The sequence below is a fragment of the Siniperca chuatsi genome, linkage group LG23 (genome assembly GCF_020085105.1).
Source record: "Siniperca chuatsi isolate FFG_IHB_CAS linkage group LG23, ASM2008510v1, whole genome shotgun sequence".
In the NCBI taxonomy this organism is placed as follows: domain Eukaryota; kingdom Metazoa; phylum Chordata; class Actinopteri; order Centrarchiformes; family Sinipercidae; genus Siniperca; species Siniperca chuatsi.
In genome coordinates this window covers 13,375,001-14,372,500 of record NC_058064.1, presented here as the reverse complement: position 1 = coordinate 14,372,500, position 997,500 = coordinate 13,375,001, and the positions used below count along the sequence as shown (strand labels likewise).

Below are 997,500 nucleotides of genomic sequence, written 5' to 3'. Positions count from 1 at the left end.
TGTTATTTGTCAATGCTGTGTGCACCAAAAATGAAATTCAATTCACCTCCATTGTATTAGGTAGAAATCTCAAGAGACAGATATTTTATAATATCTGTAATGTAATATATTATATATAATATATATTATAGATATGACTTTCTGTTTGGCTAGATACTATCAGAGCTAAACGAGAAACGTGTTTTCTGTAGTTTGCATGAATCGACCCTTTAAGAGAGAGCTTGTCCTGTGTAAACCTGATACCTTGCTGTACACACATTAGCAGTGTAAGTGAAGAGCGCTCTGTCGTATACCTTACAGGCTTGGACATTAAGTAGCTCGTGTAGAGATTTGTGTGGCATTTATGGGATAACCGACCTGCAATAAAACAGCCGCAAACTGGTGTGTGCGTGCGCGTGTGTGAAGAGTTAAAGCAGTGACTCACTTTTATAAGTTGGACCCCACCTCGCTTCCTCGCGTCTCCTCCGTCACTCTCCAGCTTGAGGGGAAACCGCAGCAGAGCCACAGCCTCTCCTGTCTCACTCAGGAAACTCCCTGAAACAACCACAACCTGTCTGCTTGACCTTTCAGCCAAACACACACAGACATACAAATTTATGCTCATTTGCACCAATACTTCCTGTGACACACACAAATGGGCTACAGATGAAGCACGACAAGTTATCTTTAGAGGATTTAACTGACTAGTTTTAAGTTAATAGTGTAGTTTATTGACTGTGTGTGTGTGTGTGTGTGTGTGTGTGTGTGTGTGTGTGTTAGTTCACTTTAGTAAGCCACCAGGTAACAACAAGATTTCCCTGCAGATTTGCCAAACAAGATCCTCAAAAATAATGAAGACAGAAGACACTCTCACTCTGTGTTCATGTGCATGCATGCAAGCACCTGCATGTTTGTGCAGGCGTTTACACACGAACACTCAAACAGGTATAGATCTATGTTTGCCGTGTATTACCGTGCAGGTTCACATGCACCGTGGAGCTCCGTCGTTATGCGCCACTCGTGTGTGAGACAGGAGGTGAAAGTCTGACTTTTCGACACCCAGCAGCAGCTCACTCTCTCCTCTCACTTGTCTCCATCAGGCAGAGGAAACCTGAGAGGAGGCGAGCCGACAGACCGCACAGACCTGAAAGCGTCACTGCAGAGAGGAGGTGACCTGTCAGGCATAAGTGACATCCAGGAAGTATTTTGACAGCATTCTTTGATTTGCAGCAATAAAGGCAATTATCTCAGTTTATGACACAGAGTTAAATTCACTCTTCTCTATTCTCAGATCAAATTGGATTTCCTGTAAATACAGAAAACAAAAAAACTAAATTAAAAAAGGGATCTTATCAAAAATATATTGAACCCTACTTAGCAAAATCAAGAAGTTTTTAATTTAGCTGAAGTCATTTAGAAAATTGTTTTGAATATAAATTATTCAATTAATTAAGTTTTTGTTTTTAAATGTTTTTTAAAACAATTAAAAATTTGTCAAAAATGAAAGTTAAGTTTAAATTAAAATGTACTGCAGCAATTGAATGAATCTGTATGTCCATGCCAGCAGGGACACACACAGAAGATTTGTGCTGATGTGGCCATAGTGTTAAAAAGAGAATGAGGTGAATATGATTTTAATAAAAAATAAAATCACTTTTATTTTCTTTAGTTATGTATTATTGTTACTTATTATTAACTTATTAAAAGTCCCTGAGGCCCATGTGTGTTTAAAATGAATGAAATATCTACTCACAAAATATACTGTATAACCCAGTAATAATACATGAGCATGCAGGTTTATTCTTGACCCTGAGAACCGTTTGTGTGACAAAGTAATCTCAACTCAAAGGCCCACTTACTAGCTTTTTTTCTGAGCTTTCAACTGCAAATTACAGTCTTCATCAGCGGATATATATTTCATGTTTCAGTCCTCAAAAAAGTGTAGGTGTAAGTATTTTTTATCACATTAACTTGTGTTAGAATTTGACACTTATATTAAAAAAAAACTTTATGAGCACGCACTTTCCCGAGGGCCCTTTTGTGTTTTTTTTGAGTGTTTTTTTGAGTTTGTGTTCCCACAGTTCGACCATCAACCGCGTGACATGAGAGACCTCTGCAGGAGATGAACTGTCCTTTGGGGTGAGGTAGTAGGTTGTATAGTTTTAGGGTCATTCCCAAGCTGTCAGATGACTATACAACTTACTGTCTTTCCTGAAGCGACTGTGATGGCGGCATCATCGTCATCGTCACAACGGAAAATACAACTTCACCACTGCAAATCGTTTTTTAAATTTCTTTATTTTTACTTTAAAGTTTATCAACAACCAATATACCGCTTGTTGATCTCCTTCATTAAAGTTAGACCAGTTAGTCAGAAAGGAGGTGATATAAAGGAAAGGATGTTAGAGATGATCTTAAAGTTTTCAGACAATTAAGATGTAGCTGTACAAATAGGAGCTGCAACAAGTTATGGGGAAGATGTTCCTTATATCTTGTACATTCAGCGTGTAGGCTATCCATTTGGATGACCTGACCTTCATTGGTGCATTTTTCTGAAGTATAAACAGTTTTTGGAATTTTAAACCAAACGTTTGTACTTTTTTATTTATTTATTTTTTTGGCTATTAAAGTGTAGGTTTAGGAGTCTGTTAGTTAAAATGTGCTTATTATAATTGCAAATGCTGTAACAACATGCCTCCATTAGCTAATATTCGAATAATGGTTTTTACTATGAAATGTAACAATTTAACTCATCACAAACCTCGCTGTATTCGCTTTCATCTTCGTTCTGTCTTCATTTACACAGCGACCAGATCTGCACACACCTTCAGATCCAGCTCCTCTTCATACCCACCTGGGTGACTCATGGTGTTCGTACAGGGTGAGGTAGTAGGTTGTGTGGTTTCAGGGTTGTGATTTTACCCCATCAGGAGCTAACTATACAACCTACTGCCTTCCCTGGAGGGCAGCAATACATCACAGGAGCACACATGCCTCTGTCACCTTTCTACTTAGGACAGACTCATTAACTCAGCAACAAAGAGCTGGCACTTGATTTCAAAGGTTTCACTGAATGGGTGAGTGGTGCCGAATCACAATATGCATTTCATAGCAACATTAATGATGTTACAGATACTGTATAGATAGCATGGAAAGTGCAGTTGGCTTTAGAAATGGAATATTTAGCATCATTAGTGTTTTAACTTTGTACTGTTTCATTAATAAATAAATAAAGACAGATAAGAAATAATATAAGAACAAACAATGACTGGAGTCTGATCCTTTCAGTGTCTGCGGAGTAATGAGGTGCAGCAGTAAAGACTTCTGTAATCCTTGTAAGGAGCTCATTATATTTCAAAATATGAATCCTGAAAGCCTCTGTAGCTTAGGCTTTAACATGCAGACGTACTGTATCTATCTGTTTAGAAAAATGTTCTAAAGTTGTTTGTACTTTAAAACAAAGGGATTTTTCCATGCAAGATGTTGATGGTGTACCAGATCAAAGGAAAAGAAAATTCTAGACAACAATTTGAAGCTACAAAAAAAGTCATACCATTTGATTTGAGCAAAATTGTGTCTGACAGATGTTCAACATTTCGGAACACACTTCAGATTGTAGTCATAGGCTTTGAGCTAAGTTTTCAAGTAGCATCCCAAACTTCATCAAAGCTGTGGTTCACACAGTCTGTACTTAATTGAGCTTCAGACTGTCTGTAATTCAGAAAACATGAGCATGTGTGTTTCCCTCACAGATGGAACAAGAGAGCAGGTGCTGAGGTACCAGAAAATCATAAATTATCACCCTCCCACTTGTCTGTGTGAAAACACACTGAGCATCCTCAGGAGGGTTTTGTTGTCTAGCTTCTCTGTGGAAGTCAACAGGAAAAGATAGTGGCCAAATACCCCCAGACAGTCTCTCACCTCAGGACGGAGACACATTGACACATTGCTGTGCAGCCATACACAGTAGATGGCGCCAGATATTACATGTACTTAACTTGGGAGGATGGCAGTCTACACTTCAGTGCACATTGGCAAGATTTATTTTACAGAAGGCTATGGATTTATAAAAACTATGAAGCAAAGAAAACGCAACAGGAGTCTGAACCAACTACTGTTTTCAAAGGGGAGGAGTGCGTTCTGCTTATACCACAGGAAACATATGGATAAACATGTATGGTACAGTTAAAAAGATCATTTTGCTCTAGCAGAAAGCTGTGTTCCCTGAGGTTCCTTGTTTAATAACTGTAAGATGTACTGGGTCCAGTCAATAAAAGCACATATTCAACCAGTGGCTAATTTACTACACTACAAAAAGTGTTGTAAATTAGTACAGAATCATTTGGTCACATTTAAAACTTGCCATTTAATATAAACAAATGTTCATTAAGTTTATAAACTAATATTGCAGAGATAACTACAGGCAAATAACCATAATCCCATATTTCCTTTGGTAAACTATACAAATAAAGAAATAGATGTAAAGAAGAGAAGATTTGGACTGCAAAATCTAGCTGCAAAGGACTGTCAGGAATATGCACTTCATAATTCGTACCTCAGTCTACAAATTAGTCCTCTAATAGGATAACATATGGCTAGTAGGCTATTGCATTGTGCAGAACATGTCCCTATTAATGTACAGGTGATATTGTCTTATTTACTGCTGATCCCTAAGAGATCAATTATATTGACTCATTATAGCTGAACAACACAGTAACCTACCTTTCAATTACACTAATATGTAACACATGTATTAAAGTGTGCGTCTTCATTTGACTTTTCCATATGAAAACACCTCCAGTAGAGTAATATGTAGTAAAATATGAGCACAAGAAGCTATTACATCAGTATACCAGTTTCATTGTTATTAATACATAACATACTGTATATGACATACAGTATAAGCAGTGGTGGAGGAAGTATTCAGATCCTTTACTTAAGTAAAAGGAGCAACACTGCAGTATAAAAATACTCCCTTACAAGTAAAAGCCCTGCACTGAAAATGTCACTTAAGTATTATTAGAAATATTTACTTAAAATAATATAAGTAAAAGTACTCATAATTAAGAAAAATGGCTCCTGTGAGTGTTACACTATTATATATAAAATTATTAGATTATTATTACTGATGCATTAATGTAAGTAGCATTTTACTGTTGTAGGCGGTTGAGATGGAGCTACTGTTATATATACTGTAAGGTAATTTAATCTATAAGTGCTAAATAAATGTATTGTAGCGTAGTAGTAGAGTAAAAAGTACATTTCCCTCTGAAATGTTGTGAAGTACAAGTATAGCATAACATTGATTATCCCAAATTTAAGTACAGTACTTGAGTGAATGTCGTTACATTCCACCACTGCATGTGTTCAAAACATCAAAAAAATACACACTGTTAATAACTAGGTTACTATTATATATAATGTAATATTCAAACCTCTGCGTGTTGTTTGGCATTTAATTGTGACAAACGGTCGTTTTATTGAGCATTTATGTAATTATCCTATAATATATCGTGTTGTTGAGGTTTATTACACAGTGATTTATAATGGCTCCATTGTAAATGATTTAGGCGATCAGCTGACATTGATTTTACAGAGCCAATTAAGCCAGAGTGTTGTGTTTACTGATATCCCTGCCTTTTTATTATTGGGTCGTTAAAGAGACGACGGGGATGAGAGCACGTCACACACACACACACACACACGCACACAATCCCTGTTACACATCCAGACCGAGCCGTGACGTCTCGAGCCACCGGGAAGTGATCGTGTCCTGCCAACAACAACAACAACAACCAAAAAAACAACAACAACCGGGGCGGTCCCTCTTTCAGATCCCCGCATGTCAATTGGTTGAAAGCATAGGTGTGTCAGGGGTGTGTGCGCCACGTCGCCGTGCGACGCTACGTTACTTCCTGCAGGGGATAAACGGAGCTTTGACAGCACGCAGGGAGGCGACGCATCAAGTTTTTCAGGAGAACAGAGCCGGAACAGTGTGTCGGAGCGTGCCGGGACCAAAACACCTCCTTCCTCTGCTTACAGACAGCCGTCCCATCCCGGCATCTGGAAATGCTTCGCATTACAGTATCTACGGTAATTAAAACGCTTTAATTCAAAATTGTGCTGTTATGTAATTGTGATTATAAACCTTGCTAACAAGCTTTATGGCAAAAAAGTAATGTTGATCTCTTCTTCAAGAAAGCATGAGTGACCTGGGCTCTCTTAAAAGACCATACTGTCAGAGAGCTGCTGACTTCTTGCTCCTCTCCCTGCATACATCTGAACGCAGGCGATTGTTCTCAGTATCTTGTTTTATGTTGCAAGTGAGCCCCACTTCCTGACTAGTCGAGCCTTAACCTGTTTTTGTAATAAACCGCAGACACCCACATGGTTTCAAGGAAAACTTCATTCTGATGCGAGAAAAATATTTATGTGTTGGTCATGAATTCCCCTTTCAAATTCCCCTATAGGTTTCCATTTCCTTGTCTGTGCAGCAGCAGTACCAAGAGACAGTGACGGATAAACATGACATTCTGTTGTTTTAATCAAGCTGGTTTTGGGATTTGCTCTGTACCTGATTTTTGGTCTGTGTGGCTCATGGATGCCCTTTTTACAGAGAGATCGAGATCCTCATCCAGCAGAGGGGACTGGGTCTGGGGACTGGACTAGGCTTTTCTTTACCTTGGAAGAACCTTTTTTTCTCTTGATTGTGGGTCTGTTGTGTCCTTGCTGTCATCTGTTAACATGCTCTGTTGAGTGCAGCTGACGCCTCTCTGTGCAGCTCCTGTTTCCTCTTCTCCTGTGACCTAAAGATAGAGCCCCTCTGTCTGGGATTATAGTTCCTCTGGGATTTAAAACACAATGTCCTCTGAGGTGAGACATGGGCTGGGCCACGGTCATCTATGAAAGGGGAAATAAAGTCATATCAACCCAGTTAAGAGGTAGTTGTCGACCTACATATACATATCAACACAGAGACCCAGCAAGGCTATATTATATGAATGAAATAGGTTCAAGTTACAGACCAGGTGGGTTCAGAAAGCTGTCAACTAAATCAGCTGTTAAATCTTTTACATTAAAGAAGGGGAGTCAGTGGCAACAGAACTTTCAGTTAGGGCTGCAACTAATGATTATTTTCATTTGCGTTCAATCTGCCAGTTATTTTATAGATTAATCCATTGATTGTTTGGTCTGTGAAACATCAGAAAACATCACAAAATCCTGTCATCAAATGTCTTATTTTGTACGACCAACAGTCCAAAACCCCAAAATATTCAGTTTTACTGTAATGTAAGACCAAGAAAGCCACTAAATTCTCACATTTGAGAACTGGGAAGCATGACATTTTTGGCATTTTGCTTGAAAAATTACAAAAACTAGTATAAAAATAGCTGCAGATTAATTCTCTTTTAAAAAAAAAGAAAAACCCAAGTAATTGATAAACGGACTAATCATTGCAACTCTACTTTCAGTCATGCCAGAGTGCACAAAACTCAGAACTCAGCTGTAAAACCAGGTCTGGAAATGGTTCGGCTTGTGTTGGATACAACCAATGTTGAAATGTCGAAAAGACATCCATGGCCAGAGATGGAAGGGAAAAGATGGGTTACTTTTTGGGTGAACTCAATGCACTGAGGTCCAAAGGCTATTCATTGTGTTGCAGAAAAAAACACATTTGCCCAATCTACCCTTTGATTGAGAAATCTTTTGTCGACTGCCAGGGGCATGAGTTTGTCGGAGGGCAGATGTGCGTCAAAGCCGCTCCACAGACCAGTTAGACAACTGTTAGTCAACAACTATCACAGTCTGTATGGTCTCTACAGTGCACTCTATATGTTACAGTGCATAATATACTGTAGGAACAAGCCTACGTCTTTTTACACACTCTCACAGATCCCCCCCCCCCCACACCCCAGATTTTGGCATACTGTCAGGACCTGTCCCCTGAAATGCTGCAACCCAACTAGATAAACCAGAACAAGCATGCTTTGATCAAACACGTCCTCACCGTCTGGCCTCTGGAGCTGACAGAGTGCACGTACCCAGAGAGATAAAGACAGCGTTTAACCTAATTGTCACATTCAGCTATTAGTTCAACTAGCACACTTAAAGTCAGGATCCTCAACAGAGAAACTGAAAGTTGCACAATCTCATATTAGCTAATGTTTCCTCCATGCTCGCTTTACAGATGTATGCAGCTGTATAAACTGAGAATTTACATTGAGCTCCCATGAACTCTGACATGGCCCGACAGCCAAAATCTCTCTGCGCATTAGATCAGACATGTGTTAGTGATTCCTGCCTAGAGGGTGTAATAACTTTGTTAGCATTATAACAGAGAGTAAATGTTATTGTAATAATGTAAGAGCAAAGGTTTAGGAGGTTTGGACATAGAGGATTCACATCTTTTACAAAGGAGGACTCCTGTTTTTCTGCCTTTATCCTACATTTATCATGTGTTCATGATCACATCATTGCTAACACATCAAGGTTTTACAGACTGCATGCTCTGTAAAGTTGTCAACTGACAAGCCAATCAGTCTACAGCCTATAGAACAACAACAGTAACATCTGCTGCCATGAATTACTGGAAGTTGGAGGGAGCATTAGAATATGGCCATGGTGCTGTGATGTTGTGTGATGGCTCAAACAGATGTCCTTTACCCCGCTGTGAGCAGCTGGGAACTGCACTAAACTCCCTCCCACACATATACTTTAAGATCCACTCTGAGAGGACAGACAGCCAGAGATGTAGACAAAAAAGTGACTTAAAGCTGTGTGTCCATACAGCTAGCATGTTTTCTTGGGGATGTTGCTTCTGTAGAAATGTAGTTAATATAGTAATAGTATATTAATAGAGTAGTAAGTTGCAGCCATTTTGCCTGCCAACCTGGCTCTTCCTCTGTTGATTGATGGCCCCATTAAACACCAGTGGTCACCAGCAGTGACTTTTGTGCCACATGGCATCATTTTCCAAAAGCATGCTTTTCCTTGTCCACACTAAAATGTGAGGCTGGCATTTTCAGATTCATTCACGCCGGAGACCATTTTCAAAAAGTTCGGTTTTCAGGTGAGAAAAACTTTCATTTTTAGCCGGCTTAGTGTAGGCATTGCTTTTGCCAACATGATAACGACTAATAAGCCTTTAGCCAGAGTTCTGTCTGATCTAACTCGTGGAGGTTTGGAGAAATGTAAGCACATATGTTGGTTTGAAAAGGGCGGATTTCCAGTCTCATTATCACCCATTGTCCTCGTCCTAAGTCTCTCTCCCCTCTCATCGCAGTCTGGTGAGTGAGGGGTTGTTCCTTCCAGATTTGGTTTGATCTCCACCATGGCAGGAGATCTCTTTAGCCCCCCATCCCCACTGGGGGATTCCCTGCTGGACAGTCCGCTGTGTGGAGACCTGATGGAGGATCTGCGTGACATCTCCCAGTCTATAGGAGACAACACACTGGGATTTGATTTCCCAGTTTACCAGAGCACTGGCTCGGGGTCGGAGAGCTCCATTGCGCTGGGTGAGTAGTCGAATTGTCACAGGGTACATGATGTACAAAAAATAACATATACATAAATTAATACATTAACAACCAGAAGGTCCCTAGCTGCTTTTAAAATTGTACTGAACATGTCAGGGTTTATTTTGATCTCATTCATGAACTGCTGCTGTCAGGTAATGTGGATCATTGACCTTCTGACCTTTTGGCTCCATTGTGCCACATGTAAATACACTAAAGAGGCCGATGTAAAACACTGTGTGTCTGATAACAGAAGATTTGAGACAACTCAGTTCCTTTCTCTCTGTGTCTCCTCCATGATGTTGTTTCCAAATTCCTGAGCAGCACTTGAACAAATGACCCACGGCGTCTGTAATTTTCTGGAGACCCATCAACTAAAAGTCTTTAAGTCCGCAGGAGACACTTACTCCATATACTCAAGCAGACAAAGGCAGTGGCCTGTTTGACAGGAATCCTCAGTGTACGATGTGAAATAAGGAAAGGAAATGATGAATGTATCCTGATCTATAACAGATATCTTGTTTTTGCCATCAGTGTGGTGGTTCATTTGTTTGTTAGGAGTCCAATATCAAGGTTGTTCTGATTGGTTTTAAATCCACATTATAATGCTGCATGCAACAATAGAAACAGGAGCTTGTTCCCTTTGTTGTAACTGGTTGTTCAATATGTTTTCTTTGTTTTATGGATGTTTATAACGTAAAGCAAGTAGCTAGCAAGTTTTTTATTTGTACTTCTGAATGGCTAGTTCAACATTCGTCATTTGTCATTCAACACTGAAGTCAAAAATAATCAAGGTGGCCAAATCTTTATGCCAACCTGTACAAAATCCTTTACTCCTCTCCCTACTCTACATATTCAATTTTACATATATGTTTTTATATATACCATATATACAGTAAGCTTGGATAAAACTGAATTTTTAGTAAAATTGTACAAAACTTAACTTTTAAGAAAGCCTGTACAATTGGAGACTTGTGAAAAACAGTGAAGGTTTATCATTCTGATAGCTAAAATACAGAAGAGCCAGTATCCTGAAGGGAAAAGTTCGACATGTTGGGAAATTCGTTTATTCGCTTTCTTGAGTGAGTTAGATGAGACGATCGAGGCCACTCCTGTATCTGTGCGCTACTGTAAATATGAAGCTAACCCTACAACCGGTTAGCTTAGCTTAAACACTGTAAAAATCTAGCCTGGCTCTGTCCACCTCTAAAGCTCACTAATTAACACGTTATATCTCGTTTGTTAAATCTGTACAAAACAAACGTTAGCTAACAATGGTTAGCTAATGCTAAGCTAAGCTATCTGGCTGCTGGCTGTAACTTCACGAGTCATGAGACTTACTGAATGAGTGGTATCGATCTCCTCATCTAACTCTTGGCAAGAAAGCGAATAAGCGCATTGCCCAAAATGTCAAGTTATTGTCAAACAATTCCTTAAAGTGTTGTCAGTTTGCCAACTAAGGGCTTATGCTGCCTGCTCTCCTTTGAAAATAATTGTACTGTAAATATTTAATTTAAGGGTAGGTGTAGCATTTTTCCAAAAACTGGACGTCTCAATTTGGATTGAATTCATTCAAAGTGTAGTCAAGTGAAATCACTCGCTGTTGTGTCCTTTCTGCTCTGTTGTCTGCTATAGACACCTTGACCCCAGCCTCCAGTCCGTCGTCGGTGGTGTGTGGAGCAGCTCCAGGCCCAGAGGAGAGCGTCACCCCCCTCAACCTGGACTGCCGGGTGTGCTCAGACAAGGCTTCGGGCTTCCACTACGGGGTGCATGCGTGCGAGGGCTGCAAGGTGAGAGATGTGCGACTAAAACGGGCATAGTGCAGCCAATACATATTGCATGCATGTACTGACATACCGTGCAGTTGAACAAAGTGAGAAAGGACATAAAGGCCATACAATGATATAAATATAAACATAAAAACAGATACAATGTTAACGTGTGCTGCAAAGGTAAATGTTGTCTCTGATGCAAGTGTATCAGAGGTGAAAAACACCACACAAACACAAACACACACACTCATGTGTACATACGCACATACATGCCTGCACAAACACATGCACGCACACCCAAACACATACAAAGCTTGGCATGCCGAGGCGCCTGACTAAAGGCCAGTGGAAAGTTCCTGAGACATGCAGCCATGTCATGTGAGGTGGGGGACGTGGTGACCTTGGTTGACTTGTCACCTCTCCCCTGCTTGGCACAGAGCCCAACTGAGTGACGTTAACACACACACACACACGCACACACTTGTACACACATGGAGCTGCTGCTGACACAGAGACCTGCTGTGTTTGATACTAAAGATTACCTTCTTAAGGAGTCATCTTTGGCATTTAATGATAAGAGAAATTTGGATTGCATATATAGATTTATATATATATATAAAGGTCTCATCATCATAAAGGTAAATCATTCAGGCTTGAATTAGTCAAGCTCTACAGCTCTACATTTCTGTGCTGAAATTCCTGAGATTCTTAAGATTTTAGAGAGCACAAAAATGTCATTAGAAAACAGCGACACTGAGAACATTTTGTAGCTGGGACCACTGAGCTCAGTGATCAGTTATGTGTGTGTTAAAACCATTAAGGATCATGACTGCATTGTTTGTCAAGTCACGTGAGCTTGTCGTAGTCTCATACCTCTCTAAACCGACGGCAGGTTGTTGCTGCTAATCTGAGCTTTTGTTGCTATTTCTGCATGACTTTTTAAACTTCTGACCTCACCCACTTTAAAGTTTTCTCCCATCAGCCACAGCTCCATCGTGAAATTGTGTTTGTTTTATGCAACAACAGCTACATAATGATCAGGAAATCCAGACAGAGTTGTTTCACTTGCTACTGGTGTTCTCCTCTTTCTGTTTCCTCCATATTCACTCCTTTTTCCCCTGCTGGAGAGAATCTGGTGTGGCACTGTGCCTTCAATTTCACTCTAATCTATTGGAGACAAAGGAGATGGAGACAGGCATTTCACGATTTTCATTGCTCTGTCCAAGTTTTGCAGAATCTCCTGTCAGTTGCACAATGCACATCTGTGTGTGTATGAGTGCAGCAAAACTGGCCATCTCCCTGCAGGGCTCTGGTTTCTGACCCACATCTCATTCATCATAATTAACACAAATAATGCTCATCTTTGTCTGCCCTTGTGTCAGACGGCTGCTGTTCTAAATCAGGGACGTGATGACACTGAACTGTTGGAACCTGCACACGTGCGAGGTGTATTTTGACTGCACTCCTTGTTCCTAAATTCTCTGACTGATGATACTGCGCCATCATGGAAAAATCTGGCTTGTGATATGTTAGCAGTCACAGTTGACGGTTTCCATGCTGGTCAGGCTCTGTCATATCATTTTCAACACCTCGCTTTAAGAGAGGAGCGCTCAATAGTGGGAATGTGAATGGAATGTGCTGTGATGCTGTGGTGCGAGGGCTTAAGTCTGCGGTGATGGCGGTATGACATGCGTATGGGACGTTTAGAGCCACCGGACAGTCAGTACAGTTAGAGAAAGCCTTCAGTAATGGAAAGGTTAATCAGAGCAATACACATCTTTGCTCACATCTTTAGTTTTGTTACTCACCTCTCACAGCTATATATCACAGCAAAGTACTGGCCTCTGGTTGTGTCTGACATACACAGACATGCAAAGACACACATCTGTTTTTTTCCTCCTTGTGCAGTTCTATTGTTTTGTAAAGTATTTTTGATGACTATCACATGTCACTAAACTATATGCCTGGACCTTCACATTTTTCACTGAAGCGTTTTCATGAAGATTACACCTAGTTCTCCCCACAAAACTAGATTTTTTTGGGTTAGAAATAACACAAAAAGTGATGTGTGACACATAATAACCTTTAATAACAATGCGTTTTCAACATAAAGGCAGACAAGAGCTTCTGTATTGCGTGACCATGTGGCTCCAGATATATTGCCGGAAAAAACATATTTCGTTCTTCACAGTGAGGGATGAGGAATGTCCTCACTGAAATTTCAGTGATGTAGGCTTGACCAGGCTCAGATAAAAACTAGCGGTGTAGAATGAATAAATAAGATTTCTTTGCACTGTGAAGTAGGAAAGCAGTTATTCTCCAACTTGTTGAATGGCAGGTGTTTCTTCATGCAAAATAGTTTTCTGGTTTAAAATTCATCAGCGATGTGTGGCAAGGGTAGGTCATTTTTGACCGGGAAGGCAAGGGGAGTGTGCAGAACATAAAGGCATCAGGAGGGCTAACTGATTTCAATATGGGCTGAAGTACTAGGAGAGTATTTTTGTGTACTCAAATCAGAATGTTCACATATGATCTTCAAATGAAGTTGATGGCCACAGTATGTGTCATTCTGTTCCCAACCAGGGTTTCTTCAGGAGGACTATCAGGCTAAAGCTGGAGTATGATAAGTGTGAACGCAACTGCAAAATCCAAAAGAAGAACCGCAACAAGTGCCAGTACTGCCGATTCCACAAGTGCCTCTCTGTGGGCATGTCCCATAATGGTAAGGCCTGAAACCTCCAAAATTGTTTAAGCTAAACTATGTAACTTTGCTAAATAACAGACACAAGTCCTGAATTACAGGATAATTGTCCAGCAGATGATAATGGTAAATGTAAACATAGTGTATAGTACAAGCAGAGAAGAGTCATAAAATCAGTAGTCGGGTTCGCTAACGTCAGTTACACAGCATTATCTAGCTAAAGTTGGCTAACGTTAGCTAACATTAGCAACCATAAGCTACTGGTCGTACCCATAGACTGTATATAAAGATGGACGACATACCAGCGCCCCAAAAGTGAAGCCAAAACATATCGCCCCCTGGTGGCTGACTGCAGTGTAGGTCAGAAACCCCGCCACCTCCATTTTGGCGGATGGGACATGAGCCAAACTAAAAACTCAAAGTACACGTCAAATACATTTTTCCCACAGATGGTTTCTGTCATTTTTCTGATAAGCCCCATACGTACGTGTATGGGCGAGACCTCGATGCCGCGGCTCCAACCACGATCACTACTGCGCAGACTCTGGCTCCACATGACGTCGAAAGTGCAAGATGGCAGCTCCCGTATCCAGGATGTTTTGGCTTCATTTTTGTACAGTGGGAGGAAGTGGAGACACGTCGTCCATCTTTATATACAGTCTATGGTTGTACCAGACCAAGTTAGGCTGTAGCAGCAAAACCGCTGAGTGTATTAATTTAAGCAAGAGTGCGTTTTATTGGTTTATGAATTCAACTTTTAATTAATTTTTAATAGAGTAAAACATGTGTTACATTATCTTTCAAAACATTCTTGCTTTAAAGTGTACCAATCAATTACTGAAATCATAATGTCCATTGAAACACTTATATAGCAATGAAAGAACTTGCAAGTAAGCAAAGTAAGTAATGCAGTTACATAAAACTCATACCATAGTATAGTGTTCTTTACAACAGCAGGACGTGTCTTTCTGTGATTTGGCTCCAGTTCAATATGTTTTACATTGACTGGGTTTTTTATAGAACACTGTCCTGCCACAGCCTGCTTGACATTGAGAAAACACAGGCCCATATAGCTCCACATCTGGCCTGTCAACTGCACTGACTGCTGAAGGGTCATTGGGTTTGTTACAATGGCCTCCCACTGCAGGCAGAACAGTGTCAGAAACCTGAGAGGAAGACGACATGTTGTCCTCAGAAGAGAGGAAAGAGAACACAACGTACCAGATCTGTGGTGAATGTTTGTGTGTATGCACACATGCATGTTTGCTGTAGGAGGATATGTCTGTATGTAGTTTCATTGTAAAGTAAGACACCTATCATTTTAAAAGTCTTCAAGCTGTTGCTAATGATTAATGTTTTTATGCACCAGCCATCCGGTTTGGTCGGATGCCTCAGGCGGAGAAGCTAAAGCTAAAGGCAGAAAGCAAGATGGTGGAGAAAGAGGTGGCAAGCCCCATGCTGGCCGACCACAAGTTTCTGGTCAGGCAGATCCACGAAGCCTACATGAAGAACTTTAACATGAACAAGGCGAAAGCTCGGCTCATACTCACCGGAAAGACCAGCAAGCCGGTAAAGGATAAAAAGAAGGGCAGAAGTTTGAGCATATTGTTTATTCTGTATCCTCACTAACCAACATCCTGTCCTCTGTCTTTTCCCTGCAGCCTTTCATCATTCACGACATGGAGACGTTCCAGCTGGCAGAGAGGACGTTAGCGGCCCATATGGTAAACGGTGACCATCCGGAACCCGAGAGCGGCCTTCAAGCTGGGGAGGGGGTTCCGGCTGTGGGGTGTGGGGACCTCCAGCAGAGGGAGGCTGAAGCCAGGCTCTTCCACTGCTGCCAGAGTACCTCGGTGGAGACGGTCACAGAGCTGACGGAGTTCGCCAAGGCGGTGCCGGGTTTCCAGAGCCTGGATCTGAATGATCAGGTGGGTGTAGGGACGCTGTATCTGTCATTTCCCTTCCTGCCAGTCAATGTGAGAAGTGGAGAAGAAAGATTTTACTTAGATTGAATTAAAGAGGACGTGTTTCTGTTTGAATTTTATGTGAAGGAGTTAGAGACAGAAAAAACACACATCTGAGTCATTTTGTGGCCTTCTTACCTGCCCGTTTAGGTGACTCTCTTGAAGTACGGCGTTTACGAAGCCCTCTTCACCCTCCTGGCCTCCTGCATGAACAAAGACGGCCTCCTGGTGGCCCGTGGTGGAGGCTTCATCACCCGAGAGTTCCTCAAGAGCCTCCGCCGGCCATTTAGTGATATGATGGAGCCCAAATTCCAGTTTGCCACACGCTTCAACTCCCTGGAGCTGGACGACAGTGACCTGGCCCTTTTTGTGGCTACCATTATCTGCTGCGGAGGTAACTGACATTGTGTGGAAAATGATATTTAATTATATTGGGTGTACATAAATATTTACTGAGTGAAAATTTGAATTAAAAACTGAATCCTCCTTCTTTCTCCCTCTATCTGATCCATTCCCCTCCAGATCGCCCAGGCCTGGTGGAAGTGCCTCCAGTGGAGCAGCTACAGGAAAGCATCGTTCAGGCACTACGGCTCCACCTGCTGGCCAACCACCCTGACGACAACTTCCTCTTCCCCAGACTGCTGCAGAAACTGGCCGACCTCCGGGAGCTGGTCACCGAGCATGCTCTGTTGGTCCACGAAATCAAGACAACAGAGGACACTTCGCTGCACCCGCTCCTGCAAGAGATATACAGGGACATGTACTGAGAAGATAGTACATGGTCATGAACAGGGACATGTATTAAAATATTAATGTATGCCATTGAAAACCAGGTGTACATAAATATTTACTGATACTATCATGCATATCAATGTACTGTAAATAGCTTATTGTGCAGCTTCTATGGATGCACACTGCTGTGATCTGCAGAGGTTGCACTGAGACCATGTGACCTTCTACTGGAACAAAACATAAATTAATTTTTTTTTCGGGGGGGGGGGGGTTAACAAACGTTTTGATCTTACACAAAAGATGTGTCAAGACATTTGTTTAAATCGATTTGAATTTAGAGCACCCAATTACTATGGATTGGGTCCTGGATGACAGCTTTTACTCTACAGACACAAGTACTGTGTTAAAAAAGTTAAATATTGAGTAGGCTAAGCAAATTTGCATAGTATTTAAAATGGGCATACGCATAATAAAGATACCCAGAAATTACTGCTGCAGTCATGCATGCACTGATGCTAAATATTAATTTTGCCTGTGAACAAGAGAAGTTCTAACATTTTTAATCTTTGAGACAACTGAAATGTTGGTTGTGCAAAAGGTCGCTCAATACCAGACATATTCCTAATATTTTGGATGTTTAGTATATATGATATGTTAATTTAAAAGACATTTAGATTTGGTTAATGTCATTGTCATGTCCTTTTATTGTGTACCAGTGCCTTATTGAAATCAGCCAAATCCCCCTTGACCATTTTGGGATTTGCAGTTGAAGAAACACCTGCATCAGTATTCACCAAGTGCCATAATGTTTAAGTGCCTGAGCTCATATTTCCTCTTATTTTGACCACACCTTATACCTTCAGCACATAACAAATACATAATACGGTAGCTTTTTTAACCATGGGGTGGATGAATCACCAGCGTTGGACTAGGGAATGTTCTCACATAGTAATAAATCATAAATCATGCACAATGGCGCATTTTAAGCAGGCAATGAACTAAAAGGAGCCTTACTTCTACTGTAAGCAACCATCATTTGAAAATATTGTAATTTCATGTGTTATGTATTTATTGTAATCATTTATCCTACTGCTAAAAACCAACACAACATGATAGCTCACCTAGCTGATTTAGTTTTTTTCAGATCAGTGTTACAGAGCACAAAAGGTTTCATACAAATCCTGCCATTAAGACACATTTCTTTCAAGAAAAAACTGTCTTGGCCAGTATTAAATATTTTGACCACAAACACAATAATCTGTTCAGCTGATTTATGATTTATTTTGTAAATATAACAAGAATGCAGTGAAAGGGATGTGTGTATCTGCAGACAGTAAAACAGGCCTCAAAAAGAGGTCTGATTGCCTTATTTGCTGTACTGAGACTTTGCCTCCCATTGTAGCATTGAAACATTGTTTTCTGTCATAATGAAACGGTTTATAGTTTTTGTCATGTACAGTGCAGTGTACAATAAAAAATGCTGCTGTTTGAATAAAATGAACTATGTCATGTGGTAGCCTGAAATAAAATAATATATTTAACAGTTTTATTTGCAATGCCTTCCTATTTACCTGCCTATGGTGCAAGTGTTATCTCTGATTTGGACCCCTGAGTCAAATAAATGAGCTAATAGGCCTTTTCACTGCATTTATTTTGAGTTGTCATAGCAGGAAAAGCACAGGTGGAACTAATAATGTTAATAATAGCTTTGTTCCATTTAAGAGTCCTAGTAAGCCATTAATGTTATTAATTACACCTGTGCTTTTCCTTTAATGACAGGTTGAAGTATCTGCGGTAAAAACGTATTACCTGAGTTGGGGTTTTTTTACTATTAAAATGACATTCATTTTGGCATTCATATAATCTTATATACAAATATCTATCAACATACAGTGTCTGAAGCATCACAATATTGTGAAACTCAGATGTGGAATATTAGGTCAAATGTTCAGAGTCGACTATTCATTTGTCAATGGATATTTTTTTTAAAAGCAGATGACAAAGCTAGAATCTCGATATTTTTCTTTTGTACCATTTGTAATTAATTCATTAATTAATTAATTTATATATATATATTGTATTCATATACTACGTATACATATATACATAAATATATATTTCGTTCTGCTCCCCCAGTCCACTAGGTGGCAGTAAAACTTCATGAAACAATATGGCTGCACTCAATATGAAAACCAGGAACTAACTAACTTTTTCTGCTCCTCTTCCATGAACGATGGAGCACACTACAAGTGAACCCCCTCAAAAAACCTTTACTTGCCAGTTGTGTGGTTTAAGTAGCCCTTTTACTTACTACGGCCAGAAACCACCAAACACCAGAGCCATTGTGTAAGTGGACACTGAGCAAGATGCTCTTTTTAGCGCTCTGGAGCTAGCTATGCCAAAGCTAATGTTGCTAGCTGCTACGTCAACGTCTAACGTTAGATACACAGCGAAGTTAACTCTACAGCGATTTGTTCGTTGCGTGTGCAACACATTTCTGTTATGTCTCTGTGAACCACATGGGTCTACATTAAGTTATAATTCAGCTTAATGTTATTTCTACATTTCTGTCGTCCATCAGGTTGCTTGAGGAGTGTTTTGTGACCAGGGACCCCTTCAGTCCGGACAAGGAAAAGTTTCTTGTTTTGGGCTCTAACTGCAGCCTCTGCAGCATGTGTGTCTGTGTTGGATCGGTAAGATGTTTTAAAATAAAATTCCTACGGTCTGTTTTTACCACAGACTATGATGATAGAATATGTGATCATGTAATTCAGTTTATCAAATGATTAATGCCTGGATGCACAAATGTTGGCATGCTCCTCCAGGGACAAATTACATCAGTCTTGATAAGAGTGTGTGAGTGTGTTACACGTAGCAGAGGCAGATATTGAGTGTGTGTGCTCTTGCACTCTAAAGGCAACTGTAAAATCTTTAACTGCAATGTTTTGGGATAGATAAAAAGTAACTTAGGAGCATGATCATCAGTTAAAACTGCATTTGGAAACTAAGCTGTGCTCCTGTGACAGTTTTCCACTTGGTGGTGGCTGGTGCATCTGTGGTTTTGATGTTTTCCTCAGATGACTTTGTAATCATGTGGCACATATATGTGCTGAGTGAGCTTCATGACTGTGATGCCCTTTAAAAATTAATTAATCCGGTTTCACAAATAGAAACATTTTTTTAAAAATCAATGTGACTATGCATGTCCAGTGCTTATGTGAAACTTGAGCCTAGATGCTGGAGTCTTGTTTTCTCTTCTGTCAGGACTGCAGTATTTTCTACACCAAGAGGTTCTGCATACAGTGTGTGAACAAGCACTTGGACCAGTTCCCCCATCAGATTCAGGCCGAGCTGGCCAAGAAGAAGCAGAGCTTCAAGGCTGCCGTCTCATGACACCAGACAAGAGGTCCATAACCTGCTCACCAATAGAAGACAAATGTCTGAATGGTTATATAACCAGTCCCAAATGTGTCAGGGTGCTTTACCAGCACTCTTTTATCAAACCCATACTGGACCAAACTGCAAAAACACCACACATCCTGTAATTTATTAGCATAGCTCTGGGTTATTATTATATTGGTGGGAAATGAACACCACACATCAGAAAAATACTAGTTTATTCTTGTGCCCGTAAAGTTGACCTGCTGTATTAGCCTAGAGGGTGTTATTTGTTTCTAGAGAGTTTTATAGAAGCAAGCAACGGGTGTGACTAGTGTTGCTGGATCCCCTGTCGGATTGTGGTTGCAGGCTTAGAATCAGACCTGCTGGTTTGCAGCAATAAAAAATGGCTCCCACTACTGATTCTGAATCTGATGCCATGAACTGTATGTTCATAGTTGCCCTGCAGTTGCTCTAAATTTTCTGTTTACAAATATATATATATATATATTAGAGGCACATTAACATTTCCAAAAAATGTGGGGATAAAGGATAAAAGTGTCAGACTTGGAGCACATTTTCTGTCATTATGGCCCTTTGCTATATTAATTAATAAAGAGACCATGGCTCATTGCTTGTCCAGCCCAATTCTACAACTATTCTATGCAACACGATTATTATAACTATGTATGACTCAAAAGAAGATGTGGAAATAATAGCATTTCACATTTTTATTACTTTTGAGCAACACATGGTAACAGTAACATTTATATGACTAATTCTCTAACTACAGACACATGTTTGTGTTGACAGTGGCACCACCTTTTTAAGAGTGCCTCACTGTTATCTCTTTCATTTCTGCGTCCATGGTCAGAGGGTTTGCTGCTGACTTCTGTCGAGTCCATTTTTTCCCCCTGTGTTATCTTAAACTATAAAAAGATACATACTGTGACCTTTCTCTGTTGTTCTGTGACTGTTTAATCGTGGCTCATAACTAATGTGTAACTAACGTTCATTTTAGTGATAGAATCTGCTACAGTTGCATCATCCCACTCAGTTACATTTAGCTGTGTTTTTCTCTGCAGCTGGGAGAATGAGCCCTAATATTTCAAACTGTGAAGACAAAAAAACCCCACACAAGTATTACCCTTAAAGCATTGGTTATGCATGTGTGACCCAAACAAAATGTTCTTTTGCCTCGTTTCTCAATTACCCGTCCAAACAGTTTGATCAAAATCTGTTTTCATCTCAGGGATCACTCTGTTCAACACGGTGCACAGTTTGCAGCAGCATAAACACATTATGGATTAAGTGTGATCCCGGCGATAACATCGATATAACAGATGGCCTCGCTGTATTCATCACGAGATGTTTGACTCTTTTCAAATGGTTAATTGAAACAGCATGGCCTTAAAGGGAGGCCCAGTGATTTTACTGGCAAATGCTGCAGAGGCATGCAAAGCAACACTCGCTGTAGAGTTTAAGTTGGGACAAGGAGTGCTCACTATAGCCGATGCATTCAGTCAGTTACTACAGGATTGCTATGCAGCTTTGGGATGTACAGAAAAGATATTCTATTATTAAAGTCTTGCCATGAACACCAGTTCAATTTTTAAGTCAGGAAATTTTAATATGCAAACTGAGAACCCTGCCAGAGGGAAATGGTGGTGAATTTCAAAGTCTTTTTTTTTTTCTTCTTTTTAAAGCTGCACCACTTTCTGTTTCCTTGGTGTTTAAATTCCAAGCACACGCAAGCAATTACAACCAGTGAAGCGCACAAACCACCTCTGTGGCACCAATGGCAAAGTCTGACAGCGATAGGCACCGTGCCAACGATGACGGAAGGCGTTCTGCTCCAGAACTGATGTCATCATATGCCAGGAGGCACATTTGTGACTTTTTTTTTTTTTCCTGCACAGAACCTCATTTTAGGGTCTTGTTGTCCTTCAATAACCTTGAGGCTGTAACTGAATAGATTTACACTGATTGAATCAAGTGTGCCTAAGCAGTTTATGTGACACCAGATCAGATCAAGCAGTGATATCTGTCAGCACTCCTACTATCATTTGATGATTGATTCCTATCAACAGCCTGGAGCTAGACCACAGACTAGTGCTCCTGCTGTGAGATTAATGTTTCCAATGTTGTTTTTCTTAGCAGGTTTTACACTTTCTGATCCAGGACATCTTGCAGTGCATGGACACAGCGATACAAAATCCCACTTAATGAGATCAAATGATATCTTTGACCTTTAGGTGTTCAGTTAAATGTCTAACCTGATGCCTGCTATGATAAATCAGGTGCTAATCGAAAGATAACACTCGCACTCCTCTGTAACTATAGCCTCCCTTTACTCTTAATCGTGTATTTAACTAATCAAACAGATTCATTAGGCCATATTCATGTGTAGAGTTAATCCAATCCTGCTCTGTGTTGTTGTTTCCCCCTGTTCGACTTTAAGAGAGCTCTATGGGCGGTCCTAGTGCGCAGACCAATGAATCGCCTTCTCTGTTTAAATAGTCCTTGGTGTCAACTTTTCTTCTTCACTCACAGCTCCCTCTAACGCCATGTTGGCTGTTATGACTTGACTTGTTGTTTTCATCCGCTTTACTACGGACTTGACAGGAGTGGCTTTCTTAAACCCCCCTGCGCCTTTGGAGACGCTTTATTCCATTTTTGCGCGTACGCGTTTTGGATGATACGCGCGGAGTATGCATGCGTCATTCCTGTGACTTTGCATTTGAAAGGAATACTACTTGGAAATAGAAGTTTAAAAGGGTTTGGTTGTTGTTTGTGGGGTGTTTTCCCTTGTCATATGTGCAACAAAATGTCAGATGTTCGCCTTTCTAATGCGAGCCCGACATTGGAGAGGGTGGATGCGAGGCAGCCAGACAACGTCAGACCTCCGGTCAACAGAAACCTCTTCGGCAGACCCGACCCAGAGGAGATACGGAGGAATTTGGCGGAATCGATACAGGAAAATGTGCAGGGTTTTATGGAGGAGTACAATTTCGATCCCGTTAACGACATACCGCTCAGTCCGCGCCGCTTCAATTGGCAGGAGGACAGCGACGCACCGGAGTTTTATCACAGACCGCCTCACGGGAGACAGCGGCCCCAGCGAGATGAGGACTTGCCCGGCGACAACAACCGGCAGGATGCCGAGGGGAGCAGCGGAAGGCAGTCGGATCGCCAACCAGACAGAAAGGGTTCGAGGAAAAGACGTTCGGGGGCTATAGGTGATTTACATTAACTTATTAAGGCTGTCACGCATTTTTATTTCTCTGTGCCGTGCGTCTCTGTGGTGCCACTGTGCCGCAATGCAGAGGCGCGAAGCAACAGTTGTGTCCGGGGTTCAACCGTAGGCAACGATCGGTTGATCACCCAGCAAACAAGCGAAGTGTGCTGGAGCGAGACACCGGGGGGGCAAACTGAGCATTTCTTTACAGATGTTAAAGTCATTTGAGCTCCTGTTATTAGTGGGAGTGACAATGTAACGCGCACTTGGGAATCAAACCCGCAAATGAGCAAACTACAATGTTCCCTAATGCTTATTAGGGAACATTGTAGTTTGCTCATTTTCATAACTATTCTCGGTAGTAACATTTCTCAGCAGCCTGTCGAGGATGCCAGGTGCCTTTTTTTTCAAGTGGACGTGCAGCTCTGCACAACAATACCCTGACCATTTTTTTCGCGTGCTTTTTTGTTTGTTTGTTTTTTCTGCCCAGGTCCCTGCTCCAGCGAGTGTCAGAGTAAAAGGCCGCATACCGACGGAGACGATGATGATGAAGACGAGTCGGACGGTGCAGCAAGTCAGGCGGTAAAAGCCGCGGAGGAGAGACCGAGCAGGCCGGAGAACAGCGCGGAGGTCCAGTGAAAAACAGTGCCAGGTTAGGATTATTATTTCACTATTCTACTGCCATTAAGTGATGTGACTGGACAATATCACAGGCTATAGGTTTTCAATGTGTAATGATCGGCTTTTATATTAGATGCCAGTTGTGTACTTGTTCATCATCACCATCAGTAACGCATTAATAACAGCTGTCCTTACACGTCATCAGCCTTTTCAAACTTGCATATAGTTTTGTTTTTTTTATCTTCCACAACCCTTCATGTTATGACTGTTCACCCTCTGGGTGTGTTAGTATCTGCATGAGGGATATCAAGCATGAGAAACTGCTTTTTCAATTGCACCATTCAACAGCCTGTTTCCTCTTTATGTCCCACAGAGCGGGGAGACCTGTTGCTGGTGGAATACTGTAGCCTTTCTCATCACCTGACAGATGGGAGAGAAAATATAAAAGCAGCCTTTTCCTAAAGAAGGGAGGAGGAGAGGCTGCACAAGCACTGAATATGTACACTATCAAGTTTTGGCACTCATTTCAATTAAATTGCCTCAGAAGCAGCAGACAATGTAGCAGTGTGCAAATGGATTTTTGCTCATTTTTTTTATCTACTACCTATGTTTCAGATGTAGCACATAAAAAAAGCATATTATGCTTTTCATACCTTTGTTAAATGTATTTGAATAAGTGTGTGAATTTGACTCGGGAGTTGCAGTGCAATTTCCAACAGAGAAATATTATTTTGTTAAAGTGGTCATATTGTATAATTATTCAGGTAATTGATGTAAGTTAAAAATGCAGATTTCCAAAAGTCAGGGTTATGTGGAAACAAAATGTCTTCTTTTTCTATGGCTTTATTTGCCCCAGTATTATATATCTTGTGTCTTGGGTCCATCTAACTGGGAACAGCCATGACAGATAAAGTTTACATGCAAATAATGTCTCCTTATCCCCCCCCCCTTTTTTTAAGGGGTTTGTGCCTTTTGTTCTGGGGGTGAGTGGTGGGGTGGGAGGGCGGCTAAACTGCTGAGCAATATCCAACCAAATTATAACAGTATTTGCTAACAATCCTAAGAATTAGCTGGTATTTTTTAAATTAGGTGAGTTAATATTTTAGTGGCTTTTAGGTCACATATCCTGCCCCTTGTAATAAGTGGTGTAGTCCAGGTTAACAGTGATAAAATATGTTAAAATCACTGGGCTGCTTATGCATATATGTGAATCAAAGATTTGTCTTTGTGGTGTGGAATTCATGTAGAACATGTAATTGCACTATTGTTAATTTCTCATTTTTTAAGGCAGAAAAACAAAGTGACACTGCCTCATTTGGTGTAAAACTTTGAAGTGTACCTGTGTGCCTTTTTTTTGGAAAAACACTGAAAAAATTATACTAACTTATTTATGTTGAGCTTTTTGTTGTGGGTGTATGTAAAGCTTCCCAAAGCGACATTTTTTTGTAAATATATATTTTCATTATTGTTTTAAGATAAATAAACTGTTGCAAAACTGAGCCTATAATCGATTTTATATCCTGTGCGTTTTTTATTTTCTTCAGTCTGCCATTTGATTGATTAAAAAGCAACGGTTGAGTAATGCATGTACTCACTATTTTGATTGCAAGGCGCACACAACCACCGCACCCTTTAACAAACACACTTGGAGTTAAAAGTGATCCGCCCATGTAAACTGGCAGACCGATCATAGTGATTACAAAGACCTGATGGATATACAACCACGTTATTAAAGAGGTTTAATGTGTTCTTCAGTCTGAGGGATGTCAGCAGTGATAGGATCAGTAACTAAACCATAATTTATAGTCTAACCATTAATAAATACCTTAATGAGGAAACTTATTGTCTGTCATGCTCTACAATGAGGTTTTAGTGACATTACAGTATGTACATTTTTAAAAAGAATTTGTGAGCTTATTTCTGTAGGAACCTGACTACCAAAGCATTTCTATAACAGTCCCATGGGAACTTTATTTCCTATGGAGTTACTGCTGCACCAGTAATATTTGATGCAATAAAATTATATAATGTGTGTGGTTGGACTAAAACCCAGTACACCCTGTCCATCTTGAGTGCAGATACGGCACCAGAGTGCAGGCTGTGACTGTGCTGGATCGTTTCAGCCCAGCTCTGCCTCTAAAGTTGAAAACAACAAGGGTAGGTCCTGAGGAAAAGAGGGGGGGAAAAGTTTTTTAGTTATTGGCTTTGCCTGGCTCCAATCATAGCAGAGAGAGGAAAAGCAGACCACTTAGTAGCCAGCCAGTCAGAGAGCTGTGGGAGGGAGCTCAGGACAGCACAGGCTGTTCTTTTCATAAAACACACACCACCCAATTAGTTTCATTGGCTGCCTCTTTCCTGTTGATACCAGCGTGTAGGAGTCAAATACAGAGTGAGTGAGTGAGAGAGAAAGCTATTCCTAAAATATCTCATACTGGCTGCGACTGCGTCTGCTGTAATTACTAGTGAGCTCATGGCCTTTTCGCAAACTTTCAGAGAGGATTGTAACACTTTTGAACACACTGGTGTTCTCTTTTTTGATAAAATACATTTATTATTTTGTAAGTAAGACGTGAAATGACAGCATAATGTTAAAATGGATCAGCATTAACATAACGCTGTCTTGAAAAGTAGTGCAAATATGTGTTGTCACAAAGAAAATCTATAATTTTTGTATCTTATCACTTCCACTTTGAGGAACTTTTTTTTGTTTGTGTCTAAACTTGGTTCAGTGTCTTTGTTTCATAAAATACTTAATAGACTGCAATCAAATTTAGTGAAAACAAATCATTAGTTTTTTGTGCTGATCTGGATACAATAGCGCCACCGTGTGGCATTTTATAAAGCAATTGACATTTGTGCATAACTGATCTGGGAAAAGTAGAAGTACAATTCTTGTTTTCAATGAAACCTTGGTTGAAGAAGAATCAATCAGTGTAGGCCACGTCCATTTCCACCTAAACATGGTTTTCACATTTAAATTGTTTTTCTAAACTATTTTGAACATTAATCCAACATTCTTCAAATGTGTTACATAGCATATGTGGATGAGCAGAAAAAAATGTTGATTTGTAATGAAAGGCATAGCCTATTTGGCATAAACATAATTCCTGAATCCAAAATGCCACTACAACCAAACTTAGATAATTTGTGCCCACATCAACTGTCAGATTTTTCGTAACCCTGCTGAAAGCTTTACCCGATTCATGGGGCAACAGCAACATGTTAGATATAGAGGGAAACCTAGTACTTAACCTGGGTGTTACTCTCATTTTTTTTTTTCTTCATTATGACTATTGGTCATAGAGATTTGGGAAACAGACTCCTGCAAGAATCAAGTTGATCAGGGCAAGGAGCACAAGCCGGTTACAACTTTCCAAAAACGTAAATTTAACATAAATAATGTCAAACACTTGTCTTTGAGTAAACACAGAAAGTAATCCCCTGGAAATTCCTGTTGATATTGTAACGAGCTGCATTTGGGTTGCACTAATAGTAAAATATGAATCTGCTCAAAGTAGATGTACAGCAGAAGTGCATTACTGATCTATAAAGTATACTTAAAACAGTCAATTTTGGTAACCAAAGGTGCTCAAATTTAAAGTATAATATAAGGATATCGTATGTACAGCTTTTACAGTAATACACCAAGTGCAACTTTACTTAAGCATAAAATAATAATTTGCAATCAGAGTGTGCTAAGGTATGTCCAAATGTATGCTGATGACATTGTAATATATGCACATAGTTGAAGTGAAACTGAAAAAGTTGCTGATTAACTCACAGATAACACATTTTATCTTCACTATTTTCTGAATCAATATGTTCACTAACAGTTCTGCTGTGGAATCCAAAGGTTTTGAAGCAGGAGAATGGTTACAGGTTGCAACAGAACTTAAAAGAATAGTTTGACGTTTTGAAGAAAATGCTTATTTGCTTTTTTCTTGGCCAGGCACAGTAACTTCCTGGGGCCTTATTACAGAAACTTCCTAACTTGCAGATCCAATCTTAACTGTTTGGTAACCATGGTAATTAGGGTTAGGACCTGATTTAGAAAAAAGCCATTACAGATGAACAGTTTCTAAGTCAATGTTCCTATCCTAATTTAAAATGTATTACACAAGCATCCTAACTTCCCAAAATCTTAAATAAATTCTCCTAACTTGATGTCCTAACTTTCACTTTTCCACCGGGTAGTGTTAGCTAACTTGTTTAATCCGTATGGCAGCTCTTTTATTGCTTTTACACAACCAACGTAATGTCAACATACGGAACTTATTCACTGAGAGGCTTATGGCAGACCCTAACGGTGTGTTGCGGTTTGGTGACAAAATGCTCGTTAGTAGATACAGCTACCCCCAGGCCATGATCCTGCAGTTTTAAAGGCTGTATGTAGCTGTATCATAACATAATGTACGCTATATGTAACAAACGTATCCTAATACAAGTGGATGTTCGCGACAAAGACAAGAAAACTATGAAAAACATGATAACGTTGGCCCTCAGTCTTTATTACCTTCATAATTCACTTTCCCGAAGAGACCCGCAATGCAGGTTTCTGCTGGGGTCAGTGAAGGAGCACAGGAGGAGCCACCACCAGTTTCCTTCGGCTCTTTGGACATAAGAGCTGCCTTCCTCTTCATATCACTTGTCAGTATACTTATTTTCTTTTTGATAGCATCAGCACTCCGTTGGATGCCAGATACGGCTATTTTAGCCCACTCTCTTTCTTTTATCTCACGAGTTAGCGTTGTTGCAATCTCGGAACGCATTGGCTAAAGCAGAACACTTCCAATGTCAAATCCCTTGCCTACGGATTCTGCATTCATATGCAGATATCTGTTAATAGAGATTAGTGTTGTTGTAAATTTCCCCAAAATAACACCTTTGGATTTCTCTAATGATGTTACCAACACCTCTAACTCATCGGCCTTGAAGTTAAGTGCCTGTCGTTGTTTTTGCTCCATTTTTTTGTATGTTTCAATGTATGTTTCAGTTTCAATGAGAAAAATTAACAGGTACAAAGTTGTTTAGCTGGGCGAGATGAAAAAAGTAGCTTTGGTTGCTAGGTAACAGACATAAAAGTTGATAAACAATGTTGGCTTGAGTATTTAGGATTTCCTAACCTGAGATAAGATAGGATTCCTAAAGTTAGTTAGGATTTGTTTCCGTAATACCAAATTGGGAAAAATCCTGTCTTAGACTTTTCCTATCTTAACTTAAGACTTAAGATAGGAAGTTTCTGTAATACGGCCCCTGGAGTCTGGTTGCCTGCCAACTTCACAGTGGCAACAAGGAAGTCACTGCTCCCAGCCAAGAGACAGTCCAGCACATAACTCCCTGTAAAACATTTTGCAACATGTTGTTTTCACACTTCAGTTTTTGGACAGATTAAACAGATATGACATATTATTTAGTGAACTTTAGAAGTGTTAGGCAGATTTTGTTACATTTGGATATAGCCAGGCTAGCTGTTTCCCCCTTTGTCTTTATGCTAAGCTAAGCTAACAGCCTGCAGGAGGTAACTTCATATTTACATACAGACATGAGGAATATGGTCATAGTTCAAAACGTCTAAATTGAGTCAAGTTCAGTAGAGACAATTTCAGATGAACTGTTAACTGAGGGGGCCAACATGCACAGTAATCATCCCTCACATGATTTATTGTTTAACAAGCTAGGGCAGGGTAAGCACACTACATTGCAGCCACCAGTCTGAGCTGGGAAAACTTGATTAAACATGCAAATGTATGTCTTATGTACAAAATTACAGAAAATTGTTATGTATTTAAAATTATACATATGATAAAATTATACATATATAACATTACAGGCATGTGTCCAATTTCAATAACTTTTTGTCTTTGTTTTTATTAACAGATTAAAACTAGCCTTTTAGCTAACTCTACATTCACAGTATGCACACTGACCCTGTAAACCAAATCACAAAAGTAAATGTCATTCTTTCACACCAGGGATCATGCATAGAAAAGGGCATGTAGAGTTTCATTAACAAAATATAACCCACTCTTGTCTCGTTAAATTAATTATTCACTTTCACTTTTCAATTTAAGGAAAAGTATTTTATGTTTATGTATTTAAGTGACCCGTGACATTTAGCTGATGTTTGTTGTAAGTGACTGAGTTCTGGTTATTGAAATGCCAATTTCCTCTTCCTTTTCCTCAGATTTCCGGCTACAGTATAATAAAAATAATACATGAAGCAGAAGCAGTTTCACATAGTCAAAACAGCTAAGAATGATCTCCACTATAGGCAACTAACATAAAGTTAAGAAGTTATTTTGCACCATTGTATGTTTTTGATACATTTTCTTTCTGAATCCTGTACCACAGCAAAACATCACGTGACCATGAGGTCCAGGTTCTCAGATTAGGATCTGGCTGTTTGGGCCTGATGGGGCCCAGAACTTTCAGGTGGTTACAATCACAGTCTTGCTTGGTGTCCACGTAAAGACAAAAGTCCTGGTCAGCAGTCCCAATTGAACTGAATGGCAGAATCAGAGCTCTGCAGATACTTTTGAGATTGATAGGGTGTTGAAAAGATGGAAGAACAAATGAAGAAATGCAGCGTATTCATTACAAATAAAGAAAAAAAATCATAACCTGAATGTTATCACTCACATTCTGTAAAAATGTCTATATTCATCTGTAATTCAGGATTTAAGATATCTGTACTATTTAACCAGCATACACACCCTTTTTTCTACCACACAGGTGTTTTCACCTGATAAGACCTTCTTCTCGGGACTGTGCAGACATCTCCCTGATTAGTTTGTTTTGCACCTGTTAGGGTGGGGGGATAAGTTACACCCTTATCATTGAAGTTTGACGTCATGTGACTCAACTTCAACCTGAGCAGAGGTCTAATTAGCTAGAACTCAAATCACCTGTGGGGATGTGCAAAGGTAAAAAGTGGCATCATTTGCTTTGTTTGCTGCTGTTGGCCCATTGTAAGCCTGTTGTCACACCCCTCTTTGCCACGCCACATAAACATCAAGCTAAAACACTGACATTCTGGGGGGATATAAAGGTCTCACCAACACTATGAGAATGCAGCTTTTGATTTAGAGAGAGAAACCATTCGGAGAGAACCAAAAACAGCTGAAAAGTTTTTCAAATCCGACAGGAGAGAAAGAGCTCAAGGTGGTGCAGGAAGAGAGGCAGTAGCTCTTACAATATGCCATGATGCAGATATGACATCGCCACGTTAAAGGATTTCAGAGAGCTGTGCCAGGTATGACCTCAAAACCACAGCCTATAGAGGGTGTCGGTGTCTCTGTGTGTGTTTGTGTGTGTTACCCTAGAGTGACCCTGTTCATCATTATATTCTAGCTTGATGATAAAAAGACACCCACACAAACATGCACACAAAGCCGCAGCCTCACGTTGACTTTTATCAGTCTCTCTTATGTTTCAAGAAGTATGAAGGCTTTAATCAGTCCCTGTACACACACAGGTTTACTGCGAGCTATCCTGAGTTTCCAAGTCAGGAAAACACTTCCATATTTCCAGCGTTAAATTCGCAGGCCACTAATTGTTGCTGCAGATAATGAGAAGAGAAATGGGTCATAAAAGTCTGACATCTTGGAGCTGACACTATGAATAGATATTCAGCAGAGGGCCTACAAAGTATGAGCTCATAACTTGGCAAACTCCGCTGGGGGGGAAAGGAGTGTTTCTTAGTTTTTTTACAAATGACTTGTTTTATTCTGGAAATACAACTTCCCCATCTGTTTCTTGTTGTTATTAATTTGTCTGATTTTTTTTTTTTTACTTCATTAAAATTTTTTACAAGGGTAGGGCTGCTTTATTTTTCCGCTTCACTCTGCCTCATGGTCATGTGCTCTTGGCAGCGGTGAGACTGGGAGAGATGAAGTGGAGATAGTTAGGAGGGAAGAAAGAAAAGAAGGAAGGAAGAAAGGGAAAGAGGGAAAGAGGCAGAGAAGGATCGAGTTAAAGGGAGGAAAGAGAAGACAGGCTTTTTGGCTGTGCCTTGCTGCAGCCTGGCCAAATCACGTCCAGTGCAGGATGTAAACAAACTAATCTGCCAATGTGAAGTTTTTACACATTTTGGTTTTCCTCTGGACTGTGTGACTCAGCCTGGCTGTGTGGCCTCACATACTGGCTGGCCTGCTGCTACAGTACTGGAGTGTTTAGCTTTGCAGAAAGGGTCACCAAGACGGTGCAGGCTGCTATGTTCTCCACTAATGCATACAAATGCCCTTTGATAAAATGGATAGGCAAACAACTGCTGCCTTTTCAAAAATAAAAGTACTGAGTTTTCTGTGCAGACTGACAGTGTTTAGCAAAAGTTAAACTTACAATTGTCATCCTGACGTTTTCAGTTCTGGTTGATCAGTTCAGTTCTGACTTTAAAGTAATTAAGACACAATACAGCAATTATATAATTTGACATTAAATTATACCCCCCACCAATATTAACATAACATTAACATAAACATGGCAAAGTTTGTACAAAATGAGAACATCAATCATCCTTGAAATGAGATAAAACAAGAACACAAAAAACATAGTGAAACATACTTACATATGGCCACAAGACAGCAAGTTGGACTTCTAGCTTTTGACACGCTAATGTTACAACATGTAACATCGCTAAATCACAGTGCTAGAAAGACGTGTGGAGATAGGTTTGGCTATGCGAGACTATGGATGTATAAAGAGCTCTGTGTGTGTGTGGCTCCTTCCCATAGGGTTGTGTGGAGGTGTGGCTGTGTTCATTTGTGCTTTAGAACGTAAACGCTGTGAAACAATCAGAAAATAGCGTTTTATTTCCCTGATTCACTTATTCCTTACCATTTTCTCTTCTCACTTTCGCTTATCTGTGGCATGTTTATCACAACAAAGGGCGTGCCATCAAATGGGACCATCTTTAGCTGCCAGTGGACAGCCTTCCCCGTTACACTGAATTCTGTGAATGACCTCAGATTTGTATCTAGATAAAATGAGCAATGCCCAAGTACTGACATTGGTAGCAAGTACCAACTAACTTTGCCAGCTAGTTAGCCAACCTTAACTTTAGCTGACAGCTACAATAATGTTACGGTACTGCAACAGAGTAAAGTAATTTGTAACTACTCGTCATGACTGGTTCAAAGGCTACAACAGCTTGCTAAACTAACTAGCTAACTAGCTAATAACATTGATTATTTGTCAAACTTACCAGTTTTTCTAAACAATTTGTCACTCTTTAAAACAAAAAATGTATTCTTGGTTTTCTTCTCGTACAAATGCAGATGTGCTTCAAACTCAGCGAGACAAGAATATTTTGAAGCGGTTACCGGTATATCTGCCATTGCTAGCGTGCGCAGAGCATTATGTATTTTTAGAACTGGATACCGGACCCCAAAATGGCGCCTATTCATTCCAATGAGAATTGCTTGCCTGGCGCATACGCCAAAAAAGTTTTCTAGCATCCAGTTTTACTTCTGGGGTATGTGGCCCACTGTATATGCACATTAGTGTTTCTCTAAATCGTTTTTCTCGAGTCTAGGAAAGTATATAAAACCTCCATGGATTAAAAATTCATAATAGAAAGACTCATAATTGACCTTGTTTGCAGTTTGAGGTGTACTGTCAACATTTTTACAGACGTCTCTTTTATAATGGTGGTCTATGGGAAAAATGCTTTTTGGGCATGGGAATTTTTCGTTGCAATACCGCAAGCGGCCACTGGAAAAAATTGGCTGCAAGACTGAGCAGTGGCGCTGTATTCAGTTCTTATTATACATCCATGGTGCAGAGTCAAGCACTACTGCGATGAATCAAGTGCGCATGTGCGAGAGTTTCGCAAATATAGTTTATAGAGTTACCATCTATACACAACCATTTCATTCATCTGGCCCTAAGGGTTTGATGACATCTATGAGAAGGGAGAAGAACAACTTGTTTGAAATAAGACAATAATCAACTGCTGAGGTCGTGCTCTAGCTAATAACCCAGGGCCATGTCTGTTCCTCTTATACATCACGGTTCAGGCAGCTGGGAGATGGCACGCGAGCCTCAGCCAGCCAGACAGACAGCCACAACGTTACTCCAAGTGTGTGTGTTGAATGTGTGTGTGTGCTGAGGCAGTAATAGGAGTTTTAAAAAAATTGCCCTCACCTATACCTTTGCAAAATCCACCCCAGAATGCACTAATTGTGAATCTTCCTCTAATCACTACCTAGATTATGTAATTGAAACACATAAACACAAGTGTGTGTTTGCAAATGTTTCATGCAACCATGTAGATTAGTGTGTATGAGCATGCATACTTACTGCTTATTCTTTGGTAAGAAATAGCTGGTTACTGATATGGATCAGTTACTGTGATGTTGTATTAATGATGTATTTGACAGGCTATTAAATGCTGCCAAGATAAATTTGTGGGTGGATACATGTGAAATGTATCTGTCAGTGCCTCACCTCAACAACATATTAACCAAAGTGTTTGCAACTTGCGAAAAGTAAACTTTGAAATGAAAATTGGCTGTGGATGATCTCTGAACACTTGACCCCTAAGCTGGGGTTTTTGGCGGTGAGTACTGTTTGACCTAAGGACAGACGTGTGGCTACAGGAAGTATCAGCACTCACAGGTCAGGGTGAGGGCAAACCAAACTCCTTTAATGTGTGTGATTGTGCTGTGATTGGGTGAGTTTGGGTCACGACCCACTGAGGGGGCAAATGTTAAAATGTTAAATCCCTACATGAAAGCTGCAGGGAGATTGTTTTCTTCTAAAAGAGGGTGAGGTTTACAAATCAGGTGACAAATGTGGTATATTTTTTCATATAACAGGACATATGAACAGTATGCTTCTCTCTTTTCACCAAAATTGTTATATTTTAGTCGTTTCAATGAGAGTCATCCTCAGAGCAACTTAAAAAAAAAAGCAAACACTTCATAGACCATAAATCACGTATGTTTCATATTACGACCAACCACTTTACAAAGCATGCAACATGAATTTTTAAAAATTTTCTAGCCAAGGTTATCTAATTGTTGCTTAGCAATGCGGTTAGGAGAAGGGACTAGTTTGAAACCTTTCCATGTTGGCATGTTCAATGACTTTCCAACCTCCAGACTTGACGGTCAACTCCTGAAAAACATCTTAGTAATAAATTATGTTGCCATAAAATCAAACCCAGAGGAGAAACAATGAGCAAACAGTCCACAGCGATGGTAGCTTCTCTGTGAGGCACAGTGGAGCTTTGTGCTAAATGCTAATGTTAGCATGCTAACATGGCAGGTATAATGTTTATCATCTTAGTTTAACCATCTTAGTTTAGCGTGTTATCATTATAACATTTGCTAACTAGCACTAAACGCAACACAAGTACAGCTGAGGCTGATGGGAACATCATTAGTTTTGGTCATAAACCAAAGTATGGGACTAATTAATTACCTATCTGAAAGAAGACTGAAGTCTGCAAGTTCAATGTCATTTTTTGCTGAAATTAATAGAAACCATTAGCTGCCACGAAGGTAGGAAGGTAGGTGTGCTATAGTATGCTTTGGAAAGTGTTTTTCAGTGAGATAAGCCTCCCATGAAGAACTTCCTCTGACGGCATACAAATTCAGACGGCTATGCTAGGCTTAGCTGACCATAACCACAACCATGGCCTTGCGTGTAACCTTTAACCCCTCCATTTTCCTGGAACATGCTGCTGTTAATGGGATGAAACCTGCAGATAGAACAGGTTTTATCATTACTAGGCTGTCCTGCTGGGCCAAATGTATAGCACAGTATATGAAGGGTGACGTTTTGCATGTGAATGTCATCACAGCTTCTGCTGAGGGTGATAGCAGAGGCTGCATATTAGAGCATCTGTGCGGAATGACAAGAGTCGTGTGAATGAGAAAGTGTGAATGAGCAAAAAGAGGCTGAGACAGATGCTGTCGCTCACCAGGGGAATGATTTAGGAGATTACACCACTTTGTACACTGGGTTTCTTTTGTTTTTTCCCTTTGTTTCTTCATCTCTTTCCTACACACAAGCACAAGTAGATTAGAAAGCTTTAAAGATTTTCAGGTTATCTCTAGAGAATTACGGCTCTTTGAAGGGAGCCAGATCTTATGGCTCTGTTCCTTTCTGAGAGCCGGCTCTTTCGGCTCCCAAACAGCTCTTCATTTAGTACCACTTCTGCTGTTCACTGCCTAAGTTACATTCTTATTTGTTGCAAGAAACAAATATGCAAGATTATTCGTCATGTTAATGGTTAAAAAGTGGAATATGTCAAGAATAACTACTAATGAAATAGCATGGTTAATAAAGAATTGCACAACTCTATACAGACACATAGGCTACAGTGTATTTCAGTTTGATTTGTATATTGTAATAGGAAATATAAATATTTCTGCTCTGTTCAAGAGTGTAATCTGTTGTCGGTGGGGCTGACTCGTTCGTGACAGACACATCACTAGTTATCTCCCTCTTTCTGTTTTTCTTTCTATACACACAAACACACTGAGGTTTTCACACAAGAGCAGGATAGGTGAAAGGTTGTAGTTTCTGGGTGGGGGATGTTCTGAATCTGAACTACTGGCAAGTCCTTTGCTTACTGCAGACAATTGACCTCTTCCAGGGAAGACCAACTTGCCCTGCAGTTGACAGCAGTGTGTTGTGTGTTGTGACTGTGGGTAAAACTGCATGAACCTAGATGACTGAAACCCTAGAGAGAGCAACAGCTGGAACTGGAAAAATCAGTTGAATTTGCCTCCTCTCTGTATTTCTATGTGGGGAACTTCATAACCCTCTTTGTGTCTTTATTGTAACACTCCTATCCTTCATTATATAATTTGAACATTTTAAGGCACAACAAATACTGCCAAAATGTGTCTGATCTTTTAACAAGACTTAGAGTCTACAGCAATGCTAGAGGTTGTACTTAGGCAGAGTGATGCTTTGAGCTAAATGCTCACATCAGCATGCTAATATGCTCACAATAACTATATCAACATGCTGATGTTTAGCAGGTATAATGTTTACCATGTTCACCATCTTAATTCAGCGTGTTAGCATGCTAACTTTTGCAAATTAGCACAAAAATGCAAAGTGCAGCTGTCAGTCCTGAGGATTCATCATCTGGGGACCATAAATGTCTGTGCAAAATTTTGTGCCAATCCATGCAGTTCTTTGGTCCAGTCTGGATCAAAATGGTGGACCAACGAACTGATCATCAGACTGACATTGCCAACCCTAGAGCCACACCGCTAGCATGGCTATAAGAAATATGTTTTCTTGTAACAAAATATAACTGTTCTCCATGAACTGGGCAGTTTGAGTCTAGTCACCTATAGCAACACTGACCTCTGACCTCTCAAAATAAATTTCCCCGATGGATACTTTTACATTCTTTGGTATCAAAGAAACTGATGTTTGATATATTCAGAAAGTTAAATTTTATGAAAAAAATTGAGGTATTTTGACCACTGCAAGACAACGGGTATGAGCTTGTTGCATCTAGTTTGTAGGTGGAAGGAGAGATAGTAATAGTGAGCCATTGCTCTTTTGTTCTCAATAAATCTTCATTGTAGCTACACTGCAAACATCTGTGATGTTACAACATCATCTATGTTTGACCACTTACCAACAGCAGTAGATAAAATACACAAACATGACGGTAGGGTGGATTTATCTTTAATAACCAGACCATATCTCAAACAATACGTTGATGATAAGCTACTTAACCACTTTTTTTGGTCTTTTTTTTTCTTTGGAAATTTTTGTTATTCCCTTGAAGTCCCATGAAATCGACCATGAATACTCTCCAACTTTCAGTTTGGAGTAGCAGTTACATATGCACAAACACGACCCACACTCCGGCCTGTGAGCTGCCCAGTGCAACCACAACCACAGCTGGGAGTCCAGTTCAGCGAGAGGCAAGTGCATCCTGTTCACCTCCACTGCCCACATTTATCCTGACTGTCTCAGTTTACCCGTAGAGATGATTTACAGATGTTAAACCCCACATCTGTAGCTTCAGCTCCATGCTGCTGATTTGTATCAGTAACGTATGATGAGTGTGCAAGTCTGGCTCAAGTAGGAATTAAGGAAGGAATTAAGGAATTAAACTTGCAACATTTTTGCTATAGCACAACCTCGGCAACTAGCAGTAGATGCATTGCTGCATGGTGAGAGATGGACAGATACATGTGAAGATGCTGTTTTGTGAAGGTTGGAGTTTGTTTTTTGGGGGCGTGAGAGAAAAACAGAGAGGAAGAAAGAAGACAGACGTCTGCAGGCTCTGTTTTTTTTTTCTGAATTTCTGTGGTACCAAGGTTACTGATGGCCCACACATTTACTGGGCTCATACACTTTCACACATGGCCTAACGCTACCACTTCCCACACACTTTCACTCTTGAAGCAGCTCTTTTATCTAGTTTGTAGTTAGAGACTAACATTTTGAACCATGCAGCACATGCAAAGGGGACATCCGACGACTTCTGGCATCGATCAGATTAAACAAGGGCAAAACCTGCACCCACGCTTTGCAATGGTGAACCTCTTGTATGTGTGTGTGTGTGTGTGTGTGTGTGTGTGTGTGTGTGTGTGAGTGAGAGAGAGAGAGAGGAGGAGGAAACGGCGAGAAACAGAAAACAACATGTCTGTCTCCTGCTAAACCACAAGCCAAATGTCACATCCAGTACATCACTGCTGAAAGGAAAACCACTGAACTGAGTTATTTTTCTCACAAATAAACAAATATATTTCACTCATTTAAAATGTTTTAAAACAGTTACCTATGTAACGTCATAAACTTTACCCAGGTGAACAGAAGACACATTGGATTTGGCCGCTTCCTTGAAGAAAAAAGATGAAAGAACAGATGTTTTTAGTGAGAATTGTATGATATTATATCACTAGTCAGGGGAATAAAATCAGCATGGTCAGCACCAGCCGCCTATCTCCCCTCTAGACATTAACCATCTGTCCACACAATCCACAGTGAAATCAACAAGACACACCTGCATGCATTTGGGCCTGATCCAAGAGCATGGCCTCTTTTTTTATGACTGATGATGATGCATTTAGCCTCTGATAAGCTGTAATGCGGCTGTATTGGTCGATTATTAACTGTAATTAAGCTCCAGGATCACACGTAAGCAAATGTACACTGGGTTTATTTCAAGTGTACTAGTACAAAGGGAAGTCTACTGCACACAATCAACAAACAGATGGCCAAAAAATCGAGTTCAAAGTTCGGGTATAAATGGCAGCAAACTGTTTCTCGGATAAAGTTTGCCTTTTCATTTCTCCTAAATCAAATAATCTCTTTAGATAGGCTTTATTTTATAAGAAATATCAGTATTGCTTTTTGGATTGTATATGATTAATTTCTCAGGATTTGATTTTATATTTTCAAAACAATTTTAGGCTCAGTTTTGAGTGAGATGCTCCATGTGGTCTTCATTTCCTTAATGTCCTTGTACTATTCACACAGTATCCCATCTGTGCAATGTTGACTTATCCTGCAATTTATTGCATCTCTGCTATTCTTTCTACTTTCAGCTGCCAAGGTTTAAACAGAGTCCTTCTGCAGAAGCAAGCTTGTGTGCTTACCAGTAGCAATGACAATTCTTAATCTAACTAAATTAAATTTGCTATAAACGATCTACATCCACTACATTCACTTACATTTACAGTATGAGAAAATAGTGCTACTTTAAGCGATTTTTTTGGAGTTCAATTTGAAGTCTTGGATCCGAATTTCTGCTTTTTAAAAATTGTGTCTACTGTTATTATAAACTGCTACCCTCAATCAGAAAGAACTACATCTTGAATAAACATTTAGCTTTAAAGTGCTTCAGCCAGGTAGGTTGGCTTGCATCATTTGTTGAACAGCTGTGATAGTCAGTTGTCAAGTAGTTGCAAACAGTTGAAGCTATCTTTTCCATTAAAAATGGTTTTGGAAGTGTGCAAACTTGCATCTTTGTAATCGTAACCTGAGCTGTGTTTATCCTGGTCAAACTAGTTCAAAATACCATAGCTATGTCAAGATAAATGCAACACTTTCCAGTTCACACTGATGTTGTTTTAAAGTCCTTTAAATTACATTTGCTCTTCTCAGTGTTCAGAAGAAATTACTTCTCTTATCTGCATTCAGTGTGTCCAAGGTTGGCACAGAAAGCCTGTTTTCTGTCTAGAGGAAGGCTTACTTGGCTATACAAGCAGCTAGGTCATATAGGTTACAGCTGTCACTCACCTAATGTGTTGTGGGCACAGTGATTACAGACATGTTTCCTTTGCATAAAGTATAAGGCTGGCAATGTGCCTTATTTTCTTATTGTCAACAAATCCCACCAAAAGACCAAAACCAACAATGTGCTAGTCTGTCTTTCTACTTTCTGACTACCCCAGTCTGTCTGTGGTTCTCAGCCCCAACCCCCAAGCCCATTCACTCCTACTGAAGACGTAAAACCGATCACAAATATATACTTTCATTTAAAAAAAGGGTAAATAATTTCCTAAAGCAACTATAGTTTATAGGAAATGTTACTCAAAAACAAGAAAATAGTGCATTTGTTGGGGACTATTTTCAGCTTGTGAGACAGATTTAAGTCTATGGCAGAAAGCATTGAACAGTGCATCATCCACAAGGAGCCAGGGCCACAAACATCCAAAGTAAGAAACTTGTTACGGTCTAAATCCTGCATTCTAGGAATTTTGTTGACCAGTCAATGATAGATGTATGGCGCGTTCATTTCCACTGCAGGGAAGTCCTGGGAAATAAATCTCTTGACATCAGGTGAGTTATCATGCTAGCTAGTTAACTGTTTGCTAGAAAAACCCATAGTTAAAGGTGGTAGGCTATTACCTTAAGGCCCTGAAAACATAGTTTCTCAATCAGCTTATTAGTATAGGCGATGGGTCCCTATACGAACACAACATTTTCTGCCAAAGTTTTAGTTATTTCACATGCTAGATTTCTGTATTTCAGTGTTTTTGCTGTTCTCACTGCTCAGAAATGGGCAGGACTCCGTTGGAAAAAGATGATGTCATATACTTCTGTGCACCAATCAGAATTTAACAATATTTGAATAAAAATATGAAGTCAATTGTGGGCTTTTCGCTTATGTTGCCAGGCCACTGTCAGTCAAATCTGATCACACCACACCCTCACATTCCTGATGAAGCAGATTAGCTGAGTTTTTGACTGTTGAACCAAATAATAAGGATGTTTTTTTTTCTTCAGAACTTTAACTTTGAGTATTGCTTATTTAGTCATGAATATTAAATGTTATAGAGACTTGAGCAACTTGAGCTTTATCTATGAACTTGCATCATTTGTGTCCAGTAGTCTTTTTGGTACTAAATCTATAGGAACGTCCTGGATATGTGTATGATTATCAGGGGAAATTCAAAATTAAAATGATTAACTTGTTGGTAGGCTATTGTATGGGTTCAGAGCTGTGCTGATGGAGATTTTGACAAGGCAGTGGCTGTTAATGGACACACAATGATTTTTGTAGGCATCAGACCTCTAACATTTAGGTTATAGGACTATCTTTTGTAAATCTCTTGTCACTGAACTCCATTTGTCATTAGCATTTACAACTGTTTTGTCTACAGGCCACAGTGGTTGGTGAATCTTCAAGCTTTACTCCCACTTCCACTATTTTACCAGCTAACCACACAGAATAGAACAGGACCACTGACTGATCTATTTATCTATCTGCCAAAGAGATTGGTAGACAAACTTACAGGCCACAGCAAAATTTTAACCAGAGTATGACTGGTGCCTGTTGTTAATTTCCCAACCTGTCTGTCACCCAGGCCATTTTTGCAACTGAGTGAATTCTGAGCTTCCTCTATGGCTCCAAAGAGGCCTATAAAATAGCCATAATTGTTATGTAGATGAGCGATGAGGTTATGTCCTCGGGTGTATAAATATATCTTTATATGAGAGCATGGTAGGTAATGAGCAGTCATTATGATAGGGGCTGTCTTATATTGCAAACTGAGTCACATCCTAAGGGCTCCACACTGCAGCATAAACACACACACACACACACACACACACACAGGCAGGCTGGCAGTTTTTTCTCTGGTCCACAAATGGATAGAAGGAAGAAAAAAGAAAGAAAGAAAGAGAGCTAACAGAGAGCAGATAGCTGAAACCACAGCTTTCACTGGTCTGACAGAGAAAGGGAGATAAATGGAGAGAAGGAGTTAGACACAGAGACAGAAAGAAAAGGCAGTGAAAGAAATAGAGAAATCCTACCACCCAACTGCAGGAATGTCTTGGCTTTCGCAGACAACTTCTGCCATTACTAGAGAAAGAGAGGGAGGAGGACTGGTGTGTTTGGCAGCAACAGCCTCTAAATCAAACACATGAGCTACAGCAAGGGGAAACCACTGCAAGGAAACCATGAATTTGATTTTGACGTTATCTGTGTCAGTTCTCCTATCTTGTGTTCCACTACTAGAGTTTCTGTGCCTCGTGCCGTAATCGTACATTTACACACTTCTCTGGAGTCTGATAAAACCATACGGCCAACTTGATCATATTCACCACCACAGCACACACACAGATTTGCACAGCAGCCACGCCCCTCTTCACAAAAACTTACACCAAGTTGACACCACATGAGCACACACTGAACTCTCAGCCACATTCATACTTGTACCAAAAATACTTATAAGAACAAATAATCATACTCTCTGTGTCTTGTAGTGTTTATGTATGATTAACTGAACCCCCTGTTTCTGTATGTTTTCCTGCATTTTGAGGCTCTGCATTGCAAAGTTTACTGCCTAATTATTGGATAATCACAACAATCCATAACACTGTAAATGCTAACACTGCAACAAAAAGGCCATCTTAAAGCTGCACTGATCTGTAATATATAAGTGAAAGCGGTTGCTTATTGTGATGAACCCACAGAGAATTATCACCTGACTCTGCAGTGTTTTAGCATCTTTCAGCTCATTGTTTTGGTTTTATGGTTACTGTTTTGGTTCACTCTCACCGTTCTCATCAACCTCATTTCCACCCGCAGCAAGTCGTTGTTTCAGAAGCTCTGACAAACTGACTGTACGTTACTTGCCCAGCACAAAACAACAGACAGATAAAGTTAGTGACTAGCTAGTGAACATAGTGGAGCATTTAGCAGCTAAAGAGCTTGATATTTCTCTCAGGAGTTGGTGGAGACCAAAACAGAGATAAAGCAGAGTGAATATTGGACTTGCATTCATCAGGTAATAATATAATAATAATAAAACTATATTTATAGAGCGCTTATCAAAACAAAGTACAAAGTGCTTCACAACAAGAGAAATAATATACCACAGTGAATGACGAAATATAAAGAAATAAAATACATAAAATACACAAAGGCAATAAAATAAACAATAAAATAAACAGCCAGTTCAGGTAAAATCAGGATATGCTTTCAGATAAAAATGTGTTTTGAGAAGAGATTTAAATGAAGGCACTGACTCAGACAACCTAATTTCTTCGGGCAAGTTGTTCCAGAGCCTCGGGGCCCTGATCATGGTAGCCAGAAACATGACTCCAAATGAAAGCGAATGTTGCTCTGTGTCTGCTAGATGTGTAAATAGGTAACTGTTAGCTAACATGTTAGAAATAACAACTTTATAAGGTGATAATATGTCAATGTTGTGTTTATATCTTGATGCACCGGCAGTGCAACACTTAAGCATATGTTTTGCTGAGCAGGTCCCTTTTTGTTTGTATCTTGCCCTTTAGCATGTTCACAAAAACGGATAACACAATACGCATTCCTGCTAACTGTAGAGGGCGGTAATTCAAATGAGTAATGCATGCAAGCCATAAAACACAGGTGACATTTTCTGACTGGAAACATCTAATCAGTTGCAAGCAGGGCTGTGTGTCAACTGCTCAATGTAATGGTAAATAATTAGCAAGCATTTCCCCAGAGACTGGCCTATTAAATGGCAAGGGGCTTCATTACATTCCTCGGTTTCACATTATTCCCCTGATTGACAGTTGTTGGCAGTGGTGCACCAAGAAATGTAGAAATGTGCCAGCAAAAGGAGGGGAAAAAGAAGACTGCTAGCTAACATACATGGATATTAATAATGCAGGTTTCATAATATTCAAATAATATGCTTTGCAAATGTTTAATAAAGAAGGAAATGTATGCTGTACAAGGCCTCCAGGATACATATAATGACTGTGTTTGTCCACAAGAAAACCCTGCAGGGTTCTTTTAGTATCAAGTATTTAGGGTAGTTAAGTTCAGTCATTTTCCAAAGCAGCTTTCAATTTTTACAGGAATATTTTGAAAGGTATATTTGAAATATAGTTCAACATTTTACTGAAATAAGCCACAAAAATGGGAACATTCCAAGATGTAGGATGCAGGACCACAAGTGCCTTTAGGTAACTGATGGTCAGTCATTTGGGACGTTTCTCATTAAACCACCTTTTCATCATGTTATTAGCCCTGAGGGAGGCCATTTTCTCATTTAGGTCAACCTATAAAAGGAGGGAGTGGTTTTATCACTGCTCTCTCTAATGTCCAGTGTTGTTAAAAAACCTATCCACCTCTAGGCGGATTGCCAGTCCACTTCAAAGGTATTGGAGTAGCACAAGGTCAGCAGTCAAACTGTTTGTCTTCCTCCCATCAGGAGTGCAGTCAGTGGGCCATAGAGAAGGTAGATGGAGGGAGAGATAGGTGGAGATCTTATCAGGGCTGTGCATGTTTTGTTAAAGGGGCAACTCAATCTAAACTTTCACGCTCTTGTTAGAAGGGGAAAAGATGTCAAAATTTCAACAATATGGTAATTCTTTTCATGATGACGAAATTATTGATTACAATAAGTCTCTATTTAAGTAAGTTTCAAGTCTCAATGAGAAATTAAAGCAGCAATAACTGATTTTTTTCAGCCACTTTTGGAAAGTGGAGGACATTAACATATTATCACCTTATGAAGTTGTTGTGGCAAACAGCTGGCTAACACATCCAGCAGACACGGAGCAACATTAGCTTTCACTTGGAGTTGTGTTTCTGGCCACCTGATGAGTGTAACTCCAATATTCATTTTCCTTTAAGCGATATAAAACTGAAAAAAGACCTGAGGGAAACTGCAGGAATGGTTTTCCCTCTCTCTGGGTTCATCATGACAAACAACCCCTTTTACATTATAAATAGTCATTTGATCTATTGTTATTATGAAAATATTGATTATAGCTGCTTTAGGTCAAATAAATCAGATTACTTGCAGTATCCAAGTTTTACCAGCCGTGTAGATGTAAATTTAACCTTGACCGTAGCTACTAAATCCACATGTGTCCTCTAATGTTTGTTACAGTATGTACCATATATAGTTTTTATTCAGCACTTTTGTAGTATACAAGATCACTTTGGGGGCTCAGTTGAGCTACGCTAAATGCAGAAAACAGGGATGAAAACACAAACAAGGCAATATCCTAAGCTGACAATAATATTCATCCAGGGTCAAACAAGGAAAAATGAAAAACAACAGATGGAACCTGGCGTGCACTGCATGAACAAACAGTGAATAAACATGAATTTACTTTATTTTCACCTATCTGTGGACCTTACAACTCAAACAAAATTTGAATTGGACTGTTTAGCAGCCTGTGATGAGATTCCCTCCAAAATCATCATGTTAATCATCATTTGAAAAGAAATGGCTAATGCAGTCATTGAAACTAATATACCACATGTTGATGATTGATTGACAAAATGACCATTGGATTTTCTGTATTTCAGAAAATCTAGAGATGACTGATGAGCTTCAGGTAATGTTTCAACACCAAAACTGACACCCTAACATTTTTGGAAGTGAACCCCTCATATGCTCCAACCACCGTGCCACAAGTCTTCTGCTGGTAGGAAATCATGGAGAGTATTGGGGCCCAAATTCATTCCTTGTCAAAACAGGACATACTACACCGGCCATTAAATTGGAAGGAATGTCGAGAGCGCGTCTCGTAATTTCTCTCTCTGTCTTTCTTGGCCTCCACCTCTCTCGTTTGCTTTTGGAAAGGCAAAATGAAAGACAGCCGTTCGCGTGCTCAGGGTCTCACTGCACTGAACCCTGAGGGCAAAAGTGTGTGTGTGAGTGAGTGAATGTTGGGTGATTAAGGGCATTCGGAGGGGACAAGGAGCATATTTCACAGGAAAGACAGATCAAAGAGTGATGACATGGTTGATTATTTAAGGTTTTCTTCCTTTAGCTCTTTCTCTTTCTCTCTCTTTACATTTGTCTATTTACCTTTCCTCTCTGTTTTTTGGGCAACTAATAAAATCCACTAATCTAATTTAGGCCTGCTTAAAGAGATCAAGTGGAGCCTCATGTGGAGAGAGAGCTAGAAAATAAGGTTGTTTTTTTCCTTTGGACTTTGGTTTGGAAAATATCCAGCTTTGAAGGTGAAGCGGGGATCTTTCTTTCTGTCATTGCTCCTCTTTTCATCTCTCATCTTTGCTGTTTGACAGCTGCTCAGGCACTTGATGTAGCTCTAAGGCTCGCTTCTCTCAGGACAAGATGTTATCTCTGACAGCTGTCTGAAGTGGGAGATCTCTCCAGGTCTCTCAAAAGTGCGTCATAAAAGTCATTTAAGGTGATCGCACGAGCACATGACAACGACATTCAGAGATAAGAGGTGAGATAACAAGTGAAAGATAAGATGCAATTGTACACTACAACCAGAAATTAAAATGTAATGGATTAAGAATGCAGGCCTGTCTTTAGATAGGCAGTATACAGTGGATTTTACACATGGGAGACATGTGAGATATTTGATTTCCTGCCACAAAATATCCAAACATAAGAATATTTTCCATACTGAGCAGCCACATATGGCTGATTAATAATTGAGACAGTGCTGGCACTCACATACACTCCACACACACTTTTCACTCAATTTCCAATTTAAAAAGCCCTTCACTATATCTAAAGCATGCCAAGTCATCATGATGTCAGCTGTTAAATTACCACGTGCCAGAAAGTATACAAATGACCCAAACTGACTTTAAAAGGTAACAGTGGTCAACTTTGTTCTTAGTTAAAAGTGCACCACGATGTTAAAGCTGATAATGTAGCACACATTGTCATCTTGCTACCGCAGTTTCGCAGCAGCAGTTGGGTTTTGTTTGGGTTGCGGTATAATGATGTGTGTGATTTTACTACGACAAGGGTGTGTCTGTGCTTAACTTCACCACACGTACACATGCACACACATGCACGCACACACACTAACATGCAGTGCTATTCAGCTTGAAAGAACCAGTCTAGTCATGAAAATGTGGAACTCAATATTGCAGAAGCTGTTTTGTCCTCTCCTTCCCTCTGTGTAGTAGCTGGTGACTCAGGAAATGATGACTAAAAAAATTATTTCACAAGTATTGCATAATTATCTCTGTGGAATCAACACTAAGACAGAGGTCAATGGTTCTAGCATTTCTTGTAAAACTCTAGCTTGCACCAATTCTAATGTGACCGTTGTAATATACTTGATAGAGTATAAATTACAACTTTGTACAAAATATATGCCTTTGTCTTCTGTTTTCTGCATTTCTGGTTACAAAAACAGCTGTTTAAGTGTATCAGTGTGTCATTTTTATGTATTATTAAACCTGCTAATGTTTCTGTTTGTCTCTTTTGCTGACCAAATAATGCTTAGCAGCTAAACCTCCTCCTGCATCTACAAAATCGGTTGTTTTAAGTAGCCAATTTAGCAGATTAAGTATTACTAACTTTATTTTTAGCTTTAATTTTGCATATGTGGAATCAAGAATCTAGAATTTCATGACTTGAGAGAAAGCACGCACACAAACACAAGAGGAACTGATTTTACTACTAGTGCTAACAACCAAACTGGTCTGACCAGCAAGTCAACTGGAGCCAAACTATTTTCCTCTAAAACTGCTGGGCGGAGACACAGGTGCAGAGGGTGTTGGCATGTTGCCCTTTCTGCTCCACAAGCAGGGGACATTTCCAAACACATAGAGGCACTTTTCCAACCCAACTGTAAAGCCTGTCCAGGAGGGTAAACCACTACTGGAATCTGTGCCAATGTTTTTCCTTTATTCCTCTAGAAGATGTATGTTATAGAGAATGTCAGGTTGCAAAACAATGCTTCAGAGGTTTTATTATAACATGATGTGATGCAAATTTGATGAAATTAATGAATAAAAATAATAGAGAGATCTGCATCCACTCAACAGCCAGGAGACAGGAGTGTGTATGGACAAGTGTGTGGAAGCACACTTGTCCACACACTGGAAGCACATTTATTGGCAGGTGGGTGTGCCTGTGTAGCTTAGCAGACAGCATTTGCATTTGTAAGTGTATAAAATAATTTATGTATACAGTATAGGTGTGTGCTTAAAGCTTGTGACAAAGCTGTGAACCTAAGTAGGTATTAGCTAAATATTAATATATTATACATGTGAGTGCAGACTAAAGGTGTAAAGTTTATACTACTATTTATTTAAAGCTGCATCAATCAATGTTTTTATATTAACAGTGGATAAAAAAACTACAAGTAATGCGAAAGGAGTCACTCGTAGTAAAGAGCCCACAGAAAATGATCACCCAACTCTGCAGTTTCCCTCAGTTCTAGGGAGCTTTTAGCATATTTCAGCTGATTGTTTTGGTTGTACTTGATTGTCAGTGTTGTGGCAGCTGTTTTCAATGAAAAAAGCTTTAATAAACCCACTGTAGCTACCTGCCCAGCACCAAATGACAGACAGATAAAATTAGCACCTAGCTGGTGAACATAGTGGAGCATTAGCAGCAACAGAGCCAGAGGAGTTAGTGGAGACAAAACCAGAGCTAACAGGATAGTGAATATTGGACCTACATTTGCAAGGTGACCAGAAGCATGACGACAAATGAATACTAATGTTGCTTTGCGTCTGCTGGATGTGTAAATATGAAGCTGTTTGCTAACATTTTCACCCCAACAACTTTATAAGGTTAATGTCGTGTTTACGGCTTGTTTTGCCCAAGTGGCCCAAAAAAGCTGATGGAAGTATCCATCTAAACTCATGTAATACAAACATCAGTGTCAACAAAAAGTATTTATTCACAGGTTTCTGTGTTTACTGTGAACAGTATGTACTCTATTCACAGTAAACGCCAACAGTAAGGTAAACTAAAAAATGAAGCCTTTAACAACATACAGTAAAGACCAATTTATCAGTATATAACAAATATATATATATATATATATATATATATATATATATATATATATATATATATATATATATATATATATATAAAGACCAATTTATCAGTATATAACACACATATATATATATATATATATATATATATAAACTATTGTAGAAATATCTCACCTATATAAACACAGTATAGGAGTCAGCTTGTCTATAAAGAACTCCACCTCCCCCATGTGCATGAGAGCAGGCCACTGTGATACACAGGCCAAGATAAGATTACTCCCTCACACTCTGTCTGTCCTCCCTCTCTCCTCTGCACTTTACTCTTGCTTCCTCCCCCGTTCTCTCTCTATACCTCACCCAACTGCCTCCATCCACTGTAACCCCCCCCCAATCAGGAACACCATACCTCATCATACTTCTCGTTATCTCTTTCTTTCTCACACACCTCCTTTATCTCTTTCAGTCTAGTTCATACAGGGTTAATGCGTCATCGTGAACCTTGTGGTCCCATTTAAGGAACACAAGGAACATGGAAATCTTGGTGTGTGTTAGTGTATTTTAACATAATAATCAATCAATAAATTTTTTCCCAAGTAGTGAAGATTATAATAGAATAAAATTGGAAGCTTACTTGCTGAAAGACATCTTGGCATCAATAAGAATTCAAGGAGCTTCACATCTTTTTCATTGTGGCTAATACTATAAATACAAGTAAAAAAGTAATTTATGCAACTGTTACCCGATAACAAACTACTGACTTGTAAATTGTATATTTGCATTACATCTAAAAGAGTATGTGATGGAATCTGCAATAAGTGGATAAAATGTCAGGAATTAACAAGGTCACCTTGATTTTAGTTGATGATTTGTCCTTTAACACGTCCCTGATCTTATGTGAAGCATTTGGGTAGCATGCAAGATCACTGGAATGGAAAACTTCTAAATTAAGAAAGGCAAAAAAGGAAGGGAAGTATTTTTTTCTTTGTGTTTGTTGGCCATCTGTCACAGTGCCATGGAAACCATGAATGTTGGTTTTGGTAGTCACAGATGTCCAGAGGGGTATGTTTGGTGAACACAGATGACACAGCTTCACTATCTCCTTTTATCCAACCTCATTTTGTCCCAAATCACAGCAACAATGCAATAACAACAGTGACAAACAATAGATCTGGTGTGCCATAAACACCCGTCCAAAAGTGGAAGTGTTGACAGTGACAGCATGAATTTGCTTTTAAGGTTTGATGTTCTGACAAAAAAAAGTATTTATACACTATAAGTTGGCTACACGTACTTACTCCTTTATGGCAATGCTCAAGTCTCCATGGTTGCGCTGAAGTCTGCAGAATCTAATGGTTTTCAAAAATAGCTTCCAAATACACGTCTAAAAACGCCTGCACCAAATTTTGTGCCACAAAAAAATTATTTTGGGTATTTTTCTTCACTTTGTAAAACATATATGTATTGTAAATCATATATAGCCTGGAGTTCAAAAGGTTAAAGTAGTTACAGGTAGGTAAGGGGTGAATTTTGAAAATGGTCTTGAAATTACAGACGGATATACCTTTTTTGGTTTTTAGGTGGCTTTGCAGATTATTCCATGAGACAGCACACTAACAATAAAAGCAACCATTCCTTAATCAGTTCTGGTAATCTGGTTCTGGGGCTGGTGAAGAGCAGGAAGAGAGAAGATGGAACATTTTTGACAAGGCTTTGTAGATAAACAAATGCCAATGGTTATTATGTCTCCTAGTTAAGGACGATCACCTGATCTTATCAACCAGTGAACCAAAGAGTGGAATGGTAAACAGAATCAAAGGGCCTGAGACTAGAGGGAGCAGCTTATCTATACAGCAAATGGCATACCCATAATCCAAAACCAAAAGGAAAACTGGTTCAACAATTCTCGTCCTACAAAAAGGCCATGCTTTTATTACAGTTTGCCCACAAGGTGTTATATGATATTTAAATGTAGAATAATCATGGACCCAGATGCAAAGATATTTATGATATATAATCCTCTTGATATTCAAAGCAGTCACAGTGCAGATATGCAAATTACCATATCTCTGGATCTCGAGAACAGCATGTACTTAATTTGCATTACCTACTCATTACGTAGTAGTATCTCAGCTCACACTGGGTTAAAGGTAATTTGTCATTTCTAAATGGCTAAATAAACAGAAGCAGCACAGTATAAAACAGTATCATCTGCATAAAGACAAATTTGACAATCACACACAGAAGAAACATATCATTTATATAATTGATGAACATCCCACTGCCCAGATTAGAGTCCTGTGGTATGCCATCACTTACTGGCAGGAATTCAGATTGTTTGTCTGATCAAAATTAATTCAGATAAGCTGTCCATACTCTCACACACATCTGTCTGATAAACACCTCTTGAACCAGTTGCAGCTATCCTGTACGTAGCTGAGAGCACATAGTCTTTTTAAAAGTAAAGAATGATCAACAAAGACTTTTGATAAATGAGGCATAATATTTCTAATAGTCTAAACCAGTAGTTAAATAATTTAAAACAGCTGATGTGGTGAAATAATTCAGTTGATTATATGGAGAGATTTTTGAGATAGGACACCTTGGAAATTGTTAACGTCACTTCTACATCCACCCTTATTCAGAGGAACCAAATGAGCTAATTTCCACATATTGTAATTTGCTATTTGCAGGAGAAGAGCATGTGGCAAAAGCAGAATGTCTGTTGAAAGCCAATATCCTTCTGACTTAATGCAAAACTGCAATTAGATTACTTGGAGATAAAGAGTGGATTTATTTTTATTGAATTTGACTGCCTTCCAGAATTTGGCCAGGTCTGAGAAGGAACATGTGAGTAAATACAAGTTGTATCCTAACTTGGCAGCTTTGACTGCAGTTGTGCATTTGTTCCTCAAATGCCTAAATGCTATCCAGTTGGTTGGATCCCCACTGCGGTCACCACCCAGGCTGTATTCCTTTCCTTAAAGAGTACTGCCAAGTCAGGAGAAAACCAGGGTCAGTCTGTCTTTTATTCTCAACTTTTTAGCCACATTAGCTGCATGGCTCTATGGATGGCAATGTCGGTTGGTCAGCCGGTCAATCACTTTGGTCCAGACTGAATTATCTCCGCAAATGTTGGATGGATTGCTATGAAATAGATTGTACAGACATTTGTGGTCCCCAGAGGATGAATCCAACAGACTTTTCCTCTAGTGCCACCAGCAGGTTAAAGTTTTCACTTATCCAGGAAAATATCTCAACATCTACAAGATGGATTGGCACAAAATTTGGTATAGGCGTTCTCAGACGTATCCTAATGACTTTTCCTCTGGTGCCACCAGGTTCACATTTGTGGTTTTGAGTGAAATGTCTCAACAACTATCGGATGGATTGTCATTAAATATGGTGTACACATTCATGTCCCCATCAGGATGAATTGTAATAACTTTGAACTTTTAATTTAGCGTTAACATTGTCATTAGCATGTTTGCATTTTGCACAAAGCACCACTGTATGTAAGAACAACTACACAGAGCTGCTAGCATGGCATGGCTAGAATTTTTGTCTTTTCAAAAGGCACATGCTTATGACGGAAGGAAAGTACGAACTGCAATACTTTTCTGCAATGAGATACCACATATATGATGTCACATTTCCCTTGAACAAACCAACAAAGAAGTCTTCAAGAGGTTTTTCCTGTGATAAATGAACTACCACTAAGTAGTGTCCTTCATAATGTACTGGTATAAACTGAAAACAATGGCAGCAGCCTGGAAGCCTGGAAACCAATCTAAAACATATTATTTGCATTGGAAAAAGGTCAGCAGAAATGTAGTGTAGAGTACAGGTGATTTGAAGTTAATAGGCTAAAACATGCAAAACAGTCCACATGGTCATTAAAGCAACACACTGAGACTCTCATTCTGTGTCAGCTAAATCTAAAAGGAGCTATAGTTGATCTTTACTCAGCAAGATCTTTTCTGCTCTACAGGGGAAGCTGACTTTATGAGTATAAATCAGCAGGAGACCATCCATTCCTCAGACAGATTTGATAGCTCAGCTTTGCCAAAATGGCCAAAAAAAGGGCAAACTCTAGAATAATTTTAAGTGCTCATGACTCCGGGATAAGTCAGCCGACAAATTTATCCCTCATTAATGATAATAATACCCTTCTAGGGCTATTTTCAGCCAACGGTGGTTGCCATCAGATACATTTTTAGCCTGCTTAAATGCTCCATGCTTTTTTCCAACTCTTAGTTTCGGAGGGAAAATAGATGCTGGTGGAGAGACCTCAGACCGCAGCATGGAACTACGTCAGGCCCATTAAAACGCCAGAAGTTCACTAAGTATAGGGGGCACTCCTCACGTCGCACGCCGTTTCCCTCTCTCTCTCTCTCTCTCTTTTTCTCTCTCTTCCTGTGTGAGTATGTGTGTGTGATGGTTATGAAGTCCAGGTTTATTTGTCAAGTCAACAGGAGGCCGAGAGTTTAGTGTGATGATGTAAATTGAGTGTCATTCAGTTGGTAGACCAACCCTCGACTGCTCCCGAACTATCTATTTTGTGGTCAACATTTAGCCTTGCTAGCTGTCCTGCTTCTGCATCACTGCTGTGCTATGAGTGCATTTCAGACACAGGATGCCTGGAATCGCTAATACTCCACACAGTGTGTCTATAAGATTGATGCAGAATGGGGAAACAACTTTTTCCCAAAAATAAATATCAGATCATTTATCTCAAAGTCCAGCCTTACAGAAGCATCAGAAATATCAAACAGGATCCTCTCCAACACCAGAGTGTGTGTCTCTTTAAAGAACAATATATAGGTTGAATCTTACAAAATTTACATTTTGGTCTTGGTAAAATATGTGTATTTCTATCTTTAGGTTGTGAGGACAGAAAAACAGACAAAAAGTAAGCATTTTGAGCCACAGTTTCCTCTCACACCATGACTCAATTTCTCAGTGTCCCATTATTTCTGCAATAGATAGATAGATAGATAGATAGATAGATAGATAGATAGATAGATAGATAGATAGATAGATAGATAGATAGATAGATAGATAGATAGATAGATAGATAGATATTTTACACAAGCCACAAGAGACAAAAATACAGAGGAAAAAGTTGCTATTTCGACCCATACCCTTTTTACATGGTGGCCAGTGAAAGTACAAAAGGGAGTAGGATTCCCTGCCATAGTGCACAGTAGTAGGCAGTAGTGATTCAGTTTTACGTTTTAGTTAAATTTCACAGTTTTTAATCATGGTGAAGTGTTTGTGCAGGCACTCAAACTCTGTCAGGACATGAAGTCTACATTTTTCCTAAATATAAAACGAACAGCGATACTCAAGCTATCAGGGCTGAATGTGTTTTGTGCACTGAGGAGACAGTGCCTCTATTGTCTCCAGCTGGAATATTTGTCATAAAGGCCACACAGATTTAGATTTTCACATTTTCAGTAGGTGTTGCAAACTTATTCACTGAGTCCAATTTTCTTTGGAAAGAAAATCAGTTTTCTCCATCATTTTCAGCACAATGATTCACTAGAGTTCCCAACCTAAAGTACAAACTGCTCTTTAAAGCTGAAATACATTCCATACAATTGCCCTGTATGAAATTTAAAATGATGTATGAACTACAGCAAGGGTTGCAGAGCATCAAGAGTGGCATTTTGAAATACTCTCCTTCCCTCATGTGTCTGGTAATTTTGCTTCCTGTCATTGATTGCTTCGATTGTTGTTGTTGTTGTTCACCTTTGTCAATTAGTTTCACCTGTGTCTCGTTATCTACCCTCACTGAGTGTATTTAAGTCTGTGGCCTTCCCTTGTTCAGTATCAGATTGTTGTTGCTTGATACCATGTGTCCTGTGCTTGTTCCCCCCCAGATCTGTGTGTCATCTTCAGTCCTGTATTTTTCCTGTCCCTCTATGGGGATTTACCTTTGTTGGGCTCCTGTTTTTTTGTGTTGGTCCTTTTTTGGAATACTTACCTGTATTTCTCAGTCGCTCTTAAGTTGTACTGTGTTGCCATTTAAGTAATAAACTCATCTTTGTTAGTTCAACCTGCCTGCCTAGAGTCCTGCATTTGGGTCCTCTTCTGAACCGATCGTGACAATTTATTAAGGTGACGTGGCAATTCACCTTGACTAACACCAACATTATCACAGCATGATACCTTATCATAGAAACATTTACTAGAACACATAACATGCAAGTTTATCTAAAAAGGATTGATACCAAAGGAAATAAAAAGAAAACTAACTTTGCTAAAGGACAGGTGTAGTGGGGCAGACAAGAAACTAGTGCTCGGAATGCGCAAGGCCATCAGCTGATGTAACACACCCTCTGACAAGCCTCTGGGAGGCTCACACCTTTTGGATGGCAGCAGTTCTGATCAGGTTTAATTTCTACAGGTATGACATGGCCATCTTACCAGTTCTGTTTTCACTAATGGCATTTGTGTTGAGATTATTGCAGCTGGTCATACCGGCTACTGGCCATCTTTGAACATAACTTCACTTTGTACTGCATATAATTTATTGTGTTTTTGTTCCCCAGCATATATCCCGTTTCTGTCATAACATTTGAAGATCCACACTGTGTGTATGTACACAAGGTGCTTGAGGTTCATTTTATTTATATAGCACCAATTCATAACAGAAGTTATCTCATTGCACTTTTCCTATAGAGCTAGACCGTACTCGTATATTATTTACAGAGACCCAACAAATCCCACCATGAGCAAGCACTTGGCGACAGTGACAAGGAAAAACTTCCTTTAAGAGGCAGAAACCTCGAGCAGAACCAGACTCAGGGTGGGCGGCCATCTACTGCTGCCGGTTGGGTTGAGAGGGATGACTGAATGTACACTGACAGCATAAGAAGTTGAACGGGTTACATTCTATAGTGTGTATACTGTACTTGTAAACACATGCATTGCAAGATAATGGTCAAAGATGACCTCAGAGCTTGAGGTGTTTACATACCGCAATGACAAGCTAGAAACAAGAGCAGGGTGAACTTTGCTCACATTACCCTTTGGCTACAGTTCTTGGCCTGGTGCAGCATGAACACGAGTTACTAGATGAGTTCTTACAATGAATCTCTGATTGTCATAATGCTGATGCTGTTGCCAAGGGACCTTTTCAGAGTTAACAAACATCATTGATACTTCTTGAACTTGTGGTGTGGATGCGTATCAACTGTGTTGTGGGGAAACTATCTCTTATGCATACGCATGATTGTCTGCTCAAAAAACATTTTTGTGACATTGATTCAGAAGGAATAAGGGTAAATTCCTGTGCAGGCAAACAGTCACACAAATTAGGATGACGCAGCATTTTTGTATGATGATTAAGAGAAGAGTGATTTTTTTTTTTGGGCTGGGCCCAGGGACTTTTCTAGATGAAAACCTTTGATATCTTGAGAGGGAGGGAAAGGGATGGGTATCAAGGAAATGAAAGAAAAACAATTGCCAAGTGAAAGGGCCAACGTGACAGACAAGACCCACTGCATGGCGAGTGTAATTCATGAAGCATTTTTTTTGTCGGAAAAGGTGTGACAGCTTGTTTTCATATTTCAGCAATGCCCTCTCAAGGCCATCAGCTGATGTAACACACCCTCTGCTGTACACACCTCTTGGGTGCCCTTTATGTAATAAAGCAAAAAGTAATGGTGTGAAGTTTGGGTGTTTAGCATGTCTGACTTTCATGCGGGAGACCAGACTGTGTCCTGTCAACTAATTAATGTTTGCTTTTTTTACTTTTAACTTTAAACTTGCATGACAAAATTTTTTGGCCACTTGGACACTGTAAACACAACACTGAAATATTATCACCTTTTAAGTTGATATGGCGAACTTGTTAGCAAACAGTTGCTTCTTCACATATCCAGCATGAACAGAGCAACATTAGCTGTCATTAGAAGTTGTGTTTCTAGGCACCTGATGAATGTAAGTCCAAAATTCACTCTCTCACACTTTTTTTGGTCTCCATCATCTCCTGAGGTAAATATCTTGCTCTAGATGCTAAATGCTCCACTATGTTCACCTGCTTGTAGCTAACTTTGTCTTTGTAGTGCTACCTGTAAACATGAGGTACTTTATGGCCTACAGTAATGAAAGTTGGAACACAATCATTGTGGCAAGACTTAGGAAAACAAGTAGAAATATATAACGTATATGTGTACTGTATCAGGTTATTATCTTTTACTCATAACATATAGCAAGTGGTTACACAAGAGGTATATCTCTCATTCTGTCCTGGTCTTATATATCTAGACACTATTTGCATCTAAACACGGCCATGATGACCAGCTTTTGTTGCTATGTTTGTTCAGTAACATTACTCCACACCGTACAATTGCAGGTTTATCTAGTTGTGCCAGACAGGGCATTGAGATTCTTTTGCAAAACAATTTGGCAGCTTGTTAAGTTCCATTATGAAACACGGAAAGATCCACCAATTAATTTGTGACAATGGAAACAAAAGAGGGCGCAGCCCTGCCTTTATACCTTTTATGACTCTAATGAGACTCTGCTTAAAACTCTGGAGAGCTTGCATGACCAGGTTGTCGTTATACAGTAGTAATGAGGAGGGTGCAGTTGGTTAATCACAAGTTACTCTGATGTCTTGTGATGAGAAGACTGCCCACATGCAGTATGTATTCAGGCTATTACCAGCACATTGTTGTAACTGAAACCTACAGTTAGGACACACTCTCATCATGCTAAGCTTGCCTTATGTCTAGCTAAGATTTGTGATCCTGTATTGTCATTACTTTGATATTAAAACCATCTCTATCAATTTCTGAGTTCTCTTACCCTTTCCACCTTTTTTTTCTCTCAATTTTTTATTTTTATATTTCGTGATTTTGGGATACTGTGAGACTGATGCGTTCATTCATCTCATCCCATTTGTCTCACTCGGCTCTGCTTCCATGGTAATATTCACAATATTGTGGTGTATTCTGTTTATTCAAGCCAAACAGGAACTCAAAAACCCGACAGTGAGAGTACATTAACCTTTATTCAGTTACTTCAGCCCAATGAAATCGCGTAAATGATCAGAGGTCAGGTTCACCACAATATAAAGATCATCAAAGATTTCCCCTGCCTTTTACAGACACTTTCCACAGGAAAATTTAGTTACTCCAATCTACACTCTGTTTGCGCACAGCTAAAAATAAAAATGGTCTGGGGAGAAAAACATCACATATACGTCCCGGGCTATTGGGGCCTTTATGGTTGCATATAAAAATAAACAAGCGTGCTGTCATCACAGAGGCTGTTATATTCTAAAGCCAGGCAATTAAAAATGTGCTGATAGTAGCAGGGCAGCAACGGAGAGCTGAGACGATGCCAGGGCTCCATATGTGTGAGGGGAAGAGTGAACTCACAACTGAGGTCACAGGAAAGAACAGCAACACGTGGGTATATTTGGTGGATGGCATTGTGTCATTTGCGTACATTGGTGCGTGTGTGTGTGAGTATGTGTATTTTTACTTCATGTGTCAATATGTAAATAGTTTATACTGTTTGCTTACTGTGTGTGCTACGTACGTGTGTGTTTCTGTGAGTGTTAGCAGCACACCAATTACTGTAAAAAAAAAAAAAAAAAAAAAAACTCCACTCCAATTATGGTGAAGATTATAGGGTAAGTTCAATGGTTGCACCTTGACAGCTTAATAGGGTGTGAGCAGGGCTGCATTGTTTGGTTTCTACCAGAGTTACTCAGTCAGAATGAATGGCGTCTCACACATGTACACACTAATACATGCAGGGTTGTTTGAGATGTGGCATGTGATCAGGCTTACTCAGTTACTCATCAGCGCTGATGACAGGTTGTACACACACACAAACAGGCTCAGAGCCTCACACAAACGGCACGAATATGCAGCAGCCTTTCCCAGGAGAGTGAGTTCACACTTCACACTGTATTCTGCAGCCAGGGTGGCCTGCCACACTCTGCATTTAGGTAAACAAGAAGAGGAAATTCTATAAATTCGTATATATGGTTCACCTTTCCACTGTTGTGGTTCCAGCTGTTTTGAAACTAAAATTAGTTTGGGAAATCCTGCACATGAATTTTTGTCCAACTGATTGCAGCACAGGTCTTTTGAAGAGGCGGTTCATGTTGCAAAATACACAAACGTGAAGTAATTCATGTTTACACTGTAATCAAAGCAGAGCTGAGAAAAGCGCCCCGTTCAGGTTTTTTCTACCGTGTTATCCCCAGGGAGGTCTGTAGATAAACACTTTTGTTTTATCTGCACATAAGTTTTTTAACTAATCATTTAGGGTTTATTTTCCTGCAGGCGTATAGCGTGAAGTGCAACTTTTTCTGTGCTGTGGGTTTTTTCCTTTGGTAATGCAGTGACTCAGCATGTACGACAGTGGGAGGAACAACATGATGTAGTAGAGCAGAGTCATGGCTGTTCAGAGAACTGTTTAGGTGATTGTCGTATTATTTTAAGAGTTTGTTATATAATATCTGCAACTTTCACAATTATAATTATGGGAATTGTCAGTTAATGCAGCCATGTAAAGGCTTAAGAGATAGCGAGCATCTAGGGATGCCAATGTCTCTTTGGTTCAGACTGAAATATCCTGATAACTATCCGATGGATTGCTATAAAATTTGCTACGGATATTCAAGTTCCTAGAGAATAAATTCTAATGACTTCGGTTATCCTGACTGACATTTTTGGTTCAGAGTGAAATGTCTGGACAAGTATTGGATTAATTGCCATAAAAGTTGATACAGACATTCATGGTCCCCAGAGGATGATTTGTAAAAACTTGAATCCCCTGACAACAACACGGTCAACATTTCTGTTTGTCCCGTACTTTGGTTTTATGACCAAATACCTGCAAAACTAAGGATATTCCCATCAGCCCCAGCTATACTTTGTGTGTGTTTACTGCTAATTAGCAATTGGTAGCATGCTAACACACTCACCTACCTGCTAGACATCAGCATTGTGAGCATGTTAGCATGCTGATGTTAGCGTATACCTCAAAGCACCACTATGCCTAAGAGCCACTAGCATGGCTGTAGACTCTCAATCTTGTTTCATTTCAAATGTGGCAGTAGTGAAATTATTGTTGCCACGAGTCACATATATAAGTATGTATATGTAATTCAATGCAGTCTTCGTAATTACTGAAGTTAGAAAAAAAGTAAAAAAATAACCTGGAAAACACTACCCTGTTATTACTTTTATATTATTAATGTACCACATTGTTATTTACAACTGCAAATATTTTATAATTGTACAGTACAAATGTGCTGATGTACTGTATATTTGCATATGTAACTCACACAATAACTCCACCATTACCACACCTTCAGGGTGGGGAGAGCACTACTGTTAAAAGTGATCAGAGGCGCCAATATGATTGGCCATGACTGTCACCAGCCTTTAACACACCCACAGATAATTTAGTATGATAATAGATTCTTGGTAATTGCACCTTTTTTACACCCCACAGTGTACTGTGTACGTATATTGAAAATATAGCTTTGTAGATTGTTTTATTTATTGGACAAATCTTACCCATGGATCATGTGACTGATTGTATTTAAAAAGGTAAAAAAAACAACAACAATGCACACAAATGTACAAGACATTGTTTATTGCTAGAGTCCAAGGAAGCCCTAAGCTTTGTTTGCTAGAACACAGCTGAAATAAATACACACACACACACACACACACTCGAGCAAGTCATAAGTTTACCGTCTGTAGCCTTCAGTATTCAGCTGAGTCCTGCAGTCTGAGGAAGCAGTGAGTCCTGTTTGATAAATTATGTCACCGAAACTGTACGAGTCATACGCGCAGAAACACACACAGACACAGATCTTTGCCCTCTTTGCCTCTGTGGTGAGGTCATCGGGTAAAGAAAACACTCCTCTTTGAATTCTTCCTTATCTGTGCTCATTTATCTTCCTTCTTTATTATAATTTGAAGCTTCAGTAATTATGCGTTTACCCATATCATAAGGCTTTGAAATTCAGCTGCTAGGTTGGTCTTTCCTGGAACTTGGTACTTTCCTGGAACTTGGTACTAACAAAATCAGTTTAGCTGTTTGTGCTGACTGCACAAACAGCTAAAGCTACGAAGCCTAAACAGACAGAGAAAAGAGCCACACCCACAGAAACTTTGTAAAATCAATAAAGAGATATTCAAGATTACAACTTTTGCATAAAAACATAAATCTGATTTTGAAATGAATTATGAAATTAACTTATTTCAGTCCAGATAATGACAAAGAAGAGGTGAGCTGAGGAAGCCACTTTGGACAAGGCCTGTCATTTGTTGTTGTATCCATCCGTGGCTCCTTGATCAAATAATCTACAAGGTGGAATGCCAGAGGGTTTCACCCAGAGCCTTTGTCCTTTTGTCCTGGCTACACTGTTTCTGATGTAGAAGAGAACAGAACAGCCTTGAAAGTAGGGGAAGTGTTCTATGAATTGTATGTGTGCATCCACTAGAGTTAAAGGATTAGTCTGGTGATATTCTGTATTTTTCTTGTTGTCAACAAATCCTATAAAAAAAAAGCAAAACCAGTAATGAATTCATCCTACTAACTGCTAGAATTTGGTAATCTACTGAACCCAAAAGCAGAACTCGGACAGCGGCTGTAAAAAGTTCACAGTAGTTTTTATTTAGAAATTATGAATGTAGAAACTAAGTGCGTAGATCCAGAGATTCACCGTGGAGCAGGGCAGGCAGAATGAGCTAGGCAGGCGACAGGCGAGAACCAGGAAGGAATGAACCTGAAGCACAGGAGAAAACAATGTCAGGTACGAGCAAAAGGCAACATGAGGAATCTTCAAAAACTAGAAACTGAGTCTTGTCAGTAGTGTTTGTACCACATAAGTAAACAAAATGATCTGGTGAAGACAGGAGTGAAGAGCTGGGGTTGATATACTGCAGAGTCTTGATTAGTGGATGGGATACAGGTGTGCAGGTGATTGCAGCAGAAGGAGGATCATTGGAGCGCCACCCTCAGACACACACACACACACACACACACAGAGAGAGAGAGAGAGAGAGAGAGAGAGAGACCACAGACAGGGGAATGACAAGAAACACAAGGGAGGGAAGAACAGCTGAAAACAGTAGGAAAGAGGGAGAGGCACCATGACACTAACAAGTATTGCTTGTGTGGCCAAAGCCTGATATTTCTTATTCCTCTGTGTCATTAGTTTCATTGTTGTCCAAAAACTATTAAAAACACATTAGTGAGACACACCGGGTGACATGATTCCTTCATTACAATGAAGGCACTGTAGTTTATTTTGAGTTCCACAACCATCTTTTTCTAGTCGTATATACTCTCTGAGGCACTAAATGTGTAATAATCCTCAGCAAATGCACTATTTACTCGTGTTTGAGTAACATTTGCTAAAAACTACAGTGCCCAGCTGTTTTAGGAAATTACTGAGCCTTTTTTTTATTTAAAATGATCTATTTATGACCTGTTTTTAAAGATTTACATCTTCAGTATGAACCAATGGACTTGGTCCACAGTGTAGGAAAGTCAGAACCTATTGAGATACAGACTAATGCATTGTTCATTTTGGTAGTGTCATGGCATTTGTTGATAATAAGCACAATATAGAATAACACCAGCCTTATCATTTAAGTTAGGCAACTATTCTGTCTTTCTGCCACCATGTCTTGCAGTGATCTTTGCCTAACAACTCAAGCTACAGAGCGTGCTACACTTTTTTAGATCCGGTACCTAAAGCTAAACATGGACATGCTTACAACTAGCCTACATATTTCATCCTGACGCTGGACATTTGCAAAACCAATTACTTCTCACTCAGAACACACAAAGGGACAGAGAGACGTGGGGACCTGACCACACTTAATATGGTTCTTTGCAGAATACATTTACCTGAAGTCATCTGTAACTGATCCTGCCAGCCAGCTGGTGCTGACGGTCTGTGGGTTTAGACATGATGAGAGGAGGAAAGGAGGGAAGGGAACAGAGGATGAGAAAACGAGGATGAAGAGTATAAGAAACATATTGAGGTGGTTACACTTAATGCTGCAGTAATTCTGAGCATCTACATCTGAGTAACTACTTCTCATCTGTCTCTTTCTAGCTCGTATTACTTTTTTTTGCTGTATTTACATTTTAGTTACATTTTTAGGCGCTGTGCAAATGCAGTTTTGACTCGCAGTGAGGAGGAAGGGATGGAAGGGAATATTACTTTAATTGTTTTATTAGGTATTGATATTAAAGTCATCTACCAGACTGACAGACTTCTTAGGCTTATATGGTAAAATAAAAACTTTAATTGCCAGGCAACTGATGAAAAACCTTCCCCCCTCACTCCACCTTTCATCATCTATACTTTTCTCCTATACGCCTGCTTTTACATCACCTCTCTCACCAGCACACACACATCTTCCCCTCCTCCCCTCTCCCCCTCTCTGTCGTGCCTAGACCCGTCTCTGTTTTATGTGAGGGGTGTACGTCTCTCTGTCCATGTCTGAACCGCAGGCAACACACGCGACTTCCACTCGTCCATTAATGCTGGCTGCACACTCTGTACGCAGGCCTAAAGTGTAAAAAAAAAATCTATTCTGTCACTTATAAAGATTGCCTGCAGCAAACATTTTTAGTACCCAGAAAGAGGCCATTATAGGATTAAACATGTTAGAGGGTGTGTTGCTCTTCTGATTTTCACTATTTAGAAAAATACACATATATACATAAAGAGATGGGTATGTTGTGCACACACAGAGTGAATATCACGCCTGCATAACATGAATCTATCCTTGCCAAACAAGTACAGCATGTTGACAAGACAACAGTATGCAGTTTCTTTAATCTGTTGTTTTGCAAGACATAACCCAGACAAGGAGATCTGGATCAGTTTAATTTGTATTGTGGTGCTGTTATGTCCATGTTAAATTGTAAACTTGAGTTGGTAAGCAGAGTTCTCTCTTCATATCTTCCACACCCAACAATGAAAAATGTATCATATGTAGTTGCTATAAACAAACAGCAGCAGGTGAATGTCAAAACTGATTAATCACTGCAGAAGAATGCTGGAGTCGCATGAGGGTGCCTGTAGATGGAGTTTATTTGTTTATTATATTGTTACATAAGAAGATAATATAATAAAACCAACTTTACAGGACCCACACTTATATAACACATGAATTGTGTGTTACATAATCTATTACCAGTGGTGGAAGAATTATCCAGAGCCTTTACTCCATTACATGTAATGTATTATCTGCTAAATGTACTAATATCAAACATATTCATTATACAGTGTTTGCTGTCAGTGTTATATTATTACATATGATGTCATCAGATTACTATTACTGATGCATAAATGTGTAAGAAGCATTTCAATGTTGTAGCTGCTCTAGTTTGAGCTCATTTTAACTACTTTATATACTCTCGGGTCGTTTAATTTGTAAAAATGAAACACATTCTATCAGTGAATCATATATTTTGTGTCAATTTTAATCTGCAACGCAAGTTGTAACTACAGTAGTCGTCAAATAAATGTAGTGGAGTAAAAAGTACAATATTTCGTAGAATTAGAATTATAAGGCAGCAGAATGGAAATGTAAATAATAATAAGTAAAGTACAAGTACCTCAAAATTTAAGTACTGTACCTGAGTAAATGTATTTAGTTACTTTACATTTATCAAACTCTACAACACTACATATATACACTATACATATATATTTATGTATATATGTATACATATATAATATATATATGTATGTATGTGTGTATATATATATATATATGGAGAGAGAGAGAGAGAGAGAGAGAGAGAGTGAATCAATGGAACTAAATGGAAATGACTGTGCCATGCCTTGATGTCTGGGTTTCTACAGAAACAATAATGAGCTATATGTGATCTATACATTAAAGGCTAAACACGGAAAATACATCAGACCTGGGTCACCTATGGGTGAAGAAAATTAGGCTTTTTTTCTTTCCTGTGTGAGTCCTTGTTGGCTTATGGAAACCTTCAAAAAGAGTGAAGTAATGCCAATTACAGTACAATAAAGCTGATGTAATAACCAATAGAATTTGACTGCTTTATTATAAAAGGGGAACAACATCATTTCTTTGTTTTATAATTTAAGCAAAAACATAAAGCTCAGCTGGCCTTTTGTTATCAAAAGAGGCCCCATTTCCCCTTTGTTTTCACAATATTTCGATGATTTGCCTTCATTTCATCCCACATTTTTTTCTATTATTACTGTATGACCACGTTTTGACCTCTTGGATGGGACAGAGAGAAATGAGGCCCACAGCAGATCTGAATGGTGAAGTGATAGTGATGGAAATGTGAAGGGAGCCAGTAAAAAGGGGCCTGTGCTTTAGTTGGAGGCCGACCAACACTCTGTGCAGAGAAAACAGGGGCAGGGGAGCCGCTGCAGAGACAGTTGGGATATTATCCACACAGGACATGTATGCTGAAGCTGATTTATAACAGCAATGTGGAGCTTGGCAAGCTTTGTTGCCAGTTGTTTGCTGGATTGCACTGGCTGTTTGGACATTTTCTGGCGTGAGTTTTGTAAGAAAGTCACAAGAAGGAAATTAAAAGCAAAAACATTTTTTCAGCATTACTAATGTGACTGTCAAATCATGACTTCTTCAGAAAGCTCAGTGTGTGCTCCTCCTTGGTTTTGGAGAGGTGCATACTGACAGAGACAGCCACACATGGAAACAAAACAGGTGCTGCTGGCAGAGCATGAAGCTGCACAACCAAAAAACAGGCAACATAAATCACCCAAACATACAATGAATAGAAATATCAAAGACCACAATGTGGTTACAAAGAAAGCGGCCACTATCATCCATGCAACAGAAAACACAATCATGTGTCATTTATGCATTCCAGAGGAAGACACTGAAACTCTGTCAGTCCACTCAAGGATATTTAATCATCACATGCATACCACAAGATATACAGTGGATTGTGAAGTGATGAACAAACACAAGAAAAAACAACAACAAACAAAATCACTACAAAAATTATATTTTTTCCTCAAAGAGAAGTATAAAAAGGTTTAAACAATATGCGAAGAAGAATGGGATATATTTTACTGTGCTGCGGCCCTTACCTTAACCCTCACCCGACTCTGCAGTTCCCCTCAGCTCTACGGCGCTTTTAGCATCTTTCGGCTCATTGTTTTGGTTTTACAGCCCACAGCTCTCAACAGCATCATTTCCAGACGCAGACTTCAGTGAAAAAGCGCTGATAAACACACTGTATGCTACCCGGTCAGTATCAAATAACAGGCAGATAGAATTAGCTGTTAGCTCGTAAACATAGTGGAGCATTTAGCAGCTAAAGAGTCAGATATTCTGCCTAAGGAGTCGGTGAAGAGAGGAGAGAGCGAAAAAGAGAGTGAATATTGGACTTACTTTCGTTGGGTGGCCAGAAACATAAAACAGACAACAGACTCGACGATGAGTTAAAATATTGTGTGTGTATTTGAGGGATTAGGGGAATTAGGGTAGAGTGTGGTTTCCCCAGTTTAGGGCGTAAAACATACAGCAAGTTTGAACTTAGTATTTTATTATTTGAAATTTACACAAGTCAATCAGGCCAAACAGTCGTAAAAGACATTTTTCTTGTATCAAAATTTAGAAAAAACTAAGCTTCTTGATTATATAGACACGTTTTTTCAGGCCTTGCTTGGAGTGGCCTCTCAAGTTGATTGCCCTAATTTTTAACACCTGTCGTAGATAGTTTCAATGCCAGTCAGGTAACTGTTCATTGAGTGTATCTTATCCTGAAGAAGGCGGTTTGCCAATATGTCGATCTTTATTGGCAGACTGAAACCAAACTCCATTCAAATTCCTGCAACTTTTACTCAGCTTGATCGTCTTGTCTGTTTGTTCTCTGCTGTTCATACCAGTTAAGAACAGGTTAAGAAATAGGTCAATATGAGCATCAGTCCTGCCCTTATCTTTTCTTACATGCCATTCCTTATACCCATAATCCTTTGTATCTTATTGAACAGCATTTAGGTTTATAGGAAAAATCTGAGTTATGAGCGTGTGGCTTTCCCATTTTCTTTTATTGTTTCAAATTCAGACATAAACAAGTGAAATAAAAAACTTTGATGTCATTTGCCAAAATAAATTACATAAACTTGGATCAGGGACAGGTGCCTTAAGAGTCATGGTTGGAACTGTCCTCAGAAAGCCCAGGATAGACACCATAACAGTACTTTCTGTTAGATGTTGCTTTGCTTGATCTCTATTTCTCCCTCTCCTCCTCCAAAAGGTACAACAACAGATTTACCTTGGAAAAATGAATAATGTAATTGAATCACCAGATTTTCCTTAAAAGAGAGAAAGGCTAACCAGTATAATCAAATAAAGTCCCTGGTTGGGTAAAGTAATTGGTCATGTAGAGTAATGTGTGCAGCTTATGAGCCAAAGCAATGACTAACAGCTGATGAGTGGAAATAGCTATAGCATAAATGCAGTCCAGTTCTGTGTGTTGCTTCCCTCCTCCTCCCTTTACACCCCTCTGCTCCCCTCCCCTCCCTGTATCCCTCCTCCTCTCCCTTCCTGCTTTTCCCGCCAACTGAAATTTTCTCAACTTTATTTCACAGGCATGCTCTCTCTCTCTCTCTCTCTCTCTCTCTCTCTCTCTCTCTCTCTCTCTCTCTCTCTCTCATCTCATTTTTCTTTATCTTTCACTCTCTCTCTCTTGTCTCATTTTCCTTTATCTTTCACTCTCTCTATCTCTCCTCTGACAAATAAACAGGCCTCACGTGAGCTCCTGTTCCACTCCGTCTGCAGAGAGGACACCGCCCTGTCTGGCCTCTGTGGCGAACTGAGTCACACCGTGATTGGCTGAGGCAGTGAAAACTGCAGCGAGAGGAACTGCGAGTGGCAGACAGGCATAGCGTGTCTGAGACAAAAACACAGGGCGACCTGCCAGCTGCTGTCCCTGAGGGGTGAGGACAGGAGATGGAGAACACGGACAGAGTGCCTGACTGGCTGCTGGACAAGTCAGTGAAGGGTTTCACTGCAATACACTGTACATCTGTTTTGCATGTACATTGTCACCACATGTTGAATACTTACAAAGTGCAAATGATTATATCCTATATATATATTTTATTCTTGACAGTCAACCTAAATATTAGTAACATTAATCCCAGCAGTCATTTTGTAGGAGAAGATGTTGCCGTTTTTAAACAGATATCAAATTTAGGAATGAAACCCTTCCCTTGTGGACTGGCTGAGTGATGAAATGACTAGACGCTTCAACAGATGACAGATACTTGAAGCACCTCATGGAAAAAGGAACTAAATCACAGTTTTTGTCAGTTATAAAAGAGGTCTGGCAATCAGTGCTGTGAATGTAAGTTTTCAAAAGCAACATAAGACAGCAGAGCTCTATTTTTGCCTCTTGTTGACATCTTAAGTAATCTGTTCCCAAAGTGCAGCTGCATCCAATCAAAAAAAGCTGCAAAATTATTTAATATGGCAAGAGCACAAAAGTCTGAAAAGTCAAGACAAAGAGAAACAGTGGTCACAAATGGTTGGTGAAACCTAACCAACAGGGATATTATGAACATTAATTGTTGCCTGACAGACTGAACAGCTCCTTCACTGCTGACTGATTAAGTCTCTAATTAACTGTTTAATTGCCCTGCTGAATGACTCATTGTAGGTATGACTGGAGGGTAATAACTACCTGGTGTACTGAGCAGTGGCATGGAGAAATGAGCAGCAAAAGCAAAAATGACAGTATGTCGTGTTGCTGTTATGAAGTTGTTTGGCCTTGTGATTGGTATACAGAGGTACAACATGCACGACCAAATATTACATCAAGTGCAACAATTGTCATGGGTATGCAGCAAAAATGTCATCAAATGACCAGGTATAGTGAACATGAATTCATTACTGAAGAGGCAACATGGTATTGACAGTGACCCAACAAGCGTAAGAAACATTCATCATCTTCAGCAACAGTAAATGTACAGACGGTTATTATAACAAAACAAAACATTACAGTTTTAATTTGAGTTTGTGTGACAAGTGCTGCCGAATTACCTGGGAAGGGCAGTAGCTTCTAATTCCATTCGAGAAAATCGAGGAATCATGTTGAACTCCCAATAAAAAATGAACAATACAACAACAACACAAAAAGTGCAGGTCATCAGTTCTAAAACCTTTTCCCAATTGTGAGTACACAGAACTTGAATATCTTAAAGTTAGTTTCTTAAGTTAATATTTGAGTCATGTTTTGGCCATAATCTTAATTTTATAACTGCCAAAAGAGCTTCCTCTAAAAGTTGTAAATTTTGCATAGACGCAGCAAAAAGCTCTGTAATCTAAGCTGTCTACTGGCTCTTGTGTTATGTCCTTTTCTATTTTACATCTTGCTACAGAAAATATAGGACCAATGAAAAACATATACACACATATAACAAAAACAAAACTTATACTCGAAGACGAGCTGGGTTGGGTCACAGATGGAGAAACCTAGAGATAGAAAGAGAAAGGAAGGGGGGATAGATGAGCGGGACAGTCAAGACAGGATAAAACAGGGAGACAGCGAGGAGAAAGATATTTGCTCCAAGGATTTTGCAGACATCCCCGTGTCTCAGCCAGTCTCTCACTGCCACACCCTAAATCTCCCTCTTCTCCCCCCTTTGACTGGCAATTAGCTTTATGTGCCTGAACCTGTCATGATGAAGCTGCTTTGCCTCTGTTAAAAATGTCTGTGTGTGTCATGCAAATACTCTCCAGTGACTGTATCATAATCTAGACCAATAATAGTGTTTTATTTGGTTGCACGTTGTCCAAGTGGTTAGACAGACCTGGGCTGAAATCCTGAGTTGACGAACATCCGCCCTGGTTAAGTGACTTGGAGCTGATTGAAAAAGAGTCCTTTGGATGACAGAAAGTGGTGACATTGAAGACAAAACATAAAAAGTAACTAAATGATACAACAACAGAAACACTTGTCTCTAACTTTAAATTATCCTTGCAGTGTTTTCCTCTCTTTGCACTCAGCTGTCACAGAAAACTTCCTCTTTCTCAACCTGCCCCCGCCAAGGTGCTGATTAAGGTTTTCACTGCCTCATCACTTGATCAGCTAAGAGCAAGAAAAACATACACCTTCATCTCCTGAAGCATTACAGTTACAAAACCATGTCTGGGTTTGACATGTGTAAGACATTGAATTAAGTAGGATTTAGGGATGAGATTATATTTCTATGTGTAAGTGAATAAGTGTGTGTGAAGTGTCTGGTTATGTCATAGCATTGCTTTGTCTTTCATTACAAGGAGAAAAGGTCTGCACTTGAAGAAACACTGACAATTTTGGTTCATGATTTAATGTGACATGATGTAGATTTCGTGTTTATTTATCGCTGTTGACAATTTTTGCCATGTGTCACTTTGTTCAAATGTCACGTCTCAATTCGCTTTGCTTTGCCCCCCTCAGTTACTGTTGCTACGCCTGTCAAGCTTTTCATTCTTGCACTTATGCAGTTGACACTGAAATGGTAACAGACTTACCACTCAAAATTCTTTGTAATTTTTGAAACACTGGGTCGTTGACTTTGGACAGAGGTAGACAAAAGCAGCTTCTCATTTCTATCTGACGACCATCGATTTTGTCGGATAAAATAACAACTGTCACTGGCAGGTTTTGTATATAAGATCAGACCGTTCTAACATAACCCTGTTTTGCTGCTTACCTTACATACTTGTTCATATTTTCAAATTGTATGTTTTCACTTTTAATGTTGCAAGAGAAAAGGCTTTTAGGATGAGAAGTAACCAGTGTGTATTTGGCAAACATAATGCTATCTCGAATATGTTAGCTAGGGTTGCTGGAGTGTAAACGACCCCAAATCTTACAAAGAGCAGGACAGAGCCTCTGGGGTTTTTTTTGCGTAACCTGTAACCGTAGTTAATGATGTGCTCCTTGGCCTTGAAAGTAATGCTGGATTAGGTTACTACTGTAGGTAGTAAGCTAGTTAGCTTTTGTTTTTGGCTTTAGAAAGATTAAAAAAGACACCACCCTCCAAACTTTAAATAGTGAGTATCACTCTTACTACAGCCCAGTCAGTGACTATGGACGACATGACAGCTTCCCAAAAGATGCCGATCACCCCCTGGGGGCTGGCTGCAGTATAGGTCATAAACCCCACCCCCTACATGTTAACAGATGGGACATGGGCCAAACTAAAAAATCAAAGTAAACATCTAATAAATTTTTCCTAAAGATGGTTTCTGTCATTTTAGGTAGTTAACTAAAATGTTAACTAATTAGTTATTTGATGCTATGAAAAGGGGGTTTCACGTCATGATTGACACGTGATGATGCGCAGACTCTGGCTCCAAATGACATCACCAGATGGCAGCTCCCGTATCCGGGATATTTTGGCTTCATTTTTGTACAGTCGGAAGAATGTGGAGAAATCCAAAGCTTGACAGGCCTGCTGAGCCTAGTAACGGTTGCTAAGCTATGATTGGACAATTGCTGTTTGGGGGAGGGGTTTAGCGAATGGTTAAGTTACAACCATTTTTTTAAAAACAGAAGTTTATACTTCAAAGTCAAGGTAAACTGGTTTCAGATAAGGGGCCACAGAAACCATTACAGCCTACATACATCAAGTTCATTCAAAGTGTGTTAAGGCACAATGCATCATCACAATGACCTTTGCTCAGAAACTCTCTGCATTTTTGGACTTCAAAAGAGCCCTACGGAAGGGTCCTTGCGTCTCCAGAGCTGTTTGTCTGCCACCAGGATATGATGCATGATGATGTCACCAGATCCCCAAAAAACAAAGTCCAAAAACTGAACATTCCTACTGCAGGAATGTGAAGAACGCTCATGGTCAGCTGTTTTCAGCCCTGTGGGGTTATCAGGCAGCTGTAGGAACTGACCAAAGTGCAACAAAACAGAAAAACATCGATCTATCTGACAGCGGCGTGTCTCGTTCAAAGACTGGCAGGTCAAAGGGTGTCGGGGTTAAGTGTGATGCACATGACAAACAGCAGTTACAGACAATAGAAGGATCTGTAGGAATGAAAGCTCCTAAGTGTGGACGGTGTTGACCCAGGCCAAATATCAAGCAGCACAGTAATCTGGTCTCATATTGCATGTGTGTTTTGTGTTACTTTGTTTGATGGTGTAAAATGTCAAAGCAGAAAAGATAGGTGCCTAAAAACATCCCTAAACTGTAAGTAGTTTTTTTTTTTTTTTAGATTTTTGAGTAATGTAGGAGGAAAACAGTGGCCAAAAATCATGAAACTGGGACAAACTGGGAATTAAACCTGCAGGTTTTCAACTGGATGTTCACAAAATACTTCTGATGCCACCAATGTTACTGAGTAAACTGAAAACAGATTAAAACACTATTTATTTATGTGGTACGCTCACTCATACTTCATGGAAATGTTGTGTCACAGACAATGCTTCTGCTATCAACAACAAAAAAAGGCAGAGGGACTAACATGCTGTTTCCACAACTCCTCGCATGACTCACAAGCAAATATCAGCCTTGCTGATGTCCTCTTCCTCCTTCTTCTTCTCTTTGTTCTAATTTTAAAAGCCTGACATTGACAAATAAATAACCTCTTCTTGGGGTTTCAAATGAGTCAGCAAAGCCTTTCATCACACGCCGATGTGTCAGTGGGTTCAGACGTCTGTAATTCGATCGGAGCTCAGAGAGAGCGCAATTCTGGCCTTTGACCCCTGGCCAGGCTCTGCATCCTCTCATCTCTCGTGAGACGTGATGCAAAGCTACAGAGTTTAAACGCTGCCAGGCCTCCTGGACATCTGAGCGCAGTTGCCGCTGTCCTCAGTGTGCACCCAAGGACACGACACAGTTAAGTATGTCCCTCTGACTAATGTTAGCGATTGTTTTGCTATTTCTGTGATTTTTTTCTTTCTGTCTGTCTGTCTGTCTGTCTGACTTTCTTTCTTTCATGGTAGAAAGAACATGTTTATGATTAAGCTGGCGGCAACGGAGCCTTCTTAACGCTTTCATTCCCTTTTAGCATAACCCTCTGAAGCACCCTGTCTTTCTCTCTCTTTTAGTTACACGTGTTTTCATGTTACAAGACAACAGTGGGGCTGCGCTAAACCTCACAAACAGATATCCACCACTACTGCACAAGACACTGTTAAAGACATGCTAACTAAGCCAGGCATGAGAACTGTGACACATACAGTGTCCCAAGTCCATACTACATGCTAGTTTAAGGGGTACTCCAGCAATTTAGTATTGGCTTAGATATCCTGATTTTTAGTCTCCAACATGGGTCAAGCTCCAAAAATGCTGGATCCTACAGTTCCCATGATGCAATTCAATTGCATATTTCCTTACACCCCAACTGTTTTTGAGTAGTACTCCTTGTGGTGAGTAAACTGATCTTAATGTATAAAAATGAGTATTAAGTATACTTAAAGGTACCCTGTGACGTTTTTGGCCACTAGTGGTGCTATGGAGCAATGTTTTTACGAGCTGGTCCTGTTTTGTCTATATCTCGTGCACACGGGTGACATGACATACATCCCTGCCATGGTTTCAGGCTATTCCACTGATCAACAGTTAGTGGAGGAAACTCGCGAAGAAGTGTTGCAATGTGCCAACAAAGGCAGTGAAGAAGAAAACTGCTAGCATGCAAACACGGGTGTAAACAATGCAAGATTTAAAATATTCCAAAAACTGGCTTTACAAGTTGTTTTATGAGGAAGGAAATGCTTTTGATCTCAAGGACACATAAAATGTGTTTTGGTAAGAAACACTGAATATAAACATAACTTTTCTTTGTGTACAAGAAAACTCCACAGGGCACCTTTTAAAGACGTCAGTATGCAAAATAAGTTTGCTTGATTTTTTTAATGGGCTGCTGATGGACACTATTGTTCCAAAATGCAATACACAACAGAAATGGAGCACAACTCACAGCTGGAAATAATTAAAACAAGTTGTGGACAGTGGTGAGACAGCTCCGGGAAGATCTTGGAAAACAAAAAATATGGTATTGCATCTCTGGAAAAACTCTTCTTTCGTTTTGGTACACTGATAAGTTTCCAAATTTTAAATTGGCAGTAGCTCTCCAAAGTCGCAGCTTGATGGATGTCTGTCAGCACGTGTCTTGTCTCATTTCCTGACAGTGCAAAACAGCAAAGTGCATTTATGTCATGTATGCTAACTGCAAAAACATCATACCTTGAAGATTAGCACATAGTGTATATTTCAAATGTATAGCAATATATATGGCATGAAATTGGGACGCACCGTTTGCACACACAAGCATGTACAGTACACACACACACAGAGTCATGATCAAAGACAGGCACTAATGAGTTACATGCAGGACAGGGACAGAGAGGAGTGAATAAGCACAGCTGTGACAGATTTATGCAGCACATAACCTATGTTGCCCAACGTACTGATAGCCAACCGTTTTTACTTAAACTGAAACCATGGCATTTGAATTTTGTTGTTCACAAGTGGCTATCTATGGCCTGCTAACCCTGACAAACCACTTTAATGTAAACTAAACCACTCATCACCAGATATTTCACATAAAACATGGAAATGTCTGAGATAACTTCATGCAGAACATGTTAACATTTGCTGACATATTAACACTTGTTGGCTTCCTGAGTGGGTTGTGTGTGAACGACAGAGGGGGTTGGTGTGTGATATGGAGAGAGATAGACTGTTGATAACTGCTGTCTGGTGGAGCAAACCGCACAGGGCTGTGAAACCACTGCGGAGATCTGAATAATGAGGAACTATAACTGTCAAGTTTAGACCCCCAACACACACAACATCTAAAACCCTAAAACCCTAACCAGCATAAAACATGTAAAATACTTCATCAGTTGATTTTAGGTAGAATCCCTGGCAGTAAAATGTAGATTTATTAAATGAGGATGATGTGAACTACTTTACAGCTGCTTTGCAAAGTTATTGTCTGTCAAAAAAAAGTGTCTTAAAAGTTGGACAAGAATAGCCAAAAAGAGACAGAAGTGTGTGTGTGGAGCGACTGCATCATTCAGTGTGTCCTGAGCAACCCTTTCTACATCAACAGACACCTGATCAATACTACACACACACACACACACACAAGCTCCATACACACACAAATCCTGCATGCACGCCAGTACACTCTAACACATGACTCACATGCTGTGGCCTATTATTAAAAGTGGGTACATGATAGACATGTGGTGAAAGAAATGGCAGGAGCGTGAATAGAAGAAGGAGAAGGAGGATGCCGAGGTCATTGGGTTCTTCCACGCTCCACTTACTGGTCATACCACAGAATCACTTCTAGCTTCTCCTCCTCTTTCTGTCTCTTCCCAACAGACACGCAGCCTTACCACACACTAACGGTCTGAGTCAGAGAGTGGGCCGCTTATGAAATCCAGGTTTGCCACATCACCCCTCTCTCAGTTAGATAAAAAGAGACATAAGTCAGCTCTATCTTTCAGCACTCATCCCAAATGCAGCACCAGGCCCATTCGCTGCCATTATATCAGTCCCTGCATAACACAAACCAGACACAGGTGATGTGTGCTTGTGGCTTACTTGTTGATACACGGACCATTTAATTTTCATGGGTCAGCTTGGTCACAACAAGCCGGTTGAACAACTTGAAGCATTTGGCAGATGTTCAGAAGCAACATGGACTGACCTATATTATAAACATAAATGTGGCAGCACATATTACCACTCAGATCAAATGTTAAACCAGGAATTTATGGCGGGAGAGGGCATTGTTGGTTTTGCTTAAAAGGGAAAAAAATACTACTTTGTGATCCAAATGTTTTGCGCCGAGACATGCAAGTAGTCCGTGCACAAAGTGGCGCACTGGGAGATATCAGAGAACATGATCCAAAGCTTGAAGGAACATAGCGCTGCTTTATACAAATAAAATAAACCAACCACACAATTAGAGTGAAGCTTTTTGGGTTTGCTTTCAGTTAAATAAACACAGAAGAGTAACAGAGCAATGTAGCAGGCATAATGACACACAATTAGTTTCTTCAAAGTTTACATGTTGGTGTAGTAAAAGTTTCCCATCATTTTCAACATTCACATTTTCCACTAGAGAACAAAATCAAAGCCTGATTTGCAGCTGTGGTGTGAAGACTTTGTTTGCAAATGAGCTAAACATGACAGCAATAATGACAACAAAAGTACTTAGGTCACCATTGAGTCCCTTACACAGTTAGATGATAATGCATATGATTAACATGTGTAAGCTCTATGTGCATATGTACACGGCTGACAGTTTACAGATGTGGTTAGATTTTGCACTGAAAACATATTTTTCACTTATTTAATGTACTGTTACAGGACAAAAGCAGGAGAGAAAGAGAGAACAGTGTATGACATAAGCTCAGGCTCACATTATTGTGTACACATCTTGGATCAAGTTCATTTCAAAAGGTGAACCAGCACATCAAGTACAGTTAATCGCTTTTATTTAGAAATTAGATAATAACCCCAATATATACAATGTGAATGTCTTTCAATAAAGCCCATATCATCCAATAATTTTGTATAGTGTATTGACATATCGCTGTCACTGGTAATGACAAAACATTTTCATGAGTCACACTGCACAAACATTAATGATATGGACAATCTACACCCACCACATCCAACTGCTCCTTTGACCTTTGACCTTACAGAGGACAAAACTATGTAAGTGGTGATCAATTACAGCTAAGTGTGCATGCGTGTTTGTACTGTATATGTGTTTACATGTATATTTGTGCTTTCATACAGTGTACAGAATACATGCAAATGTGCATGCATCTCGAGTAAGACCGAGACTTGCGCCTTTTACTTCTGGTTTCTTGTATTTTTTTGTGGTGAAGAAAATAAAGCTTTTACCCATTGTTGCACAGACTGTTAGTTACAGTATGGTTTCCCTCTGTGTAAAAACTAATTACAACAAACTGTGAAATGAAATGACCTTTTACTTGTATGAACTCACTGTCTCAAGAGGAAGCAACTCTATATTCACCAGCTTACTGACTGAAATGATTCAACAGAACAGGACAAGGAGAGTTATTGATGTGAGGTTGCCTTGGGCTGATTGACAGACAGAAGGCACAGAGTGCAACAATTAAACAAGAACTAAAAGTCACTCTCACATTTTCTTTTTCTCTCTCTGTCCTTCCTCAAAATTGTAAAACATTTTATAAATCAAAAAGGTACTGAAGACTTGTCATATTGAATGTATGTACACTGCACCTGTAATGTGATCTAAGTGGCCTAGGACTTTTACTCTGGAGGAACCTAATTACTGCTACAAAGGTGGCTCATATTAGGACTGAGTGCCAATTATCACCATGCAGTTTAAAAAAAGGCCTGGCAATCAGAATAGTTTGTGACCTTTTAATGTAGCATGAGACAGCTAACAGGGCTAAATAAATAAAGAAATCAATCCCATAATGCAGGGTCATCAGTCAAAAACAAAAAATAAAATAAACATGATTTAATCTGCAAAGAGAAGCAGGGAAACAGTGTCTGAAAAAATGACAATATAGGCTGGCTTCAACAAAAAGACCACAGACGCAGATTGAAAATAAATAAACAGGGCTATGACAAACATATTATACATGTCATGTATGTAGGTTTTGACAAGTGCTGCTAATTGGCATGCGGCCACTGTAGCAGTGTTTACAAAAGGGATTTAGATACTTAAAGTCCTATTTCCTCCACCCCATGTCTATTGTAACCCAAAGAACACACTGATGGGCGTTTATTTCCAAAGACGTTTTATACTATAAATAATGTGCTTAAGAACTGGATCAAATCAAAAAACATGATTCTGAGGTCTCAGTTTCAGGAAAAACCAACAAAACTCGAGTTCAGATCCTGAGAAAATATTGAATAATAAAAGCGTCAAATGGTGTTTGTCTCTTCTAAACCCTCTCTTTTCTCAAGAAACCACTTCCCAGTTTGAAAAAAAGGGGGTTTTAACATTCTTTCCTTATAGAGATGTAGTCACGATTGGCAGGAACAGCCTGGTGTGCTTCCCCCATTCTGACAGGTTTACCGACTGAAGGATACTGTGGATAACAAGGCCTGACTAGCACCACCCAGCCACATCAAAACTACATCCAGTCCCACCGAGTACATGCGCATTCTTTTATTTTTACCAGAGAGGAAAGCAAGAAAACAAGCATCTTCTAGCGCTGTCTTGCGGCCAGTGATTTTCCTTCAGGGCACCCGTGGGAGCCATACATTTTCACATATGGCAAACTGAGTCTGGATTTTATTGGGTGAATTGTTTTGGGATTCTGTGAGAAGAGAAGGAGTACAATTTTAACTGTCTGTGGCAAGACAGAGCTGGAGAGAAAGAGGGAGAGAGATGTTTTGATCCTGCAATTTTTCTGTTGTGGCGTGAAAAACAGGTCCAAGCTCAAAGTTATGAGCTGTCTTTTTAATACACATTGAGATGTAAAACTGTTATAAAAGAGAGCACTCTATTCTTTCATGTGAGATTCCTGGAGATTCTTAGCAACACATTACCAAGGAGTGTCCCACCCAAACACAACTCCAGTTCTGCACACACACACACACACACACACACACACACGAGTTATAAGAGGGGTGGGCCCATTTAAATTCCGTATTGCACTATGACTAAGGTTAGGTTCAGTTCAGGGCTTCTGTTTGCAGAGACAACACGTGTTGACCCACATGTCACTTAATCTTCACAATCTGATGCAATCTTTACACACTGATTCCACAGAGATAAGTAGGCCTATCTGACTGCAGAAAAAACTTCTTTGAAATGCAATCAACAACCCAAAAAATACATAAATTCAATCCTCATCGTGGGTACAAATACATTAAAAATAAGCCAAAATATAATAAACTTCTGAGTCTTTTCTAGAGAGTTTTGGAGTAGATGTTGTGTGACTTTTCTTTAAATAGTAAGTGGGGGGCCATTTCACTTGACCTCAGTTACTGTGCAACAGGCAGACAGATTTGAATACACTGCCCCCTAGTGGACCACCAACTAGAGGTTTAAATATACATATATATACATCCATATATGTCCGTACATCTTTGGTAATCAATAACTGCAAAATAAACACCAGATCTGACAGCAGCATTTGCTTGTACAACATTCTCACACACATACAGAAATAAAATACAGTCTAGATTTGTTTGTCTTTACCTAATATGACCTTGCGATAATGAAATCATGTCAGGGATAAGTACACACTTAGTTTGGGTAATATGTGTACAGTGTCAGCTCAATGACATAATCTCGGCTGGTGAACAACATGAAGATATGAAAAAAAGAGAGACAAAGGAGAAAATTTTCACCCCTGATTACTACATAAGATATAAGTCAAATATACTAAGAGTTAAAGGCCCTGCACATGTGTGGTACACCCATACAGGTGACTCTAGTGTTGCACCTTTTAGTGTGAGTGGGACAAATGACGCCTTTATCATTCTTATAAATTTGAGGAATCCAGTGACTCGCATGTCCCAGCCCACCTTTTGGGGTGTGCAGGGCCTTTAAAAAACTCCCATAATTTCCAAAAAGTTACCTACATGTGGCAGGAAGAGTCAGTGTGCACTTTTATCTGAATAATGCATGCCTAGTGAAGTGGCAGGTGGGAATCTTTGGAGGAGTCCCGACACAGCCTGTAGTAATGGGCTTCAGAGATGGCACGCTCTGTCAAGGCCCTCCATTATGAATCCATTTATCACTCACTACCAATGAGCTGGCATGAAAACCTGCCCTGGTGGACGGGGTCTTGCGTGTGAAAGGGTTAAGACAGCAGCTCCATGCCTTGATTCCTCCTCTTCTGGAGAGGTTTAAATGTCTATCTGTCATTTTGGTGCCTCCCCAATTGCACAAGGACATGGGACCACCTGTTTGAGGCCAGCCGAATGCCAGTTATGGGAGAGCCTTCCTTGGTCTCTCATAATTTTAAGTTCAGGGGTATCTGGAAGTGGAAAGGAGGTGATGGGGGTCAGAGTCATAAGAAGCCAAGGGAAACGACCTTAACACAACCTGGAACATGACTTTTCAATGCCAGGACTGTCAACACTTGCCAACGCAGTAGTTGAGTCACTGGTATTGATCATCAACCGTTTCAACACCTTGCAGGTTATATTCTGGTCATTTTTTCCTATGGGGCTGTAAAAATTGGACTTTTCCTTCAACAACTCCTAAGGAAGTTCCTTCAGGATAAGCTTCTATTAAGTGTTCCCAATAAAACCGCACCCTCGTCTGGGAGGATAATGTCCCTGACTTCCCGCTCACGCTCCTACTTCCAGACTCTGCTTCATCAAGATCAGTTGTCCTTCCTTTAACTGTATTTTTGCTTATGAATATTTTTACGTTTGAAAGATTTATTATTGTCTTTTAACTGTATTATTTACTCATGTGCACTGTAGTTTATTTTTGTAGTTAAAGGAGACTGCTAATCTCAATGGGATCCAGCAAAATGAAGGTTAAATGAAATAAAGTTCTACTCCCACGTTCCTTCCACTGCTCCCTCCTTCCCCTCCACCCTAAACAACCTGTAAACCTCTGATTTATTGTTATTACAGCTGAGCTGAATCAAAGAGTGGCAGGGGCATAGACAGGAAAGGCAGTGAGGAGGGAGGGACTGACGTGGCCCAAGGCTACAATCCGCAGACAGTACATGGACTTTTAAATGGAGTAGGCCGATATGGCATTTTAACATGTCTGTCGCAGCAACCTCCATTTCCTTATGTGGGCCAGTTGTCGTCTGGTAGGAAATCAAACTCATTTCAAAAGGTTCAAGCACAAAGTTGGTATTTACTGTGAAAATCCTGTATGTGTTTGATTATGATAACATGAGTGATAATATAGAAAATAATCAGTTAAAAGAAGGGATAACTGAGGTGTTTTGATGAGGATTCACCAAACTTCTGGTACATTCTTGACCCATTCCTTGTTTGTTCCAAAACTCCTCTTATTTTTTTCATTTTCTGTCCACTTCTGCTATTCTACTTAGCTTTCCAAACTGTCTTTTGCAATCATATTCCTACCTAAAAATACCAGAAAGCTTGGAATATTTCTGATGGCTTTTGTCAGAAACTCACAAGCACTGAAGCCAAGATCAGGGCTTCCTGCACTGATTACATATTCCTAAGCACTATGTGCAGCATATTCATGTTTTTTCTGTATTTTTTTTGTCCAGATGGAACCCTCAGACAAGTATGACAAGTAAGATGGCACAGACCTCTCCGTGCCAAAGTCACATGATTGTTGTTCAAAAGCCTGGAGAGCAGTAATTGTCCAGATGTTTCATAGTTTTGACCCTCTTTCAACATGATACAGCTAAATACAGCTGTGCTGATTGACTGACTAATTCACTCAACAAAAACCTGCTGGGAATATGTTTGCAATCAAAATGTATAATCTTTTCAATATGGTGAAGAACAGTTCTCAGATCAGTGATGTTTTCTGGCGATAAACCATAAGTTTTTTGTTCACTGATGTAAAAGTTCATGAGTCAAGAGCAGTTAAGAATTTACTTTGTTCAAAAGGCTTAAAGTTTATGTTTTATTGTGTGTCTGTGTGTGTCTGTGTGTGTGTGTGTGTGTATTTCAGTGTGATACTGGGATGAATTCTAGCACAACTTTATCAGATTTCTGTGTGAATGGGGTTTTAGTCTGTCTGATTGCTGCAACACCAATGGAGCGAGTGTGGCATTAAGTACAACTATACCCAAGCACAAATGACATCATTAAAAATTTTGGTGTATAAATGTAAATTGATCAATTTGAGGTTTCATTTTTCCTAAACTAGATAGGGCGGGTTAGAAAATTGGTTAGGGTAACCCTAACACTAGATAGATAGATAGATAGCATTTGCATTCAGTTTTGCTTTTGTCTGTAACGTCCTCTGTGGCTTGCTTGTGATATAGAGCTAAATGAGCTTGAATAATTAAATAATTAAACAACTACAGTGAAAAAATTATGCTGCGCCCCATTATTCACCACTGTGACACTATGTCAGACAAAAGGCTGAAACATGCTTCTCCAGGCTGCACATGGTGCATGCACATGTGGCTGTTTCTTTTATACTTGTACATTGTAAGTATGGAGTCCCCCAGGGGTCATATGGTAGAAAACAACATGGATGTGGAAATCTGCGCGAAAGGATTAATAAACTGAGGAAATGGATTACTAAACCCATGCACGCAGATTGGTAAACTGAGTGCCCGAAACTTCATGACCTCAGCCTGTTGGATGTAAACTGTGAGGACGACGAGATCTGACAACAGCATAAGCTGCAAAGTAAGTAGCTAACGTTACTGTACATTTTGATAATTTATCATTTAAAATTTCAAAGGTTTTGAGGATAATTTTGCATGTCCCACAGATTACAATCTATAAACTGAGGTCATGAACTTGAGTCCGCAGCCACGGTTAGCCTATTCATGTGATTTAGCAATCCGTGTTCTCGATTCCGCAATAATGGACAACTTGTATAATGTTTTTTTTCCTTCATTCTTTGAGGACGGCTCTTGTCAGGGGTTAGATCAGCCAATCACTTTGCTTGACGTTTTGTTGAGATTTGGATGGTGTATGCATAGGCTCCTGTGCGAGCCTCTGCGACCGGGGGCATAACACTGTTCTCTGCATAGGTCTGCAGAGAGGTTTACATGTAAGCCAGCAGCACTAGAATTAGTTCTCAATTTAATTTGTGAAATTTTGAACCTCTTGACTCACATTTTAAAATATTTTTAACTACTTCCATGGCTCTAAGGAGTTGGTCGATCCACCACTTTGGTCCAGACTGAAATATCTCAACAGCTATTAGATGGATTGCGATGAAAGTTTGTTCAGACATTCATAGTCCCCAGATTGTATACAATAACTTTGGTAATCCCTTAACTTCTCATCTAGCGCCACCATGAGGTCAAAAATTTGATTTGTCCAATACTTTGGTTTATGACCAAATACCTGCAAAACTAATGACATTCCCATCAGCCTCAGCTGTACTTTGTGTTTAGTGCTAATTAGCAAATGTTAGCATGATAACACCCTAAATTAAGACGGTGAACATTGTAAACATTTTACCTGCGAAACATCAGCATGTTAGCATTGTCACTGTGAGCATGTTAGCATGCTGACATTAGCCTTTGTCTTCAAGCAGTGTTGTGCCTATGTACAGTCTCACTGAGCTGCTAGCATGGCTGTAGAGTAGTGTTATAGATTTAAACTACAGTGGAACAGGAACTGGCCGGGATTTGGCTGCAATGATGTGAAGATTGCACGTATCAGTAGTGTGTCACTACTGATAAATAACCCATATCTCAAAGTATGGTTTGATGTACTAATAAAGTTGCCATTGTTCTTTTGATACCTGCATTCTGTAAATTATAGCCTGTGTGTTTAATGGGTTTTAATGAAGCACAAGTTATTAATCTTATTCACCATACAGAGAGCCATGTTATTTTTCATGTCAGTGAGAAAATGAACATTACATGTGAGGTTTTTTTCACCCGAACACTGAGTGTAACACTTGCACTGTGTCCCCCTCGACCTGCTGTTTCCTGCTTCCTAATGCCCACCGTTTCACACGCTAAGTTCCCACCATCCACCCCTCCATCTCTCCCCCTACTACCACTTTTCCTTCCCGCCATGCAACTGCCTCTGCTGCCCTATATCCACTTACTGCCTCCTTACACACCTAAATCCCTCTTCTCTTCTCTCACCACTTTAACCCCTCCTCCATCACTTCTTAGCTAATGCCCCCTTTCATTTTCTCAGCTCTCTGCTCTTTCTCATCACACTTCTGTCCTCCACTCCTCTCTCTTCCCTTGTATCTCCTGTTCTTTCTCCTCTGCTTCTGGCATTTCCCACACTGTACACTTCTCATCTCTCTGAGACCATATCTACCTTCTGCCCTCCTCATCAACCGTGAAATCCACGTCCAGCTGAGTTCTGCTGGGAGCCACAGCTACCAGATGGCACCAGGCAGAACCCAAACATCTGCGTTACCCAACTCGGCCCAAACCGGGCTCTGAAGGATATGCAGCTGTATAAACAGCTTGTGTGTAAAAATGCAAGCTATGCAGCCAAGCACAGGGGTCCTCACCAGGTCGCTATGAAAAGAAATATTATTAATAATGATAATAATGACAGAGGAAATACCTTAGCTTGAGACGTGACTGTATGCTTGTGTGACAGTGTGCTTGTGTGACAGTGGGGCATGGGAAAGATGACAGAGACCTCGGGCTATACTACACACACACACACACACACAGACACAGAAACACAGAAACCATGTTACTATGATGGGTTTGGGTCTGCAGTTATGTACATATATGTTACATATCAACACTGCCACAAATAATACTTAAAGGATTAATAGTTTGACATTTAGGGAGATTTCTTGCAGAGAGTTAGACTATCTGTACATTAAATATGAAGCTACAGCCAGCAGCTGATTAGCTTAGCTTAGCATAAAGACTGGAAACAGGGGGAAACAGTTAGCCTGGCTCAAATCTTATCATGCAGATTTTCTACATTTTATAAAGTTGTAGAATCTAAATGGTCTTCTGAGATGTCCCTGAAGTACAATTATCTGTAATCCGAATACAATATTTTTAGACAGCATGACAAAATTGAAATTAAATTCTGGCCCTTTTTTGCATTTAAAGTATGCAACAAAAAAAAGTATGCATGTACTGATAAACGTCTGGTACTTCCAGAACTTTCTAAATGCAACTATGCACGGTATGAAAGCCACCAGACACGTTGGCACACACTCAAAGTACCCAAAAAGTCCCTTCTGGTGAAAGTTGAAGCGCACACAAAGGCCAGGATATAGCGCAACAATGGGGCAGCACGCAGTACATGAATGACTAAGCCAAGCTAGATGAGTTTGAGCTAAACTAGGATTACCTGCATGTGGACCGTAACACAAGTAACTACTCCTATACGGCCAATCAATATTCAACAAAAGTCTTATGTCTGTTCAGTGTACATTTTGAAGACAGATTTGGGCTGTTCTGTGTTTGCATGTTGAGTGGATTATAATAGCTTATCTCACAGGGAGCCATTGGCCTATTCTCTTTTGCCTCAAACTCCAAAACAACACTCAGGCCCACTTGAGAGTACTCTGGGCTTGGATGAGTTTTGCCTCTGGCACAGAGTCATCGGCACAAGAATCTGGCTGCCCTCCAAAGACAATATTTGTCAGAGTAGCCTCGTTTCAAACCTTTACTGTTTATTACATTCTGCAGCCTCCACTTTTTTTTTTTGTCAGAGATTGGGTTTCAGATTCAACCTTAAGATTCCATGAAAAGCCCTTTCATGTTTTTAATCACTCTAAAAATGTTCAAAGGGTACAGTAAGTGTTTTTAATAAGCATGAACAGCTGCACAGAGAGTGAAAAAAACATGTATTAATTTTTCATTCGCATCATATGGTTCACATAATTTTCTTTTAGTATTCTTTGAGACATTGACTTGAAGAGCTTCCACTTTGCGTGTCAGCCCAGTGGAGAGGGAAGATGTAAGCAATCTGGATTTGAGAACAATGGACCACACTGAAAAAATTTGTATCTCACTCAGTTTTAAATTCTTACTTTTCTGAAAAACATGCAAGTTGGATGGAAAACGTTCACTTGATTTCATTGCAACTTCAGATTTAAATCAGTCCACCTCTCAAGGGTTACAGTAAATCTAGAAACAATATAACAGTCATTTGCCTTTATCAAAATCAATTAGACATTTTTGCAATTCCTTTTATAGAATAAAGGTGCAAAGATGTAAAATGAATCTGCTGGGAAGTATATTTTCCAGTGCATTCATAGACTGAGTAATCAAAAAGGACACAATCTAAAACCAGTGACCCTTGCTGCTCTTTGGTTACACAGACATTTGGCTCCTGTACAATTAGAATACTTTACTGAATGCTTAAAAAACTTCACAGACAATGTAACAAACCTTTAAAGTCAACGCATTGGGTCAAGTATCAAAAAGCGGTGTGTGATAGACCCAAATGTACCCAGTGTTTAGAGCTGTCAGCTTCCTGCACCTGCAGACTCGGCATATGGCAGAAGTCTGGACCTCCCGTGATAAGTCAGTCACAATATTGCTAAAAGAACAAGCTTACCCCAGGTGTGTGTGTGTGTGTGTGTGTGTGTGTGTGTGTGTGTGTGTGTGTGTGTGAGAGAGAGAGAGAGAGAGAGAGAGAGAGCAAAGGAGAAAGACTTTTTCATTTTCTGTTCTTTGAGCTGCACTGAAACCACTTGGCTGGGTTGAACACGTCAATTCAAGAGTCTCACCACAAATTTCAATATAAATTTTTGCTGGTAGGTTTACTTACAGTGTTACTGAGATTGCCTTTAAATGAGTGGATAAAACTGCAGTGAACATCCATGTTTTTGTGGGGTTTTTTTTTGCTTTTGTAGCCATCTTCACTGTTAAAGTCAGCTCCCTGGCCTTGCCTCTAATGGATAAAACACACCACCAGGATCTTTTCAGCACGAACATCATACTGCTTTGAAGATCAAAGTGACGTGTGCGCCTTTGCATCTGAGCGTGTGCCCTCACATTTCTGCGTTTGATGCCAGCTCCTTCCTCTTCACTGCAGCCCGTGCGCTGTCGATGGCAGGCAGCCACAGCTCAGGTTCTCCATCATAAAGCAACGGAAACCCCTTCTGTCCATTGTTTGAAAGCTCTCCTGATGGCACACCAGCCACAGCTCTCAACGGCACAGATTTGAAAATGTTCTGTATAACGTTAATAGAAAATGAGTGCAGAGGTCTCCCTTGAATGACTTTCCAGCACATTAGTGCCAGGAAGCCGTTCATTTTAATGTCAGGGGTGTATTAGCGCTGCTATATAGTGTTTTGACTGTAACTATCCCAGCATTTACTCTAAATATACACACAACATTCTTCTTCTGTCGAGCATATCTTTAAGGCATAGTTAAGTAATTACTGGAGATTTTAAAATAAACACATCCGGTGCACAGACTCGGTTTTGTTAACAGGACGACGGTTACCACCCTTTCATGGTGTAGATCCAGCACTGTATAACACTTCAGTCGAAGCCCAGAGAACATGACACATGAGCTCTCTCTGGAATGAGGTGGAGTGCTGCTCGGGGGCTTCTGTCCAGCATCTCAGCACTACAGTATCGTTCATATTTCACACTGTCTCAGTTAAATAACTTTTCATTTTTAAGGCCCTGGTGTCCTAGTTACTCAAGCTGGCTGGCATGAATGGTATGTGACCGCAGTACTGTGCATTTAAATCTGGCCCATGTCGTGCCCCTCCATTTTCTCCTCTTCCTGTCTCGCTTTAGTGCTGAAATCCATAATTCATAAAAAATAAATACTTTTTGGAAAAAGACCAGCAGACCTGACTATCAATTCAAGAGAAAAATTACAGAAAAATAGAAGGGAGGAAATGCTGCATTGGGTCATATTGCAGATGTACTATCTGGGAGGAAACACCTGAATCATAATAAACCAGTGGGAAGTCTTTGTAAATATGTATTAAAATCCACATGTAATTAAAACCAGTCAGGCTTCATCTGGCAAAACTGTACAAAAGAAGAAAAATACACTTGTATGTTTTTATCAATTTGTCAAATATCATATGAAATGCATACATTTTTGTATTGATCTACAGTTTTAGATTTGTCAGATAACAAAAGTGACCTGGCACTTATAAATGGTTTCCTCAGTTTGTAAAAGACTGTCTACAGCCATGCTAGCTGCTCTGTGTGGCTGTACTTAGGCACAGCGGTGCTTTGAGCTAAATGCTAATGACAGTTGTCTAACATAGTCTTAATGGCAATGCTAACATGCTGAGTTTAGCAAATATAATGTTGACCATGTTAGTGTAGCCCGTTAGCATTCTTACTTTTGCTAATTTGCATAATTTAAAGCTAAGGCTGATGGTATGGTCATTAATTTTGCAGGTATTTATTCATAAACAGAAGTATCGGACAAATTCAAATTTTGACCTGATGATGTCGCTAGATGAAAAATTAGGGACCACCAAAGTGATTACAAGTCATCCTGAGGGGAACATAATTGTGTGTACCAAACTCCATGGCATTTGTTGAGACACTTGATTTAAAACCACAAATGTCAACCTCATGGTGGTGCTAAAGGGAAAGTCAGGGGATCGCCTAAGTCATTAAGATTTGTCATCTGGGCACCATGAATGGCTGTACCAAATTTCATGGCAATCCATCAAGCAGTTATTGAGCCTGGACCAAAGTGGTGGACCAACCAACTGACCGACCCATATTGCCATCCATAGACCAACGCAGCTAGTGGGCTAAAAATACAGACAAGGAGAACAAAACACTCCTGGCTGATTCCACACAGTCTGCCATTTTTCGTACATAAATATGCCAAACAAGACAAGACAAAAATGACTGGCCCCCAGCTCCAGAAGGTTTAATTACATGTATAATTTAGTGCAGTATCTCCCTTGAAAAGAAGGCTTTTCAAGGTTTTATTGGTATCTGTTAAAGCCATTGTTTCCTCGGTCTGCATCGTCTGTAAATTCACTGTCTTGGTATTCAGCCTGGCATCCACTGCACTCAGCTATCATTGAGGCCAATCCCCACAGTCTGGCACCAGTCAAACATATTACAGTAACATCCTGTCCTCTCTTCACAAAGAATGCTTGTTTTGGCATACATTTGGATGTGCTCTCCATTAGAGGCTTTAACACTCTCAGTCCCTGCATTATCTGCACTCATTAATGACTGTCAAAACACGGGGAGGAAGGTTACAGTGCCAGACGTAGAGCAGGATACTTGACACCACTTCTAATCTTTGCCTGCTTGAAATACCAAGCAGAAGTAGGTGAACAGAGGTACAGACAGACAGAGAGAGGTATTGTTGAAATGATGATGATTAATGGCAGTGAAGTGGTTTCAGTGCAACTCTTAGAGTGGTGAAATGGAGCCCGAGTAACCATGTGTTTGAGTGACTTCTGTATACTCTAACTCTCACATATTTATTTAAATTTTTAACAGATCAATTGTGTTTATTGTAATTTTTGTTCACTGTCAGTTTTTGGTTTAGTTGCTTTAGTCGACAATTTGGAAAATAAGCTTGCTTTCTTGGCGAGAGTTAAATGAGAAGATTGATACCACAAATGAACATAGTGGTATCGATTTTCTCATCTACGCAAGAAAGTGTATTTCCCAAAATGATTAAGTACTCTTTTAAAGAGCGACAAAATGCCAAAAAAATAACACTGAACATAAATAACAATGACAATCAAACTTGGTTTGTTTGGCCAAAGATGACAGTCAAAAACTAACACTAACTAACTAACACAAAGTATTTTTACAAGGTCATTTGGAAGAAGATTGAACTCCTCTTAAGGTAGTCATTTTCTTTAAAAACACTACACTAGCTGTTACAACAACCCCAATTCATATGTGGTGTGTTTATATAAAATTAACATGGGTTAGATGTCTCAACTTAAGCAGAACATTGACCAGTATAAATGAATACCTGTTCAGCTTTTAATGAAATTATCGTAATAAACTTGAGCACCTGGAGTGTAATTTTCACCAAGAAGTGGTGGGACATCCTGATTAAAAGACTCATGTGAGAACTGGACCTCCCTGGTATTTCCTCTCAAACACCTGCGTTTGAAATCTGTTCTTGATCAGGTCAGGGTAATATGACCAGACTCCTGCCTCACATGTGCTGCAGGTCCTACCAGATCCCCTATAACTGCATGCGATAGGTGAGAGGTGGAGCACGCCATTAGCTCGGAAGCAGAGTGGTTGGGAGGGCGTGGGGTCAGCCAACTGCTAATTATGATGGTAATACCCTGTAGCACCCTATGGCACATTCTAGTACAGGTTCCTTTTCTTAGGTAAAGCTTTGGTTTCCTGTTAAATGTTTCTTTACACATTACATAAGGTTACGCATTTCTTAAAATTCAATCTGAAGTTCTTTGTTTTTAGAACAAACTAGCATAGCAGATGATAGTGATAGGAGGCACACTGCATTATAACGATTCATTCTGCATGCTCTGTTTTCTGTTGCCTTTATAATGAGCTGGTTCTGGGCCCAAACCCTTGGGAGCAGTATAATCACAGTTTAATGAGCTGTATCAGGACCAGGGCCGAGAGCTGAGGGATTTAGAGAGTTCCTGACAAGGCTACAGGCCCTACAGTACCTGTTACCCCGAATGCTCCCATAACCGAACATCTGGATTTAATGGCAATAAAACACAATTTGTGTGACTGTTATTTACGCCTGTATTAGGTTTGGCCCATCCAGCTCATTTTTATCAGCAAATTGGTTCCAAAAAATTAATGGCTAAAGTGTTCAATTGCTTCATTTATCTTCTGCAGCGGTTCTCCAACTGTAATACATATACCACAGGTGGTACATGAAGTGTCCCCAGGTTGTACAGCAGTGTATGCAATTTCTATTATTGTGGCATTTAAATTACAAATAAAGAATGTGTGTTTCATTATTAAATTGTTTTTGTGGTGGTGAAGAACTGTGTGGCGTTGGTCAAAGAACAAACACATATATTACATGAGGAGAAAAAGAGCTGACTCGGTGCCACTTTGACTGTTGTGACTTGTAGGTTTATTGACATGAAAGATTACACTGATAAAGTGATGCAAGAATGCACTGAAATGATTGAGTGCTTTCCACTACAGTAAAATGAGACTACAGATGTTGCCAATTTGGCTAATCAGCTTGTCTGTATCATGCATGATTAAGAACAAGTTGGGGCATGAGAACGAAAAAATGCTTCAGAATTCGTACAGATGGTGCCAAAACAATGACAAGCTGACAAAGTATTACAGGATGCGGATTAAAGAGGTTGTCTCACATGTGATGTGGACACATTGCAGCATCTTTAGCAATGAAGAAAATGCCAAAGCTGTGTTGAACTCTGCTTTTCAAGTTTGTAGTTTTGTTGAGACTTGACCAGTAAATTCCCATCTCTTAAGTTTGCTTTGAAATTATTTGTCCAACTATTGCTACATACTGGAGTCAGATGGTTATCAGGGGCTTAAGTTTGATGATCCAGTATGTCAGGCAAACTTAGCCTACCTGCTGAATATGTTTGTTTTTTACATGTCTGACGAGGTCATGAAATCTTAGAAGAGTAACAGCAAATCTGTTTAACAAACTTTAAGAATCATCTGCGCACGCAACACTGTGGCTTAGTGGTAGAGCGGGTCATCCACCAAACGGAAGGTCGGCCCAGCCACCCCAGCACGCATGTCGAAGTGTCCATGGGCAAGACACTGTATCCCAAATTGCTCCCGAGGGCTGTGCCTTCGGTGTGTGAGTGTATGAATGATTAATTAGTTTCTTTGTACTGATGAGCAGTTCTGCCATCAGTGTATGAATGTGTGTGAATGGAGTGAATGTGATATGTAGTGTGCGCTTTGAGTGGTCGGAAGACTAGAAAGGCGCTATACAAGTACGGTCCATTTACCGTTTACCATAAGCTGCAGCTGAAGATTTGATTATTGTGGACCTCTTGTTCCTGGAAGAACAGTAACAGGAAGAGCTTGAGAACTGGAAGAACTTCAACTGTGTTTACACGGATAAGTATCTGTCATTTCTCGTCACATCAAAGTGGACCAGGAATGTAATGCCACACACTTTCCAGTCAGGAAAGAGGATCTCAATGATACAAAGTAGAAGTTGTTGGACTTGTCATCAGATAAGATTTTGGTTTGAAAGCTGAAACAACATTCATTATTCTCTCATACATCTCTCACTAAGGGCCAAGGCAGGTATTGATGACATTTTACAATAAAGGCTTTTCGGCTCTGATTGCAATCAAGCCAAAGTACCACAGCAGAATGGGTGGAAGCTAAGGTCAATTTATATCAAATAATTTTTGCCCTCTTAACAGTTACACATTAATTCATACAAATGTGTTCCATCTGTGGACCTGTCTCTCTTGCATACACAGCGTCTGAAATGTCATGGTCTCCATAGCCAGGTCAGGATGTATTTTGGTTCCCTCTGAGTGGAAACTGACTGGAAGGAGACCCTTCCCCGGAGGCAGCTCTCTGAGCCACCGACAGCCAAGATGTATAAAAGGACAGAGTGTGTGTTTGTACAAGTGTTTCACATAGGACCAGACCCAGACATATTTCTGAATGAGACTAAGTGACAGACGATTTTCGGAATCACAACTTTTTTCCTCTCTGAAGGGTCCAGTCAGAGTCCAGGGTCTTCAGACGCCTGCCTCACTTCTCAGGAATTCATCTGCCGGCACTACCATGCTACACCTGTGTATTATTTCCTACAGTTCTCCCTAATCAAATTTTTCTTGGATGGATGTTATGTATGTAAACATTCATGCATAGTCAATTCATCAGTTATGGACATCTATGATGGCGCCAGTCATGGTTGCTATGACATTTTTGATGCAACTAATGAAGCTTCAACAAGTAGACCACCCGTTCCCAGGTCTATTTAAAATTTCGACACTTAATTGATTATAAAAGCTGCTGAAATGTAAACTGCATTTTTGCAGGTCTGGCCAGGTTCTGTTGTTTACTACTGTTGCTCTCTCCTCATATCTTTGGGTTTGGGAAGAGAGAAGACAGAAAACTATGAGCAATCGGCTCCACCACTCTGAGGATCTATACTAATTGATAACATGTGTATAAGGAGGTAACTTGATACTCAGCTAGTGTACGACCCAAACACAGGCCACCTGCTGCGGTTTTGGAGAGAGCTGAGTTTATCTCCCACCGCAGCGGAGGCCTTTCTGATTCAGACGGTTCAAATGAGGACACACTGGCCAGAGTCCATAAGTCAATCAATCAGCTTGCTCAGTCCAAAGTTGAAAAGGTTTGGCCAGAGTGGGAATGTTGCCTTTGCAGCAGCAGAAAATGGAGAGTCTACTTCCAAGAGGCAATACATTTATTTTAGAGGGGGAAAAGACTTTTGGGGAAGGTCATTAATCGCTGTTTCTAAAATAAAGAGAATCCAACATGTAAAAGTGTTTTTCTCAATGGAAGTTTTTTCCCTATTTCATTGTGTGCTGTTTGGCAAGATGAAGATTCACCTTTTTCCAATAATGGATATCTCATTTTGGAACAAAATGTTCAAGGGTTATTTCAGCCAAATTGACCCATATGTCATGTAGAGGATTTCATTAAATGTCTCTGGCCTGTAGTCATTAAAGGTCTTTGGTTTGCTCTTTAGCCAAATACGAGCTTATGAGCTAAGTGCAGTTACGCTGTACTTTCCTTTACAACATTTTTTTCTCTCTCCAGATATATGAGCTTCACAGTGCAGTCGAACATCCTGGGGAGAATTAGCTAAAAACTTCTGCACTGTCTCTCAAACTCATTCTGTTGTATAGAGAGACAGACCCGAGGCGGCTGCCAGCTACCACACACACAACTGTGCTTGTCACTCCCAGGACACGGCGCAGTCCGTGGCTTGGACGGTACACAGATAAGATAACACACAGCCCAGCCACTTCCCCTTTTCCCACATTTATCAAAACAAGGTCCAGCTACCTCATGTGAACTGTACATTCAGTACAGTATGTCAGCCATGACGTGTGTCATCAGCCAAAAATGGTGGCATCATTATTTGAAGAGTTCCATGCCAAAAATGAGCAACTGAAACATGTGACAACTACCCTAGTCAGACTAAAAAAATAAATTCTAAAGTTTTTTTCCATGCTGTTTTAGGTGATTTGAGTCAGTGGTTTACAAAAACAATTTGACAAACTGCTACATATGTTTACGAGAAAATTGTCTTTAATTGAATACTTACTGATAAACTTTCAAACTGGATTGGAAGTGAACCCTTCATTGTGAAGTGCTTCACACTTTGTCTGTTTCCAATCTGCTCTTGAGGTCTGGCAAAGTATAAGTAGCTGGATTGCATAGAAACACACTTTCAGATGCACATTCTATGTAAGAAATGGATAGTCAGCATTTTCAGAGTATAATATTGTGTTCCCCATGATGTTTTACAGCAGGAATGAAATCAAATTAATTGTCCACAGTGTTTTTTTGTCCAGGCACCCTGTGTCTGTCAGTCTTTTGCTACATGATGAGTTTTGTGAGAACTTCCAAACATCTTTCCACTTACAGAAAGGACTGGTATGGATCCTATCCCTTAATGGTATTTCTCTTTTCTGAGAAGAATAGTAGACCAAGGCCATGCTTGTCTGGGGTGCTGAGGTACTGCCTGTTAAACACATATGATTTGAACTTTGGGGTTCCAGTGATGCCAAAAGGAAAGGGTAAAGAATTTTATTTTGAAATACAGAAAAATGTTGTTAATGGCTCTATGTGTGGATTTATCTGCGTGGCCACAAGGTCCACTGCATGACAAGGTTCCACATTGTTTTTAGTTGTTTTATAGAGACATAACAAAATCGTATATGCAAAATGACTGTACTTACAATCCTCTCATATAAAATATATAATTCACTTTGATGCAGAATTACACACATGCACGTACAGTATGTGTCCAGTGAGTGTGTTTGTGTGATTAGTATTACATTTCTGTGTGTGAATGTCCAAATCACTGTGGCAAGAGTAATTTGTTTTAGCAGCTCAGCAGTAGATGAGACCTGGAATTTTATCAAAACTGCACTCAAAAGAGGCTTGAACACACACACACACACACACACACACACACTCTCTCTCTCTCTCCCTCTCTCTCTCACACACACACCTCCTCCTTATTACTGTACACTCCAATGTATTTGCCATGTGCTTGGGAGCTCCTTGCCAAACTTTTACTGTTCCTCCCTCACACTTTTCTGAACTTGTCAAATCATCTAAAGTGAATACATGTCGCATATATTTCAGTCCTTAATTTTTACAGTAATGGATTTTCAGTATTTAAAGCATCGGTCTGAATCACATCACAGTGAGGTAGTAAAAACCTTGTCTTTGACCTACAATAACTGATTCAACACCATCCACAATCTGCACCAGTGGAAAAAGTTCCCTATAACCTTTTCCAGAACTTTCCAGACTTATGCCGGTTTAAAACCTACAGGCGCACAAATCACTGTGAAGACTGGCTGAAGTGGAAAATGAAGAGGAGTAAAATAAAGCAAAACCATGGGTTTTTTTTCATCACAGCATGTTTTCTATTACTGTCATCTTAAGTGGAGAGCAGGAGCCAAAGTATTACAGTAAAGATACAACATTTGGAGCAAAGCAATATACTGCATATCTTCAGAGACTTGATAGTATCTTGGCAGGATGTATGAGAAACCTGTGGAAAGTTTCAAGGTTGCTTGAACAAAATGTACAGGAGCTATTACTTGCCCAAAATACAAGTCAAATACTGTTGAATTGTGGCCTTTTTTCCAGGACATTATCATCCAAAATCAGAGAAAGAAAAAGATTTAAAGCATACAGAGAAGAACCTTAGGCAAATAATGAAAATCCTACACCTGAGTGGAGGTGTAGATCATCTTGGACGCACACAGAGACAGCGGCTAAAAGCACTCTTGTGACAGCTCTAGAGCAAAATAAACACGGCCACCAAGAGATAAGCATTTCTAATCCCCGGGAATAAATACACAGGGTGATGAATGGCTGAGTGACAGCTTAAAGACAGAGCCTATTTGTATGGGCGTACTTCCTCATGGCAACATTACTCACAAGCAGCGCGTACAGTTGTCAGGCAATTTTCTCTCTCTGCAAATAGCACCACTCTCTCAACACACTCGTTATGCTCTGCATGCCTGCACATTAGTTCTGTTCTTTAAAACGCCCTCAATTACTGCAGTTGACATCAGCCCAAAAGATGAAATTATAGTCAACATATTACCACAAGTGGCATAATAATCCCTTATTTCTTATGCATATACACAAAAAGCACATAAAAAACACACACACTCGAACATAAGCCTGATGTTAATGTGAAAACCACATGGTACTGTATATTCCCCCTCTTTATAGCACGCAGTAAGTGTCAGTCAAGCTGTTTTATGTCATGCTGGCCACTGTAAAACTACAAGTGTACCAGAGTGAGCGCCACCGCAGGTATGAGTGGATCACATTTCATCTACAGTATCATTTTAGCAGATGGCAGACTTTACAGGAAAAGATATTATGATTGTTGTGGACTCTGACTGGCAGTCACATTGTTAATGTTGGCAAGCTAGTGGGACGCTGATAGAGAAGGTGAAAGGTGAAGGAGAGTGTACAAAAAGAAACTTGTGCACACACACAGGCTTATTGAATGTGCCTGTGTGTGTGCACATGCATGTATTCAGACATACAAAACATCATGCATGTGCAAACAAAACCAAACATGCATGTCTTTTTAGCCATGCTAGCAGTGTGGCTCTGAGGATGGCAATGTCTGTCTGTTGGTCCATCACTTTGGACCAGACTAAAATATCTCAACAATTACTGGATAACTGTTATGACATTTTGTGGAGATTTTCATGGTCCCCAGAGGATGAGGCCTACTGACTTTGATGAATCATTAACTTGTCTTCTAGCCCCACCATGAGGTTGACCTATGTGGAATTTCACAACAACTATTGGGGGGATTGCCTTAAAATTTGGTACAGATATTCATGTCACCCTTTGGTGATCCATTAACCTTTCATCTACTGCCATCAAAAGATCAAAATATTAATTTGTCCATTACTTTGGTTTATGGCCAAATACCTGTAAAACAAATGACATTCCCACATTAGCAAATGTATGCATACTAAATAAAGATGGTTAACATGGTAAACATTATACCTGCTAAACATCATCATGTTAGCATTGTCCTTGTGAGCATGTTAGCATGCTGACATTAGCTGAAAGTAGTGCTGTTCTTAAGTACAGCCTCACAGAGCCGCTAGCTAGCTGTTAACGCTGTGTTTGAAATCACCAACTGATTTCACTCATTCACTACTCCCTATGTAATGACAAATTAATCATCATCATTCATCATCACTGACAGGCGTAGAGTCGCACAACACCAATTTTCGCATCTATAAAACGCAACTATTGTGGAATTGTTAGCAGAAAGTAGTCTACACACCACAGACATTACTTTTTTGCGTTCAGTTGTGGGGATTTTAAAGGGCTCTATACTGTATAGTGCATATATTTCACACTAAGAATTCAGACACTCGAATAAATGGCAGAGTGTAAATATAGCGCAACACAGTAAATAGGGAGTGATTTCGGAAACAGTCTTGTTTCACGATGCGACAACTTTCTAGAGCTGCAGATTTTCTGGTTGAATCTTTAAGGTAAACCTTTGAATCAGCTTGCTTCCTGCATTGTGCACAAAAGGATGACATATTAGAGTTCCAGGACACACACAAAGTTACTGTAGTCCACATATACAAACCGCATGAAGAGGGACGAGTCTACGTACTGACACTTACAGACCAGACCACCCTGGAACTATTCTGACAAAGAATCCCGTCTACGTGTGCGAGTGTGTGTGTGTCCACTCCTCAGGCTCCAGACAGACTCCTCTCCATGCTAAACACAGACACAAAGTCAGACGATGTAAGGTGAGATAGGAAAATGTAAAAAATTGGGGGTGTGACCCATTAAAAGGTCCTTTGAGCTGAATGAGTGAGTGAGAGACAAAGACAGAGAGAAGGATTTTAACCCTTGTCATCAGATGCCATGACTAATGGTGGTGTAATAGTAGTGTGGATAAACTTGGACACATACAGCAGACCACATGCAGTCAGGCTTGACTGACACACCCTCCAGCCTAGAAATCTTTGTGTGTGGCCTGAGCCCCCCCTCGCTCTCTCTCGCTTTTTATACTCTTTCCTGAGCCTCTCTCACCCCTTTTTCTTTCTTTCAAAATTTGAGATTAAAGGGCGAGAAACAGAGGCCATGAAAAAAGGGTCAAACTCACAACCCACAATGGTTTTGCTCTCCTCAAACTACCTTTGCATGTCCAGCACCCTCCACTGCTCTCCCTCCCTCCTTCTTTTTCCCTCCACTTCCTCCACCCTCTTTGCTAGTTTCTGGTCTGTGTCCACAATTTTAAGGCTTTGCAGTAACATGGCTTAGCAGTAGGGAAATGGAAATCCTCCGCTACTAATCCTTTTTTTCTTTCCTCTATACTCTGTACCACTTCACCTCTTCCCTTGTCAAATTCACCTCTCCTTTCCTGTCCTGCCCTTCTCCACCGCTCTCCTCTCCCACCTCCTCCTGCTGTTATGTTCTCCTTATGCTTTGATGGCTCCTCCTCTGAAAGGGGGAAATGATTCAGGCCCCTGGCATGCATGGCAGGGCTGCAGCTGGACACTGCACCTGCAGCTCAGAAAAACAAGCCGACGGGTGCATGTTTGGGAACCTTTCAATGTATGTGTGTACGGTGTGTACTGTACATGCGCTTGCGTTTAAGCGTGTGCACAGTCAAGTATTATTCTCATACATCAAACTCCAGAGAAACTTTTTTGGCACTCTTCCCCTCTTTTTCCCGCCTTTTTTAATTTCCTACTTTTTTCTCCTTTGTTATTCCCACACTTCTCTCACACAGGCAGTGTCAGGCAAATTAAAATCATTGTGAGATGGTGTTTAGAGGAGCAGCAGGCTCAATCATGGCCCCTAGAGTTCAACCAGTTCCAACCAGGCACGAAAGGACTCTGTAGGTACCATATTTGTGTTGTCATGACAAAAATACCCAAGGCACGCTCGTTTAATTTGTACAAAATTGCATATGGCACCTGGGAGTTACAGCCGCCATGACCCCAAGCTTTTTAGCAAATTCAACCTTGCCAGCCTTTTTGATTGAAGGTTGTGGGTGAGGAGGTATAAAAAAAATTAAACAGAATGATGGAAAATGACATTACACATTTTCATTTTGATTGATTGCAAGTGCTGCTTAGTAGCCGCACCTCCCTACCTTCATAAATTACACCATAAATCATGTAATTAGCAGAGGCAACCTCCAGAGACTTTAAAATGCAAGTTTGCAGGCCTTGAAAATAGGTCAATAAATCTCTGGAGACTTTATAATTGAATTGCTGGTTGGTTTTAATGGACCGTGATGTTTGTATGATTTTATTTCTGCTGAGCATAATAGGCATAATTGCATGCGTACATTGCACCGTGAGTCTTGCAGCAGGTTCTCACTTGCAGGTAGATGTTTTCCATTACCAGCATAAAGTGGTATCACTGTGTAGCATCTCTTAAAGGTGGAATCCATGTCAGGTAATAGGGACCTCTGAAAGGCACTTTGCAAGCAAGATTAGAGTTTCAACAAGCTATTGTTGTTTCTAAGTGGCAGATAAGAGTGCTCCTTCTCCCTGACTGAAAACACATGACATTTGTGTTTGCAGTGGTGAGAGGTATTCCACAGGGAGGTTTGCCGTGGAAATACACCAGTGCAGGATGTAAGGTTTTGGGGGTCAACCCCTGCTGACTGGAATTAATCTAAACCATAATTACCTCTGCACTAACGAGCCAATTGTCTTGAGCCGCGGCCAGGTGTTTAACAGGAAACATTATGTGACAATGTGGGTTTGGTGTCCACCCATCTGCACACATACACAAAGTGTGAACTAACATTTCGGCAGCCGTCAATGCTCTTCTCTCACCACATCCATTTATCTTCCTGAGACGCCTCCTGTCCCACAGCACCACAGCTTTCCCACCTTGGGAGCCAGATGGGAAGCTGTGGTATGATTTTCACATTTGTTACTCTGTGGCAGCTTCACTGAACATGTGTGTTTTAGAGCAGTGGTTCCCAACCATTTTTGTCTGATGTACCCCCACAGCACTGTCAGATGAGCTCAACTACCCCTTCAGCGACACCAACAGTCACGTTCCATATGTGTTCATTTGAATTGATTTTAAACTGGATGTTATTTAACACTATTGATTATGTTATATAACAGTGGATATTGATAACATATTCATTACTTTTAGCTGTTTAAAATTCCCTGCTAACTAGTTTTCACGCACTCTCAGTTGCAACATGTAGCCTAGTGTTCAGGTGTTACAGCTATTTTTTGAATCAAATGATTTAGTTAAGCTACTCCACAATCTTTTCATGCAGACAAGTGCAGAAGCTCCTGGTTGGGAATCACTGTTTTAGAGTATGTACAATGTGTGACTGTACAAACCTGCATCTGTTTTATGTATGTTTTGTACTCTGTGTATCCATGTATATGCATCAACATCTGTGTCAGCAGATGTGTGTGTGTGTGTGTGTGTGAACTTGCCACTAACAAGGTGACAGGTTAGGTGCTGTGCGATGGCCCGGGGACCTTGGGCATGATCAGCAGGCACGAACTGAGCACACTAGTCCTCAGACAATACAGCACTATGCTCTGCTCTGCACCTGTGTTATGTTTTCATGCTGACAAAGATGTGCTTTCCTCTTCGTGGGCTAAAGATCTGCTTTGTTTCCATGACTCAGAGACTAAAATAGTAAAGCTGCCACCAACTCTGAACCGAGGCTCTTTGTAGTAAAAGGGCCAAATAACTTCGAACACACAAACACAGCAGTGAATGGTTAGCAAATGGGTGGTATGTGGATTACTCACTTTGTAAAACTGGCACACAAATGCTGAGTGAACACAATTTACTTGGCTTTGATATTCTTCTCAGGATTTTCTTTGTCAGGATTTTCCAGTGTGTAGCAAAACTCATATTGTAAAATGTGCACAGTATAATGGGTACATTATGTTTTTACCATAAAGTAATCTCATCAATCATAATGTGCAAACTGGAGGATGGTGGGGAAAGAGATTACAGTTTACAAAAATTACATCTAAACTCTAAACGTGTAATGCAATGATTTATGAGACCTGGACATTCGTTTCAATAGAAAAAAACATGACAACATCAAGACAATAACCCACTGCTTCAAAACAGCAAACAGAGAATATTTATTTACTTGTCAAGAGTCAAGTGATATTGTCACTGTTATGACTAAAAGAAAATTGAAGCATTAAAGAGCGGGAAAGCGGATCTGTCACTTTCCGGTCAGTCATTGTCAGTGTCAAGATCATCTAATCAGAGAAAATATACTACTGCCCCCTAGTGGATTCAGAAAATACTATAACTGTGAACTTTCAAGTCAACTTACAGTGCATACAAAAGGCAACCACCGAAGTGTGTAGCATATAATTCACCTACTTTTCATACTCATCAAACCATTCAGTGACCGCTTGTGCCCTGAATAGAAGCATTCACATTCTATACTAATTTATTCAGGTTGTCCCTTCAATATGTCAGCCATATGTAGCTTACACCAACCAGGAACCTACCTCTTAAATATTTCTGAGTCTACAGTCCCAAGTTTTTTCACCACAGCCACCCTATGTCTATCATGAGTCCTTGAGCAAAACCCTCATTGACACAGATGAGGATGGCATGAACGAGCGTCTTTGAAAAAGCAGTCAAATGATCATTTATTTTGTCAGATTTCTGCAGCCCGTCAAATTCCTTCCTTGTTTCAGTGCTTCTTCTTTTTAGTTTTTGTCTCTTTTTGTGCAATTATAGTAGCATTATTTCTTGGAAAGAAATTTCATTTTGTTTCCTAGAGCAAAGGGAAAAAAACAAGATTGGTTTCAGGTGAGAATGAGCCTACAGTAGATTGTTTGTAAAGAGCTTGTTTCACTATTACAAAGAAATTCTGGCTGACTAGCTCAGAAACAACCTTACCCAAGCCTTTGAGAAACCTGTTAACCCTCCGGTGTTCATTCTCATGGATGGAGTCTAGATACTCCTGCACCCTCACTTCAAATAGTCCTGAAGAAAGAGAAAGAATCATGAATCACTGAATCGCTTCCCGACAGCAGAAATCTCTTCTTTTTACTGCACCTCTTTACCTCTCAGAGCCTGCCTGTGGAGCTCTCTCTCCTGGATGAACCAGCCAAACATCTGGGTCTCCATGAAGACCTCCAGGAAGCGACGCACAGTCTTAGACGGGATCGCTTTACGAAAACCCTCGCGCTGGAAGGAGCAGGGGACAGGGGATGAAGAAGAGGAGGAGTAACCGTCTTCCCTTTCACCGATGATGAAGAGTGGATAGTGGCCTACCAGCTCCACGAAGAAACGAACAAAGGCCTCGGACACAACAGTGCTAAGATGGGCAAAGTCTGAAGAGAAGAGGATAAACAATGTAACATACATATTAAAATGCAAGATCAAGGTGCTGCTGAACTTGCTCACTTGCAAAATTAAACAGCTTTTATAGCTAGTTTTCAGTCTCAGTCCTTGTTATCTCTCACCACTGGGTGTGTCTCCCCCTCTCTCATTAGCGAGCTCTCTTCTCCTCTCCAGAACATTCTCCAGGGCTGACTGGAGCTTAGAAGGCAGGATGGAGTCCTCATCGTCCAACTAGATGTGACAAAACAGGATAGAAAATTAATTTGTATATATGTTAAGGATGAAATAATTAGTTCCACATCCATACGGATCATGCAGAGCCATAAAAAACACACAAACAGGATTCACTACATGGCCTACCTGTCTGAGAAATCGACTGTTTCCAAGATCCACAACCAGAACCTGTGCACAGAAAGCCTAAATTATTGTAATGTATAAAATTTTTAGCATAATTGCTAAGAATTAGTGCCTCTCTGACCTCTTCCAGGGGCAGCTCGGTGAGCTGGGGCAAGGAACTGGACAGCAGGCCAACGATGAACGGGGTTGGAGTGCAGACGATGTCGAGCATAGCCGAGGGCAGCACAGGGATGTAAGTGTGCTGCCATACAAAGGGGTAAAGCAGCGCCACAACAGCATGGCAGCACTGGGAGAGAGTACTGCAGGGAGAGACACAGGGAAAAGTGAGTGGGGTAGATGAAGAGTTTCTGACAGACACAGCAATCAGATGTTATTAAATGATGGGAATGCTTTTAATTGCTTGTTTAAGGCTTATATAATTGATTTTTGCTTTTTTTTTCTGGATGAGAGTTAGAGAGATAAGGAGAGGCAGAGAAAGATACAGAGTGAATAACTGACTCATTCTCACCACATGAGGGTGCTATATTCTAAAATACTGTCTAATCACTGTGAATATTCCCTAAAGTAACAACGTTTCCCAGAAAGGACAGCAAAGCTACATACTTCTTTCATTTACGTCACTCAACTTTGCATTCCAGTCCTCTACTACTGTGACTGCTCTCTCTGACTCCCACTGGCTTTCTCCTGCAGAGCAAACAAACTGGCCCCAGCACAACAACAACTCAATAGGCTGGCCTCAAAATATCTCTCTGGCATGTTCCCTGAATAAAACTGGGGCTGCCTTAAATTTATTTAAAAATGTGGGTCTGGACCACCCACATTTCTTATAACTTCATAATGAAAACATCCCTGATGCTGATGATACACAACCTCATATTTTAGGAGCCATCAAGTGAGCTGTCACATTGAGGGGGAGATACATATTTCAGTGTGTTGTGTAAGCCTACAGGATAAAAGGCTCCACTGAAGGGACCGACCTGAGTTTGTCAGCCGTGAAGATGACCCTTCGCTCTAGCAGCAGCGACCCCAACACCCGGAGGAGCAGCCGCAGACTCAGACAGGAGAACAGACACTCAAAGTCCACGTGCTCGAGGCGTGAGTCAGAGGGTCGACAGAGCTCCATCACCTGGGAGTAAGATGGATAAAAGATGAATCTACAAAGTTATAGAACACAGCAATAAATACTGTAGTTTATGGTTTTTAAATGGACATTAATTAAATTGTGACCTTTATTGACCTTTAACTAGTTTCAAAATGTCTTTTTAGGTGCTTATCACTGGAAGTCAACTTGAAAAAAAGAAATTTGTCGCACACTTTAGTTTCTAGAACTCCTTTTTAGAACTCCTTTTTATTGAAAGTTTTTTATTTTTTAAGATTTTTCAAGATCAGAGCTTGAAGAAAGCTGAGTGGCTGAAACATTACATGGAGCATATGTATGTGAGATACATTTAAAAATGTTGGAAAAACATGGCAAAAATTTGTCACACACTCCAGCTAATTGAGTGTTTTGGTCGTAATTTCAGTATTTCTGGAGCCTACAGTTTCAGTTGTTGCTCCAGATGGCCCACAGTGTCACTCACCTCAGTGCCTGAGCCAGGGAGGAAAGTTTTAACGGTGATGGTTCTCCCTGGAGCTGGAAACTGAGCCTCCATGATGGCTCTCATAAAAGGCTGCACAAGGGCTGGAGACAAAGCCCTCCGCCTCTCCACCTCATCCAGCACCTACAGTACACACACATACACACACACATACACTTTATACATTTGCTTTATTACAGTTATGTCAGTAATATTATCATAGGAGACCAGTGGGAGTGGTTTACCTTGGAGAACAGGTTGAAACAACCAAGGTGGCTAACAATACAGTAGACCTCTGGGAGACGTTTGCCTTTTCCACTGGGCTGAAAAGAAAAGGCAAAAGTTTACTTGCTGCTGCTGTTGAGTGAAAATCTCCAAAACATTAACCTTTTTGAAACCTGAGAAATTCAGTATAACTGCCGTGTATTTTTTGGACTAACAACTGGGTTTTGAAAGTATTTTATAAGTCGACAGATGTTGCTGAATTCTCCAAAGAAAAAACGTTTACTAAAGGACAATGTAATCTCTCCATAAATTGGAGGTTTTCACGTGACAAAAGACATTTAATTGTTTACTTACAAGTATACTTCTGGACATTTAAAATGTTTGAAAAATGAAAACACTTTAATACACATCAACAGTACCAAAACACACACATACTGTAGAAATACATAGACAGAATGCAAAGGCACACACATACACACTTTCCCAGTCTCACACACTTCCTCCCAGACTCTGAGATGGATCGTTTTCCCACAGGCACGCCGACTATTTTGGCCCACTTATTTACTCAGCCGTCATCGTGGTATTTAGCCACTTCCTGTCCAGCAGCAGCACACTTATTTATTCTACTCATTTCTATTTACCAGTAAACGCCGGCAGTATCCAAACCTCCTGCTCCCATCCTCTCCAGTCAAAACAAAGGAGAACATCTCGCTATTCAAATATACAAATAAAAACATGTTATTACCATATTTTGATTTGACATATGAAAAATACACAGATAATTATATACATACAAACTGTAATGGCATTTATCATTTTTGTTCACAGCCTAAGCAGACTTCCAAGATGTATCCATACATCATCAGTCCACATCTGTAGTCATGTGTATCAGGGGTTAAACAGTAAGTTTTCTAGTGGTAATGAGAGTTTAATTTTCAGTGTCAATTATATTGAGTTGCCAAGAGAGAGAAATGCCTCTGGGGAGAGTATTTAAAACTATTGTGACCATTAAATACATACAATTAATTTTAATTTACGTGGAATTTCATAAAAAGTGGCATTAAGTTAGTTTTTACACACTCACCTTGGGTAGTTCTCCACCGGCTCCCAGTCTTTTGCATCAGGGAAACAGAACTGAGGAATGATCCTCAGCTGATCCTCTGTCTCCCTCATGAACTTGAAGCTCCGCTCCAGCTGCAACATAACCAAAGCAGTGACGCAACTGGACTCCACTTTCGTGCATTTTCATTAACTTAATTTCCAGTACTATTTGATGCATATTTATCCATAATGAACCGATAAAGGTTTGCATGTACTTATTAACAAAAATAAACTTACAGGTTTAAATTAGAAAAGATTAAATGCTGCTGTACAAACAAAGAAATTCTTGTTTGAAGCTTCTCCCTTGCTATTTTGGCTTTTTGCATTCACAGAATCTTGTACGGTAGACTTTGGATCAGTCATATATTTTGAATTGTTAATTTATTTTTTTTATTATTTTTGATACTCCAGCCGAAGATAGATAGGAAAGGGGGAGAGAGAGGGGGGATGACATGCAGCAAAAGGCCTCGGGCTGGATTTGAACACGAGCCACTGCGGTAAGGACTCGTAAGCCTTGGTACAAAAGTCAACATTAAAAACAATTCGCGGGGTGCCCCGGTAGAGCGCACACCCCTTGAATTGTTTTTTAATGTTGACTTTTGTCTGCCTGAGGTAAAAGATGTAGATTTCTATTTTGAGGCATTTGGTCCCAAAAGGTTAAAGGGGTAATTCAGGGATTTAGTATTGCACTTCTATAAAGTTTGTGGACTCACAAGAGACAGATAAAAAAAAGAATGGTCAAAATTGATGCAGCAGAGACCAAGATATCCTGACTTTTTAGAGTTCAAAAACAAAAGACTGGATCCTACGTTTCCCACAATGCAATTGGATAGCTTCTTTCATTAGACCTTTACTGCCCTTCAAATCCCATGTCCGATTTGTAATACAGGCTTTCTGTTAAAAATGTAAAGCCTCAAGCCCGAGTTATAACTGTTGATGACATCATCAGGGTTTCTTCCCTCTGGAGCTACAGAAGATGTTCTCACAGGCTTAGTAGTACTCCAAATGACAAGTTAACTGAATTGAATGTATAAATCGGTGGATAGCCCCTTTAAAACAAAATTACCCACAAAAAGCAAGCAAAGATTCAAGCACTCCTCTGCTCCTGACCTTTGGGGGGAACTGCTGCGTGACCTCCGGCAGATAGTGGGCCCCTGCCTTCGACTTCTGCAGGGACACAACTAGAAAATATTCAAAGAGCTGACGCTGGTGGAGTTCCTGTTCCAGAGAGCTGTTGGTACCGTTGTAATGGACTTGAGTCTGACTTGGCTGGCTCAGTATGGACTGGACTGACACGAGACGCTGACGATGAGCTGGAAAGGAGGAAAGTAAGAGACAGTATGGTTATAAATTTGAAGATGTCAAAAAAATGTAAAAACTGAAAGACAAAAAGAGGTGGTCTGTTGTAGTCTACCTTTTGCTCTTTCTTCGACTTCACTCTCAGAGTCACTATTTTCATCTGTTACTGCAAACAAAAAAAAACATTGTAAGTATTAGAAAATACATAGAATAAAGTTTAATTTCTTCAGGATGAACATCATTTCACCATCATCACCTCTCCCTGAGCTTGTCTCAGCGTAATGATAGATCCTTCGTAGATGTTTCTTCCCAATCCGAGCCTCAAAGATGCTGTTGATTCTTAGTACAACCTGTTGGAAAAAAGTTCTAGCTCAGTGTCAAAAAATGCTACAGCATGATATCTTTCCTTAAGGATGAGAACAAAACACCATTAAATAATATTTTGGCAGTGGAACCAGCAGCCACACTTTCAATTAAAGCTGATCTTAATCTATAAATGTGATATAAGATCCATCTAATGATGTCTTGGCAGTCAAAAGAAAATTCATAAATAAATTCAGTCATATGGTAAGCATTAGGCTTGTAGGGTAAAACTACTCTAGCTCAGGGATTCTGGATTAGAAAATACATACACATCTCTAAAATATGCACTCAAACACACACCGTTGGGATCCTGCGGCAGGTGCGGCTGTAGGGATCCCCGGGCAGCCAGGAGGTGTGTTCAGGCCCAGTGGGAGTTGAGGGAGGGCTGAGCTGGGGTGGAGATGAAACACCCCCACTGCTGGTGCTGTGGGTCGACTGGTTGGTTCTCCGCAGGTCCAGCAGCTTAAAGCTCCTGCCTGAATTCTGCCTGAAGAAGCCGGGCCTCGAGGTCTGTACACAGAAAAATCATTTAATACATTTTCATAATCATTTAAATAAGAAGGGTTGTCACTGTAAAGTATTATGCTTGGCTTGTACTGCAGGAACCTTGGTAGTATCGGCGCCAGGAGAAGAGGGCAAAGACTGCTGGGAGCATTGACTCTCCAGCTCTATATCCTCATATGGGTTCTCTTTGGATGAGTCTGAAGGGAGACCAAAGATGGCAACGTTCAACACATGTTTATCTGCATTTTTCAGATTGTTGTTGTTTTTAAACATAAAATTACAATGTCTCAGGGTCTCAAACAATATTTTTAAATAATATTTATTTCTGTAAATTTGACCTAATCTGTGTAGTACAACATATTGATCTTTTTCTGCAGTTGTTCATGAAGGAATAGAAAAACATCAGAAACAACATTCAATTCATGTAACACACTGATTCTAGAAAATATCAGGGTCATATTCAAGAAAATGAGCTGCAGCCCCATTGTACAGTCCACATCTTACTGGAATTTAAGGGAATAGTTCGACAATTTGGGAAATACTCTTATTCCATTTTTGCCGAGAGTTGAGCTGATGAGAAGCTCAGTACCATCATAAGATAGGTATCTCTTAACTCTGGGCAAGAAAGCAAATAAGTGTATTTGCCAAAAGGTCAAACTATTTCTTTAAAAAAGGAAATCAGTGAAGGATAATAGAGGTTTCTGACCCAGGACGTCTTCATAGTGATGTTCCTGAGACAGTGAGCGAGAGAAGAGCAGGCTAGTTGACCCTGTGAGGTCTTCAAACTCAAAGGACTTCCTGTCACGGTGAACAGAAAATTGCAAATTAGTATTAGTATTAGTGCTTCTAAAGTATGAATGAATTCGTTAAATAGGGTCTAACGTTTAACTATTATCTGCATAGATTTTTCTCATTCATCCAGGTAGTGCAACATCAGGTCTAACTGTTACTATACACAAAACTACTGTATATATTGTATTTTATGTTGGTTTAGCTCTGGCTAGTACATGAGCTACAGATTCAATTTTTGCTCCCTCTACCTGTTGATGTTGTCTCTGGCTCTCTCACCCCTGGGTCTCCCGTAGACACCAGAAGGAGGTTTTAGGGACGTTTTTGTAGAGATGGAGGGCAGTGGGGGGAGGTTTCTCTGCTCTCTCCCCTTCCTGGTGGCGGTAGCTGGATGCTGGAAGGTACGTTGGGGTTTGGGGACTGGGTTGATGGGGGGCGCCCCTGGCTCTGTGTACACATTCTCATGGGGCTGCCTTCCCTCTTTGGCCCCAGAGGATTTCACTGCACTAGTTTGACCCATAGCTTCAGATTCTTTCTTCTTCATCTCTACCTGTTTGTCCTTGCTCGGTGGGCTGAAGTAGTTACCCAGCTCTGGAGGAGTTTTCCCGTGGCTCTCCCCCATAGCCTCCAGCTTTTTAAAAAGAGTGAATACAGCTCTCTTCTCCTGGCTGGTTTGCTCGCCTGTTCTCTTGTCATTGCTTTTTTTCAAGGTCCCCACCTGCTGCTGCACTGCCAGCATAGGCGAACAAGGCCTTGAATCTCCAAGTTTTTCTACATTCTCTTTCTCATGATCTAGCTTTTCCTTATGGACAACTCTGCCGCAGTCCTCCCCTTTTTGTTTCTCACTGGGCTTGTTGTTTTTGAGCGTCCCTCTTTGCTGTTTCCCAGTTTCAACAGGTGAACAAGGCCTTGAATCCCCGAGTTTTCCTACATTCTCTTTCCCAAGATTTTCCTTTTCCTTGTGGGCTACTCTCCTGCAACTCTCTGCACTCAACTCATCAGTAGTTTTACTGTTGCTTTTCGTCAGGGATTCTGTCCTTTTTATACTGGCGCAGTGGCCCAAAGAACCTGAGGTAATGGGTGAATGAGTGGGTTCCTTCCCCTCCCACAGAGAAATCTTGTCCTTGATGTTGCCTCCATTGGATCTGGGGAGCTTGTTGCCTATGTAGAGAGTCTTGTCATTGCTGTGAGGGTCAATGGTCGGCCTCCTGTGAGCCATCATGGGTGATTCTTCCCTCTGGTTGCTCAGGTTGTCTAATGGGGTGAAGGGGAGTTTTGGTGACCCCTCTCTTCCTTGCCCAGCTCCTTTGTTTTCCACTGAAGCAATATGGAAACCACTATTCTCACCAAGACAACCCTTCTTCAGCCTAAACACACAAATAAAAAACACTTTTAGTTAGCTTTGCAAAGTTACAAATTAACATAAAATGATAAATGTCAGACAACTAATAAACTTGACCAAAATGAAACAGAAAATTTTAAATGTGAACTTGGGAGAGTGGTGACCACGTTCTATAGCAGTGATTCCCAGCCAGGGGTACTAAGCATTAGTTGCGGAGAAACTCAACTACTTTGAAAAAATATTTTAGAAAATTAGATAAAATAGATAACGTTAGCTAAAAGTACTGAATAAACCATATACAGTTTATGGGATAAACAGTTAAAATAGTTAGCCAAAACTAATGGTACAGTACCACTGCAAGTGATAGTAATACAAATACAAACGTGACCAAATCGACCTAATCAATTGTATGAAAAAAATATTGTGATAATACCTACTTTTATATAAATAAAGGCATTATATAACATCTACTTTAAAATCAATGGAAATGTACACATTTGGTGACAGGTTCTTGGGCTCATCTGATAGGACTGTGGGAGTACGTCACACAATAAAGGTTGGGAACTAAAGTTTTACAGAATTCTTCAGTAAAACAGTAAAATACAATCTTTGTAAATGATAATTATATCACTGATTACCTGAATTCAATTTAATTCAAGTAACTGGCTGCCAGAGTTTCCTGAACTTCCCAGTACGGTCATCACTGTAATTGCCAGTTAGGGCACACTTAGTCTTTTTCTGGCGACAGTGGGAAAATCCAGCCTGAGAGTAAATGCCAGAGGACAAGCCTATGACCGAGCATCTTCTTCTCATCGGCCTCGCTAAATAAACACATACTTGGACCAGGGCCCATTTCATCAAACTGTTATGTTTTAATAAATAAACGGGAGGAAATGGGAAGCCCTAAGTTGAAAGACCTTTTCTGACCTGTCCTTAATGGATGCGATGAGTAAAGGGCAACCTAAACCGTGTTACTTATTTCTCATGCTCTGGAGGAATTTGTGAGGAAAATGTTCATTTCCTACAGGGAAAATGTTCACTGATAAACCTATTCTGATACAAACCTGTTGACAGTGGAGTAGATGGAGTTCGGCCCAGTTGTCATTCTCTTAGTGGCCGCCATGATTACTGTACACCTGAGACAGAGATAGAGAGGAAAGCATCTTTAGCAAATCGGTTGATTTCTCCAAGCATTTCTTTGCTTTGCTGAATGTGGCATTCAGAGTTTGGCTGTTAACATTTGTATTGCCATCCTGTCTTGGCTTGGCTTGGCTTGGCTCCAATTGACAATTAGTGTCAGATGAGTGTCTCGATGAGACTAAATATCTCTGCACACTCTTTTTCACACCATGTATCAAAATGAGATTAAGATCCTTGGTAAGACATTTTATGCAGTGTGACCTTTCATTCACATTAAGTAATTTACTGTATTCGGGGGCCAGCTGGGCAGACTCAAGGCAAAACATGACAGCCAGGGACTTAGTGCAACTCCCTCCAGTAGTTCATCACACAAACCGACATTTTGGCAGTCATTAGGGAGCTCTTGCATGATTGAATCACTCTTCTCTGCCTTTTGTTTTCTTTAGTGTATTGTTGTATGCTCCTTATTCTGCTGCTTTCTCCTCACAGGAGACCAACCTTTGACCCTGGCAGTGACTAAAAATGCTCTGCTATCCTTTTCTTGACTCTCGTACTTTCACATCTCTAAGGCCAATGTTTCAAAGTTCAGTGGCCTCTAAGATAGTGATTGGTTATTTCCCAGCTCTGAGGCTGTTGTCATCATTTGTTTAGTTGATATGTAGTCCAAATGGCAGCGTGCATGAGCAGAGAGACTGCATGCTGCCCTTAAAGACTACGTTGCTTTTAGGAAATACTTTTTGCTTTCAGGAAATACAAGAGGTTGCTTTTAGGAAATACATATGCCCAGATGAGTTTTTTACCTAAATAAATATAGCACATCTTATTTTCTCCCCTCCCAAGTTTATTTTTTTACAGTTATTAAGGTGACTAAACGGAAAATATGTGACTCAGTTTAATTCACAATAAAATCACATTGTTCTTCAATACTGTTTTGTGCACTTGCGGCACAGACAAGCCAATGAAAATATGAACATAGCCTGTTGAAATCTCACTGTACGCATCACATATTGTATATTAAATATACAAAATGAAATGTGTTTCTTACCTCCTTCTGTCGTACAGTTTCCATGTGTTCATTAGTGAAATGGGAGCATAATGCAACCGATGCTGCTATAAGAGTATCCATTGGTATGACCTCCAAACCACCGTGGTGTATGTCCAGGCTAAACAGTCTGCAACAGGTTTTCTAACTTGATCTAAGTCTTGAAGTGAGTCATCAGATGTTTAATTGAGTGAGAATAGAGACATAAGGGTCTCACCTCAAACCACTGTACACTCCTCTCTCTGTCTCTTCTCCAATCTTCAACTTTCATTCACTCTTTCTCTCCTCACACACCCTGCATATGACTTCCTCCCTCCCCCTCTCTCTATCTCTCTCTCTCTCTCTCTCTCTATATATATATATATATATATGTCTCTATCTGTTGCAGCTGTCTCTCTCCCAGCTGACATTATGAGCAAGCTATGTAGAATGAATGACTCTTAATACTGACTTAAAGTACTTAAACGTCATAATTGTGCCTACTACCTGCAGGGAAATTACTGAGTCATGGGGCTGACATCATTGTATTACGTTATTTCCCTCCAAATCTGGAGATCATTGGAATTCACATAACAACTGCTTCTTAGCTACAGTTGCTCATGCAGCTGTAGCACGTCAGCCCATCCTCCTTGCCCTGTGGTATGTATTCATATATTCACATACAGAAATGAATGACAGTCCCAATGAGATTTGCAAACTGCAAGTGAATAAAGAAATGACAAGGGGCTTCTAAAACTGTTACATCCAAAGAGAAGCTAACTGTTTTTTAACTGTCATGATACAAAGAAACTCACATGGCCAAGTGATATTCTAAAATTTCATAAATCAGTAATGTATTCTTTAATTGTTTACTGTTGTTCTCTATTTAATCAATAATAATAATTTCCAAGGTTGCAATCTATTTTTCAATGTCTTTTTTTGCACTTGTGACATTGTAATTTTTTACATGTATTTATATTTTTTTGTCTTGCATTTGAATCCTTATATTTCTTTTTTCTAATTCTTATTTTTCCCACTAGCCTTTTAGCACAGCCTTAGTTGTGCGCCACATTGCACTTCACCACAAACATTACTTCAACAAATGAACCTTTGAATCCTTGAATTATTTAACATATAGGAATTATTTAACATATTGGAAACTTTAACTACAATGGAAATGTCCAGTGTTATAGAAACATGTACACCACCCCTTAAAATGTGTACATACAGGTTAACACTTATATGCTAAACACACTAATGTATGTCATTGTTAAGGCTTACCAGAATTCAAGTGCTGACCAAGTTCAGTGCTGGATCCCTGTTGCAGTGAACTGGAGTGTTTAGTAAAAGTATTTTTGGCGGTGCAGATTTTGAACTATGTAGAAATCTGCCTGCAGCCAATGATAGGTTGGCTCTACCCCACAAGTGGCACAGTGACAGGTGAGAGCTGAACAGCTGTCTGCTGTATACGGTCACTCTGCTGTGCCTTTACGCCTGTCATTCCACTCCTGACCTGCTAGTGGCAGCAGTGCGTCATCGACTCTGCGAGCAGCGACGTCCGTGACACTGCAATCCACAGTAAACACAGACTGTCGCCCCACCGAGATCAAGCTAGCTATCGGTTACCTGAGCAGAAAGGTAAGAAAACGCTTTTTTGTTTCTTAATGGTTTTAAACTGTAACTGTCTGTTGTTTGTCCGTAGACGTTTGTTCTGACTTTTAGGTGTAACCGACCCGGAACTGGCTATGTAGATAAAGGCTCTGTCACCAAGTAACGTTATGTGCCTTGCCACTCAGTGAGGCAGAGATGCACAGAAACTGTTCTGTAGGCGTTGAAGTGGCAAATTCTCCCTCTAAGAACAACAAAATGCTAGCAAAAATTAATTCAATTGACTAAATATTCATGGTGGAATTGCTTATTGTAAATAAAAGATGAGTTGGTCATCTACGAACAAGTTAAATCGTTACTTTAAACACAAAAGTCATTAAAACAGTGATTACTGTTTACGAGAGGCACAAATTAGAGCCTGTCTGCTCTATAAGCTACAGAAAATTTATATCAAAATTGATCATTTGAATAAGACGTAATGCTTACATTTTCCCTTTCAGTGTGGTGTGCTGTATACAGTTTCCAGTATAATAGTCCCACCTGTCAGTTACTGTATCTGCAGGGGTTTGAAAATTGCCACCACACACCAAACAAATGCTGGTAAATCTTATTTGCCTTGTCTAACAAGCACTTCTGAAGGTAACAGCCTGCCTTGAACAGCCTGTTTTAACAGACAAGAGGTTGTGTTTTGCTAAAAGAACGGGGAAATATTGAGAGTGACAGGTCAATGTGACTACATGTTTGTAGTAAAATGTTTTTATAAAATACAAAAAAAGAGTATTTTTGCAATTACAAAAGTGGTTATTTTGTTAATTACATGTTTGATTCTAATAACATAATTATGTATGAATATGTTTCAAACTTGGCCCTTTTGTCCTTATAGAAAGGAGGCAGTCTTATTTGCCTGAGGTAGAATGTTTTTGTATTGCATTTGATTGAGACTTAGAGTGAGCAGACAGTGTACACAACGAGCTACAGTAAATGTTGCTTGCAGGTACCCAGGACATCCTGGGTGGAGTTACAGTTATATGAAAGAACATCAGCTTGTTATGAAATGATTTATCAGGGAAATGAAAGTGATTCTCAAAACAACCTGTATTTTTTCAATGTATGAGGCTGAGATGTAGCAGAAAATCTGCCATGCAGGTATACAGGTTCCCAGGCTCACCTGACTTAATGAGTGAGCAGTCATCAAACAATCTATGTCTAATCTTTCTAATAATCGATCTTTTTTTCCTTTTAACGTGGAAATAACAGCACAACATTTAGAAATGCAATACATGATGATTAAGGGACATTATTTCAACCTTAAATGTTAAGTTGTTTTTCTTAATATCTATCTATATATTTATTTATAATATAATGGTTGGGGAAACACTGGGGCTTCTGAGTGTAAATATCAGCTCTGTTAAACGTGATTTAAAGGGTAAATTTTTTATGTAAACATTAATATTTTTAATAATGCACCAGGTTAGAGGGTTCCTTGTACAATTTACAGCATTAGTTCTCGGAGAATCTCTTTCATATCCAAGCAAAACTGGTATTGTTACTAAAATATCCCTAACTGAATCGATATCAAATCAAATCGTAACATGTCGTTACATGTCGTAACATAAACAGGTAAATGCCACAGAAACTAGCAGGGAATTAGAGTACAGAGTATAGGTGCCAAAATGGCACGTTTGAGTATTGCAATACTGTAGAGTTGCAGGAACAGTGAACAATAGTTTCACAACATAAGAAGGAAGAAGAAGAAATGAAAAATTTCCCCCAATTTTTTTCTATGTTCTCAGTAAGTATTAATGCAGATACTGACCTTATTAAGCAGACTTTAATAACTGATCCACATTAAATACCGTTTCTTTATCAATGTCGTAAAAACTTCTGCTTTTACGCTATCAGTTACATTCATTCAGTCTCTGTGCCAGTTTTTCTTGCCACAGCAATTTCTGAACTTTCATGTTTTTGAAAGGAAAACATGAGAGGTCTACAGATTTAAAATTTGGGGGAAAAGACAGCACTGGTGTCAGATAGGTACTCAGTATCGGCAGATACCCCAAGTTGAGGTGTCAGAATTGAATTGGGACTGAAGAAGTTGCATCCCTAGTTTTTAGGTGGTTGAGCCCTGTGTAAACAACTTGAGGCAATGCATGCGTACAGCTGAACAGGCTGGTGGGGGAGGTGTAATGGTTTTGCAGGCAGTCAGTATACACTGGGCCCATTGATACCTGTAAGTGCCAGGGCACACCCGAGCAGTCAGACCAGATGCATCTATTCATACTCGTCTTTTACCCCAAGGAGATGGATACTTTCAGCAAGATAGTACTGCCTGTTGCAGTACAGGAATCATCCAGGACTGGTAAAATTAGGTAAAATGATATTCATCACCTGGTCAACACTCGTCAAACACTTCATCCTTTGAAAGGAACATCCACTCTTAAACTTTGGGAAATTGCATGAACACTTCTTGGTCAGCTTTAAACCTGGGATGTGTGGTGGTAGTAGTCAGGGCCAAAGTTGGTCAAACATGGGTTTCTATTTTTGTGGTCACTGCATGTATGCCCACTTTGTGGAAAACCCTTCAGTTTTCTCTCATAAATAAACAATATAGTTTTGTGTTGTCACTTAGTCAGCCAAGGACTAATAATATATTTCTGCTATTATTTTGTATAAGCTGTTGTCTGATAATCAATAATAACCATTAGAACAGTTAAGCATTTTAACACTGGTTTCCACTTCCTTATTCCCAGGCTTCTTTGTTGTTCCCCTAGTGATGTGCTTGCCCCGTTTGGCATAGTGAGAGACTATAGCTGAACCCCCTCCCTGTCCTGTTGCTGTTTCCCCCTGAAGACCTCCACCACTACCTCCTTCCTCATCCTCCATCTTCTCTTCCTCCCTCCGGCCGCCCCTGTGATGCCTCCCTCGTGCTGTGGCTGCCTGTCACAGTACACCCATCATCATCTGGTTGCCTTCCTCCTCACCTTCTTTAGGTAAAAATAGACCCACCCCACCTTAAAGGTCTTCCTCAAACCTGTTCCTTCATCAAAACTTTTTTTAATGCATTTGTGTTTTGTTTTTAAGATTATTTTAATTAGCTTACTTTATTGCATATTCACTGGAAAGAGTCATAGGAAAGATGGGAAAATTCGATTTCCAACCACTTTTCGCAGCTAGCTATTCACAGCTCACTGAGCCACAAGAACGAATCACAAGAAAATAGTGGAGTTGCATAAAAGTGTAATGTAGCTAGTGCAGAAACGCACTGTGAATGGATTTGAGCTGTTAATTTAGGTGAAAGGTCAGACGTGGTTAAGATAAAATGGACTGTAAGTACTGATTTCCAATAGACAGGTTGCTACACAAATTGAAAAAGTCTTAAAAAGGAGTGAAAATGAATTGTAATTCTGAAATGGAGAATGTACAGCAGTGTTAAACACCTGGTAAATGTCATGCCATATGTTTATTTCAGTCAGTGCGGTTAATCTTTAATTACAGTAGATGTGTTATCATACGTCTGCGGCCGTGTCACGACACTCTTATCAGGAGCAAAGCAAAGTGCCAGCTGCAGCAGGTAGAAGCACACAGTGAATACTGCTGTTCAGCACAAAATGTGTTCTTGCATTCGATTTCGGCCATTTCCAGTTTCTTAGATAAAGATGCATTCCAGTGTTTCCTGTAAATTCCTTCAGCAGAATTGAACTGCTTTGGAATTTAACCTTCTGCATGCCTTGTGTGAACTTATGTAGCCTAATTATGCATCCCCTTCAGCTGAAGAATGAACCGGTTAATTCTACATGAATGGTTCCCGTTGCCATTACTTGCCAAGTACAACAGTTTTCTGTCTCTCCAGCTATGTGTTGCTACATGCGTCCAGGAAGACGTTCAGCAATGTGAAAGTGAGCATCTCAGCCCAGTGGACGCCATCTCTCCAGAATGACAGCGCGTCCGCTTTCTCCCCTGGCGAGGTACTGAGCACCAGTAGAACAGAGCAGCATGCAATCCATTACATTACAATGTTTCTCCCACACATAGATGCTGACTTGGTTCAATAAAAACAAAATTAAAAGGTAAAAAGTTGGCTTTGCAACTGGAGAAGGGTTATCCAGTGAAATGTCCAATAATGTTTAGCCTTGCCACTGTGCAATGATTGTCAAATTGACAACAACCAAACCTTATATCCCTAGTCCCTGGAAAAATTTGATAATTTGCGTGTTGGAAATTTAATGCGTCTATGACATTTAAATCCCTGTTGTAGATAAACTGCATATGATTAAATGTGTTTTCTCCGACCGTCCCAGACATGGGAGGAAAATCGTCTGTTTGCAGATGAAAAGCAGGCCACTCTGTTCCTGGGAGCTCTGGACTCCATCTTTCTCTTCTCATATGCAGTGGTGAGTAGCGAACATGATTTTCTGTGTAACAAGTTTCTGAGAGTAGCGACGTCTGCCACAGAAAGAGGCAGAACTGGCAGTAGCTGATGATGGCATGCATTCACCAGTGTGCCAAGCAGGACTGCGGAGAAAACCTGATTCCTGTTGCTTACGTTCATTCAGGATTGGTGGCCTCTAACAGCAGCAACATTTAGAATATAGAACAATTAATTAAGATGCAGCATCCTTTCAGTCTTCAACAAAATCAGACCAGTAGTTGTCTTCTTCTTGTCTACACAGGGTCTGTATTTAAGCGGGATGATTGGGGACAGAGTGAACCTGCGCTACGTGCTCTGCTTCGGCCTGTGTGGCTCTGCTGCAGTGGTGAGTACATAGACCTTGTGTTCGGCTGTGTGTGCGATCCTTGATAGGGTGCTTTTGTTAGCATTCAGCTATTGCTATATAGTTATTTAACTGTTAAGGTGAATTTAAATTGCTCGTGTAAATCACTATTTTTGGAAGTTTTTGTGCCCGTTTGGCTTCGCTATGTTTCTTTTCACTGTAGAGACTAAAATATAAACTATCAATCTGACTTTATTGATTTTTTGAAATCTTCAAATAAATGGTGTGAAATCTGGCAGCGATCCATCATCAGTACTACTTATATCTGTCAGCTGTACAAGATGAAATGAATATAGGATTTGACTCACTCAGTACAACTTTACACATGGCTAGCCTAGCTCTAGTAGACAGATATTTTGACTACCATGCAGAGAGACCCAGTTGTGCTTCTTGTTTCACATATACAGTACATGATTCAATGAAAACAATTTTGTCTCCCTGGACGTAGTCATTGATGTCATTATTACATTTTACAATGTTTAATCCTCTATGGGGGGTTTTGAACACTAATCAATAATAACGATCAGGTAACATTTGTTCCCAATACACTGTACTCATATCATATTTACATCTGTAGCTGTCTGTGTGTTTGTAGGAGTTTGTGTTTGGCACCCTCACTGAATGGCTCCACATCTACAACATCTATCTGTACTGTGGCCTGTGGGTGCTGAACGGCCTGCTGCAGTCAGCGGTGTGGCCCTGCGTGGTGGCCGTCATGGGCAACTGGTTCGGAAAGTCGGGGTGCGTAACATTTCTCTGTTCACAAAACCTGCATTTGTCCAACATTGCTTCAAGTGTTACCAGTGGATATATTTGGATCACAACTGCAACATCTAATCCACCTTAGAAATATTTAGTCAAGTTCGCGTCTGTAAAGCTTTATGATACACACCCACACAGAAAACACTCGGGCTCACTTTCACACAGTGACATCCATTCACTGGTGCTGCTGCAAAGACATAGACGGCATTTAGATTCAGCTTTCCTCAGTGGCAGGACTTGTATATAAAAATAGCAAGTCACTGAGCTGTCTGTGAGGTTGTGTTTAATAAAATAAGTTTTGTTACATTAAGTAAAGTATTTGAAGTGGGGGTTTTTAAGAGACACACTGTCTGAAAATGGAACAGAAGGCATTTTAAAAAATACTTGTATATTTATAACTTTTTATAATTGAACTTGATGATGTTGTTTTCCAGCCGTGGCTTTGTGTTTGGCCTGTGGAGTGCTTGTGCCTCTGTAGGCAACATCCTGGGGGCCTTCCTGGCTTCTAGCGTGCTCAAGTATGGATATGAGGTAAGACACACACACACACACTTTATTGATACCTTTAAACATAATATTCTCAGCAACTAAATGCTAACATGATACCATATGTTGCTGTGTGCAGTATGCCTTCCTGGTGACCTCAGTGGTGCAGTTTGCTGGTGGGGTGGTGGTGTTCTTCGGCCTACTTACCTCCCCAAAAGAAGTCGGTAAGGAAGGCAAGGAACATGTTAGAAAAACGTTCTTTGTGTACTTAAAATGTATTTAGGTGCATCCCAACATTACCTGAAATGCTGCTCGTGTGTGTGTGTGTGTGTGTGTGTGTGTGTGTGTGTGTGTGTGTGTGTGTGTGTGTGTGTGTGTGTGTGTGTCAGGTTTGAGCTTGGAGTCAGAGACTGGACTTGGCCCGGTGGAGACAGACACAGACAGCCACAGGCCTTTGATGAGCGACGAGGAGGATGAGGTAGAGGAGTATGGCAGACCATACCAGTCAGTTCAGCAGCTGGACGAACCTCCGGCCGAGTCTCCTCAAGCCATCGGCTTCTGCCAGGCTTTCTGTCTTCCCGGAGTGCTACCTGTGAGTCTACAACTCCGTCAGAGATTAGATGATACAAATACATTGCACAGTTTTCACACCATGTTGACTCTGTCCCTGTTTGTACTGCAGTATTCCCTGGCTTATGCGTGTCTGAAGCTGGTCAACTACTCCTTCTTCTTCTGGCTTCCTTTCTACCTGAGCAACAACTACGGCTGGAAGGAGGCTGAGGCCGACCGCCTGTCCGTGTGGTATGATGTCGGAGGAATCATCGGTGAGTGGCAGGCAAATTTATGCATTTTCTTCCATCCTTTGTTTAATCTTAGACTCATTGAAATTGTAGTTGTTAAAAAAATCATCACTTTTTTCAAGGAACACTGGTATTGATACAGTAAAAAAATAAGACAGAATAAACACATAGCATTTCTTCAGTTATGAGACCAGAGCATGTGTGTATCGATGCTCGTATATTAGATTGAAAAATAAACGGGTTTTTTTTTCAAATAGACATATGTGCATTTAATCTCACCAAAATTATAAGTAATATTATAATATAAATTAATATAAACTAGTTAATAAGTAATTCCTTAAAGTAAGTTGGAGGTTTATTATATAAGTCATGTTCTCTGATCCAGGAAGCTGACCTATTGATCCAGCAAATGCAGTGTTTGCTAGCCTTATAGGTCAACAAAATTTTTTGCGTAAACTAAGACGTCTCTCCTCCTCTGTCTCCTTTAAATATAAACATCCTTAGAGCTTGGATGTTAACTGTCTTTTTCTCATTGTGTCTGTGTCATGTTGTTTCTTTGCATCAGGAGGGACAGTTCAGGGTCTGATATCTGACTTCATGGGAAAGAGAGCCCCAGTGTTGGCCTTAAGTCTGGCGCTGGCAATGGGAGCCCTGGTGGGATACAGCCGTGAGTATAGCGTCAAAACGATTAGTTGATTAGTTGATTAATCAATCAACAGAATTAGTTAATTAATCAATCAAGCAACAAATTTGATAATTAAGTAATAGTTTCGTCATTATTCAAGCTAGTTCTGCTGTTCAAATGTGAAGATTTGCTGCTTTTATTTTTCCTCTGTGATATGAAACTTTGGGTTTTGGACTGTTTTCAGGATAAAAAAACCAATATGAAACGTCAGCTTGGTCTCTTGGATATTGGGATGGCCTTTTTTTAGTACTTTCTGACATTTTATAGACCAAATGATTAATCGTTTAATCAAGAAGATAATGGAAATAATCATTAGTTGCAGCAGTGAGTACATACCAACATAATTTTTAGGGTTAACACAGGAGTTGAAGAAGTATGAGTATTAACAAAGGCAGACTTCGATAACAAAGGCAAAATTAATAATGTCATCATTATGTTCATGTCTGTACTTTGACACGTAAAGCTTGGAGTAATGAAACTGACTAAAACCTCATTATATAAGTTGATGGTGGCATTACAACAGTATTAGCCACAGTTTTACAATTCTACTCTCTCTTTCTCTTTCTCCATCCTTCTCAGGCTCACCTAATGACCAGGTGATAAACGCTGCACTGTTAGCTACCACTGGCTTCTTCATTGGCGGTCCATCTAATATGATCAGCTCGGCCATATCTGCTGACCTGGGCAGACAGGACGCTCTGAGGGGTAGTCAGGAGGCTTTGGCTACTGTCACTGGCATAGTGGACGGAACTGGAAGTATAGGAGCTGCTGGGGGACAGGTGAACAGAAATACAGGGCATTTCATACTGCACCATGTTAATTGTAAACCTAAGAGCTAAGACTTTCAAATTTTACTACTCATTAGATTATATAAGTAGTCATCGACGACTCATCATTGACCTAATTATGTAAATTGAATCACATTTTCTGAATTAACATTAGCTGTGAGAGCACTGTAGCACTACAAAGTTGAGGAAAAGTAAGCGGAAATATTCAGTATCTTAGTGCCAATGTAAATCTGGTGTTGCTAGGTAAAATAATTTTGGCCATGACTAGCCAATCACTTTCCACAGTGTTGAGCAGCGGTTTTAGCTTCGCATTGGCACTTTCATAATACACGGCTGTTGTTATGTCTGCAGTCACACTCACCAATTGACATTTGACTTGTTCATTTATATCTCCAACATCCTCTAGTACCTGGTGTCCCTGATTGAGAGCAAGCTGGGCTGGATGTATGTGTTCTACTTCTTCATCGTCATGGTAAGATGATTTCCTCAAATCACAACAGGCCTTTTTAACTGCAGACATTTTGACATGTCACAGTAGGAATAGCACAGGTGTAAATAATAGCGTTGATGCTTGCTCACAGTCACACTGTCATATGACAAGTCAAAATGTCTGCTGTGATATCTTAGAGATGTTTTTACAACACATTTGCAAAAACAGCACTTGTGTGTAGTATGTTTTGCATGGGTTTAAAGTACATTTTGATTTCCAGTTGATAACCCCATATCTTCTTCCTTTTGTATCATCACTTATTTGTTCATTGTTGGAAACAATATTAAATAACGCATTAATTACTTCCTGTCAAATAAAGGCAAAAACCCCAAAGTAATCTGTAAAAAAAAAACTTGTGTCTTTATGTGACAGACAGGGGGCAGCATTCTGTTCATCACTCCCTTGCTCCTCAAAGAGGTGCGTGTCATGTGGAGAGACAGACGAGTGCTGCGCCGCCAGCTGTGAAAGCGACAACATCTGCCAGCCATAATGTTTCTATTCTTATCAGTGACAGCGCAGCAGGGCTGCTCAGAAATGGCTCCTTTTAGGTGCGTTGCGGGTGGTGGGAAGATTAGAGGTTGAGCTGAAGTACCTAAAAGGAAAAAGGTTTTTAAAGGGCCCTGGCTGTCAGGCACAACCAGTCTGTGAATTCAGGCCTTGTAGGGCCATCACAGAATGTACTAGTGTATATATTTTAGGATTTAAAGGGATGTAAAAACTTAACTTTTGAAAATGTAGATGCTCTTGAGTCAAGTTGAATGAAATTTGGCCTCTTAAATCAGGAGTTCTTAACTTAAAGTTTAGGCCCTCTGAGACAATTTGAGGATTGCCTAAAGAATGTGAATAATAATTTGTAATGTAGAAATTTATTGTCAGCTTTTGTAGATATGTATGATATTTTTGTTGTTTTTGGTTGAGATAATGAATATTGCACTACTGTAGTATTCTTACAGTAATTAGGCAAAGACTTGAAGATTTTAGTGAACCACTTAGATCTTAGCTGGGTTTTGGGAAACTTTCCCCTCGCAGCCACTTAATTTCTCATGTGTACAGTTTTGTGTAATCAGGGTTAGAAACTATACTGTAAAGCCTTTTCATTACAGGGAATTGTCCTCTCGATTCTATATATGTTAGTGACTGACTTGATGTTCGCTTATCATTCCTTTTTCACTTCCTGTTCACTGGAATGTTTACGCCTCAAGTTTCAGTGTCTTCATTCACAGGAGATCGCTGTGAAAACCCTCACACACACTGACAAAATCACAATTAGAAAAATCTCCCATGGTCTTCTCACACATTCACTTTACAGTGTAGCATGCCTAATACACATTGAAGTGTAAACTGCATACTGACATTGCAGAAGAGAAAAGTTTTGCCTCTTTGTAGCAGAAGCTGCACAACTTGACTGTGAATCTTTGTCTGAACATTGTCTGTTATTATGTTTTAAAGGCCAATGAAGGTAAAATACTAGTCTTTTTATACTATACTTACTCTTGATCAGGGTGGGAAAGTTATCATACAACACCAGCCACGTGCTACGTAATGTTTGGGCAGGTTGTCTACTTTACTAGACACTTTGCTCAGTAGCTGGCCATCATTTTGGGGGAGATCATTTTGGTTAAAATCAGGCCACTGTGGCCAGTAGACACAACAGATTTGCTCCGTTGCATGTAAATATGTGAATTGCCATGTAAAGTGCTTTTGAGACAGGTTCCTTATGCTTAACCTAGAGCAGTGGAGCTTAAAATGAGACCTCCGGTGTCTCTGAACTTGCCAAGTAAATAATGTCATAGAATGTAAATTGAAATGTATGTGGAATGTGTAACAATATCTGTGGTGTATTTCTTTCTTCTTTTATTTGTATTTATATGTACTTTAAGTTTTAACTAATGTATGTGCAAATTTTAATTTTAAATAAATTGACATTTTGCAAAATGTGAGTTATCTTGTAAAACACGCACAGAATATTTCAGATAAGATACTAATGTATGTATGTTTTTTTTTACTATTTTGCTCTTGTAGCTAGTGTATCCTTTCTGAACTTTATGTTATTACACCTTCCAAGTTGCATTAAGCCACATTATTGCCAAATGCAGTATTTTGATGATTGACCATAAACTATAAAGATATAGACAGTCTGATTTACTGTGTGCAATGTTAATTTGAAACCACCAGGGGGTGCTATGAAGGCAAGAAGAAAACTTTGTCTCCTAATACAACTATGCTCATAACACTTAAAACAGAGTGGAAACAAAAACTTCAGACAAGCATGTTGTGGTTTACATCTGTCTCATTCATTAACATTTTATTATTTTGATCAGACTATATGAAATCAACAATATGAAAGGCAACAGTGCACCAACAACCCAGCAATATATTTTCTATACAAATAGTATCAAAAAGGATGATTCTGATCCCATACAAATACACTTCTTACATGTTGCAAGGATACATAAACCAGTATTAAATTACAATAAAATTATTACAAATGGTGAACAAAGATTATCATACATTCATGCATATACAAAGTAAATCAAACACGACGTTTTGATGCGACAGCTGAATTAGGAACGCTTGGGCACAGTGAGACACTAACTGATCAACCTGGACATTTATCGTTTTAGTTTTGCTTTATTTTATTTTATTTCCTCCTAACGGACTTGAGGAAGACTAACAAAGCTACAAAGAAATCCTAAGAATTGAATGAACGATGAAGAAATGTTAGAAACTGTCTAACAGTGTGACAAGTCTGATTGGAGGGAAAAAATATTTAATTAATTGGCAAGAAATTCCTAATCTGTGCCTCAGTTTCTCAGTGAATATATATATATATAAGGGGTTTAAGATTACCATAAAAAAATAATTCTCTTGTCAATAATGCTTAAAGTAGTGCAAAGATATAGTTTCAGAAATAACAGTTAGTTGAAAATGTTACAAACTCAAAATAACTTAATATAGATTTTGAAAATTTCCTCTTAACACACTAAGATAGGTGCACACAAACACTGTCTCACACACACACACAGAAGTTGACAAACACACTAATCCTGACAAATTGAAAACAATTTTAAATAGCCATGTTTGCTATTTTTAGATCTGTGAAAGATCGCCTTTTTGAGCCATGACAGAAACCAACGTTGTTTTAACATATTTATGAACAACTGCTTTCGTGCCGATTTTTCGCAAAGACCGAGGCGGTTGGTTCATGAAAGAGAGACTGAGAGACTTTTAAGGGGGCAGACAAAATCCTTTGATCCAGAAGGGGTCTGAGACATTTTGTCCTTAAGGTTCCCTATTACAAGTTTGTCCCTTTTCCTCATGCTTCTCCCCACCCACCACTATTCCTCTGCTGTATTTCTGGGAAAGTGAGGTAAAGAGAGGGAGAGACAACAAAAGCCCCCCCCCCCGGATGGACCGGGGTTTCCTCTGCGTGGAACTGGGCCTCACTCTGACACACTGACTCTTTTACCTGATATGAAACTCTACTCGGAGCGCTGAACCTCGAGAGCTTTTTATTTACCAGAATAATAACACCCTCACCTCCCCTGTTTTTGTCTCTGCCTCTCTTTCACCTGTAGACGCAAACAACTTGAGCTACATTGGTTTTGGTTTGGTTTGGTTTTTTTTGTATTTTACTTGTTTATTTTACTGATGAGGTAGTAAGAGTGGATTAATCCAGATTATGGCTTTATATCCACATACAAATTAGAATGACTGTAGGAAGGGAAAAAAATCAGTAGGCACGTCCTATTTGAGTCACCAAAACTGTTAGTTGTGGTGTGTCTACACTATATATTTGAAGGTCTTGACATGTTTGAGATCTTCTATGACTCACGATTGATCACTCAAACAGTGAGCAACTTATATAAATGATGTGTTTCTAATTCAATGGGACAGTAATTCCTCTTTGGTTCAACTGCCACAACTTTTACAACTCGCGAAAAACCTCAAGGTAAACACCAAACCAACACATTCATACACAAACACGTATATGCACATATACACAATGCAAACACTTATAGGACTGCAAGGCAACAGAAAATGTGAAGAAGCTCGACTCTTCGTATAAAAAATTACTAAAAGACTCCTCTGAGCTACAAAACAGTGATAAAACTCTACATTCCCTTCGTGGAGAAAAGAGGGTTTTTTTAAACCTACAAGGTGGACATGGCATGAAGACAAAGAGTGGAAAATGCTACATTGTTACAAGCATAAAGCTGACAAAAACATATAACTACATAAGGTATGTCCTGGTCTGTTGCCAAAAAAAAATTGTATCTTTACAACCCCATTATGCAAATAATACAAAGCAAAAAAGGAATATAGTTTGAAGTTGGTATAATTTTTGCTGTATTTTGATGGTGTAAATTATATATGGCCAATATTTTTAAGCGGCAACGGTGGAGTGTATATGAGCCATAATGACTTATAGTGTAACACATAATTTGGGGGCAATGGCACAGGTTTCCACAAACACCTTATCTAATTGTTTTTATACATTGCTTGTCTATTTTTTTTTTTTTATTTTGACGATGATCTAGCATCGTGAATAATAAATAAATAGTCACATAGGAAACATTATTATCACTCAGAATTGAAGTCACTATCGTACAGGCATGGCTGAATTACCTCATCGCTGAACCTCCACCTTTAACCTGGAGCTAATTACAGTCGCACTGCCAAATTTTGAGCCCTGGGTGAGGTTGTGACCCCTGGCTCAACTCGTGCTTTCTCAGCCATGGGGTGAGACTAAAGGCTAAGTGTGGTGCGAGGCCAGGAACAGCAACTCATCGAATCAAAACCTCTTATGACTTTTAGCAAGAGGGAGAAAAAAGGTTGAGGACTGAGGTCAAATACTATCCAAGGCCCGTTCAGAAGAAAATTAAACTCTTAAAAGTAGAGCCTGTTTTCTGTTAAGAGTGCATTCAAAATCATTTCACAGTATAGTCAAAAGCTGAGAAAAACAGTATATAGAATATTTGTAATTATCATCAAAAAATGTTTCTAAAGTCTGAGCTTGATTAACTTGGACAATGGTAGCTTCCTTGTGCTGAAAATTAAAGGTATATGGTGTCAGAGGAGTTTTTAAGCCCATGCTGTATGAGCTTGACAGTCAGTTACAAATTGCTACATATATACATATGATATGACACATATCTATGTGAGGTGACGTGTAGAGGGATGACGACCACTAAGTGATCCTCCACTGGGGGTAGTTGTGCTTTTCTACTGCCGAGAAGATGCTTTGTAATGCAGAAGCCTCCTCTTCTTCACCTTGAAGAAATCTGGAGAGTGACAATGAGTGAGTAAAAATACCTCCAGACAGTCTAAAAGCTCAAATCTGTCCTAGTTGTCTTGTATCATTTTACTACATTGTGATATATAGTATAGAACTGCAGTGTTAAAGGAAAAGTTTGACATTTTGGGAAATAAGCGTATTTGCTTTCTTGCTGAGAGTTATTTGAGAAGATCACTCTCCACTCTCATATCTGTATGATAAATATGAAGCTTCCACCAGCAGCCGGTTAGCTTCACTTCGCACAAAGACTGGAAACATTTAGCCTGGTTCTGTCCAAAGGTAACAACATTCGCCTTCTTGCACCTCTAAAGCTGGTTGCCTCACAGTGACAACAAGATTCCAAATAAAATGGAAAATTATCATTTTTACACTTCGGTTTGTGTACTGCTAAGATAAACTAAGCGGCAGCTAGCGGTAGCGTCATAGTTACCGTACAGACATTAGCTTTTCATCTAATTCTCGGCAAGAAAGCAAATAAGCGTATTTCCCAAATGTCGAACATTTGCTTTATTTAAGATATTTGGTGGACTGACCTGTGATGGCAGACTGTCTGCGTTTTCCTTGCCGTTTGAGCCGGTAGCACCCCCTGGCGGTCACCTCCAGGTACTCATCCCCGGAGCTGCTGGACCCTGGGAAACTTTCGGCTGATGAAGACGACGTCCGCCTTTTGCCCAGTGGCAGCGTCACTGGCCTAACCGTGCAGCTGTGGTAAAACGCCGGCACGTCCTGGCACCTGAGCTCCTCCCACTCGATGTTGGTGCCCTCTCCTGGCATTTCACTCTGGAAATCGAAGTTCCAGCGGTTGTTGGCCACCTCCACACTCATGCAGAGCAGCCGCTGGAAGTCCTGCTGCAGCTGCTGATGGTCCACAGGCCCAAAAAGGTTCCTCCGCACCGGCCCCACCTTCAATTTCAAGGCCTCGATGCCCCCCAGGCGTGAGAGCTCTGAGTCAGATGCCATAGCTGGTCCTGCGGTTGATGGAGAGACCATCACCATTTCCCTGTCAGAGAACAAACACACAGTTTTAGAGGAAAGGCAGAGGTTGAGTGTTGGCTCTGTTGGTCCTGCAGAGTTTCAATGAGGTGTGATCTGGGTTTTTACTGGCATAGATTACATACAAACATACAAGCTATTAAGTGCTCAAACCCCCACACACACCAGCAGTATCTGCCCTCTTGGGCGCCTTTTGTGTTTTATGTGATCAAATACACGTGTGCTCTAACCCACTGAGTAATTACTGCAGCCACAGGTAACTGAACCAACACCAAATAAATCAACAAAATTCACTGCCCTGCATGTCAAAGTGAACCTGATTCTCCACCTGCTCTGGTGCCTGCCAGTCAAAGGTCGACAGTAAAGGTCAGCAGGTCACACAGAGAAAAAGACCATTTAGGCTACTTGTGAGGAATGTTTTCCACACACCCCAGCTGCTATCTGCCACATTTAATTAGAGCAGTACTGGTGAATTGTGATGTCTGCACTGGTAATTGATATTCTACCACACGTTTCCAGCTTTATCATATCACAACCTGCACTACCTCTATATAGAGTGAGATATCATTTTACGTGTAGGTGGATTACAACCATCCCTTGCTGACTCTTTAATCTCTGAGCCTCTGTTTGACTCCGATTAAGCTGACTGCTCAGTGCTTTATCAGCTGTGTGTAGGCAGTAAAAGATGAGGTTTTCTGGGACGGGCAGTAATAGAGCTGAGAGGTATACGTTTCTGCTACTGATATCATACATAAGGTCTGAAATGGTGTATTTTCCTGATCTTAAATGCTGCAAAGTGTGAGCTAAAACTGGTCTGTGATAACAGGATTAATTACAAATGTGTGTGGTAATATGCATCTAACAGACAAATTGAACTCAATTGGTAAGGGCCTTAAGGTGGCTCCTGCATTTTTATCTTGCACAGGGGCCCTGTGTCAATAAACTGTAATTATACCTTGAATATTTGAGTTAATATTATGCTTCCATGGCGCATATACCTAAATACATGTGCATGTAATCAAATTATCACAAAGTAACTTGGGGGTGAGGGGTGTGGGGAGCTGAAAAGGGGCCCAATGGTGGGTTAATCTGGCCCTGCCCCAAACTCTAGTTTAGAAAGCAAGTGTACAATAGATAAATATATATAAATAATCCAGAAATAAGATATTTTTGCACTCAGTTTTATTAGCGGTGTTTGAAGCTATTCATTATATTTACAAATTAAACTGTAAAACACAGGAAGAGTGACTTTTAGAAATACCAACATGCCATCCTGTCAGCCCAAAATCGGCCTGAAGGCAGAAACAAGAGGTTGAAAAAAGTAATTTTACGATGTCTGACTCCTCGTATACACTGTTAAAAACCATGTGTTGGAAACCACATCAGCCGACAAATGTAAACATTTTTTCAAGTGCGCACTTCGGTCTAATCACGATTAATTATATATTTAACCCGCACAACTTCAGTTTCCTCGTTTTTATGTTTCTTCCAGAGCTGGATGAATATCAAAAGACGTGACGGAACAACACAAAACCATAGTTGCTTTCTTTCACCAACCAGGACTGCTCTCTCCGACACCGAGTGAAAGTTGTTTGTGTTGAAAACGAAGTGGGCGCGGTATTCAGATCGGGTTTCCAATTTGCTCGATGTGCCCAACCCTCCATATCTTACCCCAAACCCACCAAAACATTACTACAGTTAAAAATGCAACAACTATCTCTGCAACCACAACAAATCGCCGTACATTGCTGAATAAAACAACACCAGAAAGTTCACGTATAGGCTTTGTAAAATGACTGAAGTGTGGAGTAAAACTTCGTGACGCAGTCAGATTCAGTGCGGATGTGGGTCAATGAGATGCGACACACAAACACCCCGCATCTTCTCAAGGTACTTAACTCTCATATTACACACAAAACAACCACTTAATACTCATGTGTGTATTACGAACAACAACAAAATAGTCTTAAATACCATTTACACTGGTATTTACTCTTGTAAATGCGTATTAACGGCTGGCAAAGCGGTGAAAATCTTCCAAAACTGCATCAACTTTTAGCTTACATGTATCCAGACCAAATATAAAATAAACCCCAAAAAAGCGACTTGATAAGAATATGTGAAAAAAATGAACTATAACATCAAGAAAACATTTATCTCTTACCATCAGCGTCAATATCTCAACGTTTTTAAAAGCTGAGTTTCACGACTCGTCAACAAACTACGCACAATTCACCGAGTCAGAGGACTGAGAAGTGTTCCTGACAGCCCCGTGGATACAGGCTGAAACGTTTTTAGCAGACACTACCCACCGGAGGGTCGTTCTTGTCCCCTTATCTGCGACTTGTTGTTTGTAAAGGACTCAGAAGACAGGAGGGGACGTCCTACTAGAGTAGTCAGTCACGTGGTTCCCATCAAAACAGTCATTGTTGGAGCGCTGCCAGGAGGTCAACATCGCTCTCATAAATTCTTACGACAATTAAATGCAACACAAGTTGCTGCAAAACTGTGCAGAAAAAATTTCCAAAATGCATGAAAGGAAAAAAAGTAATATAATTGCAATTAATGCTATTTTATAGTGTGTTTATAAAAGTGTAAATCATGATTATAAATAGTTTCTTACCCAGTTATCATGATGCCAAAAAAATCCCCTTATTCTGTCTGTGGGCTCCCGCTCCAAACCTATTTCTTCTGCAATCTGTTGCGCCTTTGTGCTTTGCTTTTCCTTCGGAGCGACCAGAAGTAGGTCAAATATCTTGTCAATGGCGGACATTTACCCTTCTCCCTTAAATGTGACACACATTCTCGTGTAGTGCCTGCATCACGTTTTGTTTTGTCCCAGAGCCCACACCCTCGGAGTCACGTTGAACTGCAACGTGACTCCAAACTGGGTCAGACAACTCCAGTTGACTTCTGCAGATTTACCACATCCCCATTCGGATATATACTTAGTCTATGAAATGGGGAAAAAGCACTGAAACACACTGATGATCATGTGCATTTGTTTACTAATAGAAGAAGTGACGAGGAAACACTGATATTTCTCTCTTTATAACTGAAAAAAAGTTCATGACTTTTTGACCTCTTAATTGACTTGTGTCATGTAATGATAAACCAGAATAAAATTAAGGAAAACTAAATTCGTTTTTACTGGTCCAAGAAAAAGACTAATCTGATTTTATCCTAACCCAAAGGCACACAAGAATGTCTCTTATTTTACAGGAACAGTACAATTCTGACAATATAGCCATGTAATGAAAAACCTATATACATCAGTGCAAGTTTTTTGATTTACTTTTTCATGTTTAATGTAACTTGGGATTCTAAATCTACCTGGATTAAAGTCCACCAATAAAAGCAGTAGTCTGCTGTTTAACTGAAATTAAGTAATTTTTAAGAAAAAATGCCAAACATTTCCCAATTCTAGCTTCTCAAATGTGAATATCTTCTCTGGGGGTTTCTGTCTTTTTTAATAATAAACTGAATATCTTGGAGTTTTAGACTCTTGGTCGGACAAAATAAGGCATTTGAATATGCCAATTTGGACACAGGGACTTGTCATAGGCATTTTTCCACTGATTTGTCCGTTATTAATCAATTAAATGATAATGTAATCAGCAGTATTACAGTTTTTTCCTTTTTTTTCCTTCAAACTCTTTTATAATATCTTCATTTCCAATTCCTGAAAAATTCCTCAATAGCCTGTTACATCATGTTTGCCTCCAATAACACTTTCTACACCTGTTATGACAAATTTCTTTCTTTCCTTAACTATTACGAAATACTGTAGGTTCTTCTTTCCTATTGTAATTGAGAAATAGATTCTCCTCTTTCTTATTATTACATAGGCTCTGTTACAAGTGTGTTACATGGACAGCAACCTTATTGTTGCATAGCTTTTCAGTGACACAGTATAGAAGTCATCTGAGAGGCCTGCTAGCCGACGCCTCTCACTCAGAAAGGTTATTCCAGGTTTTATGCACACACACTAACTATTTATTTATTAGTCAACGCCTGGACTGCCTTATTCGAGTAATGTTTTCCCCGCTCAAACTCACCACACACAAATGTAGGCAACGTTTGTGCAAGCGGTTTATGAGATGTACGGCTTTAATAATGTCAAAGCAGGTAGCAGCGATGGCGGGACGGTCATTGTTTGTGTGCACTGTGTGTGACAGCAGTGGCCTAGAAGTAATTACGTCACTACTGAGGAATGTTTCTTGGTTAGAAAAAGCTATTTTCACGGGGGGGGGGTTAGCAAAAGTTCAAGGCATCTCGGCACAAGGCTCAAAGCAAACAAAACAGTTTCCCCAAATGCATCCAAGTGTGTTTATGAGTTTCACAAAAATCCATAAACCTCAACCTTGGACTTAATTTACTTTCCATTTCTGAATGTTAAGGGACTGTATGAATATTATTGGGATAGGGAGGGGGTTTGAACCTTATATTTGACTTTTTAAAAAGCAAGACCATCCTCGGGGTTGTCAGTATTTCAACAAGTCCAATTCAAAAAAGGCAAACATCTTTACGGCCGATATCTCCAAAACTCTGCAACTCACACCAAAACAATCTAGATAGCACTACAGGTAAGAGGAAAAATATGTATTTTTGATTTTGGGGTGAACTGTTCCTTTAAGGTTTGGTTAGGTTTAGGCAGAAAAACGACTTGGTTAGGTTCAGGTGGTTTGGGTTAAAATTACTTCTTCACTAAGGTTAGGGGAGCTTGTCATCATGGTGACATAAACACTTGGTTAGGGTCAGGGAACGATTGCGGTCACACTGACTGTCGGTAGGAAACAGAAAACAAACAGTAATCTCTTGTGTTAAAGTCTGATGTTTTGTTGATACATCAATTACATACATCAATTTCCTCACTACGTTGACTTTGTCGTTCTATAACAACATCACCATACTTTTTTTGCTCCTGTCATAATTACTGCGGCTGCTAGTGGGCTTTGTCACTTCAATGTAAACGTGTCATTTTGGGGCACTTGCTGAAACGACTGATGTGGTCAATCTTCTTGGGAAGACAGTCTCGTTAATGGAATAATAATTTTTACATAGCACAAATTGCACGTTAGGGGTGGAATTAGCATATGGCAAAATGCACCTTTATGGTCCATAGCGGACACAAAAGGCATTTTGTCCCAACCATTGCCCTTTCTCCCCAACTAATAATTTCCATACAGTCCCTAAATAAATAAATAAAAAATGGGATGATAGTTGCTGGATGATCTGCTCCTCCACTGACATGTTTTCAGCACAAACTCTTATTGTTTTTTTACATGCTGAGTTATTTTAGGTCTCTCCCATTGTAATACATTTTAGTCAATTAGGGTTGTGACCCAGTTCCCTAATGCTTTACTAATCTGTGTGTCAAGTGGCCTTTATACACTGTCATATTTGAGGGTTCACCAGCAGACAATGAGGTCTCAGCAGCATGATCCCTCACTGTTTTGTCAGCACCCTGATCTGTATTTACAGTCAGCTTATTGTTTGACATTAAATTCCTAATCCTCTTGTTGTCTGTGTGAGTTTTGGTGTGTCTCCCCCCTCCCACCATTAATCCTGTGCTGTATATATGTACTATGTTACAGTTGTCTATGCAGTCATTAAGCCCATTGTCTTCCCTCCACGGTCAGTTCCCTTTGCATACATTTGCATGCTTGTGAAACAACAGTCACATAGTACAATGTGACTCAGGTCAGGAGACCATGTGCTGGGGAACTGTCACGGTGGGTCTTGTGCTAGCAAAAAAAAAAAAATCAATTCACCTCTTTTCATTCAAGTGTTACTGATTCACTGGGGCGTAAAACAAACAAAGCACACAACAGAGAAGCCATTAGGAAGCTGACCATACATATATCCTACAACTGCAGGCAGTGTTTTACAAATGCATGTAGTTTGAGTGTTAAGCAGTTGGAAATGATCTGTAACGTAATGGTTTTTGGAGGACATTTATCAGATAAGAGAGAGAATAACAGAGCTTGACAAAGTCTTATCCAAGGATGCCACTCAGAAAAGAAGTTGTCGAGTGAATAATTACTATAATGTATTCCTGTGAGGAAAGCTTATGAGGAATTCAGTTCACAACAAAGTAACCACAATGCAGAAAATGAACTTAAGACTAACTAAAGGCAGATGAACTCAATATTAAGTCATTACTTTAATAACTGATTTATAACCAGATACCCTCATTTAAACACCTTTACCAGGTTGTCTTTGTTAATGGAATAGTTTGACATTTTGGGAAATAACGCTTAGCTTTGTTGAGTTACAGAAGATTGATACTACTCTAATGTCTGTACGCTAATTATGAAGCTGGAGCCAGCAGCTGGTTAGCTTAGCTTCAGAATAAGAATCAGAAATACTTTATTGATGCCTGGGGGGAAACTCTTTTGTTACAGCAGCTCGCCTTTACATCAGTGCACACAGGAATAGAAGTACTAGCAAAAAATATAATACACTATAATACAGGTCAGAAAATAAAGTGGGTATAAATATAAAATAAGTGTGAAGTACCAAGTGGGTTTACCGGTTGATGATAATAATATGGTATAAGGTAATAGTGCATGAACTTCCAAGTTAAGTAAGCTAAGTAAGTCTTTAAGCTTAGCTTAAAGACTGGAATCAGGGGGAAACAGCTAGCCTGACTCTCTCCAAAGGTAGTAAAATCTGCCTACCAGCACCTCTAAAAATGTGTATAATCCGTAGGAAAAAAAGTGTAACAACGAATAACTGGTTTTAAGGGGGGTTAAGTGCGGTTTATGTTAAGATAAGATAACCAACTACTGGCTGTAGTTTCAGATTTAGTGCACAGATATGATACGATCAATCTTCTCATCTTACTCTCGGCAAGAAAGTGAATAAGTGTATTTCCCCCTCATTATTTATTTAACAGTGTATTATTTATCAGTCTCGCAAATTACTCTTGTCATGTACACATCTTAATCTCAAAGACATTTTTACTTCTTTTGGTTCGATCAATAAAGAGACAAAGGCATGGAACAAAAAAAAGCATCACTTTGTTGTTTTGAGATTAAAATGCTGTTTGGTTTCACTCCGGATGAGACAGAGGTTTCAGAAAGCTGCAGGTCAGAGGTCATTGGCTACACCAGAACCTTGAAACTGAGAGTTTGGTGCTGACAATGCTCTTCAGTGAAACACCAAGTACAGTGTGTACCATATGGCGGTTTCATTTCAGCAGGAAATCTGTCTAGTGAAGGGGAAGTTGTGATGGAGAAAAAACAGAGGTAGTTGTTGGTTCACAGGTGCAGTATGGGGGTTTCCACATGCTTCTGCCCTTCAGTTGCGGAAGCAGACACCCTGAAGAGGCTCACCACAGACAGTAGATTGTTTACGTTAATGATAATTTATTGACGTACCACAACAAATTACGAAGAAGGAGAAGAAGAGAAACTTCATGTAGAAACATGGTGTGGGAAATGGTAGAGTGTTACAAGATAACAAAATTAAACAAAATTAAAGCAAGTAAAAGAGAAAGAAACCAAACAGTGTACATCTTTCAGGCCAGCTTGGTGATTTAGTGATTAAATGGTGATTTAAGAGGTGAGTGACCTCATGAATTAACACCTCCAAGCAGCTCTTCTATACACGCTGACATACACATATGCACATGTATAAATGCAAACATTCATACAGTAGATAGAGATCTAACCCAAAACAAGCTGTGCACAACAGTAGTAAAGGATGTCTGTAGGCTAAAACAGTATTGGAGTGTTGGAGTATGGAAAATTAACTGATCAGCAAGCATGGATTTGGTGATTTACAGGTAGGCTTTGAAACTGGGCTGAATTTGGTTGAAAAACAATTTTAGCCACTGTGGTTTGAGGGCTGGCAATGTTGGTCTGTCAGTCAACCCACCACTTTGGTCCATACTGAAATATCTCAACAACTATTGGATGGATTGCCATGAAACTTTGTACACACATTCATGGTCCCCAGAGAGTGAATCCTAATGATCTTAATGATCACCTGAGTTTTCCTTTCGCGCCACCATGGGGTTGACATTTGTGGTTTTGAGTGAAATTTCTCGACAACTGTTGGATGGATTGCCAAGAAATTTGGTGCACACATTCATGTCCCCCTGAGGATGAATTGGAATAACTTAGAATTTTCATCTAGCGCCATCATCAGGTCAAAGTTTTATTTGTCCAATACTTTGGTTTATGATCAAATACCTGCAAAACTAACGACATTCCCGTCAGCCTCTGCTGTACGTACTTATAATTAGAACATGTTAGCATGCTAATGCTTACACACTAAACTAAGATGGTAAACATGGTAAACATTATACCTGCTAAACATCAGCATGTTAGCATTGTCATTGTGAGCAACTTAGCAATGACACACTGAAATACAGTCGTAATACTTTTTACTGTAAACAGCAAGCACTTGTCTAATCTAGTTATTACTTCACCTGCAAATCTCCAAATCCATTTCTGGGATGTAAATACTGAACAGGGAGTAACTTATCGTCCAGGCTGTGATACACACTGCAACCTTTTCTACTTTTATCTCCAAATACAAGTGATCTGGGGGGGTGTAAGCTAAATTTGGAACTTTGTACTTTGTGAGAGGCGTGTCGGGGAGTATTGCGGTACACAGAGGAATAAAAAAGGCAGTGAACCCAAAAATGAAGTCACACACACACACACACACACACACACACACACACACACAGTACATGCACTTCATACATAATTGGGAGGAGTTGCCATGGGAGTATTCACCCAGCTGTGGAGGCCACAGGTGGGGTTGTGGGGGAGGAAGGAGGAGTGAGCTGTACTCTGATTTCATATGTGTGTGTGTGTGAGTGTGAAAGAGGGTGTGTGTGCTTTCTTTTTCATAAATTTGGGGTGCAGGGAGAGCGAGGCAGCTCGCTGGCAGCTGGATATTGTCAGGGGTTCACCAGGCGAGCTTGCATGTCAGGGTGAACGGGTTTAAGATGAAATGTGCCCAAGGAGACCCTGACTCACTGTGTTTGTTTTGGGGGGTCCTCAGGGGCTGGCCTGGGGGTTGCCGGTGTAACATATAGATTGGGGTTTCGGATTTATTTTCTTTGAGCAGTGGTGGCCAAGTGTAAGAGCTCTGAGTGTGCGTATGTCGTCCTTGTGCATTTATCTGTAAATGTAAAGCACTATTCTTTTAAGAGCAGCTTGTGCGTTGAGGTGATAAACATCATGCTTTTTGAAATATGGTTTTAGCAGTGTGTTTGTGGGCGTGAGGACGGGGGAGGGGTAAAGGGGCGGGACCAGGCGGGTGTAAATCGATCCTTTGTTTTCGTCCCTGCATATGTGTCTGAGAGGAACTTGTTTTGGTCTCGCTGAGGTGAATTTGAGACTAGTACAATGTCAAAACTAGGGAGAAAGTCACAGCAAGACAAAGAAATGTCTGAAATATAAAACATTATGTAAAAATCTAGCAACAGCTTTTCCCCAAAAATCATAAAATACTGCCTTCAAATGAACCTACTCTCTCCCCTAATATTATATTTATATATTATTTGCAACGTAATGTAAGCAACGCTCTGAAATATATCCTGTATCTGCCATTCATAACTCAAGGAGGGTTGTGTCCAGCATCTGTTTCTGCTCCATGCAGCTGAGGTGAAAAGGTGGTGTGCTTCAGCTGATGTGTTTTCGCCCCTTATCTACATCTGGGGAACATCTGGTTTGCATCTGGCCCTGGCCTTGTAGTATTTGGCTGTGCATGAGCGTGACAACATGTGCGTGTTTGCGAGAGAAAGAGAAGGAGAGGGCACGGAACATATTCGTGAGTTTGTGTGTGCGTGACTGGCTGGATGAGGAGATAAATGAATGAGGGGAGTGAGTGAGCGAGCAAATGACTGGGCTGAAAAGAGAGAGATGTGTGCGTGTGTGTGTGTGTGAGATTGTGTTACCTGATATGTAACCGATAATCTTAAGGTTGCCGTCTTAAATTGTAAGAATGTTGAGCAGAAATCGTCACATATAGAAGAAAACAGATATTTAGGATAGGAAATCTGCTTGCACGACTTCACAGTCAGCTTTATCTGTTTGACATTTGTGGGTGGAAACTTCTTTAGTACAGTTTTGCTGGTTTTATGATTCAATTTATAGTGGAAAGATTACACTGTGGGTGATACCCTGTTCAAAAGTGATTGAATAAAGTGTAGAATGCATCATTAAAAGCTAAAGTACAAGTGAGATACCAGCTTTTCACCCAACCACAGCAATAAATGTTTTGCCAAATTTTTGATAGTGAGTAGTGAAGCCTGATTGGGTTGAGCAGAGAGCTCCAGATGAGGGATAAAGGGTGAGGAGATGGAACAGGAGAGGAGGAAAGGGGAGGCTTCCTTGTTTTTGGAGTCCCTGTGTTGGGGGCCCGTGGTATTAATGGTAACAGGGCCAGCTGGGCTTAGGTGCAATTTCCAAAGACAGATAACGGTAGAAAAAGAGAGTGGAGGGAGATGAAGGAAATGATAAAACATGGGTCATTATGTTTCTTATTGATAAAAATATGAGAAAAATGTGTTAATTATTTCAAAGAAAATACTGAAACTGGACATGGCATACTGGTGGCTCTCACTAAGCAGTAAACTGGAAAATATGAACTGCAGTGCCCAGAAGCCATGTGACACCAGTAAGCTGCACACGGCACGTGCATGTTTTCCAGCCTGGCCAGTATGTAAAGTGAAGGATGCCACAGGGATGACTGAGTTTCCAGATTGAACACTGGTGAGTTCAGCTTTCAATAGATGGAGTCCTCACTTGCTCCTGCCTGAGAAGCTGTGTGCGTTTGTCTCTTAGAGCCTTGACATCACATTTTCCCACACTCCACCAATTCTACATATAAAGTTCAGTTTCCACAAGGAGTGCTGTACACAGTCTGTAAAAACTGTTGTTTTATGTCTTCTGTGGCTCTGAAGGAAGATTTCCAAAGTTTGACAAACCCTGCTGATGTCATGATGATGTCATCAGGTGTGGGGTTTGAAAGAAATCAGCATTTAGGAGGCAGACAGGGTCTAATGAAAGACACTATTGGGTCCCCCAGCTTTATCGAAGTGTAACCCTTTAAGGTTGGAAAAACCATGTTATTTCACACTGTATGACAGCATCATCTATATTCTGTACCGGCTTGTTTCAACTCTTCCCTGAAGTTGCCATATATGATGTTTACACTGTGAGGGAAATATTCAAACCCCAGACTCCATGTTTGTAAAATGTCAATATAATAATGGCTTTTAACAATGTTTGGTTTTAACAATGTTTATAATGATTGACCCACCGGCCAGTGGGCTTGAAGTTTGAGGCCACGAAAAGATGCAGTTCTTTCATTCCTGAGTGAAGTGAGTGTGCATTGGGGGGGGGGTGTTACATATGTGGATTAGATTCCTTGGAGCTATGATCTGGAACAGTGAGCCTTGAGTGGCCAGTGCTGGCGTGGGCTGGAGAGGCAAAGGGAGTGCCCGGCTTCTATGGCCCAGTAATGTCTCACTTCTGCCTGGTGGAGCCTCTCCTTACTTACTTTGTATTTTGAAGAGATGACCACGTATGTGTGTACCACTCCAGCTGTTTGTGTATGTGCGTCCACGTGTCATTTTGATTCTAAGTGGTTTTAAAACTCTGTATGAAAGTAGTGGTGACAGCGAGAGAGCCAATATGTGTGTGTGAAAGTGTGTGTGCGTATGAGGGAGTGAGACAGGAAGCAACAAGGGGCCCACTCTCAGCTGCAAAGCAATAGTAGTGACTAAAAAGATTCAGTATAGGGAGACATAAGTGGGTTACTGCAATGTGTGTATGTGTGTGTATATAAACTTGTGTGTATTTAAAACTTGCACCGTAACAGCTGACCAATGTGAATACATGTGTGAAATGTAGCTTATATTAATATATTTGCACTATTTGTGTGACAATGTGAACTTCCTCCTAGGGGGGGCCCACAGTGGAAACTCATCATGATCTCGCATCTCTGTGATAACAACGAAAAGGCTGCTGACATGAGTTACACTTTTTACTTTTAAGTGGTCACTGTAAAGTGAGATTTCTTTTTATTCTTATCTCACCTTCTCTCTTTACCTCTGTGTTTACTCCCAGAAAAGAGCCCTAAGTGGCTACCATCAGCTAAAAATAAGGAATCACAGTAGAAAACACATCATTTGTTAGTGTTTATGATATCATAAGCTCGTGTAGAGCTTTTCGGCTTCATTCTGGTGAGACTCGTGTGTCTCATGATGTAACACAGGGTCATGGGTTCCCTGCAGGCTCCACGTCAGGGATGCTGGAGCACAGAGAGCCATTCCTCCACAGCAACTTAATCCCATGTTTTGATCCAACAGCTTGTGAACTGGCATGAAAATACATCTTTTTTTATACAGGGAATATCTGATGTATAGATGTGTTATGTAAACGTGACTTCTCAGGGATCTTAATCTGGTCATCTTCTGTGATTGCGATGAAGTTTGTATTATTTTTCCACATTTTATTACCTGTTGCAAGCAAGCATTGCAAAAGCACATCACAGCATGTGGGGTGCAGATAGGTTGAAAATAGTTGAGGCACTTTTAAGAAACAGTGCTCTGCATCTTTATTGTGCTGCGCCATCTGGTGTTTTGTAAAAGACACAACTTTTCGCTTTAATGGGAAAATCATGAAGACTCACAAAATGTCAGCTCTGAATATGATTCACAACTCCAGCAGGCGCTGTGCACTTGTAGTGCTGTCTGTTGGTGATCAAGCAGGACTGCAGCCTAAAAGTGCCACCCCCAAAAAGTAAGAAAGACAGTCAGTGACACAGCGAGTGAGTATTCAATTGGTTTCAAGAGCTTGTTTATGATTACATAAGAAGATAGCCAAGTTTCAAGTCAAATAATAAAAAGGCAATTCCCTTGAATTGTTTAGTGTTTCTTGGGTTTGACAGTACAGCAGTGTGATGATTCAGTGGGTGGGATCTATGGGAGGGCCCCACGTTGACAGTGTCAATCAAGGAGGTCCTTTAAGATGTCAGTTGTCAGGAGAAACAGACTCAGCCACACCCTCTGAGTAGTCAAAACACAATATGTACCGTATGTATGGCCTCCCTGTCAGCAGCGTGGTGGGAGCTTAAAAGAGTACTCTTGCAGTTTAAAGACATGGAGGAATGGTCAAAATTGATGCACCAGAGGCTAAGATATTCTGACTTTTTTTTCTTGATTTTTTATCCCTAGTATGGGTAAAAAAAAAAAAAAAACTCTGGATCCTGCATTTCCCATAATACAACATGAGGGGTTATTTCTCACACTTCAAGAGAAAGTGTGAAAGCTCCTCCAGAGCTACAGTAATCACTAACTGTTTGTACATGATGGGTAGTAACTCCCCATGACTAGTGAATTTTAAATCTGTGGAGTGCCTTTAATTCAAAATTTCAACTCTACCAAGGGAAACTTGAGTATTAAATTAAATCTGATCATTCACCCATAAAAGTGACAATACACATTAATAACAAACAAATCCACTCTCTGGAGGTTAAATTCAAGCATTTAAAAAAATAAAATATCCCCAGATGAGAGAACAACTGAAAGCTGAAAATGAAACTTACTTTAAAGAGAATGACAATGGAGAGGTATCACCATCTGTGTCGTAGGACGTATGGATGTATTGGCTGTATTTGGCATAAAATTATTGCCCACACTGCATACAATGCAGCAATTATTAAAAGCACACAAAAATCAAGGCACAGATGGTTTTACATCCGAATGGTACAAAAGCTGAAAGAACAGATAACTCCAAGATTACAAGCAGCATGTAACTGGGCACTAAAGGAAGCAGGGATTCCCCCCTTGTGGAAGGAAGCCACAACTACAGTCATACCAAAAAACTTTACTACAAAATATATACATCAATACTAGCTAAAACACTGGAAAAGATCATACCAAAACCTTCATTTGGACCAGACAGGATTTATATATCAAAGACAGACTCGGGACAGTATTAGATAGTATTAACATTACATGTTATGTGGTGCATATGACCACAGAGAAGATGAATATTCATTAAAAAAACAGGTCATTTAATTATGACCCTCCTGGAGACTTAAAACATAGATATAACCTCAAATGGGGAGAGGAATCAATGAAATACATTGGTGTCCATTTATCTAGAGACATCAGAAAACTGTTTTCAAACTCACCCTATTGATATACTGTAGCTAAACAGCACTACACAGAAGGTGATAAATTAATCTCTCTCTATATATGGCAGGAGGAAAAAAAATCCAAGAATGAAATATAAAATATTGCAACTTGCAAATTTAAGGGAGGCATGGCACTACCATGACTAGGATATTATTTTTATGCGCCCATTAGTGTGTCTATATAACCCCCAGTTTGCAGCTAGGTGGAAAGAAATAGGAAGGAAATTCAAAAGGGAAGGCTACCATATTAAAAATATTCATACTGGCATATCTTTTAGATATCAGCTGCAAAATAATCAGTAGACTATATCAAGGTCTCCAAAAATCCACTTCCACTAATGTACCAGTGTGTAACTGATCATAGTCACCTGTTAACTTCAGTTACTTTGCCAAAGACACTGCCAATATTTTACAAAATGATGATAATGTAATTTTTGGGCTGAATCTGTTACTATGGATTTCCACAGTAACAGTCAGTTTGGCCTGAGGCAGTAATAAAAAATAGAAAAATGCGACTGATTTTCTGCGCTGGCATTGACCAGCTGAACAGACGTTAATGTTAATGCAGCGTGGCTGAAATCCATGCGTACTCCACCCTTTATCCCTGCCCATGCTCTCCATACCCAAACTATACTTGACTGCTACACTCAGCTGCTATAATGTCCACTGGCACGCACTCCACACCTCTGCTCGCACAGATCGTCCCCAGGTTATGTCACATTCCAGGGAACATGTTGGGACATGAGCGCTCACTTGAAACCAAGAAGAAAATAATCACATGCACTCTCTTTTCATTCAGCAGCGCCAACAGAGGTATGCCATGTTTCCACTTCAGTTGCAGGATGACATGGTTCTTAGAAAATTCTCCTTTTGAGCAAAGAAACCCTTTCAGAGGTTGTGAAACCGAGGCTGTTGTCCATCCTTCTTGTAAAGCTCAGATTTAGGGTGAACAAGGTTTTTATCCAACAGTGTTGAACACACAGGAGGTGGCAACTGTCTGATCACACCTGCATCCTCTTCTCAAATCTCCCATCCACAGCTCCACTTTCATATTTCCTGCCATATGCCTTTATCTTTTCTCTTTTATTTGATCCTGTGCTACCAGTTTCACCTCCTATCCACCCCATCTCTCTCTCAGTCTGTGTCACTGTATGTCGATTAACCAGTCATGGCAGTGACATGTGGAATTTTTCATTACCTCGCCCCAGGAGCAACATGCTGTCTGAGCCTGTGTATCGTGCTTGCTTTTTTTTCCCCTCACTCCTGCCTTCTCTCTCTCTCTCTCACACACACACTCTCTCTCTCTCTCTCTCTCTCTCTCTCTCTCTCTCTCTCTCTGGTATTACTCTGAGTCAGTCGGTGGCGAGCTGTTGTTTGTTGTCCAGCCAGCTGTATGGGTCAGTAGTAGCCATCAGTGACTGATCTCCTCTCCATGGCCTGCCGTCCCTCCGGCTCTGGCTCCTACACCGTGGTTATCATCCCCCTCAGGACCAGCCTCTACAGCCTGGACGCATTGCGCTTCTACCTATGGGTGAGGAGGGAGGTGGTGTGTGTGTGTGTAAGGGGGTTGCAGGGTCATATGAGCCTGCATGTGTGTTTTGAAAAATGATCCTAACCAGTAACATCTCATTGTGTCTTTGTTGTGTGTGAATATAAGTGTGTTTCTCCTAAGTGATTCTTATCAGCTACTGTGCGTACTTACATGTGTTTTTTTTCCTAGTTTTCAGCACAACATGGCTGTAGTACACTGTATAGGCCTGTTGTCATGTAAGTTTAAAAGCTAACTGTACATTTTCTGTAAAAAAGATGAAGCAGTCACATCCAAAGTGTGACTTATTACTCAAAGTTAAGCATTTAGTGCTTCGCAAGTCTGTGTAAGTGTCACCAGTTTGGTATATTAGGCCAAGGTACATTTACATGACCTTTGATTTAATGTTCATTTTGAGTCATATTGTAGGAGAAGAGGCACAGTTTTTCAAAAAAGTTTATACTTCAACTTGAAGTGATACCAAAAGAGAAATAAAAAGGGGGTTAGGCTCAATTTACACATATATAACATATATTTAATGTGTAAATTCAATTATATGTTCATTTCTGGGGTCACAGTTAAAGGTGTTGTTGTGCTGGACTACATTATATTGAATTAACATCTCTTTGAGTGTAAAAAAAACACCCAAAAAACTGAACATTATAGGCAGCATAAAACTTTATGGCAGAACAGTTGTATTGGATTGCATTAGATTGTACAGGTACACCTAATAAAGTAGACACTGAGTGTATTTAGACATACGTTTCTATAATGGAGTTATGCAAAATGAGTATTTAAAGCATTGTTTGAATTCTTGACTGACTTTACAGTGTCCATACATTATGTTTACATGTATGCATGTGTTAGGCATCATACTGAAAGTACAAGCAAGTACAAGCGTCTGAGTATTTGAAAAGCGCTCCATAAATAAAATGTATTATTATTTTATTTTATTATATGCCAAAGTTCACTGACAACAGAATAGTCGTAGCCATGGATGTTGGAAATACTGACATAATTATTCCAAGTGCCTGCAATGCACCACTCCCCTCAAAAGATTTTTACCAGACACCGAAACAATTCTCACATTAACAACTCACAACTTAAATGCTTGTGGAGTCACTCTGTTTTCAGTCCGTTTTTCCGCCTTTGCTCCATGTCTGAGGGGTTGTCTTGGAGGTAGCATGGCTGCAGTCATCCCAGTGATACATTCCCACATGTCAAGTCTGCCCCTCACAGCTTCCTGTTAAAGGCTCAATATAACCAGTTTTCCACTAACTGTAAATCTATGGTTATAAACGGAGTTGTCAAACAATAACTGACCAAAAACAAACTAATATATTTTAGATTATCATGGTAGACATGCAGCTGTAATGTTACACAAAACGCAGTAAATAAAACAGAACTTTTTTGCATATCTTGATAATCTGATTAATCAAACGCAGCTAAAATTAATCATTCACTAGTGATACAATAGTGTCATGAGTTTCTAACGTCCTCCTAATCCATGTCATTGTTGATTGCCTTAAAAATGACATTTCCTGACTCCATGATACCGAAGGTGGATCACTACCATATATTGCTGTAGCACTGTTAGCTCTGTTTGAGCCCATTTAAAGTGCATGAGTGTAGACAATAGAACGAATGGCCCCCCTGCTGCTCTGTAGATTGGCTCTGCTGATACAAACAAAGCCTTGGGGCCCCTGGAAGACAACAGGCAGCGCTGTGCCGATCACGCTGCTTTACATCAGGCTGCAGGCCGCGTTTTTGGTGGTCAAGCTTGTTAGTCAGCCCCTCTGGGAAACACACACATACCCAACGAAACCGGCTATATCATCAAACTCAACATTTCTGAGTATTTTTTAGTATTTGTGGGCACATTTCTGCTTTATTAGATGGTAGAAAGTGGAAATGTGACAAGAAATGACATGAAGCAAAAAGTCACTGGCTGATCTCGACCCGGGTTGGGATTACATGGTTAGCATTTAAGACCCCTCGGCCACTGGGACACTCCAACATTTATTCATTTTGTTGGTACGAGACACAACTTAAAATTCAATGTTTCTGTCCTTTATGTGAACCTGACTGAGCTGTGTCCTTCCCATCTCAGATTAGGCGTCTGAAGGATCTAGAGAAGGAGAAGGACGCTCTGTGCTCTGGTCTGGAGATCCTGGAGAAGACTCGTCTCTGGTACCTCCAGCGGCTGGAGGAAAACAGAGCCAGGCACAAAAGTGGGGTCAGCTCCTGCCAGGAAGGTGCAGCAGAGGTACAAGACAGGGCTGGGTTTAGGGCCTCATCGACTTTACTGACCATAATTCAACGTATGTTGCATTGAACACAAACTATTGTCTAGCGAGCTGTGCCATTTATAAATCCACACACACACACACACACAAACACCTTTTCTAAGGGTCCCTTAGAGTCATTTAGGAAATCACTAGCTTCTAAATGGATGTAGGTGAGACAGCTTTTCTTAACAGTATTTGTCAACAATCATCTGCTCATGGACACCACATGATGAAAGACTATGCCCTGTCCCTGACGGTGTATCTAAACAGCTGGTGGTCTCTGTCTCTACAGGCTCAGTGTTGCCTCCTCAGGTCTCGTATCCAGCGGGTGAATGGCTCTCTGGGCTCTGTGATGAGTGAGCCCAATGCCACCAGCAGCAGCAACCCTGCGCTTCTGGACGCAGTGGCAGACAGCGACCTCCGGTGGCACAACACAGTACTGACTCAGGTAAGGAGAACAGAATATGTAACCTGAGAAAATGCTTTTCTCAGGATACAAATTCTGTTTAAAAGGCTTCAAAAGCATTTTTTAAGAGTCCAATTTTGTATTTCTTTCTTTCAACACACTTATACTGAGTGTTTTTCTCCTTTAACTGATCTTTTACATTTTCCATAATTTCTTATTATTATTCTGTATGATCCGGCCATGGTAATTCTGTTTTATTTTTCTACTTTTGACAGGAGGTGAGTGACAAGAATCGTCAGATCTCCATATTATTGCTGGAAAAAGACGCTCTCCTCGAACAGCTTGATGAACTGCAGGCCCATTGATTGCATTAATACGCATGTGCATATACACACACATACAGGCAGACACATGAGCTGTACTGAAAACTTAGATTTCACTTAATGCCACACAGTTGCTAAGCTTTTAACCACATGTAAATATGTATTTAAATTAATAAATGACAGTTAAACGATGCATCATTTGCTTCTGTGCGTTCTTTTCAATACAAACCAGTTTTGCTGAAGCATTGAATAACTTAACCGACATGTTACTGTTGCTTTAATGAGTCTGAAATTAAGCTTATCATAGCCAAACCCTGCTGTCACCATGAAATAACTTCCCATTAACATAAGTTGTACACATAATAGGAATTTGCAGTTAATCTCATAATAGTCCCGTTAATGTAAATTTCCCATTAAGGTGATGATAATAATAATCCTTTTTTCCTGTTGATCTAACAATAATAACATTATTGGGATTTATTATATTAGCAAAAGGCTAAGATTGTCAGCTTTAAGTACAGTTTATACTACTGTAGATGACTGTGTGACAGAGGTGCAGGGGGTGGACAAAATAACAGAAACACCTTGCAATACAATGAAATATGTGTCGTGGAAAAGGTGGAAAGTACATTTACTCAAGTACTGTACTTAAGAACAATTTTGAGGTATTTGTGCTTTACTTTACCGGTGTCACAGACACGCCAGGCTCCACCACATCACAGCCACACCTCACCTCCTCACCTGAGTATTAATTTCCAGCACCTGTCACCCATCGCACACCTGCACATAATCAGCCACTCTACTCCCTATATTACCCAGCTCCTCACCTCAGTCAGTGTCCGGTCTCGTTCATACGAAGGACAGAGCATCGCAGGCTTCCTACGAATGTTATACGGGCTTACCTACAACGCAACGTTGAGGAAAAACTACCACTTGAAACCCCGAACCCCGGCTCCCGTCTGTCTCCAGTCTCCAGTCTCCTGAGTGTGTCGCTCTAACCTCCGGCTCCTGTGTGTCTCCAGTCTCCTGAGTGTGTCGCCCCAGTGCCCACACTCTTCCAACAGCAGTGAAACAAGGACAGTATCAATACCATTCTATATTACTTCTGTGTTGCAATAAACTCTCTCAGTCTCCTTACCATTGTCTCCGGTTGTTCAACCGGAGGGAAATACTGTACTTTTCACTCCACTACATTTTTTCCACAGCTATAGTTCCCAGTAACTTTTCAAATTAAAAGTTCACATACAAAACATATGATCATTTTAGACAATATGAAGTATTTCTACAGATAAACTACCAAAATGTCTATAAAGCAGTTAAAATTGTTCCACCTTGACCAACTACAATGTTAAAACACTGCTCGCATGTTAATACTTCAACAATAACGATCTAATAACACAATAGATAACACTAATGGGGACGATTCTGCACAATGAGTACTTTTACTTGTGATACTTTAAGTACATTTTGTTTCCATTCCTTCTGTACTTTGACTTAAGTAAAATGAATGCAGGACTATTACTTGTATTGGAGTATTTTGAGTAAGATAGTAATTAAATTATCTAAATACTTCTTCCACCTCTGTACAATACAATAGATCCCTTATTTGGTCTAGCTCATAATTTGGATTTGGATTTGGAACAGCAAAATGCAACTCTTTAATCAACATGCCACAGGTTAAATCACTATTGTATGGTATCTACTGGCGATGCTGAGTTCCTGCATCACTGTGTGTCCTGTTACTCGCAGTTTCCGTCTCCAAATGTGGGCTCTCTGTCTCAGCATGTCGCAGCAACCTCTCCCGGTGGTCCCTTCGCAGATCTTACTTCAACTGATAAACTTTATCTGGCCAAGTCATCATGCATGTTTGCAGCCTTACACGCAGAAGATAACATTAGCAGGCTGAATATAGAACTCACATCTCTAACATCCCTTCAACAAAGGATTGAAAATGTTGTAGTTCCATGTTGACTTAAAAAACAATCTATTGTATCTGTTGGTTTCAGACAGCGAGGTTTTGTGCAGTTTTTTTGTGACAGATTCACAAAATTGATCACGCAGGAGGTCACCCCATGTGATGTAACTCTGTCTTCTGTTTTAAATCACATTCACACACGTGCATCAGCAACAACCTTTCCAGTAAAATAGAGCAATGCCTTGGAGGAATCTGTGCTGGAATCTGATTAGAATCAGTGTGTGTGCATCAGGAAAAGAAAACATCCACCGCGGGCAGAGGCTTTCATTTAAGTAGCTTCATGTTCTCTATCTTAAGAGCGCCACTGAACCATCAAGCCCAGGGTACCAGCACTTGGCTAATTATTGGGTGTAATTCACACACTGCACAGACAAACACCTTTTGTTATGGGTATGTCATGCCTTTGTGGCTGTCAATGCCATTCTTCCATACCAGCACGGTTCACTTGAACTGCACTCTGCTGGTCTCTCCAAATCCCCTTTACTTGTATACAATATCATGTTTGCTTTTTTGTTTCCTATTTGTGGTTTTGGTATTACTGAAAATCAGAAATTGCGAGCTATTTCCATGCAGGTCAGCGGAGGTGGGAAGTATAAACACACAAATAGGGTGGAGAGGAGGTTCCTCTTGCGGGGCTGAGGGCTGATAAATGCATTCCTTAAGCTATTAGGAGAGAAAAACTTCCTGAGAAGCCTGAGATACAGTAAGTAGGTGGGCTTTGAAGAGCACTCAGGTGACTAAAAACAATGAGACTTTCTTCAGAATACACACTTTCTGGTTTGAGATGTCATTCCTGTGCTTTAGGGACCAGTTAAGCCTATATACTGTACTATAATGTTAACTTCCATTAGCCATAACTAAAACAAGTCACAAGGATATTGGTTTCACACAGAAAAAGCCTTGTTCAGAGAAGACATTTTGATGTCACAGCAGGAAAATCACTGCTGTGATTAATAACATGATTAAATGGCTGCATTATGTGTACCAGTTCTGGAACTGAGCTACTAAATAATGTTATTACTGTTAACACTTGTGCTTTTCCGGCTGTGACAAGTCAAAGAGGAAAAAACAGCCATAGGGCGACATCATCGTGTGCGCGCGTGCATTAGAAAGGTTCAGACAAACAACGAAGCACATGCACATGATTCTACATGTCACATTAGGACCAGTGCATTTGCAGGATCTAAGAATAAGCAGTCCACTTAAAGGGGGTGAATTTAGTTACAATCACTGTTCACTATTTTATTTCCATGGTTTTGAGAATACGCTACAGTATAGCTATCAACACCAGTCTGCACAAAAGGTGTGTCTAAGAAAAAATCTGAGATATTTCGCTTGCATTATATAAAATGTCTGATTGTTGCATGGCTTTACTACTGTTGAACCCATCCTTTATTCATTAAATTAGAAATGTTTATGATTAGGTTGTTCTTGTCAAGTTCACAAGAATTTAATATAAATGTGATGGACCCACGCAATTCACATTTGAACACTATGTAAAGAGATGAAGTGCTCAACTTGTCAATTGTCCCACAAAATAGTCTTAATTCTTTTACTGTATTCAGCCCTACACCATGACCAAGACTTCTTTGTTAACCTATATTTATGAATATTAGCATCACTTAGTCAGAAGTTAATAGTATATGGTCAAGACTTTGTTCCCTGAATTTTTCATTTTCAGTAATTCTGTGTTTTCAGTGTCACACCCTTTAATACAAACTGCGAATGACCTGGTTGATAATGTCATAAGGCGAACAATCAACAAAAAATATTACGTGCAACACGATCATCTAAGCTTCAAACTTCATTCAGTTTTCATTCAAATTATTTTACTATGTTGTTACATATTGTTCCCAAATGTCAAGAATGAACTGCTTTCTCTGATTGTCACAGCTCCCAACATGAAAACAAACGATGTTTTTGGTCAACTGTTGAATAAAATCAGACAGTGGAAATTGTGTCAGTTATACATGTCTTTACTTTCTTTACAACTTAGTTAATGTACAGCAGATCACACACACACACACACACAGAGAGAGAGAGAGAGAGAGAGAGAGAGAGAGAGAGAGAGAGAGAGAGAGAGAGAGAAAGCTAGTAAACTATCTCCCCACTGTCCCTGTGGCCAGTTTTGGATTCTCCATCACTGTTGCACTCTGTCCTCTGCGGCAGCGGCGCACGGTTACGCACGTCTCCAAGTGACACCTCCATCCCGGACACGTTTAAGTCCAGCAGGCCCTGCAGGTGTTTGATATAGTCAATAGCCGCCCGCAGTGTCTCCACCTTGCTGAGCCGTTTGTCCTCAAACTCTTGCGGCAGATGCTCTCTGAGCCGCGCGTAACCTTCGTTTACGCAGCGCACTCGATGCCGCTCCCTTTCGTTCCTTTTCCGGATGAACGCGGGCTCAAAGGAGTAATCACATACACCGAGGGGTCCGTGAAAGGGGAAATAGGAGAATCGTCTGTAGGGTAACATCTGGCCGTGCACAGGGTCAAGGTATGCAGCGTCTAGGTGGAAGGGCAGTCCAATTCGAAGCGCATCCCTGTAGTGCGCTCCACTGTTATCCATGGAGAAGCCGTGGAGAGCCAGTGGAGGGACATATGGAATATGCTCCATTAACTCCTTACTATGAATCAGTAAGGAGACAATCTTAGATTAAACAGCAGTAAAATATATACACTTGTGTTTGCATCATATATAACCTGTAATCGATGCAACTTACCCTGTCAGAGTTTCCTCACAATCATCTCGTGTTTTGAGCAACAATTTCCTTTTAAATCTCGCCAGTTTGTGATTAAATATATGGATTGTGATCTATTATAGTAGACAGTTCTTGCTCGGGACTTTTTCAGCCTGTGTGACAACTTGTTTGTTCGGGTTTTGAGGCTATATGCATGGTGGGTGTGATCCGGGGCGGAGATGCAGCTTTCTCATCAAGATAAAACTGTTTACATAACGTTTTCTTCCTTCCGTTGGCACTGTGAAGCAATTTCATCATGAATAATATTATGAGCCAAACTTTAAGGGCTTATAATAACAGACTTTGTTTATTCTAATAAATCACTTATTACATTTATATATCAATAATGAGGCACAAGGACAGGTTTTAGACAAATTTGGGGATGAAAGTACCAAATCCCAGCTCAGTAGATCAGTTTATAACCCGAGTTTACTCTTGGACAAGTCATTTAATAAAGGTAAAGGCCGTTGGATTGAAAATGGTGTGGTGGCACATCATTTAAATATTTTAGAGGCAGTTGCAGCACATTGTTTTACAATTCACATTATGGGATTTTGGTATTGAAATGATTTGATAATATCTGTGATAGATGATGAAAATGTATATGTATGTATTTAACGAAACATTACTGTTTTAAGCAGATCGTCATCACATTTTTTTTCAATTTACTTGAAAATGTATCACTCAGTTCTTCAATACAGAAGATTTTTAATCACGTTCATGTTCATGGATGTTTTTTTTCTGTCATCCATTTAATTATTAACTGTTGAAGTCACAGCTAGTCTTGCTCTTACAGCCTGGGACCTGTGGGAGACTCTCAATAAAATCAGCACATGCAGAAGTTGGTCTCATGTAGCTGAAGTTGGCCCCTACTATAAAATCAGTGAAAGACAATAAATTCACCTGGTTAAAGAAGCTTTCAGCTCAAATCCTTTTTCTTCTCGGGGAAAGTGTAGGTACTGTTTTTAACAGTACAAAACAACACAAGATAATATTACTAAAAACACAAACAGTAACATGTATATTTTTTATGTGGGCCCTCTTTGCCTTCCTGCCCCCCTGCCTGAAGAGCCACGGCCTTTCGGGAATCTGGAGAGTGGAGGACAGAAAAACTGACCTGAGATCAGCCGAATACTCCTCCACTTACAGCGCAAGAACGCATGCGCAGGAGGGGCAGTATTCTGTCATGGCCCCGCTCAGGGAGGCATTGTGTTGGTATGTTGTTATTTTGAAGGCATCTTTCTTTTCAAATAATCTGTATTTTTGCTATGAAGCAACGCGGACGTGACGCGGTATATCTGTACTTTTAGCTAGCTGAAACACCTGATAATTCTCTGTTTTGGCCATTTATGTAGGCGTAAGTTAGCAAGGCTAACGTTAGCAGTGTGACAAAACTGGTTCATGTTTCGCTAACTAACTAGTTAGTTACACGTTAACTGTTGTTTTGCCTGTTTAAATTAGAGTTGTTTAAGAATTGGGATTGGCATGGCGATGCCGTAAGTTGTTTTCATACCAGGTATTTTATTTCACAGGGAGAGAAGTATAAAAGCCCCCTTCAGCAGTACACGGTTAACGTTACTGATGGACATCAGTTGTTGAATTCAGGTAAGCTAACAGTGCATACGTGTATCGCCTGTGTGTCATTATATGCTATTACACACAAGGGCCTTAATCCATGTCTTGATATTGCTAATTGTGTCTAAACAGCAGCCACCCTCCAAACAATCAGCTTATTATTTGTCTTGCTGGCTCATTGCTCAGTCTCAGTTTAACTCTCATGTTGTTTCTCCAGGATGAATGACATGAACCTGAGTCCTGTGGGCATGGACCAGCTCAGTGTGCCCTCAGTGAGTGCCAGCCACCTGGGTCTGCCCACCTCCCCCACACACAACCCTATTCCCCCCCCAGGTAGGAAAGACACTACCAGCCCTGCCTGTTTGCTCAAGCTGGGAAACACACTAGACCAACTGTTAAAAGACTCACATATTCAGTGAAAGTCATAGAGTAGCACGGTGTGTTCTGATGTCTTATGTAAACCTTCTCAAACTATCAGATCATCTTTATATTTGCCCACATTCCAGTTGTTATAAGGATCCGTGCCTCCTATAATTCTGTGCAGTAGTCTCAAGCTCCATCCCATCTATCTTTGCTAAATTGGATCTTGGTTTATTACGTGCTCTTGACTCTTTATTATGGTCCAGGCATGCCAGTGGCCATCCCCAGCCTGGGTCCTTCCCTGGGCTCCCTTCCTTCTGCCCTCTCGCTGATGCTCCCCATGGGTCCGCTGAGTGACAGAGGAGTGATGTGCGGCCTGCCAGAGAGGAACTACTCCTTGCCGCCGCCTCCATACCCCCACCTGGAGAGCAGCTACTTCCGAAACATATTGCCAGGTGGGGTTCTGTTTGTGTGTGAGATATATAACTCATCTGTGTAGAAATTCTCAAAGCAGTCGGCCAGATTGTTGAAGTGCGGATGCTTATTTTATTGGGCTTTATCCCAGATGCTCTTATTTGAAATGAAGTTCCCTCTTTCTTCCCTGCTTTAGGTATCCTGTCCTATCTGGCCGACCGTCCACCACCTCAATACATTCATCCCAGCAGCCTTAACATGGACGGGCCCCTCTCTGTGGCCAGCAACAATCCTTCAGGTCTGGACCCCTACAGTGGCCCTGGAGGCCCACTGGAGCAGGGCCTGGTGTCCATGGACTCCAGACAGGTCAGCAGCCAGGGAGACCTCCACCAGACTGGTGCTCATGAGCTGGACTCTACAGGTTTGGCCATGGAGTCACGTGTCAGCAGCCCCATGTCCCCTGACCGGATGGGAGAGGAGCTGGCCACCATGGACGGAGTCGGGGTGGTGGCGGTGTCTGATAACCAGCAGCAGCTCGGAGGGGGAAGGCAGCCTCAGCCGCATGAGGGCCTGACTGGGGTGGACTCATCTGGTGGGGTGATGCCCCTACACGGGCCCCCTGTGCTCGAACTACCAGTGGTGATGGAGCAGGATCATATGGGGGGCCAAGTGGGGAACGCTGGGGGAGGAGGTGCAGGAGGACTTGGGGAGCAGCTCCACACAAATGGGGAGCTGAACTCAGGCGTTGTCAGTGTGGTGCTCACTGGCTCCATGGCCAGCCAGGGCCAACTGGAGCCGGTGTCGCTCCATGGACACTCTGGGATGGGGCTGGAGGCAGTAAATGTGTCCCCCATAACTGCAGAGGTGTCGTTGGGGCCAGAAAACAACCTGGTGCTGGTCAATTCCACCCTGCAGCTAGAGGATTCTACCTCCAACAAGGAGAACATGGTCACTGCCTACACCATCTGTGAGTGTGTTTCTTTAGACGTTAAAAAACTGAATATATCAATGGAATTGAAAATGGATTGGAAATCATATACAGCTATAAAACTTTGGAAATACTATATATACAGTTGTTGTAAAAAGCAGTCATAGAATTGAAGTGAATTGAGCATGATGTTCAACAAGCAAGCTCTTGACATTGTTAACAGGCAGTAAGTATAAGTGACTCTCATCTGTACCAACGTTTGTGCTGTTATTGTCTTCCAGGGTGCACACTTTGTGAGCGCTCATATACCTCAGACTGCCCGGAGCACGGCCCAGTCACCTTCATCCACGACGCAGCCATCCAAAGCCGGGCTCGCCTCTCTCTGCCGCGTCCACTGTGCCTGCGCATCTCAGTGGCTGACGAACCGCTTGGTAAGAGAATGACCCACCTTAAACAGGGTTTTCCCTGCCCGTATTTACGAGAGCACTTGAATGACATATCTGTCTATTGGTCTATTTTTTGTCCTCCCTTTGCTTATCTTGGTGAGCTTACTATGGATTTAATTCGATGGAATTTTAAAACTCTTAAATTCTTGCATTTTATGTAGAACCAAAAGACACGTTAACATTGTGCCTCTGGTAGTTTCATTCATGTGTTATTTGTGGAACTGAGGAAGAGACTTTTTAAGGATCACACAAGAGTTGATGCAGACAAACTTTCTGTGAGCCATAACAGAGTAAAAGCAGTTAGAATTTATTAAGATGTCTTATGTAAAGAAAAGATTAAAACATCAATTAGATTACTGACAAAATGTGCTTATGCCCCTCTTAGGAGTTTTTGCACGTGATGTCATTCCTCCAAGGACCTGCTTTGGACCAATGGTGGGCCAGCATTGTAGCAACGTGGATCTCTCTGATTGGCCAGAAAAGGACACGCCACAAATATGGAAGGTGAGTGCAGTAACTTCAGTTAGACCGTCACAGTCTGTGCAAAACCATGATAAGCAGATGAACCCATTTCTTTGTTTCAGATGTACCACAACAATGTGCTGGAATTCTACATCGTGACAACAGATGAGAATGAGTGCAACTGGATGATGTTTGTCCGCAAAGCAAGGTATGATGCTGGTAAAATGTTGAGTTCTGAGGTGTTCCCCATGTTGTTTCAGTCTAGTGAATATGTTAATAAACAATTTCTATTTGCTGTGTCTGTGTGTTTAGGACCCGTGAGGAGCAGAACCTTGTGGCGTACCCTGCCAACGGTAAACTGTTCTTCTGTACAACCACAGAAATCCACCCGGACCAGGAGCTGCTCTTCTACTACAGCAGAGACTACTGCAGGCTGATGGGTGAGATGACAGATGATTTAACATGTATAGTTTTCACTTTAAAGAAGCCTCACTGATCCATTGCTGACATGGTTATCCTTCACATGATCTCCACAGGTGTTCCTCAGGTGCCTGAGGGCCAGATCTGCCAATGTGGCAAAGAGTGCTCCTCCTTCTCTGAGCTCAAGTCTCATCTTAGCAGCCATAACAGTAACCACAGCCATAACCAACCTCCACACAGCCACAGCCCATCGCAGCAGGACCACTCTCAGCAGCAGCAACAACCACAGCAACAACCACAGCAACAGCAACAAGAGCAACAACCACAGCAACACACTCACCAGGAAGAGAAGCTGACCAATGGGACCTCGAGCTCCTCCTCTTCCCCGTGGCCCTGCCACGCCCACGCTGCAGGACAAACAAACAGTGATAACCACAGCAGCAGGGGCAGCAGCAATAGAAACTCTAATAATGTTACCTCCAGAGCAAAAGGTCAGGGTCATGTACGGGAGAAGAAATTCAAGTGCAGCATGTGTTCCCGGGCTTTTATCACATCCACTAAGCTCAACGTGCACTTCATGGGGCACGTGGGGATGAAACCTCACAAGTGTGAATACTGCAGTAAGGCGTTCAGCGATCCCAGCAACCTCAGGATGCACCTCAAGATTCACACAGGTGTGTACAGGGATACTTGAAGTGTAAACATCTGTCTTTTCAGCTGTTATACTAACCCCCCAGTTCTTCCTGTTCTTTCCCAACAAGCCACATATAACAACTCATTATAATTATAAAAACTCACCTACGTATATATAAAGTTGTTTCCTAGAAAGACGTGTCTGACAAATGTGAGTGTATGCACCTCAAATTACAATTTTTAAAAGCAATTTCACAGCACCTGCATCTTAACACTTTACCCCACAATTCTTAAAGGAATAAGTTAGAAAATTTTGGAAATACGTTTATTCGCTTTCTACAGCAAGCAGGTGGGTTTTGTTACCATTGGACAGAGCCAGGCTAGCTGTTTCCCCCTGTTTCAAGTCTTTGAGCTAAGCTAAGCTAACTGGCTGCTGGCTGTAGCTTCACATTAAATGGACAGATATGAGAGGGGTATCAGTCCTCTCATCTAACTCTCAGCAAGCGAGCGAATAAGTGTATTTCCCAAAATGTCAAACGTTTGCTTTTAAAACATTTTCGACTTTTTTCCCCCCACTAACAGGTCAGAAGAACTATAGATGCACGGTTTGCGAGAAGTCGTTTACCCAGAAATCCCATGTGACGTCGCATATGCTCATCCACACCGGTGCAGAGAAGCTCAAGTGTGACCTCTGTGACCGGGCATTCATCAGGAAACATGACCTGAAACAACACATGTTCTCTCACACACAGTATGTAACTTATTTATTGTATTCTAGATAAAGCTGTAGAAGTAAACAGTTATTTTATAGGCTAATGGACTGTGGTTTGTTTTGCACTCATTGTAGTAATTTGTTTGTTTTTCTTTCAATCTGCTGTACTCACGTCTCTTGCAAAATCTCGATCTCAATGAGATTACCTGATGAAATAAAGGTTATATAATGTGTGTTGTCTTCATACTCTTTCCCTTCTCCACCACAGTGAACGCCGGATACAGTGCCCAAAGTGCAACAAACATTTCCTCAAGACCAACCACCTGAAGAAGCACATGAACTCTCACGAGGGCCGAAGAGACTTTGTCTGCGAGAAATGCCACAAAGCTTTCCTCACCAAATACCACCTCACCCGTCACCTCAAGATATGCAAAGGGCCCAAGATGGAAAGAGTGTCCCGTAAGGAGCAGGATGTGGATGAGGAAGAAGAAGAAGAAGAGGAGGAGGAGGAAGAAGAAGAGGAGGAGGATGGTAGGGGAAGAGGAGGAGGAGGCGATAGAGTTGTTGACTCAGCCAGCAATGAAGACTGTGGTTTAGATGTTGGAGGATATAACTCTGAAAAGTCCCTGTCACCCCCTCATTGACAACACTGTGCCTCTTGAGATGTCTTGTTTATTTATTTACTTTACTACAATACTGACGTTTACCTCTAGTTTTTGCCAAATATCAGTTACTTTGTCAAATTTCAACTGCAACATCTTATAAAATCTGAATTCTACAACATATGTTTAGTCTCACACAAGCATATTAGTGCTGCTAAAATAATCTTTGTCATATGATAAGCCAACTGATAAAGATCTGACTGTATTTCTACAAAGCCACTCTATCTTTTAATTTACCTCAGGCCTGTGTAATGTTGGTTGATGGGATTCATATAAGCTATCTTTCTTTTATTGTTTTTCCTTATTCTGTTTTTTCCTTTGACTTACTAACATGGGGCGAATAGCTGATATTCATTTCTAGTTGCACAATAATGTCATTTAAAATTTCTGATGCCATATTCTTGCATTTTAGTCCTGATATTATGTAATTGCTAAATGGCCTGTGCTTTTATTCTTTATTTATTAAAAGCTGATTTTTTTCCCTTTAATTTAAAATGTCTGTGTGAAGTGAGCCTCTTGAAAACAGGAATCTGGGCGTTGATGTGATATTCCTCATTGTGTGAGTGTTGACTTTCTGTTAAAATGTTATAGCTCCATCCTGTCTGTTGCATAATGTTTTAATAAATGAATATTTACAGCTGTTTTATGTTGTTGACTGATGTACATGATAGTTGAAAGCATACATTAGTACTTAACTGACTATATAGTTTTCTTGTGTCTAAATTGGTTTTTAACCGTAATGCTAATGGACTGCAGATCCACCTGATGTACATGCAACACGATTACCCAGTGCAAAACCCTATGGAGCCACCTGGCCATGTGAGTATCTCATATCCTCAATATAATCTGTGACTAAAAGCACACTATGATCGTCAAAGAGATTAATAAATATTATTAAGTAATGTGTTCTCACAAGTACTATACTATTTGAGAAAAATTCAGGGATGATTTTAGATTTTATACTTTTTATGCACACATGACCAATAACTTGGTATCGGTATAAGAATCTTCGCAAGAAAATAATGTCTGTAACGTTTCTACTCTGCTGTGGGCAGACTCAATTGTCCTTGTTCCTTTTTATTTATTCATTTATTTTTTAATTAAAATTAGAATTAGCAGGTTTGCTCAATATGCACTAACGTTACCAGCGTTTACTACGAGCGGAAGTACGCATTGTAGCTTCCGGTTAAAATACAAAATATGCAGCGCCGCGGTTGCCATTCACTTTAGCGTGGTATGAATTATCTATATTTCCTACGCGATGTATTTGAATTTTGGTTGTATCGCTTTTGGTATAAAATGCTGTTTTATTGGTTGTACACCATGAAAAGAAATTTACACTGAAACTAGACTTTCCTTGCTAATTCTGCAGTGTGTAAGCTAGCTAACTTTAGCTAACCGTTTAGCTAGCAGGTCGGCTAACAGTTCTGTAACGTTTCTAATAGTACATCATGTACACTTGTCATGCCTCACAGTCTTATTTGACGTCTCGCTAAAGGATAGTGATGTTCTGTAACGCACGCTACGTGTTAGTAGTAACTTATTAAAATATTTTAATCTCTTCTTGAATGTAGCACACTGCATGCATTTTTGTCTCACTGTTTGCCTCTGCTCCTTGTCTCAGCCTGAACGGTCTGATAAAATCATGTTGACCCCTCCAAAGGAGGGGATGCCCAGTATGATAGACAGGGCGCTGAGGATGAGGAGGGAGGAACAGGCTCGTCAGGTGGTCCTGGCTTGGGCCGTGCTCAACGTGTCTGTAGCTGGCATGATTTACACTGAAATGTAAGTTGTTCCAAGTTCAGTTTTGTGCTCTCTTGGAAACATAAGCAATCATTTGTAATGTATCACTGATTTACTGTGCCTCCATCTCCAGTCTCTCCTCTTCCAGTGCACATTGTAATGATATGTGTGTCTGTTTTTACTTTTCTGTTAGGTCAGGGAAATTGCTGAGTCGATACTACAACATCACCTACTGGCCTATCTGGTACATCGGTGAGGTCCCATTTCTCTCTCATTTACTTAAGGATGTCTGCTGTTGTTAAAAAGTCTTAAAATGACAGTACAAATGCACTATTCAGCATTAAATTCAGTGTCTTGGTTATATTTTCAATCAGAAAATAAGGGAAAATTAAGAGTGCATTCTTATTTTCAGATTCATCTTAATTTAAACGGCAGAATTCATCTAAAACCACATGCTAAGGATATTAAAAAAAAAGTCTGAAATTTAAGTTGACACTAACAGACACCCAAGTGTTTATACTTTGTTACAGAAGACCCTGTATGCTAAGTGTGTCCTTCTCTTCTGTCCTCAGAACTGGTGCTAGCCTCTCTTTTTAGCCTCAATGCTCTTTTTGACTTCTGGAAATATTTCAAATACACAATGGCGCCCTCCACCATTGCTGTATCCCCTGGGCAGCATCACCTTCTGGGTCTGAGAAACACAAGTGAGGCTCTGTTTTTTTGCCTGCAGAATTTGTATTTTTCACTCCATTTGTTTAATCATTATTTATGTAAATACACTTAGGTCCTTAGTTTTGAGTATGGGACTCATTAAGTGTGCTGTCTGTCCCCTTGCAGGTATTCAGGCCTCTCCGCCCCAAAAGCCAGAAAAAAAGGAGACCCCAGCTCCAGCCCAGTCATCTCCGCTGCAGGGCCAAAGCGTGCTGAGTTTCAGCCCCTCACGGCCAGCCATCACCAGCCCCAAGTTCTCCCCCACCTGCGTACCCGGGTACAGCCCTCCTCTCAGCAATCCATCCACCCCAAGCAGTGCGGGGGGGCCCTTTTCCCCCTCAGTGGCCTTTGGAAAGGTACATCCATCACATTACTGTTATCTGGGTACTAGAAAAATGTACAGTTAGTGAATCAATGTAAAGGAAGAATTTCCTCAAAAGTGATTCTCTGTTTACTGGAAAATATAAGAAAAATAACCTATGTAACATACATGTTCATGTCCTTGACTTCACATTGTGTTCTACCTTTCTCAGGTGTTGAATTACAGTCCCTCCCCTGGCACCTCTCCTTACCCCAGCAGCATTGGACCAGCAGAAGGCTCCAGCTTGAGAGCTCGATATCGCACGTCCCCCTCAGTATTTAACTCCCCTGGAAGCAAGGAGGACTACATGGAGGATCTGAAAAGCCTGGAGAGGTTTCTCCGCACAGAGGAGGAGAGGAGTCACCGCAGCCAGCTAGGTACAGTATGCCAGTGTTGTAGGAACTCCATTGCTAGTATAAACAGAGCAGCCAACATTAAGTTTATTCACCCAGAGTCTGATTCTGAGACAGGCAGATGTAGACTAAGAGTTTGTTTTTAGAAGCCTTTGCCAATTCTTTAGATGATTTAGTAATTATTATCTCAATCTGAGTTAATGTGGAAAAACATGTAGATGTATATGATCATAGAATGAAACCCTTTAGACATCTGATGCTCCTTATAGGGAGTCCAGAGGCTGTGTCTCCGAGCCACAGCCCAACATTTTGGAACTACAACCGTTCAGTGGGAGATTACGCCCAGAGCCTGAGGAAGTTCCTGTACCAGCCGGCCTGCCGCTCTCAGGCCCCGTCTGCCCACAAGGATGAGACAGATCTGGGCTCCAAACAGGCTGCAGAGGAGGTCTGTAAATTGGCATTGGATGGTTTGTTGTTGTGCCCTAGTAAAAACTAATATTGTTTTTCAAATGTGCCATTTGAGTCTGTCGGTGTCAGAATAGAATGTATGATTCCCATGAAATTATATCATTTTCCCTTCCTGTTACGCAGGTGTGGGCCAGAATCACAACCAGTCGCCCTGTAGTGGACCGCATTGATAGCTGGACAGCTAAGCTTAGAAATGTGAGTGTTCAAACATATTTACAGAACTACATACTTAAGAAACTTTCTTTATGAAAAAGTTTGAATTGAATTTCATGTGTGATTTTTATCACAAATCCACATCAAATTTGAGTAAGAAAATGCATCACAAAACAAATCTATTTGTGTCTTTTGCAGTGGATCAGTGACACCATCTTGGTCCCGCTGGTCAAGGAAATAGACTGTGTCAACAGCCAGCTCAGGAGGATGGGCTGCCCTGAGCTCCAGATAGGAGGTAAACCATCTGCAGAGAACATGAATCATGGGATATGTGCTTTGTCCTCACACTGTTGTTGGGTGCAATGAAAATTCCTTAAAAACAAAATAAATTCATACTATTGCATGAAAATATTACATGTTAAATTTAGAAAAGTAGTTTATTACTCAAGCATAGTGAGAACCATACTTTTTTAGAAATTGTTATGGGTTTTAAATGTTCTGTTGGACAAAACATAATGAGCTATAGTACTTGGATTTTTAAATCAACATGCAAAGCTGATTTTTTTTTTTAGATTTTGTAACTTTCTAAATTTCTCAGAAATTTAATTTAATATGCCAGACAAGTACAGTGCACAGCAAGAAAGCAGTTTGTTTGGGAACATGTATAACACACATTTCCAATTCAATGAAAACACCTATTCTGAAATATGGAAATTACATTAGTTGTCACTGATTTCAATGTATTCTTCTAGTAACTTTGGAGTCTCACTAGTTTTCACTCATCCTCCACCAGAGGCCAGCATAAGCAGCTTGAAACAGGCAGCAGTGATGAAAGCCTCGTCCATCCCCACTATGAACTCTATTGTTCAGTATCTGGACATCACTCCCAACCAGGAATATCTAGTGGACCGCATGAAGGGTGGGTTCAACAATACAGTACATGTGTGATGTATGCCTAATGCAATGGTGTGTGTGCAAATACAGTATATGTATGTGAGTGAGGACAAAAATCTAATTTCATGGTGGTATAGTGGAACTCGTTTTTAATTTCTTATACGTGTGTTTTTCACATGCTTTGTGTATTCTGTCCTGTCAGAGCTGGCCCACAGCGGCTGCATGAGCTCCTTTCGCTGGAATGGAGGTGGTGATCTGAAGAACAGGAAGTGGGACACAGACCTCCCCACTGACTGTGCTGTGAGTCTACACACGCACACTAAGCTAGTGGTACAACCAGTTACCATGTCAAAAACTGAATCCAGGATTGATCCATAATCTTGATAGGGCTGCAACAAATAATTGTTTTTTTAACAATTATCGCTTAATCTTCAGATATTTTCTTGATTCATCTATTTATCATTTGGTCTATAAAATGTCAGTAAATAATGTACGTCACGAGTTTACAGAGTCCAATGTGATGTCCTCAAATGCCTTGTTTTGTCAGAACTTCATTTCAAAACCCAAAGATATTCAGTTTACTATCAAAGGAGACTAAGAAAACCAAAAAATGTTCACATTTGAGAAACTGGATCCAGTGAATTTTTGACATTTTTGCTTAAAATGACAAACAATGCATTGATTATCAAATTTGTTGCTGATTAATTTTCTTGAGCGAGTAAACCATTCCATTCATTTGGCTCTTTGATATGTATTTTCATAGAGGTCTCAGTACCTCTGTATTGAATGCACAGAAATAAGCTAATTTCTCAAAATGTTGTTTCAATTTAGGGTTGATTTAATGTTGTTTCTCTTTTCAGCGGTCAGGAATATGAAATGTAATTCTTTGACTGCTTGTGATGTGGAGGCTAGTATTGCAATGATAAGACTTTTCAGTTGAAGATCAAATTTAAACATTACATTACAGTGTTACAACCTTGTCATCAAAAGGATTCTAATATTTCTTGTCCACAAATGTCTAGAGGCAAGACAGCTCATTATACAAATATCAGTAAGAAAGCAGGCTGCTCAGGTTGGGGCTAGTTAGTATGACAACTTGTTTCACTTTTCAAAAACATGCAAATGTGTATGTGAAATAGTCTTTTGACTGCAGGATCTGTGCTTCAAACATGATACAGTAACAGTCTGGGTGTGGGATCACCAGCCAGACGCCTCTGTTTAATACTTTGTCTGTCCCTCTAGATCCTCATGCATGTGTTTTGTACATACTTGGACTCCAGACTGCCCCCGCACCCAAAGTACCCAGACGGGAAGACTTTCACGTCACAGCACTTCAGCCACACCCCAGACAAACCTGGTAAGGTGCACGCACACACACAGACACACACACACACACACACACACACAGGCCAAATAAGAAGGAAGAATAATAAAAGGCTTGTGATTTCCACTGTATGCTTCTCATTCCTACTTCACTTCTTCATGGTGTTTCAGTTCTTGTGTCCCTTTTTCTATTAACTCTCACAGATGTTACCAAGGAGAATGTCTTCTGCGTCCACCAAAGCAGCACAACTCCCCCCCACTACCAGCTCATCTACCAGGGACATATCTACAGTCTTCCCAAGGTGACAGCAAAAGCAACCAGTGTTCTCACTCTTTTTTTTTTTCTTCCAAAAATTATTTCTCTATTTTTCTGGCTCTTACAAAACAGCTTGTGCTCTTATTTTGCCCTTACTGGCTCAAAATCAAATCCCAAGAGAAGTCTGTCTCATGGTTTTCTTATTTTTAATCCTCTAAGGTCTCCCTAGGGTGGCACTGTAAATCAAACATAAGCTCAAATCATCTTTTATTGACTCCCTTAAGGATTGAACTTGCCAAATGCTTATAAAATGCAGAATAATAAATACAAAGGACAGAAAAATAACGGGAGGGGGGGCATTGTAGCACAAATTTCCAACAATAAGACATTATATTTTTATCTGTATGTCTCTACATTATTGCGCAGTACAGCTTTTTCAACAGAACACTCAAAACATTTGAGAAATAAATCTGGTTTTCAGCGTTCTATAAGCTTGTTGATAATTAGTGTTCTTATAGGGTCTTGTGGTTGAGATCAACAGCTAGAATTGAATGACTTTTGGCCACAGATAAAACTGAATGATAGCTGTTTTTCTGACCTTTACTGAAAGAATTCAAACTTGTTTTTGTCCATTTTATTGTTTGCTTGTAAGCCTGGGTCCCACCTCATTTTTCGATTGGTCCCCTCGAGTAACAGGTGCACTGGATTTGGTCTTGTTATTCACTGAAAGCATAGAGAGCTTTGTATCTAGGGGCCTTCTTTCATACTGGTAATCCCCATATATGTAATGAATATCCCAAAGAAGAGCCAGCAAACTCAGGGCATCAGAACAGACAACTCATTCAGTTCAACAGTTCAGGGTGTCTTCATCTACTTAAACACTTAGATTGCAATAACGTGAACCCATCTCGATTTCTATTATAGGGCAGGAACAACCTGTTCCACACAATCCTCATGTTCCTCTATGTCATTAAGACGAAGGAGTCAGGGATGCTGGGGTGAGTACTTCTACCTCTGCTACTAAAATCCTATAAAAGGCTGGCTAGCTTAAATAGTCTTTGACATGCCATATGCCATTTCAGGGTATAATGAAATACAGAATTATCAACAAAAGGTCATACACCAAAGATGAAAGATTGAAAATGATTGGTTTGACCTTGCTTGTCTTCTGTAGGATAATTAGATTTCTCTTCATATTTTCTTCAGGAGGGTAAATCTTGGCCTCTCTGGTGTGAACATCTTATGGATATTTGAAGACTGATGCGTGCAAGTGGATTTTTTTTCCCCACAATGCTGTGTGGCCACACTTTTTGGAATACCACCTCAACTTAAGGACTGCCCTTGCAGGGGCACATCGAAAAAGTTTTTTTGACATTTTCTGAATTTTGGTGTACAAATTGGCATTACATTCTGTATTGTCATTTTAAGAACACATTTATGTTACACCACAGTGTGCTTATGATACACTGCAGAGCTGTATTTTTTTAACATTGTTTGGTTTTCTGATTTTGTATTTTGAGAATGTACCAGCATGGCAGCCTTGTAAATAATATACCTCACATTTATCTGGTGGATGGTAAAGGGCTCAGACCCATTTAGCATGAATGCAAAAACAGAATGTGTGCTGTTTTATGTTCTGCAGTTGAATGACTGTCTGCGCCAGTAGGCATGTTCCTGACATGCTTGAAGTCACCTACAGAAATTGGACTTGTGAAAACGGAAGCAATACACAAAAAATTGTATTGAAGTGTTCTGTATTTGCAAAGCTAGTTTTAGGCTGCAATGCAACATATAACTATGTAGCCTATAGTGTTAATTCTTTTGATATGTGACGGAAAACAAATTAAAAGCATTTGAATCACCAAAGTCTTTTTCTGAATATAGTGTCTTTTACAAATGAGATCTGAAGACAATTTGTCCTGACTTCTTGTGTCAGTCATTCGTTATATTTCAAACTTTATACGTTTGCTTGTTTTCAATAATGCCATTTTACAAATGTCACGTGAGAGTTGAGAATAAAATTGAGATATTAAAAAGAGACAGCTGAAGCGCGTTCATTTCCCTGCACCTAATGGCACTTGGTATTATTGACTACATCCACTTGGTGGCAATGTAGTTCTTTATGATTTGACTTTGCTCTGGTCCCATTATCTCATATGGCATACTGCATATACACCGCATGAGCACTGTAATGTGATGCAGTATCTTGTGCAGCAGCGTCCGGTGAATGACTTGAGGCTGACTGACAATTTGAAGTATTATTAAAATAATTTTGTGTCGACATTGGTTAAGGACAAACTGTTCTGCTGGTAAATTCGTTATGTAGCAGCATGCTCTTCATAATGTAATATTACAAGTGGTCCTGGTGATATTACTTTTGAAAATTAAGCACATAATTAAGAAAATGACTGCCTAATTTGAGAAAACCATGCATACATTTTAGACGTGATTGCCATTTGGACAAACAGCATTATCTAGCATAAATCGCGTTTGTTTTGTAGTTTAGTGTTGTCCTCTTTTATTACAAACGTCATCTCCCATAATGCATTGTGCAGTGTCGCTTTTCCTACTGGGAAATGTCGTCGTTTTGGCGATTAGGACAGCTTTCCAGCTAAATGAAATGCATATGTCAATGGTTTTATTGTCTTTCCCCATGTTGACTAACGTTTTGTAAAATGTTAGTCGTGTGCCCATCATTGGTATTGAAGGTGGCCTGTGAACGAATTTTTTTTTTTAGATACTTAGAGGAACTACAAGAACCACAATGCATTTGGTCATCGTAGCTCCTCCGCTCACATCCGCTCGACTCGCTATTTGTGTTGGAAAAAGGACTTTGTGAAACTGCAGCGATGTCAGTCCAGGTTGTGGCAGCGAAAATGGCAGAGGTCGAACTCAAAGACGTCCCCATCGGCAAAGACTTGCCGGCTGGTTCCCCGATGACACCGACCTCGGAGGGCAAGATCCTCGCCAGAAACGACCCGCACGAGGCCGGTTCCTCTGCCGCTGCTTCCCCTACAGCGGAGCCCTCCGCGAAAGCCGGGGAAGGCAGCCTGGGTTTGCTCACCCCGAACCCCACGAAGATGCCGCAAGCGTCGGCTATGAAGCGGTCGGACCCGCAGCAGAACGGCGGAGAGGCTTTTGTCAACCGTGACGGTACAGTTGCCGAAGCACCGCGGATGAAAAAGGCGAGTGAGACAACATTTTTCTCCATAGCTGCTATATCCTCGATGTTATTGGACCACCACTAAGCACCTCGCCGCAATGAAAGCTCTCTGGGAAAGCTTGCATTGTGTGACGATGCTAACAGGCTAGCGGGTCCCAAAGCTGATTCAGCTGTGTCAGTTAACGCGTTTAATAATGGTCTACGGTGCTAATAACACTGTGGAGGGTGTAATAAGGGCTAAACACTTTTTAAAAATAGGTGTACCCATTTCATTTAGGCTGACATAGCTGAATCTTTAGGGCATGAAGTGTCCTAAAGACTCAGTAGTTGGATAAAAGTATCCAACTGTCCTCACAAGTTTAGTTGAGATTGGGTGTTTGAGAAGGAAAATGCTTTGCTAGTCCCCTTTTAAAAAAACATAGCTCACGCTTATTTTTGTTAGTTTGTGGATGTTTGGCTTACCATTATCATGCGCAACAAAATACAGAATATGATGCTGTTAAGACAAGCACGGTCTGTCCCTTAAATGAAAGCTAAAGTTGCAGTCTTTGCACATTTCCTTTAATAGTTGCCATTTTTGCATGGTCAACAAAAAGAAAAATAGACAATTTAACTAGTAACTTCCAGTTTTAGGACACGTGGTACCCTATTGCAGCAGGGTACTAGCAAGTTATAAACGTGTGGTTGTTTGTATGGTTGTTTTCAGTAAGAGCATTGCTAATCTTATTTGGCAAACTTTTTTTTTAAGCAGCTAGATGATTTAGATACTGTAAAGTAGAAAACACATTATTTGTGCTGGTGTATGTCCCAAGGTGACAGACTGCTTTAACTTTTTGCATCTGCTAGGAATTTTAAATGATCTTTGCTCCTTGCTTGACCTTAGGTTAGTATATTAAAGATATTCACAGTTCACTGCGTAAAATACATGCCATGGTAAGTTTAGTTTGACTGATGCAGTACCACCCAAAGTGTGTGATCTAATGCAAACATAACAGTCAGTAATCTGTGACCCCAGGGCACTCCTGTCATCTAGTTTTCTCAAGCCTGATTTAGCCTTTAGAACACCTATATTTATACTATACCTAGCCCTTGTGGCCTAATTCAGAGGTCAGACTGACTTAGCTTGTCTTTGTCTTGTACAAGGATCCAAAAACTGCTTGGCTGCAGTTGTGCCCTAAATGCATGTTATCTCACAAAGTCTTGATTAGGACAGAAGTGGATATGAAGGGCAATGTTCAAGGAAAGTTGATAAGGAATCCTTTGAGGAGGCTTCCAGCTCAATTCCTCAGTTATTATTAACAGTTAACAGTGATTTATAGTGGTCACTCTAGTGCACTTTATCAGTGGTGGTCAGATTCAGGAATTGATTTAAGATATGTGTATGGCAAGACTCTGATTTATTGACTTCCTGCAGGCATGTGGTCTTAACAAGCCCAGTGCTAAAAAAAATTGGTTTTGAAATGGGCGTAACTGAGTGTGCTGGTCAGTTTGTTCTCCCCCGTGACATTAGACTGTCACAGCAAGTGGACATAAAGACGTAAACGATCAGTCAGGAGCACTGGGCCCACACGCTGAACCACATTTGGGGGGCAACCCAATACCAGACGTCCCGGGCAGCAACAGCTACATCTGGATTATTGAGGAGACCAAGTTCGCATACAGGACCATGGTACAGAGAGTTAATTTCCAAAATGCTATATGTTAATTTTATTTAGTGAAAATATCATGATTGGGTGTTTTATCATTTAGTATCTCTTGAAATAAAGAAAGTAGTTTCTGGGTAGTCTGGCATTGACAACTAGAGCTCGACCGATACTGAATTTTTGGGGCTGATACCGATATTAGGGAGTAAAAACAAAATCCGTTATCCATATATCGGCCGATATTCTTTATATATGTATTGGCAAGAATCTGGCAATACGATATGTATCACGATACAGGGGTTACGATTCAATATATTGTGATACTGTAAGCAAGGCGATTATAATATTGCAATTTTAAATCCAATTTTTGGAGCAATCAGAACAGTGGGATCTGCATTTGTATTTATCTCAGTCCTGTAACATCCAACATCATAGAACTACTTTTTGTGCAAAGGAAAAGATATGTGCTTATTTCTTCCTGTCTTAGTTTACGTTGTTACTTTAGAGTAGAAGAGTCAGATGGCTGAAAATATATTACAACACTGCCACAAATCTTTGCATGGAAACTATTAATTGAAAACCGACAGTGTTTTTGAGAATCGACTGAGTATCACAATACTCAAGTGTATGGATATTTTCTTACACCCCTAATATAGTCACTCTATTTCTAATCAGAACAGTGATCTTCTTATGATGCTTGCATTCTTTTATCACTGCATTTAAATGAATAATAAGTGATGTGTGGGATATTCTCCATGTCAACAAAAGCTTGCAGTCCATTTTAATTGAAAGAGATGTTAATGTAAAGAGAAACTGTACTACAGGTATCATCATCATCTCTGAATTTTTAGTCCAAGTTATTTTTTTAAATTCATATAATGCAGAGACCAGTAATCCTGAGTAATGGATAATAGACACAGTGTCCATTATTCATTACTAAAGCTTACTGCTTACTACATTGGGGCAGAAATCCGTCCATTATATTCATTTAAATACTCTGTTGTCACTGCATTTGTTTGATCAACCAGTTTAGTGTATATTCACTGGGACAGAAGGTTGCCTCCAAACCTATTTAAAGATCACTCAGTCTTCAACCCCTTTTTGAATGGATGTTGAGCTCAAAGGAAAAATGGACTGCCCGGTTTATGTGTGGCTGTTGGACTGTTATAGATACGACCACAGCCTGCCCTTGCGCATCTGCTGAATTCTGCTTGCCCAGTGCAGTAAAGGGTAAGTGAAGCAGTGGGGCTGATAATGCAAGTATGCAGGCAGGCAGCAGTGTTGACTGACTGGATGACTGGCTAGCTTGAGGGGATTAAAAGGCCAGCTCTCTGTTGTAGGTGGGCCCAGATGTAAGCTTTTTGAGCCAGTGATGAGTTTCATTTTAACCCACATGGCATGGCACGAATATCTCTGGCTTCTGGGAAGTCCAGGGTGATACCTCCAGCTGGGAAGAGAAGGAAACTGGCAAAGAGCTTTGCTGGCAGCAGGATTAGTTGCTAGCATGGCCACTGTTGGTGGCTATTGGATAAGCCTTGTTTTAGTGTAATATTGGGTCAGTAGGGTCAGATTTTCTGATTGCCATGACAGTCACCTGCCTGATTGGTTGTACTGAGGCCTTATTTGAAGAAGATGGTTTACCTGGTGGGTACACTGACCAAACACACAACTTTTCACCTTGTAAGCCATCATGGTGCTGACTTAAACAATTCTCCCCTGATGTTTGACATTTGGCAATGACTGAACTACCTAACAGGTTTTAGGAAAGCATGCACACCATGATATTTTTGAATGACTCCAGAGAACAGTGTGTTAGTGAGGTCATCGTTCTCTGATGTAATGTTATGTCACCCACTAAGCTGGTGTTCCTGGTAGTGCTCACTGGTAAACAGGCTTACAGTGACCTGTGGCTGCTCTACTTGGGAAGAGAACTACGTGGAAGATGTTTTCCATTCAAAAGGACATTTGGGGTTTAATGCAATGCTCCGCTTACTCCAGTCTAATTCTGTACTTTAATCAGTTGCACTTCTCTGCTTTATTGGACCATTGAAAGCCTTTTTGGGAACCTATTATGTATTGCATTTTGTATTGCCCAAATGAAATATGTATTGATGACATTTTGTTTATAACTTTCTTTGTCTGAGCTAGCCAAGTCAAGTCAAGGCAAGCAGATATGACTTGTTGAACCTATTGAAGCTGAAGGTAAATGGCTAATAAGAAATTGATTAACCTAACAGGAGGCCTCGTTGTGTAGTTAGTTCTGTAGCCAGTTTGCTCATTAGTTTAATTCACATTCTCACGACTATACAGAGTTATTTAGAAAAGGATAAGGAGTCACTGCTCTGTGGATTGTCAGCATTGTCATGTTCATGCGAGGTCACTGAGCATCTTCATCTGCCCTTGTCCTGGGCTACAAAGGAGAACATGCAACTTTCTTTCCCCCTATGGCCTCTCATTTGTGAGTCACCTCTGAGACTGAGCTGGTCTGTATGTGTCTGTGAGTGCGTGTGCAGTGGTAATCACATGCACTTCCCCAGGGGATCCTGTCCTCTTGGAGTCAATGTTGTCATAACCTAATTCTACTTATTAATTATCTTTAACAAATGAATTTTGGTATGCCCGTAAATCACCTGAATGAAATCAGTCCCCTCTTGTACAAGAACACGTGTAGCTTTGGCCTTATAGTAATCAACAGTATGATTGGCTATATTTGTTTACATCAGAGCAGAGAGCAACAGAAAGGTACAAGCTTTTTAACATTGCAGCTAGGAAGATGTAATTAGACCATCTTTGTGAGAGGTTGACATATGTCACAATTTTAGAAAAGTTTCCCCTGTTCACACTACAACACAAGTGTCTTTTTTTTTATTTTTATGTATACATCTTAGAGACAAGTGTTTAGTGGTGCAAACGCCATCTTATTGTGGATGGAAGGCCAATAGATATACACAAAAAAAACCACACATGTGGAGTTACAATGATTATACTAGCATTTGCCAGCTGCGCTGTCTGTGGCAACAACATAAAAACGCCCCAAATGGGATATTCATTTGGAGTATACTGCCAGCTGCCACTTTACCACATTAGACAGAATCTTTTAAGGCATACAAACACACATGCACACATCCCTTTACTGTGTGTTGACAGGGGGAATGTGGAACCATGATGTGAAGCTGGAGAAATGCCCTGAGAAAGAGAGGGAGAGAAAGGGAGCATTGGATCCAAATCCAGTCGTCCCTCAGTCTTCCACCCCTTTTTGAATGGATGTTGAGCTCAAAGGAAAAACGGACTGCCTGGTTTATGTGTGGCTGTTGGACTGTCCTAATTCAATCCCAAACTCTAACCCCTAACTTGTGGATGTCAGTGTTTTGGTGAAAGCATTGCAGTTGGACAAACTGACAGTAGGTTTCTCACTATCATGTCATCTTTCCAAACAATACATTTGTGATGGACGAATCAAAAGGGTGGGGGTTAAAACATGGTATTTAATGACCTACTGTACACACTGGGAAGGGAATTGATGTAAAAATTGTTCACCATATTTGATGCTGAAGAAAACACTTAGTCTCAAAAGTAGGGTGAACATAACATTGACCTGACCCACTTAAATCCTCCTCCTCAAATATAATACTGTTTAGAATTTTAATATACCCTTACCTTTAATTTATGAATATACCCTTACCTTTAATTTATGTAAAACACTATTTTTAATTTTTTGTAGACTAGCATAGTCGTTCACAGCAGACCCAACATAAATTACAGAATTTCTATCATATTGATGTCATTGCCAGCTTGGAGAAGGCCTTGTTCAACATTAATATTGTTTTGAAAACCGAGTGACAGGAGTTTGCCTTAAAGCCCCTTGCAATCTCTGTGCAGCCCTGTATTAGATTTAACACTGCTGTGCTGCTTGTTGTGCTGACAAGAGCTTTCATCAGTTATTGAGTCATCATGGAGGACAGCAAGTAAGTTTGATCATTGTCAGAGGTCACTGGCAGGGTCACCTGGGAAGACGATGGATGGACCATGTACCAGGGGGTGTGAAGCATACAGCAGAGATGGGGAAGAGAGAGGATGCAGGTTTGCCTTAATAAGCAGGTGGTGAAGTCCCTGGCCTGATCGGGGGGGCTATCTGAGAAAGAGAAAACCCAATCATAAGGCTTGGAGGAGAGCCCCAGCCAGGCCTGCATATGATACACTTGCTAATGATATTTTGCATGCTTGATTAGGGGTGTGTTGAGAAATTGGGGTGGGGTGTGGATGGAGTTTTTACATGTTTGTTTGAGTACATATCTTGGATGTTAATGATTAATGGAGAAATTGCTCAAAATATGCATTCCTATTACATAGGCCTACATTAAATGCTGTAGATACCGGATTATAGGCCATACTTATAGGTTTAAGTATTTATGCATGGGTAAACTTACCAGGCAGCAGAACAAGAAATGTGTCTCAAAATAAATTATCAGAAGTCAGTGGTGCTGTTGTGTAATTTGGCATGTCTTAGCTGCCTCTGCCACTCATAGAGGGTGTATATTTGGCCAGCTTTGCCCTCGGTGCACTTAGCCGAGGTTTATTGCTGTTTTGAATGACCTATGAGTGAAACCCTGATTTATCTGAGCTTTCTTTGGTGCTCTCACTCTCCTCTTCCTCAAATTACAATGTCACAAGACTTTTATTTTTGCTTCGTCTCATCTCTGTTTCTGCGTGTCCTGTTTGCCTCATGTCTTAATACTTGGTAACCGTCAGAAAGTGGATTGACAGACTACTTAAAATAAACCAGAACTCAGTATGTACTCCTCTGTCTGAGTTGCAAACTACACCCACCCCAGGACACCACTTCCTCTGCTGTTTTTTTTTTTTTTATTGTTTTGTTTTTGAGCCCCGATAGTCTAGCTTTCTCACAGTCCCATTGTGTTCATTAAATCTCAGCACCACTCAGCAAAAGCATGTGTGAGATCACACCTCCCTAACCACGTTCACCCTTGCCACAAAGGCCAACTCAGGAAACAGACTGTCGGTACTTTACACCAGTTTGAGTTTCTCTCACCCTCAGGTTGCCAGATAGTGATCACTTCATCACTGTCCACACGAGATGTTCTAGCAACTACTCCGCTGAAGCGCTGCATGATTGGATGGGGGAAAATCACAATTTTCTCGCACAAGATTTGAGATCATAATTTTCTCTTGATCTCACAATTCTTAGGAAAAATATTTTTTAAAATAACAAATATTTATTGCAATCACATTTGTCAGTATAACTGTATAGTAATAAAAACATGTAAATACATATGGTTAATAAGCTAGCTAAATGCTATAGATTTTAAATGGGGATTTGTAAAACAAAACTGTAGAAAAAAACCTACAGCCAGATGTAGCCTGTGCCTTGTGTGATAAAAGTGGCTGCTTTTATTGTGTAATTTGGTGAAGTATGCTGGAAGTACTACCAGCTATATCTGTGTGTTGTCAGTGCTGATGTACATGCATGAACACACACACTTGTATGTGTGTGTTGGAGTACCACTGAGTGTTGAGCTGTACCCTTGCTGAGATGTCAAGTCAATATTAAGCAAAAATATTATATTAGCTTTAATTAATTCTGTTGAAATAAACCCATGTTCAAATGTTAATGCAATTTCCTAAATGTCAGAGAAATGTCTTTTTGGGCCAGTAGCTCTTGTAATGATCATAGCAGACCTTTTGTGACATTTCAAAACAATAATTAATTAGGGTTACCTTGACATTAGGGTAGTGTAGCTGTCATCTGTGGTATTGAAAAAATAAAAAACCCCACCTGTACTTGACCTGCTAGCTCTTGTGTATGAATTTCTGTGTTTGTGCTTCCCTGTTCCTGAGTGTAACCACCCACACATATCTGCATCTGTAACTCCCCGGTTGAAATTCATTTCCTGCCCTGTCATCACAGCTTGCTATCACTGAGCGTGCAGAGCTCATTGAGTTACACATCTTTCCATCAAAAGGCTTTTTACAAGGCTCAGGTTCTTGGAACAGTGATGTGAACAGAATGAAGGGAAAAGCAGCCTCACTCACTTTTCCTGGAACCTGTGTGACCACAAGAAGCATGGTGTGAAATTTTAAACCCCTTGGTTTAGTTACTGTTGAACAAGTAAGTGAGCACCAAGCCAGTGGATGTGTGTGTGTGTGTGCGCGCCCACTAGCCCACAGTATTGAGTTTACATGAGGATCAGTAGACAGTAGTGGACATTAACACTGAACTGGCTATGCAGCATGATGAGGAATGCAGCTCCATACTCAAGCACTGCATGCGAACAAAGGGCCAACATTGTGCTCAAAAAGTGCTGCCTCACTAAATGTCCCTCACAAAGCCTGAAATGAACCCCCACACACCCATCTGTCTGCCCTGCTTCCTATTAGTCAGGACAAACCACCAACCCCAGGCAGACAGAGGTGATAGCTGTTGAGGCCTGAAACACCTTGGGGCTGGGAAATAGATATATACACCCTGCCTTATATGTATATTCTAAATGAGATAAATAAAAGTCCATGATATGAAATTGACAAACTTTGGTATACCATCAGTAGAGTACATTGCTTTACAATGCACATCGTGAAACAATGATATTGCAAACCAGTAATATACCAGTCCTGTAGGAACAGACAGATCTCACAAAAAACATACTCAGTAGGGTTCATGGTGGAGTTTGCTAAATGCACCATATGTTATTGTTTTGCTATCAAGGTCAGATAAATGGACTTGATGAATGAAAGTCCAATATTTGCTCTCTTTTTAGCTCTGTTTTGGTTTCCACCAACTTATGAGGGCAATATCTTGCTCTTTTTAGCAGCTAGATGCTCTACTATTTTCACTTGCTAGTTGCTAACTTTGTCTGCTGTTTGGTGTTGAGCAGATAGTGTACAGTGGCTTTACCAGTGCTTTTTTGCTGCCTGCCCCAGCTGGAAACGATGCTGATGATAGCGTTTACAGTGAAACAAAACAGTAAAGTTGTAGGCAGTCAAACCAAAACAATAACCTGAAAGAGGCTTAAACGTTCCGTAGATATGAGCGAAACCGCAGAGTTGAGTGATATTTATCTGTGGGCTCATCACTACGAGCGACACCTTTCTCATTACACATCAGTCATTTGCTCTGTTGTTAATATAAAAATATTGATAAGAGCAGCTTTAAGCAATGCATTTCCTCACTTTGTACATTATTTTTTTGCCAGCATCCTGTGATCTAGAACTTTTATCAAGAAGGGAAAAAAATTAATCCAAATCCAGCCTAATAACTAATGAAGAATTGCTTCACACTCTTAATTAAACATAGATCATTGACCCCATAATGGGTTTATTCAGAAATAGACCAGCACCACCCCTGTCTGTGTGTCTTTTGATGTAATTATACCTTCCCCACGGGAGAGAGGGCTATTTTTGGCAATTCATGAGGAAAGAATAAACAAACATGCAATTCCAGAAATGGACCACTTAATTTTTTGAGACTTCTGTTGCTGTTAAATCTTAAGGTCTTTGGTTTTGCTATCGAGCTTATGGAAGGATTCATGATTTAATTTAGCTTAATGACTGACATTAACAATCCATTTGTTTTTTTTCAATCCAGTGAAAGGAGTGAACTCCTCAGAGCTGGAGTGGTAAAAACAAAAGTGATGAAAAGCATTTACTGATGGAGATGGATGATTGCATGAGTAAATAGAGGAGCAGATGGATATGGATGCATACAATAGATACAGCTTGCTGTTTAATTTGCGTAAAAGCCATGGAATTGTTGATCCATAATTGGATCAACGATACTGTATGCCATAATTTGTTTTCTCTCAGATTTGAGAGCCATATAGAGTCGGAAACAATAGATTTTTAAATGATCTGATCAATGGTAACGCTGATCTGGAGGTCATTTGACCACAGTTAATGGATGTGATCATCAGGCCTTTTGGTTCCAAACTGTGCCCTAGTTTGGTCTACATGGGCAACAAAACTGTGTGTGTGTGACATACACTACAGTTAGATTAGTTGAGAATAATATAATAATAGGAATTTTAATTAGCATTTTCGGGGAAACCATATACCTGTAGCTGACCTAGTTTCAAAAAATCTCTATATATTCAAATAACCTACAATTTATCAATGATATTTCATGGGGACTCAATGAATTGAACGTTTGAGTTATTTAAAATTGTTTTGCTTATGAGAAAACCAGAAGCCTCATGAAAGCTTTGTCCTTGAATGACTTGTGAAGCCTGCAGTCTTGGCACTCCATTCAGTGGCAGATAAGAAGGGAAAGGCATGTGAACGAGAAGAAAAAACGCTAAAGAGAGCCCTGAGTGTGTTGGCTGTTCTCCTCTCTGTGAAGAAGCAGGTAGGGTTTAATCTGTCACTAAGCCCCATCATTCATTGCCTGTTTTCCTCTAGTATCAGTGTCCCTGGCTTTTACAGTGACCATCAGACCATATCAGAAGGATGAGGATTGTTCTAGTGGGCCGTGCTCAGTGTAGATGGCCCTGCATACTTTCCATAGTTTTAAAGCAGCACTGGGAAATATCTCGACAACTACTTGATGAATTGCCATTAAAATTTGGTACAGATGTTCCTCTCAGGATGAATTGCAACAACTCTGGTGATCCCTTAGCTTGGCATATGGTGCTGTTGTCAGGTCAAAATTTGTATATATCTGATACTTTGGTTTATGACCAAATACCTACAAAACTAAAGACATTCCCATCCGCCTCAGTCGTACTTCGTGTTTAATTAGCTAAAGTTAGCATGCTAACACTGAAATAAGATGGCGAACATTTTAAACATTATACCTGCTAAACATCAGCATGTTAGCATAATCACTGTGAGCATGTTAGCATGGTGTGCTGCTGTGCAGTCTCAGAAGACTCTTAGTCTTGTTTGTTGCTTGTATTTATGTAGCACAATGTCATTTATTGGGACACAGTTTAAATATGGCTTGTCTGAATGCAACTGGTGCTGAATGTATTTGATTTATGGTTCAAATTAATTTGAGAAATAAATAATGTAATTGTAAAACAACAAATTGTGCAGCTCTACTCTTCCCCATAACAGGAAATTGTTAGACCACCAGTTTGTCAGGCAGCAGATAATATATCTGTGTGTTCTTTCACATTGTATATGCTGACGCTGTATATAGGGTTCAGAGTGAAAGAGCAGTGGATGACTTCCTCTGGTACTGCTGGTGACGTGGCTGCACTGTAGTGTAGTGAAGCCGTGTGTGTGTGTGGTGGGGGTGGGGTGGGGTGGGGTGGGGTGCGCACGCACGTGTGGCCACCGGTAACTGCCAAGTGTATGCACGGTAACGGGGGGTGTGTGAGCACATTTGACTCGTGACTGCGAGTATGTGTATGTGTGCCATTATTTACAGTTTGAGCACTTGTCTATGTATATAAATCAGCAGGACCCAGTCTTACAACACAACCACCCTCAGGGCAACATGCTGCGCTCTGATACTCACACACCACCTCACGCTAGCTGCTTCCTCCTTCCTTTTCTTCTATTGGTTGGATTTTCAGGATTTTCTATGTACATAGTAGGATTTCTTGTTCTCACGCTCTGGTGATCTACCTTTTTATTTCCTGCCCCTCTGTCACTCTCACTGTGAACACAGACTTCCTAGCAGCCTGTTGTATCTCACATGTTGCATCAAAACACTTTGTCCTATGGATAATTGCATGTGCAAGTAGTCCAGTAGTGGGACACACCGCCATATTGACCCTGGGATGGAAATGGAATGTCAAGGACATAACAGCTGGCTTACATCTTCCATCTGTACTCGTGAACATTACACAGAGGCATATATTAGTAATCTGTGCATGGACTTGTGGAGATGTACATGCATGGACTTCTATTCCTGTGTGCACTGATGTGACAGTGAGCAGCTGTAACAAAAGTGTTTCCCCTCGGGGATCAAGTATTTCTCATTCTGATGCGTGTATATTTTAGTCTGTGTTTCTTGTTTCTTTTCTGTGCTGCTCTCTGCTAGTCCGAGCACATCTCGTCTTTTTACTTGCTTGTCCATCACTCCGTCTGTGTGGCTGCCAGAGCTTAACAACTTCACAGCCTTTCCACTAAAAGCCAGGCCTCTCTGCCAGAGTTGCACGCCTGTTTTTGTGTCTGTCCAGCAACGTGTCTGGTCTTTCCTGTGGTTTGACTTAGGACATGGTCTCTGCTACTGGCTTTTTCCAGGAGCAGTTGTTGCCACCCATATATACCTATACAGCAGCTTTGTTTTTCAGATGGATAGTGGTGCATGTTACATTTTATTTTATTTTATTTCATAATGCAGGATATTCTTTTTATTTCTGATCCCCGTATTTGTTCTGAGCCATTTAAAAATCAGACATCATAACACAGTGTTGCTCTCTTTCTCAGTGCTGTGTCAGTGCAGGAGAAAGAAGTTTTTCTTGCTGCTGTTGCTTCTAATGTCAATCTGACAGAGCAGCTTCTCATAATGAAAACAAGGGGGACTCTACTGTCTAAACACATATTACGACACATGCAAGTAGTAACTTGTCTTGTGACAAAAGGTAAAATGACACACTTAAACATGGACATTGCTCCTCTGCTGACTGGGCAGTTCGATTTAATGGACTTTTGCTGAAAACTGTTGAGTGTTAAATGATAACCTACTGTACAACAGTAGAGGTATACTGAAATTGTAATCCTGAGCTGCGTTTCCACCCAAAGTACCCAGAATTTTTATTCCCAGGAGCTACTTTTTAAGGTACTAAAAGGTTCCTTCAGCCTGTTATTGTCTGCTAGATTAGGCAAATTACACCAATTAGATTACACCCATCACACAGCTGCATAACTCTATTGTTTTAATTTATTAAACACCTCACCTGCATTGCAGCATAAGGACCTTTGCTTATTAACCTACGCACTCTCACCCGTTTTAAAATACCGAACTTACCGGTATATAATGTTGAAATTGAGAACCAGTTTTTCCTCAGAGCGTTGTAAATATTAGAATATGGTAACATAAGCATTACATGTATTTTTCATATATAGAGCCACTATACACACATTTGTTTCCACAACTATTTATTTATCTGCAGAAATATAAATGTGCAATTCTGGGTTTGAATCCAACCCATGGCCTTTTGCTGCATGTCATCTCGTCTCTCTCTCCCACATCTCTCTCTGTCTCTCTTCAGCTGTTCCTATCAAATAAAGGCAAAAAAGGCTGTGCCTGTCTGTTTCATCTGAAAAACACATTGGGGGGAAAAAAAATAAACGTGTCTCACTCCGACAATAACAAGATATAATTTTCTCTGATCGATTTAGCCAACCCTTGTCTTAACGAACACCACGGTTCTACACCATGAGCGGTTGGCTTTAGCATGTAGCTAATGTTAGCTTTTGGCTAGGGTAGCCATAGCATGATAACAGTTAGCATTATAGCATTTAACAAGCATCATACCTTCAACCGACTGGTCATCAGTTTCCGTGTCTTCCACCATGGCTTCCAACAGCGCAGTAGCTAAGCCGCTGCGCCAGAGAAGGCCGGCCTGTGACCCAGCAACGCATCGATCCAGACGGTCAAACCACCGCTGCTCCACTGGCCAGAGCTCGACCAATCAGAAATGTTCACCGCAGCAAGCACCACCCCAAAAATTCCTGTACTTTTGGAACTTTTTGGGGGGTAAAATAATTTCTCCAGAACTTAATTTAGACCCTGAGTTCCTCCAAAGGTTCCTAGTCCCTGGGGAAAGTTCCTGCGGTGGAAATGCAGCTATAGTCATGGTTCCCCGTCTGTCCAGTATTTGGATAAATACATTAAAATAACAAAGTAGACAGTGAATTTATGCATTTTCATGTAGCTCTGTACATTTATAGTCATTGTGATATCTGTTATTAAAGTGTTATTCAACTGCAAAGCAGAGCTCAGTTCTCAACACTAACACAGAAATTAACAGGAAAATAAAGCAGTATATCTCAAGTGAACACAATGAAATACTAAAAAGCATGAATTTTTAATGGAATTCAGGTGCCATAATGCATGCAGACACTCTCACAGGGCTTGTTTCATGAATATCACTTGTATAAATGAAATAAACACTGCTTTCCCCCTACTGTTTCCTTTTGGTAACACATTCTAGAGGTTGAAACCACTCATGCAACTTGGTAAGCATTGCCAAGTTCTAAAACGGTCATACAAACAAGAAATCTTGTGTCTAACTGAAGCCAGCAGTTGTTGAGGGTTCAGCGTGGCCTGGGGTGTGACAGACTGTCGTATACTTGACAGTAATTGTCAGCCAATGTGCCAGTCAACAGCAGTGTGCTCCGTCAAGACCAGGAAGCCTGTCGGCTCTGTCATGGCGAGCTGCACCAGATGATAATGCAATATAGATGTATAATGCTTGGAAGCTGACCTGTATTTTGACCCTGCTGTGAAAGGGTGCCAATCAAAAAGAAAGATAAATATAAAGAAAACAAAACTATTTATTTTCTTGTTGCCAGTCTGAGACAGTATACGGCACAGGCTGTGCTGTTTTTGTTCTTGAACGTTTATGCCATGTGAGTTGAATCAGAGGGCACTGTATCCCAGGCTAGCTGCAATTGTGTTTGATCTAGCTTCAATTAGGGAGGGAGGCAGGGAAGTTGTGAAAAGACTGTGTGTGGAGTGATGGTAGAAAGACCCGGAGAGAGAGACAGGAGGATAAAAACATAGGCACCTCCCTGTCTGCTACAGTCTATTTTTGTTTTCTTGTACACAAGCACAATAGTAATCCAGGAATAGCAGTAAAAGCGTAGAGAAACATGTCCACACCCCACAAGTCTTTGATGTGCCATCTAAGGGCTTCCTTAAAACATGCACATAATAAACTGTGGTCTACTCTCCAGTCTGTCGAGTTGTATAAGCAAGAGTGTTGTGGCAGTAGGGAAGAAGGAAAAGGAGGAGCGAAAAGAGTGAAGTGATAAAATGAGGGGAGAAGAAATCATGAACAAGTGCACGTCCTCCACAGAGCGCTGTGCGTGGGAGATCTGAAAAACAAGACATCCGTTGCTTTGTCCAGTAGCCTCTCATGCAGGCCTAAAAGACGAACGACGACGCTGTGCGTGGGAGATCTGAACAAAAGGACTTCCGTTGCTTTAAGAGGCAAGGCCAAATCTACAGGTAACAAGAGATGTCACAACAATATGCTTTTCCATCAAGGTGTCTTAACAGCTCTTTGCTGCCAATGGACTCTTTGATAACGGAAGGGCACATTGCTGATATTTATTTGTGCCCCAGGAATAATTTGATGGACTGACTTGGACAGACACTTTGTTGTGACTACCAATAAGCCTGTGTGTGTGTGTGTGTGTGTACATGTGAATAGGATTTTCATTCCACAATATATACACATGCCATGCTTTGGTAAAAGGGTTGCCAACTCACTGGTGTTTTTTTTTTTTTTTTGGAAAGACACTAATGAGTTGCATTGTGGGAAATGTAGGATCCAATATTTTTGGAGCTAAAGATATTTCATGTCTGTTGCTTCTTTTTGAATTTCTTAATCTTCTTATGAATCTTTGTGGAAGTGCAATACTAAATTGCAGGAGTACCCCTTTCAACACACAGTAATAGCTAAAGTAGCTATACAGGGCTGTTGACCATATCACTGATCAATTGCACCAGTTTGTTTTGGATTTAATGACCAAGAATTTGAAAGGGCCTTTACCCCTTCTTAGAGACTTTTAATTGAGACAAGTCACATTTTGGTTAATTTTAATATTGGACGTATAGTATTTTATGTGCACGACCATTTTGGTTTTACAGTTCTTGGCATACAGGCCTCTTATTTGTTTTTACCACTCTTTCAGAGGATTTTGTAGAGTTTTTTGTAAAGTTACTCCCAGATTTGGCAGAAGCACTGTTAGGATTTAGCTTTGATGATATTTCCAGACATTTGTTTATAGCGTTAAGCCGTTAACAGGACATGTTCCTCCTTTCCTCTTCCTGCAGTCTTTTTTTTTTATGCCATCACTCACTTTTCCAGGCCTTTTGGCAGACAACACCCAAACATAAAGCTATTAAAAGCCCATTGGCACTTTGATTTGAGAGTACCCATCCTTGCACTTAGTCTTATCTTCTCTGCCTGTGTGTTCTCTTTTTACTTTTAGTCATCATTTTTTATACTGCTTTCATCACATGGTCACTTTGCCTGATACCTGCTGGCCATAAGCTGGTGAAAGTTGGCTGTGGCTGCTGAAGTTTGTCTACCAGGAACTTGGACAGCTGTTTTTTAGTGGTCATGTTGTCTTCTAAAAAACCTTTATTAACCTGAAGACTTCTCCATAAATTACGCTCTCTTACTATTAGGCTTAGCTTCCACCTCTATATATCTGGATGGAAAGCATATCACGAGCTACTTGGTGCCAACACAATCATCCTTCCAACACCGATACAGACTTTGTGTCTGTTTAGTAATATAAGATTTCCTGGTCACTGCTAGCTTCCCAGAACAGAGCAGGTGTTGACACAACACTTGAAATGCTGTAGTAGCAATCCATGTTTTTAGTTAACATTCAAATGGGTCACTGGCGCATTGTGTTTGGTTTTGGTCCAGTGCACCTGACTGTTTATGGTCTGATTCAGTCTCAGGGCTCGTGTATCTTTTTCAGCACATTTTCTTTCCAATATCTGATTTTAACAAAAATCCATTTCCCAGTAATGATCACTCCCCATAAAAAGAGCAAAAAAAAGATGAATCTGTCTTTGTTGATTAATCAGTTGTTGGATGATGGTGGGCTAAGAGAATTTAGCCCTAGATGAAGCCTAGCCATGTAGAAATTCTATCTTTTTTTTAAAAACTTTATTTTATTATGAATATTATTTATAATAGGCTCCCAAACACATTGGCCATTCTCTGCTACCATCTGCTTTGTGCTCATAAGGTTTAACTTGGGGAAACATCAGGCTGAGATTTCTGCCAAGATTAATAACAATACAGAAAATACACAAGCCAGGCTGATAAATGGGTTTTGTTTTTTAATGCCCAGTTCTGGCACATATACCCATTCACTGTGTGTTCTTTGGCTGGAGCTCAGGGTGCGTTGCCAGCGACATAGGCTGGGTTCCCCCAGAGGGGAGCAGCAATGGGGAGGTATAAACAGCTAGCTTCCCACCGGCCCTTATGGGGATTACTTCCTTCCCTCTCTTCCCCCTTTGGGTTTTCTCACAGAGGACCTTGCGACAGGTCTCTGCTGGCCTGGCCTAGTTTGCCTCTCTTTGCTGATTCAGATAGACATACAGGCTGACTGAAAGATGTGGACAAAAGTGTTAAGTCACCAAATAATGGACTGTAACCACTTAACTAGTCTACCATCAACAAAAAACCTAACCTTACAGACCAAGGCTCCAGCATGTAATTTAGCTTCACATAACAAAACCACTCTGACAAGATATCGCCAGTTAGAGAGATCTATGACTAGATTCTTTAATTGAAAACCAGTAAATTAAATCTAAAATGTCAACGGGGAGGCGCTGTCCTGCAAGTAATTCAAAATTAATTTTGGGAACCACAAAGCCAAGAAACATAAATCGTTAGTAGTGAGGTCATAACCCCCCTAACTCATCTAATTCCTATTCAATTTTAAATGTTAACAGCTTTTAAAATGTGTCATGGTGCTTAACTAACTCGTGATGATTAATTGTGCTATGAATATCAGCGTCCCAACAACTTTACACAGCATCACCTCATGACCTTGCAGAATGCTTGTACAGTTGGACAGAAGTGGAAAAACCCCAGTGTGCTATATTTTTTTCTGTTGGATGTCCTTGTTCGTTCATATTGAGGTCAGTAGAAAAAGGCTTCACTGCCATAATGGAATACATCCGAAACCACAGCTGTTTGCAGAGTTTTCTCTATCAGGGAAACGCACGCACAATCAGATGTCAGTCAGACAAGGCTCCATTTCACTCCACATGGGGTCTCGGTATCTCTGACACAAAGACAAACAGAGTTTCTCACATTCAGTCTTGTCTCTGTGAACAATGGCTCTTTGGTTTGGGATGGGGGGGGGGGGGGGGGGGTTGAATGACCTGGCCTTCGATGGTCTGTGGCAGCTGTTTGAGGTGGAGGTCTGCGTTATTCTTTGGTCAGCATTTTGTCTCTTTAGGGCAGCAATTATGGATGTTGTGCAGCTTGAAAGGCTGCCTTGAGGTAATAAAAATTGATAGGTTTGTGGGAGTGTTTTTAAATATGATTTTAATGAGAGACAGGGCTTGAGTTGACAGCCCGCTTCCTCACTCAGTCTTCTCTGTTGTCCTCAGTTCACCGGAGACATTCCTTCCTAACTCCTGTTATGCTAGGGATTAAACTCTCAAATTCAAATGCTGTAGAACATGACACTGCATACAAATATCTGTATATCAGTGCAGTTTGAGGTCTGTTTATGTAATGACATTTGGCACCAGATGGAAGAGCTGACAAATGAGTCTCCTGTGACACAGGAGGAATCGCTGTCTTTTCAGCCCCTGCTTGTATAGTCATGCAAGCACACAACTTCAGCCTTTCAAACTTGTGAAATGAAGAGAAATGAGCACAGAGCATGACGTAAATAAAGAAGTGAATCAGAAGCATGTAACCCACAGCAAACAGGCAGGAAAGCGTAACCAAGCACATGACCTTGTTGACCGGTTCAAGGTGATGGTGAATTATGGGGAGCTGAATAAGGCAAGGCAGTGTGAAAATGATTTTAGTCTGCATGCATTGCAGCAAATGAAGCCAAAGCAAGCCTTAATGAACATCATCAAATTTCCGTTTTCTTTCTAGTACATTACCGCTTCACAAGAGCTTGTCATCAGCAACCTCCTCTGAGTGATTCTCTAACCCCAAGTGCGTTGCTTTCTCTCTCTCCCTTAAGGTTTCTCAACTCTGTAAACATTTGAACAAGCCACACAGTTCCTGTCCACCCCGAGGCTGTAGGCCTGTAGAACATTCACGTAGGTTAATGAAGTTAGGCTGATAAGTTCATCTAATGTGTGTGCATTTTTATGAGGCACTGTTCTAATAACAAGTGTCATAATTGGCTGTTAAAATAGTGGAGTCCCCCCTTGAATTTGTAATCAGTGACGTCCAATGGCCACTAAACAAAGAAACATGTGGAAGAAATCAACAGAGTTTGTTGCAAAGTTTGATGTATCCATTGCAGTTTGCATTTAGGCTTAAGTCACACAGATCCAAGAAAATTTTGCAACCAAATGTGGTGTTTATCTTGTTGATGTGTTGACAAATGTCAGTAGTGATGTGTTTCTATGCGCAGGGCTTGAGACAGGACCTCAGACCCTGCTGGCAGCTCAAAAGGCCCAGTGTTGGGTTGCTGCAGGGGTCTCTGCTTCATCCCACGGCCCCATTGTGTTTGATTAGGATCGGGTTCCTTCCGACACAGGTGTGGAAACATTCAGAAGATGAATCTCTTCTGGTTTGGAATGACTTGAGAAAAGCAAGCTGCGTAAGCACAGGAAAAGCTCATATACAGTGATATGAATACGTTTTTTTATATTTGTAGAGTCGGGTACTTTTATTTTGAGAAACCAAAATGTTCAGGTCCTCTGCAGAAATTTGGAGAGAATTTTCCCATGGGACGTGTGGAAACACGGCAGGCAACACAGCTGTGAAGACATTGCTGTATGTCTTTAGCATCGCATACCAGCTTGTATCCCTATATTTACAGCTGAGTACATATATATGTCACAGTTTCGCAAGCAATTCCAGCATCATGATGAAGCCGTCTTTATTTTTAAAGTATTTGGCTGATAGCATTCTTGGTGGAAAACAACAAGCTCCTTCCCCTGCAATGCATGCTAACAGGAAAACACAAAGAAGGGATAGAATGATGATTAGTGCACATTCATTTGTAACTCATTCCCTCAAATTATTGTTATTAATTATCCTATACAGGGCTGCAACGAACGTCCCATTGCCCCTGAGTCTAAGGCAACGTTTTCATATTGCTTGTTTTGCCCGACCAACCGTCCAAAACCAAAAGATAATCAGAAAACCAGCAAATAATTACATTTGAGAAGCTGGGACAAGATAATTTTTGGCATTTTGGCTTAAAAAATGACTTAAACAACTAATCGACTATCAAAATTGTTTCGGTTCTAATCCTAAAATAAATAAAGATAACACAACCTTGTGTGCAAAAGCCAAAACCCCAAGTACATCAGAGTATTTCACTCCCAAATCTAATTTAATGCTATTAATAAATACCAAATTATGCTCAGAAATTACCAACAACTTTACCATTATCTACCGGGTTCTATTGTCCAGTAGGAAAAATGGGCCCCAATGTTCAGCCTTCACCTTACTCGTCACTTCACAGGTGTGTGTGCGGTGTGTGGCAGATTTTGCTAGGGAAAGAGCGGGCATGCTCATTCAACCCCCTCCTGGTTAAACACAAGCCAAAGAAATGTGTGAGACATCAGGCCTCAGGCGCATTTAATTACAAATGTGTTTTGTTAGGGTGAGCTTTCCTTTTGGCTCATCAATCAGTGACGGAGGATCACCGAGGACGTCAAACTGCTGCAGTCGAGGTCCCGTTCAAGACGTGCACGGTGAAACATCAAACTAACCTTCCAAAGGTTTTAGAAAGCCTCTGGATGTCATCTTGCAAAAATGTTAGCGAAAGAAGAAGAAATCTTTTTCCTCTTAAAGTCATGCCAAAGGCTTATTGAGTGCAGATGAAATGCAGAGGGAGCTTGGCATTTTGATATGTGCATCGTTCTTGTGTAACTATTGAGTGTTTGCTATTTTTGAAAAAAAAAATAAAGAATGACAACCTTAGCAACCAGAGCCACGCTTTTAACCTGAAGGTGACTTGCAGATGCTTGCTGTTGATTTTTCACCTTGGCATATTTGTGTTTTTTATCTAACACACCACCCTGCTCTTTCAGGTAGATCTTAAGTAATCGTATTACAAAAAGCTACGTGCCACCTCTTTGCCACACGAGATTCAAGTTTCATACACAAACACAATCCTACCTCTAACCGAATCCACCCTCCTTGCATTGTTTTTGCTACTTCGTCTGTAGTTAATATTTTGTTTGGCCTGCTTCTTGGTGAGGGTACAGTCTGAACAAGCAGAGAGACATTTTCTTTGTGTTTCAGATTTAACATACGAGTGCTTGCATCCCTGTGAATTTTGAATCGGGTGTTGTGATTTGAATTTGGCTGAAAATTTAGCAGTGTGTGTAACGTGGTGGGTCTCAAGACGATGGAGAGGAGCAGGGAATCTAAGCACACCAAGGTAATGCTGAGTATTTATGGTGATGGTGTATAAGACATATACTATACATGTCTAATGGTTTTGTTTTGTTCTTTACCAAAAGATACTCAAATTTGTTCAAAGGAATAGATCTGTCATAACTCCGTTTCTTGCTCTGCTGTTAGTTGTTCTTCACGCCTTTACCAAACCTGTAAACCTCTGACGTTATGATGTGCTTTGGTAACATTTTACTTGAACCGCCGCATTAAGCATTTATAGGCAGTAATAACATTTTATTAAATTATAACGCACTGTAATGTAGTTTTAAGCAGATATGAGTGTTTATTAATGTATTTGTCAACAACTAGAACTCCTCCTGTGGAGGTTGGTGTATAATGAATACCAAAGTAAAGTAATAACTGAACAACTAACTGACTTTTTAAACTCAGGACATGCTTTACTCCACCCCATGCAATTTGGTTTTAGGAAAAACCATTCAACTGAAATGATTAACTGTTACTTCACTGAAAAAATCAAAACTAGGCAGTGGGAGTGCTGTAGGGGCTGTATTCTTGGACCTGAGAAGAGCATTTGATACAGTAAATCACGATGTTCTTCTCTGCGGATGCTATAAAATGGATGGAGTCTTATTCAACCATGAGAAGACAATGCACCAGAGCTGGAAATAGGACCTCATTGTTTGCTGATTGCTTTGTTGGTGTCCCACAACGCTCGATTTTAGGAACACTATTATTTAGTCTGTATGTTAATGACCTGCCTCTGGTATGCTCTGAAGTCGATGCAAATAACACTGTCATTTTTGCACATGTGATACAGCACATATCTGCTGAGTTTGGCAGATCAGCTTTCTCTGTTAGAGCAACAAATTCCTGGAGCTCAGTACCTAGTTATATCAGAGTGCTGCAGGTTTAGTCATTTTTAAATCCAAGATGAAATTGTGGCTTAAATCAACCCAATCTTGTACCATCAAACATGAATACAAATGTCTCTCAATGTAGTGAAACCTTGCTGTGTTTCTGTGGTGTCTTAATGTTGTATTATCATGCTCTCGTTGCTAATGTTTCATACCACTGTTTTATAGAGTGATTTTATCTTGTTGTTGTTGTTGCAGATGTGTCGTACCACCATCTTGTGTGTTTTTTTTTTTTTTTGTTTTTTTATTTTGTTGTTTTTGGTTGCAGTTGCAGATGTTGCTGTGTCATACCACCGTATTGTAAGTGTGCTTGTTGTCTTGTTGTTGTGGCTGCTGTAGTTGGAACATGTTAATGTCTTCTAAGTGTGTTTGTAGACTACAGTTCTTTGATTTCCTTGGCAGAGATGTTGTTCTCTCTCCAGCCCAGGGACTACAGTTGAAAATTAGCTTATAGCTTACTCTGGTACAGCTAAGAAGCTGTAAATAAATAAATAAAATGACAATTATAGTAAAACACAGTAATAACATAAAATGTCTTCATAGGAGGAGTTGCAATTGTTGACAAACTACATTAATAAACACTTTAAAATGTCCTTATCTGCATACAACTACATTTATGTGTTTTATAAACCATTTATTGTACCAACATAGCACTTAAATGCTAAATATGCTAATGCTAAATCCCCCAAAGGTCTCTACGGTTTAATTTAATAAAACTTTATTAACTTCTCAGGATTTTAGTAGAGGGAGTTGCCAGTTCAGTAGGATGAGCTGCCTGTGCACTAAATGGCAGTAGGGAAAACCGCACAGTGTCATATCTCATCACATTTGCTGCTATAATACATCTGTGCCTGTTTGTTTTCCTTTTCTCTCGCCCAGAGGGGTTGCTGTTGTTTCACCAGGCCGACCCGATCCCATGGCGTTCAGCTAGCTTGTTGACTGTGTTCAGCCCTTACCCGGTGGGGTTAAATTGCCATATTTTTAAGGGTCGGATATGAAAGTGTTATCATTCTTGTCATCTAACATGCAAATACGCATGTTTTTAATGAGCCGCTTAGTTTCTTTCCTGACCAGCTGCTTAACATGTGGAAACTTTTTCTTGAGGAATTTCATGGTGTGGAATTTTTTTCAACCAATATTAATTTGTTTGAGGTGTCCTAATCAGGGCAGGGGGTCTTCCAAGTCCTTGTATTTGTGGTTTTATTTTCAGTTGAAACACAGGAAAAGGAAATGCGACACTGTATTTTCTTGTTTTTGATTTTAGCAGTTAGTGCTAGTGTGTGGCAAAAGGGCACCATGCTTGAATCAGATTTGCAAGAGTTGCTTAGCAACAATAGGAGCTAGTCTCGGCGTTGTCCACATGTGTCTGAATAGGATAACTTGCGTCAAAAACAAGTGTGAACATGCTGTTTCATTCTTAGTAAACAACACAGTCCACCTCAGTGGAATTGCCTTCACCTGGCTTCACTCCCAGTATCCCACATCCCCTCTGCTCTGTGGCAAGTGGATCCCAGCCACTACAATTGTGTTTGTCACCAGTAGAAAACCAAGTTTTAGCAACTCTACCTCTTGGTTCCCTGCACTCTAATTTTATTGTGGAACACACACACATATAACACACACACACAGCTGAGTGGAAGGTGGCAGTTTTGGGTGAGCTCCCATGTGTCCCAGTATTGACTTAACATTCATTATTCACATGTCATTAGCCTCCCAATCAGTCACCATCCATAATGTAAAGAAGTGCAGCACAAGGTTAGAGGGACTGAGAGAAGGTGGAAGATCATAAATGTCACAGTGAAGAGGGAGAGGCAGACTTCAGAGAGAGACTGAGACATAAAAAAGTCTAGTTTTACAGTTATGTTGTAAATATTAGGAGATTTTCGGTTGACATAATGACATTTCTGCTCTCAAAATTTTAGATTGAATGAACTACACATAATGATTTTTCGAAAATGGCAGCCGGTGTTTTGGAAAAGAATGTGAAAGTGATGTTGATATGTTTTCAATATAGTGAGTCCCCGGGACCCACGGCTGGTCATTTAGAGTGGGTCCCCCAAAAAATGTGTGTTTGAAAATTTGTAATTTTAAACTTGTGCTTGATGTTATATGGTTAAAATTATGGTTATTCATGTATATTGAAAATGTGCCTTCAAATTAAACAAATAAAATCCCAAATCTGTAAATACACTGCAGACACACAGCAGCTGACAGAAAGAGGTCATATTATTATTATTATAGAGAGAAATATTAGCTTTTTCTGGGTGAATAAATGTTTAAAAAGGAAGCTAGAGGGCAACGAGAATGCTGAGCTTTCAAGTTTCATCAGGAGTCATAACACCATCAAGCACATCATGTTTAATTAGAAAAGTAGTTTTAAAAACACACACACTAAGGGCAACATTTACTGCGTACTGCCGTTAGAAACACAGTACAATTAGCTGATAATTAGCCTGATCAGCCACTGTCAGTAATCAATACAAATACACATTATTAGACAGTAAACCATTAATCAAACCAATAACTAACCACAGTCAACATCAGACAACCATATACTTTAGCAGTTACCTAGTGTTTCTGTAGTGGTGACAAAACATTAAAATATATAGGCTACATACAGTATTAGCAGTTTGAATTAAACCGGTGCTTCCTAATGTACTAGTACAGGAGCAGAGTGTTGCTGTTCTTACATAAGAAATAATAAGTCTCTCTGTGAGACTGTCATGTCAGGCTACTATAAAGTCATGTTTGTAATGTTAGCTCAGGTCATCCAGATTTGATTAATGCATGTCTAGAAATTATTTTTTGTTGTCATACCAGCATGTGACTGCTAATAATACCACACACTTCATTCATGAATACAGAAAGACTCAGTGCAGGGTAGTAAGCTGCAGGAACAGCTGACCAGCATTTGGCTGGCGGGTTATTGTAAGCGGCTGTGGATAAGAGCATCAGCTCATTTGCTGCCTTGAAATAAATCGTAAAGTCTCATTGCAGCAAGATAAAATTGAGGTTTTATTGAGATTTTTTTTGGCTCTTTCAGTTGCCAAAATTTCTTATAAAGTCAGGATTGTATGGCCTGTTGTAAGTGAAAAGATGGTTAATTTTGGAAATCTGCACCTCCTGATCTGTTCTTCTTGTACTTCCGTTTCTCAAATATGCTATAATATGTAATAATAATTATGGAGATTCTGTTTTTGCTTGCCAAGGACCAGCTACAGAATATAAATAAAATTCTATGTTATCACGAGTATGTATAGATATAGCCAAAAAGGGTGAGAACAGAATAGGTTACCTTTCTGTCCTTTGCTCACTTGCTCTCATTTTACACAGCAATAAACAAACCACTGTGTCATTTTCTCTGGCAGTACCTCCTGTTCTAAACCCTGAGCGAACCTGTGGTAATCTTGTCCCAAAAACATGTCATAAGCCCCTGTATCCCCGCCTCCTGAACTCCCAAAATGACCCTCAATCCTTCACTGCAACTCTGAGCTCCTAAAGCTCCTCATCTAACCTCCATCCGATAAACCTGAAGAGACCAATAGCCCTATTATAGCCTGTTTTATAGGGTTCAGGGTAATGGGCACCATCAGCTGCCCTCCTAAATGACGTACAGCAGTAGTTTTGTCTTGCAGTAGTGTGGAAACTGCCTTTCCAAGGAGCATCAATTTATTCAGTCTTCTAACTTGTATGTAGTAAAATCTGTGTAGTGATATGATGCTGCCATTTTAGATTTGTTTTGTTGTTTTTTAGCCACCCTAGCAGCATTTACGGATTGAAATGTCAGCCCGCCACTTTGGTTCAGTTTGTCCAAAACTTTGGTTTGTGACCACATACCTGCACAACAAAGATTCCCATCAGCCTCAGCTGTAGTTTGTGTTTAGTGCTAATTAGCAAATGTTAGTATGCTAACACACTTAACTAAGATGGTGTACATGTTAAACATTCGCTACATCAGCATGTTAGCGTTGTCATTGCGAGCATGTTAGCATGCTAATGAATTTAGCTCAAAGCGCCTATAGCCTCACAGAGCTGCTAGCATTGTTATAGACTTTTAGGTTTACCGCTCCCTTTTGTATATTATGGCTTGATTAATGAGTGTTTTTGTGTGTAATGTAATGTTTTTATCACTGGCCAGGACTCCAGAGGCTTTCTGGTAGAAAGTTAATAAGACAACAAGTTGTTCTTTTGTGCTCCAATTTGGGATACATTTTAATAATTCCATGGAGTCCCACCCTAGATTTTGAGCAATATATTTAGTATTCAGTAGTTTTCCATCACGTTTTTAATACCCAGTCCTAATACTACACATCATAACCATCTTGGGTCAGCAGGGGCAAAGTTTAGCTTCGGTTTTGATACCAGCAATTCATGGACCCCAATCTCTTGAACAATCAACAATTAAACAAGAATACAGAGGTGGGAGAGAGGGAGGGAGGGAGGAAGTGAATGGAAGGGGAAACAATTCATTGCATTGTGTTTGCTGGCACATGGTTGGATCAGTTTGGGCTGGATTGCAGGAAAACAGAGGCTAAAAGGAAGCAGAGGAGGTAGAATGAAATGATCAGATCTTGAAAGACGAGGTCCCCTCAATGCACAAGGCCTTGAATCAGACACTCACCATACTTGCAACTTCATCACACACCCCCACACACATGCGGCAATGCTGAAGAAGAAAAAGAATGGGGAAAGCAGTGAGCCCAGTGTGAAAAAGGTAAGAATAAAGGACAGCATGGAAAGATAGGATGGGTTAATTGGCTTTACGGTGGGTTGTAGGAAGGTGTTGCCCTGATATCAGTTTCTCGAGATTGAGAATATCAGGTTCTGGATGAAGCTGAAAAACTCAGTTGCTGGCTGATGTTGGAAATGAAAGTAAGCAAATAGTACATTTGTTTGCATTGGATTTTAACAATTTCAGCATCAGGCAATTGTTTCCTTGCTTGATGATTTCATGTGTCGATGTAAGACCTCTGGTAATGATGACTCAAATGTTTTTTTGTGATTAGACAGCAGCTCTGCACTGTGTCATTCACTGAATGTTTGGCATATTGTGAGAATGAATAAGTGAATGAAGATACCCCCACACACAGCTTCCTGGTATCTGACGTGCATACACACACGCAGGATGTTTCAGAATGTCAGAATTTTTGTTTTGTAATTTTCTCTGATTTAAAAAAAAAAAAAACCTGACTATTTGCTTGTGTTGTACTCAAGGGCAGTCTTTTTTCAACAAGGAGTGTGAGAAAGAGTGGCAAAATCTCTCACTTCCCAATGCATGTCGTGACAGAATGACTTGTCCCCCCCCCAGCATGTTTTGTTCTTGCCGCGTGGTTTTATGGTAGTAATCAGTCAGCTATTCATACTCTGTGTAATATTATCAGTACATGGATTATGATGCACCAAGCTATTTATGTAATAGTGTAATAGCGGAAAGAAAGTGATAGAATCATGGTCAGTCTGTGGCCTGACTGCAGCAAATAGACAAACACCTCCCACCCATTTCACATAACCAGGATGAACTGTTGCACCTTGTGTCAGCTGTGTGGCCTTGTCGCTGGTTGACAATAGCCTCATTGTCTCAATTATCTTTTAAAGTCAGAATGAACTCAAAGCTGGTCTCCTTTCTTGGAGACGGCAGTGTACTTGTTCTGTCTCTTCTTTTTTTCAGCCTTGTTTATGTGTATTTTGTGTTCTTTCTTATCTTTTTGTAGTTATTCTGTTTAATAAAAAAGCTGCCCTTAACATAAACCCAACATGGCCTGACTTAAAAAGAAATGGGAGTCATTAAAGATGCAGTCCAAGTTTCCTCTTTAAAGCTGAACAGAGTCTGTGATGGCTAGTTATGTGCTAACTAAGCCTGATTGGTTGTTTGATTCAGACGGGTCCAGTTTTTAAAAAAAACTAAATACAAAGCGGCGGCCGCCCACAGACACACACTTTTTTAAAGGAACCATTCAATTAAATATTGTTAGTGACATGGAATGGTAAAAATTGGGTATTTCAACTGAAATTATAATGAAATAATATTGCCTATTTCAGCTTTAATGGTTGACTATTGAATTTTAAGTGTCCTCATAACCCTAGTTAATGTATTACAACAGTGTGTGCGTTCTACAAGAACTGTATGTGTACGAAACCTCGTGGTCAAGAGATACCTTATATGTGCCCACTTAAATTCATTAAGACAAAAAAGTTCATGCGATCTATATTAATGCAGTTGTAAAATCTGAGTTCTGATCTCTGTCCGCTTCTGCTCCCTCTCCACCAGCAGATCCAGTTTGCGGACCAGAAACAGGAGTTCAACAAGCGTCCCTCCAAGATTGGCCGGCGCTCTCTGTCCCGCTCCATCTCCCAGTCCTCCACAGACAGCTACAGCTCAGGTAAACGCACACAAACACACACTCTTCTGATTGCTTAACCTCAATAGCCCTCTACTTATCAGACATGACGGTGGTTATGATGTGTTTCCATTAATTTGTTTTTACGACATCAAAGATATAAAAAAGTATTTCAACTGGAAGAATAGTTGGCCGACTTTGCTTGATTGTACTTTCTCTCTAGCTCACCTCTTCCCTCGTCTCTCCGGCTCTCATTCTCACACTCTGACACTGCGGTCCATGTGAAACTGTGCTCTCTGTTAGAGGATTAGCTGCTGGTGCTCTAATCGAGAGCGGAAGAGAGAGGTGGGAAATATTGGGTGTGGTTGAAACTGAATTGAATCCCCAGTCCCAATCGTGACGGTAGTAGTTAGAGACAAAGTTCTAGAGAAATGTGGAAATTACACCATTTCCACCACCTCCATAAATCAATATCCAGCAAAACGCTTCACTTGCTGTGAGCAAATAGGAATTGAGTAGAGAGTCCCAACTTAGCGCCTGTGGGAGAACAGAAAACACTCTTCTTCCTTCATATTATTATACTTTTCAGCTCACCGCAGTTTTCCGGCAGCTATACCACTACGTCTCACACCAGGTGTCAAATATCGCACAAGCATTTTGACTCTTTTTGTAATTGTTATGTCTGAATAAAGCCCTAAGGAACATTTACGTACAAGTCACCTATGTCTGAATGACAAAAACCCATTACTTTAACAGCGTGATCAAGCCAGCAATGTTATGTATTCCATGTCTGAAAAGGAACTTAGAGGAAGTTTTTACTTGTTCCAGTGCTGCACTTTGATTGATCGTTTGGTCTATAAATTGTAAGAAAATAGTGAAAAATGCCTGTTTTAATTTCCTCCAGCCCAAGGTGATTATTGAAATTACTTTATTTCAGTTCAAAACCCAAACACTTACTTAGTTGACTTTCAAATATGACAAAGCAAAACATCAAATCCTCAAATTTGAGAGGCTGGGACCATCAAATGTTTGGCATTTTTGCTTCAGAAAACGTTAATCAGTTATCGAAATAGTTACCGATTTAATTAATTGACTAGTGGTTTCAGCTCTAATTGTGATGAATTGATGTGATGAAGAGGAAAGAGGAAGCATTTTCACAAGACAGCAGTACCAGTCAGACGTTCTCACAGAGACAGTGCACCTTCATTTGATGTGTCTTTTTTTAAGAGAACCTGCTTAAATGTGTTTCCATAGCAACCATCCAGCCTTTACACACTTTTTAATTTCTTGGCAGGGTGCAGTGACTTCCTGGAGTCTTGTTGTCACAGTTAGGTTGCCAGGCAACCAGCAGAATCTCCGCTGACTACAGGACAGCGAATAAGCGTACTGTATTTCCCAAAATGTCAAACTATTCCATTAACATAAGGCAAAGACCAGAGAGAAGTTCCGCCTTTAGTGTTGAGAAATGGCATCACAGCATCAAGATGAAAGAGCGTAGTCTGATATGAAGAATCCTGTTCTCCTTTTCTGCCCTTCCCTGCTCTCGTTTAACCTTTTGCCTGCTCCTCGTGTCATCACCACTCTAAAAGAGTGAGTTTTTGGAAATGTTTATATAAGCTGCTTCGACCATGAAGGCTCTTTGAGTTCCTGCTGTGAGTCAGGGTCATTGACAGGGCACAGATCTTCCAATGACACCATTAACCTGATGAATTAATCTCTCTGTGTGTGAAGCTGCTTGGACAGCGTCACTTCTAGTGGCAGAATATGATGGACAAACAGATTGATGGCAGATGGACAAATGGACTTACAGTCAGTATTAGTGGATGACTATAATGGGCCACTGAGGTCAGCGGTTATAAACAAGTCGAGTGAGTATTCGGTAATCTTACTGAGAAAAGATAAAACATTTTGGTCCTGTGACTTCCCACCACATTTGCAGGCCGCCACATGTTTTTGTAGGCAAGCATCACCAGTCAGGGCCAGCTGAGAAAAGGACCATGTGTTTCTTTCTCCCAGTTATATTTAGTTTTTAAATCAAAGCACTTGACCCTTAACTGCTCACATATAGGGTTTTCCATAGTAGGGGAGCTAGTCGCAACGAGCCATGCCACGAACGGCCACGAGCAGTCGAGGGGCGCTGGCATGGTGCAAGTGTTTTTCCACAGTACAGCGAGCTAAAGTTGGAGGCATTGTGTGCTAGTCACAAACCACAGTAAGAGCCTGCAGCCCTTTTCAGCTCACTGTGGCTGTTTCTGTTTGTACTATTCCTCCCTGTAATATTTAAAACTGATCTGCTGACCAAATAGCGCAGAATATGTTCATATCTGCTTGATTATATGTATGTGTTTTTTGAAGAACTTGGTGACAAACGCATTGCATTTCCAATAACTTCTTCACAATAAAAGCTTCCCGCTGGTTTGCCAGTGGAACGCTTTTAATGTGAAGCAGCAGTGACTTAACACAGCTCCAATACAGCTGAAAATGATCAGTAAACAGTAAAATAAAACTCTAAAGCTCTAAACAACTGTTGTCCCCCTTTGGATTTGATGGACAGAGCAGGTAGTCCACAAATGGCTATTTCTTAACCACAAGGCAACAGTCTTACCTGCTTGAATCGTGTATATTTAATATTTTGATTCTTAAATTCAGCTCTGTATTCGGTTTTCAGCTCTAAGATCAAAATTGGCACACTCGATGTGGAGTCCCTTTCTAAGGTGAGAGTTGGATTTGTTCCAGTTCCCCTATAACACACATCTTGTGTTCTCTTTTCTTCCTTCCTTCACTTCACTTTTCTTTGCTTCTCTCCTCTCACATCAGCTCTTATTCACCTCCCTCCTGCAATCAGATCAGGGCTCATTAAATCGCACTACCTCCCGAGAACCTTCCCCTCCACCCTGAGGCTGTCAGATCATGACTAAAATAATTATCTAGATTTTTTTCCTAGAAATTGAGATGGATGAGATTGATGAGAGCACTTAGTCTGCATTTATTTCACTTAAGACGTTAACAGGCCAGACAAAAATTAGCTTGTCAAATCATTAACTATTACCAGCAGCAATTGTAAATTGAGTGAAATGTGCCAGTGCTTCCAATAATAAGGTTATTTTCAGAAACCTGTGCAGCCCTATTATCTGCAACCCTTTTGCACCCTCTGTTTTACGCTCTCTTTTTTCCCCCTCCCCCCTGCTTGGTTGATTCCCTGTCTTCTCCCATAACTCTGTCACCAGAGTGCTTCTTATTTCTCTGATGGTTCTCACAGTGCAGAGGACACACTGAACACACCAGTAGTACTTTTCCCAAGACCACTTTGGTATAGATTTTGTTTAATAAGGGTTCCTCTTAAAGGTGGTGGTCCAAGTCTATAAAAGCATAGCATATAGCTTCATGAATCACCTTGTAATAAGTTAAACAACATCTCAGTATTTTGGGAGGAAATATGAGTGTAAAATAAGGAATACGTGTTGACGATGATTTTGGTTTTTTCAAGTCATCACATCACACTTAAAGGGGATTTTCCACGTCAAAGTCTGTTTGCAGGTGTTGGGGAGTACTACTGTAAATGTGAAGAAGGTTTTATAACTGTGTTAAATCTGCTAAATGTCCTCAAGTGATGTCACTTGAGTCAGGGTCTGTTGGGTCTGAAGACTAGTGGAAGTGGAAATAATCTGGGGGTGTGCAGACAGAAAGAAGTGAGCTTTCCAGTCCTCTGTAGTCCGCTCCTCATCTCTGCTTGAGGCTAGCAGCTCGAGGCTACATTAGCTGCTACTAGCATAACACACCTGAATCTCTGACTGAACTGTCACTGGTCCAATTGCATTGTGGGTAATGTAGGCTTGAGTTTTAACAAGGAAGAAGAATGACTGAAATAAAAAAGACGATATCTCTGGTTCTGCTGCGTCAATTTTGATCCTTTTTTTTTTTTTTTACTTTACTATTGTGAGTCAGACAGCTAAATCGGTGGAGTACTCTTTTTAATGCACAATACATTTTAGCCTTAAATTAAAAATACTGAATCTGTAATAACATTTTAAAATTATCAGCCAGTATTAAGACTGAGACCAAGTTTGAGTTGTGTGAGTTTATTCTCCTTTTTAGCTATTAAAGGTATCTAAAATCCTTCAGTGTTTGGAAAAGACAGATACTGAAACCTCCTTGTCACACTGTCTTTAGCTTTGTCCCAGTATCCTTTGCAAGTATCAGTCCATCCACCCTCGTGACCCCTAAGATCTCCTCAGCTCACACTCTCCCCCACCCTTTCTTCCTGTCAGTACGGATGGGAGATTTCAAAAGAAAATGGTACACTCATGGATTATTACCTTTTCTTTTTTTAAGCCTTTCCCCTCCTTGCACAGTATCACATGTTCTTTAACTTCCGTATTGTTACAGTGCTGGCAAGGTACCCAGTCTTATCTGGTACTGGTACTGGTCCATGGTCATTTTGAAAGTGATATTGGCATTGTGTACCTGCTCTACACAAGAAGGACCGCACCTATGTAGTGAGTCAGCCTTAAGCAACCACACAGTGCTGGTGCCAGACATGGAGGCATCTCCTTACTGAGTATGCTGCTGTGTGCTGTGAGTACTACTGTTTATATCTCAGAGGTGCTCTGATACCTCTCTGACACGTTTTCTTTTTTCTGTACAAGTGTTAAAACACATTTGTACTGTGTTTACTTTCTACTGCAGTCTTATATTGGAGAGAGGCTGGAGTTGCTCTGTTGGTGGAAAGGATTTTGCAGACAGCTTTATAATCAATTAAACTTGGTACTGTGCAGAATCCGTGGCCTACCAAAGTCAAATTGCAGGGTTGGGAAAAGTACAGGCTTTATTCACAGTGAAGAAACCAAAGGCACATTGTGTTTGTTCTGCACTTTGAAACCTTAAAGCTCTGGCTAAGGCAAGGCAAAGCAAATGTATTTGTATAGTACCTTTCAACAACAAGGCAGTTCAAAGTGCTTTACATAATACATGAAAGGCATTGAGACAAGATATAAAAGAAACGCAAGGCAATCAAAATACACAAACAGTATTTAAAATGATTAAAACAATAGAATAAGACAGATTAAACAGCAGAATCAGTGCAGCTACAGTTAAGTGCAAGATATGAATAAATAGTCCCAAATGTAATTTGCCATGGCACACAGAAAATTCTTAAGCCCTGATTTTTAAAAGAACCGAGTTGGAGCAGATCTCAAGTTCTCTGGGAGTTTGTTCCAGATAAAATAAAAACTGAATGCTGCTTCTCAATGTTTCACTTTGACTCTGGGGACAGTAAGCAGACCTGTCCCAGACGATCTGAGAGGTCTGGACAGTTCATAACGGAGCAGCAGATCAGATATATCTATTTTGGCCCTAAACCATTCAGTGCTTTGTAAAACAACAGTCAAATTTCAAGTCAGTTCTTTGACACACAGGAAGCCCAGTGTATTTTGTTAGTCTTAATGAGGATGTTAAAATTTAGGTCTGAGTTCATGACTACACCAAGATTTCTGGCCTGGTCTGTGGTCTTTAACGTTAGCGACTGAAGCTGAGCACTGACTTTTAATTGTTCTTCTTTGGGTCCAAAGATAATTAATTCTGTTTTATTTTTGTTTAAGTGCCAGAGAGACCGACCCAGTTTTCCAGTCTGTCTAGTCATATGTTTTGGTCGATGGTGTCAAATGCAGCACTGAGATCTAATAATATCAAGACTGAAACTTTTTCCACTGTCTGTGTTTAAGTGGATGTCATTCAAGACCTTAACAAGAGCAGTCTCAGTGCTGTGGTGAGGTCGAAATCCTGACTGGAAAAAATAACAACAATTGTTTAGGGCCGACAGGGTGTTAAGTTGTTTAAGAACAGTCTTTTCAATGATTTTACTTAAAAATGGGAGGTTTGATGTGGGCCTGTAATTCTTCATTAGCGAGTTGTCTGGATTATTCTTTTTTAAGAGTGGCTCAATAACTGCAGTTGTCAGTGCCTGTGGGAAATAGCCTGAGAGTAGAGAAGTGTCGACTATTTGCAGAAGATCTGATGCCATGCAGTTAAAAAAAGCCTGTAGGGAGAATATCAAGGCGGCAGGAGGAGGATTTTAGATGTTGCACAATTTCTTCCAAGGTTTTATAGCTGATAGGATCAAATTGTGTCATACTAATTGAATTGGTTTTAAGTGGATGTAAAGGCAATACAGACCCTATACCTGATAATGGAGGAACTGACAGCTTGTCTAATTTTCAGAATTTTTGGCAGCAAAGGAGGAGGTAAATTCGTCACATGACTTAGTGGATAAAAGTTCATGTGCTACTGACACAGGAGGGTTTGTCAGCCTGTCAACAGCAGCAAATAAGTCGCATGCATTATTATTGTTTTTATTAAAAAAATTTACTAGCGTGGCATTTCTCCATGGTACTTAGAACTGAGATTATCCACAAGATCATCGACTGAGACCCAAGCAAGGACGGAAGAGAAGGCCTGAATGAATCATTCACTGGTGTTTTCTGATTTAAAATTTGTGGTCACAGAGAGAGTCATCGTAAAGAAAACACAGGATTGATCAGAAAGAGCAGTCAGTCACCAAAACCTTAGAAATGTTAAGACACTTGGAGATGATTAGACAGTGTGTGCCCCTTTTTGTGTGTTGGCTCTGTCACATGCTGTTCAGAATACAACACAGTTCTTCCTGGAGGTTTTCAACGTGAATGTTAAAATCACCAACACTAACTACAGTCAAAGTCATCAAAAAACATTTGCACCGTATCTAGGTGGCCTGTAGATGTTTAAGGATACAGCTCGACATGAGGATTTCACCTGAAGAGCAACATATTCGAAAGAAGCACATTTTGCATAAGACATCAGCTTGCACTGGAAAGAATTATTATTAAGCAAAACAGCAACTCCACCTTCTTTCTTATGTACTCTAGCTTCGCTCATAAAGCTGATTTTGGGAGGAGTTGACTCAATAAGAACTGCTGCACTGTTATCTTGGTCTAACTGAGTCTCAGTTAAAGACATAAATCTGGGGGCAGATGAAATTTACCCCCGCAGTGACCGGGGGGTAAATTTAATGTCAACATTTCCATTTTTATCAGTAAATCCCAAAAGGGCTGAGGCAGGGTAGAGTGAAGGGAGGAGGAATTAGGAGACTGATCCATGAGCTGGTTGTCAACACGCTGACATTGAGGCTGTGGTGTTTTGTCTTTGTGGCGCCGAGGCTGCTCTGTGTCAGGGTGCATCATCTGAGGCCTGGCTGATGGGTGTCGCAGGCTGAACCAAAAATGGTTCATCAGAACAGTAACTCTCAGCAGATCTGTTTGGGTGGAGGCCATCTGCCCTGAAAAGATGCCGGCATCCCCAGAACAGATTAAAGTCATCAGTGTGGCTGTTACAGTTACAGGTTGAATCGTCTCTTTAGATGAGTTTTTGCCCTTTTGCTCCACATGACACGTTTTTTCTGTCAGCTGGCACTTTTGTCCAAACAGCCATCTCCACTTCTGTCTAATGTGGATTTATTAATGGTTCAAACCTGTATTCCAGTTGTAATGTCGGGATTGACTGTGGTCAGTTTATGCCCACCTTTGGCTGTCTGCCATTTTGCTCTCTGTGGGAGTGCAGTCCTGCATTTATCTTTAGCACCCAGATTGTCGCAGCAGGTAGAATTCCCATATTAGATAAGACTTATAAGGCAATATTGTACCTTTTTGTGTGTGTGTGTGTGTGTGTGTGTGTTTGAGCGACATACTGACAGTACCGATGTCTGTGTGTGTTTCTTTTTTAGCGGCGTCATACACGGACAGCTCTGACGATGAGACATCTCCTCGGGACAAACAGCAGAAGAACTCCAAAGGCAACGGAGACTTCTGCATCAAAAATATCAAACAGGCCGACTTTGGACGCAGAGAGATCGAGATTGCCGAGCAAGGTAAACCAAAGAAGAGTCACTGCTCACTTTAAAACAGGGGAACTTAAGGGTAGTGATTTAGGGGGTGGATGCAAGTCAGTAGGCAAGTTTCCATCCAAATGTAGTGCAAATTTTAACTGAATTTCCAGAAAATCTGCAGAGAGAGCCTCAGCTGAACCCTGCAGGCGACACACACAGAAACACACCACTTAGCATCAGTACCTCCTTCAGCTGGATGAGTCGATGGATTAGTGATGAAGTATTAGAAAGATTAAATTATGGGAATTCCTTAATCATCCAGCTGATTCCTCTATCCACTGATGTGTTTGTTGGTGTGTTTGCTCCTCTTTCAGAGATGCCAGCCCTGATGGCTCTGAGGAAGCGAGCCCAGGGGGAGAAACCCCTCGCCGGTGCCAAGGTGGTGGGCTGCACCCACATCACCGCCCAGACTGCTGTGAGTAGGAATGCAAAACGCACACACACACTCACAGCCCAAACATAATACAGTTTGACTCCAGCAGCTACAACAAAAAGTCAAACGCGACCCTCTCTTCTCTTCTCCTCAGGTGCTGATGGAGACTCTGTCAGCTTTGGGGGCTCAGTGCAGATGGGCAGCCTGCAACATCTACTCCACCCAGAATGAAGTGGCAGCTGCCCTGGCAGAGGGAGGTGAGACTCTGCGTGTCCTGGGTTTCCCGTGTGTGCCCTTCTCTCCCGTCTTAAATGTTCAGATGCTCTCTCTTTCACATCATGCCCTCCTCCTGCGGATTCATTATTTTTCTGTTTCCGTCTGTTATACATAAACCACTTCCTGTCTCTTTCTCTAGGTTTCAGTGTATTTGCATGGAAGGGTGAGTCAGAGGACGACTTCTGGTGGTGCATCGATCGCTGTGTCAACGTGGAAGGCTGGCAACCCAACATGGTAGCACACCTACATTCTAAATAAAGCTTATTAAAGCATGGGAAAAATATATTTTCTTTCTTTTTCCATCCTACAGCCCCTGTTGGTGGTACATACGGTACATCTGCTATTTTCACCAGCCTACTAGATCTTTTTTAAATACAAAGAATCTATTTTTACACTGCACTGTAGGTGAAAGTACAGGGAGGATAATAAAGTAGGATGCATTTATAGAAATGGTGCAAAAAATAACCTGCATTTATTTTTTTCAATCATCCAGGACTGAACTACAGGAATAAGTTATTAAAATACTTTCTCTGTCTGTCTTTCGCTGTCTTTTTCACCCTTACTTTTTTATTTTTCTTTCCCCAATATCCTCACTCAATCTTCCTCCCTCTCTCTCTTCCACTCTGCTTTGTCTCTGATTGTTCGCCAGATCTTGGATGATGGTGGAGACCTGACTCACTGGATCTATAAAAAATACCCCAACATGTTCAAGAAGATCAAGGGCATTGTAGAGGAGAGTGTCACCGGTGTGCACAGGTGGGATTTGCAACATGCGCATGCACATGTCTTTGTTGTTGTCTTAAGCAATTTTTTTTGGTAAAGGTTGAAAATATTACATTGTACTGTATTATTACATATTACATACAATATTACATTGTTTCAGATAAAACTAGTTCTCTGTATGTACAGGTTGTACAGGTTCTATAGTTTCTGGTGTAATATCGCCATCTAGTGGTGAAAAATGTTACCACCATTAACATTGTACTGTGATCGCAGGATTGCAGCAACGCTGTGTATATAAGAGTAGACTGTTGAGTAGAACAGTATTAATTAATACATGATAAAACCAAGTCTGTCTTAAGCATGAAAAATTATTTATTTTGTTGTATTTTATTCGGTCGCTGAGCATAGCTTGCATTTTTACATCTGTTTTAATATGTGTGTGTGTGTGTGTGTGTGTGTAGGTTGTACCAGCTGTCCAAGGCAGGAAAGCTGTGTGTTCCAGCCATGAACGTCAACGACTCTGTGACGAAGCAGAAGTTTGACAACCTCTACTGCTGCAGGGAGTCCATCTTAGACGGGTATGAAACAGTCTCCTGTTTAACCTCATTAGGGATTATTATAAAACAGAACGTTTGTTGTTTGAGCATTCATTGTTGCAGGGCAATTACACCCACCTCCTCTCCGCTCCAAACAGTCTGAATAAATATTAGGCTGCCGGTGAAATAATTGTGTTTCTGTCCTTAGCCTGAAGAGGACCACTGATGTGATGTTTGGAGGCAAACAGGTGGTGGTGTGTGGATACGGAGAGGTAGGCGGACATTTTTCTCATTTTCATACAGGCTCATACACAGTAAATGTTAGGTCTCCTTAGAGCTCCTCTCTCCTGAAATACAAGTAAGGTGAAATTACATTATACTATAATATAATAAAATAAAAAAGATTTAGATGTAGGTTACAAGACAGGTAAGTAAGGTAATCCCCCCCCCCCCCTTTAAGGCATCAAAGCAAGTAGGGGCGAGGATTTTGCAAATGTCGTCACACGATTTAGTATTCAAAAGGTTGTTTTAAACGTCTGTACACTCACAACTTTATTAATATAGAACAGGTCTCCCCATTCACAGACATTCATACGCTGATGGCAGGTGCCAACTGCTCATCAGAACAAAGAAACCAATCATTCACACACTGAAGGCGGCAATTTGGGGTTCAGTATCTTGCCCAAGGACACTTTGACATGCGGGCTGGGGGGAAACCGGGATCGGACAAGGGATCTTCCGATTAGAGGACGAACCACTCTACCTCTAAACCACAGCCACCCCTAAAATAAACAAATAAAACGAGTAAGATACCAGCTACAATAAGCCAGGACAGGACACACTTCCCACCAACCCGAGTCAGCTATAATACCTGCTGCTGTGATTGAGTGCGTTAAAGCTAGTTAGCAAGCGAGCAGGGAAGTCACACTAGCTACAAAAGACAGTTGAAACCTCCAGCTTCTGCCATTCTAACAGGTTGTAGTACGAATGCAAACTTGACCGAAACTTTAAACGTCATTAAAATAAAATCAAAACATCCACTTTTTTTATATAATTAATAGTTTGAAATAGCATCCGGTTTAAAATCAAGTCACACTTGGAACATGATGGGCGGTGTCGATGAAGGGGTACTTGAGGTCATCTGACAATAGATACTGTTGTGAAGCAGATCACAGTACAATAAATACACTGTAAATATATTGTACTTTATTAGGTTGGGCTGCTCTAGTTTAAATTAAACCCCCAAACAGTGGCAGCGTCTCTACCCACTGACCTACACAACACTTAGTTTGTTGTCTCTTTTGATGACATGTTTTGTCTGTTGTACTGATAATGTCCCGTGTCTGTCATCCTCAGGTGGGAAAAGGCTGCTGTGCTGCCCTCAAAGCAATGGGCTCCATCGTCTACGTCACAGAGATCGACCCCATCTGTGCCTTGCAGGCGTGGTAAGACTCTGCTCGTTGAGGTTCTCACGGCTCGCTGCTGCGGTTGACATCGCTTTAGTCTCACGCTCTTTATTGTCTTTCTCCCAATCACAGCATGGATGGCTTTAGGCTGGTGAAACTGAACGAAGTCATCAGACAAGTGGACATCGTCATCACCTGCACAGGTTGGTTCAGCCTCTGTCTCTGTATTTTTCTCTGTCTCCATTAAGACAAAAAGTTGATTATAATCCTAATCATTGGATTGCTGGGACATAATCCACAACTAAGGTGCAAGACATAAAACAGACTATTCTGTCACTGTTCGTTCAGGATTACTGGACGGTTATTCAGTCGTCGTCGTCAGTGTGTGACAGTTACTAATAAAGTTCTCAGCTCAGCAGCCAGGGAGTTGTCCTGAGGATTTAATTGGAGCAGAGAATTACTTGTCTCTCTGCTTCATTACCTGATGTTGCTGGCAGGCCGAAAGCAGAGGGCTCTCTTAATGGTGACTGCAATTGAACAGAAAAGATAATAAGAGGATAATAAGGTAGAAGAAGACACGTGAAGCTTTTCCTAAAGAAGTTACAAAGTGCAGTAAAATAAATAAAACAGGACAAGTATTAGCGCTGATAAGGTCATGCGCTGGTAGCTCCATTAAGGTCGATTCATTAGAGGCCTCGCAGCAAAATTCAGAAAGCTTGTTGGATTCCTAGTGAATTAATAATGCTGCTGCAGTGAAATAAGGGCGAAATAAGTTATCAATTAAAAGAACAAAAATTTCTCTGCCGAGAAATTGTGCATGAAATGAAATTCAATTTATATATACTTCGTGTGTGTGTATATATATATATATATATATATATATATAAAAAACATAAACAGAGCTTACTAAAAGGTTACTCAAACTTACTAAGTCCTATTACAGATCGTTAAAGATGCACTACGCAGACAGGTAAGACACTCAGACTAAATCATATTTTCAGACTTAATTAACTACGCTAAATGGCGCGATAAGAAGCAATTAAATGGAGTACAGTCAAAACCTAGTTTCACAGAAATGGATACATACTCAGTCCCCAGATTTATTATATTGGGTCCCTTTTCAACATGTCATTTGATAAAACTTCAAGTACACTCTAGTCTCTTTCTTTGTGATTGTCATTTTCTTTCTTAATTTGTCCTTATCTTTCTCTCTCTTTCCTCTCTCTCTCCGTCAGGCAATAAGAACGTGGTGGTGAGAGAGTACCTCGACCGCATGAAGAATGGATGCATTGTCTGCAACATGGGACACTCCAATACTGAGATCGATGTGGTCAGTTACCAACTTGCACAAACTTGTGAAGTAACAGAAATAATGTTAAAACAACACAGGCCAAGAGACAAGAGACATGATGGAAGATTAAAGCATAATCAAGAATCGGCAATACAGAAACAATAGCATGGCAATTCTCGATAACGTGTGACAGCATGTTGAATGTCCTCCTGCCTGAAAAGCCTGACACTGGGCAGCGATTATTCAATGTTGTCATGGTAACTAACTTATCTAGAGATTGTGGGTTCGTAGTACAAGGCCCAATCCATAAAATGCTGGTCAGAGTTAGGCTAGTCGACTTTAACAAGCCATCAAACCATAAAAATGAGTCTAAAACCAAGTAACGCTTTTTTTTTTATCCTGATAAATCACTTTTAACTGTTTACATATTTTACTTATTCTCCTGACCATAAAACAGTGAGACGGAAGTGCTACGAATAGAAAAAATCTGAGAGGAATGGAGCGATTGAGTGGTAGAGGAAGGAAGTAGTTCAGACACTGAGAAGTCAGTCACAACTTCCTCTAAAGTACTTCAGTCCTGGAAAAGACCAAGCGTACTGAGTCAGCCTTTGGCCCATGATGATAGATGTGTGACAGCTCAGCCACAGAAATAAGAGGAATAATAATGGAAGTGGAAGAAGACAAGAAAAAAATACCACCAACAACAAATGATTGCTGATGATGTTATGCTCATCCTGTAGGCAAGCCTGCGGACTCCTGAACTGACCTGGGAGAGAGTGCGCTCTCAGGTGGACCACGTCATCTGGCCTGATGGCAAGAGGATAGTGCTGCTGGCTGAGGTACACACACATACACACACTGGCACACACTCTTACCCAGAGGACTCTGAAAAAACATATCTTTAAATTCCCAGTTGGATATGGAGATTATTTAGTTACAAAGATATGATGAGACACTATTTGTTGTAGATTCACAGTCACTATAGTAATGTTTTGTGAAGCATATTGTTCGGCCATTACTTGTAGTGATATAGCTGAGTCACGTCCAGTCATCGTTAATAAATACAAAGGAACACCGTTAATTTGTTGACGAAATTTGAGTCTTTTTTAAGTTGTAGAAAATGTATGAGGGATCATGCAGATACAAGCCGTGACAGAATGAGAGCAGTCTAACAGGGCCAGACAGACAACCTGCCAGCCCATCAATGCCTGTGTCTCTGCTGCTGTTTGATCTTCAGCAGGTTTCAGCCAACACCCTCACCTCTCCCGCCTCCTCTATCGGTCTCTGTTCCAACAGTTTTGATCCAAAATAGAGTTGTGTTCCAAAAATTGTATTTATTTAAAGAATGAATACATCATTCAGTATCTCTGAAATGAAGAGAATTTAGATAGCTGGTTTTCTTTTTAAAGTGTAAAAAAAGAGGAGCTATTTTTTTCCCGTGTTTCGTAACTTTGTTTTATAATGTAATACTATACACTCGTGCATTTATTTATACAAACTCATGATCTGTACTTGGCTCCATTGCTAAAGCAGAGAGAGATGGCCACAAAGACAAGTTGGCAGACAGGACAATCTGAGCTGTGAAGGTTCTTTGTGTATGGTACTGAGGGGTCTAAACAGCACAATAAGACAAAGAAACTAAAGCTTCTTCCACAATTGAAAACACATATCATCTTAAAAGAGTATGGGAGTGAAAGCACTAATTAAAGGTTTGTTTCGATGAGTCATGTGATTTTTTTTATTTAATTTTTTTTTGGTGCGCTGGACATTAAAACCTTAACAGTTTTAATTCCGCTTTTTTTCCCCCCTTGCAACGACAATACAACCTTTCTCGGTTCCCCCTCCTCCTAGCCGCAGAGTGTTTCAGTTTTACATGCTAACTACCTACTACTAATTTTCTACAACACTTGGGATCTCACAATTGCACTCTCTCCATTGCAGCATTTCTGACGGCAGCAACAGTTTACTGTCAGAATGAAGATGAGAGAAAACAGACAGTTGCAGATCAGATTTCAGAAGCGAGGTTTAAATATTTGAATTTCATTGTATAGGACCTGAGATTTCTCTTTTCTAACACATACATCATCACACGCATACTGCACATCCTGACACTTTGTCTTACAAAGGTAAGACCCTTTTACCTGTGTACTCTAACCTTGTATTGCTTTTTCTTCCTCTACAGGGTCGCCTGCTGAATCTCAGCTGTTCCACTGTGCCCACTTTTGTGCTCTCCATCACCGCCACCACCCAGGTAAAACGGTGGATCAATTTCTGTCTCATTTACACTGTTATACATGATTAGTTTTGTTTTGTATTTTAAATTTTGTGCTCTCACTTTGTTTCGGTTTATCACAAATAAAGATGTCGAAACATGAAGTTGCATTTGTGTGTATGTGAGTAACGTGTGTGTGTGTGTGTGTGTGTGTGTGTGTGTGTGTGTGTGTGTGTGTGTGTGTGTGTGTGTGTGTCTCTGCCCAGGCTCTGGCTCTGATAGAGCTGTACAATGCCCCAGAGGGCCGCTACAAACAGGATGTTTACCTGCTGCCCAAGAAGATGGGTAAGATTTTTGTCAGTTCAGAATTTGTTAATGGAATAAAACTTGAAAAAAATGCAGGAATAAAAAGTTACACAAAATAGAAGTAAAAATGACTATTGGACAACGCAAACACAGTAAGACATCAAGCCAGGAAGGGGAAAAATAACTGCCTGGTACTTAAGTAGCCACCAAGCAAAGAGATGGACAGGAAGTGATTACAGAGAGTTTTTTTTGCACCAGCAGAGAGCCTGCAGGTGTATTGCATTTATCTCCATAGACAACACAGTCTGTCTCATCTGTTCAGTCTAGAGTCGTCTCCCTATAGACTCATATCATTCACACTAGAATGAGTCCTGTGTCTGTGTACGTCGCTGCCCGTCACATTCCCTCCATGCGTGAGAGCAGAGCACGTACGTAGTAAAGAAAAACAGGAAGCCAAATGTAGGTCACCCTGTCAGTGACGGCTGCTGCCGCCACAGCACGGAAAGATGATGAAGAGGAATGAAAGGAAGGGCTGCGATGAAGAAAGAAGGATTTAGAGACACAAAGAAGGATGAGGAGAGGATAGCAGATAGGGAGAAAGAGGAAGACAGTGCAGTGGAAAAAAGAGATGGAGAGACGGTAATTCCTAGAGCCTCCCTGCTACATCTCTTCCTTCTCTCATTTGAATGATTAATCAGCCACAGACGCCTGGTGAATGTTAACATGTTCTTCCTCTCTCTTGCCCTCCAGATGAGTATGTGGCCAGCCTACATCTCCCTACGTTTGACGCACATCTTACAGAGCTGACTGATGAGCAGGCCAAGTATCTGGGCTTGAACAAGAACGGGCCCTTTAAACCAAACTACTATAGGTATGAAAACACTTGATCTTATTGAACTGCAAAAACACCCAGTCTAATCGAGACTGTAGAGTGGTGTTACAGAGAGGTGTTTCTTTCTGTAACAGTCATGATCCCCAGTCTCCACAACTATTGGATGGACTGCCATGAAATCTGGCACACATAATGTCCCCCTCAGGATGAATAGTAATCACTTTGAAGTTTCTATCTAGCGCCATCATCAGGTCAAAATTTCAATTTGTCCACTACTTTTAGGACTAAATACCTGCAAAACTGATTACATTCCCCTCAGCCTCAGCTGTACTTTGTGTTCGGTGCTAATTAGCAAATGTTAGTATGCTAACACGCTAAACTAAGATGGTGAACAAGGAGAACATTATCTGCTAAACATCAGCATGTTAGCATTGTCTTTGTGATTATGATAGCAATCTGATGTTAGCATTTAGCTTAAAGGGACAATTCACCCCCAAATCAAAAAAACATAATTTTCCTCTTACCTGTAGTGCTATTTAGCCATCTCCTTTATGTTTACAGCAACTATCATCCTAACTTTCTCTTTTTGTCTTTTAAGGTATTAAACCAGTGTTGGGGTTGGATGAAGAAATACAAATACAATACATGAATCGCACAGATTCATAGAGGGAGAGGAGGAGGACAGAGGAAAGGATGGACAGAATAGTCAACACGCCTGCTTTATATTCGGAGGGGGGCTCTGACCAAGCCTGGGGGGTGGGGGTGGGGGCTTACCCTGCGCTTATGGCAGTCGTTTTATTTATTCATGCTCGACAATAATAATGATAACATTAACTCTAACTCTGCCATTCGCCACTAGCTAGCTCCCCGGCATCTTTTTCTGGAAGATGTTTTACTTCCCTTCTACTTGTCATTTCACCATCATAATCTCTTTCTCTTTAGGCGCTTATTTGTGTGTCAAGTTGTATGTACATTCTCCATCCTCCCTTCACTTTGCCAGATCTTTTATTGTTTAACTATTAAAGATGAAATTATTGATGCTAAAAAGATATATACTATATAAAACAAAAAACTTGATTTAAAAAAAAAAAATCTGTGTGAATGGAGATGACCTTTTGAAGATTTAGTGACAGACATTTTGTTCCTGTCCTTTTTTTTGTTGTCTTTTCTTTTCTACTTGTGATCATGTTTTTTGTTTTTCTCTTGTGTAATATTGCGAGGGTGGGGTTAGACCTAGTGGGATGGGGTTAGGCGGGATCTCAGGGTCCAATCATCATGTCTTTTATTTGATTGTGTCATTGCGATTCACCGTTGTCTGTTTTTAAACATTTTTTTATGCATTCTGTCCCTTCGGATCAGCCTGTAGTTTGTAATTTTTTTAAGTATGACTGGATGGTGACCGGTTCTTCCCACCTGTCACTCAAAGCCACAGTGAAACCATCTCATTGGCTGCTTTTTTCTCGGCTTCCAGCTGCTCACAAGACGCCAGTGTTGAAATAATGAAAAGTATTTCAAGCTAGTGAGAGCTAACCTTTTCATTTGGTCTTTTCCTTTACCAAGAATGACTATACAAGCATGGCAGGTTGTCGAATCATTACAAGGGGTATACTGTATATTTAGATATTTATATTGAAATTAAGATTTTTCTATCTTTTCCTCTCCTGCGCCCTCTGATATCATTACTTTTGGAAAAAAAATCAACATATGTCATAAAGATAAGCAATTAAATGTTCTAATGATAAGTGTAATAAATGTACTAAACCCTCATTTTGAATACTGTGACAGAAAATATCTACAGAGATACCAAATGTGCAGCAATTTGATGCCAGGTACTTAAGCAGATGTGTTCAATCAGGTCCTCATTGAAAAGTATGGTGCTGTTAAGATTTACTGTACTTACCATACACACCACAACTCTTTGGTACTCACAGATATAGTCAAGGGGTTCAGCTTAAAAAATACAGTCTGGGATCTGAATTCCACCATGATTTATTTTCTTTCCATCCAAGAAACACATTTACCTTTCATGGGGTTTTTCACCTTTTTTAAAGATTTCCAAACATGGCGTGCTATCGATATTTTTTAGTTTCTTCTTCCCCACCTGAAAGGCTTAGATTCTACCGGGATAATGAGCTGCACAGTCGTCAACCTCGGCAGCTCGTCCCCAGCTGACCCGACGGTGAAAATTAGAAAGTCCTGACAGTCATTTCACCTGACAGCCAAGTGCAGTCCCGCCGCTATGCCGGCTCTGCACCTGATCCAATCAGATTCTCTGTTAACCTGCTGATAGATGCTGCCAGCTCTACTCTCACAGAGAGGGATCAAAGGCTTAAACACACACATACAGTAGCTCATTATCCAGGTCTGAAAATTTACTGTACTTTATATGGAAAATAAATGTGATCATTTTATAGCTTTTGAACAGGAGGAGCACAAAAAGCTTTGTTTACCAGTTGAATAAATACAAATATGCCTACGTATTTCATGCAATTTTGTTTTTGTGTGACATTTTGAGTAATCTCATCACTGTACATAATATTTAATGCCAGCCAAAGTCTTTAAAGGAATAGTTCGACATTTTGGGATATGCCCTTATTTGCTTTCTTGCAGAGATTTGAGAAAACCACTCATGCTGATACGATAAATATGTTGCTGAAGCCAGCTACCAGTTAGCTTAGTTAGCGTAAAGGTAAAAAGGTAACAAAATCCAAGTACCAGCACCTCTAAAGCAAATGAAACAAAACAGACGTAACATGTCAATTAGTGAGCTTTAAAGGTGCTTGTAGGTGGATTTTGTTACCTTTGGAGAGAGCCAGGCTAGCTATTTTCCTCTGCTTCCAGTCTTTATGCTAAGCGAAGCTAACCAGTGGTTGGCCCCATCTACATATTTACTGCATAGACATGAGTGGTATTGATCTTCTCATCTAACTCTCGACAAGAAAGCGAATATAAGGATATTTCCCAAAATGTCCTTCCTGATAAATTTGGTAAAAACACATTAGTCTAAAGAAATTGACATTTTAAAGCTGTGTAGGAACCTCTCCGATAAACCTATAGTGTACGCCTATATGCCGCCATGTAATGACAAGATCCTACACTGTGTCATAGCCCATGCAACCTCAATGTTGCATATTTCCCTGCCAATGTGTGTGCATTTCTGTCTCCTTGTGCTGTTGAGAATCCCCTCTTATAGAAGTGTGACCTGTTGTCAGTGTAGTTATTTTCCCCCTTTTGTAAGTGTGAATGTGTGTTTAAAGAATATATGACCTCTTGAGAGAAAGCTGACGTGATTATAGATGATGACGACGTGTGTGTGTGTGTGTGTGTGTGTGTGTGCCTACATGTCTTTCTGTGTTTGTACACATCCTTTTTTTGTAGGCAATGGTTGCTTCGTTAACAGCTGCCTCAGGATCCTAGCCTGTGCGTTAGGGGGAGAAACCTTTTATTTTTTATTTTATTTTTTTTTTTGTCAGCTGTAAGTTGACCAACACATGGGTGGGCGGGGGATGACACCAGCATCGTATATGTATATACATACTATATACAGATATGACAACCTTTAAAAGTATAGGAAGGTAAAAGAAGAATCCACTCCTGTATTTATTGTTGTAAATCCTCATGCAGTGCAAACTGGCAAAATTCTCAAACATGTTTTAAGTTGTCTAATAAAGAAAAAAAACCCTATGTTTAAATATTGCAAGTGATAATGGTAGATGATGAGCAATAATAAAAAAAAAAATCTGTAATCTTAATGAATAAAGATGTAAAAAATTGTAACCATTTTGTGAGTTCTCCTTGATTTCTACAAACACATTTGACTCAAAAAAAATGCTGCTTTTCAACACATAATCACCCACTTTGTCCTTATGTAGCGGTTTGTTGTGTGTTATGATAGTGGATTGATTTCTGAGTAGCTGTGTTTATGTGTGTTGGGGGAAGGGGAGCCCATGTATGCAGCTGCCAAAGTCTGTCAGAGCCGCAGTGATCAGACGGGGACATCTCTGACCGAGTCCAGCTGGCTGTGAGCCCTTACTTATTCTTGACACACAAATCAGCACCACAGGATTAAATGGGTAGTTTGACGCATATAGAATAAGATGTTGTTATGTCATTTATACAATCCAAACAAGGATTGAAAGATTTACAAATGTCTGCACTTTTTCTCTCATGACATGTTTGTTTCTTCCCCTTTAAAAATTCAAAATTTAAAACCGTTTGACAGAAACATATTTTGAAGTATAGATAAAAGTATTTTCAGTTTGCGAAAAGATAATTTCCTCCATTTAAATACTCTTATCTGTAGATTTTTAAATGCTGGATTTTAAGGAAATATTTTGTTTTTTACAAAGAATTCCTGCAAAAGCTTCAGAGGCTTCATTACAGCATAGTTTTAAAAGGGCACTCCACCAATAATAAACAAGGTCTAATTCCTCATGTCAAGTACTAATGAGTGTATGAAAATAATTGTATAATTTCTTCTGTAGATCCGGAGGAGCTATCTTAAGTCTGAGAAAATAACCCCGATGGTGTCACCAGGGTTCAGCTTGGGCTTGGAGACTACACATTTATAACAGAAAGCTATCAAGTAGCATCATGGGAATTGTTGGATCCAGCATTTTTTTTATGCTTGACCCATACTGGGACTGAACGTCAGGATATCTTGGCTCCTGCTGCTTTGATTTTGACCACCCCCAACTTCTTGGAAGTGCGCTACTAAATTGTACTCCTTCGGTTGTACATTTCAAGTAAAATGCATTTTCTAATTTATTTGCCACCTTTTTCATGTAGTAGTTAGAAAATGGTATTCTTCCAAACTTCATTTATCTTCTTTTAAAACTGTATTGTTAATGGTTACCGTATGGTGCACCTCAAAATAAACGGCATAACCAAACAAACCGCAGAAATAACATTTTTAACAATCTGACTTCTATCAAATACAACGTTTGTCCCTTATTGATGTCCTATTGGTTTACACTTTTGAATTATTACATTTTCATTGTATCCTGGCCAAACATCCTACTGTATGTCAACAGGAATTACATCACAATGAAGAGGCAAGATACTCTCAAAATGCTGTTTTTTAGTCCTGTTTTGTGCCTAAACTGTTTCCAGAATTTGAATCTGCTGCACAAGAATGTTTTTAACACTTAATTTACCTTCATATTTTGAAAGCTTTGCTGAAGAGTTCCACAGTCATAGATGCCAGTGTCCAATTTTAAACCTCTTCACTGCTACAACTCATCTACAGCATATCAATGATGTCTTTGTAAATTATCTGTTTTATTGGATGTATAGCTTTGTCAGACTTGAGTCTAAATTGATTCAACCACCAGTGAATAATTATTTAATCGTGAACTTGCCCCCTCACACCCCCTGCTACCCTGCCATGTGGTCACGTTCCACCAGAAGCTCATGCCTACATTCAACTGTACGATCCAATCATGTCATCTTAAGTGGTTTTCACAGTCACAGGGGTTTGTGTGTGTGTTGGTAGGTAGGAGTGTGTGTGGCAACCTACACACCAACCCCCACCTCCACATATCAATAATTCACTTGCCCCTCTTAAGGGAGGGTGACAGGAGGGGAAATGGCTGCCTGGGGGGGGGCACCTCCACCTCACATTTAAACAGGGGGAGTCGCACAAATTAAGATGCAGACACATGAACTGATCCCCTGACAGCAGACTGTGGTACCAGATATTTTATTACCACGGAGAAAATCTTGTTTAATGTTAATTCAGTTTGACACAGCTGGCAGGAAACATCATCCATCAGCCAAAGCTGGTAAATTTTGGTGGTTGGTATTTGATGTAGAAAACTTCTGGTCGATCTTCACTCGATGAAAAAAAGAATAAATGAGCCCCAGTTGTTCCTACTTGAATATATAAGTTTATTACAACACATATCTGTCAGCAGAGAAGATCTTGGTATACAGCATGTATGCATGCACACATACCAAAAACTTAAAGTCAGCAGATAGCATAACAACTGGTCTTATGCTATATGGGAGGGAGAAAGAAAAATAATTATGGGGAACTGCAAGTCAAAGTGTGTCTCAGTTCATTACTATCAAGGGAGCCTGGAAACTCTCCAAGGTCCATTTTATCTATAGCTTCGGACATGCTGGCACCTCCGAACATAAAACATATCTAATCTGAAGGGCACTGAGTCATCTCAGGTCAACTACATGTCAAGCTCAACATTAGAATTTCTTTGTTACCATAAATTTCTTCCACAGTATTTTTCTACCAGCATATGGAGCAGGTACCCCCAACTACACTACCCTACAAAGCCAAAACGCAGTAACCAAATATTTGGCCAATAAGACCAGAATGTGACTTTTTGACATCAGTTTTAGCATATAAAATATATATCTTATATATAAGATAGATGCCACTTCTGGGGAAAAAACAGCAATTAGCTAGAACTACAAAACAGAGGTAAAAACCAAACCGCAGCGAGTGATCACACTCTGGCTAGCTAGTTAAGGCTAGCTGGTGAGATAGCCTTAGCTAAAGCTAATTTACCCACTTTTCCCTACCTGTTTCCAATTTTGCTGCTTCAACATACAAGTTATTTAGTTTGTAATACAATATATATATCTGAGAGTAAGCTACCTTTTATCACATATTCACGTATTGAATAAGATTAATTTATTAATCTAGTTTAAACAGACAAGAAAACTGATGCAGAAACACAAACACACTTGTAGATACAGTTTTCCCTGCGCCCTTTAGATTAAGTGCAGTATCTACACTTTTTTGTTTTTGTGTAAGGTCGACAATGATTAATAATCAACCTAAAAAGGCACCAAATTACAGATTTACAATTTATATCTGTTACACAGTTTGACCTGCTTCATACCCTTTTTTGTTTTTGTTTTTTACAGTTGGTGGGTTTTAATCTTAATTTTTATACTTCCATTTTCCATATCAGCTTGTTCATATTAGTACCAGGCAGGGGAACACACTGTATTATTTTATTACACTGTTAGTGTAGTTTTAGTTTGTTGCAACATTGACATACAAATAATTCTTTCAATTTGCAGTCAGTATTGAGCACACCTAAAATTATGTCAGTGCTGTACAACCCCAGCTTGCTCAAGAACACAGACTGATAGACAAAAATCATTTCTGTCTGGTTTATATTTTAAGGTGGGATGAGGTTGGTGAGTTTTCCAGACCTTGACTGCATGTAAAAGTAAACATCAGGACTTTAAAATGTTTGATTCAATTCAGTTTTATTTATATAGTGTCAATTCATAACAGAAGTTATCTCATTGCACTTTTCCTATAGAGCAGGTCTAGACTGTACTCTTTATAATATTATTTACAGAGACCCAACAAATCCCAGCATGACTTTACTTTTCATCTATACTTTTATTTTCCTATACACCTGTATATCTTTCTAACATATTTATAGGATCACCATTTTGACCTATTTTGAGGATCATGTGGGAGGGAGGGAACACTGTGAGGCCAAATCCTCGTATCTCCAAGGTGACATCTTGGGAGTTACGAGTATTTAACCCTGACCATCAAGCCTCTAAATTAGTACACTGACCCTATGTAACACCCATAGACTGTATAAAACAACACCACGTCGCTTCACTTTCATGTAGTCAGCTGATGCTCCTCTACTCTGACATGACGACTCTCCAACCCCGCCCTCTCGGGGCGCACAGGGACGGCGAACCAAGCAGACTCGGGGTCGGGTGGGGGGATAGCAGCAGGAGGAGTAGGAGGAGGAGATCTTCAACTTGGGCTTCGGAGCCGGTGCTTTTCCTGGTGCGGTGCAGTCTTAGCTCTACCAACGGACCGGTATGCACTATCCGCGGAGGAGGAAGTGAGCCGACCGAGAAAGATGCAGGCGGAGGACATGGAGGTACCTATCATTAATAACCTTAACGATAACGGCGACAGACAGAGGCCGAAAGGGAAAGATGTGTTCAAGGATCAGCAGAAGGAGTCGGAGGTAAATCGGAGAGGTGTTTGGGTACAGTCGCCTACTACAGCTTATGGTATTGGAGCGCACTGGAAGGGGGGGGGGGGTGTCCCAGTGTGTGTTGTTGCTGGGGAGCTTTCAGGCCAGCTGAATGTCCCTTTCCATGCAGTGGGTCGTTGTCTTGGCTCGAAAGCATGAATGCATGCAGGCAGACACCGAGGTGTTATTTTGGCAACCGGCTCCTATAAATAACTCAGCAGTAATCCGACAGCGGTGCTCAACGTGGAGAATGCAGGTGGTGAAATGTGACTGCTGCTGTCAGGACCACACCACCACTGCCAAACATATCTCAATATAATGTTATTCAGATATATTATAATTGTTATGTATTTTTATCCTCTTATGGTAATTATCCCATAAATTGTAATATCCTTATCCCTCATAGTTGACATTGGCTTGTCTCCTTCAGTTTATTGATTAGTTGGCTAAAATCAAATCAGTTTCATCATATCACTTTGATACTCTACTAGTCTTTTAAACAGTCTTTCATAATGTAGCCTATCATTAGTAATCTTTTGCTGGTTAAGGCAAAAGAGTTAACATTTCACATCATTATAAATGGGTTTAAGTGACCATTTAAGTATGATGTGCCTCTGGTAACATGTGATGGGCATTTATCATTATTTTACACATTTTATAGCATACATAGTCCATTGATTCTTCAAAAAAATTAAACGTTAAGTGGTAATGACAAGCTGTAGCCCAACTCTTAAGTTAAAATTTTTTAGAGCATGATTTGTTTCGTAAAAAAAGCAGTTACTGAACTGAAATTTAGGCCAGAAAATAACAATAATTTTCATTATTGATTAACCTGCAAACTGTTTTCTCGATTAATCAATGAATCGTTTTGTCTGTAACATGAAAATGCCCATCATATTTTATTTAGAACCCAATGTGACTGATTCACATTACTCATTTAATCAGACCAGTAGTCCAAACCCAAAAGATCCAATTTAACATCATATGTGACGAAGAAAAGCTGCAAATCCTCACATTTGAGAACCTGGAACCATCAATTGTTTGGCATTTTTGCTTGAAACGATTAATTGATTATCTAAATAGTTGTTGATAAATTTTCTGTTGACCGACTAATCATTAATTGACTAATCATCTCTAGTTGAATTAATGTTTTAGGTATTGCTATTAATGACAGTTTTTAGATTTCGATTTAGGCCTTTGCAAACGCTCAACTCATAACTGAAATTACTAATGGATTTAGTCAATCGAAAGGAAGTTAATGGGCAACGCTTTTGATTATTAATATTATAGTTGAAGTCATTTTTCAAGCAAAAATGCCAAACACTTCCTGGTTCCAGCTTCTCAAATGTGAAGATTTGCTGCTTTTCTCTGTTTTATATCATTGTAAATTGAATATCTTTGGGTTTTGAAGACGTAGCTTTGGACTCATTTTGGGCATTTTTGACTACTTTCTAACATTTTATGGACTAAACGATAAATTGAAAAAATGTTACATTGATCGATTTCCTTTTATCCAATCAAAGAGGCTGAGACTTACCCACAGATCCAGTTTAACCAGTAAGTCTACTCTGCTTTTCTAAACATTAAAAGCAGCAAGGCTCGTGTTCAGTCTGATGATGCTTCTTTTAGTGCCACGCAGCTATAATTCATCCCCTCATGAAAATATTACAAGAAGATGGGTTTTCATTCCTGGGTTGCTCAGCCACAGATACATCAGAGACAGTTAAGCAGTCAAAGCTGTCGTCCAGGCCGAACTCCAGTCAAAAACACCCTCGACATGTGTGTGTGTTTCTGTATGAGCACATTGAATGGTTTTGAGGGAATTAGAGCACATTCATCTCACAGCCGTTGGATTCTGGGACGAGGGGTTGGTGATGGTGTGTGGGGGGTGAATAACACGGACCTTGAAAGCACTTAACGTCAGAGCCATGTGTTGATGTTGATGCTCCCTGGCCACTGCACTAGAAATGGGCTCCAGTGTCTGTCTGTTAAGTTAACCTCAAATCTGATTCATTCATGTATGTAAATTGTCCGTCATTTGTTCTGGGTAGAACAGCCATCTCTTGTCTGTGTGGCATATGTTGGTAGGAGTGGGGGTGGCCTGCCTTGACATTGTGCCCAGTGTTTGCACACCGATGTGGTGCAGAGTGTGTGGGAGCACAGTTGCTGTGCCAGTTTTGGAGCGAGGGTGGCTTTCGGTGTCAGCTGGCCGCAGAGACGGGAGACTGGAGGGAGAGACGGTGAGGGAGACTGGGTGAGAAAATGAAGGGGAGGGAGAGATGGAGCAGTAGAAGCACAGAGGGAGGGATAGGCAGGGTTGTCTGTGCTGATCCTCACAGGAATTAAAGAAATATCTCAGTTGGGTTTGGAAAGAGCGGTCACTTCAGCGTGTCCCTGAGTGACAGTGAGCTCTTCACCAGATGGATGGCGTATGAGGCTGCTTGTTTGATGAATCAGTTAACGTAAAAGTAATTGACAACAACTTTGATGACCGCGTGATCATGTTTATGTCATTTATCAAGCAAAATTTTCAAACACTTACTTTTTCCAGCTTCTCAAATGTGAGGATTTGCAACTATTTTGATAACTGATTAATCATTTAAGTTGTTTTTCAAGCAAAAGGTAAAAAAAAAAAAAAAAAAAAAATTAGATTTGCTGCTTTTCTTTGTTTTATATCATTGTACATTTAATATCTTTGGGTTATAATCTGTTGGTTGGACAAAATAAGTAATTAGAAGACGTCACCTCTGAAAGATTGTGATGGGCAATTTTCACAATTATCTGACACATAACAGAATCAGTAGTTAATCAATTAATCAGCCCCATATCTATCATTATGAATCCCAAATCTTTGGATTTTCGACTGTTGGTCGCACAGTTTCTTTTTCAAAAAACAGGATTTTTTTGGGCAAATAATATAAATTTTACTCCAGCAATTCAGTTGAGCTATCATAAGTTTTAGTCCATAGTATGGATCAAGCTCCAAAAATGCTAGATTTTCATTCCCCATGATGCAACCATCGGCGTCTTTTCTTTAGACCCTCCCTGCCTGGTGAATGCCCGTGTCTTTTAAACTCCACACACCCAGTTTGTAATGCAGACTTTCTGTTATAGATTTTAAGTCTAAGCCTAGATAACCCTGATGACATCACCTGTGTTATTTTGTCAGACTTTGTCAGAAGAGAGCTATTTCTGGCATTTATATGTAAAATCGGTTGAGTGCCCCTTTAAAAGAGAGATGTTTTGAGGTCAACTGTAGATTTACTTAGAATTTTTTTAGGGTTAGCCCTGATGTGAAAATATACTGTGTTGAAAATGAAAGAAAAAGAATGGTATAATGGATAAAAGCTGTGTGCAATGTGTTTATGTTTGACGGCCTGTTGGTTGGATAAAGCAAGAAATTTGAAGACGTCCCCTTGGGCTCTGGGAAACTGTGATGGGCATGTTTCACAATTGTCAATCGCCATTTTATAGACTTGGCAAATAATGAATGAATCCAAAAAAATGAGTCAATAATCTAGTCTCCGCTCTGTTCTGAACAGACTGAACCATCAGACCGCAGGATGAATGGGAACGGATTGTGCAGGAGCAGCAGTGGATGAATGTTGGTGTTGGAATAGCCGCCTGCAGCACAACAAGTCTGTAATAGCTGCTGTATATCTGAGGCTGTTCCTCGTAGGAAGGCGCAGTGGCAGAGTTCACGTGATAGAAGTGGGCCTTTAATAGAGCTTGTTGTTAAAACTTGACATTACTGACTCTTAATTGGCATTGATTTTACGGTATCAAAAGATTTTACACTTTACAGTGAGTTTAATTTAATTTGTACTGAGCATGGATTAATTATACAGAGAAGCAGCATGTACAAATGGTTCACTAAAAATGTACTTCATGGGATTATAAATAGTTTATAGTTTGACAGCAAGATCCCCAACATATTATTTTCTGCTGGTACAAAAAGCATGCAACTCTTCGTATGTCTGAAGGTGTGGCCAAGCTTTTCATTTCAACGCCTCCAAAATGAAATGCCACTTCAGTTGATTTCATGATGATTTTTAGAGTTTGTTGCAAATTGTTAAAATGAAAGTGAGGCAGCACCTGGTCACAAAGACCCACAGGCTTTCTTCATTCGTACTCAGGAGTTATGGGTAATTCTGTTGAATCATCTGCGCTCCCAAGTGGTTCTCATTTCCTGGTTTACAAGTGCAGTAATGATATCAAATCTCATTGCTTTGGCTCGCTGTCATAAACAAACTGCCGGCTGACGTCCTGTGTATTTCAGTTCATGCTGACTTGGTTGCAGTAGGTATTTATAGGAGACAGCACACAGAGTTGTTTAACCAGGATAGCTGACTGAGAGCACATCCTTATTTACAGTCCTGGCTCTGGGGCAGTTTTCACAGGGTTAAACACATCTAACGCTTGCAGCTTAGAGACTTCCAGTGCTGCCAGGAGGTTTTTTTAAATTCTCATTAACTTAAAATGAATCTTTAATCATCCCTGTAGGGATATTTCATCAGTTCACATCCCCCACCCAAAAGATAATGAGATAAAAACCAAAATGTTCCAGTCACCAGGCTAATTCCCTTACTACTATTAAGCTTCTATTTGTCCCAGGCATTAATCATGAACAGGTTTCACTTTATAAAGGTTCTGGATATCATGATAGTGTATGTTATTATCATACATTAACCAGTTGCGACTAAGCTGAGCAATAAATGAAAGCTGTTTTATGTTTCCCAGACTTTTTTTAGCTATGTTGTTTCACAGCATTGAGAATCTGAGCCTCTGTGTGAGCGTGGCTGCCTGTCTCGCTCTAAGGTTATGCACTAACTGTGTTCGCGCACGTGTATATGGATCACATGCTCCTCACTGGGTTGAGAAAGTTTTGAAACCCATTCAAAATTCATCACATAACACTTTGTCATCAAGCTCAAAACAAGGGTTGTTTTCTTTTTTTTTTTTTTCATACAGAGTTCATATTTTGGACATACAAGGTTGCAGCGATTGCATGTAGCCGGTAAGTGTGTTCATATAAACTTAATGTGTGCAGTCTGTGTCGTGGGCACGTGCTAATCACAGGGTGAGGCTGAAGTCAGAGCCAAGAGAGACCCTCGGCTAGAGCTGATCTGCTGTGAAACAGTGGCCATGTTGACTCCTGCGCCCTCTCTTCCCTCACTTCCCACTGCAGTTTATTGCTCCGCCTGAGCGTCTGGATGGGCTACTTCGTTAGAGAGAGCAACCTTTAACTGTTCTAGCAGACTGATTAAAGCAGTAGCTGTGTGCGCCCATAGAGAGCATCTGTAATTGTGAGTGGCTCTGCATAAGAGGATCCGAGAGAAAAAATGTAAATCAACGCTTCCTCGAGATTCAGCATCCAATCAAAACTCAAATACACATGATGAGGCAAAACTGTGAACGAGCCTGAAGAGAGTGTGTGTGTGTGTGTGTGTGTGTGTGTGTGGGTAATGTGTGGAGATTAAGTGTGTGACCGCAAATGGAGTACAGAGTAGTGGTGGGTGTTGCAAAATGTGAATAGCCTACAGTATGTTTGAGTATCTGTTTACACGTGGGTGTCAGGACATCTGTGATTAGCGTTAGAGTTCAGTGTCATGCTATAATGTATATACTCATGTGTGTTTTCTTCTTGTTCTTCACAGAGCTCCATGGAGTCTCCCAACCTGGAGTTTGAGTACGGAGACACAGACACACTGACTGCTGAGCTTTCAGGTAAGACTGACCAGCTACTAAACTCGCAAGAACACCAGACTTTTCTTCAAAATGATTGGAAAATGTCCCTGATAATTGCAACAAAAGCTTGCACCCCGTTGGCTTCTGTCATACGGTAGTCTGTATTCATTGCACTCTTTGTTAGAATGACATGTGATTTTACTAAATGCAATTAAACAACAAGTAGTTCCGACCATGCAATCTGATTGGTCAACTAGACATTTAGAACTGGCTTAAATCAGCATGACAGCACACCGTGCTCGTCACTAAAAATATTACTCTGTCAGGTGCGTGCCTCCCTTGTTTGCGGTAAGCCGGAGAGCAAACTGTTTTGTGACCACAGTGAAAAAGTAGTTTTTGAAAGGTTAAATGGCAACAAACATTGAAGCAGAATATTTCGTTTTTGGAAATTATTACATCTATCTTTTTTCAATACATTTTGACTTTTGGAAATGTTTGGATCATTGTTCCTTGATGTTATGCTCTGGCATCCTCCCTCAGCTGTGCCGGTGAGTCGGTGACAGCGCTACTAGCTTAAAAATACATGTGAAATTCGCGGACGTAGTAGCTAAATCTGTCCATGGAAAAATTATTTTTTTCAGCAGATATCTTAGTTACAACAAGATTGAGCTAGCAAGGCAGTTTTGTGTTTGTTTCTGCTACCATGTCTCCTACATATTGTTTACTAAAATCTGGTTTTCCCATGATGTCATTTTTTAGCCATGCTAGCGGCATGGCTCTAGTTATGGTAATATCGGTCTGTTGGTCGGTCAACTACTTTGGCCCAGACTGAAATATCTCAACTATGAAATTTTGTGCAGACATTTATGGTCCCCAGAGGATGAATCCTACTGACTTTAGTGAATCCTACTGACTTTTCCTCTAGCGCCACCATGAGGTTGACATTTTTTAGTTTTAGTGAAATATCTTGACAACTCAAAGGACCTCTGTGCTTACAGTCTCACAGAGCCACTAGCATGGCTGCAGACTCTTAGTCTTGTTTTAGCACAAACTGCCATTTGGAAATCTGGTTTGTCAGGTGTCTTTGTGCACAGGTCTGGCCTGGTTACTTGCTTAAACCTGTCTGCACTATCTGTATTTTCAATAGCTTTTATCCAGTTCGCTTTTCATGTAAAACTGACAGAAAGACAGACAGCTAAAATTATGAATTGTTTTTTTGTGTGACACAAAATTTCACCCACAGAATTCCTGCAATAATACCTCTGTTTCTACTTAGCATACAGACTACAATGTGCTATTGATTGGCAAAAAAAATATTCTGCATGTGCATTCCTCAGGTTTTCTTCAGCTGTTTTATGTTACAATGTTATTCATAAAAACAAGACAATACGCTGACACACAACAAAGTCTTCTGGTCCTGACATGTTTTCCAGATATAGGACACATTGTATCACTATTTTATGAGTAATCATAAGCACTATGATTATACATTCAAAATTGTTCCAGCCTCTGTGTATCTGGTAACAGCTCCTCTGTAGAGCTTGGTTTATAGATGCCAAAAGATGCATACATGACAGAAGAACAGAATTCATCAATGCTGATAGATAGATGATTGTACTTTAGTACAATAGTTTAAGTGTATAATTTAGATTCCTCTCCTTTCCAGCACCAACTTTTTTTCTCAGAGCCAGGTGATGTGCAGAGAGAAACGTTGAACAACACTGATTTAAAGTCAAAATGATTGTCCTCCTGGTAGATGGCAAGCAGCAGCTGATTTGCCAAAAGTGTTAGTCACATTGGCAAACAGACAGACAGTCACAGCAGCATTCTAGCGACAGCACCTCAGGGTCAAGGAATGACAACTGCTCTCAGAACAGGAGGAGATGCACGGCAACGTGACGAATCGTTACTGTATGGAACAGATGAGATCACCACCGAGGAGACAGGAGCTCTTAGTTTGTCTGTTTTGTTTTTGTAGGGTATCGTTGTTGACCTGCAGGAGTTTCCCTGCGTCCTGTTTCTATTCTATTCAAACTGTTCTATTCCAACTCTTCTGTTCTATTCTAACTGTTCTGTTCTATTGTTACTGTTCTGTTCTATTCTAACTGTTCAATTCTGTTCTATTCTATTCTGTTCTAACTGTTCTATTCTATTCTATTGTTACTGTTTTGTTCTATTCTAACTGTTCAATTCTGTTCTATTCTATTCTGTTCTAACTGTTCTATTCTATTCTATTGTTACTGTTCTGTTCTATTCTAACTGTTCAATTCTGTTCTATTCTATTCTATTCTAACTGCTCTATTCTATTGTATTTTAACTGTTCTGTTCGATTCTATTCTGTTGTATTCCAATTGTTATATTCTATTCTATTTTATTTAGGGCTGCAACTAACCATTATTTTCATTATCAATAAATCTGTTGAATGTTTTTAAAAAGAAATTTGTTTAGAGTTTTCTCTATATAACGTCCAAAATTTGTGAAAAATACAAAGAAAAGCGGCAAATCAGAGTGATTAGAGTGTATGCTTGAAAAATGACTTAAATGGTTAATGGATTAGCAAAATAGTTGCTGATTAATTGTCTGTCTATCAACTAACCGATTCATTGTTTTAGCTCTAATTCTATTGTGTTGTTTTCTGTCCACAGAGCTCTACAGTTACACAGAGGAGCCAGAGTTTGCCCTGAACAGAGACTACTTTGAGGAGGACTTCAGGAGCCATGGTACTTTGCACATCCCTTTATGTGTAGGATACCGGGTGTGTCGTTCAGCTCAATGTCAGTGGCTCACAAGAAGAGAGAGTAAAAACTGAGCTGTCTGCAGTGTGTTTGTTTGAGAGACAAAATGGGGTCACAAGTACTCACACTCTGCCAAGACCATGTTTTGCTGTGCCATATCAAACACACAGAAGTCTACAGCCAGTAGACTGGAGCTGCTGCCTTTTATTGCTGTTTATCACAGAGACCTTGATGGCTCCTCCAACAGTGTGACTGCTGTTGACTGACTGTGTAGCTCTAAATGTCCCTGTTGGCTCCAGTATAGTGCTTGATAACAGTGTCCATAAGTAAGATGATGAAGGTTAACTAAACAAAATGTTCACAACACAGTACACACGATAAAATGTGTGTTGAAGGGAAATTAATAAATAGATAAAGCAAAGGCGTATTCACTTTACAGCGGTCAGTGTTGGTCGGCTCAGGATTTACCACTCAGGACCTCCAGCTGGCGCTCTAATGTTACTGAATGGCTAATGTTGCTAGCAGTAGATCACTATGTTTTAGAGACTCAAATAGGTAGCTGCATCTGAATGCGGATTTTTATTTATTTTTGTTTAATTAATTTTTTGTCCATCTTTCAGTGCAAGCAGTGGTCAATCAGCAGTGTTTGGTTGCGCCAGAGCCGTCACAATGCACCACACACACATTAATGGCGAGACAGTTTTTCTGCGATAATGGATTTGGACTTCAACTTACATTTCTGTAATTTTTCCTTCCACTGAAAAATTCCCACAAAGTCGAATTATTTTCCCAGGATTACAAAATTGTTATTTTACAAATTTGACAGTGATTATGAAACCATTTCCCCTCTCCAGCCCGCATTTCTCAACTTCACACTAAAAGCAGTAAAAGGAATGTGTTAAAACTCAGCTGAGCTCAGTTTGCTCTCCTCTGAAGTGCAACACAAGCCAGCCTGGCTCTTCAGTGTGCTGCTGTGGTTTTTTAAGCCGACCTGTGTGAGGCGAGGGTGACCGGCACATCAAAGCCCTGCTCTTTTAAGCTGTTCAAAGAATGAATGTCCCCACAGATGCAGATGGGAGGGCCCATCCTAACCATGTGATTGTGATTGTTTAGTTACAAAGAACAAAGCAGCTTTTCCAACATGAATTATTGCCAGTCATCATGCTTAAATACAATGTTTCTTTACCTGATATTTAGAATCATAGTCATGTCTTGTGTAGAAATTTATTTTACACAGTTTTCATGCTTTTGTCTGAATATTTGCTGATTTGCTGTAATCTTCCTCTATTTGGTACATTCAGCTGCAACAGAGGCAGGTTTTTGGTGATGATGATGTCTAACATACCACAAAGATCACTCTGAGAACAAGCAACAGGGTATAAAGCTCTCAAGTCAAAGAGGCACACATTGTAGACAAAAGAGCATCTTTCCATTTGGTCTAGAAAAAGAGCGAGACGAGCTTCGTCCTCTTTATCTGTCACCTCCCCAAGCTGAGTTGTAATGAATAGTGGGATTAGATGAGAGCTTCCCTGGCTGCTGTTTTAGAGAGATAGAGCACAGAGCTGCCTTTTTGCATCACTGTCTTTTCATTCGTGTGTGTGTGTGTAGCCTGTTTGGGTGTGTGTTCGGTGAAGCACTGTATGTTAGTTGTCAGATGATGGTTTTCCTGTTTGACTTGTGTTCTTTGTGTGTGTGCTCATCAATGTTTTCCACCACTACCCAGAAATTCCAGTCACTCGCCTAAATAATTTGTGATTATCACGACATGTCTAATTTAAACTCTTCACTAAAGAATAGGACGTTTTTTGGGGACAGTGAGGCATTTTTGTTTTCCTGACTTGAGTAGACAGTACGCTGCTTAAAACCTGTGTAATCAAATGAATAGTCTAAGAATAGAGCACTTACACTGTGGAAAAAAGATAGGCTTGAATCCTTGCCAGAATAGGCATGCATTTCTTTTAATGCTGTATTTTTTGTAGTAGTTTGAGATTTTTTTACTTTGTCAGACTTAGTTTATGGTAGTGTTTATAATCTTGCTTTTTTGTGTATCTACTGTATGTACTTCTGCTTTCTCCTCATGACGCCACTCTGTTAATTACTGCTCTGTTTGCTTCAACACTCTCTAGCTTTCAGCTAGTGGAAAGTTGTCTTTATGCATGAGGTATTCAATAACATCACAGTACATGATACACTATGGTGTAAATAATGTATTAAAACCAATTGATAATGAGTCAGATAACTACAGTAAGCTAACAAGTATGCTAATACAGTAAGCTAAGAAGTATAACTATAGTAAGCCAACTGTATGATAACTACAGTAAGCTAACAAGTATAATAACTACAGTAAGCTAATAAGTATAATAATACAGTATGCTAAGATAACAAGTGTTATTGATAGAAAAGAGAAAATGTACAGGTGGTCAAACTGGCCCTAAATTACACAATTGTATGTTCTGTATTCTTGTCATCAACTTCATCATATACAACAAAAAATTTTAAGCAGTTACGATAATGAAAGCATGTACTGGTGGGTAAGTGGTCAAAGCGGGACTATGTAGCTAACCTTTGAGAGTTCAATACACTCAGGGGTTTTGCTGCTATAGACTTACTTGGTCTGGTTTGACCAGCTTATCGTGGCTAGAGTGACCGCTGACTCTCCAAACTCTTTATAACTCTCCACTCATGCTACTGTTAGAGTGGCTTAGCATTTTAGCTACACCTCTAGCTGGTACACCTCTATTTAAAATTTAGCTACACAGCTAAACAGAAGTTTAGTATTTAGCATTATCCCCATAACTGCCATGGTTCAGTCGCTTTAAGACACAAACCGTATCACCATTCTGACCGGGGAATCGAACCTCTCTCTCTCTCTCTCTCTCTCTCTCTCATGTTTCGTGTCTGTCTCTACACTGTCAACTTTTAATGAAGAAAAAATGCCAACAAATACACACTGTGGACACATGTTCTAGTAGCCTACACTGAATTGTCCAAGGCAGAGGGAAAAGATACTGAAAAAAGTGCTTCTGAAAATAACCTTGTGCACTGTGTTGTCGTGTCCTTCCTGCAGCTCGAGGCAGGAGGTGGATTGAGCTGACGGTGGAGGAGCAGAGGGCGTATGTGATGAGGCTGCTGGATGCGCTGGAGGTGACGGACAGAGACAAGAGGCTGAAGGTGGCCAGGGCCATCCTTTACCTGGCTCAGGGTGCGTAGGCCCAGTACATTACAACTAGCAATAGGCCTTCTTCACAGCAGACATTTTGTCTTGTTATCGGTGTTACTAATATAAATAACGATGGCTCTGTTCTACTGCAGTGTCCTAGTAAGCTGTGACAGTTTGCCAGCATGCACAGTACCAGAACTAAATGAAATTCAGCCATCATTCATTTTAGTATTTCCACCTGCACTTATGTAAAATTGTAAAATATATAACTAATGTATACTAGTGCGAGGAATAACACATTTCACATTTAGTGTAATGTATAATTTATATAGTGTCAAATACCTATTCTGTGACGAAGAGAATATATGTTAAAACAAAGTAAAGTGCAAACTAATTGAAACATGAAAAATAGCACACAAAAAAATCTAAACATACCTCTTGTGCACCGGTTTTCCCCACACCCCAGGAGTGTTTGATGAGTGTGACACAGAGGTGGATGTGCTCCACTGGTCCAGACACAATGTCTTCCTGCTCTACGACATGGGCATCTTCACGGCATTGCTGGAGCTTCTTAGCATGGAGATAGAGTGAGTAGGACACACTGAATATTCTGGGGATGAATGAGTCATTAAAAACTTTTCTTTACTTTTAATAGATAAAAAACATCAAAACGACTTCTTCTTTGATACAAAGAATAATTCTACAATGTCACTTTCACCCTGGATTTGCTTGATAAGACAACACACAAGCTGCTGCTAATGTATTTACAATAGAGGGTAAAAGAAAGGGATACGAAGGGCAAGCACGCCAGAGAAATAGACGGGTCAGTCAACCCCTCAGAGAGGTGCAAAATAGTTCCGCATATCTTTTTTTAAATTTGTTTCCTCTTGGGGGGGGCTGCAGCAATAAAGGGAGGGAGGGGGCAGTACAGGGTAAAATTGCTGTTATGTTTCTCAGATAAAGGACATCTTTACCCTGAAATTTGGACGTCCTTCACAAGCAGCAGGTTGGCTTGATGGTTGTCATGTTACTGAAAGGTCATAGGTTCAAACCCTGAAAGAGTCAATGTTTCTTTCTTGCATACAAGATCATAATTGTCTTAGAATCTTCCCATGTTTGAAGCTGTGGTCCCCCCAGCATGTCCACATGTTCCCTCCCAAATCCTCCATCTCCTCTGTACGGTAAGAGGCGAGAGAGAGAGAGAGAGAGAGAGAGAGAGAGAGAGAGAGAGAGAGAGAGAGAGAGAGAGAGAGAGAGAGAGAGAGAGAGAGAGAGAGAGAGAGAGAGAGAGAGGAATACAGGAAACACATTGTCTGTGATGCGCACTTCAAACCCTCCGATGAGGACACGGTGCGGCACCGTCTCCTTCAAGTCAGCTTTGTTACTGCTGGTGTCAGCCTTGGTTGGGATCCAGCGCTTCTTTGTTGTTACATAAGCTGCTCTGAGGCATCATGGCACAGGCTGGCCTATCACCATGCTGCCTAGCAAAGCAGTGTAAGCAAGCCAATGAGGCAAACACACACATGGTGTTTTGCAGGTCATGGCTGGTTATACAAAAAGCATGAAAAAGGCATCACATTAGAAACAAGAATCATTATGCCCTTATCCTCTATATCTTGGTCATGTAGATTTTTGTATTCTCAGCTGTGTTTTATTTGATTGTATGAATGCACAGGCTGGCTCCTCTTTTTCATATAAGCCACTAAAATGATTCACTTATTTACTTGTGTGTTTGTGTCTGCAGTAACAACCAGGCGTGCAGCAGTGCAGTGAGGAAGCCTGCCATCTCTCTTGCAGACAGCACAGAGCTCAGGTAAGCACAGCACAGCACTCACAGCCCACTCCACATTCTTCTCACCTCACACAAAAAGGAATAAGTAATGTCCAAAATTATTTTCCAACTCTTCACTTGTACAGTGCATCTGGAAAGTATTCACAGCGCTTCACTTTTTCCACATTTTGTTATGTTACAGCCTTATTCAAAAATGGATTAAATTCATTATTTTCCTCAAAATTCTACAAACAATACCCCATAATGACACCGTGAAAGAAGTTTGTTTGAAATCTTTGCAAAATAATTAAAAATAAAAAACGAAAAAAATCACATGTACATAAGTATTCACAGCCTTTGCTCAATACTTTGTTGAAGCACCTTTGGCACCAATTACAGCCTCAACTCTTTTTGAGTATGATGCTACAAGCTTGGCACACCTATTTTTGGGCAGTTTCTCCCATTCTTCTTTGCAGGACCTCTCAAGCTCCATCAGGTTGGATGGGGAGCGTCGGTGCACAGCCATTTTCAGATCTCTCCAGAGATGTTCAATCGGGTTCAATCTGGGCTCTGGCTGGGCCACTTGAGGACATTCACAGAGTTGTCCCGTAGCCTTTGTTATCTTGGCTGTGTGCTTAGGGTCGTTGTCCTGTTGGAAGATGAACCTTCGCCCCAGTCTGAGGTCCAGAGCGCTCTGGAGCAGGTTTTCATCAAGGATGTCTCTGTACATTCTGCTGCATTCATCTTTCCCTCAATCCTGACTAGTCTCCCAGTTCCTGCCACTGAAGAACATCCCCACAGCATGATGCTGCCACCACCATGCTTCACTGTAGGGATGGTGTTGTCCAGGTGATGTCCATTTCATCCATTTCTTCCATTTACGGATGATGGAGGCCACTGTGCTCATTGGGACCTTCAATGCTGCAAAAGTTTTTCTGTAACCTTTCCCAGATGTGTGCCTCAATACAATCCTGTCTCAGAGGTCTACAGACAATTCCTTGGACTTCATGGCTTGGTTTGTGCTGTGATATGCACTGTGAACTGTGGGACCTTATATAAACAGGAGTGTGCCTTTCCAAATCATGTCCAATGACAGGTCGACTCCAATCAAGTTGTAGAAACATCTCAAGTATGATCAGTGGAAACAGGATGCACTTGAGCTCAATTTTGAGTGTCATGACAAAGGCTGTGAATACTTATGTACATGTGATTTTTTGTTTTATTTTTTATTTTTAATAAATTTGCAAAGATTTCAAACAAACTTCTTTCACAGTGTCATTATGGGGTATTGTTTGTAGAATTTTGAGGAAAATAATGAATTTAATCCATTTTGGAATAAGGCTGTAACATAACAAAATTTGGAAAAAGTGAAGCGCTGTGAGTACTTTCTCTCAACATTTTTCAATTCACCTCAGTGTTTCTCACGCTTAACTTGCTGTCATCCGGCCACAAGCACACATATTTATGCACACACACCTAATCTGCAAAATTTTATTATACTCTTTGTCCCTGTCCCTCACATTCATTTTCATTCTCTGCTTCTGCTTAATGGAATGGATTTTTTTTTTGGAACAAAATAGGCTGAACACCCCTCTACACACACACACACACATATACACACTTGTCTCTTCACACATACACAGAGCTCCGTCTGTGCATTTCCCAGTTGAACACTTACAAATAATTACAGGCTAGAGGAGTAGATTTGCACCTAATTACTGCTACAAAATTGAAAACCATTATAGTTTTTTTTTTTTTTTTTTTTTTTAAACAGTGAGAGGCTTTGTTGAGTAAACAAAGCATTTAATGCACAAAACACCGCCTGGCTTACATCAGGTAATTGTGAATGGATGGTGCATTATCATGGTACAGCACAGAAATAATTTCCTCTCATACTTATATGTACAAGCAGATTGCATAAAACCCTCCTCTGCTTCTTGCACTTACCTTTCATTGTTACTCATCATTTCCTCCATCGTATTATTGTCTCTTGTACTTAAGGCCCATTATTATAGTTTTAGGCACCGGTTAAATGCCTACCCCACACACACACACCCTCACATATGGTCAAGCACTCAGGATGACCTGTGTGTTTCTTTTCCTTGCAGAGTGCTACTGAGTATCATGTACCTGATGGTGGAGACCATTAGAGTTCAAACAGAGGACGACAGACCTGAGTGGAGAGCAGCCAGAGAGGCCTTCAAGAATGAGCTAGGTGTGTGTGTGTGTGTAGAACAAATACAGGGCACCTTTGCTGAAATATGTATGATTGCAATTGTAGTACTTTTATAAATGTATATTCCTGTATGTACTTGAACAAAATGCTGCTTCATGGCCATCACAGTTTCTCGAAAGCACAGTTTCTCTATGTATTAATGGGTGCTTTCATATATCCATATATCCAAACCAAAAACACTGGCGTTTGATCTTTGACCCCTCAGGTTCACCTCTGTACAATGGAGAGCCCTTCGCCCTGCTCCTCTTCACCATGGTGACCAAGTTCTGCAGCATGAATGCCCCACACTTCCCCATGAAGAAAGTACTACTGCTGCTCTGGAAGACAATACTGGTAAGTACATTAACAAGAGTTTTGCATGTTTTTTCCCCCACAAACTGCACATATTTATAATGTTTTGAATGGCTTCAAAGCTTCTACAGAATTAATTGTTGGCTGATGAAGAAACATCCACCTGCTCCTCCTGACTCTCCTTTACTGTACAAGCCTGTGAATCACTGTTTCTGTCTCCTATCCTTATCTTGCAGTTCACCTTGGGGGGTTTCGAGGAGCTCCAGGAAATGAAGGTGCGGGGCCGGGAGCGTCTGAACCTGCCCCCGCTGCCCGAGGACAGCATCAAGGTGGTCAGGGCCATGAGAGCAGCCTCGCCCCCGGCCTCTGCCATGGAGCTCATTGAACAACAGCAGCAGCAGAAGAGAGGCCGCCGCAGCCGCAGGGTACAACCCCAACACACACACACACACACACACACACACACACACACACACACATAATAAAAAAGTCACACATTATATTTGACTCCCTATTTGATTGCTCACATACAAGTGCTTCTCTTCAAAGTCACACACAAACATTTCACTTCAAATACACATTTTATTTCAAAGTATTTAGACAAGGGGACATAAACAACATTTTAATATGCATTCATTGAAAACTACATGTAGCCAAAAACAAGAAGTGCAAATCATCTGTAAGGTAGATACCGCACACCTACCAGTGCAGTTTCACACATAGTCCCAGTGTTGTGCCAGCTGTTTATCTAGCTCAGTAACACAGAAGGGAAAAGTGTGTTTGGTACCTTTTAACCCTACGGTATAACTGAACTGTACATGGCATTATAAATGCAACCTCAGACTAATGTTTCCATTATTTGCCTTTTTATTGTTGATCCTATAGAAATCCTTCTGTAACCCACCCTCTAGCTCTTTGCTGGGTCAGGTTTTCCAAAAGTTCTTTAGTGCCAACATCACTGCTTCTCTGTTGTAAGTCAGCGATGCCAGAGATGAAATTGGTGCTGGGACGGCTTTGAGAATTCCAGGCCCGTTGTTTTTAGTAGAGCTTTGACTGGACAGGCTCTCTGGTTTCTCATTGCCCCTCTTCCTTGTGTTCCCACAGAGTGCCTTTGTTGATAGCTTGGAAGGAGACAGTCCCTTTCCCAAGAAGCAGGTCTTTACCCACAAATTCCCTCTTTTCCTTTTGCATTTACTCTCTGCATTGAGCTGGACTTTTAGCATTCCTCTCCCACATCCCCGCCACCTCCTTTTCTCTTTCTTCTTTTCTCCTCCTGTCATTTAACATCAGCCAATCATGCTGGGATGCACCAAAACTGAGAAATCAATATTTTACATGTCAGAAATTTTACCCTTTCGCACACTGAAACATTTAAAATTATTCTGGAAAGGAAGTCAAATTACACTGTATGTAAAGCATGTTGTCTAGACTACTGGACTACATCTATATTGTTTTATGAAAGAATTTAATCAGAAACCCAAAGTGTAATGCTCCAAGTGGTTTCGGTGCAATCCTACTCTCTGCCTCATTTCCAATACTCAAAGGAACAGTTAGACATTTGAGAAATACACGTATTCACATTTTTGCTGAGAGTTAGATGAGAATATAGATACCACTTTTGTGTCTGAATGCTAAATATGAGGCTACAGCCAGCAGCCGGTTAGCTTAGCTTAGCATAAAGACTGAAAACGGGGAAACAGCAAAAATCTGCCTAGCAACACCTCCTAAGTATAAAAGTGTAAAAACAACAGTTTGTGATTTTACAGGCATCTACGTGCTGGAACTAGTTCTTGTCCGGGGCAGCGACTTCCTGAAGTCTCCGCTGGTTGCCTGGCAACATCACATTGTCAACAAGACTTAAATCTACCTTAGCGTACAGACACAAGACTGGTATAGATCTTCTCATCTAACTCTCTCTCAAGAAAAAAGCGAATAACCGCTTTTCCCAAAATGTCAAACTATTTCTTTAGTTTAATCATCGCCACCTGCATGCTTTCTTCAATTTAGTTTTTCCTTTTCTTTTGTCTCTCCTATTTTTCTCCCTTTACTTCTGCTTCTCCTCCTTACATGTTTATCTCTCATCCATACATGCCTCATTCCTCCATACCCCCTTGACACTTTTTAAAAACCTTATTTCCATCTTCCTTATGTCCTTAATTCTTCCTACTGTTTTCCACTTGTTCCGTTTCCTTTCTTTTTCCTCCTTTTTTCTATTCCTTCTCTTTCTATTCTCTTTGTCTTGTTTTTATCCTCCTGCTCCTCATCTTCCTCCCTGTCCTCCCACTCTACTTTCCTCATTCCTTCCTATGCTTATTCCTCCATTTCCATCTCCTTCTCCTTCCTCGCCATCCACTAACACCTCATACTGTCCCTTGTGTCTTCTACTCACCCTATTTCTTTCTCCTCTTCCTCCTCCTTCTCCTCCTCCTCCTCTGTCGCCTGCTCAGTACGGGGGGGGGGATTTGAGAGACAGGGCTGACTTGCTGGCTGTTGTCATTGGTGCTGGAGCGGTCACTATCCACTGTCCCATAAAGACAGTCACTTCAGACATCAACTGTAGTAGCATCCCCCTGTAGTTTTCATCACATTGCTACCAGGTTTGGCCTCAAAAATCACCTTGCACTGTAGACTCTGGACTAGGGGTCAATGTCCTGAAAATGCATTCATTGAGGAGGGGAATTGAGATCGTCATGAACATATTCTCTCTTCTATAGGTGTTGCATTTGGTTTTTAGTTGATCTCGCTCTTAAATGGATGTCATTGAAAGCAGTTGTCCCCTAACCCTGGTAGACAAACACTAGCTTTACCTCCCACATAGCAGTGAATGGCTTCTCCATAGAGAATGGCTCACAACATGGTTTCACCTCTTCCTCCCTCCCTCCTCCCCACCATGCACTCACTATACTCCTCACTTAGTCCAGCGTTAGTACTACCACTGGCGCACCATACATCGACTGCACTAGCACAACTAATGTCCAGAATGCTGACTCATGCCTGATGCTTGCACTATTGCCACAGTCATTCATCAGAGACATTGTTTGAACTCAGATGCTGTATGTGTGTGTATGCAAATGTGTGTTGCGCACTTGAACTGAAATGGGTTTGTTTGTAGATAAGCGCTCAGTATAAAGTCTTACCTTTTTGGGCCTTGCTTGCATTTTCCTGTATTTTTTAAAGTGCAGATGTGTGGTAAGTTCAATCAGAAATGTTGCTTGTGGTTGCTGTTGTCCTTTTCCTGCCACTTTGAGAAAATGTCACATTGATTTTAGTTGCCTTTTCAGAGTTTTGGTAATTCTAAGGTTTTCAACATGAAAACACAAGTTTTTACAAGAAAAGAATTAAAAGAATTGGGAAATATGCTTATTAAACAAATGAGATATAACGTATTACTTACTTACGTAAGATTTAGAGGAGGTGGTAGGTGGATTTTTTCTTTATCTTAGGGAGAAACAGCTAGCCTGGCTCTGTCCAGTTTCCAGTTTTTATGCTAAGCTAAACGTCTCCTGGCTGTAGCTTCATATTTAACGGACAAATATGAGATTGGTATCGATTTTCTCATCTCACTCTCTGCAAAAAGAGAATAAGCATATTTCCCAAAATGTTGAACCATTTAAAAAAAAAAAAAAAAGATAATATCATTGTTGTGTGTACCAGTCCTTTAGGATACATTCATACTGTGACACTTAATGCTTAATTTTAATATTCCCTATCATTATTATTATTTGTTAGGCTGCTCACAGTATGTTTTCAATGTGGCCAATATCTGATACACCAGAAATAACTCTATCAGCAACTTTCTGTAATGCTTTGTCTGCAAGAAACGCACCTTATCTGTTCCTCTTAGACTAAAGCTGCAGTATGAATGTAGCCTATTGTGTCTGTGTACTGGGCAATTTGGAGATATCAAATCCTGCTGTGTATATAATGCTTTGCAAAATAAATGGGAAAAATGCAAACTAGATGTAGACACCAGTATATTGGGCATCTCATTGGCATTGGCAACTCAAAATGAAATCGATAGTCTCCTTTAACTTGATCTCTTCAAAATAAAAGACATGAAATGTATTTGTACTGAAGTATCAGGCTAGTGAGGTTTAACCCATAGAGTTTTCCTCTTTTGTTTCCCCTTTAAATTGTTGACATAATTTTATTCCACACTATTTGACAGTATCACACAGCATATATTCTGTATCAGCTTGTCCCAGCTCTTAATAGAAGTGAAATATTTTAACTCAAGACTTCATGTTTTTTATGGCTGCACCTTTCCATCAAATCTAGATGTCTTGTGCATCATTTTATACACATTTTTCCAAAATTTTGTGACATATTTGGTATTTTTGGAAACCTTGGGATATCCACTAGAATTTAAAATAAAGTGGGTCTGAACAATGTTTGGCTGCACAGCATGCATTTGCTTGTTAAGGGGTCAAAGGTAATATATACGCTATCAGGTAAAGTTTATGTGGTGGATTTTTGCAGTTCTACCACTGGAATTTACAACATTTTAAAGATGGTATGGGCTAATTACTCCTCGGTGTGTGTTTATAAGTTATGTGACTCTTGACATAACCAGTCCTCCCCAGTGCAGTTGACCACCTGTCTTTCCCTCCCAGCCCCTGGTTAAGCAAGACAGCCTGGACACGTACAACGAGCGGGACCCCTTCAAGAACGACGACGCCCGAGACGAGGAGGAGGACCCCGAGGACACAGACAGCGGCATCGAGGGCGAGGTGGACCCCTTGGACCGTGATGTCATCATCCAGCCGCCGCCTCCTCCACCTCCCCTCAGACCGCCCACAGAAAGGGTCAACTTCCCCAAGGGCCTTCCCTGGGCCCCTAAAGTCAGGTTAATTGCACAGTTTTCATTTCTGCTTTAGTTTTTAACAGCACTCCAGAGTTTGAAATAAACACCCATTAACTGTAAAATACTGCTAAAAGCTATTTGGACTTTCTATAGTGTTAACAAGCAGCCGTTATATGCGTTCTCAAAGTGCTTTAAAGTGCCCTCTTACAGTTTTGATTCTGCCCTACTTCACGATAAACTACACTGATTATGTCCATACACAATCCTGAAAGTCAGAAAGGAAGTGTTAACACAGATCCTGCACACAAAATGTCATTAAAAGCAGCTTAAGTGAGCCCTTTCTATGAAAAATAATACTGATACTCTGATGCTGATCCTGATTACTTTATCTTCAAAAAATTATTTTTTTATTAGTTTAAACGCACTTAGCTCTTATTCCACCATATAAAACCTCTAAATGATGGCTGGCTACCTGCCATTTTGACCACTAGAGTAGAAAAAACTTCCCACCCACAGCCAGGACTTAACACCATTTAGCTGGCAGCTGGTGTCAGTTTCCCACCATGACTCTGTGCCACTGTTGGAGGAGTTAAAACAAATTTAGAAAACTCTCTCTGTTTTCTCTCCTCACTATCATCTAGCAATATGCTCTCCATCTGTCTATTCCAGACAGTAGCATGTGTGTATTCCCAGGGTGCTGCCTCTGCTTTGGGGACATGAATAATGCATCTGAGAGAGGACACAAACACTTTATAGCACTGCGTTAATCATGCATTAACTATCAGAAAACCTATATTCTGTCTATCCTTTAGTGAACCTTATCATTAAGTGTGTTTACGTCTATGTCTTTGGATCAGAATGCTGCAACATACAGGGCTGATTAAGTAGGAGGCTCTGAACCCTTCACACAGAGAGCAGCACACGGTGTGACTGATGAGATTTGAGAAAGCTAATGCAGTGTGCTGTGCTCTTGTGCTTGTTTGTGTGGGTGTGCGCACACATGTGACTGTTCCCTTGAAAAATGGCTGTTTAGTTGCTTGTTCATATGCAGAACTGTGGCAGCAGGTGTTCTCAAATGAATCCAAAATCTGACTGCCGCCTGTCTGTGTGTGTACAGGGAGAAAGACATCGAGCACTTCCTTGAGACCAGTAGAAACAAGTTCATCGGTTTTACTCTGGGAAAGTAGGTATTTCATCAGACAATAAAATATCCTTTAATCTTTTTCCTCTTTCAGTCTGGTGTATTGATGTTTGTTGTTTTGTAGTGACATAGAGACCCTGGTGGGCTTGCCCCGACCCATCCATGAGAGCGTCAAGACTCTTAAACAGGTGAGTGGGGACATCTCATTCTCTCTGTATTTCTCACTCTTTTTTCAACGATTCAGTCACTAATACACAGATTTACATTTCCAAATGTCCTTCTCCTTCTTCTCCTTTTGCTCATTATGGCCGGAGTGTTTCCCAATCAATACCCCCTCGCTGCTGAATTCCCTGACATTGACATCCCGCTTAAAAATCCATACTTCCTGTTTAAACAAACCGAGAAGTGTAGTTACACAGAGGAATACCCCTCTGGGTGTCAGTTAGCAATGCTAATTAACACTTCTTCTCACTTTCTTCTCTTCTCCAGCACAAATATGTGTCCATCGCTGAAGTACAGATGAAAAGGGAGGAGGAGCTCCAACAGTGTCCACTGACTCTGGTCAGTAATGTCACCATGACATTTTTGTAATTTTCTCAATCATGCCACTGTAATGTGACAGCCATGTTAATCTAGTTTCATTTTTTTTTATGTTTTTGAAGTCACATGAAAAGATAAACTGAATATTTAATGTGGTGAATTTCTAATCAAGCTACAAACAAGGCTGTGTTCTTGGTTCCTGAAATGTGAGTGTTGAATTTGTACAGTATACCGTTCGTGTGTATGATTTTCTGTGTGTGTTGTGTTGTGTAGGGTGAGGAGGAGGTGGAGGAGACACCAGCAGAGATGCTTTACCTGGGCATGCTTCCTAACCTCTCCCAGTACGTGGTGAGTGGCTCATAATGTGTTTTTGTTTGGCTTAAAATTTTGTAGCTAAACAATTAAGTGAACACACACTTGTCACTGTCATTGCCATGCATTCTTAGCAGCAATCTTATATCATCCAAAACACATTTTACCTGTTACACAACAAAATATAGATCTCAAACAGGTCCCAGGCCTAATAGTTTGTTACCTGTGTCAGATTGCCCTCCTGAAGCTGCTGCTGGCTGCAGCTCCAACCTCCAAAGCCAAAACTGACTCCATTAACATCTTGGCTGATGTGCTCCCCGAGGAGATGCCGTAAGTACTGTAGAAGGACTGCTGCAGTTTGACTATTTTAATCTTTTTCTAATGGTGCTGTCTTTTTATGCATCTGCAGACATCTAGACATCCACATTTAGATCCAGCTGTTGAAGATTAAATATGCTTGTATGTTGTCAAATTTCACCACCATTTACAACCGATGTTTGTTGAGCAGTAATTTATTAATAAAAGGATGTAAAGTGAACTCTCGGAGGAGTACCATCTTCACACTTCACACAAATTTTCGCATAATTCCTGCAATTTAGGGATAACCAGGCAAATTTTCTTTTTTATCTTTTTCTATTTATCAGCAAGGAGAGTCTACTTTTTCTTTCATTTCTGGGCTGATGGAATACTATTTAAAAAATACACTTATTCTGGGTTGTGTTTGGTCTGCAGTATGGCCTAGTTTTAGACCAGTGAGCTGAAAGACAGTTTCCCTGACAGAATAAAAACCATCCAACTCAAAAAAAATCGAACCCTGTCTTGACATTTTCATGGCTGAAATCTGTACTTTTTCTGCTTGGTTTGATGCTGTGCATTTAGCCTGCCAGTTCTAGCTGGAAAAACCTCAGATGCATCATCAACAGACTAATCAGAATATCTGTTTGTTTTCAAAAGAGTGAGAGTGAACAGTCTGTCTCTTAATGGTTGTTTTTCTTTTATTGAGACAAAGCTGTATTATTATTAGAGACCTGAAGGCCTTACAGTTTGTGTGTGTGTGTGTGTGGGTGTGGGTGTGTGTGTGTGTTTGTCCTCCAGTATCACAGTCCTTCAGAGCATGAAGCTGGGAATTGATGTGAACCGTCACAAGGAAATCATCGTCAAGGCCATTTCTGCTCTGCTCCTGCTGCTTCTCAAACACTTCAAACTCAACCATATTTATCAGGTTACACACACACACACACGCACACCTCCAGTCCTCCCTTCTACAGGCATCTTACTAAGATCTTTCTTTCCTCTTACATTATACTCTTTATCCATCACCCCCAACCCACACACACAGTTGGTCTGTTCATCTCAATGAAGACAGAAAACAGATTGAAAGAGAGCATCTGGTCTAAAGTCTGCTCTTTATTAAAAAAGAGTATTCGGCCCCATTTCAAGTGCTTATATCTTGTTTTATTTCCGCTATGAGTCGTACTTGGGCTCAGTGGGATGGGGATATTTTCTGTTGCTAGGAAGGGACATTCCTTCACACCCGTTTAATTGGCTGTGTTGTAGAGTTAGAGTGGTAGTGCCCCCTGCTGCCACAAAAGCAGATTACAGGCAGACACATTAGCAGAAGGCAGCTGCAGTGGGAAGTCAAATCGATTAGTCTTGTACATTATTTGACAACCAAATAAACACTGTATTATAAGAACTGCTTTTAAGGATACATTTATTAGACAAAGCCTTAATGAACTTCATTGAAGAATCATTATATACAGAAAACGGGGTGAAATATAGCATGTTTTAAACAGCCACAGTCAATAAAATACTGAAATATAAGCTTATGATAGATTCAGCAGCACAATTGCTTCTGTGTTTAATCTGAGTAAAGCTTCTTGGATGAGGTGAAGGATTTGAATAGCTGCTGCATGAGAATAGAAATCCCTGGTTCTTGACCTTTTCCCCACACATCAATCTCATCAATGATGCAGGATTATCGGCTACAGGATTATTATTTTTCTTTTCTGTTTTTTCTTGAGATATGGATTTTCCCCTCCATCGTTTGTCCCATCAACATCATAATCATAGATGTCCTTTATCTCATCTAAAAAGTGCTTTATGACCACAAAAGAAGTATGACTATGAAATATAAGTGTAAAACGCATGTCTGTGGTGTTATTTTTACATTAGACCAAATGTAACAGTTACATTTTTAGTCGTTGCTCTTTTCCAGACTGTCTAACTATTCCACACTGCCGCCTCCTCTTTTCATGCAGTTCGAGATTGTCTCCCAGCACCTGGTGTTTGCCAACTGTATCCCACTCATCCTCAAGTTCTTCAATCAGAACATCATGTCCTATATCAGTGCCAAAAACAGGTAGGATCCTTTTCTCTAAGGACTGCACTTCTCGTCTCGCTGTCTAACAAAAGACTGGTTTGGTGCATGAGACACAGGGGAATTGTATAATTGTGCCTCCAGTTTCAGTTTTGGAACAGTTATAAACATTTCCAGTGACACTTATTGGATTTTGGAATTGTAAAACTACTTTTAGTGATATTACTGTACCTTTTTAAAAATGTGCTCGGTGGACACACAGGTTTTTTGGTTTGAGGACTACTACCCTACTGGTAAGACAGGTAACCAAGTATTACGGGCATGATTGCAATCTTGCATGAATGTACATCAGCAGGCTTCCAGGAGGTGGCACAGATGGCATCACAGCAGCAATGCAATGACAGGAGATTCAGGTGTGAAAGAAAAAAAAACATCAAGTCACAAATTAGGTGACAGGAGTCTTTACTCAGCATGTGAAAGGACCAGGCCAGTCTGTGTCTGCTTTAGCTCAGGTGCAGACTGCATAATGTAGAAAAGTAGACTGGACTGTATTAACTATGAGTACACATAGAGTTTTCATTCATTTTCATTGCAGTATATGTGTGCTGGACTTCCCCCACTGTGTGGTCCATGAGATGCCCGAGCTCACAGCTGAGAGCCTGGTGAGTCACTGTCAGCGTGACATCTGTTTGAGCCTCACTGCATGAAGGTCAGCTAGTAAAGTAGCCTTCCATGTGTCATTATGACCTCTGTGTTTTTGTTTTTTTGGTTTGTTTTTTTTAGGAAGCAGGAGACAACAACCAATTCTGTTGGAGAAACCTGTTTTCTTGTATCAATCTGCTGAGAATATTGAACAAGCTGACCAAGTGGAAACACTCCAGGACAATGGTGAGTGATTCTGCACCACTGCAAAGCCTCATACTGTAGCCTTAGGGTGGGACTTTCCACTGGCTCCACTGTAAAACCTACCCATCCTAATGTTTCTGATAAATCATATTATCAAATCACCAAAAAACAACAAAATTCAATGTCTTTATCTTGAAAGTGATGTAGAATGTCTTGGTAAACTGGACACAAGACTCAGTGTGTCCCCATCGGCATCTGAGTGCACACCCAGGGGCCCAGCAGGGCAGTGGGCCCTTGGACGTGTGAAGGGAAAATAAAAATAAATTGTCCCGTTATGAACTGGTACAAATCCATCAGCACAGAACAGCCATGCCACAGAAACAATTTATTTAGCAATATAGGCCATATGAAGAGCAAATGTCTAATGGGGCGTTTTTACACAAATCCAGATCAAGGTCAGTATTTTGTCTCTTGCAGTCAGGGTGGATGTTTTTTATAGTTTGTGAAGCAGGGCTGCAAAACACACATTACCTGTAGCAAGTTTTGAGGTTGAGATTAAACAGTCAGGGGCCCATGAAGATGTTAATCCAGCCATGGAGGGGTATTTTGTCTGCAGTATGCCTCTGGTACACCACAACATGCTGAAACATGCTCCTCTGGTCAATCTCATTCCGTATTCAGATGCTGGTGGTGTTCAAGTCTGCCCCAATCCTGAAGAGAGCGCTGAAGGTGAAGCAGGCCATGATGCAGCTCTACGTTCTCAAGCTGCTTAAGATCCAGACCAAGTACCTGGGCCGCCAGTGGAGGAAGAGCAACATGAAGACCATGTCGGCCATCTATCAGAAGGTCCGCCACAGGCTCAATGACGACTGGGCCTACGGAAATGGTAAACAGCAGTCTGCGGAACCAGATTCATGATGTGTTTAAACTGTTCACTTTGAGTTGAGCTGAGCTGGTAAAGTACAGATTTGGCAAATGAGACATTAACCAATTAAATATCAGCAGCAGCATCTAAGTTATTTTTTTAATGCTTTATTTTATGAATCCCCCTTTTTTTCACCCAACAGAATTTTTAGCAATTCATACAGCCATTAACTCATAGTACAGAGAGTTCACAATCTAAACAATGACTAATTAAAAAACCAAGAAAGGAAAAAAGAACATGATAAAATAAATAACAACAAATGAAGAGATATATAATATGTTTCTATGATCAACTACGTCTTATAAAAAATAAACAAAAGGAAAAAACAAAAAGAGACGACAGCAAAGGGAAACAAACTTTTAGCATTATTCTGAATTTAAATACAGAGGGAAAGCTGGTTTGCAACCTTTCTTTTTATTCTTATTTTCTAACAAACCAACTTCTACCTTTTTTCAAACAGCATCTCTGTTAGTACAGATGGGATGCTGTTCTTTGTTACAGCCCTAATTCATGATTTACGGTGATAAAACTAGTCTATTACATCATCAAAAAATTATTTTAAAAAGAGTGTCAAAGACTCAGATTAGATTTGGGGATAATCTGTTGTGCTCAGATGGATCCGTCTGTATGGCTACTGTGCGTGTGTGAAATTGTGTTACCATAGCAACAGAGAAAGGGGGACTTTTCAGGGTCACCGTCCCTCGCGGGAGAGCAAGAGATCTGTCACCGTGAGTGTTAGAGAGAAAGATGGATAGAAAGAAAAAGAGAGAGAGAATAAGGTGGAGAAATGGAAGAAAATATCAATAATCAGTACAGGCACAGGAGTGTTTTCTATTGTGTCATCACTAAGAAAAAGGAGAATAAATACCAGGTGAAATGCCTTAAGTGTGAACATTCAAACGTATATTAAAAGAAGGATCCTTGAGATTGATTTAAATGTGCCCTCCTCTCGCCTCTCGTCCCAGATATCGACGCACGGCCCTGGGACTTCCAGGCAGAGGAGTGCGCCCTGCGGGAGAGCATCGAGAAGTTCAACAGTCGCCGCTACGACAAGAACAAGAACGGAGACTTTGCACCCGTGGACAACTGCCTGCAGAGCGTGCTGGGCCAGCGCGTTGAGCTGCCTGAGGACTTCCACTACAGCTACGAGATGTGGCTGGAGAGAGAGGTCTTCTCCCAGCCAATCCAGTGGGAGGGGCTGCTGCAGAATCCGTGATGGAGGGGGAGGGAGAGGGTCGGAGAGAGTTGGGTGGGAACGTGGCAGTGGAGAGGTCACATACGAGCCTGTCGGAGTGGTTTTAGGGTGTGTTCTTACTGCAAAAATGGAGTCCGAGGAGAGGAGGAGGGAGGAATTTGGGGGGTGATGAAGGGATGGGGGAGGGTAAGGAGAAAGAAGCTGGAGACGGAGAAGCCACCTACCCGGCAGTGATGGGAGAAGACGGAAGATGAAGGGTAAAATGGAGATTCCTACTGAGAGCTCGGCAAATAGATGCCACACACACAATTGACTCTAACATGTGCCTATGACTACTGTGAACACACATGGACGTGACAGGCAAGAACAGAGGTAGCTGTTAATAAGAAACCGCTGTAGCAGGAGACCATTTCGGCCAGTTATACTGGTGTTGTGTTACACAACAAAAATATCTTCATCACTTTGTCAATTTATATGTCCCCCTTTTTAAAATATTGGTGCTTTTTTGACTCCTTAGTGATGTTTTCCTGTTTTATTTGTATCAGTGTGTGTGGTTAAACATTTTATGATAAATCTTTTTATTTGATTGAAGATGTAAATCTAAATGATTTCTAATCAGTTTATGTCTTTTTTATTTTCTCACAAAGCCTACTGTAGGTATTGGGTTGTTGTTTGTTGGTGATGGATTTGAAAGTTTTTCTTATGTATTTTCTAGAGAAAAACAAGGCATTTTGGAAGCAAACCACAGGGTCATTTTTGATAGTCCAAATGTAGAGGTGGGAGCTATTTCCACAAATGGCATAGTGATCTTTCACCAAAAAAAGAAATATACCAGCTGTAAGTGAATGGGTTTGTTTGTGAACGTAAAAAGTGTGTGTGTGTGTGTGTGTGTGCAGGAAGAGAAAACAGTAAATGAAAATGGACAGATGTGGAGAGGATGGTTTGGAGTAAGAAACTATAAGAATCTTCTGGAAGAAACTGTATCCTATTTGTTCTCTTTTAAAATAGAAACATTACGTAGTATAGAATCCTTGCTATTCTAGGTATTTTAGACACTTCGATATCTTTGAATTTCAAATCCAGAAATCACAGAACCACATCTGTAATAACTGATGTCATCCAGGATTTGTTCATGTTCACATGAAGTCCCGTTATGGTTCCATGTGCTCTGCTCTTTAACGGGTGTGGGATCATTAACCAAATGTACAGTTACCAAAACAACCAGTTAAAGGTTGAGTGTGTAACATTTAGGAGCTATTGGCAGAAATGTAAAAAAGTATGTTTTCATTAGTGTATAATCACCTGAAAATAAGAACTGCCATGTTTCTACAGTAGCCCAGAATGGACAAACCAAACACTGGCTCTAGATTGGGCCATTCTCGTATTTCGCAAGTTTCGCTGCCACCGTAGTTTCTCCTATATGCTTGAAAGGGGAGGGGAAGGCGAGAGGTATTCTAATGGTTGCAAACTGCAATTTCACCACTACATGCCACTAAATCCTACATACTGGACCAAGTCTTCATCCTTTAAGTATTTTCTCTTTTAAAAGCTAAAATACTGTTTGAAACCACTTCTGGTAAAACATAAATCTCACCTTTGTGTGGCTTGTTGAAGTATGTTTTCAAGTGTGTAATGGGCTCATAGTTGCCCCTTGTGGCCATTTGGGGGAATGTTGTCTACCCTCTGGCTTCAGGGGGCAGTAATGAGCCCATTACAGTTTGGCGTACCATAATGAGGCAAAGGCGCCACACTGGAAAACTTAATAAAGCAACAGTTATGCTTTATCTTTCAAACATTATTTTTCGGTTTTACAGAAAAGACTTTTAGAATGAAGACTAATGGTTGTTTTTGCAAATGTAGCAGGAATTCTGTTAAAAGGTTAATTGTGACTCCCTGCTTCCACCCCCTGCCCGATAACAGCACAATATGTAAACCACTGAGCCCCTTGGTGGTGGCCTTGTTGAGCACTTTGCCACCCTTGCTTGGAAGAACACAGCTGTCACAAAAATGGTGCTGTTTTTTCTAGTTCATCTTCACTGTACTTTATCGTTCCTTCACATCCAGCTACCTAAGCGGGGCTCCAGAGTTGAGAGCTCTGAAGTGTTTCCTGGAAATGTCCAAAACTGAAGCACAGAAACAAGCACAGAAAACAAAAAGCATGGTCATATTTTTCTTGCTCTGTTCAGATTGTTATCTACTTGACTCCAGGGGTCAAGAACAGTTTTCTCTGTGGAAATGTGCAAGACACATTTAAACATTTGTCTAATGATGTTTCGAGCACAGAAGTGTACTTTTTCAGGCACATTGTTCTGCATTACAAGGGATTTATTTTTCTTCTTCAGGAAGATGAAATCTTTAAAAAATAATATTGTATACTCTATAGATTCTCAGGTTTATGGAGATAATATATTGCAAAAGTTTTAAAAGCTTCCTTGCCATCATCTAGCTCACTACATGTAGTGATGAATACACATTTATCTTCACATTCTTGTACTAAAATACCACCTGAAGCACTAAAGATTTACTACATAGGCTGTACATTTTCACTAAACACAATAACTCATTGTGAGTTTGTATTTATGTCAGTTATAGTTCAAGTTTAGATGTATTTTTGTGTATCTTGTGCCAAATTTGAGTGCCATTTTCTATTTTTATTTCATTGTTGTTACCTTTGTGATCATATTTAAGGTTTTTCATTCAAATCACCACTCAAGGTTTGCAATACAAAAATTTTATCTGAAAATTGTACAATCAATGAAAATAGCTGTCTTGTATCTGGTATAGTATTTATTTTACCAGAAAGTGTTTAATATTGTATGGATGTTATTACTATTATATACGTTATTATATACATGTTTTTGTTACACACATTTCCATATCTGTATAGTTTAGATAAATACTCAGTACTGAATTTGTTCAGGGGTATGTGCAATTATAGATCCATAGAGGCATTATTCAATAGAATGACAAATTACAATATCAGAGTTGCTTATTAAACAATGTTGAACAGTTTGTTTGTGAGGTAATTATTCATTAGCTGAGGGAGTTGTGCAGTGTTACAGAGGGTGGAAAGCTGTTTCACACACAAAGCTGTGTACACACACGCACACACACACACACACACACACATATACCAACAGTGAAGGTCAAACTGACCACACACTCGCATCACATCACACAGCTCCTCGGGCCAATGTTCCAACAGTTCGGGTACAGCTGTTGTGGACGGAGACGTGAGCATATGCCCCTCTGTGATTGGCTGGTGGTGTAATGATGCAAAACTGCCCCTGTACTCATCCTTCACCCTGATAAGATTCAAGATACGGTTCAACCAGCGAGAAATGAAAAATGTTGGGTGTTTTTTTGATTTGAGAGATAAATGATGCTTATTTTTCATAGAATCAACTAAATCAAAGTGTAAGCAAGTAACAAAAATGTGCAATGAAAGCAGCATTTTGTACAGTAACAATATAGATGATGCGTTTTTTCTAATACAGTTTCATTTTAATGTAGAATATATCATAGTGTTTTATACAGTGCAGTACAATAATGCTTGTTTTGCCTAAACGTTGTGCTGCATTTTCAGGCCCAGTGCTGCTTTGCCATGGAACTCCCCCATCCAAACCAGTCCCTGTGTGTCAGTGAACGCCCCGTCTCCCTCCAACCTAGAACACACCAGTTAAAACATCAAAAATCTTACATTTGATATAATTGTATGGCCAAAAAGTACAACAAAATAATAATAAAACAAGCATCAAGTCTTGGGTCTGAATCTCAAAATAACTCATATTGAATAAAATGTTTTATCCAACTTTGAAACTGCTTAAGGGGAAATGTTAGGGTTCAAGTGGCTAATATACAAACACTGTATAATAGCGAGCACATCTATTATCAGAAACATAGACTTGTCTCAACCATGCCAATAAATTTAAGTAGGAAAATGGCATTTTAAGGTGCACTAAAGCACTTTGGAAAGGTACAACTGGAGCCTTGCGGCTTTCTATTCTGGTATGAAAAGTGGGCTAACCTGAATCATTGCACATCAGTTAGACCACAGTCCTACTGTATAATCACTTGGAACCTGCTAAAGAACATGACTCTTTACAGAAAACATTAAGGGAATGATGCTGTAAGTGCCAAAAATGGATTGCTTTTCACCTGTTCTTGTGAAAGTGACCTTTGTAAGTAGAGCCGTCTGGGAAGGTATATGTTCCTGTGCCGTGGTACATGTTGTCTTTGAATTCTCCTTCATATAGTGCTCCAGAGGGATGCTGCATGGTCCCTCTGCCATGCATCTGTGAGACACACACACACACACACAACTAACCACAGAGAAAATACAACCATACAGTCTGTAGTAAAAGACATCAGAAGAAGTAAGGTAGACACACAGTAAATACATACTCTGTCTTCATGCCACTCGCCAGTGTATATGATACCACCTGCTGAGGTGTGTTTACCAGTACCACTCCTCATCATCACCCCTGTTGCAGACCTGCTACACTCCCCCTCTGTGGAGAAGAGAAGTTGACACAGACCTATGTAACCGTAATGTAAATGTGTAAAGCTATATCATCAGTTATCACTCACCATATCTGTCCCCATTTGGGAAAATGTATGACACCTTCATAGGTCCTTTCCCTGTAAACAAATAGACATATTTACATCAAGCACCTCAGCTGTCAGGTGAATATGCAAATGTAAAGGTGTGAAACTTGGATATTTACCTTGAGTTTTGAAATAATCACTTTCCCTCTTGTCTGAACGTGAAAATGATACAAAATTAGACAGCAGATCGGAAAGACAGGAGAAACTGTGTGTGTGTGCTGGGTGTCAGAAATGAGATCACATTCACACCCTACCAGACATCCGTGACAGCTTCCATCAGCTGGCAGATGGCTGTCAGAACCGACAGGAAACGCTGTTTACCGGCCAATTTTTGTAATGTGAAAAACAACTGATTAAAAAGTTGTGAAAATGACACTAGAAAACTTCACCCTAAAAATACCCAGAAGTCAGTTCTCTGTGTTGTACTGTACTAGCAGCTCGACGCAAACTGCAGTTACCATGGTTACAGGTTTGGCACAGACCTAGCTTAAAAAAGGGCTTTTTTTTTTAAATAGCGTTACTATTTTCATAAAAATGTAGTTTAGTTCAACATATGTCGCCTTTAATTTATTCCAACAACCTACAGATATCGCTTAAATAATACATTTAACTACCAAATATTATGCATTTCTTAGCTCAAACCTTGCCGGACACCGGAAAAGAAACTTTGAACTCGAGTTTCGACCAATGAAAGAGATGCAGGCTACCGGTGATCGGAACGGCTGTCTCAGGTTTGTTCACGCTTGTTATGAAAGTTAAGTTTTTCAAGTACTTTTGTACTTTACCGCTTATGATGTATTTCCATATTTTCATGGCATTCTTAAGCCTTTAAACCTCTTGACTTGACTCGTGAGAAAGCTTCTTTCAGCTAGCTTGTTAAATCAAAAGTGAGGCGTGAGCTTGCTAGCTGTTAGCTTGTTAGCTAGCTGAAGCTTGATATACTTTGCTCACTGACGTGCCACACTACACGACACAATATAATATTTCTGATACGAGCCATGTCCTGTTCCTTTGGAACTTTCTAACAAAACACATTGTCAGTCAGCCAGGCGTGGACTTAAATAGTCATCACCCTGGTTGGTTTGTTAGTCTGCATGCCCGGTTTGATTGTATAATTGTAGCCACCAGCGCTGTGTGTCAGCCACCATCTCATTGCTCGCACTTGAACTGAAGTGCCACAACGAGCCACCCCACAGCTATGTGCGACTCTGTGCACTGCAGCGGACGTACAGTAGCTGCCTGCTCTGCCTGGGTCCGCAACTAGCAGCTCTCTCTGGTGTATCCAGGATTACTGGAGAAGATTTATTCAAATTATGCAGTTTATGTCTTTCTTCACAGATTGTTTGCTGCTATGAAAGGACACTGATTGAAGGTGAGTATACTTTGGTCTACAGCTTTGTATTTAATACAATCTATGACGTGTTGGTGGTGATACTTTGAAGCTAGACTACTTAGAAATAAATAGCCTGTGATGAAATTCTTCATGTATGTTTTAACAGAGAAATGAATGCAAGGAAACGAGGTGGAAAGCCGAACAGAGGAGGGGGGAGATTTAACAAGCCAAAAGGAGGGGGAGGGGGAGGAGGAGGCAGAGGTGGTGGTGGAGGAGGTGGAGGTAGGAAAGCAGGAGCTCATCACTGGGACGACGACGATGATTTCAGCCTTGATTTTGGACCCTCTCGTCCCAGCAGGTATACATTTAGTGCGAAGGAATTAATTATCAGATTTAAAATGTATCACAGTGTGCTCATTTCCTGCTGATCCCCCCCCCCATCCTCATCTCTCTTGTTCACCTTGTTTACCTGTCTTTGCCTCCAGACCTGGCAAAGTACGAGGCAGTGGCAGTGGAGGTGGTGGTGGCAGCGGCCGTGGAGGTGGTGGCGGCGGCCGTGCAGGTGGCAGGGATGGAGGTCGAGGAAGGGGAGGTAGCGATCGAGACAGGGGAGGTAGAGATCGAGACAGGGACGGCAGAGGCAATGGGAAAAGCATTGGCCAGGCTCTCCCATGGTCCCTGGCGAGGGCCAGAACGTGCCCAAAGTCAGGTGACAGCATCGGGCCGGAGGTGAGCACCATGCCCTTGCAGAGGATCTTCATGACTAATGAGAACCAAGAACAACTCAAGGAGCTGCTCTGGGATCTGCAGACCCTTGACTTTGATGAGCAATATGAGTAAGTGCATTCTACTAAATATACATCAAATTTGCTAAATTCCTTTAAATGTTAAAAGAAACTAATTGGAATCCTAGAAAATAGCATTGTTTCGATTAAGTGATGTTTTTCCACTGCAAGTCCGCACGAACTCATATCATCCTCTCTGCCTCAGTGAATCTGGTTCAGACTATTCGGGGGTGGGGGAGAATGAGGAGGATTTTGATGAGTTGGACCACCGTGAGGAAGGCCAGTTTTGGGCCACTAACGATGAGCCTGTGGAGAGAGCAGAGAGCCCAGCATATGAGGCAGAGTCTGATGATGAACGGCCCAGCCCTGAACCTATCATCTCCTTATTTGCCATAGGAAAACTCTGCAGGTGATGTACACATTTGTTTATTTCTCTTATTGAAGATTTTGGAATTGACAGTTATCCTACCTTTGATCTGAAGCCAGTGTTTTTGCTGCTGTGCTGTCAGGAACGTACAAAATTAAGTTTGGTGAATATTTACCTTGTCTTCTAACCCTTTGTTTTCTCATCTTTCCTTTTTGTAGGTATGGGTTTGACAGGGAGCGCAGCAAGCAGGCACTGGAGTCTTTTGGAGGGGAATTTGGCGCCACTTTGGAGCAGCTCCTCCACCAGGTTTTCAGTGAGCGCTACGGCCAGAAAGCAGTTTCCCCCGATGGTCTTGAAGGGGTGCCTATGGATGAGTGTTTGAGCCAGAGGCAGGAAGAATCTCTGGCTCTGGCTGCCATTTACGGTGAGCGCTTCAGTGAGCGGATTGCCAATGCAGTGTGGACAGTAACCCTGGACCTCTCATTCCTCTCAGACAATGCTGCCAGGAATGATGGGAGAGTCGGGAGTCGAGATGGTGGAGGAGCTGTTAACATCCGTGATGTCTGCCGATTCTACATGAAAGGGCAAGGCTGCCGGTTTGGGGACAAATGCAAGTTTAAGCACCAGCTCCCCACTAAAGGGAGATCTGGGGCTGGTTCCCCAGACCTAAATGGCCCAAGCCAGCCTGGCTTCAGCAGCTATTCTCCTCCTGAGTATGAACTACAGATCCGTTTCCCCAAAGGAAACCGTTACCCATTTCAGGCACCAATAGTCGCCTTCAGCACCACCGATGAGTCTGTCGGGGCTGCAGGGAGGCTCAGCGTGACTGAAAGATTGTTTGGAGAAGCGTTGGCTGCAGCAAAGAGCAGCGAGCCTGTTGTTTACACTCTGATCACCATATGTGAGGATGAAACTACCATGAATGAACTGCTGGCTGTCAGTCATCACAAATACAGCACGCTGCCGCCTGTTGGGGTGGTTCCTCCACCCTCTCTTTCCATAGCAAAGACTAAGAGTGTGAGGAGCACAGCTTCTGAGGAAAGCAGGAGTAGTAGTAGTATCAGTAGGAGTAATCATACCAACAGCAGAAGAACTGCTCCACCTAACAACCAGAGACCTACAGATCGTGAGTCAACAAGATTGTTTACTTTATATTATTTTTTAAATAGAGCTCAGCACTGTATTTATGTGTATATGAGTTGAAATCCCATCACCTCTGTTTTTAAAGTGAAAGAGACAGGAGAGGCAGAGGAGCTGGACGAGAGGGATGAGGAAGATGAGGATGAGGCTGTACCAGTCGAGAGCGAGAGTTATGTCAATCTGAGGAAGAAGATGGTGAATAAGCACAACCTGAAGATAGACAACCTACTGCAAGAAAATGGCAAGCTGTGCCGGGAGTTTCAGAAGAAACGGGTAAACGAAAACGAATTGACTAGAAAATAACATCTTATCGTTACATTTAATCTTACCTCTCCAACATGATGTGTGTATTTTTAACGCATTGCTGTCCTCCCTTCCTTCTGTTCGCTCAGTCATCCCGGCCTTTCAGGTCCATGTTGGAGCACAGGAGGAAGCTGCCGGCTTGGCAAGAAAAAGAAAACATCCTCGACCTGTTAGACCGGTGCCAGGTGCTGGTGGTCAGTGGGATGACTGGGTGGGTCACACAGGGCAGCATAAAGTGTTGGCATTCACAAAGACTCAAACCTATTGCTATTTATACAAACTTGATTTGGTTTGATTGAAGGAAAGATGAAACTGAAACAAGGACAGAAATTAATACTGCTCAGTAGCACAGTGGTTTGTATAGAAGGATGTATGTAACCTGACTGTGGTGCTACATTCTGGTCCTCAGTTGCACAACCATTCTATTATTGCTTTTTTGTCATATTCACACTGATAAAGAATATGTAAAAACATGGCTGCATTTTTTTAAATTTTTTTTTTGCTCAGCCTATTTATACCTCTCTGTAACAGATACGATTCTGTTGAATGTTTATTTTTCTCTGCAGGTGTGGTAAGACCACTCAGATCCCTCAGTTCATTCTGGATGCCTCATTAAATGGTCGAGCGGAGCAGGTGGCCAACATCATCTGTACTCAGCCACGACGCATCTCTGCCATCTCGGTGGCCCAGAGGGTGGCACAGGAGCGTGCAGAGCGTTTGGGCAACTCAGTGGGCTACCAGATCCGCCTGGAGAGTGTTAGGGTACGGGCACATTTGACATGTACATATAGCATGCAGGATTTTAAGCCATCAGCTTTTAGTCACTGGGCCCAAAGGACTTAGAATCAGCATATTCTAAGTCCTATCCTAAGCATATGTAGCCAAGCTTTATATTATAAAATAATTCCTTCTACCCTTCTTATCACTGACTACTCTTTTCTGTCAGACATCTGCCACCAGACTGCTGTACTGCACCACAGGCGTGTTACTGAGGAGGCTGGAGAGCGAGGCAGACCTCAAAGGCGTCACACACGTCATTGTGGATGAAGTGCACGAGCGAACCGAGGAGAGGTGAGATTATGCAGATCACTTGCATATGGTGCATTCACGCTCTTCTTCATGTCTTTTTAGCTGTCGCTTAACAGCTTTGGTAATTTTGTCATTCTCAGATGTTAGCGTCTCAAACGGACAGATAATATATACAAACTTCTTCTTTTGTAGTTGTTTTTCTTTTTTGTCACTGTCCATCTCTCTATTTCATCTTTTTTTTTTTCAGTGACTTCCTGCTGTTGGTATTAAAAGACCTGATTGTGCAGAGGCCAGACCTGAAGATCATTCTAATGAGTGCCACACTTAATGCCAACCTCTTCTCTGAGTATTTTTACAACTGTCCCGCTGTCCACATACCAGGTAATTAGCTACTGTTTTTGACATGATGTGCATATTACTTGTTCAACATAGACACCTCGATCCATAGATTGTATTTTGTATTTATTTTTTCCCCGCTGAGTGAATTTCTCTCATTTCAGGGCGTACTTTCCCCGTCGACCAGTTTTTTCTTGAAGATGCCATTGCTAAATCCCGGTAAGTACATCCTCCATATAACATATAGTCAACTGCTTGTTTCTTGCACTGTCTCAATAGTCAAGTCAGTTTTGTTCATATAGCCCAATATCACAAACCACAAATTTGCCTCTAAGAGCTTTTCAATTTGTACAACATACGACACCCTCTGTCCTTAGAGCCTCGATTCGGGTGAGGAAAAATTCCCCAAAGAAACCCTTTTTAATGGGGAAAAAATGGAAGAAACTCCAGAAAGAGCAACAGAAGGGGGACGGAGTACAGAATAGACCAACATAGCAAAACTTACTGTATGGATAGTCAGGATGACAAAATTTATAGATAGATTGTAAAACATATGACGAATATGGATCTGGGAGGATGATGAACTTCCAGGTGTCATCAAACAGACCTGAGCCACATGACCTCTCCACCATGGAGACCTGGAAAGAGGACAGACTACACAAACACACAAGATGCAAAACTCAAGCACACCATTCACACGGCTAAGAGAAAGAAATAGACACACACAGGGGGAGAGAGACGAGGACAACATGCACACAAGGGAGAGTGAGAGACAGAGCTCCAGATCCAAAACGTCACAATTCTGTTTATTTTCCCAGCTATGTCATCGAGGATGGCAGCCCTTACATGCGCTCAGGGAAACAGAATTCGTCTTCCACAAGTGGACGAGGAAGCAAAGGAGAGCCAAGGAACGTGGTGGACGACCTGGGTAATGACATGTGGAACTTCATGTCTTTCTCTAAGAAGGACTTTGTTAAAGACTCCATTCCAGACCAGCAGCTCAGCCTGCAGGAGCTCACAGTCAGATACAAAGGTGAGTTTAGAACAAGTATCATAAACTGAACTAATCTGTTTTATGGTTTCTTAAACTGCTCGTCTTTGACCTTATCCAAATAAACTGTTGTTGCCTGTTTATGCATAAATGTTACATTTTGTTTTGCTGTTGATGCAGATACTAATAAGTCTGTGCTGAAGACCATTTCTACAATGGACCTGGACAAGATCAACATGGACTTGGTGGAGAGCCTGCTGGAGTGGATTGTAGATGGAAAACACAACTACCCTCCAGGTAAGAATCAGCCATGTGTACTCGGTCTAGTCGAGGTGAATTCAAGACTCTTGGGAAGTTTCTGTGTGGACTTTCATATGTTGGTGTAACCTTTTGGTTTCTGTATCCAGGTGCAGTGCTCGTGTTTTTGCCAGGCCTGGCTGAGATCAAGATGCTCTATGAGCAGCTCAAGTCCAACAGAATGTTCAACAACAGGGGCGCAAGCAGGTCTGTGTCTAAAGTCTTGTGTGCTTGCAGAAACTTAAATTCCTGTTATTGTTAGTGTTCATGAGGGTAAACAATTCATGATCTGTGGTACTTTCATTTTTCTCCTTTCTGGGGCAAAAGTAAATTTTCTGATGCCTTTTTTTAAAACAAAAAAATGTAGACATACGATCTTAATTGACTACAGGATTTTCACAAATCTTTTAACGAGTGCTCTGTTTCATCCAAACACTTGTCTAGTGGGGCTTAAAATCACGTTTTCTTTACATTTGCGTTATTTCATTTTTATTTTATTTTAAAGGGTTGGTATATGACAGCAAGAAAACCATATTGTTACAGGGTGACAGAAGTAGAAACTATTATAAGACATGGTGTAGGAAATCAAACAGGCACTCATGTATTCCTTTTTCAATTTTCATCCAAAAACAGGGACTAGCTACTAGTCAAATGCTAACTAATGTGGATGTGCTTTCCCCTGGTTAGGTGTGCGGTGTACCCACTCCACTCAACCTTGTCCAATGAGGAGCAGCAGGCAGTTTTCAGCCGGCCCCCAGAGGGTGTCACAAAGATTATCATCTCCACCAACATCGCAGAGACCTCGGTAACCATTGACGACGTGGTATATGTCATCGACTCTGGCAAGATGAAGGAGAAAAGGTAACCTTATTTTTAGCTAAAGTGAACAGATATTGTTATTTATTTATACTTGTTATTTTAAAATCTACATTATACATTACATTATATTTTCAGGTACGATGCATCTAAAAGCATGGAGAGCCTGGAGGACTCATGGGTTTCTCGGGCCAACGCGCTGCAGAGGAAGGGTCGAGCAGGTCGCGTGGCCTCGGGGGTCTGCTTCCACCTCTTCACCAGCCACTGCTTCCAACACCAGCTGGCTGAGCAACAGCTGCCTGAGATCCAGAGAGTGCCTCTAGAGCAGCTCTGCCTCCGGTAGATCCATCTGTTTGCTCGTTGCACAATGCCAACCTTATTTGTTGTCTCTGTAAATGCAAATAATAGGGGTTTATGTATGACATGGCTATTGGGATTTATGCTTGGAAATGAATGGAGGGGAAACTGGGCCAATAGAGGGTCTTCTCTCCAGGCCTTACCTGTAGCACCATGTCGGATTTTAGGATATACAAAACAATATCTCCCCGTGCTAGTATTTACCATTTCCCCCTTTTCTCCAACAGAATCAAGATCCTGGACGTGTTTGCCGAGCGGACGCTGGAGTCGGTCTTCTCTCGGCTCATCGAGCCCCCAGCTATGGGAAGTTTGGATGCAGCCAAGCAGCGCCTGCTGGACCTGGGAGCTCTTACTGCAGATGAGAAGCTGACCCCGCTGGGCTACCACCTGGCCTGCCTGCCCGTCGACGTGCGCATTGGGAAACTCATGCTGTTCGGTGCCATCTTTCGCTGCCTCGACCCAGCACTCACCATCGCCGCCAGTCTGGCCTTCAAATCACCATTTGTAAGAAACCGCTTGCCACTGTTGAGACCATGTGTCACCTCTTGGGTGGGCAAAATGCTGATCTTTAACCAGCTACCTGATCTTTGTGTTTATTTTTTAACATAGAAGAACCCACATACTGATAATATGATATTATTCATTAAAAAGTGTCTTCTTCTATAGAAATACTCTCTATGTTTGGTCCTCTGTGTTTTCCAGGCGTCTCCATGGGATAAGCGGGAAGAAGCCAATGAGAAGAAACTGGCCTTTGCTTTGGCCAATAGTGACCATCTAGCTTTATTACAGGCATACAAGGTACTGACTGGACTTATCTTTATGGAAAAATAACGCAAAAACAGTATTTATATGTATAAATGTTGACATAGCTTTTCAAATGATCGATGTGATGGATGTTCCCTCTCTTGCAGGGATGGTGCTGTGCTGCAAAGAATGGCAACCAGGCCGGCTTCCGTTACTGCAGGGAGAACTTTCTGTCTTGGCGAGGCTTACAGGTCAGGCGGTGCTGACTGAAGCGCCTAATCCATTCTCTTCTACTATTGTGTAATGCTGTACATGTAGAGTTCCTGAACAGCGGGCCAGGGAGTATGGCAGTGTTTAGTGTGTGTGTGTTTTCTTTTTAAATTTACCACTTCTTCACATTAAAACAACTGATGTGAATGTAGTACTTCAGGTTAATTGTGTTCTTCTTTTGTGTTTTGTTTGAAATAATTCAGCTGGTCCCAGCTGTTTTTCCCCAAGTCATATATTTCTTAAAAAAAAAGTCTGTTGTGACCTGCGCAGGAGATCGCCAGTCTGAAGAGGCAGTTTGCTGAGCTGCTGTCTGACATTGGCTTCATCAAGGAGGGACTGAGGGCCAGGATTATAGAGCGCATGTGCTCTAAAGGCACCGATGGTGTTCTGGAGGCTACTGGCCCCGAGGTAATACAGACATGCAGAGTAGTGCTGGAAGTGATTTATTTGTTGTTCCAATACACGTTAATACATCATTTGTACAACATTGCTTTGTCTACTACCTCTATCTGGCTTATTATATGGAGAATTTATTTCAATTGTATGTATTTTTTTTCTAACCTTGGTCTTAAAGAGAATCTGATGATGATTATGATGATGATGATAAATAATAAATGTCACTCCTTTCCAGGCTAACTTGAACTCAGAAAACATCCGGCTGATGTCTGCCATGCTTTGCGCTGCCCTCTATCCCAATGTAGTCCAGGTGCATATTCATTCTCTCTTTCATTGGAATAAGAAACTGAAGCCAGCGATAAGTATAAAACTATCTCATGCCTGCTTTCTCTTCTTGGCTTCACGTTCGTTATCCCGTGTTCAATGCTTTGTTCCAGGTGCGAGCTCCTCAGGGGAATTACAAGATGACCAGCAAAGGAGCGATGAAGATGCAGCCCAAAGCCAACGAGCTCCGCTTCATGACCAAGAACGACGGCTGCGTCCACGTGCACCCCTCGTCTGTCAACTACACAGTGAGATAAAAGAGAAAAGACGTGGCCTTGTATTCAACGGCTAGTCAGAGTGACAAGCTTTGTGACTGTTCTTTGTGCTCCAGGTTCGCCACTATGACAGCCCCTACCTGGTTTACCACGAGAAGGTCAAAACAAGCCGCGTCTTCATTAGGGACTGTAGCATGGTGTCTGTCTACGCGCTGGTGCTGCTCGGAGGCGGGCAGGTCAACATGGAGCTGCAGAAGGAAGGGTTTGTCATCTCCCTCGATGATGGATGGATCCGATTTGCTGCCGCTTCTCACCAGGTCAGGGATAAGAGATAACAGTAATAGTAGTTTAGACTCAACATTGTGAACAACTCTGTTTGGAACATCTTTGCACATATCCCTTAAAGTATCTTTGCAAAAGTTTGAAATTTAGTAACCGTGATATTTTGATGATAAATAAGTATGACCCAAACCTCAGTGATTGATGATGTAAAAAGTTTACAAGCTGTTTGTAAAGTTGTTTAATAGGCTTTTATGAGGACTCTAAAGAAAACATTGCACTACAGTCACATAAAATTCATAGTAATAAGCATAATAATAGTCAAAATAGCATTATACATTCTTTGTGTACTGTTATGTTGTAATAAACCGAAAGGTAAAGTTGAAAAATATCCTATTTACATGAGTTAAATTGTAATAATTGGTTATTTAAGCTGGTAGAAATATCACTTTTTTATGAGTAATAAAATTTATAACAACTTCAAATGCACAAAATGACTGTATAAGGCAAATGTAAGAAAGTACCCAAATGAACTTGGCTCTGTAAATATATGTGTGTGTGTGTGTTACCTAGGTGGCTGAGCTTGTGAAGGAGCTGCGCTGGGAGCTGGACCAGCTGCTGGAAGACAAAATCAGGAACCCGAGCATGGACCTGTGCAGCTGCCCCCGCGGCTCCCGCATCATCCGCATGATAGTCCACCTCATCTCTACACAGTAGCTCTGCTAATTAGCCCCCCCCCCCCAAATCCCTCCGGACCCTTTTTGTCACCCTCAAGGGCTTAAATGCATGGAGCTCTGCAGTAAAAATGTCTTTCTGCTCCTGCATCACTGCCACAAAGTGATTTTAGTAACATGTTACTCCTTTAATTAGGAAAGTCAGGGTCAACAACCCTGAAACTAGTGAAAATTTGTATTCTATCTACCACAGACAGATCAGCAGGGCAGATACTGTACTTTAAATGAGGTCCTCTGGTTGAAGTACAGGCACACCACCCTGCTGCCACCTGACACTTAGTATGTTTACATGAAAAACATAAAAAAAAACCCATAGCTATTATTGTATTGCTACTCTAGAGGCTTTTTAAAGCAAATTTTGCCTTCAAAAAAAATAAAAAATTTGCTCTATGCAGGTGATCCACAAACCTCCATCATTGTTATTTCTGAAATAAAGCTCTTCTCATTATTTTCACAAGTCTTATTTTTAGATGCCATGTTACTACTTTATGTGCAGTAAATTGGCAGACAATTGATTGTTGAATCTGATGTCAGATATAACTTGCATACAAGGCATTTTTATTTTGGGTTGTGTGTCTTGCTCACAACTGAGAAGTTTCTTGGGTCCATATTGGATTTCTCATTTTCACAGTGACTGCATACTTGTTATGGTTGTGAATATTTATTTGTATTGCATGATTAAGAGATCCAAGAGCTTCTGCATGGTATCCGGTTGTTTTACATTTACTGAATGTATTTAAATGTTACAGTGATGTCAAAACTACATTTTTCACTATGTGAATGCAAGGGCTTTTTAAATCAGGAGAATTTGGTGAGAATTGCCAAAGAATTTGAAAGCTTATTGTCTTAACAAGTGTTGAATCCTATTGCACTAAAAATAAAAAAAAAGCAAAGCTGTAGCTGGCTGTTGGCCTTCATTTGAATTGTAACAGACACTCATCTGTTGCTGTATTTGAAGCCTAGCTGCCTCTTGGATGCAACAAAAGAATTTACAGACTTGGAAGAGGCCAACCCCTTCATTCACGACTGAGTCTGCTCTGTCTCTACGACAACAGGACATAAACAAATGGGGTATCACTGTCCCAGTTGAAGCCATTCAGTTGCCACTTACAACAGTGCCAAGTCCAGAACTGGTAAGATAAACATATATATTTTTAATTTGTGACAATTTCAAGTGCTGAAGCTGTTCTGAGAAAGCACTGTACTACCTAGCCGTTAAATCATCTTGTTTATCTGGGGGGAAAAAAACCCATTTTATTTTATTATAGAATTCTTCTGTGTACGTATCTCATTTTACAGATGGGTAAATAATTTCTCATCATATTGGAAGTGACCTTGACATCTTTCACTATGGTAAAGTATACGTAACATTAAAGACTATCAAGACTATACAAACTATTCAATAGAGGAACCAAACCTAAATGGGGTAAACTACTTGTATTTTCTTCAAAGCCCACCAAATCCAGGAAATCAAGGTCTCACAGTTCTAGGCCCACCAAGAAGACTGGGAGTCCAAAAACACCCAAAAAGAGGTCCTCTAGTGCCAAATCCACCAAGACCGAGGTGGACATCCTCAGCCCAGCAGCCATGGAGAATGCCTACTACATTTCTCACAATGCAGTGGACTGTCTGGAGTTCAGAGGCTTTGGGTGGCCACATTCAAAGAAGAAGAAAAAGAAGAAGGGAACAAAACGGAAGAAGAAAAAGTAGATCATAATTTTTGCCAAACCTAAGTGAATTTTTTTCCGCCTTTTGGTTCCTTAAATTGAAATGCCTTGCTAATGGCACCATCTGGTGGACACATTTGTAATGACAACCCAAGTAAACAAAGTTATGACTGCTGGAACCAGTGCAATGCAGCAATATGTTTTGTTTTTCTTCCATAAATTCATACAGTGCCAGTAAAATTGAACTTTATTCATGAGGCAAAGGCTCTAAAATTCATTACCAACAACTTTATTGTAAGCTGAATTATTCAGAATTGTGTTCTTTAAACTTTGTGGAATACAAACTGAAGAATAATTGCACACTTTGGAGAACATTATATACACCTGATGTGGAGATAATGAACGTCATGTATAAGTTAAAAAAAAACAACAGGCCAGCCAACAGTGCCATAATACTGGACTGAAAGTGATCCCACTAGTTCATTGTAATATTCTTTAAATCCAGTCTTTGCACAATTTATCTTATAAAAATAGGCTACAATGAGAACATGCGTAAGGGAAGAAACAAATGTGGTTCCAGGCACTGTTAATATTCTCATACATATTTTACATTATCAATCCTTTTATCAAATGTACGCTCAATATACCATAACCATGTGAAATAAATAGTTTCTCTCCAGAGTCCATCTGTTCTTGCTTTCAACATGGTCCTGCTTTGCTCACTCTGGGGGCTTCTTCTTGGCCTCCACGTCTTTCTTAAAGGCATCGATTTTCTTGGCTATGTTGGGAACCTAGAAAGGAAAAAGCAGCACAGTTCATACAATCCGATACACATATACAATTGCCAGTTTATTAGGTACACCTAGTCTTATACAGTAATAAATCCTATCTTCATGAAGGTTATAAAGTTCAGTTTTTGTTGTTGTTTTAAAGGAGGTGTTGATTCAACTTTAAGTTGTACTGCATTATACTGAGGTGTTTTTTTTATATATCATGTCCACCCTATTCATATCAAAAAGACTCAGTGGTGGAATAAGTACTCAGATCTTTTAGACAAGTAAAAGTTGCAATACCACAGAATAGAAATACTCTGTTACAAGTAAAAGTCTTGTATTAAAGTATGAGCATCAAAATATACTTAAAGTACCAAAAGTAAAAGTACACAATATGTAGAATGGCCCATTTCAAAATAACATTTACAGTATTATTGGATTATCATTATTGATGAATTAATGTGTACATCACTAATGTTGCAGCTCGTAAAGGAGGTGCTAATTTTAACTACTTTATGTACTGCTGCATAGCTTGTGAATTTCCCCCTGAGGATCAATAAAGTTTTATCTTGACATATAGTACATCATTTTTTATATGTTATATACATTTTGTATTATTAATCTGAATCTGAAAAGTAATTAATGACTAAAGTTATCAGATAAATGTAGTGGAGTAAAAAGCACAATATTTCCCTCTTAAATGTAGTGGAGTATAAAGTATAAGAAAATGGCAATACTCAAGTAAAGCACAAGTACCTCGAATTTGTACAGTACTTGACCACCCAGCCAAAAGAAACTCAGGAAGACTCCTTCCTGAGGGCAGGGCTTAAGTAACACAGTGTAGCTTAAATTTCTGAGTTCTCAGACAATTTTTCACAATTGAGAATGACTTCCGGATGGGAGCTGAATTACGATTGAAACCTTTTCTACGAAAGTACTTGAGTACATGTACTTAGGTACATTCCACCACTGATAAGGATAGTAAGCCTTACTATTGATCATAGAGTTGAATGTACGTCATGGTGGTGGGGGGGGGGTGTCCTGCAGCACCAGACCAAAACACCCCTTGGTTTGTCCGGCGGAGGGCGTGGTAGAGATGGGTGTGACAAGCAGATAACTTCACTAACTCGTTGAATTCAAATTCTGAACGTTTATAAATAGACAGAATTTCAACAAACTTACATCGTAGTTTTGAGCCAGGTACATCCCCACAACATTTCCCAAGGTAAAGCCAGCCTGGAAGACAAACAACAAATGTCATTCAAGAAATAGTTGACTCACTGATAAAGTAACATCTAATAACTTTCATGTTAACGTTAGTTTAATTGACTTTAATGATGTGACATGTTTATGGTCCGTTTAAAGCAATAATAAATATGTGTTCTGAGTTTGTCACACCGCAGAAAAATGTGTTATTAACCACCCAGCCAAATTTGAATGATTAAAAAAATCGCCAAGTAAAATTAGTTATCAAAATCTTGAAAAAATGTTTTAAGCAATACATTTCTAACATTTATAATGTGTTTAGAAACAAATTTCAGATTTTCCTTTACACGGACTTTAACTGTTAGCTCTATAATGGCTGACACCTACTTCTCAGCTTTGTTTACAAACGTCAAAGCAGAGACTTTCATTTAACACCGTCAAGACTTCTGACAGCAAATTATCATTATGCTAACACGTTAGCTAGGCTAGTTTCGTATCACTTAGCATCCTGGCAAACGTCAATGTCATACATGAGAACGTCAGTTAAACTCACCAGGAACTGTAGCATGGTGGAATAAGGAAGGATTGGCAACAGCAGACTAATTTTCTGACTTAAATTCAGGCAGTAAATTAAAGGTTACAGGGAGGAAATCAACCAATCTATTTGGCTAACGAAGCTAGCCCGTCGTCAACAGTATGTATACGCATGTGCGAGAAAATAGACTATCGCGTTATTCGGAGCACATGTCCTGTAGTCTTTTCCGCAGTCTGAGCTGTACTTGTTCATTATTGGAGAACTACAACTCCCAACACCGCACACAATTTATTCTCCATACAGTGGGTGTTGTTGCAATGGTGGTGTCGATGGGACATTGAATGACTTTGGCTGCATCACGAAAATATCTGGTTTATTAATTTTATTCATAACCCGCGAGCATGGAGGCTCTTATCCCCGTAATAAATAAGCTCCAAGATGTATTCAACACAGTGGGTGCGGATATCATACAGCTGCCGCAGATAGCAGTAGTGGGGACTCAGGTAAAATGCTCTGACTGTGTGCATTTTGTGATATTGCGGCTGCCATACTAGCTAGGTAACCTTGCTTTACCGTAATGCAGAATTATTATTTATTATTATATAAAGATAACATTATTTTAAGAAATGTAGCTACATTTAGAGCAATAATACATATTCAGACACCAAAATGAATTGAGGCTACACAGACCCCTTTGTAGACCCAGGCAGGTCTGCTAAAGACCCACTCCACATCTCATTTGCAAAGTCTGCACAGGCAGTGGCACTGAAATCTATTTCGATCGTCTTCAATCAGTGCTATTTTAACACTAACCTCTGTTAGCCCAAACCAGGTCATAGCTTGAGGAAAAGACAGGTGCAATTAGCTGTGTTGGCTGTAGCCCTGATCCAGCATGGTTCCATATAAGGGCTATGCTGGATCTGGTGTGTTTAATCAAAAAGTAGATGTAGTCGGTTAGGGACTTGGTTAGGGATAACCTCATCTAACTTGTGTCTCTATCTGCGTTTTGTGTCTCCAGAGCAGTGGTAAGAGCTCAGTGCTGGAGAGCCTGGTGGGCAGGGACCTGCTGCCCCGTGGCACTGGTGTCGTGACCAGGCGACCCCTCATCCTCCAGCTGGTCCATGTAGATCCTGGAGATGCCAGGAAAAATGATGAAAGTGGTAAGCACCAAAATCCCTCCAATCTCAGCAGTGTTTCAGACCAGTGACTCCACTAACTTTAGCGTTTGGATTTTGCTTCAGTCCTTTGCATGTTGTCGGGATTCTTGCATACAGTACAAATCTTAGGCTAATAAACATGCATGTAGGGACAGGCCCATCATTTTTTGTGCCCAGCATGAAAAAAAGGCATGCTGTGCTCAGTATACAAGCACCATTTTTAAAGTTCTCTCTCTGTCACTGTCTTTCTAATCACTTGCAGATGCCAGGGTGTGAAAAAGCACAGTGCTTCACAAAGGTGCATTGTACAGGTGTCTTCACATTTAATAACCGGGATTAGCTTCTTAGTTGTGGGCCCTCCTCGTCAAAGCCACACCTTTAGTTCCAGCTGCTTTATTCACCTGACCAGTGACTGTCGTCAGGCGCCGGCCCTTATGTTAGCTGTGCTTGCTTTGCTTAGCCTCCTGCACAGAGTAGCTGTCTTTCAAGTGGTAATAGTTTACAGCTGTGTTTAAGGAATGCTAAGCTGTAACTGTAACTCATACTGTCTTGTTATGTGTCACAGGCAGAGAAGGTGAAGAGTGGGGCAAGTTTCTGCACACAAAAAATAAGGTATGAATTTTATGATACAAAATATTAAATTAATACCCTTGACCCTTGCCTGTCTTTATATTTTTCTGTTCCTCTTTTTGCAGATCTACACAGATTTTGATGAAATCAGGCAAGAAATTGAAAATGAAACGGAGCGAGTATCAGGGAATAATAAGGTGAGACAAGAGATGTTAAGCAAAGTCCTGTACATTTTCAAACAAAAGAATTCTAGAAATTGTGTTTAAGACAAAACATTGTTAAAATACATATGACACTGTGCATGACCTGCACAATCAAAAGCTGCAGAGCAGAGACAATATTTCAGGTCTCTGTAGTAGGTGCTGCCCGGATTTTCAACCAAGATGCCATTACCTTTGATCTTCAGATGAGAGCGTGGGATAGACAGAAGGATTTGATGACCTAGTGATGGAACGGGGGGTGGAGGAGATCTGAAGTAATTAGAGGATCTTAGATACTAAGAATATATTCAAAACTATGTATATAAATAAACAGCAAAACTTTAAGAGGAACTCATTACTAACTACTGTAGCAGAAAATGATGGGAAATGTATTCCTTCTTTCTATTGCCAGTTAGAAAACTAGGTGCTTATTCTGGGCTAGCTGCAGGCTAACCAGGGATTAGTGACCTACACATGTTGACAGAGAATTCAATGAATCCATATGCATACAGTAGTGGGGACTCAAGTTCCTAAACCTGAGAATGTGAGTAAAGGCTTGATTTTGGATATAGCCTTGAGCTCAGGAAACTGGATTTCACCAACATTTTTTAGCATGTAGCTTAGGGCTACAGGGGCTCAAGGGATTTGGAGATACTTCTAGGAAGCTGAAAGGAGGGCAAATAGAAGGCTTGCTCTCATGTATGTTTGTAAAACTTTGGGTTATTTACATTACCACGGGTCTCTGAGTAGCATGAGTGAGTGTCTCTCTGGGACCGGCCTCTGCGTGACCTCATCAGGGGCTCTAAGCAAGTCAGTGTCAGTGAGGATAGAGACCCTCCCCCTATAAATTAGGCTTACAATACTTCAAAAACCTCTTTTCGCCACCAGCAAAAGTTTCAACTCACATTTCTCAACTCAACTGTCTCTCTGGGACCTAGCTTAACTATACCATAACCTAGTGGCAAACTAACGTTAACTGCTTCCCCTGGCTAGCGGTACAGAGTGGTGGTACTCCCACCACTCTGTATCGCTACTTACCTGGAAGTTGAAGACACTCCCAAAAGGCCCATGCCCTGTCCTAGCCACGCCAGGCTAGCCATAGCAGACACCTAGCCCCAGTTTGTGCCTCTTATGTATTAGCATTACATTAGAGTCACAGAGCTAAGCATCCATTTCTCTGCAAAAAACAAATACACGGAAATCTTTGAAAAACCCAGAAGGTCATTTAACAACACTTACAGCTGTTCAGAAGGTATTTCCAGAATCCTCAAAGACTCTCCTAAACATCTGGATGAAAACATATTCTATACAAATAGATTTATCCGGTCTCTCAAGTTGCAACTTCTTATCCTAATCCAAAACAAAGATGGGGCCGGTGGCTAGTCGCAGCTTGGGAAAAGGTTTAAAAATCTTTTTTATCGAGCAGCGGGCAGAATGTTTTTTTTCATCCAGATGTTTCATTCATCTTTGAGGATTCTGGAAATAACTTCAGAACAGCCATAAGTGTCGTTAAACGACCTTCTGGGTTTTTCAAACATCGCTTGGTATTTATTCTTCAGAGAACCGGATGCTCAACTCCAGCACCATGAGAGTTGAAGTATTACCTAGAATATTATTACCATCAGGATTGACAGCTAAGCTGTTAGATACATAGCACACATCTATTCTTTTCTTGTCCCTCTGCAGGGGATCAGTGATGAACCCATTCATCTGAAGATATTTTCTCCTCACGTTGTCAACCTCACACTGGTGGATCTGCCAGGAATCACTAAGGTAACACATGCTGTACTTCCTACTTCCTACTCCCCAAGGCAAGGCTTTGATCATCTCGTACCCCTGGGGAAATGTGTTATACAACGCCTAAAAACCAAGATTTACCAGATAATCCTGGTGTTAATTTTCCTGTCTGGTCGATGCTTTTGTGTATTTGATATTTGTAGACTGCAGGGAATTAGGAACTCATTCTTGATGCTTCTAAACCTGCTGTCAAAGCCCAAGTGTGTGCAGGCTTTGATTCCAGCCTCATTAGTTCCTCCCCTCTGGTTGAACATGTGTTAATGTGAGAAATCCCCCAGTGTAGTTTCTAATGAATCAAATTGAGACTTACTGTGTCCTTTCTTTCAATTGGTATTGTCCCCTTCAGGTGCCCGTGGGTGATCAGCCTAAGGACATTGAGGTTCAGATAAGAGATCTAATCCTGAAGCACATCTCCAACCCAAACTCCATCATCCTAGCTGTCACTGCGGCTAACACAGACATGGCCACCTCGGAGGCCCTCAAGGTGGCCCGGGAGGTCGACACTGACGGTAAAAAAAAACTGAAAGGCATTATCCAAAAACATTTAGATAATTTTTTTAAATGCTGAGGTGTGTGTTGGTAGCTAATTTTGTGATATTGAACTTTGTGAATGAATGTGACTCACCAGGCAGGAGGACACTGGCTGTGGTGACTAAGCTGGACCTGATGGACGCCGGCACTGACGCTATGGATGTTCTGATGGGCAGAGTCATTCCTGTCAAACTAGGCCTCATTGGAGTAGTCAACAGGTCTGGAAAACTATATTTACCGTACTGAATATACTACGAAAGAATCCATTACTTATAATAGAGAATCCTGTGTCATAATGGAGACGAGAGGCTCAATAGAGATGTAGAGAACAGAGATAAGTGTACTATAATACATTTTTAATGCTGGTATTAAAAGCAGATATGTCAGTATATATTGTTTGTATTCCTTTATCACTGTAATCACTTTGTGGGATGTTATAACATTATAAAATATGATATAAACTGCCAGCTGTAAACCCATTATCATCCAGTTTAGTTTAATGAACATCAGTAACCATTATTTTCCATACAAAAACAGATACAGTATCATGATATACAGTACATAAGGCAGCATAGCAAATACGAGCCTGTATTCCATAAGAATATAAGATGTCATGATAGATAGATAGATAGATAGATAGATAGATAGATAGATAGATAGATAGATAGATAGAAGATTATCTTCCATATATCCTGACATTTATTTTTTATTTCCTTTATTGCCCAGGACTAACTGTTGGGTCTATTATTGTATTTAAACTTTTAGGAGCCAGCTGGACATCAACAATAAAAAGTCTGTGGCTGATGCCATTCGGGACGAACATGCTTTCCTGCAGAAGAAATACCCATCTCTCGCCAACAGAAACGGAACCAAATACCTGGCCAGAACCCTTAACAGGTAAATGTGATCATGAATATTATTATGTACATACTTTGAAAAGCACGCTTCTATCGGTGTCAACCATTTTAAGATCCCAGTATCACCGTGACAACAGTTACAGAAACAGAAAAATAAAATTCAAAGAAAAAATACATTTTCACCATGTTTGTGCTTCTGTAACTTTGGTTCAGCATTACTTCAGCCAGTTCAGACTTCTTGATAGTAAACTCCAGAGAGTTACCTTTCAGAAGAGACCAGAATCAAATCAAAAGAGTTTAAGAATAGCTTTAGTTTGGGTATGTCATTTTCAGGCAAAAACAATGTGAATTAAATGGACGGTTCTGCATGTAGCCTCTTAGTGTGCAGGATGCTTTCATTGTGGCGAGGTTAATTTTCCTTTGCGAGGTAGTATTCCCTCTGTGCACCAGGTACCCACAGCCTTTCTTTGTGAAAATATACATAAATATAATTCTTAATTGTTCCAGGACAGGCATTGGTATGGACGTAACACCAGAACGCATTAAGTTATGTCAGCATCAGCAGCCCTGTTATTAACAGCCATCAGAGAAATTGCTTTTGTCTTTCATTTAGACTTTAGATGTTTAGCTTGACCAATCACAGTCCAGAATATAATTTTACACATCTGCATAAAAACTAAACCCTCTACCCTTTCCTGCCATAATGTCAGGTTACTGATGCATCATATCCGTGACTGTCTCCCTGAGCTGAAGACACGGATCAACGTCCTGGCAGCCCAGTACCAGTCCCTGCTCAGCAGCTACGGCGAACCCGTTGAAGACCAAAGTGCCACCTTGCTCCAGCTCATCACTAAGTTCGCCACAGAATACTGCAACACCATAGAGGGCACGGCCAAATACATCGAGACGGCAGAACTGTGAGTACTGGTGCCTCTCCACCACTCCGCCACACGGTGACGCTGTTGCTCCAGCACAGTGAAAATGAGCAAAACAACTGCATTGGTTTCATCATTTAATATGATACAACTTGTAAGTTGAGGCACGCACAGCCTCTGTGAAGGAAGAGCTGACAGGAGAGTAGGCCGTGGGCTTCACATCACAGCCAATATCCCCCTGCTGCTATTTTTCAGGTGCGGTGGAGCCAGAATTTGTTACATATTCCACGAGACTTTTGGCAGAACATTGGAGTCTGTGGATCCTCTGGGAGGACTCAGCACCATAGATATCCTGACAGCCATAAGGAACGCAACAGTGAGTGCTGCTGCATTATTCCATAAATGTGACATCATTAGGGGCACTGGAGTTTCTCCTGTTATTGTTAGCTATCGTAAAAAAAAAACAACAGCAGCAGCAACATGACTTTTTTTTGTGAGATACATTCTGTTGCTTTTGTTGTTTGTTCACTTAACACAAGTTGCTCCGGGTAATAATTGCTAACCTGCAGCTCCCTCCTCCCCCCACATCAGGGCCCGCGTCCGTCCCTGTTTGTGCCCGAGGTTTCCTTCGAGCTGTTGGTGAAGAAGCAGGTGAAACGCCTGGAGGAGCCCAGTTTGCGCTGCGTGGAGCTGGTCCACGAGGAGATGCAGAGGATAATCCAGCACTGCAGCAACTACAGCACGCAGGTAATCAGCTCTGTCAAAGAAGGGGATCACTGTATTTATCTTGACCTCTATTCATATGCAGAATGTTTTGCCCTGCAGGAGCTGCAGAGATTCCCGAAACTACATGAGGCCATTGTGGAAGTGGTCACCTCCCTCCTGAGGAAGAGACTGCCTATCACCAATGAGATGGTACCATCACATTAATCTCTTTTTGCATTTTTGCTCATTATGTTTACATGTTTAATGAGAAGCTGAATCAGAACAGTTGATTGATAACTGAAGTTGTCCTCTCTTCTTGTCAAAGGTGCATAACTTGGTTGCAATAGAGCTGGCCTACATCAACACCAAACATCCAGACTTTGCAGATGCCTGTGGAGTCTTAAATAACAATATAGAGGTCTGTGCTCATAACAAAATACCATAAAGTACATTAAATTAAAACATTTTCTGGCAGAATAAAGAAAGAAGATGTGCAAACCTGACATTGCTTATTTGTAGGCCTGGGATTATATATTTATATTTTTAGTTATATAAAAAGTATTAAGCGCCATTCACTCGGAATGTATGGAAACAATTAAAAGCTGCAATATTTTGAATCTAATAAGCAACTTAATATCTCATTTTGAAATTTAACTACTAATGTTGACATTTAAACGCAACAGAAAACTGCAGATGACTTCAAGTTTTACAATTCCGCAAACCTGATTTTAAGTACTTTTTTGTGCTTCACAAATTTAAATAGAAATTAAAGTCTTCAATATTAAAAAAAGTGTATTCAAGTTGCTGCAGCAACTTATTTATTTTTTTACCTGACTTGAATTGTTAGGTCAGAAATTCACCAACTGAATTTGACCAACTTAAATGCAGTGTTTTCGAATATTGGACTCTTCTGGAATTTTTAAAAATGGGAATTTAAACCACATAAATTCAAATAGTAAAATATTTCAATGCTAGAAATTCAATCGCCTTTAAATTTCTACAAGTATTCAGTAGTGATTAAGTTTCACAATTAGGTGTTCAGGTTGTGATAAGATTCAAATTATTACGGCCTTTCTTTACTTCCATAGGAATGTCAGAAACTTTATTTTAGGTAACTGCATTTTCATTATATAGGAAATTGTAAGTGTGATTTGTAAATATTACACACAAAAAATAATTTACTGTGTCTCATGATAAAATGTATTTTTAATTAGCATGGTCAGTAAAACATTTCTTTAAGAAGTAGGATAACTTTCATTATGTGTTTCTCAGAAAATATTCTTACATACTTTCCTAGGATGTGATGATCATTTGTACCAACATGTGTTGTTTTGTATTTGTAGGAGCAAAGGAGAAACAGGATGAGAGAGCTGCCCAGTGCAGTGCCCAGGGATAAGGTAAAAGAAACAACCTTATTTTGAAATATGTAGCTCATCTGTTCTAATATTTGGTTGCAGTCTGCAGCGTCCCGAGTATAAAGGGGACTTGTGCAGTGTTAATCACTCATAGCACTACAGGATGAGGATCTGTGAACCAAATGCCTCGGATAGTTTCCATCGAGGAATTTTATCCCACATCTCCTCTCTCCTTCTCAGGAAGTCTCCTCTTTTCCAACCTCTTTTCCTCTGTCTTTTCACATTTCTTCTCAGTACTTTTTTTTCTCTCTCTTCATTCCTCCTCTCATATTCCTGCTAGTCTGTTGGCAAAGGCCCGACTGGCCCAACTGTGGTTTCTGGCGAGCCCCTTGCGTCTGGAGCAGATATGGACGGTGCCAAGGTGGGCACGTATGCAGCTCGCTGGCTCTGTGCGGGGCTGGCTGTGGGGCATGGATGGATGTATGGAAGGATGGATGGGCATGGGCTGCTGGCATGCACTCTGATCTTTGTCTGCTGATCCCATGCTCTTGTTTCGCTCTCCCTCAGCCTGTGTGGGCTTGCACTAACAACCAATGCATTCTCTGCAGAGTCTGTGTCCCCAAAGTTGGTCAACCTGTCCCACAGAAAATGCCTTCCTCTCTCTTTATTTCCTTTTCCAACCTCTTAACCTCTTGTTGCCCTGTTTTTTTCTTTGTTGTTTTTTTGTACATAGTTTATGGGAATTGAGTGATAGTGGAAATTGTACAACGATGCACCATCTACCCAAGCCTGTTTGGTCTGTAAGTGCATATTGCAATAACAATGGGCATGGTTCTACGGATGGCAATGCCAGTCGGTCAGTCCACCACTTTGGTCCAGACTGAAATATCTCAACAACTACTGAATGAAATTTGGTACATTCAAGTTCCCCTCAGGATGAATTGTAATAACTTTTAAATCCCTTAACTTTTCAACTACTGCCTTTTATTGGGTGATTTATGTTATTTACGACCAACTACCTGTAAAACTAATGACATTCCAATTCCAATCCAACATAGTTTGTGTTTAACGCTAGTTAGCAAATGTTAGCTTGGTAACATGCTGGACTAAGATGGTTAACAGGTTAAACATTATACCTGCTTTACATCAGCATTTTAGAATTGTCATTGTGAGCATGTTAGCATGCTGATGTCAGCATTTAGCTCAAAGCACTATTGTGAAGTACAATCTCACAGAGCCGCTAGTGTTGCTATAGATTCTTAGTCTTGTTTCTTTTTCTTTTTTTACTGCATTGCCTCTCATGTTTTCTCTTTAGCTGGTGCATTAATAGTTTGGTTCACTTCCTTCCTCTGAGAACAGTAGAGGTGTCTTCTCAATTTCATCTCCAAAACAAAGGCATTTAATTCTGTCAGTGGCTGTACTATGCTCAGTTATGAATGTTCAGCTTCAAGTTCTTATAATGTCTTTTTGTGTACATAACTGTTTTACTTGTGTTTGCACTATTGCATATGAACCACTCAAAGTTTTTATGCTACATAACCTAACCATCCTTTCCCTGTGAACCCTAATGATAAGCGAAGGGTGCTGTTCTAATAATTTAGTGGCCTTGGTGGTGAGATTACAGTTTATCTTTCTTCATTTTTCTTGTCTTCCTGGCCCCTCAGGCCCCGGCCACAGGGCCCCAGGGCGAGCAGGATGGCACTGGGAACTGGAGGGGGATGTTGAGGAAAGGGGAGGAAGCCCCTGGCTCTGGACCTGGAAGCCCCCTTAAAGGAGCTGTCAACCTGCTTGATGTGGTAACTATCAGCATGCTCCATTATGAAGATTACAGTATTTTTCAGTGAACGATTGATTAAAACATTGCCTTCCTTTTCCCTCTAGCCTGTCCCGGTTGCCAGGAAGCTGTCATCACGTGAGCAGCGGGACTGTGAGGTCATCGAGCGCCTCATCAAGTCTTACTTTCTTATTGTTCGCAAGAATATCCAGGACAGGTAGGCCAGCTAGTTCCTCTTTAAAGGATAAGTCTGGTGATTTTTTTCTATTTTGTATTGTCAACAAATCCCATGAAAAGACCAAAAGCAACAATGAAGTATTGAGTGTGTGTGTGTAGCCAAAGCCTGATATATCTTATTCCCTGTGCCATAGTTGTCCAAAACCTATTAAAAACACATCAATGAGCCTCACTGTTGCACTGGGTTACATCTTCCTTCATTACCGCTAACATGGGCACTGTAGTTTGAGTCGATACCACATACGCCATCCTGCTGCTGTAAATACTCACTAGTGCAACAAATGTGTATTAATCCGCAGCTGAAAATAGTCCCCAACAAAGGCAGTATTTACTCCTGTTTGAGTTACGTTTGCTTAAAACTACAGTGACCAGCTGTTTTAGGAAATTAATGAGCCTTTTTAAACTATATATTTGGGAACCGTTTGTAAAGATTTATGTCAGTAGGAACCAATGGGCTTGGGGCTAAGAGCCATAGAGAGGATACGGAAGTGGTTAAGTATTGAGAGACTGACTAACACATTGTTGTTTTTTTCATCTTTTAATGGGATATATTTACAATAAGAAAAATATTGAATATCGCCAGCCTTATTCTTTAAAATTTATTCATAATCAATTGTGTTAGATTTGTTTTTATGTGATCTGACTTTATTTGATCCTCTTTTCCATCCTACCAAAGTAGATTTTTTGCCATATTGTTGGAGTGTAGGGCCCCCTAGAGCTCAATAGGGATAAACATATTGTATTTAACTCGTAGCTTGTACTTGAACAGCTCGATACTTCGACAGACACGCCCACCTGGTGGGTCAAACTTGAGCCTCCTCCATCTGGGGGACAACACAATCACCAGGCCATCTTGCCTCCTTGTTCTCAACCATCTGTTCAGTCTGTGTCCTCTCTCTCCACCACAGTGTGCCGAAGGCAGTGATGCACTTCCTGGTCAACCATGTGAAGGACAGCCTCCAGAGCGAGCTTGTTGGCCAGCTGTATAAATCTGGCCTCCTCAACGATCTGCTGACTGAATCGGAGGACATGGCCCAGCGGCGCAAGGAGGCCGCCGACATGCTACAGGTAACAGACTCCCACCTTGTAGTGTCTAGTTTTCCCTGATGAACTGAGGTTCCTTCATCAGTCAGTTCATTGTTTTTTATTTTGTTTTGTCCACAGGCGTTGCAAAAAGCCAGCCAGGTGATCGCTGAGATCAGGGAAACACATCTGTGGTAAAAAAAATTTAAAAAATCAAAAAGGGAGCTGAACCTGATCTATTATCTCCTCACCATGCCTAAAGGGCCGACGCTTCATGCACTCATCATGTCTGAACATGAAGTTTTGGATTTGCAACCATGAAAATGCACTGTTCTGATCCCTGCTCAAATGTACAGTAGGTATCATATTGGCTCACAAGCTACCTGAAAGAAATGTAAGTTAATTGAAGTTGTTTATTTAAAGTGTTTGGTGTTGTCTAGAATATATGAGAATGCACTGCCTTTGTTAACTAATGTTCAAGTTAAGATTTTAGAAAACATAGTTACCACCCACAGCTCCTGGAGGAATCAAGAGTGCAGCCAAAGGCAAAGTACTTTTCATTTTTGACAGACTGTGGTTAACCGAAATGGACTTTTGTGTGAAGTGGAAATGAAAGTTTTGATGCCATTTTGGCTGCTCCACAAAGCATTCTTGCAAATGTTTTGGCTCCAGGTTATAAAAACATCAGAAAATATTTTTCATCTCCTCATCTGCAACCTTTTATATTTAGGAGTAGCTGTTGTGTCAGAAACCATGGAACCTCAGAAGTCATAGCAGGGATTGGTTCGCTGAATAAGTTGCTCCTGACTTGCAGCAAATGTTAGTTCTTATATCTGTGTACATACTCCATCACTTTATTTTTTGCACTCTTATCGCCACACTGTACTGTATAGAAAGTCCATCATCCTGACACTGTATTGCCACCAGAATCTTTATTTATTAATGTGTTATTTAAGTGTGTGGATAATATAATGAGCACTATTGCAGTTTTCTGCAGTAGGTCATTTAATTATGTTTACATATCGCTGCCTACATGTGAAATTTATGGTGCACTGTGGTTCTCTGTGTATGGTTCCCAAAAGAATAAATAGAGCTATTTTATTGCCACTTGAATTATTTGGATTAATTTGCTTTTAAGCTGTTAAACTTACAAAGAGACAAAGAGAAAATATCCACCACACAAACAGGGTCAAAAGCACAAGTTTTTTTTTTTATTGTTTGTCTAAAACCAGCTGTTGCAGTGCTGTTTTATTGTTTGCGCTACATTAATGTCATCAGAGTCAATACTGCTGCTCATTTTCAGACGCTTCCTTGGAGAACTCCTGCTGATGTTTGCTTCTATCTCAGCCTGCCCTTGGCCTTGCCTCTTCCTTTGGCGCTGTGGGGTCACAAACAAAAATCATTTAACAGCTTACTGTGTGCATGCATAAATTCATTTTTATTAAGTCCATCGTTGCAGTTTAATTTCAGTTGCTCAGGTATGTTCCTAACAATCATAGTGTGTATGCGCTTGACATGCTATTTTGACACGAGTGGCGATATGGTTTGGAGGCCCAAAGTGTTAACTAAATCAATTTATGAAGTAAATAATCATATGAATAAATACAGAAAAATTAAAGAAATAACCATAAATGGGTTAGTAATAATCCAATACATTTTTAAAACTCAGCTCATTAATATGAAATGTAATGTCATCCAGCCATACTTCGTGATAGGCTGTTGCTTTGGTCTGAATGAGCGGACAGAACTGGCTCTGCTCAGTTTGCCTCGATTGACAGACGGTGACCTTGTGATGAAAAGTGACATTATGAAATAAAACAGTCACTGGAAAAAATGGTGTTGTGAAACAGAAACAAAAGCGATTTTGAAATAAAGTGCCCTGCATTAAAATTCTGTTATTGTGAGAAGAGGCAGGATGAAATAACATTTCATAATAATGAGCTGAGTTTTAACAAAAAATATTTCACAATGTCATGGATATATTAGCTATTTTGCCAGATGTTAAAATATTTTTATTAATTTTATATTCTTATTTAATTATTCAATTTTGAATGCTTTGGGTCTCCATACAATTTAAATCTATTCTATTTAGACAAAATTCTTATTCAGCAAGTTTTTTTAATATTTAAATTAAAAAAAGATGTCTGCCTATATTCCTATGTAGACAGAATTTTCTTCAAGCGTAACATTTCGTCAGTGCATATGCTCTGTAGTTCCCCATGTGCTGTAGTTTTCATTAAGAAAATTAAATTAGGTATAATAGACAGTGAACTGGAGTGGAGTGATAGAAGGGTTGAAGAAGACACCAAAGCATCATGCTATTAGAAAACGGCAAAACACAATTTCACACAGATGGCAAATGATGATTGTGTCCTCTCAGCAGCAGCCTTACCTTTCATATGCTCTTTGTTCTCTTTTTGCAACCTTTGCCCATAAGATCTGATACATCCACAGTTTAATCTACCAGATATTTGAGTGTAGATACTTACCAACTGATTCAACACAGACGTCTCGCTTTCTGCCTTAAAACGTTGACATACACAACTTCTTATTAAGAAAATTTTTTTTTCAAGAAGGTTGGTTCACATCAGTTTACATTTCAAAATTTGTAACCGATAGTGTTACACAAAGCAGTTTAATAAAGTAGCGAATATGTGGTGCTTTGGGATGTTCGCTCAAACCATCACACTGCTTCTCTATTTTTACCTCCTTCAAAGCTCAAATATAGCTGTGGATCAGGAACACAATGTTTTTGGACTGCCTAGATGAAGATGTAAAGAGGGATGTTGAGTAATAGATGAGTGGAGAAGACTTGCTACATCAATTGAAAGACAATAAAGAATATTAAGCAGAGTGAGAAGCCAGTACAGTATGGTAAAAAAAAATAAATCAAATACTGCATGCATGCCTTAAAGTGGCTGACTTTCTGCAACTTTTTCCATGGCTGTCTGAAACAGGTAAAATCATGATCTATACTTTACTTGTTTACAGCCATAGGAAGGTGAGATCTGCGCTGCGCAAAGTTAGAACAATTTCTATGCTCACAACTCACTCAGTAAAGAATGCGTCACATGTTCCCACTTTATATCAAGTAGGATGATGTGACATTAAAAGGCCTTGGGGTAAAAGACAGAATTTAACATAATAAAGATCTGTATATGGAGGGTTCACAACTACAATTTATCTATTTATATGCATGACTACGGCAAATTTTGTTTTAAATAAAACACTTTGGATTCTCAATGTTTGTCAAATTATATCATCTGATTCAACATTTCCCGAGGCTCTTTAAATAAGGACCAAAAGCACCTCAATACTATGAAAGATACTCTCAGCGCCGATATGAGCCACATCTGCGATTTCCTGAGAAAACTCAGACGTGGTTCAAAGGTGGCTACTACTTACCTTTGGTGGTCCTGAACACGAGCCAGGAGCTGATTGATCTGTGGGGGGACAAACATGGAGGACTGGCTAAGCACAGGAACAACAGCAGACACAGGTGAACACCAGCTGAGCCAAAGAGCGGACCTTGTGGTCCTAAAGAAGAGCTCAGCAGGGCAAGATCTGTTCACCTGACGTCCAAAGAATTTCATCTGCGGATAGGCACTCGCCTCTAGTCTTCCTGACTGAGCTGATCATTTAACTAAATCCTAAAGGAAAGGCCACAGAACTGAAATGTGTCTCATCATGTTGTGCTCGCATCATTACACATTGTTGTCCCTTACAGCTAGAAATGAGGGATGAGATGCTGCTCTGACAGCAAAATGTGATTTCAGATCACATAGCTGTCAAAAGTTGAAAAGAAAGTGTGACCGCTGAAATTATGTTCTGGAGACACAGGGATCTTTTTTTGGATGTAAACATTATCATTCATGAATACTTTTGTGGACTTTCGTTTTTGGACTAAGACACATTAAAGGAATTCGAGATTTTATGAATCCCCCACCTGGTTGAATGAGAAGATTGATACCACTCTAATATTAGTCCAGCAAATATGAAGCTACAGCCAGCAGCTGGTTAGCTTAGCTTAGCATTAAGACTGCAAACAGGGGGGGAAACAGCTAGCCTAACTCTGTCCAAAGGTAACAAAACATGCCTATCATCACCTCTAATACCACGTTCACGTCATATCGTTCAGATTACAAGTAACCAAGTTGGAAAAAACTTTCATGTCAGCCTCTGAGTTGGAATTTTGACTATATTTCTGACAGCGACGAAATCTCGTGAAAAGAACTACAGGAAGTGTCAACAAACCTTTGGGGAAATGGCTGCAAAGCTACCATAGCTGGAAGTTACATCAAAATAAAATCCAATATTAAAACTCATACAATTGATTCAGCTAATTTAATGCAAACCGCTTCCTCTACGTAACATCGCAAAAATAGCTAAAAGATAAAAGGCTGTACTGTGGAGGTAACCATCATGAAATAATGTCTGAACGTTCCCAAGTTGACAGAAGGTTTTACTGTAGTATCTTGTTTGTTTAATCTGGATTTTGTTACCTTCGGAGAGAGTCAGGCTAGCTGTTTCCCGCTGTCTTTATGCTAAACTAAGCTAACGGCGGCTGCTGGCCCAAACCTTACATTTACCAGACAAATATGAGAATGGTATCAATCTTCTCATCTAACTTTCGGTAAGAAAGTGAATAATCTCCCAAAATATTGAACTTTTCCTTTAGAGTCTTATGTTTCTGGTTTCTATAAATGATACATAAATACTGACTTGCTGTAGCACCAGAATACCTGACTTTTGGGACTTCTCTTCCTGGATTAAACACAACCACATGACAGCTTCTGCAGGCTTCTTCATCAACACACACTACCAGTTTCACCTTCTGTTTGTGACTCAGTCACTCAGTCGCCCAGCTTTGTTCCTGCTCCACTGTCCAAGACTTGTGACCTTTCAACACACGGACAGCAAAACGACACAACAACCAAGAGGCTCACGCTCCTCATTAACAATTACTCACAACTTCTGCTGCTCATTGATTCGGGTCTGGAGTACATTAATCTGGAAGTCAAGCCACATTCATTTTAGATAGGTGCCCTCAGCCTTGCACTTAAAAGCACAGTACATACCGTTTCAGCTTTCAAATTCTGAGTTTTTGTCAGGGCTGTAGGCTGCATACTATCAATTTGTGTCAAAATGTTTGTCATTATCATTTTATCCCATGATCTAAATTCATATAGTACATAAATCAGGTCAAGTAGCTAATCTGAGGCTTTTTAATCATGTCGAAGGATTTTTATTTGATTTTATTCCCCTATTTTGTAAGCAGAGATCTCACAGGAATAGTAAGACATTTTGGGAAATATAAAGAAAAGAAGATTGATACCACTCTCATGTCTGTACAGTAAATATGTAACTGGAGCCAGCAGCTGGTTAGCTTAGCTTAGCATAAAGACTGAAAGCAGCGGGAAACAGTCCAGCACCTTTAAACCTCACTAGTTAACGTGTTATATTTTGTTGGACAGCGTTAGGCAAGCTGTTTCCCCATTTCCAGTCTGTGCTGAGCTAAGCTAACGGGCTGCTGGCTGTATATTTACAGGACAGACATGAGAGTTGTATCGATCTTCTTATCTAACTCTTGCAAAAAAAAGGCGAATAAGCGCATTTCTCAAAATGTCTTTCCTAACCAAATTGATTTAACTTTTACACTGACACTATAAAAGTAGAAAAGGTTTCAGTCGTAGTCATCTGGACACTGTTTTCAGAATCAAGACGTTTCGGCTCCCATCTGGAAGTCATTCTCAATTGTGAAAAAATGGGACGGGAACTAGAAATTTGGGATGGGAGCCGAAACGTCTTGATTCTGAAAACAGTGTCCAAATGACTAAGACTGAAATGTTTTCTACGATAGAACACTCCAGGACGAATGAGGGACTACACCGTACTATAAAAGTAGGTACATTCTTCTACAGGTGCGTATAAAAGTTTGGAGAAAAAAAAGGTTTTCACTTTGTCATTTCATGGAGCAACTGGCACATGAACACCCCGAGGCAAAGCACTTACATCATATTTCTGTCTCTTCAGTTTCTCAGTAAGATCGAACTTCTCAGCCTCCAGTGTCATCAGCCACTGCCACAGTTCATTGGCCTTCTCCCTTTTGAGCAAAATCCAGGAGCATTTCAGAAACAGAAAAGTAAAAGGCCATGTCAAAACGGTAAAACTATGATACAAGGAATGGAAAGTAGGTGGGACTTTATTCACAAACAAATCACCTGCATCAGACCGTAAATGTGGATATTTGCCTGTCTACAGAACTGTGAACAAGGACCACTATTAAAAACATAATATCCTTACTTCACTTTCTCTTCATTGAGATGGTCGATGTTGAGAGGCTTCCTCCTCTCTGCCAGGATCTTCTTTTTCTTCTCTCTCTCTGTCTGCTTCTTTGCTCCCCTCTTTCCTTCTTGCTGGATAGGAGAAACAATCCAAAAGGATATGTTGAAAGAATAAAAGAAAGAAAACATCAAATAAGCCACAAAGTCTGAATCTCTGATCCCATTTCTTGATTGGGTTGATTTAAGTACAAACATGTATTTCTGATCATGGTAACAGTCTTCATCTTCTGTCATTCATCTTAGCGATGGTTGTGTGTGTTATTGTGGGTACCCACAGTGCCAATCCTTCACATTTGTATGACAGCAAATTTGTAAATCAGTGAGAATTCAGTAAACAGTTTTCATGTGTATCTGTGTGTGATGACTGACCCTCTGTTGGACACCACCATACTGCTGAGTCATGTTTGTCAGAGCCTTCTTCTTCTTGGCGTCCTCATCCTGCTTCTTACGTGCTTCCTCCTGCTCCTTCCTCTCCTTTTCTTCCTGCGGTACAGATTGTACAAGACGGTCACAAGAGAAAGCAACACACCACATGTCCACCTTGTCTCTCCAACTGCTAAACCAATACTGATGGCAAAATCTGTGAAAGACTTTTACTATATTTGTAAGAAGATGTTTTGCCATGTTAGAAAATGACAATGGGCTTCATGTGAATTTCAAGTGAAACCCGCAATAACTAATATTTTGGTTACTTTGGGGAAGCGGAAAGAGCTGTAAACACAACACTAGCATATTATCACATTTTAAGTTGATATAGTGAACTTATTAGCAAACAATTGCCTAATTACACATCTAGCTGATACAGAGCAACATAATCATTAATTTGGAGTTCTGGCCTGGCGAATGTAAGTCAAATATTCACTATCCATTTAGCTCTGTTTTTGGTCTCCACCAGCTCCTGGGGGAAATATCTGACTCTTTAGCTGCTAAATGCTCCACTATGTTCACTTGCTAACTTTGTCTGCAAGTAGTGTACAGTTTTAGAGTGTTTTCATTGAAAACAGCTCCCTGTTGCGGCCGAAAACGATGCAATTAGAGCCGTGAGATTGAAACCAAAACAGTAACATTAAAGCTGCAAGCCGGAAAACCAAATCAATTAGCTAAAAGATGCTATAAAGCTCTGCAAACTGCAGCGTTGGGTGATAATTCTCTGTAGGTTTATCACTACAAGCGACTGCCCTCACATTACACATAGTCATTTGATCCATTGTTATTATAAAAATGTTGACTATAGCTGCTTTAAAGAAAAATATAATACTGAATTATTTAGTCCCCTAAAGGCAAAGACTTTCATAGATCCAAATCTATGTGAAATGCTGAAATTAAAGCTGCACAAGGCAATTTTGTAATGTGACATCAGTAAACTGCACCAATGACACTCATATTTAAAACATTGGCCTGTGGTGCTTTAGAGTAAATCCGAAATGAGAAAGATGGAGAAAAGATCAAGGATGGAGGATTCACTTTCTGTTGTTTAGGAGTATATATTTGTCAGAGAAGATTTCCTCACTAGGATACACACATGCTCGACACTCTAATTGTATTTGGGAAGCAAGGCGAAACCACACAGTGTCACAGTTACTTGTGATAGGACACTCTTTATTTATTGTATGTGGGGTTATGTCCTGAAAAATACATCATGATGATTAAAAGGAACTCACAGCGACACGAGCCTGCCTCTCCTTCTCCTGCTCAGCACGGACCCTCTGCTGTTCAGCCCTCTCAGCACGACGCTTCTCCTGCACATCCATTCCCACACACACACACAAACACACAGTGTAATTGTTTGCTGGGTGGTGCATCACTTCAGCGATCTGGCACGCTTTCCTGGAAGACTTACGATCCTGTTAACGAGAGCGATGAGCTCCTCCTCGTCGTTCTTCCTCTGAATGAAGTGGGCCTCGATCAGAGACTGCAGCTCAGTCAGATCCTTCTCTTGACGCTTCCTGTGGATGTCCTGCAGTTACAGACATACATGTTTGTATTGACATACTTATGAGGACCTTCAGTGACTGCATTTCCAGTGAGCAAAACCCTAATCAAGTCCTTAACAAAGTCTTGACCCTAAACTACCGCAGCAGACATTTGGTCCATATAATGTAGACAAACATTTATGCACGCAGACACACTTGCAGATACAGTATACAGGCAAATTATGTGAAAGTTTACAATTTTGTCTGTGTCTCTACGTCACTTAAAAAGGAATCAGTCACTCACATCAAAGTCCACTTTGTCTCCCTCTGGCATCTTTGGCACAGCTATAGCTGGAGCAAATGCCCTAAAATAACATTTCTGGGTTAGAATAAATGACCACTTAATCACTAGTTGGTTGATGTATACAGATTAAAATTCACATGACAAAAGACTTACTTTGGTTTGGGTTTGGAATCATCTATTATAATGGGGAAAAAGCGATAATCACAGTTACTATAGCACATATTTATATTTTTTTAATCCTCTATACAAGTTATTGTCTTTATTTCATCTATGTAGTCTTTCATCAAGACTAAAATGTTAAACTTAACAAAACAATATATTTGTAGTATAAAATTCATAACTCAGGTGTCAAACTGTTTGATCTTTAGATAATATGACAGTGCTCACTCACCCTGGCTCTCTCCTGTAGGCCGAGAACATTGAAGTGAAAGATTATTAATTAATAAATGACCCTCACTAATGGAACAATAGCAGACAAACAGACTCAACACACACTTAAAAATGCACAAAAGTATTAGCATCAAAATGTACTAAACGTACAAAAAGTAAAATACTCATTATGCAGAACAGCCCATTTTAGAATAATGTATATTATATTATTGAATTATAATTATTGATGCTTTAATGTGTTCATCACTTTAATGTTGCAGCTGGTAAAGGTGGAGCTAATTTTATACTTTATATACTGCTGGGGTAGCTTGTGAATTTCAGCAATACATCATAATTTATTTGTTGGTAATATTTTGTACATTTGCCTCTGAAAGGTAATGGAGTAGAAGTATAAAGTAGCAGAAAATGGAAATATTACAAGCACATCAAAATTGTACTCAAGCACAGTAAATGTACTTAGTTACTTTCCACCGCTGAACTACAGTAATGATCAGTAAGTTACAGTACCTTCATCTGCAGCTGGAGACTCTAAGGCAAAGGACATAAGAACATGTTAGTGCATCAGCTGGCAGAATACAACTGGATTTACTTTATTATTTGCAAATACTTTTTCACTTCGGTAAGATACCTACTTTATATATTTTGATATGAAAAACTTTCTTGCCTGTCAGAAGGAGAAATAGAAAGTCTAAACCGTTTCTGTGGGCCTTGTCATACTGGGTTGGTGTAAGCACTCTAGGGGCTTCAAGCCATGAAAGCTTAGTTTACTTTTAGACAGTGGAGGCAGTTCTTTTATAAAAGTGTGTTATCAGAATAAATATTAAAAGAGGAAAATATTTACACCACATCCGCAAAAGAGAATTGAAAACATTGAAAGTCACTATTACTATTTCCCACAAATATCTCAGCTGTTCTGAGATATTCTGAGAGCTGCCCCAACTAAATGACTGTAAAACATGGTGTGATGCAAAAACCAGAGTGATATAGTGTTATTTAGTCACACCATGCGTTACCTTCTTCTGCAGGCTCTTTGTAAAGGTAACGTGAAGAGGCAGTTGATCAGCGACAGCGATCATAATAAATGCAAGACAAGGAGAATAGATCAGTAAATGTTCATGGCATTTGGCAGCTTTGACATGGCAGCTACAAGCATGTGCCATATAAGAGGTGTCATATTTCAAAGCAATATGATGTTTTATTCACATATGTATACGAATATAGTTGTTAAAACTTTATCATTGAACACTATTATATATATTATATCGGAATAGAATATAACAATAGAAAATCGTCATTACCTTCTGCTGGAGGAGGTTCTAAGGTGGTGTGAAATAATGAAAATATGATTAAATGTGTCACATTGTCAGAAGAAAATGCAAAGAAACAACATGTTTACAACTGCTAAGGGAAATGGCATAAGGGTTAAATATGATAATTTTTCTTTGCAATCATAAAATAAGCAAGACATACAGTATATATGATGTGAAAAACATGTATGTTTTAACATATCAGAAAATTGTCAGATCAAATAAAATGTTTTAGATGTTTAAGCCTCTGAAATGTCAATATTCTGTCAGTGAACAGATGAAAAGAGCTACAATCTCAACAGTAAGCGGCACTGAGTTTTACTTGCATGCAAACAGTAATTTTGTCTGAGTGGATGTCACAATTTTCACAAAGTGGATATCTCATTTTGCGATGAAATCATTAAATACTAACTCAGCTCCTTGGCAGCCCAACACAGCAGTGATTTGTGAATAGGTAAGCATAAAAAATGCTAATGTTGATATAGGTAAAGGAGAAGTGAAAATTACATTTTTATTGTAATGTGCAGGTGGAGTTAAGAGTTTTTACTGATAAAATGGGTATGTATGTAATATTTATGATGGCACAAGCGATGCTATGAGCAGCACTACACATAAAAGTATTATAATATTAAGTGACACATTTAATCTTAGTCTTTTTCTATATGAATAGTATTATGATCTATAAAAACACAGATGGAATTATAATGGCACAAAGAAAAATATTTCGAGAGAATTACCTTCTACTTCAGGAGCAGCTTCTTCTATATAGCAAGAACAAAACAAGAATGAATGAAAATTCTTATTATTGTTGGCCAAAAACATGACAAAAGAAGACATGGCACCACACACACACTTGCACTACAAAATCAAAAAGGCATTATTTACCAACAAAAACATACATACAAATCTTCTTCTTTCAGTGTCTTCACGTGTGAGTGAACTAAACAGGGATTAGTGGATCAATGAGACTCTGGAAAACAGCTTGAGGCTGGGATTTGAACTCTGAGCACTGTGATGTCTCTTGGGATGCACTGAAACCAATGCTGGTGTCTGACATTCTGAACAAAGCTAAACAGGGATTGATCCAGGATCACACACTGTGCCCTGTTATCAGAAATGAGCCAAATCTCGACACAGAACGGGAAAAATGTCATCATCGTTCGGGTTGTGGAAGAAGTATGTCAGTGGAGGAAGAAGTATGTTTTAGCATTTTTTGTCTTTTTTCTCTCTTTTCTTTGTCGTAACTTATTTTACACATACATACTTGCTTACCCCAACCACACATGACACCTCACATACACCACCAAAATCTATCTTGCTGAACTTAGCCTCCCATACCTTCACTGCAGCTACATTGTTTGCTGTCATAAACTGTTTTGCTGTCTTGTCTTAATATCTGTACGATCTGACACATCCACCATTGTTTAACTCTGTCTTATGTCTTTTGTGTTGTCATATTGCACCAATGGTATAAATCAAAATGACAAACTGAAAAGCTTGCTGTGGCTTTTATCACTGACAGCAGACACTGTAACAGCAGCAGACACACCGGAAACAAGACGATACACACATGTGAAGCCATGCAGAAGCCGTTACCTTCCTCTTCCTGGGTTTCTACCTCTGAGGAGACATAATTAGGTCAGCTACGTCTAGCAACAGAACCTTGAAAGTGACATTTTGCTTTTGAAAACACAGTGAATGCTCCCAAACTCTTACTTACCTTCCTCCCTGAAAAGAAAAGAAGTGAAGATGTGAACATTCGGAGCAATCAGTCGAAATCAGCTCAGTTTGTCTGTCGATTTAACTCAGAACACTAGAAACACTACTAAAATGTAATGAAGGTACTCACAGCATCTCCCCCACTACTTCTTCTCCAGACATCTTGGATTCCAATTACCTGCATCAAAGAGGAAAGCAGACAATGCATTGAAACATCAAGAATCCCCACTTCAATTCACCACACAGAAGACAAGATGCATTTTTAATGAATTTCCTTCCTTGAGATAATAAAAGAGTTTTGATGCAGCTGTCAAACTGACACACACATAACCAGACTTTCAATTTTCTGGAGCTCAATATAAATACGGCTCCATATATTCATTTTTGCATTGGAATGTTTTTCTTGCTGTGATTTGTATTGTTGTTTGTCTTCCTGATATTTTCCTCTTTGTCTTATCGACTGTAATGTTTTTACAAGCGCTTCTTTCCCTCATTTGTATCTTCTTTTCTTCTCCTCTCAATGCTTTTATCATTTGTGCAAACAATTAAACCAAAACCTACAAAAGAAAAAAATAACCTTGGCTACATGCTGTGAGACTGGAGCAATTGTAGAATTTGAAATGATTCCACCATGGGCACTGCAAGCAGAGGCCCAAGGCTTTAAACAGCTCCAGGCCTAATCCTCAGCCATTTCCTCTTGGCACTGATCAAGGCTGCAGGCAGCCGACTAGAGTCTGAACAGCACTGAAACTATCAGGAGTGCACACATCTGAAGCTACGCATATCATATTGGCTCAGATATGTACACTCAGTAAACAATTTTCCAGGTGCTCAAAAGGCCGCGTGGTACGCTGCGAGAAATGTCCATCATAACAAGTGTGATTTAGTTCGATATTCATGCGTAACAGCTTATTGTTCTGTCAAAAGCGAAACAATTCAATCTGATTTCAATGCTTCTTCAATGTTTCAAAAATCCTCAAGAAACACATCAGCACCATGCCATGAGGAGTACCACTCAACCCGTAAAAACAGATGTATAATGTCCTCTGTGGCTCTGGAGGAGCTTTCTAAAGTCTGAAAAAACAACCCTGATGATGTCATGGATGATGTCATCAGGGTTTGTTTTGTATTGGGCTTGAGATTTCAAATTTGTAACAGAAATCCTGCATTACAAACCCGAGACGTGGGTGTTTACCAGGTAGAGAGAGTCTAATCAAAGAACCAATTGAGTTGCATTATGGGAAATGCGGGAACCAGGGTTTTTTAAGCTTGAGCCATACTAGGGACTACAAGTCAGGATATCATGGCCTCTGCTGCTCTGTTTTTGACCATTCTTGATATTTTGGGAAATTTTCTTATTTCTTGCTGAGAGGTAGATGAGAAGATCGATACCATACCACTCTAAAATCTGGAGTCTTGTCAACATGAGGTTGCTAGGCAACCAGTGAAGACTCAAGGAAGTCACTGCTCCCGGGTCAAGAAATAATCCAGCACATAAACCCCTGTAAAACCACCACTTGTCCTTTTTACACTTCGATTAGACAAAAAAAGACAGTCCAGCTTTGTCCCCCTGCTTCCAGTCTTTATGCTAAGCTAAGCTCTAATTCCTGGCTATACCTTCATATTTAGACAGAGACAAGTTCAATCATCCTCCCCAAGTCTGCCAACCTGATAAAAGTGCAATGCTAAATTGCTGGAGTACCCCTTTAATATCAGAAACTGACACTTCAATTTCAATCAAATCAAGAAAATGCAGCAAGTTCATATTCATTACACACAGTATCTTTCTTGAGTATAACTTTTTATTTTTATTTTAAAGAAGTGTTACGACACAAGATCCAGCCTCCTTAACTTAAGAAGACATTGGGGTATTTAGAGTCAAGGTTACAGGGATGTATTCAATAAGGCTATGCTATCATTAAGTCCCTTATGTGTAAATATATATATATATATATATATATATATATATATATAGCAGTTACATGTCAGAACATGATTATGCACAAGTCTCGTGGACCACGTTTTTTCCATGGGTTTATAAATCACCATATCATAAAAACCGGTGTCAGTAGGCTGAACAGTGGGGGAGAGCGAGGGTCTATTTTTAAGAATAACAGAGCGTACTTTTGAACAGGTGTGGAGATACTCCTCCAGACAATGGGTTTGGCTCACCTCAGCGTGCTCACAGTAAATCAGTGAGCTGGGACCCATATTCAGACAGGCTATTTTTGTCACTGCGGGTTTGGTCAGCTGCTGCTTGGGGGAACATTTTCACAACAATGCCTCTCAGGAGTTTGTCTTGTTTCTTAAACATATTCCCCATGATAAAAACAGGTTTGTTCCAGGTTTTTGTTACTAATAGTGACTTATACACGTTGAATGGGTGATGTTGGGATAAAGAAAATTAGCTCCACATCCCCAGTTCCACCCTCCCTCCTCCTTCTGCCTGGCTACGGTCCTGTTCTTTCTTTCCAAGTCGTTTCAAAGGGCCAGCTGCACATTCAATCTCCGGATATTTACACCTTCCCTATATGGTTACTATCCACAGTCATGCTCCTGTTTAAATTCTGTTACATATCTGTTCAAACATTGTGGTGCCTGGAGTCCTTGTGCGGTTGTTGTTACTTGTGTCATCAGACTGAGCAGCTGACGTCAAAGGACAAGGAAAGAGAAATGTGAAGAGGAGAAAGTGAGTGAGACTGAGAAAGATAGAAAAAGGAGAAATATATGAATACCATCTGGTTGAAGAAAAGCACTGACTGGAAACCCAGAAGGAATTCACAGTGTATGAGGGCTGTCATGGCTGGGGTATTATGTGTATTTGCTTTAATGCATGCGGTCAGTCCCCGTCTGGCTGAAACTGTGGAATAACACACAGTCTGACAGTGGCAGGAATGTTGCGGGTGCTGGTTTCGGCATTATGCAGCATTAAGTCAAAGCCCAAAGCATGTTACCAACACGGCAGTCTCAGGGGCGAGCTTAGCACCTTTATCACCAGTATATGCACTGCACAGATCAGAATACATAAAAGAAAAGCCATCATAAAATCTTTAAGAGTCTACTTAGGCAATGTCTGAGCCAGTTTAATTCAGCATTTATGACTTAATATGAGTAACAGCTAGTTGTTAGATGATGCTGAGGAATTTTAATTTAGCAGAACTCACTTAGGTTTTTGTCAAATTTAACAAAACATACAACTCAGTTTTATTAAAAACAACAAAATATGAACTGTACTTCAATGCAGATTCAAACACAATGCAAGATGTTATTGAGCTTTTTGCTGTCATGCACCCAGAGGTCATGCTCAGATCTTACCTCCTGTATATCCCTGAGGAAGAGTTGGGATTAGCAGCAAGTTCAGGTCTTATTCTTTCACATCCAGACAGAGACAAGTTCAATCATCCTCCCCAACCAAAAAGCACACTCTGTCCATCATGTGACCACATATCTTTTTTATGACTGGTTACGGTTGTCAGTTCTATTGTTGGAGGCAGAAGATGAGTTATACATGGAGAGGAATGCTGCCTTCAAGTGCTCCTCACAATCTACTACATTTGAGGCCAGAAATTGGAAATACAACATGTTCCTCCTCAAAGTATTATTTGACTGGAGATAAAAAAACAGATCTTGTAACGTTTTTTGTTGTTTCTTTTGAGAATTTATACAGCAAAGAGCTGCTTTGTGCTGGAGTATGTAATCTATGTAAGTAGAAAAGACATGCAACAGTTTTTAAATCATGAATTAATGCCGACTTTTACCATCAAAATTCTACCACATATTGGTCACTTGATGATGATAAAATCCTTCATTCAAGTTGACACAGTTCAACTTTACAATATTTCTGACAACACTTGAAGGCAGCAGAAGAGTTGACAAGGACAGGGTCCTTAGTCTGTCCTTTAAAAACTATGTAATCTAATTACAGGTCCAACCAACAGTCCAAAACCCAAAGATATTCAATTTACAACATTACAATGCAGAGAAGAAGCAAATCCTCACAGAAGCTGAAAGCAGCTGAAAAAATGACTTAAATGATTAATCACTTATCAAACTTGTCGTAGTAGTAATTCAGTTATTTTCTGTCAATCGACTATATAGAGTACCGAAATTGACAGAATGTTATCAGAACAGTCAAAAATATAACTGAATACACCAACAAATAATATTAATAGTTAAGTAATTAAAATAGTGTGAATAGAAATCTAAACCTTTATACTTTCCTTTAACCTCCAATCAGTTGGTCAAAAAGAAGCAGAAAGCTTTTTTTCCCCCTTTACCACCAAGCATCAACCAAACTTAGCCAGCAAGCTAACACTAACAAAGTTAGCAACTACTGCTACTTGGACGATACGTGTCACGTGGTACCATCTACTGTATCTTCTTCTTAAAGTGTCGCTAGTTTTCAAGGACACAGTTTGGAAATAGGTTGTAGATTTTAGTGCCATCCCTGACATTGTAGATTTGTGTGATTTAATGACTCTTTTATCATAGTATCACACAAACTAAGTTAAATAGCTAAGTTAAACTGCTAACATTTACTAACTATCTAAAATGCTTTAGCTACTACAGCAGATCTGTAATAATTATGTGCACTGGCTGGTGTAGTTTTTATGACAAAAGTTAGCTTCAGCTAGGTAGCTAGCTGAAAAGGCTGGTGCTCAGCGGGTTTAGCCACCAGTGTTTCTAGTTAAGCTAGCACAAGGAAAATTGAAAATGTGGTGAGGAAATGTAAATTTTGCATGTCGAAAATAGGTTAATGACTAAATTGATTGTGCCAAAACCCTCAAAAATAGGAAAATGAAGGACTTGAAAACTTAAATGAGCTAGTCAAAGATAAATAGCAGAGTAAAATATATTATTTTAATTCATTCAATCAAATGATAGTGGTAAGAAAAAAAAAGTGCTTTGCTTTATTTTTTACCAACTGACAGGAGGTTAAAAGAAAATTATAAAGCTTTAAATTTCTTATTACACTCTTTAATTATTTAACAATATTATTTATTGATGTATTCAGGTATTTTGACTTGTTTGATACATTTTGTTAGTTTTGTCTAGACCTGCTCTATAGGAAAAGCGCAATGAGATAACTTCTGTTATGAATATAAATAAAATTGAATTGAATTGAAATTGAATTTTGTGGCTCCATAATCGACAATTCAACACTCTGCTACAGTATGTAATGTGTTCCATAGTAGAGTGGTGGAGTTATTGAAGGAAACTTAACAATGTGGAATACCTCAATGTCTTTATTGCTGTTGTTGAGTCAGGGGTACAATGTTTAAAACATCCAGTTGGAAACTGCCCACTTGTATGACATTGGGAGTGTTTAGAGAGACTACAGATAGTGTGTTTTGCATAGGCTTAGCACTACACAAACAACAAGTGTCTGGTTAAACATGGAAATAAAAGAACTTTAAAAAACATAAAATGGACACAAGGTTGTAAAAAACAAACAACAAAAAAAAAAAACAACGGCATTATGAAACCACTGTATTAAAAAAGAACATGAATGTCACATTAAATCACGCTTCAAAGTATTTTGGTCAAGCTCCCCTGCTCTTTTCAGGAGCCATGGAATGTGATTGTCAGACTTTTGAGCAGTAACATTGATCAATTTAATGCCCCGGCAAATGGTTAATATTATCAGAGCTTGTGTCGCGCAAAAACTATGAAAGGGAATGTGCTACTTAAGACCATGTCAGTAAAAATTAAACATGAAAATCACAAGTCTTAATATCATACTGAGTTGCATTGAGGCTATCATGTACTGTACCTCAGCTGTCATAAGTGTTTTCATTGCAATCATAAGGCCAGAAGAATTACATAGTGGTAAATATCCTTGTATTGAACTAGTAACTTGCTATATGCTTAGGCACCCTGATTTTACTTTGTATGCCCTCAATTAGAAAATTATCGCTGAACATAAGAGTGTGCATAGAAGCTATAAAGAAGTTAAAGGTAGACTTAAAAAAGACGACTGGTTTGCCGATTTTCTACATTATAAAACCTAAAGCTTTTAAGCAGCGGAGGCACCTTGTGCACCTGCTTTTGAAGAGGAATGTCTGAAGATTTTAAAGTGATCAAACAAGTACAAAAGCTACAAAACAGCTAGAAATAGAAAAGGACAAAACACATTAAAACATAAATAAAATGACAAAGGATAATAAAAGTCATAATGGCCTTCTGAATATTCAACACTCCTATCACCACCGTAATTAACTGCCTTATTGGTGAATAGTTTCTGGATACAAAAAAAGCAAAAATACCTTTTGTTATGAGTATAAAGATGTTATATAAGATACAGTATGATAGGTCATATTCAAAACATCACATGTGCTAACATATATTACTCAGACCATTGCTGCACTATTGGTAAGACATAATAAAAGTGAAATCAGCTAAATTCTAGAAGTGCTTATATTTCTATCCTGAACTGGTGAATGTTGAATAAAATAGCAATGTGTGAAGCTTTTGCTTTAAATATAAATTAAAAAAAGAGATGGAAAATGTACTGTATGAGGGGAGAGAACTGATTTCACCCATCTCTTTGGAATGTGGAAACTCATCTACTCTGTCTCTATCAAAACTGTCGGCATGGAGTACAACAGATAAATCTAAATTTAATTTGTTTTTTTTTCTTCCTGGCAGGATTGTATAAAGTAATTAATTAGTAATAGTAATTACAAAAGTCCAAATTTCACAGCATTTTGTTTCTTTTAGAAAGCAAAACTCATTGTGCAAAGGCACTCTACGTGGCAACCGTACAAAAATATGATGCTGTTTCGGTACAGTGCTTGGACAGCGTCTCTCCTGTCCCTCGGTTTTCTTGGGGTCCCTCTTGGGAGTGTGATCATTTATTTGGTTCTTAAGACAAAGTCAAAGGAAGAGTCTTGGATTGTCGTGGTCCCCAGCTTTAGTGGCTCCTTCAAGACATTAGTGTCCCATACCTGGTGAAAGACACAAAAGGAGTCCATCAGCAAGTCTGCAGACAGGTGTGGGTTCATGACTCTGACCTTGTGACACAGAGGGCCAAACCAAGCAACAAACACCACAGTGAAGTGTTGAAGTCATGCAGTTAACATGCAGTTTAAAGGCCACTTGATGCTTGCTGTATTGAACTTAATAGAAAAGACTCCCAGCTCAATATACATTTTTTTACACAAGGAATCAAAATAATTGTACTGCTTTTAGTATGTTTCTGGGTCGAAGTTGTTATTCCATTAACAAGACTGCCTTTGAAAGGGATGTTTTTGGGGGTGTTTGCTTGATTGACAGGTCTACTAGACTGTGTTGGTTGCTGCTTGCTTGCTCCACTTTAGCGTCACCCAGACTCCACTCAAAACTTGCTCAAATTTAGATTTGCTGGCTCCAGGTGACTGACAAAATGGTGGCAAACATGAACCTAAAATCTGATTTGTGAATATCCCTTCTGAAAACTATGGGGGACATCACAGATACTACTGTATATCTACATACGTGTTTTAGCCATGCTAGCAGCCTGGCAATGTCCGTCTTAGGATGAATCATCAGGTAAAAATTTTAATTTGACCAAATACCTGCAAAACTAATGGGATTCCCATCAGCCTCTGCTGCACTGTTTGGTGCTAATTAGCAAATGTTAGCATGTTAACACCTAAACTAAGATTATGAGCATGATAAGCATTATACCTGCTACATCAGCATGTTAGCATTGCTATGCCTCACAGCCTACAGCCTCAAGGAACTGCTAGGATGGCTGTAGACTCTTGTTCTACATTTCATGGTCTAAACCCACATATCAAAACAGGTCACATCACTGCAAAATATTTGAGATACTTAATAGGTGAATCTGATTTACTAACATGAGGAGTAACAGGAGTGCTTCATAGACATTTTTGAGAATTTTAGTGAAGCAAACTTGGAGCAGATTGAAACTTAGTATATAATTTAGAATGCACAATTATGCACAATAAATTGACTACATTGTAATACAATAGACATTTTGTATACTCTGATGAGCATGTAAATTATTAATAGTTTTCATGAATGCATTTTTCAAAACTGCAGTAATTCATTTTAAATCAATAGGCCAAAAAATATCCTTCTAAATTCAATACAGCCAGAAAGATAAATTTCCAACTTCACTATTTCCAAAATGGTGAACATTATTTTGGAAGCTCTCTATTAGAGCCAAGCATGTGAAGAGTGTGAGGCTGCTAACTTGTATGTGGTCCAGTGTGGTGTCAAATGTCTGTAAGGTCCTGTAGCCAACTACTAGCAAGAAATATAAAATCTATACAAAGCCCCTTGTCATCCTCTGAGTCAGACTGTGATGGTGTGCTAATCTCCAACATACCAATGATTAATGTGACAAACTGGCCTGGCAGGAGCACCGCTTCCAACACTCTTAAGAGGCAGGACTGTGGTCTGAGCAGCACAAGTGGACGTGCACATGAATGGAAAAGCTGAAAGGTTTGAGTGGCGTCGAGACGGCTGTTGACTGGGTTTATAGAGGTGAAATTGGTGTGTCTGTGTGTGTGATCCTGTGCGCTGATCAAGCAACACATTACGCATATACTGTATCTATAGAATCCCTCAAGGCCAAAACCCCTCTTCTGCATGCTGGAGGGAACAAAAGGAGGAGGAGGCTGCACTCAGATCTGATTTTAAAATAGCAAGCAATGTTTTAGTGGCATCCTAAAACGCTGTGGAGCAAAAGGCCAAAAGGCAAACTGAAAAAGACTGCAGGGTAGGCTATGATAAGGTCAGTTATTGGTTTAAAGACACATGGTGTCATATAAATCAAAGAGCCAGTGACAAGATGATACACTTAACGAGAAGGCCACACCTCCAATCTCTACAAAAATTGCTATCCTGCCAAAGTGCTAGGACATTTGTCCTAACTAACACAATTGAAAATCTTTGCTGGTGGGAAGCCAGTGAGAGATCATGCGTTTTCTTTTTTTTTGCAGCATTGGCTACTTCTACTGGTGGGTTGAGATCATACCTGCCAACATTTAGGTTTCAAAATACAGGAGTTTTTTTCGTCTGCGACATTTTGACAACAGCTAGCATTAACTTAGCTGGCCCGTCTGCCTGCGCTGAGAGCAGCTGCGCACACCCCTCTTGGATTGGGGTGTGGATTGCCAGGTTGCGGGAACAGATGGGTTGAAATTGTATGTAGTGTGTGGATTCTGTGTTTCATAGACGATCTGGCAACTTGGGTGACAAAACATCCTAAACTTGGATCCCTGTAATCATAATAAAGTTTGAGGGCCGTGCAGATTACGGGAGTTTCCCGGGCAGCTGTTAGCTGGCACGAGAAACAACTAGCTGACAACACTAGACAATGAGATAATCTCATTCCCTGTCAGCAAGGAGGCTGCCAACATACTTTTAAAAACATATCATATCATAACATATCACTGTTGAGGTGTTGATACTTTGCACCTCATTTTGGTCATTTCCATGTTTTTACTTCAACTAAAGGATTAAGAGCTCCTTTATGGCTGAGAAAACCCCTGTCTTATGGTTTCTGAAAGCAATTATAAAACTGAAAAAAAAAAAAAATCCAAGCTTGTGGCCAAGCTAAAAACAAGGCGGTGTTTCGTAGGTTTTGAAAAGTTGACATTTCACCTGACGACTGCAGCATGCCTACCTACCCATTTGTGTGTTTCACGCATTCACAAGCTCTGCAGTTACAAGTCGACACTTCTGTGCCTTGTAAAAACTCACCGTTGGCGACTGATTTGGTCTCCCCTCTGCCTGCCACCTGCAAGACATGAAGACAGGAAGGTAATAAGGAGACAGAAAGAAGAGACAGAGACAAAGATGCTGACAGATGCAGAACGTTAGTAAAACATACTTGCAAAGCTTCCAGTCAAAGCAGCAAGTCCTTACAACCTCTTCTGATCTTCCACTTCCACCTATACAGACTCTTGAACCTATCCAGATCTCTCCTACCAGTCGTTATCCTACTCATCTTGCCTTCCCTGACATCACAGCATAGCACGGTTAGCTAATGACAAGGTCGCTAACCGCTACCTTTCCTGTCCAGGGCCCTTTTTACGTCAGTGCAGACCACCGCCTGGTGCCCTCCAACCCCAGTACTCACTGTGGTGGACCACAGTCTCCGGCTTGCACTGCAGCTGTTGGCTTAGGAAGGAAGGAAGGCTTATGCTAAAGTAAGTAGGCTAGGTAGGACATCCTTGTCGTACTCTTTTTTTTTTTTTTTTTAAAGGTGGGGTTTCACTTCTACTAAGCAGCTCAACAAACACAGCTTTATCTATGTATAGAAATAAAGATAAGACAATTTATTCATGTCAGGTTTAGTCAGACTTGTTTGAAAATGTGAGGTGATAACAGTGATTCAATACTGTCAAACTGCCATTGCGCAACCTAGCAAGGCGTCTTACTTGTAAAAAGTGCTGTAAACAGTTTCTCCATTAGTGCAATATAAAGTCAAGTGAAGTTGGACTGAGAGTAGTGATTTGTGGTTGTCAGAAGAAGGAGCGGTGATGTGATACAGCCATTTGTGAAAAGCATTCAGCCCGCAGTTGGACAACAGGCACATTGTTAAATGTTTTTTACAACACAGAATTTAGACTAAACAGTAATCTTCTGGATTTTGTTGAGTTGGCTTTAACAAGTTAAGGGTGTTAATGGAGTCAACGGCGTAATCCTTTAAAATTGGCTTTACTATGGCTCTGTTGATAATGTTCCCTTTGTTTCTTTTATTTTACAGCACTTAGAACATCTGGCAGACATGCTTTTCATTTCCCCTATGTGCATTTTGGAATGAAACTGATGTTTATTGCTCAATATTTACAAAATGCAGATAATTACATCCTCTAAATGCTGTGACTTTGTGTGTGAAGCAACTTGAATAATACTCAATAGAGACTATGCCAGAAATCACACAAATCACATGAACGTAGGACACATTTGCCAAATCATAAATATTGCATTTTGGACTGCAACTCTTAGATATTATCATTATGATGATATGTGTCCAACCGCAGCAGAACAGAGCACAGCTTTGCCAACAACACAGAGCAAAAAGTCGACAGTGTGACAGCAGAGTGTGAGGTCATTCTGTGATGAGTATTTTGAAGAAACGTGGAACAATTACTCCTTTACCTCTCCAGGCTTATTCCAGATTTAACGGTGAGGTCAACTAGCTATGAGAGTTCTTTAAAACAGAGACAAACAGAAGTGATTGTTACTCCCATTGCTGCAACACAAGGGTCAAAATATCTTGAGATTATTTTAATATTCCTACTTTGTCTCCTGAAAACGTACTCTTGATTGACAACTATGAAAAAGTACGGAAAATCCTTCCACAAACCAATTTGGCATAGTTAAACCTTCATCTGGACATACTCCAGGATGTGTAATGATCACTTAGATTTCCCCAATGGGTGAGACTGGTACTCTTTCTTCATAACAATTGGACAGTGAATAGTTTGAAATGAATAGCTACCTTGGTTGGAGAGGCACCTTTGTTTTCCCATAGACTCCTCTTGTTGGTGACGTCAACAGGCTTCAGGTCCTGTCAGAGAGAGAGAGAGAGAGAGTGACAGAAAACAAGAGGCAAAGGCAAAGCGTCATATCAGTGGTGCTTAGAGTGCTTGGCATTTGTAGGTCAATTTGAAAACAGTGGTTTTGTGGCAAATGGCAGAGTACCTGAGATGTAGAGGAGAGGAATGACAGAGGAGGACAGCGAGCTTGAGGAGCAAAGGTTGACAGACACTATCAAGCAGAGAGGTGCTTGTCTAGAGGAAGTTGAAAATAGCACTCTCACTCTGAGTCTGAGGCAATTCTCTTTCAAGACACTCCATCACAATGCAAAGTAAAATTCAATGAAGAGCTATTAATATTGTAACACTGGATAGCAACCTTCTATGGCAAAAGAGTTCCAGTTTTGGAACTTTTTCTTAGACACTCTCTTTTGGGAATACTTGTATTCAAAGTTTCCTTTCACATCCTCAGTATCTCCTGTGTGTTACCTATTTGAGCACATGCCATAATCCCTTACATGGAAAGCCCTAATATAAATATGTGGGTGAAATATAGGTAGGCGTGAAGAGAGGCATGATACACATGAGCAAGACTGAAAAAAAAAAAAAACACTCAAGCTTGCTGTCTGTCTGCAAGCAAAGCTTATGATAAGCTTAAGATAAAATGCTTAAGTGACACTGTATACCAAACTAATGCCGAGTCTACAATTTCCACATGTACTCTATCTAAGAGTGGACAAGCTCAGACGCTTCATAAGTTATTTTTCTTTATGGCCACCAGGTGGTGCCAGACAGATAATTACTGACATTTTAGATTTGTTTCCAATGAGATACTATTGAGGGTATATAGTGACTTTGCTGTAAGCAAAGTAAGTGTTGCATTAATGTGTCAAGTATTGTCTTTACCCCAACTATAAGCGGTTACCACTTAAAGCCCCTAAAAATGTAGTTTTCAAACCATAAGTATTTCTCTGTAACATTTAATGTTGATAACTAAATAAGCTAATAATACATTAAAAAGCATCTTTAGGTATTATTAATAAAGAGTTTAACAGTCCAAAACTCAGCTAATCTGCTTCCTCGGGATAGTGTGGGTGTGGTTTGACAGTGACCAAACAACCCACCAACTGTCATCAGATTCTGACTCAAATATTGCTAAATCCCGATTGGTGAATGGAAGTTATGTGACATCATATTGTTCGATTATAGCCCCGCCCACGTCAAATCAGCAAGAAGAGCACAGAAAAAACAAACAAACAAGAAATAACCAAAACTGTTCTAACTTGGGCAGAAAATTGTGACTTCATGGAGAACCCCATTGCTCAAAATAAGAAGGTGATTAAAAATGTTTTCCAGGGCTTAGTAGATGTAGAAGTAGATGTGTTGATCTTGACATTTCTCTATAGGGCCCTGAGCTGTACAATACATCTACTGTACTTCCTAGCAGCAGCGATAGGGGTTGCTATGGCGACGACCTACCGCTGGCCTTTCTCCTGATGTTTTGGCCCTCTCCGGGGTTTTATTCAGCCAGTCGTTGATGCGGCCTGCCACGCCTGTCTTCATCACAGCTGCTTCCTGTTTGGATAGGGTCAAAGGTCAGCTAAGCCTGGTCATCATCGGCAATGGGGCCGAGCAGGAAGTGCCAGTGAACCGGGTTCTTTCCTCTCTCTCTTTCTCTCTCGGCTGCAGTCACACAGGCACACACAAAGTTTCATTAACTTGTCACATCCTCCACCACCTCGTCTTTTACCTTGAACGTGCTCCCGCCACCTCCAGGTGAGGTGAACACGTTGCCTTTCTCCCACATGCTCTTGATGTTTCGTATGCCGTCGGTGACCATGGGCAGATCCACCGCTCCAGAGCGAGGGGATCGAGACTCCTTGTTCTCTCTCTGCTGAGACAAAGTGATGGGTTTAAGCTGGTGAATAGAAGGGATGGGTGTTCTGATCAAAGCTCAGATACCTGTCTTTTAAAAAAATAAAAACACATGAGCTTGCTAATAATAATAGTTACAAAATCCTACAGTGTCTTCAAAGTGCATTGAGAAATATTACTGGGTTGCTTTGGGTATTCAAATCAACAGAGAAATGCTGGATATGATTTAAAAAAGAATTAGCATGAGGGAGCGACACGCCATGCTAATCCTGACTGCATGTGTTTCTAGTTTAGGACCCTTAGATAGGACACAGGATGGGTACTTTTGGGCAACTTTTAGTCCCAGAAAGGCTGCCAAAATCTGATTTTTAGCATACCAAGATTGGAATTAGCTCAAGAAATTGATTTTGGCAGTTCTATATGTATTTGAATTCAGGATCCTATAGATTTGTCTCAGTCTAGTTGCTGAAATCTGATTTCAAATTGTTCTTGACGTTATTTGCAATGTGCCACATGATGCTGACATCATATCCAGGATGATCTTAGTCCTGGGGTTTCATTTTGTTTTCTATTGTCTTTTTGACTGGGAACCATGCAATACTTTTAGTAAGATAAAAAAAGAAGAATTAGTTTTTTTAAACATGGAAGATGCACAAAGACTGAGTTGGTTATTCACATATGAAATATTTAGATTAGCCACTTACTTGGATAAAGTATGGGCGATAAGGAAAACAGCTTCTGCTATTTGGTATACATCAATTTGAAATTTGCACGTAAATATATGTCATTTAAGTATATAGAAGTACTTATAATATAACTGATGTTATTCTTTTTTGTATATGTGTTACTGCAAGAAGTCTTATTAGATTTTTGATGTTTGCTGTATTGCTGGGTCTTGTAATCCTCAGTGAGATAGGCCAAATGCTTTGCATGCCGTGGAAATAAAAATGTAGTAAGTACAGTGTCAACCTCATGCGCCACCAATGTTGATGCCTTTCTGCTACAACATATTACTGTTGAAAAAATGCTAACCTGAGCAGCTGAGGTGTACTGCTCCAGCCTGTTGTCTATCTTGGACACTGCGGGAGAATGAGACATCTTCACCGTGCTGCTGGGCAGAAGCAAATAGTTAGCAAGCACAGCATGGGATCACTTTGAATATTATACACAGTGTGGTCGAGCATTTCATCTTTAGTGCCTTGAGAGACAACACTTCTAACCCCAAGAGGGCATTAAAACCTCAACTCTGGGTTACATTTTTCCTATTCAGCGAAACACGACTGCAACTGAAAGCTTTGATACCGGAAAAAAATCTGGAGGATGAAGCTTAAGTATGTTTTTACCTTTTCTGTGCCGACTTGTTCAGGAACTCTGCCCTCTCTCCAATCTGTTGAGAAAGGTTATAAGAGCTCTAGGTTAATAAATATTGCAGTGATGTTCCACTCACGCATACATCACTGCAACACAACATTTTCTTTCACTCTTCAGTAGCCGTAAAACAGATGTTAAACCCAACTCTCCCATTGATTTCCATGCTTCTATAATGTCTTTATTGTTTGTATGAGTAGTTTCATTGAAAAACTCATTCCTGACTTGAGTTCATAACTCAGTATGTATCACACATGTAATTACTGGTCCTTAGATTTTTCATAACTTAAATAGCATTACGTACTTTTCTCTCTTGCCAATCATCACTGGACTACAACAGTATTTTTTAATGGTGTGTATCTCATTTTGTCTGGATTTTCCTGATCAGCAACACACAATGTAACTGATTGTTCCCTCTGTGTGCAGAATGCTCTGAATGACATGCACACGTTGGACGGTGGGAATCTCAGAGGTTTGTTTATGATATATAAAAAAAAGGCTAAAAGAGGGGGCAACGTATGCGTTGCTTAGACAAAAAACAACAACCTTTAAACGGACAAAAGAAGAAACTGCAGAAAAAGCTCTCTCCCTGTGAAAAAGGACCTTGCACTCAGCTGCTACCAAATGTGGGAGTTCCCAAAATACTCAACAGGAAATTCCCCATTCTCAGATGCGTTTTAAAGAGCTGTAGCCATCAGAACGCAGTTACAGTAATCCTGTTAACCCTAATCGCTTTCCTGCATCACCGCAGCCTGTCCTTCATTCTGTCCCCTGTCCTTCTCTCCCAGAGAACACTGTACTTTATCTACAGTACGGAGCAGGGTGATGCTGGTTTACTGATAACATGTAGGCGAGCTCCTGGGACTGTGTGTTCCACTGGAAAGTGATCGCTGATAGCGAGGCAAATATGTTTTAGTGTAACAGAAGCCACAATATAATAGCTGTCGGGTAAAATACACATAACAGCAAAAGACAATTAAGAAAACAGCGTATATTCTCAATGGCATGCATGCAATTTTGAAATAGACGGTTGGCAGGTTTCAAAGAAAAGCAGAAGCTGGAAATACACTCTGCACATAAACGAACTGGAAAATGTTACATTTATGTGAGAAATAGGAAAAACTGATCTATCTGCTATTGTTCAGGTTTGTATTTGGCAACATGTGAGACAGATGAGTCCATTTTCATGTGTTCGTTCCACTTATGTGACTATCACGACATCCCATATTGTGTGCTGTGATAACCAAAATACTTTTTAAAGCTGCGCTAATCAACATTTTGATATTTTAGCCAAATGACTCTGTGTAATGTGAAAGGTATCACTCGTAGTAATGAACCCAACTCCGCAGTTCCCCTCAGCTCTAAAAAGTTTTTCAAACATCTTTCAGCTCATTGTTTTGGTTTTCACTGAACTGCAAATTTTGGTTTTGGTTCATTCTCACCGCTTTCATTAACAGCAGACAGACAACGTTAGCGAATAGCTGGTGAATACGGTGGAGCATTTAGAAGCTAAAGAGCCAGATATTTAACTTAAAGTTAGTGAAGACCAAAAAAAAGCTAAAAGGAGAGTAAATATTGGATTTACATTCACCAAGTGACCAGAAACACGACTTCAAATGAATGCTAATGTTGCTCTGAATTTGCTGGATGTGTAAATAAGCAACTGTTCGCTAATGCGTTACCCATTATCAACTTCATCAGGTGACAATGTGGTGTTCATAGATTGTTCTGCTGCCAACAAGTGACCAAAAAATCAATTAAAAACTGCTTTAAGAGTTTTATCTTGTTGTTTTGGTTGTCTATGCATGGCATTCACCTAAAAGCAATTATCTCAGATGTGAACAGGTTCCAAAGTTGGAAAATAAAACATACAATGCAACTGTATTATGACCTGGCACAGTGTCAAGACAAAAAACAGTGTCAAAACAAAATGTATAACACTGCAAAGCAACAATTCATACACAACACAGTGTGTAGTGTATGAAATATAAAACAGCCAGATGCCCACAGACAGAAACAAACACACACATACACGAACACACCTGTACCTACAGTGAACATGACCACAAAGTAAAGCTGGGTCTGTGAGGCGAGAATTACAGTTTACAGCATTATTAAAAAAACTGACCACAAACAAACAAAGTACTTGATTCCAGTACGATCAGAGCTCACACACCATTAGAGCCAAGCCTCCAGCCTGGAGTCTCACCGGGACGGGCCAGATGGATATTACTGCTAACTGTCACTAATTAGATTTTCTCCACTGGCTGAAAATCCCCCTCGATTGTGAGTGTGTGGGAGTTGGCTTTTGGCAACACTGAAAACATTTATACACATTTGAGTTGATTAAACGTTCCTTCGCCGTGACAACCATTTATCTTTGGTAGGAAGGGGCATGCACTGGGTTGTGATGCAGGTTGCTTTTCCTAGTGCAGTGTTTTCTAATGACAAACAGGTTGACATGTCAGCAGAATTTCAAAGTGAACAGTGAAATAAAATACAGAAAAATGAGCAGCTGACTTTTTCACATTTCTCCCCTAGTTCATCGAGGCTCTTTCCATTTATAAACACCTTCATCTCAGTCAGATAACACTTCATTGCAGAGAGCTAAAAGAGGCGAGAGGGGCAGATGAGGGTCATCTGGCACTTAATCTCTCCAAATATTTTGAATGTTTAGCTTGAGCTTTGCTGCACTGCCGGATGAGTGGGATTTGCAGGTTTTGGAGAAGTATTATATTGACTCCATTGTGCTGATGACTGTGCTGGACAGGATACAAATACAAACAGAAAAATACAACACAGGCAAAGTGCTTTATAGTTACAATTGAGTATTGAATTGAATTATCTGTATTTATGAAGAACTGGCTGATTAATTGACCATTCGCTAAAACCCGTCCCTCAAGCAGAGATTGTCCAATCATAGTAGCAACCGTAAGTAGGCATGGCAGGCCTGTCAAGCACTAAATTTCTCCACATGTTGAGGCAGTGCATGAGGCTGTGGTAAGAGCAATATTCGGCATCTGAACAGTTTAGAGGGTAAGACGGTGTAGTCCCTCATTCGTCCAGGAGTGTTCTATCGTAGAAAAGGTTTCAGTCGTAGTCATCTGGACACTGTTTTCAGAATCAAGACGTTTCGGCTCCCATCCGGAAGTCATTCTCAATTGTGAAAAAATTGGACGGGAACTGGAAATTTAAGATAATCTGAGTTACATAAGCCCTGCCCTCAGGAGGGAATCTGCCTGAGTATCTGTTAATAGCTAGTTTCACCTGAAACTGACCTAATAGTTTCAAGATGGCCCAGTGATCAGTAATCAGGCCTATTGTTCTCTGGCTGCATCTACTTCATCACTGTTAAGTGCCTGATTAGCATGTGATAGGCGTGACCAAGGTGATAATACACTCTGATAGACTTTGGGCAGATTAAATCTCAGACCACCATTTCTGTTCAAAGAGGGTTCTCTTTCTTCACAAAAATGGCTTCCTTGACACCCGTTCAAACCAACTCTTCTCTCTACTAAGAATCTTCACCTCGCTGTCTTCAAATGTGTGGTTTGTAGCTTTTAAATGCAAATGCACGGCGCTCTGTAATCCTGAGTTAGCGTGTCGTCTGTGCTGATAAAGTCTTTTGTGAAGTGGCTGTTTGGTTTCGCCTATGTACCGTTCTTTGCAGTTTTCCTCACTGCACTGAATGGAGTAGACAACATTGCTCTGTTTTTGTGTGGGTAACTTGTCCTTAGGGTGAACGAGTTTCTGTCTTAAAGTGTTGCCTGGTTTAAAGAAGACAGGAACATCGTGCTGTCTAAAGATCCTTTGTAGTTTTTCAGACAGTCCAGATACATAAGGAATGGAGACACCGTTCCTTCTCGGTTCAGTTACACTTTTGTCCTGTTTTTTGGCTCTTTTAACTTTGTTGATAGCCCAAGTAGGATAACCACAGGCTGAGAGTGCATTCTGGACATGCCTTTCCTCTTTCTTCTTACCCTCTGAGCCTGTGGGCACTTCTTTGGCTCTGTGTTGTAATGTCCGGATTACACCCAGCTTGTGCTGTAGTGGATGATGTGAGTCAAAGAGCAGGTATTGATCCGTATGTGTTGGTTTCCTGTACACTTCTATCTGGAGCTTTCCGTCCTCTCCTCTGAGAGTAGAACAATCAAGAAAGGCCAAGCGGTTCTCTTTTGCATCCTCACGCGTGAACTTGATGTTGGGGTCCACCGTATTAATATGCTCTGAGAACGCTTCCAAGTCTTGTTTCTTGATTTTCACAAAGGTGTCATCCACGTAACGGTACCAATGACTTGGTGGTGTGCCCGGGAACGAGGATAATGCCTTCTTCTCAAACTGTTCCATGTACAGGTTGGCCACAATGGGAGAGACCGGAGAGCCCATAGCACAGCCGTGGATCTGTCTGTAGAAGTGTCCCCGGAATTGGAAGTAGGTTGTGTTGAGACAGATGTCACAAGTTACCCACACAAAAACAGAGCAATGTTGTCTACTCCATTCAGTGCAGTGAGGAAAACTGCAAAGAACGGTACATAGGCGAAACCAAACAGCCACTTCACAAAAGACTTTATCAGCACAGACGACACGCTAACTCAGGATTACAGAGCGCCGTGCATTTGCATTTAAAAGCTACAAACCACACATTTGAAGACAGCGAGGTGAAGATTCTTAGTAGAGAGAAGAGTTGGTTTGAACGGGTGTCAAGGAAGCCATTTTTGTGAAGAAAGAGAACCCTCTTTGAACAGAAATGGTGGTCTGAGATTTAATCTGCCCAAAGTCTATCAGAGTGTATTATCACCTTGGTCACGCCTATCACATGCTAATCAGGCACTTAACAGTGATGAAGTAGATGCAGCCAGAGAACAATAGGCCTGATTACTGATCACTGGGCCATCTTGAAACTATTAGGTCAGTTTCAGGTGAAACTAGCTATTAACAGATACTCAGGCAGATTCCCTCCTGAGGGCAGGGCTTATGTAACTCAGATTAGCTTAAATTTCCAGTTCCCGTCCAATTTTTTCACAATTGAGAATGACTTCCGGATGGGAGCCGAAACGTCTTGATTCTGAAAACAGTGTCCAGATGACTACGACTGAAACCTTTTCTATGATAGTTTAGAGGGTCATGTGTTTTTTTGTCATGTGTTATAGTAGTAACAAAACGCTACTTCCAAAACCAAGAAGCATTTAATTATTATTTAATGTAACTACATTTGTTTATGGGGCTACAGGTAGTTTAGTTCATGACAAGCACATCCACTTGGTAGTATTTCCCCACTGTATGGAAGCTGGTCCTGGATGCTCCTATAATCAGAGCGAAGGGTAACATTAGCAGCTCTGTCCTGATCTTTATTGGATTTGGGGAGGTTCAGCAGCCCAAAAGGGTTACATAAAAACAAAATAACAGTCTGATCTTACATTTTTCCTTATCAAACTTATAAAACTAGGACTAACTTGCTCTAAAATGCAACACAAGAACAATGCAGTTTCTTTATGTTAATGTCTTATACACGAAACATCAACTGGTGAGGATGCTGACTTTTTTGTCTGGGACCTGTAGCTTTAGCCTCATGTCTTTTAGCACAATATAATGTATGTTTCCATCAAATGCATCTTTTACAAGATTTTTGTTTTGAAACGAGTCAGCTGGAAACATTTAAAAGTCATCTGCAGACAGTGTTTTCAACCAAGTGGTGGAGCTAATAGAGTTAGCGTCAGCTGATAAAGTGTGCCAGCGACAGTTGTCATTTCAGCCGGGAAAATAAACTGAATAGCCTGAAATCATTATTTGAAAAATGACTAAGAATTTTGAGTGGTAAATCTACCACTGTTATCATTATAAACTATATATGTGCCGTGTGAGGACTAAATATATATATAGCAACAATAACTATGAAGCATGGGGCTTAGCGAACGGTCAATTGGCAAATAAAACTGGGCCGACACTCGCAGGGCAGAGTTTAAAAATGGCGGACTGACCTTCAGAGAGGAGCCTCGAGGGCTGACACACTTGAAGGGTCTGTCCTCCCCGTCCATAGTGTCTTCCACCTTCTGTCTCTTCTCAGCTGCCTCTGCTCTCCTCCTTTCAATCTCCTCCTTCATCTTCCTCTTCTCCTCCTGAGAAAGACAGATGTGTTTAGAGTTGAGGCAGTTCAGCAGATTTGTTATTTCAACAGGGACCTTTCTGTTAATTCAATTGTAGCATATGTAGGTGGCGCTCTGTTCTTTGCCAGCTCAGCCTTGCCGGATATTGCTGCTCATGCTAACTGCCCATTTCTCTTGTATTTACTCTAAACAAACCACTGTTGCTGCTGGAAACCTAAAACATGCTTCCTGTACACCAGTAGATTTTGCCTGGGAACGAACTAACAGGCCCAGAGAGTTTGGTGCAGCAAATGCAAAATCTTTCAAGAACTGTGTATAAGTTGAATGACTTTCATGTAACAGAGAAAATGGAAATGTACTTATATTATCATGGGCATTATATTGAATAGTATAAGTCACCAACATGACAGACAGCCAGTGGATCCAATCAGGAATGCAGTCGACCCAGACAATAGATATGTGCCACTTCCTAATTGATTTGCTTATGAAGCAGGTCAGGAACAAATTCAATTAGTCAGAGCAAATTCTTATTTACAGTGATCGCCTGCCTCAGGAAAAAAAAACATTTTGGAAAGCTTGGAACATGTAGACTATCAACAGTTTTTTTTTAAACAATTAATGTATGAACCATTTGTACTGTATTCAGAAGAGGGCTGTTGCTTGGCAGTATATCAGCCCTCACCAGCAGCCTTGTCTTGGTTAATTAGTCTCTCTGTATCTCTGGGCCATCTTTTAATTACAAACCAAAAGGCCTCATTAACATCACACAAGAGGAGAAGAACAGGGGCAGATAGCGAGAGACGGGCCGCCGCATTCGGAGCCAAGATCAACAAAGAAGACCAGTCAGGGTAATAGTGAGAATGCAGGGCCTCAGAGCGAGTGGATGAAAGGGAAAATTAACGACATTGCGTGGTTAAATACAGATGTGAACACATAGGAAGGAGGAGGTTATCACATTCGAGATACATAAGGATGAGGTCGTTATAAGAGGAGGAAGAAGGAATGACATACATGAGTTACGAGGGGGGACCCAAATACGTTGATGATAACAGTGAAGTGTGGCGAGATAACGTCACCGCAGCGCTAGTATGAGTGTGATGCATGGGTTTCAGCTCACACAGGTGTAAAACAAGGAAAGAGGACGTGGGTTGTGAACTTTAAAGATATAACTGGAAGAAATGAGTGGAATAAATGAAACCAATAAGCTTAAAGTCAAACTGATTTTTTTTTTTTTGAGAAATAAGAACATATATCCTTGGAGTGTGTTGGCTTGTGCACCTCTTTGGTCAAAACTGTAATCATCAAAAAGAAGAAATTAAAGTTTTATTTATTTTTCTGCAGTGTTAGCCCTGCATTAGTGGGGGTGTGAATTTTTGGTACTAACTGATGATGTCAGTGCTGGTAATTTGATTGGTGCAATATCTGTGTGGGCCGGCACTAAAAACATTTATATCACTTCAATTCCAACCAGCAGGGGGGCTGACGTTGTTAGCCTTTTCTTTTTGCTGCTACTACGTGCGCTACTCCATCAGTTAGTTACTTTGCATAGTGATTCAAATCACGGAGTGACATACAGAATGTTGAGCTTACAGGACTGCTCGTTGCTTTGAGATTTGACAGTCTGGACATTTGCCATCAACACAACTGGATCCATGAAAGAGACAGCTAATGCTAGCTAGAACCACTCTTTTCTATAACGTAGAATGAACACAGTGGAGCAGGAGCTTGAAAATGTGGGTGTTGAAATTACATGAACAAAAAGTAACATCTAGTGGAAATCAGTGCTAATTAGCAAGCTAAGCTAACTAGCTTCCACCACAAAAGCGGAAGCTTGTCAGCTTAGCTTGCTAGCCTCCACTTTCAAAGTGAAATACAAGCTTCAAACAAATGTTGAATTGTTGTATTGGGACAGCGCTATGGGTGCTTGTTGAAAAAGGGAAAAACATAACTGATCAAATGGCATCCATAAAGTGACTGATTCCCCCCAAAAAAACATTATAAAAACATCCCTCATTCCCTACCTCCTCTCTGGCTTTTTTCTCCGCCTCCTCCTGCTTCTTCTGCCTCTCCTCCTCCTCCAGCACCTTCCTCCTCTCTTCCCTCTTCCTCTTCAGCTCCTCTAGCTCGGCTTCGGCCTCCTGCTGCTTCTGCCTCATTCTCTCAAACTCCTCGCTCTCTGCGTCGTCGCGGCGCCGCTTCAGCTCTTCCAGCTTGCGCTCTGCCTCCAGGCGGGCAGCGTCGTCTTGGTCGTCACCTGCGGACGCCTCGGGGGAACGTACACTGCCGCGACTGGGACAGACACACAAACACGGGTCAGGGCACACATGCAGGTCACAACAGGAACAAAAACTGTGCAAGTAGGACGCAAAGCAGGTTGACATACAGGTAAACACTTGACATTTGATACAAACTGAATGTTTAAACATACACTAGAAGAATTTGTCTCTTTCATGGACAAGCAAACACACACAGACAAAAACACATGTGCACACATACAAATACCAACAATCACCTTTGCAAAGATAATGTTACAGCACATCTCAGATTTCATCCCGTGTTTACGCTGGGGACTAACAGTAGGTGACCCATGTCCAAAACACACTACTGCTCTGCTACGGCTGACTGCTGTACAAAAACAGCTCGTTTGCTTGAAAATCTGATTCAGATATGCTTTTCAATTATTTTGCAGATGCCTTAGGCAATATTTCCATGCTTTTATACCAGCTTGAGCCACAAACAATAAATGTCAGACTGCAATATCAGCAAGTTCCTGTCTGATTAAACTGCCCCTGTTCAGCATGTGCAAACACTGTGAAGTGTTACGACAAAGATTTTCAGAATAATACCTAATAAATTCGGTAAATGCAGACTTATTTAGTATTCTTTAAAATGCACTGCATTTTGTTTTATGCTAGCAATAATTTTTTATCATAGGAATATGTGTGTTTCCTCTCACTTCTGGATTTCTTATTTTGAAAAGTAACAGCGAGCTTTGGTTGTTAGACAGCTTGATCTTCTCAACTGACCCTTGTGTCAAGAATATTAAGTTACTGCAGTACTTTTCCACAACTGACCAAGTGTAGACAGGCACTGATATATCAGCATACGGTCATAATTGCCCAATATCTGCTATAAAGCAGTATTATTATTTCTCCATTATAAGGTTTTACTGCCAATATTGGGGCAACTGGGGAATTTATGTCACCTATCACTGTCAAATTCATGGCAACATGAATTTTGATGAGTTTTATTGAAAAATGTTTCTTGGATGATTCATCAGACCTGGCTATCCCCAATTTGGCCTCAGTGGAAACCAGCAAGTCACTTGATGTGTGCTGTTGTGTCTGTGTACCTGAGGGTCCTCTCAGGTTTCCTGTGCTGTTTGGGAGCCGCCTCCTCATACAGCCCTCCGTTCTGCTTTCCCTGCTCCTCCCTCTCCTCCCTGGCCCCGCCTCGCTCATTCACCTGCACAGAAACAACAGGGACGGTGAACAAAGATGCGATTGGTGGGTAGGCCAAATGGGCGGAGCCTGTCATGTGACATCACGGGACGTCAAACGAAAAAGAGAACAAGAGCACACCCTAAACAAAATAACACAGAACATCACATAACACAGCGTCCACTCCAGAATTACTACTGAGACAGGATTATGCAACATGTGATCACGATGGGAGTGTCTCCAGCTGTATATTTTCTGTCTCTGAATGTTAACCATCATCAAAAACACGATTCAAGTTTTGTAAATTATAATCATTATGTGTCTGAGCCCAATATGTACACTGCCAGTCAAAGCACCATATATTATTAAGCTGTAACACAGAACATAGAGTACATTTGTCTTACTGTTGTTGCTAAAATGCACAGACTGTGCTAGATAACATAATATAGGCTGAGCCGGTGGACCTTTTCAGCACACCTGTCTTTAATAAAGCACGCATTAAGACTCTCTTTACGACATGCAAGCTCGCTCATTAATATGTACTTACTGTAACTGTCTTTTGCAACAGTCTGAGATTTAGCAGGCTCACGTCAGCTCAAAAACAGAGGAAAAAAATCACACTATTACTTGGATGAATAAGAACAGGGAAAGAGCCAAGAAACATGATGTGTCTTTGAGAACTGCATCAAGAAACTGAAAAGAGCTCTGGCCAAAAGAGGTCAGACAGACCGAGACTGACAACAAAATGAAATGCTTAGTTCATAAGGGTGTTCTGTTTGTGTAAGAGAAGGCTACACAAGAAAGCAAGTTGGAAAATATTCACTTTTGGGGGAGTTTGGGAGGCACTAATGGGTTGCATGATAAATGGAAGCCTTTATTAATGCATGAAAAGAGTTCATAGGCTTGCGTGGACTCTAAAAACATACTAAACTGCTGCAGATGAAACATGTATTGTGGGCAGGTTTAGGATTTGTAGTTCATCAGGCCATTGAAAAGACACAAAAAAAAGTCACAAACAATTCCCCTTTCACTTGGACATTTTCGTAACTTTTGTCTTCTAATTTTTGGGGGGTTCTAAAATGCCTGGTGTAAAACATTTGACTGGAAGTATACACATGATCACCTCATAATGTCCCCTTGCAGTAAAGTCACTTATTTTAAATTACATATTGTTCCTCTGCTACAGTGAGTTTTTGGAGTGGAGTCAGTGTTGCTGCTCTCATAGCTCAGGTGGAAGACATGCAGAAGACACAGTGACCACTCTGTGAGGCATAGCATTAACTTAATCAAAAATCTGACTGCATGGCTGCAACCACACCTCATAAAAAAACGTCGGCTCCGTTACTACCAGTTTGCAAATGGTGCAAACTGTGCTGTGACGACACGAGGTGTCTGGGTAATTTCAGCGTCTGGCTCCGACATAAATCACATAGTAAACAAGATAGCCTTATGAAGAGAATTTTCTGTGGTTTATTCTTGAGGGATTTCTGTTTACATATCTCCTCAAAGATGCATCAAGACACTGAAGTTACCCAGAGAGATTGTCTGTGCTGTGCATCACACCTCTACTGAAAATCTTACCACATGTATGATACCTCATCATCCTCTGAGTGCAGTATCTCAGATACCTCATTGTCCTCTTCAGTGTCATGTCTGAGTGTCATAGACTTGTTCTCTGATGTATAATCTACATAATCATCCTTGGATACCTCTTCAGCCTCCTCTGATGCAACTGCATCCTCCTCAGCCTCTGAATTTGTTGCCTTGGCCTGGTTTGAACTCTCACTGACTACTGAATGTGTTTCTTCTTCAGCGAGTTCCTATGACAAAAGGTTTATAGCGGTTCTTTGAAAGAAAGGTCAGTGAGTGACTCCAGAATGTGCAGTAAGAAGTCAATAAATCAATGACCATACCTTGTTTTGAATTTTAGGTTCTTCAGTTGATTCCTACAGAAACAAGCATCACATTTGCAGGGACTGTCAGCTACAAAAAATACAATACAATAAATGGCTAAAACAAATGAACAAGAACGAACAGGTGACTCACCTGTTCTCTCAAGTAAGACCTTCTCGGTTTGTCCTCCACCACTTCCACTTTCTGCTCCTCCTCTTCATCTACACCCTCCTCTGCTTCCTCTCCACCCTCAGGAGCAGCCTCTTCTTCCTCCCTCGGCTCCTCTCGCTCCTTCTCCTCTCTCCTAGAGCTGTACATCTCTGTCTTCTCCTCTTCATCCTCATTGTCACGGTAACGACCCCTACGCCAGGAGGATGGCCTCTCCTCTTCTGCGTTGTTTTTCTCCGTGGCGACGTGGTCGTTGTCCTCACTCACGGTGGGGTCCAGCTGCCTCTGTCTCTCCAGTGCCTCCTTCATGCGTCTCTGCCGTCTCTCCTCGCGTTTGGACATGCGCTCCTGCAGGGCTTGTTCCTCGTCGTCTCCGCCGCCTCCTCCATAAGAGCTGCTCACAGTCTCTGTCACACTAGGAGGAGAGAGAGGAGACAAACATTTCACTGTGTGGTCTCTAGTTAATGAGGAAGAAGCCTTGAGGTCAGAGCAACAGAAGTCGGCTGTTAAGAAAATGTGGGCAGGGAAACTGAATGCATAATATTATCTCCTGTTATCATTGAGATGCCCTTGATCAAGGCCCTATAACTCCTAACAGTTTCATAGTGGTTTAGTGGCAAGAGACTTATGTTCATTTTTAGCAGCTGTCAGGTTTGCATGTGAGTAACTAATGTGCAGCAGGGTGATGCTGAAGGAGCATGAGTTTGGTGCTTTGAAAAGGACAAGAAAAAACAGTGACTTACACTGGCCACTGATACCAAAGAAATATGCTCAAGAGCACGAATGCTCAAGCAAAGTCTCTCTGGGTTGCAAAAAAGACAAAATAAAATTCTGTGAAAGGAAATCAAAGTTTACAAAGAGTGGCTGCCACATTAGAGTCAGCTCTTTAGCCAGTATGTGGAGAATGCTGACAATTAGCTGTATTGATAGATCTTCACCACAGATATTCTTTAAAATAAACTATTGGTCAGGCCTTAAAATAAACAGAGAATCAGTAAATTTCTCTTGGATTCCAGGTCTGGGCTTAATTTTTTCAATAGTTCTTTTGCATACATTCACTCAGATAGCAGAAGATAGTAATGTTTACCATGTTCACCATCATGCAAATGTTAGCATGCTAACAAATTTCAAATTTCATGGCAATCTATCAAACTGTTGTTGAGACATTTCACCACAAACCATAAATGTGAACCTCATAGTGGCACTAGAGGAAAAGTCAGGGAATTACCAAAATCAGTAGGATTCATTCTCTGGGGACCACGGATGTCTGTACAAAATTAAATGGCAATCCATCCAATAGTCGAGTAGTTGCTATATTTAAGTCTGGACCAAAGTCATGGACCAACTGTCCAACTGTCCAACTGACCGAATGACTGCATGGCTAAAAACTATGTATTTATATACAGTATCTTTCACTCTACCAAATACAAATTGTACATCCATCCACCTCACTCCAAAGAGCATGACTCATAATATTCTGACCTAAAAGTTTGGCAAACATTATCCTTGCTTCTACACAATCAACAATGGCTAGTCAACAGTAGGTCCTGCCTCAGCATCCTCCTGCACAATCCCGTTGTTGTTTGACTGGCCCAGGATGTACCGCTGAGCTCATAGCGAAACATTCACACATCCACAAAGCAGTGTCTGTGTTGCTAGATGTCAGAGCAACCCACCTCTTCCACTGTGGCCAAGACGATTGATCTCATAGCCTTAAACTGCATTGAAATGGCTATTTAGCCACTTTGTTCCTATGTCTTTCTGATAGATAGGTACGAGTTGGTTGTTAATTTGACAGCTGGGACTGGGAAGAAAGTGTCCAATTCTTGCATTGGTTGATTGAAATGTATTGGTATTAAAGGATGCAAAAAGAAATGCCACTTCAATAAATTTCATCATTCAACACCTGACAGTATTACAATATTAAGTCAGCTTATCCACCATAACTAGGCACAGCAGGCCTGTCAAGCTTTGGATTTATCCAAATCTTGAAGTGGTGTGCATGGGGCTGTAATAAGAGCAAAACTCTATATCTAAACATTTTGGAGGGTGGTGTCTTTTCTTTTAACCTTTCTAAAACTCAAAACACAAGAGCAAAAGTGTGAGGAATGGATTAAACAGTGTGTTTATCTGCTCTAATGTAAGCTGCAAATGTTAGCATGTCTGGCTAGCTAGCTAACTACTTGCCAATGCCAATCAGCACATCATTAATTAACTACATTTGATTCTGAGGTTAAAAAAAGCCCAGTTCACAACTACTGTGTAATATTTCCCCACCGTGCGGAAGCCGGCCCTGGACGGCATCAGATTTTAGGGGTGTTAATGTTAGCATCTATTCTGCTCTTTATTAGATTTGGGGGAGTTTACACTCCAGCAACTCTAGCCAATGATACCTGAGATGTTACTAACACATCATGGTATCATTGGCTATAAATGTCTTAACCCTAAAAGGTTTTTTTTAAGGTAACGTTAAAAGTGAAACATACTGTTTGAAAAGTACATAAGCTATGCAGCCAAACAGGGTTATCTTAGAACAAAATAACTGATTTAGCCTTTTAGCACAATATCATGTATATAGCCATCAGGTGCATATTTAAAAACGCCTTTCTCATTTTAAACGAGTCAGAAACATTCAAATGTTGCGTGGACACAGAGTTTTCAACCAACTTATGGAGCTAACGTTAGCTAGCTAGCTACAGCATATAAAATTTGCCAGAAACAGTTATATCAGCCAGCAAAATCTGACATTTCCAGCTAGAAATTATAAGGCTGCTTTTGTCTACTTCTGTCTACCGCCGTTATAATTGTAAACTGCATACAGTATGTGCTGTGCACGAATGAAAAGCTTGACATACATAGCAACAGTAACAGAGCTTAGCAAACAGTCAATTGTTTTATGAAAGAATAAAACAATTGACTGTTGTTTCCACTTCCCAGAAGTCTTTTACAGCAGAGGATGTGAAAGAATGTTTTGTGGCATTCTTCTGAGTTGACCTGAAATTTTTTCACACATAAACAGGACTCACATTGATTATTTATTGATGAAGTACAACCTCTTTAACTGGGCAGGATGATATGACATTTTTTTTCCCTCCCTCTTTCCTGTTGCTCTTTTGCCTATTTGGCTGGTGACTATATATTTGTCACAGACAGAACCTGTGTTGCTATATGTGTGTCACCTGTGACTGTTGGTCATGACCAGACTGTCTGGCTGTCCACTGGGCTCCTCACTCTCCCTGCTCATCAGCCTCTCCTGGCGTGCCCTGCGCCTCCTCTCGCGGGCCGCCTCCTCCTCATCATCATCATTTCTTGCCAACCTGAGGGAGACAAAAGAAAAGAGAAAGAAAGGGTGAGGAAACAAAGGGAATTTCCTTTTTTTCCTCCAACTTTCAACCCTTCACCTCCTTCTCCCCTTCCTCAATTTGGCTTCACGGTTAGAAACTTCAAAGTGAACGATTCTTTAAATTGGACTGTAATCATCACAGTGACCAAACCTGGTGGATTTGTCCAGACCCCCCTCCCCACGCCCCTATCAAGCTGACCTGTCAGCTGTGCAACAACCAATACTTCTTATCGTGGCAGCAGTTTTCACGAGCTGATTAAAACCCAGTCTGGAGACACAGCTTGGCTGAGGATAAGAGAGAGCCAGAGAAACAGTGCTTGTACTGGTCCGGTCAGTGTTGAAGCAAACTGGAGAGGTGTGTGCGTATGAGTGTGTTTGTGCACTTGAAAATAACCACTAGCCTTAAAAGTTTAGATTTCTACAAGGAATTTAACACCACATTAAACCTAGAAATCACATATTTCTTGAGTTAAACTGAAGTTAAAAAATCTCTTGTGTCAAAACTACTTAGCAGTATTTTGTGCTGATATAGGTGGAGCAAGCTTTGTTTTAAAGATACTGCTTCTTGTTTTAATAAAATTCTAGACACATGGTTAGTTTTGCTGAGACACCCATTTCAACACAAATATCACCTTCCTAGTTAAAAAGGCATAGTTTGACATTTTCGGAAATACACTGTTTCGCATTCTTGCTAATTCTTCTTATCTGTATGCTGAATATGAAAACTCATTAATTAACACGTCATATCTTGTTTATTCAATTTGTACATTTTATCTAAATTTTTATCTTCAGTAAGAGCCAGGCTAGCTGTTTAGACTGTTGCCAATTATTATGCTAAGCTAAGCTAACCAGGTGCTGGCTGTATCGATCTTCGTCTAACTCGTCTAATTGTCTAATTCTCAACAAGAAAACGAAAAAGTGTCGAATTTTTCCTTAAAGAGAAGTAAGCAAACTGAGGTAAAAGAAAAAAGATCTCTTTATTTTAAAAATAGGTGGAAGGTGCGTTAAGATATTATCTCTTGGATACTGCTTCTTGTTTTCATAAAATTAAACACAAGCTCAGATTTTCCGATATACCCACGACAACACAAATATCACTTTACCTTAATTTTTTTCACAACCTAAGAATGTGTGCATGTATATAATTAGAAAAATAGTCCACCCTTTAATATTTTAACAATGTGAAACAGTTCCCCTTTCGTGGTGTATTTTTCTTACTACTATGCATTACTGGTCAAGCATACAGTAGATGAAGCAAGGTCAAGGCAGGTCATGTCTAAAATATATATAAAAATAATTTTTTTGCATTAGATACAAAGAATTTGAGAACTGCTTCTTTCTAGTCTTTCCATCTTGCCCTGATATTAACTGGGATAAATCCATTGTAAAAATAAAACAATGCCAAGATCTACAAAGCACCCATATCCTTAACAGAGCAAAATCCAAAGCAGACATGCAGTGGATTATACATGTCTTTATTAAGTGCAGTGGTTTAAGTAAAAGGGTGCGGCTGCATGCACTCATCAACACAACTCTATTGTTCACAATCTAGCTGGCTCAAGAGCTACTGTATATTTATGTGCTTAAATTTGATTGAAAGCAACAAGTTGAGGCTTTTCTCTGGGGTTGGTCCAAAGTCATTCTGGGAAATTCAGGATATCTAACTGAAATAGAAGTAGACAGGTTTAGGGAAAGAGGCTACACCCAAAAAGTAAAGTATATTTGATGCTGTATTGCAAATTAAAGAACCATAAACAGAAGATATTTAACAGTGCAATACTGCCAGAGACAGAATTTTACCAAATCATTTCCCAAACTGCTGTGTTTCTGGCCACCTGACATCGATGAACTCAGCTCCATGCCTGAGCTGTGTTGCCCCGACTGACCTTTACACTCCCACTGCTTACCACATGCCTAGCTACCTAACATCACAGCGCAGCCTTTGAGGTCAGCCAGCGAAGCATGCTTTTGCATGTTAATTGCAACATGTGTGGTGAGCCGGGCTAAAGCTGCTGGAGTTTATGTTTAGGTTTTACAGCTTGTGAACAAGAGTTTCCTTCTTCCTTTCCTTCCCCTTCGCTATTCCCCCACACCTCCTGTTTCTTTCTCTCAGATAGGGGAATGTTGTCATAACAGAACAGATGAATCTGTTAACGCCCAAGCTGGAGCTATGTGACGGCGACATCAGTGATGTCAGGCAATGCTTTGCACATTTACACTTTTGCTGAACACCAGCCACTGTGGCCACAAGTTACAATGACAATATGTAATGGTAAATGCTAAAATGTAGCATAACAAAGCACAAGAAGAGGAGAGTCAAAGTCAGCAAACTGTCTAAAGTTACATTAGCCACAATGAGCTACTGGTCAGATCAAGTAAAAAAACGTATTGAAGTGAGTAAGGGTGTGTTTTATTGCTTAAGAATTCAACTTTTTATTTGTAAGAGGAAGAATGTGTTATTTCGTTTTGCTTTACGTTTTTCCTACAAATCTTAGTTTTTTTCACTTCCATTCATAATCCGTCAACTTCAATGGAGGTCTCCTGTAGTAGAAAGTATATTAACTCTTATTTAAAATGCCAGAGTGATATGTTGTTTCTGTGAAAAAAACAAAAAAAACCAAAAAACGAAACAACTGCTTTAATTCCCGAAGGACTGCGCCATCCCAGAAACAGCACCAAATGTCATGAGAAAAATGACAACTAAAAATGGAACAAAAGAGTCCTTGGTGGCAATGACGACGACAATCTCAGGGTTAAAGATTCCTCAGTAGGAGAGAAGAACAAACTCCTAAAAGCTGAATTAGCATTCCTGTCAATCACAGCCTTGGCTAGAGACGCATTCACAACCAAAGCCCTGATTTAATATCCCTTTCCTTACCGTGGCCCCAAACTCTATCAGCATACTGACACAGAAATATGGGGAGAGGTGGAAGGGGGGATAGGGAAAGAAAAAAAAAGAGAGATAAATAAAGCAAGTGAAATGGAGAGTGAGGATAAAGAGTGGAAAATGAAAAACGGGAAAGGAAAGGGCATGCACGATAATGGAAAAAGGAGTAATCTGCAGATTTTATCACAGACGACACCTTTTCCTGTACAGTATGATGTGTCGCCTCAGTTATAAACTTCAGGTATGAGTGTCAGTCGGAATATAGTATGCAAAAGATGCCCTTTTCTTGGGTAGCCAAGTACAGTATGCAAGTACAGGAAATTAAAAGTCTTGTTACACATGTGCATAAACGCCTCATTTTTGTTCGCATGCTGCACAGTACAGTAAAGCAGGATTCTGCACTCACAAAGCAACTGTCTGCGTGGATCGCACAGACAGACAAAGCATCGACCATCGGCAAGCTTATTAGGGAGAAATATGTCCAAATATTTTCTTTACAGCAAAATATCTCAGAAATGTCAGTGAAAACAATTTGGGAGAAGCCCATGAGAAAAGACTTCTTCACCCCTCCTCAAGAGGAGAGGGACGGAGGGAAGGGTAAAGAGGAAGATAGAAAAGAAAAGCTCCTGTGAACAGAGGAGAGGAGAGGGGAGAGGAGGAAGGGATGGAGAGGGAGAGGGAAAGAGGGTGGGGGCACGGCTTACGCTGTCAGAAATACTGACCCATTCCCACGCTGGCCTCTCTGGACTGTTTCCCTTCCTACTGCCGGCCCAAAGAACCACAACGTGCCCCATCTGTTCCCCACCCTGCGCTCTGCTGGGCCGGCTCCCAAGAATACATAATGTTAGCCGTGATAGAATTCCCCTAGACTGCATTTATTCTTACTTGCTGATGAATGAGGCAGTACAGCATGCACATAAAACATAAATATAAAATTGTACACTTGTACTTGTGGAGAGTAAAAGTAAGATTAAGCTTAAAAAAATCTGCAAAAATAGCTTAACTCCTTTCCAAGCTGATGTGTTAAGTTAGAAGTTGACATATGTGGCTCAACCTCTCCCTGCCTATCTCACTTTATCTGTATCTTTATCCCTCTCTCTTCCTGTCAGAACCAAAGGTTTACGATGCAGGACCGGGTCATGTTTGGAACGGTCCAATCACCCAGGGCGGGGATTGTTTGGCATGGCTCATTCACGGAGGATGGGTGTTATTTCCTCGGCACTTCCTGGTCTCTCGGGGGGGAAGCACAGATGTCAAGAATGAAAAGGAAGATGGTGGAGAGAGAGCGAGAGAAAGAGAAATTGGAGAGGGAGAAGGAAGATGAGAATGATGTGGTTTTGAAAATTTAAGTGGAAGAACAAGAAGAGGGGAGCAAGGGGAAGATGAGAAGAAAGAGAAGGAGAAGGAGGTTTTGGAGAGAAGAGGGAAGGAAGAGAGAAAGGAAAAAGAAAGAATAAGGAGGACAAATGGTTGAAAATGAAAGTGGAATAAGATAAGGAGAAGGATAGGGGGGCAGAAAGATAGGAAGAAAGACAGTGACACCCAAGGGAGAAGAAGAAGGGGATGCATAAGGAATGAGAGTAGGAGATGGAGTATGACAAGAAAGAGAAGGAGGAGGAGACAAGAGGTAAATGGCAAAAATAAACACTTCCCAAAACAGACATCAAAGAAGAAAAGCAAAGTCTTTTCCAAAATCAACATTCTACATTCAGCAAAGCCTTAAATAAGTGACGTTCAACATTAAAGGAACAGTTCAACATTCAAGGAAATGTGCTTTTTTGCTTTCTTGCTGAGAGTTAGAGGAGAAGATTGATACCACTCTCATGTCTGTACAATAAACATGAAGCTACAGCCAAGAGACGGTTAGCTTAGCTTAGCATAAAGACTGAAAGAAGGGGATTTAAACCACATAAAAGTCAAAGTGTAAAAATGACAAGTTGTGGTTTTGCTGGAGGTTATGTGCGGGACTATTTTTCTTTACTGGGTGCAGTGACTAGAGTGATATTAATCTTATCTAAGTCTAATGTCAAACTATTCCTTTAACGGACTCACCATTGTGGTCGTGCAGAACATCTATGTGCAATGTGTAAATATTCTGTTAAGGCTAAGCCTGGGCCAATGAACTGCTGCATTTTTGTGAACTATGCATACTGTCACTGCTACAAAAGAAGATATTTTTAGCTGAAGCAGATACCCTTTGGTCACTGAATTGACTGGGAAAATTCCACATCCATGTGCTCTCTTCGGAAAAGATGGGGGGGGAGTAGTCAAGACATTGCTGTTTGACTGAGTTTCACTGAATAGAAACATATGATAGCACTGATGAGCAGGGGAACTGAAGAGCACCAGAGAGTGTGAGAAACCTCAGCAGAGCAGAGTGTGTGTGTATGTGTGTGGCTTTACTGAACAGAACTAGTAGTGAATTGAAGCCCACTGCGCACTTCTATGTCAACAATAATTTTCTTAGAGCTATAACTGAGGCTGATGTAAGACAGAACAGGGAAGGCTTGGCTGTTCTCCCTCCACACAAACACAAGCTTGCACACATGCACTCAGTTGTAGTTCAGCAAAGTGAATGGAGCTTGTCAAACCTTCATCACCTGATGCTGATCCAAACACACCAACACATGTGCACACTAAAACTAACAACCGCATGGTTAACTGACTGCATGTACTCATCCTAACCCCTATGCACATACACACACTAAGATGCACACACACACTCTCTCACAGACACAGACAAGCTCACTGTCTCAGCATGTAGGAAACAGCTCATGGAGACCTGGCTAGTAAACACTTATAATAGCCAGGAATTTGGCATTCCTACAGCCGTTATTATATGGCCCCACACTCCCTGCACTCTCCGTCTTCTCACAGCGTGCTCAGTGAGGGTTGAATGGAAGCAGGCCAATGAGACTACATGTGGTTTTGACTAGTCCAACCAAGAGGGGCATGTAAATATTGATTGTTTCAATATATTGGCAGAAATGGAAACAATGTAGAGATGTAATCTTTTATCAATAACAGAAGTAGCGTGTCGTCCGCCGGCTGAAATTATTGCTGCTCGGACCAAATAAACTGTCATGAACAAACTCCCGCAGAGCTGAAAATGTAAATGTCGAAGGCGCTTACAACTCTTGCTCTTTTCCACTCTTGGTCCATTTCTCTCTCAGTCAGTCAGTCCTCATCTCTTCCCACTGTCAACTCTTCTTAGTCTACATTTTCTGCCAAATTCCATCCTCTCCGTGTAACATAAACACTCCAAAACTGCATAAATAATTCTAGCAGCAGGGGGTTTATGGGGGATTTAAGCCATGAAACATAACAACGGTATTAACCTTCACTTCAATCAGCTATTTAGAGTGTATCTGGGGAAATGAGGCATAAAAGTCTAAAAGAGGTAAAAAAAACAAAAAAGATGCCAAGAAGAACACTGCATAACTGTTACACAAAATCTAAATGTACAGGATCTATACCCTAAAATGATACCAAAAATTATTCTCAGGTTACAAAGGCTGTAGATAGATAGAAGTACTAACTGGTATGTGTATGAGTCAGTTGGTCATATTTCATTTGTTTACCACACTTCCAGAAATAAAGAAATGTCATTAATGACGTATCATCCAATATTAGTTTGTTAGTATAAAAACAAACCAAAAACCCTTAAATTTGGTTATTAAAGCTGCACTAATCTATCTATCTATCCAGATATCTATCTATCTATCTATCTATCTATCTATCTATATATATATATTAGATTATTTTTGCCTTTTTTTGATAGGAACAGCTGAAGAGAGACAAGAAATGTGAAAGAGAGAGAGAGGCAAAGGGTCGCGGGATTCGAACATGTGCCGCTGCGGGAAGGACCCAGTCTCGCACATAGGGCACGCGCTCTACCAGGTGAGCTACTGGGGCTGGTACCCACTAATCAATAGTTTTTATGAACAATATATTGCATTTCCCCTCAGCCCAACAGAACGTTTTAGCTCATTGTTTTGGTTTGCTGGCCCACAAACTCTGCTCTCAACCTCGTTTCTAGCCAGGGCAAGCAGCTGTTCTCAGCGAAAAAGCTCTTATAAATCCACTGTACACTACCTGCCCAGCACCAAGTGACAGGCAGACAGAGTTAGCGACTAGCTGGTGAACATAGAATAGGGTTTAGATATTTCCCTAAGAAGTAGGTGGAGACCAAAGCAGAGCTAAAGGGAGAGAGAATATCGGACTTACATTTGCCAAGTTGCCAGAAACACGACTCCAAATGAATGATAATTCTGTTCTATAGCTACTGAATGTGTAAATAGGCAACTGTTTGTTAACACGTTGCCTTGTCAACTTTATAATGTGACAATACTGTATGTCCATGTTGTGTTTGGCCAAAAAATCAATTAATGCAGCTTTAACAAATTGTGACCAAGATATGTACTACTATGTGATGGCGACACAGTATATTTGGCATTTCTGTATTGCAATTTCTTGTTACTTATTGGCTGACATATATGCTGATACCATATATATCTGATAAGCTATTGAGTGATAATATTGGCCATTTAGATGTGTCGGTTGGGCTTTATTCACTATCCAAAATAAATAAGTTTAAAGTTGTTTTTTAAAATAAACTTAGCACCATCCATACAGCACACACAAGCTGGCAAGCACTTTATTTTCAATGTCTGGATGAATGACTTAACCCTGAATATTATTACCTAGTATGTGCCCTTCACTGTTGTGGATGATGTGCACTGTTTTGCAGAGCATTTTCCTTTATACAAGAAATGCTATTTTTGAGCAAAGGGCCTTGTTCATCGCTTAAGGTAAATGCTACTCATGTATTCGTGTCATAAAAAAGAATTATCAGAGAGAAACATCTATGTATTCAGCAGTGGTCAGCTTGTTTTTCTTCAGTGATGGAGTAACTGGCTCTAATAAAACTCTTCTCACAGATACATCAAACAGGCGAGTGACCTTGGCCAGTATCTGCATCCACATCAACCCTCATCCTTAATTGGAAGGGCTGCAGCACAGATTAAGAGACTTTTGTGAAAAGGCCCTATAAAATGTCTCCTTGGCAAACTATGCATCAAGTTCTCACAATAAAACCCCTTTTTTTACTATTTTTGATTACTGCACTTGGCGTGTTACCACTCAATCAATTTGTTGAAATGAACTTTCATTTAATCAATTTCTTCCACTGAATCAAAGAGAGTTCACAAATCCACAGTATCTGGGAGAGAAAATTGGAAAGAGGGAAGGAGGGCATGATTGAACAATCCCACTTACAGGTCATCACATTGCTTATCAGATTTCTCATCAACCTTTTTTTTTCTTCCAGCCTGAGTCGGGGGAAGCCAATATTTGCTGAGTGATGTTTTTGCAGACCTAGAGGAGGGTCTAAGCTATTAAAGCTGTCTTCTTCCTGTTCCAATTTGGCATGAACCTCAGAGGAGGTTGTGCATTGACAACCAGAGCTTCATTCCACAATACAGGCTGCTCCCTCAGCTTCACACAGCCTAAGTAGTAAGCTCTTCAGTGACAGCAACGTGGCCCCCTCTGGACTACAACTACAAATAAAGCCATTGTGGAGAACTGACTTTTTAAACAGTTTCTGCTTTGTAAGAGAATTTGCTGGGAAATGCTGGAGTACTAATCTGCAGACGTGAATGAAAAACAACCAAATGGGTCTTACCGTTCGGCCTCCAGACGCATCTCCTCCCGCTTCTGCCTCCTCAGTTCCCGGCGCTGTTCAAAGTCAATTTCCTCCATGATTGTGCCCTGAGGGATGACATCATCAAACACGGACACATTAATTTACTCAATTTCAAGATTTTCATGAAATTAAACCCTGTTTTTGATACTGGATTCAAATTGCCTTCACACGCACAGCAAGATTCCTAGGAATGACTGTTTTTGATTTTATCTCATTGATATCAGCCTCACTGTTTACTGATCAGTCTCCCACAGCCGCATCGCAGCTGTATCATGTTACTGCTAATGCAAACGGGACATCCTTCTTCTGCTGCTTCACATTAAAAGCATTTAAGTGGCGAAACACAGTGTGGCTTTTGTTGCAGTCACAGGAAACAGTGCATTTCTCCCCGCGGACAGAGATCGCTCATCAACACTGTTTCCACAAAACAAGATTTGGGGCATGTTTTCATCAGTTTCATAATTTTTTTATTTTGCAAGGAACAAGCATAGTTGAGTAGCTGCTCAACGAGTGTTTGCTGTCGTATTTAACCACCATTAAACTTGCTGTTACCACCTGTTAACACGGTTGTCGCTAAATCAACCAGGACTGAAATCTGTACAATCCATCCTTCTCCACACAGTACTGACCAGAAGTGTGTAGTCATATCTTTGTGTATACAAGCCTCAGCCTTAGGTGACAACAGCTTGGCTGAGATCTCTGCCCACAAACTTTGGTGGAAAAACAGAGGAATGAGGCATAAAATGAAAGAAAGAAGAGCAGAGACAGAAAGAGAGAGGAAGGAAAAGCCAGCACAGGATGTTAACTCAATCAGTTAAGAGCAACTCTCACTAAAAATACCCTGCTAGGGTACGTGACTGGCTGTGCAGTGAGGACTGAGACCACCCAGGAGCTGCTGAGCCTCCCATCATACATCTACGATCCCTGCTTAAACCACCGGCAACATCTACTGTACACTGGAGCAGAGTAAACAGATGCTAGCTGAGCACTTGAGGGAAAAAGACAAAGATGTCAGGACAGGAATAAAAAGATAGCACTGAATAAAGTCACATTTAAATACTTTGTCCTTTGTGATGATACAACATGAGCAGGAAAGCAACTGTGGCAGAAAATAAGATGCTTTAAAAAGTTCAGTAGGACAAAGGAAGAACTATGACTGCCATACCTTGAATTAGCCTTCAAACAATATATTTTCCTTCACACCATACCAGCTTTTCACAATGCCTTCTCCAAGCAGAGACACAATGTAACAACGTCTGGTAATAGTCTCCCACAGTCCGGCTTCAGCTGACAGAAAAGGCAAATGCCTGTTCCTTCCCCTCCCTGCTAGTTGTCCCTCCCTCCATCCCTCAGTAACCTCCTTCCTTCTTTCCCTCAGTCTTACCCCCCTCACTCCCTCCCTCCCCCGTCCTGTCTCTCCCTATCTCTACTGCTAACTTTTCCTGTTTTGTTTACCTACATGTCAGAGCTTGGCTAAACTGTTCTAGGACTCTGCACTTGAGCACCCATATTGGAAGTATGTTTTCTGCCTGCTTTTTCTTTCATCTGGCAGTCCCATACAGGAGGGGTCTACATGGCAACTGTATATGAGTATGCATGTACACAAGCATGTAGGTGCAACATTACAGCATTTGTGCACATGCATTCACACTCATAAGCATACGAATGAGCACACACAGATGTACACATGTACAGGAAGCTAGAAGAAACCGTGACAGACCCCCCCCCCCCCGGTGAGAATAATTCTCTCTATGTTTAGATGCGCGCTTACAGCCATTTGTGAAATGTGGAGAGGCAATTGGCTGTGGATGTGGAGCTATTCATACAACTGTAATTAAGACAAAATGAGAGCAATAACTAAAACCGACAAGGCCTTCAAACATCACCAGTCTAATCACATACTTCCTAGAACCAGCAACGCCGAGGGAGACAAAGTTATTAGTAACGCAAGCAGGGAAGAATATAAATTTGGAGTTATTGTTGCAAATAATGCATTAATTAATGCAGCAGAGAGGACTGCATTTGGTGTTTAGTTTTGTACAAAAATTAGTCATAGGTCATTTAAAAACATGTCATTTAAATTAAATTAAAGTATGTTTGTCAACAAAATGGTCATATATACAAGAACATTAATAATAAACTTGAGATAATTTGATTTTTCAAGCTGATATGTGATGTATGAATATGGCCATTAAATGAACGCATGACTGAATGCAGCACAGTCACATTGTCTTGTCTCCACATGGGAGAACACCAGGCGCAGGACAGAAGAGGAAGCCTGTGGCTTGCAGAAAAAGCCCTCAGTGCGACGTAGAAATGTGACTGTTGTGTATATCACTGAAGGGACCACCCACACTTTGCAAAAGCTAACAGAGGCAGAATGAGAGAAAGACAGCATTCCATAAAGTTGAGCAACCTGGAGGCACAAGTTCAGCCCGTCTTAGCCTGTCCACTGCAAAACCTCTTCTTCCTTCCTTCGCTGCATCTGTCCATTTATTCCACCCTTTTATCTCTGAAACCAGCATCCATCCCGCCCTCCTTTCTTATTCTGTCTCTCTCTTTTCTCTCCTCCTCCCTCTCTTTCTCTTTCCTTGTCTGCCCCAACCTTCTACAATGGCTATAATGACACATTTACCAGTCAAATTACTACCTGTCGAGACTGCCAGACCCTGGCACAGAACCCACTGTCTAAGTGCCAGCCTCTTAAAAAGCCTTAAAAGCCAAGTTGATATTATCCTGACAGCCACTGGGATTACACCAATTTATAATGCCTCTATCTTCTCACGAAGTCTTGAGTTAAAAGCACCAAAACAATGGGCCCTTATTGGCCAAATGAGGCACAAAGTAGATCAAGCAGCAGTCTGGGAATAAGGCTGAAGAATAAGTATGGGCCAGCAGCACATCTATTTTTGGATTTGGTGAAATGTTCCTAACGCTGGCTTAGCATTCTCTGAGATGAGAAGACTGCAGCTTTTTGGTCAGATTTGTTACTGTGATGCTGTGAGCAACTATCCCCTCGCAACCTTTAGACAAACACATTAATCTCCACATTATGGCTATGGAGCTATGTGAGGAATGCTCCTATTTAACCTCTGATTTTAGCAGAGGGGACTTGAAAGAGCCTCCAAATTACTCACATGCTAGTCAAAAAAACCCCTCCTCCTTTGGATCGCTTTTTCGTGCACTGACTGTTTTGGTTGTTGAATAAAGGGCATTAATGTGAAGATAAACAAGTAAAAACTAGCTTTGCGCAAGTTATGTGCTTGCCAGCTGTGAGGATGCCAAATAATGGAACAATGGTGACTTATTACAGCCAGTGGTTACAAGGCTGAGACAGTCACACACAGCTCCAGCTTTTAAAAAAATTACCTTTATGACAGTAAAATAAAATAAAAATCCAGTCCTTCATGTTGACATAACCTGCTACATAAGCTACTTAAATCAAACATGTTGGAACATAACACACTTTTATAATAAATACAAAAATTTCATATTAATCCTTGGCTAGCAACATGGTAATAACAAGTAAGTAAATTATCATCAATTTTTGACACAGTACCACGATAACAGTTCTTTCAGCTAAAAGCTAACGTCATCATGATAACATGCTCACAATGACAATGCTAACATACTAATGTTTAGCAGCTGTAATGTTTACCATGTTCACAATCTTATTTTAGAGTGTTAGCATGCTAACATTTGCTAATGAGCACTAAAAATGTCCTGCTGAGGCTGATAGGAATGTCATTAGTTTTATGGGTACTTGGTCATAAACAGAAGTATTGGAAACTGAAATTCTAGTTCATGTGTTGTTTGATTTTCATTAAATGAAAAGTGAAAGAGTAGGACCATTTAACAGTGCCAAAACAAACCACAGTCTGCAGTTACCATATCTGTCCATATACCTTAAAAAAAGAAATGGTGTATTATTAGTATTAGGCCGGAGTTTACATAAAAGCAAACATTGTCACGCTACACATACTGCTGCTCTCCTCTTGGCCTCCAGAGGACCACACTGTTCTCTGGAGAGAGGAGAGGAGAAGAGGAGGTACATGTCTAGCAGCTATGGAGTCACAGCTGTGCAGGTGTCGAGGTGAAGAGAGGTATTCCAGTCATCTGGAATGTGAAAGCAACACTGGCACAAATCCTGACCTTTCTAGTCTTTGCATCAATGAAAGAAACTATTTTGTCCATCTGCTACAGTCTCCAACATACCAACCACTGACAAGAACTCAGGAACCACTTCTACTCTTTTCTTCGGTTTTTCACAAGTAGTATGAACTACCTTGGAGACTAGATGACACAAGAGACAGTTTCAAGTGCTATAGTGAAACATGCTCCGACTGTTGTAAAATTATTATATAAAAATAAATAATGTCAAATATTATTGAGATAATAATGAATAGGTTATATATCATGGGATATCGTGGAGAATGCGGCCCCTTAACTGTGAAAAGATGGTTTTCACAAGCAGCAGGATTTCAGTATTTTGACATCAGCTGTCTTCACCTATCAATATTTAGTCAGCCAGACTAAAAATGTAGGGCTTCTAGTCAAAAGTTGGAGAGGATGAAAATACAACTGTCTCCACATTCTGACAAATTTGAGGCTTTTATTGTGACAGCCGGATTGCTTCACTTCAAATACTGTTGTCGGTCTGCCGGACTAGCTCGACACATGTGAACCACCTCTCTTCCACAACAGAAATGACTGTCATATAACCTCTCTCTGTCTTTGCTAATAGTCACCTTAGCTTAAAAAGGTACTCTGTGGAGTTTTCTTGGAAACAAACAAAGTTATGTTTACATTGAGTGTTTCTCACATTGTGTGTATCCTTGAGAGGAGCTAGTTAGCAGTCTTCTTCTTTCCTGGCTTTTGCTCCTGTATTGCTCCATTACCTGGCATGTTACCATCACCAACTGTCAATCGATTAAATCGTGTGAAACTGTAGGTAGAAATGTGCTCATGCGTGTACATCATGAATGTATTAAAAAGAAAAACTCCCCTGCAGCCCAAAAAGCATTTTCCCCATAGACCACCATTATAAGAGACATGCATATAAAACTGTTGGCAGGACACTTAGAACTGCACACAAGGTCAATTTTTACTCTTTGTAATAGGAATTTTTTTAACCAACAACGATTTAATATTTCTAAAACTTTCTCAGAGCGTGGAAAAGTTTTTTAATGTGTGTTAGGGCCTTTCAATGTAGAGTCTATTGTCCTAGGGGCCAGGTCCAGGGAGAGAGATGCTTATGCTGATTGTGCACTGGGAACATGAGCAATTTTCATTGGAATGAAATCATCAAAACGTTGCTCCATAGCACCACTAGTGGTCAAAAACTTGCCTTTAATGTTGGAGACAGCAGCCATGTTGCACATTTTTCCTCCCACTGAGAGGTATAGTATTGCACTAAAGAACATCATTAAAGAATCCATATTTGGAGTAACTAGGCGTTAACTGACACAGTGGGAATTTAACCGCTATCCCTGACATGCTCCTCCATTAGCATGTAGCTATACAACCTACTGCAAATTGTCCATTTATGGCAGTACTGGATGCTTACTTGAATGGGGATGAGCATACTTATTTGTACATAGGCCAAATGTGAAGAGAAAACGAGAGAGACAGAGGTCTACTGGTTCAGTCTAAGCTAAGATATATTGGTAAGTATTTTGGCAAAGTAAGAATGATCATTTTACGATTATTTTATCACACAGATAAAGCTTTGGCAGTAAAAAAGGGAGGAAGAGCGAAATAAAGAGAGAGAGAGAGAGAGCGAGAGAGAGAGAGAGAGAGATACTGCATTGCCGTAGGTATTGCACACTAACAGCTGTTTCGGCTGAGGCTCTGGGGACAGTTTGGGTTGGGTAAACCTAACGTATTCTGCAGGGGTAAGGAGTCTCATGAGAGTAGTCTGACAGGGCGGTTAAAATTTGTTCAGCCTGTGTGTGAGGGTGTGTGCATCACGATAAACAGTATTTAACAAAAAAGATGTATATTTGGAAATGTGTGTGTGGAAAGTGTATGCAGATGTGTACAGAAGAAGTACATATGAATGATCACATGCTTTTTTTTGTGTGTGCACTTTAAATGAGTGAGAGTGCATGCTTTTACAACTTTAACACTGAAAATACAAGTATGTGTTTATGGTACAGTAAATGTGTGTACATGTGTGATATGCATCACCACCTACAGTGCTGTGTTTGGAAAGCTGGCCTTGTGGTTGTGGTTCTCTGTGCTATGTGTCTCCTCTCACACGTCCAGGCCTCGGCAGCATTAACACGTTTACAGTCCCTGGATGCAAAGCGGCTACGGATGAGTATTCATAAATTCACTGGAGGTTTTTGGCGCACCAAGGCCAATAATTTCTCTCTTTCTTTCCATCTCCGCTTGTCCCTCTCTCAGCATCATCTGTCATGTAGAGACTCTCTGCCTGCTTTTTAGAGCCTGACCGATACATTGTTGGGCTGGTATTATTGACCGATACTGTATATCAGTATATAAAAGGGCTGTCACGTTTTATTTGAAATTCGAATTAACATTTGAACTTGGGGAACAAATAAATATTCAATCTGTAATGATCTTTTCAAATACAAATTTCAGAGTGTATAGGCACAACAGGCAAGGGGCCTGTCCATCTGACCCACTGCAGTAAACCAGGCTATTGTTGCTCTTTTCGCTAACAAAAGCAAGACTGAATGGATAATAAAGACACCAAACAATCTAGTAATGTGAGGAAGCAATTTGGATTCGACACCACAGATGGAAAAATCATTGCTGAAGATAAGGCTGTTTGCTGCCTTATGGTAACGTTAGCTTATCAGGTTAGCGTGTCACATTAGCTTGTCACGTTAGCTTGTCACTCAAGTGAAGCAGCGGAGGCCCTGCGAATGAACGGAAGCATGTCGATTTTACAGCATAGTTTAGGTTTAGGGTATGTGGGTTGTATTTAAATTAATTTGAACAAATTACTATGCGTTAGTTCTAATTTGTGACCTAAAAAAGTGACAGCTCTAGTGTAACAAAAATTGCAGTGCACACAGATTTGTGTGCGGTAATTTAAAGATAGTGTTTAATTTTTATCATCATTTTGTTTACTATAGATCAAAAAAATCATTGTGTTGTTTATAGTTGTTACTATTTGATACTATACTATTAATTTACAGTTTATTGTTTCAAATTTTATTGTCATTGTTATATTAGCTGTTAGTGTCATGCTTTTTTAAAAATGTTTTTATGTGACAAAACAACTTTAAAAACTCTCAAATAATAATATTAGTATCAGCCTAAAAGATCCAGTATCGGTTGCCTGTACTGTCTTTGCCCATGCAATTTCCTTTTACTCTCACCCTTTTCTCACTATCTCCTCTTGGACCACAATGCAGCAGCGCAGCCAACAGCTGCACACTGTGTTCAGCTACAATATGAGGAAACTCATGGTTGTTTGGCTGTGAATTAAGTTTAGTACTTTGTTTAATTTTATAGGATTAACCCATGTCCTAGCAGCCAAGCTTCTTTCTGTGTTTGTCTGTGTCTGCATCTGCATTCCACAGTGTGAATATCAACCACAATAGCTTCTGTTGTCAAAGCCGAGGTCTTCAGCTGTGACTATATATTCTAGGCTACATATGAGGTGGCCAACTGCATCAGACTTCAGCTCAATCTCAGTTCCATCTGCTTTCCACTCACTCTGTCTCCTCCAAAACAAATTTTTGCAAGTGTGGCTTCGGCTCGAATGAGGAAAATTTTCACTGAGCATGAGCAGACGGTATTCATAGGCAAACCTGAGACGCTAATGCCACTGTGGCAAGTGAAATGCGGCGGAATACCGTGCTGATGGTTTTGAGGGTTAGGGCAAGAAATGGGCTAGAGTCTTTGAATGCCTCAGATGCATTGTCGTTAGTGACTTCAGATCTGGAGATCAGACACAATCCTCCCTCAAATAGCCCTACAATCTCCTCTGTGCTGACTTTAGCTTTCGGATAGAAGACAAACCAGCTAGGGGAAAATTTCACATCGGTGTGGGGAAAAGACCTGAAGGTTAAAGATGTTAAGTTTCCATTTGGTGAAGAAAAAGGAGACTCCTGCATTCCCAGACAATGGTTCACATTCCATAACACCTCTCTGTGCCCTGTGAATCATACACACAGAGACAGACAGACTGACTGAGGTTATCTGTTCACACACACAAAGCCAAGAAAATCTCAATGGAATACCTTGGATGCATTATATTTTACAGGGTGCTAGCAGGCTACACTAAGCACTGCTAGAATTAACCACTGAATTTATCAAAGAATCAGTGACCCGAAACATTAAGAGTCAATAAGCAACAATCAAAGTAAAAAAAAAAAAAACCATCCTTACTTTCTTAGTTAATATTTTAGTTTAACACTCAAAAACGTAGCGAATCTGCTTCAGATCAGATCCCAGATCTAAGTGATTTATAAGTAAGTGACTTATCACAGCCAATGAAAATGACGGCAGGAACTACGAAACTCAAGACCCTAAAAACTGGAATTATCCTTTAACATACTGTGTATCTCAGCTCTAACCCTAATCATCTTAATTTCTCAAACAGCATGTTGTAATATGCTTGTGATAATAAATAGTATTTGTTTCAATTATCTTTCAAACTGACAAATCCCTTTTGGAAAGGAAGCTCTAGTTTGATACTTTCTAAATTCTTGTGTTGCCTTGATAAAAACAAATTACTCTCTATGTTGCATTCTTGAATCCTGTGTTTTATTTTCCACTGTCAGCAAGGTAACCTCGCTTAACTTTGAGCACACCGTCATCTGTATATTTTGACTATGACTCTCTGTTTGTTTAATATTTTCTCCTCTCCCGGTCCCACACATAGATGGGAGCTTCGTAGTGCTCATCACATTTTAGGCTGCATTAGATCTGAAGGTATTATGGCCTTTCCCTTCTGTGGAGAGTCAGCTGAAAACACCTGCGCTTCACTAGCCAGCGTTCCCCTTCAAGCTGAGGGTGTGTTTTTTAAGCTAACTCACACTTAAATTGCAATAAAAACATTACCCCAACATGCCATAGCCATCATCTGGATCTCACAGCGTTTCGACAGCAGTTTTTAGCACACAGATGCAAACATATTATCTTGATTCTCATTTTTGAGGAGATCTAACTAAATCCAGCTTCAGCTGGTTTCAAAATCTTACTTGAAGCTCTTCAAAGTTAACCACTGAAATGAGATGATAAATTCTTATTTGTCAGCTGCTGATCCAATTTACCAAATTAAATAACTGCCCAAGACGAGTTGATGTAGCAGTTGGCTGAAAAAGAAGGGTTATAAAACTTTACTCTTACTTTTAAATGTTGGTTTTAAGAGGAACATTTGCATTAGAATTTGGATTCTTTCTGCCCAAATCATAAATAATTCTGTAAAAAGGCAACTTCTTTGTGCAATCGCAGCAAGAGCCAACACAATTCCTCTCCAGTCCTTGACTTTTAAAAGGCTTGTGTCCCTTTTAAAAGTGCACTTTCAGATGCTACACCCACAATCAAGCAGAATTGGAGAAAAAGCATTCCAAAAAGTACAAATCCCACACAAAATAGGGATGTTTGTACGGCATCAAAAGGCTACTGCTCACTGGCAGTGCTCCATATGACCAAATATGGAAGGAAAAAATGCTGCCTTTTCCCGTAACCAAACTGGGAAAAAGAAAAAAAAAAGGGGAAGGTTTTCTTGCATGCTGTGTGCACAGCGAGATAGAGCTCTCACACTCACTACACAGTGGCCACAGAGTTGGCTCCCTCTCAAAACAGCATGACTGATGGTGATGTTGGACCTGCCGTGACATCTCAGCGAACACACACACACAAACATGCACACCTGCACGACTCAGGAGCCATGAAAGAAAGGCACACGGATCCTTTCACTACGCTGACATTTCATTTTTAAACACACACAAAAGCTTTCTTCACTTTCACATATGAGTTCTATACCGAAGTCTCAGCAGTGCACTTTGAATCGGAGCCCCCTGGAAGGGAACATTCCTCTTGGTGAAAAAGCAGCCGTCTCAAGCGCCACAGACCTCTGCTTAAGTTAGAAACGGTTTGTTTATCTGCCCCCTCCCCCTCGCTATATGGAGCAGCTCTGACATTTTCCTGCCACTGCCGCACTGCAAAAAATGTCTATGTAGGTATGTCATTTCACAAGAAACTTATCAAATTATCTGGGACATTTTTTGGAGCGTGTGTGAACTGCCAGCAATGGAGGAAAACTGCTGGGAGATGAAAACAAAAGTCTGGAGCACAGAACAAAGCAATAAATAAAGGACCTTTTTACAAAACTGTCCAGTTTAACAAGTCGCTGAACCTTTGTATTCCATCTTAAAGAAATTGTTTGACATTTTGGGAAATATGCTCATTTCCTTTCTTGATGAAAGATGATGATGAGAAGATCGATATCGCTCTCATTCCTGTACGCAGATTACGAAGCTACAGCTAGCAGGCAGTTAGCTTAGCTATCATAAAGATTGAAAACAGTGGTAAACAGCTACTCTGGCTCTGTCTGTTTGCTTAATCCATACAAAAACCGAAATGTAAAAACAACAACTTGCGGTTTTACGCCGGTTAGGGCTGGACTATGTCTTAACTGATACAACCTACATACCCACACATACACTCAAAACACGAGTAAAATAGCTATGCTTGGTGACAGAGAACAGACCTTAAATAAAATATTTTAATTTAGTGACGATAATGCAAAGATATACATATTGAGCAATCCTTTAAAAAAAATCTATTTACAATCCTAAAGGAAGAGTTAGACATTTAAATATTAGATGACAAGATTGAAGCTAAAGCCAGCAGGCGATTTGCTTAGGCGCGACCTCGATACCATGGCTCCAACCCCGATCACTACTGCTAAGACTCTGGCTCCAGTTGACGTCACCAGCGCAAGATGGCAGCTCCAGTATCCAGAATATTTTGGCTTCATTTTTGTACAGAGGGAGGAAGTGCAGACGCGTCGTCCATCTTTATATACAGTCTATGGTTGTTTCTAATGATGATACAATAGTTCTACTAGCATCAAGATATCACTGATTGAGCTCAAGCCCAACAATGAACAGGGAGAACAAAGTGATAAATAAGCCATTCCGGCTCTTTCTTCTCTTGCTTGCTCAGGATCCAGGCGGTTTTAGCTTTCAGCGCTGCAACCCTCTTATGTAAGCACTTCCTTGAAAAAAATACCATCAGATATTTGGGTGCAAATATCCAGAATATCAAATAATCTCATTAAATATGCACCCCTGCACTTGACATGTGCTTGACACAACAGTCTGTTGTGTAACTCACTAGGACATTACAGTCAAGCCTTCATCTTTTTGTTACTCAGGACCAAATGCGATGAACATACATGCTATAAAAAGGCCAAGACTATCAAAACTACACTACAATACTATCAAACTAAGCAGGACTAATGCATAAATAAATGCAATTTTCCCACATCATTTTCCTGTCATAACAAACCAGAGTTATGATGAATACACAAGGACAACATCATCAACTCGCTCAGTACCTTAGGGCGCATTGTGACAACTTTAAAGTCTATTAGGCCTAAATAGAATCGTAAATAAGACAGACAGATGCTGAATGAAGCCAAAGACAAAGGAGGTGATAGTAATCCCAATGCACTGAAAAAACAACATTTTAACAGGTAATTTAATGGTCTTGGAAACCTCTTGCACCACTGAGTTTTTGTCTCATTTTAAGCAACAAATAGCATTTGAATACACGAACATATGACTTGTCATGAATCCCCTTCCCCATCCTTCTCTCGTGTCCATTTCCTAGGGAAAAGCAGCCTCCTCTTGTTCCTTTAGGAACAAGAGGAGGCTCTTGACACCTGCCTTCTGTCAGAGTAAATGAGGCCCGGGTAGGAGTCTGTGTCTCCTCAACAGGACATTAATCTGCTACTACTGAGCTGACCAGGGAGACTAGTAGAACCAGAGTGCTGATATATGGTGGGTTTTAGTCTGAGCAGTGCTACTGCCGACACCACAGCTAGAGAACAGTTTATCCAGCTGATGGCAATAAAGCAGAACAGAAATGACCTCTACTATGTTTAAAAACCTTACTTTCTTTCAAGTTCAGCTCTTATAACCAGAAACTGAAAGATCACAGTTTCAATCACTGCAAAAAGCCAGTGTGTCTGGCTGAAAGGCCCTCAGGCAAGATCCTGAACTTGTACTTTTTTTTAATAAGTGTAAGTCACTTGGGATATGCACCAAAGTTCAATGACTAAAATGTAAAAGTATACATGATTAGCATGATCCACAGCAGCCCACAGCCTCTGGTACACGGGCAATAACATGACATGCTGGAAACATTAAGTGGAACATAAAAATGTATTTCTCATAAAGCTTGAGAGGTTCCTGATGTGTTTCTCTAAGGCAAAAAAAGGAAAGAAAATGGATCTGCTGAACATTTGTGACATGCTTCTTATAAAAGCCATGTTTCGGTCGTGGTGGACGTGTGGCTCTCCGTGGCCGGAGAGAAATTACACTTTGGGGAAAGAAGGAGAGAAAATCAGAAGGATTTAAAAAAGAATATAAACGGCGGAGTGATTTATGTGGCTGGCTCAAACCACACTAAGAGAGAATGTCTTCCCATCATACCTTACATGGAAACATACATGAGGTTAGAGTGAGCATGATGCATGATGCAATGCCCCCACATACTGAGAGCCTGTTGAAAGCGTCACAGCTGAGTGCAAACTTGGACACAAGTTTGCCTTTTTTGCGCATGTATCTTAGCCCTATCTAGAAAACACAAAGAATATCACTTTTACACAGGACATATTTATTTAAATCTCTCAAAAATGTCATAAATCTTTATCTTTCTTGCCTTGTTTTAAACACACAGGTCAGTAAATCATGCAGCAGAATGCCAATTTTTTTGAAGTGTGCTGCAAGGCTTTTCAAGGGTATTACATGACAAGGTATTTTTCAAAATAAGGGGCTGCATTCCTGGAGAGAGATAGGAGGAGATTAAGCAGCGGGTAGGTTGTGGGTGGCGTGGCGGGCGAGCAAGATGACCTGACCGAGAGGGTCTATTACTCACAGTGGATGTGGAGAGGTGGAGTGATCCCCTGACAGTGTTTTCAGTTTAGTCTTACTGGGAGGAAATCTGAGGGTTTCTTCAGGGAGTGCACAGACACTTGCTGCATACGCACAAGTCAGAAAAAGGAATGATAATAGATAGCAACGGACAGCCAGGGGCGTTTTGTTTTAATCCTATGACTCTCTCTCTCTCTCTGGGTATTCATGCGGCCCCGGCATGCTCTCACTGAGTTGATGCGGGGCCGAGCCATTTAATGGTTGTGCTGGAACTCCTCAGCCAGGTGTGGAAACTAAAAAAATGTCTCCAATCAGTATATTCAGCTGACAGTTGATAAATGGGCTTCAGTGGTCATGACAGTTACCAAGAGAAGATAACTTACGTCTTATCACTGTTAGACTACCTTAAAGTTAAAATGGTTGTGTTTACATTAAGTGTTTCTCGCCAAAATGTGGTATATATCCTTAAACCTTTATAAGCATTAATTGTTTTTTTGGCCACTTGACAGCAACTAGCTGTAAACAAAACACTGACGTGTTTTCAGCTTATAAAGTTGTTATGGCGAACGTGTAAGCAAACCTGGCAAATTTAACTCCACCATTCATTCTCCTTTTAGGTCTTTTTGGGTCTCTACCAATTCCTGAGGGAAATATCTGGCTCTTTAGCTTCTAAATGCTAACAGTCTCTCTGCAGTTTGGTGCAGGGCAGGTAGCGTTGTGTTTATCAGAGCTTTTTCACTGCAAACAGCTGCCTGCTCCGACCGGAAAAAAAGCTGATGAGAGTGATGACTGTATCAAAACAGTAAACTTGTGGGCCATAAAACCAAAACAATGAGCTGAAAGTTGCTAAAAAGGTCTGTAGACCTGAGTGGAACTGCAGAGTGGAGTAATCATTTTCTGTGGGTTTGTCACTCTGAACAGCACCTTTTACACTGATTTGTTGAACAGCGTGAGACCTTTGCATCATGTTTTGCCTGTTTGACTTCTTTGTGTTTTATGTCTTGCATTAAGCTACCCCCCTTAATAACAAAAAAGTCCAATACTACTTTTATGTCTTTCTAAGAGATTAAATTCAATACTTCATGAATTTTATAGTAATACTTCTCTCCAAGTGTAAGCTGGTATGTAGCTAGTGTGCAACCAACATAGGGAAGAAAATACTGTAGTTATCAGAAGAAGTATTGTGATAGAAAAAGCTCTTGACAAAGGACTGCAGAAGTCAGCACAAAATTCAGTGGAGTAACCAGTCCTAATCCCAGTCCACCTACATTGGTTAACAGATATGATGCCAGGAACTAGAAATGTGGAGCTCTTTCATGGAGACAAAGATGAAATCCCAACAAATATCATAGCCCTGTGGAAAACGTGGCATTTTTTTTCTATCTTTCAGTGGTTTGTAGTTTAACATTTTAAGATATTAAAGCCTTTTGAAGCTTTTGAATCAGCAGATGCACAATTCTCTAAGTGACAGAGAGCTCACCTCTCCTTCCCAAAAATACATTCCACTCTTCAAATACCTCAAATCCTTTCAGGGCTCCACAGGGCTAAAGTTCACTAGCTTTACCAGATCTCATTTTCGTGCATGGCTGTGCTGGCTGTTATTATTAGTGTGGCAGCCAGCCAGCTTGGACGGGTGCACGTCTACTGTCCCCCCTCGAGGTGAAAAGCCCAAGCCAGGGTGTTTAATCTGTAGGTATACAGTAGGTAATGTATGTCACCTTATACTCTGCACTCTCTCCGGGTGTGTTTGTACTGTGTTCATTGTTTCTGTCAGTCCAGAGGAAAAAGTGACCACCAGTGCAAACACTAGAGATCTTCATATCTGCAGTATACAGTGGCAGAGCATCTATTGTCAGTAAACGTCTTGAACTGTGCCCTTCAGGAGAGTTACCCTCCTGTCTGTCTCTATTTCTTCTCTCTTTCTGTGGTTATGTGACTTTGGAATCCATTGCCAGAAATTCCAGGAAACCCTAGAGCTTCATGAGACATAACAAAGCTCTCTCTCTTCCTCTGTCTCTGTCTCTTTCATTGAAGATTACACTATGTTTCTCTGTCTGCTGTTTGCAGGCCTGGGAGCTCTGCAGCTCATTTGCCCGGGGAGTTAAAAGTAATTTTATTCAGTGGCTGATTGACTCATATTATAGCATTTCAAATGGTGGAGTTTCTTACTGTTAATGTTACTGCGCTAATTCTAGACCTCAGACTATTTAGACCATGGAAGACACAATCATCATTGAATGCCATTAGCATGATGTGGCATTTACCAAATTGAGGGTAAAATTCAGCTTTAGAGGTTAATATATGTGCGGTATTTAAGCCTCCTAATTCTAAATTTATTAGAATAACACATATCTCAGACAGCCATGAAATTGTAAATAATTGAGCAGTGCTCTTAGGAGGTTTCTCTGGTTGCTCCGTTGAAGTTGCTGCAAGCTTTTTTTTAGCTGATGGCAAAACTGGAAATGATATTTGGTTCACAAAGCAGCAGAGCTAAATGGGAATAGATCCAAAACCACAGACGACACCCCCCCCCCGCACTAATCTGTCCATGCGGGTTTACCCATCAACTCGCACTTGAAAAGTGTCTCCTCCATCTGGGGCAACTCTGCTCTCAAACACATATATGCATGTCTGAATACTCTTATACACACAGACACGCACCTACAGACATATCTATTCACCCCAACCCACCACCCACCTTGTGTTTATGTTCAGAGCTTGAGTGACTGGTATTTCATTTCGGCCTGCCCGGAGCCCTTTTGCACAGTTTGGCTTGGCCGGTGTACCATTACTGGTCATTAAGTCTAACCTGAACTAATAGGGGCCCATTTTCCAAGGTGGTCTCCCAGGTGGCTGTCACAGAAGTGAGTGGCACTGCGGGGCTCAGGGCTTGACTCAGGCACACTGAGCCTCATGAAAAATCTGCCGGGACGCGAGCCAGACTCCATCATACATGGGACACAGACTCTTTCATAAAAAGAACCCATTGTTCTAGGGGGGCGTCTGGGTGTTTTGTTTCTCATTAAGGTAGGGTTTAATGAGGCCGGCCAGAATGGGCACCCCATCTCATCCCTCATATGCACTCTACGGCATTTGTACCTTCTTCAACATCTGATCCAGTGAACCATCAACAATTCACCTAAAACCATTTGCTCAAACCATATCCTTCCAAAATCTCAAACACCTAACTGTGGTTTCTGCTTTAGCTTATGTATACCCCTTATGAATAAAGCCAAGTCAGGCCAAAAAACATGCTAAAACACCAATATATATAACCAGCATAGCAGAAAATGGAGCTTGACCGATAAATTGGCCAGGCCGATATTAGCTTATAGCAGATACTGTATATCGGTAATAAGAAATTGCTGTACAGAAATGCCCAATTTTTTTAAGGTAATTTATGTTGTGCTGCAATAACATTGTTTGTCCACTAGAGAGCACTGACACGTTTAATAATATACCATCAAAATGTTTAGCTCAGTACATATTTTGGTCGCTATTATTTAAAACTAATTAAAGAGATAATTAGTTATGTTAGAGTTATGCATTTAAAAAATATGACTATCTGCCAATATATCAGATTTTTTTAAACTCTCGATTTTGATATCTGTGTTTTGATACTGTATAAAGTCCAGTATCAGTCAGGCTATAGTTTTACTTTGCTATCATATACAAAATATATGAGTTGTGGCACATCCACTTGCCATACTTACAACTCATCACACACCACCAAATGATTCCTACAAGTGATTTAACTATACAAACTTGTCACTTTATGTTCATTGCTTTTTATTTGATAATACAAGGATGGTTACAGCTACATTCTCTTTATGTAATGCCACTGTTCCAGTAACGGGAATTGAATAGCTAATGATTTTAATAATATTTAAAACAAAGTGTTTTCATATCAGCAGACTTTGTCGAAGTAAACACCATTATATTCCAATGGCAGATTTAAACATAAAACTGTTCGTATGTTTTAGCTGTGCCCTCCTCCGTGTGACATGTGTCATCATTAATCAGAAGAGAAGGAGCCATTAGTCTAAATACGGGGGTAATTAATCCGCGCTCACACTCCATTAGACGTCATGCTCAATTTGTGCAGAGAGCAGTGTACTGGGTAAATAAGCAGAGACAACGGGACCCACAGCTATTATTCCTGTAGAGGTGCTAATGTGCATCTCCAAGAAAAATTTGATCTAAACCACTCAGCACATACTTAGTTCAAATGGATATTAACGTAAATTGATAGAAGACGGAAATTACTGTCTATATTAAATAATTGAATTCATGTGAGGGTTTTTTACGTAGGAAATTTGTGAACTCTGCTGTCTGATCAAAGGATAAACGTACGCATATGTATCTCAGTCATAAGAAATGTGACTGGACTTTGGCATTAAAGCCAAACCGTAAGCCTCCAACAAGGTTAAACTGTAGTAGGACATATAGTATGAATCATCCCTTAGTTTAATAAGTACCATTTGGCTGTCACCTCGGCGGCCGTAGAGCTGCTCTATTACAGTAAAGCCCCTCCAGTACAGAGCTGGGGTTATTCAATAAAAACCTGACTGAGTGTTTCTCCCAATCACCACTGGCAGAGCTCTGATGAGGTAAAGAGCTCTCCTATGCCAGCCTCTGTCCCCGCGGAGCACTGTCTGATTAAAATGGTTTTCTGAAGCCATATTTTTGTTCTCCTTGTCCCCTTGCCAGACCCGAATTAGAGTACAGAGAGAAAAATTGACAAATGACCTAATGCATACTGAAATGAATCCACAAAAACTAATAGATTTAATCTAATCTATAAAGGTCGCATATAGTTAGACAGATGAGAACTTTGGATTTTTACTTTTTTGAGAAATCATTGGTATCCATGTTTCAAAGACACAAATGTAGACCCTACACTTGTTACTGATGTTGAGGGAGGACTGGCTTTGCATCACCCATTCTGTGCTTTTGATCTTCGGCCTTACTCACTTTACACCCCCCCCAACAGGACAGTGACATGTGAAATGTAAAAAAATGGTAACAGTGAAGTGGCCCACTAGAGCCAGCTTTCTTACTCTTCCGTCCTCTTGCCTTGCTTGTAATACATTCCTGAGCAATCCTCTGAGGCTCATATGTAAATGCCTGAGTATGCTTCTGATTAGGAGGCACAAAGAGTACACTCTATAAATGCACTCTTAAACAATTACTGCTGCTCCCGACTGCAGCCCCGACACAGACCTCAGACTGGCTTATTCGGGTGGGAAAGATGGATGCGGACCATTTCAAACAATGTGCCTTGCTATGAGACACATGTGCAGAGTCTGACTTTAGATACCAGACTGAGAAAGGTTTGAGAAACATTATGAATGAATAAAATTTTACTTAGTGATGAAACGAGTCGATTAAATGATTAGCTGACCAAAAGAACATTTGTCACCCACACTTTTGATCATTGATGAATGGCTTAAAGCTGCTATAATCAATATCGTTATATCAACAACAGATATATAACTATGTGTTTTGCGAGAAGTGTTGCTCATGGTCACGAACCCACGGATCATTGTAACCCGACTCTGCAGTTCCCCTCAGCTCTACGGAGCATTTAGCATCTTTCAGCTTTTTTGTTTTGGTTTACTTTACTGTTTTTGTTCACTCTCACCGCTATCATCATTGTCGTTTTCAGATGCATCAGGTAGTTTACACAAATTAAAGTTCTGATAAACCCACTGTACACTACCAGTACGGCACCAATCAGCAGACAGACAAACGTAGTGACTAGCTAATGAACAAAGTGGAGCATTTAGCTGCTAAAGAGCCAGATACTTCCCTCAGAAGAACAAAAACAGAGCTAAAATTAGTGTGAACGTTGGACTTAGCATTCATTTGGAGTTTCTGGTCACCTGATGAATGTAATGCTGCTCTGTTTCTGCAGGATGTGGAAATTACCAACTTTTTGCTAACACTTTTGCCATATCAACTAAACTCGTGATAATATGTCAGTGTGTTTGCAGCTTGTTTCCGCTGCCCCGAAGTGGCCAAAACCCCCAGTTAATGCAGGTTTAAGTCACTTACAAAGCAAAAAATGCTAAACATTTATTCCACCTTCTCAAAGCTGTGTTTTTTACTATTGTAAATTTAATTTCTTTGGGTTTTGGACTGTTGGTTGGACAAAACAAACCAATATGAAGACAAAATATTCAATCTATCAAGAAAATAATCGACAGATTCTAAGTTAGTCGCTGCCCTAAATATATTAATAAGTTCTGAGACCATCTGACAACATTGTATTCCCCTTAGATTTTACACCAAGACTTAAAATAAATGTTCAAATACTCAGAACTTGGTTGGAATAAAAAACTATTTTTCAACTTTGAAGCTCTTCCAAAGAATAAAACCCAATTACAGAAGTCTGACTCATGTGAATACCCATGTAAGGACACAGTGATTGTTTTATGTGTATGAGGTAAGTCCTCACTTCGATCATTACCACATACAAGCCTGATCTCGCTCTCGCCAGTTCTCACTCCCATCATGGCAGGCATCCAATGTGGACTCTCCAAGCTGTCCTTCACATTCGCCATACACACTTCAGCACACACAGCACCTCTATAGCCACAAGCATAAATCCAGCAGGCCTATAACTGACCTACACACTGCCCTGTCTGTTTTCCCTCGTGCGATTCATAGAGCAGTTAACCTCGCTAACTGTGTCAACACATGACCTCACCGGTCATGTGTTTACACTCAATGGTATTTTTCACACACGCCGCTGGGATTTACATCACCTTATTACCTCCACGTTCCCTTAATTCCCCATTACCCTAAAATATGGGACTTTTAAAAAGTGATTTGACAGGCTCTTGATTAGCCATGTTTGTTTAGTTTTGGGACGCTATGGGAGGAAGACCAGAGGCTGAGAGGAGGGGGGAGGAGAGGGGAGGTGAAGAGAGGACAGGGAGGAAAGAATGGAAAGCTGGCGAAGAGAAGAAGTTGGGTGAAGTGAGAATGAACGTTATAGTAATCATTTCTTTTCTGGAGAAAAGGGCTGAGGTAGAGTAGATTGGTGTTAAAGGAGAAAGGCAAAGAGAAAGTTAATGTAGCTGTTAGGAGAGAGACAAGTAGGGTGGTTTCTGTGCCACAGGGACACACTGTGCACGTCTGAGGTCCCAGTGGGAGGATGCCGAAGGAAAACACAAGGCCAATCAGCTAACAGAGACATTTCCTGTGCTTGTTTTATCAGATGAGAAGAAGCCCAAAGGCTAAACGTCCCTCTTAACAATTTTGTATACTTCTCCAAATAACCCGCTTTGGGGAACGAAGGGGAGAACATGCATCTTTGTAGGATGACATCAGAAGCGCTGCTTAGGAGCACTGACCTCACTCTCGCACAATCAATCATCCACAAAAACCCCATGAAATGTAGATCACGTGAGTAAGAGAGGAGGTTTTACCTTTTAAGATATAAAGCAAGGCTGCCTCATGAATTAAATCATCACCCACTAAAAAACTAAGAGATTTAGTTAGAGGGAAAATAATACAATAGTCTTTTTTATAGCTATGAAACTTCTGGCGGAGCTTGGCATCTGGCAACTAGCAGATGGCGGACCAATATGCCAATTACCAACACTGACATGCCATGCTGCCTATTAGGCAATCTGGCCTTGAGTGATAGCACTTTAAAGTCAGAAAACGACACGAGTGAGAGGCTGATCTAACAAACCCTCTTCATCAGAGTGTGACTAAAGCCCAGAGGAATTCAAACACAGGTCTTTCATGCCCACATGACTGCTTCAGTCAGGAGAATCAAAGTTTGGAAAATAATTTGAAAAGAAAGGAAGTAAAGACACAGATCGTGGAAGGGAGGAACATTGTGAAATTCTTCATGCATGAATAGTGTCATGTATGAATCTGTGGCTTTAAAATACCCATGTAAATGTGGTTTGATTAAGTAAGACTTAATTTGGTGGTGAATCTATTATAGGGCGGAGTATGGGTTGACTATTAGAGGGGGGAAAAATGAGAGTAAGCATTCTCCATCGCCCAAGAGACAACCAGAGTCTAATTGTGCAGTGAACAAATGTCAGAATATCCAAGAGCACCGTGGATATTCCCCTACAGAACTTTTCCATGTCAGCTTGGCTGCATAATGAGGAACAACAATGAGGTTTTTCTCTTTAAAATGGCAAATAACAGGAATTTTGAATTTATATCACAAACATCTGCAAAATTCTTATTGCATATTTTCCAGGACCTAAATAAACATCATCTAAGGTTTCATGGCCTTGTGTGACTTCACAAGCAATTAAGCAGCACTACCAGTTTTTGCCTACCGCTTGTTGACCGTTGTTATCCGGTGAAAGAGTTAAGAATTCTTTTCCAACTCGAGATCTGCCCGTCCGTCCAAGCTCACCATATTATACAACTTAGTGTGCGGTTCTGGATGCAGCGCATTCAAATTACATGCTATCGAATTCAAAGGCGAGGGGGAACAGAACGACTACGCTGTGGGGCTCCAGTCCAGGGCCAGAGTCCCATGAGCGCTAGCTGTACGTCAATCACAATCACTTCAAATGAGCTGAACCCTGTCCTACTCCTGCTGTTGTCCAGAAGACACAAACCTAAACTAACTTTACCCAAGGCAACTGGTGGACACTGATGACAAGGACGCTATTGATAAAACAGAAAGCGCTCATTTTGCTTGTGTTTCTGCAGGCATGGGGAGGCAGCATCTCTATCTCAAACCATATTCTTAGAATAAACATATCTGCATAAAATTAAGCCAAGGGGCAAAAAGACTAGAACACAGGAAACATGCTTGACATAGTTTCACTGGTCCGTTATGAGAAGAAACCAGAAAATAGCTCTGGCACCTGCTGTGCAGAAACAATATATGTTTGAATGGACATGTCAGCATGCGATCACTGGAAACTGAACCACATTTGGAAAACCTTAACACTGAACACAGTATAGGTAAACATCTATTAAAAAAGAACAGAATGGTCCGATCATTTGTGTTAGAAAATTGCCTCTGCCAGTTTTCCATTCTATTCAAATTCAGTTTGCCACTTGGTTGGCTGCCTTAGCTCAGTGGTGGTAAGAAACTATTGCCTTGCAAGGAAACTCTGGATTCTTGCTTTGGAACTTGATACTGTGGTGGATTATGAGTATCTAGGATCAAACTATAACAAAGCACCCACTGCATGCACGTTAACACATAACTGTACACAGACAAATTCAAGAAGGCCCCATGCTTTAGCATATGTTGATTATGATGAGAATGAGGCGCAATGATTACCTGATCCAACATTTAACTTTAATCAAGTGTATGAGAGAAGGGAGGGAGAAGGAGAGGGAGCCAGCAGACAGTAACTAGAAGCCTTCACCGCACTGTGCAGTCCAGAGCCAGACTCCGGAAATGCATGGCAGTGTTCCCTACATCCTGCCCGCCCAGCCCTAACCCTGGCTCTCGCCCCACACTGCCAAACCCCTGTTATCACTCTGTGCAATTACCTCCAGATTATTCTGTACCCATATCATATTGAGCCAATTATAAAATCCCCTTCTAAGTACACTACAAAGTACTAAATGCATTTCGATGTAAAGCCTGCAGTTTCTGAGTGTGTTTCAGGCCAAAAATAGCTGTGTGAGTGTATATTTGTGAGTGTATATATGTGTGTAAACATTTAAGCAAAAACTGAAATAAACTCTTAGTGTAGTGATTCCCACCAGGGGTGCTTGTATCCCAGGAAATACTTCTGCAATTGCTGTGTGGTACTGGGAAAGTAGACTACCTCAACTAATTTCACTAAGTAGAAATTATGATTTTTATTTAAGAAATATATACTCCTATATATATTGAGTTAGCTGTAACAAGTTAAAACTAGTGGAAATGGATTGTAATAGCTAAAAGTCCTGGATAAATGGTTGAAACGGAGCGTATGTTCCCAGGGTCCTAAGTTCCCTAACCCCCTAACCCTAACCTTAGAACTGGGGAACATAGGACCAGAGACAGTTCAGAAAGGAGATGGTTCACTTGAGAGCCATTTCCTGTATCTGTGTCACATGGGTTTAGCCACCTCCCTGCACTTTAGGAGACTTGCGGCAAGTCCTGAGTCTATTTATCCAATGGGAGAAGTGAACGTGAGCACAGATTGTGACCAATTATTTCGCACCATAGCCACCGAAGTAAATATTGGACCCATATTTCAAACCACATATCTTATGAACATTCTGACACAATAATGGCATTTTTCAGACGAACAGATGAGCAGAAAATTAACTTTGTTCGAGACCTGTCTCTCGCAACCACACACTCTCGTGAGATCTGGCAACTACTCTCTTTGTTGGCGCTGAACCGTCAGTCTGGTTTTACTGCAGTGCTGCCGACGTCGTTTTCAACCAGCTAACCAGAAATTTAAAAGGGACTCATGCGTGAAATCATGAATTAAAAGTTAAAACTGAAGTAAAACTTTGTGTTTCTTTGCTTAATAATACTATTATTGTTATTATTATGTAACTGGGGAGAGGCGACCGCGCCCACTTAGGAGACAGGAAGTGTATACCATTTCATACCATTGGCATAGCTTGTAATGCATTATCTTCTGTTATAGAGTATCTAGAGTAATAGATAGCTGAAAGTATTGGGTAAACAGTAAAAAATAGATAGATAAAAGTATTGGGTAAATGGCTGAAATATCCATCTTCTGCCACTTCAAATGTTAGTAGTATGAATGTAAACTTGACCAAACCAACTTTAAAGTTCAATTGCATGAAGAAATTGTTTATCCAATATCCACTTTTACATAATAAATAGTGTTAAGGAACATCCAGTTTAAAATGAACGGCGGGTGGCGTCCATGAAGGGGTACTTCAGTTCTGTGGGGCGCTGTGGGGGTACATCAGACAGAAAATGTTGGGAACCACTGTACTAGAGGACTGTTATGCATTACATTCCAGAGGCTATTCCAATCACCTGTCACCAGGTTGGGCCTGCGCCTTATAAGGAGCGGTGGGTATTCTCCACGTGTTTTCCAAACACTGCACAACTTATCAGATACAGTTTCATGGGCAATTGCTATGCTGTCTGTGGCCTGAACGCATACAGATCTACCCTCTGCAGCTACCCCCCTCCACCCTCTCCCATTTTCCATGCTTCCATTTCACAGATACTACTATGTAATAAAGCTGAGATCAAAAGACTTGCTGGCCAACTCAAGTACAATGAGAGTTGAAGAGAGCCTTTTGCCTCGGGGGTGGTGGGATTGCAAAGAATGTGATACCTTGAAACGATGAGAAGTGGATTCATCTGCGAGTGAGAAGGCCTGACTTCTGCAAGACTGCCCTATGGCTTTGTCTGCAGGAGATGCTGGATGTGTTTAAAGTTCATACACCAAAGGACAATTACCTTCTGTATCTCAGCATGATCTTATGGTCAGACTTGACCCTTGAGGGGCATGGTGTGCTGGTAGCCATATGGGGCACATTGCCTATAGCCAACTTTGTTGCTACACCTTCCACATGTCAAATTTCAACAGGTTTATCCACATTCTGCAGTTATAGGAGGATGCTAGTGATATTATTAACAGCCAAAAATGTGTGATGTCAACGTTAAACATATTTGCACTCTAAGTCCCAGTCTTCTGCTGAGGCGATGAGAAACTGGCCCGGGGTTTGGAGACACCCCTCCTCCCCTCCCCGCCCCGAAGGACTGAGCCCCGCGCAGGAATGGACAAATGCGTTTCTTTGTGTTGTCCCGCGGTTACCAAAACATTTACATGACAGCGTCACTGCTCGAATCATAGAAAAGTTTATTACAGCTCGCAATCTTTAGTTTACTTTGCCCTTAGTGAACTGCTGGCGTGAAAAGCGCACAAAGAGGGAGCGGCTTACAGCCAAGATATCCTGAAAAGTATCAGCAGCAGCCCATGCGCACAGCAGAGATCCATAATGTGATCATCTCCCATCGTCAAATAACGCATCGTATTTTTCATTTGCCAAAGCATCAGTGCGTCGTGAACTTTCTTCCTAAGGACGTCTATGAGATTGTAAGAGTTCAGTATGCAGGAAGCTCAAAGTGTTTGCGCTTACCTGTGGATCTTAACGGGACAAAGTAGAGCTGTAGAGTCGAGTATGAGTAGAGGAGAGGGAGCCAGTCTGCAGTCGGTCCTCCACCACACTCAGTGATAAAACCAAACTGAATACCCGTTCAAGCCCCTCCCTTTAAGACATAATCGCACATCTACTCTTGGCTGAGTTGTCCGCTCCAGTCTGCTCTTAAAACGCCGAGCTGCTGCACAGACTGCACCCACAAAGCATTTACAAAGCCTGCCTGAAAATGAAAAGTCAAAAGAGTCAACTATGCGCAAAATTTCTAATAGCTAAAGTGACTTCAGGCAAATAGTACCCTTATTGGTTATCCTTCGGGGGTCCTCTGAATAAAAAAAAAATCATCTGTCAAGAGCGATCATATGAAATATTAATCTTGGACAAAAAGGAGGGCTGTTTGCTCTCAGGCAGGCCAGCAGGCCTAAAAGCTTCTATGTTAATGTGGTGGTAACTTAAAAGTGATCGTCATAAGGCAAATAACCACCAATATCAGTTCTATAACTGCAAATGAAATTAATCTACATTTTTTTCACTGTAAAAAAAGAAGTGAAAACGTTTAGATTAGATCGGCAGTTTTTATCCCATGAATTACAGAGCCAGCATCTGAAAATACAAGGTGTTTTCAAACACTTACCGCTGTTCTGAATGTATTACCAGAACTCCAAAAAAGACTTTTAGAATCATCTAAAAAAATATTCAGTCTATTGGATGCTAAAGATTTGTAACCAGTTTTCCAAGTTGCGCCTCTAATCCAAAGATGGTAGCTGAAAATGACATTTATACAAGGCAAACCAAAACTAAAACATTTATTATCAGTTATATATTGATGTTACTTACCAAAATTGTATATTTTCATACAAAATAACTTAGGCTTATTAATATTTAGCTTGTGTTTTACAACAAGACTGAGTCTGCAGCCATGCTAGCGGCTGTGAGGCGGTACTTAGCTAATGCTAACATCAGCATGCTCACAATGACAATGCTAACAAGCTCATGTTTAGCAGGTAATGTTCATCATGTTTTCCATCTTTGTTTAGCGTGTTAGAATGCTAACATTGGCTGTTTTGCACAAAACACAAAGTACAGCTGAAGCTGTTGGGAATGTGATTAGGTTTGCAGGAATTTGATCATAAACCAAAGTATTGGACTGAAGAGTTTGACCTCATGGTGATGCTAGTTGAAAATTCATCCTGAATGGGATGTAAAATGTGTGTGCAAAATTTCAAGGCAAACCATCCAATAGTTGTTGAGACATGCTAGTGAGGCTAAAAAGAGAACAGATGTATGTCATTTCCTGCTATTGGGATAGGAAATACAGTTGCAACATGAAAAACAGGTTAACAATCCTTTTTTTATTGTGTAACTGACATAATATTTCTTCATCCAAATGGTAAGAAGAGTCTTTAAAGATTCTGGGAATACCTTCAGAACAGTGGTAAATGTTGTTAAACAAGCTTCTGGGTTTTTTGATTACCGGGTCTTCATATTTTGAAATGCTAGCTCTGTGACTCGAACAAAATGGTAATACTAATGGTAATATCTATAATCAAATTAAAATCTAAAATTACTGTAATCAGCCTTCAAAATACTCACCATTGTAGGTTTTTAATTGTGCAATGGTTGCGAAAATCCCCAAATTGCAAGAAAATATACAGAGAACATGACCTCAGTTTCCTCAATAGTAGCTATATGGATTTTACTTTCAGAATCAATTCTTTTACATTAGCATATTGATAAAAGTGTGGTGTCATGTTTGGGTCTCTCCACCAAATTCAGCCCTGTTATTTGTGACCTTTTGTCTGTCAGCAATTTCAGTAAGGATGCAGGAAGTTAGGAGGTGACAAACACAATAGCTGCAGTGTTCTACTTTCTACTGTGAAACAGCAGCATGGAGACACTGCCCCGCTTTGTCTTCCCCTTTAAAACAATGATGCTCAGAACAAAGGATGAACTTAAGAGCATTAGGCCACTGGTGCAGAAATGAGCACCATATGCGCTGCTGCTCTTTTGCATGTGTTTTTTTAAGATAAAGCGAAATAAATGCGGTCTGTTGATTGTGTGCATGTGCAAATGCTATTTTGTGTAAGTGTGTGGTGTGTGTGTGCCTGCTGTATGTGTGTGTGTGACAGAATGAGAGACAATGTGCATGAGTAGAGAGTAGAGACATACAGTGGAGGGGTAGTTAGACAGCCATCCTTCTCAACAAATCTGAAAATGCGTTTATCTTCATTCCTTTGAAAAATGATGTATTTCGAGATAAACCTGTCATCCTTCATCTTGCAGATTTCTTTCAGACTTGCTTTCCAGTTTGCACACAACATCTTGGCCCCAGAACCCGCATTACCCTGATGCAAAATCACGTCATGGCATAATTTGATTCCCAAAAAAGTTGCTCTGGCTGCGGCATGTTTATAGTTAGTATAATGCCCTTATACTCAAGGCTGATGCTCACTTGCTATATGTACATCATGAGCTCAGGTGTTTACCTCTACCACACACTTCAGTTTACGCTCAGCCTCCTCAGGGCTGTGGCCTTGCATGAGTTTTTTGACTGAAAAAAAAGGACCCTTACACCAACAGAATGGACATATCACCACATAAGTCTTAACCATATTAGTGCCAGCAGAGGTAGCACTGAACATAAGGATAATTGTCCATGTTTATCTGGCCAACAAACCAAGGAGAAAACATTATAGCTCTTGGCTGTTTTGCTTTCTGTGAGCCATTTGCAGTTGCTATCAAGGAAGCGCATTTCTTTGGAGCCCCAGACCAAAGAGATTTGTACTGCCAAATCTACCTGACATATATACCTTCAAAACATTACATCAGATAAAACACCTCAGAACCAGTTATGAAGGTTTTAACACCACATTGCTTTTAACAAACCTTTGACATTTTCCCATTTCATCACATTGCTTTAAATCAGATGAAAGACTATGTTACCATCTCGCGTGGAACTGACATTAGAGGTGAGGATGGGATTTGCCTTCAAAGTTGTTTTCAGTTGTAGAAAAGTGTTATAGTTAATGATGAAAGTCCCATATGTGATTCTGCAACAGCGTTAGCATAGCTATATAAAAACAAAGGTTTCCTTAACAACAAAAAACCAGGACATTAAGGGATGCAGCAGCTTAAAATATAATCAGGATCTCTCTGTGAAGTACTGGAAAGTCATGTCATAAATGTCAGACATCAACTTAAAATGGATTAACACATACTACAACCTTTCTCTCGCTGTGTACGTATGATGGATGATTGGTATCTTGGATGTCTTGGTGTCTCAGCTGGTCGGTGTGCATACCAAATACCTGCAGCATCCTGGGTAAAGTCTAGAACTTTTATCATTTTGATCTGTCTCCTGTTCCTTCCTGTATTTCCCTACTGTGTACAACCAAAGACAGAACTGTCAACGAAGGATAGAAACCTGCTGTAGCAAACATCTGGATTATTTCCCTGGTGCATGGTTCATGTTTGACTTAATACTGACCACTGGTCTGACACATTCTATAGACAAACAATAGGATTATCATGAGAATATCAGATTGATGTGTCCATCTGTGGCACCATCTTTCTCCCAAAGGTCCTGATATGAGTAAGTGAAAGATATGAAACAGTGTCACACCAGTCATGTTAAAGTGTGGATCAGGCCATTAAGATGCATAGAGATTGTGTACCATGACAACGACATCAGTGCCACTCCCATGAAAATGATACAAGCATATATGCTGCCTTGATGTCAATAATGTGTACATAGATACACATCTACAAAATAACATGAACGTTACATAACTGATAAAAGTAAATGCTTTTAAAAACAAAATACAAGTAAATGTAGGAGTCAACTGGTAGTGGATCCATGAGGCTGTACTTAGGCACAGAGGAGCTTTGAGCTAAATGCTATAATAATGCTAACATGCAGATGATTAGCCAGTACAATGTTTATTTGCTAAATAGCGCTTATTTGCTAAATAGCGCTAAAGTACAGCTGAAGCTGAACCTTGAATTAAGAGTGTTTTTTTAATGATTTTGTGTTTGACTTCATTTTTAGATGGGCATCCTTACAGTCCATAAGTGATAATAACCTCAAGTAATTTTTCATTTTGAAAGATATGATATGAAGATGAATCCATCTGATAGTTTCTGAGCTTTTTCAGTCTGGACCAATGTGGTGGACCGACCAACAGACAGACATTGCCAAAACCTTCACGAATTGTGGAATGTACATCATTTTAATATATGACAACATTAGATCGAGGTGGATTACATACATGAATCACTGCAAGAGTAACCGTTACATATGAAATTCGAGCCTCTACTGTTAATGTGCATGATGAACACGGCTTTGAGTCCTTTCCTTGCAGTAAGCCCTCTGACCCCCTTCCACGGCTAATTTCCATTACATAAAATGATTTATAATGATCAATTACACGTAGCGGGCAGGAGGCTCAGGCAGGGATTAAAAGCCTTGCTGTGACCCACCTGGCTCAAGTTCTAACTCTTTCACATGTTCAGGGACCCCGGAACGGGTCCCTGAGGGACTCCGTCACATCAGCTATAAGTCTAACCAAAGCAAACACCGAATCCCTCATTTGTTGACTTTTACGAAATGTTGAATCCAGCCAGGAGAATGTGAGAGTTTGTCAAAAAATTTGGCTTGATACAGTTATGTGAAGAATGTGGTTTAAAGGTAAAAGCTCTTTCATGTTGTGTACAGAGAGATTTCTAGCTACTGGATTTCTGCTTTCTTAAGCATCCATAACCTAAACCCACTGTCAGGTGTGAGAGCCTTTCAAACACACAAAGGAAACACTTGTCTCTTCCAGTCCATTTGGTAACTTCTCTCACCAGGCAGCAACTGTTGCCAAGCGTTCTCATGACCAAAAATCCACCACTGGCATTCACCTAATGTCCATATATGGATCTTTGCCACATTGTCAGTGGCTATTTCACTACCGTATCATTAAAAGTCATCACTCGCGTGTTTATTTATCATTATGTGTAGAATATTCAAGCCTGAAAGTATTTACTTTTTATAATAACAGTGATTGCTACTGGCATTCTGCCAGAAAATATCAGTTTTCTTATCTATTAAAACACACGGTGTAATCAAAGTATCCCATGTGAAGAAGCCAAAGTGCGTATGTAGAAACCTGGCTTTGATACACAGTTAAGAAATAGGGGTGAGTAAGAGAGAGAGGATGTCACTGAGGTTATGAAGTGGGCACCTCCCATCACAGATGTTTAACTGAATCACTCCCATGACACCTCTGCGAGGCTCCTCTGAGTCCTAGCGCCGCCACATCAACAAACATAAAAAGATAAATATCAGTATCTAGATGGATCTCTCCGCCAAGACTTTGGTTGATACATGAGAGGTATATTCAAAGCCTATCAAAGACACTTCATGTTGAGCCATGTGACTGTACAGAAATATTAGCAATTTATGGCAAGATGTGGGTTCTTGTGGCTTATTTCTTGCTTGTTTCAGTCTAAGCTGCACTGACACACACGTAAGACAGCAGCAAACAATAAAGCTTTGAAATAATTCCTGCTTTGGAGTCAAAGCTGGGGCAAATATGACATTGTGTGGGATATTTGATATTACCTCGGAAACTCCATCTGTGTCCAATCACAACAAGGCCATCTGTTCAGCATAAAAAAAAACATGTACTTCTGCCACCTGCAATCACAACATGTATTTTTCAACAATCCACTGAAACTCTACCTGCTCACTTATTGTAAGATGCTCTGAATAAGAATGTAATGTACAAACTGAGTATTGATCCCTCTAATATTGGCTTAGTTATTATACACACACACACTGTATAGTGTCTTTGGGCCAGTTCACTTAAATTACACAGTGGGCTGAAGTGTGATCTCCTTGCCAGTGTACTGTCATTCCTGCAACCCATTTTCATGCATCAGAATGAACGGATGAATGGAGGGTGATGCTTGGACAGCCCCTGGTGGAGATTATGATAAAGTGAACACTGTAAGTACGAGTCAGATCCCTAATTTGTTATGGTGTCAGCATCCTGACCTATACTGCCACCAACAGTTCAGAATGTAAAGTAGATATAATCCTATGTAAAGGACAGTTCTGGGTAATAATAATCTGCAGATTCATATGCCAGTGTGTCACACTGAAGATCCTTAAAGATGCTGATTTTCTTTTCTTGGAAAACCGACATATGTTTTGCAGTGGTGTAATATAGAAACTTTAGGCACTTAAGTATAAGAGTAAGTCCTCATTTGATGTTCCTAAATAGTCTTTTAACGGGTATAACAAGAAAAACAAACAAACAATATCAGAGGGAAAAAAAGGCTATAACAGCAGAGAGAGTCCCGGAGCACTCATGTGTATCATACTCACTGTAGTTACACTGCAGTACACGCATCCTGTAAGCTGCTTCCTGAGTGGGCCAGATCTCAAGGGCCTTTAATGTGATTTAAGTATCTGACCACTTTCAATTTCATTTATCCACCTATTTTATTATTAAGAGGTTCTTGACCGTGTGTCAGGAACCTCCATACTGTGTGTAGGTTTCTACTCTGTAACTGTAAGATTCCCTCTCAGTGTGATAGTTGTGTGTGTCCAGTCTAGTAAGGGGGGTGGGGGTCGTCACTTAGAGGCGAAGGATCACCAGAAACACGGCACAAATGGAATGTCCTAGCAGCCAGCTACAAAACTCTTGGGTTTTGAGGGCAATTCCATAAACGGTGAATGAGCATGCTTTGATCACACGCCTGTATCTAAAAAAAAAAGTAGAAGAAGCTACTTAGATGCAAAAATAATCAATTTATGCCATCTGCAATGTTTTGGTCATAGAACCATTGTCGGCACAACTAACAGACTGTCATTCTAGAGACTTATAGGGTTTTTCCATAGTAGGGGAGGTATTCGTGCCGAGCCATGCCATGAACGGCTGTGTGCAGTCGAGCTGCGCCGAGTGTTTTTCCACTGCACTGCACAGTAAGGTAAAGTTGTTTACCTTGTTGATGTGTTGGAGGTGTGCTAGTCACAAACCACAGTAAGAGCCTGTCGCCTGCAGCCCTTTGCAGCTCATAGATGGCTGTTACTGTTTGTAAAATTCCTACCTGCAATATTTAAAACTGATGCTGACCAAACAGCACAGAAAATGTCCCTACAAGTGTTGCCAGATTGGACTGACACTGACTTAATTATTACTGTAGGGTAGCTGTTGTATGTTATTGAGGAGAGAGGGAGAAGTACTGACTGTAAAAACTTGTGCCAACCTTGACCTACATACAGTATAACTAATTTACCTTATTTCACATTATCATTCAATTGCATTGAGAGTCTTGGGATCTCAGGCAAGGCTTCTCCAATGCACATAATTTGAAATGTAATTTCCAAGGTCAGGGATCATTAAACTCCAGCGACGACTGATTTGCTGGGTGTTTTTAAGAGCTCTGTTTTTTGTTACATTGACTAACTATTACCTGTACATTTAACAATAAAATTGTTCATTATGACCTCTTCTAACAATTTCTAAATTATACAGCTGTTTCCCTGCAAAATATGTCTTACAGTAAGCATGTGAGCATGTTTGTTTGCAGAAGACGATAATGTCATTTTAAAAAAACCTGTATTCATTAACAGGCCTTAAAAGGTGGTACAGGCATGAAATACCTGCATGGGATGTGAAAAATTGGATTTCATGTGGAGTTACTGGAGCTGTAGACTGGAGTCACTAACATTTACATTTTAGGTGACATTCATATTCAAAATGAGAGACAGTGAGTGAGGAGGTAGTAGTTCACAAGGGCATCTATTCTGCACATCATGACACCCTTCAAACTGTACAGTGACCCGGCATGAAAATAAAACTGAATGTGACGGAAGATGTAACAGCTATTTAGTTTTGTTTTTGTTTCTAGAGAGCAACACTATCAAATAATGTACTTAACTGCATCTGTAAAATGCCAAGCAATGAACCTTCCCCTCAAATCTAAAAAATATGCTTCTATGAGAAAAAGTAGAGTAAGCCACTGCCTCTGGCCTTGCTTCCTCCGCCTTCATGGCGTTTCAATTTGGTCTCCAGACGGCTTCACTCGCTTCAGGTTTGGCCTCTTATGAACTCTCTGTTCCAACACCTTCTAAAGTCACGAACTGGATCTGAGGGTCAGCAACAGAAAATAAGCGAGGGTTTATTTTTCTCTCTGCAATCTTCAAGTCTGGTGTGGATGTGTTGCAGGCAAATACAGCATGAATACAGAATGTCTTTTATTCTGTATCCTTTGTGGATTAGAGCAGATCACAAAGTCGGCAGAATACAATCTGACATGACGCATGGCTTTTCATACCAATCTCTGCAATTCCCTGTGAGTTCAGACAGAGCATACAAGATCATAATTTTACTTTGGTGTTGTTAGAGACGTAAATAGATGTAATCTTGGAAGGAGGATTAAGATGAGAGTGCAGCATTTGATCTTCAAAGAGCTGGAGGTTATCTCAGGTAAAGTATAAGTGCGGTTAGCTTCCATAAAAAATTCTGACAGAGTTAAACTTGTGTTCATTTCCATTACAAAGACAAGTACCTCTTTCTCATTCTTGGCCACCTTCACCTCAATATCGTAGCGCTCATCCACTGTGTCAATCTTTCAGTGCAAATCCTTACAGATGTGAAGAGAACAGACTCAGGCTTCTTTAAACCACTACGGAGTGCTGAAGGGAAAGGGGGAAAAAACGGGAAGAAAGAAAAGGAATGATTCATCATCAAATGGCATGTAAAAGCATCGGCTTTAAAATTTCACTCAGCTGTCAACTAGACAGGAAGCAGGATGTCTTTTAAAGTGGATTTTTTAGAAAGAAAAGTATACAGCAGAGCGAGAGATGCGGTGTATCTGAGAAACACATGGGAACAGCTGTGGCAAGAGAGTGTTTGATTTTATAGACAGAACTGATCCACGTATGAGCCTATTCTAAACCATTCTGGACATTAGGACATGAGAATTGAGGCACAACACATCCAGAGATCTGCAATGAGGCTATTCAGAGTCTGGCTCTTGGTAGCGTGAAATAATGTTTGACAGCTGAGTAACAGTGATGACAAATCACAAAAACAAATGCAGTATTCTACGGAGAACAATACAGAAACCATAACAGGCCAACAATGACAAAATAGATTGCCATGAGAATCCAATTGCCTGTGAGTCTACAATATGAGCAGGACACAGACATGTACAATGTGTACCTTGGGTGTTGTTGCAAGCATGCATATAAGCTGTTCACTTTAATGAGTTATTTTGAAGTTCCAAAAAAATGTGGTGAAATAACATTATTCTGATCCAAATGAACCTGAATGAATCATAAGGCACCATCCTGAAACAAGCTGTAAACACAACACTGACTTTATCACCTTTTAAGTTGATAAGGCGAACTTGTTAACAACCAGTTGCTTATTTACACATCCAGCAGGTATGGAGCAACATTAGCATTCAATTGGAGTTGTGTTTCTGGTCATCTGGCAAATGTGAGTCCAATTCACTCTCCTTTTAGCTCTGTTTTGGTCTCCATCAACTTCTGATTGAAATATCTGGTTCTTTAGCTGCTAAATGCACTATGTTCACCAGCTGGTTGCTAGCTTAGTTTTTCTACTGTTTGGTGATGGGCAGCTAACATAGAACGGGTTTATCAAAGCTTGAACGGGTTCATCAAAGCAAGAAAAAAGCTGCTGCTGGGACAAGGCTGATGAGAGCGGTGAGAGTGAATCAAAACAGTAAAGCTGCGAGTCATAAAACCAAAACAATGAGCTGAAAGACAATGAAACGCACCGTAGGCCTGAGGGGAACTGCAGAGTCGGTGATAATTCTTTGTGGGTTCGTCACTACAAGCGACATGTATGTACGTATGTATGTATGTATGTAATTTGTTTTATAGTTAACAATAAATATTGACTATCGCATTTTTAAGATACTGTATTGTTTAGATTTTTCTTTCAACCAATCAGCAAAGATCTATGATAAACACTCATACCTGCAGTAAATGCAGAGGACAGAGTCATCACACAGACCAGACCACAATAGTTTTTTTAAAACTGGAAAAAGGCAAGTATCGAATGACATTGCATGTTTGAGCAAACATATCAGACAAGTAATATATAGCATTTTAGACATACTGTACAGTATACTGGTATTTGAGAGTCCATACAGCCACATCTTATCACAGCGTTCTCAGCAGAATTTTATGGAGATGGTAACCATTTCCATGACAAGTGAGCAACTCCATCCACTAAAGAAAGTACTGTATGAATAAAAAAGCCAGGCTTATAAAGAGTGCCTTTAAAAGGGTATGATTTATTTCATGCAGTCATATGTGATGTTTTTTGTGCCATTTGTAAAGGCAGGCACTTTTTCAATTTTCAAATGTAGGATATCTTGATCTTCTCCCTGTACTTATGGTGTAGCTGTTCTGTACCAGCAGTCCCTGAGCAGGAAGGTTGAGAGCACTTAGTCTCTCCTTTATCACTGCCTCTGCAATCTTGACTTCCAGTGAGGCCTCGGCCCTTTTTAGCAGCTTGCCATGTCGATTAACCATGTATTAAGTTTATAGTGCATAGTGGAGACAGTGAACTCTATTCACTCAGCGTGCAGTGTTTGGCACTTAGATTCCAATGCACAAGCCTCCATTAGACTCATGATACCAGAGGCTGCTGAGTGGATTACCCTCCAGAGATAGCCTGTAGGGATGTAACCCAGTACAGATAGGTTATTTGGATATGAACAGATAAGACACTCCAAACACTCATCTCAATTGGAGTGGTAATATTTTTTTTATTTTTCTCACAGCATGGAACTGTCACAACATTGCAGATAATTGCAAGCAAAAATTCCCCTGGACTGAAGTTGCTGTAAGGACCTTTTTATCCCCCAAACCTCTAAACAGCTGGCAGTGTGTCAGAGCCTATTGCCAGACCTGCTGCCAGGGAGGTGGTGGGGTGGTGGTGGCGGTGCATGCACACACGAAGCAGCTCCACACACTTCACACTTCCGTCATTACTGACTTCTCTCGTCAGCTCTTCAAACTGTGAATGCTCCTGTACACCGAACAAATGGTTCTAAAGGGTCAAGTGAAAACAAAACATAGCTTAGTCTGTGGTTTGAGGTGGTGTTGGTTACGGTCATCACTTCACTTTTCAGGTTGTCATTACTTCTGTTTAATAGAAAATGTCCTTTATTCAATAGCTTATTTATTAGCAATTCAATATTGTTTTGACATAAATATTAAAATTAGAAGGTCCAATACTTCTGTATGTGTCATATAAATGTGCTTTATCCTGTGTTCAGTATTGCTAATAAAGTGGTCTAAAAACTCATTTTAAAATTCCACACAATAAAGGTCCACTTATTAGCTTCTTCTGGAGCTTTCAAACATATCCCAGCTCTGGAAAAAAAGTTATTCAGTGGACAGTGAGATAACATTATTTTGTAAAACTACTATTTTTAAAGGTCAAGAATACATTTTCATGCTTTAAAAGATTAAAAATGAAATAGTCTAAAAACAAACAAAACATTTGTTTCATATGATTATTTTTAGGATTATTTATCTTAAATTTGGTCCCCTCAGGATGAAGTGTAATAACTATGGTGATCCCTTAACTTTTCATTTAGTTCCATCATCAGGTCAAAATTTTAATTGGCTCAATTAATTACCTATATAATATTTTACCTATATTATAATAATATAATAACCTGCAAAACTAATGACATTTCCATCAACGTCAGTTGTACTTTTAATTTAGTGCTAATTACTGTAGCAAATGTAGCTAAACTAAGATGGTGAACATCCATCCATCCATCTTTTCTAAGATGGTCCCAGTGACTTCGGCCTTACATTATACCTACTCACAAATTCATCGGGCACTTTAGCATTAACCTACACATGCATGTCTTTGGACGGTGGGAGGAAGCCGGAGAACCCGGAGAGAACCCACGGTAACACGGGAGGACATGCAGACTCCACCCAGAGAGATTGTGTGATGTTGGTCCGGTCCGGGAATCGAACCCACGAACCCACGATCTCCTTATTGGGAGGCAGGAGCTGTAGCCGCTCTGCCACCGTGCACCCCCTAAGATGGTGAACATTATACCTACTAAACATCAGCATGTTAGCATTGTCATTGTGCCCACATTAGCATTTAGGTGAAAGCACTGCTGTGCCTAAGTACAGCCTAACAACTCTGCTAGCATGGCTGTAGACTCATGTTGTTAATTTGTGTGCATACACCCCATTTTACTTTATTTCTTGTTGAATTTGGTTACTTTTGCTGCTTCCTCTTGAGAACCAATAAAGTTTCATCATTTTTTAAAACTGAGAAATAACTTAAGGCTATTATTAGCAATGAACAATTAAAAAATGAAGACAAAACCACAGACAGACAAAAAAATCATTAAAACAACTCTCTTAATTCAGGTGCTTGGGGATTAAATAGCCCAGACAACCCGGCTGACAAGAGAGGCATCACCAGGAGCAAAAATAACAAATCAAGACCAATAATTGTTCTTACATGCCCCGCGTCAAGGCGGAGGACAACAAACAAACACGTCAGGAGCAAGCGAATCATTTCCCAACTGCGATCAATAACAAGGACATTATTAAGGAGATGACTGATTGAGATGCACAACAGTGTGACAGGCAGACAATCACCCCTCAGACAGGTTGCCCTTGTTTAGATTTCCTGATGGAGAGAAGCAACACAGTGCGATAAGCAATTGACTGGCCTACATTCACAGCTGTGGCATGTCATACCACATGGCAGGTATTATAAGATCATGAGATTTGATCATGTAATATTAGATTGTGTGTTGTAAGATATTTGCATTTTGATTAATTATAAGTTGTGGGAACACAAAGTGGGAACACTATAATAGTTAACAGTCAATTAGGAATAGTTAATAATGTAAAATTAACAATCAAATATGTCAACATAATGTTACTATGCAATGCAATGATCTTTTTTTCCATTAGCACCTATATAACATAACATTGATCTTCACAATATGCTCAGAGAAGGCAGTCAATATCATTACACGTTCGACCCATAATTGGTTACGAGCAGTTCTGATTTGACATACATCACACTGATTGAAGGAGCCGTTGGCTGAGGCAGCACTGATCATCACGATGTAATTGTGTTAGAGTCCCACGGCTATACTGGTCTCCTCTCCTACATGCCGACCCTGGCCCCGGCTGTATCTTGTCCTATGATTTCTACAGGAAATGCTATTACAGCCACCTCTCCAGGGACCAGATCAACAAGGTCCTCGCTGCCTCGGCTAGGGATAAAAACAGCTGACCCCATCTCTCTCATCACACGCACAGATGAGGGTACCTGAGAGGGGGACGAAAGTTCATCCTGTGGGTTAATAGGGTCCTTGGATGAAATCATGTCTATGATACAAAAAAAAAGTGAAGGTGAAGAAGTTTTCAAAAAGATCCTATGACTTCCCCGCTCTTTGATTTTCTTTCCGTCTTTCCTACATGTGTGGCCGATTGCCCTTCAGATGTTTTGAAGGAGAACATTAACGTGTAGGAGATAAAACTCCATGCTGTAATTGAGGCTTAGGGAACATAATAGTGTTTCAGCTACGGTGTCTGCTGTACCAAAGACCGGCACGAGGCAGCTGAGTAAAGAGGCCGTCTGCCTTAATGTCACCAGTGTGACATTACACGCAGGGATTGAACTTGTGACCTTCATTGTGACACATCGTTCTGCTGGTTCTAGTGGCCTTATTAGCTCCCCTGAGCTGAAACACATAGTCACAACAACACACACACACACATACATATAAGCTGTGTACTGTATGTCACAATGTCACGGACCAGGATGTGGCCATCTTGTTAGAAGGTTGCAATACATTACACAGAGCCTTTAGACAGGAGCTCATTTTTCTCTTTCGCACACACACACACACACACACACACACACACACACACACACACACACACACAGGAACATATCAGGTTGCAAATGAATAAGAATCAGAAGGACAGGAGGGGAATGAAGTCAATGCACCATTTTACAGGCAAACGATCTGACACCAATAAAATGCAGCTTTATTGGGAGAATTTCTCGCTTAAAATACGAGGGAGGATATGAGCTGTGACCTCCAGGAAGACTGAGCGAGGTTTTGCTAACAGCAGCCACATGCAAACATAAAATACACACACAAAAAAGCAATCCGGCATGGCCTATTTGTATTCATCATCACACATACATTCTCGTTGCAAGCGTTACCCACTAGACAATTAACTCTGAACAACAGCAACGAAATTCTATTCATCTTTGATTATTACAAAACCACTTGAAACATAAAAACAAAACCCTCAAATAATAAGTGTATCTAGTTTAATAACACTTCATTCTCCATAACTTACTTTTGAGAGGCAGTTCTGTTTGGGAGAAGTGTTCAACTGTGAAATCGACTACAGAGAATTGGAAGATTACATGTTTGGGTGATTGATTTATTGTCAGATGCTGACCTGTACTTGGAAAATACCAAATTGGAAATAGCTGGTAACTTAATTAGCTATTTGTGAGTTTTATATCATGTCATCATTTGGATTGGATTGCACCAGTTATTTCGCTACTAAGTTTGTGTGTAAAGTATCTCCTAAGTTCTTAGTAACAAGTAGCTAGCTATTTTCAAACTAGTGATCGGTTTGCGCGATTAATACTAGAGGAATGTCTTAGGTAATAAATACTTAATGTCTAAATCGGCTTTAACATAACTTCCAAAAATAACAGTTGTATGGGGGCTAAAGATATTTTAAACTTAACTGCCAATCCTTTGTAAATGTAGGTGTTACTTTGTTTTATGCCGTTTTAGAACAAGTCCAAAAATCCAATCATGCTAACCAACATTATTTCATCATTTAAGCTAACATTACATGCAAAACATTTTGTTATTTGAGGTATTTGTGTTATTTTTGCTAAATGTCATTTAAAATCTTTCCATTTCACTATTTAACAGTGTTTTGTTTTTTTTTTAATCAAGTTTCAGGTCAGATGTGTCAACCATATTCCACATTACCTCTTTAATCTAAATGTCATACGGTAGCAAGCTAACAGTTGTGTCAGTTCACTACTCAAAAGGCAGTTGCTGGGTGTAAAAATTAAGTAATAACTCATAAGATAAGAAACTTAATTGATCCCATGCAGGGGAATTCAAGAATAGACACCAATATCATTGTATCTCACAAAAGGTCAGCTCAGCTCTGAACATTTGAACTTTCATAAACTGCAGACTGCATACATCAGCGTGGGATCATTGCCAGAGAGGAAAAAAAATAAGTCAAATGCAAAGACAAAACAAAAGACACATGTACAAAAGATGTTTTTCCACAATGTGAATGCCACTCAGGCTTTGCAGCACCTCTCATATCTGTCACCTATACAACCACTGGTCTCCCTGAATGTAGGCTAGATTGTTATAGTGCTGTTTTCTTTCAACAAGCACGTTTCTTTGTATATGACTCATTATGAGATGTACTACTAACTATGCAAGCTGTTCTTATTTGGACAATATCCAGCTTCTTCAGTGTCTCACTGTTACATAAAAACATTTCTGGGAACCAGAGAGATTAACGGTCAATAATTTTGGCAGGGTAATCAGCCCACGCCACATCCCCAATGACACCTACCCCCCCTTTTGCCCACCTCCAAAGACAACACTGGCTGTGGATGTGCTTATGATCAGGTGGTGCAGTCGTAAAGCCTCATAATTGTTTAATGGTGCATTTTATGAGGCTACACTGTGAGTCAGTGTAGCCTAAAGGCTCTGAATTTCAGACGATAACACATTGGGTTCGGTAATGTGAGGTTAATCACAGGTGGATATTAGGTCACTGTGGGGTACGGGCAGCTGCTGAAGGTGTGTACAGCCTTGGGTAGAGGAAAAGCGGCATCCAGAGCTTTCTGCCCGTCTGTCTGTGTCAGGCTGACCTTGCTGTCTGAGCACCAACAAACATCAGAGGGGATGGGGACATGCTGCTCCCCTGCAAATACAACACACAATTGCAGATGAGCTTTAGAAGATGCTCACGCCTATGCGCACATTTACACTGATACACACACACACACACACTCGCAGATAAATACTCTGTGTGTGTGCACACAAAAGATTTGCTGAGGTAGGAATCTCCACAATGCTTTGTTCCGCAATCAAAAATAACTGTTCCGCAGCTGTCTGCGCGCAGGTAACCTGATACTGTCCCACAGCGCTGTTCTGCATGAGCTGAACAGGCCCCTGTAGACAGTCCCCAAACACATGCCACACACACATACAGAGTCCCACACACAATCACAGCCACACCAATGCAGTCAGAGAAACGAAATGAAAGAACACATGAGCTCTTGTATACATACACAGTGACACACAAACACACACACACACACGTAGACAAAAACTCATGAAGCCGTGTATCCACGCATAGTATATTTACACACACACACACACACACACACAGCACACAGCATCCAAATAAAGACACTAGGCTCCTAAAATTAAACTTCCTTGAAGAACACTTTTTTTTATTAAATCCAAAGTACACTTTTATATTTTGAAAGTTCTTGCTGGTAACCTACTACTTGCTGATATAACTTTATTGGCTGACTCTGAAGAGGATTTTCAGGTTTTGCTGAAATATGGCTTATTGGAAAAAAGCTTTGGTACACTTGGACGACTCCCCCCCAACCACCCCCCAGCCCCCAACCCCATGTGCATTATTGTCTTCTAGGTAATTCATTTTGGACAAACACAGATGTTGAACTGTAAAGTATCTGTGCTCACTCATCTCGCTTATAGAGCATTGGGATCTGTACTGTAGGTGGAAGCCTGTAAAGATGTTTGAAACCATACATGCACACTAACCATCACTTCAGATCACGCAGCAGGTGTTTGGGAGTTCAGGGGAAAGTGAAATGGTCTGACTCCTTAGAAGGCTATTAAGCCACTTTGTGGATTTAGATGTACTGACATCAAACCTGCGAGAGCAATCAGATACAAATATGCTAATTTCTTCACTTCAAGAAATCTAAAAAGGCATTTTAATCAAAGAGCACTATCCTAATATTCTTTTAAGGAACCTCTGATGAGATCTGATTCTTTTCCTTCTAGTTTTCAATGGCTGGTTTGAAATTAATTTACTAAAATAGATTAGGGTGTGACATACAACATGTAATAAACTAGAGAATAATGTCCTGAAGCTATTTCAACATTGTCATGAAACAGCCTATGTTAATACAATGCCAATACATTAAATACAGCTAACATTCCAGATTGACCACAATAATGACAATAACATTAGCTACAGCAAGATTAAGTTATACACCAGCAGATGGCCAAATCTACCTACTATGTGATTTGGAGAAAATTGGAAATTAATTAATTTAGTTTAATTAAACTATAAAAGTTAAGTTAAGGCAAAATTACTTCTGTACTTGAGGTACACCTTTTCTGAAACCCAATGTATGTGACAAAAATACTCTGTAAGTCCTTGTGAAGGTGATATTTGTCTGAAACCTAAGCAGGATTGGGTAGATTATGAGTAAGTGTATTCCAATACAGTCCTTCATTACTGCCAAACCAAAGATTTGACCATCTTGTACTTGTCCTTTTGTTTTCTGAATAAATCTTGCAAACCATCTTGATAGCCTTGCCAGCATCATAGCACTCTTGTTTGTTTATTGTTCCCAAATAGATCAAATGTATTCAACTTTAGTTTTTTTTCCGCCCCCCAATGCCCCACCAATGGGGCCTGCCCCCCAATTCTGGAACTACTGGTGAAAGTATATATATTGAGAATGCATCATTTTATTAATATAATAACTGAATATAATTCCTTTGTCTGTAGTTCTGTGTTTACAATGTGTTTTTAAGGTATGGTATATGAGTACCATTCAACCCAGCTGAGTTTATTAGGAGATCTATATGTTATGAAGCATCCCAGTGAATCAACAAGTTAACTGGCGAACACTGTGGAAGTGCTTAAAAAAAACCTTGGACCCTCATCACATGTTGCCCACCCCCCATCTGTCTCTCTGTCTAATAAAGGCGAAAATGCCAAACAAATATTTAATTAGAAATGATCATAATTAGAAATACATTTAGAGTTACAGTACAAACTGCACGATAATATGTGCATGCATCTGGTAATCCCATGTGGGCTGGAGAAGCATGAATGCATGACATTAAAATAGAGTAAATTACAAAAGTCTCCCTCTGTCATCTCCACACTTACTGTACATTACACCCACACAGGCTCAGCAGTGCCGTGTATCAGAGAGAAGGAATTAAACCTCCTAATCAGACAGAGACTCAGCAATCACAGTGTTAAAACTTAAGGCCTGCAGATTGGCTCTCAGGCATACGCGCTATTAGGCTAATCCTGACTATGAGGTAAATTTGAGTGCAGATTTGACGCATCGTCAGGTGCAAAGGCGGCGACTAAGGCCTTGCTCGCATCTCTGCTTCTGCCTGCAATGATTTCCAGTCAATGTGTTACAGCTTTCATGGTCTCCCTGTGGTTTTAGTCAAGACAATGCCACACATTATCAGGGGATACTCTGGATCATGGAAGAAGCTGTAAAGGGAAAGAAGTGGGAGTTTGCTTTAGAAACTCTGAGTGGAGATCTCCATGTAATAACTCACTGCTATATCCAAGCCCAATAACACAGCTTGGTTATTTGTTTGGATTTATTCAGAGATGCAACCAGATATGAGTGTGAAGAGAAATGCTGCACGATGGTGAATTAGGTTATGCAAATGAGGCACAGTAATAACATGATTTAACATCCCTTTTCCCCATCCATACATTAGACTTGACTAGTGTGGTTCTAATTTTAATTAGATTGAATTTACATAACGATTGCCCATTAACTGGGTCCCCGGTGACCCTTCACTGATGAGCCAACTGGTCCCCCCCCCACCCCACACAAACACATACACACACACATTGTCTCTCACGCCATTACTTTGAAGTCTGTGGGCAGTGTGACTAGCGACGGCAGGAGTGTGCCATTAACACAAGTCTGATGATATCGTTGTCAACAAGTGTTAAGTCATCAAGTAGAGGTTTCGACGGTTTCAAGCAAACGCTGCATGTATGAATTTTAATGATCACCTTATGCTATATAAAATGCTGCTTGATTTAAAGGCAATTCAGCAATTTATTTGGCTAAATGTGGATACATTTTCACATGTTCTGATAAGGTTAATGTTAACATAATGATGATGTTAATGTTTCACATGGAAATGATTTTTAATATTTGATCTAGGAATTAAACCTCATGGTATAGCTGTATATTGCTAATTGCAAGTAATACACATAAATTAACCTCAAAATGCAGGTAAATATAGGTGCACAGCTCATTTATTAATATAGGATACAAACTATCTGACATGGCATAACAGAGGTTCAATACAGGGTGCCATACTACAACTTTGGACAGCATTTTCACATGTTTCCTCCCAAATCCAAATCAACAAACATAATTTCTCGAGTTGTCTGAGGGTTATCTCCACTTCCCTGCTCCCTCACAGAAGGTGGCACATTGTTTTAACACGGATGAAAGCCCTGAATCGGTTGTGTGCCCTGTGGGAGGAAGGCAAGAGGCAGGGGGCCTCCTCCGCTATCTCTTGACACACTTACACACACACACACACATGCTTGATGCCTTTATTCTCTGAATTGGGGCAAATTTCAAACAAATCTCCTCTGCCTAGCACATCCTGTCCTATGCAGTTTACACCGGGAGCGAGCAAGGAGGAGGGAGAAGAAGAGCGGTCTTGGAGCTGACCTAAAAACAACTCCTCGCGGACGTTCTCCATGTCTCAAAGACACAAGGCCACACTATCAAATATTTACCAAAAAGCTGTACCCGAACACTGTGCAGAAGGGGGCGTGTTTGGTAAGAAAAGGTTTTTGAAAATGATTCAAAAGCATCTGTACAGCAGTACATTGGAGCTCTCTCTCTCTCTGGTCTTTGAATAGTGATGTGGCGAGAAAGAAAAACGCTTCCTTTCTTTCCCACTTGCCCTCAATTCAGCTGAGTGATTATATGGACCAGTATAGAGATCTTTCAGTGTGACGGATGCTAGCTGTAATTCTTTAAATGCTCTGGGACCATGAGAGAGCATTTGCATATGTATGATCAGGCTGCACAATAAGTAATCTCGCCAACACATGCATGGATTCACTACACACCAGTGACTTAAGCCCTCAAACCCAATTTCACATCATCTTTGCAATTAAGGTGCTTATATTGATGTTTTGCTATTTTGGATTACCAATACTCAACATGTGTTTGATAAAGCTGAAAAGGGAACTCCGGAAACCGTATCATTCACATGAATATGAGTCAAAGTACTTAGTGGTGCGCAACCAAGCTTTTTCCTGCCATTGAGGCAACACTGTTACAGTAACATCTATGTTGCATTACTCATCCTGGCCACTAGGGGGTAGAGGTCCTCTGCTCTGAGCTCCACAGGCGTTGCAGGGAGAAGAGGAAAACTGATGCCATGATTTCAAATGAGCAGCCTTGTAAACATGCCACAGACAGTTGTTAAAGATGATAATGCAAACGAGGGGTGCCAGAGTGCACAGCACAATGAATCTATTTTCCAATATGCATAAAGGGAGAGGAAAGGAAGCAGAGGCAGTTCCAGTAAGTACTGTAGAGGTGAAAAATTTGATTTTACATTGTCAAGTAGGAGCCTTTACAATGCCGCTGTCTTAAATCCTTCAACCCCCTGACAGCATAATAGCCTCACTCACAATTATTGTAGCTTTTAATTGCATTGTTGTGGAAAGCGACATCTCTGTCTGCTGTGTTCACTCAGTGTTTGCTGCCGTCACTCAGACCTGCCAGGTGTTCGTTTGGGACGATGTATGTACGTTTTCTTGCCTCTGTATATCTGTGCATGTGTGTGACTGAGTGGCGGTGACACATTTGATCAACTTGTGTGCGTGGGTGACAGTGTCTAGGAGGTGACAAAGGCTGATTTGCCTTTCTACAGGTGACACAGTGTTGTCACCCACAAAGTCTGCGTCATCTGTACAGGGATAGTTAAAAAATTAGTCTTCTCTTCTTTTCCACCCAGATAAGATCCTGTGTACTGTCACAGGAATTAAAAGGAGGCGATCTAGGCTAGAGGCCACCGCTGGCTGCCTGTGGATCACTGTCAGTATCGGGCAGCATGTCCATCCCAGGTCTGACCTCAGGAAGGGAGGTTTGGACTGGAGGCTAGGGAGCCGCTGAACATAGAGCTGCAGGAATAAATAGATGTTGATGGATAGAGATGGAGCAAAGATAGGCAGCCAAGAAATAAGGATGTATTGGATCAAGGAAGACAATTCTATATGACATGATAAGGAGGACAAAGTGCTCACGGACAGAGGATGATGGACTGCACTGGAGGCAAGAGTAGGCATGTATAAGGATGAAATAGTGATATACAAAAAGATTATGAATTATATCCACGTGGAAGATGATGCACACTAGCAAACATACAGTAATTGTGGAAATGTCCTGGTAAACAAAAAATCAATATCAATCTTATCAATAACTGCAATAACTAACGCAACATTGACATATCACATCACCTTTTAAGTTGATATGGCAAACTTGTGAGCAAACATTTGCTTACATACACTTCCAGCAGTTACAGAGCAACATTATCATTTATTTGTATTCATGTTTCTGGCCACCTGGTGAATGTACAGTATGTCCAATATTCACTCTCTTTTAGCTCTGTTTTTGGTCTCTACCAGATATAAAATATCTGGCTCTTTAGCTGCTAAATGCGCCACAATGTTCACCAGCTAGTATCTGAGTCCGTCTGCTGTTGCTGAGCAGGGAGTGTACAGTTGGTTTTTAGAGCTGTTGCTCTGAAAACAGCTGCCTGCTGCGGCCAAAAACGATTCTATGAGAGCGGTGAGAATGAAAACAGTAAAGTCATGGACCGGACAGCTAAACAATGAGCTGAAACTCACTATAAAGCTTTGTGAAGGGGAGCTGCAGATTCAGGTGATAATTCTCTGTAGGTTCATCACTACGAGCGACCCCTTTCACATTGTCACACTGTTTTCACATTGTCATTTGACACATGGTTATTATAAAAAATATTGATTATTAGCCGCTTTAAAGAAATAGCAAATAGCAAAATATGCTTATTTGGTTTTTTGCCGAGAGTTAGATGAGAAGATCAATACCACGTTCATGTCTGTATGAAATATGAAGCTAGCGCCAGAGGCTGGTAACAAAATCCACCTACTAGCACCTCTGAAGCTCGCTAATTAACACGTTATATCTTGTTTCTTAAGTCTGTACAAAACCAGTCTAAAAATGACTATTTGCTATTTTATAGGGGAACCAGTTGCCAGCCAACCAGTGGAGACTCTTGGAAGTTATTGGTCAAGAAGTAGTCCACCACATAACCCCCATAAAACAGTAAATTGTGGTTTTTACAATTAGTTTTTTTTTTGAAAGTAGGGGCTAATGCCTCATAATCTCCCACAAACGTAAAGCAAAATACATTTGAAATTACCAAAAGGTTTCATTTGGGAACAAAGCATGAGGTGCAAGCTAATTAACTTGTAACCCTGAACAAATTGCTTTCTGTGTGCTCCAGAACTGCCAGATTAAAAAAAACAGCTTTTGTTGAAATAGTGGTGGAAATAATGGTGAAGGAGGTATATGAGCATCAACACCAAAGATGAGCTGATTAATTTATTTTTAATTGGCTTAGGCGACACGGTGGCCACAGGCACAGCATTATGGCTTTATGGGGGGAAAAAATCTGCTTGACAACCCCTGGCCATTTTATCCCCTATAGACACACCCACACACACCAGTGCCGTGCACTGGTAAACCCCCTTGAGTGTGTCTATGATGATGTTAACTGAGAGGTAGAAACTCCATGCCCCTCATGCCATGCAGATCGCATGGAACAGGATAATCATAGGGACTATGCACAGCATCCCACTGCCCGGCCCACAATCCTTTGCTGCCGAGAGTTTTCAGGGGCTTAGCTGGTGTCAGGAACCCTTTTCATCCCTCGGATCCACTCTGACAGAGCAGCCTATTAAACTTGCCTTTATTATACAGGGTCTCGATACAACCTAAAATAATGTCTGGGAAGACTATCACAGATGCTGTTGGTTTTATTTCCACATTTATCATATGCAGCCCGCACTGCACGACATCTCGAGAGCTATATCTTATAAACTGTTACCATTCTAACGTCGTTATCCAAACATCACACATCCGCAAAAGCAAGCACACATGCAAATGCACAAACAATATGACTAAGCATTTTTTCCACATAATTTTCTCAGCGCTTCATCTTCTGAGTTTATAAGTCAAATTTGGATACGTGAAAATCTCCCTGAATGCAAGGCGCCGTGTTTGGATGAGGAAGGCACAAAATGAAATGTGATTGGGTACGACGCACTATCTGATACCCCGAAGCTTCTTCCCAGAGAGGAGCGGTGTTATAACTTTGAGGAGGGGCTGTGTTCTGATCCAATCTCTGAGGTAAACATGAATCCGAGACGTGCTGGTGAAAGCGATGATTCATCCTAGAGACATGGGACATACTGTAAAGGCAATTATCAGCATACAAAACAGACAATGTTGATACATGAGCTGAGGTGTACTTTGCAGAGTGGAGTTTATTAGCATTAGTCATTTCTTCTAAAGCGACAGCACAAATAGGCTTGCGCGTGTACAGGAAATTGGCTGGTAATGGAGAAAAAAAAGTCTTTTGTTGAGGAATACTCAACATGATATACTGTGCCCTATTTACACTGTACATCTAATGTAAAGAACTAGCAGTACTACATATTATACATGGCCACTCTTATCTGTTTTGGTATTTTTCTGAGATTGGGAATATTGCCTGAACAATAATTACACTTCCTCTCAGCTGCTTAGCTGAATGGCCGCTGTGAAGCAGCAGCAGAGTGAGAGAGGCCGGAAGCCTCTCGGCATTAACTCTCTCTCTCTCTCTGTGAAATTCTGCAAATGAAGAGGATTTCAGCGTTGCCAGAAACTAAACGGGTTGAAGTAAATCACTGTGGTCAATAAACCTGACCTAATGCAGTGACTAACCTCCACTGACATACCTGCTCACACCCACTGATTTTCCTCTGATTCTCGCTCCCGCAGATTCAGTATTAGATCCTATATGGTTTTAAAAATGCAGCTTCTTCAGGGTGAATATCATGTTTGCAGAAAATGATTTTTCTCTGTAGAATTTTTCATCTCTACCAGGAACCTTTTTTCTCTCTCCAGATTGTAGCAGAAACTTTTTAATCCCCAAGGAGAGATGAATTTAGGACACATTCTCATTTGCTGCATTTCTTATCATCACAATTGGAACTTAATGTGAACGTTACATTGAAGCATAACGCCGCTAATCAGGAATACCAATAAAGTGTTATCTCGAACTCCTCGTGCTTTTTTGTCCATGTAATTGTTGTTAGCATCCAACTACTAACAGAACTGAGTTATTACACCAGTCGATGGGTGTTTGAAAAGCTTCAGTTTCAACCTGCTTTCTTTTCCCCCCTCTGCAATCAGTATCTTTAGAACTGCCCTGATTTCCATCTTTTCTCCCGGAGTGGGTTCAACATTAATTTTGTTTTTGGTGGTGAATATGTATTGGCATTAATCACAGATGATAGAAATTTGCAAGTTTAATTCTGCCCTCTGAAATCTCAGCTGCACACTGGCTGCTTATGAATAGCATTTATCCCCCCACAAACATTTACAATAAAAAATAATTACAGCCAGATAAAAAAGCCTTGATGATAACTCAGTGATTTCAAGTGCACTTAATGGTCTATTGTCTAAATTTGTCAAGCGCTAAGAGTTGTTTTGTTGTCTTTTGGAGCGGTAATTAGCCAAGTGCAGTCTGTCCTCAAACACCATATCTACATGACTCAGCTATTTCAGCCAATTTATCACCAGACTGTCACGACAATGCAAGCTGATGAAGAAAATGGCCATCTCAAACATCCTCTTTTCAAAAACTCCCAATACTGCACCCTCTGTCACAGCAGTACAAACTGTACTTTATGACAGCTTCCTTCAACTTCACTATAACGCCACTTATTTATGTTTAATGTGTTATTTAGTCCTCTAGTACAGTGATTCCCAACAGTTTCTGTCTGATGTACCCCCACAGCCCTGTCAGATGAACTACAATCTTTTCCTAAACCTAACCAAGTACTTTTGATGCCTAAATCTAGCCAAACTGCTACTGTTTCACTTTAACCACGTGTTTATTATTGTTACCATGACGACAAAGGTTCGGTACGCCTGTTGCTGGTACTCTCCAACGGTCATATATGTTGTTTTTGGGAGTCATTGGCAAACGACCCATTCTATCGTTTAGGTATGAGGACGTGTTGGTTTATGCCACGCCAACCACTTCACAATCGAGCAACTCATACTGCAGTCACTGCTAAAACTAATTAAAGCCATGGCAAAACATTGTAAAAGAATAAACTATTCTTTCAGTGGAAAACCAGACTGTGACACCTGTGTGATATTATATGATATAATGGATGCAACTTCCAATGTAGAAATGTACACTTCTTGAAATAAAAAAGCATTTCAGTTACTGGTTTTTAAATATACACAAAGTTAAGTAAATGTAATTTGTTACTTCCACCCCTGGGTAGACCTGAGATATGTGGATAATGATTGACTTTGGTAAAGTAGATAAAGCTGAGTTAGTTTTATCTGTTTTAACAATAATATTATGGCGTAAAACTATCTCCTTAAAGCAGTTAAAAAAGTGAGCAGTACTGTAGGTTCACCATCTCTCCTACCGTCTTCATTCGCCTCGTTAGATGATTTTCATGTTGTTCACTGGTGTATGTGCCACAGAATGATAATAGAGTCCCATCATTGTAAGGAGATTGTGTCCTGAAATGGGAAGCAGTGGCAGCTGAGTCCTTTGGATCATCTCTCCATAGATTAAAAGCTTATTCAAATTATATTTCTCCCTCTCTTATTAACAAGGCAAGCTGTGCATTCCCTGCAGAGAAGTGCTGGTAAGTAGCTTTGCAAGCATTTGGGTCTAGAAGCACACAAATTGAAGCTTGAATGAGCTACTTCTTGTTTGTGAAATGAATGCCCAAAGATGTAAATGGATTATAAGTCATTTAACAATATTGTGGAAAACAAATGTGGTAATTGTTTTTGTAATCTGATATTGACTAAAGTAAATTGTTTCATTGTTTAGAGAAAGGAAAAAAAACTTCCCCTGTATCTGTGCTGCAACACAAAATGAATTTTGTAAACAAATCTGTCCCGAGCATTTCTTAACTCAGTTTAAAAATCAATGTGATAAACCATTTTTGCTGAAAACAAAATATGATCTTTCAAAATGACATTTCTCAGGCACAGTCAAGCCCCTATGGAGCCCTATTAGCAAATGGGTTTGTCATTAAGTAAAAAAAAAGCAATGGACAGAGCAAAATCACAGCAGTATTGAAGCAAGAAAGCAGTAAATAGCAGAATTTTTTTTATCGCTCCATTTGTAGGCTACTGAGCAATCGTCTTGGTATAAAAAATAAATCAGGTGTATTTTCAGTGGCGGAAGCTTAGATCTCCACAATAGCGATGGGCTGTGCTGTACCAGTTCTGCTCTACTCCAGCTTTTGGCAGCCCCAACACTTTGCACATTCATGTGAAACTATGCCTGACGATGAAACTGCAAAGCCCTGACACCTTGTTGCAAACACAGTGGATAGTAGTAAGACGCTGGCCCTCAGTATAGTGGTGCAGATATTTTTACTGTCAGCTAGGTGTCTGCGTCTCACTGCAGCGTTTCCTCCAGTCAAGAAGAATTTAGGGGATGGGAAATTCTGGGCTTCATCGCGCTTCAATGATGGCTGGTGATGAAAATGAAACAGCACATCACCACAGCACACTTAAGAGACAGGAATTGTTTTAATGAGGTGGAGCTATCCTTTCTCTTTGTCTTTAAAACAAACCCATGGCATATTGATGTTGCAGAGAAATCACAACAATCTTTTGAGGATTTCAATCGGTTTCACAGCCAAAATAAAGATGTTTTATGCACAAATTATGACTCCCAAGATAAGACTGTCCACAGATGCAAATTTTCTAAGTAACCCACAATGTGTCAGATAACTCTCTTTGCATCCTTGACTGCTTGTTACATGTTACACCCTGACAAATGCGATCCTTATAGAATAAATCCGTTCAGCCAGAGAATGGCTCGCTCAAGCACAAATTACACGGCTGTTGTGTTTTGGCCTTCAGAGAGTCTGAACACATTTACACTCATAATACGGTGCTAACTTTCCAGTAAGCATTCACATTATACAGTCAGCCCGTATTCAGACCCGTCTAAATGAATGATGTGCAATTACTGTCCCCGCTCCCCTCCTAACCCCCGTGCCATGTGCATGCACAAGCGCTGCCACGGCACACTGCCTCGGCACACTGCCTCGGCACACTGCCTCGACAATTCAAGCTGCGATGTCATATCGCATTATGAAGAATGACCTTTGTCTTTGCTGTATCACAAGCCCGGAGTCTGTACTTAATCAAAGATGATTAGTTCAATTTACTAAGTCTGCTCGGTAATGGGTGCACAGAGGACCGGTGGCACTAGGGAGAGGTCAGACTGAGTGGAATTCAACCCCTTTGTCATTTGAATGACGTGTGTGTGTAAACAGTCATGGTGGCTCAGCTGGTGAGGATGCCCTTCATCTGCACTATTCTTGGTTTACACATTTTGCATTATTCTATCATATTATTTTGATTTAGTTTTGTTTTAGATGCATTATTGTATATTTTGACAGTATAATTATTGCTAATTCGTCTAGAGAATCTGTTCTCTAGAATGGAAGCACCAGCACCAACATGGTGTCATCTGCCCTGTCCAATCTGTCCAATCTGTCCTTAAACAGACCTTGAGCTAGTCACTAAATCCTTACTGTACCTACTGTAGTCTAGTTAACAGTAAACCAAAAATACCAAAAACACATGGGTTTGATGCTTACACTTTTTGTCTTTTGCAGATGTCATAGCATATCATTCCCAGAATTTGTGTGTATGCATTATAGTAAAATACATAAATATTGTCTTTAAAATAGCAAACAGCAAGTCTGATGGAGAGCCATCAGCCAGTTGGTGATGGCTCTCCGTTAAACAATCAAGGCAGCACTCAACCAAATCCAGGGACTGAGTGAAAATATCAAACATGGAATTATTCATAAAGATCCATCAAATAAGATCGATTTGATCTCATCTCACATAATCTTGGCAAGGATGAGGGCTGAGACAGGACTGCTGTGTGTGTGTGTGTGTGTGTGTGTGTGTGTGTGTGTGTGTGTGTGTGTGTGTGTGTGTGTGTGTGTGTGTGTGTGTGTGTGCACATGAAAGTTTGTGTGTGCAACCTTTAATATTTTACATGCGGGGCTGTGCACGTCTGTGCTCCTCTTAGACATATAGGCCCTGCATTGGCTTTTGAGAGGCCGTCCCATCACACTTAGGTGCTCCCTCTTTGTGATATGTGACTGCATGCAGATAAACTGTACCATGCGTCAGATGTGACAGCTGCTGATAAAAACGCTCACAAATGACTTGTCTTTATGGAACTGTCAAGAGTGAAAATCTACCTTGTACTCCCTCTGCTTTCTCTCCAGTGCGGGACATTCACTGGGCACATTAGCATTTCTGTTACGTTTTAAAAAATGTAACAGCATGTGCACTCGTCTCTTTTTACTATTGGCGGTCTGTTTCAGTCAGCTCCTGATGTGCAGACTGTAAAAAGCCCTTCATCAGAGGCAAGCCTCCGTCTAATTTGTTAACTGATAGAAAGTTGCTCAACTCTAGGTTGCGAGAGCCTTGCCCTGGGCATCGGCCCCCTCTGCCAATTAAATGAAAGCTAATTAAAGCCATTTAAGCAAAATGAAACAATTCAATACAGGTTGCTTGCCACAGGTTATGAAAGTCAGTGTTAAGACATGCTTATCCAGTAGGGAGGGTGCTATGTAGCAATGTGGCAACAGCACACAGTTACATACATACAATACATTTTTCATTTAAGATGATTGAGCTAAATATAAACAGCTATGTGTTACTTTCTAGTGTTAAAGTGTTCGCATATTTAACATTATAATCCTTAAGATTTTCATGAAATCTGGCCCCGTTTTTGATACTATTCATGTTTGGCATTATTGTGCAATAGCCATTTCAAGTATTTACATTAAGTAATTACCTCCTTATATAGTAGTTCTCACTGTTAGCGGCAGAGTCCGCCATTTTCACCTTCATATTGCCTTCCACACATATAAAATGCCCTTCGTCAGAGCTCTACCTCAGTCTAATTTGTTAACTGATAGAAAGTTGCTCAACTCTAGGATGCAAGAGCCTTGCCCTGGGCATCGGCAACATACACCTTGACATTCTGCTGCAAAGGCAAGCAAAGTTCATATTAAAGGCTGACTTTGTTGTAATTTGTAATTGCTTTGTTAGGCTCAGCAACCTAAATACATGAGAATCAGGGCCTGCAGACAAAGGTCACTTGTAGTCACATGTAGCAGTATTTATTAGGCACCATTTCAGTTACCTGCCATGCTACAAGTTTAAAGATTTTAATGGCTTTGGTGTTGGTGGTGAAATATACTTGATTCTAGACCCAGTAAGTTCAGTTAACTATGATGGACATGTTCACTTGGAACAGGACCAACAGCGACACTTTCAGGCGTCGTTATTTGGTGCCACCCAAGTTCAAATGACTTTATTCACATCTGTCCAAACAAATCAACCCGCAGGAGTAAATGCACCAGTGTGTGAGTAAAATGCTCCAAACATGCCCAAGAAAAGAATCTGCAAAGTTCCATTCATTCTTTCAAGCATCCTCTATTGTTGATCGGTGGCTGAAGCATAGCACAAATAATGCAAGGGTAAGGGTAAGTTTGATACGACATATAGCTTAGTAGGTAGATTATGGTACTAATATAGCACACACCAGTATCAATTATATAAGTCAATATGCACGCTCCAACACTACACTGTTTGGGACTCAATAATGCATCTCTGCTGTGTCAATGTATGTTATAAATATGTCTGTTACATAGTCAGCCTTCCAAATACAGCATCTACCTATAGAAAGACTATGGAATATGGGGCATCTCTGACTTTGTGTCACACTTTGCATTCATGATGTTGTGAGGCTTGGTGTATAAATGATACTATCTAATAGGTGACAAAAACTAACCTTTCTTTTACCAACAGTAAATGTCTCAGAGGAGCTGAAAGTGAGTTCATTCCTGATGGGCAGGGATTAGTATGTGGACTGTGTGGGGAAAAAAGGGCTGTTTCAAAAAGAGGGAAGAGCAAAAACATGGCAGAAAGAGAAGAGAAAGAAAGATAGAGGAAGAGACAGTCTGCTAGTTCCAGCACAGTGGATGCTCCACCAGCCTGCTATCAAATCTGAGCGGTATGAAACTGCAAAACGCATTAATGCCTATTGAAAATGTCCTCGCTGCCTGATAGAATCCCATAGGAGATATGAACAGTCTTACCTCAATATCAGCTTCTGATCTAATTTGACAAATGGATACCTATTATACAATTTCCTATGATAGGTGCACTAGGCAGTGGAGTGTGGGGTGCTGCCACTTAGAATTTAGAAATAAAACATCCCCTTCTAAATTCCTCCTCTCCTGTACCTTATCCTCTAGATCTTCCTGGATTTGCATGTTATCTTTAGGATGTATTCTGAATGAATTCACAGGAATGCTGGCTATGCTAAAAACACTTTAACTTAATCTTCAATATATCTTCATCATTCTGCGCTGCAGAGGCCAAATGAAAGTTAGTGTTTGACATGCAGTTCACTTTCTCCTTTGAACAGGGGTTTTTGACCTTTTTCTGTACTCATTGTAATAAGCATTGTGCAAACACATAACTCATACAGTGTAGACAGACATGACTCACATTGATCTTTTCATACACCCACACACTTTTTGCTCATATCCTCACACATACAGTATATCCCTCCAAAATGTAATTATTAATTCAGAGTCTAGAGTGATGTCATGAGTGTGACAGGGTCTAACTGCAGAGAGTGTATTTTCTTTTTCTCTTTAGATGTGATTTATCTGAAGATAATAAAACTGCTGCTCTCAGATACTTAATTAGACTGACCCTCTCAGTGAATCTGTGACATCACAGGAGATTGAGACTGAACCACTTGCTGGCACACCTGGAGAGCTGCGAAGTAATTTCATTATCTAGTCATACTAATGATCTTATTTCCTAAAATGGGTTCAAACACAGTGACATTAGGGTAAAATAACTTCATTTTCAGTAGAAACTTTTTTCTTTTTTAACAATTAACTTGAAATGATGTATGTAGTTTGTTTTAAAAATATGACATTAAAGTGTCATTATGTAACTTTTGCAATCCAAAGATATTGGTGCATGGTGAATTTCTTTACGTTTCCCAAGACTCTCTTGAGTCTGTTGCTTTAAAGTGGCTATAATCAATATCTTTACAATGGATCACATGACTTATATGTGAAAGGTGTCCCTCACAGTGATGAAACCACACAAAATTATGACTTGATTCTACAGTTCCCATTAGCCCACTGTTTTATGTTGCACAACCGGCAACTTTACGGTTTTGATTCACTATCACTACTCTTTTGGCCACAGCGGGCGACTGTTTTCAGCAAAAAAGCTCTGCAAACCCCCAAATAGCAAAAAGACAAAGTTAGCAACTAGTGGAACATAGTGGAGCATTAAAGAGCCAGATATTTCCCCCAGGAATAGGTGGAGAGCCAAAGAGAGCTAAAAGAAGAGTGAATAATAGACTTACTTTCAGTGAATGCTGGTGTTGCTCTGCATCTGGTGTTTGCTAACAAGTCCACTATCAACTTAAAATATATTATGTTAGTATTGTGTTCACAGTTTGTTTGTACTGTCCCTAAGTGGCCAAAATTGGTGGTCAAATTAGTTATTGCAGGTTTGAAGACATCATCATCAGGCGACCTGACTCAGAGTGGGTGAAATGGTATAAGTAGCAAAAAAACTCCTGTCGAGGTACTGCTAAAATCGATGAGCAGGAACATCTGAATGAACCAATTCTACATTTTAAGATACTTTTTTTTGACTCAAAGGCTCTATTCGTCTCTCCAATTGAGCCACTGATTAACTAGAGACATTTTAGCATTTTGCATTATTTCTTACAAGCCGTCTTGTTCTGTCAAATATTGTTGTTCTATGTAATATTCAGCTGTCAGTGTAGTGTGTGGGTTTTCATTACTGTATAACCATAAAGTCTCATGATTAAAGAATCAAATAATAATAATAATTGTTTTTACATGAATAATATCTTGTCATAATGATCAAAGATTTGACAATGCCTTTCTGTTGAACAGAAAAACATAATAAGATCCAGTGTGAATTATTTTATCTCAGTGTGGAAACTCTTCTTTGCTGCACATGGTGTCGATATTAAATTTAAGATGAAAAAAAATCTTTAAATGAGTATTTATACATACAAATCTTCTCTTATGCAGCTTTACCGATCACATAAAAGCAAATATTATAAACATAAATAATGAAAGTAATGTAATAGTAAACTAAACCAAACGTAAAAGTATGTACATAAATCGTTGTAAAACAGTGCTAAAATAATTATGAGCCTGCAGGCCTGAGTGCCAATAACACAGGTCGTTTCAAAGCTTTGGGTCCTTGATGGCAAAAGTCAAACCCAGATTTTGGAAAATCCAGAAGAGTTCTGGCTGCAGATCTGAGGCTGGCACCGTTCATATGAGGTTAAAAAGTTTGCAATACAACTTTGGGCCAGACCCAATCGTGCTTTAAAGCTCATCAGTAGCGTCTCACAAGCAATTCTAAAATTACATTTAAACAGTGAAGACATATGAGATGTTTTTTCTGTCTGTACTATACTGCTGCAAAATACTGTAGAGAAGCTTAAACATTGAGGGATATAAGCATGGATGACTCCCTCCAGATCACTAAATGGTAAAAATGGCCATGGTGCTCTCTGATAATGTCAAATTCTGCTTCGTTCACAGGAACTAATCAGAATAGTCTGCACTTAAACTGATAAATGTATTGCGTGTCCCAAAACTGATTTGTGACCCTCTCATTCATCAGCATGATAAGGGATTAGATGAGAGAATGGCATGGGTCTGGTTGATGGATTCACACTGTTCATAACCATGCTGAAAATTGCTTCTCTCTTACAGCTAACACTACATTTTGCAGAGTGTTTCCTTGCCAGACCCTCTGACTAATGCAGGAAGTGTCAGATTATCATTGCTTTAATGTAACAAGTGGAGGGCAAATAGAAGGATGTTTGTTTTTTTACATTCAAAACGGTCTCCATCCTCTGGTCGCTCTTCACTTCACACCTTATCAATGAAGTTAAAGTGGGCTGTTTATTTGCTTAGTAGTTATGGTCTTTTAATTTTTAATCTGGATTTCAATCAGCTTTCTTTTCTCATCTGTACAGAGGAAATTGCCAATGCTAATGAGCGGCAGCAGAGAATTAATCAGCTAGAGTCTAAGCCAAAATAAACAGCATTTAATTTCTCAGATAAATTAAGAGTATGCGTCTGCTGCTTCATTTCTTCTGGGTAAATGACATATGACCTGTGGAAGGTGACTGAGTGTAACTAAAGAATGGAGGGTCAGTGGAGGAGTTGGTAGAGTTTGTGATGTGTTTGTGATGCTTGTTGTGGAGTTCTACCCCATCTGGCCAAAATGCTGATTAGTTCTTTAACCAAGTATTTTTAGTTGCTTAAGTGTAGCGTAGCTAAAAATTATTCAGAGGTGACAGATCAGAAAATGTTTTGGAAGGTACTGACAAACTTAGACGTTCTACCGATGTGCCACATCAGAAAATGCTCATATAGGTGGTTTTGGAAGGCATTGACAGCCAGCTTTTAGTTTGGAGGACTTGTTGCAAACCTTTTCACCTTTCCATCTGGCCTGTTGAGAAAGACAGAATTATTGGTAGAATAATTGGTCCTTTGGCTGGTGTCAAAAGCCTGCAGGGACAGAAATGGTTCGCTCACTTTCCATTCAGATACAGTATCTAAATGAAATGTATGGTCCCTGTTTCCCTCCATTGCCTGCACAGTGAAGAGATGACAGTTGGCAGCCAGCAGAGTGCGACTCATTTCTCACTTCAAACTAGGCTAATCAGTAAATTAGCTTTCAATATAGATGTTAGCACATCCATGGAGTGTTATGATGATCGGCTTTATGGCATTTTCAACAGATCTTTCCAGAAAGAGCTGCTGTGCGGCTCAGACTTGCATGAATGGTAGTGGAGTCCCTCTGTGATCGCGCTCTGATGCACACTAATAAAAAGCATCTTTTAGAAAATACTTTCTCCTCTGATACTGGCTATGTAACATCTGCACACCAAGCCAATAGATAATATGGCCACTAGTATGTTGCACTGTATGTGATGATGTGTGTTCTAACCTTGCATCTGTTCCTATAAATTACTCACCACTCCAAGCTCTTTAACATCAAAACACTCCAGCTCAAGCAAGTTATAACCAAAAGTCTCAGACTCTTTAAGTATCCTCAAATATTTTACTGAGCAGTTTGGAAATTTGAAAGTATAAACACCCCTGAAAACTCAGCTTAATCTACCCTTGGGTGCCTCCTTCTGTGGCAATGTCATTGCCAAGGTTTTAAATATTTATCAGAGGTATTGGTTAATTAAAAGAGAGGGGCAGATATCCTGTACTCTCATTCATTTTAACGAACATCTGCCTTGCACATGAGAACGTGTCATTAAATTTTGCTGTAAAAGTTTGGTGGTTTATAATCTCCTCCCAACCAAAACAGTGAAACCCTCTGCATTATTGAATTCATTATAATACACGTGCTTTAAAGAAAATCTACTGAACTAGAAAAGTGCACTAAGTAGAGTGCAGCTCTCCGCCAGGCCTGGTTTCACCAAATGGCGTATGAATAATAAGCCAATGTCTTAAGTAATTTTGCGTGTTATCACAACACCTTTTTTGCTTTTCGTGTCTTTTCACGTCATTTAGTCTCTACTGACTTGTATTGTGCAGTGACGGTGAGTCATTTTATGCATGAATGTCATAGAGAAAAAAAAATGGTGACGTAGTATAAGGAGTGACGAAGCCCATGTAGGGATGAGGTCAGGATGGATGGATGGGTCAAACAAACACAGAAGACCGCTGTTCATGTGAAACCAAAAGTAAACGTTGACTTATTTTAACTTACGTACGTACATATTTAACTTAAGTCACGTAAGTAACGTAACTTAACTGACGTAACTAAGGAGGAGTGAGGAGTCAGCAGTCAATAGTGGAATAAAACAGAGCAGTCAATAAAATAGGTTTTTCAAAAATTCTGAAGGCAGCTTGAGCATAGTCTTAAATGTGCACAAAAAATATTAGGCTGACGGGTCCAGCAGTATGCGAGATTAGCTGTGGACAGATACACTCACACACACACACACACACAGGACCAAACGCATGATCCCCTCCAGGCTAATAATCTTTGCAGAGGGCGTCAAATAATTTTATTCAACTAACCAAGCATGTTTCTTATTGCCATGGGTTTTCCATAAAACACTCATGGCAGAGCAAGCGTTTTGCAAGTTGCTCTAAAAGTGTAATCATAATTTCTAAAACAAAGCAGAACAATTATAGAGTACAGAATCCTTCTACAATCCTCACTTATACAAATTTGTTCAAATGTCCACAATTCAACAGTAAATCCAGTGCTTTTTTTGTTTTGGGTTCAGCTGATGATCTAGTATAGAGCCAAGCAACTGTAAGATTTACCAGCCTAACCTTTCGCCACAAAATTCATGAAAAGAAGCAATTATAGATTGGAACAATACATGAAAGAGGGCCATCACCACATTGCAAGACTCCCTTCTTTCTCAATAATGGAGATGATCCTATCAAAAGTGAAATGCACTAACATTTCTGAGGTCAAGCCCTTAGACTGGCAACAAGCAAAGGCCTTTTCTCTGCTGCATTCACAGGAGACAGCAGACAAGACATGTTGAGACAAGTACCAGCTGTGCATTTTCATTATCTCAAAACAAATTCCCAAAATGTTGAGCCGGTGCAGTTGGTTTTGCATGGGCTGTTGAGTATTGGAAGTTCTTGAGATCTGAAAACCTCAGGTTCATTCTTTTGACCAACCAAACACAACAAGTGAGTCTCAGCACAATGCTCAGCCCAAACCTTTAAACTCACAATCCATTTCCAGTATTGTACCAACACTGTAATACCAAAATAATAAAATATCAACTAAGCGTGCAATACGAGAGTGTGTGTGTGTTTTTCACATAATTTATGAGGCTGCAGGATGTGCTGCCCCAGCTGACGATAAGAGAAGCAAGGTTTAACAAACGAGAGGGAGAGAGGAAGATATGAAGGCAGGAAAAATCCTCTAACTTTGATTTACAACTGGAATGGAGAGCAAAATGAATGTGAGGCTGTGAGGCTGAGACCTCCCATCTGCTGTGCTGTAGAACAGAGGCAGAGCAGCCATCTGTGCCTGAATCTGTTTTAACATTTACATTTAGCAGTGAAAAATAGGCAATCTAGATAACAGACCCAAGATTATATAATCTGCTATCACAGACATACTATATCTTAATATACAATGCACAGTACATACACTACACCATATCTGCGTGTGGGAAAATCTGCCAGTGGGAAGAGGTCATTTCATTTTTCATTTTCAATGCTCAACTTGTTCTAATAACTCTCTGAGACATTATTCCACAATAAATATAGTGCAGGGTATTTCATGATCTTGGTCATGATCATGATCCCAGCCCATTTATTTCAATATTTTTAGCATTATTAGCAAATCTGGACCTTTCAATTGCTAAAAAACCTATTCTGTTTTAGATTTGAAATAATCGTTTCCTGAGAATCAAATGTCAGGACTCTAATTTAAAAATCAAATCACATCTTTTCTGCCTCCTCCACTGGACCTTAGGTCTATGATAAATGTCTCATATTTGAACACCTGCCAGATATCACTCTCAGATTCTGTCTAGGATTTCATAAATTGCAAGGACAAAGAGGAGGCAGATAGACAGATAGGACAGATAGATAGAACTTTGACCAACTTTAAATTTTGTCACTTCAAATGATCTTCTAGATTTTTTTTCTTCCCTTTGATCCATTGTAGGCCTACTATTTACACCTTAAAAAAAGCTATGCAAATGCCAATACCTTTTTTTAGTACAAAACATAAAATGCACAAACTTTAGAGCATAATTATAGATAGATAGCTAAATAGATAGCTAGCTGGATACATAGATACTGTAGACAGATAAAAATGTAGATTATGTAGATAGATAGAGCTAGATAGCTAAATAGCTAGATAGAGCTGAAACGACACTGTATATAAAATCGATATTATTTATACAGTTTATGGATGGATGGATAGATGATAGATAATTTCCTTGAAATATTTAAACTAAAAGGAAGTTTGGACATTGCAAGAACTTTTTAGTAACAGGAAGTTAAACAACCAATAACAGAAAAAAATCTGAATTGGGTATAGCTGTAGAGTGCATGAGAAGGACAGGGAACGACAGAGATGCGATGAGACTTCAATGCCACATATCACCCTGTCCCTGGATTCAGTGCGAGCCACCCCGCGTGGATGATTCACATTGTGAGACGCAATTACCAGCATGACATTTCCTTTTAATTGGGTTAGCAATGACTCCTTTCTGAGGCAAAGGTCATTTTCTAGTACAAGTCAAAGTCTTCTCCCGCCTTTATTTCAATGGAAGACTAATGAAGGATGGGTCTAGTGAACAGCAAAATCACACTGATGATGAAAGTGATATTTACATATAATTTACAAGCTCTTTGCTAAGTGGACTTACATAGGCCATGAGGTATATCATATATCAGTCGCTATGGAAACTTAAAAGTCATGTGCATGTGTTAAGGTAAAAAGATTATGTATCTAACAAACTGAATGTCATACATCCTTTGGCATCCAACTTATGAACTGGGTAGTGACAAGAAGACATTAAAACATACTTCATAATATCTCTGGTGAAAGTGATTGTGCTGTCAGTTCAATTATTTTTATAGCAAACCAGATAGCAAAAGTCGTTAATTCAACATTGAGTTATGGTAAAAAAGGTTGGAGGTTGAAAAATCGACTTTAAATCAACATTTCTACAGCACAGCCATTGAATCAACATTGTATTTGGGTCATGTTTTCAACACTGAAACATTTAATCAGTATTGTCTCAAAGTGCCAACTTTGCCGCCAAAATATTTTAAATTAAATGAGAACTGGGGAACAACCATTTTAGGGGTGTGCGAGACACATTTGTTTTAAATAAAGCACTTATTCACTGTGATGCATGCAACTTGACAAAGAGAATTTATACATATATATATATATGAAAAGATATTTTTGGAGGGAAATCGCAAAGAGGAGGGAGTAGTAGGAGGGGTGGCTGTCATGTAGCCATATATTCATATTCTGCTGAAGTGCACACAGTTTGTGTGATAATGCGATTATTTGTAAGGAGGATTTGCATTTTGTTTAAGAAATTAGCTGTTTGTTTTGGTGATAACTCTCACTCCCGCCATGCTTTTTGCATTGGCTGGACTAAGTTAGCGTCTTATTTTTGTTTCAGAGCTGGTATTGTCATAGGTAACTTTTGAGTAGCTACTAGAGGAGAGGACAAAATTGGGCTGGTAGTTCGCTTTTTTCCCCAACGAGGGAAGGGGGGTCAGAGGGCCAAGGTTTAAGAGTCACGGTTCACTGATAAACGAAATGGTTGGAAAACTTCAGCCTTTGCTTTTTGTTTTCTCCAATACTACCTACCTTTGGTGTGTATAAAATATGGTTATTTATGGTGGAGGAAGGGTCATAAAAAATATTTGTAGCTCCAGGGAGGATCAAGATAAAATGATGACTGTCTAAAACGACAAACGATTTATCAGGATAATTTGACTTCAAGTCCTTTAGAGAAGCAAAATTCTTCAAAAACATTTTAATGTCATCCTTTCAGTTAAAAGGAGACTTTCTGTGGGTTCCTTTTCAGGATTCATGTAACGGTGTCCACAGTTCAAGCTGTGTGCTGACGCCTCCTTTGAGACTGGTGGGAGCTTCTTCCTTAACTTGCACCTGACTTAGTTAATAATGTTAATTGAAATGAATTTTAGGTCAAATGTAAAAATGTTAAACGATATTGTATTGTGGAGAGATGCTTAAAATGTCCTTGTTTGTCAGCAATGCAAAGTATTTTTCTTTCTTTTGTTAGTATTTATAATGGGATTGTATTACACTGTAAGTTGTTATTTCAGTCCAATACAACAACTGTAATCTAAGTGCATTGCATATTGGTCAGATGATTGTCAAGGTTGGACTTCCAAGTTGATCTACAGAAAACTTCCACCACTACAAATGGTCTACTGTCAGTTTCAGGTGGAAATGCAAGGCGGAAAAAGGCTCTACAAGGAGACAGTAATGAAAGACTGCATGCTATGTGAGTTTGTACCACAATAAACTATAATATGGATTTAATGTGTGTGTGTGTGAGAGAGAGAGAGAGAGAGAGAGAGAGAGATCCAAAATGGCTGCTTGGGTCCAAAATGGCGTCAAACAAAAGAAATGTAATTCAAAATGGTGGCTGAGCAGCAACCACATGGTTAGACCAAGCCCCCAGGAAGTGTGCTGGGCTTCGAAGCCAATTTGACATAGCGGCCAAACTGTGGAATTACAACTTCCGGGTCTATCACATGATGCAAACTTGATGCCCCACAAGACTTTTTTCCCCCATAGACTTACATTGTGCTGTAAGCTACAGGAAGATCAGGGTAATTTTATTCCGGGAAGTAGAACTTTTTTGGCTTCATGCGCCACTAAGCAACTTCCATAGGAATGAATGGTGCCCCACTTCTGACGCTGTATCCAGCTCTCTTTATACATCCATGGGTTAGATAAAGAGAGGAAATTCAAAATGGCGGTAAGGCCATATGTGTTAAAGAGTGTGGTTCTGTTAAAAGGCCAAATTTAAGTGTATGTGTGAACTGTGTAGGATAAACAGTACCAGGTTAGAAAAGAGGATAGTTAGTTGCATGCAAGACCCTGTGTCTGTGTGAAACATCACTATCATCAACTTAGCATATGGCTACCAAAATAACCTAATAGTGAAAACACACCACAACAATAAAAGTAAATGAACCAAATCAATACAGTTATTCACAAAAGTAACACAGTCCTGTGCTTAGCCATGTACTCTGCTTACACGGTGGTGGTGGCAGCTGCTGCTGAGCAGAAGTGCTGTAGATGAAGCCAGGAGGGAAACAGAAAAACAATGGCCGCTGACCCTTTTATTGACCTGGTCACGGGTCACAGGTCAGACTGACCAATGGTAGCTGGGTCGATGGGGGGAGTTCACAACTACGTGTGAATACCTGGAGGATTGTGGGAGACTAAGTTCAATGGCTTTCCTTTGTTTACAGAACAAAAGAAGATGTGGTCTCCTAATAAGAGTTCAGTTAAAGTCCCACAAATGATTTAAATGGTGGAGTGCCAGTGATCCCAACAACAGTCTTGGCCTTAAAGGTATTTAAAATGTAAAAATGTCTTCATATTGAACAGACAGATGAGAGCTGCATCAATCTTCTCATCTGACTCTCAGCATAATAAGAGAATAAGCATATTTCCTATTCCGTCAAACTATTTCTTTACTGAATTCAAACAGCTTTTTCACTTCTACACGACTGGTACCAACTTGGTGAGTTCAGGCAGAGGATTAGAGTCTGCTAAACTACAGTACATCCTTTCTTATTCTGTGTCTTAATGTGCTAAAACATGCTAACTAAGAAGATGGCTTTAAACAGCCATCACCTGCTAAATACTGGAGAGTTGCAACCTGAGTGAGTAAATGTTAGAGCATTTTTGCCACTTGCTCACTTTTTGCAATTAACTAATCAGGTCAGATACTAAGGGAGCTGGCCCCAAGGTGTTTCCTAGCAACCATGCCGCCGTGGTAGGCCCGCAGTGTTGGTGTGTGTGTTTCTGTGAAGAGGGAGAGTTACTGCCGCAGTAAAACTGTCTCTCGGCCATAAGTGATTTGTGACTTCCCTCTCTTTGCTATGCCAATGTAGTGGAAGGCACGTACCGTCTTTTGTTTGAGCAAGCACACTTTTATTACAAGAAAAAGATTGGCAGTTGGTGCAGGATCTTACTTACAATATAACCATGCTTTATCCAAAGGACATTGCAGCTCCTGCTCACTATGAAATAAAGAAGTTTGATGCATTTCAAGTAGGTCTGCACAATATATTGTATTTTTATTGTCTTTGGCAAATGGGGTGCAGTATCACAATAGGTCGGATCATAATGCTGGTAAAACAAATTTCTAAGTGGCAAACAAAACAACAGATGTGCATATTCAGATACCATTATCCTGTTATCTAAATAACCAAATCCAAATCATGGTGTTATTGGTTTTCATGAATAAGTTTTAAGCACAGCTGTCACAAGCTGAAATCTAATATGTAATCATTTGCAGAACCCAGATGAGCTACATGAGTTACACTTTGGTCTAGACCGAAATATCTCAACTTTCATGGTCCCCAGTGAATGAATCCTAATGACTTTGATGATCCTCTGACTTCCTCTAGCGCCACCATAAGGTTGACTTTTATGGTTTAGAGTGAAATGTCTTAACAACTATTGGATGAACAGCAATGAAATTGGGTGCAGGGATGCGTGTCCCCCTCAGGATGAATTGTAACAACTTTGGTGATCCTCTGACTTTTCCTCTAGCGCCATCGTCAGGACAAAATTCTAATTTGTCCAATATTTTGGTTTATGACCAAATGCATGCAAAATGTATAGCATGCTAAAATGTTAGCATGCTAATGCTAACAAACTAAACTAAGATGGTTAACATGGTAAACATTATGAGCATGTTAGCATGCTGACGTTAGCATTTACTTCAAAGCCATAATGTATAGTAAAAATGTATCAATTGATACCTTAACCAACGGAAAATAACCAGACTTAATTTTACATTATATTGAGCACAGGCATTATAGGCTATTCATTTTCAGGATCTACATTTACAGCACATGTAATCAAAGCCACACAATGAAACACTTAAATATTAAATTGGATTTCATCATCATTGCACTATGTAACAGCTTAATTACATGTTGCATATTTTCTCCATAGCTTGAAGGTAATTTTATGTATAAGCTCTCTCTCTGAACAAGAATTATACCAACATTATAAATGTAGCCTTCTTGTAAACTAAGCCATCAACCAACTGTGTAAAATTATATAATACATGGCATGCAGTGTTTCAATGGCTTCCCTGCATGCACTGTAATGAATGCTGATCAACCTCAGATTAATGGAAAATTACAGTTGTATTTTATTGCACATCAACAATATGGCCAAGTGGACTGCTGGGGGTGGCAGATTGGCAGCTTTGAGGCATTGCTACAGAACTGAGCATGTGGGAGAGAGATTTTCTGTACACTTCCACATGTGACACTCATCACTTAAGGAGAATACATGAATGCTGATTATCCTTGACATGCTTGTTCTCGTGGCGGGACAGGAGATAGACTATGAAATAATTTTCCTCTTTCACTTCTCGCTGGTGTTCTGTGGTAATACTGTAACAATGTTATTCTTAGAATGTGCTGTGAACAACACAAAAACACTGTCAACTTCATTAGCCGCTGACAACTTCATTAGCCAGTATAAACTGTTCATTAGCTTAAGAAGTTGAAAAGTGATCCTGACTTGGAACAAAGCTTTACTTTGATCAAATTCAGTCATCCCGAGAGGAGGCTGGCGCTTTGTCTTTATGATATCTTGACAACAAACCCCGCTAATCTGTCCTCCATAGTTTGCGTGTGTGTATGAATGTGAAGGCACACATTTGTGTCTGAAAGTGAATGTGTCTTTGGGGGTATGTGTGTGTCGCTGCCTGTTTGTGAGTGTCTTTCTTAGTGGAGCTGAGAGAGTATATGTGTGTGTGTGTGTGTGTGTGAACTGACAAATCTGAAGTTGCCTTGGATCTCCCTTCGGCACTAGCAACCCTCTGTCTCTGTTGTGTTTGTAGATTACAGGGGCTGTTGATTTTGGAATGTTTCTTTTTCCAACTTCAAAGTTGGACTGATCTCGCTTGCAGTAAGGGACTGAGCCACTTAAAACTTTTATTATTACTTTCCTTCCTTATTTTCTCTTTACCCCTGTCCACACATGGAATATATATATATATATATATATATATATATATATATATATATATATATATATATATCGCTACTTCCACAACAGCACCGGAGTTTGACATATGACTGCATACCATACCATAAACTACACCCATCTGATTTTCCCTTGCCAGCATGAACTGAGCCTGCAAGACGAACTGCTCAATCAGGCTCGCAACAGCTTTAGAGCAAGCGTTAATGCGAGGCAATGAGGGCTAAGGCATTTGCAAGTTGCCACTGGAAAGTAGATGCATTAAAAATCCTACTGAAATCAAATACAACAACTTGAAAGCATTTGAAAGCCCAAGAGAGTTGAGAGTTAGAGTGCATTACAGTGCGTACATTAGTAAGTAAGGGTGGTTAGCAGTAAATGACATTAATCATGCACCCACTCTGTGTGTTGTGGAAGCTTTTGAAGTGTTGCTGAGTAAATGCTTTGGAGACCTGGAAAGGACATGAATAACACCTCATGTCAATCACAGACTCAGTCCATACTAATACATATTTTTATTCAATGTTATGTATTTTGAACTATATTGAAAAGTATAATGTTCAGTCTTTTGCTATTTTCATATTTGTCGATGCTGTGGTCAATGCTTTTTTTCCATTCAAAGATAGGAATTTATTTATTTCAAATAAGAGGATCCATTTGCATTGTATCTTTTAGCTATAAGTGCTTTATGTTTCTATGCAAGTGCTGCATGCGCTTGATTTATCTTGCTTATATCGCATATTGATGATATCTATGTGAGTGTTGTTATGTAGCTCTGGTATCAATTAAGTAGTTTAAAACAACAAAAATGCATTACAGATCTAGGTAAAGCTACTAATTTAGCATATTAGCTGCATTTCAGTGTCAAAATGCATTGTAGGGGAATTAATTATCTTGATTCAAAGCCATTACTGAGGGTAAATGTGTCAGGTTTTACATGTAGTGATTGAATTAACAGTACGGGTTCAGCCTTGTGTTGTTGTGTAATCATGCTCATTATTTAAATAATCCTATTGGACCTCTAGATTAGAATCATGTTCCTCTGATCAGTCAGAAAATCAAAGTGGGATTACGCTGGCCGTATCACGGATTTCTAAAAAGATTAAGGGCTGAAACACTCATTATAATCTAAGAATGTCATTTATTTCCTGATTGATTGTTGATAAAAATGAAATTATTTTACTGGGTGAAAATATCTGGGAGTCAAGAGTCAGAGCAATTATATGAGATCAAACGGTGCTTCTGTCTTGAGATTTGATTTATGTCACTGGTGCTCCTCATACCAGCAGTGTCCATAGCAACAAAACCCTGCATGTGATGTACTCGAAATGTGACAGTTGATTGGTGTGAACATTTTGATTTCACAGTCTGTCTGTCTATTATCCTTCTCTGGAGAACAATCAGCTTTGAAATGATCAGATTTAAAGCTATTGTGTCAATTTGTGTGAAGCAGAGAAAAGAAACGGCAACCGCACTGCAATATATGAATGAAGCAGATCTGTGTTTGCATTTGTCTTGTATTACATATGTACATCTCATTTCCTCCACCCTCAGAGCCAGTCTCCCAGCATGGTTTAATCAAATTAGCTTAAAAAATCAGTGTAGAACATCCTACAGAACTTGTAAAACACGCTTCCCAACCAACTTCGGGTGTGTAATTAATCATGTGGAAATTAAAGTAAAGGGAGAGGGTTTGACCTTGTCCTCAGAGAGTTAACCCATGTCCGTAGCACACGACTATTTTTACATTATTTTCAATTATCGTCTAAAACGGACAGGGACCCTTGAGGAAGGTAGCCTCATTTTTTGCCAAGTCCCTGTCATTGAGTCACATTACCACGTTCTTTATATAGCTGAGCTGTGGAAACACGGTCAGCTGGTGCACACAATGTCCTTCACTCCCATCCCCTCTTTAGATCAGAGGCTTGATTTGACAGAAATGTTGGATTCTACATGTTTCCTACATGCTCCCTTTGAAAAAGCATAACTAGTTTTTGACACTGTAGACAAAAACTATGTTAAAGTGATGAATTAAGCTAAAAAAAGAAAAAGAAAAAATCAGCAGTAGAATTCATAAAAATGTAACCAAAGAAAATGTTGGAAAAAATGTCACTTGAGTAATAACATAAAAGTGTTCTGCTACCCACGTAGTGTCCAGGATAATGACTTTAGAGATACTGTCTTGTTATGCACCAAATACTTCTTCGTTTAGTGCGACAGCACCTTAATTAATACACACTCTGGGGGTGCTGGAGTGGACTGAGTGCCTGTGGTGATTGGCAGATAGATTAATATTGTCAGACCCTGGAGACATGTGTCACATTCCACTTGAAGCCATTGTTACTTGTTTCAAGGACAATTTTCCCACCTCGACTCCTTCTCTATTCCACAGTTGCTGCACTGAGAAAGGGACTGTGAGGGTCAGTATCATTGAAACCAAAGTCTTACAAGACAAATGCAGGAGTGGAGCCCATGGGAGAAGGAGCACTTTGTACAAAACATACTGACACCTCTCTTTTCTGTGAATATTGCCTCTACAAGAAAAGTGTTATGAAATGCAGGGAGGACCCTCACCAGCTGTTCTGCTAACTACCCTCTACAAGATGCTGTATGTTTATTACTGTTAATTATGAATTGACTGTTCACCAAACCCCTCCCCCAATCATAGCTTAGCAATCATAACTAGGGTCGACAGGCCTGTCAAGCTTTGGATTTCTCCACACACTTAAGAACGGTTTGCATGGGGCTGTACTGAGGCAGATATTCAGTATCTAAAGAGTTTGGAGGGTGGTATCTTTTTTTAGCCTTTCCAAAAACAAAACCACATGAGCAAAACAAAATCTAACCTCTCTTGCTTGTCCAAGTATGTAAGCTAAGCATCAAAACAGGATTATGTTAGAATGAAAAAAATATAGTCTGATCTTACATTTTTTCCATATGCCATCAAGTGCATTTTTAAAACACCTTTTACAAGATTTTTATTTTAGTCGGCTGGAAACATTAAAATGTCAGCCAGTGTTTTCAAACAACGCATGGAGCTAATTTAAGTAGCTAACTAGCTACAGCTGATAAAATCTGCCAGCGATAGTTGTCATTTCAGTTGGCAAAATTGGCATTTGGTAGGTTAGAGGTGAGAAGGCTACTTTTGTCTTAAATCAGATATTGATTCAAAATTGACTAAGAATTTTAAGTGGCAAATCTGCCACTGTGATTGTAAACTGCATATGTGCCATGCTACAATGGAAAGTGAGAGTCAGACAATAAGACACTGACAGTTATTAGGATTGGAGGTCATAGCATTTCTTCAGTATTATACACGCACTGTAAATACTGTCTGTGACAGAATTATATTGCTTGCCAGGTTGTAACTTCTGATCTGTATTTATGAATTTATATTATGTTGCAGCTGTGAGACAAAGTATGTCTCTTCATTCTTGAGGCATCCTTCATGTTTTCATTTGTTCCTACTGTGTTTTTAAGGTCATCAAATAAATCAAAATCAAAGACATGTCTGAAAGCCAGAGGTATTTTACACACAGCTTTAACTCCACCAGGGGCTATCTTTCACTTCCCGGACTCCACATTTTATTTAGTTTTTTTCCCTTCACCTCGTTCCTTTCCCATATGGGTTCTCCTTCATGTTTGTACTCTGCTTCAACTCTGCCTTGGGCTCAACTTTGGAATGAGTCTGTCTCTGCAAGATGATTGGCGGTTGGGTTGCAGCCAGGGACAGCTGGGCTCTAAGAAACTGTCTTGGTGTTTGGAATACATTAATGGCCACCGCACCCAAGGTGCCTTGATGTAGTTGAAAAAGTCAGGCTGCCTTTGACACTCCACCTTCTTTCAATATCTTGTTTGACATTTGGGATGTAGATTTATTTCTTTCAGCATTTCCTGAAATGAATTTATTCCATCTAGTTATTTTTTTGCCATACCTCTGCAGTGCATTAGAATCATATTAACACATGGCTCTGTCACTCACAGGCAGTGGCATTTCTCTTGTTGAAATTGCCTGCTTATGCTTTCGTTGAAAGCACAGTTACTAAGCATCCCCCACAGTCAATCTAAACATTTTATTTATCAGGGACTGACAGAATATGCCCCAGAGTTTTAATGCTGCATTTGTTATCATCTCTTAATTGCAGACTACATGTTTAACACTCCACTGGGCCATGGATGATTCAAAATTGCTTCATTTAAAATGCCAGTCAATAAGGGAAGCCACATCCTCATCTAAAGCTGCATTGTCAGAATTCAAAATGACAAGAGAGTGTGAAGGGAGAATATCATTAGCAAAATTCGCTAGATTTCTCGCTAGGTGCATTTTTGAAAAAAAGAAAATGCTAATAGTTGGCAGTTCTAGTAAGAAATTCACTAAGTTGGCAACACTGGTAAAAATGCAACTCCTGGTAACTCCAAATGTCTTCTTACGTAGCCTGCTAATGTTAGCCACTGGTAAGCCTACCTTCAGGAATGAGGGTTTTTTCAGAGTTAGAGGGTGGTATGAACCTTGCAGCAATGCTGACAGGACTTTGTATGCTTACAGTCACCAGGGCTGACGTTAAGCTAGCTGTTGATGGTCACTAAACACCTCCAAACCACAGGCAGGCTGTTAAGACACAATGTCTCGTTTTTTATTTCTACATGTATGAATAAGTAATGTAATGAATGATGTAACTAAGTACTTTTGCGGTTGAGTAATTAGTAAAGTAATGTAATTACTTTTTACATTCTATGAGTAATTGATTATATTTTAAGTCATTTGCCCAACACTGGATATCAATTGGTACGTCATCAAGGAGAGAGCGAGTTGAATATGTCAGATTGGTGGTCAGCTGGCACAGTTCAGTGTGACTATGTGAAACACATCTGCTTGATCTTACATTGTAGGCTTGTCATGGAGAGGGAAAAGTGTTTCATGTAAGGTTTAGCCAATGTGAATAGCATAGCAACTGTAGTCAGAGTTACATGTATCGTCTGTTGTGAAGATGACATTGTTGAATGCACAGCAGCCAAGGACAGCCCTCCTCTTGCCTTTTGTAGCCATGTGTTTCCTAGCTATTGAAGTTGCCTTGGCTGGTTGGCAGGTGAGAGTGTATGTGTGGCCAAGTCCCACTGTGAATGACCTCCATGTCCTCGACCTGGCCAAAGCTGCCATCTCTGTAATGGCTATCATATCTCAGCCCCACTGTTCATGCTCTCCAATTGTGCCTTGTTTTTTCTCCCTGTCCCTCTTTCTTTCTCACTCTCAAGTTATTGTATAACTGGTGTTATTAAATGTCAGCCTGTTGAGGAAAATATATGAATTTACTAACAATTTACACAGTAATCTCAGTGAAATGTATGTGGTTTAAGAAGTGGACTCACTTAAAGAAATTTGATGGTAACAAATAGTCAATATTATCGTTGATCGTTTTTCCTCAGTAAAATAACCACTTATTATTTGATGAAAATTGCTGTAGTGATAATGGAGTTAGTCTGCTGAGAATAGAGCCGAAGCTCGGCCAAACATTGGAGGTACACAACCGTCCGAGGCAGTCTCATCAAGCCAAAAAATACATTTATGAAACATTTTGTTCTCTACAGTACATTAGGCAATTCAGTTTTCCTTCCCGCTATGTGAATATCCCATAACAATATCAGTCACAGCGACCAACTGGAGCAAGAGCAAACGCATGCACATTAATGCAAATCAAGTGACCACTGTGTTTAGAAAAGAAATGGAGCCGTAACCGTGGGCTGTAGTCTGATATTTTGTCAGAGGGAAATTGCTATTCCCCTTAGGAAAATAAAGTTCTGTTCTCCACGGTTGTGCAAATGGTTTCACCATGCTGTGAGCTTAATGTCTAAGATGTAAAATTTGGGATTATTTGCCTTCCAACTGATTCATGCTGGTATTCCCAGAGGACAGTTGTGCTGCTCACAATAGTCTTTTCTTTGTCTCATAATAAATACATCATCTTATTAGGAGATTACTGAATTCGGACCTGCTTTTCCTAACCGCCCCTTTAGTAGAAATAAGGAGCAAAAGAAGAGTTATTTTGCTGTGCTCATAGGTTTCTCAGAGTTTCCTCCTTAACAACTATATGGAGCAATAAATATGATATAAATAAATGACCCTCCTGCTAGCACCAGCAGGGCATCTGCTCTACACATAATGATCTTGTTTAGAAGGCATTTGAAATGTGTTTGTGACAAATCTATGAGAAACTGAAGTTTATATGTAGATCCTGTTTTGACTCTCTTTTGACAGAAGTGAGACAACTCTGAGAACAGGTAAAATACACAGTTGAGACTTGAATTTGATCACAGACATATTTCTGATATAGTGCAGGCTCATTTATAAGCCAGCCAAGTTTTATTTTGGATCTTACTGTTATCTCAACAGCGGATTATTTCAGACAAATAAAGATCAGTGCGGTGAGAGAAAAAAAGGAGCATTTCAAGATCTTAAATTCGGATCAGGCTGAGACAAGAGGAAGGCTATTTGTCAGGAGCTGAACGTAAGAAATATGAGAAAATTGTCAAAATCTGATATTGATGTTAAATACTGATGTTATGTCTAGGAGAAATAGGCTGGACAAAGAAGAGATCTTAGAATATTTGAATTTTCCCCATTCTCCAATAACTCACGTCACTCAAACAATTTGATTTGACCTTTTTTTTTTTTTCAAGATAATTTGAATGTGAAAGCCAGATTGGGCTTCTTTCCCAAAGAAGAAAAAAAAAAGAGAGGTGTTGGAGCTCAGAATGTGGTTGACCTCTTGAAACATGTTCAATTCACTGTTTGTGTCTGGTTTTTGAGTGATTCAACTACACTTGTGTTGACGTGGCCAGATGGTATTATTAGTTTGCTGGCTCTGAGCATTACTGAAACAGCTCTTGCATTGTAAGAAGCTGGGTAATTTTTGCTGCAGTGTACTATACATGAGATCAGGAATAATGTTGAGACTGGAGTTTTGTGGTGCAAAGAGTTATTTATTCTTCAATATGTTAATAAATAATTATTAAGTAAAATGTATTTCAAAGTGGCAAACTGTCATAAGATCTGGATGTAATTCAAAAATCTAAATAAAGATATATTTTATATTTAAGGGAAATAAGAAAAAGAAGTGCCAACTGGCTGCAGCACACTACAGTGGCTAGGGATAGCAGTGGGGGTACAGGATTATGATTATGATGCTGCTTTTCTCAGCAGTATAACTACAGTTTGCAATTGTCTGTTCCTTCCAAGTATGAAGGTCAGAATTACTTGTATCATGACAGAATATACTGTACGGTACATTTTTAGATCAGGTAGGGCTTTATCTACTTCCTCATTTCACTCAGTTCTATCCGATACATTACTACTGACACAACAATAAGGCCTAAATCTAACCTCTGACTTGCTAGACCAAGTATGTTCAGCTAAGCAGCAAAACAGGGTAATGTTAGAATATAATAAGAGTCTAATCTTACTTTTTTTTTTAATCACACTTAATACTAGGACTAACTAGCGCTACACTGCAATACAAGAATCATCAAATAATATGAATGCTAACTTTTTGTTTGGAACATGTAGCTTTAGCCTCAGTCTTTATAGCACAATATCATGTATGTAGCTATCAAGAGCATATTTAAGACCCCTTTTACAGAGATAGAGTTTTTAAAAGAAGTCATCTGGAAACATTAAAAAGTCAGCCCGAGTTGTCGTTTTAAACCAACTCACGGAGCTGACATTAGCTTAGTTAAAGTCAAATCTGCTAGCAACAGTTATTTAGCTGGCAAATTCAAAGGTAGCTGGCTAGAAATGTAGAGCCTGAATTGGTCTCTCTCTGTCTGAAATTGAGGACACGTTTAAAAAGAGTTTTGAGTGCTAAATCTGCCAGTTTTCATTGTAAATGTGTCTAGCGAAAACGGTTAGCTTGATATTTGTCAGCAAACGGCCAATTCAGCCTGAACGTGGATAATTGTGTCCCATTACACATACAGTAGTAGTTATTCATTTTCTTCTGGTAACATGTAGTAGTGTGTTGTTTTTTTTAATCGGCCATCGTAAAAATCTTCATAACTTGGACACCCTACTCATTTTATGCTATGTTAAGTGTTTTGTAAACACTCACCTAGACTATACAGCCAAAGTATTTATGATAATATAAAGTCTGTGGACGTCTGGAATACCTCAGAACCAATCTTACCAAACTGCCTATTGAGCACCCACAACCTCTGACCAGTCAACATTTTTAAGTACATCAGGATCCAACATACTCCAAAATGCACAAATTACCCTCTCTTCCTAAAGGGGTCTAAATGATATGCTTTTAAGAATAATTATTCTCAAATGCACACAGATGAAGCAGAACAAAAACGAGAGGCAGAGTGCCTGTATGTCCTATATCCTTAGCTGTTATTAGCATAATTGAATTTCAAATGAACAAGGGAGTATTGAGGAAAAGGGAAGCCATTGAAAGTGTGTAAATGGTCCACAGTCGGCACACCTTGGTAATATCATCATATAGTGTGTGGATGTGGTTGACTGGAGGCTAAATAAAGTCGATTAAGTGAAGACATCAGAGAGGGTCAGAAGGTCATGTAGGTATTCTGTATAAATCAGTCCGTAATCTTAAAATGTACTTTTGTTACTGCCACTGAAACTCTTCAAGGCATATGAGATATTGGCATCACATCCATACCGAGGTTTTTCTCAATCCATACTAATTTATGATAATAATAATAATAGTAATAATAATAAAAATAATAACTTTATGTATATAGCACCTTTCAAAACAAAGTTACAAAGTGCTTTACAATAAAAACATAATATAAGCAAATAAGATCCAGAACTTAAGATAAACATGATAAAATAATTTAAATAATTGCAACAAATACCATCAGATTAAGAAAAAGCCATTTGATGAAGGTGAGTCTTAAGAAGAGATGATGGATACTGTGTTTGCCTGGCAGGGAGTTCCACAGCTGAGGGGCCCCGGACAGCACCTTTAGTGACAAGTCGAGATTTTGGAACCATTAGTAGGGCCCTGCTGGAGGATCTCAAGCAGCGATTAGGCTCATAAGGAGTTAGCAAATCACAGATAGAGCCAGGAGTCAGACCATTCAAGTCTTTAAAAACAAGCAGTAAAATCCTAAAATAAATTCTAAAACTCACAGGTAACCAGTGAAGGGCAGCAAGGATTGGTGTAATGTGGCAGCTTCTCTTAGTACGTGTTAAAAGCCTGGCAGCAGCGTTTTATATCAGCTGCAGTCTTTGGATGTTTTGCTTGCTGATACCAGAATAAAGTGCATTGCAATAGTCAAGTCTGGAAGAGATGCAAAAGCATGGATGACTTTTTTTTAAGTCTGCAGAGGAAATAACCTTATCTTGGTTAGCTGTCTCAGTTAAGCAAAGCAGGACTGCACCAATATAGTCACCTGAGCATCAAAGGAATCAAAAATGACACCTAGGTTGTGGACCACTTTTCGGAAATTGTTAGATAGGCACCCAGACTAGAGGAGAGATTATTAATGCTGTTAGTACTGGGGCCACGTGGGCTAGTTAATTACCTCTGATTTGGAGTCATTCAATTACAGAAAATGTTTGGACATCCAATTTTTAATCTCGGCAAGGCAGGACATAATACAGGATGCATCTGATGTACCAGGCTTAATCGGGACATACAATTGGGTGTCATCCGCGTAGCAATGTTTCTGTTTCCAACTGACAGTAATCGTTGGTTATTATTGTAACCATGATGACAAAGGTCCCCTAATCTTCACAAAGTAGTAATTTAAATACAAACCATGATCTTTCCATAAACCTAACCAAGTCATTTTTGTTACTAAACCTCATCAAACCTTAACTATAGAGTTATCAGATCATAAAACAGATTCATCTTTTATATTTATCTGACACCCTTATGTGTGGTTGTAAAGGGCAGGTACAAGTGACGTATTTTGCCATTTAATTTTGGAGACTTGTTGGGTATTTTAGTTGTACTTTCGAAGTACTTTTTAAATGTCAGCTCTTCTCCCTTTCACTGTCTTCATTTTCCCCTCAGCATTCAACCAGCCTATACTGTCTTAAATTCTTCGCACCTGTCAGTGGTCTGTTGACATGATGTTCCCTCCATGTAAGCAGAGAGGATGTGGTGATATGGAGATATTCTCCCCTCTCTGTGTCACTATGATAAACGACTTGAGAGGTGTGGCAGTGGGTAGGGCAGGTTTCTCCTTGTGGAGCGGTGAGCTATCGCTCAAACAGGTTCAAACAGCTGAGATGACCAAACACATGCACATAAAATCAGATCCCTCAGCAGGTGGTATCCTGTCCTTGGCAGAGGAACGAAAAGTCAAATTGGCATACATTAGAATGATGGTAGCTGTCCCTGAGGACAGACCCTCTGATAGGATTCGATTTCTGCCTTGGAGGAGACAAAATGTAATCTTGGCACAGCTGCTGTCCACCTCACAATGCAGAGCAAATGAACCACATGCCACCCATTCAGGAACGGAAAATTCAAACTACAGGTCAGACAATTGAAATCATAATATTGCCAAAAGCGAGCAAATTTAACTTGTTCTTTATTTTCTATAGAAAAATGCATCTTGAATACAAAAATGCAATTAGTCTCACTGATTAACCATTTCTTAACACATACCACTTTGAGTCCTGGACAATCTTTATTTCCAGGAGAAGCTGGTCTTCTTTTTAAAGCTCCAGCACAGCTCATAAACAACATATGCTCGCAACAATTATGGTTACCCTAGAGGCAAATTTAACCTTGAGTCTTCATAGCAGATGTTGGCAAAAATAACAGAGATTTTAACAGCTCTGGATGCATGATTCATTGGCATTGATGAGCTCTTATATTGGTCACCAGTGTCTGCTGCTGCACGATATAAAAGAACATTACACACTTGGTTTTGCTGTTGTCCACCCACACTTTAAATTTGAAAGCTGCAAATGTGCAGGTTTAGCAGTCTGTGTATAGATCGAACAGAGGCTGCACCGGGCCTGTCGGAGGATGCTGAAGCTGAGATGCAACGCTCACATTTATGGCACGAGACTGTAGGGAAAGTCAGCTGCTTTATTCTTGTCTGTCTCACACTGTGAAACATGAATAACAACAACAAGGAATGTGATTCACTGCCGGAGAAAACATTTTACCATGACACCTTGTAGCTTTGTTACTTTTGTTTGCAAAAGAGTAATTTGTGTTCTGTAGTGCAACAAAAGGCAGATGATCATGAACTAGATGTTGACGGGTACAAAACTCCTGCAGAACTATCTATATGTATTAAACATCAAGACATCCTGGCCTTATTTTTTTAATTTGTATTTTGTAGCACATTCTGCTATTAATTGGGAACAGGACTTGGTTTGCTGTTTCATGCTTGGCTTTTCTCAACTCACTTTAGACCAGTTTTTGTCTCAAATTCAACTGGGCATGGCCGTAATTGACTTGGATATGATGTGGTCTGAGCTACAGCCCTGTTCTGGGGTTGCATCTTCGTCAGGGGCTTAAAGTTCAAATACACGCCCAATTAGGCTATAAACCCTTGTAATTCAGGGAGGGTTTAACCAATAAACTGGCTGTGTGTTACCAACATGGCCATAGAAAGCTTTGTCAAAAATGTATGCAAAATGTATTATCTATTCGCAGTACTATCCCTCCATTCAGTTGAGATTCCACATTCCTGTAAAAGTTCTTAATTTGTCTGTACCAAATTTCATGCCAATCCATCCAATAGTTGTTGAATTTCACTCAAAAATATGTGCTTACAACAGGTATTTTGTGATACAATACAATAAATATATTCTTAAAAATGCAACACCTCAAATAAATTATATGTTGGAACAATTCTGCTTTACAAAATTCATTCTTCGTTTGACCATGGACATAAAGAGAAAGAAATAAACTCTAAACAATATATGTCTATTTTTATTTCATTTAAGTGAGTTTACCCGAAGTGTTTATTTTTTTTCAGTTCATGATAACAACCTTGAGCGAAATACCTGCATGCCAATTTTCATCTAAAAGTGTTCAGTGAGCACCATCCCTCATTGTTCCAGCAGTCACATCAGAATACTTCATTATAAATGCATGTGAGCTTTCCTTGTACTCTACAGTATAAGATCAATGCCAAAAGAGGTAATAAAATGGTAATCACATCTCATTCTATTTTCATGAGTCAGTTCATTTAAGAACACATGGTGCACCAGGTTTTCAACTGACTGATTCATGACTCTTTGGAATCCCTTTTTTTTTTTTTTTTTTTTTTTTTTACAAATTTTCAAATAGTCATCAGTTACTGTCATACTGTGAGTCTTTTCTATTATTCTGTGTAATCATTTTGAAATCAGTGATATGATTGCAATCAATCATATGTGCTTTGGCAACACATGTCAAATGTCATGCCAATAAAGCCTATTGAATTGAAAGTTGATATGCTATTTAGAAATGTATCACAAATATTTGACCAAGGTAAATGACTGAATGTTTTGGGAACCTGAATAGGCTGGACCTGAGATTAGCCTTAAGGGCGAAGTTGGTGAAATGTTGCATCCCTAGCTTAGTTTAGGGCCCAGCTAGATGGCCTTCATATGCTAGAGGTGTCCATCATTTGTGTTATATCTCAAATGTCAGTTTCTTTTCAGTGTCAGTTTTGGGAGGAGTCTTGGTGGGATGACGCACTGTAAAAACTTATTGGTTATAAATTGCTATGCAGACTAAGACTTACTGTAAACTGCTATGCAGAATGAAACTGGGACTAGAAGTTCCCAAGGAACTTCCCTATGGATTTTTTTTTGTTCAACAGCGTGTCTCTTGTCCCTTACTAAATTAGGTCCAAGAGTTGTTCCATAAGCAATTGTATGGATTATTTTTTTTAAACAAATGAGTTTATGATCTATGACAGGAAGAAAAGAAAATAAACTATTTGGTTTAGCATAAGATCAGCCTCTAACTTCGGTGGTTTTAGATAGCAATGTAACTGTTGGTCAGTCAACCACTTTAATCCAGATTGAAATATCTCAAGAACTATCAAATGGATTGTCATGAAACTTTGTATAAACATTCATGGTTCCCAGAGGATGAATCCTAGTTATGTTGGTGATCCCCTGATTTTTCCTGTAGTGCCACCAGCAGGTCAAAGTTTCCACTTACTTTCATTGTGAAATATCTCAACATCTAATGGATTAATTGGCACAACATTTTGTACAGACATTGATGGTTCCCAGATGATGTATCCTTTGGTGATCAACTAACGTTTCCTCTAGCGGCACCAGCAGGTTGACATCTTTAGTTTTTAATGAAATGTCTCTGCAATTATCAGATGGATCGCCATGAAATTGGGTAAACACATTCCTATCCCCCTCAGGATGAATTGTAATAACTTCTGTGATCCCTTAAATTTCAACTTGTTCAATATGTTCATAATCAAATATCTGCAAAACTGATAGCATTCCCATTAGCCTCAGCTGTAGTTTGTGTTTAGTGTTACGTAGGAAATGCTAGCATGCCAACATGCTAAACTAAGATGGTGAACATGGTAAACATTATACTAGGGGTAGACAAATACAAATCTTAAACGTCCACAAAGGTCAGTTTATTAAGGTCAGTCAAGTCTTTAAACAATTATAATAGGATCTACAAATCATCATTCCCCATTTTCCCAAACCCCCCAACAGCTTCATACACCCACCCACCAACCAAAGGTGAATCAAACCATCCCAAGAATCAAAGTCCAAATAAGTCCATAACTACTGTACATTGTGTCAGACACTGTTGCTTAATGAGAGAAGTGGCACCTTTGGTCTGTTGCCAAGACTTTGAACTTTGGTACAAAAGGTGTAATGGGGTGGAGACACTGATGTGTCTATTGGTGAGTTGGCTGCGGTACTTCGCCATGTTCATTGTTGAGAATGCAGACTCACAGCTGTAGGTTGAGCCAAACATTGTGAGAATGTGAAGTGCCATCTTATGCAGGAGAGAGAAATTGTAGTAACCTTCTTTGTCCAGAAGGTGAGAGCATCACAGTGAGCCTCTTTCACTGCAAGGTTTTCCTGGAGGTCAACCAACTCACTTTGCAGAGAAGCAGCACTGGCCAATGGGAAATGTTGTGCTTCTGCAGAGAACTCTGTATTTCTGACCAGAAAAGGATTTTCAATGTACAGTAGGACTTGTTTTCCTAACGTGAAGTCATCAAAGCAAGTCTTGACATATTCAGTCAGCTTCTCCAGGAATTCTACATGATTCTGAGGATGTTCTTCCCTTTTGGTCTGTTCTAAAACGTTTTGGGAATTGGAGCAGTCTCTCCTGTAGGTAAAAAATTAAAAGGAATAAGGAGCACTGCTTAAAAGGGTATGATGACGTATCAAAAAGGTGTTCATTGGAATCCAGGGAATGTGTGTGGTAGAAAAGATTAAAAAGGCTTACCTTTAGGTCACTTTTGAAAACCTCCATTTTCCTTTGGAAAGCATGCACTGCTAACATCAGCTCACACACCTGTGTTATTCTTGTCCTGTAGCTTGAGATTTAGGTCATTGAGATGAGGTGTTATAATCAGCCAAAATTGCCACAGTTTCCATCTATTCTTAATTTTGCGTGGATTCCATCAACTGTTTTGCACTCTTTTACTCTGTCAGAAACACTTGCAGCTCTTTCCTAATGGCCCAAAAATGCTCCAGGACCTGCCTTTGCTCAGCCATCTGACATTGTTGTGCAGAAGCAAATCATCAAAAGTTGCATTGACCTCTGTCAGGAATGTGCGCAGCAAGCAATGCTGCAGTGAAGATAATTCTCTCAAAATGTTTGAGTCTCATCACTGTTGCCATAATTTAAGAGTACACTTCTCAAGACTTGTACAAAGGACAGGCTGGTGGATTATGCAGTGGTGAGATATCAGGTCAGGGTGGTGATCTTTCAGGCGCTGAACCAGTCCTCTCTCTCTCCCCATCATTGACACCACTTTATCGCTTCATAAATGTCTTCCCACCTTGTGGGAAACCTGAGGTTTGTCAGGCCCAACACATCTTCAACAAACTCTCCCTATGCCTCATCATAAAACCTCACCAACACCAGCAACTGAGCATTGTCAGTAGTGTCAGTGGACTCATCCACAGCTAAGGAAATGCACGGTGCATTTTTTATTTCATCACAAAGCTGTTTAATCAAATTGCCAGCCAGTATTTCAGTTCTTCTGGTTGCTGTTGAATCTGAGAAGGGGATTTGCTTGATTTTACCATTTAATTTGCTCTTTTTGTTTGCCTTCAAAAGTGGTCTCCATCACTTCAGTCAAACAAACATTCTTTTATTATTTCTGCATCAGAGAATGGCTTCTTGTGTTTACCCAACACCCATGCCAGTCTGAGTGAGCACTCAGTTGCTTTTTCTCGTTGTGACGTATATGTAACAAGAATTCCGCTTGTGACTTGATATGGCAATTTCATCCCATTGATTTGTGTGATTCTACGCTCTGAATTTTGAGGAAAGGAAACTGTTTTGTTGCATAGTGGCGTTTCAAATTGCCACTCTGAATTGCTGATTTTCACTGTCGACTTTTCTTTTACTGGCCACCTTTGAACATGCCATTTTAGACTGATTCACAATTGAAATCTAGGCTACTAGCTAAATGCTGACAAAACTAGCTGCGCTGTCAACTTTCAATCTGCACCGTCAGCTGTAAGTTCCATTTGTGTAAATTAAGTTGAAACCACCCCCCCTCTCTGTTGTCATGACGGGATGCTGAATGTGATTGGACCAAACCAAAGCAGAGTAGACATCCTCACACAGACAGTGGAGCAGTCGGACATTTGGAGCGCTGATGGCAGTGGAGAAAGCAGAGAATTTTGACTAGTTGCATTGCGGCGATGTCTCGCAGATGATACAAACAATATTAGTCTGGATTTTGAGGATCATTGCATTATACCTGACCCTAACATCAGCATGTTAGCATTGTCAATGTCACCATTGTAACAAGCTGACGTTAGCATTTAACTCAAAGCACTGCTGTGCCTAAATATAGCCTGTAGACTCTGTGGCTGTAGACTCTCATTCTTGTTTTAAATATTTACAAAAACAGTCGAGAGATGTACAGAATATTAATCAATGCGTTCAATATGTTAATGCTACTTAATTCACACTGTTTGCTTAGCCATGGTGATTCTGCTGACAGTCTCCATGAGATCTCTTTCAAGGACACGTAATAATGTGCTACCATACTGGTAGGAGGGACACTTAAAAGAAGAAAAAAAGACCAAGATATGGGAATTGAGTGGATTTTAAAAGTGTTACAGAGTTTCAGCGATGGACTGGAAATCTCACAGGGTTCCACTGTGTAGTCTTGGTAAACAACCAAGCCAAATTCGAAAGTCCCAGTGCAAAGCAGGTTATTTGAATTCTCTCCCTGCCAAATGGTGAAAGCTTAGGACTCAAGCTATGAAACCATTATCTGAACACAGTGACAGTCCGAGGCAATAGACACACAAAGAAGATATACACCCATACCTGAGTACATACACTCATAACAGGCAGTTGAGAGGCAGGTGCAGGCATACACATACAGGCAACTGTCCATCGGTCTGTCAACACGTAGACATGCTCAGACATGCACACAAAAAGATCTCTTTTGGTACACCCTTTCCACAGTGGCTCAGATAATGCTTCAACGTATTATTCTTCCAGTACACCTTCAGCTAATGAAGATGTTATGAGAGCAGAGCTTTCAGAGTTCTCCTGATGCAGCAGTTCCACACTGAGCCACCATTTCTTTGCACAAATCTTTCACAGTAGGACACGTTTCAGCCTCAGGAATTATACATTATTCAGTGTAACTACTTTATGCTTCACTTGTCACCATTCCTTCTCTACAGCTGCAACCAGACTCTACAACATGCTAGCTGAATGTTGTGTTTATATGTTATATGTGTCATAGCCATACTGTATGTCTGATGCTGTCTTGCGGCACTCAATATGTGTACTTGTACTTTGTTCTTTGTTACCATGTAATTGGCAGTAAAACATGTTTTATTACAACATGGGCTGTATTTTCATAGTTTTAGCCATCATTCCTCCTGGTAATAATAACATTACCCGGGTAGTGGCTGAGATCTGGAACACGACAAAATCGAGTGTGGAAATCGAATGGTCAGATGGTCATACAGGTTTTAAACAAACCCCCAGATTAGCCAAACTTATTTGGAAAAGAAAGAGAAGATGAATGCTAAAAGTATTACCCAAACTGTCTGTTGTAAACATCCATCACAATTTACAGACCGACGGGCGCCAATAGACTGTGCGATAAAAACAGTCTTATAAGTTCATTGCATGTCACACTGTACGAGATGATCTAAAGAAGTCTTGGTCTCAAACAGTGTCAGGCTGTATCATAAATTGTTGCGCTGTGATGAGAGTACAGTCTGCAGCATGCTAACAGCTTTATGAGGCTGTATTTAGCAGTGTTTTGAGCAAAATGCTAATGTATTTAATGTCTGCAAGCTAATGACAATGATTAATGACAATGACAATGTTAACATTGTCACCAAAATTATTACAATTCATCCTGTGGGGAACATGCCCGTAACAAATTTCATGGCAATCCATCCAGCAGTTGTCGAGACACACACACACAAAAAAAAAGTCAACCTCATGTTGGTGCTAGATGAAAAAAAAAAGTCATGACAATCCATCCTATAGTTGTTGAGATATTTCAGTCTGGATCAAATTGGTGGACCCACAGACCATCATCGCCATCCATAGAACCACATGGCTAAACATTTTTGCAAAACAATAAACAAGCTGCCTGTCTTTGGTCGCTCAAACCTCTAAATTCACTGCAGGTGAACTTGTCTCGCAGTACAATATAAGACCACTGTCTTTGATTGACACCCGAAGAGTTCAACAGGTTTCTCTCATAATCGTCAACTTTGATCTTGGACAGCCCAAAATAACACACTGTAAAGGGGCCTTTCCTGGTTCAACTTTGACCTACTGTACTTTAGTTGTAGTTTTCCTGTTGTAGCTGTGTTCTTAGATCTCCACAATTACTTACTACTAAATGAGAACCTGTGTGCAATAAACTGGAATTATCCTTTATATCTGTGCACCAATGCTACCAAGAAACACTTTTGTACATTTTCATTATCTACTCAGATTCTTTGAGAATCCAACCTCAAGTTATTTGTCTTCACTACAGTGGGCCTGCTAAACAATATGCATCTAAGTGTGGATTAGGGTTTCTTGTAAAGCCAAACTGTATTGCAAGAAGAATCATATCAGTGCAATGATGGCCGTATCCCCTTATTGGAATCAAAGGCATTCATGCAGTGCCCGACATCTACTGTACAATAGTGTTTCCTATCTCTTGATCACAAGAATAAAACACAGCTCTCAGAAGGGTACTGTGCTTTTGTAATCACCCTGTGTGTGCTCTAACACGATTGCCCATGCCTAAGTAAAGCGTTTCCTGCTTCTCTATGTTCCAAGTACAGTTTGATGGATGGAGGCTAGTTTGAACCCTGCTGTACCACAATGCCAAATTGCAGCTATCTGCTGATGTGTTTGAGAAATAACATTCTCCATCTCACCCTGTCGAGATGCCAGGCTGTTTGGCCTGGCGGCGATGTATTAAATGGAATATTGATAATTGAAATCTTCGTGGCCCTTGCGATGCCTTTCTGCTGACTGTGATCTTTTAGGCAGATGGTCTCTATTACTCATGTGCAATTGGAGAACAGAAAGGGGGGGATCAGATAGGGCTTATGTAAAAATCAGATTTTATTATGCGGCTGTGTGTCGAGATTCTACAAGACATACAGAACACATCAGCACCTAATTGTAAAAAATTGTACCAGTAAATTTGACAGCAAGTTATCTTTATGAATACAGTATGTTTTATCCCTGCATTTCATATTCCCCATTTGGTAAAGCACTTAATATTCCAAACATACTTAACAATTGATAAATGTGGACCTCAAAGGTTCCCCCCGACTATGTGCATCAGAGCTATAACCAGATCACTGCAGCGCAAATGAGAGACCTCTTTTCATTTTCATCGCCTCAGAAATATCACATCGAAGGGTAATAGCCCATTTCGTTTCGATTCCAATGGACCTCATAAGTGTATTTTCACCCATGGCGCTCAGCTAAAATAGAAATAGAACAGACTGTTGACAGTAACCAATGTCACATAATCTCCCCCTGAAGGACAAGCATCAAAGATCAATTTATTTTCCTAAATGCTATTCATATATCCATCTCTGCCGAGCACCCAGGGACATTGCATATCAGAGTTTAAATCTAATGTTGCATGAATGGATTCTACGGAGGGGCAAAAGACAATACACTGACATAGAAGGCGGACATGAGAGAGAGAGAGGTGACAAACAAGCTCATGGAAAATAATGGAATGAATTCAATAGCTGTATGGAAAGTGATGTGGGAAATGATGAAAATGTTTCTGTTTTCTTCTGAAAGCAATTTGCGCTGCGCCTAGAGAGGATGTCGCCCCTGACAAAGACATAGCCGATCCACCTGTGCAACAATATGTAAATATCAAGGACACTGAAATAATGAACATATTGAAAAAGATCAAAAACAAAGTGGAAAGAGCTTATTAGATGTAACTGCAACACATTATTAAAGCTAATTGTAAGTGTTTCTTTGCTCGCACCTTTTTGGCTCCAACTGTTTTTAGTCTTTTTATAGCTCATGCAAAAGCCTGCTACTTCTTGCACTTCATAATTGCTCAGCACACATGGGATAGGGAGGCTTTGTTTACTGTACCGCGAGCCGGCAGATCAATTCCTCTCCCACTCTGCCCCCTTTGATAATTGCTGAGCAGAAGATGCGTGTTTACAGTTACAATTCTGCCAGCTCTGAAACACTTTGGACAGAAATAAAAGTGAAAAGGCTGTGAGGTGGAGGGAGCGGGAGAGAATAAAATGCTGGCAGCATTTTTGAAAATGCAAGGCCTGATATGATCGGTGAAAAAAAAAAAAAAATCAATACTATTAAAAATGAGGGATGGGCCAACAGAAAGCCCTTCAAAGTGTCAGATTCAATAAAAGATGGCGCTGGGATAATTAGCCAGTGTGAAGAAGCTACAGATCTCCTACGTGACCCTGTGAAGAATTAACATTCAAAAGATCTACTAAGAGAGTGAAAGGAATTGACAGATTTGCAGTCAATCTTGGTAAGACGCTTACAGTTTCTAGTTAAAATAGTTCAGATGAGTTGTGTGTGGAGGACAATTTCAAAAGTGCAATCTGAGATCTGAGACTACTTATTACCCAGTAATACCCTGTTACTGATTGTATTTTTACCTGTCGTTCAATGAATCTGCATTTATATGTTGAATATTTATATAGGAAATCTGTTTGGTCAGTTTGGCACATTGATTTTCCCTTAATTTCCCAAGATGCTTGAGTTAGTTGAGTTAGAGACATCATCATTGGACAACCTGATTCAGAGCAAGTGTAATGGGACCACAAGCAGGAAACCACCTCGCAGTGAGGTATAACATGTTAACTTCTGGCTTTTTCTTTTGTGATAAAAAGGCTTGAAATGTTCATCTGTAACACAGTAACAGAACACAGTAACAGTACCAAAAGTAGAGAGGAGTCATATAATCAGTAAACTGACTCAGTAATGTCCGTTGTATAGCAATATCTATTGTTTGCTAATATCAGCTAACATTAGCCGCCATAAGCTAACGTTATTACCAGACCAGAGGTAAGGCTGTAGCGGCAAAACTCCTGAATTCAACATGTTATTCATTTGTAAGAGGAAGGTTGTTTTTTATTTTCTTAAAAGTTACAAAGTCTGGCTTTAATTAACTGTAGCTTAACAAAAAAAATGTATATGCTACTCAACCAGCAGTCATCACCTAATTGAACATGGCCGAAATCAATATAACAATGACGGCAGAGACGCTAACTGACCACTCTCTCTGTTATCGACGTTAGACCAGTGGTCGAAAGATGAATCTGATGGGTCATGAGAGAGGAAAGCAGAAAAAAAATATTTCTGCTACACATAACTAAGCTAATTGTTTTTTTTATTGTAAATTACTGGGTAATTTTACTTATTCAAATAAAACAAGAAAAAAAAAATCACTCTTTCACAAGTTCTGAGAGGTCACAAGCCACAAAGGTTTCGGAACTACTGTGTTAGATGATTAACTACTTTTCATACCTCCTCTCTAAAAATGTTCCATTGAAGCCTAAATTATGATCTAATTTTGAGGTTAAAGCTTAAGGAGAGGTATTACACATCTTTTTGTCAGTCAATTAGATGTGGCTTTTAGTTGTTCTGCGCAAATGAAAAAAGCAGGGCAGTTAAAGTAATAAATGTTTTCTGCTCTTTATTATAATTTTTCATTCAGTACACATTTTCATCGTTATAACGTAACTGCAGGTACTATATGTTTGCAGACACCAAAATGGTCTCTTACATATAGATTCCATGTTTCTAAAATGAGAGTTTGAGTGGCTTTCATGTTGTCGCTTAAAGCCCAACCTCCGTAGACATGAGGAGCGCGAAAAGTCTAGGTAAGGAAAATATCATTACCCTTTATATCTTTGGAGTAGGCAGGCATCCAATCCAGGCTCCTACCCTTGAGATTTTGTAGAGGCCGGTTGTTTATGAGGCGCCTGAGTGTCACCACCAAAAGGGACAGTGCAAAGGGATCTGCGAGTATGGCAATGCACTGTGTACTTCTCCAGAGAGAGGGGTAAAGAGAGGCAATTTCTGGAATGATGGGTGCCGGAGATGATGCCCAATATGCTTCAGCTCTTTAGAATTTACAGCCTCTGCAGCACTGTGTAAACAGCTGGGGAGCAAAACAAGGTGCTCTGCAATTTCCTCCTCCCCTTTCCCATTTTTTTATGCTCGGTCGGCAATGTCCTTGAGAGAACATAATTTTAGATTTCTCCGGAGAAATACTTAACTGTAGTGCCTTGCCTATTGTCTGAGTGCCAATATCACAGTTTTTACCTGTGCATCTATCACCGGTGACAGAGCAGAATTGTTGTGCTAAATGTTTACAGGAGGGCATTCTTGCCTGTATAAGCATGCAGGGGTTAAGAATGCCGTTATGAGCAGGTGTTTAATGGATAGTTGTGGATATGACAACAAGAATTCACTGCTATCTTGATGGAAGGCCATTATTGTGAATCTTTTTTACGATGCCTGTCGGCTAAAAGAGTTCTTTCAAATATAGAGACTCTTTGCTTTTCAGACTGTATAGTACATCATATATATAAAATATTAGGACAAACGTCATAATACTGAGCTGTATAATCCATATCTCGGGCTCATTGTCTCGAGGTTTAAAGAATACTTTTTCCCTCTGCATTCTTTTTGTCTATACCTCGCCTTCAAAACTGAAGTGGGTTCATTTAGGGCTATCACCCTAAATCATGAGGTGGTTGCCATCACCTCAGTTCTTTACTGTAGATTTTTCTGTAACTGCCTTTTTTCATAAATGTTCAACCTTTTTGTTCTCTTGCAAAAGGCTTTGCATTCTATCGCAGATGCCCAAGTGACCAGTTTTCTTCAGTATCAAAGTAATCGAGTGATAGATGTCTGTAGATCCATGGGTTCACAAACAGGAACTTCTAATAGCTAATTAGACATACTTTCAATGGTGCCAATTTGACAAAATGTGAACAAATGGAGGCTTAATCGATAACGTTCAAAATGCCTGCATTCCATTTAGGTGAGCTAGTTCCAGGGTCCTGGTATTTTGCATGCTGGCTCATTTACTGGGACACTAAGTAAGACAGGTTTAGGACAAGAATACAAAAATTTTCTTGCATGAAGCGCAGAAATAATTTATGTCTCATTCCCAACCTCTGCAGCTATCCAACTTATTCAGGATCTTTTTAAGGCTATTTGAATACATTTCCAAACCTTTATTTTAGAAATGTCATTGAAATCAAGTGTATAAATCGTGGTAAAAACAACATCTGCATGCCAATGTACTGCTTCCTGGAGATGTTTACTTCAGAAAGTTTTACTTTTGTTAATATCTATTTCCTTTTCTATTTACAAGTGGATATTACTTTCCTCAGGGGTTTGCACACATGCCAAAGGCCGAAAGTGTCCACAGAGTCTTAAGCCTTGTAGGTCAACTCCCTATTGGCGACAGTAGGAGAGCTCGTGCCAAACATCTTGAACTCTGACCTCGAGAGAAATCCATTGCTCACTCTGGCCTGCTGGCCTCACTGGAAACTTTTTCAGACCTCGATGCAGATCTATAGCGGTAGCTGCAGGGGTCCTCGCCTGCTGGTGCTAGCTCTTAGATCTTAGGGGCAAACAAGTCAACACACACACAGAAAGCAGACTTTGGCAACTGGGAGAGCGAGCTGTGGATTTGCTCTGAAGACGCCCTGCGAGTTTGTAACTGCTAGTGCACTGCCTATACCCTATGCAGCGCAGAGAGGGATTATGCAAGGTAGCGTGGATAAGGAAGCGGTTCTGTCCACCCACAGGGACGGATCTCAAGAGTGTGTGTGTGTGAGCAAGCTGTGTGTGCAGGGAGAGAATGAAATGTGGTAGTATATCTTTATGTTTTTCCTGCTGCTGTAACGGCTCTTGCACATTTCTGCCCAGTGCACAGCAAACGTCCACTCAATGACCCCAACCTTTCATGTAATGCACAATAAAATGTTTAAGTGGCATACCAGCACCATTGAACTCTGGATAAATTGCCTCATATTTTCTGTGGAGCTCCACATTGTTCAAGATAACACAACACTCTAGACTATGGCACAATGGAGAAACTACAAGTTTAAAAAATATATTAAGGCAGGAATTGTGTTGTTGTGTTTTATAGGATCTCTATTTGGAAATGAATCCTACACAGATAAAAATCTATATTACACCCTTGTTTCCTCCCTTCACTGTGTACTTACTTTTGCTAACTTCATATGAGGGAGAGGAGAGAAGAAAAAAAAAGAAAGGAAAACATACTGCATATTTCAACCGGAGAAGCAAATGGGATGGAAATGCACGATGATGATGATGATTCATGCATATAATGGATCTGGCACCCCAAATGAATGACTCATTACGTTGCCTAACCCGTCAGACTCAGGTTGAAATTGTCACCTGTGGCTTTTTCTTTCACATATAGGCCCGAGGCGTGTCAGGATATTGTTTGCATCCAATACACCTAGAAACATAAAAAGCGAGCCCATGAACTAGGTTGCTTTCTATAAAAGTGCAGGGTAAAAGCTATCTTTACCCAACAGACTGCTTTGTACAAGACCTCCATAAATGGACATAAATGGGCTACGGTTATTCCGTTTTAAGCTTTTGTAGTTTGCCCGTTAAAAAAATGTTTTTAAAGAGCTGTTAGTAAGATAATTTTTTAATTACAGCTTTGAAAATACATTTATAATTTACCTGGGCTGAATAAATCTGAGCGAGCACTGACACCAAAGGGGGGGGGGCTGAATAAAACCATTATTCACTGTAGTGAAATAAACAAGGCATAGAACAAGGTGCAGCCATGCAGTTTGTATGAATCTGTGTACGTCTTGGGAATCCCTGCTGGGGAACACCTACCTACACTCCTGGGGAAGGGTAGGTAACAGGTTAAGATGGACACACAGTATTGGATGCTTCCCAGATCTGCAGAGCATGTACTTCAGTGTCATTATATATTCATATCACACATAGCAGCAACGAGCACGATTGGCAGCCCCTGCTACTTTAATCTGATCTAAAAATAAAAACATGCTGACAGATTTTTAATAGAAGAAGATACTTTGTCTGAAGCAAATATAAATATGTGATGCATATATAATAAACTATCCACACACATGTTTTATATTGTAACTAAGGCTGATATAAACAGCTTGAATTAGCCTGGACAGGACAAAGGAAGACTATTTTTGTGAGTTGTTTATGTATTTACAACGCCAGTTGTGGCTGCGTTTGGCAGAATTGCTGGGGTAAATGATGCACAAGTGAAAGTGCAAGATTAATAAGCAGTTTATCCCAGAAGGGGTAACATCTCCTGCATCTTAATGTGTTCACTCTGTTGCTTTTGTGCAAATATACACATGCACGCACACAAACAAACCTCCACCAAAACAAAAGCATACACAGGCATATTAAGTTACTTACACAAAAACACACACTATCCTATCCTTGATTAGGAGATTACATATTTGATATGCAAATACATAAAATATCGTCTCATGATTAATTTTACAACAATTTTCACTGGGAAAAAAAGGTTTTTGTAAAAGGAGTGTATTGTTCACAACATAATTTCCACATGGATTTCATGTTCCTGTTGTACTTCCTGCTACTCGAAGACACTGTTCACTGCAGTATACAGCAAACAAGGTCCTTTTGCAAGTAGCACAGCTTAAAAAATTGAGAGAAAATGCAAATAAGCTGCTGATTATGCAGTCCCTCAAAATAATTGAAAAAAGGACAAAAAAACAACAATTACCAGAAACAATGTCCCGGTTACTCAGGATAATCCACAGACCTCAGCATCAATAGTGTTCATTTAGGGGCTATCTTTTCAGTTAAGAAGAGACTTCTGTGGATTAACAGGGACCATTTTTCTGGAAAGACCCACTGCTGAGTCTTTCATATGTCATTTTTCAATGCTTTAAGCTCCATGAACAACATTACATTCACCACCATTGTATTGTGGTGGCAGCAGAGGACGATATCTCGAAAGCTGAGCAGATAAAAAATCTGGATGGAAGATACCACAACTGACAAGTGACAAAAATATGTTTTTATATGTTTTTTGTGAATTCCTAGATTATTTTTTTTTCATTTGAAACATAAAAATCTAAAATTATGAGCCCTGGTGTACTGTATCAGGAACATGTTTTATAATGACAGGAAATAAAACTTTTCTTCATCCACGAGGATAACAGAGAAATTCCTCAAAGAATATTACTTGTGTTTTCATAAAAAATAGCAGAACAAACAGCAAAGTAAAAAACACTTTTTTGTTAGATGCGAAGCACCGTACTGAACAGGTATTAGCAGACTACAGATTCAGAGGGTGAGCTGTTTGGTCATTATTAGACAAGTGTCAATATTGCCTCCATTGCTTCTTAAATTTTCAAGTTTTAGCTTCTGAAGGTTCTGTAAATCAATATATCATTTATTTTTCTCTATGAACATCTACGAAACATCAGGGTTAGTTCACCTAACTTACTCATCTCACTAGGATTGCAGAGTTTTGGTTTTAAAAATAACATACATGAATCATTTTCTTTAATCCCCGCTGCCACCCACCCCCCTACTACACCTTGAAAAAAACTGCAGTTGTAACACTCATGGCCTGCAGGTGGCACAAGCTGCAGCAGCTACTTTGACCCAATTAGTCACTTTTTGCGTGGATGGGATAGCTATCTTATTTCAATAAAAGGTAAAGGTAAATGCATCCAAGAAGCATTCAAGGAGGCGGACAGCCTCGGGAGGTGGTTTGTGACACATTCTAGCCAGATACTGAAAAGACAAATGCACCCGTTTCTTTAGGACGCATATGTAATCTTTACTGCTCTCAAGTGTGAGGTGGCGCGTGTTGGATTGCAACTGTGGGTCCGATACTGCTGCCACTGCTGCTCTGCAATTCAGTGTTTATGGCAGGGCCTGGTTTTGGGAGCTGCGCATCAATGACACTGTATGTCCTTGTTATTTTGTGATCATGCAGAACATTCTAGGGGCCGCCCTCCACCTAATTTGTATTTTTAGGATCTAAAATTATCCACTGCGATTGCTTGAATTTCTGTGATCCTTGTCCAAGAAAACTGTTTGATGTTGAGAGTGGGTTTTGTTGGAAATTTGCAACAGGCTCTAAATGAATATTTCCACCATATTTTGGAAGGGGCAATGCTGCATGGCAGTGCCAGCAGCCACCAACTGTCTCCTCTTTGAAAATGTCCTGGAAAAGAAGGCCCTTAGTGGCGTCCCCCCCCCCCCAAAGAAGAACAGGAGCAAAGAGGGAATACTCATCTATGTTATTTCCCAGCCCGAAAACATCAAACCTCCTCTGTGACTCATACCACACATGGTGAGTGCACCCAGAGGCGTGTGTGTGTTAGTGTGTGTCACTGATTTGTTCATCACCAGTGACTATTCCTGTTTGAAGATAATTCAACATGCTTCCACTGCACCTGACTCGTTCTGCCACTGCATCGAAATCAATTTTCCCTCAGTCCCCACTGTAGATCCCTCTCCAAACTTCAGATCCTCTGCTGCCAGACTGCTCAGCTGTCCATCATGTGGCACCCTTAAGCATCCCAGACAGTAATTGGATGTGTGCTGCACACAGGCAGTCCCCTTCATTTATATAAGGCTGTGAATATCTAAACAGACGATAAGGGGATGATGTGTGATACAGTTACATGTCTGCATTACCATAATTACTGCTATAGGTGGAATTTTCAAGTACATGTTGTTAGATCACTATAAATAGGAACACCTGTCTCTGTAGAAAGATGAGTCATGGGAAGGGAAGAGAAGGAAAGGAGTGAAAACTTGCTTACCCCACTTTCTCCGGTCGTCAGCTAAGGTGACCATGATCAGATGTAGGAATAGGGGGAAAACTCAATCCAGCAGCTCACATTAAATTAGAAAAATAGCACAGAAAGTGAATCATGCTCTACATCAGCTTTGGTTATTGGCCCAGCCCGTCCTCTCAAGCTGTCAGGTGGTGCTCAGGTCCAAAAGAACTTGGGTGGCACTTTCATCTGGGATGTGGTTGAGTCGAATGCAGCGACGTAAGTAGTTTTATGCCCACGCTTACATGCATCAAATGTTCCATTTGTTTCACACATCTGTTGTTTATGCTTCATACGAGAGCCAGTGCTTGAGCGGGACATCAATTGGCAAGCCCACCAAATTCCATTTACAGCATGCTACAACATTGTCCTTGAAACCAAAATACTTCCTGTCTCTGTTTGACTTAATGTTCAAACACACCCTTTTGACAATAACACTTCTAGTGCCACTTTTTCAGTGGAAGATATAATTATTTATTGCCCACAAAACAGTCACTTCATTATTTTGACATTAGTTATGAAGCTGACAAAGATTTTAGGACCGTTAAAATCAATCCATCATGAAATATTTACCACCGCCTAATTATTTGAAGCTTGGCAGCCATTTTCAAAAGCACCTCGGTGGACGAGCCAATTTCCAAATGAAAAAATTTGTGTGAAGTTAGCCATGGCCCCTATTAATATTCCCTTATGCAAATGCAAGATGATCTTCCCACACATTTAACGGTCTGGCCTTTCTGCAATTCACTGACTCACAGCCCAAAAGGAAGTGTCTTTATTGATGGCTGAACCCAAATTCAAGAACAACTTCTTCTGAATCCTTTACAGTATAGAAGAGAGCTGAGGCATGGATGAATGTGGTGGAAACACAAACAATAATTAAAGGTTGTATTGCTGAATGTTAAAGAGAGTCTAATTTAACTGTAAAGAAGGATTTCAAAGCTCAATCTCAGTTTAAAATTGTTCTTTTGAAGTGACATATTCCTTTGATAGAGTGCATTACATTAACTGCAGAGGGAAAAGTGCTATTTCTCCATTCTTAATGTTCTTTTTTGCTTTTGTTGTTTCTGACGTGTGAGTGACAGGTAGAAATTTGAGTTGGTGCTCCAAAACCTCAAAAAAAAAAAAAAAAAAAAAAAAAAGATCCATTGACCAAATAGAAAAAAAACAGTGGTACAATTGTTGAGTTCGACTGAAATGATTGGTTTTCAAGTGAACTATGAAACACTTATCAGAGTCAATGGCAACACTTTTTCACAAATTACTTTGCCTTGGGCACTCAAATGTATAGTTTTGAGTTAACATTGATATCAAAAATCATTCAATTGTAATCAAAGAGCACTTGAAATCAAAATAAGAGCACCTGTTAACTTTTATCTTTAATTCCAGCTTACTTCTATAGAGACATTTGATAGAAGGGCATCAACCAAGAAGGCATCTTAGAAAATGTATGAAAAAGAAAAGTAGGACATCTACAGTTCCATAACGACTGAGCAAACTACATTTGCTGATGAAGAATGGCGCATAGGGTTAGGTCAGGCAGAGCTCTGAAGCTGCGCTTGCATTACATTTCATTCATGCTTCACAATCACTGGCTCATTCAGAGCTGTGTGGCTACCAGCTGACCTGTCATGTCCAGTCATATTCATGGAGGTGTACAGCACTGCCAGTATTACCTGAAACTTCTCACAATTACTCACCTAAGATGCTCATGCTATCACCATTTGGGTCCGCAGCTCCTCCACCACCCCAACCTTCTTATGTGCTGTATTTTTGGTATTGTTGATTTAACATACATGAAAATGATTAAGGGGGATTAATTCTGCACACAGAATCCTTGTTGCTTCTTGAAATCTTTGAAAGCTTCCTCAAAGAGCAGAACCTTTGAATGTATAACCATTTGCTATACTTCCTTGATGTAGGCTTCTCTGACTGAAAAGCATTTGATCAAAAACAATTGAATAAGTGGACCTTGAATTGAGAAATTCTTGTCTTGTTAATATTTGGTCACAGGAATTATACCAAAAGTAGAGTAGTAGAATTAGTCTTAAAGTTACAATGTTTAACATTTCTTTTTGATGCAGGAAGTGCATCATAACAGTCCCCCCCCCCCAGAGGGGTAGGTTCAAGCCCTCAATGAGCGGACTACCTTGAGACAGCATCTAGCCTGAGACTGAAGAAACTGCCATTCACAAGGCTACTAAAGGCATCAAAGAAGCAGATGGCAAGCACAGGCAATCTGCCATAAAAAAAGCAGTACTGATGCTCACCCATATTTTTGAGCTTGTCTTGTCCGTACGTTTGACTGCTCATTTATTTCTTAATGGATTTGGCCATTTCATTTCCAGTTGCTATGTTTATTTCCAATGCCAAACCCTACACTTACCATTTCATAAGTCATATAATATGCACGATCTTCTCTGCTCAACCACACTTACATTCAAGTGACTAGTTACCATTAAGACAAAAGGTGAGCTAAAAGAGGTTACAAGGCTAAAGGACACATTTATAAGGACACAAGGGCTTCAATGATTAAACTTGTGACCTTTTAGTTGTAGGATGGACTCCCTAACCATGATCTATCTTAAGAAGTATTTCAGGTTAGTGATATTAGTAATGCCACATACTATAGGCAAGCAACAATATCTGAAATCCTACACCAAAACTAAATCTTAAACCTGAACTCAATTCTTAACCCATAATACTCACTTTGGAGGACTTCATGCAAATCACTGTGCTTGTGAGGACATTTGATCATCTTAAATATAGAAATTCTAGAAACAGCCTACAAACAGACACAGACAGATGTCTCAGCTGTGGCCATATATTGTTAAATTTTAGCCAGACTAGCAGCATTCCTCTTTGGATGGCAATGGCAGTATGTCATTTGTTCAGCCAGTCCACCACTTCGGTCCAGACTGAAATATCTCAACAACTACTGGATGGATTGCCACAAAATTTGGTACAGCTATCCATGGTGCCCAGGGGAGGGATCTTAAAGACCGCTATGCCAAAGTACAGCCTCACAGAGCCTTTAGCATGGCTGTAGACTCTTAGTCTTGTTTTGTCTTTTCATTTTTATGTTTGTTGCTCTGTTGAATGCACTAAATCAAAGTGGCTTGCAAATAACAAAAGGGAGGTACACCCCCTTTACACACATGCACACACAAATCCCCAAAATGCTGATTGGAACAATGACACTGGCAATGACTTGAAAACATAACACAAATCCGATGGTAAGCACCCAAAGTTGCATGCAGACAGGAACACAGAGAAAAACACATGCCTCTTTTGTCTATCCTCCTCTGCCAAGAGTCTCCTGAGAACCTCTGAGGTCTTGTTCCCGTGACGACAGGATTTGGCAGCCAGCTCCGGTGTCACGCCTGTGATACAATGCCGGGGGTCGTTTGCCAGCCAATAGTGGCTCGGTTCTACATTGTTCCATACTTTGTGATGTCTCGCTCCATAGCTCAGGGAGGGGAGAAAGGTATCCCTGGCAACTGGACAGATGCTGTGCAGGAGACATTACTGTTCTGCTTCTCAGACCTACCCACAGCACACACACACACGTATATCCTACTATTTGTGATGTTCACCATTCACTTTAGCCCTGGGGAGGACCAGTGGACCAAGGAGGCTTCTGTTTCATGCACTGTTAAGTTGGTTAGGGGCTCTCTATAGCTGACTCCTGCCAGTCCTGCCCAGAGTCCATGAGTGGATAACCCCGCTGGTCCATGGAGATCCCATAGCTTCCCATGGGAACGTGATGGAAAATGATGTCCAAGCTTACTGATGCATTATCACTGAAGAAAGCTGGCTTATCAGTCTCAATGCAGATTCACTGTGATTGCGTATAAGCATGTTTTGGAAAAGAAAAAAGAGGCAGTCATGTTAATTCTCTGCAGCACTCTTTGTATTTGACATACCTCTGTGGGAACCGAGTTCATGGAGCAGAAAAACAAACAAGTAGTGAAGGTTTTTTGCATTCTGAACACTTTTGTGTTACCATGCTGCCAGCTCGCTTCATAGCCCCAGAGAGCGAAAAGGGTTTTGGAAATGAACAGGTCCAGATTGAGATTTCCATTATCTCATGCTTGATCACCTCTCAAATTGCAATATTTTGCCAAGACAAATCTGTTCCTTCATGCTTTGCGAGTTTTAGGTTGGATTGTTTCATTCTGTGCCTAACTGAAAAAGTCATTTTATGGGTTGTTTTAGTAAATCATGTTATTCAGAAATGAGCCATTACTTACACTAATATGACACAAAGCTCATTCTGACCAAAGGCCCCATATTTCCCAGCCTCACTGAAGCAAGTCATATTAACATGATAAAGACTTCTTCATCTACCAGATCTACATATATCTACAGTCCCCTTCAAGCCTTTTATCAGTTAGAATGTAATATTGTGCTGCTGTGCCCCTTCCTCTATGCAATGTTCCTCAGATCCAAGACACTACTGGCAGGGCATGATCATCTCATTATACCAAATACTGAATTTTTAATGGGTCATTACGGTCGGCCATTTTCCGGCAGCGGTTCTGTCAGTGCAAACAGGTGGAATATGGTTTTGTCAGGTCACCGTCTGCACAGGCAAAATCTCTACTGATCCCCTATCTATATCCTGTCTGCCGAATGAAAAAAAACGACAGGGAATAAAAGCCCGCCACTGCCATATCAGAGCCAGATCTTGACCCCTAATGTCCTTGCAGAGTGGCTGCGAGACGAACGGTACCTTTCAAAAGCCATCAATTTATTTCAGGGTGAGGCTAAAGCTAATTTCAACAGCCCTCAAAGGATTTGCTGATATAATAGATTAGGCAGAGCAGCATTATAACCCCACTGTGCTCCTATATGCCATTAGACTCGTTTGTACTGCATTACTGATTCAATCTTATTTAAATATACTCTGGTAATTAGGCCCTACAGTAATTATGGGGAATGATTGTATTAATGCAAACTTGAAAATTGAGAACAGACAAATGCAGGCTTATTAATTGACTTCCAAATTCACCTCATATTTATTCATGTTTCTTCATGGTGGTTCACTGTACATCACGGAGACAAGCACAAGCGTTCCAGACCGAGCGCCAAGAGCAAGAGACCATTAAGTCTTAAGAGAGTCTTGCAGTAGATGTCGGTAAAGAAAGAGAGAGAGATGGGGGTGTAAGAGAAAGAGAGAATGTAGAGTCCGATCAATATTCAAACTGCAAAATGAATTTGACTGGAGCGAGAACTTCTCATCAAATGGGAAAAGAAATTGGATATGAAAGATGACCTGCCATAAAATCCGATATCCCACAATGCCATCTGTCAGACAGCGGCTGGGGAATAATGACAACGGCTAATGAAAGTTGAGCCCTGGTTCGGCAGTGGTTTAAATCAGCTCCTTGCTGCGGCCGCCTCGCTGTGCTGACTCAGAGCCCTGTCTATCTATCCAACCCAGCTGGGTGCCACAGAACAAAAGAGTGGGAAACCCTCAACATTATCCCAAACTGTTTCAAACAGGGACAGAAAGGGATCTGATAGTTTTTGATATTACTGATAGTTCTGGAGGAGGTCTGTACTCTCCTCAGACTTACACTGATGTCAGAGGTCAGGATCAGTTACAGGACAGCACTAGTGGAGCTGGTGGAAATGAAGAACTCTTCAGCAGGGCAGAAGCTTTCTGTCATGTATGCTTAAACTTTGGCCTCTCTCTGCCACCTGTTGCCCAAAAAGTACTTGATGTGCCAGGTTTTTTTTTTTGTTGTTGTTGTTGTTTTTTTGTTGTTTTTTAAGTGTGCAGTATTTAACGTTTGGAGCACATTAAATAAATAAGTCTGATACTTTAATTTCTTATTTTCAACAAATCCCATCAAAAGACCAAATCCAACAATGAACTGAACCTACTAACAAAGTATTGCTTCTGCAACCAAAGCCATATATATCTTATTCCTCTGTATTATAGAGCTCCATATTAAAAATATGTCAGTGAGTCTCACTGTTGCACAGTTGTTTAAGGAAACTATTGAGCCTTTTTTAAAAATTTAACTACACATTGGTGACACATTTTTAAAGGTTTACATCTTTAATATTAACAAATAGGTAAAGTATTGAGAGATGGACATATTGTTGGTTTTGGTCTTTTTGTTTCCCATAAACCTTATTGCTTCCTGTTTCAAAGAGGATGTTGCCTCTTCTCTATGACTCTGAAACACTTGCATTTGCAAGAACAATATAAGCCATTAAATCCCGTGACAAAACAAAAAAATGCATAAATGTGAATAATTAAAGTTGTAGCTGTCGTGTTGCCAAGCAGGGAACTAGACAGAGGAAGCAGAACGATGACTTGAGTGGTTTATTTAGGAGCTTACTGGCAGACACAGGAAGGTAGACCGGTAGACAGGCAGGCAGGTAGACAAGCAGCAAACAGGTAACATAAATCCATAAGGGAGCAAGCAGAAAATCCAAGGTGCACAGTAAATATCCAAAGAAACACTGGCGAAGAGCTGGAAACTTTGACACACAACTGACAAAGACGAACTGACACTGAACAAAGGAAAAGACCCGGACTAAATACACTTAGGTAGGGGAGACAACGAGACACAGGCGGGGCCAACAATCCAAACTGGAGGGAAAGCAAACAAAGACAGGAAGTAAAACCACAAGACACATGAGGAGAGGATAACACTACAAAATAAAACAGGAAACCGGACAAAACCCCAAACTATGACAGTAGTAGTAGTAGTAATGGAAATTGGAAAAGAAGTGTCATATTTGTAAACAACAATATTTCCATTTTTAGATTTTTTTTTCTTTGAAACATGACCTGGCATTGCACAATGTAAAAGGCAAAGAAGCGTAGAAGATGGTAAGGTTGCTAGTCTCTACACATGTGATAATTACATGGCTGTGTCAAAGTAAATTGTTTGGAATTCATTTCTCTCGCAGTTTTGATGTCTAGCATTTGAACAAAGTACAGCTATCTCTGTCATGTATTTTTCATGTCAGATCCTTTTTAAACTGGATCTTTTCTTCTCTTCAGATCATTGGTCTCAACACACACAAGAAACGCATCCAGGAAAACAAAGGGGCAATTATTAAGACATTGGACTGACTTGGAGTTTTTTCTCCTCTTTGTCCCTCTACTCTATCTTCATCATTTGTTCTAGCCTTCAAATGTGTGTGTTTCATGGCACAAAACAATACACAGAATGTGATTAATGTCCATTTCTTAGTGATTTAAAGTAAGAAGTGCCTCCATAAGACCAACATGAAATTCAAAAAGGTCAAGCTGTCATGTGCTCCGTGTTTCTCCTGGTCCCTTTTTGCAGAGCAACATGAGATATAAGTAGCAACACTGACTAACACCTAACCCGTTCATTCTTGAAATGATCTGCCCATAAATGTTTTTTATTAGTGAAGTGTTGGCCTTTATCTAGTGTGTTTTCGAGCATCGTGGATGATAGGACACTCAGAGCCTTGGGGCCTTAAACTGCAACTCAAGTGTGTGTCTTTTCAAAGCAACATATGTAAAGTTAATGGCCTCTTAAATAAACTGTCAATCGTGCCACCGCCTGGCTTGTTTTTCCCCCACCCGAATGCGCAAATCTTAAAAGTTTTTTCCAGCCATGAAATATATTACTCCACGCTGGGAAAGCTTCTCTCGCTTCCCCTCTCTTCCTCTGCCCACCCTCCTCTACTTCATCCTCTGTCAAACAGCAGATTTAAAAATTGATACCATTTGATCCTGTGGATCTCCATTTAAATCTACACCTACAACCCGCAGATGGAAGCGGGGAGGGGCAGTTGTGACCTGGAAATCACAAGAAGCAATGGTGTAGATTGCAAGGGTGCAAGGTGACTAATGTCAAGAGAAGAATGTCTTATACTGTCTCATTCAAATATACACTCTGCTGTCAGGCTAAATCATAGCGCACTGTTTTCTCTGGGCCAGAAGGGGAATTAGCAATATTGAATCTGCAGCCGAATATTGAACAGCTCATAGGGTTTCTCTTGTCTGACCTAATGCCAACTTTGGAATGGCAATTAAAGCCAGCACAAAAAAGCACAGAAAAGGAAAAAGAGGGAATAGGTTTCAGCTTCTCCATTAGGAGTATGAGGAGTGTATGGAAGATTTATTGCAAGAACGTGTATGAAGTTCTCTAACACCAAATAAAACATGGTGATACAACACTGTCTGTTGGTCTCTGTTGCTGAATTTCAAAGGGAAGAATACCTCCAGTGCTGCGCTCAATGCCCTGACATACTATTTATTCTGTCAGGGCCAATGAATATCCTGAATACAGCTTTGAGGTGTCTGGAGGGTAGCCGGATTGCTTCTTCTTTGTCTTGGTCTCATCAGTTAAAGATATTTAGACCTGGCCTGCCCCCTTTTTTGCCTGTGAGTATCTAAAAGCAGTTTCCTTGTTAAATATTCATGCTGCCCTTCTCTTTCAGGCAGGCTAAGATTTTTTTGAAGTGCATAAGTGCTGTATTGGTGTTTCGATGGCGGAGTGTAAATGGAGCATGAGGACTTTGGCAGCCCAGGATTCAGATGATAACAGCCGTGTCCGTTACATGAAGGAAGAACACCGATGCGCACATCTGACAACAGCAATGAGACGTCTAATTTTGTTTGTGTGGAGGAGAGCATGAGAAACAAAGAGAGGGAGGCGAAGAGGGATAGGAGGAGGGAAAACGAGGAGGTGTGAGAGACTCTTGAGAGACCAGCCCTCAATAGAAGAGTTATATAAAACAGAAGTACGGAATCTAATTCATTTTGTGAGTTCCCCTTTTGTGTCCTTGCACTAACCCACCCAGCAGCTCCTTACTTGAAAGCCAGAACTTGCATGTCCTTGAGAATAACCTGCTTGTAATGAGTGCTATGTAATCTGCTGTAGGACTTACTTTTAATTGACAAAAGAACCATCAAAGGCAACTTCATAGCTGGGACTAAGTGTAAATCATGTTTTAATTAAGGAGGATATAAGGATTCCTTTCTTCCCTCAGCGAGAAAGACTTTCCCAATGGACTGCCTTCATATTCCTCAGTAACGTTACTCCAAATAGCTTAACTAGATGCTAATTGGAGGCTGTGCTACCCAAGACGAGGCTACATTCTTTTTTAATCAATCTTTTAGGCAAAAGGGCTATGGTGGTGCTTTTTTTCTTTTAAAGGAGCCAAGTCGACTGCCCCTAAACAACACTTCTTTTTAGGCAAGGGATTTTGCAAACGTGACAGAACAAGAAAGGTATAGAGTATAGTGTCAGCAAATTGTTTGTGGCTCTGCCCTTTGATTCTTCTCTCAGAACTTTCATTTGAATAACAGCTCAATTCAATTTGCTGTGCAATGTGAATGAAATGTAAGGACTGACTAACCGTGAAATGCAGTTAACATTGCAGCATGTTGGATCACCACGTTGGATTACACTTTTCTCAGGATAAAGACAAAGAGCTCCTGAAAGCAATCTAGACATGCCAATGACATAATAAACATTGATCAGGAACCTTCCCAAAGTCTCAACACAAAAAATAAATCCTGTTATTTTTTTCTGACAAAAGGAGAAGGTAAAACATCTTAAAAGTACTTATTGATTTTTGTTGAGCAATCACAGCTCACAGTCAGAACTATGATTCACAGATAACCTTGAGGTATGAATGGACTTAACAAATCATCACCCACAGAAGTCATTTTCAGTATACGTCGAGCCATTAACATGTCATTTATGTATATTGGGGCGTGGGGCGCAATAGGCCATCAGAGGGCCAGGTGGAGGAATTAAACTCACAAATCACTTAGGGTCTGCCATTTCTACTGGCAACACGTTAGCAATAAACACAAACTCATTATTGCAGTGCACTCCTTGGCCTATAAATGTCTCGAAAGCTGAGACAGGTAATAGTGATGAGTAAAGCCTTACATCACTGTTTGGTCTGATAGGCCAGAAGGGAACCCACCTGGCATCTGTGTGTATTCCACTGAAATGGCTGAAATGGCAGCTGCAATGGCCTGCGAGTTATTGGATTAGGGCTCCCTGCGGACCAGTCATGCTGCTAGAGAGAAAGAGGAGAGAGAGAGAGGAATGTGCTGTTGATGTGAACCACCAATAACAAATCATATTTGTTAGAGGAATTGTTCGACATTTTGGGAAATGCACATATTCACTTGATGAGAGCTAGATGAGCAGATCGATACTACTCTCATTTCTGTGTATTTAATATGAAGCTGGAGCCGGGGGATGATTAGCTTAGCATAAAGACTGGAAACAGCTAGCTTGGCTCTGTCCAAAGGTAACAAAATCCGCCTACAAGCACCTCTAAATCTCTTAACACGTTATATCTGGTTTGTTTAATCCGTACAAAAACCAAAGTGTAAAAACGACAATTTGTGGTTTTATAGGATGTTGGGCTTTTTCTTGACCGGGAGCAGTGACTTGCTGGAGTGTATTTGTCACCATGAGGTTGTTCGGTCAAGAAATAGTCCAGCACATAACCCACCATAAAACCTTAAAGTTTTTATACTTTTTGCATAGCTTGTGCATGTTTAGGTTTAGAGGTTAGGAGATGGATTTTGTTGCCTTTCGACAGAGGCAGGCTAGCTGTTTCCTCATTTCCACCCCATACCTTTGGTGACAGCAAGAGTTCAGGAAGTCACTGCTCCTGGTCAAGAAAGAGTCCAGCTAACAACACCACAACTTGTCATTGTTACACTTCAGTTTTTGTATAGATTAAACAAGATATGACGTGTTAATTGCTGAGCCTTAGAGGTGCCGTAGGCAGATCTTGTTTTCATTTGACAGAGCCAGGCTAGCTGTTTCACCCTACTTCCAGTCTTTTTGCTAAGCTCAGAGCTGCTAGCTCCAGCTTCTATTGAACTCACAGACATGAGTGGTATCGATCTGCTCATCTAAACCACAGCAAGAAAGCATTAAAGCGTATTTCCCAAAATGTCAAACTATTCGTCTAATTTATGACAGTAAGTGACAATTTGTGGAGATAAAAAGTTATTCCGCCCCCCCCACATGTAGCTGCAAACACAAAGTGTCCCATCAATTGGCAAACAATTTCATCTAGCCAGGCCTTTAACCTTGAAAGCTGGCATCAAATGCAAAGACAAGTTTTATGATTCAAGGCTGGAGGAAAACAGTGAGTCACTGTTAATTTACATCTGAAGCAGCATGCCCTCTGGTAATATCTAGGCAAATGACTAGCCCTAATTCTTGACTCTTACCATTTAGCAAGTCAACTGAGAGACCATACATACACAGATATAAACTGTACCTGAGCTTACACACACAAGACCTAGGCCTAAATGTACTCCCACTGACTTGAAGCACACTCGCCACATCAGAACAACACTCACAGTTCACAAGCCCACCCATGCACACATCACACGCAGTCGCTAATGAATGGCAACGCTAATTAGCCTTCTTTCTTTCTTCTGCCTCCCACTCCCTTAACACAGGATCACAGAGTGTGGGTCGGTCGTTCTCAGTGTAGAGGGCAGACTATTCACTAGAGAGCCCTTTACTGCCGAAATCACCAAGATGCCGGTGAGCAGCTTGTCTGATTAGCACTGATTACTCTCTAATTGGAGTTCTCCAAAACACGATGACCTCTGCTTTGTTTACTGATGGGATTAATCACATTCTGGCAGAATGAGAAATCCCAACTGAAGTCATTCCTTCCTCATTATTTGGAGGCTGCATAGCCCAGCCCCCTGCCCCCCACCACACTGCCTCATTTCTTGTTGGATGCTGAGTGGTCGGCAAATATTTCAAATACTGTGCGTTTTCTGCGCGAGTGGTGAGACCAAGGATGAACCTCGGTGCCATCACTGTCCACCTTCTTGATTTTCAGGTTTGACCCCACAGTTGGTCTGCCTCTGCTAATTCTGAGTGGAAGATGATGGCTTTGGTTTCCCATTTGTGTTCCTGTGAAGGTGTAGTGGGTCTATTAAGGCAATTACACGTAATAAGGCAGTTAATGCTGGTGTCAATGATTTTTATGCATGTATTGTGTTAAATATTGCCTATTATATTATATAGTATGGTAACTGCAACACCATTTTTTAAAGTTATGAAATTTTATTTCATTACACAAACATGACTGGCCCTCAGATGCTTCTGTGGTTTGGGTCCTGCCAAGCTATAATTTTGATAGAACTTGTAAATTACTTGACCTTGTAATTAACCAATTTTAAATCAACATTTCTTGTAAAATAGTTAATATCTTGGTGAGTAATAAGCAGCATAATGAATTAAAAGCCAGTAATTATTGCAAAATTGGGCCTTTTTAAGGTGGTCAAGACCCTCCACTTCACACCAGGGTCTGTCTGGGCTTGTTCGGCTATGATGACAACTCACTTTACAAAACCAGTGATTTATTATCCACTACAAACATACAATTAAGGTGACTGTGGCTGTTTTCTTGAATGACTACTTTACTGATTTTCAACCTTATCTTAATGTTCTTGTTTATATACATCATTACACCTATCAATACACTTTGTATACCATAGGCAGGCTCTGTTCACCACCCGCACAGTCACAAGGTATGCAAGAAAAACTGCAGTTTTTCAGTTTTTTGCAGTCTCTCTGTTGTATCTGGTGAAAAGGATACATTTTTGGGATGAGTCTTTCTTGCTACCACTCTTCCCATGCTTGCATCATCAGGTGAAGGATTTGGGGATGAGCCTTTTACAACATTCACATAATGCAGTATTGATCAAAAAAGTTGAATTATAAGCATGTAAAGCTGTGACAGACATGCACATGTAAATGGGCAAATTGGTTGTTAAAGGTATCAGCAGTATAGCAGATGACAAAGAGCAGCACTGAGAGCGCAGACAGGGAATGACTAAGTGTTGAAACTAACAACCTAAGTTTGAGTGACCACTTCAGACAAGGAAGCTAACTGACATAACAAGTAGTCTCAGATGTGGAGTGAGGGATTCAGATACAGACCGCAAGAGAGAGAGAAAGAGAGAGAGAGAGACAATGACAGAGAGCAAAGACAGGAGCAGTTACATATGAAGACAGGAACAAAGACAGAAACACAGATGCATGTAGATAGATCTGGTGTGACGGGCAGAAAGCAGCCAGCAAGTGAAAGGACAGAACAGATGCTCAGGGACGGGCCTGAGCTCACAGCCATCACAACCACAGAGTGTGTTGTCAGTGCAGAGAGGTTGATGGCAACATCACAGATCCCACTTAAGAGCCTGCTCAGGAGCGTTGGCCGATCCATGGGGAGTCAGGCAGCCGGCACTGCCGTGTGGCTGGCACTGACAGGAAGTGACCAGGTTTCCAATGATCTCACTGACATCTGTCACCCTCTGATTTCGCTAGGCCATACCACTCAGTCTACACTCTAAAAAATGTCCATCCTACAGTTGTGAGTCATTAACTCACACATTATTGAATTAAGTATTGTACTTGGAACAGAGCCAGGCCAGCTGTTTCCCCCTACTTCCTGTCTTTATGCTAAGCTACGCTAATTGTCTCCTGGCTCCAGCTCAATACTTAACACAGAGACATGAGAGTGGTATCGATCCTCTCTACATCAGAGCGAATTTCCAAAAAGAGCCCTTGAAAATAAAGCATACAATAGAAGAAAAGACTTGAAAGTCTTGTTAAAATTGCCAGTAAGATCTCAGGGAGGCCAAACCTTTGGTCATTTATAACAGGCAAATCCCATCCACTCCAGAGGGAGTATGAGCTATTTCCCTCAGGCCGCCGTTTCAGGGCACCTGTTCGATGGGATTAAAGAACTCCATGTCTCTTTCAGTCTCTTTCATCCCAAGTGCTATTAGCCCTTTTTACACAGAGATCCTGCAATACTGCCATAAAGAAGACCCGTCATTACGCCGGCTTTGCTTTTTTACACTGAACCAAACAATGACAGCATAATGCTGCCCCAGTGTGCAATTTCAGATAGCATGCCAGCGTTACGGACGCAAAAAAGGCGTGACGTGTAACAACAGCTTCAGCATTTAGCGTGACGTAAAACATATGTGTCGGGCAGCGACACTGCTTTCTAAACAATAATAATGGCAAGTGAACTGAGTGTTGATGTGCTTTTGCTAGCCGTGCACATTTATGCCACCTGCAAACGCAAGCAAAGTTGCTGTGCATCGTATATTAACATGATGCGAACAATGGCAGATTCATGCAAGCAAAGTGTTTGTGCGATTGATTTGATGCTAACTAGTGCTAGCTGCTTTTTAAATCCCCCAGTGGTGGGTCGCACAACTAACACGTCATCAAAACGTCACACCCCTATCCTGTCCTTATGACCAGATTCGGCTCCGTTATTACCTCTGCTGCTGGCGTAACGGCAGAACAACAATTACAGCCCTCCCGCCTTGAACAGGCTGTATAAAAGGATCTATTGATATGCTTAATTGCAATTAGCACTCTGGCTGCATTCCTTGCACTACCCTGGCACATTTGCACTCTTGCATATATATACTTGGTATGAATTTCCATTTCCCTGCAATAGTTATGTGATTTATTGTTGATGTTTTTGTATAAGTTGTCCTTTTGTATTCTGTCATTATGTGAACCCTTGCTGCATAACAGATTTCCCCTAGTGCGACAATAAAGAAAGAACCTTTAACATATTAAGGCACTTCAGTTGTTTTAAGTAGTATTATTAGTCAGCACGAAATATATCAGTATCAACTAAAACACAGTGCCCATCTATTTGAGTTATTTCAGTAGCATCCAGTACATTAACACGGACAGATTTAAACATGTGAGAGCCTGAATGCCACAAGCAACTGATATAAAATGCATTATGGAGAGTTTAATGGAACCTGTTTTTCCTGCTTCTTAATCTGAGGACATTCTCCATTAGACTAATTGCAAAATAGGACATTTTAAAATGCCACAAAATAGTTAATGGTTATGGGTCTTTGCCACTAAAACTTAAGTTCCTGCCATGCGAAAAGCGTTGTCCTTTCTTGACACTCTTGTGTGCAACCCAAAACACTTTAGGTTCCATTAAGGGCTATGCTAAGCATAACCCCACAGATGCAACCCAGGAGAATGATGGTGAGCTCTAACATTTACTCATCTAGTTTTAACTTAGACAAAAAAAAAAAACAAACAAAAAAAAAACATAAACATGCAAGAATAAGGAGCTGTACTGTTTTTACAACACCTGATGTGTAAAAATCATTCTTCATCTCTCTCCCTGCTGTCTGGAATCCTGGGGCTGAAAAGATCTCCCATCAATAAAAGTGAGCCTGACAGTGTGTTGTCATTTGAACAATATCAAAGATGCATACGCTGAATGGTTAAAGAGAGAACGGCTCCCTCACATCACACAGGGCCCTGCTGAGAACACTTTTTAGCCCCTTGTAGCCTGAACCAAACTGCCTTATCTTGTGTAGAAAATGATAGAGCTGCTATTACCAACGGGGATACTAAAACATTTAACTGACAGCTTCCAATTACACACCTATTGATTACAGTAGATTTCTCTATCACCCTCTCGCCTCTCCTATACCTATCGTGTATCTTTCTTTACCCTTCTTCAGATGACAAGATAGTGAGGTTGAACTGGCCCAGAGATCAAAATTTAAAGTCCTGTTTTTGGAGAGTAAAAAAAAGAAATAAATTACACTTTGTGTGTGGACCAGAACAGCAGAGCAGAGTGTAGCACCCAAAGAGCCTGGCTGACAATAATTGCAGCAAAGAGTGGTAATGGCTCACAATTGCACTTGTACACTTTGTACCATATGATCAAAAGGGCTGTGAAGGCTGTAGACTTTTTACAGTAGCATTTAACAGCAGAATGGCACACACAGGCCTTTTTGTCGTTTTTTTAAGGTTGTAGAAACGCACAAGGTTGCATGTCAAAGTCTTTTTTTTTAAACAAGCTTTTCAGGTGGCTTTTCCTTTTTTTTCTTTTGTTGAAATAGCTTGATTCTCTCTAATTTTTCTCATCTCGAAAATTAGAAATGAAAGTAAAACAAGAGCAACAAAGAAATAATTATTCACTCTGGCCTGCTCTGTCTGAATGACCCTTATATTTTACTACAGCAAATATACCACAGCCGACTGGGCTCCCCCTGACAGAACTGTGCTTACAAGCGGAATGCAAACGACATAATTGGCTATGTAAAACTCTTGCTCTATTAGACCACGGGAGCATGGTGCCTGATAGCCTTCATCACCACTAAAGCTCTTCATTAATCTCCATCCACAAGGTCAAGGAGTTGCCCTGTACAAGACAAATGAATTAAAGCTCCTCCATCAAGAAGTGAACCTTGTGTGACCGAATGACAGGGGTGGCTCGCAGATTTGGTGGACTTTGTTATCTCAGTAAGCTGCAATGTACTTTCTTCTAGTTACAAAAGAGACCATTCTTTTGTTGGAAGAGTGGTGATCATGAAATCAGTGTTGCACGTGTCTCCCATGTCCTCATGTTACATGCAGAGGAGTTCATTTTTCTTGCTTGGAAGAACCCTAAAGCTTCAGACCCCTAGGAAAACTCAACTACTTCTTCCCAATGCAGTAAACAACAACTCCAGGCATTACCAGAGCTTTTATGTGCACAGCGTCTGACCCTGAAATAATTCCCCCTTTCACCAAACCGGGCTTCGACTCAGAGGTAAAGGTTAGCCTCCGAGCCAGCATTTAATGTAGAGGAAAAATACTGCACGCCTACACAAATAAATCAAAGAACATTTAGGAGTGGCCAGCACTCATTCATAACCCCCAGGAGCACACTGCACACACACTCACGCACTATCTCCCTCCTATGAGTATTGTAAGCAGCTAACACAGAGGCTGCATTGACCAAGCCAGAAAACTGTGCTTTTATTACTTTTCATATACTCGGAGGTCCCCTTCACTCCCTGGGTGTGCATGTGGAACTGCAGGTATGTGCCCTTTTCCCACCAGTTTTTAATTAAGGTTTGCAAATGGCAGATGAAATGAACACATTCCAATGGAGTCTTCTAGTTTATCAACAGGTCCAGGTCAGCTACAGGGCACTCACCCTTCTGGAAGACACTCACTTATTAAGGCCTGTAATCAAAAGTGCTTTGGCTGATGATAAGATGAGGTCATATTCATGAAATACGCCCCTTTAATAAATCCAATCCCATCTGCCTAAATAGATGTTTTTGAGCTATTACATCTTGTCCTCAGAGGACAAGGGGAATCGAAATCTTAATGGGCCTGGATCGCGACCGTCGTTGTCGGACGGTTTTAATGACTGACATTTTGCTGGAGAAATGACCAGAGAAAAATTGGTGAGACTTGACTGGAGAACAAGGCTGAGAAGCAAGTGGTCTGACCTCAATTACATGTGGGCCCCTTGAACGGTGGCTTTTCTCGAGTTTGTACCACACCTGCAGATATGCATTTGCATAGGTCCTTATTCACAAACACACACACACACACAGATCGTCAATCCACACACGCATGCTTGTGCACATGCATACACTTGCAAAATGAATATTATTACATTGAGGAATATCAGAGCAGCTTTGTGAGCTTTTGAGATTGAGGACAAAGTTATTTTCATGTTTTATGGCTCATTACATGAATTCATTACATACCAAAATACACTCTGTATCACTGAGTATGTTGAGTGCATTTCCTTCTTCATAAAACATCTGCAAAGCCATTTTTAATATTTAGTCAGAAATACTTTAAGTACGCATTGTTTTCATCCATGTTTACTAGCTAGCATGCTTGTGCATATGGTGTCTTCATGAGTGTGCACGATACAAACAAAATGTGGACCTACACATAAAAACATTGCTCCATAGAGATACTAGTGGTCAAAACCTCCACAGGGTACCTTTAAGGGCTAAACTTTATTAAAAAAAATCTATTTCTGATGAGTTCTTTTTAGTTGGCTGATTACAAAGACTTGAGTTGTGTTTTTAAAAAGGGAACAATTTTTGTGGCATTTTTCACTTGTAGAGCTTGAGAGGGGAGACAAAGTCTGTGTTTGTTAGAAGTTATATGTTAGAAGTTATGTTCTTGTCTAACAAATGTTTCACTGCAATGGTATTTTTAGTGTTTTATAAGTCCATGTGGGCTGAGCACTTGTATGTGCAGAACACAATAATTAACATATCCAACTAACTACTCAGCCAGTGAAATCAGTTGTGTAATGTCTTACATGAGTTTGGAGGAGCTTTGTCAAGTCTAAGAAAATAATCTCTGATGACGTCATCGGGATTAGTTTGGTTTGGGCCCGAAGACTACAGGTTTTCAACAGAAAGCTTGTGTTACAAAGCTTGAAGTTTGAAAGATGTGAGATCAGGCAGGCAGGGTCTAACAAAAAGTCTATCAAGATGCATAATGGGAAGTGTAGGATCCAGACTTTTTTGGAGCTTTGCCCTTATTAGGGACAAAAGTCAGGATATCTCGGCCTCTTTTTGACAATTCTCTTTCTAATCTGTCTCTCAAGTCATCCAACTTTGTCAAAATGATTTAACAGATGTGCCTGAATAATTAAAATAAAAAAGGGTGCAAACATAGCTGTAAAGGTGCCAGTGTATGTGGTAGGGGCCAGAGGGAGGAGATTTGTATGCTATACTGGCAGCCATTCCATCTTACATGCACTACATTCACTTGGGGTTCACACAAATACGAACATATACTTCATATTGTACTCTTTCATGCTCACACATATAAAAGGCAGGAGCAATAATAGAGGTGAAAAACTGGTCAAGGTCAGCTGGGAAACTTCTCTAACACATACACATGAATGGAAGGGTTGTGCTATTCTATTCACTAGTCAATATCGGCAAAATCACATCATACACTTACATATATGTTCACAAGCACACACATAAATAGCCCTGAAGCACTTACACACACTTTATCGTAATAATTCAAGCTCTGTGTAGCACATGCTGTATCAATGTGATGCCTCTCGAGCTTACTAAATGATCATTTGTTCTGGTAAAACTGCTAGTGCTGCATGTGAAGCTTGGCTTCCCATAGCTAAAAATAAAAAGATGTCTATACATGTGTGTGTGTTACTGCCCAGTGGTCGGGATAAGGATGCATGTTTGCCCCAAGCACTTATAAGACTAGTGGCTGTTCTATTACATGCACACATCAAAGAGGGAAACTGATGTGTTGCGGCATGGCACTGTATGCAAAACAACAAAGCAGTAGACCAGACATAAAAAAAAAAGTTGATATTAAAAACTCTGTAAATCCACTTCATTTTTCCCCTGATATAAACACTGTATGTACATGAGTCTTAATTTGTTTCCTCATATGACCTACTGCGATTTAATACAGCTTTTAAAAATATATTACTTGAGCTACAGAACAATAACTCACCTACACACTATTGGATTAAATAAATTCTACGCTAAACAAAAACATATTGAAAATTCATAATTTTAAATAAAATGACTGCAAAGTTGCTACATACTGACTCACAACTCAAACTGAATAATTATCTGCCCCTATCACCTTCTAAATTACGGCTCTGCCTCTTGGCCCGCTGGTACAGGAGATGCAAAGCTTGGCCGCACCAAGCACCACTTAACAGCTGCAGCCCAGGAAAGACATTTCAGATAACTTGAGCTCAGTGGGTGAAAGCTCCCGTAGAGCACCCGGCAACCCTGGTTTATTGTCCCAACAACCGGCGGTAATGTCACACCTCAATGTGTTACTTAGCCTTGACACCTCACACACTGGCTTGATGCCCTGCGGTGGATTAAGAACACCACTGGGCCTAGTTACCGTGCCCTGGCGAATGCCACTCACTAGCAAGGTGACTCAGTGCTTGCCATGCTGTAAATGGCCATGCTTCACATCAGATTGATAGTAGAGGTGCGTGTATGAATATGTGTGTCTGCTCCTGTCCTTACCTGTAACAGGCTCTCTCTCTCTCTCTCTCTCTCTCTCTCTCTGTTTAACTGGTTAATGGGATGCATGACATCAGCCTGAAGAAGAGAGCAGTGCCAAAAATAAGACTATTTTCATGGCTCGTCACAGCAATGAGAGCTTTGGTGAAGTCGAGCTCATGAGAAAATGAAAGTAAACATTGCTTTCTCAAGCACACAAAAGGTGCTATCTTTATTTGTGTGATGCACTAACAGGAACAGCAGTTAATTGAATTAGCATATCATGTTTAATTTGCATGTCATTTAAAAACACCCCACTGAACGTAACAAAAAAAATACAAGGCGAAATGTAGCTTTTATGAAGTGAAGCATGCCAGCACATATCCAACGCACCTTTGCAATCGTGGCGGTGTACTAAAGATGTCAGTGCTCTGCTCACTCTTTTGCTGCATGTTCACACTGGAAAAGTGACAAATGATGTATTCTGAAACCAGACAGAATGCAAACTAAATATGGTCGATTTTTGAGTGTGCTGTTAGATACGATTCTCCAGAAAGATCTTGGAAAACAAAAAATTCAAAAGTATTACATCTTAATGACATTTTGCTTTCTTTTTGCAAAGTTTAACTGGTAGTGATATTCCAAAGTCACAATTTGATGTATGTCTGACGTTGCACGTATTGTATCATTTCTTGTTAGTATACAGCTGTTAAGGTTGTTAATTTTTTTGTATATGAATTGCTAAAACAGCATACTATGACAAATAGTATGTAGTATATACTGTATAGAAATAGTGTATAGTATGGATTTGGGACACAAGTTGGGACACTTTTCGTCACTCCCCACTCCCTGTGGGTTTGTCTTTTTGGGGAGTGATGAGGTCAGAGCCTTGATGCCAAACATCAATTCGGTACATATTATACATCCACATGATAATCTATTTAATGTGAGTTGGCTAACTTAAACTTTCTTTCATTTGTGTCGGGGTAGATGGAAATTTTATGAGACAATTTTGACAGCAAATTTTCATGATGTTTTTTTCATGAGGTCCCCAAGAATGGAGCCTTCCATTGTTGGTGACATGTTACTCCCTATATTTTTAGAAATATAAATATAATAATATAATATTTTTAGAAACTTTGGAACTTTGATTTGTGAAGTGAACTTTCTCATAATTAAGTTTTTGACTTACTTTCGAATTTGTAACTTTTATGACATGACAACTTTTCTTTTTTATGTTGGTTCGGACAATTTTTAAATTGTTTTGATTATTATTGCATGGATTCTGTTTGTGCCTGTCAAATCAGTACATGCTTTTCTACCTAAAGCCTTGAATTCAACATCAACTCAAATCAAATTTGAATTACAACTGATGAAAAATATTCTAATACATTTTGCTTTCTCAAGGACAGTACGCAGTAAGCAATAAACAACTGTGGACTTTAGTGGTACTGTAAATGTGGATATGCCTTACAGAGCATCATACACACCCAAATACGCATACACTCAAGTGCACATACGCATACAAAGGAACACAGCCTTTATCTAGTAGATAAAAACAGCTCTATTTGGGCATTGGCTCCGAGCGCTAGAAGATAACACTGGAAATTAGAGCGTATAAAAGCTTCCCCACTGGGAGAGCCATCAGTAGGTTTACACAGTGTGTGTGTCCATGTGTGATTATACTGTATGCATGTGTTGTGCATAAACAGGTGCACACGTGAGGTGCGAGTGTGTGTGGCTTGTGTCTAGGTGGGAGAGTGGAAGCATCTGGTGATTTTACCCTTCCTCTCCACATCTCTCTCTTCTTCTTCTCACTCCCGTTTGCTCTTTCTCATGGTTTGATTCGAGGCAGAACTCAATTCCTCAATTCCACACCCTGAGTGCTGTTGATAAGGGCCCCGCTCGCTGCAGTCGGGCCCCGGAGAGGGACACAGCGTGAACGCCGAATGGCAGAAAATCGAATTCCTCAAGACAATGAGGTCCATTTGTAGAGTTAAGCCGGATGAAAGGCCCATATTTAGCCAGCCACTGTTTCAGCCACCATCTCCCCGTTTCCCATTGTCGGCCAGAGAAAAATAAATGCTTATTTAAGAGAAAGAAAAGTTGTGAAAAAGCGTTTTGGCCCCGATAATTGGCAGAGAAGCCAGCTGGACTGCTGATGTTTTCTCTTCCTATTTTCACATATTTATGCATTTTATTATATGGATGATTGACACATTTTGTTTTTTATCTGTAATGCATTGACAGAACATAACAAAAAACTAATTATATATCATAGAATGGATGAAATCAGGATTACTGTTTTTATGAGGCTTAATGCATCAGTTGAATGGAACATAAATTGTTAAAAGATTAATGAGGAATGATGTGTTCTTTTCAAATTAATGCTGGAATATTTTTTTCTGTGTTAGTGTCAATCAACTTATTAATTTAAATTTTCACATTTTGTTAGCAACAAAAATTCAGCTTTTAATATGAAAAAATAATAATATACACAACATTACATGCATTAGTCATGTGTTGGGATTTACAATGGTTAAAGGGGGGGGGCATGCACTTATGTAGGTGCGATCAATTAATTATGGCTATCAGAATTATCAAAGAATCATAAATAACTAATGAATAAAGTCCTCAGGGGCACCACTCTTCTTAAAGAAGAGAAATGATAGCCAATTCATTGATTGAGTCTCATAAAATACACTAAACAATTGGAACTCAGATTAATAATTAAATTAATAACTATAACCAGAATTACCACCAATAGCTAGTAGGATGAAGGATTCGCAAATTACTCACTCTTGTGAAACCAGCATAATTATACACAAGCATTTATTAAAGATAACACACAATATGAAGACTAACTCTAATTACACTAAACTACAGAACAGAGGGTGTGTGTGTATGTGTGTGCGCGCACAGGTCAGAAACAAAGTAAAATGTGGAGTGGGAGCTTTAAAGTTACTCTCCGCCGTGTGTGGTTGTCTTTAAGGGCCAAATTAGAGGTGTATGTGTATGATCTGTTTAGCATAATGGTGCCAAGTTAAAAGGAGTTAGTTAGCATGCAAAGACACTGTCTGTGTGGAGCATAACATAAACAAACATCAACTTAGTGTGTGGCTACCAAATTAACCTATAAACAGATAAACACTTCACAACAACAAAACCTCGGAAAAACACATCAGTACATGTACATCATTAACTAAACAGTCCTGTGCTTAGCCAAGTACACTGTTACTCTATGCTATACCCAGTTGTTACGTTACCCGTCCGTGAGAGGTGGCCTTGGTGCTGCTATTAGCTGGCGGTCAGTCTGTTGTAGATGAGCCAAGCTGGGAAGAATTGTGGTTCCGCTGTGGAAGCGTCTTTTGCTGTGCAGTGTCTGCTTGTAGAGGTCGGAGGAAGCCGGTCGCTCTCACTGTGGTTGTCCTTACAGAGTTAACAGCTCAGCGTTAACTTGTTTTGTGCTCCTGTTAGCATGTGAAGTTAGCTGGCAGGCTGTATGTGTGCATTTGTACTACACTTTGTTGCAGAGATCTAAGAGGCCTTCGCAGCACTTTGGTAGATCAGGAGACATCGGTCCTGCTGCGTTTTTCTGCTCCGAGCAGATTACATGGCGAAGCCCGGAGGGTGGAGTTCAGGTGGGTGTGTGCTGGTGAGCAGGCCACACTGAGAGGGAGACAGCCATGGGCTGGAGAAAAAGAGAGAGAACAAAGCATTGCTGACCTTTTTACTGACCTAGTGACATCCAGGTCACAGGTCAGACTGGCCAATGCTGCGTTCAGTGGCTCTCGGAATTGTGGGACAAAAGAGAATGCAGTCTCCTAACAAAAGTTCAGTCAAAAAATCACCCAAATGAATTAATTCATCTGTGGAGTCCCAACACATGCTGTCTCTAAAAAGCAATGTAATCAAATTCTATACAATATACTGTAAATACAATAAATGTATAAAGTTGCTAACTGATAACATGAGCAGGATAGGATAATAAGCGTAAATGGGATGTTACACTCAGGCATGGACCCATGAGTGTTCACTGAAGCAGGCAACCATTAGTTCCAGTTATTCCTTATTAACAATATGTCCCACTGATTCCTCCAATGGTGCGGTAAATGGAACAGACCTCAGTCAATGATCTGCCTGCAAACAATCTCTTTGGTTGAGAAGTGACTTCATCCACAAACAACACAATACCATCACTTGAATTCAGCTTTGTTTCACACAGGCTTGCACCCTCTGGATCTACATAGGTCTTTGTGTATCTGTGCACTATAAGTTTACAGGACAGGCCTCTAAAAGTGCTGCAGGTACCCTGTTTTTCACTCCACTTTTCTGTACAACAAAAACTATCTGTCCTCTTGAGTGAGTCCACTGTGATACAGAGTGGCAGAGTGTTCCTCCAGAACTGAAGAGGTATTGTGCATCAGATGAGCAACCTCTTCAAAAGGCGTTGCTGGCACAAGGGCAGACCCACCATCGTTGCTCTCCACTCCAGAAGAGCAGAGACATGAGTGCCTTGTCCTCCTTTTTCACTGGGATGTACTGTATGAAAGTATGCTTCTCCCAAACTGCCATTGGCCTAGATGGGACCACTTGGTGGTCAGTTCAGCATGTCAGGCTGACCAATTGTTAGGGACCAAGCAACAAAGCAGGAGTTGTAGATGAAAACCTGGGTTTTTATGTACCCCAACAATGCAAACACAGTATAAACCAAGAATATCATAACTAGGCCTATAAACAAGGTCAACAAAATTGAACTATAGTCAATTTAACCACTAAGCAAAGTGTTTAGTTGTGGTGAAATGAACAAACTGAATAGCCAGACTGTCAGCATCAAGCTGCTGTATCCCCTTGCAGGAGGCTGATCATTTAACCCCTGGAAAGACCCTAAACACTGACAACATCAGCACGATCATCTGTACCCAGTGCCTGGAGTTTATTGAGGTGCTGCACCTGAAGGAGAAACTGATGCAGCGTGTTTGGGCTTTCTCACTCCACACTCACAGATACAATCTAAGACTAAGTCTACAGCGACTCTGTGAGGCTGTACTTTGCCACAGGTGTGCTTTGTGCTTTGAGGTAAATGCTAACATCAGCTTGCTAACATGCTAATGTTTAGCAGGTATAATGTTTAACATGTAAACATTTAACATTTAGCATGTTAGCATGCTAACTTCATAATATATCTAATTAGCACTACACATGAATTACAGCTGAGGCTGATGGGAATGTCATTAAATTTGCATGCAGTTTGTCATAAACTGAAATTTTGGATACATGAACATTCTGACCTGATGATTGTGCTAGATGAAAAGTCACCAAAGTTATTACAATGAATCCTGAGGGGACATAAATGTCTGCACCAGATTTCAAAGCAATCCATCCAATAGTTGGTGAGATACCCTGCAACAATCAGAAAGTCAAACCAACAAATTCCTTATGTTGATAAATAAATCCTGACTCACCACATAAAAAAAAGAAGTTTACAAATGTTCTTGAGATCTTTGCCAAAATTTTCAAAAAAACAGAAGCTGACTCATTGGAAAAGTTTTCCCATACATATTTTATTCTTCTGAAATATTTTCAATATCTCCATCCATAATAACCATCTAAAATAAAACAATTTGGATGGCATGGTCACCATTTTGATCAACTACAGTAAAAGGTCAATTTGAGCTTTTGTGGTTGAAAACTGGTTAAAAGATATAGAGTTGCGAAGTGGGAGGAGCCGCTGGTTCCTATTCTGTGTTCCCATTTCAATTATTTTTCTTTCAACGATGTCCTCTATGTTGCTTAACACAGAAATACTGTATGACACTAGCATCCGACTGTAAAGGTTAATTTTATGCTATTAACAAATGCAGCCCCATAGTTGCTGAATTCATCCAAAAATGACCCAGAAATTAAAACTGAATTGATTTAAGCTGCAGTGTGTAAAATCATTTTTCTCAACACAATAATCTTTAGATCCCACCTGCCTGCCGATCAGAATTTTAAGCTCTCTGATTGAATATTTCTTGCCAAACTGCACCTTGGGAGTCGTAGTTCACTTCTCCCCCGATGTACACAAGCTCGTATCTTCGATTTTGTATTGACAGAATCAGATATTTTATTTTTTTTAAAGATTAATTTTTGGGGCTTTTTGCCTTTATCTGATAGTTACAGCTGAAGAAATGTGGGAGAGAGGGGATAACATGCAGCAAAGGGCCGTGGGCCAGACTCGAACCTGGGCCGCCGCGGCAAGGACTCTGCCCCATACAAGGGGCGCGGAATCAGATATTTTCTAACGTAGTTGTTCATCTTTTGGACCGATGATTCAACCAGGAGAGCTTCATGTGAATCCAAGCTGTGAAAATATTGCATCTGTGACTCACGTAATATCGTCTATGGGAAAAATTTATGGGACTTTTACTTCAGGAACCTGGATCATTCAAATTAGCTCCGCCCACTTCATAATTATTTTATGCAATAGAGCCGTATAGATCTGATTATTAGATCACCAGGATTGCTTCCATGGCTAGCGTCTAATCTAATACCTTTAATCTAAAGTAAGCTATGTTTATAACAATCCAGAAGAACATATGAGTTTTGAGTAAGACAGGCTGCTTTAATGTTTAGTGCAAATGAAGGGTATTTTTTGGGGCAGACACAGTGGACATTACTGACATGTGAGCTTAAAAAAAAAAGCTATATTTTCTACCGAACTGATAAAAATGATCAGAAACAGAGAAGTGATCCCAATTTCCACCTCAAACTAAGAAAAATTCACCAGTAAACAAAATGTGCCCTTAAAAAGGTTATTTAAAAGGCGTTGATTTAGTTTTGCAGTAAAATGTCTATTCATCTTTGCCTCATTTTTTTCTCTCTTCATCACATCCACAAAGAAACTAATTGTGGAAGGCTGAATAATAAACAGCAGGAACATGTGAAGCTCGGGCAAGACAGGGCAGATGAACAGCTCTTTCCAATCTACTCTTCTTCCTCCTCCTCCTCCCTGTACATTTCCTCCCTTAAGAACTGCAGCTGAGACAGTCCTCTAATGATGAGTTTTAATGGCCCTTAGACCTGCTGCGATCCACAAAGGCCTGTACATGCACTGCTGCCATTTCCCTCTGATGCATGCTCGCTGCCTTTCTGACGGCGTCCCACAGAGTGATGGGAGGAGAGGAAGAAGACATGGAAAGAAAGACAGACATGGGGAGATACTGCCTGTCTTTACATGAAAGCAGAGACAATAGAGAAATGCTTTTGTTTTATATTTCATGTGAATCATGGTGTAACTATTCTTCTTTCTTCCTTCTCGTGTCTTTGTTGTTTATTTTCTGCAGCGGAATGCTTCGAGGACGAAAGAGAAGGAGGTGAGGAGGAGCAAACACAGACTTGATGACTTGTGTGTTTTTGGCATGGCCAATGGAAGGAAGGGGTGCAGTTTTATTGCCATTGATTGGAGCATTATACTGTGCATTGTTGCAAGATTATTACATTAACTGGTCTGACTTAATCACATTAGGAATGCGAGAGAAGAGAATGGGGTATGTCATATCCTTGCAAATACGCACATCATAGCCTCTGCCTTTCTGCTCAGTTGGTTTATTTGGCGGCATGCCAGGCAGCTGCAAGAACTGTGGGAAGTTTGTTGATCTTCACTGACAAATGGACTTTTTTTTGAAAGGGGCAAGGCAACTTTTCGGGGTGATGATTTATGTTGTGTTTCTGTCCTCAATGACTGTAGTGATTTTAGATTCAACCTATTGTTTGGATCGCTTGGAGATGACATGCCTTTGTTCTCTCAAACAATGAAACTACATCAATTGAAAATGCGATTTCTGCGGTAAACTAACTTTTTTTGCTGCTGGGCAAGTTCCTTCAAAAGTTCTCCCAGTACCTCACCCCGCTAAGGGAAGTGTTCCTGAGAGGAAGTGACATGCCAGGCCAAAGTGAGGATCGTTTTTAGTTGATATGCCCCATTGCCCAATGACCTGCTTTATGCAAGCGTCCTCGCAGTTTGAGGAGACAATTTGTGCCTCGTCAGTATCTATAAAAACCAGTGTTCCTTAGAGCCCAGCTCGGGCTGCTCTAGAGGTTAATTAACCCCAGGCAGTCTACCTCCTTTCACCCCAGTCAGGGGGCCACTCAGCCTGGGTATTGAAGCTCTCAAAGCTGGGCTCTCTGTGGGAGTCTGCGCCTTTCCCATTTCCTCCTGAGCCACAGGCTTTTAACCATGTGGTCTCTCTTTTCTCTCTTTCCTCTAACTCTATTTGTCTGTGTATACCTCTCCACAAATAATGAGACATTTCACATCTCCGAGAGACGTGCTGAGGTCTGCTGCCAGGACCCCACCTGTTCATCACGAGGCCCTGCACCTCCTAGCTGCCCTCATTAGTGCCTGAGTGAATACTGATGCTCTGCATGTGTCAGTCTCCATGTTGACCATAGCCAGGGTACATCAGGTGTCAATTACAGTTGAATGCAGATAATAAAAATTGGACACAACCTGTAGATAAGTGATGGTCAGGCCCTGCACGCTCTAATGTATCCAGGGGATGAAGCAGCTGGATAAAAATGGGTTTTGCATATGTTATAGTGCGCATGCGCCAACGTACATGCTGCCTGTTGCCGTAGCTCCGTCTTGTTTGAGCTGCTGTAGCAAAAGAGTTTCCCCTCAGGGATCAATAAAGTATTTCTGATTCTGATAAAATAAAACACTTTGCAACACAATAGTAAAAGATTTTAAATTCACAATTCAACTTCCTGTGCAGATGGAGTGTTTCTACGGAGGAACTAAAAAACTCACAATGCATAAACCTCACAAAACCCTCCACAGGTTTGGTAAACATCACCATGGACACAATCTCAAATCCCCTGACTTGCCCAAACTGATAAATATACACTCTCACACACACTGAAGACCCATGGTTTTCTCTTCAGCAGTCAGAGAATTTCAAAATGCCTCATTCTCTGCTGTGATAATTACCCATGCTGCTCTCTGATGGAACATTTGCATAATCATCATCAGCCATTCACAGAGGACACACAAAGGATTATAATGAGGCAACAGAGAAACAAGAAGCATTTCAAGGAGACATTGAAGACTCGCACTGAGAGGGCAGTCATTGTTGCCTGATATTGTGCACAGAACGCCACCAAACAGGACGAGAGATGTAGTGATCATCTCTTTAGGGGAAAAGAAATCACAAAAATGCTTTGACCAATGTGTCCCCAAGTATTCAGGTTGCATAATTCAGTGTAGCCTACTTGCTGAGATGCTGTATTTGTGGAGAGTTGGTGGAGAGGTGAGCCAGAGAGTGGGAAGTGAAAAAAATCATCTTATCCTTAACAAACCTGCTGTTGCAACAATCACAGTAGGTGGAAGCAGCAGGCGCTGTCAGATATACCTGCCTTTAAATCCAGTTACTTCTCCAAACTTTGTTCTACTTGCTAAAGCATGAGTTCTTGTGTGAAGCAGCAGGTTAATTTTATTTTACTCTACAATGTAGATTAGCATAAACTGTGTATAAGGTGATGTTTACTGACATAGCTTACCACAGATATACTAATTTTATATACTGACCTAAATGCCTATGTTATAGCAGATCTTTTGCACCATTCAAAGGACAGCAAAATAATAATCTTTAATGAATTATCTTTCCTTATGCACAGGAATGAAATACATGAAATATATTACTTTCATAAAAAATACTGTAAATAAGCCAATTCCAGGCGAGATGTGAGGTTTTCTTCCACCTTCAACAGCTGTGTGCAGGGGCTCAGGTGTGTTTTGATGTCTCTGGTGGCTACTGGATCTTATTCAGCCTTTTCATGAAAAGGTTCAACACTACAGCTTTATATTCCAGTCAATTTAATGATAAGGAAGGTGGAAGGAACTGCAACACATGCAAGAACAATATTAACAACATTAAAAATTCATTTGCTGTTCAGAACATAATTTTTCCACCTTTTTACACTGACCTGTTTTTTTGCCCAGTGGATCCTAGTAGTCACTCAGAGAAGTACTAGTTTAGCAATTCCCTAACTCTCAAGGTCAAATTGTCTCATCAAAAGAGCAGTGGTGAAGTGGTGGTAAAGCTATTCTTGTTAGTCTCAATAGGGAAAAACTCATCTTTTTGCGCAGTGTCTTAGGGACAAACATAAGCCTTCTGTAGTGCCCCCCCCCCCACAGTCGGGGATAACTTAAGTAGAAAACGAATGTGTGCACATCAAAGAGAATGGCATGAGCAGTGATCAACAGGCCTTACAACCTTCCATGTGGAATTGTTCAAAATAACTGTATCTGCACTTTGAAGTGAAAGTGCTGTATTTATTGGATGTTGGGTCAGGGAACTGAAAAGTAGGAAGAAATGGGCAAAATGTTCAATCATCCAATCCAGTGAATGACTTATTAAGGCTCTATACTGTGCTGGCTTAAACATTAATGTTAAACTAACGACAGAGCGCTGTGAGTCAATAATGAAGGTAAAGATGATCATGTATGCTTGCTGAGTTTGATGCATCATAACATTAGCCTTACATGGCTATACCACACATGAACTCACCCATGAACAAAGTAGGTTAAACCCTGAGTTCTGTAAAAGCCGCCTTTGTCTCTGTGACTCGATAAATTCATGTCGAGTGAAGCTGCATGCCCTTCAACTGACGGGTAAGATTTGGTTTATGTAAACAACAAGCGAATTATGCATTCAGCCATCGAGCTGGATATGAGCAACATCAGCCCACTGCGCTGTGCAGTCGGCTAGCTTATTCAAGGAGCGTTTGCAGAACAGCCAATCTGTGGGCAGAAGTGCATGAGTGCCATCCCTTGAGCTGTTTCTCCTCAAAAAACATCCTGCATGCCTGCTGGTGTCCCCCTCCCTTCCTTCCCGTCTCTCTCTTTCTCCCTTTTTGCAGCTCCCTCACTTCACAAAACTCCCCAATGAAGGGACTTGTCATCTCTACACCTCCTCCGTGTCATGTTTTTCCTTCCCCTCCTCTTTCCCCTCCCTCCCTCTTTCTCTGTAACTTTCACTTTCTCTGCCTCGTCTTCCTCTGAGCCAGTCCATAGTGACAGTGCTGCCTCTTCCTCTGGATGCTGCTGGGTTGACAGGGAGAGGCCCAGAAAGCACAGAGAGACCTGCTTGCACTCTCGCCAAGACAGGCAAAGAGGGAAAAAACAGAAAAAGAAATACGAGGAGTAAAGGAAGGAAAGGCATGCACAGAGACAGAAAGCAAGAAGGGGAGGGACATTAAAAGAATTATAGAGATAAGATTATTGAGATAAGACACAGGTGAGACAAAGTGGGAGAGAAAAAAGGGAGAGAGAGCAAAAAGACGAGTGATTAAGAAAAAGAGATAAAGAAGGTAGCAGAGAGTGTGCAGTCAGGGCTGTGGGGATATGAAACGTCCTCAGGCAATATTCCTCAGCCTCAGCTCTCTCACGGTGAAAAGACAAAAACTTGGCTTTTATGCCGTAAACTTTGCTGCGTTGTAGACAGGGCTTAGGAGTAAGTGCAGCGCGGTGAGGATGATGAAGAATACAAATGTTAACTCTCCTTTGACTGCAAAACATGGGGACTATGGTAGGGCATTAAGTTGTTACTTGTGAGGTGTGATCTTTTTGACAAGGGCATCGGAGCAACCACCGTGGGCTGCCAGAGAGGCTGAGCAGAATGAACTCGCAGCCGAGCTGACCTTCTGACACAGACTCCATCATTCATTACAGTACACCCTTGGTAATACATCTCCTGTATATATATATTTTTTTTGTTGTTGTTGTTCCCGCCTTTTTTGCTTCTCAACAGCAAACACAGAAGACAGCTATTTTTTAATAGGTGAGATAAACTGACCGTTCACTAAACCTCAGCTTTGGAGTGCATGGGGCTGTAGTGAGAGTGATACCATTTAGAATTTGGAGGGTGTTGTCTGTTTTATTGCCTCTCTAAAACCAAAAACACAAGATCAAAAGTGTAAGGAATGGATTAAAAAGTGTGATTATTTGCTTTAACATAAGCTGTAATCGTTAGCATGTCTGACTAACAAGCTGCAAATAATAGCATTACTTCTAGGGGCAGGAGTTAGCATATCATTGACTAACACTAAAGACCCCATTTCCAATTAGCACATCCACTGTGTACCACCTCCCCACTGTGTGGAGGATGGTCCTGGATGCTACTATATCAGATTTTGGCTAACGTTAGCAGCTGTGTCCTGCATGTTATTGAATTTGGGGAAGTTTACAGTCTGGTTACCCAGATAAAGTTAGCCTTACATTTGCCAAACATATTTGTTAGTCCTTAATCCCAAAAGCCTTTTCTCTTGTTATAACAGTGAAAACATACAGTTTGAAAATATAAAACAAGTATGTAAGCTAAGCAGCCAAACAGAGTATTTTCCTCATCATACTTATAATACTAGTATTGCAGTGTAGAGTGAGTTAGTCCAAGAACAATGCTGTTTCTTTATCTCCATGTCTTATATGTTGTGTATCAACTGGTGAGCATGCTGACTTTTGCCTGGGACATGCAGCTTTAGCCTCAATGTTTTAGCATGATTTCATGTATGTAGTCATTAAGTGCATATTAAAGACCCCCCGTAAAGATTGTTGTTTTAAACGGAGTCAACTGGAAACATTAAAAAGTCAGCCGGAGACAGCGTTTTCAACCAACTCATGAAGCTAACATTAGCTTAATTAGCTAGCTAGCAACAGCTGATAAAATCTGCCAGTGACAGTTGTCATTTCAGCCGGCAAAATCAATGGTAAGAATTTCAAATGGTAAATCTCCCACCGTTATCATTGTAAACTGCATTTGTGCCGTGCAAGAACAAAAAGCTTGACAGGCATAGCTGTGAGTAAGGGGGGGCAGGACTTAGCGAACGGTCAATTAGCTGAGAAATTGACCACATAAATGAGCTTTTGAAGAAGCTGTTTTGCTTCAATTTTAAAATCTCCTGCATATTGATTACCGCTTGAAGTACTCTCCGGGCTGTTTTTATTTATTTTTATTACGCTTTGAGATCGTGCTTCAGGCTGTGAAGTGTGTGTGTGTGTGTGCACGTGTGTGTAGGAGGTTTAGAGAGGTGTGTGGGCGCAACTGAAGCATTTTGACTGCTTTAGAAGAACAAGGTCTGTGGAGCTAACATAACACGTCTCTCACTCACATTCTTTTACTCCCTGTCACTCTCTTTTCTTCTGTCATCATTATGAAGTAAATTGGCCTGCCGCACAACAGCCAGACAGTCTTTTAATGTGAAATAGGTCATCACATACTGTGGCATAATGACTCACTCAGGATCCTGCAATGGCTGCAAGCATTTGTCCATTTTATCATTAGAGATGTCTGTTTGCATGTACTATGAGCATGATGCAAATTGTATAAGTAATGTTTTCCTGTTTCACTGCTACGGGAGGTAAAGTAAATAGGCCTACAGTATTTTCTAACCTATATATCTCATTATGTAATGTATTTATTGACATAGGATATTTTTTATCATTTCCAACATGAAACAGATTATGCATAATATCATACATAGCATGCTGTTTTTGAACCCATTCAGGGTCATTATTTGTGGGGATATTCATGTATCATCCATCACATAAGTATAATTATCAGGAAGAAAATACAATTTCCCCTCAGTTGTATATAAAGGGCACTAGGTTTAATTCAATCACACACAGCATGATGCAGAAAGGAGAAAAATAACAACAGGCCCAAGATATATCTATATTTCTTTTTCCTTTTATTCTTGGCACACACAAAGCAAATATCCAGAGAATAAAGAGCATAATTAGAATTCTGAGACCTGAGTTTTAGAGTCTGCCGACATTCAGGTTTGTCATTTCTTCGGGGCTTTAACCAAAGCACAAGCTGCCTGTTCTGTCTTAGATAGATAGATGCTGTGAGCCCAAACCTGCACTGTGAGTCTTAACTATTATTTAAAGAAGCACCCATGAGGGCTAATGTTTGACGTCACTGCTATTGTTGTGGGTGTGATTAGCTAGAAATAGATTTGGAATCAGAGCTAAGAATGGCATCTTCAAGGGAACATGATTTGTGTGACCCTGAAAGGCCTGCAGCACTGGAGAATATTGATAAATTGCAACTGAGTGGTGCAATGTTTTCATTTAGATTTCCATTTTCCTACTTTCTGCTACTGATTGAAATAACTCAGTAGATAGAAGTGACTCAAGCTTTTACATTTGCTCTTCTAAACAACCAGCGTCAGGCAGGTTTGTCTTAGGAAAAAAATCTCTCTGGTGCACAGAAAATGGTTTGCTTAAAATAAAAAAAGAAAACCTAGGTAGAGAGCATAAACAGCAATCGTCACAACGGTTAAACAGACAAAGGAAACACACTGACAAGAACTCAAACCTCATTAACAGAAAATACAAGCTGTCACAGTGCTGCCCACACAGGTGATCTCTGTCAGCTTCAGTGCAAATCCAACAAAACACTAACTGCTTATAGCACCAAAAATTTTAATAGAATTTGAATAGGCTATTCATTCGTGAAAGAAGCATGGTTTACTACATATCGTTTTGCACAGGCGTATTCACTCATTACACAACGCTGCAAAATGTTCATCAACACTCTTTTTTTCTTGTCTCTCTCAGTGGTGGAAAGTTGCCAAGTACAGTCAGACAAATAAAGTACTGATGTACAATTTAGAGGTACTTTACATGAGAATTTCCTCTTAATGCCACTTTATACTTCTACTCCACCATATTTCAGAGGGAAACATTTGACGTTTTATTCTATTACATCTATCTGACAGCTGCAGGTACTAGTTACTTTTCAGATTAAGCCTGTATATTAACAAGACTAAATCTACAGCCTCTGTGAGGCTGTACTTACAGGTACAGTGGGGCTTTGAGCTGAATGCTAACGTCAGCATGCTAACATTCTCACAATGACAATGCTAACATGCTGATGTGAAGGGGGTATAATGTTCAAAATGTTCACCATCCTAGTTTTTTTGTTTGCACTTAACTTAAGTACAGCTGAGCCTGATGGGAATGCCATTAGTTCTGAAGGTATTTGGTCACAAACCCAAGTATTGGACCCATTAAAAGTTGCCCTGATGATGGCGGTAGAGGAAACGTTAAGGGATCACCAAAGTCATCACAACTCATCCTCTGGGCAGCATGGATATCTGTAACAAATTTCATGGCAATATATCAAATAGTTGTTGAGATATTTCAACCTGCCCCTTGATTTCTCTTCAATCATTTGACTTTACTTTAAGGAAAAAAGAGTGATCTGTCTCATTCAAAGATACTGCCAGTTTAGACTGTCTCACCTCTGCACTGGCAAGTTGTTTATTTGCTGAAACAAGCTTCCAGGTTTGCAGAGAACTAAAATTTGAAAACTCCATCCCAGATGAAATTGCTTGATTTCTAAAACGTTCATTTTGGCAGCGTGCAATACAGTTGTATTTTTCATATCACAGCAGTCTGAGGAAAGACATTAAAGCCTTGGGGTTGTTTTGTGAGGGATATGGATTGTTTGAATAACACTGTGCAGCGTAGACAGTGGTCTCTTTGTATACAGCTTTTCTCTAGAGACTATTATTCTTCTGGAAATCTCCCCACAGACTGTCTTCAGTGCAGAATGGAAGTCTTAAGGTTTTAAAAAACATAAGACAATGATAGTGAACATAGCTCGAACTACATACAAGACTGAAAAAGCACGCTGCTTATACAGTGCCTAAGGAGAGTGAACATATTGCTTGGAGACAAAATATATGTAGCAGGTCAGTTTTTTTCTGTGCAAGAAATGATTCAGGTGCTTCAAATACTTTGCTTTCACCTTTGATTATATGCACAATATTTATCAAAAGCAAAGTTATAGTCTATTGAATGAAACTTTATTCAATACAAGTGCCATGACTGCTGGCAGTACACAGAACAAGTTTACAGATCTCCACCGCCTCAGCAGAGAACAGATCATTTTCTTTATGTCACTTGTAAAAGACCCATTTATAACTGTGAAATTCAGTCAATAAATTCTACTGCCCTCTGCGGCCTTTTTCTCCCTCTGCGGAACACACCACAAAATGTCACCATGAAACGCCTTCAGAATATTCCCCAAACTGCAATAAACAAGAATGAGCGAGAACACAACTCACACTGTAAACACCTCAGGCCTTTTCACAGGAAGCTCCCCTCCCCAAAATAATGTTTCATTGCATAGAATTTGATGAATATTTTTCACGGCGCAGTGATATCCTGTGTTTTTTTTTGTTTTTTTCTTGGTCTATGAAAAATCCTGACTCCTACTTGACACTGCCAAGCTGTGTTGGAGGGGTTTTTATGATGCACTGAGTGCACCCTTGACTGGCTTCATGAGGTGTGAAGTCACCACGGTCAACTTATACAGTAAAGGTTCATGGTATAGAGGTGCAGAAGGCAAAAATGCAGAATCAGCTGTGGGTATGGTGCCATCATTGCCCTATTCATCCTGAAAGGAGGCTGCTTTGGAGGTTTTGATCTTTGTAAGCATGGAAAAGTTGATGTTTTTGATTTTTTAAATCAGTGGCTATTCTTAAAAATGATAAATGATGATTTAGTATTGCAGCTACATTTTGTCATAATACACAGTACATAAAAGGGCTAAACTCAGGAACAATATTTTTATAATTTAAATATTCAGAGCCTATTTTTCAAGCATTGCAGGATCTTGTGTAAGACAGGATTCACTGTGTAGAAGGTTAAATACACAGACAGCCCACGTGCTAAAGTGTTTTTCCATGTCTCTGTCAGCAACTGTGTTTCACACTTGAATAAAATGAAGCAATGTCCAGGTGTGCATAACTTGTACTAACGTTACATAAGTGCATATTTACCTTCTTTGGCAGAACAAAAGAAAAACAAGATCTGACTTTGAAGCAGTAAAATGCGAGCAGGTTTAAGAGATATCACAACCTAAAATGAATTATCCAACTACAGAATTTGCTGTTTGGTATTGGGTCACGTTTTTTTGTCACATTTTCCACATTAACCACAAACTTAACTATTTCTTTTGGCTAATCTTTGGCCATTAAACTGTTAATGGCCTGTTAATGGATTCTCTGTTTGTAGTCTTCTCAACCAATAATGAATCAACTGATGCAACAGAGGCATCAGTTTGGGGAAAAATGCTAAAGTTAAAAAAATAAAATAAAATCTCATGTCTCACCAGGGTTGAAAATATGAATCCATTCTGACGGGATATTCCTTGTGTTCTTTTTAAGATGTAATTCACAAATATGAGGTGCTTTAGTCTGTGTACTCAATAGTGTGTCACTTGGTGAAACACACCATGGTTTAAAAATCATTACCTCATTAAATTGTACCTTGGCTGATTTTGTTATGTTGTGCCTACCAAAATGTTCAGGTACTATGGCAAATATTAAAAAAACACACACACACACATACAAATATGTGTTAATGCATGTTATGAATGGCAATGAACCAGCCAAGACCTACATGTGCATCACTCCTCAGTCTCCTCTTATAGCGGAGTGATTTTCATCTCTCTCTCTTTCTCACTCCAGTTTCAGCTGTCAGTCTAACTGCATTCTTCACCTGCTTCCTCCAGTTTTTGTTCTGAAGAACTGAAGAAGTTTCTGTGGATGCTACTCTTTTCTCTGTATGTGTCCAGCCATGTTGTCTATACCGTAATCAGTGGCGGAAAGTAACTAAGTACATTTACTCAAGTACATGAGTAACTTTGACTAAAAGGATTATGATTTCTGGAAAGAGACATTGCTGTTGAGTTTTTAAAATGTATTTTTTGGGCGCTTTGGGCACTGCAAGCCGAGCGTCATATCGGCTAAAGAGATGTCTGCCTTTTTTGAACATAATGGGACTATATCTCTAAAACTTGGCAACTCACATCAAAACAATCAAGATGGATAAATAGCACTACAGGTAAGAGGAAAAATATGTATTTTGGATTTTGGGTTAAACTGTTCCTTTAAGTAAGGTTTTGAATGCAGGATCTTTACTTGTAGTGGAGTATTTTCACAGTGTGGTATTGCTACTTTTACTTATGTAAAGGGTCTGAATACTTCTTCCAACACTGACTATAACGCTGCTCATATCCAAACTGTCCAGTTTGTGAAACAAGGCATAAGAAAAAGATGTCTGATTAAAGGTATAACTCAAAGACTCCTAAAAACCAACATAGCTGATTTAGCAATGACCACAAAAGCATCTGACCATTTTAAATGAAGAGGTGACTCAGTTTTTATATTTTCTGAACCTGGATTTACAATAAATTTTACAACTGTAAACAACCACATGGTGTTTGTCTATTTATAGCATTCACGTTAATGAAAACAATAAATGTGTCCCCTCCTGTCAATGAAGCTGGCAGACAGGCAGAAAAATACAAGGGTGAAGAAATGGACCACTTCAGATTAAATATGCTTCATAATTATGCAGTGAAATAACTGAATTTTATGTTAACCAGATGAGGTTTACTCATTAAATGTGACCATATTAATGAACACACTAACATAATATGATGAAAAAGAGAGCATACAAACAACAGTTTCCCATCAGGCTCACCATTGTTATGTTACCTGTACTGAATTAAAACAGCCTGCGGGTTTTTCTGCTATCATTATACCAAGCTGGGTTCTCTTGAAAGGGCATTTGTCCCATTATCGCAGGTGGAGGGTGGTTTGCAAATTCAGACGCACAAATCTTAAGCAGCATTATATAAACCGCAGAATAAGCAAAGGAAGGGGAAAATATGGAAAGTATTTGAAAAATTGCATAATTACTTAAGTTTGAGTGAGCAGCACCTGGGGCATGGCAAAATCCTCTGCATCCAATTAAAGAAAACTGTCTAAATAGTCTCATGGCATTGTATTTATTCATAAAGGTCATCCATTTATGAGTAAACTTTCAAAATAAATTATTTCATGCAATTTACATGAAATTTGAATAATTTCTACTGGAGATTCAAAAAGGGAACTAGCGGTGATATTGACCCAGCAAAACTACCAAAAGTCCCCTGAGGCTTTACAGAAACGGGAATAACACCAAACAGATAAAAGCACACAATAATGTACAGTGAGGTTGTATATATTAAGACTTGGACCCAGTGAAATCAGACACAGGTGGCGTTAAACAGCCTCCAGAAGTCCAGCCTTTGGCTCAGAACCCTTTGGGCTAAACAGACGAGGTACGTCTCTTTCTCCGAGGCTGCGGATAACCCTGCCCGACCTCCAGGAACATCAGTTTGTAGAACACTGTGTTAGAAATCCTCCTGGGATCTGAGTCGGGGAGCTCTGGAGCTAATAGGTACAGATATCCATTTTCTTCCCTGCCTGCGCCTTCTTCCTCGTTTCCCCTGCACTGCAAAAAATGTCCATCTCAAATGCACTTGCACACGGGAAGTGGCAGCTGCTGGCCAGGCTGCCACAGTTTGCTATGAGTTCAACTCCAACCACTGCAGCCAGAAACTCAGCAGTAGTGCACTTGTGCTGATGCGATCAGTAAATATGCCAAGAAGTGGTGGCAAATTAAAATATAATATTCATTTGTTTTTGTTTTTCGACATTTCTTGTTTAACTGGTGAAATATGATAAGTCAAACTGCACAATAACTGGCTGAAATTCCTTTACTTGGTATCAGAAAAAAACATTCAAACATTTATATTTAAGATAACACTGCAGTGTTAACACATGTTAACTTTAGCACAGCTACTGTGTTTACAGGGGCTTATTAGAAAGTCCCACTCCGCTCAAAATGTTTTGCTAATTGTTGCTTCATTCAGATGTTTGAGCTTCACTGCACAGTGATGTATACAGCTTGACACCAGAAAACTGTTTTCACATTTATCTGCTAAAGGAGGAAAGTTTCTCACCTTAAATCTCAGTTTGACACGCGTTCGTACGAGCAGGATTTTGTGACATTACAACTAGTTCGGAAGCCAATCGTGGTCCAGTACGCAAGTGTGATGTGGAAACTTGAAACCTCCAGCGCACGTACACGGAGAATGGATCTTGTGTCCAGCAGTTGAAATATTTGCATATTCATAGATTCTGCATTTTTCAATGAGGGAGAAGGAGGAGATGTCATTTTGAGAACTTTTAATGTGGTAATTGAACTTTTCTTTTGGTGGAAAAACAAATCAGACACAAATTATTATTTGACGCAAAGTATTTTTATATGTCTTAAAACTTGTCCGGAGGGGATCTTAGTCCTAAATGGCCACATTTTGCCATGGTCAGTTCTTTTTTGTATTATTAGGTAATTGTTGTGAATGCTCAGAGGTCGACAGATTTTGCTCCCCCGGCTGCAAAAGATGCCATGTTTGAACACTGGACAGCAGCAACAAATGCAAAAAGCAGTGTGCACTGCTTTTAGTAATAAGAATAATCTAAGACATAATATGTACACTCACAGGGGCAATTTTTCAGCATTGATACTTTAATTTTTGTTACTTTAAGTACATTTTGCTAATAATACTTTCTAAATTTCAATGCATGATTTTTACTTGTATTCAAATATGTTTACAGTGTGGTATTGCTACTTTTACTTAAGTAAAGGATCTAAATACTTTTTCCACCACTGGTCTGGGGCCTCTTGAAACTGTCAATTTTGAATGTCTTGTTACAGCATGTCATGCTGCAGTGACTTCTGTGTTTATATTGATGGATTCTGACAGATTGTATTACATGTTTCAACAGATTTAAACATTACTAAGGGCTTAATGCAGACAGCCTTTAAGATCGAACTAGTAGTTACAACAAAACTTAGTATCTTTACACGTAGTAAGATCCCTGAACTTAGTTATGGCGTTTCACATAGCTGGTGCAAACATACCTGGCCTGAGGAAGTGAGAGATATTTACTGTGCCGATAAACATGATCCAACTATATTATCTTGAATCAACATTATTTTGATGTTAGCGGAGTGCCTTTATTTAAAAAAGTGCTTCCTGCAAATTTCCAGCAAACAATTTAGTCACCCACTTTAATATTTGGGTTTCTTATTTGTACACTTTTTACAATTAAAGACCAGAACGAGTGACTTGTTAATATGGATATTTTTTGCAGCGTGCTTCACCTCCTACAGAAGAAGACACAGATGAGAACAGGCTTCTGGGATATGACTGACGGCTCCTCTCAGCCAACCAGAGCCCTGATGCTGCGAGCACCTCGCCTGCTTCTCTGACGCTATTGGCTGTTCTCTGGAGAGTCGGGGTTTGTTCTGATATTAATGACTGCTGAGGAGACGGCGGCGCATCTATGTGGTCCGCCTGATACTTGATCGAGGGGAGAGAAGCGCCCTCAACAGCCGCTGTGAAGACGGGAAGGGAAGGGCACCGGGAACACACGAGTCTCTCTCCATGCTCTGGCCAACCTGCTTTTGGACTTCGCCGTTTTTGTTTTCCCTCATGCAGAAGCCGCGTGTTTTGAGACAGAGCCCAGAACTGATTTCTCACCAACTGCGTAAAAATAAGAAGACCACACATTGTTGACTGGCTTTATGTTGCGCGCTGGGGCTCTCTCGTCATTGGAGCGGCGCACTTGATGGGAATATAGACAACACATACTGCTTCGAGGGCTGTAATGATTAAATCGGGTAAGTTTACTCTGTTTACTCCTGAGATAAATTTCTGTCATTTGATACATGCACGCTTGCGTCTGTGCAACGCATTTTCCAAGTTAATGAAAAACGCCTGAATTCAGTGATTCGGGGATGTTTTACCGGCCGTATAGTCTTGTAATTGAAATAACGTATCATTCCGTTTCCCAAATACCAACCACCCATGCGTGATAGCGGGATTTGGGAAAATAATGTAGGATAATTATGATGATGACTGGCCTCGGACCCGCGCTTGACGTGAAGACGCGCTTTTGCGCAACTATGCAGGATGCGCCTTAAACCAGACCGGATTTATGACGGACTCTGTTTAGGCTAAAACATCAAATTAGTTAAGGAAATTCGAGGCGGACTTTGTGTGTGGGTGTGTGTGTGTGTGTGTGTGTGTGTGATGGACTGGCAGTTTCATGTCCCCGGGTCCTGCTTAGTGAGCGCACACCAGACACGTCTCGAAGAAATCCACAGAATGGTGGCCACCCCCCCTCTCCCCCCTCTCCTCCTCACTCTCTCCTTTAAACCTTCCTGTTGCAAACAGAGAAGTCGTTACCGACACATGCCGCGAAAGTACGTTACACGCACTCAATAAATAATAAATAAATAAAAGCCCTTTTATTTATTTATTGTTTTTTTTTAACACATCACACACTCTCCAACAGTGAACAGAAAGGATTCTCTGCTTTCACCGCCATCTCTGCGCGTTGCATCCAGTGCTTCTGCAGAATTAACACAGCCACTGAGAGGCATCTTCGAGCGCATTTGCCATCATCACTTCACCTGCTTGTGCCCTACACCCACACATCCAGGGAGAGAGAGGGAAGGTATTCACTAATCCCTTAACTGCATTGGGGCGTCTCTCTCTCTCTCTCTCTCTCTCTCTCTCTCTCTCTCTCTCTCTCCTCCCTCCCTCCCATTTTATCTCTCACACCCTCTCCTCTGTCCAAAAATGTATGTCATCCAGCAGATGTATTACTCATGAATATTTCAAAATCAGATAAACAGATAATGGCCGATAATGACAAATGTGATTTTCACTAAGGGGGCTACTGAATGTGATTGCTGTAATCATGCATGCGTGTGTGTGTGTGTGTGTGTGTGTGTGTGTGTCTGTGTGCTTGTTCCCGGTGATGGATACAATAGATTGTGGCCTCCACAGTGCGAATGACTCACCCCAAAGCAGCTGCTCAATATGAAACACAGTCAAATGCCACATGAGAGCCATCATGCCCTCACATCAGAAACCATGCCACGCTGAGAAAACCTCAGCCCACACACTACGTATTGTTCCCACTTCGAATCATTTGACTACCTGCTGATCGAGCCAAGGCCGTTTGTAGCTTATACTGTAACATCCAGCCACCAGCTTCTCACAGGCGATCCTTGAGAGCAAATGTTTCTGAAGGGTTTTCCTGCTAACGTCGAATGGTGGCAGTTGTGATCGTACGTCATGTAAAATATAGGCCCAAACAGTTTGTGAGGTTCAATATGAAGTTTATGCTCGTATCGTAACATTGCAGCCAGTTTGCAGTTCCTGCACCCTGTGGTGATAAAAAAAAAGCAGCACTTATTAATTTGGGCACATTTGTTCAAAACAAATCAATATCACATGTCCACACTAAGTCATACGCTTAAAGTGAGTGGCTTTGCGAATTGCCTATTGATCTGTGTGTGAAACAGTAAGAAGTAAGGGGGGGGTGGAAAACCTATTGTGCCTGCAGTGGCCTTGTGGAGGCTTGGAGAGCATGATAGGCAGCACAGTGTGGGTGTTCCATATTAATTTCTCTATAGGAAAAGGGCAGCAGGTTCAGTGAGAGGATGCGTGGGTGCCAAACGCTACTACCGGTTCAGAGTCAAAGTGGAGTTGAGAAAGCCTATACTGTATTGCCCCATCAAAATCACATTTATCTCAAGATTTTCTTTCCATAATGGTGGTAACAAGATGTCCCAGGATCTATCCAGGCTCCCGAGTGAAATGCATGTAAACATATTCACAAGACGGCTGCAGGGGATCAGCCTGTGCAGCCAAGCATAGGCTCTTTGATAGCATCGTGTTCCCAAACAAACACAGGCACCCATTAAAATGGAATAAGCACAGACAGAGGGCAAAAGGAACAGGGGAGAAGAGAGTGACGATCAAAACATGGTTTGATGGGAGCATCAATGACATTTTGGTGTTTTCAGTCCATATCAAAAGGTCAGAGTGGGATGCGACGCTTCCTTTGTATCCAATGCCATTTACTTTTAGATTAGCATTTTAGGTATTTAGCTAGCACACGTTTCTACAGTGTGTGGGTACAATGTTTTAGGACTGCTTTAACAGAAAATGTACCAAAAGATTATCATGTATAATAGATAAATGTCAGGTAGACTGATGCTGATCCCCTCCAAAAAAAAAAATCAAAGTTATTAACTACTAATAACTAACTAATTAGTCTGCTATTCTGCAGATCCGTATCAGAGCTGGACATGATAGGGACATATGTCCATATTACAGTTTCAAACATGAGCAAAGGAGAAGGAGGACATCTTAGGGCTACCGCTGTGCCGTCCATCTGTTCTGCATTCAGATTGATACATATAGGCCCTCAGTACACTAATGAAAAGCTCGGTGGATGTTGTATAATGAGACCAAACCAAGTGCTCATGTATTGATGACGCTGCAGTGACTCATGTATAGAAACATGCATGCATGTGCAGACACACACCTGTATATACACACACACACACACACACACATGCAGAAATATGCACACACATATAAAAAGCAATTACTGACTCCAAATCAGCCAGTCATTGTGCTGCTAAGCCTTTGAATAGACACAAAGCCATTTGCCTATCGTGCCATTTGAAAGCACTGTATCTTTCATCTGTTTCAGCTGAGGAAGAGTAGCAGAGAATGCAAACAGAAAGAGAAAGCCCATATCAAACCCCATGAAATCATAATAAAGAGGTCCAAGCCAGCGATAAATGCATTTCAGTGGCATATAATGATTGATTCCGTCTGCCGTAGGAACTTATTCCCTGCAGGCTTGTGGCCCCTTGACCAACCATATATTATTCATATAAATATAGATAGCTGCGCATCTTGGAGGCAGCACACATGCCACATTTGCACCTGCAGATTCAATTTGGCTCTGACTTTGAGGGATATGCCGCTGGCTCCATTCACCCATGCCTGCCCCTTCTCCTCACACCTCCCCCTTTTCATTCTGGCTAGCAGCTATACATGGAACATTATGCAGATTTTTGTCAAGAGTGAGTGCGATTATGTTGAGGGAGAAATGAGTGTTGGAATGTTCGCTACGCCTTTGACCTTATCAGCGGGAGCCTTAAGCTGGATACCTTGGCTTAATTTTAATAGATGCAGCACGATGCGAATTAGACAAGGGGACCTAGCTGTGCTCTTTCACTGTGTGGTGCGTTATGCATGCATTATGCGAATGAGCTTGGGCACGTTTGTTTTTTTATGTTCTCTGCGAGGACACTGTCGGCTAAGTTACGCGTGCATGCTTGTGTCTGCAAATGCACACATCTTTCTTGTCTGCTGTGTGTGTGTGCATGAGGGCAGGTGGGCATGCTATAGCATTCGACAGTGCAGCATGTGTGTTCTCCCTCACTCAGCCCAAGGACATGTCTTGTCCAGAAAAGGGCTGAAAAATCAGAGATGGGGCTCCTGTGGTTAATTTGGACCATTGATTTTACATTAACAGTCGACTTGCCCCTGATTCATGGCATTCATGGTTTTCATCTGCTCTCACACGCACACACATACATACATACATACAGGAAGCTTCATTATGCATAAACACTGCGTAGAAGGTTCCTTTAATGGACTCTCCCTTACCTTAGAGAAAGTATAATAGTAAATCAATGAGGTAAAGGGCAGAGGGAGGGACAGTAAAGCCTTCCAGAGGAACCCACCTACTAAGGGGCTTACCCAGAATGTCGATCAGAAGTGGCTTGGCTGCGTTACGGCTGCGCTACATGTCCACCGTGGGTAGCTTTTCAGATAATCCAATGGGTTTTAAATGGTTTTATTTATCTTAAGAAATAGGAAAATTGTCTCAACTCATAAAAGGAATACTACTAATCCAAAATCTAAATCACCAAAATTGGAGAGGGTATAATATTATAGGTCAGACACCTATAATTTTGCATTATTGCAAAGAGACTGCCTGTAATATAAAGAAATCAAATTAAAACTAGTATGTTATGTGACGTCACACTAGCTATCTTAATGCATGAAATGTATGGGTAATGCAATGTATTGTATTTGTACTTCAACTGGAAATGAAAATGGATTTATTGTATTTACATTCATAAGTGATGCCAGAGACTCAAACTGGTCTAGCAAAAAAATAGACCAGGCAGGTAAAGATGGCGGCATGGAGAGAAGAACTGCACCTAAGCTGCAAGTGAGGAGCACGGCTCATGTGTCTGGTGGACCATTGTGCGCACTTGGTGGAATGCAAACCACATCCTTCAGGGGTTACCAAAAAGTCATGCTGCATGGGCCAATAGAAACTCATACAGGCACGGACATGTAATTAGGAAATAGCAGCTACTGAGACAGACACTCAGACGGTATGTAGATAGACTAGGTTTGGCACAGCAGGGGTGACAAGTATTGAGAAGGCAATTAGGCTGACAGCGAACGAGCAACAAGACAGTAGGATGCCCAGAAAGAAAGACGGGAACCTGGATAGGCAGGGAGACTAAATAAATGCCTACTTTCTCTATAGTCGAGGAGAAATGTTCGCTATAAGGGTTTGAAGAGCGGAGACAAATGTGAGAAATCAGGATGAAAAGGACAAGGTTTATAAAAAGGGATGTGGGGGTTGCAATATCATGAGCAAAAAGCAAATGAGAGAAGAAACAGGGAGAAAGAAGAAAGTGCCTGAGAGAGACGGGGTGACTTGAAGAAGAAAGCCTTGTGAGGCTTATTACCAGTGGATCAGAATTCCCAGTGAACCATTTCTGTAATACACAGGCTATTCTCCTGAAAGAGGAGGCAATTCGGCTGTGCCCTACTTTCCACTTATGTCTGACCTTTATGTCTTCCACTCAGTTTTACCACAGTGAGTGTAATGTCTACCTCTCAGCAGATGCAATACTGCCTTGTTACCACTTAAACCGTGCAGGCCTTATAATCATGTCCCCGAGGGCCAATATGCTCCCCAACAAAAACCTACATCTAGACTTATTCCACAGCTTAGATCTCACAAACTTTCTCTTTTATGCCTGCCATATCCCTCATAGAACTTGTTTTTCGTAGATTATAAATTATTTAATTTTTTACACAAACTGTAGGTCAAACTGTCGCCGCACAGGGCATTGATGAGTACCCAACCTGTGACGAAGCAATCATCTTTACGTCCCCGCTCTGCTAAACCCCATCCAAGCACTGTGAAGCGAGGGGGAGGATTTATAACTCATTTCAATAAAACAGCATAAAACAAACAGTTCTGCCCGGCTGTTTGGCTGCCCGGCCGACTTGAGTCAGGGTTGCCTGAATTAGAACTGCAGAGCCACCAGGACCAATGCTTTCTGCCCCTACTGTGCACACTCATTAATTTAAAGTGGTCATATCTCACTGGTCTCTAATCAAACTGTATTTGTGCCATTACTGTCCAGAACAGCCACAGTGTTAGTATAATGGAGGTGGCCCGGTGGGAAAGTAAGTGTGAGGTGTTGCCAAGATCTGAATGGAAAAGCTTTTCACCTTGACAGCAGCTGAACCTCTTAAATGTAGCCTCGTCCCAATTCAGGTATATCATGATTAGTCTGGCGCCATTTCCAGATGAGCGCAAATGATCTTCAAATAGTACATTTTGGGGCACATAAGTCATGAAATTCACTCAACACATTAAGCATGTTCCTGTTTAAAATTAATATTACTGAACAAAAAAAAGAGAGTTATGTGAGTTTTTACCTGACAACAACAATAAACCAACCTAAATGTGCAGCATTTTAATGAGGAGAGATTCCAAGTTTAAATGTCAAATGTCACGCTAATTAAGAGTGAAATCTGTGACTAACGAGGACTGGAGACATACCAGTTTATAATGGTGATGCAATGACACTTTCATTTCTCAACAGCTTCGCAGTTGGAATATGTCAATAAATATACAGATATAGTAGCTCTCAACTCTTAATGGTGATGCAAAAACACTTAAAAATATAAAAAATGCCAGATAGAATACCAGCATGAAAATCTGCACAAGGTTAAAGATAAAGATCATTTTTTAAAGTGGCTATAATCAATATTTTATAATAGCAATGGATCAGATTACTGTGTATAATTTGAAAAGGGTCTCTTGTAGTGACATACCCCCAGATAATTAGTAGAGCAAGACCAACAATTTGGCCAGGCTGGTATGTCGGCCGATGTTATCTTGTTGCTGATATACTGTATCGTTATCGGTGTGTATGTTGACTGATAACTAACAAGAAATTGCAGAACAGGAAATCCAAACTAGGTTTGAGGTAATTTAGAAACAGTGACTGCATTACATAGTTTGTCCACTAGAGAGCACTGACAAGTCGATTTTTCAGTAATAAACGGTCCCACTTTGTATATATCTTGGACACACACAAAAAAAAGAAATTTAAGGGATCCATATTAAGATTGTTGACGTTCTGTATTTGTTAAAAATTACTTGAAGTAATTACTTAACTCCCAAATATCGCTATCAGTCTGCTAGTTTTAGTTGGGCTAAAATAATGATCACTCCACTGTCCTCGGCTCTACGCGGCTTTACAGTGTCTTTCAGCTCATAGCGTCGTTTTTAGCCGCTGCTTCTTTCAACGAAGCAGCTCTAAAAACCCACTGTAGGCTACCTGCCCAGCACCAAACAGCAGACAGAGAAAGTTACCGACTAGCTGGTGAACAGTTAAAGAGCCAGATATTTCCCTCAGGAGTTGGTGGAGACCAAACCAGAGCTAAAAGAGAGTGAATATTGGACGTGGTGGCCAGAAACATGACTCCAAATAAATGCTAATGTTACTCCGTATCTGCTGGATGTGTAAATAGGCAACTGTATGCTAGCAAGTCCTTCATATCAACTTAGAAACATGATAATATTTCAGTGTGTTGTGTTCACAGTTTGTTTTCCGCTGCCCACAAGTGGCCAAAGAATCAGTTATTGCAGGTTTAACCTTTTATTTGGAGTAACCAATGGTGGTAAAGAAACCTAGCTGTATTTCACACAGTTAAGGCAGTCGTGAAACAAACCAGTTTCCAGGAGCTTGTTTGCTGAATTGTTCACAGTCAGGATTAACACTGGCGAAAGTGAAAAGCCCTTGGGCTAGACTGTCAGCCTCCTACTGTAATGGAGGTGCTTTGGAGACCATGGCTTGAATGATTGCCCCCCCATCTCTGACACCTGGGAACTCGTGTTAGTGCCATGAGTGAACACCTTAGCCTGACCTATAAAAGGCTTCCATTGGCACCCCGAGCAAATGTCAAAGCTTAGGCTTGATGCGTTAGTTCAGTAAGACATTAGGTTACAGAAGATCCCATTTCAAGTCCTCTCGGTTAAATTACTGGCTGTTGATTATGCATCTCTCTACTCAAGATTTCCAAAAGGCTTTTCCAGGCACAGATTACAAGCATCCATCTTTGAATTCTATTTGCCACAGCCATATTAACCTCATTTCTCTTTGTCCAACGGTTGTGTAGCCAAATGCAAGTTATTGCCACTTAAAGCCAAATACACCACAACATTTTTTTGCTTGGAAGTCCTTGTTTTTCCCAGAATTTTTGACTGGGTTTTAGGTAATTCCTCTGTGGTCTTGCTAAGGTTAATATTTCCTGAAATGACAGCATTCTCAGGGTCACCAGAGGTTAATACACCACCACTGATACTATGACAAGTTCCTCCTCTGGCAAGTCATTTTGTCCTCCACATCTCTTCCCTCCCCTCTCACTCCACCTCAATTACCAGCAACTAGAGCAGCGGATTGTGGGAAATTAGCTCTACATAGTAGTAGTGGGTGTGTGTGGGGAGCTGCGGCTGGGTAGCTTGACCGGACCTCTCACTAATAGGTTAGTACAAGTGTGTGTGTGGACTCCATAGTCACAGCAGTCACGGTGCAAGGCCCCAAGAATATAGACTGCTTCTTCACTGTGCTTCACATAATGCAGTCGTACAATACCAATTTACCTGTTCAACTGTCTGTGGATGATTAGGATAGTTCACTTAAGATGGTGCAGTTTGGTACAGTATTTCAACTCTGTAAAATGTGTTATTTGTTACCTCAACAAGCCCAATTTCTCCAGCCAAAAAAGTATTCTTAATGGAAGCTGTGTTGTTGAAAGCTTTTTAATTTTGCTGATGTGTTAACACATCTTGATTGATTTATATTGAGCTCTGAGGATGTTCCACTTGTCATTTACATTCAGCTAATCTGAAAATGTGCATTGTCTAAACATTTTCCTAGTTGTATTACATAGCCGTCTTGCCTCAATTGTCTTTATTCCAAACAGTTTTATTACATAACCAAGTCATTGACTCAACACTATTCTGCTCAGGCGGCAAGCATGCCTGAAGACTCACAACATTTGCCACATCAGACACATTGCCACTCAAGATGTCAGCTCCAATTCAGTCAGCTTCTTCTTTCTTACAAATGACTCCCAATGTTTTCCTTCAACAGCCCTTCACTGGGACCTCAGCTGACATCCAGGAGACTGTAAATTAAAACTGATTTACATAGATTTGTCTACAACATTTAAAACTTAATTTCTGTGACAATGAAAGGCATGCAATATTTAATCTGGTCTTGCTCCCAGAGTCAAATATATACAGTGATAAGTGGCATATATTAGAATGCAGCATTAATAATAATAATAATAATTTGAACGTAAATCTCCATTTCAAATGTATTGGCTGAGTTCATTTAACTCATTGTCAATGCTAGAACTTAATGGTCAAGAATAAATCTGCCCTTCACTGGAGTAGATCTCCAGTAGATCATTTAATAACCACATTATTTGATACAATGGAAGAAAAATGCATAATGAAAAGTGAGTCATTTAATATTTTATTATTTAATTACATGATTATTTTAAACACATTGTAAACTATTTAATGGGTTTAGCTAAGCAAAGTTTTAACTCGGTATGTGACATTGTATTCCAGTGACATTAAAAGAGTACTCCACCAATTTAGCATAGCACTCCTGTAACATTATCAGACTCATGATGGACAGTTAAAAAAAAAAAAGATGTAAACAATGCAATCCAAAATTTGGGTGTGTTATCCTAGTAGCAGCTAATATAACCTTGAGCCGTTAGCCTCAAGCAGAGATGAAGAGCAGCCTACAGAGGTCTAAGCTCACTTCTTTCTTTTTCAATGTCAAACTTGTAGTCTTCAGCCACAACCAATGCAGGAATTTATCAGATTTCACACAGCTCCCTCTGGAGCCACAAAAGTTGGTTAGTTGATCATTAGAAAATTTATCTGCAACAATATGATAATCGCTTAATCGTTTAAGTAATATTTTTAAGCCAAAAATTCACAGGTTCCAGCTTCTCAAATGTGAATATTTCCTGGTCTTCTATAACAGTAAACAGATTATCTTTGGATCTAGGACTGTTGGTCGGACAAAACACTATTTTCATTTTATAGACCAATGATATTAGATAATCGAGAAAATAATCTGCCCCAATACTAACATTCCAAACACTGGCTGTATAACAAAGTTTTGAAAATAAGACACACACTAGTGGCCACAACCAGGACTAAAAATCAAGATTTCCACAAAGCAAGTGTTGGATTATCATTAACAGAATTGTATTCTCATTCATTAGTAGGGAAATATGTTGTGCTTGCTGGCCACACCATCTTGCAAATTGTCCGGTAATGCCTTTCTAATCCCGCAATAGATTTTCGCCAATGTGGGCCAACAGACATTACCATTAAACTAAAAACAATAATCAGTTCTCTTTTTCAGTCTGTCTCTTTCTACCCCTCCTTACCATCAGTGATGTCGTCCTCACATCTATCATCATGCCTTACCAGAATTCGATGAAGTAATACCTGATTTAATGTGTTGTGAAAATAGGGCAGCATTATTTCTTATTCCACACCAACACTTCCCATTCATAGACTTTATTTTTGAGTGCTGCAAAGTCTCCAACTGAAAATATTGATCACGAAATGGAAGCCAAAAATGTCCCCCCTGGCATAATTAATATCATTGGTAAAACAAATAACAGCATACTGTACCCTGTTAGAGCCACCGGCAGTGATGGCACAATAAAGATATGCAGTAACAGTTAACCTGACCACATTACACTGCTGATAATTGTGATTACTAAAGAGAAAAGCCAGAGCAAGCAGAGGTGAGACCCAAATGCTGTAGGCTGAATTACAGACTCTGGCCTGTGTTTCCAGGGCACGGATCAACTGCATAGCCCACAATGAAGAGCCAGTGCTGAGGGAGAGAAGCTAAACCCTGTTTATCAGAATGCTCTGGGTGTTGCAGCTTATTAAAGTGCCAGGTGCTTTTGAAAAATAATACCCCCACTCTCTCTTTTTCTCTCGCTCTCCTTCCACTAGCTCCATGTCTGCCTTCCCTCCTCCCTCACCTCTCGAAACCAGACTCAAGCCAATGCAGGAGCAGAGGTTGAGGAATGAACCCTTTGCTTGGCTTTGCCAGCGGGGCAAACTGCAGCGTTTCTGCTGCCTTCACAAGTTTTTATTTATTTATATTATTTAATTTTTTCCCCACATTTCCCCTGTGGCCACTGAGGTGGAGACAGCGAGGGTGATGAAATGAAACCATTTCTCTCTTTTCTTGTTCTCACTTTCCAGCTGCCGTCACACTTCTTCTTGATTCTTTCCATTTCATCCCGTTTCTCTTGACTTTTCCCATGATGTGGCGCGGGCTCTTATAGGCCCAAAATATCACAAGCGCCATCAAACCCATCTGTTCAGTAAGAGGCAGTTACATATGACAAATTACATAGTACACTTCAGCTACAGTTTCTGCCATAGCAGCAGACGACGGGGACATGAATAATGTGATGGTAAAAGAGACACTACATAAAAAAAAGATACTTGCATGGAAGAGGATACATCATAGTTCTATCTGTAATCTACAGTATGTGATTATTTTCTCAAATAATTTCATGCTTGTATGAAAATATTTATGGACATTTCAATCAATATTTGTTACTGAAAGAACTGTATCACCTCAATGGCAGGTAATCAAAGGACAAAATCTGGTCGCTGTCAATTTGTACTGGGCACTTTCATAAACAGTTTCTGGCTCTTCATTGATTGTCAGTGAAACAAACCTAGATATTTTTAATGTCCTAAAAATACTACTTTAACAAACATTACTTGCATCTCTAATATACAGTTTTGTTCCAATCAACCAAGTGTGTTACCTAAAAACCTAATAAAATATGAAAAATTTGTTCTAGCCTTGAGTCTTCACTCAATTTAGAAAAGAGTTGTGTCCAAAATGACTCCTTATTTACTATATAGTGCACTATGTTTACCCTCTGCCATTTTATCTGAGTGTCCAAATTCTGAGTGGGAAATTTATACACTAATATAGAGCCCTCCAAAATTCCCACAATGGAATGAAAAGACGAATGGCATGTGTCAGCGCGTTCGTTTATTTGCAAAAGAAAAGTCTGGAGAGAAGCTATTCCTTAATTTGGCATTTATTAAAGAATTGGAGGATCAAAAGCATCTTGTACAAGGATCTTTTCTATTCAGAAAACCACAGTCAGCAAGCTGTTAATCTGTAGCCATCATCCTAAAAAAGAATGCTATTCTTAACATTACACAGAGTTTTAAATGAAAATGTACAACTATCTGATAGGTTTCTACAGAGGTGGGGAGGAGCTGTGGTTTAGACTTAGCTCTCCCTTCGGTGGTGCACAGGCTGGTCCCAGCCTCTAGGCACACGATTCCACCCTTCGTGTGGAGACAGCGCCCTAGTGGAGGAATCCTACACTTCCTCTGTTTGTAAGTTGCTAAAGTCTCTGCTTCGTTCCCCAAAACTGATACTTTTCCTCTCATGGTCATTACAATACATACTGTCCTCAGTACATGATACTTTCTGATATCCCTGTTTCTTTGTATAAGTGTAAGCCTGTTTGCAACAGCTAATCAACTTTTCCCTGCAGTCAGCAGTCTGCAGGACAACACTTTAAATTGTTAAACCTCATGCCCTGTGTGTGTGTGTGTGTGTGTGTGTGTGTGTGTGTGTATATGTGTAAAAAAAGTTTCAACATGGTATTAATATAATAGGCAAGCAACCTTCACTAAAATTTTTAATTCTCACACATGTACACTACTTTCTGTGAACAATCCTATTAATTTTTGCTATAAGAGATGTGAAAATTTCTGTTGCACATCTGTGTGTGATGAAGCAAAATGACAGTGTCTATTCATTGCTCACTACAGACTAAACTACTGAGTGTTTTTAATATAGAGGAGTGAATGAGGGAGACATTTCAATGTCACTTTTTTTCTTCAAAGCCTTTAAATTTAACAAAACCAAAGACTTGTGGTAATCTCTTTTTGAGCTTTGCTTATTGTTATTTGTAAACGTGTGTCCAAGACCACAGAATCATAAGTATGTATTTTTTCTCTTCAGGCCTGTGTGTGTGTATACACATTAACTTAGCTGTCTGCAATGTGTGGCCACTGATGAACTGCATGACCTGTATTTTCCAATAATGTTAAATCATATTAGCATGCAGATTTGTTGACTGCAAGATTAATTATGTCAACACATTAATGCATTTTCATTTTCGTGGCTTCTGATTTAACAGGTGCAAACTGCATCTCTGTCAAATGCTTAGTTTGTATGTTTGGCCTGACTCTCTTACTATAGTGTGTGTTATTGCCTGCCCGTTTACTTGTTGCTATAGTGGCAGACATATTCCAGTGTGTTTAAGCAGCTGCCATTTAAGAATCTTAATAAAGCCTTTTCTTTAACCAATAAGACTCACACTGCTAACATCAGGATTAAAGGCCATATTGTGGGGGCACATTCATAAGTTCCCAGAATGAAGTCTAGAAGGTCAAGAAGATGTAAATCCATGGTTCTATGTCTTGTAAAATGTCAACATGCATCAGTGTGCCTATAACAAATATGTCCATATATGTCTTAATATGTCCAAATCCTTCTCTTATGATATTCCCACCTCCATCATCATGTAATACTCACACTGCTTCTCTGTCTGGTTTGCCTTACACAGGTAGGAATGGATTGGGCTGTGGACTCTGGGAGCTAGAAACGACAATCAATGAGGACATCCATCTTTAAAGACAGAGCAGATTTTTCATGGATACCTAGAAATTTGCTTAACTGAAGTTCTTTGAAGTATAATATCAGTCCATGCTTTTATCTTCCCCCCCCTCCCACCTTCTCAGGTCTGCCTGACTGCAGCCTAGGGTCCTGAACCCTGACACCAGCAGGCAACATTGAGTGATTGATCATTACATCCAAGGCATCTACACAGCAAGACAAAAAAAACCCTAGGGAGTCCTGCTGCAGTTGGTGGTGGCGGTGGCAGGGGCGGTGAGTCAATCGCCTCAGCAGCTGCAGCAAATGATTCATTATTTGTGAAGTTAACAGCCCAGACCACTTAATCTACAAGGACCAATTTCTTACTGGAGGGAATCGGTCCAATATGAAGGACGTGTCATTCGTGGATCTCTTTGTTGGCTTGGCCATGGCCTCTTTTGTTGTAGCCACAGAGGAGAGGCGTGATTGCCCGAAGCTCTGTGTATGTGAGATTAGACCCTGGTTTTCTCCCAGTTCGGTGTACATGGAGGCACAGACAGTTGACTGTAATGACTTGGGACTCTTTAGCCTGCCAGAAAAATTACCAGTGGGCACACAAGTACTATTACTGCAAACAAACAATGTTGCCAAGGTTGACCAACCCTTGGATTACCTGGCCAACATCACAGAGATTGATTTATCGCAAAACAACATATCCTCTATCAGTGACGTCCATCTGGGGAATCTTCCTCAGTTGCTGTCCTTTCACATGGAGGAAAATTGGATACGAGAGTTGCCTGAACGATGTCTTGCTGAGGTGGCTAACCTTCAGGAGCTCTACATGAATCACAACCTCATCTCCTCCATTTCCCCAACGGCTTTCCAGGGTCTCAGCAACCTTGTGCGGCTCCACCTCAATTCTAACAAGCTGAGGCTCATTAAAAGAGAGTGGTTCGAACCCATGCCAAATCTGGAGATCCTGATGATTGGTGAGAATCCTATTCTTTCTGTTGATGATATGAACTTCAAACCTCTCAGTAACCTCCGCAGTCTTGTTCTCACCAGAATGAACCTGTCTCAGCTTCCTGATGATGCACTGGCTGGTCTTGATAACTTAGAGAGCATCTCTTTCTATGATAATATTTTCCCTGAGGTGCCTCATTCTGCCCTGAGAAATGCAAAAAATCTTAAGTTTTTGGATCTAAATAAGAACCCAATTGCGAGGATACAGAGAGGGGACTTTGTGGATATGCTCCATCTGAAAGAACTGGGGATTAATAGCATGCCAGAGCTAGTTTCCATCGACAGCTTTGCCCTCAATAACCTCCCTGAGCTGACCAAAATAGAAGCCACCAACAACCCTAAACTCTCCTATATCCACCCTAATGCTTTCTACAAACTACCACGGCTGGAAACCCTAATGCTAAATGGCAATGCGCTCAGTGCCCTCCACAGGATTACTGTCGAGTCCCTGCCAAATCTCAGAGAGGTTAGCATGCACAGCAACCCCATCCGCTGTGACTGCGTAGTCCGCTGGATGAACATGAACAAGACCAACATCCGCTTTATGGAGCCTGATTCGCTGTACTGTGTGGAGCCTCCGGAGTATGAGGGCCAGCATGTCCGACAGGTGCACTTCAGGGAGATGATGGAGATTTGTCTGCCACTCATCTCTCCCGAAAGCATGCCTGGGCATATTAAAGCACAGAATGGGAGCTCAGTGTCACTCCATTGTCGGGCCTTTGCTGAACCAGAGCCGGACATCTACTGGATAACCCCGTCGGGTACCAGGGTCCTGCCTAACACTGTGTCTGACAAGTTCTACATGCACCCAGAGGGAACTTTTGACATCTATGATGTAACAGAAAATGAAGCTGGTCTTTACACTTGTGTTGCCCATAATCTGGTTGGAGCTGATCTTAAGTCTGTTTCAGTAGAGGTGAATGGATATTTTCCCCAACCTGCAAATGGGTCTCTCAATGTCACTATCAAATCAGTGGAGACAAACTCCATCCTGGTTTCGTGGAAGGCCGGCTCTGGCACCCTGGCGCCCAACATTAAATGGTACACAGTGTCAGATGCTAACCATCCCACCACGGCGTTTACCACCAGGGTTCCCTCTGACGTCCAGGTCTACAACCTCACCCATCTCAGCCCCGCTACTCACTACAAAGTATGTGTGGATGTCCGTAGCATCCACTACAACCATGACAACAAATGTGTCAATGTCACCACTAAGGGATTAGAGCTGGCAGCCAAGGACACAGAAAAATGGGACGCAGCAGAAATCACCATCTTTGGTGTGCTCTTGGCTGTGATTTCAGTGGCATGCCTGTTTATTTATGTGTCTCTGAGGAACCACCACCTTTATGGGGATATAAGGAAATGCGACTCCAAAGCTTCATTGACACCAGCGGAAGCTACTGGTACGCACTTTCCTTTCTTTACAAAGCTGTGGGTTTCGGGTAAGGGACTGCCAAGTGGAGTAGAAGTGAAAGCCACAGTCATAAATGTATCTGACAATGCCTTTTAAGAAGCGCAGCGTTGTAGAGCACCACACACCAACTACACTGAGTGGACAAGGCCATGGGCGGGGATGGACAAATCTGTAGTACTGTTTCAAAGGCATACCCCAGCTCAGATACACTGGCAAAACTATTATTGGACTGGGATGGAACAGTTTAAAATAGACTACGTGCTCTCCCAGTTTAAACCCTAGCTGAAGTGGTGGCTTTGTAACCGTTACATCAAACCAAGCTAACATCAACAGGAAGGGGCATTTACTGCAAAAAGATATATTTCAGTACCATTCATAGAGAAATGCAGGCAGAGAAAAGAAAGTGAAGATGACGATGGTCAACTCTCTTGTAATTGACTGTTAAATGTGTTCAGAGTTGTGGAACTGTCCGTGTGGTCCCAAGCAATACCGTCTGTGCTTTGTAAAACATCCATAGACGAGTTAGAGATACAGTAATAACACCTGTCTATTATGGGAAGGGAGATTTAGTAGAGTAGACAAATAACAGTGACTATGGTGTAAGCCTTTTGATGAAATATACCCCCCTTTTTCTATTTAAAAATGGATTCTTGATTTTTCATGGAAATATTGTTATATATTCTATTATGTTGATGTAATGACAAATCCTCTGTATCTGAACAGTTTAAATGGGTTTTAAATTAAGGCAAGGAGCAGACTACTTTTGATTACAACGTCACATTAAGCTTAATGAAATTCAGCTACAAAATGAGTATCTAGAGAGGACATTTGCCAAATGGCTGTTTATGCTGTGTAGTTCTCATTGCAACGGTGACTAGGAAAAAAATGTGTTGGACTAAAACAAATATAACAGGTTGATTAAAACCGAGGTGATTGATGTGTTATCTCCTCGCGAAGCGGTCTGTTATGCCCTGGTAAGTGCCTACAACAAGAACTACATGAGGTAAACAGAGAAGGACCTGAAGAAACACGTCAGCCACAGCCAAACACGGCCATGTCATCATTGCAGAATCACAAGCTATTCTCCAGTACTTTTAGTGGAAATACTTTCTCAGTATTTTTAGCATACATATTTTAAGAAAACATTTCATTGTTGCTTTGGGTGTAAAGTTAAAAAGCCATTTTTCTATTAACTGTACTATATGTGATCAATGGGCACAACAGACTAATTAAGAAAAGTGCTAAGAAAAAAATAAATGTCATTGTTTCTTTTACAAACAATTGCCTACTTTTCTCCTTTGCTTTCTTCTCATATTTGTCATAACACACCTGGTTTATTTCAAACCAAATTGCATGGTATTATAACTATACTACTTTTTTTTCTGTTGTCATCCAACCATGGGGTAATGTGAAATGTCTAATGACTTTTATCTGTGACATTTCAACTGCAAGCATGTAAAACAAAATATTCATAATGACCAAGTGGTACAGAACAAAAAAAAAATGTCTTTTGAGTCAGACCACAGGGGAAAAGTCAGGAGACTTCAGCTGAATGGCTGAATGGCTGTCCTGACCCTGGGAAGAAGGGAAAAAACAGCAACAAAAGAACAGAACTCATTAGCCGCCTCATTAAGAACATGTTCGTCCTTCAGCTGGTCTGAATATAGTCACTGTGCTGCAGCTACAGCTGCCTATGCTCGTGCTTAGACAGGGACACAGCGTCCCTACGACAGAGAGATAAAGTACAGTACTGAAAAGTTGACGCAGGGCGGGACTGAGCCGAGTCTAAGCTTTAGGACTCACATTTTATTTGTCTTACTGAATTATCCAGCATATAGAACATTTCACATGAGAAAGCCAAGCATGATGAATGATTCAGTCAGAGGCAGAGTGACATGGTGGATTTATCAAACAGGGCCTAACGCTCATACATCAGACCAGCCTTCAGCACCATGGACAGAGGCTTTTAGAGCCAAGCTATCTGTCAAAGACAAAGGGAGTTAAAATATGACGCCACATGCTCCTCAGGTAATGCTCAGGTCAGATTTAGTCTGTCTCTTTGCAAATATAGGCACAAATACAGATGCACAAACAAGGCTGGCAGAGCTGAAAACCCACATACCCATATGCTTATACAGGAAATCATACGTAGGTACATGCAAACATAAATTCAAGGTCACTCATTGACACAAAGAGACTCATTTATAGAAGAAGTCAAAAACGTGAACATAGACAAGCCATATATATACAAGCACACACACTCAAGCACTAAATCAACCAGCCTGTCATTCCCAGAGGTGTTGCAGCTCCGGTCTTTCTCAGTCTGTGTGCTTGGAGAAACATAACATGACAGGCAAATAAGCCACTCACTGAGTTCACCGACCAAACATGTTCTTTGAGATTAAAGCAGCTCATGGATATTAGCCATATTGTTCTTCTTATTCTTTTTAGTTTTTTCACAACTCATGATTTGATTACATACTTGAGTGAATAAGCTGAATATTATCCAGCAACTCATCTCTCCTGCTGTCGGTCCCAATCTCATGCATTTCCACGATCTCTTTCTTTTCTCTCGCTTCCTCTCTCACCCCTCGCTGTTGACACTCTCCCTCCACTGGCACTGGCAGGCATTTGAGTTTGGGTGACAGCATTTTTTTTTGTCTGTTGTACATTCAAAGCAACCTATATTAGAAAAAAAAAAAATCACTGGATTCACTTAAATCCCACATGAAAAGAACCAGTGAGCTGTCGCCATTTAATCCGCAGTGAGGAAGGAAAAATTATGTTTCTTGCTGAATCTTCAAATATTTCAAATATTAAAACCACCTTGTTCTATTAAAAAAAAAGCCATCTGCTCTGAGGCAGATATTAAAGTGTGCTATGTGAAGGCTTATGGATGGGTGTTCCTAGTGGTTACATATTCATTTTAATTTTGTGAGGATCATTGTCAGGCGGCCTGAGATTTGATGGTGCCATTCACCAGTGGGAGGTGCAAGTTCAAGAGTGTATTTATTTATTTAATTTTTAACACAAGGCAATCATTAAGTCAGCATCTTGGCAGTTCATTTTTCTTTTACATTATTAGAAAAAAAGTATTACAGGAATTGTACATTTGTGAGCCTGTTCGTAGTATTACTCAGTTGATTTAGACCTGCATAACAGTGTGCATATGGGAACGCTCTACAATGACTAATTTCCTAGAGCACGTAGGAAGGTGTTATTTAAACACTTTGTATTTACTAGTTCTCCAAATATCTCATATTTATATTATTCAACAGTCTGATTTCATAATAAATGTTTTTCTTTTTTAAAGCTGCAATTGAATATTTAACTTCTCGTCTATCTGAGATAAGATTAAAAAAATCCTATAGCACTGCAAGGGCTGCAGAAAGCAAACCATTTTCAAGCTGCTACAGGCACTTTTATATGTTTGAATTATCAGCTTATTAAAGTTACAAACTTCCACATACATCAGCCGGTGTAGCTACAGGCAGCCACATTCCAATGAAAAGTGAAATGTCAACATGCATTTACAACCCTGCTGCTAGCACTATATTTAATGCCATTGCTTGCTTTAAAGAGGCCTTTGTATAGCCAACCATTGGAGAGTCAACCGCATGACCTATGGATTGCAATAACAAAGCACTGATTGCTTTCGTGACAGAATAAAAATGGATTTGACTCTTGGAGTCATATGAAGCACTTCAGAAAAAATATTACACATTATCAAGATGGTGAACCTTTATTAAGTAAACAATTTTTCTGCAGCAGTGTAGGTTTTGTGTCTCATCACCTTTTGATGCGTTTACGCTGGAGATGATGTTACTCCCAACGACAGGTGAATTTTTCATACACACTGTGTATCACCAGTGAGTGAGAATTTGCAGAACGCATCGCTATTCTGAACATGCATTGCTGTGTATTTCCTGAAAAGTGGAGACAGAATGTCACAGCAGATTTGGTACGGCTCGTCACAGAGCAACCAGTCAAAAGCCATTTGTGTGTGTGTGCATTTCTGCCTTGTCTGGCTCTTCCTGTCCCCATTTCCATCACTCCCAACGTGCAGCTAAAAAATGACGTGCTTTCCCCCGTCTCTGAGGTCAGAATCACATGCACACACATCCACATGCATGCAGATCCATTAACATACAGGGAAAGTGTCCTAACAAAACACAGCTGCTATTAGTCACTTCCATTTTGAACTAACCCGATGTGCACCCGATAGAGTGTTAGAGATGAGAGTTGCTTTCAGATTTACATACATTTCCTCTGATTCACAACTTGCATGAGATCACTGAAATTCCACAAATAAAACAGGAAGCCCATTGATTCAGACAACCATGCAAATTAGAGGTTTCTTATTGTAACACCCAATATGTTGATAAAAAGGGGTCCATAAATCTTGCGTAGAAAAAGCAACCTGGATTGAATACTACACCACAGAGGGCTTTTCCGCTAATTGGAAGACCCATTCTGAAAGAGATGATTGGTTTCCTGGCCTACTGATTGATTGCTGCCTCCCTTTGTCTCACTGCCGTTTCCTCTATAAAGTGGACATGCAGCTGGTGCCTGGGTCAGATCGATGCAGGGAACAAGTTATTCACATGCATGTACTCACATGAATGATGGATTGGGATTGGAGCAAACATGGAAGGACATGGAGGAACGCCCTTTTCTAAGTAGGTTTTATAAAGCATTGTCAACCTCATGGCACTGATGCACCATCGCTCCCATCAGAATCATTAGTGCTACAGAGGCCATCGATATTAATGGCAGCCCACATTAATCATCACTGAACATTTAAGTCTTGTTGTGAAATGGTGGAAGAGCCACCTACATTTACAGTCCCTGTGTAAGTACCACCTTTTTACTGCAGGCTTGTTTACGTTATGCTTCACTCGGAACCATCTGTAAAAAGACCTGCTGCCGATTTTGCTCTCCATTAGGCAGATGGAAGATTTGAAAAAGAGTTAGGTAATAGTTGTTCATGCTGGTTACTGAGCTTTGAGGTAAAGTAGACCAGTCTCCAGTCCTTTTTTGATTGAGATAACGAATATATAACTAGTATTTGCAAAAGCATGCATAGATGCAAATTTATTCACTGGTAATTATGCACTGGCCAAATTCATAGAGCATCTGCACCAACTGTCACAGTTTTTCATATAACCAGGGGAGCGTTTGACAGGAGGAGATGGAAAATGATGGGGAATTCTACAACTTTAACCTCAATTAGTTTAACTTTTGTGTGCAAGAGTGTTCAGTAAAAAATACAGAAACATTCATACATAAAAATATATTTCTATGTATGAAAATAACATTTTCCCTCGACTTGCTTCTTTTTTTCTTACCAGAACTTTACTCTTTGCAGCAATTACAGTGCCATAAATTGCAGCTTTTCAGAGAGCAGAAAACAAAATTAAGAAATTATGTTGCAATAACAATAAGTGGCAACAACAAAATACTAGAGGCACAGTACACAGAATGACAGAAAAAAAAAATCAATGATGCTCAGACGCAGTAAAAAACATAAAAGTACAGTTTTGTTTTTAGATGTGTTTAGTTGTGTTTCTGTTGACTAGTAAGTAAGTTGCCGACAATGAATACAAAGATAGAGAGATAAATTAAGTTAAAATGAAAACAAAAAAACAAACATAAGAAATCCTACTGTACCAGTGCTTGTGCACCCTTTTAATGTTTATCTCTGATGAAAACTTATGTTCCTGTCAGCTAGAATGGCTTGGGACCCATTCTACAAACGTAGCTTGACTAATCCAAGCTAACATGATGTTAGTCAGCTAAAACAATCCTCATAATTCTCATCCATCTAACTTCAGTTAAACGCTTGATTTGTTAATCCCGGATGAAATTATCTAAAATAACAGCGTCCTCTTTTGAAACAAAGGTAACAAGAGTAAAAAGCATGATCAACACTCATAACTTGCTCATCATATTTGTTTGGCTGGCATGGCACTATGGGTGCAAACAGCATGTTTTCAGTGCGGCTGTACAATAGTTCATATAAAACCGAGGAGGAACCACCTTAAACATATTCCATCTATAAAACCTGACAAAATCACCCATAAAGCATATTTAAGGCAGAGAGATTAAATTGTATGAACAGTTTATACTTATAATGCAATAATAAATGACAAATTCCCATGTTATTGTCATAATTAAATGTCATGTTTTCTGGTTTCATTTGTCTGATAAGACTCAGACATTTAGTTGACTTTATCTTTTTGCTCTTTTTGCTCATTCTATTCCAAAATAAATTTGGATTGGTTATTTGTAGGATTGGTCCTTGTTTTATTTTGTTGTATTTTTTGTCATGTTTATCTTGATCTTACACTCAATCAAATTCATGCAATCTGGTAATTCATTTAACTAGAGGAACAAATTTTTTTTCTTGCCCCTTTTCACATCTCCTTAATGTATAACTATACTTTGGTTATTGGTATTCTTTATCTCTTAATCTCAGAATATGCTAAATGTTGTCAGTCAGCTACAGAGAATTTGTGTACTACAGGAATGCGGCAGCAAGAGGGCCTATGGCCTAAATTAAATGGCTCTGTGTGTCTCTTTCATCATAACAGGCGGCCTTATTCTGTTATGTAATGATGGCAGCGTTGGGTGGAGAGAGGGATAGATTTTATTAGATGGGGGTCGAGGCTCATGAGGGCCATTCAGCGGAGGAACACACCAGTGCAACATAAAGTGCTGTACTTCTCTCCATACCTGTGCACACTGACTGCACTGCAAGCGTATTTATACACATGATACTCATCAGTTTTGTCCCTTGCGCAGGCCTTTGTGCTAATCAAGCTAAAGTAAGGAAAAGATGTCTTTGCGTGCGTCTCCGAGCTGTCTGTCAGGGTTGTTTACACCAATATTTTTAACTTGCTCCCAAAATGAACACACAAATGGCGGCGGTCTACCATCAATCATCCTCCCCACCCCCACCCCAGTATTTGTGGATGGCGGCTCTGTGTGGTTCCATACACTGTGGAGGAGCACATGGCTCGCAGTAAGGTTATACAAAACAACCATATTCCTTCAGTTCATTACACGCTTCCCTGGAAACTAGAATAACAATATCCAAAGCCCTGTGCTTGATCTTCATTATCTTTTTGATACATTTCCTTTTCTCTCTCTCTCTCTTTTCTCTGTTGATATTTGCGCTATTCTCTTCTCTCCACCGTCTCCCTTCTTCCTCTCATCTCCAGATAAGACAAATCCACCAGTTTAGATTAGATCATGGCAAAACTGAATGACCGTTTCATATTGATGATAATTGTGTTTTACATAAATTATCTATCTAGATTATTTGCAATTGAAATGAAGGGAGCGGGGTAGTTAACAGTCTGGCAATCTGCTCTCCTCTATAATGTACGCATCCAGAATGATGTTTCCACTGACTGAAAGCTGTTCATCTATGAAATAAAAGAAACTGAGCGACCTATTAAACTATATTATGTTAATAGTGGAATTAGCACCAGACTTTGGAATACCATCACATTCATTATTGTCCCAATAACAAATTATTCTCTCTTGAGGCCATGTTAAAACATTTATCTCTCACTGGGGAATGAAAGGCTACTAGAAAGTTTTGTGAAAGACATACTGCTGAATATGTTGAGATCAGTAAAGAAAAATGTGTCACGAAAAAGGCTAAAAAATAAATGAATATGACTAAAAGCCCTCTATTTATGTACTCTCTGTGCGACTAGCTGTGCCATTTGTAAGCCCTGTCTCAATTCTGTGAAAAGAGACAGCTTTCCTCTGTCTTTTGAAGTGCGTCCTAAAGAACATGGGTGATAACGAGGGCCTGGCTCCTCTCTCCTAGTCCTGCGGGCCATTAGTGGGAAAGGCTCTTCGCTGGATCTGGATTCTAAGAAATGACTATTTTTGTCTCGATGGGCTTTCGCTTTGGAGCCGGGTGATGCTGGTTTGCTGAGTCCTCCCCCACTGGCCTCAAACGGAAGGTGTAAAGATTGAGCAAGTGCCACCGTTCGCGTCTCTGGCGGAGGATTAACAAGGTCAGAAAATGTGAGGGTTTGTTGAGCCTGATCAGAATCAAAAGGGAACTGAGGTAATGAGGGGGATTCAATCAAAGGAATGAGACAGCTCTTTGAACAGAGGTCTTAAGCCCACAGCGGTCAGGAGACAGATAGAGATGCTCCGATATAACTCAAACAAAGCCACATTAGTGTGTGATTCAGGTAGGCAGCCAAATGAATGGATAGCTTGTTTATAAAAGTAAGATTCAACGACTCACTAATTCTACTGATAGACCTTTATTTTCTTTAAACCATCATGTTGCTTTTCTCTCACAAATCATATCCCAACATAAATTTGAATTGTTTTACAGCAAACCAGTGCTTTTACTCATCACTCATACTGCTGGTTGATTTCCTGTCATCTTCCTCCCAAGCTGGCTCAGTGTATTTTCATAGTTCACTAGTCCAAATTGGATATTGTTTATGATGCATGATATTGAAAGCAGACAGACTCCTGAGGGACCGGCGACAGTTTCGTCAACTGACTGAACAAGCTAACAAACAGATCCAAGTGATTTTTGTTGATGCTCGGAGACATGTAGCTCCCCGAGCACAACAAAGGGACATTCATTCTATATTTATGCCACCATGGAAGTGTCAGAAATATTGATGACCCTGGGCAGAAATTAGCCTGCTTGTCAAAATAGAATAGTGCAAATGCAGGGTTTTCTTTTCATCCTGCGCAGCACTCGCAGTCTTTGCAACAATCATCATGTAGCCAGAAATTGTGACTAAACAAGCACAAAGCCCCGACACACTGGATCATTGTCAGTCTAAATTTAAACTAAGCACATCTGTCACTTTGTGTTACAGAAGCACAAAAATGCTCCAAGGTTATGAAAGTTACTTGCTTAATTGAAGTGAAACAACATCTTTTCTGTTATTGCCATTAGGGAATTTCAGTATCAGCGTGTATCTGTTACTAACAGGAAATGTGGAAATAAATTAGACTAAATTGATGGTTTTTTTTTTTTTTTAACTGTGATCCAGACAGACCAAATTGTTCAGGGGGCTGGCACCCCCTCTTTTGTTTATGTTTACTTTGCTAAGTGAGTTAGAGAACTCGAATCCAAAATCACTTTTTCACAGGCCCAGACTTGTAAGTAACAGATGAAAGCATTGATTCCCGTCTTAGATCGATTCCTTTATTTCCTTGACTCAAAGTTCACCATCAAACTCTTAACCGCAAACAGCCAGGCCAGGCGGAGAAAACATTCAAAAAATAACAACGAAAAACATCAGCGCCCAGAAAAGACAATGGCCATTGATCAGGCATTCGGCAAGAGAGGTAGCATCTCTCCTATCAGATTCATTAGTTTTCCGGCTGCTCTGACATTTCCATTTGCACACTCCAATTGACAAAATAAAATACCCGTTCGGCTCTCATCCCTCAGCTCCACGCCGGGTAATCATTCCTCCACTGCACCATACACTCTCACCCCCTCTGTTCCTCCATCCCTTAGAGTGTAGCCTCATCGTGACTGAGTATGAAACAAAAACAGAACGTACGCTTGTGTGCAGAGGACTCGGAGGGGTATGCATGCCACTGAGCATCCCTTCAATCTGTGGTCACTTGTACAAATCACCTCAGGGAAGGGCACACTTCAACTTTTCATTTTCTTCCCATCACCACCTCTCGTCTCTTTCTGCCTCTCTCTGTCTCCCCTTTCTTGCTCTTCCCTGCATACCTAAACAACTCCTCCGAAGTGCAGCCATCTCCTAGAATCATCATCAGCATCTCCCTGCCAGGCTATTGACTGGCCACACACTCGCAGGGAGTCTCTCAGCCATCCATTTCATTTAGACGCAACTTTTTGACTCCTGCACATTAAGGGTCAAACAGGCTCTTTTCAAAAGAGACTCGGAACGGAGGTAAATTATACAAATTGAGTGGCAGGAGGGAAGGGAGCCTTGGCGGCTCAGTGAACCCAGACGACCTCGGGTTTCCTTAATGATGTCTTTGCCAAGCCAGACGGAGACACATTGGATGATTATGCTGCAGATCGGGCAGAAATCTCTCAGTCTCGCTTTTTCTTCCTACGCCTCTCCATCGCCACCACACCCCTCCCACCATCCATCACACTGCTGTGTCTCGCTTTCTCTCCCCTCCATTCTCCTGTGTCTCCTCCTTTCCATCTTTGCCCACTCCGCTATACATTCATCCTCTTCCCCTTCCTTCTCTCCCTCTCTATACATTTATCTTCCCACTCCCAGACTTTCTCGGAACTCCACCCATTTGGAGCCGTGGCAACACGCTGAGAAACTCTGGTCAAATCTGATGATGCTCCCTTCCAACAGTGGCATTTAATCAATCGAAATCTTATTTTGGGGATGAGCAGAGAGGAAGTTGTTTTTTTCATGAGCTGCTCTATAATAGAATAACACAGCCAGAAGGCCAGGTCCCTCATCACCGGGGACTCCATAGATTGAGGTGATCGAGTTGTTTCAAGATGAATTTTGAATACTGCCAAGGCTGGCTGGCAGACTGTGCTCAACTGTAACTCACTTGAAATTTAGTAATAACATATAACAATGTCAATTAAAAATGGAAATTAGAGTGAGAAAAAAAAGTTAATATAGCTTCAAAGCGGGTCTGATTTGCATAAAACATGCTTAGAGAAATTTAAGGGTTTGTCTTTTTTAGTGTGAGTAACAGTAAACAGCAGTAAAAATACTGTTTCCTGCACCTTTCTTGGCATCAAATATTTGTTTTTAAAGATCTCTCTCTCTTTCAAATTCTAGCAAAAATAAAACCAAGTCCTCCAGATGAAATGACAAAATTTCATTATTCATTTACCTTTATTTAACCAAGTTAAAGTCCCATTGAAATGAAAATCTCTCTCTTTTTTTAAAAGAGAGGCCTGGTCAAGAGGGCAGCACAAAAATATAGTTACAGCACAAAGAGACTAAGACAACTGTCACCCATTCCAAAGAGTCGGGTTGGTGTGCCTCTGGCCTAGAAGGTGAATAAACAAAAAAACATTTTTTAAAGATTTTTATTCTACTTATTGAACTTCAAGGATTTCTTGGAAAGTAACATGGTAATTTTATTCCAGACATAGAAAAGTCATTGTATAACAAACATGCCCTTCAGCATTATGTACTATTTGATTCCTTCCATATGTAACACAATTGTGCACTCACAAAGTGGGTAGTGAAGAAGAACCCAAGTGTATTTTTCACTGACTCCACTCAGAGGCAAGAGAATAGAATGTGCAGCAGCTGCAAGACTGCAGGATATGAGCTCTGCATCAGATCTGCCATCTGACAGAAGAGGCAGCCTGAGCCTGTTAGAGCCTCCACAACAGATGGACAGATGAATGGTGGTCAGGTGTCACACACACACACACACACACAAAAACATAGGCTTCCTCACACAAGCAACCATCACCTCTTCACAGACACATACAAACACTGCAGATCAGTGTTGTAAGACGTATTCAGATCCTTTGCTTAAATTAAAGCAATACAACCGCATAAAAATACTCCATCACACGTAAAAGCACTGCATTCAAAATGTCACTTAAGTAATAGTACAGAAGTGTTAACAGCAAAATGTTAGAAGCAAAAGTAGTCATTATGCAGAAAATTGGCACAGGTGTGTTGTATTATACTATACAGTATATTATATTACTGGATTATTTTTACTGATGCATTTACAGTATCTATAAGCAGCATTTTAATGTTGTAGTTGGTCCAGGTGGAGCTAACTAACTTTTTATACTGTTGGGTAATTTCATCTATCAACACGCATTGTATTTTGAGCTCATTATTGGTTTGTGTGTAAAACATTATTCTGCAAAGTAACTATAGCTGTAGTATACTATAGTGAGTCAAAAGTACAATATCTGCCTTTCAGATATAGCAAAATAGAAGCATAAATTAAAATGAGCATTAAAGTACAAGCATTAATGTGTCCACTTGCAAGCACATATGTACACCAACCCTGTCTACTAAAAATTACATTCATATACAACAAATTTACATTAGCATAATCATTTTAGGTAAAGCCGCCTGGATAACATTTTTAAAGAGCAACTTAACAAGTGTTTTAGTAGTCAAACCCTTGCCACACCTGGTACACAGGACACAAACCTAAATCCCCATCAGGTTTGGTCTAAGGTAACACTCCTGCCATTGCCCTTGACCAAGGCACTGGCCCTAATAAAAAGAGCTGGTCCCCAGGCACTGCTCCTAAATTGTTAGGTTGGATTAAAAAGTAGAGGACGAATTTCCTCATGGGGATTAATAAAGAATAATTTGACAAAAGACCTCAAGTGCAATCATGCACGTAAACCTAGCACAAGAAGCTATGCCCTATTATCAGGCACAAACACACACACACACACACACACACACACACACACACACAGATATTCACATAGAGATTGATGCGGCTTTGATTGATGGTGATGATGATTATGACATGGCATTTGGCAGGTCACGCGCACAGATGGTGGACACCTAGCGATTTCACTGGCTCACTGCAGCGTGTTAGATTTCAAGCCGAAGCCTGACATCCATGCTACGTCCTCAGGAATCGCAAGTTCAGAGGGAAAAGGAGAGAAAAAAATTTTTTAATTCTGGCCCCACAGATTAATAGAACAGATGTTCTCACCTCCACCATCACCGACAGCCAAACACATGAGAACTAAAACTGACTGCAGAGAAAAGTTGGTTTAAGTTTGGACTTGACTGACAGCAGTACAATGGCTACAGCTAGACTGTGATTGTGTGAATCAGACGGAGCCTTGATCTAGATAAAGCTCCTTTGAATTCTGGGTCTCAACATAGTGACGCTCACTCTCAGCAGGGATCTTTCAGACTGGCAGAAAGCCACCTAATAAACACTAAACCATTATACTGCTTTCACACTATCGTTTAATGCATCAAAATAAGATAAATAAATATATGCATGATATTAACCTCGACAGAACTGTGCCCTTGCTTCTTTGATACACAAAGATGTTTAACGTGTGCGTTTTCTTTAGACACAGTACAGGAAACAGAGAGCCTAGGCTTGGCTATGATTGGAATAGCAATGACCTTTGTCGTATTGATTTTAGCTGGGGTTGCTCTAGGACGGGCTCAGGCACAGGCTTGGTGTGTGCCTTTGTATATGTCTTCATGTGGGACTGAAATTTCTGACTTGGCCTTTTCTTGAAATACAAACATTCCTTCAACAGAAATAGCCATAATGCCCCAATTAGGGTGTGCACCAACAGAAAACAATCACTGCTCAGGAAAACGCTTTCCCACCAACTGTAAAAGGAAAATGTTCCCACCAACTGTAAACAGAGGGAGACACAGTTTACCTATACTGTATATATGTTGTACAATACATTACAGCACAGCCTTTATTGGCAAGTTGTCCAAGCCACAGACAATGTTGAATGTTGTGCTAAAAAAACACCACTTCCATTTCCAAAGCACATGCTATACTAGATGGCAGCTTTCTCTCTTTGTCCCTCACCTATCCATCTATCTAAATATACATCTATCATCAAGTATCCATCCATCCAGCCAACCCTCCAAGTATCAATCCATCCATCCATCCATCCATCCTCCATATTTCAATCATCTATCCATCCATTAAAGCATCCATCCATTCTTCCATCATCTATCCATCCTTCCATCCATTCATCCATCTAAGTATTCATCCATCCATCCATTCAAGTATTCATCCATCCATCCATCCTTCCTTCAATCATCTATCCATCCAAGTATTCATCCATCCATGAATCCATTCAAGTATGCATTCATCTATCCATCAATCCATCCATCCAAGTATCCAACCATCCAAGTATCCATCATCCAAATATTCCTCCTACCCATCTTCCCATCCTGTCTATCTATCCATCCATCTTACACTCCAAAGACAACTCAATGCAACGAGATATACAAGCCATAATGAGAATTTAAGGAAAATGAAAGAGCCCCATAAGACAACCAAGAAACATTTCAGTGCAAATTAAGAGTCAATAAAGCCCATTACACTGCTATTTCACTGATCTGTGATTATGCTGTTAGTTTTCACGGTCAGTGATGGTGCTAAAGAAGACATTGCCATTAAACGCTGAGACATACTGTACAAAAGTGATTCAACATCCCAATGACACAAACAGATGATCTGTAAAAACAGGGAGGCCAGATATTAGGCTAAATGTGTTAAGATGAGAGAAATAAATTTACTGTGAGAGCAAGAAAGCAAGAGAATAGTGGGAGAAGAGGTGAGGGGGGGCTTTAATGGGCTTATCAGATGACTAACTAAAGGTCTCAGGCACTCCGCTGCTAATTAGTTTGATTCACCAGCCAAGCTTAAAGCATTGTGGTTTGTTGGTTTGCTATTATTATTTCCTATCTTGTGTTGGCGTCCACTGTTTGAGGCTCCGCTTAGTGTGCCATCTGAGGCCCTATGGAAAGGAATACCCACCCTCAAGTCCCAAGAAAACATTGTTGTTTTCTTTTCTCCATGGTGTAAAAAGATTTCAGAAACCAGAGTAGCTTGAAATTAACTTTACTGTAAGATAGAAGAAAAAGTTAACTGAGATAAAGGGAGTAAACAGTACAGGAATTGCCAGCAGAGACTTTCAGAGGAGCAGGATGTTGCAGTACAATCTCCTCATAAAAGGACACTTTCGAAGCAGAAACAAATTGTCCTCAAGGCTCGGTGTGATGGCAGCGGTCAAACGACAACAAAAATGATCAAAAGAGGAAAGAGAGAGAAAGGGTGGGGGAAAGAGAAGCAAAAGATTAAAACTATCATTTACCTTAAAAGCTAGAAACTGTGAAGTTCCACCATGTGAACGAGTTCAATAGAATTCATCACCTTTGTCTAAAAGCGGCCTGGAAAATCAATGGAGTTTGGGCTCTAGGAGACTGGTAGTGGTTAAATACTGTGGTAATCAATAATGTAATAACCTTCACAGGGGTGTGTAACCACAGTGAATCCTGAGCACTGGAAGCCCTGCCTTTACATTCGTTTGGCATTCAATATTGTGGCTTTTGGTGTTACATTTAGTTCAGGAGTGGACCCAAGTGCAGGACACAGACAGAGGTTAGGTGAAGGCTGGAAAGTTCACAGGTTTATTGTAGAAGTCACTGTAGATGGAGATCTACAGTTTGGGGTTGAAGTGAGGGGCTGGCTGGTGACGCTAGAGGGAAGCTGAGGAATGGAGGATGACAGGGCAGCGTGCAGTGGTGGAATGTAACAATGTACATTTACTCAAATACTGTACTTACGTTAAAAAAAAAAAAAGAGGTACTTGTACTTTACTTACTTTCTACATTTTTCTGACAGCTTTAGTTACTAGTTGCTTTTCAGATTACAACTTTTCATACCCTTCCTGTCCAGTGAAAATCATGTATCTCCAAATGTGGTGACTTTGAATATTTGTGACAAACTGAAGGATGAAGTGTTCCTTTATGGGTTGAGAAAATTCTCCTACTTCTTAAGATAAATAAACTATTTAAACCCCCCTTAGATTAGCTGGCAAATGCATTGTCACAAAGCTTAAAACAGGGCTGTTTAAACGTCTACAGCAGTAAAGTGCAACAACACATTAATGCAGCAATAATATTAATCCAGAAACACTGACGGGTTCCATTTTACTGCACAATGAGTACTTTTACTTTTCATACTTTAAGTACATTTTGCTGATAATACTTACATACTTTTACTTAAGTAAGGTTTTGATTGCAGGACTTGTAGTGGAGTATTCTGACATGTGGAATTACTACTTTTACTTAAGTAAAGGATCTGAATACTACTTCTACCACTGGTGCAAGCAGAGGAAGCAAGGGTGAGCTGGCTAGCAGGCAGGCAAGACAGGAAAACACTTTACGAGATAATGTACATAGCCAAAGATAAAAACTAAGAAAACTAGAAAAATGCCATTCCATCCTCCTCCTCCTCCTCCTCCTTCTCCTCCTTCTGGCTCTTTTCACTTACAGTCGCCTCCTCAGCTCAGCAGCCTGCTTCTCATTAAAGCATACCGATGGTAGCTACTAACAAGCCCAGGCCTTCTTTGATCTTAATAGTTATTTTACCTCAATTCTTTATTCTTCTTTAAATCTAACATGAACCACAAACAATAGCCTTTAACCCCCCTCCCCTTTTCTTTAATTTGCCTTAAAATAATACTAGAAAATATTACATTGAGTGGAAGAGGTAATGTTGATTTACATTTGTGATAAACAATTTTCATTCAACGGTAGCTCGGACTGGTAATGAGACCGATACAGTCATGTGATGCAGAGAAGACGTATTGCTTGAGTATACTTCAGAATTACTATAGGAGACATAAAAGCAGAATTTTAAGTTGATGTAAAAATGTAATTGAATGTATGATGAGTATGTGTCTTCTTATAGAACTGATATTACAAATATAATGTTAAACCTTCATTAATTTTTTTTTCATTGAGACATTATCACATTGTTGTGGCAAATGTTTTAGCAAATTGTTGCCTATTTACACATCTAGCAGATACAGTGCAACATTAGCATTCATATGTAGTCCTGTTTCTGGCCACCTGGCAAATTAAGTCCAATAGTCACATTCCTTTTAGCTGTTTTGTGTCTAGCAACTCCTGATGGAAATTTCTGGCTCTTTAGCTGCTAAATGCTCCACTATGTTCATCAGCTGATCGTTAAGCTGGTCTGTCTGTTGTTAGGTGCTGAGGAGGTAGTGTACAGTGGGTTTATCAGAGCTTTATCACTGAAACACCTCCCAGCAGCAGCTAAAAGATGAGGTTGATGACAGTGGTGAGTGAACCAAAACAATGAGCCACTGAGACACTAAAAAGTCCTGTGCAGTTGAGGGTAAATGCAGAGTTGGGTAATAATTCTCTGTGCGTTCATCCCCATGAGCGACCCTTTCATATTACACATAGTAATTTCAGCCATTGCTAATATAAAAATATTTTTTACAGCAGTTTTAATTAACAGAATTAGATGCTGCTATAACCCATATCTTGTTCATGTATTCTCACAATTGCACTCAACAATAAGATACATGCCCCTATGTAACAGTCAAAGCACAAGTAGACATACTGTAGTTGAGCCTAACGTGGACCAAAGACAGGATTGAGTAATAGTGTAGGATAACTTTTATTAATCTACTTGTTTTGTTTGCATCTATTGATTTGACAATGTGTCACTTTATTGTTGACTTGAAGACTGTGTATAGGAAAGTTAAACTTTGTTAAATGCAGTTTCTTTTGAATCAAAATGGACTTGAGTTTTGTGCTGGGTGTTAAAGCTGTACAGTAAACAGACCATTTTCTAAAATTTGTTTACTCTTCTGCTGACTGCAGAATTTAACTTCCATTAGCAACTTACTTGCAGAGGGAAAAAAATGCTTGGTTAGCTTCCCAGCACAATGACAACACCCTAACTGATGTCAGCGCCCGTGTTAGCCCCGAGCCTGTCTTCAACAACAAGAAAATATTAGAAATGGAATTCTGATGATTTGACAATCAGATAAAGAAAACACTGCGCACATCTCCGGCAATGATGAGTGCCTGCAAAATATGTACTGTATGGAACCTCGCAGGTGATGTACTGACTGCTGTGGTGCATTAAGCAACACATTCATGAAATAGCTGCTGTCTCTGCATATGTTTTCAGTATTCTGCAGGAGTGGAGTTGAGTTAAAAACAGATGTGCCACCTGGCTGTGGAAAGGAAGTTTCAGTCAGTCAAAGCTGTGAGGGAGAGAATGTGTGTGTTCTGTGTGCACAATTGTTTCATTGAACGGTGAACTCAGAGTCTGGAGGAAAAAAGCAGAATAATTCAAAACCTACTTTTTGGCGCAGTCGCCGCAGAACAGCTTGTATGCATGCATTATGTGCAAAACCTTAAATTAAAGATTGGCACCTTTTCCTCCTTTATCAGTTGTGGAGGGAAAGACCCAGAATCATACTTGATGATGAAGAGACAAATTTCCAGTGTTGAGAAGACTATTACTGAGTGACAAGATGAGGATGGAGGTGTTTGTTTTCCTGTGCATTATTACTTGTCGTGTATGACACAAAATCAGTGTAATGAAACATGCGGCGCAGTCGTGGCAGATATTGCACAGATCAGCAGGTGACAGCACCGCTTGGACAGGTTTTAATGCTGTAAATGAGGAAGGATATGATGTGCAACTTGAATGATTACACCTGCTTCGGAGTTAGAGTTAAAAGTGGAGCAACTGTAATTAGTATCGCAAATATTTTTCCAAGTTCTAATTTGTAGCATCGGAGAAAGCTGCGCTCAAGCTAACAAACAAATTAGCTGTTAGCTAATGAAACAACCTCTGTTTTCTTCTGTGAAATGGAGAAAAGTCTCTCAGCTCTCCTACCTTTACTAGCTTCCCAGGCAGCCATTAATGAATGATATTTCACCACTGCCTCCTTTTTACCTTGCTCCCTCCTTTTACCCTCTCCCCTCCACAAGACCCTGCTCATCAGTCGGCTGGTAGAGGGGATGCTCGCCTGTCTCTTGGTTTTATCTTCCCTAACCACTCTGCAGTCATATCACCCTGACCTGACCATCCATCTTCCACCATCTCCCTCCACCATCATGAGCGTGTTGTGTTGTTTGTGTGTGTGTTTTGGACCTTGAGCAGCCTGGCAGCGCTGTATTTTCCAGCCCGAAACCATCCACGTTTCCCCTCCAACAGGCCCTGAAAACTCTTCTGCTCGCTGTCTGCGGTGGCTGAGATCGCTTGCTCTAAAATGTCTGTTTGGTCTTGTGTAAAAGAGAAACAGAGCGAGTGAGAGCGTCAAGAGGTCTGCCTGGCTTTCAGCTCACAGTTTATTGCGGGTGATGTATCTGAAGACAACCGCTGACAGCTTTGCAACCCTTTGAACCCCACATCAAAGGATCACAAAATGGTGGGCACTGTGTGGCAATTTGATCGGTTGAAATGAGCTGCCGCCATCAGATGTGGACTATCACTGATCTGAAATTCAAAAAAAATTGTGGAAAGCCTGCTTACCCATTGCTATCGAACGCTAAACTATTTCAAAATAAACTAATCTGTGAGTCAGCACTCAAAAACTGAATATTCCCATCCTATGAACAGTGACCTGTCCTGATTTAAAGTAAAAGTTTTCTCAACTGGCACAAACTCTACACCACATTTGCATGATGCTAAGCTGTCCCACTTATCAGCTGCTGCACGAACTGCTGGATCTTAACTTTAATGGTTTTAAACCTACCGCACACATGCGATAAAATCCTTTTGGATCCCACTATGAAATTGTGTGCCTAAATACTGCGGGGTAAATAAACAGGTGCCAGAGATACATCTTTCTGGCATTTGTCAGTTGCACAGAAATCTATTTCAAACATTTACAGAGCAGAGTAGAGGTGATCTCAAGCTGCGGCTAAGCAATCATTTGCTTCAACACACTCAGAAGGAAAGAAAGAATTAAGATGAAATCACAATGGAAAAATACTGTATCTTGTAGCATGTTCAAATCAAGACAGTATAGTCCGTTGTGAACATGGGCTGTAATCGGTAAATGCTTTGCCAATTTTACATGATAGTAGTGCTGAAACAATGTCATTTATTATCCATTATTAAACAGAATATTAACCGCCAACAATTTTGATAAATCAATTAATTGTATTTAGTCATTTAATCAGCAAAAATGACAAACATTCTCTGGTTCTGGCTTCTCAAATTTGAGGATTTGCTTCTTTTCTGTTTTTCTATGGGTATGGAGTTTTACTCTGACAGAACAAGCAATTTGAAGATGTCACCTTACACTTCTGGGGGCTTCTTTCACAATTGTTTGGACATTTTATAGATAATTCAAAAAAACAAAACGACTGATTAATCAATATTGAAAATAATCGTTAGTTGCAGCCTTTTATATAACACTCATGTTTTAAAAGAACCTCATGTTATTCTCTACAGTCCTGCTGGCAGTCACAGTAGTATTCCCATAATATTTTTTACATGTTTAAAGAGCGAAAAAAAAAGCTGTTATATTGCCATTAAAGACAACAATAGCATGTTCTTACATTTTACATTTTTGCTCTGGAGAACCTTTGCAAGCTACAGGAGCTACACTTTTTTTTTTTTTTTTTTTTTTTTTTTAAATGGCTGGCAATTTGTTCGACACTGAAATTAGAGAACTGTCTTCTCTCCAGATAAGACTAGACAATTATGTATTCACAACATCAAAATCTCAACACTGGCTCCTACAGAGGGTGTTGCATTAAGAGTTGTTTGTAGCCTTAATGTTGCTAGGCCACCGAATTTCTTCAAGTCTGTTTATAGTGAGTCTGTTAAAGTGAGTCAGCCCTAAGCGTTTTTAGGAAGTACAGTTTAACCTACGGGAGATTCTGGCGGCTCGTGTACTGTGTTTTGCTGCCACGGAGAAAATAAATTGCTGCCACGTAAAAAACAAGTCAAAAGTGTCCATAGTCACACAATGTCAGGAGCTCAAAAATCCAAAACGACACAGAAAATCTGATTTTTTAGATATATAAATACCAATACGGTATATATGTAACAACCTGCATTACCTATAGTCTTGTGTGCCATGCACCAGTTATTACGCTGGTACTGTGGCTCTGTCCGTAATGATCTTGCCTGAGACCTATTGTATGTGTGAAAGCCAACAAGCCATCACTTTAACAGATCACTTGTTAGGGGTTCAAGCCCCGAAGGGGACTAACAAGTGATCTGTGCTTTATTATTATTATTTGTAGACTGCCGCTTCGGCTCAAATTCCTGTGAGCTGGAATGAGCTAGAAACACGAAACTTGGTCCAATAACTGGAAATGATGTGCAAGTGCTTTCACAGAAATATGAGCCCAATCGGACAAATGGTGGCACTGTAATTAAGGCCCAAAAATGCAATTTTGAACAAGCCATGCCCCTCACACCTTAAGTTCGAATGACTTAAAATTTCTCTCACAAGTCCAGCTCACTGTGCTCTACAAAAAAGGGCCAATTATCACAAAACTTACAGGATATGTCCACATAAGTACCTGAAACATGCCCTGAAAGTTTCCTTCAAATCGACCGCTAGGAGGCGCTAAAAGGGCAAAAAATGTGTGTGGCATAACATGAATCAGAAATTCTTTTCTTCATTCTATTTGTAAAAATGTCTAGGGCACGTTTGACCAGGTCCAGATCAAAAGCTTTAAACTTCTAACGGTCTGCGTTGGCTTGAACACATGGCCGCCTGCGGCTATATTGTTTCTTTCTGTCTTCCTGTCTGTGAAGTACATCTCATTAATAGCATACGTTACTGTGAAAACAGCCTAGAAAGTGGTTTGAGATTAAATTAATGCAAATTGCGATCGAAAATTCTGCCCCACACAGGGTCTGCTGAGCATGCTAGCATACGTAAACGCCAGCATGCCACATTATATATAATTTCTTTGACGGCAAATTTGAGATAAGCATACCAACCAGTAAACCAAGTGGTAAGGCCTGTAGTGGGATGGCCGCCAGCTATGTCAATTTGTGTTTTCCTACAGTACATACTATGCATCTGAAGAGGAGGTAATTAAGAGGATACACTGTCTGCTTGAGACTCCTCTCTTTGTTAGTTTGTTTGTGTGCTGTATGTGTGAGCCCATCTGTCCCAGGGGATATGTGCTGTCTCTTTCTTGTGGGTAATTATGGGTAATGTAGGATGACAGAGGAGCACAGTCACATAAACAGTAAAGGGGGCTACTACACTGACTTACAGCACCCTGATAAATATAGATGTGCAAAAATAATGTAGAAGTAGGCACATACTCTGACAAAAGCAAGCACACACACACACTGTATGAATAGCATGGATGTATAAAGAGAACTGGATACAGCATCAGAGGTGGGGCTCCATTCATTCCTATGAAAGCTGCTCAGGCACATGGCACATGAAGCCAAAAAAGTTCAACTTCCCGGTATATAATTACCCTGATCTTCCTATAGCTTCCGCACTGTGCGGCCCCACAGGCGCAAGCGCACTAGCGTCTCATGTAAGCTCGCCTCCCTTTGGTGGGCTCGAGCCGGCCAACTTCCGGTTTAGCCCTCCGCTAACTTGAATGGGGATTTCCAAATGTTATCAGACTGAATGGATCTAATTCGGACAGTGAAACAAATCACTTTGCAGGGGTTGTGACGTTCAAAGAAAATTATCCACTGTTTTACAGCTGCTTCTGTCACAATGTAAGTCTGTGGGAAAAGGTCTTGTGGGGCCAGCGTGCATCACGTGATGGACCCGGAAGCTATAATTCCACGGTTTGGCCGCTATGTCAAATTGGCTTCAAAGCCCAACGCACTTCCTGGGGGCTTGATAAATAATAAATAAAAAAGGGACATACACACGACTAACATGAGTGCAAACACTCAGCAGGTAATGGAAGTATGTATTACAGCAGCTCATTGTGGCCCCTCAGTACACACACATTCTGCTAGTCAGTCATGTTCTATAGCATCATCAGCTGTGACCAGTGTGAGATCAACAGAAATTAGCAGGGAAGTGTGAAATTAGATACTGCACAGCATGTATGTTTACCTCTGTATGTATGTTTGCATGTATGTGTGTGTTGCCTCTCTGCATGGAGTACCAGTGCCATCTCAGTGTGATGATGTGTTTGTATTTCTATCCAGCTAAGCAAGGTAATTTAGCCAGCCTGATGCATAGCATTTATGCAACAGCAAATACACAGAAAAAACAACTGTGGTGTTTGTATGGTTATAGGTGTTGGCAGGCGTATTTTTTAACAAGACAGCCTGGCTCTTTGACAAGAGCCAGGCTGGCTGTTTCCCCCTGTTTCCAATTTTTATGTTAATCTAATTTACCTGCTGCTGGCTATACCTTTATATTTAACGTAAAAGATATGAGAATGGTATCAATCTTCACATTAAACCCCCAGAAAGAAGGCAATTGAGTATATTTCCCAAAATGTCAAACTATTGCTTTAAGTCTTCATTTGTGAATATACAATGAAAGAGAAAATCTAATAATAGTTATCTGTCAGCTACAAAATAAAAACACTAAGAGGTAAAGATGCGTCAATAAAACTCACTTTACAGGGATAAATAAAAGGAAATTAAGAAGAGACCATGTTATTTCCCTGGTGTACATCATTTAGACTTATAATATTTCACTTCACAGAAACACAGCAGCGGGTTCAACACCAGCATGATGTGTGTTTGATCTGGCCATATTATGGATAAAGCAGCACTGCAGTGGGGGTTGTCAGAGCCCTACAATGCAAAAAAAAAAAATAAATAAATTTAATCCTGCAACAATCTTCAAGTCCAACTGAAATGAAAAAAATAAATACCATTTTTTTGTGGACAAAAAATCATGTCAAAGTGATTTCAGATTGATTATCTTTCCTTTATGAAAGAATGACAAATCGTGATTTGCACTGAAAAAGGGTAAACTATTTCACTCCTTTGACACATTTGTTTTATGTGGATTTAAACACTTTTTCCAAGTCTCTAAACCCCATATAGCTTCCATACAGAATGATGATAATAATTCCCCCAGCCGCCTCTCAGGTTAGGGAATCAGTAGGCAGCCTCACCAGGAGACACAGAGCTCCCCAGGCATAAATCACACACCCACACTATTTTCCATCCTGACTCCCCCTTCTGTATACTTTTTTCTCCATATCCCCATTTTCTCACTGTCCTCCACCCCCCCTCCCCCCTTTCGGGCTTTGCTCTCATCCTGCTTCTTTCTCCTACTTAACATTTGTCTATTTTTCTGTTTCCTTCTCCTACTTAGTTTCCACTGTTGTCTCTCCTCCTCCTCCCTTTGTCTCTCTCTCTCAATCTCCCGCATCCTCCGCCAAATTTACATCACACCATCCTTTGTCTCAAACTGCGAGAGGATGAGTAGCCACCTGCTGAGTCCAGCATGGGTGTTAAAAATATACTAAAATTATTATTCATTGTTAATAAGACTTTGAGGCAGAGAGGTCAAAAGGTGAGACAGAAGGAAAGAGATGAGTGGGGAAAGAATGAATAACTAGAATGTGCTTTTTATTGCAGCTTTTCATCATAGTCAGAGATACTGGAATTATTTAGGAGAAATGACCACAAATTGTGTGTGTGCCTACTTACTTTATCTGTCCAGTTGCGGTGTGTATTTGCATGCCATGTGTAGGTGTTAGTGTGTGTGGGTGTACTTTTGTGTGCACACGTGGGGCCTTAATTCCAGCCTCACCATCTAATTACTTAAATTGTGCTTACAGGTCTTATTGTACTGCACACTTTCCCTTGGAGAGCTATACCCTGTCTTCCTGCTTGCCTGCTGCATTAGCAGTAGAAATAAGCACATTAGGCAATTTTGTGCTCCATAATAAGTACTGCACCTGAGGGATGTTTTTGAGTAAAAATGTCTGGACAGAAAGAAAAACAGCTTTCTAGCCCAACCACACTCCGTCCTTTTCCTCTCCTTCCATTTGTTCCCCCTCCTCTCCCTCTCCTCTTCTGTTCCTCATCGCTCGCACCAGGAGAGATGAATTTCTTGATAGAAAGGCCCTTGTTTTTGTGCCCGGCCTCTCGTCACCGCTGATTGCTCTGTGATTTTACAATTATTAGTAGATAGGACAGTTCACCCCTTCAGGAAATCGTTTCTCTCAGCTTTCTCGACAATCAACGGGTCAGATTGCTTCATGTCACCTAAAACAACAGCACTTAAAGGAATACTATGGAATTTAGGAAGCCCATCTCTATTTTATACTCACCACTCATGTAGTTGTGTAAAGATAGGCTTTATTTTCACAGTCATCCAGCCTTTTCTTCACACTGGACCTGCAGCTCCAGGTTTCCATCTAGACTTCAAAATCCGATAAAGGACGACAAAGCTACAGCAGTCCCTTATAGCAAACTTAATCAGATGCGTATGTGTCCTTACCCTCTAAGGACAGTAAGCATCTGAGTAAGTTTGGCTCTGAGTTTGGTTCATCAAATCAATAAAAATTTTAAATGATTTGAAAACAATTTTAAAAATAACCACTGAAATCTCTTGTGATAGAGCAGACTGCTGTAGAAAATGACAGGACTAGGGTTGCGGTTTAATAGCATTTTATCAATCCAAGTCCAGTATTGATCTTCTTATTGAATCGAAATCCTTTCCAATTCCTTAACAAATCTGATTAGGTTTAGCTTTCAACAACTGCAAGTGACTCAACTTATAAAAATTAAAAGATTCAAAATAATCACCTTTTGTTGCCTTACTGTAGAAGCCATAAACACTACTTTTCCCCCCCAACACATATTTTTATAAAAGTTTTTGCAAAGCAGAAAAAATATAACAATATACAGACACAATAAACCAACAGAAGATACAGGCAGCCAAACAAAACAACATCATCAACAAAAAAAAGTAGTGGGAGTCCAGGGAACCCATAGTGGACAGTCATCCTTACTTCTGAAAAGCCTGATACACTTCGCACTACAACATCATGCCATGTTAAAATTTCCACATCCTTTTTTCAGTCCTGACTTCATCCTTTGAGATTTAGTGGCTCCCAGATATTCAAAGGGGTCCCAGATCCGGTAGAATAAAAAAGGGTTTATCCTTTAAGGGTGTGGAGAAAGCTTCAAAAGGGATGATTCTTGTTACAGTATGTAGCCACTGATTTTGAATGGGAGTTTTATCAGTGATCGACATGACTAGGATACATTTCTGAGCAGAATGCAACAAAATTTGCATCGGTCTCTGTTATAAAAATCAGTAGGTAACTCATCATTTAGTCCAAACAGGCAAGTCCTAGCACCAAGATGTAAAGGGCGTTTAAATATTTTAAGAAGCTACTGAGCAACCATATTCCAATACCGCCTGATATGAGGGCAGCTCCACAAACAACGAAAAAATTAACCGACAGCAGATTGACATTTAGTACAAAGATCTGATAGATCTGGATTCATTCTGTGTCTAGCTTCAGGAGTAATATGAAGCCTTTGTAAAATCTTAAATTGCCTCTCCCAGGCTGAATTAGATACTAGGACACCAGAAGGCTGACTGCACAAGGCATTCCAGGCCTCTGGTTCTATTATAGTGCCCAGATCAGATTCCACTTGCCTTTAACTTTGTCAGAGTTGTCCATCTTGAGGCTGCAAAGAATCTTATAAAGCTGGTTAGTAAAGAATTTAAGCTGCATATTATCTACCAGCAGAGACTCTATAGGGGAGATAGCGAGTCCGCCAGTGAACTCTTTTAACCTAGACAGAATAAAATTCCAGACCTGCAAAAATTTAAGAAAATCATCATTGGGTGCATCAAACTTAACAGTTCATTATAAACAGGAGTTAATAAAGAAAAACAATTATTGTATCCTTCTAGTTTCCTGACTTGTTGCCATACATTTAACATATTTTTTTAGAAACCACATTGTCTTTAATCAGTATCGAAACTTAGAGAGAGATATATAATAGGTTCCGCAGCAAATAAATGATATTATAGAACTATTTAGCTGTGCAAGAATTTTCTTTGACAACAAAACTGGAAGCATTTGAAAGAAATACAGGAGACATGGGAGAATGTTCATTTTGATAAGATGAATACGACCCAGTAAGGATAGGGGTGGGCCACACCACCTGTCAAGGTCATGTTTTATAGTTTGTAAGAGGGGAGCAAAATTTAGTCTATAGAGATCCTTCAACCACGGGGAGACTTTTATACCTAAATATGAAAAGCCTGCTGGGGACCAGCAAAACGGTTGTGAGATGTTTGGGTCTAACGTGTGAGCTACAAAGTGCCATGGCCTCATGGCTCAGAAAAATGTATTTTGTATCTGGAGAAAGAACCGTAGTCACTGATATATCCAAGGCCTCTGAGCTATACATTGCGGAATGCTGACTAACACTAAGCAGTCGTCTTACATTATGAGAAAAATACCTTACTCATATGAAACCAGTCTGATCATTAGTAATGATAGAAGGGAGGGCAGAACGTAAAGCCAGGACTTTATGTTTAGAAAACTTCAAATCTAAATTTAAAACAGATATAGGCCTGTATGAAGAACATTCTTCTGCCGGTTTAACCTTATTTAGTACTAAGGAATTATTTTCCTCCATTTGAGATGGAGGGAGGGCTCCAGCCTCAAATGAGGATTGCAGCATTTCAGATTGTGGGTTTACTAGAATGGTGGCATTGAAACCATCAGGGCCCGGTGCTTTATTGTTAGGGAGTAACTGAATACAGTTCTTAATTTCACTTTGAGTTAATGGTCTACATAAATCCTTTCTCTGTTGATTTGTAATTGTGGTAGATCCACCTTTGTAAAAAAATGTATCATGTCTTGGTTTGAATCAAAGTTGAATTACGAGGCATACAGTTGCTTGTAAAGTATTATCTAAATATTGTTGATTTCTTTATTATTATAGTTAAGAGTGCCCTTCGAATCTCTAATGCATGAAATATTCTGGGTATAGGCCCTGTTTCGAAGAAGATTAGCCAAACAGCGATTAGGTTTGTTAACAAATTCAACATCCTTTGCCTCACAAAAATCATCTTTTTTTGTTAGTAAGGTCTCTAAGGTGGTTTTGATCGTCTGAATATCATTTCTAAGTTTGTCAGATGGGGAAGAATTACATTTGGTCATGAAGTTCTAGCTCCAGTTTTCTTTACTCCTTTCTATTTTTCTTTTTAAGCCCAGCTGTATAAGAGATATAATTAAACCATGGATGTTGGCTTTCGCAGTCTCCCATAACAGACCAGGGTATACACCAGGAGTCTTATTTTCTTTAAAGAAATAATTTTGTTGTTCTTTTAGAAATTTTTCAAAATTAGGGTCATGATTCAGAAAAGGATTGTATTTCCAAGGTCTGCCCTGAAAGTAAAAATTCAAGTTGCTTAAAACCTATGAAGGTGAGAGCGTGATCTGATATAATAATATCCCCAATACTACAGCACTTTGTTACTTAATGAAATTTTAGGGGTCAGAACAAAGTTGATTCTACTGCTTCTTTTTGTGTACAGTTGAGTAATATGGGAATTCCTTATCATTAGGATGTAAGACGCTCCAAGGATCAACTAGGGCAAGTTCGCTGCAAGTATCTGAAATAGCATTGGTTCTTTTAGACATTGTGCTTTGCATTGGTGGAGATCTATCCATAACTGAAGAAAAGTAGCAGTTAAAGTCCCCAGGTGTCCCCAGTGTTGTCACCAGTCCAATCAGCAAATTTAGAAAAAACATGGGAGATGAAATCATTAGACTGTACAGGTGGAAAGTATATATTGATGAACGACATTAACTGGCCGTGGAGACAGCCCTTTAACATAACATATCTGCCAGATATATCAGAAACAGTTTGGAAATCAGACAGAGGCAGGTGCTTATTGATTAAAATAGCAACCGCCCTGCTTTTGCTAGTAAAAGATAAGCTAAACACTGTCCTACCCAGTCCCATTTTAACTTAGAATGTTCGTTAGTAGACAAGTGAGTTTCTTGTAGAAGGGCTATGTGAACGCGTTCCTTTTTTTAAGAAACTTCCTCTTAATAGGGTTGTGTATCCCTCTCCCATTCCAGCTGCAGATTTTTAGTGTGGGTTTATCACTCGCCATTATATATTAAGAAAAGAGCTACATGTAGATGAGAATGTAGATGGCATCCAGAGCTCCCATGAACTAAACTGACAAATCCTTGAATATCATTAATGGGGCACCTTTGTACAACAGAGCCTGTGTTTTCCTTGCTGATTGCATGATATGGACTTTATCCTGAAAGTTGTGGACCTTTATAATAACAGGGCAGAGCCACTGTCCAGGGAGAGGACGGCGGGAGAGAGTACGATGGCAGCAGTCTAATTTAACAGCCCCTCCACTGAAGCTACCTTGTAGTATCTGTAGCAAACAGGATTTAAAAAAAGATATAGGGTTACTGCCCTCGCTGCCTTCAGGTAGCCCGATGAAGCAAATGCTACACCGGCGCTCTCTGTTTTCCAGATCGTGAATTTTATCCAAGACTACCTCTAGCTTGCTCTCAATGTCGGTGAGTTTAACAATGTGATTCGCTACAGAGTCCTCAGAGTCTGAGATGCGGATCTCGGCTTCGGTAACCCGCATATCAAGTGCGGCGATTTTGGACGAGCAAGCCTCTAGTTTCTTAAGAACCGGTTCAATCTTTTTGTCGAAGGAAGCTTCCACGCCTTTAAGCACTTCAGTAGTATTCTTTCCACCAAACTGCTAGCATCCACATGACCCAGAAGTGGCGTCTTGTTCGCCATGTTAGCTTGACTGTTTTGGGGCGGCTTTACTTCCCCAGACTTAGCGGATATCGCTGTGAGGGGGATCTTTCTCTGAGTACTTGGCATTCTCTGTGTTGTGGGCCGGGATTCCCATTCCCCTTTGCTGTCCTATGTCTTAAATAAAAACCAAAACCAGTGGCAAGCTGCAGGAGCCCAGGCGACGAGCTGCTATGCCGCCATTTGCGTCATGGACCCCCCCCAACAGTATTTTTAATGTCTGCAACCTGTAGCCACAACCTGAAAATGTTATTAGTGACATTGAAATTGAAAATGACAAAGTCCACCAAATTAAACGACACGAAACGGTGTGTAAATGTCCTTCAGGATGACACATAGAAGCGTTTTCTGATCTGACAACATCATTTGTCTGTGGCTTCCAAAACCGTTACAAAATTACTGTTGAAAAATATATCTCTGCTATGGTGTGACAACTAGGTTTGATTGGATTTGGGCACAAAAGCGACTTGGTTAGGTTTAGGAAAAGATCGTGGTTTGGGTTAAAGTAAGTACTTAGTTAAGTTTAAGGAAATATCATGGTTATTTTTATAAAAATTCTACTGTGTTAATGTTAGGGGACCTTCGTTGTTACAATAATAACAATGGTTAAGGTTAGGGAACGACTGCGTCATAGTTAAAACAAACCATCTCTAAACCATCTATGATAATGTCACCTGACATCCACATTTGCTCCTGACGGACAAGAGTCATTATTACTACAGCTGCTTTGTTACTTGAACATAAACAAGTCAATTTGGGGCGTTTGCTTGGAAGGACAGTCTCGCTGAAGATATTAATATGATACGAGAAGAGTCACCACTCTGTTGGTCTTGTTGAACTACAAAATCCCACAACCATAGAGTGGTGTTACAGAGTGACATTTCTTGTCGTTTACATACAATCTTTGGCTGAGTACAGACTCTGGCTTGCAGAGAGCACATAAACCAGACAACAGCCAAAAGTTTCATTGTAGCCTTCAGAGAATTAACGTTAATTTAGCTACAGCTGAGATAATCTACCACCAGTGACGTATGTCATTTTAACCAGCAAAAAGTTAAGTGCCAGCTAAAAAATTAGTTGCCTGAATGTTTTCTACATTGATCTTTACTTCTATTACAAAACAGCAAGGAGAGATAAAAAGTTTGACAAAAGATTTGTTAGCATTTGAGCTTAGCGAATGCAGGTATTTTGACAACAGTAAACCAGATCCAAAATGGCACCAGCTATTGAATTTGGACCTGTTATTTCAACTGGGAAGAAAGAACATAACGCCCCTGGTTGCTGCAATGGTGAAGACAAAGAAAAACACACACAAAAACAATGCACACATTTCTCAGGCTCCTGCAAAATCATTGCCATTAAACTAAGTTACACATGCAGAAAGGAAGGAAATAAAGAAAACAGCTGATGAAAGCAGCACACAGAGACTGAAGCTGTATTGCTGACAGGTAGTATCTCAAGTCATTTAGAAGAGAAATTCCTTCACTGATTACACTTATAAATTAGCAGTTGATGGCACATTTCCTTTTTTTTTATTTATTTTTTTTACATAAAGCAGCATTGTTTTTAAACTGCATTGCCATTAAGTCAAATGAATATTGTCCTGGTAGCCGGTGATAAATAAGAGCATTATGATGTGAAATATCACATTCACACCTCTTGTAATTACTAAGAGCACAGCTAACGATACAAAACACTGGAACATCCACACTCAAAACTCGAGATACATACAATATGTAGAAGCATGTTCAAGGGCCACACATTACCAGGGGACTTCCACTTCATTAACTTTAGTAAGGACCTGTGTTTGGGTGGATTGTAGGAGGACGAGGTGCTCCAACACGTGCACGCATCTAATGAGGCGAGACGGCAGGATAGAGAAAGTGTGAAGAGTATGTGTGTTTGTTTTCAACATAATCACTGGTACCCGGGTAATGACAAAAACACGAGAGAGAGAGAGCGACTGATGGTGATAAAGCAGCCATGTGTGTGTGAGGTTTGTTTCTGCATGTGTGTTTAGAGTGCTACACATGTCCTTACTGATATTTCTCTCAACATAAGTGTGGTATACCTTCAGTGAATTGCTGGAACAGAAAGATAGAGAATGTAAGTGTGATTTTGTCAAGTGTTTTATCTATCTTCAAAGCTACTTAAGGGGAAATTTAAGTGGAACAATGGGAACATTAGGGCTCAAGTGGTTAAACTAACCTTCAGCTTTCATTTTCAAAGTTACAGTCTTCTAGAATAATATCATCCTACTGAATATGAAAATGCCAGCAGATATAAGACTGAAATATAGGACAAAGATGCCTCTTTCATAAAAACTGCAGTTTGTATGTGTGCGTCTGTGTGTGAGAGGAGTACAAAATTTGGCATTGCCTGAATAAAATATTTCCCAGGGGTCTCTCTGCTTGGCACTTTGCTGGGGGAAAGCCTGGAGCGTCGTTTCAATATCACCCCGAGAGAGAAGAAGAGCATTCATGAAGGGATTAAATTAATTGTCACCCTTCTTCCTCTCCGTCTTCACCACCAATAAGAAGGGGCTCACAGGGGCTCTCTGGGTGCAATGCGGTGTAGAGGCTGAGGTGAAGGTTTGGACGGGATCGTGTGATCAGATGTGTTTTTGTTATTGGCCAAATCTGGTTTGTCAGAATCTGGAGTGTTGCCACGGGCCAAGATTTCAATAAACACACTACAGTATACTGCTTTGATCACATGTCTTGTCATTCTATACTAACCCTTCACCTCTGTCAGAAATATCTTTAAGCTGCTAGCATCTGCCTAAAGATGATGCATGAACCAAAATAGGTTACCATTATGCTTGTTTCCACCAATATAAGATCTGTACATAGTGACAGAAAAACCTTTTATAATTTGTGCTTAAAAGGATTCTTCTCCACTTCATTCCTCATCAAACCATCTCCCAGTTGTGCGCATTAGAAAGATCAAAGGTATGATAGAAGAATGTCAAAAATCAAAAGGGAGAAATGCAACATTTCCTAAGGGCATGTTAAAGGTTTTTTTCCCCCCTGAACTTCTTCTGTGCTGAAATACCATAAAATCAGCATGAAGAAAAGAAGATCTGTAGAAAAAGTGCTGTACCTCACTTGGCTGGTTCAACCTAGTGTACATGACTTGGAACTCATTGGACCTTTTTGTTTACTAATAAATCAATAAAACAAAATGCAAGATGGATTACTTACTGTATAATACAAGACTAAGAGTCTACAGTTATGCTAGCAGCTCTGTGAGGCTGTACTTAGGCACAACAGTGCTGTCGGCTAAATGCTAATGCTAGCATGGCTCACAATGACAATGCAAACATGTTAATGTTTAGCGGTTATATTGTTGGCCGTGATCCCCATCTTAGTTTAACGTGTCAGCATGCTAACATTTGCTAATTAGCACTAAACACAAAGTACAACTGAGGCTAAAGGGAATGCCATTAGTTTTGCTGGTTTATGGTCAAAAACCAAAGTATAAATTTTGACCTAACAATGGGCACAATGGAGAGCTAAGGGATCACTGAAGTTGCTGCAATTCATCCTGAGGGGAACATGCATGTCTGTACCAAATTTTATGGTAATCCATATAACAGTTGTCAACCTCATGGTGGTGCTAAGGGAAAAGTCATGGGATCACCAAAGTCATTAGGATTCATCCTCTGGAGATCATGAATGTCTGTACAAACTTTCATGGCAATCCATCATATAGTAGTTAAGACATTTCAGTTTGGGCCAAAGTAGTGGACCGAGCAACCAACATTGCCCTCCATAGAGCCATGTCACTAGCATTGCAAAAAAGCAGGTTATAGATTTTAGTACCAATTATTCTGAAGATACATTTGCTACTGTACTTAGCCTCCAGTTCAGGGAGTTCTCTTTTTTTCCATGATCAAATAAATTAGACAAAACAAGCAAAATTTGCAATGTGCATCCATTGCTACCCTTAGTTAGAACGTGTCAAAGTGTCAGTACAAACTGAAGAGCATCTGGAGCTGTTGCAACAAAGTGAGAGAGATGTTTCTAATTACATGGAGTATCTCCTAAATAAACAAAAAATGAGCAGATGGTTTAGGCGTGAAGCTGGAGACCTGCTCTTTCAAATCAGAGTTTAAAGTTGGTTGCTGAGCTATTCCCTGTTGAGTGGTTAATTACACCGTGATACAAAATACTGAGGGCCGAAGGATTGCGTGTTTTTTGCAGCCGCTAAACCTGTATAAATACGACAAAAAGAAACCGTGTAATTCTCAGAGCACCAGCAAAGGGTTAACTGTACTCCTGGCTGCGCTGCCAAGCAAATAACGTCTCGGTGCTCTGGTGCTATTTGCAGGTATGTAAATGAGGTAATATGCATACATTTGGCGCAAAATTGGCCCCTTTCTATGCAAATGAGCCTCATTGAAAAACAAGGTCTAATTCACAAACACCAGCGCTAATAGTCACACGCAGTAAGAGTGAAATTATTAGCGTCTTCGGAGTTGGTGGTAACATCTTGCAACTACATTTGTAACATTTTTTGACTCAAACGTTGCTTAACCATGTCATGCGATATGCTACATCAGTACACCTTGAGAACAAATATTACTGGGGCCACTACAGAAAATTGCAGATGAACATTTAACAGACGCAAAACAATTGCAAATTGTACTCAGCTGCAAAACTTGATGGGCATGTTTGCACTGTAATATCATTAGCGCAATATATTTTGTGAATGGGACCTTGAGTGGCACAGATAGCGGCTGCAAATGATGCGCAATTCATGGTGCTATCAGCGGCCACAATTTATTCTTTGTGAATTCACCCCTGAGACCTGCTGATGGCACAAGGAGGAGAAGGAAGACGAGGAGGAGAAGGAGGGGGGGAGGCAGTAATAACGGCTGTAAAGCCATCAAAGCTCCAGTAAATGTTGACTGAGTGTCCTTGAGATCACGGCGGAAGGGAGCAGAGTGTGCCTCTGTATGTGTTCACAACAGACTGGGTGTGAGCTCATGTGTGCATCTATAAGACAACATGTGCCCATGTGCATGTGAGGATCATTATGTGTGTGGATGTGCGAACGCTGGTGAGCATGCACATGAATCCAAGTGTGAAAAGGGATAAGTGGCCAAAGACAGAAGAAGACAAGTGTGATGAGGTAACGAGGCTTTATAGCTTTACAGATGACACACTTTTGTCTTCTACAAATGCATGATAAAACAAAGGATCATGTCCATACGAGAACCTTTCTTGCGTGGTCTCCAAATGTCTCAGTGATTTAATTAATCAACATGTAAAATGAAAACAGTCTTAGAAAAATAAGTATATTTTGTATTAAATTTAATTTCTCTCTCAGCTCAACATCACACACTCAAATAACCCTGGGAATGAGAACACTTAGACACTGTACCTCACTGTAAGCAGTGTAGTTGAAGTACATAATTAGTGTTTGTACAGAAAACAAAGTTCAAATGTGAATAATACAGCAAATACTAAAATGCTTCCTTGTGCTTGCTCTCACACACACTCCACCACAACAAGCCTGCAGGGTGTGCATACTGTAAGCAACTAACTAATCAGGCAGTCAGCACATGTGCAAATGCAGATAAATGAGCATCAGTGTATGTGCGCAACTTCCACTGCTCACCTCGCATCTGTCCTATAGTCTCCGGCAGGAGTACCTACAATGGGTGTGTGTGAGTTAAAGTGTGTGTGCGTGAGTGTGAGTGTGTGTGTGTATGGTGACAGGAGCCTGCCACTCTGTTGATCCCATAATCCGTCCTCTAAGGGCGAGTGTGCTAAACACAGATTGTGCTCCCCATGTAATCTACAAGGGCATCGTCGCCAGCATACGTGCAGGCACATATGCAAACACACAGATATTGGGTGGCCTTCAGCTACATCTGACAACAATAACTCTACTGTATGTTAATTTACACAAATTTATAGATTTTGTGTAAAAAAAAAAAAAAACAGTAACAAAAAAGTAATAAACAGAAACACCTGTCTCCTTGTAGAGAGAGTACTGGGTGGCCTTCAGCAGCATCTGATAATTTCATTCAGCCAATCAATGCTCATCAGCCCATTGGCTGGGGGTTTGTAGTGGAGGCTCTTTGAGAACATGTGCTCCTGACAAGAAGCACACACACACATTCTCTGTGTGTTTCTCTCTCTCTCACACACACACACGAAAACTCTCATGCACTCACTAATTGCATCGCTCAGTTGCACCCATGCATGCACACACAAACACATACACCTCACCTCAAAGAACAGGAATAATGAGGGATTTATATGCAACTTCCTCTCTATGCAAAATTTTGCTCCAAGTGATACGGAGACAAACAAAAACACAAGGACACTCAGGGAGCTCAACTATAAGCCGCCTTTTGCCTCATTTTAAGCTCAATTTCAGCTGCTAAGAAGTTTTTTTCCCCATTGTTCTTACTCATGTTTCTTTCAGCGTTGGGAAATTTTCATTTGGTTTTACATTATAATGCTGGAACTTAAAATGACTTCTTCTGGGCACAGAAGGCTACAATGATAGCAGATCAGTGTAAATGGTGAAGAGCACAACTGCCACACAATAAAGGTACAGTATGTTCTCACTGAAGCAAAACTGCATCACAGGAGTGCTGCTATACAGTACATGCATATGGCACATGTGACATCCTGTGTGATTAATGAAAGAACTTAACATCCCCACTCCTCGCGGTATGAGCTGTATTCACACACACACACAGTAGTGTTCTTCTTGCTCATTAGAGCATCTCTATCCTCAGGTTCTGCAGCCACAGGACAAATGAGCTGAGGGTGAAAAGAAGTCTCTTTCCATCTCCCTTCATCTTTTTGGCTTCATCTTTGCTCTCCCAGAGCCTTAAAAGCTTAGTCTCTGTCCATCTTTCCCACAGTGCCTTCTCCCATCCATGTCTCCCTCATCACACTTCCTTTGCCATGCCATTGACCCTGTGTTGTACAATTCATGTACCACTGGAGCTGCTTTCTTTTCTTTGTCTGAAGCCTTTCATCTCCATCTTCACCTGCGGGCCTCTGTGATCCCACAATAACTCAAACATTTACGGACCCCAGTGGTCCTAATTAGGCTAAATAGAATATTGAGAGAACACAAAGGGAATGCTTTTGTGTCTACCATCCATAAGGATGCTTTATGAGCACTTGGAAAGTCACAGGCAATTTACCCGAAGGGCTGGTCTCTTCCACAAAAAGCCCTTTTCAGCAGAGCTGGTCTACAGTGCTCGGAGTGGGCCACGCATCATCCCACATCGCAGAGCTGCTGAGTGCTTGAGAAGTCAGGAGGCTAATGCTGTTTATCATTTCACGTCTTTGTATTATTTAAGTCAGTGCTTCATATTCATAAGATAGTGGTATTGATCTTCTCATCTAGCTTTTGGCAATAAAGCGAAAGAGCAACTTTTGAGCATTTATCAGTGATTTTTTTGTTTTTAATACACCGTGTCTGAACAATTTTAGCTTTAGTGTTTATCATAAAAAGAAAGAAAATTTGAGAAAGAAAGAATATCCCCAAAAACGTTGCCGTTCCAAGAACTCTTCTACAGCAGCCAACACGTCAGCAATACCAACAGCAACTACATATCTTTTCTATATGATACGATATGAAGAAATGTACTCTTGCTCTGAAACGCTCAGTTGAATACTTTCTTACTGCCCATGTTGTATTTTCCACTGATTCTATTATTCATCCCTTGCTCTCGGCAGGAGAAGAGAGTGCCTTGCATATTCCTTCAGGAGGACAAGACAAGCTTTGAAGAGGCTCCTTCTCTCTGCCCAATAGCTGTCCCAAGGATAAGGATATTTAATATGAGGAAGTGAAATGGCCCAATGAACCAACCCGAGCCAGGCACATTCCGTTCTACAGAACATAAAAGCCAACGTGTCCCTGTAATGTGCATAAAACCGGAGGCCTTCAGCAATGTATAGTGCTTGACCAGGTACAAGAAGGTTAGTAAATTACTGGACTTTGTCGGTCTTTCATCTGTCTGCAAAAGTAGATGTGTGTCTGGGACAGTTTTTTTTTTTTTTACCCTTACTTGGATGGAAGGTCAGAGATGTGGTCTGCTGATCATCCTTCACTAAAATAAAGAGCTTTAACATTATTTGTTGTTGCTCCTCATTTACAAGCACCTGCCTCTGCCGCTTACAGATGTTTAACTGATAATGAGTCTAGCTTAGACAGACACATGCCTGACAAAGCCAGTTATTTGGTATGTGTAATTACCTCATGACAACAAGCACTGCTTCAGTTATCAAATTAGGCTGATACACCTGCAAGGCTGCAACTGCACCTGTTTCTTTTCCGAAACTGTGTCAACCACTTATACGACCGTTTTAGGAACACTATTGAAATACATGAAAAAAAAAAACAGAATAAAAAGACAAGGAGACTTACTTTGGATAACTGTGCCACTGTGCAGTGTACGTTTGCCTGTACAGTACAGTACAGTATGACCAAATCATATAGCATTAACCAGTGCCAAAGCCAGAATCCAAATGCAGGAAAGAGAAAGTGAACTCAGTTACACCTCTACGTGGGAGGTTATACAAGAACCTTATCGTACTTCCATTTCTATTATCCAGTGGAGAATGCAAGCAAGCTGGCAGCAGCTTCCACTCTTGTTTATTTGCCTTTATAGATTTTTTTCTCTCTCTCCCTTTCTTTTTTTTCTAATGGAACCCGGCAATGTGCCACCTGCCAAATTGTGGCGGTAGGGAGAGAAGAGCAAAATAAATACAGCCTGTGTGTGCGTGCAGGTGTGTTGGGGCTTGTGGGAAACCAAAAGACAATGTGTGTGTGTGTGTGTGTGTATGTGTGAATGAGGGAAAGTGTTGTGGACTTTCACAATTATTTGTGTGCTGCTGTCAAATGAGCTCACTGTACAAAAAAAATAAGGAGCAATCAGCAGGCCAAGGCATTGGAGGCCGTCTGGCAAATCAAAACACAAACCAGAGTCTTATTGAATTGTCTTGTCACGCCGTGTCGCCCCAGCCTAGTGTTTTAAAAAGCGACCCTGTGCAGCCTAAACGAGGCCAAATGGGCCATCACAATCAATTAAGTGCTTATGGGTCTGTTTGCTTGTTTGCTAAGGCAAACGGGGACTATCATTCTCTGTGGTCAATAAAGAAAAAAAAAAAAGATATTTGCAGAAAAAAAGGAAGGGGAATACAAATGGAGAGAGATGCGAAGATTACTGTTTTAGAGAGTTGAGAGGCCCGACATGCAAAAAATCACAAGCCTGCATAACAAATCTCTTCAGTTTGCCACCCCATCCAGCTCTCATAGTGTGCTATTATAATGAGTGCTTCTAGGGCCATCACCTTTCAAAAGTGACTCACATCCTGATGACCACTGCAAACTGGATTGCCACTTCACTGAATGAGGGGTAAATAGAGGGACGTAGGGAGTTAGTTCATTTATTTATTCTTTTTAACTTCAGCAGCTACTGAATAAAGCCCATCATTGTGATAGTCTGACTTGCATTTTAAATACATAATTTATTCATCAGTTGACAAAATATTGTCACTAGCAGTTCTGTTTTCGTGCCATATTTTCATTTCAGGGGCTTTGAAAGGAATTTGTTTTTGATGATGCATTCAGTTACCCATTTGAGCATTGTTAAGCCCTAAATTACCTTAGTGAAGGTAAGCCCATGAAGAAATCTTCTAGTATTGGCAAAATGTGTACTGTTTTTAACCAGAATGAATTGTAAAATCAAATAACTGTACAGTTTCTCATTTTACTTATTGTCACTTCATGTCAGCATGGAAAGTGAGCAGTTTATTCAGAGGCATTTACAGGAGGAAACAGTGATTGTGTTGACTGTTGAATGCTTGCCGAATGCTGTCACATTCAAAGCAAAGCAGCAAAATAATGCAGGCTCATTATAGTGCACCTGGGACGAAGGAGATGTGACTACATAGTCATTTGCTGTGCTGTGTGCGAAAGTGAGTGAATGATATGTGCGTGGGATGATGCATTAGCAGCGTCCTCCTTTAGTTTTATATTTCCCTGCAAACATCTGTGTGGATTGAAATACAAGGTTACATTTTGTACTATAAGTCAGGTTCCCACACACAAAACCCAACACATGGCAAGGTTTGCTGAAGTTGTACAGGGGATCATGAAAACAGATATTCTTTTATGGATGCATTCCGTAGGACAAACCTACTCCTCTGTAACTGATGAAATGCAATCTCCTTTTCATTTTTTTGTGTCTTAATGCGTTTTTAAAATGCTTGATTTAATATGTCTTGTAGACTTCTGTCTGTTGTGAGATTATGTTTTATGCTTTTCCAAACTCCATTGTCCCATTGGGTACAATTTACAGCAAGTGTCTGTTTTGAAAGGGTGAAATAACTGCTTAATAGCCTTGGGTATATCTTATTGCTTCATTTAATGCTGATGTATGAACAAGAAAACTTCTGTAAACAAGTACAGACTTCATCATACTAACAGAACAAACCAAGTGTGAAGTAACTGCTCCCAGCCAAGAATAGTCTGGCACATAACCCCCCCCATAACTTATCTACTCTTTAAGCTCCACCCCCCTTAGTTACTGTTGCTACGCCTATCAAGTTTTCCATTCTTGCATGGCATATACAGTTTATAAGAACGGTGGCAGATTCACAACTCTTTAAGATTCAAAATTCTTAGTAATTTTTTTAAACAAAGGGCCCTTGATTTCACACACAGGTAGACAAAAGCAGGTTTTATCAGCTGTAGCTAACTAGCTAATTAAACTAATGTTTGCTCCATGGTTAAAATGCTGTCTCCGGATGACTTTTTAATGTTTCCCGCTGACTCAAGGGCTCTTAAATATGCTGTTCATGGCTACATACATGATGTCGTGCGGGAGGTTAAAGCTACATGTCCCAGACAAAAAGTCAGCTTCCTTACCAGCAGACGATCCATGTAGAAGTCATGGAAATAAAAATAAAAACTATCCTATTATTAAGTATGATGTATGTGTTGAGTCTGATCATACATTTTTCCTTATTACATGCTAAAATAACCCTGTTTGACTGCTTAGCTTACATACTTGGAGAAGCAAGACAGAAGTTAGATTAATGCATTACCGTTGGTATGTTTCACTTTTAACGTTACAGGAGATACAATTTTTGGAGTTTGGCCGGGGTTGCTGGAGTGTAAACTTCCACAAATCTAATAAAGAGCAGGACAGAGCCGCTAGCTTTTCCCTCTGATACACTCTTTACACTCTGATATAGTAGGGACTGGCTCCCATGTAGTGAAGAAATTCTACACAGCAAATGTGCTATTGTGAAGGGGACGTTTTTTCTAGTGTAACCCCACAAAAACCAATCTTCTCTTCTCTATAAACTATTCCTTTAAGCATGATCCCATTTCTTCATCATGCACACATGGACCTGCAAACACACATATCCACACATTCAAAATGAGACATCCAGATATGTAAACTTGCACAAACAAAAACACAGAGATGAAAGACACAGACGGAGCACTGAGTTTCCCTTAAGCCACCACAGGTGTTGATGGAAAGGAGGGGAAAAAAATAAATAAATAAAAGCAGAGGGGAGAGGAGTGGCTTCTCCTTAACCAGCCAGACAGATTGTATCAGTGTTTGCTTGCTTCGGGCCCTGCGGTGCCATCAGATAGCATTTGATAAGAGTTGTGACAAGCTAAGGCAGCGAAGGTCAGGACATGATGGCAACGAGGGCAACTTCAGCCCCAGTCACTGTGCTGGGGAGGGAGATTGTTGGGGTTCCGGGGTCAAATATGAAGTGAACAACCAAGGCAAAAGATGTAGCTGCTTTAGAAGTTGTACCGCTTTTGAGGCAAAGTGTTTGGCAAGTCTTAAGTCTGATTTAATTGTACAAATGTTCAGGGGATGGAAAAAGCATTTGAGAGTTTGAGGTTTCTTAATGCAACTTGACAGTTTTTACCATTTAAAAACTGTGGAAGGCATTTAAATACTAGCACCGGATTTATGTAGGACTGGAGCTTCCACAATGACATTGGGGGGGCGAGTCCTTACTTAAAGGCTGCATTTGACTTGTCTTCAATTGCCCTTTTCACATAATCTTGATGTCACACATTGCGGCAAGGTCATGAGGGTTGCACTTTAAGCCAGTCCAAACAGAGCCTGTGTCTCTGCCAAGCCGATTCTAGCAATCCCCATTATGCACACATTGTCATGCGTCGCCGCTCAGCTCAAATGAGTTAAAATAAAAATATTAGAGGGTGATTTATGGCCCGTGTCAATAGCCAGGTCCAGGCAAACAGCGCTGTGTAAGCAAAGGCCCCTCCAGCATCTCTATCCACCATACTGGTACAGTGGCTGACAGGGAAAGACTATGAAGCCATAATCTTTCAGCATCAGTCAAGTAGAAAGTGTACCTGTGAGATACTGCCACTCATGCACCTACTGCTGAACTTCAATCGCAAACCTAGACCTATCTATATCCTAACCCCAAAGTTGCTAAACAGCTAGAACAACCTAAATTAGATTATATATCCATAAGTAAAATAACAATATCAGAATGTTCCTAAATGATGCACTGTTTTGGGGCTGTGACATCCTAATTTTGGTGTCAGGTTTATGGTAATGTTTGCTGATAACTGGATAACATGGATGGAAAATTACTGACAGCCGGTGGAGTACAAGCAGGACAGTGTAATATATGTTCAGCATTTGTTTCCATGTTAATTTGTTTAATTGCAATGTTTGACAAAGACAAAAAGTTTACGTTGCAACCAGCAGCTGCTGTAGCTAACTACTGACAGTTAGGTATCGTTCATAAAGATTCTTCTGTTGAACTGAATTTAAAACCTAGCAGTAACTAATGCATTGTCAGGTTATTCAGAATTTCAGTAAGAAACTGTCTGCATGGCTTTCTATCACTGCACAGATATAGAAGGTTTATTATTATGACATCAAACTGCTTTTTCCTATAGAACAGTATATTATATATATATATATATATATATATATATATATATATATATATATATATATATATATATATATATATATAGCAAAGAACTGTTATTAGGTGCCTGGGAACTGCGCTCTGGGTGTGCATTTTGGATCATATGTAATGCAATAGACACTCCTCAGGAGAACTACACTATAACCAGTTTCCTTTTCCCCTGGATTAGAGAAAACTGTTCTGCATTTATATGATGGCAGAAGTTAAATTGGAAAGAGCCAACTTGGCGTTTGTGTACCGCACATCCACATTTTAGGGCGAAGCTGACTGGTTTTCTGCAGAGGCTAAGTCAGCGCATAAATTATATATTTTGATGAGTGACATTCACTGTGCTACCACAGCACTTTGGTGGCAAAAGGTGAACTTTTTAAGGTCAGCATAGCTTCATTCGCATGGATGTCCATGACCTTACACTGTCAACTGAGCACCTAGACAGCACTACACAGTAACACTCAGGCATATGACTAACTGTACAATAAAAGAAAGCCTGTGTTACAAAGTGAAGATGTGGGGTTTGAATGATGTGGGCATTTAGGAGAGAGATCTAAAGTAAGACGCTATTGAGTTGCATTATGGGAAGTGTAGGATCCGGTGTTTTTGGAGCTTGACCCATATGAGAGACTAAAAATCAGGATCTCTCGGCCACTGCTGCTTCAATTTTGACAATTCTTTTTTTAATCTGTTACTTGGGAGTCCAAAGATTTTATGGAAGTGCAATATTAAATTGCCAGAGTACCCCTTTAATAAGATGCACAAAATGTGCAGCAGCACTATTTGAAGCAGCAGAAGTGGTCATTTTTTAAGGAAAAAGTGATATGCTTTCATATCAACAGTTATATATGAGATCTCTAACCAATGCGAAATAAACCATTTCAGAGCATAGGTGTTCCAGGTTAGTTTATACAGTAAGTAGAGGTGCCCTGCATCAGCACCATCCTTGGCTGTGAGTGGAGCCATTCACACAACAGGTATTGTACACTCTGATTGCTGTTGGCACAACAGAGCGCCTAAAGCACTTCATGTTGCACCTTGGGGGTAAAAGCCAGAGGCTGGAGGTGTTCTTTTACGACATCAGCTCACCAGAGAGGGGGTAGATGGTTTTGTGTAGGACAGATTTCAATTTGGTCTGCGCACTCCGCCCTGCTACTGCCTTCAGGCTGTAGCAGCCAGCCTTTTTGTAAAAACCAGTTTGTTTATTCTGCTTGCCTCCCCCATCTCAGTACTGCCTCTTCTGCACACAACAGTGAACAGCACACTGGCCGCCACTGATTTAATAGTGGCATACAAGTTTTTAGACCAGTCTGGATAGCGCTGGTATGTATGTATGGGTACTTGAGACTTCACCATGTCTACCTCTTCCCCTCAATGCTGAGAGGTGTCTGTAGCCTCTTCTTTCTGAAGTCATCCACTAGTCCCCTCACCTTGCTAAAACTGAGAAAGCAGTATCAAAAGTGAAAGCTCAAAGACTACTTACTAGAGTAGTAAAAATCTTGCAGTGGTGCTTCTTTACAGCTTCAATATCACAAACATTACATTGTGTAAATATGACTTAAGCATTTTTAGACACATTCATGGCTCACAGTACATTAGCTGTAAAGTAACTTGATATCTACAGTGAACACAAACTCTGTTGCTTATCACAACTTGTCATCGCCTCTGCGTTACTATGGCAACATTCTGTAGTCCCTTACATACAACACTGTATGCTCTGGCCCCTATCTCCTGGCAGATCCAGCGATGTAATTGTCCATCACCACCAGCCCAGGATGAATCTTTGAGAGGATTTGCTGCAGGATCACCAGCCACTCAGAACAACTGTTATTAATTTTACTCCAGAGCCTTGGGCCTCAGAAATCTGTGTACATCCTCACACATGCCTACATCATGCGATTGAACATACATACAAACGCACATGCGTTCACACACACACACACACACACACACACACACACACACACACCGGTGGATACCCTAGTCAAGAACAGAACTTGGACGATCAAGGGAAGCAGCAAGTTTAGAGGAGACACTTTAAGATCAGTCTCACCACAAGGTCACAGCCTGCAGGCAGCAGCAGCAGCAGCAATAACGGCCCTCCATCTCCCAGCCCCATTTAACTGACTGATGCTTTTTGACATGTCGGAGCAATTGAGCCAGTTAGCCTCTGGGAGGCTTCAATTAGGACCAGGACTTAATGCAGCCGAGAACTTTGCAAAGCCCTGATACAATGTTACAGCCAGACTCAAATCAATAAAGGAGAACATGGTTAAAGGCAGCTGTACTGAACCCCACACTCACAGAGCTGATTGAGAACCCAGAAATAGGTGAATGTAGATTGGGTATAGGATAATGCAGCGGCACAGTTTTCTGTTGGTAGCAGATTTGTATTTTAGTTAGGCTGAATAGTCCCAGGTTGTCTTCTGAGAAAGAGTTTGAACCCTCATAGATAATTCTCATTGAAGTGGTAGTCAGAGGCAAGCAGGTGTGTGTGACTGCTTGAACATGTGTTTGAATCTTAAAAACGCACAAACTGGAAATTGTTTCAGCTACACCTGTTGCCTGTATGGTGCATTACACACACACACACTTTGTTCCAGTATGACAATGAAATAAAGGAGCAGAGGTGTCAGTGACGCAAGAGCAGCACTATTTCACGGCGCTTCTGACAGGTCCATTTCCTCACAGCAGGCATGTGATTCAGCCGAGGCTCCTATATAACTGCCAATGCCACCTTGCATCGGCCCTATGCACCTGATTTATGGATAAGATGCGTGCAGTTATACACTCCCTCAGGGGCCAAGCCTATTTGATTTTGTCAGGGGCAATTAAACAGTCCACGATGGGGCTTGCAAACTGTAACATGATGAACTATGAGGAGATAGTGATGATGATTTTAAATTTTTTTAGGCTTGGCGATTCTTGATTTGGCAGAAAAAGAAACTCCAACTGGGAATCATGTTTTGTAGGGAATGTAAGTATTGCACTTATTCCTCATATTTGCATCAGCATCAGTGAATAGCAAATATCAAACGCTAAAGTTGTGTATATCTTCTTCTCAATTCTTGAGTACATATTACATCTCTAAAAAGTCTTTTTTTTTTGTTTTTCATCACAGCTGTGAGTGGTATTCTGTGCCAACAAAAGCGGGTTTGATGGAGCAGTGGAAAAACAACTTTGAGTCAGGCAGACCTTGAGGATGGCTGTATATCATTTTCCCCCCACAGTGCGAGTGCATCATTGTCTGGGCTGTAGCAGTCAGAAACGACAACAGAGGGTGACACTGAAAGGTCCCGGAGTTCAGCTGCCTGAAAATGTCACTCGGCTGGCTCTGACAGAATGCCACACAGGAAGAGGGGAGGGGATATGACAAAACAACAACCGTAAAGTGCTACAGATCTCTCCCTCACACACACACGCTCATGGAAATGTGCATATTCTCTTCCTCCTCTATATCACAAACACATGTATAATGCATTCATGTTTCATTGATTATGTGAAAAAAGATTCTACAAATATTTTGATAATTGATTACTCGTTTAAGTTATTCATCCAGCCTCCGGCTTCTCAAATGGGAGGATTTTCTGTTCTTTTTTTATATGATAATAGACTGAATATTTTGGAAGTTTGGACTGTTTTGGCTGACAACTTCGGTTTTGGAAAACTGTGATGAGCATTCTTCACTAAATTCTGAGATTTTATATAATGTACAATTACCTGATTAATCAGAAAAATAGTCGCCAAATGAATCGACAATGAAACAAGTCATTAGTTGCAGCCCTAGTACTGTGTGCTGTTTACTGATGTTATGTTACACAGTTTCTAGTTAAAGTTGTAATCCTTAAGATTTTTATGAAATCAAACCCTGTTTTATATGCTATTTATGGTTGTCATGGTTGCTATTCAGTGTATTTACATTCCATAATTACCTCTCTATGTAGCAGCTTTCATTGTTACTGGCAGAGTCCGCCATTCCCGCTGGATTTAAATTGCCTACCTACGCACAGGGGATTCACAGGAAACGATGCATGTAATCCATTGTTACTGTTGTTGCTGCCTCACTGTTCACTTTCCTACAGTCTAATTGACATAACAGTCACCTATTCATACATCCAACATACTGAGTGAATTTTTGGAACAAAAATCAGGGTGACGAATATGTACTTACATACTGAGGATGTGACAGTCCCTCTAGTAGCAGACAGCTCAGCACAGTTTCTAGTGTGTGAGCTAAAGTGCACATGCAGTAGTGTCTGTACTGGAAATATGTAAGGTGTGGATTCATCACAGCATTCAACCCTTTGATATGTGACTGAGGGGAGGAGAGGGTAAAGCAGAAACGTCTCTCCTCATTAGATCCGACTCCCCCTCTCCTCTGCCACTGACAGAGAGACTCATATCCTACCTCCACCAGTCAGCTCTCTCAGTATGGCATCAGTCCATCCGCATGAGTAACTGTAGCTCTTCCCTGAAGTCAAAATCAGTGCATCCGCTTGATCCAATTGGCCACGCACGTCAGCATCACCTTGTGTGAACAGAGAAGATAAAGAAAAAGGATTCACCGTCTGAAGTATGGCCAAGTTCTGCAGCTTCGCTGTCACAAAATTAATGTAAAGTACATTTCCTCTGGGTGTCAACTTATTGTTTCAGCACCTTGTAGTTCATACTAATTTACTATACCAATATGAGGAAAACATGGAAATATGGAAGTCTGCACAAAATCTTCCTTTGTAGTACTGGAAATTTTCAGACTTTGCAAGACCATAAAGAGTAACTTAACACCCCCTGAAAATCTTGTTTTTGCTGACCTTCAGTGGTTTAACTTCTCACCTTGCTGCAGTGATGTACAGGTGTAATCCAGGAACCCGTGACATCACTGTTGGGTTTGGTTATAGGTTCAACAGAGCTCACTTCTGACCACACTCAACCACACCTATCAGTGGTGCTGGGTGTGGTCAGAGGTGAAACAGGCTTGAAACTTTCAACCAAAGAGGTCAGCATATAAAAACATTTAAAAAGTTCATTTAAATGCTTGAACATGGAAAAAAAAAAAAAAAAAAATCGTGGCCCCTATTAGGAGAGTCCTAGCTTTTTCACAGCATACATTTTGATTTTGACTTGTCATAGTAGGAAAAAGCACAGGTGTTACCAATAACATGAACTATAGGCTCTGGTCTTTCCAAAGCCTGCACAATACCTGGACCCTGAAATCGAAGCAGCTACATGGAATTCAGCCATCATTCATTTTATTATTGATCCCTGTGCTTTTCCTACTGTGACATGACAAAATGTCTTCCATAAAAACGGCTCACTGTATACTTAGATGTCATATACTTACAAACATATTTAGTCCTATTAATACAAAGCATTTTCCTATTTGTGTTTACACAGAGACAGGATAGTTAGTGGTCATATTAGGTCTGCTTTATGTTCATTACTAGACCCCCATTCCAATCACCCTCATCGCTGCCTCACACTACGTTAAAAATAGGGTAGGAGGTAAATGAATACAATAGTCACAGCCATACATCCATGGTTGAATAAAAAAAACCTCACACAGATGGTGCCAGCTGCATGTGTGTAATTACACAAGTACAAACACATTCAAACACACACACACACACACACACACAGCTCAGATGTTTCCCTGGCAACCAGAGGCCAGGAAAGGACTTGTATTGAGCTACAGTGTTTTAGTGCATATGACCATTTGACCACATATTGACTCTCCCTGCTCTTGGTGGAATTAATCCTTTCATCCAAAACATTGTCCTTTAACTGAAAACGCAAAACAGATATTTGCATACATTTGTGAATGGATAAAAAAGTAGGTAATTCCAAAATCTCTTGCATGACTCTTAAAATAGTTAGAGTTCATTCCGAACAGCTGGGGTAGTTTCTTTTATGGATTACTGAGTCTACCATAAGAGCGCTTCCACAGATGTTATCTTCGCACTGCACGGTTAGCAGATGACTTTTACAGCATGTGCAGTTTTCAGGTATCCATTTTCATAAAGACACATTATGGTGAAGTGACGAACAATCATTTGCACCCAAACGTACTGCAGTGTTAATTGGAAGAGCTGCTGTCATCCTCCAGTCATAACTCTGCAGTAAGAACAAAAACGTGTCAATACCATTACCTTTCAGAAACTGTGTATGATCAAGTGATAGCTGCTAAAGTATTAGCAACAAAGCAGAGCATGTGTCAAAGTGAGTGAGTGTGTGATTGTGAGCGAAAGAGGGAGGTTACAGGGAATGCAAATAAGCATGGCTTGAATCTAGCACAGGTTAATTTAAGACTATCGAGTTTGCTAATTGGTTTTAAATGAAGCCCTCTCTCTCATGCATGCATGTCCAATTAGTGGAGCGTTAACTTCGGGATAGAATCTCTTCCTGTCGCCGTTTGCCAAATGCGGCAGCCGAGCACTAGTCATAAGCTGTCAATTCAATCAGAAACTCTTCAGTCAGTCTGTCTCACTCTTGCAGTAGGGCAGGAGAAATGGCCTCCCGGAGGATCTTATACCTTATGGTGGTTGGTAGTTTTGGAGTGCTTGAAGGGAAAGAAGGCTTAGTAAATGTAGAATGGAGGTATACAAGTTCAGATCCAGTCTGTATGAACATGTAAAGACAGCTTTATCCCAGAGGACTGCATCCTTTGCAAAAAAAGAGAAATACGTCAGTCATATGAATTAAAATCAGAAAATGTCATGGATGTTATTGAGATCTCATGTAAAAGCGGTTTGTGCATCATGCATTCAGGATTTTCCCAGTGCCTTTTTGTACTGTAGCTCATAAGAGATGCTCTTTTATGCGGCAACCCTTCACAAACAAATGGGACTTGCTTTAACATGCTTTCATCAACTGGGAGACATGCAACGAGCAAAGAGAAAATGTTTGGGTTTTTTCACCATGGAAATAGAATTGCATCATCTCTTGTGAAGTTATTTTGATGTGGGTGATGGTAAAATAAAAAAACATGCCAGCATATCCTTTGAGAGAAATATGGATTTTTTTTTTCATAACCTTGGGACTAGTGAGCAAAAAAACCAAAGCCTGGTAAAGCCTGATAGGCCTGATAAAGCTTATCACGTCTGTAGACGTGAGGCACGCTTAGAGGTTGGACTGATAGTGTCATCATATGAGGATGTTGGAAAAGTAAGCTTACATACTGTATTCTGAAGAGTAGAACCCCATGTGAGGGAAAAAACATGCACTTTTTCATTGGGTAAAAAAGGTAAGGAGGGGCTTCTGAAGGTGTATCAGTGTAGTGCTGGGAGTTGCAGTCGCTCCAATAAGTGTGCCTCTCTTTGGGATGAATGTCTTGATCAGTGAGAGGGGAAGAACAGGAGGCTGGGAAAACAGCTTGTACAGCCAGTATAATCAGCCCCAGCTTTGGCAGAGAGTGTTAGCGCTTTATTACTTGTCTAAGTAAATGTATAATTGAGCCAGTCACTTCATTCACTTGTACGCTAGACTGTACTACAAATACTGGCAAGATGCAGATGAAATTATTTGAATTGAAATCTCGAAAACTGCCAGTGAGATGACTGAGGTGCATCAGGAAGGCTCAGGATACCGGGATTCTTACAACTTTAAGACATGCAGGATTTTTTGCCAAGCAGTTCCTGTCAGATTTAAACTACATTTCCAAAAACCTCGGAAATAGTGGAGAATATTGCGCTTGGCCTCCCTGGTGACGGTATTAAATCAAAACACTGAGATCAAATATTCCTTGCACTTTCAATTAGATGCCATTCCATTTGAGCCCACTTGATCTCTTATGTAAAAAGCCATGTGTTGCAATTAGTTCTGATTTAGTTTGTTTTATTAAAACATAGCCTAGAGGTTGTGAGGAAAGTCAGCAAATTGATGTTTATCCTAGCATTCAAATGTTAAAATCATTAAACTGAACCCTGAAGCTCATTACTACTCAATAGCATGAAAGTAGCAGCTAACTTGTGGCTAATACTTATAGAACTGACCGTGAAAATGAAGTAAACTTATGAATTTTTTTAATTAAGAAAATGAAGAAAAAGAACAAGTACAATAAGATATTTTACTCTTGACAGAGCCACAGTCTTCATCGTACCAGCTCGAGCACAGTGCACCTCAACGTTATGGAAAGGGGAACAGAAGGGGTTTAATTTCCACAGCGCTTTCTGCATCATTAACGATGGCTTTGATTAATGGTTGACATCCACCCAAAGCCCCAACTGTGAGAATCGCAATAAAGATGATCATTTGTCGGGCCGCAGCCGCCTTCCATTCCCACACGTAGACACAAAGAATAATCAGGAAAGTAAAGGCACAGGGGGTTAATTTTCATTTGCACCTGTACTTTAGTTACCACTGTTGTAAATATTGTGACTTTCTAATCAGCAATTTTGGTGCCAGTGCAGAAGGGGCACACAGTAGGTGTGTTTGATAGGGAAAATAGCCTTGCATCAATTCTCCCGTTTTCTGCCGACCTCTTTGCTGTTTGTAACCCACCCATGTAATCCATCATGGAGACATTAATTATGTAGTAGGCTCTTCCAGGACAAAGACTCTAATGAAGGGCCTGTCAACGCAGGCCTTTCCCAGAAAACAGTGCAGTCGTGGAGGTGGGAGGGATGCTTGTGCAGAGCCCCCCACTTGGATCTGGTTTTGAAGAGGAAAGCGAAAGCAGTTCAACTGCATTTTCAGCACCCAGATTGCGATAATGCTTGCTCAGTACACACCTAGAACTGCAAACTCTAACAGATACACATGGGCCACTGGGGGTATAGTTAACTTGCTAGCAAGGCTACCAGCAGGCTAGCTTAGCTTAGTGTAAAGACTGGAAGCAAGGGAAAACCAGCTACTGTAGCTAGCTAGTGTGGCTCCTGTCAAAGTTCAAACATGTGCTTACCAACATTTCTAAAAGGTCCCTAATTAGCATGTTGTATCTCCTTTGTTTTATCAGTACACAAACAAGAATGTGAAAATGACAAGTTGTGGCTTTTTGGGGAGCTGTGTGCTATAACTATTACTTAGCTTACTTTGGCTAAGCTAAACTATGCTAAGTGCTTCATGGCTCTACGTAGCTTCTTACGTACCGCACATGAGAATGGTATCAGTCTTCTCATCTAACTCTCAGCAAGAAAGGGAAAATGTAGAACTATTCATTTAACACAACAATCAGCAAAATACAGCAAATAACAGAGATGACAGAGCACGTTGCGTTAGTAAAGTTGTTTCACCTGTGAAGTTGCTTCTACCCATGACTCTAGTGGGATCTATAATCATGTGCCCCAGACAGACATGACAAGTCAGCCAGATTAAGCACCTCCCTGCCAGACGGCCAGAATGAGAGAAGTGTGGAGGCGGCGTGATGGATTGAAGACAGAGCTAGGACAGGGCTGCTGCAGGTCTGCTCTGTGTTTCAGCTGGACACCTCACAGCAGTCACAGCCCTTGCTGAGCTCTGAGCCTCGGAGGCACGGAGAGATGGCTCAAGGTGTGAAACTCAAGCCATAACTGAGCCGAGCGGGCTTTTGTTTCATGGCTAATTACTGCTGACTCCTGGCTCTCATCCCCTCCCCCACACCCCCTTGCCTTCTCGTCCCTCCCTCCATTGCCTGCTCCATCTTGCTGTTCACCAGTGGAAAAGGTATTACTAATGACAGAAGAAGGTTACCCAATTTATCTTCGGGCAAAACCTTTCAGAGCGAGCTCTCCTTGCGTCCCTACAGAGCGCAGATTACCAGAGTAAAAAAACAAAACACATACAACAAACAGCAACAGCTGCAACCGGGGACTTAGCTGATCCCAATCTGACTCAGGTTTAAATTACTAAAATAATTTTGGTTTTATATTTAATCCACTATTTTTTTGGTCAACCTTAAGACCATCGGGTACTATCTGAAACTTATTTTTTTAATTCTATGGTGGGATTTTAGATGCGAATGTGCAAAGAAATGTCCATTTTCTGGGAAAACCTTAAAGAAATCTTCTTCTTAAGGGGGCTCCCAGATCCAGGTGGTGTGCTTTCGAAGCAGATGGTGTGATTTATCACAGAGGATAAGAAGAAAGAAAGGGAGAAAATGCAGCTTGAAGAGAGCTTTGGTGGTTTTGACCCTCTGATGCAGATTGATACGATAAAGTCCTTTTGGCATAGTGAGTAAGCGGCAGTTGGATAACATAGAAGAAAATCTTGGTGCACTTTTAAATGACATCTGACTCTGTTGGAGTCATAGCACATCATAGCAGTAGCCAAAGCGAAAAGTGTTAAAGTGGCTCTCCCCCTTTCTCAGGAGGTACTGTCAAAGTACCCTTGAGTAAGTTGCTTAACCCCACCTAAGCTGTTTAATAGCTTTTAGTAAAATACTGGCTGTAAAGTCACAGATGTGAGTTTAAAAAGTATGGCTACTAACACTTCGAAAGCTCACTAATTAATATGTATCTTAAATTTAATCTAAGATACAGAAATGTAAAATGACAATTTGTGGTTTTAGGGGGAGTTACTATTTCTTGGTGGTATACAGCTGGGTGCAGTGACTTCCTGTAGTACAACTTAAGCAAACAAGATACAACGTGTTAAATAGTGAGTGTTAGAAGTGCTGGTAGTGCTGGCCTAGAGTATTTTTGAGCTTTAGAGAGTCAGGCTAGGTGTTTCCTCCTGCTTCCAGTCTTTATGCTAAGCTAGGCTAGCTCTAGCTCCATACTTAATGTACAGACATGAGAGTGGTATCGGTCTTCTTATCTAACTCTTGGCAAGAAAGGGAATAATGGTATTTCCCAAAAGGTCGAACTATTTCTTTAATACTTTGTACATCTATGACTATAAGGCAGGGTGTTGCTAGAAAATAAGGGATAAAAGATAGCTTTGAGTTAGAGAGAGTGCAAAAAAGAGACCATGAGTGGGGAAGAAAGAGACTGAAGGAGAAAGGGGCCATGAAACAATGGTGAAATGCAACAAGAAAGTGACTGACATGCTAAATAAATGAGGAGCAGGATGTTCACAGCTGTTACAGACTAAACCCTGATTAAACAGATATTAATCAGCTGGGGCCGAAGGAGTCACTCCAACATTCGTCAGGTTTTACCTGCTCAGCAAAGGCCACTAACACAGCAGAATTAGAAAAGGTGGACCAATAGGTAATGGTATTTTAACATGCACGTAGAAGGTCTTGAAGGTGAACATGATCAAATCAAATCTTTAGTTTCTCCCCTTACTAATAAAAAGAAACATTTTGACTACGTGAGGATGTTACATAAAGAATTGATATCAAGTGTGTCAGCTGAGGGTGATTTTAAAGGCTGATGTCTTGCACCAATCCTCTGGCGTCATCATTTTTATCATCCCTGGGCTGTCCTGCTTCATGTCTGCCAGAAATGCCAAGCTATTCAGCAAAGCAATTTATCATGACACTCTCCATGTTCTCTGTGGCGACTGTGCCTCCTCTATCAACGCACCGGGGCAAGCTGTCAGTTTGAAGCCCACCTCCTGTTTTGACCTTTGTGATATTCATCTTATTAATTTTTCCACCCATTCCTTTTGAAGGTACACAAAAAGCTGCCAATTGCTGTACCTCTGTGGTGTGCACAATGACATAAAAAAATACAGTGGAAGATTTATGGCAACATGAGCATTTTAACTACAAACACTGATTGACATATGGCAGGTAGCACAGCCTGCAGTGCAAACTGCATGGTTTGTAGTGTTGTCACTGTAAAAAGCATGAAAAACTGTGACATATGAGAATAAACATCCACCGCTCAGTATTGGTGGGTTTACAAGGGTTTCAGTCTTGTGTGAAAGATTTATGGAATGCGACCGGGCCAATATGGATCTGTCCATAAAAAATATATTAAGTGAAATTAATTTATGTAAATGATGGGTGAAGATGAGGTTTAGGATGCCATGAGACATGGCATTTCATAATTTTTTTCCCGGCACTTTGACATAATTGCGAGCTCTAAATCTATGATCAACTTGTGTGAGCCCAAAACCCACAGTGGAGCTTGACATTTATAGAGGTCCACCTCCTGTGGTGTGGTAGAGAAGTGTGGATAAGGGGGGAAAAATGAAATCTAATTTTGACCCGCTGAAGAAAGCAGGCGAAGATTAGCCCGAGCGCATGAAATGTACAGAAAATTACAGGTTGAAGTGTATGAGCGTATGAAACTGAAGGAGCGTTTAATTAGAGGCTTTGCTATTGATTAAGCTGGGCAGAGGTGGGTTTTTCATGAGCTGCTTGGGCTTTTGTGGAGCAATTTATTTTCCAGCCGGCAGCAGGCAGAGAGGATCCATCCTGCAGAGAAATGAAGCTGTTGGATGAAGGAATTTAAGATAAGAGAGGGAACTGCAAGGAAGAGGAGGAGAGAGATTGAATGGAGACAGATAGATTTTTTTAAATTTATTTACTAACTTTACACAAGCCGGGGGGTTAATTTTAATTTTAATTGGCAGCCTGGAAAAGGGCTAAAGACATGCATCGGGAAGCAGGAGAATCAACAGTATATAAAAACTCAACAGAGACATAAACAGCATGAAGCTGGGGGAACACAGAGCAGAATAATAAGCTGAAAACAGTGTATGGTGCAAGCGATCAGCATAGCAGACGATAAGACTGTGTGTGTTTGTGCTGAGTGGGGGGTATGATCATCTTGGCAGAGCAGTCTCAACAGCTGTAGTGTCTATGAGCAGAAGCAGCAGCATCAGCGGTTGCAACATCTGTCTCTGCTGCTGTGCCCTTTAGTCTGCTGTAGATTTGCTAACCCTCCACCACAAGTGTCCCTCTGATAAGCTCAAATCTGAGCTGTATTAAAAAACACTGATTTAAATGGGAGTAGTGTGGTGTAATGAGCTCATGCTGCAATGGTGTTTATATCATGAAAGATCCTTCACAAAGTTTTTCAGAATTGTGGAGGAGGGTTTGAATAGATCATTGGAATTGTGGTGGATTAAGACGCTAAATGGACATTAATCAAGAAGGCACATAATAATCAAGTTCCTTTTTGTGTGTGACAACCAGAGCAAAGCATGTAGAAATAGCTACAGTGTCATTGTTGCTCATATGTCATCAATGCTCTTAAAAAAATAAAATAAAAGAGGTGGAGAAAGGTAAAAAGATAAAGGATATACAAAGACAAAAGCATACAAGGGAGAATCATGAGAATCTGGCTGTCAGTGCCATGACTCATCTGTGATGTCATTGTGCAGCCCTGCACACTGACAGCACCCACACAAAGAGAAACTCAGTGAGGAAGAACACAACTTTTAAAGAGAAAAACACGCATAACCTACAGAAGAGAGAAAAGTGTATGCTAGATGCTGAAAACTTGGTGTGTCTGGGCTTTTTAAAGTGGTAATAGCTATTTTAGCAAAAATAATACATATAACATCGGCACTACTTGGCCTTAGTCCTTGCCTGCTTTCTCAATTTGCATAAATATGAGGAGTTTAAAATGCCAGTGTGAAATGAAGCCACCTGATGAACTGATCCCGGGTTAGCTACGAGTCCATTAAGTTTATTAGGCTGGCAGCGAGCGCAGGCCACCACTCAAGGTTAGGCACGTGAGACACTCCGTCTTGCATCTGGCAGATAGCTGAACACATATGATTAGCACAGATGTGCGGATACGCACGTGTAGCATGTACACACAGACGTGGATACGCACAAATGTGTAAGCTTGTTTGCAGACACACACAGAACTGATTGCACATGTTAAAGAATAAATACACAAATGGATTTATCAAATTAGTAAAGAAGTGGATCTTTTTAAAATACCCTCAATCCATCACATTAAACGTGGATATTCACAATTAGCACAAATGGTTAATCTGTGCATTCATGGATGTTCAGGGTTTCCTTAAGGGGAAAGAACATGGTACATGCCAATAGATGGAAATTATTTTTTGAAGCATGTGGAATTTACATCTGGGACATCATTAAACTGCTTAACTTCCTTTGATTAGGCCACCCATTGGCAAAATATTGTATTTAGCTTCTTCCTGCTGTCCTTTTCTGCTCTCTGTGCTTCCTTTTTTTAAATCCCTGTCTCTATTGTCTCCACGAGCAAGGGTGGAAATGGGTCGGGACTCACCCCAAAGGAGTTCCGGCAGTAAAATTTGAGCAGGAACAGAGCCCTGTTAAGGGACTAGCTCAGTAAAGGGATTTTAGCCTCTCAGGCAGCGCTAACTCACAGGTTAGGATTACGGCCATTGTTGGGGCTTTTGGGTCTGCCAATCTTGGTGGGAGGCTGGGAGGAAGTGCTCCCTGGGAGGCTCAGCTCATATCAGCAAGTCTCCTTTTATGGAATTTCACCTTCCATTAATACCACTGGTAGCAAAGCTGGATTAGCCTGCTTGGCAGCGTAAGGAAATACAACTTGATGACTGTACCACCTAACCATCAAAGAAATGCTAGGCTAATAAAATGCTAAGAGGCTAATTAAAAATTGGTAATGTTAGCTAAATGATTTCTAATGACAAACTACATACAACCAGTGTGTACCCTAAAACATTAGTGTTTTGTTATTTTATTATTTCTTTTACTTCTTTTTTTTTTAGAGAAAGAATCATTCAACTAGCACATTCACTACAGAATAATGTAGCAAAACTGTAGTCAAAGATCAATAGGGTGAATATTGGCTTATCACATGTATCTCTTAGAAAATCTTGAAGAGATTACAAAGCTTTAAGTTTCTAGATCTCTTAATAGTCTTAGAGTAGTGACTTATAAAGTCTACAGCCATGCCAGCTGCTCTGTGAGGCTGTACTTAAACACAGCAGTGCTTTCAGCTAAATGCTCACATCAACATGTTAACATGCTAATTGTAAGCAGGTTTAAAAATGTTAGCATGCTAATATTTGCTAATTAGCACTAAACCCAAAGTACATGCTAATGCTATTAGTTTTCAGTAATTAATGAAGTATTGGAGAAATTTATATTTTGACTGTTGATCTAATCTACTTCTCCAATAAAACTGCTCCCAATATATACAATATACACATTCACAACATTCACATCCAATTTTGCATCAAAAAAAGATATTTTATTGCATTAAAATAAGTTAAACCAGTAAAATAACTTTCCCCAAGCAATACATTGCAAGGGCGCAGAGTCTTGCCCCTATTCTTGATAATTCTGATTGGATTAAGAAACACATACACCCATGACATAATTGCTCTTTTAACAGAATGTGGCTCCAGCTAGACTTTTCTCCTGTGCTGGCACAGTGTGCAGACTGTGCTCTGCCAAAACATCCTATTTTTTCTCCAAATATGTCCAATTACAGAAGCAAGACACCTTCAAACTGTCACTTCCTCATGACTTCAACCAACTCCAAAAATCGTCTTAGTGACTCCAGCTGGAGTCGAGTCCACCATCTGATCTGGATCACAGCATCAGTGTTACAGGTGTCATGCAGGCAGGCTACCAGCAACTATAACTCCCTCTCTAGAGTCCTGTTTTTTTACAGTCTCAGAGTCCTGAGCTCACTACCATGACAGACAGCTGTGCTACAGACAGAATCAAATCGAAAGTGTGGTGTTGACATGGATGAAGGGTGGTAGTCACTCAAGAGCGAGTGTAACATTTTTCAAAACTTGCTGTGGTTTCACACAGAAGACTTCCAGCCACCCATTGATCCACAGGCACACACACACTCAAACGATCACTGGTTTGATGTGTATGATGCAGTGCTCTAGGTAGTGTTGGAGTGAGTAAACGTCATTGCCATGAAGCTTTAAAAAATACAGAGTGTGATACAGTCTGGTCAACAAAGCCAAGGCACTCGAAGACAGTGAAAGCTCCTGTGACAAAGTAAGAGTACAGTGCATGGGGGGGTTGGTGTAGCATCCACCAGCAAGATGTAGTAGAAAGAAAAATGGCAAAACAAGCAGAAACAAACAGTAGAAAAGGAGGTGTAGAAAGTAGGAAATGCTTGGCTGGTTTATGATGCCTGCTCGCCGCTCCAAGGGACGGGCGTTGCGTTTGATCTCACAAGGAACTTCACATGGGAAAGATAACTCCACAACACATCTCTGTTGGGCTCTTCACTCTTCCACAACCACTGTGCATCCTTCTCTCCTCTCAGCTGAGAGTGAGAGAGGCTGATACAAACAAGGGGGAGGGAGATGAGGATGGAGAGAGGGCGAACAAATGGTAAAGTATGATTTATGAGCACTTCTCTTGCTCCTGTTTTCACTATCCCTGCTTCCCTGTTGTTTTTTTTTTTGGGGGGGGGGCAATGCCAATTCCTCTGAGGGAATGTGTGTATAGTCCGTCTTTCATTCTGCCTATCTCTCTCTTGCACACAAACACAGTGGGAGAAGAGAGCCCTCGTCTGTCTATACCTTACCCCTCCTTCCCTCTCTTGTCTTTTAGCCCAGAGATCTATTTGTGCTGACTTCTTAAAAGGCCTTCAGGGTGTCACTTGGACAGAGTGGATGGGTCTAATTGCATTTAGCAAAGTGGAAGCAGATCTGTACAAGCGTAAATGGATTGAATGTTTTTTTCCCCTCGCTTTATTCAATCATTCCTGTAATGCACCTCTGTCACTTTGTAACTCTGTCACTTTGTATGCTTTCAACATTTTCTTCTATTTAAGCTAGTTTAACATATATCATATTGACTAGCAAATGCTGACACTTAAACAATCCTCAGAGGCCATTTAGGGAGCGCTGTAAACTCTCTGAACCCAGTGATTTAGCAGTTAGCAACAGCATTTTCACATTTTCTATCTAATGAGTTGGACCTTTATTCATTTCACAGTAAGAGGTAAATCATTATGCCTCCCTAATGCCTTTACTTCTACAACTGCAGCGTGGGATTGTATGCAGAGCAGCAGACACCTATTCTAGACGCTAGTCTTGTTTAGTGCTTTTCACAACGGAAAATCAATGCGCTAGATGGTCATAAAGTGTATTTGATGATCATATAATTTCATCTCAATAGCTACTCAAATCTAATCAACTCTCAAAAAGAGGCTCTTTAGTAGTTTAATAGTTCAATATCAAATGTATGACTTGTCCAGCTTATCTTTCAGCTATTTACATTACAAGCGCAACCAATGAAATAACAGCTGGATATGACGTAGCCAGAAGCGACACATGCAAGCAGGGGAGGTAGAGAGTGATGAAAGAAAACTGATATTATATATATATATATAAAAATATATCTCACAACATTAAAAACATACCATGATCTCGCCAGGAAATGTAAAAATGTAATACATGGCGAAATGTCAGCAGTCAGATGGGGCTACCAGGTTTGTGAATAGGTATATAGTTTACAATCTTAGCGAAATCAAATGCTAAAGTTAGCTTAGCGCAGTTTTTGATGACGTATACCTGTGCTGCGCATAGCCTCTGCAAGTGTCTGCACCTTGCACTGCGCCCTACCTTGCGGTGAGTGAAGAACAAATTTCTTATCATGTGAAGGCAGCTTAAGGGTGTAACAAAAAGTTACAATCTGTATTAGGAGTGGGTGGTATACCGGTTTCATCACTGTCACCAGGTGTCACATTCTGGCACATGGATTTTGTAATACCGTCATTACCGTGATCGATGTTTTCTACTAGTTTCCTCGCTAACGCCAACTCCGGTAATACGAAGCTTTGGAAGGTAACATTACGAGCAAAGCATGCCAATTTCTCTGTTGTTGGCTGCAAAAACCAACACAAAAGTCTTCATCTACTCACACCATCTGAGGAAGTGAAGACCCAGTGGATTAACTTTATTTTTGATGGAAATGTCCCCACAACAACTGGAAAACTCTTGTATGTGTGTGCTAAATTAACCATTTTACTTCGGACTGCTTAAGGTTTGACTGCTGTAAGCTACAAAGTAGGCTTTGCTTCAAAACTGAAGCTCAAGGATGGAGCGATACAGACTTAAAACTTGGAAGCTGTAAGTATTTTTGCATTTTTATATTGCTTTACTGTTTATTTTGCAGGTTAGCCTGTTGAACTTGGCATTAGCATGTTGTGGAGGCTAATGTGACTAGTGTCTATTGTACTCAATGTTGGACTAATGTTGTAATATTGAGGGACAGTCAAGAGAAATTGTGTGAAAGTTAAGCCTCATTTGAAGCCAATTAAATAACCACAGTAGTAGGTTGGATATGGGGCACTTTTTTTTTTTCACATTACGTTTTTTGGAACTTCCTTGCAACGCTAGCTCAGCTGGCTTTGTTGTTATACGAAAGACCCCTCTGCTCTCGCCAAACTAACTGGATCCCGTACGAGTGCACGCGTTGTGTTCACCTAACAGCAGATCACTTCTTCATTTCTTTTCTTTTTTCGTAGGTGGCTGTGATGTAGTGCACACTAATACAATTGTATTCGTCACAGTAGATATGCGATACGACTTCGCATGTAATATGTTTGCACATGTAGCACAAGTGCTACTGTGTGTAAATGTACTTGGTAGACATGGCCTGTGGTACACAGACTACTGTACTTAATATAATTTGGGTTTTCTGACAAATAAATGCTGTTGAGATGCCTAATCCTGCACTATCCTGCAGATGCATTTGTTTACATTTCTACTGTAGTGCTTACTAACCTCTTCTGCCATTCCTCACCTGTCCACTAGCCATCACTACTGAGTTTCCCGCCTCAGTTCATCACCTCCCTAACCAGCTGCTCCTTGTGTGCAATCACCCTCAGTATATATATAGAGGACAGATGTTTTGAGGACCATCTGCCACCCTTACCTCTCTGGACTCATTTCCTGGTCTAGCTACTTTCTCATTTGCACCTGCAATCATGCCCTTTGACCTATAAAGACTGTTTTCACCTCACCTGTTTTGCCACCGCAGTCTTCTTTTGGGCACCAGCTCTATGATTCAGTGTAACACTTCCTCGTCCTGTCTGCCTCTATCTCCCCTCCTGTGTGACCTTTCAGTAATGTGCCTTGGCAGTCTCCATCTTGGGGGGTGCCATGCCTCCTTGTGAGGGTGATAATGACTGTTATCATGAATGTGAGGAGGCAGAGGCAGACGGTGGGCATATATTACAGAGCGATACGAATGAGGGGAGGTACAGGAGAAGAGAGGAACAGCATGCTTTAACAGCATAAATGCAAGTACACAGAGAAGGAATTGCTGGTTAAATATAAGTGTCAGCATGTGGTATTTTAAAGGCTACCTACCGCCTAGTCCAGCTTTACCAGTTATCTACAGAGTTCTTCATACAACAGATTTGACAGAAAAGGTTTTACCCAATATCTGGGATTTAATGGAACTGTCCTCTGTGCATTTAAAGTATGACGAGTGCTTTAAGTAAGTATTATGTATCAGTCGCAACAAGATGAAATCCAGAAGAAAGTTCTACATCTACTCTATGTGTAATGATAGTCTGAACAAAGCCTTAAATGAGGCTGCAACACTGGTACAGAAATTATTGGCAAATAGGCGATTATTCTGTTCAATGCATTCCATGTGAACTGTCTGAATCTGCCGTTCTCTCCTGCTATGTCTTCAGTGTCAAATCCATTCATTGCTCTTAGATCATTAGAGTGCACCTGCGAGCTCATGTGACTGACAGTCTTGTAAGTATAATTATAACACAGAATTACTGTTCGCTCAACCTTAAATCAATACCCTTCCCTCTTGAAACACATTCATCTCTGTAAAGAGCAATTAAACACTGACAAATCAAAGTGTACATTCTATGATACACCCTGCCTGCGAAGCCTGCAGTAAGAGGTCAAACATTGAGCGACATGAAAGATTAAATGTATCAATAATACATTCAGGCAGAATGATTCAGTGGGGGCACATAAATGAGGCGTCACCACCTTGTCACATTGGGTAACAGGTGTGCCGCTGCAGAAGCTCCTGTACCGCCGCATAAGGCGCGTATATTTGGCATGTCAAATGAGCAGGTGTTGTGTATAATTCATCTTTGTTCCATATTTCATGTACACGAGCAGGAGAATGGGTTTTGGAGGCTGCTGGTGGGCCTTTCGGAAAAAAGGCTGCCAGCCTTCTGGCTCAGTGTGGTGCACCTCTTCAGGAGGTCTCTCAGTGGGATCGGGTCTCTAGGAATGTGTGTCTGTGTGTGTTTCTGTGTATGATCTATGCGAATATGTGCATGTATCTGCAATCTCACACTGTATCTGTGCTTAATGTCTACTAACAATGGCCCTGTAGTCCGGTTTTGACCAGGACATTTTTTGACAAGGTGATTTGCAAACTCAAAACTAGAATCTACTCGTAAATAAAAGACACACTTTCTCTATTAATCAACTCTCAAATTTATTTCTCATCTCATCTCAAAGGAACTGCAAAAGCCAAAAAAGATGAACATGAAGTAGAATACTGGATTAATCCACAGAGGCAAGGGAATGTACGTGAACCCACTGCCAAACCCAGTTCTCAATTTGCTCTTTCCATCAAAATGTTACTGTCAAACTGTGACAAACCGGCACTGTGAAAAAAAGCAGTTGTGAAATGACACTGTTAAGATATTAATTTGCTCAAGTGTGAGAAAAGGCTCTCTTTATTTGAATTAAAAAAGATTCTATTACAACTTAGTCAGCAAAAAGTGATTCAACTGCACCATGTGAGGGAAAAAGCACAGAATCCCCTTTTCACGTAATGGGCAATGTCTCCTTTAACAGCAATAAAATGAGTCGTTACTCTGTCACTCAGATGCCTAGAAGGAATTCTGAACCACAATTGTTTCAACTTAGGCTGTAATTCATGTGTTGTAAAGCTCACATCGGGTTTCTTCCATGGCTGTCAGTGGGTTTTGAGTAGAGGTCTGGCTTCGTGACAGACAGAATTCAGTAATGAAACTGTGGTCGAATGTAATTTTCATGTGTCAGAGCCGTGCTAAGGCAGAATTTTGATGTTAAGTATAGTATTTTTGAATGAAATAGGGCACTGAGTGACATAAAAATTTATATGGTTAAAATTATTTTTTTAAAGCAGCTATAATCAATATTTTTATATAGAAAAATATATTATGATACCAAATGATAACTGACTATAATGACTACATTTCAGGCATATGTGTGTATTTCCTGGTGTTAAACAAGTTAATAATAGGGCACAGTGAAACTAATTGATAATTCATTGAAAAATCTAACAAGGGGAAGTAACATATCTTGAAAATGGAATTGCACGGGTTGAGCTCTAGTGATTGCCATCTTTACCCCTATTACATTGTCCAAAAACTGCACCCTATTAACTACAGTCAGGAACACTTGGAGGAGGTTATGTGAGTTGCACAGGGGCACCTGAGCGGTGGGTTTCGAGGGAAAGAACAAATTTGTTCATTTGATTTGCTCTGCAAAAATTCTTGCTGGCTCAACACCCCAAATTGACAGAGAGTTTATAATGATTATGTTTTAATTGCTTTGTTAACTCTATTCTTACAGAAACCTCCAATTCCATTTTGAGAGGATATACTGTGAAATCCCTTATTATGCCACTTATAGGCCTTTATGTTGTGCAGATCCGGCAGTGTGAATTTAAATGGGATCAGACAGTTACACAAACAACAATTAAAAGCTTGGTTAAGTTTGTTCTTCCTGATTACCAGTGAAGTTGTATCCTGCATACAAAGCAGAACCTCCACAACAAATGTCTGTTGATATGCATTTGTGATGATCAAGGCTTCGTTCAAAAGCTGCCTCTGTCCCTCCCACAACACAAGACACTCTCATCCAAGGCCTTTATGAATAAGGCCAGTCACTTTGCAAAGACAGATGGCAATAGTCTAGTCTCTCAGGGACTGGCAAAGCCATGCGTTTGTAGTTCTCTGTTGCTTATCACAATATACAGTCAAATGAGGTGATACATTTTGATTGGTAGACATAAGGAACATCAAAGGCCTGCCAGGGATGTAACACATCATCTGTACAGAAAGACAAACATGAGGCCTCCAACAGTCACAGCCATCCTTCATGGTTCTGGGTGAGATGGGACACTGTGATTGCAAGGTGGTGGCGATGAAGACAAATGGAAAACTGCAATATGTCACCGTTAGCACAGAGCAGCACACAGACTGTAACAGGCAGAAGTCAGTATAAATGTCAAAAAAGATGGAAGGTCTTCTGAACGAGATATTTCCCTATGGCTGCTGTTGTACGGTAAAACTACTTTGATAGGTGGCAAGTTGTTTGAGGGTTATGAAATTTTACACACACACACACACCAAAACTTTATGCCAGACTTTTCTAAAGGTTGTTTTTCAGACATGTATTATTTTTTTTCAAGAAAGAGAAATCTAATTTGCCACCAAATGTGTCATGTATATAGCAGATAACATTACTGCCAAGTCAAATGTTTCTTATTTCCTATCTAGAACAAAAGAGCATGCGGTCTGCTAACAGAGCTCAGTTAAAGTCCCACAAATGAATTAATTTAAATGGTGGAGTGCTAGTGGTCCCAACAACGTGCTCATTAGTAAGCTTTAGAGGTGCTGGTAGGTGTGTTTCAGAACTTTGGACAGGCTAAGCTAGGATAATCGCTGCCCAGCTATTACCAGCTGTCATTTATTGTTAATGTTTATGCTATCATTTATGGTGAGCTGGTTAGCTGGTCGTCATCATTCATGACTCAAAGTCAAGTGACATTACATCAGAATCTTGATTGGTTGTTGCCAGACCCTACATCCTCACCATTTAGCTGTAAATCTACTGTGACTAAAACTGTGAAGTTACACAATTGGTTTTCATCATATGAGTGTGTCCACAAGCAATCATGTATTCTGTCTCTGTTGACTTGTCCCAGAACAAGACATTGAACTCCCACCTGCTTACTCATTATAAGCAACACTGGATAAAAATGTCAGCTTACTGTCTAAAATGTAAATATGCAGTGGGAGGGAAAACGGCACAATAATCCAATAAAGGCAGTATCAATGGTTGTCATAACAACCTACACGCTACCTTTAATGTTGATGCCAAAAACTGATGCATTTATAAGATCCAATTTTAGCTAATATCTAGTATGTAGTGTTTTCTTATTTTTGAGTATTTGATGTTTTGCACTGATTTGTTTTAAACAATGAGATGTAGTCTACTCTGTGGCTGGTGATGCTGCCTGTAAACTGGTCATTAGCTCAGGCAGTGACCCTGGGCCTGGACTGCCTGTGACTCATCTGTCTGACATCATGAACAGTACACAACACATGGAACTGCCATGCATCACCACAGGAAGAAAATTTAAAAAAAAGAAAACTTGTGAATCCTAATAAATGCTTTCTTCGCAAAACTTTACAATCATCATCAAATATTGTCCTGAATGTGCATTGTTCTGCTGTTATGTGGAAATATTGCTGACATATCATTTGAAGGCTTGGGATACTATATTAAACAAACAATGCTATCCAATTTCTCGAAATGGTACACTGATCACTTTGTGCGTGGTCAGAATTGGATTTTTCTGAAATGTGATATTTGTACTGACTACATCTCAGTGAAGGGAGAGTGAAGGAAAGAGCTGTTCATAAATCATTCCTTGACATTGCTGCTTCATTACCCCAAACTCACTTTCTCCCAGCCTCTCTCTGTCTCTCATCAAAACTCCATAATCCCTGTCAAAGCTGTTTGGATTGTAGGTTAAAAGTGATTCACAAACAGGGGAGAGAATGGGGGAGCATGGAGGGGAGAGGGAGGGATGGAGAGGACCATAATCTCCTCAGCATAAGGCTCTGTTCCACATACTTATGAAAATTACCTCTTGCTAACTTTCACTGGCTCCATACCTTTGTTTTTTGTTTTGTTTTGTTTTGTTTTTTGGTGCTGGGAGCATGCAAATGGAACTAGCTTGTAATTATAATGCTCCAAGTACAGAGAATCGTGTCCTCTGTGAGCACATGGGAGAGCTGGTCATTGGATTTTTGAGGCTGCCATCGGGCCCCCTGTTTTCACCAGAAATGTCAGCTTGATGGATTTAAGTCAAGGTCAAAATTGAATGCTCTGATTAAAAACTGAGTGGTGTTATGGATCAAATGTTGGGAGAGCAAAACCAAAACGGAGAGCAGCAGAGGGGAGTATAGCACTCTTTAGAAGAACTGCAACCTAAGACCATGTAAAATAGCTTTTGGTCAGCAGTAAACTATGTTAAGCACAGGGTTTTGGATCAAGAGGGTGGACGACAGGAAAAGATATCCCCTGAAGCTGATCAACCCTCAGTGCACCACAAAAACACAATACAAAACTAAGCAAGGACATATTAGTAATTAGAAAAAAAAATTTAAAAAATGAGAAAAATGTGATACAAATCAGAAGTCAGAATGTAAAAAGTAGGAGCCTCACTATTCACTGCCATTGAGACTTGCCTACATCACTATCATTCAGGGCTGGATTAACCCACTAGAGGGCCCCAGGGCAAAAATGAGCTGTGGGCCCAAAGAGTAGTTCGATATTTTGGGAAATAAGCCTATTTGCTTTCTTGCTGAGAGTTAGATGAGAAGATTAATACCACTCTCACATCTGTACACTGAATATTAAGGGGCCAGGAGATGGTTAGTTTAGCTTAGCATAGCATAAAAACTGGATGCATGGGGAAACAGCCTGGCTCAAACAAACAAGATGTGATGTGTTATTTTAGAGCTGTAGAGGTGCAGGTAAGCATTTGTCAAAGAGACAAGAAGCAGCTCTCAGCGATATCAACTCTTAACATTCTACAGCTGGGCTCAAGAAATGTAACAGCCACCTAACTAATGGTTCAAACTATAAACCGGCACAAAAATGACAATTACCAACATAACATAAGCCACCATGTTCTGAACAGACACATTACAAACACTAACAAAAAGTAACATTTGCATTTTGGAACATAAAACAGCAAACTCCTCAGTCCAGCACTGCATGATGGGAAATGTGGGTCATCGCTCTCTCAGTGCTGTCTGCATCACATGTATGCATCACAGCTGAGCAGACGGCAGTGCAGAGTCAAGCAGTGTCTTCATGGTAAGCTGCTAACTAGTTTGTGAAATACATTGCTGGAAAGTTAAACAATGACCCCATCATTTTCCCTTTTCAATATAACTCTAATATAACCCTGTCCCTGACTGTCATGTCACTAATGCATATCACATCCGTTTGCTGTGTTAGCAAGGTAGCTAGCCAGCTATAGTTTGTCAGTACAGTCAGTAACATAGCAGACTGAAAGGTAAGTACAAAGACAAGTTTTGATCCGCTCCGCTCCTGTTTGCCCCGTTAAAGTTACTGCATTATGCTGTTAATACAAACTCACTTATTGTATCCATTACACATAAAAAGCCCTCTAGCATTTCAGTGGACAGAAACCCTTCATTTCTTAAAGCTTTTAATGTGAAACATTTGCAGGAACATGTTGTGGAAAACTCACTGACTTGCAACTTCACTCATATTCATGGGCTTTCATTATGTTTCGCTCGGGAGCGGCTGAGTCACGTATGACACCTAGTGGTAACATTTGGTATACTGGTCCGGTCCAGTCTTGGGCTTAATATCAAACCGTTCGAAAAATTTTTACATCACTCAACCCTTGCCAGTAGTAATGAAAAAACAGTGGAGTGAGTTTTTAAGACCATGTAAGCTCAGAGGGGCAAACATGTATCACTCACCACCCACGCTAGCTGCACTTTGTCACAGTATAGAGTGAGTTTGTAACAATTAAGATTGCAGTGCTTTCACTGCAATGACTGGGAGTGTATAGTTAGCTTAGACGCTATAAGTAGGCAGAAGGTGGCAAGTTGTGCAGGTCTGGTAAGGTACGTACAGAGCTAAAAAATTAATCAATAAAAATTTGTTATTCACCCATTTTTGCACGGTACTACAGTATAGTGTGACTGATTAACTGAGAAACAGAGGAAAGTTTGAGAGAAATAATTAAAAAAGGAAAAGTAAAGAACCAACATGGAATGGGGAACTTGTGAAAGCATCCCTATTATAGTGACATTTCGAACCAGTGTGCTTATCCAGCACTGGCCTTGCCGGCTGTAAGTGATTCATCTCCTAGAGATAAAAGCAAACAAATGCTGCCTGGAGAGATGTCTGATGGTAGCTGTCCATGGTGCTGAATTTACCCTTGGCTGCTTTCCCTCTCTCTCTGTCTCTCTTTTTCCTTCACCCTCTATCGCTCTGTCAGTCCGTCTGTGTCCATCTGCCCTGGGCCTGTGTGTAAGCACACATTGCCAATGTCACTCAAGACAGTCAAAGCAAGGCTGCCGCAACCACCTCTGCCACACAGCGACTATAATGTCTCAGACAGGTGAAATATAGGCAATTGCTGTGTGCATAGTGTCAGTGGTTGCAGTCAATATGTCCTTTTTACTGTTTCAATATAAGCCTTAAAAGTCTCCTGGCAGAAGACCTACAACAACATAGCCATGACCCATTCAGATGGGTATCAACTCCATTCACACTAACATTGGCCTTTCCTATCAAAGACATACATCAAGCCCTCGACTATCTTCATAGGAATTTAGCAGCTGATGTGATTGGGTGTGTGGGAAGCAGCAGACTAAACACACTAGTTGACTGACAGCCCAGCAGTGTGGCAATCTGGGAGATAAACTGTTTCCAGTAAGACTTCCATCCCTTTCAACAGGGAACATCTTCCCTTCCTCCAGTCACACCATGACTGGAAAATGAAGACAGAGCCAGAGACCTTTGAAATAGTCACGTGAACCAACACAAGAGACAGAAGAAATGACACACATACTCATCATGCATGCACACTCGCAGACACAATTACATGTGGATACTGCATAAACATAAACAAATATGCATGCACAAATATTTCTAACAAGACTAAGAGTCCACAGCCATGCTAGCAGCTCTGTAAGGCTGTACTTAGGCACAGCAGTGCTTTGAGCTAAATGCTAATGTATGTATGCTCGCAATGACAATGTTAACATGCTGATGTTTAGCAGGTATAATATTTACCATATTCACCATCTTAGTTTAGCTTGTTAGCATGCTAACATTTGCTAATTAGCTCTAAACAAAAAGTACAGATGAGGCCGATTATCTCATTAGTTTTGCAGGTATAGGGTCATAAACCAAAGTTTTGGACAATTTGAAATTTTAACCTGATGGAGGCGCTAGATGAAAATTCAGGGGATAACCAATATGATTACAATTCATCCTGAGAGGGACATGAATGTGTTGTGACATGAATGTGTTGTGAAATTTCATATCAGTCCATCCAATAGTTGTTGAGATATTTCAGTTTAGACCACAGCAGTGGACTGACAGACCAGCATTACTGTCCCCAAAGCAATGCCGCTAGCATGGCTAAAATCTGAATCAGAAATACTTTATTGATCCCCGAGGGGAAACTCTTTAAAATGTGCATGTACTAACAAGCACAATAATATATTATCATTGAAATTAACATAGCTTTCTTCACAGCGCTGTAAAATGAAATGCCAAAGCACTCACAACAGCTGACCTGAAACCTAAATAGATGGAATCTTGGCTTTTAAAAACCTCTATAATGTGTTTCTTTTTCCATAATTGCACATTGTCATTTTTTTATATAATTGAATTTCAGTTACTGTGCGAATACACATCCACTGTTGATTTTATCCATATTAATCCATTAACTCGTCAAAGGCTTTACTCTTTTATCGTCCGTGGTTCTGAGGCAAAAGAGGTCCTTTGTTATTTCTCAGAAAATAATCCTTTGTATTCATGGCATGGATGAACAATCAGAACTAATTAAGTATTACTTCACAAGAAAGAAAAGAGAGGGATGATTTTAATTTAGAACGTGTCAACAGTTTCTGAGAAGCGTGTCAAAATGCTGCAGCGTTTTAGAAACAACAGTGAGCTGGCTTCTTTTGGAGTGCTTACTTTTTTCTGTCAAAGAAGAAGCTGTCACCTTACTATTAAAGACATCTGCTCTATGTTCTGGTGCATTTCACACATGTCATAAAAAACATGGATCTCTCTTTGGATATGGTGTCTCTTTAAATCTATTACTATTTCTATTAGTAATTCAATTTCATATTGCTCTAATAAGGACATTTTATGCCTTTATATAATATTAATTTCACACATTTAAGAGAGGCCCAAGGCTTACAACTGTTTCGCTGATTCTTACATTGAGTTTCACAGTTTAGAATTCTAATTCTAGTTTTCAGTGGGCTCATTTAATCCTAAAATGCCCCTCTGGTATATCAACATCAATTAAAGATGGCTGAAAGATCAGCGTTCTGTGTGGTGGGTTATAAAGATTTTACCCTGAAACTGACACCCACAGCCAGGATTGTCTGGGAGGGGTTCAAAAGAGCCCAGTAGTACTTTCTTACAGGGTGACTGCTCTATCAAAGGAAGCACAGAACAATAAAATAATTAATATTAGACATACAATATTGCATTAAAAATATAACAAATTTGCTTTTTGATTAAAGAAATTGAAATTGTTGAGAAATTATTAAAAAACAACAACAACAAAAAAAACAGATCAATTTAATGACCAAGATAATGAGTACATTAGCTATTGGTCAGTATTTGACTACTATATAGCTGGCGGGGCTAGAAAATACTGAAAAAACAAAAACAAAACAAGCAATCCTTGCTAACTTCTTAAATCTCAAAACAATACATAGTGGCATTTCACTCCCTAAAAACATCTGTTGAGCGTACAGCAGGACACTAGCTTACGATACGTTTAGCAGATAACAGCCAAGCTTCATTTTGTGGTTTAGCTAACTAAAAAAATAGCTTTGATTCTGCCCTTGATTTTATGGGGGACAGTTTAGCGCAGAGTTGTAGTGACAGAATTTTTTGTTTTGTTTTTTATAAAGGGGTTATCTACCTATTCTCTTGTGAAAGTGTTCACTAATTTCAGTTCAGCTTGTTAACTAGTGAACTGAGAACGGTCGTATGTGAATGAGCTGAGAATTTAGTTGGATAAAGATATTGTTTGCAAACTGAAATCTGCTATAACAAAGTCCTACCCTATTATGTACAGCACCTATATTTTAGCAACACCTAATAATTCAATAAAATATTTGGTACTACTTCCTACTTACAGACTTCAAGACATGAGCGGGAGGGAGAGGGGCAGGCTTGAGTGACTCAGCGACTATCTATCACTCAGGGCTCACGTTCACTGTGTACGTTCAGTGAACGAATCGCTGAACACGCACCGCTCCCTAACCCTAACCCTCAGCCACCTGTTTTTTTTTTAGTTTTTTTTTTTTTTTACATATTGTAGGTTTCACCACGCATTGTAAACTATGAAAGGTGGTGAGATTTTAAAGAGTGAGAGAACGGATCGTTTCATGTGATTCAGATCAGTTCACCCGAAAGATTCGTTAGTTTGAACGAAATGTTCGCGAATGACAACACTAGAGGAAACATACTTCTTCAGAGAGGCAGCATGAAATTCATGAACATCAGTCTCATGCTACCAATATCTCACAAAAAATAAGCTTGGAGTGCCATCTCTTTCTCTCACTGTCTTTCCCTCTCTCCCCTCTCATATGACTTTCAAAATCCCTTTCATGACTAGCCTTTGCAATAAATTGAAATAAATTTTTTCTGAGAATGTTTTCTTCCCCAAATCCCTTTAGGTAACATGAGAAATCAGCAAGAAGAATGAGCTCAATTCAATTATCTTCTGCTGTACTCGAGGGTGCCAAAGAGCCTTTAACAAATTGAAGATGGCTAGAGTTGATTCAAGTAAATGAGGGGAGAGGAATAGTAGGAGGAAGACCATATCTTGCTGTTGAAACGCTGACGGTATAAATTTACCATTGAATTGGTTAAAGCTTGAGAGGCAACAACAGCTTTGCAGCAACAACCATCTTCCTATCAGGGAAGCAGGAGCAAGCCCTGCGTTGCATTTGTTCCACTCACCAGGCTTTACCTTCTTTGTTCACAATGCAAGATGACAGCTTTGATGTTGGGCCTTGTCTTCTTCCAGCATGCTACCTCTGACTTTAATGTAGAACCAATGCTTTTGTCACGGTGAATCACAAACATTTTGTAAAGGTTGGCTTTTCCTGCTCAAAACGGTTGCCTCTAAACCTAAAGCAAAGGAACCAGTGATTTCTCATGCAAAACCCAGAAGAGATATTTCCCCCCACTAGTTGGGCTGTATCATTTAGCATGTGCCTGTGACTCTATTCATTCTAGTCAGCGTAGTGACCTCAATAAAATGAGTGGGCGCTGAGCTGCAATAGATTTTCGAGGTGACAATATATCTTTTTGTGTTGTATTCCAGTTGCAGATCTATTTTTTGCTTCAAGGATGCATGTATGTGTGTATAGACCATAAAGACCTATGTATGTATGGATGGATGGACATGTAAGGAAAGAAAAGAGTAGCTAAATAAAAGGATCAATAGATTAAATTAACATTTCATGTGTGCAGAAATAAATAAAAAGAACAGAAAAGCAGTAAAGCAGATAACACTCTATATCATGTCAGATCCAGTTTGTTGCCGGTGCCCTGTTCCTGTGGGGAGCAATTTGTTTGTTTTCCTCCAGGCTCCAGCAGCAGCGGCAATGCAGACACCTCCTCTTCCCCCAAAATGAAGAGGCCTCTGCTGGGGAAATCACCTCTCAGTTTGGCCTCTCCACTCCTAGATCCCTCATCTCCTGCGCCGTAACCTCTGAAAGCACCCGCCGTGCGACCATTACCCAGGCACTGGGGCTTTAAGCAGGGGAAGATGGTTCTAGAGGGTGTCCCCAGCCAAAGGTCCACACATCCCTCCTCTGTATTCCACCCCATTACTTGTCTAGCCGCCTGCCGAGCTTTCCTGCCGAATCTTTCTACCTCACTTTGTTTTGTTTTGTTAGCCACTAAAGTACATGGCTGTAAAAAGATATAAATATCTGGAGGCGTGAGCCACATCCAATAAAGCAAACTGATGTGAAGGGCTGTGACAGGCGATCACACCATGTGAGGAGTGTGACGGCAATTTATTCGCTCAGTGAAGACTGGTAGGGCCTTGAAGCAGTCCACTGGAACCAGAAGACAAATGGACATAGATCTTGGTAAACCATTGCATTGGGGGGTAAGTGTTACATTGGTTCCATATTTACTGTAGTATTTAAACCGATTGTCCTTTGACCATTTCAATTTCATATTCTAGGACAACAATCCTATCTATGAATGTATGACCAAGATCCTCTCAAAAAAGGCTATGACTTTTGTGTACTTATACACTCACAGTCAACACTAAATAGATAGCGAGCTGCCTCATACAAGATGACTTCTGTCACTGGCAAGTCAGTTAGCTGCTAATACTGTCAGATCCATCCCTTGCGCATAAATAAACTGCTAATTGCATGAAACCTCAGCAAAACAAAGCGTTGATGGCGTGCTTTGATCTGCCATATGGGGCTCTGTTTGGAGGACCCAGCAGGTGGCCTGAAACAAACCTGAAAGGGAATCGCTGCCCTACCTCCCTATCACACATTCAAACCTCTCTGTCTCTTATCTCCCGGACCCAACAAAACAGCCGCTCTGTGAGTGCTCAAAGTGCGACACATCAAAACACTGCGTTTAAAAGGCGGGCCTCAACAGTGTCGTTTTTAGGAATCTTTAAAGAACTCAAATGACTAAGCTTTTCACGATGCAACTGTGCTTTTCACATTTTTGAGTCAGTACACACTGTAAGATGCTGCAAGTTGGGATAACAAGAGTTGTTGAATGTCAACATCAATTATTATATCTTGACAGGTTTATTTATTTGTTTGGTGATGGATAGACAGTTTTCCAATAGTGGAATCGCTTACACCGTGCCCATAATTGACTCTGACTGGCAAGTGTTTCAAATGCAGATATCTCAATGCATATTGGCTTCTTTCCCATCTCACATGACAGGACATGCCATTGCTGGACATTGCTAGAATTTAAATCATGCATAAATGGACCTATGGGAACGATCATAACTGTTGCAATCCAGGATCATTCAGCAATTCACACAAAGAACGAACAAGAAATGATGAGGGCACAGAGACATGCTGTTGATTGTACAGATTTCTATTGAGTTTACTCAGTGATACAATACTCCTATAATATATCCATGTTCTCATGAGCTGCTGTTTATTAATGCTCATAAAGATGCCACTATAATTCTGTCCCTTTCATTAGCTCTTCTTTTACTAGTGTGCCCTTCGGTTAAATGCTTATTGTGTTGGTGAAATGTTAATGTGCCGTCCAGAGTGCCCACAACATTGCACACAGTGGCACAAAGCAGCTTAAAACAAAGAGGTGGAACTGACTAAATAGCTAAGTGATCCTCACAAGGCTCAAACAAAGTGGAGGGGGAAATTTTTTATTATATATCGTTCATTTGGGTCCAGAAAAAGGTATTTCTGTATATATATTATGTATGTATATATATTATTAATGTTTCAATATGTATGCCATCCCCTACTCTGTCTCTTCTAGTCTCTTCTCTACAGGTCTAATAGGAGGAAAAACAGCCAGATAAAATGAAAGAAACTAACATTAATCAAAACTGTAACTATAAAGCTACAGTACAGAATGTCAAAAATGTGTCTTTGGAGAAATCTAAATGCAGTTCAAGAGCTTCAAGACAGACAGCAGCTTATAGAATGTTAGAATTTGACCGTCATCTTGTAGAATTAATTAACAAGACTACGAGTTTTAGAGTCATGCGAGCGACTCTGTGAGGCTGTGCATGCTATCATGCTCACAATGATAATGCTAACATGCTGATGTTTAGCAGATAAGCACCAAAATGTATGGTAATTCATTAAATAGTTGTTGAGATATTTCCGTCTGGATCAAAGTGGTGGACCGGCCGACCGAGTGACAGGCTGACATTGCCATCCCTAGAACTAAGCAGCTAGCATGGCTAAAAGCCCATAAAATAAAAGCTGTGACCTCCTCTAGGTCGGGTGCTTGGCAAACCTACAGTACTTTCATAAGGTGTGGTTCACACCAAGAGTGTGTGGGAAAGGCATGAAAGTATGACTGAACATGCAGACACACTGAGGAGGCTCAAAGCTGCAGACAAAAACACTAATGAAGGAAGTCAGGTGGAAAATGTAAGCACAGTAGTACTAATTGACCTGACAGACACCTCCAGTGTGTCTCAGTGGAGAGAACTGGTGGCATGGCCCTCTGCGTAGCTCAAGTGTGTGTGGCACTCCTCGCTCTCGTTTGGCTGTCTGAGGGTCTAAAGTCCACCACCTTTTTTCTCTTTTCATTCCCTCTCTTTGTTTCGTGCCCTCGCACTCTCTAAATATTGCTTCCCCCTTTGTGTCCTTTGCTTGTCCATTCATCTGTCATTCAGTGTAGCCCCACTTTCTTTTTTAAAAACATACCCTGCTGCTACACACTCATACATCATTCCATTTCAGAGGTTACCACTCAGACCCAATCCCAGTAGTGCTGTCCCCAAAAAGCCTCCTCCATCAGTGTAACATAGTGTATCTAAGTGCTGGAGCGGATATCAGTGTGTTGGTTGACCCTCTAAAAGTGACAAAAAGCACAGCAGCAGCAGCATATAAATACATCAACACTCTGGGCCACACCGGAGCAATTCCTTAGCACAACACAGCAAACCAAAGAGAAACTGTGACAAAGGAGCTGTTGCAGTGCCTGTTGAAGATTTCTTAATTGAATGAGATTTATGTTTAAGTTTGTGTTAAGTTCATTTGAAATAAACATCTATCCCCTCCATTTTTACATTGCATATTATTAGATTTCTCCCCTCAACACAGTAACGCTGAGGGATTGCGTACTTGTGCGTTTGCATCAGACACCTCTCGGGGCATGGGGGCAATGAACTGGCAGTAACTGGGTTAGATTTAATGCAGTAATGTATCCAACACAGCTGTCATGCTAAACAAGGTTGTGCATACAAGTACCATCTATTTAACTCTGGCGTGAATGTATTATCTCAAATGCACTGCCTCATGCTCTCAATTAAAAGCTCCGGAGTGCAGGAGTTGTTTGTTTTATTTAATTCTATATCATTATTAACTTAATAAATTAAGTTTTGAGTGTAGCTACTTAATAAATGCATGAGAAAACACGCTATGTGATTTTGTAGAACATACTGTACAGGAAGAAAAAATTTATGGTAATGTAGATTTCCGTTTGGATGAGTTGAAGTGCACTTGATGTATCTAACAAGACACTAAAAGAGTCTTAATACCACACAGATCGCAGGAGAGGATATGGTAAATAAAACACTTCTCATATTTTATTTAAGTTTTCAAAATGTATTCTACTGTTTTGTCTGTTGGAAGTTTCACAAGGAAACACAAACTCATTCGGAAATCCTTTTCTAAATGTAGGCCCCCACTAAATAAATTGTTTAATTAATCATTGACAGAAAATTCACATTTTTATGAAAAAGAGCATGCAGGTGGTATTTGATTACAGCAGATATAGTGCAGCTTGTCAACAAGAATAGCATCATCCATGGCCATCCGGAACCATTAGGAAGTCAAAACCCATCTGCGTCTCTCCCCTGTGAGCTGCCATGTTAAAGAATACATGTCTCCAACACAGTGCACTGTCATGTCAGGACAGATGCTAGCATCAGATGGAGAAATGAGTAAAGTGTGAGTACACAGCCACACAAATATGTGTATACATGCGCTTTGCTTGATATCTTTATCTAGCAGTGACAAGAAACACATGCAAAAAAAAAAAAATCATGCTGTGTCATAACTTGACATTTAATTGTGTGTATGCTAATGTTTGCTTACGCACTGATCTTATCATCTTCCTTAACATGATGGGACACTGTCAGCTCACACAGGTACAACTGCATGGAACACACATGCTACAAGCAGCCAAGATGCACATTACTACACACATATGGACACAAACACAAAGTATGTATTTATCCAGCTACTCCCGATTGAGCAGCTTAATACCTACTCAACCTTGTAAATCAATTCATGAACAGAATTTCATTTTCATATTTCACGTTTCAATCGGTCAGGTGCCCCAAAGCACAAACAGTTCCCATCTAACTCGCAAAACAGGTGCATAAATCATGCAGTGACCTTTTTGTGATGGAACAAGCAGAGGACAGGCAGTAGCTTTAGTTGTCCCAGGGCGTAACTTCTCACTGTGTGTGCGTGTGTGTGTGTGTGTGTGCATGGCTCAAGTGTGTTAACTGGACCTCAGAGTAGGGGTTAAGACTACAGGGGTTTCAAAAGCATTGTAGAAAGTCTCATTGGTGCAAATGCATGTTTTTATGTTGACATTGGAAATTTTACATTCAGCGATGTGGAAAATGTGGTGTTTTAAATCTCTGTGTGAAAATCCAGACTCCACTCCAGCATTCACTAACTAACTAACTAATTGACAAAGAATCCAGATACGCTGGTGGCCAGGGTGGTTGGAGGTAAAATGTATGCTGTAATGACACCATACAAACAGTAAGCCATAGCTACAATTTCGCCTTTAAAGCAAGACTATGTCATTTTAAAAGAAGAAGTTGCACACTTTTCCTCTTACACACAGACAGTTGAATTCATTAGCAAGTAAGGACACATTTGCTCAATTCAGTACACTCAGTAGGTTTTGCTGCTGCAGCCTTACTTGGTCTGGTATGACCAAGTGGCTAATGTTAGCAAACTTTAAGAGATAAATGAATGACTGACATTGCTAAGCCAGTGCTGAATTTACAACTATTCTGTTGATGAGGTAATGTTACGCAATGTTTTAGCAGTTACCATTAACCCATAATTGCCACTTGCAGCCACAGCGGCTGCTGCTTAGCAAAGTTACAGTACATAGGCTTGTTCTAAGGTACATTTACAACCTATGATAAACATGTGTTTTAATTTATCTGTTTTATTGATTTTCTACTTAAGTTAATCTACATATATCTTTTAGACTTTGTATATTGTGTTACAGAGACTGTCATCCCAAGAAGAACAACGAGAGCATCATTTGTTTCAGCAAAAGGCCAAAAACGCTGTTTAATTATTGTTGTTTTTTTTGTATGATTTTAACTTGCCATAACGTCAAAACTCTAATTTTGACAACACACTGAAATCACTGTTCAGCAGTAGACTTCAATTAAATGATAGTAAGACCAGAGTGGTCTTATTTGGTCCCCCCATCTTCATCATGGGTATAGCTAATCACCTAGGGCCCCTGGTGCCTAACCTTAATGCCTATGCCAGAAATCTTGCAATCATCTTCGGTCCAGCTTTAAAATTTGACAAGCAAATTAGCATTGTTGTGTAAGCTTGCTTTTTCCAGGTAAGAAATATCGCCAAACTCAAACCATTCCTCTCTTTTGTGACGACCTGAAGCTCGTCACAAATGCCTCAATTTCCTCTCGGCTTTATTATTGCAATGGTCTTTATTTGGGAATTAGCCAGTCATCCTTGTCTCGCTTGCAGCTGGTGCAGAATGTAGCTGCTAGACTACTAACTGGTAACAGGAAGAGAGACAGCATCACACCTGTACTGGTGTAACTGCATTGGCTACCAGTCAAGTTTACTCTGCCCCCTTTCCAACCCCAAATCTCTCAAACCACCTGCTCCTGGCAATCCCTCGATCAACGCTAAGGGGTAAGGGAGATTGTGCGTTTGCAGTAGCTGCCCTAAAGCTTTGGAACAGTTTACCATTTTCAATTAAGTCTTCCTCCTCTGTAGGCACTTTTAAGGCTAAACTTAAGACCCTCAGGCTTTGAGTGTCCTTAAGGTTTTATCCTTCACTTTTTACTCCTCTGTGTTTTAATTGTCATCTGTTCCTTTACTTATTTATTTGTGTATGGGAGAGTATTGTGTTATCTCTAATGCTTTTTTGCGGTTACGATGTTATGTTATTTTATCTGTTATTTCATTGTACAGAACTTTGGTCAACTCTGGTTGTTTTAAAATGTGCTTTATAAATAAACTTGAGTTGATTTGAAAAACCTATTTTCATATTGAGCCTCTTACTATGAGCAATGAACACAAAATAAAACAAAGTTCGAACAGTTTTGGTTATTTCAAATTAGATTTCTGTATTTGTCTGTTCTCTAATCACTTGTTTGAAGTGGTTGGGATTCAGTTCTAAGAATGAGATGTCACGTATTTCTATGCACCAATCAGAATTTAGTGATATTGTTGCCAGGCCACTGTCAATCAAATCTGTTAATACCTTTTTTTCAAATAATACCCTTTCCATCCAAACTTTAACTTCGATTGTTGCTTATTTAGTCATGAATATTTAAGCTTATAAAGAAAAACTCAAGACTTGAAACCAAGTTTTCAGGGATTTTAAAAACTTGAGATGTTTGAGATTCAAAACCTAGATAACCTTACCTAAAGTTATCTTTTATCCAATTGTATTAATCTATGTAATGACATTAGCGCAAAGATACATATTTGCTTGTGTTTTAAAACAGAAACTGTATATACTTAAGGTTGCATCTATGTATATTAATTATGGTTATTCATGTTTTCCCCCAGGTCATTTTCACTTTGATGCAGATTCACAACTCTCTTCATTATCTGTCCAATCATCATCATCAAAGCCTTTGAGAAATCAAGAGTTTAAGACAATGCAACACAATCAGGCTGACGCAAGTGTAGGGCTGCTGTTTACACACAACACAGCAATGGAAATAGCTAATTCTCCCCTGCTGATTATGTAAATACCACTAGATCCCAATCTCAAAACACCATTAATCATGTCCGTATGGTTTGACTGTGTGTTATTTCAATTTCCTTGTGAAGGGCTCATTTGAGAAGCAAAGCTAATCAATTGTGTCTCGTTATCGCTGCATAGATCTATGTCTGTGACACTGTACACTCAACACTAATATTGACAAAAGACTGATACTTTAACAATTCAGTGCTAAGGCAGAACATCAGCGGTCTGGAATGCTACTGTGCAAATCTGACATCACCTGTCAATGGCATTGATAATTAGGGTTTTATCAAGACAGAGCTAATTGTTAATGTAAATCTAGCCTCAACAGTACTTTGAGCTAAATGCTAATGTCAGTATGCTAACATGCTCAAAAATAACAATGCTAACACGCTGATGTTTAGCAGGTAAAGGTTTACCATGTTCACCATCTTAGTTTAGTGTGTTAGCATGCTAACATTTGCTAATTAGCACTAAACACAAAGTACAGCTGCTGATGATGGGAATGACATTAGTTTTAAAGGGATTTGGTTATAAACCAGTACTGGAGCCACAAAAAAAGACACATTAACATATGATAAACTGAGTAACATGCAGCTTTCATGCTTTTTACATACACACATTTTATTGACCTTGATGTTACCTGCTACATTCAACCTAGAACACACATGTACATAAATATAAAATAGATACATCACCAGAGCCATGGCTAAAACTGGCTTTTTAAATTAGTCATGGAAATAAACATGCATGTGGCACCAATACTAATGAGACTTTCAACTCTCGTTTGTGCTGGTATTTTAATTATAAATTGTTGTGGAGCGTGCATTTAATGACTCGGTTTTAATAGAAAGCACAAATTAATTGTGTACATCTTGCTGCCATGCCACACTGAAATTGTCCTGCGAATTGGAATAATGAAGAATCAATGGAGCAACATATTGGATGTTGTCTATGTTCATCAATATGGTTGTAACCAAGGAACAGCCTTCCTGCTTGAGGATTCATGTCATGGCTAAGGAGCTGGGGGCCAGGATTTTTTTCCCCTTCATTTAGTGTGTGTACAATATGTGTGTGTATGCCTTCTTAGAAGTGTGTGGCGTGTGAGCCCTTTCCAAATGAATCACATCTTTTAATCAGAAGTTTTTTACTTTCTCCAATGCATAATAAATAAGACCCCTTCTGAAGTTAGTGACCTATGGACCTAAAAAAAAAATCTGAGGTTTTTCAACTAACTACTCTGCACAAACATATTGTTATTATAAAGTATACTGTAGCTTAAAAGTCACGAAGAGTGCAGTGTCTAGACACTGGCTAAGTGAGACTCGGAAATTATTTGCATTTTCTGTCACTCGCCACGGCAGGAGACACATTTGGGGATTGTCTGCCAAATATGTCTACCCTGTTCCTGGGCTCCAATTGCTTTCTGTCCACTATCTTTTGTGAGAGACAGTGATCCCATATTTGAATTAGCATGTATTTCACTTTGGATTGCACCCTTCTATGAAAATAACATGAGAGCCGAAGATGGGGAGACAGACTAATTTAAAAACAGGCTGGAAAAAAACAAAACAATTTGTGACACTGATGGAGGAAGCAGGAGTGGAGGGCGGAGAAGAGAAGAAAGGAGAAGGGGGTCCTTTGAAAAACAAGCGGCGGGTGGGATCCATATTTGAATCATGTAAAAACAGGAAAGGATCCTCTGCTTATCAAGGTAAGCCATCCCCCCCTTCTCCATATTTCTCCCTTCCAACAGACTGTGAAAGATCATATTAGTGGGCGTCTGCTGCCTCTCATTTCACACCACAACCTGTGCAGCGATTGAATTTTGTGCCATTTAGAGTCAGGAAGTGGTCAGACGGTGAGACAGTGGGGAAGTCTGCAACAGTGTAGTTGGTGCTGTTTGGTTATGTGATCTGACAGGCGTAAAGGGAAAAGTGTGCTTGGGTTTGTATGTGTGAGTCGAGGTGCATGTGTTCAGGACATGACGGCCCTGTGCACTTAACTCATGGGCATATTATCATGCTCCTGCTGGTGACAAGGTGTGTGTTTCCCACAGCTACACAGCTGCGGGGGCATATGGCATGATGGGAGCTGGCTGACAAATGGTGGGTAACCAAGCGTCAGGAGAGAAACTGTAGCAGCCAGTCATTTCAGCGCGTAGGCAAAAGCCAAGGTCCAATCGAATTCCTCTAAGCAGGGGAGGAACATTTACTTCCACAGCATCGTCTTGCCAACCTCCCCCCTACTGAAAACTGTTGGTAAAGTTCTTGGTAAGCTGTCAGTCATGCTGAAAAGCCACTTTCACACATAGTATGACAAGCTCTCTTTGAATTGCTTTGGACATTCTGGTCCGGTGATAAGAGGGCATATGACATCCTTATGATAAAATGACGTGCTTTATCGGTACCACCAGGAAATAGGTGACATCACACAAATCACACAGTGTGAATATGCTACACTTGAGGTGTAAAGTGTGATACAGTATTTTTATTATTAAACAATGTAAAACTGACCCTGGTTGCTGGAGGAAGTTCATTTATAAGATGTTTTAATATATATATATATATATATATATATATTTTAAGAGTGAGTGCAAAGCAAAATAAATCTTACATAAAAGGTTAAAGTCAGCCACCATATTATTTTGACAAGTAGTTGTCCCGAAATAAAGGTTGTGGTTTGCATGTTTGCTGATGTGCTCGTAATCCTGTTTCATGCTCTCCTGGAGAGGAGTCGCACCATCATCCCCAGGCATGACAATCCCACCTACAGGAGTATATCAGCAACCTCCGCAACACCAGTATGACTGATGTGTTTATGCATTCTCTTATCATATTTACCCCTCAGTATCCTCAGTACAGACTACTCAACATTTACAGGGACTGATTCAAAAACCATCAAGAACAGTGGTGCATTATTTGAAAACGTGGGGGCAGCTCTACTGCTGCCGCAACATTTTTCTTCATCCAGGATGTGAGGAAATAACAATAATCTAGTTTGAGGAATGCACGGCACAGTTTTTGATAGGCAACTTACTTCTCCCACAGTGGGGTTAAATGCTCAAGAGAAGGGAGAGGGGGAGAATTCAATTACACCTACACACTTCCATCGCAAGAAATAAATGGCAGTCTGGTAGTCATCCCTTACCTCATGATAAGTGTGACTTTCAGTCCCACTTGATAGCCCAAAAATGTACAGCGGAGAGGTCAGCCTTCAGAAAGAGACAAAATGATTTAGGAGATATCAGTGACAGTCGAGGTGACGCTCTCCCTCTCTCTCTGTGCTGATGTATGCTGTTGCTCAGAAAGAAAGAGAAAAAGATAGAAAGAATAGGAGATGGAGGTAGGATGAGATAAAGAAGTGAAAAAAAAGCTGTCTATTGATACACTGCTGCAAATTTTCCCCTGGCCAGCTCTGACAAAAATGGATGATTTTTATTAAGAGCCTTGGCTTTGTATCTTCCATCTCATATATCTTCCCTAACAGAGGAAGGCCATCTTTGTACCGGTCATAGAAAGGAGTGTTGCACTGCTCTTATTTTTTTTTTTTTTTTTTTTTTTTTTGGGGGGGATCTATGGAGTGTAAATGTGGGGAACTGAACTGAAATTTGAATTCTTCTCACTTTTTATGTAAGGAAATATAAACTATAATGATACTGCAGCCATTGTGCACATTTTTTCCAATTTTCAAAAGAAGATAAAAACCATTCTAGGCCTCTGAGTGGGTATTTCCAATGACAGTGATTCACTGACATTTGAGGGCCGGTGGTGCTAAGAGACGTGCTGTGAGAAGCGTTGGTTATAAACTTTTATCGATTTAAGATATCTCTCCCTTTACAGCATACCACATTAAGGAGGACAGAACATTTTTATTCCACTCAGGATGTGGAAGCTAGTTAGCATAGCTTGCTAAAGTTAGCACTAATTCCTGCTAGACATTACTTTTCCTTCCTGGTATTTCACAGCAACAGGTAGTCCTGTAACAACAGTGCTCCAAACGTTACATAGTGACTCATTTGTTCCTACGAAAGATGTAGATCTTTAAAAAACAGTCACAAGTAAATAATTACAATTTTTAAAAAGGCACAGTAATATAAAAACACCAGGGCACTGTTGTTTTTAGCTAACATTACATAGACACGGGATAATAGTGCATTTGCGGCGGACTACTGAATTTTTAATGTGCTAGTGAGTACTTTTGGCACCAGGATTGGCTTAAAAGAAACTACAGTACCCATGTTCATCGTAATGTAGGAACATGTCTCCCCATGTTTTTGGGCAAGTTTATGGCACAGACGAAATACCCCTTTTTCTTTTCACCCTCTCTTCAAAGCATTAGGATGTAGAGGTATTGTATCAACTATTACACACCCCACAAACAGCACAACTTGCACAAACTCTACCACTCTCTTTCTTCCACCCTGGAATCTCAGCCCTAGATTGTTGTACTCACAGCCTGCGACCTCTGAGCCCCCCACCCGCCAGATCTCCTCCCTCCCTGAGGAGTCTCATTGTGGTACATGCTCCTCCACATCCCAATGACAGGCCCCATAAACCACTGTTGAACAAAATAGCCCACCACTCCGCTCAATGGATGGCCTGTGGGATTGCCATCAGAGAACGAACAAGGGGACAAGTCAGCTTGGGTTGATCAATAATGTACTCTCTCCACCATCACGCTATCTGTCACCTCCATTTTTGAGATTAAACAGAATAAATAGCAGAGCCTGGATTTGTTGTTTCCAATGATGGATAATGGGTGATAACGTCGCCTTGGCAACTGTTCTGCGGCGTACACACACCATAGGGGTCTCTAGCACTAACTATTCTTACTCTAATGCCTGAATGTCTATTCCCATATTGGCATACTGTCACTGTAAACATCCTCCTATAACTCAAACTGACAGTAGAGTAAATTAAATGCTTCATTTGTTCCCCACAACCTTCTTAGGTTTGTGCAAAAAACATGACAAAAGCCATGTACAGTACATTTCATGTGCTGCCACTGTCAACATAAGAGCTCATCTGCAAAAAGAAAAAACTAAATTAATATTTGAGGCTTTGACTGGATAAATATAATAAGTACTTTCCTACATTCATGCTGCAGCTGTTCACTGCATGAATCATTCTGTCCCTCTGTCCACCATCTGCTAAACAGGTGACACCTTCGTACACATGGATAAACATTTCATGTGCTTTTAGAGCACAGTAGGCATCAGAGAAAAAAAAATCATAATCTATATTGTGAATAACTAAATGCAGGTGATTTTTTTCAGGTTACAGCATTCTGAGGCAGTGCTATCCATATTTACAATAACACGCAATGTACTTCACTGTGAAAATCCAGGAGAAAGGTCATCTAAAAGCACACATCTAAAAATAATTTCCTAGTTACATCCCGGTCACCTGTGCTGTCGTGGCTTTGTCTGTCCTTTAGGGTTGTTTATTGAGAGTAAACAACTGCCGCTAACAGTGTGAATACAAAGACAGCACATCCAAAAGACAAAATGTCAAACAGCTGTACATCTAGAGCAAATCAAAACGGACGAGCCAAAGCAGAACATTTAGCCTCCTGTGGCTCTGTCTGCTTCAGAGAAATCAGTCACGGCAAACTACGGTAATGCTTGAGGGACTGCCTGCTGTCAGCCTGAGATGAGCACTCAGAGAGTTTCTACCACAGGTTCCATGTGTTCTGACTCGCTGTACCCAAAATGAGCTTTTAGCTGCCTGCCTGTCGGACAGTAAAGCACACCAGAACACCTTGTTTAGAGCTGACAAAGAAAAACGGGCCTGCTGAGCAGGAGAGGAGGGTGCTGGAATAGAAATCTAGATAGTAATGACACTGAGGGTATTGGAAAAACATAATGGGGTTTTTCGTTTTAACATGGATTACTCTGGCCATTACTTTTCCTGCACTTAAGAAAAAAAAACCTTTTCAAAATCTGCTTGTTTTGCAAGAAAAATGTCATATTTCATCATAAATATCCAGTGTTTGTCAGTGCCTTCCTAAATGTCCTATATGACCATTACAAAAATGATTCATGAGCATTTTCTCATCTGGTTATAGTTTGGTTAAGTTTAGGCAACTAAAACTACTCGATTAAGGTTATGGAGTGATTGTGGTCATAGTTAAACAAGGCTAAGAGTCTACAGTCATGCTAGTTTTGAGATAAATGCTAATGGCAGCATACTAACATGCTCACAATGGCAATATTAACATGCTGATGTTTAGCAGGTATAATGTTCACCTTGTTCACCATCTTAGCATGTTATCATGCTAACATTTGCTAATTAGCACTTAACACAAACAACCGCTGAGGCTAATGGGAATGTCATTCATTTATCACCAAATACCTGCAAAACTAAATTGGACCAATCAAAACTTTGACCTGATGGCGATATATGGAAAATGAAGGGATTACAAAAGTTGTTACAGCTCAGGGGGCCAAGAATGTCTGAACAGAATTTCATAACAATAGTTGTCGAGACATTTCTCTCAAAACCATGAATGTCAACCTCATGGTAGGGCTAGAAGAAAAGTCAGGGGCTCATGGGCACCATGAATATCTGTACCATATTTCATGGCAATCCATCCAATAGTTGTTGAGGAATTTCACTGAAAAACAAAAGTGGCAAATAGTGGCAAAAAATTTGAATCTAAAGTCTTATTATTCTCAGAGACATAGAGACAGTGTTCTGACGATGTCTTTGTTGTTTTTTCCACAACATCTGGCCCGTCAGCACAGGTGCAATGAACACTAATGTTATCATGGTGAAGATAAGCTTATATAGCGCTGCTGTCACCACTGCCATACCACAACTCCCAGAGAAAACAAGAACCCATGAAAACCCTTTTGTAGATAGTGGTGATACTACACTAAACATCTAGCCCTTTCAGCCTTAGTCATTTTTTCAGTCATCATCTGAGATATACGTATGTTTAGCAGTGATGTGCACACAACCATTTGTGGACCATCCTGATATTTACCTATGATCAATAGTCTGATATCACTAGTCAACTTGAAAACAATATTCCACATCATCCACAGTATGAATAGTATAAAGTTGGTAAAACCAATACATTTTGTACATTTACAAAATAACCCACTCCAACAGAACTGCAGTAAACACAGAAAATTAGTGCTACTCAGAATCACTAAAGAGGATTCAACTATACTGAAACATGCATTTGCTTTGGAACAAGACATTCTCAGAGTGTCTCACAAAAGTATTTAATTATTGAACAACCCTTGCATGTACTGTTCAAACAGCAGCACAGAATTCATATAAGCTTAAGACAATGTCTTCCCTGACAATTCCATTATTTTAATCAGGACCTCTCCAAATTAATTAGCAAAGATTAAAAACAATGAAGGCGGAAGCAGGGACTGGAACCCTGTTGTTTTTAATAAAAGCCAAGTTGTACAGAATTAATTCTAATGAAGGAGAAAGAACAAGCATCTGTTCTCTTTGTGATGTGCATGAAAATAGCTCGCATGCTTCTACTAACAAAAGGCTGGTGTTTAATTAATGACAAAAAATGTACTCCCCCTTTTTATGACAGTTGAAACGGTTTATAAAAGTACTGGTAATGAGCTCTAAATGACCATTTGCAGTTGAAAAAAAAAGTCACTGACATGGCCAGTCAACGCCGCCAGGTAAAAGCCTCTAGGACCAATTACTGAGCCGGTCACCTCACAGCAAGACACACACACACACACACACACACTAAAAGGAAGATAGTCACACACGAGTATGAGCACAAGCTGCTCGTAGCTAAGGCCTTTAGTTATTTTTTTGAACTGCTGTGTGGCCAAAGCGCCAGAAGCACTGTTTCTGCAGGCAGTAATGTGCTGCGCTCAGATCTGGTTTGAACAGGCATTATGGAGCCAAATGGCCACCCAAAATATCTTCAAAACTCCCAACAACAGTAGGCTAGATGATAAAGAGGCTTTGGGTTTCAGTGTAGAGAGAATATTTATGCTCCCTAATTGGGCTGCGGTGGTTGAATTCACATTGTGAGGATTGCCTTTAAATTTAATCTCTTGCTGCATTACAGTTCCAACAGTGTTTTGCAAACAACTCCTTCTTAATGGTGCATTCCTTCTGAGGCTTATATGACCCCCCCCCTTCCTTCCGCTCAAGGACAGCAGGGAATAACATAAAGCAGGACACAAAAAAGGACAGAAACAATGATGACTTGAAAAGCAAAGGGTAGAAGGGGGCTCAGAGGAAGGAATGAAAAATGCAGTGAGTTAATAGAGGTTGAGAGGAAGGATTAGGAAAGAACAGACGAGAACAAATGAATTCCACACTGTCCATTATACCAGCCGCTATGTGGTGTAGTGCCACAAGCCAAGTGCCCTATTTATTCCAGGCATAATTACACGGCAATGAGGCCCTGCTGATGCCCAATGCGAGGTTAAGTCGATAGGTGACCCAGATTTAAAGCAGCCGTGTCCTGTAATGGCATCTACAGTCAAAGAGCCTTGCCTGGATTCCAATAACCCATCTCATCTGTCATAATAAAAATTTAGCTTGCAATTTGTGCTGCCCACTCTGTCCCTTGCTCCCCGCCTCTCATGTCCCTTTTCCTCACTCTCTCTCTCTCTCTCTCTCTCTCTCTGACTCTCACTTTGTCCCCTACACACTTGTATAGACACACACATACACAGAGCAGTTCAGTGGTAATACTTTATGTCACTGGGCTCATATCGATTCCGGAACAGTATCCACCGATTTAATTACCCATGCTGCATATAAAATACCCCACCAACCAATCATTATGCTCTAAGCAACATGAGCCAGTGAGGCTTGAAGTTTCTTGCCTAACAATCCTGTTAAAGCATAAAGCTTTTAGTGCTTTTGACCACACTCCAGAATGACTGAATCCCTGACCCCTTGTCTTTTTTCTCTGCTCTCCACCCATTCCTCCTGTTCTCTGCCAGCCCTTCTCGTACCCAACAATTTATTTTGTTTCCTATTTTAAGGGCTAGCATTATGGGAATTGTAGGACCCAGTGTTTGTGGAGCTTGAACCATACTCTGGACTAAAAATCAGCATATTCCGGCCTCTGCTGCATCAGTTTTGACCATTTGAAAGGTGGGTGTTAAACAACTCGATTCCAGTAGTGACAAGGTTTCACAGCAGAAATTTATTTTTTTTCCTCACCGGGATTTCAAATATGACCGTAATGCTCAATAACTCTTGCTTTTTGAACTTCTTAAAAGGGCACTCCACTGATTCTACATATGAACATCAGTTCACTTGTCACAAGGAGTACTACCCAACCTATGAAGACAGTTATATATATTGTCTGTGGCTCTGAAGGGAGCTTTCTGAAGTCTGAGAAAATAACACTGATGCTTTTCTCTTTGTATATTTCACCTTTTGGCCAAATTATACGCAGTCACAGAATTAATTTCCACTGCTATAGTGATGATACTCAGGTGTATGTGCCTGTAAAGCTGGGTGATCATTCCCAAATTATTAAATTAGAGACCTGTTTGTCTGCTGTGATGTCAAGTAATTTCCTGCTCCTAAATTCTGATAAAACTGAGATGCTGGTCATTGGGCCTGCCTGACATATACACCAGTTTAATCAAATAACAGTAACTTTTGACAACTGTGTGATTTCTCAAACTTTAATCAAATGCTTAAACTTTAATACTCTCGTAAAGGGGCACCACCTTGTAAAAACCAAATAAATTGAATTCTCTAAGGAGTGAATTCTTTCGAGAGATTGACTGTCTTCTGCTTTAAAGAAGAACACAGACAACTTCTTACTAATTAAATGACGACATTTATTTATAATTAAATGTCTAATTCCTGAATAAATTAAGGATTAATAAGGTATATGACAAAGAAAATAAACACAACAGATTAAATAGCTATGGAGAGTGGAGAGTAGATATGAGAGTGATGAAATAAACCTGATATTGGTAGTGAAGTGAGGTATGTGATCTGATTATGAAAACAACTACAAGACGCTAACATAATGCTAGGGCAATTAACTTAAGTAGGAATTAATATATTTTATTCAACATAAACTCTTTATCACAGCAAAACCTTTGTTTAGCCTACTGTTTTGAAGCGCTGGCAAAGATGAGGCATTTTTGCTGGCTTTCTGATGTGATGTGCAGGGTTGAATTTTAGTATATCCTCCTTTTTAATCCAGAGAGTCAATTTGTCTTTAAATTTTGCTGTTGCTCCATTAGCATGCCTTTCCTCTTGGGTGGAAAGGTCTGGTAAGTATCCAAATTGAGACATTTACTGTTTGAGAGGGTAGAGTCAGTTGCAGATCAGAGATCTGAGCAGTTTATTCAAATGCTTCCCATGCTCTCCACTCTCAGAATACAGGGCTTCTGTCTGTCCCCATTGTTAAAATGAAGTCAGCTGGCTGCAGGACCATTTCCTATTGTGCCCCATTCCTCTGGCATAACCTCCCTGTTGACATTAAACAGCGTGACTCTGTTGATACAGTGGTGTGAAAAAGTGTTTGCCCCATTCCTGATTTCTTATTTTTTTGCATGTCTGTCACACTTAAATGTTTCAGATCATCAAACTAATTTAAATATTAGTCAAAGATAACAAGTAAAAACAAAATGCAGTTTTTAAATGAAGGTTGTAATTATTAAGGGAAAACAAAATCCAAACCTACATGGCCCTGTGTGAAAAAGATTGCCCCCTAAACCTTAATAATTGGTTGGGCCACCCTTAGCAGCAACAACTGCAATCAAGCGTTTGCGATAACTTGCAATGTTTTACAGTGTGGAGGAATTTTGGGCCTCTCATCTTTGCAGAATTGTTGTAATTCAGCCACATTGGAGGGTTTTCGAGCATGAACTGCCTTTTTAAGGTCATGCCACAGCATCTCAATAGGATTCAGGTCAAGACTTTGACTAGGCCTCTCCAAAGTCTTCATTTTGTTCTTTAGCCATTCAGAAGTGGACTTGCTGGTGTGTTTTGGATCATTGTCCTGCTGCAGAACCCAAGTTCGCTTCTGCTTGAGGTCACGAACAGATTGCCAGACATTCTCCTTCAGGAGTTTTTGGTAGACAGCAGAATTCATGGTTCCATTTATCACAGAAAGTCTTTAAGTCTGAAGCAGCAAAACAGCCCCAGACCATCACATTACCACCACCATATTTTACTGTTGGTGGTGGTGTCGGTTTTCGTCTTGGAACTCTGCCATGCAGGTCTCTTTCTTATAGTGGAGTCATGAACACTGACCTTAACTGAGGCAAGTGAGGCCTGCAGTTCTTTGGATGTTGTTGTGGGGTCTTTTGTGACATCTTGGATGAGTCGTCGCTGCGCTCTTGGGGTAATTTTGGTCGGCCACTCGTGGGAAGGTTCAACACTGTTCCATGTTTTCACCATTTGTGGTTTGCTGGAGTCCCAAAGCTTTAGAAATGGCTTTTTTAACCTTTTCCAGTTTGATAGATCTAAATTACTTTCTTTCTCATTTGTTCTTTAATTTCTTTGGATCTCGGCATGATGTCTAGCTTTTGGTCTACTTCACTTTGTCAGGCAGGTCCTATTTAAGTGATTTCTTGATTGAGAACAGGTGTGGCAGTAATCAGGCCTGGGTGTGGCTAGAGAAATTTAACTCAGGTGTGATAAACCACAGTTAAGCTATGTTTTAATAGGAGGGGCAATCACTTTTTCACACAGGGCCATGTAGGTTTGGATTTAGTTTCCCCTTAATAATTACAACCTTCATTTAAAAACAGCATTTTGTGTTTACTTGTGTTATCTTTGACTAATATTTAAATTTGTTTGATGATCTGAAACATTTAAGTGTGACAAACATGCAAAAAATAAGAAATCAGGAATGGGGCAAACACTTTTTCACACCACTGTACCTTTAAATCCAAACATAAAACTCATCTTTTCACCTTAACCTTTGGTTAGCTGCTTATTCTTGTTTACCTTGTACCTGCTACCATTATACTTTCGGCAGGTTGGTCTCAGTCTCAATTAATCTATTAAGTCTAGTACTTATAGTCCATCAAAACCACTGCATCTCTGTAACCCATTGTCTGTTTGTGTCCCACAAGCACAGTTGTGTGCCTTTCTCTCTCTCTCTCCTCTCCCTAGTGTCTCCTCCTTGTCCTCTCTTTTCACTCAGGCTCCTCTGTGCTGGACCATCGGCCATCCTGGGAGCTCTCTGTTTTGGATCTGGATCCTCGTCCTCCAGGAGATTCAGCCTCTCCTCTTGTCTCGCTCTCTCCCACTGTCTGTGTCTGTTCCTTTCTCCTAGCTGTGTGAATGGTGTGCTTGAGTTTTGCCTCTTGTGTGTTTGTGTAGTCTGTCCTCTTCCAGGTTCCATGGTGGAGGTCGTGTGGCTCAGGTCTGTTTGGTGACACCTTCAGTTGCTCAACGTCCTCCTGGACCCATATTCTTCGTACATGTTAGAATCTATTCATAACTTTGTCATCATGATAGTCTATATTGTCAATTTTACTATACTATGTTGGTCTATTTCCCATAATGATGTCATCAGGATCATCTCAGATTGGTCTTTCTTTCTTTTCTTTTTTTTTTTTTAGCAGAAAGCCTGTGTTGGAACTTAGAGAGTTGAGGTTGAAAGACATGGACAGTTATAAAGAGGTTCTAACAAAAGACACCATTGAGTTGTACTATGGGAATTGTAAGATCAGGTCTTTTTTGGAGCTTTAGCCATATTAGGGACTAAAAGTCAGAATATCTCTGACTCTGCTGCTTCGATATTGACCATTCCTTTTTCAATCTGTCTCTTGTGAGTCCCCCAACTCAATGAAAGTGCAATGCTAAATTGCTGGAGTGGCCCTTTAACACCTCACTGCACTCCAAAGCTATAGTTTAAAGTGACACTCCACAAAAGCCCACATAATGTTGACTTACGAGGCTTTTAAACAGTTAGATTCCAGGAGTAACAAGGTCTTACAGCAGAAATGATCAAAACCACCACAGAAACTTAATCCAATATATCCACTGTTTTCCATCTCTATGTTTCTATTGATGAGTTTGATTCTTTTATACTCAAAAATAGAATTTTGGAGAATCACCAAGTTATGACTAGTTGAATAGCTGCCAAATGTGGATCTTAGTGTTGCATTATGTCATTTTGACTTGATTTTTAAGATCTATTTTAGAGATCAGATTTTATTAGATCAAATTGCACTGTCTAACATTCTTTCCTGCTGTCACTCTCCATTGTGGCTTGATGTGTCAGAAAAGAGCTTTAAAGACCAAAGAATATGGTTCTGCGTGAACAGCAGTAGGAAACTATGTAAGAAATATAGCTCCAAGTCTTACGCAACTGTCTACTCTGACCTACAGTGGTTGGTGCAAAGAACATGAAGGAATAATTTTGTGTGCAAATATCACAAACATCACCTGAAATGCAGGTAACAAACCATAAAATTTTTTCTTGTATATTTCCCTGACACTGTGACTTCATCCCCGAGGTGATGGCTGTGCAATCTGTCAGCATGTTTGAGTTGAAAGACAAAGTAAAGTGACATTTGTGCTGGTGATTTTCATTTCTTTGTAATGAGTTGACCCCTCTGTCTCCATTTGAATATTATGTGAAGTCTGTCTCTCCAGGGCCAGAGAAAGTGAAAGTAAGCAATGTGCATTCAAAATTATTTTTGTCATTCTGCATCAGTTTGACCAGGTCACACTTTCTGTGATATGAACACTGAAAGACTCAATTTAGAGATTTTCCAACTGACTCACCTAATATGAAAAATTATATTTCCTGAGATGTTACGACCACATTTTGTAACTGAAGTGCTCAAGCTACTGCAACAAATGACATTTAGAATATTCACTCAGTTTTGTAAAGGAACATATCTTTTTGTAATGATACTGTATTCAGGACTGTCTAAATTAACAAGTTAATTTAAAATGTTAATGCTGAATATTTGATTTAAATCATGATTAGCTTCCCTCTGGTCATGTAATGTATAGTCACCACCTGACTAGATGTTGAACAGAGTTCATGTGTTTCACTGGACTTGCTGATATTGTAATATTCCAACAGGTACTGGTCCTACTCTCGTCCAGAAACACTTAGCTTCTGTAGCCCATTTATTGTCATTTAGCATCTGACAACCTTGTTCATCTCAGCCAGGGTAAGATGCAAAGTCATCACTGGCTAACGGTGCAAATGGTAAGAAAGCCCATTATGATCCATTGAGGAATGTGGACAGAGACTTCAGAGTTAGCCAAGCTGTGTTTGCAAACTCAATCACATCTGTCTCTCCTAAAACACACTATGTGTAACGATTGCAGCGGTGAGAGAGAAAATCAGAAGTGCAGCCATTAAAGACTAAGGAGGTCTGGGATGTTGTCCAATTAACATTTAACCAAGATACAATCAACTGGAGGTGAAGAATGAGGGAGGAGGCATGTGAAGTGGATTACCCTTGTTGATTTAACTGAGAAATTGTGTATGCCCAACATAGCTTTTTAGCGTGTAAGTGAATACTGGACTATTTGTGTGAGTCCCTGTGTAAGCATGCACAGATGCATATGAATTTATTGTACAACAGGAATATTTTCCTGTGGTTTTGCAGACCATAGGCCTGCAGTTTAAGTAAACAACAGGTAAATCCTGCTGCATGCATTTCTAGGAATAACCTAAGAATGGATGTCAACAACACAGATAGACACTAACCTGACCTAATCAAAAGTGAAGAATAATTTCTCTCCTTCTGTCTCTGTCTCAGCAGTAAGCTCTCTGTCAGTACCCATGCAGTGCAGGAGAAGTCGTTGTTTGTGCCCATTATAAAAGTTCAGGCCCTCACTAAAGGAGACAAGGGAAGACAAAAGGGAAACAAGGCTCCTCAAGCTTGACAGCAAATCTTTACTAAAAGCATATAATAGGAAACTTTTTTTTCCTTGTACAAATGCCAACATTATGCCATACGCATGAGTAATGGAGGCAGGTTGTAGGACCCATGCCACTCTACGCTTTGATCAAATAAATATTAAAAACGGTTGCCAAAGTAAAAGAACGCTTAATTGCAGCGTGTTAGATGATAAATAGGGTAGTGGGTTCTCTTAAAAACATGGGTTAATTGGCCTGTCAGACCCTGGTGCTGACTTTGCTCCAAATCAAAAGTTTCTACTGAGTAATGCCAGGCTAAACAGGAAACATTCACTTTATTCCCGATAAAATCTTTGACCTTAAAAACTGTAATGATTCACAAAATATTGGTATATATTGGCATCATGGTATGATTTTTTTGTTTTTTATTTTTAAATCCAAAACAAACACTCTTGCAGTCAGTTGCAAGCTGTTTCACCTCGCTCATCCTTCTCTGCCTATTCAGCATGTGAGGAGGGGGGACAACCATAAATCAAATTCCCTATTCCTGCTGTAGTGCTCCACAGGTCCAGGAGGACAGTGTCCACTTCCTTACATTAATCTTTTAATGGACTCTCCTCCCTTCTCTTTGGCAGCTGCACTTCCCCTGACAGGTTAGCAACGATTGCTGGGGTCATTAGTCCTCTGATAGGCTGAACGATAAGATCAGCAACAATGGGGACAAGGTGTGGGAGAGACAGCGCTGAGCCAGCTACAGAGCTCTGGGTTGAAGAGGAGAGTCGTCTTTGCAAGGTCATTCTGAGAGAGAGAGACAACTGGAGTCAATTTAGCACTGGAGTGGTTAGGGTTGTGTTGCAGTGCTGATACTGCACTGTACACAGATTGCACTGTGAATACTGTATTCTTATAATAGCAGGAGCAGCAGCCTCGATGTTTCGATATGTCTTCAGTAATAAACGCATTTAATTAGACAGATCTTGTGCTTCTTCATAGCGGACCTAAAGCCTTCTTTTAATGTGCTGACTTTTGCTCTATTAAATTCTTGAAATCACTGATTGGATTTGAAGCCTTTCAGCATGCGGAGGGATGCTTAATTTTTTGGACAAACTCAACTCAAATGTGTTTTATGCAGTTCTTGCCTCAGATCAAGGTTGACTTTGAATTGTATGACTGAGTTCTCTGGTTCAGATCAGAGCGGATAAGGCTGAAAAAAGCCAGATTTTCTCTTAATGAGCCCAGAGGAGAGTATTTCATAAAACAAAAGGACGAGATAAGAGGGAGGATGTTTGTTCTCCAGGAAAAGCTTTTGGCCTGTCCTCTGATGCAGTTTTCACAGCCGGCCGCATCCCAGTTAAAATTAACTACAGACAAAAACAGTTCAATCCATATTGTCCAAGGGGAATAAATGGGCTGGAGTTGATGGGTTGATAGTGGGTAAATGTATTTCTTAATCTACATTGGGTTGTAAGGGTAACTGGGTAAATGTGGCCCACTACTCACAACAACTCCCTTGAGAGATTATACCAATTGCCATTTCAGAAATGAATTCAGTGACCTACAGTAATGTGAATTTCATTTGCACACTATTTGCCGCCAGACAACTGTGTGTGTGCGCGTGTGTGTTATGTATTTCCTCCTCTCAACACAATAGCAGTTGAAATATAAATATGAAAAAAATCCAAAATGGACACATGACTACCAAACAGAGTGTCGGCATGATCTGTTACCCTTACGTCCCTGAAGTTAGGGACTGTTGCAAAAGTGCATGCTAAATGGCTAACCAACTTTACATACGTCTGGACAGTGGTGGAATGTAACTAAGTATATTTACTCAAGTACTGTACTTAAGTATAATTTTGAGGTACTTGTACTCTACTTGAATATTTCCATTTTCTAGTTTTGTAGATTAAGATTTTACAGTGAAAATATATAATCATCTTAAAAATACTATGCATTCTTACACAGCACTCTATGAAGTAGTTACAATTATCTTCTTTTGAAAAATACTAAAATTCTGTTTACACATTAATGCATGTATAACCAATACAATAAGAAAATGTATATACTACTATAATGGTCTGGAAGGGGCCATTCTGCATAATTAGAATTTTTACTTTTAAGACTTTTGGTACATTTTGCTGCTAATACTTCTATCAATTTTTAATAGAGGTCTTCTACTTTTGATAAAGTATATTTTACATTGTGGTATTTCTACTTTTACTTCTTCCACAACTGCATCTGCTGTTTTAGTTGTTAACAGCTTTTATTTAGACTCAGTTTAAGACTTATTTTTTTCGTTTTTTGAGGGTAGGGTTCAAAAACCAATCATGTTTTATCATTTGATTAATTTAAATACATGGTCAAAATGTTATTTTGCATATTTAGTAAACAGCCAAACACATACATGTGAAGAGTATAAATGGCAGGAGAAAACAATTTAACACAAAACGAAGCAATCTAGACAATTTTTAAGAACTTTCAATATAGGCCCAGCACAGTTCCGGTATACAAATACATTTATTTTTGTAACATAAACAGATACAGCTTTGTGTTACCCCAAACTCACAACATTAATGGGGAGTTCAGATTGATTAGTTAACACTGATTAAAACCCTAAATTCTGAAGTCAGTTTGCTTGCCTCCAGCTCCTGACTGTATCTAATCAAGACTGTGCAGAACTGAACTATATTAAGTTATTTCTTGCTAAACAATCCATGTCTTTTTACACAAGATAACATTTATGAAGATAGATCATCAGAGGTATCATACGATGTGTCTTCTTTTGCTAAGTAATTATATTCTAGCCACTAATCAAATTAGACTACGGTTTGCAACCCCACAAACACGCACACACACAAAACGCAACACGCGAGTCAAATTTAGTAAGCAGCGTGGGCTGTTGAACCCTCACTTAGCACAACAGCCTACTCTCATGTTATTATTTTAGAAGACACAAAAACACTTGGACTGATTAGTTCTGGGAATAAATGATCTCTAATTAGGCTAAGTGCTTCAGAGGGAATATTTTAGGAGAAGAGGCGCCCTGAATGGCTACACACAAAAACAGGAGCTAAAACACAGAAGTATGTTCTGTTTCTTCTGATAGTGAGAGGCAGAGAGAGGCTGGGTGGGTGATGTGGTTTGTGTAGTACTCAAATTAGCAGTGTTGCTTCCTCTTGTAGTTTAATTAATAAACTGCGAACTGCTATACTTAAAAACATCTTGAAAGTCTGGGATCAGTGAGAGGAAAATGTTTGAACATCAGAAATTATGTAGTCTGACGTCAGTAAACTGCATCCAGCTCACATGTTTACTAGAACATTAAAAGGGATACGAGGCAAGTAATATCCCACTAGGGAGACCAGGTTTCTCTGGACAGAGCGATTACTCATTTCTGTTTATGAGACAGATTATATTTCATTCAAAGAATAATTATCTCTGATATAATCATAGAAATCAACCTAGGATTAATATAACACACGAGTGATTTAACATATATTCAGTTAATTACAGCTTTTACCATTGACTGTTGAAAAGCCCTCTGGTACACTGGCAGTGATGTGTTTTACAAACAAGAGCATTGTTTTAGATTGCATGGCTTGCAAAACATGCTTTTTAGCCTCTTTTAGCTTGTTTTGGTTTGACATCCTCGCATTTACTGTACAGTTGAGTCTGACCTACTCTCAACAACCCTCTGTAAGCAGCTGTTTCCTGCAAACAAGCTCCGATAAATCCACTGCACACTACCTGTATTGCACCAAATGGTCGACAAAGTTGACAACTAGCTAACAAGCCTAAGAGTCTACAGCCTCGCTAGCAAATCTCTGAGGCTACTTAGTTACAGTGGTACTTTGAGCTAAATGCCAAACTCTGCATGCACACATGTTGATGTTCAGCAGGCATGCATGACATGTCTTAGTTTAGCATGTTAGCATGCTAACATTTGCTAATTAGCACCGAACACAGAGTACACCTGAGGCTGATAAGAATGTTATTAGTTTTGCAGGTATTTGGTCAAAAATCAAAGTATCGGACAATTAAAACATTTGAAAAATTCTCAGGAGTTGGTGGAGACCAAATCCGAGCGAAAAAGTGAATTCTGGTTTTAAGTGGCTATCTCCATGCCTGCCAGCTGTGTAGAGGGGCAATATGATATTTTCACAGCAGGCATTCTGACAAATCACAGCAGAAAAAAAACAGGTGTAACAGATAATTTTTCCAGGACTTTGGTATTGCTGCCTCACTGCTGTTGCTTCCTGAGACCCATAAAAATGACAATGTATTTGTTAGTTTGTTTTGATGTTTTTCTGTCTCAGACTGGCAAAAATGGTATTAGTGTAGCTTTAATTTGGACATTAACAAAACTGTAAAGACACTAACATGTTTAAATATTCACAGCAACCAGGAATTTGTTGCAAGGTTATTGCTGAGAAATATAGGGAAAATCATTAGTTATATCTGCTTGCAGCCAAAGATTAATACAAAACATATTGGTTTAGATTTTGCTTATTATTTGATGAGAAACATAAGACCAGAATTTAGTTTTGTGGAAATAACTACACTAAAGGGTCTTTTAATTAGAATAATGGGACACTTTTTGTGAGGCAATCTCACTTTGTGATTTAGGCTGATGAGATGCCTGACTTTTTACACAGCTGGCCTGTCTGATGGAGCTTTAAGACAAGGAAGATCTAAACTAATACAAGGTCAATTTTATTATAATTATGATCTCAAACTCAAGATGTGCTTAACAAAATCATTCTGTATCATCACTAATCTAAATGACTTCACTGACGGGTCTTGTACAATAGCTGAGAAATGTATTCTTACACAAGTTTTATTATACACAACTCAGTCTGTACAAATTTCCGGCAATATATTCAATGTGTTTCACCTCTATGGGAGAGATTTCATGCAAAACCACAGGGCCAAAAGTGCAAGAAATGTCACACTTACACAACTTTTGATAACATAAGGAAGATGAGTGCAGTCTGTTTTGATTGTTTATGCTATTCATTTAAGTTTTGGAGCTATTTTATTTAAGGAACAGTGCGTAGGATTTAGTGGCATCTAGCAGCGAAACTGCAGTTTGCAACCATATGAATACTGCTTGCGCCTCACCGTCCCTTTCCAAGCACGTAGAAGAAACTATGGTGGCTGCGAAACTCGCAAAAGGCCCTATCTAGAGCCTATGTTTGGTTTGTCTGTCCTGGGCTACTGTAGAAACATGCTGGTGCAACGTGGCGGCCTCTGTGGAAGGGGACCCGCTCCCTCTGTTGATATAAACAGCTTATTCTAAAGGCAACGAAAACACAACAATTCTTATTTACAGGTGATTATACACTAATGAAAACATACTTTTCAAATATTATATTCCATTTCTGCCAATAGGTCCTCTTAAATGTTACACAATGGACCTTTAACTAAGCCACATTACTGTGAAGGTTGAAAGTAATACAGACTATATGTTGAATAGAAATGCAGCTGTTAAAGACTTGAATGTCTTACCAATCAGCTTTCACTTTGAGTGCAATGATTGCTTCTCTCAAGGACAACTACTAGAAGCTGTTCTGATAGAAAATAACATATAATCATATAGGTGACTGAGCTGAAGGGTTGACAAAACAAATGGACGTGGACATTGTAGGATTTCAGTTTGTTGTTCAATGATACTACAGAGTGAGTGCTTGCTGTCACAATCTTCAAACCCAGGCCTTTAAGTAGAAGTACCGTCCCCCTAATTACAACAGCAGCATGCTGCAATAAAGTGCCATTCATTGACAAAACTTGCTTGAATGCTGTAAGAGACAATAAATAATCTCAAGTGTTTTTGTCGGTAAGAAAAACCTGAAATTCTATTCAAATCTACGCTGCAAGATACTTAACAAGACTCCTTTTACACTGATTGGATCATAAGAGTCTAAAATATGGATACAATTGCATCCCACTATGCTGGAACCAACACTAAAAGCTTTTCCTGCTGGGCTCCTATAGGATATGGTGTAAATAGCTGTCTCAGTGAGCCTAGTCTTTGCCAGCCTGTGATTTCTAAGGAAGGTTCCATTACACATCAAAGCAAGTGAGGGTGGTTTATTTATCTTGTAAACACATGCGCATTACTAATTACACCGCATATCACCTTAAAAGAATTCCACCTCCATCAAAGTCACGACTGTTCGATAAAGAACGATTTTTCCTCTTTTCTTCTATTCTCTCGCCAGGACGGGATTAAAAGCTGGTTATCGTTCAATTCCTTTAATGTCGCCTCTCTCCCCGCTGCTGTTTCAAGCTAATTAAATTTCTTCCAGGGCGATGCTGTATTGGCTGGCTGACAGGTAACATTATAAAGCATGACCTTCCTTGCGTTATTATCCTTCTGACAGCTCAAAAATCCAGCGGGTGGGGAGCTGTGGGATGAAGGCAGTTTTCATGCAGTGGATACACTTGTCAAGTCGCGTCAAGTCAAACTTTGACTTTGTTGAGCAAATTACATACAAATAAAATCATTGTACTCTACATAAAAGTGACAAAAAGCTAAACAAGTATTCCTATATTAGTATGCATTCTCGTCACATAAATATCATATAAAAACACTAATATAAAGTATAAAATCCCATCAGCAATAGGTATTTCTAGACTATACAGCAGCTTCCAAAACCAGCCAGGGTGTGTGTGTGTGTATGTATGTATGTATGTATTGTTGGTATATGATGGGGTTTTCCAGTTGGATATTCAAAATTATGAATACTAATATTATATATATATAAAAAATACAAGCAAATGTGCTAACACTGAAGAATACACTTTAGGTCATTGTTATCCAAAAACATAAAAGAAAACGTTGAATGAAACCTTTCAGGGGATCAACACATGTATCATCGTTACCTCAGCCTACAACCTTGCCTGTGGGTTTGTCTTTCCCCTGCCTAGTCTGTGTGTGTGTTTACATGCGAGTACAGTGTGTGAGGACAAACGAGCACTATGTTCAATTGTCCGTTCATTGAGCTCAGCAGGGTGTGAGGGCCCTGTGGCCAGACAGCCCAACACTGTGACTGGTTGTCAGGCTTCATTTCAGATCCTCAAATAATGTCTTCTTCTGCTTCTGTGGCCAAAAAAGAACAGCGTTTTATGTGCAATATTTGATAACAAGACAAATACATGAAAGGCGAGGTTGTTAGAATGTAATCTGAGCTATCCCAAGAATTTGATCCCAAGATATCCCAGTAATCCTGTTTTTAATATAGGATGGACAATTATATCATTTTCGCCCCCAATAATGTGTAAAAGCTTCTGAATACGTTTGAATTTTGGTGCAACTAGGAAAGTGCAGTTGTTGCCATTTTGAATATAATGACGTACAACATTTTAAAAAGAAATAAATGTCAATTCCTCCACTTTAACAATGAATGACAGCGCTGACTACAGTAAAAGGGGGTAGACAAAATACTGAAAACACTTGAAGAGCAACTTATGATCAGCTGAAAATCTTGTTTTTGCTGACTTCCAATGGTTTAACTTCTCCCCTTACCGCAGTGATGTAGACGTGTTACAGATGTAACAGAGCACACTTCTGATCACACCCAACTACACCCAGCATCAAGAGGTGAAACAGACTTGAAACTCTCAGCCAAAGATTTTACAATTAGAGTTACCCTTTAATTGTTTTAAAATTAAAGTTACTCTTTAATTGTAAAAGCCCATGATCACTGTAACCATTTTAACACGTTTACAAACTGAATAACAGTCAGCAGCATTATAAGATACACTATAAAAGAGCTCTGGCAATCAGCTTTTAAACATATAGATTTTGAATAAAATAAGAAAACTAAAAGGTTTTTTAGAAGAACAATCATCTTTCCCTGAATTGCAGGTGCACTGGTCAAAAAAGTGCAGAATTATTTGATATATCGAGAGGAAATAAAGTCAACATCTGATGCACAGGAAGTCATCCATATAACATCCCGACACAGAACTGGGTAGTTAGCATGAGCACCAATAGTTACCACTGTGACAGAAGAAAGTAAAAACAGACAGACACAAATTCAAATTTCTCAAAACTCAATGATGGCATGACATTGGCCACGCAGTTAGAGCTAATTGGGTTATTCACACTGTATGTTGCCTTTGGAAGAAGGTTCAAGATAAATTTTGGAGGTATATGTCCATGAAGTGGAACTACAGGCCAAAAGGAAAGGGGATCTGTGTGTGTGCTGCCCTCAATAAGGAGCTCCCGCAGAAGGTTTTGAACTCAAGACAAACTCTAAACTGGTTCCACTGAAGCATTCACATCATTTTAAAGGAGCTCGCGTACCTGATAACTTCTGTGTGACTGCAGGATGGAGAAATGTAAGAAGAGGGAAGAACGAGAAAGACAGAGAAACATGCACAGGGATGCAAAGATATGGTGGAAAAATAGAAAAAAGGAGGATGACAAACATTCTGACATAACTTTGCCAGGATTGTTTTCCCACTAACCATTTGTGCTGGTGAACACATTAGAAATAGAATGTGCCAAGAGCTTTTCAGCCAACCTCTCCAGGCTGGCAGAGAGAAATGTAGCTGGAAGTATGAAATTGTCTTCATGCTAAATTGCACATGGTTTCTCAAACCTCACAACCCATACTGCCTTTGAAAATGACGTTCGCAGGGCTTAGCCAGGCATATTTTAATCTTTTCTCAGCTGTTATTAGTTCATATTTGAAGATTTTTGGTCCATAATGAGATTCAGAAAAGACAATACTGTGATCAACAGACCAAAATTAAAACAAATCATGATTTTCAAAGAATGGGAAGCAATTTAAACCCTCGGTGATAACACAATAATACAGTAAATAATGGCTTTTACAGACATTCACCCAATCTCTGTGCTTCATTAAAATAGGAAATGTTCCAAATATTTTGTATAGTTCAGTGTATGAGTGGAGTTGAAGGAGTTCCTGTCCTACAGCAGCCAATAAAGCACTCAACCGATTTATGGGATCGTTCTCCGTGACCTGGTGGCAAAATACGAAACATGGAATAACTGACCTTGACACTGACCTTTTTGAGCTACTGATTTTTAGATGTACCCATAACATTTCAGCGCTACACACCAGTGGTGTTACGTTATTGGCTGCTGATAAAGATACCCCAGCCAACTTTACTTAATCCAAAAAAAAAAAAAAAATAAAAAACAAGGTGACTTTGGCCAGCAGCAATACATATTTCTCCAGATGTAGAAAACTAGCAACCCAAGAAACTGATTATATTTTGGTTCGTGGTGGTCCTCAAAGCTGCAGTAATCAATATTTACATTTTTCCATAAACAATGGAAAAAATTGCTATGTGTAATGGGAAAGGGGTTGCTCGTAGTGATGAATCACAGAGAATTATCACCTGACTCTGCAGCTCCCTTTAGCTCTATGCCACGCTTAGAGCATCTTTCAGCTCATTGTTTTGGTTTTACGCCGCACAACATTAATGTTTTGGTTCACTAACTGCAAAAAAGCATTGACAAACCCACTGTACAGTACACTACCTTCCCGTCACTAAACAGTTAGTTAGCAGCTAGCTGATGAACATTATGGAGCATCTTAGCAGCTAAAGAGCCAGATAGTCCTCTCAGGAGTTGGTGGAGTCTGAAACACTACATTCACCAGGTTACCAGAAACACAACTCAAAGCAAATGCTAATGTTGCTCAGTGTCTCCTTGATAAATGTAAATAGGTAACTGTTAGCTAACACGTTCACCATATTAACTTTATGAGGTGATATATTCAATTCAATTTTATTTATATAGCGTCATTTCATAACAGAAGTTATCTTATTGTACTTTTCATACAGAGCAGGTTTAGACCATACTCTTTATAATATCAGAGGCCGAACAATTCCCACCATGAGTGTTATGTCAATGTTATGTTTAGTGCTTGTTGCGCTGCCACCAAGCTGACAAAGAGAAGAAATTGATTAATTAATGCAGAGTTAAAAGGCACAGTGAAAAAAATACATTTTCCAAATTCGAATCCTGTTTCTGTGTTTATTTCTCTGCCAAATATGTCAAAAATAATTCTTACAAATTGTTTTGATGACTCATCCTCCTTGGGGGCATATACATACATTCATTTATTCTCCCCCCCCCGTTATATAAAACCACACTTGACCATTATCTTGTGGGTTGTATTAGCTAGCTTATAGCTCATATTAGCTAGTACGTTGAACATATTAGCTAGCTTGTGGGCCGTATTAGCTAGCAGAGCGCTGTCATGGGTGTTTGGATATCACTTGGAAAAAACTCTTTACATTTCCAAAAGAACATAGGTCGAGGTCTAATCTTTTTTTTCCCTCCATTGGCTCCTGTTCCTGATCTAACTACGCTGGTGAAGGAGGTGTTGGTGGAGGCAAACTGACCTCTGACTTCAATTTACTTTGGTTTTCCATGTTTGTTAAGTCATGCCTACTTTTCAGTTATCAAATCATATCCCTGACAAAATAATACCCTAGATAACATTTCTACTTTCACTCAGAAATATGTCATATTTTAGAAGCTAAAGTTGCTCTAACAGCCGTTTTACTGGGAGTTTAATATAAAATAGCACTGGGATATTATGACATACTACCAAATTACAATACATATGAGCCATACTTATAGCAGCCGTTAAATTGAAACAACATTGTGTTATATGTGGTAGACTAAACTATGAATAATGTTTTGTAATGTGAGAACTATGAGTGGAAACACTTAAATCTTATTTGTCATACTCCTGCTTTCTTTGAAGCATATGACTACTTGGCTAAATATCAGCATGAGTGGGAAGAACATATTGTAATGCTCTGTGCTCACAGCTCACCCACTCTGGAGATTTCTGCATTTAAAAAGGAAGACTGGGCCGAGGCTGTGTTTTTGCTGTTTTTGATCTTGCCCACTGTGACGCCTGGTACCCCCAACAGACTTGGCTTTCACTTGTAGTCCTCTGTAAACTTCTCAACTTGGCATGATGTTTGCTAATTAAACAGATAGGTAACACTGGCGTGAAAACTGATACTAAAAAGAGTACTCAGCACAGGAGTGCCCCCCGATACTCACTGCAGTCTGTCCTCTGAGAGTTGCATGAAGAAGCAATAACAGCTAAGTAAACAACGCTTGGAGTCATGAAAAAATAAGAGACATGGAGTTTGTAAGTGTGTGTGTGTGTGAGACAGAGACATATGGCTTATACAACATGCCCTAACCTTAGAGATATGGCTCCTATGGCTGTTGCTTCTTTGAAAATCAGAGCCTGAATGAGATTTCCAATACCATTAACAGCATCCTAGCACACATTCTAGGGAAACACATTCAGCAGTCGATGGTTTACTCAAATAATGCCAGGACACCGTGCTGTGCTGTTTCTCTTTTATTTGACCGTCATATTCAGAGGCACTTCAGCTGACCTCATACACACACACACACACACACACACACACACACAAACTCACACACCACCTACCTGTTTTGCACATAATGCTGTGCACTAAAGCCCACAGAAAATCATTACCTTAGGGGTCTTACTATTTATAGTTGACTCTAACCTTTTTCGTAACCCCCCTGCCATTCCTGCAATACATAGCTCCATGACACTCGTCTCTCTCTCCCTCTTTTTCCTCTCATCCTATCTGCATGATGGAAACATATTTCTGGCAGTGAGCTCCTGAAACACAATTTCTCCCCTGTCGATATCCTGCCGCCTCCCTCACACCTCGAGCCATCTGTCTCTCTCAATCTCCCCGTCTCTCTCCCTGCCTGCATCTTTTACCCATCTCCCCATGCTCCCTCTCCTGTCCAACACCCGTCCTTTCCTGGCTGACTGATCTTTGGCTAAGGCTCCCTGCATTGTGCATAATGCAGCCCCTACCCCTTCCCCTTAACGCCACCATCACCAACTTACTTACCCTCCATCCCTCCTCCCGGTCCATCTTCATTCTGGGCAATTTCCTTCGTTCTCTGCGGGGAGGGTCTCTGATGCCGTTTGTAGCGTGAATCGCTCTCACCTTGCACCCCTCCCTCCCTTCCTCCTTATCCCTGTTGCTGCACCGCCACCCGTCCCTTCTTCCTACGCTGCTCTTCTCTCTGTTTTTCACACCATCTCATTTTGTCAGGTGGGGTCAGTGCCTTCAAATCTCTTACAAGGATGTTGTTTTCATTAGGTATTAACATGGAAGGCTAAACACACACACACACACACACTCGCTCGCTCACACACACTATACACTCTGGGGCGACACCACACAACACGCACCCAAAAGCTGTTGACTGGTGACAATGGCAATAATCACCTACACTAATCCATTTAGAGCTTTTGTCATTGGTGCTAGCATGGAAGGGGGATTGAGTGGGATTGCGCTGGCTCTCCTCAATGTGATAAATTCTCAACGAAGCAGGCAAGATGTGTCAAAGTCAGCCTCAGAAACCTTGTTAAACAAAGCTAATCTGGCTATGGATTGATTTGAACATAGCAGAAATACAAAGAACAATTATATGCCTCAAATATGTATAGTGAAAATACTGAATAGTGGTTAATCAATGTAAACAAATCATTTGCTACTACTTCTCTAACATGCACTCACAGCGACCCACAGTCTCACACGTAAACAAATCTGCATATAGGTAGTTTTTAGCTGCCCTGTCAATATATCCCTATGCAGTTGGTAACTGTGTTTAGTGTACTTGAGATCAGACAAGCATTTGAAATTGTCACAGTCACAAGTTGTCATTTGTCATTTTCAATTGGTTGCCAACTTTCAAGAAGGCAGGTCTTATCTAATATGAGCATTTGTGGTAATTAATCCCCTAGACCAAACAAAAAAGGTTCTTTACCAGTACTATCTCTACCATGACAAAAAAGATTTCTGTTCATTTAAGTGTATTTGGAAAGCTGTAGGAGGCACCGTTTGCCCCAATGTACATTGTTTTGCCTGAATCACATTTCCTGAATCTTTACAATGGAGCTAAAGTGGGACCTATTAGCAGCAACACTATCTTTAATTGGCCTACAGTAATTACAGTGTATATTACCCCCTAACCCTATAAATGGTCCTTCTAAGTTTGTTGACTTTTGTTCTTGTCTTGTTCATTCATTTTGTTTAACTTATATCTAATACAACTGCAAAATGTGATTGTTTTTTCTCCACAGAATCCTGGGAGTGCTTGTTTCAGAGGGGACAGTAAACTACTTACTTAGCTTACCTAATTGTCCACTTGTCCACAATTATAAGACCCAGGTTGAAAAATACTGGAATTTTTCTTTAAAATAATATGGAAAAACTATTTTTATAATATGTGATTGAACATTTTTTTCCCCCACCATCATGACTATTTTCATAATCTGTATTAATGTACAAGTAGTATGCATACAACACAATGACACTATACAATCACTAAGTACTATAATATTTGTCTACAATTTCTAATTTCAAGATGAATCCCTCACTCTCCCCTCTGCCCTATCTCCTTTCAATGCTGCCTCTGTAAGCTTGATCAATAGACTGCCACTGGCTTTGTATCCATCAACAAATAACTATGCAAATAAAAATCAATGGACTAACAACAGAAAATCACTGGCTCGCCAATTAAAGCCTGGCGCCTTTCTGAAGGTGCCTGTGGGCCATAGAGGCACTTTCGGAAAGATGCCATGGACTGCAATAAAAAGGGTGACAAGTCTCAGTGTTGGCAAATGAATGGCTGTGTCTTATTGTCAAGAATAAATGACCTATTTTCTGGTGTCTTGAAACCCTGATCATAACGTCATGAGGATTTTAAGGAATAGAATGGCAAGCTTAAAGGAATCAGAGCATAAAAACATGCATGATTGTCCTGCTGCAGGTAAAATGTGAGGCAGCTCTCTGTGACGACAGGCTGTTTTTGGCTGCTTTTAGGAAGCCCTTATCTGTCAGCATGATCATTATCCTCATAATCCAAACACACTCAGTCATTGACCTTCTTATTCAATTGGTTTACTGTTTGAACAAATTATACAGCTCATACCCTTTCAAGAGGTTTTGAGTCATTGGGAAACCCTCAAATAATCATGCAGTTACAGTCATGCAGACAAGCGGTGGACAGCACACACACATACAAATATATGCAGTTGTGAGCACCTCTTTGACTCAACCTGTTACCCTAGCAACCACATGAAAAATGGCCACCAAGGCCTGTCATTTACAAATCCCTGTGAAAGGAATTATGACTGAAAGACTGTGGTGACGAACAGTCGCTCAGATCTGCAGAATCCTACTGACAAAATCTGAACATGAAATGTAAGCTCATACTGAGACTGAATTCACATATTTCAAAAATACAGAGAATATCTTTTTTAGGAAATGTTAAAATGCATTTATAAAGATATAGGCCAATGGATTTCAGTGACAGATGGCAATAAAAATCAGTCCTTTATAGGCAAAATTAGGTAAATCGAGCACTGAACAAAGTCGCAGACTTTCTAAATGTGATAACCTGTGAAACAATTTGCACCCAGTAATTTATTCACATATCCTATGAAGATTTTTTCACCACTGAAAAACACACAAAAGACGGGACGCTGTGTAAGGTGTTTTCCTATATTTCACTGAACTCTGCCAACGAAGTGTGACATGCTATCAGCTGTAGATTACAGCAACACCAATGCAAAGACAGCAATAAAGAGACTAAAATAGCAGTCCTTCCCGTCAGCCTGTGCCCCCAGCAGGATGGAGATTTGAGATGGGTCTCAGAGAGGGGCCATCAGTAGGGTCTCCACCTCCCTCTTGCATTAATCACTGTAAAGATCATCTCAGATAGGGGACTGCAGGTCAAGGCTGGGGAATTGTGGGGGGAATGATGGGCTTTGCCATTGAAGTACGTGGTGAGGTGATAGGTTATGAGGATTGGGGGCAAGATGGTTTGGTTTGGGGCCCATCAGGCCAAAGGGCCTATTTTTAATAAGAAGAGGGAGCAGGTTTGGGGCATGGAGAGAAGAAAGAGGGAATGGAGTATAGATTTCTCTCGATGTCCACTTTCTACTTAATGAAACATTTTCCCCGTGACCTACACTGGATTGTGATAATGTAAAACATATTGAGAGCTCAGCAGTTTGTGCTAGAAGTGTGCAATTAATTATTTCTAATCACAAAGAAATTACAAAGTAAATTTATCCACCTTCTTTTGAAAGAAAGAGGAAACTAGCTTTGGACTATAGTTGTTTACCCTGAGTAGGTGTAGGACTGTAAATTGAGATGTGACATAGCGTATGATTAAATGTGACTATTACTGCATGCAAACTTAAAGCTGCTATAATCAATATTTTTATATTAACAATAGATCACATAAATACTTGTATGTGAAAGGGGTTGCTTTTAGTGACAAACCCACAGAAATTATAAACTCGATTCTGCAGTTCCCATCAGCTTTACAGAGCTTTATAATAACTTCCAGCTCACTGTTTTGGTTTTCCGACCCGCAGCTTTATTTTGGGTCAGTCTCACAGCTATCATCAGCATCATTTTCGGCATCAAAGCTCTAAAAACTGTCTGTATGTTACTTGTCCAGCACAAAAATGACAAAGTTAGCGACTAGCTGTTGAACTTAGTCAATTTAGCAGCTGAAGAGCTGGATATTTCCCTCAGGAGTTGGTGGAGACCAAAAATAGAGCTAAAAAAGGAGAATGAATATTGGACTTGGAGATTCATCAGGTGGCCAGAAACACGACTCCAAATGAATGCTCCACGTCTGCTGGATGTGTAAATAGTAGGGCTGCCCACAAAGATTTTCCTAGTCACTAGTAGTCGTTAGTTCAAGCCATTAGTCGACTAGTCATCGCACGTTTATGATATTAATTTAATTATTTAAATATATATTTTTGGGGCATCAGAAAATGGTTTGAGTTCCAGGGCTGAGAAAGAATGTTATAAGTAACATTGTTAACACTGTGCTACATTACAGAGAAATACAAAACCATAATAATGAGCATTAATATCAAATGTAAAATATAGATTTTACAAGGGACACAAAGCGGGCCTCCTGTTGCTAATGGGAAAAGCGGTAATGATTCTGAATGTGTCAGAACAACCAGCAAAGAGACTGAACATTTTGTTAATTTATTTCAACACAGTATAACATCATCATATTTAACTTCCAACTTTACAAAAACAAATACTCTCAGACTTATCAATATCAGAATCAGAAATACTTTATTGATCCCAGAGGGGAAACTCTATCACGAAAATGCACACAGGAATAGAAGTACTAATAGAACAGAAATAGAAATAATAAAATAAGTCCGCAACGAGACAATTATTTCTAGTAAGAAATAAGAGTTGTGCAAATCAAAACATAATATGCTATAATACAGCTAAGATAAATTAAGTACAAAAGTGGATATAAAGTATGAAAGCTAAAATAAGTGTAAAGTACAAAAGTGTATTTACAGGTTGATAAGTATAGTACGGTATAATACAATGTAATAATATAAGTAATAAGTAATAGTGCAATAATGAGTACTGTCATGTATAGCAGATTAACCAGATTATTAGAAGATGGATATTGCACTGCAGTATTATAATATTAATAAATATCAATAAACAGGGAATATTAAACAATATCTCAACTACTGCAGTGATGTTAATGATCCAATGTCCACTTAGGGTCATAAAGACTGACAATTAGAGGGAGGAGTTAAAGAGTTTGATGGCCACAGGCGCTCTGTGGTCCATTTTGGGGGATGAGTCTTTCACTGAAGGCACTCCTTTGTTTGACCAGCACGTCATGGAGTGGGTCGGAGACATTGTCCAAGATGCCATGTAGTTTGGCCAGCATCCTCCTCTCTGACACCACCGACAGAGAGTCCAGCTCCATCCCCACAATGTCACAGGCCTTACGAATCAGTTTGTTGAGCCTGTTAGCGTCCGCTACCCTCAACCTGCTGCCCCAGCATGCAACAGCATACAGGATAGCACTGGCCACCACAGACTCATAAAACATCCTCAGAATTGTCCGCAGATGTTGAAGGACCTTAGCCTCCTCAGAAAATAGAAGCGGCTCCTGTAAAGAGTTTGAGTGTTCTTAGCCCAGCCCAGTTTATTGTCCATGTGTACTACCAGGTACTTGTAATCCTCTACAATGTTCACACTGACCCCCTGGATGGAAACCTGGGTCACTGGTGCCTTGGCCCTTCGTAGATCTACAACCATCTCCTTTGACTTTGTCGCACTGAGCTGCAGATGGTTTTGCTCACACCATGAGACAAAGTTACCCACCACAGCCCTGTACTTTGTCTCATCACCACCGCTGATACATCCCACCACAGCAGAGTCATCAGAAAACTTCTGAAGGTGGCAGGACTCTGTGTAGTAGCTGAAGTCTGTGGTGTAGATGGTCAATAGTTAGGGAGAGAGGACAGTCCCCTGAGGGGCCCCAGTGTTGCTGATCACGCTGTCCGACACACAGTGCTGCAGACGCACTTGCTGTGGCCTGCCAGTCAGGTAGTCAACAATCCAGGACACGAGGGAGGCATCCACCTACATCGCTGCCAGCTTCTCACCCAGCAGGGCTGGCCGGATAGCGTTGAAAAGCATTGGAGAAGTCAAAAAACATGATCCTCACTGTGCTTGCCGGATTGTCCAGGTGGGTGTAGATGCGGTTCAGCAGCAAGATGATGGCGTCCTCAACTCCCAGCCGGGGCTGGTAGGCGAACTGAAGGGGGTCCAGGAGGAGGGGTCTGACCATGGCCCGCAGCTGTTCCAGCACCAGTCTCTCCAGGGCCTTCATTATGTGGGAGGTCAGTGCCACCGGTCTGTAGTCCTTGGAGCCACTGGGATGCGGTGTCTTCGGGCACAGGAACGAGGCAAGATGTCTTCCACAGAACAGGGACCCTTTGAAGACTCAGGCTCAGGTTGAAGACATGGAGAAGGACTCCACATAGCTGGGGGGGCACAGGCTTTTAGCACCCCGGGGCAAACGCCATCGGGGCCTGCAGCCTTGTTTGAGTGGAGTTTCATCAGCTGTCCTCTCACCTGGTCCGCAGTCAGGCACACAGCAGAGGTTACAGGCACAGGGGGGGAGAAGAGAAGTAGTCAGTCTGGAGAGGGCCATTAGTCTTAGAGCCAGTTGAGGGGGGAGTAGGACTCTCCCAGGAAGATTGAGGAGGGGGGAGCAGTGGACTCAGAGGACAGCAGCTGAGTTAGAGTGGGGATGAGCAGAAGCCGGTGTGTCAAATCTTTTAAAGAACAGATTAAGTTTGTTGGCCCAGTCCAAGCAGCCTTCAACTCCTCTGCTGCCAGTCGGTCTGAAGCCAGTGATTCTCTTCATGCCGTTCCAGACCTTTCATGTTGTTCTGCTGGAGTTTCCACTTCAGCTTCCTCCTGTATTTCTCCTTGGCCTCCCTGATCTTCACCTTCAGGTCAGCCTGGATTGCCCTCACCTCCTCCCTCTTACCATTGGTAAAGGCCCTGCTTATGGCATTCAGGATGTCTTTGATGTCCTTTGTTACCCACTGTTTGTTATTTGGATAACAATGGACCATCTTAGTTGGGACTGTGCAGTCCACACAGAAGTAGCCAGTGATGCACTCAGTAATCCCATCAATGTCCTCTCCATGAGGCTCACAGAGTGCATCCCAGTTTGTCACCTCAAAACATCCCTGAAGTGTCTCATAGGCCTCCTCTGACCATCTCCTCACTGTTCTTGTGGTCGCAGGCTGCCTTTTAACCAGAGGTACATAGCAGGGTTTGAGGTGAACCAGGTTGTGGTCTGACCTACCCAAGGGGGTGAGGGGGGAAGACACCTGAGATTAATATGAGTGCACTCGGGTGTTGAGTCTGGAGTTGAGCTATGGCGGTGTGAATGGCGTTGCACGCCGATGCCGGGTTTGCAGAGGGGGAGATGTAAACAGCCACAACAATGGCATGTGAGAATTCACGTGGCAGATAATATGGCTGGAGTCCCATAGCTAACAGTTCAATGTCCAGGCTACAGATACTCTGCTTGATAGTAACGTGACCAGGTTTACACTGTCTGTTGTTGACCAGAACAGCAAGCCCACCGCCTTTCCGCTTACCGCTCCCGGTGTGATCCCCGTCGGCCCGAACAGTCTGAAAGCCGTCGATGGAAACATTATGATGCGGGATATCCTGGTGTAGCCATGTCTCTGAGAAGCACATCACAGAACTACACTCACGGAACTCCGTCTAACTCTGGGCTAACGCCGTTAGCTCGTCCATTTTATTCGCCAGTGATCTCACATTGCCCATGACGAGAGTAGGCAGACACTGCTTAAATCTCTTAAAAATCTTAAGTCTCTTTTGTCTGGACCCCTCTCTCTTCCCTCGCCGCGTTGTTCCACCTCTGCATCCTCGGTGTGTCCTCCTCCAGATCTCAATGGGGACATCGGTTGTCCCGGGTGCCATGCCGTCAGCTTCAGTGTGATCAGCTGTTCCCTGGTGTAAACAATGCAGCCAAACAGCTGTTCTGCAGCGGTGCCCTGACCAAGTAGCAGGCAAAAAAAAATACCAAAACACTCTCTACTCTCAACAGCAGAGTTAAAATTACACTTACACAAAAGGTACTCAAGTTTTATGAGATAGCGAAAGCTAAAAGTTGGAAAAAGCAAGAAAACTAGACGGAGCAACGGCAACAGGCAGCATGCACGTTGACCATAACATTTCATGGGAGACACTACAGGGACAAATATGATGAGGGAAAGCAAAAGTGAAGCTACCGTCAACTGTCACATAGGAACGATTGCAGCCTGGAGGAATACATCAGCTTGTAGTTTATTGAATGCTTTCCAAAAAGGATGTGTTTACGGAATAGAAGTCTTCTATTTCAGTTATTCCATTATGACCATTAAAAAGTAATAACTGGTAATTGTAAATTTAGTTTATTGAGCTCTCTCTTTTCACGTGTTAGGAGACTTCCCATGTTGCCTCCTCTCATCTGTATGCGTTCTTATCCCATTAATGCATGTAACTAACACTACATCTTCTCTCTCCTGTAGTTTTGTGCTTTCTCGTCGCTTTCAGCACATACTTCTGCCTCTGGAGCTGTAGAGTCTGGAACTATGATTGCATGATTGCAAGGCACCTTCTGTTCCTGCTGAACAACCATTATTATTATTATTATTATTATTATTATTATTATTATTATTATTATTATCATCATCATCATCATCATATGCCTACATTGAGCCTATATGTTCTGTTCAAGGTTTCTGCCTGTTAAAGGGAAGTTTTTCTTTGCCTCCGTTGCCCAGCGCTTGCTCATGGTGGGAATTGTTGGGTCTCTAAATAATATAAAGAATACGGTCTAAACTTACTCTATATGAAGGTAACTTCTGTTATGAACTGGCACTATATAAATAAAACTGATTTAAATAGTCTAACGATAAGTAAGAAAACAGGCAGCACAGACAAGCAGTAGAAAGAACTAAAAGTCAATGTGTCCAGCAAGTCTTAAAAGTGAATATGAGTTCTAGTTACTACAAAAGCTCCAGCATAGATCTGTTGGCTTGGCCCCTGGGCAAACACACACACACACACACACACACCGTGGGCCGGGTCATATTTCATAGCTTTAATGAATAGCTGCGGCCGCTACTGACAATCCCCCCAGTGCAGAGAGAGAATAATAAGCTCTGCATAATAACTGTCCCTCATCAGTGTTCACTCATCATAGCACACTCACTCCTTTCTTTCCTCCTCATCTCCTCCTTCACAGAAGTGTGAATTCTGTGAAGGAGGGGGTTAGTAAAGCAGAGCGCGGCAAGCAACGAGGCTCCCATGGGAGCTGGCTACACGATAGAGCCATTATGGGGAAATAGGCTCGCGCCTTTCAGGGGCCAAAAGGGGGCATGCTTAAGTAAAGAATCCCCACTATTCACTTTCATAGCAGAGATGCAGCCAAGTCTTTAACAATGTCTCATGCACACAAAAACAAACAAACACACACTCCAGGATGAACTCAAACTGTATATTGAAACCACTAATATTGAAGCAAATGCAAATTCATATGAACACATATACAGACAAACTGAGCAGAACAAAACAGACCTGAAATACATGCCCAGGTGTTTTACAGCCGCTAGCTACCTTTATTCAGTGGCAAATTCAAATTACCATTATTCTACTTCCTCTGCACATTTCCCTGCTGAGTGAATGGATCTGTTGGGTAAAGGCATTTTCATTATTCAATGCTGTTGCAGATTCAGAAAATGCTGCTGCGAGAATATTATAATGGCATCGCTGCCCTATTCTTGCTCTCAAACTGCATTGCTCTGAAGACCTATTGCCAACATAGAAGGTTTGTTGTATTTCAAAACGAGGATTAAGACTGAATAATTTATACAAATTTCTCAACAGCTCTTTACAACAGCACAAACCTATACACAACTCGGTTCAACACAGTCTCTCTTTCTCTGTTTACCGTTCTGCTCACTGGCTGCAATCTCTGACACAAAATTAACCAAATTATTGCTACTTTCCAGGTCACTATGTCATACTGGAACCACATATCATATATTTACTCTGACATGATAGGCAATAATAAAGTTATGATCCACTGGGAGTAATTTGAGGGCGCTTTGAGGGCGGGCTACATTCTAGATGAAAACATATGGTGTATTTACTGTGGTTCTGTACCCAAGTACAGCCAATATACTGTTGGTTTTGACCATATGAATAGGGTTGCCAACCATCCAGTAAAATATGGAATCGTCCCGTAATTGGAAACTAATTTAACCAATACGTGATGCGCTTTTGTTCCGTTGTTGCTGGGCAGGTAGTGTACAGTTGGCTTATCAGAGCATTTTTGATGAGAACAGCCGCCTGATGCTGCTGAAAATAAGGTTGATGAGTAGGGCTGGGTATCGTTGAAAAAATGTTCGATATTGGTACCTTGACTTCGATACGTTCCTGAACTGTACTTTTTTCGATACCAGCAAAAAGAAAATTCAATACACATTATGGTACAATTACTCACTTCAAAGGAGGAAGCTGTTCAAAGACATGGAAGCAGCTGCAGAAACAGTTTTTACTCTGCATACTTTACCCACCCCGATAACTGGACTAAAATGAAGAAAATGATGGAATATATGTATAGTATTTGACTATATAATGAATATCAAAAGGAACATTTATAACAAACAAGTATGGCAGCAATACGCCATTGTAGCGTCTAGTCTGCCTAATCCAAAGAAGAAGAAGGGAATGACGTGAATGTAGATGACGTTTGTGGTACTGGGACATAGTGGCCGAGTGATACCTCTTACTTTCTCTGTACTAAAGAGCAGGTAGCTTGCCCGGGTCTGACAACCATCTGCCGATCTGTAACATTAAGCAACACCATGTTTGCAGTCAGAAACGCTTTCTGCCTCTGCTCCAGGTTTTCCATGCCCACGGTGGCGAAGAGAGGATGTGCCGAGGTGAGATGATGTGGTGGGCGGACTCACAGATGAGCAGATACAGGTTAGCTGCACTTGGTAACTAACAAGCAGCGTGCACAAAGTTCACTTAGTTATCTGTGCAGATATAGACGCACTGACACTGATGAGATTGACTCCTTAGGTATCGAAATTTGGGACCAAATGACAAGGCATTTTTTGATACTCCATAGTATCGAAGCAATTCGGTTAGTGCCATAAAAGTATCGAAGTTCGGTACCCAGCCCTATTGATGAGAACAGTGAGACTGAACCACAGTAAAGATGTGGGCTGGAAAACAAAAACAATGAGCTGAAAGGCGCAAAAACGCTCCATGGAGCTGATGGAAACTGCAGTCGGGTGGTAAGCGATATCTTTCAATTTATACATAGTCTTTGATCCATTGTTAATATAAAAGTATTGTGCAGCTTTAATGTAGGCTTATAGTAAGGGTGTTAAGAAAATATAAATACTGGATCAGATTCAGTATCAACAGATACTCAAAGAATCTCGGCAGGATCACAGGGAAAAAAATGATTGGTACATATATACAGTGTGCTGTTTGTAATGTGCTATTTACAGGCATCATATGACCCAAGTGAGCAATCAAGTTAAAGTCTGTTAGTAGTAAAGACAAAAAACTATATTGTAGTGATTGTGTCAGTATTTTTTTTTCAAGGACAAGGTTTTTAGCCTGAAAGTGTTCTCACCACATCTCAAGTAAAGGTGCCTGGAGGGAGGACCTTTCAGTGAAGGTTCATCTGAACCCAGGACATTTTTCCTTGTCAGAAGAAAGGAGGCCTATTTTTATCTTTCCTTCTTGTTCAATGAAACCACAGGGAGTTTAGCAGTTCTTCCTCAAGCCAGGCAGGATGGTGGGTTTAAAGGGATTCCTGTCCTTTTCCATAGAAGCCTACTACAAAATTCAGGGTAATGTTACCATTATGCTTGTGTTCTCTAAATACTGGTCAATTAGATGTACCATGCTTTCACATATCTCTTTTGTCTCGCTTATTGACATGAACCTCAGATATGCTGGAATAAAAGTTACTGATGCAATTCAACATCAATAGAATTAATGAATTGAATTGAATGTATTACAGTAGTAAAATACTACTTCTGGGCCAAAAAGCTCATCCACTGAACCTTAGTACGCTATCTCTTAACACTGTATCGCATATTCACGAAAGGATTTAGTTCACTTTCTCAACTCCCTTCAGCAGTTCTCTATTCCCATTTCGTCTCTCTATATCTCTCTCTGTTCTCCCTAAGCTCCAGGGTGTATTGTTCTTTGAGACTGGAATCATACAGGAGATTTAGAACTTGCTGGATTAGAGGAGGCAGTGTTGTCCCTGGTGGCTATTCCCTTTTGTAGAGCAGACCCAAAAATAAAGGCCCAAAACCGCCCGAGGATAAAGGAAACAATCCATCATACAGGTTGAAAAACCCCACTTGCGGTCAGTTAAAATGATAGTGTACCTGTATGTGTACTGTGAGTCGGTGTTCATGTGTGCAAGCATGCATCCACGGACCCAGCAGATACAAAATACAACTCTTGGCATTTTACGCAATACTATATATGCATCTTGGAGGATTTACTGGAACAGTCCTGGACCCTCTGAGAATCAGCGAAATTCTGTCTTATGAATCAGTAAGAGCCACACTGTAGGGATTACGCTGACAAAAACTTGTTTTTTTTCTAGCTATGATCTCTATTCAGTTTAAGGTGTCACGCAGAATGCATTTTTATTGTAAAACCAAAGCAATACAGTTCAAGAGACTCACAAGAATGCCCCATTTCATATTCAGGAAAAACTGTTCAATATTTCAACAACATTATCAGGTGTACATACTGTACACATACTTAAAAGACATCATCCATTCATCCCAAATCTAGATGTGAACAATTTATCATACTTTACATAAGATAGGCATTAATGGATAATGCCTACTGTTTAGACAAAAGCGACATTGTGTTTTTCCTTTTTTTCCCCAAAAAATAACGTGATATTCACTAAGTCATAAAAAGTGGGTATATAAAAAGGCTTTATTAGGACAAGTCAGAGCCATAAATACTACTACTACTATTAATATGTGACACATGGGATTTATAGAATTTAAATAAGCTATTCACCATTCCATCTGCTCACCCATCACAACATCATACATGGTCTTTTCAAGAGAATGGAAAATTTCACTCCACCCACATGCAACTATTGGGCCAATTATTTGTTTGTCTTCAAAAAAGGTATACATCATAAATTATCTATATTTTATTTAACATAACTACAAGAGAAAAACAACCAACAGTCACCTTCAATATATTTTTCATCATTATTTTCTAATTTCTGATGAGGGATTTCTGCCTCCTCTGCCTCCTGCAACTATTTAAACAGTTACACGCATCACACCCAGAGGCTGTGTAGAGTAACCAGAGTCATCTCCTGTCTCCTACAACTAAGCAGCTTTTCTGTAGCAGTCAGGGATTAAGCACCTTGCTTAAGGCCACTTCAACATATAATTTCTATGGTTATTACTCAGAGAGCATTACTCATTTACTTTTCTAACTGCTCTGAGGATTTGAACTGGCAATCGTCCAGCATCCTGCCAACTCCTCTAGGCTACTGCCATTCAGTAGTCACTGGACAAGAGGGCTGAAATGTCTGGTGTGAAAACATTTATAGCCTCACTACTGTAGCAGAGTGGCACTATGGACGGTCAATGTTAGATTGTCGGTCCAATACTTTTTATTGGACAAATTTTCTCACAGAGTCGCTAGCATGGCTGTAGACTCTTTGGGGGATATTTACTAAAGATTTGCAGCCTTTTTTAGACACTAAACAGTCCTTATTTACTAAAAAGGAAAAACTAAGAAAAGCGGCACCGCTAAAAATTGTGTGTTTGGTTTCATGCAATATGTATTTTAAGACGTTCCTGTTTGGAGGTGCAAAGAGAGAGGACGGAATGGAAATTTATACAGTGAGTTAGAGAGATGGACAGAGCGTGAGAGACAGAGAAACGGCAATTAAAAGATGCATTATGAAGTTACTTTACAGGAGCTCAACACTCAGCTACGCAACACAAGACAAAGCTTTACCAAAAGTCACTAAATCACTGATCATTTTGTTGAGCTGACATCAGGCTATTTAACATTTCTCATGACACACAAAGCCTTCTTCATGCTGGATGAATGTACACTTGCAGTCTCTAAAGTGTCTTCTTTTCAACCAAGCTCAACAGCAGAAAACACTTCCTTCTGTACTTAATTACTTACTTACTTAGCGGCCCTTTATGCAAATCAGATGAACTGCGACTGGGCTCACTTACATCTCAAGTCTAAGTAGTCTTACCATGCTAAATAAATAAAAAAAATGCGGTGACGCAAAAGTTTGTGCATCTGATAGTAATTGCAGCACTCTCAGTAAATACCCCCTTTGTCTTGTTTAGACAACAGAATGTATCTGGTACAACAATCTGAAGACTACTACCACACACACACAAAAAAAATGAAATAAAACAAAAACAGGCCTACTTGGAATACTCCATTTCCTAATTTCAATATCAGATTTGTTAAACAAACAGATCTAAATCTCTTTTTAAATAAATCAATATGTACGTTTCTGTCAGTGTACAGCAAATCCTGTTCGGGCGCAATTTTACCCCAATACCCTGCACAATCAAGCACTCTCAGACATTACCACACACAGAGAGGCGCACACAAATATGCAAACAAACACAGGCGAAACCAACTTGAAGTGGCAGACAGTGCACCACAGGAAATGTAAGCACTGTACACAGGGAAAAGTGTCATTCTAGGTGGCATGAGGGAAAGTATGAATTCAAGGAGAACAAAGTTGTACCCCTGAAGATACATGACCTCTGCAAACATCACCACACCCATGCTTCCTGCTGATGCGAACACCCACAGCACGCGAGGATAAACCAATGGAAAGCAGCTGAAAATCTGGGTTGTAGCAGCATGGGAATGAGTAATGCATGTTGAAGGCTGTCTTTGGAAGCCCTGGGAAGGATGGATGTGTGGCACCTACAGGCCTGGTGATCTGTCTTCCACTGTCGAGACTTATAAATACCTGAGATCTGACAGGGAGGACAGCTCCTGGATACAGACAATGCCCATGTACGACAAAGCACACATGTGCACGGAACACAAAGAGAACACACCTGTGCTCACACAGACAAAAAGAAGTGTAAATACATACAAGAAAACACCTGCGCACAAAGCCTAAGAGACATCGTGCTCAGAGGCAATTTTTATTTTAAGACCACATGCTTTGAGACAGTTTTTCAGAGGAGATAGGGTTCAGTCATTGCAAATTGACTGATCAATCTTCATAACTGCCTTTGGTACAAAAACAGATGTTTTTCCCTCCTCTCCATAGGACAGTTTTTAAAATGAGTCCATCCTTATTCTGTGCCAGCTGCACTCAAACTTAAATCCAGAGTCATTTGTTCTTTTCTTTTTTTTTTTAATATAAGTTTGGGTCAGAACAGTCAAAGTCAACAGTCTTTTCTAATGGTGCTAATCATCAGTTGATCTAAACTAATGATGTGGCACAAATTAAGAGAAATAATTACGCTTCCTCCACCCCCCCACACTTTTTGCTCTCAATGTGTCAAAGCAGTGGCCTAGTTGTCTCATCAGTGTCATTGCCAACGGCAGTGTGATGGAGGTTGTCCTCAAGTGTTTAAGTGTGTGAGTATGAGGGGGTTGGAGAGGGAGAAAGAGAGGGCTAACCTAAGCTTTGAAACATTAAAAAAAAAAAAAAAAAAAAAAAAAAAAAAAAAAATCAGTCATCAACCAAACTGTGGTGCTCAAACATCCATAACATACCATCAAACTACTCTCAGACTCCAGCCATGCAGAGACTGATCCACATTATTGGCAGCAACATCATACTGTGGTTTAACGGGTTGAGTGGTTGGAAGAATACATTTGAAAGCAGATTAAACTGTTATATATTATGCACTGAAATAGATGACAAACTTAAACATTTACAGTAGAAGTAGTTAGAGGCAGCACAGAAGGCAGCCTTAACACACCTGCCATTTCAAAGAGCTTCCTTGTTTTGTCTCAGCATATGCCTCCACATTAAGCGTGTTGTGTTTCTGCTTCCTATTATATATATTTGGTTTACTCTGATTGGTGTTTGGAAAGCAGTGTTGTTGTGAGACTGGTCAGAGTGTGTCTGAGAGGGGGCAGTTAGTCTAAGCACCAACTGACATAGGGGACTCTTTTCTGGGATCAGCTCTTGGGTTTGGAGGGCTTTGGAATGGAGGGTGTCTAGGGGCCTGGATTTAAGGTAATTAATTTGAGTGCTCTTTTGAATGTTAATCATCAGTGGGTATCTCAATTCTGTTGGATGCTTGTCCCAATAGGTATATAGCTATGATGACTGAGTGGGCCCCATACTTCACTATCTAAAGTTAAAATACATCTACTAACACCTCAAATGCTCACTAATTAACACTTTGTTTTGTTTTGTGTACATAGTAAACAAACTAACTACAATTTGTTGCAGTAATTGTGAGCTTATGAGGTGCTGGCATATTTTTGAATTTTCAAGAGTGGACGGCTAGCGTCCCCCCTGCTTCCACACTTAATACTAATTGCTCCCTGGCTCTCGCTTCATACTTAACCACTGACTGTATATAAAGATGGATGACATTACCCCAAAAGTGAAGCCAAAACATCTTGATCATCCCCTGGTGAGTGGCTGAAGAATAGGTCATAAACATCGCCACCTCCATGTTAGCGGATGAGACATGGGCCAAACTAAAAAATCAAAGTACACATCAAATAGATTTTTCCCAAAGATGGTTTCTGTCATTTTAGGTAGTTCTTATTATGCTGATGTTTGTTTGCGTTTTTCAGATAAGTTTTTTTTTTTTTTTGTTCAATGCTATAAAAAGAGGGTTTCATGATTGACAGCTGAGCCCCGTTCGTGATTGAGTCGGCCGGGTGTATGGGCGGGACCTCGATTACCGCGGTTCCAACCCTGATCACTACTGTGCAGACTCTGGTTCCAAATGACGTCACCAGCGCAAGATGGCAGCGGCCGTATCCGGGATATTTTGGCTTCATTTTTGTCCACTTAATTTTTTCTAGCCTGTACACACTGTCCAAACTCAAGGAAATGCTTCCAAATTCTCCTGCAAATTTGTTGCGATTTTTTTCTGCAACAACCTGCCAGAGGTCTACATTTTATAGCAAGCATACAGTGGCCTTAAGGGAGAGAGAGATGTGGGCAGTTTGAGTGCCATTAGAGGGTGTGTGTGGGTGATGGTAGGCTGGGTGCCATTCAGGCAGCCTACTGAGCTGTGCAGTGAGTAGATGGCCTGGGGCCCTTGTGTCAAACCTGTTTAAAAACTGTTTGGCTTATTCACCCTGTCCCATCTACCATTTGACCTGGCTGCTTATAGCCAAGTGGTCTTTCTCCTCCAACTCCACATCTCTCCGTATCACTGTCCCCTGCAGTTTCTTTTCAATTTCAGCCCAGTAGGTGTTCTTTCCATTATCACAGCTCCTTTTTTTGACAGACTTAGCTTCTTGTGTCGCCAGCTATGAATGCCCTCTTTTCTGTAGAGGAAGCATTAAATACCCTTTGTTATCCCAAGATTTTTGTTTGGAAAACTGAACAGTTTACAGGAAAATTGCATGTCCAAACTCCAAGTTTATATAAGCAAAAATGCAATAGGAGTGTCTTTTTCTGGGTTAGTTCCAGTTCCAGACTCCCGAGGCAAAACTACTAAAATAAACAATGGCATTTGAAACCTAACAAGGCACTTCATATAGATGCAAACCAGCAGCCAGCACATTAATATCCTGACTACAAAAACCTGCATTCACTGTTCACTGACTTTTAGATGGCTTAAACCTTGCTGAGCGCTTCTATCCACCGGGGACAACTGTAGCTATGTTAAAAGATGTGTCAGTACTGTAAATTACAATACTACAAAATTTAAAAGGTGCATCAAGTCAAATTTATACTATGTCATAACTGACATGATTAATTTTGTGTATCTGGGGATGATTGTTGAAGTTTTTTGGGCACATGATTTCTGGCTTTTCGTTTTTCATTTTCTGGGCCATACATGTGTTAAAGAAGAACTACACCTAATTATCTGTCATATCATCCACCAGCACTGTTCAGCCATAATTCTGTACAGTCAACAATTTGCTATCTGCATTTTAGTCAGCATTTCTCTCATTTGTCACATTTTTTTTTTATTTGCCACTTGCATGCATACATTCATGAATACATACAGTACATGGCACAGCTTTTATCTGTGACACAGACTATTTGCAGCCATTGCTTATCTCAGTCTGATTCATCGAGTTCTGTCCTTGCACCAGCTTCAGTTAGCCTTTTTAACTTAGTGCAGTGCAATGTATCCACAGCACTTTAATTAAACTTGGCTACTGAATTGCTTACTGTCTCCCTAGCCATGTGTTCTCGTTACCACTTGAATACTCTCCAATTTCTAATATGAGGCCTTGGTTCCTCCCAAAATATCAAATGCTGACTCTTAAATGAATGCCCGTTTTTTTCTGTAAAACTTCTATGATCCAGTATGGTAGAGGTATTTTAAGTGTTTATTGATGTATTGGTCAACACTAATTCCACTTAAGAATTCATAACTGGTGTATAAACAGTTAATGAACACTAAAATAACATAACACATTACAGACTGAACATAGTTGTAATTGTGTGCCATTATGTTGACCACTAATCGGAAGATCGGCGGTTCGAAGATCGGCTTACCCCAACTCGCATGTGTCCTTGGGCAAGATACTGAACCCCAAATTGCTCCCAAAGGCTGTGCCATCGGTGTGTGAGTGTGTGTGAATGGGGTGAATGTAGTGTAAAGCGCTGAGTGGTCGGAAGACTAGAAAGGCGCTATACAAGTACAGTCCATTTACCATTATATTAATTCATATTTCATTGTATTTGTGATGAAAATTTAGGAAAAATAGGTATGCATCTAAAATCAGTCAAGACACACGCACACACACACACACATATCTATTGTTTCACGGTGAGATGAAAGCTGCAATGTGTGCACACAGGCCCCCTCATACTAAATATTTCATTGACAATAAACATTGCCGTGATTGATGTGAAGCTGAGTCAGTCAGAGAGGAAGGGCGAAAAAGGAAAAAAATAGAGGAAGATAAAGAGGGAAGGGGAGAGGTCGAGGAATAGAAAAAGACAGACGTACTGTAGACACAAAGCAACAGAACGGATCTGGATTCTGCTCATCCTGTTGCTACAATAATAGAGGTTTAGAGGTCAACGCATGCTTGAAGTGAAAACACTTAATTTTACACATTAGTGCCTGGCCTTGTTTGTAATGAGACCCTATGACTCTCCTAACACTTGCCATGTTAAAGAGGGGACGGACATTACAGTGCTGGAAGTGAACGCAAAGCTCTCACTCCTCCATTGGGCAATTTAATTACTGCAATCAGAAGATCAAGAGTTACCGAAAACAAGTTCAGTTACTCCACAATCCCTCTCCATATATTAACAAACATGGCTTTGCGTAGCTCTTTCTCCTTTTCTTGCTTTAAACGGGCCAAGAGATTGCAACTCCTCAGAGACAAAATGGCTCACAGATCTGGGCTTTATCCCTCTCCTGTCGTCATGGTCATTCTCAAAACCAAGGCTGAAATCCCCTTTCGCTCAACAGTACAGTAAGACTCATAAATAAAATATATGGATGAACAGGAATAATAACAGAGGAGCCACAACATATTAATAGAACCTTTGCATTCATCTGTGACTCTGAGTCATCCTCCAAAGACCGGCCACAATTAAAGCTTAAATGAATTCGTTCAGGAATAAGCACTCTTATAACAGTCCGGGGAAGAAACAAAAACTGGTAGGAACGCACACTAGCATGAGGATTAATGTTTATTATGTGTCAGAGGGTACCACACTGACTGGTGAGAGAAAGTCATTGGCTTTTTTTGAAACAATGGGTCTTAGATTACATAGACTAAACAAAAGCAGGCTTCTCATTTGTAGCTAATGACCGTTGATTTTGTCAGCTAAGACAACTGTCGCTAGCAGATTTTATCAACTGTAGCTAGCTAGCGCATGCTTAGATTACTAACGCTTAAACTCCATGGGTTGGTTGAAAAAACTCTGCCCCCTGCTGACTTTTTAATGTTTACAGATAATTTTTTTAAAATAAGAAGCCTTTAAAAAGGGTCTTAAATACACAAATAATGGCTACATACATGATGAAATGCTAAAAGACTGATTCCCAAAAAGTTAGCATGTTCACCAACTGATGAGGAGCAGCAAGTTAGCCTTAGTATTACAGTACTGTATTGTAACTAGAATTACCGCCCCACGCTAGTTGCTAGTTGACATCCATGTCTGTCCAAACTCACATAATATATGTAGTGAATACTTGGAAGGAATGGAATAACAGGTATAAAGTGTATTTTTTTGCTAATTGGAAGTTATCACTATATTGATGATACATATGTATGATTCCAGTGATTATCATAGCTGTATTGGCTATACAGGTACACACGTACTTGATTACTATGTAAAGATGGATTCTTAGAGTACAGCTAAATGTGCTGCTTTTGTTTTCTCCTGGCATTTTTAGATGCGAAGCCTCTCGATGAGCTGTAGGTGAAACTCACTCACTCACAGAATCACAATTAGCTAGGCATGCTTCAATACGTTGTTTGCAGTCATGTGATAGAGATGACACTCGAAATTCAGAATGAGGCAGGAAGTGAAAGGCAGAATGGACGAGATGGAGTAAAGCCCGTACTGTGCTCGTTATTGTTTACTCATTGTGTGGTTCCAATCAAGGTGTGTGTGTGTTAAATCTGGAATTATTCATTCTAAAATTATGGCTAAAAACTTATTTTGAGGTCACAATGACCTTTGAGTCATAAGTGTCACGTATTCAGTGTCCTACCTACTGTGAAATATGGTCACAATCTCCCCTTCCATTCCTCAATTATGGTGTTGAATATTGGCCAAAAAAGTGTTTCTCCAAGACATGAAAATGTCATTACTTCATCGTTGTATCCCATTAAACATCTATGTGAAATTTCATAATTATCGCATCAATTATTATTGAGTTATGGCCAAAACTATGTTTTGTGAGGTCACATTGACCTTGACCTTTGACAACCAAGGCGTTCCTGTGATATCACATTCACGAGAAAGGGACGGATGGACATCCCGAAAACATAAGGCCCCCTTGACCTAGCACAGCATGGGAACATGGGGACAATTAAACAGTACATCGGCATAACTGTCCTTAATGACCCACCCTGTATGGAATATACAGATGAAAAACCTTGAACAGTTGGACTTGAACTTGGTTAAAGCTAAGAGATTAAGAGAACATACTTAATACTATGACTGCATAATACATATTTGATCAGCCTTGTCATGAATATTTTATTTTATGCTCCAGCACAAATAAATAGATAAATGGACGGATATTTTGAAACATTAGTTATTCATGAACTAATTTTGTCCAGTCAAATGACAATAAATTTTTTTTTTTAGTCCATACTTTTATTAAGGCTGGTATGCAGAAGTGTCTAAGACTTCTCTATTATTATTCATGGATGAGCATTATACAACCCATTTCAGGCTCAGCAAGTAGCTGTGGTCAATAAACACTGATGTTTAGATGCCTGGTGCACAAATGAATGAGGTAAGAGCCAGGCATATCATGGAAGGTTAGGTTTGAACCTAGGCCCTAATAACTGATCTTGTGTACCATCATCCGTCTCCATCTGCAGCAAACGACAAGACAAGTATAAGGGCATCGTAACTGAATGTGAAGATGCACTGGACATCCCCCAATACAAAGACACAAGGGGATGAAAGGGGACCGACTCTGCTGAGTACAGTCGGTCGTAGAGTAAGGGTTCTTTGTAGTATGCATGTTTGAGTGTATGCCAATGCGTGCAGGCAATCTTCATGCATGTGTACGTTTCCATGTGTGGCGAACACACCTGACAGACGAGAAAGAGAAGGGCCCACCGGGGACCAATTTCCCCAGTCTGTTCTGAAGGCCTGTTCATTACTGCAAGCAGGAGGGAACAATACTCCACAGCCCGCCAACTTCATTTGCTGCCATTTTCTCTCATTCTCTCCCTCTCCCCCTGAAACACAACAGTGCACCACCTCGACTTCCCACAGCGCACCACTGCACGCCTGTGAAGCAGAGATTGGTTGCAGTGGGCTCTCCAAGGTTTCAAAGCTGTCGCCGCTGCCTAGAATGTTTTCTCTCTCCCTCTATTTTTCATCTGTCATGTTCTGAGAGTGAAAGTAAACCAGACATCTTGGTTTTAGTTATTTTTCTTCTTGGTACTGCATGTGGGCTCTGACAGTTTCAAGTTGGCACTGGAGAGGAGAAAGCGAGTGAGACAAAAGACAAAAGCGGAGATACAGCCTGCATTTGAAGGATGATAATGCACTAAGATAGCAGCAAATGGAACTTAAATGAACTATCCTGTCTTGGACTTGTCTTTTAAAGTTTGTTTGCCTGCTTCTCCATTGCTCCTGCATAAATCTGCACATACAACACAATGAATATATTTCAAAAGACACTAAACAAATAAAAAATCCTGAAAATATGTCTGTGGTTGGGAGCGAGACACCATGCAGTGAAGCAGAAGATGTGATTTGTATTTTGGTAGAGACACATTGCTAAAATTAGTTGGCTGATGTTCAACAATGATACTATATCATGCCAACGCATGCAGCATATGATGGATCCATGCGGAAAATTAGATCTCATTTCACATTTCTTGCAACACTTCTAAACGTGCAGGAATACAGACAAATAGAACCATCACATGGAAATTGATCCTTTGCACAAATCAGTTTTACAGGCAGCTCACAGATGGGTGTGCTCACAGCAGCATGCCGAATAAATCAGGTTTGTAATGGCCCCCACTGCAGGCATGACAAAAAGTCTAAGAGAGGCACTGAGCCCCATATGGGCTCATGGAGGGACCGGTGACAGGGCGTTTTTCTGAGTCAGATTCTGCCTCTTGAAAATGAAGGGTATTCAGTAAGTAAGGCATTTCTCTGTGGACCCAAATGTTTCCTTGAACTATTTGCTTTCAAGAGTGAATATCAATGATGTTTGGGAATTAGAATCTGCACTAGAAACAAACATGTTTGAAATTGAAATACTGAATCAGACTTGTTCACACACACACAGAGAGACTTACGAAAAACGTTTTTTTCCTCTTGTGCGTCTGCTTTTGTGACACAGATCGAACCTCTGGACCTCTGACTGCCAACACTCATTGCAACTTGTGTTGTGTAACAATTTTAGAAAATGTTTAACCTTGCATTAAATAGCCTAAAATAGAGCTCATACAAGTTTGCATGTCAGCAAATAGAGACGCTTAACATTTATTACCAACCTTTTAAATTAGTCAAATTTCAGAAGATATGTAGGATGATCAAGTCAAGAAAGTGGCAATAATCATTCTCATTCTCTGCCTGTGTGTCTGTGCATGTGTTCACATATATGTCCCCTGTGCACATAGTATTTGGGCATTGTCCTTTGTCTTCACAAGCAGAGATCTTGAGGTAAATATCAGCTTTTGTGCTGACTGAATGTCTGCAATTGGGTCTAGACTTGTTTTCACCTTTCGGCCAAATTACTGTCATTGTGTTGAATGGCGGATATGGGGAGCTAATACACATCAGGCGAATTAGTATGCCCCTGAAGCACACAGTGCACTTTGTCAGGATGAGAGGTGGTGTAAGAGGGGATAAATGTTGCAGTTTCCCCCTGACCTGGGGCTCAACATCCCCCACACAGCGACACACTGCCCCCTCTGGGCTGGTAATGGAGATTATATACTTTCAACAATTTAATTTTTTTGTGTGTGTGTGATTTATCTAGATTTGTAGTGATGTAGGAGCATCAAAGCTCTTGTTCTGTGATAAACAGAACATGATGAGTGTCTGTATAGCAAGGTGGGTGCTGCTGTTAAAGAAGCATAATGGCACCTCCCATCACATCTCAACCAAATTATACTCTGCATACATGATGTTTAATCTGGATTTGAATACTCAGGCCTAAAACCTCAAGTGAGATGGGGGAAAAAAACATCCACCCTGAGCAGACAAAAGCCTGTAGACCAAAACAATGAAAAAATAATTATTGATTATTTAATTTGCAAAAATATTAGTTGCAGTTTTTTCTGTCTGCTGGGACCAACATTTGAAGTGTTCATTGTCACTGCTTAACTATGTGCCTCTTTTTGCCACTTTCTCTTCTCCCTCCTCGACTGAGGAAATGAAACTCCATCATTTTAGTCCAACACTCGTATAACGGCGCCCGTAGCACACCCGTTTTCTGAAAGTTGCCGTGTGTCAAGACACAACCAGTGTGCGGAATTTTAAAAAGAAAACAATCAGCACGAGTGTTTTGATGTGCATCATATGGCGTTGGCTACGATGCCTTGAGTAGCAAATTGCTTGCGTCCCATAGAAAACAAATAGGAGTTAACTTTGCTTCACGCTGTTGCTGTGCCAAACAAAGCTGAAGTTAGATCACAAGGTAGACAAGGTAACGTTACTGTAGCCTGGTTAAACAGCCACATTTCAAGTTGCAGCAACTGAAAACAAAAGGGCTCACCCCAGTTTGCATTACTACTGTATTTGAGTATCCGAACGGCCGGGTGCCCACCCTCCCAGAACATCTCCTTGGACCTACACGAAGCACTCTGGTGCCATATTCTTCTTCTGAACTAACACATTTTGCTGAAAGGTGACAAATCTTGATTTATTGCTTTTAAATAAAACTAAGTTAAGCACCAATCAAATACAGCTGATGTGACTCTACACTGATCTCCTAATGTTCAATTAGCATGCCAAGTTTTGACTCTTGCAAGCATTCATGTGCCTGATGTTACATAACTTCTTTAAGCCAACCTGTCGTTCAACAGTGGTATTTCAGGTATTTAGCAATTTTATGATACCACCTACCTGTGATTGAGTGTTATATCTGGTAACACACAAAACATAATGCTCAATGTGCATTCTCGCTATAAAAGATCAAAATGTCATCTTCCAGCTACAGCTGAATCTCACAAGGTTATACAACAGTTTCTTAAAAGAATGAGGAAGAAAAGGGACGCTGCAGGAAGGAGGATCAGTGATGAGGGTAGCTGGAGCGATGTCCTCCTCGTATTACTTCTGGACCCTTGCTGCAACCTTTCTAACAAGGTATGTATGAAGGGAGAACAGAAAAGAAAGAAAGAAAGAAAGAAAGGAAGGTTAGTGCAGTTATAAAGAGCAGATGTGCTTCTTAACTGGAGTTAAATTTATTCATAAAGTGCTCTTAACACAGATTTTTCACTAAGTGCTTCACAAAGAACAGAGGTTATGAATAGATGAAAAGAGTACCGAAAAAAACAAAACAAGAAAGAACAAGCATTTCACAAATGCTGTGATGTGGGCCAACGCTTGTGTATGTGTGTGTTGCTCTATTTTCATTGCATAACCTAATGTTAATATGTTTCTTAGCTTGGCAGCTTATTACAGAGATGGAACAATGATGCCCTGGAAACATATACTGTAAATGTGATTTTATACAGATGAGAATTCAGGGTCAATTCAAAGTCATGCCAGGATCTTTAACTAGCTGCCTGAATGAAATTGAGCATGCATTAAGCTGTTTAGAAGAGTTTAGGAGGGTTTTGTAGCCAAAAAATAGACTATCTTCTGATATCTATCATTTTACAATGGGTCGCACACTGCAAGTTAGCAACTACAGGCCGGGTCATTAATAAAATGACAAAAACTGAGTTAAATGCATTCTTACGGCTTCACGGCAGCGAGGAGTATACATAGAGCCTAAAAAGGGACAATATTACCCAGTACTGAGCCCGGGGACCTGTTGGAGGGAAATGATTCATTGTTTTGAGTGAACAAATTATAATCCCTCAGAGGCTGTGTGCTATAGTTAATCATGGTGGGTAGGAGTTTTGTTTTATGATTGTTAATACTGTGACTTCCAGCAAAAAAAAAAAAAAAGAGAGAGAGAAATCCTGGTCTTCCTGGAATACAAGATTAAAGCCTGAGAAGCTAATAACCAATAAGAATTCATCTGGTCACACAGTTTTATTAGCCAGGTTCTTATTTGACCAATCAAGGCCAACCTCATGAAGTAGTCAACACGTGACTCATGAAGGCTCATGCTCCATGTTGCACTTTAGAACACAACCTTACTGTATACACGTTCCCAAAATACAGCAAACAAGCAAATTTGTAGCAAGAACACAAAAAAAAACGACAACTGTTGAAGGATAGATTTGGATTTTTTCCAAGTTTATCTTGATACAATACTCAGTACTAAGAAACGGGGGAACAAATCCATAGTTCTCGTTCCATGCAGAGATGCATTCTCAAGTTTACCCAAAGCTAATATGAGACCTCAGCAGTCTGGAAGATACTCAATTTGATTAACTCAAAGTTATAGCCTTTTTAGAATTAAATTCTTTCTTTTTGTCTCCTCTGACAGCGTTTCCTGTCTGAACTGCACCGGAGGTATATGTCCTCTTACAAAACACCGGTGATAAACCCACACGAGCCACCAGGACAAAGAAACCAACTTCATTTGTCTAATTCTGACTGCTGAAGCCTCATATTAGCTTTGTATAAACTTGCAGAATGCATTTCTGCATAGAAAACGGACTGTGGATGTTATCCCCCATCACTTACAGTGTAGTCACACTACAAATAAATCACTTCACAGCCAGAAGGAATGATTTCAGCGACCATTAACTCTTACAATCTACATATGGAGATGGACTTGGAAAAAACCTGAAACTCTTCTTAAAGCCAATAAGAATGCCCTTAAAATGCTCAGATAAAACTGAAATTTAAACATCTGCAATTCCAATACAACTGGTCAAACTCCATCTGCTGATGAAGATCATACGATATGATTAGAAGCACTACAACAGCTACTAAAGGGACCTTGAGGTGAAACAGTTTTGTCAACACACAAACTGCCCTGGTTTTGAAGTTGTCACAGTGAGGAAAGAGTTTTGTGTGTGTTTCTTCTGCTTTGCCTGTGGATATGAGTAATTTGTCAATACTTTTATAAAACACTGAAAATGTTATTCATTTACGCAGCCAGATTGCCAAACGACTTATCAATATAATATTTCAGTTTCTATGGCCAGAGCGTTCTCTAGCTTGCAGTGCGTCCTATTCCCATTTCATGGGGTATCTTTTGGTTCCTGTGAAGAGGAGTGGTTTCTAGTGTTTTTCTAGACCGATCCCACACTCCCTTTGAAACAAGGTGTTTTCTAGGCTAATAATGTCCACAGGTTTAGGAGTCAGTGTCAGTCAGTGTGGAAATGTTGTGGCAGGTAAGTTTGGACTGACTGTGGGCTGTTGGTTTTGGCGAGCTTGGAGGTGAAGTCTGTGAGATGCTGCAAAAATAGAGTGAAAGTCCAATTTTTCAAGCGAGCAAAACATCACTTCGCCCTGACCGCTGATGCATGAGATGGTTAGGACAGTTTGATTGAGAGCGCTGAAGGTAATTCAATACTTGCTTGTTTGCTTGCTGGCATCATGGTGTGTTAGGAACCGGTATTGGGTGTTAAGAGATGTGTCCTACATGAGCGCGTCCTGAGTTAACCTCATCCATAAATATGGGAATTCTGAGAGCAGAGGACTGTGAGGATGCTTTCTGTTTGGAACAGGAAGAAAGGGGTGCATTGGATAAATGCTCCTGGGAATAGATCAAGCCTACTGGATATCATTCATTTGAACTAAGAAGAAAGGGAAACCACTGGCTCCATCTTGTTTGGATAATGATGACAGGGATCCATTGGATACCTGGGCAGACCAAATAACAGCTTTGATCCAAAACTTAAAATCTATTTAGAATTTTTTTGTGCCTTTATTTGATAGGAACAGCTGAAGAGAGACAGGAAATGTGGGAGAGAAAGAGTGAGAGAAGGGATGGGATGCAGCATAGGGCCGCGGGCTAGATTCGAACTCCGGCCGCTGCGGTAAGCCTTGTACATGGTGCACGCGCTCTACCAGGTGAGATACCCGTGCGCCCCTCTATTAAGAATTTTGACCTTACACTCATTGTTTTATGAGAAATCTAAGACGTAAGACATGTATGTCGTATGTGTTCCATGGTTTGGAACGTAATGGTATTTTCATTAAATGTAAATCACAATTTAGAGGAGTAAATAGATAAGAAATTCCTGCAAGAATAACAATTTTATGAAGTTTAAAACTTTAATTCTTACAACCAATGCCTGTGTGAGCCTGCATAGCAATAATAGCATAGCAATAACAGGGTATGAAAATTAATTGAATTAATGGATGGGTGAAAACTGTATGATTCTAATCTAATCATATACTGTGTGCATCCATGCATGTGGGTCTTATACCGACTAAATGTAGATGAATTTACCACACCTTGGCTGATTAGTGGGGTGCACGGTGGCAGAGCGGCTACAGCTCCTGCCTCCCAATAAGGAGATCGTGGGTTCGTGGGTTCGATTCCCGGACCGGACCAACATCACACAATCTCTCTGGGTGGAGTCTGCATGTCCTCCCCGTGTTACCGTGGGTTCTCTCCGGGTTCTCCGGCTTCCTCCCACCGTCCAAAGACATGCATGTGTAGGTTAATTGATAACTCTAAATTGCCCGTATTGAATGAATGTGTGAGTGAATGGTTGTCTGTCCTTGTCTGTGTCTGTGTTCGCCTGCGACAGGTTGGCCACTGTCCAGGGTGTGCCCTGCCTAAGGCCCAAGTCACTGGGATGGCTCCAGTTAGCATATGGATGGATGGATGGATGGCTGATTAGCATATTTAATACTCTGCTTCCTTCACAAGGCTGTTTTCCTACAAACTATAGATTAGTTTTCCTGCCTGCATATATATATATATATATCTATCTATCTATATATATCTATATATCTATATATATATATATATATATATATATAAAAAATACTATATACTAAAATACTAAATACTAAAATCAGTAAAATAATCAGTTAAAGAAATTATATTTGAGTACACTCAATTGAAATTAATACACACAGAAACATGTCACAGCAGCAACCTAGCAGGTGGTTACCATACATTTACAAGGTCATTTATCTATCTATTTTACAACACAGGGTTGCACATGAAATGAGTTTGTGGTCCCTTCATGCTACACACATAGAACATAACAGATTATTAAATGTATATTAAAATTAGGTGACATAAAATAAAACTATATATAGTTATTTATATACTTACACATATTACACCCCAGGAAATAATTCTGCAGTGGATTTTTTCTTTATTTGCATCTGGTGGAATGTAAACAGCAGATAAAGATAGTGTTGATAATACGGTTTTTATCTTCACCAGTCAGTCAGTTATTGTAATCTGTATAAATATTGAGTTTATATAGTGACTTTGCTGTTGCTGCTCTAGAAACAACATTTAGTTATATTTGAAATATTAAATTATAATCCTTTTCCGAATATATTCTTTTTTTAAAGAATATATTTTTAAAAATGCAATTATTTAGTAATGAAAACTGTAATAAACTGATAAGAGTATAGCTAAGAGCAGTACTATCGATAAAATCCTAACGATACCCATCCCTAAACACAAGTTTAACACTGCAATTTGTCAAAATACACAAATTTTATTGTCAAATGATGTGGGTCCCAAGGACTCACTACATTGAAAACCTATCAACATCACTGAAAGGCGTTTTAAAATTTAGACAGCTTAATGTAGATACAGTGTGTTTTTCACACACAAGTATACAACTGCTCACACATGCACACAGAAGTGTGAACTTGCGACTTCCCAGACCATTTAGATTATTACTGCAAAGGAAGTGTTGACAGAGAGCTACCAGTGTGGGATCGGCAGCAAGTTAATTAACAGCCACGTTTTCAGCTCCCCAAAGGGAAACAACACCGGTAGGGGGAACTCAGGGTGTGTGAATTCGACCTAACAAGTACAAAACTGGAGAAATCTCACCAACACTGAATATGCATCAAAGTACCACACAGTGCAAATAACACTGCGCATATGAGTGGTGTTTAACTAATTCCTTGTATGCATTACTTCTCTCTTTGTGTTCAAACTAAATTACAGAGCCACATCATTTATAAAGCTGTTTGAACTTTTTAAAAGTTGATTCTATTGTATCTGCATCATCGATCTTTGCCACAAGCGAGAGTTTAGTGTTTTACCGTATGAGTTTTGTTGTTGCTGTTAATGAATTAATTTCCTAGAGGTCAACCAATTCTTGCAGGTTTAACTTATTACAGTGAAGGTAACAAGCTACACAACAAACAGCTGCATTGACAGCATAATTGCCCACAGCCACAAACATTAATGGTCACCCATGACTTGAAACCAATGGGAAGTCCATGAGGACTTGCTCCCTCATACAAATAAAACCCAGGCAGGTTTGTTTGTCCTCATGAACTAGTAATTTGTATATTTTCAAAACTGAGACGTGGTGATAAACATAGGTGAAGGTTTTCACTTTCATTTCTGCAGTTGACTCTGTGTCCTGAATGTCTCTAATTAAAACAAACAAGCTGTTTCTCTTAAGGGGTCAGTGTGCTGTGGCTCCCCTCTGTCCTGATGTCTGAGGCAAGAAAACAACATGTCTCCAGATCTCTATTATGAAGAAGAACCTATTCCATTTAACTGTGTTGCTCCTATGGGTGTCACATTAGTTTGATGATGTATAATTGTGAATGTTCTCTGACTCTGCTGTGTTCTCAATCTGAATGTGAAAGAATAGTTAATGCATTGAGGTTCAAAAGTTAACCATCAAGAAAAACATATATAGCTTATAACACTGCAAAAAAACTCTTCATATGCTAACACTTGATATGGCTAACTGTGCTAAAGTTTGCACATCCAGCAGACACTAAGCAACCATAGCATTTATTTGGAGTTGTGTATGAGGTGACCCGACGAATGCAAGTTTCACTCTCTTACAAGCTCTATTTTGGTCTCTACCCTCTTCTGATAATATAATTGGGTCCTTAATTGCTAAATGCTCAACTGTGTTCACTAGCTAGTTGCTAACGTAGTCTGTCTGCCTTTTGCTGCTGGGCAGATAGTGTACAGAGCTTCTTTTTTTCTAAAAAACAGCTGATGAGAGCGGTCAGACTGAACCAGAACAGTAAAGTTGTGGCCCGCAAAACCAAAACAATGAGTTGGATGACGCTAAGACACTCTATAGCTGAGGTTAACCGCAGAGTTTGGTGATACTTTCCTGTGGGTTCATCACTACAAGCACCCCCTTTGACATTACACCTAGTCACTTGAACAATTTTTTTTATTTAGAAATATTGATTAGTGCAGCTTTAAAGCTTTTTTTCCTCTTATATAAGGGAAAAAACTGCTAATCCAATAAGATTATTTCAACCTGTTTCCAATATAAATTATAGTAACTTGTTTTACAGCATAGTATCCTAGGAAGGGCCTTCATATTATTCCACAGCTCAGGATTTATATCCAATATGAGAAATAGCATGGGCTTCATTTAGCAATATGGTATGTGAGTGTGTGGAGGTCGGTGTCGTGGATGGGTATGCAGTGCACATACTGAATGCGTTCCTGTCCGCATACAGTAAAACATTTGCAATGGCAATTTTTTCAATACCTGTTGTACAATGTTGCATTGTTTACATCCATGTTTGCTACTTCGCAGTCTTCTTTAATGCCTTTGTGGGTACATTGCTACTGTACGGGCCTTTGCGTGTTACTGCCACAACTGTCAATCGGTGGAATAGCGTGAAACCTGCGATACACATTGCCACCAGTGCTACTAGTGGTCAAAAACTCCACAGGGTACCTTTAAGCAAGCGTTTAACTTGCCTAACTTTTAACAAAATATAACCCATAACTCGTTGCCATAACCATAATCTTCCCCCATAATCTTAACCATCCCAAGTGTTGGGATAGAATACGATACATGGTTTGCAGAATAATTCAATGTCAACATTCTATCTGGCGATAATATTGTGTTTCCTTATTCTAGAGCCGCATTCTGCCTTATTCTTGTTTCGAGAGCCATACACTCATTTCTAGAAAATTCTTAAAACAAGTTGATATCTATTTGAAATAGGTTAAATTAATCTTAGTGCACTGGGAGCCCTTAGTAAGGCATTCAGGACTCAATTATAGGCAAAACCAAATTGATAAGACAGTGATTTTGTGCAGTGAATAGAACAAAGTGATTCATACTTGGATTTTACTGTGAAGAATATTGTTTATCTGTCCCTTTGCCAACAAAGAGAGGTTTATGAATGGGAAGCATTACAGGACACTACATTCAAAGCAATCAGGCCCTTTTGATGAAGACACCATGCTAAATGATTAAGTTTCATTCTCTAAAAATGTCTGCTCCTCTGCCCAGATAACAAGGCTGGGGCAACACCCTATGAAATCCACCTTGACATCATGATCTACAGAACCAGCACAGTACTTTATTTCAAAATTCTTTTTTCATTCACTGAAATCAAATAGAATATAAAAAACAAAGTATCACAATATATCACACATCAATGGTGTTTAAGTGCCGCACACCGGAAACTGCAGTTGTAAGAAATTACTCAGACTCAGACTAGTGAAATCTGACATACTGTGAAATCAACATCATTGACGATAACCACTCACAGCATGACCCGGAGACAAAGACAAATTCCATCAGATTTTTACCTCTAGATTGGAGTTCACTAGTCTTTAAAAGGGGAGCTGAGAACTGCTGTGAATAAAAGAAGGGAAATATTCATTTCTGCACCCCATGTGGGGTGTGGTATGATATGGCTCTCATTTCTCTGCAGCAATCAAATTTGAGAGTGGAAATGGCAACAAGCATCCAAAGGCCTGCTGGTAGCAGCGTGCCTCACAGACAAAGGCGCCGCAAGTGCCCTGCAAACGGCATGCTGCTTTCAGCTGCACTATGATGCCTTCACTGAATAAGAGGAATAATAAATCAACTGCTGGAAGAGAGATGGAAAGAGGGGGTTGAAAGAGATGGCGGTGGGATTGAGAAGTGTAGAAATACAGAGATTCGGAAGAAAAAGGAGGAAAAAAGTGCCAAAAGCATACAAAAGGATTGGTTTTAGATTTTGCTTGATTCTCTCTATATTTGCTTTCTCATACTATCCACATAACACAACACTTCCTGGACAGCTTTTAGCTCAACATTGCCTTGAAAATGTGCATAGAATATTGGTGTTAGAATCCTGTGTGAAGCTGTCTTTAATGTCATCTCTATGCAATATAAATCAGCCTTGTTATATTTGAGTGAGCACGGACAAGAAGCATGGCTATATTTAGGAGGTAGGCTCTCCCATGATTAAACACAGAGCACTACAATTAACATTTTAAAGGTTGGCGATGCCGTAGAGAAACATGCCTGTTGTCCCTAGCACAGCACATATGGCACAGTCTCTATTCTACTCTGCTTTGCAATGCCAGCGTTGTTTACTGCATATCTTAAGAGTCTGACACAGTTAGGATGGAACACGAGCTTAAGGTTCAGGGATAATCCCTCAGAGAGAGAAAAAAGGGTAAGATTATGAGAAAATGATGAAAAACTGAGTAACATGCTGCAGGAAGACAGTGTTTCGGCTGTGTTTCAACATAGGTAAGGAGCAAAAAAGCAGACTTCAATCAAGCGATGATTGAAAAAAAGAGCCTCTGCAGTGCCTGATCCAACTCCGATTGCATGCAATTGCCCTTGAACAACTAAAAAAAATAAGACAGCTATGCCTAAATGGCAGACAAATGGAGGACCATGCAAATTCTCTGTCTGGCTAGATCCAACACAATTAGCCTCTGTTGTTTGCTGTCACAGTACCACAACCCCAGAGAAACGGAGGTGGGCAGAAGGGAATCCCATGTGCCATTTCATATCTCATGTGTGAGAATGAGACCTGAGGTAGGATCCATCTTTTGTTCTCTTCCAGGCAGAGAGCCGACTATTCCCACTTGACGCCACCTCTCCCCTGCTGTACATTTGCAGAACCTGCTCAGATGGCTCAGAGGCCGCAATTCCCTCTGCGATTTCACTTTGATTCAGACCCAAGTCTGTATCGACACATGCGCACAAATCAACATAAAAATAATAAAAAAAATATCAAACATGTCCACAGCAGTCAGAATAAATCATAGTTAAATAGGCACTTCACTAAGCCATGCATATATTTACAAGACTTGTCACTTGCACTAGAGTTTGGTTGATGTGCATGAAACATAAATAGAGAGTTAGCTACGAAATATCATAAGTGCCTCATGGGCACCGTGAAGTGGCACCTCCTCCACGCTACAGTATATGGCTGCCAATACTGGCAGTTAGTTCACACACAAGAACACAGATGTACACTCACACTTCCATTTGTCATTTTACCCACAAATCATTATGAAACTGCTGCACTCACATCATACTGTACCACATACACATGCCTGCGCCCCCCCCCCAGTCAACCTGGCCCATGGGATCATGTTGCTTCACTATAGGATGGTGGGCAGGACATTATCTTTTACTGGCTTGCCAAGAGATGTCATTGTACTATCAGTATGAATTTGACCTTTGCTGTTGTCACACATCGCGGTTTATTGTAACGTGAATACCCTCGCTGTTGAAAATATCGAGACCAGGGCGGCACATGAAAGAACGCCAGCAGGTATATTTCATTATTTCCTGGAGCATCAACCACATATACTCCAGGAGAGGTATGCAGTTGATGGCTACTGCTGCAACCACAAAGGACATACAATCTCCATCTCTGTCGGGTAAGTGCACAGATTAAATCATCACGTGTGCAGAAACATACTGTGGCATATGTCTCAGTAAAAGGTTATTTTATTTTACTGTAGCTACGAGGTGAATACTGTTTGTCATGCACAAGTATGTATGGATTATTTTGAGGTACACATATGGACAATTTTTAATGTCCCCTGGATCTATCTTGGAGTTTGGCAAAACTGCCTTATTGGAATAATCCACAAAACGAACTTCACTTGGACACGTTGCCAATGTATCATTTAAAACGACGAAGAATGTTATTTTTTATTTATTTCACCTTTTGTTTCACCTATTTTATTGTGCTACATGTCATTGTTGTTCCCATCTCAACTATTTTATGCCATTTTGGCCAGGTCTGTTTTGTAAACACAATAAATATCACATTTAAAGAATTTTAGGAAGACCACCCCATCCTCTGTGAGGCTGTACTAGTGGTGCTTTGAGCTATGGCAACGGCCGCACATGTAGATGTAGCGGCCGGTAGCTCCTTCAAATGTCGCTACATTTTAAATCTGGATTTTTTTTCGGCAATAATGCTTAAACATCGTTGAATGATGTCTGATTGGATTTGTTTTAAAGAGCTAAGCCACTCATTCCCACGGGCTTCTCCCACTAAAATAGCGAAGCTAAACAATGGAGGCTGGTAGCGAGTTGAGGAACAAAATCCAAAATGTGAAGTACGGAAAGTATGCAAGTACGGACATACTGTTTATCTTTATGGATTTATTGATGCCAAATTGACAAGAAGACAGTCAACATATGACACCTTTTATCTTGTGTTTCTAGAGTGATGTGTTTTAGCAGACATGTAAGGAATTCTTAATGTCATATTTCCTAAGGGAGTTTGGCGTAATATTTTCAGCAGAGAGCTTCAGTTTAATTCAAACTGCTAATACTGTATGTAGCCTATATTTTTTTAATGTTTTGTCACCACTACAGAAACACTAGGTAACTGCTAAAGTATGATAAGGTTGTCTGATGTTGACTGTGGTTAGTTATTGGTTTGATTAATGGTTTACAGTCTAATAATGTGTGTTTGTATTGATTACTGACAGTGGCTGATCAGGCTAATTATCAGCTAATTGTACTCGGTTTCTAACTTTCCTAATTAAACATGATGTGCTTGATGGTGTTATGACTCCTGATGAAACTTGAAAGCTCAGCATTCTCGTTGCCCTCTAGCTTCCCTTTTTAACAATTGGTCTCCCAGAAAAAGCTAATATTTCTCTGTATAATAATATGACCTCTTTCTGTCAGCTGCTGTGTGTCTGCAGTGTATTTACAGATTTGGGATTTTATTTGTTTAATTTGAAGACACATTTTCAACATACATGAGTGACCATAATTATAACCATATAGCATCAAACACGAGTTTAACACTACAATTTGTCAAAAAACACAAATTTTATTGGGGACCCACTCAAATGACCATCTGTGGGTCCCAGGGACTCACTACATCAAAAACCTATCAACATTATTGAGCATGTTAACTTGCCAACATTTGCTAATTAACACTAAACGCTAAGTAAAGCTGAGGCTGATGGGAATGTCATTAGTTTGGCAAGTATTTAGTCATAAACCAAAGTATTGAACAATTGAAATTTATCTAGCACCACCATGAGGTGGATCATCAGAGTTATTACAATTCATCCGGAAGGGAACATGAATCTCTGTGCCAAATTTCATGGCAATCCATCCAATTGTTTTTAAGATACTTCAGTCTGGATCAAAGTGGTGGACCGACCAACCGACCGACCATGCCCTGCCATGCCACTAGCATCTCAAAAAATAGATTTGCTAGAACGCTTTTAAGTGACATTTCCCCTACTCCTCCTAATCTGCATTTGCTCATGTCAGTACTCCAGGGCAGTTGATATAGGAAAGGGAGCTTGTGGGGAGGTGGAAAAGAAAATCAAAAGGAATAGATCAGTACTGCGCTAATCTCATTCCCATTTCAACCACAATTGATTTCCATAGGAAAGACCCCCGGCCTCAGGGCCTCAGCCCAGTCTCATTGTTCAGAGCCCATGGCCTTATTCAATAGGAGGTAAAGGCCAGGCTGGTGTTTATAAGAGAGATAATTAGCTTTGTATCTCGCCATGCTAAGTAGCAGCCCCTTCAAATCAATCCAGTCACTGTGACCCACCCTACAGGGTCACCTGCCTCCGTTACTGCCTAAGCAAAGGGAGTAGTAGTAGGTAGTATTTTGCATCATTTCTATGAGAAAGTAGTTGCACTCAAGGAATATGTTTGTTGAACTGGTGGGTTTATAGCTGAGCTCTCTCTTTTTCATTCTGAGGACCTGTCAACAAAACGTTTCCTTTATGCCATAGAAGCTGTTGGCCCAAGTGGTGAGTTTACATCATTATAGTGAAAGTGTGATAGAACATGGACAAATGGAAGGACAATAAACAAACCACACCATAGACAGAGGCAGAGAGAGGTGGAAAAAAAAGAAAAAAAGAACATGAGCCTCTCTATCATACAGTGAAGTCTTGGCAACAGCAATAATTGTTGGGATGACAACTGAAAATACAATTATTTTATGTCTAATAATTGTTCTGAATATTCTGTTTGGCTTCATGTGTGAGTGGAGGCAAGCACAACAGAGAGAGACTTGGAGAGAAATCTTTGGCAGTCTTAAGTAAATAAATAGAATCATTAAACCCACAACTATGTGGTCCATCCATCATAAACTGTCAAAAGCTTTTTCTAGTGTCCAAGGACCAACAACAAACTGATAGTGCACACCCTTTATGCACTCATGTTAACCTATATACCCTGAAATATGAGAGATGTGGAAGCACACACAGAGACTGATATATAGGCACATCACATAAAGCACAGGCTGTGGGTGTTGAGAGTCTAACAGACAGAACAAAACCACAAGAGAAAAAAGCAAAAATCCAGGAGCTAAGAGCTGAAAGGTCCTCCAATCTTATTGGGCTGCTTGCTGTACTGTAAATATGTCCCACTTGGTGGGAATCAGTGTAAAAGGCAGCTAGCAGCTGGTGCTTAGCGGGTTTCTGCTGGCCCAAGCCCACAGCCACCCCGGCTCACTGATGAAGACAGATGGATTGGGCCACAGCCCCGACGCAGGAAACACACCCCCAAGCCGGCAGATTAGAGCCAAACCTCCAATGGAGCCCTGATAGCCCGCTGAGGGAGGGAGAGCAGACACACGGTACACAGGCGCCTCTTCACATGAACTTTTGAACCAGGAGATGATATGGAATGAGGTCGACTGAATGTCAATGGCTGAGTGAAACGATGTACAGAGAAATGCCAGAAATTTTTGAAGGATCATGAAAGTTATCGGGAGGTAAGTGAACAGCATCCCACAAATTCAACTAATTTTAGGTAGAGAACGACCATTAGTGCTTTAACAAATGACTCATCAATGACAAGGTTACTTTCAAGAGCACGGCTTTTCACGGCCTCCAGTAAATTGATGCGGTTGGCCAATAACCCCATTGCATGTTTACACTAATGTGGCAACAGAACCTCCAGGTAGCACGGTGCAGTATAGCTGTTGGGTGTGATGTTTTTCTTTCTCCAAAAACCTCATCTTTGAATGCTATGCAACCAAACAATGGAGAGTTGGCTATGTAGGCTACAATTTACGAATAGTGAGAGACATATTTTTCATGCAGTCATGCTGTGTTTTTGAATGCATCTACTGCTGCTTAACACAGAAAAGTCATACTCTAGCATTTATTATTTTTTTTGCAGAAAAGAATGGAAATAATTAAATAAGACACTTCTATATAAAAATTGTAAATGAGCCAATTGGCAAGTGTTGGTGAGATGATTTTCTTATTTGTAAGATACTATAAGAACCCTTCTCCCTTCAGATTACTGTTCAGGAGCTGTATATACTTGGAAATGCAATTTGTTTTGTCCGTACGCTGATGGATCTTAATGTTGAACTAAAACATCACCTTTCTGAGATAACCTTATGTTAATCTGTGTTGAGGTTCATGAAATAAGTAGTTGCTGGCACTCTGACATCCCACGCAGCTCATTATTTTTAAATACATTTTTTTGTTGGTTACAGCTGGCTCCACTGTAACCACTGCTCGGTTTCAACAACACTTTGCACTTCTTGCTGATAATGTTTAATGCTACGGTTGTCAAACTAGAGGTCATGAATGTGTTACACACAGCTATGCAAAAATCATACAAGACAGCCAGCTGATAATACATCACTTTACCTAGCTCTCCAAAAAAACTCAACACAAAAGAGGCTTCTGACAGCACAACAAACGCAGCATTTTACACATATACACCCACCATTCCATATGCATTGAAGCAACATAGTGGAGCAGTCAGTGCTGGATCAATGACCATTAGACCAGTTAACCGTGACACAGCTATTCTGACTGAGATGAAATGAATGAAAATAAGGTATCAACATAAAAGGAACACAGACACAGTGTCAGATACAATATATACAAACACCTCAACCAGAACAAGTCCCAACCACTGTGCTGAGACTAAGTGACTGAGGGCCCGAGCTGGTGAAGGCTACAGTAGCCCCGGGAGGAGTTTATTGATCAGTAAAGCCTATGCTAGGTGCGTTACAGTTGGCCCGGGTGCATCTCTGATTGACTTAGTGGGATGAGAGCATAATTAAGACTGCAGCACATTAACAGATGGCTGCTGTATCATACTGAGAGTGAGAGAGAAGGTGCCTGGTGTGCATATTAGAGCATAGCGGACGGCATACAGGAAGTTGCTTGACATAGTTTATGGGCACAGTGATGTCAGTTACAGTATTTCAATATACATTTATGATATTTTATGATGATAGAGAGAGACATCAGAAGGTATGGACATTCAAAGTCAGCATGTACTGTTCTGCAAAGTAAGACACACACTGACCACGTTGTGTAGCATATCGATGCACAGCACACACCAGACACAAGGTGTAGCCATGCTGGGATCTAGGTAGAAATTAGACAAAATTGCTGCTTTTCTGGAGAGTTTACACAGATCGATCAGATTTCCCAGAATCAGAGTAATTTGCTTTAAAGATATTAACATCAACAACTAACGCAGGAACAAACATTTCGACTACTGTAATGTGTCTACAGGTCTCTTTAAAAAGCTGATCAGACAGCAGCAACTTATTCAAAACGCGTCTAGTCCTCACTAAAACCAGTAGAGCACATCACTCCAGTTATCAGATCTTTGCACTGGGTTCCTGCGAGTCGTAGAATAGTTTTTAAATTACTGTTGGTTTATGAAGCACTGAATGGTTAAGGGGCAAAATCATTTGTTTGGCTGCTATGTTACAAACTATGAAGACTTCTCAGGTCATCTGGGACAGGTCTACATACTGTCCCCAGAGTTGCCAAGATGGAGAAGTAACATTCAGTTTGTATGCACCACATAGTTGGAAAAAAATTCATGTCTGCTCCAACTCTCAGCTCTTAAAAAATAAAAATAAAAAAAAATCGAGGTTTATAACTCTTGTTTGCCAATGCATTTTATTACATTACATTTTCTCACAGAACTGTAACTGCACTAATTCTTCTGTTTATTTCATTGTAGCTCATTTTTATCTTTAATTTAATTTGTCTTTTTTATATTGCCTTATATTTCTTTTGTATTGTCTTCCCTTTTTATGTCTCATTCAAAGCACTTTGAATTGCCTTGTTGGCAAAAGGCGCTATACAAGTAAACCTGCCTTGCCTTTTATCTTTATAATAAAGTAATTATTCAATTTAAGAAAATTTATAGAGAACTGAGTAATATTTATGTTAAGATCACTGGCTTTATTTGAGTATGTATTGTTGAATTGTATGTGATCTGCGAAAAAGGAGGAAAAAAAGGGTTGGCCACCTGCAGTTATATTACCTGCCCCTTTCTTAATAATAATTAGATTAAGAATAAAGGTTTTTGTCTTCTTCCTCCACCTTTTTGGGTTATGGAATGTATAATTAGTCTGGGTTACAGTGTATTATTTGTTTTGTAAAACTGGTTTTGGGAATTACACAGTGAAATGAGCAGAAAAAATAAACTAAACTAAGGTTTATCTAACAGTAGCACAAGTAGAGAAGAGCCATACTTTCAGCAAATTAACAGTATGGTCAGTTACATAGCAATGTTTGTTTATAGTTTGCTAATATAAAATTAGCTGTTTGCTAATATTAGCTAACATTAGCAACCATAAGCTACATATCTCACCAGAACAAGTAAGATTGTAATGACTAAACCCCTGAGTGTACTAAATTGAGCAACAGTTTGATTTATTGCTTATGAATTCAACTTTTCATTTGTAAGTGGAAGATTGTGTTTCTCCTTCAAAAGTTACATCTCGCTGTAAAGGTCCAGTGTGTAGGATTTAGTGGCATCTAGCAGTGAAATTGCAGTTTGCAACCATTTGAATACCGCTCGCATCACCCTCCCCTTCCAAGCATGTAGGAGAAACTACAGTGGTCGCGAAAAACCCGAAAGGCTTTATCTAGAGCCAGTGATTGGTTTGTCTGCACTGGGCTACTGTAGAAACATGGCGGACTCCATGGAAGGGGAGCCACTCCCTCTATAGATATAAAAGGGCTTATTCTAAGGTAATGAAAACACAGCGATTCTTATTTTCAGGTGATTATACACTAATGAAAAACATACTTATAAATATTATATTCCATTTCTGACAATAGCTCCTCCTAAATGTTACACACTGGACCTTTAACATCAAGTCAGAAGCTAGCCGCATCTCATACGTACAAACTGCATCGCCTAACCAGCTACCTGACAACTCCATCATTAAATGTTTTGTAGTCTAATATTTACAACAATGAGAACACAAACTGGCTGCAGACTAACATTAATCTAATGTCCAGGAACTTTATTGAACAAGTGACTTACATGGCAGGTCTGTTCATTGTGTTTACTTCTATTTTCCAATTTAATTTTTTCTCCCTGTCTTTTGTTTAGTTTTGCCCCATCCAAATAGGATGAAAAGTTAATAGATGAGAGGAACCTCAGGGAGCAGATGAGAAAGCAGTAGTCACGATTCAAGCCACATACAATTTGATGACATGACCAGAAAAATCAATAGGAATTCATTGTGAGACACCCCCTCAGAGTTTCACTGCCAGAACAAAAGATGAAGAACAATTCAGTGCTGTCTAGCTGAAGCGGTAATAGCCCAGTAAAATCATTCTCCTGCAGGAATCAAACCATGCGTGCTCAAGCAGTGCATTATCCTTCCCATGGCTTACCCCCTGCCGCCAGCCTCCCCCCTTCATCACATACCCGGGCACCAAATCCAGACAGCGTTGTCTTTTGAAACACCATTTACAATTTGAGGGCAGTGGAAAACAAGCAGCAAAATGAAAAGTTTGCAGAAAGGCGCAGGAAAAAAAAGCGCTTCTGTTGTTCTTTTGGCAGCCAGTTAGCTGCTTTTGTTGAACTCTGCAGAGAAGTCATAACCACTTTGTAAATTCGAGGGCGATACAAGAAGCTGCTGCTAGCTTTGCAGCTGCTGTTAGCTCTGATGCCAAGCTTTGATTTAAGGGCCTGTGTGCTGCAAACATCATTGTTGGAGAGGGAAGGGAGCATCAGTTAGTTATCCAGTCTTCAGGGTCAGGCTCCTCAACCCGGGGAGAAGAGTGTCCCTGATGTCTGGACATAACAGTCACTAGAATGTTTTGTAGTTCCATGTCATCATTATCACTGTACTGTTCTCATCACGCTGTCTAAACAATCATACACAGATCAAGTATTGACGTCAAACAATTATGTATAGGATCTAAATGTTATTATATCAGAGAACCCGTTTTTTCTTGCCATTACAGTGCTAGTGTATATAAATCTTGAATGTTACTTGTATTTATAGAACCAACATATCTTAAAATACACCCACTATTGGCAGAGAAGATGCATTTGTTTCCATCTACAGATGGTTTTAACAGTTTCTACAAAATGTACTCTGCAAAGTTTGTGTTCTGAAATCTGACCCCTCCAGACTGTGATGCCACTCAGCCTATTTTTTCTGTACCTTTTCATGCAACTTCTAAAATTATTTTGTATTCCCATGTGGTGCTGGTACTTTCTCTTTTCTGCCTGAATGCTGCTTATCTGAATTTTTCAGTTTCCTTCTCCCACAGCTCCTCTTCGCTGTTCTCTGGCTCAAATATGGATGGATATCACCATTCGCCATATAGTTATTCCCCGAGGGTTTTCTTGCCAATGGTTTGATTCTTCCTGGGGTGGAAATGTTCTCTAAAGTTTCCAAATATGAACTAGCATTAGCCAGTTTAGCTAGAAATGACATTATCCCCATCCACAAAATTGGATTTCTTAGTAATAAAGTTCAGTTCTATGTGTATTCATAATGTTTTCTGTTATAATTCAGAAACAAAAAGCCCTTTTCTGTATTTTTTTCCCCTCACTTTCTGCTGGAGCAGTGCGTACTAGGCTAACGCAGTTGCATACAGTCAGCCAGTTCACAATTTACAGCTCGCAATTATGAAGTGGGATAGAGCAATGTTAAATTACACCATGAAAACAGTATGACTTAATCTGACTGAATCTGGGGGTTACTTAGAGCTTCAGATATAACATGACCCATTGTTAAAGTGACGTTAGCATCACTGTAAGTGACTTTAGCACCAGTGGTTTTGAACTACTTATAATCCACATCTAATTGATTAGCTTGCTGTCCTTCGCCTTTATTTGTAACCAAACCACAATTTTACAGCCCTGAAAGTTAAGAAACTGTAGCTACATGTTGAGAATGTGAGATTTATGTACTAAATAACCAACATTGCTGACTAACCAACTAATTCTTGAGTTGACTGCCTTAAATGTTCCTACCTTTACATTTAAATGTATTAAACTGTTATTCATTTCATTCAATAAAAATGTACTGACGAGGGAAAATCAAGCTCTCCGAGCTAACAAGCTTGCTTAACGGTCAGTTAGCAAACTCGTCAGCTTGTTAGCGGTTAACACAGTTTATTCAAAAGATGTATTTGTACCAGAGACAAAGTGTAACAGTTTTTACTCAGACAAGAGGAGGTCAAATAAAAGTGGAAGGTGCAACACAGCTAATAAGCTACAATAGCTTGGACGGCTTTCCGTCCCCTCAAAAAGGTCAGCACTGTCAAGACGGCCTGCTATTGGTCAAAGTTGAACTTTACATGGAACAGTCACACAGACTCATTTCATCTCCTTGAGCAGATACTGTGATCGTGATCCACTAGAATGGAGTGAAATTTTGCCTTTTTAAATCTTGGTGGGACCAGGCCTTTACTATGTCTCTATTATGTATATTTTTATTACCTGCAAGAAACACTAGAAACAAGTTGTCAAACAGAGACAAGCCCACTACAAAACAATCTGTCACTGTATACATACCTCTCTATTTAATTGATTATAGAGAGAATAAACCAATATATTATGTGAGACCACCACCCACATCAATATTAGATGTTTTATAGTATATAATAAATTCATTGAATGTCTTCATAATGAGGTGGAACTGTTCATGTCGATTTTTTAAAATACGCCCCCTGGGGGAAAAAAGTGATGCATTATGCCCATTAGATCGTATGCCAAAATATTTGCTATCTACAACTGCATTACGGTAGAGTGCGGAGCAGCCACGTATGTAAGCTTGGTCTGTTCATTTTAAACCTGTAGTCGCCAATATCCAATATTGTCCCAGTTATGTCACTCTACAGTCAGGGAGATTTCCCTTTAAGCTTATTAAACTGTATGCTTACTCAAGCTACTCCAGCCCAAAGTAGTCTACTTTATACTGACAGAGGTTAACTTCCCCGTTGCCCTTACTGTGCCATCCTTCCTGCCCTAATGCAACCCCTGAGCTGGTTTTTAACTCAACAGCAAACCCTTATAGGGACAATGCTTCAAAATCTCACCTGACCTTATGTTTATTCATGTGTGTAGGAGAAACAAGAAAGGCCTCTTCACAGCTGAACTAGCCAGGCAGAACTAAGGCGATCACCCAAGAGACCGGAGACGGAGAGAGCCTAACATTTAATTTAATATACACCCCACGGAGAATGAGGGCGGGTGACAGCGAGAGGTTAGATAAGGGTAAAAGAGTACCGTTTAGCATGGCTGGCATGATGCAAGTCTTGATGCAGCTGCCCTCTGGTCTTGCCGTGCAGACTACTGAACCACAAGGGCTGGAGTGGAAGCCAGGATCGGGAACCCTTGGTGGGCACGAAGGCTCAGTAAACAGGGTCACCATTTGCTGACCTTCGGAGGATGACTCACTGGAAAGGATAGGGGCATATGATAATGAGAGAACCGAAGTAGTGTGGTTCAAGTGCTGGATGAAAGAGTCTCAAGAGGCATGGGCGTAGCATACTGAGGAAAATTAAATACTTTTAATTATTTTTGGGTGCAATGCTGTCACAGGTAGTATTAATGTATTTTACAGAACCCAACGTAACTCCACAACTTAACCCCTTAACATCCAGCTTCTATAATCCCCCCTAGCTTTCAGGTTTAAGCAGCTTTAAGGTTATCATTTTTCCAAATTGTCTGGCAGTATCTTTATGTATTTATTTATTTTTTTAAATCAGCTTGTTCCACCGATGTACACAAGCTGTAATAAATATGATCTAGTAAGATTCTGTGTAGAGCTCAAGTACAGACTGCCATCCACCTATTCTTTGTATAACAAAAAACCTCCCTTGCTTTAACCCCAAATTTAAGATGATGGTAGCACTGCTACATTATAATGGACAAAGGTATTGGCAGGATACAGTACTAGCCTTTAGAAATCCCAGTTTTCAGGTAACTCTCAGCAACTCCAATGCAATGATGACAATAAAGACTTATTGACAGCTTTGTTGTATTGTTGTTTGCTCTTTTAAATATCTGGTTAATCGTACCGATATGAAATTGAAATGGTCATGATGTTATTTAGAAAAGGCACAGTCCAGGTCCTTCGAGGTCAGTAGGGAGCTTTTAAAATGTTTTCTATCACAGTTTTGTCGCCAGTGCCTGGTTTAAACGCCAATTAACAAGATTATTTAAAAGGTTGCTTCTACTATTGGTTTGACTTCTGAAACATGGTGGAGGAAAGAACTAGGAGCAGAGTTTAAAACCATGCCTCAGTTTGAAGGTTTTTAGCAGTTTAAAAAGATAAAACTATTTAGTGCTGTGAAACTTCTCAATGACGTGATATTCGCTTGTTTTCTAAGAGATGGGTTGTATATTTTAACATAATTTTTAAGCTTTTGTTTTATATGTATTGTTGTTACAATTGTTCATTTAAAAGGTTTCTTTTCTTATGTATTGTCTTATGTAATCACTTATTGACTTTTTTTTGTCTCTTTTGTTATTTGTTACTGTGTGCGACCAAACTAGTTTTCTCTCTGTGGATTTATAAAAGGTGTCAAATCTAATGTAATTGAATTATTTACCACCATAAGTACTTTTCCCCCCAAAAAAACATTTACTTTGCAGTCAAACTATATTTGCTACAAAGTGTGATAACTGATGAATGTTTTTAACAGTCAAGTAATTTTCCTCTATATTGTTAGCACAAAGGTTGAACCCTGCGCTACACCTTCCTGCAGTGGTTTTAGAAAAATACTGCAGAAATCTGCAGGAATATATACAGTATGTCTCTACCAAGAATACACAGTCACACACATTTACAAAAAACACACACACACACCTGCATCTCCCTGATATCTTTTTGTCTTGTACTCCTCTTCAGCATACAAAGCATCTGAAACTAGCCGTCAACTCCCCATTCACCTGAGGCAATAGTCCTCCTCTGAGGACGGCACAAGTCAAAAAATTACACTTCACTCATCGTGCCATTAAATACAACCTGGAGTATTTGAAGCTGTAAGGTGAAAATCCCCCATAAGCTGCTGAACACAACACAGCAGATATAGGAGTGGAGCAGAAAGATAAAACACGCCATCTATTGTAGCGAGTTTCTCTTTGAAACTTCTCTTCAGTGTGCCTCTGAGATGGAGGTTCTTTGCTCCCTGCAGAGCTGCTCCAGCTTCTCCTCTCCCTGGAGAGATATGCAGAGCGAGACAAACACCTTGGGTTTCTCTGCGGCTGTGTGTTCTCCAAAATTCGCCCCAGGCAACTTTAAATTAATACCTAGCACTGCTTTTCCCCTGATAATTATGTATCATCACCCATGAATGCTATAAACGAAGAATGTTTAGTGCTTTTATAATAGGGCTAAACTGTTATGCAAAAACCGTGTGCTGGATATAATGAATGCTGCATCTTTTAGAAATGTGCTGAATGCCTCTACAATTACAGGGAGCTCTGCAGGTTCATAATATTTACATGTTATTACATCTCTGTGCCTTCCAGCTATGGTTCCTTTTGTTGTAAGGAAGCTATCTGTGCCCACAAATGCAAAATGTCAATGCCTGGGATCAGCAGAAATATGTTGCCTGCTTAACTCTCTCCTGTCCTTTAACCAGGACAGGCTTTGTTTGCTGCTACTACAAGCAGAATGCAGCTCTTCTCCCAAGAATAGGCAGATTGACAAGCCCGTGGAGGTTTGTAAACGACAGCAATTCTCCCAGGCTCGCTGAATGGCAGAGGCACGTCTCTCCGGTTGCTGCAGTATGTGCCCTCTGTTGTAAGGAGACTCGGCGATTAGCCGGGAATTCATTCCTGACATGATAATTGTTGTCAAATTACAGCCAACCACCAACAATCGTCATGAGTGCTGACAGGTGAACTATGTTAGTATCCCAATCACTGCGCTACACACACACAGTATGTTTATAGGAGAGAGTGTGAGGGAATACACACAGTTTACACACACACCAACACAATTTGCAATTGGTCAAGCTCCCTCAGTCAAGCAGCACAGATCCATCAACACACAACTGCTGTGATGACTATAGAGCGAGAGCAGTCTTCAGTTCAACTGTGGTGGTGTGGTAATTAGTTGCATTGTGATGAACAGGGGACTCGCTCCCTTGTGTGAGTGTGTCTTCTGTTATCACACACACCAGTAAGTCATCTACAGCCTCCGAGCCACGTGTGCCAGAGGGAGATTTCTACAGGCTTTGCATGGCCGTGGATGCCCAAGCGTGCAGAATTTATGAGGAGGAGCAGATTAAGCAATTGGGCCAATTACAACTTGTATGTAAAAGAGAACTTCGTGTCAATCTGAATGCCACCATTTGAAAGTAGGGATATGAAAGGTACAACCCACCAGCTCGCAATTGTTTCTGCAAATACGATTTTTAAATTCTGTGTGTTGATAGGCCTGTCGTTGGTGCAGCAAAACAGTGTGACTGCGCAGATGTATGAGTTGTCCTACATATGTTTAGGTATGCTCAAGAGACTATTCTTTTTTACCTGAAAGTCTCCCTGTAGACCAAATTGTTATATTACTATGCATACACGGCAGAGCAGCATTGTACATGATGGTGTAAAGTGATTTTAGGAGGAAAATTGGTCATCAATTTACAGCATATAAAGGCCAACATAATATTTCCCACTTTATTTGTACCTTTAAACTCAACAACACAGCCAGGCTAGCTGCTCTATGAGGCTGTACTTAGGCACAGTGATGCTAAATGCTCACGTCAGCTTGCTAGCATGCCTACCATGGGTGTATTATTAGAACATGATGCCTACACTGACAGTGCCATACCTGCCAACACGCCCGTTTTTCCCGGGTTTCTCCCGTATTTCAAGGCCATCTCCCGGAGACTCCCATAACCTGAATGACCCTACATACAATTTCAACCCATCTGTTACCGACACCTGGCAACCCACACCCCTTACTTGAGTTACTTAATACTTGAGATAAAAAACAATGTAAGTAAAATTACTTATTTTTAAAAATACACAACTAGTACACAAAAAAAAATCTGTTACAGTAATGAGTGTAAATGTAATTCGTTACCTCCACCCTTACTCCCGTTAGCATGCTAATGAAAGTTAGCGCTAAACAGAAGTACCGCTGAGGCTGATGGGAATGTCATTAGGTTTTGCAAGTACCGTCATTTGGGCAAAAATGTAAAAAGTATTTTATGGAAAAAATAATGACAGACCAACATTCCTATCCCTAGAGCCACACCGTTAGCATGGCTAGAAATCGTACTGCTTTACATACTGCTTAAACAATAACCTAATCATTTCCCCAAAGAAGGTTCAATCATATTAAAATTAAAATACACTGCTCTTGATCTGTTGAGGCTGCATGGACCTCTATTTTACGTGTAATAAATGGTGGATAACTCAAAGCTAGCCTGATATCCCTCAACACCACATTAGAAAACGTCTCTCATGTGGGTAACTTTAGCCTGTGGTGCAGGCTAGTCCAAAGGCTTGTGTACAGGCTGGGACGTGCATGCAAGCGTCACTTCACTTTCCATTTCTATATGAAAAATAATGTCAAAACAGTGTGAAGTGGTGAGTGAAATAACATACACAATTTGTATGTGATTTGACATGAAAAACAACATGTGGTTTACTAATCATGTAAAATAAAGCTAAAGTTAAGAGTAAACTGTCCATTGAGCTAGTTTCCCCAAAAAGATCAATATTGTCTTTTAAAAGTCCCAAAAGGTAAGATAATTGATCTTACCTGATCAGTGGGGTCAATCTCTTAGTTTGTCCCAAGGAAATCCAAAGAAAGAGTCCATTCCACCCGAAGATAACATCTACAGTATTTCACCATAGCAAGTTTGAATACAGTGCTAAATTTTAACATTTTAACAATAACAAATCCTTCTCGCTAACTAACTGTGCTTTCAAGTGGTGATAGATTTACATTCCACATCGTTCCCGCCAAGAATTGCCAGTCCTTCTTCTTCCCTAAATCACTTCCTGCTTCCTTCCACAGCAGGACGTGAGCCAAGCTGTGGCCATCTATTTTAATTCCTGTGGGTGCATTATGTCTTAACTTTAGTGAAATGTCTGGTTTGATTTTTGGATTCACAGATTATGTTTTTAGTTCCTTAAGCTGATTTTGCTTTTAGCCAAATTAATAAATCAAAGTTTAACAGTAAACCTTTCAGCTTTTGTGAAAATGTCAAATATTACACAGAATTGATTTGCTATTCTCTAAACAAAGAACATCTGTCAACACTATTGTACTTTGTAACACATACAATTAAGCTCTTTATCACTTTTCTTTGTTCTCGTTTTACAATATCCCAAATATATAATGTTGAATTATACTTAACTGTAATGAGGTTTATTGAATATAAATAGTATTATTATGGGATACACTTCATGCTGGAAGCAGGGCTGTACAATCACTTGTAAGAAGCCAATGAGGTTTGTTGGAGGCAAGGACACTGCTGATGGCCAATCAGCTCGGATCTCTGCAGTGTTGGGTGAGCGTTTTGCCTCTGTGAAACCTCAATACCCCATGAAAGATGAAATCAATCAATCAATCCATTTGTATTACATAGGGCAGTTTATTGAACTTGTAAATGTGTTAGGTGTCATTATGCATGACCTTAGTTTTTCTACACTCACAAAACCATAAAAGTTTGAACATTTATAATAATAATAATTTGCTGCTTCAACATTACATTCAAAGCTGTAAATTGTTATAGCTACATTTTGTTAAAAACACAATATTTACATTAATTGTAATACACAAATTTTATATTTGGCATACTTACATTAATCTCATCATATAATTTACAGGTTCTCAAGTACTGATTAATGTGAATATTTAATCTCAAAAATTCACAACAAATCAAAATGTAAATTAACCATACAAAAATGAAACATACAAACAATACTAAAGCTAACCCTCCCCCAATAAAATGTTGCACGGAATTATTCTATGCCAAAATGTCCTCTATTTTACAAAACAATGTGAATCTACCTGCCACAGAACACTTACTTCACTGCAGCAATGCAATGTGGTTGAACTGAGCAACTATTTATAGTGGAGTCAACTCACGTCCATCTTTTTAATCAAACACAAAGCAAATCTCAACTGTACAAATATTTGACAATGATTAGTTTGTAAATATTTCTTCAATAGAGTGTCAGTCCTCATGTGTTTTAAGGGTGACTGCTGACAGTGAAACTCTGTTCCAATTACTGTTTTGTGAAATAGAGAGCTCATAATAACAGTACTGGTCATAATACAGATGATAAAGTCTTGTTTGTGCTTGTCTGATCAGTAGATTACAGTTTAATTAGGATTTTTGGGTAAAATCACTCTAAAAATTGTTTCTTAAAAATGTCCTTTCAGCTGAGCATTTCCAAGCTTCTTGATTCCAGGTCCCAGTTTTAAAAAAAAGTTTCTTTACAGCACATTGTACATTTTCCTTTGGCACAATACTTGGTAACCCCGGTCCAGCTTCTAAGCATGCAATTGCACCACTGTGTTTGGTCCAGGCTCATAGTTTCATCATTAATGTTTTGGCGTTAAAGGTAAGAGGCTGATTTTAAGATTCTAGAGAGAGAAGGGCAGTAGAGTGGTTTCTTAAGGTGGCAACTTCCCATTGAAAAACCTCTCTTGTTTTCTGATTTACATATAACCATGTGGAGTTAAATAAGCCTCAAAATTGCTCTCATTACTGTGCCGAAGTTACCTAACTTTTTCTTTTTAATCGCTGCATAAAAATGACAAAATATGGTCATTGCTTTCGTTAGAATTTCAAAAGCTGGCAAAAAAATGCAGGTAACAGCATTTTTTCATTTAATCATAATACACTTTTGTAAGCAGGAGTTCAGCTTTTTTGTGCCATTGCTTTGTGTGGATATGACTATGGGAACACACCCTTGTCTATGACGCGTCACTGAAATGCATACTTGAGGCCTCTAGCACCTTTTAGCCATACAGTTTACAAATGTACAGAGTTGTTAAAAAAAACGTGCAAGACTCACGGATAAAAGACTCTGTTTCCAATACTTAAGGCAAAAACAATTCTCATATATACCAATATACATATATTTGAGATTATTACATCTATCAAAACTGTGTTTTTCTAGAGTGTTCTGGTAAACATATGTTGTGACCGTGGTGACCTATTATACGTACTAGAGCTAAAAGTGCGGAATGACCAAGTCAAAGTCAATGCAATGCCCTCTAGTAAATACAAAAAGAAACTTTCATTATTGGACAGTTTCTTCAGTTTTTTTGACTGCCTGTTAATCTATAGGCCTGTGTCTTTTATTGGAGTGTAGGTCAGGAATGCCAAACTGAAGATCACAAAAAAACAAGTAGGTGCCCAGTAGAAAAGTGCAAAATACGCCAGTGTGTTTCTCCAGACCTGGACCCAAACCAGCACCTATAGCTGGGACACCTTCCTGGGCAGAGGCCTTGGTCTGGGGACTCGAGGGTCGGAGGTTCCGTCCAGCTTCATGCTGCCTGTGCGGAGCTGGTGAGGCTTGGGTGGGAGGGCCGGGGGGTCCATCTGTGGGGGGATGGAGAGACTGTGGGGCAGCGGCACAGGCCTGCGGGGGTTGTTCCTCTCGTACACGCTGTAGGGGGGCGGGGTCTTGTTCTCTCTGCGGATCGGCTCATCTGAGCTGCTGGAGACAGAGTTTGGCAAGGTGGTGGGTGGAGGCAGCGGGTGGGGCGGGTGGTCACCTGCAGGTAACTCTGTGCCCGAAGCTTCGGACACGCTGCAGCGACTGAGGGAGGAGATGCCACTGCTGTAGCTGCCGGAGAGGACGGGGGAGTTGGAGACCAGGCTGGTAGACTGGCACTCGGTGGGCGAAGGGGTGAAAGGTGGCACCGTGGTCTAGAGGGAGAGAAAGAATGACAGGAAATCATATACCTTTCTTTCCTCTTGTCTTGTTTAAATCTAATATGCTTTTCATTTTACAGTATTGGGCAGTAGTTCACAGCCTTTTTGGCTTGTGACCCTTGTGTGACCCTTGTGACCCTAACAGCAAACTAAGGGCTGCAACTCACGATTATTAAAATTTTCTACGCTGTAATTAATTTTTGATGAATTGAATGAAATGTCAAAAAAATATCACACGTGCACGAGCACCGTGTTGTTCCACCAACAGTCTAAAACCAAGATATTCAGTTCATAAAACAATATGAAACACAGAAAAGCAGCAAATGCTCAGATTCAGAAGCTGGAACTAGAGACTATATGCCATTTTTGCCTGGCAACTGTACAAACAATTACTTAAATTTGAATTTTTTTAAAAATCACAGCAAAAATGGTATACACATAACAAGCCAGTTATAGTAATCATGCAACCATATTGTTTGCATCCCCTATTCTGCTGTCGCCAACACGTGTGCTGACACAGCCATACAGCAACGATAAATACTTAAAAAGTCAGTGAACAGATTGAGCCCAACCGGCCCTGTGCACCGAGACGAAAAAAACACAATATGCCGCACTTCCCCCCTCAAAAATCCGATCACTCAACAAAATGTTTTTCTAAGCCATTAAACCATGCCGCCATTATATCTGTTAAAACTTAATTGGATCTAGTGGAGTATACAATTGATCAGTAAGGTTGTATCGTTCATGCTACAGGGGGCACGCAGAAAGAGAGGTATCCATTTGACATGCACGACTGGACAAACCTTTTAACATCTGGGGCGAGCATGATGAAAATCAGTATATTAAATACAGTGCTGACAAGCAGTTTAAACTCCTCTCCCAGCTTTCCAGAGAGAGGCTGCTACTAAATATCATTTCTACCTCTGGAGATGAGTAAGTGCAGCCCTGTCAGATTGCCACCATGTGTTTTCTGCAGGTTCACTACTGTCCTGGGGTTTGTGGTCTGGTAATGGGCCCCTGGCTGCACTGACTGATGTGTGTGTTCGGTGTGTGTGCGTTCATGTGCCAGATAATGGGGCCTGCTGGAGTTCTGCGGAGGACCCGTCTCTGGCTGTGCTGTGATGGGCAGCTTGGTACTTCGCTCCAGGCCTCTTCTATTGCCACAGCTCACACTCACACTCACACACTCACACACACACACACACACACACACACACACACAAATCTGATTGACAGAGCATGCTGAGCGCCTAGCTGTCACTCACACTTTGGTTTCCAAAGTTGTTCCCTCTCTCTCTTTCTGCTTCTCACGCACACACACACACACACACACACACACACACACACACATACACAACAACCGCATTCTTGGTAGTTGTCACATGTAAGAAGACATCACACCCACGACAAAGCTGGGAGCTTAGCACTGTTGCTCGTGACAAGCCCACAAAGGAGATAACAGTTAGCAAGAGACAAGCTTCAATTCACCAGAGTTTCAAAACAACTTTTTACTCTCATTAAGCGCTCGCTCTGCACTTAGCTAACCTGTCCAAGACGTCTCCTGCTTCTGCAGACTGGTATTAACTACTAAGAGGCTCTTTAACAATAAATGAGAGCTTAGAGACAAAGTCAGAGTAATCTGTTTGACTGTTGATAAACAGAAAAACACCTGAGCTCTGACCTCAGGTGTTTTTATGTTTATCTACTTGTTTCAAAACATCTCAGTTGAGAGAAGGGAACATTCAGTTCAGGTCTCATAGCATCAAGAGTAAAGGAAAACATCACAAATAGGGTTCAGTCTTTGAAATTTAAATTCACTGACAAGTACATGCAGTGAAGTTGAATAAATCCATCTGGTTTTGCATATTTTTGGCAAGCAGGCCAGGTGACATCCTCTCAGAGCCTGAATTAAACAGTGGACACCAGTTGGTGTCTACCAGGTGTACATTTAGCTAATACGATGAATGCCCTCCAGCCAGTGCCGTTTTGGGTCCTCTTTGGGACAGCCGTGTCATAAAAACTACAAAATCAGCAGCACAGGAACAGTCAGCAGCTTCAGTGAGCAGTAATGCAAAGCTCTCAGGCCTTGAGTTGACACAGAGTAGGATAAAGACCCAGGAGCTGGCCGGTAAAACGTTAGCAGTGCAGGATAAAAGCCCCGAGGCTATCACTAAGCAAGGTCAGGCTGTCTCAGGGAAAGAAAGAGAATCTAAATTTTTTTAAAAGCCTCAAAAACTCCAAAACCAAACGGACAGAGGAAGTGAGCGTCAGAAACAGAACCAACCTTTTGCGGCGATCTGGACATGGAGACAGGGGACTGCGACCTCATGTTTTTAGCTGAGGAGACTGCTGACACCCAGAGAGAGAGAGAGAGAGAGAGAAAGAAAAGAGGGCAAATTCAAATTAGAGGACCGTTTTCTTCTATTCACAGTGATGACACAGAATGAGTCATGCATACATACACACGTGGAGCTGAGACGGCCAGTGGCTTAAAGCATCAATGAATCAAACAAGCGTTGATGTTCTGCAGGTCCTTTAGGCTGCCTTAAGCTGTTTCTACATCTAACAGCTGTTGCTGCTTTATGCAATGAGGGCAGAAAAAGTGTGTTTGTGGGGGGGGGGGCACGCCATCTGCTTATTATGCTGCTGGGCAGTACAATATATCAGAAAGCACTGGGGAATAAGGCAAGTTTGTTGCATCTGTAAATAACTAAAACACAGTTTGAGTTGATGGTGGAGAAAACTGTTGTTGAAATGTAATGACGTGTATTTCTCAGGGGGCCTGAAAAAAAAAATAAAACAAAAAAACAACAAATCCGGGAATTGATTGGAATTTCAATTGGGACTGACTTCAGTCCTCTCAAATTCCACAGAGATTTTCAGACTTGTTCTCAGCTGAACTAACGCATCTCATAGCAGAAAATATCAGCATTTCAAGCCAGTAAAGAAAATGCTGTTGCCTTCATGTATGTGGATGATAGCAGGCAGCAGCAAGCCAGGAAGCAGTAGCTGAGAGCCTCAGATGAGATTGTAGGAGGAGGTGGAGAAAGCACCAGGTGTCAAAAGTCGGAGTGGAAAATTAGTACCATTCTTCATCAGGGAATAAACCATGATCGGCCAGTTTACCTGAGTGCGATGGCCTAGGAGGTACAGGAGGGCATAGCAATTTGCCAACAGAGTCAGAGAAGGATGGAGCTTGCTCTTTGACACTGTCAAGGCTCCAGCTACTGGGTGTGGGTCTCACTTATAGTACACAGAAACATCACAAGTCACTCAACTCGTTATGGGGTTACACAAGACAACATGGAGAACACGGAGAATCATGCACATTTCAGATGGATGGTGTGAAAACTGCAAACAAATTAAGAATGATTAAGAATGAAGAATGATTATCGTGCATTCAGAACACATTCTGGCCTGCAGAGGGACACACCAAATGTGCACGAGATAATGTGTAGGATGAAGTGCATTACATTAATGCCCTAATAACTTGTTTAGTAAGATCAAAGAGTAACATAACTTTGGGACCTCAGAGACGCACAAAATTAACTCTTTTCTTTCCTATATAGTGAAACTGGCGCCATCATAACTTCCGCCTCCTGTCATTGTTAGAATTCCATGCATTGTGGAGGTCAGCGTATTTGGAGTTCAACTAAAATGAACTTTGGCCACAAAATCAGGGCAGTGCTCATCGCTATGGCAAAAATGTGTATTAGTTTTACTCATATTTTATTCACTTTAATATATTTAGTTTTAGTGAAAAAAACTCGTGGAATTCTTCCTGGAATTCTGAGCCGTGTTTCAATCTTTGATTTTTAGTCCATAAATGTGTGTCTTTATTCCTTCCAAGAAACAGTAACATTAGCTAACATTACTGGCAGAGACATGACATAGAAATACAAGATCAAGCAGCTAAACAAACCTCTGAAGAAGCGTATTTTTAGGTGGTGGAGGATACTTTTTACCAATTAGGAGCATACGATGGATTTCATATCAACAGGAATAAACTAAAATACAAATACACTTCTCTTAACTGACACTACTTTTTGGTAGAAATCTCAGACTGTGCTTGTTTAGTCTTCAGGTTTATACTACTGTAGGTCTCATTCAAGTAGCTACTTCAAGTGCAGACATTTCTGTAGAAATAAAATGTAATCAGACACTATTGACACTGTTGACAGGCCTCAAAAGGCTGTTTTTTCATTTCAATGCAAACTAGAGTCTTGAGCATCATATTTTAACAACACTCATTGTGGTATCTGCAGTTATAATTTAAGGTTCAAGGCAGAAGATGTGACAAATAACACTTTTATACAATCAGGCTTTGTGTAAATTCTAGCACCTTTAGTCGCTGTCGTATGCATAAAGGTGTCATGTCATCATATTTTGGCAGTTCATCTATCTCTCGCTGCATTATTTACAGATCGCACTTGAATCACATGGAAAGGTGTGTGTTTTCTGTGTGAGTCACGAGGAAGCTATCACATCCACACTCTATTTTAAGGTGTTGCTTCCGCAATCCTCCCTAATTATTTCACAAAGTGTTCTTAAAGCTGCTCCTTTTCTTTTCTGGCAGTGAGCAGCACTAATGGAAGGACATCAAATTTACATGTTCATTTTATACTCAAAGTGTTGCAGAAGTTCAGAGAAAAGCAATCAGACTGCTCCATTTTTTTTTAAATTACACATGGGGGGTCAGCTGTCAGTCTCAATTCACAGACGTATTTTTCCCACAAAAAATGCAAGAAATATGCATCTCCCCTAGATTGCGCTGAGCAAAATGACGACCACGGGGCTTAACTAATGGATATGCATTCATACATATGAATGTCACACACGTCCATCAGCATTACAGGAATAGTACCTGCCATTTTAATATTCTTTTAGGATGAGGGAAGATGAAAAGCTGTAATCTAGACAGTGTGTCTGGTTAGAAGTCTGAGGAAAATGAAGCCCAGCATGTGCGTGTGTATATATGTTTGTGTGTGTGTGTGTGTATCCTGAGGAGCTCCCTGAAGCAGCTGTGTGAAGACAGATGCCTCCAGTCACTCTGTGGTCAAACTGTCACACACACTGTAGATGACTGGACAGATGACTGGACAGTGGTGTAAGTGATACAGTGAGTAATAGAGGAGATGCCTGTTACTGCTGCAGCGCACCTGCATTACTGTACTCCACTTTTGTTGAGAAATTCTACAGGAATTATGCTTAATGGACTGGGGACTTGTAATGGAAAGTGATAAATGCTCTTTTAAATAATAAGGAGCACACAAAGCAATTAAAATAATATTAAACATATACCTAAGAATAGGTTTAATAAAAAGCATCTACATATGTTGGTATTATTATTCTGCTGGAGGGGATTCCCTGCAAGCCGAGAGTGTATTTAGAGGGTTTCTGAGAGTGCTGAATGTGGATAATCCCTGAGTGCATGGAAATGAAGAATGTAAAGAAAATATATGCTACACATAGTGTTTTACCTTTGTCTGGTGCTGAGAGGTTGGGGTCACTCCTTGGTAAAGTGGTATCGCCTATCTGATGAGGAGGAGCTCTCTGCACACAGAAGAAATAGTCCAAATAACTTACAGCATGAAACTGCTTATTTGACATAACATAGGTAAATGCCAGCTTTAACGCATAGAGGAATAATTGAATAGTGGACAGTAAAAAATAAATATCAAGGTGTGAAATCTTTCCCTAACAAATTCAATAGAATAGACAGAGGGAGACACAGACAACAACAGAGTCAGACAGACACAGACGGAGAGAAGGAGTATTGAATGCGTAATGACCTTTATGTCTAGCAGCGGTGTGGTATTTGTAGAAATGGATGAACACTTCCCTTCCATCCTCAAAAATATAGAAATGAGAGGGCTTTTTCTTACCTGTGATACAAGTGATCAATGTTTCTAATAATCAATATACCATTAGCAGCTAATAGCTTTGCTGTTGTCAGGTTGGAAATAATTGTTAGGCCTCCCAACATCTATTCATCCGTAGACTTAAAAACGATTCTTTTGATTCAACACAAAGAGGGTAAGAAAAATAGGTGAACTGTGTCAGTAGCATCAGCACTGACTGTAAGAGATGAAAGGCCTTGAAAAACAAACACATTATTTTTCTGTTACAGTAGCTTTGTTACTGAGAATGGAGTGTGTGAGATTGCGTTATGTGCTGCCCTTCAGCTAGAGAGAGAAACTGCAATATCATGTTGTTCTTGTTGGCTCCGCAGTATGCACCTTATGGACAGCTGCAGTATTGGAAAAACATGTCTGTAAAGAGCAATGCGTTAAAAAAAAAAATATATATATATATATATATATATATATATATATATATATATATATCTCAAACTTTCCTCGTACTAGCGGACATATTTCCTTATTGTTCAGTCACTGAAATGTCAAAAGCTCATTTGTCTGTTTCTATTTAATTTAATATATATACAAATATCCATTTTGATCTAAAAGGGTGACCTATAATCCATTCTATACTGGAACACAAGGCATAGTTGGATTCGATAAATGGCTGTACTGTGCCATTTGCTCCGGTTATACTGCCCACACCTTTGCGTGTGTGTAGATGAATGGGCGTGTGTGTTAACCTGTGCAGGGTCCAGGGGATTGGGGAAGATGGCGCTGACCGGCCTCTCTCGTGGAGACAGACAGGCATTTTCTCTGGAATGCTTGTGTTTCTCTGCCATCTGGGGTGAACCTGGAATGGACGGTATGAGATGTTAGAGGGGTAACACACACAAACACACGCACAAGAGCATGCGCAACACATAACGGACCAAATAGCAGCAAGGTGTTAGACTATTACCCACAAATACTGGCAATCAGGAAAGGCCAATCTCTCTTTCTCCCTCCAAGCCATTCTTTCAGCCTCACTTGCTCCACAACATGATAAATGGCTTTTCCCACTCCCACACACACACACACACACACACCCTACTCCTCCTACCACTCTCCCTCATCACAACAGACAGATACATGCTAAACCTTGACACAGAAACACATGTAACACATGCACAGAGATAAACCCCCCCCACACACACACGCAAATACTCGCTCACACCATTTTCACAGCACTTCCCCTCATCTGGTGTTAGCCACTAGATAGATCTTGATCCATTAGCCAATGTGATAGCGCTTGGAAGGCTCTCATATGAGTATGAGATACCCATCGCTGGCTCTCATTCAGATAACACACAAGCTATAATTCTCTCCAGGTTTTATGGGTAGACAGAGGCCACTTTTATAAGGGCGCCGTCCGCTGCCAGCAGCTTGCCAAAGGGGAGTGTATACGCTTCCATAAAAGTCTTCATATATTCTTACTTTTTATGATGTGGATCAGGCAGAAACACGTTTGCACATTTGAACGCAGCGAGATAAGAGGGCAGACAGAGAAGGCATTAGATATTCACACTCCATTGTAGAGGAGGCTTGGATGGCCTGGGCTGGACTGGAGATTGTATTGAGGTCCAAAAGGGATACTCCACAGAGCTGTAATCATCTCTTACTCTCTCTTGCATTTTCATTGGCTCCATGTTTCTTTCAACAGCATTTGTCTCCACGTCTCAGTCCATTTCATTTTTCATCTCAGCTCATTTTGTATTCTCTCTATTTTCCAGTCTCTAACTTTCCATTCAACCCTCTCTGCTCAGTCTTCTCCCTCTCCTACGGTACGTGTAACCCTAGCTGTCGTCTAACCTTGCTAACCTCACCAGACAGGACGTTGTGGTGGTTTGAGAGAACATTGGGTCACTGAAAGGTCAAAGGTTCAGTCCCCACGTTCGGTGTGTCCAGCTGAACCTCCGTCTGCTTCCTCAATGTGAGTCACTCTGGATTGAAATATCAGCTAAAAGCCTACAGTGTATAAGATTGCAAAATGAGTCTCACCTCTGGCACTGGAGGGGGCTGAGCTGGTGACATTTGGCGAGGCAGAATGGTTGGAGCTGAGGCTTGAGGTAGACGGACTGGGCTGTAGGTTGGATGAAAACAATAACAACAACTAGATCATTATCATGAACCAGAACATTATGACCATTAATTACCTTTTACATAAGAAATAAATTAGCTTACTTTATAATACAGTATTGAGAAATTCCAGAGTCTAAATGCTTGCTATGTGTAGAATTTTCATGTGACTATGGAGTATTTTGCATTATTCTGTTGTTTTTGTTTCTAAAAAAAGAAAACTGAAAATCTGGTAACAGTGTCTTTTTTGATGCCTTTGCTAGGGGACATCAAATTCAGAAATTTTAATTTCACACTCTAAGGTGGCTTTAACTGCCACGGAACTCCACTTTTTCTTTTGCTTTGTTCCAAAGAAGTGCTTTGTCCAAAAGTAGAAAATTATTGTGGCGTTAAGGACCTACCACATGTGGACATTTGAGCAACTGTGAAGCAGATCTGAAAGCTGAAACCATTTGAATACCGCTCGCATCACCCTCCCCTTCCAAGCATGTAGGAGAAACTACGGTGGCAGCGAAACTCGCAAAAAATGCGAATGGCCCTATTGGTTTGTCTGTTCTGGGCTACTGTATAAACATGGCAGTGCAACATGACGACCTCCGTGGAAGGGGACCCGCTACCTAAGTAGATATAAACGGCTTATTCTAAGGTAATGAAAACACAAGGATTCTTATTTTCAGGTGATTATACACTAATGAAAACATACTTAAATATAATATTCCATTTCTGCCAACAGCTCCTTCTAAATGTTACACACTGGACCTTTAAAGAGATAGTTTGACATTTGGGAAATACACCTTTTTGCTTGCTGGTTAGCTTAGCTTAGCATAAAGACTGGAAACAGGAGGAATCAGAAAGCCTGTCTCTGTCCAAAGGTAACAAAATGCACCTCCCAGCACCTCTAAAGCTCACAAATTAATATGCTATATCTTGTTTGTTTCATCTGTACAACAAACAAAGTGCAAAACAACATGTTGTGGTTTTACGGGGGGTTATGAAATGGACTATTCTTGGCCGGGGTCATTGACTTCCTGGAGTCTCCACCTGTTGCCTGGCAACCTCACAGTGACGACAAGACTAAGCTAAACGATTGCTGCTGGTAGCTTCATATTTACTGTACAGACTTGAGAGCGGTATTGATCTAATCATCTAGCTCAATAAGTGTATTTCCCCAAACTATTTAATAAATTTCAAGTAGTTTCAAGTTTCAGAAAAATTCCTAACAGGGTTCACTTACTAGACATTTTCATCAGAATAATAATAATTTTATAATATAAATATAGTACTATTATTACTTGTCATAACAATTATTATTGCATATTGCATATATTATACTGACAAGAATGCATCCATAAATATATCCATGTACAATCCATTGCAGGGTCTGCAACTGAAAACTTAATGCACTTTGTGAAGTGAAATGTTCCATCGTAAAACTTGTCTTTAGGATTACCGTGCAGTGAATTGTACTTGACCTATAGAATTAAAGCTATGATGTTCAAAAATAATATCTTAATTGGTTCAGTCAAATGAACAGCAGCCTTGACAGCAGCCTTTTTCCACTTATGTTTTTCTCTGCTTCCTGTTATTCCAGACCTGCCCGGTGTGCCAGGAGTTGTCGGAGCTTTCTGAATTGGCCAAATGTAGTTTAGATTACTGCCCAACTCCAGCGAGCTCCCTCGACGGACCACACAAAGCACTGTGTCCTTGTTTGATATAATCATGACAATTTGCTTGGCCGGACAAAGCTCTGAACAAGCAGAGAGGAACAATAGAGAGAAAGGGTCAGAGGAGAAGAGAAATAAGGGAGGAATGTAGTGAGGTGGATTAAAAAGCATTGCAAGTGAAATCTGTAGGGGGCAGGAGGGCAATGGTTGGGATGTGGACTCAGTCTACTACCTTAAGAGCCTTCGTGTGGCTGTGTGAGAAGGCGTAAGAGAGATTACCTGCATGTTGAAGACTTCATCCGAACTCTCCGATTGCCCTGTGATGTTACTGACTTCATTGGAGGCCTGAGATGACAGAGAGGACGAGGAGTAGCGGTTCACCGCAGGGTAGCTGAAGGGACTGAGGGTGAGAGAAAGACAGAGAAAGATGGTCATGGTGGCTTTCAGTAAAGGGAGATCATGGTATTATTATGGTATGTAGTTTCATTAGCTTTCCGAGGTTTCACTCACCGAAAATTCACCACGAGCCACAGAATGGCCGAAAAAAAGGCACACAGGGATGGAAAAAGACAAACAGAGAGACAGAAAATGTCAGATTATATTAAGAAGATAATCGATGCTGCAATCACAGCATTTCATCAAACATCTGCCAAAAGTCAAAAGTGTAAAAGAAAGGTTAGAGAACAAACAAAATGGGGCTTTTAAAGGAAGGTTAAAGCAGAAGTCTTTACCAAAAAATTATCAAAAAGACATAACCTGGTTTTGTGTTTCCAAACAGAGTACAAAAAGAAATCAAAACTCAATAAGTAAAACGCGAAATGTCACCAGGGTATTGAGGTGATGTGTGTGACGATATCTTTCTGTGTGGCTGTGCCCCCTGGGATCAGACTGTGGAGGCAGAATGTCGCAGGTAGACAGAGTGGCAGGGTCACTGAACACATCAAAACACACACACACACACACACACACACACACACACACACACTGTCTACCTGCTGGCCCAGCAGCAGCCACAGAAATATCCCTGTGGGTGCCAGCCAGCCGCCCCCACCTATTGTATGCCCAGATGGAGCCACACCGGTAAAGAACGCAAGGAAGTAGAGAGCAAAGGCACAGAGCGTGGTGTTCGAGGTGAGGTGGGGAAACAAAACAAAAAAAAGGAGGTAAGAAGAACACAGATGTCTGCAGTGAAGGGCAGCACATCAGGAAGATGAGACAATATGAAGGAGAAATTTAATACTGTTTTGACTCTTTTTAAATTTCTAATATAAATAAAGAAGACGGAAGAAAGATAGACATAAGAGATAACATCAATCAAACAAAAAAAATACCAGAAAAAAGACAACATTATATGAAATACGTCGTCACCTCCGTCTGGCAACCCCTCTGCCACCGTCTGGGCTAATGATGTTGGGCACAGAATTCCTGCATGTTCGTGGGCTCCCGTTGGTGAAGTGCACTGGGCTTGCGCGCACATAAGCCGGAAACTCCTAGGGTTTTGAATTGGAGAAGGATGTGCACATGATTAAATACTTCTTCGTGCCAGCGTGGGGTATGTAAATACAATACACACAAATGGCGATAAAGGAAATGTGTTTAATGAGGGGTGGCTTTCTCCACGGAGGACTAAAGGGGTCTTTCACTTGGAAGTCTAAACACAGCAGTTGGTTTCTGTTGTCACATACAGTGTGTGCTTGCATAAAAGACTTAAAAGGAGACTTAATGATTTGAGGAAAATCTTTCCTGTATTTTTCTGAATCAAGTGAATCATCACCAGTAGCTCCCCTCACAATGCCGGGGTATAATTACTTTAGAAAGGACAGAAAGTCAGGTAAGGGTGGTGGACTACTCATGTACATGAAAGTTCACCTTGAATGCAAGCAAATTGATCTTAAATTTGCAACTGAAATTGAATTCCTTGCAATAACCATCAGTCTATCCCCGCAAAATGTCAATAAATATTATTGGTGTATACAGACCCCCCATCAGCTGACATTACGTTTTATAACCATGTTAGAAACCTGCTTAAGGAACTGGATTCAGGGAAGGAGTGTATTGTTCTTGGTGATTTTAATCTAAATTGGGCTGACAAAACAACCAAAAAGAAGCTCAAAGAACTTAACTTATAAACCATTTTGATCTAACCAAACTAATAGACAATGATATGGTATGATGAATAATATGGAAAACCACTAACCAGTTGACAAAGAAAGACTACAGGCTCACTGATAGAAAAGCCTTAGCATTGGACATACGTGGAAACTTAACTCATGAGCCTGAAGGAAATCTATTTTACTGACTCAGTACAGAACCTGTGCATCTTTTTGGAACCAGAACTAAGAGATATTTGTTAATAATCCAGTTTACACTGTTTTTAATATTGGAATGGAAGTTTCTGAGCTGAAAATCTACAAGTTGCTAAGTACTCTAAAAAACTTTAAAGCTAAAGATATTTATGGATGGGATTCCTATTTTTTTAAAGCAATAAAGAGGTTCTTTCAGCAACTTTCACCCATTGTTAATCTTTCCATAAGTCAATCAACATTCCCAAATGCCTGGAAATCTGCAGTTGTGACACCCATTTACATGCAGATGAACCCACAGATGTGCAAACTATAGTTCCATTAGCATTCTGCCAATAGCATCAAAGATCATAGAAAAAGTGGTAACAGAGCAACTTGGATTTATTTTTAAACACAGGACATGTCTCACTTCACCCAATGCAATTTGGTTTTAGAAAGCATTACTTGACTGAGACTGCCAATTGTTATCTCGTAAAATAAATTAAGTCAAAGCTTGACAGGGGTGGCATTAGAGGAGCAGTATTCTTGGATTTGCGAAGGCAATGCACATGGATTGGAACAAAGCTCTCCTCACAAATTGACTGCTCCTTAGGTGTGCCCCAGGGATCGATTCTGGGCCCCTTACTCTTTAGCGTATATGTTAACGACCCTCCTACTATATGCCCTGATGTAATGACTCAAATATATGCGGATGACACCATAATTTATGTGCATGCCAAGACAAAACAACAGGTGCACATAAGTTAACGGCAGCAATGTCTAGTATCTCTGACTGGCTTTCTCAGTGCTGTCTCACTTTAAATATTAGCAAGACTGCATGTATGTGTTTTTCAATCAGGAGGAAAGATGTTCATCAGCCTTAAATTTTTGTTAAAGGGTGCTTCAAATAGTCTCAGACTTTAACTACCTTGGGATAATTATTGATTCACACCTAACCTTTGAAAAACAGGTGAAGGGTCATCCATACAGTCAAATTAAACCATAGCAACTTTAAATTCATTAGGAACCAATTGTCAACAGATGCTGCTAAGTTATACATGCCCTCTATGATTTTCCCACACCTGTCATTTTGTATTACCACTTGGCCCCAAGCAGGAAAAAACATTCTAAGGCCCATGCACAGTTCATTCAAAAGAACACTGAAAATATTAGACAAAAAGCCTACGAGGTATCATCACGAGGTATCAAAGTACAAACATTTGACCACTGATAATTTTGTCTACCTTGCAAACTCCTGCTTAATGTACAAAATTACCTTGCTCCTTCACTATGCACAGATAACATCAGGCAAACAAGAGCATCTACCAGAGGCAACAGTGTAGTACAGCACAATTGAACTGAAATTCAGTGGCCCACTGAAATTGCTTTTGATTTTGTATGATGCAGTGTTTATTCTCTGTACGCCTGTCTGAATTATAACTATATAACATAACATTTGATGCCATAATTATTTTGTGGATTTGCCTGCCCAGGGACTGCTGATGAAATTTAGCTATCTAGCTAACTCTGGGACAGTCAATGAGTGTCCATTGTCCCTGTTAAATAAACAAATAAAATAAATAAAAAACACAAGTGGGACTATTTTAATATTCCTAATACATGACTGATCGTAATTAACTAAAATAACTTCCGTTTAACTTGATATTTGATATTGATTTACAAATGTGCAGCCATCGAAATACATCCTTTAAGATGTACTGAAGTGTCACCATGTCTTGTCTTCTTGCCTACCTGTATGCCAAGACTGGATTTCATCAGATGAAACTGGTCCACTAACTTCTTGTGGAGAGGTCTCATGTCCTGGGGAACAAACTTCTCATGCACAGCGAGGCCGTACTCCAGAATGTGTGCCTGAATCAAACAAAAGCTGGTTAACGTCTCTGGATATTACAAATAACCAAATCTGAGGACAAGTCTAGAGATAAACTGAATTAAAATGACAGAGCTTTTATTCCTCCTACTTCATCTGTGTAAATCGTTAAATATTTACTCATTTGTTCCAGACGTGGTTGGTTAAATAGTCTGCAAGTTGACACATTTAGTGAAATACTTTCCACCTTATCACATTTGATTGTGAATTGAGTTTTGTTTAGCTATTTTTTTTGTGTGCAATATTTCACAACTTTTTAACAAGAACAATTTGTGGATAAAACGAGATATAGTAAATATCTGAAAACAATATGGGTTATATCAGCATAATCAAGTTAATCTCACCTGATACAGGTATTAGAGCTGGACCAATAAATCGCCTAGGAAAATATACTGGCCAGCATCAACTTATCGCTGTTATATCTGTATCAGCGTATTTGTTGGCCGATAAATTGCAGTACAGAAATGCCAAACATAGTTTATTTTAAATCCGTTTATATTATTTTGTACCAGAGAAATGTTCCACTCAGTACATGTCTTGGTCACAATTCTCTAAAAAACAAATTTAAGGGATTCTTATTAAAATTGTTTGTATAAGATACGTGTTTAGGTGAAATTAAATGAAGAGTGAACCTACATCACCCCACTGACATTTTATTCACTTTTTAAAAAGAATAACAAGATTTTAGCACTCAATACTAATCTAAATGACATAAATAGTACTGTAAATTGACAAAACAGCTGACAATGACAGCTCATTCCTGAACTTGGAAACGTGAAAAAACACCCTCAACTCAAGGTCCACTTACTCGGCTCTAGAACAAGCAAATAAGTGGACCATGAGTTGAGGGTGTTTTTTCACGTTCCCAAGTTCAGGAATGAGCTGTCATCTGAAGTACTGTTAAGATTTTGGTAAGCATGCTGTTAGATAAAAGGTGGCCTATTCCTGTCATCGTCATGTTTAAGGTCTTTTTATGTCCTATTACGAACCTGTTCAAACATGAGTTCTCTCAGTCGCCCAATCTTCTCGCCATCCTCGGGGTGATTCATAATGTAGTCCTTCACGAAAAAGGCCTGCGTGGAGACAAAATGCAGCACATCTGTTACCGGGAGCTGAAGCAGTAAGCTTTCTGCACTGCAGTGTTATCTGAATCCCCGCTAGGCTGACACAGTGAATTAGTGTCCACACTTTTTGTTGAATCCTTAAAAAACATTTACGAACAAACTGAGTAAATAACCAAACAAAGTAAGCTAACATCCAGCTCAAATGGGGTGTAATACACCTGTCTGGGGTTTTGTGTTGTGATATTAATATCAAGTTCAGGGACCAGAATAAAAGTACACACTGAGAAAGAAAAACCATCAGCCAAATGGATGTTAGTGGAACCAAAGGATTGATTTTACTTTGATTTAGGGCCCAATTTGGTCTCCATTTTTAAAAACTTTTTTCAGATCACGTTCATTCATGACACTACTTCCTGTTATAGATCATGTCTCTTCAGAAACATCATACTTCTTGATTATGGCTTACTGCGCTTTCTCTTCGCTTTCCCAAACATTTCCTTCAAAAGTACGACTCAAAAGAGAAACAGATAAGATGAAAAATGTTCGGTCTGCTTTGAATGATAATAACCGTTGTTGTCGCTTCCATACATTAAACGCCGGTTCCTTGCTGTTTACAATGCCATCAACACTTGTGATGTGTCTACAGATTATGGTAAATCCTATTCAATCTCCACCAGAGCACAAAAAGAGGAGAGACGGCGAGCCGATGAAAGACCCGGCTCACAATCTGCTTTCAAATCTGCCACAGAGGGAAACGCAGACACACACAAAAAAAGGGACTGAAAGTTCACAAAAAGATCAGCATGGTTCCTCTACCAAGGACACAGCTGTTTATCTCCAAAGAGACAGAGCCAGATGACAGTAGAAAGATGCTCAATGCTGCTTCAAACATGTCACACACAAACACACATTGATCACTTTCAATGAATGCATGAGTTAATGTCTTGTAAACTATGAATCCTCAATAAAACAAGAATTATTATTTTCCCAGACAAAACATCCTCAGGTGCCAATCGTTATCAAGATAACATACTGTATATTAGTATGCACTGTATGTATAATGATATCACGTCCCTCTTATTAAACCATACAACACAGATGTATAAGAAATGAAAAATATTAAATGTTATTACGCTCTTACATATGCAACAGTGCCAAGGTAGTAATTCTAAAGACAGAAGTGCTGCATTTCAGCAGGAAATTTCAAGCAGGACCTCTGGAAAAGGCAGCAAAAATAATCAATAATCTTCTACGAATGATGGAATTTTTTTTGTCAGGCTGCAGGGAGTGAGACCTCGACATGAGTGACTCAGTTAATCATTAAAAAAAGTCCAATTAGAGATGGAATGCTGAGGGGAGGGGAAATAAATCAGACAGCATTCCCCCGTAAGGGTTTCAACTCAAACTAAAGCAATAAATCTGAATATTAATAATGACACTTTCTCCGCAGCTGTCAATCGGCATTATGCGGGGAAATTAATAGATTTACGCCGCGTTCCGTTGGGGTGCTGCGTGCAATATTCTGCAAAGAAAAATGAGTGTTGATATCAGTGGCAGTGTGTCTGCTGCAGAAACAGCCCCACCTGTGTCCATCTCATGCAAAATAATTGAAATATATGTCACTTTCTATTGTGTATGATATGAAAATGAAAATTAGAAATGGCTGAAGAAAGTTGGTGGTCAATTTTTACCCAGAGAAACGCCATTTATACACTTATATCCATAGAAACATATACATGGGCTGCTCTATAAGTATATTGGAAGCTGAAAATCATTGCATATGCTATAATTTCTCAAACAAAATAATGGCAGTATAGGAGTAAAGCACTTCAGCGACCTTTGCCTTCGTGGCTCTATCAAGTATCCTACAAACCTTAATAAGCTACTTCTACACAGAGACATGCTCTTCTGCACAAACCCAATATACACTCGCAAACACACACATACAGTATATGCCCACACACACACACACGCATGCACCCACACACATTTTCCCAATGGAAAAGGGTGGTTGCTATGCGACACAGAGCAAGTTGCTGAGTCCACTCAGTTTTCTCCATTTTCCTGAGTAGATTTGTAGATGTCTTTTTCTTCAACTATGCTCCTCCTGGTTCATAAATTGTAATGTACTGTTATCCTGCAATCATCTACTATCAAGGAGCTTTTGGAGAAGCAGCAGATGCAAATGTTTGTCAGTGGGATTGACCATATTTCAGTTTTTCTCTGCCAATCTGTGTGTCTGTCTGTTCAATGTATAACAGCTGCATAAACACTCCTATTCCCTTCATTCAGCCATTACTAGCAATCCATCTCTCTGTACTCCTTCCTCCCACTCCTCTATCTGCCATTTTTTGACCTGACCCCTCTTTCTCCGCAAATCCATCCATCCATCCACCGAACGAACCCCCATCCATCCACCCATTCTTACATCTCCCATCCATCTCGTTTTTCCGCCTCCACCCCCTAGTGCTCTCCACTCATCTATCCATTCCATCCATCCATATCATTCAAACCTTCACCCAGCCATTCATACATCCATCCATCCATCTGTTCATACGCTCCTCCCTCCGCAAAACGCTGTCTGTCTGCTAAAACCCACCTTCATGCATCATTAGGCAATCCATATGTCATCGCTCCTCACTCCTGCCTCGGTCTCTAAAACCCTCCAACCTCCATCTATCCATCCATACCTCTTGGTAGCGGGCCAGCCCCCCGTTGACAGCGGCGTCGATGACCCCGTTGAGGCACATGGTGAGGGGGTTGATGTTCTGCATCTGCCGGTTCTGACACTGGGTTATCAATGTGCGTAGTTGTAAGTTCTTGTTTTCGATCACCTCGATGGCGTTCTCCAGCGGGCTTACCTCCACCTGCAAAGAGGGAGGGTGTCGAAAAAGAGTTTTAAGGGACCACTTCTTCTGTAGCTGTAAAGGGAGCGTTCTAAAGTCTGAAAGCTAGAAGGAAAGAACCCTGATGATTTATAAAAGAAAGACTGTGTTACAAAGTGGGAGTGTGGAGTCTGAAAAAAGTGGGCAGGGGTGTACTGAAACAAAATATGCTATTGAGGTGCATTATGGGAAGTGTAGGATCCAGCATTTTTGGAGGTTGACGCATACTAGGGACTAAAAATCAGGATCTGTCAGCCTCTGATGCTTTGATTTTGACCATTCTTCTATTTATTGTGTTTCTCGCAGGTTTCCCAACTTTGTTGACATTCGAAGCTATGTTGATGGAGTACCCCTTTAATTCTTCAATTTAATGTATCGATTCTGAAAGCTTTATATACCAAAAATGTAAAATTTACAAGTTAATCTTTAAAAGAAATTGTACATGCTAAAGAAATATGCACATTTGTGTGCAAAACTTTTAAAAACAGTACACCTTTGCAAAAAGATTCATGTCTGGCTACATTTCTGGTAAAAGCAATAACATTTACACACTTTTACCTTATGATCTGACTGAAAAGTCTCTGAATTTCTCAAATGGTAGATATCTTGTAATGGAAAAATTTTTTGTAAACCTGCATTAAATAATTTTTGGCCACTTGGGGGCAGAAAAAAAAGCTTTAAAACACAACACTGACATATTATTACCTTTTAAGTTGATACAGAGAACTTGTTAGCTAACAGTGGCTTATTTACACATCCAGCATTTATGGGGCAACATTAGCATTTATTTGGAGTCATGTATCTGACCATCTGATAAGTCAAATTTTCACTCTCCTAGCTTTATTTTTGTTATCCACCAACCCCTGAGGGAAATATCTGTCTCTTTAGCTGCTAAATGCTCCATTATGTTCACCAACTAGCTGCTAACTTTGTCTGTCTTAAATATGGTGCTGGGCAGGTAACGTACAGTGGAGTTTCCTCACTGAAAAGTGCTGCCTGCGGCATTGGGAACCAAAACGGTAAAGTTGGGGGCCATAAAACCAAAACAATGAGCTGAAAGATGATAAAATGCTCCACAGAGCTGATGGGAACTGAATAGTTGGGTAAAAATTATCTGTGGTTTGATCACTACCAGCAACACTTTTCACAGTAGCAATGTGAGCCATTGTTAATATAAAAATAACGATTACAACAGCTTTAAGTATTAGGTATGCACTTTATGGTTGCAAACACAAATAATTAGTATATAGTCACTTTTGCATATACTCATGGATGCATAAAAAATGTTCTTCCCTTCATCCTGCATTTCTTTTTCTTTCTGTCTTTCTTCCTCTGCCTCACTCAAAGCTTAATCCTCTTGCTAATAGCTTTTGCCAGTTCTGTATTTTATATGCTATTGCACTGCTCAACCATCATGGAATAACACTGGGTTCACAATCCACAATTTCACACCACGTTCGGCAGCTATGCGCTAAAGAATATGCGCTTAGACCAACAGAGACAGACACTGTGTAATGTTTTGCATACGCTGGACAAAACAGCATTTAAAATCCTCCCACTCCTTAGAGATCTGAATGAGAAGATCCAAGACGGAAAGCTTTTGAGGGGATTTATGTGTAACACAGTGTAGCAATGGACTTGTATCAAATATGATAGTGATTCCAGGCTAAAAAAAAAGTATTAGTAAAATTTCCCAATACAAAAATCCATTCTAAAAATTGGACCTTTGGTAATCAAAGCAAAGCTATTTGAGTTTTAGCACGACATCCAATCTATCCAATGGAGGAAATGAAATGTGTCCAATAGCCCCAAACTCATGACCTAGGTCATTATTGTTGTTCAATGTAATGACTTGGATCAATACTTAGATATTGGCTGGCAGTACTCTAAATTGCAACCTGCAAAATAAAAGTGTATTACAGTGTCCCTTGTGTGAGATGACTGTGTGTTGCAGATATATCTTCATGGTTATTTCATCAGAGGTGGTCACACTCACCAGCTCTCTCTTCTCCACTTCAAACCAGCGGGAGATGCCTGGAAGACTCTGGACCAGAGTCAGGGTCGTCCTCTCCACCCAAAGGCTCTGCATTAACACACGACACACACGAGTATTAGATGATTGTTAAACACACTTAACAAAAATCCATTGCTACTTATGCCTGATGCACACATGCACTCTATCTCTGGCAGACAGCACACAATTTAATTACTGACACATAGTTTGAGGAAAACATGTTGAGTACACCTATTGCCAAACACCCACTTGTAGGTGTAAGTCAGATGTCATGTCTTATATCTCATATCATCATTCATGTTCCACCACTTACTCTGTCAGCCAGCATGCTTGTCAATATGCCAACATCCCACAAGGTCATTCTGACAGCACGTAAACTATCATGGAAACTCTAGCATTCACTACAGGCTATTAATATAATAGATTCACACTACAGTGGAGCACCTACAGTAATATTCACACTATGTTTTTTGTAATCAAGGAAGAATGGAGCATTTAAATAATTGTATTTCCTGTGTACTACATTTTTATTACCAACTCATAACTTTTGACTTTGATAGTGCTGAAACAGTTAATCAACAACAATACTGATAATCGATTTTAAAGTTCAAGTCATTTATTACGCAAAAATGCAAAACATTCCCTGCTTCCAACTTTTCAAATGTGAGGATTTGCTGCTTTTCACAGTTTTATATCATTGTAAATTGAATATCTTTGGGATCTGGACTGACAAAAACAAGCAATTTAAAAGGTGTCACCTTGAGGTCTAGAAAATTGTAATGGGCATCTTTTACTATTTTCTGACATTTTAAAGATTAACTCATCCATCAGTTCATCTAAAAATAGTTTGACAAAAAACCTTAACCCAAGGTCAACTTACTAGCTCTTTTGGAGCTTTATTTTGTCTTTTTTTTTGTCAAAATACCGTTTCCAAGATCAAGCATTAACTTTCACATTTAATCTAAACAAAGCTAAGAGTCTCTATGAGGCTGTATTTAGGCACAGCAGTACATTGAGCTAAATGCTAATATCAGCATGCTAACATGCGCACAGTGACAATGCTAACATTCCGCTGTTAAGCAGGTATAATAGTAATTAGCACTAAACACAAAGTACAACTGAGGCTGATCGGAATGTAAGTAAGAAAAGAAAATGTGTCCAAAAACTGACACATCATTATGTAAATTATATTTTTGATCCCCATATGGACATTTTGTTTTCGGCTGGGCCTACTCCACAGACAGGTGAGGATCAAGGTGCTGTTACAGTACAGCTTAATTTATTTTAAGCTTAGTTTAGAGTCCAGTGTCTTGCTCAAGGACACTCCAGCAGAGCAGATGAGTGCTGACATGCAGTATTGATCCAGTGTCCTCAGGCTGCAGAAGGGTCTTCTGACTCACTAGACAACCCTGCTGCCCTTTTATTGATTTTCTGCTCTTTAAGGCCAAGAAACCCACCTGAACACCTCTTGAAAAAAACAAAAACAAAACCATGTATTACAGTTTAAGAGCAGGAAGTTGAAATGAAAATCTGACAAAAATGAAAGTCTTGACCTTTCTGCAAGCAATTTTTTTCTGCAAATAAAAGTGTCTTTGTTGAATTTTGGAAACAGCTTTCTTTACTACTTTATTATGACTGATCACACCATATTGTGGCATCTGCATACTCTTGTCACCAAGCAAAAGTTTATCATACATATTATTAGATCATGAGGGCCAGAGATATCTAGCCCTGATAGAAATGTGATATCATGATTAAATTTGGCCAAATAGATTTGATGGAACTGAGATGAAATGACTGCATGGAGCGTGTGTGTATGTGCGTGTTAATAGTGAATATTTATGAGCCTAATATCAGGGTCTCTGTGGTGTGTGTGTGTGTGTGTGTGTGTGTGTATGTGTTTAGATTGTGTGCAGCGTGTGTAAAATTAGTGATACAGGAGTCATGATGAATAAAACATGCACTATACAAAAACTAATACCTGGGCACAGAAGAAAATGAAGCTGTTTCACATCGGTCTGCAGTGAAAAAAATGCTAATGATCATAAATGTATAATTTTAAATTCTGAAATATTCACAGAATTCAATTCGATATTCAATTTATATATGACATTTTGCAGCTACTCCACAAGCTGTAGAAGGTTGTAAGTTCATTATTTAAATGCTTATTCCTCCACAAAATTGACAAATTCATGGAGTGAAAAACGGATGAAATTACATAAATGCAGTGAAATGTCTGTATCACATTGCCCTCTTAGTGTGTGTGGTGCATATGTGTCTACTTTTTGTGCTTCATGTGTCAGTGGCTGTCTATCTTCATCATCATCTGTCTTTCTAGTGAATTCTCCCCTTCCCCCCCCCCGTACCTTGAACTCATTCTCCTTGTCTTTGGTGCCCTTGTGAAAGGGCCGGTCATATCTGAACCTCCAGATGTGATTGAACTTGTAGAAGCTTTTGATGTTGTCAGGCACTCCGTCTCTCTGCAGCACATCCTGACTCTCTGGGATGGGGGTTACAGCATAGATCTGCAGGTCTGGAGGCACCGGAAATTAAGGAAAGCTCAGGGGAGAGTGACAAGGGAAAGCACTGCAGACTAAAACGGACAAAAATTCTTCAGTGACCTGAAAGAACATGGGAAATCGCAGATTCGCTCACACAGAAGACAAGGACAAACACAGGCAGGGGTTTACAGGATGGTAAAGTGTGTGTCTTTGAGGTAAGTACATCTCTCCTGCAATATCTTTTGTTTCATTAGTCAAGTCAATGGCCACACACTTTTATTTACATCCACATGGAAACAATACCCTGCCAAGGATATACTAATAGGAACCAAAACAATACCTGGACCTAAATCAAGGATGCCTCACAATACTACACATCAAGAAAACAAAGGGTACCAAAAGCAATTTCTCTATTTCATAACAACCAATAATTGCTGACAGGCAATACTATCTTGCCAACTAGCTTGACCTGCCTTTTGGTACTCCTGTCAACCCCACACACAAACATACACACACGACACTCACGTCATTTTTTGTACACAATCAGTGCACTCAGTACACAAAAGAAGAACGCAGAAACAGAAGAACTAAACAGAGAAACAAAAAAGCAAAACTCAAGACGTTTTATACGGAAAAAAGAATGACAGACAGCACACAAGACTTTGACTTGTGAGCTTGTGGAGGAGGATAGAGGAGTAGGAAGTGATTCACTGGTTTTCTGCACTGCTCAGCCTCAACTTCATCATGATCAACCCCTGCACTAATAAGCAACTTCACCAGAGAAGTACAGCTACTGTACATACATTCATATGTATGAGTGTTTGCAACAAGGATATACAGATGGGTGAGCAATCTGAGAGAGACTCTATTGATTAGCTTTACAGTGAGAATAACAGAGCAGTGTGCTAATTTATTCAGACAATCCCAGTCCTTTTCAGTCCTGTTTGTAAGCAAAATTACAAACAGAACAACATAAACATCTGGCTTTCTTTCGCTGTCTAAAGTCTTTGTGTCATTATGTCACTAATTCTATAGTTCTCAATATGAGTCGGTGACTTAGGGTGTAGGTTTGGTTTCAGAAGTGGGCGCACAAAATGAAGTCAGTACAAAAAAACGTATGAGAGCCTCACAGCAGCGCAGGCAGGCATGGCCACACCACCAACCTAAAATGTGTATTGTTGCAATAAATAGTGAAAACCTTGACGCAAGTGTCTTGACTGAACTGCAATGACAGACATGTATATCAAATTTGTTATTGTGCTAAAGAGAAAGGTTATGTAAATCATTGTATTATTAATGTCATAACCCTACTTAAAATCTTATTTAGTATCATAAGATTTCAGCCATCTTTTTTAGGAAAATATTAACTGGAAATGAAAATTCCTAAGTAGTGTCTGCTGTTTTCCTGTCAGGCTGCATACTGTTCCAACAACCGTCACAAATCAGAAGGTAGGGCAGCCAGTGTGTAGCCTGACAGACGAAACCCAGGGTAAAAAAATAAAATCCTGGAAGCACTCACAGCTGCTTGTAAAGCTTATTACTATGAGCGCACTGAGGCAACCCAGATGACATGTTTCTCCTATCTGGATTATAGCGAGCAAGAAGACGCTGTTTAGGGAGATTTTAGTGAGTGAATCAACTTAAACTGTATAAGTGGTGAGGGGGAAAAAAATATTTTGAAAGGTCTGTCCCCAGTGAAAATTCAGCCCTTAGGTTTGTGTTTAAGCTTATGTATGACCGTAGTGTGTGTGATGCGCTTTCTTTGTATGAGATTCTGTATATTGATAATGACAAGAAAGAGACTGCAAGAGAAAGAGGGCGGCATGCTGTGTGATAGCGTGTGCCTCATTACATGTGTATGTTAACACAAAGCATGCTGTGTGTGCAAGCCTCTGCGTATGTGCATATGTCTTTTTGTATACTGTGCTGTGTCATGCTTTTATGCATTTCCACACATTTGACTGTGTCTGCTCAGAATGTGTCCACGCTTGATTATATGCATTTTGCATGTGCCTCTTTCTATAGTTATGGATACACTGTGCGTCCGCCTGGTATATGGTCTGGTCTGGCTGGTTGACGTGCTGCATGGCGATGGCGTGGGGGAACTCGTTGAGCATTCGCTGCTGGAAAGCCTCCAGCCTCTCGTAGTCATGGCCGCGGCACACAAACTCCTTATTCTGCAGAGGGGGGAAGCGGAGGACAGCGTGGGGTTACCTTGACATCTAGTGGCCGCACGTTGCAACTGCAGCCTCAACTGCAAACTCCACCAAGGACAGGGCCTGTTACATCATTAAATGGCATTGAATAAGAGTTGCTGAATGTCACCTCACACTGGAGGAGTCTTATATAAGAAAAGTTAATTCTTCCTGCAGGTCTAGTTCTTCTTTGGAGAGGGTAAAAGTATTATTCTATTCAACTTGCTATTCATGACACAGAGGGAATATGGAGATTTCTTTACCCGTAAGAAGAAAGGAAACTTCTTTCCATAGAAACCCACTCTGAAGAATTCAGGTTCGAGTCTTTGCTGGTCCATGATCTTGTCATAGAGAGAGGCTTCCATCATCTGGCAATGGAAATCAAGGACAATATTGAATATAAACCAACAGTGTGTAACCAATAAGGGATGTGGTGCATTGACAAAAGCATAGTTATTTTAAAAGCAGATCAATTAATAGATGCATAATATGAATAAAATTTAACTTTTTTTTGTAGTTTTCTTGAATGACCCCATCATCACAAGACTTCAACTAACAATCTGTATTCAGGAAGTGTGTCTATAGCTCAGTTATTGTGGACAACTCACCCTCATCTTGCTCAAGTTCCTGTAGTCGTAGTAAGACTCATATTGGTCAGCCAGTTCTCTGCACAGTATGATGCCGTTCTCCCAACACTGAAGACATAAAACACACACACACACACACACACACACACACACACACACACTTATTTATCCTCATTCTCACTGTGTCCTGTCTCAAAATATAATGAAGAAAAAATCAAGGAAGCTCATGCCTATCCATTTGACTTAGACTACTATATACAGTGGTGTGAAAAAGTGTTTGCCCTCTTCCTGATTTCTTTTTTTTTTTTGCATGTTTGTCACACTACTTTTGAAATAACGTAGACCTGGGTGTGGCTAGAGAAATTGAACTCGGGTGTGATAAACCATAGTTAAGTTATGTTTTAACAGGTGGGGCAATCACTATTTCACACAGGGCCATGTAGGTTTGGATTTTGTTTTCCCTTAATAATAACAACCATCATTTAAAAACTGCTTTACTTGTGTTATCTTTGACTAATATTTAAATTTGTTTGATGAAACATTTAAGTGTGACAAACATGCAAAAAAATAAGAAATCAGGAAGGGGGCAAAAACTTTTTCACACCACTGTATGACATGCTCTGCAGTGGTGCTGCTAAACTGCAATTTCCCCACTGGGGGGCACTAGTGAGTCAACAATATCAAGAGTCAAATATAAAGTCTTCATGCAGGTACACGCAGCACCCAGCCATCATGCTAATTAAATGAAAAGCTTTCCTTTCCTGCTGCCTACTAATCCCTGTGCGGCAGCACCGACAGATGGCATAGCTCGTGAATGTGAAGGAAAATTGGACTATGAGTAACGAGGGGAGCCGTTTTAATGATTCTGTAGAGCTACGTTATTTCATCAGGGATGCTGAAGTTTTTTCTTTGTGTGTAATTTTGGAGGGTTTCCATAATGCCACTTTTCCCTGAGATTGCAGAACGATGGCAAGCGTAGTTAGGATAAAGAGATAAAATCAGTAGAGGGGAGTAGTGGGAGGAAGAAAAAATTTACTTCCTGATTAGTTCCTGAAACAAAGCAAAGCCTGGAGAGTATTTCTCAAATGCTGCTGCATCCTGAATCAGCGGGCTCTGTTTACACTGTTCATTCTTAACTGATGCCTAAAACCAACACACCAATGCAAGTCACGCTTCACCCGTCAGTCTTGCCGTCATCATCTCCCACAATATTTCTTGCAGCAGGAATGGTGTAGGATATTGTGGGACGATATGAATCCTGCTTTAATTACAGCCGCCAGCGATTCATCTGATTAAACCGAGTAGGTGTTGATGCCTCGAGCCGCTGTCACAGTTCACAACAGGTAGAAATTACATTTTTGTAGCTCCATACAGCTTACAGCCCTGCTCTACTCACATTTCATGTGAATAATGTCACGTCTCCACTGAACAAGCAGGGAATTCCAGTTCTCTCGTCTTCCATCTTTCTGCTGCTGCATTTCAGTATTAATGTTTAATGAATTTGTTAATGCTTCTTAGGCTAAAATCCATTTATTTATTCTTAACCATACTTTCTCAACCACTGGGCCGGGGCCCATGAGTGGGCCGTGAGCGCCCTCTAGTGGGCTGTGAAATGTTTAAGTTGAAGCTAGTGGGCCGCTCACGTCATTAATTTGAGATGCTCAATTTGTTGACAGGAAAGCTAACCGGTTCGGCTGCGGTGTGGCGAATGCCAGTGTCCGAACTCTACCTGCTGCCTGATGCGTTGTGCTCATGCGTCAAATTGGTCCTGGTAGTCAAAGAAGGATTCTGCAAATCTGCCTGTTCAAAATTACTCGTGATGTGAATGACTGATTATAAAATAATCCTACTCACATTCAAGACAACAAAATGTTTTTCAAGTCATTGAAAATGTAATAGTTTGGTCCGTGTACCATCGGATAATCCGTACTTCATTTGTAATTAAAAACGGAAAAAATAAAAACGTTATTCTGTTTTGTTTTGATTCTGTGTTCATTCAATACAATTCATTCAGTTTATATGAAAAATACATGTTCCAGATAGTATGTCATTATGAAAGTTGTTGTAAAAGGTTTTGTTTTAGTTTTTTTTACATAAAGGCAATGGAGGATATTTGCTTATTGATACCAACTTTTAATCTTTTTTCTTGTCAACAAAGTAATGCAAATGTAGAGGAAGGAAGAGTGTGGGGGAAAAAAATGTGTGTGTTCAAGCTCACCTTCCCCCTGTCGAAGTTCTGGACGATGGTAAGATGCAGATACTCTTTTCTTTGCCACTCGCTCTGCATGGGGTAGTTGAGGAACTCTCTGAGGGGCCTGTCTGACCACTCCAATAACTCGTCATACAGCAGCAGAGTGTATGACGCCTCTGTGACACACACAAAACACGGACAAACAGTCAGGAGATTACATACTGTACATCTCAAAGCAGCAGAAGGTACGTTTTTAGGAAAACATGAAGGATTCAATGTCTCAGAAACAGCTTTGAAAATATGACTCATGGGAGCAGTTCAGAACAGACATACAGTGCTGTAAGGATAAAAAACATGAAAGGACATGTATGTACATGCAGTAAGACCACAATAATGTATCTCCCACACATGCCGACACCCACGCTCACACATACTGTATGCTAGGGTCATTCCTTTAGGCATACCTGTGTAGTTTTGTGCTTTCAAGTGCAGGTCGTACAGTTTGTGGATGTAGCGGATGTACATCTCCTCTTTGTTTAACTCAGTTTTGTAGAAGTTCTGACAGGAGCAGTGGGTGGTTCGGTGATGAATGAGGACAAAAAGAATCACAACAGAGAGAGAGAAAGAGAGAGAGAAAGAAGGGGATTATGAAAATTACAGAGAGAGTTGGAGATGCAAATGAGGACAACTTTTATAAGTGACAGATTGTTCTAGGGTAGAGGTGCAACAATACATTTCAGCTGCTGATTAGCAGTGACTACTGATCCATCTGCCTACACACCCAGGTGCTCTTACAGATGGCTGTGTTACATAAGGAAAACCTAGTAGGCAAGAGGGCTGACAATTGAAATAACAGAGGAAAAAATAAAAGAAAAAACTGATTTGTCATTTATGTTATGTCTATGAGGGAAGGAAATGAAAGATACTTAAAAATCTTAAGCATGAATTTATATTTTAACACTAATTGTAGAGACTAATTATGTATCCTGCAAAATACATGACTATAAAAAAGCAATAAAGTTATGTATAATAGCCTGAACTGAAGAAATTAACTTGTGTACCTACAACATATTTGATTTTTGGATAATTCTTTATCAACAAAAGGATGAAAGCTTCACAGGACTTCTAATATCAGCAGAAGATAAACAATGAATTACGGTTTTAAAAAGTCTTCAACTTTATGCAGTTAGATAAGATTGATAACACTCTTGATGCTACAGCCAGGAGTAGGTTAGCTTAGCTTAGCATAAAAAATGAAAGCAGGAGGAAACAGCTAGCCTGGCTCTGTTCAAAGGTAAAAAAAACCCCTCTAAAGCTCATCAATCACATTTTATGTAGTTTGTTTAATTCAGACAAAAAACGTGTAAAAGTGTAAAAACGAAAGTTGGGTTTACGGGGGGTTAAGTGCTGCACAATTCTACTATCTAACAAATGTGATATAACAAAAAAAAGTCTGAAATCAGTCACTGGTGATACTAAAAGCTTATGAAGTATTAGACAACCCAAACACCAGACTCTTGGAGTAACCGCTACTCACCAGTAAACTGACAGTACAGCCAATCTTTTTTCCATCCACTTCTCCCAGCTTCATACAATCCCTGTGATAGAAGTGGCAACAAAAAAAAAAGATTTACCAACATAATTCAGATTGATAAAGCATATCTGCATGTTTCTGAGAGTGTATGTGTGCACTCTCACCTATAGTCTAGCAATCTCTCCATTAAGCGAGTGACAGTAGCGATCAGAGAGATCCCACTCTCCCTCCAGGTCTCTCTCTCAATCTTCTTCAGCAGGCTGGAGGACAAGATAGAGAGATGTAAAAACCAAAAGAGACAAGAGGTAAAAAAGAGCAAATGGGAAAGGAAAGGTGACGGGGAGGGGTGGGGGTGGGGGTTTCTGCAAAAGAAAAGGCGAAGCAAAGAAGAAATCAATCCCAGTCACACCAGTGTCACCTATGCTTGGTGGCCTGCCTGTGGGAGAAATAAAATACCCAAGGTGGCAAAAAAAATAAAAATATCACAACAGCTGATATACTGTTTTACACATCACAGCCAAAATTGTGCCGTTAGCTTTTGGCTGAGGTTAGTTTCCCAATGTCAGCCTATGCCGCTGTTCCCCCTCACACAGACGACACAGAGAGAAACAAAGAGGAGAGCGTCTTACCTAGGGTACGGACCAAACAGAGGAATTCTACTCCAGGCGGGAAGCATAGGCGGAATAAATTAATATTAATACGATTAATATCAGCACACACTCACACAGGTTAGTTTAGGGGTTAGTGGAGTTAGTAGGAGTGGAAATAAATTAAGAAACTAAATTAAAACAATAAATTAACTAAGCAAGAACATAAAAGTAGGTTAATATCAATCATGAAACTACCTTAAAATCTGCATTCAGGCTGGATTATTATAATATTAGCATTTTAATAATAATGATTCCTAATGCACAATTAGATTATAGTGCACAATATAGATTAGATATAGATATATAGTTTTAATAATATGCAATATGAAATTACACTATTTTCTGTAATGTTTCACATATAAAAATGGCGGGAAAGAGAATGGTTGACTATGAAAGACAAAGGGACAATTACAGCATATTGATAAGATACTTATCAAGATCACACTGATTCACATCTATGTGATAGTAAAAGAGACATACAGTATGTATGTTTTTGGAAGCTAAGTTGAAATGTAGCACAGAGTCCAAATATAGTAGTCTTTTGTGAAGGGGGACATAAAAACATGACCAGGCACAAAAAGAAGCAGGGACACACACACACACATTAGCGTGAGCACGTACGCTAAGCATGCAGGAGCACAAACCTTGAGACACAAGGACAGAGTGAACGAGGACTGGCCATAGAGGAGGTGTGAGTGAAGATGGAGGTGACTGAAGCGGAATACTGATCACTTACCTCTCATTATTATTTTTTATCAATCTACTCAATATAAACAGTTTCCAATAAAGACCTACCCACTGCCTATTCTTCCATAATAATGACTAATAATGAATTTGTCTGAATTTGAAAGCAAATGTGAAACTTTCCTTATTAGCAGCATGGTACTGAAATCAATCTATCAGCTTAACACATTTAACAGTTTTTTTTTTATTCAGGTAAAGGAGTATTCTCTGAGCATTAACGCTGTTATCTGTGCTCTTTGGTTTTCAGGGTTAAAAGCTCACTTTCAAAAGCAGAATACTTGCAGACACTTACAGATGCAGCAGCCATTTACTGAGGCAAACGACCTATGAGTTGCATTTACCTGATGTAGCCTTGTGTAGGCCGCATCATTTAGGTCATTAGACCCAATAAACGAATATTTTGTCTGTCAGTGGAAGCCTGGTATCCTGAACTGGCCTCCTTATTTAGGCCTTTATTGCGATATTACTGTTGAGCCAGTTGAGTTCTTGACTGGGCCAAATTACATAACACACTGGCCCCCTGACCCCATCCCTTTTCCTGTAAAATCCAAGGTAATTAAGTATACACCCATACGCCCCTCATCCCCATAGTTTCTACTGCTGTTCCTTTCTCTAACTCACATGCTGTTGAAGAGCTCCCTGTATGTCTCATCTCCTTTGCCCTCGGACATCAGGCTGTCCAACTTGTCGATCAGCTTGGCCTCCACCTGTGAGAAAAACATATTTTCAGTCTCAAAGGGGCTGCCAGTTCAAATGATACTGATGAAACGACTGGGAGGAAGAGCAGCATGGAGGATTTAGAGCGGTGTGTTAGATCAAATCACTTCACGTCATGCCAAAGTGTCAGGGTAAAGGCAGTTGCCTCTGACTTGTTTTCACTTTTATGACTTAATCTTACATTCATGCAAAAGGTCAAAAAGTGTATCACTGTCACCAGAGTGCAAGATGGTGGGTAGAAAAAGAACTGTATGTTTTCCTTTGGAAATTGTTAGGCATCTTTCCTCCTTCAGCTGCTTTTGTCAGGTATATACAGTATTTATTGTGGACCACATCTCAACTGTCATTCGCATCATCACATTATAATGAAATGACCCTGCTTCTAACTAAGGGCATGACAGCGAACATTCCTAGTTGTGGATGAGTTGTTGCCCTACTGGTTATTGTGACTAATGAAAGAGCGTAGGTTCCAATGACCTGTGTGTGCAAGGGATAAACTAAATATGAGTTTCAGGCAAGTTAATCTATTTCTAACAGCTCTGTACCTGTTTGAAATTGCCACTGCGTCTCTGCTCCCAGTCCATCATGTCATGGAAGATGGGGATCATGACATTCCTCAGATCAGGCTGAGGCACCAGTGTCACCTCTAGGAACGGACCAATCATCGCTGGGATGAAGTTCAACTTGTGCTCCCCTGGAGGAGAGACAGGGGTCAACAAGGTCAGGCTCTCACTTTATCCCTGAACACAGCATATTGTTTATGTCAGAGGCAATTTGACCAACTACAACACAGGCTGCTCTGACTTTTGGTTTAAGTGCACTTCACTCTAACTAAATTGATGCAGTATTCTAATAAATTAAATAATCCCAATGCCTGTGTTACTTAAAATTAATTATTGTTGGTAGGAAGATTTTGCCATTCACATTTACATCAAATAAAACAAGTGACTTCCAAATGTATTTTAAATTGTGCAAACACATACTTGAATACACTTTAAAAAAAACACAAGAAATTATTATAAAAACACAAAATTGCATAGATCCATCATAGACTCAGAGCAGAACAAAAGCATCCACACAAGCCAGAGTGAGGCATCTCGCTGGTTACCATGGTGACAAATAGTTTTTGGCATAGAGAAAAAAGGCTGAGAGTTTTTTAGTTCCCATTAGCTCAAGGACAAAGAAATACTAGTGAGGTTATTTGCCTTTACTTTCTCTGATGTTAGTGCATAACACTACTTTTGCATCAGAGGAATTAATACGGAGATATTTACGGGCCTGTAAGAGATACCTACTGCTGGAATGGAAGACGGACAGTTGCCTTTACAGTACTTTATTTGCAGCACCACTCGGGAATAACTTAGATATTACTATGAGTCTCTTTTAAACAAGGAGTACATTTAGGAATAAAAACAGTCGATGTGCACCATGTGCACCATGTGACAGTTTTATCATCTTACCTAAATTCTGCCACATGCTGAAGATCTCACAACCCATCATCACCCTCATGTCTCCGTACCTGCATGATAAGATAACATGGTTAGACATGCTTGCTGCGGGCAAATACTGAAATAAGCTGCATAGAACAGAATGTTAAGTACTCATTATACTGTATGTGGCCTACAGTATACTTTGTGTGTGTGTGTGTAACAGTTTTGAAGTTTGACAGACAACGGGAGATGGATAGGATGGATTGTTGAGTGAACGCATGGCTCATTACAGGCCATCCTAACACATGTGGCAAAGAATGACGAACGTGAGTGCATTTGCGAACAAGTAGAACTTACTTTTCCAGTATCTTCTTCCTCTTGGAGGGAGAGAAGGACTCCAGCTGCAGACAGGGCTGGTTGATAAATATTACAGACAGATAGAAGTACGAGTCCCACACCTGAAAAATAGCATCATGTCAATGCTTTCAGGAACTCAGGCAAAAAAGTAGATAGTTTGTCACTGGTATCCATGGATTCTTGATATTTGAGTTTTCATTGGTATGTTGTGGTAAAAAATTAACAACCACTGTTATAAATAAAGTCACAAAAAATGTTGAGCATCGGACTAGGAAATCTACGGTATTACAGTACAGGAAGAATAAAGCCTCTTTATAATTTAATTAACTCATCCTTTGTGGTGTTTTTATTGCTATTCTGTTTTTCTTTTTTGCTTTCAACAAATTTTGTCTGCCTTCAGTTTCTGACTTATGGTATTAGCTCTGTTTTATGTCTGTGTCTCTGTGAAGGCTTTTGTTTTGAAAAGTGTAACGAACAAAAATAAATAAATGAATGACTTTTACTATAAATGTGTATATGCCTGTGTGTCTGTATGTGTGAGTGTGTGCGGGTGCAGCATTTTAGAAGTGAGGCTGTTTGATACTCAAACAGCTTTGTAGCACTGTAGCATTGTTCAGATCTACACACACACACACACATTTCCCCTACCTTGTAGTCAAACTTGTCATTGAGGAAGTTTTTCCTCAGAGCGTCAGAAAGGTAGAGGACAGTTGTGATGATGACACTAAAAGAACAAGAGAAAGAGAGGAGGAGGTGGAGAGGGTTATTGTGATACCTTGGAGGAAAATGCATCACCATGAACAATTGACATGCTATTCAAATGGCCCATGTGTAGAGTAATAGTGCAGAAGAACCATTTGCAATTACATTCCATATTGAGGAAGGTCAAATACAAAAAATCCATGGGAATACCAAAAACACAAAGACAGCAAAGTGGCACTCTCGTCTTGCTATGACCTGGAGTTGTTATGGTCCAGTTTTCTGAATTTAAAGAATAATTTGTGTCATCATCCACAGACTAGAAATACATATGCCTTCATTACTAAGTAGATACAAGCATTTCATTGACCATTATGTATTAGATCACGAATGCACTTTTTTTGAATGAATGACATTTCATAGTGCCCTCCAGTGCATTAGCATTGGATTCACTCTCATTTTAACTGAGAGCACTACATCAAAATTCCACTACGTTTCTGGCCTATAATAACATTTTTTGGATGTTTGAGTTTGGTTAAATATTTTACTTGTCTTTGTACCGCCACCTTGTTGCTGAAATCTAGAATCATGTGTAATAAAGAGACATCACCTTGGATTACTGTTGGCAGCTAATCTTTTAAAAGAGACTGTAGAGAGGTGGAACACACTGTGAGAACCTTTGTTGCATGTCATTCCTCTGACTGTATATTTCCTGTCTTTTTCTTTTCTTTTCTTTTTTGCTGTTTTCTATCTTCTGTCATCTGTGTCTGTGTGCACATTCACATGTGTGGTCTTACTTGTTGGTGACCAACCGCATGACGGTCCAGTCTTTAGGAAACATTTCTGGTCTGATTAGGATCCTGAAGACTGTGAAGATCTGAAGAAGAAAGTCCTGGAACGCACACGCGCGCACACACACACACACACACACACACACACACACACACACAGCAGACATGTTATCACTGGAAACGCAAATTAGTTATGCAGAGACAACTTGTCTCTGCACAAATGTTTCTCTTTAAACTGACTTCCATACTTAAATCTAAGGATTGGTGAGTAGTATGGAATCAAATACAGTCACCTCATGTCTCTCTCCATGGTGCTGAAACAATGAAATCCAGTGTCCCTCAGTTTAAATCATTTTAATCACATTTTAATTTAACGGCACACAAATCTATAACACAATTCAATGCGTACCAAATGTACCATCATTCGTTCTGTTTTTTTCAGTACCATCAATCAGAAATTGACATGCATTCTGAATATTCAAATACTTAGTTCATTGTCATGTGTTGCTGTGTGTATTATATTTGATTTATTCTAGACTGCCTAAAGCTCTTATAAGCTATGCTGAACATTATAGAAATAATCTATGATTCCATGAGCGCCTTTTCAATCTCTCTTCCTCCCATCTCCCTGCTCCTCTTCATTATGTAACCTGCCACCACTGACCTTGCAGTACAGCTCCCTTACATGTTCACATTTATAAAAGGTGTGCATGCAGAGACAGGAATACTTACACATACCGTATATAAACATATACGGTATGTGTACATACACGTGAGAAATGTCTGAGAATGTCTCACAAAGTGGCTAAGAAAGAAAGAGAGACAGAGAAGCGGAAAGCCAGAGAGATGACTCAAAGAGGGCAGGGAGGGGGAACAAGTGTTGTACAGACGAACAGATTGGAATATCAAATCCAAAAAACAACATATATTTATATGCCAATACACACATAATGCAAAAATATAAAGCAATGTGGCTAGAAAAGGATACATAAATGAAAAGAAAGGATTGATATGGTATTGATATGAAGTTGCATTGTAATTGGCTGGAAGGCAACACCAATGAATCCATTTATTGTACTCCTATCCAATTTCTGTAAATAACATTCTGCCTTATTTACCTTTTCACACCTGTAAGCATGCTACCCAGCAACTGCCACTCTCTGAACTACATAAACTAACCAGCGTCATTAGTTTTCTTACTGGCAGATAATTAATTAAAACCCTTGAGATCAATTTGCTTTCAATATTCGGCTGTAGTTCATATTTAATCAATGACACAGAGGTTACATTGTTAGCAACTTGGCCTCATGCAGTGCAGGTGGGAGTCAAATATCCATCCATTGCTATTTATTTCATTATTTGTTCACTTTCAGAATCACATACAGACACAATCAGAGGCAGAAAGTAAGAGAAGCTTTGCTACAGATGGACAGATATGGTGAGAAAGAGATGGATGGATGTGGTGGTCTTACCCTCAGGTTGTCTTTGCTGCTGAACGCCTGCAGCAGCTGCTGGTAGTGTCTGTCGTTCATCTGTCGCAGAAGGGCCAACAAACATGCCACAAACTCTCCCTGACAGGATAAAACACAACGAGAGAGAGAGAGAAAGAGAAAAGATTGTGAGCATGAGTTTTAATGTTGTGGAACAGCCAGGATTATCTTCAGGGGTGCCCTAAATTACTAAATTAATTGTACTACTGGTTTAAAACATTTATGCAGAAAGTAGTCAAGTAAGAGGCATGGAAATAGAAGATATACTGGATTATTCGCTATCTGTCCTTTTTATTTATTTTTGTATTTTAACAAATCTGTCCATTTTCCTTTCCTAACCATGTTGAGAAATTAGAAGAAGTTCAAAAAACACAGAACTATGGTGCCATGGTAAGGATGGTCCTTTGTATTCTTTGCTACAGGAAATAGGAAAGGAAGCACTTTATAGTGAATTTACAGTACGCCCTTTATTAACCTCAATTGGCAAGCACTAAGAATTGTAGCAACATTAGTAGATTTCTATTACAAGTGGAACAACCCTCCACCCTTCCTTGAGTCTCCACCATCACACAGTGATGATGATGATGATCTCATTATTATCCACTTCAGCATTCCCCTTTTGTGCTGTGCTGTACTATAAATCTTAATTATTGCCATTAATGTTAATAATGTTAGTGGAATTATAGCCGCCACAGCAGCAACTCAATTTAAAATCTATAATTACTCTTGCACATTATGTTAAGTCCCAAAACAATTTCTACACACACACACACTCACACACGCCCACACACTGACAGACACATACTGTACTGTACACGGTAAAACACACATACAGTGACATCCTGGAACTGTAGTCTCATGGCAGGTCCAGCAGGCTGGGGCCGGTTGCTAATTTCCAGGATGGTCCTCAGTAAAACTCCCAGCAGGCTCTCTACAATTAGCTCCACCTCCTCTGAGACCACCGGCTCCTACACAAAGGACAAAACACTTTTAGTATTACAAGTACCAGTAGCCCTTTACATTCACTTTATTAACATATATAAGAAAATAAATACCCTTTTTTAGCCCAAATGTGAAACTAAAATGTCAGGGTGAGCCTTGAAATTTCAAACAATGACTCAATTTCTCTCCCAAAGTTACATGAATGTTCCCTTCAAGTTATCTTGACCAATTTGCATTCTACTTGCGATTTTCTGCCGGCATAACCTTGATCCATGATCGAAAGCTGACGTCATTCTGCCTCAGAGCCAAAGTCTGCACTCCTTACCCATAATCTTACTTTAATCACAGTTTTAATGAATCTTGAACCAGTATGTGTGGGGACTAATAAGAAGTTTCAAGGCTAAGAGCAACATTGTGAAATTCACAGAGAAGGAAGAGAATGGAAAAGAATAAAAGTAGGTGGAACACAAAGGAGAAAGAGACAGCTAAAGATTAAAAGCAACTCAAAGAGAGTGGAGGATAAACTGGTGTGTGTGTGTGTGTTTGTGTTTGTGTGTGTACATCTCCCTCTAGTCTCTACCCCTGACAAGACAGACAGGTCTTGGACAGAGCGATAATGAGAAGGAGCTTCAGACTGGCACATTGGCTGCCACTGCTGTCACTTCCCTTTAGATGTGGTGCAAGTCTGTGTGTGTGTATGTGTGTGTGTCCTACTGGGTGCCTTTACCACTAGCTGCCCCTCTGGCAGCGAACAGTTCAAGCCAGGCAACCCGAGCTGCTGCACACACACACACACACACACACACACACACACACACAAAATCAGACAAACACACACAGCTCGAAGTTACTGCCACTTCGACAATGCCCAATGCTAAATTGATGGGTCTCATTACTGGACTGCCCGGCTGCCAATGTCCTTGTTACCAAGACTAATTGACCATATACACACAACAAAGCAATCTGCTATTGCAATGTATTGGCAAGGAAATTGCTGTACGACTAACTCCTCTAGCTTTGACTTCCTTTAAAGTTATTTTCCAGTTATTATGGTGGTCATTACCATGCAAAGTCTTGTAGAATAGCAAAGGGAATTCATTTTAACGGTACAGGATAATGTCTGGGTATAAAGTTACTTAATCTATAATAAAATGTAAAAGTCACTTATCTTTAAAGGTTCTGTAAATGAGATTCTGAATATTAATATAGCAATGAACAACTATTTGCTATATAAAGATATAGTGGAGTAATGGTGTCCTGAGCAGAGGATGACGTCACACCCTGTCTGCCTGCGTTTATACAGCCTCACCGGCCACGCATGTTAGTGAGTCCCTAGTGTGAAACTGTTCGTCTGTGAGGCGAGTTGTTTTTTTTCTTCTTCCTCATCTAACTCTGGTGATTGTTGGAACAGTGGAAAGACTAACAAAGACAGTATTGGTGAGTTATATTTTGTTTCTGTCCAGTTTGAATGAAGTGTGTTTTAAAATGATCTACAGGTTAAATTATTGTTTTTCTCAATGGAGTCTGGTGCGCCGTAGTGGCCATTTGTTTGGTATGAGATGCTGGTGCTCTAGTGTGACATTTAGTGGCAGTGAATGTCGCTTACAGCTCATTTAACTTGAAAATCGCAGTCAAATTATTCTGTTTTACTTGTAATTTCTACAGCTGCCTCTGCAGTGAGGATGCAGGATAAAGGAATAGGATTAAAGGAATAATTCAACATTTTGGGAAATACACTTAATAGTTTTCTTGCTGAGAATCAGATGGGCAGATTGATACCAATGTCATATCTGTATGCTAAATATGTTAATTGGACTGGACTTGTATTGCGCCTTTCTAGTCTTCTGACTACTCAAAGTAAATATGAAGCTACTGCCAGCAGCTGGTTAGCTTAGCTTAGCCCAAAGACTGAAAACGGGGAAACAGCTAGCCTGGCTCGGTCAAAAGGTAACCGGTGATGATCTAAAGCTCACTGAATTAACCGCTGAGCTTTAGGAGGTGCTGGTAGGAGGATTTTGTATTTTGTCAGAGCCAAGCTAGCCGTTTACCCCTGGTTCCAGTCTTTGTGCTAAGCTAAGCTAATTGGCTCCTAGCAGTAGCTTCATATTTATCATACAGACATGAAAGTGGTATCAATCTTCTCATCTAACTCTCAGCAAGAAAGTGAATAAGCATATTTACCAAAATGTCAAACAATTTTTTGAAGCTGGGTCTGTATAATGGCAACCAATTACCATGACGTAATACTCACAGCAGTGCCATTTTCCTCCTTCCTGATGAGGGAGAGCATGCTGGTGAGGATGCGGGCACACATGACCAGGTCTCTCTGCTCCTGCATGTGTGCCTGGAGAACCCGGAGCACCACCGGTAACAGGATGCACCGCGACTCTGCAACACACACACACATACACACACACACACACACACACACACACACACATATACTTGTCATACATCAAAGACATAATGATATATAAAGAGTAAACACAACAAAGACCAACAGGGAGAACACACTAATCTTCAGTGGCTGTAATAGTTCTTGTTTTGCTTTCATGAGTTCACACTGTTTCTTAAATATAATTCAAAGTAACTAAGTGTAATTCTTTGTGTAACATTAATGTGATTTAGCCGTTGGGAGCATGCTGGAAATAAAACACTGACAGTAATTTGCTTCAGTGTACAGACTTTATTAAGAGCAATTTAATGACATGGAGTTAGGTGCACTGCAGGTTAACAATTAGCCAGGGCGTGTTCTCAAATGACAACACTGTAGGAGTGCACAACCAAGCAGTATAATATATACTATTTGTACATGATGCAAGACAAACATACAGTACAAAGTATCACAGATTGTTGTCTGCATTTTGTGGATGAATCTAGTTGTTTAAATCTGTTTGTTTCCCTCTGTGCTGTTTATTTTTCCTGTGTGTTCATAATCTGTATGCAAAGCGTTTTTGTGTTATTTGCTCACAAATGTTCCCATGTTTGGATTTTCAATGTGTTTCCAAGCTTTAATTATGTGTGCATATCACATATAATACATAAACTGTGCATCTGTTTGTCTTTACCTGGGTTAATGTAAAGCTGGCTTTCCACCGTCTTGGCGATGCACTGCAGTTTGACAGCCTCCAGGGGGCAGTCAGCGTGGACAGTGGTGGGCAGGCTGCCCAGCGTCTCCCTGATGAAGCCTGCCACCTCCCGCACTGTGAAGATCTTCAACAGCTCGCCATAAACTGCCGGAAATGTCCGCAGGAACACCGCCTAGGCAGAACGGGGCAATGTTCAATCAATCATTTGGAGGCTAAATCGAACAGGCACTATGAATCCATTATCATCAAAATAATTTCTTTTCTCAAAGACTGGAATCACTTTGTTGATAGTTAACAGCCAAAAGCATTCGAGCTGCTAATTTGACTGGATAGAGTATTTCAAGATATGAATATGCATGTTTTATATAGTGTTTGTTCAGTTCAATTCAATACATTTTCCACTAAATCACCATTACATATTATATATTTAATCTTTTAAGGCCTTCATTCTCATGTTGATGTGGAGGTCATGTGAAGCTCATTGGACAAAGCTGGCAATAACAAAAGGTGTTTGGATAAAAAAGCTCATTACACAAGATTCTGTTAAGTTGTATAAGAATAGGCAACCATAATACTTTATACGCTAGTTTTCCCAACAAAACAGCTCTTCATAAATAAAAGTAAATATTAACTACTACTGTTATGGATCACTGGATTAGACTGGATTTCGTTGGATTCTGGCAGTCAGGGATTATGTGGATTCAACCAAAGGTCTAGTCCAGTGGGATTGTTGTCTGTCGCTTGTTTGTAGCTCACATTCTGACGCTCTTTATTCCTGTCAAGTTCTGTCAGATTCTCGCTGCACAAATGAAAAATGAAGATAACTAAAATCTACAGAGGTGTGTCACTGAGCCTCTTTTTTTTGGTCCTTTTTATCTTAATTTTTCCTGGGAGGGGACAGAAGCCATTTTTCAGCAACACTTTGTTTCACTGTCACGGGTATTTACTTTTGACAAAAGAGCAGTTCAGATGGAGAAACAAGGAGTTCCACAGTACTGCTAAGACTGGGGATTGGCATTGAACAGCACCAAACTGAAATCCATGTTGCAACTTTAACTTTCAACTCTCTAATTACTCTGTACATGACATATTTGGAACGCAATAACGGGCCAGAAAGGTTTGAGAAATCCTGTGTTAATTGTTTACAGGAACCACTTGTTCCCCAATTGTTCCCCAAGGCAAATTCCATCTGTGTAGAAATCCTTACTGACATTTACATCATAAATTAAACAATATTCAGGGACCATTCTAGCAAAATACAGTCTCTAGTATGGATGGAACAACGTCACTATGTGTTCAGAGCTAAACACATCATATGTTGTGTCATCCTGTGATGAAAACTACAACAGGTTACAGGTGCTAAATTATGCGTGCATGGCTTTGCTGTTTAGGTGTATGTGTTAGTGTGTGTTTGCCAGTGTGGGTTTGTCCACGTGTCACAGATTAACTTGGATTAGCATTAGCCTGGCGTGCATCTTCCCACAGCTATTGTTGCGTTGAGAATACAGATTAGTCTGGATCAGAAGTCAGTGGAGGGATGAAGTAGAGCTTTTCAGACGGCATGGAGAGGGCACAACTGGAATATCTGATGTTACGCTCATTGTCGTGGAGGTGAAATTATTACACAGTGACTGGAACAAGACTGCAAGTTTTAATAACTCTTTCTGTCAGTCTCTTGAGTAGATTGTTATAATTGTTCAAATGAGCTGTGAAAAGAAAACCTGACGGATTAATTGAAAAGATGAGAGCTATTTTCCCCTAATGCTATAACAAAATATATGTTCAGGGTACACATGGGTGAGGCAAACAAGGCAGTTAAGGAAAAAAATATTTACAGTTATACGCAGGTTTTGTCTGACTTGACAGCGACCTGGGATATAATCGATTAAAAGAGTACGTGACTCTAATGGACTAAAGAGAAGCGATCAGAAAAAGAGAGGCAGAAGAGAACAAAAAACAGCCAAATACAAAAGACAATTAGGAAGAGGGGGGAGAACATGGACTCACAGACCCACACACAGGTCCTGTAGAGGTAAAAACGCAGGCATTCCCCTACAAGTGTGCGCAAAGACATACACAACCACACAAACAGCTGTTTCTGGTGTGTAATTAGGATTATCTTTGGCGTCTTCAGCTTATTTGTTTTGGTCTTGTTCGAAATCAGTGAAGGCGGCTCTACCCTGCTGTGCAGACCTCCCAGTGGAAAAGGAGAAGCTGCCACAGAAATTCCTATTCCGACTCCAGACCCTGTGGCAGCATGAAATTCAATTACAGACAATTTCTCACCTATCACAACTGCATTAACAAGAAAGAAAACATAATGTGGTGCACAAGTACCAACAGGCACAGATTTACACACTCACATATATGTGCACACGGAGATGCACACTTGTGTAGAGGCACAGAGGATTTGAGACATGGAAATGCAGATCAAAGCCTTCTGAACACAAGCACAGACACACATACACACACCTGTGTTTGAGCGACAGGACTGGTGCCTTTGTTTTCCTGCGAGAGGAAGAAGCGGATGGACATGAAGAGCTCGTGAATACAGACTCGGAACTCTTCCTCGTTCTGGCCTCCTGTGGCCAATGAGAAGAGCCGGCGAGACTGGATAATGTACTTGAAGATGTACTCGCTGGCCTGGAGGACAGAAGGAACAATCATCGTTTATCACCTGTTCAGTGATGAAAAAAACCCTGCAAGTCAGACTTCCCTTCCAGTGAAAATGGTTAAAGAATGATGTGATATTAAATTTAGCCCCTGACGTATTTCATCCAAAGTTGGAGTTTTATGACTCCATTTATCTGAAAGTGGTCTACACGTCTGTTGAAATGACAGAATATCTTGCCAACAATTTTGATAATTCATTGTTTTAAGTCATTTATCATTATTTGCTTGCTCTAGCTTCTCAAATGTGAGAATTTGCATCCCTGCATTCTGTTTTATATCTTCGTAAAAGAGAATATATTTCAGTTTTGGACAATTAGTCAGTGGTCACGAGGAATCTGAAGACATCACCTTGGGCTCTCTGAGCTGGTGATGGGCATTTTAATGATATTCTAGAAAATACAATTAGCTAATGAAAGACATAATTAGTTGTAGCTCTAGTGCAGACAGTTTTTGTAATTAAATATGTAAAATAACCACTTTTCAACCTGACAATGATCAAGATCATTTAACTCAAATATTGTGGAGTTTATCTATTGTAGTGCAGTGCTTTCAGAGTGACCTACTTTTTTTCTTTATTTCAAAAGTATCACAAAAGTTGCCAAAAGATAACCCACTTTACATTTTTGAGACAAAATCAAACCTGTCTAAAGGAGGTGCTTTAAAAAACCTCATGAAAGACATTCTATAGATCACTCACATGAGGAAACCCTGCATACACATCTGCGGTGTATCACTTATTTATTATTTACTGAATGTCAGAGTAGCATTCACTTCTGGTGCATAATGTATTCCGTGAATGATAAATGGGAAACCACACTACAGAAGCCGCAATGTGCTTCCTGTGACGGCATATCTGCATGAGTCATTAGAATAATGTGATGTGGATTCCCAACACCAGAGGCACATATTTCTGCTGATTAAAACTGCATGCAGCGTAATAGATTGAGGAGGGGAATAATGAATGGTGGTGCAATGTATTCACTGCTGATGGGGGGATAAATTAGCCGGAGTGGCAGCAAGAGGAAGCAAGTTTATTTGTTTGTATTTCTGGATGCATCTGTGTTGGTGGTGTAATGGTGTATGTGTGTATATGTACATGACTGTGTGTGTGTTTGCATGTGTGTGTGTGTGTTAGAGCAAATGCCTCACCTTGAGCACCTGCTGTATGTGATCCTGATGTTCTGCCTCAACAATGCGATCCACGTACCACTTTAGTACTTTGATCAGGTCCCTGGAGAAGACACACACACACACACACAGTATCACCACTCACCTCTAGCTACATTGCACAGCGTCTCTCACTGGATTTAGTAACTATAGATGAGGCAATGCAGTGTTTTAACATGAAACACTTCATCACACAATGTTTAAATCAATTTAAGAGAAAATCCTACCACTCTTTTGCTAGTGTTTCATAAATATAGCTGGTTTGTGTTATGTTACAGTTGGGAGTAGTGATCTTAGGATGACTAACAAATTCAATAAGACTCGTTTGCTGTTTGTTTCACTTTTTAAATTGGTGGAGTTCAGAATAAAACTCTTCAAATCTAGGCAGATATTTCAAGAGAAGCATTCTCTTTGTGCAACAGTAAGCTGGTAACACAGAAGGCAGACAGTGATTACTGAATGAGACGGTTTCTCATTCCAGGCAGGACTGAATGACATCTTGGTTCACTGTTAATAACGAAAGATAGTTATAATAAGAAAAAAAATAGTGATATGCACGCACAGTTTCTGTGTTAATTAATTAAGGCGTGACACTTCTGATGAAACAATACCCCAGGTAAAAGATGGATGTGGCAGCAGCATTCTGTGTGTGTGTAGGTACATGCAAAGACTGAAAAAAAGAGAAGACAGCACCAGCACGGTATCTTAGCAGGTACAGAGAGTGTGAAGAAGACAGCCGGTGAGAACAGCAGGTTGTGAATATGTGTGCGAATGTGTGTGTGTGCGTATTTGATAGACAGGAGAAGGAACGAGGAGATAGGAAGCAAAAGCAAGCACAGTTTCATATTTTATCAGCCAGGGGGCACCATAAGAATTTCATTCACACGTTGGTCGACTAAATCACACCACATCACAGAGCCGAGCTGCCTCTCAGCACTGACGCAGGCTGGCCTCTCTGACTGCCTGCCCATGTGATACAGTATGTCATTAGAATACAATACACGGGTAAGGCTGCGTTATTGTATGCTCAAGGCACCACTGTAGCCTTGAACTGCCACATCTACAGAAGTGAAGGGTGAAACGTCACATACCTGTAGGACAAAGCTCCGGCAAAGTGGCTCTCAATGTAGGTGTCCATGACTGGTTTGAAGTGTTGGAATTTGCTGTCCTGGAGGAGGTTGATGATATGGACCTGGAAATAGACAGAAAAGACGTAGTGTAAAAAAAAGTATCCCTTAACATAGGAGATTTTGTTTTTGTGCAACTCTGTTTTTTACCTCTAATGACATACTGTATCACATGGGCAGGCATTTTCTCCCTTAAGGAGCTTTATGGTTGAAAAAAAAAATCATCTTATTCCACACTGTATGACACTATCATATATATTCTGTATCAGTTTGTTCCAGCTTTTCGTTGAAGCTACATGATGTTTAAATAGTGAAATATACAAACTCTTTTATATCTTTTATGGCTTCACCATTCCATCCAGTGGAAATATTCTAAAAGTTTTGTGCATAAATTATACATATTTCCCTAAAATACAGCCTGACATATTTGGTATCTGTAAATTAAAAACAAAAGTTAAAATAAAGTTCTGTGGGTTTGAACAATGTTTAGCTACACAGCTTGAGTTAAGCTAACCTAAGCCTTAAGATTTACACAATGTTAATTTTGGAAGGTAACAGTGTCCACTGTCCATTTCTTAACATCTAAGCTAACAAAAAACATAATTTGAAGTGATGCTGTTTTGTTAGCAAAGTGCTAAAGACCGCTAATACAATAATTAGTCATTTTTCAGATTGTCATTATTATATGAATCTTTACCTTAAAATGAAACAACTCTTGACACCTATTTGGGACATCCATGGTGAGAAAGTAAAATGTCATGAATACACTCCACAGATACACAGCATTGTGCATGATTGGTATCAGTTCATCGGTTTACTTTATTTCAGACATGTGGCCAATAGAAGAAAGAGATAAAAAGGTATCAAAAATAAAAAGATATGAGGAAAACAATGTAAGATCTAAAAAAAACAGAGTGCAAATAAATTAAGATATTAACATATACAGATATCTAAAAAAAATACAACCAAGATAAAACCATTTTGACTGTGGCTGCACGTATTACTCCATGTTTCCCTTGTGCAAGGGTTGTTGTGAAAAGCACTGAATTTGTCCAACCACAGAAGATAAGTCCACTTGTCAGACTTGTTGGATTGATCTCGAAACCGCAAAAAGGAAACTTGATGACTGCACCGGCTCACTAGACCTTTTCATCATTGATAATGCCACACTGAGAGGACAGAGTGTGTTCATGTGTCAGTGTTAGACTGATGTAGAGAGAGAGAAAGCGAGACAGAGAGAGAAATCGATCACTCGCTCTATCAGCGCAGTGCAGCATAACCAGGGTGAGATTGGTTCAGCGAGCTCCATAGCGTTACATCACTAGGTCTTTCTCCAACAGTAAGTTTGTGTTTCTGTTTTCTGTGTGTGATGCAAACACTATGAGATTGTGCTTGACAAAGGAAGAAAAAGAGGAAATATAAAACACAAAAAGATCCCTGGAAATTACCGGACCATTAGAACAATTTACTTACCAGTGAATCAAACACTTTGAGCCCATATCTCTGAGAGCTCTCATCCAGAATACCAAAGAGAGTGTCCAGGGTGTCCTGTAGAAACTGTGGTAGGGAGCAGAACAAAAGGCATCAAATTAACTTGACTTTTCAGTTTTTGAACATCCTCATGCTCAAAACCTGAACTTAAAAAACATGTGGGCCGAAATCAAATCAGAAATAATCAATACTAGGAATGCCAGGATAGAGGGAGCAATTCAATACTGAGAATCTGATTGTGGGCCTACTTTGACAATCTCCGAGCCATCGATCTCTTTCAGCTTAGAGAGGCTGTCGTTGATCCTTTCGGGGTGGGCTCGCCACTTCAAAAGGTCCAGCATATCACCTGGAGAAAGACAAAAAAGGGAGATAGAGTGAGACATAACAATAAAGGAAGGAGAAACAAAAAACGGAAGTGACAAGCACAAGAGATCAAGACACATCTCGTGTTTGTTTGTAAAGAAACGCAGGATTATGAAAGCATCACCACACCCTTCAATTATAGCCCAAACTCTCGTCTGAATCCAAACAAATTATGACATTTTCAAGTGTGGTGGGATAAAGGAGATAAAAAGTCATTTTCCTGAGCCAGGGTCCCCAGACATACGCATGAATAAAACATAAGCCTCGAGAAGAAAGTCTTTTAGCTGTCTCTTTGGATTTCGTTCAACCTGAAGCGTGTCTTTTTGCAAGTTTGTGTGAATTTGTGTCTGTGTGTGTGCATGACTGCATTTGTTTTTAACCAATCTGTCAAGTATATTTTGTCATCAGAAACTCTGCAATACTTCTATAATCAATTCACCAACAAAATCAAATGTATTCAGGAAATTAACAGCCTGTTGCAAGTGAATTGTGCCTGTAGCTTTTACGTTTTACATTCTACCATCTACTTAATGAGGTAAAAAAAAGATTTATCATTCACTGTTTTTTGCAGTCAAGTTATTCCTGTCACCCTGCATATTCACAGGTTTTTTCACACACTTGGATGGTTTGGTTGGAAATGTCACTTTCTCTCTTGCACACAACTTGTCGCTGCCTCTGTTTTTTTCTTAAACATATGGCATTTTACCATTTTGTTAGTCTTTTGTGAAGTGTTGATCACTATCTTTGCCAGTAATAGATCTATACTCCACTCACTGAGCTGCACAGAAGCACAGGAGCAGCTAATGTATTAAGGTACGAGCTAACTCCAATTTCAAATGTGACAAGAGTTGGAGCGTAACAGCCAAAACACTTCACCAGGCAAGTGGCCAAAATGCCAATCCCTGAGTCTAGTTTACCATTCTGTGTGAGCTTGGTGGAGCAGAGAAAGCTGGTGATCCAGAAAGACTCTTTGGTGCCTTTCAGAGTCTGGTTGTTGGAAGGGAGGTTGGCCTTGGAGAATGGCAGCTTCAGGTAGCGCGAACAGTCTGCCAAGCTGGTATTCTCCTCACACTGGAAAATAGGGAAGAAAGAAAGAAAGAAAAGCACACATTTTGTGATCTGGCACAGAAGATTTATACTGTAGGAAAGGCGTGGTGATAATATCGAAGTGCTAAAGTAATGCTGCATTCACTGTTTTAATGCCAATTTGTCAAAACATTTCATTGGATCATATGTGGATGACTTCTATTGATTGTACAAAAATGTCACATGTTGATAAATGTGTAGGGTTGTAGGCTGTATATCAATCACAAGTGAAGCATATTCAATCACAGAACACTGTTGTTATTTTTAAGATTTACTGTGAAGCCTTGATGCACAGCTGAGGCCGTTTGAGCTCCAAAGCTACCACACAGTTTGGACTGATTCTTCTGTGTCTATTTTGGGTCTGAGGAGAAACTAGGCCATGCCAGTTTCATTGAGCTTTTCAGCAACTTCCATCTGGCATTAGAGTGGGCCTTTTCCCCCTCTCAACTGTGGGAACACACAAGGCTACCAGAGTTGTCCTCTAAAACTGGCAGGCTCAGGTTGGGAGGGGGTTTGGTAGGTCTAAATCTGGCCACCTGACAGGAAAAGACGACAATGAAAAGAGGAGTTTTTTTGTTTTTAAACTGAAAGCAAAATAAATAATCTGACTTTTGGTTACTGTTCTGCCTCACTGTCAATAAAATGTATGAATGCACTGCATGCTTTCCGTCCTCTGCAAAGCATGAGGTTTATGCACACACCCTTCGCCTGCAGCTGAGGAAAAGCATGTAGTCTGCAATTATTCTAAATTACACCCAAAATGGTCTTGCTGTTTCTAACTGCGGATGCTGGCTATTTTATTTGCTTTAGTCTTTTGATGTTTCAAAACCAAAATGTGTGAAAAGATGAGCGTGAGTCTCTTGAAGTCTGTAAAGAAGAAAACAGACATAAAGGTCTAAATACAGAGATAGAGACAGAGTAGACTTGCAACAATATTAAATCAACTTTGCCTCAAAGGCAATGTTTATGCATCCAGTCACCAACTGTCTCTTACACATGCACAAGCAAACACATACATACATTAACAGTCACTCGTGGTGAAATTCAACCCCACAGCTTGACAGTGTGGACATTGGAAAGTGATGGAGTGATGGATGGAATGGAGTGATGTGAGCTGTCTTAAGAGAATCTCTAAGCTGCATTTTACCAATAAAAAGAATGAGCATGGAACATTTCTCTTTCTGTCCACTGAAATCTTTTGTTTTGAAACTGCACTATTCCTTTTAAATACCACATCAAAAAGTGTCATGCAAGGGACTTAAGAGTGGACAGAATGGCACACTAACAAAGGCCAAGTAGCTTGAACAATCATACAAAGCAGATCACTCCCCTGTTATTGAGATGATAACAGTTGAAAACTGTGAAATTATCACATCCTATTAATTCAAAATATGACTCAATCTTGGATGAAATTACACATCAAGATGAATATTAAGCACTGTATGTGTGCCAAAAAAAAAAAAATCCTGCAAAGCACAGTCTATTTGATTGTATGTGGTTCAGTCAAACGAGGGTGGTGGTGGGGGGTATGCAGGTATTACCTTATGGATAATGAGCTCATGGGTGCCATCTGGCAGAGTCCTGCCATCCTCCTGCATCAGAGGAACAAAGGAGTAGCCAAACAGTTTCTTCTCTCCCTTGTCTTTAGCTGTCAAACAACAACACATGGACATGATATTGAGTCCAAATTACACCAGCACAGGTTGCGAGAAAATAAACAAATCAAAAACTCGTATTATGAAACCGGTTCTGCTTTTCAGATTATGCAATACAAAACAATTCAGGTTTTTAAAAAGTTGACTTTGCAAATGTTTTATTAAAGGAGGGAAATGCATTCAACGCCTTTGTTCTGTCTGGCCTCAATGATGCACGTAATGCATTTTGGTGAAGCACTAAATCTAACCTTTACAGGAAAATTCTACATGGTACCTTTAACCTTTGGTTACAAGTGCAACAGATTCTGACCGCACCCAACAGTGATGCTGGGTGTGGTCAGAATCTGTTGCACTTGTAACCACACACAGCTATGCTTTAAGGGTGTACTGAACACACCGTTAAGTACACTTACACACAACCTCCACCACTGGCAGAAAGCAAAAACAAGAGTTTTAGATGCTGTTAAGTTACTCTTCAAGGGCCTGATTAAAATGCCTGCTGTGTTTTTAAGAAGCTTTTGGAAAGCTCTGGGCATAATTTGCATTATGAACACATGTAATCTGATTTATCTGCTGCTTTAGCAATAAAGTGCTAATGTGCGCACGGCGGGAAGTGAGAAGTGGAGTGTTTCTATTCTCTGTCATTGCAACACAAGTGATTTATTTAGGTAGTATCTATCAGTCTGCTCTGTGTGTGTGTGTGTGTGTGTGTGTGTGTGTGTGTGTCACTCTCCCAGGAGAAGCACAAGTTGTACTTTATTAAACATAAAATGGCCATGGTGCAGTACCAATTTCTGCGTTGCTGCGATCAGGTTTTTACACCGGGAAAGGTATTGCTTACAAGACTCAAGACTGTAAACTTTTGCTTTTTGTTGTGTGTGGTTCTTTTTCGGACAGGTTTTCCTAATCTATAAACCTTCATAGCCTCGGGCACTAGGAGATTAAGAAAGATTAAGTGGTACTGTATGAAATTTGGGCTTAGCTGAGCTTGGCAGACCAGGTAGAGATTGATGTATGTTACATCTTGAACCCACTCTACCAAATACACAATGCTATTATGCAGTACAATTTAATAGTATGTGGGCTTGTTACGAATTCAGGGTTTTAAATTGTAAACGAGGAAAGACTTCATATCTTTATGGGGTCTAGTACGAGAAAAAAACTCAGCAATACAGCTGAATACAGGAAGTATTTCAAATATTCAATAAACAATGAGCTATAATAAAACAAAGTATTGCACTGCTGAGGCTGACAGGTCCTTACAGTTCCCTTTAGCACCATTTAGGAACAACACTGGATACCACACAAACAAATAAAAAATTGCGGCTGCTGCATAATGAGTGCAAAAGCAAGATAGCATTTAAAAGCATATTCATAAAAATGAACTTTCTGTTTTACCTTAATTGAAAATGAGAGTGTCTGCTAATCATATTTCTTCAGGCAGGTTGTCCCCGAGTTTGGGAGCCCTAATAGTATGTGTAATATGGTCTCCTCAGTGCAGTGTCACCACAGGCTTAAATTGGGCTCTTAATAGGCAGCCCTTGGGTAGCTATGCTAGCACTGCCAGCAGTAATAAGGGTACTATATCTACTGCACACAGCCACACAGCCTCCCAGCTTGGCTGCAAATGGCATAATAATATCAGCTTGTTATGAGAGAGGAGAGTCAGCCTTCTCCCCGCAGCCCAGAAAGAGGGTGAGAGAGAGTGAGAGCAATATTTTGGACATAATTAAAGTTTTGTCTCATTAGGAGGTGAGAAGTTGGACAAACTAGTCTCATCATGAAAATGCTTAAACAAGCGCACACTTATACAGTTGGACATTGTCTATTTGGGGGTGGCAGCAGCCTCTGGGCTTGAGGCTGGAGGGTTGGCAGATTCAAGTGAGTGGAAAAGTGAATGCTTATTGTGCTCTTCTCCCTCCACAACAACGCCTCTTTACCTCCAACTCCCCACTGAAAAGGAAGCAGCACCTCAGGCATTCACACCTGAACAGCTAATATGTGAAAGCCTGGAAAAATGTGTTCACTTAACCTTTCCTAGATAAATAAAGGTTATCCACGATCCCGTTCCCACTTACTGGAGCAGTGCCGGAACTCAAACCGGACGTGCGACCCCCGAAACATGTCGACTGGGATGGGCAACTTGATCTGCTCCGCCCAGCGGGGGCTGTTGTTGTGGTACAGCACCAAGGAGTGATACTCATCCCCACCTGGTTCACCAGAGCCGGCAGCCACGTGACTCTGAAAGACAGAAAGAAAGAGAGCGAATAAAGACAGAGGTGGAGGGGAAGAATGAAAGAAAGAACAGGAAGTGAAGACAGGAAATGAGAGGCCAGGCTCAAGGATGAGGTAAGGGGTAAATCTGAAGGACACAATGAAATAATGAGTCAGACATCAAACGATAGCAATGTATTGTAAATTGCCCACGCACCACAAATGCCAATAAAGTGAGAAAATGACATGGTTTACATGTGTGTGTTTATGTATGTTAGAGGGTTGCGTGTCATGCGGCGGCAGTGGCAGCAGGGTTATATTTGAATCTATTTTCTGTCAAAGGCCAAGGCAGTGCAGGAAACCACAGAAGCAGACTGTCATAGCGCTGCACCAGAAATGGGCAACACACTGGAGAGACACTTAGCTCTCATCTGGGTCAGCGATATTTAAAGTTCTGCTCCAAAATAAGACACCCCGCTATTAAGAAAGAAACAGAGTTTAACTAAGGACTTAAATACGGCATTTAGTTTCCTTAAACAAAGTGTTTAGTCTTTAAAAATGATATATTTTCCAAATGACAGTTATGGTTCTTGCTAAATGGAGACATAACAACTGTGACACACAGTTTCTAGATAAGAAACAAATGTGTTTTTACCTTGAGGATCTGTCCATCGATATCCAGCACATAGACAGTGATCTCTACGTTCCTGGCTACGCTTTTCCCACCCTTCTCAAACTCGCCTTTCTCCAGTGTGATGTAAAGGTCATTCCTCATCTCTCCTGCAGGAACAGGAAGGTAAAAGAGGCAACAAGGCATTGATTATACATACGAGCAAGCATTATTAATGACCTCTCAAGTTTTAGTATAATGTAATTCATGACAGGGGTGGACAGCGTTTACATTAGTAGCATTTAATGATATATTTTCTGCTGACGTGACATTAAATATAATATTATATAAATATTTCCACTTGCATTCACACGTTTTCTGTTGAAGACTTTTGGTAAAGCAAAGACCACATAAAGACTGGCAGGTGCTTCCTGCCCATGAAGTGTTGATTAATAGCAATAAAAAGAGGCCATATAAACACTCAGGGATACCTCTACATGCAAAACACCTGAGCAGGTACTATGTGCTATTATCATGCTATTTCAGGCAACATTTTAGTTACCATCACTGGATGCTCTTCATTCCTACATGCAGATGTAAGTGCATATCTGACCCATATATATATACACACTGTATAGGAAGATAACATAAACATAATTTACACAATGAAGACAAACATGTGATGATAGCAAGGAGACAGAGAGTTCATCCTCTAGTCACAAGTGGCTACTAGCCATAATAACTATCAACAACCATGTATCCTAAAAATGAATAAAATACAGTCCCTTTCTGCACATGTATTTTATAATAACCAAAATTTAAGTGTGTAAACAATAGACCTGGTGTCTGGGATTCAAAAACAAAAATCTAAATAATATACCCTCCTGTAACACAGCCTTTTCTTGAGGCTGGTGCTGCAATCTGCCTAAACACTAAGGGGAAATAATCCCAGGAAGTAATATTCTACCTCTTTTTGTTATAATTGCAGCTGAATGTACAATGACTGGGCCAGGGACACATTTATTTTCTTCTGTAGGGGAAGTCAAAATGGTGCAAAGCGCTCTGTGTAAGAAAGAGGATAGGCCTGTTTCCTCTGCAGTCAAGCAGTGGTCAGACACTATATAACCTCTGGGAGTGTGTGTGTGTTTATGTGTGTGTGTGTGTGTGTGTGTGTGTGTGTGCTCATCATATCTCTATCTCTAGGGTCAACATTGATTTTCTGCTCTTAACAACAGTAACCATGACAACATGAGTCATTTTATAGACAATCATACTGTACACTCGCTTCACACACGCACACACACACACACACACACACACACAAAGAGTGCAGAGAGGCAGACACACACAGGGGCAGTTTCTCAATGTACAATAGGAAAAAGAGAAATGGAGAGGGTTGGGCTAGAGCAGCTGAAGAAAGAAAATGAGAGGAAAGAGACAGACAGATACAAATCCAGAAAAGAGAGATGGAAAAAGAGGGAGAGACAGTTTCCTTAGCCCAAGGGCAGACTTACACAGGCAGAACGGTGAGAGTGTTAAGGGTTTGTAGTCAGACAAAGACAAAGAAAGAGACAGTGAACATAAATCTGTGTTAGTGAGGCACTGGGGGACCCAGAGTCTGTGGTTCCTCTTTATCTGTGTGACCAGACAGCACACCTCACTTATTTAAAAGAATAGATCTTCTGTGGAAAAAAGAAACAGTCCCCCGACGTCCAGCTCTCATAAATGAATGAGCAGACAAAGCGTCAGAAAGCTAATTCTATTACTTTCCCTTCTGTACTTTTTTCACAGTATATGTAAATATAAATATCTTTAGTCCCCTGTTTCATCTTACATTCAAGGGGTTCTGTATTTGTTACCACAGCAACAAGACCCCATCCAGCTAAGCCTGAGGGTCTCTGCAGGGGTCTGTGTCATTTAGAGAAGCAGCTATTTAAGTGATGCCTATCTACCTGAAACAACCTGAAGGTTTTATCTTTCTGAGCACCCTTAGGTGGAATTCAAATATCACTCTCATGCAACAGGTAGGGATGTTAAGTGTTACCAAGGCAACTACAATAGACATTATTAGGCAGGTCAATGTACTCAATATAAACACTAGAAAAGACATTATTAAGTTTATATCCTCAAAAGATGCTAAAAATATTTCAGGAGTTGACATTATATTTAGAAATCAGTGTTTTATTTCTCTTCCTGATTGATATTACACAAAAGTCTGAATCCCCAGTTTAGGAACACGTCCTCACACCTGCTGTCTGATAAGGTATATCCTAGGTATACCCATCTGATAGATAGGAAATTATATGTTTTATATCTTCAACAGCAGTTTATGGATTTGTAGTGGAAAAACACCACAGCAAAGTAATAGCTGAATACATTAGTGCTGAAAGGGTTAGAAGATCAATGGATTGGTAAATCAGCTGTTGTTACTACAAGAGTGTTTTTGTTAAAGGCCCTGCGTAATGATTTCTTCCTTAATTTGATGCATTTCCTGTTGAACCAGGATCTTGGGGCAGGATGTAACACAGTGTAACTCAGTATGGGCTTGATCTTGTATTCAAAATGTTTAGAGAATGCAGTGAAGTCTAAAGCTAGCTAGCTAGAAAGCTAGCTTCTTAAATTAGCGGTGTGCATGAATAAAATGAGAAGTTGTCTATGTTTAGCAATAGGACAGCTGACATCCATGATGATCACAAACCCACAAGGCTGGGGAAGGTTTAGAACATATTGTACCGAAGGAAGGTAATAGCTGAAAGTCAACTTGGCACCATATGGTTTGTGCAAGTGAGCTTGTTTGTGGTGTCCTACCTGGCATGATGACATCAGAGAAGCCCAGTTTCCTGGTGATGGACACACCCCGAGTGAAGAGGACCATGTACTCTCGTCTCAGTTGCTCTATGTCCCCGTGGAGGAGCTGGAGAGCCACTGCCAGACCTTACAAAAAAGCAATAACAAAATTCAAATTCTGATTTATAAAATACCTATACGACATGGACTTGATTTTCCCTCTTTTATCCCTTACCAAAGCCACTCAATAAAATACTCAAAATATATCATAAGCCTATTCCCAACACTATAAACAATCTTGTATTGGTGAGTTCAGAAAAAAGTATTCACAAGGGCATATTTTCAGTTTTATTACAGCCGCATGGACTTGCGAACCAGACAGCTACAGTTGTACCTGCCAACAGCAACACTTATGTGTATGGATAGCAAGCAGACACCCCCACACACATAAACAAAAAATGCAAACAGCCTGTGAGTCATCCCCAGCACTTTTTTATTAACAGGAAATCCTACATGAAGTCTGTCGTCTCAAACCAATTTCTTTAAGCAATAACTCCAAATGTCAGCGCAGCTAAATTAAAGCACCGACTTGTATTTAGAGCTCAAAATTCATCTCCTTGATGTCCGTGTGTGTGTGCCTGTCTATGCTCATGACAAGGGGAGGCAGATACACAAACAGCTAAACAGCAAGGGAGTGTGTAAGAGACAAGATGACAATGATTATTATTATTGTGATGTTTTCAGGAAAGTTGGGAGGCAGTGGTGAAATGGTTCATTAGCTGCGAGCGGTTTCAGTCACTGGGAGTCAACAAAGCGACGTGACTTGTTTGCAAACCTGCTAGCAATATGCCAAAATATACTGCACTGCAAAGGCATAGAGCAGTAAAAGGCAAGCGAAGTTGAGGGGTTTAAAGTTTGCAGGCTTGCCGCCAAATTGTGTATCAGATAGAAAGGTTGTAATGCCTTAACTTTGTGCCTTTTAGGCTGACTATTCTAACAAAACAAAAAAAATTCCTTAAAAAAAAAAAATGCAGATACTGGGCTCCAAGGGGAAAATGCAGTATCTACAAACAAAATGCATTACTTTAGATTTCTTGTCTATTTTAACAACTTTGTTTAAGAAAATAAACCAATTTTGATTATTTGCATCCCATAGTTCATAGGAATTAAATATATCTCCGTTTTGCTAGGTGTCTGTCTGCCTACAATCAATAATTATATTGAAATCAATAAAATAAATACATTTACAATGAGTGTAAATATGTGATTTAAAGGGACAGTTCACCCCAAAATCAAAAATATATATTTTTTCCTCTTACTTGTAGTGCTATTTATACATCTAGATTATTTTGGTGTGATTTGCCGAGTTTTAAAGGTAGTTTAACCATATCAAATTAAATGAATTCCACTAGAGTCAGAAGATGAGACTGGTTACTGCTACTCTGCGAACATTAAGCTAGTTACCTTTAGCAGGAATTTTAGCTGGGTTTTACAAACTGAATTACCAAGACGTCAGTTAATCAAAGTGGATATCCTTCAATTAAAGATGACAGAAAGGAAAAAAATCAAAACAGTTAATTTAGTTTTAGGTTTAGCTAAGACTAGCCATGGCTACCTCAGTGGCTAGCTTTCACTTGATATAGTGCTAGGGACAGATGTCAAAAAGTCTGGTCGTAACTGAATTTTAACCAAATATATAGTAACTGCATTTTGGCTTTGTAGGGCAGTACACAGCTCTGCTCTTCTATGATGTAAGGATGACATCTCCAAGACAAATTCAAAGAAACGTACCATACACACAGGGGTGACAGAACAGTCCTCTGGTCTAAATAATTCAAAAATAACACACACAGTCCATTAACAGTGTGTTCAGGCCTGGTGGGAAATGAAAGAAGAGTCCCTTTCGGTTCAGGGGAGATTTTTTCTACCCAAGCCTAATCTGCCTGGCCCTTAATGTGGATCAAGCCTTTGGCATTTATACACACATAAATGAACACACACACAGACAGGCTCTAAAAGCTACTGCAGGGCTACAATTAGGCAAACCAGCTTCATTACTATTCTGCCTGGCGCTGACAAAAACACCATCAACCTTTGCTGCCCTCAGCCCACCCGGCCTGCCTCTTCACAAACTCAACAAAGCAGAGGAATATAAAAACTCAAAAACAAAACAGTGGAGTTGTCGCAGCCTCTTCTGTCACTGCCTACGCTCGCGTGGGGGTGGGAGCTGAATTATCTACCTGACCTGACTCATACAGAGCCAGATTCTTATGAAATCATTTTTATGGATTACTGGGCTCCATGTAAACAAAATCACCATCTCATCAACTCCCTCTCTCTTCTTTCGAATTAGATTACCCAAAAAGCCCCCAAGACCCTGAAACACACAGGTAGAGAAAAATTAGATAGTCATTAGTGTACATGTGAAGAAAATAACTGTCTCTCCACACTGTCTGTCTCTGTGCCTCTTTATTACCCAAACAACCCAGTGTTTTTTATATTTTAAGGGCAGTGCATTCATCTCTCCCCAGCTAATTGGCTGCTAATAAGAGACTTCTGGCACACTGCCAGGTCTGTTTAAAAAGAGAACCACACAGCGGGACAACTTCAGACACACACACTCATACAAAGATAGCATAGTGCACACATATATTAACATGCACACATATACACACGTTACATTATCTCACTCTGCTGCACACTTATTTTAATTGCCCTCCTGACAGTAAGTGTAATAAATTGTGGTCCTTAAATTATCCATGGTGTTCCGTAACTCCTGCATGGACATTTTAACAGGGATAAACTGGAGAGGAGACACTGACCTGTTTGCTAAAGATGAGATATTCTCTCTCTCCAGACATGTGTTATCGATTCTTTAATGTTGCTCTGCAGCAGAATAATTTCCCTTTGGGAGGAATCGACTTTTCAGATGAGGATGTACCCTGTAAAAATGTGCTGCAAGTGATGTAATACATAGCTGTTCTGAATGTAGAGTGAGCAGGGAACAGTTAAGGGGCAGGGATTTAAGAGCCGTAAAGATTTTTTTGGGTTGACATCACACTTGTTGCTGAATATGCATCTTCATAAATGTGGACATGATGATCAGGCTGCTGCAACTTGTGTCGCTACTGTCACCAGCAATATTAGGGTAAGAGCAGGTGTGTGTATGTGTGTGTGTGTGAGAGAGAGACGTAATTAAAGAGACAGAAGAAGCGAGAAGAGGCAATAAGAGCGCAGTCCTTGCGAAGTAAAACTGTCAAAGCAAATAAAATTATAATGAATTAATTTGGTCCAGACAGATGAATGGTGCTCATAATACTCAAATGAAACCTAATATTCAGTGCTCATTATCTTTCAAAAATGCTTTAATCACAAAAGCAGAGGTAATAATTTAAATGTTTTTCATTTCGGAAGATCAATGTCAAACTCACTTAAGTGGTGGAAATGGAATTTTGGAACGAACTCGCTCAAATTATGCATGCCAGAGTATTGTGACAAAAGACCCAAAGTCTAATGCACTTTGAAAGAGAAAGCACTAAAGGCAAATCAGGCGTTCAGAGGGATCAATGTCTTTAGCTGACAGCTACTCAACAGCTAACATCCAAGAGTTTGTGATAAACTGCACACAGCAGCCAAAGACGGGAGTAACTCTTTAAAATAATTCACTTACATGTGTTTATGAACTGTGCGCCAGTGTGTGTGCTAGTGTGCATAATGCTGTCAAATGAAAGCCTGAAGCAAACACTTGTATGTTGAATACATTTTGAGAAAATACTGTGAACTAAGGCAACCGAATCAGAGTAATTAATTGCTTTTGATTACAGAATGCTTATCTTAAAGCTTGATGTCACTGTCATCAGGCATGAAACACTAACTGACTAAGCCACATGTCTGCAGTGTCATCTGCCAAAGGTCTTGGAAGTTTAACATCAACAATGCACCACATTATTTGTAATGCTTTTATCTGTAATTAAATCTGATAGCACGTGCATGGCTGTGTGTTATCTGATAACACGGCCAGTCAACAGTTTAAGTAGCAAATAAAGCTGATATAAGAACTTGATTAAGATTTTGTTGGAGTTCAATATAAGATAAGGAAACAGTCAAGTAAGTGGTTGCGTAATATTCCTATTTTAGTGTCATTCCTCTGCTCTTTTATCAGAAATTAATTTAGACTTTTGTTGCACTTATCACCTCAGCTATGCAAAGCCCCTTACGTCTCCATCTATTCAACAACAGCACCGTCATACAGAACTTCAGCTGGATGCTGCACTTTTGTTATGAACCAACGTAGTGCAAAGATGTTGTTCGGATAACGCAGACTGTGCTAAATGGCTTTGTGTCATTCAGTTTAATTACTACAAAGATTATTCATGATAATTTTAAGTCCCCTGAGTTGTATGACTTCTCCTCAAGTAATTATTGGTCTTCTGAGGGAAGGTGGAAAGAGGAGCTGAGTCAGTAGATCGGTCTCATTGATTCTTGACATTCCTATAATCTCTTCTCCTGTTTCTCCTCAAACAATTAGCAACTTTTTCTATGGAGCAGGCTGAGAATATATGAGGGAGGTGTAAGAAGACAAAGACATCTGTTAACACAGAAAATAAACAGCCTGCAGCAAGTTTGCAGCAACATTTCACAAAAAAATGTATGTAAATGAGCTTTAAGACAAACTTCTGATGAGCTGTTGCTGATTTCTTACTGTTTGTACTTTTGCTCCTTGATGCAAACAGCTGCAAACTAGCCAATACAGTTTAATTCATGATTATGTCCTCCTGCTTCACACTTCCATTCAAGCTTCCTTCACTGCATATTATATTTTGAAGTCGTAATCAGAAGTTCTATCATTTTGTGTACACAAAAATGCTGGTAATATGAGTCCTCTAACAGCTGCACTTTTAAGATTCCTTTTATAATCACTCTATCATCCACAGAAATGAAGTATGGATCTCGACACAGAACAAACCTCTTCATATGTCACATGAAATTTCTTTGATGCTTAAAGAACTCAATGTTCTGATTCTCCACCAACCTGTTGCTATGGGAAACTGCTGATGCTGTTGTTCAGTATGATGAAGAATGGAGCTATTTATAAAAATCATCTGAATGCATTTGCAACCGCAGTCTTCCTGCAGACACAACCATGTGAAGACTCACCCGTTCCCCTAAAGAGGAACTTCACTCCCACATAAATGCTACTCAGACTGACCGGAAACTGACTATAGCATGGTAAGAGACTGATGATGCAACTGAGCTGCTAAATTTGACACCACAGCAAAATTGAGGTTTTGTGAAAAAAAAAAGAAGACAGATTATCACCAGACTATTGAATTAACAGCTTTGAAAGTTGCTCCTCGATTTTAAAAACATGAAACAAAACAAAAAGTGAGCCAGCACATCCGCTTAAAACCAAATCACACCCGGCTAAAGAAGCCTGTTTGTAGCATTACTAAATCCCCTTGTTTAATGTCTCAAACCAAGACGTGTGGATGTGAGGACGCAAAATGAATAGAACAGATGTGGTTCTTACCGGTGTTAGAGCCCGACAGGTTGTACCTGGAATTCGCCTTTTTGATGATGTTCTCATGGATCTGGTACCACTCACTCTCAGTGTTACACCTGAGACAGAGGAAGAGAAAATAAATATTTTTATAGATTTTCCACTCAAAGGGGCACTCCAGCAATTTAGTATTTCCCTTCAATAAAGTAGGGAACTCACAAGCACAGATTACTGAAAGAATGGTCAAAATAAATGCAGCAGAGCCCGGCATATTTTGAATGTTAGGCCCTATATATGGGTCAAGCTCTGAAAATGCTTTCTGTTTTAAAGTTGTCTCCAAACCCAAGATGAGACAACCCCGATGACATCATCAGGTTGCTATTCTGTCTGCACTCGCGTATGTAACGTGTACTGTATGATTCACTGTAACATGAACCACACATTTAATGTTATATGAATCACAGGTGCAAGTAAAATGTTATGGGTTTGACTGTGACTACAATCAACACTTATTATTTATTGTCAGTTTTTAACTAGGGCAGATTATGTAAAAACAAATTCTTACAGTATTTACAATGACGTCTTGTATGGACCTAATTCTGAAAGCATTCGGCTCAGAACTTTAATGCTAATCCGACTAAAACCTCTCTGGTGTTGCTGCAGGTATAGAGGCAGTGGTTGTATTTTCCAAATGTATTTGGCCAGTCAGTCTGATCCAGCTATAATTTAGGTCAGACTACTGTGTCAACAGTAGCCTTTTCTATCCCTCAGGGCACCGTGTAGACAAGGTTGGACCACAAAGTCCTTTCACTGCCAGGCTGTTGTACCAAGTCCCTATAGTACAACAGGAAAAGGTGCATTCTTGATGTGAAATGTCTCTATTAATACTGCTGTTTTATTTAGTTTGACTAACAGCTAACAAGATGACTTGAATTGGATTGCTTTGTAGCTTCATAAAAGGGAATTCTAGCACTGGGTTTCTGAAGTCTGATATCTGTTTTGCAAAATGTGTGGTTGTTATTTAGAATAAACATTTTACTTGCAGCTCATTTTAAAGACCAGTGACTCACCTCTTTCATATGTTAAATATGAAGCTAGAGCCAGGAGACAGTTAGCTTAGCTTAGCATAAAGAAACCCTTCTAAAACCACAACTTGTTTCACACTTCGGCTTGTACGAATTAAACAAACAAGATGTGTTAATTTGTGAGCTTTAGAGGTGCTGGTAGGTGGATTGTTTTACCTTTTTTATTTTCAGCAAGAAAGCCAATTAGAGTATTACTCAAAATGTTGAACTATTCCTTAACCAATATTTGGAGGCGAAAAGGACTTAGTATTGAAATATTGGTTGTTTACAGTGCATAAACTACTTACGCATAAACTTTGAGCAGGTGGTCATCCTTGGAGTCGGCAGTAAGGAGATCAGCGATGCTGACGACAGCACAGCCAAACGGCCGCCTGTACTGTACGCTACACAGATTCTTCTTCTCCCCAGCTCCCATTCTCCCTGCACACAGACACAAAGAAGCATACACAGGCATAACAGTACTATTATGAAAGCCCAAGAGATTTAAAAGACATGTAGTGCTGAACAGAATAAAGAAGCAGCATCGTAACTCCCACCTATTCTTATGATGTGTACAACGATGTAGACATCTTTTCGTAGATCACTGCTTCCCAAATCCTGACAAAACAGGAAAACACACATTAGCATGAAATTCAATCATTGGAAAACAAGCTAGAGCACAGTCTTAGCTTTTAGTTTTCAGGGTAATAGAACATGACTTAGGTCAGTTTTCATAGCTTTAAATTGCTCCCTATCAATCTTTGTAAACACAAGTCATCATGTTCACTACTCACCACAAATAACGTGCATTGTCTTTCTGTCTTCTCTGGTGACTTAGGCAACCCGCTCTTATTCAGCTTGACAAAGAACCTTTCACTGTACAAGAGGAGAGACAGAGGGAGGGAACACACATTGAGATGAATGGGGTCAGGAGTGATGGCTGGGTGTCATCGTAAACAACCGCATCCAAGCCACTGCTAACAGGAACAGAATAAAGATTAGAAACAATGTCAAAAATGTCAAGCGCTGAATGGTGGGCACTGAAGAAAACGCTTCAAAGTTCAAGCTTCAAACTAAAGCTGTCTGAAAGAGAATATGAGGCAGCAGAAAGGCAGGCAGGGAGGCAGCAGAGACAGAGGGATAGAGGGAGAGAAAGAGCTATACAAAGCTTAAATTACTGAACCAAATCCCCAACACAGAATGTCTGTAACATATCCGACAACAAGTACATCCACACGTGGCTCCTCCACAGCTGAATAAAATATTCAGTGTGTTGTTTCATATCTATATGGATTCTTTCTGACACGTTTTAGCCCAGATACTGGACTGTCAGCAAAAATAGTGATGGGTTACAACAAAAAATGTACAACCTCAGTCTTAAAACTTCCAAGCTGGTTGTCATAAATCCTCTGGTTGTGACAGGGCTAGACTGAGACCATTATTAGCAAGGTGAATACAGGCAGAAAATGAGAAAATTAACCCACTAGGGACTGGTAAATGTCAAAGATACTGTGCTTTATGTGTAATTTAAAGGATAACATATACAGAAATGGCAATTAGCAATTAGAACTGCTTGGTTACTGTTGCATTTTTGTACATTGCAAGGAACAGTTCAGTAACTATTGAGTTGTTTGGTCTGACATCATTTATCAAAGCTGCTATGCTAACGCTAGTGCATGAAAACAAGTCTACAGCCACACTCGACTGGAAATTACACTAAGGCAAAAGTGATGAGCTAGAAACTTAAACAACAGACAAAGCACAGATACGACAGACAGACAGGAAGAGAACATAGAAATGCAGACCTACATCCTTCTGTCGACAAAACTATTAGTCTACAACCAGCTAGTAGCTCTGAGGCTGTAATTAGGCACAATGGTGCTTTGAGCTAAATGCTAACATCAGCATGCTAACATGCTCACAATGACAATACTAACATGCGGATGTTTAGGAGATATGTTTACCATGCTGACCATTTTGGTGTAGCATGTTAGCTTGCTAACATTTGCTAATTAGCACTAAACACCTGAGGTATACAACTGAGGCTGATGGGAATGTCATTAATTTTACAGGTATTTAGTCATAAACCAAATGAAAATGTTGACCTGATGGTGGAGCTAAATGAAATGTTATATTTTAATTCATCCTGAGGGAAACTTGATTGTCTGTACCAAATTTCATGACAACCCATTCAATAGTTGACATTTCACTCAAGATCACAAAAGTCAGCCTGCTGATGGCACTAAAGGAAAAGTCAAGGGATCACCAAAGTCATTACACCCTCTGGGGATCATGAATGGCTGTACTAAATGTCATGAAAATCTATCCAATAGTTGTTGAGATATTTCAGTCTGGACCAAAGTGGTGGACCAACAGACAGACAACAGAGCTATGATGCTAGCGCGGGTAAAAATAAAACTGTAAGCAGCTACATGGAGACAGTTGGAAAAGTAAATTGTCAGCCTTCCTGTCTAAACAACACTGAATCATACTTTGGATAGTTTGCACATACTCTATCGTTTAACTTTAAAGTATGAAATTCAAGAGCTCGAAATAACAACTCTGGCCTCAAATGCCCCGCGCCCCCTCTTTGTGCAGGCGGGAAATGAAGTGCATGTCGGGCAAAAACAGAAAGGACGGACACAGATCGCATTTTCATTCTCTTTGTACTCTGTCCTCTCTCTCTCTGTCTTACACACACGCTCAAAGAGAGGCAGCGGAGGCATCCTGCTGGGCCCTGCCTCATCCTGGCTGGCGAGCTGAGGGCTAATCCAGTTAGGTGACTTTCACAGTCCACCGATAAGCAGAGAAAAAACCTTGTAATGCACCAGCGCCTGACAATGAGCCAAGTCGCTGGCACGGCTAGCAGGCGCAAGCTACAGTAGGCCCATTCACACAAGAGCAGAACATACCCCAACAGATCCTATATAACTTGACTTCATGCTGTATACAGCTACAATGGATTAGGATGTTTTATAAATGTCTGAGCTATTAAAAGCTCTTATTACAAGCTTAAAAGTTGCCATATGTCTCTTCCATGATGTAAATAAGAGGTTGCTTCATGCACTGTTATTCAGTGTTTTGTGTATGTAGGGCAGTGGGTGCCCATGCTTGAATTAATTAATCTCCTGATTATTAATTATACAAATGTTTGATTTTTTTAATTTTATGATTTATTCCTTCAGTAAAGTTTTACTTTTATCATCCGTATTGGAATGAACCAGTTGAGAGCCAATTTGATTTAGAAGCGGTTGTTCCTCATTAGCTGCTCTCTAACTTTCCAGGCCATTTAGCTGGCCATATGGAGATGGATTCCTATGCATTAGACATGAGACTCATGAGACATGAGACTTTCCCGAACCCTAATTAGTGCTCTATTGTTGAAACCCCAACTGCCAATTAACAGCCACGCCTGCGAACACAGACACACACATACACAAGTCTCTTACGCACCCTCCCCTGCCTCCGACTCTTCTCTCTCACAGCTGCAGCGTGTTGATCACCCGAGCTAAGAGGACCAGTGTCCCCCAGTGGGACCATATCTCCCTCTATCACCGCTCGCATTAACATAACATGAATGGCCGATTTCCCTCCCCTCTGGGCTCACACAGCGCTTGCTATTCCCTCTCCTGATATCGATGATTGCATTAGGAGCCGTGCACTCACCCGACGAGGGGGGCGGAGAGGGGGATGGGATAGTGAGCGACTGGCGTGTAAAATACTGGATAAATGAACTGCCACTGTTGCCTCCCACCCCCTGGCTGAAAAAATTAAATCTACCCCTAGAGACCACGTGGAAAGATGACTTCACAACAAAGTAGCAAAGGAAAACGTACACACATAGACGCATATGCCCGGTCATCCATGGGTGACCTTGTTAGAGTTGAGCAGAGGTTACGGTGAGGAAGAGGAGTAAGAGTACGGATTGAGAGGACAGAGTGAGGCAGTATGAAGGGTCTTCACATCGTTGTCATAATGTGTGTGTTTGCTCTGGAATAGCAACAGGATCATGTGTGAGCATGGTACAGTATGCCACAGTGTGTGCGTCCTGCTGAAAAGCCAGACAAGGAGCCTGTATTGAACACAAAGAAGCTGCCATGATGCACTGGGGCTGCTGGTGTTGGCATGGTACTGAGACAACGGGTCGGACCCCCATCTGGTCTCTGACTCACACACACACACATGCACAGAAACCACCAGCGCAGAGGGAACTGTGAAATGGCTACATGCCAGGCATCTTGCGTAAATGTGTGCGTCTCTGTTCATGTGAGTGGCCAGACAGTGAGAGACAATGTTGGCGAGCTGCCATTGCGAGATTTTCCTTGAAGACAGAACCACTAAGGCACAATGGTTAAGGCCTATGACTGCCATTATCCCCCAAAACTGATTGAAAAATTGTAATTAGCTGATTTAGGAAACAAGATAAACTAAGAAAAATAGAGCTTTGTATTGCTGTATTCAGTTTGGATAGAAGCGCATAAGATTTGTATTGTATGTTGACTCTCTGAAGCTGCAGTTTGATATTTTTATAGCTTAACAACTAAAACTTCATTCTGTTTCAGAGAATGAGCTTGTATATCCACTTCAAATGCATGACAGAACTCAAGGAGTCTAAGTACTCTTACTGGGCTAAGGTACTCAGTCAAAGTAGGAAGAAGACAGGTAGAGAGAGACAGCAAGACAGAAATAGAGAGACAGATAATGACAGTGAGAGAAACTGCTTCAAGTGGAACTTAATATGATACCACTGGACGCTAATTACCCACTTCAAGACAAAGCACGGGTGGGAATAGTCGCAAAAATGCACCTTTATTATTGCAAAACCTTTTTACCCTACATCAAGAATTTGGATGTATGAGTTAAAAGGAGACAAGAGAGCACATCTAAATATACCTTACTAATTAAAAGTGCTTCTGATCCACTGATACATTATGTGTATGTGCTTGTGTGTACACATGCAGATCTTATTTGTTCAGAAACTCATCTTTCTCTCAGATAAACCACATCATGAAAACCAAAAGGCCTTGTACACTTCCAGTAAAAATAGACCTTTTTTCTTGTGAGCTATTATTCAGACAGTGGTGGAGGAAACCACAGGTTCTCCATGCATGGTTAAAAGAAACTTAGGTCAACCAAGTTTGCACAATAATTTGATTTTGTGCCAGTAATGTCATGAATAATGAATTAGATTTCAACAGAAGTGGAGTTACTGTATGCTGAAACAAAATAATAAAATGAGCCTCATCAATGTCACCCTTGTTCCTCTGATGTGACCCTGTGGGGCGGAGAGTAGCGTCAAACACAAGCATGACTTATCAAAAGAAGTTTCAGAGTTGCCGTGCTCATTTTTCAACCCACTCATTTTCCTCGCCTGACGAATCCACTTGTTTGTGACATGAAATGGCATTTCTTTGCTTTGAACTATGAAACCAGGGAGTTTAAACACAGTCTTGTACTTGGCCGACACCCCATCAGGAGTATGTGGGCGTGTGTGTGTGTGCGAGTGCGCAAGTGACGTGTGCAGACTCCCAGGGTGATAGGCTCTTTTATGTGGACAGCACGGACACTTTTTATATGAGAAAATGGCATGGCCTTGCCCACTTTTATGTGTCCAAGTGCACTTTAACAACCTGCTTCATTTAATAAATCTTCATGAATATAATTAGAGCAGTCTTCTTGACATCAGAAGGGGAGCGATTCGAAATGTCCTCGTGCAATAACCAATCCACCTCACATACTGTGCATCCAAAAAACATTAGCAAACATAATAGCTATGCAACCTTATGAACATGCCAACAAGTTTTGATTAAATGCCATCAAAGCAAAGAACACAAAGACTGATGACCTTTTGAATACTGGCGCTTGATCAAAAAACGTACAGTAAAGAGATACACAAATCACTGCTAAACTTCACTACATGTTATAGTGATGAAAACTTATAACCCAAGTATAAGAATGAGGCAAATATCGTTACTAGCATACAAAAGTTAGGCATTTTCCATCATTACTTCATTACTTTCTCTTTAGTGTCTACCTGAGTGGCCGGTTCTCCCGTCCATCATAAATGTGGAAGAAGACTTCTAGCTCCTCCCCCAGATTGGCACTCATCAGACTCTTCATGTGGACGAACAAGTGATGGGTGCTAGCAGGCGTGGGGGTCTCCTTCTTACGATGCCGATGTTCCATCTGCAGAGGAGAGGAGAGAACAGTATCAGCACAAATTTCCTAATGGTATTCTGAGCAGGGAAATCTTGCTATATTATACTTAATCTGCAACAGAACTTCAAACATGTACTAAATAACATTTAGAAAAATACATATTGTACTGTTCTGATAAAAGGATTGAAGGGATGGATACAGAAAGGTAAAAAAAACAAAAAAACAACAGTAAAATCCATAAGCTCTAAATCCTGAAATCCTCAAATGCAGGATCAAAGCTTATCGAATACAGTTAATACCGGGGAAAAAACAACATGTGGTTACATCTCATTTAATACCGGCCAATCCCATTCAAGAGCTGCTGTATTTAGCGTTGGGTTTCCTGGTCAAAGATAGATAATATGCCTCTGAGACACCTCACTGTTAGGAGGAGCTTTGCTGCAAATTTGCATATATATTTGAAGACAGTAAAGACCAGGCTAAGATATAGATTTTGCTGATATAGATCGAGTTAATATAGCGTGTAATATCGCAGACTGTGAACGGCACCAGAGGCTAAGATGTGAGAGTTTAAGCTGTATTGTCTGACTGTTTCTTTGTTGCAATCTTGGTGCCAAAGAAACAAATGGGACGGCAATGGGAAGCACATATTGCTACAGATATGCACATAAACAAACACTATACGTAGGTATTTGCAGATTTATTTCTGTACTTAACAATACAAGGGCTTTCAGAGAAATGTATTATAGCCTATTCACTCAGAAACACATTTACCATCAGGTATAAAAGCATCAAAACTTGTCCTCTACCTCTATGTATTTACCTCAAGCATTTAAAGAGGCAAATTATTTTCTTGACACAAAGAAATAATGGTGTTGTGATGTGCATCCCTTTCAACTGATTGCTTAATCTTAAAAAAAAACAGAAGCCAAAGCACTAAAATTCACACTGAATACAAATGCAAGCAAAGCAATAGTCAAACAATGCAGCGCAAAGTCACATCTCAGTGTCTGGTAGTGCATTGGTGTATTATATTACATGCTATATTAAATCAATCTATATCAAAAAAAGATCAATAATGCCTCACACAGCATGATGCAGCATTATAAATACCTTCCAGATCAACACGCACATTACAGTTTATGAGAGGTTCATCCTAATCTGCTGTCAACATCCAAAAATACAAGGACAAACACACACACACATACAGAGCACCAGATGGACAGTAGAGCCACTGCCAAATTGTGATCCACATTCACTTCTGTAGTAGGATGTAAAGAGATGGGGAGGGAGGCAAGAGGAGGATGAGGAGAGAAGAAAAGAATAAAGAAAATGCAAGGGCAAAGCGCAGTGAAGCACCACCACAGAAAAGCATCACTGAGTATCAAGAGTCAAACACACAAAGGAGAAATTGCTACCAATCACCTCCAACAGTATATTATTAGAGGAGATTATATGTAAAAAAGCAGGATCCTTCTGTCCTGTGAAGGTTTGGCTTTCTGCAGTTTGTCGTCAAAATTACATATTGTTGGGTGGTGCTGCAGAAGCAACCATGTTGGAACCCTCTTGTTGGTGTATTTACAGGAATAGGTCAACATTTTAGGAAATACGCTTTTTCAAGTTCTATGAGAACATCGATAGCGCTCTCACATCTGTACAGTAAATATGTAGCTAGCCTGGCTCTGTCCAAAGGTAACAAAATCCACCTACAAGCAACTTTAAAGCTCACTAATCAACATGTTATATCTCGTTTGTTTAATCCGTACAAAAACCTAAGTGTTAAAATAACTAATTTGCTGTTTTACAGGGTTATGTTCCGGACTATTTCTTGGCCGGGACCAGTAACTTCCTGGAGTCTCCGCTGATTACCTGGTCAGGATACCTCTTTGCCCCTGTTTCCAGTCTATATGCTAAGCTAAGTTAAACAGCTGCTGGCCCCAGCTACATATTTACCATACAGACACGTTGGTATCACTCGTCTCACCTTTAAAGACACATCTGAGATTTGACAGTTAGCCCAAAAGCACTGCATCTATGTGGTATCTTTACAGTATATCAGTCTGAACAAGATTTTTGTGATTATTGTGGCCAGAAATGAGTGAATTTGCAGCGGCTTTTATGAAAAATTGTGCTATATTTTCTTCATTTTTGGGGTGATAACCTGCCGGCCGTAAATTGCAGTCTTTTAGTGGAGCTTGTTGGGATAAATCATATGGGTTAATTACACAACCTGGGAGTCAGCATTGCCTGTTTAAGTCTCTGAAATGTGAGATAAACAGTGACTGCCTAGAGGATAAGAAATCAATCTAAAATGTATGCTTTGGAAAACAGTTGGCTGTACTATGAATATAAACATATCAAAAACCACTAACATGGTCCTCTAAGACATAAACATCCTTGAAAATTATACCACAAATCATTTTACAATTGTAATATCTGTCAAAATGATGAATATGTTTTGTTTTGTTGTGACTGCTCTGCCCTATCTGAGATCCCAGAAGAAAACACACTGGAGAATGATCTAACAACAAGGCACTAAAACTGTTTTTATTTTCTACACAACAGGGCTGAGCTCCTGGTTTTGACGCAGAATGACTAGATCTGCGAAGGCCTAATTTATGCTGTGGGGTTTTATTACAGGGTTATTTTCAGTGTGTTGTTTAAGCTGCCCGGTCGGAGCAGTGTGTGGTTATATGACAGCTTCAGCATGACTAGACACAAAGGATAGACATGACAGCCTGGCAGCCCTGCTGGCAACATAAAATGCTGTGGGCAACAAGGAGAGGATGAGAGAGATATAGCTGAAAAGAGAGAGCATGTGTGTGCTTGCCCAACCATCTTATTATTGTTCACTTGGTAATCTTTTCCTAAACAGCATGAAGCAGCACCAAGTGGAGTGACTGTCGAACTACAAGGAGCTTTAAAAAGGAGAGAGGGGTCAAATTGAGGCCACAGAGAAACTTCTAGTCTTTCTACATCCCTCCATCAGAGCTGCCTTTCATCATTCACTTCTACATTACTATTTAAGCCTCTTTTCATCCCTCTTTTAAGCTTGTGGGAGGGAGACCTGTGTGACACAAGCAGGAGGCAAGAGATGTGTGTATCGCTTTAGTGATAACTGAAGTCACAGAGGAAATTTTACTACCACATGTCCAGGGCCAGGCCTGGTCTATCCATCACTGCTGTCTGATCTGCCACTGTTAATGAATTCATCGCTCTGGGATCTAAACTCTGGTCTGCTCCACTCGCACTTCGTACTGAACTCACTCTCCAAGGAAATAACAGGAAGTTTGAAGCCATTTTGCCTTTGCACTACAGACAGCTTTCGCAACTGAGCAGACTTAGCATGAGACTGGGGAACCAATTAGGGATTTAATGAAGGTTTTCTCACTTTAAAGCTACTACCAAATACAATGCTTCAAAGGGTGTCTGTTTTCAGAAGTCAACTAAAAATCAGGCCTCAATCTCCATAGAAAAACTTCAACTACAATAGAAAGGCCATCCCTATTGACCATTTTCAAAGTAAATACCTAAACTCATACCTAAAGCTAACCATTTGGTTGATGGAGCTTGTTGGCAGTGATACACAGCATGGTAGGAAGCACAAGAGCTTTTTAGCTAAAAGATGCTAAAATGCTACATAGCGCTGAGGGGAACTGTAGACTCATCAAGTCATCCCTGTCACAATACACATAGTAATTTGATCCATTGTTAATATAAAAATATTAATTATTGCAGCTTTAAATATTTCCAGAGTTTATCGCAAAATTATTTTAAAATGGCCACAATTTTTTGGAAAAGTCTCAGTCCTTTTGGGCTGTAATATCACAAAACAACTTTAAAAATCAAACAGTATATATTTCATTTTGGAATCAAACTCATCATATATAATCTATGTCATGCCTATATGATATCTCTCTTGTTCAATGCACTGAATGTCTTTCCTTTATCCTTCTCAGTGTCCTCTTTATTTCTCACTGGGCAGATAGCACATAATTCCTTGACACAATGTAGCAGTCAGGCTACATTTTCCCACAGTAACACCCCACTGCCATTTCAGTACACACACAGAAACACACACACCAGGTAATCCCCATCTTAATTTAATTACGCCACACCACAGCAGCACAGCAAAGAAACAAAGAAGCTGTTCTCATACACACAGATCTCACTGACAAATATTGATATCATTTGGGTTTGATGTGATGGTGTGTTGTGTCGTGGTGTGAGCAAGTGTGCGCGTGTTTATGTATGTGGATGGCGGCAGTGAATGCCAGTCCCTTTATCTTGTCTCAGTATAGGGGAATTGTAGTAATTTGCTAATTTTGTATGCCATTTAATAGAGGTGCATTAAGCTTTTATCCTCCTATGCCTTCTTTTGTTTTGACTAACAAAAAAAGAAACAGATGGATTAACAGCTTCAATTACCCCTGCAAAGGGAAAGCCGTCACAGAGAGAGAGTGTGTGTGTGTGTGTGTGTGTGTGTGTGTGTGTGTGTGTGTAAGTGTGAGAGATACAATTCTCCCCGCACTGTATCAGGGCAGAGAAGTGGTTGCCACGGTAACAGCAGTTGGGGCTTGGAGAAAATGGGAAGAGGAAGCAGGGAACAAACAGTAGGGAAAGGAAGGAGAGAATGAGCGAGAGAGGTAAGGAGACAGACGGAAGAGGGAGAGATTCAGACATTCAACTATACTTTATTTTTCTACGTGCAACACCGATGCCAGAAGCCCACTGAGTGGTTAACACTGACACTGAGTTTGTTGTGTATTAATACTATGCAAAGTAGCTAAAATAAAAGAAAAAGAAAACCAACACAAAATTACCAAAGATTATAGTATCTTTCAAGCACCATTGGATAGTTTCAAATGGCATCAGAAATATATTTTTCAATCTTTCAGTCTAAACTTTGACGCCATCATGGACAAGAAGTACTTTAAGTGCTGAGAAAAATGGAGATAGATTGTGTGATACGATCAAAAGGCCCAGAACAGCTACTAAGTGGTACTTGTTTTGCCAACTGCTATTTCCAAGGTCAAGAATGAACTTTCAATCCCAACTTTTAAGCCAACATGGATGAGAAGTCCTTAAAGTGCTCAGTGGAAATTTGAATGTCTACAATTCCTTGATAACTAAGCAAACTCTTAGGACTCTTAGTCTGCTGAGGAAAATTGTGTGATACAGTCGAAAGCTCCAGAACATCTACTGAATGCACCTTGTGGTGAGATGTGGTGGTGTGGTGAGTGTTTTTATATTTTTCTGAAACCAAAATTGTGAAGTCAATCCCCACTTTCCACAGTTAAAGATGTGCTTAGGTGGGGGAATGGGCAGGGTTTGATGTGGTCTGCCAGTTCACACCACTACCTCTACCACCTGCCAACAACTTTCTAAGATTGTTGTCAACAATCAGTTGTGATCAGTTGAAGAATGTGTTGTATAAAGCAATTTGCTAGAAGCAAGAAGCAGCTGTAAGTCTGTGACTGATGAATTGAATTTCGTTTTAACAAAATGGCAACACACTGCATAGAGTATATACAGTATTAAATGCACGATACATCCATCTATTCATTATCTACACCAACTTACACTGTACTGGGATTTGCTTGGGGCTGTAATCTCTATCCTATATTTATTCATACTATGAATTTTAGAAATATTTTGGAGAGTGGATATATGTGGACAAGGTTTTGAAATTAATGGTAACTAGCTTGTTAAAACATGACCAATTCTACATATAAATGGCAGAGGTACTGCAGTACTGACGGTAATTGTTTTCCAGGCATTGAATTATAAATAAACTGAATAAGAAAAAGGCAAATCAAACTCTACTACTCACACAGGACATAGACCAAGCCTGTAATACCACTGTGTACTACGCAGTACAAGTGATGAGCTGTATTAGATTTAGCATCTTATACGAGGACACTTCAGGAGAGCAGATACTTGCTGAACTCTGGGTTGAAACCAGGTCCTATAATCACCTGAACTTTACCACCACCTAAATGAGGTGTTAGTTTGAGAACAAAGCAGTTAAATACTGCATGGAGAGTTGTAAGACCACTCACCAGTCTGTAAAGCTCTGTGACGCTGATTTCATCTGGGTCCACCATGCTGAACTCTCTCCTGGGAACCAGGTCCAAGCCTAGTTGTCTGTAACACAAAGATTCATACAGTATACATGCAGTGAGGAAGTGAATTACATACAGATCCAACATATCATACACATATTAGAATGATAGTTCATTCATATCCTACTCTGTGGAGGGCAAAATAGACAAGGTTGAATGAATTGAGCGTCAAAGTGAACACACACCATATAGACCTACAAGTACACACACACACACACACAAACCGGTGCTGTCAGTTGTCTAAATAAACCTGACAGATCATCCTCTTCTCTAAAGAATAGATAAAAGAAAAATGTCCTCTCCCTTTAGCCCCCTGCTATGCCCGCTATCCTCTTTATCCTTCTTCCTCAAACAGCTCCCCTCTATCTCTTTCTCTCTCTCCATCCTTTAACCATCTCTGTTCCCTCATGTCCTCATCTGTTTCCACAGACAGCTCTACCTCTCGCTTTCTCCCTTCTTCCTTTTCTTCTTTTTATCCTCCTCTAGAGCGGCTCTTTCAGTGGACCAAAACGGCACGCTAGAGTGTGCCTCCTTGTCAGCAATAAACGAGACATGCCTGGTCAACCACACAACAGCCCACAGCGAGGGACTGTCCACCCATGTCCTCACTAAGGAGGGGTGTGCGTGTGTTTTTGAGGAGGGCCCACAGCACTGAATTGAAGGAGAGAGAAGGGCAAGGACAGATATAAACAGAAAATGACAGATGTTGGGAGATTTTTTTTTTATTTCATCCCCATGGCATGGAGAGGAATGAGAGAAGAAAGAGAGAGGAAGGATGGCGAGAGTGCTGTCTGTTCAGGGGGAGTGGGAACACTTGATTGAGTGAGGAGTGTGCCTGCAGGGATAGTAGGTGACAACAAAAGACAGAGGAGCAAGGAGAGTCAGGGAGAGAGAGAGTCTGAGAAAGAAGGAAAGACGAGTTAGAGAGTTGCAGAGAACTCTAGGAAGCCAGAAGCCAGAATAAATAAGTAACTGAATCACATATTTGGCATTATTACAATTTTTCCTAAAATATGGGAAAAAATATGACATGTGAATATTTCATTTTCCAATTACGTTTTGTTTGCTTCAAGTGAAAACACTAATGCTAAATGAACCAGCTTGTTATTAGACCATGCTGGGATGTTTCTCATTAACTACAAATATGCTTTATATTATTGATAACCATTTCCACAAACTTTAGTCTCAATTTTTTAGATTGATTTTCCGCCTTCCTGGCAGGCACAGTAAAACTTTAAACTCTCTGCAGGGTGTCCCCCACAGCGAACATAAAGTTTGATTTATTTTATTCATTTATTTTGTAGAAGATACATTGTCATACTGTGGTTATGCAGATGTGAGCAGGGACTGAGAATGATTCATCAGTGGTGCATTCAAAGAAACTCAGACATCCAAGATTTTAGAGTCAGTTTTGTTAGAAAATCGTGCATGTAGCCTTCTTTGACCACATAGTTACAAGTACTAAGGAGCCCCAGGAACTATTGCACCGATCTAATACACTGGATCTGTATCGGCATGATACTGACCTCATCGAGATGATCAGCTATCAGCCATGACATGAGCCAGCCACATTAAATACAGTTTCTTTGTCAATGACATTATAAAATTCAGTGTTTCTACTATCAGTTACATTCATTCAGTCATGGTAGGCTGCCAACTCAATTTGTAGGGCCAATGCAATCGCTGGTCTCATGTTACCTTACAAAAGATTTATTCCAGTGGGTATCACACTGTGAGATAAGAGATTTTAAATTTGAGGAAAAGAGAACACTGATACCAATTGGTTAACTGCCTCAATAGTTCCTGGGTCATCAGAAAGTACAACCCCCAGACAAGGACTTTTTGGCTCCAGGAACTATGGCATTACAACTAAAGTTTTAGTTCCTGGTTTCCCCAGTCTGACCACAAGTCAAGATTCTAAAGTTGTTAAAATGGTTCCCACTTTCTTTGAAAAGATCTTCCTGTGGATATGGGCTGACGGAAGACAAGGATGAAAAGGATGATATGGATTTGGTAGTGCCTTGCATTAAAATGACTGCAGTTCAGCAACAAACTTTCAAAGCCCTGATGTCAGATTTTTTTATTGATTGCACCAAAAAGCAAAACTTAAAATGGCTCTGGTTCACAACCGCATTATGATGCAATAAAAAAAAAAAACTTCAAAAAATAAAGCTGACTGAGTGTTCCCTGTGATGGATCGCTGCTATCAAGAAAGCCTCTGGTCACTGGTATTTTATTTTCATACAATACCATAAAGTGAATGGACTCCAATGGCTGAGTAGAGGCCAGAAATTCAATCTTAAACCTAGTAGCAAGGTTTAACCGATGAATAATGAATGACCTAAAACATAGAAAAACAAACATAAAAACATAGATATGGTCTTTTGAGATGGAACAATAAAACATTGTTGCATCTTCCTCTCTGCCCTTCTTCTACTCACTCGTTGCCCCAGTCCAATCTTGCGGTGATGTGCTGCTTGACGTCCTTCATGCGGTCATGGGTGAGGTGGCCCACCAGCACCTGCCTCCGCAGGTCCAGGATTTCATTCATCACATGCCAAAGTCGGTGGAACAAATCCCCCTCATTCTTCTGTGGAAGGAGGAAATGGTGGGGAGGGACGGAGATGGAAAAAATGAGTAGAGCAGCGCAGAGAGTCAATCAAAGGCGATGAATGAAAGGGAAATTGACATGAAGGAAAGACAGAATGAGGATGACAGACAGAAGGGAAGACAGAGATAAGAAGATGAAAACATACAGTTGCATCGAGCCACCCGACAACATAAGTGAAAACGGAGTAACAGAATACACATTAAAGAGCCAAATCGACATTGAGAGGAAGAGGGCGACCCAGAGAGAGAAGCAGACAGGGCGACTTAAAATGGATTTGTGCAAATTAGCTTCAGTGTCCTGCTGCTTTTTGCTGCAAATCTATGCACTCTGATCTGCGAGTATTCATCAGCTCAATTTAATCAGCACCCCAGATAGCTTAATAGGCCACAAACACAATCAATCCAACTAATGAGTGTGTATGAAAAAGCGTTGACTGTTTGTGGCTTTTGAATTACCCAGGGCCAAAAAAATTCCCTTCATGAGAAACCTAAGAAGGCAGCTTCGCTTAGGCAGTAGGGATATTTAAATCGATGCAAAACTCTGTGTGTGTGTGTGTTTGTGTGTGGATTCTTACCACATAGAGTTGTTTCCACATGGCACCCCAGTCTCGCAACGTTGATGTCATCTCTGTGATGACAGAGTCTTCAACGGGGATGACTGTCTCAAATTGCCTACAAACATACATACATGCATGAGAAGAAAATCGAGTTCAAACCTATACCACGACCTGCACACACACTCACAGGGATGAGAAAAGAGAAAAGACATGGCATTACTTACCCTTTATTCTTGACGTGGGCATTCTTCAAGTGGATGTAGCTGGATGGGAAGATCCCCTTTGGGTAGAAGATAAACAGGCTAATGAGAGGCCCTTCTAATGCTCAGCAAGTCATTCACTTCCAGTGCCATTAGCATGTTAGCATGTGGCAATGCTGCACATAATCAATATACTGCTAAGTGTGTTTGTGGGTTAAAAGAAATCAGAGTGGGGGGAGAGAGAAACAGACAAAGAGATAAAAGCAAGGGAGCAATGGGATTTAGGAGACAAAAAAAGATGAAAAGTGTGTTTGTGTGTGTGCGCCCAGTTTGACGCTAATAAACTGCAAGTTGCTCCCTATTGACTCGGGGAGATCAAAGCAGAACTTATGTTTAAGTATCTGAGGATAAGTGCAACACACCCGCGCAACACAGAGGATCTGAACACACACCTAACACTTTCTCCCAACTTGGTTTATATTTTAACATGTTCCCCTGCACAAGAGCTTTTAAAAGCCACATCTATAACAGTCAGCTCATGTCATTTTAACAGCAATCCTTTGTGCATTGTGTTTTTTGCATGGGAGGTGGGGATAAATTAACAGTAATGATTCAGTTTGGTTTAATTGGTTGGTCTTGAGCAACTTCAGGGTTTTTATTTTCAGACGTAACAGTGAGACAGAATACATAATATCAGGACCATGAAATGGAAATCAGAAAACATTAATTTTATTATTTACACATGTACTTTTCCTGCTGTCACATGTCAAAATGTCTTCTGTGAAAAAGGCCTATTATCAGACAAGTGATAGTTTCCATTAAAGGCCCTGCACATACATACAGGTGTTTTCTTGCCTACTAATAAACCTTCTTCATTGCAGACATTTCGAATAGCCGGAAAAACTAAAGTGCAATGTGGGTCCTGAAGGTGATGATCTGTCATGAAAAAGGTCTAAAGTGGTCCCACTCACTAACAGGTGCAACCAAACTAAAAGGCGAGTGAGAGAACTGAGTGAGAGCTCCATCTGTACATGCCCACACAATCCTGAGAAGAGCTCTGATCAGGCAAAAAAATGCAAAACATCTGTGTGGATGCACCATAGGTGTGTAGGGCCTTAAACACTTAACAGATGAAGGGGCAGCAGCTAACCACATGCAGCTTATGTTAGCAAAATGTTGAGCACTTTTATCACACAAGAGTAAAGTGTTTAGTTTGACCAACTGACAGAACGAAATATTTTGATTACAATAAAAGTGCAGCTGGTGAAACTGCTAGTTATGGCTAACAATTATAAGCCTGGGGGAGATTTGTAAGTTTGACATCCCTGCTCTGTCAGTTGACACAGCATTCAATAAAAAAAAAACTTCATGAGAGAGGGCACCAGGGTGGAATAAGGGTACAAATGAGTTATAAGCAGCCGAAAGACAAGCAAAACATGCGCAAACACTCGGAAAAAGTTTGCTCACCTTGACATTTGGATTCTTAAGGATGAATCCTCGGTACCAGCCTGCAGACACAAAGCACCATTTCAATTTGCAGCATGTCATTTTAAATATAACACCTAAAAATCTTGCTTAGACTGCAGAGCACACAAGGATAGTCACTGGAGAAATATAGAACACTAGACATTTACTAATAGAAAGATAGGGAAGTAGATGTGTATGTGTGAGAGAGGTTGTGCATGTGATTTAATGATGATGATTCAATCCTTCTGACAGATGCATGTACAAAACATTTCATAATAATCCCACCAGACATTTGTTTTTATTCCAATTCAGTGTCATATGAAAAGGGGACTAAGACATTAACAGACAAGGTATCTCACTGCTAACTGAATAACTCTCCACTGCCAATAAAAATGTCACCACCATTTTAGATTGTTTTATGTCACAGCAGCACTCAAGAGCACTGCAGTACAAACTTGTTTTTTTAAACAACCTGTATTTAGTGACCACAGGCCAATGCGCAGCAGAATGAAACCTGTGAAACACAAAGCCACTGAATAAACCTTGTCCTACTACTTGTCCTTGCAGGTGTGAGAGAAAAAAAAAAGAGAAAAATGTGTCAAAAGCCGCGGCTTGCATACGCTCATGCTCTTCTCACACCATTACACACTCCAATCTGAGTTCAAGCCAAATTAGTATGTGCTTGATGCTTCTGCAAATCCCAACACTGACAGAAACAATCTAATACATTTACATCGGAGGCCTTGAGCTGATGCTCTTTTCCAAACTGACAATTTAAGCTCATTCCACTGTTGCAGTCATTGTAAGTCCCTCCAGATAAGAGCATTAGCTAAATAGCTCAAATTTAAATGTATGAGATCATTCTAATCACTGTTGGGTTTCGCCAGAGCATTGGTGATTTAGGTAGTATTTTTATTTTCTCCCTGACTAGTTTCAGGTATGCATGGTCAGAAGAGCATTGAGTGATTTGTCTCGGTCTGCACTGTGGAACACATGCTCAGTATTTCTGTGACAGCTTTCTGCAAAGTTATATTTCAGTGAAGGACAGTAGGATGTGATAACTCATGTCTCTGTCATTCCAAACCAGGGGCTACTTGGGGTACTGCAGTTGCCAGGGGGTAAGTAAAGATTAAAGTAGCTCAGCTAATTTAAATTTATATATATTTGTGTTAAGGAGGAAATTAAACAAACAAATAGGATTACAAATTGGTATGGTGCTGATCTTCAGTAAATTTATTGTCACAATAACAAATAAATGACCTGCTACGATACTGCACAGTACACACCTCCCACCAATCTGAACCAGTTGTAACATTTGAACCCTACAAATTGTGACTGAGAATGCACAAAACCTACTTAACAAGCAAGCAAAGATGTTGAAATAGTTAGCTAAAAGTATTGGATAAACAGTTGAAATAGATACAAGTAATGGATAAATGTTTGAAATAGTTATGTAATAGTAATTTATAAACAGTTCAAATAGCTAAAAGTAATGGATAAACTGTTAAAAACATCTAACTTCTGCCACTTTTGTAGTAGAATAATATAGTAGTACAAATGCAAACTTGACCAAACTGACCTAAACATTGACAATTTATTTGTATTAAAAAACTATTGAATTGTATTAGTATAACTAACATCTGCTTAAAAATAATTTGAAATGAACACATTTGAAACATGACACATAAGGTGTCTATGAAGTTGTACTAGGGCTGTGGGGTTAAAATAGATACAACCGGTTTGGAACCACTGTTTTACATCACAGTTTAATTATACTGTGCACTCAGTCTAATGTATTCACTGCTGTCAGGAACTTAACAAAATTTCCAAGTGCCAAAAATCAGTTACCGCAACGTGGCCTTTACAGACAGGAGCCACATGTCAATAAAGACACTTTCACATGGTAAGCTCCTATGTTTTGAAGTGTCAACAGTATCAACACGAGGCAGACCCATGAGTCTGTCTCCTCTGCTGTCAGCAGCCATCTCCCAGCCTCCTCCCTGCTGGCAGGATTTTGATTTCTGGACCCAGCATTCCGCTGGCTGTGCTATTGTCTACTTCCTCTGGGCCTTTTACCGCAATATCACATGTGTGTGTGTGTGTGTGTGCTTCTGTCTTCCAACAGGAAGTGAGACGGAGTGTGTCAAGAGCACCGGAAGAGGGAGGTGCGTATGTGTTTGCATGTGGCTGCTTATCTTAGTTAAGGTGTGCATATGAGTGTGGCGTTGCTGTGGTTAGATGCTTTCATATTATTCTGGAAATTAAAAAAGGCCTAAGGACAGAGAAATAGGGAAAGAGAATACAGACTGAAAAAAGGAGACAAAAAAACACATTAACATAGATAAGGAGAGACAGACAGCAAAAGAGACAAGAGTGTAAGAGAAAGCAAGTAGAGGAGAAAAACAGACTCTGCGTGGGCAGGAAGGCGGGAAAAGCAGCCAGTCTGTGGTGCAGGAAACAAACATGAATTTCCACAGCCATTCATCACACACATGATGCTGCTCATTTCGTGCACACACTGCACCACAATATCCCTCAAGAAGATATATGAGAAGTTTGAAGTCCGCCAGCTGAACTTTCTGTACTTGATCAACAAACACACATCTAAGCGCCCTTGCATGTGTTTGTTTGTGCCAAGTAATGTGTCTGTTTCTGGGCCTGCTGGTGGTTGCATGCATAAATTTGTATATCAATGCGAGTATGTGTGTGTGTGTGTGTGTGTGTGCATGTTTACATACAGTACAGTGTGTGCATGCCTCTACCAATTACTTTTAATAGATTTAATAAGGAAAATCCACAAGTATAACAGCTTTCATGTGGTTTCACTTGATCTGTATATTTAATTAAAAGAGGAAGGGTTCCTAATATTTCATAAGCCTGTTAAGTGCTTGTGTTCACTTCACAATTCAAGCGAAAGCAATTGCTTTCCTTAGATGTAGCATTCTGTTTCATTGTAATTATTTTTCCCCTCACAGAAAGCAACTAATTTGGAAGTAATGTACTAAGTGTGTACCATGTGCACTGTACCTTCACATTTCTCCAGGATCTGCACCGTGTCTCCAATTTCTAGCGGGAGGCCATGCTGGACAGTCCCTCGGAAACTGGCCAGTACTACAACAAAAAGAGGCACAAAACACCCACATAAGGTTTTTTTGTATGTTTGAGCTTAGTTATGCAAAGTTAGAAAAAAGGTCCTAAGACATAAGCAGAGTGATACAAAACAAAACGCTTCTGGAAAAGAGAGAGGTGGTGCAGTCAATAATCTGTGTAGGTGAAATAAAATCAAAGCTTATAAAATATCTCTGTATTTCTGCACAAACTCAAAATAGTAACACACAAAACAAACTTACATAAATACATTCTGTGTAATACAGAATACATGAAGCTATCTGAACAGGGGAACATTTGCAGTAATACAACACCGCCCATTCAATCCTGAACACTCGGGGGTTATAGATCATTTTACGTGATGCAGCGATAGAAGGAGCAGCCTGCACTTGATTCACGTTGGACTGTTTACTGTATTGATTTGTTCCCTACTGAGAGACTAACCAGCAGACGATCGTACAGGTGGTAAAATAACATCTCTACCACGTTCTACAGACCTGAAACAACCCCTTACTGAAACCATGTTTATATGATGAAAGCTTTTGAGAGTGGACACAGAAGAGCAAAGGAATTGTGTTATCCTCTAGGGTCAAATATACAGAAATGTATTGTTTACATGTATATTTTCCAAATTCAATCAAAATAGACGGAGAGCATACACAGGGATGGATTTAAAGGGGCACACCACTGATTTTAGACATTTGAGGTCAAGTCACTTCCACAAGACACGAAGACCTTGTGGAAGTCCAATACTGAAATGGTTGAGTACCCCTTTAAGGAGAAGCAAAGAGGCAGAGAGAGAAATTATGCATATAACAGATGGAGGTTGTGAGAAAGTGGCCAATTTTAACATCAAATAAAGCAGCACAGAGAGAAACAGTATTATGAAATGGAGAAAACATCTTAATCAAAAGAGTTTGGATACTGTTTTGAGATGATATAATAAACATATTGTGTTAAGATTTAAGTTTGTACATGTTTTGAAAACATAGCTTGAAATATAAAAAGGAGGATAAGTAAGGAGGTGGGGACAGAGAGATGCTGATGGTCCATTAGCAGTGAACGGTACTTTGTGCTGTGTGAGTGTAATAGCCATCAGCAGAGTGTCAGTTGACAACTCTTCAACCAACTCTTTAAAAAGAGAGCTGTGTCCCGCTGAATCACTCACTGCAGCCTGACACACACACACACACACACACACAGATAAATTAACACACACACTTAAACCTGCATGTACACACAGATATGTCAACCATTGCACACTGATGTTCATACAAACAGAGAAATGCAAACGCTGACAGGTCCATCCACACACACAAACGTGTAGAAATGTCTACACATACTCTTACACAGACAGCAAATACAAACAAGTGGCCTATTCAAACAGCGATGTATGCGAGCACACACAGATATGCATTCACACATGGACGCACACATACAGAGGAAAGAAAAGACAGCTTCACTGGGATTTGGAGTGGAAATGTATAACAAGAGTCCCTGCCATGCAGAACTGAGAGGGATCCCGCTACAGCTAAAGCATTTAGAGAGACTTTCATTTCATCTGCCTGCAAAGCTCATCTAGTGTACCTGAACGCACCATCCAAACAGCACAGAGAATTTCCCCCTCTGGAGAGGGATTATATTTAATCCAGCCCAATTTAAAGAAACAGTCAGTTGCACCCAGAGATCTAGAGTACAAACATCGTGGACACACAGGTAATGTTTCATGGATGCTGTCTTCAGTAAATGCAAAAAGTCACAAAGATCTTTTTTTTTTTTCAAAAAACAGGTAGAAACATTTAAAAAAAAATAATGATAACAAAATCTGGGTAATAATCAGTGCAAATATTGACCATTTATGTTATCCTGTCACTTTCTTAAAGCGATTCAAGAGTTCATCATCACCAAACTTACATTTTCTTCCCCATTTTTCCTTTACTTTCTATAGCTGGAGCATTTTCTGAACATTCCTCATTATAAGAGGAGCTCATTTACCGTAACATCATCTTGCTTTTGGATGTGTTTGGGATTCAAGTTTGGGTGAAAATCAGTTTAAACTGCCACACTTTTTAAAAATGTTTTTTAATGAAAATTGGCAAAAACTAAAAACGATGAACTTTACTAATAGACTAAGCTGCACTCTAAGAGAAATACCATCAGCAAATCAGAGGTTGTCTGCCAGAGGTGTTTTTTTCTGGCAGAGTAGCCCACTACCCAAGAGAGGATTCAGTTGAATAACCCATCCACCCGCTCTCTCATGTTGACATTGAGATCAAGTCTACTGATGAAATCAAACAGCAGCTAGACACTCTGCGCTGTCTGTAACTCTGTGTGTGTGTGTTAGTCTGTGTCCTTCTGTAACTCCTTGTTATCCCTCAAGCTGCAGAAACACTATCTTTACAAGGGATTTGTCACAAGTGCACATCTGACTTTGTAATTAATTCAAAGACCAACCGCTTGCACACACATACACGCAGAGAAACCCGAAACTTGCCTACTTTTTGTAATTCATTCAAAGCCCAATCACTCACACACACACACACACACACACACACAGGCAGAGGCAATCACAGCAAACACACTTACACTCACAAAGTGTGCCCAATGCATGAATTATCCAAGTGACTTTCCCAGCTGCAGTCAACTAAATTATTCAGTTTCAAGACGCCTTTTTTTTCTGCTGTGAAATGAAAGCTTCCCGCCCGTCGATCCACAAGCCAGCTGCTGTCTGTCCGTCTGTCTCTAACTGCCTGTCATCCGTCTGCCTCTGACTATCTGCCTGTCAACTGTCTGGGCTGGCTAACTGCCAATGCACTGGGGAGACAGGAAAGGTGCTTTTTACTCGAGGGAATTGATTTGTTGTTGTTTTCTCCTAATTTCTGGGATCGCGGGATGTGAACTATTGTGTCAGAAAAAGAGAACAACGAGTACAAATGGGGAGAAAGATGCGATTCATGGCTGTTGGAGCCTACAGCTGCCGCCGAGCGCAAGAACAGGCATAGCTGGGGGAAAGTCCTATAAAACGGGCCGATGCACACACACACACACACACACATAAAACATAGCCCGTCTAAGCGGATGCCACTGCTGCATCCTATCCTATTGCATAAATTGAACAAAAGCAGACCTGCTGATGCTCAGATATGACATGAACACACACACATATTATCTGTCTATTGTACCTGTCAGACCCAATTTCCAGATGGCCTCCAATGACCAGCATTTCAGCCACCAAAAGGCAAACTCTGATCCTTTCTGACACACCCAAACACACAGTGTGATTCTATGTGACACCGGCTCACTGGGTCACGGCGAGAACGCTGCTATTTTTGACCAAACTATCCTCCCCAAACTAGACATTACACAAAGATGCAGTCTGGAAGAGCCATGCAACGACACAGACATGGAAACACTATGTATATTGTCAATCTTCTCAAGAGAAAACAAGAGAGGCGAGGGAATCGAGACTGACAGAGAGCAAATATAGAAGCTAAAATAAAATTCAGAGGGTCTCTGGTGGGAAACTGGTGGTTTAACACTGATGCAGCGTGTCACTGTGTCTTCACGAGGGCTAACATGGCAGCACTCATCTCCGTCACAGCACTAAAGAACGTCACTTTGAGATTCTTAGCTCATGTGAGGGTCATAAAGAGAGAGATACTGAGAGAACATAATGAAACTTGGAACAATGAAAGGTCAAAAGGTCAAAGTTTGCTATTCACTGACAATAGTGAAGTTAAAAATCATTCTTTATCAACTGCTCACCCCATTTTTAAATAACCATTAGACTTTGATCACAACTCTGAAAAGGTAATTCATTTAAATTCATTTAAAATCATCATTTTAGTAATCAGAAAATCAAAACACTTAATTATAATAATAATTTATGACATTTATGCAACATCTGTTAATACTATATTTTTCTCAGTATAGCCAAAGATTTATTTTAGCACAGAGTAGCGGTCTTCACAGGTCCACATGGTAACAAGTATCTGAGCTCCAACCCCGGACCTTGTATTCCTTTGGGTCACAGGTTAATGTGTGAATAAGTCTACTACTCGAATGGATCCAAGTGGACTCCACAAAGAGGAGTATGATCTATGATCTGTGGGAAAAATTACCTGCATTGTTACTCTTTCTACTGCGGCTGCTCGTTCACTGGAGGTGCATTATGCTGACGCCAGTGTTGGTGTTCTCTCTCTACTTGGGTCTGTTCAGGTCGCCGGTATTGTTAACCTGGTCTTATTACGAGTCTGACTATATTAGGTCACTTTCGGGTCTCTTTTTTTATGGAAATTAAATCCCAACATTGTCCCTTAAAGGTTGGTCTGTCAGTCGGTCCACCACTTTGGTCCAGACTGAAATACCTCAACAACTATTGGATGGATTGCTATGACATTTGGCACACACATGTCCCCCTAAAGATGAACTGTAATCACTTTTCATCGAGCGCTATCATCAGGTCAGAATTTCAACTTGTCCAATACTTTATATATACTGTTTTGTGACCAAAAACCTGCAAAACTAATGACATTCCCATCAGCCTCAGCTGTACTTTGTGTTTAGTGCTAATTTGCAAATGTTAGCATGCTAGCACGATGAAGACAGATGGTGAACATGGTAAACATTATACCAGCTAAACATCAGTATGTTAGCATTATCATTGTGAGCATTTTAGCATGCTGAAGTTAGCATTTAGCGCAAAGCACTACTGTGCCTAAGTACAGCCTCACAAAGTTTGGCTGTGGTACCACTTTTAGCCTTTTAGTCTTGTTTAGTGTTTAAGTGTATTTTTACCTGAATTACTGCTAATACCATTAGTGAATAAATCAATATTCAATCAACAAAATTCTTTTTCTCTGATCTATATTATTGTAAACTGAATATGTTTGACTTCTGGACTGTTGGTCAGACAAAATAAAGCATCTGAAAATGTCACCTTGGGTTTTTGGGAACTTGAGTTGGGCATTTAAATTTTTTGGCATTGTTTGGACTATGATTATTTGATCATCAATTATTAAAAAATGATTGATAGCTTCATCAATAATGAAAATAATCATTATTTGCAGCCCTAACCCTACCTCACATATCTGACCAGACAAAGCTGCACCGAAAGCAAATAATCTATTCATTAACTGACAGCGACTGTGTCCACATGGGATCTTGAAGTCAGAGGTCACATTTCGATCTCTTTAATGCGCTTTTACCTCGCCTTAATCCATTAGGACTTATGTGTGTTTGCTAGTTTGCAAGTGCATTCTGCTGAGTAAGTCGAGATCTCAAGAAAGCCTACTGGCTCGGATTAGGCTTACATGTGTTTTAGGCTGCCACTTGGAGTCAAGGCCTGTCAAACCACGTTACATTTGGTTTGCTCGTCACTCGGTCTAAGCCCCTTAGAAGAACAAACACTGCCACAGGCCCCAAGTATGAAGAACACCAGCGCTCCTCCTTCAAAAAAGTCCAAGCCCGAGCTCTTTCAAAAAAAGCGCCAACTGAATGAGGCAGGTATACCGTCAGTGATCAAGCTTGATATTATATTGCTGCTAGATTCAATTTTACAGAGATTTCACCATTGAAGTAAAAAAAAATATTAACGAAGCAGGTAGAGGCCACTGATTTCTGTCTCATAGCCCACAGCTTTTACCAGCTTTTTGCACTAAATAACATGGCAAATTTCATTCAAAGCGCTTGTTAATGTGCTTTTTAACCTCATTAGCCTGACCCTTTCTTCTCTCCGACTGATCTGACAATGATTCACGTGCATGATCCACTCCCACATGTTAATTATACAGCATTTATAATCATTAATATGCAAATTTGAAAACACAGCAACTGGTGGTGCTCCACTGGCCTCCATTGCTGCCAAATGTAAGGATCATGAATATTTCATTTGTGTGTGGCAATATAAGTGTGAGCTTTATGAAACACGCACAGACCCACACGTAAACACACGTACGATTGTAAGGATGTATTAAGATGAATGAGTTGATTCTGAAGAAGGGAAGAAGAGTGATGGGGAAGCAATGCTTGTTTTCATCCTGTTTCTTATACATTTACAAGGTGAACTTTAAAAAGCACCTACAGTAACACACAGAATTGAAAGTTAACCACACTAATAAAGTAATAAACAATACTCTTTCACACACTTCCTCATGGTGCACGGTCTGCATTCTGCACGTCCACTATCCAAAAGCATAACACTGTCAGAACTGCCAAACCAAAATTGCCCTTTATTCCAGCAATGTGACTAAAACATTCCTACACCGACCAAAACTAGCTCAGCTATGTTTTGTCTTAGCCAACTTCATGCACACTGTGTTCCTAATCAAAGGCTTCAGGCATTTAGCTTTCTATGCGGTGAGGTAAAAGGGGCTAAAATGCCTCCACGTCATGTCAAAATGCTGTAAGTGTCCCACTGCCTCATGGATTCAAGGCAGTGAGTCTGTCAATGTGGTTAACAACACACAAGGACTTACTCAGGGATCATGTACACTAAGAAAATCCAAACCACAAAGACGTGTTTATGCATATATGAAGCACACTTGCAGGCACAAATCCACACAAACTCACATGAGTGTGACAGAGCAGGAGAGATATCTGACAGCATTAGTGTGAGCTGGAGGCAGATTAAGTCAGTGTGTGCACTCATGTGCATCTGCAAAAAGGTGATTTCTCTGGTTGAGCTCGAAATGCTGGGAAGTGGCATCATACATTTTAAAGCAGGGGAATCAACAGGGGTCTGCAGCGGGAGAAGAGAGTAGGCAGACGCCTGAAAGTAGCAGCACTGAGAAGGCCTTGAACAGGACTCAACTTGGCAGTTGGTGCACACAGAAACATACAAAATGAAAACACGCACACAATGTGTGCAGACAGAGGTCTGATAAACGGCGCACACAAAAGCCAGGCCAGCAGAATCACCCAGGAGGAACAGCTTTCATTTCGCCTTCTGACGGCCGCCAGGTTCCATTTGCTGCCTTTGTGTGTGCGTGGAGATAGCAAACTAACCGCCATCACAAAACCGCTCACTAGCAACAATAACCCTTCGCTCAAATCACGTTGCTGGAGTAGAAGCTTTCAAGGCAGAGTTGTGTGAGGAATGTTATTACTTTTTTGTAATGGCTGCATGGCGAAAAAGTGCAGCTCAGGGCTCAATATCATTTCAGCATTGCCTCAGTATCAGAGACAGAATGTGAAATCTTATACCTACATTATGTGATGCATGAAAGAACACAAGCTGTGCAGGTGACACACACAGCCCCTATTTAAAAAGAGAGGATGTCTATAAACTTCTATGAACTCCTGCTGCTTTCCCCTCCACATCTCCTCTGACATGATTAGCACTGAAGAACCTGTTGTAAACACAGCCACACACAGATACACACTGAATTTGTCAATTTACACTTACACACAAGTGCAGAAGGCATTTAACATGAAAAAAAGCATGATTAACTGGTGAAAGGTAACACCAGTTCTTGCCCCAGTCATAAAGAACAGGAAAACACAGAGCAACACAACCAACATTCAGTCTGTCCTACTGGCCTGAAGAGGAGAAATCATAAATTACTTAGATTAAATAGAAATATAGGTCAGTGCGCTAAAACCTCACCTCATTCCCAGGCATTAATCTGACTCTGTGTGTGTGTGTGTGTGTGTGTGTGTGTGTGTGTGTGTGTGTGTGTGTGTGTGTAAAGCTAGCTAAGGGCATGCATTTGATAGCCCACTGATGCCAAAGTTGAAATGAGATGATTTTTATAATCCTCTTGGGAGGTTTTATCTCACCTGCATAAATGTGTCATTTTCTCCCTCTACTGTACTATTTATCAATGTATTATGACATCGTTATTCCTGTTTTTGTCATTGTGATGTCTACATTCTACAATGTCTACAATCAAGTAGTGAATATTTTGAAAGTAGTATTTGAAAGTAGTTTGTGCACGTTCTGCGCAGACTCTGCTCATCTTTATCCCAATCCTCCTCTCTAATCCCATTTCACTTTCTTGTAGTTCATCTGTTTCATACCTTGGTGGTGCATGACAACATAAAGGACACTTTCTGTGACTGGGTTGATTTGCATGCTTGCCAATAACAAACCAGCCCAGATTTCATTGCGATCTGACGCCAGCTCTCCCTGGAGGACAGGAGGACACCTGTTGAGCTGCCACCAGAATTCAATCCTTTTCATGTCTGTAAATAAACACTCCAGAGTGCACCAGAAAAGTTAAGTGTGAAAGAATATTCTTCATCTTCATTAGGTGTGCTGCATATTTAAAGCTGCATTAATTCACTTTTAGGCCACTTCGGGAAGGCGCAACAAATTCTAAACACAACATCGACACATTATCTAATAAAGTTGATATGGCTAATGTGTTAGCAAAGAGTTGCCTATTTACACATCCAGCAGATACAGAGGAACATTAGCATTCATTTGGAGTCATGTGTCTGTCCACGAGGCAAATATGAGCCCTACATTTACTCTCCTAGTAGCTCTGTGTTGTTCTCCACCAACTCCTGAGTTAGAAATCAGGCTATTTAGCTGCTAAATGCTCCACTATGTACATCAGCTAGTTGATAACTTTGACTGTTTGCTGTTTGGTACTGGCAGATAGCATACAGTGGGTTTAGCAGAGCTTTTTAGCTGAAAACAGCTGCCTGGAAACAAGGTTGATGAAAGCAGTGAGAATGAACAAAAACATTGTTTTTGAAACAAAATTTCTAAACCATTATATTTGAAGGTAAAACTGAAATATAAATGTCAGTAATAATCCCTCATTACACAGGAAAACTGCGGGTGTGTACAACTCAAAGCATGTATATTAGGTCAAAGTTGAAACAGGAAGTTGGTCTGCAAACTGTGATGGTTGTTTACAGCAGACAGTTTAGGTTGCAATTTTACAGTTTGCCTTAGTTTTAACTTTCAAACAGATTTTACTAACCTGGGACTTAAAACTTGTCTGATCATCTGACTGCTTGTTTTTCTTGCCTCGTTTGCCTTTTTAAAGTATGATCGCAGCAATTAACATGGTGGGGACAATGTTAACATAGAATGGTGGCCAAAACTACAAAAAACCAAAAACAAATGTACGACCCAAGTTGTGGGGCAGTTTTTGACAAACCACATGACTAAATGCTCAAAAAAGCATCTCTCTCTCTCTCTCTCTCTTACTCTTAACACTCCAGATGCAAATGCTGGGAGCTGCAGCTTTAGAGAGTGTTGATTTTCAGCACCAGCTGAAGTAACACCGACGCTGGTGCCTACACATCCTCCCACTCTGCAGAAAGAAAGATGGAGAGTGGAGGAAGAAAGGCTAAAATATATAGAGGGAGAGGGGGGAATGAAGGATGTGGGTGTGGCTGATGATAAAGTAATACAAGAAAAAGATGGAGGGAAAGAGAGATTGTAGAGAGTGATGGAGGGAGAATCGGAGGGACAGAGATAGATAAGTGGAGAGTAGGCTGCATCTCCCACTGACAGATGGAGCAGAAAAAGAAGAAAGATGAGCAGACAAACATTTGCGTTTCTTCCTTCGGGGATAACAGTTAAAAGTGGGAGTGACATATGAAACCTGCATCAAATCGGTCTCTCTCTCATTTTGACTCACTGCAACCTCTCCACTTCCTTTCTGTTCTATCTCTACCATCCCTTAACTGCTCTCTTTCAGGGAAGAGGGTGTGTGACTGACCTCTATCTGTACTTCAAGCTCCCTTGAATCAAATGACAACAAATTATGCACTTGTGCTGCAGTAGCACATGCAGATGTAAACACACTCACACACCCAAAGCTGACAACAGAGTGAACATGTGAGCATGCGGCCTGAACAGGACACGTGCATACCGGTGAGTGTGTGACTTTTGTGACACACACACACACATGCATTCTCAATCCACATAGATTTGTGATGTATTTGGCAGGTTGTATGTTTAGCTGTCAGCAGCACTACTAAACAGTGTCTGACATCACATCTCACTGACATGACATCAGCAATAGACCCTCACCCACTAAATAAAAAAAATAAACAAAAAATAAAACACACACACACACACACACGCTTCTTTTCATTTCTCCAGGCTAAAGCAACCCAAACTGCAGTCAGGTCCACATTGAGGATGATGAAACTATGATGAAAAAATGATGAAACAAAACCCACCAAAAACAGCATCTGTGGTTTTATCTCACAGCTCAGGATGGCCTAAAATCAAACAATTAAGGTGTGGCATTTATAAAAAAAGGAAAGAAAGGAAAAAATGCTGCCCCTAGGTGAAGCTAAATCAATTGGATTTTGTAAGCGGAGTAGGTAAAACTGCTGCAATGGCTTAGTTTAAATTTGTATTTGTGTTATGTGTCTGTCAAGAGACTTCGAATGGGAGAGACAGTGCAGTGTAGCCTACAGCAACAGCCTTAAGCCTGTCGATGTACAGACACAAGTGGGATTTGTGCTGACTGGGGAGCAAGGGGAGAGAGTCTGGGTAAAGACACACAGAAAGAGAGACAGAAAGAGAAGGTGAAGGACAGATAAAGACAGCAGAACAGTGAGACTGGCAAACAATGCGGTGGAGAGAGACAATAGAAAAGAAGAGAGACAGGATGAGAGGGAGAAAGAAAGAGTGAGGGAGAGTGAATCCAAGAGAGAGGCAGGAGAGATAAGTAGCTGTCAGCTTTTGTGTATTTCACTTCACTTTGTTTGCCCCTGTACTGTATGTCAGCTTGAAGGGAAGAGAGATGCTCCCTGTCGGCTCTCAAACAAGTACACGCCGACGGCAGGGCCAATCGAGAGAGGTGTGGATGAGATCAGGGAGCCAAACACACACAACAGTCAAAACAATCACAGAGAAGAAGGAGAAGAAGAGAGGGCTGTATGACACGATGAAAATATCTGATAATAATTGTATATAAAGTGATACATGTGGATTAAGGGGTATAAATTCAAGATTTACAGGTGAAAAATTAGCCAAATCCAGCCCCCCGTTATTACTGTACTGTTGCTACTCCTTTACTTTCAAGCTTTCCATTCTTGCAAGGCATATATGCAGTTTACAGTGATAACAGTGGCAGATTTACCACTCGAAATTCTTAATAATTTTTGAAACAATGTGTGCTTGATTTCAGACAGAGGTAAAAACAAAAGCAGGCCTCTGATTTCTAGCCAGCGACCGTCATTTTTGTTGGCTGAAATGACGGTCGCTGGTCGCTTAGAGTTGGTTGAAAACTAGTTTTCCAGTTTACTAGATGCTCTTTCAGACCTGTAATTTTAACTTGTGGAAAGTTACTAATTACAGCTTTAAGTGTACAATTTGAATGTGTCTCTGCCTCAACTTGCTGCGGGAATGGAAATTGTGTACCCAATGATATCTAAATTATTTCCCACTTATTTTCATCTTTAAAACCAGATGCATTCATCAGCTCCGAGGCTTTTTACTGTGATGATTGCTTCAGCTACAGAATGTACAAAAAACTGTTAAAAGCGTAGTTACCAAGAGATAACTTGTTGCTCAATAAAAGGCTTGGACTTCAGTAGAGCTCTGGCAAGGTATGACATTAAAGCAGGGGAGCAGATCAGAAAATAGCAAAGCTCCCACTTGTTAGATAACAGCAAAGAACAGTTATATATGCGAGAGAAAAACAGAGACATTGTCAGGGAAACAGCAGGTTTCTCAAAACCAGGCCTGTATAATTGCAAAAACATACAAATGGATGACAAATTAAAGGGAAAACTTTAATAAATTACTGGAGAAATATAATAAATGCAGACACTCCCATACAGACAGCAAAGGGTCACTGAATGCTTTGATGAATGGTTCTTTGGATAATTTTATACATCCGTATGTCCCGGAAGCACTAAATTAGCTTCCACCCTTCTCTCTGAAATAGACACCTTGTTGGCGGAATGTCAGCTTTGGGAATAAAATTTGTTCTGCATATCCATTCTGAGCTTCTCCTGCTTCTTAATCAAGTTAATGATTAAGATGTTGTTATATTATCTAATGATTATCAGGAAGTCCAGGGCAGTAGCATTTATTTTCCTTCATCCACCTGTAAATAAAGATAGTTGAGCAAGACATTTTCCTATGGCTTCTCTAGAATTTTAGTTTTTTCCCCCCTTTCATCTTGTGTTTCAAGTTCATTCAAAGTGTAGTGTATTTTTAAAAATCTTTTTTGTACCTATTTTTAATCTGAGTTGGTTGATAAGTACACGAGAACAGTCATTTTCATGCTTTCTTGAATGATTGAATTGGACCTTGAACCATAAAGTGGGGTTTTTCAAGCCTGAGGACGATGCATGAGCTGTGCAGCTCAGTGTTTGAAGGATGGTTCTCATTTGTATACTCAGCGTGTGCTACTGGGTTAATGCGCTGCTATCATACCATTCGATTCTGTCGTATCATACTGGACAGCTGGTGCTTATCACCTCATTAAAAAATATTTTCCCACCCCCACTTTGATGAAAAGCATATTGTTCTGCACACACACACACAGTATCTCAGCATGCACTAATGCATGAGATTGCACTCATAGGTCTGCGGAGGCCCATGATACACACACAAACACACCCACATGCATGTTGTTAGCGTGGTGAGCTGGGGTAGTCCGGCATCTCTGAATCTGCACTGAGCCATGAACAACCATATGGAGGCTTTCTTCTTCTTCGTTAAACCCTGCTGGATTGTTGCGCGACAGTGGCCTGGGAACAAGTTACACATTTTATTACACACAGATGCAGGCTGTTTTCAGCACTGATTTGTTGTTAAGGCAACATGCCACCGCAACATCACCGCCGCACTCTCAATTGTAGGGTGCGAGCCGTGACACAAAAGCCCACAGACGATGGATGAACTTCCAGCAGCTCAATAGCTCACACAAACTAAAACTAAAACTATTGTTCAGCATTCCTCGCTGCTGAATGGGATCTATCTAGGTTTCCTGGTGCTAAATGGGGGCAGATAAACACATAAATGTACTTCAAGGGTAATTCTATCATTCATGCGTGGTAATAAAAGGGCAGTAATGCTCTTTAGCTCTCTAGGGTATGGGGCTATGGGGCTATGAGGCCGAGGGCAGTGAGGAAATGAAAAGCTTACGGCGTAATTTCTGTGAAAAACCACAGCATGGCCTCTTACTATAAACACACACATACCTTGGGATCTATGTGGCAACTTGATGCGCCTACATTATGTATTTGTATGCGTCTCTCTCTGTGTTAAAGTGCACTTGTATGTGTTAAGGGCAGCAGTATCTGAACAAGCCTAGGGGAAGGATGAGGAGAAAGGTTAGTCTGAGAGTGGAAAAGAGTTGGGTTGATGAAAAAATTTAAATGAAGGGATGAGGAAGTGCTAGAAGAGAGAAGAGAGGGGGAAAACGGTAAAATGTAACTTTAGTACATGGGGAAGACAGCAAAATTTTAAAGAAGAGAAAATAAGTTGGGTGAAGATGTAAAAAGAGGAGAGCCAGGGCAAGAAGAGGGATCCTGAAGATACAGTAAATGTCAGCAGTGGAGCATGGGGTTAATAATGACTTCAACCTCAGCAGCCATTTCATCTAATTCCTCTGCGGATCATAAGTGATGAGGTTGACTGTACGTGTCCCTTTGAAGCACGATGCTGCTACTGCTAAATGCTAAGCCTTCCAGAAGATGAGTACCTAGAGTGCAAAGAAAGAGAGACAAAGACAAAGAAAGTGGAGAGGAGGGGAACATGACAATGTTGATTATAGGGCTGACGCGAATTATAGAGTTGAAGACAATTCAAGCAATTATATTACTTGTTTCGATGTCTACTCAAAGTTGGCAAGTCTGCCGCCAACCTCCAAAAGTCTTATTTAGCCTAGTTTGTTGCAAACAAGATAAAACACAAAACGGATATAAATGAATAAAAGACACATCACAAACAAATGAGAGATAGAAAATCCCAATGGACTAGTATCCCAAATGCTGTGTAGTCATTATTCTATACGTTCACTTCGCATCCTGGCCTAGTAGCTTTCATTCTGCTCTCCTCCTGAGGAGATTAAACAAAGAGCTCAGTGACAAGTAGAGACAGAGAGACTGTATAAGAGAAGAGAGAGCACTGAAGCATCAGTGAGTGATTCAAGTCACTGGGGAGTCGATAAAAAGAACGAGAGTGAATGAAAAGACCACAGTGTGGGTCGTCAGCGCTGAGCTGAAGGGCCGCTGGGTGCAGGTTTGGATGTTAGATGTGTGATCAGATTCACAGCGTGGGGTCGAGACATGGGAAGAGGCGCTGACTGAAACACGCACGGTCACACGAACAGGACGTGCATGCATGAACACGGTGTGCTTGCTAAAAATCACACACACACACACACACACTGACAGACGGTGATAGCCTCCGAGCACAGCCAGGGCAATTGAAGACGCTTCACAGGAAGTGACAGCATGGAGTAACTCTGAAACACACACACACACACACATTTGTACACACGCATAGTGGCTCCACTCAAGGACACACAGATGGCAGGTGCTACACAAATACAAGCCACTGGACCTTATTATCAGCTAAGCCAGCCAACCAATCTGCAGCTTTGAAAATGTCCCTTAACATGGGAAAAGAGTAGTAGTAAGAACTTAAAGGGAAACCAGTGAAGCAGCATGTTCAGCAAATCAATTGGAAACTAGACTGACACAAGACTGAATGTGATGGATGGATGGATGTATGGATGATTTGTTTAATGATAAAGATATATATAGAACTGTGTGTGTGCAGAGTAGAAAGATGTTTGCTGGACAGTTTGGAGACTTTGGAATTTCCTATGAATCCAGCTTTAAAAATATACCATATCACAATGAAAATGATCTGTAAAAGCCAACATAAATCCCATGTTATCAGCACGGAGAAATAGATACAAGGACAATAGATACAAAACAGTGCCAGTGAAAAACAAAATACCGCCACCCAAACCTAATAAATGTCTTAAATGAACACTGTACACAGTGTTTTCCGATCAATACATGCTGAAGAGAGGTGAGAGAGTAAAGAAGAGGAAGAGCAACTAAATGAAGAAACACGAAACTCATCCAGGTCCGTGGCACACATTACATTTGACACCATGGCTCATTCCAGGCTTAATACAGCATTTTGAACATATACAATATATGTAGGCCTAGATATTTAATGTGTGTGTGATTATTTTTCTAATCAGTAGAAATGATTATAAAATATTCTTTCTTCCACATTATCTTATAACATTATTAGGTATTTTTTAATATCTAATATCTTTTTTTAATATCTATTTACACAAAACATGATTAAAATACAGAACAAAAAGTATGTAATATAAATAACAGGTCTCTTTTCCACAGAGCACCAAAGAGAGTCAAAAAAAGCTGAGAGAGGTAACTGAAGAGCAGGCAGAATTTCTGTACATGCAATCAAATTCTGGCTGAATGGCAGCGAAAAGTGACCAATACTTGAAGTCATCAAAGCAAGTTATCAGAACATGGAGCACATCTATGAACTTGCATCGACATAGCAACACCACACAACACAAACCACAGTGCAAAACACAGCCAATTCTGGTTTATACTAAGGGAGTCTGAGCATTGCTGTGGTTCTTGTTATTATCTCACATGTTTAATACAGAGGAGAATATGAGGGATAACAGGGAAGTCATGATTGTCAGTACAATCAGCATAATCATAAACATTGATAAGTCCCTAAATAAAACATTTACTCTTGTGTTTCGGAATCAAGTATTTTATTACCAAAAAGTAAGAAGTCCATAGTTTACAGTCTGATTTCACATGCAATCTGCAAATTTGTGATTAATACAGTTTAGTATCCTAAGGGCTTCTAAACAAAGAGGCATTCAACAGTGTACAATAAGTACAGGGTGTACGACTGGGTATCAGGCAATACTCTTACTGTTCTAAGCAACAGTAAGAGTTTTTAAGCTCTGCCACAAGTCCTTTCAAGCTTAGCAGAGTAGAATTTAATGTGGAGACTACAATAGAGCTGAACTAACAATGACAAGATAGCGACAGTGGTGAGGGGTGACTGAACCAAGAAATATGACAAGTACGGAATCTGTCATGTAGCCCAAGCCTCAGAATAAAAATAAAATGTTTTCATGTGATGTGCATTCCGCTTTCCATGAGCCACAAGATATGGAGAATGAATGAGTGTGTGTCCATGTCTATATTGGCACTGATACTCATTCTTTCCTATAAAGAGAGTCCTTACACACTGAAAACTGAAAAATGAGGGTTGGATTCTGTGGCTTCTTAGCATGCCAGTCCTTCTAACATCTGCTATAACTTAGATCAATAATGGATGTCACACACACACACACACACACAAAAATATGGGCAAGTAATGGGGCAGATCAGTAAATGAAGCTTAGACAAAGGTGTTTCTAAAAATGCTGATTTACTGGAACCTACAAAAAAAAGATGTCAAACAACCGAACACTATTCTCTGACGTACAAACTTGTGTGTGGTGTATCTATATAAAAAACTACGTCAGGGAAATCAGTGTCAGTAGGAAATGGGTTTCCTTCCTTCTATGTGCTTTGGTCACCTCGCATAGCACTTGCTGTCAGAAAATGTAGGCCTTGTGAAAAGAGGTGACTCGATCCCTAAATTTCCTTTCATGTTCATCCGGGGTCAACATAAACGAAAGCAAAATTGCTAATGTAAACAAGGGTGGACGGCTGGTTGCGACTGATTCCAAAACAGCCATCTTTAGAATGAAGCGTTCTGTTCTGCTCTGCACTGTGCTGCACTGTGTGTTTGAATGTATGGCCTGTGTGTGTGTGCACGTGGTCAAACATTCCTGCGGGGCTAAGGGGTTCAGCTGTCGTCGGGGCTATTTTCCTGTGCGCTGCATGCCATTGGTGGATCAAGGAGGATTACTCCTGGGGTCGGAGAACTTTGGGCTCAGAGAGATGGAGAAAAAAAATAAAAGAGAAAAAGAGAGAGAACCACCATGGTTTTGGAACGGTTTCTTCCAGGAATCAAACTCAGGGAAAAGGGACTGCAGAGCGGCGCTGTGTTTGTCAAAGCAAACCACGTAGGAAATCCCACAGCCAAGAGCTACACAGAGAGAGACACAGAGTGAGAGAGAGAGCAGTAGCCACTCAAGCCATTACACATAAAAATAATTGACCGATACTCAACTGTCACACAAGAAAATCCCTGCCGTCTGCTTTGAATTTTGCTTTTGCTCGAGGAGCTGCTTCACACTTTGCCTTAATCTTGTCCATTATTGAGACACCATCAGTGTGAACAAAGAGGCTGCTCTCCAATTTGTTTTATAACGGCTCTCGTCCTATCAGGGACCCCAAATGGATGAGATTCCCAATTACCCTACACATCCTGCAGATTAAACTGGGAGGAGAAGGAGCTGTGGCTAGGCTAAACTAGGCTAATTCAGATGCAGCAGCAAGACAGAAGCCGGCTGAGAGACAGACACAGAGAGAGAATGTCAAACTGATGGCCGTACTCAGCTAATTTGTTCGTGCTCGGGTCCACACAGACAAAATCAATAGAGTGGAGTAAGAAGTTGGAGGGGCGAGGAAAAAAAAAACAACAAAAAAAACGCCCCAGTTTCCTGATTTAGGTCAGCGGCAGTTGTGTGCACCCTAATGCTGTCTGTAATTAAATAAAAATAGTTTAAAAAGTCTGCAGGAGCTCTGAACTTGAGGGGGGAAGTGGGATGAGAGAAGGGGGAGGCTAGAGTGATTAATTTCATCTTTGTTTTTCTCCTCCCACAGTTGCAAGTGAACACCATTATACAAAGTAGAAAGGTACCCTCATTTGTGTGCCCGTTCAATGCCTGGTGCTCCCTGGGGGGGAAGAAAGTATAAAGATTCTAATGAGCAACAGAGAGAGTTCCTGAAACACAAACATGCAGATAGAGACACACTGGGACGGTGCACTGCTAGCCTTAGCAGCTCAGCTCTGAGGAGGAACTCCATGTGGACCATCAATTGACAGCCCATCAACCATCGCTTTCTGTGTCTGTGTGATTTTCTCCCCCTCGCTATATTTCCTCCTCCATCTCACCCATATCTGCCTCTCTTTTCCTTTTCATTTATCTCTCCCTTCATATTCTCCTCACTTCCTTTTGTGTGGTACTGGGTAAAGCCTGGCAGCTTGGGACAGTAAGCGCACATACAGTATAGGGGATGCACAATGTATCAGCAAACTATCGTGATCAGCAAATCAGCAGAGCACGGGATCAGCATCGGCTGTTCCATTAACATAAATTGACAACTAAACTGACATTAAAATGCCAAGATAAGTGAGCTTACAGTGATTTTAAACACATTTGATCACGTTGTGCAATATGATGATACAGATACACTGTATATCACAATATTCCAAATGTATGTAGAGCTGAATACCTAATTTAGTAGTATTTAATAACAACTTGGTTGGAATTAAATATGTCCAAAAGAAAGGGGACTTACTCCTAGGCTTTGCCCCACCCCAAACAAGCTCCACCAATCAACTGATTATATTTAGGTTTAATCTATATATGGTTAAATATGGTTATATGGGATACAAATCCGAGCAAAGGAGGAAGGATTTGTACACAGACTGACAGGATGCTCTGACGGTGAGGATCAAAACAGGGCAAAACTGTTTATTTTTTCTATCCATACCTAGCTAAACGCATGATGCAGCCTACATACTATCGCAAAAAGTATTTTTGAGTACTAGAATACCATTGTTTCGTTTTAAAATACCATACATAATTGCAGTGTACAGTTTATATTATTATTTTTTACTGCCAGTAATTTGCTAAATGTGTAACTGGCAATACGATAACTTCAATGTTTAGATTATCAACTAAATAAAGCTAACATCATTCATCTTTTGATTAAATAAATGATAAGTTAATAAGTTTGTCAAAAAAGGTTCGTATGAGGTATTTGTTCTCACATTCTAAAAATTTGATAGCAGTATGCCTGCATGTTGGTGTACAAGTGTGTCCATTCTGACAGCTATATGCCAAATAAGCACAGCCAGCCACTGTCACCCAGTCTGTATTCCTAGGTGGTAGTAATGGTAAGGTTACTTGTGTGTTAGGACAGCCTGTGCAAAGAGGATTATGGCTGTAGTCCAGATGAGGGTCCGGGGGGAGCTTACGGGTGACGCATCACCACTGATGATGCCTGGAAACATTCCCCTACAAATCAATGGCCTGGTTCCAAGCGCCCATTCAATCACTACCATTACCACACTAACCTTTGAACTCAATACAGGCTGGAGGAAATGTAACCACAGAATGTTACAAAATGTCAAACTGGGTGCACCTTGTACCTGTACATATTGCAATGTAAAAAGCTGGATCTGAACAGATATTTGAATGAACTAAGAATCATATGTGTTGTCCAGGTTACTGTCCACTGATCAGAAGCTGACTCAAAGGGAAACAGCTGCACTATTTTAATAAGAACCACAAGCAAAGAAGTTCTTCCTTTTCTGCTTCAGAAGACAACAGCAGCATCAGCAGCTATGCTAAAACATATGTCATAAACCTGTGCAGTGCAGCATGCTCCATTTGTGCATCAGTATTTTTAGCATCCCCATTCTCATTATGTCAGCATGGCACAGCAGAAGGCCCGAGTTGGTCTGAGTGAACTGAGAGAGAGACAGGAAAGAAAGACAATGCACAGTTCTGCTTCAACTCGGGCATCTGCTCCGGCATGCGAGCCACTCACATGTATCCTGGCAGTGAAGAATGTGTTTTGCTTTTCTCTGCTCCAATTAAGTTCATTTTTGAGGGGGACAAATATGCCTCGAGGTGCTGCGTTACAAAAGTCGAAGTCAAGAGGATGGGATTCAGGACAAGCGACATAAATCACTGATGTTACACTATCCCTCTCACTATTCTTTCAAGTTAAACTATTGAAACAACATGAAAGCATCATTCTTCAAAAAGCTCTAAGTGCTCAAAGACTGAAAGATGATACTGGGCTTTGTGATGACCATCAAGGTCAAAATGGAACCCATGACAGGTCAGTAGCCTGTAGATAAATAGGTAGGGGGATACATGATCCAAAAAGAGATTTCCATTATTGATCCATTAACAGCGGAGATTACTCTATGGAAAAATACTTCTAGTTGGGCTGTGATGCTATTTTTAAAATTCAGATGCCCTTGGAAATGAAACATAAACCACCATAATCTCAATGTATTCTATCACCTGACCAACATAACCATCTGCAGTCAAAAAGGATCTTTTGCAATAAATACCAGAAAATGTTGGCATTTTCTCACTGGCATCCAAGCTTCAGTACTATTTCCATGCCAGCGTCTGTATATTTTATCTGAGGCCAGCTCTCAACACAATTTGCTTGTTAGCAAGAATAGCCAGAGGCCTCAAAAGGTATGAGAGCCATCCACTGGGAAGGACACTGCTATAGGATCATGTTTAGCTTATGTTGTGTACATAGCCAACATACATACCAAAATATCTCTTCTCTCCTGTCATCTCCTCTGCTGTACTGAACCAACTGCCTGAGGTGTCCATGCGCCGTCATCGCCCAGACCAAGTGCTTTTACTCTGTGTACAAAGGCTACCACAGTGGGGGTTTTCCTTCGCATTTCCCTTCTCGCTCCCTACACAAAGGGGATCTATTTCAACCGCTTTTAGCAGCGCCACTTTCCGCATTTAGTTCTTCAGACTCCCTCCCCTGAGGGTGCGACTGGTGGGAGGAGGAAAATAAAGAGACCAGGTGGATGCTGGGAGAGAGGTTAGGCTTGTGGCAAACAGGGCCACTTCAAGCCAATCCAACCGCTAACGCCTGGCGGGAGTGAGCCTGGTTCCTGGTTTAGTGCTGTGTTGCTTCATGCTATCTGAGAGTTGTTGCAACATCAGTACATTTATTTGAAAAACATAGGATTTGGGTTCTCGTTTAATATTTGGGGAAATATGCTTATTAAGATAGGCCCTTATTGATCTCCAGAGGGGAAATCTTCTCATCTAACTCTTGGTAAGAAAGTGAATAAGCGTATTTTCCAAACTATTCAAACTGTCAAACTATTGCTTAACATTTACATTTTGTTGATATTATTTACCCAGAGCACTGTGTAACTGAAGAGGACATAATTATGTTAGCTAATGATAGAAGTAAAAAAAAACAAAAAAAAAACAACTTAATCCGCATATAAACTGTTGAAAACATCCAAAGATACACACATTAATGTGAGAAAGTTCTGGAAATACACTTAGGCTATTCAATTTCTTGCCAATAGTTTACGCTACATGAAATGATCGATCCCACTCTAATGTCTGTGCAGTAAATATAAAGCTGCGTCAGCAGCTGGTTAGCTTTGCTTAGCACCGAGACTGGAAACAGCTAGCCTTTCATGTTTGTTAAACCTGTTTTTTTATACAGATTAGAAAAACAAGATATAGCGTGTTGTGAGCTTTAGAGGTGCTGGACAGAGCCAAGCTAGCTGTAAGCTAAGCTAACCATCTGCTGTCTCCTGCTACATATTTAGCGTACAGGCATGAGAGTGGTATCAATCTTCTCATCTAACTCTTGGCAAGAAAGCGAATAGCGGATTTCCCAAAATGTCGAACTATTCCTTTAACAACATGAAAACACATGTCTATTCCATCTCTTTGCAGTTCTCTTTTAAATGGCAGGAGATGTAATACACAGCCTACAGAAGGAATCCTCTGTGCAGCTTCCAGAAAAGGGGCTTAAACAAAGCAAACCTTACAATGCACTGCAATGCCAACCTTTGGTGTTGCTAGAAGAAGCCTGAAAAGGCCCCATTCAATCAACGATGAGAGGCAAGAAGCAGGAAGACACTTGGTCTTCTCCCCTCAGACAGACAGACAGAGCTTCAAATGATCCAGCAGCTCAGATGTTTGGGAGGCTTATTAATTCAAGACAAGTATTTAACTAAGAAATGTGTTTCTGTCTCTGCGTTGTTTGAAGGCTTTCCTCTTAACTGGATAAACATTCCAAAACAGGAACAATCCCCTAAGAGGGGTTGGGTTGAAAAAAGAAGACGTAAGAAGTGAAGTGGGTCGCAGTTGGAGGTTTAGTCAATCTGATGAATTAAACAGACTCTCTAAGGCAATAACACTCTACAACACCCACACTATTAATTTAGGAATTCATAAGAATCGTTCAGCTGGGGAGAACCAGTCAGTTTCGAAGTAATCATATTTTGGAGCTTTGTCACCGACTCTGTTGTTTTGCCCCATAAATCTAAATCAAGAAAACCCCACTATTCATCCTATACTTTCTCCCTCTACAGAATAAATCTATTTCAATCAGCTGAGCAGTTTTGCATGCCAAAAATCAATTGCAAATCAGCTTCAACACTTCAGTCTCGTTGACTTAAAAAAAGACGCTGTGACGAAAGCGGGCAAAGCAAGTGGCAGTGGGCTGCAATGAAAAGCCCATTTGAAAGTCAGCCTGACATTAAACTGGCTTTTCTTTGCGTGGGTAGAGAGGGGAAGTGAGGGGAGCTGATAGAGGAGAGGTGAGGAGGACGGGCTGTGAGCCAGCAACTCGCATGCAGCAGGTTGACATGCAGAGGAGAGCCAGGCCATCATCTCGATGCCACAGCGAGCGCAGGAAACAGATCGCTCACACACACACACACACACACACACACACACACACACACACACACACACACGTGCATGAACCTCAAAGGGGACAAAGATCAAATTTAGAGACCGTATATACAATGATTCAACCGCAGTAGAGGTGTAGACACACAGATACACACATTGTGCAGGTAATGAGACAGCTAACAGCAGCCAAGGTCGAAGAGACTGCTGCCCAGAAATCAGCCAGGCAGAAGCTGATCCTCCCAATGTGAGCTTTACAGAGACAGAGAGAGTGATGGAGACGGCAAAACAGTTCAATCTCAGAGAAGACAGCGAAGGATCTAAACCAATCAATGTCACTGCCACAGCTCATGAGCCCACAGTCAATATACACTACTAATATGGCATACCTGTGGTGTATGTGTGCAAGCATCTCTATTTGCCGTGGAGATTTTCATGCTTAATTCTGAAATGATCATCACTAAAACCTGCTCTGATTCAAATATGCGTACAGAGAACGTAAGCAGGACCAAAAAAAGGAAGATGAATGGATAGAGAGACAAGAGAAGACAACAAAATTCACAACACCGCTTTTTATAGAGACAGAAGTAATCGACAGCAGAGCGTCCTCTTTATGTTGTTTCTGCACTGTAGCCAGCATGGAAACAGCTGCCTCTTCCGTTAAAAAAACACTGATAAAACAGGTACCAAGGCCATAAAGAGAATAGACACAATGGGACAGAAACCAAACCCAAGGAAACGTGAACATACCATCTGTCTGCCTGCTACCTACATTTCAAAGCAATGGACTTATGACAGATAGATCCTTAAAAAATGTAAAGCAGAATGATTTTTCTGCATCTATCAATTGACCATTCGCTAAGCCCAGCCAGGCGTAGTTGCTACGCCTGTCAAGCTTTCTGTTCATGCACAGCACGTACGCAGTATACACTGAAAACTGTGGCAGATTTCCCACTCAAATTTTTTTTCTCTGATTTCACACAGAGGTGGACTAAAGTAGGCGTCTCATTTCTAGCCAGCAAGCATTGATTTTGCTGACGGAAATGACAACTTTAACAGATTTTATCAGCTGTAGCTAGCTTGCTAATTAACACTAACTCCATGAGGTGGTTGAAAACAGTCTCAGGCTGACACATTTTAAAACAAGAAAAAGGGTCTTAAATATGCTATTGATGGCTATATACATAATATTGTGCTAAAGGTAGGGTTCTTTAGCACAATATCATGTATATAGCTATCAATACCCTAACCCTATCCACCAGTTAATGACCCATGCAGGCATGGAAATGATGGAGTCGCTTCATGTATTGCAGGGTAGAGCTAGTAGGCTCTAGTATTACAAGTGGGATAAGGAAAATGTAAGCTCAGACTGTTATTTTGTTCTAGCAACTCCCTGTTTGCTAGCTGCTGCTGTGTGTCTAGCCTTCTAGTAACAATCTAGAACCTTTTTTGATATCTTCACTAGTGAGCATCCGGGGTCTAAAATGCTTGTGGTTTGTCCACAGCAACGTCTGCTTAATCTAAAACAACATTGTTTATTTTATACTTTGCACTTGCAACAACTTCAAAACAACAGTTTTTAGTGTTTGTGCTTCCATTTAAAAAGGAGTATGTAGCACAACAAAAGGATGCATAACATCTGTAGCTACAGCTCTACTCCAGAGCCTGCGGGGCATCTGTAGTGCTTTATCATCTTCAGACTTCCAGTCCACTGAGGCTGCTGCAAACACACACCCAGAAATACAACATACAAGCGTGCACACAAGAATACAAATACACATATGCAACATCAGATACACACAGAAAAGCACAGCCACAAATATGCATGTATCCTTGAATACACAATCTTTGCTACACAAGAGGCAAACACACACAGTATCTGGGGATATCTAGGACAGGTGAGTATGGATCCAGAAGAGGGAAGGGGAAAGAAGAGAAAGAGACACATGTGGAAGAGAGATAAAAGGTGGAACAGACTGCAGCACAGATAGAGGGAAGTGGGCTGCTGAAAGAACGGAATAGAAAAAAAGCCAGACAGAAAAGGAATGAGTGAGCGATAGATGAGAAGAAAGAGGCAGAAAGTGAGATAAAGGTCATCACAGTGCGACCTGCTGTCTCTGGAAACAGCTCATTCTGCGGGAATGCGCAGGAGAGTGGAGGGGGGAGAGAAAAGGACACAAAGAGGGGAAACAGGAAGCAAAAGGAATCAATTCAATACAACAGAAATACAAAAGCATTTCCATTAAATTAAGGCACAACAAAACAAAAGTAGAGGAGAGAGGGAACAGATGAGGTCAGCAAGTTGTGGACAGTACTGTGAGTGAACGCCCAGTCAAAGTCAAGCGATGGCGTCTACAAGCTTTCTGTCAGAAGACCTTTCACCCTCTTCCTCATTCTCTGTCTCTGTCTCGCTGACATTAATCCTGACCATCACCCCGCTGATAAACTCCTGACAGTGTTCTCAGTGAACTGGACTCTCCTAGTTTTCTTCTCTTAGCAGACACTTTGCTAAAGTAAAATATTATAAAACTGATTACTATTATTACTCAAATGAGGAAATATCTGATCAAAGAACATGTAAACAAGCTCTGACAAAGTATTTGAGGCAACCTTTAGCTACTTTTGATACTCTGTGCTACGTAAACATTTTGGTTGGTACTCTTAAGTAGAGCCTGATCGATAAATCGGCCAGGCAGGTACATTGGTCGGAAATGCCGAAGATATGTCAGCCGTAGTTTAGAAACAGTGACAGAACTACATGTTGGTTCGTAATTTTCTGTTTCTGCATTTCAGTGTGGACATATACACTTTCTATATGTATCTGCATTGGTGTGGACGTGTCCTTAGTGTCATTATAAAACCATCAAAGCCATCTGTATGAGTCTCCTCTGGTTACACGTCCCCCACTGTGACTGTGTGAATGAGAGTGTTAGAGGCCAATTCTATATTCAAGAATTAACAGGGTAATTTAAGACGGAGACAACCACGACCATTAGCTCTTCTTTAAATCTTTAAATTATGCATATGTCCTTTAAGCAAGCCTTGACACTTTATTAGCCATCAATAATACATTAATGATATAAGATTTATCCTGAACAGACCATAACTATCCCTTTTTATTAGCATGTTAATAATGAATGAAGCATACTGGTATCTTGAGGATGAGCATAGCTATTACTAAAGTGAAGTTTAAGAGGACAACGGAAGCCTTGAGGTCATTATAATGCACTGGGTCAACCACGCAAACGCTCACACAAATCAATGTACACTTCCTTTATGGTCAATACATGAAATCCTGGATTACAGCCACAGTACACAGATAACTGATGCTGGGCCAGTGCAGAGAATCATCTTTCTGCCGCAATTGAGCACAAAAAAACAAGTGTGTCTTGACACATAAACAGCTCTTTTCACCCGCCAATCACAGTGATTGTCACCGGCAGACGCCCTTCATTTATGAAAATGGCATGTCAGTCATTTTTCCCCCGGCCCACACAGATGACAAAAACACACACACACACACACACACACACACACGCACTCTACCCTCGCCTCCACTACAGGAGCGCCACTGATCAGTTAAGCTGCTGAATTCCTAATAGGACATATCCCATTAACTCATGCAGGGATCACGGGTTGATATCGAGGAAGGGGAACCACAACCGCGCTACACCACAACAGGCTTGCTACAAAAGGCACAGAGTATTTTATAATAGTGAAGCTGGCCAAAAAGGTAGATGGATTTCATCAAAAACCACAAATGTCATGCAGTATCTTGAAAAGAAAGAAAATCTCATCACCTAAAACTCACTTTGCAATCATTTAATTTGCAGACTTTAAGATTATTTTAGCAAGTAAGGCATACACGTGTATAATTGGAAACAGCGTTTCATATCATTCTTATAGCACACAAAGAAAAGCCCTCTCAGTTTAAAACAAACAGTGTAGGGCTGCAACTACTGATTATTTTCATTATCGAAATGTCAAAAAATAGTGAAAAATGCTCATCACAAGATGTCTTCAAATGTCTTGTTTTGTCCAACCAAAAGTCCAAATCCCTACAGCATGTCCTCACATTTGAGAGGTAACAGTGAATTTTTGGCTTTTTTGATTGAAAAATTACTGAAACTATTAATCAATTATCAAAATACGTCATTTTCTTTTCGATCGACATATCGATTAATCGACGAATCGTTTCAGTTCTAAAACCAGTAGACAAGTGGAAGGATATAAGCAATTACCAGACAGACAAGCATTTGAAAGCAATTCATGTCAAGCCAAATGTGACATAATGGCCATTATAATAGCCATATGCATTCTGGTAACCTGGAAATCACTCGGCCATCTCAGAGTAGAAGCATCATCTCCTTACAGCAAGCATGCTAGACTGCCACTGGAGTGGAAATGCAGGAAAGCTCCCCCCAGCTGCCTGTCTCAACATTATACATGGATGTGGACAGACAGTTACAGCATATTGGTTTGTTTGTGTCACCAACTCCAATGGGATTCACAAAAGGTATCCCCAGTGTGTGTGGTGACAACAAGCTGGAAGGAGGTGAAAAGAAAAGGAGGTCAAATATTTTCATTTCCACAAAATATAACTGAGATGACACAATGGTGTCCTTTTCCTGTGTCTAGTGTCGCTGAATCTAAACTAACAGACAATGTTTGTGCGGTTTGGGTGTTTTCTTTCGTAATTGAGGGCTCCATAATAAATAGAGCATGATTTAATTGAATAACACAAACGAACCAGCGGTGGCATTTCTCCAACTCTGTCCTCACGTCTCAGGCCATGTTTGTGCTACAATGGCTATTATTGTCAGGGGTGAATCAGCAATGAATAAAACACTCAGTGAGCCTGTCATATGTCACATGTCCATGTAGATTTATTTAAACCTTAAATGATGCACACACCAGGGAACAGCTTGTGTATAGTAGTGGGCTGTGTAGTTCACTCTCTTGCTCTCTATTTTATATATATTTATACGTTTTATTTTCTGCATCTGTTCAATTCACGAGGGAGCCTCCTACAGTCTCCTTCCATGTTGAATGATTGCATTGGGCGAGTGTGCAAATGTGTGTGCGCACGCAGAGGATCCGGGGTGCTATCTCTGCAGATAGAGACGAGGCAGCGGGCGAGGAAGCAATTACAAGCTGGCAGGCTTCACCTCACCACGCCTCCTCCCCCCACCTTCTCCCATACATTGCCCTGGGGCTTGCTGCATTAGGGAATCATGGGTATAATGGTGGAATGGGCCTTGGGGCCCCCTCCAAAACAACCTGCTAAATCCCTGTGGAGTGGGGGGTAAGGGAGGGGGTGAATTTGGGGGTAACAGGGCAGGGCGGACGCCCCAACAATGAGTCCACCCCTGACACGCGCCAGCACCCTCAACCACCCATCACACACACACACACCCCTCCACCAACCATCAACCACAGCGACATCCCCCCAGGGGAGGAACCAGCGATGTCAGCCATGGGAGAGCAGGAAACCCCCAGGCCCGACACTGGCCCTCCATCGCAGCCAGGCCTGAAGCAGTAACATTCAATCAGGCCGCTGCTCCATTCTGTCTTTATCTGATGCTGCTACTTGCTTTTTTCCACGGCACTCAAAGAATGGAACAGGGTTGCACATGAAATCAAACTTCTCCAGCCATCGGTGGAGAATTCAACTTGCATGCACATGGATGCAAACCAGCTCGTTAAAATGGTTTAATTATGTGTCTAAATTATGATGAGCAATGACATGCGTGATTGGTTGTATCAAAGGGCTTTAATGAGAAGAAAGGCCTCACTCTGTCTGTCTACAGCATTAACTCTACGTCTACTCTAAACATGACACAATGCAGTCTTGAGTATGTTCTGTAGTCTAAGTCAAGTATGTTTGTCTTCAGTGACATTTGTGACAGATTATTCATCATGTACTTTGGTCACTGGAAAGACATTCTTGGGTACGTCTGTCATCCGAGATTCAGTTCAGATCTCAACTTCATGCCTCCTCTTATCTTACCTGATCTTATCATTTTTACTGCCAACCTAACCCATCTTTGTGTTCAAAAACACGACTTTGATATTCTCCCTCTTGGCTCCATCTAATGTCTCCATAACCCAAGTCCATTTAGTAGTCAGATATCAACATCATCTCATTAACCTTCCAACCTTCTTGCTTCAGGTTATAAACCAGTAATCACTCTACTGGTGGGCTAATGGGCGCCTTAACATCAACTCGCCGAGAGTCCATTCATATTTCATCAATGGCAGTGGCCCCCGTCTTTCCAGGGCCCTACTTCGCTAGGAAGGCGAATCGACATCAAACGCTGCAACCTTCCAATTAGACAGCAAGACGTTCTGATCTCATTTCGATTTGGCCAGAGATCAAATATTCCTGCAAGAATCCAAGGATTTCCAAGCCCTTTTAGTTTGCCAGCCCCCCTGTCAAAAGGGGATAAAATGTTCGCTTAAAGCACCTGGAGAAGATCACATTTAAAATGGCTAAGGTAGGGACTTACTTGTGCCAATATTTAGATATCACAGCAATTCTACAGCATGGATATTCATGAAAGACCCAACAGGACTGAACCGAAAAGTAAAAACAGATGTGGATCAATGATGTTAATTCTACTGGAGGTGTGATTTAGCTCAGTACCATTTCAGGTTGTGTTTTGCTATAAGTTGCGGAGCCCTGTGGAAAGGCAACAGCTGTTCCTCCTGGCATGAATAATTTAGGATGAGATTCCGTCTGGGGATCGATGGTCATTACTGGTGTGAGGTTATTTTGAACCGAGGATAAACATTTGGTTATCCTTTTCTCCTGCAAAATAAGTGGAGAACACTTTGGAGACCGGCTGATGGAATATGTTGGCTCCTCATGTGTAATAACATTGCAATAACCATGCTAAACCTGCAAACAGTTTAGCAATAGCAAAGTGAAAATGTAAAGTCTTTCATTTCATTGGGATTATCTGATGAATATGAAATTATTTATGCAGGGCTACTAGGAAAGGTTAATGTTGCAATTTAAGGTGCCAGTTTACTTCATCAGAAGGGCTTGTCAGGTCAAACAGCTTTGAAAACCCCCTCCACTCACTTATTTCTGACATAGGAAATGGGGGGCTGCGTTCAACAATTTCTGTAACTTTCTAAAATAGCCAATCTGACATTCACACCGACATCACACAGCGATTGGCAAGCTGTGTAGAGGTGAGCAGTGTCTGAACTTCCCTCGCAAGCTCTCTTTTTCATTCGTTACACGACAATTTCTGTCACTTCTCGTGTTTACAACCGAGACAGGAGACTGTCAGAAAATATGTGCTGTTATCCACATATTTAAACATTTACCGTGTCTCGACGATCTCTACGACGGCCGGCTTTTCACCCCGACTTCGAGTGTGGAAGTTTGGAAGAGCTATAAACACTTTTGCTTTATGATGTTGTCAAACAGCACATCATACAAACTAGTTCTTTTGTAGCATAACCCAGCCCTTATGATATCCCTTAAAGCACTCAATAGTCTCTCTAACGTCTCCATTGATCCACTTAAACGGAATGAATGACATTCTCTCCAGACACTGATAGAGAATGTACAGTACAGACCAAAAGCACATCAACCTTTCTAGACTTCAGACTGAAAAATACACTTAACCTGCTGAAGCTGACACGTCAAAGTTGCTGTTATCATAACTAAAACAAACCTGCGCCGCCAAACAGCTTCTCACCACATCTTTGTGTGCATCTGTAGGCTATCGCGTAACCTGAATTTCACAACAGGAAAACATCCCAGTTCCTTCCTTAAAAAGGATCCGGCCACAAAGAAGTGCACCGCTGCCAAAACATGTCTTAATAAATCACAGCCAATTAAAATGAGTCTTATTGCTGTTATTGAGCAAAAAATAGGATAAAGAGCCTTAATCCAATTAGCAGGGCCCCTTCTAGCAGTTTGGGGACAATGGCAAGTATTTAGCTTTCAAAATAAATGTCTTTCTTTTATCCAGCCAAGCGAACTTTGACAGGAGGGAATGGGTTTAAGGAGCTAAATGGAATAAATCTACTATATTCTGCCCTATCAAAATATGGAAGCTATGGGCTCTAGGGGACGCTGCACAGGATTAAGCATAATATAACTGCACAGTGACTAAGGTCAGGTCTTTGGGACTTACACAGATAGAGACAAGTCTACACCAGGGGAAAATTTAGCAAAGCAGTCAAGTGACCAGACCACTGAGTGTGACAGAGAGGGGCCAAAGGCTAGTGGTCTGGTTCACTGTGTTTCACTGATTTCAGGTCATGGTGGCAAGGTGGCAGCACCTTGCATTTTGGGGCAGTAAGCAACATTTACAACAGCCTGGGAGCCTGCCTTATTATGAAACCAGATACAGACATACAAGAAAGAAAGCACAAGAAGGGGGGGGGGAGCATAATCTCTTCACAGTTACAGTAGTTTTAAGAGGTTTTTACTGGCCACTTTTTCCTGGCATCCTTTTAAAGATTTACAAAATGATTATTGGCTCGTTTTTCACGGAGGCTGTGGGATCATGTAGGGACCAAAGCGTCACACACACAGAGCAGACCAATATCTCTGGGGAATACAATTAGGAGACATTTAAGCCGCCACTCAGCGGCCGCATCTCAATGAGCCCCCCTTTTTTTTGCGGGTGAAGACAAGCAAGAAGAAATTCCTACCACATCAACAATGCAAAGTCTGTGTGGGGGTTCCCCCCCCCCCATTTGGCATTGGTTGCGTTGTTGTCGCTTGTTTGTCTCACTTCAGTGTTTGAACCAGAGCCCCCGACAGCCTGGAACAATGCACTGAAGGATACTCACATTTCCAGGATCATCAAGGTCCACAGCGATTTCAATCCCATACACTAAATTAAAGAAAAGGTCTCTTCTTTCTTTTTCCTCATATTTGTGTTTCTTTCGAAGAATTGGCACAGGCTGATGGAAATACACAAATATACAGCGGCCGACTGTGATAAGCAGCTGATTCCCCCCCATTCAAACAGACACGGTAGCCCACAACAGGAGCAAATTCAAAGTACCTCTGAGTAGAGACAGCCCATTAGTTTATTCCCGGACAATGCAAGGGGAAATAGGGCAAAGCACGAGCAGGGAAAAATTAAATGTGGCTGTTCATTTGGCAAACCATGGGGGGGGTCAGAGCGACAACCCTATGCTTTGCAATGTGGCAGTCAGATGAAAACCAAGCTCTCAATATGGGCTGTTTGAAAGAGCTGATGCTGCCTTGAATTAAAAAAATATATATATATATACCACTCACTAAAACAATTCGCAGTGCTGGAAATCATCATTCGTAGAGCCAGTTCACCTCTAGAAACCTATCCACACATGCCCTACGGCTGAATGTGAGTGAACGCAGAGGACAGTTTTTAAAACATAAAGGCAATAAACTTACCGACGCCGTATTTTTCATGTTCTGTAGGTATCCACATGTTTATGGTCGGCACATTTAAGTGAGTGGTCGGAATAGCAGCGAAATGCAGGCTTTTGGTGCTGTGTAACGCATTCTATTGGTGTGCTTTCCTCCGGTCTGTAGTAGGAGTCATTGTTTAGGTTACAGAGAGAGAAAGCGCTGCAGCCGCCGCCGCCGCTGCTGCTGCTGCTAGTAGTGGTACGGAGACTTGCTGCCTTCTAGTGCTGTCGGAAATGTGACATTTGCGAGGTTTGCGCACTTGCTCAAGTCTGGTGAAATTGTCCGTCACTTCCCAACTTCGTGACATGAGGGGGCGGAGAGCATGAAAGCTGTACCAGTGTCTGATGTTTAAATTGATGTATTTAAATGCATTTTTGTGTTTTTGCTGCTCATTTAACCTTTACTTCTCAGCTGTAGCAGTACAAAAGCCCATCTAACTTGCTCTGTGAAAGACTAGTGAATATACTGGGCTGACATGTTTGTATCATTAGCTTTTCTATTACCTATATTTATATATAAGTGCACCTCTGATTATATTATCTCTTTATATTAGTGCCAATAGTTTGCCACTCCCACTAACAGCACACATTTAAAGCTAGCCCAATCATTGCACATGACAAGCAATAACACATTGCCAAGCATTATGTGACATTGTTACTGACATGAAGTTGCTTTACCATAAAAACATTTGAAACCAGAAATAGGCTAATACATTCACTCAGTGCATTGCTGTCACAAGCTAAATTAAGGCTAAAGTACTAATAGCATAAGGCTAGTAAGTTACCACTAACATTAGCCTATTTTTTTATAGAAAAAGATAAGCTAGTAAGCTATAAGTTAAAAGAAAAAAACATGTTACAGCAGGACTATTAGCCTACATAAAACACATGTGCTTCCAGTTTAAACATGCTAGCTTGCCTGACCATTGTTACAAATGAGTTTCCCATAATATTTTGTCCTTGTTATATTTTCAGTGTAACTGAGATAGACATGTAGCCTAGCCTATTAACAAATGCGACCATCACCACAAGTGCCAAATCAACCAAACATACAGGCTGAAAAATTTGATATGAAAAAAATATTCAATGATGAAAACTTACATGATACCTCTTCATTCTTCCATGGCACTGCAAAGTAACAAACTGTTTCCTTACAACAAATATAGAGGATTCACTAAGATGTCCATCTTGAGTTTTTTCATTTTATATCACAACCACTTGAGTTTACAAGTGTCAGCTGAGATTTACGAAATCGGTCGTAAGAAGTCCCGAGGAGTACTTGAATGCAGCGGCATCGCCAGCGCAGCGAGAAACGAGAGCAACGCATTCTGGGACTTGTAGTAGAATCATAGAGTGTAGAACCCAGTGACGTCAATATGGATATGAAGATCCCGTCATCCCTAGCATCTTTATAACCATCAGAGTATTCTGTTGTTTGTGGCCTTTCTGTGAGCACTTAGCCTATGAGAAAGAAAGAAAGATGAACTCACTCATTAACATTAGATATTAAACGCCTAATTTCAGGGTAATAGTGTAGAACATGACCTTGTAACAGTTGAGAGTCCTCTCTTGGACACATAGGCCTTCTACTGGGATAACTGGTGCATGAAAAATACATGAGACTACATGAAAAGAAACTCAACACACAACTCTCAGTATCTGTGTGTGCATGAGAGAGTGAGTTTGTACATGCCTGTGTTGCACGTGGGTGAGTGTATGTACACCCAATGTCACACATTTTTTATGAGCCGGCTGTCCTCACCCTCTAATACGTCCATAGCACCCATACACTTTCCCCCCTTCATTCCCTACTAGCTCTCATCATCTGTCTGGGTGTAGCTGGTGTTGTGTTTGAGTACAAAGGATTTTTGAAAAAACCCATTCTAATGCATGTTCATTTCCCATGCTGCAAATGGTGCATTAAAATGCTTTGAAGTGTCAAATGTGCCTCTCTTTTCTTTCTGTCTCATCACTAGTTCACATGTCCACTTACTCATCCACCTTTGTAGTTTACATGGTGAATTATGAATGGATATGACATGAAAAAGCAAGCAACCTGAGGCTCGCTGCTGGCATTGTAGGTTAAAGTACATACCGTGTGCTTAGGGCATCATGGGTCGCATGTCATCCCCTTTTCTTATCCGCCCTTCTTCTCTCACTGTACACAACCATACAGTATGTAGAGTAAATGCCCTGGAATAATACATTTCATTAATAAGCAGACTAGCAGATAGAGCTGGATTAATTTTACAGTGTGTTTCCATGTTGCACTTCTTCTTCCCCATACGGCCTCCTTCGATAACACTGATTGGAGAGGTAGGGGGTTGTAGTTATAGGGTGGGGATGTGGGGGATTGTTGGAATGTTCTACTCTACGTATGAATAAATCATAAGCCGGGGAGCAAAGTAAGACAGAAACCCAATGGATTTATCCCTGCGAGGACAGGAGATTGGAGCCAGTGTGCTCTTTTAGAGAGTGGAAACTAGACTATGTTCTACATCAGTAAATCACTTGTGTAAACTTTGGCAGCCATCACATTTTGGTTGTGATGAAGATATTATGGCAAGGTAAACAAGAAAACAGGAATGGGATAGATAAGACAGACAGAGCTGCTGACTGCCTACAGCTAAATGTGACCTGACTGAAATGATGTAGTGTTTTATTGTCAGACCTTTGTCCCAGTGAGTTTCATATAAAATGGGAGTATGGCATATTTAAACACTCATAGAAATTATACTACTGTTAACTTACAATTCCAGCTTCCAAAGAAAGAGTTAATTTACAAAATGCAATGTTTGAAAAGAACAGTGATTACATGTCTTTTATCCATGCTAGCAACTCTGTCAGGCTGTACTTAGGCACAATGGTGCTTGGAGCTAAATGCTAACATCAGCATGCTATCATGCTCACAATGACAATGCTGACATACTGATGTTTAACAGGTAATGTTTACCATGCTAACCATCTTAGTTTAGCATGTTAGCATGCAAACATTTGCTAATCAGCACTAGACACAAAGTACAGCTGAGGCTGATGGGAATGTCATTAGAGTTGCAGTTGTTTGGTCATAAACCAAAGTATTAGACAAGTTAAAATTTGATTTGATAATGGTGCTAGATGAAAGAAGTAGAATTCATCCTCTGGGGACAAAGAAAGTCAGTACAACATTTGATGACAATTCATCCAATAGTTGTTGAGATATGTCAGTCTGGGCCAAAGTGATGTACTGACCAACACATCGACCGGTCAACATTGCCCTCCCTCGAACCACGCTGCTAGCGTGGCTAAAAGTACTTATCTTCAGTATATTTAGCAACAAATTTATCGTAAGTGTCTGACTGACAGAATGATGAAGTGGCAGCTGAGGGGCTGAAGATGGAAAAAAAGAAAGGAGAGGGATCAGAGGTGGCATTTCTGTTCACTGACCACACTGTGAAGGATTATCATGGTGGACTGAGTACAGGTCAAGTCACCCAGCATTCTGTTTAGGTGCTCAATATTTTTCTCTCTCTTTCCCTTCATCTCTTCATCTCCCTTTCCCCTTCCTCTTATCCCTTGTCCACTCCCAGTGTCCGTGCATTTCTTCATGTTTGCTCCGAGTTTCATCAGGGGGACCCATATGTTACCCGCAGGGCGTCATAGTTGGTAGTGCTACTGAAGATGATGAAGGGAAGATGGAGTCAGTCATTGCCACAGACAGTTCCACTAGCCCAGATGGGCTCTGAAAATTGCTCAGCATTTCCGATACTCAACCACCAGTCTCTTTTCATCTCTGGCCCATGGCCACAAATAAACGCAACATCCGTGACACATAAATCAAAATGGCTAGAGTGAAGAGAAGAGATTTGTACTGGTCTTTAGCATCAGCCAGGACTTCATTGCTTTTGGAACATGAACAAGTTGTATCTAACAAAGGCGATGCGACATGACATGGTCAGTGATGCGTCTTAAAGCCATAGTAGAGCTTTCAGGTTTCATTTAGGGACAACCCTGATTTCTTTTTCGTGTCCTCTCATTTTTCCTTTATTTACAGACCCCCTTTGGGCATCAAACCACTATAACTACAGTCAGTTTATTTGTCAAAAAGTGAGACTACACAAGGCTGATTTACTTTACTGGCCAGTTGGAGCAAAAATGGCACTGCCTTATCTCAAGAGACCACTGCCTATCACCTCTTCTCAGCACTTCTGAGCTTTGATTTAATTCACACCAGGAAGGAAGCATATGCCTCCCCCAGCTCACGCGCAGCAGGCAATATCCTCACCTCCAGTAGAAACAGGCCTCTAAATATAGCCATGAAAATAGGCTGTGCCTTACAAGAAAACACCCCATCTCTGTACATTGTACCATATGAAGACTGAATTTCACAACCCAATACCTCTGATGAAGGATCTTCATATGGAAATGGTGGCCTCAATTACTTTGCTTTTCCCAGACAGTACATTTACAGTATTGGCACGTTTACTGTAGCTATGAGAGGGATTAGTCATTTGCTCTTTCTATATCAGGTGTAATGCCCTCCTGGGATATAATCCACCCATGACAGCCCATTCACAGTCACACAAACATGTGAATCTATACACACGTGCATGTATACACACACATAGACACATTGTTAGAAATACATAGTTCACACACCAGTGTCTTGCTGTGGCATGTGTGGATCTTAGAAGCCAATACAGTCGGACCTACAAACAAAACAAGCACCATGAAAGAGTGGAAGCGTGAGATAGTAAATGTGTCACAGATATGAAAAGGGGTACATGTTGTATTGTTTTCATACATAAAAAACATTTAAAACAAATTAAAATAGGGCAAAAAAGAAAATGAATCCCAAACTTAAACCTTCAACTTGAGTCTTGAGCCATGCTAGCGGCTTTGAGCTAAATGCTAACATCAGTATGCTAACATACACACAATGACAATGCTAACATGCTGATGTTTAGCATCTTAGTTTACATACTAACACTTGCTAATTAGTGCTAAAAACAAAGTACAGCTGCGACTACTGGGAATGTCATGAAGTATTTGGTCATAAACTAAAGTATTGGAAAAAATTAAAATTTTTGACGCTAGATGAAAAGTTAAGGGACAACCAACATTATAACAAATCATCCTATAAATGTGTGTACCAAATTTCATGGCAGTCCATCCAATAGCTGTCGAGACAATTCACTAAATACCACAAATGTCAGCCTTGCGGTGGCGCTATCACCAAAGTCAGCAGGAGTCTTGCCCTGGGGACCATGAAGGTCTGTACAAAATGTCACGGCAATCCATCCAATAGCTGTTGAGATAGTTCAGTCCAAACCAAAGTGGTGGACCGACCAACCCACATTGCCATCCTTTGAGCCACACTGCAACTGCTGCTAAAAGTCCTTCAAAACCAATAAAAAGCTATGCCAGATATCTGAGCAGTTTTCTTCATATTCTCCATCTGAACAACATGAATGATAGAGCAGCATCTGCAGATCCTAGACACTCTGGATCAGAGCAGCATATCAGCTCAACTTTTTTCCTCCTCTCTGCTGGGCCTTCACTTCAAACCTGGTTTTGGCTGGATGTAAAAATAGACTCCCTCTGACTCCCTCCTTAGCATCAACACGGAACGCACCACGGATGATTTTTCATTGGTTTGATATGCAAAACCGCACTCAGAAGCGATGGAATATGATTTGCAGTACAGGAATGGAGCCTGTCACATGCAAGTGGGAATCAAAAGACTGAAAAGTACAGTCCCCCCCCTCCCCATGTTCTCTCTTATGTAGTTTAACCGCTTCTCTGATACACCCAAAACGTTTACTATGAACAAGTGTATGAGTCACTGCAGACGAACAATACACAAGTTTTTTCCTTTGAAAAGAAATCTTTGCTCCTCCAGTCACAAAGTGTCTCGGTTTTCAACATATTCCCAAAGATGTTTGATGCCCATGGGATATGAACCCTGATCTTGTTTCAAGATATCAACAAGTGGAATTAAAATGAACGACTCAGTCATCTGTTATCTGCTTTGGTCTATGAAGTGATATTTTTCATCCTCTTTGTCTCCAGGAAGCCTCTGAACTCTCCAGCCGCCCACAAAATTTATCATGTGGTCATTTTCCACCCTGGTAACAAACAAGACATTTTCATTTAAACACTTGTTCCACTGCACTGTATGATTGTGAGTGGTCCTCTACTCCATGATGATCTTGGGTTCTTATCTGTATGGTAAACACTATATTACTATATTATTATTGTTTCTGATCACTATATTAAACACTATAGTCCCAATTTGTTGCTCTTTTAAATATGAGCAGAGGAGCTCATGTAAGATGTCTCCAAATGCTTATCCAAGTGTTCTCTCGTGTTTAGCCTACTTACCACACTAACTTTATATCACTGCTGACAACTTTCCAAAACATGCCATAGTTTTTAAGATTCTTGGAGGTTTTTCAAACCTTCCTTCATTCCATGCTTTCCATCAATTTTAGCATGCCATGGCCAGAAAACTGACACAGCCTTGAGATATGAAATCTCTTACTGGTATTAATATTTGTTTTACAGATTTTGAATTGATATATAAATGTTGTTAAGATAAGTGTCTCAGTCCAGGTTACTGTGACCGATCAGAAACTGTATTGGACGCGGTCAGCTAAAGCACCTTCTCTTGACTCATATTACTAAGATGAGTTGCAATCCTAAAAGCCACATTTTTCTCAGGTTACAGTTTTTACTTCTTGGTAAATGCAGGCCCCATATTGGGCATCTATGAATGTGTTTATGACTAACATGCTCTGCTGGGCTCCCACATCCCCCGTGCTGTTGCGCACTGTGGGTGCAATATTACAGAATACAGCCACCTGGACCTCGACACCCACCAGCGAAAACGTAATTGTGCCTGCAAGTGTATGTACACACACACATACACACACACACACACATACATGCTGGACAGATGGTTGTCATAAATGGCTGTATCTGTTAGCAAGTTGAAAGCAATCCTTGGCAATGTGTCCCCTCCCCACACCTACCCACGACCCACATACATGTTTCATCTCATCAGCTGACAGCACACACACACACAAACAAACACACACACACACACACACACACACACACACACACACACACACACACACACACACACACAGAAAAATATCTGTCTTAACAAGTCATATTTTCTGGCTTAAAAGTACTACTTTAAAACTTAAAAATAAAAATAAAATAAATTTAGAAATAAAAATAAGTGTGTGTGTGTATAGCTGAAACATCCAGTTGACCGTTCGCAAAAACACTTGCCCAGTCATAGCTTAGCATCAGTAACTAGACACAGCAAGCCTGTCAAGCTTTGGATTTGTCCATGTGCAGTGTATTAAGAGCGGTACTCACAATTTAAAGAGTTTTTTGGGATCATCTCTTTTTTATTTAGACTTTTAAAAAAAACCCACAAGAGCAAAAGTGTAGGAAATGGTTGGAACAGTGTGCAAAGGTTAGCATGTCTGGCTAACAACATAGATTGCTACCTACAGTAGTAATAGTAACCGAAACCCAATGTTACTTCCAAGGCCAAGGAGCATTTCATACTACATCATTTTGTGGGAGTAGCACATCCACTGTGTAGTATTTCTCCACGGAGCGTAGGCTAACATTAACAGCTCCGTGGAGTTATTTTAGAGTGAAATAACTGTCTGATCTTATAGTTTTCCTTATCATACTTATAATACTAGGACTAACTAGCTCTACGCTGCAACACAAGAGCAGTTTCTTTATTTCTATGTTTTGTACATAGATCATCAGCTGGTGAGGATGCTGAGACATGCAGCTTTTAGCACGATATCATGCATAGCCTATATCATGCATATTTAAGATCCTTTTAAAGGATTTCTGTTTTAAAACGGGTCAGATTGTAACATTAAAACGTCAGCTGGAGACAACGTTTTCAACCAACAAATGGAGCTAATGTTAGCTTAATTAGCTACAACTGGTAAAAGAGCTGCTAGAGACAGTTGTCATTTCAGCTGGTAAATCAGCGGTCGTTTGCAAGTCGCATATCTGCCACCCTCATCACTGTAAATGTGCTGTGAGAGAATGGAAAGTTTGACAGGCATTGGAACAAAGGTTGGCAGAGCAGAACAGTGATTGCACATACAGTACTCCTAGTTCTTAAAAGCATTAACATTTGTTGTTTCAGGAAAAACAATGGACTTTCCCATATCTACTATAGGCCTACAGGAAGTGACAACATGTTCTCTACTAAAAGCGTATTATTAGGAATATGAAAGAACTGGATCGTTAGCACAAACACAGAGTTACTAAGAAAACAGTAGCAGCTATACAGAACCAAAACTGTGCTGACAGAAAATTCAACAAAAAGATGAAGGGAAAAATAATTAGAGGAATGTCCAGCTAAAAGTAGAGTGAACTAATTGTATTCACTTGTTCTGACTGTTATTCAAATAGATAGATATATAGATAGAAAAGATTCATCACCAGATTAAATAACATCTGAAGAGTCCAAGTTTAGCAGTGCACAAACATGCAATCTTTTGTTTCTCTGCTTAGTCATCTGTCTTACTCATATCTGTAAAACCACAGACTGGCAATATCCCGACCAGCACTCAGCTAAGTGCTGTTTGCTCTTTTCTGGTCAGTGTTTAGCTGTTCTATCAGCCTGTTGGTCTGTGGGTGTTGGTGTGAGGAGCAGTCTGTGCTGCGATGAGTGTAACTGCCCCACCTACATCATGTAATCCGCATAAAGAGGTGGTGTATAAGATTCACTAGCGGGTGAGCTGATAATTTCTGCTTTTCCGATGCATTAGGCCCTCGGTGCATAAAAACGCCACGAGGGGTGTGATTACCATGGCTGCATGTTTACATGGACTAATAACATAAAAACATGCTGACACATTTAACTGTAGCCTGTGACAACTGTGACAACATGCAGCGCTATCAACCGGAGGGGCTGGAATTACATACTGTAATTGCTAATGCTTAGATTCAGTTGTAAGTCAGCAGTTAGGTTATCTCTGGTAAAACCATGGCTACAGAAAGAATGAGTTGATACCCAGAAACATATAAAATATGAAATTCCATATTGCTCTGCATACATTATAGAGATTATTATGCCATATGTGATCACAGTGAATATGTGAAGTATGTGTGAAAAGCTGTGTGAGAACATGCTTATGTGAGTGTTTGCATGGCATTTATGTGTTATTCTACAGTCACACTTATGTGCAATTGGCAATCAGGGCTCCTAAATTTTGGAACAATCTGTCAGCTGGCTAAATGGTCTTTCACTGTACTTTTTTTTAACGTAACAAACTTACTAATCTTACATTGCTGGTCTTGATTTTATTTAACTGAAATTTGATGGAGAGATAACCCAAGGTCAATGGATCAGTTAATTAAATTTTGGTGGTGATCAAGATCTGAGATTTCCGACATTATATGATTATCTTAGTCGTTATTATTATGGTGAGCTCATATGCTAGTGACAGCCTCTGGAGCTTCTAAATCAGCTGCTGAACACAGAAAATCAACTACATCTTTGTAGTTTGAGAATTGCTCCAAGTCGGCAGCGACTGGTAGAATTAGTTTTTATTTGCACCCATGCTTCAAACTGTTTAGAAAGACACTATACAGTACAAATAAGCTATTCTTATGTATGTATGTGAGTGTGTGCATGTGTGTGTTTGAGCATGGTTGAGTACTACAGAGTGGCTTTGGCCTGTCAGCAAAACCAGAAGCAGGAAAGACTGATTTAGACAGATAAGTCAACAGAATTACAAATCACAGCAGGATATGAAACAGCCTGGATTTACTGCCTTGGGAAGCTCTGTCAGGCATACGGTCTCACATGTTGCATACATACATTATTTACAGGCCTTTGTGCTGCACAGTCATAAACAGTGGACTAACATAATGTGAATGGAAATTATGAATTTTTGAATTTCACAGAGCATAAAGTATGTGTTTCAGCATGTTTTCAATGCCCTGACAATAGCACTCAGTATTTTACTGTGTACATGTTAACCCGGTGAAATAATCAATGCTAATTTAACTAAGAATATAAATTCAGCACTATGACAGTGCCTGTTGATGGTGTCTGCGCCATCAGAGTCAAGTGGACACTTTTGTAATCATTTCGAACACTCAACCCAGAGCTGTATCGGCTCTATCAGTGAACAAACAACACTCCAATCGACACTTGTCAATACCAAATAATTGTCACTGAAAAATCCACATTCATTAACACTGGAAGATTTGCTGCGCATGGATGTTCTTCTGCAACACTTTGAGCGTCAAATGTTCTTGAAGGAACTCAAAGATGATTCAAACTGATGGTTAGAAATCGGGTTTACAAGTAGGAGAATGGGGGTATAAAATTGGTGTGGGAGTGGGAAACCTCTCGCAAATAAATAATGTGTGTGTGCTTTCAGTGCAGCTACATTGAGGCACATATGAAAGCCAGTGCAGGGAAGATCTGTGCCTCCTGGCTCGGTGGGAGACACACCAGCCTTTACTCTGATAACCTTCTGACAGTGAGTTGAGGGGGTCGGTGATTTGCTGCTCTACTCACTGCAGACAGGAGTGCAATACAGAGATATCTGCAACCAACACTCACACACAGGGCCTATTTCACGCATACAGAAACATCACAACTATATACACAGGATAGAGGGCAGGCAAAACAAGGACAAGGAAAAAAGAGAGAAAGGAGTGAAATTATGAAACTGACGGAAACAAAGACAAGCATGCAGTGAGAGGCGGAGAGAGAGCGAGAGAGCGAGAGACAGCTCAGGACACGTTTGCAGCAACAGTGAGACAGAAAAAGCAAATACAGCTCCATTCTGCCTCCCACATCAAAAGCCTTCTCTTCCAAATGTCAGGGCAGCTGGATATCAGGCCTGCCTGTGCTTCTGAGTCAGGCTCGCCTGCCCTCATGGATTGATTCGCTGTCCTTACACCTTGACTGTCAGGTGTCTTCTGCAACCAGAGCATGCACCGCAGCTTTTTATGGTTAATATTTGAGATGCAGCTGCAGCTCCAAGTCAAGGGTATGGCAGGGGTGATTTCTCTGTGGATGAACTGATAGTATGGGAGGTTAGGTGAGTGACAGAAAGAAAGATGGACTGGCACCTGAAGAAATATACAGTGGGAACAAAACAGCAGATGTGTTGCCATGATCACGATTTATCACCTTAGGTAGTGTATGTTTAATCCAGACAGAACAATCTCTGTTCTCACATCCCTCAGAGGGGGAAGTAAATAGATTGCGTCCAACATGCTTGTTGTTAGGCTTAAATTTATTTCTGTGCTTGGGTGTTGTTTATATTAAAAATAGCCTTTTTTTTGTCTCCTGGAGGGAAATTGAAACCCTTCTGCACTTAAACAAAATGACACAGCTTCACCTGTGCAACCTTTAATCCAGGAGATAAAAAGCAACAATTCAAGTTCTTTCATTCTTGCGATGATTGGCTTTATTAGACCTTCATATTTCACTCAGACACATTTGCTTTTCTATCTCTATGTCTCTCTATCTCCCTCCCTCATATTTGGCCTGACAGACAGAGCTGAGTCCCGGCGGATATTCCTTTTTCCTCTAACTGTCACAAACCATGACATAACCTTTAAAAGCCTTTTGGCTCGGTTTCTTGTCTCAGTCTGCTCTATTTCCGAACAGCACCGCTCCATGATTACTGCAATTTTTCATGGAATGCTCAGCCCACTGTTACTAACCAAACATGACATATAGCACTCTGGAATGAAGACCAAATCAATAAAATGAGTGCAGCACAGTGCAGTGCCAGGAAATGGTACAATGCACCTTAATATGACTCTGGTATTAAACTACCAACAGTGATAAAGAAGTGAGGAACTAGGTAGAGCAACAGGTGGATTTACACACAGAAACATCAGTTTCATAGTTACACATGCATTGGTGTAAATCTTTCCCCACAGTCAGTGGATAATATATTAAACAATTTGTTAAAGGAATGGTTCTACATTTTTCAACATCACACTTCCCATATCTCCCAACACATAATGCGGAACTGCACATCGAGCAAACTGATTGGTTGATCCAACTTCCTGTCAGGAAGTTATCTCTGTTTTTTCTTTCAGAATTTGGGCATATGTTTCAGCATAGAACTGCCACAAGTTATCTTCTAGCAGATCATAAGAATCTAAATTCCTCTTCAAAGCATTTAATATTGTTGCCCTTGGTATTGTCCTGTCCATTTACGTTGCTAGATCCAAATTCTTTCAGGTTTTTTTCTCTCATATAGTGGTTTGTTTACACTAGTCACCGGAGCGCAATCAATTTCTGTTTCCTGATTTCCTCTACATTTTCCTTACATTGGGGTTTGCTAAACGTGACATTGCTTCTTAGTGGAAATGTACGTTATATCCCCAATCCTTAGAAGTATAAAAGAAACACACGTGTATGTGACCGAACAACACTCGTGTACGTTCCTTAACGTGCAGCCCGAGGAAGCATAATTCTAGCTTTAGGTGTAAAAATGACAAGTTGTAGTTTTACTGGGGGATATGTGCCAGACTAGTTCTTGGCTGGGACCAGTGACTTCCTGGAGTCTTCGCTGGTGATGGTGACGATAGTCTAAATAGTCCTGCACGTGACCACCCCCCCTCGTAACACAAGTTTTAGTTTTACACTTCGGTTTACAAAGGAGATATAACGTGTTAATGAGGTGCTGTTAAGGGGATTTTATTACCTGCTAATCTATAATCATCTGCTGGCAATAGCTTCATATTTACCGTACAGATATATGAGTGGTATCAATCTTCTCATTTAACTCTCTGCAAGAAAGCTAATAAGCTTATTCCACTAAATGTCGAACTATTTCTTTAAATACACATATATACGCTGTGTGTAATAAAGCCATGCATTCTACCTATTTTTAGACCATGTGGCCTGTAGTGGTGTGTTAGCAGGACTTGCAATATGCTATGCAGAATTGTATTTACTTAAGGTCAGTCGTCACAAACTGGCAGGGTTTTGAGGTATCACATTGGTGATTCACCTTCATGCTGGAGCCTCATAATGTGACTGCATGCATGCGGCACATACTGTAGAGGCATCAAAACCCGCATTCCTTGCCCACTTGCCTCGGGCCTCGTCATGGTGCTTTTGAAGCTACGCATACATGCCTGTTAGCAGCTCACATACATGTACGAATGCACACACCAAAATATGATCTATGTATCTTTGATCTCTGTGCTGGCAGCATACATTACCAGGGTGGATTTGTGGTAAAAGCACCTTGGAGGAAGAGAAAGCTGGAAAATTATGAATTCTCCGGCAGTTCTCTGGAGAGAGTTAAGGCTTTATTATACATGAGGCAGGTTGGGGTGGTGGTGGTGGTGGTGGTGGTGGTGTGTGTGTTTGTGTGTGTGTGTGGGGGGGATTGGATCCATAGTTATTAATTTTTCTGCAAAAGATGTATTTTAACAGTGAAAACAAAATGTTAGATATCAATAATTCCCGTCAAATCCCAGTGCCAATGAAATATTTCGCGTACAGTGTACAGATATACAGATATATATATGGTAAGACAGATGATATTAAATGGTATTTCTAGCTTAAAAAGGCAGATTTTCCAGCCATGTTTGTGAACCACTCACACTAGTTTAGTACAAGAAGACAGCTCAAAGAGATTACTGTTAACAAGCTACAAGAAGTGATATCTTGTCTCTTTCTATTGCCTAAGCAGGACAGAGGGGTGTCCGCACACAGGCAAACATATAGGGTGAAATACATGCACACAAACAAACACCCAGTTAAGCGGGAAGTAACACTCCCTTGAACATTGTGTTACTGCTGAAATCAGAATCAATAAGTGGAGGAAGGAAAACAGACTCATGGGGAGAGACAGATAGTGTGAGAGCAAGACAGACAGTATAGATTTAAGCATGCTGTAGATAAAGGCAAAAACAGAGTGCACATGCAGACACAGACGCAGATAAGAAAAAAAAATCATCAGATGAACACATAACTAAGCTTTTTTGCAGGGAAGCCATGCTGACTTGATGCCAGGACTGTTTTATGGAGTTTCCTTTAGCTGATAGCAGCCAGACAGCCAACAAAGTATCCAGGTGGGAAAAGACAAAGCTTCCTTAGCCAGCTGTTCACTCCCCAACAAAAATAAATGATCATTCAGCCATAACACACTACGAGTAAGAGCCTGCAGACCAAACAAAACAGGAACATGAGCTGTGAGCTCTTTGGATGATTTGTTCCCTTCTGATGTGACACTGACTTTAAATTGAGATGCATTACGAACAATAAATAAACATTGAATATATCAACACTGTTGAATGCTATTTCTAAGTCTAGCTATAGTACGTTACTTTGCACAGTGAAACAGAAAATACAGAAGTGCTGTTTTATGATATTTGGGTAAAAAAAAGGGCAGGTTAAGGAAATGGAAGCTGTGGCGATATGACCCCCCCCACACACACACAAAACTGAAGATAAGAAGCAAACAACAGAATTTTCAATGCTGCTGCTTGATATACATATAACGGAATTAATAATTTGATCCCCACTGATACAAACTTTAATGGAAGGGGGCAGCAGACAATCTGAGCAGCACACAAACAACACAGGGAACACTGCAATGTAAAGTGCATGAAAATGTGCATTCCTAAAAGGTATTTTGTTTGATGCCATAAGAAAAACAATGTTTCTTTTTTATTAGGAGGCCAACCAGAGCTGCTTTCAGGCTCCTGAAGCAGTAAGCTGTCGAGCAATCAGAGTCAATCCAATCCCTGAACCCGAACCTCTCACTTGACCTCTAACCTACCTGTGGAAAGAAGAAAAGTGACAATATAATTACCCTATAAGAATCGATTACATACAGGTTATTACTGACATTAAGTTTTTATAACTGACTGTGTTCAAATTGTATGGGAAAAAGGAAAATAACACACAGCAGTCACAAGGTTTCTTCCAGACAGCACCAGCAACAATAAACCAATGTTTTTATGTCATAATATATACAGTACAGTAGCTTGTGAACGTGCCTGAACATAAAAAAATATGCGCATGCATATTAACATAATCCATAAAGTTGCACTTTTCAGATATTAACAAACAAGCACCAAAGAAACAAAGACACACAGATATGTGTTTGAGTTCCCATGGTGTTTTTGTGTGTGTGTGTATCTTGCTGAGGGCAGCAGTATATGTGATGGTTTTGGGACTCAGGGGTCCAGTGCCTTGCTACTGCCCACAGCCTTACTGATCTGCTCTGCTAGACATCTAAGCTCTTTTTCTCCACACCCTCTTCTCAGAGTGTTGGCTGTGGGTCGGGGAAGATTGCTGTAGTGAACCTGTAAAGCCCATTGAGACACTATATGATGCTGTACTGCTAAACTTGACTTGAGCTTAATAGAGACTGTCCACCATGGTGGGTAACAAGTTACAAAGTAATTCATTACCTTTAAGAAAACAGTTAATATGTAATGTAACATGGTGTACTCAAATTGTTCGGGGTTTTCTAATTCTCTGCCCTCCTTTCTGTTTTCTGTCTCTGCCCATTGGCCTAGCAGGCAAACAGCTTCAGTGAGCACACAGTTGTAATAATTCACAGTCAATCTGTGCACTGGACCGCCACAGAGACTCATTTAAATACTGCCCACAGCCATTACTATATTTCTCTGTCTCTATCATCATCTCTATCTCTCCCCTGATCACTTGACCTCCCCATGCTTCCTGCCATGACTGCTTCTACGTTTCTTTTTTTTTCTCGCTCTATGACTCATTTGTGTGTTCAAAGCATCACTCCTTCACCTTCCAATAATTATTCAATCATAGCGTCTTTCATTTCTCCCTCACCCTTCTCTCATACTTTTACTTTTTATCTGTTCACCCAATCCTCAGAGCTCAGGGGCGAGTTGCCAAGATGCCAGGAAGCTCTGATTTACTCATCTTTTGTTTGTGGCCCCTGGCAATAATGTTAGAGCTCAGACAGAGATCACAGCAAGGACTGCGTCAGTGTAGGAAATTAGTATGCTGTTAAGATGCCTGGATGCACATACTGACTGAATACTGAATGAACATGTGCAGAGTGATATGTATAATACATGTACAGTCCAGTTTCTTTTGTATGTTTTGCACTCCTGAAAAAAATTCTACTCTCTGGTACTTTTACGCTATCATTTTGTCTCATTTCAGCAATTATTTTGTGAAGATGTCTTGGAAATTTCTTTTTAACATAAACCAACTTACATCCAACCTGCCTCACCCATTGTAGTTCATTATAGCAGTATTAATTTCTTCCCCTCTTGGGGGTAGTGAAAGAAGCTGTAAACACACCAGTGACATATTATCATATTATATATTATTATTATTATATAAAGTTGATGCGTGAGCATGTTAGCCAACAGTTTACACATCCAGCAGACACATAGCAACATTAGCATTCATTTAGAGTCATTTTGTGTCCACCTGACAAATTTCAGTCCAATATTCACTCTTCTTTTATACTCTGTTTTGGTCTCCACCAACTCCTGAGGGAAATATCTGGATCTTTAGCTGCTAAAGGCTCACCAGCTAGCTGCTACCTTTTCCTGTCTGCTGTTTGGTACAGGTTTTATTTTCTCTTAAAACAGCTGGGAACAAGGTTAAGAGCGGTGAGACTCAAACCAGTGAAGTTGTGGGCTGTAAAACCAAAACAATGAACTTAAAGAAGATGTGTAGAGCTGAAAGGAACTGCAGAGTTGGGTGATAATTCTCTGTGGGTTTGTCACTATGAGCGAGACCTTTCACACTACACTAGTTATGAGAACCTATGTTAATATAAAACATTTTGATAGTGCAGCTTTAAGTTTTCCCAAGTTACCAGAATTGCCTTTTGGCATGAGAACAAGGTTCAAGGTAGATTTATTTGTAGTTTCACTGCTGCACAGTGAAATTAAAGTTGTAGCCCCCTTCATGCTACACACACAGAACATATATAAAAATATTTAAAGAATAGAATAAAAATAAAACATAAAAATAAAAGAATGTACCTGAACTCGTCGAGGACTCAGGCATACAAATACATCCAACTAGTTTATGAACAATAAAACATGTCTTGTGACTATATTGCATTGTTAGGCTATGTTTAGGCTATACTCAAAGGAAAATTGGTAGGTGTCCCTTCTTTATGTTGGATTTCTGACTGGTGAATGTATTCTCTGACTTTTCAGGGAGGACTCAAAACGTGTATGTTTTTGGTTTTGGTATTTTTTCAGCAAAAGAACAGACCCAGAATGCAACCTACATTATCGCTAGCTGTTTGTATCACTCACTCACTCACTCACTCACTCACTCACTCACTCACTCACTCACTCACTCACTCCCCACTTCATAAATAATTTGGTTTAATGGAAAGAGCTATGTGGTTCTCAGTGCACCACAGGTGTCTATCTGCAGTGGTTAAGGTGTGAGTGAGTGAATGAGTGATCAAGTGAATAAGCGAACGAGGGAACTGGAGCATGGTGAGAGATTCAACCTGGGAGTGGTAATCATCTCCAGCTGCTGCCCACCATCTCTTCTCTCCTTTTTTCTCCAGATTACCTGCTCTCTCTATCCTTACTTCCCCCTTCTTTTCTTCCCTCTCTAGCCCGGTGTTATAATCTTCCATGCTGCTGGCAGATCTAGCTCAGGGTACCCATGGGCTGTGTTTATCCCAGGCTCCAAGCTCCCCAGGCAAGCAGACAGGGGAGAGAAGAATCCCCCCACCATGCCTCACCGCAGGTTCTCATGGCTTCACTGCATTTCACCCTGCAGCGCACAGTTGGTGCTGACCTACAGAAAAGAAAACATCACCCAGGATGAGGGATAAGTGGCCTATATAGGATTGTGAATTTATAAATCCGTTTGTGGAGTTTAGAGAAGGCAAAATCTATGAGACTTTTGAGTGTTACATTCTGAAATGCTATTGTTTTAACCCCAGTGGCAGGTTTGTAAAATGCAACCACAGAGCATGCAATCTAGTCATCTTTAATTCAGTCTTTCTTTCAATTTTGTTTCCCTAGATATTATAAAGAGAACAAGTTGTGGGAATGGATTATTTAACTGTTTCTTCTCAGACTCATCCGTGCAGTTACATGAGGCGTCATAACAAGCACCACACTTCCCCTTCTTTGTGGCTAGAGGGTTGCCAGGCAACTCCAAGAACGTCTGCCTAGCTGCGTCCCTGCAACCTTTTGTGGCACTCACACACACACACACACACACACACATGCATATACACATACAACCCAATCCTAATTAATCACCTGTTCTCTTCTGTAAGTGTCTTGTCTCAGAGGTAGATGAGGTTCTGTTATCTGTGTTTATCTAAACTAATGACACTGCCAAAATGAGAAGTCTGAAAAGAGAACAGAAACTTCATTGGACACCAGATGACAGCGTGGAGTTTCCCAACTAACTTCCTGGAAAGAGGCGGCCAAAGGAACTTGGACCCAAATTAAGGCTGCGTCTCAGTTTGTGTCTTCTTTGAAGTCCCTTTTGTTTGGAATCGTATTTCCTTGTCTCTGCCAAACTATTATTTGATCCACAGTGTGTCTGATGATTTGTGATTAACAGATGGGTGGTTCCGGACAGGAAAAACAGAAAAACAGACTGAGCTACTCAGATGTGCAACATCATCTTGTTGAATGTCCATCCAGTGTGTGGTCACTCTTAGTCAGACAGACGTGACATCAACAGATATAGATTTTCTTTCCTGATGAATGCAAAAAAAAAATTGTGAATCAGAATCATTAGGATCAAGTAGCACTCAGACTGAACTTGCTGAGTTACATTCACACTTAAAGGGGTTCTACGTGATTTAATTATTGCAAATAATAATAAATAAATTGTTTGCACACATAAAGTTGGAGAACTTACAAGAGACAGATTTTTTTTTAAAAGTCAAAATTAAAGCAGCAGACGATAACATGACGTAACTTTTAGCCCCTAGTATGTGTCCATAATAAAACTCAATGGTCTCTTTCATTAGAGCCTTTATGCCCTTTCAAACTCCATGCCCCCGGTTCATACCACAGACTTTCTGTGAAAAATATGAAGTCTGAAGTCCAACCCTGATGACATCGTCAGGGTTATTTGCTGCTGCTTTAAAGTGTAGATGTAGAACACACATAGATATACAACACACATACTCACAAATACATTTAAAAGTGATCATGTTCCACACAACATGGCAAGAGATTATAATTAGATAAAACTTTGAACTAAATATTTATTTGTAATTAAATTGTTGTGGTGGCCAAAAAAAAAAAAATTAGTGATCATGTTGATATAACTCAAAGCTAAACATATATACCCATATTTCTAAAGTACAGTACATAAAATAGATTTTTCAGAGAAATGTAGTGTCTTACCATTAGACACATTAGATAATTTCCCTATGTTAGCTCATATTGGCTTAACTTCACATAATTTTGTGTGATGCCCATTTCAACTGTAACTGCAATGAATGACCCAGTGTGCTGTCTGTGATATTTTTTTTAAAATATCTCACTACTGCTATACTGTGATTACACTCTGATGACTTTGCTGAACTCTGAGACTGGGCTGTAGGGCTCCATGATTGAACAATCCATTCACTGTCCCTCCTTTAAAATGGATTATTATGGGCTTGAAAATGGATTCATACTAGACGTCCCCTGTATTGCGAGTGCAGGTGCGTTAACACTGTGTGGTATGGTAAACAGAGACAGCCCTCATAGCCCTGAATGGACGCAAAATCACACAACAAACCTTGTCTCAAGTCAGAGAGATTTATGCAGGCCAAGCTTATGTCATATAAAATGCTAGCTTGAAGCGCACTGTGAAATATTAACGTTTTATTTACAGGACACCTTACAAGAAATAACATTTTACATGACTGAAGCACCAAGCAAGTTTGCACTGAGTAAGCAGAGTGGACTGGAGGGACACATGGACAAACTTGTTGCAAAGATCAAACCTCCCGCCTTCTCACACGTCTTTCATCTGCATCTGGATCTTTATTTTAGGTAAAAATAGAGAGAGGTTTGGTATTTTTCAGCTCTGAGGGTACAAATAATACCACATGGGTCGATAGGCACCTCAACTGGAATACAGAGAGAAAAAGAGAAGGGGAGTGAGGAGAGTAGGGGAGATGTTTGTGTGTATGCACCTGAGCATGAAAAGAAATGATGCGCAAAATGCTGAGAGATACAGGGGGAAATAGAAGGCTAGCATATAACAATGAGGTGTAGTCATGCGCTGTGGCAAACCAAAGCACTAGAGATTCCCCAACAGATCATCTGCCTGTTTTAATAGCCTTTGGGCATAATATCCTCTTCAGATGGGATTCCATTGTCTGGAAGGCTGCTGCCTGCCCAGACACACACAGACTCCAGCAGCATCTGTGATTACCTACAGTATTTTCTTAAAGAGGATGTCTTATTTTGTTAATGGCATATTTAATTTGCTTTTTCCTATTCTTCTCTGCACTGAACTGTGAGGCTGACAACCAGAATTAATGAGAAAAATTACATAATACACGATATGTTCAATAATAATAACTCAGATGTCAACCTTAGTGTAGACTAGGGAAGAAGACTGACATTTGAAATTAGCCTAATAGTTTCAAGCTCATCACTGAACAGTCTTTTAACTTCAAACAAGTCAGTCAGCTCGCCTCTCCGGGTGGCTGCACTAACCTTTAGATAGGATGTCTGAACTTATTTCAAGTACTTTCCTGCCAACCTTTTCCACAATCTCTCCCACAGCGGAGGAAGGGAGAAAATAAAGGAAATTCTCGTAATAGGAAAGGGGCTTTTCTGAGGAAATGGAATTGAACAAGCTTGTCTAGTAGCTCAGCCCTCTATTGATTCAATGCCCAGGGCTTTTGGGCTACCTGTCTGTGGAAACCTGCAAAACAGACCTCACCATCCAAGTGGCTATTCTGTTTGTTTCCAGGACTTGGCCAAATAAGCTAAAGCACACAATTAAAACAACTGTTTGTGGAACGTGCTTTACAACAGGTGAAAATATGGATGGTCTGGATTTTACACCGAAATGCTGAATCTGGGTTATTGGTTTGGTTTTGCTGGTGTTTACAACACACAACATGGTGGCTGCCTCCAGAGAAGGCAACAGATAATGAGGACAAAACAGAGGGTGCCATTTACCCCCCACACAGAGCCACAGCCAGCCACTAAATGTGCTTTTAACCTATTTAATCAGATAGCCAGATGACAACGACATTACCTTATCATCTTTGTGTGTGTGTGTGTGTGTGTGTGTGTGTGTGTGTGTGTGTGTGTGTGTGTGCGTGTGTGAGCAAGTGTGTGTGCTCGTGTGACTTGGATTGTGAATGGATTTTTCCCAGGACTCAGATAAGCCTGTATAAGTGCAAAATGCTTCCATTGCAGATTCTTATTCAGATTCTGCAGCAAATTGATGATCACACCTTTTGAGCAAGATACAAGGTAAAGCTCACCTTAAAATAACATTTAGAGTAAACAGAAACAACTTCTCATTGCAGCAGACACACAAGCACAAGCAGTGCCAGTCAAAGGTGACTGGCTTTTAAAAATGTAAATATATCCTGTTGTTTTATTGGATGACTGACTAGCAAACTATTAGCTAGTCAAAGAGAGGCTGTGACACAGTGACTTTCTGCTTTGAGTGTGATTAGGTTTGAAGTTGAGATGAAAAGGCAGAGCAGAGTTAGGGCATACAGGTGTTTTTGACCGACCTTCCCCCCAACTCTCGCTTTATTGTGTTTTTTTTCTTTTTGATCTTTGATAAATTAGAATCCATGTTAGGGATCCTGATAAGGGTGCGGCACACCACATTTCCAGAACAAAAGCCCCTCTCTCTCCCTCCCTCTCTCTGGAGCCCTCTTAAAAAGGTTAATGGGTTGAGATTGAAGTTGCAAAATAATGAGACAAATGTGTGCAGAAATGGAGAGGTAATTACAATGACAGAAGCGTAGCCTAGCTGTCATAGTAAGCTGTCTGATAAAGTGCTAAACCCCTCTCAAAACAAGAAAATGAGGGGAAAGAATATGGGATTCAGCCAGTGACTAACAGACTGTGATTAGGAGCTGGATGCTCTAATTTGAGCATCAACCAGCACTTGTCTTTATTCCTGAACAGGGCCACATATTTGATAATTAATCTGAATTTAAATTATTGCAGGTGGTGTCCAAGCCAAGTGGATGCCAAATGATACCGTTTGGTATTTTTTATGCAGGTCATATTAAGCCAAGTTTATCTAGAGTGGTATTTATGGCAAGATAAAAATGCCATGATCACTAAAGGGAAACTGAAATCTTGTTGCAGTGAAAATTAGGATACAGCAAAGAAAATGGGAAAGGAGGAATGCAAAAAAAAACAAAAAAACAGAGGAAACATTCAAAACGAACAATTTTCACAATGTGTTTCTGTGAAGTGCAAATATAGCACCAAGTAGAGGCAAGTGAATCAGATTTTTTTTTTGAAATTGCATGATAGGAAAATGTTGAAACGAATCATTATATCATGTTCAAATTAAAGGAATAGTTTGACATTTTGGCCCTCAGGGCTGTACCTTCATATTCATCGTACAGATATGGGAGTGGTATCAATCAATCTCATCTAATTGTCAGTATTAAAAGTGAATAATTAAATTCTTAAGAAAGTCGAACTATTCCTTTAAAGGTCCTCAATGTAGGATTTAGTGGCATCTAGCGGTGAAATTGTAGTTTGCAACCATTTGAATACTGCTCGCCTCACCCTCCCCTTCCAAGATTGTAGGAGAAACTATGGTGGCCGGGAAACTCGCGAAAAACGCAAAAGGCCCTATGTAGACACAGTGATTGGTTTGTCTGTTCTGCGCTACAGTAGAAACATGGCGGTGCAACATGGCGGCCTCCATGGAAGGGAACCCGCTCCCTATGTAGATAAAAACGTCTTACTCTAAGGCAACGAAAACACAGCGATTCTTATTTTCAGGTGATTATACACTAATGAAAAAATACTTAGAAATATTATATTCCATTTCTGCCAATAGCTCCTCCTAAATGTACACCTGTACATAGCATGTCCAGAATAAATGCTGGATATGTGCATTAATAGCTGCACACCTAAAACTCCTTTGCACAGACAAACTACAAATGATATAAATACAGATGCTTGATGAGACCTTGGTTGAAATTCTTACCGACAGTTATTGTCAGAAAGTAGAACAAGTGAGAGCCTACGGAGTCCTGTCTACAATGAATCACTAAAGGAAGAGAAAGCCCACTGCTAAATTTCAAAGAGAGCTGTTTGAGGTTTTTGAAAGATCACCTTTGCTAAACCTTTGACACTGTTTCCATCAACCTCTCGACCCGAAATAATTTCCAAACCTCGCTCCCTCCCCAACGGGCTTAACCCATGCAGCCTCACCACTTTGCTCCAGGCCATGTCATTTATGAATTATTTAAAAACAGAGCATGAAATTAATATTCAGACAGTTTCTATTATCTGCTGTCAGCTCTCTCTCTCTCTCCCTGCTATCTGTTATTTTGGTAATGATCTGTATTCCTGTGGCATTAGGTTGGTCAGGGCTTGCACCCCTTGATGCAACGTGCCAGGCATGCTGAGTGAGGTTAGACTGGGCTGCTTTGTTGTTCCTTACTCCTACACTGGTTTCCTGGCAGGTGATTTCTCTCTCTTTCCACTACACATTGCTTAGGCTTGTCTAAACCAGTTCTCACTACCTTCGAAATAACATCTGTTTTTTTTTGTTTGGTTTTTTTGCATTACTCAGTATACATTTTGAAATGCAACATTTACAGTTGTCCTAACTGGTTGGGTTATTTGATATTTGCTCCAGCTCATTAAACGTTTAAAGCAAGACACAGCTCAGCAGCGAGCACAGTTCACTGACTCAATAAATTATGCATCAAAAACACATCTCTTAGAATTTCACTTGCTAGATTGCAGTGAGAGCAGTGTGTGAATTTCAAACAGAATGGCTCCCCCTAGTGCCAAAGACAGTTGTAAAGTATAGCTGGATAAATAAAGCAGAATCTTTTTACATACCTGCACTGACTAACTCACAGTTCATTGACAGTTATACACTCTCTGGTTTTGCTGTATTGCCCAAACTCAGTAGTAAACAGTTAGCTATGAGTACATATGGAGATTTGGGGGCACTATTAGACCCCTTAAAAAAAATCAAGGAATGTATCTTTAAAAATAATTTTGCACGAAATTGACCATATTGTTGAATGCTTCCCATTTAACCTCACACTATGTGTTATTCTGCCCACTTAACACAACCCACCTTCACACATAATGAATTATTCAAGCTTGATGCTGCAAACAGAGCAGCAGTTCTGTCCATGCACTGTGCCCTAAGGGCTACATATAACCTTTTCAGGAAATGAGTACAGTCTTATAGGGTGGGCCATCTTGAGCGTAAAGTGTTTGTCACCTTAAATGTTCAAGGCAGCACATCGCTCCATGCAAAAAATGAAGTACTTACTCCTATAGCATTGCTATATTGTTTATGTATTTAATGTCAGAGGTTGGTCTGCAAAGGAGGATGATTGTCTGCAATGTTTTAAGGATAAAACTTTTGTCTGGTGTACCTAAATTTACTGCAAATGTATTTTTGTGCAATCCCTTTCACCTTTGCAATTACTGAGCACTGGTCCTCAATATTTTGCACATTCCATTAACTTCATTTTAAACACTGTACAGCTCTTTACTTAAGAATATATATATATATATATAACTGAAGTGGCTGATATCAAGAAATCCTACCAATGGCTAGAGCGGGCCGGACTAAAGGACAGCACAGAGGCACTCATCATGGCTGCACAGGAGCAGGCCCTGAGCACCAGAGCAATAGAGGCCCAGATCTACCACACCAGACAAGACCCAAGGTGTAGGCTGTGCAAAGAGGCCCCTGAGACAATCCAGCACATAACTGCAGGGTGTAAGATGCTGGCAGGAAAAGCATACATGGAGCGCCATAACCAAGTGGCTGGCATAGTGTACAGGAACATCTGCACTGACTATGGACTGGAAACCTCGAGGTCAAAGTGGGAAACACCTCCAAAGGTGGTAGAGAATGACCGAGCCAAGATCCTGTGGGACTTCCAGATTCAGACTGACAGAATGGTAATGGCGAACCAGCCAGACATCGTGGTGGTGGACAAACAGCAGAGGAAAGCCGTTGTGGTTGACGTGGCAATACCAAGTGATGGCAACATCAGGAAAAAGGAACATGAGAAACTAGAGAAGTACCAAGGGCTCAGAGAAGAGCTGGAGAAGGCCTGGAGGGTGAAGGCGACAGTGGTGCCCGTGGTCTTCGGAGCACTCGGGGCAGTGACCCCCAAACTGGAGGAGTGGCTACAGCAGATCCCTGGAAGAACACCAGACATGCCGGTCCAGAAGAGTGCAGTACTAGGAACAGCAAAGATACTGCGCAGAACCCTCAAGCTCCCAGGCCTCAGGTAGAGGACCCGAGCTTGAAGGATGAGACCACCCGCGGAGGGTGAAGGACAAGGTTTTCATATATATATATATATATATATATATATATATATAGACTGTTATGCACCACAACTCCAAGACAAATTCTGTGTATGTGAAAACCTACACTAAACCTGTTTGTTTTTGAAACTTTGGGCTCCACTGTTTCATGAAACTCACACATGTAACGCCAAATCTGTCTTTCTGTATTTTACCCCATAATGAAGGATTGTGTGGGTGACTAAGTAAAGGAGCTGTCTGAGCTTTGTTTAGTCAAGATTTCAACTGCTCCATCCTGCTACCATTGGCTATGGCCTGCTGAAGTCATTGAGCAGATACTATTTTCTCTTTCTATGTGAATTTTTGTACATGCTAATACTTACTGTCCTGGCAGGATGTGCAGAAAAATCTTCTTTTGGCATCTTTAGTTTGGTTAAGTAAAGATTGAAAAAATGACAATGTGTTGAGTCCACCCACGTCTTGAGAGTGCTTGTGGATCAAGGCACTTGCTTCTTCAAAGAAAATATGATCTAAACTGACAACTACATGATAAAAATCAGCTTTACTAATTACCAAGCATTAAAAAGGCAAGTGACGATCATAATCAGTGTGAAAGTGTACATGTGTGTTTGGGAAGCAGCTCTGGAAATAGTCGAACACGAGGTGCATGAAAAATGAAAGTCAGCTTTGAATTCTGCAAGTTTATATTCTAGTGTTTGTCAGGTCTGAGCTGTTGACAGCTGGGCCGTGGGAATGGCAGCAACGAGACTGCATCTGTGAGATTTTTCCACTTGTGTATGAAAGAATGAACTATTTCTGTCCGTCAAGCAAAACGCAGAGTGACTGAAATAAAAAAAAGCCAGAAAAAATAATTAACTGGAATGATTCAATCCCAGCTCTGTGTTAAGCCAATGTTTGATTAATGTTCATTAGGACAATTTAGTGGAGACTGTGGTTGTCAGATGCTGTCCTGTATTTGACCTCTAAACTCTCTCTGTAGGGAGGTGAAACTAAAAACAATTGTCTTTAATTGTCTGTATCAGTTCAAGTTATTCAAGCTTTATTGGCAAAAAGTAGTTAGATGTGTGAAAGAAGAGTTTTCATGTTCTAAATCAGTATATATACAGAACCCAACCCCTACAAATGTACATACATACCTATAAGGAGTGGAAAGAATAACACCTTACAATACAGTATCTCATGAACAACTTCAAAATTCCAAAACAATACCAGAAATCTGCAGACTGCATTAAAATACACTAATCCAGACCAGGAAATTCCAATATGACTGCTGGAGTACAGGTATTGGATATGTGCCTGCCTTTTACTGTCCAGGAAGCTCATGTGTCACTGATACACATTGTTCTACATAGTTAAGGGAAATGTACCATTTCCCACCTGGCTGGATTACCGAATTATTATCAAATGAACTAACTGGCCTTATTTTCAGTGAAACACTAAAGATGGTTGGCAAAGATGTAAAATAGACAATTATGTATATCTTTTCCAGTTAGTATATCATACAGATGGGATTGTATTCTAATATGAGCAGGCATCTCTCTTCAAAAGTGAAGCGGCAGTCACTCTGGAAGTCGGTGAAACTTTGGAGTCCAGGAATGATTCTGATTTGGCAGAATTATCATTTTAACTTGACTATGGGAATCCATTTGACCAATGACATTCTAACTCAGTTCTTGAGCTCGGGGAATTGATACAATGCATTCATTCCTGAGATCTGCAACTGCCATTAACTGCAGTAGGTGTGTGAATACTAGTTGGAATTGATTCTCTCTCGCAGTGTTAGTCTGGAAAAAATCCATACTCCTTGTACCTCTGTAAATAAAGCAACAAGACTGAAGCAGTGCCGGGTTTGTGAAAACCTCTTTTATATAATTTTCTACTCAAAGAAATAAATATGAATTACTTAGTTTCACACCCTTGCATTGATGAACAAATGTTATTGGTTGTATTAACCTTCATTCACACCTCGTCAAAAGAAGGAAACTGTAAGCAGACTTTTCACTTTGTAGCTGTTATGGACCGTTCCTATCAAGTTCCTAAGTTGTTGCTTCCTGCATGGGGTAAAGTCTCAAAATAATGACAACATATGCCAAAAAACAGAAAATTTGGCAAAGGCACATAAGAACAGAGGCCACAAGCCGACTCTAGCAATGACTAAAAGACATTTAAATCTCCGTATTTGTGAAACAACACCATTAAGAAATGGGCTAAAAATTGGCTTTAAGCGCACCTCTGTCAGTATAAAAATTCACCAAATGAATGTTTACTGCTCAGCTGTTATTTTGTCTACCTTAGCATGGCTACAACATACAATAGTGTACGTATTTTGCATGGCAAATGAATCCAGATTATGCATTGTATCTCTGAGGACTGTAATCACAGTATTTATTGTGATACAGGGGTTATAATCACAGTTTCTAATGCAATATATATATATATAACAGCATAACTGCATTAGAGGACAATTTGTTGCATCACAGATGCATAAAACGACAGCATCAACTGCATCACAAAGGAACATTATCACAGTAGGCTATGTATTACTGCAGAGAGCCCTTTAATGCCATCTACTCCATAAAGATGCATATTGCATCACAGACAGTTGTGGAAGAAGTACTACTAAAAATAGCATTACCGAAACGTAAATAGTATGTTACAAATAAAAGTGCAGCATTTTACTTGTAGTTGTAAAACGTACAGTAGTATCGGTATTATCAGCAAAATGTAGTTTAAGTATCAAAATGTAGTTAAGTTACTCATTATGCAGAATGGTTCTTTTAGGGGTGTATATTATTATATACATTAGATTATTATATTTATTTATATTTAATGTGTAAGCAGCATTTTAATGTAGCTTGTACATGTGGATCTTATTTTACTTTATATACTGCTTTGTTGTTTAATCTATAACAATGCATCAGATTATATTTATAGATCATATGTTTTGTATGTAAAATCTGAATCTGCAAAGTTACACAGCTCTCACATAGTAGTGGAGTAAAACATATCATACAACATTTCCCTCAGAAATGTACTTTGTAAATTACTTCCTCCATCCATTGTATCATAAATGCCTATAATCACTGTAGCAGGCTATAAATACCAACCACTGTCTGTTTAAATACTCTTAAAGCTTACTTACAAGTACAATTTGTGAACAATGGACAGACCAAAATAACCAAATACGCATAGTACCCACATTTCTGTTCACTGCATCACGCGCGAACACACGCGACGCTTGTTCCTATTCCCGGATTGGTCGGCGATGCCGGGAAACCTCCTCGTGACATGTCAGCCGGTATAAATACTCAGAGCTGCCCTCTTCTTACGCAGCCCTGTTTTATGAGGGAAAATGTATCGTCTCGGCCAACAGTCTATCTCCAAGATCGCCTTCAATTCCTTTTTATCCGCTGTGCCACGGGAATATTTTCATTTTACGAGACAATACAATAAAAGCTGGTCGTGTATTGGCTGATTTTGGATCAAATTATACATTTATTTGCACGAAAATGCCAAGAACCAAGAAGAAGAAAAACAGGGGTAAGTCAGCGAGCGGCCGCATTGCTTTGGCCTTGCTTTTTGGACTTCTCTTTGTCGACGGTAGTTGTAGTTCTTTTCATGTTGTCAGACCATTGACTGGAGTTGGACGTGTTTACAGTTAGGACTACAAACGTCAGAGGCTGGCCTACGTCAAAACACAAAGCTAACTAGCCGTGGTCACACAAAGCATCGCTCTTACTGACAAAACGTGCCATCATACGATGGTATGGTTTTACTTTGTATTTATTGCTACACTCGTTTAATGGTCATAAACTAATTTATACCTCACACGAGCCCCTAATATTGGTCGGACGTTACAAGGTAACGTCAGCTAGTGTCAACTCCCCGCTACCAAGACACAGTTGGGGTTGCTAGGTACAGTTCATGTAAATAAATATACCTATTTGACAACTTGATTGCTTTTACCGTGATTATTGCCTAGGTAAACGAATAGTAACTTTTTTGTGGGTCTACATCAAGCACATAACGTTAGCTCGAACTCTAAAGTGTGGTCATCTTGTCTGACCTCAATTAATCTTTAGCCGAATGTGTGGCTGGCATTCATTCCGACTAACGCTGGCCGACTTTAAACTAGCATGGGCATGTAAGGCAGATAACAGTTGTGTATGTTGGTTATTGTTGGGTTATTATTGTTTAGTGACGGCGGACATTTTGGACCCCAGAGAGCGGCGTGGAAAAGAGGCGGCGCCCGGTTCTCAGATATCAGCTGTCGTGGGGGGAGAGCCCACGTCAATACATAGAAATACCCTCTATTATTAGATAAAATTGCCAGTTTTAAGTCATCTGATAGTGCTCCCTATAGCATTTATCATGGCTTGAAATACTGAAGTACGTTCATTTTTGGTTGTGACTACTTCGTGTTCTTAACGTGATAAACTTACCAACATGTCTTAGTCTGAGTCTGGTTGCAGTGCACAACCATTGAGGACGCAATTTCCTACACATTATTTACATTTTTTTTTATTGGACGTTTTTCACAACTAATACAATCAAAGCTTTTTAGTTTAGAAAAATGAACAGACCTTTTCAGACCCTTTTTAAGCTGTGAAGTTCCACAACTCTCCCACACTCTCACACTGTTTTCAGGAAGACCTTTAAAATATTACACACAGACTGGCAAGTATTGTGTGTTTTGGAGTGCTTTTGTCTGCAGGTTTTAATTCCAATTAACTGTATTCTGGAAGTTTTCAATGAACAGTTGCCCTACTGGACTGATAGTCACTTGTACTATCTGGTGTGGAATTTTGCAGCTGAGAGCAGATTGTCAGTTTCTGTCATGTCACAAAAGTTCAGTTGTGTTGACCCACGTCTTTCCAACCTGAACATAATGTCGTATTTACACAACCGACAGAACTGTGGGTTGCCCTTGACCCTGACAACATGGTGCATTTTCATATGAGATAATGAAAGGATAACCCGTGCAAAGGACATAACTGATTAGATAACTACAGTATTTGCTACAGTACCTGTCAGGTGCTGGGATTACATAATGAGCACACACAGACCTGCTACACTGTGCTAATGCATTTGATGTGATTAGGCTAAAATTAACATCTATCTCTTTTTCTCCAGGAGGGCAGCATGGAAATGTGCAGCCTTTCAGTGATGAGGATGTCTCCATTGAGACCCTCAGTCATTGCAGCAGCTTCAGTGACACCACCAGTGTAGCAGATGAAGGTAGGTTTGTGTGTACACCTGGGTATGCAATTGTGTGTATTATATGTGCTTCAGTGATTGTTTGAACTTGAGTATACATACTGGCTATGCTGTCAGTGGGTGTTTCTTTATGGGCCAGTGTTTGCAGTTTGTGTACACTCATCATCAAAAAGGAATGTAGTAGATGCCTAGCTTATTTCTTGGTTTGAATTTTGCTGTTAAGTTTCTCATTGGGCCAACATTTGAGTAAAACTACCAGTTTTTGTTTTTCTTGGAATCAAGGACCTCCTAAAAGTTAGATAACCCTACTATGAAAAATGCAATTCATCCAATGTTTTGTGTCCAGTAACTCATATCAGTACTTTGAAGCATATCAGGCAAGTCTTCATTTACTACATCTTGTGGTGTTGCCAGGTGGAGAGTCCAGTGAGGACGCAGCCCAGGAGGATTTCCAGTACAAGCTGAAGGGGTTCATAGACAGCACGGTGGATAAGAGGTAAAAGTCCTATCTAAAGATTTCAGCCGTCTACGTACACATGTTATCTCATCTTGGTATGCAGGCTGGAACATGTCGGTGCAGAGTTTCACTTTTACATGATATATTGCAAATAAAGTGACTTTATTCTACAGAATGCTGCATGAAAGCAAAGATTGAGGGGTGGGAAAACATTTTTAGTTCTTGGCGATTTAGAAATCTTTTGCCAGCTAAGGATGTAAAAGTCAATATCTTATCTTATTAGCTCACAGAATAATATTTATAGAAATGTTTAATTTGGTGGGTGTTCAGCCCAAGCTCTTTACATGGGCTAATTTCTTCATGAAAAATGTTTTTTTTTTTTTTTTTTTTCTCTCTGACATTCCACTGTCATGCGTCACTCTTAAGTCAGATTGATATTTAAGGAGAGAGATAATCATTTGTATAATAGCAATAATGAATGGTTGTGTACCTGTTTCCTCAGTGCTAAGACCAGACAAGGGGCACTGGATGGGCTAAAGACGGCAATGGCCACACGGATCCTGTATGAGTTCATCTCAGAGAGAAGGATGACCATCACAGACAGCATCGAACGCTGCCTCAAGAAAGGTATCAAAAGAAATTAAACTGTGTAAAATGCTGGGTTAAACAGATTCGACATACAGACGGGTGACAAATTAAAGGAAATACCAACATAAAGTGTTTTAGTAAGGTGTTGGGCCACCATGTGCCGCCAAAACAGTGCCTTGGCATTGATTCTATGAGTTTCTGGATCTGTACTGGAGGAATGAAAAACCATTCTTCCAAAAGCTATTCCCTCATTTGGTATTTTGCTGATGGTGGTGGAGAGCGCTGTCTAACACGTCGGTCCAAAATCTCCCATAGGTGTTCAGTTGGGTTGAGATCTGGTGACTGTGAAGTCCACAGCATACGATTCACATAATTTTCATACTCATCAAACCATTCAGTGACCCCTCGTGTCCTATGGATGGGGGCATTGTCATCCTGGAAGAGACCACTCCCATCCGGATAGAAATGTTTCATCATAGGGTAAAGGTGATCACTCAGAACAACTTTTTGTATTGATTTGCAGTGACCCTTCCCTCTAAGGGGACAAGTGGACCCAAACCATGCCAGCAAAATGCCCCCCACAGCATAACCGAGCACCAGATTCCCACACTGTAGAGGTCAAGCATTCAGGCCTGTGCCGTCTCTTGGTGTACACCACACATGCACTCACCCACTTGTCGAGAATATGGTGAAGGATGACTCAGCTGACCATATAATTTTTTCCCACATCTCTGTAGACCAGTGCCTAATGGTTTTTGCACCACAGAACTCTCAAATGTGCATTCATCTTTGTAATGAGGGGTTTATGCACTGCAACCCTACTATAATACTCTAAGAATGTCAATGCAGGACATGACAAGTCTGTCAGTAAGAACAGTCCGTCGACAATTACATAGTCATCTAAGGAAGAGTTGCGAAAGTCATTTTATTTTAGGATCTGATTTGCTTTTTTTTCCCTTTTTTTTTTTTCTTTTTTTTTTTTTTTTCTGGATGATATGGTCAAGTTGATAACCTCAACTTTATATCTTCAAATCTACTCACGACAAATTTCCCCCGAATTTAAGGGGAAAGTTAATGCCCAACCCTCTCACTGCCAGGCAAGGGCGAGGAGCAGCGAGCAGCAGCTTCTTTAGCCTGCCTGCTGTGTATCCAGCTGGGCTCGGGCATCGAGAGTGAGGAGGTGTTCAAGACCCTGAAACCCATCTTCAAAAACATCCTGGCAGATGGATCAGCCAACATACAAGCCAGACAGGCTGTGAGTACCTGGTTTTGTCTGCGGCAGAGCAATATATATTTACGACATTGGAAGAATGCATTTTTGACAGGTCGCCGAACAGCAGCCACACTGTACCTGCGTGTGTGTGTGTGTGTGTGTGTGTGGAAAGTCAACTGAACAAATCTTTCTGTTTCTCTAATAGGTGGCGACAAGTCTGGGCCTCTGTACTTTAGTTGCAGAAGATGACATTTTGGTAAGCTCTTGATCACTTTTGGTGTCTTTTCTGTGGTTTGACACCTCTGGGCTTGAGGGCAAGCTGCAGTGATGTCTCTTCTACAGCCTTCTGTCAGTCCTTTATTTGTTCTCATTATCGGTTGTGACATTGTGCCTCATTCAGTTTTAACATTCGTTATGTCAACAGCATTGGCAGCTGAACTCAAACGTGCCTCAAGTAATTACTCAAAGTCATAAACATGTTATTTGTGATCACTGGTGTCGTATTTTCTTCTGAAGTGTTTTTAAACACTTGCAGCCTTTAATTTTTGCATTGCAAACTCCAGTCTTCACATTATCCCTGCTTCCTGCTCTAGGACGTGCATGCTACCATGGAGTGCTTTGAGAACCTGTTCACCCGGTCCTATGCTAAGGTGGATGGTACCTGTCCTTTGATCAGTCCCCAGACAAGCCAGCTCCACACCAACGCCCTCCTGTCCTGGGCACTACTGCTCACCATCTGCACTGCCAACCAGCTCAAAGACATCCTGCACAAGTAAGACCCGCCGTTAACCCTTTAACTAAGTTTCACAGTCAGAAGTTTGCTGTTAAGTTTACCTCAACCACACAGTATTTTACTGCAACCCAGATAAGTATTGAAAATTGTAAGAATTGATACATGTATTTATATTAAAAAAAAAAAAAAAAAAAAAAATTAACAAAAATGGAATGCATGTGTGTTGTTGTGCAGACACCTGCCTAAACTGCCACGATTGCTGGAAAGTGAGGATGTCAACATGAGAATTGCTGCAGGGGAGACCATTGCTCTGCTCTTTGAGCTGGCCAGAGACATGGACTCTGTAAGTTTAAAGCCATGCTGTGTTTACTATCCAGGATCGACACAATTGTGCAATATTCTGTGTTAATACTCCTGTGCAATATACTCTTTTAAATTCCCTATTTATTGATATTTATTCATACCTCTATTACTGCTGTGCAATATCCTCTGTCTCATTATAATCTTAATAAGCTACACTTAACTTGGCAGTTCATGCACTATTACCGTATTATCATCAACCGGTAAACCCACTTTGTACTTCACACTTATTTTATTTTATACTTATACCCACTTGGTACTTAATTTTTTTTTTCTGACCTGTATTATAGTGTATTATATTTTTTGCTTAGTGGATGTGATAGTGAGCTGCTGTAGCAAAAGAGTTTCCCCTCGGGGGATCAATAAAGTATTTCTGATTCTGATCCTGTCATTACTGTAGTAAAGTGCTGCAACTATTGGGACTAAATGTTATTGGATGCAAAAGGGACTGAAATGTTCTACTTTTTTTGCCTTACATTGCATGTTAACTTCACTGCTGGATTTGATAACCTGTTTTTCTTTTTCATTGGTCATGAATGCAGTATTTCTTTCTCTATGTCCCTGCAGGAGTTTGAGTTTGATGACTGGGAAGAACTGTGTGATAAACTGAACGCGTTGGCCACAGACTGTAACAAACACAGAGCCAAGACGGACAAGAGGAAGCAGCGGTCTGTATTTAGGGATGTACTCAAGGCTGTTGAGGTGAGTGTTAAGTGTTGTTTGACAGCATCTTGGTTTGCTAGGTTTTAATTGACATTTTTGCCGCTTCTTCCTCCTCTTATCCTGCGCGGTGTTAAAGTGACAGGCTAGAGATTCTGTGTTTTTAGTCGAATAGGCAAATTAAGAGGCCGCGCAAGTATCTGTTTCTGGCTATAGTCATTTTTCTCACCTCCCCTCTATATTCTTCCAGGAGGGTGACTTCCAGTCTGAGACCATTCGCTTTGGGACGGAGCGGATGACCATTGATAGCTGGGTGAGAAAGAGGACATATGATGCCTTCAGAGAGTTTGTGGGTTCTGGGATGAACTACCACCTACAGGTATTATTATTATTATTATTATTATTATTATTATTATTATTATTTATTATTTATTTATTTTTTAAAATAGTTGTTGGTAGAGTATGGCATATATTTGAGTCAATGGCAAACTGAAAATTTAAATGCATGAAAGTTGACATTTAATTGCACTTTGTTTGGAGACAACACTTACAGCTTGATTTAGGATAATGTGTATTGTAGAGAAGGCGGGGGGTGCATTACAAATAACTGGAAAGTAGTCTGCAATCTGTCTGGCAGCTAGTGCGATTAGAAAGTGAAGATGAGGCAATGGAACGTATTTCAGACCACACAACACTGTAAAAAGTATCTAAAATTAGCTAGTTACTGTTGTTCAGATTTTGTATTATGCTTGTGTTGTGTAATGCTGATGGAAGTGTTTTCTCACTAGGTTTTGTTTTTTACTTCTCTTAAACAAGGGCAATGAATTCATCAGAGACGTGTTTGAACTGGGACCACCTATGTTGGTTGATTCAGCCACAATGAAGGCCATGAAAATCTCTCGCTTTGAAAGGGTATGTGTACATGCACAAGTTATTCGAACCCTCACATTGTGGTTTTTTAAAATACTAAATGTTGTCATAGTTGCCACAATAAACAGACTATACTATATGTACACTATGTATATGCTTGTTGCATTTTTATATGGTGTATTAACTTTTTCGCCTCTCTTTTCCAGCATCTCCACAACTCTGCTGCATTCAAGGCTCGGACCAAGGCCAGAAGCAAGTTCAGGGACAAGAGGGTGGATGTGGGAGAATTTTAACTGTCTTTTTTTTTTTTTTTTTTTTTTTTTTTTTTTTTTTTTTTTTTGATTCTAATAACCTATTTATCAGCCTTCTCTGCTTTTTTAGATGAATTGTCACGGCTCTGTGTTCATGTGGTCCTCTCCCAAAATCTATATTTTGAGTATCAAACACTCACCCTCTGTAGGCTTGAAAGGTGCTTCTTTTTTTTTTTTTCTAGCCACCTTTCAAACCAATAGGAGGCGAGTGGTTGATATTCTTAAATGTATCTACACATTAACAGTGGTGTTGTACATATAGTGTATATTTGTTCTCTCCTCAAGTTAATATTAATTATGTGGCCTTTTGAACATAGGTAATAAGTTATATAATTTAGCCAGCATTTGTCTTTGCACCGTGTAGTCCTATTTAGTTCATAGCAATGTTAAGACACATGTTGTGACTGTCCTAACCCTTTGATGAATTTGTATTCAGTTGCACTACCTTGTTAACCCGTAGCAGGTTATTTCTGTAGAACCTTGGTGAATATTGGTGATGTCTTTTAGTATTGGGTGTGTAATCTAAAAGGCAAGGATGGTGAAATAAACATTGAAAAGCTGTAAGAAATGGATCTCTTTATATTTACTCATGTTTATAATACAAGATATACTGTTCTTAACTGACACAATGATGCTGACTGACCAGATTAGTTGATTCAGCTGATCCAGTATCTTGGGACACCGGTCACTCGCTCAAAGCATCATTTCCCTTTTGTTGGAAATAAAAATGGCAGTAGGTTTTGGGGAAGTGACTTGACACTTCACTGGAAGTGAGTTTTGAAAACCATTGTACACAGCATATTTACTCCCCCAGGTCCCACTCGAAGGCTGCTTTTGTAGAGCAGTAAAAATAGTCCACAACAGCAGCGAGTACCACATGATGATCAAGGTAAATGTCACAAAGCTACAAATAGTCCCATCAATAATGTTGGCCTGTTACTCAGGAGATTGGAGCACACATAGGCGTCCAGCAATCGATGCAGCCTCATACCTCAGGTGAAACAATATTCCCTTCAGGAGGAAGCAGCAACATGGAGCTGATAACATTTTTCATGGCCTGTCTTTTGCCTTTCTCTGGTAGGATGGTCTTGTTTTTTTTTGTTTTTTTTTTAGTACAGAGGAGTTTCATGTGTCCATCAGCCTTTTGAAAACTGTCCTTCAAATGACTTTGAATCAATAGATCTGATCATGCATCTGTACAACAAGAAGTATAAATGAACTCATATTAATAGTTTTGGAAGGAGGAGCCTCTGGTTTAATTTCACCACAGCTTAACTACTGTATTTACCTTTATTCAGACTCTGTATGAGAAATATCTACACGCTACAAGCTTTTAACTAAGTCCAAGAGGCAAGATTGTATCACATTGATCCTTGTTGCTTGCAAGTTTGAGAGGAGATTATAACTTGTGTTTGAAGCTTTAAATGGTAGGACCCATACCAAATCTCATCTCAGGCTCTTGTCTGGATCTCCATGCCTGCCCGGGCATTTCATTGCTCCTTTTTAAATACACTCATTTTTATGTAAATGTCTTGTTATTTAACCTGTCTCTTCATTGTATCGCTTAAATTTTTTTAAATTTTCTGTTAAACCTTTTGACTGTGTTTGTCACACATTCTGATGCACAGTAATCTGCATCACCTCCTAGCCCTCCCTCTTCATCAAACCTCAAAATTTGAAAGGGACTGACTGACTGCATGAGCCAAATGGCATGGTGTAAAGTTCTGCCCTGTCATTTCCCATTTCTGTCAGAAACCATTGTCTCCTGCCATAAAATAAGAAGTTGCGGGTTGCTTTTCTGCAAATCCCTGACACTGGTGGTTGAATTAACACTTTTGGGTTGAGGCTGTTCACCTTTTTGCAAACTGAGGGGTCGACACAGCCTTGGATTGTTCTTGGACTAGTAAAACCTTTTTGTACATTCAAGCGAGGGAATTTCACTTATTCCCTTTGAGAGATAATTGCACTTGTTAAATACATTTCTTTCCAGCAGGTCTATTCTGATCAAGAGGAAAATCCTTAACTTAACAAAATTGCACTGGCAGTTACTGATTACACAAAGAGTCCTTCACCTCTTGAATATGAGTTACTTATATGCTTTGGGAGGATAAATTTAAACATGGCAGAACTGTAATTTTAAGGATTTGAGGATTTGGGCTGTAGAAGAAAGCCCTTTTTAAAATGTGCTTCACTTCAGTCCTTTTTGATAGGAGAGAAAAAGCTTTACTGTGCACCGCAGACCTCTTCAACAACCTGAACAAGTGCTATAGAAATTAACCCTGTGGACTTCATGGTGGATTAACATCATGAAATGATAAAAAAAAGTAAAACCAAACCAGCATGGACTGTTTTTGCAGGTTGTTACCTTGAAAATGTCCAAAAATGATTAAAAGAGTACCCCACAGATTTAGCATTGCTCTCCTATAACATTGTTGGACTCACAATGGACAGTTAAAAAGAAGGGTTTAAATCGATACAGCACAACAGTCTTTTTTTATTGCACACATTCTTCTTTCTTGTCAAAACCTGGCGCCTACATTACCCACAATGCAACTAGATGGCCGACAGTTTGGCGTGTTATGCTAGTATCGGCTAACGAGCTGCTAGCCTCAAGCAGAGATGAGGAGTGGACTACAGAGGCCTGGAAAGCTCACTTCTTTCTAACTCCACACCACCAGATTTTTTTTTTCATTTTCAAACTTGTAGTCTTCAGCTGCAACATAAGTTATAAAAATGTATCGGATTTTGCAGCTTCCTCTGGAGCCACAAAAGGCTTTATACAACTTTTTTCACATATGCAGTAGTACTCCCCAACACCCGTAAACACACTTTGATGTGTAAATCTGTGGAGTTGGCCACTTGGGGGCAGCAGAAGCAAGGTGTAAACACAACACTGATATATTATCACTTTTTAGTTGGTATGTCTAACTTGCTAGCAACAATGAGCTGAAAAATGCTAAAAGGCCCCGCATATCTGAGGGGAACTGATAATTCTCTGTGGGTTCATCACTACTAGCAACCCCTCTCACATAAACATAATCATGTAATCTAAAAATATTGATTTCAGCAGCTTTAAAATCATTTCATCAGTGTTTACTTAAGAATTTAATACTTGCTATTAAAAACCATATTAGTTGTGTTGATTTTCTGGATCGAAAACAAATTTCTCCCAGCCTATATGGCTTCTCTGTAAGTAAACATTATCATGATTAAATCCTCTCTGTCTTTGGTACAGTCAGGCAGGTAGAAATGAATGTGGAGAATGCAAATGGGCTGTTGTTATTATTCATATTTCATCAGAGTCTGTTGTTTGCAAAGAAAAACCATCATTATGCAATTAAGAGGGATAAATGAGGATCAAACGAGTAAGAGATGTGATAGGGTATCTTCACTTTAATCAGTAATTAGTTTCATTTGTGTGTCGTAATGCACTCAACCTAATTCACTAGACTGAATGCTCTCACTGTTCCATCGACTTACTGGTTAAGTGATTCCTTCTGTGAGGTTTTGTTGTGGGTAAGTTGAGAAAACTCTGTGGAAACTGCAGTGTGCTTGAGGAGATATGGAACAAAACAGAATAGAATGTCATTGTAGTTGGAAGGGATTTGACTGGTGGGTGTATGGAGGAGCAAAACAATGAAAGAAAATGCACTTGCAATCTCTTCTCCCATTGTACACCTCAACTAATTGTTGCCATTGACTGTTTGATATTACTGTTATGGATGTGAACGTTCTGTTTCATTTAAGTTAATGCATTGTAATGTGGCATTGTGTTTGATTAGCTGCAATACATAGACACTGTGAGGCAGTTATTGCCATGGCTGGTTAGGCATCCCTTGTTGAGTTTAGTTTTCCATTCATCGTGCCACGCATTGGCAACAAAAAGGGCCTGAAGCCAAACCACAGAGCATGTGTGGCAGTCACACACACAGGCAGAAACGGGCCGGTTTACACACACACACACACACCCTCCAGATGGATGCTTTTCAATAGCTAACCAGGTTAATGTATTTATTCCACTTGTGTGCTTCTGGTGTCTCAGCAGCTGTTACTGTGGCACCCACTATAGATCAGCCTATTTCCTTGCAAATGTCTCATGTTGACACTAGTGTGCCACCCAATATTAATTTTTGACGATGAAAACTTGTTTGCTTTGTGTGTGTGACTGATTTCTTCTTCTTATTTTTTACTGCACATGAGATTACTTGAATTTTGAAGCATCTCTTGCTTGGTCTCTGGGGAGGATATCATCCTGTATTAGATCAGCTGTGGAATAATTAGGTAGCCGTGGAGGTGGAGACGTAGCACACACACGCACACACACACACACACACACACACACACACACACACACACACACACACACACACACACACACACACACACTCTCTGTGACAAATCATTGCCACAGCAGGAGCATCATAACCCTGGAGACCAACCTGTATGTGTATGTACTGACCGTCTACATGTGTTTTATTTGACCCGGCCTTTGTGTTGATATCACATAATGAGCTGCAACATCACAATAGAGACAGAGGATGAATGGTTTTCCATTATTTAAGATATTGCACACATCACTAACTCACCATGAGAATAAATTACTTGTTTGTTCAGTATTTATTTACACATCCGCACAAAAGTTAAGTGCGAGGAGTGTGAGAAATGTTAATGTGTCTACTTATAAATTGGCAGACTCCCAGGAGAAAGATGTTAGTTGTTTTTCAAAGTGTAGCATATTGAGCCATAAATCATTGGTCATACACTTAGTGTATCTCAGGCCTGTTTCTTACTACCAGTGTCTATGCTGCAGTCTATGTTAAATGCATAGTGACTCATGTTCTATAGAGTCAAGTGGTGAGGTCCCATATCTTGGCACATTCAGGCGAAAAAGCAGGAGAAGGGGGCACAAGGTTTCATTCTGCAAGTGTGAGTGGGTTTGTCTGTTGCCCACACCTCTGACACCCATTAGGAGGCTGGTTTTTCACACGTCATCAAGAGTCTAGTTATGGTTTGAGAACAGGAAGGTAACTGATGCCTAAGCATTTGATAGCAGTCATTTAAGCTCAGATGACATTAAAGATGGATCAGATCAGACCGCGCTGCAGCGTGGGTCAAAGGTGATGACTCTAACTTTTATTGTCATTACTGTTGGAGTTTCTGTGTCTCTACTCGCACTACTCTATCAGAATGTCTCAGAAAGGCCAAACTGTGGTGTTTGGGTCAAAACTAGCAGAAAAACTAAACTAAAAATTGGTTCTTCATTATGAAACCTCATGCACTTGGTTTATTTTCTTTAAAGAACATGTAACACAACATATTTTTTAGTACATATGTTATACCCCCATATAAATGTGTGTCTTATGTTGACACATGTATATGTAAGCACATATGCACTTATGCAACCATCTTGAAGATATACCACAAGTGTTATGTGTTTACCACTTCTTCTTAAGTTGATATAAAGGTTAGCATTGTGGCACAAGCATATTTCAAAGCACATAGTCACTAAAGCAATATTAGTCAATATTAGTGTACTACTTTACAAGATGTCTCAGAGAGGATTACAAATTACTCTGTTGTGAGTGATTTGCTGCATACAAACTAGACATAATACGACTTGATAGCATGATTTACTCAACCTCTTGTGGGGCTCTCTTATGTGCAATTTCAAATCTCTTTGAAAGCAGATCCCGCACTCATCAGTAGTTGGAGAAATAATGATAAATGAATAGAAAATGCATACACTTGAAATATGCGTTATTTAATAATATATAAGAGAGTATTAAAATGAGTAATAATATGAGAGTTTTTACTTTGTTAAAGAGAGGTTAATAATACTCGTAGTGCTGCTGCAGGAAAATTGTTTTTAGCTGAAGTCATTAAAGTTTATTTATATTGCACCTTTTCTAGAGCATGATAGAAATGGAAAGAGAAGCTATGAATCATCTAAGTCCTAATGCAATTATGCTGATTTCATTTTGCTTAAATTGTTGTTGACATCATTGAAATGTACATGATGTCATAGTAATAACGATGTCAAGGTGAGTGTAATTTTTAACTTCACCAGGTGGTGGCAGTTGTTCACCATTAAGCTGCCTGCTGTATCAACACTTGAATTGACAGTGATCACCTCTGCACTTGCAACTGAGCATAACCGATGATACTGAGTATGGATTTTGAGGTGAAAACATGAAAGATTTTGTTGAATCATATGGAAATACACATCCTCAAATGAGTTCATTCTTCAATTTGCAGCCACTTGTTACTTATAATGTTACTTATACTCCTGCTCATTTACCATCGAATAAACAATGATGTTTACCCTTTGTGTGAGCTGAGTCATTCAGACAACAGATCTGTCTTTGAACTGCAGTGAAAAGATGACCCTGACTCCAGGGCACAGGTCATAAAACAGTAATCAATAAAACATTCGATCACTGAATTCCACACACCTCATTCATCTCCGGGTAAAACAGAGCAGGCTCTATATTGTAGTGTGCAAAGCTGACACCATATGGAATGTGGTTGTAGACTTGAAACAGACTCAAGCGGTACACATTTGTCGTGCAGATGGCGCAGATGCATTGTAGCCCCCACACTGTGTGACTCATGGCTACTGTACACTCACACAAACACACGTATGTACAAATGCACGTGCGCAGACAAACACTGTTACACTCCAACCCCCCCCCCGTGGTGTGGGCAAACATTGAGCGCAGACCCCCGTCAGGGCTGACAACTGTTTGCCGAGTGATGCCACAGAGAGAAGGCAGGAGGCCATAGTTAAGGGGCACCTGTCCCTGTGTGCAGCAGCATCAGTCCCACACATACATAGTGATGACGCACATGCACACAAAAGATCCCCCCCCCAAAAATAAATTCCTAACAACAACAAATAGAGTTAATACACACTTGAATTTGGCATCTGAAGCTAAGTCTGCACATATGGGAGGCCGAGGCTTTATCTCTTCTTTTAAAGCATTGACTCACAGCCTGAATCGCAGACAGCACCTCGTTGACAGGAGGGAAGAGATAGCAGGGTTCCCCTCCCTGTCATCTTCCATTATCAGCTGCTTAGAACCAAACTACAGCCTACAGAGCTCTAAAATGAGACAAGAACTGGAGTACATTATTGTCATTTTAACCCTGACCAACTTCTGTATTAGTAGAGATTAGTTTGGCATTTACACTTATTCTCTTTGTTGCTGAGAGTTAGATAAAAAGACTGATACCACTGTCATTACCTTAGCTTTAAATAAATAAATTTTATGCTAAGCAAAGCTAGCCCAGCACATAACACCCCGTAAAACCACAACCTTTTAATTATTACTTTTGGACAAAGCCAGGCTAGCTGTTTTCCCCCCTGTTTTTAGTCTTTAAGCTAATGTAGCTAGCTAGCTAACTGGCTGCTGGCTTCAGCTTCATATTTACCATAAAAAAATGTGAGAGTGGTATCGATCTTCTCATTTGACTCTCAGCAATAAAGCGAGTAACTGAATTTCCCAAAATGTCAAACTATCTTTCTTTAAAAAGGACACAAAAGGAGATGATCAAGGTTCATATTGCGTCTTTATGTCATGGAAGAATCGACATGTATTTAAAGTTTGCTGTTAATGTGGTCAGTTATGTCTCTGAGTACATCAATAGTTGGTTTGGACAATTTTTCACAGATTTTTAGATTTTGTGGTGTCCTGAACAGAAAGGATCCAAGATTCTGACCATGTAATTGTAATGTCCCCAGTTTGAGTCCAGCCAGAGATCTTTGTCACCCCTCCCCTCTCTCTCGACCCTGCTTTCTTGTCAGCTCTGTACTTTTTTTGATTTTGGTAGTTTCTATAATCTAAGGTGCATTAATGCCTAGACTTATTGTATGTTTTCCCTGCTGTAAATATGATCTGCAACTCAGGATGAAAGCTAATTTCAGGTGAATAAGGGGTCAGTCAAACACATGACTTGTGAAGTAGTGGAGATGCTATGAATCATGCATGCTCCCTCAGCTGCAGCCAGAGCTGTTTGTTTCCCTCAATAGCCGCTCACATTAGAAATAGATTGGAGTATCTATGCTGATTTTTATATTTTTATGTGTTATGGCCTGCAGTACTCAGTCTCACAGCTTATCTATATACTTTGAACATGGCCACTGTGCTTACGCTGTGTCTTTCAATGTATCGACTCAACAAAGCAGGTTTTCACTGTTGTGTGAGCAAACCAAAACTGGAGTTAAATGATCTCACAGACAGAGAAATGTCTATACTGGCTGGATCCAATAATATGTTGACATTGCTCTTGGTCTACTCAGAAAACCAAAAGTTCCCATCAGCCCTATGCTGGATTTATATTGGTTACACTTTTGCCAGAGGGGAGCTCTATCTGTACATCAGCTGTTCTACAGTCAATTTCTGCCTGATCCAACTTGGGCAAATTTTCCGCTCGATCCTATTTATGCAGGCACACACCTGTGTGTGTATTAGGTAAGCATGTGTCTCGCGTGTTTATAGGAGATCGTAATAATGAATTCATGAGGTCATCAATTAATCTGTCACTCATGGGATGAGAGCGGCTCAGCCTTAGTCTTCAGTGTACACAGTAGATCAGAACAGACGTGGCAGTGTATGTGTTTGTGTGTGTGACACACACTGCAGCTCCCACACAAGCGCTGAATACAGAGGAGACAAGGCAGATTTTATGGGAGACGTTACGCGCTGCACACTCACTATGGAGTGAGACTGCACAAACACACACACACACACACACACACACATGCACACACACACACATCACACGACTGTTTCCCTTTTGCCGGGGAGGTTGTTGCCAAGGCTCAGCATGAGCGAATTGATTGGTCGCCTCTGCTCATAACCGTATGAACTCACCAGTTGGATTGGCCGGTTCCATAAAGGAAGCTTTTCATGTTTTCCCATCTCCTTCTGTACCAACCCCTGGATCTCTCATTACTCTGTATCGGCACACACTGCTCATCCAATTTAATTAGCTCAGCTTTACAGTGGTGTTTTCTTTTCTTTTAATGCTTTTATTGTAGCAGGCAAGGTAGTGTAAGGTGAAGGGGGATCTTTTCAAGTACAGATCTATCCACATTATCATATGAATGATGATTCTAGTAAGAAATGATCACAGCAGTATATTAATTCCCACTAGTGTTTGCCTGGATGACATGAAGAGCACATGCATGGGGGGTGATATATGCTGTATGCAGTGGTAATATATGCAGCACAAGTCTCATGGGATCATCATGGGACAGAATAAAAACCTTGTGTAGACTAGCGAGAATAAGCAGCACACACAGACACTTTCCTTGTCTGTGGTTTATATCCGTTGATAAGCACCAATGACAAAATATGTCCTCAGCCTCAGGCTTGTGTGTCTGCGTGCATGATTGTAAGCATGTGTGTGCAGGACTGTGTGTTTGCGTGCCTCACGCCTCTGGCTGTGTGTGGCCGTACGTGTGTGAGCTCCGCGATGTATGTGCTGAATTAAACAAGGTCACTCAGTGCAAGGCTGATTGCTCTGGCAACAGAGCACACACACACAGTCACTTTCCAACCAAAGGAAGATATAATATTGTGGTTTCCATCCCCCCGCCTCTGGAAGAACATAAATAGATAAAAGGACATGAAAGATGACATCCTCAAATATGATTATTGGATGGTAACTTTGCACATACATGATCATTTAGCAGTAGTTCCCAACCAATCTGGTCTGTCACACCTCAAAGGAAGAATTCAACATCTCGGGAAATACGCTTATTGTAAGATGAGAAATCTATACCAGCTGTCTGTATGCTAAATATTAAGCTAGAGCCAGCAGGTGATTAGCTTAACTTAGCATAGCATGACTAGAAGCAGGTGAAAAACGTTGCCAGTTGCCAGACTTTTTGCACCTTTGGACATATCCAGGCTAGCTGTTTTCCCCTTGCTCCCAGGCCTAATGCTAAGCTAAGCTAATTTTCTCCTGGCTATAGCTTCATATTTAGCATTGCAAAATGAGAGTGGTATAAATCTTCTCATCTAATTTCTGCAAGAAAGCCATTCTCCAAACTATTCGATTAAAACAAAGTTCACATTTACCAGAGTATGTCTATGAGCTGTGATCAGTTCAACCAAAGAGTGATCCTTTCTGAGATTTGAAAAATATAAATGAATAAATAACCTTAAAACTACCCAGAGGTGTAACTATCCAGTATTATCCAGAACAATAAAATTTATAGCAGAAATATGTTTACTATTCCTGTCCTGCTAATCATCTTGTGACCCCCTAGATTTATTTTGCGACTTCCTTCAGGGTTCCCAGGTTGGGAACCACTGGTTTAAAGAACTCACTGTCTGCTGCTTGAAAATTTACAGACGATGTAATCATTTAAAAATGTTTTACTCAAAATATCCATAGTTTTAGGGTGCTACAGTGGTCCCCCCCCCATCACTGGCTATGAATATCTATCAGTTGTGACCATTTCAACCAACTTATTCCTTGTTTTGTTTGAATAATTATTGAAAGGTCTGAAACACCAAAACTTATCCAGTAATTGACATGAAAATGTGACCCCTCACATTACTTGCAACACCTTGTGGGGCTCCTGATTCCCAGTGGGGTGTCAAATCTTATCTACAACTTTACTAGGTTCCTGCCCAGGAAGTACAGTTTTAGTTTCATTTTCAGGTGAAAAGATGCCAAGGCATACAGATCAGTACAGGAGTTAAATCTGAGAGAAAAGATGTATGTAGACAGCTAGGATATAAATAACTGTTGTCTTAACAACATTTCTTATCGATGAACAAACAGCAGGTTTAATATAAGAAATGCTACAGTTTAATCCTAAATGACAAGATGTATTTTCACCTGCAAATCACCAAAACTGTCCCTTCTGGTTTACAGCCTACTATTCCAATAAAAAACAAAACAAGTGGAGTGCAGCTGTGTGATGCACGTACCTCCCAACTGACCATCATTCTCACCGTCTTCAACAGGCAAACTTATCTTTATCACTTTCTCCAGTAAAAAATGAACAGCGGAGTACAAGCTAAGAAGCCAATTATCATCTGTTAGCTGTACACCGTATATCTGTCACTCCTTTTACTAGGCATTCAGGGTTCACATGTATTTTATCATAATTTTTTACAGGGGCCGGTGAATGCGTTTATGTTATTTATAGGCAGCAGTTTTCCTTTCCATCAGCGCTGTCACCCCTGGCGTGTTTACTGCACCTCCCTGTTCACCTCTCCGGTGACAGGAAGCTGGGTTTAATAATAGGAAACATTCCACTTCTCTTACTTGAACTTGTTTTGTCAGTGTCTGTAGATCTTCTTTTTCTGCGCTCTTTCATGAAGCAGCCATACATTCTTATATGTTGTACCAGGAAGTACAATTTTAACATGCTTGTTTTATAAATACAATGTACCTACACGTATGGTTATAAAGTAGAACATTAAAAAAAACCACAGGCAACCTGTCAGACAATCACTTAAATAATATCTGAGAGGTAAGACCTGCAGCACACAGACAAACATGTTAATCACATACAACCTGCATTTCATACCTGGTTTATTATGCCTTCTTTCATCAGCTTTTGTGTGTAAGTGTGTGTGTGCGTGGATATTTGTCAGTATGTGTGAGCTGAATTAATTGCTTTGTTAGTGCAAAGGTACTTATAGTGCAAATTTGGCTCATAGCAACATCCTTGCTGTCAAATACGAGACACATCAGAGACCACAGAGATATAGATGTACTGCAGCTTTGCCCAAGGAATAACAGTATTTTAAAGTTCTGTACGCATGAATATTAAAGGCCCTCTTAATATGAACAATGTGGTCCTACATGAACACAAATAATATGTCAAAGATAGAACAGCATTGGTTATTTCACAGTTGGAAGAAGGTTATGTCACATACTTCTGTGCACCAATCAGAATTGAGCAATATTTGAAGTGGAATCTGGTGGCATTTTACTGAGTTTTTGAGTGTTAAATATGATTAATAAATAATATCTACGGGTGTTTTTTTTTCTCAGAAACTTTAACTTTGATTATTGCTTACTTAGTCATAACAATTTAATGTGATCAAGACTTGAAACCAAGTTTTCAGGGGCTTTAAAGGTAAAATTTGAAGGTAAAATTCGTAGAAGGGGTAGCATCAAAAAAGACACTGTGGTAGACAGTAATGCATTCAAACAATACATCCTACCATGGATTTGACACTGGACACTGAAAGGCAGAAAGCAATGCATAGACTGCACCAATTTTCACCAAGATTGTCTCATTTTTCTACAAACAAAAATGTAGGTTTAGGTGCCACTGGTGCACAATTTTATCAAAATGAATTGGTGCTGACACATTGCAAGGCAATTGCACAATGCAGGATTGACACACTACATATACAAGACAGACAATAACAGGATTTAGCCATATCCATAGTCCTACATATCACCTTCCTCAACACTTTTCAACACCTCTGAGCTGCTAACACAAATACTGTACCAAGGACGGCTGTGACAGACTAGCTGTAAGCTAATTGGAAGTCTTGTGAAACCACAGTCCAGCTGTGAAAGAGAAGGTGGTTTTTCATAAAGAATGGTTTGGTTGGTATAACAGCTCAGGACTGGGGTGTTATTCAGCCTTGTTGCAAGAATAAACACAACTGTTGAGTCTTGCTATCAGATGTAGTTAAGGGGGTTTCACAAAGGCAGAGAGGTCACTGCAGTCCCTGTTCTGGGTAAACCCAGTTTCTCTGTCACCTTCCATTTTTGGCAGTCCCAGTCAACATGTCTCTTGGCTGTCTCACAGTGTTGTTGTGTGCAGGAGGTCACTGGGGATTTTGCATCTGTGGTTCTAATGAGCAAATTATTTTGCGAACAAAGACAGACACGCTCTCCCATCAAACCTTTTCCTTGATAAAAGCGGTTAGCAAGTGATTGAAAATGAATCATCCAGTATTTTTGTCCCCCAGCATTTATGGTTTGCCAATCTCCTTTACTTGCACTCCCACCAGGCAGTGCTAACAAAAATAAATCTGGTTGTTTTTCCTGACAACGTCTTTGCTCATTGCCAAAAGCAGAGACTGTCCAAAATACAAAAATTGGTGCAATTGTTGTACAGCAAGACCTAAAGGTAAGATGTGATGGGTTCATTCCAGGACCAGAGCTGCTCCTCCAGCATGTCTGTGTGGGAGCCTGAAACCCAGCACAGTCTCAAAAATGAGGTCAAACAAGAATGATATGTTGTAAACAGAAATTATGCGACCATTAAGTTATTCAGCCGCACAGCGATTCGTTTGTCATTGTCAATATGGGACAATGACACAAACTTGATGCTCCATTTTCATCTTTTCATTACTTGTGAACGTTAGCTTGAGGTTAAATATTAAGTTTGGTTCAGTTACAACTACATCATTCCATTTACAGACATTTTGGGAAATAATTTGCTTTCTTGCCAAAAGTTAGATGAAAAGATTGATGCCACTCTCATGCATGTAGGGTAAATATGAAGCTAACTGCTAGCAGCTGGTTAGCTGAGCTTAACACAAAATGGTTACAACAAGACTCCAGGAAGCAGAAACGTTTTTGAACGGATTAAACTAACGAGAGATTAGTGAGCTTTAGATGTGCTTGTAGGCTTAAAAAAAAACAACCTTTTGGACAGAACCAGGCTAGCTTCCTCCTCAGTCTTTCCGATATTTGTGCTGAGCTAAGCTAACATTAGAAGAAATGGCCATTCTTGTACTCTCTTGCAAACTCATGAACCAAACCGGCCTTGTATCATGCTGTATTTTTAAACTGAATATCACAGTTGTCATCGTATGTCCCCATAAGATGAGTCAATACAGAGGCACACATCTCTCTCTGTGTCTCTCACAGTCACAGCGCACATCCAATCATCAGCAATCGTCGTCAGCAACAATCAATATAAAACTATCCAACAGAATGACAACATCTCCCCTGAGTCACACACACACAACATTGCTACACCTGATGTTTGAAAGTCAAGTGGATTTATAGAACACTGCATGGAGGGCAATGAACTTATATTGCTTTGAATTGTACACCAATAATATGTTCTAGTTTCAGTCATCATAGAATACATATTACATTAGGAAACATGGAAAGCTCCCTCATACATGAACCAGGGCCACCATGATGTTCCCTTCTTTGTTGCTTAGCAAAAGTACATCTGTCCTACAGCGCTGTATATTCAATGTCAATATTATATTTCTCTAAAGGACTAGAAAAGGATATTGTCATGATGACTATTATAATTATGGTTTGCCCAAGTTTGTTTAAATGAAATACTGGTGTTGGGCATGGACACCTCTCTGTCACCCGAAGTGATGTACTGAAAGTGAAAAGAGAAAAACAAACTGTTCCCAAAGCAGAACAATCTGAGAAAGCTACACTCCCCAACTAACAGGTTTTGTCTCTTTAGTACCCTTGTTGACTTGCTTTACACGTACATGCAGATTTACAGCTTGAGGCGCAACACTCTGCCAGCAGATGGACCAGATAACCTCATATCAGACTTTACAGCTCCACAGTGATCAGTTCAGACCCTGTGGAAACAAAGCTTTTGCTTGTGCACAGTGGAAACATTCCCCTTAGAAACAGTGAAAGAAATGACACCAAGAATGATTCAAGAAATTAATGGATACTATTCCTATCTGTTATGATAACAATTTACTTCCCAGCTTTCTTCATTTTTGTTCCTCTTCCAAATAAGTAATAGATAACTGGGTTTTTTAAGTTTGTGTCTAGAATTTCTCCCACACTCCCAATGCTTGTGGGAAACCAATACACAGTAGTAGTATTTTTGTAGTGTTTTTAACTTAAATGAGATAACTAGGTGTTGCACATCTTGAATGGCAGGAACAGTGATTCCCAGTGTTTAGTCGACCCATCCACCCACCTCCCCCCTCTGCTGACTTTGTGGCTTTATAACAACATCACACTATTTACTCCTTTGCTCCAGACGGACACAAGTCATAATTCCTACAGCCGTTAGAGATGTTTGTCACTCAATAACCATATGTTGTTTTGGGGAATCTGTGGTAAGCAACTCATGCTGTCTTTTCTCTTGGGGGAACAGTCTCCCCCAGCAGCTCGGAAATGGTGGACTAAAATGAGCAGCAAGCGTGTGCGTATGGTCATGTTGTCTATAGCCACGTTTCCACCCAAAGTACCCGCTACTTTTATCCCCACTAACCACTTTTCAAGGAACCTATTAAGTTCATTGTTGTGTGCATTTCCACCTCAGTCTAAAGACCTGTAGAGATTGGGCAAATTCCACCCATTAGGTTACACCCATAACACAGCTGCATAACTTTAATTTTAACTTATTAAACACATCACCTGCAATTCAGCACAAGGACCTTTGCTTATTTTAACCTATGCACTCTCACCTGTTTTAAATACTGAGCTTAATGGTGAAATTGAGAGCCACTACTTCCTCAGAGCATCGTAATATTAGAATATGGTAACACAAGTATAATCATTATGTCTTTTTACATATGTAGTGTATATACTTGTTTTCAGATACAAGAAAAGCCACTATACACACATTTAGTTCCACAACAATTTATTTATCTGCAGAAATATAAATATGCAAAATACAGCGTTTGTGTGCTTCAGCAGGAGACATGGGATGAGGGCTGCTGTTGGTCGCAGGAGTAAACACACTACTCTGCAGCCCGCAGTTCAGCGTACCTGTCAGTTTCATCTTAAAAAAACAAAAACGTTGTGTCTCACTGCAACGACATTAACAAGATAGAATTGTGTGTGATCAATTTAGCCAAGCCTTGTCTTAACGAACACCATGGTTCTATACGGGTCGACGCTCAACCACTCACAAATGTTCAGCGCAGCAAGCCGTCCCAAATAATCCTGTACTTGTAGAAAGTACCACCTCCCGAGCAGGGACCTTTTGGGGGGTAAAATAATGTCCCCAGAACTTAATTTAGACCCTGGTCCCTGCGGTGGAGTTCCTCCAAAGGTTCCTAGTCCCTGGGGAAAGTTCCTGTGGTGGAAATGCAGCTAATAATGTTGTTCAGTTGCCTATGTTTCCGTTTGCTGTTGTTCATTTAAAGGATCAGTATAGAGAGAACTTACTCCTAGATGGCAACTACATATGTCACTTATACTTTGGCTTGCTTTCTTTTGTATTTGTCTCATAGCTGCTTACTGTCAAAATGGCCATATTTTCTGAAGGAGTAATAAAAGGTTTGTGAAATGATGTTCAGGGTGTCAAGGCTGGAGTGGTCTCAGGATGTGTGTCACTGGCTTCTTGAGCACTACATTGTTATTGTTAGTCAGAGTACTGCTCCAGCTCTTTTCAAAAAGCCTTGGTTGCAGAGACTACCTTTCTCTCTGTGTTAGACTTGATTCTGTCCAAAACCTCTGTGTTAGATTGTTTCTTACTTGACTTTGTACATGCACAATTTCTCCATCTCCAAATTGAAATGTGACTTTGTTCAAATTGTTTCAACTTGACACTGTCCATGTGATAAGGCTTTAAGAAGGATATGTTTATAGGGAGCAGTGGAATCATTTTCAAGATTTGGGTAAACAACATCCAACATTATTATTATATAAGTCTAGTTAAAGTGGTAAAAATATCTACAACAGTTCTGTTAAAAGCAATAAACCACAACTCTGATGAAATTACCCTGGTTTTCCAGTATGACATAAACACAGCTTTATCATAGCCTATTTCCAGTTTATTCTTGATGGATTTCTATTTTTGTTTTCCTTGTCTTGCCTCACAGGCTCATCAGTTATAAGATCATTGGTTTAGTAACTTCCTGGATAGATATCTTTGTTATTGCCCAGTGCCTGGCTGCTTGCTGGGTTTTGCTATCCTCATGCAATACATCAAGAAGGATGATGGAGTCCACTTATATATTTCACAGTCGAATTCCTCCTCATTATTCTGCCGTTCTTCCACATAGTCTCAGCTGTAAAGAACAACGGAAAAAAGACATGGCAAGGGAAAAGAAAAGAGATTTCAGATCCATTTTACTGGCTGAGTTGCAATTGTGCATTGAGGCAAAAACCTACCCACAATATCACTGTACTGATCCATCAGGACCAGAGACCAGACCATGTCAAAACATAAGGTTAAGTAGATTTTTTACCAAAACCTACTTGAGTAGAAAATGATGAGGAAGCAGATAAGCAAAAGTAAGGGTCTCTGTTCAAAATACGTTAAAGAGTATTTTTTTAAAAGTCAGTGGCAATTTTTCCAGCAGTGTAGTAAAAAACATGAAATTGAAGCGTTGAAGAAAATCTAGGAAACACAAGATGAATTAGTGTCTGAAGCAGAGCATAGAATTAAAAAGTTTGATGACATTCACGCTTAGAAAGTGAATCAACTCAGAAGGGGTAAATAATCAGATCAGCACTGTTTACTTCTAAAAAAAAAAAAGGTACAAAAAGAATGGCAACACTGTGAATGTGGAAGACAACACAAGGCACACTAAATCGACTCAGGGACAAGGAAACACAACAAATGAAACGCTCCGGTACAATAACAGATATGAGGGGGGAGAAATGCATGCTGATAGAAATAAAATTTGGGTATGACGTAAACACCAGAAGAAATTATCATACAGAAATTCATGAAAGGCAATATGATTTGTCTAAAAGTCTACTACAAAAGACACACATGGTAAAATGGTAGAGTAAACTTAAAGCTGTTATAATCAACATGTTTGTATTAACAATGGATGACTACGTGTATGCGAAAAGGGGTCACTCGTAGTCATGAACCCACAGACTTATCACCCGACTATGCAGTTTGGCTCAGCTCGACGTAGTGTTTCAGCTCATTGTTTTGGTTTTACAGGTTGCAGCTTTACTGTTTTGATCCAGTGTCACCACCACTCTCATCAGCGTCATTTTCTGATATAGCAGGCAGCTGTTTTCACCCAAAAAAGCTCTGAGAAACCCACTGTACACTACCTGCTCAGCACCAAATGACTAGCTAGTGAATATAAGCAAGTTGAGGCATTTAGCAGCGAAAGAGCCAGACATTTCCCACAGGAGTTGGTGGAGAGCAAAACAGAGTAAAAAGTATAGTGAATAATGGACTTAAATTCTTCAGGTGGCCAGACATATGACTCCATGAATGCTAATGTTGCTCCTTATCTACTGGATATGATCATGTTACCTGTTTGCTAGCGAGTTTGTAGCATCAACCTCAAAGGTGATAATATATCAGTGTTGTGTCTACAGCTTGTTTCTGCTGCCCCCATGTGGCTAAAAAAATATGTTACTTCAGGTTTAAACAAATCTTTTTTCCATACGCATTCTTTCTGAAACTCAGATTTGCTTGCAAATGCTGACATGTGTGGATTCATCAAGAATCTCACCTGCATGACTTCTTTTGTTGATATTTGTGTAGGCTACTTTTAGCTACTGTTAGCAAACTTTAAATAAAAATTGCTGTGTACCTGACATTACTGAGTCATTTTGCTGCCTAGCAAATGTTAAATAGTCTTGCTTTAAATTTAAGGTAGATAAATGTGAAAATGCACCAATTCAAAACTGAGAATGTTATGTGGAATTGGAGAAGACACAGAGAATGTTTTTGCTAATTTGAAACCTATGAGACAGGTGAAGAAACAATTAATAATGATAGTTAAACATGTTCATGGAAAAATAACTAAACACACACTAAAAAAAGAAACCAGGAGAACTCAGTGGAGAGGATGTAGCAATCCTGTCTCCTAGAAACAATGTTTATATACTAGTTGGATGTAGACATAAACTTTGACACAAAGTTTGCAATGCAATGTGTCAATTTCACCACTTACTACTAAAAATGCCGGAAAATTGAAGACAGCTCTAATGTTTACATGACAATTCATTTTTTGGGGGTTCCAGATTTTGATAACTGGAAGCTAATAAACACAGCAGCATGTTATGACACTCAGCAAATAATATGTACCAGGGTCAGCACTGTGTCAGTCTTAAAAAAGCTAAGTAAAGGAATTTCTCAAATATATTGATTGCCGGTGAGGAAATAGCTGAAATAACGGATTCCAGGTGCTTGCACAAACCAGCCTAAACAAACAGCAACAACAACAAAAAAACATTGACACAAAAATACATCTGCAACAGGAATTGTTACAAATAATAACCTCAGTGATCTTCTTTCTGCTTTAATTTGGTACAGTTTGTTCACTGGCATAATTCCCAGTATACTTACTTACTTATTCCCAGTAAATACTTTTTGCTTGACACTATCATCTAGCCAGAAGGGAAAATAAAATATGCTAATAGACAGCAGCTCACATCTGCTTCAGAAAATAGGGCCAATAGTCATTATCAGAACTCATTAGACAATGATAGATGAAATTCATGGGACACTTTAATCCAGATGTATGACACTTATAAGCAGTGGTATCAATGTCACTTGAGCATCAGTCTATCGTACACTAACTACATCTATAAGTCATATGATAATGTTCTAATGTACTGCGCTAATCAAACAGATAACTGATAATTTTTGTAATGCAAATTGCATTATGACATTTAAGTGCTAGACAGTTTGCTTTATATAACCAGGTTGGAAGAATAAAATTAAATAATTGGAACAAAAATGAGCAGATGAAGAATTTATTTAGTTTGGTCTGGTTGGACTTTTAAGTTTGCATGTGGGTACTGTTAGTGTCACGCTGAGGCTAACTGAAATGTTGTGCTGAACACTGTAGAATGAGATGTTTTGAGAAGTTGTGCAAATATGGAAACCTTTGCTAACCCCATGGGAGCAGAGTTACCACGGTGACGAGGCCTTTCCGTGCAGCGGTAACTCGGCTGACACTGTATGCAGACAAAAAAAAAAAAAAAAGCTTAAAATAAAAAGCAGATGAGGGTCAGGTGTGATTGATAAATAAGAGAAACTGAGTGTATTGGAAATCCCAACAGTCAGTTTAAGATGTATTAATGTAACTGGAACAATGCCAAACATGGCATCATAGCAGCACACTGATCTATCTTCATCCCTTATTATGTCAGCTATTACTTCTAAACTGCTCTAATCCATAGAGTAAGACTTTGTATATGCTGTATACAGAGAGAGAAAAAAAACGCTAAAACAAAGTTGACTCAATTGCACATCCAATTGATTTGCATTTCCCATACTAATGCGCAAAACCGAGGAGCGTCTTGCGTCTTATGCATAAATCAACAGGGATAATCACATTTTGAAAATCGGGTTGATGAGGTGCTTCTCCCTCACTGCCAAAGAATGTGCTTCAGTCAGAAAAATTTGCTCCCTGACAAAATAAAAACTCAGCTGATGTGCTTTTTCAGGTGCCAGGAAATGTCGGTCGAGGAATATAATGAAGCAAATCATGAGTCTCCGCTGTCACATTGCCTCATTCACTCAGTCATGAGATGTTAACCACATCCAATGAGAGCGAGCGCTCCTCTCAGTCAGTCAATGAGTCGCTATGACAACAGCTCTTGACAAGGGAAATCGGGTTTGATGTCTTGAAAAAACAACTCTCGGCATCAAAAGGGGCTGCTTACTGACTGAGCCCCTCCTGGAGACGAGAGTAAAGAAGCCTGTCCACTCTGTAGGATGGTGGAGCTTGTAAATGTAATTCAGATCATCTGTTTTTCATTTTGTCAAAGAGGGAGAGCTTATGAATAAGGAGTCTTATTGCATATTCAGAGACAGTGAGCATCAGTGTCAATGAGATGTCAATGGGACGAGTTTCCCTTCATCTATTAACCTCTGTACAGATGGCCGTGAACCCGAGACCCCCACAACTCATTATCGATGCTTTCTAATTAGTCTTTTGGTTCACTTTGATCCCATATTTTGTTATTCACCACAGTGGCTTCTGTGCCCTTTGGAAATAGCAAAATCATTTCTTCTCATGCTGTGATTTACAGTTATTGCATGCCGAGGCCAGGCTAGGTAATTTGGAGATGAAAATGAGCAGGGACAGGAGGATAGTTCAAGTCTGTAACTCATTTCCACCTTCACTTCCTCCTCCTCTTCTTCCTCCCACATATGAAAGTAATAACTCAGTCTTTGTGTCCTCAGCTGACTATGTAGCCTTTGTTAGAGCATCACATCGCCAGGCATGTTGGTCTCAAGGTTGTCCTCAGCGCCGAATATGAACCTCAATAAAATTGATCTGCACATATCTCAGCCAAAGACAGATGGCTGTTGGATAAGAGTTCAGCTCTCAACGATGCCAAGCTGAGAAATTTACACATCAAAAAAATGAGTTGGTAACATTTCTGCTCAGGTAAAATTACACATCAGTGTACTTGGAGTACATTTCAGTCAGTCCTCATACTGCAGATGCGATTCTGCTTTGAAATCTTTGAAGTCTAATGAAAAAAAAAGAAGATATTTAAAATAACCTGCAGTGAAGATCAAATATAATTGAAACAGGTAATGTGTCCATTTCCTAGCATGTTATTATAAGTACAAACTGTGCAGTATGACCAAAAACATACTGTGTCCAATTCAACAGAATCCCTGTGATAAAAGAAGCTAAAGCCATGTAGGAGGTGTTTGTGTGCATTTCTTTGCATGTTTTTCTCCATAAACATTCAGTGTATAAAGCATGGCTCCACATTGTCAGAGGCTCCTATGATGCTCCAACGGCTTCTCCTCTCCCTCAAATGATCGCACTAAATCTCTCCACAGCTACTTCCCTGAAATGGACATCAGCCTCAGGACCTGTAAGTAAAGCCTTACACCTGGCGTGGTGGGGCCAGTAAACATAGATGATTTGCTCCCAAACACCTTGAAACCACCTGACCTCATCCCCGGGACTGCAGAGGACAGTGTGTGTGTGTGTGTGTGTGTGTGTGTGTGTGTGTGTCAGAGAGCAAGAGACAAATTGAGAGGAGAAGAAGAGGTGAGCAAAGGAGGGCAAGGATAGTTGTAGGCTGCAATGGGAAAATTTAAACAATTACCCATGAGTGTGTGTTTGGGGGAAGTCAAGAAGAAGAAGAGTGATACAAAAAGGACAAGAGGGATAGAGAGCGGTCTACATGGTGTATGTTCAGTATATGTGTTTATGTATATGGTTTGCTTACTCAGCCAGTGAAGTGGTCCTAATCAAATAGTGAAGAGAGAAAAACACCTGATCCTCTGTAATTGCATTAACTCCTGACTGGGCTCAGACTCCCCGAAAAACAAAACCTGACATTGTGTGGCCTCAGACAACCTACATCAGTGGTTCCCAACCTTGTTCTCTAATGTACCCTCGCAGCCCTGTGAGATGAACGACAGTACCGCATCATAGACACCACCTGTCATGTCCCAAATGATTTGGACTGATTTTATACCGATGTGAATTTTTTCATATAGTTGAACTGTATATGTTCAGGTCAGTTTGGACAAATGTGCATTCATACTACTATCACTTGGAATGGCAGACACTGGACATTTCAGCCATCCATTACTTTTAGCTATTTCATAATTTTTACAATGCTTTTAGCTAACTATTTCAACTATTTATCAATAACGGTTAGCTATCTATTTGAAGCATTTATCCATTACTTTCAGCTATTTCAACAATTGAGCCACTACTTCAGCTCTTTCACATTTTTTTCTAAAACTTTTAGCTACCTCTTTCAACTGTTTAACCACTACTTTTAGCCACTATGTAATATTTTTAGCTAACTATTTCAGCTGTTTATCCATTACTTTTTTCTATCTATCAACCATTTAACGACTAGCCCACTATTAAAAATAATGAATAAATGGTTGAAATACAGTAGGTAGCTACTTAGCTGTCCATCTCAATCATTTATTCATTATTTTTAGCTAACTTTTTCAACCATGTTTTTGTTACTTGGTAAATATAGACTTCTCTGCTTGCTTGCAACTTGTAACATACTCTCAATCGCTACATGTAGTGTACACGTGTTACAGATGACTCAGTAAGTGGATATATACTCACAAATTAGTTGAGTTTCTCTTGAATCTTTTCAAGTAGCCCGTGCGGTACAAGTACCCCTCGTTGGGAATCACTGACCTACATGACCACAGGGAGGGAGTAATGTAATGTAAGGGTTAAAAAGCCAAAAAGGGAGCTCTAGCTCATGTAGATGATAATAAAGTATGACTAAAAGGATGTAGACAAAATGTCAGATGATGGAAGGAAGCCTGTATGAGCCAGCAATAATAAGAGAATAATCAAACTAAGAGAAAACAGTCTTCTCTTTACCTGGCTGGATCCAGGACAGTGGTAATGTCCTTATAAAAACACTGATCCATCTACAGTTGAATTACAGCCTTTGCAGTTAAACCAAATCTGGCCTGTGTGTGTGTATTGGAGAGGAGCAGCCTGCCAATACTGCCATCAATATCTGTTCATCTAATAAATGCACAATCTTGCAAAATAAAATTGAGTTTCATTCACAGTCGCCAGCAGGGCCATATTGAAACCTATTGATTGCCTACGGTTGCCTGCAGCGGCGGCGGCCAAGGACCCATTGGTTTTTGAGATGAGATGTGATCAGTGCAGCTGCCAAAAGAGAGCAGCGACAGCGGCGACACCAGGCGCAACTCAGCAGAGTTTTCGGTAGCTCACTTGCTGGCACTTAACCTTGAAGCTGTGTTCAACCTCGCTATGAATAATGCCCTTGGGAGGTGGAGGTGGAGGGGGAGGGAGTGTGGTGGGTAGGACGAGAGGAGGTGTGGTGGAAGGGGAGGCAAGGTAAGAGAGAAATACAACGAGAGAGACATGGACAGGGTGTGCATTTAAAGAGCTGCAGAGACTGTGGGAAGGTTGTATAGGAGGAGTGCGTGTGTGTGTGTGTGTGTGTGGAGGAGGGAGATGGGAGGAGGAGAGGGAGGAGTGGAGTAGGATAGGATGCCAGAAAGGTCACTAGGCAAAAATGATGAAGTCATCTGTATTAGATTTTCTGTGGCTGCAGCCTGGATGAAAGCTGGCTGCTGGCCAGAGAGGTGAGTTGCCTGTACCTGCAGCCAGAGCTCCTCAGGTATTAGCAGCTCATCAGTTTTCTGGATACGCATAGAATTTTAATCAATATCTAGGATTTGTTGAATTTATACTGCTTCTAAAAAAGGCTCTTTCTGCAGCTTGGGCAACATACTTACTGAGATAACATCAAGACAATAAATTAACTGTGGCATTTTGATATATTAGGTATCTTTATTACCTGTGAAGACCTGATTAAAAAACACCAGGAAATGTCACATTATACATTTACAGCAAAAGCCACAGCAGTTTGTTTGAAAATATTGTTTATTTTTTCATGAATTGAGATGATTTATTATTTTTTAATTTTTTATACCATTTATGGTCAGCATTTTTTCTGCTAAGGCCATTTCAATGTATTTACATTCAGTAATGATCTCTCTATATAGTAGTTTTTATAAGTAGTGGCGGAGTCTGCCATTACAGGAAAAGTTAGCACTGACTGGGATCAGTTATCAAAAATGCATCTACAAAACAACAGTCATTGTCATAGCTGCTTAGCAAGTGTTTGCAGTGTGTAGCATTAAACTGCACTTGCTGTTACTACGGTAACCACCGGCATCATCAAATCAACCAGGACTGACAGATTAAGGATTACAACTTTAATGATCCATTTGAATTCATGCCTTTTAGGGTTTTTTTTCTCTACAAATGCACACAATTTCCGTCTGGCCATCTCTGTCTCCACGTCTGTCTCGCATGCCCACAAAGCCACTTTTTAAATATCCAATAACTGTTCCCAAAAAGTTTGGAGACTGTGGCTTCCTCCAGGGCCCTGCATCCACTCCCCCTACCCTCCTCTGTGACTGCTAAACCACTGATGCAACAAATAGGCAATCCACTCCCTGTGGCCCAGGACAGCTCTAACTCTGTAGCCTCTGCAGTGAAGGCCTTTTCCATCGCTCACAGAAGCTTCCTCTGTCATAGAAAATAAAGTCAGCGCTCCAACAACATTCAACAGCATCTGGATATCCTAATAGATTGTGTTGTCCATCCTTAAGCATTTTAACACTGGTGAAAAAACAACTATTGTCAATGCACTGTATTAAATTCATGGGCCTAGTTTGTTTGGTGGTGTAGTTATCTTATTGACTGGCCAAATGTAGACAACATGACTTGTTGTCAAAGTAATTACAGTGCAGCTGCAATAAAGGTTTAACAGCAGAAAAAAAGGCCGTAAAATGTCAACATCAGGTTTGGTCTTGGTGCTAAACAACTGAATTGCAATTTTGTAGACAAGCTGTTTTGCTCTGACCCTAGACAATCACACAGGGGGCAATTCATTGTTAAAAAGAAATAAATACAAATTTCCAATCTGACAGAAGCCTCAGTGGACCATAATACAGAAACAAGACATGTGTCCTGGGGCTGATGAGTAATGGGGAGCAGGGGTGCAGGCAGGTGACAGATCAGGAGATGAGTTGGAGCCGGAAACACACCAGAGGACAGTTGGTGGGCAGGTGAGGAATAGCAAGGTCTGGAGCCACAGGAAATTTTGGTAATGCACAGGAAAAAACAAGATGTAGTGTTAGAAGAGGATGAATCACATGAAACTATGACCACGCTTTTTAGTGTTTTTTTTCTCTTAAAGGCCCTTCACAGTCATGATGCACCCACGCAGGTGTTTTCACTTATTTTGCCTGATTCGACCTCCTCTCAGGACTGCGTGGGCATCTACAGACTGTGATTGTTTGGCATCTATGTCACTCTACTGCTGCTAAGTCACACTTACGCCAGTCTCTGTGAACAATCACTCTATCCTTCATTCACCTCAATTCAAGCCTGTGTGGCTGACGTATTCATTGCGTATTCAAGAATGAGTTTCCTGTTTCAGTGCGAGCTGAGCAGACTCGTCAAAGTTCACCTTTGTTCGATTTTGACCTGCATATTCGCACAGTTTGCCAACAGAAAGTGTTGTCTTGCATGCATCTGGTGTGTGAAAATGGAGGAGTCACTCCGTTTTGTACAATTTAACACTAACATACCGATTCCTCTGCTCAGTATTTCTTTATTACTCACGTCAGACCCATGACATTCTGAGTAGTAGAGTTTGGTGACATGTATTTCTCTTAAAAGCGTCACCAAACTCAACCTGAGTGGAGGTTTAATCAGACAACTTAAAACATCAGTGTAGATGTGCTTTGATGAGTAGTATCCCCATCTATCATGTCCAAAAATCCAGTCCACAGCCGGCCTGTCAGCTATCCAAACCTTGATTCTGGAGGTGTGTTTCTATTTTACAGGTATTGATTGACATTTTGGGAAATGCTCTTATTGGCTTTCCTGACAAGAGTTAGATGAGAAGATCAATACCACTCTTAAGTCTGTGTGCTAAATATGAAGCTACAGCCAGAAGACTGTTAGCTTAGCTTAGCATAAAGACTTGCCATATCCAAAGTAAAAAAAAAACAACCTACCACCACTTCTAAAGCTCACTAATTAATGAAGAGGTAATAAATAGCTCACAAAAACCATGTTATATCTCGTTTGTTAGCTAGAATAGTGCGGCACATAACCCTGCCATAAAACCCCAAGGTGTGGTTTTATTGCTAAGCTCAGCTAAGCTTACCGCCTCCTGGCTTTAGTTTAATATTTACAATAATATTTAGCGATATCGATCTTCACATCTAACTCTCGGCAAGAAAGAGAATAAGCATATTCCCCAAAATGTCAAACTATTCCTTTAAAACCAAAACCATTTGGTCTGTGAGCTTTGGCCTGTGCTCACATCTGCCAATATCAGTGTGAAGAAGATGAGTAAAGTGCAGAGTAAGGGCAGTCTTGTCCTAATGATAAAATAGATGTTGATGACAATGCTGTTATAAAAGCTGATACAGCATATAGCTTCTCTATACATATTTCAAAAGGGAGAGGACAATCAGCTTCTGCTTAATCACCCGTTTTAACACGCCCTTAGCTGTGTTCAAAAAGCACTATAAGGGTGTGAGCAGGAACTGCAAGTGTTCTCCTCCCATCACTGAGCTCTTTTGGAAAATCATTGCAGTCATGCCTCAAGTGTAGACTCAAAGGAAGAATATTTCAAAGTTTTAATAATTGGGATTCAACTGATCCCGAGCTGCCTCCCCTACAGTTTCAGCTCTTCACATTTCTGAGAGCTCTTTGCATAACTCTGTATGATTGGTTGTGATTTCTTAAGCAGAACCCTGAGCGGCTGACAAGCCGGTGCAACATTGTTGAGAATGTCAAGGCGGGTCAATCAGCACGGTGTCAAATGAAAGCTACCAATTACCTCGCAACCAATCACAAGGCGTGCAGGTCTGCATGCAGATTAGCCACGTTAGAATTTTTTTTACCGTTTTTTTTTTAACAACAAATGTTTGGTATTTTTAAAAATTCATTGCTGTCATAGAAACTGTATGGGTTCTGGTTAAATGCTGTAGCCCTGCTGTCATGGGAGGGAGCAAAGGGTTCATTTGTCTCCCTCCCCTATCTAAAACACAACTGTTTGGCTACTGTTTAGCGAGAGAGATAAATGTTTGGCAATGTCACACTGTTGCTCAGAGTGAAAAGCACCCTGTAAAGAAATATGACAGAGTGCATTATTCATCACATCCCAGCACTAATAAATTTAGTGCTTTGTGCTTGGCAAAAGGAAAGCATCAGAGAAAAAGAAATGTGAAAGAGGACGAACGTGGAAATGCAGTCCACCAGGAGGCCACTCTATCATGCTGTCGTAAACCTCTATTTCGAGGACTGCCTGGGATTTCTGCACAGATGAATCACTTTACTAATATGACCGTAGCATGGTGGCTGACCACAGGCCCTAGCTGCTAACTACCACACACAATAAAAAGAAGAAGCAGAAAACACTTGCACAGAAACAACACCCTCCCCCATCCCACAATCCAGTTGTGCTGACCAGAAAGGCAGAAAGCAATTTCAGGCGAGAGTACAAGCTTTATTACAGGTCTTGATGGAAATGAATGGTGGTGGTGGTCGGGGGGTAATGCCTCACATTCCTTGTACTGCTTTCTGGGTCAGGTGTTTCCTACGATTCCCTGCCGCATGTGGCACAGGCATACATGCACATGAAAACAAAGAAGGACACAGTCTCAAGCACAGACACACACACATACTGTGTGGAAGCCATGGGTGGATACAGATTTCTGAGTTTGTATTCTGTGAGTGAGGCCATTCGGTCGGCATCGCATGGGTTGTTTAAATTCCTTACTGACTGACAATAAGGCTGCTGGCAAGGACGACTTGTTGCCTCCTCACCATATTATACAGGAATATGATATAGCCTCTGAATTAATTAACTACTACTGTGAGACCACAGCAAGAAGAATGCTATTGGAGATAGTTGTGAGAGATATTTCATATTTTCTGCCTTTGAAACAGGGAAATCTGTTCATCAGTCATTAGCAAACAAAGTCTCTTTGAGCAAAAGGATAATAAGCACTGAGCCTGCAGTGGTATTGACTAGGCTAGAAATTAATTTGTGTTCCGCTCAACATTAATTAATCACTTTTAAGAATGGTACCTTAGCCAAACTACGCAGGATGTTTTGACATTGGTAGTCCTCAGAACATCCTCGTGTCCAAAAAGCGTCCATTCAGAAATTAATTACAGTCTTACCATGGCTGCACCATCACTGTGAGTGCAAGCTGTTTTAATTAGCACACTGAGAGCATAAGTTATTCAGTCAGTTAATTCTCTGTAATGCAGCACAAGCCAATGAATGTGCACACAGTTCACCCGAGTGAAGTGTATATACAGAGGAGCATTTGTGCATGCATCCAAACACACATTGACCTATACACGTATAATGTATGAATGCATGCACACACAGGCACATGCACACACCTGCAGTGTATGGTGTACACACAGTATGCCCAGCTGGAGGGGACAAAGCCAGACACACAAAGGAGAGCAATGACCAAAACAAGAACAAAAGAGGAAGAAAAGTCATTTCCTGCATTGTTAACACCCAGCTTAACGAAGTTGATGCATTCCACAGAGATTGCTAACACAGCTATGTCTTTCCAGGGCCTGTGCATGTTACCAAATTCCCTTTCCCTGCTCTGAGACAATCAATAGAAAGCTTTTTCACAGTGGACAGCCAGGAATACAAAGGACCCCCGGGTAATAAAAGTTGGTCCCTGATGTTGCAACTTCAATCTCTTAGTTGCTGGTAAACATCATTGATGAGTAAATAAAGAAAACATGCAGCCACTTCTCTCTGCAGGTCAGGGCTCGACTTTAAATCCTCTTTTCCTGATTAAAAAAAAGAATAAAAAAATATCTGCCTTACCTCAGTAGACATTAAATGCGAAGCCATAGGTGACAAATGTGCACCGTATCGTGACAAGTTGAGGGGACTATGGAAAAATTGCAAAAATATTAGTAACATAAACTCTGGATTTGTGTCATGTGAGGTAGATTATATTGTCATTTTTCTTTCAGGCAAGCCTCTTGTCCTTCACATTAAAAAGAAATACAGACTATTGTACATTCAGCTCAGAGACATTTGTTTCCCTCGCGATCCGTAACTCTTTGTTTTCTATTTGCTGGTGCAAGAAGCCAAGACATATCTGATCATCTCAACTGGTGGTCTATGTGAGACTGTCATGTTTAATTTGAGACTTCCTGCTTACTGTGGGACATATGGCATTCCTGCTTGAAAAAGCAGAGAGCATGCATAAAAAATGACTTTCCAGGACTCCATTGGGATTACACATGGTATTACACATGTTAACGCTATTGTATTTAGCTCCGGCACAAACCTGAATTATTTATAGCTTCTTTGCCCATCTCTTCATATCATGCAGTTACAAATAAGCATAGTACGTGAAGCAGTCCTCAGCATGCATAAAGCTTCTTTCACTGATAATCTAATATCAATGGGATTTCTGTTTTCTTTTGCCTGCGAGTGAGACAGACGATATCTGAAGGTCATTCTTGCATAAATTCTCAATGCACAGAAGAATACGCATCATAGGGTAGCCATTTCCATTTGCTGTTTAAGTCAATTTATTGAATATGCATCAGGTCATGATTTCTAATGCTCCTCCGGTCCACGCAGAGGTAATTAAACTGAATATGATCAACGGCCGGGTGTTAAAACAGCTCAACCTGAAACAGCAGCTTAGCAACTGGAGGTGAAGCAGCAGTTATGGGAAAGAGGAGAGGAAGGCCAGCAGCAGACTAACGGTCAAAAAGAAGAAGGTAATGAAAGAGACCTATCAAGAAAAGAATAAAATATAAACTGTTCACATAACAGTTTGGACCTGACGGTGTCCTTGAAGGCATCGTTAAAGCACTGCCATGAGGGCTGCTTCAGAGAGGTTTTAATCTTCCTCTGTGTTCTGAATAAGAAATGATTCAATTATTCAGACAAACTTAATTTGTATTGCACATTTTGTACATTAAAATGCAATGAGCCCTTCAGGTGATGAGACAGGTTGACTGCTCTCATGCTTCATTCATGATGATCAGTGGGGCAATTAAAACACAAGCTACTTTTGTTAATTTCCCTTTCTAGATGGGACATCATGACATGCCTATTGTTTTTATTAAGAACAGAGTGTTATTTAAGAACACAGGTTCTTTTAAATTTTTATTCAGTGGCAATTAAAGGGTCAACGACATTTAGAGATGATTCTAATGTGGGGAGCAGTCATCTGGATGCGGAAAGATTCGGAGGCCATTTAGGAGAAAGGGGTTAAATTGTTATGCTATGTTATGTTGTTATTTTATTTTTCTTAAAGGAATAGTTCAACATTTTAGGAACTACACTTACTTATTGGCTTTCTTGCTACGAGTTAGATGAGAAGACTGATACCACTCATGTCTGTATAGTAAATATGAAGCTAGCTAGAGCCGGGAGACTGTTAGCTTGTGCTGCTTACCCCCACTGCTAGCCGTGTAGTCACACCAGATAAACAGGAGAAGGAAGTTCACAAACAGTGCGTATAAATGTTGATACATAACCATATCTATATATTTATTTATAATATAATGGTTGGGGAAACACTGGGGCTTCTGAGTGGAAGTATCAGCTCTGTTATAGGTGATTTAAAGAGTCAATTCTTAATGTAAACATTAATATTTTTAATAATGCACCAGGTTAGAGGGTTCCTTGTACAATTCACAGCATTAGTTCTCTGAGAATCTCTTTCATATCCAAGCAAAACTGGTATTGTTACTAAAATATCTGTAACTGAATTGATATTGAATTGAAAATCGAATCGGGAAATCAGTGGCGATACTCAGCTCTAACAAACACTGTAGTACACATACAGATGAGTGATTGAGAACAGGCTTTTTCATCCAAATGCGACAGCTGGACTAGTAGTGTAGCAACAGGTTCTTCTTCGCCCCCTAACACATCACCTGACAGCCAAAAAACCCACGGTCTACTTCTCTCATCTTTCTCTTTGTCTTGCTTCCTCTCTTCCTCACTGTCTGCTCCTCTCTCTTGCTGCTCCGCCTCTTTAAACCTCCTCATCTCTCAGTCGTCTTCTCTTTCTCAGTGAATTTCTCTCTCTAAGCAGTCGCACTCCAGCCAAAACAGATGAGTGTGAAATGTTCCCACACTGCACACAACAATGGATGACAGCAGTTCTCAATGGGATTGTGTGTTGTTTTTTTTTGCCTCTATATGAGAGTATTTTCTAATCTTTTTCTTTATCTCTTGAGCGATTCATATTTTCTCTGTTTATGCTAACACCTATGCATACAAAATCTCATGGTCTCCACAGTGTCTCCCTGCCTCTCTGTCTCTCTTTTTCCTTTGTTTAGGGACATCCAGTCATCTGCCTCAAAATTAGGCTATTCCATGTCGTTGCCCAATTGCCCAACAGCATGAGGCTCTGACCGCAGCAGTTAAACTGAGCGAGGGCTTCAGCCTGCCTTTAAATCCCACAGTAAAACCCTGGCAATACCATCTGTTGAGACAAACACTAAGCATTTTTCTTGAAGCATATATGTGTCCTTTGTGTCCTGTGCATACAACATGCGTTGAGTGTGGGCAGGAATATATCTGAGAGTTCCTGAGTCAAAGAGTGTATGTGAATCACTGAAGGACAGGTGTACTCTTTCCTCCCCGCTTGCTTTACTCTGATACACAGCCATGGGCACACCTGCCTGCCTCCATCCCTCCTCCATCTATCTTTATCCATCTTTCCTCTTTCCTCACTGTTGATGCCTCTCTCCTCTTTCTCCTATCCCTGATTTTCTCTTCTCCTTTTGTGGCTGTACAGGAGGCCGATACGAGCTGTCTTCTCTTTTTGCCACTATTTATCGGGTCATCTCTCCTTTCCATTCCTCACATTTTTGCCTCTCACTCTCTCTTTCTTCACTTCACTCGGAGCCCGGCTGGCTAACATCGTGAGCCAGCTGTGAGGCGCCAATCAAAAGAGCTCCTGCTAGACCCCCCTGGGGTTCTGCTGCCACTACGCACACACAGAAAAAGAGAGGGGAAATGTGTGCACATCCTTGCACGCTCTCACATGCATGTACACACACACGATCACAAAACCAGCAGGTTAGGGACAAGCGTATGTGCACCAATAATGAAGCCTTGGCCACAATTGTGCAGAATTTTTGGCTCTTTTCACACAAGGATTCCTTTATTATTCAGAGTACAAATTCCACTTGAATCACCTTTAGGATTTTCTCTTCCTCTAGGGAAAGGTCATGGTATAAATTCTGAATGTCTCTTGAATGTGCAAAAGGCTGCACGCACACACATACACACACAAGGGTACACCTCTACAAGACAAACAATTGCCTAAGAGCACAACAGTAAACACAACCCCTGATAAACATGCAGGAGAGCAAAAGGCCTCTTGTAAATCTTGCAGCCATCCTTTAATCCCCCTTCAACCCAACCTTTCTCAATGCCTGAGCTACACTTAAAGCTATTTGACTGCTTGTTACAGGCAGTAAACAGGTATGTCTTAAGTCAGTGCCTGAGTGCGTTGTTATGTCATGGTTGAGAAGAGACCCCCAGTGCAGCTCCATAACCCACTTACCGGCAGCCAGACAGACTGAAGATCGCATTAACTGGATTTTTTCAAATCAGGATAGGAGTCTATAGAGAGACAGCACAGGGAGCTGGGCTAACTTTCTGTCTGACTTCAAATTCTGCTCAATAACGAGTTTCATAAGGACATTCAAACGCTGCACAGAACAGTCCTGTCAACTCCAGTCTGCCACAATCCACCTATATCCATAATAACATACAGGTTCGTAGAGTAGAGATAACCTCCCCTTTAGGGCTGAGTATAAACCTAATGATAACATAACAGCTTTTGTTTCTCCCATCATTATCAATTTTATAGGATTAAAAGCATAAAAGGAATAGTCAGAGATTTTGGGAAATACATTCATTCGCTTTCTTGCAGAGAATTAGATTAGAAGATCAATACCACTCTCATGTCTGTATGGTAAAGATGTAGCAGGGGTCGGCAGCCAGTTAGCTTAGCTTAGCATAAAGACTGGAAAAAGGGGTATAAGGGGTATGTGATAGTTAACACATACAGTTTATCTCGTTTGTTAAATCCGTCCAAAAACCGGTTCCTAGTCTTTATGATAAGCTAAGCTAAAAGGCTTCAGGCTCCAGTTTCATATTTACCGTACAGACATGAGCGTGAGAGCAATCTTCTCATCTAACTCTTTGCAAGAAAGCAAATAAGCATATTTTCCAAAATGTCGATCCATTCCTTAAGAGGTTTTTTGTGTTTGCAACTTTTTTCTGAAGAAATTCTCTTAGTAAGGTTTAGTCTTCAAAATAGCAGAAGTAATGTGCAAATGAGAGTAAATGACTTGATTGCACAATGAAATGTGTGAAATGTTTGTTGCTCAACAAACAACACTAAAAAAGGCTGTGTACTGAACTATTCCAACTCTCAGGTGACATAAAAAGATATTTCCCTTTAGCAGGAGAAGCCTGCTTTGGCTGATTTTGAAGATGACTGGGCTCCCAGTTGTGAGATCATAATAGGAAACTTATCTGTTTCACTAGCCTAGCTCAGCCTAGCCCTGTCCCATCTCAAACCAACTGTGACAACAAAGCTAATTACCGAACCTCTGATCCCACAGTGCTGACAGTCTTGTTAGCCTCCGATTTACACTTTTAATTGAATCAAGCATATCGGCATCATCTGGCTCATACTAAGTATATTTGGCTGCTTATAAGAGACAATATCCAGAGCAGTTCAGTTTGATTAAGGAAGGTTCAAAATCCATACTGATGACACACCTGGAAAAGGTCCTATTAACACCTCAGACTGTGTGATTAGATGTCATGGGCCCTTCATTTCTTCTACATGTGTTCACATTCTGATTCCAGTGTTAGCTGTGTGCATTTATATTGAGCATTAAGCTGAGTTTTTTCTATCATCCAGATAAGACAGTGAAGGGGTCTTTATGTGTTTATGGGGCCAAGATGACAACAGGACAAGGCAGCCCAGATGCTTGCCCACACAATACTGCACAAAATACACTTCATTCCTTTATCCTGCCATAATCTTGACCTTCACTTTACAAGAAGGCATTTATGTAATAACTGAGGATACAAGGTCTGCTTCACCCTTCCCCCCTTCTGCATCAACTTGAAAATCCTTGCCCAGAGTAACTCCAATCCTTGTACCATGAATAATCTCTTCACATCTCTGCCTTGAATTTGAAAATCTATACATTTTAGCTGATATTCTTATCTTGAAAGTGAATGTTGAGGGGATCAAAACTTCCAGTTAGAGCAGTACTTGATTCCTGCTGGAAAAGCCTGATCATGTTCATGTACACCAGATAAAAAACTAGTTTCATTCATTTCAGATTTATGCTTCTCGCTTTCCTGCCGAGAGTTAGATGAGAAGATTGATACCACTCCCACAACTGTACAGCAAATATGTAACTGCAGCCAGCTGCTGGTTAGCTTAGCTTAGCACAAATTGGAAACAAGCGGAATCAGCTTGCCTGGCTCTGTCCAGAGGTAACAAAATCTGCCAACTAGCACCTCTAAAGCTCACTAATTAGCACATTATATCTTGTTTGTTTAGAAATGACAATTTGCCGTTTTGCAGGGAGTTATGTGCAAGGGTATTTCTTGGCTGGAGTCTCCATGGCAACTGTAGAAATCGCATCCAAATACCTTTAGATAGAGCCAGCCTAGCTTTTTCCCATTTCCAGTCTTTATGCTAAGCTAAGCTACCCGGCGGGTGGCTCCAGCTACATATTTACCGTACAGACATCACAGTGGTATCAATTTTCTCATCCAACTCTCAGCGAGAAAGCGAAAAAGTGTATTTCCCAAAAATGTCAAACTATTCCTTGAACAATCCTTGTTCTCCTGAGAAGTATGGCCACATTTTCTTTTCCAACATCCTGGAAGGAAGTTAATCATGTGCAGCGTCCTGCCAAATAATGTACTGTCTGCTGCAAACTATCTGATAATAAATGACCATATGTATTTCAGAGAAAGTACTATGTTGAAAGAGAAGCCTGAGTGAGAACAGGCAGATTTTGGCAGCCTCTTCCAAAGGATTGTCTGCATAGTAGGGAGCGTTGCATGGTTAAAGAGCCACTAAACGCATCCTCAGCCCTTGTAATTTGAGATAATGACTTTGACATTTCAATGTCGGACCTACTGCGAGCCACAGCGAGCAGGCCTCCTGAAAAGCAGGGCACAAAAGTTGGAACAGTTATGCTGCTGAATCTGTAATCTCTCATCCCATTACTCCTTCTGTTTCAGGAGAGCAAGAGAAAAGGGGACATTCAGCATTTATGTATATATCTGGTTCTAGTACATTTAGCTCAAAATGGATGCCTTCTCAATGTCACTGAGTTGTTGAAGTGATGCAAGATGTCTAGGTTGAAAAATTGCAGCACACTATTTAACATTCATTTTAGCTTTAGAATCATAGAAAACAAATTATTTATCAAACCAAGTTTTCCCTGCAGAGTTCAGACATCCTTTAAGATAATAATGAATAGACCAATGGTTAAACACTAAATAAGGGGCCCAAAACATGGCTTAAGGAAGTTAAAATCGTATTCAAGAAAAATACATAAAATTGCCACCCCACTGTGCCTTCAAATGGATTTGAATAAGCAAAAGTAGAGGAACAGCTGATGTGTTTGCTGCTCCAGTCCCTGCACTAAAATTCAACTCTGGCTATAAAAGCACATTTATTTCCCCAAATAAATTGCAGGCAAGCGTCAGGCACATAACTTTGCCTGCATTAGAAGGTAACGCCCCATGACAGGCTGTAATTACCCACAGACGAGAGACTCAGCTGAAGAGAAATAGGAACAGAGAAAGGCAGTAGAGAATTGGTGTGTGTGGTTGTATGTATGCATGTATCTGTGTTGATGTGTGTGTTTGAGAGTGTGTGGCGGGCTCTGACTCAGCGCATCCACATGGGCCCTCAGAGGCGGCTGGCTCTTTTATTACCTAATCCAGTTTAGGAGATGAATCCAGCCCGTAATCAAATAATCTCATAAATGATTCCCACCATATATACACGAGTCCATGACTTTAGCTATAACCGCAGCTTGCAGGCAACAGCAATGTAAAAGAATGGCCACACAAGACAGCATTTACACTTGTCTCTTTTTCACCAATTGCCACTGTGAATATTCAGCTTATTGCTCATACCTGCCTAATGGTTTGATATTTACAGCAAGTTAAGAGTGGTGAAAGGTTGCTCTGGTTCATGCCATTTTTCTCCTCTGCTCTCCCTATCGCGTGTTATAGATGAAAGCTGATATGAAATGTTGCTTGTAATGTCAGCTTTCATCTTTCCAAGGTCTCCCCAAACCTTGCTCTGTGCCTAATAGCGCCCTTCAGGCATGAGCCAGGTCACAGCCCTGCTTTCTGAGACCAGTTAAATACCCAGCAGCGCCTTGGACACATGTCCAGCCAGGCACTGCGACTAACTGAGGTGAAAGCTCTGTGAGCAAATCCCTCAGAGATACTGTGTCATGTATTGTTTAATTTTCCCTTTACACTCTCTCATTTTTCTTCAGCTCACAATCCTAATATTTGCCAGGCAATGCTAGTGTTTCCACAGAGAAGAGTCTGTTTGTTCAGTGTCTGTAAAGCCAGCATGTTAAATGAGCCTGGCCGCTTGTCTGCCACCATGTCTTACTTTCTCCTTTCTATTCCCATTTATTGTTTTTCTCTTCTATTATTTACATTTAATCAGACTTGTCTGTTTGTATTCCCTCCATACATTTCTCATACAACTACTTCAGACAGCAATATTTAAATCAGTTTATTATCCAAGTTTAGTTTTGGCACATGGGGAATTGCATGTGGAAAATGCCACTTGACCTCTTGGAAACACCACAGTGAAACACAAACCTTAAGGCAGCAATCCACTCCAGAGTTTAGGGATGTGTGGGAGAGAGAGCCAACACAGCAAAACAAGTATGAAATAAAGGATGGTCATTATCAGTTCCTAAGGTCAGTGTAGCAATAAAAAGCATTGGGAGCTTCTTGATTTGTTGTTTTGCATGAGTTACTATTTCACAGCATGGCAAGGACAACAGCTACAGAACTTGAATGTACTGTGTTTTTATAAAGCAAAGGACTTCTTCAACTTGAATTAATTTGTGTAGATAAACAGGATGAGGCACAATACAGGGCCAGCGTCTAGTGATTATATACTACCTCACAGCCGATGCGTCTTTGTTTATTCAATTCAGGAGTCAATGCATATCTAAACTGTTCGAAAGTGATGAGGAAAAGATCCCACAGCAAGAGCGGCAGGTTGGCATGGTGGTTATACTGTCCCGTAACCAGAGGGTATGGAGTTCAGCCCCACAACAGTCATTTTGTCTATCTTGTTGAAAGGCTTTAGGAAGACACCGAGCCTCTCCCTGCTCACATAGTTTAAGTTAAGAGTGTGAGCTAAATCCTCTAAATATAAATAAGAGGCAAGGCGAGGGTGTGTGTGTGTATGTGTGTATATATATACACACATATACACACACACTTACATATAGAACATTAGGCATCCATATTACAGATGACCCCAAATCCAATTTCAAGGCACTTTAAGGCACTATATGTTGCTGTAAAAAAAAGAAGCCATGTTATAACAAAAAAAACCCTTTCCAAAGAAATAATATTCAAAAACAGTATTCAAAAACATAATAACACACGGCTCCGAAATATAAAAACTTATACAGAAACACACTATTTGGTCTTTATTTTTTTTTAACCTCATCCTTAAAAAAAAAAAAAACATAGTTATGTACTTAATATGGTTTTATCCATTGTAACTGTTTTTTAGATCACTATAGTGTTTTGCTGTAAAATCATCAGCACAATGTCTCTGCATCAGGAGTTGAACAACCTTTCTGACAGAAGGCCACATTTTACTTGGGGTTAAATCTGGTATTATAGGTGTAGAAGTATTCCTTTTCCTTTCTATAACCACCTCATAGCCCAGCTGTTAAAACACAAACTACCAGAGTCAAAATGTACATGTCAACTTCCCTCATTTCTAAGAGTGCACCAGTTTAATGCCCTGCCCAGTGTCCAGTACAGCTGGTGGGAACCAAGCTAGTTTACACCTCCTGAAGCAGCGCAGACAAACGCTACATAACCAAAACAGGTTGAGGCCACAGCACCAGTTGGAGAGGTGCACCATGGGATATGTAACCTTGGGAAAGTGGGTCTTCCAATGCTTGGCCACATCACTTCCAGTGGGCAGGTGAAGTGTGTAGTCGCTCCAGCGTTTGGACACGCCGTAGGCGGCCATCACAGTCCTTCCTTTTTCTGACCACTGAGTGTCGCTGTCTGGGTTGCAGTTAAACTCCACCCATTCGGAAGTGAACTCCCCAAGGAAGGGGATGTCTCCAGCTTCTGGGTCCACCCTGGCGGCGGACAGCTCAGCCCCCTGCACGGCTACATGGACGCCCTCCACCCTACGCACCTCCTTCACCCAGGGGAGGGAGTTTTCAGTATCCAGGACGAGGATGAGACGGGAGCAGTGGCCGGCGTTCTTCTCCTTCCACAACTCCAGCAACTGGGCCAGGTGGAGGCTCTCACCTCCTGCACCACAGAAGGTTAGATAGTGAGATGGAGAAGGTAGTGACAGAAAGAGGAGTGATGAAGTGTTGGGAAGAGAGAATGGAAAAGGAAGGGAGAGAATGATAAATCACTGTTTAAGTATGTACCCCTATGTTTTGTAGATTAAACTCTTTTTGAACTACACATCTCTGCGGAATGTGTCAGGTTCATTTGCATTTTTATGTTTTTACATAGCTAAAACTCCCTTATAGGAGATGTACAGTGGTGGTTATAGAGCCACCGTTGGTTCAGTGTTGTGTTCAAGGACATTTCAGCAGGACACAGGGCTGTTGATGGACACATTGGCTTTGCAGGGATCAACCCTGTCAACTTTCACTTGCGGGATTGTGTGTCTGTCTGTCTAACTGCTGTCATCACAACCACATAAACTGGACAAAGATGCCGTTTTCCAGATGGCAGATCCAAAGTACAAAGATCAGAGCTGTGGTACCTCGCCAACAGATGTACCGAATTATTTCTGTTACCTCAAAATCATCATTTATTATAGGAAAGTGCAATGTAAATAAGAGCTGATGAGAAAAATGACTCCTACTGCTGCTGGACATAGAGCAACTCCACCAAGGACTGATTTATATTTGCATAGGAAATTGGGCTCCTTCCACATGCCTAAAAATCTACAACAAGCCGTTTTGGAGACACTGCTGTTGCATTACTAAAGCAATTTGCAGGCATGTATCCACTGTGATCAACAGAGTAAAGACAATACACTTTAGGACTGCACAACACTGCCACACAAAGTCTTTATAACTGTAGGAATCAGAGTGACAATATGACTTGAAATCAGTGACTGTTCCCAATTTGGATTTCTGCCAAAACAAGCCCCACTTTTTCAAAATGTGTACAATTATCCACTGAACACCGACCGAAAATGTCCTTTCAGGATGGTGACACAGGGAAGTGATTATCTTTTCAATGGGGATTTTTTTTCTTCTTGTTTGCAGCAGCACGCAGAGATAATGTGTCAAGTAATCTCTGAACACAGGAGCTGGAGCCGACACGGTGTTAACCTGCTGTGATTCCCATTTCTGTTGAGGGAATGCTCGTGTCACAGCAGACCGTCTGCAACTTTCACAGAATCTTCTCTGCTGGAACCAAACTTCTGTGCCCAGTCCTTCACAGCAATTTGAACTCTTTTTGGCTTACTCGTCTGATCTGTGCAAATCGGACTCTGATTGACTGAGAGGAGGGGAAATGAAAAGGATGGAAATCAGACTGTAATGCAAATCCAGTTTGCAGGGAGAATACAATATCAACCAAATGCCATCTGACACAACAGCGCTGGAGAAAATACTACTTCAGTAATTACTAACTGTTTATTTGTGATAACTACTAGCCAACTTTGAAGAGATAAAACTGATATCCATCTTACTGATATCCACCTTACTGTTCATTGGGATGATTGAAGCTGGCAAATGTAAGCTTTTTGATGTTTACAAATACTGTTTTTGCTTGAGGCAACAGTGTGACTGTCAGCATCCTACAGGAACGCTTTCATAGATAAACCTGCTGTGAAAGCAACAGCAAAGACGTTTGAAAATGCAAAAATAAATGACTCTTGCTCTACATGAAAGTTAAAGTAACTGTGCTCATCTTCTTTAGTGAATTAAGATACTCAAATGTGATGTTCAATAATAAATCATGATGAAGCGTTTTTTTTTTTATTTAACACTATTTTTTATGCAAAAGACAGTATTTTTTTTTAATTCAATTGAACAGTCAATGTTTAGGTCAGTTTGGTCAAGCTTATATTTGTACTACTATCACTTGGAGTGATAGAAGCTGGACATTTCAGCCATTTATCCATTACTTTAAGTTATCTATTTTAACCATTTATCCAGTATTTTTAGCTAACAATGCAACTCTTCATAAATTACGTTTAACTATTTCAAATTGTATCCATTACTTGTAGCCATCCATTTGAACCACTTATCCACTACCTTTACCTTTATAATCATTTATCCAACAATATCAGCAATCTTAGAATTGTTGAAGAAATCTGAGGCACTCAAGAGGGTAGTGATTTAAAAAACCTTTAATATCTCATGGCTATTAAGTCATAGTAACAGTTAAATGACTAAAAAGCATTTAATAATATGACTAAATAGCCATGAGATATTAAAGGCTTTTTAAATCACTACCCTCTTGAGTGCCTCAGATTTCTTCAACAATTCTAAACTAGTAGGATCCCCAAACTGAAGACCACCAGAGGGACATCTTTTTTACACCCGAGCAGCACTCCATCCAGAACTGTTTAGTGACTGACTATTAGATACCTATTTCAACTGTTTCTCCATTATATTTACCTAACTATTTAACCTGTTTATTCGTTACTTTTAACTAACTACTTTTCACACACTTTCAATCTCAAAATGTAATGTCCAGGTGTTGCAGCTGACTAAATATGTGAATATATATTTGTTGCTGTATGCACTTTAATGTAAAGCACAGTGAGGCTACCTGTAATGAAATATGCTATATAAATAAAACTGCCTTGCTTTGCCTAGAATGGTAAGCACATGGTGGTATTGCAGTCAAATGAAAAATATCAGCGTCAGCTGAAATAAGCATGAAAATTACTGGTCTAAGTTTCAAGATTGGATCCCTAATACATCCACAGAAATTAAACGAATGAGTAAGAGAGGGGAATTAACTGTGAGGACTGATCATTTTCCAAGAAAGTAAAGAAAAAGCAAAATATGTGGGGTCTCACCTGCCAGAGCCCAAGCCCCGGTGCCTTTGTGTGTGTGCCCACTGTAGAAAATCAGATAGGTGTCATGACGGGGCCCGTCTGCTGTACGAAGCTCCATAAAGTTGCGCAGCTTTGTCAGCACAACCTCCAGCGTGACACCACTGGTGGAGTAGTCACAGCCGAACGTCTGGATCATGTGGTGGGAGAAGAGGCGCTGCACGTTGTTCAGCATACCTGTGGAGCGCAGGTTCAGCTGTTGTACCTGCTCAGGTGGTAGGAGAGTGGGCTGGCCATCAGCGCTGGACAGAAAACAGAGAGATGAGAGGATGTGAGAAAAACTCAGATGTTAATCTTTTTTTATCTACTCCGAGGGAGACGCGAGTTAGGTGGCTTGTCAGAAGCAGGGGTGGCAGAGAAAGACAGGGCGCAAGCAAACGAGAGATGAATGAGTGAGTTGATAGTTTGACACACCAGGGTGGAGTAGCTGTCTGCATCACCGGGGGAGAGAGGAGACAGAAAGCAGAGGATGAAAGGCGATGGGGAAAAGGAGAGCTGAAGGAAATGACATTAGCCTCAGGGATGTAAAGGGAGTCAGGAGTGAAAAGAAAGTAAGAAAATGGCTCAAAAGGAGGGGGTATAGAGAGGGGAATTGAGCAGGGTGACAAGAAATGAAAATGGGAACTGAGGTTAGTGAGTCACTGAGATAGTTGAGAGCAAAGTGATTTTATAAAAGTGTGCATGGATGCATGTGGCACAAAGCCCTGCCTGATATTAACAAGTAGATGATAACACACAAAGTCAAGGCTAGCAGCTCAGTGCAGCCATACATTTTCTTTCCATCTCTGGCCAAGCGGATGGCAAAGTCATAGTGCACTCTTATAGACATCTGCATAACTCTGCCATCATATTATACCCTGTGCCCCAATTATTAGCTTCAGTCTCACCTTGACAAGGACAGGTGGAAGTTTATCTTTATCTAATGTGGACACTCCTTGTGTTTAGCTAGCTTTTCATTGTATATTATTTTGTGTGCTTTTGAAGAATTAGATAAACAATTTTCTTTATATTTTGTAAAGACTATTTTTGGCATAATTTAAAAGCCTGCAATAAGGATATACTACATTTGCTTAGAAAATGACATGCTGCAACCTTTGCACGGCTTCGCAAGCTCACCGTTCGACTAAAACCCATGTGATCTTTTCAGATCTCATGGTGCCCAGGGTAGTGAAGTCTTGTAGTTTGAGATTCAGACCACATCTTCCACTGTTACACTCTCTCTTTCATCCTTAAAAAAAATCTTGTCTTTTTCGTCACAGCTCTCTCAGAGCTCCACCCCTCCCCTCTTACACAATTCCTTCCCTTCCTTTACTCTGTTTGTCCCTTTTACCAACACCCTCCCTCACTGTTTACAACCTCAGTCCTCTCCTTGTGTTTTCTTTCCCGTCCTCTCACCCTCCCTATTTTACCCTGCGTGCCTCCCCTTCTCACCTCTCTCTCTCTCTCTAATCTCCCTGTGGGGCTCTTGTCATTGTGAAAACATGATCTGCAGCCATCAAACAGCCGATTATACACTGCTGCATTCTCATCATGCTGTCAGTCCTCCCTATGGACTCTGCACATATGGCCTTGCATACAGAGCGTCCACAGCTCCAATAGTACATGGGCCTGCATCCAAAATCACCTGGAGAGTTAAACACCAGCAAGGTTGGTATCCCATCGGAATGCTAAAGCTAACCATCAGTTAAAAGGTTCAATATACACAGAGTGGTCATGAATATATATACCAGCCAAAAAATCTCCAAAGGCAAGATTTCAAGACCCCCGACGGGCTCTCGAAGATGGAAACACTAACGTATAACTGACAGCTAGCTTCTGCTGTTTAGGTGGAGACGTGTCGGCATCATCAAAACTAACTAGGCTATTTAAAATACACTTGGCCGAGTGAGAGGGCATTGGGTGAGGCAGCAGCAGCTAATGGCTAACTGCTCCAGCTGAACAACTTAGTATGCTGCAGAGGGAGCCCTGGAATGATCCCTTAAGGGCCCAAACATTAGCGGCATGTTTATGCATAGTTATTGGCCTATTTATCCAGTTGGTTTTGTGTTAACTGAGGAGGGAGTTGGAATGAGTTATTACATTTACCAGCGCCTGGGATGCCTAGAAAGGCTTTGACGTGGGGCATAGTGGGTCCAGTGTGTGTTTATATGTGTAAATGCGGTGTGTTTTGCTGCTGTGTAGTCTGTGTGTGTTGTGATTAGTTGAGTATGTAGACTGTCAAACAAAGTCATGCATAACTGGCAAGTAAATAGGTAAATCGCTGCAAGGTAGGAGTGCATATACTTGTGATAGAGACCTTAACAAAATGTTAAACATTCAAGAGTACTACAGAAATGATTACTCAATTACTTTTTAGTCAATAATTAATCTGCAATTACACTGATAATTGATTAATTAAAAACTACTAATTAATTAATAAACCCCCCCACCACACACATTTTCTCTGGTTGCAGCTTATTTGTGAGGTTTTGTCTATTCTTTGTCTTATACAATAGTAAACTATATTTTTGGGTTTTGGACTGTTGGTCAGAACGTCTAGAGGACAGCACCATGGGCTTTATGAAATTGTGACAGGCATATTTTACTATTTTCTAACATTTTATAGATTGAATGATTAATAAAGCGAAGCCTGCAAGCTAGTTCAGGCAGCCCAACTCGAGTCGCAATGACACTCACATGCCATACTCCTCTCTTTGCATCATAAATCCAACGCACCCTTTTAATCATGACGGTGTGCTTAAGCTGTCATTGCTGATCACTCTTTTGCTGCATGCCTGCTGCCGCACCACTCGCCTGAAAGCTATGCTGTTGCTTGCTGCTACAGCAAATGGTAATTGAAGTCTATGCAAGTTTGTCTGTGTTAGTCTGTATGCATGTCTATATTCCTGTGTCTCCTCTCTCTTCAGTACCTGCAGTAAGCAGTAGGTATGACCAAGGCGTAGCCAACACAGGTTCCCCCCAGGCAGCTGCCCAGCTCGTGGAACAAGCCGTGGGCCAGAGACTCCAAAGGCAGCACCACCAGCAGAGCACTGAGAAAGAGACCGTTGGAGGGCTGCAAAAAGCGAAAGAATCAGAGTCACTTTCATTCATCACTTACAGCTTGGACCGAAGCAATCAGACCCAGTAAATTGGTGGTGACACTTTGCAAGACAGTTATACAATATGGGACAGACACAGTGTTATTGCTGCAGGACAAAACATGACAGGACCTAACTAAATGGAGACACAATGCAGTTTATGACAGCAGACTAAACATACATCACAAGGATCCATTAAGAACAGAATAATTACTACAATGTTTGATTCTGTACATTCTGGCTAGGCTTGACCCTGTAGAATTTACTCAAGTACTGTACTTAAGTACAATTTTGAGGTACTTGTACTTTTCTGAAGTATTTCAATTTTCTGCTACTTTATACTTCAACTCCACTACATTTCAGAGGGAAATATTATAGTTTTTACTTCACTACATTTCATTGACAACTTTTACTTTTACTAGTTACTTTCCAGATTCAGCTTAATAATACAACATATAATCAACAAATAAGTAACTGTATTATTATATCAAGAAGACTTTATTGATCCCTGGGAGGAAATTCACAAGTTACCCGGCAGCATTTATATAGTAATTAAAATTAGCTCCAGCTTTACCAGCTGCAACATTAAACTGATGATCAGTATATTTTGATGCAAATACTTAAAATGTAACATTGTGAATGCAGGACTTTTGCCTGTAACAGAGTATTTGTACTCTGTGGTATTGCAACTTTTACTTAGGTAAAAGATTTGAGTACTTCTTCCACCACTGCAAATACATAATACCATGTAATGACATAAAACACATCTTGTGCTACAAAGCACTGTTAGGCTTTAAGTGCAACCAATTTTTCACCGTGATGGTACACAATGCAATTTAGCATCGGCAAAAAGCCACTGTGATTTCATAGCATGGCAATGTATCTGAGAATGCAAATCAATACCTCCATGGTTAAGTGGAACCACACTTGAGTTTGCAGAATATATTGAACTGCCTAGGGTATGCCTGAGTTGAAAAATGTGTTACACCCATTCTTTGAACTTTTATGAAGTTGTATACCCCTAAAATGTATTATACTCTCCTCTCCAGGAGAGGACCCCAAGCTGTGGGAGTAGGGGGATGCTCATGAGCTGACTTCCGATTAGGGAAGTCATTACTATACAATTGCACAAAAGCACTATTCTGCTTTTCAGTCAATCCACACTTTCAAATGCATTTCCACGCAGACTTTTAAAAGGAAAATATAATACACACAATATAAATAATATCTATTTCAACAGAAAGCAGTAAATCTAATGTAACACCCCAAACTGTGGCCTTAAACATTTGCATAGAGTTGAATCAACACCTTTCTTGCTGAGACTGCATTAAATTGTACTGCCATCGCTGTTATTTTGTGTGTGCATGAGAGTTACATGGATTTAAGTGGTTTACCACATAGAGCACAGGCAAATAAAAAGCTGTAAAACATCAAAAACCACTCACAAGAGCAACACACACTAACTTTCTCATATGTGAGTGCAGACAGCTGCCACTTTCTCAGGCAAATTTGCAACTGACATCAACAATGTGCGGATCTCAAATTAGGGCTCAGGCCCATGAGACTCTTACACAGTAAACGTCTAATAAGGCTAAATAAGTTATTGCTGCTCTTTATGCAAGTAGATAGAGATATTAAAGTGCTAATTAAATTGGTTCCGCATGAGAGCAGAAGTGCCTCGGCTTGGGGAGCAACTACTAACGACACACTGCCACTAGCATCTCTCTCCTGAGTTTATAACATGGGTGTATGATGTTTATAGAGATCTTGTCATGAAACCCAAAGTGTAAGAGGAAGAATTAGAGCAGGGCCCTTTCTCAGCAATAAAACATGACTATAATGATGCTTGCTATGCTATTAGAAATGTTCACTGCATAAAATATATGCTATGGGACAATGAACAAAATACCGTTTAACTTTAGATGCTTTGTAAACTTGGCTATAATAATTTCTGATGGTAATATTTCTGATATGAGTTAAAGTAGTAGTAATCTCTCTTGTGTCTCCTACCTGCCAGGACACAGCCCCCAGTATGACCGTTGACAGCATACTAAAGAATACCAGACGTTCTGAAATGAGGCAGAAGTGTCGGATGCCCCTGGAGGCCATGACTTGGTTGAGACTCCGGCTACTGGATCGCTGGGCCCGCCAGGTCTTCTGACACTCACTCAACTTTGTGTGGAAGCCCCATATTGTGATCAGCAGAATTATGTGGCAGATGGACCAGAAAAGGCCAAACAGGCAGAAGCCTGGGATCACCAGATACCACAGCTCCAAGTGGCCAAGCTATGTAAGGCAAGAGAAAAGTGTCATTAAACACAGCCTTAAATTTTGTAACTAAGCTATACAAAACACGGTATCATCATTCAAAAAAACTGTTTCAAAAGGGTTACAAATTGTAAGAAATGATTGAGTTCCAAAGTCACACAGAAGCCCTAAAGATTCACATAATGGAAATGGCAATTTTTTCACGAGACAATTTTTGCAAAATGCTGAGTGTACCTTTAAGGCAGCCAGGACAAAGAAGGCCAGCTCAGTCAGACTCAGAGGCAGCAGGGACAGCCTCCTCCACACCTTTCCCAGGGAGAGCACTGGTATCCAGCGTTCGCTGGACCCCAGCCCACTGAAGTACACATCCAACACTGGCTCACACAGCAGCCTGCCCAGGTAGCAGCATAAGGCATAAGGGTTGGCTGTGATGCTTAGGGCCTGGAAGAACACAAGAGAGGTAACCAAGGAAAAACTGACCAGGTTGGGCAAAGCCAGGAGGGATTTCATCTTCAGGTCTACAATGAGAGCCCCCAGGGCCACAACCAAGCCTATTATGGCCACTGACTTGTGAAGAAGCATGGTAGTGCTGGCAATGCCAAATCCCAGGAGCTCCAACAGCTCAGCTGATGTTAGCAAGGTGGGTTTGTAACGGATGGAGCTGCATATTCGCTCAGTTACAGCCCATAATGTTTTCATGATTATACTGGCTAAGAGGAGATAGTTGGCAACCAGTTCCTTGACATTTGAATCCAAGGCGGGGCTGTTGAGGAAGCAAAGAAGGCCGAGCAAAAAGCCAAACCACAAATGGAACAAGCTGAGACTGGCTTTCTCCATAGCAAAGTAGTAATGGAGGATGCTGGCTATCCCCAGGACAAAGAGGCCAAGGATGAAGATGACCAGAATCATTGGCTCACTTGTGACCTCCCAGCGTACGTACATGCCAACGCATACCGCCACAAGGAGGTTGACGCTGGACAGGTAACCGAGGCAACGCACTGATGTAAACATGTCCACCTCCTTGGGTCCATCGACTGTCAGCTCCTCTTCCTCTTCCTCTTCCTCCCGAGCCATGACTGACTTGAAAACAACTTATCCAAATGCAGTTGAAGTCTCTGACAGTAAATTTCCTTCAGTCACCTTCCCTAGACTTGCACAGAAGGTTTGCAAATGGAGGACTATGCCTCTTGATGACATTCTCTGAAATCAACCCCTGTGAACAAATCAAAAAGCAGTGAAACTCAAGTTAACAAGTATCAATCCGTCCATTCGTCAGGCAATCCAAACTTATACATAGTACACTTCTTAGTTACTCATGTCCAGATGAATTAGTAAATACTCATTAACTTAGTTAACGCTAATGTGAGCACAACAGTAGAATACGAATGAGCAGTTTTATCGTAATTTACAAATTCCTGACCTTATAAAATGGCTTAATAGGAGAATACAATGGCTAAGAATAAGCTAAGAATACCTTAGCAGAATAAGCAGTGTGATTTGCTAGACTTAATAATAATAACAATAATAATGATAATAGGGTTAACGCACAGTGATAAGCAGCAAGACAGTCGAGATAAACGTCTCAAATACCTTGACAACATATCAATAAAATAAAACAATGACTGCGGCCCTGCTGTCAGTTTGTGACGATGTGGCAGCGCAACGAAGTTTGCTAACTTCCATAGCCTCCCTGCTGACTTTTCGTTCACGGTTAGCTAACTCGCTGGTTAACGTTTAAATGCTGTCTCTTTAACTGTCAAAAGAACAGGTAGTAGCCCTTGCACAAACTTCAAAGTGAACACTGTAAAAAAAAATAATAGTAGGTAATGTCTATGTCGTCAAAATGTTGCTTACATGTTGTTTGTTTGTTTGGATGGATGACAGCGGCTACACTTCCGGATTCCAAAGTACGGCATCTCGCAAGTGTCCAAATAGTCAAGGTTTCGCTTTTCAGGCTGGAAACAGCGATGTGATTTTACACTACGTACATGAATCACCGAAAACGTAACTTGACATAAAACTGTAGAAACTCAAAAAGCGTCCAACAGTAATGCGGTGGCAGAAAAACTAAATGTCTTATTTCTTTCGATGATGCTTTATCCAGTTTGTTTACATTCTGCTTTGCTGATTTCACGAGTCCACGTGTGGAGAAAGTAGATGCAGTATGGCATGTGGTGAATGTATATGGACAAACATAAGTAACTAACTAAATACCACAATAATCAGAAGAGCTTAATAATATATTTCACAATACTGTATCTGCTTAGGTGTTAAGTCACACAAGAATTTGGTTTGATGTTCATGGAATACGTGATAATGAAGAGCAGCTAACATATTCTGCTGGATTTAAGACTCAAGTATTAAAAAATCAGTCTGGGCAAATCATTGCCCGATCAATAGCTTTGCATTGTTAATTTGCATTTTAAAATTGTGGATAAATATTAATAATTAAAAAAAAATACACAATATGATATGATATTGATAACATATTGGCTGGACCTAGCATTATTATATCTTTAAACAAAGGGTATTCAATTTTCTTTCACCTTGTCATTTTGAAATTGCCAACTCATTTTAAAATGTTTATTAACTCAAAAAGATACAAACAGAAAAACAAAAGATACACAATACTGACAATTAACAAACAAGTGAGTCCTACCATTCTACCATTTCTAACTCCCTCCAAACAAATTTACAAACCTAAACCCACCCTTTACTAATGCACCCTTCCAACAATATCAATCATACACGTATTACTATCCTTCAATTTTCACTGTACTTTCATTTACAGCACAGGTAACATGCAATGTTAATACTGTAAAGCAGCACTGACAGGAAAGGAAGACAACAGTTATTAGCCTAAATCAGAAATAAGAAAAATAAATAAATACAAATGGGGGACTTGGACCTTTTATTTTTAAAATGTATTTATAGTGAAGTGCTTTTCCACTGATGCCCATATTTCAGTGCATTCTCTCTGATTATTTTGCAGTCTAAAGGCTACCTTTTCCAACTTAATCATTTCTATTGCTTCAGTGATCCATTCTTTCTGAGTTGGTGTATTTAAAGCAATCCAGTTATTCATGATTACCTTCTTTGTGACCATACATAAGGAGAGAAAGATATTTTTATTCTTTGAAGATACTCTGCTGAAGTTATGCAAATCTCCCAAAATACATGATTGTGGTGCGAGTGGAATGGCTATATTAGTGTGGCTCATCGCTTGCTTAGTTATACCAAACCAAAGCTCTTTCATTTTATTGCAGTCCCACAACAGATGGAGCAGAGTTCCTTCAGCAGCACCACATTTTGTACATTTACTGTCATCCCTTAAGCCCATTTTGTATAGCTGTGACGGGGTGTAATATAATCTGTTAAGTATTTTAAATTGCCTTAGTTTGTTTTTTTTCCAGCAGAAGGGCTGCCTTGTGTTTTTCCATATATCATTCCAGGACACATCATCCTCTAGTTTATGAAGGTCCCAGATTCCATTTCATTGCACAAGTCTTACATTGATTGTTGGTGCTTTTGTTTAATATTGTATAAAACATTTTAACTATATTTTTATTCAACAAATGGTTAAAAATTATGTTTTATAATTTGTGTGTGTGTCAATGTTAAATTTGTTTATGGGAATATTCTTTTTAATAGAATGCTGTAAAGTGATGTGATTTAAGTATTCACTTTTTGGGATATTATGCTCAATGATTAATTCATTAAAAGGTCTTAAAACAGTTATTAGAGAATATGTGATAGAGCTTAGTGATACCATTGTCTTTCCATTTATTCCATTTTATAACCTTTTTGTTTACTGTTATATTTGAGTTCTGCCATAGCGGTTGATTTATTGAGGTAGCTGCATTAATTTCAAGGATCTTTATACATGATTTTAAGATGTCAAATGACACTTGAGTTGGGATTTGCATGATGTCCTTTGGAAGTGTTTTCATAAAATATAGACATTTCGTGTAAATGTTTAAGCTTTGTAATGTATTTTCTTCAATGTGTTTCCAATCTTTACTTATAGAGGCATCAAATCACTCACTAACTTGTTGACAACCAAAGGATAGATAATAGTGAAAAGGCGTTAGGTAGCTGTAGTCCGCCTTTTTTGTTTGAACTAGACATCCTTAAGTATGAACATCTTGCCTTTTTCCCATGCCATATAAAGGTTGACATTGTTTTATGCAAATCTTCAATAAATAATAATCTCATGTTCACTCGAGCCCACAGAGATATGGCAAGATTTGACCACTGATCTATATTTGACTTTATTTTATTAAATATTTGTGTGAGATTTATATCTTGTGTTTGATAACTATTTGTTGTAATTCTTTATCCTAAATATGTTATTTATTTGATATATATGTGATACTGCAGTGTTTGTTTAAAGGCAGTAACTCACATTTTCCCCAATTTACTTTGTATCCTGAGAGTGAGTCATATTGATTAGTGAGGAGTCCACATCTGTTAGGTAGATGATGATATCATCACATTACATTGATATTTATATATTTGACTTCTATTTTTTATGCCTTTAATATTCTTTTCAGATCTTATTTCCTCAGCTAATGGTTTAATGATTAGATTAAATAGAAGTCCTGAAGCTGGACATCCTTGTTTTGTACCTTGATGTAAAATGAAAGATTTTGAAATTTGCAATTGCCATCTTCTAATACTGTCTGAATTTCCCAGCACAATGGTATTCTTTAAGATGTTTGTTAAATTATGTAGATTTCATCACTTTCTTTGTATTTGCTGTTTAGTGGATTAGGGTAAAAGATATTCCTAGGGCTTTCTTCAGGCGATGAAAAGTGTAAAATAAATACTATACACCTACAATTCTGCAGAGAGCCCAACTTCAACCTTCAATTTAGCAGATATTATAGGCTTTGTCTTTTTTTTTAGAAGACATTGTAACTTGTCATTGCAGAAAAAGCACAGGTGGAACTAATACCAATAACGAGGACTCTGCTCTACTGAAGTGTCTGTGAGCCAGCATGCACAATGCCAGGGCCCTGGAACTCACACCTTCATGGAATGCAGCAATAATCAGTTATTAATTACACCTGTGCTTTATCTGCTATTTGTCAAAATGTCTGTGACAAAGGCCGATTGCTGTTTATGGTAGAGACCCCCTCAAGCTTTGGACAGATTTCAAAGTATATGTTGCAAAAAAAATCTTCTAACTGAGATTGTTCAAAAAAACAAAAAACATTGTTACTGGCTTTGATTATAATAATTTCGTATTAAAGAAACCTCATGATAATATGAGAATACAATATTCATGAATCAACATTCCAGAAATGTACAAAAATAAGTCATTTTGTTGGGTTACATGAGAAGCTTCAGTTTGTCTGCACTACTGATGTTTGTTAAAACTGTATTGTCTGAAATGTATTGTTGAAAACCTCCCTGCTTTTAGCGGATGAAGCTTTAAAACACATTATTATTATGAAAAAAATCACTGTTTCATGAGTAACATCTGGATGAATCAAACTCATTCTAAAATTATTTGTAAAATGTCCACAAGAGAAAAATTCCTGTTTGCTGTATATTTCTGACTATTCATAGCGATGAAAAACCTTTTACTTGCTTCAATCCTGCAACTCACACTACAAAAGTCTGTATCATGGGCTTTGTAGACCAAGATAAACCCATTGGCCTCTAGGATAAGAAGCCTATTTACTGCATTACTGAGGAGAAGCCTGTTAAAAGGTTTATTTCGGATTTTCTACTGATGCAATGTGATAAATGTAACGATCAGGGGAACATCAAGAAGCAGGCTTACTCAGTACCCTGGGGGTATACTAAAGCAGCCCAATGCATGCATGTATGTGTGTGCTGCTTTGATCAGATGTTGACATAAGGCACAACTGGGAACACACAGTGCTTTAGCCCCCTGCTTTTGCACACAGCCCTCTATTCATGCAATGTTTATGGCTGAGAGTAAGATGTAAACACTGAAATGTACAATGATATATTTGTCCTAAGCAACAATCATTACATTTTTGAATGGAGGATCCTCACTGAATAATGCTGACAATAAAAGCTCGTGTAAAATCAAGGCAGGTCAAAAGCAGTAGTGCACAAGAAAGGGCAGCAATTTCATTGTGCAAAATCATGTTTCTTTACTGCCTGTGTCTGTTTAGAAATGAATGTTTGTTGCACAGAAATGGGCAGGCAATGCAACAGATGACAGTAATACAGATCAGATGGTGCAGTGCTGTTTATGTGTTCAAAACATCTGTAATATATCAAATCCTAGTTAGGAAAGGCCTCTGCATGGCTTTGATATAAATGTTTCAACCAACTGAATGACACCAGCTACTCTCAGATCACATTACTGTGAGTAGAAAATAGTCAAAATGGTGCCATACAGAACATTTGTGCTTTAAAACTGTGCACCTCCTGGATAGCAACACCAGTTTCCTCTTGGGAAAGGCTTGTATGGTGCAGCTATGTAAGTCTGTATCCCTGTAATGCTTTTAAAGAGAATAAGAGTGGAGCTGATTGATCCTAATCCAATCCTATCCCCTATGCAGTAGCAGTATTACAGTACTGTGGTAACCTGGAAATGCAGTCCCTTTGGTCTGAAGACTACAAAACAAGATATTGGTCATGTAAAGGTACACCAGTGCTGTGAACATGAACCAGCAGTTGCAACTTTATTCACAAAAGAAGAGGTCTACAGTATGTGTGTATACGCATGTCCCCTGAGATATAGAGCAGGTGGATCACACCACACCAGGAGAAGCTTTCCTCATAAGGCAGCTACTTAAAGAAGAAGGTTTCTGTCGTTGATGAGCAAGAGGTCATTAGAGCTTCTGTTAATTCCTTCCAACATCCATTTATTTCTGGATAAAGACCTAGATACAATGAAGAAGTCACCACATGTATTTAATTAGAGCCTTAATTGCATTCATGCATAATTGCAGAATCCAGTGATTAAATAATTTATAAATAAACCAAAACTGTGGTGTGTGTGTATGTGTTTGCTTTGGTTTAATGAGCTATCACTAAGAAGCAGGGCACACAACCCGATCAGAGCTCATGAATGGTGCAGATACATTATGATCTCATGAAGGTTAAAGTGCTGAAAGAAATTCAAAAACACTCAAGATACGCATACAGAGAGGGGGAGAAAGAGAGAGTTACATTTAAAATGGGGAGGGTTACATGAGGATAGGTGAGAGAGAGAGAGAGAGAGAGGGATATAGGAGACCAAGGGAGACAGGTTCATCTGAATTATGCAGAGGCTACCTTCATTCTAATGTCAGACACACCTCCACACCACCTGCATGTGCCTGAGTGCACAAGACACTAGCAAATTCAAACACACACACATGCACAATAACATGCATGTATACACTAAGACTAGCCTGAACTATGGATATTAATTTGCATTGGTGTTCTAATGTCAAATCAGCATTCAGAAGCTGTTAGCTACTACTGTATGGGTAAGGTAGCTACATTTCAGATTAAGGTTAGGGAGAGATTGTGGTTAAAAAACAACATTAAAGTCTGGTCTGAGATGGGATGTGAATTCTGCGCTCTGCTGTGAAGGTCGAACGCACTAAATGTATCCACCATCCCAACCGCGACACCCTTCGTTTTTGCTTCATTACATAGAGGGCAAACTACTTCCTGCATTGGCACTGAAACTTGGCATTGGAAGTAAGAATCATTGTCCAAGTACAAAGAGTCCTGTGTGAAAACATGAGCTGTGATTTGAAAAGCTTTAAAAGACTGCAGGACACTATAAAAAAAATCTATTTCTACTCTTTGGGTCACTTGGGATTTTATCTTTCAGGCTTTGTAAGCATCACTGAGCAAACGTCTGCGATGTAGCCATTTAATTACACACTACGTTTCTGTATCTTTCATCCTGACAGTGCAGAGTTTGGCTCGGAGGAAGAGACAGAACTCATTCTACATAAAAGAGTCATCATTAAATATAGGTCATACAGTATAAGGTGCACTGGTTCGTTGGCCTCACGTCGTTTGCCAGTCAAGCGATAGGGTGCTTCCTCCTTCATATGCTGTAACAGTGCAAGATACACGTGGGGGCCCTCGGCCGCCAGGAGAGGTCTGTTCAATCAGAGTTTCATCTTCAGAGAAATCAATGTGATGGAGCGCTGCACCCAAAGTGGATGTTAGGAGACGCAGACAGCATCTGAAGCCCAAATCAAAAGCCGCCGGTGCTTAGTATATCCATCAAGGCTGAAATGAATTTTGGAAAAAAAAGGCCTGTGACTTGAGTTAGAGGGAAAGGAATGGGTAGAGAGGTTGACAAGGGAGAGACAGAAAGAATAGAGGAATATAAGCAGATGAGGCCAAAAGACTTGTTGACTTCTCCTTCAGGAGAAGCAAATGTCCTTTCCTTTTAAATAGATTCAAAGATAAAGTTTCACTGGATGGAGGCGTCAAAGACATAGTGTGGGAGACAAGGAGAGAACAAGAACAAGGAGACAAAGGATAAAGCAGACAAAATCTGCGAATATTATAGTAATTTTCCTTCATTCTCTCATTCTTCCCCCCAACAGCAATATTCATAAGGGCCTGTCACTTTTCTTATTTCCTAGGAAATAAGGACAGGAGGCGCACTCAGTATCGCACAGAGGATGTAAAAATAAATCCCCCTCTGCTGATTAATGCTGAAAGGAAGTGAAATCCACCACTCACAGTCACTTCCTGCTCAAAAGGCAAACCATCATCGCGGGACAAGGACAATGCCTTATCTGCCAAGACGTGCCATTTCGTGGGGATCAATTCAAACAGCTATTACGCTGCTTCATCCCCTGTCAACAGCGGAGACATGATGCCAGCACTGAAGATGAGACGCACAGAGAAGACGTTCCCTCATGTCACAGTTACAGTAGATGAGGAAATTGTTTGGATGAAACAGGATTTCATATGATGTTCCATAAGAGAGGGAAAGTTTGTTATTAAGAAAGAACAGAAGTAGCTCCTTAATTGACATTTCTCGGCTTGATATTAGCTTACAACCTGAAAAGTACAGAGACATTCTGCTTCTCCATGATTCATGAACTGTGAATGTAATGACCAGTTGAGGGAAATCATACATTACCAATCTAATTTAGTTCTTTGCCTGAGATCACCGAGTGAAGCGTCAATGACTTTTTAATAACCCTACCTGTTCAGTCCCACTGAGCTGTGACGATGAAAAGTCTGATTCATTAATTGTGCCAATGGGGGGAAAATTACAATTCAAATAATGAATCTGTTTGTGACACTGTGAGAAACACTGTACACTCCTGTAAAGTCGACTGACACCTCCGCTGGATGGATTTTCAGTGTGTGATCAATGGTGCTGATGATAATGGTATTGTTCATTAAACACACACGGTTTCACAAATGAGGGATTTGACTTCTATCTCTATCGCCGAGCTTTAATGTGCTTGTGTTGTAATTGCCCTGGATTAGTCAGCGGTTTGTCAAGTGTGAACACAGTCCAGTTGCGCTCACCTCCCCCTCGGCAGATGGATCTGAGACAAAGATTTGGTCACTTGATTCCCCTCCACTCTGTTCTGCAGTACACCCACACCAGCACAAAGTGGGCTTGTGGAGGAAAATATGCCAGAGAAAGGGGCAGCGTTCAGGAGTCTCGCTGTGCTTTCTCAGGTTTAACAAATCAGCATCTGTTGGCCAGTCTGCCAGCCAAAAACCCACTGATTCCAACCTAGACAACAGAGAGAGGTGAGAAGAGGGGGCTGAGGAGCTGGGAAATAGAGAGGAATCATCACTGCTGAAATGTTATTTGCTGAAATGTAGGCTACAGCATTAAAACTGGTTAAGATACCATTTGTCTTATTATTACTGTAAACACTGTACCTTTGGCCTTGGAGTGACTCTACCCGGCCTATCTTGATTTATTTTGTATTTTTAAGCCATACAAGCAGCTCTAGAGATGGCTATGTTGCTCCACCACTTTGGTCGAGATTTAAATATCTCAAAACTATTGGATGGATTGCCATGAAATTTTGTACAGACGTTCACGGTCCCTAGATGGTGAAGCCAGTCACCAAACAACTTGGGTGACTTTTCTGCCATGAAATTTCCTATAGATATTTATGGTCCCTAGAGGATAAATTTTAATGACTTTGATGATTCCTTAACTTTCCATGTAGCGGCATCATCAGGTCACAATTTCAATTTGCCCAATATTTAAATTGTTGTACTTTGTGTTTAGTGCTAATTAGGTCTGCAATAACAATTATTTTCATTATCAATTAATCTGCCGAATATTTTCCCAAACATCTTCAGTTCACTGTCACATAAGACAATCAGCAAATCCTCACAACAGAGAAGCTACAAATAGGTAATATTAGGCTTTTTTGCTTGAAAATTACATTAAATTAACATTAACATTAAATGATTTAAAAAAAAGTTGTTGATGAATTCGATTGCCTAATCAATTAATTGACTAATTGTTTCGGCCCTAGTGCTAATTAGGTGAACATGGTAAACATTAAACCTGCTAAACATCAGTATGTTAGCATTGCCACTGTGCACATGTTAGCATGCTGACTTTAGCATTTAGCTCAAAGCACCGCTGTACCTAGGTACAGCCTCACAGAGCTCTTAGTCCTGTTGGACCTCAGTTGACGCTCAGAGTGGCTGTAGCTAGGTGAGCAAGTTCAGGCATCCTGCTGCCAGTGTCACATAAATATGGCATTTTGTCATGTATCTGAAAGAAAAATATAGTCATATAAGGTCAACAGCAGTCAGATTAGTTTAACACCCACGAGCCCTTGCGGTTACCCCCTCAGTTCTCCCCACACTACAGTTACGCAAACCTTCACAGGAAATGCTGTTCGCTCGATCCTCTGAAGTGTGATAAGTGCTGAGCAATGAGAGTGAGTCATATTCAGAGACAGAGAATTGACCAAGTGTCGACACACAGGCAGGATTTGTCTTGGTGTGAAGAGGGTGTCATTTTCAGGACTGTTGATGACCATGATTACTGTATGTGTGTGGCAGAAACCAAACCACTAGAACACGTAATCTGCAAACAATACACTAGCTGATGATTCACTTCTCCGAGCGCAGCTTCACAGAAGATACTTGCAGTACACATCATCATCATCTCTGTCTCTCTCTATCGCACACTCTCTCCTTCATTGTGTCACTCATGCCATTTCTGTGTCACTCGTCCTCTCACTTGCATCTCGCTCTTCATTTGCTCACTCTGACTCTCTCTCTCTCCATCTTTAACATGGCACACACGCACACACACACACGCTTACACATTGTCAAGGTGAGTGAGTTAAGCACTTTCATGCATCATTAGAGCAGTGATAACGGCACAAAGATAAAGACAGAGATGCCTGATTGGCCTGAAAATGACTTCTAAAATGCATTTACCTCAATAGATCATTATTGGGGAAATGTCAAATAGGTGTGTGTACAGTATAAGCCTATTTGAGATATGAGAAATAGTAAATGCGTGTGAGCACAGGCCTGTGTTAGGTAATTTGTAGTCAAATTCACTGAAGCTAGACGGGTCATGCATCTTTTAGTGTAGAAAGTGGTAACATTTGACCGACAGGAACCTGCATTGGTGCAAAATTTATGATGTAATATTGGTGACAATAAAACCAAATACACTCTAGACAAAGTAATAACATACACTGATTTATATTGAAATTTAAAAACACTGAAATTAACAAAAGCACTATTTTAACATTTGTTTTAAACCTGGCTGATTAGAGATTGGGCAGAGCCATGCTTCAAGTTTGCAAAGGCCACCAAACTCCAAACAGTTACAAGAAACGTAAAGATGTGAGTGGTGTTGCCCTAACAGGTGCAAAAAAACTAACAGGAGAGTCATGGAGCTGTCAATCAAGCACAAGCGGTCAAATTAAGCAAAATGAAAACACCTGTGTGGGTGAACTAAAGGTGTGTGGGACAGAGTAAGTCAGGTGCCTTAGTATTTTCCATATAGTTTTCTGTAATTTTGTGTGTGTGTGTAGAATGAAGCTTGCTTTTCATTGTACAACTCTGTGTTGTATAATGATGATGTTGTATAAAAATAAATGAACCTTGAAAACCTAACCTATAGTATACATTTTCACAATTCTCAATTTACACAATCCTGTTTAAATATTCAGAGGAAAAGTGCTAAAGGTTATTTCGCGTCTACTGGATACTGATTTATAGCTAGATGTTAAACCTTTCCTCAATCTGATAAGAGTCAGTCCCAAAAGCACCATATTCTGTGCAGTCGTGATATTTTATATTCTAGGTATAATCTCAAATGTATTACTTTATGTATTTAATGTCCAAACCTACTGACTGGAGGGGCTGACAACCAAATATGCACCTCACTTGTACACTCAGGTACAACACGCTGAAAGGAATGTAATATCTAGAAATATCTCGCTAACATTTGAAAAACAAAGCAAATAATAGCTATTCACTCAAACTTTATGTAGGATTAATGTGTTCCATCAGCATTCCTCTCATCTTACAAGTACTACAGAGAATTAACTTTTAAAGGGCTCTGAATTCCAGACATGTGCTTTGCTTGAACCTTGCAGTTGACATGCCAGCAAGCAGTTACTTTTAAAAACAAGATTAATGTTAGTTGACTTACATCAAGGGAGTTCAGTCCCCTTTGCCGAATCTAAATATTCCAACACATGCGTATAGTGCATAATTTTCCACTTTTTGTGGAAACTCATTACAAACATCAAGGCCAAAATGCTTACTGCTCTATGTGGGCTGCCCTTACATCATGAAGAGTCAGAAGGAATGCTAAATAAGGTAATTAGGCTTGGCAACGGGCTACCGAGTGTAATCATTCACACTCGCATTTTAAAGTAGCCAAATTACTAGATGTTTGCAGTCTGTCACACTATGTAGCTATCATTTACAGACAGACATCACTGGGTTGTAAACAAATGCAAGACATTCTTCATGCTCTCTCAGTTCCCCACTCCTTTTTGGGATTTTTATTGCTCTGTAAATTAAAAAAAAGCATTTTAATTGAGCCATCAATGCCACTGTCATCATAATTTTCGCTTGAACTGATATTTGTCATTCATCCAGGTACTATACGCATAATTTAAAGGCCTACATGGGACCCTTGTGCAACCTCCTTTTCTCCAAACTCCCTTGAGTCACCAGCGCATCATAAAATGCTCAGATGTGCTGTCAGAGCCATTTGCAGTAAAACACGAAATTGTCCTGAGTCATTCTCTTTTTCAAGCTTCGAGTGGCATTAGAAAAGGGACGCCAATCACCACAGAGAGAGAAAGAGAGCGTCCTGTCGAGCCGTCACCACGGCAACCTTCTATCACGAAAACCTTCCTGGAACAGCTGTTGTGATCTTCTGTGATTAAGCATGTGTTTTAGTCATCGTGAGCTCTCAGCCTAATAACAAGAGGTGGAAGAAATAAAAAAAGCTGGAGGAGAGAAGGGCGAGGAGGAGGATGGAGAGAGCGAAAAGAAGATTTTTTTGTGTGTCAACTGAGAGATCACTTCTCTTAGACTAGATTAGGAGAACACTTGAAAGAGAACAGGGATTTTGCCAGAGTGTGAGAGAAAGAGAGGGATGGGGGCGTCTGGAAGAAATGAAAAGCAAAGAAATGAAAGAAAAATATATGACAAGCCCCGAAGCTATATGAGGATTTATTACAAAGTCCAACCCCAGTGAGCAAATAAGAAACCGCAGTTAAAATAGAATGCTTGGTGTATTACCTCATATATTGAAGGTACTTTGAATATTACATTCTACTGTATTGCTGAGCATTCAGAAAAAGGCACAAAGCAAATATGTGTCTGCATTTTGGGGTGGTGGTGGGGGGGTGGCAGCTTCGAGAAAGAGAGGTGGCATTAACAGCCCATTGTGAAATGTCTTTCCTGGAAGGGTTGGAGGGTGAAACACAAGCCTCGCCATTATTCAGCACCGTCTCTCTCCTTTTGTTTCTCTCTACATTTCCCGGCAGAGCCATCACTGGCACGGTTCATCTGCTGCCGTGTTTTCAGTCGTAAAACAGCACAGTGTTTATTCTCACTTTTTATGTGGAGCTACCATTCCGTATAATGAACCAGCAACAGTAAGATAAACAAGTTTGCCCCAAACGTTTCGACGTCAATCAGACGTCAAATCAATAACGGTCCTGGAGGTCGATATGGCGTCTAGTGGAGGAGCTGATATGAAAGTTTTTCTGATGTTGGCTTCCCACGTTTCAACTGCTTATAGACGACATAAATCCACATTGTTTCAACGTTGCATAGACACTATTTCAACCTATATAAAATTTACTTTTAAGCCAAGCCACTAAACAACCACATACATATAGAAAAATTTCAGTTACCTTGTAGTTTGCCCCGATTTGCGGTTTTCAGGATTGCTTCCACTGCCGCCTGCATAAAGTTGGACATCGACACACCCACAAAACCTATAACAAGCACAGCTCTTGTGCTGCATGTAGATAATTATGTCTCTCTATATATTATAAATTAATTTACAACCATTAGACTTTACTTCTCAATCCCAGCAAACATTTCCTCAAACTGCATCAAGGTCAATAGGCCTACTACGTCCAATAGATGTCGAGCCACAATGTGACTTATTTTGACCCTTTGCCGACATAAGAACATAATCTTAAGGGAATGGTGATTTTGAGGGAAAACTTATTTTACAGTGGTGTAACCGAATAAACACACAAAGTGTTCAGAAATTCAGAAATTCCTACTGAATTACACCCACACTGTAGAATAGGATGTGGCTCATGCTAAACACCAAATTTAGATATCATTTGGTTTAAATCAAAAGGATCTCAATATTGGGCTAGATAGAGCCATTTATAATATTTCCTTTAATTATGAATACTTTAAATCAAGCATTAATACATGGCCTAATACTCTTTAACATTCAGGGTATAAAGTGCATAAGGCATTTTTTTTTTAATGTTACCCAAAGTACAACATCTTTAAACCAGAACAAAAACATGGATGAAAATTATGTTTGAGGAAACCACCTTTCCCATAAGATAATGCTTTCATGTTGGCAAATGATCGAAATAAAGTCACGTTGTGACTCGACGTCTGTTGAACTTATTGGCCTCGACGCAGGTTGAGGAAATGTCTGCTGGGTAGTGTGGGGATTACAATATGAAATTCAGTAGTTACATTACAGTTAGGCCTACTATCCCATTAATGATTCCTTATTTTGACATTTGGGGTTTGCTTACTTACCTGGAGTTAGATGGAAGTTTGTCTCTGTGCATTCACTGGAGGGACTGGTCCGGTATGCGTTAGCTTGTTGCCAGCTAGCCTCAAAAGAGGAGAAATACAAATGTCTTTTTAGCTGGCTTGCTAACGTTAGCCACTGCTAAGCCTATATTCTGGAGGAACCTGGGTTTTGTTCAGAGCTGGGGGTGTGTGAACCATGCAGCTTTGTTGTGAGAACAGGACTTATGGAGTGCTGCATGGAGTCACCACAGCTAAGCAAACACAAGCTGTTGATGGCCAGTAAATACCTAAATACTTCTAAACTAGGTTAAACTGCAGTATTTCTACGCGTGTTGTATACAGAAGATGTGAGGCTTAGGAATAAGCCTTTTTCATGGAAGACATTTTGACATGTCACAGTAGATAATGAAATGAATGATGGCCTAATACCATTTAGCTGCATTGGTTCCACTTGAATCGAGTGGAGCCATCGTTAATCGTTAGTAACACTTGTGCTTTTCCCACTTAGACAAGTAAGAATGTGATGGAGCTGTGCTGAGTAACAAAATTAATGTGACAAGAAATGTTGCGTTAACTAATTACTTTTGCTGTTGAGTTATTAGTAAAGTACTGTAATTGCTTTTTCAATTAGAAATTTATAATGAGTAAGGTGATCATATTTTTCAAGTAATATTTTGCCCAACGCTGCTTATTTTGTAAAAGCATTTAAGATGAGCTATTGCGAAAAGTATACGGTATCGGTACCACAACTCATGTATTGTATTGGCACCTATATAACATTTTTAAAAATGATATCATGTTGTCTGCAATAGGGTCCAGCTACCAAAACTCTTGACAAGTTTATAATTTTCTGTGCTTTTTCATCTTTCCCACTGCCCTCACCCCCTCCATCATCCTAGTTTCTACTCTCCATCCCTGGCACCCATCCGCCCGTCCCTCTCTTCTTCGTAGCCAGAAGGCCAGTGTTTGATAATGACATATCAATCTGTAATGTACTTTGGTCATGACTCACCCACAGATGGCTTGGAGAAATACACTTTTTCTCCACTCCGAAGTGCCCCAGTTACCAATAAAGAACTGTCTGAGGCTGTCAAACTGTGCTCTTTCTTGTGGTGTGGTATTGAAATTAGGTGATTTAGATGCTGTGGAGCAGGCTGCGACTCTGGTGACTCTCACTCATAATTTTGAATTTGTGGCCTCTGATAAGTCATGATTAAATGCAGTGCCCAGGAAAAACATGCAGAGACATGGGGGAAGCTGGATTTCATGTTGGTGTGCGTTAAAACTAGCATACACCAGGACCGAAAACCTGGCATGTGTTGCTTGGAACTTAAGAATTGATTTTTCTGAACGTGGTGCCCTTTATGCAAGAATCGTAGAGGCTCTTGGGTAAAATAGGAAATGTGTCCAACATTGGCAGAGACAATGACTTCAAAAGTGGATAACTGTGATGCAGAAGAGTGTAGGGGCTTTCAAGAGGGAAATGAAGCATAAATGGATGTGAAGAAGGGCTGAGGAGAAGATATAGTGATAGCAGGACTGTTACACCCAGCTCTGACAGAGATAAAGATGAGCCTAAGACGAAGAGAAGACTGAGAGGAAAAGACATGGGGTATCGTTTAGCACATTTCTCTACTGGTATGGCTATTGTATGAAAAACATTTTAAAACAAATGACTTTGTTATTGCCAAAATAGCAGATTATTTCTTACATTTTTGAGGTGCTAGAGAGCAGGAAGAAGACGAGGACAGGATGCCACATGGCACTGTTGAGACATTGTTCTGATCTCCTCAGCATTAGAACTGACAACTGCTAATGGTCATCTGCTCTCTGTCACTTCTGATGTAGCTGCTGTTCACACCAGATTGTTATGGTACTAATAGTATTATAATTACCTCAAAATGCCTGAAGATTGTTTACTCGCCTGTGGGTGGGCTCACACTGTGGGAGTTTAACCAAATACAGCAAAAGATTTATGCCATCCCTTGGAACCCCCAAGCCACCCGACTATCACCGCTACCCTGCTGCTGCCACCATCTTGAAGAGTTTTATGTAGTTCTTGCATGTTTTTCTACAATAAATGTGCAGTCTTTTTGCCTACTTTATGCCTACACATTTATTATGATTAACCACTTCCTTTCTGTTGTGTGCATGCAAATTGTGATAAATAGACCAACTGTCCCAATGCAGATATACCATCTGGTAGTCGTAAACAACTCAAACTACTACTGTATGTAAGGCAATGCTGCAAGTCAGCTACAATGCAGGTTTAGGCTCAGGAGTCATCAATCAACATGGTAGAGAGGACGCTATTGTAAATACCCCACCATGGTTAGATGTGTACATTCAGTGTACATGTTTCAGTCCAAAATGAGAACAGTTGAAAAAAAGTGACATTTGCTTTTAGAAACTGATGGCTAACACCAAGGTAATCCAAATTATGGAACTGTATTTATGTAATGTTTTGGAAATTAACACATAAATTACATCAAATCCCATTGCTTTCCTCACCAGATTGTGAGGACAGCGCTGTGGCATGCCTGATAAGTGTGTTAGAGGGAAGCAGCCAGATAAGGGTTTGAACCTTTGTTTCATTTCCATATGTGATGATACATCTTCATTTAGGGGGAGGACAGGAACTCTTGACTCGTTCATTAGGTGGCACACTAAGACTTTGTTAATGACAGTGAGCCATACATTAAACGTGTATGGAAATTGGCGTTAGCACGCCATATCAAGCTCATTAATCAAATTTGCAGAGAAGAATATAAGCCTAACGTAATGCTCAGCATTAGTGTTTCCTTTTGTAGGCCTACTGGAAAAGTTAGCTGAATCCCTTTCTCAGTCGTGCATTCTCAGCTTCTTGGGATTTACACAACTCAATTTGTGGATGATTTACATTAAGCTCTAAAAGCTGTGTGTGTGTGCAATGGACAGAGAGAGGCAGAAGGGAGGAAACGATAATGCTAGAGAGGATCTGCTGCATCCCTCAGACTTGCAGAAGGCTGCGTTAAGTTGGTCTCGAGGCAAGCGCTTTTCAGTGATGTAGCTGAACTGACTGTAGCAGGCAAACTGACAAACAACTCCCCGAAAGTGCAAGCCAGACCTCTTTGCTCTGACAGCCTGAAATCCTCCCATCATGGCAGCGAAGCTCTCATGTAGCTTCGGGAACGATGTGGGCCATATCACTGGAAGCTGTCCCAGGCTACGCTATCACGCTGATGTTCTGAACTGGGGCATTTGCAGTGAGAGCGGCTCCCAGTATGGCAGCCCTTTCTTGTCACATTGTTAAAGCTGATGTATTTTCTAGCAAACAGAAAGGTTCACAGAGGGCGCAGGCTGACAGCACTAATTGGTGGATACCCGTTTGTTTGTTCTGGAAGCGTCCTTGATAATAGAAGTGAATTCAAAAGGAGGGGGGGGAAATGGAAAGAGAGAGAGTGGTAGGAGTGGTGGACGTGGGTTGAGACAAAAGCATGTGTCACAGTCTTTTCTGTCTGTTGACTGCGATAAGCATATTTAGGTGGAAGACCTCAGAGCCAGCTGAAAAGAGCCCGGACATAAAGGTTGCAGCAATTCTGCTCTCTGTGTTTTCTTCTCCACCATAATATTGTTATGTCAAGTCTCGTTTTTCATAGTTGTAGTGAAAAAGAAAATATATAAATATACTAAATATGATAATGTGTGTGTATCCTTGTTGAAAATGTGGTGCATGTGTATTTTTTGATGTGCGTATGTGCGTTTTTACACTATATACAAAATCACACCACAATTCACACCCGAAAGCTGAGACCTTGATTGTGAGGCAAGGACTGTTTTCAAAGGCTAGTGACTCACTTTAAGTAGTTGTATTATATTAAAGACATAGATCTGGTTAAACGGCATTTACACTTAGTCACTTCATGCATCTTAGACAGATCCGATCTTAAAAGAGCAAAGTGTAAATGCATCCAAGAAACATTCAAGATGGATTCAAATCTGACTGTTCGTTTGAGCTGCATTCTAGCCAGATGTTGAAGTCTAAACCCATCCGTCTTTCCAAGACGCATATGCAATCTTTACTCCTCCCACAGTGTAACTATCATACAGTCTGTGGAAATGTGCCTCTCACTGTCTCATTTTCTTAATGCAGTACATCCGTGGTCTGTCGCCTCTCTCCTTCTATAATGGCAGCTGAATTACACCAAAATTTCACTGAAATTAGCCATTGTTCTCTGTCTCATTAAAGCAGCAAGGAAAAACGGCTCCAGCATTTCTACACAAACGATCAAATTAGGGCTGTCACAATATCAGATTTTCACTGCAAGATTACCGTGGCCAAAAGAATTCACGATAACGATATTATCGTGATATTTATAGAAAATTAGCAAAAAGGTTAGCTACCTAAAAACTAGCTAAAAGCTAGCTAGTTACCGTGTCTTCTTGGCGGGTGGCAACCAGCATTACCACCACTTACTATGACAAAGCGAGAACGGAAAGAAACTGAAATCATTTAAGAGGTGCTGGATTATTTACACGATATTATCATATGTGTATTATTAATTAATGATATCAATGTTTCATTTTTAAATATCACGATTATCGTCAATACCAGTATATTGCGACGCCCCTAGATCAAATTCAAGGTGCACTGAGCTGCTGTAGAGTTTATCTGATCCCTGATCAGTTCAACCACTCACCACATGGTGGGTGAGAGAGCGGCGGGAGTTAGAGCCAGAGAAGACGATAAAACTTCTGTCTAGCTCATACTGTTTTTCATAAATCTGATTCATTTATGTGTTTGTGTTAGGTTATGTTGTTAGCTAACGCTATCCGTTAATTGTTGTAAACTGTTAAAGTGCAGAAGGGGTCTTAGATAAGAAGATTGATACCACTCTGGAGGCAGCAGCTGGTTAGCTTAGCTTAGCAAAAAGACTGGAAACTATAGCCTTATATTTAAAGTACAGACATGTGAATGGCATCAATCTTTGCAAAAAAGCAAAGAAGTGTATTTCTCAAACTGTCGATCTATTCCTTTAAATTAAAGCAAACAGTGAAGTGAAGAGATATATGGCAGTGTTTATCTGTTAGCTGTTAGTATAGATGAAAAGAGAGTTGCCTATATTTATAAAGAATTAGGAACATTAATTGCCTCCACAATGGTCTCAAGGTACAAAACCTTTTCTTTAACCTGTGTTTGTATTCATCTTTGTCCATGCCTGCAGTGGTATGCCATTTCACTCACATCTAGTTTTGGACTTTCTATTTGCTTTAGTGCCGGCCAGTGCCCCGGGGTTGAGGGAGAGGAAATAACTCAACACGCTCAGGCAGAGTTCAGCAGAACAAAAAACATTTGGGTTAAAGTGACACGGTGAAATTCACTTTTGAAAAGAAACCAAAAGAGGAAGAGAGAGGGAGGGAGAAATTTCCTTAAAAGCTTTGAATCCATTTTTTTTTTTATCCCTCAGCAATGTTCATAGATGGTTCATTTCCAGAAAATCAGAATAATGGTTTTGGACAGCATCTACTGAGAGCGCACTGGAGGCCATGAGTCCACCAAACTCAATTACCAACTGTTCGGAAAATGTTCTGTGTCAGTAATAGTGATAGTAAGGAACAGGATGGAGATGGTGACAAATCTTTTTGCTGGCTTTCTGTGATTTTATGTGTGGGACTGGCATTGTGTTATGTGCTGTTAAATAAAAGATACACAAGATCTTGCCAGAGATTGGAAGTGAAATCAAACTCTCATCACTCATTTTAGCAAAAAGAATAATCAAGGACGTGACTCTTCCACTGAAGAGAACTCATCCAATGAGATTTTGGATCCAGACACAGTGACATGTTTTGCTGATGTGTTTGTTTTTGTATGTTGTATGTTGTATGTGCATGTGCAGGTGCATTTATGTCCATGTAATTTGTGTCTTATCAACCTTATGTGTTCAAACAGTGTGTCTCGCTGTTGTGAACATTTATTCCCCATTGTGCTTCGATGTCATTAGGGAACAGCGGTGGCAGCTTGTTCTGATGAGCCTGAGGATACTGTGCTGTCTGCTGATGTGCCGTATTGAATGCAAATGCGGTTCCAGTGCAAGAAGCTATATATCCATTTTGGGAATTTATTTATGAAGGTTCCTTATTTCACATTTCTGAAATGTGAAGTGTCCTGTTTGACAGGGCTTTAAAGCTAGAGTGCGGAACTTTTACATATAAATGAATGTCCGTTACATTCAAGGCCTTGCCAAATAAGTCTGGTGTCTGTGGCGACATTCCGGCTCTGGAGCACAGGTAATGATGCGTTTTACACCAACCCACAATGATTGGTTTGGTTTTTATTTGATTTGATTTGGTTTGCCAGAGCGGAAGCAGGGAGCAACCCAGAGCCATGTAGAGAGCTCCGCGATCCGCCATTGCTGTAAAAAAAAAGGTCCTTTGGAGAGAATGTTTATTATTGAGCATTGTTTATTTTGTTTATTATAATTCTATAGCTTGTGTTAATATGCTTTGGCAATGCTGTATTGTATGCAGTCGCGCCAATAAAGCCACTTGAATTGAAATTTAACAGAGTTGATGCAACTCTCTCTCTCTCTACATGGCTCTGGAGCAACCGTAACGACGGAGTAGGCTACAGCAACTAGAGTTGCCTTAGGAGTAAAGCTTAAGAAGCGTCCAAGAAAAGTATCTGATGCTTCAGATAAGAAAAAAACTCTGGGTTCAGAGGAAGGATTGCAGTCAAAACAAGAAAGCGATCGACGACGAGGACAAACATGGATAACCATTGGTGTAGCTTTAGCTTTTCCTTGTTGGAGAGCGCTGAGAGAAGGGACTGAGGGCAGACACAGATGTCACGTTACTGCTCTTGGACAGGCTGGTAAAATATTTGGAGTCGGCTATGTAGCCATTACATTTACTCTACCTAAATAATGGGTTATTGTCTTGGAACTGTGGAAATAAAACACGAGCCTGGGGCGAGCTCACTATAGGCATACATCATAAGCGTGTCGACAGTGTTTGTGTAATTACTCTCACTGCCAGAAGAGGGAGACAAAGGTTCCGCACTCCAGCTTTAACATTGAGTCCATTGTGGGCCATGATGCATCTGCTGTATATGACTTTGTGTCACACTTGACACTCACAAGAGTGCAGTCCAGCATGTTCCCTACCCATAAAGAGTTCTGTATAAAAAATATATATTGGACTGCATTGCAGTTTTCATGGAGCCAAAAATCATAGCTGCAAACTTGTCTGAACACCTAAAGCAAAATACGCTGTTTTGAATGAAAAAGATGGCACGTGCGTGATTCGTGTAGGACGGAAGAGTTTTATTTGGAGAATCACAGACACACCTGCACTTGCAGGACCGTGCTTGACCACATATTTGTGATGCAAACTGTTTTCGGTAGCTGTTACTTGAAATGTTGCTTTTTAATTGAGCTACAACGTTAGCTTGTCCAAATCAAGCTAACTTTAGCTTTTGTTTGCCCCAGTGAGAGCGGCGAACAATTAAAAGATGTCAGAATGAAGTGAAAGGCAAAGGCAATTTAGTCTGATTATCAGGCTGATTTCTCATACCAGCTTTGACATAATTTAACAATCACTACTGTGGGGATATTGTTGTGTACTTACACTATTTTATGAAACAAGATGTCACTTCTTTCAGATAATGGTTATGTCAAAAATCTATAATATGTGCACTTCAGCGACATTTTAAAGCCTCATCAGGTTTGTTTAGACGAGTAATGTGGAACACTGCAGTAAAGAAAAAAAAGCTTAAGTAGGCTACATCTCTAAGTTAAAAAATAAAATAAAAATGTAATGGTCAAATAAATCCCATATTGTATCATTTCATGCTTTCACTCTTCACCATATTTACCTGCTCTTGTTTGGGGAATTCTGCTGGAAGAAAAGCAATATGTTTTTAAAAAACAAACCATTGCCTTAAGGTATTCTAGAAAATCTTTGAGGTTATGAAGTTGAACATTTGAAGTTACTTCTGACCCACTTTGAAGTTTCTTTACCTGGCTGTTGGTGTGACTGTTTACAGATTTTACCTTGATCTTATGGTGAATCACAGCCGATACAGTAATTGGGACTGACATAGCTCAGAACCATTGTTCTGAACATAATTATGTTGATGATTTACGTGTCAGACAAACCCACACACATGCGAACACTCCCAGAGACCCACACAGAGGCACATACAAACAAATATACTTATACATGATACAATACCTGAGGGAGATGAGGGTAGGCATAAAGAATCACTTTGTGACAATTTATCCATGAATCAAGTTACAGTCTAGCTCCACCTGTCACAGCATAGAAACAGCTCGACATTACCTCCCACTAGGCTCTGGGGAGAAGGGCTTACAGCAGATGGATGAGCTGATACAGGAGGGATCTGGTTCATAGGATGGGTTTCTATATGCGGGCTGAGAATATAGGTCAGTAACACAATTTACACTCTTTTATAATGTTGAGCTTTTACACCAAGAGCTCCAAATTACGACTCCCACTCTTCCATCATGATCACTTTGTTGCTAAGGTGATGAATCAGAGAAAGATTTAAAAAAATAAAAATAAAATAAAAAAACGGGCAAAAGAAGAACAGCAAAACATTTTTGGCTCAGAAAAAAAAAGTTTTGATTGCCTTTTGTATTGAAGTTCTTTAAGACACAGCAAGTGTGGAATTGACACATCATGTAGCTTATTGATGACAAAACAACCTTGTTTAGTTTCTGCCTCTTGCTCATCTCTACGTTCTGTAGGAATCCAGAAAAGCCAATCTTTAATTTTTAATTTGTTTGTTAACATCTCTAAACAGTGTCACAATAAATCTCACCCCCTCCTCCTTCCTGCTGCAGGTTGTTTTGCTGTCTATTCGCTGTGGCACTGGACTTGTTTATGCTGTACTGTGTGCTGTGCTCACACCAGAAAAAGGATGATAAGAGGGAAAAGGGATGGAGGGAAAGAAACAGAAATGAGAGGGGGAGTTGACAGAGGGAGAGGAGAGGCATGGAGGGGGACAGCAAGAGAGATGCAGGCAGAGGGGGCCATGCTGCAGTGTTCTGGCTGCTTTCCAAGGGCAGTGTTGCTTCTAGTGAACAAATAAAATACTGGTCTCAGCTAAATATAACATTTCCCTTCGTGCGCAAGCCTTCAGATAGGTGGTGGAGGCAAGAGAGGAATGAGAGGAGTGTGAGCGGGGGGATGTTCTGTCGCTGTGCAATGCGCACTGTCCTGCAAGAGGCCACCTGAAGCAGAGTGTGGTGTTAATAACACAGAGGTCAGGATCTGCTCCCCTGTTTGATTACCTCTTGAGTTTTCCTCCAGCATCACACCTTTCTCTTCTCCTTTCCCTTCTTCCTTCCTCTGTCACTCCCTCCACTCTTCTGCTGCTATCTCTGTATTATGCTGAAATGAGCAGAAGTTCCTCCTCTCCTGTCTCTCTCTCTCTCTCTCTCTCTCTCTCTCTCTCTCCTCTCTCTTTATACTTTCTTATCTCTGTTTGTTTCTTTTTTTTCATCCGACACAAATACAGAGCTTCGAAAATGAACTACCGGTGCTGCCGATGGACATTAATAATTTACATGGCAGCCAATGCGGCAGGAGAATGGAAATTAAACATGGGTTTTAGCCCATGCATGAGAGGCGGGAAGCCAGCCATGCATGGCCTGACTAGTGTGTGTGTGTTTAGTGTGGAATGGTGGAAAAATTAACAAAACAGCCACACACACACACACACACACACACACACACACACACACACACACACACACACACACACACACAGAGTCTATAATGTTTTATCATTACAGCAAAAGATATTGCAATTTAACTCCCTGCAGGTATTTGTTAGAGACCAGGAGCAATGCTGGCAGTGACTGCTTTCTCAATTGGTGATTATCTTCAATGATGTTGCTGTGGACAAATACACACAGAATATTTTCATTTCAGCTTCGCCTGGAAAGCAAACCACTGCCAATTTACCCAGTCTGTGCGCATCTATATGTGTGTGTGCACATCTTGCGTACTATATGAGCACATCCGTACGGTCTTGCCCACGCATGTTTGTAGACTTCAAAGTTCTTCAAAGAATACAACAACATGAAAAGGAAGGAAGCCTGAAGTTGGTGGCTAGAAGGCTTGGAGGCTGGGTGTTGCTTGACAGAGGCAGAGGCAGACACAACAGTATACTAGAGGCTTCGCCTGGCTAAAACTCATCACACAACTCCAATCCAGCCTGACTTGTGTGGTAGGGAAACCTTCAGGTGAGGAGCTACACAGCCGGTGAAATTTCAGCACCATCAGCCACACAAATCAAATACAAATCCCTCTAGGAAAAGAGAACTAGAAACGACAAACTTATTTAGCATTGCTGCCTGTCCAGTTTCACTTAACCGTCAGCTCAGTGGCAAGTCAGGTCAATATTTTCCCCCACTTACACAATGAAAAACCGCCAAAGGAAAATAAACATGCTGGTTTTGAGGCATTATCAAGCACAACACTGGGGTAATTTGTCAGAATCGAATCACCAGATGGCATTCACTGTGAACATGTTGATCAGAGTTAAACTGAGCCCAGGAAATGTTCATGGCAGGCTGCCGCCACAGGAAGGGCTAAATTAATCATGGGTAGGAAATTCACACCTCCTGAGTATGTCAAGCACTTCCTGTCTTTAGACAAATACGCAGGGAGACAGACAGACTCTCCACCACCCTCCGGCTGGCCATGACATGCTATGCAAATTGACATTTCTGTGTATATAAAAGACTTAATGATGAAATACTAATGGTATTTTGAGCTGCCGTCTCTCCTTTTGATGTGCTCTGAGTAGACAGTGCAGAACCTGTGACCTCCAGGTGTGAACGATGATATTTAGAGGGACAGCGCTAACCTCCCTTAGAGCCTGACATTCTTATACCCTGGATGGAACAAATTACGCTAGAAAATAAAATTCTCCTGAACACTTGGAACATACCTCAGGCACTGTCAGACATGCCTGTCATAAAGTGACAAAGCATGTAGACAGTGCATTTTAAAGATACAATCCACTGATGTATTTCAATTTCACTTAGTCTGCTGTCATGTGTTGGTAGCTCAGGACTCCTGACAGGTAGACTCACTGGATCATCATTCATTCAACTCAAGATCATATTTATTTGCTGTAAACTGACCCCAAGGTTATTCAGCAAGGCTTTTATATATCATATTGTTACCACACACTGTATCCATCCTCACCCACATAACCACAGACATTCTCCTGATGATGCAGCCATGTAACCCTTTCTGTATAGCAGCCAGGATGACTGCAAAGGGAAATCACTTCATGCTCACATCCTCAGGTATCCATTTGTGATGTGATGCACTTTGTCTGCTTGGAGCAACTTTCTGACAAGCCAAGCTGCAAAAATATATATGTCTTAAATTTCTCATTCCTCTTCATTTTGTAATATTTTTTTTAAACCTGTTTATAGAAAATTGACTGTTCATTAAATGCCACTCCCGAACAGTCATCGACCAATCATATCTAGGCACAGCCAGTCTATCAAGTTTTGGGTTTCGCAACATGCCAAAGTAGTGTGTTTGGCTTACTAGTAAGGACAATACTGGGTATCTAAAGAGTTTGGAGGGTGGTGTCTCTTTTTTTCAGCCTTTCCATAACCAAAAAACACAAGAGCAAATTTGTGAAGAATGGATTTCACTGTGTTTCTCTGCTCTACATACAAACATTAGCATGCCTGGCTAACTAGCTTTGTACCTACAGTAGTAACCTAGCTTTATCTCCAAAGCCAAGGAGTAAAAGCTAATTACATTATTTTTAGGATTACAGGTTACGTTAGACAAACCCAAATTGGACTGGAACATCCACTGTGCTACTGTATCAGAGTTTTAAATATCTGTCCTGTTCTTTATGGTTTGGGAAAGTTTACTCCAGCAACTCAGGCCAAACTCATTACCCAAGATAGCGTTACATTTACCAAAAACATCAGTTAGTTCTCATCTTCAAAGCCTTTTCTCTTGTAAAGGTGGAACACAGTGTTGTCTCACCACAGTTGCAGAGCATTTTATAGTTCCTAAGAACAATGTAACGACTAAATATGAGACTAAATGCTTTCTGCAGCACAGAAGGTGCTAGCTTATCAGAGTGACATCTTGGAGCCCGACACAACGGTTGTGTGGCATTTGTGACATTGGCGGGCGCAGGTTAGTGCACGGGTGCACTCAACAACAGCTGCCTGCACGCTGCAGTAAAAGCCAAATGCTCTCTCTCTCTGTTCTGTTTATTTCAGGAGCTGTGGTTCAATTTTACAGTTGCAGCCTGACAAGGTGAGGCAGCTGTACAAATTAGCCCGGTAGGAAATGTATATATCAGATTAAAACAGGAGCATAAATGGTAGGGTACACAAACAAGAAAAGATGAGTAGTCAGTCTGTTAGAGCCAATTTTCAGTTGTTGTGATGTTTTTTTCCACCAGAAGTGTGTGTGTATTCATGTTGAAGGTGGTTCTTGTGGGAAGGTGTGGGTTAAAACAGCTAACGTGGTACAAAGTATATATGACTCATGATATATTAAAACAACAGCTCCATTGTCAATATAATGTTTACTGCATGAGTTGTCTAAACATAACTGCCTATACACGATGAATATTTCATAAGATTTAAATGGCTCTCTCCAGCAATTTTAATTGAGTTGCATCAGCCACAAAGCAAAGCATGCAATGCAAAAGTCTATTAGAGTTCCATGCCCCATTATAAGAATGTCTATTAAAGTAAACAAGGACTCATAACCTTCATGCTTTCTTACTCTGGATATCTTATTGTTTTGCACTCTCCATAATGCCAGCCTCATTCTGTCTCTCCTCAGGTCTTTGGCCTTGGCCTCTGTTGTCAGTTGTGTGGAGAATAACACGCACTTGACTTCGTTCCATAATTCATTTTGGGAAAAACAGGTGTCTGGCCTCGTGTTCACCCCCCACAATGGGGTGGCTGCTGCCTCCAGGCAGAGTCACTGCGCTTCCATCATTTCTCTCTCACACACACACACACACACACACACACTCCAGCACGTGCACAAATTGGGATTGCTGCCAGCATGCACACTCATATGCAAATATGTAAACATAGCATGCGTGCACACATATCTACACAAGTGCTCACAAACACATTTCTCCATCTGGCATTAGGCCATATTTTTCTGGCAACAAAGGTTATTCCAACAGATAAACACATTTTAATTACCTGGTCTCCTGTCGCATAGGAAATAAACGTATGCAGTTATATTACAAGAAAGAGATATAGTAGGCCGTAATCAAGTTTTAGAAATGTTAAGATGTGACTAGAAATATTCCTCCAGAACATATCATCTTAGTTTATGTATTTTATGGCTTCAGAATAATCCATAACTGTATATCACAGCACACAATACCACATGTCATGTAGCAAATTCCACTAGCCGTGATGGGAAGCATATTTCGATGAGATTGTAAATAACATTCCCTGTAGAGAGACAGGCTGAGTACGTGCATTTCATCTCCATCCATAATTCATTACCAGATGTTGGTTTATATTGGTTTCCAGGTATCTGCAAGGACTCTGTGGAGATTGCAACATCCCTGTGGTTTTTGGAGTCATTTACTCTGCTCTTCAGTGACGGCGCACAACCGCTTGGAGCACACAATATATATTAGCTGCCAGAAACACCACTGAGAACATTCTTGTTTGGACAATTTATGATTTCCAGCATTAGTAGCGTGATGTTGGCGTCAGGTCTACGATGCTCTTGATGTGTTTCTTTGTCCCTTTGTTAAGAAAACAGAGCTCAGAAGTGAGAAGTAGAGCAGTGTGTTTGTGCAACATTGCTGGGTTTAAGGCGTGCTAAGGAGAAGCATCCTGACAATATCAAAATGTCCCTTAACCAGCCAGACAGAGAGATGTTGGCACACCGCTGTCTTGTTTTAAAGAGTTTTGTCTTTGAAGGGAGGGGTGGGGTGGTGGGGGGCAGCACTGACAGTAAAAATGTAAGATCTGTGAAGACAAAGCTCACGGTGACAGAGTGTGTTATTCTAGGCGAGCTTCTCCGAATCCATTTGAACGCCCACTCAGACACCTACGGGCTGGCTCATCCATAGCCAGATCAGGTCCCGCTCTCAATCCATTACCTGCTGCTTGGAATGGATGGCGGCAGATTCCTGCGCTGAGGCCGCCATTATCAAAGAGAAATGGAGGGAGAGAGGGACAGGGAGAGATGGAGGGATAAACAAAGGAGCGGCTAGGGTATAAAGGATGACATCAAGAGAGACCAAAGGATGGAGGGCGGGAAGATATGGGGGTGAGAAGGAGAGAAAGATGAATTAGTAGATACTGGAACGCAGGAAAAACTGGAATTAAAGGAGGGAATGGCAATAGAAATAGAGAAATATAAAACCCAAGTCTTTTTTATCATTCTCTCTTGATCTCTCTCAATCTACAATACTATAGTAAGTTAATTTTTTTATTGAAAAGCTGGGATTTTGGGGTAATTATGAACGATAAATGTGATAAATGTGATAAATTCAACATGTCCCCTATACTGTATGACAGCTGGGCTATATGAATATGTTGGAAAGCATTAGAAATGATACTGTATGTACTTATCCTGACCTCAAGCCACCATGGCTCCATCATCACACTTTGCTGTCTGAACACACTGAACCACTTTCCCAGACGTGATAAACCAAACTCCCACGCAGCTGCTCTGACAGAGAGAAGCTCCAGTATTAGCTGTGTTCCCTCGCGGTGCTCCGCTTTAATCTGTGTTTGGCCAACTGGTCTCTGCAAGTTCAGGTAGTAGCTTGCCACTGAACAAAGTGGATCAAATGAAGTAAATAGATTCAATGAATTTTGAGAAGAACCAAGACTCCCCTCGTCTTGGTGCATCTTTTCAGGGGCCTTTTAAAGGGAGATATAAATGGGAGCATTAGCTTGAATCCGAAACAAGTGTCTTTCTGCAAGGCAAGGACACGGGAAGTCTCTCTTTCTTTTTCTGTCTGTCTCTCTCCCTCTCTCTCTCAGAGATGCCATCCTCTGTCTTTTTCTCCAAGCCCTCCTATCCCTTCCCCTTGACTGCCCATGTCACATGGGATTATGGCCACATACACCACTGGATGTTTTTGTCGCAGAAAGACACTCACAGTTGCTTAAGAAAAAATACTCAACTCATACTTTCCCTGGTTTGCATGTTGAGACAGCAGATTTTGTTGTTCCCATTTTAAAGGTGCGTGATGGGACACTCCTGAAGCAATTATGTTGCATGATGGAAATTTCCACTTTGTGATTATGACAGTAAGAAATAGGCCACCTGATCCTTGTGTTTTGGGTTTAAACAACTCTATGATTGCTATAATAAATGCTTGGAGTGCTATGACACACTGATTTGGATCTTAGGGGACAATCATGAGTAAGTAGTTTAGATAAATACTGCAGAAGCATACAAGTAACTCAAACACTGACAACTGCAGGTAACTTTAATTTACAAAAATAACATTGAGGGTTAGTCTGTATCTTCACAAAGACTTAGCCTCTGAGGAATCCAAGGAAACTAAAGATGGAAATGCATGGATGGAAATATGATGTTCTAATGCAGCTTGTGTGCTAGACTACGAAAAGACCACTAACAATGGTTCACTAACAGATACAGTCCACAGAAAAAAGAATACTTCATCATGCTTTCTCCTAATGAAACATTTGGTTGTTTTCCATCTAGCATCAACCCTACCTCAGTGCAACTACAAGTACACAAGCCTCATGTACAAGTAGGAAAAAACCTAAACATTGCATGTTCTCATGACTGAAAGGTTGGCAGTTTGAAAAATCTGTAAGTGGAAAGATGATGAGAAATGTTCTTCAAAGACTTCTGTTAGCTTGCACCAAGCTCTAATAGAGTTGCTCTAAATTTACACTGTGCTATGTGCTATGTAAAGTCTAAATGTGCTTAACTGTGTTTGTTGCAAGCACTGAAAAACAGCATAAATACATGCAAGGACATAAATAAAACCATTTGATGCAATAACATAGCAATACAGGTAATGGAGTAGTGTTTGATTGTAGGACAATATGAGGTTTCAGAGCTGGAGGCTTCAAGCCTGTCCGCTTTCTGTATTTCTGTAATTATGTTAAATGTAAGTACTTCAGTAGAGTAACCACAGTAATGGATTAAAAAAAAAAGATAAATGGCATTTTTGGCCTGCCAGCAACAGATACAGAAGTTATGGAATAATGAGGCTGGAGTGGGGGTGGGGGGTGGCAGACAGGGGGTATATTAATGGTGTCCTAATTAGCCTCTATGCTTTGAATGCTTAATATTAGTGCATAACTATGTGAGCCGAGAGGCCCCAAAACTCTTCATCAGCAATCCTTTAAAAAAAATTCTTGATGTGCAAATTTTCTATATGAGGGAGTGCTTCTTTCCCTCTCTCTCCCCTTTTCTTTCTCTGTCTACAATGCTCTCTCTATATTGAAGCTTGGCTTTATCATTGATTGGCTTGGAGCGGATAATTAGCTTGCATCTCACTGTTGCCACAACGACTTATTTACCCCCAAATAACAAGAGAGGACAGACCTCTTAAGTTTGGCAGCCCAGAGAGCTCAAGGTCTGTCATTTATTTGTCATATAATTTAACACAAATGTGATACATGTTTATTTATCTTACAACATTGTATTCAGACCCATCTCTATGGTATGCTTTGTCTTAAGACAGTAAGGAGACAGTGTGCAGGCTTCTGACAAGAAGCTAGGGTACATCTGGCTCCAATTGTAAGGGTCTTAACCACTACACTATCTCTAGACACATAAAAATACTTATATATTGGCTGTTGGCTGGGGTATAAAGTTATCAGATCTGAATATATGCTGTCAAAGGCGAAAAAGCGAAGGCCAAGCCCTGAGATTGTACAGGCCAATTCAATTACTCCAGGCCATTGTCTAATGGAGAATGAACTAACCAGGCAAGGGGTTACTTTGGGATGGCTCTGCTGACTACTGCCTCTTGTCTACATGATCTAATTTACTAAGACACACAGCTATTGATTGGCCTCTGCATGCCAACGGAGGAAAACCTTTTTAGATGCACTTTTGCAGTTGCAGCCTGGCAGAGGCTGAATAATAAGCTGTAGGCGAGCTGGCATAAACATTAAAACACATGCACACATACGAGCATGAGCACACGCACACACGTTGGTGCGCACGCGGTGCTAGGTAATTTTCTTATTGCTGTAAGCCATGACGACCAAATTGGCTGGGGCTTCAACTACATGGGTCAATAAGCACAATCAATGGCCTCAACTGTGAGAAAAGAGAGGGGAAAAACAGATTTGTGCATTTCTATAACTTCTGTTATCTGTGGTTGAATAAGAGGGTCAAAGGGCGAGCACTAGCACCTAAACCCTATTAACACCAAGCATTCACCACAACACTATTTTGCTTACTGTCTCTCTCATGCACACCATCACTTTCCTCCCCTCCCTCCCCTACCCATTTCTAGCTCAAAGCTGTGGACACAACAGTCTTATCTAGCGCTGCCTTGCTGTCAGCGAGAGTGGTCTATTTTGGGCTTTATCTTGAGCAGGGGCCGTACCGGAGCCGTGGGTCTGAAGCCGAGCCGGTGCACCAGGAGATAAGGCAGACAGGGACACTGTAACCTGCGTGTCTGTGGTCAGGGGTGGGAATGGATGGCGCCTGCTCCACAATCAAACAGCTTCCTCTTCCCACTCGATGGATCAGATCAGGATCACAAAGCTGTGGAGGCAGGCTTACAAGTCTCTTTAAAGGCACAGTTTGCTTGACTAGACTTTTCACAGCCTGCAGGTATAGTCTACCAGAATGGTGTTAGGGCACGGTCACACATGCGCGAATGCAGGCTGCGACTTTGCCGGTCAAAGTTCATCAAAGTTGAAGTGCAAACCGAAGATGCAAATTTGCACGTGCGACTACGCTCTTATACTATGGTGAGTTTAATACCACCACAGATCTGGATGTAGGGTTAATTCCTTCCCATATCTGGATATAGAGTATTTACTAAACTGTTAAGAGTCTGTTTAAATGAATAAATACAATATAAATTTAAAATCAAAATATTCTAATTTTCATTGACTAGCCTCCCTTTCAGAATTGACCATTCACTTAACCCCTCCTCTGGACAGCAATAGTCAGCAATAGTGAAAATATGAACAATGAAACATAAATATATTCTTTGTCTTGCTTGTCCAAGTTTGACCATAGTAATAAAGCATCCAAACAGGCTTTTGTTAGAAAAGAATAACATTTTTCATTCTGTTACAATACAATACTATAATACACTACTTTCCATACATTTTTCCTTATACTACTGTTCTATAATACTCGGGCTAACAAGCAAATCCACAATGCGAGAGCCTTTATTTCCATGTCTTCTACATCAATCATCAACTGGTGAAGATGCTGATTTTTTTGCCTGGGAAATGTAGTCTTAACTTCAGTCTTTTAACATTAGCTAGCTAACTAGAGCTGATAAAATAAGTGTCGCTGGCTAGAAATGAGAAGACTACTATTGTCTACCTCTGAAAAATTTCAAGTAAATAAGGGGACGAGGCTAAGCAAAGGGTCACTTGGGGAGCCAAATAACAAAATACCAAAAGACCAAATGAAGTATAGACAACCCCATTGACTAGCAACATACATCAGATTGCAACATGATTTGCATACCACACAACATTAATTGAGCATGGAGGTCTATGGATTGCTTTGTGCTAATGAAGTACAGTTTCTGGACCTGGCCTGACATTGGAGCAGCAGCCAAGAAAGAAAAGAGAAAGAGAGGCCAAGTCAAAAGAGAAAAGTACATGGAGACACTCAGGCAGACTCAGCTTATAGCTTGCACAACACAATGCAATAAGACTGCAGATGAGAATATGTCTGTCGGGGGGCACAGAGAGAAAGATAGAGAGGGAGAGAAACCAGATGAGACTAGTCAGAAATACTCAAGCTCTCTCCCACTGATCGACACACTACTTCAGCCTGACAGTTTCATTTTCTAAGCCATTGTGTGCCAATGTGCCAATGCGCATTATCAGCTACTGCCTGTTTGAGTATTAACCCTGCTCTCCTAATGAAAACCCCAGCAGCGTAGAAATACAATACCATCGCTGAGGCTTTTGAGATTCACATATTTACTTAAACACTTTTCGCCTTGCTTTGATTACCCTGTCCTGTGACTGAATTGTCACAAACATAATTCAGTTCTGCTCTGCACCATGTTTTGAAAGCCAGAGTTATCACTTCGTAAGACAACATGACATCTCCCTTTGTCTATGCTCTGTGATCGCATTCACAGTTCCTTGGAGGATTTTTTCCCCACTGAATTGCTAGTTGTTATGTCAGTCCAGATGACTCAATTATGCATGGGCTTTATTTTCAGTGTTTGCTCAGTAGGTTCGAGTGAGGACAGACGGCTTACAATCAGAAAGCATACAATGAACTGACAGCACTGATGCCTCATTGAACCACTTCACTGTTCCCAAAGATGTACCCAAAAGAAGCAAGCAAGTGTAAACCACCCAAGAAAGAATTTCCCTCCATGTAACCCAGGGTTCCATATTTATGCTATCAGTCTACAATATACTGTACAATAAACCATAAAGCTGTGTAACTCTAGTTCTATCTCGAGGCTCTATAAGCTCAGTTTATGAGACGGGCTGGGGAAAAACTAATGCTACGCACTTTTCTACTTTAACTTACTGGCAACATTGTAGAGACACTATACTGGGACCTAGCTTTGCAATAAAACTTAGCCAAATGGGTCCAGTTAAAACCAATGCCATAGCTGATAATGAAAACAAAATTAAAAGTTAAAAGTTATTACCCAAAATCATCATCATAATGATTCATTACTATGCAGCACACCTTTAAACAAACTATAATGGCTTATGCTATTACCTTTTTTTCACTTGTCTGTCTAGATGAAGCAGTGCAGCTACAGGTCCTAAGACCTGCTGTCTGAAACAGCTGTTTAGCTGTCTGAAACTTTTCCCGAAAGGTTTCACTTTGGTGACAACACTGGCAAAGGAATGCAATTTTTGCTGTGAAAAACCTGTCACTGTTGCTGCCTCTTTCACCAGTGAGTATGACAGGTAGGCTGGAATTTTGCATTTGGGTATTTTCTTGTGGACTTTAACTCCTTCCAGGAATGTGCAGGCCACAACTACCCAGCTTGATCAGATTTATGTCAGAGTTTATCATTTTCCTCATTTCATCTAAAGGCCCTCATTTTTTAGTCAAGCCTTTCTACATTTTCATCTCATTCTCAGGAAAACATACGGAAATTCTTGCAAATTTGGGCTGTTAGATAAATCCCAGGTTACACAAGCACAGTGAGGTGACACTGTTTTTGTACCAATATGTGTTCCTATTCTTTCCTTTTTAGGACGTGCTTAATTTCAGCAATGCCATAGGCCATGCTAATGCATATTTATATCTGGAAGCTTCCCAATTGAGCTCCAGTTGTCTCTTATGAGCCACTGTGCAACACCACTGGGACAATTAGGTTAAACATCAATGAGGAATCTGTCTTTATTATGCTGACCTCTTTATCTCCTGTTTGCAATGGAAAGGACACGCTGTTGTGCATTTCCAACAGTGCGTGGTGCTTTGAGGATAAAAATATTTCAAATTTCAGCAAAAAGATGGCACGCTTCAAACTGGTTTTCAATTGTTGCTAAGCAACAACAAGAGCCAAGACCAGCACTTCCCCTGTCTTGTGCTGTTAGCTTAAAAACAGGCTCCTTGTGGACAAGAAATCTTGGTGTGTTGCTCAAGTGAATATTAGTTGTTAAGGGTTTAAACACACCTGCCAGTTGCCACCAGGGAATCAAACAAAGCAATTTCTCATAAACTGGTTATAAATCCTTGTCTTTTTAGGTCCAGTGACATCTATGTGAAATGAAATGAATTAATGCACCAGATGTTTTTGATCCTTTAGAATTGATTTCAGATGCAACATGTTTTCACTGCAACCACCAAAGCTTTATCTGCAGGACACTCCTACATTAATATGCGTGTATTATCCAGTCACCTCCATGTCAGGGAACAATGAGATCAGAGCTCTGGATGAGTAGGTAATCATATCAGTGACACACCACAGCCCTCAGCTTCCAAGCAAGCTGCTAATGGAACTGATTATATTAACACTACAATCCCCCCAGTATTTTATGCAATGTTTCCCAACTAATCTCATACATATGAGTTTCATTGTAAATGGCAAATTTTCACTCATCACATATTGCTGATACCCAATGTACAAACACATAGCTGGAATACAGCAGTTTTATACTTCTTGGTGGATAAACAAGGCAAATAGCGACATAGCAGGACATTACACAAAAACGTTACAAAAAACTCAGATGTACATAGGAATGTGATGTGAACTAATAACAAGAAGGCATCACTGTGTTCTTTTATCCATCCACACACCAAAATGAATGGCACACTGGCTTTTTGCTGTCCGCTAGCACTGACGTGACCCAGTGTTCATTGAAATAATTGGAGTGAGTGATAAGAATTTCTGATCTAATTTAGCCAGGCAGAGCTCTTGACCCTGGAGATGCAATGAGGCTGCAGCACTGCTTTGCGCACATGGAGATGGCTCAGTTAACTGGCAAGGGAACAGCCAATAAAAGGGCTCTTGAAAGAAATATAATTGCACTCAATTTGAAAAAATACAGTTCTGGCCATTGTAAGATTCTACATTATGCTTCAAACTCACAAAGATACATTTTATTTAATTTTGTTTTAAACATAGGGACAGAAAGCAAAAACAATTTCTTTATGGTCAATTACACAAAGTCTTAAGCAATATACAGTAAGAGCACAAATAAAGAGAAGGCACACCAACAACAGGCTAAATAGAAAAATGTGTTGAGTAGCATTAATGTGTGCTTAACAATTTCCCCAGACATTGAAGACATCGTGGTTTTGCTTTTTATCTCATCAGGTGTCTCTGCTGTCTGAGATTGGCAAAAATTTCCTGTCATCCATAATGCAAAATTTATTGAATTTTATGTTTCAAGTGACAAAATGGCAGGTTTGCAACCAAAAAGGAGGGTGGATATTTTCTGTTATTTACTTGCATTGATTTATGTACATTTTAGCCTCGTTCTTACTTGTTTGGAGGAACATGCAAGTCGTGTCTGCTCATTTAATGGCTTCAAAATACTTTTTCCTGCAAACTGATTGTGATACATAGTCACAAGTCCTTGCTTACATCATGATCATGCTCATTTAGCCTGTAATGTAGCTTTTAGGAACACTGAATGGTGATTTTTCCCTCTTAAATAACAGTGAAAATGTTTTGTAATAACAACCATTACTGCCTCCCCTGGGAGAAGAGTGAAGAGATATATTAGGTCCTACATATTACAAAGCTAATGTAACTGATTACCAAATGGAAACCATAATATCAGACAGTAGCTGAGCAACAACAGGACTGTGAGAAATCATGACGTAAACCTGACCTGACCTGGGCTGTACGAAAAAGAAGCATGTATTTACTTTGTTCTTCTGGGCATGAAAAGATAACAAAAGAGTTATGCAATGGTCAAATACATTCATCCATCTATTCTTTTCTATTGAAGTTTATTATTTGAGGTCTGCAGTCTATCCCAACATGCTGTTTCATGTATGTATACAAAGTCCAATAATGTGTTTTTGTTTATGCCAAACGCGGCCATGCACACATGGCTCTGTAACTCGGGTTATATAATGTGTATTTACAGAGCAGCAATGTGATTTGTTTAACGATGCATTCCCACTATGTTAAGTGGTTGCTATGCTAACTCATGTGGTAACCAGGAAGCTGTGAGCGGTGAGTTGTTTATGTGGTAAGCAGAAAGAAAATCCTGGCAACCCTTTTAGGAGTTATTTCTAAAACATCACATGAAGTTCATAAATGTCACACACCAGGCTGTGGAGAGAGGGGCTGCCTGGCTGGAGAGGATTTAGCTAGAGTAGAACATTTGGTGTTTTCAGCTGCTTCTCTCCTGAGCTTGGGGCAAAATTGTAAAGTAACATTTTCTAAGAACTAATCTTAGACTGAAGAGGCAATGAAGGAGAGATGAAGAGGAGATCCTTTCGTCAGCTGGTCCCCCAGAATGTTCATCGTTCACAGCTTTGTGTCTTCATGCAAAATTAAGATTTTGAACAGCCATGCAAGATTTATCTTCTTCTACATCAAGAGATCAAAATGACCCCTTTCCTGTGTTTCAAGGAGGGATGTGGATAGGGGAAAGGATCAGCAGGGAAGCAGAACACAATTTAAACTCGAGTGGATGATAGATTTGGTATAAAAACAAATCACAAGGGAGGTGACTTAGAGTTCACTGTACTTAAACCTTAAAAATCATGTTGATAAATGGACGTTCATCCTGGGGCAGCACAGGTCAAAACAGATAGAACAGACAGCTCATATCTGCCATCATAGCGTGGCTGGGATTTTAAAACTTAAGCATAAGGTTGTAGGGACTATACTTGACTGATTTTTATGGGCCATATTTACAATCCAATTATAGAATTACATAATTAAGAAACCAGCAACGTACAAGTAGACTAATACTAATCTGTATCACATACAAAGGACAGAACTATGCATTGTATATTCAATTTCACAGCAAGTAGCTAATACAAGCAGAGTGTGATTCAATCAATATCAGCTGAATATCATTACAGTTTACATCATGTAAACTACCAAAGCAGATCCAATAGTGCTGTGATTTATCCAGGTTGCAGGTTTTCTGTTGCATTATATGAGGTGTCTGAAAGCATTGTGCCCCACAGAGTCCAGGGACCGAGTGGCTGGAGGAATGGCTGCAGTGAGTCAGAAGGAAACTTTCACAGCACTGCTCTGTGCTGCTTAGCTCAGGGCCTTTTTCTGTTTCTGCTCTCCTAACACCATACAAAGACGCAAAATGCATCAGGGACTATTCAATGCACAGTGAGCCACACACCTCATCACAATTAACATGTCGTTCTTGTTCACATTGTAAATTTTGCCACCTAAAATACATCAGGGCATATTGATGTTTGTGTATAATGCAAATTAAGCACATCAAAGGTAAATATACAATAAACCATGCTACACAGCACTGACTTATACAGCTTGCTCTATGTGTGAACTGAAGTATGGTAAGCCTATAAATTGTGCAAATACCAACTGTATAATCAGTCTCTGAGAAGAAAGCTATATATGTAGCAAATATAATTCTTCAAGGAGGAAAATTGAATCCCTTGGAAAGGGAAAGTAGAAAATGACTTTTTTACTGTGGTGACCATGTTTACAGTAGAAAGAAACATTTTCTAGGCAAGCTGCAGGACCACTTTGTTCCAATACATCACTTTAGAGGTTTGTGATTACAATGAAAAAAAAAACGTCTAAACAAATGCACCTTATTAAGGATGTAGCACAGATTTTAAGGCAGCTGATAAATTTAGAGATGATGCCTGCAGATACGCATCCATAGGAAGTTTAAAAAAAGAGTCTCAAGGGGAATGGATGCTCACCTAAGCTCATTCTCTTGATCAAAATGTTACTTGCAGAGGCAAACTAAAATACAACATCTAAAAATGAACCCATTCAAATAATGGTTTAACATTCAGCTCTTGCCTGTAGCCAAATTAAATCCTTATCCAACACAACAAAAGTCCATATTATTATATTTTTTGTGCAGTGCAGAAAATGTTTGATTTGTAACAGCAGGTTATCTCTATAATTAACACAAAAAAGATGAATCATCCTTTTCCCACACGCACTAAAATATGACAGAAACATTGTCTGTCTGAGTCAAATATACTCTTGATGATTTTAAGCACAAAACAAACTAAACTATGTCCATCTCAACAAGCCACTTAATCCTGTATTCAGAGCCCAAACTCAGCCAGTAGGATGATGTAAGTGTTTGTTGTATAATTTGGTGTTTCCAAGGCAACTTAATTTTGCAGATTTTCCTGGAAGGGATCTGCCTTATTTGCAAGAAAACTCTTCAAAGAAATAACACTGCATTGCAAACACGGTAATTAGCTCATCCCTTTGGAGCCACTGCTGTTAAAAAAAATGCGGATAAAACAACAAATGGACAACAGAAGTGCCCGGTGACACGACTATCAGTCAAATCAGGTATCATCAGTCAACACTGCCATCAACGCTGCTTGACAAATTAAGATGGATGCCAAAAATATGATTGCATCATCACATTGATTTTGTTCCACAAATGGAGTTTTAAATTTGCACTCTCAGATTAGAAATTGCTGCCTGTCACCTTCTCTAGGCCCCCTTTCAGCCAGTTATTATACCAGTGCTGGCAAAAACACATCCATCCGTTACCTGTCGACTATGTAAATGCAGTGAATTAAGAATTCGCAAAGCATTAATTCTCTCACCCTCTCCCTCTTGGTCTGAGAAAGAGAGATGAAGGGTTCAGTTTCCTCCTGCTCGGCTCTCTCTTCTCTTCTAATATCATAAACAACAGAGACACGGGCAGAGAGGAGGAGGCGAGAGCTTGCTAGACCGAGCCTTTGTGAGCATGTCGGGCCTGACTCACGAGAATGAGACGTTTCCAAAAATAAAGGAGGGAGGGAGATAGAGAGAGAAAGAGTGTTAACTCACCCCCCCACCCCCATTCCAAAAGCCCTTGGATTCATCACAAAACATGCCGAATTAGTGGGAACAAATCGCCTGTATAAACGCCCCTAAACACTTTCCCCAATTGCCATGACGCAAAAATGAGATAAATAAATAAATAATGATGCCACCCTCAGAACAACATTATTAAAAGCTGGAGAGAGTAAAGGCTCCGAGCTTTGAAAATGATCTCTGAATGCATATATAAATTCCACATCAAATTAAGCTTCTATTGCTTTAATATTCATTTTCTTTGCTCCTCTTGGGGGCAAATGTGCCCCACTGTGAGCAGATGTAAGCAGCTGGTTGAATGTTGTAAATAGGCACCATAATGTACATGTTTGCTGGCTTTTCATCATGACAGATTGCCCTCTGCAAATGCTGTGCTATGCCAATATGGTAGTCTCAGCCTCCTTGCTGCGAATCATAATGCTCTGAAAGCCCCTATAAGCCAGATAGCAGCTTCTGAATATTTTAGTCTGTTAGGAAAATGTTTGCAGTGCCTGCTAGTTTTGTCAGTTTTATCCTACAAGCTTGGTCTAATTTGAGTGCAGTGAAAGTGGAATAAAAGGACTAGCCTGCTCATTGGTGGAGAGGCATTTTTTAGTCAGACGCTACCACCACCAGCAACCGAAATCATCACAACACTATTCAATTTTCATGTGACCCAAATATTTCTTTTCCTTTCTGCTGACTACATTAGGTACGTCATTCAGAAGTCCTCATTTTAGACTCCGGGTGTGTGTGTGTGTGTGTGTGTGTGTGTCTGTAGCGTCTGTTGGATAAGATGATTATCTCAACACACTCGCAGAGAGACACAGACAGCGAGGGACCACTTGGCTTGCAATTGGTCAGCCTCCCCAAATCTGGAGTATTGAAGAATGCCCACACAAAAACCACCCAAATCAGACTCATTATCAAGCAGTCAATGAAAACAAACGATGATGACGCTGATAATTTGTCATCCAGCACATTGATTCCCCATCAGGACTCAGACAGCATGGCAGGGTATCATGGGACCCTTTAATCTAGTATGAAAGACATGGGTAATCCTTGTTGGAGGATTACTCCCGACCAGTACTCTCTCTTCACATTTTCTAACTTTGGTGTACATGTGCTTAAGTACTAACCCACCAATTGGGATCTAGCCGTGGCTCCATCACTCATCCTTAGTCTTAGCAGCGAAGGGGACGTGTTTACGCTTGACTTCCACCACCAGCAAGAGGATTTAACAGTAAAGAAACAGACCCTATGTAAGCTTACATCCTGACCTGTACTCTAAATACACCGCAGTGGCAGTTTCCACTGCTCAACCCATCCATTTACAACGTGATAACATTATGCTACAACATTTACATTCCTTTGAACAGCTGAATCCTGCAAGGTTTGTTCTGAACAACACAATGTACACAATGTACCTACAGATATCAATGTGAAAAACATTGTGGACTTTTGTTTCATTTCTGTGCAGCTTGGATAACCACACTTGCAGGAATAACCACAGAGATGTCCCTCTGTACCCCTGCATGTGTCCTGCATTAGCACTGCAGCATTTCCACAACAGCTTATTTTTTGGGTGGAACAACAGAGCAGTAAGAGTGTCACAGTTGTATAAGAAAGAGGTATCCTTACCAAGTGTTTTGTTTGGCTTTAAGAAACAGTTTGAGCTTTTGGGAAATACGCTAATTCACTCTCTTGCCGAGAGTTCAAGGAGAATATTGATACCACTATCATGGCTGTACGACCCAGCAGCCGGTTAGCTTAGCTTAGCATAAAGACTGGAAACAGGGGGAAACAGCTAGCCTGGCTCTGTCCAAAGGTAACAAAACCTGCCTATCAGCACCTCTAAAGCTCAATAATTAACACGTTATGTTCTGGACTATTTCTTGGCTGGGACTAGTTGCTAGGCAACCAGCGGATATTCCAGGAAGTTACTGGTCCTGACCAAGAAATAGTCCACCACATACAGAAGCTCTGAGAGGCAAGTGAGAAAATAAAATTCTGAAGATCCATTTGAAATCCAAGTGAAAACAATGGTTTTGCCAGGATAATCTTTCTAAGTTACTTTTTTTTTTCATCTGTGGGTGAATGGTGAAATGGGTGAAAAAAACTTCAAGAGGCTGAAGTGACCACTAAACAGGACTAAAAGCATTCATGTTTTCTTCCAGGTGAGTTTTAATTTCTCCATGCACTCACAAGGTACCTATATTGTGTGTTAGCAAGTTATGTAACATTAATGTTTCTTATGGCTAGAAATGTATTTTAATCAGCGCTTTACTGGAAGAAAACATGAATGCTTTTAGTCCTATTTAGAACATAGGGTAGTGGTGCACTTCAGCTCTTGTGGCTGAAAAGAGTATTGCAACAACAAACAACTGATCCCGGCAAACTTTTTTTTCACCTAGCAAAACTTTTTTTTCACCTGGCAAAACATTTTTCCCCCCTGTTTCACAGATGCATTTAAAAAAAAGAAACTTAGAAAGATTATCCTGGCAAAACCTTTCCCCCCCCACCTGTTCTAAGTCATAAACACAGGAGAGAAAACAATTTACATCAGATCCCCCTGTGTCCAGTCTTTGTGCTAAGCTAAGATATCCAGCTGCTGGCAGTAACTTCGCATTTAGCATACAGACATGAGAGTGGTATCAATCTTCTCATCTCAATTCTTGGCAAGAAAGCGAATAAGCATATTTGTTGAACTATTCCTTTAAAGCAAAGTGCAATCTCAAAATGGTGTGTTCTTGTTCATTCTACAGCAACACAAATACTAGTCTAGTAATGCCTAAATATGATAAACAACTTAATACCATACTGCCTTAATTTCTTTGAGAAATCTATCATCTAGTACCCTTTATCTACCAATTCTACAAAGATATGATCATCCAAATGAGCATGACCTGCCAGCTATAACATTTAACTTACAGAATGTGAAGAAACCTCAGCATAGCCCAGAAACACCTTCTAGTGCATACAGGTGTGACGCCAAAGCTAGAACTAAGACTTCTTAAAATGTGCTCCAAATTTCCAGAGAAATGATCCAACCACTGTGTCTCACATTACAGGAGAGAGAGAAAAAAAATACTGTTTAAATATGCAGGATGGAACCTTTGAAGCTCCATCTGCAATTTAATCAGTTAATATTTAAAGCAGGCATATTCTTTATATAAGGCATTTGCATGATGGGCTGCAGGAGTTAGGAGGGTGGAGTGGTAGTTATTGGAATGAAGACATAAAGACTGGGATATTACGTGGAGAAATCTTTATCCACTTGCAATTTTTTATCAGGCATCCTGTTGATCATTGGTATTCAGAGGCCTGCGCTGCCTATAATAGCTTGTCAGACAATAAATGCAGCAACATTTTTTTTTCCAGCGCTACCCCCCCAGGGAATAGAAATCATCATTATGCTGTGTTTTATTGGACCTTCTCTCCTCCTGCACCTTTTCTTAACGACATCTTATTCTTCATTATTATATCAGACAATATAATGCAGTAGGGGGTTTACACATATTTACTGTAGATTCCGATTTTGTTTACATGAGCTGGAAAGTAGCTAAATGTATGTTTGTTTCAAATTCTGCACATGCATTTGTCCAAATTAAAACCCCGTTTTTTTTTAAGCGAACCAGCTTGTTTGTAAAAGGATTTGCTTACATTGTCCCAGATGTTTCAGTGATAGACACAGCCTCTTGTTATTATATCTAAAAGCTTTGGAAAATGACAGGCATTTATTCATAAAAGAATCAACGGATTATGAATGGACAGAAAGCAGGACAGAATTAAACTCTAACATCAGCGCAAAAAAGACAAAAATAGTGAAATTTTAGGTAACACCTACACATGTAGACACACAGCCACACATTTGTGATCCTAGCACTATCATTCATTTGACCATTACCAATTTGCTGTGGCACATTAGCCATAAAGCTGCAAAGCCATTAGAGAGAAAACTACTGCAGCTCTGCACTTTGATGACTGTTAACCGTGTAGTCTACAGCTGAAAAGAGTACTGTCTGGCTTCACAGCCTGTTCTAACACACTGATAGTGGATTGACCTGTCAGTGAGGACAAACACGAATGCATGAAAACCCGCAGCCACAAACTCCACACACACACTGTCATGGGGTCACTAAACCTGCACAAACACACACATTTACACACAAAGAGCAGAAAAAAAAATTTGACCAAACATCCTACGGAAAACTCCACGAAATACATTGTAAGTAAATGTCATTTCACAAAAGAAAATGAATGCCCTGGAGAAATTATGCTAAGCATATTGAACCAATATATTTCCAGCTCAGTTCTCAAGCGGTCACACAATCAAACAAATATGCAGAGTGGGATGATGCCAAGACAGAAAGCAATTCTTCCTTTTTCCTGAGTAGCTTGTCAGAAGATTGAGTCGTCCACTCCATTCCATTCAAGGCAGCTTTTCATATTTGAGTGCTTCTCGGCACAGACCCTTACTGCACTTTAATTAAGGTTTGCTGTGCATTATACAAATAGAAAATGCTTAAGAGTACCCCCCCCCCCCCCCGGAAAAAAACAGATGGTATTTACTCAAATTATAGACAGCAAATGAGGGCTAGGGTGAGATCCTTTTTTCAGAGCCCATTGGCAGTCCATTAAAGAAAAGAAATTGTGTGCGCAAATCCACCAAGATACAAGGAGAGTGACATGGAATTAGGGATGGTTGTGTTATTCATGGGCAGCCAAAATCCAATAGAAAAGTCTTCTGATCGTTAAATGAAAAGTATCTCCAGCAAAGCATTATAATTGCCCCACAAAAAGGATCCGTTTTTTTTTCTTTCTTCCATGATCTAAGTGCAAAGAACTGATCCCAGCCAGATGGTACAGTAGACTACAGCGTCCTAATTGCTTTGATTATGAACAATATGTTTCTCGATGTTTCTCAGGAAAGATGGTACCTCGGAGGGAAACGAGTTCAATACAAGAGCTTGTCTGCCAGAATGAACTGCTTTCAAGCCGACCACCTCTGCCTGTCATCTTTCCTCAGACGTGGAGAGAAACAGAATTACTGGGGCGCTCAAATATGAGCATGCGAGGAAATGGGCCAGTGCTCACAAGTGACACCGTTTGTGATTTGCATATGCTGAATGAGGCTAAAATATACACAAGTGAGATATTAATTCCCGCTCCAGCCTCAAGTAGCACAGTTTCAGCCCCAGTTTAAAGATGAAATCCCACAAAATCTCATTATTTGTTTCATCAACAACTGCCTCGTTCATCTACGTCTCAATCTCAAGAAGCATTGTACAGGTTTCATGACAGCATAATGGACAAAAAGCAAGAAAAGGATATTATGTAAAACTTGACCAGAACATTTCCTGATATCTAACCATTCCTTTAAATTTCAATTATTCACAACATCTGATTTGGCCCTTCTGGGTCCACATTGAAATGATCAATGTCCAAAAACAGTAATTGCCAACCTCGTAATGAAAATGGATCCCTAATAGATATTTCTCATAAGCGGAACCTCAGGCCCGGCATGCAATTACCTGGAGTGTTTACAAGCCATTTCAGCATCATTTTTTGTGTTTTCAGGCACCTAGGCTAAGGTCATTACTTCATTGAATGATTTTTACGGGAAAATAAAATATGACAGTGGAACACATTTTTGGTTAAAAAGCAAAAAGCTACAATGATGTCTAAATTATACAAAATTGGCAGTTACAACACTGTCAACATGCTGCAGTCACGGTCTTTTACAGAGAAATACCACTCAATTTAAGAGGAAACATGCCTTGGTCTTGTGGCCTTTACTGACCTCGGTTTTAAACTCTAATGTTAAGCAAGACAAGTAAATTTCTCACATTCCGCCATTTTTTTTTAACAAAAACATTTCTTTCTTTATCCTTGAATGGGCTGATGAATCCTTGCATAGAAGGTGTGAAGAATTTAGAATTTTTATTCTTACAATTTGGTTATATTTGTTTTTTATTGAAGCATTTGAAGTGGCAACTTTCTTACTAAATAGGTATTTGAGAATATGTATTAATTTGTGCACATTTCCATAGATCTTGGTTCCATATTTTCCCAATTAATTTTCAGTGCAGCTGCACATCAATGTAACCTTAAAAAGTGAGGGAATGGGACAAACCACTATGTCATTTGTGGCTACAGGGCTCAGTGCAAGGATATTCATTAATCCAGAGTGGTCTGCCATCATTCCATATGGGAGTCGCATGTATTACATCTGAAATTCAGTGGTATTCCCCTTTAACACAGAATGAAAAACTGCAAGGGTGAGTGTGCCCAGGGATATATTCATGGAGATTATTCCCATTAAATGTCAAACACACTTCACATCCAATGACAAGGTTTAGCATATATTCTGTTTTGACGAGCTGTCCCAAGGACACAAATGACAGAAAAGATTTTGTTCCAGAAAAGACACATTTGAAAGTTTTATCACTTTCTCATATAAAGAGACTGTTAGCATGGACATAACACACATATAAAAATATAAAAATTGTAGAAATACCACCATTAGTCATTTGAACACAAAATATGGACATTCTAACATTTCAGCAAGTATTTAGCAATCACAAAGTAATGATTTTAACCCAGTGTGGATTGTTTGAGTGTTTCCCAATGAAGCCTGATTCAGGCGAGAAACAGACATTTTAGAGATAAAAATTTCAATCATTGACCTGCAGGAGTGAGGGTTTTGGCAAATTCATCACTTGACCAAGCAGCATTTTTCAAAACACTGCCATGACTGCACCAATTCTGAGGGGTTTTGCAGATGTTTTCCAGCTGTTAGTATAGCCATACAGTATGATCTCCACCCAATGAGAGGGATAAAAACAAATTTTGTAAAATGGAAACTTTTTTATTTTCAAAAAGCAACAGATTACACAGTTAACTTTCAGCAAATGCAATCCTAACTGAAACTGTACTCACATTCGGGACTTCAAAATGAAAGACTCACATACTTATACACAATCTATCTATAATATACAAAAAAGAATACATAATAAATATTAAAATGGCCACAAGAGAAAAAGTAAGTCATTGAAAACAATCAGTAGAGAGCAAATGTAGGGAAAGTAGAAACAAGACGGTGTGCCTTAAATGTCTTTTTTTTTTCTTTTACATTTTTTACAAATTGTGCAAGATTTCATACTAAGGCTCTGGTCTTGAAGTGACTGTTGTCTGATCCACACAGCACACACGCTCTGAAACGCACACACATGCACCCACTAACACACACACGCGCGCGCTCCCTGTGCTCTGAGCACTCTGTGGGGTGTAGCAAACCATAGCAGAATAAAAATGGGCTGCTCAGTGTATGGCCTGTGATGCTCATGGGAGTGGACCAGCTTTTAAAAATGGACATGCACTTCACATTGATGTGAAAAAAAAACTCCCCTTGCATCTAAAAAACGACTTTTTAGAAGTGAATGAAAAAAAAAAACCCAACAACCAAGAAACATGACAATATCATAACCATTAAGGCAAGAACACCTGGAGTGGCATCAGCAATACTGTAACAATATGATAGTGTTTAGGTACATGGATATGATGAAACATTTAACTACTTCTTCAGTGTCTTTTTTAAGCACAAGGTTGTTCTTAAAAGCAACGTTTTTTTAATCCAAACATCATTTCATCTTTTTTTCCTTTTTTTGTGTAAAAGATGATAAGAAAATAACAATGCCAGACACTAGGGACATATGGATCGTAAAACTACAAGAAATAATTTCTAGTTTTAAGTTGCAACTTCAAAACCACACATTGTAAATCCCCATCATTAAGCCCCCGCCCAGTAAATGAAAAAGATATCACTTACATTAAAACCATTTTATCCTCTTGTGATGGTGTATTCCAACAGTCACCAAGTTTTGCTTTACTTACAGCGGTTGTGTAGTCTGTTGCAAATTAAAGCATTCATTGTTTAGTTTGGGAAAAAAAAGAAAAAAAAATTTGTCCTTGCAATGCAACTGGCAACTGTTGACCAAAAAAAGCATCTTTACATCTTCTTTTTAGTGCAACTCTTAAAATGTAAAACATTTCCAGTGATTCCTTGAGAGGTATCATTTCTTTGTTTTTTGTTCTGTTTTCTTTTTCTTTTCATATTTATGTATTTCACACCTCACAGAATAACGCATCTTCAAAATATCCAAAGCACGAGGTTTTGTTTTTATTGTTTTGTCAAATCTTTTTTCTTTTTTTCTTTTTTTCAACTTTTTGCTTCACTGCACTGGCATGGCCTTCCACAATGTCTGTTTACTAGAACATAAACACAGGAGGGGATCCAGACCTCCTGCGTATTCCCATTCCCTTCAGCCTCCATGTTTGATACGTTTCATATTCAATCACGCCGGCAGAGCCTCGTGATTGGCAGTCCACCTTCTACCTCTGAAAAGAAGGGTTAGGAGAAGATGGAGCAGGAGAAAAACTGGAGGATGAAGAGAAGAGAGATAGAAGAGAGAGTGCGCTGTACAATGGGAACGAGCCCAGATCAAGATCAATCAGGGAAATAGAGACATAGATGAGAAAAAACCCACAGCAAAACCTTCATATAACGCAGTAGGGTTCCCTTGGTAACCTGGATTTTCTGCAGTAGAGGAGTGTGGTGCTGAAGCAGCGCCGAAGCTCCCTGTTGGAGAAGATGCAGATGAAAGGATTGACCCCAGCCTGGGCAAAGCTCATCCACACGGCTGCCGTCAGGTAGCCCCCAGGGACCACCGGCCCCCTTGCAAACACCCGCCAGTAGCAGGCGACCAGATAGGGCCCCCACAGTGCCAGGAAGAAAAACGTCATGATGTAGAACATCCTACTAATCCTCTTCTCTGTTTTGAATTCATCCAATACCAATAGACGCCTGCGGCCCGCTGCGTTGCTGTTCTGCCGGATGCCCAGCAAAGTAGGCGGGGTGGGGCCTCTACCAAATCCGGCCAGCCAGTTGGCCGCCGCCTGCCCGCTGGCGCCTGGCCCGTGGAAGGTCCAGTTCTGGCTGACAGCAGGCACGAACTGGACAGGCTTCATCTTTCGACGGTCGTGGACGAAGAAGATGAGCTTGAGGTAAACCAGCTGTGTGGCCAGGAGGATGAGCGCCAGAAGGAGCATGAAGCCCAGCGAATCATTCGCCCTGAAGGAACGGTGCTGGAATGTGCACTGGTCCTCCTCCCGGATAAAAGAATACGTCCCTACGTCTAGCACCGGCGGGAACGCCATAGCCACTGACAACGTCCACACCATGCAGATGACAGCTAGACAGGTCCAGAAGGTCAGCCTCTTGGTGTAGAAACGGTGATGTGCGATTGCCAAGTAGCGCGTGACACTGACACAGAACAGCATAAACGCCGTGTGGAAACAGGAGAGCACACCCAGGAAGGCGATCACTTTGCAGGTCAGCGTGCCATAGGTCCAGGCAGATCCATTCTTGACTGAGGTGAAGACAAAAGGAAAGCAGATGGCGGAGCGCAGGATGTCAGAGGCGCACAGGTCCAGCAGGAAGTAGTAGGGCGCCCGGTGCAGGCTCTTGTCTTTGACCAGCAGGATGGAGATCAGGAGGTTTCCAACCACACCGACTCCAATGATGAAACCCAGAGAGGTCAGTTTGAGGAACGTGGCGAGAGGAGAGACATTCTGCAAGATGGTGTGGTCCCCTGCATGGCTATAGTTCGCCATAGATGGAGGAGGGATCATAAAGATAGCGGAATAGCTTCAGCCAAGTATCATGATCTAGAGGTGGCAGGGGGAGGCGTTAGATCCATTTGGCGGTGTGCTTTGAAGAGGTTTCCAGGCATATAGGCAACCTCTCCTCTAAGGCATCCTTTGTTCCTTTGTCTCATCACACCTAAAAAAAAAATCCCTGAAAAATATTATCCACCCATCAGCATTCAGTCACATACAACAGCTGCATTGTTTTCAACTGCACTTGCACAATCTAGATAAGCAATAATTTCCCTCTGCCTGCTATTTATTTATTTGCTTTACATTTGAACATTTAGAGTGGCACAGTGCAGAGCTCTGCCTCAGCAGAAATACTTTGTCTAGATACAGACACACAGACAGTGATGGAGCTTGATTAGACTAACACATTAATCTGATACAGTATTCTTTCTTGTGGCTTCGGAATTTCCTGAACACAAGTCCAGCCTTCATTAAGAAACGACGCATTTCTACGCGTGCCTTTCGGAAAGAAACGGGTTAGACACACAAAAAAAGGAAGGTTTGGATTATTTGGGACATTTTTTTTAGCGCACTGTGAAACAGTAAGAGAAATGCAGTCCAAAATAAGCTCTTCTTGATCACACCCTACACCCTGCAGAACAGAGGACGCCTCTCTAAAGCGGCGGACGCCGTGAATAAACTCGCTCTGCCTTCATACATCGTGGAAAATCGACGTAATGCATAATAAAGCATTCGTGTTTTTGTCTGATTAAAGGTTAACTGGATTACGGGTCTTACGTTAATAAGCAGTGTTCTCATTAGTGCGTTTATTGAGCCAGCCTCCATTTTCCAGATCATCTTTTATATTAGTAATTACGAAGAGTTAAGAGAATATACTGTGTAGCCTTATACTGACACTAAAGCCGCATTTCGACATAATTTAGCTTGTTAATGCGCGGGTGTGATTATCAGTCGGGATGGATTGAAAAGGATGGTTGGAAGTGACAATAACAAGCCTGCTGGTAATAATATTATGGGACGTTCTATTCGATAGCTGTTTCATTGTATGGAAAATTACATATAGCCTGTGGTGACATCTGATTTAATTAATATTGGCGTTTGTTTCTACTTACGCGTTTAAATGCGTCCTCCGATTGCCAGTCGAGTTCTACGCGCGTTTGAATCCGAAAGATTTCAGTAAAAAAAAAAAACACAGCAGGTTAAACTCATCGTCCTTGCATCCCAATCGGCTGGATAAAGCATAACAGTGTAGCGGATCCGTACGTCCATTAGACTAGAATCATTCCCAAGTCCCCGCTATGAATTGCCCACAATCGCAGCCACCACACAAGACAAGGCCAAAAATAAATAAATAATTTACCCCCCCCCCAAAAAAAAGACAGAGAGAGACAGCCGATCACAAAATCAATCAAAATCCTACCTGTTGATAATCCTATTTTGTTTCCCTCCTGGAGGTTATTTACATTGCACAAGTCGGATTTTTGCTGTTTTAAAAAGCCTGATATGTTGCCTGCCCCCTTTTTTCCTCCACGGTGAATATCCTACAGTAAGCGGAGCCCAGCGCGCATGCGCCCTGCATCCCTATTTGTGATCCAAGACGCGTCTTGTCTCTTGTTGCAGCAGCAGCAGCTCCCTCTCTCTCACGGTAACATCTGCTCAGAGGGGCCGCTGCTGGCCGGTAACGCGTTACAGCAGTACTCTTGACTATTTCAGATGGATTCAGACCTATTTCTTCAAAGTGACGATTTTGAAAATGATTTTTTTTAATCACATGTACAGAAATCAAACAATATTTAAATGATTTAAAAAAAGCTAAATGTGGTTCAGTCTAGGCTGATCATATGTTTTTTTCATCCCCTCGTTGGACCTTTTGCTTGCTAATAGTGTCTCTATCAGATATATTGGCTATAGCATTTGTATAGCTCTCTGTCTGCCTTTCATTGAGCTCATACATGTTTCACTCAACAGAAATGTCCACCATTATGTACAAAGGGAAGGGTAAAATCAGACTGCCTAGTTCACCTCAAGGTAGAATGACTTCCCCTGTACTGTATATGCATAATTGACAAGCACTTTGCGCACTGTTGTTCATTCTGCCGGGCAGCATGATAAATTCATAGGATCTGATTTCTCAGCCATGTATGGAGAGTCATGATGTCCTGAGCAGTGTTTAAGTGAACAATGATTCAGCCACATATACACAAGTGCACACACACACACACACACACACACACACACACACACACATACACACATACACACACTGAAATGCTGCTTTGTACCTACCTGGCCTGTAAAACAGGAATTATGATCATACATGTTGGAAATGTGTCATTATTGTGTTTCAACTTTCACATAGTAGGGCACAATGTGAACTGTGCAGATTAAAAAAGAATGCTGTGCCGTCAGCTTATCAAATATCACAGAAATGGTGACATTGTGATTGAATGATCCATTTTACTCCAAAGGAAACTCTGTTTCTGCCCTCCAGCCAAAGCTAGATTAAAGTGAAGGCCATAATGATTTTGTGCATGTCCCAATATTCTCTAATGAACAATCACTCATTTTGGCACAGACCTGGTAAACATTTTGATGTATCATGCCAAGGTTAAATAATGATTTTTAGTTACCAGTTATACATATTAGTTGATCTTTTTTCCTATACAAATGAGAGTTTCATTTAAAAAATAATTTGGGTAAAAAAAAAAAAAAGTCTAAAGCTTATTAGCTCTAGTGGCTGAAAGTAAGTAGTACTGTACTTAAGTACAACTTTGAGGTACTCCATTTAATGCTACTTACTTCTACTCCACTACATTTCAGAGGGAAATATTGTACTTTTTAACTGCACAACATTGCTAAAGATTAAACCATGGATCCCACTCGTTTTGGCTTGTGATACCTTACAAAAAGCAACATCTACTTGGGGCCCCTTGTCATGTTTCAGATCTCTATGTATCGTTAGCAGTTCTTCCAAAGAGGTTTCTCTCTAAACTTCTCCCATAGTTTCATTTTAATAACTATTTGAGGCTCAAAGCGGTAAAATCATCCAATATTTCACATAAAAAGCTAAGAAAACAAAGGAAAAAAGTCCCAAAAAATGAATACACATTTGTATAGCATAACTTTGTTCTTTTCTTCTTTCCAAGCCCATTAGTCATCTCACAACTCCTCCGATTTATCTTGTGGCCCCTTGGTGAGGCCGAACCCCTAGGTTGGGAACCAGTGTACTGTAAATGAGGTAGTCAGAATCATCTCCACCTTGACCAGCAACAACAGAAAAATGCTGCTTACACACTGATACAACAGTGTTAATCTAATAATGGCACATGTAATAATATGTCAGTCAAAGGGGGGATTTTCTGCAGAGCCAGTACTTTCTCTTTTGATACATCTGTACTTTTAAAAGTAGGTGAATGCAGGACTTTAACTTGTAATGGAGTATTTTTACAGTTATATTGCTATTTTTACTTAAGCACTCAACACTGATTTGTTGGGTTTAAAATGTCTGTTTTGTAATGTCAGACAATTCTGACTGTACGCAACAGAAACTACAGAGCAAAAATAATGTTAATTTAGCTACAAGTTTTTTTTAGCTACTCACTTTTAGATCATCCACCTCCGACCCATTGTATAAGTAGACAGTCAACTTTCCAAAACACTTTATATGAGAGACTGCCTATAAAAGGGGTGACTGCCCTAAGCCACTGTAGATGGCTTGACATTTTTAAACATCTATCAGAATATGTTCACTTTCTAAATGAAAGAAGAGAATGAATGCAGATCATTCAAATATTATGCAAACCATGAGTTGTGCAGAGCATCAGGAGAAGCAATTTATTATTCTTAAAGCTCTTGTTACACATTTTAAAAGCAGAAATTGCAACAACAGCGCCATTGTTTTCATATAACCGCACTTTTGATATTGTGCTTCAAACAACGGCAATGTTGTGTTGCACATTGCAGACATAAACACATCAAGAAATCACAGTGATCACTCCAAGCATGGAAAATATGCGCAATATGCAATGCAAGCATCCTTTGGAGAATATAGTAACTGCAGCAGTCTTTTCATATAGAAGGCTACAGTGTTTGGTCCTTAATCTCAGCAGTTCAACAAATAACTGTTCCTGTTTTTGGACTTCCTGGATGTTTCCTTCCGCCTTCTCCAACAGAGTCCACGTGGTTCCCGTTGTACTTGACGCATTAATTCCAATAAGGCACGTTTCTTATTAGTCGCTTTGAGACAAATCTTGTGGCAGAAGGTCCATATGAGATCACCGAAGAGGTATTAATGCGGTGCATGATAACATGACAGGACAGGCGCACGATCAAGAGAGTCTCTCTCACAGCTGTCCGTTCCGCCTCCGTGCGTACCAGCCGAGGAAGGCGCAGAACCCCACCACGGTCAGGATGGTGCCCAGGAGCAGGGCTAAAGCGTCGCCCGCATCGTAAGCCTCCACCGGGGGGATCAGAGCGAGAAACATCAGCCACACAACCGCTGCAGCGTTTGGAAGTTCAAGTTTGGGAGCCATGTTGAGTTTTTCCGCTGTTGCTGTTGACTTTCTGGGAGCTTGAGCGCCTGCGTCAGAGTCAGATGACATCAGCAGCGGTTGGAACTTCCTGGTGCGCTCAGCCAATTGCAGAGCTGCTTTATTGTAGCATGTGCCTTCTAGATGTTTTTTTCTTCTTCTTCTTTTCTCTTTAAGAACATTCACTTTATATTTCAGCAGGCATTTGCCCTGTGGCACAGAAATAATTGCATAATTCTGCTATTGTTCTTTTTCACAGATCAAATAAAAACGCAAAATGGTTATGGGATTCCAACTGTAACCTAATTATTCAACAGTGGGTGGATTTGTGCCATCACTTCCCTTATTAGTGACGATTTGGCTGGCAGGCCTTCAGTGCTTCATGTCTCTGCCCCTCAGGCCCTGCTATAAACAAACAAGACTATTTTACATCAGCCAGGCTCATCAACAGTTCTTGTCTAAAGCTTGATATTTCCTCTGAAGACAAACACGTGTTGACACGCATAGGCTATTACTGTATGTTGAATGTGACACTTGTTGGGGAAGGTCAGATCAGAAAATAAAATGCCCAACACAGCTACAGGACAAGTATTTTTCACATTAAGCTCCCTCAAGGTTTGTGAACTTTCCTGGTCCATTTTACTATTTCAATTTTGGACAGGAAGAGAATTTCACTCTTAAAGAATTCTTATCTCCAATTCCAACCTGGCTGCTCTGCTGTGCCTCAGTACACCCCTGATCTCCTGAAACATGTTGAAATTGCTTCAAATCGGCCGTGTTGCCGATGACTAAACACGCCAACATCTCAGCTCATGCTACAAATTGTTTAGCTCGCAGAGCTGGGGGGGGGGGTGCAAAGTCTATATCTCTCTGTGTGCTCTCCTGGGGCACTTTGCCTGTAATTTAATTAGAGCGCACAAGCCAAAGTAAAATATTGACCTTGTAAGGCTGCATACCTCTGTACCTGCATGCTCCGAGCGAGGAGATGAATAGGCACACGTTCCGTCTGCTCACTCTTCATCATCATACACTCTCTCTCTTGCTCCTGCTGTCTGTTTGGCAATTTGTCTCACACACACAAGTTTTTGTAAGCTCTCTCTGATCTCTATGGCTGAATTTGGCGGACCACATGGCCATTACAAGCCCCTCAAAGAGCTCCTTCTTTTGAACATAAATCATGAATCTGCTGAATCTGCTACTGTCTGTTTGTATATTCCTGTAATGTTATATTCATTCCCTTAACAAAGGCACATTTTAGCTCTTAATAACAACATAAAACTCAACTTAAGAGATGTTTTTAATGTGTTAAGCCATCAGAAATGTCCTCCAGATTCACACTGTGGTAACTACACTGGCAGATACACACAGCAGCAGCAGTACTTACCTTGGATCTCAGCGGTGTTGGTAATTGATCAGTGGGAGGATGAGAGAATATCCAGAAATGAGAGTGTTTGTCTAACAGGCCAGGACAGTGACATTAATCTTCCCTACTTATGTGTTCTGCATCGTAATGTGCTGCTCAGCACCTGAAGGCCCCGTCCCTAAATTTGTACACCGACTGAAAAGGACTCATTCTGAACAGTGTGTTCACCAGTGAGAAACAGTGTATTTTCAAGACTTAATCACTTTAAAGTCGAAGTGAAATTTGAATTCTCCTCACTTTTGTACCTGTCAAATGGTAACGCAGGTGTCCTAAGACAAACTCAGGGAGGACAGAAAACTCCTGTGGAGCAGAAGGGCCAAAGCTCGCTTGATTTTGATTTTCAGTATGAATACAGACCGTGAAAGCAGGGCCTCACGATCCTTCTGACTTTTTGGGTTTTTTTTTAATAACTATAATGATACTGCTTTTTTACATATTTGTGGAAACAGCCACCTTTTTCAACAAGCACACAAAGTGGTGGTTATGTACTGTTAGTAATTTACATCTAACAATCAACATTTGCGACAACCCATCGTGCTGTTAAGTTTGTATTTCACTAGTGGAAGCTAGCAGGCTAGGCTGACTAGCTTACACTAGGACGGCTTAAGCTAGTTAGCCTAGCTTGCTACCATTAGCACTGATTCCCTGAATGTTAGTTTTCATTCATGTTATTTCAACACCTGCTCACATCATACAAAGAAAGGCGGTCTAGTAGCTGTCTCTTTTTCATGGGTCCAGTTGCGGTGATGGCAAATGACCGGACTTTCAACTCACAGCAACCAAAGTAGTCCTGCAACCAAAGTAATGTACTGAACACTGAAATCAAAGATGGTACAATGCAGCGTTCAATTTCAAGTTTCTGTGTGTGTGTGGATTTCCAATGACTCCACTTTGTATTTATCCCCTCCCGTTTGACTTTAAGAGACGTTTCTTCCCCTCAGTCGAGTTAAAGTGCCACTGGCTGCCAGGAATCAGTGGCATACCTGGCCGCTCTATAAAAATGTCCATCTCAACTTGTGTTTTAATTCAATATAGGGTTGTAAAATCCTGTTTATGTATGTGTGTTGGCATAATGTCTTTGTGGATGTCTCACTAAAAAGAAAATTCCCAGTCCTTTATATCGTATCTGTGCAATTGAATTTTCCTTTTATAAATTCTAAATATTTACACGTTGCCTCAGTTATTTTTTGTATTTTATATTTTTTTTTTAGCCAAGGACACTACACTGAGGTTATTGGTTCTCAAATGTTTTAAAGGTACGATGAAATGAAAAGGCCAGTTTTCGGAGTCCTTGTTTTTGTAAGCATCATCCATTCTCAGTTTCTTTCCACAGCTGTGAGGACAGCTTTCCACCTTTACCAAACAGCACAAAACATCTCTCCCTGAAGATTAATTATGTTCTGAAATTGGTTTCTCAGAAAACACAGAAAAGCTGACCCTTTAAAGCAATTGCTGCTTTTGTAGTGGTTCAGTGCACCATCCATAATGAATTGTACTGTGAGGGACATGACAAATGGATTTTCCTGTGTCTTTTGTGTCAGTGTTCGAAATGTTAAAATACTTAAGAGGGCCAGAATCACCACCAGAAAAAGAAACAAAGGGCAGCTTGGTTCTGCGTAACATAGTGTTGCACCACACTGACTCACATACTGTTAGGGATGTGGGATGAGCTTAAACACATCACAAACCTGCAAAAAGATGAATGACGCAGTGTAATTATCTATTCATATTGGAAGCTGAGAGGGAGTCTGAGGGTGGATGCTTGACAGTCACACATCTGAGTGTTACGCTGACAGTTGTATAATGCTTTAAAGGGTAATCAATTCATCCTTGCATTGTTGCTTTGTTTTTCCAGAGATTGGAAATTTGCTTCAGATAATTTGTCACAGTGAATATTTAGTCATCTTTTGCGTGACGTTTTGCGTGACGTTACCATCACGCGGTACGAAGTTATACCCTTCCTTCTCAGTGCGTTTAAGTGATATTTGAGAGCTGCCAAACATCATTGCATTCCGAAGCTAGTTGTCAGAAATTCAAACCCATAATAAACCACTGATGTAATAAAGAATAATGTAAATATGATTATTTTTTATCTTGACTGTTCAGCTCCTGAATGCCAAGTCTTAGGTGTCAGTTACCCAGAAACTTGCTTGTTTAGCCCATTAACTACAGATCTAGAGAAGTATTACTGCCAATTATTTTCAAAACATAAATAATTGGCAGTAATACTTCTGTAGATCTGTAGTTAATGGGCTAAACAAGCAAGTCAGAAAAGAAAAGAAGACAGAACATTTCACACTGAACACAACTTTATCACCTTATACAGTTGTTAGCTAACAATAGTCTATTTAAACATCCAGCAGGCAACATTAGCTTTCACTGGAGTCTTGACAAAAATATCTGGCTCTTCAGCTGCTGAATGCTCCACTATGTTCACCAGCTAGTGTCTGTCTACTGTTTAGTGCTGGGCAGAACAGCATCCAGTGGGTTTTTTAGCTGAAAACAGCTGCAGGTGTGAGTTAATTAAAACAGTAAAGTTGCTGGCTGTAACCAAAACAATTAGCTGAAAGATACTAACATGCTTCACAAAGCTGAAGGGAACTACAGAATCGGGTGATAATTGTCAGTGGGTTTGTCACTACGAGCAACTTCTTTTACATTATAGATGGGTGTTATTAATTGTTGATATAAAAAATTTTGATTAGTGCAGCTTTAAGAATTTACACATTCTTAAAAGTTCACTGTGCAGTTTTTCAGTTCTTCAACACATGGTTTATTTAGTGCAGTGTAGTAAAATGCATTGAAATAAAGCTCAAAGCATCATCATATTAGCTGCAGAGCTTCAAGAGAGTTACTTAATGGTTAGTCATAATAGTGGTTGTATTTCCTGGTGAGTTTGTTACGGAAATGAGTAGAAGCAGAATTAGTCCTAGCAGTGTGTAGAAGAGGGCAGGAGTGCAGTATTGTGCCTTAAGCGTAACAGAAAGATATGACAAATTTATTTAAAAAATAAAATTTCCCAAAACAATGACTACTACGCTGTCAATTTGATTTATTACACAACATTCAAAACTAATCATAAAAAATTAATCACCTTGGGAGGAAACCTCAGTCTTACTCTACAAAATGATAATTCTTTAACAGTAAGGGTCATTTACATTCTTCATATATCAGGTGATGAATCTCCAGTCATGTATTTTCATTTTTTTTAATAAAATGGATTTATAGTGTTTTGGAGAAGTGTTCACTGATGAGCTTCTCCAAAACAAAAGAGATGGAGGCCTTAGGAATAGATGGAAAACAATACAGTACTGATTAACTCAAGGTGATCACATTTTCTTCAGCTGCACACTAATGTGTAGCCTACATCAAATATGGCCGACAGCTAAGTACATCACAGTTATTCATAGCATGTGTGTGCATGTATGCACATGTATATGCATGGGAGATTGATAGCTAATCAAATTTCCTGTCATGGTGTAAATGTCACCTCTGTAGCTCGCAATGATGCACGCAATCATGTGGTTGGTTCATCATCAGCAGTGTTCATTTCCATGGATACGTTTGTCACCCACACATATAAAAAAGAACAAAAGTCATAGATGTCAGGTTAAACGATAGATGAAAGGTCTAGAATCATAATACAGCATTGTTCATTGATATGATGCTGGATGTTATTTCGGATAGATTGTGTGTGTGTGTGTGTGTGTGTGGGATGTTAAAGGAATAGTTGGACAGTTTGGAAAATAGACTTATTTGCCTTCTTGCCGAGAGCTAGATGAAAACATCGATACCTGCTGCTGGAGAAAGACACTACACACACAGACAAAACACACAAACAAAGATGGAAAAACCATACACCATATACCATAGTACAACAATTTGCAAGGTGATAAAAAAGGTTTTTCCAGGTGAAAAAATTTTTTGCCTGGAACATTTTTGTTTGTTGTTCTAATTCTCATTTAGTCCACAAGAAGCTGAAGTGCACCACTACACCATGTTTTAAAAAGGACTAAAAGCATTCATGTTTTCTTCCAGGTGAGTTTTAATTTATCTATGCACTCTAAACACAAGGTACATACGTATATTGTGTGTTAGCAAGTCTTCCCTTGGCTAGAAATGTGAGAGAAATCAGATCAGACTTATAAAATGGATCACCAGATTTTTTTTTCTCATTTGCCTCTTAGGGCTTCTGTAGAATTCCCATTAGATATATTGATAATTAATTATAGTTTTTTTTAGATGGCAAACCTTAGAACAGCATGTAGACTTATTTGTTGTAATGACATTCCTATCAGCCTCAGCTGTACTTTGTGTTTACAAATTTTATCATGCTAACACACAAAACTAAAATGGTGAACATGGTAAACATTATACCTGCTTTACATATAGCATGTTGCATTGTCACTGTGAGTGTGTTAACATACTGATGTTAGCATTTTGCTCACAGCTCTGCTGTGCCTAAGTACAGCCTCACAGAGGCACTAGCATGGCTGTACTGTGTTAATATTAAGTTCTCCGCACTGCTCACCCCTCACTGACCTTACATTCTTTTCATTTGTTTGCTACCGTAGTCTGCATCCTTTTCATTTTGGATTTCAATTGTGTTCAAGGAGATACACATAATAGCTGCAGTGACTCTGACATCAGGTGAAAGTGAAGGAGAAAAGAAATGAATAACCCTGATGGCTCAGCAGTACGGGGGAACTACAGTGAAAGAGAGAAATCATCTTAATGCATACTGTAGCATTCATTATGATCCACGTTGGACACAGTCTTGTTCTGCCAGAAATATGTGCCTTATATATTTATAAATAAATTATTCCACTTGAGCATTTTGTCTTATTCTCTATTTTAGCTGTTGCACCTGTGCCATACCGTGGCTTGAGCTGGACTCGCCGCCTGTTCTCTCATGCATCATGTCAAATCGCCGCCGTAAACAACCTATGAAGTGACCTATTTATCTGGGCCAATTCTGCTGGCTCACTCACCCCAATTACTTTGCCGGTGGAATGTCTATTCTGGACCACTTCACATTTGTTTACACTTAAATCAATACTTCTGTAGAACCAGAAAGTGCTTCAATGTGCTAGCCCTCTCAACAGCACCTCTCATGCACCCTAAACATGTGCTACAAGAAAAGGGCTTTGCAGAGGAGTATGTATCTTAAGAGGCATGAGGAGGAATTCATATTACCTATTTTGTCTTTTTGTTTTTGCTTTGTTGTTTCAATAAGGCATGTCAAAGATAGTCGTTTGTTGGGAGCCTATATGTCAATGGCTGCCAGACAGAACAGAACATTGTCTGTAACTGTATGTCTTCATGTGTTCATAATAATATGCACTTTTCTGAGTGCAGCCTCCCAGGCTGAAGAATGCTTCAGGACATCAGTTCCATTTACTTATGAAGTTGTACCAGTGCATTTTCTGCAATTGAGCCGTCAGCGGCTGTCAGTCAGGGGAAATTAACGAGTCTGCTGATTGCACTGCTGGTAATTACAGATTGCAGCTGGAGCAGTGCTGTGTCAAGCCTGGGAGATATTTTAAGCTTACGTCTGTCCTTTCTCCCAACAGCCAGGTCAAGTAATGCTCTACAGAGGATCAACTAAGGGCTCCTTACTGACCGTGACCGATATCTGTAACCAACAGGATTGCCTAGTGGTTAGAGACATGATGCTGTAACCAGAAAGTCACAGGTTCGTTTCCTGCCGTGGCCATTGAACGTGTCAGTGTCCTTCAGCAAGACACTGAACTCTTATCTGCTTGTCCACTACAAGTCACCCTGGATCATTTTTATTTTAATGCTTATAATGATGCATAGCTAATAATAGTGCGATAAGGTAACTGTGCAGTTTATTGATCCCTGAAGGGGAGGCGCTTTTTGCTAGCTCCTCAGCTGAGACCACAGTACCCTTATAGTGCTGGTCGAAATTCAGTGTAATGCTTAAGATTACTTTAGAAGGGCCGATACTTAGCAGCACCAGAAGCTTGCATGTAAGGAATCAAGCAAAACAGCCTTTAAGAGAGATAAACACATATATTGCATGCTGTAGATCAAACAGTGAATGCCTTTACTAGCTTGGCATAGTATATGCAAAATATTAGATCATAAAGTAGATTGGTCAAAATCCACAGAGCAAATGTGGATACAGATTGTATTATTACTAGGTGTAGTAATGAGTCTTTGGTGCATCTTCTCTTAACGACTACTAGGATTTCTAAAATGCAGCTTTCTAGCCTGCTAATCCATTAAGGTGTATGTGCCTTTCTTTAATTAAGGATTGACTTAAGAGCTGCACGTGCAATCTTCCCAGTTAGTCAGGGAACATTCTTTAAAAACTGGGCTATGTCATGGACTGAGTAAAGTTTAAGTGCTCTCACAGCAGTCTATAAAGCTGTGTGTAGCAAATGACCCTGCCACTTAGTCTCCACTGTGGCTTTTAACAGGGCTATCTTTCAGAGAGAGGCAACAAGGGGACAATGTAACTGTCCACGGCAGGTCCATTTATTAGTCCACAAGCATGGATTTTACACAGTCCTGATACACGTTCTGCACATCCACTTGCATATTCATATAAGCATGCGACTCTCTCTCCAGCTGAAACCGGGCTATACACAAAAAGTCTAGATGGCATCATCTCCATATTGCCTGAGTAGTCACTTGTAGTCCTGTCATACATTGGTGCCAATGCTCGGCAAAACATTCGCTGTATATAGCTTGACTTTTTATACCAATTTCCCATTAATGTAATGTAATGTAAATGTGTGCTGGCAAAGAAAACAAATAAACAACCACAATGCACATTTTGTTTTCATGTGCTTGTGAGCATGTAGCTACAGTAAGATGCTTGTTATGGCAACAGCACCATCTTAGTTTATTTATGCATCATTTCTGCTCATTTGCTGTGTCTGCCCGTTCTGACGTTCCTGTCATTCCAGACCCTGCCATTCCTTACCCAGCTAGCAATTGTCCTCAGCTCTTCCCACCGTTCCTAAGTTGCCTGATCATCACCTACTAGCAACCCATCCTTCCTTCCCTTAATAGGCCACTCAGTAAATATACCTCCCCACCTACACACAGTATACACTTACCTTTCCTGACTGCTTACCCGTTGCTGACCTTGTTTTTGAAGGAATAGTTTGACTTTTTGGGAGCTTATTTGCTTTCTTGTCGAGAGTTAGATGTGATAGCTGCCTATTTCTAGGAGACTTGTTGTCACTTTGAGGTTGCCAGGCAACCAGGGGAGACACCGGGAAGTGACTTGACTAAGAAATGGTCCAGCACATAACATGAGAGTGGTAGCAATCTTCTAATCCAACTTTTGGCAAGAAAGCAAATAAGCGTAATTTCCTCAAATATTAGACCAGGTAACACAACACTTACCAGAATTGTCACAATGCTAATGCTAATGCTAATAGTCCCCTGGTTGAACACGTCAATTGACGATGCTGCAGCTTTCATGTTTGGTCGTACGTTGTAAATCATACAGTTCTGTGCCAAAACAGCCCAGTTGCTAAGTCTTGACTCATATTTGATCTGAAACATTTAGTACAACAACAAGTTTGAAGTTTTGAGTTTGTAAGTGCGTTGAGACATAAAGAGAATGTAGCCATGGGAAGGCAATGCACCTCTCACATTGCTGCATCCGTCATGAACAACATGGCTGCATTTCTCTGAATATACTGCGTTTAACTGATGCACCTCCCCCCATTTTGTGAGAACATACTTTTATTCAGGGAAGGTGTACTGGCTAGTATGGCTAAGTCCAAATCCATTCTTCACCTCTAGCCAGCACCCAGTCGTGCTCAACGGCAACATAATGTCAGTGAGTGGGCATGTTTTGACCCTATCCAAGCCAATCAATCTGACTCAGAAAAGGTGTGCCAGCTAGCATGGTGGGAAAGGAACCAAGTCCCCTCTCTCCTTCCAGCAAACACACCCACATACACACATGCATAAATTTATCTTAGCGTGTCTGTGCCTGAGGCAACTGTGCTCTTGAGCTCTTTAAGAGTGTATTCAGATTTACAGAGGAGTGAATCATCCCATTCAAACTGCAAATCAGTACACCATTTGTGTCTAGTCTCTTTAGAAAGCTTCTTCTTCTTTTATCTCTACATTTTTTATTCAGTATTCGAGGTGGTGGCCAGAGCAGCACAACCATCCCTCCCACACTTCATCCAAACCAAAAAAAAGAATGCAGAATTTTTTAGGAGATTTTATCCAAACAGGCTACCAATTCATAGCGGGCAAAGATGCATAAACACAGTGTCACCACTTCCCAATGAAGTTCAAATCTTCCCTTTAAACTAGCAGTAACTGGTCTGGGTGGGTATGGGGTGGAGGGATGGAGGGATGATTGTATTGGTGGAGCATTGGTGGATTTTTTGATCATTTTACTGCAGTGACTCTGCAGCTGTCCATGCATTAGTCACAGCTCTCACAGCAGTAGCCTTCACTTTCTGGTCAAGGCTTAGTAAACAACATAAAGAAACAAACAACATTTTGTAAAGAGGCTCAGTGCTTCTTGTCTTTTGTTGTTGTCTGAAGCGAAATTCTGAGAATTTCATAGATTACCTTAATTAATATAAATAATTAGGAATTTGGGATTTTGGTTTATTAGGAAGAAGAGAAGATAGGCTTAGACATTGTGTGTGTGCATGATTTGTGCTCGCTTGCAATTATGCATGTATTCTCTTAGCAAGAGAGTGCTAAAACCTGCCTAGCATTATTTGTGGTTCCAAATGTCTGACTAATCAAAATAAGCAAATGTCAAGAATTCTACTTTCTCAAGTAGTCAAGTTTTCTAGTCGAGTCTAGTCTGAGAAAGCAAAATACAACTTTTCTGGGAAAAGTCAAATGTGAAGGCACTGAACTTTGGCATAAGCAGCTCTCCAAAGCTTTCATCCAATAATATTGGTATTAGTCCTTTAAAAAATTGTTAAAAAAAGACTAATTTCACACCAGAGTTAATAACCAAACATGCCTTTCTTGGAAAAGGAGTCATTGGCTCAGGGTCACTGCTTCAGTTTAGCTTAAACCTTTCATCCAGGGGCAAAGTATTACATAATTCTTCCTCTATCCTCTGCCTCATTGGACAGGCCAGGGTCGCCCAGCTGTCTGTGTCTGCATTTTGTGTTACGCTCATGTGCGTGCTAGCATTCTTGTTTGGGTATGTGTTCATGCTTGTGTGTCTGCTGAGGCTACATAAGGTTCCCTAAGATGGTGCCAGGAACACAGAGAGAGGCGATGTCAGGGATTTCATAACATAATCCCTACGACCTCATCACAACAGCAGGGGAGATGTCTTTGGAGTCAACAACATAAAAATTAAGCCACATTATTTTTTCCCCCACTTCCTTCTGTTAATTAATTTTCCCTTGCTGTTACTGTGCCTTCATTTGTATGGTGTTGCCATCTTTGTCCTGAAAGAAACATTTACAATGCAAAGAAATAATAACTCTTACTTTGCTTTGTCTGGTTTGTTTATAGGCGCTTTTGCTCCAATCTATAAAAACATGATTTTGCACACAAGGCTTACATGGATTTTTTGCAGAGTCCTGGCATTGATTGGAGATGTAATTTGCCAACCTCTGAAATCCTTCAGTCCAATTTCCATATACTTCTTGCTTGAATAATAAACAATGCAAACATCGAGCGAGGAATGGAATAATATATTTTAACAATGCCGTGCAGGAGAGAACAGTTTGTGGGCAGAAATGAATTCTACTGCATTAACCTCCTCTTAAATTAAAGGCCATAACAAAGCTGCTGTAGTGTTGCCCTTACTATATAGTTTTATGGCTGCATTGAAACAAATGTTATCATTTGTCTGCAATGACTTTTTAATCAAATAATACAGAACTACTTGTGAGGTTTAAAATTGGAATGCTATGATTAAAAGTGAAAGTAAACCTTATTAAACATTGATGAGCTTGGGTGAATGATGCAGACAAATACAGCCTTATCGCATAAGTCATTATACAGCTTGAATGCCTGCAACCTTTTGATGGCATGTTTTTGTGTTATGTAAAATCACAAAGCAGTCATGCATTCACAGAGTGGCATTTTCCTTCCAAGAGTCATCCATTTTACACAGAACAATAACGCTGTCATGCATTTCATTCTTCTCACATGTTAGGGCCTTACTCGCGTGCCAGGCAAAATGAACACAGAGAACGTTCTTAGCCAACAGCTGTTGACCCTCCATCTGACCTGGGAGACTTGTGGGAACCTCTGGCACTTCCAAGTCAGCGTACAATCACACACGCAAACACACATCCACGGTTTACACTTTTTTTTCTGTATGGGGAGAGATATCAGCCTGACTGAACGTTATTGAGACCCAGAGGACTACATGCACTCAGGCATGCATACACACACACACCCAGAGAGGTAGCTAGCTGAGTAGGACGCAACCTTGAAAAAGCTCTGTTCCCTGGGGAATTTCCTGAATGGCCTGTTTGAGAGAGCAGAACAATTGCTCGTTCACTCCATCTTCTCATCCCTCCCTCCATCCTTCCATCTATCTAGGGAAAAGAAAGAGTAAAACCTTGATTCATGAGCCATGTGTTCAGTGGACAGATGCTTTCCTGGGACACCACACTGGGACACTGAGATTAATCTTCTGTATATAATTTTAAAATGAATATCAACTATTCCATAATACAAAGTTGTTTTTGTCCAGACCGACCAATGGGAGTTGCTATTGTAGTGACATGGATATGATCCCTCACTGGCTTCCCATTCATGGACACTGCCAGTTAACTGTTCACTTAACTTCTGCCCCAAACAGTGATTGTCCAGTCATAGCTTAGCAAAAGTAACTAGATACAGCTAGCCCGTCAAGCTTTGAATTTCTTTCCATGCACACCACTTCATTTGTTGAAGTGGTGTGTATGGGGCTGTTGTAAGAGTGGTAGCCTACTCAGTATCTAAAGAGTTTGGAGGGTGGTGTCTTTTTTTAATCACTTTTCAAAACCAAAAACACAACAGCAAAAGTGTAAGGAATGGATTAAACTGTGTGATTATCTGCTCTAGGGTAAGCTGCAAATGTTAGCATGTCTAGCTAACAAGCTTTCAACATACAGTAACATTATTTCCAAAGACAAGGGGCATGTCACTAGCTAACTATATTATTATGGGGGTTACAGGTTACATAAAAAAAAGCCAAGGCGCTAGTATTTCTAGAGTTGAGAGTCCTGCTCTTTTTTTGGTTTAAGGATTTTACACTCCAGCCCAACGTTATGCTTGCCAAACTCACTTATTCCTCATCCTAAAATCATTTTCTATTGTAAAAGTATATTTTTTGAAAATACGAACCGTAACGCATAAATCTGACCACTGTGTAGCTAGTCAAAGTATATTTTTCTTTAGTAAGTGTAATAACATTTAAATTACATGTTTATTTAAAACACTGTACTAACATTCTAGGGCTATTTCTACCCTGCAATACATGAACAATGCTGCTCCTTATTTCCAGTAGATCATCAGCTGGTGAAAATCCTGACTTGCCTGTGACATGTAGCTTTAGCCTCAGTCTATTAGCATTATATCATGTATGTAGCCATCATGTGCATATATGAGACCCTTCTATTGGTGTCTTGTTTTAAAACGAAAAACATTAAAAAAACATTACAAAGTCAGCTGGATACAAAGTTTTCAACCAGAGTTCATAAGCATTAGCAACAGTCGTTATTTAAAACAACAAAATCCACAGAAATGAGAAGTCTGTTGTTATTGAAGCCATTGTTTCAAAACTTGCTGTGAATTTCAATCTGAAAAAATCTGCCACTGTTTTCATTGTAGCTGCACATGCGCTGCACAAGAATGGAAAGCTTGACAGGCATAGCAACAGTAACTAAGTCAATCAATAAGTCAAGAAGTATTTTTCCCTTTACTACCCATACACTGGGTTTTGGTTGGTTAATAATCACACAAGTGTTTTTAAATGTATTTTACAAGCTTTACAACATGACTGCAAAGACTACACCCGGCTCAGACTCAAGCATCTAAACCTTCTGTTTTATAAGCCTGAATGACGACGAAACCTGGCAAGGAGAAAAACCGTGAGGAGGATTTATGGGAGCTCTGTTTTAGATGATGCTGACAGCCACCAGCAAATCTTCACTCCATTCACATTCCTTAGCTCTTTTGTAAAAGCTTCATCTCAAAACGTGTAAGGTTATCTCTACCAAGGTACAATCCCAGCCATAATGAGGCTCAAGCACTGAGCAGAATAATAAGGGGAGAAATGCTAAGCTTTGCCCTCAGTTGGCAGCAAATCAGCTGCATTTGCCATGTAAAGTGATGTCTTGCTTAAGAAGCATGTTTGACAATCCTCAAATGTAAGACATTAGAGGGAGATAAAATAACTGCTGATAAGAGATCTGACCAGTCAAATGTTACTGTGATTCCATATCACAACATAATATAGCACACCAGCCTTAAAGCAAGGAAGGGTCCTATTCTGGATTTGCCTCTGCTAGCTTTTGTATTACCTGCATGATTTTCCTCTTTTACCTTTTCTCCACTGTCATGTTGATTTAGAGCACATTCATGCTTCAGCTGTATTGGACCGCAGCAGAATGACTAGGCTCCCATTCAGGCTGTGATATGTTCTCTCTCTCTCTGTACTCTTTCTCTCCCTCTCTGTTGCTGGCTAGGTTCTGTCCTTGGCTCAACCTGCCCCCAAAATGAGTATACATTTGCATGCATTAGGGCTCTCCTGTGGCTTGCCTTCTACCCGCTGTGCCGTCGAGTCTGATTAATGATCCGAGTGTGCCACTTCTCACAGCAGCCGAGCAGACCGCCTGCCTGCTCTCACATCAAACATCCAAATGCAGGCAGAAATTTAGAATTTCATTTGCTACAACCAAAACAAAAACATATGCTAACAGCTGTTGACCCTCCATCTGACCTGGGAGACTTGTGGGAACCTCTGGCACTTCCAAGTCAGCGTACAATCACACACGCAAACACACATCCACGGTTTACACTTTTTTTTCTGTATGGGGAGAGATATCAGCCTGACTGAACGTTATTGAGACCCAGAGGACTACATGCACTCAGGCATGCATACACACACACACCCAGAGAGGTAGCTAGCTGAGTAGGACGCAACCTTGAAAAAGCTCTGTTCCCTGGGGAATTTCCCTGAATGGCCTGTTTGAGAGAGCAGAACAATTGCTCGTTCACTCCATCTTCTCATCCCTCCCTCCATCCTTCCATCTATCTAGGGAAAAGAAAGAGTAAAACCTTGATTCATGAGCCATGTGTTCAGTGGACAGATGCTTTCCTGGGACACCACACTGGGACACTGAGATTAATCTTCTGTATATAATTTTAAAATGAATATCAACTATTCCATAATACAAAGTTGTTTTTGTCCAGACCGACCAATGGGAGTTGCTATTGTAGTGACATGGATATGATCCCTCACTGGCTTCCCATTCATGGACACTGCCAGTTAACTGTTCACTTAACTTCTGCCCCAAACAGTGATTGTCCAGTCATAGCTTAGCAAAAGTAACTAGATACAGCTAGCCCGTCAAGCTTTGAATTTCTTTCCCATGCACACCACTTCATTTGTTGAAGTGGTGTGTATGGGGCTGTTGTAAGAGTGGTAGCCTACTCAGTATCTAAAGAGTTTGGAGGGTGGTGTCTTTTTTTAATCACTTTTCAAAACCAAAAACACAACAGCAAAAGTGTAAGGAATGGATTAAACTGTGTGATTATCTGCTCTAGGGTAAGCTGCAAATGTTAGCATGTCTAGCTAACAAGCTTTCAACATACAGTAACATTATTTCCAAAGACAAGGGGCATGTCACTAGCTAACTATATTATTATGGGGTTACAGGTTACATAAAAAAAAAAAGCCAAGGCGCTAGTATTTCTAGAGTTGAGAGTCCTGCTCTTTTTTGGTTTAAGGATTTTACACTCCAGCCCAACGTTATGCTTGCCAAACTCACTTATTCCTCATCCTAAAATCATTTTCTATTGTAAAAGTATATTTTTGAAAATACGAACCGTAACGCATAAATCTGACCACTGTGTAGCTAGTCAAAGTATATTTTTCTTTAGTAAGTGTAATAACATTTAAATTACATGTTTATTTAAAACACTGTACTAACATTCTAGGGCTATTTCTACCCTGCAATACATGAACAATGCTGCTCCTTATTTCCAGTAGATCATCAGCTGGTGAAAATCCTGACTTGCCTGTGACATGTAGCTTTAGCCTCAGTCTATTAGCATTATATCATGTATGTAGCCATCATGTGCATATATGAGACCCTTCTATTGGTGTCTTGTTTTAAAACGAAAAACATTAAAAAACATTACAAAGTCAGCTGGATACAAAGTTTTCAACCAGAGTTCATAAGCATTAGCAACAGTCGTTATTTAAAACAACAAAATCCACAGAAATGAGAAGTCTGTTGTTATTGAAGCCATTGTTTCAAAACTTGCTGTGAATTTCGAATCTGAAAAAATCTGCCACTGTTTTCATTGTAGCTGCACATGCGCTGCACAAGAATGGAAAGCTTGACAGGCATAGCAACAGTAACTAAGTCAATCAATAAGTCAAGAAGTATTTTTCCCTTTACTACCCATACACTGGGTTTTGGTTGGTTAATAATCACACAAGTGTTTTTTAAATGTATTTTACAAGCTTTACAACATGACTGCAAAGACTACACCGGCTCAGACTCAAGCATCTAAACCTTCTGTTTTATAAGCCTGAATGACGACGAAACCTGGCAAGGAGAAAAACCGTGAGGAGGATTTATGGGAGCTCTGTTTTAGATGATGCTGACAGCCACCAGCAAATCTTCACTCCATTCACATTCCTTAGCTCTTTTGTAAAAGCTTCATCTCAAAACGTGTAAGGTTATCTCTACCAAGGTACAATCCCAGCCATAATGAGGCTCAAGCACTGAGCAGAATAATAAGGGGAGAAATGCTAAGCTTTGCCCTCAGTTGGCAGCAAATCAGCTGCATTTGCCATGTAAAGTGATGTCTTGCTTAAGAAGCATGTTTGACAATCCTCAAATGTAAGACATTAGAGGAGATAAAATAACTGCTGATATGAGATCTGACCAGTCAAATGTTACTGTGATTCCATATCACAACATAATATAGCACACCAGCCTTAAAGCAAGGAAGGGTCCTATTCTGGATTTGCCTCTGCTAGCTTTTTTGTATTACCTGCATGATTTTCCTCTTTTACCTTTTCTCCACTGTCATGTTGATTTAGAGCACATTCATGCTTCAGCTGTATTGGACCGCAGCAGAATGACTAGGCTCCCATTCAGGCTGTGATATGTTCTCTCTCTCTCTGTACTCTTTCTCCCTCTCTGTTGCTGGCTAGGTTCTGTCCTTGGCTCAACCTGCCCCCAAAATGAGTATACATTTGCATGCATTAGGGCTCTCCTGTGGCTTGCCTTCTACCCGCTGTGCCGTCGAGTCTGATTAATGATCCGAGTGTGCCACTTCTCACAGCAGCCGAGCAGACCGCCTGCCTGCTCTCACATCAAACATCCAAATGCAGGCAGAAATTTAGAATTTCATTTGCTACAACCAAAACAAAAACATATGCTTGCCTACATGCATGCAAACACACAAGAATACTATATCTAAAGGCATGCATGCGCTTTTGTATGCTCACATGGATGCACATCTGCACACACACATGCATAAGCATAAATGCACACACATTCCTGTATGTCATATGTTATACTGTCCATCTCATGGCTTGGTTCAGGGTTCAGCTCTATTGTCATTATACAATACAGGATTGCACAATGAAATGCAGTCGTGGCCCCCTCCACTCTACACACAGAGAAAATGTCAACATAACAGAATAGTTCAATGTAAATTTCACAGGTGCAGTGCAATGCATAGAACAGTGTGCAATCTAGAACATTCTGACCTGCAGAGAGGGCTGCCTCAGGCCATCACATTTGGAATATGATCACATAACTTTTTCAAAGATTCCTTGGCTCGGTAGTTGTGATCCCGTGATCCTCAGCAGCTTACCTTACATCTAAAATGCAGCGATAACGACATGGAGAATTTGAAGATTACCTGTGAAACCAGATGCTGTAGATGATAGAAAGTTTTCTGAATCAGGAGCAGAGGCACTTCATTCACCATGTACAATAATTACACATGAATTGGTCCTGTTGAAACTGTAAAAGTAGTACAGTAGTATCATACCGTCATGGTAAGGGGCAACACAACCTCAAATGCCCTGAAGGAGAACATTACTGGACATATTGTACACTGGACAAAAGCCTGTAGCCTACATGTAGTTTTATAAAAACACATTGAGCATTAAATCGTTTTGATTCAGGATGCTTGGCATAGAGAGCGGATGCAGCTGGAGAGTGAGAGGGTGGCAATTGTCCAACAGTGCATTGGACCAGTGTGCCATGACACAGCGTAACTGAGTAGAATGACATTTAAAGGATCTTTTTAGCCGTGTTTACTCCTCTATGTAAATTGGAAGCCTATTTTTATTAAATAATACAAACTGTAGATCCATTTTTTCATGATTCTTGCATGAAGATTATCATTTGATATCAATAATATATTGGGTCTAGTCTGTAATTGATCCAGATTGTGCATCTAACATTTTGAACACCATATTGTACAATATTACAAATCCAGTTAATACAATGTTATCAACCTGTTCTGATTCCCAGGGCATTGTACTGCACTGTGAACAAAACAAATACAAAAATGAATACTTCACAGACCTGACATCATCATGGGGAGTGTGTAATCTGCCTTATTGAGCATGTCTGTGTGAGCACGTTATGTATGTCCTTATGTCAGTAGCTGCGTGGGTAAATCGTGACAAAAACCCCCAACAACTATGGCGGTCATTTGGAACAGCCGTATGTGGTGCTGTGTTTGATAGCCATTTAACATTCATCCCAAGGCAGAGGAGAGGAGGATAGACGAGAGAGAGGGAGGGAGATGGGAAGGACTGATGGTAAGGAAGGTTGGGGGTAGCCGTGGAAACCCTCCATGCGTCGGCCCATGCGTGAGCTGCCATTGGCGGAACGCCCACCGTGTTCCTGCTAAGGATTCGTCTGGTGCATGGAAGACACCTCTCACGTTCGCTCCCTCCTTTCTCCTTTCTATCTCCTTTCTTTCCTTTTTTTTGTTTGCTTTCTGAGTCAAGCTGTCTCCGACAAGCGATGCAGAGGCTTGCTTGTTCAAATGGGATTCCCCCCACAGTTTTCAAAATGAGGGCAGCGAGAAAGAGAGAACAAGAGAGGGAGGGAGGGCGTCAGATTTGAGAACAGAAGTCATGTCAATACATTTATTTTTGACTCTCTCGCTTGCCAGTCTGCAGCTGTGTTTGTGGGCTCGTCGTGGGGGTAAATGAGTGTTCTGCTAGTGTCACTGCTGCAGTGGTCACATCTCATTTCCCCTGTGTTAACATACAGTGCTCTCACATGCGATCGCTCTCACCCATCTCCAGTGTCACAGATACTGCCTGGTAAGCTTGGACTGAATTGAACCCTTTGTAATGGCGGTAAAGGTACTGTCTGTGAATTCTCAGGCTAGCTATTTGGTCAACAAATATGACAGTGCCTTCGGTGTATGTGTGTAAAAGTTTATGTGAATAAATATATGTTTCTGTCATTAGGTTGTCAAGACAAAACTACTGTTTCATTCTCATCTCCTCCACTTGAATTGGTAAAGCATTTCAGTCACTGTACTACAAAATCAGAGCTGATAATAGTGTTAAAAAAACTGAATTTAGCCGACTAAAATGGTCACTTAACTGGCGCTCTTTTGGTGGTGATGACTGTAGAATGTTACACAACGTTGTCATGGAAATAGACATAGGTACAGTGCATAAGACTCTAAAACTGATCTGTTACCATGGCAAAGGCTTCATTTAGCCAAGCATTCCAGTCGTAGTTGTGTTAATCATGAAGCGCTCTGAAGTGTATACCTCACAGCGGAGTTCACACATAAAACACACTCATTCCCAGTCATCAAGCATCTCCTACAGAATAATCATTATAATCCTGCACTCAGGATCCTTTCTCTCCATTCTAATTCTATGATATGAACATGCTAATCTTTCGCTATCCGTCTTATTTTGCATCAAAGGCATATTTGATCAAAGGATAATTGGAATGACACATCATACAAGACCTTACACTTTTATCATTATCTACTCATGAGAAAAGGATGACAAAAAAAGTGTTTGTAGTACAGCAAATGAAAGGGAACCTGAGGTCTTTGTTGATTCTGATGCAAGGATTTGAGACTAGACCTGCCAATGCTCAAAGGCGACCTGAGGTGAAGTCAAAAAGTCGTTGCCACCTTCACATTCCTTAAATCACCATTCTGTATGGTGTGTTATTTCTACAGCATAAGGGATGTGAACCTGATTTGTTTCTATGCATCTTTCCTTCCATCCCACAGATGGAAAACTGGATGGTGATGATTGGGGGAGGAAAAAGGAGAAGACCTCTGTTCATTTTCTCCAAAATATGTTTATTTCCATGTGTCTGACCTTGTGGGGCATGTGGTTAAATGTGTGCATTGTTATTGTTTTTCAAATACTTATGTGTGTGTGTGTGTGCACTTCACTGAATGTGGACACATCACAGACACCAAGACAGAAAGCAACAAAGCCAGCAGGAAGAAAGAAAGAAAGTAGGAGTGGAAGAAAGAAAAGCAGGGAAGTGTGCGAAATCCAAGCATCTCTTTTCTATCGATTCAATGCAAAGACAGTCACCATGGCAACACAGCAGTCCCGCTGTAAGCGGCTTTCATTCTCCGCCCCCTCTTGCTCTGCTCACCAACAAGGTATACAGGCACCCGCCGACGCCGAGCGATTATGATATGTTTTCTCTGATGGAGTGTTGACAGGTGGGCTCCACAGCTTTTCATTCATTTCCCCAAGTTTGTCTGCATTCTAATGCAGCTTTTAATATACTGCTCCTTTACTTCCAACTCAGAAAGGATGTCTGTCTTCTTATTAAAGTGCCCTCTTACCTAACCTGACACCGGATGAGACAGGAAGAAAAGTTCACAAAAGGCTACGAGGAACTGAAGTATGATCGGGGCTCAGTTGTGTGTCTGTGTGTTTTTATTGTTTGAGTGAGGAAGCTGGAGTGTGTGTGTGTGTGTGTGTGTGTGTGTGTGTGTGTATGTGTGTAGGGGCAGGAAAAGAAAGGAAGGGACGTCAGAAAGAGAGAGAGAGTGGAGAGACAGTTATTCACATAAGCTGACAGCAGCAGGCTGAGGTGCTGTTTCCTCTTGCCTGTCACTCAAACTAAAATCAATTGGTGTAAAAAGCAATGAGGATAACTGGACTTAGGCAGCCTGACTCTCTCTCTCTTACACACCAGCATACACACACACACACCATATTCATTCCAACTCTCCTTTCTCTTTTCCTTTTACTGTACAGTCACACACATACCCCCACTTACAGTATACCACGCACACCCATCCTCTCACATTTCACTAGCCTCGGAGCTAGTGAACCATAACAGGCCTGTCTTCCCTTACTGTCTCCTTGTTAGCAGAGAGAGAGAGGGAGAAAGAGAGAGAGTGTTATAGAGAGAGTGAGGCAGAGCGACTGTACATTTTTGAGAGAGGAAGACACGGAAAGAGAGTCTGTACCTTTGTGTGTGCATGTGAGTTCATGCACCTCAAGGAGAAGGGTAATAGCAGCTTCCCTGAGACATTTCAGCTCAGTTAAAAAAGACCTGATATACCTTAATTGATATCCATGATAAAAAAATCTTTTTAAAGGGCTCTCACAGAAATCATAATTCTTTTTACTGAGTCTTGATTCATTCTAGGGACTGTGTATCCTTTTCTTCCTATATCTGACTCTACGGCTCTGCTCACAACAAGGTTTGTACACAGATCACACATTGCTCTTGGAACATGTGTTACTATGGTAACTATAGGGTTACTATAGAAAAACTACTGTCAACCTTCTCTATACAGCTATTGGCAGAAACCTGCCATTAAGCTTGGGCATTTCATGAAGTGACAAAATAGATAAAGGAAATGTAATCAGGTCACCCACACTGTTCACCATGTAAAATCTCCAGTGTTGCTACAACAAGTGAATGGCAGTGCACCGGTATTTACTGTACCTGTAACCATGTGTTTAATGAACAGTTTGTATAATAATGTGTTCAGTATCTGACATGGGACATGGGTGTCTTTTCCTCATCTCTTTTTGCCTTGCTAACAGTGGTGCCTAAGGATGGTGAAGTTAGTCTGTTCAATCCATCCAAGGCTTTGGACCAGATCAACATATCTTGACAAGGACAGGCCTTTAATTTTGGTTTAAATATGTAAATCCAGATAATGATTTCTAGTGATTTTGCTAACCCCCTGACCTTTCTTTTACTGCCACAGTAAAGTAATATTTCCCCTTGATGCTAGCAGCTCTTTGAGGCTGTACTGCTTTGAGTAAAATGCTAACATGCTCACAGTGACAATGTTAAGATGCTGATGTTTAGCAGGTAATGTTTACTGTGTTCACCATTTTTAGTTAAGCATGTTCGCATGCTAACATTTGCTAATTACCACTAAACACAAAGTCCAGCTGAGTCTAATGGGAATTTCAGTAGTTCACAGGTTTTTGGTCACAAACCAAATTATTGGATAAATTGACATTTTGACCTGATGGTGGTAAGAGATGAAAATTCAGAGGACCACCAAAGTCAGTCAGATTCATCCTCTGGGAACCATGAATGTCTGTGCAAAATGTAATGGCAATCCATCCCATAGTCAAGATATTTCAGTCTGGACCAAAGTGGTGGACCGACTGACATTGCCATCTCTATTGAGCCCCCGCTAGCATGACTATTGGCTTTTTTTCCAGCAGCACCAAAATCTGATCTAGCATTTGCCGCAAAATGTATAGACAACATTTATGCAGATAAGCGATTCACCATTTCCACTTTGGATACATCAGCTTTTCTTTAGCACCATACAGGATTGCCATGGAATTTGACGGGCACATTGCTCCCAAGTGGGTAAAATATTTTGGTTTTACTGACCACATACCCTTTCCTGTAGCATCACAAACTTTTGCCTTTTCCTATTCTCTTGTTCCTATCTATTTTAATTCTAAGTATAGGAAAATCATCAGTATGTTTCTAATTGTGTCCAATACTTTCATATATGTGTAATAAATATTTTGCCTCTCTGCCCTTACAACATGTACACGTGGCACTAAAGCTGATATCATGACAAGGTGAGATATTTTGAAATGCCAGAGAAGCAAATATTTGCTTTTGAGGAAAAGGGCATGAAAACAAATTCATGACATCCAGCCAAATGGCATGGTAAAAACTAGTGTTGAACTCCTTTCATTACCCAGACATGAAGAGAATATCATTTTGACTGGGATTGTTCCTAGGCGTGATAATTATACATCACTTTGTGAGATTAACTATTCTCATCTTAAAAAATGAACAGGATGATGAGGTTACAAGAGTATGGCTTCTTGCTGTGCATTGGAGCATTTTAAAAAGTATGGCTTTTATCTCGAGTGCCTGTGCGCAATTGTACACTAAATCATTTTCACAAAACTGAAGCACAGGCTTTGCAGCATCCAATGAACTGCAATGAACTCCGGTAAAAGTAGCAGCAGAGAAATTGCTTTTGGAAGAATATCATTTAGAGAAAAACAGTAACTTTATTTCCTATTGGTCTGTTATAGGACACCATATTATTTTATGTGCTTTGGAAGTATGGTGCAGTCTCTCTCACACACACACATACACAAACTCACACTCACTGATGAGGTAACATATTACTGTATAGAAAATGCCCTTTTCTATCGCCTTGTTAACTCTGGAGGCAAATACATTGTTAGCAGCTCTCATGCTGCACTCTCAGTATGTGGCAGCATGTGTGTGCATAAACCAAAGCAGAGCAGCGCATACATGAGTGTGTGCTGTGCGAGTGATCTCCCATTGGGAGTCCTGTAGAGAGCATTAATCAGACCCAAGGGACCCGGGGCTCAGACAGGGTCTTACACAAGAATGTGTGTGTGATGAGGGCATTAAAATGACTGCGTTTGACAGACATCTGATGAGCAAGAAACACAGCAAGAAAGCCAAGATCAGGATGGAAGTGTGTCAACTGGATACCAAGACAGTTATATAAGGATAATGTCAAAATGTTTGTAAAATAATCTTGGTGTAGGTGAAAAGTTCCTTTAAGTGAGTGACTTTCCCTGTATTGCATTGATAAACAAAACTAAGTGTCTACAGCCACGCTAGCAACTCTTTGAGGTGGTGCTTTGACGTCCTGTCCCTGGCCAAAAATGGATGCCAAAACTGCAACGTGGTTGTGAGGTGGATGGCCAGATGGTGACATTGTTTCCACGTCCAATAATGGTCCAGTCAGACCCTCTCTTACAAACCAGGAAATACTGATCACATTGTTGCCATGAAAAAAGCAAATGCAAAACATTTGATAGACAATTTATCTGGTTGTGAAATGGTTGTGATCAGATGGCCACACTGTGACGTCCACTCCACATACAAAGACTAGTATTACTCGACACCCATTTTTAAATATAAAAAACACGTTTATGCCATTTATGTATGTACATGTGAATTATATTCCTGTCTCATCGTTTTAAGCCTGTGGTGTTTGTAAGAGCCACGTCTTTATCCAAGCTGTCTTTGATCCTGCGATAGAGGAAAGGAAAATTCAAAATAAGATCTCTTCTTTGTCCAACCTATTTCTCCTAGACATAACTGAGCTCAATTTAACATCAATTTGAGATTTTGACCATTTTCTCATTCTTCTTAAATTCAGCTCCTGAAAAGTCTCAACTCAGCTATGAGCACAGCAAAATAACTCCTGCTTTTCTTTTGTTCTACTGTCATTCTCAAACTGGACAGGATAATTTGTTTGATAATTCTTTTGCTCCTTATTTCTTTCCTAAAGGGGTGTTTGGAGAAACTGGTCAGAATTCAGTCATCTCCACCCTGACCTTTCTTTTACTGCCACAGTAAAGTAATATTTCCCCTTGATGCTAGCAGCTCTTTGAGGCTGTACTGCTTTGAGTAAAATGCTAACATGCTCACAGTGACAATGTTAAGATGCTGATGTTTAGCAGGTAATGTTTACTGTGTTCACCATTTTTAGTTAAGCATGTTCGCATGCTAACATTTGCTAATTACCACTAAACACAAAGTCCAGCTGAGTCTAATGGGAATTTCAGTAGTTCACAGGTTTTGGTCACAAACCAAATTATTGGATAAATTGACATTTTGACCTGATGGTGGTAAGAGATGAAAATTCAGAGGACCACCAAAGTCAGTCAGATTCATCCTCTGGGAACCATGAATGTCTGTGCAAAATGTAATGGCAATCCATCCCATAGTCAAGATATTTCAGTCTGGACCAAAGTGGTGGACCGACTGACATTGCCATCTCTATTGAGCCCCCCGCTAGCATGACTATTGGCTTTTTTTTCCAGCAGCACCAAAATCTGATCTAGCATTTGCCGCAAAATGTATAGACAACATTTATGCAGATAAGCGATTCACCATTTCCACTTTGGATACATCAGCTTTTCTTTAGCACCATACAGGATTGCCATGGAATTTGACGGGCACATTGCTCCCAAGTGGGTAAAATATTTTGGTTTTACTGACCACATACCCTTTCCTGTAGCATCACAAACTTTTGCCTTTTCCTATTCTCTTGTTCCTATCTATTTTAATTCTAAGTATAGGAAAATCATCAGTATGTTTCTAATTGTGTCCAATACTTTCATATATGTGTAATAAATATTTTGCCTCTCTGCCCTTACAACATGTACACGTGGCACTAAAGCTGATATCATGACAAGGTGAGATATTTTGAAATGCCAGAGAAGCAAATATTTGCTTTTGAGGAAAAGGGCATGAAAACAAATTCATGACATCCAGCCAAATGGCATGGTAAAAACTAGTGTTGAACTCCTTTCATTACCCAGACATGAAGAGAATATCATTTTGACTGGGATTGTTCCTAGGCGTGATAATTATACATCACTTTGTGAGATTAACTATTCTCATCTTAAAAAATGAACAGGATGATGAGGTTACAAGAGTATGGCTTCTTGCTGTGCATTGGAGCATTTTAAAAGTATGGCTTTTATCTCGAGTGCCTGTGCGCAATTGTACACTAAATCATTTTCACAAAACTGAAGCACAGGCTTTGCAGCATCCAATGAACTGCAATGAACTCCGGTAAAAGTAGCAGCAGAGAAATTGCTTTTGGAAGAATATCATTTAGAGAAAAACAGTAACTTTATTTCCTATTGGTCTGTTATAGGACACCATATTATTTTTATGTGCTTTGGAAGTATGGTGCAGTCTCTCTCACACACACACATACACAAACTCACACTCACTGATGAGGTAACATATTACTGTATAGAAAATGCCCTTTTCTATCGCCTTGTTAACTCTGGAGGCAAATACATTGTTAGCAGCTCTCATGCTGCACTCTCAGTATGTGGCAGCATGTGTGTGCATAAACCAAAGCAGAGCAGCGCATACATGAGTGTGTGCTGTGCGAGTGATCTCCCATTGGGAGTCCTGTAGAGAGAGCATTAATCAGACCCAAGGGACCCGGGGCTCAGACAGGGTCTTACACAAGAATGTGTGTGTGATGAGGGCATTAAAATGACTGCGTTTGACAGACATCTGATGAGCAAGAAACACAGCAAGAAAGCCAAGATCAGGATGGAAGTGTGTCAACTGGATACCAAGACAGTTATATAAGGATAATGTCAAAATGTTTGTAAAATAATCTTGGTGTAGGTGAAAAGTTCCTTTAAGTGAGTGACTTTCCCTGTATTGCATTGATAAACAAAACTAAGTGTCTACAGCCACGCTAGCAACTCTTTGAGGTGGTGCTTTGACGTCCTGTCCCTGGCCAAAAATGGATGCCAAAAACTGCAACGTGGTTGTGAGGTGGATGGCCAGATGGTGACATTGTTTCCACGTCCAATAATGGTCCAGTCAGACCCTCTCTTACAAACCAGGAAATACTGATCACATTGTTGCCATGAAAAAAGCAAATGCAAAACATTTGATAGACAATTTATCTGGTTGTGAAATGGTTGTGATCAGATGGCCACACTGTGACGTCCACTCCACATACAAAGACTAGTATTACTCGACACCCATTTTTAAATATAAAAAACACGTTTATGCCATTTATGTATGTACATGTGAATTATATTCCTGTCTCATCGTTTTAAGCCTGTGGTGTTTGTAAGAGCCACGTCTTTATCCAAGCTGTCTTTGATCCTGCGATAGAGGAAAGGAAAATTCAAAATAAGATCTCTTCTTTGTCCAACCTATTTCTCCTAGACATAACTGAGCTCAATTTAACATCAATTTGAGATTTTGACCATTTTCTCATTCTTCTTAAATTCAGCTCCTGAAAAGTCTCAACTCAGCTATGAGCACAGCAAAATAACTCCTGCTTTTCTTTTGTTCTACTGTCATTCTCAAACTGGACAGGATAATTTGTTTGATAATTCTTTTGCTCCTTATTTCTTTCCTAAAGGGGTGTTTGGAGAAACTGGTCAGAATTCAGTCATCTCCAAATAAGAAGATGATTTATTTCTGATGAGACAAAGAAAAGACTATTGTGAGCAGCAAAATTGTCCTTGAAAATTGAAATTGGAGAAATAGACTAGACAAAAAAGAGATCTTATTTTTTATTCTCCTTTTCTCTGGGTATGCTGGTTGTCATTTCATTTTTCTGTATTAACATGTTTATTTTCTCTTCCTTCACCTGTAGCATATTAAGTTGTTAATCTGGACATATAAAGCTGCTGAATGCACACACTGTGAACATAAACTTTAGCAGAATAGCTGAATAGGCCTGATCATGGTAAGGACATATTTCAATGTTGCTAGAACGCCCAGGAAGGACATCCAACTGATGGTCAGGTAACATCCCGGACGTTGTAAACTTTCATTTTGGAACTATTTTTAACCATATCGGGAAGTCTTGATTGGACGTTCAAACAATGCTCAATCAACCTCTCAATGTTTGCTGGGCTAACATGCTCACAGACAATGCTAACATGCTGATGTACAGCAGGTATCATTTTTCACATGTTCACCATCTTAGTTTAGCATGTTAGCATGCTAACATTAGCTAATTAGCAGAGGATGGTGGGAAATTCATTAGTTTTGCAGGTATTTGATCATAAACCAAAACATCTGACAAATAGAAATTTTGACTTGGTGATGGCTCTAGATAAAATGTCTGGGGATCAAAGTCATTCAAATTTATCCTCTATCTGATCCATCTTGTAGTTAAGTCAAGATATTTCACTCAAAGCCAAAAATGTAAACATCTTTGTGGTGCCAGATGAAAAGTAAGCAGATTGCCAATGTCTATGCTATACAATTTCCTGGCAATCCATCCAATAGTTGTTGAGAAATTTCAGTCTGCACCAAGTGACTGACCGACCAACATTGCCATCCATAGTGCCACATGGGTAGTGAGGTTAAGAAGTACACAAACTCAGTGAGGTAAAGAATTTTGTCCTAATTTTATTTATTTTACTACTTCTGTGTATAAGAAAAAATGATAACTTTTTAGGGATTTGTGTCACCATTAACCAATTTCCATTCTTCCTGATGGATGTGAAGTAGAGGTGATTCCATGTAGAGTCCATGTAGAGTCCATTCCGCACTAACACAACTTGCACTAAGGACTTTAACACTGAGTAACATTGGCCAGGTGATTTAAGTCACACACACTCACTTGTACCAAACATATTATCATACAAATAAACACACATTTAGACCCACAGACACAGACTTACACTGATGATTTACAGTAGCAGAGTTGTAAAAATCGATCGGATTCAGGGTTGCCTCATACATCTCCTCCCTCTATCTCTTATGCTTCTTTCTTTACATCCTTTAGAATCCCTCTCTCCTGCCATCCATCTGTTCAACACCCCACATATGCCATATTTCCCCCCTGATTTTGGTCATTCCATTTAGCCTTTAAGTCAGCTTTTTCATTCTTCTTTCTCTCCTACCTTTCCCAATACCTTCCTATTCTTTACCCAATGTTTCCACATGGCTTGCAGCTCCTCATAAATTATGTCTTTCTTTGCATCCTTCTGCCAAAATCCTCTATCCCCTGCCCTTTTAATCTTTCTCCTCAAATCTCGGGTAATCTGTTCCATCTGTATCTTACTCTCATCCATTGTACGTCGTTAACCTCACATTGCATGCATGTGTGTGTGTGTTTACACTTGGTATAGTAGTCTTGTGTGGCAAGTCAAGAGGATTACTGCTGGGCATATCAGTGGGAGAAAAGGAGGGTTGGGGGGAGAAATAGTGTAGTTGAGGAGACAGGGAGGCAAGGGGAGGTGAAGTAGGGACAGACAGGAAAATGAGAGGAAGTGGCTTGCAGCAAGAGCATCAAAGAAATGATTGGTGTTACAGAAGTAAATGACAAAATATTACCTTTCAATATAAGTAAATTGAACATTTTAAGTTTAAAAAATGTAGTATTAGTTGTGCAGCTGAGATTTAAGATTCTTCCTGAAACAGCTAAAATGTCAGAACACTTGTTGCTTAATTTAATAGTCAAATTCAGAATTTACTATAATGCCTTACACTGAAAAGGAGTGCAATTTCTGAGCCAGATCAAATGCAATATGATTTGTTGTTACGTCAATACCATGATGTGATTCAATCCTACAAAAAAAGGCCTGTGAAGAACGGTGCAGGGTGAAATGCTAGGGTAAAATTGGGTTAAAGACAAAAAAGCACTAGCAACAGAGGGAGAAAAAAACATGCTGAAATGAGGAAAAAGACTGAAGCCAAATCAGAAGAGAAAGACAGATTCTGCTCGATGTATGACCTTTTGCACAAAAAGAGAGACAGATAGAGTGAGAGAGGGAGAAGGCTCCGTGAAGAAACCCATTCATTGTGGGAGCCTGGCTGCCAACAATATGTTGGTTCTCAAAACATACATACTCTACACATTCTGCAGCATTTCACACACCCACACCCCCACACGCCCACACATGCAAAGGCATCGTCATGGGCACGGACACACATGTGAAGTGAGGCTTCACACATGTACACACAGCGATGCACAGAAACACACACGCATACGGTACGCAGGCACGAAACATGACACAGTTTACCTTGGCTCCAGACTCACTGAATGAATCACCCAGAAATCTGTCCCTTCTGTCCAAAACTCTTAGCCTCAAAATCCTATTCTGCTTTAAAGAGCAGGCAACAGAATCAGTGGCTAATGTTGCTTTATGTCTCTATGACTTGTCATACAAAGGACAAGGGTGTTATACAACAAACACTGTGGAAAAAATCTTCTCTTTCCAAAAATGACAAATGCATTGGGCCATTTTCGCCATTTTCTTTCTTTTTTATTTTTTTACAGTAAAATTGAAACCAAAATGAAAGTAGTTAGTGGTGTTTTAATAGGCTCCACAACAACAATGTATATCTTTAGAGGTTCAGCAACATACAGGAGAATGTAATTAGCTTTGCAAGGCCCTTCCCCATTCAGTTCCCATTTTACTATGGGAGCCCGAGGGCCTTCGAAATGAACAGACACCGTGAGCTGTGTCTGACTGATTTAACCCTTTTGTAAGACCAACATCATATAGGGAATGAGAAAGGATCCAGAGAGGGAGAGAGAGGGAGAGTGAAAGAGAGTTATGTGGTTCTGTCAAATGTTGCTGTGACATTTAGGTCAGGCCAACGCTCTAAATGGCATGCAGACAGATTTACTGAGGGCTTTCAAAGAGGCCGACAGCTTGTCTTCTGACTGTCACACACTCAGGGCCTGCGTGGTCATTGCTAAAGCTTTTCTTAACCCTTTGCTACCTTTGGCTACATGTCAACGTAGTCCTTAAAGATGTCTTTTTGTCCTTGACTTATCTAAATGCACTATCTATGAATAGCACTATCTGAATTCAAATTTGAATTAAGCTTTGTATACATTTACTTTACAGCTTTTAATGAAGTGATCTTGTTGCTCAGACAGTACAAGGTCACTTTTCCATTCGGCCCATTGTTCCTACACAACAGCAGGAGACTCTCTTAGAATGTCCTGGTTTTGCATTCAAGCTGCAGGGATTGTTCAGTTACCAAGTCGCTAACCTGAGATACAATAACTCTTATTATCAATGTAGCTGTAGGGACTCACATTAGCTTAAGGGTTGTTTATGTAGCTGGGTCAGTTAAAAAGGGACACAGTTCAATGATTTGTTCAAGTGAATGCAGTGAATTTCAAAGAGAGATAGCTGCCCTTGAGTTATTGTTGTTTATTGGAGTAAGCTTCCACCCCATTTCAAATGCTGGTGACAACAGGTCTTTTTATTGGAAATTCATTGCTATGGAAACAGCTTTGGTATAATTTACTTGCTGCCAGCTTTAAAACACTGCAACTGGAAAACAAACTTAGAGCCATTTATGATATTTCAGTTTGAAACTGTGGTCTGTTGAAGCTGGGACTGGACTAACCGAACATCATAAAGTAGATCAGAGAGTGCTTTGTGTGTTTGTGCCTGAACATTTCTACTGACTCAAAATATTTCAGCAATGTTGACATACAAATAATGATGTCATCTACATTAGTCGATACATCAATCTCTCCCATGGGCTCAAAAAGGTTCCTGGTTTGATCCCCAGCTCCTTCAGAGAGAGTGTCGAAGTGTCCTTGAGCAAGACACTGAACCCCTAACAGCTCATGATGAGCAGCTTGGCCTTGCATGGCAGCCTCTGCCATCAGTGTATGACGGTGTGTGTGAATGGGTGAATGTTGGCATGTGTTGTAAAGCGCTTTGGTCAAATTAAAGGTATTCATATATATATATATATATATTTAGTCTTGGTGGTTACTGCTTTGCACATGTCAAAATGAAGTAAGATGCAGGCAAGAATAAAAAGGAATTTTGGAAGCAGTGAGTGATCTATACCTGATGTAGCTGAATATCTGTGCATGCTGAATGTATGGGATGGATGTTTGGGTTGCTGTCTTATTATATTATACATACAAACATGTTATATTTGCTTCTGTGAAAAAGTAAAAGGTTTCTTGAAAATATTACCAAACAATGACTACTAGCTGGGATGCTTGCTTGCTTGCAGAGAACAAAGAACTGCCTGGCTTTATGGTTTGTCTACAAGGTTCAGAAAGGGCCGCCGAAGGAAGATTTTCTCAGGAATGGCATGTCTCCTTGTATTAGTTGGCTGAGTTGCAGGACAGCACAGAAAAACAGCTCATCATGATTCACTCTGCACTGCAAAAAAATGTCCATCTTTACAAGCCACTTCACCTAGCACTTATGCAATTTTTCAAGTAAATGGGGTGAGATTATTTAGGCCAAAAACAAAACAGTTAACCCAGAGTATTTGTCATCCACTGCAGCCATCCAGAACCATGTGGAGGACATACAGAGCACTCACTCACCCCTTATTACTCCCTTAGTGTGATGCACTCTGTAACTTTGTTTTAAAAAGTGTTACATAAATAGGGTTTCATATTATATTATTCCCTTTCTTCTTGATTCATTTGGGACTGGCTACCAAAAGGTTCTCCCCCATGCACTCTTCAAGTTCTCTCCTTGTCACTTTCTTTTTGCTATTCCCTATTTTGTGCCAAACCGTGACTACATCTTACCAAAACTCATGTTACAGTTATACGGCATTCCTCACGAGTGAAAATATCTGCCCCTCCTCATTCTTTTCTCACACCTCCTCGCTGTGATGAAACAAACTCAGTCGACGTCACTAAAGATGAAAAACAGCTCTGTCATCTCATGGTAATGCTGCAAATGAAAGCAAAGGAAGTAGAAGCATTGTCATGAGTGCTATAAAAGCACAAGACATAATGTGGAATGGGTTCTCTAAAAATGGTATATGTGTGTTTAAAATGCAAAAAAATTGAAGGCTGATTTAAAAAAAAAGATCTTCATATTTTGATAAATGCAACAAAATGCTTTTGCTTAAAAAGGGAACTTACTTCACAAGTAAACAAATTTATTCCATTTTTAAATAAATAGAGAAATGAACTGAAAAACGCATGCACGATGTGTTTATTGATAGTATGTGGCCCCCAATCAGTTGTACCTACAATCCTTAATCTGACATACACAAACACATAAAAACGTTAAGAAACAACCTTTAGCCTTACTCCGCTGCTTTATTCCCAGATGAGTCCTCCAGCAGTCAGTATACTGCAATTAGTGTTGAATGGGAGGTGACGGTGTCCCACGCACGCACAGCTTTCAAATGCCAAGTGACAAGAGCAGAAAGCCTGGCTGTCTCAGTGATGCAAGAGCCAGCAGACATCTGGGAATGTCGAGTTGCTAAGGGTAGTCAGAGAAGGAGGCAAGAGGGAAGCGCAGGCTTTGGTGGTAGGTTTGGTGAGAAAGAGAGAGAGTCAAGGGTGGTGGGGGGGTCTAGGGGAGATGAAGCTGGCAAGGTTGAAGGTTGAGGGAGCGGTGGTTCCCTAGAACTGGGAGAGTGTGGACGATGCAGTCTGTCAGGTCTCCAATCTGTCAGCAGAGTGCCTCTGTTCCCCTCAGGCCGCACAACGCGGCCCGCTTCATTTTGCGCTCTCATCCACTCACATGTCCTCATGCAGCCTCTTGTCCCCGGCAGTGCACTTCACTGCACAGTGATTTTGCCACAGGGATGAAAAAAAACAACAACCCAACAATAGATTGTTTGTCGCTTTCATACAAAATTGTATCTTCAGTTTAGAATTATGCACATGGTGTCAAATGTTTGCTTGAGGTGATCCCTATATTATTTTAGTATCAACCAACACCATTAGTCATGATTTTGGTTCCAGACCGACTGAACATGTAGTGGATTCTTTGAAAAGTGGAGCTGCATTGTCATCTGCTGGAAGAAATGAAGCATTGCAACAAAAAAAGGGTGTTTTTTTCTACTGTAAGCTGCTGGTGTACACTTACATGAACAAAAAGATTTGTTGAGCTACCTTAAAGCCATTATATACCCTTTCTTCCTCATTTGCTCTTTGTTATTAAATTCCCCTAACTATCACAAGACAACCATAGGAAGAAACAGTGAATGCTTTAATCTCTTAAAGCTTTGATGACTTATGTTGGACTGCAGGAAGCTTGTGTCGAATACTAATACAGGAATGCACTCTGAGAATATCTCTCACATGATATCGCAGTCCTTATTATAGTTTGCCTCTCTGTCCTCACACACTCATGTACGCAGAGACACATACCAACACACACAATCCTGTATACACACTGTAATGTGAGCAGGCGAATGAGGAGAGCATCACCGTATAATGATAGGCTCTCATTTTAGTCAAGACTTGTATCACAAGGTTCAGGGTGTGATCCAGAGAGTCAGCTAGCTTCCTCTGCCATCTCAGGGACCCTCAGCGACGTGACATGAACCAGACTAAAAGCTACCCCAGGCTTTCTTCTACTAAAAAACTAGCAATTAAAAATATGATTCAATTCAAATCAAGTCTTGAGTTTTAGCACCCATTTAAATTCTTAAAATGTATCTGAAAAACTGTCCATGAGGTGAGAATTGTTTTAAATTTCACTGAATGAAGTGCCCCGCCATAACTATATCATTAGTTTTATCCTGATATTTTTTCATGTTGATATTTTTAATATTGCTAATGAGGTAAAAAGATACTTTAAATTAAATGGCACTGTATTGTGGTTACATGATTGTGGATATTAAGTCTCAACAGCTACTGTACCTCTCACTACCATCTGGATTTGTAAACGTGCAACCCTAACCCTCTACCTAGTGCAGCACTGATTAATTTATAATCCTTATGTTCATACATGTTGGTTTGTGAGTTAGTCAATAATATCAGTGGCCTTGCACTTCAGGCAACCTCAGCTCATAAAGATTCTGTCCTTGTTTCTCACTTTCTTCCCCTTTCTTCCCAACACTGCTACTTTTTGTCTGCACACACTACAGTAGCTGTGCCAGGATTATACTGTGCCTTCTCAGAGCAGTGCCCTGTGAAGAGTAGCCTTCCGCTGTGCCAACATTGGCTTTTGGCCAGTTTGTTAAAGGTGCCAGTATGGGACTGGAGCCAGCTTACAAAAGGTCAACATACCCCAGACGGGATCTAGTGCCTTTTACTGAACTCCGGTGTCGCTCAAACCACCACTTTATCGCAGTGTCACACAGTGAGACTTCTCTACTTGTGGTGGACTAGCAGATAATATGTAGAGTGATACGACAGCCTTGCCAGCACTGAAGCATCTGTGCAAATATAGTACCGGAATGAAAGCTGAGACAATGTCTGTTGTCATTATTAGTTCTATTATAAGTACATTATTTTCTAAAATCCATTTCTGAATAGCTGAAATTTTCTCAAAACACATTTTGATGTATTTTTTCAGTACCATCATGTTTTTTGTGTTTTTATGCTTCTTTAGGGTTGGACATGGCTACATCTGGCACATTGCCATCCATCAAATGCTTGCTGGACTGTTGTTCTCATCAGTGTAAGGAGATGGAAGCATACATAGGTTTAAGTACACATAACTGACAGACACATGGACACATATGGATACATACAGAACTATATCCACCCACTCCACTTCCTTGCAGCTGTAGGAAAGTATATTTCAAAATGTGTTTTCTTAATGATGAAAGATTACCTGCATGAAATCATGATTTTTTCTCCCCCATCACTCCTACTCAGCAGTGAATTCTAATTAACTTCAATTACTGGTTTCACAATGAACAAGCACTATTTATACCAAACCGTGGGTGTTTATAGAGTTACCAACAAATCTGAATTATCATCAATTATCATAATTGAAAGGCCTTGTGTCAACACATTTTGAACATTTAAATAAATACTTGGTTTTGCTCAATAACTATACATTAGTCATTTACCATAACATCACAAAAATCTCCTAATAAAGTATGTATATAATGCACTTCTTGTGCACATGCATCTGGTCATTTGTGTGTTACTGGATGAACTTCATATATTCAGCATGCTATGTCAAAACGGTACCTATAAAGGGTTTCCCAAATAACATGTATCCATTTTGCAAAGGCATCTGGTAAGAGCAATGAATTGGACATCACAATGTCAAAAAGCTGAATTTTGTATTATTAACCTTGTAATATAGTGCCTTTTGTAAGTCCCATGAGCAATAGGGATGAAATGGACTGTTTGCTATCTGAATTTGACTTAATTCCAACTCCTGTCAACAGGCACTAAAACTGAAACGATAAATGACTCCTTAGAGAGAGAGGCAAAGATGGAAGCGTGGTTTTCACTTTAAAGACCTACTGCTAAGGTTCAAAGGGTTGATTTATCTGATAATCAACACCTAATTCTGCTGAAACTTTCGAAGATTGTATCCTTCAAATATCTGACCTTTTTCTTAATGCTACAAGTTCCCCGAAATGACTAAATTACCTTTATAGCAATCTCCAAATCCGAGAACAAAGAGCTGTTGACTGTTCCTCCGGTATGTGAAGGGTCATCTCAGGGTCAGTGAGGTATCTTATGAGTAATACTGTATGTGGCTTTTAATACACAGTCTGTGAACGATTGCCAACAAGGATTATGACCTTTTCCAATCACACTAGAGATGACTGCAGATGAATACAGAACATTTATTTTAGGTATGAAGTCTTAAAATGCCATTATATACCTTGCATCCATTCCCCCTTGTTGTGAAGCAATGAAGGATGCAGCTTCACATTGCCAGAATTTTAAAATTCACTATGACTAAACAGGTGGGAGTTCAGTGTTTGTTGTTTTGCAGACTACAAGCATGGCAGGTCCTTTATAGGCTTATAGAGAAGGTTAGTTCTGTAAGGGTAATATGAACCTTTTTGGTAAGACATAAGATGTCAAAAGCAAAACCTAAAGGAGAAAATACATTATATACTGTATAAACACATGTCAAATAAAGTATAAGTAAGAAATTATTAATTCAAGTAATTTCTTGTTGAGTATCAAGAAATAAATACACAATTATTTCCAAACATTCACTGCTGGTGTCATTTCTCATGAGTGGGGCCAAAATATATATTGAATGTAAAACAAATACAAAATTGAACAAAAACTTTATGTTGTGTCTTTGTAATTGACAAAACAAATTTTACGTTGTTTCTTTAGTCATATGAATTTCTTTTATTGAGGAAAAGCAAGGAAAGAGAAATGTTTCAAATCTCCAATGCTCCACTATTGCAAACACCCGTTATCTACCCGAAACAAACACATACTCACTTTGTTCCATTTGGTACAGTATAAAGTGATATTGGGCCCATAACACACAGCAAGTATTCACACATCATACACATAATTGTTTTACACAATTGTTTAAATTCAAGATTATTTGGAAAGATAAATTTGTTTGTTGATTTGATTAACAAAAGCCAAATTTGTCCTAATTCACTAATTCTGTGGTTCCCAATCTGGGGGTTGGGTCCACCACAAGGGGTCGCAAGAATAATTGAAAGGGCCACGAGACATAACAACAGAGGAATAAAGTGAAAAAACATATTTCTGCTGCATCAAATTATGTTTATTTTTTCATACTTTCCTGTAATAATTTAAATGAAACAAGTGAACAAAAAAAATCACTCTTTGGTTACACTGGTTATAACTGGTGGACATAGGCAACGAGTGACAAGGGGTCGCAAGCAGACTTTGTTTTGTTTTAAGGGGTCACAAGCCAAAAAAGGTTGGGAACCACTGCACTAAATTCATTTAGAGTTAGAAAAGAAACAACCAAATATAAAAACACACAACCAAACACACACGCTACTACTAGTGCTGTGTGTAGCATTTTCTTTTATTGCACCCATTTTTGTGTCTCCCAATAATCTTCACCATGGTCTCACCAGTCTGAATATACAGTATGAAGATATTGACATTGATGTTACAGTTAATTTGGCGGTGATGTACTGATGTTTAAAAATGCTACACACATCAGTTTTTAACACCCTTCCTTCCCTCTTAACTCTCTGCCTATCCCACCATCCCCTTGTTTGTCGTCACTCGATGTCTCTTCCACTTAAAAAACCACCAGCACAATGAAGATACGTAGAGCGCAAAGAATGCTGGGAAATCATACAGGAAAACGATGAAGAAGAATCCAGCAACTAAGAGGGTGCAGATTAGAAGTCTGGTGATGTGACTGAGGATGTATAACATACTCCACCATATGAGACTATCTGACTCAGAGGGGGAACTCAGATGTTTGTGAGATGGATGGGCTGATCGATTAAAACGCTCCTTGTTGTCGACTACACAGTCTTCTATTTGTCTACCTTTCTCCTGATGGTTGACTGCTCTTTCTTTTACTTGAGTGTAGTTTTCCTGATCCTTTGGACAGCTTTGGGCTGATTCAGTCGATGACTGCCTGCTCTGAGCAGCTAGAATGGAGGTGAGATCTTGACAGAGATGAGCACTTGAATTCGAATCTGTCTGTGATTCTGAGAGAAAGTGAGTTTGTTCTGCAGTGGTGAGTGACTGACTTCTTTCTTTTGGGGAGCATTCATTGCTCTTAGTTGCTAAGGTTTGCTCTAGGCCTTGACAGAGACTTAAATTTGGATCTGTCAAGGAAAATACATCTGCATCAAAAGCATCATTAAGGTCTTTCTCAAAATTAAGATGGAAATCTTGTGTAATATTGGTTATATCTGCCAGCTTGCCTCCCATTCCATCAACAATATTTGTGTGTCTATCTGAGGCCTGTACTTTCCGACCGAACACCTCTTCCCAAACCCCCCTGACCAAATCTTCTCCAAATCTCTCTAAGAACATCTCCTCCAATCCAGACTCTATCACTTCAAGTGCTACAGCATTTTCTGCTGTAATAGGGTATTTTGTTCCCTCTGACAATTTCTTATATTCAACATGTGGAGAGCTCTCAACTTCTGCTGACAACTCTTGTTCTTTCAATTCAGCTGGTGCATTCTTCCTCTCCCACTGAGGGTTCTCCACATTACCCATCAACTCCCCCAGTGCTATTATTTTCAGCTTTCTAATACTCACCCTCTCATATTTTTCTCTTTGACTCATATCTTCCTCTGTTCTTTCTAATGTCTCAGGTTGGTGTTGAAGTTCTGTTGAAGTGTCTTTCTTTGCAACGTTCTCCTTCACTGTGACTTCTTCTGGGCTTATTTCACTGCCTGTATCCTCTTTCTGACCCTTCATACCGTCCTGTGAAGGAGTCCATCTTATTTCTACCACCTCGACAGGGTTTGGGTTGCATTTATCTGCTGGAAAAGGTCTAAATGTATTATGGTCACTTTGGAAGACCTTTTTCGTTTCCCTCGATTGCACTGTGTGTCTTATCTGTGCTGATGGGTTTATTTCCTGTTGCTCCTCAATTATTCCATCACAACTCAAGCTTTTTCCTTCCTCTGTCTGATTTGAGACTAATACATGTTCACCTGTTTCAGATTTCAGCACAACATTTTCCTGTATTTGTGTCAGTGTTGAGTCCTCCTCGTCTTTCTGAATGGACAGCTCTTCCCCTGCTTGGGTTGGCCTTAACTGTTTATTATGCACTTCTGAAATGATTGATGTGTTTCCCCTCTCCACTGATGAATTCACTTGTAAATCTTTGTCATTATGTTGCCATGCTTCCTGATTTAATAGTTCTGTACCAATTTGTCCATTTGTTTCCTCGCTTGTTATACAATAGGAAGGTTCCACCTCTGTCTTTTTGAATACTTCCAAGCCTTTGTTATTTGATGCAACACCTTCGTTCTCCGATTCATCCAATTTGAATTCACTTGCCATTATTTGGCTTTGCTTGAAATTGTCCTCACACATTTGGTTTGGATTGAACTCATCTGCATGTGACTGTGCAGGTCTTATTTCATTTTCATCACTCTCATTCTCTTGTAATGGATTTTTACTGTTTTGGTTCCACCTGAATTCCTCATGTTGCTTTTCATCTGCATACCTCTGGGAGATTTCACACTCTTCTGTTTTATGTGGCCTAAATAGCTCCTCTTCAGTAGATACTTTATTTGCCGTACAGTTACTCATTATCCCTTCCTTCGCTCCTTGTCTGGATGTGGAAAAGACAAACCTCTCCCCGTCCTTTGTCCCCTGTCTGATTGTCTCCCTAAATGCCAGCATGTCATCCATCGCATTGTGTGCGGTACCTGTAACCTCTCCTTCCCTGCTGGAAGAAAGACCCTCATCCAGCCTTGCTCCCTGTGAGATCCTATCAACGGCGCTGGCATTCTGAGACTCTGGCGTTGCTGTCATGTCTGTTGTCTCCAACTCCCCTGAGCTTGTTACTAAGTCAGCTGTGTGTGGTGTGAAGGGCTCATTTCCTATTCTTTCTGCTCCTCCTATTATTCCTTCTCTTTCTAGCTCCCAGATCGCATGCTTGTGACACTCAGTTGAACTGTCAACAGAGCCCTCGGACACAGGCGTGGCCCCCTTGAGGCTAAATTCCTGCGGAGTGTCTGTTACGGAGTTTGTCTGTGACCTTTTGGAGGCATCTTGTGTCGCTGTGTTGTCATCTTTTAGGCTGCTGACACATGCCTCTGCTGGCTGGTGGTCTTCAGTATTCAAGGCAACATTAGCCAACAATGTTTCGCAAGTGTCTGACAGCAGCTGACATGTAGCTGAGGTGTGTGCATGTAAGGTTGTGGGTGTATCCGTGCCCACCTGAAATTCATGCTCTTGACTGCTTGCTGCACATTGGGTTTTGGGCTCTTTATCATTTGAGGGAGACACTGACGCTGCTGTCTGCAGCCATTCTGACTCTGGAACACCAGAATGGCCCGTACAGCTCGGCCCATTAAGAAATGCCTGCCATACATCGCACACGGAGGTTTCACCAGTGGTATCATCTGTACCATTACGGCAGGTCTTCCACATATCATTAACAGAAGGTGTATCTTCTATATTTTCCACTGACGCTTTTGACAAGTTCATTTTAGCTCTCCCAGTCCAGATGTCATCCATGTGAGCAGTCCCCAACTGATGGGCTTTGTCATTGTTCCAGTCCAGTGTAAGTAGAGGAATCTGGTGGTAGGTGAGCACCTGTGGACTCTCGTTGGATGGTTTCTTTTGCCGTTTATGGAAAAAGCTGGCAGAGTCACCCCACGCAGTTGGCAAAGGCTGAGAAAGTTTCTGGCCACTGGCTGAATCGTGTGAATAAGCCTTTGGTACTTGCTGTCTCTTTTGGGAGAAATAGTCCTGCACATGTGCCAAACGTGTTGCTCTGTTTCTGCTTTTTATGCGATCCACCTGGCAAAAAACGCCAAAGATCAAAGGTCATGCCAAATGTTAATGCTTGAACTACTGGAACTATAACCAGAGGCTACCAGCACAATGTTTTGTTAGTCTTTGAGGTCATCGGCTACTTTAAATTCGAATACTGGCTTGATGACAAAAAATAAATGTAATGACCCATTCACTGAGTATTCTTTGACATGTAACATTACAGTGATGGTGCAATGTATTGCAACACTGCTGCAACCTCACTTTACTGCACGTTTACAAGCAGGTTGCATTTATTATTAATAGTTTGCACATGAGTGATTTCAGACATGGTCAAGTGTCAGGTTAGCTGACTTTCCATATCCTTCTGGGACTCACTGTGCACTGTGCAGTATGGCATGTATCTTTGGCCCTTGGCTCCTATCTTTGCAGAAAGAACACACCTACTTTCTCACTTTATATCTACAGTTTATATCTGCAGCTGGAGACAAACAAACACGACCACACAATATGTGACCAGCATTGATCGTGAGTTGTTTTGTTGCAAGCAGTTTTTCCTTCTGGGTGATGTTGGTGTTTCATTTTTTGCCCCCCAGACTTTAAGAAGAGTCTATAACTCAAAAAGATAGTAAATTAACCTCACCAAAGGGTTGTGTTCTTCACAGTATAGTAATGATTGTGTCTCTGTGCTGTCCATTGTCTTTCTGTCAGCCTCCTCTGCTTTATGTGTGGCAAAAAAAAGACAAACACAAGGGTCAAAGTTTGCTTGCACACTTATACACACACTTAAACAAACACATGCACATTCATGTACATGTATGCATATACACACCTGCAGCAACTGCTGATGTGTTACTGGTCTTTTCCTCTGTACTTCCCCTCCTGTGGTTCAGAGTAGGAATAACATTATATAAGCTCACAGATATGCTTTACAGCTATTCAATCACAATCTGTTCCAGTGTTTCTTTCTCAGCTTTTTATATTCTGTTGTATTTTAGGGGGTCATTCCAAAATGCAGAATTTGTTTCAACAACTATTTGACAAAATGTCACAAATATCCAAACAGGGGCTATCTCATTTTTGAGAGTTTCTGTTGTTTTTTCATATTTGGTTGTATTTTCGTCTGTTAGGTGGATGTAAAAAGGAGTGGTGATGTGAAGGATTTTCAAACCATACAATCTTTTCAAATTATAAGAACTTGGCACTGTTGTTTTTACTTCATCTCACCTGTACTGTACCTGCTCCAGTAGCCTTTGAAACTGACACAATTTAAATGTTTGTTTGTAATGTGTTTGTCTGCTGTATTATCACATTTCCATAACTTTTATACTGCAGCAAGTCAGACCAGAACATGCATACATACATAATAAGGAACTATTGTTCCTAAAGAGGAAAAAAAAGCAATTTCTGAATTGGTGTCAAAGAGGATTAAAGTAAGCATATTTGGTTACCCTTGCCATGGTGAGACGTCATGGAAACCTGGACAGACACCTGACCTTAAATGGGCAAACTGTGTTCTACAGTCCAAACATCCATTACTAAAAAGTTACATAACAGCTTACTGTAAACACACAAAGACCCAGCCAGCAGGCAACATTCGCTTGTGCTTCCACCAACTTGTAATAGCTTTACTTCTATGAAAAGTGTGCACTGATAGATCCAAATAACATCCATTTTATTTGAATATTGATTATGACTATGTATTGACATCTATTGTTGATATACGAGGGTGACGTGACTTCCTTCAGTAGAGACGTGTTTAAAAAAAGATTCAGCATCAGGTTCTCTCACCTGTTTGCTTTGAGACAGCTCCTCTTGCTCTTGTAGCTGGTGCTCTCCTCTTGCACTTGAGGCCCATGCTCCTTTACATGTCCTTTCTGGCGGCAGAACAGCACATAGTTCATTTCCTTGTTATTAGCCCAAAAAGTGCCCACTGAAGTTTCATAACGCAGACAGATCTCCACTCTGGTCCCCTCTCTCTCAAAGGGAGGAACCAGAGTATACTTAAAGGTAAACCTGTCTGTCTTCCTATCACTGGATCCAGGCACATACTCCGCCAACAGGTCAAAGTAGCTTGTCCAGCGATCCAGGGTCATCCGGGCATAAACACACTTACTGTAGCAGAGGTTGACCACCCTGATGATGCCACGGAGTGTGGTGGTTCCGGGGAGGAGCCCGATGCTTTCAAGCTCAACCATCTGCGCTTGTAGCCTCTGGTCCAGCTCCTCTGGGGACGAGGGGACTGTAAACAGACAGGACATGTAGAACTCCTCCAGGGGACAGGTTGCCTCCCTCTCAGGGGGCTGGCTGACTTCTGACTCTGTCACTTCAGCATTGTCAAACTCCTTAACTGACACCAGGTTGAGGCCAAATGCATCTGCGAATGACACCTTCCTCCGAATGACCGGTGGGGGCTCTGGTTCGGAGTCCTCATCTGTTTCCTCGTCTGTGGTGGAACCCATGAGAGATGAGGCCTCCATTCCTCCCTCTTCCTGCTCATCACTTTTTTCCCGTTCCTCCTCCTTCATCATCACCCCATCCTCTTCCAAGGGTTGGATGTACAGAGCCTCCATGGTGTGCGATGGTCTGAGAGGCAGCTGTCTGCCCGTCCTGCCGTCTGTCTGGCTTGGAGGGTGGCACAGACCAGAGTGCCCCTAGCCTGGCTGCAGTGATACTGTAGAAGGGAGAGCAGGGAGAGGACGTGACTTGACAGATGGAGTTCGGTTACAGCTGAACATTGTGAGTCTGAGCCAGGCCTATTAATAGGACACATATAACTAGACCAGGGCAGGCCAGTTATCCTCTCAGTCATCCTCGCACAATATGTTTGCTTGTAACAAAATAAATAAAATGAAATCATAGCTTTTATAAGGCACTTTAAAGTAAAACTAGTGTACAAACAAGTCTATGTTTGAAGTATATTGACTGGGTGTCTATATTTTGCTGTATGTTCAAAACCTGCGAAGGCCATATACTTACCTTTGAGCAGAAACTTTACCTGCTTATTGACGATTTATACCCGATACCATATCTCTGCTTTTACACTGTGAATGTGTTTTCTTTCCTGATTGTAAATAATTTTATTACCACGTGATCTAATCTGTGCATGTAAATATACAGCTGGACACCTTTAAGCTAGATGGAGATGGAGCTTCTTTCAGGATTTGCAGAAATGGAAACTGAGCTACAACTTGCTAGCAATAATCATTAGCTTGAACAATCTTTGACTTGCTTTCATTTGCTTTAATTGAATATTGAATACAAATGCAGCAGCCATTCTTACCCGATAACCTGATAAATCACCCTGCACAGATTTACTATTGCTCTGATTTAAAGTTTGGATTTCATTTAACTATTCATTTTTCGAAATTAAACTGCCCATTTTAAGAGAAAAATGTGCATGAAGAACATTATAAAATATAAAGTAGATAAAGATGTTTTTTGCCAACTCAACTTGCTGTATGGATGGCAATGTCAGTCTGTCAATCGGCCAGTCAGTTGGTCCTCCACTGTGCTCCAGACTGAAATATCTCAACAACTATTGGTTGGATTGCCATTAAATTCTGTACAGACACTGATGTCCACCTCTGAATGAATTGTAATGACTTTGGTGATCCCCTGACTTTTCATCTAGCACCATCATCAGGTCAAAATATGAATGTGTTCAATATTTTGGTGTATGACCAAATACCTGCAAAACTAGTTACATTCCCATCAGCCTCAGCTGTACTTTGTGTTTAATGCTAATTAGCAAATGTTAGCATGCTAACATGCTAAACTAAGATGATAAACATGGTAAACATCAGCATGTCGCCATTGTCATTGTGAGTTTGTTAGCATGCTGATGTTAGCATTTAGCTCAAAGTACTGCTGTGCCAAATTTCAGAGTCACAGAGCCGCTAGTGTAGCTGTTTGACAGCTCAAGTCACTGTACCTACTGTACAGTAAAAATGCTATAATTTGTTATAGTTTAGTGTGATCAATCATGTATAATCAGTTGCACACATGAGAGCTGCTGTCGAATACTGGATATCTTTTAAAAGAAGCTCCTTAGCTACTGATTTTACAATGCTCACTCACTGTTTTGGAGAATTGGACGTAATGTTGTGCCGCAGGACGCTGCAGTGAATAGACCTGCAGTTGGGGGGGCCACAGTTTAAGCACTTGTGCCCGCAGAAATGCTCTGCAGCTGATTCTGACCTCTGACCTCCATGTGTAGACTGCAAAAAAAAAAGATAATTTCCCTGTTGAGATCAATAAAGTCTAAAATTATTATTAGTTATATTAGTGTGCTTGAAAGGCCTCTGTGTTAAGCGAGTATTGGCGTCTGGGATAAGTATCTACAGATCCTCTTGTATCATTGCCATTGGAGGCAGCCTTCATTTTTTAGGGTCATTGCATCTCGGAACAGAAGACTGAAGATTATTCTGTTCTTTGTAGCAGATTGAGTGTGTTTATGTGTGTGTGTATGTGTATGCCACCGTCTCGGATAGGAAGTTCAACTAATACTTGCAGTGTAACTATACCCCAAAATCCAGTATATCGTGTAAATAGACTTTAGAGCTGGTTATACAATCCTTCACAGGTAGGTCAGTGGGTTTTTGTCCTCAAAGGACCCTTTGTTCTACGTTTTGAAGCCAAAGAGGTTCTCATTTTACTTTTAATTGCAGTTTTGGTCTTTAAATAGTATCACAGTTTTTTTGTAAAGGCAGATATATATGAACACGTGTTAAAAATGCTCAGCAGCGACCATTCACACAAAATATGTTTTAGTTATTCTCTTTTACATGTTACTTTATTCACATTTAGAAAGGAAGTGGAGAAAATATCAGCTTAAACAGCAAACTGCTGATGAAAGAGCTGAATCAACATCTCTTTAATAGTCTTAACAAAAATGTGTTTGCTCCTGTTATTTTGTCTGCCCTTTGAATTTATCAACAGAGGACAACTTGTATGTCTAATATATATCAGTAGATGGCACTATGTGATCAGAGTGAGATACATGTCACATTAGCCTACACCTCATCCAATTGAATTTGTATTTTCAGTTTGCACTTCTTTTATGATGAGTTCCAAATGTGCAGATATTGTTAGAGAAAAGGCATTCATTATAGAGGGGAAGGGGAAATAAGAATACATCCAAAGTATTATTTACAGTCCATTGTCTTATGTGTTACGTTGGACAGACTGTTATAAAAAATGACCAGTAGGTGGCAGCATACCACCACAATTCCATGATACTTGTTATCCCTTCCCATCCTCATCACTTCCCAGATGCTGTTTCTTCCTACTTATATTTGATGGATTTTAATAACAATTAGGATCTATAACACCAACAAAAACACAAAGATCTAATAGATCAAGATTATTGCATGTTAGGCAAAATTATATGCCTGTCCCATATTTTCAACTGGAACAATGCTTGTTTTTTTATCACATCAAATAGAAATTTGACTGCCAATTTTTCTCTAAAGCTAGGCCAATTTTAGGACATTTTGGATATACTGTATGGCACCGGTGCAGGGTATTCCGTGCCTGCCCACCAATGTGGGGAAGCCGTTTTACTGGGGAAGGATTACACTATAATAATATGAACAATAATAACTAATAAGGAGAATAATGAGTATTTTATATTTTTATTCAATAAATAAATCTCCGCTTTATTAATGCAATTTAAATTAAGACACACCGGCTGCAAGCTGTGTTTCTTTCATTTAAAAAACACAAAAAGCCTCTTATCCATGCACAAATCACATTTCTCACCATTAGTCATTCATGATATAAATAACATAAAATATAGCATGTTAAATTGTTGACAGTAGAGAGAATAAGATAATTATCGCGGTTTTTTTGGTTTTGTTTTTTTACATTTTTAACCCCCCCCCCCCACCCTTTCTTTTTTCACTTGATAATAATCTGGTCATTCATTTCTTGACCGTGAACGTCTCAGAAGGTTTGGGGGGGAAAAAAACAGAAGAAAAGAAAGACGTGACCGAACAAAGCAAAGCATTTGAACTACTGCTCAATGTTCGACTGGCTTCGGAGCTGCTACTAAATGAATAAATAGGTTAAATTACCTTGTGGAGGTATGACAGCAAAAATTCCTTCAGTCAGACAGTGCATCTTGCTATATCTTCTTTTTGTAATAAAGTATTTATTTAGCAGTGATTTTTTTTGCTGAAATTTAGAACAAGTTGCAGTTAGTCTAAACTTGTTTACATGTTTACATCAAAATACGTAATTGCGTATTTCTATAATAATCATAATTTGTAAGATATTTACAGTTATAGGTTACCCATCATATTACTGTATGCACACACTTCCAGACGACCGTTAATACATCTGTTTTTCTCTGAAAACTGATTATTTAATGAGGGGCATATTTAAAATTTAAGGCTAATTTCAAATGTGTGACCAAAAATGCCACAATTGATGCAGAACGTATACAGTTTACATCCTGACTTGAAGGATCCTGAAGCTATAGTCTAATTTCTTTCTCTAGTGGTGATATTTACACATTTACACAAATGTTTTTTTGTTTTGTTTGTTTTTTGCATCGATGTAATTCCTCTGCATTCATTTCCACCACCGTGATTCTATATTTCCTTTATGCGACGTAGTTTAGCCCACTACACACATATATCTGGAAAAACACACAACTTCCTATAAGACTATGTTAAAGATTAAAAAGGATAAAATAACGTTTTTATGTCGGTCACTATGTGGTTGCTATGGAGTAGGATACCGCAGACAAAGTAAGAGCTCTTATTGAAATATTACAGGAACATTACGGGAATATATAGGCCTATTGATTTTTTTTTTCATATACTTCCCACTTGTCTTTGCAACAAAGCGACTTCTTGGTGATCTCCATCATATGATCAAAAGTTTCCCAGATAGGCTACAGCAACGGGCGCACAGCGCACTCATCTTTTGGTCGGAGGGACAGTCCCGTTACTGGAAGGTTACCGGTTCAATCCCCGACAACAACAATGTAGGCGATGACTATCGTGGAGGCTTCCTAACACAAGACGCGGAACCCTCCGCTATGAGCGGCCGCTATTAGAGAAATACCACGCCGTGAAACGTTTGAAAAAGGGGGAAACAAACTTTTAAAAAAAACAAAAAAAACTTTTTGTTTAGATAGCAGGTGGCCCTGACGTCACACGGGGTCGCAGTACGCCCAAAAATAACAACACACACCTCCGCGCACAAGCAAGTGCCTCCCCTGGGGGGGTTTCTAGTCCCAAATATACTTGCTTGCTGGGATACAGCTTGATGTGTGTTTGAATCGTAACGGGGGAAAAAAAAACAAGCCGCGTCTTCCTCGCATTGCGCGTCATTCAAACAGGACTCAGTGTACTGCTTTCCCCTCTGTTGCATTAGTAATAACAGCGGCGTTGACGGGAGACAGCAGGAGAGAGTGTGTGTGTCTCCGACAGCGGTGCCCAGCGGAGGAATATTTGAGCTTTTTTTATTTACTCTGCAGCTTGTTGTTCATTTTCTTCTGCGTTATGGTGAACTTGGACAGTCACGTGTGAAGCTCTCTGCAAGTATAGAGGACGGCGACTTCTCACCTGGTGCGTCCCTTTGACTTCACCGTGAGGAAATATACCTGCCATTTTTTTTTTGTGGTAAGTTTTTCTGCCCAAGAGCTTATTTCTCTCCGCACTCTTTGACTTTTTACTCCTCTGTCCACTGCACTGTGTTAGGAAGTGGTCCGCCGGCCACAAGTTTGTCCTGTGTTATCTAACGCTTTGCAACTTGACTTGCAACATTATTATTTACACGTTGCGCGTGGACTTCCCGTGTTTTTTTAATTACAGAGCAGCTGTTAACATATTTCACCTAGGATAGTAGGCCTATTCGGCTTTTTCATGGTAGGACCTCCAGGCAGCACTGTCCCGGCGTTGCCTGGTCTGAACGCTGAACCCTGACTTTTGAAAAGCCCGACTTATTGTTTCTTATCTGCATATTGTTTTAACCTTTAGGCTAATTCATTTTATAAATACGGCTTGCAAATTGTAGCCCATGAAAAGTTTTAAATTCACCACCAAGTGATAAATGACATATCTGAAAACTAATGTTAAAGCGTCTTCTGTTCATAAATGTGCTGAATTCGGTAATATTATTGCTAACTGTCCTGTTAGCTTTTTCTTTGACGTATTCGCGCCTTTGACAGCATATAATGTCATATTATATCTGCATTAACGTCACTGAAAGCTATTTAACTATCTATCTAGTGTTTGCTGTAATTTATTGGTTATTGCTATATTGCAGTAATTATGTGTAATACAACTTGTTATGGGTATATCACATATTAAATCATCTTATTGTTGTTGTTATTTCTCAAATAGGCAAGGATTACTGCAGTTTTTAAAATTCCTTTTAGTGTTGTAGTCATGATATTATCACCTGTGACACACAGGGGTTGCATATAGTTTTTATTTTTTTTTAAAGCATTTTTCCATCAATACTCATGTTTTTAAAATACCATCCTCACAGTTTATTAAGCTCAAGCCTATACAATAAAAAATAAAATGCAATAAGATTTAAAGCATATGCTGTAGTATAGTTATCAATGCTTTGTCTGCATGTTATATATTCATGATATATATTTATGATTATCAGCAGTCAACACCTTACCGTGCTTGCTTGCTCCATTTTTATATTCCATCTTTTTTCGTTGTCCAGAAACAATCAGGGATGCTGGTAGCATATTAGTTTTCATGATGATTAACCTAAAATTCGAACTAATTAAGCTGAACACTGACAGCTCATACAAGCCTCTGCTGAGTTCCTGTTTCACTCTCTTTGTCTTGCCACTGTTCTCTAGCAATCACTGTGTCCCAAAAATCAATAGATGTAACTTTAAAATTTTTTTTTTTTTTTTTTTGGTAAAGAAAGACTAACAAGGCAGTGGGAGCTGCTGAACTCTTCGGGCCTGTCCTCAGATCAGCTTTTACCCCTGGATTAGCTGGATCGACCCTCCTTGTTCAAGCCGCAGGGTGCACAGGTGTTCCCTCCTCAGTTATGCAGGTGTGGGCCAGTTCCCCCCTCACTCAGCAGCTCTCACTCTTCAAAGGCCAGGCGGCAATAAATGCCCCTTGTGAAATATGTCAGCGACAGTGCACAATCAGCCCCTTTGTTGAAGTGCCCCTGTAATCATTTCTTAAAGCGTGTTCAAAACAGTCCGTACTCTCTTGTTTACTTGTTGCCGGGGTGGTGTGTGCGGTAAGTAAGGTCACTTTATTTTGTAAAACAGAATGCATATTTTTTCCCAGGGCAATAGGAGAGATGGAGAGAGACTTGCCATTAGTCTCCCTCCAAGACTGACCGTTGTTGGGAGCAGTGCACTTATTACCCCGACTCTCCCCACTCTCCGTCCATTTTTTGATTGCTGCATTTATCATCGGGCGGTCGTGCTCTACATTATGGTAATAGGAAAATGAATGTCCTCCACAGGATTAATGTGTATACGCTGTCATACGTTTCAATCATTTATCAAAATTAAGATTAAGCTTTCAGCTCAGTGAACACTGGTTGATGCAGGATTTTATCTTAGATGTGGAAATTGTTGCTTCCAGCCGAGCTGAAGTAGAAAATGCTTTGCAATTTATTTGTAATTCTGAGAGTCCTATGAAAACTTTGTGTGCATTCACTGTGAGTGCAGAAACTGCTCAAACTGCCAATACAGGCTATGTGCAAAATGACTAAGTGTGACTGTAGAACAAGTCCAGAAAGTGCATTTTATGCACAGATCACATCCATTCTATTTTGAGTCAGACCACTTCTTAGGCAATGAAACACTTGCTCACTTTTGGATTAGCTTTTGAATTGCACCATCCCCCAACACCTCTGTAATGAAACAGACCGCTCACTCAGCCCTTGAGGTGTTGCTGCATTTGGGGGGGAAATGGGTAAGAAAATCAAGGGAGTGGAGCTCCAGCTTCACTTTTCTAAACATCTGACTGAGCTCCTCCACGTAACCTACACAGTGTGTCTTCATATATAGTTAACTTGGCCCTGTTACTAAGCTTAAAGGCAATTAAATGTTAGAATAGAAATGTAGAAATGTTTCCATGACAACCTCCGTGCAAGTTAAAGCAACCAGAAGTGATCAACTCCTTTTTTATTCCCTCCTCCCCTTCTCCCCCCTCTCCCTCCCATTTCGGTTTCCCCCCCCCCTGTAAGAATGGAATTTGTGTTGACAGTTTTGGCCTTTAATGGCACTTTTGTGCCGTTCAAAAGTATTTGTTTACCAGGATCATATGCTGCAAGCTGTCAGACTCTGAGAGATTGACTTCATAAGATAAAAGAGTGTATTACATGCTTAAGAGGCCACCCTTTTGCACTGTAATTATCCACATCACAGTAATGATGTTTTGTGTGCCACAGTTACTAAGAGTCTTGAGACAGCTCAGACTTTTTTAGTTACGCTCTGGGTCACTTCTTAAGCCCGACTCCACACTGTTGTGAGCAAGAAACGTTGTGACTCTTTGGCCAGAGAACGCTGTGCAGGGTGGGGTCAGGGGATGAGGATTAGAAAGGAGATTGCAGGCTGCCCACACAAGGGTGAGTTAAGAGCTATCTGAAGAACGAGTTACTTACTTTTTCACACTGGTCATTTGTTTCATCTCAGCTCATAGTCACATGTAGGATTTATTTACATAGAGTTTATTTTTATGGGTTTCATGTTTGCTTTGCCAACTTAAAATTACTCTGTGGTTATATATTTACTTGGACCAAAACAATTAAGTGTCAAAATATCTTGTGAAGATTGTTTTGCAAATATTATATCTTACGTCATCATACCTCCCTCCAAGGATTGTAACGCCACAAACAAATGACCCAACTCTCCCAAGCCAAGAAGCTTTTGGCCGGTGCGTGTAACCTCTGAGTGTGTCAGATTCTGAAATGGAAAAGGACATGCATGCTAAGTTATAAAACCAACTTTTGCTTTGTGTACACAGTATTTCTTTAAAGCTATGTCAAATAACTGATGCCTTTTCGTAAGGTTTAGAGTTCACCTCATGGCACCACAGTCTTGACAGTGACTTGTAGTTAAAAGGCTCCCATAGAGCTGACACTCCAAGCTGCCATAAGCTTTGCCTGTAACACTAGCTGACCTGTCTGTCTGTTTATCCAATAAACAGTGTACTCATTTGAATCATAGTACACCAACAGCAGCCACAGACCTTGCTTGTTTTTTTTTTTCTACCCTCATTCCCCCCCTTTCCTTGTTGAGTTAACAATTGCATGTTTACTTGCTGGTCAGTGTGGTGTGAAGGCATGACAGCTTTTATTCAAGTCACGGTCAGATGGACAGTATCCTGGTGTGAAAAAATGTGTTGGTTTTGGGGTGTTGCCCTGAATTAAAGACAGAGGGTCACTCATGGTAAAAGGCAAGGTCACAGTTGCTCAGACCACATTCAGCCATCAGCCTGTCATTCGTAAACAGTCAAACCTCATGTGAAACAGCACTGAGGCTAACAGTGGTAGCTAACTCAACCATTGTTTAAGCCTTTTATTAAGACATCTGTAGCATCTGTTAGTAATGACAACATCATTTGATTATTAGTGGTGTGATAGGTATGCTGCACATTTGACACTACGAGTAAAATAAGGAAAAAGGAAAAGAAAGTTATTTCTTTTGGTCATTTCCAACCTGATTAATGTCTCCCAATTGACAACCACAGTGTAATGATCTCGAAAAAAATGATTTGTTTTTAATTCAGCCATAGACTGTTAAGTATTTACGAGTTGTATCCTGGTCAGAAACACAAACAATTAGAACGCAGTTCCTGTGTTCACTCTGCCTCAGATCTCCAAGGACCTTTCCTCTTTACCCAGGGAGACACAGAGAGAAAGAGGGGAAAAAATTGTTTATTTCAAACATGTTGTGAGAGGAAAAAAACATGGGGGGGATTCGTGACAGTAACAGTTTTTGACAGGCACATTAGGCTGCAGAAAGAGCATCCAGCTCGGGGCTGAGGGCATATGGTGCTGCCTTCTGCCGGCGTAGCTTTAGACCAAGTTACAACACTCGCACAGGGTCACTACGGTCTCAGGTTTGTTCCTTCTGTCTCACCCATCTAAATAAAAACAAGAGGAAAAAGGGAAGTGGGGGGTTGGGTGGTGGCGGCGGTGTTGAGTAGGTTTGGCGGGCAGGGGTGTTGTACAGTAGCTGTGTCTTTCAGTAAAGGACAAAAGGAATGTTTCCAGTCGAGCCCTTTGGGTCAGGACATAATTTGGTCAAAATGTGGAGGGGAGACATTTGACATTTTCAGAAATGCATCACTTTTAGTTTGGGCTGTTTCACAGCAACACATTCTCCACCACAATTTGTGTTTCTGGCATAGCAAATACACATTTGCATAAAACATAATGACAGTTATCTAGTTACAAGCAAGTATAGTGTAGTGATTCTATCTCCTTTCACCATCTGAACACCCAGCTTGTGCTCTTGGATGGAAACCCCTAATCCTACTCTAAACAATGACCATGTTTTCACCACATTGGCTCTTTTAGGTTTTCTCCTCTGTAATGTGGAGAGGATGGACTTGGATAATGTGTAGGATGACGCAGGGCTCTGGTCTGAAGACAGCAGATCGGTGGGAGGGTAATTATAGGCTACTGTACGGCTCTCTGGATTTTCCCTGGATCACAGCTATAGGCCTCGAAGCTCAGCCTCCAATGCTACTCTCTGAGAACGAAATAAAATGGCCACAACATATGGACGCAGCAAAACAATGGTTTATTTTTATGATATTTGATGAGTGATTTTTAATTTAGTTTGTCACTTCTGGCAAGCAGCAGGGCAGATGGTGCAAACTTGAGTGCCCATTAGAGCCTAAATACCTCCAGGCAGCTGTTGGTCATAAACGTATTATTTTTTTTCCTCCTGCATGTTTTTTTTTTTTTTTTTTCCTCTGCATTTTCTCTCTTTAACACGGCTTGGGTCAAGAGGAGTCAAACCTGTTACAACACCTGTTTCTGCATATGCAAATCTGTTGTTTTGTCATTTCATTAGGCAAGGCAAAAAGACAAGGGTCCCTTGTGGTTGCAAATGCAACTGGCACTGGGCCCAGTTGGCATGCTACACAGCAGAGAGATGCTTGAGGCGGGGTTAGGGGAAGGACGAGAAGTTGGGTTTCTGTAGCAAAGAGACTCAGCCATCGGATGCCTTCACATTATAGCTCAATCTGAATGGGTTCCTAAAATTCGGAGTAGAATTGAGGAGGGGAGTAACTCCCCTTCCCATTATCTGTCTTTATCTTCTCTGTAAAGAGTAGCTGGAAGTGAATGATGAAGGACATGCCCAGTAGCCAAAAACTGGCACACGCCTGTCTGGCACACGCAACACGCCTCCTTCCACCCTCTCCCCCCTGTCAGTGTCCTCTTCTCTCCCCCTCCTCCTCCTCCCCCCATCCTCATCCCTTCATCATCTGGCGCTCTCCCGCAGCGCTCGCCTCTTAACCACATGTGCCAGTGCCGGGCTTGCTCTTGCTCTGGGGCTAATTGTTCACTGGTAAACTGCATGCTTGTTGGTGGGGGTCTCCCCTTCATCCAGACACACTGCTACAAAGCAGGATGGTGGCGGTGATGATGGCGGTGGAGGGGGGGGGCAGATCATGATCTCTCCATGCAGTTTATTTTCCCTGTATAAGTCTGACGATTGTCGGTTGTAATCCGGCCTGTGTGCTGAATGCAACAAATACACCATGAAATTAAAGGTTATTGCAGGAGCGTAATGCAAAAGCTCTGTTTGAGATTACCAAAGCTGTTTGCAGACCTGGGGAGAATGAGAAGGGGGGACAGCAGAGTATGCTTTTTTTCCCATTTTTCACAGTCCAAGAATCTCCCTCGGAGAACTGAATTGGTTTGTCATTTTTTGACAGGTATTTATTAATACTCTATGATTTGCAGTCCAGTTGTATAAAAAGCCTTAAGGACACTGAATTTAGAGTAACTTTGAAGGTGGTTGTTGAATATTTGCTCTGTTCCGTTTTCTTTCCCAGTTGTCCAGTATGACTAACTTGTGTCTGAGTGCAGTGTAATCCATTGTAACCTGTTCTAATCTAGTGCTATTTTAGCCTTCTTCAGCCTAGACCTAAGAGTTAGATGGATGGATGGAAAGACCTATAGGACTAGTCCCTGTGCTGAGCTAATCTCATCTGATAACTGAGGCCTCCTCCTCCTCCTCCCTCTTCTCTTCTCCCCCTCTCTGTCTTCCTCCTCCCTTCTCTGCCATGGCTTGGTGGGTCTGATTTGTAGTTCTGCTCCTCTCTCACCACACAGACGGCATTAAAGCCAGGCCCCACAAGCTCCCTCTGATATGGGAGAGTTCATTAGAGATGTGCCTTTGATGAGCAGCCTTTTCATGTGACTACCGGTTTTTCAAATACCTTGATGTAGAAGCTTAAGAAGGCATTGTGCAGTAAGCCCTCCTTTTGATGCGACTTATTTAGATCTGCATAGTAAATCAGGGGGGAGTAAATAACCAGCCAACAGATGGAAGCAAGGAGATAAGGCACCAGCGAACAATCGCATTTGTATTTTGTTATGATGTTGACAGCAGCTAAAATTCACTAATCTAGAGCCACTGATCTGCATTTCAAAGAAATCTCATTTAGCAGCAGGGAGGATAAAGTTCCTCTCATTGTGTCTATTTTATTGCATTCTTCGCTAATTTATCTGCCCACAGATTTAACGTGCAGGGCTTGGTGGTAGGAGCTGGCGTCCGCGCGTTGCATAGGGGATCTTAAATACTATGAAAGCGGTTAGGTCTAGACTGTGAGCTGAGGGTAATTACACGTCTGACCATGAATAGAATGAGTTTGAAGACTCATCTTTCTTCGGGCGGGCCTGAATTGCTCGACTAACACTGATAAGGAGCATTTGGTCCCCACAGAAAATATTGCCAGTGACTTTCCATAATGCCCCCCCTTTTTCCAACACCAAGGATGGTATTTACTTTTAAGATAAAGTTATTGTGTACAGTAATCTGACTTGTTAGCATAATGTCCTCTTTTATCGCAGGACCCTCCTTTTTCTGCAATGTGGAGGTATTTGTGGTCCGAGTCTTAAATAGTTTATCTTGACTTAGTGCACGAGCGCTTTATGTAAATATCAGCCTATAGCATTATTAGGCCTTCATGAATACTTGAATCCATATTTATAAGTTGATAGAATTTACCAGTGGTTTTATATTTGGCATAAAGATATGTGTGGTATTTGTAAATCCCCACGAATTGGAGGTCATACAGACTAATAGCATTCCTAATGCTTTTCCAGTGAATAAAATATGACATCTGCACAGCCCAGAGGTGTTGTGATATTGAAGTCTACTCAGTAGCAAATAATTTAAAGTAAAGAGGCATTACCTTGAAATAATGTTTTATATCTAAATTATAGTTTACTTCACTGTAAGCTTGACAGCTTTAGTCATCCCATGCAGCTAGGCTTCTCTTTACAATTTTGTTGATTTTATTACATAGAACTATATTTTTCAGGTGTTCAGAATGTAGATGTACACAATACCATTAAATCATATGATTTTATAGCGCCTTATTTGATTCTAAACTTGTCAAACCTTTTCATGTCTGCTTTCCAAACATACAGTGCATTAGTTGGTGCCCACCCCCACCTCAAACCCACTCACCCCATTCTGAGTAAATGTTGCACAGCAATCTGTGCAACATTTTCCACAAACTCAAAACAGTGAAAAATTATAGCAGTTGGCATGTTTTGTTTTCAGCTGTGCTCTTTGAGCTGAGGGCTTTTTGTACAGTTCAGAGAGCACATTCCTTAGGATTCAGCAGTCGTTGGTTGCCTGTAGGGGTCATTGGAATTCTGGGAGAATAAAAGGGAAGAGAAAAAAAATCACAGAGAGGAACATCCAGGCCATTTTGTGCCCCTCATACCCCCGGCAGCAGAAATTTGCCTCCACAACGCTCTTCAACAAGGGGACTTTAATTGTTTCCCTAATGCTCTAAATGTGATGTACGTGCAGTAAAAATGTCCAGAGCACTCTGTAGCTGCAGTTGTGGTATTGTATACTCTTGCAGTAGTTGTGATTAACACAAAAAATCATCAATACTAGTAGTCTCTAAATTATATGGATGCTATAGCATGTGTACTTAGATGCAGACAGCTGAATGGACCTACATGAGAAATCAATCGTGTCAGGTTGACAGTGTGATTTACTTGGCGTTGAGAGCTTGAGCCTTCCAGGCACTGCACCTTTTAACTTAAGAGAGAGAGAGAGTGAGGAGTGTGTGTGTGGGGGGGTAGCTTGTACTGTACGTTGCCTGTTTGTGCATGCACTCACACACACACCCACACACAAACACATGTGCTCTCATGCTTCATAGCAAAATCCAGGTGCACTTTGTTGTTCCAAAGTTTATTGCTTTCACCTACAAGCCAAACAGTCAATGTGCAAGACACAGTCTAGCCCACACATGTCCGCACCAGTACTGAATGTGCAGAGGAAACCTAAATAGAAAAAAAAAGATCAGCATTTCATGAATAGATTTGGACTAATGGTATACTTACTGTTTTGTCTTACCTCAGATAGCTGACATCGCTGGATTCCTTCCACTCCTGTGACGGAAAACAACAGCAAGTTCTCTCCCTAAGGGTAAGTATTTGAACATGGCCTCTTCATGTCCATCTGTCAAAGAATCCTCAACCATGAGAAAGATTAGAGTAGCATTAACAGTGTCTTTTCAAGGATCAGTGTTAAAATTAACAGTAACCTACAGTGTATTCTCAAGATCATTCATCTTTCCAAATAAAACTCTTTTAAGGAATGTCTTCTTGAAGAAAATGATACACTGATTTAGTTTTTTTTTTTTTTTTTTATCAAGACACCAACTGTGTCTTTGTTTGTGGTGTTACAGTGTTGTTAGCCCTACTGTGTTTGGGTGATTGTAGTGGCTAGTGGAGGTCAAGGGGGCCCCATTCCCTGCTCAAATGTAACAAATCTTCATCTTGTCCACCTTGATAGAATTCCCCCTCCATTGGGCAACCTTTCAGTTGTGCCTGTTTGGTTTTCACACCCCAAGGATTTTCAATCTACTCTAACTTAGAAGTTATGATATGCATTATGGCCGGCAAATGTGGGCAAGCTTGGATATCAGGTTTTTTTATTTATTTTGTTGATGTCTTGATTGAGATTTGTAGCCGAACAGAACAAAATAAAGTGAAAAGGGGTTACATGAGCTTTAACCTGAAGTTAGTGTACCTGGTATGTATTACTCTATGCTGGCTATAAAGAAATTAGATGAGGCAGAAATGGAGCTTTGCTCAATGTACTGCTCATATTTTCACTCCAAACCTCTATTTCCCCCTTTTTTTTCTTTTTAGGATGAAATATGCACACTCTGCGCCCGTAGAAAAAAGAAGACGACACACACTGTAAAGTCCAAAGTGGTAAGTGAAAACAGTTTTCATTGTCCTTGCATGCCTGGTGTTGTGTTTTTCTCAGATGAATGTGTCCACTTTTAATGAGCCACATCAGTCATAACTGTTGGTGGGGTTTGGCTTTAGAGTAACACAATCCTGAGTGCTGAAAGGACGAAACAGCAGAGCCAGGTACGAGAAAATTATACCTATTAGTGCATATTTTTGTATATGGGCTTTATTCAACAATGGAAAGTATTTTGAAAAGTAGCATTTTAAACCCAGTTTTATATTTAAAGTATTAAAAGCTGTGTTAATGACCTAATGTCTTACATAATTTAGAACCATATTAATAAAATGCCATCATTTAAAAGTTGCTGGGATGTGTGAGATTCATGTACATTTCCAGTAGTAACTGACTTCAAATACCAAGACATACCAGAGATGTTTTTATGCATTTCCTCAAGCACAGTGTTGTTTTAGCTATTAAATAATAAACACTTAAGTGTGAAATTTATGGGTGATATCAAATATTATACGTTAATCAGTTAATATCTAATAAATTCAACTTTTTGATTGATCCTGCATCTTTTGTAGTTATGCGAAACTTGGACATGTTCAAAGATAGCTCCCTTTTCCAAGCTAATGATACAAGATGGTGTTTGTCACCAGGTCAGTCCACAAATGAGTGTGAGGAATCTCAGGTCGCGTAATGGGAATCACCAATTATCTCCAACATGGTTAATGTGGCCATTCTATTGATTAGATCTCTCGTATACACTTGTGCGTCAATGCGTGCGCGCATGCACACACACACACACACACACACATAGCCAAACTCTTTCAGGTCGTGATGGTGAGAAGAAACACAGTAAAATTTTTGGCAGTGAAGAATCAAGTTTTGTGTCAAAAGAGAGGGGTGTGTGTGTGTGTGTGTGTGTGTGTGCGTGTGTGTGTGCGTGTGTGTGTGCGTGTGTGTGTGTGTGTGTGTGAAGGTTTAAATGGAATGATTTGCTACAGGTATGTTCCATGTGCTGTCACTCAATAATCAGTCATTACGATATGAATCATTTAAATACGTCTGCCTAAATATTCAAAAGAACAGTGAAATGTATCGTGACTTTATATAGATAAGTGATTTCTGGTTAGATTTGTTTTGGTGATTTTTGCTGTCCGTTTGCTGTAGGTCACAGGTTTATTTATATATTCTACCCCCAACCTCTGGGAGAGTATCTATTTCTATCTAATCTATTTATCTTAGTACACCCTTGTGAAGTAGCACCTTCGAGGTATAGATATGATTAAAGCGTGTGGGCAGGAGCAAAGATGCTGGGTGGCCTGGCTGTAGAACCAGGTCCACCTCCTCAAGAGTCCTATCTTTCCAGGGTGAAGCAGAGTACAGATTTCCTTTCCCACCTAAATGAGATTTAAGTATTAGTTCTTAATTTGTCTGTATTCAGTTAAATCTTCAAAAATGAACTCTTACTGCATATCTTCTGGCCTAAAAAAGTCCTTCTAATCATTAAAAAAGTGTAATTGCCCCAACACTGCAAGCTGTACTTCCAGTGTAGACATATATAAAATCTACAGCAATTAAATATATCTTTGGCCGCTTTAAAGGAGCTGCAGTTTGGACTGAACAGCCCTCTGCTCACATTTCCAGTTTGAAATTGATTTCTTGTCATAGATCAGAGACCTCTTGTCATTCCATTTCCAATCCTCAAATGGTTTCTCTGAGCCTGCTAACTGTCGTCCCTGTGAGTGGGCAAACAGGGGGAACCTCCACGGGTCTTTACCCTGGGCTCTCAGAGCAGTCGAGGGGGTAGAGGCAGAAATCAAAGGGACTTGGATCATTCCCCATTGGCAGCCTCCATTGTCTAGCTGATTTGGGATTGGTGGAGAAGGTGAAAACTGTGGGGGTGGATGGAGATCAGGCAAAGCAACCCCTTTTTTTCTAATCTTTATCCACCATTAACCCCAGTGCCCCAGTGTGTGGCTGAGATCAGGGCCATTGGTCAATCCCCCATTCACTGCCACCCAGAATATTTTAAAGTTAAGCCCCCTCGCTTAACAAAAAAAGTCTTACTCATCAAAGGTTTACTTTCCCTTCTTTCCCTCTCTTCCTTCCTTTTGCTCTCAGTTCCAAGGATCTGCTGCCGTTCTTCATGCACCCTTCTCTCTATGGTCCACTGTTTTGTCTTCACACTTAGGCAAGGGGGAGGGAGAGAAGTTGGAAGTTTTGGAAGTACCCCAAGTTTCCATATTTTGATTTAATGAGGTTTGGTTTGGGGTCTGATAGTGTCGTGCTGTGAGCAAATTGGACCAAAAGTGGATTGTCCAATGACGGCCTGCCCTTTGCTGATTCCTCGGATTAGGAGCTATCCTGTTTTCAAATAGACTCCGGAATTGTACTTACATTATTTCCGCAGAGGAAATATTTTTCACACCTGATATGTATATTCCCAGCTTTTTTCTTTGGTCCTTTGCTGCCCCATATGAAACCCATCACACACTGAAAATATAACCATAGCAAGGCTGAATTCAGTCCAGTTCTCCTACTCCATATGAACATTTCAAACTCTCTCTCTTTCTCTATACTATATCTTTTCTTACCAAGTGTCCGGTATTTATCTTTCTACAGGTCTGATGTGAAACAGACATAACCGAGGGACAGAATAGAAAAACAAAAGAGGATGTGGAGATGCAGGGTTACACGGTGAGGAGTGAAGAAAAGAGATTGCATGGAGTGTTTGTCCAGAGTGCACAGTTGCCATGAGAATGGCATTATAAAGCGGGGAGATGAGAAGTTTCAAAATGAGTATTGCCATCATTCCTTAAGGAGAAGATAAAGAGGCTCAATGAGTCTATTGATCCTTGTGGCTGCCTGTGCTATCCCTCTCTCTTTCTTACTCATTCCCCTACTATCTTTTATGCAGTTGCTTTTTAAAATGCCAAATCTTCATGCACTTTGTAGAATATGTGATTTTGGAAATTATAATGGGGGAAAAAAGGTAACTTTGCCCTTAGCAGAGGTGGCCTCAGCATACTTTGGGGCCCCTCCAATAGTTTTGTATATGTACACCTTATACTAGAAATGACTGATTGCAAGCACTGCATGCATCACCTTAATTTCTATAAACGAGCAGGGATCGAGTGTTTCACGTGTTATTCTTTCCCTGCAATTTCATTGGAGAAATCTTGGGTGCGGAAGCTGGACTCGATGGCATCTCTCCAAGAGCCTGAGATTATTGTGAAACCCAACCCGAGGCAGGCATGACATCAGAGCAGTCTGACATTAGTTTGAACTCCTTCTTTCAGGTGGGAAGAATTATAAGTGGCTTCACTCGCAGGTGATCGTGTCCAATGAATTGGTCGCACACAGTCGTGCATTCTTCTCCCAAGGTCTAAATGCTGATTGTCTTGACAGATTGAACTGGTGTGTTATCACCAAACTGTCACGCAGCCTCATTTTTCAGGCTACACACATAGCCCTCAGTTTATGTTAGCCCTTCACAGTCCAGTGTTTTTATAGGGATATTCTTATTATGATATAAACTACATCTACACTAGTTTAACCTACTGATGATCTCTATCTCAGGGAGTGCATACTATGTTACACTGTATAGAACTATTTTGAGTTGCAGACAAATCAGTGCTGAATTCCTAGTATTTAAGGCATTTCCAAAACGCAAACATTATGTTAATATTGTCACATACTGTATGTTCTCCACAGAAATTGGTTTCTATGAAACACATCTCTGTTTTTGTACTATATCCACCTCAGGAGAAATTGTGACAATGGGATTTAGGCTTCCTGTGGTGAAAGAAGACTACATTGTTTAATCAGATACAAAGGTTTGTATACATGTAAGTCATTGTTTGTTCTGTTCCATGTTATGTATATATATATAGTGAGATTTAGTTTTGTGCGTATTTAAATGGAATGACAGCATTCAAGTTGTTTCACTCAGAATATATTTCTTTGCATATTAACTTTTAATTATGTAAGTGTGTCTAAACTACACTTTTTCATTAAATATTTTTATTATGAAAGTGACACATTTTTATTAAAATTCTGAAGATGCCTTCATGAGATGGTGCCCTCCTCTGCTCTCTCACTCTCTCTCTCTCTCTCTCTCTCTCTTTTTTTTTTTTTAAGTAAAAGTTTCAAATCAAACCACACAGTCACAGCCACTGAAAAAGCTTTTACTCCAGAGGCAACAAGCCAAGTCCTTTGTTCACAATGATCACTTGATCGTGGTTTGAAAAGGGATACAGGCGGCAGCGAAACCCTACAAGAGCTTGGAATCTGACTTCCTCACCACAAACCACAAGCCTAGACAGTGCAATCGTTACTACCTGGTTGGAGGCGAAATGGGCAGAAAGCATCCGTGTGTGTGTGTGTGTGTGTGTGTGTGTGTGTGGAAAACGCACACACACTCACACAGCATGCTCGATTTGGGTCATAGAGCTGACAGACAGTGGAATGTGAATGTGTGTATGTTGACAAACTCCACTGCACTCTGAATGGGGTTTGTGATTACACCTCATCATGCGTGCTGCATCGGTCCTGTCCCCGGCCCCCGATCCTTCTCCCCCTCTCTCTCTGCCCCTGTCTTCCCTTTCCCTCCTTTTCTCTTCCCATTTCTCCCTCTCTCACCACAGTGCCTCTTGGGCAATCATGTGGTCACACTACCTGACTCCTTACTGCTCAAGAGTGCAGTTGACAAAAACAGCCCGAGGCCCGTCATGTGGAAAAGATTCAGTCGGCACACAGCATACATTCTACCCCCCACCCTACAACTCCTCACTTTCTCCCACTAAGTAACTGAAGCACCGGGGTGTTTCCTTCTTCTGCTCACCTGTGAAGGGAAATGGCATGGCTCTCCTCCTGTCTGGTTGTGTGCGATGTGTGTGATATTTTTGTGTTTGCAACTTTGTGTCCACGGTGCGTGGATGCCGCTTTAAACAGCCATGTGTGCACAAGTGCGTAAGGGTGTGTGTGTGTGTGCTTTCGCCAACCCCTCTCCCTCCCACACTCTGAGAGGTGCAGGCAGTTTCTCTTTGTCAGTTGAGTTGCACTCCTCATGTCATGTAACATAAAGCTGGCGGTCAGTGAGAGCTCTCAGCTGTCAGTCAGCTTGGTGGTCCTGGCCTGTCGAGCTGCTCACCTGTGTTTATTGGACAAGACCTGCTCCACACTACCCAGAGAAAACATCTTGTCTACCTCCCTTTTCTTTTTCTCTTTCTCTCTCCAATGCTTTCTCTTTCACTTTGTTTTTGTCTATTTCTAGGATTCCCTTTGTCTGTCTTTCTCGCTCTTTCTCCCTGTCTCTCAGCACAATGTTGCTTTTTACTTAGCTTCTCTTTTATTTTTTAAATCCACCACTGCCTTTCCTCCCAGTTCTTCTCCCTGTTGTCCTGTACAGTTCATTTTTTTCTGGCATTCTTCCCTGCTTATCTTTTTCTGCTCTCCTTTTGTTTCCCTTGTCCCTCTTGTCCCGCTGTCCGTTTTTATTTTGTATTATTGTGGGACCTCTTTGTCAGTCCTTCGGTTTAAAGCCGCGCTGTCTCTTTGGCTGCGGTGTTCATCTCTTCTCTGCACCTGGCTGAGCACACGCGCGAGCAAGCACACACCGCCGCTAGACGACTGATTGAAACTTGTGTCTCAAAGTTGCAAATGTTCACTGAAGCATTATATTGTAGATAAAGTAAATAAACTAGGTTACCATTGGAGAAGTCTCTGGAATAGACTGCAGTGATCGGGCAGATGACCCACACACACACTCACACACGTATGTAGCCTTGCACAGAGGCTTTCTCTCTTTCACATACACACACATAAACAGACACACATACATCAAGTGAATGGCTGAAAAGGTGTCAGTGATGTTGAGGTGTGAGCGGAGCATGGGGTGGGGAGATATTTTCTATGGCTCAGGAATTTCACAAGTTTAATGTTTTTTGAGGAGCTCTCTAGAAAAGTAACAGTTGGATTCAAGGACCTGCAGTCAAGTGGCCGCTTATATTGTCAGTCCATAGTATATGGTCAGTATATAGTATAACTTTCTAAAGCATTTTTTTGCTTGGTGAATTTCCCGGAAGCCATACTTAACTTGATCATTTCAACTTCTTTTATTCACATTCTCTTTACTCTCAACTCTGTAATTCTACTTTTCTTTTCAGAAGTTATTTCAAGCCTGTAGTCAGTCAGTCCAATTCAAAAGATTTTTGTTGGAAAGACTTATTAGCTAGGCTAGTTAGCATATTGGTTTAATGCAAGGGCTGACTCTTTGTGGCTACAGGGTTTTAAACCAGTGTCCACTGAATGATTCCTCAGTTTAGAGTGCTAGCGAGGCAGTAAAGCCACACATCGAAAGAACACCGCATTCATATTTCCACCTGGTATTATATGAAACTCCCTTGTATTCGCCGTGGTTCCATTCTGTGCCGTAAAGTGATATAGGTGACATGGTAATACATTTGCATTGTGCCCAGTGATAAATACTCTACCAGGTCTTACTCACTCCGCTGCTTCCGAATGTGTCCGGACAGCGCCTGTATTGTCAAAGGCACAGGGGTCATTCAAAACTCAGTCTCCCTCCCTTCTGCCTTTTGTCAAATATTTCTGCGCGGGTGATAGTTTTCTCATTTATTTAGTGAATAGTCGGCGGGTGAAGAAGAAAGAGTTTTACATTATGGAAATGATGGAATGGGTTATAATCTCCCACATATTCATCACGGCAGACATTGGACCCTTGTGATACCGTCCTCCATTTAGCTATTGTTCCGGTTCTCTTTTCGCGCACTGTTCCCCTCAATAGGCAAAGCAGACTTTAATCCTGTCTCTCTTTGGAATGACAATGTTTACTAGCTATCATTCAATAAGGAGCCAGGAGCATGACACACATCCCTCTGTCAGTAAATGCTGTGTGAACGTGCTAGGACCAGATACAGAAGAAAGGTATTGTTAGCTCTCTGAGGATAGCATGGAAGGAAAAGGCTACTTCGTCAAGGTGGTTGGACGTTTGTGTGTATGTTTCGTAACCGCTAAAACCTGACCTCCCTGCCTTCCCCATGCTTACTGTATACATTACATTACAGTTAAAGAATAAGCCCTGAGCAGGCCTTTTGGAGTTTGCCCTTCCATACAACAACACACTGACATGTGTGACAATGTTGGGTAATTATTGGCTGTAAGTAGGGATTAGGGTTGTGGATGTTGACAGTAAATTGACTCTCAGAGCGTGTGTTTAACACACTTTTGTGTGGATCAGACGCTTTTTTGCCAAGAGTGAAGGTGTCTGTACATAACCCCCTCCCCCTTCTTTCACATCACCTTTGTCATGCATTTACAGTTCACCAATAAATACGGGCTTATTTTTCTCACTCACTTATCTCTTATTGTGAAAGACGCACAAGCGAGCTAATGAGATTTCTAAATATAGAAGAAAAAAAAGAAATCCGTGGAAGCAAAGATGTTTGTCTGGCGTTACTTTCCTCTGTTTCCTTCGCCCCCTCAAAATTGTTTTTCCTTCAAAGTCTTGACAGCATTAGGGATTAGTGCCATAGCTGCTAACAGTCATTAGTGTGTTTTCACCATTGTGTCATGCACTGTTTTCTACCACCACCAACACCCCCAGCCATACCTCTTGCGTGTGTCTCCTGCTTTCGTGCCGAACAAGAAATGAAAAACAATAGTTACGACCTCCAGCGACCCCTCCTGACGCACAGTCAGTTAAATGGTTTGTAAGACGTTTAATTACCAAATGGTACAATCGTTATTCATCTCATCATTAGATGTATGATATTAAGTGAATTGCCTCCCCTGGGTCCCTGTGTTTCACAGATCAATAGATTTAGATGGCGCTTGAAGGGGGAGGTGCTGCGTGGGCAGTTAAAACACTTCTGAGGCCCATGATATGAACACATGCATTGTTTGTGTGATGCACAGTGGTGACATTCACTCATTTATTTATGCAATTAGCTTTTATATAGGTTTAATTATGCTAATTTCTATCTCTGTATCTGTGGCAGTATGTCACTTTTTAAAATGGATTTATGGCTCCTGGGTTTATTTTGATGGTGAAAGGACATGAAACAATAGACAAGGTTATGGCACCACAGACTTCCCATCGGCAGAGTGCTTGCGTTTGCACTTTGGGACACTTTGTTGGTATCAAGCATTGTTTGAAGGCATTGTAGAGAATGCTAATGCAGCGTGTACACCTCTGAGGCCCAGTAGCCTGCAGCTTGATATCGCCTGTATTCCCAATGTGAATATGGCTGAGTGGTGATCGGGGACTTGCTGCACCACAAGCTGCTATTCACTGCAGCCGGCACTACTAGCCCGAGTTAATTGTCCATTATCTGCTATTATCTAAGCTCTACCCCTCTGCCTCTCTTTTATTCTCTCTCACTCATGATTCTAGCCGTCACCACCAGTTTCACTAACTCAATATGCTGTATCCACTGCCCCCTACTCTAGCAACCTTACATCAGTGTTGTAGCCAAGTCCTGGCAACTGAGTTCAAATAGTAATAATGATTCCCTTTGTTCAGGATTCTGAACATGAAGTCAGCAAAGCCTCATGTTCATTTCTTGTCTTATCATCTCACTACTTGAGTGGGAGGTGCTCTTGTGTCTAATATTCCCATCCAGAGTAAAGATTTGAAGATTTATTTGTAAAAACATGCAGATGTACAGAATACATTTGAATTGCACTTTAAAAAAAAGTTTAATAAGTGTTGGATAACAGTGATGAGTTATTTCTTTGACAAGGAAAAAAAAATCTCTTATTTTGGATAAATAAATACTATTAATTGAAGCTTACCGAAGAGGACTCTCTTCTTCTACTGCCTTTAGTTTGATAAGGTGATAGATCTATCTGCTGAGATGTTTGAGGAATCCTCAGAAATTTCACTTGATGGCACTGTTTTCCTTTTTGCTCCAGCTGAAGCAACAGGGCATGTTTTATGTATGCTGGGCACAATGTGAAAAGTCTGGCTGTGCCACAGAAATGTGTGTCTTCCTTTCTCTTCCTGTCCCTGGGCACCTAGAAACAGGCAGCAACACTGACAAACAATAAAATCATGCACTATTCTATTTTTTAAAAATCATTACGCTTCAGATAAAATGGTTGAAAAGCAAGTACACATCGGCACAGTTACTGTACTTAATTCATTTTTCGTGTGTTTTTGAATATTTTCATTCTTTTGCTTGATGCTTCTTTTCCTTTAAAAAAGTTTGAGAGGTTTGTTCTATATCTTAAATCTTGCCTGCCTGGAAAATGTAATGTATATTAATAATATTAATATTATTAATGTAAATTTTAACTAAAAAAAATTTAATTCTGTCACTATTCAGCTGTTTAAATTAATTAAATTGCATTCATCCTGTGCTACCAGGCGTTACTTTAATAATTGCATCAACAAGATGATACATACTATAAAGCCTGGAGTGTTTCTGCAGTTCATTTCAATCTACACCTTCCTCTCTGCTACCACTTGGTATAGTTGGATCTTCACCTGCAATTAGTCTCCAGATAACCCCCCCCACACACACACACACACACACACACACGGATACACACATAGTCATTCATGCATTTTAAAGGGCTTTCATTTTTGGTAGTGTTATAGTTAAAAAGTATAAAGCACAAAAGTCAGTTGAAAGGGACAAATGGTTGCCCTTTGTCCATTACTCTGCCTGCTGTCTAACAGGGAGGGGGGATTAAACTGAGTTTAAATAGGGTTGGATGGATGGAATGGGGGGGTGTAGGGTTGTGGGGATCAAGATCATATTAAGTGCTCACAAAGCAAATGGTTCAGCATTAGGAAGTGTTGGTCTGGTGGCCCTGCCTCATGAGCAGCCTGTAAAGACGCAATATATCACAGTGAAAAATGACTAGAGCTTGTATTTCAGCATCGTGCGCATCATAAATAAAGGTGTGCCATGTGCAATTGAGGCTCGTGCATGGGGAACTCGGCTGGAGATGAGAAATGGAAATCTGTGTACTGGTAAATAGATAATCACACAAAAGTAATTGAGGTTTTCAAACCCCAATCTAGTCTGCCAGCATGAGCTCGTTTGCATGTTAATCACGTCAGTGATTTCCCTTCATCACAGGGAAGTCCGTGCACACTTCCATAACCAGCTTTTAATTGCATTTAAAATGTCACAGAGGTGGAACACATGTAATTTAGCCAGAACTGTGTCCAAATTAATGGGTACTACTGAGACGCTCCATTGGACAGGGTTGGGAATGAGAGAGGCTGTCCATTGTTTGGGTCTTTATTAGAGATGCCTCAGTATTCCAGTCTCTCCATGATAACATCTCTACAGCACCTTTTTTGAAGTGTATATCAAGACTTCAAAATGAAATCTGACAAGTATTTTGTGAACGACTTAACACTACAATAGATGCCAACTTCTTGCAAAATAAGCCAAATGGATGGACGTTAAAAAGGTGGAAAAAGAAACATCAAAGGGAGAGACCACAAAGCCAAAGTGTTGGGTTTTAAATGTAGGAAGAAAGGGAGGAATAGTTTATTTTCTTTCATCACCAGGTGTTCTTTGGCGTATAAATTACCAAGATGATGTTTCCATAACACAGCTTAGGGCACTCTAGAGAGGGGAAACCTGCAAAACAGACCTATTTAATTTTTCATAGAGGTGGACCATCAGGAGCAATAAGCCAATATTCCTCTTCCCCTTTTCCAGATGCCTTCTACACCACTGTATCTTACCAAAACCTAAGCCCCTCTTACTTTTTTCTTTTTTCGAAAAAGAAAAAGTTCTGCCGAGACCTACATGAAAGGAAGGAACTGTTGAAATGTTAATTTTACCATCTGCTGTCGAGGCCTGCTACCTTTTTTTGTGTGTGTGCATTTTTTTCCCCTGCCTTCTTTAATTCCCAGTAGTTCTGTTCTGTTTCATGAATGTGCTGCTATTTTGGCTGTTTGAAGTCATGGGGTCTCTGCAAGCATGGCTTTGACTGGCTGGAAAATACAATGCCACATGGTGGATGGTGGAGACTGTCCATTAGCTTCCTGTTTAAAGCCCGGTTCCTCCTGGTAACCCTGTTTCTTATACCAGTCCCAAGGCTCCAGTTACGCTCCCATGCCCACCTTCAGTCAGTCTCTCTTGCTGACTTGGGCTTGCCCTTGCTCTCTCTTCTTCCTGAGTGTGCAGGTCTTTGGGGACCTATTTAGTCTGTTTATCTTAATGCTGAGGATTTTAATCACTCGTTTACAAGACCCCCAGCACCTTTGTCTAATCAACGTTTTTTTTCCCCCTCTCAGCACACATTATTGCTAGTTTTCCTGTAAGCTCAGTGAACCCCAGCAAATCCAAGATAGAAATGAAATTCTCGACAACTGTGTTTCTCTATCTTTTTTCGTCTTCTCATCACAAAAGTTGACACTTTTAAAAGCAAAAGTATATTGCCAAGTTTGCTGTGAAGAATTTGCCAAATGGATAGATTCCATTGTGAGATTTGATAGTTGGCAATTAGGGTGAGACATCCTGTGTGCAGAGTTGCTTAGCATTTTCCTTGGCCGGGACCAGATTGTTTAGTCTGCTCTCATTGTGAGCTGTTTCTGAGCTGCAGTTGACGGTTGTTTGCAGAGCGCTGGGGGAAAATGTGAGAGGGGCCAGTGCCTTTCTCTATTTATTTATTTTCCCCGTCCTTGGAGCTGGAATCTGATTTGTGTTCATGTTTCTCTATTCTCTCTGAGCGGTTTTTAAGTGTGGCTGCTGAAATCTAGACTCTGTATGACCTCACTGCGCGGCCTGTGTTTCATTAATGACCAGCCCTGTGGTTTGGGGAGAGGAATATTTTTCATATGACACCGCCTTGCATTAGCGCGGAGCGGCAGCTGCACAACCACAAAACCATCCAATTTTGTGGCTTTGAAAGGTGTGAAAAGTTCAGCTCCCTATAGCAAGCAGTGCATTTATAATTATACTCAGTGTATGCAAGAGTGCGCGTACATGTGTCAAGGAGCGGAACTACTGAAGACTTGTAAAAGAAACAAAAAAAAGTCACCTGCTAATGAAACATTTGTCCTTCATTCTCCTTGGCAACTTGTTAAGTAAACAGTGGAGATATGTTTCAGAGTGAGACGTTTACACACTTACAGATTTGACATGCTTCGCCTTAGAGAAGCCACCTAAAATAACAAGCAGAAATTCAAAGTGGAGTAGGTAGCATTTTGACAGCTTGATTCATTTGTAATAAATATTTCATTTCAACATGGTTTTATACTGTTTGGACCCTTAGAGTCCCTAATACAAGCAAGTCTTTAAGTGCCACATCTGGCATAAGAGGTATTTCTTTGCAGATTGATTGATTTCCCAGGCTTTGTTGGAAGCGACTCACGCGAGCCACACAGCAATTGACTAAGAAGCATGCAACAATTCACAGACACACGTAGCAAGCCTCTGCACCCCTCCCCTCCAAAAAAGCCCAGACACTAGACTACTGTAACTCTGTTTTGTACCTTGCAGGATATTGAATATCCAAAAGGAAACCTCAGATTTGTCCCGTCCCAAAACAAAGAGCCCTTGTGCTGCCGCTCTCCTCTTCTCTTTTTTTTACCTCTCACTCAAAACCACACTGGTACTGTCATCATAACACAACAAACATAACTTCTTTAAATACATAAGATGGCATGTGTATATTTCCAGATAAATAGCCATTCATCATGGTGCACTCCTATAGTCCTGGCAGCATTAAGTGTTGTGTTGTCAGCTTGAAGGCAGGAGGTGGAACAGGGAGAGATTGAGGTTAGTCACCAAGGCTCAGGGAGAGTGAACAAAGGAGAAGATTACCTAATAGTCCTGCTATGTATTTGAAGTGAAGCCTGCTGTTTGTTTGGGGAGGTTCGGGGCTGGATGTGCAGGGAGATGTCTCACAGGCAGCTGATGGGTACTTTTAAGCTGTCAGAAACATCCCCTTTGCCATTCGTCTTCCAAGATAGATAACAGGCGTCGGCAGGGGCAAAAGGCAATACAGAGAGAAAGTTAATGTTTCCCAAGTTCGCAAAGTGTTGAAAATGTTGCCTGTAAGTATAATTGGGTGCCTTTGTGTAAATTATAAGTCACCCATGATGATAGCTTGACAAGTGTTTTGAGCCACTGATGCACGCTCCACACAATTATTGGGGCCTAGTGTTATGAGATCTCTAATGAGTCTTCTCTCTACTTGCATATGTTTGTAAACAACAGTCTTGCAGCTTGTCACTGAGAAAAAAGTTCGGTATTGTGCTCACGTCAGAAATGAATTCATAGTCACAGCACAAACATCATCAACCTGGTGTAAACCACTTAATTACATGCCAAGACTGCATAAAACAAACAGAAACTGGGATACTTGTGTGCATCTGCAAGTAATTTATTTAATTGGTTTGATTAACCTCCTTAAGAGAACACATTAAAACAGGGTTGGAAAGGTACACAGATTTCTTAAGAAAATGCTGTGATCCATGCAACATACTGTGAATATCTCACAGGATGAATCAATTTTGTGAACAATACCCTTTTCTTATTAAAATCTTTTTAAAGCTGATTATTTTGTTTTTGGACAGTACAACCCAAACCACTTTATTGATAACTTTTAAAAATGGTATTACTGAATTTCTGTTTTTTTTAAAATTCCGTAAACAGTTACGACTCTTGATTCTCTAAAATCCCCGCCAGCCGTTTCTGTTTTGATAAATTGTACATCTAGTCCTATTTTCGAAGTCATCAGCGATTGCTTTTTTGCCACTCAGAGTACTGAACATGGACAGCTTTTAAAGGTAGTGAGTAGGTATGATAAGTGGCTCAATCCTTGTACTAAAGCATTTCCACTGAAGGTTTAATAGCTACTGTATAATGAATTATAATGTATTCTCTCCAATTGCAAATTTCCTCTAATATAGCCCTTCTGCTGTAGCAAAAAGTCCATCTGAATATTATTGTGACCAGCTTTTTAAGAATACAAATCAATTGCATGATTTTAAGTAGTTAGATTCATACTTTTGTTGTAAATTTCCCCCAATGCCAAATGGAATGGTGCTTGTATAACTGGAATAGCTCACCAATTTCAAGTAGTGACATCATGGTCAGTTCCAATTCAACTGTATGTTTTATTATAAAATACAACTGTTCATCCGAACATTTCAGCCTAGTTTAAACTCATTGAAAAGCAATAGGCTTATGAATCATCTTGCTGTTCCAATTTAATGGAACATACCTTTCAATGACAGCATGTACCAGCACATCATCAAAGTGAAACTTCCAAAGTTACGCTTAACTTGTTGCTGAAATAGTTTCTCGTTTTCAAGAAAATTGCAGTGCGCCAAGTCTCAAGAAGTGTATCTGGGAATCTTCCCTGAAGGAAAAATTGCCACTTGCATACTTGTCTTTGACCAAAGTGAAGCCCTCACTCACTCCAGGGGAACATGTGCTGTTTAGGAAGATATAAAGGAGTAATTTTATTACTCGGTACATCTCCCCTCAGAAGCCATTTCATTTCTCCTTTCAGCCTCCACAGAAGCCTTTATTTGATCTCATATTCCAGAGTATGACTGCCTCAAACCGGTCGGACTCCGTTTATTTTCATTTGGAAAACACATTTAGCGTTGGAGGGGTGGCAGAGGATGGAAGTGGAGAGCAGGGGGTTGTGGTGTGGAAGGGACTGAGGCAAGTTTCTCTATCACATATTAATGTCCTCCTGCAGGGATTTTTCACTGTGCCTGATTGTTGGGAGCCAAACTTTGTATTTCGTTCTCTCAAACTTGATCAGTGTGACTTCTTTCAGTGTAATCAAGAAAAATCTTTAAAATACGTCCACGTGTAGTCCTCTCCTCCTCCCAAATACTTCCTTGCAAATAACTGTTAAGTTTGCATCCATACAGTGAAATTGATACAGCTGGATACCCTTTACTCAGTGCTTTGAAACTGCAGATCATTGGAAAAGTGTGCCATTTATTAGGCAGCCCACTTAGGCAGCCCAGATGTAGCTGGTCACTTGAGAGGGAGACGTCCTCATAAACTCTGAGCCTTTTAGAGTGGGCACAACACCCAACTGTTGAGTCGAAATTAACCCACACCCTTCCCTAAACTCCACATCTTTGGCTATTAACTAAATCCTGAACCAGTGCAGCTGTCTGGAGGAGCCTGAACTGTATAAGAATTTCCTGAAAATCCCCCCCACTCTCCCTTATTTATCAGTGTCTCTGTCTGTCTGCAGCACCTATATCCTCTCCAGCATGTGTCTGGTGACAGCACAATGAAAACATTTTTGTGAAAAGTGTCGTTTCAGTGCTCCGGAAGTCCCACTCACCTAAATAGTGCGTTCTCTATGTCTTGTCTGTCTCTGTTTTCTTTTTTATTCCGTGGGGGTGGGGTGTGTGGGGTATCGGAGCCTCCACTGGGCTCAGTTCCACACAATGAATTACCTCCAGATGTAATTCCTATCCCCCGCCTTTCGCCCTCAAATTAGTGGCTAGTAAAAATTAGGTTTGAATTAGCAGCGGTGTGGAGAATAGAGGAGTCTGAAATTTCCACATAATGAGTTTATTATTCTTTGCTGGAATGCCGTTTTCCTGAATTAATTTGATCAGCGGTTTTTAGGTGTTATTGGTGTCTAGTTGAATGGTGTTTTAGTCATGAATGGATAGCCACTGTGTCAGCAGTAAGTCAGAAGGCCGAGGTAATCAGAGGACTCTGAAGTCCGCTCTCCAGCATAAGAACAGAACGCTCCACGTCTCGCAAGCTTCTGGAGATCATTCCCAAACTTTCTCCATTATCCAATTTAATGGTCAGTGTTTCATTTTTCTGTCATCCCGCATGGAAGTATTTTTCATTGCTACTTGCGAATTCATTGACAGGATTCCTTGGACCTTAGATAGTGGTTGTTGCATAGCATATACAGGTGTTGTGCTCTTTTGACTGCCAGTGGAGCTTGTCTTGCTGCCATTCAACTGTGTAGCCACAGTTCTGGGAATGATAATCTCTTTGGCAGAGCTGGAGCTGTGGGATCCTCAGACACTACAGATCACTGTCGTAAATGAGTTTCCGATTCATCCCTAACAGAAAATCTGAATGCGTGAAACGACTATTGTATCTCTCATTTTTTTTAGCCGTTCCTTCATCTTGATGACATCTCAGTGGCCAGGAACATTAAAAAACAACTAAGTAGCATGTACTTTTCTCTGAGGAGGAATCTAATTTAAACTGCAACCGCCTTTAGTATATGATAATATCTACTACTGTGAATAAAGGGAAGTTGTCTGCCATGCTCTACTCTTTCATCTAATTCCAATCTGCTGTATAACAGGTAAACTGCTGTGAGCCGCACTTGCTTGTTTAAATTTACCCGGCTCAGCCGAGCCTTTGATTTCAGCAACTCGTTTAATTCAAATACGCTTTTGAAGAAAAGCTATTTTTTTTTTTTTTTTTTTTTTAGGAAGGGGAGGTTGGGCATTGGAGGCAGCTGTGGTGGTGGGAAAATAAGAGGAGGCACAGGAGGGCCAATTTAACCTGGAGTGTCTGTCGCTAGTCTACCAGCTCCTTCGTTTCAAGAGGCCCGGTCAGCTTGAACTGTCTGACTTCTGTCATTTCGATCTCTTTTTATTTTTCTGCTGTAATGTATACTTTAATTCCCGCCCGCCTGCTGTCTGTATGTAGCAGCAATGTTGGCAGAAGCAGCTGGAGGGGGGGTGCAGGTATCATTAAGCCTTGGAGAGGCACAAGCGGAACGCTGCTGAGTGCTATACGTGGCTCCTTGCAGCGTGTGTTGATATTTCTGGGCCCAGTGAATGTACAGCCTGGTTTATTTTCAATAGGAACCCGAGGCCAGGCTTGGCCAGAGAGTCTCCCCCCCCCAAGGCTGCTTACTTGGGCTGTTGATATTGAGTCAAGCAAACGCTCTCTCAGGGATGTCCTGTTGGGCACTGAGCCAAAGTTGCAAATGGAAGTCACATGTGGAGACTCCCAAAGGAAGGCAATGAGGCCTCAATTCACACCCATCGCCCTTACTTTTTTTTCACCGTGTGTAAGTTTTATTAAAAGCAATACTTATATACATAATAGTTCTTTTGTAGACCAAATGACCATGCCTTACATTTGTCTTACTCACTGATTAAGAAATTGTATATTTCCTAAAATAATGACAATTTTTTCAAACAGACAAAACAAAATCACCATATTTATTATTATGATTGCAGTAATCAGTCCCCTCTCTACCTTCATTCACTGCTTTCATTTTTTACAGTGAAATAAATATGCAAATATATTTGGACACTGTCATTATCAGCCACTTAATAGGTATTTCATTAGGGATTTACTGAATGCACGGTGCAAGGCAAGTTGCCATGGATACCCTGGTGCTTAAGTACAGTATATTAAAATGGTGCTGCCTTGCAACCACTTATATAATCACCGGTCCGTAATGGTCTCTGCTCTCTGGCCATAAGCAACATATCGTGTGATCAACATTGCCCAGGAGTAAAAACAGCCGTACCCCCTTATTATGCCTTATTTGGCTTTTTGTATTTATTTATTTGTAGGCAGGACTAAGTGAAGTGACTAAGATGAATTGTGCTTGTGGAACATTTGTGTGACAAATAATGAATGGTGCTGATGTGTGTGCTCTATTTCATATGTGTGGTTATTTTGCTCTTTGGAAACACTGGTTATCACTGTGTGGGAGTTAAGCATATTTTAGCAGACGGTAAAGTCATTTCATTTTGTCTGACAGGATCTTAAATGTGAGACTGGATGAGGGAGGAGGGAAGTCAAATGGTTAACCTCCCATTGCAAAGTGAACATCATTGATGCTCTTGGCACTTGGGTTTCAATATATACAACACTTGCAGACAGAGAAAAGCCACAAAGTCTTTTTCTCCCTGCACCATTCTCTTTGTCTTTTGTGCTCATTCCACTTGTGTATATTTAAAAGGGTATATATACTTTTATGCTTTGCACATGCTAAAGGTTTTTATTTTCTAAATTTCACTCATTTCTATCATTAGCATGCATGTTTTAGGCTAATGGTTGTTAAAGGGTTAATGAGTGATTCACATGGCTGAAGGCTGGGCTGCTACTGACTGACTGACAAACCTTATGGCAGTGCATGTACTTTGTGGTGGCTTGGTAGTACTGAAGTGATGGTGGCAGAAATGACGAGGGAAACCACTGTGATGGGCGCTTGACTTTGTCTAATGCCCCAGAGGCAATGCACTTCACGGTGGCTTTAATTGAAAATTAATAGTTAGTGGTAGTGTGTGTGTGTGTGTGTGTGTGTGTGTGTGTGTGTGTGTAAACTGTGAAAATTATAGCAGTGCCAGGAGACGGGAAGCAAAATCTGTCGCCATCATTGTCACGGCGTTGCACTGCATCAGAGATAGCTGCTGCTGCTCCTACCAGCTGCTGCCACCATCACCCCTCCCCACTGTACCCACTACACATGTCTGTCTCCCCCCACCCCCTTTCTCCTTTCACTGTTCTGCTGCCACCACATCAAGACGCTAGTGGGCCTGTTTGTCTCTGTTGACCTTGGCAGCAGAAAGCACAGGAAGAAGAGACGTAGGGAATAAATACCTGAAGGGAGGAGGCACACAATTGTCACAGATGTGTAGAAATAGGCATAGCATTCCCCCTAGTGAAGCAAATGTTTCTAAGGCCAGGGGCCTCTTGTTTGTCTTTTCCAGTGAGGCACTCTGAGTAGTTTATTAAAGGGGCTGAAGGAGCTTTCTACCCTGAAGCCCTCAGTGCTAAAAGAGAAATGGGAGAAAATACTGGCATAATGTGGATGCTGAGAGCAATTAACAGCAGTTGTTTAGTGTTAGCCCCCTTTGCCTCTCTCTGTCGCTCATTTTTTCTCTCTTGCTTGCTTTTGCACTCCTGTCAGCCCCCCCCACCCCCACCCCTTCTCTCGCTTGCTTCAACTCCCTCTGTCTCTCTCACTCTGCCATGATTGTTTAGTGTTTACCCTCCCTGCCTCAGAGCTCAGACAGTTGACACTAATGAAAATGCTACATCTTTTGGTCTGTGTTGGTCTCTAAATAATGATATCATACGGCTGAAATATGCTCCAGCGGAGCCTGAGAGATAATGTGCTATTCAGCGCCTGTTAAATCATGCCAGTGCACTGCTCAGAGCTGCGAGTTCAAGTGGTCTTTACCCCGCTTTAGGGGCCACATCTTTTCCTGAATAAATCTGTCATAGTTGCCCTTGGTGCCTCTCTTTAAAACATTAAAGTTCTTGCACTCTCTATAACCTCATGCTGTGGCTGCCTGTATGCCTGCATGTGTGTGTCTGTTAGGAGTTGCATCTCTGCCAGATTTAGATGTGTGTTTGTATTTGATTCTATGTATATGGCACGAACCTATGCAGATGTTAAAAAAAAAAAAAAAAAAAAAAAAAAAGTCCCCTCTTGTATTAAATCTCTTAGGCCCATGTGGCAGAGCGAGCTGGTGGCAGATGGACTGGCTTTCTGCATCTGCTGTGTGCAGACTGGGGGCTTTGTACTCCTCTCTCCTGGGGAAGACCGAGCCTTTCTTCTTGCCAGTAGATTCCTGTCTGTTAGAGCGACTAAGAAAAACATCTGTGGCATGCAAGGGAGAGAGAGAGAGGAAAGAGAGAGAGAGGAGGGAATAAAAAAATTGACAAAAGGATTGGCAAACACCATTAGCCCTAAATGTTCCAGCTCATTGCCTGTTGTGCATTGTTTACAGTAGGGGAAACATGTTGATACATCACATTCAGCACATCTGAGCTCAGCCCAGCTTAACTCAGCTCGCTTCAGCTTTCGTCGGCTTCTTTAGCAGGCAGTGGGGACCGGCGGTTTTTGCGGTCCCAGTTAGAGATACTGAACTAATTCATTAGGAGAGACTTGTTCAAATATCTGAATCCTCATGTAAGACATCTGTACAGACATGTTTGCCTTTTATCAAGTGGTAAACCAAGCGTTTAAAAACTGTGGCTGAGGGGAAAGCTGTGAAATGTTTGTCAGCTTGTGTGTTTCACTTCTTTTTTTATTTTTTTATTTAGTAAGATGTTAAAACCCTTACATAGACTCTTCGCTGTGTAGAGATTGAGTTTTTAGTTTGGCTAGGCTTAATAAAAGGCATTTAGAGTGTAAACAGTGCTGATAGCATGTTGGCAAAAGAGTCTTGAAAAGCATCGTCTTACTATTTTGTCTGAGAAAAAGTGAGGGCGCATTCGGCATGTGGAGGTCTCCCCAGTTCTGAACCTTTGTGGTCTCCCTCCCCTCTCAGATTCCTCTACAAAACGCCTCTTCTGAAGCCCCCTTATACACACACATACACACAGTTACAACCCCCTCTGCCAACTCTCGCCACCCTCCGCCCCCTCCGCCCCCTCCTCTCCACTCCCCACGTCCAGCCCCCCTACCCCACCGATCAAGCCGCTGGTTTTTGTGTACTATTGGTCCTCAGGCGTCAAAACAATCCAGCGGGGCTGCCTGACTTGTTTTAATTAGGCAGCATTGAAACGGCAACTGTCTCTCAGACGTGACCAGGCAGAGGTGCTCTCCCCTCGCACTACTGTAAATACCGCTGTAAATACTTCTCTGGTGATGTCTCTGACAGTAAGCGTCAGCTAGTTTCTCTTTACTTTTTTTTTCTTTTCCCCTTTTTCTTCCACTTTTGGTGCTCTTGTTTTCTACTAGCGGCATTTCCCCCTCTCTTCATTTTTGATACAAGCTAATGCTTCCAAGCTTCTGAGAATACTTCTTCAAATGCTTCTTACCGGGGAGAGTGGATTTCTCTCTCATTGTTTAAAAGGTAGGTCATTTTATCTGTCACTCTCTAGCACTCTGTTTTACAGTCATGGACTATTTATGACCTTGTTTGGATGTGTACTTGTGGAATCGTAGCAGTGCTTTGTGATAGCGTGTTACTTGGTAATGCATGGATGTGATATGGCTAATTGTTTTTAAGAGCCCTATACACTCTGCCAGAGCACGGTGTGGAGGTTACAGACTGCCGCTCAGCCCTTCACTAATCCCATTCAGACTCTTTACATCTACACACACACACACACACACACACACACACACACACACACACACACACTTTGACATGCACACAATCAGAGCTGAAAAGAAAAGCACTGAACTGCACTAGAATAAAGCCAGACACACATACCTTTGCGGCGAATGCAACTCTCATAGCGGCGTCCTCCAGCCCTTCTTCTGTCTCCGTTTCCCTCTCGTCTCAGCAGTGACGGGTGCATAGAGCAAAGTAGAGAGCCAGTCCGGCAGGTTGTGTGTAAGAGAGTGTGTGTGTGTGTGTGTGTGTGTGTGTGTGTGCACTTGCATAAGAGAGAGAGAGAGAGAGAGAGAGAAACAGAGAGTGTTCAGAGAAGCAGATGTGCGATTAGAGCGAGAGCAGCGCGAGCTGCCTGGTAAGCATGCATCCGCGGTGCAAGGGGAGAGCCGGTGAGCATCCTGCGAGGAGTCACAGCACTCCCCATGTGAAGATCCCCTCACACATTCACACACACACACACACTGTCATTCACACACAGGACCCACCCACACACAGACTACCTACACACTGTCGCTTTTACACATTTGCACCCAAATGCACAGAAAACAAATTTAGCAAAAAGTAACTGATATAAATAAATATAATCAGATTTGAAGGCCATTCCCTAAATTAAAAGACAGCAAAATACAGATCTAACTAATAATTGCCATGTCTCTCATTTCCAATAAAATGAGGAATTAAATGATAAATTTTCCAGTTATTGTGATATATTTCATCAGTGGGCAGGCACAAGAAATGATGGTCTAATTATTTCCAATGTAGAGAGAGAAAGAAGTCACCGTGTCTCAGTCATAAATTTCCATTTTGTACACTACCCCCCCCTTCCATTCACATGCACACACACATATGCACTCACACACACACTCCCTCCGCTGTCCCCTCTCCCACTCTTTTCCTTCTCTCCCCCAACTCAAGCCTCTCCTATCGGGCCTGCATGTCCGACCCGCACAGGGGGCCCCGGTCGGTAATTGCCCCGGTGACAACTGGAAATGATAGAATAATTGTCAGGAGAGGCGTCTGGGCTTTCTTTTTTTTTTAATGGGGCGAGGGTGATTTAAGTATGCATGAATGGCACAGTGGTGGTGAGGTGGCGAGAGAGGAGAGAGAGAGAGGGAGCGGGGGGAACTGGGGCGGGGGCTGGGTGGCGGCTGGCGGGGGGGAGCTGGCTTGTTTATGATGCCATCCCCCATAAACACGGCTGAAGTGATGACACAGATAGTGTTGCCTCTCCACGGGGTGACACCAGTCGACTTGCGGCCGTTGCTGCTAGACACCCTCAGCGGTGGCAGAGGCAAGCACTCTGTTCTCTGGTCAAGCTCTCTGGCACTCCTCACCTTCAGGTAAAAAAAAAAAAAAAAAAAAGTCAGGCAGACTCTGTCCATCCATCCAGCTATCCATCCATCATCCATCCACCCATCAATCCTGTGTCATCCGTAGTCGACTCCAGGCTCTTGGCTGTGTTTAATGATTGTGTTTTATTGCCGGGATGTGTCTCCTGCCTTCCCCGCTGGTCGTCCCACTGTGTAACCGTGCAGCCTTGGTCTTCGGGCTCTGTTAATCTGCTGCTTAATTAGTGCTGATGAATGGCTCAGTGTGCGTGCCTGTATGTGTATGTGTGTGTGTGTGTGTATGTGTGCATGCGTACAAGTGAGCGTGTGCGTGGGTGCACCGACGTGGCTTTGTGTTGGTGTGTCTGTATGAGTGTGTGCATGTGACTGAGAACTCACTAACTGTGAAATTTCCTGCTCTTGTATTAGTTGGTCAGTGTGTTGTGGTGTTTTTCAGATGTTGCTTCTTGCTTGCTAAGCTAATCATTGATCATTAAAATCAAGAGGTCAGGGATTCACCTCTATTGTAAGAATAAAAGGGCACAGCCACTGTATAACCTTGTCTAAGCTAATAGCAATCAAATATTAATCAGTTGCAGATATGTGTTTGGAGAGGGCAAAGCTTTTACTTGAAGTTTGACTTATTTGTTTTTCTCCCATCTCTTGGTGTGTTAAAAAAATCCCAAACTCTGCAGATGTGTAGTTTGAAGAGGAGAGGGGTCACAAGACTGATAATCGGTGAAGCACTAATTATCTTTATCAAAGACGAGTGGGATCATTTGTTTACTTAAATATTGATGAGGTTGAGCAAGGCATGGTATTGGGCTATTGTGGGCATATTATTAACATTTCATAGGGCTTTGTGCAGGAATGCGAAAGGGACTCCTCTTCATAATTTAATACCCTAATGCATAATGAGCTATGTGATTAGTTCACATGGAGAATTGGCCAAACTCCATTTTGAAGGCAGATAATTTACATTGTTCTCCAGAGTCTGGCATATAATAGGTTCTTTAGCGCAATAAAATTAAATGTTACACATTTTATATTTCAGCTTACAAATCCCCCTGGCAATATTCTGTTTTGAGTCTTCTTTTTCTGTTTTTTTTTCCTCCTCTTCCCACGTCTGTCTCATTTTGTTAAAAGAAGGGGGAAAATGAATTTTAAAATTATTTAACTAAAACACATGTTTACCTACATGTTTTATTTAGAATGCACACTGGCCAATTAACACTGTTCATTAGCAGAGCGGCGTTATTTGTTTTGAAAGTTTAACCAATCACTTTGTTATGCTAATTGTGATGTAATTTAATTTGAGTCCCCGTAATGATGATGCCGCTATTATCCACATAAATGATGCAGTTAAGCAGCACGGCCTCATTTGCATGTGCTTGAAGGGAGAGAGGCTGAAAGGAGCCGGCTCCCGTATCACTCTGCTTTAATTTTCCAGCTCTGTTCACTCCTGCCCTATGGGTCTTCCCGGCCTGTCGCTGGCTATTGATGATCAGCACTTTTATCTGAAATTTTGTCTTTATTTGTCTGCTAACAGATTCCTAGAACTGCAGTGTAGAGAAATTAAATAATGGAAATATGAGACTATTAAAAAATGCAAATGATTATTTCTTAGTCAATGTATCAAACATTAAGCGAACAATTGTTTCGTGTGCCCCCACCACACACACCTACACACAGATGCACATCCCGTGCTTCTCATTTTCATTGCTTCTGTTTTGGATGGTTGGGGAGGGGGGAGAGTGGCTTCTTGAATTTAATATTTCCATATCAAAGTGGTGCTTTGTTGGCAAGGGCTTAATTTTTAATCTGTTGATTCCATCATCATCTTTGGTTTGGACATTGTTCAGATGTGGATTGAATAGTAGTGTTTTCAAAATGGAGAGGTGCAGTCAGGCAGTTCACACTGCCAACCAGTCTCTGTATATTTTTGTAAAATCAATTTCTTAATCCTAAGAGGAGCAGGAGTAATCCTTTCTTCCAAGCAGTTTTAAAGTCCCCAACCGGACATGGAGAAAGTGTGACGAAGCTGGTGTTAAAGACTGCCCATTATCTATTTTGTCGTGGGTTAGACTTTGGTAATTTTCCTGTGGAAAGATAATTTTTCTCCTGACCAGTCCCCCCCCCCCCCCGTTATGCTCCTAATTGGTTACATAAATCTTGTCTGGTATGAATGAGGAATGTTGCGGTGTTGTCAACTGCAATCTTCACCCTTATTTACCAATTCATTAAGATCTATCGATGCAGGACTGCTGAGGGGGAATGACAACATAAATCAGAGCTGGAGACATAATGGCCCTAATCAACCAGAAATAACTGGAAACGTCACAATGAGCTATGTCTTTGTAGCTGTGCCGGCCGCGGCTGGCTCCCTGCGCCTGTCCGCTGTATCAGCCGCGCTGTGGAGAGGACCGGAGAGTCAGGCCATCCAACTGTCATTAGCTCCTCTGATTTTTCTCTTCTCCCCTCGACAAGGCACGGGACCAGTGTAAAGAATTTGTCCATTTTCTCCTTTTTGTTTTCCAACTCTTGCTCCATGTCAAAGCAGCTCAGTCCTGATCGCTTTAGTTCAGGTAGAGAATAAAACGTCTTTTCTGAGTGGAATACTTCCACGCATGAGGTCTATGAATACAGTTAGGTTGGAAGTACCCTGCATTCACCAGCGCACCTCCTACTCTTGGTAAAGATGATTGGACGAGACAATGAGGCCTCCCCTCTTCATAGGTCAATTAGCCCTGATTAGGTGGGCCGAGTTAATTAATGGAATTGGCAAATATGCAAATGAGAGCCGACTGATCAGCTTTCGTCACAGTCTTGCTCACCCACAGCGTCGGGGCTGTCTCCTGCTTGAGCAGAATGAGGTGCCTGATGGGTAATGTGTAAATGATATGGGATGAGCCTAAATGCAGGCGAAAACTAGTTTCTCTCCTCCTCTTTTTCTCTTTCTGTGAGGGGCGTGCTGCACTACAGTAATATGTTTAAGAAGTGTGCATTTATTGCTGTAGTGGTGTTTTTTTGTTGAGCAAAGGCAATTGGATGGAATGTAAATTAAATGTCATCTAAAAAATATTTTTCCCCCTTTTTTACTGAATGAGTCATTGTTGATTTTAATTTAACATTTTGATATTGGCCTACCATACCCTTTTTTAAAATAAGTAATTGGATAGCCCATGTACAATAACTGTTTTGTCATTGTCATATTTCAGAGCTGGTTGTATTCATATAAAATGAATTTGTATTAACATAGTATCATGCACACTATTCATGAGTGCCTCTTGCATTTGATTCTAAGGAGACATTGTACAGACCATACAATTGAACATGCACTTTACACCCTTTCCTCTGGTTTTCATTGTCGTTTTTTTCCCTTTCTGTACTCCACAAACACTGACTCTGACACACACTCACACCCCATTCAGGGACACTTACACACTGTGGCAAATAGTCTGTCTTTTATCTTATTCTGTCTCATCTCTTATTGTAAATAGAAAAGAATTAAGTTCTGAACATTCTTGACTGAATGTCTCCTATCACAGAACTACGATTTATTGTCAGCTCAAATGAAGAATTGAAATATGACTGAGGTTTTCTCAATGTAGGGCTCATTGGACAGGAGATAACCACATTTGATTCTGTTGCTTTGAATAATGTTAATCCCGAAAAAAAGCAAAGTCCATTATTCATATTCATCTCTTTTCATTTGGCCCCACTCCTGATTTTGTAAATATGATTTCTTCAGCCCCCTTTTTTCCAAAGCAATCTTCATTCACCGGTGAAACACTTTTGAAATTCCTCTATCTGAGAGCAGAAACCATTACCATACACAGGTTTATAAGAAGTAGTCATTAATGCTCTTTTATGGAGCCCCTTTAGTGCCAAAAAGGAAGCTTTTAATTCTAAGGCACGGCAGCCTGGCTTGCCTTACTTAATCCGGGGGACTGGGCTTTGTCGAACGTAGCTTTCCAAGTGGTCGTTTTTCCTTCTCCGACTCCAAACTCACTGCTTGAAGCTGAAGGCTGTAATAAACTGCTTGTGGTGTCCCTGTGCTGTGACAACTCGCAACCAGAAAAAATTACAGTACACACCCAAGTACAAACAAACATATGATCATAATCAAAGATTCTTTGAAGGCATAAATGTATGGTGTGCCTTGTATAAATGTATGTCAGGCATCTGATTAAGTTATTTAAAACTTTTTTGGTCTTAGATTAAATTCATCATTTTAAAATGCAGTGGTTTTAAGGACCGTTTTTTAGTCAGCACATATGTGGCATTTTGATTTATTAAGCAATCTGAAGTATTGAATATGTGAGCCCTTGCCCTTGCCCAGTTACTTCTTTATTTTGTATGCATAGTAACTTATGGCAATGATGAATTAATTTCACTCAAGCACAGAATCTGTGATTATTTTAAATGGTAACCATATCTCGACTTGATCAGAGAGCTGTGAGGAGTCAGCAGACTGTGAAATGTAATTTCTATTATTATTTTTTTTTATTTTGATCTCGCAAACCAGAGGAATTCCAGCCAGCCACCTGAAATGTGAACTGATAATGACGTTTGGGATCACAGATTTACCGGTCACTTTTTTTTCCTTTTCTTTTTCGTCATCCTAATGAAAATATTTTTTGCTACTCATGCATATAAAATGAGGGAATGAATCAGTGTTCTAGACAGACACAGTGGAGAACATCCTCACACTGAAAATGGGTAGCCCAGAGACTCTGAACGAAAAACCAGTGTCAAGCCCGTTGTGTGTTAACAACGTAACGTGTGTGTGTGTGTGTGAGTTAAAATCCCCAGTGTTCCCCAAACGGTGCTGGAGCACAGCAGACAGCTGTGTATTCCCACTAGATGGATGGCCAGTGTCATAGTGTGTGTTTACTGCACATGATAGAGCGGGAGACAGGCCAGGTAATGAGGCTACATTAAGGGCTTTTAGAGCTCGCAAACAAAGATGGAGGGCTGCTTCTTTCCCCTTTAATGATAGGTGTGTGTGTGTGTTTGGTGTGTATGTGCGAAAGAGAGAGAGAGAGTGTGTGTATGAGGCAATGAAAGGCTCAATTTTCCTTACACCTTTTGTTGTGTCACTTCTCGGAAGAAAGAGGAGAAATTTTCCCAATCTCTGGGCCAAATGCGTCGTCAGGACCCTTTCTCAGATTCCGTACCTGATGGAAGAGACAGATTTGCGTAGTGCGAGAGTAAATATTTGCTCAAGCTGAAGAGGAATAGCAAGCAAGGGTATGGTTGCACAAGGAATGAGACAAAAGCTGGAGTTGGTTTGAAGCTTTGCAAATAAAGCGTCTGTCTGTGTCTATCTTTGCTTCATCAGGAAATGATTTTCTTTCTGTTGAGCCTCCACCTTAATAGAAATGTTGGAACCATCAGCGATCATTGACGACAGTAAATTTAGAGAGCGCAAAGTTATCTCCGTCTCTCACTATCTTTCCAGCACCCCACAACCTAAACACTTAGTATCACCATCATCTTCCTTCCCCAAGCTGTACATCTACAGAATTACCAGAGTATTACCAGGGCAATAACAGCCTTCCTCTCTGTTTCCGATCATGATAATAAGTAGTCTAGGTTCTCCCTCATTGGAAGATTACGGCTTGAGGAAATAGCACCAAATAGCGGGTGTGTTGAAATGCAGGACACCGGCAATTTATGGGATGTCAAACACACGTGCGGCCAAGCCGGCAGCCCTCACTCATGCGGCATTAAAGCTGCCTGCACCGCCGCAGATCAGAGCGAGGGCCCCAGTCGATATTGTAGCTGGGGGTGGTGTGGCTCCTTCCGACCCAGTTGGTTTAGGACAGGCTGAGCCAGGGTCAGGGCTGGTACCCCTCAGGGAGAGGGTACAGGTCACGGAGGACCTGTGGTAGGCACACACACACATACAAATGTAGATACATACACACACATGCATACAGTCACACCCTCAGGTACCGAGTATTGTCACTATCTGTCTCTCTTGAGTATTGTGTGTGTGTGTGTGTGTGTGTCTCTGTGACAGTTCCATCACCCCTACAGTCAGATCCGCAGCTCAGTAGCCCGCTCATCATTGCAGCCTGGCTGTGTTTCTAATTGACATTCTAATTGGCAGATTTGAATGCAGCCTTTAGATGGCTAATTAATTTATCTCACCGCTGTCATTAAGGTTAAAGCACCATCTGATCTCTGCGAATATACTTTGCATATATCTGCATTATCATTATGTTGCAGTTAGACATATTGCACAGATTTTATTTTGGAGGAGGGAGGGAAGATTATGCCACTGAAATTAAACTGGGTATTGGGTTTTTATTGTTTGTGTATTAAATTCAAATTATACTTTCAGATTAAAAAAAAAAATACATTTTTTTACTCAAGCTATGATGTCTGATTTCTTGATTTTTTTTTTTAAATTTTTTTTTTTTTGCCCTTTTTCTTTTTATAACATTAATGTTTTATACATCAGTAATCACATGTAAGCACATTAAAAGCAAATTTCATTGGTTTGTTAATATCAAAGTAGCAATTTTCCTTGAACTTCCACAGTAGTTTGAATTGTATTCAGATGTTATTAAAAATCATTATTTCCTTGTCTCATATATCTTCAAGTTTTCTGAACATCCATTGCTGGTCCAAGAAAGAAAGCAGAAAAAAAAGATCCAGGCTCTATTAGAATGTTCATAAAATTGTAGTAAAGGCAATCAGACAGTCTTTCTCTGAATATTTTAAACATTGGGCATGTAAAATTTATGCCTAATTTGAATACTTATTAGCCGGCTGATCTCGGCTGCAGCCTTGAGTTTCTTATGCTGAGCTTCATCACCGGATTGGATGTCACATTGTGCCAGTCTTCCCCCTCCACCACCACCACCACCACCATCATCACCTTCATCCCTCCCACTCACTCCTTTTCTCTCTCTTTCACTCTCATTCTTTTCATCTGTCTCTCTCCGTCACCCCCCACCCTCTCTGCTCCTCTCTCTCTGTCTTTTTTCTGTGTCTCTCTCCATCAGTAGTGAGCGGTGCGGTGTTAAATAGGGGCCTGTTTGTTCACAAGCACGCCTTGTCCTGGCCTCTTCCCTATTTACTTGTGTCCCGGGCAGCTGTCGCCCTGCTCTGTGTAACAGCTCAGCCCTGTTTGTTCTCCCTGCCTGGATCCTGTTTATCCTGGCTGTGGACATCCTTTAAGGCCTGTCCTGTATCTGCCCCTCGTCAAACACACACACATACACACACAGGCACACACAGGCACACACACAAACACATTGAAGGACGTGTACACACTTCTATTAAAACGGTATTTACTGGCCAAAGAATACACACGGTACCCATGTGGGCTGGCCACAAATGCTCATAAAAACACATGCACACACACAATCTTAATCATTCGTCCATCTTTTGTTGCCTGTATGTGGATTATCTGGCATTATGTTGATCTTGCACTTTTTTTTAAAAAAAGCTGTAAAAATTTGTGTTTTAAAATGCGAAAGTGGCAAAACTGTTGTTAAAACAGGAATTTAAATAACATCTTTAGAAAGCAAACTTCCTCCATAAGGTAGTGATAGTTGTTACAGTATTTTTTTTATCCTTTAAAAAATGAATTTCAAATTTCAATTTTAAATATTAAAAATAATCATTTTTCAAATAGAGACAGCACAAAAAGCATAATTTTGAGTTGCCGTTTGTTGGGTCTGAGTGTCTTATTTATTGAGAGAATGTCGAGTGATATTGGTGGGGCTCCTCTGCCCCAGTGAAGGTACAGAGCATTAAATGCGGGGGGAAATGATAAAACATTTATTACTGGAGCGAGAGGAGGTAATATGCATAATTTATGCCGTTTTTAGCACAATCATTAGTGATATTCCTGATAGATTTTTTCCCTTTTCTTCCCCCTTTTTTCTCTTTTTTTTTACCAGTTTTCTATATCTAATAGATGTCGAGACAATAAATTCAATATCCTATATTTATTTACTGTGGTTACAATTGTTGTCTTACATTGTAGATCTCCCACCATAAAGTTTGATTGCAGCTCAACATTGGTTTAATTGCGTTCCGTTGAGAGAAGCGATGATTTTTATTTATTTTTTTTTATGTCACAAATAAATTAATATATATGGGTTGATTAAAGAAAAAGGGAGGAAAAAAAGGAATCAAGCATGACACATGAGCATCCTGCCTCTATGGAAGCCTGTGAGGCAGATTTTATTTAGCCACAGCAAAGATGACAAACCCATTATAGTGTTCATCACCAGCCCTGCACCATGTGATTGGGTGCCTCCTCCTCCTCCCCACCACCAAATTTTAATTTTGCATGATTAGCTTTGTGTCATTAGGCAACTTCATTCAGATGCGACACACTAAAAATCTGACAGCTTCAAGACGGCAAATATTTTAGCAGTTAGAGTACCCGTGCTTCTGTTTTTCTCTGTGTGTAGCCTGGCTGTCCTAAATGAGGGAGATATTAAGAATTAAGCATATGCTCATTTGTGAATCACATATTTGTGCAAGCATATTTTTAAATTTCATACAAATGTATTTTTATTAAAAATAGTAATAACTTTTTTCTAAAAGGCAGATGCTTAGATTTATGCCCAAATATTAGTGGATAAAAATGTTTGCCACATTTAGGCACCCCTCCCATTTTAAATAGCACCAGGACGTGCATCTCTTTGTATTGCTTCATTTACACAATGAATGCATAATTGCTCCTCCTGCATCCCCCCCTTCTCCTTTCCCCCCTCCCTCTTCTTTAAATGCTTTAATTTGCAGAGGGGGACTGAGGGCTTGATAATGGAAGCGTAAAAAAAAAAAAAAAGAATAGGAGGGAAAAAAGGGGGGAATTGTAACAAGAAGAGCCCTAACCGGTGCCTCTTAATCACTTCTAGGTTTTAAATCATGATGATGCAGGAGTCGGCCACAGAGACAATAAGCAACAGTTCAATGAGTCAAAATGGAATGAGCACCCTAAGCAGCAGCCAATTAGAGGCTGGCAGTAGAGATGGGAGATCAAGCGCTGGTGACACGAGCAGCGAAGTAAGCACAGTCGAGCTGCTGCATCTGCAACAACAGCAGGTAAGTTGTGTTTCTCCCCCGTCTCGTCTCTCTGCCGCTCTCTCTCTCTCACTCTGTTTTCCCCTCGCTCTGCCACTCTGCTCTGCTCTCTTCTCAGGCAGCGCTGGGGTTTTCTACATAGGCAGGAGGCACAATGAAATATTATGCTGTGTGTGTTTTTATATATATATATATATTTTTAGTAGTTATAGATTGTTTGTTTGTGTTTTTTAGTACATGGAAAAAACATTGTTTATTTAATCGGCTGTTTGTGTTGTAAATTTTCTGGGTAGTTTGTTGTGCTGTCGGCATGTTTTGCCTGAAGCTTTTTGCCTGTAGAGTGATGAAAATGTTTTTGCAGTGACTGTTTTAGTTGGTTATAGATTTTGTTGTGGTTTTTCCATTGGCATTTCAATTTGTATTTATAGAGAGCTCGTTGCAGCCGTGTGAGGCCGTGTGTGTGTGTGTGTGTGTGTGTGTGTGTGTGTGTGTGTGTGTGTGTGTGTGAGTGTGCGCAAGAAAGAAAGAGAGGTAGACGGAGAAAGGGAAGAATGTGTGTGTTGGAGTATCGTACGGACCAGTTTGGGTAGTGTGTGTGTGTGTGTGTGTGTGTGTGTGTGTGTGTGTGTGTGTGTGTGTGTGTGTGTGTGTGTGTCATGGCAGCGCTGTATCCACCAGAGGGCCTCCTAACTCGACACAGATACTGACGCTCTAAACACAGACCCACCAGCGGCAGAGAAACCTTTGACACTTTTGAAAGACTAATTTGCATGCAGTCTCTCAGCCTCACTTTCCCTCAACTAGAAAGTAATTTTGATTTTTTTAAAACCACACTTTGAGATCATTTTGACTTGGTAATATTGTTCCCTTCTGTTGGTTATTTATTGTATTGACTTTACTGAATTGTTTCGGTTGGAGGCACCATTAACTAATCCCAAATATCTGATGCTCCATTTTCCTTCTCTTTTACTTCTTCAAATCAATGTTTCATTGTCCTTGCTCTATTCTTGTCAGTCAGAGCAAGTTGAGGGTAAATGAACTACAGGGGGTGTGGGAGTTGGTGGTTGGGGGGCAGGAGTTGTGAAAGTCAGTTGCCAGCAGAGTAAAGGAGTCAAGTGTCTCTCGTGTCTTTTCACGGTGAATGATGGCTTTGACAGTTTGCCAAAAGAGCAGTGGGAGATGAGGTCAGAGGGCCATGCTTTGGGGTGGATGGGGGACAACGCCGCGGGTTTGTAATGATGCGTGCTGTCCTTTTTGTTTGATGGGAATTTTCATGCCAAGCGTGTATTTGTGTGTGTGTGTGTGTGTGTGTGTGTGTAGTTTTGGAGGCAGCTGAAAGCCTGTGGTCAGTTTGGTGAGGGCAATACAATAGATGCCGATTTGTCTGTAGATGCATCTGTATGTGTGCGGGGGGGGGTTTGGTGTAGCAAAATGAAGCATGTCCTGCAGTAACGCTACCTCTTCCATCCCCCATACCCCTATCCCATCTCAACACCCATCCTCCATCCACAGCACAACGCCAGTGGTCCTGCTGGTGGCTGCAGCGGCATCATAGCACTGTGGCCTTAGCCCCCATTTATCACCACTCTGCCACTCTTCCTATACACACACACAGACACACACACACCTGATTGGGGTCAATTCTCTCCCTCTCTGTCATCACTCTTTTACATTTGAAGGTGTTGGGTAGAGGACTGCTTTCTATCTGTGTTGATACTCTCTGCAGATAGAGGGTAACATAGAAAGAGATAGAGAGCAGGATAAGAAGATACTGTTTAACTGTTGTACCATAGGATCCCACATTAATGCATTATGTTTCACCAGAAAGCAGAATGAAATTGTTCTGTAAAAATCTTTTTAAGCATTTTTATTTTAGTATTTTATTTTATAACTCAATTTAAATGCTGTAAAATAAAAAAGTGTAAATAAGGAATAGTTGTAAATGATCTGAGAAATGTTTTGTGACTTTTATTGAAAAAACATTTAGAGATCTAATATGAGACAACATTACTAAGATTAGTCTAATTGACATAAGCAGAGAAAAGTGTGTGTGTGTGTATGTATGCATGTAAATGTAAACTAGTAAGTCATCTAAAAACATAGAGGCTGTGCCGTTAAAAAAAGGCCACAGCACTGAGAGAGAAAAGCGACGTAAGCATAAAGTGTCTAGTTAAGTCTCTGAGATGGACGTATGGCTACGAGCGTGTGGTGGTGGGTGGGTGGAGTTGGAGGGGGTGTATGACAGTGTGCGCCTTGTAAAGAGGCCAGCCCAAGCCTTCTCCCAACCCAGAGACAGACACATTGAAATGAGCAGTCCAGCTAACAGGTCTCTGGAGGCTTTTTAAAACAGGGGCCCTGTGCTGTTAACTTCACACACTTCCTGTGTCGCGCTCACACTGCATCTCTTCGGGGAGAGAGAGAGAGAGAGAGAGAGAGAGAGAGAGAGCGGTCCAAGAAAGAAAGATTGAGTTTTTAGTTTCTTTTCTTTAATGCAGTTGTTAGTGTGCTCATCTGAAGAAGGTGATGTTGGCACGTGTGTGTAAGTGAATGTGTGTGTGTATTTAGCATGCATTTGTGTGGTCATATATTCATGTGTCCATCCATGCTTGCACTTTTCTTTTTTACACCTGTTTGCAGCTAAAAAATTCCAGTCCACGTCTGCTCTGAGTCCATTTTGGAGGAAGGCTGTTGGGTGTAATTTTCCACCCATATTTGGAATGACATTGAGTGGTCCGGTGGGTATAGAAGCTCCAGTCTCTCATCACGCTGCTGGGGGGATGATTAATAATAAGCACTGATGAATTCTCCACTGTCCCTGTGGGTTCTGCCATTACCTAGCAGCTCCAAAATACCACCTGCAGCTATAATTAGAAAAGCAGCATCTTAAGGTCTCGTTGCCTTAGATTCGGCCAAAGGCTTATAGGACACAGATCAAGCCTAAGTTACACAGGAGCAATTTTTCCTTTTTCAAATATTGATAGTTGAGTTTTTTCCTCTGACAAAGCCAATAATGCACTTGTTTTTATTTGCTTGTAAATCCTGTATACAGTATAATGTTTATAGAGGTCATTGTGTTCAATGTGAAAGCCACACACTCCGTTATCCATGTATCTGAATAATAACCATCGTGTCACAATTGAATTTCCAGCCCCTAATTTCTGTCAGGGTTTCATCACCCCATTCCCAAGGTTGTCTAAATAGACCTAATTTGATTTGAGATCACAGATTAGATACCCACTGTATCTGATTGCAATTTGCCAGCTGCAGATATGTATCAGAGCACATGATGAATGTTGCACAGCCCTAATTACTATGCTAAAATGATCACTATAAAAGCTTCCTTGCTAAAAAAAAAAGGAGCAAAATTGTGCTGAGCTCATATATCCAGTTAATTTATCATTGGCCGTAGTCAGTCTTATGCTTTAATATTAGATGCTATGTATGTACATGGGAGCTATGCATTGATCTTTGGATCTATACCATAATGTCCCATAATGAGGATGTTAGTTGATTACAGTGGTCTGTAGACTTAATCCTGCCAGGGTTATCAGTGGGATTGATGAGCCAATACTCAGGACTACTGCCCCTTCTAAATGGGCTCGCTACTGTACGGAGCGTATTGATATTCAGAGCAAGATGGAGGCCCTGGCTTATCTATTGTGGCCGGGTCAGTCGTTTTAACCAAAGACCTCTGGATAGCTGTTGGGACAACCTTCTGTCACTACAGCCTACTACTCATCCAGATCACTGACTCATTAAACACAAACATAATGGAAAAACAGTGGCTTTAAAGATGAAGATTGTTGATTTTTGTCCCAAATCATACATTTAATTTTCTTTGCTATTGGTTGTTATTTGATGAAACTATTCTTGTGTTTACTTTTTAATTCATTTTTTATGTAAAATGTGTGCTTTTCTTGTTTGCAAGGACAATCATTTATTTACTTTTGCACAAAAATGCAGTTCACAAGAGACTGTTGTAGAGGTTTACATGTTGGTAAACTGGTTAGGTATGCATTGTAGTGTTTTCCTGAGACACATGATGCAGCAAAATGCAAACTATTCAACCCCATTTAAGTGACTGCAGCATTCTGACAGAAATTACAATAAGTGCGCCAAGGTGCCATCTTACATCTAGGCTATCCCTGTCGCTACACAAGAGTTAGGCAGTGGTCCAACTTGAGAGTGACAGCAATTAACCTGCCTTCCTAGCTGTTTAGCTGGAGGAAATAGAAAGGATGGGAAATCTGACAGCAATTGATGGGTAATATTTAGGGTTTAGGGGCAAATGAAATTCTCCCCAAAATGAAAGTCATTAGGGAGAAAGTTACCCCACAGACAAAGGACAAAATGACAGTGTGTGTATGTGTGTGTGTGTGTGTGCGCTTGTTTGACAGACGTGAGCTCACCTCCGTCTTATAACAACTCAAGTTTGCTGTTTAGTGTAGGTAAATACTTAAAATACTGACACACAATGTTCACCTACCATCACCTCTCACAAACAAGCCTCAAGCATCTTTCTCCTCTGCCCTTCACCTGCTTCTCCGTACCGCATTTGAGAAGATGCGCGCACACACACACACACACACACACACACACACTCACACACACACACACACACACACCTAAGATGCAAATCTGGGCTTTGCCCTTGAGCATAATTTAAAGGCCTAATCACCCAGACTGTCCCTTTGGATGGAAAAGGGAAGGAGGGAGGGAGGATGGTGTCTCTCATTTGCACACTTACACAAAGAAGCTCATTAGGTTTATCTTTCAGGCCTGAGATTGCCCCACTCAACTGTGTAAATAAGACACTGGCCCTGGCCTGATGCATCAATCACCTCTCAGGACAGGAGACAGACCTCCACTGAAATATGAACGATTTCATAAAGAAGCCTTTTGTTAACCATCATCAGCTGTGTGAAGATAAGGTTTTTCTGTAAAGGCTAGAGAAGCATTAGGGAAGCAGCGTGTACTGTATGTCTTTGTAAAATTATTTCCCCTTTCAGTGAAAAGACAGCGCTTCCCTGGCAATCCATGTGCCTGACTTATTTACAATGAAAGCCATCCTTCTTTTTATTTCAAGCCTGACTATGGGCAGACAATCCCAACAGAATAGTACATACAGGCCTGTGACATATAGGCCTGTAGTTTCCCCCTTTGCGATGACACTAAAGATATAGAGTGTGAATGACAGCATAGCTACTGTTTGCTCACCCTTCCCCAGACAAAACACAGTATTATTCTATTATCTATCGAGACGCCACCTCTTCCTCCTCCTCTCCCTCTGTCTCCCCTTTTTCCCCTCCGTCTCATTCTTCAGCTCCTTGAAACCTGGGCTGTCCATCTATGTTTAAGACACATTACATGTGGCCTCCTGGAATTTACGGTGGCGCTCTCCCAGTAACTCCATTTCGCAGAGGAGTCCCCTGAGAGCATGGCGAAATGTCAAGCTGCAAGGCTTGAAAGAGAGACGAGGAGAAAGGGACAGAGAGAGCGAGCAATGTAGGAATTGAGGAGGAGAGGATGAGAGAGATAGACAGAGTGAAATCTGCTGGAAATAAACACTCATGGGTATTTATGCTCAAGCCGTTGGGAGCTGTGGAGTAGGCAGTGTGGTCTACAGGTCGAGAGGCAGCACAGGTAGAAAAAAAACATCATTCTGTGTGTGTGTGTGTGTGTGTGTGTGTGCCTTTGTGTGTATTCAGGATATTAGATCAGTGCCACAGAGGTTACTTGCTGTGTCAAGCTGTTTTTGCTTGAAATATAAAGTATAACAGAAACAGAAATGTACATTAACATTTTGATATATTTTAATGGTAAATGCATTAAATGGAAGCCAGTTGACATTCACTCTAGATTAGCCCTTTTGTTTGACCTGAGACTTTTTTTTTCTTTTCCTTTTTTCCTGTGTAGCGCATTAGGCCAGTGATAAATGAACTGGGCCCGTTAACCACCTCAGTGTAAATAAGAGGCAGCTATTCAGTGGCACATACTGTGGCCAATAGTCCTGCAGTCTCTAGCCACCTTAGTGCAGGCCAGGATCAATGGCCACTTCACAACTCATTTCCTTTTACGCCTCCCTAACTGCCCTGCTCCAGCTCTGGGAAATAAATGGCACTGGATCTATAAGTCCACTCACACAAGCACAAACACATATACAGGCATGCATACACTCTCATACAAACACACACTCGCACATACTCAGAGCAGACTGAGCAATTGCTTCAGCTCAATACCCTCCACAATAATATATTTGCAAACTGCCTTGGTAGTGAATAGCGTATCATCTTTCGTGGCCTCACAATCGAAAACAGGCATTCTGTCATTGTTTGTTGCCACTCCCCTGTCATTGGCTTAAACAGAGTACCAGTCGTTAATATGGTGGGGTGGAGTGTTACTGTCATCCACAGCCTAAAAACATACATGTAAATGGCGCTGTTTTCCTCTAATGTGGAGTTATCTGGAGGATAGAGAAAACACGGGGGGGGGTTGTTGCTTTCGAATGCATACAAGGTAACATTGCTGTCTGCTTTTTCTGTAAATGGTCGTGTCCCCCCCCCCCAAAAAAAGGCAAGTGGCTTATAGTCATTTGATAGGCCACGACAACGCTATCCATTTAACAGAGCTTAAAAATTCTACATATGCATATGCCGGGGTGTCTTAAGCTGACAACCAAAAGACAGGATTTGCTAGAAGGCAGCTTTGGAGTGTTGTGAATTTAACAAGCATGTCTAGTATTACAGTTCCTCTCTGCTTTAGCCATGAATAGTAACAAATCAGACTCTGAAACGCATGCCTGATGGTTTGTTGTGTGAACCCTCCCCCCCCCTTCTCTAACTAATATTAAAATGACTTCAAATCTGGTTAAGAAGATGACTAGCAGAAAGTAGTAGCATCTTTAATGTCACTTGTGCTCTCTTTTCTCTAATGCACCCAGAATCCAGGTATCATCAGAGTTTGTTTCTTTTTTTGTTGCACTTGTTAACACTCTCTGCTGCTCCGATTACCTTCATCACTGACCCATTTTTCAATATATAAATGGCTCTATCCTTCTCCCAAGTTGTTTGTAGTTGAAACGCTAGCAGGCTGCAAGGGGTCTTTGTGCATTGCCTCCAAACACTGTATACATATGTAAGAGAGCCAGCCGGGCTCTCAGTCCTCTACCCTTCACAGCTTTTCATACAAATGTAGTAAATAAGCTCAGGCCGTGGGGAATTGAAGGCTCCAAACAGACGAGCTGACTGACATGTCACTTAGCGCTGGCTTTGGCTCTCTTCACTGTAAGCTTTAGAACTGAAGCTGCTGGGTTTTATAGTGTATCAGCCAAGGTTAGGTCCTGACTTTGCTGTCAAGGTGGACTGACATCTGTATTATTTACAACTTTATAATAATGTCAGACATATTATTTGCTAATTTTTTAAAATGTGAGCAAATAGAGCTAACAGTTTGGCGTATAGTAAGTCTGGAGTGGTGATTTATGAAAAAACCCAGTTGCAATCAAGTCCTGTGGGAGGGAAAACTGAACATTTGTATTGGGCAGATACAAAAAATAAGATGTACTCTAGCCTAAAGTTAGTGATGGAAGTTACACTAGGAGTCCATTGCAGCAGAGATAGGCAGGCCCGCCTCTCTCCAGCCTGTGTTCCCGCTCAAACAGCCTGCCATTCCTCATCAAGACCTAACCACTGCTTATTTACCCACACTGGGGGACTTAACTCGCACGAATTGATCAGTGATAGCACTGGAAAGCTGCTTGTTCCACCCTGATAAAAGTGACGCCCACGAGCATATGCAGAACATGCTCTGTGGGCTAGGCGCAGCACTTCAAGCTTGACTAGACACTAAGCTGATATTGGTTTCACGCTTGAGTCCATGGTGCAAAATCTTCCAATTGAAACCCAGAGATTTGATTGTTTCTGCATATGCATTTATCAGAAGTTTACATGATAAATATACATTAGCCTGGTGGCTTGGCCATGCGTGGTATTGTTTCAGCGATACTATTCTTCATGCTTTCCTTTTCACCTGTTTGGACTTCATCATCCAATTTAGTATGAACCTGATAATCATAATTTGCACAAAACTTCAAATGGATTTGTAGAAGTTTTGTGGATCGTTAGTCTTTCCAAGAATTTTTGTCACAGAGAGGAAATATTTCTGTGTTGGCAGAAGTTTTAAATGTGTGAGGAGAGAATCCCTCTCAAAATCACTGAAAAGTGTTTTTCTTTTCACTCTTTCCATATTCTTTGTGTTAGTAGTGTACCAACCAGCTTGTGTCTGTACCATGACATAATTCTCAGACTCAGAAGTTGAGGTTCCTACAATCTGTGTAAAACGACCCCCATCCCCCCTTGGCTTAGTCCTGACTTAATTTTGTAATGCCTTCACAGTCCTAAATGATATGTCATTTATCTTTCATACAAATTTCAACCAGAGGTTTTATTTTTTTAATAACCATTGTAATTGTTCTGTCCTTGTATGGAGCGCTATGAAGGGAGTGATCATGCTTTTGGCACATTTATCAAAGCCCAAGAAAAAAAAATACAGAAAGGAGGCCCTTTTCTCCCATAGCCGGACTAAGTGTGCGACAGAGTGATACATTTTCTTGTTAGGAGAAATTACATCCACTAACTTGAGCTACTTCAGCATGAAATTGAAAAAGAAGCATTTCTTGTGAATTTCCATTCTTGATTCAATGAAAGATGTAGATTAGCCTTTGTAAAAGGGTGGGGAACAAGAATGAAACTAAAGAAGTATGACTCTGCTCACGCTTGCTTGTTCTTAGAAGCGCGATATAGGATGCTGTTGGAAAAAGGCTTTGTTTATGGAAGTAAGGCTCAGTCAGGATTAAAGAAAAAAATGTTAACATCTCTCTCCCTCCCTTTCTTACTCTGTGTGTGTTTGTGTGTATGTGTGGTATACATTTATGTATTCACACACAAACCTTATGCATTATACATTTTTATCACTGGGACTCTCCAAGCCTCTTTGCCTACCTTACCCCAGTCACAGTCTGTGCTCGTGTTAGCTCCCTCTCTCCATTTCTATCTCACACACAAACACACACACACACGCAAACACAGTTCACCAGACCCAGTTCAGTCTAGCAGCCTGTTCTGGTGAGGGTGGTGGTGGGGGAGCACACTGATTGATAGACGCTGGGTGTCAGAGTGGAAGGCAGATAACTATATCTTCCACAAGACACTTAAAGGTCAAACACACATCCCTGTAATTGGAATATTCACAAGACAACTACCAAGGTACAATGCAAGGTGGAGGGAAGAAAGAGAGAAGGAGGAGCACAGGACAAGATAGGTATTACATAAGCAAAGAGATTGAGAGAGGAGAGGGGGAGTGAATGTGTTCCATTGCCCTTCCACAGGCAGATGTAGTGGCTGTTTATTGAGTGAATTTTTGGGGGAAGTGTGGCATTCATTGAAAGATACATCACCCTCAATGGAGAGACTGGGTCCTAATGGCAAGACAAAGTAGTCACAAACTTGCATGTAATGCCTGTAAAATATATATAAGAAAAGAAATAATAAAAGAAAATAACACTTCATAATCATTCATGCCATAGATTATGTTGAGCCACACACTCTTCTGTGTGTGACAATGTGACAGTTGTGACTGTTGATCATTATCTATAAGCTCCAAATAATTGTCTGAAAAATGAACACACTGGAAAATTTGCTGTTTATAGTGTGTGCTAATATATTTAGTTAAGTGTATGTCACTAGAGCTGCAGGCCAAATTCAGGGTTAGCCATGCAGCGGGTGAGGCGAGGTCATTTACAGCTAAGGTCAGGGTGCTCTCTCATCGACCCCAGAACAGGAGAACACTTAGACAAAGCACTTAACCTGATCTCTGCAGGACGAGACAGACAGACACTAATACTATTGACCTGCAATAGCAGAGCCCCCAAGACGGGATCTGATGTTCACAAATGCACCCGCATACAGATACACATGCACTAAGCAGGCATACAGGCTTGGTTTGCTTGTGTCAGTGCACACGCACACACAAACAGTGTGGATTTTAAATGGCATCGGCCTCTTTGGTTGGCCTTAAAGATGGATGACAGTGACACCCAGTAGCTTTCCTGTTTTTCCTAATCATTGTTTTGTGTTCCTGTGTAGGCTTTGAGGGTGTATGTGCTGTGTACATGCCGTGTGTGTCTTTTATCAGTGGTTTAATGGTGGGTAAACACACTTAAATGCTGTTTACCTACACAGGATGCAGCAACCTTTTATTTACCACTATAGCCCCTGTCTTTATGTTTGCGCGTGTCTCTCGCATATACAGTGCACATATGCACACATTTGTGTCAGCACATTCGTCTCTTCAGCAGCATCTATTGGTATTGGCATTCTGCACAAAACCAGCTCTTCGCGGTGGCTGCTTGTTCTCTGGTGCCACAGTCAAATTGCTAGTCGCCTCTGGCCATGTTTTTTGGAGTGGGAGCCTCTTAATAAGGCCTTGTCAACAAATACAGACACAAGCTCCCTGAAAAACAACTTCGGTCTATGTCTGATCCTCTGACAAGAATGATAAAGTGCACAGTTTTTTATATAGTGTCATACTGTCATAGACAGTATGTTTCAGTAGGTTATGATATCAAGCTTACTCAGTTGTGTTCACATAATCGGCGCACTATTTATATGCAACTAGGTCTAAGCAATTGAGGTCTTCCCGTCCCACAATTCCAATTTTTTCCACTGGGCTCAACCCCTTTTCCAGATAAACTATCGCTGGCCTGAATGCAGCATTTCATATCAGGTATTCATCCAGCTGCGTGACCTGCACTCGCTTGGAACTGTAAAAAGGAGAGGGATCACAATCACCTGAAGAGGAAATCAAGCGCTTCAGGAGAGAGAAAGAGTGTGTTGGGGGGGCTGCACAGTTGAACACTCATACCTCATGCTAGCTTTGCTTTAGCAAAGAGAACACTTGACCTCACACACACACACACACACACTGTCCACCTCAAACAAACACACACACACACACACACACACACACACACACACACACACACACACACACACACACACACACACACTCTCTCTCTCTCTCTCTCTCTCTCTCTCTCTCTCTCTCTCTCTCTCTCTCTCTCTCTCTCTCTCTCTCTCTCCCTTCTTCCACCCATACAAATACCTTCCCCAGTCTCTTCTCTCTCTGTCTCTTTGTTATAGTATATTGTAGTAGCTCTCAGTTGTCGGGCTCTAAAGGACTTCCCTATGAGTAGCAGCAGATAAAGAGCGTTGCTGAATGGGCCTGCTGTCACCTTATCTAAACGTAGCGATACAGCACGGGTCAAAATAAAGACTTTGCTAAAGCCACCAGCAGAGATAGAGAGCGAGGGAAATAGGGGCGTTGTGGGGTAAGCTAATAAGCAAGTATTTATTATCTAAAGTCATGGCACATCTAAGAAAAAACAGTCAAAATGCTTTTTTTCACTATGACAAAGCAGTCTTGTTTCAAATTCCACCTCGGTTTGGGGGTTCTGTATTAAAGTTCAGCTTGAAGGTAGCTGAAAACAATTATTCTCCCTCGCTAGAACAGATATATCATTGTATTTGCACAGAATATCCATGGTGATAACAGCAGGAGGTGGGATGTTAGCGAAGGTTAGCGGTTGCAGTGAACGTCATCAGGCCATGCTCTTTATTATTGCTGGCACGGTCTCCCAACGTCTCAGCAGACACATACATATTGGTGCATATGCACTCTTCATCTCCCTCTCACAGACATAAACACACACACTTTATCTGTGATGGGCAAAACAGACCCCTGTTTTGTCTTCGTTGGTGGAAAAATGTGTGAGGTTACACAATGGAGCTAGACACCCCCGAGCCACTCCTACCACCACTCTTTCTCTCCTATACGAGCTTTCTTCCTGGGGTAGGAGCGAGAAAATTCATCTAGTCAATCCTCCCGGGAGGGTGTAGCTTTGCAGCTCTGTTTACTGTGGCAGAAAGTTAATATAAATTTTCATCAGTGGGGGAAGTTTACACATATGATTCTATTTGTCCTTCATTATTAGCACCTGAGTCTGGGGCTGGGTAGGCATAATTGTCTACAGACACAGGCCAAATAGATGCAAGGGAAAGGCAAATAAGCACACCCCAAAATAATTTGATGCTTGTGTGTTACAATCCTCCACCCTAGGAATTCTTAATCTAGAGAATCAATAAACAAGAGGTGAGAGACGTGGGAGAGAGGCGGAAAAAAGACAGAAGAGAGGAAGAAATGAATAATGTGTTATGAGCAATGAGTGAGGGAGGGGAGAGAGAAAGAAGTTGAGTTGAATTCAAAGTGCAGTGGAGTGGTGGAAAGGAGTTGAAGAGAGCAAGTTATCAATATGGAAGGTTTTCTTCCCAAACACCTATTATCCACTTTCGAAAAAACAGACCGCAACAACAAATGAGCACAAGAGAGATTTTCATTTTTGGATGAAGCACTTTAAAGAGATGGAGGCAGCTGAAGTAGCTGAAAATACTGAGATAGAGATAGCAGAGTAGAACACAGAAGCCCATTGTTCTGCTGGATAGCTTTACCTCCATCCTGAGGCCCAAGCAGATTCTCCATGGACCTCTCCCTCCCTTTCACTCTCTCCCTCCCTTGCTCACTGCAGACTGTTGATTTATTGAATCATACATTAAAATGCTCATTTCTCCTACATACTTTTCCAATTCTCTTTTTCTCCCTTATTTCTTCATCTGTAGTTTCTTTCCTTCTTTCTAGTTTCTCATGAAAGCACCATTTGAGAAATCACTCATAGGTTTCTGTTGGGGAAAAAGACAGCATTTTGGTGGCCCACTTGCCACCTTCCTAGCAGTTATTGGAGCCAGATGATCCAAACTTTGGCAATAGGGAGGGAGCCTGGGTGGAGCTGAGGAGTGACAAGGAAGTAGCAACAGCCATGGCTGATTTTGATTTGTTTATACACTTGTCAGTTAAGCACATATGCTCTGTAATGTACCCTTTTTTAAGTCTAAATGTGTTTTGGTAGTGCACCTTAAGGCAGTTTCACATTAGCTTCAACTTTGAGCAATTCCATTTGCGTTTGACATAAAAAAAAAAACTAAATCCAATCTTGTCACATTGCAACAGCCCTTTTAAAAACATTTGTATGTGTTTATTTGCATTCCTGCAACTTCTCCTGCTGCTATCTGTGCTTGCAACTGCAGTCAGAAGAAGTAATTATTTTTTATTTCTTTTCCAAGTACTCAACTAGGCAGATGTGACTGAATCCGGGTGTGTATTGTGCTCTTTGTGAGCTTTTTGGAGGCGATAAGGGAACTAAATCTGGAGCCATTGTTGAGGCACCGGTGCGTCATCGCCAGTTCTGACCTTTAGAAAAGGATAGGAGTCTTTCTACTCCAGTGGCTGAGTTATTTAAGGTGAATAAGATCAATAGCAACCATAGAAGCCCACACACATTAAGCATTGACCCAATTAGAAAAAAAATTATAGTAACTGCATTCATTTAAAAGGGTCATATGAAAAAGTTCTCACCCATACTAAAGGAATCACCGTTGCCCTTTGCTTGTTTTGTAAACACTGCATCTGGTGGAGCAAAGACGTGGAGCAACACTAATCTCAGGTTTTAGCTCTAATAGACACATACTGTTTTGTCAGTTGTACGATTGAACTTCTGTTTCAGGGCGGGCTCTGTAATCTCAACGCCACCAAGGTGCATCCATTCTACTTTTCTTGCCGGAAGACTGTTTAGCCTCTGCTGTATCGACAGTGTTCCCTGGTCACACTTTGCTTGTTTTCACAAACTCAGGCCCCACTTTTGTATTCAGACATTGTATGGGACATCTTATCCTTCTCCCCTTCTCATTTGTCTATCCTCTCCATCCAGCCCCTCCAAATCCGTATCCATCCACCCATCTGCCCTGAATCCACTTATATAAGAAGATAGGGTGTAAATATTTTGGTGTGGAGTGTCAGCGCATATCTTCCCCGCCAGCGGGCCGGGAGCCTCAGTCCAATCAGCCATGTTTGTTTGTTCAGCTTAAACTGTTTGTGCCTTGTTTTCCGTGGCATGCGACTCTCTCCAGCTTGATAAAGTGTCACACTTTTTCTTTTTTCCTCCCCCCTCCTTCTGTGTCTGTGTTTCCTGGAAGCGAAGATAGATAAGCCTGGTGCTATGGTGCTGTATATGTGTGTGTGCTTATGCAGGCACCAAGATTGTGTGTGTGTGTGTGTGTGTGGGAGTTATCAAAGCTGTCAGCGTGCCTGGAGTTGTTCTGGCCGACAGCCTTGTGTTGAACAGCAGCCCTTTACACCCTACAACAAACACACACATGCATACACACAAAACATCTGTTCTGCACACACCACAGTGAGACTGCGTTATCATGATGCAGACCTTTTCGTATTCATCAACAATTGATACGCCATGTTTACAGCTACTTTCTGGAACATGGAAACATCCTGTAGAGGCCACAGCGCTGTGCAGACGTACCTGTTGAGGGCAGCTTATTTCATACCTGTGTCATCATTCCAATATCTGCTATGTCCCCTAATAACAACAACTCCCAATGTGGCCTAAGCCAGGAAGTGATCTGCACTGTCCAAACACAATGTCACAGCCCCTCAGATATATCCAATTCCAATGTCATGGCTGCATATCGTGCAGTCTCCAGGTGGATTTGAAAGAGTGACATTCTTAGTGGATTGCTTATTTCTTGCACGCACCCCCCTACCACCACCACACACAATATGCAATCTGGAGATTTGTAATGGTTTGGCCCAGTATTGCAGGGCCTGCTAATGTATTTCATGCTTGTTTAAGATCTTTGCATGCTCCTTACAAAGGTGCATTGTGATAGGTGTTCCTTATTACCCTGTTCTGTATAGTCTAAACACTGGGGCTGGGAGAGAGGGGGATAGTGGGAGGGAGGGATGAATGGATGGCTGATGTGTTTTTTTTCCTCTCTCTTCCCCTCTCTGTCAGTCTCTTCTTACTCTCTCCTTTTCTCCCTCTCCAGTGATCTCTGCATGCCTATTAATGTAGCAGAGGAATGCCTGTGTAAACATTCTTGTTTCTCAGTCCGTTTCGCATAATAGTTGCCTGTATCGCCTTTCTCCTGACCTCACTATCTGAAACCAATTACACCAGATCCATTTGGGCTGAATCTTATTTTCATAAGGATCCCCGTGTCGTGGTCTTGGTCGCTCTGTGTGTTATTTTCCCTCCTCTTATTTTTTTTCCTCTTTTCCAACCTCAGTGATGGATATCAACATCAAATATGCCTGTGAGTGCCTTGTTATTTATATAGCAGGGCCTGGCTCTTTTTCTCTTTCTCTCTCTCTCTCTCTGTCTGGCTTGCTCTCTCATTCTGAAGAATGTGTCACATTGTGCTGTTTATACAATGTGTGCATTAATAGACTGGGGATGTCATTTTTTCTTGCATAGCAACCCAGGTTAAATAGACGGTGCGCCTGCACTCGGCTGTGTTTTTGTCCGCTCCAGCAGCTCTTCAGCAAACTTTTGATGACTTTCCTTGGCATTTTGTGCTTTTTGTGCTTTGAGATGAGCTTCAGCTTGCCATCTCTGTGGAGTTGGAAGTGGGTGGCACAAATTGGTGCTTTTTACTGTAATGGCTGA

General features: G+C 40.3%; 27 protein-coding genes and 1 long non-coding RNA gene across 91 annotated transcripts in view; 15 read left to right on the top strand and 13 right to left on the bottom strand.

Moving 5' to 3' along the window:
- The first annotated feature begins 5,636 nt into the window (after window positions 1-5,636).
- On the top strand, window positions 5,637-18,209 carry pparaa (peroxisome proliferator-activated receptor alpha a). 2 transcript variants are annotated; one of them, XM_044185657.1, is made up of 8 exons: window positions 5,934-6,072; window positions 9,263-9,494; window positions 11,130-11,284; window positions 13,850-13,988; window positions 15,337-15,536; window positions 15,629-15,895; window positions 16,082-16,325; window positions 16,454-18,209. In XM_044185657.1, exons 2-8 carry the CDS (start codon window positions 9,311-9,313, stop codon window positions 16,696-16,698), a joined length of 1,434 nt encoding a protein of 477 aa, XP_044041592.1. In that variant the 5' UTR covers window positions 5,934-6,072; window positions 9,263-9,310; the 3' UTR covers window positions 16,699-18,209. The 2 variants fall into 2 exon arrangements, with proteins under 2 accessions (XP_044041591.1, XP_044041592.1); XM_044185656.1 differs by lacking the exon at window positions 9,263-9,494 and having other exon boundaries at window positions 5,637-6,072.
- A 618-nt stretch (window positions 18,210-18,827) lies between these two features.
- Window positions 18,828-20,998, top strand: cdpf1 (cysteine rich DPF motif domain containing 1). The gene is made up of 3 exons (XM_044185654.1): window positions 18,828-19,009; window positions 19,245-19,356; window positions 19,928-20,998. The coding sequence occupies exons 1-3, from the start codon at window positions 18,897-18,899 to the stop codon at window positions 20,054-20,056; spliced, it is 354 nt and encodes a 117-aa protein (XP_044041589.1). The 5' UTR covers window positions 18,828-18,896; the 3' UTR covers window positions 20,057-20,998.
- Window positions 20,999-22,224: 1,226 nt separating this feature from the next.
- On the top strand, window positions 22,225-25,399 carry LOC122871067 (cyclin-dependent kinase inhibitor 1B-like). The gene is made up of 3 exons (XM_044185653.1): window positions 22,225-23,280; window positions 23,770-23,931; window positions 24,274-25,399. Exons 1-2 carry the CDS (start codon window positions 22,737-22,739, stop codon window positions 23,916-23,918), a joined length of 693 nt encoding a protein of 230 aa, XP_044041588.1. The 5' UTR covers window positions 22,225-22,736; the 3' UTR covers window positions 23,919-23,931; window positions 24,274-25,399.
- A 75,523-nt stretch (window positions 25,400-100,922) lies between these two features.
- LOC122871062 (DENN domain-containing protein 2A-like) lies at window positions 100,923-113,287 on the bottom strand. Of its 2 annotated transcripts, none has more exons than XM_044185643.1 (20): window positions 113,171-113,287; window positions 110,793-110,864; window positions 108,638-109,753; window positions 108,304-108,395; window positions 107,700-107,794; window positions 107,394-107,603; window positions 106,987-107,080; window positions 106,846-106,896; window positions 106,542-106,744; window positions 105,415-105,524; window positions 104,972-105,041; window positions 104,351-104,428; window positions 104,109-104,249; window positions 103,506-103,654; window positions 102,650-102,827; window positions 102,532-102,573; window positions 102,294-102,402; window positions 101,892-102,161; window positions 101,725-101,811; window positions 100,923-101,599 (listed from the first exon to the last, which is right to left on the bottom strand). In XM_044185643.1, exons 2-20 carry the CDS (start codon window positions 110,849-110,851, stop codon window positions 101,568-101,570), a joined length of 3,186 nt encoding a protein of 1,061 aa, XP_044041578.1. In that variant the 5' UTR covers window positions 110,852-110,864; window positions 113,171-113,287; the 3' UTR covers window positions 100,923-101,567. The 2 variants fall into 2 exon arrangements, with proteins under 2 accessions (XP_044041578.1, XP_044041576.1); XM_044185641.1 differs by lacking the exon at window positions 113,171-113,287 and adding an exon at window positions 111,914-112,226.
- Window positions 113,288-113,388: 101 nt separating this feature from the next.
- Window positions 113,389-124,215, top strand: slc37a3 (solute carrier family 37 member 3). Of its 4 annotated transcripts, XM_044185645.1 has the most exons (15): window positions 113,442-113,527; window positions 115,796-115,866; window positions 116,248-116,487; window positions 117,348-117,462; window positions 117,796-117,888; window positions 118,168-118,251; window positions 118,865-119,010; window positions 119,466-119,562; window positions 119,657-119,750; window positions 119,907-120,109; window positions 120,200-120,341; window positions 120,883-120,984; window positions 121,582-121,781; window positions 122,197-122,262; window positions 122,653-124,215. In XM_044185645.1, exons 3-15 carry the CDS (start codon window positions 116,411-116,413, stop codon window positions 122,743-122,745), a joined length of 1,512 nt encoding a protein of 503 aa, XP_044041580.1. In that variant the 5' UTR covers window positions 113,442-113,527; window positions 115,796-115,866; window positions 116,248-116,410; the 3' UTR covers window positions 122,746-124,215. The 4 variants fall into 4 exon arrangements, with proteins under 4 accessions (XP_044041582.1, XP_044041579.1, XP_044041581.1 ...); XM_044185647.1 differs by lacking the exon at window positions 115,796-115,866 and having other exon boundaries at window positions 113,389-113,527; window positions 119,657-119,741; XM_044185644.1 differs by lacking the exon at window positions 115,796-115,866 and having other exon boundaries at window positions 113,389-113,527.
- Window positions 124,216-124,552: 337 nt separating this feature from the next.
- Window positions 124,553-131,383, bottom strand: cdkn1d (cyclin-dependent kinase inhibitor 1D). Of its 2 annotated transcripts, none has more exons than XM_044185651.1 (3): window positions 131,196-131,383; window positions 128,113-128,579; window positions 124,553-127,565 (listed from the first exon to the last, which is right to left on the bottom strand). In XM_044185651.1, the coding sequence occupies exons 1-3, from the start codon at window positions 131,204-131,206 to the stop codon at window positions 127,507-127,509; spliced, it is 537 nt and encodes a 178-aa protein (XP_044041586.1). In that variant the 5' UTR covers window positions 131,207-131,383; the 3' UTR covers window positions 124,553-127,506. The 2 variants fall into 2 exon arrangements, with proteins under 2 accessions (XP_044041586.1, XP_044041587.1); XM_044185652.1 differs by lacking the exon at window positions 131,196-131,383 and adding an exon at window positions 130,885-131,001.
- On the top strand, window positions 128,611-147,482 carry sapcd1 (suppressor APC domain containing 1). Of its 3 annotated transcripts, XM_044185649.1 has the most exons (6): window positions 128,611-130,462; window positions 144,101-144,275; window positions 144,465-144,511; window positions 146,388-146,538; window positions 146,853-147,008; window positions 147,242-147,482. In XM_044185649.1, the coding sequence occupies exons 2-6, from the start codon at window positions 144,177-144,179 to the stop codon at window positions 147,329-147,331; spliced, it is 543 nt and encodes a 180-aa protein (XP_044041584.1). In that variant the 5' UTR covers window positions 128,611-130,462; window positions 144,101-144,176; the 3' UTR covers window positions 147,332-147,482. The 3 variants fall into 3 exon arrangements, with proteins under 3 accessions (XP_044041584.1, XP_044041583.1, XP_044041585.1); XM_044185648.1 differs by lacking the exon at window positions 128,611-130,462 and having other exon boundaries at window positions 143,610-144,275; XM_044185650.1 differs by lacking the exons at window positions 128,611-130,462; window positions 144,465-144,511 and having other exon boundaries at window positions 143,622-144,275; window positions 146,383-146,538.
- Window positions 147,483-151,224: 3,742 nt separating this feature from the next.
- On the bottom strand, window positions 151,225-152,230 carry LOC122871060 (achaete-scute homolog 4-like). The gene is made up of 2 exons (XM_044185640.1): window positions 151,984-152,230; window positions 151,225-151,887 (listed from the first exon to the last, which is right to left on the bottom strand). The coding sequence occupies exon 2, from the start codon at window positions 151,875-151,877 to the stop codon at window positions 151,356-151,358; it is 522 nt and encodes a 173-aa protein (XP_044041575.1). The 5' UTR covers window positions 151,878-151,887; window positions 151,984-152,230; the 3' UTR covers window positions 151,225-151,355.
- An 859-nt stretch (window positions 152,231-153,089) lies between these two features.
- prdm4 (PR domain containing 4) lies at window positions 153,090-159,255 on the top strand. Its single transcript, XM_044185633.1, has 12 exons — window positions 153,090-153,216; window positions 153,534-153,606; window positions 153,794-153,909; window positions 154,203-154,391; window positions 154,547-155,317; window positions 155,560-155,709; window positions 156,110-156,228; window positions 156,309-156,394; window positions 156,499-156,626; window positions 156,723-157,280; window positions 157,822-157,990; window positions 158,220-159,255. The coding sequence occupies exons 3-12, from the start codon at window positions 153,795-153,797 to the stop codon at window positions 158,593-158,595; spliced, it is 2,661 nt and encodes an 886-aa protein (XP_044041568.1). The 5' UTR covers window positions 153,090-153,216; window positions 153,534-153,606; window position 153,794; the 3' UTR covers window positions 158,596-159,255.
- Window positions 159,256-159,706: 451 nt separating this feature from the next.
- tmem209 (transmembrane protein 209) lies at window positions 159,707-166,915 on the top strand. Of its 2 annotated transcripts, none has more exons than XM_044185638.1 (15): window positions 159,707-159,847; window positions 160,238-160,398; window positions 160,550-160,608; window positions 160,929-161,060; window positions 161,194-161,423; window positions 161,601-161,805; window positions 162,051-162,226; window positions 162,373-162,444; window positions 162,601-162,697; window positions 163,196-163,321; window positions 163,499-163,596; window positions 164,539-164,653; window positions 164,824-164,921; window positions 165,800-165,873; window positions 166,082-166,915. In XM_044185638.1, exons 2-15 carry the CDS (start codon window positions 160,259-160,261, stop codon window positions 166,134-166,136), a joined length of 1,677 nt encoding a protein of 558 aa, XP_044041573.1. In that variant the 5' UTR covers window positions 159,707-159,847; window positions 160,238-160,258; the 3' UTR covers window positions 166,137-166,915. The 2 variants fall into 2 exon arrangements, with proteins under 2 accessions (XP_044041573.1, XP_044041574.1); XM_044185639.1 differs by lacking the exon at window positions 159,707-159,847 and adding an exon at window positions 159,985-160,141.
- Window positions 166,916-167,656: 741 nt separating this feature from the next.
- ahcyl2b (adenosylhomocysteinase like 2b) lies at window positions 167,657-215,815 on the top strand. 3 transcript variants are annotated; one of them, XM_044185635.1, is made up of 17 exons: window positions 167,657-168,060; window positions 196,102-196,210; window positions 203,922-204,065; window positions 204,398-204,498; window positions 204,611-204,713; window positions 204,872-204,966; window positions 205,382-205,488; window positions 205,917-206,033; window positions 206,200-206,263; window positions 207,348-207,436; window positions 207,530-207,600; window positions 208,633-208,727; window positions 209,429-209,527; window positions 210,871-210,939; window positions 211,167-211,245; window positions 211,957-212,077; window positions 212,637-215,815. In XM_044185635.1, the coding sequence occupies exons 1-17, from the start codon at window positions 167,725-167,727 to the stop codon at window positions 212,641-212,643; spliced, it is 1,806 nt and encodes a 601-aa protein (XP_044041570.1). In that variant the 5' UTR covers window positions 167,657-167,724; the 3' UTR covers window positions 212,644-215,815. The 3 variants fall into 3 exon arrangements, with proteins under 3 accessions (XP_044041570.1, XP_044041572.1, XP_044041571.1); XM_044185637.1 differs by lacking the exon at window positions 167,657-168,060 and adding an exon at window positions 169,568-169,707; XM_044185636.1 differs by lacking the exon at window positions 167,657-168,060 and adding an exon at window positions 188,787-188,938.
- On the bottom strand, window positions 180,018-186,790 carry LOC122871061. Its single transcript, XR_006376782.1, has 3 exons — window positions 186,471-186,790; window positions 181,122-181,416; window positions 180,018-180,903 (listed from the first exon to the last, which is right to left on the bottom strand). It is a non-coding gene; the product is annotated as an uncharacterized LOC122871061 (long non-coding RNA).
- A 3,867-nt stretch (window positions 215,816-219,682) lies between the features above and the next one.
- Window positions 219,683-250,996, top strand: strip2 (striatin interacting protein 2). Of its 6 annotated transcripts, XM_044185600.1 has the most exons (23): window positions 219,685-219,921; window positions 224,992-225,037; window positions 225,678-225,747; window positions 228,354-228,482; window positions 231,511-231,645; window positions 232,070-232,190; window positions 233,348-233,416; window positions 235,483-235,589; window positions 235,816-235,943; window positions 236,138-236,326; window positions 237,006-237,056; window positions 240,515-240,747; window positions 241,823-241,888; window positions 241,971-242,034; window positions 242,336-242,407; window positions 242,660-242,734; window positions 242,931-243,028; window positions 243,794-243,920; window positions 244,960-245,060; window positions 245,614-245,680; window positions 245,802-245,906; window positions 246,546-246,750; window positions 247,755-250,996. In XM_044185600.1, the coding sequence occupies exons 3-23, from the start codon at window positions 225,684-225,686 to the stop codon at window positions 248,003-248,005; spliced, it is 2,457 nt and encodes an 818-aa protein (XP_044041535.1). In that variant the 5' UTR covers window positions 219,685-219,921; window positions 224,992-225,037; window positions 225,678-225,683; the 3' UTR covers window positions 248,006-250,996. The 6 variants fall into 6 exon arrangements, with proteins under 6 accessions (XP_044041529.1, XP_044041535.1, XP_044041533.1 ...); XM_044185594.1 differs by lacking the exon at window positions 224,992-225,037 and having other exon boundaries at window positions 219,683-220,011; XM_044185598.1 differs by lacking the exon at window positions 224,992-225,037.
- A 470-nt stretch (window positions 250,997-251,466) lies between these two features.
- On the bottom strand, window positions 251,467-253,008 carry morn2 (MORN repeat containing 2). Its single transcript, XM_044185630.1, has 6 exons — window positions 252,847-253,008; window positions 252,712-252,744; window positions 252,575-252,625; window positions 252,389-252,495; window positions 252,143-252,279; window positions 251,467-251,649 (listed from the first exon to the last, which is right to left on the bottom strand). The coding sequence occupies exons 1-6, from the start codon at window positions 252,851-252,853 to the stop codon at window positions 251,547-251,549; spliced, it is 438 nt and encodes a 145-aa protein (XP_044041565.1). The 5' UTR covers window positions 252,854-253,008; the 3' UTR covers window positions 251,467-251,546.
- Window positions 253,009-253,191: 183 nt separating this feature from the next.
- dhx57 (DEAH (Asp-Glu-Ala-Asp/His) box polypeptide 57) lies at window positions 253,192-264,207 on the top strand. Of its 2 annotated transcripts, none has more exons than XM_044185592.1 (25): window positions 253,192-253,323; window positions 253,931-253,964; window positions 254,092-254,283; window positions 254,411-254,761; window positions 254,916-255,119; window positions 255,296-256,203; window positions 256,306-256,490; window positions 256,610-256,731; window positions 257,087-257,282; window positions 257,467-257,591; window positions 257,797-257,930; window positions 258,050-258,104; window positions 258,704-258,918; window positions 259,057-259,173; window positions 259,284-259,380; window positions 259,861-260,034; window positions 260,128-260,328; window positions 260,574-260,850; window positions 261,049-261,144; window positions 261,258-261,341; window positions 261,631-261,768; window positions 261,992-262,066; window positions 262,194-262,328; window positions 262,412-262,612; window positions 263,148-264,207. In XM_044185592.1, exons 3-25 carry the CDS (start codon window positions 254,096-254,098, stop codon window positions 263,289-263,291), a joined length of 4,422 nt encoding a protein of 1,473 aa, XP_044041527.1. In that variant the 5' UTR covers window positions 253,192-253,323; window positions 253,931-253,964; window positions 254,092-254,095; the 3' UTR covers window positions 263,292-264,207. The 2 variants fall into 2 exon arrangements, with proteins under 2 accessions (XP_044041527.1, XP_044041528.1); XM_044185593.1 differs by lacking the exon at window positions 253,192-253,323 and having other exon boundaries at window positions 253,827-253,964; window positions 255,296-255,501; window positions 255,571-256,203.
- Window positions 264,208-264,351: 144 nt separating this feature from the next.
- On the top strand, window positions 264,352-265,656 carry LOC122871055 (small lysine-rich protein 1). Its single transcript, XM_044185631.1, has 3 exons — window positions 264,352-264,441; window positions 264,608-264,661; window positions 264,761-265,656. Exons 2-3 carry the CDS (start codon window positions 264,659-264,661, stop codon window positions 265,016-265,018), a joined length of 261 nt encoding a protein of 86 aa, XP_044041566.1. The 5' UTR covers window positions 264,352-264,441; window positions 264,608-264,658; the 3' UTR covers window positions 265,019-265,656.
- stmp1 (short transmembrane mitochondrial protein 1) lies at window positions 265,249-267,671 on the bottom strand. Its single transcript, XM_044185632.1, has 3 exons — window positions 267,508-267,671; window positions 266,931-266,984; window positions 265,249-265,766 (listed from the first exon to the last, which is right to left on the bottom strand). Exons 1-3 carry the CDS (start codon window positions 267,520-267,522, stop codon window positions 265,695-265,697), a joined length of 141 nt encoding a protein of 46 aa, XP_044041567.1. The 5' UTR covers window positions 267,523-267,671; the 3' UTR covers window positions 265,249-265,694.
- A 92-nt stretch (window positions 267,672-267,763) lies between these two features.
- Window positions 267,764-279,683, top strand: LOC122871049 (dynamin-1-like protein). Of its 2 annotated transcripts, XM_044185602.1 has the most exons (19): window positions 267,764-267,992; window positions 268,508-268,649; window positions 269,212-269,258; window positions 269,342-269,413; window positions 271,103-271,189; window positions 271,560-271,722; window positions 271,842-271,962; window positions 272,510-272,641; window positions 273,312-273,518; window positions 273,732-273,852; window positions 274,068-274,223; window positions 274,302-274,391; window positions 274,507-274,599; window positions 275,525-275,578; window positions 275,877-275,957; window positions 277,201-277,332; window positions 277,418-277,527; window positions 278,456-278,615; window positions 278,712-279,683. In XM_044185602.1, the coding sequence occupies exons 1-19, from the start codon at window positions 267,891-267,893 to the stop codon at window positions 278,766-278,768; spliced, it is 2,127 nt and encodes a 708-aa protein (XP_044041537.1). In that variant the 5' UTR covers window positions 267,764-267,890; the 3' UTR covers window positions 278,769-279,683. The 2 variants fall into 2 exon arrangements, with proteins under 2 accessions (XP_044041537.1, XP_044041538.1); XM_044185603.1 differs by lacking the exon at window positions 275,877-275,957 and having other exon boundaries at window positions 267,765-267,992.
- Window positions 279,684-279,759: 76 nt separating this feature from the next.
- tnnt2e (troponin T2e, cardiac) lies at window positions 279,760-294,107 on the bottom strand. Of its 8 annotated transcripts, none has more exons than XM_044185623.1 (19): window positions 293,863-294,107; window positions 290,678-290,725; window positions 290,549-290,556; window positions 290,425-290,448; window positions 289,566-289,586; window positions 288,820-288,837; window positions 288,535-288,549; window positions 288,029-288,049; window positions 287,523-287,534; window positions 287,285-287,306; window positions 287,132-287,192; window positions 286,755-286,871; window positions 286,576-286,653; window positions 285,284-285,397; window positions 284,874-284,986; window positions 284,583-284,673; window positions 283,540-283,580; window positions 281,976-282,013; window positions 279,760-279,948 (listed from the first exon to the last, which is right to left on the bottom strand). In XM_044185623.1, exons 2-19 carry the CDS (start codon window positions 290,707-290,709, stop codon window positions 279,914-279,916), a joined length of 861 nt encoding a protein of 286 aa, XP_044041558.1. In that variant the 5' UTR covers window positions 290,710-290,725; window positions 293,863-294,107; the 3' UTR covers window positions 279,760-279,913. The 8 variants fall into 8 exon arrangements, with proteins under 8 accessions (XP_044041558.1, XP_044041557.1, XP_044041560.1 ...); XM_044185622.1 differs by having other exon boundaries at window positions 289,566-289,589; window positions 293,863-294,104; XM_044185625.1 differs by lacking the exon at window positions 287,523-287,534.
- A 1,668-nt stretch (window positions 294,108-295,775) lies between these two features.
- Window positions 295,776-637,608, bottom strand: cald1a (caldesmon 1a). 17 transcript variants are annotated; one of them, XM_044185616.1, is made up of 18 exons: window positions 637,398-637,602; window positions 632,906-633,075; window positions 528,621-528,740; window positions 328,807-328,892; window positions 320,073-320,210; window positions 316,879-317,308; window positions 316,746-316,778; window positions 316,542-316,652; window positions 314,745-314,857; window positions 313,414-313,681; window positions 311,267-311,404; window positions 305,264-305,307; window positions 304,953-305,028; window positions 303,796-303,939; window positions 303,525-303,620; window positions 302,009-302,077; window positions 300,262-300,298; window positions 295,776-297,494 (listed from the first exon to the last, which is right to left on the bottom strand). In XM_044185616.1, the coding sequence occupies exons 4-18, from the start codon at window positions 328,881-328,883 to the stop codon at window positions 297,481-297,483; spliced, it is 1,788 nt and encodes a 595-aa protein (XP_044041551.1). In that variant the 5' UTR covers window positions 328,884-328,892; window positions 528,621-528,740; window positions 632,906-633,075; window positions 637,398-637,602; the 3' UTR covers window positions 295,776-297,480. The 17 variants fall into 17 exon arrangements, 15 of the variants coding, with proteins under 15 accessions (XP_044041551.1, XP_044041554.1, XP_044041542.1 ...); XR_006376780.1 differs by lacking the exons at window positions 528,621-528,740; window positions 632,906-633,075; window positions 637,398-637,602 and adding exons at window positions 301,666-301,717; window positions 434,808-434,903; window positions 436,695-436,790 and having other exon boundaries at window positions 297,435-297,494; XM_044185619.1 differs by lacking the exon at window positions 320,073-320,210 and having other exon boundaries at window positions 637,398-637,608.
- Window positions 465,881-483,254, top strand: LOC122871050 (leucine-rich repeat neuronal protein 3). The gene is made up of 2 exons (XM_044185604.1): window positions 465,881-466,261; window positions 479,508-483,254. Exon 2 carries the CDS (start codon window positions 479,943-479,945, stop codon window positions 482,067-482,069), a length of 2,127 nt encoding a protein of 708 aa, XP_044041539.1. The 5' UTR covers window positions 465,881-466,261; window positions 479,508-479,942; the 3' UTR covers window positions 482,070-483,254.
- A 607-nt stretch (window positions 637,609-638,215) lies between the features above and the next one.
- On the bottom strand, window positions 638,216-754,424 carry dock4b (dedicator of cytokinesis 4b). 7 transcript variants are annotated; one of them, XM_044185584.1, is made up of 53 exons: window positions 754,164-754,424; window positions 722,112-722,195; window positions 719,085-719,125; window positions 717,642-717,697; window positions 717,436-717,532; window positions 716,692-716,840; window positions 714,188-714,272; window positions 708,001-708,152; window positions 702,761-702,842; window positions 702,524-702,584; window positions 702,275-702,407; window positions 700,933-701,021; window positions 695,424-695,549; window positions 692,661-692,785; window positions 691,870-692,032; window positions 689,678-689,784; window positions 687,968-688,121; window positions 686,936-687,033; window positions 686,670-686,753; window positions 685,161-685,261; window positions 684,052-684,133; window positions 682,702-682,872; window positions 680,209-680,401; window positions 679,392-679,528; window positions 677,032-677,166; window positions 676,181-676,279; window positions 674,715-674,809; window positions 673,867-673,942; window positions 673,219-673,319; window positions 672,892-672,950; window positions 671,977-672,125; window positions 671,336-671,421; window positions 669,950-669,976; window positions 669,485-669,580; window positions 669,324-669,384; window positions 668,251-668,344; window positions 667,814-667,962; window positions 665,617-665,703; window positions 665,272-665,376; window positions 664,849-664,990; window positions 662,679-662,845; window positions 660,295-660,381; window positions 658,104-658,280; window positions 655,339-655,422; window positions 654,211-654,330; window positions 651,545-651,666; window positions 650,456-650,567; window positions 648,435-648,516; window positions 647,138-647,247; window positions 646,014-646,086; window positions 643,660-643,776; window positions 642,818-642,882; window positions 638,216-640,527 (listed from the first exon to the last, which is right to left on the bottom strand). In XM_044185584.1, exons 1-53 carry the CDS (start codon window positions 754,198-754,200, stop codon window positions 640,072-640,074), a joined length of 5,940 nt encoding a protein of 1,979 aa, XP_044041519.1. In that variant the 5' UTR covers window positions 754,201-754,424; the 3' UTR covers window positions 638,216-640,071. The 7 variants fall into 7 exon arrangements, with proteins under 7 accessions (XP_044041519.1, XP_044041520.1, XP_044041522.1 ...); XM_044185585.1 differs by having other exon boundaries at window positions 642,818-642,879; XM_044185587.1 differs by lacking the exon at window positions 643,660-643,776.
- A 28,582-nt stretch (window positions 754,425-783,006) lies between these two features.
- Window positions 783,007-790,656, top strand: ifrd1 (interferon-related developmental regulator 1). The gene is made up of 12 exons (XM_044185583.1): window positions 783,007-783,223; window positions 784,817-784,921; window positions 785,315-785,396; window positions 785,860-785,984; window positions 787,043-787,200; window positions 787,364-787,414; window positions 787,752-787,930; window positions 788,126-788,234; window positions 788,819-788,953; window positions 789,162-789,290; window positions 789,728-789,823; window positions 789,988-790,656. The coding sequence occupies exons 1-12, from the start codon at window positions 783,193-783,195 to the stop codon at window positions 790,072-790,074; spliced, it is 1,287 nt and encodes a 428-aa protein (XP_044041518.1). The 5' UTR covers window positions 783,007-783,192; the 3' UTR covers window positions 790,075-790,656.
- Window positions 790,657-827,296: 36,640 nt separating this feature from the next.
- tmem168a (transmembrane protein 168a) lies at window positions 827,297-839,228 on the bottom strand. 2 transcript variants are annotated; one of them, XM_044185581.1, is made up of 6 exons: window positions 839,083-839,228; window positions 837,463-838,441; window positions 836,971-837,246; window positions 834,793-834,935; window positions 831,848-832,125; window positions 827,297-829,098 (listed from the first exon to the last, which is right to left on the bottom strand). In XM_044185581.1, the coding sequence occupies exons 2-6, from the start codon at window positions 838,300-838,302 to the stop codon at window positions 828,548-828,550; spliced, it is 2,088 nt and encodes a 695-aa protein (XP_044041516.1). In that variant the 5' UTR covers window positions 838,303-838,441; window positions 839,083-839,228; the 3' UTR covers window positions 827,297-828,547. The 2 variants fall into 2 exon arrangements, with proteins under 2 accessions (XP_044041516.1, XP_044041517.1); XM_044185582.1 differs by having other exon boundaries at window positions 838,819-839,144.
- Window positions 839,229-884,959: 45,731 nt separating this feature from the next.
- On the bottom strand, window positions 884,960-889,358 carry gpr85 (G protein-coupled receptor 85). Of its 5 annotated transcripts, none has more exons than XM_044185579.1 (3): window positions 889,206-889,357; window positions 888,898-888,932; window positions 884,960-887,963 (listed from the first exon to the last, which is right to left on the bottom strand). In XM_044185579.1, the coding sequence occupies exon 3, from the start codon at window positions 887,795-887,797 to the stop codon at window positions 886,664-886,666; it is 1,134 nt and encodes a 377-aa protein (XP_044041514.1). In that variant the 5' UTR covers window positions 887,798-887,963; window positions 888,898-888,932; window positions 889,206-889,357; the 3' UTR covers window positions 884,960-886,663. The 5 variants fall into 5 exon arrangements, with proteins under 5 accessions (XP_044041514.1, XP_044041515.1, XP_044041511.1 ...); XM_044185580.1 differs by having other exon boundaries at window positions 884,960-887,948; XM_044185576.1 differs by lacking the exon at window positions 888,898-888,932 and having other exon boundaries at window positions 889,206-889,358.
- Window positions 889,359-891,589: 2,231 nt separating this feature from the next.
- LOC122871041 (small integral membrane protein 30-like) lies at window positions 891,590-892,414 on the bottom strand. Its single transcript, XM_044185575.1, has one exon. It carries the CDS (start codon window positions 892,384-892,386, stop codon window positions 892,129-892,131), a length of 258 nt encoding a protein of 85 aa, XP_044041510.1. The 5' UTR covers window positions 892,387-892,414; the 3' UTR covers window positions 891,590-892,128.
- Window positions 892,415-928,924: 36,510 nt separating this feature from the next.
- ppp1r3aa (protein phosphatase 1, regulatory subunit 3Aa) lies at window positions 928,925-942,048 on the bottom strand. 6 transcript variants are annotated; one of them, XM_044185862.1, is made up of 5 exons: window positions 941,660-942,048; window positions 934,805-935,687; window positions 933,846-933,895; window positions 933,657-933,733; window positions 928,925-933,040 (listed from the first exon to the last, which is right to left on the bottom strand). In XM_044185862.1, exons 2-5 carry the CDS (start codon window positions 935,584-935,586, stop codon window positions 929,789-929,791), a joined length of 4,161 nt encoding a protein of 1,386 aa, XP_044041797.1. In that variant the 5' UTR covers window positions 935,587-935,687; window positions 941,660-942,048; the 3' UTR covers window positions 928,925-929,788. The 6 variants fall into 6 exon arrangements, with proteins under 6 accessions (XP_044041797.1, XP_044041798.1, XP_044041796.1 ...); XM_044185863.1 differs by lacking the exon at window positions 941,660-942,048 and adding an exon at window positions 937,094-937,198; XM_044185865.1 differs by lacking the exon at window positions 941,660-942,048 and having other exon boundaries at window positions 932,983-933,040; window positions 933,657-933,730; window positions 934,805-934,890; window positions 935,130-936,303.
- foxp2 (forkhead box P2) overlaps window positions 939,929-997,500 on the top strand; it is a 104,369-nt gene continuing 46,797 nt past the window's right edge. For 2 of the 7 annotated variants that reach the window (XM_044185870.1, XM_044185868.1), the window contains exons 1-4: window positions 939,931-940,647; window positions 949,592-949,658; window positions 950,387-950,452; window positions 981,707-981,893. In XM_044185870.1, coding sequence (XP_044041805.1) covers window positions 981,717-981,893 — 177 coding nt within the window. In that variant the 5' untranslated portion in view covers window positions 939,931-940,647; window positions 949,592-949,658; window positions 950,387-950,452; window positions 981,707-981,716. Of the gene's footprint in view, window positions 940,648-949,591; window positions 949,659-950,386; window positions 950,453-970,836; window positions 971,221-972,696; window positions 972,828-981,706; window positions 981,894-997,500 lie in introns of those variants that run through there. The other 5 variants (XM_044185871.1, XM_044185872.1, XM_044185869.1 and 2 more) reach the window with 5 other exon arrangements.

Bases quoted from the DNA above. Each gene is read 5' to 3' on its own strand.
- pparaa (XM_044185656.1), top strand. From the start codon at position 5,652: ATGAGAGCACGTCACACACACACACACACACACGCACACAATCCCTGT. The intron at 13,989-15,336 runs GTAAGGCCTGAA...TTTATGCACCAG, and splicing joins TGTGGGCATGTCCCATAATG to CCATCCGGTTTGGTCGGATG. The intron at 16,326-16,453 runs GTAACTGACATT...ATTCCCCTCCAG, and splicing joins TACCATTATCTGCTGCGGAG to ATCGCCCAGGCCTGGTGGAA.
- cdpf1 (XM_044185654.1), top strand. From the start codon at position 18,897: ATGGAGCACACTACAAGTGAACCCCCTCAAAAAACCTTTACTTGCCAG. The intron at 19,010-19,244 runs GTAAGTGGACAC...GTCGTCCATCAG, and splicing joins CCAAACACCAGAGCCATTGT to GTTGCTTGAGGAGTGTTTTG. The intron at 19,357-19,927 runs GTAAGATGTTTT...CTCTTCTGTCAG, and splicing joins TGTGTGTCTGTGTTGGATCG to GACTGCAGTATTTTCTACAC.
- LOC122871067 (XM_044185653.1), top strand. From the start codon at position 22,737: ATGATACGCGCGGAGTATGCATGCGTCATTCCTGTGACTTTGCATTTG. The intron at 23,281-23,769 runs GTGATTTACATT...TTTTCTGCCCAG, and splicing joins AAGACGTTCGGGGGCTATAG to GTCCCTGCTCCAGCGAGTGT.
- LOC122871062 (XM_044185641.1), bottom strand. From the start codon at position 111,945: ATGAACACATGGAAACTGTACGACAGAAGGAG. The intron at 110,865-111,913 runs GTAAGAAACACA...TCTCTGTCTCAG, and splicing joins AAACTGTACGACAGAAGGAG to GTGTACAGTAATCATGGCGG. The intron at 101,812-101,891 runs GTAAAGAGGTGC...CTCTTTCTTCAG, and splicing joins CCACAGGCAGGCTCTGAGAG to GACTATTTGAAGTGAGGGTG.
- slc37a3 (XM_044185644.1), top strand. From the start codon at position 116,411: ATGCCTCCCTCGTGCTGTGGCTGCCTGTCACAGTACACCCATCATCAT. The intron at 120,110-120,199 runs GTGAGTCTACAA...TTTGTACTGCAG, and splicing joins GTCTTCCCGGAGTGCTACCT to TATTCCCTGGCTTATGCGTG. The intron at 121,782-122,196 runs GTGAACAGAAAT...AACATCCTCTAG, and splicing joins TAGGAGCTGCTGGGGGACAG to TACCTGGTGTCCCTGATTGA.
- cdkn1d (XM_044185651.1), bottom strand. The intron at 127,566-128,112 runs GTCAGTCCACCA...GTCACTCTCCAG, and splicing joins CAGACAGTCTGCCATCACAG to ATTTCTTCAAGGTGAAGAAG.
- sapcd1 (XM_044185649.1), top strand. From the start codon at position 144,177: ATGGCCTGCCGTCCCTCCGGCTCTGGCTCCTACACCGTGGTTATCATC. The intron at 144,276-144,464 runs GTGAGGAGGGAG...TTTTTTTCCTAG, and splicing joins CATTGCGCTTCTACCTATGG to TTTTCAGCACAACATGGCTG. The intron at 144,512-146,387 runs GTAAGTTTAAAA...ATCTCAGATTAG, and splicing joins CTGTATAGGCCTGTTGTCAT to GCGTCTGAAGGATCTAGAGA.
- LOC122871060 (XM_044185640.1), bottom strand. From the start codon at position 151,877: ATGGAGCATATTCCATATGTCCCTCCACTGGCTCTCCACGGCTTCTCC.
- prdm4 (XM_044185633.1), top strand. From the start codon at position 153,795: ATGAATGACATGAACCTGAGTCCTGTGGGCATGGACCAGCTCAGTGTG. The intron at 156,229-156,308 runs GTGAGTGCAGTA...TCTTTGTTTCAG, and splicing joins ACACGCCACAAATATGGAAG to ATGTACCACAACAATGTGCT. The intron at 156,395-156,498 runs GTATGATGCTGG...CTGTGTGTTTAG, and splicing joins ATGTTTGTCCGCAAAGCAAG to GACCCGTGAGGAGCAGAACC.
- tmem209 (XM_044185638.1), top strand. From the start codon at position 160,259: ATGTTGACCCCTCCAAAGGAGGGGATGCCCAGTATGATAGACAGGGCG. The intron at 162,698-163,195 runs GTAAACCATCTG...ATCCTCCACCAG, and splicing joins CCCTGAGCTCCAGATAGGAG to AGGCCAGCATAAGCAGCTTG. The intron at 163,322-163,498 runs GTGGGTTCAACA...CTGTCCTGTCAG, and splicing joins TCTAGTGGACCGCATGAAGG to AGCTGGCCCACAGCGGCTGC.
- ahcyl2b (XM_044185635.1), top strand. From the start codon at position 167,725: ATGTCAGTCCAGGTTGTGGCAGCGAAAATGGCAGAGGTCGAACTCAAA. The intron at 168,061-196,101 runs GCGAGTGAGACA...CTCCACCAGCAG, and splicing joins AAGCACCGCGGATGAAAAAG to ATCCAGTTTGCGGACCAGAA. The intron at 204,714-204,871 runs GTGAGACTCTGC...CTCTTTCTCTAG, and splicing joins AGCTGCCCTGGCAGAGGGAG to GTTTCAGTGTATTTGCATGG.
- strip2 (XM_044185594.1), top strand. From the start codon at position 219,901: ATGCAGGCGGAGGACATGGAGGTACCTATCATTAATAACCTTAACGAT. The intron at 237,057-240,514 runs GTCTTTACCCAC...TTTCCCTCCCAG, and splicing joins GTCCCTTTCCCAAGAAGCAG to CCCCTGGTTAAGCAAGACAG. The intron at 245,061-245,613 runs GTAGGATCCTTT...TTTTCATTGCAG, and splicing joins TATATCAGTGCCAAAAACAG to TATATGTGTGCTGGACTTCC.
- morn2 (XM_044185630.1), bottom strand. The intron at 252,626-252,711 runs GTAAATATCCAA...ATTTGTTTACAG, and splicing joins TGATTATTTCAAAACTCAAG to GGAAAGGACCTATGAAGGTG. The intron at 252,280-252,388 runs GTATGTATTTAC...TGTGTCTCACAG, and splicing joins GCGAGTGGCATGAAGACAGA to ATGCATGGCAGAGGGACCAT.
- dhx57 (XM_044185592.1), top strand. From the start codon at position 254,096: ATGAATGCAAGGAAACGAGGTGGAAAGCCGAACAGAGGAGGGGGGAGA. The intron at 254,284-254,410 runs GTATACATTTAG...CTTTGCCTCCAG, and splicing joins GGACCCTCTCGTCCCAGCAG to ACCTGGCAAAGTACGAGGCA. The intron at 262,329-262,411 runs GTGAGATAAAAG...TTTGTGCTCCAG, and splicing joins CCTCGTCTGTCAACTACACA to GTTCGCCACTATGACAGCCC.
- stmp1 (XM_044185632.1), bottom strand. The intron at 265,767-266,930 runs GTAAGTTTGTTG...TTTCCTTTCTAG, and splicing joins ACCTGGCTCAAAACTACGAT to GTTCCCAACATAGCCAAGAA.
- LOC122871049 (XM_044185602.1), top strand. From the start codon at position 267,891: ATGGAGGCTCTTATCCCCGTAATAAATAAGCTCCAAGATGTATTCAAC. The intron at 271,963-272,509 runs GTCTGGAAAACT...TTAAACTTTTAG, and splicing joins CTCATTGGAGTAGTCAACAG to GAGCCAGCTGGACATCAACA. The intron at 273,519-273,731 runs GTGAGTACTGGT...GCTATTTTTCAG, and splicing joins TACATCGAGACGGCAGAACT to GTGCGGTGGAGCCAGAATTT.
- tnnt2e (XM_044185622.1), bottom strand. From the start codon at position 290,709: ATGTCTGGAGAAGAAGTAGTGGGGGAGATGCT. The intron at 289,590-290,424 runs GTAACGGCTTCT...CTTGCTATATAG, and splicing joins AGAAACCCAGGAAGAGGAAG to AAGAAGCTGCTCCTGAAGTA. The intron at 283,581-284,582 runs GTAAGTGCTTTG...CTTGACTTCCAG, and splicing joins TGAAGAGACAGAAATATGAT to ATTAATGTACTCCAGACCCG.
- cald1a (XM_044185605.1), bottom strand. From the start codon at position 436,775: ATGGGAAACCAAAGCCATCATCTTCCACTCAGAATTAGCAGAGGCAGA. The intron at 434,904-436,694 runs GTGGACAGTGAT...CTTTCTCTCTAG, and splicing joins CAAACCTGAAAATCAAGAAG to CAGCATGACTGGTCCGCAGG. The intron at 316,653-316,745 runs GTATGGTCATTG...CTTTTGTCATAG, and splicing joins AACCTAAAATTCAAAACAAG to GAACTCGCTGAAGAAGAAAC.
- LOC122871050 (XM_044185604.1), top strand. From the start codon at position 479,943: ATGAAGGACGTGTCATTCGTGGATCTCTTTGTTGGCTTGGCCATGGCC.
- dock4b (XM_044185584.1), bottom strand. From the start codon at position 754,200: ATGTGGATACCTACAGAACATGAAAAATACGGCGTCG. The intron at 684,134-685,160 runs GTATGTGACGTT...TGTCTTCTCCAG, and splicing joins GCCGGAGCTTTGTCCTACAG to GGACCTGATCAAAGTACTAA. The intron at 662,846-664,848 runs GTATCCATAACT...CGGTGCCTCCAG, and splicing joins ATACCAGGCGGACGCACAGT to ACCTGCAGATCTATGCTGTA.
- ifrd1 (XM_044185583.1), top strand. From the start codon at position 783,193: ATGCCAAGAACCAAGAAGAAGAAAAACAGGG. The intron at 784,922-785,314 runs GTAGGTTTGTGT...TGGTGTTGCCAG, and splicing joins CACCAGTGTAGCAGATGAAG to GTGGAGAGTCCAGTGAGGAC. The intron at 788,235-788,818 runs GTAAGTTTAAAG...ATGTCCCTGCAG, and splicing joins TGGCCAGAGACATGGACTCT to GAGTTTGAGTTTGATGACTG.
- tmem168a (XM_044185581.1), bottom strand. From the start codon at position 838,302: ATGGCTCGGGAGGAAGAGGAAGAGGAAGAGGAGCTGACAGTCGATGGA. The intron at 837,247-837,462 runs GTACACTCAGCA...TGCCTTACATAG, and splicing joins TTGTCCTGGCTGCCTTAAAG to CTTGGCCACTTGGAGCTGTG. The intron at 829,099-831,847 runs GTGAGACCCCAC...TCTGTGGTGCAG, and splicing joins CGGGGCTTGGGCTCTGGCAG to GAGGTGAGAGCCTCCACCTG.
- gpr85 (XM_044185576.1), bottom strand. From the start codon at position 887,797: ATGATCCCTCCTCCATCTATGGCGAACTATAGCCATGCAGGGGACCAC.
- LOC122871041 (XM_044185575.1), bottom strand. From the start codon at position 892,386: ATGTCATCTGACTCTGACGCAGGCGCTCAAGCTCCCAGAAAGTCAACA.
- ppp1r3aa (XM_044185862.1), bottom strand. From the start codon at position 935,586: ATGGAGGCTCTGTACATCCAACCCTTGGAAGAGGATGGGGTGATGATG. The intron at 933,896-934,804 runs GTGAGAGAACCT...TCTGAACCACAG, and splicing joins AGCTGTCTCAAAGCAAACAG to GAGGGGAAGTACAGAGGAAA. The intron at 933,734-933,845 runs GTGTGTATATGC...CCACACATAAAG, and splicing joins CACATCAGCAGTTGCTGCAG to CAGAGGAGGCTGACAGAAAG.